This window comes from Lynx rufus, unplaced genomic scaffold (assembly GCF_022079265.1).
Source record: "Lynx rufus isolate CCGP_SWC_20201006 ecotype Redwood Valley unplaced genomic scaffold, mLynRuf1.p SCAF_1, whole genome shotgun sequence".
In the NCBI taxonomy this organism is placed as follows: domain Eukaryota; kingdom Metazoa; phylum Chordata; class Mammalia; order Carnivora; family Felidae; genus Lynx; species Lynx rufus.
In genome coordinates, this window is record NW_025814823.1 from 21,482,150 (window position 1) to 22,635,582 (window position 1,153,433).

A 1,153,433-nucleotide genomic window follows, 5' to 3' on the forward strand; every position below is an offset into this window, starting at 1 on the left:
CAGAATCTGAAACAGGCTCCAGGCTCTGAGCTGTCAGCACAGAGCTCGATGCGGGGCTCGAACTCACAGACCGTGAGATCATGACCCGAGCCGAAGTCGGCTGCTCAACAGACTGAGCCACCCAGGCGCCCCTAGATAGTATTTTCTCATACAGCTTTAACACAAAATAAAAACTCCTAAAGAATGGTTAGCATATAGTACTTTACCTGTTATACAAATAATAATAAATACTATTTATGTAACACATAACAAATAATATTTATGAGTAAATACAGACTCTCCTTCATATAATTATAAAAAAAGTTCTAATCATTTTATTAATAATCCTTTATATCATAATTCTTTAATTAAAGTATCAATTTGGCCTTTAACCAGAATATCCCCTAGGTTCTAGGAAGGTTGGGACTAGTACAGTGCTCTTTGTATCTCCCATGTTGTGCCTTTGTAGAGTTGGTTGGTTGGCTGGTTTATACCCTACTTTGTTCCACGAGAGATTTAAGATTGCTCAATGCCTTTACATCAGAGGTGCCAAATTGTATTGAACTGTATGCTGCTAGGCTGTGTATATATGTTTATAAAGAATGTGTGCCAATTACAGCAGCCATAATATTAGATGAATATAATTGAATAATACTGAATACCAAAACTGATGTTAACAAAAACAAGTTACACACACACACACACACACACATGCACACTTTTTTTTTTCTCTGTAGCTTTTTTGAGAACTCACAGAAGAGAAATGCATAAAAGATAAAGTCAAGCTGGGGTAGGTTCAAGGCAGTGAGTTCTTTGGAGTCCCTATCAGATGAGTGGATTTCTATCTGTTTAGTTATCCAAACAAACACAACAGAATAGAGATGTGAAGATAACTCAAGATTCTATCATCTCAGCATATAGTCCTTGCAAACTGCTGTCTTCTGTCTCCTTTTGGTTCTAAAGGAAAAAAGATATAAATCCCTGTTCTCTCTAGGGAGCTAATCCTCTGTTAAAATAGGCAAACCACGCAGCTCTTTATGTTTATTTACAGTGTAGAATTATATAGCAGGGTAGAGGTACCAAATGCACTCAATAAATAAAATGCACTTTATTTAAAATAGAGAAGGATTTCCTGGGGGAACAAAAGCAGGAATGTTACAGTAATTTTGTGAATCATCCAGGCATAATTACCAACCAACAAAAATAAGATATTCCATAATTCTCTCAGTCTTTATTAAATTCTGGTTTCTAGGGCATTGTTCTGCTGTTCGCTTTTGTTCAAACAAAGTCTTTACAACCAATACCCCTTATCTGTCAATATATGTACAGGGTGGAAATCTTTATAATCATGGAAGTTTATGTGCATAAAAGTTGTCTAGGTCCCAGCTCTGAGTATGCAGTGAGCACAGGCCACAGGAGCATCACTAGGCCCAGGGACCCTGGGTTGACTGGGTCTTACCAGAGGGATCTTGAAATAACACAGCTAAAAGTGGAGAAACAGAAGCTAAAGTCTCAGCCTGTAAAATGGGCCTTGCATGACATCAGAGGGCAAGTAAAGTCAACAATGGGAGAACAGTGGTGGTTAAGACTCAGAAGCTAAGAAAAAGTCTTTAGGAGCCATGAGTCAACTAGAACCATTCAAAACTAAGGCCAAAATATTCCCCATCCTCCTTTCTCGGTCATTATATTACCAACTTAATTTACACTAAGAAATTAATAGTCATATGAGATGATGATGATGATGATGTTGGCATGAGTGGTGTTTTTTTCTCCTTGAATTCTAGACATATGATGTAACAACTCTTAATTATAAGCTACTTTACTGGTTTGCTTGAGTAACCACTGTCACAGGGATCAGAAATACTCAAACAGTGCATTCTCTCTGCAGATCAACAGGGGAATCAGAAGATAGCCCGGTGAACGAGGAGTCAGCCAAAGGGAGTCCAAAGAATAAAGTCACAGTGACATAAGGCTTTGATAGCTTAGGCACCCATCTGACTCTTGGGGCACCTTACTCCCCAAAGCATCTACATTAGGACCAGAATGGCCACTGGGAATAGAAATGCTAGTTGGCAGTCCTACGGGATCCAAAACTGTGAGAAAGGGAGAAGTTCAGTTTCTACAGCCTAGGGAATATAGAGGATTTTGCAGTTTATTTTTTGTAAATTGGAGAATTTTTTTAAAATATAAAACATTTTTCATAGGCCCCCTAAAGCCTCCTAGGACCTTGGTATGGAGTCTGTAGTATCCCATGATAATGGTCCCGACAGTTGTAGCCTCAGCCAGATATGCAGGAACCAGCATTCCTGACAGAATTGAGGGAGTACAGGTACTGGTTACTGGGACTAAGCCATGGATGGAATGCCCCAGAAGAACAGAGCCAAAACTGTATTCCCCAGTACCTGGCTCATAGTAGGCAAAAATAAGTATTTGAAAATGAATGAACAAATGAACAGGTAAACCAGAAAGCCAAAGTAGAGGAATGATAAGGTAAGTAGTTTTAAGTAGTAAAAACCGCAAGAGATCAGAATCCAGGAAATTAGATGAAGTCTAAAAGACTACAGCACCTGGTAATCAGAATACAGATCTAATCATAGTCGTGGCCTCTGCATTTCCTGCTGAATTCGGGTGGCATTAAGTTTCTTGATATTTTTTCCAACATTTTATTATGCAAATGTGTAAACATATAGCAAAATTGAGACAATTTTATAATGAATACTGTACATTTACCATCTGGATTCTACCCCTAATATTTTATTTTACTTAATCACACATCTATTTATTTCTCTATCCAGTTATCTATTCATCTTATTTTTTATGCATTCCCAGGTAAATTGCCAACATCACTATATGTCCCCCTAAATAATTCAACACACATATCATTAACTAGAGTTAAAGATTTGTTGATGGTTTTTTTTAAAGTTTTTTTTTTTTCAACGTTTTTATTTATTTTTGGGACAGAGAGAGACAGAGCATGAACGGGGGAGGGGCAGAGAGAGAGGGAGACACAGAATCCGAAACAGGCTCCAGGCTCCGAGCCATCAGCCCAGAGCCTGACGCGGGGCTCAAACTCACGGACCGCGAGATCGTGACCTGGCTGAAGTCGGACGCTCAACCGACTGCGCCACCCAGGCGCCCCGGTTTTTTTTAATTTGAAGTGAAATTTATATGCAACTAAATGCAAAATCTTACTTGTAAGCCCCCAAGTTTTAACAAATGCCTACACCTGTGTATCCCAAATCCCTACTAAGATACAGAACACTACTATCACCTCAGAAATTAGTCATAATTTTTTACGAGTGATGATTTTCTTGGTAGAGTGAGGGTAGAAGTATTGAAACTTCAGTGTGGTCTGATTGCAGCTTAAAACAGCAGGGAAGAACTTTCAGGTAGTCCTATGTTGGGGAGTAAGTAGAACCCCATGAGCATCATCTTCAGAAATGATCTCAGGGCACGTGCATGGCTCACTTGGTTAGACAACTGATTCTTGATTTTGTCTCAGGTCATGATCTCACAGCTGGTGGGATGCTCTGCATTGGCAGCGAGGAGCCTGCTTAGGATTCTCTCTTCCTCTCTCTCTGCCCCTCCCCTGCTTGTGCACACACAGAGAGCTCTCTCTCTCCCTCTCTCTCTTTCTTTCTCTCTCTCTTTCTCAAAATAAATAAGCTTTTAAAAATGATCTCAAGGGATCCATAAGAATGATTGATTACTAGCTGTTGTCGAACTCCAGTCTCAAGTTAAAGAAAATACAAGTACAGCCAGGTTGTAGCAAACTTCTTTCTTCTGTAACATACTCTACACTGACAAACACACAGAAGGAAAGGCACTCGCTTGAATCCCACTTGTACCCCTGACAGGTCTGGAACTCAGTTGGCCTGACTCACTGCCAGAGTCCAGACTCTTCTGCATGGTTTTCTGCTCTGTTTCTAGTACCCAGACAAATTAAATTCCTAAAGCCAATACGCCAATAAGTCTTATTTCCTCTCAGAATTGGGTGCTGAAAACCACTCAAAAAGCTTTCTTAGTATAAATCTTAAGGTAATAAAACACAATCATTCACATTACCAGATTTGATCTTCATTTAACTGGTATTTTGCTGTGCAACATTTCAGATGTGGCTTCTGGCATCAGAATATGGAAGCTGAGTCACATTTGTGTCATACATGGGCATTATGATGTCATCAAAATAAAACACCCTTTAAAAACTTTTATTATGGAAATACTCAATTATACACAAAAGTAGAGAATATAATAACGAATCTCCATGGACTTATCACCCAGCCCCAACAACTATGTTCTTACTAACATGCATTCAAGATTTGCCCATGTTGTGGCATGAATCAATACAGGGCATGTTGTTCCCCTGTATGGATTACCACAGTTTGTTTATTGCTTTACACCTTGATTACTTGTTCGGAGGCAGCTGTGAATAAATACTTACTACCCATTTTTGTGTGAACATAAGTTTTCGTTTTAATTGGGTAAATACTTAGGAATAGGATTGCTGCTGGACCATGTGATAAAAGTATATTTAACTTTGTAAGCAATGGCAAAATTTTTTTCTTAAGTGGCTGTACTATTTTGCATTTCCGGCAGCAATGAAGGAGAGTTCCTGTTGCTCCTCGTCATGGCCAACATTTTGTATTCATCTCCTTATTTTAGCCATTCTAATAGAAGTGTAGTAGTGATGCATTGTAGTTTTAAGTTATGTAACCCTAATGGACTAACGATGCTGAACGCCCTTCCATATATTCATCTGCCATCCATATATCTTCTTAGAGAAGTTTCTTTTCGGATATTTTGCCCATTTTTTAATTGGGTTGTTTTATTACTATTGAGGTTAAAGAGTTCTTTATACATTCTAAATAGAACTACCATATGACCCAGTCATTCCACTACTGGGTACCCAAAGAATACAAAAACACTAATTTGAAAAGATACATGCACCCCTATGTTTATAGCAGCATTATTTACAATTGCCAAACTATGGAAGGAGCCCAACTGTCCATCAATAGATGACTGGATAAAGAAGATGTGGCATATGTATACAATTATTCAGCCATAGAAAATAATGAAATCTTGCCATTGGCAATGACATGGATGGAGCTAGAGAGTATAATGCTAAGTGAAATAAATCAGTGAGACAAATACCACATGATTTCACTCTTATGTGAAATTTAAAAAACAAAACAAACAAGCAATAAAGAGACAAACCAAAAAACTGACTCTTAACTAGAGAGAGCAAACTGATTGCCAGAGGGGAGGTGGGTGGGAGGATGGGTGAAATAGGTGAAGGGAATTAAGAGGACACGTAACGTGATGAGCGCTGAGTAATGTAGAGAATTGTTCAATCACCATATTGTACACCTGAAGCAGATATAACGCCATATGTTAACTATACTGGAATTGATATGAAAAAAAAAATAAATTGCATCAGGGGTGCATGGCTCAGTGAATAAAGCATGCAACCCTTTTTTATTTTTTTTAATTTTTAAAATATAATTTATTGTCAAATTGGCTTCTATTCATCCCAACAAGTGCCCTCCTCAATGCCCATCACCCACTTTCCCCTCTCCCGCACCCCCCATCCACCCTCACCTTATTCTCTGTATTTAAGAGTCTCTTATGGTTTGCCTTGCTCCCTCTTTGTAACTATTTTTTCCCCTTCCTGTCCCCCATGGTCTTCTGTTAAGTTTCTCAAGATCCATATATGAGTGAAAACATAAAAGCATACAACTCTTGATCTCAGGGTTATAAGTTCAAGCCCCACTTTGGGTGTAGAGCCTACTTAAATTATAGCAAAAAAAAGTTGTTTATATATTCTGAATACAAGTTCCTCATTAGGGATGTGATCTGCAAATATTTTCTCCCCACTTATTGCTTGTTATTTCATTCTCTTAACAGATTATTTTGCAGAGCAAAAGTTTTTAATTTTGATAAAAGTCAGTTTTTCAACTTTTTGTTTTATGGGTTGTGCTTATGGTGTCATTTCTAAAAACAGATCGCCAAATCCAAGATCTCCAATGGCTTGGTTTTTTCTAGAAGTCTTATAGTTTTACATTAATATTTAGGTCTGTGGAGCTAATTTTTGTGAGTTACATGTCTAGATTTTCATTTGCACATGGGTGAATAATTATTCCAGCATCATTTATTGAAGACGCTATCTTTTCTTTATTGAATTGCCTTTGTAACTTTGTCAAAAGTTTTTTGCACCTACGTTTTTGTAGGTTTATTTTTGGCCTCTCTATTTTGATCAATTGATCAATTGACATGTATACATCTATCTTTTTAACACTACCACACTGTCTTGATTACTATAGCCTTGTAATAAGCCTTAAAATTGGGTAGTGTAAATCCTCCAACTTTTTTATTTTGTGTTGTTATTCTTTAAAAAATTGGCTCTTCTCATTTCATAACCTTTTCCATATAAAAGCCGAATTCCCTTGTCAATATCTAAAATATGTCGGCTGAGATTTTCCTTGGGATTGTGCTCAATGTGGAGATCAAACCGGAGAGAATTGGCATCTTAACAATCTGAGTCTTCCAGCCCGTAAATACAGCATGCTCTTCATTTCTCCAGATATTCTCCCCCTATTTCATCAGTGTTTTATAGTTTTCAGCAAACAGATCCTGCCCATATATCATAGATTTATAAATAAGATGTTTATGATAGGAGGTGCTATTTTAAATGTGTTTTAAATTTCAAATTTCCGTTTTTCATTACTGCTATAAACATCTGTAGGCAGTTTTGTTGTGTGGAAATAGGTTTTCAGTTCATTTAGTAAACACCAAGAAGCACAACTGCTAGATCATATACTAAGAATATGTGTGGGGTTGTTGTTTTTTTAATGCTTATGTATTTATTTTTGAGAGAGAGAACAAGTGTGAACAGAGGAGGGGCAGAGAGGAAGAGCGAGAATCCCAAGCAGGCTCCACGCTGCCAGCCCAGAGCCTGATGTGGAGCTTGAAGTCTTGAACTATGAGATCATGACCTGAGACAAAACCAAGAGCCAGAGCCTCAGCCGACTGAGCCACCCAAGCGCCCCTCACAACCTGTTTAGTTTTGTAAGAAACTTCCAAACTCTGCTCCAAAGTGATTTTACCATTTGCTTTCCCACCAGCAAATGATTGAGAGCTCCTGTTGTTCCACATCCTCTCTAGAATTTGATGTTGTCATTCTCAGATTTTGGCCATTCTGATAGGCATGTAGTGGTATCTCATTATTGCTTTAATTTGCATTTCCCTGATAACATAGGATGGGAAGCACCCTTCCATATGTTTATTTGCCATCTGTATATCTTCTTTGGAGAGATGTCTGTTAAGGTCATTGGCTCATTTTTAAATCAAGTTGTTTGTTTTCTAATGGTTGAGTTTTGTTTTGTTTTGTTTTTTAGGTTTTTAAAAAATGTTTATTTATTTTTGAGAGAGAGAGATCATGACCTGAGCTGAAATCAGATGCTTAACCAACTGAGCCACCGGGGCATCCCTCTAACTGTTGAGTTTTAAGAGTTCTTTGTGCATTAAAAAAATTTTTTTTTAAGTTTATTTATTTTGAGAGAGAGTGAAGCAGCACGAGTAGGGAATGGGCAGAGAGAGAGAGAGAGAGAGAGAGAGAGAGAGAAGAGAGAGATCCCAAGCAGGCTCTGCACTTTCAGCACAGAACCCAATGTGGGGCTCAAATTCATGAAACCATGAGATCATGACCTGAGCCGAAACCAAGGGTCAGAGACTTAACCGACTGAGCCTCCCAGGCGCCCCACGAATTTATACATTTTAGATAACAGTTCTTTATCAGCTGTGTCTTTCACAAATATTTTTTCTCCGTCTGTGGCTTCTCTTTTCATTCTCTTGGCACTGTCTTTCACAGAGCAGAAGTTTTTCATGTTAATGAAGTCCAGCTTATCAATTCATTCTTTCATGCATTGTGATTTTGGTGTTGTGTCTAAAAAGTCATAACCATATTTAAAGTCATCTAGGTTTTCTTTTATGTTATCTTTTAGGAGTTTTATACTTTTGCCTTTTACGTTTATGTCTATGATACATTTTCAGTTAATTGTTGTGAAAGGTGTAGGGTCTGTGTCTGGAGATATTATTTTGTATGTGGGTGTCTAGCTGTTCCAGCATCATTTATTGAAAACACTTGTGTTTGCCCCATTGTATTGCTTTTATTCCTTTGTCAAAGGTCAGTTGATTGCATTTATAAGGGTCTATTCCTGGTAATTTTATTCTGTTCCATTGATCTATTTGCCTATACTTTCACCAGTAAGATACTCTCTCTCTTATTGTACCTTTATACTAAGTCTTGAAGTGGGGCGCCTAGGTGGCTCAGTCAGTTGGGCGTCTGACTCCTGGTTTCAGCTCAAGTCATGATCTCACAGTTCATGAGATCCAGCCCCGCATTGAGCCCTGTCTTAGCTGCACTGACAGCTCCGAGCCTGCTTGGAATTCTCTCTCTCTGCACCTCCCCAGTTCATGTGGTTGCTCTCTCTCTCTCTCTCAAAATAAATAAATAAATGAACTTAAAAAAAGATAACAAGTCTTGAAGTTGGGTAGTGTCAGTCGTCTGACTTTGTTCCTCTTCAGTACTGAGTTGGCTGTTCTGGGCCTTTTACCTCTCCATCAGTTTGTTGATATCCACAAAATAACCTGTCTGGAATAAGAGAGTTTTTCTTTCTGAATTCCAGAACTACATTAATTAGGCATCAGGAACCTCCATTTTCAAATACAATTGGAATACATTATTTTATGCACTAAAACAAAGTGATGAATAAAATGGAGCAAGATGACTCCACTTTTTTTTTTTTTCTTCAGGGAGTTTCTCCATTTTCTCATAAGAAGGGATCATTAAAATAACCAGAAGACAGGGGTGCTAGGTGGCTCAGTCAGTTGAGCATCCAACTGTTGATTTCAGCTCAGGTCATGATCTCAAGGCTCTTGAGTTTGAGCCCCCCACTGGGCTCTGCACTGACAGCATGGATCCTGCTTGGGGTTCTCTCTCTCCCTCCCTCTCTGCCCCTTCCCATCTCATGCTCTCTCTCTGTCTCTCTCTCAAAACAAATAAATAAATTAAAAAAAAATAACCAGAAGACAAATGACACCAAATCAGTAAAAGTGTAGATCAAATGGTCCTTCGGTAACTATTTTCACTCAATTGTAGTTGAGAAATGCGTTGATTAAACTGCTAGCTAAAGCCATGGGAATCTACCCCCAAACCAAGAGCACACTGTACACACTGTATGTTAGCCAATTTGACAATAAGTTATATTTACAAAAAAAAAAAAAAAAAAAACTGCTGGCTAACAAACAAACAAAAAAATTCATATGCTTCTCCTGATGCCTAAGTGGCCTTAGTTATGCCATATATGGTGATCTAGACTATAACTACTGGGTGACAATGCCCATGTGGCTTAACCAAAGTAATGGTGACCCAAGCCAAGTTGAACAACAAATCCCAAAGTGGAGCGACCTGTGCTCGTCAGGTTATATTTTTGTATGTGGGAAAGTGTAGGCTACAGAATAACCCACTGTTGGAAATGGAGTTGCTTTTTGGCCTAGCTATTGCACTCTGTAATTATTGGCAAAGACACTGTAGATCAGCAGGTCAGTTTAAACTCCCTTGTGTGGATCATAATGGATTATAGCTTTGCCTTGGACCTCATCCTGGCTGTCTGAAATAAGACTTGCTGATCCCCTTTGGGACATATTCATAGTTGGCTGAATTTGTGCCCTTGGCAGAGAGGGGTATGATTAAGGTGAAGACTGCAAGGTGGCCTCAGCCTGCTGCTTGGAGTCCTGTTGATAGAAGCTTTGATTAAATGCTGAATGAGACAAATTAAATGAATTTGCTCTCAGCCTTTGTGGTCAGATTAATCAGAGTAGCTGATGGGGTGGCATACTCATGTAAAAATTCAGCTTGGCCAAGAATGTGTTATTGTGGGCTGAGGGGTGGATTGTTGAGAGAGGCAGTCTGCCATGGGCCCTGAGTGTCCCTGCATGTTCTTGCTGGGCATGCCATGAATGCAAAGCCTTGACCATTCTTTACAGGGCCCATTTCTGCAGGTTGTGTCTTGAGCTGGGGTAATGTCTCCTCTGACGTTCACTTACTAGACAATAAATCTCCTACACTCAGTGTTTCCTCTAATGCAATTCACTGCATGCCCAGGCATCCATCACGGGCCCTTTGTGTCACTTCTGTGGGACTCGTGAGGCACGGGGAACAACACAAAGGCACACGAAGCTCTGAATACACTACTTTTGCGGTGAGCAATAAAGTCCTTTGTCTCTGACTCAGGAATTTTGTGTCTTCTGCCAGCATCCACAAAACGGGAACAGGCTAACGTGTTAGCTTATAAGCAGGGTAAAATCCCAAGCTTTGCACAGTTCTTGACAATACTATGCTTGGATTTGGCTGATGGTGTTATGACAGAGTCATTTAACTTGTTCTCCATGTCCATATTTCTTACAAACTAGAAGCCAAATCTGAAAATTTCATCAGATTCAGCTCCAGCTTTCAAGGCAGAAATACTCTGCATTTGTGCTGTGTTCTTCCTATTGCCCCACATTAGGAGACATAGTGTCAGGTTTTCTACTTTTAGTGAAGCTAAACTTATTCAGCGGATTTAGGTGGTTTCAGTACATTAGAAAATTCCCCATCAACATTTCAGCTAATAGTTTGAGCATGCATTGATGATCATTGCCTGGATCTCTTATTTCATTAGTGGATTTTAAAAGGTGACATTTAAATGGTATCATTCATCCTACATTTATCCACTGTATGCCTTTGGCGAAGGGGAACTTTCTATCATCAAACAATGGGTTGCCCTAAAATCAGTTCAGCCCTTTAACCTAGGTGGCCTCTTCCCCAGGCCCCTTGTTTCAGGGTGCCCTACACTTTGAGGTCTTCTTCAAACTGAAACCATGGATAAGAGGGGACGACTATACCACTATCGGCCTACATTTGTACTCTCACTTTCATGGTAAATATATATATATATATATATATATATATATATATATATATACACACACACATATATATAGTGTAAATATATATATAGTGTAAATATATATACACATATATTTATGTATATATGTACATATACATATATACATAAATATATATATATATAGTGTACATGTATGAATGTTTTTATTTAGCTCTTATTTCAAAATGTCTGACATAAAAAGGCAGTGGTGATATTCAAGTGTTTATTTGAAGTTGTGTTTCATAACTTTGTTCACAAATAAAGTATCCATTCTGCCAATTTGCTTTTCTGGTAAGGCAATGAAACCATCAAGATTAAGTGTACATTTTACAGAGAAATTCTGATAAAGTTGGCAAAAATATGTATTTCTGATATTTAAGGGAAATGTTAGAAAATCATCATACTATGATTGGAATGTGTTTTTTTTTTATCTTCTAAAGAATAAAAGTCTATGGGAAATGGATAAATAGATATATGTAATACTAAAAAATACATAGCATTAAAAAAAAGCCAAATTTCTGATACAACAATAGAGTGGATAATTCTCACAGACATTAAGTTGAGTAAGAAGTCCAAATACAAAAGAACACATATGGTAAGATTCTGTTTATAAAAACTTCCACAACGTGGAAAACTGACTAATGGTAAAAGAAGTCAGAATAGTAGGTATCTTTGGTGTGTGAGGAGTTTCAGGGGAAGGGGCAAAGGGAAACTTTGAGATGCAGGAAATGTGCTGGATGTTAATGTGGGGGATGGTTATACAGGTCTATATGTTTATAAAAACTCATCAAGCTATGTACTTTATGTATTTTACTGCATGAATTAGTTTCCTATTGTTCCCATACAAGAAACCACAAATTTAGTGGCTGAAAACAACACAAATTTACTGTTACAATTGTAGAGATTAGTCTAAACTGGGTCTGCAGGGTTGCATTCCTTCAGGATGTTCTAGGGGAGAATCCATCCCAAGGCTTTTTCCAGCTTCTGGAGGCCCGCATCGCTCCAACCTCTGTTTCCACCTCCTTCCCTGTCAGACCCTCCTGCTTCCCACCTATAAGAAGCCTTCTGACTAGTTGGCCTACCTGGATAATACAGAATAACCTCCCCATCTCAAAATCCTTCATCACATTTGCAAAGTCCCTTTTTTTGAAATAATTGTTAAGTTTAGTTATTTATTTTGAGAGAGATAGCACATACAAGCAGGGGAGGGGCAGAGAGGGAGGGAGAGAGAGAATCCCAAGCAGTCTCTGTGCTGTCAGAGCAGAGCCCGACACAGGGCTCAATCTCAGAAACTTCGAGATCATGACTTGAGCTGAAATCAGGAGTCAGATGCTTAACCGACTGAGCCACCCAGGTGCCCCAAATGAGAATTCTTTTTCAAGCTGGAAGAAAATAAGAACAACTTCACTAAAGTCAAAGATAGTATCATGGAATTTATTAACAAACTTACACTATTTACAAAAACGTTTTGTTCAAGATTTTTCAATTTCCATCCTTGCAATTAATAGATAGAAATAGGCTTAATGATGCTGAATTGGAAATGTATTGCGCTCACTTGACTATGATTTTAAGTCATCATAAATAGATTTAAAGATTTTTTTTAATTTAAAATAACAAATTGGATACTTTATACATTTGAAATGAATGAGGACCATGTTAACCAACTTAGCAGAAATTATTAAAACATAATTTTAAAAAACTAACAAAAGAAAACAGAAAGGGCTCCCTGGTGGCTCAGTTGGTTAAGCATCCAACTCTTCACCTCAGTTCAGGGTTATGAATTCAAGTCCTGAACACCTAGCGTGAAACCAACTTTGAAAAAAGAGAGAGAGAGAAAACATGAAGATTTTGAGGCCAAAGAGCAATTTAATCAGTCTAATCACACAAGCTTTGAAATCCACCTAAAATGTTCATACCTAGTTTCTTGGAAAGAGCTTCTTACTCATTGCATTACTTAATTACTTAATTAGTTAGTTGAAATGGGACTCAGTGCAGTAGTGTAGTTACTGCAAAAGCAACAAAACCAACTGCAAACATAACAGACAAGATTATAGAATCACATTAATAGACTCAAAGCTAATACTATACAATTAGTTGAAATACTAAGTGCACGGATTTTATTAAATTTCATTAACAAGATTGTTTGAAAAATATCTTCTACTACTGCCATCATATTTATATTTATTTAATTTAATATATATTTAATTTTTAGTGTCATGATAAGAACATTACTTATTGAAATTATTTATTTCTTTGGGGGTTATTCCTGGACTGTTTTTCACTCCTAATCTAACACTGTCCTGAGGAAAGTACCATACAACTTCTTTTTAGCCTTTTATACTAGTTTCTGTTCTCCATCCAGACGCTATTCTCTGATACTATCAAAGGTTCTGATCTCCAAGATATCGTTAATCACAAACAACTGAATGTATGCCTCCTTATTTAATAGTAAGGGCATTATATCGATTTTCTGAAATTATATAGATACGTTATCAATGAGTTACATTCCAGGAGAGTAAAGAGGACAAAGTATTAGCTGTGTAAAAAGGAAGCATGGAGTCTGATGAGGATGAGAACCAATGGTTAAAGGAAGAGTTCCTGGCGAGGTGAAGATCAAAGCCAGGATGCCGCATCCTGGGAACTGATGAGGAGAGATAGGGTAGGAAAGATAAAGACCAACAAAATGGAGGGCCCCCCCGAAGGATCCAAGAGGGAATGTGGTTTTGCTACTAGTCTAGTTGACACAAAAACTCCCAGTAATCGTTATGACCGTGTTTAAAATATGTACACAGGTATTTAAGAGATCTTGGTATCTGCTTTCTGACTGCTCATATTCAGATTAAACCAACTATGACTATTCTTAGTCAAACAAAACCTTTGTTATCTGAGTTACAAAGTCTTACGTAATTTTCAATAAGGATGCCAAGACAATTCCATGGGGGAAATAATGGCCCTTAAAAAAATTTTTTTTGAAATGTTTATTTATTTTTGAGAGAGGGAGAGAGAGCGCAAGCAGGGGAGGGGCAGGGAGAGAGAGGGAGACGAAGGATCCAAAGCGGGCTCAGTGCTGATAGCAGAGAGCCTGATGTGGGGTTTGAACCCACAAACTGGGAGATCATGACCTGAGCTGAAGTTGGATACTCAACAGACCAAGCCACCCAGGTGCCCCAAGAATGGCTTTTTTAACATGTAGTGCAGGGACATCTGGATGTCTGTGAAAAAAAAAAAAAAAATGAATACCTACTTTACATCATACGGAAAAATTAACTTAGAATGTCTCAAAGACCTAAAGTAGGAGCTGAAATAATACAACTCTTAGAAAAAACATAGGAGTAAATCTTTCTGACCTTGGATTAGATAATGGTTTCTTAGACATAACACCAAAGCACAGTGACAAAAGAAAAACTGGATAAATTGGGATTCATAAAATTAATTTCTGTGCTTTAAAGGACACCATGAAGAATGTGAAAAGACAACCTACAGAGTGGGAGAAATTTTTTGCAAGTTATATAATCTGGTAAAAGACTTGTACCCAGGTTATATAAGAACTTATACAACTCAAGAACAAAAAGATAAATAAACCCAATTTAAAAATGGGCAAAGGATCTGAATAGAATTACTCCGAGGAAGATATGCAAATCACCAATAAACATGTGAAAAGAAGCTCAACATCACTGATCATTAAGGAAATGCAAATCAAAACTACAGTGAGGGGCGCCTGGGTGGCTCAGTCGGTTAAGTGGCTGACTTGAGCTCAGCTCATGATCTCATGGTTCATAAGTTTGAACGCCACGTCAGGCTCTGTGCTGACAGCCTGCTTCAGATTCTGTGTCTCCCTCTCTCTCTGCCCCCTTCCGCTCATGTTCTGTCTCTGTCTCTCAAAAATAATTAAACATTGAAAACAACAACAACAACAACAACAACAACAACAACAACAACACTATAGTGAGATACTATTTCAGACCTAACAGGATAGCTAAAATAAAAAGGACAGACAATAACGAGTACTGGTGAGGATGTGGAGAAGTTGTACATTGCTGGGATTGTAAATTGATGTAGCCACTTTGCAAAAACAGTTTGGCAGTTATTCAACCTTCAAATGTAGAGGCACCATATGATCCAGTAATTCCTTTCCTAGGTATATGACCAAGAACATTTAAACACACGTTCACTAAAAAACCTGTACACAAATGTTCCTAACAGTATTATTCATAATAGTCAAGAGATGGAAACAACCCAAATGTTCATTGACTGATGCATGAATAAACAAAATATGGCACATTTACTACAGTGGAATACGTACTATTTGACCACAAAAAAGGAATGAAGGACTGACACAGGCTACAACGTGGGTGAACTTTGAAAACATCATGCTAAGTGAAAAAATCCACACAAAAAGGCCACAACTGTATGATTCCATTTATATGAAATGTCCCAAATAGGCAAATTCCTGGAGTCAGAAAGTAGATTAATGATGGCCAAGGGCCAGGTGGCAGCAGAATGGGGAGTGACTGCTAAGGGGTATGTGGTTTCTTTTTGAGGTGATGGCAATGGTCACACAATTCTGTAGATAAACTAAAAAACTTTGACTTATACACTTTAAAAGGTTGAAATTTATCATATGTGATAAATCTCAATAAAGCTTTTATTATTTTTAAATTCTGTATAGGGGCGCCTGGGTGGCTCAGTCGGTTAAGCGCCGACTTCGGCTCAGGTCATGATCTCGGGTCCGTGAGTTCGAGCCCCACGTCGGGCTCTGTGCTGACAGCTCAGAGCCTGGAGCCTGTTTCAGATTCTGTGTCTCCCTCTCCCTGACCCTCCCCCGTTCATGCTCTGTCTCTCTCTGTCTCAAAAATAAGTAAACGTTAAAAAAAATTTTTTTAAATAAATAAATTCTGTATATAGATTTCTTTTCTACAGCAACCTTAGTGCATTTAATGTAGAAATCTATTTCTAAGAATTCAGTTTACATACTGCTTTCTGGGTTTTAGATGAAGTGTGATTATAATATCTGTATTTATTTTAGGGGCTTTATTCATTTGCTGTTCTTAGGAACATTTACAGGGTGCCGATGAATTAAGAACATGTAAAATGGGATTTTACGGGTTTTTTTGTGAAATTTTAGGAAAATTCAAGTATCTTCTTAACTTTTTCCTTTGCCTCCTTTCCAAAGCTTTGCATCTCTTTTTAGAGAGTATTTTAAGTATTTGGCATAAATTGAGATCTACATTAGATGGTAGACACGATACAAACAGGAAGTTTGAAAGAAGCCATATATAATAATTTTTAAAGCATTTGGTTAAATGTTTGGAATAGCCAAAGTGAGAGGGGAAAAAAAGTATTTTAATTATGCTCAATTCTTAGCAGTTCCATTTTCCTACACTGAAGTCCTCTTGGCAAACATAACCTTGGAGCTAGCTCACACTGCTGGTATTTCAAAGTCTTTTCTTTCACAGTGAGTTTTTTAAAAGTAGTTTTCAAATATTCCAGAGTTCTGTAAACTTTACCAACAATTTTAAGTAGTCTCACATTCCCTGTGACTCAGCTTACAGGATCTGCAAAGGTTAGAGGCCTAGGAGTTATGCCCCAAACTGAAACTAGGCCGACCCAGGACCACATCTACATTCATACACACACATGTCTTAATGGATGGAAGTAAAACACGTCCTTCTCAATATAAAAATCAGGGTTCTGACAACACCTGCATTTGGAATATTCATGTGCAGGACCACTATTGAGAAAATAGGTTTGGAGGGATTGCAACTATAGGCAAAACCTTATAAAAAACACTACAAATTTTTCTACACTCACAAAAATAAAACCATAGACACTGTGTGACATTGTACATATCTTAAACTAATGTTAGGTACATTTTAACCAATAATTCATTTCTCTTCCTTGTTAAAAGAAACATTTTGGGATCTTTCTCACAATTTCAATGAGATACTTACAATTTTGTTCTTTTGCAGATATTACACATAAGAAGTATTTTTTTCCTCTGCCTGATCCTCCTGCAAATGTCCAGTGCCTTTTGGTTTCATAATTTCGAGATGGTGACTTCTTGTTCCCCAGCCCTACTTCAGTCCCAAGACACAGAATCACTTCAATGTTTGAGATGCTTTGAGAAACATTTATTTGAACTATTTGATCCAGCCAACTAAGTGTTTTTACAACCTCCTTTCCATAATATCAGGCTATGTAGCCTTATCTTTGGCCATAGAAACTTTGCACAAAACACTTATCATCAGCTCCCTGACGACAAGTGAAGGTTTAGGTACCTTCTGTACTGCTAAACAAGGAGTGTCTTATCCTTCCTTAATTTCTTCTGGGAATGCAAAACCTACCCCAGTAGTACCCTTGCTTTGCTTCCTTTTTTTTTTTTTCTTTTCTTTATCCTAATATCTCTTTCTCCTAATTATTGCAGAAATTGTACCTAGAATCTAAATTGGTAGGAAAAGTTTTGTGTAAGTACACAAGGACACCTGCACTTTTAGTAAGAGAAGCTAAGGTTGGGGAGAGATCACAAAACCCCCCTCAGTTTATGACAGCCTTCTCTCTCTTCTCCAGAAGGGAAACAGATAAAGGCACAGTTCTTCCAGGTTGAAAGTTCCTGGCAAATCGTGGGTTTTTAAAATAAATATTTATTTATTTATTTTGAGAGAGAGAGAATGGGGGAGGGGCAGAGAGACAAGGAGAGAAAGAATTCCAAGCAGGCTCTGCACTGTCAGCACAGAGCCCAACACAGAGCTGAATCCCATGTACCATACAATCATGACCTGAGCCGAAATCAAGAGTTGGATGCTTAATCGACTAAGCCACCTAGGTGCCCTGGCAAGTCACATTTTTTATTCCCTGAGGTCTTATTTACAGAGCACTTGGCTTCTTTTCTTCCTTTTCAATACTAAAAACTATTCTGATTTATCTTCTATTATTCTTCTTTTTCTATACCTCTATCCAATTCCTTTATTTTACCCCATCCTCTCTTTCCCTCTAATGCCAGAACTCTGTATTTTCCAAGTATCCAACATGTTTCAACTGTTTTAGTGATTCAAAGTACTAACTATCCTTTTCTTTGGATCATTTAGAGATACCCTATGAAAGACACCCTTCCTAAATGTTCCAATGTGTTGCTAACAAAGTGGAACTGTTGCAGGAGAAGGTTCTCAATGTTTCTTGTTAATTTTTGGTCGTTGAATATAGGTAAGATACTTTATACTTCGGCAAATCCAGATTAAATGAGTGCAATTAATGTCAGCTGAATTTAAATGTCAGCTTGAGGTAAAGGAAGAGATGTAAACAAAAATTAGGAATTTATTCTTAAATGTAGCACCCTAGGCTGGCAGGTTGCATAGTGGTTAAGAACTAAGAACCTAGAGCCAGACTGCCTGGGTTTGAGTGCAGCTTTATCCCTTACTGACTGTGTGACTTTGGGCACCTTTCTTATCTGTGCCTCGGCTTCCTCATGTGTAAAGTGGAAGATGCTTTTACCTCATGGGGTTGTTACAAGGATTAAATTAGTTTATAAAAAGCATTTATTATTGCCCGGTAATAGTAAGCACAACATAAATATTAGTTACGATGACTCAAAATTACAGTAATGAATAGATCAAGGCCCCAGAAATATGTTTAGTTTTTAGAAGTATGAGTTTTTTGTAAGGTTTCTGATTTTTGAAAGATCACAAATGTGGTCTGGAGTACCCCAAGAAAAAAGTTTGGCTTAATAACTGATTAATGAGTTTTTAAAAAGAAACCATTTTGTGTGACCCAGTACAGAGTGTAAAGTTCACTAACAGGAGATGTCTGGTTGGCATAAAAACCATTAAAGAAAATCCTGAGCATGATGTTAAACTCAACTCGGAAACACATGCTTTACATTATTGTCCTATCAGTTCTCAAGTTCCTGGCATATGTCGCTGAAGCAGACTTTTTTTTTTTTCAAGTAGTCATTCTCTCTTATTGCTTTTGACTTAGATAAACGACCTTCTAACTAACTATTGGGAAACTTTTTGTAGGCTTTATTTGTGATTGTTATTTAAAGTGATAGCTGTGAAAGACTGTCAAAATATCTTTAGCATTGTGCTTTTCAAAAAGAAAGGATAATTCCTTTGAAAATAATAATGAAAGGATAATCAAATCCCAGATATAAGAAGGATAAGGTCTGTGAGCTCATGGATGGCATTCATCTGCCAAGACAGGGAAGTCTGTTTTAGGAGCTAACTGGTTTTGCTTGCTTCATACTGCTGAGTCTACTTGAGTTGCTACATTGGGGGCAAAGTGCACTGGGCAGTGGCCCAGCATTTTACTCTTCCAGCCAGGAAAGACTATGGCAATTCTGCTTCTACAGTCATGGCCAATTCATGCCATCTAATAGTCTGGCTTTTCACTGAAGATGTGAGTAACTTGAATGGTCTAAATATTCGTTAAATATTTAATACAAGTACTACTTTTAATAATATTAATGAGGGGCACCTGGGTGGCTCAGTCGGTTAAGCGTCCCACTTGGGCTCAGGTCATGATCTCCTGGAGCTCGAGCCCCTCTGAGCTGTCAGCACAGAACCTGGAGCCTGCTTCAGATTCTGTGTCTTCATCTCTCTGTGCCCCTCCCCCGCTGATGCTGTGTGTGTGTGTGTGTGTGTGTGTGTGTGTGTGTCAAAAAATAAATATCAAAAAATTAATAATATTAATGATATTATTAAAACATAATTGATAAATATTAATAAGATTTATGAATAAATATTTTACCTAATAACAACAGCTATTTTGATATTGTCTATATGTGAATTATGGCAGCTTGTAGCCAATATGGAGTTTAATGAAACATACAAAAATAAAGTGCAAATCTGCATTTTGAATTGAAAGCACATTTAAAAGAATTTCAGCATTTATTATTTTTTTTAAGAATTTCAGCATTTATTACAAGAGTTAGATCTTCATAATTTGAGAGGCAGCATGACCTGGTGGAGCAAATACAGGCTTAGGAGTCAGACTGATGGGCTTTGAATCCTACTTTGTTTATTTCCTAATTATCTGAGGCGACACCAGTTTTTTAATCCCTCTAATCCTATTTCTTCATATAGAGTGGGGACAATATCTACCCAGAAAACTTTCAAGAATTCAACTAGATACATACATGAAAGAGTGCTACCTCAGGGAATGACATTCGACTCCCCCCTCCCCCCAACGGAAAGAGAACCGAACCCTAATTAAACCCTCAGAATAATGAGCATGGTTTTCAGTAAAAGAAAAATTTCATGTGTAAAATGATTACCAAGAAAGTACTCTATAGGCAGTGAGAGTCTATCCTCAATCACTTTAATAATCACCTTTAGATATTAATTCTATGGTTAACTAAATCTCAAAGTCTAGAATTTGGAGGTTTTCCCTATTGTAATGAAAAGATCATTTGTATAGACTGCAAAGAGGCCCAGGACCCAGAAAAAATTCTCTTCTTCCTTGGGAGGAAACAAACAAAAACAAAAAAAACCTCCATTAAGGATATTTGCACTCAGGTCACTAAAAAGTTATGTATAGGAAACCATTACATATGAAATGGGCATCTTGCATCTGTTTCCCAGAGCCTGAACTTGGGTGAAGCCTCCAGGTTGGAAACCATTTTGGGAATAAAGGTTTGAGCCCAGTTAATGCTAGAGGTCATTGAAGACCATCTCCAGGCACCAAGCTGTATTTAACAATTTTTTTAAATACAGTTTATTTTATTATTTGTTTTGAGAGAGAGAGAGCACGTGTGCACGTGCACGAGAAGGAGAGGGGCAACGAGACAGGGGGAGAAAGAATCCAAAGCAAGCTTTGCACTGTCACCGTCCAGGTTTGAACCCACAAACCATGAGATCATGACCTAAGCCAAAATCAAGAGTAGGATGTTAAACCCACTGAGCCACCCAGGCACCCCTGTATTTAAAGATATGAAATCGACCAGGCACAGATGACGTAAGCAGGCAAGGAGATGACAGATGACCACCCTGTGGGCCTCCTACTTGGAAGCAGAAAGGGGCAGATGGTAGGAACCGAGGTCTTCCCTTGGGGGACCAGACATCCTCGCTCCCTCGGGAGTTCTCTTCACACTCCTAGAAACCCCCAATCCATGAAGAGGGTGAGCTTGGCAGAGGCCCGTCAAGCGGTACCTCCCAGAGGTATCCTCCCTGGACGGCCTCCTGGGAGCCCCAACCGCGTGGCATCAGGAGCCACGCACGGGATGCACATCTCTGCACCTAAAATGCATCAGGGCCCACTTAGAGCCCCGGGTGCACATCCACGGTGAAGTCACTAACAACCATTACTTCTGAGGCCTGTGTGTCTATTTAGAATTTGAAGAAATTCTTCAGAAATCTGCTACGGTAGGAGGAGGAGGCTCGGTCGAGGTAAAGTTCTCTCAGCCCCGAGCTTGCCGTGGGAGGATGGGAGTGTGTGGAAAACCTCGGGGCTTCCACTCCCCCAGCCTGACTTGATTCTGTCAATTCATCCCTAAAGGTAATGTCAAAGTTGGGGGGAACAGTTTTTAAAACGCAGCGTCGTACGGTTGCAAACCAGGCGGAGAAGCCGACGCCTTGAGCATTGCCCAACGTAAGAACTCAAACTTGAAGCCCCGCCGAGGAAAAAACGACCCCGCGCGCAGGCGCACGCCGTCCTCCGCCTGCCCGCCCGTCCCGCCCGTCCCGCCCTCTGCCCCTGCTCCGCCTCCAGCCCCGCCCCCTTCTCGACACCGCCCCTCCCCACGCGCAGATCCTCCGCATCTTCCGCACAGGCCGGCTTCATCTCTGCCTGCACTGCGCCCTCCCGGCGTGGGGCGTCGCTGTATCGGTCTGCGCGCTCGACACAGATACCTCCGGCGCTCGGGCAGGGGCGGGAGGCGGAGCGAAGGCGTAGGGGCGGTGTCACCGCGGGCTTGGGGCGGCCGGCGGCTAGCGGAGGCGGCCGAGTCGGTGGTCCTGGCGTGATGGCTGCCTCGGTGTTCTGCTGCCTGCGGTGCTGCAGGGACGGCGGGACGGGACACATCCCTCTGAAGGAGATGCCGGCGGTGCAGCTGGACACGCAGCACATGGGTAAGGGCCCTCCCTTCTCCAGACCCAACGGCCCACGCCGGGTGGGGCGCGGCGGGTCGGGGGCAGTGAGGGGTCGGAGGGACCACACGCCCACGCGCGGCCCTGCCTCTCCGGGCGCCGCCCTCCGCTCCCTGCCCTCAGTTGCTGCCCTCGACCCCATTTCGTCTCGCGGCGGACTCCACCTCGGCCCTGTTCTGTGTTCAAGGCTACGCAGCCCTGTCTGCCCCTGTCATCGGGAGGTGCTTGTGCGCACCTACCCATTTTCACGGGAATCTCGGAGCTGCCGCCTCCCGAGACTCGTCAGCTGTTCCCAGGTGAGGGGAGCGCCTCTGGTGCTCCTCCTACTGAGTTACTACTAAATTGCCCAAACAGGATTTGTAGCCGCAAATGAATATTAATATAAACATTCTCAGGGGGAAAAAGGGGCGGGGGGAGAAGTAAAAATTGTTCTGAATTTATCAGCATTTCTAAATTTCAAAGTAAATATAGCATCGCTATTTTTTTGATTTAGAATTAAAAGTGAAAGAAAGTAACCTTGATTGTTGGATAAGAAAATAAAAAACTTCACACTGTGTATTTTTTATTTAGGAACAGATGTTGTCATTGTAAAAAATGGAAGAAGAATATGTGGAACAGGAGGTTGTTTAGCCAGTGCCCCTTTACATCAAAACAAAAGCTACTTTGAATTCAAAATCCAGTCCACAGGTCGGTATAATGGTCCTTTACTATTAAAAGTCCTAATTGTTGTAACTATTAAGAGCAGTTCTCGATATATGGAAAAGATTAATGAGGCAATAAAAATAAGCACGAAACTTATTTGGAAGATCCTTTTTCCCACCCCTCGGGTGGTTCCAGTTAAATTATACTTTAGGTTCAGTTTTCTTATTTGTAAAATGGGATTACAGGAACTGTAATCCTGCTTCACATGAGTTATACCAATGAAAGTGTTTTAAAGACAGGGCACACAGGATCAGTGTTAGGCACTAGCGTTATTAATGGGTACTAAATGCGCCTTTGGGTACTAAATGTTTTCTTTGGTCAAGCATATAAGGTGTAGACTCTTGATGTTTTATCTTAGCGTAAAATCAATCTTATGATCCGTTTTTTTTCCTCTTAATTCTTGTTAAGATGCCCAAGTTCATTGTCTTCTGAAGCAATCAGCAAATTTAGAATTCTGATCGAAGGCTAATGTTTATACTTCTCATTAAAAACTTATGGAGTTCTTGAATCATACAACAGTTCTGCTTGAGTATTATAATAATGATTAGATAATTTGTAGCCATATTGAATATGGAGAAATATATTTTTAAAGCTTTATTATAAAAAAATTACTAGTGAAATATAGTATGAATAATGTAAGTATAAGTGTAGAATAGGAAAAGTAGAGGGAAATAAATCATACTTTTACTCGACAAGCTTGAATGGTATAAAGCATCCTTCTGGAGCTTGCTTTCTAAATTAGTTCAAAATACTGATTTTGCTAAGTATATGAAATAAATATGAATCTGTCCTCCATTCTTTTATAAAATATCTCTGGCTACTAAAATCTTAAGTAAAACATACCTTTTCTCAAGAAAAGCAAATGTTTTCTAGATCCTTGAATCCAGTACAAATTTTTATGTGGATTTTCTGTAAAGGATGACATCTTCAGTGACATTCCTAGAATAAATACATTGTTGGAGTCTGTAAATTGATCTCTCAATGAAAGCCTGAGGCAGTTATGCCAAAATGTATCACAGCATGCACAGTTCTTTAGGGGTAAGGAGAGTAATCCTGTCTACAACTGTTGTCCCATGAAATCAATATTATTACCTTCTGTTACTCTTAAAATTGTCCCACTCTGGAGAATAAATTACATAGATTATTTAGGAAGCCCAGACAGTTGATATCCAGACATGCAACTTTTTGATAGTCTTGCTCAATTCAGAAAAATTAATCGATTGGCAACATGACCTTGAAACCTTCTTCCATTTATAGATTTTCTCCTAACTGATTTTGATAAAAACTGAGAAGGAAACAGTTTGAGACAAAATCCAGAGCTCTAGGTATTCTGTTTGGCTGCTTAAGAGGAGAGCTGCTTGCTTTAAAATCAGCTTAGACCAAAAGATTTTAAGCCCACTGACTTAAGGCACGGGTAAGAAAATGATTTTACACTTCATCCTTAATTTTCTCCTCTCCATAATTTTGACCAGGTCCTATATTATTTGTCACATATTATATAGATGTAAAAACTAAAGACTAATTTCCCACTTCTCCAAAGTAGTGCTTGACTGGAACCCTAGGCCTTTTAAATTCAACGTGTAGCTTTTTAAAAACATCTTTCAGGGGTGCCTGGGTGGCGCAGTCGGTTAAGCGTCCGACTTCAGCCAGGTCACGATCTCGCGGTCCGTGAGTTCGAGCCCCACGTCGGGCTCTGGGCTGATGGCTCAGAGCCTGGAGCCTGTTTCCGATTCTGTGTCTCCCTCTCTCTCTGCCCCTCCCCCGTTCATGCTCTGTCTCTCTCTGTCCCAAAAATAAATAAACGTTGAAAAAAAAAAAATTTTTTTAAAAAAAACATCTTTCAGAGAGTAGTGATGATGATAATAGCTAACATCTAAAAATACTCTGCTTCACTTAACCGATTGTGGGGGGAATACTTACACTGTTATAAGTGCTTTACTTGATTACCTTGCTATATCTTTTAATAACTTTTTGAAGTCTGTACTGTTAGAATCCCAAGTTCACAGGTGAGGAAGCAGAGTGAGGTTAAATAACTTGCCCCAGAGGACATAGCTAAGCCAAGGTTTAACCTAGTCCTTACAGCTTCAGGGCCCTCTCTTATCTCCTAGGCTGTACTCCCATCTGTCGAGAATATAGGGTAGTTTGCAAACTACTTTTTTTTAAAAAAATTTTTTTTTTCAACGTTTATTTATTTTTGGGACAGAGAGAGACAGAGCATGAACGGGGGAGGGACAGAGAGAGAGGGAGACACAGAATCGGAAACAGGCTCCAGGCTCTGAGCCATCAGCCCAGAGCCCGACGCGGGGCTCGAACTCACGGACCGCGAGATCGTGACCTGGCTGAAGTCGGACGCTCAACCGACTGTGCCACCCAGGCGCCCCGCAAACTACTTTTAAAAGATTTGTTTTTTTAAAAAATTAATAAAAGATAGTTTAGTGATAGCGTGCCATTTCTTTTAAAAACAATTTACACTCTCTTAAAAACAACCCCTTGTTTCATATTCTTCAGATTTTGGGGGCATTTAAACTATTATTTTTTAGGAATATGGGGTATTGGCGTCGCAACTCAGAAAGTTAACTTGAATCAGATTCCTCTTGGCCGAGATGCCCACAGTCTGGTGATGAGGAATGATGGAGCCCTATACCACAACAACGAGGAGAAAAACAGGCTGCCAGCAAACAGCCTCCCACAGGAGGGAGACGTGGTGGTGAGTTTTCTTGTGGAGTTGCTTTCCACTGTAAATTATTCAACTTGAACGGCTTTTAGTGTATATAGTTTTGCTTGGGAGTTTGTAGTTTGAATTCCGAAGCACTGGGATTAGATCTAATGAGGTGCATGTTCCAGAGAAAGCACTTGATAAAGATGCTGCTGGCTAACCTAACCGCTCTCCTTTCTAGAGCTGCCACTGGCCAGGAAAACTAGTGTGAGCCCTTATTCCCATTCAGGAGAATTAATGACAGCTTGGCTCTTGATCAACATTTCCTGCTTCTCTCACATCAGAGAAATCTTCACCCACAATTTTAAAAGTTTGCTAACCTTCATATTAGAAAATATCAGGGGGGGGACACCTGGGTCGCTCAGTAGGTTTAGCATCCAACTCTTTGTTGCCATCAGTTTCTTCCAGACTCTTGTTAATGTTGATCTTTTGGCTTCTTCCCATGAATCATGAATGTTTTTAGGCCATGTTTTGAGTGGTGAATCCTCGGGGCACCTGGGTGGCTCAGTCAGCTAAGCGTCCAACTTCAGCTCAGGTCATGATCTCGCGGTCTGTGAGTCTGAGCCCCGCATCAGGCTCTGTGCTGACAGCTCAGAGCCTGGAGCCGGATTCCGATTCTGTATCTCTCACTGCCCCTCCCCTGCTCACACTCTCTCAAAAATGAATAAATGTTAAAAAAAATTTTTTTTTCAATAGAATGGTGAATCCTTTTCAGAAGGTTTTCAATTTACTTTGCCCAAGTCCTTCAGAGGAATCACTATCTATGGCAGCTGTAGCCTTACGAAATGTATTTCTTGAGTAATAAGACTTGAAATTACTCCTTCATCCATGGGCTACAGAATGGATGCTGTGTTAGCAGGCATGAAAACAGCATTAATCTCACATACATTGTCAATGAGCAGTGATATTTTGAAAGGAGCCTTTTGTTCTGAGCAGTAGGTCTCAACTGTGGGCTTAAAATATTCAGTAAACCATGTTGTAAATAGAAGTGCTGTTATCCAGGCTTTGTTGTCCCAGCTATAGAGCACACAGAGTAGATTTAGCATAACTCTTAAGGGCCCTAGGATTTTTGGAATGGTCAATGAGCATTGGCTTCAACTGAAAGTCACCAGCTGCATTAGCCCCCAACGGGAGAGTCAGCCTGTCCTTTGAAGCTTTGAAGTCAGATATTGACCTCTCCTTTCTAGCTATGAAAGTCCTAAATGGCATCTTCTTGCAGTAGAAGGCTGTTTCATCTACACTGACATCTGTTGTTTGGTGTAGCCACCTTCACTAATTTTAGCTAGGTCTTCTGGACAACTTGCTGCAGCTTTTGCATGAGCACTTGCTGCTTCACCTTGCACTTTTATGTAATAGAAATGGCCTCTTTCCTTAAACCTCATGAGTCAACTTCTGCTAGTTTCACACTTTTCTTCTGTCATTCCCCCACCTCTCTCAGCCTTCACAGAATTGAAGAGAGGTAGGGTCTTGCTCTGTATTAGGCTTTGGGTTAAGGGAGTATTATGGCTGATTTGATCTTCTAAGCAGGCACCACAAATTTCTCCATATCAGCAAGAAGGTGTTTCACTTTCTTATCACTTACATAATCACTGGAGTAGCACTTTTAATTTTCTTCAGGAACTTTCCTTCGCATCACAACATGGCAAAATTGGTGCGGAAGACCTAGCTTTTGGCCTATCTTGGCTCTCTACATGAGCTTAATCATTTCTGACTTTTGACTTAAAGTGAGAGGCATGTGACTTCCTTTCCCTTGAACACTTAGGGGCCACTGTGGGGTTATTAATTGACCCAATTTCAATATCGTGTCTCAGGAAATAAGGATCCCAGAGGAGAAGGAGAGAGACTGGCAACAGCCGGTCAGTGGAGCAGTTAAAACCCACACGTTTATTGTTCAAACTTTTGGTCTTATATGGGCGTGGTTTGTGGCACCCCAAAATCATTGTAATGATAACATCAAAGATCACTGAATGAAGATCACTGTTACATATAATAATGAAAAAGATTGAAATATTACAAGAATTACCAAAACGTGACCCAGACTTGAAGTGAGAAAATACTATTGGAAAAATGGCACTGATAGAGTTGCCCGATGTTTGCTTGACAGAAACCTTTAATTTGTAAAAAAATGCAGTATCTGCAAAGTGCAGTAAAATAAGGTATGCCTATATTTAATTTGTTATGAACTTCTCTTAATTAAGAGCATTTTATTAGGAGTGTTGATCCTCATTAATCTTATTAAACTTCTTCACTTTCACAACTCTTCAAAGAACTGGACTCAAAATCCTAAGGTTTGATTGTAGAAAAGTTTTTTTGGAAAGCAGGGGATGGAAAGAGTTACATATTGTTAAGACTTCTCTATTTTTATTCCCAACTAGATATATTTAAGTCATTACCAAAGCCCCCCTCTTGAAAATGTAATCCAAAGATCCCTTTCTGTCTTTCCCAGTTATTTCTTTTTATATGCTATTATTGAAGAACTTTCTACACAGATTTCAGGCTTTTAGCTATTGATGAGGGACAGAGTCTTAGGATCTCCTTCAGCAAAGGTGCTTTTCTACATAGAACCTTGGGTTCGTGGCTCTGGTACCAAATTGAAAGGAATCTATACATAATGAAGGAAAGTTTCTAATAAGATGACACAGGGTAAATCCAGGTTATTGAATTAAAGAACTATACAGTATTTTGGTAAGAATGAAGACAAATGTGGAAAATAAGGTTTTTAACCGGGGTCTGATCTTCCATCTCTTCTGCAGTTTAAAAAGTATAAAGAACACTTAGTTTTTAAATGGGTAAATTATTGAAAGTGTTGTAGGAGTCAAAAGGCATAAACCATTTTTGAAATCTGTTTTTCCCTGTTCATCTTTTTGAATAGCTGGTTTTGTATTTGTAGATCATTGCCAGATGTCCATAATACGAAACACTCTTACTCAAATGGATATTTCTTGAAAGAGAATCTTGAAGTCAGGTTGAGGCTATCAAGCTGTTTACACTAAGATGAAATTCAAACATAAGCAAGGATAATCAGTAACAAATGTTTTTCTTTGTTGATGTATTGAACTACTGTGTGCTATTCTTGCCTTCCTATCTCATTCATTGAAATGACTGATACCAAAAACTGACAGATTTAAGAATGTCATTTTTAGTCTGTCAGCATTATTAAATTAGACTTTGAGTTTTTGTACCCATCCTGATAAAAGGAGAACTTTAAAAAGGTGAAATATATGAAGAATCAAGAAAAGTAAAACATCACCCTACCATATTACCTTTATCTTCCTAGTTCAAACATTTGAGAAAAAATTTCACCAAATTGCTGACAGTGGCATAGGAAAAGTAGAAATGATTATAAGACAGGAAAAACAATTGCTTCTTAGCCTTTTGGCCAAGATCAAGTGTAGTATTTGTTCTTATCAGTTTAGTATAAGACAGGAAAAACATTTTCATATGTGTAGAATTTAAGTCATATGCCATTCTCTGAGGAGAAATCAAGAAAGATAAGCTTTCAACATCTGACCAAATGATTATATTCATACAATAATCATATAATACCCATAGGGCCTCCCACAGCACTAGGAAACATACCTGGCTTAAGCTTACTTTTTTCCTTCTATATGTAGTTTTGAAAAGTGCAAATTATATTCTAAAATTGCATTATTTCAGTTTAATTTCAGAGAAGTTTTTTTTTGGGGGGGGTGGAATTTGAGCCTTTTATTTATTTATTTGTGTGTGTGTGTGTGTTTATTTTTTTAATTTACATCCAAATTAGCATATAGTGCAACAGTGATTTCAGGAGTAGATTCCTTAATGCCCTTACCCATTTAGCCCATCCCCCCTCCCACAGCCCCTCCAGTAACCCTCTGTTTGTTCTCCATATTTAAAAGTCTCTTATATTTTGTCCCCTCCCTGTTTTTATGTTTCCCTTCCTTTATGTTCATCTGTTCTGTGTCTTAAAGTCCTCATATGAGTGAAGTCATATGATATTTGTCTTTCTCTAATTTCGCTTAGCATAATACCCTCTAGTTCCATCCACATAGTTGCAAATGGCAAGATTTCATTCTTTTTGATTGCCGAGTGATACTCCATTGTATATATATACCACATCTTTATCCATTCATCCATCGATGGACATTTGGGCTGTTTCCATACTTTGGCTATTGTTGATAGTGCTGCTATAAACATGGGGGTGCATGTGCCCCTTCGAAACAGCACATCTGTATCCCTTGGATACATGCCTAATAGTGCAATTTCTGGGTCGTAGGGTAGTTCTATTTTTAGTTTTTTGAAGAACCTCCATAGTGTTTTCCAGAGTAGCTGCACCAGCTTGCATTCCCATCAACAGTGCAAAGACATCCTCTCTCTCTGCATCTTTGCCAACATCTTTTGTTGCCTGAGTTGTTAATGTTAGCCATTCTGACAGGTGTGAGATGGTATCTCATTGTGGTTTCAATTTGTATTTCCCTGATGATGAGTGATGTTGAGCATTTTTTCATGTGTCAGCCATCTGGATGTCTTCTTTGCAGAAGTGTCTGTTCATGTCTTTTGCCCATTTCTTCACTGGACTATTTGTTTTTTGGGTGTTGAGTTTGAGAAGTTCTTTATAGATTTTGGATACTGACCCTTTATCTGATATGTTGTTTGCAAATATCTTCTCCCATTCTGTCGGTTGCCTTTTAGTTTTGCTGATTGTTTCCTTCGGCGTGCAGAAGCTTTTTATTTTGATGAGGTCCCAGTTTGAGTAAAGTTTTATAACCATTCTATGTAATAACAATAACATTACTAATAATAGCAAATGCTTTTCTCTAGAATTTATTATAGGCCTGGCACTGTTCTAAATGCCTGGCAGGGTTTAAATTGTTTAATCCTCATAATGACTCTATAACATAGATAGTATTATTATCACCGTTTTACAGATTAGGGGAAGTTAAGTAACTTCTTGTATGGAGGGATCCCAGGATTATTATACAGGCAGCTTAATTTCAGAGTCCGTTCACTGAACATGCAAACAATTATGTCAGATTTTTTGGTGTCATTATGGTGGAATCAGACCTAGTTTCTAGATCATAAAAAGGACAGATTAAATTAGAAATAGTTGGAACTAAACCCTGCTAGTAGGAGTTGGGGGTTCTCATATCCTTTCTCACTTCTTTCTTTGGTATTGAGACCTTACCATTATGCTGCAGGTTTGGGCTTTAAAATTTGCTTGCTGGCAGTATATGCTGCCACCAGGTGGTGAAGGGTGCCTAGATTACAGGCTTGATGTCCCGTAAGGTAGTCCTCTAAAGAGAGGACACATTATTTTTATGTAATTTTGTTTTTGTTTTTTGAATGAAAAAAAGGCCTCTTCATTACAGAAACTAATCCCAGCTATCATTTAACTTTATAATTATATTTAAATACATAAACTGAAATGAAACAAAAACTGCAAAAACTGTCTCTCTCAATATTTTGTAACTTAATAAATTATTATTTAACCGTGGCTTTGCTAAGGTTTGAGGAGAATCTTTTATAGCACTTAACATACTGACTCATCTGGACCTTTGTTGTTTTAACTGGAAAGTGAGGGAAGTTAAGACTAGATCATGTGTCAGATCTTTTTCTACCTCTAAAATATATCCACAGTCAGGGGGTGCCTGGGTGGCTCAGTCGGTTGGGCGTCCGACTTCGGCTCAGGTCGTGATCTCACGGTTTGTGAGTTCAAACCCCGCATCGGACTCTGTGCTGACAGCTCAGAACCTGGAGCCTGCTTTGGATTCTGTGTGTGTCTCTCTCTCTGCCCCTCCCCTGCTCATGCTCTGTCTCTCTCTATCTTTCAATAATGAATAAACGACAAAAAAATTTAAAAAATAAAAAAAAATAATAAAATATATCCACAGTCAGAATTCCTTGGAGCAGTTGCTTGTTGGTCTGATGATGATTTTTCTACTGAAAGAACTGTCTACTTAATTCTTCAAAGAAAAGCTGGCTTTCTGTCATCAGGTAGTAACTATGACATAAGTTTTAAAGAGAGGTAGTATGGCATGGCAAGTAGGGTATTCTGAGGCCATACTGCGTGGGTTTTAATCCCAGCTCTGCCACCTCCTAACTCTCTAACCTTATGTAAATTATTTAACCTTTTTGTGCCTTAGCTATTTCATCTATAAAATGGGGATGATAATGATAATACCCATCTTGTTGTGAGGATCAAATGATTAAACATGAAGTACTTAGAATAGTGCTTGGTAGATAATACAGGCTTTTTAAGTGTTTTCCAGCATTTTAATGTATGTATTAATAATAATTGTTAGTATTCATCGTGACTTTTGTACCGTCAATAATGTATAGATACACAGAGTGATCTATTTTTATTCTTTTTTTTCTTAGTCTTTTGAGCTGTTGTTTTTCTGTTTTTAGCTGGGTACTAACTACCAGTTATAGTCCATTGTAAGCACTAGCTTCACTTTGGTAATACATTTTGACATATACGAGAGCAAGGTAAACAGATATGGAAATGTATTTCTTTTCAGAAATAAGTTGAAGACACTTCTTCACAACTTGAGAACAGTGACAGGTAGTAAGCCCTAATGCTAAAAACCTCATTGTTTTCCCCCCTTAAGATCAAATTCTATAGAGAGAGAGCAGTGTTTTCTCTATGAGTTTTAAAGGCCTCTCTGTGCATGGTAGGCAGTACTTATATCATCTTAATATTCAGAATATAAAATTCAGATTATCTGAATATAATAACTCAGACTCCAAATTGTTCCTCATTTGTTTTACCTCTGATGTGAACCCTTGGGACTTTACATGACTTTGCCCCCACATAATCACCACTAATTTTTTTTAGCTCAGTTCAAGTAGAACTCTACCAAATTGTAAACCCTTAATGAAAGCTACTGTGACACCTTACTTTAATTTTTTCCATGCTTCCCAGTAGTGCTTTTTGACTCTTTAGGCTTTTTTTATTGGAACATTTATATTTTTACTTTTTAACATTTTTTTTCCTTCCTAGGGTATTACATATGACCATGTAGAATTAAATGTATATTTGAATGGAAAAAATATGCATTGTCCAGCATCAGGTATACGAGGGACAGTGTATCCGGTTGTTTATGGTAAGCTAAAATATTTCTAAATATTATTATATATGTTAACTTTTACTCAACATTTTCCTTAACTTAATAACTGTCATTCAAAAATCTGGACAAGTTGGGGTGCTGCGTGGCTCATTTGGTTGAGTGTCCAACTCTTGATTTAAGCTCAGGTCATGATCTCACTGTTCATGAGTTCGAATGTCACTTTGGGCTCCGTGCTGACAGTGCAGAGCCTACTTGTGATTCTTTCTCTCTCTGCCCCTTTCTCTGCCCCTCTCTGGCTCTCTCTCTCTCTCAAAATAAATAAATAAACTTAAAAAAAAAATCCGGACAAGTTAATAAGGACCTTTTTTTATGAAATGTACTGAGTAGGATACTATAATCCCACTTCGCAGTACTAAGGAAGCTTTTTATTCCCCATGTATTAAAAAACTGCCCAAAACATTGAATATAATTAAATATATAATAACCATATTCCCTTTTTGAATCATGTATTCATATATTCTAGAACATTCCAAAAAGCTTTACTGAATTTACAAAGCTCTTTCTGCCAGTTATTAGGGAGATTTAGGTTACCAAGAAATGTAATTGTAAAGAATATTGTGGAACTATAGATGGGAATTTTATGTAGATTGACCATTAGTCACCTTTATAAAATTACTTGAATGTTAAAACTCTTTTGAGAGAGAGAGAAAATTGTGACTTTGAATAGTATTGATATGTATGTATTATAATTTCTGTACAAGTATATCCCTTCAAGAATTGGGTTACTTAAGAGATGACTCTATACCATTTAATTACTTTAATTTTTATTACAGAAAATTTCAAACATGTGTAGAAGTAAAATAGTATAATGAACGCTCATGTACCCATCACCCAGCTTCAAACAATTATCAACTTGGAGCCAGTAACGCTTCATCTACCCCCTAATACTGATACTCCTCCTGTTTTTCACCTTTCCTCCTTGGATTATTTTGAAGTAAATGTCAGATGTTATATATCATTTTATTCATAAATATTTAGTATGTATCTCTAAAAAGGAAGGTGTCTCTCTTTATAGAAAATAACAAACATAAGCACAGTACCTTTGTCACTATTCTGCTTTATTTTTTATGTTCCCAACTTTAAAGCAACAAGTATCTGATTTTTCTGCCTGTGGTTTTAATAGATCTAAAAGTATTTTCTCATTTAATTACTTTAAATTTTTAGATTTGAGCTATAATAAAAACTAATTACTAATTTTTATAGTAATTTATTAGAAGGGTAGCAGTGTTAGTGATGACAGACTGGGACATCAGAAAAGTATTCAAATAACAAATGTAAATATTCAATAATAGGATAATAATAACCAAAGCCTATGCTTTACTTTTTTTTAACTTTTTTTTTCTTTAATGTTTATTTATTTTTGAGAGAGAGAGAGACAGACGACAGAGTGTGAACAGGGGAGGGGCAGAGAGAGAGGGAGACACAGAATCTGAAGCAGGCTCCAGGCTCTGAGCTGTCAGCACAGAGCCTGACACGGGGCTCGAACCCACGGACTGACCGTGAGACCATGACCTGAGCCGAAGTCGGACGCTCAACCGACTGAGCCACCCAGGCACCCCATATGCTTTACTTTTTAGTTAAGGTTTTCATTAGTCTTCTTTTCTCCTAAAAATTACTTTCCAGTGATTTTACCTTCTCTGTCTTTGCATGTAAAAGTGTATTTTTAAGTTTGATTTCAGTTAGTTTCCTTGCCATATTGGGCAAGCCTAAAAGCAGTTCCTTTATTTACTTAAATAATTGGAAATGTAGCTTAATATTCTAAAAAACTGAGTCTGAAATATCAGTAGAATGAATTACACAAATGAGTTTAGCAAATAAAATTTTTATTCCAAATTATTTCTTTGATTCAGCATAATTTTTAATGTAGTAAAGTTATAGATAGTAAATAATATATATTTTATAAATTGACATTAGTAAATTAGTCAAATTAAGCCAAATATTTTAATAGTTTGTTACTATCACAGATAAAAATAAAACTTAAGGGGCACCTGGCTGGCTCAGTTGGTAGAGTATCGAACTCTTAATCTCACGGTTGTGAGTTTGAGTCCCATGTTGGGTATAGAGATTACTTAAAAATAAATAAATATGGGGCATCTGGGTGGCTCAGTCGGTTAAGCGTCCAACTTCAGCTCAGGTCATGATCTTACAGTTCGTGGGTTCGAGCCCTCATCAGGCTCAGAGCCTGGAGCCTGTTTCTGATACTGTGTCTCCCTTTCCCTCTGCCCCTCCCCTGCTCACACTCTGTCTCTCTCTGGCTCTCAAAAATAACTAACTAACTAACTTAAATTCCTTTACCCTTTATCCCTCCTTCCCATCTCTAATCCTAGATCCATCCAGTCATTCATTTTGTCAGCTCTTAACACAGAACTTATGGAGAGGAAAAAAACATGGCACACTCAAAAAGAGTGTCATTACAAAGTTTTGACTTCCAGCCTAAGCTGTCAACGTTTTTTGACAATTCTTTTACATTCTACACATTGACTATGCTTCTTGAATTCCCTCCTCATTCTCCACAGATGACCTTATCTTCAACTTTATAAAGAATGAGGCTATTAATGGTGCACTCCACCTTCCCAGCCTTACCCTCCTAAAGCTTTTCTGGATCAGATCCAATCTTGCCTTCTTTCTGTCCCATCTTAGATGAAGTGGTATGCTTCATGTTAAAATAAACAGTGTATAGTCTGGATTTCAAACTCCCCAACTCTGGGACTTCACTTTGTCGGTTATTTCACTTATATCTCCTGTCAGGAACCTCTCTCTTCAATGCCTATGAAAATTCTGAGTCATCCTTATCCCCCAAAACCCTTCCTAAATTCATATCTCTCATTAGCCCTCTATTTACCCTGCTTTATATGGCTTCATTTCTACGCCATATGCTGTATCATTCAGTAGTTCTTCAGCCCTGTCTGACTGCCTTTAGCACCACTTCACTGAAACCACCCTTGTTAAAATCTCTAGTGGCTTCATGAATGTCAAATTCAGTACTTAACTTTTTCCTGCATTTATTATGAAATACGCATAGTTTAGTAATGTGCATTAATCATATTTCTGTAGTTTAACAAGTAGCTATGAAATGAACATTCATATTATTACCACAGTCAACATCATGAATATATTCATCCGTCCTAAAAGTTTCCTTCTGTTCCTTTATAATCCCTCCTGCTCGCCTCTCCCACCCCAGCCCCAACCAAGCAATGCCCTGATCTACTTTCTGTCACCACCGATTATCTGAATCGTAAGTTTGTATTATTCTTTTTTTCTCTGGCTTATCTCAGCATAATTATTTTGAGATTGATCTACGTGGTAGCATGTATCAATAATTCATTCATTTTAGTTGCCAAGTAGTATATATGGTTCATTGTGTGCTTATATCACAATTTGTTTTTCTCTTCCCCTGTCAATGGATATTTAGGTTTTTTCCAGTTTGGGGCCATTACAAATAAAGCTGCTATGATCAACATTCATGTACAAGTCTTTGTGTGGATATATACATTTATTTCTCTTTGGTAAATGCTGGTAAAAACATGTAGAAGGGCGCCTGGGTGGCTCAGGCAGTTAAGTGTCCAACTCTTGATTTCTTCTCAGGTCATGATCTCATGGTTCATGAGATCAAGCCTCATGTTGGGCTACGCACTGACAGCATGGAGCCTACTTGGGATTCTCTCTCTCCCTCTCTCCCTGCCCCTCCCTGACTTACACTCTTTTTCTCTCTCAAAATAAATAAACATTAAAAAAAAATGTAGAAGCTGAATAAGGACTGCAGTCTAGTTAACAGTACTGTATTGATGTCAGTTTTCTGGTCTTGAGATCATACTGTAGTTATGTAGCCTGTTACCATTAGAGGAAGCTGGATGAAGGGTACATAGAACTCTTACTATTTTTGCAACTTTTTTGAATCTATAATTATTTCAAAATAAAACAATTTTTAAAAAGTAATACATTTTAATGTATAAAATTAAGAAAATAACAGGTAGGCAAATAAGGAAAAAGTTAAGTACTCTTATTCACACTATCTGATTATTAGTATTATTTTGATATATAGCCTTTCATTGTTTTTGATGGATTTGGTTTTACATTGTGGTTATTTTTATCAAGTAGGATTATGTTTTGTAACCTGGACAGCAGATGTATTTATTCTTTTTGCCTGTTAACACTATGATATTATAAAGACAGTTTATTTTATAATTGTGTATTCTTTCTAATTAAGGCTTCTAATTTCTTTCTTTCTTTTTCTGTCTCTAGTTGATGACAGTGCAATTTTGGATTGCCAGTTCAGTGAATTTTATCACACTCCTCCACCTGGTTTTGAAAAAATATTATTTGAACAGCAGATCTTCTGAGTGTATTTGTTTTTGAAACTTGTGTTTCTGCACTTTTAAAAGTGTTTACCATTTAATAAAGCTTTACCTGACCTGTAGATGAAAATATATTCTTAAAAATATGCTTGTTAATGTTGTTTAAGGAACCAGTGTATTCAAGATACCATCTGGAAGTTGTGATTTAAAATACTTCTGTTCTGTGAGATGAAATCTGCATTTTGGACAGTTTATTTAATTGTTATTTAAATAAATATAACTGTGGGTTTGATTAACAGTATTAAGTAGAAATATGTATATAGATATTTAAAAGGGAATCTTTCTTACGTAAAGTATTTGTTTTTATAATAGAGATGTAGAGTTGGGTGGGTTTTTCTCATTCTGAAATTTAGACCTCATTATTTTAAGTCTGCAGTCTAATAATTTTGTGTCTCGGTGTTCTTTTTTATACAGAGGATAACAAAGTGACAGAAAATATATCATTGGGAACTTCTTTTTTGGTGATTTATTTACTGTAAAACGTACCACTTTTCTTAAACTTTAAATTGTTTATTTTGTTTGTCATTGCTTTTGATTTGCTTTGTGAAAGGAGATAAATGTTTCAGTAAATGTCAGAGCATTTTGTTGAAGACCATCATGCTGTGTTACTTCAATACCAGAGTAAGTAGTGGTTGATTGGTGATGTAGTATACACTGGCAGACATTTAGAATAGTATGCTGCTTTAAACTTAAATATAACGAGATTATTCTTTTAAGGACTTTTATTTAAATACGTGTTTTTCTGTAAGGAATAATAAAATAGTAATTAAGGAATATTTAGTACTATACTAAATACATGTTCTTCCTGTTTTGTTAAGTATACATTAAATTCACTTCATCCTTGATTATTTCAGAAGTTCAGAGATCAGTGAATCCTCTCTGTGACGTTGAGCCTTTGCCAAGTCTTCAGTTAAGATTCCTTTAATGCTCTACTAACCTGAATTAATCACTGTACTCAGTGATTGGTACAGTTTCCTTTTCTAGAGAGCATGCCGAGGATGTGTACATTTCCCTCCTTTGGCAACAAGTACAAAGTGTGTTGTGCTCGAAAAACATGGGCATTAGAATCAGAGATCTGAACTGTAATTTTGCCATCTAATCCCATTACCTCCTCAGCTGAGTTCCTTAGCTTCCCTGAGCTCAGGTTCCCCATTTATAAAAGGGATACTCATACTTGCTTGATAAGATTCTGTAACTAATTAAGCTAATATCTGAAAAACATCTGAATCATCATAGGCACTTAATAAATGTAGCTTCCTTGTTGACTCTTAAGAAGTGGTTTTCAGTGTTCTCAGACATCAGCACCGCCTGGGAACTTTATAGAAATGCACATTCTCAGGCCCTGCCCCAGACCTACTGAATCAGAAACTGCCAGGAACAGCACCCAGGAATCTGTGTTTGAGTAAGCCTTTCAGGCGATTCTAATACACGCTAAAGTTTGAGAACCACCGCTCAGGAGAGAATGATTGCCTACTATAAAATTTCTAAGGATTTAAGGCTATTTTTGACCCCTAGGCAAGAGAATCCTACACAGTGTTTATTGTTTGTTTGGTAGATAAAACTGTGACAGTATGCTTTGAAAACATAAATATACTTAAGTAAATTTATATACAACCTAAATTTACCTCTGAAGATACAGAATTGAACTAACTATATTATTTATGCATTTTTGTCTGATCTGTCTTAATTTGTAAAGAACATGGTTACTTTGGAAAGCAAATTAAAATGACTACTGTTTGCTGTCTTTATTAATGTTATCTACCTCTTAGTTATTTTTTTAAAAAAGCCAACCTTTTTTTAATCATATTTTTTTCTCAAGGCTGTCTTTTCTGCCTCTAGTCATACAAAATAGGCACAATACTAAAAATGATGCATGGGTTACGTCCTCGGCAACAGTTTGATGAAGTATAGATGTGTGTTTTTAATCTGCAGGTATCTAAGTCCTCTTAGGAAAATTACCTCCCTAAACCTATAACCTCAGTCTAACCTTGAGAAAAATGTCAAATTCCAGTAGAGGGACATCCTATAAAATACTTGAGCAGTACTTCTCCAAACTGTCAAGGTCATCAAAAACAAAGTTGGAGAAACTGTCATACCCAAGAGGAGCCGAGTCCAAGGGGATATAACAAGTAAATGTAATGTGGGATCCAGGGACAGAAAAAAGACATTAGGTAAAAACTCTAAGGAAATATGAATAATCCATGGATTTTAATAATATAAAGTATCAATATTCATTTATTAACTGTAAATGAATAAATACATTTATCCTGTAAGATGTTTATAACGGGAGAGACAGAGAGGGCATATATGGAAACTACTACCTTATCAATTTTCCTGTAAATCTAAACTAAAATAAAAAATAAAGTCTTAAAAAATTACATTGAGCTACGAGAAACTCAAAAATAAAGCCTTTCATGAAGCTATCATGAAGAATATTAGTACAGTATAAACCTATAGCTTAAATATTTAATGTTAGCTAAATATAGACATAGATGGAACATAAAACACAAATACCTGCATTTTTTCCTGGCTAAAGAGACCATGCCCAGTGTCTTTCTGTATACTGCAGAAATCCATTGGTACTAGTGTAGTTTTCCATAGTCAGGTTGAAAATCAATGATTTATTATCCATGTTACTTCAGTAATTTCAGTATTTTTTAATTTTTTTTTCAACGTTTTTTATTTATTTTTGGGACAGAGAGAGACAGAGCATGAACGGGGGAGGGGCAGAGAGAGAGGGAGACACAGAATCGGAAACAGGCTCCAGGCTCCGAGCCATCAGCCCAGAGCCTGACGCGGGGCTCGAACTCACGGACCCGTGAGATCGTGACCTGGCTGAAGTCGGACGCTTAACCGACTGCGCCACTCAGGCGCCCCAGTAATTTCAGTATTAACAAGGATTTGTAATGTTAGGTATGTGAAACAAAATAGTTTTTTTTAGATATCAATTATCTTTTTCCCTTCAATTTTATTTTTTTTATTTTCCATAATGTATTTTTTTAATAATTTAATAATTTAATCCAAATTAGCACATGTGCAACAACGATTTCAGGAGTACATTCCTCAATGCTCCTTACCCATTTAGCCTATTCCCTTCCCACAACCCCTCTAGCAACCCTCTGTTTGTTCTCTATATTTAAAAGTCTCTTATGTTTTGTCCCCCTCCCTGTTTTTATATTATTTTTTGTTTCCTTTCCCTTGTGTTCATCTGTTTTGTATCTTAAGTCCTCATATGAGTGAAGTCATATGATACTTGTCTTTGACTAATTTCGCTTAGCTGAAACAGAATCGTTTCATCAGTTTACATACTATAAACCAGAAAAAGTTTGGTTTTTAATTGCCTTTGGCTCATTAGTTAAGATAATTTGAACATATTTTTAACTTGGATTACAGACTATTATAAATTAATTTGAGAATGGTAGAAAACAATTTGACTTAGGGCTTTTCTAAATCATTAACAAAAACAGACATATGCATGATATTGTTGCTCAGATGTTGTTAACTATTTATTTTCTAACGTAAGTCTAGGTACGGACCAGCAAAAGCATAGCTAGAAATGCAAGTGAGATCTTGGACAAGTTTTGATAAAATACATTAAATCAATAACTTCTTTTAGAAAATGTAAAAACACTAGATACGATTGTGAGGAGAAATCTGCAATCAAAACTCTAGAATTTCCCTGTACACAGATATAACCAAACATAGAACTCATAAATGGAATATAATCAGCTACCACTTATATTAATTTGCACTAATTATGCAACCTGGCAGGGAAATACTGTTGGGAGCTAATTGGGCTGTTCATGTGAATGAGTAGAAACATAATAGTAGAATCAATTATTGTTCTTCCATTTACTGAATAAGATATGAGATCCCCTTTCAACTTGCTCTTTTAAAATAACTGTGACAAAATTATTGAAATAGTGGGTATAAACACAAAATAATGTTAAATATAATTAGCAAAAATAAATGAAATCACACACTATCTATCCAAGAGTTCTCTAGAAATTTAAAGGAAAAGTTGTCCCAGTATTGGCTGAAATGTGTAATCTGTGGTTATATAGGAATCATTACAACATAGTCATTCAACAATTGTATCATTTATGTGTGTTTCGTAAATACTTAAGGTAGTCCTGCCCTCAGGGAGCTCTACTAATTGCAGTTCGTAAGTTTGGCACTCTAGAATACCAAAGATATATTGGTAAATGGAAAAAAAAAAAGTTGTTAAATATTTCTGTGTATAATACGAGCCAATAAAAACCTGGGGTCTAGGAAAAAGTATGAAGTAGTATACACCAAAATATTATATCTTGGAAATAGGATTACAGGAAACTGTCTCTTTTATTGATAAATTTATCTGGTAAATTGTTACTTGATACTGTGACAGGCACCAGCAGAAGCCTGATGCCCAGACCCAGGAAAGTTAATAGTGGTAATGAAACTGCATGTGCAGTAGACCAGTTCTAGTAGATACTACGTTTTTAAAAGGACAGTGATAAACTAGTGAAGGCTACCAGGCTACTGAGGTTCTGCTTAATCCATGAATGAATGGATGATTATGGGAATGTTAGAAGAAAATATTCAATTCACTGGGCTGTTGAAGCCACAGTGACTTGTCAGATGCTGATCATCCTAAGAAGGAGGCTAGAAATAAAGCCAAAAAATTCTGTAGATTCATCTGTGTGATTCTCACAAATGTGTTTCAGGAAAGGCAATCATAGATGTGTTTCTGATACCTCATCGTTCATCACCTGAAAAAAATGGGTAGATTTATTCTCTGTTGCCCTGGAGGCTGAATTATTTGGAAGGTACAAGGAAGCAGATTGCAGTTTAAGATGGGAAAGAACTCTATTCACCACTGAAATTGCTGCCTTGCAAAGAAATGGACTTCTGGTCCCTGGAATTGTTCTAACAGTTGTTTTAAAATGTAGGGTTTTTTACTGAGGTATGGTGAGCCAACAGATCAGGGGATGACTGCCCTTGAAAAAGCTAATTTGTTACAGTTCCCAAGAGGAAAGGACACACCATGCCACACAGGCACACACAGGTAAGCGTCAGATTAGGTCAGGAGGCAGAAGGAACAAGGGGAAAGCAAGGTGTGAGCCTTTATTGTGGTTTCCGTGTTCAAGACAGGGTAAACACACTTAGGATTTGCTACTTTAAATAGGTTCAGCAGGCTCTGGGGTATAGAGGCTGTCTCAAATTGTCTGGTACCTTGCCCTGTGGTGATTAGGACAGGGGAGTATTGACAGGGCAGTGTATGAGCCAGATAGGGGAGGTGGGGCTCTGGATTGGTTGGTTTGTAAATGAAAGGCAGGATCCTGGCTGTCTCTAGGAATCAGCTAACTGGGGGTGGGGCTGTGCCTCCCCTGTCAGTAAGGCCCCCAGATGCCAAAGCATCAGGAATACAGGAAATAAGAGCATGTAATGAGTACACAGGCTGGTTTACGTAAATCATAAATACGGTTCCAGCTTGGTTAGAGGCTGAAGTAGATGTTTTCTAAAACTGTGATTTGAATTCATTCAGACTGTTGCCAAGTCTCCAAATAAGTTAAACTGAAAACAAAGAAATGGGAGATGTAAGAGTTCCAGGGATCTATACTGGGACTTGTCATATTAACTTTGTGTTAATTCTGGAAAGGGGAGATGATGTTAAAGTTCATTTAGGAACATAGTGCCAGCTCGACAGGGTAAGCCAGAGTTCTCAACACAGTTTTGTGAGTAGACAACAGTGACTTACAAGTGATGAACAAAAAAAACTGTGAGGTTTGGGGATAAATAGACAAAACTATGAGTACCATGGTCTCCTATGTATTATTTAAGCTCAGAAAGAGATCTCTATAGCTACCATTCCAGGGTGTGGTCACAAAAGTATCTCTAAAATGCAACCATTAGGAAGGGGGTTGAAAATTAAGCAGAGGATTTTACCAACCATTATAAGAAACAAAACACAAAATTTGTCTCTCCTTAACCTATGTATGGTTTACTTACCGCATTTCAGGTGAAAGGGTGAGTTGAAGAAAACCCAAAGAAAAATAGCACAAGTGACCAAGAGAAGGCCAGCCACTAGACGTGTAGGCCTGTCAGTCTGGAAGTCAAGGCTGAGAATGAATATTATCCAAATCCATAAAATCAGGGTGAGTATGGATGGTTAGGGTAGGTTAAACTTGGATTTACTGACCAAATTCCTGAGTGCTAATAATTAAGGCAGCAACCCTTAAAACTTAAGAAAGAAATACTTAGAGGCAAAAAGGTTTATGCTGTGTAAGAAACAGGGATTATTCTACCCAGAGGTGGTATAGGGAGAGATAGTTTCAAAACTGAGTTTTAGGTGTTTTTACGTTTGTTTATTTATTTTGAAAGAGAGAGAGAGAGCATAAACGGGAGAGGCAGAGAGAGGGAGAGAGAGAGAGAATCCCAAGCAGCACAGAGCTGGATGCAGGGGTTTTAACTCATGAATCATGAGATCATGACCTGAGCAGAAATCAAGAGTCAGAGGCTTAACCGATTGAGCCACCCAGGCGCCCCTTGAAATGGAGTTGTTAAGCAACAAGAAATACTGGAAGCTATTTGTGTTAATTCTCACTTCACACATGGGCAAAGTGGCCCAAGAGAGATTAGGTGTCTTGGCCTAGGTGACACAGTTAGCAAAATCCAGGTAATCCAACTTTCATTAATAAACATAAGCACTCTGTCAGGCATTGTACAAAGTTCACTCTACCCTGCCATGTGATAAGATAAATCCATTAGCAATCTCTAGAGGTTTCTAAAGAGTTTTTGATAGAAGCTAGAAATTTAGTAAAATATCATTTTTAACACTAACAGCATGAAAGACAGGTTAGCAGCCTTATAAAACATATCTTCATACAACTGTCTGAGACAAAGACAGATAGACCATTAGGTAGTATTCGTGTTTGATCACCCTTATTTAATGCTTGGTACTTGTAAAGCTGCCAGAAATGAAGAAATAAATATCTACCTTTTTGATATCTATGTGACAGCTCTCTATCAGCACAAATAAACAGCAGTTAATGATTCACCCACTGTCATCCCTGGGTTATGTGCAGACGTGGAGGTGTGGCCTCAAAGACTGATAAGACATTTTATTTTTCTCCTGCGTTATATCCTTGTAATTAGATGGGACTATGTACACTGAAGCTTGGAAAATCCATAGTACTTTAATGAAGTTTGCTATGATATATGTTCTTTAGTTGTCATTTCGGAATTTTTTCCTAGACCCTGTTCCTCCCATTAGAAGTATCTTTAGAAAAGCCTCATTTTTTGCTGGATTTTACAAATTCAGATTTTATGAAGATTCAACCCCAAAGCTCCTTTTTTATTTTCACTCTTGAAGAACACTTTAAAGCAAATATAATAATATAAATTAAATTATAGGGAAAAGGTTTAAACTCATCACAAAAACAGTTTTCCAACATCTTGGAAGTATATATCTTGGTATAAGCAATTGTCATGCTGTCGTAAAACTGTTCCTACCTATTGGATAGGGATCTTGAAAAACAAGATAGTATAACTTAAGTATTCCACAGCTCTTCTCAGAAATGATGGTGGAAACTGAGTAAGCTCTTGAAATCTCATTATACAGTAAGTTTTCTTTTTGATTATTTTTGTAGGACTGACCTTATTCATTTGACAAGTATTTTTCAGCATCTACGGTGTGCCAAGCACAGGGCCAGGAGATGTGAAGACGAGTAAGACCGTCTTCACCTTCAAGGACATGCATGACTATGCTCATGGCTCTGCAGCGGTTTTACTCGACCAGGAATAATAACAGAAGGAAATTGACATAGGTGTGTCTTTTCCAGCAATACAGTGAAACTCATTTCATGGTAACAATAGACTAGAATCCTTGGGATTTATTTTATGCACCTTTAGTTGGGAAATTTGGATTGTTAACCAACATATATATGCCCTTTAAGATAAGTGTGCTCTTGGCCCCCTTTACCTATTTCGCCCATTCCCCGCACTCACCTCCCCTCTTGTAACCCTCTGTTTGCTCCCTATAGTTAAGAGTTTACTTTTTTATTTGTCTCTCTTTTTTTTTCTTTGTACAGTTGGTTTTTTTCTTAAATTGCACATATGAGTCAAGTCACATGGTATTTGTCTTTCTCTGACTTTCTTATTTCGCTTAGCATTATAGTCTCTGGATTCATCTGCATTGTTGCAAATGGCAAGATTTCATTCTTTTTCATGGCTGAATAATATTCCTCTGTGTGTGTGGTGTGTTTGTGTGTGTGTGTACACACATATATACCACATCTTCTTTATCCGTTCATCTATTGCTGGACACTTAGGCTGTTTCCATAATTTATTATACATAATGCTGCAATAATCACAGGGGGTATATCCCTTTGAATATATTGTTTTTGTATTCTTTGGGTAAATACTTAGTAGTGCAATTATTGCATCATAGGGTAGTTCTATTTTTAATTTTTTGAGGAACCTCCATACTGTCTTCCACTGCAGAAGTCTGCATTCCCACCAACAGTGCACAAGGGTTCCTTTTGTTCCACATACTCACCAACACTTGTGTCTTGAATTTTTTATGTTTGCTATTCTGACAGGTGTGAGATGTTTTCTCAGTGTGGTTTTGATTTGCGTTTTCCTGATAACGAGTGATGTTGCACAACTTTTCATGTGTCTGTTGGCCATCTGGTATGTTTCCCTTGGAGAAATGTCTGTTCATGTCGTCTGCTCATTTTTTAATTGGAGTATTTGGTTTGGGGATATTGAGCTATAGAAGTTCTTTATAGATTTTGGATACTAACCCTTTACCAGATGTGTTATTTATAAATATCTTCTCCCATTTAGTAGGTTGTCTTTTAATTTTGTTGATTGTTTCCTTCACTGTATAGAAGCATTTTATTTCGTTGTAATCCCAATGTTTATTTTTGCTTTTGTTTTTCTTGCCTCAGGAGACATATCTAGGAAGATATTGTTATGGATGATGCCAGAGAAATTACTACCTGTGTTCTCTTCTAGGATTTTTATGGTTCAGGTCTCACATTAAGGTCCTTAATACATTTTGAGTTTATTTTTGTGTATGTTGTAAGAAAGCAGTCCAATTTCATTCTTTTGTTTGTAGCTGTCCAATTTTCCCAACACTCTTTGTTGAAGAGTCTGTCTTTTCTCAATAGGTATTCTCTGCTTTGTCAAAGATTAATTGACTGTATAATTGTGGGTTCATTTCTGGCCTTTCTATTTTGTTGTATTGTTCTGTGTCTATTTTTGTGCCAGTACCATACTATTTTGATTACTATAGCCTTGCAATATAACTTGAAGTCTGGAATTGTGATACCTTTGGTTTTTTGGGTTTTTTTCTTTAGCAAGATTGCTATTGGCTATTTGGGGTCTTCTGTGGTTCCATACAAGTTTTAGAATTGTTTGTTCTAGTTCTATAAAAAAAATGCTGTTGGTATTTTGATAGGGATTGCATTAAGTGTGCAGATTGCTTTGAGTAGTATGGACATTTTAGCAATATTCTTTCAATCCAGGAACATGAAATATCTTTCCATTTGTTTGTGTCACTTTCCATTTCTTTCATCAGTGTTTTTTTTTAAAGTTTATTTATTTATTCTTAGTAATCTCTACACCAGCGTGGGGCTGCAACTCATGACCCTAAAATCAAGAGTTTCATGGTCTTCCAATTGAGCCAGCCAGGTGCCCCGGCCATCAATGTATTATAGTTTTCAGAGTATAGGTCTTTCACCTCTTTGGTTATGTTTACCTCAGGTATTTTATTATTTTTTACTGCAATTATAAATGGGATTGTTTTCTTAATTTCTCTTTCTGCTACTTCATTATTGGTGTATAGAAATGCAATGGATTTCTGGACATTGATTTTGTATCCTTTGACCTTACTGAATTCATTTATCAGCTCTAGTAGTTTTTTGGTGGAGTCTTTAGGATTTTCTATATATAGTTTCATGTCATCTGCAAAGAGTGAAAATTTTACTTCTTCCTTACCAGTTTGTATACCTTTTATTTCTTTTTGTTGCTTATTTCTGAGGCTAGGACGTCCAGTACTATGGTGAATAAAAGTGGTCAGAGTGGACATCCTTATCTTGTTCCTGATCCTAGAGGGAAAGCTCTCAGTTTTTCCTCTTTGACTATGATATTAGCTGTGGGTTTTTCATATGTGACCTTTGTTATGTTGAGGTGTGTTCTCCCTAACCCTACTTTGTTCAGGGTTTTTATCATGAATGGATGTTGTACTTTGTCATACGCTTTTTCTGTGTCTATAAAATGACCATATGGTTCTTATCCTTTCTGATGTGAGGTACCACATTGATTGATTTGCAAATAGTGAACCACCCTTGCAACCCAGGAATAAATCCCACTTGACTGTGGTAAATGGTTTTTTTTAGTGTATTGTTGGATTCTGTTTGCTAGTATTTTGTTGAGGATTTTTTGCATCTCTGTTCATCAAAGATACTGGCCTGTATTTCTCTTTTTTTGTGATGTCTTTATTGCTTTTGGAATCAGTGTAATGCTGGCTTCTTAGAATGAATTTGGAAGTTTTCCTTCCTTTTCTATCTTTTGGTAAAGTTTGAGAAGAATAGGTGTTAACTCTTCTTTAGATGTTTAGTAGAATTCACCTGTGAAGCCACCTGATACTGGGCTTTTGTTTGTTGGAAGTTTTTTCAACGTTTATTTTATTTTTGGGACAGAGAGAGACAGAGCATGAACGGGGGAGGGGCAGAGAGAGAGGGAGACACAGAATCGGAAACAGGCTCCAGGCTCTGAGCCATCAACCCAGAGCCTGACGCGGGGCTCGAACTCACGGACCGCGAGATCGTGACCTGGCTGAAGTCGGATGCTTAACCGACTGCGCCACCCAGGCGCCCCGGAAGTTTTTTGATTACTGATTTAATTTCATTGCTGGTAATCAGTCTGTTCAGATTTTCTATTTCTTCCTGCTTCAGTTTTGGTAGGTTATGTTTCTAGGAATTTATCAATTTCGTCTAGGTTGTTCAATTGTTGGCATATAATTTTTCGTAATACTCTGTTACAATCCTTTGTATTTCTGTGGTGTCATTAACCAACATATTTAATTTGAAGAACTCTCTTGTTCCTTGCACAAAATAAAATTTTTAAGAAACAGTGATTCAGAAGTCTTTTTGCCATAAAAAATGGGAAAAATGAAGATTTAAAGCCCACAGAAGGCAGCTCTATACAAGCACAATTTCTTGAGTAATTATTGTAAAAACTCTACTTTTGCTTTAATTATCTGAGTAACTGTTTCAATCTTCATTATATATTGATTATTTAAAGATGACTACTGATTCATGTGTGATAGATATGCCTTGGAGTAAAATATGGATCTAATATGTTACTAAAGATATATTTTATTCTGTTTTATTGGCCAATAAAAATTGGCCACTTGGTATTTGGAGATAATGTGTGGTTAAGCTTTTCTACTGATCTACTAATCAACACAGTGTTTCTCAAAGTGTGTTTCAGAGAACGCCAGTTCTAGAGGATGTTAATAGACATTGTGCAAAAATGGTTCAAGGTCTAACTACTTTAGGAAATATATCTATTTCCTATGGAACTTGAGAAAACCAGCTTGTGACCAAGAGAAGGAGATAGGATGTATAACATTACCTAAACATTTAATCAAAGAACTCCTTTTCTTAGGAACAGGGTGTTGTGCAATACTTTGGCAAATACTCATCTAGTGAATTCAGATGTTTGGGAAGATAGTTGAAAGTTGATTGTGTAGGTAAAGATATTATAACTTATTTCTGCATTTCAGAGGGACCACAGAAGAAGGTGAAATTGATTGAGCATGGTGGGCGAGGCACTGTTCTGACAACTTTACATACATTCCCTTGTTTAACATTCAGAACAACCTTATGAAGTAGCTACAGTCACCGTCATTTTAAAACTGTCCACATTCATATGGCCAAGAAGTGGCGGAATGCGGGTTCAAACCCACTATACTTAACTACTCCCCTATATGGCATTTCTAGGACTGGTTATAGGTCTAACCTTCCCAAAGCTGTCTAGCCTTGCACCAGTGTTAACAGAGTTCAGTGTTCAGTGTTAACAGAGTGCTTTTTTGAATGTTCTCTTGTCCTTGTAGGGCTTATACCCAATGGGTACTCTACCTTTCCTAGCTTCTCATAGGTATTATCACTTGTTTATTTTTCTAGATAACCTGCAGAATAATTTATCATGTTCCAAAAATAAAACAAAAATTTTGTTGTGGCTTTCATTGTGTTAAAACTCTAAATTAATAGGAAAATTGACATTTTATGATATTCAGTCTTTTTGTCCATTAATATGATTTCCTTTCAATCTTTCAATCTCGGGTCTTCTGAGGCAGTTTTATAGTTTTCTTCAAGTGCATTTTAAGTAACGCAAACTTATTTAGAGATGAACAAAACCCATCTTCCAAAACTCATCTCAGTCCTATAATGTTTACCTCACCTTTGGCCCTCTCTTCATCCCATGCTTTACCCCTAACTGTATGTCCCCTTCTCTAATCCTTGACAGACATTTGAAGTCTTATTCTACTATTTGATGCTGATATTTATGCTGCTGCTTCTATCCCCAGAAATTCTCCAGCAAGGCAGGACCCCTCAGGATTCCTTTTACCTCTACCAATCGTCTAGAGCAGATCTCATTTTCCCTGCGTCTCCTTCCTGTTCCACCCCGATTTCACAGCATTACTGACCTGACCCCTACCCTGCAGGCTCTTCCATTGTTGGAATGCTGCCCCCACTTATTTCTTGGCTCTGCACCTCCCCTTGGAGGTTTCCTCTTCCACTTCCTTCCCTCACCAAACCAGACAAGAGCTGTGACCTAAACAACTCTACCTCCCCATCTTCTACCTGGCCCACATGGTAGAATTTCAACAGATGTTTCGTCTCTTCCCCTGAAGTCCCATCGACAGAGACGGCGCAACTGGCTTTTTAAAATAAAATAATACTTGTGTTCATCTTTCTCCACCGTTGAAAGGATCATGACTGCCACCTAATTTTCATCCAAATATACATAAAGCACAAGGGATGCTTTTAGGAAGGCAGGAGGGAAAGTGGTGTTGGCAAAGCAGCAGAACAAGATAGCAGTTCATTTGTACACATAGCCGGAAGTTGATTGTTGTTCATAGTTCAGAAAGTGGCTCATCACTACTGTGTTACCAGAACATTATCACTATATTTAAATAGGTGAGGTTTTAAACTTTATATATACTCCTAAGTAAGGTTTCATTTTGCTTTAGGATAGTTCTAGAGATTTCTGTTAATTCACATCTGATAGAATCTCTTGTTTTTCTCTAATAGAACACTTCTCTCATTCGACAATTAAATCCAATAAACTAAATAAAGGATAGTAACAGCAGTATTTCTGGCTTCTTCCTTGTCCATCTATCTGTAAGAATGTAATCATTAGTTGACATTTACTGAGTGCCCAGTGTTTATGAGTGAGCTAAGCATTGCAAGGAGATATAAAAAGAGACGTGTGATTCTTGTCCTTTAAAAGCTGACATTTGTGGTGTGGAGGGGTGGGGTGGATGCCAACAGAGAGCTCCTAAATAATTTTTTAAGCCTCTGCTTAAAGACCCAGCCCCAGAGAATGCATGAAAGGAAGGTTTTCAACCAGCCTTTGCATAGGGAAACAGAAAATCCCAAGAAAGTGTTCCCTCAATTGATACAATTGTCCATTTTCCTCATTGAGTCATAGACTTAATGGATGGAAACCAGATAATCATTTTACCATCAGTGTAGAGAGTGCAGGAACTGAGTGTGGAAATGAGGGGGCGAGTCATTTACTTCGTCTCATCTACAAGGAAGAGGTATGGACGCTTCAGCATCTTTACACATCAGCTATTTCAAAGTTCTGAAAATAAACCACCATCATCTTTCCCCCCAGACCACTTCAGCTGCCTCCTGACTGGACATCATACCCATTCCTGCCCAGTGAGCAAACAAATGAATATCTGATGGGTCTCTTAAACCTTCAATCTATCAACTATAATAGGTACTTGGCTCAATCTGATTAAGAAAAACAAACATGAGGGGCACCTGGGTGGCTCAGTTGGTCAAGTGTCCAACTCTTGATTTCAGCTCAGATCATGATCTCACAGTTTGTGACTTTGAGCCTATCCCCCACCCTGATCGGACTCTGCACTGTCAGCACAAAGCCTGCTTGTGTGTGTGTGCTCTCTCTCTCTCAAAATAAATAAACTTTAAAAAAAAAAAAGTGAATATATTCTGGTTATTGCCAGAAAGAAACATCTCCACAAGTTTGTTTCAGCTAGTCTGCCCACAAGCTTTTGCTGAGTCTCTCCAAGGGATGTGCCAGGTGCTAGGCTGGCCCTGGGTATGTAGCTTAATAAGAAGTAATGCTCTCTGCCTCTGAGTTGCTTACAGAGTCATTGGGACTAGAGATTTGAAAAGAGGTCATCATGGTGTGATGGTGCAAGAAAAGTGTAATGGGGACACAGTAGGAGGCAGTTACCTTTTTCTTTCTTGCAGTGGGAGAAGGAATAGAACTAGGCTTTGAGAGATAAACATTCTAAGCAGAGGAGACAATGTGCACAGGCACGAAGCCTGGTCTGGGAACGCAAGCAGCAACAGGGGAATGCCAGAAGGGCAGCTGAATCCAGCAGTGAAGGGTCTTATATTCGAAGCTAGGGAGATTATCCTTTATCCCGTGGCTGAGGAGCCAAAGGAGGATTTTACACAAGGGAAATTGAGTAATTCTAGCAGCAGTGTGAATGACGATTTGGAGTAGGGTAAGAGTAGAGGGCAGGGAGGCCAGTGGGAGGCTGTGGCCAAGGTCCATCTGGAGATCTTGATGGTCTAAGTCAGTGCCTTAATTCCAGGAAATGATGGGAATGGTAACAGGGCCTGCAACGTGCTTCATTAATTCACTGAAAGAAAGATTTATTCTCCATCGTTTTCAAGAACACTCTCAATTAATTCATATGATCAGCCACCAGAAAGATGCAAATCAAAACAATGAGATACTACTTCACACCCACAAGGATGGTTATAATCAAACGCAAAGATAATAAGTGTTGGCAAAGGTATGGAGAAAGCAGAACCCTCATACACTGCTGGTGGGAATGTAAAATGGTGCACTGCTTTGGAAAAGTATGGCTCTTCCTTAAAAGGTTAACATAGAATTAACAATGACCCAGCAAATCCACTCCTAGGTATATGCCCAAGAGAAATTGAAAAATATGTGCACACAAAAACTTATACATGAATGTCCATCGCCACATTATTCATAATCGTCCAAAAAGTGGAAACAACCCAAAGGTCTATATCTTAGTCAGTTTGGGCTGCTACAACAAATTATCATAGATTGAGTGGTTTAAACAACAGAAACTTATTTCTCACAGTTCTGGAGGCTTGCAAATCTAAGATCGTGGTTGGATTCTGATGAGAATCCTCTACTTGGTTTGCAAATGGTCATCTTCTCATTATATCCTCCGGGGGTTGAGAGAGAGGGAGTCAGCTCTTGTATGCCTCTTTTTATAAGGGCACTAATCCTATCAAGAGCTCCACCCTCATGACCTAATTATCTCCCAAAGACCCCACCTCCAAACACCATCACATTGTAGATTAGTCTTCCACATATGAATTTGGCAGGAACACAAGCATTCAGTCCTTGCTTGTCCATAAGCTGATGAATGAATAAATAAATGTGGTATATCCATATGAGGGAATATTACTTGGCAACAAAGGAAAGGAAGTACTGACACGTGCTATAACATGGATGAACCTTGAAAACATTAACACTAAGTGAAAGAGGCCGATCAGTCACCAAAGACTACGTGTTGTATGGCTCCATTTATGTGAAATGTCCAGAGTAGGCAAATCTGCAGAAACAGGTGGATTAGTGGTTGCCTGGGCCTAGGGAGGAAATGAGGCAGGGAATGATAAAGGGAATGTTTCTTTCTGGTGGGATGCAAATATTCTAAAATTAATTGTGCTGATGGTTGCACAACTCTGTAAATAAACTAAAAACGATTGAATTGTATACTTTAAATGAATAAGATATATGGCATATGAATTAGATCTCAATAAAGTTGTTACCCCAAAAAAGGGCAAAAATGTTACATACTAATTATGGAAAGAGAAAATTTAAGTAAAACTAGTATAACTTTTTCCACCAATTCATAGTATGAAAAAGTCTATCTTTCCTTCTCCAGATGATCACTCCATCCCTTTGGAGACCATACTTCTCACCAAAAAACCTGGGGCTGATACATGCAAAGGGACAGTCCTTCCCAGTGCCAAAAGAGAGCATTAGAGCCCAAGTCACCACTTCTCCATGCTCCTGCTCTTGAGGCTGGATCCATGGAGTTACAGTTCTTGGGGAGTAAGACCACAGAGGTAAAGTGCCATTTTCATCACACCATATCAAGGTTACATACTATCAACATCACTTGTCACTGTTGATGTTGACCTTGGTCACCTGACTGAGGTAGTGTTTTGTCAGGTTTCTTTACTGTAAAGTTACTCTTTTCCCCCTTTCCATACTGTACTCTTTGGAAGGAAGTCATTCTGTACAGCCCACACTTAGAGTGGGGAGTTATGTTCCACCTACTTGTGGGCAGAATAGATTTGCAGAGAATGGATTTGGGAGATATGTCCATTCTCCCTGTACTAGTGAGGGTTCTTCAGAGAAACAGAACCAATAGGAGATGATTAGATAGATAGATAGATAGATAGATAGATGATAAATAGAATATAAAGATATACACATACAGAGAGAGAGGGAGAGATTATGAGAAATTGGCAATTACGGAGTTTGGCAAGTCCCAGGATCTACAAGGTGAGTTTGGCCACCGGGAGACAGAGGAGGCCTGATAGTAAATAGTTCTGATCTGAGTCTGAAGGCCTGAAACAATGTTTCAGTTTCAGTCTGAAGGCAAGAAAAAAGCCTTTTTCCTAGTTCAAAGGTTGTCATATATGAAGAGTTCTCTCTTGGAGGAAGGTTGACATTCTACTGATTGGATGAATCCCTCCAACCTTAAGGAGGATAATCTGCTTTACTCTGTCTACCAATTTAAATGTTAATCTTACCCCAAAATACCTTCATAGAAACATCCAGAATAAATTTTAACCAAATATCTGGGTACCCCATGGCCTAGCAAATTGACACATAAAATTAATCATCACAAGTCCACACTTTGTAGGCATGGCACCCATATGCATCTCCTTAAACCATACTTAATCTCCAAATAAAGACAATAGCAAAGTCATAATTCCACCAAACACAATACAACTATCTTGCATACAGCTGAAAACACACCAACCCCTTATCCAGAAGAGGAGATAAAGTCCTTGAGTAATGTTTACTCTTCTCCTTGGTATCCTATAGTTTAAATATTCATGAAAACTATACTCCTTGTTTCTCTAGCTGGTCATATGGTTGTAGCTGGTATTTATAACTACTTTCTTCCACTACCCATTCTGTATTCCCTTTACCCTCAGCAAGCCCCTCAGTTGGCCATGGTTCTTTACCTGATGGAGCGACCCAAACCTTCATTCTTGAAGGATCTGGGCCATTAATTGTCCAGCCTGGATTGGGTTGTAGATTTCCCTTTACCTTAACCATTGGGCATGGTAGTACTAAGAGACACCGAAAGGGATCTCCTATACTCCAGACATACTCTTTCTTACACTCCATATGGAGTAGCAGTCAAGGTTCCCCTTGGTAGTGAAGATCTGTCACCCCAGCCACCACCATAGCTCCCTTCTTTGCTTGTTGATTCAAAGGCATGAGGAGCCCAAGTGGCTGAGCAGCCGTCTTAACTTTCAGTTCAGGGGACTCATTGTTGTGTCTTTTGGTGGAAGCATTCTTCCCTTTAGAACTAAAGCCTCTAGACCAGCAAAGCATAGGTTGTGGGAATAGGAAGCAAAAAGCTTTGTTAGTGGGTCACTAGGGGTAATAGTAAGTGGTGCCACTTGCATTTCCACCCCTTGATTCCTGGACTCATGAATGCTGGCTAGGGGACAAACAGCATCACATATTGGATGCTGATTCGCAGCATGTACAGCTTTCTGGGGAGCCTTGCCCCAGCCCTGCAAGGTGTTTCCAACTAGCTGGTGCTGTAACTGAGTCTTCAAAAGGCCATTCCACCATCCTATCAAGCCAGCTACTTCATGGGGGTTGGGGGTGGGGTGCGGTGAGGAGGGGAACATGGTAAGACCAGTGAATCCCTGAGCAGGGACCCGCTGCTTTACTTAATTTGCTGTTGAGTTCCATGATGAGAAGCAATGCTGTGTGGAATACCATGATGGTGGATGAGGCTTTCTGTAAGTCCATGGATATTAATTTCAGCAGAAACATTGCAGGCAAAGAAAGCAAACTCGTATCCAGAGTAAGAACCTAGTCCAGTAAAAACAAAACACTGCTCCTTCCATGATGGAAGCAGTCCAGTATAATCAGGCTACCACCAGGTAACTGGCTAATCACCCTGGAAAATCATTTCCTGTTGGAGGCTCAGTATTGGTTTCTGCTGCTGACAGATTGGGCCATCAGTGGTGACCAAAGCCAGGTCAGCCTTGGTGAGTGGAAGCCCATGTTGCTGAGCCCATGCATAACTTCCATCCCTACCACCATAGCCACTTTGTTCATGAGCCCTCTAGGTGATATGACAGAGCCTCTCTTTGGGGAAAGACAGAATGAGTCATCTTTTCCACTTGATTATCAAAATTCGCCTCTGCTATGCTCACCCTCTGGTTAATATTCATATGGGACACAAATATATTCACATTTTTTTCCTATTCAGTGAGGGCTTTCTACATACACTTCCCCAAGTTTCCTTGTCACCAAGTTTCCAATCATGTTTCTTCCAAGTCCCCGACCATCTAGCCAAACCATTGGCCATAGTCCATGAAGCAGTATATAATCACACATCTGGCCATTCTTCTTCCAAACAAACTGACAACCAGGTGCACTGCCTGAAGTTCTGCCCACTGGGACGGGTTCCCTTCACCACTGCTTCCAGGGATGTCCCAGGAAGGGGCCTTAGTTCTACAGCTGTCCACTTTCAGGGGGTGTGGTGCCTTTATATTTCTGCATAACTACTTGTAAACCAGGCCCAAATCTTCTTTTACTCTGTTACTGATTGTAGGCAAGGCTGGGGAGGTGCAGGCGGGGGGAGAGAAGATAGTCCGGCAGGGGTGAAGACCAAGTACATTTGGTCCTCTTTTTCATGTAACTTACTTGTGCACAATTACAAATATACCACTTCCATTTGATGATGGAGTGCTGCTGTGCATGCCCAGTTTTATGGCTTGGTGGATCATATAACACCCAGTTCATAATGGGAAGCTCAGGCCTCATGTAAACTTGGTGGCCCATAGTTAAGCATTAAGTCTCTACTAAAGCCCAGTTGCAGGCTGAGAGCTGTTTCCCAAAAGGACAGTAGTTATTTGCAGAAGACGGCAGAGTTTTGCTCCAAAATCCTAAGGACCTGGGCTGCGGTTCACCTGTTGGGACCTGCCAAAGGCTCCAAAAGCATCCTTATCTGCCATTGACAACTTAAGCGCCATGGGATCTCCTGGATCATACGGGCCGAGCAGCCGAACTGCTAGTGGGGCTCAGTCTAGACTTGTTGCAGAGCCTTCTGTTGTTCTGGGCCCCACTCCAAACTAGCAGCTTTTTAGGTCACTTGGTGAATGGGCTGGAAGAGCACACTCAAGTGAAAAATATGTTGTTTCCAAACTCCAAAAAGGCCCCCCAGGTGTTGTGCTTCTTTTTTGGTTGTAGGAGGGGACAGATGCAATTTAAGGAGTTATGCTCTGCCTCCTAGAGGACAGAGTCTCTACATAATTTATTTAGAGTTCTTCTGCACAGGAGATTTGTCTATTTTCCCAATTTCTTTTTTTTAATGTTTATTTTTTATTTTGAGAGAGAGAAGGTGTGTGTGAGTGGGGGAGGGACAGAGAGAGAGAGAGAGAGAGAGAGAGAGAGAGAGAGAGAGAGAATCCCAAGCAGGCTCTGCACTGTCAGCACAGAGCCTGATGGGAGCTCATTCTCACAAACTGTGAGATCATGACCTGAGCTGAAATCAAGAGTCAGACGCTCAACCGACTGAGCCACCCAGTCGCCCCTATTTCTTTATTCAAGTCTTTATGTAGGTCAGTACAGGCCCACGGATATTTATTTATATTTTGAGTTATAATCCAATACTATTTGATTTTGTTGCCCAAATTGTTCCAGCTTTGGCCATTGGGATCAGTACTTTATAAAGTTCCATAGATGATTTCAATGTGTAACCAAGGCTGAGAACCACTGCTTTAGGTAAAACATCGTTTAGAATTTTACCACCAGGAAAGAAAGCATTGATTTCCCTCAAATCAGGACAGATCCAAAGTGAAAGGAAAAAGAACCACAGATAGAGTCATATGCACCTGTAAATACTAATCTACACCGTCAAAGGGCAGTTAGGAGTTTCTCCTACTCCACTCCCTTTTTTACTGTAGACGGTGAGGATACATAAAATAATACTTGTTTCTTGATTAGGACAAATTTTAAATAAGTGGAGATGGTAGAATTCAGTTCTTGAACCGACAAACTAAGAGCTGCCTAGTTGCCCGGAAAAAGAGAAGACAAGACAGTGACCTCCTGATAACGCCAGTGATTAGAGTTCCAGATGTGTCTCTGCAGAGATGAGTGGTTGTCTTGGGGGAGCCGCCATTTCCAGTGAGTGGTCTTGGCAACAGCAGCCTCAGTAGCTTCACCTTCAGGGAAAGACTCAAAGCTGATTCCAACTAGACTTAAAAGGGCTTTTCCAAGGATCCCTGGCATGCAGAACTAACAACTCAGAAAGTTACTGGTTTGTTATTCTGAGGTAAAATTCCTTTCCCCACATGTGGGCCCAGCCAAAGGGATAGCTCATTTCTAGCCCCAGTAATAATTTGGGATTGCTATCAAGACAGCCAGGCATTTCAGCAACCTTCCAGTAACATTTAACAGCAATGGCTGTTGTATGAATTGGGATGTTTAGCTAAGGAGATACAGCCGAAGGGGAGGGAGTTTTCTTACAACAACTCTGGCATAGTTTTCATAGAACAGTGTTTCTCGGGGCACCTGGGTGGCTCAGTCGGTTAAGCATCTGACTTCGTCTCAGGTCATGATCTCATGGTCCCTGAGTTTGAGCCCTGTGTTGGGTTCTGTGCTGACAGCTCAGAGCCTGGAACCTACTTTGGATTGTGTGTCTCCCTCTCTCCCCGCCCTTCCCCCATTGGTGCAGTCTCTCTCTGTCTCTCTCTAAATAATAAACATTAAAAAAAAAAAAAAGAACAGTTTCTCAAGGTCTGTCCTGAACCAGCAGCATCAGCATCCCCTAAGGACTTGTTGGAAATTCACATTCTCAGATCGCACACCAAACCTACTGAATTAGAAACTCTACGATGGGTTCCAGCAACCTGTGTCCCAACAAGCCCTCCAGGTGATTCTGAGCACACTCAAGTTTGAGTGTCCACTGTCACTGCCCTACAATAAACCCAAGCAATACTAGCTGTCGGTTTCCCTCTTTTCTTGGTGGTTTCTGTAATGGAAAATAGTGACCCAACTAGTCTCAGTGTCTCAGAAGCTTCCCCATCAGTCCTGGGGAAGAGAAGGAACCACGTTTGTATCCCCACAGCCTATGCCTGGCACATGGCAGGTGCTCAGTAAATGTGTACTAGATGAAAGGATGAATGAATAGAAAATAAAAGGGGAAGAATACCTGGAGAGATTCGTGAATGATCTCAATCAGCGTGGTCCTAGAGTGGGGGCTTAGAGACTTTTCACAATGCTACTGCCTAGCCTTTTGGGGTAATCATCAGAGACTGGCTCAGAATCTCTAATTGCTCAGTTCTACCACATTGCAGCTACCCTCAGGGACCCCTCAGGACATTGGTGCTCCCCCTAACAAACAGCACTGCCAACTTCCTCTTTCCTTGAACCAGACTGAGCTGAAGAGAAAGGAGAGACGTCGAGAGAGGAGAGAACAGGGGCCTTGATGAACAGGAGGATGTGACCAGGCAGAAGAAGGGATGGCCACCATGGAAGAAAAAAAGCCAGCAGGGAAATAAAAGGTATGCCTCAAGCAAGGCAAAGTGGGTTATTCCAGTAAAAAGGTTCATAGAACATGTATGCAGAAATGTAACAACTATGCCCACGTATGTCCTGGCCTGGATCTGTGGGATGTCTGGGGAGAAACCGTGTGTGTGTGTGTGTGTGTGTGTGTGTGTGTGTGTGTGTGTGTGAGAGACAGAGACAGAGACACAGAGAGACAGAGAGGGAGAGAGAGAAATCTCCTAACTTTAAAATGTTGGCTCTCGGGGCGCCTGGGTGGCGCAGTCGGTTAAGCGTCCAACTTCAGCCAGGTCACGATCTCGCGGTCCGTGAGTTCGAGCCCCGCGTCGGGCTCTGGGCTGATGGCTCAGAGCCTGGAGCCTGTTTCCGATTCTGTGTCTCCCTCTCTCTCTGCCCCTCGCCCGTTCATGCTCTGTCTCTCTCTGTCCCAAAAATAAATAAACGTTGAAAAAAAAATAAAAAAATAAAATAAAATGTTGGCTCTTACCTGTAGAAGTAGCCAATGGAGGACAAAAGGCATCTGCCAACAGCCGGGTTCCAAGCATCTGTTGGGAAAATTTCAGTTTTTTCCTTTAAAAAAATGATTTTTCTAGTTCACATTCACTAGGATGGCTATCACCAAAAAATTGGAAAATAGTCCGTGTTGGCCAGGATGTGGAGAAATAGGAACCCCTGTGCACTGTTTGTGGGAACATAAAATGGTACAGCCACTTGGAAAACAGTTCGGCAGTTCCTCCAAAAGTTAAATTGCATGGAAATACAATGCGATCCAGAAATTTTACTTCTAGGTATATCCTCAAAAGAGTTAAAAGCAGGAAGTCGTATACTTACATATTCACTGTTCATAGCAGCATTACTCACAAGAGCCAAAAGGTAGACATAATCTAAGTGCCCATCACCAGATGAATGGCTAAACAAAATGTACATACTGTGGAATATCAGTCAGCCTTCAAATGTAATGAAATTCTGACACATGAATGAACCTTGAAGGCATTGTGGTAAGTGAAATAAACCAGACTCAAAAGGATAAATAGTGTATGATTCTGCTTCTCTGAGGTGCCCAGAATAGGCAAATTCATAGGGACAGAGAGCAGGAAACAGAACACTGGGGACAAGGAGGAAGCAATGAGGAATCGTCGTTTAATGGGTACAGAATGTTGGTTTGGAAAGATGAAATAGTCCTGCAAGTGGATAGTGTGATGTTTGTACATAGTGTGAAGATATTAATGCCACCGAACTATGTACTTAAAATGGTAAATTTTATTTACATTATTTATTTTAATTATTTAAGCTTATCTTTTTTGAGAGAGAGAACATGCACAAGCAGGGGAGGGGCAGAGAGAGAGGGAGAGAGAGAGAATCCCAAGCAGCCTCAACACTGCAAGTGCAGAGCCCGATGTGGGGCTCGAACTCACAAACCGTGAGATCACGACCTGAGCCGAAACCAAGAGTCGGATGCTTAACTGACTGAGCCACCCAGGCGCCCCTGTACATTATTTATCTAAAAAATAACTAACATTTATTGACTGTATGCCAGGAACTGTTCTGGGTGCTGTGTGTTCTCACTATAACCCTCTGAGGTAGCTATGATTATCGTGCCAATTTACAGATGAAGAAACAGAGGTACAGTGAAGCATCTCTTTCAGGTCATATCTGGCCAGCATCAGAGTCAGGTTCACACCTTGGCCCTTAACTGTGATGAACACTGTCTCTGCTCCACCTAAGTAATCATCTCAGAGACTCCATCTGCATGCAACTCAACTGTCACAAACCCTGGCTCTGCTCCTTGCTGGCAGTGCGGGCTTGGACAGATCACTTGTGCACTTTACCTCCAAAATGTCCCAAATTGTTCATGTCTCTGTATCTCCACTTCCATCAGCCTCTCCAGCTTCTTCTTCAGCATCAGGTTCCTGAATGGTCTCTGGGCCACCACCATTTGCCGTACCATCTATTCTCTACAGAGCAGCCGGACTGGCCTTCGAAAGTCAGAACCCGTTACTCCCAGCATATAGCTTTCCAAAGGCCTCCTGCAGTACCCAGAACCACTTCCTAACTCCTAACCCTGAGGGAATAGATAAGGCTGTGCTTATATCTGGTTGCCCCCAGGATTGGGTAGAACAGTAAGTCCACCACACCAGAAGCCCCTGGTAGGAAACTCTGTTCTTCAGGAGCTGGCCCCTGCTTCCCTCTCCGACTCTATTCCAGTCATACCAGCCTACTTCCTAATCTTCCAACTTGTGCAGTTGGTCCCACCTCAGGGCCTTTGCACTTGCTATTTCCTCTGCCTGGGTTGCTTTTCCCTCAGGTATTGGTATGAAAGCTCCTTTTTGTCATTCAGGTTACAGCTCACTAGTAAATGCCATTCCTTTAAGCTGCCCTCTCTGAACACTAATCAAAAGCAGACCCCAAAACACATTATCTATCTTATTTTATTCCTCCGTAGCACTTACAACTATAAGATAGTTATTCACAGACTTAATTTGTGTATTGTTTTTATTCTTCCTTTGAAATAAATATAAGTGCCATGAAGGCCTTATATTTACCTTGATTCACCAGTTTCCCAGGACTGAGATCCATGCCTAGCACATCACAGGTGCTCAATAAATATTGGTTGAACAAATGAATGAGTAAATGACCCTGTGCATCCTTACCTGTAAAATCTGGGCCTCCGCACATGCTGGTCACCCTGCCTCGATGGTTGTTGTCCCTCTTTGCCTAGCTGACTTCTACGTGGACAGGGTCTCTGCTTTTCACCCTCTCAGGGGTGCCTTCTCTAACTCCTCAGACCGAGATGAATGTCTTTGTCCCCCCCACATATCATCACCTAGTTCTTAATGTCTGTCTCCCTGACTAACATTTCAGCTCCGGGAGAGCTGGGACCCTGTCTGTTTGTCCAACACTCTATTCCCAGTGGCTAGCACTACGCCTTGCTTTTATGGGCGCTCAGTAAATGCTCTTGAATGAATGAATTTGTGAAATTTAATCAATGCTTACCTGGGTTGCTGTGAAGAATGATTGAGGTTTTGTGTGTAATGTGCTTAACAGAGTCTGGAACACAGTGATGGCTGCATCGGAACAGCAGCAACAGTAACAAACACATGTTAGAGTCAGAAGGGACCAGGCCAGCCGCTCAGCAAACAGAAGCTAGCACTCAAATACTTTCACCGCCTGGTTTTAAGGAGGCATCTTGGAACAAAAATGAAATACCCATGAGTAATATTGATGCCAGTGGGACTATCAAATTTCACAATTCTTTCTGCATTTTCTTTGACAACTGTGGCCCAATCAGGTCACTGTCACTCTTAGGGTGACACACGGAAAGATTCAGCTTTCTGAAGCCTAAAGCTTATTCAATCCGGGGCACCCTCATTAAGAAAAATAATACAGAACTACAAATAACTACAACTTGAGCTGTGAAAGTGAATATTAGGAATGAGAAAAAATTACCAAAATTTTTAGAAAGCTTCCAAATACTGCAAATATTTCAAAATTCAGAAAAATAACATGATATTTTTATTAGTTAATGGCTAAATAAATCACCTCTACATTATAAATTTTGGAAAAATAAAAAATTTTTATTAGTTAATGATTAAATAACCTGTATAATATTTTTTCTTTACATTTTTTTGGCTACATCGTCTTTAATCACCTGTTTATAGGATGACAATGTTTGAATTGTCATTCTTATAGAGGAAAGAGAAAGATTTCAGTCTTTTCTCTAGCATAACTGATTGAAATTTGTTTTTTATTATCAATAAATTAGAAAAGTTTCCTTCAGCTCCCCAGCTCATGATTTCTTTTTTTTTTTTTTAATTTTTTTTTCAACGTTTTTTATTTATTTTTGGGACAGAGAGAGACAGAGCATGAACGGGGGGAGGGGCAGAGAGAGAGGGAGACACAGAATCGGAAACAGGCTCCAGGCTCCGAGCCATCAGCCCAGAGCCCGATGCGGGGCTCGAACTCACGGACCGCGAGATCGTGACCTGGCTGAAGTCGGACGCTTAACCGACTGCGCCACCCAGGCGTCCCCCAAGCTCATGATTTCTAATGCCTCGCAAATGTTTAGGATTGCTATGTAATTTGGGAGAAATTCTATCAAGTTTTTTCATATGCGCACTGTAAGATTTCAGGACATGATCGAGGATGTTCCTCCCAGAAGAGATCTTTCAGCCAACAGAACCAAATTTTCCACCCCCAGTTTTCATCTTGATGATCAAAATGTTCCACAGATCAGCTTCCGGTGCTGTATTTCAAGCCTTGCTTCTCCTTTAGTACCCCTATACTGCTGATGGTGGGCACTGTGAACACGCTCATGAAGCAATATGACCTCTTGCCTCTTCATGTCACAGTGTCAGATAAGTTGGCACAGTATATGGCTGGAGAAAGCCTGGAGCCACGCCTGCATCTGGACAGTTCACAGTAACTTCACTGTATGTGAAATGACTGTGAACCACATTGATACCTGCCAAGAAACCCTCCCGAAATGGATCCCCCAACTCAACTTCTCCTTAGCCCCCAAGTGCTTATGGCCACTCCAACACCACCCAGCACAGGGTGACAGAGGGGAAGCTGGAGTGGCAAAAACATAGCCATTAACCAGTTAAAGTGAAAGTTCTTATTTTTGTAAATCTTATGAAAACACATGACCACATGAATATGTTACAGAGTCTTTGCCAGGATTTAGAAGGGCCTATGCAAATGAGGGGCCCACGGACTTTAATACCACTTATTCAATGAATTAAATAACTGAATGAAAGAATAAATGAGTTGAATAAGCTGAAAAGGTGGAGGACATCCTCAGTATTAGAATTTTCTAGTTGATGGACTTGCAAAGATCTGACCAAGCCAGCATGATAATCCAATCGCTGAACCCCATTTCAACTCCCTTTCCATAGAATCATACTTCAGCAATTGATGATGTCCAAAAAGTGTTGAAACCAACAAGTGTAGTTCTAACAAGAGCTTTTCCTTCAAATTGAAGTTTTTTGCTTGTTTGTTTTTTTAATGTGTATTTATTTATTTTGAGAAAGAGAGAGAGAGAGCATGAGCAGGGCAGGAGCAGAGAGAGAAAGAATCCCAACCAGGCTCTACACTGCCAGCAAAGGCCTGACACGGGGTTCAATCCCATGAACAATGAGATCATGATCTGAGTCAGAGTTTCAACCAACTGAGTCACCCAGGAGCCCCAAACTAAAGTTTAAAAAAAAAAAAAACTATTGTATACAAGCTCTTCACTCTGTAAATTCTTAAAGACTGTCAAAAAGGGGTACACAGCACATATATGTCCATACAACATATATGTTTTTAATAGTCATATATTTATTTTTAATAAGATTAAAGAAATATGTAAATAAATATTGAACTCCAGTTAATGATACGCATGCTGACATGTTTACGGGTGAAATGTACTGCTATCTGCAAACCTATCTTGAAATGCACAAAATGGTAAGTTGGATCAATATTCAGTATATTAGTCTGCTAGGGCTACCAAGACCCTTGTGTACAAGAGACCACAGACTGGGAGGCTTAAACAACAGAAAATTTATTTCTCACAGTTCAAGGTGCTGACAAGGTAGGCATCTTTCTGAGGCCTCTTTTCTTGGCCTGTAGGCAGCTGCGATCTCACCATGTACTCACATGACCTCTTACGGAAAGACACTGGAATCCTATCAGGATTACGGCCCCACCCTTATGGCCTCAGTTTATCTTAATTACTTCCTTAGAGGCCCCATCTCCAAATACAGCTACACTGGGAGTTAGGTGAATGTATGAATCTTGGGGGAGACACAAGCATTCAGTTTGTAACACATTGATAAAGGAATGGATAGATTAGGGTAAAGCAGATAACAGTAAAATGTTGGTTGTAGAATCTAGACGGTAGGTATATGGGTACTCACTGTATAATTATTTCAACTTGCCTACATGTTTGAAGATTTTCATAGTAAAATGTTGGGTCAAAAGAAAGAGGAAGTTCAGGAAAGTCAAGTATGGGGAGGTTGAGCAACTTTTCCAAGTTCACACAGCTAAGAATTGTCACAGCCAGGCTTTGAACTCTGACCTTTCCAGTTGTTGAGCCCAGGTCCTTAACCAGTGCATACACTGACCCTCCTTAACAACTGATCCACTCACATTCATTTCCCCGTTTACACACACACAGCTGGTGTACTTTGATTTTACAGGTGGGGAAACTGAAACCTGGAGAGCTAACTCTAGGACTTGCCCCACTGGTTTGCCTGGGAGGTAAGAGCACAGATGGCCCTACTGCTGGCTCATCTTCCCAGGTGGAGTGTGTGGAAAGAGCATGTGCTTTAGCATCTGATGGACTTTCATTCAAAAACTGACTCCAGATAAACTGTTTTTAGGATCTTGGGCATAGGGATGAAGGGTAATGTTCTGGAAGCTAAAATGGAGAGAGAGCGGGGCACCGTCCTCACTTCCTGACCCTGAGGAATTTCAGTGTGAGAAGGAATTCAGCCTCCACCCAACAGGGCTTTAAGGTCCTCAGAAGTTGCCAGGTTCTATTAAAAAGAAAGGGAATGTTTGGAGGAGGCTTGGTTTTCTCATCCGTAAAATGGAGGGTGATAATGCCTGACTCAAAGAAGCTGTATAAGAATTAAGTGAGAGGGGCGCCTGGGTGGCTCAGTCAGTTAAGCATCTCTCATTCACTATTTTTGATACTCATTTATTCTTGTTCAATTTCTGCCTGCTTTTCTCTCATAATTTTCTTTCTCTCTTTTGGAATATACAGGACAATTTCCTGAAGTCAGTTTCAAGTGAAATCTGAAATCAGTGGGATGTCATTAAAAATTTTTGCAAATTAACCCTCACTGAAGTAAAAGGCACACTTGAATTCTATTTGTATAAGTCTTTTAAAATAAAAAAGGCAACATCTCAGTAAATGTAATGTACAAGATTACATGTTGCTACCATTACATCAATAAGCAGCTTAAATTATTATAGGCAATCCTAAATACACTATAACTAGTCAGCAATAAGCTATCATAGTATATAGAGGTTAACTAAGCTTTATACGTGTTCCACACTATGCAATAGAATATAGACTAATCAACAAAATTTCCAGAACATATCTTAAAAGTTATGTGACAACATCAAGTAATGCCCAGTAGAACACCCCCAAGGAAAATTAGCACTAACCCCTTAGTGCCAAGGGCTTCTGGCCAAAAGATCAACTCCAGTCTCAAGTCACTTAGGCAAAATAACATTTCACAGGACCTACTAAGTAGATTACAACAAAACAAAGTATGGAAATAACCAATCTACATAGGATATTATCTTAGATAAAAATCATGGGGAAATGAAAATGGGATCTGTTGGTACCTGTATTTGTTGTGCAATATCATTTAAGTGGGTACAGATGAATTTCTCATCAATCCTCATTCCAATTCCAAATTGATATGAGATTCCAGTTCTCATATCAATTCCACACATTCCTGTACATAAAAAGACAATCTTATATATTTTCAAAAAATCTTTGCATTATTAGTTGTAATCACCATTTAGCATCTTGGTTATTAGTAGCAATGTATGTCCTTTTTTTAACACAGGCACAGGACAAACGAGATAAGAGGAGTATTAGTGACAACAGAGGAAAAGTAGGTTGGATCCAGTCAAGTTCTAATGTGACAAGAATACTTTATAAATGCCTTATATGGGTGACCCACTGGATACTTGGAGCCCTTCGCACATGTCAGCAGTCTGTTGGCAGTCAGGGAATGGACATATTGGAACCTGAGGGTGCTTTCCTGCCAACTAACAGATGCAGTAATGTCACATAATAAAAACTAAGGATTTAATAATTTTTTATCATTCATTATTAATAGCTACTATGCTTTAATTTTTCTCTTTGAGCACATTAAGCAAACATTTAAAAATCTTTGTCATGCTACCCCTTACTAGAGGTTATGTACTGATGATGCACTGTGTCTCATTATCCCCTTCTAGAGGTGATGCACTGTAATGCATTCTGTCACTACCCCTGATTCCAGGTAATGTGCCGACTAGGGAAGAGAACACCTGGGAAGAGACTGGGATTCGGGAAGTCTCTCGGTTCTAGAGGCTGGAAGTTCAAGATCAAGGTGTCAGCAAGGGCATTCTCTTTCCAAAGGCTCTATGGAAGACTCCTTCCTTGTCTCTTCCAGCTGGTGGTGGTTCCTGACAATCCTTGGCATTCCTTGGCTTATGGATGCTAGGGTGCTGTGCTAGGGGGACTTGCTGGATATGGGCTATTCAACTTGCCTAAATTTGCTGTCTGGGGTGTTAAGGAAAGCTGTTCACAGGGAAGTGCCATGCTGGCACCATTCTGCTGTGAAGCTGCCCAAGGTGGGCCAGGGGAAGCTGCCCACAGGGACGTGCCATGTGCCAACTGACCACCAGGGGCTGCTGGCCCCTGCTTACTGTAGGAACCCAGCCTGACAAGCTACCCTCACGGCGGAAGCCTAGTTTTATGAGAAGCACATTAGAACCAGGAAGCAAAACCCCGTTTCCTCCAGTGTTCCTCCAGTACCTTTTACCAACAACACTTAGCATCATCTCAGTAGGCAAGGGAGAAATATTTATAGGGTCCACCTCCATTATCACAGAGCAGGCAATGAAGTATGGATTTGGAGCTGAGAAGCAATAAGTTAATAATTGACACAGCCTACGCCTTTGGCTATACAGCTTCCATATACACCTTTCTCTAAACATTGCAACTTCTATAAAATAGCAAAGCAACTTTATATTTCTAACTAATAAGATACAGGTGTCCTTCCAAGTGAAGAAGTTCTCACCCTTTCCTCAAAATGAAGAAAGGCAAGGTCCAAACAATCACTATGTCCATCACTGATTATGTTAATTAACCCCCAAATCTTGTCACAATTCAATTTGCTATTCTGTTACCCTAAAGACTAAGCTATAAAGTTATTCTCCAACAACTTATATTTAAAAATAAAAATGAGAAGAAGAAAGATGAAGAAAATGGTTGATATATGCAAATAAAAACCTACAGATACCAAGAAAAGAGAAAATGTGCAAAGCAATACACTCCTCGTTTCTTTAATTGGCCATGAGGCCATAATTGATATCTATGACTTCTTTCCTTTATTACTCATTTTGTATTTCTCTCACCCTCAGTCAGAACCTCAGCTGGTGGGGATTCTTTAAGTGGCAGAATAGCCCAAATTCGAAAAAGGACTGAGTCGTCAACTATCTTGCATTTGTTGTTTGTTTGTTTCTATGGTTTCCATCATAACACTGGGCATAGAAATACTAAAGACACCCCAGAAAATCCCCTGGGTTTCAGACAAAGTTCTCCTTGTCCCTACTGTGTAGCAGCAATTTAGTTTCTCCGTGGTGGTTCAGATCAATCACTGTGGCCATTAGAGGAACTTCTTTTCTTCCTGTTGGTTCAATGGCATAAAACAGCCCAAAAAGACCAGGTGGACATCTCACTTTCCAATTTAATGGAACTGTAGTTATTTTCCCCAGTGGAAAGATTTCCTCTTTCAGGACTGAGACCTCCAAACCAGCAGAACCCAAGGTTATCAGGATGAAAAGCAAAAATTAACTGGAAGTGAGTTCATTAGGTAAAGTAATAAAGAGAGCCACTCCCATTTCTAACCCTTGATTCTGGCCCCGTGTGTTCTGCTTATGTGGGAGCAAGCAGGATCCTTCCTGCCTCTTCTTGAATCAAGGAGCTTTGGGTCTGTAAATTGACCTAAGTCTGGAAACTGGTAAGAGGCCATGACTGTCCACAGTGGTGGCTCAAGGCAGGTGTTTGGCTACTAAGAGCGTTTTCCTCTTATATAGACCAAGCCATACTCCAGAAGGTGGCTCATCTATTTCACTCCAGGAGCATGGCAAATTCACTACCATCAAAGTTCAGGCAAAGGCATCCTGATTACCCTCCACCATAGAGGCACCCACTCTGCCTCTGGTGACTAAGGGCTGCCACTATCTCTACCACTGTAAGATCCCATCGTCACCACTGGGATTGGGGAGGCTGTGTCAGTGGTGATATCTCACACCTGGCCTCCCAAGCAGAGCAACCACAGAGCTGTCCTTTGAGAGAGTTTATAGGGGCTCCGCCCGTTAACGCATTCCTCAGTTGCTTTAGTGAGAAAGATGTTTTCTGGTCTTGTTATGCGGCATAGTCGGGTGGCAAGACTGAATAATGATGTGATGAGTACGGTAAAGAAATGTTTTGTGCCATCTTCTGGGCTCTGTTCACAATTGGCTAATTTTTTCCCTAATACTATGGACCGTTTAGATATTTTCTGAATGATGGAAACGTACAGAATGGCGTTAGGGTACTACATGAATCAGAGACTCAGGATGGCACAAACCAGAGAAGTCTCTGGGTTCTTCGGCTGCATTCATTTTTGACTCTTCTTTCTAGGATTCTGCTATTATTATGACAAACTTCTCACCCTTAGTCTTGGATTTCTCCATTCAAATTCTATGGGGAAAAGATAATTTTCCCCTCCTATTTTATCAGTATTTTTGGAGTCAATACCAATAAAAGCCAATTCAGTAACAAGGCATACTTTTAATAAGGCTCAGTTAGCAAGTATTTTAAAGAGCAAAGAATTTTCACATCAACTTCCACAAATGCATCTGATGTCATGCTTTTGAGCTGGAAAAAGTGCTTGGGGAATTACACATGGTATGTATAAACCTGAACATGCTGTACTCACAAGGAAAAATATGTGTTTTATCTAAGCATAGTAAATACTTCAGAGTTTAGTTTCCCCAGTAGGAATGTCTCATGTAAACAGTAGCAGTGACTATCCCTATAGCAAAACTTCTAAGCATGAAAATAAGCCAAATTTTTCTAAACATTTGCTCGGTAATATCTTTTGCCCTTTTATTTACAGGGTAGAAAAGGGAAGAAATATGAAAAACATACTACCTTATCTTTGCTCATATCCTTTTCCTTACAATGAAAACAAAATGTACTGTGCACTAAAATTCAAGGCGAATGCCATATCACTAAAGGTATCAAGTTTTGCAAATTCACACCATGACAACTCAGTGCTCCTTGTTTGGCAAACCACTCTCTGAGTTTGGGTACCTCCAAAGCCTCCCAGATCCCTGTGTCACCACTGTTTCTGAACAATGCACTAGCCAGGGCTTTAAAGGAGATTTTGAAGCTCCCTCATGTAGTCAAATGAAACAGATTTATGCTCTGTTAACTGTCTTTACTTTTGCCTACAGAATATGGGGTATTTGAGGTACTTAAAATACATTGTTTCTAAAATGGAAACGCAGCTCCATCATTTCCAAACCAGAAGAACAAAGTCAAAACGTTGCATTCTGATCCGTGGGCACTGAAGATTAGATTTTCTTATTCTCTTCCACCAGTATTTTGTTTTTTATCCCTGCTGTAATCCCAAATTAATGCTCATTTTCTCAAGGTGTGGTTTAATGTTTTGGTTACCACTTCCTGCCAAGGCACTTGCTATCTCTACATGTTTAAGAGAGTCTCAGCAACTCATATTCTTCTGTTTTATAGGAACTAATTGTTTTTCTCTTTCTTTTTCCAATCCACTGAACTGATTCCACTTAACTCAGTGAAGTTTCAGTCTCTGGATTCCTCTACCTTAATCAGTTGAGCTTTCTAACTGAATTGGCACACTAAATCGTGACCTGTATTGTTTGATCTAGATTGGTAAAAACACAGCACTGATCAAAGAAGTAGCTTGGACAAAATGGTCCTAACTCCAGACCCTTGTGAAAATCTAAGCTATTAGAATAAGCTAAGTGAGATTCATAGAATCATGAACCAATCTGAACAAGCCCAACGATTTGGAGGATTGAGTAGTCTCAAGTACACAGCAATGAATTAGGATAAATCATAATCCTGTTTATGATATACTTTCCTTAATGGTCCTGGAGTAGCCTCTTCATTAGATATGATCATATTAATAGAGATATAAATGTAGATGTGTATATAGATAAGCACCCATTAATTCACCATGTAAAGGAAAAATTAAGATCTTAAAAATAACCTAAATCTACGGGGCACCTGGGTGGCTCAGTTGGTTGAGTGTCCAATTCTTGATTTCAGCTCGGGTCATGATCTCATGGCTTGTGAGATTGAGCCCCGAATTGACCTCTGTGCTGACAGCACAGAGCCTGCTTGGGATTCTCTCTCTCCTTCTCTGTCTCTCAGCTCCTCCTACATTTGTGCATACTCTCTCTCTCTCTCAAAATAAATAAAAAAATTTTTTAAAAAGATTCTCTCTCTCTCTCTCTCTCTCTCTCTCTCTCAGGGCACCTGAGTGGCTCAGTCAGTTAAGTGTCTGACTCTTGATTTCAGCTCAGGTCATGATCTCACAGTTTGTGAGATCGAGCCCTGCTTGGGATTCTCTCTCTCCCTCTCTCTGCCCCTCCCCCACCTGCACACCCATGCTTGAGCCCTCTCTCTCAAAATAAATAAATAAAAAATATTCTCTCCATCTGCCCCTCTCCCCCATTCACTTTCTCTCTCTAAAACACACACACACACACACACACACACACACACACACACACCTCTTACAAATTAAAAAAAAAATTCTCTAGGTAAATCTTTTTTTTAAATTTTTTTAACATTTATTATTGAGAGACAGAGAGACACAGGGTGTGAGCAGGGAAGGGGTGGGGGTGGGGGTGGGGGGTGCGGGATGCAGAATCTGAAGTAGGCTCCAGGCCCTGAGCTGTCAGCACAGAGTCCGATGCAGGGCTCGAACTCACAAACTGTGAGATCATGACCTGAGCCGAAGTCCGACACTTAACCGACTGAGCCACCCAGGTGTCCCTCTAGGTAAATCTAATGTACACCCAAGTATAAGAATCCTGCTATATAGGCAAATACCAGCCTTAGAATCAGCAGTTGTGGGTTAAATCCCATCATGGTTGAGCTGAGTCCTCCTAATTCTTATGTTGAAGTGTTAACCCCTAGCATCTCAGAAAGTGACTTACTTGGAGATAGAATCTTTACAAAAGTGATCAAGTTAAAACAAGAGTCCCTTAGGATCCTAATCCGGTATGACTAGTGTCCTTCTAAAAAGGGGACATTTGGAGCAGATACAGACTGAATACCACACAAAAACGAGACATCTACAGTCCAAAGAGAAAGGTATGAAGAAGATCCTGACCTGAGGAGGGGACCAACACCTTGTTTCAGACTCCTAGCCTCCAGAACTATGAGACAATACATTTCTATTGTGGTTTTGGTAGTTTGCTGCCGCAGCCCTAGCACACTAAACGAATCCCGCGGTAGCCACGTTTCCACCATGGGTACATACTTTCTTTTAGAGTTCTTCAGTTACCATATCAGAAAAACAAACCCTCCCTCAAAGGGTTACTGAATTTAAATGGGATAAAGTAAGTGAAAGCACCCAGCACAGAGACTGAAACCTCGTGAGTGCTCAGTAGATGGTAGTTGAAACTGAGTCTTTCCCATTCGAATAAAGAAGCTTTTTCCGCTTAGCCAACTGTGGTCAATTCGGCGGCCTGGGGATGCAAGCTAGGACCGACAGGATCCCCTCTAGGCCTCCAGAAAACGAAATCAACAGCTGTGCTCTCGTTCATTAGCTCCTTTCCACCTTGTGCATTGGCCTAGGGCCCCCCAAAGCTTTTTAATCAGTCCTACCTTGGACGCAACCCTTGTTCGGGAGGCCGGCCTCTAGGGGGCGCGCTGTCTCCGGAACGCGCGCCTGGACCTCGCCGGCAGAGGCACCGCAGAGAGCCGTTTGGAATCCGAGTGGAGGGCTCGTCTCCTGCGGCCTCTCCTCCCTGTGGCCGCTTCCTGCAGCAGCGCGGGGAGAGGGAAGATCCACGCTGTGAGCGCTTGGCTGAGCGCGTCCTGACACCCAGTGTCCTACATCACTCACTCTGGACAATCCTGTCCTTAATCACAAATGAGTAAACTTAGGCTCAGGGAGGTTAAGTAACTAGTGTCACAAAGCTAGGGGGATAGAACCCAGGTCGGCCTACTTCCAAAAGCAGCAAAACACCTTTGTGACCAGTCCCCCACAGGAGGGACTAGTGACTCGCAGACCTAGTCAGGGGCCCAGCAGAAGACCCCAGGGGCAAGAGAGCCAACAGAGCCTTTATTAAGACTTTCCTCCCCCCCCCCCCCCGGAACCTGCTGCTGCTACCTCAGCCTTAGATGTCCCTACCACTCTTGTCATCCACTGGTGACTTTTTACTGCTTGATGTATTCTGAAAGGGAAGGCACTTTCTTTTCTCCCCTTGTCTCTCTCTCGGGATGGTGGATTTCACAGCCGCTCCAAAGGAGTATTTAGGACAGTATAGGAGCAAGTGTTTTAATTGTTTACTACCTCTTCATTGAGGGAGTCAGACACATTATAAAAACAACAGTGGTAACTATAACTACATGTAATTAACACTCTGCTGATGTCTACACTGGGAGGCAAAAGCAGAGTTTTTCCACCAAGAGACAGTCTTCTGTGCCAGAAACACTAACAAATGTTAATTTGACGTTTTATGTCCTAGAATTTGTACTCTGAGGCTGTCCAGGTAATATTCTCCAACTCCTTCCTGCAGTCATCCATACATTCACATACCCATCCACCCATCCACCCACCCACTCACCCACTCATCCATCCATCCATCCATCCATCCATGCTGCCAACAGTTCAGAGTCCACAATGCAAAGCTGTGGACAGGTGTACCTGGCCAGGGCTCTGCCCACAGGACATTTGTGATTGATTCATAGGAAAAATGGCACCAAAAGCATATTGAGAAAACTCTCTCCAGTGAAGGCCATGCTCATCCAAAAGATGCTAGTTCTTTCTGGAGTTTTTGTTGGTTTTATGGCAATTCTTTTTAAGAGGATTAGAGTGATTAGAGAACCAGCGAGGAGCCTGGGATTCATGTCCTTTCTGTTTCGCTAACCAATGCTGATTCCGTGGACAAGGCCACTGGCTTGTGTGTTTGTAAAATAAGGAACGTGGGCTCCTTTTCTAGCTCTGCCGGTCTCTCGTGACATAAGCTGATGTCATCAACTGCAGCAGCCTTGCAAATCCTCTAATATCTCGCCTGCCCACACCAAAGTTTACCAGCCATAATGCTGTCCTTGTGCAAGATGAACTGTATTGAGGACCCTGGAAGGGAGACTTCAGGGCTGAGACGGCCTCCCTGCCCCCACACCTTGCACATTTGTTCTCTGGGTTAGTAGACACAGGGAGGCCGTCTGTCTCTGAAACCCTCCCTGGGCCCTTTGCTCTTCTAAAATCTTTGTTCAAACATCTCATCACAAATATCTCAGTAAATATTATTGGGTGTCATGGAGAGTGAAGACACTTGGGAAAGAAAGTCATAATAGAAGAGCAGAAAGTCAGGGTGCCTGGGTGGCAGTTAAGCATAGGACTCTGGATTTCAGCTCAGGTCATGATCTTACAGTTCATAAGATCACGCCCCACGTCAGGGTCTGTGCTGACAATATAGAGCCTGCTTGGGATTCTCTCTCTCCTTCTCTGTCTGCTCCTCCCCACTTCTCACTTCCTCTCTCTCTCAAAATAAATAAACATTAAAAAAAGAAGAGCAGAAAGTCTACAGAGCAATTCCTATGCCTTGGGTCAAGCTGATGGAATCCAACCTACAGGTCTTGGCACCCTTTCCTTCTCTCCATTCCTGGCTGAGCACCTGTCCCTAGCCATCATGTCCAGTGTCCTCACCCTGCCCATCAAAGCTGCGAGCAGGAGAGTACAGTGGTCAGAGGGAGGCAGGACAAGAAGCAAAGGGCTGGCTCTAACCGTCACTGGTCCCCAAGCCCAGTGTCCTTGTCTGCCCAATGAGGATAGTAATATCCAGTGCACAGGATTCCTACTGGGCACATGAAATGATGGGTGTGAGACACGGGCACGTGACATGTGCTGAATATGTTTTGCAAAGAGAGTTACCTTTCCTGGGCATCTATCCTACCTCCAAATACCATCATATGGGGTTGTTAGAATTTAACATATATACTGGGGGGAGGGTAGCACTGGTCTAAAACCCTTCCTGGCTTCCCTTTGCACTGAGGAGAGGGACTGTGCCTGTCTCGTATTCCCAGCATCTGGCAGAATCTGGCACAAAGCTCCTTCGAAGTTCATGTCATCAGACTAAAAACCTGCTCTTATCTTCCAGCTTCTTTGTTGCTCCTTGTTCCTTAATGCCTTGAGTATTGAACTCACTATCTTCGTTTTCACCAACCACTTCTGTCACTATTTGGGGGGAATGATCCATCTTACACCTTGGGCTCTCGGTTTCTTGACCTCCACACCTCAAATGGTCTTCAGTTTTCCACTCTGGAGGTCAGATGCTTGACCTTGTCATCCCCTCTAAACCTCTATTTCTAGCCCCTCACTTCCTGGCCTCCTCCTCTCTATTTAGCTGATTGCTTCTTAAATTTTAAATTAAAAATTTTTTTAATATTTCTTTATTGTTGAGAGAGAAAGAGAGACAGAGAGATAGACTGTAAGCAGGGGAGGGCCAGAGAGCGGGAGACATAGAATCCGAAGCAGGCTCCAGGCTCCGAGCTGTCAGCACAGAGCCCGATGTGGGGCTCGAACCCATGAACCATGAGATCAGGACCTGAGCCAAAGACAGACGCTTGACCAACTAAGCCACTCAGGTGCCCCTAGCTGATTGCTTCTAATGCTCCCCTCCCAGCGATTCTTTGACCTCATTCAGGCCCGTGATTCCTTGGCCCTATCATTTTTTTCATCATCTGATCATATCTGTTTTTCACTTCCTACTTAGCCCAGACTGCATTAAGTGGTACGTCATTAAAAAAATGCGTCCTCATGGAGTGCCTGGATGCCTCAGTTGATCAAGCCTCTGACTCATAGCTTCGGCTCAGGTCATGATCTCAGGACTTGTGGGTTCAAACCCTGCATCGGGCTCTGCGCTGACAGCATGGAGCCTGCTTGGGATTGTCTGTCTCCCTCTCTTTCTGCCTCTCCCCTGCTCACCCTCTCTCTCTGTCTCAAAAATAAATAAACAAAAAATTTGTTTCCTCATAAATTGCTTCCTCATAAATACCACTAGCTCGTCGGCTCTGTCTTCATTCTTGATGAAACCCAACTATCGCCTTACTCCATCCCTGTACCCGAGTGGTGAGAGAAGAATACCAGCTGCGGTGACTGTCCTCACTTCAATGGATGGCTACAGACCTCAAAAGTCCCTACGCACTGCCCACAAATCTTCCATATATCCTACATCCCTTTGTACTTAAAAGGTGGTCCTAGACCAACAGCGCAGGCCTCACCAGGGAGTTTGTCACAAATGCAGCAGCTCAGGGGCACCTGAGTGGCTCAGTCGGTCAAATGTCTGACTTCAGCTCAGGTCACGATCTCACGGTTCATGGGTTCGAGCCCCGCGTCGGGCTCTGTGCTGACAGCTCAGAGCCTGGAGCTTGCTTCGGATTCCGTGTCTCCCTCTCTCTGCCCCTCCCCTGCTCGCGCTCTGTCTCTCTCTGGCTCTCAAAAATAAATCAAAATGTTAAAAAAAAAATGCAGCAGCTCAGACCCCACTGAGACTTACTGAATCAGGATCTGCGTCTTAACAAAGTCACTGGGTGATTCATTTCCGCATTAAAGGTTTTGAAGCGTTGTCCTAAGTGGCTTGCTTTCTGGATTGCCAGAAACTCCCTCGTCATCTTCACGTCTTCAACCTGCTTCCATCTGTGTCGCATCCTGTCTTCCCTCCTGTTAGGATGGGAGAAGGGTCCAGTCTGTCGGAGGCAGATGCCTTTCTTTAGCCTCTGGATTTCATCCCTCTCTCTCCTGCATCCCTGAATCATGAACTGTTCCTTGGTTACAGGACATATCCTAATCCTAGTCCCCGTGTCGAAAGTCTCTCCCCTGATCCCATATCCTGCACAGACTGCCCACTTCTTGGCTTCCCTGCAAACTCCTGGGCCCCCTTTCCTCTGATACGCTCATGGCTCACTCTGTCTCTTCATTTAGGTCTTTGCTCAGATGCTGCTTCAGGAGAGAGGCCCTCTCTGACCACCCTTTGTAGAATAACACACACTTTATCTTTAATTATCTTTATGACACCTTCCACCATCTGGTGTGTCTATTTCCTTGGTGTCTGTCTCCCCACACTGGAACGTCAGCTCCAGGGAACAGGGTCTTTTCCTATTTTGTCTACGGCCGAGTCCCCAGGGCCTGACAGTGGCTCCTGCTGCCTATATGTGGAGGGACTGGTGTGGAATGCCACATGCTAGGGAGAGACAGGAGGCTACGAAGGAGGCGCTCAGAAGGGCAAGACCTCAGAGACCTCCACGTTCTACAAGAGGCGATGGCTCAAATAACACTCTCTTTTTCCGTCTTCATCGCTTTCTTAGTCAGAGTTCAGGTGTTGCAAGGATACCGAAATACTCCGGTTCTCTCAAGTAAGAAGGAGGAAGATGGTGCCCATAAGAGTAAGCAGAATCTCGATGAATCGCCTTGGGGAGGCTCAGAGGGACCTCAGAGACTTTGGAATGTCACCTGATGGCCTCCGGGGTTCTCCCCTGGGCATATTCCTGGCCTGGTGTGGGGCCTGCTACACCGAATAAGCCTGACCTGCGTGTAACTAACAGGATTGCAGAAACAATGGTGCGTGGCTTCCGAAGCTAGGTCATAAAAGACATAGAAGGGAGCTTCTATGTTGCTCCCTTTTGGGCCACTTGCTCGAGGGGAAGCCGACGGCCATCACTGGGGTCCAAGAGGGGAGGCACTGAGGCCTCCTGCCCAGAACCGGCACTGCTTGCCAACCGGAGGGTAAGCCCTCTTCCACGTGGACCCTCCAACCCTCGTCAAGCCTCTCTCTTCTCTGCCGTGCCTTTCTCTGGTCCCTTGCTTTCTGTGGCCAAATGCTCTGCTGTCTATGCCATTCTCCCACTTCTTTCTGCAGATGGCCTTTTCGGCTTACTTTTTAATATGCAAATGGTAAAAACTGGTTGCCAGTTGTTGGTCTCCACAGGAAGTTGGCCAACCTTTTCTATAAAGGGCCAGGTAGTAACTACACGAGACTTTGCAGGCCCTCGCTTTCTGTTGCAACTAGTCAACCCAACTCTGCCTTTGTGGTGCAGGAGCAGCCTTGAGCAACGCCTGAGAGAAGGGGTGGAGCCCTGTTCTAATAAATATCGTATTCACAAAATCCGACAGAGGGCTACATTTGGCCCAAGGGCTGCGGTTTGCCAACCCCTGGTCTCCGAGACCTTACAGCTCCAGAGCCCAACAGCATCTGATGAGCTCAGGCTGAGGCCGGTATCCACTCTTGGCAAATCGGTTTTGTCCAAACAGGCAGCAGGGAGACAACATGGGTTAAGGGGAGAACAGAGGCAGGTTTGACAAGAAAGGAATGTGGCTGGTCAGGAGATAATGCACACCTTTAGCATCACTGCAGTCAATTCGTTAATGTTAATTGACCATCTACTGAGCATTTTGGCAGAATCTGGGAATGTAAGGACGACTGATACATGCTTCCCAATAATAGCTATTGTGTCTCTTACGCTTAAGTGTGCCAGGCTTGCAGCTGAGTATACAAACCATCTCATGTAACCCTCAAAGCAACATTATGAGGAAGCTAAAGTTCAGAGAGGTTAAGTAACTTGTCTAAGGTCACACAGCAACAGAAGGCCAAGCTGCCTGCTCTAAAACCAGGGTTTTAACCCTTATGACTCCTGCAAGTCAGTGCTGCCTCCTAGGTTCCTGAAGGATTTCTGCCCTCCAAAGAGCCCATCGTCTCCTTAGACTTTATTTTTTATGTGTAAACTCTGTTTGTTTGGGGCCTTTTTGGTAAATTGGTTTGGAATCCCTTTTCTAAAAGTCTTTTTGCCGTTGATAAGACTAATTATGTACTCATGACCTCAGTTGTTAATAAAGTGACTCTACAATTAAAAATGACTTTGGAGGGAGCCCTGTTAGCTGGAGAGAGGCTGCACCTGCCCAACTTCCTCATGTTCAGGATTTGTGGGCCACTTATAGACTGGCGGCCGTTGAGGTCTGCAGCTGCTGTGGCTTATCGCAAAGGCACGTGTAGGATCATAGTTGAGGCGCTCAGGGATTCGGCCCTGGTTAGTTTCTCTCCATCTCTAAACTCTCAGAAATGGCAACGTGAGAAACATTTTAATGGTCCATTTGCATTATTATTCAGCAAATTAGAAAGCAAATTGCAGTAATTTCTCAGAAGATGCTCCTTATTCCTTTAATCATGAAACTTTTAAAATTTTTTTAAGTTAGAAAAAAATTTTTTAAAGGAGCCAGTTAGACACATTAGAATTTAAATCCTGGCAATTACTGTGTTTCTATTCAAGTTCAAATCCCCATTAATAACATTTATCAAAACACAACACACACACACACTCACACACACACACTATCCCCAAACACTACTGTTTTGTATTAACACTATTCTTATTCTATAATTCTGAAATTACAAATTAATAACAAATCATTATATATTACCATTCCTTTTTTTTTTTTTTTTTTTTTTAGGTTTGACAATGGAATCGTTCTGTTTCAAAACAGAGTCCTCCTCTTGTAGAGACTGTGATAGATTAAAACGCCCAGCCACAGGACTTGTGGTTCCTCTTATCAAGGGAAGGAGCCCCCTTCCTACCCCTTTCACCTGGGCAGACCTCGTGATTTGTTTAGGCCAGTAGAATGAAGCATTAGTGAGGCTGTGTGGGTTCCGAAGCCCGGACGGTAAAGGGTCTCGTAGTTTCTGCTTCCGCCCTCTTTCATACGCTGCCAGTGCCACGTAAGAAGCAGAATTAGACTATTGAATGACGAGATATGACACAGAGAGAGAGCCGCAGTCGACAGCCAGCACCAAGACCGCAGACACGTGAGTGAGACGATCCTAGACCGGCCCACCCCACTCAAGCCACCAGACGCCCGCAGTTGTATGAACCACCACAGGGGAGACCATCGGCAGAATCACCCAGGTAAGCCCAGCCTCACTGCAGAAGCGTGAGCAGATAAACGGTTTGTTGTTGTAAGCCACTATGTTTCGGGGCGGCTTGCAGGTAGATAACTGGTACAGAGATAGATACTGGAATATTTATGGATGAAATTTCACGTCGTCTTGCGCTTGCTTAAAAATAACCTGAGGGTAGGAAGATGGCGAAGGTGTAGATGAAATACGATCAGCTGCAAGTTAATCGTTGTTGGCGATAGACGGTCCATTTGTTGGGGGATTCATTATTCTCTCTCTCTCCCTTCTTACTTTTTAAATTTTGGGATATGGTTGAAATTTTCCCGAATACAGTTTGGGGAAAAGAGTCAGGATTGTAATATTGCCACTTGGTTTCACGTGGAAAATTGCCTTTGTAGTATGGTATAACTAAACCTTTAATGTTGAATATTGGAAGACTTCATGAATGGTCCCCTAAAAAAAATGGAATCAAGACCAAAGGAATCAGGCCAGGGGCACTGGGGTGGCTCATTCAGTTGAGCGTCCCACTCTTGATTTTGGCTCAGGGCATGATCTCACTGTTGTGGCTCCACTCTGAGCATGGACCCTGCTTGGGATTCTCTCTCTCCCTCCCTCTCTGCCCCTCCCCCGATTGTGCTCTTGGACATTCTCTCTCTCTCTCCTAAAATAAATAAATAAACATTGAAAACAAAAGAAATCAGGCTAAGAGAATATGGTGCAGAGAAAGGGCAAGAGATGTTGAGTATTGGTTCCCAAGCCATCAGAGACTGGATGAGTGCTGGGAGACTGAAGGAAAATGTGCTTGAGAGCCAAGATGCAAAATTAAATGCTGGGAAAGAAGTTGAAATCCTTTTTAATCCTCTATGTGTTGAACCCTATGCCAAATACAGGAGATAGAACAAGACAAACAGGGTCCCCCCACCCCAGCTCATCAAACCTTCTTATCTGCCTTTGGACAACTGTAGTCTCCCACCCTTAGGGGTGGGAACCTCGAATGCCTAAAGAGCCTGGTCAGGTCAATACATGAGTGAGATGACCACAAGGTAGGGAAATTGGCAAAGAGGACAGCATGTGTTCTAGCGAGTAAGAGATAGACGAGGATCCAGAGAGGCATCTAGAAAGGTCACTGCGGCAAAAGGAGCTGGTTCTCCCAATAGGGGCTCTTCCCTCACATTACAATTCTCACATTGCAATAGACTTTGTGTCTGGGCACCAGGAAGCCCAAAATAAACACTGCGTTTTCAGCCTCCTTTATTGCTGTGTGTGGCCATGGATTAAGATTTAGGCAGCGGGTTGTAAAAATAATATGTGCAACTTCCAGGTTATGCCCTTAAAGAGAAGAGTCATATCCCCTCCTTCCTTTTCTTCTCCTTTCAACACCCTGCTGAGGCAGAGTGGACCATATAAAGACAGTAGACACCCAGGGAGGTGACAGGGCCATATTATGACTTTGGGGAGCCCTAGGTATCTTTGGCTTTATGGGCCCCTTCTTGCATTAAAAAAAGGTATTAAAACGTCTATTTTACAACTACATTAATATAATGGCAAATATAATCCAGGCTGGATTCATTTTTATATATTCATTATTATTATATTTATTTTATCTGGTTCTTAATGTAATTAAGACATTTTCATGGGTCCTAAAATTATAACAGGCCCTAAGCACTGTGCCTGCTGCCCCTACTGGGTAAGTCAGCCCTGGATGGTGGGACAATGAAAGAGAAGAACCAGGGTTCTAGGGAACACCAGATAGGACCCCCATGAAAGAGTAAACATCTGCCTTTTTAAAAAAAATTTTTTAGGGGCGCCTGGGTGGCTCAGTCGGTTAAGCGTCTGACTTCGGCTCAGGTCATGATCTCGTGGTTTGTGAGTTTGAACCCCGCATCGGGCTCTGTGCTCACAGCTCAGAGCCTGGAGCCTGTTTCAGATTCTGTGTCTCTCCATCTCACAGCCCCTCCCCTGCTCATGCTCTGTGTCTCTCAATAATAAATCAACCTTAAAAAAAATTTTTTTTAGTAAAAAATAAATAAAAATAAAATAAATAAATATATAATTTTTTAACGTTTATTTATTTTTTTGAGAGAGAGAGAGAGAGAGAGAGAGAGAGAGAGTGTGTGTGTGTGAGCAAGTTGGGGAGAGGCAGAGAGAGGGAGACTCAGAACCCGAAGCAGGCTCCAGCCTCTGAGCTGTCCGCATAGAGCCCGACGCGAATCTCAAACTCATGAACCACAAGATCATGACCTGAGCCGAAGTCGGATGCTTAACTGACTGGGCCACCCAGGCTCCCCAACATCTTCCTTTTAAAAAGTTATTGTTATTTCGGTTCTCTCTTACATTCATTTGAACCTGTGTGTCTTCATTAACCCAGCCATTGGACCAGTGACTGGAGGCCCAGGAGACTCCCTAAAGGGTGTGACATCGTGAAGGATGCATAGGAACTGGCCAAGCGAATGGGAGAGGGTGAAGGAGAGTCTTTCAGGCAAGAAAACAGCCTGAGCAAAGGCCAAGAGGTGACACAGTGAGAGGAACCATAGGAACTTGGCTAGGGTTTTGAATGCAAGGGTGTGTGTGTGTGTGTGTCTGTGTGTTGAGTATCTGGGTCCTTTGATCTGCTCTTGGGACCGCCCTGATGTTTGGACACACTCTAATCTCTTGAACGCCAGTGCCTGCCACAGCCAGTGGAACTTGAATGTTGAGATGTCCACGAGGTAAGGTCTGCCTCAGAGAAGAGCATATACCTGTTTAAGGCTCAGGCCATCACTGACCAGCTTCGGCCATTGTCACACGAGATTGCAGGACCAGAGTTAAAACAAGAAGACAGAGGGGCGCCTGGGTGGCTTAGTCGGTTAAGCGTCCGACTTCAGCTCAGGTCACGATCTCACGGTCCGTGAGTTTGAGCCCCGCGTCGGGGCTGGAGCCTGCTTCCGATTCTGTGTCTCCCTCTCTCTCTGCCCCCCCCCCCCCCCACCGTTCATGCTCTGTCTCTCTGTCTCAAAAATAAATAAACGTTAAAAAAAAATAAAAATAAAAAAACAAGAAGACAGAAATTTGGTTTTGTTTGTGAAACTCCTGACTTAAACGTAGGCCATTAACTGGAATTAAAAACAAACAGTTTCTGCTCCACTGGGGCCCTGCTGACAGCTGGCGCCCTCTGCTTGAACCACTCACACGCCTCTGTGAGATGCCGCCTTGTCCTCTCCTCAGTCTCCAGGGGAGGTGGTTACTCAGTGTCACAATTCAGAATTGGGGACAGGGCTGGATTTGGAATCTTTAAAAGGCTAAAAACAGTCCTTCTCAAATACTTTGATTCAGTAGGGTTAATAATATTGTTGAATCTTCCCCCCCCCATTGTTCTCTCCTTTCATTTTTTTTTCCAATGTTTAAAATTGTGGTAAAATTACAAATAACATAAAATTTACCATCTTACCAATTTTTAGGTGTACCGTTCAGTGGTGTTAATTAAATACATTCACAGTGTTGCTCAAGCGTCACCACCATTCATCTCCAGGACCATTTACATCTTGTAAACTCTGTACCCATTAAACAATAACTACCAATTTCCCTACTTCCCCAGCCCCCGGCAACCACCATGCTACTTTCCGTCTTTATGGTTCTGATGACTCTAAATAGCTCATATAAGCGGAATCATACTGTATTTATCTTTTTCCTTTTTTTTTAATGTTTATTTATTTTTGAGACAGAAAGAGAGAAAGTGTGCATGGGCGTACGAGCCAGGAACAGGCAGAGAAAGAGGGAGACAGAGGATCTGAAGCAGGCTCTATGCTCTCCGTGCAGAGCCTGACCTGGCTTGAACTCACAAACCGTGAGATCGTAACCTGAGTGGAAATCAAGAGTCTGATGCTCAACAGACTGAGCCACCCAGGCACTCCTTTATTTGTCTTTTTCTGTTTGTTTCCCCTAGCATAATGTCCTCAGGGTTCATCCATGTTGTACCGTATTGCAGAATTTCTTTCCTTTTTAAGGCTGAATAATCTTCCATTCGTTGTATGTCTATCCCACATTTTGTTTATCCATTCATTCATCGATGGACACTTGGGTTGCTTCCATGTTTCAGCTATTGTGAATAACACTGCTATGAACATGGGTGTACAAAGACCCTGTTTTAAGTACTGTTGGATGTATACCCAGAAGTGAAATTGCTGGATCATAGGTAATTCTACTTTTTAATGTTTTGAGGAACCTCCCACTATTTTCCACAGTGGCTGTGCCATTTTACGTTCTTACCAACGATGAACAGCGTTCCACATCCTCACCAATACTTATTTTAATGTTTTTCTAGTTTATAGCCAACCTAGGGGGTATGAGGGGTAATATGGTAGTTTTGCTTTGTGTTTCCCTAATGATTAGGGATGTTGAACATCTTTTCATGTACTTCTAGGCCATTTGTATATCTTCTCTGGAGAAATATCTATTGATGTCTTTTGACCATATTTTGATCAGATTTTTTTGTTGTTGTTGAGTTTTAGGAGTTCTCTATATTGTATATCAATCCCTTATCAGATATAAGATTGGCAAATATTTTCTACTATTTTGCAAGGTTTTTGTTTTTTTTTTTTTTTACTCTTTTTACTCTGTTGGTATTATCTTTTGATGCATGACATTTAAAATTTTTCATGAAATCAGAGCACCTGGGTGGCTGAGTCAGTTAAGTGTCCAACTCTTGATTTTGGCTCTGGTCATGATCTCACGGTTCATGGGATTGAGCCCCACGTTGGGCCTGTCAGCACAGAGCCTACTAGGGATTCTCTCTCCCTCTCTCTCTGTCCCTCCCCCTGCCTCTCAAAATAAATAAATAAACTTAAAATTTTTTTTCATGAAATCCCATTTGTCTCTTTTGCTTGTGTTGCCCTGTGCCTTTGGTGTCATATCCAAGAAATTATCCCCAAGTCCTATCATGAAGCTTTTGCCCTATGTTTTCTCCTAAAAGTTTTACAGTTTGAAGTCTTACACTTAGGTCTTTAATCCATTTTGAGTTATGTTTGTATGTGGTGTTAGGTAAGGGACCAATTTTATTTTTTGCATGTGGATATCCAGTTTTCCCAGCACTGTTTGTTGAAGACTGCCCTTTCCCTGTTGAATGCTCTTGCACCCTTGTCAAAAATAATTTTATTATATATGGGAGGGTTTCTTTCTGGGCTATCTATTCTATTCCATTGGTCTATACATCTGTCTTTATGCCAGTATCACATTGTTTTCAAAGCTTTGTGGCAAGCTTTGAAATCAGGAAGTGTGAGGCATCCACATTTGTTCTTTTTCATGGTCATTTTGGCTGTTCAGGCAGGGTCCCAAGATTTCATATGAACTTTAGGGCGGGTGTTTCGATATCTGCAAAAAAGCATCGTTGAAATTTTGATAGGGAGTGCATTGAATCTGCAGATCATTTTGGGTAGTGTGACATCCTAACCATATTAAGTCTTCCAGTCTATGAACATGGGATCTATCTCCATTATTCATGTCTTCTTTCACTTCTTTTGGCAATGTTTTGTGGTTCTTACTGTACAAGTCTTTCGCCTTCTTGGTTAAGTTCATTCCTAAGCCTTTTGTTGTGATGCCTTGTAAATCAAATTTTTTTCTTACTTTCAATTTGATATTGTTCATTGTTAGTGTATAGAAATGCAACTTTCTGCAAATACAAATGACTTTTTCATGTTGAGTTTGCATCCTGATACTTTTCTGAATTCATTTATGAGTTCTAAAGCTTTTTGGTGAAGTCTTTAGGGTTTTCTACATATAAGATCATATAATCTGTGAACAGAGATAATTTTATGTCTTCCCTTCCAGCTTAGAAGTTTTTCTTCCCTAATTGCTCTGGCTAGAACTTTTAGTACTTTAATTGAATAGAGGTTGTGAAAGCAGGCATCCTTGCCTTCTTCCCGATCTTAGAGGAAAAGCTTTCAGTCTTTCGCCATTGTGTATGTTTTCTGTGGAGTTTTCATGTATGGATTTTATTATGTTGAGATAATTCCTGGGTTTTGGAGTATTTATTATGTTGAAATAATTCCTAGTTTTGTCATGAAAGGTTGTTGAATTGTGTCAAATGCTTCTTCTTCATCATTGGAGATAATCATGTGGGTTTCCTGCCCTTAATTATTTTTTTTTAATTTTTTTAAATGTTTATTTATTTTTGAGAGAGACAAAGACAGAACATGAATGGGGAAGGGGCAGAGAGAGAGGGAGACACAGAATCTGAAGCAGGCTCCAGGCTCTGAGCTGTCAGCACAGAGCCTGACATGGAGCTCGAACTCACTAACCGTGAGATCATGACCTGAGCCAAAGTTGGATGCTTAACTGACTGAGCCATCCAGGCGCCCCTCACCCCCGAATTCTTTTAATGTGGTATATTATGTTGGGCGATTTTTTTATGTTGAACCATCCTTGCATTCTAGGAATAAATCCCACTCTGGCCATGAATAAGCTGCTGAACTTGGTTTGCAAATACTTTGTTGAGGATTTTTGCATCAATATTCATAAGGGATATTCGTCTGTAGTTTCTTTCTTGTTGTGTCTTTGTCTGACTTTAGTATCAGGGTAAGGCTGGCTTCAGAGAATGAGCTAGGAAGTGTTCCTTCCCTCCTTTCAATTTTTTGGAAAAGTTTGAGAAGGATTGAGTTAGTTTTTCTTTAAATGTTTGGTAAAATTCATCAGCGAAGCCATCAAACCCCGGGCTTTCTTTATCAGATTTTTTTTATTACTGATTTAATCTTCTTACCATTTAGAGGTCTATTCAGATTTTCTCTTTCTTCATGATTTAGCCTTAGTAGGTTTTGTTTTCCTAAGAAGTTATCCATCTTATCTAAGTTATCCAATTTGTTGGTGTACAATTATTCATAGTATTCTCTTATAACCTTTTTATTTCTGTAGAATGAGTAATAATGTTCCCACTTTCATTTCTGATTTTGGTAATTCAAGTCTTTTTTTATTCGCCCACTTAGCTAAAGGTATATCAACTTTGTCGATCTTTGCAAAGAACCAACTTTTGGTTTAATTGATTTTCCTTTTTCTATTTCATTTATCTCTGCTCTGATCTTTATTATCTCTCCCTTTCTGCTGGTTTTGGGTTTAGTTTGTTGCCTTTCTGTTTCCTTAAGTTGTAAATTAGGTTGTTGATTTAGATCCTTCTTGTTTCCTAAGTAAGCATTTATAGCTATAAATTTCGCTCTTATCACAGCTTTCATTGTGTGCCATACATTATGGCATGTTGTGTTTTAGTTTTCATCCATTTCTGAGTATTACCTGATTCTTCTTGTGCTCTCTTCTTTGATTTATTGGTCATTTAAAAATGTGTTGTTTAATTTCTGTAAATTTGTGAATTTTCCAATTTTCCTTCTGTTATTGACTTCTAACTTCATCCCATTGGAGTCAGAGGAGATACTTTGTATGATATCTATCTTTTACAATCTATTGAGACTTAATGTGTGGCCTAAAATGTGGCATGGCTGTAGGGAACCCATTGAGCTATTCAAACATGTGAAAACCTGGAAGTCCTTGTGAGTCGCCTATGTTTAGGCAGCCTTTAAAGAATTGGGACAACTGGACAATTCTAAGGTCCATTCTCCCAAGCAACTCAAAATCCCCAAGAGGAGGGGCGCCTGGGTGGCGCAGTCGGTTAAGCGTCCGATTTCAGCCAGGTCACGATCTCGCGGTCCGGGAGTTCGAGCCCCGCGTCAGGCTCTGGGCTGATGGCTCAGAGCCTGGAGCCTGTTTCCGATTCTGTGTCTCCCTCTCTCTCTGCCCCTCCCCCGTTCATGCTCTGTCTCTCTCTGTCCCAAAAATAAATAAACGTTGAAAAAAAAAATTTAAAAAAAAAAAAAAAATCCCCAAGAGGATTAATTCCCCAGTGCCCAGAGCAGCAGCTGGCTTAATAGTACAGCCTTGGATTCGTTCTCCTTCCTTCTTGCCTTTACCCAGACACTAGTCCCATTCCTTGGGGTAATTTCCTAAATAAATACCAATAAGTTCTGTTTCTTTTTTTTTTTATGTTTATTTATTTTTGAGAGAGAGAAAAAGACACACATAAAGAAAGAGGGCATGAGGCGGGAGGGGCAGAGAGAGAGGGAGACACAGCATCTGAAGCAGGCTCCAGGTTCTATGTTGTCAGCACAGAGCCTGATGCAGAGCTGGAACTCACAAACCATTAAGATCATGACCTGAGCTGAAGTCTGATGCTTAACCGACTGAGCCACCCAGGTGCCCTCAATAAGTTCTGGTTCAAAGTCCAACTAGGGAAGCAGAAAGTACTGAGTATTTTATTTTATTTTACTTTATTTTATTAAAAACAATTTTTTAAAATTTATTTATTTTTGAGAAAGAGACAGAATGTGAGAAGGGAGGAACAGACAGAGAGGGAGACACAGAATCTGCAGCAGGTTCCAGGCTCTGAGCCATCAGCACAGAGCCCGATGCAGGGCTCAAACTCACAAACTGTGAGATCATGACCTGAGCCAAAGTTGGACCCTTAACCAACTGAGCCACCCAGGTGCCCTGAAAGCACTTAGTATTTTAAACAGAGGGACTGTATTCAGAGGAATGGTTATATGTGTGATAGAAGAAGCTGAGAAGCCGACAGGGGGCAGACAGACCAGTCAGAAGCCATGACCTCAAGGCAGGAGGGACTAAAGACAGAGGTGATGCCAGTAAGGCCTGGAAGATGGAAGAATCACAGTGGACCCGTCCAGCAGGAGCTGTAACCATAGAGGAGACGCCTCTGCTACTGGAGGTGCTGACCTCCACTCTCTGGTTGGCAGAACCCAGCCCAAAGCCAGCCGATATGGGAGCCTGGGAAATGCAGCCCGCAGGGATCAGTTCACTGCAGCAGGGCAGAGAGCAGGGACAGGGCAAAGAAGGGATACAGGACAAACTGGTCTGGACTGACACAAAGGAACAGGCAGGAGATTAGGAAGCAAAAGAGACTGAGACTGAATGGCCAGAGAAGTCTAATGGATCAGAGAGCCTGAGTAACTGACCCAGAATTACTTAGTCAGTGGCAGATAGGATGAGAATCTAAAGTTCTTACTTTTTACACTTAAGAAGTATACTTCTGGGGCGCCTGGGTGGCGCAGTCGGTTAAGCGTCCGACTTCAGCCAGGTCACGATCTCGCGTTCCGTGAGTTCAAGCCCCGCGTCGGGCTCTGGGCTGATGGCTCAGAGCCTGGAGCCTGTTTCCGATTCTGTGTTTCCCTCTCTCTCTGCCCCTCGCCCGTTCATGCTCTGTCTCTCTCTGTCCCAAAAATAAATAAACGTTGAAAAAAAAATTAAAAAAAAAAAAGAAGTATACTTCTTACACTTGAGTGAACTCAAGAACATAATACTAAATATTAATGTTCATAAACTAAACACAGCATTGATTTTATATTAATGAGAAACTCTTGACCTTGGGCACAGTCTCACAGGAGGTTACAATAGATGCTTCAAGCTACGGTATGTAGGGCCCTCCTTCGTGGCTCAGGGTAGGAAATCAGTATAATTTCAGGGAAACAGGGAAGGTTGTTAATACCTTCTAGAGTCTTTTGTTATCTATTGTTTGCTGCCTACTATTCTACCTTCAAAGTATTTTTTTTTCTAAAATGTTTTGACTCCTATTTAGGCAAATCCTACAGGGAAGGATAATACATTGACATTTTCTAAAAGTTATCTAACACCACTGTTTGTACATAGAAAGCCCTATGGAATAATTAGTGAGTGAACAAATTGTTAAGAGTTCCAGTTTACATCTTGGTGATGAGGTCGTATAATAATGGTCCCATGGAGGATGGCTTATGAGACATGGAGGCTCTAGAATAGTGAGGAACAGTTTGAGGAAGAAGTAGGAGGTACCATCAACTAGTAAAAAGGTGAAGACAAGATAATCTGGGGGCCTGAGATCTAATGTTACTCTTTGATTTTCTTTTTCCTAGTGACAACAGCAACATTTTCTATTGCAATACAACTTTTCTAGGTGCTGTAGACACCCAGGAAGAAGAAAGAGAAGGAATTCATAGATAGAATTCCCAGGCATGAGGAAACTCCCTCCAGTACAGAAGGGAGCAAGAAGTGATGTGAGGAGGCAGTAAGAGACCAAAAGCAGAAGCAGTGAATATCTCAGTCCTACTGACTACTACCAAGGAGAAAAAAATCTTCAACGAGTAGTGGATTGAGTCTGGACAGATTGCAAAGAAACACAGGATTCGGAGGCAGAGGCTTCAGGGAATTTGGGGTAAAGGACTTATTCTCCTGATTATGAACTTAAAAATAAGGGTGATGAAGAGGAGGAGGAGGAGGAGGATGCTTACCTTATTGGGTTATGTGGATTCAAATACCCATCCTAATTTTTCTCATCATTAGTTTCCAGTTCAGAATTCCAATTTCCAGTACGGAAACTCGCTTGTCTTTGAAGTGTCCTTTCCAAGGGCTACCCTTTGCTGAAATTTGTCTTAGATTCAACTTGCTGCAAGTAAAGCCTTTTTGTCCTTGGTCCCCAACCCCAGGACTGATGCTGGGGGATTAGGACCATGACACCACTGAGGATACCCACCTTCCCACAGAAAGCTAGAACTGTTTGGCTAATATTTAGATATTATTTTCATGTCATTTGGTAAGGACTAAAAGGACATGTGGTGGAGTAAATAAATGGGGGAGAATAGATAAATCTCCTATGTAGAATTCCAACTGATTTATGTAGGTATCCACTCAAGAATGTGGAACATAATTAAGTGTGGGCTGTGCATAGTGACTTTTTTCCAGAGTACATAGAGAAAGTATGGGTGGGAGGGAATAACTTTACTGTGGAGAAACCTGACAAATACCACCTCAGCCAGATGACCAAGGTCAACGTCAGTAGTCAAAAATGATGTTGGTAGGGGTGCTTGGCTGGCTCAGTAAGCAGAGCATACAACACTTGATCTTGGGGTTGGGGATTCAAGCCCCATGTTGGGAATAGAAATTACTTAAAAATAAAATATTTTTTAACTGATGTTGACAGTATGTACATTTGATATGATGTGATGAAAATAACATTTTGTATCTGTGATCTCACTCCCCAAAACCCACTACCCCACTCTAATTATGAGAAAAATACCCAATTCCAATAGAAGGTCATTCTACAAAATACCTGACCAATACTAATGAGCAAAAGTGTCAAGGTCATCAAAATCAAGGAAAGTCTAAGAAACTGTCACAGCCAAGAGGAACTTGAGAAGACATGATTACTAAGTGTAATGTGGTATTCTAGACAGGATCCTGGAATAGAAAAAGGATATTAGGTAAAAAAAACTAAGGAAATTTGAATAAGGTATAGACTTTAGTTAATAATGTATCAGTTTTGATTCATTAAATGTAACAAATGTACAATACTAATGCAAGACGTTAGCTCTAGGGCAAAGTAGGTGGGGAATATATGCAAACCCTGTACTATCTTTGCAATTTTTCTTTAAATCTATATTTGCCTAAAAATAAAGGCTTATTTTTTTTAAGTTTATTAAGAAGAGGGGCACCTGGGTGGCTCAGTCAGTTAAGCATCTGACTCTTGATTGCACCTCAGGTAATCTCACTGTTTGTGAGGTCGAGCCCTGCATGGGGCTCCACACTGGACATGGAGGCTGCTTGAGATTCTCATCCTCTCCCTCTGCCCTGCTCGTGTTTCTTTTTTTTCTCTCTCTCTCTCTTTCTGAAAAAAGAAAAAGAAAAAAGAAAACTTAATTGAGAAGAAAAACAAAACAAGCAAGAATAATACAAGAGATACCCCAGTGCAGTATACAATTAATTGACGAAGTGTAGAGAAGATAATTGTTCTGGAAGTTCAGTGGAGGGAGAGAAATGATTTCAGACTATAGCTGCTAATAAATGCTTTATGGTAACAGTGGGACGTGAAATGTCTCTTAAAGATTGAGAGGATGTTTACAAGTACAAATTAGACCAACTTTATCTAATGAGTAGAGTTGACCCGTGAACAACAGAGGTTTCAACTGTGCAGGTCCATTTATATATGGATTACTGTACAGTACTAGAAATGTATTTTCTCTTCCTTGTGATTTTCTTCCTTTCTTTTTTTTTTACATTTATTCATTTTTGAGAGACAGAGAGAGACAGACCACAAGTGGGGGAGGGGCAGAAGGGAGGGAGACACAGAATCCGAAGCAGGCTCCAGGCTCCGAGCTGTCAGCACAGAGCCCGACATGGGGCTCGAACTCACAAACAGTGAGATCATGACCTGAGCCGAAGTCGGACACTTAACCGACTGAGCCACCCAGGTGCCTCTTCCTTATGATTTTCTTAAAAACATATTCTTTTCTCTAGCTTAGTTTATTGTAAGAATACAGTCTATAATATCTGTAACATACAAAATATGTGTTAATTGACTATGTTATCGGTAAGACTTCAAGTCAACAGTAGGCTACTAGTAGTTAAGTGTTTGGGGAGTCAAAACTTACATGCGGATTTTCAACTGAGCTGGGGGGTCAGTGCCCCTATCCCCCACATTGTTCAAGGGTCAACTATAATTGTAATGTCTTGATTAACTAATTGATGAATTGTTCTCTAAGTCCAAAATGAAACTGAAAATTATGGATATTAGTTGGTAATATATAAGTGCTGGTGGTACACTATATATCTTAAGGTCAGCCTCTGAATGCAAAAGGAATTTCCTTATTCGTGTCGTTTCTTAAATGTTTTTTTGAATTAAAAAAATTTCTTTTAACAAGACAAATAAGAACATGTGAAAAACCCTTTGATCAGCCTCTACCTAGACTACTCCATAAGCAGAGTAGTAATATTTATTTCTTCAAATAGTGACAAGTAATGACATTAATTCAGAATAATTACAAGAGAAAATCTGAAAGCCCCAGAAGCTTGCATATCTTTGCATCTGAGGTACCTGGCATCATACTCACCTCTCCTGGTTCAAGTCTAATCTTTATGACCCCTTTTTCTCAATCGCTTTTACCACCTCTGCCTCCATCTGCTCGTTAGGAACCAAAACAGATGTGAACAGGGAGGCGCCTGGATGGCTCAGTCAGTTCAACGGTGGACTCTTTGTTTCAGCTCGGGTAATGATCTCACGGTTTGGTTTATGAGTTTAAGCCCTACCTTGGGCTCGGTGCTGACGGTGCGGAGCCTGCTTGGGATTCTGTCTCTCTCTGCTCCTCCCCTCATCTCTCTCAAAGTAAATAAAGAAACTCAAAAGAAAACAGATATGAACAGGTCTGGAGAACCGTAGGAAAATATATGCAGCACTCTAGCAATACATTTAAAAATACAGACGAAATTGAAGCCTTCCTAATAACCTATAATTTACCAAAACTGATCCAAGAAAAGGAAGAAAATCTAAATAGATCAATACCCATAGAAGACATTAGAAGAGTAATTTAAATATAACCTTTGAAAAAACAGCAGGCTCAGGTGGCTCTGTGACTATGTTCTATCTCCCCTTTAATGCTACTTGCAGTAGCCAGTTAGGGGGCTGTTGATTACCAGTCTGCCAAGAGATAAGGAGCTTACCCTAGAATATAAATCAACATATTGCTTCCTTAGAAAGTCTTGCTTAAAAAAAAGAAAGAAAAAAAAAACTCAGCTGATTTAATTACTGCTGTCCTGAACTGACCCCTTTGGATTTAGTAAGTCAACCTGAGGGTCCTAGGAAATACCAGAGAAGAGAATCTTTGGAGGAACATGAACTTTTCATGTACTGGGATACATATTTTCAAATGAATATTTGAGTATTAAATATGTTGTGGTCCTATTTTATCTTAAACCGATGATATAGATATATATAGCAGTTGGTTGTGTATTACTGTTATAGGGTGGTGGGAAGGATATATATTTTTTAACACTGTGAATTTAGACATCCAGAATCAAGCACTCTAGGATATATACTTTCAGAAAATTTTCTTGTGTAAATGTACAAATGTGGATATGAGGCAGAGTTAGGATCCCCCAAATTAAATACTATACAAGCTATTTTGTAGTCCACTTTTTTTCACTTAAAAAATGTGAATAATTTTCCATATCAAAATTGATCTACATCACGTATAATTACTGAATTATATTCCATTGGATGGATGTACTATAATTTTTTAATCAGTTCCATGTTAATGAATAATTTGACTGTCTTCAATGTAAGTTTATTTCATTATTTTGAGAGAGAGAGGGAGAGAGAGAATTTCAAGCAGGCTCCACACTGTCAGCACAGAGCCCGACTCTGGGCTTGAATTCATGAACCAGGAGATCATGACCTGAGTGGAAACCAAGAGTCCGACATTTTACTGACTGAGTCACCCAGGCACCCCAGAATATTTTCGATTTTAAAATATTGTAAATATCATAATAGAGAACAACCATATGTCCATTCCTGGTACCACCACCCTCATGATCTCTTCTAGAACTGTCGCAATGTCTTGATAAATAACGTCATTTTGTCTGGCAAAAAAAAAAGAAGAAACAAAGTCAGCTGAACTAAACAATGTGTATTTAATGACAAAGTTGATTTACATTGTCATGCCTGCAGATCACATTTTGAGTAGCATTGCTTCAATAAGTGGATAATCTCTATGTTATGTAGACTATTTTAGCTCATTAAGACCAAAAAAAAAAAATCTTAAAAATCCTTTAAACATTTTGTGAGGTTATCATAAGCTTAAAATCCAATCATGGGTGTAACAAAAACAAATAAGCAAAAAGAACAAAAGAAAGGGTAACAGAGAAAAGGAAGAGAGAAACTGCAAGTCTGGAGATCTAGAAGAGAAGGAGACAGAGCCCTGACTCTAGGAGATTCCCTTCTCGTGGAAGGAGATTGCCGGGAGAGTAAAAAGAAAGCACTAGCAAGCTCTGTGAAGGGGATAAAATAGGGCACGTGGTGGAGAGGTACGGGAATGGAGAAGGTCTGCTTTAACTGCTCAAGAGAAGCTTTTTTGATTCTCTGCAAATTTACCCCCTCTTCTCATCCCCTTGCTATCCCACAGCTCAGCACTGACCTCTCAGATCGTTACTGAGGTCCTTTGGCACAAGGACAGGATTATCCCTTTGCCTGTCACAGGATAGGTGTTCAAAAAATGCTTATTGAATTGCACAAAGGCTCTCATCTGATCCTAACAGTAACACTGAAGTAGCCATTAGCGTCTCCTGTTTTACCAAGGAGGACGCTGCTTCAGAGTGTATGAATTCCCAAGGCAGTTCCACTAATATGGGAGCTGGGGTGCTAACGTGGGTCTTTCCCACACTGAAACGCCATCTCCAGAAATGCTGCTGATAGGGGAAGCAAATCTAAGGAGGGACGAAGTCAAAGGCAGGTCATACGCAATCAGTGGCTTTAACCATTGAATACCTTTCCCTCCTTTTTACTTTACCTCTTTTTCCATTCAAATCTCTCTGTTGGAAGCCAATGGCAAGCCTGGTCTTTATATGGTTAAAGCAATTCTAGAATGAACAACCAGAAAAGAAAGAACTAGAGGGGAGATTTCTTCCCAAATGAGATTTGTATTAGAACTAAATCCCAAATTCAGGCTGACCTGATACTATAGGTCAGCTAGGATGTTCCCTGGAGAATACACCAAACCCGTCTCTATGTCCCACTCTCCACCAAGATAGCAGATACTGGAGATGAGGTGTCACGGATCCCACGATCCAGTGCCTCCCAGACTCTCCTCACTTGTGCCTGGGCCCTGAACTTTTGAGTCTTCTCCCCACCCCTACCAGGAAAAGACCTACAGCCACCGTTGAACAGGTGCACAGAGCGGACACAACTGTTCAAGACCACAGAGGAGACTCCTGGGACAGCCTCCGCAGCCAGAAGGAAACTGCCCTGGGCTTCCTCAACAAGCACATTCTCACATCTTGTAATGGTGTCACAGCTAGGGTGGACTCTTCTAAGTGTCAGGAAACGTAAGTACTTCAGGAGTTCTTTTAAGTACAATTATCTCTGGGTGCCTGTTGGCACCTTTTCCACTCCCCTCTTCCCCAGCCCCCTCCAGCTTCAAAGCCTTCCCTGGGAGACAAATGTATTCCTCTAAAAGCACTCCCTTCTTCAATTCTCAACTACAAGTCCTCTTTGGAAAGCCAAGATCAAGCAGTTAGATAGTATTGATTTTCTAGGTACTTTCTTTAGTTTTTCTTAGTTAATTTTTTTGAATAGATGATTTAGGTACATTCTGAAAAGTGCAACCGACTAAAAGGTATATAGTGAAATATGTCTCCCTTTTTTTTTTATTTTTTTTTTAACGTTTATTTATTTTTGAGACAGAGAGAGACAGAGCATGAACAGGGGAGGGGCAGAGAGAGAGGGAGACACAGAATCTGAAACAGGCTCCAGGCTCTGAGCTGTCAGCACAGAGCCCGACACGGGGCTCGAACTCACGGACCGTGAGATCATGACCTGAGCCGAAGTTGGACGCTTAACAAACCAAGCCACCCAGGCGCCCCTGTCTCCCTTTTATCTTGATACGAATCTGCTACAGATTCAGAAATGTCCTATGCATATTCAAGATCTCTTTTTCTTCTTTTATGCATATGGTAACATAATAAATACTCTGTTTTTCATCTAAGTATCTAGGAGATGAGTCTATGTATGTTCAGGTGGATCTTTCCAAAGGTTTTTGTGGCTGGAGAGTGTTGCATTTTGTGGATGGACTATTTGGGGTTGAGGTCTGGGCCTTGTGTCAAACCATGACTTCAGATAATATATCCCACTGTCTTATATAGTCTTAGGATAGATTTACGCCTGAGACCTTAGGACAGGGGCGCCTGGGTGGCTCAGTTGGTTGAGCGACCAACTTCAGCTCAGGTCGTGATCTTGCAATTTGTGAGTTCGAGCCCCCTGTCGGGCTCTGTACTGACAGCTCAGAGTCTGGAGCCTGCTTCGGATTCTGTGTCTCCCTCTCTCTACCCCTCCCCTGCTCATGTTCCATGCCTGTCTCTCAATAATAAATAAATGTTGAAGAAAAAAATTTTTTAAAAATAACTTAGGACAAAAATGCTTAACTGAAGACATCTAATCAAACAATTGTTTGATTAGGAGACGCTCAAGAAGACAGCTCTGGTGAAAGAATATGCTCTCCTAGCATTTTATTTTATTTTATTATTTTAGAGAGAGAGCACGTGCACACACACATGCACATGTGCGAGCGGGAGAGGGGCAGAGGGCGAGAGACAATCCTAAGCAGGCTCCATGATCACGTCAAGCCCAACTCAGGGCTCAGTCCCACCAACCGTGAGATCGTGGCCTAAGCTGAAATCAAGAGTGGGATGCTCAACCGAGACACCCAGGTGCCCCTCTTCTAGCATTTTATATGCACCTTCATTAGGCTAAGGGGCAGGGCCCCCACCTCCTTGGTTTTGGAGCCTATAGGCATTTATGCCCAGGGAAATGGGGCAAGCTGTCCAAGTGGGGAATTAAATGTGTTCCGCTGAAGCAGAGATTTGTCTCAATTTTTACCTGTATCAAGGTACTAATTGTTTTCATTTATGATGAATTTCCTTTAAACTATTGTCCATTTGTTCCCTCGTGGAGAGGCAGAGGTAGTCAAGGGTTAGGGAAAATGGGATCAAATGAATATGTGAGGAGGAAGACTCCCAGGTAGGAAGGCTGCCAGCGCTAAGCTGAAGGGGGATGGGAAGGTGGGGTGGAGCAGATACTAAGTGCTGGCAGATTCCAGATGGTGTAGCAAGGGGCCCAGACAGGTACGGCCACACCCCCACCCTAAGGCAGCTGTTCCACCTCACCTGTCCTCCCGCCCCAAAGCTGCCCTACCTCCCCTTTGCCCCCAGGACTGCCAGTTCCCGGGACTGAAGGCCATTTCTCTGACTCCTGCGGGAACGCCCTGGTTTTCTAATGCCTAGGATGGCCTGACCGTGACCCTGAAGAATGGAGAGACCAGGCTGGGTGCTCCTCACTCTGGGCCAAGTTGGAGGGGACCATGCTGTTACATGTAAAACCCCCAGGAAATACCTTGTCATACTGTCTGTGAATCACTTTAAGATAAAGCAGCCTAGGGAGTCAGCTGTATATGCTTGTTGGTTTGGGTCTGTATCCTAGGGATGGTTAGCTACTGTCTTGGATCCGTGGTCATCTGTCTTCTTTGCCCCATCTGCAGTATCTAAGGAAGTTGCTCACCCCTCCTCCTTGGAACACTTTCAGGACCTCAGGCTCCCTAGGGGCTCCTGCTGCCTCCATGCTACTGTTTCTCAGCCTCCTTTGCTGGCTCCTGCTCATCTCCCTGACCTTTAGATGTCTAAGGGACCCAGGATCACTCCCTGAACCTCATCTGCTTTCTGTGTCTTCTCAGTCGGTTGTTTCACTGCTCTCAATCCCGTCTCCACACTGATGACTCCCAGATTTATCTGTCCAGGCAGGACCTCTTCTCTGAACTTGAAACCCTTCTACTCGCCCACCTAACAGCTCCAATATCTCACTGGCCTCTCCAAACCAACACCATTTGCCCCTCAAAAGCTGTTTCTCTCACTTTCTTTTCCATTTCATTAAATGGCAAGTCCTTTCTAGAAGTTGTGGCTTTGACAAAAAATAATAAAAGATAAAACAAAACAACACGACCCTGGAGAGCCATCCTTCCCTCTCATCTGCCACACTTCCCATCTCTCTCTCAGCCTGAAAAACACTCATCACAGTGACCTATGAGGCTAGCGGCTGGTTATGTGACTGAATTTAGTCCTGATCCAGACTTGGTGCTGAAGCAATGGGGAGTTAGGGGCTTACGTCCCCCCCACAAACTTCTCACTTTGGAGGCTACAAATATTTGTCACTAGAGTCTAACAATGGAAGGACTGTGGGCTTAGGTCAGTTGCAATTAGTTTTATTCCCTTGCAATTCATTGTTTCAACAGCTGTTTACTGAGGAGTTACTCTGTGCCAGACCCTGTTCTAGGTGTGTGGGACACAGATGCAACAAAATAGACAAAAGCCTCTGCTCTCTTGGAACTTACATTCCAGATGGCAAACAAAATATCATCTAGTAAGTTACATAGTATTTGAGGTTTTAAGGTTCTGCCGAGAAAACTAAGGCAGGGGAGAAGGATAGAGAATATTTGGGAGGGAAGGGGGTTCTGTGTTCAGTGTTGGATAGGACGTCCAGGGGTTGTGTCATTGAGCAAGTGACATTTGAATGAAGATGACATGAGGAGTGTGCCAGCAGTGTTTGGGGCCCAGACTGTGTGCCAGTGTGTGCCAGGCATGGGGCAATGATGTACCCTACTCCCTCGGGCCCTGCAAGAGTCGTCTGCTGTGATCCTAATAGAGGTGCAGAGGAGGAGGGTGTGCCTGGAATGGAATGAATGATGGCAACAGGAGGAATGGGATCCGAAGGGGAGCCAGTCTGACTCTGGTCACCGAAAAGGTTTACAAACTGTAGCAATACATACTCCCAGCACCCAGATTCTGGTCTCGAAAATTCAATCTGTCACTAAAGGGAAGCAGGGCTTCTTTGCATAATCGCTGATCCCAGAGCTGGGGCAAGAAATGGACATTTCATCATACTAGAAAGCAAAAGAAGCTTTCAAAGACTATGGGTCACGTCCAAAAGATTAGGTTAGGAACCAGTGTAAAGAGACTTCCAAAGTTCAAGGATGGAATAGTTTGAGTCTCTGCAGTGGATTGAAATACATCAAATATGTTAAAATCCTTGAGTTTATAATTATACCAAGGGAAAAAAAACCTCTCATAGGTCACCTTTACAGGTTGCTAGGGAACCAACTCCTTACTCTGAAAACGGATTTAAAAAGGGAAAGAAGCGAGCATTTGTCTTGTCTTTTCTATATGAACTGTATCTCAGGATAGCTAAATTGTTGTTGAGGAAAAGTTCTTCTTTTAGAAGCATTCCAGCTAACAGATGAAGGAGGAGTGGGAGAACTAGGGTACCATAATTTTATAATCCTTAATAAAATAATAGATCTGTGATGATTGTCAATGGCTATTAAAAATTATCAAGGGAAAAGCTCATGGGGAAATGTTATAAAAAATCTTACTATTTTTTTTATATTTAAACTACTTTAAATTATTTTTATTGTTTAATTTTATTTTTATTTCTTTACATTTTAATTTTTAATTTTTTTTTAAATTTTAGCTTATGGGGAACTTTTAAAATGAATGGATCAGGCTGTCACTGTCTAAATCCACTAATCAAATCTCAACATCCCCAAAGAGGAGACCACTAGACATCATGCACTCATGATGTGATGAGAGAGGAAGTTCACAGGCCATCTGTGAAGTATCCTTGTCAAACAATGCAACCTGGATTAATCGAGATCTAAATGATACTTTTTAGGAAATACAGGTCTTAGGGAAATACGTTGGATGATGCCACACAGATGCAATCAGCAAAACGCAGAATGTGGGAAACTCTATGGGGCAAATGACTCAGTTTCTCCAACAAATACATTGTAAGGGGAAAAGAAAAGGCAGGGGAGCCCTTAAATTAAAAGAGACCTAGAAGATACAGTAACCAGCTGCAAGGAGTGGATCATGTTGGGATACTAACTAAAAAAAGAAAAGAAAGAGAGAAAGAAACTGTGAGAAAATTGAGGAAAGTTGAACACTGATTGAATATTTGACAATATTAATTTATGACTGTTGAAGTTCGGTGATGGTCTATTGCACTATTTTCTCCATTTTGTGTGTGCTTGAAATATTCCATAATATAAAGCTTAAAAACAGAGTGTGGGGAGGGAGGGATACTCACGTACATAGGAGTCATTAAGAAAGATTTTCTAGGGGTGCCTGGGTGGCGCAGTCGGTTAAGCGTCCGACTTCAGCCAGGTCACGATCTCGCGGTCCGCGAGTTCAAGCCCCACGTCGGGCTCTGGGCTGATGGCTCAGAGCCTGGAGCCTGTTTCCGATTCTGTGTCTCCCTCTCTCTCTGCCCCTCCCCCGTTCATGCTCTGTCTCTCTCTGTCCCAAAAATAAATAAATGTTGAAAACAAAAATTTAAAAAAAAAAAAAAAGAAGAAAGATTTTCTATGATAAATGGGAATAATAATCACTATTTTCTAAGTACAGGGCCAACAGGCAAGTCACTCTTTGCTGTTTCTTCTTTAGTAACCAATACTGTAATCAGTAACTTACTGTAGACCCTAAAGGACTATTTCAGGGAAGATATGCTGCTTTTCATGAACAAAAGGGCTTAGCTCCAATGTGATTAGTCCTGCAGGCAGGCTTTTTTCAGCTACCTTAGCAATGACCAGGGCCAGTGCTTGGCTGGACGATGAAACCATGAGAGAGGTATAGAATGCTTCTGTACCACCTTCCTACTGCCTCTCTCAGGTCTTCCTGCCTCATCCATACTCCTTTGCCAAAGGAGCACGGCTACTTTGTCCAGTTGAGCAGGCTGTACACTGCACAACTCTAGGGAAATACAGAGCCTGTGTGAATGATACCCCTTGGACTTAGGCAGCGCGGAAACCCTTAGCAGCAGCCTAGTCACTTCATGTCATCTCGGAGTTTGGGACTCCTTAGCCTTAACCAGGGCTATTTCCTCAGGACCCTACTTTCAGTCTCTGCTAAGGTCAATGAGTAATAATGGTGTAAATCATATTAGATTTTTTTTTTTTTTTAATGTAGGCTTCACGCCCAGCACAGAGGCCAAGGTAGGGCTTGAACTCACGACCGTGAGACCAAGGCCTAAGCTGAGATTGAGTCTGACACTTAACTGACTGAGCCACCCAGACACCCCCATATGAGCTCTTTAAGTTGGCATTTTTCTAGTATTTCTACCGATATCTTTCTCCCACCTATAAAATTCCCATATGTGTTAGTCAAGATAGGCTGAAAGCTCCCAGACCTTAGTAGTTGAACAAAATGGGTTTTGTTTCTTGCCTCCATCATAGTCCAGTATGAGGGTAGGGGAGAAAGGGATCTGCCTCTTCCTCTTTCAGGCTCCATCATCAGCCATCACCTCCTTCCCTGAGTCTACTGCAAGAGAAGAAAGTGTGACAGGGCATCTCCATCTAAATGGCCTCTGACTGGAGGTGACACATATCCCTTTGACTCACAATCCATCAGCAAGAACATGTGGAGGAACAGAGTGCCAAGGAAGGTGGTGCTGCTGTGTCAGAATAACCAGCTAGTCTCGGCTATACCATGGGCGGTGGCCGTGCCTTAGTCCAGTGAAATTAACTAGCCTCCATTGCAGGATGCTGACACTGACAGGAGGAGTTCCTGGCCCCCCAGAGAGGTGAGGGAGAGGGAGATTTCTGCTGGGACACCCTTCTGGTGCTTTTATAACTCTGCGGCTACGCTTCTTCCTCCACCTGCTAGTGGTAGTAGCTCTTTCAGGACAGGAAAACTTGGACAGGGAGGTATTTGGTTCTATTCCTTTCCCTAGCTAGAGGCTCAGAGGTTTTTAATTTGGGGAAGGAGGTCCATGATACACTTCAAGAGATTGGTGATTCCCTGAAAACCATATGTAAAATTTGTGTCAGTGTACGATTTTCTGAGAAAAGTGTCCATGGTTTGGCACATTTAATGAATATTCTTCCCAAAAACTCACAAAGGAAAAAAATTAAAAAATATATACAAAAATTAAAACGCACAAAGAGGTCTGCATTACTTAGTGTTCTCCAGAGAAACAGAACCAATAGGATTTATGTGTATGTCTGTGCACACACACACACACACACACACACGCACACACACACAGAGGGAGAGAGAGAGAGAGAGCACGATTACAGAATTGGCTCGCATAGGCCCGGAATCTGGCTGTCTGGAGACCCAGGAAGAGCCAATGCTGAAATCCAAGTCCAAAGGCTGTTTGGCTGGAAAATTGCCTCTTGCTTAGGGGAGGTCAGTCTTTTGTTCTATTCAGGCCTTCAACTAATTGGATGAGGCTCACACACATTATGGAGGGCAATCTGTTTTACTCAAAGTCCACCTATGTAAATGTTAATCTCATTCAAAAGCACCCTCCCAGAAACATCCAGAATAACGTTTGAGCACCTATCTGGGCACCATGACCCAGCCAGTTTGATGAATAAAATTAACCATCACAGGAGTCTTGACCCCTCCCCCCCCCCAAAAGAGGTAGAGACTAGTAACTATATTCTAGTATATTCTAAGAAACTTCCACCATCCTCCTTCCTTCTCTATAGTCAAGCTTCCATGATCACCCAGTTTCTGTGCCTGGCCCTAGAATAGCTTACTTATTTTGGTGACATGTAGAAAATCTGCCTAACAACTCCCTTGTAGCAACTTCCATCTATTCCACACTGAAAGAATTGGGGCAGGAATTCCCAGTCCAGTTTTAGTAAATGTTAAATAATGTTAAAGAAAGCATTAGTTTTCTCCTGGAAAAAAAGGAAAGTTTTGACAAAATCTCCAGAAATGTTGCTTGATGCAAATATTTTGGCCTTCCCACCTGGGTATGCCAATGATAGTATGTGATTGCCTAAGGTGTGTCTCTTTAATGTTTCTATCTTCCATCCTTGCCTCTAGTTGTTTGTCTTGAATAAACCCTCCAGTCAAATGAAGTCCTTGAAATCGCAGATTATACTTTATCCCTTTGCCATTCTCTACAGTGTTGAAAACGCTGCTGGTGCAGGCAGGAACGCTGATTAACTGGTGGCGTTGTCACATTCTGTTTTGTTTGACTCCACTAATATTAAGCCACCAGCTAGCCCTCGTATTAAAAATAGCCCAGATTTATCTTTCAAGGTTGTCACCTAGCTTTGACATCTCTACCTTGCTTTTCCAGACAGAGCTTCACATAAAGAAAACTGAGGTGCAGGGCTGGGGCAAGAAACGTCTTCCTTTGTGGCTGTTTCTTCGCATAGGTAAAGTCTGGTGGTTTAATGCAGGTATTCTCTCCCATCCTCCTTACCCTAACTTCATTTTCACCTGAAAGAGTGCAATGAGCTCTGTCTGTGAGGAAAGGGCGCTTAGTGCTGGGTGGATTGGTGTGTATTCTCCGGTGCGCCTACTTGTCCTAGAGTGCACAGTGGCTAAGACTTCCCTTCCTTGCCCTGAGAAAGAAAGGATGCTCTGTTCTATAAAGTCCTGAGGGGCCTTGATGGGTCAACACTGCTCTATTAATACAGAATGGCATGACTCACCAGCTGTTGTTTCACTGCTTTCAGCAGACACATTGAAACATTTGCAAAATAGCAAAGGCTTCTGGATGGGAGGGGCCGTGGCTTACAATCCAGACCACCCAGCAGGCACCTCAGGTAATGGGCTTGCACCTGACCCAGGTAGAAATTCAACAACACACCAAGGGGTTGGCATGATCAGTCTGTGCCATTTGGGAAACCACAACACCCTCGTTTTCCTTCCCTATCGCTTCCTTTTCCTCATTATTTTCCCCCTCCTCTTGTACAACCATAGATCTCTCTAAAAACCTATTCAGAAGGAGCTGTTAGGTTAAATAAAGTAAAAACAAATCCAGTTAAAAGATAGCAAACGTTGCCTTGATATAAAATTTGCCTTGTAGAGCCCACAGCATGACCTACTTATGTGTTTGATTTTCATAGGCTCATAGAACATTGTCCACGAAGGTGGGAGCAGCACCCTCCTCAAGTTTTAAGCGCATACAAACCACTGGGGACCCTGGTGGAGGCGGGGATCCTGGGGAAGGGCCCAAGAATCTGCATTTTGGAAAAGCAGTAAGGGGATGGGCCACTCTCTGAGCAGCAAGGGTCTAGATTCAATGTTGTTCAACCATTTCCATTTCAAAACATATTTGTAAATTTGCCCAAGTTATATAGAAAATACAGTCTGAACAGATGATCAAAGTGGCAAAATTGTTCTCCTTAAAACCGCATTCCTTAATAAATACTTTGTTACAGAAAAGATGTGAGAATAGAGCATTGTACAGTATCCGTTTAAAAAAATGATTCTCCTCTCCTTCCTACTGACATATGGTCCAACCTTGATCGCTACTTTTGCTGATTTTCTACAGGACACCTACTCTCTATTTGGATCCAGTGTACTAACCTATAATTACCTCTCCTATGAAATGTGTTAACTGGGAGTGAAGTTTCTAGAAGGCACCTTGGCCCTGTGGCAGGGAGGGTCTGAATAGGGCTCTGCCGATTAGGAACTGAGAGACCTTGGACAAGTTGCTTAACCTCTCTCATCCTTAGTTTCTGCACCTAAAAGAGTGGGGTGGAATTTTTTTTATTTTTTAAGTGGGAAAATAGGACTATGTACCTTACAGGATTATTGTAAGCTTTAAACAAGATAATGTATGCAAATTACTTACTACATTCATAAAGTAACATACATAAGCCATGTGAAGTGCTCCATAAACCAAGCTTCAAAACAAACAAAACCCTGAAATTTACATTCAGAATTGCTAAAATGTTTTCCAGTAAACCATTTTGAAAGGAAATCTTTCCAAAACATTTCTCACCCCCACCTTGTGTAATGGTGTGTACCTAATCCAGTTTAGGTCTTTCCTCATGACTCAGGGTCCTTGTTTTGAACATGAGTGACTGCACTGTCCTGGAACACAAGATGACCTCAGTCAGGGGGATGATGATCTCTGGGGTTTCTAATATCCATCCCCCCGCCCCACCCCACCCCCCCCCCCCGAGCACTCCCACAGCCTCTGTGCACACTTCCATAATAGCACTTACCACACAGAGGCAAAAATATCTGTTTACCTCCTTTCCCAGGGCAGGGGCCAGGTCCTGAGTAAGTGTTTGCTGTTGAATAAAGATCTCCCCAGGCCCCACTTAAAGGGTTGGGTGTCAGGAACTCAGAAGCAAGGCTTGTGTTCCTTCATTCAGACACTTTAAAATGCCTCTGTATCCTCAGCCAAGGGCTAAAAGCTCGGCTCTCTTTTATCTCTTAGAGATAGCCACGGACAGAAATTGCGTTCCTCCTTAGAACCATGCAATGGTTTTCAATTACTACTGGGGCAAGAGGTTATTTACCCTTCTGGTCAATTGTAGCCCATTCCTTCTTCTTTGGTGCTCTGTTCTGCTTTCATTGGCAGCAAGTACATGGGAGCCAGACAGCCCTGAGTTCAAACTCTGATCTACAATTTGATAGCTGTTTTAATTTGGCTGAGGCACTTCAATTCTCTGCTCAGTTTCCAAATCTGTAAAATGGGGTAATAACACTCAGCATGCAGATTTGCTATGTGTATGGAAATGACAGCAGAGGTATTTCAAGATGTCCTCTTAGGGAAGAGTTTTGATAACGTGTGCTTTGATAATTGCACTGGGGTTAGGGGCAGGGGTGGGACTCTAAGAAGCTTCTCTGAGCAGTATTAGATGGCCGTGAACCTGACTTGCAGGGAGCATGACCTATTAACAATCAGGCAGCTTTCTTTGCAGAGCACAGAGGTGAGCAGATACCAAGCTGCTCTGTATGACTGAGACTGGTGGTTACTTCTCAACAACCATTCTCTTCCCATACTTCACCCTTGTGTCCAGAACCCACTTTCCAAATCTATAGAATAAAGAATATTAGCTTTTATTATTAAGGTACAAGTTTGTAACTCAATCCTGGTGGATGAATTTAAAGGTAAATCTTCTGAAATATTTCTGGGAAATGTTTTCATTTCTGATGTTGGGGGGGAGGAAGTTGGATGGGCAGGGAATGAGGAGAAATGCTCCTCTTTTTATCTTTAATTATAATTGTCTGCAGATAATATTCCTGGAGCTATGGCAGCCATCATGTGACCATGAGGGACAACTCTGACAATGAAAAACCTACAGGCTATGGATGGCAAAGAGAAAAGGCAGATAGAAAGTGCCTGAGTTGGGTGCTTGATGACATTGTTGTGCCTCTGAATTAACCAAGCCTGAAAATGATACCTCCAGAGATAATAAACACTATTGTTTAAGCCATATTTAGTTACATATTCTGTTACCTGTTTCCTTATTGTATATTCAGCATAAAATTAGGGAGGCTAAACCTTGGAGGTGGGAGCAGGAGGAGGCTTGATGATAGCACAGCAAAAGAGGACATTAGACAAAAGCCACTTCTGTTGAGGATTTTAACTTTTATTGGCTGGGCAGCGTAAGCCTCTGCTCCACTCTGGGAAGCTCCAGTAAATTCCACAGTGCTTACAAATACTTTTGGGGCTAGTGGATCGTTCTAGGGGATTTGAACAAAGGTTGAGATCTACATCAAGAATGATGCCTGATGAAAACAGAGACAGACCTGGGAGTAGCAGTACTTCTACGTTATGTAAAGGTTAGAGATCATATCTGTCAGGCATCTACAATGGTGCTTAGAATGTAGGACACATGCAATAAATGATAAATGCTATTATTGTTTTACATCACCAGTATTATTATCTCAGCTCCTGATTGGTAGCCAGCAAGGAGGTAGAAGTCAGATGCTTATGGGTAAGCCTGTACTTGGGGGCAGACCCAGCAGTAGGCTTTGAGAAGAAGTTCTGTGATGAAGGCTGTAGGAAGACAGCCTGGGGCCAAGCATCACTTGGCTGCAGGCCTGGCAGGTGGGCAGTTGGCACCAGGGGCATCTAGCAGAGCTATGATGATCCTGCAGATGGGGCAAATGGCTGGACCAGGGGCTGGAGGGAGAGGGAAATGGGAATTTGTTCCATGGGCATAGAGTTTCAGTTATGCAAGATGAAGACGTTCAGGAGATCTGTTGTACAGCAATGTGCATATAACACTATTGTGCTATCGACTTAAAAATGGCTAAGATGGTAATTTTATGTTTTTTGTTTCTTACTACGAATTACTAGGACTAAGGCCTGCAATCATAACAGGCTCAACAGGAGCCTGACGTGTTTGGGTGGGCCTTCCTGAATTTTCCCTGATTAGAAAAGGATAGGTCCCAGATCCAGATTGAGACTGGTTCTCCACCTTCCATGTATAAGTCGAGTTTTAAACATACTGTGTATAGGTGTGTGTGTGAGTCTCGAGAGTAGTATACATCCTGTGTGTGTGTGTACACATCTACACATAAAATCTCCTCTTTCTGTTTATGTGTGTACGTGTATCTCCTTATCTTACTTACCCTCTCATAACGTGCCTTGAGTGCCAACCTAATTTACCCTGACAGCTATGGGGAGCCCTCAAAACCAGGGTCTTGCTTTGATCAGTGAGGTGTGACAGGATGGGCCATTGTGTATGCTTCCGCCTGCTTCCTTGCTCTTTTCCATTCTGCCATAGGAATGGAGTGTTTCCAATAGGAGCTACCCCTGCAGCCTTGGTCCCAGAATATGAAAACACATGGGGAGCAGAAGCAGAGCCTTCACTGATGTGGTGGTGAACATGTAATGGCAGAGTGAAGGACATTGGTTGTTACAAGCCAACTCAAGGAGTCATGTGTCACTGTGGTAAAACTGACTAATAAATCTGGGCAATCGCCCATTGCCAATGCACAGAATCAGGGGAAATCATAAGTCATTGTTGTTTTAAGCTACTACATTTTAGGGTCTTTGTAAGATAACAATAGATAGCTGGGGCATCCTATAAGGAAAGAATGTCAACCTGAACCAAGGCAAGGTCAGATGAGAGGAGAATATGAACTGAGAAGTATTAAAGAGGTGGTTTAGAACTCTTTCAGTCACTAATGGTAGAACTTAACCAAAAAGTGGAATTTATTGGGTTAAGGTACTGAAAAGGATTCAGAACTAAAATGATGTCACAGGGTTCAGTTTCTCTGTATCTCTTGGCTCTACCTTCCCTTAGTTGAGTGATTCCCTGGACTCTGCACAGAGGATTCCAGTGACCTTGGGTATAGTACCTCTCGGTTTATGTCTTCCCTATTTCAAGTCCAGTAGAAAAATCTTCTTTCCTGATCATGCTACAAAAGTTTTGAGATCCACTTTGAATAGACTGGCTGGGGTCATAGGTCCACCCCCAAGAAAATCCCTTTGGATGAGTGGAAATGGTGGGGGCTAGAGAAGAGAGTATATTGGTTATGGCTCCTTCTGTTAAAACTCAGGTTTTAATTAAAAAAAATTTTTTTTTAGAGACAGAGAATGAGTGAGGGAGAGAGTGAGAGAGAGAGAATCTTAAGCAGGCTCCACACTCAGCACAGAGCCAGATGTGGGACTCAATCCCATGACCCTGGGATCATGACCTGAGCTGAAATCAAAGAGTCAGATGCTTAACCGACTGAGTCACCCAGGCACCCTTCAAACAGTTTTTTAAGAGGGGAATTTATTCATTCATATAACTAAAAAGAGAGATAGAAAAATTCATGGACTGTTTCAACTTTAGGTGCAGTTTAATTTAGAGCTAAAAGAACATCACCAGAATTCACCTCTTGACTTTTCAAAATTACCACCAGTCGAGACACTTGTTACTGGGGATTTTGAAAGCCAAGGAAAGGTGGGTTTGATGATCATAGGTTTCAGTGGGTTTGAGGATAATAGGTTCCAATCAAATATATGGAGTTCTTCCTTTTAATCACTTTCTGCAAACCAACACAGCTATGATCTTGGTCTTGGTGTATGGTCATAGGTTAACGTGTAGTGAAGAGTTGGTGTTTAAGTTCATCATTGTTCCAACTGTCTGCAGAGATAAGATTGTAAAACGAATTCAGATTGCTTGAGTTTGGATCCTGACTCCCACACTGATTAGCTGTGTAACCTTGGGCAAGTCATTTAACCACTCAGTGTCTCAGTTCACTCATCTGTGAAATGGGAAATGGCATTATCTACATACCTTAAAGGGTTGTTGTTAATAACACACGCAAAGCACTTATAAGAGTGTTTAGAGCATGCTAAGTGCTTGATAAATGTTAATTATTATTCTCATTTCTACTGTAAACAAATGACCACTAATGTAGACTTTTTTTCAGAATTATGACCATTTTAGATGGCAGGTGTTGACTTGGTTTAGATTTATCTCTTGGCAGTGAGTGACTGGAACTGTACCTGCTCATATTATGCATCAGAAAACATCCTGACAGAATTTTGCTATGTATTTACACTGGCCCCAGCCATGGTCCCATCAATTATTGGACTGTAGATACCTTCCAAGAGAGATACCTCCCCTTTATTTGTACCTCTTTGGTATGAAAGGAAACCTTTCAAACCTAAGTAAAGTTCAATTAAAGGCCTAAAAGGGGACAAAATAAAGGTTTTTGAAAACTACTATACATTTTGCAATCCAGCGCTGAATAGTAAGGGCAGAATATTGTCCTCTATCTTTTTACCATCTTATTACATAATCTTGATTTTTTTTTTTTTGAGAAGCTTAGAAAATGGAAATTTCAAAGTAAGTGTGATATTAGCAATTCATAGGTTACTCAGCTTCTCCTGGCTATTTTTGTTTGGGTTGTTTTGTGTAGTTGCAGTTGATAGAACAATTGTTCTTGAGTCTGGAATTATCTTGGCTCTGGCTGCCTGCATTCCTAACTGCAATGTGTCCCTCTGTGAGAGTAGCAGGGATTAAGCTCTGTGGGCACATTATCCACAGCTTTCTCTCTCTGTTTTGGATGTTGTTACATAAGGCTTCATATTGACCTGAAAGGGGGAGGGGAGAGTGGATAGGGCTGGGGAGACACTTAGATGACTTGAACTACTTCTTTAAATATATATTCAAGTTTATTTTGAGACAGACAGAGAGAGAGAGAGAGCACAAGTGGGGTAGGGGCAGAGAGAGAGGGAGAGAGAATTCCAAGCACGCTCTGCAATATCAGTGCAGAACCCGATGCAGAGCTCTAACCCATGAACCGCGAGATCATGACCTGAGCTGAGATCAAGAGCCAGACACTTAACGGACTGAGCCACCCAGGCGCCCCTAATAACTTGGAATACTCTCAAAAGTGTTGGGATGTGTAACTTCCATGGGTTTTATCTCTAGGCTAAAGAGTGGTGGGGAGGGGTATGTGAATTTCACCTGATTGTTCTCCAAGTCAGCTTTAGTTAGCCAATAGATTTCTTGTACAAATACGAACATTTGCTGGACATATTCTTGAATCAAATTTCAGGATGGCTTGGGAATCAGAAACCTCCTGGGTCATACTTTATAGATCTAAATAGCTACCTGAGTCTAAGGTTTCTCCAGGGAAATTCAAGTTGTTTTTTGCCTACAGAAGTTTGATGTCCTAGATGAAGAAATAAAATAATGTTAAGTGTCCTATGATGCTCTGATTTTTAATTCAATTTAATATTTTTGGGTAGCCAGCAAGATTTATTGAGTACTCAGAGCATGAAGAAAATATTGATGTCTAATTTGAGTCTCAAAAGCTTGCATTTTGGATCCCTAAATTAATTGTAATACTTAATTATAATAATTATAATAGTTCATTAATTATAATAGTTTTATTAAGCAATTAAAATGTGCTGGGCATTGTACTGCTTACTTTAATGGTGTAGATATTTGTATCTCTGCTTTATAATTTAACTAACTGAAACTTTGAAAGTTTAAGAAACTCTCCTGTGGTTACAAGTCTAGTGAAATATGGGAATCTGTCTGTTGTTAATCTATGTTCTTTTTGGTGGGGGGGGGGGGTGGGGAGGGGTGGGAAGAGAGAGTAAGCAGTGGAGCAGGGCAGAGAGAGAGATGGAGAGAAAGAAACAGAGAGAATCCCAAGCAGGCTCCATGCTCAGCACAGAGCCACAACCCTGGGATCAAGACTTGAGCCAAATTAAGAGTCAGATGCTCAACCAACTGAGCCACCTAAATCTGCCCCTAAATCTGTGTTCTTTCTAAGGCAGTGCTGTCCCATAGAACTTTCTGTGATGATGTTCTATATCTCTGTGGTCCAATGTGACAGCCACATTGTGGCTATTGAGTGTTTCAAGTGAGACTAGTGTAACTGAGGAAATCAATTTTTTATTTTATTCAATTTTAATTAAAACTAAACTTTATGTATTTATTTTAAAGGTTTATTTATTTGTTTTGAGAGAGTGTGTGTGCAAGCGGAGGAGGGGCAGAGAGAGTGAGGGAGACAGAGAATCCCAAGCAGGCTCTCCTCAGCACGGAGCCTGATGCAGGGCTCATTCCCATGACCGCAAGATCACCACCTGAGCTGATATCAAGAGCCGACTGCTTAATCTACTGAGCTACCCAGGTATGCCTAAAATTAAACTTTAGTAGCCACATGTAGTGGCTGCACCAGATATCACATTGTCTGGTCTATAAACACTCGAACTACTGTGATCTCATGTGTAGTGCATTTAGATATCAAAGACATCAAATGTAAAGATGTAGTTGGAGAAAAAAAAAATGTCATGGAAATCAAAGTCATTTATTATTATTATTTAAAAATTTTTTATTTGGGTAGAGTTGACCAAAGCAAAGTCACTTAAATTGCAGAATTCAAAGGGATGTGGACCTCAAAGTTAAATGACTCATAAAATTTAGGTAGGAAAAACTTCTTTTGGAAAATTTCTATTGTGCTCACTTCAGCAGCACATATACCAAAATTGGAAAATTTCTATTGTACGTTTTACTTGGTGATTATTAATATATTGGCAATGTTGATTATAAGGGGCAGAGCAATTTGAAAAAGGGAAAAATTTGTTCCTGGAACTGTACTCTTACTGCAAGATTCAGTTCTCTAGGCATTTTCCAATCTAGGGAATCACAAATTCCCTGAGTAGCAGGGACACAGGAGTATGTTTATAATCAAACTAATTAACAAAACTGTTTTGATTTCTACTTTCAGGTATCTCCTGCCTCCAGTCATCTGGTTTTTCATAAATGGCTTTAGAGCTGAATATTTACAAACTGGAGTCTTTAGTGTTCAATATTCATAAATAGACTATGCCTCCAACAAACAGTGATATGAAAACAAAACATAAATGCCTACTTAACAGAACTCTAGATGATAGCCTTTCCTTGTCTGACCTCTGGATTTATGGTTCATCAGGCTAGGCTGTCTCCCAGACTGGCTAATTTGACTGTAAAGTCTCTTTTCAGTAGAGACCAGTTTTCTTGCACTAGTTTAATTCTTTCTTTCTTAGTCGCCAGTCTACCTAAACTTTTCTTCTTTCTCTTTCAATTGATTACAACTTCACTGTCCTGTGGAAATCTCTTTGTTTACTGCTGTGGAAATCCAGTGGGGGCAGAACCGGGAACATGGCTCTCAGCAATGCTGGGTCCTGCAGCAGACGGGTAAATTGACCAGACCTTGCAGATGCCCTAACCTGAGGTTGGAACTACTCCTGCCCCCATCTCTCTGTGTGCCTACCCTCAGAAAAACAGATTACAAATGTGGGCACCAGAATCGGATTGCCTGGACCCAATCTCCTCCTGGCCAAGCAAGAGTTACTTAACATTTTTTGGCCTCACACTCTTCATCTATAAAACAGGATAAAAATAGTTTCTATCTGATAATAGTGTTGTGAGAATTAAATGAAAATAAGGGCTTAGCATGGTTCCTGGAACATGTGTCCACTCAATGATTATTGATTGTTATAATTATTGGTTATCATTATTCTTTAATGACCATAATCCCCTTCCTTAAGGTAATGTGACTTTTTTTTTATTAAAAAAATTTTTTTTTAACGTTTATTTATTTTTGAGACAGAGAGAGACAGAGCATGAATAGGGGAGGGGCAGAGAGAGAGGGAGACACAGAATCGGAAGCAGGCTCCAGGCTCTGAGCCGTCGTCAGCCCAGAGCCCGACGCAGGGCTCGAACTCACGGACCACGAGATCGTGACCTGAGCTGAAGTCGGTCGCTTAACCGACCAAGCCACCCAGGCGCCCCCCCCAAAAAAATTTTTTTTAACGTTTATTTATTTTTGAGACAGAGAGAGACAAAGCATGAATGGGGGAGGGGCAGAGACAGAGGGAGACACAGAATCTGAAAAAGGCTCCAGGCTCTGAGCTGTCAACACAGAGCCCGATGCAGGGCTCGAACTCACGGCCTGTGAGATCATGACCTGAGCCGAAGTCGGACACTTAACCGACTGAGCCACCCAGGCGCCCCGGTAATGTGACTTTTTTATAACATGAAGAAATACACTCCAGTTTTATTACACCAAAGGTTTTATGGATTCCCCTCTAGTTGGTCAGTTTCATGTTTTTTCTCTACTCAAGTTTATGTATTTTTTCAACCATCCAACCTTCATTGAAGCCCCATGATGTGCCAGGTACCATCTTAGAGATGGGGACAGAAAGTTGAGGGAGACACATTTCCTCCAGATGCTCATGTTTACTGGAGAAGATAACACAGAAGCAGATCCCAAATGTAGTATTCATTCAAAGAAGTCACTTTCCAGTAAGTATTGTTTTTATCAAAACAACTTCCAGCAGGGATTGGCGCAATTGTTCTTTGTTTTCTGGTGGAGGGAGGGGCTGATGGATGTTAATAATAGGCCAGATATACCAGACATTCCATCCACTGGAGTTCCAGTGGTTTAATAAAGTCATTCATACCCTGACGTGAATGAACTATTTCTTATCTGAGATGATAACTGAGAAAGTGAAAATTGTGGCTCGGGGGTGATTTGGTGGCCTAAAGCATTTGAGAGAGAGAGCAGAGCTGGTGTGCTGAGCAGAGTGGGAGCCTCCAGAAAATCAGAAAGCCTATGAAGAACTGGCTACCCATGGAAAAAGTCAGAACACTCAGCTCCTAGTCCCTCTGCCAATTATGATTATTTACCATCTCTGGATTTCTCATTTGTGAAATAATGAGAAATAGAAATGATGCTGCTAGGCTGGATAGATGATCTCACAGACTCAGAACTATGCCTGTAGGAGGACCCTAGAGATCATCCAGTCCAACCTGTTTCTTTTTTTAATTTTTTAAAAGTTTATTTATTTATTTTGAGAGAGTGCCCAAGTGGGGAAGGAGGAGAGAAAGAGAGAGAGAGAGAGAGGGAGGGAGGGAGGGAGAGAGAGAAAGGGCATGCATGTGTGAGCAGGGGAAGAGAGAATCCCCTTCCACCATCAGTGCAGAGCCAGACATAGGGCTCAAACTCAGGAACCTTGAGGTCATCACCTGAGCCGAAATCAAGAGTAGGATGCTTAACTGATTGAGCCATCCAGGTGCCCCCAATCTGCTTCTCTTACAGGTAAAGAACTTGTGACTTAAGAGACGTCAAATAACTTGCTCAAGGACACACAGCTTGTTATTTAGAGAATCAGCAAGTCATTAAACTTCCGAGACAGTGCTCATCTCTAGGGTATCATTTGGTTCTATAGGTAGGATACTGTAAACTTATAACTAAGGGCCAAGATCATGACCTTGAGACATGATGAGGTACTTACGTATATTCTGAATCGTTGAGTTATGCTTTTTATAATTACCATATGCTCACTACAATGTTAACATTAAGTTTATTTTATTATATTCTGATGATTTGAGAATGGTATTGGAAGTATAGTGTGTCTGTCTTAGGCCCATGGGCCCATTACTATAAAATGAAGTCACTACATTTTCATGTATGAGTGCTCACTGGCCAGACACCAGCCCCCCTCTAGTTGTCCCCGGTTGTTTCTGAGAGTTTCTCAAGTTCTTCCTCTCTGACTTCTCAATGTACTGCCACAGTGCTGTGTCTGCTGCTACTTCTGCTGCTACTGACTTTTGAACCAGAGCCTCGGGCTCCACCTGCCCCAGAAAGAGACGGAGATGATCATTTCAACCATGCAGTGTTCTCAGGGGGATTAGAGATGATTTATGAACATGCCTAGCATGTAGTAGGTGTTCAGTAAATGTAAACTCTTGTTATTATTTTAGATTTCGCTACCACCAGAGTTTTCAAGACCACTGCTAGATGGTTGGGTTGATGAATTTCAATGTCATTTTCTTCAATTTTCTGTATTTGCTCTTTGCTTTAGGCGCTCTTACAGAGTAGTGAAATAGTCACGTGATTATGAGGGAAGGAAGGAGATCATTCATTCACTCATTCATTTACTCATTTAAAAACATGCATGAGGGGCGCCTGGGTGGCGCAGTCGGTTAAGCGTCCGACTTCAGCCAGGTCACGATCTCGCGGTCCGTGAGTTCGAGCCCCGCGTCGGGCTCTGGGCTGATGGCTCAGAGCCTGGAGCCTGTTTCCGATGCTGTGTCTCCCTCTCTCTCTGCCCCTCCCCCCGTTCATGCTCTGTCTCTCTCTGTCCCAAAAATAAATAAACGTTGAAAAAAGAAAAGTTTAAAAAAAAAATAAAAACATGCATGAAATTCAATTATTCTAGGCTGGGGGACACAGATATGTACAAACTATTTCAAGGGTTTACAGGTGATTGAGAGAGAGAAGACTCTACACAAATCACAGCAATGCAAAACGGCCGGTAAATTCTTCTTTCAGAGAGGAAGATATCACTCCTGGCTGGAAAGGTAGTAACGACTAACATTAATGTAACAATTTTAAAGCACTTCCACATGCATTTTAGAACTTGATTCTCACAAAAACCCTGTGATTCAGAACCCTCATTTGCAGATGAGAAGACAGTTCAGGGAAAATAGAGTGACTTACCTATGCTTGCTCTGGTACGAAGTCAGCCCTAGGGTCTGACTGTTCAGATTCTGAAGATCCCTCCACTGTATCATCCTAGGAAAGCTTCACGGAGAAGGTGACTTTGTGGACTGAGTATTTAAAGGCGGACCAATTTTGACAGGTGGAGACAAGGCGAGGGCTTTCTAGGTGAAATCAAACAGCACAGATATGAAGGCGGGAAAGGTTGAGACATACTTTGGAAAGTGTGAGTAGAATATGTTAGCTGAACCATTAGCTATTTGTAGGGGAGTCAGAGATTTAAAAAACAAAAAGTGCACTGCACTGTGGCTGGATGACACAATCTGAATCAGCAGACTGAGGAGTTTAGAAATGATTTGACAGAAGTGATGGAGGGGAAGGAGTGTGCTGAATACAGAAAGAATTAAGAAGATCTGGAGAGGTGAGTCAGATTATTGTGGAGAGGATGGAGGGGGCAGGGGGCCAATTAGGAGGCGTTAAGGTAGGCTTATGGGAGGCAAGGCAAGAGGAGCCAGATCCAAGAAGCATTGACTAGTGTATTAACATGATGACTAGGTGTGGGAGTTGAGAGAGACGCAGGGAGGAAAGATGCCTCTTAGCTTTGAATGGAGTCCCTGGAAGAAGGTGATGCCTATATCAGTGGTGGCGTATTTGCAGAAGGAGCTGACTTAGAAGGGAAAACCATGAGCTCCCTTTCGGATTAGTTGTGCTTGTGTTGCAGTCTGTGTATCGCCACCTGACCGTCCACTGAGAAGGTGGGTGGTGAGTCAGAGGAAGAAGGAGAGTGTGAGTGACCACCCAGGCAGAGGCCCTTCCTTCCTGAGTCTGCTCTGCTCCCCCCCCCCCCTTATTGCGTCTGATGACAACAATGCCTGCTATGTGGTAAACACTCAAAATACCTTTGGAAAAGAAAATCATTTAAAAGAAGACTTGTCAGGAAAAGTTTTAGGGCAAAGGAGAAAACTAGAGTGAGGGAAAAGAGGAGACAGTGCTAGCGATGGGAAGCACCAAATTTGAGTCACTGGCTCTAGTAATTTCCCAGAGATTAAGTGCTCCAAGGCCTGGTGGGAGCTATAAGTGGTAGACACCTGGTGGAATTAAGAATATGGAGAGATTCTGGGGCCAGAGTATTGATGTTTAAGTTGCTACGGGTAATGGCAAAGAGTAAAAATGACTGAGTTAGACCCAGGCAAGAGAGGCCCCTGCTCTGGACTCTGTCTTTTAGAGGACCTCACTCTGGCTCTCTTCTGCCCCCCTCCCTGCACTACCTCGTCCATGGGGCCAAGGGGTCATGCTCACTGGAACCTGTGCTTCTAGATCCAGCCCTGGGAAACAGGTCCCTGGGATTCCCTGCTCAAATGGCCAAACCTGCTTCCAGGGCCTCCCCAGGCCTCTATCCTGGGTCTGCCTTCACGTGGGTACACAATGCCACTACTTTGCACACTCCAGGCCTGAGCAATAGCCAAGGGCCATCTCTCTAGGTAGGTAGGGGGATGTAAATAAAGCTTTGGGGGTGAGTGGCAGAACTTGAACTTTGTGAGTAGGGGTATGCACAAATGTTCTTAAGGTCTGCTCCAGTGTAGGATGAAGCCAGGACATGGAAAAGAAGGGAAACAAAAATTGGGTGGGGGGCTGGCTTCCAGCCCGCCTTGCACCACCACATTCTGAAGCAGAAGTCCAAGAAAAGTCGAGAAATTTAAGTTTAAACTTTAAATTCAGGCTTCTAGGTTGTAAAGAAAGTGCACATGTCAATATCAAGTGTTAGAATATATTTTATTTTATATAAGTTTGTAAGCTTGACTTATAACTTCTAAATATTTAGATATGTGATATACAGACCTCCATTTGTGATCCTACCCTCATATGTTAGGAGTCTTCAGAATCCGCAGGTTATAAAGATCTCTCTGCTGTGAGCCTTGAGCTTCCTTCCCCTTTCTTGACAACCACCACACTTTTTGGGTGAAAACTTGTTTTATTGTCCGTCTCCTCTGATAGACATGAAGCTGGGTAGAGGCAGGAACCAGGCTGTCTTGTTTACAAATATATCCTAGTGTTAGTGCAATGACTGACACATAGTATGTGCTCATGACCCATGTTTAAAATTCTAAAATGATGAAAGATTAGGGTGCCTGGGTGGCTCAGTTGGTTAAGCATCTGACTTCGGCTCAGGTCATGATCTTATAGTTTGTGAGTTCGAGCCCCGTTTCGGGCTCTGTGCTGACACCTCACAGCCTGAAGCCTGCTTCAGATTCTGTATCTCCCTCTCTCTCTGCCCCTCCCCTGCTCACACTCTGCTTCTCTCTCTCTCAAAAATAAATAAACATTTAGGAAAAATAAAATGATGAAAGACTTACACACTTAATGACAGCAAGTAGGGTGAAGAGAAATGATGGAAGGGGGTAAAGTTATCTTTAAAGAAAATGTCTTGATAAATCATAATAGAAATAGAATGGCAGTCTAGATGTTTCCCTTCCAGTCAGGGAGTCTGGCAACTAGAGTTGAAGTAGTTTTTTCATTCTAAATTTTAGGTGTTTGTTGTTGTTTCCCTTCGATGAGTAGTTGCATTAGGATCAGATACTATAAAGTGAGGGCCTGGAATTCTCAAGTGATTGATTCACTGAAGTGCATTTAAAAATACAAATTAAAGGGGCGCCTGGGTGGCTCAGTCGGTTAAGCGTCAGACTTCGGTTCAGGTCATGATCTCACGGTCCATGAGTTCGAGCCCCGCGTCGGGCTCTGTGCTGACAGCTCAGAGCCTGGAGCCCGCCTCAGATTCTGTGTCTCCCTCTCTCTCTGCCCCTCCCCTGTTCATGCTCTGTCTCAAAAATAAATAAACATTAAAAAAAAAACACAAATTAAGGGGTGCCTGTGTGGCTCAGTCCATTAAGTGTCAGACTACAACTCAGGTCATGGTCTCTCAGTTCATGAGTTCCAGCCCGGCATCGGGCTCTGTGCTGACAGCTCAGAGCCCGGAACCGCTTCAGATTCTGTGTCTCCCTCCCTCTCTGCCCCTCCCCCCTTCACACTCTGTCTCTCTCTCAAAAATAAATAAACATTAAAAAAAATACAATTTGACATTTATAAACGAAGGAAAAAACACAGCTTTTTAGTTTTCCTTGAAAAACTGAAGCTTTGGCAAGATTGGCCCACAGTGGTCTGAAGCCTTTAAATGGGCCTGTGCTTATTAACCGGCCACATCCCACCACTGAAAGCTCAAATGCCACGGACATTGTAAGGCTTCTGAATTCATGACCTCTGGACCATGGGATCTTTAAGGCCTTTATACTTCCAAAAAAGTCTTTTAATTTCTTTAGGGTTATATATCTACCAACCTTTGAATGACCTTAGTGTCATTTGAATTGTACTATAATATCGTGTATCTGCTTATATCTGCCATTGATTCTGAAACGGATTAATTCACATACAATCAGAGAAACCCAACTGCTCCAGAAAGCAACTTTCTGTTAGAGTTATTGTCCAAATTTCCTTTAATCATTCCTCCGATGACGCTAAGGGGAGATGCTAGCTTGAAGGAGAGTCTGCAGATCAGAATTTGACGGCTCCCTGAGAGCTGAGAAGATTGTGTGTGGCGGTGGAACAAGAGGTGCTGGGGAAACGGAAATGCACAAGTGCCAGAGTGAAGGTTGCAGAACTGTGCTTGGGAGGATGATGAACAAACCGAAAGACGACGCTAAAGTGCTAATTTGTTCAAGTATTTATTGAGTATTCACGACGTGTCAAGCCCTGTTTTGAAGCGAGGAATTCAGCAGTAAACCAACAAAAGTCCCTGCTCTCATTGAGCTTAATTCCAGTGCGGTAAGCCAGGTAGCACACACGTAAACACATACATCCCATATGTATGTTTCGGATGGAAATAAGTGCTATTTATAAAACCAAAGCAGAGCAAAGGGGCAGCAAATGAGAGTGGCTGCTATTCCAGGAGACCCCGAAGAATCAAGGAAGCGAAGCACAAACCATCGATCGGTTTCTAATTTCCTAGGCTGCTGAGTGCGAGGTGCACCTCCCAGGAAACCCCGCCCCCTCCCTCCCATAGGGCGCAAGGTGCCATCTCCTGGCGAGCTCCTCCCACTTGCCCGCCCAGAGGCGGCCTTGGGGGCGGGGCATCACGCCCAGGCGCAAGGAGCGCGCTGCACCGAAAGCCGCGCGGATAGGGTTCCCGGCATTCTTCCCGTTCTGTCAAGGCCAGAAGAATTACCCCCGCTCTACCTGGCATGCTGGGAACTGTAGTTTCCGCCCGCAGCCCGGCGTGTCGGAGGAAGTAAAAGCCGTTCAATCGGCTCCATTGCTGGCACATGACTTGCATCCTCGAGGGGCTGTGGGGAGGCCTTGCTGGGGGTAGGGGCGGGGATCATCCCCAGAAAGGTCCGGCAAGCGTCCAGGCTGGTGGCCGCCCCGGTCACGTGACCCCAGCTTGCCGGGCGCGCGCGACTCCTCACCGCCATTCCCTCCCCGCCCCGCCCGGCAGTCGGCCTGCGCCTCCCCCGGCGCTGCTGCCACCTCGCGCTCGGAGGCGTCACGGAACGTGCTCTCCTCTCCCCCTCCCCCTCCCATCCCCTCCCGCCCTCCCCCACCTCCCCCTCCCGCGCCGAGACTCGCCGCCGCCGCCGCAGCCGCAGGAGTAGCCGCCGCCGGAGCCGCGCGCAGCCATGGCCGAGAACCCGGGCTTGGAGAACCACCGCATCAAGAGCTTTAAGAACAAGGGCCGCGATGTGGAAGTGAGTGTGCTTCCGCGGTCTGGGCCCTCCCGGCTCACCCGGCTGGCCGCGCCGGCCCCTCGGCGGCGGGGAGGGGCGGGGGGCCGGCGCCGGGCTGGTTCTCGCCGGCTCGCGGTGGGTCGGAGTTGGCCGCCGCCTCTAGTCACCGCGGCCCCGGCTGGGCGGAGCGGGCGACGGGACCGCGGGCCGGGCTGCACCCGCCCTCTGGAGCTGCCGGCGCGGGGACCGGGAAATGCCGGGGTTTTCGGCCCCGTCACGCGGGCGCGGCCTGCTGTCGGCGAGGAAGGGATGTGGAGCTGAGGCGGGGTCCGCGGGCCGGCGCCTCGCGGGCCGGGGATGCTGCCACCCTGGTCCGTCGACCGCACCGCGGAGGGGGCGGCCGCGACTCGCGCCGGCTGCCCGTGCAGCCTCCCTCCCGGCACGGCCCCCTCGGTGCCTCCCGCGCTGCCGCACATGGAGCCGGCGCTGTGCCGGTCCCCGCGCATATCTTGTGCGAGCGGGGCCCAGGCGGGCGGTGGCGGCCCGCAGAGGGGGGTGGGGACCAGCCGGGTAACTGACTTGTTTGAGGGTGGTGGATGGGGGAGGGTAGGATGCGCCAGGACCATTTTCTCATATTCCAGTGCTGTCCTTTGGACCGGTCGTGCTGAGCTGTTCTAGCTCATACTCCTCTTACTGCTGGCATTTGGAGCAAGCTGGAGGTGGACAATAGTTTACCATCTATTGTGTTGAGGCTTTGGAAGAGACGTTGTTTCGACCTCCGCTCACAGGACCTGTTTTTCTTAGCCTTTCTTGTAGTGGGATTGTGCATAGGATAATAATTTCTTTGACATGCTTTACAGAAATAAATCGGATACATAGGTTCATACGGCCTTGTATATCTCTCTTGCTTCAAGCTGGTAGAATTTCCAAGTGGTTGCAAAACTGTAAACATCGTGGTCACTTAGTTCGTTGCTACACAGCATGTTGCCATTGTCTCATTAAGGTGACATTAGCAGGTACTATTTGCAAACTCGGCTTACTGAGGCAGCGCTAGAGGTCTCTCTGCAGCTACTGAAAGCATTGTAGTATACTGCACAAACTTCCCTGGAACTCTGACCTCTGGATTTGTTAGGGAGAACGTGGTTTTAAGTCCACAGCCTCCTTTTCTAATACTAGGGGACATGATTCGCAGTTTTGTAATTCTTGATAAAGGGCCAAGGTGAGGAAGATGTGCGCATTTTATCCTGTCTTAGAGAACGTGGTGGGGAAACATTCAGCGTTCTGTTTTGTAGAGAAACACAAAACTCAGGCCATTTTTCAGAGCTACAAAATTAAAACTAACTGGAACAAACCTAAGGAAATTCTGTGGAGTTCCCGTTTGAATAAGACAAATAAAGGTCATCTATCTCTACCCTGGTCATGGTTAAATTTCTTCTGTGGGAAATACTTGTAAGCAAAAGTGAAACTTAGGAATAGCAACAAGAAATTTTGGAACTGCCTCCTTAATTGGTCCACTTGATGATAGGAGTTAGTTTTGAACTTTTTCCATCTTTCTTGAAGCTTACCACTATTATAAAGCAAAACTTACTAGTTTGAAAACTGACCATGTTGTTTGTACAGAAGAACTAACAACATTGTTTCTTCTCTTGGATATTGGTGCAGGTTTTTGTTTTCTTTTTTGCCTATATTATTATCTGGGAACTCAGTGCTACCTAGTAAGGACTCCTGCACATAATAGGCGCACAGTAAATATTTGCTGATCATCAGAATGTAATTAATGACTTCCAGGTGCATGAAAAAGAGGCATGGTTGCTCAGCCTTCAGCCTGAAAATATTGGTCACAATATTACATTTCCCAGGATACGTTAGAGTAACTAAGGCATGACATAGCAGACATTCAAATGATAGGTCTATGCGGCAGACACTATACTGGGAGCTTCATGACACTTAATTCCTTACAACGACATATGAACTAGTTATAGCATTATCCCCACTTTACAGGAGGAAAGTACTTTAGATGAGGAAATATGAGAGTGCTTACGTAGCGTGTACAAGGTCACAAAGTGGGTATGAGCATTCCTTCACTAATTGTTGGATGTCTGACAATGTTAGGTCTTGGGTATACAAAAGAGAATAAAATTCAGTCTGTACCTCAAGGAGTTTACAGTTCAGTGGGAATAATGGTAAAGTAAACTGATGATTACAATGCAGTACATCAATAAGTATATTTTGAGAAAATTCTAACTTGAGGCTGAGCAGTCAAGGGAGATGTTATGGTTGATTCATAGTGGATGAATTGGAGTAAACTAATCCTGAAAGATGAAGGAAAGTTGGCCTGGCAAAATGCAGGAAAAGGGAGGGCAAAACGAAGGGGCTTTGTAGGCTTGTGGGAGGAATAGTTGAACAGTAGTTGAAGAGTCCTGACAGAGTGCAGTAGAATTGCTGGGGATGTGACTGAAGGGTAAACTGATCAGGGATCAAACCTGGTAAGTGCCTTTGTTGTGGACTTAGGTACAGCCAACACTAGACGCTGGTTCTAATTTAGTTTTATCCATTAGAAACTGTGTTAAATCAGAAACTTACACTACAACTTAGCTTTGTGACTAAGTAGTTGTGATTATCAGGCTGTTTCAAAACAGTGAGATGCGCTCTGATGTGATATTCCTACCTTTTCACATATAGGATAGATGAAAGATAAAACTTTGTAAAGTGTACAACCAGCTGATACACGAATAAGATGCTAGCTACAAGTATAAAATACACATTTTCTGAGGGAGTAAGTTATACCTGTTCCACTAACAGGAAGTTGTGAGTGGGGAGAGGGCTGAGGAGGAGAGCAATTTCATAGTCATTCAGTCGGGAATGGCTTTACAGAAAAGAGGTTGGTGGATTTTATAGGAAGTATGTGCTGAACTTGAACAGGGAGCAAAAGAAATTAGTGAATAAAGACCCAGGTGAGAAAGAAGAGCAATTAGATTAGGGAGTGAAGAGATGAGACTTCCAGATGGCCCATGGTGGTCTGAGACTATATTTGCGGCAAAGAGTTACTTGGACAGTTCCTGATAGAGAGATCTGAAGGAGTTTATTACAGAATAAAGTGAGAAGGTACAACATGATTAGAGCAGTGGAATAAGATGACTGGCAGTAATATTTAGAATTAGTTCTGGAGGAATAATGCTCTTACCCTGTATGTCAAGAGGAATTTTCAAAAAAAAATCAAGATTGGCAGGGGCGCCTGGGTGGCTCAGTTGGTTAAGCGTCCGACTTCGGCTCAGGTTATGATCTCACGGTCCATGAGTTCAAGCCCCTCATCCAGCTCTGTGCTGACAGCTCAGAGTCTGGAGCCTGTTTCAGATTCTGTGTCTCCCTCTCTGTTTGACCCTCCCCTGTTCATGCTCTGTGTCTCTCTGTCTCAAAAATAAATAAAGGTTAAAAAAATTTAAAAAAATAAATTAAAAAAAATCAAGATTGGGGATGGAATGAGGATTTGAACTTCCTCCTCCTGTTCCTTTCTCTTCCTCTTCTGTGGAAAGCTCATAGTGGAGAAAGGGGATGAAAGTTATCTTGAGGTCTACAGATACAGATAGGGGAGGAGTAATTATTCCAGATAGCAGTTTGGAGCTTGGGTAGGGGGAATGGATTTCGTAGCTAAAACTAGGGAGTACATTGTGAAAAGGAAACTTAATTTATCTTCATTTGGTCTGGAATGGGTGGTGGTGTTGTTGTTTTTTTAAATTGTTAATGTTTACTTTTGAGAGAGAGAGACAGAGCACGAGCAGGGAAGGGGCAGAGAGTGAGGGAGACACAGAATCTGAAGCAGGTGAGCTGTCAGCACAGAGCCTGATGCGGGGCTGGGACGCACCGACCGTGAGATTATGACCTGAGCCAAAATCAGATGCCCAACCGACTGAGCCATCCAGGCGCCCCTGGAATGGGTATTTTAATACCAGACCTTTTTATAGAAGACATTGTTCTTAGGCTTTTTTTCCCTTTTAAAAAAGTATTTAAAACTTTTCAAATATACTTTCAGAAAAGTGCATGAAATGGAAACGTTCCATTTAATGAGTACTTATAAATCAAACACTCTGGTAAATGCCACTCAAGTCAACTTTGCTTTTTCTTGCTCCTGTATACCTCAAGAATGTAATATTTTTATCAGTAACAATAACTAATAACAATTATTTTTAAAATCTTAACACTTACTGTTTGCAGTTTACCTGTACCAAGTATTTTGTATGGATTAGTTTTCACAACGATCCAGTGAAGTATATACTATTATTATCCATATTTACTGCTGAGGAAACTTGAGACGTACGATTCGTAAGTAACTAGCCCTAAGTCATCAGGGGTGGCAGGACCTGGACTTACAGTGAAGCAGATGACATGAAAGCCAGAAGTCTTGCTCACTGTACTGTCTTCCCACTGCAAGGAGCCTCAGACCTGAATTGTAGGAAATAACCTCTGAAAGTTAATTAATGAGGAAAATATTTAGGAAATCTTGGCTATATCCTAGAAATTCCTGATTTGGTATTTTAAAACCTTGCTAATAAAAATTTTTGATATCTATCATTTAATTTATTTGCTTTTTTTTTCTTTGTACTCTTGCAAAGTTTCCTTATTAGTGAGGAACTAGTTAGTCGGTTTCACCAAAAAATAACCCATATCCTTGGACTTAACACTTAAAACTTATGTTTATGTTTCTAATACTGAGGATAATATATATTTTCTCATCCGCAAATTTGACCAGCATTACCAAACTCACTTCTGTCTCTCTGGAGCCTCTATTGGTAAGTGCTACTACCGAATTGCTCAAGCTTAAAATCTCCTGGACTCCCTTCTCTTCCCTTTTCCTATTAGTCAGTTATCTGAAGAGCCCTCCTATTTTTGCCTTTGATGCCAACCTTACTACAGCTGCCCTAGTTTGGGCCACTGTTATTCTCACCTGTGTAAGTATGATCGTGCACCTGGTTTCCCTGTCACCAATATCTTCCCTTCCCATTGTATCTTGTGAGTTGGTCTTTCTGAAATCCTTTTGTGTTACTTTCTTGGTAAGATCATTGCCATTGTCTTCAGGATAAAATTAAAAGTCCTTAAGATGCCACACATAGTTCCTTAGGTCTCTTTTGTGCCAGCTGTGATCACATGTTTGAGATGGTGGAGTGACCAGTGTGATTTCTTCTCCATGCCTTTGCACAGGTTATTCTCTTCTGTACATACCTTCTTTTGCTGTTTACTGGGGCTCACTCTGGCAAACTCTTTCCTCACTCAGACTCCTTTCTGTATATCTCTGGAACACCAAGAATGTAATTCTGCCGCACATGTCATCCTACTTCAAAAAAAACCTTTCAGAAGTTCTCCATAGGGCCTTTCCTGACTCATCAATAACATGGTAAGTACTATCAGTCCCTAGGGTTTTTCTTCTCTCTAATGCTTTCCTAAGTGAATTTTCCTTTACCTCTTTGGGTAAATTGCTGTGGCTACAACAAGTTCTCTACATGTGGGCTCTGTAAGCCCACTGAAGGTAAAGACCTTGGGCTGTGAGTTGTCACGTAGTGACCAGTATATAAAATTTAAGGAATATTCTGAGAAGAGAGACTAGATAGCATATCTGAAAAACGTCTATATTTGGGAGTGAAACTAACAATATTATCCTAAGATGCCAATATTCCTTCTGGTGTTGACACCATGGCATTGATACTGTTGCCTAGCCCTCCTTTGCCAGCCTCTTCTGTTATAATGTATTTCTGCAACATGAACTAATTCATACTTGAATGCTAAAGAAGAATGATGTTAGTTAATGCAGAATTCATGTTGGTTCATATTTGATTTCGGAGTTGATTTTTCACCAGCTTGTTAACTGTTTCACGCTCCCAAGTAACAGCAATCAAACATAAACACGTGAAGTACAGACACAGTTGAACACAGCAAGTCGGGAGAGTATGCACATTGCCCCTTCCCCCATATTCTGCCTCTAGACTCCATAGGTTAACTATGTTCTGTCTTAAGGTGCTTATTGCCCTACCCTTCTTGATGTAGTTCCCTCTTTTTTCTTAATTTTACAGAACATGAAGTTTTTCAGGAATCGACATATCATAGAGCAGATAGGTTATACTTCTCTTTTCTTGAATTCACTAATGGGGTGTACAGTCTCCCCTTGTCCTTCTGCCTGAATGATTACTCCTTTTTGGTTGATTTTGCCAACTCTTCTTCCTACCTATTGACTGTAGGCACGTCTTGGGATTTTGTCTGTGACTCTCTTCTCTATTGACTGCTTTTCTTGCCCACATCAAGCAGCTCCCTTAGTTTTAACTATCACTTCAGTGTGGGGGACTTAAATCTGTCTTAGGCATCTGCTGGAAATTAATCACATGAGCATCACATCAGCTTCTTAAGCTCAAAGTGTTTAAAGCTATGTTCTGCCTTTTTTTTTCTTTTCTCTGTTTATGGCATCATCACCCTCACTGTGACCTGAACTTGAAACTTGAGAGGCTTCTTGGACTCCTTCCTCATCTTCCACATTCGGTCAGATGCCAGTCATGTAGCTTGAATCTCTGTGCTGTTTCTGGATTTTGGCCCTGCCTCTGTATTCACTGCCTCCAGCCGACTTTAAGCCTTAATACTTATCATCTGGCAATTTAAGAATTGCCCCCAAAGTGATTGATGTTCTTTCTCCAGTTCATGAGATCTTTCAGTGAGTCTCATACCTGATTATTTTTTCCAGGTTCAGCTTTTCCTTCCTCTCTCCTTCCCTGCCCCTTCAAGCTCTAGCAACACTGAGCGTCTTATATGCTTATACATAATCTGGAATCCCGCCCTCCCCTGCTTGCCAATGCTATTTCTATTCTCAGGGCTATCCTGCTGACTGGAATATCCTTCCCTGCCTCCTGTTGCCTGACTAATTCCTACCCCTCTTTAAATGCTCAACTCTGGGTTTAGCTCTTATCAGAAATCTTCTGAATCTCCCCCATCTTCCCAGGTTGAGTTGGGTACCATTCTTCACACCTGAATATATCTTTCTCATATGCAGTTATGGTTAATATATTTCAATTATGTTTTATCTCTTCAACTAGATCGTGAGCTTTCTGAGCACATAGACTGTATATTTCCTTTGCCTACATCTTAGTGCAGTGGCTGGAACAAAGTAAGCACTAAAACATTTCTTGAATGAATGTATCCATACTAGGTACTACGAACACAATAATTTTCTTAAAATACATTTTTGAACTGAAACTTATTTTTTATTTTTTATTATTTTTTTTTAATGTTTATTTTTGAGAGAGACAAAGCATGAGCAGGCAAGGGGCAGAGAGAGAGACACACACAGAATCCAAAACAGGCTCCAGGCTCTGAGCTGTCGGCACAGAGCCCTACGTGAGGCTTGAACTCATGAACCACGGGATCATGACCTGAGTCGAAGTCAGATGCTCAACCGACTGAGCCACCCAGGCGCCCCTGAACTGAAACTTTTAATCTTTTGTGCCTTTTCCTGTTGCTTTCTAAATCAAGTTCAAACTTTTTATTATGATAGGTAAAGTGTTGGGAGATTGAAAGACCTGCATAAATAATTTTTAAATTTTTCTTACTTTAATTATAGAAATGTTCTTTTTTTAATAATTAAAAAAAATTTTTTTTAACGTTCATTTTTGAGAGACAGAGCGCGAGTGGGGGAGGGGAAGAGAGAGAGAGGGAGACACAGAATCCGAAGCACGCTCCAGGCTCTGAGCTGTCAGCACAGAGCCCGATGCAGGGCTCGAACCCACAAACCTTGAGATCATGACCTGAGCCAAAGTTGGACGCTTAACCAACTGAGCCACCCAGGTGCCCCAGAAGTGTTCTAATAATTAGGAAAGTGGAGAGAATAGTATAATTAATCCCATATGCACATCACTTAGATTTAATAAGTCACAGTTTGCTGTCTTTGTTTCATCTTTTTCCTCTATATGTATAATAGACACCATGACATTTTACTCCTAAAGACTTAAGGCTACTTCTCTAAAAAATAATGTATTCTTACATAAACACTGTATCACCCTGACATATTAACATCTAATCTAGTCCACATTTAAATTTCCCTAGTTGTCCTTGATTTTTTTTTTTTTTTTAAACATTTGGTCATTTGGTCAGGATTAAACAAGATCAGATCATATTTGGTTATGTTTCTTAAATCTCCTTCAATCTACAATAGGCTTCTTCCACCATTTTTTTATAGTAAATAAACATAAAATTTATTATTTTAACTACTTTAAGTGTATAGTTCTGTGACATTAAGTACATTCACATTGTTGTGTAATAATCATCACTGCCCTATATCCAGAACTTTTCATCTTTTGTAACTGAAACTCTGTACCTATTAAATAATAATTTTGCATTCCCTCTTTCTCCAGCCCTTGGCAAGCTTCCTTATATTGTCTTTCTTTATGAATTTGACTACTCTAGGAAGCTCGTATAAGTAGAATCATACAATATTTGTCTGGCTTATTTGACTGGCTTATTTCTCTCAGCATAATGTCTTCGAAGCGCATCTGTGTTGTAGCATGTGTCACAATTTTGTTTCTTTTTATGGCTGAATAATATTCCGTTGTATGCAGGTACCATATTTTGTCCATTCACCCATTGATGAATGGTGGCTTCTACTTTTTGGCTGTTGTCCCCCACGATTTTATAAATGCTGTTAATTTGTTGAAGAAATCAGGTCAGTTTTCTTGTATTAAGTTGAACCACATGAAATTTTCATTTGGGAGGTTCAAAGTATGAGCCAAGTATCAGCAATTACATATGGTTCAGCCTAATAAAATGTCATAATTACTGGATTTGTCTGTTTCTTTGTGGTGTTGCTTAACTTGTTCCTCCTATTTCTTGCCACCGTCTGGACTTTCTGTAAACTGGAGGTTAGTTTTAGAAGCATGATTATCTTCAGTTTAAGCATTTTTGATTAAAAAAAAATACTTCCATTGGTGATGCTGTGTACTTCAGAATATATCCCAGTAGTGATGGTAAGATTGATCAGAAGGTTCAGATGATAAAGAATAGATAAAGATAGTTCAGATAAAAAATAGTTTAATGTTACAATGTCAAAGTCACTGCATTTGGTGAAATGAATTTTATTTGGGTGAAGTGTGATATAGACTGGGTAATATTTGAAGTGAAAAAGAATAAACTGACTTCTTGGTATCCAGCAAGGAGTTAGAAGATGTATTTGGAAAATCTAACTTCAAAGCCAGTGGCATTTTCTCTTTCCATGACTGACACTGTTCCTAACTTGACTTTGATATCTCAGCGTAAGGTTTCGCTGTGTTCTCATTTCCAAGCCTCTGTTCCTTTACTTTGAAGATAAAGCAATAGTAAAAATCTAGGGAAGATATAGCTGTACTTTGTGGCAGTTTTGCTATTAAGAAAAATTTGTCACAGCCTGGGATATCACCACTAAGACTTAAAGTATGGTTGGGGCACCTGGGTGGCTCAGTCATTTGAGCGTCCGACTTCAGCTCAGGTTATGATCTCATGGTCTGTGAGTTCGAGCCCCGTGTCGGGCTCTGTGCTGACAGCTGGGATCCTAGAGCCTGCTTCAGATTCTGTGCCTCCCTTTCTCTCTCTCTGCCCCTCTCCCCCACCTTATGCTCTGTCTCTGTCTCTGAAAAATGAATAAACCTTAAAAAAAAAAAAAGTTAATGTATGGTAAAATAAATCATGACTATATTTACTTGGAATTAATCTTTCTAAATGGTTGGGTTTTCTGGGCTTTAAGTTTATTTGTTTACATACCAAACTTTCTTTTATTTGAAATGTCAGTGTTTGGAGTGCTTGTCTGACTCAGTGGGTGGAGCACGTGACTCTTGATCTCAGGGTTGTGAGTTCGAGTGCCACTTTGGGCATGGAGCCCCCAAAAAAGTCACTGTTTCTGAAAATGCCTATACATTTTTCTGCCTTCTTAAATAGAATATAATTTAGTTATTTTCTTGTTTCTTGAAAATCACGTTTATGCATATGGGTATCCGTTTTTGCTGTTATGTAATGCCTTCAGGTTCTTAGATTTGTCAGAATTTTATCCTTAATTTTTGTGCTTATGGAATTTTTGCTCTTCATAATTCTTTTGCCTATCCTACCCTTGCAGAATTTGTCAGCTTTCTCTTTGATATTGTCAGCTTGTTTACCTGTAGTAGCTCCACTCTTCCTTTTTAATTTAATGTTTCATATATCCTAGTGACTTGGATAATAGATGTATTAAACACTTATGAAGCATTTGCTATGGGCCAGACAGGCAGTGTTAATACCCCAAATAGTAAATATAAATAACTTTGTCCTTGCTAGTTTAGTGTGAGAGACTGATACCTAAGTATATACAGTGGACTCTTAAGCAACATGGGGGTTAGGGGTGCCCACATATAACTTTGATTCCCCAAACACTTAACTACAGATACTGTACTGTTAACTGGAAGCCTGACCAATAACATAAACAGTCAACTAACATGCATTTTGTATACGTATTATATAGTGTGTTCTTACTATAAAGTAAGCTAGAGAAAAGATAATGTTATTGATAAAATCACAAAAAATAGAAAATGCATTTACAGTACTGTACTGTAAAAAATTCGTGTATGAGTAGATCTGCATAGTTCAAACCCATGTTATTCAAGGGTCAGCTGTACTTAGTATAGAGCTCATTCTATGAAATAGGTACATAATTTGCAAAGTACTATGAAAGCATGAAGAAAGCGAGTGACTATACCTGGGAAAATTGAATTAAGTTACACAGAAGATCATACTTGAGCTGGGTCTTGAAGAATGAATAGGAGTTTGCCAAGACAAAAAGAAAAATAACATGAATAACAGTGACTGTGTCATAGAGTATTAAAGGTGTGGTGTGTTCAAGCAGTAGTTGATGTGGTGACCTTACATACATTCCCTTCTTTTGGAAACCTCATTCTGATTGACCTTTCTTTGGAAGCTACTCTTCTGCCATTGGATGTCTTTTGGTGAGATTTTTGATCTAAGTGCTTCTGCCTCCTTTGGTTAATTAAAGTGCCTTAATCTTTCTGGAATAAAAAGAAGGCCATTCAAATGCTGTCCCTGGCATTTAAATCTTAAATGAGCTGACACTGGGACCTAAGTGATTCATTTTGGCAGAAGTACTGTGAAGAAATCTTTCATTAATTCCTGCCACCTAGATCTGTGGCGTTGCTTTCATCCTGAGTTTTTCATCAGATTCCACAGCTTTTCCTTTGGTTCTGTGAATTGTTCTTTATTCTTCCAGTAAATTCACCTGCACCCCTCCCCTCCCTTTGTTTCTCAGACTAACTGAAGTCTGTTTTTATGGTTTGCAACATAACTAATTTAAGATGATCAACTATCCTGGTTTGCCCAGAACTGAGGGAGTTCTCAGGACACAGGACTTTGAGTATTCAAACCAGTAAAATCCTAGGCAGACCTTCATAAGTTGGCCGCTTTACTCTAATTGAAACAGTTGGGACTAAAGATAATGAGTTTGGGGAACCAAATGGTGTTCAGATGGAAATATCCAGTATGCAGCTGAAAATAATGTGTGCAGAACTAGCTTACTTCAGTTATTTCTCTCAACAGTTATCTGAATTCTGAACTAAGTATGAGAGATAAGACAATGAAAGTAATGATAACCAATAATTGTTGAGCACTTACTATGGGCAAGGCACTGTGCTTCTAAGAATAATATTAAGTAATTCTCACACTTGCTGTTATTCAGGTGAAGAAAATGAGTTAAGTAATTTGCTTAAGAACATGCAACTAGGAGGAGGCAGAACTGGAATTCAGTCCTAGATTTCCTACTTTAAAACTCTCTTCCCTTAATAACCATTTTCTACTCTGCCTCAGGGTCCCTGCTCAGGGAGTGTGTAGATTACTAGGGATGTGATTTAAAGCAAATAAATACTACAGTGGAAATATGTTGAGAGAACAGTGGACACATAGGGAAAGAATCCGCATGGGTGAGCATCAGAAGGCTTCATGGAGATTGTGCTTAGGCTGAAACTGGAAAAATGTATAGATATTTCTTTGGTATTATATCTTAGGTGGACTTAGGGGTAAGAGACAGCATGACTTGTTCTGGGAAATAATGTAAATCAGTATTTCTTATAGGTGGAGTGATTGGAAAGTTGGATAGGATAGGCAGGGGCCAGATTGTGAAAGACCTCTCCTATGAGGAAAGTTTTAAGTAGGAAGGTGGGTTTTGTGCATTTAAAACTGTTGCTTTGGTTGCACCATAGGAGATAGATTGATGAGGGTGAGAAGGGAGCTTCAAAGGAACAGTTAGAAAACTCAGGGGACTCAGAGATGGATGGTCTAACAGCACTGGCATTGGGGTCCAATGGCAGGAAAACTTACCAGGACTGCTTATTTGGCATATGTTACCTTCTAGAACAGAGGTTAGCAAACTTTTTTCTTTTTTGTAAAGGGTCATAATATGCTCAAAAGGTTAAATATTTCATGCTTTGAGGCCCATACTATTTATGTCACAACTGTTCATCTCTGCTGTGAGCATGAAAGCAGCCATAAACACTAGGCAAACAGATGGGTGCCACTGTTCCAATGAAGCTTTATTTATAAAATCAGGTGGCAGGCTGGATTTGGCTCACAGGGTGTAGTTTGCCTAACCTTATCCTAGGATGATATGGCCAGTAGTGAAGATTTGGAAAATAGTTCAAGCAATGATTAGAGTGATTAAGATGATAATATAGATGAGAGTTCCTAGGTATAAGAACAAAAAAGGGGGTCACCTAGGTGACTCAGTCGGTGGAGCTTCTGATTCTTGATTTTGGCTCAGAGTCATAGGATGAAGCCCCTCCATGCTCAGGGGTGGTGCCTGCTTGGATTTCTCTCTCTCCCTCCCTCCCTCCCCCTGTCTCCCTTGCTGTCTCTTTCTCTCTCTCTCTTTCTAAAATTAAAAAAGAAGAAGAAAAAAGGACTAGGGGAAGGAAGAACCCAAGGAAGTACATCATTTTAGGGCACTAGTGAAAATGCCACTGAAGAATGAGTCTGTAAGAAGCTTACAACAAAGTAGTGCATTAAAACTTAGGGGAGGGGGGAAAGTTTCCTGAAGGAGGGGCAGTAGTTGCAATATCAGTGCTGCAGAGAAGAGATGTATAAGGACCTGAAGTAAGCTCTTCGTTATATTTGGCAATTGGGGGCCAGGCAGAAGTGGAAAACCCAGAGTGGAGGAGGCTGGCAGCTAGATTATGATGGAGTGAGAAGTGAATTGCAGTTCAGGTAGTAGAACTGGTCAGTAGAAACTCAATTTAAAAATTTGGCAGCCATGGGAAGGAGGGGCCACAGGTTAGCAGGAGGAGGAAGTAGGGTTAAAAGAAGGCATTTTGTTGTTTTTTATTTGTTTAGAAGAATGGAATTGGCTGTTGTTTGTAGGCTAAATGGAAGGAGCCAGAGCAAAAGAGTTAAGGAGCTGGCTAGAAAAGGAATAAATGATTGAGCCAAGAGTAAGTGGAGAGCTGTTAGGGAGGTGAAGTAAGAGATAGAAGTTGTGGTTAGATTTTGAAGGGCATCGGGTGGAAAGGACTTTGGAGAAGCGACGGGAGTGAGGATGGGCTGAAGTAGTGTAGGGAAACTGGAACAGATTATGGTTAATGGGCCCTATTTTATTTGGCGTCATTAGTTGTAGAGAATAAAGGGGTCTAAGAGAGTACACGAAGAAAAGGTGTTTCTGGAAATGCAGAATATTTGGGGAACATAATGCCTAGGAACACTGGCCCAGCTGAGGTAAGACTATAATTGTTATTTTGGTCACAGTTGTAGACAATTTTCAGTTGATTATATATATCAAATTTAGCTGTAAATGCATTTTAGATTATAGTTAGAATTGGTAAACAAAATTCAGAGTGTAGAGGTCATACTCAATTGAATCATAAAAAAAAATTGAACTAGCAGAAATGTCAGGATTTAATGAGTTCAGACTCTTTTTTCCACAGATGTGGAAACTGAGGACATAGAAAAATAATGAATGTTGGCCACTCACCACTTACCAGTTGGTAACCAGTTGTTTTGTTTTTTTTTTATTCCAGTACTTGTGTTATTTAACACAGCACATTAAAGATGCCAAACCCTATATTTTAGAAAACTTACAAACATACACAAAAGCACAGAGAATGATCTATTGAACTACCATGTACCATTTAAAACCAGTTATAATTTATGGCTAGTCTTGTTCATTTATATCTCTACCCATTTCCATCTTTCCCTGGATTTTTTTGAAGCAAATTCCAGACATCATCTTTTGTCTGTGAGTGTTTTAACATATGTGCTAAAAGTTAAGTCGATTCTGATACCGATTCTAACTTGTGAGTGTTTGTTTCCCCCACACCAAGCAGTTCTCCCACACGAGCTGGGTGTCCTACAATTCAATTCAATTCTGATGTTATATACCTGGAGGTAGCATCAGATTCCATAGGTTAAGGGCTTACTTCTACAAGACCTCTTGCCTCCCACCCTGCTTCTGATCTCCCAGCTATAGATTGGTGATTCCTACAACCTCTTCCTCCTGTTGAATTTGCTGGAGTGACTCACAAGACCCAGAGAAACGTTTTACCAGTTTATTATAAAAGGATATTTCAGGATCAGCCAGATGGAAGAGATGCTCTCTCCTGGAGAGTACCACTCTACCTGTTACCTCCATGTTTTCACCAACCAGGAAGTTCTCTGCACTGGTCATTTGGGTTTTTATGAGGCATGCTTGATTAAAGCATTGGCCATTGGTTACTGATGTCAATCTCCAGCCCTTTTCCCCTCTTTGAAGGTTGGGGTGGGGATGGTACCAAAAGTTTCAGCCCTTTAATCACATAGTTGTTTCACCTGGCAACCAATTCCCGTCCTTAGGTGACCTAGGGGGGCTTTACAAAAGTCACTTCAGTAACATAATAAAAGACACCTTTATATTTGTCAACACTTAGTAAACTCTAAGGGTTTTTGGAGCTGTGTGCCAGGAACACCTAGATGAAGTGTAACTATATATTTCTTATTATAAGTCACAATATCATAGTAAAACATGTAGTATTATACTACTTGAAACCCCCCAAATGATACTTGTTGTATCATTACCCATTAAAAATATACTTTTTAAAATCTTTATTAGCCTATTTTAATTTAATTCAGTGTATCCAGACTTTTATCAATTCAACATCTAATACATATAAAATGATTATTAATGAAATATTTCACATTCTTTTTTTATACTAAGTCTTCTAAATCCATGATTATACTTATCACACATCTCAATTTGTTTTTGTTTTTGTTTTTAATTTACATCTAAGTTAGTTAGCATATATAGTGCAATAATGATTTCAGGAGTAGATTCCAATGATTCATCCCCTATGTATAACACCCAGTTATACATAGGTGCCTTCCTTAATGTCCCTTACTCATTTAGCCCATCCCCCCATCCATAACCCTTCCAGCAACCCTTAGTTTCTTCTCTGTATTTGAGTCTCTTATGTTTTGTCCTCCTCCCTGTTTTTATATTATTTTTGTTTCCCTTCCCTTATATTCATCTTTTGTCTTTTAAATTCTACATATGAGTGAAGGCATGTGATATTTGTCTTTCTCTGACTAATTTTGCTTAGCATAATACCCTCTAGTTCCATCCATGTAGTTGCGAATGGCAACATTTCATTCTTTTTGATTGCGGAGTAAAACACTCCGTTGTGTGTGTGTGTGTGTGTATATATATATACAGACACACACACACACACACACACACACACATATATACCATATCTTCTTTCTTCATTCGTCTGTCATTGGACATTTGGACTCTTTCCATATTTTGGCTATTGTCGATAGTGCTGCTGTAAATATTGGGGCGCATGTGCCCTTTCGAAACAGCACACCTGATCCCTTAGATAAATACCTAGTAGTGCAATTGCTGTGTTATAGGGTAGCTCTATTTTTAATTTCTTGAGGAACCTCATTACTGTTTTCCAGAGTAGCTGCACCAGTTTGCATTCCCATCAGAAGTGCAAAAGAGATCCCCTTTCTCGGCATTCTCACCAACATCTTTTGTTGCCTGAGTTGTTAATTTTAGCCATTCTGACAGGTATGAGGTGATATGTCATTGTGGTTTTGATTTGTATTTCCCTGATGATGAGTGATGTTCAGCATTTTTTCATGTGTCTGTTAGCCATCTGGATGTCTTCTTTGGAAAAGTGCCTATTCATGTCTTTTGCCTATTTCATCACTGGATAATTTGTTTTTTGGGTGTTGAGTTTGTTAAGTTCTTTATAGATTTTGAATACTAACCCTTTATCTGGTATGTCATTTGCATATATCTTCTCCCATTCCATTGGTTGCCTTTTAGTTTTGCTGATTGTTTCCTTCACTGTGCAGAATCTTTTTATCTTGATGTGGTCCCAGTAGTTCATTTTTGCTTTTGTTTTTCTTGCCTCTGAAGACGTGTTGAGTAAGAAGTGGCTGCGGCTGAGGTCAAAGTTGGTTTTGCCTGCTTTCTCCTCGAGGATTTTGATGGCTTCCTGTCTTACATTTAGGTCTTTCATCCATTTTGAGTTTATTTTGGGGTATGGTGTAAGAAAGTGGTCCAGGTTCATTTTTCTGCATGTTGCTGTCCAGTTTTCCCAGCACCACTTACTGAAGAGACTGTCTTTATTCCATTGGATATTCTTTCCTGCTTTGTCAAAGATTAGTTGGCCATATGTTTTGTGGGTCCATTTCTGGGTTCTCTATTCCATTCCATTGATCTAAATGTCTGTTTTTGTGCCAGTACCATATTGTCTTAATGATTATAGCTTTGTAATATATCTTGAAATCAGGCATTGTGATGGCTCCAGCTTTGGTTTTCTTTTTCAGGATTACTTTGGCTATTCAGGGTCTTTTCTGGTTCCATACAAATTTTAAGACTGTTTGTTCTAGCTCTGTGAAGGATGCTGGTGTTATTTTGATAGAGATTGCATTGAATATGTAGATTGCTTTGGGTAGTATTGAAATTTTAACAGTATTTGTTCTTCCAGTCCATGAGCATGGAATATTTTTCCATTTTTTGTGTGTCTTCAGTTTCTTCCACAAGCTTTCTATAGTTTTCAGTGTATAGATTTTTCACCTCTTTAGTTAGGTTTATTCCTAGGTATTTTATGGTTTTTGGTGCAATTATAAATGAGATCAATTCCTTGATTTCTCTTTCTTTAAAAAAAAATTTTTTTTTACGTTTATTTATTTTTGAGACAGAGAGAGACACAGAGCATGAATGGGGGAGGGGCAGAGAGAGAGGGAGACACAGAATCGGAAGCAGGCTCCAGGCTCCGAGCCATCAGCCCAGAGCCCGACGCGGGGCTCGAACTCACGGACCGCGAGATCGTGACCTGAGCTGAAGTCGGAGGCTCAACCGACTGAGCCACCCAGGCGCCCCCCTTGATTTCTCTTTCTGTTGCCTCATTGTTGGTGTATTGAAATGCAACCGATTTCTGTGCATTGATTTTATATCCTGCGACTTTGCTGAATTCATGGATCAGCTCTAGAGGTTTTTTGGTCGCATCTTTTGGGTTTTCTGTAAAGAGTATCATGTCATCTGTGAAGAGTGAAAGTTTGACTTCTTCCTTGCCGATTTGGATGCCTTTTATTCCTTTGTGTTGTCTGATTGCTGAGGCTAAAAATGTACTTTTGATATGAAATTTCAAAGTAAAAATACCTGCTATTCCACACATTTACAGACCCCAAAGAACCTTCTTGAGCAGTTGTTTGGGGTTGGGTATGACATAGTAAATTAATAAATAATATTTTAAATAATTTTGCCTTCTCTACTCTCCAGCTAAAAAGAAATAAGAGAATAATCTTACCTTACTCAGAATAGGTTGGTGATAATGTGTAGTTAAGTTTTATAAAAATAGCGTAGAAATTGTTACACTTTATGGAAATAAAGGTGACTCCGTATTTGCAATATTTTGATAGTAATTTTTCTTTTCACTTTTTATTTTATTATTATTATTATTTCTAATGTTTATTTTTGAAAGAGAGAGAGAGAGAGACAGAGCATGAGCTGGGGTGGGGCAGAGAGAAAGGGCGACACAGAATCTGAAGCAGGCTCCAGGCTCTGAGCTGTCAGCACAGAGCCCAATGTGGGGCTCCAGCTCATGAGCCGTGAGATCATGACCAGAGCCAAAGTCAGATCCCAACCTACTGAGCCACCCAGGCGCCCCTCTTTTACTTTTTAAAATGAAAATGACTAATGAATGCTATACATTATTAGAAAGGTATTAAAACACTGTATGTGTCTTTGAAACAGTTTTATGTATTCCAGTTTTTTATACCTTGACTGTTAAGAAAACTTACACAACAGAAAAGTTTATTATCAAATGTAGAAGCATTAGAATTATAGAGGGATCAAATGGGACAGCAATGAATTTGTGCAATGGACCTTCCTATGTTGAAACACTATATTCTTTCTTTGCATTCCCTATCTCAGAATAGCAAAGCCGGTAAAGATCCAGCTGATCTGGATGTCTTTATGATGTATACAGAAGGTGTTAAGGTAGACACTGTTGTCATTTTTCTGTATTTAAGGTAACAGTAGAGAGACCAGTAGAAAGCTGAACAGAGTATGGAGGAAGGTAGCTGGACAGGCATTTAAATAATTAGAGGTGGGATAGTATCTGCATCTTCCTCTCAGAATTCAAATGTGCAAGTGAAAAGGAGTTAGGTAGCCTGAGAAGGATGATCACGTTAGCTAGGTGTTGGGTTATAGATGGCAGAGATGCAAACACGTGATAGAGAAACAACCTACAGACTAAGTGTTATACAGTGTTAATCTCAGCAGAGAGCCACAGACTACACAGTTGGTACCTTTTTTGTAAATTTGAACCTAATTTTGCTAACTTGAATTTAGTTCCATGACTGTCATACAAATGTATCTTGGTTTAAAAAAACCTTTTTTTAGTATTCATTTGTTTTTGAGAGAGAGACAGCATGAGCAGGGGAGGGGCAGAGAGAGAGGAGGACACAGAATCCGTAGCAGGCTCCAGGCACTGACCTGTCAGCACAGAGCCCTATGCGGGGCTTGAACTCATGAGCCATGAGATCATGACCTGAGCCAAAATTGGACACTTAACCAACTGAGCCACCCAGGTGCCCTATGTATCTTGATTTTAGAATAAGGTATAATTAGGAACATTTATTGAGGTTTTTTTAAAAATACTTTGTAAAAACAAAACAAAAAACAAAAAAATACTTCGTAAAAACAAAATTTTAATGACTTTAGCATTTGGTGTTTTAAACAAAAACATAGGCAGTGGATAGAATATTTTGGGATTAATGCTGTATAACATTAATTTGTATACTAATTCATATTAGTAGTTAATTATTCACTTATACTTCTATTCTGCTTTTATTTAAAAATTAAATATATTTTAAAGAGCAAGAGAAGATGAAAATATAAATCACGGTTCTAATGAGAAAATTTTAGCATTTAGATATATTCACAAATTTTAGGGCAAAAGTTTATAAATTAGTAACTCCCAATTAGTGTTTTTTTTTTTGTTTTTTTTTTTTTTTAAATTGTTTAATGTTTGTTTATTTCTGAGACAGAGAGAGACAGAACATGAGTGGGGGAGGGGCAGAGAGAGAGAGGGAGACACAGAATCGGAAGCAGGCTCCAGGCTCTGAGCTGTCAGCACAGAGCCTGATGCGGGGCTTGAACTCACAAACGGTGAGATCATGACCTGAGCCGAAGTCGGTCGCTCAACCGACTGAGCCACCCAGGCGCCCCCCAATTAGTGTTATCACACTATTTAGTGATAAGATGCAAATTTACTCCCGTATGAAAATATATTCTCATTGGCTGAAATTCAGTAAGAGTGACAATAGTTTAAAATGTTTCCTCATGTATGTTAGCCAATTTGACAATAAATTATATTTAAAAAAATAAATGAAATGCTTCCTTACTCCCTTTGGACAGTTTACAGTTACAGTTTACAGTTTGGACTGTGGCTGGTGGCAGCAGCGTGGTTTTCAGTTATGCATTGAGTTTTGGAAACGTTGTTTTTGCTAGAAATAAAGGAATTCATACTTGATGTTAAAGTTCTGTAAGGGCTGGATGTTTGGTTTTGTTTTCTAAATTTTGTGAATGTAGGGCTAATGCAAACATACTTTTCTCTATTTTGAGCGTTTGAAACTGAGAAAGTGGGATATTTGAGAGCGTTGGAGCTAAATTAATCTAGATTTGGAAGATAGAGGGAGAAAATACATAGACTATATACTGTGATTACAGTAAAGTGCAAACAGCATTGTCATTGGATATGACTCACCCCAAGTTCAGATCTAACATTGGTTGTGCAAACGACCCTTTTTTGATATTGTGGATCAGAGGGAAATAAAGATGAATGAAACAAGATCCCTGCCCTCAAGGGGCATTTAATATAGTAGACGAAAGGTAAAGGTAGCTAAAAGTAACTATAAAGCAGAATGCAGTTGTTTAATGAAAATGGGGCGCCTGGGTGGCTCAGTTGGTTAAGTGTCTGACTTCGACTCGGGTCATGATCTCACAGTTCATGAGTTCAAGCTCCACATTGGGCTCTGTGCTGACAGCTTGGAGTCTGGAGCCTGCTTCGGACTCTGTGTCTGCCTCTCTCTGCCCCTTCTCTGCTCATTCTGTCTCTCAAAAAGAAATAAATGTACATTTAAAAAAAAATTTAAAGAAAGTAAAGATAGGGGCACCTGGGTGGCTCTGTCGGTTAAGTGTCTGACTCTTGATTTTGGCTCAGGTCATGATCTCACAGTTGGTGAGTTTGAGGCCTGCTTTGGGCTCTGGGCTGACATCATGGAGCCTGCTTGAGATTTCTCTCTCCCTGTCTCTCTCTCTCTCTCTCTCAAAAAATAAATAAACTTTTTTTTTTTTTTTTTTTTAGGAAGTAAACATAGTTTGGGAACATACAGAAGGACAGGTGAATTCCAGCCTTGTAGGTTTGGGAGAGCTTTAAAGCAGAGATGACATGAACTGGGCCTTGAACATTTCATGGTTTGAACAAGATATGTGAATTATAATAGCAGGAAAAACCAAATTTTTTTTTCTTAAGCTAATTTATTATGACTGTGTATAATGAATTTCCCTTTGGTTTGTTGCAGTGCATGCAAATGTCTCAGCATTAGCGTGAGAGTCTGTGTTACCCATTTGCTGTGGTGTCCTAGGCGCAGCCAACCAAAGACCTGGGTAGTGGAGCCCTTGCAGCGTTGTTCCTTAAGCTCAGTGTGCTGTATAAACATTTTCTTTGTGTGCCATGTTGTGAAGGAGATTGAGAAACACAATTTTATTTATTGTTTTATTAAAATTTTTTTTAAATGTTATTTTGAGAGAGAGACAGAGTGCAAGCAGGGAGGGGCAGGGGGCGCGGGGAGACCCAGAATCTGAAGCAGGCTCCAGGCTCCTAGCTGTCAGCACAGAGTCCAATGTGGGGCTCGAACTCGCCAACCGTGGTGAGATCATGACCTGAGCCGAAGTTGGTGCTTAACCAGCTGAGCCACCCATCTGCCCTGGGAAACACAATTTTAGATTACTTACTACTTCTCCTGGTAATAAGTTCTTAAATATAATATATTGTTTAGCTTTTGTCAAAGATATCTAGATAATTTTCGTAATAACAGCACAATCTGAGTAAGTTGTATTAGTTACCAGTTCAGTCTTCCAGTTCTGAACTGGACATTAGCTCCATGCAGTTCATAGGGGTCCCAGCCAGGTGTTTCACTTTCATTCTAAGATTTTGTATTTGTGAACATGATTTTATTTGTATAAGTGAGGATGTGATACTTTTAGAGTCATAACTAAACTTTAAAAATAATGTGACCAAAATATCCCTCCTTATGTTTTTTCTCTTGGTAAACATAGTAAGTACTCGACCCATTTCTGAGAGAAATATGTATACTCTTCACAGCAGAACAGGTACTGGGGAGGAAGGGAGGTTGAGCAAATCTGTGCAGGGTAGGGACAGCCTTGAAAGGAAATCTAGAGCTCACACCCTCTTAGGAATAGAAAAGGGAGAAGGAAGCAGAAAAAAAAACTTAGTTTTGAAGTTCTGAATGTAAAACCCTGAAGAAATCAGGGAGCCGGACACGCAGGCCTAGGTGTTATAGGAGCACCCTAGTTGTGACTGTTGCCAAGTGTTGAATTCAGGCTATAGCTATAGATTCTGGGGTAGTGTATTACACCCCCAGTTGTATTGGAGAGATTGGAGTTCCACCTTCCTTCGATCACTGAAGGGGGCACTAAGATGACTCTAAGAAAGAGACAGTTTTGGTGTTGCAAATTTTCAGAATATGGTTACTGTGTGTGTGTGTGTGTGTGTGTGTGTGTGTGTGTGTGTGTGAGATGTGAGGTAAAAGATACCTGGTGTCTGGGTGTGTTTTAGGGGTCTTCAGAAAAGATAGGGCATCCTCTTGCCTTTTTTGTTCACTTCTGCCTAATAGACTTTAATAATGTTAGTTTGGCTACTTAACAGTACTGTAAATAAAATAACTTTTGCATCAAATGAATAAGTATAACATTAAATAACTGTCATGTAAACATCATTGTAGTTTTATTATAACACTGTTAAGGGTTAGTTACTGACTGCCTACAAATTTTTTAAATTATAGGGAATATTTATCAACTGCCAAAGTGGTGATAAGCAACACAGATCCAGTGCATAATACAGTTTTAATAGGAGGAAAAGATAGAATGTTATTGGTAATTGTATATTATAGAAAAATTAATCTTTGAAGCAAATTAATTTAGGAAGGGTTTTAAATAATTTGAGCATTACTCAGTAGGATAATGAGCTTGTTTTAAATTACAGAGGTAATACACATAATTGGTAGTATAAATTTGAAGGAGAAAATGAAACATGTCACCCTCACTTGTCACCTCTATGCAAGTAGCAGCTGCTTTTAATAAACTTTATTGGGATATATTTATCCATTTTAAGTATTTAGCTTGAGTTTTAACAAATGGTTACTTCCTTGTAAGCACCATCACATTCAGGATATAGAATATTTGCCCTTTATAGTCTTTTCCTCCAGCCCCAGGCAAATACTCATCTGCTTTTTGTCATTATAGATGAGTGTGCTTTTTCCACAATTTCATATAAAGGTAATCATAATAATACTCTTTTGTGTCTGTTTTTGTAATACAATATTAATATTTTTTTGTTTACGTAGGAGTTCAGTATTTTTAATTGCTGATGCATGTTCCATTGTATGAATATATCACAATTTGCTTATCCATTCATCTGTTATTGGACATTTGGGTTCTTTTCAGTTTTTGGCAGTTATGAGTAAAACTGCTATGATATTTGTTACAAGTCTGTGTGTGTTTTTTTTTTCTCTTGGATGAATACCTAGGAGTAAAATGGCTGGATTGTAATAAGTGTATTTAGCTTTATAAAAAACTTTGAAAGTCTTTTCCAAAATGGTTGTAGTATTTTGTATTCCTACCATAAGTATGAGTTCCAGTTATTCCACATCTTAACCAATATTTTGTATTGGCAGTCTTTTTAATTTTTAGCATTTTAGTGAGTATATGGGAGTATCTCATTATGGCTTTAAAATGCATTTTTCTGATGACTAATGATGTCTAGCTTTTTTTGTTTGTTTTGTTTACACACTTACAGGCTAATCATATATCTTCTTTGTGTGGTGTCTGACTCTTTTGCTCATTTTAAAAGTTGGGTTGGTTTATTTTTAATTGCTAAATTGAGTTTTTTAATCTAGATACAAGTTTTTTGTCAGATACATGTGTTGTGAATATTTTTCTCTCAGTCTTTTGTTTGCCTTTTTATTCTCTTAACAGTGTCTTATGAAGAGCAAAAGTTTTAAAGTCTTGAAGCCCAATTTATCGATTGTCTTTTATGGTTGGTTCATGCTTTGTGAAACACTTATCTACCTCAAAGTTTCATAAGCAAAGATTTTTTTTTTCCCTGTTTCCTTCTGGAATTTGTTAGTTTCATTTTTACATTTAGGTTTATGTTTATTTTGAATTAATATTTGTGTGTACTGTGAGGTAAAGGTTGATACTCTTCCAGCACTTCCAATTACTGTAGCATTTTGTTGAAAATCAGTTGATCATATATGTATGGGTCTCTTTCTGAACTCTGTTCAGTTTTGTTGATTTGTGTATCTATCTTTATGGCATTACCTCACTGTCTATTGCTCTAGCTTTATAGTAAGTCTTTTTTAAAGAGGCAGTATGTTTGATATAAGCGCATTGTTCTAAGAAAACATTTTTTACAGCAAATATGGGTATAATTAAGTCTTGAAGTTAGCTTATGTAATCTTCCAAATTTGTTCCTACTTTTTGGGATTGTTTTGGCTGCATAACAAACATCTGTAGAACACTTTACCCAACAATGTTAGAATATACATATACATTCTTTTCAGATTTACATGGGGCATTCTATAGAGTAGATAATACGTTAGGCCATAAAAGAAGTCTCAATAAATTAGAAGATACTAAAATTACATAAATATGTTCCTTGACCACAGTGGAATAAAATTAGAAATCAGTAACAGAAAGAAATTGGGAAATTCACAAATGATGTGGAAATTAAATAGCATACTTCTAAATAACCATTGGGTCAAAGATGAAGAAGTTGGAGAAGAAGATTGGAAGAAATTGAAGATGAATAAAAATGAAAACACAAGGAGCACCTGGGTGGCTCAGTCGGTTAAGCATCTGACTTCAGCTCAGGTCATGATCTCACAGTCCATGAGTTCGAGCCCTGCGTTGGGCTCTGTGCTTACAGCTCAGAGCCTGGAGCCTGTTTCAGATTCTGTGTCTCCCTCTCTCTCTGCCCCTCCCCTGCTCATGCTCTGTCTCTCTCTGTCTCAAAAAAAAAAAAAAAAAAGAAAAAAAAAGAAAACACAGTATGTCAAAACTTACTAGATAAAGCTTCAGCCATGCCTAGGAAAATGTATAGCTGTAAATCCCTACATCAGAAACAAAGTGTAAACTAAACTTATGGCAAACAGAAGGTAAAAGATAATAAAAATTAGAGAAGACAAAAGTGAAATCGAGAATAGAAAAACAATAGAGAAAATCAGTGAAATCAAAATTTGGTTCTTTGAAAATGTCAGCAAAATTGACAAACCTTTAGTTAGACTGATGGAAGAAAGAAAAGACTCAAATTATCTTACAGAAATGAAACAGATAATAAGGGAATACTTGAACAATTATATGCCAACAAATTACATAACCTAGATGAAATGGAAAAATCCCTAAAAAGACACAAACTACCAAAACTGACTCAAGAGGAGATAGAAAATCTTGAATAGATTTGTAACAGGTAAAAAGATTAAATCCATAATCCTGAAACTTCCCACAAAGAAAAGCCCTAGGCTAGAGGGATGAGGGAACATTTTCCAACTCATATGTATCACAAGAAAAGAATAACACAAACCAGGGTCTCTTATAGACACACATATCCTCAACAAACTGGGAGCAAATTGAATTCAGCAATATTAAAAAAAAACAATGACTATACATCATGACCTAGTAGATTTATTCCTGGAATGCAAAGCTGGTTCAACATATGAAAATCAGTCAACATAGTATATATTAGGACAAAACCACATGATCATCATAATAGATGCAAATATAACATTTGATAAAGTGTAATACCCTCTCATGATAAAAATATTCAAACTAGGAATTGAAGGGAGCCTTCTCAAGCTGATAAAGAGCATCTACAAAATATCTACAGTTGGCTTCATATTAATGGTAAAAGATGGAAAGAAAGCTTTACCCCTGAAATGAGGAATAAGACAAAGATATGTATTCTTGTTCTTCCTATTCAACATTGTACTAGAGGTTCTAAGCAGGATGATTAGGGATAAAAAAGGGAAGGGAAGGAAGACAGAGAAAGAAAGAAAGGAAGAAAGGAAAGAAAGAAAGGAAGAAAGAAGAAAAGGAGGAAGGGTGGGAAGGAAGGAAGAAGGGAAGAAGGAAGGAAGGAAAGACGTTCAGATTGGAAGGGAAGGAAGACAGACGGGAAAGAAAGAAGGAAGGAAGGAAGGAAGGAAGGAAGGAAGGAAGGAAGGAAGGAAGGAAGGAAGGAAGAAAAAGGAAGGGCGGGAAGGAAGGAAGGAAAGATGTTCAGATTGGAAGGGAAGGAAGACAGGAAGGAAGGAAGGAAGGAAGAAAGAACAGAAAGAGAAAGAAAAGGAGGAAGGGAGGGAGGGAAGAAGGAAGGAAGGAAGGAAAGGCATTCAGATTGGAAGTAAGTAAAACTATCCTCTATTTGAAAATGACCTAATCTTGTATATGGACAATCCTAAGGAATCCACTAAAAAAACTATTGCAACTCTAATGTGTGAGTTCAGCTAGGTTCAGGATATAAGGTCACTACATACATAGCAGTTTTATTTTAGCACACTGTCAATGAACAATCTGAAAATGAAATTAAGAAAACAGTTCCATTACAAAGAATAAATACTGGGAAATAAATTTAACAAAAGTTTAAGACTTTGTTAAAGTCTTGTTAAAGTGCCTGGGGGCACCTGGGTGGCTCAGTTGGTTGAGTATCTGACTTCAGCGCAAGTCGTGATCTCATCCTTCCTGAGTTGGAGCCCTGTGTCTGGCTCTGTGCTGACAGCTCAGAGGCTGGAATCTGCTTTGGATTCTGTGTCTCCCTGTCTCTCTGCTCCTCCCCAACTCACTCACTCACTCTCTCTCTCTCTCAAAAATAAACATTAAAAAAATAAAAAATAAAAGACTTCTACCCTGAAAACTATTTACTTTATTGAAAGAAATCAAAAAAGACCTGAATAAATGGAAAGACACTGTATGTGAATGGATTAGAAGAGTTAATAATGGTAAACTGAAATATTCCTTACGTGATTTCCAGATTCACTGCAATTCCTATCAGAGTTCAAGCTGGCTTGCTTTTTTTCTTTTTTAACAGATTTTGACAAGTTGGTTCTAGAATTTATGTGGATACAAGTGACTCCAAAGTAGTCAAAACAATCTTGAAAAAGAACAGAGTTGGAGGACTCAAACTTAGCAATATCAAAACTTACTGTATACCTGCAATAGCCAAGACTGCAGTACTGGTATAAGAATTGGACCTCTTCCTCACAGCATATACAAAATTAATTCAAGGTTGACCAAAGATCTAAATGTAAGAAATAAAACTGTGAAAGTCTCAGGAGAAAACACAGGTGTAGATATTCATAACCTCAGATTAAGCAATGTTTTCTTAGTATGACGCTAAAAACACAGTGACAAAAGAAAATATCTAATAGGACTTCATCAAAATTAAAATCTTTTGTGCTTCAAAATATACCAAGAAAGTAAAAAGGCAGCCCACAGATGGGAGAAAATCATATATCTGATAAGGAGTTTTTACCTAGAATTATAAAGAACTCAGTAGTAAAAAGACAATCCAAGTTTTAAATGGGCAAAGGCCTTGAATAGAAAAGTCTCTAAAGAAATTATACAAATGGCCAATAAGCCCATGAAAAGATTCTCAACATTATTAGTCATCTGAGAAATACAGATCAAAAGAAAATGAGATATCACTTCATACCCATTAGAATGGCTAAAACAAACAGATAATAGCAGGTGTTGAGGACGGTATGTAGCAATTGGAAAACTCATACTCTTCTGGTAGGATTGTAAGGTATATACTCAGGAGATATGAAAACATGTACACAGATGTTCTTGGTAGCATTATTTGTGATAGGCAAGTGTAGAAACAACCCAGTGTCCCCATCAATTGATGAATGAATAAATAAAATGTGTAATATTCATACAATGGAGTACTATTCAGCAATAAAAAGAAGTGAAGTACTAATACATGCTACAACCTAGGTGAATCTAAAAACATTGTGCTACGAATCCAGACAAAAAAAGGCCAGCCACATACATGATTCCATTTATATGAAATATCAAGATAGTCAAGTCTATAGATACAGAAAATAGATTAGTGATTGCCAGGGGTTGTGGAGAAGTATAGAGAATGAATGATAAAGGGTATGTGGTTTCTTTTTATGGTGATGAAATTGTTCTAAAATTAGGTAATGGTGATGGTAGCACAACTCTGTACTAAAACCCACTAAATTTATACTTTAAAGGAGTGAATTTTATGGTATGTGAATTGTATCTGAATAAAACTGTTATTAAAAGAAAAAAGGTAAAGTACACCTAATATTAGCACAAATTATATAATGAAAACATTTTCAGGATGGAAAATTATATGTAATAAGGGTAACGTGGAATTCTGGTATTTAGATTTTAAGTCATCGGGCTGGGTTTTGTTTTGTTTTGTTTTGTTTTGTTTTGTTTTGTTTTGTTTTGTTTTTGAAAGGGCAATGTTGGTTCATAAACTATGAATCTTTGAGAAAAAAAAATCACTTAGGAAATGTCATCTTTTTCTGGGAAATTCCTCTAATACCCTGAGGCAGAACTAGTTGGTGCTTCTAATGATCACACACAATGTAACCCATACTTAAAGGCTAAGAAAAGATTAAAAAACAAATTGCAGCCGTCATTGCTTTAAAGTGGAGTATCTTTTAGTGAGATAAAATATGTATCTAGAATTCATGGTTCCTGTTCAAAGCTAAGTAGCCCTTTTCAGTCTTCAGTCCTCCTGGAAGGTGTTCTCAATATACAGGCAAGGGGCTGTTAATGGTATTCTACCATAAAAATTCAGTGTTCAGAAATAATAGGATTTAAAATTGAAAATACAGACCACAACCTGTAGAAAAGGGAAATACACATTGATGACTACCTACTCTGTGATTCAAACTGTGCTTTTGTTAACGTTTATTTCATTTAATTCTCAGAACCACTTTTTGAGGTAATTTAATATCCTACTTTTGAAAAGTGCTATTATCTACAGATAGGGTAAAAACAGTAGGTGAAGCAAGATCAGTGAGAGACATGATGAGCTCAGTTTTGAATATGTTAAGGGACTTGTGGGGTTTTCTTGAGAGTGATCCAGAGACACTCAGCTCAGGAGAGTTTTAAGCTGCTTACATTCCCAAGGTGTTGGTCTTGCAGAATATGCCCAAACCTGCTTATTTGCAAATCCAGCAGTTTATTTGAAGTATGCTGGCTAAAGGGAGCTGCAGTTGAGTGGATGATTCAAGTCTGGCATATGAAATTTGTGTGGCTACCTTTTCTTCTCAGAAACTAAACTTCCTTACACACCGTCTTCCTGCCCCCATTACATATTTTGTTTTTTTATGAGTAGCCCCATAAACATTTTTTTTTTAGTTGTGCACAGTAGCATCTTAAAATTTTTTTTAGTTGTGCACAGATTTTTTTTTTTTAATCATCTGGTGTGGATAATCTCTTGAATTTTATTTTTAACTAATTTTCTATTTTCTTGGCTTATTCTTGAATGAAGTCTTCAGATGTTAGTAGTACTGTTTTAACAGTTTACCAATCAAAAGCAATGGTTCATAAATCAGGAGTGTATAATACTGGCATAAGGATAGGCATGTAGATCAATGGAATAGAACCGAGAGTCCAGAAATAAACTTTTACATATATAGTAAATTGATTTTCAAGGGTGCCCAAACAGGAAACAACAAAACGGGAATTCAACAGGAAAAAAAAATCTTTTCAACAAATGGTATTGGGACAGCTGAACTGGATATCCTCATGCAAAGGAATGAAGTTGGACCTCTACCTTACACTATAAGATTAACTCAAAATGTATATAAGACCTACATGTAAGAGTTAATTCTTAAAAAAAATGGAGGAAAAAAAAACTAGGTGCAAGTCTTTGTGATTTTGGATTAATTAGTAGTTTCTTAGCAACAACATCAAAAAAGCACAAACGATCACATAAAAATGGATAAATTGCACTTCATTAAAGTTAAACATCTTTGTGTTTCAGAAAACACTATCAAGACAGTAAAAAGAAACCCACAGGATGGAGGAAAGTATTTGCAAATCACATCAGATAGGGATAGAATATTTGAAGGACTCTTAAAACTGAATAATAAAAAGACAACCCAATTCAAAAGTGGACAATGGACTTGAATAGACATTTCTCCAAAGAAGATATACAGTTGACTGATAAGCATGTGGGAAAATGCCAACTGTCATTGGTCATAGGGAAATACAAATAAAAACCACAAGGAGTTGCCATTTCACAAAACCTACTAGGATGGCTAAATAATAAAAACAGATAATAAGTGTCAGTAAGGATATAGTGAAATTGAAACCTCATCATTGTTGGTAGGATTATAAAAAGGTATAGCCACTTGGGAAAATAGTTTGGCATTCTCAGAAAGTTAAACATTTAGTTACCATATGATCCATTAATTCCATTCCAAGTTATGTATCCAAAAGAAATAAAAGCGTATGTCCCCATAAAAACTTATTCATAGCAGCATTATTCATAGTAGTCAAAAAATGGAAGCGATCCAAATGTCTGTCAGCTGATGAATAAATAAATAATATGTGGCATATCTTTATAATGGAATATTATTCAACAATAAAAAGGAATGCAATACTGTTAAAAAGCTAACAACATGGATAAATAGGAGAAATTAGTCACAGAAGACACAGACTGTAGGATTCCATTTATATGACTGTTCAGAAGATCAAATCTATGGAGTCAGCGTATATTAATCGTTGTGTAGCATTGGGATGGGAGGGTGGGCAGAAGCTGGGGCGGGGATGGGGGATGACTACTAAAGGATACAGGGTTTCTTTTTGTAGTAATGAAAATAACTCCAATTGATTTTGGAAATGTTTACACAACCCTGAATGTCCTAAAAACTATTGTATACTTCAAATGGGTGAAATGTATGGTGTGTAAATTATATCTCAAAGCTGTTATGATACCAAAAAAAAAAGAGTAATTGTTCCACTGTGATATATTATATTGACTAATTGCAATGTAGACTATATACAGGTAGACAAAACAGTATACAGTATTATTTTAAATACTAGGCATAAATATTTACCTGTATTTAAAGATTAACTAAATGTAACCTGATAACCTTACTGAAAAGTTATACATCATTGCATGTTTCAGAATTCATCAGGAAACAAATCCAGATGATCCAGTTATTAATAGGTAGTTGGTAATTGAAGCCACGGAAATATATGTGATATCCTAGGTAGAGTGAGTACATGAATAGACCTATAGGGCTGTAGACAGAACATAGGGAAGAACAACATGGATAAATGGAGGAAGACTGTAGAGGATGGTATGCAAGTTAAGGGGGTGACAATGAATGGCTAACAGTGTTTTCCTGCAGAGATGCCACGTAAGGATTGTGTTCCATGAATCATCTTGGCAATAGCAGTGCCAATGGAACTTTGGTTGGGAGCAGGCTAAGTGAACGGAAGTGAAGACAGTATAGACCACTCTTTCAAGAATTTGGCTCTAAGGAGTAGAAGAAGATGTAGGGTGAGGAAAGGCTTAAAAAAAGATGAAAGAGATGTGAGGTTACTCATGATGATGGGAAATAGAGGTTGCACTATGGGAGAGAGGAGATAATTGATGAAGTAAGACCCCTAAGATGAGAGCAAAGACAGACTCCTCGTGCTGTGTCATTTGTGTTAGGATGAAAGAAGAGAATGTTGGAGGATGCAGGTTATTGGGGATGGCATTGGAGAGGAGATTTGAGAGAATTGCTACTATCTGTTGATTACTGCCTTTTTAAAATAGGAGGTCTGGTCTTCTGTTAAAAGAAAGGATATAGAGAAGGGGGTTTGAAAGCAGTCACTTTTGGTGCAAAATCTAGCTAGAGCACCCTGGAAAGATTTCCAGACAGCAAGCATAGAGATCTTAGACCTAGAATTGGTAATACCCATAATGCAGGGAGGTTGAGTTTGTTTTTGTTTTGTTTTGTTTTGTTTTTTTCTCTTATAGCACTTAGCAGCCCAGCTTTTAGAGTGAAAATTGAAGTGACCCAGGGTTAGCTTTTTGCCAGGGCAATAAAGTATAAAGTATGTAAGAAGGAAGCAAAAACCAGAGAGGGTTGATAAATTGGGAGAAATTCAAGGAGTTAAGGGATTAAGGTAATCTTTGTGGATCTAGGTCAATCTGTTGAATGGCTAATTAATGGGAAATTGTTTAATGTCTTAATTGGATCTAGGGAGAGTGTTGCTGCTAGAATCAGAGATTCCTCAAATTAGAGAACACTGTACATACTGTTTAAAATTTCATATTTTCATTTCATATTAAAATGTTGAGCATTTCATGGTTTTGAATGAAATGTAAAACATCCAAAATTTATCCTAATTGGACTGGCAGATCTGTGCTGGCTCTTGATGAAAGGATTGTTGCAGAGTCTTGAGTCATGGTGAAATTAAAATTTAGGAAAAAGGAAGAGCCTCACTCTGCCCTGACCAGCCTCTTGAACTGGGTTGTTTGAAGGGTTGTTGAAGGCACCAGGGATGCTGTCAAGACTCGGTTGGGGGAAGAAAATTGAGCCAGCTGCCAGAGTCTTAAGTGAATATTAAGGAGATGGTGACAGAAATGAGAATGGACATGGGGGATATGTGATTAGATGGTATAAGCCTTTTCCACAACTGCGTGGAAGCATTCTTGAAGTGATATAGAGATAGATGAGACATTGGCCATGACACATGTGGAATATGAAAGCATTATTAATAATGATGGTGAAAATAGCTAACATGTACTAAGGGCTTTCTATGCCAGGCACTGACCCTGTCACAGTCAGCATGAATTGGACTTATTTGTCTCAGTAACCCTTTAAGGCATTGTTATCTTCATTTTATGGATAAAGAAGCTGAGATAGCCCAGTAACATTCCTAAAATATCATAAAGTTTGCATGTGGGGAAGCCAGGATTTAAATGTAGATCGCTGACTCCTGAGCAGAGGTTTCTAACCACCACTTGTGCCATCAGCAGTGCACTAATGTAATTTGCCTGATATATATGTATCCAGTGTACATTGATGAATTCACATTATTTATAAGTAGCTTAGAGGAAAATCGTTCAGTAGAATTCTTTGATGCTTTCTCATTGGTGACAATTGAGTTGCTTGCTATATGTTTTATTTATTACCCTAGAGTTGTACCCTAAAATAGTGGCTCCTAATAATGTAGTTCTTGAACCAGTAGCATCAACCTGGGATCTTGCTTGAAACAAATTCTTGGCCCTTACTCCAGACCTGCTGCTCAAATTCTGGGAATGGAGTCCAACAGTCTGTTTTAACAAGCTAGGTTAATTCTGACACCGGCTAAAGTTTGAGAACTACTAACCTAACCCAGAGTAAAGTAAATACTTTAGATATTTAGATATTTTAGATAAATGAGAGTTTGAAGTAGACACTGGAGGTGGTATTGAGATTGTCCGTGTCTTTCGGATCATGTTCTTTGAATTGGAATCTGATGGGGAATATTTAGCATTAGTTTATACTTTGCGTGGCTGCAGTTTGGTATATTGATGCTACTAGACGCAAGTGAGATGGGAGGCAAAACGTCAGTGGATCACTACTATTGACCACTCAAAATGGTACACATCAGCAGCATTATTTTCTTTCCTTTAAACATTTAAAAGTTATGTGATATTCGATATACAAAAATAGGTAATGTACATACAAATTTTGAAGCAATAGGGGCTCCTGGATGGTTCAGTCAGTTGAGTGACTGACTTTGGCTCAGGTCATGATCTCATGGTTCGTGAGTTTGAGCCCGTCAGGCTCTGTGCTGACAGCTTTGGATTCTGTGTCTCCCTCTCTCTCTGCTCTTCCTCTGCTCATGCCGTCTCTGTGTCTCTCTCTCTCTCAAAATAAATAAATATTAAAAAAAATTATTTTTTAACATTTATTTGTTTTTGAGACAAAGAGCATGAACAGGGGAGGGTCAGAGAGAGAGAGACCGAATCTGAAGCAGACTCCAGGGTCTGAGCTGTCAGCACAGAGCCCAACGTGGGGCTCGAACTCACGGACTGTGAGATCATGACCTGAGCCGAAGTCGGTCGCTTAACCGACTGAGCCACCCAGGCACCCCTAATGTTTGGCAATCTTAAGGGTAATGGTATCTCATTGTGATCTAAGTTTGCATTTTGACTAATAAGGTTGACTATCCTTTTTTTTTTAATATAATTCTTTTTTTTTTTAACATTTATTTATTTTTGAGAAAAACAGAGCACATGAGCAGAGGAGGGGCAGATAGAGAAGGAGACAGAGAATCTCAAGTAGGGTCCATGCCGTTAGCGCAGAGACTGATGGGGGCTCAACCTGAGATCTGAGTTGAAATCAAGAGTTGGACACTCGACTGAATGAGCCACCCAGAATATGAATACTTTATATATTCTGGGTAATTATTTTTCACTGTTCATGCTTCAGGTATCCTTCTAGTTTGGCTTGTCTTTTTACGTTCTATGTGGCTTCTTTCAAAAAAACAAATTCAATTTTTAACAGAGTTGTTCTTTTGGTTTTAGCATTTCTTGTGTTCTCCTTAAGAAATTTTTCTCCACTCAGATTTCTTTAAAAATTTGAAGTGTTGCTTTTATAAGAATTTAAACAATCTGGAATTGATTTTGATACAGTTGGTATCCAGTGTCATTTCCCCCCCCCCCCCAAAGGGATAATTATTTGGCTCAGAACCATTTACTGGATAGTATGTTTTTCCCAGTGGCCTGCAGTGCCATCTCTATCATATCAAATTCCTGTATATATTTGGGTTTACTGGGGGCTCTTTCTTTTTTTAAGTTTATTTATTTAGGGAGAGAGCACGGGGTGTGGGAGACAGAGAGAGGGAGAGAGGGCAGAGCCCAAGATCCATGAGATTACGACCTGAGCCAAAACCAAGAGTCAGATGCTTAACTGACATGAGCCACCCAGGAGCCCTGCTGTTTTTGAAATTGCAACTAAACATGATTAATACTAGTAATTTACCATTAAAGATCCAGTCAATGTTAAAATTTCCCCAGTTAACTTTTATGTGTAACATATGCATGTGCATGTGTGTATAAAACACATTAGAGTTTATTTGGATTAGTATCCAGATAAGGTCCATTTATTGTGATTGGTTGGTATGTCTCTTAAATCTTTTAATCTGTAGGCTCCTACTGTATTTCCCAAACCACTCCTCCCTCTTTTTTGACTTGTTACCTGTTGCTAGAGAAATGGAGTTATTCTGTATTTGGCTGGTTGCATCCCAGTAGTGTGTAGTGTCTTTCTGTTCTCTGTGTTTCCTGTAAATTGGTTGTTAGATATAGAGATTTAATATGGCTTTTTGTTTGTTCATTTGCTAAGACTGATTTATAGATAGTATCATATACTTAAAAAAAACATTTTATTGAGATACAATTCACATGCATATTTATGTGTTGTACAGTTCACTCATTTAAAGTGTACTCAGTGGTTTTTAGCGTATTCATAGTCGCACAACTATAACCACAGTCAATTTTATCTATTTATTTATAAAGTTTTTTTTTTTTTTTAATTTTTAAGTAATCTCTACACCCAGCACGGGGCTCGAACTCACAACCCAGAGATCTAGAGTCACACCCTCCACTGACTGAACCAGCCAGGCACACCATCCACACTTAATTTTAGAATATTTTCGGGAACCCTGGGTGGCTTAGTCGGTTATGCATCTGACTGACTTCCCCTCAGGTCATGATGTCGTAGTGTGGGAGTTCGAGCCCTACATCAGTCTCTCTGTTGTCAGCACAGAGCCCACTTTGGGTCCTCTGTCTCCTTTTCTTCTTCTGTCTGCCCCGCCCCCACTCTCTTTCTCTCAAAAATAAACATTGTAGAAAAAAGAATATTTTCATCACCACAAAAATAAATGTTAGGCCCTTTAGTAGTCACTTCCCATTTCTGTATCCTCCCCAAACAACCCCCTTCCCCAGATGTAAGCAACAATGAATCTGCTTTCTGTCTCCACAGATGTGCCTATTCAAGACATTCATATAAGTCGAACCATATAATACATGTCCGTGGTCTTTTGTGACTGGCTTCTTTCACTTAGCATGATGTTTTCAAGTTACGTTGAAATGTTATTGGTACATGTCAGTATTTCCTTCCTTTTTATTGCTGAATGGTATTCCATTGTATGGATATACCACATTGTATTTATCCATTCATCGGTTGAACGTTTAGGTTGTTTACACTTTTTGACTATTGTGGATACGTTGCATCGAACATTCGTGTACAAGTTTTTCTGCAGACATATGTTTTCATATCTCTTGGGTATTTACCTAGGAGTAGAATTGCTGGATCAAATGGTAGTATGATGTTTAACCTTTTGAGGAGCTGACAAACTTTTCCAGAGTGGCTATGACGTTTTACAGTCTCTCCAGCAGTGTGTGAGGGTTCCAATTTTTGTGCACCCTCACCAGTACTTATTTGTCCTTTTAAAATTTTATCCAACCTAGTGAGTGTTTCACTGTAGTTTTTCATTTTTAGAGAGCAAGCGAACATGTGAGCAAGGGAGTGAGGGAAGAGGGAGAGAGAGAGAATCTTAAGCAGGTTCCATGCTCAGCGCGGAGCCCGAAGCAGGGCTCGATCTTACAACCCTGAAATTAGGACCTGAGCCAAAATCAAGAGTGGGATGCTCAACCAACTGAGCCACCCAAGCACCCCTTCATTGTAGTTTTGATTTGCATTTCCTTGATGGATAATTATGTTGAGCATCTTTTCATGTGCTTATTATTAACCATTTGTTCATCATTTTTGGAGAACTGTATTCAGATGCTTTGCCCATTTTTAAAATTTTATTGTCTTATTGAATTGAAAGGGTCAATAAAAATCCCTTATCAGATAATATGATTTTTACAAATCCTTTTTCCCAGGAGATGGCTCTTTGGTTTCTTGGGTATTATATATTTCTATTAGATAATACATAATGTCATGTTACCTCTTGTTATGATATTAGCAAGCTTGATAATCATTGCCTGGATCCATTAATGTATTAACTCTTGTAAAGTGGTAGTATTTGAATTCTATTATTCCTTCTTTATTAGAATTTGGGTTTGAGGTTAATGTTCTTTCGGCACATGAAGATATCATTTTACTGCCTGTGGTTTCCATTGCTTTTCAGAAGCCAGCTTTGTCTTATATTCCTTGAAACATGGATACCCAGTTGGTGGCAGTCTAAAGGAGTATCAGCACAATAACCTTTAGGCTTTGTTTTGGTTTTGCTTTTTGGGCTTTTTGTTTGATTGTTTTTGTTCCAGAGCTATAGTTTTCTAGTTTTCTAGCTCTATCACCTCTTGAGAAGGCAATTTTGTATCCTTATACAGTCTCCTACCTCCTTCTCCTCAAGTAAAATATACATTTGTTTCAGTTGGTATGCATAGAAAAACAGTTTGTAGCCCAGGGAACAATACATAAATATCCATATTATAGAGGATTAAAAAAAAACAGGTTTATTGAGGCATTGTTTATATATCATCAATTCACTTGTTAGTGTAAAGTTTGATAAAAAATTTTTACAGTTGTGCAACCATCTCCTCAATCCAGTTGTAAAACACTTCCATCACTGCAAATCCTGCCCTTTTCTGAAATCATTGATGTGGAAATGCTTGGGTTCAAAGCAAATGGTCAAGGAAGAATTTTTGAGACATCTTCAGTGCAAAAAGGTGGTTTTATTAAAGCATAGAGACAAGACCCATGGGCAGAAAGAGCTGCACTGGGGTTGTGAGGGGTGACTGATTATATACTTTCAAGTTGGGAGGGGGGTTGACATAGCGTTAAGTTTCTAAGGAATTTGGAAGCAAGGTTTCCAGGACCTTGAAGGGGCTAGCTATTGTTAGAAAAAGGTCATTTATTACTGTTCAGTAAAAACTCAGGAATGAGACCCTTCAGATATGTATTAGTGGGCCATGTACTTGGAGGATGATTGCTAATGCATATTCGGGAGTAGAGGAAGTTTCCAAAGGAATTTTTACATGTTAAAGTAGACTTGCAGGATCCTGGAGCTGGGGATAATGTTAAGCTAAGATTGTCTTTTGCCCCTTAGTAAAGTATTAACACTGAGGCAGTTGAGTTCCTAGAGGAATGTCACTTTGCCTATTTCAAAGACTTGTCATTGGGCTGTAAGTAGCAAGGAAATTTGATTTTTTTCTTTTGCTTTTGTTTCTCACATCAATTATTTATTTACTATTATAGATTCTTAACCTGGGGTTGACTTAGGTTCTTTTTTTTTTTTTACTTAAGATTTTATTTTTAAGTAATCTCCACAACTCAATATGGGACTCGAACTCACAACCCCAAGATCAAGAGCTACATGCTCCACTAAATGAGGTAGCCAGGCACCCCAACATAGACTTTTCATGGCCCTAGAACCACTTGAAATTGCATGTCAACAATACAACACAGGGCCTGTGTTTTGACAAAGCAAAATTTTTTAGTAAAGTGACAATTATGCAAATACAGTCAAAACCAAAACCATTGAGTGTTTTTTATTAAAGTGATTCTGAAATTGTTCCTATGACTGAGAAGCTTTATGAAGAAAAAATATGGGATATGCTGTTTAAAAAATAAAAATTAAAAACTGTGTACTTTATAATTTCATTATAAAATTACAGACCTGTAAAATGTAACCATTTCTATAAGGGCTCACCTGTAGCAGATAAAATCAATAGAGAATTTTTTTTTTTAGTCAGTTTTCAGTCTGTTGTGTTTTAAAGATAGTCTGTTTTTCTCTGGCTGTTTTCAGGATTTCTTTGTTTTTCTTTTTTTTTTTTTTTTTTTTTCTGTTTTGAGGATTTCTTTACTTTCTATTTTTTCCTTTTGTGTCCTGCAGTTCTACTGTGATTTCTTTTTATTTTTCTGCTTACAGTTTGTTTGGCTTCTTAAATGCGTGGTTTGATGTTTTTCATCAATTCTGGAAGGTTCTCAACCAGTATCGCTTCAGATACTGCTTCTGCACAATGCCTCTTATCTTTGTGGAACCCAAATAAACGTTGTTTTGTAACTTCATACTATATTCTCTATGTTGCTTACGCTTTTCTTCTGTAATTATAAAATTTGTGCGTCTTACATTTCATAATTGATCATTTTTTTTGGCTTGCCTTACAGCTCACTGTATCTGTGTTAAACTGTATCAAATCTACTCTAAAACCCATTTGTTGATATCTTAATTTTGGTTATCATACTGTATTTCAACAATTATTATTCATATCTCAAACTTCTGTATTTTTTTTTCAAATCTGCTCATTTCTGATAATTTCTTCTTGCTTGCTGATAATTTTCATTGCATTTTTCCTTTCCTTGAATATTTGTTGAAGTTATTTTATATTTCATACATTAATTCTAGTATTCTAATTCCAAGGAAGGTGGGCCTTTGTTTTTAACTGTTGTCATTGACTCTAGTTCTGACTCTCTTTAAAGTGATTTATTTCCTTATATATTTGATGGTGTTTACTTAATCCTGAGAACCTGATGGAACTGCTTTTCAACAGAGAAGGTTTGCATCTGTTGATAAACAGTTCATTTTGGCCATCTTGAGCGTTCTGGCTAAATAAATTTAGTTTTCTAACCCTGCATCAGAGTCTGCACTTAGTTTCAGTTCCTAGTGTGAAATAGATTATTAGCCTCATACTTTGCCTTTCACACATTTACCTTTGATGACTTGACTTCCCCCATAGGTTTAACTTCACTGACTCCTCTATCCCCTTACTTACGTGAGTTACTTACAGGAGTCTAACAATGCATTAAAAAAGTATTTTTTTCTGCTATAGCTGGGGTCCGGTTTAATGAAACAGATGACCTCTCAAAAGCACGGGGTGTTCCAGAAGTGACATATTTTTTTTTTAAGTTTATTTATTTATTGTGAGAAAAACAGACAGTGCTAGTGGGGGAGGGGCAGGGAGCGGGGGAGGCACAGAATTCCAAGCTGGCTCCATAGTGTCAGTGTGGAGCCCAACCTGGGGCTCAAACTCACAAAACGGTGAGATCATGACCTGAGCCGAAACCAAGAGTTGGATGCTTAACCAACTGAGCCACCCAGGCACCCTGACGTATTTTGTTACTAAGAAAGATGTATGCTATTTAAAATAAAAACAGTTACCACATTTCTCTCATTTCGCCCTGTCTCCCTGTCTCTCTCTCTCTCTCTCTCTCTCTCTCTCTCTCTCTCTCTCTCTGTCTCACACACACCTGACCCTAACAGTAACGCCTTTAAAAGTATCAGAGTATCCAGTCAGTGTTTAAATTTCCAATTATCTCAAATGTTACATGTTTTCGAACAGTTTGGATTAGCATCCAGATAAAGGTCTGTAACCTTACTGTGATTAAGTTTGAAGTCTTTTTTTAATTTCACTGTCTTTTTTTTTTTTTTTTTGCCTCTTACGGTGTCATTTAACATGTTTATCTGTCCTCTGTATTTCCTAAAATTAATAGTTGAATCTGAAGTCTGAATAAGGGTCAGGTTATTTTAGGCAGAGGGGACAAGAGTACATACTATGTGATGGTTTTCTCTTCCATCAGGACTGCGCTTAGTGTCTGATGTCTCTCTCTGTAATGCTGACAGCCACTGAGGAACATTGCCTAAATTTATTATTTACTAGGAGTTGTAAATGGTGATACTCTAATTCTGTCCTTTCTTCTTCATTAGTTGGAATAATATTTTCAACAGAAGCTTCCCCTCACTTAGGTTACCCCCATGATAAAATTTGTTTAGGTAAAGGCAAAACGAGTTCTTGATTCTTTCCATTTATCAGTTTTTAGAACAATGAGGTGGCTCATTAGCACCTTCCAGTGATGACCAATTAGTTTTTCTTTCATATTCTGAATTCATGAATTGAATCATGTGTATGTTTCTGTTCATTATAGTTATTATTTTTATTAGTACTTTCATTGGCCATCTTTGACCCATTGGAGCCCCTTCAAGGTGGCTCCTGAGTGTTTTTGACAGATTTAGGAATTTTAAGTGGACACACCTAGGAATGTTTTAAAAAAGATGTATTCTGCATATATTGGTATTTCCAACTCAAGTAGGTAGAGTTTTACTGAGCCTCATCTATCATATAACTTTGACTCCTTTGTCCCAGGTTGAAGTTCCTTTGATACCTGGGATGATAGAATTAGAATATCACATTATTACTCATTTCCTTTATTCCAGATACATACACAACAGGGTAAGAATAATCTCAAGACGATAACCAGTAGTAGAATTGCTGAAAAAAGTGTAGAGTTTTCTTTGTGCTTACCTCGTCTTTAGGGTTGACTGGGCATATACAAATTACTATCTTGAAAAGTTATGTGAGATAGTGTAACTGTGTCGCCATGTGGATACATATTTAGGTTCATTAATTTTTTTAATCTTTTATTTTTAGGAATTGCTTTTCTTTAAGTTTAATTTTCTCATACATGTGTGTGATGCATTTTCATATGCTTGTGAAGACAAAGAGTAGCCTCATTTCCTTGAGCTCTTTACCCTATTTCCTCCCTATTCCCATTTATTTTTGTGTAAAATACTTATATGGGATCTGTTTTATTTACAATTTTTTAGTTTACTTTTTGGAATTTTGGAAAGTTTGTATATTTGTTACAGTGGTTAGCATCATTTAGCTCCCCCCCCCCTTTTAAGTTACAGTTATCTGTTGATTCCCTGTTATGTGCATTGACATTGGTTGTGACCTCTTTCCCTTTTCCTCAGCATCTGATGTCAAGTGTGTCCTTTTTAAAAAAGTTTTTAAAAATTGGCCATTATTGTGCAATAGTTGTAGCTTCACATGCAATTGTAAAACATAATACAGAGAAATACCTATGTACCCTGTACCCAGTTTCCCCCAGTGATAACATCTTGTAACATTATAGTAAAATGTTGATATTTATACAGTGAAAATATAAAACATTTCTATCACAAGGCTCTCTCTTGTTGCCAATTAGTAGCCATTCTCCCTCCTTCCCATCCCTGCCCCCCACCCTTAATCCCTGGCAACCACTAATCTCCTTTTCTGTAATTTTGTTACTTCAAGAATGTTATATAAATTGAATCATATGGTATGTAACCTTTTGGGATTAGCTTTTTTTTTCTCTTAGCATAATTCCCTGGAGATTCGTTCCTGTTGTTTGTCTCAATAGTTCATTTCTTTTTACTGTCTGGTAATACTACATGATATGTAGTGTGGTTAAACTATATAACCAAAACTCCATATAAACTATATGAAGGATACCTGGGGTGTTTCCAGGTTTGGGTTTTTTATGAATAAGGCTGTTGTAAATATTTATTTACAGATTTTTTGTGAACATAAGTTTTCATTTCTCTGGGAGAAATATCTAGAAGTGCAGTTGCTGTGTACTGTGGTATCTTCATGTTTAGTTTTTTAAGAAACTGTTTTCCTAATAGCTGTACCATTTTACGATTACACTAGCAATGTATGAGTTTTTCCACATACTCACTAACATTTGGTGTTGTCACAGTTGTTTATTTTAGCTATTCTGATAGATGTATAGTAATATCTCATTGTGGTTTTATTTGCATTCCCCTAATGGCAAATGACATTGAACATCTTTTCTTGTGCTTCTTGGCCATCTGTATATCCTCTTTGATAAAATGTCTCTTCATTTCTTTTGCCCATTTTCTAATTTAATTGATTGTCTAATTAGCTTTGAGAATTCTCTATATATTCTAGATATTAGCCCTTTATTAGATATGTTGTTTGCATTTTTTTTTCCCCAGTCTATAGCTTTTTATCCCCTTGACATGGGGGCTTTCTCAGAGCAACATGTTTTAATTTTGATGAGGTCCAATTTACCAGTTATTTCTTTATGCATCATGCTTTTAAGGTCAAGTTTAAGAACTCTTTGCCTTGCTCTAGATCCCAGAGATTTTTTTTCTAACAGCTTTATAGTTTTACACTTAAATGTGATCTCATTTTATATTAATTTTTGTGTAGTATATGTGACTTAAGTTGAGATTCATACATTTTGTCTAGCAGTGTCTACCTGTTCCAGCACCATTTGTTGAAAAGTCTGTCTTTCCTTTACTGAATTACTTTTACCCTTTGTCAAAAATCAGTTTGAGCATATTTGTATAGGTCTATTTTGTTTTTGTTTTTAATCCTGTTCCATTGATCCACCAGTATCACACAGTGTTTACTAGAGCTGTGTAATCTTGAAATTGGATAGACTGGTCCCTTCCACTTTCTTCTTTTTAAAAATTGTTTGGAGCGCCCGGGTGGTTCAGTTGGATGAGCATCCGACTTCAGCTCACGTCATGATCTCATGGTTGACAAGTTTGAGCCCCGTGTCAGGCTGTGTGCTGACAGCTCAGAGCCTGGAGCCTGCTTTGGATTCTGTATCTCTCTCTCTCTCTCTCTCTCTCTCTCTCTCTCTCTCTCTCTCAATCTCTCTCCCCCCCTGCCCCTCCCCCACTCATGCTCTGTCTCTCTTCGTCTCAAAAATAAAATAAACACTAAAAAAATTTAAAAATTGTTTTAGCTCTTCATATTACTTTGCCTTTCTATATAAATTTTAGAACACTGTTTTCTGTATCTACAAAGAATGTTGCTGAGATTTTGAGCGGAATTGGGTTAAATCTGTATGTTATTGTGGGGAGAATTGACGTGTTTACCAAGTTGAGTCTACTAATCCATGAATACAGTATGTCTCTCTATTGTTTTAGATCTTTGAATTCCTTCATCAGTGTTGTGTAGCTTTCCACATGTATGTCCTATACACGTATCGTTAGGTTTATACTTAAGTATTTTTTGAGAGATTATAAAGGATACTGGGTGTATTTTTAATTTTGGTGCCCATGTGTTCATTCCTAGTATGTAGACATACAATTGATTTTTGTGTTTTTATGTTGTATTCTGTGACCTTATTGAACTGATTTATTAGATCTACCTTATAAATCGCTAGATTTTTTTGGTCTAATGCCCAGAGGCATTTTTTCTTTCTTTTCTTTCTTTCTTTCTTTCTTTTTCTTTCTTTCTTTCTTTCTCTTTCTTTCTTTCTTTCTTTCTTTCTTTCTTCTTTTTCTTTTTCTTTTTTGGAAATCCATTTGTTTTTGTAATATATCTTAGTATTGGTTTTTCTCAGTTGATTTCCCAGGCATTGGTGTACTCTTTCAATATTTAATTTCAAGACTTCTAGTTGCTGGACTTTTTTCTCTTTATAGTTTTTTTTTTTAATGTTTATTTTTTGAGACAGAGAGCATGAGCAGAAGAGGGGCAGAGAGAGAGGGAGACACAGAATTCAAAGTAAGCTCTGAGCTGTCAGCACAGAGCCCGACACAGGGCTTGAATCCACGGACCCTGAGATTATGACCTGAGCTGATGTCGGATGCTTAACTGACTGAGCCATCCAGGCGTCCCTTTAATTATAGTTTTTAATATTTGCTGTATTTCATTGCTTTGGTTTTCTTCTTTGAAGACTCCTTATGTGTATTTAGGATCTTTGCTTAACTTTATTGTCACTTTCATTCTAATAATTTTCACCTTCATTTCTGTTTTTTTTTTTTTTTTAAGATTTTATTTTTAAGCAATCTCTACACCCGATGTGGGGATCGAAATTTCAACCTCAAGATCAAGAGTCACATGCTCTACCAACTGAGCCAGCCACACACCCCTCACCTTCATTTCTTTTTGATTTAAAAATTTATTTGCACATTCTTTGTCTCTTAAGCATTATCTATTGTGTATTGAATCTCATGATTATTCTTGGTTAGGTTTCCTTTCCGAAATAATTTATTTCTTTTACTTCAAATTGTTTCCTGATTTCTAAGTTTTTCTAATTCTGAGTTTTTCTAATTCTGATACAAAATGTTATTTCACATTATCTTGGATATAATTTTTATGTTTCATAGGTATGGCTTTTTGGTAGCAAGCTTTTAGTGTCAACATTCTGCTCCTTATTTTCCCATTTCTTACAACATGGGATTTGACCCCAATCCTTTTCTGTTGTTCATTTTATAATAGGCTTTCCTGAACTTTTTGGAGCAAGGGGTTGGTCAGGATAGTTTGTCTCCTTTTCCGCCCTATCTATACCCCTTCCTCTGTTGATTTTTATGAAATGATAAGAAGTATTTGGCTTCCTGTGTTCTGAGATCTGTTTCATTAACCCACTTATATCTGGACCCTCCTTTTCTTTGCTTCATTGTGCCTGTGTTGCTCACTTGGCATTCTGCTCCCAGAAATTCTTTTCAGTTTAGGGCTTCGCCCAAGAAGGGGGATTTCAGTCCTTAGTTTTTGAATCTAGAGCCTTACTTTTCCTACTTTATAGTATTGGTATATACAAAAGATCTTTTCCATTTGTAGCTATTCTCAAATTGCCTTTCTAGACTCTAGTGATTTGTGATTTGGGGTTTTTCTGGCTTCAAGTCCTTCATTTACCCTATTATATTACTTCTATCCTTCTGTTTCCTTCTATATATATGCTGATACCATGTGAGTCCTATAGTTGGCGATGTAACCAGATCCTGCTTGTATTTGAGAATTCAAGGGGATACCCTGTCACCCAATTTTGTAGATTTTGTCCTTGGGATTTTGGTTTGGCTGTCCTGGTAACATTTTTCCCTTTTTTGTGTGAGGTGGGAGATGGCAGGTGATTAAAAACTTCATTGAGAAGTTTTATTCAAGAGAAGGACAACACAAGTACACTAGCTATTGTGGTGAACCAGGTGAGATGATAGTGGCTTAGTCTAGGATAATGGCAGTGGAGCTAGAAGGTTTGAATCCTATTTTGGTGACTTGTTGGATAACAAAGAGTGAGAGACTGCGTAGACATGGATGATCTCCCAAGATAGGGGTTCTTACAACTGTTTGGATGATGGTACTTTTTCCTAATATTGGGAATATTCATGGAAGAGTAATTTTTTAGGGGGAAGGTATTTTTTTGAGAGGTGAGGAGTAAAGGGACAAGAGGGACCAACTATTACGATATTTGTAAGCATCCTGGATGTGAGGCCTTGCAACAATCTATCCTCTACCCCCAAACACACATACAGACTTATTTAATTTCTTCAGGGAGCTTTTTCCTGATTCTCTGATATGTCTCCTTCTGATAAAGAACTTTGTTTACTTTCCTATCTTAACATTTAACACATTTGTATTACTGCTTATTAATCCTATGTTTTTCACTAGACCAACTGTTCACAAACTTTTTCTTAAAAGGACAGACAGATGGTAAATATTGAAGGTTTTGGGAGCCAAGAGACAAAAAAAAAAGATATTATGGGGCACCTGGGTGGCTCAGTTGGTCAAGCGTCTGACCTTGGCTCAGGTCATGATCTCAGGGTCCGTGGGCTTGAGCCCCGTGTTGGGGTCTGTGCTGACAGCTCAGAGCCTGGAGTCTGCTTTGGATTCTGTGTCTCCCTCTCTCTGCCCCTGCTCATACTCTGTCTCTCGCTCTCTCTCAAAAGTAAATAAACATTACAAAAAATTTAAAAATAAAAAAATAAGGATATTATGTGGATACTTAGTATCATTTATGATATAACCACTTAAAAGTATAAAACCATTCCTGTCGGGCCCTACAAAAAAACAGACAGCAATCAGATTTGGGCCATAGGCTGTAGTTTGCTGACCACTGTACTAGGCTGTAAATTCTATACTTGTCCTAGTTGCAGGCATATTGCCTGGTGCGTTTTAGATGAATTCAGTAAATTTTTGTTGAGTGAGTGAATATTATTCTTACAGATTGGAGCTCAGGCAAGAGGGTTGAGCTAAAGATAGATATTTTGAGAGTGGTCATCAAACAGAAATTGAAGACATGAGAAGAATGAAAGAAAGAGGCCCAAAGTGGAGCCTCTTCTGTAATTCAGAGAACGGAACAAGTCATGACTAACTCAATGGTACTTTCATCGTGTACATAGTAGTCAGTACCTGTGGCTAACTGACCTAAGCCATTTGGCTATTTTACATACATATGGTTCTTTTGGATGAGTAGGAGGCCTTTAACTATTAGAGATAGGTGAGATAATATATGTATTTTCCTTAAAAATTTTACTACCAGTGTGTTACGTTATAATAAAACAAGCTTTAGAATTCTGCCACTTACACAAACACGTATTAGCAAGCAGTTACCACCTTGCAGTAAAACTTCATCTGTAAGCATACACCATAAAGAACTGATTAGGGTTAGGTGACAAAATCCTCCTAGAAGGTGTGGGATATAGGATCAAAGGGATTCAAAAACCTCTCTGAAGACAGACTGCAGGGCTTTCCAGATTCTTAAACTGCAAACAAGTAAGAATCAAGGCACCTGCACAACATTCCTAACCAGTTTGTATATCTTGAACAATTCCATTTTGGCAATAAAAAGCTATTTCCAATATCTCTTTTATACTAATTAACAAACCACTCCCTAAATTCAGATGTTGGTATTCGAAGCACTTATTAACTGGGAGCTAACTTCTGATATGGGTGCTTTAAATGCTAGCTAACCCAATGTGAAGTGTGGATTCTTAATTTAGGGAACTTCGGAAGTTGACTCACTACTCCTATGGATCCTGAAGTATTTTGATGTGAATTACAATATAGCATTAACTTGATCATATTTTTTAAGGGATATGTTGCCTGGATCTTTTTTGTTGTATTCCTATCATAACAGTTCATAAACAAGTGTAGTTGTTATTGCAATTAAAATATTTTTTTCTAATAAAATAAGATAAAAACAGGGAGGCAAACCATAGACATTCTTAATTATAAACAACAAACCAAGGGTTGCTGGAGAGGAGGTAGGTAGGGGGAAGTAGGCTAATTGGGTGATGGGCATTAAGGCGGGCACTTGTGATAAGCACTAGGTGTTATATGTAAGTGATGAATCACTAAATTGTACTCCTGAAACCAATTAAAAAAAAAAGATATTTTTTTCTTCTCCGTTCCAGTAACAGTTGAATTAGATATTCATGTAGGCAAATAAATTTTAACAGCAGTATAGTTCTAATCTTCAGTGAATCAAGACAATTTAGAGTTATCAAATTAATATTAGTATTTGAAGATTGCTCAACATTTATTACCATTCTTTATGATAAATATATGAAGCAGTCTGTGTATTAAGCAGTCTCTATATTAATACTATTAAAGTCAAAACACAGAAACATAGTATAGAATTAGATTCAAGGCTGTCTTTCTACTGTTGAACCCTAATAGTGATAATAATTTTATCAGTGCATCATTTCATTACATTAAATGAATGCTACTAATTTGAATTTTGTTTGGCAGTTTTGTTTACATTGAATATATATCTATATTTAAGCATAAGTTTAGATTAATATTTTGGTATATTTAGCAAACTTTATAATTTGCTTTTCATGGGGTTTCTCCCCAAAGGAGAGTTTATCACTGCAATTTAAGAAAACTTGACAGTGATACCATACAAAAGAATTATCAAATAAAATAGTAGCATACTGAGTCTGGCAATATATTATAATAATATACCATGACCATGTAACCTTTATGTAGCCTTTATTCCAAAACTAAGGATTTTACATACTTACATATGTAATAAAATAATTCATTGTATTAGCATATCAAGGGAGAGAGGGGATATCTAATCATTTCAGTCATTCCTGATAAGACATGGCTGATGGAGCCTCTCAGTAAACTTCGAAGGATACTTCTTTGGGGGCACCTGGGTGGCTCAATCCGTTCTGATTCTTGATTTTGTCTCAGGTCATGACCTCATGGTTCTGAGATTGAGCCCCATGTCAGCATGGAGCCTGCTTGGGATTCTCTCTCCCTTTTTCTCTGCCCTTCTCCTGTCTGTGTGCTCTCTCTCTCAAAACAAATAAACATTAAAAAAAAAAAAAAGGATACTTGTTTGCCTTTTGATACAAAATATCTATCCCAAATTTATTTTCCTTTTCATGTGGTTTTAAGGCCATGACAATGAGTTCTTTACTTTTTTAAAACATGAATCATTTGAGATAGATTTAATTGGTTGTAAACAACAAAAACCAACTCTGGCTGATTTAAGGAAAAACAATTTTTTGGAAACATATGGGTAGTTCATAGAATGAGTAGCAACACCTGAGAACTGGGAATAGAACCTACTCTTTTTTTTTTTCCTTTCCACTTTGCTCAGGGTTCAGAGTTATGAGGGAGAGAGTTCTGCTGGCATGGTTTTGGTCTCATGCCCTATTCAAAACGAGGACAGAGTGAGATACTTTAATAGGCAGTTCCATCAGGGCAGTCTACAGCAGAGGATATATAATTCCACAGAGAAACCTGGGTGCAGTTAGGAAAGGGGAATGGATTCTAGGCAGCCAAGCCCCACCTCATGTTCCCCCCAAAATTAACCAACAGATATCCAGTAAAATAGACAGGAGTTTTGGCTTTTTAACCTCCTATATTTCATTCAAAGTCTAAAACTGACCAATCCTCAACCCTTAAAGAGCAATTACTTCTAAAAATTTTTTTAAATATTAAATGCCTAAGACCGGGGTGCCTGGGTGGCGCAGTCGGTTAAGCGTCTGACTTCAGCCAGGTCACGATCTCGTGGTCCGTGGGTTCGAGCCCCGCGTCGGGCTCTGGGCTGATGGCTCGGAGCCTGGAGCCTGTTTCCGATTCTGTGTCTCCCTCTCTCTCTGCCTCTCCCCCGTTCATGCTCTGTCTCTCTCTGTCCCAAAAATAAATAAACGTTGAAAAAAAAAATTTAAAAAAAATGCCTAAGACCTTAACGTATCTACTAGCAGTGTCAATATGTAGGTACTTAAATATTCTTTATTTTTCTTTTTAGACAATGCGAAGACACCGAAATGAAGTGACAGTTGAACTGCGAAAGGTAAGAAAGTAACAGAAACAGAAAGTAAATAGGAGATTTTTCTGATTTTTAAAATTCTGTATGACTTGAATAATGAAAATACTGTGCAAATTAGTGATCAACCCTAAACCACACAGCATATACATCATTAAATAGTTTATAATGGTATATATTGAAAGCTTTCATTTATTGAGGTGCTATGTACTGTGTGAAGTACTTTAATGCCAGCATTGAAGTTGTCACATCTGATGAAATTAGATACTCTTGTGGGTTTTTCCTTAATATCCTCTTTTTTTTAGGCTATGTGCCAGACAGGATTCCTCCACCTTCTTCGTGTAAAAGTTATATATACTTGTTCAAGATTCTTTAGAAAAATAAAAGTAGAATAACCTTATATCTTACCAATTAAATGCAACTGCTGTTAAACTTTATTGTATTTTCATCTATTTTTTTTGGAGGACTTTAGAGTTACCTTTATGATACTGTGTTTTCATGCAAGCACATTTTATTTGAAGCAAATATGTCAGTTGCCAATCAAGAAAATACACATAATTGGGCACCTAGGTAGGTTAGTTGGTTAAGCATCCAACTCTTCGTTTTGGCTCAGGTTCATGAGTATGAGCCCCGCATTGGACACTGTGCTGACAATGAGGAGCCTGCTTGGGATTCTCTGTCTGTCTGTCTGTCTGTCTCTCTTTCTCTCTCTCTCTCTCTCTGCCCCTGCCCCACTTGTGCCGTCTCTGTCTCGAAATAAATAAATAAAATAAAAACTTAAAAAAAAATACACATAACTAGTTCTCTATATTATGTGTACATTTAAAAATATATATTTTGGAACTTATATTCAAATCTTTGTGTTTGTTTTAGGTTAGATCCTTTTCTTCACTCCTGAAATTCCTAAATTAAAATTATCATCTTAAAATTTTTCAGTTTTAAAGAGAAGGAAAGTCTTGATTCTGAGAGTAACACTCTCCCAGTCACTAAAACTAAATAGACCTGTGCATTTATGTACTTAATATGTATTTATTTAATACCCATTTTGGGTCATGAATTTTTACCCAGCATCAATGGTTTATGCTCACAAATAGTATATAGTTACTGAAATTCATTCTCCTGCAACCGCTCCCCCCAATCTTTATTACAATTGAAAAATGCTTGGTAAATCCAGTGTTATTTCAACTCCTTAACCTCTTCAAAGATACTTACCAATTAACAACAGTGATTTGGCAATTATATTTTCAAGTTTTTTCACATCCTTGGTTCATTTGGACCAGAGAAGTCAACTAGCTAAATAAAGAGTGAGGTAGGCTCCTTGCCAATCTGAACACTTTGTACCTAGCTTCTTTTTTTTTTTTTTTTCTTTTCTTTTAAACTTTTTATTAGCATATAACATACATAGAAAAAAGTCAGGGGCGCCCGGGTGGCTCAGTTGGTTGAGCGTCCGACTTCAGCTCAGGTCATGATCTCACAGTTCGTGAGTTTGAGCCCCACATCGGGCTCTGTGCTGACAGCTCACAGCCTGGAGACTGCTTTAGATTCTGTGTCTCCCTCTCTCTCTGCCCCATCCCCACTCATACTCTGTCTCTCTCTGTCTTAAAAATAAATAAAACATTAAAAAAATTTTTTTTTAATAAAAAAAAAGTCAACACATCTTAAGCTTGATGAGTTTTCGCAAAGTGAACTGTTATACAGTTATCTGTATAATAAGCTTCTGGATCAAGAAAGAACATTACTTGTATTCCAGGGCTCCTTCCAAGTTACTCCTTTTCCCCAAGGGTAACCATTATCCTGATATTTAATATTATAGATTATTTTGCATAGTTTGAACTTTATGTAAATAGAACAGTAAGTGTCCTTTTGTGTCTGGTTTTTCATTCATCATGTGAAGATCATTGTTCTTAATAGAGACAGTAGGAATGGTAGGAATAAAACATCTGTTAACATTATACCAGCTATCCCCAGATGTGGGCCTTTACTTTCCCTTAAATTTTCATGCTTGGAATACAACTCAAAACTTTTATATTGGTCCTGGTATTATTCAGAATCCTCCTCTTGTTTTAAGCTTTTTAGCCCTTCAAATATGCTTATTAATTTAAGCTACTCACTTGTCTTAATATTTGGTTGTTTGTTCCTTCTTCTATAGTTGTACTGTCTTCTGTATTTAATTTATAGAATTAAAATTTCTTGCTTGTCACAGTACATCTTTTTTAATATCCACTTTGTTTGCCTTAGAGTCCTCTTATTCTTTTTATTCCTAAAAAAGAATTATTCCTTTCCGGTTACTAGAATTAGTTCCTAGAAATTCTTATAGAAGGACCAAAAATGAAATTAATTAAGGAAATCTCAAGAAATTTCCTTACTTCACATTTCAGAATTCCCTGAGTAAGCCCCAGAATGTGAACAGTTCCTGAAACAAAGCCTAAACTTCAAACAAAGCTTAATTGATTTTGATACCATTCTGTAGAGGTATGGAGAGCCCTTCAAGAGAAGATTCCTTTATTCTTTATGGTCAGAGTGTCTGTCTACTTCTAGCCTTGCTATCTCTATAGCTCCATTAAGGAGAAAATCACAGCATTGTCGTTAATGACATTGAGATTCTTGTTAATACAAGAAAACTAGTTTCCAGAGTTTCATAGATGAGCTCTATTTTTATTAGATTGTAATCCTCTTAAGTGAAGGTAATAACCACACTCCCCCACTGCTAGTACTCCCAAATCTCTCTCCCAGCCCATCCCTAAATGCCTAGTCAAATTCTGGACCAATAGTTCATACTCATTAAATGCTAATTTTCAAGAATGAAATTGATTATGATATCTTAAAATTTTCTGTGTATTTAAATAATTTATTGAATTTTCAAGAAAAAATACTATAGCTACAGAGCAGTGCTACTCAAAAGTCCTAATCTGACAAGTTAGGGAGCTTATGTCAAAATACTAAACAAGGGACTGACTGCTTCCTTTTCCAAAAAAATCCTTCTGTGTAAATAAATAAATAATGTAAATAAACAATGTGTATAGTTTGACAATCGATTTCTGGCAAAATCTCCATATTTTGGGGCAGACCTGTAACATAGAGTTTGAGAAAATCCTAGCCAGTCCAAGGACTGTACTTTGTTTTTTGGTTTTTTTTTTTATGTTTATTTATTCTTGAGACAGAGACAGAGCGTGAACAGGGGAGGGGCAGAGAGAGAGGGAGACACAGAATCCGAAGCAGGCTCCAGGCTCTGAGCTGCCAGCACAGAGCCCGATGCAGGGATTGAACCCACGAACTGTGAGATCATGACCTGAGCTGAAGTCGGATGCTTAACTGACTGAGCCACCCAGGTGCCCCTAAGGACTATACTTTGAATAACATTGATACTGCTCTGTCAGATTAAAGATGAATTCTAGTTATTAATATGTAGTGTTTTACTGGCCTCAAATTTTTTTCTCTGAACTTTTTTGCCTTTACCTCCTTGATATTTTACTTTCCTATTTAATTAGGTACTTATGCATCAACACTTACACAGAGGTCTGTACTTCTGTTTTAGATCATGTTGTGAACAGAGTCACATAGGAATTAAATAACTTGCCTAAAATCACACAGCTGATAAATGGGAAAGCTCTTAACCATTATGCTGTAATGCCTCTCAATATAAATGTTTGTTCAGTGAATAATGCCTCATGAGTTGAAAATCCATCCAAAGCCTATCACTGGCATTTTTAACTTTGGCAAATTATATTAAACTTTATATAATCTTCTCTTGGTGACTTATCAGTTAGATATCCCATAGGATTTTATTGTCATTAGATCTGGGGGTGGGGCACATTAAGTTCTTAACATAATGAAAACCACCACCAAAATGCCATACTTTCACTAATCAGATACAGTACAATTGTTTTGTTTGACCTTTTAGTAAAATATCTTTTTTAAAAAAATCCTAAGTTCCCTATATTAACAAGATAATAAAGAAAATTTATATTATCATGTCAGTTGATACAGAAAAAGCATTTGACAAAATCCAACACTCATTCTTGATAAAACTCTTGATACATTGCAGATAGAACTTGCTCAACTTTTTTTTAATTTTATTTTTTATTTTTAAAAGAGAGCACAAGCTGGGGAAGGGCAGAGAGAGAGGGAGACACAGAATCTGAAGCAGGCTCCAGGCTTCAGGCTGTCGGCAAAGAGCCCAACGTGGAGTTCGAACTCGTGAACCATGAGATCATGACCTGAGCCAAAGTTGGATGCTTAACCGACTGAGCCACCCAGGTGCCCCTAGAACTTGATCAACTTGATAAAGAACATCTGCAAAAAAACCTACAGCTAACATCATACTTAATGGTGAAAAGACTGAATGGTTTCCCCCTAAGATCTGAGAACAAGGCAGGATGCCTATTCTTACTGCTCTTATTTAATATAGAATCTGCAAAAAAGCTCCTAGAATTAATAATTGAGTTCAGCAAAGTCACAGAAACAAGATTAACATGTAAAAGTCTATCACTTATATATGCTAACAATGAACATGCAGAAACCAAAATTAAAAGCACAATACCATTTATAGCCACTCTGAAGAAAATAAAATACTTTGTTATCCATTAACAAAACATGTATAGGATATGTATGGTGAATATTATAAAATGCTGATGGAAGAAATCAAGTAAGACTTAAGTAAATGGAGAGATGTATACTGTGGTCATGAACTGGAAAATTCATCATAGTAAAGATGCCTATTCTCTGATCTATTGGTTTAATGGAGTTTTTATCAAAATCCCACCAAAGTCTTTTTGTAGACCAGACCAGCTTATTCGGAAATGTATATGGAAAGGCACAGACTCTACAAACCTAAAACAATCCTGACAAAGAATAACATAGAAGCAATTGCTCTACCCAATATTAAGGCTCTTGGACACATTTATCAATGGAACAGAAGATAAAACCCAGAAACAAATCCACACAAATACACTCAAGTTACTTTTAGCAGGTGCGAAACCAATTCAATGGAGGAAGAATATCGTTTTTAGCAAATGGTACTAGAACAGTTGGAAATTCATGAGCAAAAATAAATAAATAAATAACCTCAACCTAATTGTCACACCTATACAAAAACACAAAATGGATCCTAGATTTAAATGTAAAACATAAAACTATAAATGGAGGGAAATTTTCAGGATCCAGAGCCAGGCGAAGAGTTTTTATAGTTGACCACAAAAGCATAATCCATAAAAAGAAAGTTGGAGCTTAACAAATTAAAAAATTGTATTCTGTGAAAACCCATGTGAAGAAGATGAAAATAAAAACTAGAGGCAAGAAGAAAACCACACATCCAATACAGGACTAGTATCTAGCATATATAATGAACTCTTAAATGTTAATATTAAAAAAAATCAAAAAAATTGGGGCGCCTGGGTGGCGCAGTCGATTGGGCGTCCGACTTCAGCCAGGTCACGATCTCACGGTCCGTGAGTTCGAGCCCCGCGTCAGGCTCTGGGCTGATGGCTCAGAGCCTGGAGCCTGTTTCCGATTCTGTGTCTCCCTCTCTCTCTGCCCCTCCCCCGTTCATGTTCTGTCTCTCTCTGTCCCAAAAATAAATAAACATTGAAAAAAAATTAAAAAAAAAATCAAAAAACAAAAAAGAGTCTAATTAGAAAATGGGCAAAGTTATGGAAGAGATATTTCAGTGAAGGATATATACAGATGGTACTTATGATGATGATTATTAATACATGATTAGCCATCAGAGAACTATGGATTAAAACCAACTAAGCAGGGGCGCCTGGGTGGCGCAGTCGGTTAAGCGTCCGACTTCAGCCAGGTCACGATCTCGCGGTCTGTGAGTTCGAGCCCCGCGTCAGGCTCTGGGCTGATGGCTCAGAGCCTGGAGCCTGTTTCCGATTCTGTGTCTCCTTCTCTCTCTGCCCCTCCCCCGTTCATGCTCTGTCTCTCTCTGTCCCAAAAAATAAATAAACGTTGAAAAAAAAAAAAAAAAACCCAACTAAGCAAGCATCTATCAGAATGGCTAAAATAAACAATAATGACAACATGAAAAGCTAGTGAAGATGCAGATAAATTGGTTAAATCATATGTTGCTGATGAGAATGTGGAATGGTATAATCACTCTGGAAAACATGTAGCTGCTATATAACCACCAGTTATACTCCTACTCATTTATTCCAGAGATATGAAAACTGGTATTCATACAAAACCTGTACATGAAAACAGCTTTATTTTGGAATAGCCATAACCTGGGACCAACCCAGATGTCTTTAAAGGGTAATTGGTTAAACTTTAGCATGTCTTTGCCATGAAATGCCATTCCGCAATTAAAAGGAACAAGCTGTTAATAGATGCAACAACTTATACAAATATTTAGGGAATTATGCTGGGCAAAAGAAAGCCCATCACAAAAAGGTCATATACTGTGTGATTCCGTTTATATAACATTTTTGAAGTGACAATATTTTAGGAATGAAGGGCAGATTAGTGGTTGCCAAGGGTTAGATACAGGGAGAGGGAGGTTGTTTGCTTATAAAAAGGCAACAGGAGGGCATCTTCTGTTTTTGGAACTGTTCAGTATTTTGACTAAAATCATGGATATATGAACCTGTGTAGGTGATAAAATTGTATAGATTTAATACACTTAAAACATTCATACAGTGAATACAAGTAAGACAGGAAATCTGAATAAGATCAAGGGATTATATCAGTGTCAATGTCTTGGTTGTGATATTATACTATAGTTCTGCAAAATGTTAATTAAGAGAACCTGAGCTAGAGATTTCTGCATTGTTTCGTATAACTGCATTCAAATTTACAATTATCTCAATCAAAACTTAATGAAATGCTGTTACTGGTTTTAATACTGAATTAGTTTTTTTCTTTTTTCTTTTAATTCCAGTTAGTTAACATATAGTGAACTTTCAGGTGTATGTACACCTTTCTGTTGTAAAACCGTACAACTTTCAGGTGTACAATATAGTGGTTCAACACTTCCATACAACTGAATGCTCATCACAAGTGCAGTCCTTAATCCCCATCACCTGTTTAACCCCTCCACCTCTCCACCTTCCCTCTGGTACCCATCAGTTTGTTCTCTATAATTAAGAGTCTGTTTCTTGGTTTGTCTCTCTGTCTCCTTTTTTTCTTCTTGCTCATTTGTTTTATAAATGAAACCATATGAGGGAAATCATATGGTATTTGTCTTTCTCTGAATTATTTCGCTTAGCATAATACTCTCTGGCTCCATCCATGTCATTGTAAATGGGAAGACTTCATTCTTTTTAGGCCTGAATAATATATACATATACTGTATCTTCTTTATGCATTCATCAATCAATGGACATTTGGGCTGTTTCCATATCTTGGCTATTGTAAAGAACGCTGTGATAAACGTTGAGTTCCACATGCCCCTTGGAATTAGTGTTTTTGTATTCTTTAGGTAAATACCCACTAGCGTGATTGCTGGATTATAGGGTAGATCTATTTTTAGTTTCTTGAGGAAACTCCATACTGTTTTCCAGAGTGGCTATACCAGTTCTCATTCCCATTGATAGTGCACAAGGGTTCCTTTTTCTCCACCTCCTTACTAACACTTGTTCTTTTTGTGTTTTTGATTTTAGCCATTCCAACAGGGTGAGGTGATATGTCATTGAAGTTTTGATTTGCATTTCCCTGATGATAAATGATGACAAGCACCTTTTCGTGTGTCTGTTGACCATAGTTATGTCTTTGGAGAAATGTCTGTTTATGTCTTCTGCCCATTTAAAAAAAATTTTTTTTTCTTAATGTTTATTTATTTTTGACAGAGAGGAGAGAGAGAGAGACAGAGCATGAGTGGGGGGAGGGGCAGAGAGAAGGAGACCCAGAATTCGAAGTAGGCTCTAGGCTCTGAGCTGTCAGCACAGAGCCCGACACGGGGCTTGAACTCACAGAGTGCGAGATCATGACCTGAGCTGAAGTTGGACGCTCAACCTACTGAGCCACCCAGGCACCCCTGCCCATTTTTTAATTGGATTATTTATCTTGGGGGTATTGAGTTTTGTAAATTCTTTGTATATTTTGAATATGTCATTTACAAATATCTTCTCCCATTCTGTATGTAGGTTGCCTTTTAGTCTTGATTGTTTTCTTCACTATGTAGAAGCTTTTATTTTGATGTAGTCCCAATAGGTTTATTTTTGCTTTTGTTTCCCTTGCCTCAGGAGACATATCTAGAAAAAAGCTTTTATAACTGATGTCAAAGAGGTTATTGCCTGTGTTCTCTTCTAGGATTCTTATGGTTTCAGTTCTCATATTTAGGTCTTTAACCCATTTTGAATTTATTTTTGTGTTTGGTGAAGAAAGTGATCCAGTTTCTTTTGCATGTTACTGTCCAAGTTTCCCAGCGCCATTTGTTGAAGAGACTGTCCTTTTCCCATTGGATATTCTTTCCTGCCTTGTCAAAGATTAATTGACCATATAGTTGTGGGTTTATTACTGGGTTTTCTATTCTCTTCTGTTGACCTATATGTCTATTTTTGTGCCAGTACCATAATGTCTTGATGACTACAGCATTGTAATACAACTTGAAGTCTGGAATTGTGATGCCTCCAGCTTTGCTTTTCTTTTTCAAGATTATTTTGACTATTTGGGGTCTTTTGTGGTTCCATACAAATTTTAGAATTGTTCTAGTTGTGTGAAAAATGCTATTGGTATTTTGTTGGGTTTTTTTTATGTTTATTTATTTTTGAGAGAAACAGAGCACTAGCAGGTGAGGGGGGAGAGAGAGAGAGAGAGAGGGAGAGAGAGAGAAAGAAAAAGAATCCGAAGCAGGCTCCAGGCTCTGAACTGTCAGCACGGAGCCTGACGCGGGGCTCGAACTCACAAACTCTGAGATCGTGACCTGAGCCGAAGTCGGACACTCAACCGACTGAGCCACCCAGGTGCCCCGCCTTCAGTTTTCAGTGTACCAGTGTTTCACTTCTTTCGTTAGGTGTGTTCCTCGGTATCTTGTTATTTTGGGTGCAGCTATAACTGAGAGTTTTTTCTTAATTTCTCTTTCTGCTGCTTCATTGTTCGTATATAGAAATGCAACAGATTTCTGTATGTTGATTATGTATCCTGCCACTTTACTGAGTCATTTGCCAGTTTTCACAGTTTTTTGGTAGAATCTTTCAGATTTTCCATACAGAGTATCATTCATCTGCAAAGAGTGAGAGTTTTACTTCTTCCTCACCAGTTTGGATGCCTTGTATTTCTTTTTGTTGTCTGATTGCTGTGCCTAGGACTTGCAGCACTATGTTGAATGAAAGTGGGTAGAGTGGACACATCCCTGTCTTGTTCCTGACCTTAGAGGAAAAGCTCTCAGTTTTTTCCTATTAAGGATAATGTTGTAGGTTTTTCATAAATGGACTTTATTATGTTCCCTCTAAACCTACTTTGTTGAGGTTTTTTTGTCATGAATGGATGTTGTACTTTCGTCAAATGCTTTTCCAATGTCTGTTGAAATGATCATATGTAAAACTTTGAATTAATAAATGAGAATCCAAAAGAAAGCAGCAGTTGTTTGATAAGATTAGCTAAGTGATCCTTCAGGAAAAATAATTTGTTATGTTGTCAGATTTTTACCTGATTGATGAACCAGTAGTGTTTTGGTTTAAAAGAAATTAATCAGAGTATAATACACTGAGCAGAGTGGCCAAAATGTAAATATAACATATAAAACTTGTGGGTGACTATCCTTATGTCTGCACAGCAGTAGTATCATTTCATAAATGTTAATGTTGAAGAGAAGGCCTTATCTTGTGAGCATTTTTTCCTACTTCTTTAGAACCCTTTAGATAAAAAATAAATAAATAAATAAAGCAAGTAGTAAAATATATCTAAGAAACAGCTCTGTAACCAGCCACAACCTGGGTTCAAATCTTATCTGATATTTCCTAGGTATATAATTTAATTTATCCAGGTTCTCTGTATCTTCATTTACTGCTCTGTGAAATAAAAGTAATTTTATTTTTAATTTTACAGGAACTAAAGCTAGATAAGAATTTAACACAATGAATGTATTGCTCGACAAAACAAATTTAATTCTGTTGCATTCAAAGTGGGGCTGATAGATATTTTTTTCATAACGTGTTTAAGAAGTGATTGCTGGGGATGTCTCAGTCAGTTAAGTGTCTGACTTCGCTTCAGGTCATGATCCAGCAGTTTGAGTTTGAATCCTGCATTGGGCTCTGTACTGACAGTGTGGAGCTTGCTTGGGATTCTCTCTCTCTCTCTCTCTCTCTCTCTCTCTCTCTGAAAATAAACTTTAAAAAAAAAAAAGTGATTGCTTATTCCACAGATTTAGGTATAGAATTTAGATATAGAATGTACTTTTTCAAGATGAAGAGAGAAATTTGGGAGTGAAAAAGAACTTTATATAGACATCAATGTATAGAATTTGTTAACTCAGAAAATACTAGGTGAGTCTTAAGAAATTGCCCATAAGTAACCTTTTTAACATACAAAGTGGCCATTCCCTGTAGTTCAACCCTAATAGTCAGAAAACAGAAAGTCTAAATAGGTTAAATATATAGTTGGGTAATAGATTAATAATAGGTTTTTAAAGGAACTTTAAAAATGGATCATGTGTTTGTGTGTGTGTGTGAGAGAGAGAGAGATTGAACATAAAGTAGGTGTTGAAACTAGGGTCGTTCCCATATCTTTTGAGCTCCCCTCCCACTTGATGAAAGAGATGCCTTTTATGGATGCTGAATTTATTGTAGTACAATGTCTTAGAGGGTAAAAATTTCTAGATTGTCAAGTAAAGGGACAGTTTAAGTTACTGGTTTGATGAAGCTCCCTTTAATGCTTAATTAAATCACCAGAAACCTGCCCAGGGATTATGTTTTCTTGGCTTATACATAGTTTTTATTAAGAGTAATGTATGATTTTCATGCCCTAGGATATTTTGGCTTACTTAGGATGCTTTCAGTTCAAATGTGGGATTCATTACTTTATTTTTGATAAAAGAAACAATTTACTAAGTAACTACAATAACTTTAAAAACAAATTAACTTGCACTTGCCTTTGAAAACCTTCGTGGCTGGTGTGAGGGAGACAGGAGGGTTTGTGTAGATGACTTTCACTATCAAGTAACAGAATCACTACTATCTATTGGCTCAATGGAATATTTTTCTTTTCATGCAACTATAACAAGAAACCTATCCAATGACACTTGCTTTTGCTTCCTTTTCAGGATTTTGTAGAAATGTGACATTGCATGGTTATTAGACAGGTTCTTTGCTCACACTGCTTTATATAGCCTTATTCAGGTGGTGGTTTTCTACAAAATTTTACACATCTCTAATCTCATTTGAAGTGAGAGTTTCCTCCGCCTTTTTCTCCTCCTCCCCTGCAGACAAGGTGCAGATGCAGACTTCTTATAAAATCTTGCAGTTTCGGCCATTCGGATACTTCGTTCGTACTTCTCAATGATTTCATTCTTAACTTCCACTGTAATCATCTCCTTCTTACTGCCTTTCTTTTCAACCTTTTTATGCATGGGGGCTATTATATATGTTCTCATGGATGTTGACTACAGTATTAATAAACTCTTGTCATATACTGTACTTAATGTAACTGGCAATAAGCAGCAGAGAGAAGGGTTTATATCTGCAGGCAATCTGACCTAGAATGAAGCAAAGAATTCCTAAGCTTACTCTTGGGTGGAAAAGCAAAGGACTGTCCATTGGTACTTTGAAGTGACAAAAAATATACTAGTGCCAGTTGTGGGCACCTTGCAACGTTCTGAAAAATCACTGATTTCTGCCAAGCAGCGTGGCCTGAGACCAAGCATCCGAGCATGGGAGATGATCTCCCCACAATCCCACACTGAGAGAGTGAGAAGAACCATTGGCTCAGTTGTGACCACATGACATTTGGCATCACGCCCTACTCATTTACCAAATTAAAATGTATTAGAAATGTTTGCTTATCTTGTGGAACACTCGCAGAACAAGTTAGTCACAACTCAATGTTGTGCTGTATGTCCAAATACATATAAAGCAAAAATTGACAAAATTACAAGGCAGAATTTCTTAAAGACATAATCATTGTGGTAGATTTTCTTGTCAGTAATAAACACACCAATTAATAGGGGAAAGAAAAGTTAAATAACTTAATTTGCAAGTGTTTTCTAAAAAACATGTATAAAACCCCTTGAAAAATGGCTCTGTGATAGTATAAAGCTATAATTTCCAAGTGCACTGAGGCAACATGGGGCTCCAGAGGGACATTTGGGAAATTGTGAGATTTTAAGGGAAACATCGCAACATTTAACATCTTTTAGATATCACAGAACTATTAGGGATTGATTGAGGTAGTTTATGATTTAGACATTAGATCTCACTGCATTTGTTTAATCACATATTTTGTTTAAGAGTGAAATAAAATTTTTTCCTTTCAATATATATGCCTCCCTACCCCCCCACACAATCTCCAACCCCACAACCCCTCAATCCCCTGCCAATGACTATTAAGTTGTTTGCACCTAACTATTTGAAAAGGATATTTAGGTGCACCTGGGTGGCTCAGTCCGTTACGTGTTACGTGCTGAACTCTTAGTTTCAGCTCAGGTCATGATCTCAGGGTTTGTGAGTTTAAGCCCTATGTTGGGCTCTGCACAGACAGCTACAGAGCCTGCTTGGGATTCTCTGTCTCCCTTTCTCTCATCCTCTCCCCTGCTGTCTTTCTATCTCAAAAATAATAAATAAACATTAAAAAAATTTAGGTATTTCCTTTGGCCTACCCTGTGGACTGAGAAACTTCAAGAAAATCTGGTATAAGGCAAATATCAGTTAATTTCAGAGTGTTGTGCAGACTGTATTCTCTGATCACCATACAGTTAAATTAGAAATCTGGGAATAAGATAGTTACAAAAACCTCATAGTGTGAAAAGAAAGAAATGAAGGAAGGGAGGGAGGGAGGGAGGAAGGAGGAAAGGAAGGAAGGAAGGACTTCTAACCTTGACCATCACAGAAATCCTAGTGGCTATTATGATTACCTAGAAATGAGCGATAGGAAAAATAATTACGTCAGAGCCTGTTGAATACAGTTAAAAAGATACTTCTCAAGAGAAATTTATAGTAAGTGGAGATATAGAACAAATAATAATAGGAATTTAAAAGGCATATTAATGTATATGTGGCACAGGTTTTAAAATATTAGTACATCACTTAGTTTTTGCTGTGTAATAAACCAATCCAAAACCAAGTAGCTTCAAACAATAGCCATTTTATTCAACTAATAATTTTGTGGGTTGGCAGAGTGGTTCTTCTAGTCTGGGCCAGTTCAGCTGATATTTGCTAGGTTCCCTCATTCACCGATGATGGGTTAGCTGGTGATTCGATGATCTAAAGACGGTCTCACACAACTTTCTGGCTATTGGCTGAGACCTTGGTTGCCTTCTACATAGCCTCATCCTGTAGCAGGCTAGCACAGTGTTCACATGGTGGTTTTAGAATTGTAAGAGCAGCAAGAGAGGACATCCTCAGATGTGTAAGCAGTTTTCAAGTACGTTTGAGTAATGTCTCATTGCCAAAGCAAGTCACACAGCCATACCTGGAATCAGTGCGGGGGCAGGATCAGACTATCCAGAGGCATTGGAAGGGGGAATTACAGCCATTTTGCCAACGGTGTGCCACAATTTGATGACGAGTAATTTTTTGCCAATAGATTTGAAAACTTAGCTGAAATGACCAACTTCCTACTGGAAAAAAAAATTACCCAGCTAACTCAAGAAGAAATGAAAACCTGAATAGTTCTAAAAATAAAGAAATTATTTCAGTAGCTAAAAATGTGTAACCTCTTCTAACCTCCTGAAAAAGAAAAGGTAATCTTGGAGACAGAACTCCAGCAAACACTCAAAGAACAGGTAATTTCTTATTAAATGATTTTAGAGAAGGTAAGGAGGGAACACTGCCCCAACTTGTTCTGTGAAGCTAGCAAACCCATGACATTGAGAATGTGACCAAGACAGCATAAGAAAAGGTGCTTATAAGCCAGTTTCACCTATGAACATAGGTTTAAAAATGCGAAATAAAATATTAGTAAACTAAATCCAGTAAAGAATAACTCTTTAAACTTTCAGGAGGGGCTCCTGAGTGGCTCAGTCGCTAAGTATCTGACTTCAGCTCAGGTCTTGATCGCACCATCCATGAGTTCGAGCCCACGTCTAGCTCTGTGCTGACAGCTCAGAACCTGGAACCTGCTTCAGATTCTGTGTGTGTGTCTCTCTCTGCCCCTCCTCTGCCTGCACTCTGTCTCTCTCCTCTCTCAAAAATAAACATTAAAAACATTTTTTTAATTAAAAAAAATTTCAAGAACAGTTTATCCCAGGTCTTGCAAACTTGTAAATTTTACATTGCAAGGTTCTAAGTTTAACATTAGAAAGTCAATTAATTTACCCCATTACAGATGAAAGGGGAAAATTGTATGTCAATATCAATAGATGCAAAAGAAGCACAGTTTAATAAAATGAAGCACCTATTTGTGGCTGAAAAGGTAAAAGAAAAAAAATCTTAGCAAATTAGGTATAGAAATGAGCTTCCTTACCCCCCCCCCCCCAAAAAAAGACTGCAAACATCATATGTCATGATAAAATGCTATCCCTGCTTTAGGCATTGTTGTTTGTAAGAGGCTTTAGCTATATTTATGCTTTGTATTGCTTTTATGCCTGAAATACCTGTTGGAGTTGGAGAAATGGAGAGAGTACGATTCCTGAAAGGCCTTTGGAGGCTTCATTGTTCAGACTGGAAAATAATTAGAAGAAAACAATAAAAATAGAATCGGATGAACTTAGGGAAACTTTTAAATAAATTCCAAGAGATGTTAAAATTGCCGTATAAAAGATTTAAAATTAACCATGTTACAAATCACAAAGTACAATGCATAGATGCTTTTAAGTTTTGAAACAATATCAAACTTAAATTGTGAAATTCAAATTTGCAGTAGTACAAAAAACACTGTGCACTCTTCACTCAACACCCAGCTTCCTTGTTTGTTAGCTTTTTTCTATATTTGCCTTATTCACTCTCTCTCTCTCTCTCTCTCTCTCTCTCTGATTTACACACACATACACACACTTTTTCTTAAACCAGTTAAGTTGCAGGCATAATGCCCCATTACCCTTAATATGTCAGTTCATATTTCAGAAAAACATACACTTTCCTATGTAACCACATTGCATTTGTCAAATTAACACATAAATATTTACTGATTCATAGATCTAATTCATATTTTGCTAATTCCTAATAATGTCCTTATGAATCTAAGATCCAGTCCAGGATTAGACGTTGCACTTGTCACTTTTCCTCAATCTCATCCAATCCGGCAGTTCTTCAGTTTTTATCTTTCGTGACACGTTTTTTAAGAGTACAGACTAGTTTTTGTAGAATGGCAGGTTTAGGTTTGTCTCATTTTCCTCCAGTGGTGGTGGTGGTTGTGGTGGGGATTTTGGTCAGGAATACCATACAAGTGGTGTTTTCTCAGTGCATCAGACCAGAAGGCACACAGTGTGGATTTGTTCTTTACTCATGCTAAATAACCCTTGCCACTTGGTTAAGATGCTGTCTGCCAAGTTTTTCCACTATAAATTAATAAGTATTTTGTGGAGAGCCACTTGAGACTATAAAATATCAGTGCATGGATTTTAATATTTGTGAAATGCATTAATTTAAAAATGATGTAGAATTGATTGAGTAGTTGCTAAAGAAGTATGCTGTGATATAAATAGAAGTTAGTAGGTAATCTAATATTAGCATATGTATAAGCCTCAGTTTGTTTAAGATGCTTGCTTTTACATTGGACAAAAGTAGATGTACAGATGATCCAGAAAACTTCAGATATACATATATTTCCAGTTTTACCTTTCTGTTTGATCTGAATTTTAACATCAATATTAATACCTCTTCAGTAACTTTCTGTTATAATCAAACACTTCTGTAAATATTGTATTGAAGACTAGGTGGTACAGCCTTTGAAATTATAAATTGAAAAGGATTTTAGAAGTCATTCAGACTTTAATTTATTTAGACTTAATTATATAAACAAACTAAAAACTTAAAAGAAGATTGATTTATCCAGAGTGATATGTGAAATGGCATATGTTGCTGCCATTACAAACAATTGAAATCCCATAAAATGTAGAAATATATTTGCTAGAAGAGAATTTTTGTTTGTAAAAGCCAGATAGCAAGAATTTAAATATGAGATGTTGGCAAGTAGGTGGCATTTATGCTAATGAATTCCCTTTCCCCACATTCCCAACAAGCATACAGACCTTAACATTTGAGCATTAAACTCTTTCCCATCTAGGCAACTTCTTGCTTTAGTAAGTAGATGAAAGCTAGCATGCTAGTTGAAATGTATTTGCTAGACTGTTACAGTAATACTGCATTCCCAAATGTGAATCTTTACTAAAGATGGGGAGGCATGATATTGGTCAAAACTATCATGTTTAATAAGTGTGTGTGTGTGTGTGTGTGTGTGTGTGTGTGTGTGTGAAAGCTGTACTGTTACCAGTTAATTTCGTTACCAAGTCCAGAATGTGGCCCGTCAATGGTTTGTAGTATACACATTTAATTCATGTTATCCTTATCCAGAACAAAAGAGATGAACACTTACTGAAAAAAAGAAATGTTCCCCAAGAAGAAAGCTTAGAAGATTCAGATGTTGATGCTGATTTTAAAGCAGTAAGTTACTTTGGTGTTGTAAAGTGTTTTTACAATAATTTTATAATCAGAGAACTTCATTTTGAATTTAAGATCAATTTTATGATAATTAATGTATATTAACTCATAACTTTAGTAAATAGATTATTTAATAAATGTGATTTTGCTAATAAACTCTTCCCTGAACTGTCTTTTTTTTCTTTTAAGCAAAATGTAACACTAGAAGCTATATTGCAGGTATGTTATTAATTTAATATTTGCATTTTGAAGTATTTGGAAATTGATATTTTTTAAATTTCTAAAATTTACATTTGATGTTACAGAATGCCACAAGTGATAACCCAGTGGTCCAGTTAAGTGCTGTCCAGGCTGCAAGGTAAATACTAATTTGTCTAGAGGAAGTATTATTATAGGTGTCTTAGTAATACATTGCTAGAAGTAATACATTGCTGTGTCTGTTCATAGTTTGAAAATTATAGCAATTAATTTCTTATATTTCTTTTTCTAGAAAGCTATTATCCAGTGACAGAAACCCACCAATTGATGACCTAATAAAATCTGGGATTTTACCAATTCTAGTCAAATGTCTAGAAAGGGATGATAAGTAAGTATGGATTTGAGTCCCTGTTCACTTTTTTTCACTTACCAGAAAATTTAGGATTATTATTTAACAAATGGATTCATTTAGGTTTTGCATTTATTACGTTTTTCATTTGTTATATATTTTTATGTAATTTTCTAATTCTGTGATCATATTCACTAGACCTAGAGTGCTTCTTTTTTTACTATTTGAAGTGTGTGTATATTTTCTAGGAAAATATTAGCTTCTGTTTATTGCCTCTTCTAACTTACCTCAAATATTTTATTTATAGTCTTTATTTATTTTGTTTTTGTTTTTAGTAATATTTTAAAACAACCCAAATAGTGTTTGAGTCACTCTTTGCTTATGAGTCTATATATAGATTAACCTCATGACTGAGTCAACATGAATGGTTTCCAGAACCGAGTGGCTCTTACCCTGGGAATATTCCAACTAATCCACTGATCTTCTGTGAAGTCTTTAACAGAACTCCAACCATGATTAATTGTCTAATGTCCTGCTTTTTATTTGCAGTAGATTAAAAATCAGGTTATACTTTTCCAGAATAGAAAGGAAAAAACACTACTTTGTACCTTTTAAGGTACAGCCCCATTTCTGTTAGTGTTCAGAGATATCTTGGTGTGTTGTATCTTACACCTCATCAGTTTGAATTAAGTGCGAAGAATGTGAGTTTTAACTTCACAAAGTATTTTAAAACAAATGCTAGTTTTGCATTTGAGAGTATTTAGACTAAAATTTGGTGTATTTTGCTAAATGTTGTCTTATGGAATTTTCAGTTGACTAGATAAATGTAGCCACTAAGGATTTTTATTTAAAAATACTTCTTTTTCCTTTCATTATATGCTGCAACCGTTCCTCCAAAAATGCTTAACACTCACTTTATACATACATATTTTCTGTAACAAGATTTATTTAAGTAAAAGTAAGTTTTATATCAGCTATTTAAAAAAAAATCTGTTCTACCTCTACTTTTAGGGACACCCTTTTTCCCTTTGATCTTCTCTTTCTTCATCTTTTTTTTTTTTAACTTTATATTCCAGCCTTTGGCATAGCCTCATTTTGTGGATGTGTTTGTGAATAGCATATATACAAAAAATTATGCTAAAATATATACAGACCTCTGTAACTACTACCTGAAGCAAAAGCAGAAAATTGTCAGTAGTTTGGATCTGATTCTATGGATTGGTCATAGGAAATAGTGTTATCATATAAAAGCCCATAGACTTGGAGCCAAATAGGCATTGATTTAAATCCAGGGTTTGCTACTGACCCAAACTCAAGTGGCTTTTGAGCCTCAGATACCTCATCTACAAAAATCAGGTGATTGTGAGGAATGGAAATGATATACACAAAACACTACACAGTATCAAACTTACAATAAATGCTCATTTATTGTTTACTTATTGCACTCATTCTTTTTCTGTGTCTTCTCTTCCTTTTTTTTTAAATGAGATCTTAGAACATTCCCTGCTTTGTAATTTTATTTTTTTATATCTCACTGTTTTCTCATTTAAGGCCCTCATTTCTAGTATTTTGCCAAGCTACCAGGGCTGGCTTAATATAATAACCCCTTCTTCTTCTGGCCTAGAATGACATAAATTCATCATCTTTGATCTTATTGTCCATTTGCTTCTTCTCTGCCTCCAATATACTCTTTATCCCCTGCCTTTTGCCAAAATTCATCATAGTTCTTATCTGCTCCTCCATTTTCTTATCTGGCCCGTGTTTGTGACCTCACTGCTTGTTCTATCTCTGACATTTATTCTCCTTAAAACCTTTTTCCTTCTTGGATTTTTCTGACCTTTGGTACTACAACCTTACTCTCTTTCTTCGATATTCATAGAGCTTTCTTCTAAGTCCCTAACCTTTGGCTCTCCTCAGTTTTTGCTCACCTCCTCCCACCTTGGTATTCTATTTAAAGGAATTTATATTCTTACAGCCATCTATCCTAACTTGATGTACATAATTTACTTTCAACAGGTCTGTCCACCAGCCTTTAACTTTTTTATCCTAATTCTACATACCGTGGACGCACCGCATTATTTTCTATACTCTGTAGGAGCCCTCTATATTTAGTATGTCTATAGAATAAATTCCAAGTGTTGAAGCTTGGGATTTGAGTTCTACTCCTCTCTGTCCACTGACACACACTTGGATAACCTACCCTTCCAGTTTCATCCCCTGTTACATGTTTTTACATATTTTCTTAGCTTCCACTCTCTGGATCTGCTCCTTGTCCTCCATACGCATTATGGTCATTCCACCCATGATACTTTTATTTGTATTTCCAGCTGACAGTGCCTTTCTTTCTTTATCTGTCTTTGGAAAGCTAGGTTAGTTTTTACTTTCTTTGTGAGGTGTTCTGTCACAATTCCAAATTGTAATGATCTCATCTTTTCAGTAAAATTATGCAGCCTTGTAATAATATCTCCAGTGTGTAAAGCAGATGATGTAGTAGAGTCAGATGGGGACCCAGCTTTAAGACAGAGGCTGTGGCAGTGATTCAAGTGAAGTGGGTGAAGGCCTCAACTAGTACAGTGGTCTTAAGAGGGGTACTATAAATATAAGAAATACTTAGGGGGTAAAATTGACATGACTTTTATATTAGATGTTTATGGGAGAGGAAGGAGTCAAGGACAATAATGACTGGCCAAATGTTGCAGCTGTCAGTCACTGGACTTAAAGAAGTAGGTTTACAATTTGACAATAAACTTCATATATTGAAAAAAAAAAAAAAGAAGTAGGTTTGTACTGACTGACTTTGGGAGCCAGTGATAGTCAGGTGGAGATATCCAAGGTGGATATAACAAGGTGAAATTAAAGGACACGGTAAAGGATAACTGTATAGATCTGCGGGTCATAAATTTAAGTGATAGTTTTGTGTCTAAAGATTTTTTTATTGTGTTTTACAGTCCTTCATTACAGTTTGAAGCTGCTTGGGCATTAACTAATATAGCATCAGGAACTTCTGCACAGACTCAAGCTGTTGTACAGTCTAGTAAGTAAATTAACATCCTTACTTGCTGGGATTTTTTTAAAAAAAATAAAGGCAAGGTGGGGCACCTGGGTGGCTCAGTTGGTTAAGTGTCAGACTTCTACTCAGGTCATGATCTCATGGTTCGTGAGTTCGAGCCCCATGTTGGGCTCTGTGCTGACAGCTCAGAGCCTGGAGCCTGCTTCAGATTCTGTGTCTCCTTCTCTGCCCCTCCCCTGCTCACGCTCTATTTCTCTCTCTCTCTCTCTCTCTCTCTCTCTCTCTCTCTCTGTCTCTCTCTCCAAAAATAAATAAACATTTAAAAAAAAAATTTAAAGGCAAAGATGTGGAGTTTATTGTAAAGACTGAATTTTACCTTCCAATATGTTTAAACTAGTGAATTTTAGGAGTTAATTTTGATGGTTGATATCTTTCCCATAGCTATCATTAATCTATCATTAAATAATTTTAATTGTGGTTACTAAAAAGTGAATAGTTTTATCTTTTTGTGTAGAGACTATGTGCTAATGACAGGTTTTAAAATTTCTATTTCTAGTACCTCCAGTGTATTGAGTAGCTTGTGCCTTTTAACTTGGAACATCTATATTTTTAAATTTTTGCCCATCTCAGGATGGGCTATTATTAGTGTGTTGACCCAAACAGACAAAACAGCACTTTGAAAAAAACTAGATGTCACCAAGTACTCTTAATACGTGTAACACTTAACTGGCTTTAGGTGGCACTGAAAATGATTTTAAGTAGTATACAATATAGCAATAAGTTACATTGTGTCAATTAGTGAGAATACTACTTTCTTTCAGGTATTTTGGTAATACCAAAGGAGAAAGTTCCCAGTTAGATGTTAGTTGTACCAAAAAGGTAGCAGATTTTAGACTAGGGCTTTCAGTAGAGACTAGTAGGTACCTACTAGTTACCAATCTACCTATTAATTGTACCTGCAATTTAGTAACAGTATTTTGTTTGCATTTTTAATCTTTTGGTTACTTTCTTTTTGTGATACTGGTAAGTGATACTGGTCTTCTGTTTGCAGAAGTGATAAATAAAATCAGTTAAATTACAAATGTGAGTCAGTTGAAACCCTCACACACTGCTGGTGGGAATGTAGAATGGTGTAGCCTCTTTGGAAAATAGTTTATCAAAAGGTTAATCATAGAGTTATCATATGACCTAGCAGTTCTACTACTAGGTGGAACCAAGAGATATGAAAACATGTCCACACAAAGACTTGTACACAGATGTTGTACATTTACTCACAATGGCCCAAACATGGAAATAATCTCAATATCCATTAACTGATATAAGTAGATAAACAAAATGTGTTATATAATAGAATACTATTCAGCAATAAAAAAGAATGAACTACTCACTATCAACAATCACCAGATTATGGAAAGAGCCCAAATGTCCATCGACTGACAAATGGATAAAGATGTGGTGTGTGTGTGTGTGTGTGTGTAATGGATTATTCATCGATGAAAAAGAATGAAATTTTACCATTTGCAACAACGTGGATGGAACTAGAATGAAGCTAGCATAATTGCTAAGCTAAATAAGTCAGAGAAAGACAAATACCATATGATTTCACTCATATGTGGAATTTAAGAAACACAACAGGTGAACATAGGGGAAGGGAAGGAAAAGTAAGATAAAAACAGAGAGGGAGACAAACCATAAGAGACTCTTAAATACAGAGAACAAACTGAGGGTTGGGGGAGAGAGGAGGGGGTGAGGGGGATGGGCTAAATGAATGATGGACATTAATAAGGAGGGCACTTGTTGGGATGAGTGCTGGGTGTTATATGTAAGTGGTGAATCACTAAATTCTATTCTTGTAAAGATTATTACACTATGTGTTAACTAACTTGGATTTAAATAAATAATTTTTTTTAAAAGGATGAACTACTGGTATGTGCTATATAAGGATGAACCTCAAAAACATTATGCTAATTGAAAAAAGCCAAACACAAAAAAATCCCACTTATTATACACTTTCATTTGTATGAAATATCCAGGGTATGAAAATCTATAGACATAGAAAGCAAATGGCTGCCTAAAGCTGAATGGGCAGTAGGACTGCTATGTGGGTGTGGCATTCTTTAGGGGGTAATGGAAATGTAAAATTAAATTGTGATGGTAACTATACAACTCTGTGTAAATGCTAAAAAACGTTGAATTGTGTACTTAAGCAGGTAAATTATATCTTAATAAAGCTGTTAAAAGTGTGAGTTGGTTTTAAGTGTTGGTAGTGCAGAGAGATACAGAAAAAATACTGTAAGTAGTACACAGTTGTCTGAAATTTAAGAAAAAATGATCTAGCTTATTTTAGCTTCCCACCTGGAATGGGTATGATACCATTGTTTCAGAACTTAAGCTAACATGTAAATTATGTAAGCATAAGGATTATAATGATAAATCTCTTTTATTATTCAAGGTAAGCCAGATATGGGAATAATCAGTTCTTTAATTAATCCCATATCAGCGATTGGGATCATATTGACTAAAGTATTATATTCTAAGTTTATGTGTTTAGGGTTTTTTTTTTTTAATGCATTACAGGAAAAATTTCATTTCTTTTTTTTTTTAGTTAATGATATAACAACTTTTAAATATTGTCAATAGGTGCGTTATTGAATATAATTAGGGGAAAATACTAAATTTTTTTAGGGTAAGGGTATATGCCACATTTATTCATTCATTGAACTATAATTGGGTAACTATAGTGTGCCAGGCTCTCTCTCTCCCTCTGTCTCTCTCTCTCCCTCTCTCCCTCCCTCTCTCTCCCTCTCTCCCTCCCTCTCCCTCTCCCTCTCCCTCTCCCTCTCTCTCTCTCTCTCTCTCTCTATATATATATATATATGTGTATATATATATATATGTGTGTGTATATGTATGTATATATATATATATATATATATATATATATATATATATATGTTTATTTATTTATTTTGGGAGAGAGAAAGAGAGCACGGGACAGAGGCAAATAGAGACAGAATCCCAAGCAGGCTCTGCTGTGCCAGTGCAGAGCCCAATGCGAGGATTGAACTCCGCAAACCATGAGATCATGACCTGAGGCAAAATCGAGTTGGTTGCCTAATGAGCAGAGTCACACAGGCACCCCCAAGCTCTGTATATTTTGTCAATGTATTTAGACTGAAATCTATAAACTCTTCGACATTTTATAATACCAGTATTTATTTTTCTTTATTATAGATGCCGTACCTCTTTTTTTGAGACTTCTCCATTCACCACATCAGAATGTTTGTGAACAAGCAGTATGGGCTTTGGGAAACATTATAGGTAAGTTGGATTTAGGTTTAAAAAGAGACCAATTAAGAATCTTAATTAACTTTTTTCCTACATTGGCATAGCCATTACATCCTATGTTTCCTCTAATTTTAACGTGGGTTGACTATCTTCTTGCCTTATAAGTACAAACTTAAGATGGTACCTCTTGAAACAGATATGCAATTTGCTGTCAGGATTTTTAGGTTAAATTTGTGTTCTCCAAATCAAAATCTGGAGAAACAGCAACACTTGATGCCCTTGACTAATGGTGAGGAAACATAGAACATCAGTGTCCCAACATGAGCCATTGCATACATTTCAGACTTTCTCATCCTGAATGTAATTTTTTTTTAAATACAATTTTCATTTCTGTAGGTGATGGTCCTCAATGTAGAGATTATGTCATATCACTGGGAGTTGTCAAACCTCTTCTGTCCTTCATCAATCCCTCCATTCCCATCACCTTCCTTCGGAACGTCACATGGGTCATTGTCAATCTCTGCAGGAATAAGGATCCCCCACCGCCTATGGAGACAGTTCAGGAGGTAAATGAAGAATTGCAAAGCCCAGATGGTATATTTTCCCTATGTTATGCTTTAGAGTTTCATGCACAGGGAATGAAACAATGCATATACTGATTTCATTGCAGGTATGAGATTTTTTAAGTAGCATATCATATTTAATTTTTGACTCCTGTGAAATGGAAGTTGAGTATCTTGTGGCACCTGAGAGAATATTAGTCCACCCTAATTCTTATTTTTTAATGACTGTTTTCACGAAAAGGAAACAAACTTTCAAAAAGAAAAATACAAAAGGAGAAAATCAAATCTCAGAAATTTTGTTACTACATTGCATTGTTGGTTTACTGCTAAAAAAAATTAAAGGATCGCTGCAGATAAAACCTGATGTACTTAAATTCATATGTTCTTGAATGAATTTACATTAAATCCAATTGAAATTTCCCTAGATTTCTGATAAAATTAGTGTTCTTAAATGTGTGACATGCTTTGTATTAAATTTATTAATTAAAACAAAGTAGAAAATTTTTAATTTACATTTAATCTATAAATGAATCTGAATATTTTAAGTTTTTAAAAATTCTATGCAGCCTTTAATCACTTAACTGTGTCAAAAAATGTTAACTCTGAATCTTTATAATTGATATCTTTCACCAGCTTCTACTGCGTTTTGCTGTTATGGAAAGGGTACTTAGTGTGATTCTACCTCTTCCCTCCCAGATTTAAAAAAAAAAAAAAAAAAAAAGGATCTGTAAGGCCTGAATTCAACAAACTGTATACTTTGTACTGGTTGTTATTTTCTTGACTAAATCTGGAGCCAGAAACTTTAATTTGACTCAAGTAGCTTATTAAATATAGGCAGGTAAGTGAGACGACAGTTTTCAGAATAGCTTTCTTTAGGCGTGCCTGGCTGGCTGAGTCGGTGGAGCATGCAACTCTTCATCTTGGGGTTGTAAGTTTGAGCCCCACATTGGGTGTAGAGATTACTTAAAAATAAAATCCTTAAAAAATCGATTTTTTTTTTTAGAGAGCTATACTGTATAGTTTCATCTCCATTCTTTCCACTTGACATTTTATGTCATAAAGAAAGTTACTGAAAACAACTGTTTTTTCTTTTAAGGTACATTAATCTCTGCCAGATTTATTTGGAAGTTTTAATCGGATATCTGAAGTATGTTTTAGGTTTTTCAGATTGAATTTATCAGATTTTCATTTTCCTAATAGGGATTCAAGCAAATTTAACGTTGTCTTTTCTTGCTCTGCAAATAGTATTTACTGTTTTTTGTATCACAGTTATTCATTTTTACAAAGACATATTCATCAACTCTGTGTTATTTATTGTTTATCTTCTTTCCTCAGATTTTGCCAGCATTATGTGTCCTCATATACCATACGGATATAAATGTAAGTAAAGCAGAAGCTTAGATTTGGGATTTTGTTCTTGATGGAACTGGAAAGGTTATTTATTTTTTTAGTCTTTTGTAAGTGTCAGCATATATTTTATTAACTCGTGAAGCTTCCACAATGTATAACTATTTTTCAGAAACAGGGTTAAGGTTATATTAAATTTATATCTTAAATCATCCAGACAGCAATAATGCTAACTTTGGAGAAGATTTGCATGTGTAATGTATCTGTATTATTAGTGTATTTTAAAGTATCAGTATTTATAAAGAGGTGAAATCTTTAGAAAGCACCTTCATGGGGTGCCTAGGTGGCTTAGTCGGTTGAGCGTCTGACTTCGGCTCAGGGCATGGTCTTGCAGTTTGTGAGTTTGAACCCTGCAGCAGGCTCTGTGCTGACAGCTCAGAGCCTGGAGCCTGCTTCAAATTCTGTCCCTCTCTGCCCCTCCCCCACTTATGCTCTCTCTCAAAAATAAGTAAACATTTAAAAAAATTTAGAAAGCACCTCTATATTTCTTTAAATCTCATTTGGTTCTTTTTGTTTTGTTTTGTTTTTGTTAATGTTTGTCTGTCTATTTATTTATTTAGAGAGCGTGAGCCAGGGAAGGGCAGAGAGAGGAAGAGAGAGAATCCCAAGCAGGCTCTTCACTGTTAGCACAGAGCTTGACATGGGGCTCGATCCCACAGACCATGAGATCATGCCCTGAGCTGAAATCAAGAGTCAGACCTTTAACCCACTTAGGTACCCAGGCGCCCTTCATTTAATCTTATGATAGAATAGATATTGTCACCATTTTACTGAGTGAAAAACTGGGCCTCGGGGAAAGATTAAGTGACTTATCCAAAGTTGCAGGGCTAATAAGGATCAAAGTTGATATACACAACTGAGATCTTCTGATGGCAGATCTTGTGTGGTTTCTTTGAAACCACACTGTCTCCCAGGAGACAGTTGGAGGTACATACAGTGTTGAAGACCCAAACCTTTGGAGGTATAGTATTGAAGAATATCAAGTATAATTTTAAATGCAAAGGTATTTTTAGATGATTTGGTCATTACTGAGATTTACTTAAGAATTTCCTATATATATTCTGGCAGATTTTTTTATTAGATAATCTGAAAACTCTCCTTAATGTAGTAATGCAAAATGTTACTCTTCCATGGGGTAATATAATGAATAAATTTCAGTGAATCTGGTATTGATTCTAGTGTTCATCTAGCATCGATTTGACATCTCTTGTTTCAGCTAAGATCTCTTTCTGATTTGTTACGTGTTTGTGTTTTTATAATTCTGTGTTTGTTTACATACATACATACATAATATGAATGTGTGTATGCCAGAATTATGTGTGTAATTTGTCATTGGGGTGAAGAAGATACATCTATGCTAATGTTGCACCACATTTCTCTAGTTCATTTTAGAACTTTAAGCTCTTAGGATGGAATACTTTTGCAACTAAAGTAACTGTCCATTTGTGACATAGTCCAAAATATCATAAAAAGTAAGTGAAACTTCTCTCTCTTACAAATGTGGTAAGAGGCAGATATCTAAGTAACTAATCTGTCTAATGATATACAGATGGAAAATGAGTAGTATTTTGTCAAGTTGAAAAGTCATTTCAGGTATATGAGGAGAAAAATATTAAAGACTCAAGAGAATACTTAGGACGTTTGGAGAACACAGATAATTAATAACCCAGCACATTTGCTGGGGAGTTAAGTTGCAGGGTTTTGAATCCTGTGTTAAGGAGTTTTGACTTTATCTTGTAATCAGTGCAGAGTCCTTGAAGATTTTTTTTTTAATGTTTTGTTTTTTTTGAGAGAGAGTGAGACAGAGCGTGAGCAGGGGAGGGCCAGAGAGAGGGAGACACAGAATCAGAAGCAGGCTCCAGGCTCTGAGCTGTCAGCACAGAGCCCAATGTGGGGCTCGAACCACAAACCATGAGAACATGACCTGAGCCAAAGTTGGATGCCCACCCGACTGAGCCACCCAGGCGTGCCTTAAATTTTTTTTTTTTTTTTTTGAGTCCTTGAAGATTTTTAAACAGAAATGATGTGCTCATATCTGTTATGGTCAAATAACTTAGAAAAGGTATGCAAGGTTTGGACTGGGGAAAGTATGAATGTTAAGTAGGCCTATTTTGCTATCATAGTAAGTCTAAAGAAATTGATGAAGGCCTGAGCTAGAGACAGTAATGGCTAAGAGAGGGAAAATTTGAGTGTTAAGAGATAAAGTAAGTAGGACTTCGAGAGGAAAGGATCAAAGTGAAGGAAAAGTAAAAATTACTTTGTTTTCTAATTTAGCAATCCTCATGGATAATAATGCCATAACTATCAGAAGGAGTAAAAAGCAAAAGGATGAGACTAGTAGAGGAAGTTAATGAGTTTATCGTAGGGCAGACACATTGATTCTGGTTTACTTGAACCATGTTGTTCATCCATAGCAGTAGTCCAAGTAGGAAAACACAATACAGATTTGAGATTTGTCCGTATTTAAGGGATTCATGAAAATATGGAAAAAGGGCTAAAAATTGAATTCTAAGAAACTCTCTACACTTAAGCAATGGCAGCAAGAGAAAAAGAGCCAGGAAAGGAGTTGTTAAAACTAGAGAGATCAAAGAATAAGCTATAAAGCAAAGATTGGGGGGAAATATGGCAGAAATCTAGCAGTTTCTGGATCACACAGCATCTCGTATACCACCTTAAGAGCCATATATCCTTTTTATGTAGCTGATGGCAGACCAAAGAATAATGGTCTAATTTGTGTTCTGGATTGATGATTCATACCATTAAGTGGAGTGTAGAGTTAAGGGGAAAGTAAGGTTGGAAAGACAAATCAATGGTGATTTTGTAGTATGGATGAGAGAAAATTAGCACCAGTGTTAGAGCTCAGACATTAGGAAGACAAGAGAAGACTTGAAAATTTTTTCGATGATAACTTGCTGGGTTTGACGTGGGTGGTAAGAAAAGAGGAAGTCGGGGATAATATCCAGCTTTCTAATTTGGGTTTTAGGGTATAGGGCACAACAGAAAACAAGAATAGTAGCAGGCAGAGGAATGAAACAGCCGGAAATTTATTAGTGAGAATGCTGGAGAAGCTGGGTTGGGGTGTGGACATTAGAAGAAAAACTAAATATTGACCCTTAGGACTACAGAAGAAATCTGGACGGATTCAGGTTAGTCTGTGTTTATTGCTTTCTGGCTATTATGCTTCTTAAAGTTAATTTGCAGTTGCAGTGATTCTGTAGCATTTGGTTTTCCTGCCCTTTTTGAAGCTGTCCATGGCTTGACATGCCTAGACAATTTTTAGTGTTCCCTAACATTTGATATAAATCTAGCTTCTTTTACTGCTAGCACAAATAAAATTAATCAGTTGTAGCAGATGGGTTATGTGTAGAGACTTGATTGTTAGTGACACTTGATGATAAGTGTGTCAGGGATCCCGGAGACCACCCTCAGGCTCAGTGAATTTCCGGAAAGAATCACTGAAAAGCTGTTTTGCTTATAGTTTATTACCACAAAAGGATACAGATCCATTTAGGAAAAACTCAGTTTTGTCCTTCCTACATAGGGAACGACCTAGTTCTTCCTGGCTGTGTGTTTATCTTCTGTGTGTCTCCTTTATTACTCACACAGAACACTTTACTTCTTGACACTTCCGGTCACCAGATGTGTGGGAGTTTTCCCCACAACAACAGGCAAGTCTCTGACACCAAATGGGTTTCCTGCAATTTAATTTGATTGTGACATGGTCTATCTGGAGAGAGTGTCAGGTCCCACAGGTTAAGTGCTCAGGTCTTCCAGATTACCCCAACACACGCACCCTTCAGATGCCAGTTGCAAGCCCAGGTTATCACCTGTGCTCATGACGGCTGGCTATAGATTGGAAGTTCCGACAAGTCCCCTCCTTGGGTTCAATTAGATTAATTTGTCAAAGTGGCTCACAGAAGCCAGGGTAACACTTTAATTGCCAGTTTATTAAAGGAGATGATAAAGGATACAGATAAACAGCCAGATAAAGAGATACATAGGCCAAGGTCTAGGAGGGCCCTGAGGGCAGGAGCTCTGTCCTCATGGAGGTAGGGTCCACCACCCTTCTGGTGGGGACATGTTTACCTACCTGGAAGCTCACTGAACTCTGTCCTATTGGAATTTTTATGGAGGTTTCCTCATGTAGGCATGATCAATTATTAACTCTATTTCCAGCCCTTCTCCCCTCTCCGGAGGATGAGGCATGGAGTTGAAAACTCCAAAACTTCTGATTAGGGCTTGGTCTTTCTGGCAACCAGCACCCACCCAGAGTCGCCTCAGTAGAACAAAAGATGTTTCTAGTGCTCTTACCACTTAGGAGCTTATAAGAGTTTAGGAGCTCTGTGTTAGGGACAGGGTCAAAGGCAAATACTAGAACAAGAGAAGCTCCTAGTACTCTTATCACTTTAAAAACTACCGGGTTTTAGGACTTCTGTGCCAGGAATCACAGACAGACACCTATATATAAATACACTACTCATATCATATATGTGTGTGTGTGTGTGTGTGTGTGTGTGTGTGTGTATGCATATGTATATATATACACATATATATGTGTATATAAATATATATTTCCTATTATTTCACAAGATTAAAATCAACAAAGGCAAAAGGCACAGAGGGCAGAGTTTAGGAGAAACCAGATGCAAGCTTCCAGTTATTCTCTCCCAGTAGAGTTATAAGGATAGTGCTTTATTTTCCCAGCAGTCATGTGTGACACATATGAACACATGAAATACTGCTAACCAGGAACCTCCTGAACTTTGGTGTGCAGGTATTTATTGGGAGTCAGTCCCAAAGGCATGGACATCCCGCATGATGGCCCTTACCTCAGGCTTCACCCTCTTCCGGAGGTCAAACTGATACAAGTGTGTCCCACAACCTCAAGCAAACTAAAAGAGGTACTCACATAAAATCACATTGTTACATAGCTATTTATTTGCCCAAGATCTGAGGTACACAACATCATTAGGCAGTATAATCCAAGAACTCAGAGGTTATCTCAAAGTTGCTGATCAAGGGCCAGTCCTTTCTTTGGAATGTATAGAATGTGAGTACCTCAGGCCTCCTAAGTTACCCTTTATTGCATATAAGGATTAAATGTAAGTATACTCTTGTAACTCGACTCAGCTCTAGTTGTCTCTGAAGCATGTGTCAAGTTGACATTTCATAGATATTCCACAGACGTCTAATCTTCTAGGAAATGCTATACATGTTAATAGCATTTTTAGTAACAGTACCTAGCAGGACATGATTTGTTAGCACATTTATTGGAGTGGAGACCATTGAAGGTCTCTGAGCTGAACATATTTTTGTTGGAAGACTTTGTGTTGCAAGAGATTGCCCTTTGACTCATATACTAGTTTTCAAGAAGATTGTTTCTTCAGAACATTAACCATGTAGAGTTGTCAGTCTTTTGCATGGGTGCATTTGTGCTTTCTGTTGTGTGTCTAGAGATGAGCTTCCCTGGAAGTCTTTAAGTACCTGAAATATTGGCTGAAGTAAAAAACTTTTAAAGCTTTGTAGCAGAGAAAAACAGAAATGAATAGTGGAAAATAATTAAAGTAGACCAGGGTTGCTGAAGACTTTGTTGGAGCATCATTAATCAGATTATTAGCTAGAAGGAAAAGAGTACACTCATAGACTATTAATAGCTGTAAGAGCCAGGTAGCCTGGCATAGAAATCAAGAAAAGGGGAAATCCACGAAAAAAGAATAAAAGAATAGCAGAAGGAGAAGGTATAAAAGAGCAGAAGCAGTTCAAATGGGAAGAGTTAACAAAAGGTAAAATTATAAACATCAGAGACATAGAGCAGCTGTTAGCCTGATAATGGAGATGAGAAAAGCAAATTTTGATGAAAACAGAAGAAGCTAGAATGGCCTGATAATCGTGTGCTATGAATTTAAAAGTTTTTAGAGCTTTTTTCAAATGAAATTTTCAGTGAAGACCCAGTATATCACTAAACAAAATTAAAGAGAGACTAGAGCCTGCAGTTTTAGGAGGCCTAAGACTTAGCTGAACCCACCAGTTTTTAAGATACTGTCATGGAGATCCACTGAAAATTACTCACTGACCTCAGCTTAGAAGCCTTAAATATTTCATTTTTCTAAACCTCTGTATAGTAGAAAAAGGTGGTTTTCTGCTAGTAGTGGGTGCCACATGGCGGGGGGGGGGAGGTTACATTTTATTTAGCAGCCTCCTAAAACACAGGCCAACTCAACTAGTATTGTTTTGTGAACATGGTTTATTCAGACACACTATTATGGATAGGTATTTAGGCTGTTTCTTGAATTTGCAAATATAAATAATGTAGCAGTAAATATTCTTGTGTATTTTCATATTATTGGAATACCCTTGAGTAAATCCCTAGAAGCGGGATTGCTAGGCCAAAGAATGAATGCATTGTAATTTTCTTACATACTGCCCAAATTCCTTGTCTTAGAGACTGTGCCATTTTGTATTTCCAGCAGCACCGTATGAAAGTGACTTTCTCCATAGCCTTGCCAATAGCATATGTTATCACATTTAAAAATTTTGCCTACCTGATGGGTAAAAAAACTGTATGTCAGGTTTTTTTTAATTATTTTTTATTTTTTAAAATTTACATCCAGATTAGTTAGCATATAGTGCAACAATGATTTCAGGAGTAGATATCTTAGTGCCCCTTACCCATTTAGCCCATCCCCCCTCCCACAACCCCTCCAGTAACCTTCAGTTTGTTCTCCATATTTAAGAAAAATATGTTTTGTCCCCCTCCCTGTTTTTATATTATTTTTGTTTCCCTTCCCTTACATTCATCTGTTTTGTCTCTTAAAGTCCTCATGAGTGAAGTCATATGATTTTTGTTTTTCTCTAATTTCACTTAGCATAATACCCTCCAGTTCCATCCACGTAGTTGCAGATGGCAAGATTTCATTCTTTTTGATTGCTGAGTAATACTCCATTGTGTGTGTGTGTGTGTGTGTGTGTGTGTGTGTGTGTGTGTACACACACACACACACACACACACCACATCTTCTTTATCCATTCATCCCTCTATGGACATTTGGGCTCTTTCCATACTTTGGCTATTTTTTTTTTTAATAGATGAAATTTATTGTCGAATTGGTTTCCATACAACACCCAGTGCTCATCCCAAAAGATGCCCTCTTCAATACCCGTCACCCACCCTCCTCTCCCTCCCACCCCCCATCAACCCTCAGTTTGTTCTCAGTTTTTAAGAGTCTCTTATGGGGGCGCCTGGGTGGCGCAGTCGGTTAAGCGTCCGACTTCAGCCAGGTCACGATCTCGCGGTCCGTGAGTTCGAGCCCCGCGTCAGGCTCTGGGCTGATGGCTCGGAGCCTGGAGCCTGTTTCCGATTCTGTGTCTCCCTCTCTCTCTGCCCCTCCCCCGTTCATGCTCTGTCTCTCTCTGTCCCAAAAATAAATAAACATTGAAAAAAAAAAAAAGAGTCTCTTATGCTTTGGCTCTCTCTTGCTCTAACCCTTTTTTTTTTTTCCCTTCCCCTCCCCCATGGGTTTCTGTTAAGTTTCTCAGGATCCACATAAAAGTGAAACCATATGGTATCTGTCTTTCTCTGTATGGCTTATTTCACTTAGCATCACACTCTCCAGTTCATCCACGTTGCTACAAAGGGCCATATTTCATTCTTTCTCATTGCCACGTAGTACTTCATTGTGTATATAAACCACAATTTCTTTATCCATTCATCAGTTGATGGACACTTAGGCTCTTTCCATACTTTGGCTACTGTTGATAGTGCTGCTATAAACATGGGGGTGCATGTGTCCCTTCGAAACATCACACCTGTATCCCTTGGATAAATGCCTAGTAGAGCAATTGCTGGGTCGTAGGGTAGTTCTATTTTTAGTTTTTTGAGGAACCTCCATACTGTTTTCCAGAGTGGCTGCACCAGCTTGCATTCCCATGTATGTCAGTTTTAATTTGCATTTCTTTTTTTAAAAAAAAATTTTAATGCTTATTTTTGAGAGACAGACAGAATGGGTGCAGGGGAGGTGCAGAGAGAGAGGGAGACAGGGAATCTGAAGCAGGCTCCAGGTTCTGAACTATCAGCACAGAGCTTGATGTGGGGCCCAAACTCACAAAATGTGAGATCATGACCTGAGCTGAAGTTGGGTGCTTAACCAGCTGAGCCACCCAGGTGCCCCTAATTTGCACTTGTTTCTTTCTTTCTTTTTTTTTAATTAGTGAAGTTGGACATGATGTTGTACATATAAGGGCCATTTTTATATCTTTGTAAGTAGCCTGTTTGTATTTATTGCCTGCTTTTCTATCAGATTTTTGGTCTTTTTCTCTTAGGTTTTAAGAGTTCTGTATATTAAGGATATTAGCTCTTTGTGATACATTATTTCAGATATTCTCCTAATTTGTCTTTTGTCTTTGATACATTTTGCCATGCAGACTTATTTTTTATGTAATCAGATTTATCAATCTTTTGTTGAATCTAAATCCTTTTCCTGAGTTAATAAATTTTTTATTATGTTAAGGAAATATCCTATTTTGAGTGTTGACATCAGGAATGAGTGTTTAGGGGCACGTGCGTGGCTCAGTTGGTTGGGCGACTGACTTCGGCTCAGGTCATGATCTCACACTTCGTGAGTTCGAGCCCCACTTTGAGCTCAGAACCTGGAGCCTGCTTCGGATTCTGTGTCTCCAGCTCTGTCTCTACCCCTCCCCTACTCACATGTACGTGCGCAGTCTCTCTTCTCTGTCTCTCAAAAATAAACATTAAAAAAAAATTTAAGAATGGGTGTTTAATTTTTCAGTGACTGTGGAGATAATCAGGATTTTTCTTAAATGTATTAATCTAACATCTAAATGATATTTCTAAAATTGAACCTTCTTTGTATTTCTTAAATAATTCCACTTGATTATCATATATTGTTTTCTTAGTGTAGTATTGGATCATATTCGCTAATGTTTTATTGAGAATTTTTGCACCAGTATTCACATAAGTGATACTGGGTCTGTGGTTTTACTTTATGCTATCTTCATTAGGTATTAATATTATATTTTTATTGCTTTTTTAAAGTTTAGGTATTAACATTGTGCTTCCTTTATTTTCTATGCTCTGAAACAATATATATAGCACTGGGGGCTCTCCCATCTTTGAAGACTTGGTAGTTTTGCCCTTGAAATTTTTGAGTCTTGGTACTTTGTGGGGTTAGTTCCTTGATAATTTTCTCTGTCTTTGTTATGGAAATTGACTTGCTTAAGCTCTCTGTGTCTTCCGAGATCAGTTTTTATTAACTATTGCCCTAAGAAGTTACTCTTTTCATCTAGATTTCAACTCTACTTCCATGTACTATTCACTGTTCTTTTTCTAGCTCTTGATTTGGGATTTATTTATTTGCATCCTTTTAGTTGTGTTGTGTAAATTTGTAGGAATATGAACTTTCCTTTGATCACTGCTTTACATACATCCATTATTTTCTAGTATGTGGTGTTTTCCTTGTAATTTTTTCAAAATTTAGTTTTTTTGGTATTTTCTGTTTCATCCAAGAGTTGTTTGTTATATGGCTCTTAAATTTCCATAACAGAAGTCTTTTTGGTTTTTATTTTATTAATGTCTATCTAACTTTTTGTATTGGAATAGTTTTATAGTATTTCTGCTTTATGTAATTTATTGATGTTTTCTTTGGAACTAACATGATTTTTATGCTCCATATGCAAGTTATATTATCTATTAGCGAGGTATAAATTTCAATATATATTCATAAGATCTGTGTCCTCATTTTTTATCTACTTTTCTCATACTGAAAATCTGTCGTGTGTGAAAATACATTACTCGTTTATTTTTATATTTTTGTCTCACATCCTTTTAGTTTCTGCTTTGTAATTGTATTTGCAGGGTTATTTGGTGGGTAGATTTTATAACTGTTATGTCTTTACTGTAAATTGTAGGATTTAGCTTCATAAAGCAGCATTATTTGTTCTTTGTAATGCTTTTTAGCCTAAGTTCTGGTCTACTAACAGGATTATAGTCTCTGTTTTCTGAATGTTTACTTGGTGTACCTTAGTTCATTCTTTTAATTTTTAGTCTTTTGGAATTACTTAATTTTAGTTGTGTCTCTTGTATACAGCAGAGAGTTCGGTTCTGTTTTGGGAGCCAATTTAAGAACCTTTTTCTGGTTTATAGGTGAGTTAAGCTTGTTCACATTGTTTGATATGTTTGTTTTTAGCTCAGTCACATTTTGTATGATATTTTGTGTGTGTTTTATTTTTTATTTGGTGTGCTTTTTTTTTTCATTTATTTTGTTATTTAGGAAGGTTCATTTTGTTCTAATATTACCTTTTTATTTATACCTTTTATAATGCCCTTTTCTTTTACTATCTGGTTTGGCAGATAGTATATTTTGACTAGTATCTAATAGCTATACAATAATTGATGAGCTTATTCTGTTTTCTCTTTTGTCTTGCCTCATCCTCCCATTTTTGAATCTTTAGGCTCATGTCTTTTGCCAAATTTAGGATATTTTCTGCCATTATTTCTTAAAATGTTTTTTCAGCTTCACTCTCCTGCGACTCTGATGACAGAAATGTTACATCTTCTGTTATTGTTCTACAGATCTCTGAAACTCTCTGTATTTCTTTGTGATTTTTAAAATTTTTTTTAACATTTATTTTTGAGACAGAGAAAGACAGAGCATGAACGGGGGAGGGTCAGAGAGAGGGAGACACAGAATCTGAAACAGGCTCCAGGCTCTGAGCTGTCAGCACAGAGCCCAACGCGGGGCTCAAACTCACAGACTGCGAGATCGTGACCTGAGCTGAAGTCGGATTCTTAACCAACTGAGCCACCCAGGCGCCCCTGTGATTTTTTTTTTTTTTTTATTTACGTCATTGTCAAGTTAACTAACATAGAGTGTATACATTATGCTCTTGGTTTCAGGAATCAATTCCCGTGATTCACTGATTACATACAACACCTAGTGCTCATCCCAACAGGTGCCCTCCTCAATGCCTATCACCCGTTTTCCCCTCTCCCCCACCATCGACCTTTATGGTTTGTTTTCTGTATGAAAGAGTCTCTTATGGTTTGCCTCCCTCTCTGTTTGAAACTGTTTTTTCTCCCTCCCTTCCCCCATGGTCTTCTGTTAAGTTTCTCAAGTTCCACATATGAGTGAAAACATACGATACTTGTCTTTCTTTGACTGACATATTTCACTTAGCATAATACCCTCCATTTCCATTCACACGGTTGCAAATGGCAAGATTTCATTCTTTCTCATTGCCAAGTAGTATTCCATTGTCTATATAAACCACATCTTTATCCATTCATCAGTTGATGGACATTTGGGCTCTTTTCATGATTTGTTGTTGAAAGTACTGCTATAAACATTGGGGTACATGGGCCCCTGTGAATCAGCACTCCTGTATCCTTTGGATAAATTCCTAGTAGTACTATTGCTGGATCGTAGGGTAGTTCTATTTTTAATTTTTTGAGGAACCTCTATACTGTTTTCCAGAGCGGCTGCACCAGTTTGCATTCCCACCAACAGTGCAAGGGGGTTCCCCTTTCTCCACATCCTCGCCAACGTCTGTTGTTTCCTGAGTTGTAAATTTTAGCCACTGTGACTGGTGTGAGGTGGTATCTCAATTGGTTTTGTGCAATCTTTTTTTAAATATTTATTTATTTTGAGAAAGACAGAGCACTAGTGGGGGAAGGGCAGAGACAGAGAGGCTGACGCTGGACTCGATTCCACAGTGACTACCCGACGACCCCTGAGATCATGACCTGAGCTGAAACAAAGACTCAGACACTTAGCCTTAGCTGACTGAGCCACCCAGGAGCCCCCTCTTTGCAATCTTTTTTGATGTTTGTTTTCCTGTTATCCAGATTGGATGATTTGTATTGATCTTTGAGTTTGTTGATTGTTTTGTTTCTTTCTCCATTTCACTAGGGAGTATTTCCAGTGAGTTTTAAATTTGGATTACTGAATTTTTTAGTTTAAAATGTTCTGTTTGGGGCACACGAGGGTGGATCAGTTGGTTAAGTCTCTGTGGCTCAAGTCATGATCTCGGGAGTTTGAACCTCATGTTGGGCTCTGCACTAGAAAGGCAGAGCCTGCTTGGGATTCTCACTCTCTCCTCTTTTTCTGTCCTCCCCTGCTCGTACTTTCTCTCTTTTCTCTCAAAATAAACAAAAACTTTTTTTAAAAATTTGTTTGGTTCTTCTTTATGTCGTGTTTCTTTGCTGAGATTTCCTATATTTAGTTGTTTTAAATATGTTCACAATTGTTTGCTGAAGTATTTTTATGATAGTTACTTTAAAATCTTTGTCAGAGAATTTCAATATCTCTGTCATCTCAGCATTGACATCTGTTGACTGTCTTTTCCCTTTTGAGTTTGAGATGTTCCTGGTATGACAAGTTGTTTTCACTTGTAAGCCTGCACATTTTGGGTGTTCTGTTATGTGACTCCAATTTCTATTTAAGTCTTGTTACCTGCTACTGCCATACTGGGTAGTAGACAGGCTTTGTTCACACACACCACGTCTGCAGATACCCTTTAGTAGGGAGGCCTTAGTGCTGGGGTGGGATGGTAGGTGGGCTCGGCTCTCATGCACAACTTCCTTCTGTCCCATTCTTGAAGTTGCAATATTTCTGTTTTTTCAGAATAAACACCATTTATAAGTTTTTCTTCTACTCTTACTTCCACTTTTGTTTGTGATCTGTAATGATCTATTTCCTCAAGCATCTCTTAGTTGAATGAAGCTCATCATCTAATGAAGAAGGTGTCAGCAGCTTTTTCTGAAAAGGACAGATAGTATATATTGTAGGCTTTTGGGGCCACATGGTCTCTGTCCCACTAATATGGGGTAGTTTTAAACACTTAACTCTCCTTACCACTCCTCTTCTTTGAAATCTTACACAGGCCTGGGATAGGAGGTCCAGACAAAAGCTAGACTTTAATTTTTTCTCTTCTTACAGGTAATTTGAAATTTGTAGTCTCTGACTTCTAGTAATCCTGAAGGTGTGGGTTAAATGTGGTTTTATTTGCTCTTTTTATTGATCTCTATACTTCTTGAAAGATATGTAGATGGACTTAATTCAGATGGCATTATTTTATTTTTAGTTTTTATTTTAGAGTATGAGTGTGAGTGTGGAGGGTGTGGGGTGGGGGAGGACAGGGGAGGGGAGAGAGAGAATCTTAAGCAGGCTCCATGCTCAGTGCAGAGCCCTACTCAGGGCTTGATCTCACAACCCTGGGGATCAGAAATCGAGCTGGATGCTTAACCACCTGAGCCATCCAGGTGCCCCTGGTGGCATTATTTTAAAAGCAACAGAATGTCTTTAATTTGCATACCTTAGTAAGAAACATCTCTGGATTTCACATGAGATAAGATCTATGCTTACATATAACCTCTTTGACTTTGAAAGAGTCAATAAACCTGAGTCTTTCTTTTGTTTTTTGTTATTTGCAAAATCAGATGGCTATGGGTCATGGTTTATGTTCTGTGCTCTTCATTTGGGGACCTTTTTCAAGGGCTTTGCAAATAATTTCCTAAGGTTAAAATGCCAACTTAATTCTTTTATCTGTTTATTTTAATAGCCTAAACAAGTAATTATATTGCTAAACATGTATGAAAACCACTGGTATAGACAGGTGATCTTTTTGGGCTCTTCTAGACTTGAAGCAGCTTGGTATATGGTCTTGTTCTGTATATAAAGTGTTTCCTTGTGATTATTAGGTACTCAGTTTGCGGGGCAGAGAGAACAACTTTTCTGCTTGTTTTTAAATTCATTTATCTGATATATAAATGCATAAGTTGGGGTAGAAGTTGTCTCACACTTCCATGTCTCATTTTTGTAAAGAGTGATTGATCTGAGGTAGGCATTGAGAGAGTACTCTGCTGCTTAGTAGATTTATCAAGTAAGCAGATACTTTTGCCACCAAGCTAAAACATAGTTTAATTACTTTTTACATTACCACCTCTGAGTTATGTATTTTAAGCATTCAAAAAAATAACTGAATTGTAATTCTTTTTTACTTCCTGTAGATTCTCGTAGATACTGTTTGGGCTCTGTCATACCTGACAGATGGAGGTAATGAGCAGATACAGATGGTTATTGATTCAGGGGTTGTGCCATTTCTTGTGCCCCTTTTGAGCCACCAGGAAGTGAAAGTCCAAGTAAGTATTTAAAAATTTTTTCTAACTTGTTTAAAATTGTGTTTGCTATAACCTGTTAACTTGAACAACCAGGGTTCATTTCGGTCCATATGTACATATCTTCCATATTTCTCCTCTGTTTTACTGAACCTGATTTTGTTGGTTTCCAAATCTTTATCTCACCCAGATTCTTCACAGTTTCAGACTCCTAGAACCCAGTTGTCCTTGAGCCCTTAGACGTCTCCTCTGAGAACTCCTTTAAAGCATTCTATTGCCATTTTAACCAGACAAAAAGTGTATCGTCTTCTTCCACAAACCTGCTCCTCTTTATATATCTCCTTTCAGTAGACCACATGTTCCAAGCTTCAAACCTTGATTCCTCCTTTCTTTTCCCCTCCATTACAAAGTTCTGTTAATTCTTATTATATAGCTTATGAATCTGTCTACTCCTTAAGTATCCTGAGCCACTGATTTAGTTCAAGACTCATTTTTTTTTTCTGTCCAAATAATTAGAACAGCATCCTAACTGCATTTTTTTCCTCTCTCATTTCTCCTCACTTTAGTTAGGTGTGGGTGGCTGATAGATGTTTATTCCACTTCTACCAAAGTGACTTTCTAGATGGAAATGTGTGCCCATTCCAGGCCTTTATTAAAATATTTCTGTGCTACTCATTTAGTAATAGATTAGAAATAGCTGCTGTTAAAATGAACCTTTACCTGTTAATTTTTCTTTTTTTTTAAATTTTTTGAAAAATTTTTCTCGATAGTTTTTCACACATTTTTCTGTAGTTCCATAGTTCTGCAGTTCCATTTTTTATGACTATTGTTTAAAATTCAAAATTGCCTCTCAGTTCTACATAGTACTTTGCCTAAGAATACAGTAAGTGCTAATCATTCATCCCTTGCATTTTTACGTTTTCTCAGGATTATGAAAACTATAGAGTCAGTTTCCTCATAAACAAATAAATGTATAGAAGGTATTTTATCCCCACCCCAGACAGCAGCACTCAGAGCAGTTGGCAACATAGTGACTGGCACCGATGAGCAGACCCAGGTTGTTCTCAACTGTGATGTCCTGTCACACTTCCCCAATCTCTTATCACACCCCAAAGAGAAGATAAATAAGGTAAGGCACATAATAGCCTCATTGGTGCATTTCTTTCTGTCTGTATAAACTGTCCCCTTGTTTTCTGTTGCTGTTTGTTTGATCATAATTTTCTTCACAAGCACTGTAGTTATGATGAGAATTATTTCAGATCACCTCTGCAGTTATTTTGTTACAAGTGTTATTTTGTTATAACCAGTGTTTTTATTTAAATAAATTGGGCAGTAGCAAGGATCAGTAAATTAGTAGCCATGAAGTGAGAATCCATACAAAATCTCTCGCTGGATGGCTGGTATCTTTTATAAACAGATCATAATTTAATCTCCCTATGAAATTAGATTGGACCAAAAGATGCAGTGCCTAAATTGAAGGATCAAAAAAGTCTTTTTTAAAATTTCAACTTTAGATACAAACTTATTATTAATTGTTAAATATACTTAAGTACTTCAGTCTCTTTGTATCTGCCTTTTTTCACATTGCATACGATTTTTAAGGTTCATCCATGTTGGAGCATGTGTCAGAACTTCATTTCTTTTTATAGCTGAATAAATATTCCATAGTACATATATACCACATTTTGTTTATCCAGTCATTTGTTGGTGGACACTTGGAGTTTTTCTACTGGTGGCTGTTGTGAATAATGTTGCAGTGAACATCGGCATGCAGATGTCTATTTAAGTCCCAGCTTTCAGTTCCTTTGGGCATATATCTAGGAGTAGAACTGCCCAGTCATATGGTAATTCTGTGTTTAGCTGTTTGAGGAGCTGCCAAATTGTTTTCCATAGTGGCTGTACCACTTTACGTTCCCACAAGCACCGTATGAGGGTTCCAGTTCCTTTTTTAAAATTATTATAGCCACTCTAGTAGGTGTGAAATGATGTCTCATGGATTTGATTCGCATTTAGTTTAATGTAGTTTTATCTGCCTGAAATGCCACCATCCCCCAAACCAGCAGAACTGATCATTTCTTCTGTGTCATAGCTGTATTTATATAGTTGCTCAACTATAATTTGACAGTTGGATTGTTACAGAAAAGTATGTTGTCGAAAAAGTGCATTTTATGAATGCATTTGCTCCAATGAAGGGAAAGAAGCCAGAGTCTTTTAGCCTCTGGGCCAGTTATTTTTACTGTAGAAATTTCAATAATTTGGGATTTTTATAGCTAAATGTATTCCATAATTGGAAACAGAGCTGAGAAATGAGGAAGCCGGACAGAAGTGGGTGTAGAGAAGTTCTGGCATGTGATCGATATGCTCTGAGTGAAGGTATCATGGGGGACAAAGGGTTCACATAGATGTGTACTCAGCCTCAGCAGCCATTTAGTCTCCTTAGAAGTTTTTCACCTTGAGCATTTGTGTTACTTGGACTTGGGATCATCATGGGACCCTCAAGGTAGAATCAAACTTGGGTTTATTCCCTCAGCATATTAGTTTAAAATGTTTCAAACCTACAAGAAATTTGTAAGAATGGTAGAGTGAACACTGACTTACCAGTTGTTAACCTCTTCCCACAATTGGGCAAAATAAATTTACAGTTAACTTTTTTCACTGTAGAAGAGGAAGAAGAGACAGCACTTGACACTAAAATTACAGCAGACCTGCGTGTTTGTGACTTGTAAATCCTTAAAGGTTACAGCAAAGTTTGTTATATAGACCCATCCCAGACTAATTGGACACTTAATTTCTAAATATATCTTGCAAGTAAATATTTTTACAGGAAAGCAATTCTCCTTTCTTAGGAGTAGTTTTAACAAACTTTTAGGAAATTGAGTCTCTTATTTATTTATATCATTATCTTTTAGAGGGAGCTTAAGCACCAAAAAATGTAAGCTGCATGAGTAAAGATTTTTTTGTCTCTTTTGTTCTCTGCCATATTACCATTGTCTACAATAGTGCCCAGGGACATCTGGGTGGCTTGATTAAGGATCTGACTCTTGATTTTGGCTCAAGTTATGATCTCACAGTTTGTATGATCAAGCCCCGTGTTGGGCTGTGTGCTGACAGCACGGAGCCTGCTTGGGATTCTCACTCTCTCTCAAAATAAATAAATAAACATTAAAAAATAAATAAAATAAAGTAGTTCCTGGGTGATGTAGGCATATATTTTATTGGGTGGATCAGTGCAAGGTTAGTGGGCCCACATGTTATGGATGGAAGTTTCCTTATAACGTGTTTAAAATGAGACATTCTGTGTCATCTCATTGCTTTTTAGATGCATTTCCCTAATGCAACTCAAGTGATTTTGTTATAGTTTATGTAAACTACATAAAAATAAAAATATAAATGCATTAAAACTAATCTTTCAAACAAAGGTACCCTGTATTTTGTTCAATTATAGGAAGCAGTGTGGTTCCTTTCCAACATAACAGCAGGCAACCAGCAACAAGTTCAAGCTGTAATAGACGCCGGGTTAATTCCTATGATTATTCATCAGCTTGCTAAGGTCAGTCATATTGTGAGCTTATCGTGTACATTAACATATTATAACCAAGATTTTTTAATAAAGAATTCATACAATCATTTCTTTTTTAACCTTCAGGGAGACTTTGGAACACAAAAAGAAGCTGCCTGGGCAATTAGCAACTTAACGATAAGTGGCAGAAAAGATCAGGTAAGTTTGGAAAAACTATTAGGATTGTTAATATCGGAAAGTACACTACTCTTTTATGTTTAGGAGCTGCTGGTTGTTCATAAGCCCTGTAGTGTGTTCTTTTTGGGTAAAAGATAATTATATAAATAAACATTTTTCTCTTGTTGCCTAGGTTGAGTACCTTGTACAGCAGAATGTAATACCACCATTCTGTAATTTACTGTCTGTAAAAGATTCTCAAGTTGTTCAGGTGGTTCTAGATGGTCTGAAAAACATTCTGATCATGGCTGGTGATGAAGCAAGCACAATAGCTGAAATAATAGAAGAATGTGGAGGTAAGAGTGCATTGAAGAAAAATAGTTGAGCAGTGGAATGCTGAAAGATCAGTTCCTTTCAAGGCAACTAAGTAGAAAGAAAACTGTCAGGAAACACTGCTCCATCATCAAAGTATGCTGCTGTCCTGTATTCACCAGTTAGCATTACATGAGGGCTTTCCAGCAGGCATCAGTCCGTACTTGGGGAAAACTGGTTGTGAAGGTCATTCTGTGACCTTCCTAGAGGGTCACATTGCCTTTTAGGTGACACGAACACTCCTCTTGAAGTCACAGTGTGCGAGAGCAAAAGCTTGGGAACTGCTATGATAGAGAAAGTTATAAGCTTTATTTAATCCAGAATTTCTTAGAATCCTTGACAGTGAAACACTTTCTTCACATTGTACCTGATACGTGATTCTATAGACCTTACTTTGTGAAATACTATTCCATGTTGTTGGAAAAGTTAATGATTTTGGAGTCATCTAGGTATTTTATTTCAGTCTTGTGATTGCTAGAGCTGTCTGCTGAAGTTATTACCACAGAAGTTACTTTGAAATTTTAATAAAAAAACTTATGTGAAATATTAAATATTTCTCTGATAATGATATATGAGGCATATTTTAAGGATACCTGTTCAATATGTACTAAGTTGCCCAAACCTTAATTTATTCTATTGTCATGTTTTATTTTGTATATTTTATTGACTATTATGTACAGTTATATTACCCCTTTCATTTTTTTTTTTTTAAGAGAAAGTAAATGTAGTCACATCATAAAATATTCAGACTGGAAGTATCTTCTTAATAACAAGAAGAAATTATCCTAGAGATGTTAAGTTTTGTCTATGGCCATGGAAGTAGATCCTCATACTCTTAATTCACTGCTCATTCTGGTTTTAAGATATTTTGAGATAATTTGAAATTAGCATTGTAGTCTAATTCAGAACTTACCCGAGAAAGTTTGAGCTGCAGAATTGTTATTCTTCAGCTTTAATCAATATAGTTGCTTCGGTCTCTGGGAAGTATACTCACAATTAGGATACACGTTTACTTAGTATTTTATAATTTTGTAAAGAACTTTACATCCATTATCTGTGACACTTATATTCCCATTTTTCTGGTTTTTTATATTGCTGTTAAAAAGAAAAAAAATGCAACTATTTCAAAATAACCTAGCTAAAAAGATATTTCAAGGAAGAATATTGTTAAGGATTTGAATTTATAGACTTGTGCATCTGATGCATGGAGTAAATATATTGGGAATGTAAATGAAGACATTCTACAGTTCTGAAAACTTATTTTTCAATTTCATTGTGGCTATAGGATATAAGCACCCTATTTGTTTTTTTCTTCAAAGAAATTATTTCAAAATTTAAAGCTTTGTCTTCTATTTATATCAGTTAATCATGAAGTTTCTGAAAACATGTTTTTGTTGTTATATAAAAGTAATAGCATTTTGAAAACAAAAGGAAAGATAAAAATTACTATATGAGATGGTATGATTCCACTAAAGCAGCCTGGGGAGATCTCAGTTCAAGTTCTGTCACTAACTTGCCACTCAACCTAAAATAAACCCCTTTACATCTCTATACGATAGCTTCCTCATCTGTCAGATGGAGTATTTAGGTGTTTTTTTTTTTTTTTTTTAATTTTTTTTTTTCAACGTTTATTTTTTTTTTTGGGACAGAGAGAGACACACAGCATGAACGGGGGAGGGGCAGAGAGAGAGGGAGACACAGAATCGGAAACAGGCTCCAGGCTCCGAGCCATCAGCCCAGAGCCCGACGCGGGGCTCGAACTCACGGACCGCGAGATCGTGACCTGGCTGAAGTCGGACGCTTAACCGACTGCGCCACCCAGGCGCCCCTATTTAGGTGTTTTTTAAACTGTCTGCCTCAGATACCAGATAACTCTTGGGGTCAAGGGTTTCTAGAGAGGAAGAAATTAGTGGGATGCTGGTCCTCCAATCAGAGCAGCTCAGAGTTTTATCTGTGTTTTAGACAAACTGTCATTTTCGGGGTGTGGTGGGAGGGTGTTGTGAGTTCTTTAGGATTTTCCATGACTAGAATGAACACAGTTTTTATTCATGTCCACTTGATTATTTGATTTTTTGTTTTTATCAGGTTTGGAGAAAATCGAAGTTTTACAGCAACATGAAAATGAAGACATATATAAATTAGCATTTGAAATCATAGATCAGTATTTCTCTGGTGATGATGTAAGTATCCATTAAAGTATGGTATGCCTACATGTACATTAAAACCTACACATACTGTTACGTTCACTAAGAATTTTTTTATCATTAATATGACAAGTATATACTGTATTTGGTTGTTTTTTTGGTTTATTTTTGAGAGAGAGAGAATGTGAGCACATGCGCAAGCTGAGGAGGGGCAGAGAGAGGCAGAGAGAGAGTGGGACACAGAGAATCCCAAGCAGGCTCTGCACCATCCGATGCGCAGAGCCCAGTGCAGGGCTTGAACTGATGAACCGTGAGATGATGACCTGAGCTGAAATCAAGAGTTGGTTGCTCAACTGACCGAGCCACCTAGACACCCCTCTATTTCTATCAGATACTTTTGAGGTGGCATTTTCCACTTATTTTTAATAATCTAAATTTTAAAAAATTAATGATTGTTTTCCATCAATCAGTTTCTTTTATTTTTTTCTTTTACTTTTTTTTTTAAGTTTTTTTATTTTGAGAGAGCAGGGGAGGGGGAGAGAGAGAGAATCCCAACGGACCTTAGTCTCTCAAATTTGTGAGACCATGACCTGAACCAAAATCGAGAGTTGGATGCTTAACCTACTGAGCCACCCAGGCACCCCTCAATCAGTTTTTTTAAATACTATGTTTGAAACTTCATTATAAGGTAAAAAATGTATAAACAGTTCTCTGAGGGGCACCTGGCTGGCTTAGTCGGTGTAAAGCATGTGACTCTTGATCTTGGGCTTAGGAGTTTGAGCCCCACATTGGGCATAGAGATTACTTAAAAATAAATAAATAAATAAATAAACAAACAAACAAATAAACAAAAACCCACTTATTGTTATATTTCTAATCTGTTAAATGGGAAAAAATAGTACAGTTGACTCTTGAACAAGGGTTTGAACCACATGGGTCCATTTATATGCAGATTTTTTTCAATACAGTATAGTACTATAAATGTATTTTCTCTTCCTTATGATTTTCTTAGTAACATTTTCATTTCTCTAGCCTTCTTCATTGTAATAATACAGTATATAATACGTGTGACATAAAAAATATGTGCTAATCAACTGTTTATGTAATTGGTAAGGCTTCCAGTCATTGGTAAGTTATTAGTAAAGTTTTTGGGAGTCAGAAGTTGTACTCAGATTTTTGACTCTGCAGGGGGTGGGGGATTGGTGCCCCTAGCTCGTGTTGTTCAAGGGTCAACTGGAGTCACAGAAATGATGTGTGTTCAGGGGCACCTGGGTAGCTCAGTCAGTTGGGCGGCCAACTCTTGATTTTGGCTCAGGTCATGATCTCATGGTTCGTGAGTTCAAGCCCCACATCAAGCTCTGTGCTGACAGTGCGGAGCCTGCTTGGGATTCTTTCTCTTCCCTCTCTGCCCCTCCCCAGCTCATCCACACACGTGATCTCTCTCTCAAAATAAACATCACAAAACGAAAGAAAGTACGTGTGTTCAAATAGGTAAAATAAATCTACAGATACAGAAACTTAATAATGGGGCAGGGACAGGGGAGGGGGTTAAAAAAAAAAAAGAAAAGAACTTAAAACAATTTTGAAATGTGTGTTCAGTTTAATTAAATTGTTAAGTTTCTTAATGTTACTGATTTACTTAAATATTTTAATTTATCGATTAAAACATCATATAGAACGATTACAACATCCGTACAGAATTCTCTCGTAAGAAGTAAGTTCTGCTTATACCATAACATGTAGTATCTTAACAAAGGCCTTTTTTTTGTTTTGCTTTTTATAGATTGATGAAGATCCTAGCCTGATTCCTGAAGCAACACAAGGAGGTACTTACAATTTTGACCCAACAGCCAACCTTCAAACAAAAGAATTTAATTTTTAAGTTCAGTTGAGTGCAGCATCTTCCCCAATTCAATACGAAGCACCACCAGATGGCTACCAAATGACAAGAAGAAGAACAACAACAAAAGGCTCCAAAACACACATGCCTCTTCGTTTTGATGCTTCTAAAAGCAAGCCATGTCTCAGTCACTTTGCAGTTGCCAAAAGTTACTATCACATGGACTGTAAATGCATATGCATGATTTCCTAAACTGTTTTAGAATTCTCCTTAACAATCTCGACTACCCTATTTTTCCCTGTTCCCTGGTGCCACACGCTGACAACTGCAGTTCCAGTTTAGAATATTCCATAGTGGTGGCATGTCAGCTGCCCACTTGATACTCCTTTGGAAAATGGTGCGCTGTGGATCAAGACACTTCGGTATGATGCATATACACGTTGGAAGACTTTAAAGAGGTGCAGTCTGATCTGAGCCTCCATCATTGTCCTCCACAAACATATTTTCATATTCTTTATGTGGAAGAATAGATTTTAAAGTACAAGCCAAATGATTTTCATTGGTGGAACTGACACACAAAAAAAGGAACTTAAAAAAAGAAACTTGGTTATTGATTAAACAGTTAAGTTTTAAAAAACTGTGCTTCATCTACCAGTAATTGATGTGTTTATTATCTGCCTCAGAAGCCAGGGTTGGAGGAAGAACTTTAGCTATGGATGGTAATGCTTTCGCCATTATACCTAATTTTTGAGAACAGCAAGCCCTATTTGACCACTCACTTCAGCCTGTGTGTTCCTGCTGTTTTGAAGTAATCAAATGCTGTGCATGGTATTTTACCTGAGCTGCAACCTGTTACGGACTTGAACTTCTGTTTAAGTTGAAAGCAAGAGTCCCTGACTACAAAGAAAAAAACAAATAAAAAACAACAACAAAAAGCAAAGGTCTAACGTACCGATTGGTGATGTTTAAAAAAAAAAAAAAAAAAAAAAATCTTGCTTTCAGCTTTCAGGAGTTAATATTTTTTGTTTTAAATTGATAATTGGATATGGTTGATTTATATTGGGTTTAAACTGTGGAGCCTTCATGTTTACTGTAATTTAGTCTTAAAATATTTTTTACTTAGTAACCAGTGCTTTTGATAATGTGGTTGGCAACAAACCAGCAACTATTTAGAAGTGTTATACAACTTCATTCTTTGAGTATTGGGAAAGTTAATTCAGATCCTACTCTAAAAGCATATTCACATATTAAAAGATTCAGTCAAGGATCTGTGTAGAGGAATAATCTGCAGTTATTTGACATAAACCTGATTTGCAGTGATCTTGAAGCAAAATCTGGTATTACTATGTAAAGTCATTGCTTTTGGTAAATTGTCATCTGACCCAGTTATTAATGAAAGAATATGGATTTGAACATGTTTAAACTGAATGATTTGTGCTGTCACAGAAATGGTTTTGTTGCTATTGTTTACTGGGTATAATTTCCCAATGCGTTGATGTGAAGGGATAGAAAATCTAAACTAACGTAGTTATCCGATGGGGGTGTATTTACTGTGATGAAGATGAGACCGATGCCATCAGAGCTTTGTGAATCAGCTGGGGTGTTTTCACTGATAAACAACACATAGCAGGTGTGCATTCATTACAAATACATGTATCTGCCAAGGTGGAGCCACTTTAAAGAGTGAGTTTTGTCTTGTATCCAAAATGGATACAAGCGTATGTTTAAACTGCAAGATTTTTACTTGCTAGAGAATCTGTTTTAATATAGTGGTTTGGCCTCTGATTATTTATAGGTTTTATAAATTTTAGAATCAATTTCTCTTTAAGGTGGCTCAGATTTTTCAACTCTTGTGCACATAAAATTGAGTTGAAGTTCATTGTGCCTTTTTTTCTTTATCCAAATTTTGAGTTAAAGCTTCATATGGTAACTGCATCCTGTTCAGACACTGTAGTCTAAATTTTTGAAACTGTGTGGTGTTCACTAAAAGTAGGAATAACAAAGTCAAAGCCAATTAAGGTCACAAACTTCGGTGAAACCCTTAAAGTCCAAATCTTCTTGATATTGTGAATTGTACCCCTCCTGGTTTAGTTTCTTCTGGACTCTCCATCCTACTTACTGACAGTTACCTTTTAAATTTTGCACACATTGAGATTAAATCAGGCCTCTACTGTGCCGATTCCGATTTCCTCTTGTGTTTTAAGTGCAAACTAACATAAGTGAACATTAGCATCAAGTAGTGCAGACATATGTATGCATTTGCTTGATTCAATTTGTTGTGACCTTATCAGTTTGGAATTGGAATTGCACCATTTCTTAGACAAAGGAAACTAAGTATATTGCTGCACTTTTAAGTTTTCAGAACAGTGTTGAAAATCGCATTGTTTTTATTTTTTTTAAACTCAGTTAAAAAAGACTAAAACGTTCTTTCAAAAGAGGCATCTAAATGTGTTCCTAATTTTGTATATGGGCTTAGGTTTTGTAACCAATAAAAAAAAGCTGCTATCAAATCTGATAAAACATTGAAGAACTTATTTCTAAAAGTTTCTTAATTTCCTAGTTTTGTTTTCTGCGTGGTTAAATTTAAATTTGGAACTATTTTTCAAACATCAACCACAGTGGAGGCAAATCATGAATTACTCTTTCGTTGTATTTTAATATCTCTCTTCCACTCTAACAAACTAGGACAATAGCAGTGCTCGATTTAAGAGTATTTTATGACAAATAAGAAATACCTAAATCTTTATTAATTTCCAGAGCTTCCACACGGTACAGCAGAACAGGTGGCTTAAAACAACAGAAACCTATGGTTGCACGGTTTCGGAGGCCGGAAGTCGGAAATCAAGCTGCTGGGTGTGACGCACTGTGTCTGTGGGCTCTTGGGAGGCCCCTCTTTGTCTCTTCCGGCTTCTGGTGTCCCCGGCAGTGCTTGGCGTCCCTCGAGCCTCTGCTTTCATCATCGTCCTGTGGCATTCTCTGCGCATACCTCAGGTTCAAATACCATGACTTAGAAAGGCCTGGTGAGAAAATGGTGTGCTTGTGACTCTCATGAAACCACAACGACAAAATCACACTTTATGGCCTGTCTAATCCTTGAAAACAAGTAACTGTGGAAGATAGTAATTGAAGTAAACTGGAAAATTTTAACCTGTGAGATCAAGGTGGTGGCTCTAAGTGAAATCTTGGATTAATTAAAAGAACAAAAGAGCAACCGAACTTTTGAGTATACAAATATTTTTACTTTAGTATAATGCCACTTCAAATTATTTTTGAAAGAAGTCAGTGTACAAGTAAATAAATGTGATAGTACTTCTATGTAACCGTGCCAAGATTTCCTTCAGAACAGTTGTCCTTTTTCGGGGATTCATTATTTAATTATTGCAAGTGAAAATTCATGAATGTCAGTTGTCTTACAGTGATGGTTCTGAATTTTTGTTGACTCTAGTTGTACTGGGGGATCTTAATCTATTCGGAGAAAGGAAATATAATTTCTGTACATTAGGCTGTAAGTCTTAAGGTCTATAACCCAGCGAGTGCTCTGTGTAACCCACCACTCGTATGTCTAGAGGAACTCTTTGTATAAATTTTGTACTTTGTTACATAGCTAAAAATCAGTGGTAGAATGATTCTCAAAAACGTCTGTATCGCAATAGGGGTGTATGTGTTTATCTACCTACATGTATAGATGGCGCTCAGTACTATACTGAAAGGAAGTGTTTGGGAAAAGGAACGTGAGAATGTAGCCTGTTCACCTCCTTAGCCTCCTTATTTGCCCATGAAACCCCTCACTCACTCACTTTGACCTAAATTAGGGTTTCTCAAACCCTGCAGTATTGACATCGTAGGTTGGCTAATGCTCTATTGGGGGCTGTCCTGTGCGTTACAGGATGTTGACCAGCATCTTTAGGCTCTACCTACTAAGTACCTCTATACTACCCAGTCATGACAAGCAAAAGTGCCTCCAGGAATGGCCGCATGTTCCCTGGGGGCCAAATTTGCCCAGGTGCAAACCACTGCTCTAAATTAATTTCTGTAGAAAACTTCCCCACTCAAGGGAGACAGCCTAAAGCATGCCTTTTTGTTGTATAAACAGTCCTAGACTTTGCTCAGGTGTGTCAGATGGGGAGACAAATACATGCCTTTTCTTCATTCTCCATTTTAGGAGAGATCAGAGTCAGCACTGTCACCCATCTGTAGGAACTCCTGGTAATACTAAGCCCCATCTGTTGCAAAGGACTTAGGAGAGAAATGGGAAGATGGAGGAATACTAACCTTGAATTTATCCTGTGGCTAAAAAAACAAGGTGTGTGAAATAAGCAAATGTGTTGATTGCCCACAGTTTTCTCAACACTGCTCTGTAGCAGTGTTTTTCAGACATTTTTAGTTGAGATAGTTAAGTCCTCTAGGAAAGCTGAGGTTGGACCAGAAAATCACAGCATACATAATTCTGAAAAGCATTTCTTTGAAGCATTGTGAGAGACTGGCCCCATCAGGAAGCTTACAAGTTTATTAAAAATGATCAAAGCAGTGGAACTATCGTTGAGTCATGCTACAAAGGATGTATTCCCTGCAGGGAACTTCTACAACATCCCTCTTCCATACCCTAACAAAACTGCTATCTACCTTCTCGAGTAAATCTCTTCTCAAACTCTGGTGCCCAAATAAATGTGGCCTTCTGCCAGGTAATGTGTGATTGCACAAGACAAACAAGGCGTATCTTCACGGGACAGCAGTTTTACTTGATGATAAGTAGAGCAGTTTTATGGTAATACAAGCCTAAGCGTTACAGAGTAAAGGACACATTTTGCATAACGTTTTAAAGATGAAATCAGATTTTTGAGGCAGGCCATTTTATGGAAACATTCCGTCAAGAGCAGGAATCGGAGAGTTGGAGAAGCAACGATGAAACACTAAGTGAGCCTGTTCTACCCTGTCGAGTAGCATTACTTGTTACCAACTCTTTTCTTAATACTGAGCCAAAGGCGCCTCTCGTAAATGACCATCTTTATAAATAAACTTTCTGTTATTCCTAGTTAGCAGAAGAGGCAGCTCTGCTCTCAACAGTTGCCTTCCTCAACCTGAACACCCCATGCATTTCAAGCAACAGCTTACAGAGCCACTCTGGGAACTGGTTCCTGTCACATGGTGCATCCCAAAGACCCCAATAATACAGTGTGATGTGACTAGTTTGTGGGTACAGTGGAATAGGAACATTCCATTATCTGGACACTTAATTCTATTCTAAATTTTTTTGAGTTTATTTATTTTGAGAGAGAGAGAACACAAGCAGAAGAGCAGAGAGGAGAGACAGAATCCCAAGCTGGGTCCGCACCATTAGCACAGAGCTGAGGCAGGGCTTGAACTCACAAACCGCAAGATCATGACCTGAGCTGAACTCAAGAGTCCGACGCTCAACTGACAGAGACACCCAGGTGCCCCTGGATACTTAATTCTATTATTGTGGAGATATTCTCTATTTTGCCAGCTTCATCATAATTAGACATCATCAAGTAACAGCCTCAGCTCCCCTTGTCATCAGCTCTCTTTGACTCAGTAGGTTGGCATTTATACTTCCAAACCTAAATATGAGAATTTGTAAGTGCTGGGGCACCTGGGTGGCTCATTCAGTTAAGTGTCCAACTCTTGATTTCAACTCAGGTCATGATCTCACAGTCGTGAGATCGAGCCCCACGTTGGGCTCTGCACTGACAGCACAGAGCCTGCTTAGGTTTCTCTCTCTCCCCCTCTGCACCCCCACCTGCTCATGCTCTTTCTCTCTCTCAAAATAAGTAAACTAAAAAAATGTGTAAGTGCCATATTTCCAATTTCAGCCCAGTTTTTCCTCATCAGACTGTATTTATATGTGTCCTTTCAATGTCTTCAGGCATATAGGAAGCACCATGGCGAGTTAGAGGGAGTGAAAGAAAGCAGGTGTAACTAGAACAAAAATAAGGATGGGGAGCAGGATTACTAGGGGCATGGGAGAGGCTAAAGAGATAGGTAGGGGCCAGTCCCCACAGCTGATAAGTCATTATAAGGGAAATGGGAAATCACTACTCATTATCGTTATTATTACACATTATCATTACAGAGTGATGACAGAAGAATCGTGTGTAATAATCACTGCCTAGTAAGGTAAGGACAGGAAACGTACTCGGGGTTAGTGATGTGTAGAGGTCACATTAGTGAGTGTGAAGCACTGAGGCAAGAGAGGCTCAACAACTTGGTCCATGAAGTGGATGGGATCAAGAGATACTCAGCAGCTAAAATAGACAGGAGTTGGTGATGCCTTAGATCTGGAGTTTGGGGAGCAGGAAGTGTCAAGGATGATTTCTAGGTTTCTGAGTTGCAATAACTGATGAGTGGAAGTTAACACAAGATAGGGAACACTCAGACATAGCGAACAGAGGGTGATGAGTTCAGTTTGGGTTATGTGGAGACATCTAAATGACTGTCAAGTAGGGCAATTGGAAATACTGGTCTGGAGCTTAGAGGAGAGAGCTAAGCTAGAGATTTGAACCCTCTGCCTGTTTGGGTGGTTATTAGTGCAGGGGGTGAGGATGAGACTGCCTGGGTCCAGCATTTGGAGGGAAAACAGGGCTCAGGGCAGTGCTGTGGAGTTAATGGGCATGTAGTGGAGGATGAGCTTGCAAAAGGAACAGAAGGTATGGATAGGGAGGTAAAAAGAAAATGCTGTGTGTTCCCTCAGAAAACGGAGGGAAAAGAGATTCTGGTGCCCACTGATGCTGTTGAGAAGTCAAGTAAAGCAAGGACAGGAAATGTCCTTTGGGTTAGTGATAAGGGAGGTCACCAGTCACCTTAGAGCTGGATCACTGAGGCAATGAGGGTGGAAACTAGGAAGGACTGAGGAGTGGAGACACAGTATGGAGACATTGATCAGGTTTTTATTTTGCTCTGAAGGGGAGGTCAGGGTCACTGAAGGATGAGTGGGGAAATTGGTAGGGGAAATCCAATTGAGAAAGTTGCTGAGTATACATGAGAAGAGTGATCGTCAGTTTTCTAAGTTACAAGAGAGAATCCAAAGCATAGGTGACAGGATGGACCATACTCTCTTCTTCAGTCAGCACTTACTTAATTGAGCAGCTATTATATCCCAGACTCTGACAGGTGCCAGGGATACCTGCAGTCAACAAGCCAGACACAGTCCCTGGCCATGTGGAGCTTATACTTTAGTGGCAAGAGACTAGCAATAAGTGTGTAAATAAATTAGATAATTTATCTGGTGTTAGCTGCTATATGAAATATTATACAAGGAATGACTAGGGGAGAAAGGTGCTCAGTGCCAGAAATCATATTTTTAAATTGTGGTAAAATACACACAACATAAAATTTACCATCTTAACCATTTTTTTAATGTTTATTTTTGAGAAAGAGAGACAGAGTCTGAGTGGGGGGGGGCAGAGACAGAGGGAGACTCAGAATCTGAAGCAGCCTCCAGGCTCTGAACTGTCAGCACAGAGCCCCATGCGGGGCTGGAACCCACAAACCGCGAGATCGTGACCTGAGCCCAAGTCGGATGTTTAACTGACTGAGCCACCCGGGTGCCCCTACCATCTTAACCATTTTCAAGTGTACAGTTCAGCAGTGTTAAGTATATTCACATCTTTGTGCAACCATATTCCATAACTTTTTCATCTTGCAAAACTGAACTCTAGCCATTCAACAACTCCCCTTTTTCATTCTCCCCCAAGCCTCTGGCAACTTCTATTTTCTGTATCTAGGAATATGACTACTTTAGATACCAGATATAAATGACATCATAACACTAGTCCTGTTTTTGTGACTGACTTATCTCACTGAGCATAATGTCCTCTTTGAAAACAAGAATAATTTTTTAGCATAGGTACCCTAGTGATACTTTAGTATTTAAACATTCTTTTTTTTTTTTTTTTTTTTTTAATCTGAAACTCAAGTTTATCTGGTCATCTGTATTTTATCTGGCTATCCAAAAGTGAAAAGACAGGGTTGGTCAACAGGAGTTACAGTCTTTTTAAACTCTGACACCTTTCTCCAGTGCTAAGTCTCTAAGTAACAGAGGCCTAAGGAAGGGAGAGGGGAGAAGGTTAAAAGCAAACAAGATGCTAGCAAAAGCAGAGAGAAAAGGTTAATGTGATCAGGACAAAGTGGCACTTCATTAGAGGAGGGCTATAATTGCCTTCTAAGAAGTCAGCGTGCAGGGTCAGAACACAAAGGCCTCAGATGCAGTCATGGGTTCTGGCTTCTGCTATCACTGAGAGTCCTTAGACAAGTTACTTTGTATGAGGCTGTTTTCCTATTTGTTAACTAGGAAAACATTGACCTCCTAGGATTGTAGTGACGTTAGATAAAATAATGTTAAAAGAATCTAGTGTCAAGCCAATATGACCTATTGCTCTTCTGCCCCATACTTTTGCTGCTAAAGCTTCTGCACAGTGAAGGAAAAAATCAGCAAAACTAAAAGGCAACCGATGGAATGGGAGAAGATATTTGCAAATGACATATCAGATAAAGGGTTAGTATCCAAAATCTATGGAAAACTTATCAAACTCAACACCCAAATAACAAATAATCCAGTGAAGAAATGGGCAAAAGGCATGAATAGGCACTTTTCCAAAGAAGAAATCCAGATGGCCAACCAACCCATGAAAAAATGCTCAACGTCACTCATCATCATGGAAATACAAATCAAAACCACGAGATACCACCTCACACCTGTCAGAATGGCTCACATTAACAACTCAGGCAACAGCAGATGTTGGCAAAGATGCAGAGAAAGAGGATCTCTTTTGCACTGTTGGTGGGAATGCAAGCTGGTGCAGCCACTCTGGAAAACAGTATGGAGGTTCCTCAAAAAATTAAAAATAGACCTACCCTATGACCCAGCAATTGCACAACTAGGTATTTACCCAAGGGATACAGGTGTGCTGTTTTGAAGGGGCACATGCTCCCCAATGTTTATAGCAGTACTATCAACAATAGTATTTTCCAAAGTATGGAAAGAGCCCACATGTCCATCAATGGATGAACGGATAAAGAAGATGTGGTATATATACAATGAAGTATTACTCGACAATCAAAAAGAATGAAATCTTGCCATTTGCAACTATGTGGAGGGAACTAGAGGGTAAGCGAAATTAGTCAGAGAAAGGCAAATACCATATGATTTCACTCACATGAGGACTTTAAGATACAAAACAGATGAATATAAGGGAATCAAAATTGTTGTAAAAACAGAGAGGGGACAAAACATAAAACACTAAAATACAGAGAATAAACAGGGTTGCTGAAGGGGTTGTGGGAGGGGGGATGCGCTAAATGGGTAAGCGGCTTACGGAATCTACTCCTGAAACCATTATTGCACCATATGCTAACTAACTAGGATGTAAATTATAAAAAATAAATAGAGAAAAAAATTAAAAATGCCTTGGAAGAGAGGAAAAAAAAAGGGTCAGAGTAAGCCACAACAGCTTTAAAAAGCCTGCTGGTGGCTGAAAATGCCCTTGGCCCTCACCTCTCCTGCAAGACTTGCAGGATACTAATTAGACTCTTTGCTCCCTAAAATTCTTCCCAGTCTATGGGCAAAATTTCTAACATTTTGGACTTCACTTTGTTGCTTAAGGTTTTGAACCTTGTGGAAAATCAAACCGCATCAGAAAATGTGGCTCTACTACCAGTCCCTTGGTGTTGGGCTAGGAACAGGTTTGGTTCTGGCAGTTGGGCGACTTCGCGAGCAAGATCCTCACTCTTCTGAAAAGCTCCGGGCGCAGCTGGGTGGCCGGGACGCCAGACGGGAAGGGAAGCCGTTCACCAGCCCGCCCAGACCGAGCGGCCCCGCCCCTCCCCGGCGGCCCCGCCCCGCCCCTTCTCCGCATCCCCCCCTTTCCTGGCTCTCCCGGCCGCCGCCGGAAGCATGGGCGCGGGCTGGGAGCTGGGGGCTGCGGCGGGGCGCTCGCTGCTGCTGTGCGCCGCGCTGCTGGTCGCGGGCTGCGCGCTGGGCCTGCGCCTGGGCCGCGGGCGGGCGGCGGCGGACCGCGGCGTGCTCGCCTGGCTGTGCTACGACGCCCTGGTGCACTTCGCTCTGGTAAGTGCGGACGCCTCCGCTCTCGGGACCCTCCCCTCCCCGGTAGCGGGAGTTTCCGGTAGAGGACCGGGAGACCCTTTGGCCGCCCCAAGCCCTGGGGCGGGAAGTCTGCGGAGACCCCGAAGGTGCTTGGAGGCCGCGATGCTGCACCACCTCTCGGTTCCCTAGTCCGTAGAAAGCGCATCTTCCCAGGGGGCGCAGCCGTTCCTCTACCAAATTAAAAACAAGCGAACAAAAAATCTCTGAAAATTATTTCTGTACTGTTATGTTAGTTTGATTGTAAGCAGCCCAAAGGCCTTGGCTTTTCTTGACTTGTAACCTGCACGTTTGAACTGAAACTAATGGAGAGCGAGAGAGTTTTTGAATGCTCCAAAGAGAGCAAGGAGAGACGAGGAGGCGCACTGCGCAAAGTCCGCGAGCGTGTACCAAAACAAAAAAGCCCGGTGTCCTAAAAGTAATCACCATGTTTTGGGTAATGACTGTATGCCAGGCACAGCGCTGTGTTTAATATTTCTGATCTTTACAATACCCTGTAACTTATTTATTGACCCTATTTTACAGAGGAGAAAGAAAGCCCTGGGAAGTTAGGTGACTTCACCGTGCCACCCACCTTGAGTTCTGACTTGAGTCTGGCTCCAAAGCTTGCACCCTTTGTATCAAACCGGGCTTTGAGAATCGTGTCCCTCAAAATTCAAACCACTTTATAAATAGCGAGGAGGTTAGTATTTAAGGGAATTCTATTGAAATGCCCCCTTCCACTATGCACACACTTTTAAGTTTTTTTTTTTTAATAACTATGCCAAAATAGCTTTTTTGCAAATTTGACCTTGCTTAAATCTAGGCAGACCTGTGGTTGATGTGAAACCAGAGTCTATAGTATTAAGAAAGGAGAAAGCAAGATCTTTCATAATTATTTAGGTTTCTAAATGTTTATCAATTGGATATGTGCACATACCAGATGTTACTGGAATGCGAAATTCTTTCTTTCCTAATAGTTTACAAGTGGAAATAAGAGACAGCGAATAGTTCCTTCAACTCTTTTGTTTATGGAATTGACTTTTTAAGCTCTCGTTGGACACAGGGTCTCCCAAAGAACAGGGGCAGCAAAACAGGTGGCTAGGCCCGCTTAAAGAAAATGTATTATAACATATTTTAGACGTACAAAAATGTATAATAATACTAAGACATATACCCATATGTCCATCACCTAGTTTAGTAAAATCAAGTCTGCCTTTCAAGCGCAGCCTTTTACAGGTAACACCAGGTACATCTCCATTTGTGGCAACTTGAGGTATATGACCCAATGCATGGAGTCGTTGCTCTGGTTTCCTCCCACCCTCTGTCCTGAAGGAAATGTCCCTCCCACAGCTCTTATTTTACCTGTCCCAACTGCAGAAGAGTCCACTGTATGAATGCACCGTACCTTAGTTTTTTAAAAAGTGCATATTCCCCCCCATATTAGAATGAGCAATGACATAAAACCACTGTGGGCTATTTTATTGATATTTTATGTCTGTGAAATTGGGATGTATCTTTTTTTTTTTTTAATGTTTATTTATTTTTGAGGGAGAGACAGAGTGAGCAGGGGAGGAGCAGAGAAAGAGGGAGACATAGAATTGGAAGCAGGCTCCAGGCTTTGAGCTATCAGCATGGAACCTGACATGGGGCTCGAACTCATGAACTGTGAGATCATGACCTGAGCTGAAGTCGGACGCTTAACCAACTGAGCCACCCAGGTGCCCCAAATTGGGATGTATCTTATAATTCATGATGAAATACGGTAATTGAACCAGTTCATATTAATGGGTATGTTTCTATTTTGCAATTTACACACAGTTCTTTGACTAGCATCTGTGTATACTTACCTTAGGGATCGGTGAGGGGGGCACTTGGATTAACGTTGAGGCCTGCAAGAAAAACACATGCCCGTATTCTCTTTGGTAGAGAGTTTGCTGCACGAATACCGAGAAATGTGGCAGAGGCTAGGATTGGAAAATAGAGCCTCACGGAGAACTGAAACTACAACTCACTTATTCACACTGGAACCTGAGCTGCCTCTTCTTACCCCTTTAACTTTCTCAGAGGGGAGGAAATGTTTGGATTTGTTGGACACCATCAAATGCAGAGCTCCCGGTTCAACAGTGTTTCAAGCTAAGCGTTCCCAGAGGGCACTTCAGCTCCCCGATGTCCAACTGGACTGTGGTCACCAGGGGCTGCCGCACTGGTCTTCAGTTCAGTTGGTTATGGCCAGGCTGATTTCCCACCAGTGCACCTGGAAGGGGCCATGGCAACATACATAAAGAAATCGGTGGCCTGGCTCACTGTTTCTCAGAGTTGGCCATGGGCGTGTTGTGCACTGGCGCCTCCTGGTTTTTTCCCCTCATCTGCAATCTAGGTATAGCATTCTAGGCATGGCCAGGGCGCAGAGGAAGGATATGTATGCCTGTGTTTTGGGAAACACATCCTGATTGACTAGAACACAGGGTCTACCTGGGAAAGAAGTAAATTATCCTGATTGATTCCCCCACGTGCTACAGGGCAACACAGTGAGGAGGGCCCGTTGGTACCTGCCCATGCAATGGGTGCATTACCGGTGAGGAACTGCACACTTAGGCTCCCATCTCATATGGAGTTGCTGGTGACCTGCTCCTACTTCTCTGCGGAGAGTGTTTATCTTTACTCAGAATGTAAACAGATCTCTGGGGAGGAAAGGCAGGGTCTTTATCTTTACCACCCTGGAACATCTTGGGACGGAGAGGTCTCTCCAGGCTTTACTACCTTGGAGTGTCTCCTTATGTAAATATTCTTAAATTGGTGTAAATGCCTGTGCTCAGGGACCTCAGTCAGTGCAGGAATACGAGATATACATGGAGAATGCTCTCCCAGTGCAGTGCATGCTGGTTTGCAAAGGATAGTTGAGGGGCAAGAAGACCAGCTAAAAACAATTGCAGTATTTTAGGAGATGAAAGAGGGCTGAGCTAAGGTGTTATTGGAAGTTAAAATGGGGAGGAGAGATAAATACGAGAGACCTTCCAGGGGAGAATGTTATAGGTCACAGTGACCACTTATACATCAGGGATGGAGATGATGTGGAGTTTAGAATCTGGCTAACACGGATAATGTTGACAAGGTTAATGAAGACAGGAAGATCAGATATTAGAACTATGAATCTGGGGTTCCGGTGTGTAGTTGAGGAGAAATGGTCAGAAGGCAGTTGAAAACCCAAGACAAGCTGGTGAGATGGATTCAGGGCAGGATGGAGAGAGTTGGACCTTTTTACTGCGTTGGAGGAGACAGCAGGAAGCTCTGGGAGTGAGTGATTTCTGAGGAGAGAATAGAAAGGTGCAAACGCTGAGGAATGAGAGCAGAATCTTTAAGTGTCTAAAAATGTATATATATTGAATGAGTAGGAAGGGGAGACAGTGGACCAGACCAGTGGACCAGACCAAGAACCAGGATAGTGCTGGGCCCTGGGACCCAAGGGAAGGAATTTCAACATCACTGTTAATTGTTGTAGCACCATTTAAAAAAAAAAAAAAAATGGTGAGGGCTGAGCCAGAGCCTCTGGGCCCAGTGATTAAGAAGCTATTGGTAGGGGGCACCTGGGTGGCACAGTCGGTTAAGGGACTGACTCTCGGTTTCAGCGTGGTCTCATGGTTCTTGAGTTCGGGCCCCGCATTGGGCTCTGTGCTGTTAACGCAGAGCCTGCTTGGGATCCTCTCTCTCCCTCTCTCTCTCTGCCCTTCCCCAGCTCGTTCTCTCTCTCTCTCTCTCAAAATAAATAAACTTGAAGAAGAAGAAACCATTTGTAAGGGCATCTGGCTGGCTCAGTTGGTGGAGCCTTTGACTTTTTGATTTTAGGTCATGAGTTCAAGCCCTGCATTGGGTGTAAAGTTTACTTAAAAAAAAAAAAAGTCATTGGTAAAAGTGGTATTGTTTGAGAAGCTAAAGACAAGGGCTTAGCAGGTGGGGTAGCAAAGACGTGGAGGCAGCCTATGAAGACCTCCAAGAGATTTGGTGGGAGGAGGAGGTGGGGGGTGTAGGCAGGGAGCTCAAGAGACATCGAGGGACCAGGCAGGAATCTTGGGTTCTGTCTGAGAGGGGAAGGTCTGGGAGCATCTGTGAGCAAGAACATGGTCGAAGGAAGAGTGAAGGGGCAGAGAAGTGGGCTGTGTAGCACATGCTGTCTGGTGCGGTGCCTGCCTGCGTGAATTAACGCACAGCAGAGCTGAACCTGCCTCAGTCTACCACATGTCCTCGCAACAAACCCGTCTGACTAGTTCCTCCCACGCTTCTGTCACTGAGAGCCTGACCGAGGCTTGTCCATCAGGGTGAGGGGCAGTTGTCACGGAAAACACTGGCTTCAGTTGTCTCCATTCATTCTACCTTAACCCCCATGAGTCGTTCTTTTACAAGTCCTGAGTCCCAGTGGCTGCTCAAGTCCCTATTAATTTGTGTATTTTGGACATTACCCTTTTCCATTTAGCATCACCATCTGTTCCCACCTTCCACCACAATCACTTCAGCCTCCGACTCTTGGGATTCTAAAAATGTCTTCCTCCTCCTACTTGCTTTATCATTAGGTCTCAAGTTGCCTTTTAGCTCACAGTCTGTTACTGTCTCTGTTTTCCTTTTCCTCTTCGTTGGTTTTGCTCTAAGATAGATACCCTCTCTGGTGAATGCATTTATAGCCTCCGTGCCGTTTGGCAGATCTGGTGAGTCACGGTTGGTCTTGCTGAATATTAGTGGTAAAGCTTTGTGGTGGTTAATTTTCTGTGTCAACCTGGCTGAGCCGTGGCATGGCCAGTTATTCGCCCACGTGTTATCTTGAATGTTCTGCGAGGGTGTTTTGGATAAGATGAACATTTATGGGGCGCCTGGCTGGCTCAGTCGGTAGAGCATGTGACTCTTGATTTCAGGGTCGTGAGTTCAAGCCCTATGTTGGGTGTGGGGCCTACTTTAAAATAAATACATTAATTAAATTAAGTGACATTTAAATTGGTAGACTGAGCAAGGCAGATTGCCCTCCCTAAATGTGAGTGGACCCCATCCACTCAGCTGAAGGTCTGAATACAACAAAAAGGCTGACCTTCCGTAGAAGGAGCTAGAATGCCTCCTGGCTGACTGCCTTCGCACCGGTGCATTGGCCTTTTCCTCCTTCAGTCTCAAACTGACACAGTGGCTTTTCCTGGCTCTCAAGCCTGTATGTAGCCTTTGGACTAAAGCTACATTGTCAGTTCTCCTGGGTCTCAGGCCTCCGGCCTCAGACTAAAACTACATCATCAGCTTTCCTGGGTCTCCAGCTTGCACTCACCCTGTGGGTTATGGCACTTGTCAGCCTTCATACTCCTATAAACCACCTCCTCAGACTCAGTCTCTTCGTGTGTGTGTGTGTCTGTGTGTATGCCCATCCACTGTTCTGTGTCTTGGGAGAACCCTAACACAAGCTTAGAAATGATGCCAAGTTGCAAGTCCAAAGAACAGCACCCATAGTGACCTGCTGGCCTTTTTCAGGGTGTGGGTGCACGGCCCTTGCAGTTCTGCAGACCAGAACTCAGTTTGTTTTCTAACGTCATTGCATAAGACGTGCCACCTAGCAATTGGGACAGATGTCTGTGTAGCCACAGCTCAGAATGAAATCCTATTCTGGTGCTCCTCATGTCCACAAGATTGGAGTCCACCTGGGTGCCCGGTGCTGTGCTGGACACAGAACGGATGGCCTGTGTCCTCTCAGAACTTTGAGAGCAGCAGAGAATTTTTCCCTAGGTGTTTCATACGGAGCATAACAGTTATTGATGTCACTCTCAGCGTAACCCATGTGAGAAATTTCTTTTGCAGGTAGTGCTGGGAGAAGCTTAGTTTCTCCTTAAAAAATTGGTCTATTGCTGGGGCGCCTGGGTGGCTCAGTCGGTTAAGCGTCTGACTTCGGCTCAGGTCACGATCTCACAGTTCGTGAGTTCGAGCCCCGCGTCGGGCTCTGTGCTGACAGCTCAGAGCCTGGAGCCTGCTTCACATTCTGTGTCTCCCTCTCTCTCTGCCCCTTCCCTGCTCATGCTGTGTCTCTCTCTGTCTCAAAAATAAATAAACATTAAAAAAAAATTAAAAAAAAATTGGTCTATTGCTTTCTCACAGCAAGAACAATGTTAATGTTTTTCCCCTTTCACTTGGCTGCTCGGAAGCTCAGAACCTCATTAAACTCTATAATAACAAAAGAAGGTCTACATATGTATCTTCTTACTGGCCTCCTGATCTGGATTCTCAATTTGTTTTTTGGATTTTTTATGACTGATATTTAAAAACTTTTAAGTACATTTTACCATTTAATTGAATGTCTTTTTGTAATTGACCTAAAATATAAGATGAAGTGTATAAATACTTCAAAAAATTTTAATGCAGCGAAAATTGATTTCCTTTGAAATGGAAGAGATGTTCTAGGGAAATACCATGTTGATTTTTTTTTTTCCTTTTGTAACATGAAACACAGTTTGTAACTATTTGGTCTTCCTCTATCCCCAGTACCTGGCGTGGTGCCTGGTTTGTACCAGCCGTTCTGGAGAATTTGTTAATATTCAATGAATGGAAGAATGATTCTATCATTTTAATTTATAGTAGTTATCAGTCACATGTTAAGCCTCAAATAGCTCAAATATCTAAAAGGTTAGAATGTTTTTTCTGCGTCAGTCTTTTTAAAACAAAATTGGCGTAAATCGTTTTTTAAATTATTGTATTTTATTTTTATAAGGAGAGAGAGAGAGTGCGCACAAGAGTGATGAGAGAGAGAGGGAGGGAGAGAGAAAGAATTCCAAACAGGCTCCACGCCTAGCACGGAGCCCAATTCAGAGCTCAGTCCCACAAACCATGAGATTCATGACCTGAGCTGAAGTCAAGAGTCAGATACTTAATCAACTGAGCCACCTGGCGCCCATTTTTTATAAATTTATTATTTTATTTTATTTTATTTTATTTTATTTTATTTTATTTTATTCTATTTTATTTTATTTTATTTTATTTTATTTTATTTTATTTTATTTTATTTTATTTTTAGAGAGAGAACAAGGGTGGTAGAGGGAACATTACTTTAAGTTGTGTATTCCCAGGATTGTTGCAAAACATATAACATTTACATATCCAAAAGGAAGAAGGTAAAACTAGCCGGAAATAATTACGGTTAGTATTCTTAAGAATAGTCTTCCAGAATTTATATGAAAATATATATCCAGATAAATGTTCTTCAGAGTTCTTTTTTATAAAAATGGGGTCATACTAATCATTCTCTGCTGCTTTTTTCACTTAACTGTGTTCAGTGACCATCCATATCACTATCTCTTGAACTGCCTCATAATTTTATTTATTTTTTTTTAAATTTTTTTTCAACGTTTTTTATTTATTTTTGGGACAGAGAGAGACAGAGCATGAACGGGGGAGGGGCAGAGAGAGAGGGAGACACAGAATCGGAAACAGGCTCCAGGCTCCGAGCCATCAGCCCAGAGCCCGACGCGGGGCTCGAACTCACGGACCGTGAGATCGTGACCTGGCTGAAGTCGGATGCTTAACCGACTGCGCCACCCAGGCGCCCCAGAACTGCCTCATAATTTTAAATAACTCCAGAGGACTATATTGTATTTTATTATAATCTATTTAACCAATCCTTAATTGTGGGACTTAAGGCTCTTTTCAGTTGCCGGCAATTATATAGAAGGCACTCTGTGCATTTTTCTGAACTTGTATAATTGTTTACCCAGGATAAATCCTGAAAGTAGGGTTGATGGGTCTAAAGGAAAAGAGTTTTTAAGAACTCCAGAAAGATAGTGACCATTTATATTCCCATCAGCAACTTTCTCACACCTGGGCCAGTGCTAGGTGTCATTATTGAATCAGATACCTCTTTTGCCCTGGCTCAAGTCGGTTCTTGGTCTCATTTCACCCTCGACAAAATGTTCTGTCCAGCCACCACCATGGCAGCCAACTCTAACTTTGACTTCATTCGCCTCCCGGAGCAGGCAGCACCTGCTCTCGCCTCCTGCCCCAGGCCCCTTGGACGCAGCTGAGGTGTGAGACCCTTGAGACCCACTCACCTTCCACACACCTGCCATGGAATGAACCTTTGGCAGTGACATTTGGGAGCCCCGGGATCAATTCTTCTTCCTCCCTTCCCCAGAGAAGGACTCCCCAGAGAAGCAGTAGTTCATACAGTCTCTGGAAAAATTCAACATTGAGACAGCTAGCCTGTTACTGAGTGCTGCTACTAAGTTACTAAGCTCAGTAATGCTGCCTCAGACCTGGTTTGTCCTTCTCTGTCTCGTTTCCCACCCCCCACCTGCTTCCACCTTCCAGTCTCCCTGGGAGAACAATTCCCATAAAAGTAGTGGAACACAGTATAATGCTTTCCAGGGGACCAAAGCCAAGATATCCCTTCTCTCTTTTTTTTAAGTAATCTCTTCACCCTATGTGGGGCTCAAACTCACGGCCCCATGATCAGGAGTTATGTGCTCTACTGACTAAGCCAGCCAGGTGCCCTGATACCCTTTTTCTTAACAGTTGTGTACTGTTCCTTAGCATGGATAATTGAACCGACTGTGCAACCTCAGGTTATGTCTAATTGCTTTTGCCACTAAAACCAGCCAAAAATCTATAATAAATTCCTAGAGCACGTATCTTTACTTCTGTAGGATGTTTAATAGAACTGAAAACAATCAAAATAAATTGAATTGGCAAGCTCGCATCTTGTCCAGCAGTTGGAAATTCAACCTCAGTTCGTAGGGGTTTTCCTTTTTTTGTAGGGTCTCATGAGATCCCAGGAGACTTACGTGATTCCCAGAAGAAAAGGAGTGTGTAACCTTTGCTCCATCCTGATCACAGCTGATACCCTCACTGACGGAGCCCCATGCTTTCTAGAAGGCCAGCAAGCCTGCTGTTCTGTGCCAGGTTTAAAATAAGAATTTGAGGCTTAGATCCGTAGAGTCCACCTCTACAGGCTCTAAAAAAATAGCCTGTTTTTCTGTAGGGCTCATCTTTCCTTATTGATCTGAAAGGGATGTCACATGATAGTACAGATGATGTCACTCACATATCCTTATGCACGCTCTTCTGTTGGGCCGAGAAGGTGTCTCAGCTGCGTTTGTTGACTAATCCATCCTTTTCCCACGTATTATGCGTAGATAAATTGGGAGATTTTTAAAATGTGGTTACAGAGGTGACTGGGTGGCTCAGTTGGTTAAGCATCCGACTCTTGATTTCTGCTTAGATCGTGATCCTAGGGTCATGGATCAAGCCCCATGTCAGGCTCCATGATGAGTGTGGAGCCTGCTTAAGATTCTCTCTCTCTCTCTCTCTCTCTCTCCCTCTCCCTCTCCCTCTCCCTCTCCCTCTCCCTCTCCCTCTCCCTCTCCCTCTCCCTCTCCCTCTCCCTCTCCCTCTCTCCCTCTCCCTCTCCCTCTCCCTCTCCCTCTCCCTCTCCCTCTCTCCCTCTCACCCCCTCCCTCCCTCTGCCCCTCTGTCTCTCTCTCTCTCTCTCTCAGATAAAAAAAATAAGAAGAAAATAAAAAATAAAATTTGGTTGTTTTATGAATATTTTAGTTTCTGTTCTGTCTATACAGTTTCTATTACTTTAGCCTTATCCTGAATTTTATTTTTTTTTTTTAAGTTTACTTATTTATAATCTTTATACCCAATGTGGGGCTCAAATTCACTACCCTGAGATCAGGAGTCCCATGCCCTACCAACTGCACTAACCAGGCACCCCAAAGGATAATCTCTTTTTTCCCTTTTTTTATTGAAAAAAAAATGTTTTAGTGTTTTTCTTTATTTTTGAGAGAGAGAGAGACTGAGCGTGAGCAGGGGAGGGGCAGAGAGAGAGAGGGAGACACAGAATCCGAAGCAGGCTCCAGGCTCCAAGCTGTCAGCACAGAGCCATTAGCACAGAGCCCGATGCAGGGCTCAAACTCAGAAACCGCGAGATCATGACCTGAGCCAAAGTCGGACACTTAACCGACTGAGCCACCCAAGCATCCCTTCTTATTTTTTTAAGTAGGCTTCATGCCCAATATGGGGCTCGAACTCGTGACCCCAAGATCAGGAGGCATACTCTGCCGACTGAGCCAGCCAGGTGCCTTCCTTATAGTGAACTTTAATATCTATCTGACAAAGCAAACTTCTTACCACTCATTTTTAAACACTTTAAAATGAATTCTTCCACATGAATTTCAGATGAATTTGCCAGGTTCTGAAACTTGGTATTTTGGTTTGGGATTTTCTTTCTTTCTTTTTCTTTTTTTTTCAGTATATGAAATTTATTGTCAGATTGGTTTCCATACAACACCCAGTGCTCATCCCAAAAGGTGCCCTCCTCAATACCCATCACCCACCCTCCCCTCCCTCCCACCCCCATCAACCCTCAGTTTGTTCTCAGTTTTTAACAGTCTCTTATGCTTTGGCTCTCTCCCACTCTAACGTCCTTTTTTTTTTTTTTTTTACCTTCCCCTCCCCCATGGGTTTCTGTTAAGTTTCTCAGGATCCACATAAGAGTGAAACCATATGGTATCTGTCTTTCTCTGTATGGCTTATTTCACTTAGCATCACACTCTCCAGTTCCATCCACGTTGCTACAAAGGGCCATATTTCATTCTTTCTCATTGCCACGTAGTACTCCATTGTGTATATAAACCACAATTTCTTTATCCATTCATCAGTTGATGGACATTTAGGCTTTTTCCACAATTTGGCCATTGTTGAGAGTGCTGCTATAAACATTGGGGTACAAGTGCCTCTATGCGTCAGTACTCCTGTATCCCTTGGGTAAATTCCTAGCAGTGCTATTGCTGGGTCATAGGGTAGATCTATTTTTAATTTTCTGAGGAACCTCCACACTGTTTTCCAGAGTGGCTGCACCAATTTGCATTCGGTTTGGGATTTCCTTAAACCCATACATTAATTTGAGATTAAGTGATGTCTTTACAATACTGAGTCTCTTCTAAGAACTAAGTGTATCTCAATTTATTTAAATCTTTGGTTACAGTCTCTTAAAATTCTTTTTTTTTTTTTTTTTATTTTAGAGAGAGCACGATCAGGGGAGGGACAGAGAGAGAGAGGGAGGGAGAGAGAATCCCAAGCAGACTCCATGCTCTCTGAGGAGCCCCCACATGGGTCTTGATCTCATGATCCTGGGATCATGACCTGAGCCGAAATCAAGAGTCAGATGCTCAACCAACTGAGGCACCCCATCTTAAAATTTGCTTCTAGGGGTTTCTGGGTACCTCATTCAGTTAAGCGTCTGACTTCAGTACAGGTCATGATCTCATGGTTTGTAAGATTGAGCCCCGCATTGGGCTCTCCACTAACGGTGTGGAGCCTGCTTGGTATTCTCTCCCTCTCCCATTCTCTCTGTCCGTCCCCCACTTGCTCTCAAATAAACTTAAAAAATTATTTCTAAGTATTCTTAGAGTTTTATTGCTACCATGAGATATTTTTCCTTTGTATTTTAACTGATTATTGCTATAAGTGAAAACTATTGAGTTATATCTATATCTATATAGTAACCAGCCACTTTTCTAAATTCTTGTTCTCCCCATTCCAGCTTTATTGAGTGATAATTTGCACACAATAAAACCCACCCGTTAGGAGTACAGTTTGATGAGTTTAGTGAGTGTGCAGAGCTATGTGAGCACCATCACAGTCACCATATAGAACATTTCTGTCACTTTTTACGGAGGTTTCTCCCATCCCTTTGCAGATGTTCCCCGCCCCGACCTTTGGCACCAGGAAACATTGATCTGCTTTCCTGGCATTAAAGTTTTACTCTTTCTAGAATTTCCTATAAATGAAATCATACAATAGGTAGTCTTATTTAGCTTAAGCTACTGAATATTGTCCCACTACATGGATATATCCCAATTTATGTATCTATTTACCAGTTAATGAAAAATGGTGCTGTTTCTAGTTTTAAATTTTTTTAAGTTTACTTATTTATTTTGAGAGAGAGAGAGAGAGAGAGAGAGAGCATGAACCGAGGAAGGGCAGAGACAGAGGGGGAGAGCAAGAATCCCAAGGAGGCTCTGCACCATCAATGTAAAGCCACCATCAACGCAGAGCCCAATGTGGGGCTCAAACTCACAAACCGCGAGATCATGACCTGAGCTGAAACCAAGAGTTGGATGCTTAACCAATGAGCCATCCAGGCGCCCCTAGGCACTGTTTCCAGTTTTAGACTTTTATAAATAATGCTGCTATGAGTGTCTGTGTACAAGTCTTTGTGTGGGCATGTGTTTTCATTTCTCCTGGGTAAATGCCTGGGAGTGTGATTCTTTAACCAGAGTAGCAACTGCCAAACATTTTCCAAAGGGCTCTACGATGTCCATTCCCACCAGCAATGTTTCATTGTTCTAACTGGTCCACATCCTCACCAGCACTTGGTGTCTTAGTCTGCTGCAGCTGTTGCAACAAAAATATCATAGACTGGTGGCTTACAGAACAGACGTTTATTTCTCATGTTTGAGACGCTTGAAAGTTCAAGATCATGCTGCTACCATGGTCGGGTTCTGGTGAGACACTTCTTGGCTTGAGGATGGCTGCCTGTTGCTGAGTCCTGACATGGCTCAGACAGAGCCTTTGTCTCTCTTCCTCTTCTTATGAGGGTGCTAATCCCATCATGGGGGCTCTACCCTCATGACCTCATTTAAACTCCATCATCTCTACAGGCCCCACCCCTAAATACCATCACATTGGGGGTTAGGGCTTCAGCAGATATATTTGAGGAGACACATTTGGTACATAACACTTGGTATTGTTTTAATATAGAGAGATCCCATGTGCACTTTATCCAGTTTCTCTAATGATAACACCTTGCAAAATTACAGTATCACAATGAGGATATTGACAGGGACACAATCGGAAGGAAGAACAAGGAGCACATGCTCAGACATTTATGGAATTACAAATGTCAGCAACCCCCAAGCTCATCGCCCCCAGGTTCTCCTATGATTGGTCCAGCAATCAGTGTCTCCCCTTCACTCGTACCCTGTGTTTGAGCGGCCGCTGCCATCACGGCAGCCCTGATCCCGCGGGGCTGAGGAAACTCCATGCCCCAAACCCAACCTGCTGGCAATGGCCAAGACCCAAGAGAATTGCCTTACACCTCACAGTCTATCTTGAGGAAGCTTAGTGATAGCAGCCAAGGGCTCCAACAAGGAGGTGGCATCAAAGGTTTGATAGCCCCATACGCTCCCACACCGGAAGAGCTGTGGCCGTTTAAATGCTTTGCACAGCCTACCTGAGTGGGTGGGCACCTTCTCAAAAGAGGGAGCCAGAGGCAGGATGCCTCTCCTTCCCAATGCAGAGAGCTGCTCTGAAGCTGTAGGCACCTCTCCACGTTCTCACTGGGCCACCCCCTCACCCTGCCACCTTTTGTCCCCCATGGTGGGGTGACCAACAGTCCCCGTTTCCCAGGGACTGAAGGTGTTCCTGAGATGGGGGGGGGTCACCCTACCTGCTGTCTCTTTCACTTTTGACCTCCAAACCTTTCCTGTGTCTCCTTGTCTTCCTGTTCTAGCTTTTGTCCTGCCTTCTCCCTCCAGAAAATCTGACTCCAGAAAGTCTTCGGTCATCTACCCAAAACTGCCAAGGGTAAAGAAATAGTGATTTGAAGGGGCGCCTGGGTGGCGCAGTCGGTTAAGCGTCCGACTTCAGCCAGGTCACGATCTCGCGGTCCGTGAGTTCGAGCCCCGCGTCGGGCTCTGGGCTGATGGCTCGGAGCCTGGAGCCTGTTTCCGATTCTGTGTCTCCCTCTCTCTCTGCCCCTCCCCCGTTCATGCTCTGTCTCTCTCTGTCCCAAAAATAAATAAACGTTGAAAAAAAAATTTTTTTTAAAGAAATAGTGATTTGAAGATATCTAACAGCATTGTTTATATTTAAACTGAGGCAGAACAGCTTTTTTTTTTTAATAATACAAAAAGAAGGGAATTAGAAGAAAGAAGAAAGCTGGTTTATCCCAAGTCTTGGGATGAGTAGTTCCTTGTGGGAAAAGGGCTTTTTACATATTCTGGGTATGTGCGTGCAAACACACACACACGCACACACATGTACACACGCACACATGCACACACACACACACCCCTCTGAGAGAAACCCCTGAGGCAGATTTCACCACTATTTTCTGGTTATCATTATATTCAGTATTGCCCCAACTCTTTGTGAGCTCTCTATCACGATGGACCACAGGCTCTTTCTGGAGGGGTGTCAGGGAGTTACTGCCTCTCTTGCAGAAGCTGTGAGTCCCTTGGGGACAAAGACTATTACTTTCCCACCTTTGCATCTTCAAAGATGCACTCCCTGGCTGCATAGTTCATTTGCAAAACTGATTTCATCTCAAAGACCTCAAGATGTTTTATGACCATCAGCTCCATTAGCCAAATGAAAAGCAAGTTGGCTAGAGTGATGCTTTCCTCTGGAGAATTTGTTTCTGCCCTTCCAAAATCACGGCCCCAAATCACAACCACTTTGTGGAAGAGATTCAGAGAAGCTTTTGTGTTATTCGAGATTTTACTTGCATGGTATACCTGTTAGTGAAGCTCTTTGGGGCAAGAACCTCTGCATTTATTTACTCAAGCTAGTTCAAGTGATGGATGGGCACACAGGGCAACTCATGGAAATGCAGCAGAAACTGAGATGTAGCTGGGCCACTGGAGGTTGGTTCTGATTCACAGGCAGCTCTGCGTTAAGGTAACTTAACTGCCTCATGGCTCCCCTCTAAGTTTGCTTCTCTTTCTGTTACTTGCTGGCTTTCTCGCCCTTTATTCTTTTTGTGTATCCCCATAGCATCTACTCATATGCATGTATTTTTGGTTGAATTGTGTCCTCCCCTCAACAGAACATGTTGGAGTCCTAACCCTCACTACATCAGAATGTGGCCCTACTTAGAGATGAGGTCTTTACACAGGTAGTTAAATGAGGCCATTAAGGGTGGGCCTTCATCCAGTATGACTGGTGTCCTTTTAAAAAGGGAAATTGGGGGCGCCTGGGTGGCGCAGTCGGTTAAGCGTCCGACTTCAGCCAGGTTATGATCTCGTGGTCCGTGAGTTCGAGCCCCGCGTCGGGCTCTGGGCTGATGGCTCAGAGCCTGGAGCCTGTTTCCGATTCTGTGTCTCCCTCTCTCTCTGCCCCTCCCCCGTTCATGCTCTGTCTCTCTCTGTCCCAAAAATAAACGTTGAAAAAAAAAATTTAATAAAAAAAAAATAAAAAGGAAAATTGAGGGGCACCTGGGTGGCTCAGTCAGTTGAGTGTCAGACCTTTGATTTTGGCTCCAGTCATGATCTCACGGTTCGTGGGTTGGAGCCCCACATCAGGCTCTGCTCTGACACCTTGGGGCCTGTTTGGGATTCTCTTCTGCACCTCCCCCTCTCTTGCACGTGTGCACTTGCATTCTCTCTCTCAAAATAAATAAACTTAAAAAAAAGAAACAAAAAAGGGAAATCAGGACCCAGAGACACAAACATGTTCCATGTAAAGATGAAGGCAAAGATCAGGGTGATGCTTCTACAAGCCACAGAACATCAAGGATTGCAGGCAAACCCCTAGCATCTTGGAGAAGTTCTGGAATGGGAAGTTCTGGAATACGCTCTCCCTCAAAACCCTCAGAATGAACTAGCCGTGCTGACACGTTGATCCTGGACATCCAGCTTCCAGGACTGTGAGATGGTAAGTATTGTTCTAAGCCGCGCAGCTTGTGGTACTTTATTATAGCAGCCCTAGCAAATACTACACCTTCCTTACTCATCCATGCTTCCTTGTAACTTGAGTTTATTCATAATGTCAAGTTGTTGTCTGCCTCTCATGACCTCTCCTACATACTTGCCTTCAGAATCAGTTTGGATTCACTCCCCTGTTTGTCAGTTTCTGTTTCAGAGAGTTGAGAATGTCATTGGCCCAGCCTGTCCCTGTTTGAATGTGGCTTTTTGGATAGGCCGCTTCATAGGCCAGCAGCCAGCTTGTGAGTTGTCTGTTCTGGAGTCCTGTCATCCCTCCTTGTCCTCTGGCTCAGTCACCTCTAGCCAAAGCAGTGCCTGTCACTGTGTAAACCACAATTTCCCATGGCTGTCCACTCTCTGGGGACTGGGGGCTAGCCTGGGCATGGCATGCATCATGATGAACACATCTAAAGAAATGCCCAGTACCATGTATGGAGAACAAGACAGCCACCTCAGTCTAGGAAGGGGCTCAGGGGGCCAATAAGTCCCATATCCCCTTTGAAATAGGTATTTTACCAATAACCCAGACAGATATAGGTTGAAAACTTTCAGCCAATACCAGCTTTCCAGAATTAAATAGCTCTGGTGATAAGAAAATTCTTCCTTATGGTGAGGTGAAATTAGTCTCCTTAGGACTTCTCTTCATTGGTCCTAGTTCTGCCCTATGCAATCCAAAAGGAAGTAGAATCCCCTGTCTGCACTGCAGCGCCCCCTAGTGTCAGTGCATTCCACCATTTCTCCTGACCTGGTTTCCTGGCGCTTTTCTGTCCTCATTACTCAACACTATTCCAGAGGGATCTGACTGTTACTCAGGAAGCCTGGGTCCAGGAGGGAAGGTAGAAAGATTATGGGTTTAGGGGTCTAACAGATGCACTCTTGAATGCTGGCTCTACCATTTACCAGCTGTGAAATTCTGAACAGAACCTTTTCCCTACCACAAATTCTTTCTGTAAGGAGGAAGGGGAAGAAAGAAAGAAATTTTCTGTCTGTGTTTCCTTATTGTCTTCATATGTTTGGGCTGCTATGACAAAATACCACCGATTGAGTGGCTTATAAACAAAAATTTATTTTTCTCAGTTCAGGAAGCTGGCAGTCCGAGATCAGGCTGCTGTCATGGCAGGTGAGGGCCCTCTCTCTGGTGTCTGGATGGTGCCTTCTTGCTGTGTCCTCTTGGTGGAAAGGCTAGGGATCTCACTGGAGCCTCTTTCATAGAGTCATTAATCGCATTCAGGAAGGCTCTACCCTCATGACCTGAGCAGCTCCCAAAGCCCCCACCTTCTAATATCATCATCTGTGGGAATTAGAATTTCAACACATGCATTTGGGTGGGACACATTCACACCCTAGCATTTACCTATAAAGTATGGAAATATTTTCTTCAAAGCATTGTCATGAGGATTAAATAGAGCTTTGTAATGGGGCAGTATTTCTCAAACTTGAATGTACATAGGAATCACCCCAGGGATCTTTTCACAGTGCAGATTCTGATTCCATAAATCTAGGTCTGAAATTCTGCATTTCTAACAAGCTCTTGGGAGATGCCCAAGTTGGGATTCACGAGCCACATTTGAATTGCAAGGATGTAGGACACTTGGCATGATGCCTGGCACTTAGCAGAGTTCAGCAAAGGTTGATTCCGTCTTCTTCTGTCCTTTTCGTGACCCCTCTCGCCATACTCTGTCCTAGGATTAACTTTTAATTTTCATCCTGTCCCTGTGTAATAAAGTAACAATGCACTTGTCCAATTGAGATAAGCCTTGGAAAGTTTCCTTTCAAATCCTTAATCTGAGGAATAACTGTGTTGGCAGGGAAGGGCATATTCTTAAAAGATGTTTTCAAGTTCTAAATGAAACACTAAGCTGCTGCGATGTGGGCACAATAGAACTTTCGCGGGTTCTGAAAAGGCCAGCGCTGTCCTCCATTAATACCAGGCGGCAGTGCGTCTGCACCGGCAGGTTCCATCAAACAGAAGTCATCATGTCATTAAGGGGACGACAGCTGGGCAGCATAGATTTATGAAGTCACCAAAGCCTTGTCATCCAGGTCCATAGGAGGCTGAGCAGCTGATCCTTCCAGAAACAATGATGGGTGCTGTTGCCGTGACATGGAAAAATCAAGTCTGATTAGGCTGAGATTTGGTGAATCTGAATAGGAAATGCTAATAAATTTTGACAGGATTTACATAGTGATTCTATTCTGTTCCACTTTAGTCTCCCACCCTTAATAATGAATGTTGTTCTGTTTTCTCTGGCTCTTCATTCAAACAAGCTAAAAACAAAAAGCTTGCAAATACATTAGAATATTAATTTAGCCTTTACAAATACTAGTACAAATTACAAAAAAAAAAAAAAGTTTGGATTCTTTTTCTTTCTTATTTCTGTTTTTCTTTAATGTTTATTTTGGGGGAAGGGCAGAGAGAGAGGGGGACAGAGGATCTGAAGTGGGCTCTGTGTTAACAGCAGCAAGCCCAATGTAGGACTCGAACTCCCGAACCAACCGTGAGATCATGACCTAAGTCAAAGTCAGAGGCGCAACTAACTAAGCCACCAGGTGCCCCTCTTTTTTTTTTTTTTATTTCTGTGAAGCCTTTTTTCCCCCACTAAATTTTCTTTTAAAGGTTGAAATAGTAAATTGAGTATTTTCTCTAAAGTGGTCGTTGAATTACAGAGAGCAGTAACTTGCAGAGCCCAAACTTTTTTTGTTTTTATCTGAACTTTGACTTGTAGTAGTTGTCTGAAAGCCTACAAAATACCGTGGTTATAATCACATGTCTGTAACACCTTAAATGAAAATTGACACTGGCTGTGGTTACTTTTATTTGCCATGATACGTCTTAGCTTTTAAGTTGATTTTGTTAGCAGCACAATTAGATATATGGTTCCAATCATGTTTTAGAGCATCTAATAGGAACTTTTGTATGTTTTGAAACCAGAAATCCTGATCCGCAGGACTTGAACACTTAAATAAACAGTGTGGAATTTCCCTCATCACTATAGTTTCACTATAGTTGAAATTTTCAATTGTATGGTTGGAATTTTCACTATAGTTGAAAAATTAATAGCAGGAAGAAGATATTTTCAACATTTATTGCTTTATGATAACCTACACATGGAAAGGCTCCTGAACACTGCCATGAAACTCAGCAACGGTGTCTCAGGGGAATGAGATTGGGGGTCGGGAGGAAAAGAGTTGTCCCTTTCACTTTATACCTTTTTATTTAGTTCTTTTTTTAAACTTTCATTATGTATCCCTTTAATAATATTTTTTAGTAATTAAAATAGTAAAGGTGCACCACCAGAAGAAATGTCATAGAATTAGCATGTGATCCAGTAAGCCCACTTTTACATAAATATCCAAAGAAATCGAAACCAGGGACTTAGATACGTGCACATAGCAGTGTTATTCACCGTAGCCAAAAGGTGGAAGCAGCCTAAATGTCCATCAGCAGATGAGCAGACCAACACAATGTGGTGTATGCATACAATGGAATATTATTCAGCCTTAAAAAGACATGCAATTCTGGTACATGCCACAACACAGGGAAGCTTGTGGACATTAATGCCAAGTGAAATAAGGCAGTCACAAAAAGATAAAAATTGGGTGATTCCACTTATATGAGGTACTTAGAGACAAAGTAGAGTGAAGGTTGCCAGGGGCCAGGGATAGGGGGAGAATGAGGAGTTATTCAGAGTTTTACAGAGTTACACAGAGTTTCAGTTTGGGAAGACTCAGTTATGGAGGGAGATAAATGGTGATGGTTGCACAAGAATGTGAATGTACTCAACACCACTGAATTGTATACTTAAAATGGTAAATCTTATGTCTATTTAACTACAGTAAAAAAAAAAAAAATTTGTTTTATTTACATTCTTTTTAGGGGAAAGAAAGCCAGGCCTGGGTACTCAAGACCGAGGAGCTGTGCATGCTCAGGCCTGGAGGAGTAAAAACCAGCCTGAGGCCTTCTGAGAACACACGTATAAGTGCCCTCAGCCCTGGCAAGGGAGCCCAAGGGGAGGGCCGGGGGCTCATCACTGTTTGGCTACAGTGCTGGGCAGGGCAGAGTCTGGACCCACCAGGCCTCACCACGGCCTGCCCTTCGTACCCCTGGGCTGCCATCCCTATCCTTCCTTCCACCTCTAAGCCTGCCTGCCAAGGCACAGCTCTAGGACTACCTCCTCCTGGAAGTCTTCCCTGATTGTCCAACCATAGGCCCCCTCATCTTTTTCCAGTCTATATTGAATTAGAAGTTGGTGTTACTCAGCTAGATAAGCTCTCTGAGGCCAGGGCCCAGGCTATTCTAAATTTAAATAAATAAATAAATATAAATAAATAAATTTTAAAAAGTCCTGGCAATTGATTAAAAAATGTTATTCAGTTAGTAATGTTATTCTTTCTTCCATGTCTCTTGTTCTACCTGTCTGATTTTTTTAATTAAAATTTTTTTGGCGGGGGGAGGTAATTGTAGATTCACATGTGATTATAAGAAATAATACAGAGAAAGCCCATGTACACTTGGCTTAGCTTTCCCCAGTGGTAACATTTTTCAAAACTATAGTGTAGGGGTACCTGGGTGGCTCAGTCGGTTAAGCATCTGCCTCTTGATTTCGGCTCAGGTCATGATCTTGAGGTTCGTGAGATTGAGCCCTGCGTCCAGCTCTGCACTGACAGTGAAGAGCCTGCTTGGGATTCTCTCTCTCTTCTCTCTCTGCCCCTCCCCCCACTCCCTCTCTTTCAAAATAAATACACTTTAAAAAATGTTAAAAAAAAACACCCGATAACATGTATAATATCGGTCATTGACGTTGGTGCAGTCCACTCATTCAGATTTCCCTAGATCCACTGGCACATGTGTGTGTATTAAGTTCTGCATCATTTTATCAACTGGTTAGGTTCAGGTGTCCACCACAACAGGATATCAAGCAGTTGCAACACCACAAGGATACCTAGTGTTTTCCTTTTGTATCAACTATCAACTCCCCCCACCTCCTCCAGCCACTAACCCCTGGCAACCACTAATATGTCCTCCATTTCTAAAATTTATCATTCCAAAAAGCGTTATATAAATGGGGTGAAAGGGGCACCTGGGTGGCTCAGTCGGTTAAGCGTCCGATTCTTGGTTTCAGCTCAGGTCATGATCTCACAATTTGTGAGTCTGAGGCCCGCATCAGGCTCTGCCCTGGCAGTGCTGAGCTTGCTTGGGGTTCTCTGTCTCCCTCTCTCTCTCTCTCTGCCCTTCCCCCACTCTCACTGTCTCTGTCTCAAAATAAATAAATTTTTAATGGATGAATGAATGAATGAATGAATGGAATCAGAGAGTATATAGTCTTTTGGAGTTGGCTTTCTTCGCTCAGCAAATCCCCTGGAGATCCATCCACGTTGTTGAGTGTATCAATAGTTGGTTCCTTGTTACTGCTTGGGAGTGCTCCAGTATGAATGGACTGAGGTTTGTGTAACATTCACCTGTTGAAGGACATCCAGCGTTAAGCTATTACAGATAAAGCTGCTGTGGACATTTGTGTGCTTGTTTTTGTGTGAACATAAGTTTTTGTTTTTCTGGGATAAGTGCCCAAGAAAGTTGTTGGGTCCTATAGTAACTGCGTACTTCATTTTAGAAGAAACTTCCAGACTCTGGTTTTCCAGAATGGTATCATTTTCATCCCACCAGAAATGTGATCCACATCCTTGTCAGTATTTGGTGTGGTCACTATTTTTTATTTTGCCATCCTGATAGGTGTGTAGTACTAACTCGTTGTGGTTTTAATCGGCATTTCCCTGTCCGCTAATGATGTGGAACATCTTTTCATGTGTTTGCTGTCTGTATATCCTCTTTGGGGAAATGTGTCTTCATTTCTTTTGCCCATTTTCTAAATGGATTGTTTGGGTGGTAGTGGTGGTTTAACTGTTACTCCCCTCCCCCTCTTTATTTCTTATTCTTTTAGTAAACATTTGTCAGCGTGTACATCTATCAGGCATTTGGGATGCAGAGATAAAAGACAAAGACTTTTCCCTAAAGGAACTGACAGTTTTGAGGAAGAGATAAGCAAGCAGGTTTCTATGTAGGAGAGGCACCCACTTCCCACCAAGAGAATCAGGGAAGCCTTGCTGCCTGGAAGAGGCAGCATCCAGTCAGCATGTGGAGGCATGAATATATTTTTTATACTTTACATATATTACAGCTGACCCTTGAAGTCATGAGTTGTACTGCACAGGTCCACTTACATGTGGGTTGTTTTGATAAATGCGGTACAATACTGTAAGTGTTTTTTCCTTATGGTTGTCTTAATAATTAATTTTCTCTGGCTCACTGTATTGTCAAAATATAGTATATAATACATATGGCATGCAAAATATGTGTTAATCAATTGTTTATGTTATCAGTAGGGCTTCCAGTCATCAGTAGGCTGTTGGTAGTTAAGTTTTTGGAGAGTTAAAAATTATATATGGATTTTTGACTGCACAGGGATTGGTGCCCCTAACCTGTGTTGTTAAACAGTCAGCTGCATACTGCCATTACATTTGAGACATTAATATAGTAAGAAATATAGAGTGCCTTCTAAAAGCCCCTCAAGGTATCTAAGTAATTCGTTTTATGAACTTGTCATTAATTCAAGATTAGCAAACGCTGCACACAAAATATCATCCTGGGTTCTTAAAGATTCTAAGATAAGACAACATCCCAGACCCTAAAGATGTCTGATCCAATGAGGACGGGAGATCCATAACCAGCAGACAGTTGACTACAGAAGCACAAACTTAGGAACACAGGAGATTGAGAAATTCGTCGCTAAGAGGTTTGGGAAGATTTCTTGGAGAGGAAGGATTTGAGCTGGCATTTGAAAAAGTAATAGAACTTAAACAGGTAGATATAAAAGGGAGAAATTTTGTTAAACACTCGTAGGTCCCTGCTTGTTATAGATTGCCAGATCCCCATCTTGTTCTTACTCACAGAGTTGCTTCTGAGGAAAGGTCCTGGACCTAATGCCAGAGTCTGTGTTTTACTAATGCTCCAGTTAAAGAGATTGTGACTGGAAGTCATGTCTAGTTTTAGGATGAGATCCACAATCTAATTTTAGGAGGTCCTTTATCTTACAGATAGAGGGTCAAATTCAGCCCAGCCTTATTGCTCCCACTGGCCAGACCAGTGGCTGTATTTTATCAAGAAAGTCCCCAGGCCAAGCCAGGGAAGTGGTGTGGATTTCCTGCTATGTTTCTGCTAAAAAAAAAAAAAAAAATTGATTGGTGAAAATAAAGTGTTTCAAAGTGGATGGAGAGTACTTCTTATTTTTAAATATTGCTGTTTATCTCCTATGTAATTTTTTAAAATCTCCTTTAAAGAATATAATGTTTACATATACTCTGAGGTAAACCCCATTTACCAAGTAAGTAACGTAACAAAACAAACCAACTTTGAAGCTTCTGTTTGGCAGGGATTAGCATGGGTAAGAAAATGGAAGATATTAATGAGATGGGGAGAAAATCAGATTTCTTCTCTCAGTCAGAGAAAAGAAAGGCAATTACAAACTGTAATGTAAACAAAAATATAAGAAAGTCAGGGCCCAAATATGTAGCAAACTAAAATATAGCATGATTTTGGGAAATTTGTGAGTGTAATAAGGGGTATTCCAGCTGCCACATTCTTCTTAAATGACAAGTCAAAATACTCAATCTGGAGAGAGAGAAGTTGCAGCCCTTTGCAGTGAATGACGTTTACATAATCACCATGTTGTAAATGCTGTTGATTTTCAGCCTTTAGAATCTACATATAAATAAAATAGGAAGACAAATAACGTTTACAGAACAAGAATGGAAATGTAATCAATCTCAGCAATGTACAAAGTAGACAGGAGTGGGGCACTGGAAATGGGGAAGAAAAGAAGAAAGCATGGTGGGGGCTAGCATTCTCCTCCCAGATGCTGTGTAACACTGATGAGTAAGTTGAGGTTTTAAGTTTACTACTTAAGTTATGAATTTGGGTAACTAATGGAAGAATTAAAGAGAATAATATAGCTATTTGAAAGGTTTAGGACATGCCACTCTAAGCTATGCCACTTTGGCGTATTGATTATTTTGAGTGGAAGGCAATTGGAAAGCAGCAGATGTGGGAAGGCTTTCTACCTTAGGCTTTCTGGCCTCCTCCTTTCTACCTAAAATCAGATCATTAAATTTCCCATGAGAAAGGTGCCCCCCTGTACTAGGAAGAGAAGAATGTTCTTATCACCAGAGACTGGGAGTCAATGCTGAAATGGGCCTCTACAAACAAACCTACTAAAATAACCCTTATCTTCCATTAGTTTCCCTCATATATTTCTTAGTCACTTTCCCACAATTTACTGTCCCTAGTCCAAGCCCCTTTGTCTTGTCACATCTCCATAATTTATTGTTCTTTGTGTAAAAAAGTATATAAACCTTTTGGCCTAATAGCTTCTTTGGGTCTTTGTTTTCCTTTTAAGGACTTCCATGTACATGTAAAAATATTAAATAAAATTTGCGTGCTTTCCTCCTGTTAGTCCATCATGTCAGTTAATTCTTAGGCCAGCTCCTGGGTCTAAGAGCGCAGAAGGAAGGTTTTCCACCCCTATGCTGCCCACAAACCTATAGAGTGTGGGGAAGCAGAGGGTAGACATCTATTAAATCATAGTTTTTCGGGATTGGCTGTTAATTGAGAATGTCTAAAGAAATAGCAGTGTCAAGTATATTGTGAGTTAGGACAATAATCCCCAGAACTAAATACAGAAGTGGCTCTAAATGGTAAACTCTGGGAAGCAGCACTGTAAGTGAGCAGGGAATAGGGAGAGATACGATTTTAATGTCATATAAGCAGTTGCGTTGATAAAAAGAAATGGGAAAAAAAAGTTGTATTGACCAGAGATAAAATTTGTTCAAAGGAGGGACCCCTGGGTGGCTCAGTCGGTTAAGTGTCTGACTTGAGCCCAGGTCATGATCTCCTGGTTTGTGAGTTTGAGCCCCACATCGGGCTCTGTGCTGACAGCATGGAGCCTGCTTCAGATCTCCTGCCTTGCTCTCTCTGCTCCTCCTCTGTTTGTGCTCTCTCTCTCTCAAAAATAAATAAACTTAAACAAAATTTTTTTTAATTTGTTCAAAGGAGCAGCATGCCAGTCAGATTCCCCAGTGAATTCTAATTAATTAGTTTTGAAATTTTAAGCAAAGAAACATTTCGGTGATAGAAAAATACTAAGTGTGATTGCAGGTATTTTATTACCTAAAATTTAAAATGTAGCCTGTAAGTGTTTTAATTTTCCTAAATTTGCCCTATGTGCAGGAAAAAGAATTATTTCAGGTCTGATACAGATAGGTGAATACCACTTTTGTTAAGAGAGAAATTGGATTTTTTTTTTTTTTTTTTGAGACAAGACAAAATGAACTGCTGTGAGGTACCTCTCAAAGGTACAAAATTTTTGGAATCATCCAGAATTTAGCCTGTTCAATATAACATTTAAGCTCTTTCCTTGTGCAAAATTTTCAATTTATTTTTTCCCATAAGAACACACCTCTAAATTTATAATGCCAATCATTGAAAAACAGCATTTATTGTATAAACATTCCCTCTGTCTGCAAGGCCTGGGCATCAGTCTCTAGGATCACACCCCACCGGCTTGTGTAGGTGCTTGCAGGTACCATGTTCAGAGGGAGCAGACCAGGAGGTGGGCTCCTGGGGACGTGGCCATGTGAAGCCGTGTATCTCCGGTGCCATCCTGTGGTTGTGATGCTGAATTAGAGCATGTTTTCATTTTCTCTCCAGGAAGGCCCTTTTGTCTACTTGTCTTTCGTAGGAAACATCGCAGATTCCGAAGGCTTGATTGCTTCATTGTGTGAGTAATTTAAAATGTTTGCATTTGAAACGTTTGAGGAGATTAATTGCAAGTGTGGCTGTCCATTAAATGAGTACCTGTAGCACAAATTGTATGATTTCATTTATGTGAAATGTCCAGAATAGGTGAATCTAAAGACACAGATTATAGGTTGGTGGTTGCCTAGAACCATGCGGAGAAGGGGTGCCAGAGGAGGGGGGTGAAGAATGAATGACTGATAATGGGTATGGGTTTCTTTGAGGGGGGAGGGGTTAATGAAATGTTTGAAAAATTTCATTGTGATGATTCAAATCTGTGAGTGTACCAAAACCCATTGAATTGGACACTTTAAATGGGTGCCTTGTATGACACGTGAATTATATCTCAATAAAGCTGTATACTAGAAAATATTCTTAGTGCAGATTCAAGAGTTTGCAGTATTTAAACTGGGTGTTTCCCATACTTTTAGTATCAGCTCTCAGTTTATTATATATATGTATCTGTAGTCTTGTAGATAATTTCCAAAACTCCTGCTGCTCTGCAGAGCTATTAACTGGTTTTCCCTATCTTCTTCTGCTTACTGTAAATCAATTGACGTTCCATCAGTTAGTATCGACTTCCTCTCATGTACTGTGTCAATTTTGACAAGTGAGCCGTGTAACAACAGAGTCCTTTGCCACTATTACAGTACTGCCTTGTGCAAGGTAACTTCTTTCAGATTTTGCTTCTGAAATTCTGCGTCATTTATCTCATTTCTTCCATGATTCTGAAATCAGATCCTCCGATTGTTGGGATTGTTGGGATCTGATTCTGAAATCAGATCCTCCGGAGTGTTGGGACTCCGGTTCATCACTTGTGTTAGGAAACTTCTGGAGAATTGAGAGAGCTATAGTTAGTGCTTCTCAAAGCAAACCATGTGTCATCTTTGATGCCTGCCAGGTCCTAGCCAATGGTAGCTCAGGGAGCCTGATCCCCACTTTAGGAGTGAAATGCTGCTTGTGCACCTTTGTGTGTGTAATGTGATGAGTTGGCCAGATTAAACTGTGCTTGGGAATTGCCTGGGAGGCCCGAAGGCTGAAAGACCCCAGCCTAAGTCATTGTCCTCCACCCTGGCTGCCTGGCCTGGCATCAGAGCAAGTGAACAGCCCAGATTTGACTTAGTCCCATGAAATGCAAATGTCTAACATGATTTTTATCAGTCATCTTCAGTTTACATTTTTTGCCTTAAAAAAAGAGAAAGCCCATTTAATGGTGGGGTCCTTTATTCTTGAGAAAAGGAAAATCCAATAGATTAAAGTAGTACTTCTCAGACTTTAAAGTGCACCAGATTGCCTTGGGCTCTTGTTAAAATACAGATTCTGATTCAGAGGGTCTAGGGTAAGGCCTCCCAGATGTGGATCAGTAGACTATCCTTAGATTCACAAGGATGTAGAGCTGGCTTATAAGCATTATGTGGACCCTGTTAAAGGAGAATTATTCATGCCACTGGTTAAAGATGATAAAGAAGAATTTATTTAGGAGGTACGACTACAGTGGGGGCTTGTAGCAGGGGAGAAAGATCGGGCTCAACTCCAAATACGGCAAGGAAGGTGGACCTTTTTTTTAATGTTTATTTATTTTTGGGAGAGACAGAGACAGAGTGTGAGTGGGGCAGGGGCAGAGAGAGAGGGAGACAATCTGGAGCAGGCTCCAGGCTCTGAGCAAGCTGTCAGCACAGAGCCTGACTCAGGGTTCGAACTCACAAACTGTGAGATCGTGACCTGAGCTGAAGTTGGACGCCCAAACAACTGAGCCACCCAGGCGCCCCAGGAAGGTGGAGCTTTATAGCCAAGAAGCAGGTGGGGTCAGTGGATGGAAAATTACTAAGAAGAAACATTGAGGTTTGGAGGGTTCTTAATAGACTGACTCAACAGGATTCTTGCTGCAGGCAGGCCAGGGGGATATGACATACAGGGTGTGGATGAGGAATTTGATCAGTTATCAAGAGTGATCAAGTATCTGCACCCCCATGTTCACGGTAGCATTATTCACAGTGGCAAAGGCATGGAAACAACCTAAGTATCCATTGATGAATGAACGGATAAAGTGTGTGTGTGTGTGTGTGTGTGTGTGTGTGTGTGTGTGTGTGTGTATGCACGTGTGCATGCAGTGGAATACTATTTAGCCATAAAAAATCAAGAAATTCTGCCATTGTGACAACATGGTTGTACCTTGAGGGCATTGTACTAAGTGAAACAAGCCAGACAGAGAAAGACAAATACTATATGATCTCACTTATATGTGGAATCCTAATTAAAAAAAAAAAGGCAAAAACAAAACTGAAACTCATAGAAAAAGAGATCAGATTTGTGGGGTGTGGAGATTGAGGGAATTGGATTAAGGTGATTAAGAAGTGCAAACCTCTAGTTACAAGATAGAGGAGTACTGAGGATGTAATGTACCACATAATGACTCTAGTTACCACCGCTCTAAGTTTTCAAGAGAGTGGATCCAAAGAGCTCTCATCATCAGGAAGAAAGCACCTCTTTTTCTTATTTTTTTTTGTACCTGTGTAAAGTAATGGATGTTCACTAAACTCATTGCAGTCATTTCACAACAGATGTAAACCAAGTCAATGTGTTGCACACCTTATACCTACCCAGTGCTGCTTGTCAGTTACATCTCAACAAAACTGGTGGTGGGGGAAGCGAGCAGATACCAAGAAAGGGGGATTTTTGCTGTTGTGACCTAGTAGGATTCTTGGCTAAAACTGGACTAAGCGAGCCAAGGACAGAGCCCTGGATGGGGGGCCTTGCTGAGGAGAGGGCTCAGAGGACCCCGACTCAAACTTGGTCAAGAAGACAGTCTTTGTCACCCCTCACCCTCTCCTAATCACTCTGGGGTGAAGGGCCCAGCTGTGGCTCAGGGACTGGGATCCTACTCCAGCCCCAGCGTGTCTTTCCCTCTAAACTTCTGCCTGAGCCTGGCAGTCAGTCACAGAATAAATGACACTAATCACATCATCAGGCTTACTAACACTCTGTTTGCCCTTTTGCTATCTAGGTGTTTAACCAGCAGAAAAAATGACCAGAGTTAGGTGGCAGGGGAGGAGATGCCAGAGGCTTGATGCGCTGGGACCACCTTCCTCTCCAGCAGTGACCCCGGGCCCCATCCCCGCGCGTGCAGGCATGCATACACACACACACACACACACACACACACACACACACACACACACTCTCCTTCAGCTCTGCTGAACTAAATGTGATTTCAGACACACCGTGTTCCCTCCGTTCCAGGCCTTTGTGGCGCGCGTGCTCCTCCCTGAAGCACCCTCTCCTTCACCCAGTTCATGGGTCACCTCTTGTGGTGTAAGGCCCGAGATTAAAATCCGATATTATGTGTGCCTCGACATCTGATAAAATCTGGAGGGACTCACATGGCCTAACCATAAGAGGAACCCCACTCTGCTTCCTCATGTGAGGTCCCCTAGCCAAGTGACCCTCCTTGTCACAGGGACCAGGCATGGTGCCTACGGGTCCCTGAGGAGCAAGTGGGCTTCAGTTCCTTGCCAGCCCCCCAAATTATTGGAGGAAGCCAATCCCATCTTGCCTCAGGAACCAGGGGCCACCCCATTGTCGTTACTGCAGAGCTGGCTCCTGTGGCCCCTCCTAGTTCACTCCGTCTCTAAGTGCACCCCCCACCCCACCCCGTGTGGCCCTGTGTGGTGCAGTGTCATCTCTCCCCAGGCTGTGAGTGTGTGTGACTAGTAAGTTGCCATCAACCTCATCTATCCAGTGCCACCTGTCTTGTGTGGCCATCCCTATAACCCGAGGGTGGGACTCCTTCCCTCACCAACAGGGGGAAGAGGAAGTGATCAAAACACCTCACCTCCCTCATCTGGCTTAAAGTGTCACTTCCTCCATGTCCCATGCTCAGTTGCCATCACTTATGACAGGGTCCAACCTCATGGAACGGGAGCTCCCAGCGGGCCACATGTGCCCTAGGCCCTGATGCTACATTCCCCAGGCCCAGCACAGAACCTTCCATATGCTCCAGAAGATTTGTTGAATTAAAGAATGAATGAATGGTGTTATTTTTGAGTGTCTAAACAACTACTAATCTCTCAGTTCCTAAAGCACTGACATTTTTCTTAAGTGACACTTCCTTAGACTTGGGGTGCACTAGAGGGAACACTTCAGGTATTGTGTATGTGTTTAGATTTACAGGAAAAGCTTCCTTTCACTAGTATGTTGTTTTTCAGTTCATTCCTGGGCTGGCGGTCGGCTAAGGACTGGCAGGAAAGCTCTGCCTGTCCTGCTGGCCCTGTCTGGCCTTTCAGAGTCTCTGCTCAGCTTGTGTCTGTGTGTTATCTCATTAAATGACTAATCCTGTTTATTGGCCTTTCTTTCTGCCAAGACAGCCTTTCATTAGAACCTGTTGTCCCTAGCCCTGAGGGATCCTACCTTGGGCCATTAATAGAGACTAGAGCTTTGTCCTGCTGCTTCACCAATCCCAATTATGTAGCTAATATTTGATGATTCATATCTTGTCTAAATAATGTGAGAATAATATTGAAAGGAGAGAAGAGGTGAAACTTTCCTTTAAAAATATATTTTTTAATGTTTATTTTTGAGAGAGAGAGACAGAGTGTGAGCTGGGGAAGGGGCAGAGAGAGAATCCAAAGCAGGCTCCAGGTTCTGAGCTGTCAGCACAAAGCCTGATGTAGGACTCGAACCCACCAACTGTGGGATTGGATCATGACCTGAGCTGATGTCAGACGCTTAACCAGCTGAGCCACCCAGGTGCCCCGAGACTTTGATTTTTTTTACTCTGATCATTTGAGATGTTAGGACTGGCATGTATTAGTTTGATAAATTAAAAAAAAGGGAAGAGGGAGAGAGGGAAGGAGGGAGAGAGGGAAATAGAGAGGAAGGAAGGAAGGGTGGGTTGGCTCTCCCAGTGCATGGCTCTCAGTCCTGCTCTAAAAAGACTTTCTCACCTCATTCTTTCTAGAAGAAACAATCCTGATAATGGGGTCTGGAAAGATCTTTTAGGGCATGCCCACTCCCTGGTGAACACATTTGAGGCCTTTGTGGTGGCTGTTGTTAGTGACTCCTGTCTGGACTGAAACATCCCCTTTGTCCATGTGGGGGATTCATTCTCTGTGTCATTACCATTCCACCTTCCTCCCCCCGAACCTCCCCACTGCCAGTACAGGGCTCAATTTCTCTTCAATTATTAATAAACACATGTTTTTTTAATAAACATTTCCTTAATAATAATTTTCCCACATCTAGATTATACCTACAGGCTTTATATGGGAATTTTGAAGTAAGGAACTGTAACACAGTTAACAAGCTAATTATTAGAGATGGTCTTTTCAAAATCTGGCTGTGTTGAATTAATTCAGAATTCTGTTGCTTATAATAATGATAGCAGGGGTGAAAAGGGCACATGTATGCAAGCACTTTGGGAACGAAATCCTTTTACAAATATACCAAGATATTGTTATTAGTACTTGTGCGGTAAATGCGTTTCAGCCTCCGTTCTCCTCTTGCCTTCCTCTAAGGCATTATGGGCAGCGTAGGGAGTGACAGTTTCTCTTTTTGTCTCCTCGTTAGGGGAAAAAAGGTCATTTTCACCGACTGTCATAAAAATAGTTGCCAGATGAGTAACAAAATGTATTTCACTTTTAGGGAAAGAATATGGCAAAGCTGATGCAAGATGGCTTTATTTTGACCCAACCATTGTGTCTTTGGAAATTCTGACTGTTGTCTTGGATGGGTCTCTGGCATTGGTCCTCATTTATGCCATAGTCAAAGAGAAATATTATCGGTAAGTGCTCTTCTCCTGGCCTGCTGAAGAGAGGAGAAACATTAGCTGTCTCGATGCCTACATGGCATTTGGAGTAGATTAGGACCACATTCATTTGTTAGATTAGAAATGAAAATTGTTCAATATTAGATAGGAAGCGTGGTGCCACCAGGATAATTTCAGATGATTCAAAATAAAAACGATAGGAAATAGGATTGTAGGGACCACCTAGTCATTCTACGAGGAAGGAAGTGTGAAGAGCATTGGATGATTTTTCACCAATATTTTGGAAAGTAAAGGGTAATGCCTCCAACCCTTTCCCAATCGCCCCCCAAATCTTGAAAACTCCTATTCCAGGGGCGCCTGGTTGGCTCAGTCGGTTGAGCATCCGACTTCAGCTCAGGTCATGATCTTGCCATTCGTGAGCTTGGGCCGCATCCAGAATCCACTTCAGATCTTCTGTCCCTCCCCTCTTTCTCTGCCCCTCCCCCACTCGCACTGTCTCTCTCAAAAATAAAAAAACCTTTAAAAAAAAAAAAAGAAAACTCCTATTTCACTTTACACCAAGTAAATTCTCTTAATTTGGAATTAGATATGCAGGACAAATCTTTTCAGAAACAGGTTGTGGAGGGTGTGAGGAAGGCAGGAGAGAGGAAAGGGAGGAGAAAGGTGGAAGATTAACCACTGTCAGTCAGACTCTGAGACTTTGAACTCTCTTCCCTCCCTCCTACCCTTTCCCTTCCTTTCCTTCTTTCAGACAAAGTGACGTAGGGCAAATAGGATGCTATCCTGGGGATGATTCCCAAAACAATGTCAAATAGGCACGATTGCATTCAACTTTTTAGTGTCTTGAATCAAAGAAGTATTTTTTAAAGCTTCGTCACAAAATTTCAGGTTTGAACGAAACCTCTAAGGTCATTTAGTCCACTTTCCTCCCACCCAATTTTACTTAGATAGTTGGCAGGAAAAATTAAATTTCTTCCTGGTGTCTTGATATATCTTTGTCTCTATGATCTTGGTTGTAGATTTACTACCTGCACCCATTTGTTTAGTACTTGAACCATCTATAGTATCTGCATTGTTGAGTACTTACATATCCACGTATCTCGTCTACTCTCCACCATATTCTTTTTTTTTTTTTTTTAATTTTTTTTTTCAACGTTTTTATTTATTTTTGGGACAGAGAGAGACAGAGCATGAATTGGGGAGGGGCAGAGAGAGAGGGAGACACAGAATCAGAAACAGGCTCCAGGCTCTGAGCCATCAGCCCAGAGCCCGACGCGGGGCTCGAACTCACGGACCGCGAGATCGTGACCTGGCTGAAGTCGGACGCTTAACCGACTGCGCCACCCAGGCGCCACTCCACCATATTCTTTGAGGAAGGAACTGTTATTATTCTCCCCTTTTACAGCCAGTAAAATTGTGGCTTGTAGCAAGATTCGCATCTAGGTCTCTCTTTGCTGGGTGAGATGTGACCTCCATAAATCTTCCTAAGAGTGGAACAGGATACCTGAGAGACTTTATTTAACTCTGAGGATAATCTTCTAGGCAGGGCAGTATTGCTTCTCCAGAGAAAGCATGGATCTCCCATGAATTACATTGACTTGCCCCATTGAAGGAGCACTGTGGGAAACCTGAGGTCCAACTTCAGAGAGGTCTTCTGCTGTGGAAGACGGTGTAAATGCTGCCATTTAAGAAAAGAGGTCAGGATTCAGGGTGACAGGCTGGGCTGAGCTGGCGGCTTCATCCCTTGTTTCTTTCTCTCTAACAGGCATTTCCTACAGATTACCCTGTGCGTGTGTGAATTATATGGCGGGTGGATGACCTTCTTCCCGGACTGGCTTATGGGAAGCCCCAACCTCAACACCGACAGTTGGCTCTACTTTGGGGTCTATCTGGTATTTTTCAATAGTGTGTGGGTTCTGATCCCAGGACTGTTACTGTGTCAGTCATGGGCAGAACTCAAGAAAATGTATTACAAAGGAACCAGTTCAGGGAAAAAGTTTCAGTGACTTTTCAAAATCACAAACACTGATTTCTTGCTTTATAAGCCAGAATGGATCAAACCTTCTTGTTTGGCCAAAATGTAATGCATTCCAGTGTATACTTTCCTTTTATAGTGTTGTTCCTCAACAGCTTATTTCAAATTGATTGCAAGGTGGCAAGTCTTTGTTTTTGTTTTTGTTTTTGTTTTTCAATTAAATGACAATATGGGGAACAGAGAGTAAATTTTAACTTGTAATAATAACATCTTTAATTATACACTTTTATGGCTCTATTAATTGTTCCACATTATTAAAGCCAATTATCATAAAATACTATAGAGCATATTATATTAATTTTTTATTCCAAGAACATATTGTTGCCTCAGCTTTTTTAAAAATGTAAATAAATCCAAGTTAGTTAACATATAGTGTAATAATAATTTCAGAAATAGAATTTAGTGACTCATCACTTGCCTCAGCTTTTAATCATCTCACTGATGTTTCGGTTACCAAAGTGAGACCAGACATGAAATGAATGCTTCTATTTTACATTTGTCCTTTATCAAATTTGTGAAGCCAACAGATATGATAGTAGCAGAACCCTGTAAGTAGATTAGAAATGGACCAAGTTTCACACAGACAGGTGACACAAAAGGATACAAAAAGCTGCAATAAGTTTGACTGCACTAAAAGTACTCTGTTCAGGGCGCCTGGGTGGCGCAGTCGGTTAAGCGTCCGACTTCAACCAGGTCACGATCTCGCGGGCCGTGAGCTCGAGCCCCGCATCAGACTCTGGGCTGATGGCTCAGAGCCTGGAGCCTGTTTCTGATTCTGTGTCTCCCTCTCTCTCTGCCCCTCCCCAATTCATGCTCTGTCTCTCTCTGTCCCAAAAATAAATAAACGTTGAAAAAAAAAATCAAAAAAAAAAAAAAAAGTACTCTGTTCATCAAGTCACCACTAAGAGAGTAGAAAAGGAACCCAGAAGGTAGAAGGTATTTGCAGTACATATTACTGACAAAGGACCCATCCTGAATAAAGAACTCCTGTAAGTCGATTAGAAAGTCAAATCGAAAGTTAACAAAATATTTATGTTTTTTGTGGTTTTTTGTTTTTTAATTTTTTAAATATTTATTCATTTTTGAGAGAGAGAGACGGAGCTCAAGCGGGGGTGGGCAGAGAGAGAAGGAGACAGAATCCCAAGCAGGCTCCAGGCTCTGAGCTGTAAACACAGAGCCGGACGCAGGGCTCGAACCCACGAGCCACGAGATCATGACCTGAGCTGAAGTCAGACACTTAACCGACTGAGCCACCCAGGCACCCCTTAACAAAATATTTGAATAACTACTTCATGAAAGAGAATATACAGATGAGAATTTAGGAAACCACAATAAGGTGTTCCTCCACACCTATCAAAATGGTAAAAGTGGGGCACCTAGGTGGCTCAGTTGGTTAAGCGTTCGACTTCAGCTCAGGTCATGATCTCACAGTTTGTGGGTTCAAGCCCTGTGTCGGGCTCTGTGCATCAGGCTCTGTTCTGAGAGCTCAGAGCCTGGATCCTGCTTCAGATTTTGTGTCTCTCTCTCTCTCTCTCTGCCCTTCCCCACTCATGCTCTTGTCTCTCTCTCAAAAATAAATAAAATGCTAAAAGTAAAAAGACTGACAATGAGGAGTGTTGGTGACAAGGTGGAACAAGAACTCTCATGCAGCGCCGGTGGGAACGTAAAGTGGAAAACTGTTTAGAAATAACTATTAAAACTGGACGTGTATGCGCTTAGAACCCAGTAATCTGACTCTTAGGTATACACCTCCCAGAAGTGCTTACTATATGCACCAGAATGGCAGCATTATTCATTTAATAGCCCCAAGCTGGAAACACCTTAAATGAATATATTGTAATACAGACACACGGCGGACTAGAAACCAATGCAAATTAACAACTAGTGTTACTCACGACAATGCAGATGAATTTTACAATGATGAACAAAAGAAGCCAGACTAAAAGAATATGTATTGTATGATTTTGTTTATATAAGGTCCCAAACCAGGTAAAACTGTGGTGTTAGAAAACAGGATAGGCTCAGTCAGTTAAGCATCAGACTCTTGATTTCTGCTCAGGTCACAATCTTACGGTTCTGTCCTGACACCACAAGGAACCTGCCTGGTATTCTCTGTGTCCCTCTACTAAGTAAACTTAAAACAAAAAAGAAAAAGGAAAAAGAAAACAGGATAAAGGTTGCCCTTGGGGAAGACAGTTGGAAGTACTGATAGGGAGAAGTCATGAGAGGATTTCTGAGATGTTGTTGGTCTATTTATTTTTCATTTGCATGGTGGTTATAATCTGATCGTTCAGCTGTACACTTACAAATGGTACACTTCTCTCTATATATGTTCTGCTTCGATTTTAAAAGTCTATATTTAGAAACTTTTTTTTTTTTTATTTTAGAGAGAGACAGAGACTATGAGTTGGGGAGAAGGACAGAGGGAGAGAGAGAGAATCTGAAGCAGGCTCCACGCTTGGTGCAAAGCCCAGTGTGGGGCTTAATCCCACGTTCTTGGGATCATGACCTGAGCTGAAATCGAGAGTCGGACACTCAACCGACTGAACCACCCAGGCACTCCTTAAAAGTTTATTTTTAAAAATCCCTGGTATGGGGGCGCCTGGGTGGCGCAGTCGGTTGGGCGTCCGACTTCAGCCGGGTCACGATCTCGCGGTCCGTGAGTTCGAGCCCCGCGTCGGGCTCTGGGCTGATGGCTCAGAGCCTGGAGCCTGTTTCCCATTCTGTGTCTCCCTCTCTCTCTGACCCTCCCCCGTTCATGCTCTGTCTCTCTCTGTCCCAAAAATAAATAAACGTTGAAAAAAAAAAATTAAAAAAAAAAAAAAATCCCTGGTATGAAGACCTGGAAAATGTCTTCAGTGGACCCTCATGAAGAGGACACTGTGTCCTTGACAACAGATTCAGTGTAACAGGCTGTTTCTAACAGTGTCCCCGATGTGGGCAGAAGGCAGGATGCCAGAGGGAGAGTCTGTAAAAGCCTTTCCATGAGGGATTACCTAGTTGTTTCCGGAACTTTGCTCTCTGCTGATCTGGCTCAATCCAAGGGTGAACAGAGTAGGGAAAAATGGATGGGCTGCAACCCTGCAGGCAGTCCTGAAAACATGATGTCTCTCAACAGTTTTTGCTGAGTGCTGAATGGGAGAGAAATGGGGATTACAGACTTTGACAGGAACTTGGAGTACAGATACACGCTGCTGCCAAAGAAGGACAGATCTCAATGTTTTAACAGTTAAGTGAGTTGGCGAGAAATGGTGTCCCAGTGTGAAAGTCTAACATATCCTGTTAGAAGCCCTTCTCCCCATCAGAGAGAGGTGGGGGCAAGGTGCCAAGGCAATACTGTGTTTCACTGGTGCTAAGATAGATTTTTTCCTCCATATTTTAATATTTTAAAAACTAGAATGCATTTTACGTTTGCCGTGCCTCAGTTCGTTGGAGGTGGGTTTTTTTTTTCTATCAAAGTATGAGGCATCTTATCATTAATGGTATCTCAGATTCAATTAAAGAAGTCACTATCTTCAATGTTGTTCCTTCAAGCCTCAGTATCACCAACTACTTGGAGGTGATAGTTCAAATTTACTTTAAAAGTCTAAATTTTGGAGGCGCCTGGGTGGCTCCGTTGGTTGAGCAACCCACTCTTGATTTCGGCTCAGGTCAGGATCCCAGGGTTGTTGGATCGAGCCCTGTGCCGGGCTCCATGCTGAGCATGGAGTCTTCTTTGGATTTTCTCGCTCCCCCTCCCCTCCCTGAATAAACAAACAAATGTCTAAATTTTGCTTGGGTCCTTAGGAATCACTTACTTGCATACTCCCCTCCACCCCTCCTTCCATCCCTTCACATTTGTTCCCTGGGAGCCAAGCACACAAGACAGGCTTGGAGGAATACATAAAATGATTTGCAGTAGGTTATTAATTGCTTATATTTTAGGTAACCAGATTCCTGCAAACAGGCTGTCCCGTCCCCAGTATTATTTACACTGTAAATTTCCTTTGCAGATTCTTCCTTTCCAGGTAACGTTGAGGCAGATGATCAGCATAACCAATCTAAATTCACGGTGTAAGTGATCGTTTCCTTGCATTTAATTATGTCAACTCTACAACTCCTGGAGTCCTAGCACCAGGGCTCCGGGAAAGGTCCAAGATTGCAGAGTATGAAATTGTAAAATAATACTTTGTCAGAGACAGGTTTGATTGAAGACAAAATGCAAAAAGTTTGGGGAAGAATCCTTTGTTTATTTTAAAATTATTATTGGGGGCGCCTGGGTGCCTCAGTCGGTTTAGCGTCTGACTTCGCTCAGGTCATGATCTCGCGGTCCGTGAGTTTGAGGCCCACATCGGGCTCTGTGCTGACGGCTCAGAGCCTGGAGCCTGCTTGGGATTCTGTGTTTCCCTCTCTCCCTGCCCCTCCCCTGCTCACTCTCTGTCTCTCTCTGTCTCTCAAACATAAATAAACATTAAAAATTTTTCTTTTTAATTATTAAAATCCACAAACCTTTTCTTGTTTGTTATGGAAGCTAGAGTTTGAACCTAAGGGTAAATCATATATAAAGAGAATAATTGGGCAAGGCTTGCATGAACAAGGTAAACTGTTGCTATCTTTAATTTTAGTTAAATACCTGTGAGGTAACAGGGAGGGCCTGGCAGGCCTAAGCATAATGTGAGCTAACTGTGAGGCTTCTCCACCTACTGCCCTTTTAGAATCTCTACACCTTCCCTTCCCCCTTTCCATTGCTTGACACAGACCCCAGACCTAACAAAATCCATTTCCCATCACCACTTCATTGTAGGAAACAAATCACATCCATTAATTAATCTTAAGGTATCAATAATTGATCCTAGTGTGATATTACCCTTCCCAAATGTATTTGTATAAAAAATGTATTACACAACTGATACATTTTCATTGCTGAGAAATGGAAAATTCAGATAAGCAAAAAAGAAAACAAACATGCCCAGTATCATCAGGAAGAACCACTATTACAAATTTAGTTTCTGTTTCTCAAGCTCTTGTCTGTGCATGTATTAACATTTTGGGGAGACTTCAACCTTTGAAGTAGGGCGTTCACACCCCTTCCTTCCTCTCTCTCCCTTGCCCTCAGCTGATCGTCAAGAAGCAGCGGTCCTACAGAACCAGCTGTGGATAGTATTACAGAACATGGCCCCATTCTTGAGAAATCCATGCACTTACAGAGGTTGATAGGTAGCAGTTATCATTTATTTTTGGAAACTAGTTTCCGTTGATGCTTATGTTGACACAGATCAAGTTGACATCTTAAAATATTTGATTGGCCACATCCCAGCTCTTCAAGGGAGGGATCAACTGTGCTGAGCCTGCTGCAGTATTACGTCCTACGTGTTTAATCCCTTCCCTTCCAGAAGCCTTCCTCAGTCCCTTTAGAGTCAGAGGCAAAGACTGAATTCTTGCAGCCCTTGTCTGTGTCCCTTAAATGGCCCTGGTGGCCTTGTATTGTTATTTTTGACATCCACCTTCACAACTGCACAGGGGCCTCGAGGCCACACTTAGAATCCTAGATTCTTGTACTGCTTAAGGGAGCCTCGGAGAGGTCCACCGAAGGAGGCTCAAGAGGGCTTAGATAACTGCCCAAGGCCACATAGCTTTTAAATGAGGTAGGACCCAGTGTTCTTTCTATTCCAGCAGTGTTAGACATATTCCCAGAGCTTATAAGTTATGAAGTTATTCAACTTTGCTTATTTTTTTATGATCTAAAAAATTTGGCCTAAAATGCCTTTCTGATCATCTGAGTCTATTCATTAAACTTGAGTCGCCTCTCAATTTCATTGTTTGGCTTTGTGTTTTGTATTGTCCTGTTAGTACTTCTCACTCGTTGGACCAAGAGGTCAGGTGACAGCAATTAACTTATATAATGCAGTGTGTTTTTTAGGGAGAGGGGTGACAAAGTAGAGGACACTCGGGGGTCCCCACTTTACCAAATTTGAGCAACACCACAGAATAGCACACTACTTGTTCCCTGCAAATGTGTTTGTTGATGATGCGTTTCAGTAAAAAGTAAATTAAACATTTTGTTTGGCTTCTCATTTCTGATTCATGGTACTGTACTGACAGTAAAAGGCGAACAAATTTTTGGCATTTTTTTTATTACATTTTGGGGATTGGACTGATAGTGGTACCTGCGGACATGATCTCACTAGTGAGAACTTAAGAACTGGAAGTAAGACATGGGTGTCACTGGTGTCCCCATGAGCGCCCACGATTTAAACTGTCTTCGTAAATTCAGTGCCTGTCCCAGGACCGGACCACAAATATTCATGCTCCCTGTAACAGTGACATCTGGTGGCCCCAGAGTAATAGGACAGCAGTTGAGGCCGTGATCTGTGGATTTGGGGGAGATGAGTTTATTTTATGTCATATAGCAGCTGCCACTCACCACAGGAGCTGCTCCCCTTTCCCTGGGAGCCCCTCCCCATGACACACTTCTCCCTGATCACCGCACATCCAGTTAGCACCCCTGACCCAAGAACCCTTCAACATCATCCCCACTTCCTCGGGGCACCGTCCTCCCAACTGAGCAGTGGACAAGCTAATGATAACAGCCTGCGTGGGAAGAAGTGCACTTACCTGTGGGGCCTTGTCAGCTGCCATTGGTCGTGTTAGGCCGGGCCTGGCCTGGATTCTGGTGCTCGAGGACCTGTGATTTACTGCCTCCCTGGGCAGCAGGTGGCCAGGGTATTTTTAGTGTCTGGGGCCTTTAGCAGGTTTGGGTGGGGGTAGGAAGCAAAGGTGAGGCCTCGGGGATTCAGCTCTTCCAAGGTTTAAGTTCAAAGCCTCCCACTTGTGGGGTCTCTTCCTTAACTTCCTGTGGGCTTTCAGGCTCCTGGTACAGGGGTCTTCACTTCAGAAACCATGTATGTTTTCTTGCATGTCTTTGCCTTTTTCCTTTTCCTAGCCAGTCAGGAAGCGCGAGCTGGAGACCGCGATACCTTTGGGATGCCCGGGTTGTTTGGTATCTAGGAAAGTGACTGGATATTATTAACGCCCTGAGTGCGTACTCATTCCATTTCAAAGCACTTCTCCGTGCACTGTGTTATTGGATCCTCACGATGATCCCGTGAACTCTGTGGTCAGCAACTATCATCTGTCTTCCTCGTACGGAAGAACCTGGTGGAGAAAGGTGAGCGATCACCCGATGCCACAGGATGTGCACACGGTGGAACCTGAAGCTGGGCTGTCCTGGCTTTGCCACCAGCCGTGCTGAGTTAGAACCCACTTGTGCTGCTCACCAGTGTCAGGATTCAGGGGAAGATGTTTAACTTCTCTCCTTATCCCCAAACTGAGAATCGTGGTCCTTGGCACATACAGCTGTGAGGACGTCTAATCAAATACGCAATAAACTGTTCTCATCCAAATGAAAGCTCACACGGTCAGGAGCCTGGCTGGCCCAGTCGGTCAAGCATCTGACTTCGGCTCATGTTCTCACAGTTCGTGAGTTCGAGTCCTGCGTCAGGTGAGCTTGAGCCCTGCTTTGGGTGAGCCCTGGCTTCTCTCTCTCTCTCTCCCACTCCCCCCTCACTCAGTTGCACCTGCTCTCTCAAAAAAAAAAAAAAAAACAAAAAACAACTCACACATTTATTTGGCTTTGTATGTGTCCAGGGCCAGGCCCTAAATATATGACACTGCCGCTGCCCTCACACGAGAGACAATCTCCGAACCAACTATTAAACTCACCAAGTGCTCAAACCTGGGGCTTCCAAGCAGGCACATCAGAGAGAGAAAAAAAGGTAAAAATGGAAAAGGCCGTGTGCCCAGATGCTTTGTCAATCGGACCCTCCGAACCTGGATTTGAGTTCCCTGGTACAACTATTTGGTGCTGCAAATGCTTTTGTGATGCCTTGTCCTTGGCATCTGTTTCCTTTCCAAGGAAACATTCTGTCTGCGCTTCAGGGAAGAGGGTGTTTTCACCAGCACTTGGCTAGAATGCTATCAGCACCATGAGAGACCTGGAGAGACGGGAACAATGAAGTGACCGAGCTTTCTGCAGTGAGGGAGTGGGCGAGAGCTACGATCCAAGTCAATCCAAGTCGAGCTCTCCTGCATTTTACCTGGAGCAGCTGAGCTGGACCCCCTGGGCTTGTCCTCTCCACAGCTGCCCCAGCATCTCTGGAGCCCAGGCATGCCTCCGTGAGCCGCGAGGTCTCCAGCTGATGGGGAGGGGCTGCTGTCAGTGTGATCCTGGTGTTTCACACCATGGATCTGTGGGCCCACTGGGTTCCAGCCTCCCGGCTGGGTGCCTACATACCTTTTCACTGGATCACTCCCTGCTTTTCTTTGTTTAGTGAGCCATTTCCCTGGGGGGTGGGCAGAATCTGTCTCGAGCCTCAGCTCTTTTGCCTGTTGACCCTGAAAGCCTAAGTAGACATAGCCAGTGAAGAGGACCTTGGCGGTCAGTGGTGGTGTTGGTGCCGACATATAAGGAACCAGGTCCTTTCCCTGTGAGTACTGGCCCCCTGTTCCTTCCCGGCCCCCATGCTGAAAGTGGTTGTTGTCCATATCTCGCTAGTTCAATGTCCTATTCTGTGTAGAAAGAGTTCCATGGTTGTGATCAGTCTCTAAGATTGGTGATTCCCATCATCATATTAAGAGCTCTGAGATGTCCTCTAGTGGAAAAACCTGTTTAATTTCATCGAACCCAGGATTTCCCAAGTTTGTTGGACCATGGAGGCCTCTTTTCAAGTCAACAGCACTTCCTGTCCTTCAGATTAGAGCTCCACAGAACCCACTTTGGGAAGCATAGCTACCTCCTGAGAGCTGTCAGCTGCCTTGACTCATGGCCGCATTCCACCCCAGATGGCATCTCCTAGGATACCGATCCCTCCCCAAAGTGGACCTGAGCTCATCCCATCATGAGCCAGCCCCGGTTGGCCCATCTCCCCAGTCCTAATCCCACTCAGCCCTGGCACTCTGCCACGTTCCTGTTTGCCTAATAGCCATCCTAGGGCAACAGGAGAGGAGAGAGGATTCTCCTGTGTCTTCCCATCTTCACTGTCCACTCAGATCGACACCCAGAGGGTGCAGTTCACCTTCGAGCTGGGATCCCATTGGAGAGTGAGCTGCTTGTTTTTCCTGCTTTCTTCCCTTCTGGTTCCTTATCCTGTGCTCCCTGACTTCTGCTTGGAATGCCCTGGGCCTGGCAGGAACCTTTTATTAGGTGAGCAGGTCTCAGACAGCTTCATTCCTGATTTGGAAGACTTTAGCCCTGGCTATCCTGGCTGGCAGTCTGAAAATGTCTTACTCCAGTTTTGTTTTTTCTTAAATCCAAACCAGTTGTAGACCACAGCCCTCAAATATACCTGTCCTTCCTCTCTGGTTTTCCTCCTGTCCATAGTCCCACGCAGGATTCTCACCACCCAGTCTCTCCCACCTGTCAGCCCTGGTCCAAGAAGAGCCGACACTGCTGCCTGGATGGGGACGCTTGTCATGGGCCTGGGTGTGATTAGGTCCCAGCGGGTCCTGTCCAACCAAGGTGCATTTCCCCCTCTGCTTCATGATGGTTTCTTCCTCTCTGCTTTGTGATCATCATACTGGAGCCTCTGCTTTGAGTCCATCCCAGGATCTCTGGCCTCTGAATTCCATTGCCTGCTCTTTGCCTCTTTCTAAAACCTGCTCTCAGCACACCATCTAATCCTTGCGTTCACGTTGGATCAACAAAACATCGCCAGGATGGGAAAGAGTTTTGTGGCCAGGGACACCCCAAGAACGTGTGAAATTGGAAGACCAAGGAATGTCAGAATTTTAAAGTGCAATTTCACATAACTTAAAACTGAGAAGTAGCCAATGTCACTGTGCTCTCCCCCTCCACATCCAGGGGGGCATATTCCCTTGACATGACTGCATTTATGTTAGACTGTCTTGGGTTTAAAGGGTAAAGCATACGCTTAAGTAAGGTAGGATATCTTTGCCATCTGCCACACCTTTCTGTAGCTATAACTCCTTTCCTTAGCTCATAAATGATTTAAGCTGTTTTCCTGACTCATACTTGGAATACCATCCCTGAGCATTATTTTATAAGCTTGTGAAATCTTGATATAAAACAGTTCAGTGCCTGTGTTAGTCAGCTAGCGCCAAGGGGGTAAAAAAAAAAAAAAAAAACCCACAAAAGTCTCCTCAGTTCAATGCAACAATAAGCATTTGTCTTCAGAGCTCTGTGTGTTGTCTGGGATTTGGCTGATCTGAATTGGGCTCAGCTGGTCAACTCTGCTCCGGCTGCAATGGCTGAGTGGCTCTGCCTCTCACATCAGGTCTCTGGACCACGTTGGTGGCTTTGCTCTACATGTCTCTCATCCTGTCCTCCTTAGCAGACTAACCAAAGCTTGTTCTTCTGATGGTGCCAGCAGAAGCAGAAGAGAGAAGTCCCAGTGTGCAAAACACTTCCATCCCTGCTGTGTCACGTCTACTACCAGCCATTGGCCAAAGAAAGTCACATGGCCAAGCTCAATGTCCCCGCGAAAGGACACTCCATCCATGATGAGGCTATAGTAAGGGAGTGGGTGGAGAAAGGAGTGAAGAACTGGGGCCGATAGTACCACCATGCTCACCTGTGGTACATAGGAAAGAGCTAAAGGGTTTCTTCTGACCATTGCTACAGCAGCATTTTGTTGCAGAGATACTCCAGGGAACCCAGAAGTCCTGGGAAACTCTTGAAGGTAAGTCTGAAAGGAAAAAAAAAGTGTGTGTGTGGGTGGGGGGAACAGCCCCGGTTGGCCCATCTTCCCAGTCCTAATTCCATTCAGTCCTGGCTTTCTGCTACATTCCTGTCTGCCTAGTAGCTGAGCCATCCTAGGGCAACAGGTGAGGAGAGAGGATTCTCCTGTGTCTTCACATCTTCACTGTCTAGTGATTGTTTTTCACAACAGTTCTCTCCTGGGAAGCTCTTCAAGATGCTCACAGGCTCCCTGAGCCAGAGAACCAGGACGCCACCCAGAGTGTTCCCGAGGAGTGTAGAGGGAGCAGGCAGCAGAAGGGCAACATGGCGACCAAGTAACTCTTCCATGGCGAAGGGTGGTGAACCTTTATGCTCTGACAAATGTGCACCAACGAAAGCACTGAGGGAGTGAGAGCCCCTGGAGCAGCCAGGTGAGGATCTGCCTTACCCAAGACAACAACTGTTTAAGCTGTGTGTTCTGATGTTTTCCCTGCTTTCTTCCCCCGTGTTTCTGTTGCTGTTTCTTGATTTTTCAACTTTAGACACAACCTATTTTTTTTCTTACCTTGGAAGATAAGAATTTAACTCTCTTGCACTGTCCCCCATTTCCACCCCCACACATATATCCCTTCCCCCGTATTCCCAATATAGATAGTTTGGTTAAATGAATAGTTGGTATGCACATTGTTGTGAATATGAAAAAAAAAATTGTTCACAACTGGGCCATTTAATATACTATGGTTACATTTCTTTTCAGTGCAACCTTCTGATAATTGCCCTTCTTTGCATATTTGTTTGCTTGGTTTTCCACATACTTATCAATAAGACAACCTAAACTGTCAATACTGAAAACTTTACTGATACAATCAAGCATAAGGTCAACTGTTAGTTTCTTTTGTCTGATGGCTTGAAACAGCCTGCTGGGAACCATTCGTTCTCTTGCTTCCAGCTATACAGGTTGCTATGGACGCCTCTGCATAGCTGTTGTTCTGGAAACTCCTTTGCTACCCTCTAGTGTTGAATTCCATGCTACCTGCATCCTGTGTCTTCATTTTGGTCTATCCTCTTGAGGGAGCACAACTACTCATAGCCTCCTGAGCAAAGGTTCATGAGACCTTACTTGTCTGAAAGTGTCATTATTCCATCTGCATGATTGACTGATAGTTTGCTTAGGTATAACATTCTAGGTTGGCAATAATTTTCCCTCAGAATGTCTCTTTTCTTACTTTTTATTTTGAATTTAATTTTAGACTTTCAGAAATGTTGCAAAAACATTAGCATTCTATGTAATGCCTTTACCGAGCTTCCCCCCATGCTAACATCTAACATAGCCATGGTACAATGATAAAAACGAAGACATTAATTTGGATACACTAGTATTAAGTGAGTTACAGACTATGGATTTCATCAGTTTTCCCAATAATGTCATTTTATTTTTCCAGGGTCCATTCTAGGATCCCACATTACATCTAGTTGTGGAGTCTACTTAGTCTCTTCCAATCTGGAACAGTTCCTTAGTTTTACTTTGTCTTTCATGATCTTAACAGTTTTGAAGAATAGTGGTCAGTTATTTGGTAGAACATCCCACAATTTATATTTTTCTGATTTCTCATAATTAGACTGAGGTGACGGAATTTTGGCAAGAAATTTTTTTGCAAGAATGCCCTTCTTAGTGCATCCGATCAGGGGTGTGTGAAGGTGGTATAACTTATTACTGACGATGTTAATATTGACCACTTGGCTATATGGTTTGGACCAGTTTTCTCCACTGTAAGTGGAGATTTTTCTTTTCATAATTAATAAATATAGTGGTGGGCATAGTTTTTATTATTATTACTTTAATTTCATTATAGTTAACATACAATGATACGTTAGCTTCAGGTGTACAATATAGTGATTCAGCATTTCGTTACATCACCCGGTGCTCATCACAAGTGCACTTCTTAATCCACATCACCTCTTTCATCCATCCCCCTCCCCCACCTTGTAACCATCTGTCTGTTCTTTATAGTTAAGGGTCTGTTTTTTTGGTTTATCTCTCTTTTTTACCTTTTGTTCATTTGTTTTGTTTCTTAAATTCCACATATGAGTGAAATTATATGGTATTTGTCTTTCTCTGACTGACTTATTTCACTTAGCATTATACTCTCTAGCTCCTTCCATGTTGTTGCAAATGGCAAGATTTCATTCATTTCTCTGAATGATATTCCACCACCTCTTCTTTATCCATTCATCTATTGATGAACACTTGGACTGCTTCCATTAATTTGGCTATTGTAAACAATGATGTGATAAACATAGGGGTGCATATATCCTTTCAAATTAGTGTTTTCATATTCTTTGAGTAAATACTCGATAATGTGATTACTGGATCATATGGTGGTTCTATTTTTAATTTTTTGAGGAACCTCTGGTGAATATACTTTAAAACTATGCAGATATCCTGTTTATCTTCAAACTTTCACCCACTAATTTTAGCCTCAATTGGTGAATCTTGCCTACAACAATTATTACTGTAATGTTCTTAATGGTAATTTTCTGTTTTCCTCCTTTTACATTTGTTAATGGAATTTTTGTAAGGTAGAGCTGTCCCTTCTCTTACATTTATTTAGTCATCCATTTATTCTTCACATAAGCATGGATTCATAGATATTTATTTTATTCTAGGGGGTATAGTCCAGTTTCATTGCTAAAATTGCTCTTAGGCGCCTGAGTGGCTTAGTCAGTTAAGCATCTGACTCTCTCCCCTTTCTCTGCCCCTCTCCCTATCTCTCTCTCTCAAAATGAATAAATACACATTTTAATTAATTAATTAATTTAATTGCTCTCAGAACTTTGAAGGCCTTGCTCCATTATCCTTTAAGATTTCAGTATAGTTATTAAGAAGTTTAATGCTATTCTGGGGCACTGGGGTGGCTCAGTCGGTTAAGCATCTGACTTCGGCTTAGGTCATGATCTCATGGTTTGTGGGTTCAATCCCCGAGTCGGCTCTGTGCTGACAGCTCGGAACCTGGAGCCTGCTCCGGATTCTGTGTCTCCCTCTGTCTCTACCCCTCCCCCACTCTCACTATGTCTCTCTCTCTCTCTCTCTCTCTCTCTCAAAAAAAATAAGCATTGGGCACCTGGGTGGCTCAGTCAGTTGAGCGACTGACTTCAGCTCAAGTCATGATCTCATGTGAGTTCAAGCCCCGTGTCAGGCTCTGTGCTGACAGCTCAGAGCCTGGAGCCTGCTTCTAATTCTGTCTCCCTCTCTCTCTGCCCTTCCCCCACTCATGCTCTCTTTTTCTCTCTCTGTCTCAGAAATAAACACAAAAAAATTAAAAAAAATAAGCACTAAAAATTTTTTTTAAAAAAGAAGTTTAATGCTATTCTGATTCTTGATCTATTGTATGTGACCTGTTTTTCTCTTTTAGGATGTTCTGAAATTTCCCAGTATTAAGTTTTTGTATTTATCTTTATAAAATGTATTGTATTAGGCCCTCTATAGACCCTTTCAAGGTAGAAATTCATATGTTCTGGGAAATGTTCATGTTGTATATTTCTGATAATTCATCCCCCTTTACTTTTTTGTATTTCTGGCATACCCATTATTCTGATGCCAAACTTTTGGACTAGTTCTCTAGTGTTCTTATGTTTTAATTTCCTGTTCTATATCCCTTATATTTTATTCTATTTTTTAGGGGATTTTTATTTCTACTTCATCTCCCAACTTTGTGTTAGATTTTTCCATGTAGATTCCAAGAACTCTTTCTTGTTATCTAAATATTTTTTATAGCAATTTGCCTCATGGGTGTGATATCTATTCTTATTTCCAAGGACATACATATTTTTAAGTTCATCTTATTTTTAAGAGAGAGAGAAAGAGAGAGTGTGATCGGGGGAGGGACAGAGGAAGAGGGAGAGAGAGAATCCCAAACAGGCTCCACACTGTCAGTGTGGAGCCTTACACAGGGCTCAATCTCATGAACTGTAAGATCATGAACTGAGCTGAAATCAAGAGTCAGTCACTTAACCAACTGAGCCACCCAGGTGCCCCGACTATTTCTAAGGATTTTTATTGTTTGTGGGAAGTTTTCTTTTGTTTCCTGCAATGATCTCTTTTTCCTGAGTTACTTTTGTTTTGTCTCTCTCTTTCATGTTGGAGGCTCTTTGTCACAAGTTCTGTCAACCTTTATTGTCTGTTTTCATCTGAGTAATGCCTTGCCCAGGACATCCACACTGTGCCAGGCATTATCCATGGCCCTCGTGAAGGGCAAAGTGTGGCTTTACAGTGGACAGATCTAGCAGTCCCTGCCTTCACCAAACTTAGCTTCACCACTAGTAAGATATGCAGATGTTATCTCCTGATGGGATGCAATATGAGGTAGAAAGCTTCACCTATAGGACTTGCCAAAAACACCTTATCTGAATGTATTCATGCCTTTAGATATAAATTCCAGTTGACAGGATTTACAAGAGATACAGGGACAAGTTAAATGATACCACAAGGAAACAATCAGGACCCTCCTTCAGTTAAGTGGCCTGGTCCCTTCAAAAAAGATAACACTGTGGGGCAAATAAAAGGAAGAGGACTGTTCTAGGAAGGAGAATAAAGAGACACAATAACCAAATGCAATGACATTCTAGGAACAATGGGGGAAATTTGAATATGGATTGAATATTAGAATATATTAGGGAATTATTTTAAATTTTCTTAAGCCTGACCATGGATTATGTGTGGATTTTAATTATGTATGGTGATGTCCTTATACTGAAATATGCAGGGGTGAAATATCATAATGTCTGCAGCTCATTTTCAAATGGTTCAGAGAAACAACGTATGTACACACTTCTACCTGAAGATACAGATAAACTGGGGCGCCTGGGTGGCTCAGTCGGTTGAGCGTCCGACTTCAGCTCAGGTCACGATCTTGTGGTCCGTGAGTTCGAGCCCCGCGTCGGGCTCTGTGCTGACAGCTCAGAGCCTGGAGCCTGCTTCCGATTCTGTGTCTCCCTCTCTCTCTGCCCCTCCCCCGTTCATGCTCTGTCTCTCTCTGTCTCAAAAATAAATAAATGTTAAAAAAAAAAAATTAAAAAAAAAAAAGATACAGATAAACCAAAGGGGCGCTTGGGTGGCTCAGTCACTTAAGTGTCTGACTTCAGCTCAGGTCAGGATCTCATGGTTCATGAGTTCAAGCCCTGCATCGGGCTCTGCACTGGCGTCGTGGAGCCTGCTTGGGATTCTCTCTCTCCCTGTATCTGTCTGCCCCATCCACTGCTCATGCTCTCTCTCTCTCAAACATGAATAAACATTTATTAAAAAAAAATAAATAAATATAAAGCAAATATGTTAAGATGCTAACTATTGTAGAGCTTAAGAAGTAGGTATATGGTGTTCATTATATTTGGAATTTGTTCACCTTTTTCCATAGTAAAAATGGAGGTGGAAAAAAAAGAAGAAGATACCAAAAAGCTGCTAGAAGCTTGTGGGAACCCTGGGTCTATGGGCAGGGCCCATCATTTGGTGAGCCCACTGTTTCATCAGAGGACCTTCAAATGTCAATGTCATGTTCCTTCTCTCTAGTTCTGTCTAGAACTCCTACAGAGCCCCCAGTCCCTGCCTGGGGTGTGTAAACCTCACTGCCAGCACACGGGAATTAAATGGGGAAGGGATCTGCGTAGTCTCACCAGTCAATTCACAATCTTTCACTGAATTCTCCTGTTTTCATAGGTGTCTCACACCATCCTCAACTGGGTAATGCTTCCAGAAAATAAACCAATGGCAGCCTACCAGGGAGCACAGGGACAGTTGCCTGGCGTGAGTAAAATAGTGAAGGAGTCTGAGGGTCTGTCTCTTCATATGGGCTTCCCAGCAATTCCGTTTTCAGCCCCATTTTGAAGCTCCCTGGTATTTCAGGTCTGGAGATCGCTTGGGGTTTGGTGCAGCTAATCACTTGCTAATCACTGTGAGGCTATAGAGCGTGGTCTCTGGGCCACACCTCTGCAGCTTCTGCTGTGTGACCTGGGCAAGTTATCTAACCGGTCTGTGCTTCATCTCCAAAATCAGGGCACAAATTCTAGCATTGTTGGGGGATTATATGACTTAATGCACCTTCAACACTTAGACTAGAGCTTAGCACAGAGGAAGTCCTTTGAACTACACACACACACCCCAAAGCCCAGCCAACTTAGGTTTCCACTTTGTCTGGTCTATGAGATCACTTTCCATCTTCCATAATAGTATTGCTATCTCAAGCCTGCTACCCTCTCTTCCGTTTTCTTCATCCTTGTGGGGTTTGGCCTTTTTTTTTTTTTCTTTTTTTTTAATCCCTTTGCCCTCCTGCTGATGAGGTTTGGGCAGATAGTAGAGTTACATGTATGTTGTATTTCAAAACCTTAAACCACAAGTCTCCACAGCTTTCTTTCTTTGTCCCTGCTAATGACCCCCTTCAGGTAGTATATTAATCATATTCTAGGCTGAATTCACTGGAGTGTTTCAAGCAGAGCCTGGGGAGTGAGTGTCCAGGCTTTTCAATCAGGTCTGGAACTAGCTCTTAATGTTAATCTAGAAAATGGCTGAGAAGTGCCCCAAGATGAATCTACTGGTTGAACTCCTTTCTGAAATCTGAGTCATCACCACTGGCTGAGGGGAAGGAAGGGCTCGTGGTATGACAGGCCACCTCAAAGCTTGTGTAAGAACCTTGTGACCCACGGCTGTGTCAGAACAAAAACAACCAGCGGTCTTCTCACCCCCACAGCCCAGAGCTCTTGATTCCTAGGGATCATCTGATCCCTGGAGAACTTAATCTTATCCCTAAGTGGTAGAAGGGTGGATCTTTGTGAATGTCTTACTTGAAGAGTTTGGAATGCTGGTTTAAAAGAATGAACTCCCTCCCCAGCTAAGATCAGGCCCATGGAATTCTGTGAGCTTCAGTTCTTCCGCCTGGGTCATGGTGTTGGCTGCACTTGGAGAAGCCCTGCTCAAAGTGCAGGATACAACTGAGGAAAAAGTGGCTTTTCCAATTAAAGAATGACGCTACCTTCTGGCTACTTGTCTCTTTTACTTTAGCACACTCTACTGACAGAAGTAAAAGCGCTTGGACTACTTATTTTCCATTTTCCATCCCCCACCGTTGTCTACTCTGCTCTACACCCTGGGAGGCCAACCTCTGATGGAGAGCATGGGAGGGTGGGAGGAAGGAGAATCCAGATTGTTAATCCCCTGCTCACTCCCCATTCCAGAGGGGTGTTCCCAGGCTAACCAGTCAGCTCTCCACTCCTGGGCTCAGGGCCATCTTTTCTAAGTAAGAAAAGGTGAGAAGGTGGCAGTCCCACACACCCAGACCTTCCCTCGGGGGCCTTCTTTCTGCACACAGTAGGTCCTTGCTGTGGGAACAATGAGAGGCATGTGGCCCACATTCACATGGCCTCAAGCAAAGTTGTGAAGTTCCAGCTTTTTCCTTTCTGGGAGCACTTCTTATGTTTTTCAACTGTTCTCAACTTTAAGCTTTGCTTTCTTAGCAAAACCTCTCCTGCAAAGATCTTGAGAATTCATTCCCATTAAAGTGCAGATAACTAACTATCCTTGCTGCCCTTCTTCTGGTAAATTTTCTTTTAAAAACGAAGTCCAAAGGATGAACCTGTAAACGTAGAATTTCAAAGAGAAGTGGAATTGAGTGTGGGATTCAATTTCCAGTCTTCTGAAATCATTCCTATGCATTCAACCTACTAGTCTTTATAAGAGGAGGGTGTATTTAAATGTGGTGAACAAAGCATAATGCATAAACTTGTTCAATAACTATGTTGTACACCTGAAACTAATGTAGCATTGTGTGTCAGCTATACTCAAGTAATAAAAAAATAAAGTGCATGGAGGAGATACTAATTCTAGGCTTCCAGTACTCATAGTGGACGTGCTCTGGGCGAGGAAGGGGCAGAAGAGAAGCACTGAAATAGAGATGTTAGTAGATGTGGTAAGAAGGCAGATGGAGGCTAAGTGTCCAGAGTTTCAGAATTCAGAAGAGCTATCTTGCTGTCTTTTGACCTCAGTCCCATTCCTTCCCCCCACCCCCCAGCCACTCTCTCACCAGCAGTGACACCCTCTTTACTCCAGAACAAGTCTGGGTCTGGAAAATCCTAAGGGTGGCAGAAGGGATCTGCAAGAAAAGTCTGGGCCCCCAGAACTCTGTGTTTCATATGCATTTTAGCATGACTTCATTGTTATCCCACATCGAAAGCTAGACTACATGTTAGAGGCCAGGGACCACGTGTCTCCTTCGTCCTGTAGCTCTTGTACATAGTTCAGTGTTTTGCACATAGTGGGTGCTCAAGAGATGCGAGTTGACTACATGGACGCATTACCACACTGAATTCTCACAAGAACTTTGTGAGGTACCCCCTATTATCATTCCAATTCTGTAGATGAGGCAGCTGGAACTTCATTGGGTTAAAAAATCTGCCCCAGGTTACCCAGTTGGTGAGGCACAGAGCTGGTGTACTAGTCAGTTCTGGCTGACTTTATGGCCAGACTCCAAGCCAGCGCACTTGACTGCATTTAGACAATACCGATCTGAGCAAAGTGGAGGGGGGTGGGCGAGGTGCTGTAGCTCCATCTTGGTAGTGATTCTCTCATGGAAGAATTTTTGTAACCCTGAAAATCTTTATGCACATTTCTTTATATTCTTTATATTTTCCCTCCTGGTTAGGTTAACATTTAATGAAGTTTGTGGAATTCAAAAAGGTAGGTAAAAATGGCAAAATGACATAGTGTCAATGTTCATAATCTGGAGATAATTGATAATCATGATGCCTCCTTTTATTTGAAGAATTGGAAATGCTTTTATGAGAATTAATTTGTTTAAATTTGTGATTTCATGCTTGAAGTAGGTTGCAAAAATATCCACATGGATGTTTCCAGGCTCCAAATTGTGGCGAGGGTGGGGGGAGGGGGGTCAGGGGAGGGAGAAGGATTCATTATGAGGTCCTAGCTTGAAATCTGAGGCAGAACAATGCCATTTCTTCATGGAAGAGTTTTAAATACTTATGCTCTGTAGCTACATAGCCAAATTTCCTTGGGGGTGAATGTGTCAGAGGAGTGGAAATCAAGACAATGAGGTAAAAATGAAAGACTCCTTTTTTTTCCTTTCTAAAATTATTTTGTTTTTCCTCAGCTGCTGCTTTTACAAGCCGTGTGGGAAAGGGATGCAGGGGTCACGCTTCACCACACCAAGAAATCCTTGTCTCAGTAAGTTGAAGGCAGTCACAGGTTTCCATGATCTTGTGAGAGGAGAATGCCATGGGTCATACTGAACTCATGTTCCTCGTTCCTAATTAAGGGTCCTCTAGAAACCTTCTAGCATGCATTCCGGTTGATTACCCCTTACCAATGTGATTGTACTCATCATGGGTACAACCAGAAGTTCACAGAGCCAAACCAATGGGAGCTGTTGGGGAAATATAATTAAAATCAAATCTCCTGCCAACCCAGAAAACCTCTCCACAAAGGTAGTAGAGAAAGAAAACAGTTTTCTTTTTTAAAAAAAGGTTTTTTAATGTTTATTTTTGAGAGAGAGAGACAGACAGAATGCGAGTGGTGGAGGGGGTAGAGAGAGAGGGAGACACAGAATCTGAAGCAGGTTCCAGGCTCTGAACTGTCAGCACAGAGCCCGACACGGGGCTGGAACTCACGGACTGCAAGACCATGACCTGAGGAGAAGTCAGATGCTTAACCAACTGAGCCACCCGGGCACCCTAAGAAAACAGTTTTCTTACTGAATAAGCATTCAACCAGAATGTGATGTGCATCATAGGCAATTGGCTAGAGATTGCAAAGACAAGAAGGAATCTCACTCTTTTAGACGGCTAGGCAGTTACACAACCTATTACCGACATAATAACCAGTCCTCAAGTTAGAGGACTTAACAGCACCATTTGTCACTCAAGGTTCATCCTAGATTTACCTGGTAATTGGGGTCACCATCTGTTAGGTAATTGACTTTAACCTAAAGAGAAACAAACTTCTCAGATCTTTATGACAGGAGGTGGTTTTGCAACTTTGAGGGAGGCACCTGCCCAGTTAGGCTCCTACCCTCCTACAGAGACTGAGAGATAGGCCCCGTCTCCCTTGATGATGACATTTCAAAGGGATTGGTCCCAGATCGTGGAGAAAGACATTCCTGAGTCCTAAAGCTGGCAACAGCCTTAGCTTTTTAAAAGGATTTACATACATTTCACGGGGCACCTGGGTGGCTCAGTCAGTTAAGCGTCTGCTCAGGTCATGATCTCGTGGGTTCAAACCTCGTGTTGGGCTTTGTGCTGACAGCTCAGAGCCTGGAGCCTGCTTTCGATTCTGTGTCTCCCTCTCTCTTTTACCCTCCCCTGTTCACACTCTCTCTCTTGCTCTCAAAAATAAATAAACATTAATAAAAATTTTTGAAAAGGATTTACATACATTTCAAAGAGATGGAGGAAAGAACTTACGAATTGTCTGAAGTAAATGCTCTAAGAAAAGGGGTGCAGGGAGGGGCGCCTGGGTGGCGCAGTTGGTTAAGCGTCCAACTTCAGCCAGGTCACGATCTCGCGGTCTGTGAGTTCGAGCCCCGCGTCAGGCTCTGGGCTGATGGCTCAGAGCCTGGAGCCTGTTTCCGATTCTGTGTCTCCCTCTCTCTCTGCCCCTCCCCCGTTCATGCTCTGTCTCTCTCTGTCCCAAAAATAAATAAACGTTGAAAGAAAAGGGGTGCAGGGAGACATCTCTTATTTTCAACAGGGACAGTTAAGCTTCCTATTTTGAATTTGTATTTGCCCTCACAGGCAGCCTAGGTTGGCCTCTCTACCTCCTGTTCATTCAGGGACTCTCCCATCTTGTGCCAGACTCTGCAGAAAGAGGCACACGCTCGTCATTCATAGCTCATTGTTCCTATTTGACTTCCATCTGTCTGAAGGCTGGGCCTGGGGCTTCTGGAAGGGAGTGCCCCACCCCCATTCTCCACTCACTCTGCCGAGTTGTGTCATTTTGGTTCTGAGGAAGGTGCAAGTCTTGTGTGACGGGACCTCACCACCCCACCTGAGGTTGGGGCAGGGACACTTGAAGTGTCGATGTGTGTTTTAAATCCCTGAGGACAAGAAGGAAAGACAGGGTCCTGGATCACCCACATGCGGGGCATGGGTGCCTGGTCCACACTGAGGGACACAACTACCCCACCTCAGCAGTAGGAGGCACATGTCGTAGACCAGTGAGGACGGACCACTGAAAACCACAACGTAGCAGAACCGAGTCAAAACCAAAGCCTGCAGCTCACTTGGCAAAGGATGGATTCTGACCAAGGGAGGAAGGAGAAAACCCTTCCAAATCAGTGAGCCAGAAAGGGAGAAACTCAGCCTCACGTTCAGATGGGTAAGCAGCTCTCCAAACTAGAACAGTTCTCCCTGTACACAGTGTTACAGAAAGAGAAAGACCAGAGTCATTTTAATATAAGAAAATAGACACCTGCTGTTCTGCATGTAGAGCTACATCCGCTGGCACACGTTCCTGCTCCTTCACTCGCTCTTGGGGACTAATGGGAGGCTGACGGATCTGAAAGGTGTGGGGCAACTGGAACAGGCCAAACACCTCTCAGGTAAGGACAGCACCATTAAAAACAAAACAAAACATATATATGTGTACATATACATATATGTACACATATATATGTATATATATACATATATGTATACATATATGTGTGTGTATATATATATATATATATATATGTAATGAATATGTATGTGTATCTCTGAGCAGAAGAGCAGGAGGGAAAACCTTCCACCTGCCCCCTTGCCTCCTGCTTCTGTGGCCCTGGAGGGCGCTGGCCTGTCTCAGGCGGGGAAGCAAGGGCTGAGGCTCCCCTCCTGACTGACTACCCTACTTTTCAGTTGCCAGTAAGAAAGGGAGTGTAATTCCCAGTAGTAAGGGCTCTCCTGGACCTAGTGCCACTTTTGCTTCTGGACAGGCAAGACTATCTCCCCCATGGTCCTCAGGGAAGGCCCTGAGAAAGGATGGAGTCCCACCCTCCCTCCAGCACCACCAGTGTTAACAGGTAGAAGCAGAAGGAAGGATGGGCGCCCCCTGGCACCCTCCTTTCAGGCACTGGCTCTGGGCGCCATGGCTGCTCTCAACGGCTGCCTTCGGGGGCTTGGCCTCTCCCGAGGTCCCCTAGCACACCCTGCTACGTCCTCACTTAGCCTTCTGTCTCCTGCTAGGACTAAAATGCAGGTGGTTCTGAGCATGACATGTTCCAGAAACAGCACAGATGACTTTTTCCTGTTGTTTGTACTACAGAGGATGCCTGACGTGCAGGTTTGTCCTGGTGTTTTGGCTCCCGAGCTGATGAACCTCTTGGAGCTCTCATTTTGGGGATTTCATTCTGGACAGTTCAGAGGGCCTGAGGACTCCCTGCCAGCTCATCCAGTTCAGTAGCTTCAGTCAGCTATTCATTTCTCACCCAGATGCTTAATGAGCAGCCCTCAGTACCTAATATCGTTACAGGCTTCCAAGAGGATCAAAGGCTGTAAGGCATCCCCTGATCTCTAGGAACTTAGACCATACTTGTGGAGGCCACATGCCCACACATGGAACAGCCCCACTTCAGGCACTGAGAAGGCGGTCAGCACCATGAGAGTTCAGGAAGGGGGGTGAACATGGGCTGAGGTATCCAGGCAGAGCTTCCTGCAGAGGTGGGACCTGAGGGTCCTCAAAATCATGGGCAAGGTTCAAACAGGAAGACATCCTATGCCTAAAAAACAGCAGGGGTTTGGGAGGCTTCCCTAAGGTTGTGTGACCCTGGAGGACCCTGCCACGCTAGCATCCCTCATGTAAGTACAAGGACCGCCCGTTGACACGGAAACTTGAAGGGCTGGAGAACAGCCCTTCATACAGAGGGGCATGGGAAAGCCAAGGAAGGTGCTGCGGGACCTTGCGTCCTGTGGGATTCCCATGCTCACGTGAGGCGAACGTCTCAGAAGCTGGTGAGGTAGAAGGCCGGCAGAACTGCCCTTGGACTCTGAGGCTCTCAACCTCACCTTCCGGCCAGAGGATTGTATAGTGAACATCCCAGAACTCACCTGCTGGGTAATCGTCTGTGACATTCCTTCCTTCCAAGCAGAGACCAGCAGGGAGTTACGGTCAACACTACCTGGGCATGGTTCTCAACGATATTTTGCTTTGTTATCCTTCTTCCCAAATCTTATCCAAGGTGGGGTGATGAGAGGAGTTCTGGGGCTTGTTAAGAGCACATCTGCCTTCAAGGATTTGGGACTCTCAGCATGTACCACCTGCTGGCCCCTTGTCCACTCTTTTTGATCTAAGCAGGGAACATACACTTGGAGCTGGACAAGAGCATGGTGCGTCCGGGTGTCAGAAAGGAGACTGGCGATTGTCAAGAGAAGAGAGACAAATGCCATAGTCTGATGGCCGCTGTGGTGACGGGATGTCTGCACCAGCAGGGCCAAGCATGTGCGTGTCAGGCAAAAGAACCCCGGTCTCCCTCTGTAACTTGCCTTCTTGCCTCAGGATCCTGTCTCCACCCAAAGTCAGCTACCCAAGCTATTTTCCTAAGTGTAGATCTCCCTGCCATATATCAAAACAGTTCAGGAGACAGTTCATGGCTGATGGACACTTGCCCATTACAGAGATACAGAAATGTTGGGTAAACTATTACCAAAACCATTGTATTTTAACACATACTGTCCTTGAACAAAAGAAGGGATATCCTCAAGTGGCAGAAATGAAGACAAATCACAGCCAAAGCAGGTAAGTGTAAGCTGAGAGCCTGGAGTCCATGGAGATATGAAGGAAGCCAAGTTTAGGCTCTAGGAACTGGGCTAGTTGTAACACCTACATGGGAACAGGAGGTATGGCCTTAGGCTTGCTTGGAAAAGACAAAATGTTGATCTGAGCTCAGCAGAAAAGCAAGATTATCAAAGAGACACCCCTTCCTTAAAAGGAGATTGGGAAATGCTACCCACTAAAAGAAGTATGAGGAAGCAAATGATCTATCTTGGGACAGGAGTACAAAAAAAAGAAAAAGAGAAATAGAAAGAAAAAAAGAAAAAGAAAAGAAAGAAAAGAAAAGAAAGAAAGAAAGAAAAGAAAAAAGGAAAGAAAGAAAGAAAAAGAAAAAAGAAAGAAAGAAGAAAGAAAGAAAGAAAGAAAGAAAGAAAGAAAGAAAGAAAAAAAAAGAAAAAGAGGGGCGCCTGGGTGGCTCAGTCGGTTGAATGGTTGAATGTCTGACTTCGGCTCAGGTCATGATCTCACAGTTCGTGAGTTTGAGCCCCGCGTCCGGCTCTGTGCTGACAGCTTGGAGCCTGGAGCCTGCTTCGGATTCTTTGTCTCCCTCTCTCTCTGCCCCTTCCCCGTTCATGCTCTGTCTCTCTCTCTCTCTCTCTCAAAAATAAATAAACATTAAAAAATTAAAAAAAAAAAAAAAGGAAGAAAGAGAGAAAGAAGAAAGAAGGAAAGAGTCACCTGTCAGAAATTGAATCACTAGGGCCTATGCTATGCATGGGCACAGAATCCAGATCGATGCCACCCATGAGGCCCATGGGCCCCAAAGCAGAGAAACTAACATAATGTTTGACCTAAAACAGGTGAAACCTCCAGGAGCCTAGTAGATACTAAGGTGAAACCACTCTGTGTAGAAACACTGTCACAGCCCAGGGCACATGGGAGTCACACAGGAAAAACAAATCCTCCCGAAGATGAGCTCACAATACAAAGTGACAAATCACATGAGGAAAGGAGGCTCTGTGCGTGGGAACCAGCAAATGCATCCAGCAGGGCATTCACCATCTCAAGGACTGTAGGTCATAGAACCATCTGGAAGAAACTATAAACACATCCACACCCAGCGCTTCAAGAGAACCAAGCAGTTCTGGCCCCATCCCAATTTGTTCCTCTTGTGTCCACCTTCTCAGATCATTCGGATCCCTCCTGTCACATACACTCAACATCTTGAGCCGTTTTCAAATTCTTCTTCTCTCAGCTTTTATCCTTAAAACTGGCTTTCAATTTCCCATCTCTTTCTCTCCTCTCCAGTGTTACTGTGAAGGCCACCTAGCGGGTCTTCCTGCCTGCCTGCCTCCAGTGTCTCCCTTCTGTTTATTCCACCGTCTCACTGCCACTAAGTTATCTTCCTAAATGGCAAGTCCAGCGGTTTCACTTCCCTGAGCCAGATTACAAAAGTCCAGATCTTCCCCAACTTGGACTTGAGTTCTTTCCAGTTTTGTTTCCTATTATAATACACCCACCCCTCACTCCAGCCTCCTGCTTGGGCCACTCCAGCTTACTTGTTCTTCCTTCACTCCCCCTTACGCCTCCAAGCAGTCTCCTCCCTTTGACTAGGCTGCTCCTCTCGTAAATCTGCTGAAGGTCAACCTTGGCTTAAACCTTCTAGAAACATGTCCTGGAAGAACACAAGTATCATTTGGGCTAGACTTATCTGGTTTCAAATTCCAGATCTGTCACTTAATAGCTCTGTGCCTCAAGCAAGTCGCAACCTCTCCCAACCTCAGTCTCTAATTATGCCAAATGAGAATGATACCTACTTTGCAGAGTTGAGAGAATGACAGATAATCTATGGAAAGCCCCGAGCACAGAACTTGGCCCCAGTGAGTGCTCAATCAACAGTTGCTGAATTGAGACTCTATCTGCATTTTTATGGGAGTTTTGTCTTATTGCTTTCTTAGCCAGAGCTCCATGAGGGCCAAGGCCTTGTCCAATCTGTCTTTGCATCTTTGCACTTTCCTGTGTCTGACACAGGAAAACCGTCTACTGACAAGTACTGGAAAGAACTCGGCATGACTAACCTGATGTTAGAAGGGAAGAATTTGAGTAGGAGGACCGGGTGGATCTCAGATGTTGGAGGGGTATTGAGGGCCCACTTATACTGCGTCACTCCAGACAGGGAGCTATAAGGAGCATAGTTGTAGCCCAGGGTAGCTCCAACACGTAGAGCTGTTTAACCTGAGAGCACGTGTCAAATATAAGCTGCTGGCCATTAAAAACTCAGATTATAGGGGCGCCTGGGTGGCGCAGTCGGTTAAGCGTCCGACTTCAGCCAGGTCACGATCTCGCGGTCCGTGAGTTCGAGCCCCGCGTCGGGCTCTGGGCTGATGGCTCAGAGCCTGGAGCCTGCTTCCGATTCTGTGTCTCCCTCTCTCTCTGCCCCTCCCCTGTTCATGCTCTGTCTCTCTCTGTCCCAAAAATAAATAAACGTTGAAAAAAAATTAAAAAAAAAAAAACAAAACTCAGATTATAGGGGTGCCTGGGTGGCTCAGGCGGTTAAGCGTCCGACTTCAGCTCAGGTCATGATCTCACGGTTTGTGAGTTCGAGCCCCATGTCTGGCTCTGTGCTGACAGCTTAGAGCCTGAAGCCTGCTTTGGTTTCTATGTCTCCCTCTCTCTCTCTCTGCCCTCCCCTTCTTACGCTCTCTCTCTCTCTCTCTCAAAAAATAATAAATAAAACATTTAAAAAAACCCTCAGATTATAGAAAGTATTCCTGGGTTGGATGATGGATAAGACCAGATCAATGATTCTTAACTTTTACGAGTCTCAAAATGGATCTTCTTCCCCACCCCACCCCCAAAACAGGTTCCAAGCATAATATTTTGCAAATAATTTCAGGAGCTTTGTGGTTCCTAGGTTAAGATCACCTGAAAACCCTTGTAGGATGCTATGTTCAACTTTCTTTTTTACTATTAATAATGAGAAAGAAGCATTTCTGTTGCATGTGTTTTCAAAATTCACACTTGACATCTAAAGGGCCTGGCTCATAACTAAAAACTCAGTGCCTTTTGTCCAAATTCAATGTTCTATACATTTTTTTAAATTAAATGAATGAATTAACGAAATCTTTGATTAATCTGATCTTTAAGGGAAAATGTGTGCTGTAAGAAGAAAAGAAGGAAAAAAAAGACAAAAATGAAACGCTTTAGACAAAGACCAATATAGGATGATAAAAGGTAGAGAAGAGGGGCACGTGGGTGGCTCAGTTGGTTAAGTGACTGACTCCTGATTTTGGTTCAGATCATGATCTCATGGTTTGTGGGTTTGAACCCTGTGTCAGTCTCCACACTGACAGTGTGGAGCCTGCTTAGGATTCTGTCTCTCCTTCTCTCTCTGCCCCTCCTCTGCCCTCTCTCTCTCTCTCTCTTTCTCAAAATAAATAAATAAACTTAAAAAAAAAAAGGTAGAGAAGAATTAATCAGCATCAGAGAAAAGGATAAATTTTGGAAGGTCTTAACTCCAGCCTCTTGCCCAGGGCTCAGTGCCCCTGTGAACTTCTAGACCCAAAACTCTGTGGGGGCAGAGTCGCCTACTCAATTCTGCTGGTCCTGGCTGCTGGCACTCAGAGTGATCTCAGCATATACCCAGAGGCTCCCAGGGAAAAATCACTCATAAGATTGTGACCATGTCCAGAAGATATTCTAATCTGATTTTGAAACCTCGTTCCCTCTGTGAATTTAGATCTTAATTACCATGCAACCATTCATTGTTCTATTATTACAATTGCTCGGTTCACCCTTGGTCATGAGTTATTAAATGAAGTGTGTGGAGGCATTTTTTGCCCCTTAGGGTATTATTATTCAAAGAAGAGTTGATTTTCTTATTTTTTCTTTGTAATTAAAAAAAATTTTTTAACGTTTATTTTTGAGACGAGTATGAGCAGGGGAGGGGCAGAGAGAGGGAGACACAGAATCTGAAGCAGGGTCTGGGCTCTGAGCTGTCAGCACGGAGCCTGACATGGGGCTTGAACCCACAAACCATGAGATCATGACCTGAGCTGAAGTTGGACGCTCAACCAACTGAGCCACCCAGGTGCCCCATAGTTGACTTTCAACATAAACACTAGTGACAACAAGCTTCAAGAGGAAAATATCCTGTCCAAGCACAGAAGGACTTCTCGTCTGATAAACTGAGCTTAGGATTCTTAAGGCCCAGCTGATTCTTTCAGGTCGTATCAGCAAAGATATGCTGCTGTGCCCAGATCGCGGCTTCCTGCTCTCCCCACTCCCTGCCCCGCCTGTGCTCACGTAGACACGCAGTGGCTGCGGGATTTCAGGAGGCTCCTCAGGCTCTGTAGGGCCTCTGGCAGCCCAGCGCCAGTGAGGGCACTGCAGGCCCGAAGCTCCCAGCTGCGGTCCTGGAACCTCTCCAGGCCCAGCCTCTCTCGGATCTCCAGCAGCGGCAGGGCATCTGGCGCCTCCTGCTTGTTGGCCAGCACCAAGAAAGGGACGCTGGCCATGTGTGGGTCGTCCAGGACTTCCATGAGCTCAGCCACTGCCTCGGGTAAGCGGGCTTCATCGGTGCTATCCAGCACATACACGAGGACATCCGTGCCTTCCAGGTGGTCCTTCCAGCTGGCCCGGAGCTGGGTCTGCCCCCCCACATCCCAGAGAGTCAGAGACACGTGCCCCGGTGCTTCCAGAGGCTCCACGTTGAAACCAACAGTGGGCAGGGTCTCCACCATCTGGTGGCCCTTCAGTTTGTACAGGAGCGTGGTCTTGCCTGCTGAGTCGAGGCCTATCATCACCACCTGGGCCTCTGCCTTGTGATCTCGGGAATTCACAGAACCCATGGTGGCCACTGCTAACCCCTAGGGGAGAAAGGCCAGGTGCGCACATAAGCCATTCTTTTCTTTTTTTTTTTCATTTTTTTTTCAACGTTTATTTATTTTTGGGACAGAGAGAGACAGAGCATGAACGGGGGAGGGGCAGAGAGAGAGGGAGACACAGAATCGGAAACAGGCTCCAGGCTCCGAGCCATCAGCCCAGAGCCTGAAGCGGGGCTCGAACTCACGGACCGCGAGATCGTGACCTGGCTGAAGTCGGACGCTTAACCGACTGCACCACCCAGGCGCCCAAGCCATTCTTTTCTGAGGGAACACACATGCATCCAGGCAAATAGAAGAAGAGGCTCTACTCCAAAAGTAGGAAGTGTTTATACAAGGTCAGGTTTCAAACACAGGCCTGGGCTCTGAAAGGGCCAGGAAGTAAGGGGCATATGAGTCACCATGAGCTGACCTATCTCGGGAAGGTGGGGAGGGAGCTGAGTCAGAGAAGAGGGTAGGGCCCCTGGAAGACTCCGAATGCGGGCTCACTTTCCTCGGTAGTTAAAGCAAAGAGGCAAAAGGAAGTTCTAGTTAGACATAACCTAGTTCAATAGAAATGACCAAAAGATGGCTTCAGCTCTTGCTCGTCTGTGGCTTCCAGGCTCTATTTTCCTCCTGTAAGCCTAAACCCTGAAACGGAAGCTAGCTTGAGTTCAGTGCACGCAGTGAAGAGTCCAATCGGCTCATATAAGCTTCTGCCTCTGGAACTCTCCTCAGGACCAGCACCGTGCCCGGTAAACAGTGGCTATTTATAAATACTGTCGCCCGGGGACAAATTTACAAGTTGGGGCAAAGTGGTTTCCTCCATTGCCTCATCAAGGTAAATTACCTCTAGAGCACGACTCACGTTCCTCACGAATCCGTTTCTAAAACCAAGACCTGTTCCCGACTTAGGGGAAACCTGGCTGGGACAGGGGAAGGGACATCTGTCCCCCAGGGGTATATTCGGGCTGCCCCTTCAGGAAAATAAGACAGGTTCTGTTCCTTCCTTATGCCGGGGTGGGGGGTGAGGGTGGGGGGTACGAGGAAAATGAAAGTTACCTCTGTTACTAGACTGTGGCTGAAAAAGCTCCTCCTCTGTGGCCGTCTGCCCGCATCCAGCTGCAGCTGCTCTGTCCTCGTCCTGTTGTGTCCCAAGAGTGAGATGTGAAGGAAATGCAGTGACCGTTGCTGGTTCTCCTTTCCCACTTCCTTTCCCAGGTGGTCGGGGGCGGGGCAGGCTCATCAGCCCCTCCCTTAGTCCCCCCTGGACTCCCCTGGCGGTCCTGCTGGGGACGCGCCACAGAGATGTCCCCAGTTCTTCAGCTCTTGATAGAGCAAAGTCTAACACCAACCCCATTTCTTAGCTCAGAACACATGCCTTGATGTTTTTTTCTGGAGCCTGGAGGGTTTTTTTTTTGTTTTTGTTTTTTTTTTTTTTTTTTTTTTTTACCATTTATTTATTTTTGAGAGAGAGAGAGAGAGAGAGACAGAGCACGAGTGCGGGAGGGTCAGAGAGAGAGGGAGACACAGAATCCAAAGCAGGCTCCAGGCTCTGAACTGTCAGCGCAGAGCCCCATGAGGGGCTGGAACTCGAGAACAGCCAGATCATGAACTGAGCGGAAGTCAGAGACTTAACCGACTGAGCCACCCAGGCGCCCCTGGAAAACATAATTTTTAAAACATTGGCCAATCAGAAGCCATTGATTCTTGGGGCGCCTGGGTGGCGCAGTCGGTTAAGCGTCCGACTTCAGCCAGGTCACGATCTCGCGGTCCGTGAGTTCGAGCCCCACGTCAGGCTCTGGGCTGATGGCTCAGAGCCTGGAGCCTGTTTCCGATTCTGTGTCTCCCTCTCTCTCTGCCCCTCCCCCGTTCATGCTCTGTCTCTCTCTGTCCCAAAAATAAATAAAAAACGTTGAAAAAAATTAAAAAAAAAAAAAAAGAAGCCATTGATTCTTTCTGTAACTCTCTAATTTGCATCTGCAGTTGCAGTGCTCTGGCTCTTGTAACAGGTAGCGTTTGCGCTTTCTGCCTTCCCACGCGTTTCATTAAAAAGTCAAGAAGCAAATTAGGAACTATGACTCTCCCATTTTACAAATAAAGAACAAGGCTCAGAGTAAATGATTTACTTGAGATCTTGCTGGGATTTATTCATCTCTTCCTCTTTCATGGTGCCTGCTACCCACTGAGAAAGTGCTTTGCAAAGAGCAAACATCCTGTTGTAATTGTAGGGTATTTTAACAGGAGGAAGTGGTTAGGAAAAGTCAGAAACACGGAGTGTATTATGTACACCACTGTGTTATTTGTTATCGACATGACTGTTGCTTAGTTCTTTGGGGTGCCTGTGGCTGTAAGCTATAGTCACTTTGCAGCCAGCCTGGGCAAGTGGAAATTTATAGCCAAGGATCAGGGTGGGGGTCAGCAGATAGAAAATTACTAAGAGGTTCTGGGGAGATTCTGGTTAAGCTGACCTAACAGGATTCTTGCTGAAGTCATGCCACGTGACCAGACATCACCTGGGCGGGGCATGAGGAACCCGATCAGATATTGAGGGGATTAGATATTGAGGGCAGGGCATTCTGGTGAACACTTAGGAGGGTTGTTGCTAAAACTGGATTTTACAAGGAAATGTACAGATGGGCCGAGAAGAAGTTTCAGAAGCCTGACTAAAGTTTGGTCAAGCAAAGAATGTTTGTCGTTATGCCAAAGCAGGCTCAAAGCATTAAAGACCTGTGTGAAAGAACGCTTGTTTGTCTTATCGTGGTGGAGGGCGATTAGATCAAGCTGAGACTTAGTCCTGTCCAGCTGATGAATCCTTGGGGAACCTGCCAGGATTTGATTTGCAGGAGGATTGGAATGGGCAGATGATAAGGACACAGGGGCTAAGGTTAAGGTGTGCCTGGGGCTTGGGAGCAAAGGAAGGAACATTGCCTTCACTCTGACCCCAGTTCCTTCTGTGTGGTCCTGGGGGGGGAGGAGAGGTGGACAGAAGCTGAAGAAGCCATTGATTTGCGAAGAAAGGTTGGACTAGGTACTGTTAGGTTTCCTTCAGCTCAAATATCTTATGGATACAATGGAATTTTTTTTAAGTTTATTTATTTATTTTGAGAGAAAGAACATGCTGGGGGGGGGGGGCGGGTTGTGGGCAGAGGACCCAAAGCAGCTCTGTGCTACAGTAGAGAGCCCGATGTGGGCTTGAATTCACAAACTGAGATCATGACCTGAGCCGAAGTCGGTCACTTAACTGACTGAGCCACCTAGGCGCCCCAGTATAATAGAATTTTTATTGAGTAGCTATAAGCAAAGCTCTGTATAGTCTATCACATGAGTGAAAAAAACAAAAACAAAAAACTTTTCAAAGTGCAACTGCATGCCATATGAATGGGAGAAATCAGCATCACTCTTATATATGAAGACTAGGGCACCATATATCAGAATTAGATATAGGATACATTGCAGACTCTTAAACTGTCTTTATTTTGCATTTTGAGTTGTACTTAGAATTATTATCACTTTTAGTGGCCTGTGAGTGTTTTACATTTACAGCACAACTTATCTCCCCTTTCTGCCATTCCTAGTTTCCATTTTATTGGTGACACCATCTCTTTATAACCAAATGAGGAACCTGGCAAAGTTGGAGGGAATTTCTGTGCCTCTCTCTCTGCTCTGTCTCCCTCCCAACAGAAACAGTATCTTGACAGTCAATCTCTCTCTCTCTCTAAAAACAAAACAAAACAAAACAAAACAAAACAAAAAAATAGGAAAAGGAAATAGCAGTGGGTGATCTACTTTCTGAAATAGTGAGTGCGAGAAAGATCTAAAGGATGTGGGGAGCCTGGGTGGCTCAGTTGGTTAAGCATCTGACATCAGTCATGATCTCGTGGCTTGTGGGTTTGAGCTTTGCATCGAGCGCTGTGCTAACGGTGTGGAGCCTGCTTGGGATTCTCTCTCTCCCTCTCTCTCTGACCCTCTCCCTCTCATGCTCTCTCTCTCAAAATAAATAAACTTAAAAAAAAAAGTCTAAAGGGTGTTAGACTTGCACTGAAGCAGCTTCAACTTCTGCTTCTATGTATTTGCAGGAAATTTCCTGACACTAAAAGGGAAAACAAAACAAAACAGTGGCCAGGGACTGTCTCTTGAAAATGTGCAGGAAGGACAATGTGGAGGCCAAGACAAAAGTGTGATGTGCTCCAGCCGCGCCTCAGAACAGGAGCTGATGACAGGGAGCTGTTGCTTTTTATCTTCCAAGGTTGTTTCAATATGCAAAGTTGGTCTTCAGTAGCAGCTGCTATTCAATCAGCCACATTTCCTGAACTGGATAGTGTATTTTTAGTTGGCAGGGGGGGGGAAAAAAAACTTGATTAGAAAGGAGGTTGGAAGGTCGCTTAGTAGCTAGAAACTCAAATCAGCACTTAAGACTTCTTAACATTTCCTGTATGAGTTACTGTCACTCTGGGCAGCAACGAGCAGTGGTTACTTCACTTCTTTTCATAAAAAAAAAAAAATCACATAAATAATGATGAATATATTGTTTTTTCTTTGAGTGTCGAACAATATAAATGCCTACAGGACAAAATTCTTAAGTTCACTCTTTACATCACTACTCCCCTCCTCTGAGGTAATCAGGATTAGTAGTTTGATGCATATTTTTGCTACTATCTTTCTATATATGTACTTACATATTTTGGAGCACATGCATATGTTTTACTGTTTATTTTTTATTTATTTTTGTTTTTAATTTTATTTAAATCCAAGTTAGTTAATATATAGTGAAGTAATGATTTCAGGAGTAGAAACTAGCAATTCATCACTTACATATAACACCCAGTGCTCATCCCAACAAATGTCCTCCTGAATGCCCATCACCCATCTAGCCCAACCCCCTCACCCAACACCCCACCAGCAACCCTCAGTTTGTTCTCTGTATTTGAGAGTCTCTTATGGTTTGCCTCCCTCTCTGTTTTTATCTTATTTTATCTTATTCCCTTCCCCTATACTGTTTATTTTTTGTTTAGGTCTTTTTAAATGTAATTGTGATATCTGTAACTTCTTTATTACATTGAACAATAATACATTTATGAGATTTTTCCATGTTAGTGTATATACTAACTCATATACACTTATATTTTTGTTATTATTTTTTAAAGGATTTATTAAATGATGAGAAGGCCACAGGAAAATACAAAAGGCATAATACTAAAATATTCACAGATGAAATTACGTGATTCTGAGATTTGTTTATAAAGCATCTGGTAATGGAGAAGAAGTAGCTTGGGATATAATATAACAAGACTGGCCATGAATTGATAGTTGTTGAAGCCAGGTAGACAGGGTATATTATATTAGTCTCCTTATCTTGCATGCCTTTAAAATTTTCCATAGCAAAATCTAAGAAGCATATGTAAGAGGCATAAACTATTCCAGTTTACCAAATCTTTGATTCTGCCACAGCTCACAGGCCTACAGGGCTCCTAGCACTTGTCACACTCCATATTTTTGGCCTTCTCCAGAATCTGCTGTTACCCCTGGAGGTGTGGGTCACTCCTACTTTACCCTTACGACACTTTGTATATATACAAACACACACCACACAGTCACACTCACACACATACTCCCACATTAAAGGAATTATCTTACTAAATTGAGAGCTTAAAAGATAGTTATCACCGATTGAGCCTCTAATCTGCATCATATACATTGTCTGTGTTTGTTTAGTTACTCCTCCCAACAGCTGAATGGTAAGACTATTTCTGTCCCCTTTTATAGATATGGAAACTGAGGCTAAAAATATTAAATAACTTGCCTAGTCTTTTCTTTTTTATTCTCATTTAATTTTATATCATTGTGTCAACTATGTTCATATAAATATGTGTAAAAAGGGATCAGTACAGACACTGAGAAGCAAGCACAAATCTTACCGAACAGGAACATTGCCATTATTAGATGGCAGGAGATAAACTGAAGATAGTCTCTGGGTCATAGTCTGCATTTTGCTTCCTTGAGTTCTATAAGAGCCCCTTCTGGGCAGTTAGTGTGTTAGTGTGCAAGGCCATGACGGAGTCTTAGGAAGCATAGGGCTTACCATAGTTGAGGCCACAGGCAGGCCTTTCTGGTGGGATAGTGGGAAGATAGTCAGGAGGAGTGGACTGTGCTGTATATTCTATGTCAAAGCCCACTGTCAGCTGTCAGGAATGAGCAAATCAGAATACTTCTTGGGGTAAAGGAGTATCAGCTGGTCCTGGCTGTAGGGCATGGAGAGGAGGGGACTCTTGATTTCTCATTAGCATAAGATCAAGGCCTGCCAAATACAGGTAAGAATCAGACCCAGGCTTGCCTGGGAATTTTTTCTTCCAGGTGAAGAGAATATAACAACTGCAGATAGTTTGGTGATAAGTCTTTATTGTGTCTGTCTCTTAAGAATTAGTTGTTCTCCACGACATCCTATGCACATCTTCTTTGAGATTCCCTTGACCTCTGGGTTCCTCTTCTTTTCTTTTCTTTTCTTTTTTTTTAGTTTATTTATTTATTTTGACAGAGAGAGGGAGTGAGAGAGCCAGCATGTGCATGTGCAAGGGGATGGGCAGAGAGGGAGGGAGAGAGAGTATCCCAGCCTGATGCAGGGCTCCAACTCACAAACAATGAGATCATGACCTGAGCTGATGTCAGATGCTTAACCAACGGAGCAACCCAGGAGCCCCAGATCCTCCTTTTATATCCCAGATTTTCCCCTTTCTTGGTTCACTTGGTTGTCTTGGTGGAGCACACATTCAGTAGCCTCTTGGATCCATGGGAGGTAAGTTTTTACACCTTGAATCTCTGAAAATGTCTTTTTTTTTTTAATGTTTATTTTTGAGAGAGAGAGACACACACACACCGAGCATGAGCAGGGAGGGGCAGAGAGAGAGGGAGACACAGAATCCGAAGCAGTCTCCAGGCTCCGAGCTGTCAGCACAGAGGCTGATGCAGGGCTAAAACACAAGAGCTGTGACATCATGACCTGAGCCAAAGTCGGACACCTAACTGACTGACCTACCCAGGGGCCCCTGAAAATGTCATTTTTTAACTCTAACAATTTATTAATAGTTTATCTGATATGGGATTCTAGGATGGAAATCATTTCCTTTTAGAACTTTGAAGGCATTGCTTCTGTGTGCTGTGGCTTCCTTTGCTGCTGTTGAGAATCTAAAACCAGACTGACTCTTGATCCTTCATTTGTGACTTTTTTCTCTTTGGAAGATTATAAAATCTTAACTTTGTTCCAGGAATTCTGAAATTTCGTAATCATGTATCTTGGACTGAGTCTATTTTCGTCCATTATATTGGAAACTTAGTGGGCCCTTTCCTCTGCCTCTTCCTGCTAGAAGTAAATTACTTTCAATTTTGGGATATCTTGAATTTTCTCCTCCACTTTTTATGTTCCTTCTTTTTGGAACTCCTACTATTTGGTTGCTGAACTTTGAGTTATTCTCTAATTAAAAGAAAAAAAATCTTGGGGCGCCTGGGTGGCGCAGTCGGTTAAGCGTCCGACTTCAGCCAGGTCACGATCTCGCGGTCCGTGGGTTCGAGCCCCGCGTCGGGCTCTGGGCTGATGGCTCAGAGCCTGGAGCCTGTTTCCGATTCTGTGTCTCCCTCTCTCTCTGCCCCTCCCCCATTCATGCTCTGTCTCTCTCTGTCCCAAAAATAAATAAAAAAAACATTGAAAAAAAAATTAAAAAAAAAAAAATCTTTTTCTGGGGCACCTGACTGGCTCAGTCAGGGGAGCATGCAACTCCTGATCTTGGGGTTGTAAGTTTGAGCCCCACATTCGGTGTAGAGATTACTTAAAAAAATAAAATCTTGGGGCACCTGGGTGGCGCGGTCGGTTAAGCGTCCGACTTCAGCCAGGTCACGATCTCGCGGTCCGTGAGTTCGAGCCCCGCGTCAGGCTCTGGGCTGATGGCTCAGAGCCTGGAGCCTGCTTCCGATTCTGTGTCTCCCTCTCTCTCTGCCCCTCCCCCGTTCATGCTCTGTCTCTCTGTCCCTAAAATAAATAAACGTTGAAAAAAAAATAAAATCTTTGAGGTGCCTGGGTGGCTCAGTCAGTTAAGTGCCTGACTCTTGATTTTGGCTCAGGTCAGAATCTCACAGTTTGTGAGTTCGAGCCCCACAACGGGCTCTGCTCCTGACGGGGAGGAGCCTACTTGGAATTCTCTCTCTCCCTCTCTCACTGCCCCTCCCCAGCTCTCTCTCTCTCAAAATAAATAAATAAACATTTAAAAAGTTAAAAAAATAAAATCTTTAAAAATATATTTTTTTCTTTCCCTTCTTACACCTTTCCCATGTTTACTCCCTTTTCTGGGAGATTTCTTCAACATTATCTTTCAATCCTTCCATTATATTTTCATTTCATCGATTATATCTCTTCCCCCCCCCCCGCCCCCAAGGGCTCTTTTTTTGTTCTCTGAATTTTTTTTTTTAATTTTTTTTTTCAACGTTTATTTATTTTTGGGACAGAGAGAGACAGAGCATGAACAGGGGAGGGGCAGAGAGAGAGGGAGACACAGAATCGGAAACAGGCTCCAGGCTCTGAGCCATCAGCCCAGAGCCCGACGCGGGGCTCGAACTCACGGACTGTGAGATCGTGACCTGGCTGAAGTCGGACGCTTTACCGACTGCGCCACCCAGGCGCCCCTGTTCTCTGAATTTTTAAAAGCAGGATGATTAAAGTATCATGGAGATTCCATGGAACCAAGTAGAATAATGATAGAAGACCCTGAAGTGGAGGATGTATGGTAACAACCAGAAGGTTCTTGTTCCATTTTCTGAGTTAGTCAAATCTGCCTTCTTCAAGGTAATGGGCAGTCTGTTTCCCAGCGTGGAGCTCGCCAGCCTGCCTGCTTCTACCTGGCTCCTGTTTGCCACCTTGGGATAGAATGCTATTTCGTCAGTGTGTGCAATGATTCCACTGGGGACAGATGAAGGAGCATAGAACATTCACCAACATAGATCATGTGGTGGGCTACAAGTCTCAATAATTATAAAAGAATTGAAATCACACTGAATATATTCCTCTGTGTGACCACAGTGGAATTAAAGTAGCAATAAATACTGGAAAGATATCTGGAAAACCCCCAAATTTGGGAGGAAATTAATCTGCTTCTAAATAGTCCAAAAGTCAAAGGAGAAATTGCAACGGAAATTATAAAATATTTTGAGCTGAATAAAAAGGAAAATATGACATGTAAAAATTTATGAGTTACAGCAAAAGCACTGGGAAATTTAGACACTTAAATGCTTATATAATAAAAGAAGAAAGATGTAAAATCAATTATCTAAGTGACAGAAAAAAAAGAAAAGCAAACTAAATACAAAATAAGCAGAAGAAATAAAGTAATCAAAATGAGAATGAAAAGCAACTAAATAGAAAAAAATAGAGAAAATGAACACAGTCAAAAGTTGGTTCTTTGAAAAGATTAATAAGATCAATAAACTACTGATAAAGTTGATTAAGAAGAAAAGAAAATCATGAAGAATAAAAAAGGTACATCACTATCAATTTTAGATTAAAAAAAAAAACAAAAACAAAAAACCTGAGAAGGAAGATATTATGGATAGTCTTATGCCAAGAGAACCAATAACAGATGAAGTGATTAAACACTATTTATTGAAAAAGCTATCTTTTGTTCTGGGCCAGCTTGAAATATCATCTTTATTGTACACTAATTTATATGTTGGCATGCAGGTGTGGGTTTGGATGCTTTTACCATCTATATCACATTCTACTACTATATTTGCTCTAAAAGCTAGTATTACAGTCAACCAGTGGGAAGTTGTATCAGCTTTTCTGACCCAGCCTCAGAAGTCACAAGGGGCCATTTCTGCTGCATTTGATTGGTTACAAGCAAATGATAAGTCCACTTGGAATCCAGGAGAGGATACATAGACTCCATCTCTCAGTGGGAGGAGTACCAAAGACTTTGTGGCTATTAAAAAAAAAAAAAAGTACATGCTGTCTTTAGTGATAATGCTTCTAATGTTTTTGTTAAGTGTAACAATATTATACAATATAACAATAGAACAAATAATATTTCTACAGGTTTTGGACAAATATCCTTTCTAAATTTGAGGACCTTTCAGATTAGGTCATGGAGAAATAGAATCAGCAGTTGTCATTTGTTTTTCTCATAGACAAGTAGTATAATTCGTGGAGAATAAGTTTAGTGTTGTTTGTTTGTTTGTTTGTTTTTGAAGTATAACTGACACACAATGTTATATTAGTTTCGGGTACACAACAGTGATTTGACAATACTGTACATGACTCATTGTTCACTGTAATTAGTATAGTCCCCATCTGTCACCATACAACATTATTACAATATTATTGATTGTATTCTCTATGCTGTACTTTTCGTCTCAATGACCTAATTTATTTTACAACTGGAAGTTTGTACCTCTTCATCCTCTTTATTTTACCCACCACTTCATCCATCTCCACTCTGGCAACTACCTACCAGTTTGTTCTCTGTATTTAAGAGTCTGTTTTTTGTTTGTTCATTTGTTTTTGTTTTTGTTTTTTAAGATTCTACATATGAGTGAAATCACATGGTATTTGTCTTTCTCTGTCTGATGTATTTCACTTAGCCAAATATTCTCTAGATCCATCCAGGCTGTCTTAAACGGCAAGATCTCATTTTCTTTTATGGCTGAGTAATATTCATGAAGAATTGTATTTAAGGGTAAATTTATATTGCCAGATTTGTGAAATCTGGCTACACAGATGAAATTTACTACACAATACAAACTACTATTTAGATTCTAAACTTTGGGCATTAAATCTTCGGAATATTTTACAACGTAAGTGGGACAGTATTCTTTATGAATTGTAATTTGACTGATAGTATTTGGCAATATCCAGCACATACCTCAAAGAGATTCAGAGAAAAAGAATGTTTTTTTTAAATGTGAAAATTTTCTTATGTAAACTATACATTCATTTTTCACGCACAGGAGCATGAATAGGGAACATAGATAATGGTGGACTAAATAACACATTTAATTTCTCTGAAGCTTCAAATCCCACTATAGAATCCTGCTGAGCTAGATTAAATTAGACCACATAGTGAGCTCTTTGAGCAAAGTTAAGTGGCCTCGTTCCTAAGCCCACATTTATCACTTCAGTTATAAGGAAGCGCTGATCCGGAGCATTTAGACCAAAGAGGAAAATGGACAAGAACCAGAATATATATATGCCCTAATGTCTAAGCTGATTTAGACCATTTGCGGGAGAACTTTCTAGAATATGGAGTGGTACAGCCTCCCCTGGGTCAATTTTACCTAGCTGCACAGGTAGTGATAAGGGGATTAATGGCTACTCTAGAGGGAAGGCAGAGAACCCCTTCAAAGAATGGGTATTTACACAATCTAGGATTATTTGTATACTTTTGTCCTCTAAAAAGTACAGCCCAAATGGTGTTCTTGAGCTTGGTATAGACCCATGCTTGGGAAAGATGTGGAGGCTGGGGGAAGTGAGGAGGTGAGGAGAAACCTGGAGTGTAAAGGAGCTTGGATTTCCATTGGCATCTCTTTTTTTCCCCAGAGAGATACTGGCACAGTCACAGGATTAAGTTAACGTTCCCATCTCAGTTAACCCATTAGGTGGGAATAATACATTTACACACCAATGTGTGAGCTTATCCTCGCAAACCTTCCATCCAAAAAAGGTGGGGGGTGGGGGAAAGAAAGAGAAAAGGATACTAAGCGTTTTCTAATGTACTCTCAAACGTTAAAAAAAACTTTTCTTCCTTTTAATTGCTTTTCCCAGTTATATGTGAAATGGGTATTTCAGTTTGCAGTGGTAGGAAAAGAATAATGGAACCAAAGAAAAGGAGAGACATTTTAAAACTGCATCAGCATATGGCCTGTCCCCAATCATTTGTAACAAGTGTTAGAAGAAGCAGAAATACCAGATTTCCATTTAGTCACCTGCTGGATCTATTGCCTTTAAAAAAAAATTTTTTTTTTTGGGGCGCCTGGGTGGCGCAGTCGGTTAAGCGTCCGACTTCAGCCAGGTCACGATCTCGTGGTCCGTGAGTTCGAGCCCCGCGTCAGGCTCTGAGCTGATGGCTCAGAGCCTGGAGCCTGTTTCCGATTCTGTGTCTCCCTCTCTCTCTGCCCCTCCCCCGTTCATGCTCTGTCTCTCTCTGTCCCAAAAATAAATAAACGTTTAAAAAAAAAAAAAAAAATTTTTTTTTAATGTTTATTTATTTTTGAGACAATGCGAGAGACAGAGCATAAGTAGGGGAGGGGCAGAGAGAGAGGGAGACACAGAATCCGAAGCAGGCTCCAGGCTCTGAGCTGTCAGCACAGAGCCTGATGTGGGCCTGAAATCACGAACTGTGAGATCATGACCTGAGCCAAAGTTGGCCGCTTAACCAACTGAGCCACTCAGGCACCCCTGGACCTATTGCCTTTTAAACAATTTTAGAGGTTATTCCTGTTTTGCCAAATGCAGGAAGAGGGCTGGGAAATATCTGCCTGGCATGTTAAGCTTACGTATCGTTAAAACTCTAGGAAATGTTGAACCTTATATAAATTCTGACTCTCCTTCATATGGCTGTTATATCCATATTTGAACAGGCATTATATATGGCGTTGGCACGATTGGGAAATCTGCCTTCTAATATGCCTGAGATGGCTGGCTCACTGATTAACTTCTGAGTGCATTGAGCTAAACCCCACTAATTGCTGAGTTTGTTTCCTCGTTTGTGAAGCACTGAAGTGACCCTCTTGTGAATGTGGCTGGGCCACATTTTAAAAGTTGGCCCTCCCTGTAGCAGGTTTGGAAATACTGCAATAATTTTAGAATTGGATGAAGAAATGTATCTTGAAATAAAAAATCCTATATAATTTGAGGGAGGTATGAATTTCCTATCAGGCAGGATCAAATCTAGGTTGGTGAGTAAATAAACTAGAAGCAAACAAAGTGAAAGGGAAGAAGACATTTAACAGACTACAGGTTTGGGCCCATGCCACACGGTGGCAGGCTTACTCTGTGTTGTGCTCCCTCTTCAGGGCCAAAAACATCAAAGGTGGAGAGAGGAGGGAGTGGAGACAAACTTCTGGGAAACAAATCTTAACGCTTGAATTTAACTACCTTAAACCACGCACTTCAGGAAGTTAATTTTAGAAAGTATGACATGTTATTAGTTTGTCAAGACTATATGTTCATATTAAAATGTTTTAGGAGCACGTGGGTGGCTCAGTCGGTTGAATGTCCAGCTTCAGCTCATTCGGCTCAGGTCATGATCTCACGGTTTTTAGGTTGAAACCCCGCATGAGGCTTGGCTTGCTGCTGTCAGGCAGAGCACCCTTGGGATCTTCTGTCCTCCTTCTCTCTGCCCCTCTCCCGCTTGCATGTGTGTTCTCTCTCTCGCTCTCTCTCAAAAATAAATAAACATTAAAAAAAAATGTTTTTGGGGCACCTGGATGGCTCAGTCGGTTAAGCGTCCGACTTCGGCTCAGGTCATGATCTCACACCCTGCGTCAGGCTCTGTGCTGACAGCTCGGAGCCTGGAGCCTGCTTCGGATTCTGTGTCTCCCTCTCTCTCTGCCCCTCCCCTGCTCATGCTCTGTCTCTGTCTCAAAAATAAATACATTTTTTTTTAATTAAAAAAAAAATGTTCTTTACAGTGGATGTACCTGAGCAGCAATGATCTGACCTCCCATAGGACATTTTCCCTCTAGGTCTCAATTTTGTCATCACTACAATGATGGCTTAGGATTACTTAAAGTTCTAAAATTGTCATACCTCTCTTATAACTAGAAGAAAGATATTCTTTTTCAGTAACAAGCATTTCAGTCATATTGCAGTGAAGTTGATAAGGAATATGTTTTTTTTTATTTAGATTGCCTAGGTTTGAGTTTGATTCTGCCATTTTTTAACTGTGAGGTATTAGGTAAGCTACTTAACCTATAAAAAGTTTCAGTTTCCTCATCTGTAAAGTGTTACAAATTACAGTACATATCTCATGGGGTTGTTAGGATTAAATGGAAAAAGAATGTATGTGTGGCAGAGACTGGAACACTGTTCACCAAACCATTTCTTTTTCTTCCAGAGCAAACAGCTAAACCACATTTCCCCTCTTTACTTGGAGTTATCTGTGGCCATTTGACTGAATTTTAGCCAATGAATGAAATGTGAGAAGATATTCATAAACCTATTTGTAGGCTCAGCTCACAAAAATCTCCCATTGTGATCTTCCTTATTCTTTCCCCTTCTGCAGGTTTCTCATGGAAGCCATGTGTTAAAGATAGTGGGACCACAAAACAGAAGGAAACTTGGTCCCTGAATCATGTCTTGGAGGACAGCTTTGTGCCTGTTAAGAACTGTCCTTCTGGATTTTCTGTGAGTGAGAAATAAACTTCTATTTTGTTAAGCCACTGAGATTCTGGGGCTTATCTGTTATGGCAGCTAGCATTAACTAAAATAGCACGTAGGGCACTTAACACGATACCTACTTAATAAATGTTAGGTGTTATCAATATCATGACTCTAAATAAAAACCAAAAGCCTAAAATTCTGAGCTTCAAACACAGCACTGATATGGAGATTCCTTCTGCAGTATACAAAATCTGGCTTAAAAACCAAACCAAACAAACAAACAAACAAACTAGAGAAGGTCTAGGAAACAAAGTTGTGTATAGAGATAGTAAAAATCTAAGCTATTCGTGTATGTCATATGCAGAAAGTCATTACCAATATTTTGTATTTATATTTGCTACTTTTTTTGAAAAACTTAACAGAATATAAAGGAAAGAAACCAAATTAAAAGTTCAAGTTAGTACCATCATTGAAATAATATTTAAAATTTTTCTTCCTTGTGATAACATTAGTGTTGTGATTCAATGATTTCTCTCAGTATTTCACGTTATGCTCACCCTTTTTCTCTTAAAAAATGTCTTCTTTCTTGACTCCAACACTTTTTGATATTTTAGTGCTTTTATTTATTTTTTTAAGATTTTATTTTTTTATTATTTTTTTAAATCTTTATTTACTTTTGAGAGAGAGAGAGACAGAGTGCAAGCGGGGGAGGAACAGAGAGAGAGGCAGACACAGAATCTGAAGCAGGCTCCAGGCTCTGAGCTGTCAGCACAGAGCCCTATGTGGGGCTCAAACTCATGAACCGTGAGATCATGACTTGAGCAAAAGTCGGACGCTTAACCGACTGAGCCACCCAGGCGCCCCTAAGATTTTATTTTTAAGTCATCTCTACACCCAACCTGGGGCTCAAACTCACAACCCTGAGATCAAGTCACATGCTATACCAACTGGGTCAGACAGGCATTCCTTTAGTGCTTTTATTAATGCCTCTTCTCAGTTTTCTCTAATGAGATTCTTTTTTTTCTTTTTAATGTTTATTTTTGACAGAGAGAGAGAGAGAGACATAGAATGAGCGGGGGAGGGGCAGAGAGAGAGGGAAACACAGAATCTGAAGCAGCCTCCAGGCTCTGAGCTGTCAGCACAGAGCCTGACGCGGGGCTCGAACTCACGGAGTGTGAGATCATGACCTGAGGTGAAGTCGGACGTTTAACCAACTGAGCCACCCAGGCGCCCCTGAGATTCTACCTCTCTTAAAGCCAAGATCAAATTTCATGTATTCAGTCAAAGCCTTCCAGGATATCCTGGTTGGAAGGGATCCTACCTGCACTGAATTGTAACATTTACACAATCCAAGGCTCTTCCCATTTGCTGTCTTCTGTGCTAGAGTTTATTTTCAGTTGGGTTTGTATAGCTTGTTTCTCCCTAATCAGATTGCAAGCTATTTGATGACAAGGACTGTGCTTTTTTGATTTCACATTGTCCTCAGAAAATAGTAGAGTCTGTGAAAACAGTTACTGATACTTGACTCACTGGTTTGAAAGCCCCAAGTTTATAAGATTTCCCCTAATGTTTTAACATCTCTCTTTCATGGAGTTTCATAAGAATAAAGAACAACAGCTCTCATACAGTTTTCTTCATAGATAAATAAAAATAGAGGCAGAGGTAGTATTTTATGGTCAGTGGTTTGGGTTAGTAGAAATTTACAAAGAATAAATTAGTGCCTCATTTTCTATATTGAAATGAGGACAATTTTATATGTATTACCAGTTAAGCTTATTTTGCTTTTTTCTGTCCTTCCTCCTAACTATTCACTTAAAAACTTTTTTAATGTTTATTTTTGAGAGAGAGAGAGAGAGACAGACAGACAGACAGACAGAGTGTGAGCAGGGGCGGGGGGCAGAGAGAGAGGGAGACACAGAATCTGAAACAGGCTCCAGGCTCTGAGCTGTCAGCACACAACCCGAAGTGGGGCTCGAACTCACAGACTGCGAGATCATGACCTGAGCTGAAGTTGGACGCTTAACCGACTGAGCCAACCAGGCGCCCCTAACTATTCACTTTTTAAATTTCTTTCTGTTTTGCACATTCGCTTAAGATGTTTACCTTAAAAATATTAAAAGTTCTAGCTTAAAAGTGTTTCACAGTGTATATTCAACATCATAAGGACTGTAGAATGTTTTAACTCTGAATCTTGCCTCTCATTTTCAATTTGATCGCTAGTTTCATCCTGTTTTAACTTCTAAAAGTTGGCTATTTTCTATAGTCAGTGTTTCCTTGGAGTTACCAATGTTCTATTAATATCTTTGCTCATCATTGATTCTTTGAATGCTCCTTTAACTGGATGGAGAATTTTAGATTAACAGATATTTCCCTCCACCATTTTGAGGATACTGTTCCATTGTCCTCCAGCATCTACTGCTTGCGATAAGAAACCAGCTTTGTTTATATATCATTCTTTGTAGGTAGTGCGACTTTCAGGCTCATCCCAAACATTCATAGAAACTAGGGAAAGTTACGAATGAAGGCCCCATACAATATGTCTAAAACATTTTTAAGTTAAAAACTTATTAAATGAAGCTAACAACTTGTTAAATGAAATAAATTCTATCCTCCTATCTTGATAAACATACCTTTTTAAGGAACTGGATGACCAAGCCTTGAATTTAGGACTCTTAGAATCCTTCAGAGAGTACAGAGATTTCACAGTCTTGGTCCCGCCTCACAGCTCACCCTCCATTTTTTCCAGTCTTGGCTTCATCCCACACTGCAAGGGGCTTCACACGCTTACTTGTGGACACTCCAATTCCAAGCCCTACAGCCACTTCCCAAACACCCCACGGCCCTAAGTGTGTGCAGTCTGTTTTGGGGGGTTGGACATAGGGAAGAGGCCCATGAAGGTCCTGAAAGTGGGTTGGAGCTGTATGGGCAGGAAATGCTAGGGTCTTGTGCCCCTGGAACATGGTTTGGAGGGAAAGGGCAAACTTTGGGTTATGTTTTCTTGACATTGCAATAACCTCCTTCATGGTTTCCTCCCATCCAACCTGTTCTCTACACTGTATCAGAGAGATTTTTTTTTTTAATGTAAACCACAGCATTATATTATCTCCTAAAAAATCCTTTAAAGGCTTCCTATTGCATTTGAAATAAAATCCTTTAAGAGGCTGAAAAGCTCTAAGTGGCACTTCAATGTGCCAAGCTCTTTGGGAAGAGCTTTCATCCAAGATGTTTCTCTTTCTGAAACGCACTTTCCTACCCGCTCCTCACATGGCTGACTTCAGTCTATTGTATAGCTCCTGGCTTAAATGCCACCTCCTCTCCAGGTACAGCTTCCCTGTTATTTGCTATCACTGCATCTTGTTTATTTCCTTCAGAGTACAAATAACAAATGTAGTCACCCATTTGTCTCTCCACACTGTCATCTACACAAGGGAGAGTGTCACATATGAGTCAATTCTGAGATGGAGATTAGCACATGGGAAGTTATTAGGGAGTACTCTACTCAACCCCTGTTGAGCAAAAGAAAGTAGGATGGGCCATCAATCAGGCAGTGGATGCTGGCTTCCCAGAAAGGGGCCTGACTTTGGGCAAAGCAATTCTCTTTAGCTGAAGCCCTTCCTTAAGAGGGCTGACAGCTTTGGTCTGGATTGGGCGGTATAGCACCCAAATGGTCCATGTCTTGTGCAGATCTGCTTTCCTTACATGAGTTCTGGAAGTAGCTTCTTCAGAGCTCTGGCAGGCTTGTTCCCTGGGGGAAACTTGTAAAAGGAGGGTTAGTAAGGGGAACCACACGCTCTGCTGTCGCAGCTGGTATTAGGCTGCAACCAATACTCACCCTTTCTCTCTTCTGTGGTTCATACTGGATGCTCTTCACTCTTGATTAGCACCTCTGAAGGCCTAGGTGACTCACCTAGTGGAGTGACAGATTCTTAAAACTGATGAGTTCCAGTTAACTGTTTATCATGTCCTTCTCAGGCTGCACCTGCTACATCTGTCCATTTGCCATCAAAATTGCACAAGTACTAAAAGATGTCCTAGTTGATTACCTGGATGCCAAACATATGCCTACCCGATTCCACTGTGTAATAGTAGTTCTACTGCCTCTTGATAATGAGAGTCAATTACCCCCATGAAGATCTTTTTCTTGCCTGCTGGTCCTTGCCGTGAAGGGCTCAGAGTACTGGGTGGTGGTATAGTTTAAAATTCATTGAAGACTCTTGTTGTGTTCCCTGGTAGAAATGTTTTGCCTTTGGGAACTAAGACCTTTAAAACTGTGGTTATATTTGTGAGGATGAAAAGCACAAATTCCCCAAGTGGGTCACTGGGATTGATGGTACACAGGAACACTCCTGCTTCCATACCTTTGACTCCACTCCCAGTTATTCTCCTATGAGGGATACAGCATCGAATAATGGTGATTGATTTAGAGCATGACTGCACCCTAGAAGGTAGCACTTTATCCTCACAGGGTGTCATCTCCAAGCTGGTACTTCAGCCAAGATTTCTGCCATGTGATAGGTCCAATGGATTCCATGGTCATATGCCCACTGCTACATTTCCTTTGCTATGTAGTGGGTTCCTTGGTCAGATGCAATGATATATGGGATGCCATAATGGTGGATCAAATAGAGTATAATCCCTTGGATAGTCACGTTGGCTGAGACTCAACAGACAGGTAAGGCAAACCCATAGAATATGTGTCTATTCATGTTAAAATGAATGACTACCTCATCCAGGGTGGAAGGAGCCCAATAGGGTCGCCTTTTCACCAAGTGGCTGTTTGCTATCTTCAAGAGATAGTGCAGTATTGAGTCTCAGCAATAGTTCCTGTTACTGGCAGGTTGATCATTTGGCTACGGGATTAACCTTGGTGAGTGGAAGATCCTACTGGTGGGCCCAGTTACAGCCTTCCTCCTTATTACCGTGTTTTCTCTATTCATGAATCTATTGTGCCAGTACTGGGGTGGCTAATAGAAAAGCTGGCTGGTGCCAACTGGTTAAGTCATTCTACTTGGGTGTTTAATGCCTCTTCAATGGTAGATGCTCTCAGAACCTGTGGAGGAAAGGGACAGAAGCAAGACTGGGCAGAAAGAGAAAATGGGCTTCAGTAAGTACATCACAACCAGGCCCCAGCCAACCCTGTGGGAAGTTCGGAAGCTGGGATGATTCTTTAGAATTTTCCCTTGTTGAGGTGAGAGAGTCTGGTCTTCACAACCCCTCATTGACCAGTCATTTGTTGCAGGCTGCTCCTAAAAGGGGCATGACCTTGGGTAAGGTAGCATTTTTTAGTTAAGAAAATGACAAAAGAGGTTCATCAGTGCACAGCCTTCCCAGAAGCTGGGAGAGTAAGTCCTTCAGTCTTAAAGGAGACATAGACTGGCACAGCATAGACTCCACGAAAGAGACCATTACCATTACCTTTTTTTTTTTTTTTAAAGTATGCTCCACTCCCAGCATGCAGCTCAGTGCAAGGCTTGAACTCATGACCCTGAGATCAAGACCTGAGTTGAGACAAAGAGTCAGATGCTGAGCTGACTGAGCCATCCAGGCACCCCGAGACTATTATTATTTTTTTCACCAGTATATATTCAAGCTTAATATAGTGTTTAGCACACAGTGGAAATTCAAAAGATCTTTTTGAATAAATAAATTACTGAAATGTCCTGCTTTCTTAATTTGGAGTAAAAAGGTCACATCTCACCCCACCCTCCAACATTTTACTATGAGAATTTCAAAATTTAAAGGAGAGTGCAAAAGGGACATCTGTGTGGCTCAGTTGGTTGAGCATACAACTCTTGATTTTGACTCAGGTCATGATCTCAGGGTTGTGGGATCAAGCCCTATGAGGGGCATCGGGCATGCATAGCATGGAACCTGCTTAAGATTCTCTCTCTCTCCCTCTGCCCCTCCCCTGCCATGCTCTCCCCTCTTTCTCTCTAAAATAAATAAAAATAAAGAAATAAAATAGAGTACAAAAAACATTTCCCAGATATAACATTTTGTCATATTTGCTCTCTTTTTTCATGGATAAGTACATGTATAGTATTTTTTGTTTGTTTTTGTTTTGTTTTGTTTTTGCTAAACCTCATAACACTCTGTCCTTAAATACTCTGGTATGTATCTCCTAACAATAAGGACATTCTCAATACTACTATGATCATATCTGAAAAAATAACATAAAATTTTTTAAATCACTTAGTATCTAATATTGAGCCATATTAAATTTCTATGATTCTCCACCAAATATCTTCTATAGCTTTAAAAAAAATTTTCAACTATGATTCCACCCAAGGTTCATGCATTACATTTGAATGTCATTTTTCTTTACTATCTTTTAAACTGGGAACAGTCTCTCTCCCCCTTTCCCCCCAGAGACTTAACTTTTTGAAGAGACTAAGGCTAGGAGTGTTCTTGTCCCCCATTCTGGATTTGTCTCTTTCCTCATAGTGTCATTTTGTTTGTTCCAGGTAACATCACCTTCAATATTCTAAACCAATTAGAATATTCTTATGATCCTCCTCAGCACCCTGGTGTCATTCCAAGAAGTCACCAAGATACATTCTAATATCCAGAGGACCAATCCTGCTTCACAGTCAATCGCAGCCAAAATTCTAGCTCCCTAGAAGATGAAAGACCTCATAATTCCTACCAGAAGCTGGTGGCTTCCTAAACGAACCATGTTGCTCCTGGTGGTGTTGCCATTGCTAACAATAAAAGTGTATTTTATGCAGAAGGTGATCTTACGGAGGAGTGACATAGACACTCACGAGAGGTGCTGTGCTTGGAAGGGTCTCATGCTGGTCTAGGGAGCAGAGTGGGTTTATCTCTTTGTGCCATCTGTTCAGCGTAGCATCTGCCTGAATGCAGGGGAAGAAATCAATCAGCAGAGTACTTTACTACTTTACTTTAGTCAGGACCAAGATACTTGTTTGCTTATTTATGTGTTCTTGGGGTGATGGAAAAAAGGAATTAGAACAAAAATTATTTTCCAATTCTCCGTTGCCACTTCTCTCAATCTTCCCTCCTCCTTGTTTATGCCATGTTTATTTATCCCAGCCACAAGAACAGAAATTATCTCCCAAGTAGGTGGCTCAATAATAATTGAGGTTGTAAAACTCATTGTGACTGATCATGTTTGCCTGTTTGGTTATCTAATTAAACTCAAGGTGGACTCTCTCTTTAGGTAGATTCTATATTTTATTACATATGTAAAATCCTAAGACACTTATGCAATCCTCAATTCTCAAAAATGATTATATTGTTTTTGCAGCTGTCAGAACAGATAGATGTCTGAGTATTACTATTACATAAACAGGTAAACAATCTTATAGAGTGATCTAAATGTTCCCGTTCTATGAGTTGGTGGTTCTCCGGGTTATTTCTCTCCATCTTGACCGGCTACAAGAAAAGAAAAGGGGGATGCAATCTGGGTGCTCCCATCTGTTTTTATTCTCTCAGAAGAACCAATATTCAAGTCTTTGAGGAAGTAACTGAAAGCTCTTTTAATTTTGCTCGTCCAGTATCAAGAACGTTCCAGTGGCCTATGAAAAACAAATGTCTGCCTAAGGGGCCTTTGGACCTTTTCTTGGCAAAGAAAATCGTGTTAAGAGGTTGGACTCCATCAGGCGTTAGCTAGCCTAGCTGAAGGAAGTGGTACTGAATTGGCTGACCCATACCTGGCCAAATTGAAACTCACAGAAGAGCACAGTGGAGGAAAAGGGAGCAAACAAAAGACAGTGTTCTCCTAATTTTCCATTTCCTGAGAGATTACTTTTAAAATGAAATTCCGAAGCCCCCAAGAGTGATTAGAATTGTTCTCCTGTGGCCCACATTCTTGACAGATACTTTTTACCAGCATAGTCATCTGTTAGCATGAACATGAAGAGGAGTCCTCCCTCTGCCCTGGAGGTAGAGCCCAGTTTCTTCCTTAAAGTAGCACTTGTAAATTGAGGTTTTTTGCCCAGTAGAAAAAGTTTAGGGTGCTCTAAAATAATCTTGTTTGGAACAAGTCATTTTGCTGTTTTTAGATAACAATTATAGAGAGCTTTTGAAACTGGAAAAAAAAAAAAGTTAAAAGATCATCTAGCACTAGTCCACAGGCCAATTTTAGGTGAAGACCCTATGATTTGTCTGAGGGAAGGTTACTCAATCCAATGAATAATACTAATATACCAACATATATGTCAGTCTTGCAAGTACCTCACTGTTAACCTAATTAGGTTTCCTTTGTCCCAGAGGTAAAAAGAGGTCACCAAGTCCAACCATATAGGGTTATTTGGAAATGCTTTTCCAAATAAATAATGCTGTTTCATGCCTCCCTGCCTTTGAAGGTACCGCTCTGTCTTCTGAAAGGTCTTTCCCTTCCTTCCATTGGTTACTTGTTCTCCAAATTCACTTTCCCAGGAAGTTTTTTCCTAACCTTCCTTTGTGCTCACTTGATACCCTGTATCATAATACTTTTCACCCTGTGCTGGAATAGTGAAACAAACTACATATTCCTTGAGATCAGCAACCATGTCTTATCCAACCTTTCATCCTCCAAGATGTTCCAAGTATGGCATCTGGCACATGGTAAGCAATGAGTGCTCAGGAAATATTTGAGGACTCAAACCCAAAACCTCAATTTTTTTCTCAAACACATGTTTTCCAGAAGCCCTTTTGATCAGATTGTAGCCTAAAGAAACTGACTTTCCCCCCCCCCTTTAAACAGAGTAGGCTCAAAGAATTTTTAGTAAATTCAATGAACTGCTACAACCTTGGTTGAGCCACTTCACTCAGTGCATATTGAAGGCACTGTAGTAAGTCCAGATGTCTCATTTCAAAGACTTTACAACCTAGGGAAGAAGATAGCAATAGACAATTTACCTCTTATAGGAAATGTACAGTACATTTCTGGGCAGTCTGAGATTAGTTTATCAGAATCTGTAGTTGCCAGGAAATTAGGAAAGAAGTTACATCAGACACTGTCTGAATGAATTTCAATTGCTGGAGCTGTTGAATCAGGGAGGAAGATGAAGAGAAGGAAGACCAGAGTGGGTGGTATTTGACCAGGATTTTAAGAGATAAGCTTAGGAGACTGATGTGTACCTTGGGGGTATGGTTAAAGATAACCAGAGCCCCACAGTACTTAAAGCAGTAAAAGCAGATTTTATTCAGGAACTATTATTGCAATAGGAGAAAAGAGACCTCAGTCTAGAACTAGGCTTACTTGCACTGTTGCAATAGTCTCTGAATAACATCTAGTTTTAATGCCTTAAGTACTGTTCGACTCTGGTTTTCTGTAAGTGGGGAGAGGGTAGTGATTCAGGGCATTTCACATAGAGGCAAAAGAATGAACGAATGCAAAGGTGAGAAAAACAACTTAGGGAAAAAGTTAGTAATCCAAAGAAAGCTGAGTAGTCAAGGAAAACAGGAAATCTCCAGAGCCAGAGCCTAGAGTACTGTTGAGTAAGTGCTGGAAGATGTGGAAAAGCAGCCTTCTAGTAGATTAACGGAGTTGTTTGGTGATACTTAGAAAATGTTTTTCTGTTTATTCAACAGAGCTCAAGTGGGAAAGCTTAAGTTTCAACAAGATTGCTTAGAAAGTTATGCCAAGACGTTTGGACTTTATTCTGTGGAGCGAACTGGAGTTTTCAAAGAGCCGTGCAATACCTAACCAAGAAGATTGTGGTCTCCATAGATGACAGGCTAGAGCAGCGTGAAGCTCTCCCGGCCTCAGTTTACTCATTTATAATAAGAAAAGGGTTGTGTCATTTGCTGTCTTAGGTCCTTTCCAATCCTGACAGCCTGCTTCCGAGGTATCTGTGCCTTCCTTTCATCATCTGGGCGCCGTGCCTCACTTTTCCTTCTGATCGTGGTCCAGCTGCCACCTTCTCTTCCCACCCTCAGGTCCTGCAGGGCGCGGGGGCGGGGAGGTCATCCCTGAAATATAAGGAGTATCTCCTCCGACGACCTTTGTCCCGGGTAGCACCATCAGGGTAGTGTCTAGAGGAAGTAGGGCGCGCTAAGGGGCAGGGAAAGGAGTTTCGCGTCGCTTTTCCGTCCTAGGTCCCTCGGTGTGGCTGGCCGGCCGCCCCCACGGCCAAGCCCTCGGGGTCCCTGAGACAAAAGCCTGTGAGTCTCGGCAGCCACCAAGCTCCACGACGACTCTCCGCAAAGCTTCGGGGGCAGGACTAGGACAGCCAATCGGCTTCCAGCGAAGCCCCGGGCCGTCTGGCCTAGAGCCCCAAAATACTGACTCGCAGCCACCGCGGGGCGGGCGGATAAACCCCGAGTCCGCCCAGCGCGCGTGGCGTCGGCGTCACGTGAGGCGGCCCGGCCACGTGACCCGGCGGCCCGGCCCCTGGCGCCCTCTTACCCCACCCCCCTCACTCCGCTCCACCCCTTCGCCGGCCGTCCGCACCGCTGTTCTCTGGCGACTCTCCGGGCCGCCGAGCTTCCGAGATCCCCGCGGCGCTCCCCGCGGCAGGGCCCGGCCGGACGGCGCGAAGCAGCAGCTGGCTGCCCAGGTAGCCGGTGGGGCGCGGGCCCGCGCTCGCGGGGGGCGCTTCCGCCCCTGCCCTTCTCCTTGCTCCCCCCTTCCCCCCGGGCCGGGCTGGCGTGCCCCGTTCTCCCACCTCCTCCCTCCCTCCGGCTGCGGGCCTGGGCTTCCCGGCCCCCGGTCCGCGGGGCGCTGCGACCCGGCGGGTGGCGGGGCCGCCGGCGCGGCACCGTTAGCAGCTCTGCTGGCGTTTTCTCCGAGGAGGAGGGAGAGGGTGCAGGGAGGCTAGGGAAAGTTTTCTCTGCTCCCTCTCTTTTTTGAGCTGCTAGGACGCGGCTTTGCTCACAGCTGCAGCCTGTTACCGCTCTGGGCGCTGTTTTGCTGAGAAGAGACCTCCCCTCCGACTCTCCTCCCCATCCTCTTTCGGCCTTTCCCAAGATCTTAGCATCTTCTCCTTCATCTCCGGGGAGGGTGGTGGTATCACAGACCATATTCTCCACCGTTTCCCTTTCCCCCACAACACGGCCTCCACAACGGGGCATTCGTTTAGGGACCTTTATCCAAGAGTGCGGCGAAATGAGTGAAATATTTCTCTTGTCCTGCATTGGGTGCACTAACCGCTCTATTTTATGTGAGATGACCATCTAGGCACGCTCTGTTCCGCTCCAGTAAGTGGCTTTTTGTGTATGTTTGTTTGCATGCGAGACCTTCCGAAGCCCTCTTTGCAGCTGGGAATTGCAGTTTTTAAAGCAATATTGTAATGTTGCTTTAAAAAAAAAAAGGTTCAGAGTCTTATTTGACTTTGGCCTATTTATTTTTGGGGGAGGAGGATTATAGTTCTTGGAGGCAAAAATTGTGAGTTTCTAATACTGTTGTGCATTGTGGGATAGTAACATCAAAACACCAAGGTATATATTATGCAAAAAAGAATGGAAAAATGAGCTAACCCTGAGGGAGGTTTATAGTGTGTTTTAAACTTTAGAAATATCTATTTGAAGTGACCACTGGGTGAATTTCTCTGCTTCGAAGTGCTTTTAGGGTTGAGTAGGTAACTGTATATTTTCATTCTATTAATTCGTGGCATGGATATCTTTTATTCCATTGTGTGAATACCGTCTATTAAGTACTTCTAGACAGGTCCCATTTCTTGTTCACTCTAGAAGAAGAAGGGTATTAATCATTAACGAGATTTCTTCCACAGTGATTTTTATGTGTGTGACCCAAATGATAAAGTTCTGGGAACTTCAGAAAGCAAATGGCTTTAAAAAGCTATCAAGTTTGCAGCTTAAAAAAAAAATCTTAAAAAATTTTAAAGTAAAGAGTGCTTATATGTTGCAGCAAAAGCTTGGCTTCATCTTAATAATCAGCAGCTCAGGGGCACCTGGTTGGCTCGGTCCATTAGGCTTCCGACTTCAGCTCAGGTCATGATCTCATGATTTGTGGGTTCGAGCCTGGTGTCGGGCTCTGTGCTGACAGCTCAGAGCCTGGAGCCTGTTTCCGGTTCTGTGTTTTCCTCTCTCTCTGCCCTTCCCCAGTGCTCTCTCTATCACTCTCTCTGTCTCTCAAAAATGAATAAATGTTAAAAAAAAATTTAATCAGCTCAAGCTGGGAAGTCTGAGACCATGTCCTCCTTTATCTGAAAGTCATAGTGGGGAAGATGAAACTGAAGGGAAGTCAAAGACCATCATCATCATCATTATTATTCTGTTTTTCTATGTACTGCCTTAAATAGTAAGTCAAACATGGCAAACAAGGTTTGGGCCCTAATGGAGTCTAGAGTCCAGGCAGGTCCTTACTACACATTTTAAAGATATTCTGTGGTTTAAAAAAAACAAAACTAAAAATGTTAGATATTGTATACATGTTGAGCAGTGAACAGGAGGCATATGATGAATGTTGTTTGACTTTAACCAGAATAGATGTCACAGAAGAGGTCAGTTAATCAAGTCGGTTATCTAAACCAATTACGTGTTTGACCCACAACATTTTAAAATTAAAAAAAAAAATTTTTTTTTAAATATTTCCAAGTATATTAAGTCACAATATAGACTTTTTAGATTTTGAAAGGAAACAAAGAAAATTTAGAAACTAAAGCAAAAAGAAGAATGTACATCACCTGTAATTATACCATCTAAAGATAACAATTAATATTTTTGGGCATATATCCTTTTTACTGTATGAGTTTACTGGGTTGCTGTGTTCAGATAGTGAGATTTCAGGTTGTAAGGGATACTGTGATATACAAATCTACTTCATACCTGAGTCTAGGAGAGCCAGTAGCAAAAGTTTCAGTATTAAAGAACTTAGTCAAATCTATTTGATTTTGAGTTTAGATAGATTTTGATAGCAAGAGTTCAAATAGCTAGGGATACCTTTATTTTTTTTAGTATTAGATTTTACTAAATGAGATCATACTCATGCATACCTAATAAATTGTAAGGCGTGAAAGGACTTCAGGAGATAATGAATTTCATTTGGGAAAGACTGTACTCCGCGCATTCCTGAAAGATGGTGTCTATCCTCCTCACAACCCCAGAAACGAAGATTCCATGGCTTTCCTGAGACTAGCATTCTATGGGGGCAAAAGCGTATGTTTGCAGATGTGTTCTTTTCAATACTTATGAAAGTGTTTTAGTTTTGGAGATAGTCTGACCCCCTTCTATTGCTTCAGTCATGAACTCAAATAGTGTAGTGGAAACATCTAGTAATATTGTTTACAGCTGTGGTGGTAAAGTGTTTCCAGCCATTACTGCCAGCAGTTCCTCCCATCCCTAGGCTTGACTGCTGCACCTCCCATTAAGAGATGGAGTCTGTGTCTGCTCCATTTGAATCTAGGAGAGACCACCTGCAGTGGCTCAGCTGTGTGAGTGAGGCCTGTGTCAGCCTTAGTTAAGTTCCCAGTGTCCATGACCTCATGAGCAACCTCAGCCGAGTTACTCAAAACACAGAATTGAGAGAAATAACAAATTGCTCTTGCTTTAAGCCACTGAGTTTGGGGATGGTATGTTACTCAGCAAAAGATGATTGAAGCAGCAGCATAGCACCCTTGGTGTAAAACTAGTTCACTTATAAGTCAGTCCCAGGATGTGATCCCTGAGCGAAAATTGTGGTCAGCATATGGAGTAGTGTGCCTTAGTGATAAATCTCTAAATTATTAAGTCTTTACTTCATGTTTACATAAGGATATACTTATCAAATTAGCTTAACCGAATACTGTGGCTATATCTTGTGCTCTACAAGCTAACTGGGTAAGTCAAAAATCATTTTGTGTAATTGGTTATTATCATTTTTTTAATGTTTATTTTTTATTTTTGAGAGAGGGCGTGCTAGCGGGGGAGGGCTGGATAGAGAGGGGGGTACAGAGGATCTGAAGCGGGCTCTGTGCTGACAGCAGTGAGCCCGATGCGGGGCTTCAACTCCTGAACCCTGAAATGATGACCTGGGCCGAAGTCAGACACTCAGTCAGCTGAGCCATCCAGGCGCCCCTGGTTATTATCATTCTTAAGTTAACATGTTTTAAAGGAATTATCCATTATTGAGATGATGGGTGTGTGGTGTTTTCTTACAGTTTGTCATTTGATGAATTTAGTACCATGATTGTAGTTGTAAGTACTTACAGTACACATGTAAGATCTGCAGTGAACTCATGTATGAGAGGTGCTTTGTTCTTAAGGAGGGTGAATCTTAGGCAAACTGTTGTTTCAAATGTGGATATTACTGGACTTTCAACAGATAATGTATTGTTCAGGAGCACTTCTCTCATTGTGTTTAAATGAGCAACTGCCCATTCCAATTCTGGTTAGATCAGTTTAAGAAAAAAACCCACTTCACTGGAGAAGAAAAACTTGGAGGAGATCAGAGGGGTACTTGTACAGACTTCTGGTTTCCAGAAGACTTCCCCTGGGCTCTTATCCCCTTTATTGGTTTCTCTGTCAGTACTCTTCCTGCTTTAGACGTTAGACCATTTCCATTTTTTTCCCTCCACTCCACGTTCTATTGCTACCTTTCCTCTTACTCTCAACAGAAAGCCTTCTCTCTTTCTTCACAGGGAGAAATGGATGACTTCAGAAGAGAATGACCCAAAATGCAAATCAAACCCACAATGAGATATTACCTCACATGCACTAGGATGGCTATAATAAGAAAGACCATAAGTGTTGGCAAGGATATGGGGCAGTTGGAACCCTCATAAGTTGCTGGTAGAAATGAAAAATGCAGAGAGAGGGGGAGAGAAAGGGAAGAGAAAGAAATTGTTTCCAACTTCTGGTGCCTCAACCATGAAATTCACTTCCATCTGTATCCATCCTTCTTCTCTTTTGTTTTCACAGAAGAAGCTCCCCCTTTCTATAGCTTCTCTTGCACCTCTGCTTCAGATTCCACTTCCTGTTACTTATTTAGTGCTTATGTCCTGCCCTTATCTTTCTCTCTTACTGGGTCCTTCCTGTGAACATTTAAACATTTTAAGTTTCTTGGGGCACCTGGCTGGCTCCGTTGGGAGAGCATGTGACTCTTGATCTCAGGGTTGTGAGTTTGAGCCCAACATTTGGTATAGAGATTACTTAAAATCTTAAAAACAAATTAATAAGTAAACCTTTTTAAGGCTCTAATATGTTTAAAATAAAAAGGTGACCCAAAATGCATCCTTCAATTTCAGCCAGTTTTACGTTTACTCCTAGCAAATTTTCTTTTCCTTCACAGTCAGACTTCATGAGCAAGTTGTTTATAGTCATTGTTTTCACTTCTTCACCTTTCACATGCTCCTCAGCCTGCTGCAATCTGGTCTTGTCCACCCACAGCTTCACCGAAATTCACCTCGTGAAGGTCATCAATAATTCTTGCTAAATCCAGTGGGCATTTCTTAGTCCTTGTTTTGGTCTCAACAGCATTAGACCTTGACCTGCCTCCTTTGTGTGATGCTCATGTCCCTAGGCTTCCATGACTCTATTCTCCTGGTTTGCTTCCTACTCTGCCTGTTCCTTCACAGTCTCTTCCGCAGGGGTGTTCCTTGTCTCTCTGCTGTTCGACTTTCTTAGAGTTCTGCCCGACATCCTCTTCTCTTCTTACTCCGCACACTTTTCCCTGGGCGATCTCATGCCAGATTTCCACATCTTCAATCCAGATCTCTTTCTTGATCTACAGATTTACAAATCTATCTATTGGACATATGCACTTTGATATCCCACAGGTGGCTAAACTTAAAATGTCCAGGGTGGAATTCGTCATCGACCCTGAAATTTGCTGTGTTCTGGGTCCTAGTGAGTGACACTGCCGTTCACTCAGTTACTTAAGCTGAGCAGCTGGGTATAATCCTTCACTCTCCTTTTCCCTTATCCAGCTCCTCTTCTTCCATTCAGTCAGTTGCAGAATCCTCTTGAGTTTGTCTCCTGTCCAGGTTTCTCCATTTCCACTTCCTTGGTACAGGCTTCTTTTCTTTCTTTCCTGGCTTGCTGTAGCCACCTTAGGCTCCCTCTGAGTTTTCTTCATCAGCATCTGGTCCATACATTCAGCCAAAGTAATCTTTAACGGACGTACATCTGATCATACCACTTCCCTGCTTAAGGCCTTTCAGTGATTGAATGTTGTTCATAGGATAAAGGCTAAGCTTTTTGGCTACAGCCATGCTAAATTTCTTTCAGTTCTTCCACCTGGCATATACATTCACTGTTCCGGGTGCCTGTCTTCTCACAGGTAGTTGACACTTCCCAATTCTGGTGTTTCCGTGGCATTCAGAACTACCCATGAGAGCAGTGGCCACTCTGGTGTACATCTGTTTATGTGCCCAGACCTCTGTGACCCCATGTAAGTTCTGCCAGGGTCAGGGGAGGGTGTCGTGGTGTTGGCTTTGTGTCCTTTTTACTTGGAGGACATTCAGTGAACTTTCATTGGAGGACTACAGTACGGTTCTGCCTGTCCATTGCTGGAATTTTAGTTTGGCACTAGGCCATTGCAGGGTATGGTTGATACTACTCCTATGGCAGAGGATAGTAGATAAAATCACATTGGAGCTATTCACGTAGGATGGGTTATGATACTGTAAATAGATTTGAGCCTGGGTCCCTGTATTTCCGCTTTGAACACATTAGAAAAATAAAGTGTAACTGTGTTCTATCCATTTCTTTAGGCTTTTGGCCCATCTATATTTATGTAATTTATTTTACAAAACCTTGAATGTTTGGTGAAACAAAGAACAAAACTATAGAAATTACTGCAAATCACGGAAGTTTTTTGTTTTAAAAATGAAAGTATCTCATAGAAGCAATACTTGTATAAGATTATAGTCAGCTTCACGACCCTGGATATCTTTTTTTTTTTTTTTTCCCTGCTAATACTATTGCCACTGGGTTGTTTGCTTTTAACCTGAGCGCATGGCTTCATTTAAATTATTTCTTCATTTACAATGAGCTGTCAGATTCCCTATGTCCTAGAATTGCCTAAAGTTTCTGTGCAGTGAAATGAAAGTGGGCTTTTGGATGATGAGGATAAAGAATTGCTTCCAGAAGCCGTAACTGCAAATTGTGTTTCAAGTAAAGTAACTTCCTGGCAGTTGGGAAATGACATATGTCTTCTCCAGTGAGTAACACATTTGAACAAAAGTGATGAGACCAGAGGGTGGTCACTGTGTTAGCAAATTCTAAAACAGTCTGTTTTTATTTTTATTTATTTTTAAACGTTTATTTTTGAGAGAGAAGGAGAGCGTGAGGAGGAGGGAGGGAGGGAGAGAGAACACCAAACTGGCAGGGCAGAGCCCAGTGTGGGGCTCGATCTCACAAACGGTGAGATCATGACCTGAGCTGAACTCAAGAGTTGGACCCTTGACCACCTGAGCCACCCTGGAGCCCCAACAGCAGTCTGTGTTTATTTTTTTTTTATTTTTATTTTTTAATATATGAAATTTATTGTCAAATTGGTTTCCATACAACACCCAGTGCTCATCCCAAAAGGTGCCCTCCTCAATACCCATCACCCACCCTGCCCTCCCTCCCACCCCCCATCAACCCTCAGTTTGTTCTCAGTTTTTAACAGTCTCTTATGCTTTGGCTCTCTCCCACTCTAACCTCTTTTTTTTTTTTCCTTCCCCTCCCCCATGGGTTTCTGTTAAGTTTCTCAGGATCCACATAAGAGTGAAACCATATGGTATCTGTCTTTCTCTGTATGGCTTATTTCACTTAGCATCACACTCTCCAGTTCCATCCACATTGCTACAAAAGGCCATATTTCATTCTTTCTCATTGCCATATAGTACTCCATTGTGTATACAAACCACAATTTCTTTATCCATTCATCAGTTGATGGACATTTAGGCTCTTTCCATAATTTGGCTATTGTTGAGAGCAGCAGTCTGTTTTTAAATAAAGGTAGGAGGATGACCTTGTCACCTGTTCATAGGCATCTTCATGAAGGACGCCATAAACTCTTTTGGAGAATGCCTCATTCTCAAAGCCCCTCTGTCTTTGTGGATTTTGTCAGGTGTTCAGGACATTCTCTTGCATTCTTGTAGTAAGATAAACTTGCAGAAGAGAGAAGTGGATGACAGCTGTCCTAGCAGCTGGGGCACTAAGAGCATCATGTGTCTGAGCAGATCTCCAGAACTTTGTTTCTTTGCAGTACTTATACCACAGAATGGGTGCAGTAGTTAAAAGTGTTTTTTTTTAAATTTATTTATTTGTTTTGAGAGAGAGTTCAGGGAAGGGTCAGAGAGAGGGAGAAAGAGAATCCGAAGCAGGCTCTGCGCTATGAGTGTAGAGCCTGACATGGGGCTCGATCCCATGAACTGTTAGATCATGACCTGAGCTGAAATCAGGAGTCAGATGCTCAACCATCTGAGCCACTCAGGTGCCCCTAAAGTGTAGTCTTTAAAAAAAATTTTTTTTAGGAATCTTTTTTTTTTTTTTTTTTTTTTTTTTTTCAACGTTTATTTATTTTTGGGACAGAGAGAGACACAGCATGAACGGGGGAGGGGCAGAGAGAGAGGGAGACACAGAATCGGAAGCAGGCTCCAGGCTCTGAGCCATGAGCCCAGAGCCTGACGCGGGGCTCGAACTCACGGACCGCGAGATCGTGACCTGGCTGAAGTCGGACGCTTAACCGACTGCGCCACCCAGGCGCCCCTAAAAAAAATTTTTTTTTAATGTTTATTTATTTTTGAGAGAGAGAGTGAGTGGGAGAGGGGCAGAGAGTGAGGGAGACACAGAATCTGAAGCAGGCTCCAGGCTCTGAGCTAACAGCACAGGGCCCGATGCGGCACTCGAACTCACAGACCATGAGATCAGGACCTGAGCTGAAGTCGACACTTAACCGACTGAGCCACCCAGACGCCCCCTAAGTGTAATCTTACTTATAAAATTTTGAGGCTGAGTCTGTCTTAGAGGCTCGTCTGGACCTGGGAAATACATTTGGTGTCTAAGTCCGAGGTGTAGCATCTGCTCAGTCTCAAAAAGCCCATCAGAATAAGTATGGAAGTGGGGCCGCCTGGGTAGCCCCCTCTGTTGAGTGTCTGACTCTTGATTTCGGTTCAGATCATGATCCCAGGGTCGTGGGATTGAGCTCCGCATTGGGGTCTGTGCTGAGTGTGGAGCCTGCTTAAGATTCTGTCTTTCTTTCCTCCTCTGCCCTTCTCCCCCGCTTGTGCGCACGCTCTCTCTCTCTTAAATGAACAAAAAATAAGTATGGAAGAAATTGATGAGAGTAACATTTGGCTCTTCTGTAACTTGAAAGGTCTTTTTGAATTTATTTTGCTGTAGTATAGATGTATGACATGACAAGTTGTAAAGTTGCACCCCAGAAGTTTACCTAAAACTTTAGAGCTTATCTTTGGAAGGCTTACTAGCATTGTAATATAATACTCAAAAACAGAGAAAGATGGCTACACACTTAAGTCTTTTGTGCTCAGACAGGAACTTCCATTGGTAAAAAAGGAAGAAAGCTATAAAAAACCCTCATTCCTGCAGGAAACTGGGTAATCTTCACTGAGGAAATGCTTACATTTTATCATCTGCTAGAACACTAAGAATTTGATTTCTGGGATTTCATGTAGCAGTTTTCTGGGATATATAATTTTCATATAGTTGTAACCTTTGTGCACATATTTTTTTCCATATATACATTAACGTGTATCACATAGACTATAGATTTGTATGTTGTATTCCGTTGTTTGCTTACTCTACCTGTATTTGTATTCTAGGCTTCTACTTCCCAGGATTGGACTTTCTATTAGACCATAATCTCCTCAAAGGCAGGGACGTAAACGTATTGCTCTTGATTTCCCCCAGCCTTCTTGGTGTGTGGGGTCATTGTCAGAAGAAGTAATATATGCTATTACTTTGTTCACGTTGTCATACAGTAGTGCTTATTTTGTAAAGCATCTTAGACTTTATCAATGGCTCATTAGCTATAAATAAATTCCTATTATAAGGCAGCTTAGCAATTTAAATTGATAACAAATAACTGATAACAAATAAACCCATCGAGTTTATGAAAACAGAAAAACCCTGTTAGAGATCTTCAGTGAACATGTCAGTGCTTTAATTGAAATAAATTTTTTTTGCAGTTAAATATTTTTTCATATTTGACATAGCTGTTTCAAATAGTCTACACTAGGCTATATCTTGTAAAGAACGCAGAGCCCATTTTTAAACAGATTGATTCGCCATTCAGTCTTTTATGTTTACTGTGAGAAAATCCGCTTCCACGATAAAAAATCATACAGGCTCGCTCCCTGCCCTAAGAATGACACCAGAAGAAGAGAGAGAATCTTGGTGCCAACCAGTTCTGCAGGGTTGTTCACACTATTCAGACCTCTTTTCCTCAGCAAGCTTGTAGGTCAGCAGAAGATAGGTTCTGAGGTGTGCAGTCCCATTGGTTGTGTCCATCTCCTTTGTGCCAGCTACCTTTGGTTGGAACGAGGGTTGAGATCTGTGTGGAAGCCACAGGCTTGTAAGTCATAACTCTTAATTTCTAGTGTTGTTTAATATTGAGAGCATTATGTTATCAAAAACAAAGTTTTCCTGTACTGTTTTCTCCATTTCCTGTTTTTTTGAATTCTGTAAATGTATTCAAATATATTTTTGCTATGTCAGTAAAGCAAAACATTCCCCACCTTCCTTTAGCACTAGGGGAATGGAAAATAAATATGCTCTTAGAGGGATCAAAAGATTGGTCGCTACATTACTCCTTTAGTCTTCCAGTTCTAAATGTAGATTTCTAAAATTGGAAGGTCTGTGTTTGTCCTCTTGACTAAATTTGCTTTCAGAGTGTAAAATAAAATAACCTTTTCTTCTCCATGCTCTAGCTCTCTGAGGGACAGTGCTGGTTGCTAGGAAAAGCCATCCCAGGGAATGGGAATTGGATCTACACTACCAGTGGAAGCAGAAAAAGTCTATGGGAATATAGGATATATTTTCAAGTGTCAAAGAAAATAGGGAGATCCAAGTGGGTTGGCATGTTATCCTCTCAGAACGTTACAACTCTTTTCCATCCTCTGCTTGCATTTCTCATTTCTGTTCTTCTACTCTTGCTTTATCTCCATAAAACAACAACAAAAAAATTACTGATTCACCTATTAATGCACAGTGAGTGATAACTGAGGCTGAACATATCAATGCTTTTTACAAGAAAGTACTTCCTAAATAATGGGCAGAAAAAATGTTGCAAAAAGAAAAAAAGATTATTTTATTGAAGTTCTTCAGAGGTTATTAATATAATTGACTAATTACAACTCATTTTTATGATTAACAGTCAAGTCATGGGAGGACTGGTCATCATAACAATTAGTTGGTTTAGTTTGAATTGCTGTATATGCTGGAAAGTCCTAAGAAGGCTATATATCTTTTAGAAATGTTCACTCAGGATTTCTCTAATCTGAACTTGCCTTACCAAGACAGATTTAATGAATTGTGATTGTACTTTTCCAAAAATAGTTTTTAGGACTGAACCACTTTTATATTTAATTAAAAAAACTATATCTTTGAGTTTATTGTGGGTTTGTTGTAAACCCAGGGGATCATAATTTGATTTTTTAAAAATGTGGTAAAATATACATAAAATTTCTTATTTTAACCGTTTCTAAATATACAGTTTAGTGACAAATATATTCATATTATTGTGCAGCTGTTACCACTGTCTCCATAGAACTTTTTCATCATCCCAAACCAATACTCTGTATCCATTGAACAGTAACTCCCCATTATCTTCTCCCCCCGGGTCCCTGGCAGCTATGACTGTCCTTTCTGCCTCTAATGAATTTGATGAGGCTAGGTACCTCGTGTAAGTGGAATCGTACAATTGTGTTCTCTTGTGTCTGGCTTGTTTCACTTAGCATGATGTCTTCAGTGTTCATCCCTGTGATAGCATGTATCAGTCATTTCTTTTTAAGGCTAAATAATATTCCATTGTTATGTAGATAACCACATTTTGTTTATCCGGGCATCTGTTGGTGGATATTTGGCTTTTCACCTTTTGGCTATTGTGAGTAATGTTGCTCTGAACAGCTATCTGTTCCAGGGCCCTGCTTTCAGTTCTTTTGTGTGTATACTAGAAGTGGAATTGCTAGGCCACATGGTAATTCTGTCTAATTTTTGAGGAACTGACATAATGTTTTCTACATTGGCTGTAGCATTTTACATTCCCACTTTCTACATGTAATTTTATGTTAATAATTCATTTTACAGATTTGCCTGAATACTCTGCCACCCTAGGTTTTAAACTTAAGGCAAGAATATTTATTTAAACTTTTAAAGGGGTAAATATAATTCAAATTTAGTTATTTTAATTATAAAATTATAGTTATAATTAGCATTACAATTATAAATGGTTTTTTTTTTTTTTGGTCACTAAATGTTATAGAAATTTGAAATATATTTGAACAAATATACAAAGAAAATGTCACCTCTAATCTCTCCAGAGAAACACATTTGGTGTGTATATATCCTTCTATCTGTATGTATTACACTTTAAAAAATTGTAATCATATAGTACATATTGTTTTCTAACATAGCTAAGCTGTACAGGGTACGCTTGTTTTTTTGCAGGGTGTTGTGTTTGTTTTGTGTTTAACATGGGAATAAGCTCATAGTTTAGCTTTTTGTTAACATATCCCTTGGGATGCTTCATTTAAGGGATGCCTAGTACTATGGAAGGAAGGGCATTGGGTTGCCTTTCTTAAGACACTTATATCACTGTTGAATACTTACCAAAGTATGTGCCTATCCAGGGTGGCCTAGGTTGATCAGGCCTTTTGAAGATTCTTCCCTGTTAGTAGTACCTCCTTAGTACATTAATAGAATAACTGCACATATTACTGCTTGAAACATTTAAATTATTTTGCAACCTCCGGGGTGATGATTTAAATGGAATGTTAATTGAACTATATTTATATTCCTTTAAAGTGAAATCCATACAATTAGAACCAATATGTTAATACTACTTCATGTTTAGGCAAATTTAGTAGATGTTATAAGACATCAGAGCTGTCATAATACTACCCTCCTTGTGACAGATCCTTATATTTGTTTTCTTTTTTTAATGTTTGTTTATTTTTGAGAGAGAGAGAGAGAGAGGAGAAAGAGAGCATGCGTGGGGAGGGGTAGAGAGAGAGGGAGACAGAAGATCTAAAACGGGCTCTGCACTGAAAGCAGAGAGCCTGACCTGAACCTATAAATCTCGAGATCATGAACTGAGCCAAAGTCAGACACTTAACCAACTGAGCCACCCAGGTGCCCCAGATCCTTATATTTCTGAGTCGTTGATAGCCACAGGGTTCATACGTCTGATATAGTTTTCATAACAGATTAAATGTTAATTAATTTCTAGTGATTCCACCTGCTTTAGCTTTTTGGATTAATATATTAATACGCAGTGTAATTTTGTGGTAGAGGGTCAAACATATGAAGTTGATAGAATGATCCTTGGTATGATTTTCTTAATATTAGCAAAGGTGCCACTATCCCCAGGAAAATAGAGAAATTAAACCTCTCACCACAGTAATCTAATTGGAATGATAATGATGGTAATTTTGAGTCAATTAGAAAATGTTGGTGGTATTTGCATTCGCATTAAACTGCCTTAGTAAAAGATATACCACGTGCCCAAGGTCAGGACTAATCTGTACAGCACATAGCACATCCTGAGTTTTCATACCTCCATAAAACCTCTTGGAGAACCTTGTCTGAATTCTGAGGATACCCTGTTCATGTTATCAGCTGCACAGATTGAGCACTAATGAAGACGTGCTTTGTCCCTTAGCAGTCTGTAGCCCAAGGAGGCACCTTGTGCTCATCCACTCTTGTGAACTCCTTGAGGACAGAGGAGCATTTGGTCTCCAGGGCCTGCTTCCTAGTGGTTTTGGAAGAAGAAAGGAATGAGTGACATTCACAAGGTTTAACCAGGCAAATCTAGATAGATGCATATTGGTGACACATTTTTGAGGGGAGGGATGGGGGGAGTACTTTTTGTATTTGAAGCATTTTAAAAAGCAGATGCTGGTATACATTATTAGACAAAATAAAGTCAGAAGGAAGTAATGTTGAAGAAGTTGAGACACTGAAGGGGCAGAACTGATGTTCTCTGATGTAAGAAGTATCAGAGGGGTGGGGGTTGAGTCCTGACTATGTCACTTACTGCTCTGTGACCTTGGGAAGTCATTTCACCTCCAAACCTCATTCCTCATCTGCTAGGAATGGATTCTGACCTTTCTTCCTTCCAAGACTACTGTGGAGACTAAATGAAACAGTGTATGGGGTGCCTGCCTGGGTGGCTCAGTCAGTTAAACGTCCGACTTTGGCCCAAGTCATGATCTCACAGTTTGTGAGTTCGAGCCCCGTATCAGGCTCTGTGCTGACAGCTTGGAACCTGGAGCCTGCTTTGGATTCTATGTCCTTGTCTCTCTCTGCCCCTCTCCTGCTTGTACTCACTCTCTCTCTCTCTCTCTCTCTCTCTCTAAAATAAACATAAAATTTTTTTTAAGGAAATAGTGTATGTGAAGCTGCCTAGCATAGTGTCTCTGCAGTTCTTGGTCACTGTTCGTTTCTTCCTTCCTGGTCTTTATTTACTTCACTGGATTGTGTTGCTAGGAGTACTTACTTGCTTGGGCAGCATTGCTGCACATGTTCTCATGCGTTCAGAAATCCCCTGTAGCTTGCTCACTACATCTTGAACATCACATTATTGAATTTTATGGGACAGATTTTTGAGAAACCCAGGCTCAGAAAGGTAGGTGGCATGTCACACTGATTGATTAAAAGCCAACCTGGGAATAAAACACATGCCTCAGGATTCTCAGTGCTTTCCACCATGCCAAGGCTATCGGTGATGCTTTCTGCTTTCGTGATGGGTGTGGACGTGTATATGACCTGGTTTTATATTAACTTCTAAATTACAAGTCTTTGGGAAGATATCTTGTAAAGTAAAGCCTCAAGTAATTTAGCAGTGGGTAAACTCCGTTCATATAATAAGCCATCATTATGAAAGGTGACTTTTGAGTAGATTACCATACCCTTGGGGCAGAGTTGCCTGTGACTGATTAATGACTTCAGAATAATTGTACGGTTGTCAGGAAATTACAGAAGGTTTTTTTTTTTTAATGTTTATTTTTGAGAAGGAGAGACACAGAGCGCAAGTGGAGGGCAGAGAGAGGGAGACAGAATCTGAAGCAGGCTCTGAGCTGTCAGCACAGAACCCAGTGTGGGGCTTGAATCCATGAACTGCGAGATCATGACCCGAGCTGAAGTCAGACGCTTAACCGACTGAGCTACCCAGGCACCCCAGGAAATTGTAGAAGTTTGAATGGTACTGTCCTTTCGTGTTGTAATTTTAAATGTGGTGAATCACATTTTTTGGCAAATTTAATTCCCTCTCCCCTTTTCTCTATTTAAAATTCTATATTACCTACAATATTAAATTTTGAGGACTAGCTAGGAAATTTCATATTCTAGAATTTTCATATTCTAGGAAAATTAAAGTTCTGGATTTTTGGGGGGCATTTATCCATCTGCTTATAGACATTTGCACTGTTTCATTTCTGGTGACTCCTTTCCCTGTCTGCTTTGTAAGAGGCACAAGGCAGGCCATTTGGGCATGGCAGGGCATTTAAAACCATCATCCCCAGGGCGCCTGGGTGGCCAGGTTGAGCATCCAACATCACTTAGGTCCATGATCTTGTGGGGTTGGGGGTGGGGAGGGGTTCGTAAGTTTGAGCCCCGCATAGTGCTTGCTGCTCTCAGCCTGATCAGGGCAGAGCTTGCTTCGGATCCTCTGTCCCCTTCTCTCGCAGCCCTTCCCTGGCTTGTGCTCATTCTCTCTCTCTCTTAAAACAAAACAAAACAAAACAAAACAAAACAAAACAAAACAAAAAAACGATCCTCTTGCCATACAAAGAACACAAAAATCAAGAACAAAGCAAAGAACAATAGTCCAGTAGAAAAAATAGGGACTTTATGTAAAAGGATGACGCATGGGCTCTGAACCATGAGGTGAACAGTTCATGTGCAAATTCCTGTATTGGCTTCAGGCCCTGACTCAGCTACTTCCTGGGTTGGGCAAAATCTTAAAATCTCTTTGCTTCCATTTCCTTGTCTGTAAAGTGAGGATTATACGAATTAATAGATGTAAAATATTAAGAACAGTACTTGGCATGTAGTGCTCAAGAAATGTCAGTTATTATTATTGCTGTTATTGTGATTATTTTTTTATTTTTTTTATTTTTTATTTTTTTTTATTAAATTTTTTTTTTCAACGTTTATTTATTTTTGGGACAGAGAGAGACAGAGCATGAACAGGGGAGGGGCAGAGAGAGAGGGAGACACAGAATCGGAAACAGGCTCCAGGCTCCGAGCCATCAGCCCAGAGCCTGACGCGGGGCTCGAACTCACGGACTGCGAGATCGTGACCTGGCTGAAGTCGGACGCTTAACCGACTGCGCCACCCAGGCGCCCCTGTGATTATTTTTTTTAAATGATGCCCAGCCTCACTCATCATAAGAGAGAATCAAGTTTAAAGAAAACTTAGACACCATGATAATATGCTGTGTGGTAAGGATGTGGGTAACCAGGTGCTGCCGTACATTGTGGGTTATTTCAGTAGAGGACAATTTGAAATAGCTGTTAAAGGTAAAATAGCAATTAGATATTGACCCAGCAGTTCCGTTTTTAGGAGTTTTTCTTATAGATGTGTGTATTAAAAAAAAAAGACATGTATTAAAAAATAGTATGTGTAGACAATAATTGCAGTATTGTTTATGTTAGGAAAAGACTAGCAGTGACTTAGTCTCTCAGTAGAAGCAGGTAAATTGTTAACTTGATATAATGGAATATTATATAGTACCATTGAAAAGAAATAAAATGTCTACATATGCTCATATCAAATGGTTTCCAAGATGTACTGTTAAGAAGGGAAAAAAAGACTTCTACACATACATGCATATAATGATTTTGTAAGCATACACTATCCCTGGAAGGAATTAGAAACAACTGTTAACAGTAGGGCCTAACTCTTAGGGCCTTTGAGGAGGGGGTCAGAGAGGGATGATAGGGAAACTTACTTTCCTTTACCTCTTGGTACCAGTTGAAACACATTTTTTCAACATGCTTATTAGTTTTTGTAAAAAAAATTATTTATTTATTTTGAGAGAGAGAGCTGGGGAGGGGCAGAGAGAGAGAGAGAGAGAGAGAGAGAATCCCAAGCACGCTCCCAGCTATCAGTGTGGAGCCCAACATGGGGCTTGAACCCATGAACCATGAGATCATGATCCTAGCCAAAATCAAGAATCAGACGCTCAACCGAGTCACCAAGGCACCCTTATGTATTTGTTTTTTGCCCTTCCCCAAATCTTTTACCTGTTCCCACCAGCATGTGCATACTCACACACATGCGCACACACACACACTTTTCAGAACATTCAAATGTTCCAGGAGTCTGGCTCTGTAATGGTGGGGTTTGGCCTGTCCTGATCGTGTTTAATGCTTATTGAATATGTGTGTGTGACTCTTGGGGCTTAGCAGTTATCTGGTCCTTGTCATCCAAGTTGGTGCTGATGTGAAAAATCTCCCTGGATGGTGGAAACTGAGGCCTTGGCTAAGTATACCTAAGCCCCATAGGCTCTGTCTCTAGGTGCTATCAGAGGTGCTAGAGCCTGGAACACCTTGGTCTTGAGCCTGGTTCTCCTGGCTATTTTTAGAGGTCTGAGAAGAGAGTGAATAGGAAGGAACTTCAAGAGTTCTGTACCTCATTAGGAAACCCTGGTTGTATTTATAAACTGTTTGGTTCTATTTCAGTTTCCAGAGGTGAGAGCCAGAATGGAAACTCACTTGGCATGGTAGGGTTTTGTGACTGTGCCCCTCCCTGGAATTTCTAGAAGTACTTTTTAACCCTAGAAGAAATTGGGGCCATGACCAGGATTCTTTGTGTAAAACTCCTTAAACAGGTCAAGTTTAGAATTTTATGTTAACATATATAATACATGTCTACTTTTTATAGGATACTATCTAAGCTAATTGCTACTTGCATGAAGGCTATAGTCATTAGTTTGAACACCAAGATTAGAGTGAATTGTCTTCCCTTGTTCATATAATAACTTTTTTCAATGTGAAATACAATCTGTAATTATGTAGAAAATGTAATCATAGAAATTAGGATCAGAATATAATACTTACGTTTCATTCAGTATATCTTAGTCTATTGCTTCTTAATATTTTTGCCACTCTAGACTTAGTGAGGAATGTCCCATTCCCATCATTAAACAGTGGCTTTGTGTGGCAGTGATTTTCTACAAGAGATGGGGGTCTTTGAGTGTAATCTGGCGGTGGTGGTGGGAGAGTGGGGAGGTAGAGGTAACGATTCTGATTTGTAGAACATTCACGGGTGCACACACACACACTTTCCCTCTCCCTCTCTCTCAGGCAAGAATTCACTGTCTTAGACAAACTAGTATTGTAACCTTTATCTCAATATTCTAAGGAAAAAAATCCTGATGAGAGACCCTGGTTCTATCCAGTTAGTATGGTTTCTCTCCATTACCTGCTGTCTGGTTGCAAATAAGCGTGTATGTAACAGATAAACACCGACTTTAAGTGGGCAAGACAAACAACTGGTTCTAGCAAGTTGTACCTGTCATTGCAGGGAAGGGCCCAGGTTTGACCGTGGAGGAAGGATTGGACAGGTTGCCGGGGAAAGTGAGTGATCCATTCAACCAGAGGTAACCGTTTCTTTTGGAATTAGCTTTTATTTCCTTTTATTAACAGTGTCTTTTTTTTTTTTTTTTTTTAAGTTAGCATAGTGGTTGATTTTCCCTTGGTATTCTTTTTGTCGTAGCAGAGATGTCAGCTTATTTATAGGAATTACTTGAAGTCAGAGTCATGGTGGATGTAGGAAAGTGGCCAATCTTCACTCTGCTCTCACCTCAAGAAATTGCATCTATTCGGAAAGCATGTGTCTTTGGCACCTCAGCCAATGAAGCACTGTACGTTACTGACAATGATGAGGTAAGAATCTCTCAAAACCCAGAGTGTAATTTTAGGGGGTGAGCTTTAAAATGTGCAGTTTGAAGACCAAGAAAAGGTTGTGGCCAGTTGATCTTTCCAAAATGCAAGCTTACTCATATCGGTCTCTGTTTTGAAATATTTTCAGTGGAAGATCCATAGACACATTCATTTCACTTTCCCTGGTATGTTTTTTGGTTCTTTATTCCCTTAGCCCTTACCTTTCCCACCAGTCTTTCTCCTACCAGTATCCTAGATGTATCCAGCAAGGCCCCCCTCCTTGTCTTCTGAAAAGGTTGTGGATAAAAGAACCTGAAATTCTAGAAGACCGTGTCTTTGATATAATTTCTCTCTTCTTGCAGTTTCTTGATTTGATACCCCTCAACCCTGTACTAGTCTGAATTTCATAGTACAGCCAAACATTCTGCAACTGAAGTAATGTCAGCACAGGTTGAGTTTTTCTTCATCTGATCAGTCTCTTCCTACCTACTGAGCTGTCACACTGAACTTGAGTGTGTCTTATTTTCAGGGTGGAGAGGGGAGCCTTTGTGTAACTTTAGTCCGAGTGATTCAGACAAAACTATTTGTTTTCTAGGTCTTTGTATTTGGACTGAACTATAGTAACTGTCTAGGAACTGGAGATAACCAGAGTACACTTGTACCCAAAAAGCTGGAAGCCTTATGTGGAAAGAAGATTAAAAGCCTTAGTTATGGGAGTGGACCACATGTTCTTCTCAGCACTGAAGGTAAAGAGGGAACAAAGTCAGCTTTTCAGTTTGTGAGAAATCAAGTATTGATTCTAAGCTAAGGGGAGATGGGGCCGTTTGAAATAATCTTGAATGGTTTATTTCTTAATTTCTGAGAACTGTACCAAACTGGTAAAAGTTAAACATTTCAGTCTAACTCTGGAACAGAGTACGGCTTGCAAATTAGGCAAACGTTAGAATACTTACGTAAAGTTGTGGAAGATTAGATACAGCAGATGAAGTGGGCCTTCAGCCTAGTTTTTCACTGGTTTTATATTAGCAAGGGCAACTTTCAGGTTTTACTTGGTACATTTTTATAAAGACAACATAATGCTGATTTCCCTTTCAGTGTGTAGTTTCTGAATCTCAAATTTAAGAAATCTTAGTTTATTCCCTGACATTCATGTGTGTGCCATATGGAAAGAATGGAGGATAGATTCTTTTCCTTTTAATCTCTGCTTCCCCAAGATTAAGACTATACATTTCTTCTTTGGTAATTTATCCCACTGTGGGCAACCAAAACTCTCTGAAATAGGTTATTATATGTAACCTATATCTTCCCTTTGAATTTTAAGCACATTAACTCTTGTGGTCTCTCTAGCAGAGGCCCTCTGCTTTTTGTGGGGAAGTTTTCTGTTTGTTTCTCTGCCGGTCTCCAGACTGAGGAATCACAGCTTTCACAGCTTCCTCGGGTGTTGCCAGAGGTCTTAGTATTGAGCTTTTTAATTACCTCTAACTCCTATCTGAATGCACTCCAAGTTGTCTGGATCTGTCTCAGGCTGTGAGATCCAGATCTGAGAGTGATTGTCTAGTGAGAATATAACTGGTATTGAGTATAATGAGGTGATGATCTCACTTCCGTGTTGTGTAACCATGCTTTCTGGCATCACACTGGCTCTTTCAAGCGGTTACTACTTTGCTGACTGGTTCTGCTTGTCATCTGTTATGACCTAATGATTTGATTTTTTTCCTAACAAATATCAATCTTAACTAGTCATTGATTTCTGACTGTAAAAAACTGGGGCAGTTTTTTAGAGCAAACACACTAAAACATATGCATTTAAATTCTTGGTTTTCTACAAAGTGGTGACCTTAGGAAATTACAACTCTTGGAATTATTTTCAGAGTCAGAGCATACATACAGAGTTAACCATCTTGAGTGTTACAATAAAGATAAGCGTAAATAAACATAAAACATAAAAATATAAATATAATAACTGATTTTCTTGTGGGAATACTTTTCTTTTTTGTTAATTTTGATATGCCACTTATATATTTTAAACATGCCCTACATTCAGATATATATATAGTACATATATTGTGCATGTTATATAGTCAAATAGTTTTAATTTGACTATATAGTCAAATAGTTTTAAAACAAATGAACGCTTTAAACCATCAAATATTTTATGGCTTTTGGTAAAACGCAGAAGGACCTCTGCCTCACCCCTCTTCAGTGTAGAAACTGTTCTTCAGAAGGAACCACTTTTAACTCCTTCAGATGTTTAATCTTGTATTTTTAACATGCTTACAACTGTTCTTTCTGAATTTTGAATTTTAGATATTATCCTTCCACTTTTTATAATGGCAGATAGCAGTTAGCTTTATTTCCCCTTCCTTCCTTCCCCTGATCCTTTCAATATAGTGATATCACCATTTTAGTTAAATCGATATTTACATTAGTAGGACTCTGTAAGTGTGGTTTATAGCTGAGCCATCGCCTTTCTGTACCACTGTTTGTTTTCCTGAGGTTCATTCACCCATTTTTCTAAAGGTCTGTCATTATGCGCAAATTGGTCTATACAGCAGTGTTGTGTCTCAGCACATCTGAGCTCATCCAGGTATCTCTGGAGCCCTCCGTCCCCGTGTTCCAGCCTGCCACATGGCTGTCAGCCTAGAACTTCATTCACCATCATCGTGGAGGTCCCTTCACCTTTGTCCTTTCTGGATGCCCTATTTCTTGTGTCCTGTGTCTTCCTCCTGGGATTATACCTTTATTTGAGTGAAACACTTTCTCTAGTAGCTTCCCAAGGAAGAGGGTGTGAGAGAAATCTTTGAGACGCTCTTAAAATGTCTTTATTTTACTCACGAAGATCGCCCACTGGTTTGGCTGGGCTTAAAATTCCTGATTGAAAATCCTATTTCCTCAGAATTTTGAAGTTATTGTGCCTCTTGAGTTTCCGGTTTCTTTTGAGATTCTGATGCCATTCTGACTTTAGCTGGGGTTGTTTATTTTTTGTTTTTTTAATTTTTTTTAATGTTTTTATTTATTTTTGAGACAGAGACAGAGCATGAGCAGGGGAGGGGCAGAGAGAGGGGGAGACACAGAATCTGAAACAGGCTTCAGGCTCTGAGCTGTCAGCACAGAGCCCGACGCAGGGCTCAAACTCACGGACTGTGAGATCATGACCTGAGCTGAAGTCGGACGCTTCACCGACTGAGCCACCCAGACGCCCCCACTTTAGCTGTTTTTGCATATGACTGTTTTTTCCTCTTTGGAAGCTTTAGAGATCTTTTCTTTGTTCCCAGTTTTCTGAAAAAATCATGGTTATGTACTCATGTAGATGATTTTTAATTTATTGTATTGATCATTCTGTTGACTTTCAGTCTGGAAATTCCTTCATTTCTATAGAATATTTTCTTGTCATATTTCATGGGTAATTCCCCTTCTTTGTTTTCTCTGTTGTCTTTTTGGAATTTTTCTTAGAAGGAAGTTAGAGGATTCTGAACTGACCCTCTTAACTTTCTTATATTTTTGCTCCAATCTACTTTTAGGGAAATTTCTTCAGCTTTATCTTACACCCCTTCTCTCACATTTTCACATTTCTGCTGTTACATTCCCCCATTCTCTTTCTTGTTCTCTGAATGTGCCTTTCTAGAGCTTCCTGTCCTGCTTCATGGCCTCACTATATTCTCTGAGCTGGTATAGGTTACTTTCAAGTCATCCTCTGCTCTCTGCTTTCTTTTTTCCTCCCAGATTGCTTTTTTCTCTTTTGTTTTGGTCTCTGACTTTTCTTGTTAGAGGCTTTCTTTATGGGGCACTCAGTCAAGTGTCCAACTTGGGCTCAGGTCATGATCTCACGATTTGTGGGTTCTATCCCCACATTGGGCTCTGTGCTGACAGCTCAGAGCCTGGAGCCTGCTTCACATTCTGTGTCTCTCTCTCCCTCCCTCCCCCCCCCCCCTTTCCCACTTGCACTCTCTCTCTCTCTTTCTCTCAAAAGTAAATAAACATTAAAAAAAAAAACCCAAAAATTTGTGATCCTTGGCTGGCTGTCCACAGGTGGGACACAGGCCCTGATCTACATGCTGGGAATACTGGATTCATGGGTGAGGCTTGTCAAGCACTGAGCTTCACTTTAGGGAGATAATAACTGCTGCATTAGGGATGCTTCCAGTGTCACTCCCAATGTCAGTATATGAGCTTCCATAGGGTGGAATCTTCCAGATTCCGGACCTGGATATGGGTTTTTTTTGCCAGCTTTCCATTAGCAGAGGAAGGGCAAGGATCTATCTCACCGTTCAGTACTGGACTTCCACTTCTGCTTTCCTCACTACAGTGCCTCACAGCTGTCTTCAGGGCCTCTTTAGATTATTCTCCTATCTCATTTTTTTTTTTTTTTTTTTTTTTGTCGTGTTATGTGGGAGAAGGGAGGGAAGGAGGTTTGGGCAGAGGGAGAAGTTGGGCTGTAGTGCAGTTCCAGTAAGAAATTCACAGCTAGTAAGTGCTGTAGGCCTCTTGTCTTGTACAAGCTTCCTGACCCCACAGGAAGAGGATGAGGATTTGGGGTCTGACTGCTTCTGTTCTTAGTTACACTGGCCCTTAAATCATTTCCTGTGTTGCCTGCTTTCTCCAGTCCCTTGGCCTTCCCGAGATTCCAGGGCTGTGATTGGCTTCTTCTTTTGCAGATGTACGTGTCACCTTCTCTGGTTGGCTGTGTTACCACACCCACCTGCTTCCTATCTTCCAAAATTTTGTTGACCTCTCTCCAGTTGTATTTTCTTCTTTATTCTCTTTTTTTTTTTTTAAACTTTTAATGTTTTATTTATTCTTGAGAGAGAGAGAGAGAGCATGAGCGAGGGAGGGGCAGAGAGAGAGGGAGACACAGAATCCAAAGCAGGCTCCAGGCTCCGAGCTGTCAGCACAGAGCCTGACGCGGGGCTCAAACTCACAAGCAGTGTGAGATCATGACCTGAGCTGAAGTCGGACGCTTAACCGACTGAGCCACCCAGGCACCCCCCTTCTTTATTGTTCTTTTTGTCCTCAACTGTTTATGCCTTTTTTTTTTTTTTTCCCCTTCACTATCATTTCAGTAGGATTTGGGGACAGAATAAATTCAATTCTCCATGCTTTACTGACTTGTGAGCTATTTCTAAAAGACATTTTAGGAATGTTTTGATCAATACTACATTATTACATTGAAAATCTAGGATGTGAGAGCAATCTGGCTGTGATGTCTGTCACTGCATTGATTGCCAGAGTTGATACAGCTGATCTGGCTGGGTAGGCGGGCGTCCCCTTTTTCCCTTACCTGCTCCATGTGTGTGTCCCTCCCAAAGCTGGCACTTGGTGGAAGAGGACGACCTTCCCCGATGGAGGAGATCCTTTCTTCAGTCAAGGGTATATAGGTAGTTGTGCTACCCTGCTAGAGCCTCCAGACAAGCTCTCAAGGTCCATTTATAGGAGAACGTAGGGTAGTCAGGCTTCCAAGACTCCAGACATACCCAGATGAGGCGCTGCATGCGGCACCTTTAAAAAATAAAATCTAGTCCCATCTGGTGACTACTCTGAAGATCTATATTCACTTAGTATTATTGCTTTACATACAGACCTAGGGCTTGGGGATTTCTTTTTTGTCTTCTAAAGTAAGTTAAATTAGGTTACCTATAAAATTAGTTGTTTGTGATCACTTCTCCAATCCGTGTCCGGTCTCTGAAGGCCAGCTGCGTTCTCTTGAAGGCCAGAACCTCATGGGGTGCTTCTCTGTGCTCTCCCTTTCCCATGCTCTCCCCACTCCCCACTTCCCACTCTCCCTTCTAGCCTGGTATGGTTTCACTCTCATTGTTTGGTCATTTTGTTCATCTCTTGAACCTCAAGTGATCCTGAAGCTTCATCCCTTGTTTGCCAGAGACGGTGTGGCAAGAGTAGGGCTGGGCAAAGTGGGTGCTGGTGCCCAGTTGAATGGGGTTGCTTTGAAAGCTTCCCTGGGAAATTGGAACTAAGAGCCAACTCAAGAAGCTCACTTTTCCTATGCTTTATCAAGTGAAAAGGGAAGAAATATCTTCATATACTATTTTAAAATAGTAAAATAATACATTAAAGAGAAGGTGATTGCCAGGTGCAAATCTGGAGAGGACTGATGGCTGAGAACAAGCAGCTGGCAGCAGTCCCAGCATCTGGGGAATCAGGTCCTTGATCCTGAGGCTCATCTGGGTGACCCTGCACAACGTTCACTCATTCTCTCCCATGCAGTGTTCAGATTCATGGCTTCCTGTATGTTTGGGGTGTAGCTCCTCCAGGATTCTAGTGGGCCTCTTTTCCTAGGAAAGACTTCCTGGAAGACTGTTAGTGGGATGAATTACAGCCTCTGTGCTGCATGCAGCTGGTATCATGGCCACAAGTAATACTCATTGCGTCCCTCCTCCAGCACTCCTTTTAGAGTCTCTTCACATTTGGCTAGCATGTGGCTCAGGGGGCTAACCTGATTGTGTGATCCAGACTCTCATCCTTGAGGGTTATAGGCCCTTAACCATGCTGTACTCTGGCCATGGCTGCTGTACATTTCTGTTTACCAGTACTGTTGGGCAAATGTGCACCAAAAGCACCAAGTTTCACCTCCTTGCCAAGCATTCCTCTCTTGCCTCCATTATATAATAGCAGTTCTATCTCTTTGTGCCGACTAGGTCAGTTGCCCCTGTCAGGAGGGGACTCCTCTTTTTTCCTGTTGGTTCTTTGACTGGAGGAAAGAACAGTCAGGCCCCTACAGAGGGCCTATGGCAGCCGTAACTTAAAGTTCAGTGGGATTCCTTCTGTGTTCCTAGTGGAAGTGTTTCTGCTTAGGGAACTGGGACTTCTAAACCTATAGAACCTACAATTGCAGGGGCAGGAAGCTCAGATTCCCCAAGTCGGTCGCTGGGAATGTTGGTCAGTAGGGTCACTCATATAATCCACTTTGGTTCCTGGATGCAGGTATTCCACCTGTTAGGGACACAGCACCACGTAGTGGTCACTGAGTTAGAATCTGTGCCTGCAGCTTAGCGTCCCATCCTCACACCATCTCATCTCCAGGCTGATGCATCAGCTGTGCCTTCAGCCAGCTTGTCATTGTTGTGTCAAGCTGGCATCTTTTAGATGTTGCAGTGTATGACATAGGACCAGGAGCCCCATGGCCATGTGAGCACTGCTACATCTCTTTTGCTATAAAGTGGATCCCGTGGTCTGAGGAAATATTTTGTGTAATCAAATACTCTGTGGATTAAATACCCATATTGTTGTGCTAGCTGAGGCCTTGTGGGCAGGAAACGTGTACCCCGGTTATATGTTGATTTCTGTTAATGTGAACAGCTGCTTTTTCCAGGATGAAACGGTCTGTTGGAGTCACCTTGATACCAAATACCTAGTTAGTTTCTGTAAAAGGGCGATGCTATTTCAGGGACTCTGCATTGGTTTTTTTTAATGGCACAGCAGGCATTTGGCGATGGTAGTAGCCGGGTTGAGTAGGAGTCCCTTCTTCTGAATTTGCATTTTCTTCCTAGGAGTGAAGTTGAGTGTCTTTTCATGTGGTTGAGTCATTCACATTTTTTTCCATTGTGCACCATTATCAATTCATATTTCTAGCAGGTTCTTGGTCTTTTTCTTTTGTACTTTTAAAAGCTCTTTTTGTAATAGAGATATTGTCTCTTAGTAATATAAAGTAGAAATATTTCTGCTAATATTTAATTTTTTTCTTTGCCCATGTTTTTTCCATGTAAAGTTTAGAAAATATATAGCTAGATTTATCACTCCTTTTGTTGCTTCTGATTTTGAATCATAGGAAAGTTTTCCCTATGCCCAGGTTATGGAGGAATTGACTAATTTTTTTCTTCCTAATTCTTATATAGTTTTATTTTCCACATTTAAATTTTTTTAATGTTTATTTATTTTTGAAACAGAGAAAGACAGAGCATGAACAGGGGAGGGTCAGAGAGAGGGAGACACAGAATCTGAAGCAGGCTCCAGGCTCGGAGCTGTCAGCACAGAGCCCGACGCGGGGCTCAAACCCACGGACCGTGAGATCATGACCCAGCTGAAGTCAGATGCTTAACCGACTGAGCTACCTAGGCGCCCCTAATGTTTATTTAATTTTGACAGAGAGAGAGAGAGACAGAGCATGAGTGGGGAGGGGCAGAGAGAGAGGGAGACACAGAATCAGAAGCAGACTCCAGGCTCTGAGCAAGATGTCAGCACAGAGCCCCACGTGGGGCTTGAACCCACAGACTGGGAGATCATGACCTGAGCCGAAGTCGGACGTTCAACCGACTGAGCCACCCAGGCGCCCCTTTTTTCCACATTTAAATTTTTGACTCATTAGGAAGTTACTATGTGATGAATGAATCTAATTTTTCAATCTGACACAAGTATCTCAACCCAATTTGTAAAAAGTCCTTTCTCCCGCAAATGACATAGCTTTTTTTTTTTTTAAACTTTATTTTTTAAAATTTACATCCAAATTAGTATGTAGTGAAGCAATGATTTGGGGAGTAGGTTCCTTAATGCCCCTTACCCATTTAGCCCATCCCCCCCTCCCACAACCCCTCCAGCAACCATCAGTTTGTTCTCCATATTTAGGAGTCTCTTGTTTTGTCCCCCTCCCTGTTTTTATATTAGTTTTGTTTCCTTTCCCTTATGTTGATCTATTTTGTCTCTTAAAGTCCTCATATGAGTGAAGTCATATGATTTTTGTCTTTGACTAATTTCATTTAGCATAATACCCTCCAGTTCCATCCATGTAGTTGCAAATGGCAAGATTTCATTCTTTTTGATTGCTGAGTAATACTCCATTGTGTGTATGTGTGTGTATATATATATATATATATATATATATATATACACCATATCTTCTTTATCCATTCATCCATCGATGGACATTTGGGCTCTTTCCATACTTTGGCTATTATTGATAGTGCTGCTATAAATGTGAGGTGCATGTGTCCTTTCAAAACAGCACACCTGTATCCCTTGGATGAATGCCTAGTAGTGCAATTGCTGGGTCGTAGGATAGTTCTATTTTTAGTTTTTTAAGGAACCTCCATACTGTTTTCCAGAGTGGCTGCACTAGCTTGCATTCCCACCAACGATGCAAAAGAGATCCTCTTTCTCTGCATCCTTGCCAACATCTGTTGTTGCCTGAGTTGTTACTGTTAGCCATTCTGACAGGTGTAAGGTGGTATCTCATTGTGGTTTTGATTTTTATTTCCCTGATGATGAGTGATGTTGAGCATTTTTCATGTGTCAGTTGGCCATCTGGATGTCTTCTTTGGAGAAGTGTCTCTTCACCAAATGACATAGCTTTTATTTCTTTATGCAATTGGTTTATTTCTAGAACTTCAGTTTCATTCCACTGGTTTTTCTGTCTTTGACCTAGTATTAATCTAGTTTTAGGCATTTTTTATAGGTTTTAATAACTGGTAGAGCTGTCTTCTTCTTTTCTTGAAGTTTTTCTATTCTCATTTGTTCTTCCCAATGAACTTTCTAATCAGTTTGTTTAGCTCCAAAAAGTAACTTATCATTTCATTCCTTTTATTTTAAATTTACCAATTTACACAGGAAAAGCTAGTACCTTTATGATACTGAGTTTTATTGTCCGAGAACAAGGTATGTATTTCTATTTGTTCAAGTCTGTTTTTCTGTCTCTTAGGAATGAAAACACTCATAGGTTTGGACATTTCTATCGCCTGATATAACTTTACCGTGATATTGTGGATCTTCTTTAGGTATTACACTTTTTCAATCTATGGCCTCATCCTTCTTAGGATGAAATTTCCCGTTTATGGTTTCTGTCTTAATTTCTGTAATAGGGAAGACCTCTTGTGAGCCACACATAATCAAATTCTAGATTAGATAATCAGAAACCTACTTAATTATGAGTACCTTTCCCCTGGTTGCTCAGGGACCATTTCAGTGAGTTAGCAGCCTCACGGTAGCACTTGGATTCCTGCTGTTGCTCTCAGATACCATTATTTCCAGGTCTAGATTGTCCTTAACAGGTCAGGATGTTTTACTACCATGGGAAAGACATGAAAAGAGTGTATAACTTGGGGGTATCTACTCTTGATACTTAGGCATGCTGTGTGAGGAAATGCATGAAACATTGGTACTTCTACAGAGGACACAAAACCGAAAAGTTACTTCTGTCAGAATCCCAAAAAGATAAAGTCATTAGAGAGAAACTGAGCCAGATTTGATGCCAGTAATAGTCTGTTTGAGAGAAGCTTTTGGATTTTTGTATGTAGTATATACAAAAAGTATACCTCTTTTCCTCTGTACTTTGTGAGGGAGAGTCTCTCTCACTCTCTCACAGACACACACACGAATGGTTCCCTGATTTTTGGCAAAATGATAGTTAAGATTAGTGTTAAGCTTTCTTATGTCTTCTACTTTTTGCTTGGTACCTGACACAGAAACCACTGATATGAATCAGTGTGTTCAGAAAGTCTAATTTTTGTATATATAAACTGACTTTTGACCGTAAAGCTGATCTTATTTCTTTGCTTGTATTAAGTCCTTGCTTGAATGATTTTACATTTGTCTATCCTGTTTTCTCATTTGTCCTTCTTTCCTTTACCCCTCATCAGTGGTTACTCTATAGGGAGAAGGAGGCAATGGAAAGAAACGAAGGTTGGAGAATGAGTTGTGTAAAGTCTGGGAAAGAAAGTACAGGGGTTACCTTTCCTTCTTGAGTTCATTCTTTGTGTGTGGCCGTCTTGTATAGATGGAGTTGTTTATGCCTGGGGCCACAATGGATATAGCCAGCTTGGGAATGGGACGACCAACCAAGGCATTGCTCCCATCCAAGTCTGTACCAATCTCTTGATCAAGCAAGTGGTTGAAGTAGCTTGTGGCTCACATCATTCAATGGCTCTGGCAGCTGATGGAGAGGTAAGTGCCCTGCTTTTATTCTTTTTTTTTTTTTTTTTAAACATTCATTTTTTGATAGAGACAGAGTGTGAGTGGAGGAGGGGCAGAGAGAGAGGGAGACACAGAATCTGAAGCAGGCTCCCGGGTCTGAGCTATCAGCACAGAGCCCGACTCAGGGCTCAAACTCATGGACCGTGAGATCATGACCTGAGCTGAAGTCGGACGCTTAACCGACTGAGCCACCCAGGCGCCCCTATTCTTTATTTTTAAATTGTGGTAAAATACACATAATATAAAATTTGCTGTCCTAGCCATTTTTAAGAATTGTGGAAACCAGACCTCAGGATTTGTGAGGACGGCTTTCTGCAGTGGCTTTGTCATCTGCCTGGATTATTGCCATGGTCTCTTTAACCACTTAAATGGTTAGGATGGCAAATTATATATGTATATATTTTTATATCCATTGTGATTTATCGAATGTCAGTTCAGTAACATTAAGTACATTGTTATGTAGCCCTCACCACCAGCCATCTTCAGAACTCTTTATTTTGCAAAGCTAAAGCTGTACCTCCTAATGGTGACTCTCCACTCCCAGCACCTGTGACCACCGTTCTGTCTTCTGTCTCCATGAGTGACTACTCTAGGGACTTCATATGAGTGAAATCATACAGTGTTTGTCTGGTTATGACTGCCTTATTTCACTGGGCATAATGTCCTTAGGGTTCATCCATGTTGTAGCACGTGACAGAACTTCCTTCATTCTTAAGACTGAATAATATCCCATTGTGTGTATATGCCATATTTTGTTTGTTCATCTGTTGGATATTTGGGTTGTTACCAACTTCTGGCTATTGTGAAAGTGCCTTTTAAAAAAATAAAATCATGACCATATTTGTATTTGGTATAGTGTAAACATAGCAGCCCTGTGCACAGCTAAAAACATGTGGGGACACACTCTTTTTCTATGTGATCAGGACCACTCTTTTGATAACAGATTTCAGCCTCAAGGCAGTTGAGTCCCCTGCTCTTTGCTAAGACGACAAATCAGATGTGTATGACAGTGTTCTGTACTTTTGTTTTTTTTAATGACCTCCATCAGTTAAGGTCTGTTTTGTTTTCAGTAATAGTAATGATGTCATAGAAAATAACTTTACCAACATTCCAGTAGGTGCTGTACCTCACCAAGTTAAGGTTGCTCATCTTATTAATTCTACCTTCTAATCTTTGATCTCATTTTGTTTCTATTCATCTATGTAACCATAGGTCAGGTCTTGCTATCTGCCTGGGCTATTGCCATGGTCTCTTTTGTTCCATAGCATTTTATTTTTATCTTATTTTATTTTATATTTTAGTTCATTTCATTTATTTTTAGAGAAAGAGAGCATGAGCGGGGGAGAGGGGCAGAGGGAGAGAGAGAGAGAGAGAGAGAGAGAGAGAGAGAGAGAGAGAGAGAGAATGAATGAATCTTAAGCAGGCTCCACGTTTAGCATGGAGCCCAATGTGGGGCTTGATCCCATGAACCATGAGATCATGACCTGAGCCAAAATCAAGAGTTGGATGCTCAACCGACTGAGCCACCCAGGCACACCATCTGTTTTATTCCGTAGCTTTTTGATTGGTCTACCTGTCAAGTATCACCTCTGTGCCCCCTGTGATTTCTGAAACAGAGATCATATTGTTCTCTTGTTTAGAATCCCTCAGTGTTGTTAACAGTGATTTTACTATGGAGGACAGGGTATGGGTGAAGAAACCAGAGAAGCGGAGGGAGATAAAGGTTTCATGGCTAGGATGTGCTAGACCTAGGCCTAGCACCCAGGTCTTAGGCCCTAAATCCACTGTTTGCTAGTCTGTTTTTAGTTAGTGGAACCTCAGTCCCCATTTTTAAAATGAAAGGCAGCTGCATTACAAGGGAGCTTGGGATATTTGAGAAGTGCCAGAAGAACGGTTGGTTAAAATTAGAATTCCCTAATTTGTACAGCCTGGATTCCTTGTTTATTTTAACTGTAAGTATATGTTACTTTGGATAATTGTGCTAAATATTTGCATTATTATTCTAGATATTCCTGTGAATCCACTTTGAGGAAGTTTTGCAGTTATTTCTTTGTTCCTGTGAAATGAACCTATAGTGCATATTCTTTTAAACCCCAGCTGTAGGTTTTATTATTGTCGCCTGGGGCAGTATCAGACAGGTGAGGGGAGATAGGAAGTGCGACACAAGAAAGAATCATGGAAGCCACACCTCATGATGTGTGAGGACCACTTCCTGCAGACAAATGAAAGGGATGGGTCCTTAGAAATTCTTCTAGTCTTGGAGGAAGTAATTGCCTGGGCTGCCAGCAGCCCCTCCCCTAATTCTCTCTGGTCACACTTTTGTTTGATAGGGTCAGTTGGTAATTAACGTGAGGTGGTTTTTTGTTTTTCATCTTTGTTACTAGATTTTAACAAGCTCAAAGCTCTATTTGTGTCTCTAGAATTCTGGTTTTCACACTATGGCAAATCACAGGCAGGATGCATTTGAGGAGGGGAGCTGCTTGGAGCTGACAGGCAGCAAATGAGAACTGAGAGAAAATAGAACCAAGAATAAGCTAACAACCTGGTGTCATCTCCATAGGGACAAACATCTCTTTAGTACTTGTGAGCCTTACCGTATTATGACAGACACGTGACTGTGATTGATAATTTTAATTGTGATGGTTGTGACTCATCAGGAAAGGTTATATAATGTTCAGTATTGGTGATTAGTGAGACAGGGAAAAAGCATCTTACGATTTTGAAAGCTTTTTGTGGAGGAAAAGAAAAAAAAGAACATCTGTGCCCAAAGAGTTAGGCACATTTTTCATATCACTGCTGCTTTGTGGTATGTACTTTATTTCCTGTTGATGGCAGATTACAAAATCATGTATGGCTGCTATAATTACAGAGGCAGTGTAGCATAGTGGTTAAGAGCACAGCTAGACCTTCTTGGGTTCGGATTCCACGTTTACTACTTATTGGTTGTAGAACCTGAAGCAAGTCACTTAACCTCTCTGTTTCTATTTCCATATATAAAATGGGGGTGAAATAGTATCTACCTCAGGGTCACCCTACAGGATTACTATAGGAATTAATAAGCTAACACATGGAAAGCATTTAGAGCCATGTAGCACATTGTAAATATTCATTAAGTGGGTTTATTTTTATTTCATGATTACTTATGTGCGTCACAGCTAGAATTTTCACCCTAATGCTAATAATTCTTTCTTTTTCCCATGTCTTGTATAGGTATTTGCTTGGGGGTATAACAACTGTGGCCAGGTCGGATCAGGATCTACAACAAATCAACCAACTCCTCGAAAAGTTACAAACTGTTTACATATTAAGAGGGTGGTTGGCATTGCCTGTGGTCAGACCTCATCCATGGCTGTTCTGGACAATGGGGAGGTGAGCTGTCTCTGTACTCTCCCTTCTCCTCACCTCACCTGTCTCACTGAAGTACCTTTTCCTTCTTGAGCATGTATGAGACCATGGAAGGAAGAGTGCTTTGTTTCTAGAGTTTCATTGATAGTTAACTGGTTTCTGATGGAGGAATATCTGGAGGGTGTTTGCTCCTCACTGTGAATTTTCAGATGCCAAGATTGATCTGCAAGTAAGGATCCCAATGTGTCTAAAATTTATTTTTTTGTGTGTGAGATCCAAATAGTCTAATGTTTGTAGGTATTTGTGATTTAATGTAATAAAGAGTTTGACACTAGTTCTTTCATCCAATGAAAAAATCAAGTGTGCAGTCTTTAAAGGTAACTGATGATTTTTAAAAAGTTTACTTTTTTGAGAGAGAGCATCGCAGGAGGGGCAAAGAGAGGGAAAGAGAATCTGAGTTTTTTCTTGTGATGAGAACTTTTAAGATTATTAGCAACTTTCAGATATGGAATACAGTATTACTAACGATAGTCATCATGCTGTACATTATGTCCCCATGACTTACTTATTTTATAACTGGAAGTCTGTACCTTTTGAGCCCTTTTACCCATTTTGTTCAACCCCCAGCCCCCACCTCTGGAAATCACCAATCCGTTCTCTGTATGTATGAGCTTGGGGGTGTGTGTGTGTGTGTGTGTGTGTGTGTGTGTGTGTGTGTGTGTGTGTGTTTAATTAAAATACAGGATGCACAGTGTTCCATTAGTTTCAGTCATGTTTGTCATGCCATGTTTACCAGAGTGTTAACTGGCTTTTTTCATCAATCCTGTTGTCATCTTTGATGACTTTAGAATTTCTTGGGCTAGTCACCAGACATCCTCCATCCTGGTATTCTTTACTTGTTTATTTTTAAAAATATACTTAATTTTAAAATTATTATTATGTGGTTATTTTCACAAAGGAAAGCAAATGAAGCATGTAAAATAAAAAGCGAATACCTTTTCTCCGGTCTTGTTAATAGTTTGACGTATATCCTTTTGAACTTTTCTCTATAAAACAATTATATATGGGTGAATATAATTATCTTTTATAAAAAATGGGATTATTATAGGTACTGCTTTTTTCTGCTATTCTGCACCTTTCCTGCTTAACAACACATACGTTTACCTGAATCTGTTATCAGACCATTTATAGCTGTTCTCCATTATAATGGCTCCTTACTTTTCCTTGTCTGGATCACCCACAGCCGAAACTCTACTGATGGAAATTTCAGTTGTTTCTAAATTTTTGCTGTTATAAACATTGCAGCCCTGAGTTTCTGTGTTACTGTGTGTGTGTGTGTGTGTGTGTGTGTGTATCTTTTGTACATTTATGTAAGTAGTCTATAGAATAAGTTCCCAAGAATAAGATTTCTGGTTTAGGGTGTATGCCATTAAATTTTTTGATAGCTGTAGTCAAATTTCTCTGCAGAAAGTTAAAACCTTTTGCACTTACGACATGGAAAGTGCGTTTCACCGTCTCTTGCTAGTACCCTAAATTCTATATCCCTCTTTCCCCTCTGTCACATTGCTCTGAAAAACCCCATCTTTGACTCCACGAGACACCTCAGGTTTCTTGTTTGACCAGACCTTTAGTCTGTTCCTGCTCAGTGATTTTTCCTGTGTCCCACACTTGCTTGTTCTAAACCTTCACCACCACTGGCAAACCTCTGTCCAGCTCGACTACTTTCAGCTGATGACGCCCCTCTCCAGATATCTAAGACATTGTGTTACGTCTTTTAACCTCTTTCCTGTCCATTCCCTCTCTCTTGGTCCCACTGTCACTGCCTTAGTTTCGACCCTTGTCTGAGCTCGTTTGCTACTGAATGGCTGTCCTGCCTGTAGTCTCATCTAATCTGTTCACCTTTATGTGCCACCAGCAGGATCTTTCCAAGTTGTGAATATTAATCTGTTTTGAAATATTTCTGTGGGAGACGCTTACATGCATTCTACTTTTCCCTCGTGTGTGTTTTGGCACTTTATCCCTTTAGCCCTTATTTTTCCTTCTAGTCTTTTGTCCTGCCACTGTGCTGGATGTGTCCCAGCAGACCACCTCCTCATTTTCAGAACCTGCTTCCAGCACATTCTCTGCCCTCTCCTTGGAATACTTTACTCCCATTTATTGATCCTTTAGCCATGCTCAAATCTCTGCTCTCTGAAAAGTCTTTCCTAAACTTTCTTCCTATAGCTAAGTCCTTTCTCTTCTCTGCTCCTGTAGTGCCTTGATTGTATCTCTAGAATAGTACTCGCCTCCTGGCTGCAAAAAGTTTGCACGTGTCCATCTTTCCTGTTAAACTGCGACCAAAAACTTACTCCTAGTGCCTTTTATCATGTCCTGACATACAAAGGGTGCTTAATAATTGTTAAGCAGCATCAACTTCCTCGTGTGTAAAGCAAGAATAAATGACTTGCCCAAGGCTATCCAACCAATAAGGTATGGAGGAGGAACTGATGCCAAATTCTGTTATCCCCACCCCCAAAATAATCTTCCATTTGGAGATCCCCAGTAGGATCACATAGAGTAGGAATATGGGTGTTTGGAAGTGAAAAATTACTTGATTTGTTTAGGTGGACGGCATTTTTGTATCTTCCTTCTTACTAACTGTTTTAAAAGCCTCTTCTCTCCCTTTCTTTCTCTAAGGTGTATGGCTGGGGTTACAATGGCAATGGTCAGCTAGGCTTGGGAAACAATGGTAATCAGCTGACCCCTGTGAGAGTGGCAGCTTTGCACAGCGTGTGTGTGAACCAGGTACGTGTGGTGGGCTTCACTGCTGCTCCCATGTAGCTCCCCTGCTCCGACTCGGAGAAACACTGGACATTTACCCTTCAGTAGATCCTTTCAGACAATGCCGCATGCCTTCACCCTTCACATTTGAAATTCTGTCTTTCCTAAATTCCCATGATGAGAAGGAACACCATGCTGGTGACACATCAGTCTTGGCAAGTAAAAAAAAAAAAAACTATTGGGGCTCCTGGGTGGCTCAGTCGGTTAAGCATCCGACTTCGGCTCAGGTCATGATCTCGCAGTCTGTGAGTTCGAGCCCCGTGTCGGGCTCTGTGCTGACCGCTCAGAGCCTGGAGCCTGCTTCTGATTCTGTGTCTCCCTCTCTCTCTACCCCTCCCCGTTCATGCTCTGTCTCTCTCTGTCTCAAAAATAAATAAACGTTAAAAAAAAAAATTAAAAAAAAACTATTGGAAAAGTCCAGTAGTCTCAATATTTGTTTTTGGTTTTTTAATGTTTTGTTTATTTTATTTTATTTTTTTAATTTCTTTTAACATTTTTTTATTTATTTTGAGACAGGGAGAGACAGAGCATGAACAGGGGAGGGTCAGAGAGAGGGAGACACAGAATCTGAAACAGGCTTCAGGCTCTGAGCTGTCAGCACAGAGCCCGACGCGGGGCTCGAACTCACGGACTGCGAGATCATGACCTGAGCCGAAGTCGGCTGCTTAACCGACTGAGCCACCCAGGCGCCCCTGTTTTGTTTATTTTAGAGAGAGAGATATAGTGTGAGCAGGGGAGGAGCAAAGAGAGAGAGAGGGAGACACAGAATCCGAAGCAGGCTCTGGGTTCTGAGCTGTCAGCACAGAGCCTGACGCAGGGCTCGAACTCACGGACCGTGAGATCATGACCTGAGCCGAAGTCAGATGTTTAACCAACTGAGTCACCCAGATGCCTCAATTTTTGGCTCTTCTAATGCTTGTTTAATGTTCCAGAGAATGTCAGTCCACACCTGATGATGAGTTGACATTCTGCAGAAGCTGGCTGTATCTTTAAGTAGATGTTTTCCCTGCCCTTCCTGTTTTCCTGTTTATGGTAACCATTTAAATTTACTTGCAGATTGTCTGCGGCTATGCACACACTCTAGCACTAACAGATGAGGGCTTGCTCTATGCCTGGGGAGCTAACACGTATGGGCAGCTGGGAACTGGCAATAAAAATAACCTGCTAAGCCCAGCACACATCATGGTGGAGAAAGAAAGGTAACTTGGCTGTACCATGTGTCGGGACTATGTGTGTGTTTTTGGATTTGGGATTCTGTGTGCTGGAGCTACGGTGTTTGGCTTTGTCACGCTTCTGTTTATTAATATTGTCATTTTGAACAAAAGAGTTTGAGTAGCAGCCAGAATGGACATGCGGTTGATAGGATTCTCATTTGGCTTCCTAAAATAACCTCCTGTGATTGATAGGCATTAATGCATCTTGATATAATTCTCACATTTCCTGTGGCTCATTTAGTAGGGAAGTAAAATGGGGTCTGTCGCCATGTAGAAATTGAGTGTAGTGTAGACTTTTCCTTTGAGCCAACTAAAACAACTTTTAAATCTGCTTTTGAAAGGAAATTTTCTGTTTAAATATTGATTTGATTTAATGTGTCTCACTGGAATAGATGCTTTGTTTGTTCAGCCAAATCTTGAGGTCTTACCCAGTAAGCTTTAGAGTGTTGACTTGTGATTGCAGGACTGTGCCTAAGAAGCCTACTGAGAAATGTGTTTGGCTTGATGTCCATTTGGATAAGGGTGTGTAGAGTCCATTACCCCAAGGCCATCACTTATTTAGAGGCTGTGAGAAGAAGTTGTGTCAAGGAGGTGGTATATTGAAGGCAGTGTTTTGTTCTTGTTTTTTTCATACTGTCTAAGCCCCCAGAACTGTCAAGACAGTTTCTCTCTGTCCACTTTCCTCATTTACTTTGGTTTCGAGTCCCTTTTTCCAAGTTTTCCTCAACAGTATGTATTATTTATCCTAATTCAGAATGAGGTCAGGATGAGAAGTGGGGTGACAAGCAAGGGAAAAACACAATACCCTTGCTGTGATCTTTTGGTTCTGTCCATATGACTTGAAGCTAATGTCCCTCAGTCCTGGGCTGTTTTTTGCAGCGTTGTAAGCATGGCCTTTTTATCTGCCTTGTGTCCTGTGCTGTAGGCTTCTGTGATAAATAAATTACATACATTTTTCTTAAAACATTTCAGGGTAGTAGAGATTGCGGCCTGCCACTCGGCCCACACGTCGGCTGCCAAGACCCAGGGCGGGCACGTGTACATGTGGGGCCAGTGCCGGGGTCAGTCCGTGATCCTGCCTCACCTCACGCACTTCTCCTGCACCGACGACGTGTTCGCCTGCTTTGCCACTCCTGCTGTCTCTTGGCGCCTCCTGTCTGTAGGTAAGAAAGCTCAGGGCTACTTTTTTTTTTTTTTTTTTATGTTTATTTATTTGAAAGAGAACATGTGCAGGGGTAGGGCAGAGAGAGAGAGGGAGAGAGAGAGAATCCTCTGACAGCACAGAGCCCGATGCGGGGCTTGAACTCAGACCACGAGATCATGACCTGAGCTGAAGTCAAGAGTCAGACGCTTAACCAACTGAGCCGCCCAGGTGCCCCTTTCATTTTAATCGAGGTGAAATTTATGTTCATAAAATTCACCATTTGAGAGTGTACAATTCAGAGGCATTTAGTACGTTCATAGTGTTGTGCAGCCACCATTTGTATCAAGTTCTGAAACATTTTCATCACTCTGAGAGAAAACCCTGTACCTGTTTTGCAGTCACTTCCCATTCTCCTTTCTCCAGCCCTGGCAATCACATACTTTGCTTTTAGTTTCTTTGGATTTACCTATCCTGGATATTTCATATAAAGGAAATCAGTGTGTGACCTTTTGTGTCTACCTGCTTTTATGTAATGTTTTTGAGGCTTAACCATGTTGTAGTATATATATTAGTACTCCATTCCTTTTTATGGCTGAATAATATTCTGTTGTATGTATAGACCGCATTTTTTTAATCCATGCATCTGTTGATGGATGTTTGGATGGTTTCCACCTTTTGGCTGTTAAGAATAGTGCCATAATAAACATTTGTGTACAAATATTTGAGTAACCTGTTTTTAAGTGCTTTTGTTATACTAAATTTATTACATAATTGAATATGAACCAGAATGAACTTAAAAAAATTAAAAACTCGTAATTTATTTATTTATTTTCATTATATGAAGTTTATTGTCAAATTGGTTTCCATACAACACCCAGTGCTCATCCCAAAAGGTGCCCTCCTCAATAACCATCACCCACCCTCTTGTCTCTCCCACCCCCCATCAACCCTCAGTTCTCAGGTTTTTTTTTTAATTTTTTTTTTTTAACGTTTATTTATTTTTGAGACAGAGAGAGACAGAGCATGAACGGGGGAGGGTCAGAGAGGGAGACACAGAATCTGAAACAGGCTCCGGGCTCCGAGCTGTCAGCACAGGGGCCCGATGCGGGGCTCGAACTCACGGACCACGAGATCGTGACCTGAGCCGAAGTCGGCGCTCAACCGACTGAGCCACCCAGGCGCCCCATTGTTCTCAGTTTTTAAGAGTCTCTTATGCTTTGGCTCTCTTCCACTCTAGCCTCTTTTTTTTTTTTTTTTTTTCCTTTTTTTCCTTCCCCTCCTCCATGGGTAAAAACTCGTAATTTAAAGGGTGACATGTTAACTCCACTTTCTTTCTCACTTTGTCTTTCAACCAGTCTCAAATACTTTTATTTCAGAAGGGCACAAAAACCGAGCTATTGCAAAGGGTACTGGAATTTAGGGTGATCTTTGGTTACATAATCTGTCCCTTTTCTAAATATTGTCTTCTTCAGGCGTCCATTGACGGAAAAATGGTAAGGTGTCAGAAAGCTGAGTAGCCATTAACAAGATGGGTTTAATCTCCTTTTATTTCTTGTTCATTTCTGCATTTTTTGCGATGTATTTCTTCTAAGTTATTCTTAGTATGCAGAGGAAATAAGTGGATCATGATGGCCCCTGTGCTTGGAAATTAATGTAGCTCTTGTCAACTGTGGGGTTTGGGTTGCTTAGCAGTTGATATTAAAGACCAGTCTTGTAGTATGTGTCATGCTGGGGTGTATTAGCCAGCTGGCCGGGGCTGTCCCATCATCAGGTGACCAGTCTTTGTGCTCACGGGGGCAAAGAGTATGTTTAGGAAGAGTTAAGCTGCTGCTCAATTTAATGTGAAATAAACATTTCCAGGTTTTTTAACTATAATACAATATTTTTTTGCAGTGAATGTTGTGATTGGAAAATATTTAATTCACAGAATGGGACTGTTTAGCCATAACTACACATAGGTATAGCATGGACAGCCAAACACTATGTACATCTTCAGATTCCCAAGTGCTACTTAACCTGGACCCGTTCATAAAAGGCTTCTCCAGGTACTTGCCTCTCAGAAGTCTAATCCTGAGAAGACATCCTTTTCAGAAGAAAAGTTGTAACGTTTTTTAATGTTAAGTTTGGAAAAAATAAGATTCAGAATATCTCCTAGAGGACTTCTTACCACCTGCTAAAAGTCAGAAGGGTTTTCTCTTTCAGTTTATGATCTCAGCTGAGTGTTAGGAAGAAAGATGGTGAAATCACACCTCGGAAGAATACTTCTTCTCTAAAGGGAGTTGTTACACTTGTCAGAAACCAAAATGGGGGAAAGGGTTACTTCAACCCTTAGGACTGATGGCAGAAGTGGAGGCACCGCTCGAAGCTGTTTTGCAGACGGGTGGGGTAGCAGTCTAGGTTCCTGGACTCCTTACCCATCTGAGTCATTTCCTTTCTTCTGTTTGCCAGAGATCCAGGTTACAGGGTGAGGGGAAAGCCTGACTTTTGAGAGAGTGTCCACTTTCTGCCAGAGCCAAGAGAGCTCTGTGTTGTGGGAGTTCCAGGGAGGGCTTGGGTGAATGCTATTTCCTTGGGAGGTTCTCATAATAAAGCTCAGGGATGAGCTTACTTGTTAAGTTTCAGCCTAGGTTTTAACAGGTGTCCCTCTAAGAGCAGCAGGCTGCTGAGAGACACAGCTCAGTTCTTTGATGGAGTCCCGTTCTCATCTCATGGTAGAAACCTGTCTCCTGTGTTGACAGCACCTGCGTTCAGTGCCAGTGACCTCTGGAATTTTCTTTGTTTTCCTGTTAGCTGCCTTTTACTGGTTTTCCTTTGTCCACACATAGCACAGGAAGGTGTTACATAATTTGTACAAGTGCCTTTACTTTTCTTCATAAGGACATAGTTCTTACATATAACAGTTCTTATCAGGCAATGTGATCATGTTTTTGTAAAACTGTTCCCTTTGAGTATACATTGTTACTAAGTAAATTTGCTCTGTTTTTAGATAGCATGTAAGGATTATTTGTACATTAATATTTAGGGCTAATAGGGATGTTTAGATTCCACATACCTAGGAAAAAGGGTTTTTCTGCATAAGAGCATGACTGCTTAGCATTACTACTTTAGTGGTAAGTTTGTTTCTTGACGCTCCTGGAGTTGAATTTACCAACCCCTTGAAACTACCCCAAAGCAGAGCAAAGGTGTTTTCAGTGTTTCAGTCAAGGAGAATTGATAAATTCTTAGCCCTGGAAGAGAACCACTCAAGTTTTTTTCTTTTTTTTTTTTTTAATTAATTTTTAAATTTACATCCAAGTTACTTGGCATATAGTGCAACAATGATTTCAGGAGTAGCTTTCAGTGATCCATCCCCTACATGTTAATACCCAGTGCTCATCCCAAGAAGTGTCTTCCTTAATGCCCCTTGCCCATTTAGCTCATCCCCCAATCCACAACCCTCCAGCAAACCCTCTGTTCTCTGTATTTAAGAGTCTCTTATGTTTTATCCCACTCCCTGTTTTTGTATTACTTTTGCCTCCCTTCCCTTAATGTTCATCTGTTTTGTATCTTAAATTCCACATGAGTGAAGTTACATGATATTTGTCTTTCTTTGACAGACTAATTTCGCTTAGCGTAATACCCTCCAGTTCCATCCACATAGTTGCAAATGACAGGATTTCATTCTTTTTGATTGTTGAGTAATACTTCGTTGTATATATATACCACATCTTCTTTATCCATTCATCCGTCGATAGACATTTGGGCTTTTTCCAGTTTGGTGATGCTATAAACATTGGGAGAACCAATCAAGTTTTAAGTGAGCAGTGATACAATCATGGACTGCCTATAAATTTTTCTTTTCTTTTTTAAATATACATTTAAAAGTTTTTAAATGTTTTATTTTATTTTTTTTTTAATTTTTTTTCAACGTTTTTTATTTATTTTTGGGACAGAGAGAGACAGAGCATGAACGGGGGAGGGGCAGAGAGAGAGGGAGACACAGAATTGGAAACAGGCTCCAGGCTCCGAGCCATCAGCCCAGAGCCTGACGCGGGGCTCGAACTCACGGACCGCGAGATCGTGACCTGGCTGAAGTCGGACGCTTAACCGACTGCGCCACCCAGGCACCCCTTAAATGTTTTATTTTTGAGAGAGAGAGAGGGAGAGATTGGGGGAGGGGCAGAGAGAGAGAGACAGAATCTGAAGCAGGCTCCCACCTCCAAGCTGGCTCTCCCCGATGTGGGGCCTGAGCTCACAAACTGTGAGATCATGACCTGAGCCAAAGTCGGACACTCAGCTGACCAAGTCACCCAGGCACCCCTAAAAAATATACATTTTTAAATGTCTAACTTCATATATAAGACTGGTAATTGGCCTTTTCAACTACATACATATTTTTTGGTAGTTTATAGACTTAAGATACGTATTTTAAATTTTTTTTTTTTTCAACGTTTATTTATTTTTGCGACAGAGAGAGACAGAGCATGAACGGGGGAGGGGCAGAGAGAGAGGGAGACACAGAATCGGAAACAGGCTCCAGGCTCTGAGCCATCAGCCCAGAGCCCGACGCGGGGCTCGAACTCACGGACCGCGAGATCGTGACCTGGCTGAAGTCGGACGCTTAACCGACTGCGCCACCCAGGCGCCCCAAGATACGTATTTTAATATGGTGAAATTGATTTGTCAAATAAGGCACAAACTTGAAAAAAATCTGAATTATTCACCTTGCTAATGGTTATCTTTTAGAAGTCTTTTCTTATCTCTGGCACATTTCTTCAGATTTATGTACTAATAATGGGTTTGTTGCTTTCAGAGCATGAAGACTTTTTAACAGTTGCTGAATCACTGAAGAAAGAATTTGATAGTCCGGAAACTGCTGATCTGAAGTTTCGAATTGATGGGAAATATATCCATGTCCATAAAGCTGTTTTGAAAATCAGGTATTTTTGCATGAGCTTAGAGACATCGATAACCTTACTTTCTTTTTGCAGTCTCCTTTTGGTGACCGCTAAGAAATAGCCTTGGTAGTAGAGAGAAATGGTGCTACTTACTATATTTGTGAATAGTATCCATGCATTATCTGTGTGTGTGAGTGTGCACTCATGTGCCTTTTTGAAAAAGCATAATGTGGTAGAAGTATTTGTCTATATATATATATATTTAATATATATATGTATATTGTATACGTATAAATATATATGTTTACATATATATGTGTACATATGTACATATAAATATATATATAATATATATATATAATATATATATTTAATAAAATATATGTTTATTTTTGAGAGGGAGAGAGAGAGATGAAAAACACGAGAGGGAGAGGGGCAGAGAGAGAGGGAGACACAGAATCCGAAGCAGGCTCCACGCCCTGAGCTGTCAGCACAGAGCCTGATGCGGGGCTTGAACTCATGAACCGCGAGATCATGATCTGAGCTGAAGTTGGACATTTAACCGAGGGAGCCACTCAGGCTCCCTGTCTATATTGTTTTTTTAAATGAGGTTCTTATGAATTCTTATTTCTATCGACAAATTTACTTACGTGATTAAAAAAATACAAGAGATTAGTTAGTGAAAAGTGTGTATGTCCTCTTAAAGATTCATTCCCCCCCCCCATCAAGAAACTCTAATGGTCAGGAGTGATGGACCTCTGGCCCTGAGGGACATGTGATTCCCAATTAAAGGAATGATCTTTAGGGGCGCCTGGGTGGCTCAGTCGGTTAAGCAGCCGACTTCAGCCAGGTCACGATCTCGCGGTCCGTGAGTTCGAGCCCCGCGTCGGGCTCTGGGCTGATGGCTCAGAGCCTGGAGCCTGTTTCAGATTCTGTGTCTCCCTCTCTCTGACCCTCCCCTGTTCATGCTCTGTCTCTCTCTGTCTCAAAAATAAATAAACGTTAAAAAAAATTTTTTTTAATAAATAAATAAATAAATAAATAAATAAAGGAATGATCTTTAGATATAGTAAATGGAGTTATTTGTATAAATGTGAGGGAACTTTGTATTTATTAATAACAGTTTGGACTCTTGCCCCCTAAGGCTGCTATCACTGAGAAGGAGGCACATGAAGTGAGACCATAGAGAGTTAAACTGGTCCTTTTTGAAATGCAGTTAAAAACCTCTTTACAAAATAACACATTTTAAGGGAACCTAAAAGCCATATATATCATTCATTACTAAGAGAGTAAATATCTGAACCAAAGGAATGAAATTATAGACTGGAAATGTTCCTTCTGGGAACCCGTGGTCAACTAGTCTGTTCCTTCCATGCATGGTTTTCTGACCCATTTGTCATTCCTTGCCTAGACAACTGTTTCTTTTAACTTCTCAGATGAAGTAATTTCTTATGTAGATGGAGCTATTCTTTTGGTTGTGAATGGATTTTGAAAATATTCTGTTTATTTATACCGTATCTCATTTTAAAAGGATCTGAAAAGATGATTTTTTAACACTGAAATACGTAGAAAACCCAGTTTTAGAAATCAATTTTGCGTGTAGGTGGCTTTTTACATGCAAATATAACATAAAAAGACCCACTTAGATTTTTTAAAAAATCTGTGACTTTCCTAGTGAATGTTTTTTCTGAGTAAGTTAGTAACAGACTTGGGTGTATTGGAGAGAGAGCAGGTCAAAGCAGAGGAACAAAATAGGACTGGCTGTTCTGGAGATGAGTCAGAAAAGGGGGAAAATTGTCATGTGAGGTAATGCGATAATCATCAGCCTAAATGTGATCCAGTTAACACTGAAAGCGGTTTTAAGAATATGCAGATTACTTGAAAATTAAAAACCAAATGAGTTATTTGAATGATGTTGATGTATCGTCAAAGATCTGAACTCTCATTTCTGAATTTCCTTTAATTTCATTGTTTAAAATGCATTTCTGTATAATCTTTTTAAGAAAAACGAGGGAGTAAAATCCTTGATCTGGATGAGGACTATCAAAGGCAAACAGTGGTGCACCTGAAGGGCTGGGTACTTCTAGGCCCTACTTAGAATCCTTAGTATTTAATAGGAGATGCCCATCAGAAAATGCAAGTGAATAGATTCAGAAGGGGAATGTAAAAGCCTGTGCTAGCTAAAGATTCATAAGCCTGTGAGTGTGAGCCTGAATATAGTAGTAGGTGGGGAGACCTATAAGAGTTGTTGGATTTCGTCAACTTCATTAGATAACTTTGCTTGTTCTGTCTAGGTGTGAGCACTTTCGATCCATGTTCCAGTCTTACTGGAATGAGGATATGAAGGAGGTGATAGAAATAGACCAGTTTTCTTACCCAGTGTACCGTGCCTTTCTCCAGTACCTCTACACAGATACAGTGGACCTGCCACCTGAAGATGCTATAGGTACCTCAGCCACCGGGACGGGCCAGGCCTCACGAGCAAAAATCTCTCCCTCCACGTTCTCACAGTACTGAAGTGTAAAAAGTTTCAACTCAGTTGGCTTTTACATGGTTTTTAGAAAATATTTGAAGTAAATGTCTTTAAAAATAGTATTGTATAAGTTGTTACGGTTCACAATTATAGACCTAGTTTATTTATGGCTATGGACTTATTTTAATTTTAATAATTTTTAATTTTGTAATATTTTAATTTTTAATACGTTGCTAATGCATTTAGTGTATCCTCTTGGAAACAAAAGAAGGGGGGCAATTCCATTTATTCCCCTTCTTTTGTACTGTAGAGGAAGTTGTATAAAGCGAGTGTAGGAGAGGTCTGTTCTGGGGTGGGGAGGGGAGTGAAAAAGAGGATCTATTTAATAACCTTTAGGGTAGCGTTCATTAAGAAACTTTTGATTCATCTCCCTAACTCTTTTCACCAAAATGAAATATATATGTTTGTAAATTAGGGGAAAGTATCATAAACTTGGTGAAATTCTTTTTTGTTTTTAGGTCTTTTGGACTTGGCCACGTCTTACTGTGAAAACCGGCTGAAAAAGCTCTGTCAGCACATTATCAAGCGTGGAATTACGGTGGAGAATGCCTTTTCATTATTCTCTGCTGCAGTCAGATACGATGCAGAGGTAACATAAACAGCAAACTGAAGCCAACCCCTCCAGCTCCCTGTGCTCTGCCTCCCACCCTTTTCTTGCATGAGACAAGGAACATGAGTAATTTCGTATCTGTGTATGCTCTGAAATTCTATCATTGTCTAATTGTAACTCATAATGATTCATGTGCGAAGAGCTTGCTCTGGACTCCTTTTTATTTGTGTGTTTGTTGTGGATGGTTGATTTTGCACTGGATTGAATTCTTAATCTGGGATTCATGGGTCTCTAAAGAATCTATGAATGAATGGCCTTTTGAGAGTCTGAAATTTTGCATTTGGTATGTTTTCTTGAAGTTAAGAATCAGAGCGTCATCATATTGTAGGCTTCTTGTGAGCAGAACTGTTTCTTATTCTCTGTATTCTGTAGTGCCTGGCACATAGTAGGCACTGGATGATAAATGTTTGTTGAACTGAATGAATATGGTACCACCTGAAGGATACATTAAGGATAATTAGTGAACTAAAGTCTGGTACGGTTGGTTTTATAAATTTATAGAGAATATAAGGTAGAGAGCAACAGCCTTGGAGTCCAGCTAAGGCATACACCTTTAATGACACAATTAGCCCGTTCTTAGAGGTAGTATTTTGTCATCATTTGACAAGGCAGAGTACGCTGTATTGAGATTTACCAAACACCTGCAGGGATCTTCTCCTTTATCAAACTTAGGGATCCAAATGGACCATTATGTTTTGTATTTTCGAAGTGCATCCTATTTTTATTTGAAATTATATTATCATGAATATTTGCTAAGGTCAAATATAGTTGACTTTCTCTGTGGCCTGACAGCAGATTTGGTGATTAAATTATTTCTAATAGGAAATGGATGTCTAGATTTTTTTCTTGCCTTTTCTGTGACACCATGAACTTATTTATTAGAAGTGCCCTTTAGGTTGCATTTCTACCTAGTGATGTAATTTTAAATTGGTCAGTGCCCTTTCTGTCCATTTGGTAATTCACTTTTAGCATCTTCTCTGTATCTCTCCCTTCTCCTTACTACTAATGAGTTCCATATTCTAGGGGTTAGGATATTGCTGATTAAAACCAGTTAGAACCACCTGGGCAGAGGCAAACATCTCAGCTCTAGTTGCTGGAAATTTCTCATTTTAAGTTAAAACCTATCCCATCAAGTTTCCAGGAAAAAACCTTATGGCACTTCTACCTGTGCCAGCTGATCACTTTTTTAAATTAGCTTTCATTTTTCTCATGCTAAGTATAGACATTAGATACCATCTCTTCCTTGAGACTGCAAACATGTGTTTCCCTGAGTCTGGCACAGTGTGGGCATATGGTTGGCACTCAAGAATGTATGCTGAGTTTAATGAATGAGTGAATATATGTGAAACACCTTGCCATGAAGGTGTCCTTTAAAAAATGAAGAAAACAATAAAACTCCAAACCCCCCAAATATTAATACATTCAATGTAGAAAACTTGGAACGTAGAAGACAAAAAGAGAAAGAATCACTTCTTTCTAGGCTGTATTTTTTTTTGGGGGGGGGGATTCTTCTAGGAGTTACCTTGTATTTCCCTTAATGCAATAGAATGTAGTAAGTAAATAAATGAAGTGTTTAGAATGTAAAAATAAAACCTACTAGCTGTATCTATAAGTTGATGGGAAGCTACCATTAAGATTAGAAATTTACCACCAAAATATTGACTTTTAGAAGCTCCGCTTAGGGAGACTAGATGACTTTGCCTTCATTCTGTGGTTGAAATGCTAGGAAGATGGAGACAACCTTCTCACATTTTTTCTGTTTCCTGTAAGTTCTTGTGGTTTCCCCATACCCCCTTTTGACAAGGTAATTTTGCAGCAAATGACACACATAAAAGCAACAAAAATGTATCGGCTCAGTAGTTAGGAAGATTTTTCTGGTTGTTGTGGAGCCCTGGCATTCTGAATGCACTGTCAGTCTTCCTCCAAGTTTTAAGTGAAGAACAACCTGGCGGAGGAGCACTTCAGAATTCCTCCAGTACAAACCCAAACAAATGTTGCCATCAAGGGAGTAGATGTGAAAAAAACATTGTATCAAGATAGTTCCTATCTTATTACACAGATTTTGAAATGTTTCTATTTATACTGTTTCTTTTCAGGAAATGTTTGTTTTCTGTGTATTTTTGGGTTTTTTTGTTTGTTGGAAAGAGAACGCGAGCTGGGAGAGGGGCAGAGGGAGGGAATCTTAAGCAGGCTCCACGCTCAGCACAGAGCCCAGTGCGGGGCTTGATGCCACAACACTGGGATCATGACCTGATATGATCTGTTCAACCCACTGAGCCACTCAGGCACCCCCTAGTGTATCTGAACATCAGGAGAAATAGCTGGGAGGGAAGTATTATTTGTTGAACCAGAGTGGAGAGTTTTCCAGAAAATCCTCCTTGCTTAGCAATTTAAGTCCTAAGATTTTGCTCTTGGAAGCAATAAATATAAGGCCAGGAATCTAATTCCAGAATTAGTTTGGGATATGGGTGTTGAAAGTTTTGCGCTAAAACCAAACGGTCAGCATTTTTTCTTCTTTCCAAAATTAAAAGTTTTCTGTGATCAGTAAACTGAAGTATTTTTTGGTTAGTGAGAGTGCCTTTTCTTTATTTTGTCCTATTAAGACTTTAAGTACATTGTAGGGGCGCCTGCCTGGGTGGCTCAGTCGGTTGAGGGACCGACTTCCGCTCAGGTCATGATCACACGGTTTGTGAGTTCGAGCCCCGCGTTGGGCTCTGTGCTGACAGCTCAGAACCTGGAGCCTGCTTCGGATTCTGTGTCTCCCTCTCTCTGCCCCTCCCCCACTCAGGCTCGTGCGCGCGCGCGCTCTCTCTCTCTTTCTCTCTCTGTCTCAGAAATAAACAAACATTAAAAAAAATTAAAAAAAAGATTTTAAGTACATTCTAAAAACCAGAGACCACTTTGATATGGAATATTTTGTACCTGATATACTAGGAAACAAATTCTAAACTTACAGTTTTGGGGTTTTGTTTTATTACTACTTTAACAATAATTTTGGGCAAAGTTAGGTGTGGTTCACAATTTCTTGCCATCCAGAATATGTCTCAAGGGGGGCTTGTGACACATAGGTAGCCTGTCTCATCCTGGCCAAGTAGCCTTCCATAGAAAAATTAGCATTTGACTATTTTAGCTTTGGAGGACTTAAGACTGGATAAGAATTCCATTTAGGCTGCAATAACGTTTTTTTTTTTTTTTTTTTTTTTTTAATTTTTTTTTCAACATTTATTTATTTTTGGGACAGAGAGAGACAGAGCATGAACGGGGGAGGGGCAGAGAGAGAGGGAGACACAGAATCGGGAACAGGCTCCAGGCTCTGAGCCATCAGCCCAGAGCCTGACGCGGGGCTCGAACTCACGGACCGCGAGATCGTGACCTGGCTGAAGTCGGACGCTTAACCGACTGCGCCACCCAGGCGCCCCAGCAATAACGTTTTTTAAAATGTGGATATTTAGACCGTCGATTGTGTTTTAAGAAGATCTGTGGAAAGGAAAAATGACTTATTCTTGGAATATGTAAATTATTGGAATAATTTAATTTAAACATTGAAAAATTTGGAATGAGTTTATAAATTAGAGTAGCAATTTATTTTGATCTTCCTTGCTAATTACAACAAATCTCACATTTTATCTGATTTGCCTCAGAGCCACTTTATAATAATTTCACCACAAAATGTCATGAATGTGGAATTACTTCTGATATACCAAAAATATTGTATTAGAGCCCCTGATTTTACACTCTTTCCCACTTTTATATTCTGTCAGCCTTAAGAAGATGCTTTCATTCTATTATGAACGTTTTTCATCTACGGGTCAAGTAATCCTTTTTATTCTTCTTGGAAATGTTTTATATAAACATTTAAACATATATAAGCTTTTATACAAAGCCCAGCAGTTCTGTTACAGTTAACTTACCAGTTGGGTAAGTGTTGTATTTTCTTTTCTGGATAATTGAAGATGTGATACATTTGCAGAGTGAGGTGAACAGATCATGTAGGTTCTCAAAGTATTCAAGAATTATCAGGGAAATATTGATCTCGTTCACACATCAGAGGCAGGCTGGCTCAGGGCATCGGCTGCTAAGTGAGTTGCATGACTGTGCCACTCTGTTCATGCAGGTGAGCTTACATATCCAGTTTCTCTCTCCAAGGGCACTCAGTGCTTCCTTTTCCATAGATCTGCCTTAAGCAAGAGTCAGTTATTAAATAAGTTCTTTAAACAACCCAGCTTTAGGTTATTTTCAGGATTCTCTAGTTAGGTTTGTAATGTTTGAAACTGCTAAACATTTTTTGAATACTGAGCTATCTTACCAATTCAGACTCATTGGAGGGGAAGGGAAGACGGTTTGCTAGAGGTGTTTTCATAAATGTATGAAGTGATTTATAACTAGAGGTGCCGCCTGTGTACCTGTGCTATATAAAAAGTTCTTCAGAGTTTATACTCAAGATAGTCTTTGGATATACTCATTGTTTGACCTCTGAAGATCTTGAATTCCGGATCTGTAGACACTGTAATGAGGTTTTACAGTGCCAAAATTTAGTGCAATCTTCTTTGAATTTGAAATTGTATAATTAAGAGTCAATATTTAAAGATCCTCATCTGATCTTTAAAGTTTGAGAGACTTTCTGTGCTTATGACTGGTTATTTCTTCCTAAAATATGTGTAGATAAACTAGTTGTCTCTTTTTGATAAATAAGATAAAGATGACTTTTCTCTCCTTGTGGAATATAGTTTAGTCCCAAAGCTGTGTATTAATCATTGGGTTATTATACCAGGAGTAGGACTTTTTCTTCAATAATTGAGAGGGAATGTTTAATATAGTTTAACATTATAGTTTATTATAACACACGGAACATTCAGCTGTACTTCAGCCCACTGGGAATCTCTTATTTAAAAACGTGGATCTGGAGATTGTGCTGATATTTTAAATGCATTGTGAATTCTCTAGAAAGCAAAACTCTGTCAGCAACTGGCTGATACACATTAGATGTGGTTTATCTCTTACTGGTTATATGCAGCTAGGAACAGAGGGACCCTCAGAATAGGGAAGTATTTGTTCGCAGGGGTCTGCAATGAGAGAGTAGAAAGGAGACGTGTCTCTGTGTTTGTGTCGGTCCTTCCCCATTCTGCCTGACATTCTCATTTCACGGTGGCTGGAAACATGAAGCCAAGACGCTGCAGTTTAAATGTTGTCCAGTTCCTGGTTTGATAGAACCCTGAGTATTGACCTTCAGTGTAGCTGGCAAAGTTACAAAAATCAAGGTATTGGTGATAAGAGCTTTTAGTGTGATTTGCTGTTATATAGTTAGTCTTTGTATACATTCCAGTACCTAATGGATTCAATAAATACGTGTTCCGGCGTTTCAAGGAACAAACATGGTAGTGTTTTGCTGGGGATGAAAGGCTCTGTTTGCATTGGCAGAAATTTTTAACACTTGTATATATTACTTCTGGATGTCGGTAGCTGATGACTTCTTTTGTCTGAGTGAAAACTCCAGACTGAATATTTTCCTCTGGACCGACTATCTGAGAAATTAGTGTGTGGGAGTGGGAGTGTGTCTGTCTTTGTGGTTTTAACAATGAAGGCATTTTTATCTCAGAGAGTGAAAATGAATTTAAGGTCTGTGGAATTTTTTTTTTTTATGTGTCTCCTTAGGACATCTCTTCATCACTTTTGTATTTCTTAAGGTCTTCCTTAAGCTAAATAACCCACATCTTAATTCTTTTCTCTGACTTGACTGTGGTCAAACATACGTTGGAGTAAAGTTGCTTTCAGCTTTGTTTTTAATTACTATTGAAGAAGAATTGACTTATAATACTGTATTAGTTTCAGGTGTATGCTTTCAGCTTGTTAAAGTCTTTGCATGTGACCGGACTGTGTGACAGCCATGCGGAGGCTGTGCCCCCATAGGCTCTGTGAATGGGTGTACGTTCTAGAGAGACTTGAGGTAGGGGAGCTGTTGGACTTACTGTGTTGTGACTAAATAGTACGTGCTTTTCTTTTTTTATTTAAAAAAAAATTTTTAATGTTTATTTCTGTGTGTGTGAGAGACAGAGCATGAGTGGGGAAGGGGCAGAGACAGAGGGAGACACAGAATCCAAGGCAGTCTCCAGGCTCCGAGCTGTCAGCACAGAGCCCGACGCAGGGCTCGAACTCACTCTCAGTGAGATCATGATCTAAGCTGAAGTCGGACACTCATCTGAGTACTGAGCCACTCAGGCGCCTCAATAGTACGTGCTTTTCTGATGCCGACCTATGTACAGTCACTTGTTTGCTTAGTTTGAGGTTTCTGGCCTCAAATATCTTTTCTAGGGGAGGGTGAAAGATTTGGGATGAGGGGTTTGGATAGAAGTAATTTGATCAAAGTTAATAAAAAAAAGCCTCTTTTTGTTTTTATTTTTGTTGTGTGTGTCCAGGATTTAGAAGAATTCTGCTTTAAGTTTTGCATCAATCATTTGACAGAAGTTACACAGACTGCAGCATTTTGGCAAATGGATGGCCCTCTGCTAAAGGAATTCATTGCTAAAGCCAGTAAATGTGGAGCCTTTAAGAACTGAAGCCCCAGGCTGCTGGGTTTTGTGAATGCTCTGGGGCACTGGCCATGGTGGCTGCTTTGTGCTCTGCGGGTGATGTAATTTTGCAGGTAAAAAACCCGTCAGCTTGTTTGTTTTTCACATCTTGAGACACCATTCTCTGTGTAGGAATGTATGAAGGATGTACAGCTTTTCCTGAACCCGTTCTAAACAAGTCTTGTTTCCAGATATGTGCATTTTAAATGTGACCTTAATTTGGCTGGAACATTGTAAAGGGGTGAAAGTTTAGCTGGTCGTTTGTTTTGTTTTGTTTCGTTTTGTTTTGTTTTGTTTTGTTTTGTTTTGTTTTGTTTTTGATTAGAGGAACTGCTGAACTTGGAAAGGAGAAGTTTGCGGTAATTCTCCTGGCTCACATAGTAGCAACCCTTTCGACCCCAGGAACTGGGATGGTTTGTGGATTGTGAGATAGACATAAGAGGCCCCACCTTGAATTAAAGATGCTGACTTTGGGGCTTGTTGAAATGCTGCATCAGTTGCTAGTTCACTAGCCGTACTGTGAAGGAGTAGTGAAGATAGTTTGAGGTTTTTGTGTGTGTTTGTACTACTGAGGACCTTTTTTAACTTCATCGCGTATCAAAAAACAATATTGAGTTTAATATGAGTTAAACCTATTACGATGATGATTATGCAAAGATAAACTTGTAGGCTAGCCAAGGTTTCTCTTAAGAATTAAGTCCATAAAGAGTAGTAATTTAGGACTACCTGTAAAAAGTTGATATCGAAAGAAACTTTGGACAGAGGTCAATATTTTATAGAGTATCCACTACTATCCAACAGTGTTTTGTTTTATTAAGATACAGTCTGAGAGCTGAAGTTTAAATTTGATTCCCCACTGTTTCCCCCATAAACGCTAATCATGAGAAGAAAGTAATGGCATATTCAGCATACTCTTGCCTTCCTAAATTATGGCTGCTAGACGATCAGATCCACTACATCTGACTCACAAGGTGTTCTTAAAACCAGCTTTCTGGCAGGACTTCATAGAATTTCTCTCTTTTATCTATAGGCCAAGTGTCACACCTTTGCTTGTTTGCAACTTCAGCTTTCGTTTTTTATTTCCTCGTCTTTTGATTGTGTTAGGTATAATATTTAGCACGATATAACTTTGAAAAAGGATCAAAATTATGATTTCCCTGGAAAGATCCTTTTAAATAGGATCCTTTTAAGTTCAAGTTTTTTGGTTTTTTTTGTTTGTTTCTTTTTTGGTCTGGTTATGAACATGACTTTTGGAGGAAGAGTGTTCAACTCTGAGTTTTATCGTGTGTGTCTGTTGAGCTTGCTGTAAGAACAAAGCTTTGTTCTCTCTGGCTCACAGACTCATTTCCATCTGTGGGCATTCCCTTAGTGAACGGTTTCCTGTTTGGAAGGTCCCTCATCTGAACTTGGAGCCCAAATACATTTTCAGAGTCAAATTAACAAGAGAGTGAAGATATGCTGCAGCTACTATTTTTAGCAGTGTTTCTAAGTGTGTCTGAGGGTTTGGATGGGAGTGAGGGCCCAAAGATAGGAATTCATTGATAAGTGAGATAAATTCAAACCTAGAAGTCCCAGCTCCCTTTTCCTGACCATGTTGCAAGTGATTGAAGCCCAGTCAGTTATTAATTAGGATTAGTTCTGCAACATGATAGAATTTTTCTTACTAGGTTGATGAATGCACATTAATTTGATTATTAGCTATGATGGGTAGTGTTCATAACAATCACTGTTCTATATAGGCTTATGATCTGGACAAAACAAGACCTGCGGTATGTTTACTATTGCTCTTACTTGAAAAAAACCTAAAGCACAAATTAAAGTAGTAGATCCATTTCCATAGATTGTTCATTCATTCAACAAATATTTACTGAGGTTCCTTATATAGGTAAAGAACCACTTCTCAGATTACCGAGTAATTTGTATGAGTGTGTATGTAGTGAAGAAAATGGAAATATGTTCTTTGAAAAGTACTTGAGTATCTTTTTTTTTTTTAATACACTCTTATTTTTCTACTTGGTTTCATTGTTAATCATAGCAGGAAATGAAAACTGTTCTTTGAGTTGTTTTTTTCATCTGATGTGATAATGAAAGCCAAAGTATTCATATTTCTTAAGATGACCCTAACTGTACTCTTGAACTTCTTACTGGAATAATATTTGATACTCTAGTATATAGGCTGTATTTATGTAATGTTTAGAATGACATATTAATAAATAATCTGTCAAGACATACATGCAGAGTTGTTTTTCCCTCTCAAAAATCAGCAATGTGCAGCCTTAAAACGGAAGGAAGTTCTAACACATGCTGCAACCTGGATGAACCCCAAGGACATTATGCTGGGTAAAATATGCCAGTCACAGAAGGACAAATACTGCATGATCCCACCCACACAAGGTAACTAACATAGTCAAAATCACAGAGACAGAAAGCAGAATGCTAGTTGCCAGAGGTTGGAGGTGGGAGAGAGGACTTAGGAGCTAATGTTTAATGGATACAGTTTCAGTTTTGCAAAATATAAAGAATTATGGAGATGGATGGTGGTGGTGACAACACAACAGTGTTGAATGTATGTAATGCACTGAACTGCACACGTAAAGGTGGTTAGCTTGATAAATTTCATGTTCTATATATTTTTCTACCATTAAAAAAAATTGGTACTATGATTCTTAGCAGGTATCAGGCTGAAAACAGGTACCACAGTGAACAGGTCACCTGTTTCTCAGTTGTATCCCCTACTCCCATAGAAATCTTTTGGTTTTGGGGCACCTGGGTGGCTCAGTCGGTTGAGCATCCGACTTCGGCTCAGGTCATGATCTCACAGCTTGTGAGTTTGAGCCCCGCGTCGGGCTCTGTGCTGACAGCTCGGAGCCTGGAGCCTGCTTCGGATTCTTTGTCTCCCTCTCTCTCTGCCCCTAACCCACTCATGTTCTGTCTCTGTCTCTCTCTCTCTCAAAAATAAACATTAAGAAAAAAAAAAAAATCTTTTGGTTTTATTCCTACTGAAAGAATACGATTGAACTGTCACAGCAGAAAAATGCATCTGGATCCTTGTACGTATAAATGAAGGGAAGGACAGTCCCTGTCCTCAAGGAACGTGTAAGTTATTAGGAGAGAGGAGAGAGAAGTCGAGGAATATGTAAAAACATATTTATAAACAACTTTTCACAATAGGTGGTGCGAGAAAACTTGATAGCTTATTATGAGAAATAGATGCTCTGAAGATAATGTCCTTCTCACTCATTCCAAAACAGCAGGTAAGTGGCATAAGCAAAGGCTTAGAGGTGGTGGCTGATAAGCCTTCCAGAACTTAACCATTAGCAAGTTTGGTTAGAATGGAGAACATAAGCCAGGGCCCATTAGGGGAAACGTGGCAAGGAGAGGGTGTGTGTGTGTGTGTGTGTGTGTGTGTGTGTGTGTGTGTGTGTGTGTTTGAGAACATTTGTTTCCCATGGTGCCAGACATTATGCCCTATGCTTCACATATTTTCTTCCTTAGTGTCCATGTTTTGTACTGTAAGGCATAAGGTAGGTAGAGTTAAGCTCAGATAGATTAACTAATTTGATTGAAGTTTTTCGGTAGTGAATGACATAGCACAAGTACAAACCCAGGTTTAATAGTTTGCCTAATATTTGCTTACTTAGTGACTGTCAAACACATGTTGCTCCATTGTGCCAAGTTGCCTCCCATGGTAGGAATGACAGATTAAATTTGAAGGTAAAGTGGGGGACAAAGGTTTTCTCTTAAGTAAAGATCATGACATCAAAACTCAGATAAGCTTTGCTATGGGATATAATAGCAGGAGAGGAAGTTACAGTCGTCACCTGGACCAGGAGAAGTCTTTGTTCAGTGCATCTGGACGGAGTCTTCTGTAGTTTTTTTTTATATTCAGAATTCTTATTTATTGTGGTAAAACATAAATGAATTTACCATTTTAACCATTTACTTTTTATTTTATTTATTTTTTTTTTAATTTTTTTTTCAATGTTTTTATTTATTTTTGGGACAGAGAGAGACAGCATGAACGGGGGAGGGGCAGAGAGAGAGGGAGACACAGAATCGGAAACAGGCTCCAGGCTCTGAGCCATCCGCCCAGAGCCCGACGCGGGGCTCCAACTCACGGACCGCGAGATCGTGGCCTGGCTGAAGTCGGACGCTCAACCGACTGCGCCACCCAGGCGCCCCTTTTTACTTTTTATTTTAGAGCACGTTCAAGGAGAGGGACAGAGGGAAAGAGAGAGAATCTCAAGCAGGTTCCACATTCATCATGGAGCCAGATACTGGCTCTGATCCCACAACCTGGGATCATGACCTAAGCTGAAATCAAGAGTCGGATGCTCAACTGACTGAGCCAACCAGGTGCCCCCCTTGTAACCATTTTTAAGTGTACAATTCAGTGGTTTTAAAAATTGAAGCATAGTTGGGGCGCCTGGGTGGTTCGGTTGAGCATCTGACTTTGGCTCAAGTCATGATCTCATGGTCTGTGAGTTTGGGGCCCATGTCAGGCTCTGTGCTGACAGCTCAGTGCCTGGAGCCTGCTGCAGATTCTGTGTCTCCCTCTCCCTCTGCCCCTCTCCCACTCATGCTCTCTCTGTGTCTCTCAAAAATGAATAAATATTAAAAAAATTAAAAATTGAAGTATAATTGGCATATATCAGGTTTTCAGTAGGTAATTTGATAATTATGTACATTATGAAATGCTTACCATGGTAAGTGTATTTACCATCCCTTATCACACAGTTAATACAGTACTACTGACCGTATTTCCTATACTGTACTCTTCATCCCCATACTTAATTATTTTATAACTGGAAGTTTATACCTCTTAATCCTTGTCACCTATTTTGCCTGTCTCCTTGTCCCCCTCCTCTCTGGCAGTCATCCTATATTAATGAGTTTGTTTCTCTTTTCTGTTGTTTGTTCATTTGTTCTGTTTTTTAGATTGTTTACATAAGTGTAGTCATACTTTGTCTTACTCTGACTTACTTGGCTTAGCATAATACCTCTAGTTCCATCCACATAGTTGCAAATGGCAAGATTTCATTCTTTTTTGATGGCCAAGTAATACTCCATTGTATATATACACCACATCTTCTTTATCCATTCATCCATCAATGGAGAGTTGGGGCTCTTTCCATATTTTGGCTATTGTCAATAGTGCTGCTATAAACATTGGGGTGCCTGTGTCCCCTTCGAAACAGCATACCTGTATCCCTTGGATAAATACCTAGTAGTGCAATTGCTGGGTAATAGGGTAGTTCTATTTTTAATTTTTTAAGGAACCTCCATACTGTTTTCCAGAGTGGCTGCACCAGCTTGTGTTCCCACCAATGATGCAAAAGAGATCCTCTTTCTCCTCATCCTCGCCAACATCTGTTGTTGCCTGAGTTGTTTATTTTAGCCATTCTGACTGGTGTGTTGAGTCTTCTTTTTTTCTTGATGAGTCTGGCTAAAAGTTTATCAGTTTGGTTTGTCTTTTCAAAGAACCAGCTCTTAGGGGCGCCTGGGTGGCGCAGTCGGTTAAGTGTCCGACTTCAGCCAGGTCATGATCTTGCGGTCCGTGAGTTCGAGCCCCGCGTCAGGCTCTGGGCTGATGGCTCAGAGCCTGGAGCCTGTTCCCGATTCTGTGTCTCCCTCTCTCTCTGCCCCTCCCCCGTTCATGCTCTGTCTCTCTCTGTCCCAAAAATAAATAAACGTTGAAAAAAAAAATTAAAAAAAAAAAAAAAACGAAGAACCAGCTCTTAGTCTCATTGAACTTTTCTTTTTTTTTTTTTTTGTCTCTATTTCATTTATTTCTTCTCTGATCTTTATTATTTTCTTCCTTCTGCTAAGTTTTGGCTTTGTTCTCCTTTTGCTAGTTCCATTATGTGTAAAGTTAAATTGTTGATTTTCCTTGTTTCTTGAGGTAGACCTATATTACTATAAACTTCCCTCTTAGAACTGCTTTTTCTGTGTCCCAAAGATTTTGGATTACCATGTTTCCATTTTCATTTGCCTCCAGGTATTTTTTCTCTTCGATTTTTTTTTGCTGTTGATACATTGTTTAGTAACATGTTATTTAGCTGCCACATGTTTGTGTTTCTTCCACTTGTCTTGTAATTGATTTCTAGTCTCCTAAGGTTGGATATAATTTGTGATACATCCTTGGTATAATTTCACTTGATACTTCACTTGATATGATTTCAGTCTTATTAAATTTATGAAGGCTTTTTTGTGACCTGTCATGTGCTCTGTCCTGGAAAATGTTCCATGTGCACTGGAATATGTATTCTGCAGTTTTAAGTGGAATGTTATGTATATGTCTGTTACGTCCATCTGGTCTCATGTATCATTCAGAGCCACTGTTGCCTTAGTGATTTTCTGTCTCAATGAGCAAGGTATCCATTGGTATAGGTGGGGTGTTAAAGTCCCCTACAGTTATTGTATTGCAGTCAGCTTTTTCCTTTATGTCTGTTAGTATTTGCTTTATATATTCAGGTGTTTTTATGTTAGGTATATAAATACTTAAAATTGTTACATCCTCTTACGAGAGTGATCCCTTTATCCTTATGTAATGACCTTTTTGTCTCTTGTTACAGTCTTTGCTTTAAAGTCTATTTTATGTGAGGTGGCTTGGTGGAGCACTTGGGTGGCTGTCACTTAAGGATCCAACTCTTGATTTTGGCTCACATCATGATGTCACTGTTATGAGATTGATCCCCGCACTGGGCTCCATACTGAGTGTGGAGCTTGCTTGGGATTCTCTCTTTCCCTCTGTCTCGGTCCCTTCCCTGCTTATATGAGTATTGCTACCCCAGCCTTTTTACTTTCATTTGCAAGATAAATATTTTTTCATCCCTTCACCTTCAGTCTGTATGTGTCTTTAGGTCTGAAGTGAGTCTCTTGTAGGCAGCATATAGATGGGTCTTTTTTTTTTTTTAATCCATTCATTCACTCTTTTGATTGGAGCATTTAGTCTATTTACATTTAATTATTGATGGGTATGTACTCCTTGCCATTTTGTTAATTGTTCTCTAGTTGTTTTTGTAGTTCTGTTTCTTTCTTCTTCTCTTGTTCTTTTCCCATGTGGTTTGATGACTTTCTTTAGTGTCATGCTTGGATTCCAATCTTTTGTGTGGAATTCTTGTGTGATTCCAATTTTTTGTGTATTTATTATAGGTTTTTGACTTGTGGTTACCCCAGGGGGTTCTCATGTAACATCCCATGTGTTTAGCAGTCTATACTGAGTTGATGGTCAGTTCAGACACACAACGGCGCTAAATTTTTACTGCCTCTTCCATGTTTTATGTATATGATGTTCTATTTCACATGTTTTTATTTTGTGTTACCCCTTGGCCAATTTTTACTAGTTATGTAAGTGAACAGCACACTGCTGGATGTGGCAGTGCAGGTGTGTGTGGGGTAGATGGGTTGGATGGATAGGTTCCTCAGGAGAACGTAGGGGCAGGGTACATGGTGATGGCAAGGTAGATGGAGAGTGTCAGAACTGACTCCTGAAAGCCTCTGGCTGTCTAGGGCTGGGGAAGGCAAGGAAAACACCAGCAAACACTTCTGTTCCTGGAGAAAAAACGAATTCTGCAGATCCCTGCCCCTCTGGCACATATCTTAAAGTCAGTCACTAAATCGTTAGCTGTATCCCAGGCATTTTCCAGACCACTGAATCTGTGCAGTGTCTTAGGTCGTCATTCAGTGTGCTGGCCATTTAAGGGCAGAGACTCCATTTCCTATAGCTCTCTGGCTCTCCCCAAGTTAAGCCCCATTGGTTTTTAAAGCTCCCAGAATTCAGCCCTGCTGATTTTCAAAGAGGAACCTGCCTTTACAGTGTGGATCCCCAGGGTGGGGGGTGCCCAATTTAGGGCCTGGGACCCCTGCTCCTTTGTGCCTAAGATGTCCCTACTATTTAGTGGGTAGTCATACCAGGGGTGTGGCTACTGATTGTGTCTCTGCCCCTCCTCCCCTTTTTTCTTTAATTTTTTTTGATTTATTCTGAGAGTGTGTGTGTGTATGCGAGTAGGGGAGGGACAGAGAGAGGAGAGCGAGAATCCCAAGCAGGCTCCATACTGTTAATGTGGAGCCCGACACGGGGCTTGAACTTAGGAACTGTGAGATCTTGACCTGAGCGCAAATCAAGAGTCAGACACTTAACTGACTGAGCCAGGCAAGCACCCCTCCTCCTACCCTTTTCGATGGAGCCGCCTCTCTAGGTCTCTCTAGGTCTGTCGGTGGAAGACCTGTTCTGCCAGTCTTCAGGTTGTTTTCAGAGAGTTGTAGTACATATGCTTGTTGCCTTGGTGTGTCCCTGGGAGGTGAGCTCAGGATCTTTCCTAATCTGCTATCTTCCTTGACTCCCTCCTGTAGTTTCTTAAATGCTTGGGTGATTCTGATGTGCAGCTGAATTTAAAAGCCACTAGATTTAGATTTTTGTCACTCAGGTAATTATGAATTCAGCTAGGGTTGCCCTTAAAACAGGAATGGACATGTACTTTTCACCTATATCCTATTCTTCATTCAGTGGATATTTTTTGAGTACTTAAAACGTGTGAAACACCATGCTGGGGACTTGGATCAAACTCATTTTGCAATGTGGCATTATTGTGTATCAGAGTAGTGTGGTAAAAAGAAATATGAATGTCAGGTTTTCAGGGATCAGATTTGGTGCATAAAAATCCAAACTGTATTGTCAGAGAAAAGTTTTAGTGATTGTTTTTCATTCTTGTGTATTCCCACTGATGTTCTTTTGTAGTCATTTTAAATTGAAATACTTATTTTAAAGATGATATACGCCCATGTAGTGACTGCAGCCAAAAAGAAATTTAAAAAGCAGGCTTTGTCGGGTCACCTGTGTGACTGTCAGTGAAGTGTCTGATTCTTGATTTTGGCTCAGGTCGTGATCTCACGGTTCGTGAGTGTGAGCTCCACTTCTGGCTCTGTGCTGACAGCATGGAGCTTGCTAGAGATTCTGTCTCATTCTTTCTCTGCCCCTCCCTTGCACGCGCACTCTCTCAAATAAACAAACTTTAAAAACCCAAAAATAAAAAGCAGACTTTGTGATGACAGGTAAATTTGGGATAAGTGGAGTAAAATATTCAAATTTACTTTATCTGAGTCATTATGAGCTGGAACTAGTCTCAAAGGATAATAACAGTTTATGCATTTATTGAGCATCATGGGTGCTGGGAATGTGTTGAGAGCAAATCACGGGAATAGTGAGATTTTGCCCTCAGAATTTATACCCTAACGGTGGGATGTAAGATACAGTGGGTTACCTTGGGAAGTGATCTCAGAGGGAAGAAGGGGTAGAACTGGTGTAATGAGATCTGCAGGCAGAACAGGCAGAGAAGGGAAACAGAGTAGTTAAGGCTTCACAGCAGGACAAGCAAAGGCCCTGGGGGGAGCCTTTACTTCCAGGAGCATCTTGTATGTTATTGAAGTCAACTTAGATCACTGGAGTGGGGGAAGCATGGGAGGCAATGCACCAGCATGAAGGCACCATCGGACTTTCAGGGCAGAGGGTGGGAGAGATGGGAGGTATAATCTAATTTACTCAAGTAGAATCTAAGAAACATTTTGTTGGAGAACAGAAGTGAGGTGATAAGAGGGAGGCAGTAAATACCCAGTCAGGCATGAAATGTAGGAACAGGTAAGAGTTGATGAGGATTGAAGTTTGAGGACCAGAGGCATAGGTCTAAAGATGTGTGGCTTCCACAGGTTAGATCTTCCGTTCGCAGCCTGCTTGGAGCTGAGCCTCATTCCTGGCCCAGGAAATAGTAATCCTTAGAAGACCCGGAAGATACTGAAGTAGAACTTGACCTAAGTTCTCTATCTTCTTGAAGAGACCGCAAGGTTTTTTTTAAGTCCTGAAGTCCTTCAATCTCTTCCTTCAGTTGCTTCTGCCTTTCTTCACATTGATCAATTTTATTCTCTATTGCTGTGATAAGAAATGAAATGATTTCAGGTTGGTAGTTTTATAAATAAGGGACTATTCCTAGCCCCTTTTACATGCAAGTGCACAGTAGTACACAGTGCTGTGCAGAGGGCCTGGTTCTTATATGCCTTTTCTTCCTCTTCTAATTCAGGACAGAATTCTAGTATTTATCACATACAGCTGGTCAGTACATCTTTAGAGCTTGACTCCCTATTGTATATCTTTGAGAACTCAAAAGCAGAGACTGTATTATCTTCATGCTACACTATATCTGTTAAGTGGAGAGAGCATGTGTGTAGAATAGCAAGGTTAAGGGCAAATCATTTATAAAATTGCATCCAATTTTTAATGTTATGTAAAAGCTTTTGATTTTATTTAGGAATAGGAAGGCTTTTGTGGAAACAGGCTCTGTAAATAACAATATTACTCAGGGACAATGTCATTTTTTGAAAACTTATAAGTTGAAGAATATTAAAACGCACACATACATAATCTTTCTCTAGAATACCTGTAGTTGACTTTCTTGAACATTAGAAAGGCTAAATTAAGCAAGATGAGATGTCAAAGGTTAGGCCTTTTAAGTTCTAATGCAATTCCAAATAATGCCTCCTCTTGGTGACCCACACCTCCCAAATACTACACTGTAATGTGTATACTCTCAACCTATGCAAGTAGTGACAGGTGCTAGAAATGTAACTTTTATATGAAAGTCTCCTACAAAATTAGGCTTAAAAAAATTTTTTAAAGGCTGCTTTAAAAAATATATGGATACTCACATTAGCAGTATGCATTCTCAAGAGACTATTAAAGGATATGCTGGTTTTTCTGATTAAAAATGTAATACAGAATTTGAATGGAGTGTAGGGCACAGTGTACAACTTTAGGGGGAGCTATTTACACCAAATTCTGTGCGAATGTGTGTCTCCCACTTTGGCCAGGATGTGCAGTGCCCAGCCTGTCCAGCTGTGTGGGGCAGAGAGAGGTCGATCAGACTCATCAGTAAGTGGAAATTTAGTCAGTTTTGAAAGCATGTTAATGGTACAAGGACCTACTCAGTAAATGGTTGATGTATTATTAACATACAATGTCGTATCAGTTTCAGGTATACAATATAATGATTCAATAAAACCTTTCTGTAAAGTAGCAACCATTTAAGTCTCTGCCCCCTCCAGGCTTTCTTCTTTTTCAAAAGTTTCTTGATTTTTTTCTTGCTCATCTTTTTTAAAACTTGAGAATAAATGAATTACAACCCTCCTTCCCTAATACCGAGAGAATTAAAATTTGTACACATTAAGTCCAGGGAGGGAGTCAAGCAGCCATGGAGTTTATCCCAGCCTTGCTGCCTCACCAGTTCCTGCTGAGACCTGAATAAGGGGACTGAATACCTCCCATTTTGCAATCATTTAAAAAAGTAGGAACAAAAAATGGAGTTTTTACTGATTACTAAGATACTGTGTATATGTGGAAAATGTAATGTGGCACTGTCCAGCCACTTAGAGAGAACGACGGTTTCCATTTGGGTGCACTTTTTTTGTTGTGTGTGTGAGTGAGGGGTCATAATGCTTTGCAATGGGCTTTTTCATTTAATAAGACAAAATTCTTCTGAAATAGGATTTTTATCTGCTGCATAGTAGTGTATTACTTTAATATATATATTTATAAACTGTGCTGCTCAGTTATAACTCACGTACCTGTTTGAAAATTTACAAATGTGTCTTCAAACAATCTACTGTCAAAAAGTGAAGTCCCAATTTCTTCATAGTCTGTAGGGAGAAAAACATTTTCAGTTTTAATTTAAATAATTTATGTAGGCAGAAACACCTTACAAAGTAACCCCAAATAAGGAAAAGTAACCAGAGCAGCCAAGCACGGGGAACTGTGGTATCTGTCAGAATCAGACTGCTGAAGCAGCAGTATCCCCTGGGGACGTGTTAGAAATGCAAATTCGTGGCTGGGTGAGGCCCAGGTACGTGTTTTAACAAGCCCTGCAGGGATTCTGAGAGGCAAGTTCAAGTTTGAGAAGTGCTTGGTCTAAAGTAAAGAAATGAATGAAAGAATGTCATGAGTGAGCTTTTGGAAATGTCTTCATAATTTCACTTTTTGATTTTGTCGTGTTGAAAATAATCCCTCTCAGATAACCGTATACTTTACATTGTTGCCTAGAGTCTAGACTTGTCGAGCTTTTCCTTGTAAGATAACTCCATTTATCATCAAGTTTAGAAGCTCACGGTGTAGATTCTAAGAAGGCAAAGTGGCTATACACTGCGTATACAAATGGAACTTTGGCTTCCCAGACAGCTTTTTTACAAATGGTCACATTTAACTAAATGAAACATCAAAGCATTACTTTTCCTTCAGTGAATTTTGAGTTAACATTATAAACAGAGATGTGAGGAATAGAATTTGAGTCAAATCAAAACTAAATGCCATTTTCAGATGTTGGCAACAAGTTGTTGGCTGTATGACTGCGTGTGGTTCTTAACATACCTATCCCGTTGGGGGTCACTCTCAGCTATGCACTTCTGGAAAGTACATCGAAACTTTCAGGGCATTAGGATGCTTTTGACTGCATTAAGTTTCTGAATTACCCACATCCTACTGATTTATTATAAACAGGATCTCTAGAGATCTGAAGCATTGAATTGTATCAAAGAATGAGATAAGGCAAAGAAAAAGAAACCACATAGAAAGAAAAAGTGCACTTTTTGTTTTGTTTTACAAGTAGGTTTGTGAGAAGCCTCTACATGTAGAAATGTTGGTATTTCAGTACCTGATTCGGAAGCAGTCTCATCCATGAGTCTTTCTTGAATCAAATGAAGTTTGTCTAATATTTCTTCAAATAAATCATCAAGAAGCCCCACTTTCTTACATTTCTTAAGAAAATCAATTTTCACACTTGATCTAATTGCATCTAAAAATAAACACATTTTAGAAGGAAATGGTCTCAGGGCTGCTATCATCAATCCCTATGTGGTCACTTCTGCAGACCTTGCCTAGTGATGGAGGAGCACAATTAGTAAGATAATAAATACAGCACCTTTGTCTTTTAATTGTAATTTTCACCATGCCTCATTTTTTTCCCTAGCTGAAACAATGAATGTTACAACCAATTCTATGAATCAAGAGGATTTTCTAAAATTTGGTTTCAAATCTTTGATAGCCTCCTGTCATTTTTTTTTTCTGTCACAATTATTGTGTGTCATGATAGAATGTCTATGTTTCCTTGACAGAAACCTGTAATTACTGGCTTCAGCTTCCTGGGGGGAGTGGAGGGTACAGTGCAAGGGGCAGCATGTCACTGGATTCTGAGCTCAGGTAATCCTGGCTTCTAGATCAGGAAGTATATCCTTTCTTAGTACAAAGAACAGTGGACCATCCCTACCTAAAATTACTTTGATCTGCTGGCCTTATGATAGAGTGGACGGCTACGATAAAAGGTTCCTATTCTAACAATTACCACAAGTCCAGAAGAATAAAGTGGGATACCAATTTTGAAATAAATGAGTCTTCATTGTTTAAGTATTGTAAGTCATATTTGTTACAAAATTTATAGCAAACCTGTGTGTCTGCTCTCCTCTTCCTTCACTTCTTGTATGAATCTATTGAGTATCATTGTTTCAGATGGCTAGAGGGAGAGAAGAATCAAGATTACACTTACTGTTGGCATTTAATGTTGCGTAAAATGAAAACCAATGTTTTGTTGCATGTAATTCATCAATATGCCCATGGTGAAAATCATGCCCCGTATTCATTGATAGTTTACATGTAAACATCAAATGTATTTTTGTATAACAAAACATCAAGAGTTGTGACTAGCTCCTGTTGTATAAACAGCAAGAGGTGAAAGGTTGCTAGCTCATATTCATTTAGCTCATATGAGCTGATACATAAAAAACTTTCAAGTTCCCAAAATACTTCATACACTTTACACATAATAGGTCAAGTGTGGATCGTGCAACTGAGAAATACTTGGCTAGGTAAGGATGCTTTGCTGCACCTTGCCCACATTAAGACCATAAGTGCACGGTGCACTTAGACACTCACTGATGTGGTCCCAGGGCACGTGTTACAGGAGCCATGGGACCTGTCATCTCCTTCCTGCAGGTCATGTGCTAGGATACCCAAGACACAGGCAACTTTTCTTTTACATTCACCTTATGTTTCTGGTACCATATCACCTGATATGTAGAACTTCTGTTTAGAACTGTTAAGGACTTTGTGTAAAGAAACTGAAAGCTATAATAAAATGAAGTCAAATTACCTGTACAGGAACGCCTGTTGGGAGGCGTTTCTTTCTTCCTCTTTTTCTTTTCAGTCCTGAAAAATCAGTTGAAAATATGAATCCTGTAGGAAATCCAGAATCCATAAAGGAAAAGATAGATGCTTGACTACATAAAGTATAAAACTCCTGTATGCTAAAAGTTATTACAAAGTCAAAATATGTGGTGGACTTAGACTAAATGTTTGCAATACATATGATAAAGTACCAATTTTTAAAATCTAAATCAATATAAAAAGCAGAAAAATGGGCAAAGGGGGGGCCCTCTAGGAAGAGTTCATTAAAGAGAAAGACTGGATCACAGGAAAACAAATATAATTGATGAAAAGATAGGGGGATACATTCACCTTTACTCCTAAGTGAAGACATGCAAAATATTTCTCCTACCAGACTGACAAAGATGAAGGTGTTTAATATATAATGTTTGGAGGGATTGGGATAATTGTGTACTGCTGGTATTACAGCCTCTTTGGAAGGTAATTAGCCCATTGTTACCACAGCTTCATTGTTTATACTCTTGGACCCAGCAAGCTACATGAAGTTTTCGAAATGGTACGGCTCATAAAGGCACAACGATGAATGGAAAAAAATGTTAACTACATTATTTAATGTGATAGAAAATTATGGGAAAAAAGGGCGCTTGGATGACCCAGTCGGTTGGGCGTCCAACTCTTGATTTTGGCTCAGGCCATGATACCAGGGTTGTGGGACTGAGCCTGGCATCAGGCTCGGCACTGAGCATGGAGCCTGCTTAAGATTCTCTCTCTCTCTGCCTCTCCCCTGCCCGCATGTGTGCTCTAGCTCACTCTCAAAATAAAAAGAAAATGGAAATAACCTAAGTGTCTATTATGCAGAAACTAGTTCAGTTGTAATTCAGCTATGCAACTGATACACTGGAATAACATGCTGCCTTTTAAAACCAAGGTATGTGTATTTGTATGGACATGGAAGGATCTCTAAAATACAGTGGGTGAAAAGAAAATATAGTTACTACTATATTTTGTATATACGTGAAATTTTTAGAGGAATACAAATGAAACTGATAGTTTCCTCTGGGGAGACGATTGATAACAGTGTTCTCATCTGCTTTTCAAAACTATTGATTTTTTAAATTTCTTTAAAAATAAAACTAACACATTGTTACCTTTCCCTATCAAACACTGATTGGGGCACCTGGGTGGCTCAGTTGGTTAGCCTCCCACTTCATCTCAGGACATGATCTCACGATTTGGGGGTTTGAGCCTCACACTGGTGTGGAGCCTGCTTGGGATTCTCTCTGCCCCTCCCCCACTTGTACTCTCTATCAAAATAAACTTTAAATGTTTTTTTTAAAAAAAACATTGGTCAACAGCTATATTTTTAATAGTAATTTCTTAAAAAAAATTTTTTTTAATGTTTTATTTTTGAGACAGCATGAGCAAGGGAGGGGCAGAGAGAGAGGCAGACACAGAATCTGAAGCAGGCTCCAGGCTCTGAGCTGTCAGCACAGAGCCTGACGCGGGGCTTGAACTCACGAACTGCGAGATCATGACATGAGCCAAAGTTGGACGCTTAACCAACTGAGCCACCCAAGTACCTATAATTTTTTTTTTTTTTTAGTTTTTTTTTCAACGTTTATTTATTTTTGGGACAGAGAGAGACAGAGCATGAATGGGGGAGGGGCAGAGAGAGAGGGAGACACAGAATCAGAAACAGGCTCCAGGCTCTGAGCCATCAGCCCAGAGCCTGACGCGGGGCTCGAACTCACAGACCGCGAGATCGTGACCTGGCTGAAGTCAGACGCTTAACTGACTGCGCCACCCAGGCGCCCTATAATTTTTTTTTTTAAATAATTATTTTGAGAGAGAACAAGCACACCTGTGTGAACAGGGAAGGGACAGAAAGGGAGGGAGAGAGAGAATCCCAAGCAGGTTCCTTGCTGTCAGTACAGAGCCCAACGTGGGGCTCAGTCTCACTAACTGTAAGATCATGACCTCAGCCAAAATCACTGAGTCACTTAACCAACTGAGCCACCCAGGCGCCCCTGATAGTACTTTCTGATAAAAGGGTAATGACTGAAAAATGAACAACATTGTTTAGAGTGTTGTTTACTACCAAAAAAATGCAGTTGCTATAACATGGAACTAAGCCTTTCCAAAGAGGTCCTGACTCTGGTCCACAGTGAGCATTCCAGATTTAGTGCTGATAAGACACTGCTGGTCAGAAGTACACAGAGGCCATTCATGAATGAATGTACATCCCATTACTTCAGTTAGCCAGGGCCCACTTTTCCTTAATTAGAACTGAAATGCTAACCACGAATCTTGAGAAAAATTCAGGGAGCATGCAGCAATTTATCGATGTTATCTACTGAAAATTCTGATACTCTTTTAGAAGAGAAGCAGTCACAAAAGTCAAAGCTTTTTACCATATCCTCGGTTGGTCTTCTGCTTGTAGTGAGTAGGGGAGACACCAGACAGAGACTTTCCTGAAAGGTGCACAGAAGAAAAGTTAGTCCATTAACATTGCACACTGCACAAAGAGACTGGCAATTTTATAAATAGGTAAAAATTTAACTCAAAAACTTATTTAATTCAGTGAGGCTAGTAAATCAGACTTCCATGTTTTACCTAAATGTATACCTTTCTTTAAACACACAGTACTAAATTTTAGAGACGTACCATCATGAGTGTCTTTCAGTGCAGCATGTTGTTGGCAGAACACTCTGAAAACAGGCAATTTCAAAGAATTGTTAATATTTTTACTTACGCTTTTAAAATATGCCAATTTTCCTATGATTTAAAAAGGAACTAACCTATTTTTCATGATGACTTTACCCTAAATATTTGTTACAGAAAAATACTGTCCACACCTGTGTAAGTTACGCTCATCAAGTGCAGACGGCACCTCTGTCAGATGTCTTTTGCGTTCTCAGCCCTCGAGTACGCTCTCTGAAGGAGCGTGTGCGAAATATTTTGAACAATAAGTAGTTCATATATAGTAGTCAGTGGGATTTTACTGTATAAAGATATCAGGAGCTCCCATGTCTAAGACAAATTTTCATCTGACTACACAAAGTTCTGATTTTCAACAAAAGCACAAAATTGCATGCGTTAATTTTGGGAAAAGTAGTTTTCTAACTCAACAGATCTCTCCCCCAGAACTTAGGGCTGAACTGCACGAATCTAGAATGGATCAATGCACTGGAAGAGAAGAAAGCAGCATAGCACACTATGAAGAAGAAATGGAGTGAGTTTTGAGGGGCTGCTCAGGCCCCATTTTTTCCCCAGGCTTTCTTCCTCCTTAGCCTCCAGCTACATCTCCCTTCCTCTCCTTATTGTGCTGACCCTCGGGAGGCAGGGTCCCTGTTGCCTAAGGGAACATATGAATTCTTCTCGTCTTACACCAGTTTCCACCTCTTCCAAGCAATCTTCCTGGAAATCCACCATTTGCCCAAGCAAAGCTAATCTCCTCACCCTTTGAATTCCAGTATCTGAGCACTTTCATTTCTTTTTTTATTATGAAGAATTTCAAACATATATAAAAGTGTTAGATGATGAACGTCATGGCCCCCACCCCTCACCTAGTTTCAACAATTATCAACTCAAGGCCAAGCCAGTGTCATGTGAATCCCTTCCTGCTCCCATCATGCCACATGCTTCTAATCTGGCCTTTCTGGTCCTTCAGCAAGGTGATAGGTTTTCTGAGGCTTAGTCCATGTCCTGTGTCTCTTCCTAGTCTTACTACACCTAACAAGATGTCTTATGTATGACAGGCACTCTAACAACTGAATGTTTAAATTCAATTAAAAAAATCCATAGAAATTCACCTGATACTTGATAATGACAAAAATGATTTTAGTGAGTCTCTATTCATTGGTTCTACTAATACAAGATCAGTATTTTTGCAAACTTTAAGATATAGCAGGAACTTGGGGTGCCTGGGTAGCTCAGTTGGTTGAGACTCTGACTCTTGAATTTGGCTGAGGTCATGATCTCGATTAATAAACATAAAAAAAGGGTGGGGTGCCTGGGTGGTGCAGTCGGTTAAGTGTCCGACTTTGGCTCAGGGCAGGATCTCAGCTCCTGAGTTCGAACCCCAAGTCAGGCTCTGTGCTGACAGCTCGGAGCCTGGAGCCTGCTTCAGATTTTGTCTCTCTCTGCCCCTCCTCAGCTCATGCTCCATCTCTCTCTCTCAAAAATAAACATTAAAAAAAAAAAATGCAGCAGGAACTTGACTCCTTTTTGTTCAGTCTTATAGGTCTGCTAATAACAGTCTGTTTAGTGGTTGTTTGAGGTCATTATGGAAGTCATAATTAAATGAACTCTTTAGGAAGGTAAAAACAAAAAAAGTGAAACTATTGCAGCCCATGAGTTTCACAAATCAAATATAAAAAGAAGATGGTACAGAAACATTTATATATTCCTTTCTAGTCTCAAACAATAAAATACCTATGGACCTTCCTCAAAATCAGATTTAAAATGGTCAATTTTTTTTTTTAAGTTTATTTTGAGAGAGCATGAGTAGGGGGCAGAGGGAAGGAGAGAGAGAGAATCCCAAGCAGGCTCCATACTGTCAGCACCAAGCCCAACTCGGGCCTTGATCTCACAAATTGTGGTATCATGACCTCAGCCAAAATCAAGAGTTGGAGGCTTAACTGACTGAGCTACCCAGGCACGCCTTTAACAAATTTCTTGTAATGGTAGGCTTGCCCCTATTGTTTTAGAATATATGGCCCCTAAGCCTTAAGAGGGTACTGTGGTGAGGAGCAAGTCCTATGAAGCCCTAAAGCCCAGCTCGAATACTCATCAGCTGTGTGAGCTGGACAAATTACTAAGTCTTGCAGGGACTCAGTGTCTTTGTCTGTAAAGCTGGGGTAATAATATCTACCTCACTGGGCTGTTAGATTAAAAGAGTTAGCATTTGTAAAGTACTTGGAAGTATTTATGGCACAAAGTAAGTGATTAGATAAAATAATACAAAATGATAAAACTGGAGATATGTGCCCAAAGAGGAAAAAAATCTAGCCTATAAATGCAATTTTAAAATATAACTTAGGAGCTCACAAAAATCATATTAAAAACATAGTGCTCTCATTCAGAATATTATGAATAAAAATGTATACTCCACTGAAATTTAAAATATTCAATCAGAATGTATGCACAGGCCCTAAGGAAGTGAGAAGTATCTGCCTGGCTCTTCAAGCCATCATTTTCTTTTTTATTCCATTCCATAACTTTAAAAAAAGTCAAAACTTCTTCTAGATATTTTCTTAACTTTATATGTCATGTTTTAGATTGCATCTACATACCAAAAAAGGGTAATCAATTGAATCAGTTCAGTTAACAACTGGCTTACCGATTCCATCTGACTAAATTGTCTTATATAACTGAACTGCCATCTTTCATCAGAAGGAAGATCAAGTTTCTTCATTGATAAAACAAATACAATTCTATTGGACTTGAAACATGCCATACTGGGTCCAAATTACCATTAAAGAATCACTGAAAGAAGAGAAGCAAGATTTAACAGCCAAAGACAATTCAAATAGAATTAATTTCTTCAAGGACTCAATGACTGATTACTGTATTTGCTGCATAGTTTATCATTTTTAAAAGCTGTTTATATGTAAGATGGCGGTGAGAGTGGTGGGAAAAAAGCATTCAGCAGACAAGATGGATAAACCATGGACTTGTGGCCAACAAGTAAGGCTCCTGTTAGGAGAAGAGGGCAATAGTCAACTGGTCCTGTGGCCACCCATTAGGTCACTCATGCCACTATGGCAACCAGCACTTTTTACCAGGAAGGAAAGGATGTAGGAAGAATAAAATCAAAACCGACCCTGCTTATTTTCTTTCTATTAGATTTAGGGAAGGTATCGTGAAGTCAGGTTCCCAACTGAGCATCCCCCAAACCATGTTCTTACTTGGAAACCATTTGCATGAAATTATCTTTGAAAATCTGTTTGTCTTAATCTAACCACTCCTTATTCCATCCCCCCAAATGTAGTTTTAAAATTGATTAAATACTTATAAATTCCTCGAGATCTATCGGTTTGTAGAACTGCGTGGGCATTCTTGGCACAGAAAAAGTGGTAACTCTTGAGACAGGCTTTTATATCACATCCCACGGTGGCTCCTCTTTTGTTACAGAATGCGCACGTCTATAAAAGAACAGATTTTACTGAGTAAGCACCTGTTTTTCATAATCTTTTTTAAAATTTAAAGTTAAAGGTGTCATTAAATCTTATTCTTAAAGTCAGCAGCCCTAATGTCCTCATCCACAAATGTTAGGTATTTACAGCTGGCTGCTCATTTTGAAATTTCAGCAAAACCTCTGCTAGGTAAAGTGTTTGGTTTGTACTGGCCTGTAATAATTTGACTAAAAGCAGAAAACCCTTTTTATTCCCTCCCCCCAAAAAAAAATTTTTTTAAGTTTACTCATTTATTTTGGAGAGACAGAGTGAGCGGGGGAGGGGCAGCAAGAGGGGAGACAGAGAATCCCATGTAGGCTCTACCAGTATAGAGCCTGATGCGTGGCTCCAATTCATGAACTGTGAGATCGTGACCTGACCTGAAATCAAGAGTCGAATGCTTAACTGACTGAGCCACCCAGGTGCCCCCAAGGACTTAAGAGAGATTTCTAAAAAGAAATTTGTCCTGTTCTGGGCAAGGGGTCCTGTTAAGGACACTGGGGCCTATGACGACGGTGGCTCCTGGCAGTGCCCCCAAGGACTGTGTAAGCCACCGGTCTCCCCTCTCTTAGACCCAGGTCCTTCCCTGGGCGTAACACTGCCTGTCTTACAGAGTTTCTACTGAGGAGAATGTGACATAAAGTAAGTGAAACATCTCTGGAGTCTATGTAGTAGGGCTGAAAATTTTAAATTAAAAAACAAAACAAAGCCTTGAGTGGTAAATTTTTTTCTAAGTTCAATTTATTTGATCTCTTGCTTTTATATATTAGCCAACTGATCTTGAATTTTATATATGAAGGTGATGCAGAGATGGCTAGGAGGACAGTCTGTGGCCAAGGAAGTCTAACTGGTTTAGGGGAGTCCAAGGCATGCCCAAAGCTTATCACGCTCTGTTCTGAATGAAAGGGAAGCACAATGAAACCACCTTGCAAAACAGGAGATAGCTCACACATCCCAAAGTCAGCACAAGCAACCATACGAACAAAATTCAAATATGGGTAAGAAGTTAGATTATGCTAAAGGTGGGATTCCAAATCAGAGCACAAAAGGATGATCATTTAATTTGGAGGGCTATCTGGCATTATATGTAGAAAAAAAACAAAGTTATGTCCTTACCTCACAATATATTATCAAATAAATTACACATGGATTAAGGCTCTAACTATAAGAAAAAAATTTTAAATTAATAAAAAATGTATGGTATTAAGGTCAAGAAGGCTCAGCAAGGAAGGAAACTCAGAAGCTACAGAGAAAAAGACTGACAGATCGGACTACATAAAAAATTTAAACTTCTATTTGTATGGTGACAGCTACCATTAGAAAAAAAATGAAAGAAAATGTATGAAAACAGAAACAGACTCATAAATACAAAGAAAAAACTGGTGGGTGAATAGGTGAAGGAGATTAAGAGGTACAAACTTCCAGTTATTAAAAAAAATCAGGGGATATAATGTAGAACATAGAGAATATAGTCAATAATACTGGAATATGGTGATCAATGGTAATTAGGCTTCTTATGATCATTTCATAATGTATATAAATGTCAAATCACTATGTTCTACACCTAAAACCAATATTGTATGTCAACTATACCAATAAAAAAAAGAAAAAAATGTTTTGCTGCTTATTTGATAAAGAGTTGAGACTCTGGGGGCACCTGGATGGCTTAGGTGGTTACGCGTCTGACTTCAGCTCAGATCATGATCTCATGGTTCATGGGTTTGAGCCCCACCTCGGTCTGTCTGCTGTCAGCACGGAGCAGGCTTCAGATCCTTGGACTCCCTCTCTCTCTGCATGTCCCACATTTGCACTGTCTCTCACTCAAAAATAAACATTTTTAAAAAAGGGCTAAGACTCTGATAAACCCACAGAAAAATGGGAATGGGAAAATCACAGAAGAAATACAAATGGTTAATAAAATTTCATTCACTTAACGACTGCTGAGTAAATGGGACGTGGCCAGCACTGTTCTAAGGTAGAGGGAAACAATAGTGGATAAGATATCTGCCCTTGTAAAGTTAACATTCTAGTGGAGAGAGACCATGATCACATAAAGCAAACCTAAAAACAGTGATACATGCTTTGTATAAATTAAAATAAGGTGAAGCCACACAGTTGCTGGGTCCCTAATTCAGGTTGGAGGTCAGCAAAGGCCTCTCTGAGGAGGTGATATAGAAGTTCAGATTTGAATAATAGTAAGAGGTCCTAGCAGGCAAAAAAGCAAGGAGAAGGCTATTGTAGGCAGAAGGCCTTATGTTCTGGTGCAAGAATGTGCTTCCCACCCACTGGCAAGCTCACCAGAAGGACAACAGGGATGGGCTAATGTTGCTGGAGCAGAGATTTGAGAGTCAAAGATCCAAGGGGTGAGCAAGGGGTTGGGTCATGTATGGGATGCAAACCAGAGTAAGGAGTTAGGGTTTTGTCTTCATGCAATGGGAACATGAAGTGATCAGTATTTTAAAGACACTGTTGTGGCTTGTGTGGAGGATGGGCTGGGGCAGGGATGCACAGGAGACAGTGCAGAAAAAGCATCAGTGATGTTTAGGGAGATCTGGGACTTCACTGTGGTAGGTTAGTGACAGAAAGAAGGGGAGGATGCAGGGTCTGCGGGTGGCACTGACGGGCTCCACACTGGGCTGGGAGGTTGATGAGAAGATGATGATGGATGAATGGTGGGCTGTTCACTGAGGTGAGGACCCAAAGGGTGTGGATGCAGTATGTGTATGTTTGGAGGGGCTGGAATTGTGTCCTTTGGCCGGTTTAATATGAGATGCTATTAAATATTCACATAGGTATGTCAGGTTGGTGGTCAGGGCTAGAGGCACAGAGGCCCTGGCATAAGTACGGTTCTGAAGCCATGGGGACTGGAGGAGGTCACACAGGAAAGACGTTCAGATGGAGGAAGGAGCCCGGGAAACCCCTGGGGACTGCACACTTTAGAGGTTGAGCAGAGAGGGCAAAACAGCCATGGTGCCTGGGCAGCAGCAGCCAGAAAGGTAAGAGAAGTAGCAGCACAGCATGTGCAGGAAGTCAAAGGAAGAAAGGGCTTCAAGGTGCAGGGGCGTGGGCAACTGTGTAATGAATACTGCTCAAAGGTCAGCTAAGGACAGAAAAGTGACATTGTAATTGGCCAGGTTTTTTTGTGTACAAAGGAGGGTTTAAGATGACATGATCAGTTGATCAGACATACATATGCTGAAGGAAATAAGCTAGTACAAGCTGGGATACTGATGTGAATGGGGTAAAGGGAAATGCAAGAGCTAGTCCTTAAGGAGGGGCAGGTGATGACTCCAAAGTCTAAGTGGAGGGTTGGCTTTGACAAGAGGGAGGTCCCAGAGTCTGGGGACAGAGGTGGATGGGCAGTGGTTTAGACAGGAGTTCCTAGCTAATGGCTTCCATTGCTAGGTAAAAATCAGACAAAAATATGTACACCACCAAGATGAACTCTAATGTAAACTATGGACTTTGGGTGTTTTGATGATGTGCTAATGTAGGTTCATCGGTTGTAACAATGCACCACTCTGGTGGGGGATGTTGATAAAAAGGAGGCTGTGTGTGTGTGTGTGTGTGTGTGTAGCAGTGGGGGGTTTATGGGAAGTCTTTGTACTTTTCCCTCAAGTGTTCTGTGAACATAAAACTGCTCTAAAAGCAACAAAGTCTATCAAAAAGAAAAATGAAGTATAGTCATCAACTTTGGGATGGGCAGTTGGGGTGGGGAGAGGTTCTAAAAAGAGAGGAAATGAAACAATAAATGTAGAGGGTGGAGGGTGAAGTGTTGAGATTCCTTTTGAGATTTGTGGCCGTGAATCTAAGATCAGTCAACACATTTGTGGGTTTTTGTCTGGTTGTTCAAGTGCTCAAGTGCCAGTCCCTTCAGCAGAAGCAGACAACAGACAGATGCATTTCACCAGGGGTGAGAGTTTTGATGGTGGGTAAGGAAATGGTGTGTGAGGGTGGTGAGGAGAGGGAGTCCAGAGTGTTCGCAGGAGAGTGCTGGCAGTGCTGGACTGTGGGACTGGGAAGAACTGCTGGGGCTGGGTGGGGGTGGGGCGGGTGGGAGGTGCCTGAGGAGAACTAAAGTTCAACCTCACCAGTGAGGGGAAACGCAAGGTACCACTTCCTGTGAGGTGCAAAAATTAAGCAGATTCGTGATGCTCATTTTGTCAAGGGCTGGGAAAAGTGCTGTTTCATCCACAGAAGTATAAAATGGTACAGCCTTTCTGGGGGACGGTTTGTTAGCACGTTTCAAAATTATCAGAGGGAATTCTCTTTGACTCAGCCATTTCACTTCTAGGAATGTGCTCTACAGCAACGCTCAAACAAGTATACAGGATCTGTGTACAAAGATGTTTACTGCAGCTTTAGTTGTCAAAGTGAGAAGCCAGGGTCGACTCATTATCTACGATAAGGGATGGTTTCCTGCATTCTGGTGTATCTTACAGAATCCCATAAAGTCAGGAGAGAGGATGCCACACACAGTCATGTACTTTTAGTTTTATAAACATGCCATCCTCCTTCCCCATCTTCCTTACCCTCACTCCTCCCCAGCCAGGAAGGCTTCCTGGTGCTCACCTGTGCTAAGGTTCTTGCTTGCTTGAGTGACCTGTGCTGATCCTTCTCAAAGCACATCAGGCTGTGCAGAAACTGCCTTCATATATGTGTCAGCCTTGCAAGGACTACATAAATGTTTGTTCCAGATCACAAACCTTACTGTAGTGGTGGGCATTAGGTGCTCACACCTGCTGTACTGCTTGCTAAGCCGTGAAGGGCTTTCCATAGAGGAAGTCTGCTGTAACAGAACCAGGAGGGTAACTACTCCTCACTCTACCTTCCCAGCGGGAGCGGACCCCAGATCCAAGGGGATAGATCCTAATTAGTTATGGTCACCTCCAGCAACTGGTGCAGGAGGATGGGTGTGGCTTAATTAAATTTTCAGAAGGGTCATACTCCATACTTGGGGATGAACTTTTTCTTTCACCAGATGGGAAGAAAGCCTGATCCTTCGGTTGTTGCCTATGGCCTACCCTATGACCACAGGAGGACCAATTGATGTGGACAGGATGACAGAAAGGATGATGGGGTCTTGATGACACCATTAAGCCACTAAATAAGCCAACTCTGAAGCCAGCATTCCCTCTGGCTAAGTGAGAAGATAAGCATCCTTTTTTTAAAGCCAGTTTGAGTTGGGTTCCTTCTACTTACAGCCCAAAGCATTCTAACTCCTATATACTTTGCTGATGAAGCATGTTGTAGTTTATTTTAAAATATTAAATGTTCAGTAAAATCTAAGTTTCTAATACAGACCCTACATCTTTTTTTTTAATATATGAAATTTATTGTCAAATTGGTTTCCATACAACACCCAGTGCTCATCCCAAAAGATGCCCTCTTCAATACCCATCACCTACCCTACCCTCCCTCCCACCCCCTATCAACCCTCAGTTTGTTCTCAGTTTTTAGGAGTCTCTTATGCTTTGGCTCTCTCCCACTCTAAAGACCCTACATCTTTCAGCTCTACAAGATGTATCTCTATCCCTGGTTTACCAATCAAGTAGACTTTCTTTTGGAAACATCCCCTTTAATATCTGTTCGTTTTGTCTGAGTAATAAAGTCATTTGTACTTACCAACCTCCTTCCTCTATGGATTTCTTTCTTTACTGACTCCACATCAAAACTTCTGTCGTCATTACTTGGATCATGATCCTCACATTCCACAAGTGCTGAAGAATACAGCTGCAGATTGGGAAAAGAAAAAATTCAGAATATGCTGAAAGTACCGTTGAGAGCCACAAGTCATAAAATGGTATCGAAAGTACTCACTGGGGGTGGAAGATGGATTGGGGGTATAACAGTGACCATCTTTTGGGGTGTATTAGCAGATCACAAGCCACCCTGCTTTTCTTTGGAAGGATCCTCAGGCATGTTTTATACTGCATAACCCTGACCCCAATGTTTAAATGGACCTGGTTAGGGCTCTGACCTGAAGCTGGGCCAACTGGATTCCCTACCCTGAGAGAGTGGAATAGACTCTAAGCCACATGATAGAGAGTAAGCCAGTCTGCAAAGAGGAAAACAAAAATGAGGGCTAGAGAGGACATCATGGGTTCCTGATGGCTTTCTAGCTACTGTGTCTTAGACATGCTTGTGTGTCTGCCTTCAGGAGCCATGAAATGCCCCTGAAGTCTGATTAAAGAGTCACTTTTATATGGAATATTACTGGGCAATCAAAAAAGAATATCATCTTGACATTTGCAACAACATGGATGGAACTAGCGTGTATATTATGCAGCGAAGTAAGTCAGAGAAAGACAAATATTATATGATTTCACTTATATGTGGAATTTAAGAAACAAAACAGATAAACATAGGGGAAGGGAAGCAAAAATAAGGTAAAAAAAGAGAGGAGACAAACCATAAAAGACTCTTGAGTACAGAGAACAAACTGAGGATTGCTGGAGGGGTGTTGGGTAGGGGAGGGGCTATATGGGTGATGGGCACTAAGGAGGACACTTGTGATGAGCACTGGGTGTTATATATAAATGTTGAATCACTAAATTCTATTCCTGAAATCATTATTACATTATATGTTAACTAACTTGGATTTAAACTTTTAAAAAAAATTTGAAAGGCAGCTTTTATGTTTAGGTTGGCTCAAGTTTCTGTGTGTTACCTGAAACCAAAAGAATCTAACCTATCTCTCAATTGAAGATCAACATTACACAATGCCATCACAAAGCAATCTATAGATTCGATGCCATCTCTATCAAAATACCAATAGCATTCTTCACAGAACTACAACAAATAATACTAACATTTGTATGGAACCACAAAAGACCCCAATAGCCAAAGCAGTCTTGAGAAAGAAGAAGGAGGTAGCACAATCTCAGACTTAAAGACACATATAATAATCAGACAGTATGGTACCAGCACAAAAACAGACATACAGATCAATAGAACAGAAATAAACCAGGAGACCACAGAAATAAACCCATGATTATATGGCCAACTAATCTTCAACAAAGGAGATAAGAATATACAATGGGGAAAAGACAGTCTCTTCAATAAATGGTGTTGGGAAAACGTGGCAGCTATATGGAGAAGGATAAAGCTGGACCACTTTCTTATACCATATGCAAAAATGAACTCAAAATGGATTAAAGACCTAAATGTGAGACTTGAAACGATAAAACTTCTAGAAGAAAACATAGGGAGTAATCTCTTAGACATCAGCCATAGTGAGATGATATGTCTTCTTTCTAGATATGTCTTCTTAGGCAAGGGAAACAAAAGCAAAAATAAACTATTGGGACTACTCCAAAATAAAATGCTTTTGCACAGCACAGGAAACTGTCAACAAAATGAAAAGGCAACCTACTGAATGGGAGAAGATATTTGCAAATGACATATCTGATAAAGGATTAATATCCCAAACAGATAAAGAATTCATATAACTCAACACCAAAAAAACAAATAATCTGATCAAAAATGGGCAGAAGACCTGTAGAGACATTTTTCCAAAGAAGACATACTGATGGCCAACAGACACATGAAAAGATGCTCAACATCACTCATCATCAGGGAAAAATAAAACCACAATGAGATATCACTTCACACCTGTCAGAATGGCTAGTATCAAAAATACAAGAAATAACAAGTGATGGCAAGAATGTGGGAACAAAGGAATGCACATGCACTGTTGGGAATCTAAATTGCAGAGCTACTATGGAAAACAGTATGAAGGTTCCTGAAACAACTGAAAACAGAAATACCATATGATCCAGTAATACAACTACTGGGTATTTATCCAAAGACAATGAAAACACTGATTCAAAAAGATATACTCACCCCATGTTTACTGCAGCATTATTTATAAGAGCCAATACATGGAAGCAACCATAAGCAGATGAATGTATAAAGAAGGTGGTGTGTTTGTGTGTGTGTGTGTGTGTGTGTGTGTGTGTGTGTGTGTAATGGAATATTACTTAGCCATAAAAAAGAATGAGATCTTGCCATTTTCAACAACATGGATGGACCTGGAGAGCATTATGCTAAGTGAAATATCTGACAGAGACAGGCAAGTACTATATGATTTCAATGATATGTGGAAACTAAGTAACAAATGAACAAACAAAAAATCAGAAAAAGACCCACAAAGAGAGAATAAACTGGTGGCTGCCAGAAAGGAAGGTGGAGAGGGCACAGGCAAAATGGGTGACGAGGAATGGGAGGTCTAGTCTTCCAGTCATGGAATGAGTAAATCCCAGGGATGAAAGGCACAGATTAGGGAGTATATGTAGCTAATGGTATTGTAACAGATGGTAGCTACAGTTGTGGTGAGCACAACATAATGTAGAGTAGTAGAATTACTCAATATGTTTACACCTGAAACACGTAACACTGTGTGTCAACTACAATTTTTTTTATACTTCAATATAACAAAAAAAAAGCATTAGGAAAAGGTAATGAAACAAAAAACAACAACAAAACCAAAGCCTGGAAAAAGATTAATCCAAAGTTCTAGACCTCTACATAAAAAAAAAAAAAATGTTTGAATATTTCTGAAATTCATAAAAAATGACCTGAATAGTTGGAGATACTCTGTTGATAGATAGAAACACTCATATAATTTTTCTCAAATTCAATGGAATTCCAGTTAAAATTCCAAAAGGAATTTGTGTGAAACTCATAAACTGACCCCAAAATTCAAAGCACTAAAAAAGAGCCATGGCTTATCATAAAATTATAGTAATTAAGACAATGCTGTACCAGCTGAGGATAGGCAAAGTGACCAATGGAACGGACTAAAGAGCCAGAAACAGATATGTACACATATGTTATATCGTTAGCACACTGGATAAAAGTGGGGGTTCTAGAAGTAGACAGCCCGGGTAAGAATCCTGGCTCAGTCACTTACAGCTGCATGACCTTGGGCAAGTGACTTAAACTCTCTGTGCCTCAGATGTCTCATCTTTAGTTTGGGCATAATAATGATACCTACCTCTTGGGGTTGTTGTAAGGATTAATAGTTTAAGACAGGTTAAGCTTCCAGAATATTACCTTACACCTGGTGAACACTGAATAATAAGAGTTATCATTTTTATCACTAAAATCAATGACAAAAGAACAGATTAGTCAAATAATGCTGGGAAAAGGGGTTAATCATATGACAAAAGAAGAGATCCCTACTTTACACAGTAGTCCAAATAAATTTCAGTTGGATTAAGAAACTAAATGAAAAAAGACAAAATTTAAATGGGGGGGGGAATCTTAGTAAAGAAAAGAATTTCTTAGTGAAGAACTCCTACAAATTATAAAGGAAAACAATGATATATTTAACAAGGATACATTATAAGGCTCTGAAAGGAAACACCATAAATTAAAAGCTAACATATATGATAATGCATTAGCATCTATTTATATACATATAAAAATACACTTAAACAAAATCAATATCCCAAAGACAAAATGTGGTCCAGGAACACAAGTCACAGAAGTGACAAAAAGATCTGTGCATAAGCATAGCCAAATCTAGAAACTGCAAATGAAAACAAGAGACCATTTCACACCCACAGAGAGGGAAAAAATTAAAATTTCATAATATCATGTATGGCAAGGAAGACCAGAAATGAATTTGGTGTCATCCTTTTGGAAAGCAATTTGGTGCATGTAGTGAGGTGCAAAATGCACCCTCTGTGTCCACCATTTGTGGTTTTTGCTCTGTGCCCTACACCAGAGAAATTCTCCCGTGATTTAGGGGACTTATACAAGGATGTTCATGACAGCTGGTCAGTTATATGAAAAAAAGTGGAAAAACCTAAATGCTCATTCACATGAGAATAGTTTAATAGTGGCAGTCACAAAAGAATTCTCTAACATTTAAAATTAAAGACTTAAGAGTGAAATTTCTCACATGGATAAATCTCAATAGTTCACAGAAGCTGGCTGAAATTCTACAAAGTCCAAGAACATCATATCTTGTTATAAGCACTTAAATATACATGGTGAAAACCAAATCTGTGATGGCAATTATATCTCAAGAGGGATGGTGGGAGGGGAAGAGAGAGAATTAGAGAGTCCTTAACTATGTTTTATTTCTTAAAAAAAAAAAAATCCAAGCTAAAGCAAATACAGTATGATTTTTCAAATCTGGGTGAAATGTCTATGGGTATCTATTATATTTGAAATATCTCATTAAAATATCTTCAAAGAAGCTTATCATAATTGTGTTCGATCAGTTATAAATACAGCTAAAATGTAATCATAAGGTGGTAAGATCTGAAACAGTTTAAAAAGTTAGGAGATTTGCTCCCCAAATCCCCACTTAAAAGCCCAAACCATGGCCAACTCATCATTCTTTGTCTCCAAAGTACATTATCTATATTGGTACGTCCTTCCCTAAAAGGTCTCATGTGTTTTCAAGTAACTTACCAAACAATTTTCATGAGCAGCTATAGTCTCTTTTTTTGCAATGTATAGGACACTATACTCGGAGTCTTTGGGGCAGAGTGCACATGTCCTTTTTTCCATCTTTTCTGCAACCTGAAAGACACCTATAAGTAACATCCTTGATGAGAAATGGAAAGGTAGAATTTCTTGGTCTCCATAACTCCTCCACCAGTCTTAAAAGTAGAAGGCAGGGCACTTGTTTTTATGAGAGGTCCTCAACTACTAGAGAGAGAAAAAAAATCGGGACCCAAGTGGAAAAGCAAGTTATTTTGTATTTTTTTTAACGGCTTAATGAATGGAGGGACAATAGTTAATGTTCATTTAAAATGTCTAAACACGTGGAAAACTTTGTTCAAGAAACAACCAGAGGGTGCCTGGATGGCTCAGTCAGAAGACCATGCAACTCTTGATCCCAGGGTTGTTAGTTTGAAACTCAGGTTGGGTGCAGAGATTACTTAAAAAAACAAACAAACTTAAAAAAAAAAAAAAAGGAAAGAAACACAACTAGGAATTTAAATACAAAGCTCTCAAAACACTACCTTGCCAATACTAAGCTCTCAATAATTATTACTATTATCATTACAAATCAACAAGAACACAATGATATATTCAAGAAACAGTGCTCTGCTCAACTGCCTGTAAAAAAAAAAGTTTAGATCCTGTGTCAGACTATACTCAAAAATAAATTTTGAGTGAATTAAAGATGTAAATGAGCAATGTGCTATAATTTAAATGCACTTAAATCTAGCATTATAATAAATTAGGAGAGAAAGCTACATAAAGGTAGAAACTTGATTTTTTTTTTTTAAAGAAAGGAATGGAAGAAAGGAGAGGAACTAAGAGAAGGAGAGCTAGGAAGAAAAGGGAAGAATAAACAGAGAGAGAGAAAGAAGTCATCTGTTCTCAAAACCCCGCTGGCATGTCAGTGAGAGGTAACCTTCCCATTTGTTTGCTATTCATTTGGCCACAAGCATGCATTTAACAATTTTTTTTTTTTTTGCCCTTTCCAATGCTCATCCTCTTTTTGATTTGGTTTTCTGTATTAGAACACACTTGTGTTTTTAATCTTCAACTTTTAGTGTTGAAACAAGGACTTACTTTACCATTTAATGATGACAGTTTTAAATTTAGATGAGGTTGAGGCGCCTGGGTGGTTCAGTCGGTTAAGCCTCCAACTTCAGCTCAGGTCATGATCTTGCGGTTTGTGAGTTCAAGCCCTGTGTCAGGCTCTGTGCTGACAGCTCAGAGCCTGGAGCTTGCTTCAGATTCTGTGTCTTCTCCCTCTGCCCCTCCCCTGCTCATGCTCTGTCTCTGTCTCTCAATAATAAATAAATGTTAAAAAAATTAAAAACAGGGGCGCCTGGGTGGCGCAGTCGGTTAAGCGTCCGACTTCAGCTCAGGTCACGATCTCGCGGTCCGTGAGTTCGAGCCCCGCGTCGGGCTCTGGGCTGATGGCTCGGAGCCTGGAGCCTGTTTCCGATTCTGTGTCTCCGTCTCTCTCTGCCCCTCCCCCGTTCATGCTCTGTCTCTCTCTGTCCCAAAAATAAATAAACGTTGAAAAAAAAAAAAAAAAAAAATTTATAAAAAAATTAAAAACAAAATAAATTTAGATGAGGTTAACCACTTAAGGGGTTCCTATAAGTTGTTCCTAAAAGTTGTTTTTGTTATTCAAAACAAAACAAAATCTCTGAAATTAGATCTTGCATTTCACAAAATCATAGGACAGCACTTTTTTTTAAAAAAGGTTATTTATCTATTTATTTTTATTTTAGATTGAGAGAGTGCAAGCGGGAGCCAGAATGAGAGAGAATCTCAAGCAGGCTCCACACCCAATGCAGAGCTCTATCTCACAACTATGAGATCATGACCTGAGCCAAAATCTAGAGCCAGATGCTCAACTGACTAAGCCACCCAGGTGCCCTTAGAAGACTGTGCTTTGGAGCAGCATTTATCTCACAATCTTCCCCCCACCCCCATGTTTATTTATTTATTTTGAGAGAGAGAGGGAAAGAGAGAGAGAGAACGAACACAGAAAGTGAGTGGGGAAGGGGCAGAGAGAGAGAGAGAATCCCAAGCAGGTTCAACGTTGTCAATGTGGAGCCCAACGCAGGGCTCAATCCCATGAACCATGAGATGACAACCTGAGCTGAACTCAAGAGTCAGAAGCTTAACTGACTGAGCCACCCAGGTGCCCCTCAGATGAGTTTCTTCTTTAATTTCTGTTTCCTGGATTTGGGTCCTAACTACTGAGGATAAAAATATGTAGTCCCTCTGCTCCCCACCAATCAAGAAAAAGGGGTTGAGACTGAGAGAAAAACCTCAAATGACTGAGAGAAAACCTCATTTTCATTCATTTCAAACCACCACCAATTTGGGAGCACCTTTGGTAGGAGAGTCATTTTGCTGGGCACTCTAGATGGGTGCTAACAGAAACATAATGTGAGCTGCAAATGTGACCTACAGCTAAAAAATTTCTAGGAGCATTGTAAAAAAAAGCATCAAGAAATGGGTGAAATTAATTTTACCCATTAAATAATGGGTTAATTAATAACAGGCTCTATTCAACTAAATGTATGCAAAATATTATCCTTTCAACCTTTAATTGACATAATTAATTCATTCTTTAGTACTGAGTTTTGAAGCTTGGTGTACTTTGTGCTGAGTGTGTCTTAACTAAATAAGCCACATTTTAAGTGCTCATAGCCATGTGTAGTGAGTGGCTACTGTGGAGAACTGCACAGCAGAGGACACAAAGAAACAGGAGACAGAACTGTTGCCTGAAAGAAGCTAACAAAATAAGATCAAATGCTAATAAGGAAAATAAAATAACAGGATAAATGCCACAAAGGAATATGACTGCTGAGTGGAAAATACAATACATGCTATGGATCCAGGAGAGTACAGTGCTCCCCTGGGGGATGGGGTGTTGTCAAGGACATGGGCCTTGAGCTGGTACAACCTGGAGACAGACAGAAAGGGGGGAGGCGGTGGGAGGGACACTGGAGACTATGTAGCGATGTGGGAAAAGGTCAAGAGGTTTGACCAGGGGCCAGAAAACCAGGATCCTGAAGGGGGAGGGAGTCTGTGCGAGGAAGCTGGAAAAGAATTTGAGAAACAGATGTAGAAGACTGCCAGGAAGGATTTTTAAGCAGGGGAATGACATGATGAAAGCGTTGTTTTAATCAACTGAATTTTAATACAAAAACAAAAACACAACATGGGGGGGGAAGGGTATTACAAAGTTGCCAAATGGAGAGACAATGTGTATGCTTTTCTTGGTCTAAAATAATTCACATTATGGGGGGAAAAAGTTTTAAGCTTGATCTCAATACATGGAGAGAAATACTGTGCTCCAGAGTAGGAAGACGGGACATTATAATCCTGTCAATTCTTTCTCAAATTGTAGGTTTAATGTCATTTCAACTTAAATTCCAAGAAGGTTAAAGAACTTGGGGAAAAAAAAGTTTATTTGGAAGAATAAAAGGGCATGGATGGTGAAGGAAACCTTGAAAAAAGGGGGGGCGCCTGGGTGGCGCAGTCGGTTAAGCGTCCGACTTCAGCCAGGTCACGATCTCACGGTCCGTGAGTTCGAGCCCCGCGTCAGGCTCTGGGCTGATGGCTCAGAGCCTGGAGCCTGTTTCCGATTCTGTGTCTCCCTCTCTCTCTGCCCCTCCCCCGTTCATGCTCTGTCTCTCTCTGTCCCAAAAATAAATAAAAAAAAAAAAAAAAAAAAAAAAAAACGTTGAAAAGAAAATACAAGGGTATCTGGCTATCCCATCGAAAACCATACTATAAAGATACAACTAGGACAAGAGTAGATGACTATGTCTAAAGAAAGGATACAAAACATAGAGAGAAGAATATAATCTATAATTATGAATTTAACATATCATAAGGCAATATGTGCATTTCTTCTCTGGCACTGATGTCCTCAGGCCATTTTCTGTTGGGTTATTCACTATTTTCTTATTGATTTATGAGCCTGTTATGCATTCTTGTTAGTCGTATGTGTGGTCTTTTTTGTTTATAAAATGGACATACAGAATGTTTAAACGTTTTATTTGATAAAAAGGAGATATGACTTAGAAAACACCTCCATAGCTCTATTTTCTTCTAAAATTTTATTTTTATATTAAAATATTAATGTGAAATTTATTGTATTATAAAGTATGAGATGGGGCTCTAACTTATTTTCATAGTGGTTAGCCAGTGATTTAAATTTCCTTTTCCTACATTTAATGATTACATATGTTTGGGTTTGTTCACATACTTCTATTTTGTTCCATTGATCTGTCACTTTCTCTGCCAATACCACACTTTATAAATTTCAATGTTTTAGAATACATTTTAATATTTGACAACATAATATACCATCCTAGATGGAAAATGAGGAAAAAAAACCCCAATATTTTATTCACCTCAGGCCCCAAATATACTTTGTTAAATACTATATTCTTTTTAAAAGAACACACAAACTGGATATTAAATTTATAAAGCACAGGCTAAAAAAAAAAAAAGCATCAAATTATTAGTGACAAAATCTGGAATAAAAATCCCTAATAAAATAGTATGATAACATTTGATAGGCATGCAATGCTCCTTGTTGTATAAGAGCTAGGCATTTTCACACAGCATTACCCTTTCCTTGTGCAAAGCTGGACTTTTGGACAGGTGCACTGTGCAGGGCTGAGCTGTCAGGCTTTGGATACCTAAGCATGGCCCCCTGTGTTTCCTCTGGGGACTGTCCGAGTTGCATTCCCAAGTCTGCAGGCTTCTAGGGTTTTGGCACCTGGGAATATGGTGGTGGTAGCTACACCATTGCCTTCTGACCTAGAGTTTTGTCACTACAACTCCCAAAGTGGGACACGCAGGCTCCCCCTAATGGCCTTTTCTTGGTAAAACACGTCCTCCTCATAGTTTCTTATAAGATCTTGGCTTTTCTAACTTGTTCATTCTTCCAGACTGGAGGATGCATGTAACTCTGGAGTTGAGGGGAAATCACACTAGAGGCTCTTACATAGACAGGCATTTCTCACTATCTGAATGCTTGCTATGCATTATCCAAAACTCATGGACCAAATAAATACATTTGGATAACTGATAGTCCCCACCTTCTGAATTCAGGAACTGTATAGGTTCAGACAGTGAGGGATAGGTGTATTATGGGAGCAGGGGCATTTTAGGGAAAAGTCCACTGGTCTCCATCAGCAGCTGACACTAAGAACAATGAGGATCGGCAGGGCTCCCCATGGTCCTTCTATTGTGTCTAGCAGGCCTAAGGACTCACAGAGACTGATCTGACAACAATTCCCTAAAAATTAAACTGGTAGTCAAGAAAGGTTCTACAGAATGAAGCTGCAGAAAAATGACAAGCCAGGAACATATGAACTCTGACTAACTCAAACCAACAGAATGAATCTCTGTCTCTAGGCCCATCTCCATCTGGAAAGGGATTACTAATGCCACAGCCTCTGCAGGGATGTCAGGGGTGTCTTCCAAATGTTCCTTTTCCCAGATATGGTCTTAAAGCCCATTGGACAAGGGAAATCCAGCCAGAGGACAGAATCTGGGGTAGCCAGACTGGATAGCCAAGAAACACGTTTCACCACTAAATGAGTGGATGATGGAATGAGAGTCCCTAATCTTACAATTCCATTTAAAATGCCCTTTTGTTATGATTTATGTTCTGGACTGGCAACCAATGTATGGTGCTGGCTTGGAAACTTATTCCTCTTTTCTTCTTTGATCAACTTATCTATTATTGCAGCTTTTTAAGTTCTTCCATTATACATAAGATACGTGGGAGAAGTCAACTTTATCACTGAGTCCCATGACTGCACACCTGTAATGGATAAAGACCAAAACAGAAGAGGAGTGGACATTACCTAGAGGCTTGGTAATGGACTTGGAAACATAAATGTATTTGGGAAAGCCAGAAAGCATTACTGGGGACAGCTTTAGAGTGTATAAACAGGGGGATGCCTGGGGGGCTCAGTCAGTTAAGCATCCAACTTTGGCTTAGGTCACGATCTCATGGTTTGTGAGTTCGAGCCCCACATCAGGTTAGCTTGAGCCCCGCTTCAGGCCCTACACTGACAGTGCAGAGCTGGTGTGGGATTCTCTCTCTCTCTCCCTCTGCCCCTCATGGGATTCTCTTTCTCCCTCACTCTCTGCCCCTTGCTTGCTTGTGACCTCTTTCTCAAAAAAAAAAAAAAAAAAAAAGTATAAACTGGAATAAGAATGGGCATGTTGTGGGAAAGGGGTGGCAGACAGCCAAGGTGTAGGATGTTCAGTGGACTTCTTTAAGATATCTATCTCACAATCATACACAGGGATGACCCTCAGCAGGCACATTTGTATTATGTGACTCCATTTCCCTACACACAGCTGACAGTCCCAGAGGACCTATCTGCCCAACTCTCAGATATACAGAATTCAGAACAGAAGACTTTAGTTCAAACTGGGCTGGTTTCCCTCCTGAGAAAGACATTCCCCATCAGCAACAGAATAGAAGCCAAGCTCAGTGGTACATACAAACCCACTCATTCCTTCAACAAATTCTTAATAAGAACCTATTAGGCACTACAAATAAAACAGACAATGAGATGAGAGTTTCACCTCTCATGGAACTTTATTCTAGTAGTAGAGACAGACAAGTATTTTTTTTTCCCTGCTAGTGATAAGTGTTATGAAAAAAACAGAGCAGGGAAAGGAAGTAGAGAGTCATGAGGGAGGTGGGGTGTTCTCTTAAATAGCATGGGCAGGCAAAGCTATGGAGGGACACACTTGAGATTTGAATATGGTGGGGAAGTGAGAAATGTGATGCAAACAGAAAGACCCTGAGGCAGGGACAGATCTGGGGGCTTGGAGGACCCACAAGGCAGTAAGGGGTAGCAAAGTCATCAAGATGAGCAGGTATGGGATCAGATCAGGACATGGGTTACACTTGTAGGCCACGGTAAGAGATTGTTTGGAAGGTAATGAGAGACTGTTGAAGGGCTCTGTATAGGAGAATCACATTCGCTTTTGTTTCTTAAAGATCATTTTGGCTGTTGTGCAGTCTTGTCTGTATGAGAAGTTGGAGTAGGGGCCAGATCAATAGTCCAGGCAGGGGATGATGGTGGATTGGGCTTGGATGGTAGCAAAGGTGTGAAGCGGTCAGGCCCAAGATCTATTCTGAAAACAGAACTGACTGGTCTAATGCATTACATGGGAGGTGAGGAAGAAAGAGGCATTGAGGGCAGTGCTAACAGTTTTGGCCTGAGAAACTGGATGAATGGAATGCTGGTGGTTGAACAGGTTTGGAATACGTGGATATACGCAGGGAAACAAAAATTCTCTTTGGGATATTCAGTTTGAAATCATTCTAAGCATTGATGAAGTTGGTTATACAAGTCTGGAGTTTGGGGAAAATGTCAGGATGGAATCTCATCTCTAGTAACATTCCATAGGAAATTCCATATGAAAATATTCAACCACTTGGTTTAGGGTTGCCATGTGACGTTTTGAGGCTGGTGCCTCTTCCTGTCATCACCTTTGTATGGAACACCCTTTCAAACTTTCTACCTCTGGTTGCCTCTTGCCATTTAAAACTAAGGGCATCCTCACCTCCATAAAGCTTTCCCTGAACACCGAGTTAGGAACCCCTCATTTGGGCCTCTGTGGTGCTTACTTACCAGGTCATCTTCAAGTTGCCTATTCGATTCTCTAAGCTGGGGTCAGTTTAACTCATCTCTGTATTCCCCAAATCTAGCCCTGAGCCTGGCAGGTGGTAGGAGCTCTACATCTGTTTAAGTGAAGGGAAGGCGCAGACTCAGACTATTGCCTTATTCACAGAGAGGGTTGTTGAGGATCTGAACTACTGAATGAAAAGGAGGAGATGGTTCCAAAGAGTCACATTCTCTGCAAGAACCTTCCCAACCGCTTCCTGAGACCCAGCTAGACACTTCTCTTCAGGAAGGGGTCCACTCCTGCCTACTTCTCCACTTCTCTGAAAACACTGTTTTACAGGTGGGTGGAGCTTTGCGTGGAGAGTAAGCCCACCAGAATTTATGTCGGTTTCCTCTGATGCCTCCATTCCCAGTAGAGTAGGACAGTAGCATTGGGCTGTCCATCACTAGTGGGAGAAGAAAGCGGGACACAACTCTCCTAAGTGAAGCTCTGGGGCTGAGGTCTGGGCTCAGAGTCCCTGCGGAACTGACCGAAGGTCTGTTGGAGGTGAACGTAGACAAGCCCGGCAAGTTCGGCAAGTTTGCCAGCGCTGCCTGAGGGGCTAGGATGTGGATCCGGGGGGCCCCCAAGCGGCCGCAACAGTGAGCAGACCCTGGGCCCCGCCCTGTGATTGCGGGACACTGCATCACCCCCCTCCTATCCACAACTCCATCCCCGCGTGTTCGCGCGCGCACATTACTCACCAGTGGGGTGGGGGAGCTGGTCCGGCGCGTCCTTGGCCGAGGAAGACAACGCTTGCTCCATGGCTGCACCCTCCGTGGCTGTCCAACGGCTGTGCCCCTTGCCTGCACTTCCGGAAGTTCACAGGCAGTTGCAGAGTTTCGTTTTCGTAAAAGCTGTGATGATCCATTTCCCCTGCATAGGGGGAAGTTCTGAGCAAGAGACGCGTAGAGTTTGCAGACGTAGTTCTCATTCAAATAGGAGCTCGCATCTTATCCAGATCTGGTCTGAATCTGAACTTGCTTTGTTTTGTTTTTAAACTTGCAGGCGTTCCCCACCCTGCCCTGACTTTTCCTCTTCAGATTGGGAGGAAAGATGACCAAAACCCGAGATCAGCTGGAGAAGCGACTGCTCTTCTGTTTCTTTAAAAATTGTGTAACACCAAGTCTGGCCTAAATAGTTATGTCATAAACGTAGGCGGAATTAACAGACTAATTCCAGTTGCAAGTCGCAAGTCTTTATTTAGCACCCATGGGGTACACAGCACCATACAAGACGAGGTTTTCAGTGCATGTGACAAATATACATGTAGAGAACACAAATGCATATAAATTACAGATAAAAAAAATTCTGGAAAAGAAGCATGTCATAGTCGGTGGTTTGCTGAGGAATTAAAGGAAAACTTCTGCAGGTCTTGCATTTTGAGGTTTTAAAGAGAAGAAAGGCAAAATTGGGGACAGCAGAAAAACAATATTTAAAAAGGTAACTTGGGACAGTCTTGACAAATACAGAAATGGGTTACAGAAGAATGGGGCTCAAAGGGGAGATAAGAGCAGACTCTGGCAGCCAAGTTTTTGCCCTTAAATCAGGAGGAAAGACAAGTATTCCTTGACAGGCCAAAAACAGTCCATAACAGACCATTAGAGGCTTGGTAGCTCAGCTACCTCATGGTGTGGCACTTGAAGAGCCCTTTCCCCCAGTTTATAATCTCAGCCTTTTTAGTGTTCCACTCTTAAGTATGAGTAGACTGCCAAGATCACCAACTGAGGAAAGTCTATAACATGAAAGACAAAGACCAAAGGAAATATACAGTGAAAACAAATAAACCTTTGAGGTCACAAAATATGCAGGAAGAATATAGATATGAATGTGTGTGCACACACTTAAACCTATATACATGACACTTTCAAGAAGATTTGATACTGCAACCATGAACCAAAAACAGGATGCTATTAAAGAAAAATTCAGAGAAGAGAGCTCTAGAAATTAAAAATGAGACCAGAAGGGGAGCCTGGGTGGCTCAGTCTGTTAAGCATCCGACTTCGGCTCAGGTCATGATCTCACGGTTTGTGAGTTCGAGCCCTGTGTCTGCCTCTGTGCTAAAAGCTTGGAGCCTGCAGCCTGTTTCAGATTCTATGTCTCCCTCTCCCTCTCTACCCCTCCCTACTCATGTGCTTGCTCTCTGTCTCAAAAATAAATGAAACACTTAAAAAAAAAAAAAAAAAAACGAGACCAGAAAAATAAAGCACAATACATCTATATTGGAAGATTCAGACTGAGGAAATGTCTCAGAAAGTTACAGCAAGAAGACAGCTGAAAATATATTTTGGGGAGCCTGGCTGGCTCAGTTGGAAGAGCATGTGACTATTGGTCGCAAGTTTGAGTCACACACTGGGTGTAGAGATTAAATAAATAAAAAAAAATGAAACTCTTAAAAAGAGAGAGAAAAGAAAATTAGAAGAGAGTCAATCCTGGAGGTCTAACATCTGAATAACAAGAATTCTAGAAATAAAGAACAGATTAGGAATCATTAAAGAAATGGTTCAAGATGATTTCCCTGAACTGAAGGACAAAGTTTTCAGATTGAAAGATCCCACCAAGCACCCAGGATGAAAGATGAAAATGGACTTCACCAGAAAAGAACATTGGGAGAAAGATAATTCTATCAGTTTCAAGAGAGATTAAAACTGGTCATATATATAAAAAATAAGGAACAGAATGACATCTGACTTCAGTAGTCATCCTGGAAGCCAGAAAGGAGACCACTTTAAGACTTCATAGCAGCAGCACTGGAAGCTAGCAGATGCCTTCAATATTGTGTATGGAGGCTACTGAAGAATTCTATACCCTGATAAAATAGCAATCAAGCATACACGTAAAAATAACATAATCAAACATGCACGGTCTCAAAATATTTACCTCTCGATTTTCCTTTTCAAAAGCAACTAGGAAGAATATGTCCTTCACCGATACGTGGGAATAAACCAAGGAAAAGGGAAATAATGGAATTTAACTGGAAATAGATCTGACATAGACAAAGAGAATCTTTAGGACACTGATGGAAGATGAGAGCTGTGAAGCAGATCAAGATGTTAGGATTTCTGCACAAAAGTATTTCCCATACTGATTAAGTATCTTCACTTTCAGTGTACTACCTAAAACATCTTTACTGTGAATAAATGGACTTAACTTTCCTCATCTGTCTGGAGGCTGTTTGTTGGCTTGTAACTTTTGCTCCTCTTCCTAGTTCCTAGGTTTCTCACTCCATAAAACAATTTCAAGTTAAATTTTCATCTAGTTTAATATTTTTAAGAAATTAAATTGGGTCCAAACTTTGAACAGGTTTTTTTAAAATTTTTTTTAATGTTTATTTACTTTTGAGAGAGAGAGAGAGCAAGCGAGTGGGGGAGGTGCAGAGAGAGAAGGAGACACAGAATCCGAAGCAGGCTCCAGGCTCTGAGTTGTCAGCACAGAGACCTACGTGGGGCTCGAACTCAAGCTGTGAGATCATGACCTTAGCTGAAGTCGTACGCTCAACCGACTGAGCCACCCAGGTGCCCCGAACGGGTTTTTTTTTTTTTTTAATGTTTATTTTTGAGAGAGAGAGAGCGAGCGAGCGAGCACGAGAGCACTGCAAACTGGGAAGGGGCAGAGAGACAGAGACAGGCTGATAGCACAGAGCCCAATGCAAACTTACTAAGCATGAGATCATGACCTGAGCTGAAGTCAGATGCTTAATGGACTGATCCACTAGGTGCCCCAAACTTCAAATAGGTTTTTATTTGAACAGTAACCAAACTAAACTCAGAATCAAGTACAAAAGAAAAGAAAAAAAGACATAAAACCTCTCAAAAGCCAGAACTACTTTTAATGACTACTTTTTGAGCTGGTATTCCTGTTCTGGTTCCAAGGGAGAAGCTCCTGGCAGTCAAATGTACATCTTTGTTATGGGTAAAATTAGTTTTGACTCTTGGAGATTCCCAGTCCTCTTTCTGCTCCATGATAAGGGCTGGGTAACCCACAGCAGAGTAACTCCCTTTTTCTCAACAAAAACAATTTGCACATCATACACAGGAGAATTCAAGCAGCTGTTCCAGACTTTACAATTGAGTAGAACTGCCTTGTTTTGTTGTTGCTGTTGGTTTTTTTTTAAGTGAAATTCTTGCCCAGCACACTCCCTTCTGGCTTAAGAAAGACACTAGTTTTCTAAGTTTTGCTAGTTTCTAAGTTTTGTTTTTCTTATGGCTCTCCTCTACTTAGAACAAAAATATTCCAATTCCTCCAGGTTTCTATTCCCTTTGTTTCTTGTCTGTGTACTGGAGAAGTACAGAGAACCTATGGAAAAGAAGTTTCCTCTCAAAGTTTGCCAAAACCTTCCCCATAGGAGAGCTTCTCCATCTTAGCACTCAAATGGTTTGATGGGGCAGAGTTGCAAGGAGCCAGACAGAGCTTCTCCAACTAGTGTTAAAATATTGGAAGTGATATGTATAAAGTTAGTTCTTACATATTCCTCAGGCTCTGTTGCCCACCTTATGGCTTATAATGATAAATTATTTGCCAAGAATTAAACAAATTTTGTAAGTAACGATGTGAAATTTGGCCTTTTGGGGGCATAAACTCAAAGATAATCACAAAAGTAAATACGATCAACTGAATTCTATTGTGACATTTGTTTCTCTTAATATATAATTTACAAATAAGTTACAAACTGTATAATGGTATTTCATATAAAATATACACTTCCATCCCACTCATGTAAAGTTGAACAGCAGAAAGAATAAAGAGATAGCCTATGTGTATGAAAATGTCCTTATTTTGTTTCTAGCATTTTAAGCCACACAAATGAATTCCTTGACAAGGGTAAACTGAGAGGAATTCTCTTGATGGATCACAACCTAAGTTAATTCCACTGATGACTGAAAGTTTCTTGCATGGCTCTAATTGCAGCGTGATAAGCTAATTTCTTCAATAGGCATTAGCTACAAATTTATAATATTTTCTTTCTACATTTATTAACCCCACACTGGCAGAGGATTTCTTTCTCAGGCACTGTCCCAGCTTCATACCCATAATCCCATGTTAGTTCTGTTCTTGCTTTCACATACCTAGAAAGTAGAAATGAAAAAAGTAAACAAATTACTCTGAGTAACTACCAAATGAACCAAATTTATTATATCAATTTCTTAGTAACATTATTAAAAATCTTCAACCACCATCCACCAGTTAGGAATGCTCTTTTATTAAGAATAATCATTTGAGGTTTTTTTTAAGATTTTTTTAAAGTTTATTTATTTATTGAGAGAGTGTGTGAGAGTGCGCGCGAATCAGGGAGGGGCAGAGAGAGAGAGAGAGGGAGAGAGAGAATCCCAAGCAGGCTCTACACTGTGAGGGCAAAACCTGATGAGGGGGTCAAACTCATAAGCTGTGAGATCATGACCTGAGCCGAAGTCAGACACTTAACTGACTGAGCCACCAAGGCATCCTAATCATTCGAGTTTTATTTCAAATCTACTAAAATCCTAAGTAAGAAGAAACTTGTCAATATCCCAAGAAAGGAAGTGTTTTACAAACAGTGGAACCTAGTGACATGAGGAGGTCTGTAGTACAAGGCCTGTGGTGTGATAGTTGGGGGGTAGTTCTGACTTAAAGAACTAGTTAAAGATATTCTATATCACTTATTCCCTGAATTGAGCTGGACAAGACCTGCCATTGTCAGCCCTTTCAGGCATTAATTTTCAAAGGAAATAAGAACTGAAATTTTAGCTGTTTAAAATTTTATTGACTAGGAACAGTTTGGGATAAATGAATATTCTAGGGTACCAGATATTAGGGGCTGTAAGCACATATTTTCTTTTATATTTTCCTATTATTTTTTACAATTTCAAAATTAAATCACATAAAAGAAGTTTCAAACCTGTTGGTGAAGAATGCCACCAATGGAAAATTCCTGTCACGTGTTTCTACAAAAACATTCTGTACCAAAAGATTTGGGCAACAACTATGCTGTTAAAATAAATAAATAGACACAGAGGTTAGATAAAGAGTTTGATACCTCGTTTTTGAAGCATTAGAATATCATTCTGTTTTTAGCACATCTCACTTATTTTCCTTTCTTTGCTTTTGCTAATATGCAAAATATCAGAGACTGTAATTTTGTTAATATTAGGAACCCAATCGGAAAAGCTCTGTTCTGACATTCTTATCCTGCTGGTAGAAATGCAAAATGGTACAAACTTCTATAGAAGATAATTTGTCAATTTTGTCAATATTATAAATGCATTTATCCTTTGATTCAGCAATCCCCTATCTGGGAGTGTATTCTACAGGTACATCTGTACATGTATCTATGTGTAAGATTATTCACTGAGCATTGTTTCTAAAAGTTTAGAAACCCAAATGTCTTATCTAAAGAGGATTGGTTACAAAATAAACTTTGGTATATCCATACAATGGAATCCTATACAGCTATAAACAAAAACAAACAAAAAGAAAGAGAAGCTCAGTGTACTGATATGGAAAGGTCTCCAGAGTATATTGTTAATTAAAAAAACAAGGCATAGGACAGTGAATATGCTGTTATGTGAGAAAGGGGGAAAATAAGAATATTTATATTTACTTGTATTTCCATAAAAAAAACACTATAAGAATACATAAGAAAGTAATAAAAATGATTTTACATATAGAGGGTAGAGTAGGGACAAGGTTAAATGAATGGAGGCATAGTTATTTTTTAGGGTATTTTTTTTTAACAGGACAAAAAAGGTTAATACGAAGAATGTATGTGACCTCAGTTTTACATGATCATCAAACAGACCTTCTAGAAAGGGAACATATGTAAGCAACTGACATCTCTGCTGAGTACAACCATTAGTTATCCTTGTTCAAGGCTTCTAACATGATATTATTTTCTTTGATTACCACCATTCCAATATTGTTCTATTGCCCACTAGCTCCCATCTCCATACATTCATCTATTCCCAGATTCACAAAAAGACCAAATCCCAGCAATTTTCCTTGAATATGTCTGCCACCATTCAATTCCAATGATAACTTTGTGTCCACATTTTTTCAGTTGTGCCAGTAAGCTTTACTCATTGTGCATACATACAGGCTCAGAGTTACCCTGAAACAGAATTCTGTTTGGCTGTATGTATGTATTCTGTATGGCTTTTTATTTATTTATTTATTTTTTAATTTTTTTTTTCAACGTTTATTTATTTTTGGGACAGAGAGAGACAGAGCATGAACGGGCGAGGGGCAGAGAGAGAGGGAGACACAGAATCGGAAGCAGGCTCCAGGCTCTCAGCCATCAGCCCAGAGCCTGACGCGGGGCTCGAACTCACGGAACGCGAGATTGTGACCTGGCTGAAGTCGGACGCTTAACCGACTGCGCCACCCAGGCGCCCCTATTTATTGATATAGTTGCTTTAATTTTATTTCCATTTTAAAATCACGAATGTATTTTCTTTCCTTTTTTTTTTTTTTTAAGTTTATTTATTTATTTACTTAGAGAGACAGAGAGCAAACATGCACAAGCAGGGTAAGGGCAGAGAGAGAAGGAGAGAGACAGCATCCCAAGCAGGCTTTGTACTCTGCATTGAGCCCAACATTGGGCTCAATCTCATGACCATGAGATGAAATCAAGAGTCAGATGCTCAACTGACTGAGCCACCCAGGTGCCCCACAAATGTATTAAAAAAAAAAAGGAAGGAAGGAAAGAGGGAAGAAAAAAGGGAGAGGGAGAGGGAGAGGGAGAGGGAGAGGGGAGAGGAGAGGAAGACAGATTAATTCTATTTTTCCACAACAAGAGAGTTTTTCCAAAACTCAGGTGGTGTGCTAATTGGGAGAGGTAAAACCAACCATATGGTTCTGGTGCAGCCACTTTCAACACAGCTGACAGGAAATAAAGCCATGATAGTTCTTTGTTGGGGATCCTTCTTTAATGGCCCCTTAGTTATGTTTAATGGCATCTGACATGTTTGGCAACAGTAGAGAAGTAGTCAAAGTGGAATAAAGAACAGCAGTTGGGGACAGAGGAAGAGAAGAAAGGATTCTGTTCTTTGTTAACCAAGTATCCTCCTAACTAGGTGAAAAAGAAGCCAAATAAACAGATCACCTAGCAAGGAAAAGGCTATTTTTTTAATGTTTATTTATTTTTTCGAGAGAGAGAAACAGAGCATGAGTGGGGGAGGGGCAGAAAGAGAGGAAGACACAGCATCCAAACAGGCTCTAGGCTCTGAGCTGTCAGCACAGAGCCTGATGCAGGGTTTGAACTCATGAGTCGTGAAATCGTGACCTGAGCTAAAGTAGGAGGCTAAACAGACTGAGCCACCCAGGCGCCCCAAAAGCTGTTTGTTTTTAAAGATTTGCTGACTTTAGGTTGGGTGGGGGAGGGGGGGAGCGGATGGGAGGGTGGGGGAGGCTGGGTTGGGCCTGCAGGTCAGACAGGTGCTGAGTATTAAGGAGGGCACCTGTGATGAGTACTGGGTGTTGTATGTCAGTGATGAATCACTAAATTCTACACTTGAGACTAATATTGCACTGTATGTTAATTGGAATTTAAATAAAAACTTGAAAAAAGATTTTCTGACTTCAGAATCTTATTCTCTTTTGATGGCAGGTCAATTACATATGACTGCACATAAATTTCAAACCATTCAAAAAAGCATAGAAAAAGAAGTTGTTTAGAAATGTGATCAGCCCATATACTCACATTAAGGAAGCGGCCCACATTTCCTTCTTTTGTGGCATCCAATAAAAACACATTCCCTTTATTGAACTTCTTTAGAGAATCAGGTGAAGTGTTCTCGGTTTCGCTTGGGAACTCTTTATCACAAAAGACCTGCTGGTTTTGAAATGCTGGAGATCTTTCCCCTTGGGGCTTTTGTATTTGAGACTTGAATTCCTTTATAATATTCTGATTATCCAGTGGGGTCGCTTGGTTACATCTTTCCCCTGATGGTATTTCTTCTCTACATTTGGTTATATCTATCACATCTGATTCAATCAGCAGACTGTTTTCAGTGTCTTTAACTTGGTAAGAGCTTGAATTCTCTAAGAAACATTTTAGAAGGAAGTGTCAGCAAATATACTTGGTTAAGCAACAGTCCTGAGATTAACATACTAATTAAATGCTGGCTGCTTTAATTATCTCTAATTCTTACAATGTATGAAGATAGATAGTACTCCAATTTTACAAATGAAACGTTGAGCCTCTGAGAGGGTAAGAGATTCACCTGACTGGCAATAACAATGAGAAGTGGGGTAAGAAACCAAGAACTGTCTCAAATATTTGAGAAATGTCTAGCTCCAAGTCTGCCTTCTTTATACCACCTTTTTATGAATGTACTGCTTGCCTCCTGTTACTATTACTGTATTTAATCTCTACTACTCATAAACTGACCTCTCTTCAACTCTAGAATCTCCGTTTCCATATATTCTAAACACCTGTAACAGTGGGTGTTTAGGGAGTACTCTAGGCCTGTAGGACAACAATGAAAAGCCTGAGAAGACCTGCTGGCATTACCCTCTACGAGTCCCAAGAGCAATAACTGTATTGCTGGGGGTTGTGTACACATTAGTGTTTGGTAGTTCTGCTACACGACCACTCAATAGTTACAAATTTTTAAGCAATAATACCTTAGAGTAAGATACGCTGCCTTAATCATTTTTTATCCAATAATGGAAATATTTTTTTAGAATATTCAAAAGTATGAATCCTTGTCAAACAGAATAAGTAAAATCATTTATTCTTTAAAAGTTACTGTGTCACCTAACTCAGTGGCACAAATTGTTTCTTTTAATGGTTTTGATTTAATCATTACTGTTACTGGCTGCTGTTCCTACATGTTCTCATATTTTAATCATAGGTTCCATGTGAACCATAATAGTACATAAATGATTTTTATAGTGCCTGCTATATATTAACACTATAGCAATCAATGAAAATAACAAAAGAACCAAAGCAGTAGTATTCATTATGGCTCACAGGCATGAAATGGTGAAGGAAACCAGACTATGTCATCCCAAAATACGCTTCTTTGACATAAGATTATTTTAGACTAACAGCGATTAAGTAGCATATGCAGGAAAAGCCCATTTCCCTCCCCTTATCTGTTTAAAAGCAGTACATAAATTTACAAAGGTGTCCCTCCTCCTACTAGGAAGGACAAAAGTTAGTGACAAGAGACAACTTTACACTTTCATCAGCCTAGAAACCAAACCAGTGGAATCTACATAACAAACTTTACTAACTAGCCTTTATCCACTATTGGTTTCTCACATATTTACCTTCCCACAACTTGCTGCCACTAGAGACTCAAGGTCCTTTTCATTTGTCCTGTCACCCTTCTAAAAATTTATTGCTGTTGTTTTTTGAGAGAGAGAGAGAGAGAGAGAGAGAGAGAGAACACGAACACAACCAGGGGAGGGGCAGAGAGAGAGAATCTTCAGCAGGTTCCATGCCCAGCGTGGAGCCCAATGTGGGGCTTGGTCTCACAACCATGAGATAGATCATGACCTCAGCAGAAATCATGAGTCGGACGCTTGACTGAACCACCCAGGTGCCCCTAAAAATTTACTGTTCTTTGGCTAAGATGCTAGATAAGCCACAGTTCTAAGCTACTTCTTTGTTACTCATCTCTAAGTACTCCCAGATGTTATATGTATGATACACACGGTAACAGTGATACATGGCAATAAATTTCTGCTTGCTTTTCTCTTGTCAATCTAATTTACAAGGCCTCACGCAGCTAACCTAAAATGGGTAGAAGAGATTTTCCTCCCCTACAATTATAGAATAATTATAATACATAAATATCCTTTGTGATAGACCTTTTCTGTCAAGCAGCTGCCTCGCTCCCTACTCCCAATCTCCATCCTTTAAGACCAGGTTAGGAGTTGGGGATACAGATGCAAGGAAGCTCAAACAGAGAAGAGGCAATGGCTGGTTATTTAAAAAGGGTCATCTTGGGGCACCTGGGTGGCTCAGTTGGTTAAGCGGCCGACTTCGGCTCAGGTCACGATCTCACACTCTGAGTTCGAGCCCTGCGTCGGGCTCTGTGCTGACAGCTCAGAGCCTGGAGCCTGTTTCAGATTCTGTGTCTTCCTCTCTCTCTGACCCTCCCCCGTTCATGCTCTGTCTCTCCCTGTCTCAAAAATAAATAAACATTAAAAAAAATTAAAAAAAAAATAAATAAAATAAAAAGGGTCATCTTTCAGCAGTATCCCTCTGTGAGGGAGATAGTGAAATGCAAAAGTACCAAAATCCAGGTCTGTCAAGTTGTAACATGAAATCCGGCAAGAATGGTAACATTCAAAGACAAGCACTCAGAATAGCAGTATTTTTGCTTTTTGCTGAGCATCTCTGCAGCAGTGTTGGGTGGAGTACTGTAGAATGATGTATCTTTATTGTTAAAGAGTTAGGAAATGGCAGCTTTGGACAATGCTTCCAAAACCAAAGATAACACTGTGGACTACGTAACTCAGAGTTGTCTCTACCCCACTCCTTCCTGCCATGCCCCAGATCACTGTTGGCATACGACTAGAGGTTGGCAAACTTCTTCTGCAAGGGGACAGAGAGCAAGTATTTTAGGCTTTGTGGACCATATGGTCTCTATCCTGACTATTCAGCAATGCTGACATAAATCATCAGAGACAATATATAAATTAATGAGTGTGGCTATGCTCCAACAGAAGTCTTTATGGACTCCAAAATTATAATTCCATACAATTTTTGAGTGTCACAAAGTATTATTCCTCTTCTCATTTTTTTCCAGTTATTTAAAAATGTAAAAATTATCATAGCTCATGGGCCATACATAAACAGATGGTGGGCCAGATTTGGTCCACAAATTGTAGTTTGCCAATATCTGATATAGACAAGAAGTAACTTATATAATGAATGCAGCTGTTTAAGTCTGAGACAATGAGCCACAGGTATTTAGCAGGACAGACAAAACAGCAGAAGAGGCAGGCAATCACAGAGTGAAACAAAGCCTACTTTTCATCTCCTTGGCTTTGGAGTTCAGATGTACTTGGGTCGGTTTAAATCCATCATTATCTTCTGAGCTGACAGACTCTGAGGAAGTAAATCCCTTAAAAGAGAACAGGGAAGATGTCTTTACCTTCTAGCTCAGGAAAAAGAATTTAATTTAGCAGTTAGCCCATTTTCATCAAGTGTCAATCTTCATAGGCTGTAGCTACCAGATTAGTTTTGAAAGCCTCAAAGCTGATATCATAAGAAATCTCTGTAGTGATGGCGCCCTTTTGGCCGTGTTCTGCTTCTAGGCACTTTAGTAAACCACTTTATCAAGTGGTTTATCAAGACTTATCAAGACTGTCAAGACATTCTTTAGGCATTAAAATTTAAAATAAAATTCTAATACATCCATCTGTATCCCTCAATTCTGATACCAGATTTGGCTTCAACAGTAAGATGTGCAAAGACAAAACACACTTTGGCTAGTTTTTACTTCAAAGAGAAGGTTAAGGGAGTTGCCTATCTTTATGAGTTGTAGACACTGCAATCACTTCATATGGTAAGGGTAGCTTTTAAAAAGGGCATATACTTAACACCATGCTTGGCACTGAACTAACTGTTCAATAAATGTTGACCATTATTAATTATTCAAGTTACTTAAAGGGTCAACATTTATTGAGCACTTGGGTGTCAGGCATTGTGCTACACAAAGTATCTGATGTTTATCTCATTTAATTCTCTTAACTCTGAGATCATTTTACAAATAAAGGAACGTAGACTTGGAGAGATCACCCAGGTAGTAAGAAACAGAGCTGGAGGTCAAACCCAGGTCCATGTGGTCTGATGGCCCAACTTTTTCATAATTTTGTGATCCTGAGGAGGTATTTACTGTACATTACTAGGGCAGAAGATAAATATCTGCACACCACCTAGGGCGGAGTTTTTACTTTTCATCAACAAGCCCTACTATGAACTACCATTATGTCTTCCTGTTCTTTTTCCGGTATCTTTCTTTGCTTTCAGGTTATAGTCTCTGACTAGTTATTCTTCTCAGTACAGACTGAAAAGTGTACCTTTGGAGGCTATCATGTAAAATGGTGCTTTCTGGAAGATTCTTTTATTAGGCTGTGCCTCTTCTTTCTCTTACATCTTACAACCTTATCTCCTAAGCCTACTGTATCTTTTTTCTTATTATGTATCACTATCAACTCTGGAACACTTTAACTTTTCCTACAAATTCTCAGAACTGGATAGCTCTCAGTCTCAGTGGAATACACTGTCAGATCATGACCAATCCTCTCCTTATATATCTAAGTTGGGAACATGCCAATCCACCATGGAGGACACTAATAAAGCACGGTCTTAACATTTCAAGAGTATGCCCATTCCAAAATAATAAAAGAAATCCTACACATTAAATAACACAAACAATTGGAACTAAGTAAAAGACAGAAAGATGAGATGGCCCCCATCTACATTTTGCAGTTTTTACCATCTTTTTCCCATTGCGTTGAATAATGGCTGTCTTGGCTTTAGGACTTCTGACTGAATGATACTGAATTCTTGAAATATTGTTACATTTCGTTTCTCTGAAAAGGAAAAAAAAGTTATTCTATATATCACTAAAAATTCTCTTTATTGGACTTTGAAATACAGATATCACTGTTACATAAATATCCATTAGAAATTAATCTAATAACATCTACGGATAGCCCCCACTAAAGAAAGAAACATATTTTAAAGTCAATCATATTTGAAGTACATTAAAAAAAAGAATCCATGAAAAGCTTTGCGCATAAGTTGATAGAAAATACAAAGGACTGCTAAAGTTATGACATCCATAAAGACTCTGATTAAAGTCATAAATTTTTTAAAGGTAAAACTCCAGAAATGGAACACTGAGGAAAAAAAGTATGTTGGCTAGATTTTAAAATCTAAGTGTTCTAGATTTCTCTGTGTTAAACTTGTAAATGTGAAGCAAGTTGATATACAGGAGATACACAGGAGTAGGGGTAAAGTAAGACACAAAGAGAACCACGCTTGATCAATAATACAGATCAATCCTGATTAGGTTTCTAAGATTTTACTTACGTAACAGGTTCTTTTAAATTATTACAGAATGTAGGTGGACACTCCTCAGTCTCAGCACTTCTATGTGTTTCCAGGTCTAATGGGATAACTTCTACCTCACAATCTGCAACTTCTATTTTCCTCTTTTTTGAAAACATATTTTTCATAGTATTCTCTTCCTTTCCATTTTCATCAGTAGGATCAGGTTTCCCAGTGTTAGATCTGCTTAGTAATCTTCCTAAAAGAAAAAAGGGTTTAATGAGACAAAAGATAATTGCTAAGCAACAAAAGAGCATCTCTATTCTGCTCCATTACTAAAGAATCCTGTGAAATATCCTTTATTTCTAGAATGAAAATAAACACATTAACTAATCCTAGAAAACTCTTGTAAGAAATAATAAACAAAAGACCAGTGAGAGATTTCTTATCTTCCAGGATATGAAAAAACATTGGCCATCTAAAAAAAGCATTGTCTGTTCTGGTATAACATGAAAGAGAATAGATTTAGCTACAATAATATAAAACAAAAATATAGATCAGAAAGCATTCTAGAAAATTAGAGAGGTGAACTCCAGTCTTAAGATTACAGCTTTTATGGGGCACCTGGGTGGCTCAGTTGGTTAAGCATCCAATCTCGGCTCAAGTCATGAGCTCATGGTTAGTGGGTTTGAGGCCCACATGGGGCTCTCTGCTGTCACCACAGAGCCCTCTTTGCATCCTCTGTCCCCCTTTTTTCTCTGCCCCTCCCCCACTCACTCTCTCTCCTTCTCTCTCTCTCAAAAATAAACATTTAAAGAAAAAGAGTATAGCTTTTGTGTCTAGTTAAAAATGCTGTATCAGCTAAAACGTATGTTCTTTTTATAAAGTGACCTATTTAAATCTGAGGTGATATGCACCTATTATTCTCATATTAAGTTCTAGTATAATATTAAAATCTTCAAGTTTATGCATTTTCTTGTAAGGGACTCAAAATTATACTTACCAAGTCAAAATGAGCAGCCGGATCAGAGAGATACCTTAGGTACATTTTCTAGTAATGCAGATAAAGCCAATGATACTTCCTGGACACCATGGAGCACCTTATAAGGCAGCTAACTTTCATCAGAGTTATTTTGAGAAATAGGAGAGACCAATGTGTAGGTAAATTGTGTAGGATGTGTGTCTGTAAGTGGTATGTGACAGGGATCCAAGTGTGACTGTTATGAATTATAATAATTCTTGCCCTCACTGAAGTGAACCTGGAATTTCAGATGAGAAGGGCTGCTCTGGTCCCTGCTGCCTTACTGCCAAGACTCAGTCTAGGACATTTCCTTTAGACTGGCTCCAGAGTTATGTTCCCTCAACCTTTCTCATTTCATGGTACACATAGGAAGTGAGGATTTTTGCCTGATACTCTGGGGTAAATGGCTGACACTACTGGAGACTGGTATTTCTGGCCTGGCGGCTGTGACCAGAAAGAATCAGTAACTGTACAGGCGTGCCCGGATGGCTCAGTTGGTTAAGTGTCTGACTTCAGCTCAGGTCATAATCTTGCGGTTCATGAGCTCGAGTCCTGCGTCAGGCTCTGTGCTGACAGCTTGGAGCCTGGGGCCTGGTTCAGATCCTGTGTCTCCCTCTCTCTCTGCCCCTCCCCTGTTTGTGTGCGCTCTCTCTCTCGCTTGCTCTCTCTCTCTCTCTCTCTCTCTCTCAAAAATAGATAAACATTAAAAAAAATCATTAACTGAACAACTATGACACACCAGTTGGGAAATTTTGCTCAGAGTGTGGGCAACTCTCTCGAGTCCCTGAAATGGAGTGAGCTGCTTAAAGTCACTGCCTGAATCATCCTGTGCAAGTATTTATTAGACTTAACTTGTTACATTCTAACAGCCCAAGTCATTGAGCAAGACAGTCTTTGATTGATAATCTTTACCTTAGCAAATCAGTTTTACAGTTTTCTTTTTTTTTTTTTTAATGTTTATTTATTTTGAGAGAGAATGGAAGAGGGGCAGAGAGAGGGAAAAAGAGAATCCCAAGTAAGCTCTGTAGTGTCAGCTCAGAGCCCAATTCAGGCTTGTTCTCACAACCACAAGATCACAACCTGAGCTAATATCAAGAGGTGGACGCTCAACTGACTGAGCCACCCAGGCACCCCCACCCGAGTCATGTAGTTTTCTTTCTTTTTTTTAAAGTTTATTTATTTATTTTGAGAGACAGAGACAGTGTGAGTGGGGGAGGGGCAGAGAGAGAGGGAGACAGAAGAGAATCCTAAGCAGGCTCCATGCTGTCAGCTCAGAGACTGACCTGGGGCTCGAACTCACAAAACTACGGGACCATGACCTGAGCCCAAACCAAGAGTCAGATGTTTAACCGACTGAGCAACCCAGGCACCCCTAGTTTTCTTATTCAAAAAGACTTCTAACCTTACCACAAAGCATCTGTAGCTATCATGGAGACCAAAAAAAAAAAAAAAAAAAAAAGCCTCACACAATAACCCAAGTTTTATCTCTGAGCCTTTCTTTTCTGGAACATCCAGTGTTTCCTAGAACATGTCATCCCTTCAGTGCTCAATCTCCCAGTTACTTGTCCCCTCTCTTATGCTCCTCCTATATATTGTTGCTCCTGTCCTTGCTATAAGATCTCAATGGCCCTGGCTAGTAAAAGAGATTCAGAAATGTGGACCTTACTATAATTTGAATAATTAACCTTTGCTTTACCTGAATAAATGCAAACAAATGTCCCTCTGTCAATGTCATCTAGGCAGCGTACTCCCCATCCCTTCTTTTCAGTTTTGAACACCTGTAGCCTTACTTGAGGTCCATGCTGCACAACTCGGTTTTGACACATTTGTCGATTACACTTGCACAACAGGCTGCATTCATAAATGCTGTCAACAAATATGCAAGAGAAAATCAATCAGATATCCAAATTAAAAGCAAAAGCAGTTTATACCGCTACCTCACCAATTATTACCAAGGGAGGCAGACTAAGTGTGAAGGCTCCTAAAGCTAGACTGCCTGGATTCTCATCATAGCTCCAGCCATCTACTATACTAACTGTGTGGCTTGGATGAGTTATTTAACCTCTGTGCTTCAATTTTCCATTTTTAAAAGTGGGGATATATGATAGTACTTGTCTTATAGGGCTGTTTCATAATTTAATGGGTATTTACAAGGTGCTTAAGGCAATGTCTGGCACATAATAAATGTTAGCTTTTAAAAAACTGTCTAGAAATGTCTGGGAAGGGAATGTCTAGGAAGAAAGATTTTCTGTTTCTATGCATTTTTTAATAACATCATTCTTGAAAGTTTGAAAACTCCCAATTTTTAAATGAGCTTTGTTAAGCTGTACTTCTTAATGAGGAAATGGCTGCCCAAAGCAGGCTAACCCTAGAGGGGAACAGCCACCTCAAAGCAAACATTTAAGTATGTTCTGTGTGGTACATGAGTGTTCTCTGACTTCCATTTCCAAGAACAATATATAAATTTGTTTTTTTATTCCTTAATATATAGATTTCTGCTACAAAAATTAATATTTAATGATATCTATAAGACTATAGATCACAATAGTAAAGTACCCACCTTCAAAAATACAAACACCCTGCAACAAATCCTCAAGGTATCTTACCCAGTAGGTATTTGTCTCTGTAGTCTTTTATATTTATATCCAGTGGTTATTTTATTACTCGACAAGGGGCAAGTCTTGGCATTCCTTGCTGTCAACTGAAGACATGCACATTTTGTTCTAAAAGGAAGGCAATGGATGGAGAAGTTAGAATAAAAAAGCACCAACTTGAGTAATGAGAGTCTTCTTAAAAGTGTAAATGATAGGGGTGCTGTGGTGGCTCAGTCAGTTGAGTGTCTAACTGTTGGTTTTAGCTCAGGTCATGATATCACGGTTCATGAGCAAGCCCCACATGGGGCTCTGTGCTGACAGTGCAGAGCCTGCTTGGGATTCTGTCTCCTTCTCTCTCTGCCCCTCCCCTGCTTGTGATCTCTCTCTCTCAAAAATAAATAAACATTAAAAACTGTAAATGACAGTAAAAGATGTAATTGTATTTAGAATAGTCATTTGGCTCATGGACAGCTGGGCTTCTTCCCTAAACAGATTTCTTTAAAAGACAAAAACTAAGAGGAATTTATAAATAATTCTAAATAATATAAATAATTCTAAATTACCCTATCCCTGTATTTGTTCATGAAATACATACTTAACTATGTGAGTTTTAGTTTTTTGGTTTTTTTTTAACGTTTATTTATTTTTGAGACACAGAGAGACAGAGCATGAATGGGGGAGGACCAGAGAGAGGGAGACACAGAATCTGAAACAGGCTTCAGGCTCTGAGCTGTCAGCACAGAGCCCGACGCGGGGCTCGAACTCACGGACCGCGAGATCATGACCTGAGCTGAAGTCGGCCGCTAAACCGACTGAGCCATCCAGGCGCCCCATAGTTTTAGTTTTTTTAAATGAATTCCTTTCATTTCCTATTCAGCAGAAGCTAGTTTGTGAAAATTCTCCTAGCTCCCCTCTCCTACAATGGATTAACTTATGTGCGAAAGGGCATAGGTAGTTTTGCAGACATCTTAAATTATCTCTCCCTCCAATTACATGAAAACAAGTGGGGAGATTGATGCTGGCCATCTGGCTACTACAATCTGCTTTTCATAATGTTGCTAAAGCAGACGACATACAACCATAGATTTCTCTCATGCAAGATGGCAATCTAGAAAGACCTCCTCCATAGATGCACCAGATCTACCTATTTGTAAAGCAATGCTTTGGGAAGAACTGAAGGCTGACTGAACAGCTTCTTCACAACAAAAGATAGACCATGTACAGAATGGCAAGAGAGACAGAGACACTGTAATGAAGGGAACCCCCACCACCTCTGACACTGCAAACTGCAGTGGGGAAGGACTGGTGAGCAGATTTATCTGCCCTGGGGCACAGAAAAAAAGAAATGACAACTAGAATACAAAGGAACTGGCCTTAGAACCCTGTTGATTGGCAGGGGAGCTGCTGCAACTCTCTGAGTTAGAGGGGCTGGCAAGTGCCCCATTTTACATTTCCTCTGCACCTTAATAGCACAGATGAGAGTAGAGTCTGGGAGCCCTAATTGGACTATCACCATACCAAGCCTCAGACGCCTTGAAGCACAGAAAAAAAGCTGCATTTTCAAAGAACAACTAGGACATAAAAGACTCAGCCCTAAAACTATGCAAAATGGCAGGGAAGCTGCTGAAACCCTCTCAGAGTCAGAGAGGCTGGTGAACACCACAGGTGATATTCCCCCTCCACCCTGACAGTGCAGACAGGACAAGGGTCCAGGTACCTTAGCAGACCTACCACTGCAGTGAGCCCTGGGACCCTAGCCCACACCAGCCCTAGCCATCCCATTAAAGCGGCTCCAGTGCAGCACACACCAGATACCTCTGGTCAGCATTCACTATAGCTGCAGACATCTCTTCAAGGTGACACAGGTGCAAAGTACCCTGGAAGACTCCAGGCTGACAATACTCTGGCTTCAGATGACATGTTAGCATATCCCTGGTACACAGTATCCTAGGACCTCCTGACCCATTTCCTGACTCAGCCCTAGCCACCCTGCCAGGGCCCCCCTGAATAAAGAACTATGGGACCTTTGGCCTAACACCCATTTAAGCTTTAGCTGTCTTCTCAAGGTACCCTCTCTGTGAAGAACCCTGGGACCATCCCAGACAATGTCCACTTCAGCGTCAGCTGTCTGGCCAATGTGCAACCTATGCTGAGAGCCCTAGGACTGCTCCATCCCACACCAACTTCATCTCCAGGCATCCCACCAGGACAGTGTCAGCATGCAGTCCTCTGTCCCACAGCCCACAAGAGCCACAGATCCAGCCAGTCAAAGTCACTTAGGCACACAGTCTCCACAGACACAATCACACACAAGATCATTACTTCCTGTTTAGGAGAAGTTAACGATTATACCTAATTCAACAGAAACAAAGACAGAAAGTCAAGTAAAATGAGGAGACAGGAATATGCTCCAAACAAAAAAACTACACAAAACCTCAGAAAATAAGCTAAATGAAATGGAGATAAACAACATGCTTGATAGAGAGTTCACAGTAATGATCATGAAGACATTTACCAAACTGTAGAAAAGATTGGATAAACTCAGTGAAAACTTCAACAAAGAAGATAGAAAATATGAAAAAGAACCAATCAGAGTTGATGACTATAACTGAAATGAAAAATATACTAGAGGGAATCAACAGATTCAAGGATGCAGAAGAACATATTAGCAATCTGAAAGATTGGGTAATAGAGTACCCAAGCTGAATAATGATAAGAAAACACAAGTTAAAAAAAAAATGAGGATAGGTTAAGGGATCTCTTGGACAATATCAAGTGAGCAAACATTTGCATTACAGGGGTCCTGGAAGTAGAAGAGAGAGATAAAGGGGCAGAAAACTTATTTGAAGAAATAATAGCTGAATATTTCCCTAACCCAGGAAAGAAACAGACATCCAGGTTCAGGAAGCACAGAAAGTTTCAAACAAGATGAATCCACAGAGGTCCACACCATGATACATAATAATTAAAACGTTAAAGATTAAAGATAAGGATAGAATTTTAAAAGCAGCAAAAGAGAAGCAACTAGTAACATTTAAGGACAAACCCATAAAGCTATCAGTTGGTTTTTCAGCATAAACTTTGCAGGCCAGAAGGGAGTGGGCATGATATATTCAAACTACTGAAAGGAAAAAAAAAATCTACAATGAAGAATATTCTATTTGGCAAGATTATCATTCATAATTCAAGGAGACATAAAGACTTTCCCAGACAAACAAGTTAAAAGGTTCATCATTACCAGATTGTCCTTACAAGAAATGTTAAATGGAACACAAAAGGCCATAATTAGAAGAAAATTATGAAAGGGAAGAGGACTCACAAAGTTTAAAGATGTAAAATATGACAATATAGATATAAAATGTGGGAGGGGGGAGTTAAAATGAAGAAGTTCCTTTAGACTGTGTTTAACCTTAAGTGACCATCAGCTTAATACAGACTACTCTATACTTAGGATGTTATATATAAACCTCACAGTAACCAAAAACCTGTAATAGAGATACAAAAGAAAGCCAAGCCTAATACTAAAGAAAGTAATCAATCTTAAGGAATGAGAACAAGAGAAGAAAGGAATGGAGAACTACAGATATGTCCAGAAAACAATTAACAAAATGGCAATCAGCACACACTTATCAATAATTATGTTAAATGTAAATGGACTAAATGCTTCAATCAAAAGACATAGGGTGACAGAATGGATTTAAAAACAAAAACAAAGACTCATCTATGTGCTGCTTACAAGAGACTCTCTTCAGACCTAAAGACACAGACTGAAAGTGAAAAGATGGGAAATGATATTCCATGCAAATGGAAGTGGGAAAAAAAAAAAACCTGTGGTAGCAGTATTATATTGGACAAAATGGACTTCAAAACAAAGATTGTAACAAGACACAAAAAAGGGCAATATATAATGATACAGGGATCAATCCAAAGACAGGATACAGCATTGTAAATATTTAAGCACTCAACATGGCAGCCCCTAAATGCATAAGGCAAGTTTTAACAGACATAAAGGGAGAAACTGACAGTAATACAATAATAGTAGGGGACTTTAATATCCTACTTACATCAGTGAACAGATCATCCAGGCAGAAAGTCAATAAGAAAACTTTTTTTTTTTTAATTTTTTTAACATTTTATTCATTTTTGAGACAGAGAGAGACAGAGCATGAACGGGGGAGGGGCAGAGAGAGAGGGAGACACAGAATCGGAAGCAGGCTCCAGGCTCTGAGCCATCAGCCCAGAGCCCGACGCGGGGCTCGAACTCATGGACAGCGAGATCGTGACCTGAGCAGAAGTCGGACGCCCAACCGACTGAGCCACCCAGGCGCCCCAAGAAAACTGTCTTTGAATAACACCAGACCAGATGGACTTAAGAGATACACATATACAGAACATTCAAGCCAAATACAACAGAATACACATTCTTTCCAAGTGCACATAGAACATTCTATAGGATAGATCACATATCCCAATAAACAAGTCTTAATAAATTTAAGAAGACTGAAATCCTATCAAACATCTTTTCTGACCACAATGGAATGAAATTAGAAATCAATTACAAAAAAAAAAAAGTGGAGAAACCATAAACATGTAGATGCTAAACAATATGCTACTCAACAAGCAATGGCTCAATGAAAAACTCAAAGAGAAAATTTAAAAATACCTGCAAACAAATGAAACCCACTGGTCCAAAACCTTTGGGATGCAGCAAAAGAAATTTTAAAAGAGAAATGTATAGTGATCTCAAGAAACAAGAAAAATCTCAAACAATTTAAACTTACACCTCTAGAAATTAGAAAAAGAAGAACAAGACCCAAAATTAGTAGCAAATAATAAAGAATAGGGCAGAAATAAATGTAAAAGAGACTAAGAAAAAAAAAAATAGACAAGATCAATGAAACCAAGAGCTGAATCTTTGAAAAGAAAAACAAAATTGATAAACCTTTAGCCAGATTCATCAAGAACAAAAAGAGGATCCAAATAAATAAAATCAGAAATGAAAGGGGTAAAGTAACAACTGACACTACAGAAATACAAAGGATGATAATAGATAAGAGACCTCTATGAAAAATTACATGTCAACAAGTTAACAACCTAGAAGAAATGGGTAAGTTCACAGAAACATATAATTTTCCAAAACTATATCAAGAAAAAGAAAATCGGAATAGTCTGGTTACTAGTAACAAAACTAAACTGGAAATAAAAAAAACTCCATTTAAAGAAGAGTTAATACATATTCTCAAACTATTCTAAAAAACAGAAGGGAAAGGAAAACTTCCAAATACATTCTATGAGGCCAGCATTATCTTGATACAAAAACCGAATAAGTATACTACAAAAAATGAAACTACAGGTCAAGATTCCTGATGCAAAAATCCTCAACAAGATTAGCAAACCAAATTCAACAATACATTAAAAAGATCATTTACCATGATCAAGTGGGATTTATTCCTGGGATGCAAAGATGGTTCAATATATGCAAATAAATCAACATGATACTCAACATTAACAAAAGGATAAAAATCATAGGATCATCTCAGTAGATTCACAAAAAGCATTTGACAAAATTCAACATTGTTCATGATAAAAAAAACTCTCAACAAAGTGGGATTAGAAGGAACATACCTCAACATAACAAAGGCCATAAATGACAAACTCAGAGCTAATATCATACAGTGGTGAAACCTGAGAGCTTTTCCTCTAAGATCAGGAATAAGACCAGGATGTCCACTCCCACGACTTTTATTCAACATAATACAGGAAGTCCTAGCCACAGCAATCAGACAAGAAAAAGAAATAAGAGGCATCCAAATTAGTAAGAAAGAAATAAAATTGTCACTATTTGCAGATGACATACTACATACAGAAAACCCTAAAGACTCCACCAAAAAAACTACTAGAACAGATAAATGAATTCAGTAAAATCAGAGGATACAAAATCGATGTACAGAAATCCATTGCATTTCTCTACATTAACTAATACAAAGAGAAATTAAGAAAGCAATCTCATTTACAATTGTACCAAAATAGGGATGCCTGGGTGGCTCAGTTGGTTAAGCATCTGTCTTTGGCTCAGGTCATGATCTCGCGATTTGTGAGTTTGAGCCCTGTGTCAGTCTCTGTGCTGACAGTTTAGAGCCTGGAGCCTGCTTCATATTCTGTGTCTCCCTCTCTTTGTGCCCCTCCCTCTTCCTCTCTCTCTGAGATAATAAACATTAAAAAAAAAATTGTACCAAAATAATAAAATACCTAAGAATAAACTTAACCAAGGTGGGGGGGTGCCTGGGTGGCTCAGTTGGTTAAATGTCTGACTTCAGCTCTGGTCATGATTTCACAGTTTGTGAGTTTAAGCCCCGCAGTGGGTTCTGTGCCAACAGCCTGCTTCAGATTCTGTGTCTCCCTCTCTCTCTCTGCCCCTCTTCTGCTTGCACCCTCTCTCTTTCAAAAGTAAATAAACATTAAACAAATTTTTTAAATGGGGCACCTGAGTGGCTCAGTCAGTTAAGCATCCAAATTCGGCTCAGGTCATGATCTCCCAGTTGGTGGGTTCGAGCCCCGCATCGGGCTCTGTGCTGACAGCTGAGAGCCTGGAGCCTGCTTCGGATCCTGTGTCTCCTTCTCTCTCTGCCCCTCCCCTGCTCGCACTCTTTCTCTCCCAAAAATAAACATTAAAAAAATTTTTTTTAAAAACTTAACCAAAGTGAAAAACCTGTACTCTGAAAACGATGGATGAAAGAAATCAAAGACAAATGGAAAGATATTCCATGCTCATGGATTGGAAGAATATTGTTAAAATGTCTATACTACCCAAAGCAATCTACAGATTTAATGCAATCCCTGTTAAAATATCAACAGCATTCTTCACAGAACTAGAATAATCCTAAAATTTGTATGGAACCACACCCACACACCCACACACACACACCAAAAAACCAAAACAATCTTGAAAAAGAAAAACAAAGCTGGAAGCATCACAATTCCAGATTTTAAGTTATACTACAAAGCCATAGTAACCAAAATAGTATGGTACTGGCACAAAAACAGACACACAGGTCAAAAGAACAGGATAGAAAGCCCAGAAACAAACCCATGATTATATGGTCAATTAACACAACAAAAGAGGCAAGAACATGCAATGGGAAAAAGACACTCTTTTCAACAAATAGTGTTGGGAAAACATGATAGCTACATGCAAAAGAATAAGACTGGACCACTTTCTCACATCATACATAAAAAAATAAAATCAAAATGGATTAAGGACCTAAATATGAGACCTGAAACCAAAAAAGTCCTAGAAGAGAGCACAGGCAGCAATTTCTCTGACATCAGTTGAAGCAATATTTTTCTAGATATGTCTCCTAAGGCAAGAGAAATAAAAGCAAAAATACACTATTGGGACTACATCAAAATAAAAAGCTTCTATACAACAATGGAAACTATCAAGAAAACTAAAAGACAACCTATTGAATGAGAGAAGATATTTGCACATGACATTATCTGATAAGGGGTTAGTATCCCCAATATATAAGAACTTACACAACTTAACACCCAAAGGACAAACGATCCAATTAAGAAATGGGCAGAAGATATGAACAGAATTTCTCCAAAGAAGACTTATGGCTAACAGACACATGTAAAGATGCTCAACATTACTCATCATCAGGGAAATGCATATCAAAACTACAGTAAGATATCATCTCACACCTTTCAAAATGGCTAAAATCAAAAACACAAGAAACAAGTTTTGGTGAAGATGTGGAGAAAAAGGAACTCTCCTATACTGTTGATGTGAATGCACACTGGTGCAGCCACTGTGGAAAACCATATGGAGGTTCCTCAGAAAGTTAAAAACTATGATCCAGTAATCGCAGTACTAGGTATTTACCCAAATAATAATAATAAAAATACTAATTCAAAAGGATATATGCACCCCTATGTTTATTACAGCATTATATACAATAGCCAAATTATGGAAGCAGCCTAAGTGTCCACCGATAGATGAATGGCTATAGAAGAGATGGTATACATATATATATGTGTCTGTGTGTATATATATACATAATGGAATATTTTTCAGACATAAATACAAATGAAATCTTGCCATTTGTAACAACATGGATGGAGCTTGAGAGTATAATGCTAAGTGAGATAAGTCAGTTAGGTAAAGACAAATACCATATGATTTCAGTTATATGTGCAATTTAAGAAACAAAGTAAATGAGCAAAGGAATAAAAAAAAGAGAGAGATGGGGTGCCTGGGTGGCTCAGTTGGTTAAGTGCCTGATGTTTGGTTTTGGCTCAGGTCATGATCTCACCGTTAGTGGGTTTGAGGTGTGCATCAGGCTCTGTGCTGACAGCATGGAGCCTGCTTGGGATTCTCCTTCTGCCTCTCTCCCTCTCTGCCTTTCCCTCACTCACGTGTGCATGCACTCTCTATCTCTCAAAATAAATAAATAAAACTTAGCAGAGAGAGAGAGAGAAAAATCAAAGAAATAAACTCTTAACTATAGAGAACAAACTGATGGTTATCAGAGGGGAGGTAGGTGGAGGAATAGGTTAAATAGCTGATGGGGATTAAGAGCACACGTATCATGGGGCGCCTGGGTGGCTCAGTCGGTTAAGCGTCCGACTTCGGCTCAGGTCATGAACTCTCAGTTCGTGGGTTTGAGCCCCGCATCAGGCTCTGTGCTGACAGCTCAGAGCCTGGAGCCTGTTTCATATTCTGTGTCTCCCTCTCTCTGACCCACCCCTGTTCATGCTCTCTCTCTGTCTCAAAAATCAATAAACGTTAAAAAAAAAAATTAAAAAGAAAAAGAACACGTATCATGATGAGCACTGAGTAATGTATAGAACTGCTGAATCGTTATAATGTACACCTGAAACTAACACTGTATGTTAAGTACATTGGAATTAAAATAAAAATCTTAATAAAAAATTAAAATTAAAATGCAAGACAAAAAGCCCCAGAAATCTGTTGCATTTCTACACACTATTAACAAAGTAGTAGAAAGAGAAATTAAGAAAAAAACAATCCCATTTATAATTGCACCAAAAGGAATAAAATACCTAGGAATAAACTTAAGAGAGGGCGCCTGGGTGGCTCAGTCGGTTAAGTGTCCGACTTCAGCTCAGGTCATGATCTCACAGTTCGTGAGTTCAAGCCCCACGTCAGGCTCTGTGCTGATGGCTCAGAGCCTGGAGCCTGTTTCAGATTCTGTGTCTCCCTCTCTCTCTGACCTTCCCCCGTTCATGCTCTGTCTCTCTCTGTCTCAAAAATAAATAAACGTTAAAAAAAAAAAACTTAAGAGATAAAAATCCTATATTCTGAAAACTATAAAACACTTATGAAAGAAACTGAAGAGGACAAAAACAAATGGAAAGATATTCCATATCCATGGACTGGAAGAATTAATATTGTTAAAATGTCCACATTACTCAAAGCAATCAATCTTTCACATAGACAGAACAAATAATACTATAAGTTGTATGAAACCACAAAAGACTCTAAATATCCAAAGCAATCTTGGGAAAGAAGAAAAAAGCTGGAGGTAACCCAATCTCAGATACCAAGATATACTACAAAGTTATAATAATCAAAATAGTATGGTACTGGCAAAAAAACAGACACTTAGATCAATGGAATAGATACAGAGCCCAGAAACAGATGTGCATTCACATGGTCAGTTAATCTTCAACAAAGGAGGCAAGAATATACTATGGGGGAAAGACAGTCTCTGCAATAAATGGTGCTGGGAAAACTGGACAGCTACATGCAAAAGAATGAAACTGGACCACTTTCCTACACCATACACAAAAATGAACTAAAAATGGATTAAAGACCTAAATGTGAGAACTGAAACAATACAACTCCTAGAAGAAAAACAGGCAGCCACTTCTTTGACATTGGCTGTAGAAACATTTTTCTAGATATGGCTCTTGAGGTAAAGGAATCAAAAGCAAAAATAAACTATTGGGACTACACCAAAACAAAAAGCTTTTGCACAGCATGGGAAACCATCAACAAAATGAAAAGGAACCTACTCAATAGGAGAACATATTTGTAAATGACATACCTGATAAGGGGTTAATATCCAAAATAGGCAAAAAACCTCACACAACTCAAAACCAAAAAACCAAATAATTTGATTAAAGACTAGGCAGAGGACCTGAATAGACATTTTTCCAAAGAAGACATACAGATGACCAACAGATGCATGAAAAGATGCTCAACATCACTAAGTATCAGGAAAATGAAAACCAAAACCACAATGAAAACAAACAAAAACCACAGTGAGATACATCACTTCACACCTATCAGAATGTCTATGACCCCCAGAAATAACAGGTGTTGGTCAGGATGTAGAGAAAAACACTATATACACTGTATATATCATCTCTAAAAATAAAACATTACATTTAAAAACTAAACTTTCAAAAGATTTGGTGCTACGTCCTCTATACTTTTAAGTACATATATACCTACAAAACAATATATTATACTGTTTTTAAAAATTCACTATAGTTATTATCCTACAACTTGCCTTTTTCATTCAAAATAGTGTTTTTGAGATTCATCTGTGTTATACACAAATGTAGTTAATTCCTTCTAATTTTCGGACAGCATTTAGACAAGCAATTAAGTTGCTTAGTATACAACAAAGTTGCTTCTAGCTTTCAATATTACGAACAATACTGCAGTGAACAGCTTATTCTTCTGCTTATGTGTAAGCACCTCTAGAATAGTATCTCTCGAATATTTTTGAATATGACCCACAGTAAAATACATGTTCTTCATGATCCTTTACAGGCATACATACTTCTCTGTGTATGTGTATAAACTGACACAGTGGCATGAAACTTTATCCTATGTATGACGCACTTGTTTTTTTTTTTTCTTTTTAAAGATTTTAAGTAATCTGTAAACCCAATGCAGGGCTCAAACTTAACAACTCCAAGATCAAGAGTCATGCTCTACCAAATGAGTCAGTCAGGTGCCCCTTGGGTATTTTTATTTAATTTAAAAAATGCTATTTACAACCGCTTTAATCATTTTACATCCCACTAAATCTGTAGCTTGGAAAACAATACTCTAGATATACTTAAAAGTACTATTGCTGGAAAGAACATATGCATATCTTCAATTGCTATGTAATTGTTTGAACAACCCCTTGTAAAAAAACTGGTCTGGCTTTGTATAGTATTCTAGTTTTACAGTTATCCTCCTTTGGGATTTTAAGCTAACATGCCTGTTTGTGTCTTCCTTTACTTCTGATGAGACGTGTGCTGTCAATCTTTTTTTCTGATAGTGTTTGAGATTTATTCTGTACCTTAGAAACCTTTTAAGTTGCATCATGATGTATTTAGGTGTACATATTTATCTTATTTTCCCTTCGTAGTACATTGTAGGCTTTTTTCACTCTGAGGACTCTGGCCTTTCTTCAGTTCTGGAAAACTTTCAGCTATCATCTCTTTAAATGTTGCTTTCTTCTTCTCAGATATACTGGAGTTTCTCATTTTATCCTCCACAGTTTTTAATCTGTAAATTATCTTCCCCATGTCTTTATCTGTTTGTATTCTGGGAGATCTCTTTCATTTTGCCTTGTAATTTACTAATGCTCTCTCCAGCTATATGAACTCTACCATTGAGTGTGTCTAGTTAGGGTTTTTTTTTTTTTTTTTTTTTTAATGTTTATTTTTGAGAGAGAGGGTGAGACCCAGAGTGCAAGCAGGGAGGGACAGAGACAGAGGGAGACACAGAATCCGAAGCAGGCTCCAGGCTCTGAGCTGTCAGCACAGAGCCCAAAATACGGCTTAAACTCAGGAACTGCTAGATCATGACCTTGAGCTGAAGTCGGATATATATATATTTTCCCCCTAATCTCCTTTTCTTGATGGATACTAACATTTTAATCTCTGTGAACATTTTAAACATACCTATTTTAAAGTCTCTTTTAATCAGATTCTGCATTTATCTCTGATTCTTCAGGTGTGAATTCTCCCATTTGTTGAGATTCACACTGTCTTTATGGTCCTAAACATCTCTGTATGCTCTGTATGAAATCATACCTTGGGGCACCTGAATGGCTCAGTCGGCTAAGCGTCTGACTTCGGCTCAGGTCATGATCTCACAGCTCGTGAGTTCAAGCCCTGCATCGGGCTCTGTGCTGACAGCTCAGAGCCTGGAGCCTGCTTTGGATTCTGTGTCTCCCCTCTCTCTCCTCCCTTCCTCTACTCGCATGCTCTCTCAAAAATAAATATTAAAAAATTAAAAAAAGAAATCATACCTTTCCATAACGTTTACTCCTGGGTACTCCTTTATGTTGACTCCTTTCCCTGTTGCTCTGGCTATGACTATGGGTTTCATTGCTCTGCAACCGGTTATTGTTAATCTCATTCCAGGCTTTGTGAGATAATTAGCCTGTTCCCAGTCCTGTAGAGGTCCCTGTTTCCATTCCCAGGAGAACTCAGTGCCCACTCAATGCCATGCATGGGACATGTTTAATTCCCATTCCTGTAAGAGTTAGAAACCCTGGCCACAGTGCTTGTGTCCATTTCCAGATCCCAATGGGTTTCAGCCTTTGCTTTTGTGATTTCTCCTACAATTTCTGACCAATAGATGCAAATATGTATACTGGTGGCACATTTTATATAAAGATTAGTGTCCATGGTATTAAAGCAAAAATCGCATATAGCCAAGATTCTTTTAAAAAATCTCAAAAACTGACCATTAGGTAAACAGTGTCCAATAGTTTTTTTTTTTTTTCTCTCCAGCACTGAGAGATTGGGGCTTGGCCACATGTAGTTAGATTATACTTAGAGGCAATGTTAAGACAAAAAAACAACAACTTATTTTTAAACAAAATAAAACCTGGCACTGTGAGAGATTTCTCTCTCTAAAGAGATTTCTCTTTAGGCCTCTATGACAGGCCTAAAAAACTAAGCCAAACTGAGGTAACAGCAAATTCATGTATCTCATCTCACACTTCAACTAACAGAGAAAACGGTGAAACTACTATCTTTACTATTTAAATTATTTCTCTCTCTTCTTCTTTTGCCAAGTACAGGTAGCTAAATTTGCATTAAATTAAATATGTATAATGCAACTCCACTCTATATATGCCTACCTACAAATACATGTATCTTACATACCTTTAAAACAAAATTTTCAAATTCCTAATATATTGGAATATGTTTTAATTTTTTAATGGAATGCCAATGTTATGAGAATACTAATAACTATTTATAAGGGGCGCCTGGGTGGCTCAGTCGGTTGGGCAAATGACTTTGGCTCGGGTCATGATCTCACGGTTTGTGGGTTTGAGCCCCACATCGGGCTCTGTGCTGACAGCTGGGAGCCTGGAGCCTGCTTCGGATTCTTTGTCTCCCTCTCTCTGTCCCTCCCCCACTTGTGCTCTGTCTCTCTCTCTCTCTCAAAAATAAGTAAAATGTAAAAAAAAAAAAAAAAAAAAAAAAAATTAATAAAAAAATAAGTGTTTATAAAAAGCAAAGAAATATCTGTAAAAGTAAAATAAGACATATAACATAATGATTAACAGCATGGGTTCAAATCCTGGCTTTTCAATTTGTTTGCACTATGATCTTAAAATTGGCTTCTCAACTTCCTCATTTGTAACACAGAAGTAACATTACCTACCTCAGAAGGTGTGTGAGGATTAAATAAAAAAGTGTATGTAAAGTGCTCGTCACAGTGTATGGCACTGTTACATGGCATTAGCTGGACTTGTTGCTATAATGATTGTGGTACAGGAAATACTCATCCTTGGGAGAAAGAATTTTTAATTTACTATTGTATTTGGCAAGCAGTTTTCTTTTCTATTGCTGGTGAGAGTGTATCTTTCCATTTTAGATTCTTGGTAAACAGAGTTTAGACAGACAGACAAACTGATACACAGCAGGACTTCTTGACAAGTACCCTACATTCAGAAGATGTTTGGAAATGCCATGTTTCTCTACTCACATGTCTATGCAGCCCTCAGAACAGTCACATGAATCAGTAAACATGTTGGAAAAGCTGTTTAGATAATATGCTCGTGGCCACATAGTCCTTCTGTACTTAAACTGTGGAAGCTTTCTATTGTCAATTTCATTACAGAAAGAAATGGGTACCGATTCCACTCCATTGCTAATATCCACATCAGAAACAATTTCTTCTTGTTTTGGGTAATTCCGAGTCAACTGAACATAGGTATTGAAAGAAAAGTTATCTGTAAATAAAAAGTTACATTCTGTCTCAAGCAGGTAACGAAAAACTTCCTCCACGTTTCGTAGACTCCTTCCACAAGGGGTTCTATAACTCACATGGAGTGCTGAAGAATGAGAGTTTGTCTTTGCATGTCGTCTTTGGAAGTGGCATTTGATTGGTAGCTGCAGAGGGTTTTCTCCCTTGAAGGTTAGTGGCATCTTCATCAGACAAGTTCTAGAGCAGTCATGACTTTGGTAACGTAAATTCAAAGATGATTTCTTTTCTGTAATGTATGCAACTTTATTTTCCAAAGGAGGAATTTCCTTATTTTTTGTAGATCTGTTTAAAATTAATTATTCATTAGTATCTCAAATATATAGCACAATTCCCCATTTTTAAAAAACATTGTACACTAAGGTGCAATTAGTTCCTATTATCTTCTTTTTAGACATAATACAATAAGCCAGACTCTGAAAAACACATTTTACTGATTATGTTCTGTAGCCATATAGAAGTTATACCTTAGGGATTTTTTTCCTTTGGACACCAAATACATGGTGTCTACCTCTTCAACTGAGTGTCTAACAATTCGGTCCAATTCTGACACTATCTATCTACTTGGAGGCAGCATCAGCTCCCAGGTGTTAAAGAGCTCAGTCCCACAAGACTGTCCCCACTTCAGATGCCAAACACAAGTTCCAGGCCACTCAAACTTTTGACCAACCCAGGGGTTTCCACATGCTTTCCTCAAGTTTGATAATTTGCTAGAAAGACTCACTTTAATTACTATTACCAGTTTATAATAAGATACAACTCAGGGACAGCCAAATGTAAGAAGTGCACGAGGCAAGGTAAGTGGGAACAGGCACGGAGTGTTGTTACCCTCTCTGTGTGCACCACCCTCCCAGCACCTCAAAGCATTTACCAACCAGGAAAACTTCCAGAACCCTGTCCATTTAGAGGTTTTTATGGAGACTTTATTATGTAAGCATGATTGATCAAATCATTTGCCAATGGAGATTATCTCAACCCCCAACCCTTCACCCCTCCCTGGAGGTTGGGAGGTAGGACTGAAGGTTTCCAGCTTCTAATCATAATGTTTAGTCTTTGGCTGACTAGCCCCCACCCTGAGGCTACTCAGGAGCCCCTCATTAAGAGTCATTTCATTAGCATGCCAAAGACATTCATTCTTCAGCTGACTCTAAAGGTTTTAGAGGCTACACAGGATCAGAACAAACACCAAGTATCTTTCCTATCATACAATAACCTAATTTCAGAATATTCCAGAAAGTTTGATTACAGGTGTAACTCCATGCTACAGTACCTATCAAATTTAGAGTTTATTTAGAGCATGCACTTTGAGGAATGTTACTTCTTCAGGCATGCTTGGGTTCGCTTGTAAGAAAACCGGTAAAGGCTAGCTAAAAAAATTACGAATTCATCAGGAATCCTTCAACAATTGTACCAGTTTTTTTCTGTAATATGTATTACACCTAGCATCATACTGACATATTTTAAAATAATCAACTGACATGAGAAAATGGAGAGGTTACTGAATTTAAGAAAAAAAATCTGTGAAAACACTCCATGTATATGGAACTTGGGTTTTAATCTTTCTTCAGATACCTGAAGAAACTAAGTTTTGCTTTACATAGTATTTTCTATCTTTAGGTATCTGTTATTTATTATAAAAGTTATATAGGTATTTTAGAGATATTTTTACAATTACCATATAAAGCAGCACTATCCAATAAAACTTTCTGCATTGATGGAAATGTTTCATATCTGTGCTGTTCAATTTGGGAGCCCCACTAGCCACATGTGGTGAATTATTCAGCACTTTTAAATGTGGCTAGCATGACCAGAAAAACATTTTTTTAATTTTGATCAATTCAAATTTAATTTTAATTCAAATAATTCAAATTTAAATAGGCACATGTAACTAATGGCTACTTACTGAAAGCAGAGATATGAAGTTCCCCATCCCCTTTCTAGCTATATAGCAATCCTTTGCATAAATTCCACAATTTATTTAACTAGTCTTCTGTTGTTTCCAATCTTTTGCTATTACAAATCATTATGTGGTGAATAACCTTGTGCATAACAATTTCATACATGTAAAGATTATTACTTCAGAATACATTTCCAGAAGGGGCAGTACTAGGTCACAGGGTAAATGAACTAGTAATTTGTAAAGATTGCCTAATTGTTCTCCATGGGGTCAGCGCTTTGAGCAATTTATGAGAGTACCTACTTTTGCAGAGCCTTATCAGACAATAGCTCTTGATGCTTTGGTATTTCTGACAATCTAATAGATGAAAGGATGTGCTAGAATGTATTTAATATAAACCTTTTAATGTAAAAAACATTTGTTTCCAATTTTCCTGTATGTTACTACTTTGATCAACATCCTCATACATAAATCCTTGACCAAATTCCTGATTATTACCTTAGGGTACATTCCTTTAAGAAGAGTTACTGGGTAACTAGAATACACATTTTAAAATAACCTCTTATTAATAAAACTTGCAAACTTACATAACTGTGTATTTTCTCATTTAAAAACCTGATAAATTGGGGGAACCTGGGTGGCACAGTCAGTTAAGCTTCTGACTTTGGCTCAGGTCATGATCTCGCAGTCCATGAATTTGAGCCCTGAGTCAGGCTCTGTGCTGACAGCTCAGAGCCTGGAGCCTGCTTCAGATTCTATGTCTCCCTCTCTCTCTCTGCCCCTCCCCCACTTGCACTCTGTCTCTCTCTCTCTCTCTCAAAAATAAACATTAAAAATTAAAAAACAACAACAACACAAACCTGATATATTGGATCCCCCTATACTTGTAAGAACTGTAGAACTCTTAGCACATGATGCCTCCATCTAAACCTGTGCACTACCACAACAAAACTCCAGCAAGGCTTCTAGCAGCATAAGACCAAGTCTCTGGGATGACCCAAGCCCCAGCACTAACGTGCCTGCCTAAGAAAGCTCAAGGCTGTCAAGACAGTTCATGGTTTCTTGTAGCCAAAACCTGAAGATAAGCTCCTGACCTTCCTTCCTTAGAACAGTTACTAAAAAAGGGCTTACAATTGTGAATCTTTCTTCCATTCCTCTAAGATGTGTATTTATCTCCTACAACTCAAGAGTGCCTTTCTCAAGGTCCTGAAGGGCCTTCCTTTGAAAGTTAATCATCAGGAAGGGTAAGGCCTCTGTCTTCCAGTCTCTGTGGGAGGAGAGATCCTAACATTGATGATTCCCAGCTAGGACACATAGCTGGCCTCATAAACATTCACACTGACTCTTTGTAATTTTTCACTTGGGTTCCTCTCTTCTTCTATCTCTACTCCCTCATTTGCCTTTAAAACACTAGTCACCCCAGCATAAACTGGAATAGAGCTCAGCTTTTTTCCTTAATATCAGTAGTTACTGCATAAAATGTTTTCATCACTTCAAGGTCTGGTTTTGTTTATCTTTGACACTTGTTACCAAACTTCAGTAGTTATCAACATGTTGCCTATTTTACTTCTATTTTCCCCCCTCTTGCCCCACACTAAAACATGGGGTATTCTAAAGCAAATCCTAGACATTACATCTTTTACCTGAAATAATTCAGTATGTATGTCTAATAAATAAGGTTTTTAGGGGCATCTGGGTGGCTCAGTTGGTTAAACATCCGACTTCAGCTCAGGTCATGATCTTACAGTTCGTGGGTTCAAGCCCTGCACTGGGCTCTGTGCTGACAGCTCAGGGCCTGGAGCCTGCTCCAGATTCTGTGTCTCTCTCTCTACCTCTTGCCCGTTCATACTCTCTCTCAAAAATAAACATTAAAAACAAAAAAAAAAATTTTTTCAAGTAAGGTTTTTAAAAGAACCTACAATCTCAGTGACCCATCTTCACATATCAGTGATTATCTTAAAATCTGAATCAGAATTCAAACAAGTCCCACACATTGGATTTGATTCAGATGTCTTTTTGTCTCTAATCTTATAGCAGTGCCCCTCTCTCTTCATTTTATGACATTTATTTGTTGCAGTTGAATAACTGTGTCATTTGTCCTGTAGAATTTCCCACATTCTAGAATTTGGTTGATGCTTCCCCCTTGTGGTGGTGTCATTTAACTCATCACTCTATCTGATAAATCAGTAGTCAGTTTTAGAAGCTTGATTAGATTCAAGTTCAATTTAGGCGGTGGGGGGCAGGGAGGACAGTGCTATAAATCTTTCACTTAATAGTTTAGTTATTCACTCATTAACATTATCCAGGTCAATGCTACTCAAGGTATGGTGGTGCCATCCCACAGTGGTTGGCTACCAATTCATAAGTACAAAAATATAAAGTTGTAAAAGTTTAGGAACTTTTACAGCAATTTAACACTGCTGCAACATTTCATTGTATTTTATGAGTATTCATCCTCAAATTTGAAGTTTAAAACAAAACAAAACAAAACAAAACAAAACAAAACAAAACAAAACAAAACACCTGTTCTTACCACAATTAGTTTAACAGCACTGGCCTAAGGTCACTGTTTCTTTGGGAAAGGGGGGGAAGTTGTAAAAATAACAATCTTCTAATTCTACCATTTCTACTGCATTTTTTGGCTGGAATTCTTTGATAAAGAGGAAATTTTCCTCATCAACTCTTGGGTTATCTGAAATACAGTTAATATAGGAAAGGCAGGATAAATGCTTGATTCTTTCTCTTTAATTACTAGTGCTCAGAATGGTGAGTTGTATCCTAGCAACTACCAAAGTGACTGATTTTTAAATTTTGTTTAATGTTTATTTATTTTTGAGAGAGAGAGAGAAAGAGAGAGCGTGAGCAGGTGAAGGGCAGAGAGAGAGGGAGACAGAATCCGAAGCAAGCGCCAGGCTTCAAGCTGCTAGCACAGAGCCCAACGTGGGGCTTGAACTCATGAACTGTGAGACCATGACCTGAGCCGGAAGTCGAACATTTAACCAACTGAGCCACCCAGGCACCCCCAGTGACTTTTAAAATGTTATTTTTAAAATTTAAAATGGGTTTTTAAGTATTTAATGTGTTTAAATCAATCACAGTGATTATTCCTTTTGATATCCAAATTGTGCCATTTTTTGGTCAGTGGGAGCTCTTTCAAGTTTGCTCCTATCTTTCTAACACACTTGGTAGTCTTTGATAGCCTTCTTGCTTTCTGTCACAAGATGCCCCAGGTCTGGAGTTAGCCATTTCTCCAAAGGACTATGGTTCCACTTAATGAGCAATAACATTTAGAGACCACAATCATGGCACTAGGAGGTACACACATTTTAACCAATACAGGCTAACCAAACCGATTCTCAAAAAGGCCGGATCAATTTATACACTATGAGTGTTGATCAATTGATTATTCTAAAAATTTTAACCGATTTGATAAATGAAAAACAGTACTTTATTACCTCCTTAATGTTTTTCTCTAGGAATAGAGAGATTGAACATAATTTCATGTTTACTGGTTTTTCCCTTATGGTTAACTATCTGTTCATATGCTTTCTCCAATTTCCTATCAGGGGTTTGTTTGTTCATTCACTTATTCATTCTTCCATCAGATTTTTTGAGTGCCTGCTATGCACCAGGTGCTACAGAAGTAATGATGAAAAGCTCTGCGATCTCAAGGAGTTTACATTCTAGACAAAGAACTAAGTATATATAATAAAGTGTAAATAATGTAATGAGTAAATTGGTGATACATAATGTCATGGGAAGACATCTAATCTTTATTATTACTATGATTATTTTTTAGGATTCTAATTTTTAATTAATTAATTTTTCCATGAATTGGGAGTCCAGTTTCATCTGGAATTTATTCTGATGTGCCATGAAGATCTAACTTAAATTTTCTAAATAATATCCAATTGTTCCAGAGTCATTTACTGAATAACAAGTCTTTCTTTTACTGGATGACTTCTGACTGACTGACTTAACAATACCCCACATTCTTACAAATACATAAAAATGTTATTTTTTTCTATGCTTATTTGGTCTCTTGATGCAATTGTTAATTCTTCTACCAATGTGTTTTTTTTTTTTCCTATAGGTTGACTCTTGATTTTGGCTCAGGTCATGATCTCAGTTTCGTGAATTAGAGCCTCTCAATGGGCTTTGCACTGACCTAGAGGAGCCTGCTTAGGATTCTCCCTCTCTCTCTCTCTCTCTCTCCCTGCCCCTGCCCCCACTTGCACTTGCTCTTGCTCTCTCTCTCTCTAAATAAATAAACTTAAACAAAATAAATAAATAAATAAAAGAATAAACCAACTCTTGCATTTATGTTTGAAATAAAAATTTTAATGAAATAAATAGAAAATGAGAGAGTTTTGGTGGTAATTTATATGAAAAAGAATCTTGTATTTTAGTGATTTAAAGTGATTGAACTTGTTTTTACAAGGTAATGAAATTTTGTAGATCAGAAGACCAGAATTTCTGGCTTTCTCTGAGAGTATTTTTTTTTTTTTAATTTTTTTTAACGTTTATTTATTTTTGAGACAGAGAGAGACAGAGCATGAACGGGGGAAGGGCAGAGAGAGAGGGACACAGAATCGGAAGCAGGCTCCAGGCTCTGAGCCATCAGCCCAGAGCCCAATGTGGGGCTCGAACTCACAGACCGCGAGATCGTGACCTGAGCTGAAGTCGGACGCTTAACCGACCGAGCCACCCAGGCACCCCCTCTGAGAGTATTTTAAAATAAGTATCAAACGGGGCGCCTGGGTGGCTCAGTCGGTTGAGCATCCGACTTTAGCTCGGGTCATGATCTCACAGCTCATCAGTTCGAGCCCCGCATCAGGCTCTGTGCTGACAGCTCGGAGCTTGGAACCTGCTTCGGATCCTGTGTCTCGCTCTCTCTCTGCCCCTAACCCACTCACATTCTATCTCTGTCTCTGTCAAAAATAAATAAACATTAAAAAATTAAAAATAAAATAAAATAAAATAAGTATCAAACTGTAATGACATCTCTAGTATTTGCAAATGCAAATAATATGCAAAATAGTCAATCTGTAACACTCATAAACCCTAAAAAAACAACAAAAAGAATTCTAGGGGAGCCTGGGTGGCTCAGCTGGTTAAGTGTCCAACTTTTGATTTTGACTCAAGTCACGATCTCATGGTTTGTGAGAGCGAACTCTGCACCAGGTTCTGTGCTGGCATCACAGTCTGTTTGGAATTCTCTCTACCTCACTCCCTCCCTCTCTGCCCCTCCCCTGCTCATGATCTGTCTTTCCCTCTCAAAATAAATAAGCATAAAAAAAAAAATTCTACACTGACAATTTTTTTTTTGTCAATTTAATATGTAGCTGAAAAGACAAACAAAATAAGGCAATTAACTTAAGAACTTTCTTTATAAAGACACTTTTGTTTTTGAAATTGTTCACTGGTGTAGCACAAAATACTTTCAGGAACTTCCTTTAAACTACTTCTTAAAGGTTTTAGTATAGGTGTTACCTCCTAAAAATAAAGATTATGTGTCACAATGTCAGATTTCCTTTCATACGATTCTACTTTATGCTAAGGAATCTTTACTGAAATGGTAAAAGGAGAAAGAAACAGTCAGAAAAATTTAGCCTATTCTCCTAAGTAATTTAGAGCCATTTAAGTATTTGAAAAGCTGAACTGGTACTGAAAGAAATACTGTTTGGGGCACCTGGGTGGCTCAGGTGGTTGAGCATCTGACTCTTGATTTCAACTCAGGTCATGATTTCATGGTTCATGTATCCCTCTCTTTCTCAAAATAAATAAACTTAAAAAAAAAATACTGTTACCCTCCACTTTACAAGAAATAATCTAGGACTTCTGGTTCAGGCAGTAGTGCATGTGACTTGATCTCAGGGCTGAGTTTAAGCCCCACATTGGGAGTAGAGATTACTTAAAAATAAAATCCTTAAAAAAAAAAATACTCCAGGAAAAATAATTTTTTAGTTAAAAAAATTGCCAACTTGGTAGCTTTTAGTATATTAATAACATACACAAAGACATCTTTTTTTTTTTTTTTTTTTTTTTAAAGTAGGCTTCAGGTCCAACACGGGGCTTGAACTCTTGATCCTGAGATCAAGACGTGAACTGAGATGATTCAAGTCAGATGCTCAACCAACTGAGCCCCCACGTGACCCTATATACAAAGACATCTTAAGCTAAATTTTATTCAAAGACTTGATTACCTAGGGATGTTAACAAGTAAACACCTTGTTAAGAGACTCATGAACCTTTATCCTACATAAAATACTAAAATTTATGACTTTTCAGTTGATGGGAAAAATTTTTTTTATATATTTTATCTATTCTTATGTCAAATGATTAGAAAGAATAATTCTCTTTCTGGAAATGAAAGCATTGACAACATAAAAAAATTTAACCTATATACATACAGAAATGTACAGTCTTCTGGAAAGGAGTCTTCATATGATGTAGAAGGCAATGAACCTGATTTGTTTTCCTGTTCATTCTGGATCACCGATGTATGATCTACATGAAAAAAATACAAACATGAGTATTAAGTATATCAAGTTAAGAATCATTTACTCTAATATCTAAATAATATCTTTATTGATTAGAGATACATGGCGCCCTTAAATCTGCAAACATATGAAAATATCAAGATTAAATTAAAAAATCAAGTGTGAATATTTTCAAAAATATTGACAAAATAAGATATGATCAAGTAAAAGACTTAGGGTAGAAGATACTTCTACTGGAGAAAATCTAGTTTGCCCTGAACTTTATTTGAATTTTAATCAACCTTTAAGGTAAACATCAAGTATCCTTATTTCTGCCTGTATTTTATAGAAAAATAACATAGCTCGTACTACAAAAGGTCACAAAATGGAAAATTTATGTTATCTTTTGCTTTCTCATTGTTCCCACTGCTATCTATATTTTTGGAGGGTGGGGTATTTGGGTACCTCTTTTTGTACTTCCACTTGTCTTTTCATATTAGTCTTTCCTATATCTTTCTTCACTTAATTTCTTTTTATTTAAAAAAAATTTTTTTTAACATTTATTCATTTTTAAGACAGAGTGTGAGTGGGGGAGGGGCAGAGAGAGAGATAGAGAGAGAGCGAGAGAGAGAGAGAGAGAGAGACAGACAGACAGAATCCGATGCAGGTTCCAGGCTCAGAGCTGTCAGCACAGAGCCCAACACAGGGCTTGAGCCCATGAACTGCGAGATCAGGACCTGAGCTTAAGCCGGATGCTTAACCAACTGAGCCACCCAGGTGTTCCTGCATTTAATTTCATCCTCTATCTTGTGTTTTTTGTACTTCATCTATTTTTACTCTCTAACATGACTACAATAATAGAAGTAAGCTGTGTATTTAGTGAAAAAAGTTATGGATTCCCTGTTCTTATTTTGAAAAATGGTTATGTAGAATATTCTATGTTTGGTTTAAAGATATTTTTTAAACATGTTTTTTCCTATGCATTGAGGACCTTTAAGAAAAAAAGGGATTCTCATCTTGCTTCAGGTTATTAACTTACATTGGTCTTTTACTGCAGATCAATCTTATTAAGAAGAAAAAGTTTGGGGCACCTGGGTGACTCAGTTGGTAAAGTGTCCAACTCTTGGTTTCAGCTCAGGTCATGAATTCACAGTTCATGGGCTCAAGTCCCTCATAGGGCTTTGTGCTGGCAGCAGGGAGCCTCCTTGGGATTCTCCCTCTCTCACTCTCTCTCTGCCTCTCCCTTGCTCACACTCTCTCTCAAAATAAACAAACATTAAAAAAAAAAAGGAAAAAACTTTAAGTAAATAAAAGAATAGTTTAAGTTATAACATGAGGCCACTACTTGGCTACCTGGAAAACAATTATCCCTCTTTAATTATCAAGAAAAAGGTTTAAAATCTGATAGTTGAAAAGAGCTATAATACCTGATTAAAATTAAGTTTTACAAATTAAGCGTTTCTGATTTTTCCCAACTAATTTCTTTGCATAAATCATAAAAATCCATACTAACAAATATGAATAGAATAAATGTATATAAACATAATTAAAAATAAAACTTACTGAAACATGGAGATTTTATTTATTTTGAGAGAGAGAGAGAACAAACCAGCAAGGAGGGGCAGAGAGAGATGGGGACAGAGAATCTGAAGCGGGCTCTGTGTTAACAGCAGAGAACCTGATGCGAGGCTTGAACTCAAGTACCATGAGATCATGACCTGAGCCAAAATCAGATGCTTAACCGACTAAGCCACCCAGGAGCCCCCAAACGTGGAGATTTTAAAATTAATCATCAGATAAGGGAGGAAAGGGGAAATAATAACTCCTCTCAAGAAAACAGTATCCAATCCTTTGTTTGGGGACATAGCACATATTTACAGTTAGACACCAACAAAGAAAATAAAGGTAATCAGTGGTTTAGGACTCAAGTTGGATATGGGATACCTTGTTTTGACCTTAACATGAAGTCCTTTTGTCTTTCCCAGTTTCAATGTTTTTTATTTTTTTATTTTTTTCAACGTTTTTTTTTTTATTTTATTTTTGGGACAGAGAGAGACAGAGCATGAACAGGGGAGGGGCAGAGAGAGAGGGAGACACAGAATCGGAAACAGGCTCCAGGCTCTGAGCCATCAGCCCAGAGCCCGACGCGGGGCTCGAACTCACGGACCACGAGATCGTGACCTGGCTGAAGTCGGACGCTTAACCGACTGCGCCACCCAGGCGCCCCTCAATGTTTTTTAAAAAGTAAATACTAACATGAAACTTTATTACTAGAAAGTTTTTAATCTTTGTTTTGCCAACAATGTCAATTACATAAGTCCCCAATTCCTTACTTACAAATATTGCTCTATACCACTGGCAAATATATACTTTTGATAAATTCATTACATTTCAGAGGAAACATATAAAAATACAAAATTGTAATATTCAATATTTCTATTGATAAAATTATCACAAAAAAAACCAAAACTCAATTTACTTTGTTAGCGAGAAATAAATTGTTTTAGAATTAGTTCCTCTTACCACCTCCTGCATTTAAAAGCCTCTTCTTGCAAAACTAGTGTGATCTCTCAAGTATGTTGATTCCAAGTGCTACTGAAAGATACTGAGTAAGGTTGTTTTCTTGAAGAAACTACTCTTGGGGCACCTGGGTGGCTCAGTCGGTTAAGCGTCCGACTTCAGCTCAGGTCATGATCTCGCGGTTCGTGGGTTCGAGCCCCGTGTTGGGCTCTGTGCTGACAGCTCAGAGCCTGGAGCCTGCTTCAGATTCTGTGTCTCCCTCTCTCTCTGACCCTCCCCCGTTCATGCTCTGTCTCTCTCTGTCTCAAAAATAAATAAACATAAAAAAAAAAAAAAGAAACTACTCTTCTAAAATTATACATTAGCTACTGAAATTGAGAATACTTTTGAATAAGAAAAAGGTTTCTTTAAAATAGACTCATGATGCTAGGCTATATTTTCAGAGATTTAAAACCTTAAGACCCCATATTATGTAAGTTAAAATTATTATAATTTGTTAATAATATTTAGCAGCATTAAAATCCAGTAAAGTACCTTCTCAATATTTTAGGAAATTTGAGATAGACTAAGATTTATAGGAGAGTGATTCTGATAAAACAACTTTTTATTTTCCTAGTTCTGGTACAGTATCTTTGATCAATTCCTCCGAAACCTAATTTGTTTAGAGTCTGCAAGACTAATGGTCTAATAATCTAGAAATAAAAAAATTTTACACTAACTTATCTATGCCAGAATATACCTTTCTAGTACTGTTTTTCACACAAGGTGGGTTTACAGTAGTCTGGGGTCTTAGAATTTTTTGAAGAAGAGATACATTTGTTCATTTCCTAAGAGGCTTAGAAAAGTGTGCATTTCCTATCGTTGGATGGGTAGGACTTTTTATTTAATAGGGACACTGATTTATATAATTTACCAGTATAGGTCTTACATTTTATATTAAATTATCTTTAGGTAATCTCACATAATCTGAACTCAATGAAGCCTGCATCAAGAAAATAACAGAATACTCAAAATTGGGATTATTAATGCACGTACCCTTTATCAATGTTGAATTGTTACTTATGGTTGCTTCATTCACTAGAATCATTGCTTGGATGTATTCTGTTAAGGAAAGGAAAAATGCATGAAAACCAGCAGCAGCAGCATCATTTTCATTGTGCCAGCTACTGTGCTAAATAATTTATGTACTTTATCTTAATCTTCATTAACTCCTCTGAGAGATTCTTATGATTACCTGCATTAGAAACAGAAATTGAAGCTTAGGAGTTAAACTATTTATTCCAGGTCATTCAGCTAGGAGTTGTTAGAACTGGATTCAAAACTAGATATATCTGACTCATGAAGGAATGAGAAGGAACATTAAAATGAAAAACAGCGCTACTGTTTGGACAAGCAAACAAAAGATTAATGTCATAAAAACATCCACAAAGTATTAAGAAGAGTCCAAATGAAAATTTGCTTGAATATCTTATGTCCTGAAGGAAAGAAGTAAATTTCTACCTAAAAGTCTCCTGTTCTACAACCAACCAGGGTTGAAAACAAAGAAACAGAAAAAATACAAACTTGGCTGACGGAACTGACTGCTGAAACAGAAGGCAAGTTCTGATTAAAGCAGGCAAAATATCGTTACATGTACTTTCGCATTCTTAAAAAACATTAGGTGTCTCTGAGTAATGGGGTGGTGGATAATTTTTGTTATATTTTTCTATTGGTACTAAACGTTGTACAATGAGCAGATATTACTTTTGCAATACCCATCACCCCTCAAAAAGAGATATAAAGAGAAAGCAAAGATAAAATGCGGGGAAAACAAGGGAGCCTGACAGAAAAAGAGATAAACTCAGTAGCTAACATTCAAAGTAATCATTTTCACCCACTTTCACAAAATGTCTATGGCATATGGCAAAAGCGTGTTTTTGTCGAAGCAGAGTACAAACACACACAAAGCAAACAGAACTGATAGGCTCTTAGATAACAAAAGAAACATAGTGGAAACAGCTCTGTATTATACTGCCAGTGGGTAACATTTAACATTAAATGTATTAAAAGTTTTTTGTGCTTCATACCTTTATTTGTGGCAGACCCATCTTTAATCTTTTGTTTCAGTGATTGTAACACATTTTGCACTTGTTCAAAGATGGAGTCCACTTTTCCATCATCTTCCAGCTCCATCCAGAAAGTTTTTGCATCACCTATAATACAAGTGAATAGCTTAAGAGCTCAATAAAAATAGACTGTAATTTCCCCAAGGCATATGTTATAGAGAATCCACGTGGTTTCTAAATAATGTCAAGATTTAATTGGTCTATTTTTTTCCTTGAGGAAAAAGATTTTTATCACTGTTTCTTTATAAAGAATAGCAAAGAATATGACCTAAATATCTTACTCATTTCTGCTAACATAAAAATATGTTGAAAACTTTAATGGTACTATTTCTGGTGTCCCTGGAAAACAGAAGGAATGGCTTCATTCTAGGCTGGTGGTAGATGTACGTATAAGCATTTTAAAAGTTTCAGAGATATAACCTCCACTGAGTACAGAAATGGTTTTAGAATGAAACATCTCAAGAATTGGTGAAGTAACTAAATGTCTAACAATAACGTTTTTAAATGTCTTTTATAATTTTTAAATAATTATATGAAGCCAAAATAATGTTTATACTTTTTATAGATAGCTATATAGATGAGCCAATATTTCATATGCCCAGCAAATAAACACCTTAGTCATAAATTCCTAGAGAGAGGTGCCTGGCTGGCTCAGTTGGTAGAGCATGCAACTCTTGATCATGGGGTTGTGAGTTCAAGCTGCATGTTGGGGATAGAGTTTACATAAAAAAAAAAAAATTTCCTAGAGGAAATAATTCTTTGAAAGCTGAACACAGAAATATGAGAAATACAATTAAACTGGCAAAAGCCAAATCTCACACCCACACCACGTTTAAAAGTAACAAAAATACCTAAAATGTTAAAATTTATTTGTTAAAATGTTAAATGTAAAAACATATAAAATGTTCAAAATTAACAGGGCCTTAAAGAACAGAGAGACATGATTATTGCACTTTAGAAAGGTCACTTGAGAAGCCATTCAGAGGATTAATAAACAGAGAGCCTAGTAAGCTTACAAAAAATATATTTTCCTTAATAAAAATTAAACCTACATCTCTAGGTTCAGCAGTGGGGTGAGAATAGTCATAAAGGCTTAGGCCTCATAGTCCCAAATCTCCCTGGCAAAGTTACCTTACCCAAAGGGGATCTCTGGCTAATTAGGGATGCTGCCACCATCACAGTCTCAGAAGGGGTGTTGTTTCCCTGTTGACACTTTGGCCTGATGCCTCCAAGACCAAGCCTACTTTTAACTCCCCATAGGACAGCTGAGACAAGATTTTAAACAAATGCAATGTGAGAGGACACAAAGGATGAAGAAAGAGGTATTAGAGGCAGGAGAAGCCATGCCATGGAGAGCCTTTCACTTGAGTTTTATACAAAAGCCTATGGGAGCCACTCAAAAGGTTTAAGCATCTTATATGTGATTAGTTTCTTAAAAGGTCACTCAGGTGGCAGGGGAAAGAGGGAGGAGTCAAGAGTGATTTCTAAGTTTTTGACTTGGGCAACCATATGCACAGTAATAGTATTCATTGAGATAGGGAATAAAGACAGAAGACAAGTGAGAAATTTAAGTAGGGCAAGTACACTGGGTATACAGGCTCCAGAGTAAGATCTGGTCCAGTTATACGAATTCTGGAGTAAATGGTACACAAATGCTTGAGTAGATGTAATTAAGGACAATGTATACAATGAGAAGAGGGTTTTTTTTCTTTTTAAATGTTTACTTATATTTGAGAGAGACAGAGAGACAGAACATGAGTGGGGGAGGGGCAGAGAGAGAGGGAGACACAGAATCCGAAGCAGGCTGCAGGCTCTGAGTTGTCAGCACAGAGCCTGACATGGGGCTCAAAACCACAAACCCTGAGATCATGACCTGAGCCGAAACCAAGAGATGACACTTAACTGGCTGAGCCACCCGAGCACCCATGGAGCTTTATTTTCAAGTTGTGTTGAATATGTATGTGAATTTTTATAACGTTGGCATTATTCCATTGAATCTTACAGTTAATCTTATTATATCTATTTATTGATATAGAATATTTACTTATATATTCTACAATGCTTTTCAATGGAGTTTTAAAGGATTTAAGGAGTTGGGGCGCCTGCGTGGCCCAGCCAGTTGAGCATCTGCCTTCAGCTCAGGTCATGATCTCATGGTCTGTGGGTTCAAGCCCCATGTTAGGCTCTGTGTTTATAGCTCAAAGCCCAGAGCCTGTTTTGCATTCTGTGCCTCTCTCTCTCTCTGCCCCTCCCCTGCTCCCAGTCTGTCTCTATCAAAAATGAATAAATGTTAAAAATTTAATGAATAAAAAAAAAGACATTATTTGCTCTCTTTTTTTTTCTAGAATGACTTTAACTGATGGTACAAAAGCATTGGTGAGTAAAAGTCAGTATGTCTTAGCATGAATCAAGGGGATGGCACCAAGCTACCAGTAAATTTTCTAGTATAGTACCAGTATACTTTTCACCATCAATTTCACTTAAGAATATCCTTAATAAAGCAATATAAATGGTTACCACAGTACAATGGCTGTCTCAAGCAAAAGCACTAGTGAGACTGTTTGAATTACAGGCCAAACCAGCTAATTTTTTTCATGGAAAACTATTTTTACTTAAAAGTACTAATAAAAATTATACTATTTTTAGACTTGGGTGTTTAACACACATTTTCTTGAAAAAAAAAAAAAAGTGAGCCTACCACCTGAAGTTCAATATTGACAGCATTTGTTGCTAATGATAAAATTCACACTACCAAGTTAAAATTGGAAATTTGTAAACTTTACATGTGCCCTGGTAAGCCTGATAGCTTCTCAATAATTAATCACTTTTCGAGGAAATGGGTAGCAATATTAACAAATGTGATTTTTTAATATTGTATGATGAAATGTGTCAATATCTGGAAAATCTGCATGATTCATTGAACCAATATTTTCCAAGTGGCCAATGCATATTATAAAATCATAAAACACCTATTCAACGTGCAATAGATTTTCTGTAAGAGAGTGTTAAAAAACTCACAGATATGTGTTCAAATTTCACACTACAACTGACCTGGAAGGAGTAACTACTTGTTGAGTTTTATAGTTGTATCCAAAAAAAAGTCCACAATTAGCTGAAAGGCTATTAATACTCTTCCTTTTTTCAACTTTTTGTCTGCGTGAAGCTTCATTTTCTTTATACATTTCAACCAAAGCAACATATCACAATAGACTGAATGCAGAAGTACCTGTGACTCTATACTGATATAAATAAATGACTGAATAAATACATAAATGGGAGAAAGGAGCTAAATCTCCCTTGGAGAAGAATTCCAAATAATTAATGTAGATATTCCATTCTCAAAGATGGGGAGCATAATCCCCATTCCTTGAATATGAACTATATATGGGGATTTCCTATCAAAAGTACAGCAGGGAAGGAAAGGGAGAGAAAAAAGTAATTTACAGTGGAGAAACATAACACTATGTCTGACATAACACTATGTCAGCCAGGTGATCAAGCTCAGTATCAATGAGAGAGAAAGCATGTTGATATCATGTACTCTTGGCATAATGTGGTAAAAATGGCACTTTACCACTATGGTCTTCTTCCCAAAACTCGTAACCCCAGTCTAATCATGAGAAAAATAAATAAAACAATAATTCCAATAGAGGGGTATCCTACAAAATACTTAGATACAAAATACTACAAAATAAAAAACAAGTCTGAGCAACTGTTATATCCAAGAGGACCCTATGGAGATATGACAAGTAAATACAATGTGGGATACTGGAACAGAAAAAGACATCAGGTAAGAACTAAGGAAATATGAATAAACTATGGACCTCAGTTAATAATAATGGTTCATTAATTGTAACAAATGTACCAGACAAAAATAAGATGTTAATCATCAGTAAAAGTGGATGTAGAAGATATGGGAACTTTCTGTACTATCCTCTCAATTTTTCTTTAAAAAGTAAATCTAAAAGTGTTCTAAAAAGTAAAGAATAATTTTACAAAAGTACATTAAAGAACTGACTTAGCTTTACAGATACACAATTAATTATCGACTATCAAAATTTTGGCTACATGAGAATAAGTCCTAAATTCCTTCAAATGTAGAACCGTCGTCACTTGCAGTGAAAAGCCTTGAAAATTCCACAATTTGGCTAAATTAAGTAGTCTACATACTTTTAAACATAACGTTTAACAATGGTTTTCCAAACCTACCATTTTTTTCTCCCATCTTTTGGTGTTGTTTATAAACAAAAGTCTTCAAAATTAACTTTATCAATGGACTGAAATCACTTTGATAGGAGAATATAACTGGAATCCAACTGTGGTATCTATGAAATTTGTAGTTCTCAGAGAAAACACATCATTATGGCATTCTAAGCCCAATGTTCTTGGATACTTGAATTTTCAAATGTAACTGTGGTTGAAGAAACTTTGAAAAATGACTGCTAGTCCAACCTGATGACAAGTCCATGCAATTTCATCAAGCAAGTATTTATAGTCATATCAGATCATTGACAATATCTTTTTAAAAACAAAAACCAACTCCATCTTTTGGTCCATGGATGCATGAAACATTCTGTAAAGAAAACAACAAAGATTGGTATATATTTGTAAAGAATAAAATATATATAAGAAAAAAAGACTGTTATAACAATGCCTCTATCTTTTAAAATAGCATAAACTATTATAGAAACAAGAATACATATTAACTGGAAAAATGTGTAAAATATCAAAATTATGAAATTACAGAGAAATTAAGTATCACCCATATTTAAAATACTGTCAATTAACATAAACTATCCCCATTTTTTTACTTAATTGTTTTTTAATTTTTTTTTTTATGTTTATTTATTATTGAGAGACAGAGAGAGCATAAGCATGGGAGGGGCAGAGACAGGAGGAGACACAGAATCAGAAACAGGCTCCAGGCTCTGAGCTGTCAGCACAGAGCCCGACACAGGGCTTGAACTCATAAACCACGAGATTGTGACTGGAGCCAAAGTCGGACACTTAACCAACTGAGCCACTCAGGTGCCCCATTTACTTTTTTAACTTTTTAAATTTTTAATAAATACTTTATAAAAACTTTTAAAATGGGGATAATAGCACTAACTACCTCAAAGGCATGTTGTGAGGATAAGAGTTACTTAGAATGATGCCTGGCACATACAAAGGACTCAATAAACATTAGCAATTATTATTATTCTTTCAGTATATATACTTTAAAAATAAATTTTGGATTTTAGTGTATACAATTTATTAATAATCTTCTACTGGTAACATATCTTGCACTTTTCCCCCTCGTTAATATTTTTCTATAATATGACTTTTAAGTGGCTGTATAATGTACTTTGGTCAATAAACCACATATTATAGTACACTCAAAACTTTTAGTAATTAAATTTTAATAAATTATTAATTAGTACTGTAAATAAACCTCTATATTGGGGATTTAGATTATTTCCATTTTTTCAATATGATAAATGCTGGAATATACTTTATGCATATCTCTGATTATTTCCTCAAGAATACACTTAGAGATGGAACTAATAGGTCAAAAAGCAATCAATAATTCTCAGTCTCAAGATATTAATCAACATATGATAAATTCTGCTCCCACTCCCATACCAAGCCCAAATGTCAGATTTTTTAAAATTAAAAAATATAGTCATGCTAAAGACAAAAAGGGAATTTTCTATGGACCAAGTCTGTGAGACCTCCCTAGGGAAAAGAAACAGATGGGAAGCTGAAGAGATAATGCCAACCACCATCATAACACAGCAAATCCTCTCAGAGAAGATGAATGTACAACCCAGAGTCATCAAATACCCAAGGAAAGCTACACCATCAAAAAGAGACTTAACAAGCCCACCGAAAGATGGGCTTATCGTCAAGAGGAAAACAGCATCCTGAAAATAATTTTAAAACAAATGTTATTAAGGCACCTGGGTGACTCAGTTTGTTAAGCCTCATGATCTCATGGCTTGGGAGTTTGAGCCCCACTTCGGGTTCTGTGCAAACAGCTAACAGCTTGGAGCCTGCTTCAGATTCTGTCTTGGTCTGTCTGTCTGTCTGTCTCTCTCTCTCTCAAAAATAAACATTAAAGGGGCACCTGGGAGGCTCAGTCAGTCAGTTGAGCGTCTGACTTCAGCTCAGGTCATGATCTCGTAGTTCTTGAGTTAGAGCCCTGCATGTGGCTCTGTGCTGACAGCTCAGAGCCTAGAGCCTGGAGCCTGCTTCGGATTCTGTGTCTCCCTCTCTCACTGCCCTTCCCCTGCTCACACTCTGTCTTTCTCTCTCAAAAATAAACACAAAACAACTTTTTAAAAAATGTTAAAAAAATTAAATGTTATTGCATTTAACGTCCTCAAAGAGCTAAAGAAGGAAATCTCATCCATGAAATAACACAATTTTGAAAAATAACCAATTAGGTATCTTGGATATAAAAATAGTTGTTGAATAAACTCAATAGATAATTGAATAACAGCATAAACTCAGATGAAGAGCCAGTAGTAAGCTGGAAGACTGAGTTGAGTAATTCAGAACACAGAGGAAATAAGAGGAATAAAACAGAGAGAATGAAGAAGAGGCAATAATGACCAAGAATTTCTCAAAACTGGAAAACATACAAGCTCACTAAGGGTCCACTGGGTACCAAGCAGGATAAAATACACACTACTAGACAAACTGTGGATAAACTAAAATATCAAGAATAAAGGCAAAGTCTTAGAAGCTTCCAGAAAATCTAGATTATCTAAAAGAAACACATATCATACTGGTAATCAGACTTCTTACCAGAAATGTCAGAGGCAGTAAGTTAAGGCAAAATAAGTCTGAGCCCAGAATGCCATTTCACCCAAGCTATACTTCAACAGAGAAGGTTAAAAAGAGAGACTTTTATAGACATTCAAAAAGCCAAATAGAGACTCTCTGAAAGAAATAAAGAAGTACCATAGTTGATTAAAAAAACTAACCTAGACTGAGGTATAAGAAGCAATAATGAGCAAATGACTAAAACACATTAATGCTAAAGACAGATTAAAAATGGGTTTTAATAATAAGTGAAACAAAAATGATAGAAATAGCCATAGGAAGTTGTATTCTTTTATAGAAGGGGGGTGGGAGGGGATCACTGCAAAAGTAGAGAAAGTAAAGTAGAAGCATGTCAAGTTCTTCTTCATAGGGAGAATATTAATACTAATTAAATTTGGATCTTGTTAGGAAAATATAAATTTAAGAACTATACTGAAAATATAAAGGTAATATATATTTTTTATTTTTTTTTAAATAAATTCAAGATGGGTCAAAGAATTTAAATAAAAAAATTTTTTTTAATGTTTATTTACTTTTGAGAGTGTGCGCGTGCCTGTGTGTGTGTGTGTGTGTGTGTGTAAGCAGGGCAGGGGCAGACAGAGAGGGAGACACAGAATTTGAAGCAGGCTTCAGGCTCTGAGCTGGCAGCACAGAGCCCAATGCGGGGCTCGAACTCACAAACTGCAAGATCATGACCTGAGTCTAAGTTGGGCGCTCAACTGACTGAGCCACCCAGGCACCCCTAGAGGTAATAATATATTTTAAAAAACATGTAGAACATAGAAAACTTGGGGCCAACCTCAATTAGAAAATGGAAATGGGAGGGGCGCCTGGGTGGCTCAGTTGGTTGAGCGTTGAACTTCAGCTCATGATCTCATGACTCATGGGTTTGAGCCCCATGTTGGGCTCTGAGCTGTCAGCCTGGAGCTGAAGCCTGGAGCCTGCTTCAGATTCTGTGTCTCCTTCTCTCTCTGCCCCTTCCTGGCTCTCCCTCTCTCTCTCAAAAATAGACAAACATTAAAAAAAAAAAAAAAAAAAGAAATGGAGGGGCACCTGGGTGGCTCAGTCGGTTAAGCGTATGACTTCAGCTCAGGTCATGATCTCCCAGTTTGTGGGTTCGAGTCCTGCATCTGGCTCTGTGCAAATAGCTCAGAGCCTGGAGCCTGCTTCAGATTCTGTGTCTCCCTCTCTCTCCTCCTCCCCCACTCACGTGCGCTCTCTCAAAAATAAACATTAAAAAAATTTTTTAAAATAGAAATGGAAAAATAAGATATAAAAGATGCAAAGAGAAGTACGGTAAATAAGAGGGCAAGAAAAAGGCCAAATTGTTAATCACAAAAAAGGTGACTGTGTTAATCTTACTTACTAGAGGACTCTCAAACTGGATTGTAAGCAAAGCCTAGTTATATTTTAAAATAAGAGACCCACTTAAATTACACAAAATGTCATCAAAAGCTTGAAATAACACTATGTGAAAAAAAGATACACCAGCAAATTTAAGAAATATTCGTATCAAACAAAATAGAATTTAATATGAAAACCAATAGAAGAGACAAAGAGAAATATTTTACACTGACAGAACAATTCACATGTGTATCTAACTGAAATTACTGACTTAATACCAAATAGGCTCAAGAAGCAGAAATCCCAGTTAGAGGCAAAAGTATAAAAAAGCTAAAACAACAGTGAAAGATCTTACCAGAACTACATACCACGTATCTCTACCTCATCCCCATTATACTAGGTCTGTTAAGTTTTATAGATATATTCTACAAAACTTTCAAGGAATGAATAATTTCTATCATATACGAACTGTTCCAGGGCAGGAAATATATGGGAAGCCATTTAACCTTTTTTTTTTTTTTTTTTTTTTTTTTTTTTTAACATTAGTATAACCTTCGCATGTAAGAAATTCAAGGTCAAAAGCACTTAGGGGTATAGAAGCAAATATAGTTAAGTAAAAATATACCCAGTAAAGTATATTACCAAAATAAAATTTATCCTAGGAATACCTAAAAAGTTTAACATTGGAAAGTTTATCAATGTAAATTCCTACATTATCATATGAATGGAAAAACCAACATCTGAGATGCAGAAAACAAAACAATTCAATGAAAGTCAGCAACTATTCTGGAGGCTGGGAGATGGGGGACTCTTAGCAAACTACCAATGAAAGAGAACTTCTTTAGGCCGATAAATACTCTACTAAAACCTAGCAAGGAACATCATACTTAATGATTGATGAAACCTTAGAAGCATTTTTATTAAAGTTAGGCACAAGGATGAGGACACTTGCCACCACTGCTCTTATTCACTATTGTACTGATGTCTGTGACAAATGCATAAGATAAAAAAACACCTAAAGATTTTAAAGGAAAACAAGATCTACCTGTAGAATAAACAAAAACAAAATAAAGTTAAAAGACAAGGAAAGAGCTGAGAGAAAAGACTTGTAATCTATTTTAACAATAGTAACAAAAAGGGTACATAGCCAGAGACATTGAAGAAAATTTTATTTATTTTTTTAATGTTATTTATTTTTGAGAGAGAGAGAGAGAGTGTGAGAAGGCAAGTGGCAGAGAGAGAGGGAGACAGAATCCAAAGCAGGCTCCAGGCCCTGAGCTGGTCAGCACAGAGCCTGATGCAGGGCTCGAGCTCATGAACCGTGAGATCATGACCTGAGCCAAAGTCAGAAGCTTAGCCGACTGAGCCACTCAGGTGCTCTGACACCAAAGAAATTTTTAAAAATTGTATAAGATACATGGTATCTAGGACACATAAAGAACTCTTTAAACCATTAAGAAAAAGATGACTCAACAGAAAAATGGGTAATTTTTAAAATAAATTATAGAAATTTACATAAATTATAGGTTAATAAACATGAATAGATACTGCAACCTTACTTAGTAATCAGAGAATGAAAACTTTTTTTAAAAAATGACTATTAATTTCACCCATCACATGGACAAAAAGAAGACAGTATCTCGTGTTGTTCTAAAAAAAAAAATTTTTTTTAATGTTTATTTTTGAGAGAGAGTGAGAAAAAGAGATGGACAGAGTATGACCAGGGAAGGGGCAGAGACAAAGAAGAGAATCAGAAGCAGGCTCCAGGTTCTGAGCTGTTATCAGCACAGAGCCTGATGAGGGCCTCGAACCCACGAACCCTGAAATCATGACCTTAGCAGAAGTCAGACACTCAACTGACTGAGCCACCCAGGCACCCCATCGTGTTGGTCTAGACTGTAGGAAAATTGAACTTTGAAAACCTTTTTTGGGATGTGTAAATTAGTAGAGGTATTTTGAAGACAAATTTGTCAAGACCAATTAAAATTAAAAATGTTCATAACTTAAAACCAAGCAATCCCACTTTTAGGTATATATCCTTGAGAAATAGCACATGTACACAAGATAATACATACCAGGATTTCCCTGCAGCATTGTCTATAAGGTGAAAAACTGGGAACAACCAATGTCCATCAAAAAGAGAATGGCAAATAAAATGTGCTATATAGTACCTATCAAACAAGATATGACTTAATATAAAAAACCAGTAAGAGACAAAAATAAATATTTTACATTAACAGAACAATTCAGCCATACACTAAAACACTACCCAGCATGCATAAAAAATGAGGCATAAATTATAAACTATAAATAACGTGTATAGACTTCAAAAACACTGTCAAATGAATAAAGCTACAAAATGATAGAGTATGCCACTATCACCATTTTTGAAAAACTACAAATGCATACATGAACGTATAGAGAATATTAAGTAAAAAAAAAAAGACTTGAAGGTTCTGCACCAAAGTGTTTAGTATGGGGTAGTGAAGGGAAACTCGGGGATTGTGCTATCTGTAAGGTTCTAATTTTGCAAAAGGAGAATGTTAATAGTGTACTTAATGTAAAACTTAAGTATAAAAGTCCGTTTTACAGGCTTTTGGAGCACACTGCCAAACTGCTCTCTAAAAAGGTTCTACCAACTCCTATTTCCACCTACAGTACACAAGCAGACTAATAGTTTTTTAAAGAAAAGCTCTCACCGCTGTTGTTCATACCTTGTGAAATTTTAAAAATTACTGAACAGTAAGGCATCTTTAGTGAAGAAAATTTGTAAAATATAGAACATAAAGAAGAAAAGTTAAATCACTCTATTTCGCTTCAACTTATGGTTGCCTTGGTTTTGAAAAACAGGCTGTTTATGAAACTGTGACCATTTCTTCTCTATTTCTCATTTTTTAATTACGATGACAGTAATAAAGTTTATTGAGTATAAACCATGTGTCAGGCACACTTCTACATACTTGACTTAATAATCTGTATAACAATCAGGAGAGAAAACCAGCATGCACGTTTTTGAAGAGGATGCTAAAGTGTGTCATACGGTGACAGCGACAAAAAATAAGGAACCAGGTAGGATGATTTCAGAGCCTGGTTTTTTTTTTTTTTTTTTTTTTTTTTGATTATTCCACTCTACCTTTTGGAAGTTACCTCTTTGCCTCATACAGAACTCACTGCAGGTTTCCACATAATGAGGAGCACAGTTCATTAGCCACTGTTCCTTATTTTACTTGATGGGTAATTACTTATTGGGTTGTGGTTGATGAGAGTCAGGTGCCTTTAGGATCTGATCTCAATTACGTGATCTTGGACAAATGATTTCTACTTCTTTAGGGCTCGTGTAAGTCTTACCTGTGAAATGGGTCAGTGGTTAAACCTTCATATTCTGCTTCTGGATTTTATACTGCAGTCCATTTTTCTGCAGTCCCCTTTACAGCCTCTGGTTCCCAGCTGCTTAGGAGTCACCTCACATTAAGGTGTGCACTCGGAGACAGAAACTGAAATGGGGGTTGAGAACTCAAAATGCCCGCGGTCCCTTCTACAGCCTGGGACCGCAGGTGGGTAAAAGAAAAAAGGAGGTTGCAAGGGCTGGGGTCCACTCGGCCGAGGGTTCCGCCGCGTTCCCAGGTCTCAAGCCAAAGGAGCTGTCAGGGGGCCACCCAAGGCCGTGCCTCGGCTCCACTGGCTCCACTGCTTTTTTCCGCCCGCCAGACCTGAAGGCTGCGCTGGGCCCGCTCCGTTGGCGAGGCTGGGTTTCCCCGCGGGTCGGGCTCTTCTCCGACTCCACGCCACCAAATCCCACGACCCCAGATGCTCCCAGGCCAGGAAGTACTTCACCATTTACTAGACCTCACCTCTGCAACAACTGTCCCGCCTCGCCTCAGGCGGGGAAGGAGGACCGCCCAATCTCTTTCGTCCAGGCCTTCCTAACGCTAATCCTAAAAGGGAGGAGTCGTTCACCGAAAGCTCCCCCTACTCGGCCAGGAGCCCATTGGTTGGACACCCTACTGGGTCCACACCTCTGAGGATCCGCGCGCTTATCGCCGGCAGCGCGGCGGCGCCGAATCGCGCCGCCTCCCGATTGGCTGTCAGCGCTCTCGGCTTGTCTCGCGCTCTCTGGCTGGGCCAATGGGGATATCTGCAGTCGAGAGGCCAGCATCGTTGGAGTGGTGGCGCAGCTGTTTCCTCCGGTAGGTGTTCCGCTGCCATCTTGTGTGTGGCTAGGACTGGGCTTCTTGGAGGTTGGAAACTTACTTAGTGGCTCCAGGTGTGGAGGGGTCCTGAGGGAGCAATGGAGGCGAAGAGGGGTCGGAGGGAATACACCTGGTGCCTTCCTCACTTACCTGAAAGGGAGAGGTTTTCTTGGGCTGAGTCTCAGCCCTGGCTAGAGAGAGTCATGAATGGTGGTTCTGGTGGGGCGGGGGAGATCCCGAGCTTTGGTTTCTTCGTCATTGTGAGGGCTCTGCTGCCTTAACACTGATTCCTTGGGTGCCAGAGAGCTACACGCATAATCTTTGTCTCGGAAGGCTGACCATCAACTCTCCTAAGGAGGTTGTCTGATGGATTGATTCAGAAAGGAAGAAGGCTGGTTATTAATAGAAGGGGAAAGAGGGAGATGCCTCACCACTATCCTCAGGTTAGCAAGAGACATCTTTATTGTCTGTCGTTTGCGAGGGAGTGACTGCTAAAGTGTTGGTTCTTGTCATTAGTTGCCCTCTGACTAAGGCCATCCTTTGGTAATAGTAGGCGTCTAGTTCTGCGTTTGGGCAGTTTTATATATTGGTATGCAGCCAGCATTCCTGCAGTGGTCTTTTTTTAAATCTAGAACGTGGTGGTCTTTGCAGAAACAGGGGAAGTGAAGGAAGAACTTTGGTAAATCTTTGTTTCGCTGGTTACGATCTGTTGAAGCTTTAGGAATTTCTTGGTCTGCCTTGACTTGCTTGGTTGCTTTGTCAGGGACAAGGAGGCGTTTGTAAGGAAAAACACCTTCTGAGCTCTTTATGGGGTGGGAGGAAGAAAAGAATTACCTCCTTTTCCTGATCTTTTTTTGTTTTTTTTTAAATCGAAGTAGAAAGCACGCATTAGCTTTCATTTTGGAGGAAAATTTATCAGATCTGAAAACCTAGCCGATAAAAGGCTAATATTTTTGATGAGAAGTTTTGACATGCATTAGACCAAAGCAGAGATACTTGCCTTATTGCCTTGGGTTTAGTTTTACAGTTACCCAAGGTTAACTGATGACTCAACCTAGTCAACAGCAGTAAAACAATGGAATGATTAAAAACTAATTTTCTTTTTAAGATTTGCTTTTTAAATCTTAAGAAGCCTAAGTTTCAAGAGTTCAATAATTTAGTGTTGAGTTGATGGCTAAGGTACTTGTTAATACCAGCTATCATAAAGTAGCTAAGAAAGATCAGTGGCTAAAAAACATAAAGAGCACATAATGGCAGCTCAGTACTTGTTTGCCGAAATTTTTGTATAGCATTCTCATGTAATAGCATCTGGTATATGTTCAGAAGTATAATTGTTGAATGAATAAATAAAATAATGCAGTAATTGGAAGGTGTGGACATACATTTCTTTTTAGCCTAACTGAAAAATAATTTTTTAACCTGCTTTCTAGAATACTTGATTGTCAGTTCTCTGAACTAAATTTATGTGTTGCTTTCAGTTTATGCATACAAATAATGTTATGGAGAGGTTCATAATCCTTTTTTGTGAGGTCTTTTTATGAAATCTTAATACAGAGAAATTTAGAAATGAAGATGAGCCCTTAAGTAATAATGCTCTATTTGCCATTTTTTTTGAAAGCAGTTTCAGTAAATGAATACCAAACTTACCAGTGCTTTAGATCTCTTCTGCTTAAGAATTTCTAGTTTCTTTTTACCACTGCTTAAAGTCAAAATACTGCACCTGTAAGTTTACTTTATTGCTTGATATGTTCTGTAATTTTTAAATAATAAACTAGGTAAGTATGCGATTTTTCTTTGAAGAATACAGTTCTCTAAATTTCATAATGTATAATTTGAAGATCCTTACAGATTTTTTTAAATAGTACTTTTGCATGAACAATGCTAAGTGATTTTAAGTACAAGTGATTTAACTTCCATTGGTATGTTAAGGATTATTTTTCGGGGCGCCTGGGTGGCTCAGTCGTCCGACTTCGGCTCAGGTCATGTCTTGGAGTTTGTGAGTTCCAGCCCTACGTTGGGCTCTGTGCTGACAGCTCAGAGCCTGGAGCTTGCTTCGGATTCTGTGTCTCCCCCTTTTTCTGCCCCTCCCATGCTCATGCTCTGTCTCTCTCTCAATAATAAATAAACATTAAAATATTTTTTAAAAAAGGATTTTCATTGCAATCTCATAATATATATATACACACAAGTGTAGATTTTTTCCCCCATTATCAATTGATGCATGCTGTTTAATTAGAAAAAATGTAGTAACACCTTTGAAATGAATATGGTATTTTGTGGCAGAATATGGAGTAAATCTACTTATCTTCATAAAAAATCAATAAAAACTGCTCTCAACCTGTTTGGAGTTATTGCATTTGATATTTTAGAAATCTAAATGATTTTATTAGTGAAGTTTTTGGGGTGTAAGCACTTTTAAATAAAAATAACATTTAAAATATGATAGATTTTTCCACCTCATTAACTTAAAAACCAAATTTGCATGTAAGTCATCTCTGTTTAAAATTACTTTTGAAGTACTACTTGAAATACCTTTTTATGCTTTGCAGTAATTTTGATCATACAAATGTTACTTTGGGGGAACATTTTGAGATTAATTTTCAGAAATATTTCTATATTCCTCATTAATTGGTGCATTTTGCCATCACTTTTCTAGTCTTTAACAAAATGGTTCATTATGGGGATAAATGTGACTAAAAATAAAAAATGATTTAAAACCGTATGAAGATCAAAATCACCATTGAAGTTTGTGGTGTTCTGTTAATCAATGAAATGATTGAATGCCTGAGTCATGAGGATGACCGTTAACTACAAAAAATGCTTGTGAGATAAAACATGTGGGACATTCAGATTATTTCATTTAAAGAGAAAATGTTTCTTTTTAAAAGGAAATATTTGAAGTATTATATATTTAGCCTTTTTTAAAAGAAATTGAAAAACTATAATTTTGCCTTTACTATGACTTCTCCCTTTGTAATAATCTCATTTGTTTTTGCTGTTTAAACTATAATTTTTGTGGGGGCACCTGGGTGGCTCAGTCGGTTGAGCGCCCAACTTAAGCTCAGGTCACGATCCCACGGTTTGTGAGTTCGAGCCCTGCATCAGGCTCTTTGCTGATGGCTAAGAGCCTGGAGCCTGCTTCGGATTCTGTGTCTCCCTCTCTCTCTGCCCCTCCCCCACTTGGGCTCTGTCTCTGTCTCTCAAAAATAAATAAATGTAAAAAAATAAAAATAAATAAAAAACTATAATTTTTGTGCAGATAAGCCATAATTCTATGTCAAATTCTGTTCTTTTAAGCTCTTAGCACTCATTTCTCATAGATTTTTGGACAGCTAGATCTACTCAATTTGTATGCAACTCAACATCTTTTATGTTTCCTATCTTGATTAAGGGTGTAGTTATCTTCTGAGTGGATCAGATTTAAAACTTCAAATTCTTGGGGCACCTGGGTGGCTCAGTCAGTTAAGTGTCCGACTTTGGCTCAGGTCATGATCTCACAGTTTGTGGGTTCAAGCCCCGCGTCGGGCTCTGTGCTGACAGCTCAGAGCCTAGAGCCTGCTTTGGCTTCTGTGTGTCCTCTGTCTCTGTCCCCCCCGCCCCCCACATAAACATTAAAAAAATAAATAAATAAAACTTCAAATTCTTCCCTCTCCCCTTTGCCCAACTCTACAATCTGTAGCTTCAACCTCCAAAATCACTTTCCTCTTTTTTCTACTTCCATTGCCACTGCCTACCGTAGGTCCTCTTTTTCTTAACATTTTATATGCCACTGTATTTTTGACAAAGCCTTCACTTCTCAACTTGGAATTTGTATTAGTTAAGATGTACGTTTGTGACATTCTATATGTATGTACTGTGACAACCTAAAAAATAATTGTGGCCCCAAGTTTTTTAATAAAGTTATTTTATTTTAAAAAATTACAAATTTCTTTCATATCTAAAAAGATGAGCTAATTAGGTTGCTTTGCTGCAAAAAATTGTGGGGAGTCTCCAAGATCCTTCTGACCTGTTGCTCTGCCACTTCATCCTTCAGCTCCATCTTGTGGACCAAGATGGCTGCTTCACTTCCTGCCATTTTTATGCCACATGCTTAGGTTAAAAGGCTGAAAGGTATAATGGTAGGAAACACAGAATATTTGCACATGGGGGTTGGAATAGGATTTTATCCTCTAATTTTTAAAAAGCTATATTGTCACAAATTTTTAAGTAACAATTTCAGTGAGAATGTCATGAACTTTTGATGATTCTGTTTGGTTCCTACAATTAGATTTGGGAGGAATAAGGTGTGTAGCTTGTGATCCTCAACTATCACTTGCAGACTTGGGGACTACTTTATACTTTCCTTTTCTCTGTAAAAACGGTTCTCACTGCCTTCAATTAACCTTTGAAAGTAATGGATGCCTAGCTCAACTTCCTCTTTGGAATATAGACAGGTTTAATTTAATCACAACCTCTTGCCCTGTACTCAAAGTCTTCATTTAAGCATGTTTTATATTACCTTGTTTCTCACAGGCTGTGACAAACAAAATAATTCCTTGGAAAGCAAGACTTGTTCCTGAGTCATGAACAAGTTTGCATGCAGTTGGTATTGGATGCATGTTTGCTCATTTGAAGTATATTTCATATTTCATATAGGATAAAAAATTGGATGGGAAGGTCCATGGTGGGCCTAGCTTGCTTTACATGTAAAGTAGGATCTATAACTCTGGAGGATGTACTGGTCTCTTACAAATCAACAAATAAGAACATCAATACCCTGACAAAAGGAGCAAAGGACATGAACTCATGATCACAAAATAACAAGCACAGATGGCTTACGTGAAAAATATTTAACTTGTAATTAGGGAAATAAATATTTACATAAGCAATTTGTAGGGCACCTGGGTGGCTCAGTTAAGTGTCTGACTCTTGGTGTCTGCTCAGGTCATGATCTCGCAAGTTTATGAGTTCGAACCCCACATCTGGCTCTGTGTTGACAGTGCAGAGTCTGCTTGGGAGTCTCTCTCTCCCTCTCTCTCTCTGCCCCTCCCCTACTCACTCACCCTCTCAAATAAATAAACTTTAAAAAAATTTAACAAGCAGTTTGTCAGAATGCATTGAGACAAAACTATATATACTCTGACCCTTTGTAAGGAAACTTCTATGGAAATGGAGATGGGGTCAAAGCTTTACGAACACAGTGTAACTGTATTTGGGAATAACTGGAGGTAAGGAATAACTGATGGTAGAAGAATGGTTTTATAAATTATTACACATTCATCATGGTAGACTATATTTCAGCTTGTTAAAAGTATTTTCAAAAGGTGTTTAATGATACAGGGTACTTAATGATGTTGGAGAAAGGTCACCATTTTGTGTTAAATGAGAAAAGTATAGAATAGTAATTGAGGAAATGAAATGAGATACCACTATGCAGCCTATATAGAATGGCCAAAAAAAAAAAGGAAGGAAGGAAAAAAAATATCAAGTGCTGGCAAGGATGCAAGGCAACAGGATTCAAATCTTGCTGGTGGGACTGCAAATACCAGTCGTTTGGAAGACAGTTTGGCAGTTTTTAGAAAATCAAACATGCCTTTATTATGAGACCTGGCAATCTCACTTCTAGGTTGAAGTCATCTCATTTCTGAGTTCTTTTTATTTCTGATTTGTTGGGTTCTTTCAAGGGTGTCATCTTTTCCTTAATGTAATGTTATATGGCTCATTTTTATGTTTTTTTTTTCCTTATAACAGTATGTATTTATAGCATAGTCAGTTTCCCTGTGTATTTGTGTTATCCTGCACTAGGAAGAGGTTTGTTTTTGTATTACATTGCAAGGATGTACTACTGCAGTTTTAAAAAACCCATTCCCCAGTTAAGAGACATCTGGGTTATTTCCAGTGTTTAGTGATTACAAATACAACTGTTATAAATATCTGCAGAGAAGTGATTTTAGGTTTCATTTCACTTTTCTTGAGAAAAGCATAGAAGAGTCCTTGGGGAAATGCAAATAAATTAAAATCATAATGAGACGCCATTACATATTCCATATGATGGCTAAAAACTAAAACGCACACATTTTCTCTAAGTATTTGTATGTACAGATACTCAAAATGTATAAAACATGAAAAGTTACCAATAACACCAAAAATATCAGATGTATTAGTAATATATGGGCTCAACTTAATGAAAAAGGTTTTCGGATTTGTGTATACAAAAGGTAGAGCTATACAAGTTATTAATAAAGGGAATTAATAAATGAAGAATTTAAAAAACAATAATCAAGGGAAGACCAAAGATACATCAGATAAATGCAAATTTTAAAACAGGGTTTTCATCTTGGTATCAGACAAGGCAGGATTTAATTCAGAAAGCATTAAAATAAAGGATATTGTCCAAGTTAAGGGCTACATTCACAATTAAGATTTTTTTAAAATGCCTATTTATCAAATAATACATCAACAGCTTTTATGAAGTATAAACTATAAGGGATGTGAGGAGAAGTAGAAATCTGCTAATAGAGGACTTTCACACACCTTTCTAGTACCACTAAGTATATTGTAGGGTAAATCTCCTAGATTTATATCAAAGTTTGAGTCCACTAATGGAGAACACATCTTTTCAAGTGCACAGGAGACAGTTTAAAAAAATCTGCTATATTAGACCACAAAGAAAACCTCAGTCCCCCCCCCGCCCCAAAAAGTCAAACTTTTGATCACATGCAATAAAACTGGAAGATAATTTTTAAAATAAAAAATAACACGTGACTAAAGGTGTCTGTAGGACAAGGTTAACTTTCTAAATCCAGATCTCACCATACATTCTTTAAAAACCATACAGATCTATAAAGAGAGCAAATAAAACCACCACCATCCTTGCCTAACTAATTTCAAATTATGGGTATGTACGGAAGTAAATGCTGAAATGCAGCAGAGTGAGCTCTGGCACCCATGCTGAAGTGGCAAATGAGGTTGACACTGTTGAGAACAGGAGAAGGAAGCAAGATCTAGAATCAGTAGAATGCAGATAAAATACCTCCAGAAAGTGAAAGCCCTACCCTAAGGAAGGAAATACTAACAAATTTGAGACTGTTAGACAAAAGGAAGGGACTTAAAAGCTCATGGGACCAAAGAGGCAGTCTGAGAAAGGTATTGTTTTTGAGATAAGAGGAGAGTTGGAAGGCACACTATATACCTGGAGACCTGGTGGTAAGAGTAAGAAAAGATAGTAGAAATTAGGGATCTTGATGAAAAAGAAGATACATCAACCACTCTCACCCAAAAAGGAATCATTGATTTAAAAAACTGTACTTTATCAAACCAACAGAAGGTGCTGTTGAACTAGAAAATCTAGTAATTTTTCTAAATCCCTCACTCCTGTCTATATGCTATTGTTAATCTGGTTTAGGAAAATTAGAACATTTCAAAATGAAAAGATACTGGCACATAACATCCATATAAAGTTACTGTAAGTAGAAAACATAAATTTTGAGTCAGAATATTTCAACTGATGAAAAGTCTCTCCCAAAATATTCAACTATAAGAGCTAAAGAAAACCACAGCACAATACTCCTACCTGAATTAAATATCCACGGATAAGCATTTGCAGAGATAAAGTTCAAATACAAATTCAGAACCCCAAAACAAATGGACAAAAAGAGGAAGATGTGAAAAGTAAATTTGCTGAACTGAGGAAATAAAATGAAGAGGGGTGCCTGGGTGGCTCAGTCGGTTGAGCGGCCGACTTCGGCTCAGGTCATGATCTCACAGTCCGTGAGTTCGAGCCCCGCGTCGGGCTCTGTGCTGACAGCTCAGAGCCTGGAGCCTGCTTCAGATTCTGTGTCTCCCTCTCGCTGACCCTCCCTCCTTCATGCTCTGTCTCTCTCTGTCTCAAAAATAAATAAACATTAAAAAAAAAATGAAGAAAAATCATCTTTTAAAATGAAGCTAAAGTCCAAGATACCTAAGGGAGAATAGAGTTCCTGAATGTAAGAGGTATTGAGGAAAGACTTGAAGATAGCCAGAAGAAGGAAAATTAAATGAAGAAAGAGAAAGAGCAAATGATACCGACAATATGTAAAAATTAGAGTTCTTAGGAAGAGAAGAGCAATAGCAGAACTAATATTTAAACTTCAATCCATGAAAACATTCTGGAATGAACAGAAGTCTCAAATTGAAAAGGCTCATTGTGTACTGAAAAAATTGATCTAGAATGGTCACCTCCAAGGCATATCCTAGTAAAACTATTGGGCATTCAAGTAGTGAAAAATTCCTCTAGGCTTCCAGGTAGACAGAAGACATTAGGAACAAATTTCTCAAGAGCAACATACAAAGCAGAACAGGCACAGATTGTTAAAGTCTATGAAATTGTAAGACGGGGATTTTAGAACTGACTCCATCCCAGAAAAAGTGAAAACCATGATAAATTCCATACACTAAAAAAAAGTTACATGATGAAAAGTATCATAAGCAACGTAAAAAGACCAGTGACAAGGTAGGAAGAAATAATTGAATTTACATCACAAAGAGCTGATCTCCTAGCTAATCTCTTCTAATAACCTAGAAGTCAGAGCAAATGACTGGCAACCCAATAGAAAATTGGGCCGAAGATACAAGAGGTCACAGAAAAAGAAATGCAGCTGACAAACACACAAAAGATATTTAACTTCAGTCATACTAAGAGAAATATAAATAAAAGCTATACTAAGGGGTGCCTGGGTGGCTTAGTTGGTTAAGCGTCTGACTCGATTTCAACTCAGGTCATGATCTCATGCTCAGGCCCCAGGTCTGGCTCCTCTCCGAGCTTGGATCCTGCTTAAGGTTCTCTCTCTCCCTCTCTCTCTGCCCCTCCCCTGCTCGTGTGTCTCTCCCCCCCCCCAAAGCTATACTAAAAATTATAGCTACACTCAAGCCTTTCTCACCAAAATCCAAAGTTATATAATATGTTCTGTGGATTGTGGGGAAACAGGCACTTTGATGAATTGCTGGTAGGGATACAAAAGCACAAATCTTGGGAGGGAATTTGGCAGTATCAACCTGTGTGTATAATATACATATATTATATGTATACTAAATTACACGTGCATTTACTTTTTGACCCGGGCACCTAACTTCTAGGAATCTGTTCTAAAGACACAGTGACATAAAATATAAACTGGCATTTGTATGAAGTTACTCACAGCAGCATTACTTGTATTAGCAAAAGATTAGAAACAACCAAAATGCCTGTTAATAGGGGACTAGGTAACTAAAGTACATTCAATAGTGGAATAATCTCCATTCCCCTTCCAAGTTGCTGTTTTCTCCAGAAGTCATAAAAGAGAGTGTAGAAAGTCTACATGTACCAACATTGAATGATCTGCAGAATATATTATGAAGTAGAAGAAACCCCAAAGGCATGAAACAATATATAATCTATAGGTAGGAGGGAATGTGAAAGGTGCCAACAGCGGACGAGAGATTTCTCTGTTACTTATTTATATAGTTTTGACCTTTGAATCATGTATGTTTACATATTCAAAAATTAAATTAAAAAAGTAGAACTGAAGGCACCTGGATGGATCAGTTGGTAAGTGTCTGACTTCAGCTAAGGTCATGATTTCATGGCTCGTGAGCGAGCCCTGAGTCTGGTTCTGTGCTATCAGCTCAGAGCCTGGAGCCTGGTTTGGATTCTGTCTCCCTCTCTCTGCCCCTTCCCCCCTCCCCCCATCTCCCAAAAATAAACATTAAGAAAAAAAAGAAGAACTGAAAGAAAAATTTAAGAAGGAATGGAAATAAATTTACATAACTGTATAGCATTTTGGTGTCATAACCATACAAGAAAAGGAACAATTTCTAGTGACTTTAGGACCTAGATTTAGCATTATTATTTGTTATATTGTTATTTTTAAAGTATTTTATGTATATTATTGGGCAAAATAGATGTAAAATATCGATAATTGTTGAACAAAACCTCAGAAGTTCGTTAAGGCTGTAAATTAAGAAAATGTAGTCTCAAAATTTCTTTGACAGATTGAGCAAAATGGAAGCGAAATACAAAAAAACACAGGACAGCTACATAACAGAGTACATGTTATATGGCACTGTGTCAGACACTATATATATATCATTTGACTCTTGCGTATACCTATGGAGAATCATGATATTTTATTCCTAAAAGGTTCAGAGAGGTTACATAATTTGCTTCAGATTAGACACTTACAGAGTGGGAGGTTGAGATTTAAACCCAGATCAATGTGATTCCAAAGCCTGTGCTTTTTCTACTACATTATTGCAGGATTTCAAATATTGAGAAGAAAGAACATCAGGAGCTAAATGTTCTGTTTAAACCAGTAGTTGCTGCTCAGAAAATACATTAATATGCAGACCCTAAGTCAGTGGTTTATATGTTCTTCATGCAAGAGCAATGCACTAAAGGAGAGAAGTGTAAGTTTTCTCTTATTTCTGATGGGGAAATGTAAACACACATACACATATATCTTTATATTGATGTCGAAGATACAAATTTTGTGAAAGTTGCCATCAATGACTGAAATTAATAAAAGATGCAAACTAAAAGTGTGAGAAGTAGAAAAGAAAAACTCTAGTAGGCATGGATTTTCATGATGCTGTTAAAAGCAAAAAACCCTTCAAAGCTTCTCTTTGTGATACTTAAAAGCTCTTTTAAGCTTTGCACAGCCTTTTTATAAAAATTGGCCTCTAGGGGCAACTGGGTGACTCAGTCATTTAAGCATCTGACTCTTGATTTTGGCTCAGGTCATGATCTCGTGGTCATGAGATTGAGACCAGTGTCAGTCTCCGTGCTGGACCCTGCAGGCATGGAGCCTGCTTAGGATTTCTCTCTCTCCTTTTTGTCTGCCCCTCCCCCCACTTGTATGCACATGTGTGCATTCTCTCTCAAAATAAATAAATAAAAACATTTCTAAAAATTGGCCTTTGAGATACTAGCTTAAGTAAGTTATGTTTCCTGTGGAAGATGAGGGCTAATGGATATATTTTGGGGGTGCTAGGGCTCCCCTTCTCTAAGCCACCCCCTGATACCACTACTGGTTTCCCCTGATGATAAAATATTTTCACTTAGTTCAATGCTACTTTCTAAAAGTTCTGGCACTTGAAGTAATTGGGGTAGAGGGATTTTCCTGTTTTAATTGGTTTATCTATATATGATTATGGTGGAAATTTAATTTGTAATTCTATATACCTGATAACAGTAAGAAAATATATTGGATTTGCTATAAAAGTTTAAAAATTAATTTTGAAGCTTTTCTTTTTGTCAGAAGCTGTGTTGATCAGTGACTTTGGTGAAGACAGAAAGTTGAAACCGATTTGCAGATGATATACAACTTCTAAGGTAAGCTAATATAATGACTCAGTCAAGAGTATAAATGTTCTTCACATACTTGAAGATTACAGTAACACACTAAAAACTATACAGGAATATATATATATATAATATCCTAATTTAAATTTCACAAAGCAATTATAGAAATATTAAATAGATTTCCCTTTCTGGCAGTATGATAGACAAGAGTTCTTGAATTCGCCCCCCCCACCAAAGATGAAAAACACTAGATTTAATATTTAAAAAACCTTCATTATGAGTGGATGAACCTATAAGAAAATAAGGGAAACTTTTTGTGGCTTGAAACAGAAGAAGTACATCCTGTGAGGTAAGCAAGTGCTGAAGTCACTGAATACTCTGGGGATATGCATGGATTTCTGTTGTTATAGAAAGTTGTGTATGGAGAGGGATGGGGACAGGGAAAAATTCCTTGGGTTCTGCAGAGTGTAGGGGGCCTGATCAGACACCATCTTGGAGAGGCATAGAGCTCTGGGTGGAGTTAAAATCTCTCCTACTGGGGCACCTGGCCGGCTCAGTTGGTAGAGCATGCAACTCTTGATCTTAGGGTTGTGAGTTCAAGCCCCATGGTGGGTGTAGAGATTACTAAAATAAAATAAATAAACTTTAAAAAAATCAAATCTCTCCTACTACTTCCTGGTTACCGGCTCACATTCACTTGGATTTGAGGCCTTAATTTATACTATTTTCATGATCCCTAAATACTCATTTTCACGGTCTCCCACAAATAGAGAATTTTAATTTGAAATGGACCTTGGTCTCTAACACTTTTCAGTACCTGACAGAAACAATTAAAAATCTTCCACAGAGGGAGTTATAAATGTTCTTGACAAACATTTGTTTGTCAGAGTATCATTATTAAAATTCTAACAAATAAGCTCTTACACATTTTTTTTTAAGTTTATTTATTTTTGAGACAGAGAGAGACAGAGCATTAATGGGGGAGGGGCAGAGAGAGAGGGAGACACAGAATCGGAAGCAGGCTCCAGGCTCCGAGCCATCAGCCCAGAGCCCGACGCGGGGCTCGAACTCATGGACTGTGAGATCGTGACCTGAGCTGAAGTCGGGCGCCCAACTGACTGAGCCACCCAGGCGCCCCAGTCTTACACATTTTTTAAAATCACAAAACATGAAGGGAGAAAATCAAAATTCCATGAGCAAAGAGCAGAAACCACAAACAACCAAAACAAATCTACACAGGTTTTTCCTATTAGGAATATCCAAAGGGCACTTGGGTGATTCAGTCAGTTAAACATCTGACTCTTGATTTTCACGCAGGTCATGATTTCACAGTCATGAGAAACTGAACATGGAGCTTGCTTAAGATTCTGTCTTGGGCGCCTGGGTGGCTCTGTCAGTTAAACATCCGACCTCGGCTCAGGTCACGATCTCACCATTCGTGAGTTTGAGCCCCATGTCAGGCTCTGTGCTGACAGCTCAGAGCCTGGAGCCTGCCTCAGATTCTGTGTCTCCCTCTCTCTCTGCTCCTGCCCCACTCATTCTCTGTCTGTCTCTCAAAAATAAATAGACATTTAAAAATTTTTTTAAATATTCTCTCTCCCCCTCTGCCTCTCTTGTGTGTGCGTGCTCCCTCAAAAAAGAAATACCCAATACATAAAATAAATATTTAATATTTAATACATAAAGGAGGGATGCTAAAACATAAAGAGTAATAGAATTAAAAAAAATTTTTTTAATGTTTATTTTTGGAGGAGAGAGAGACAGCATGAGTGGGGGAGGGACAGAGAGAGAGGGAGACACAGAATCCGAAGCAGGCTCTGGCACAGAGCCTGATGCGGGGCTCAAACTCACGAACTGTGAGATCATGACCTGGGCCGAAGTTGGACGCTTAACCGACTGAGCCACCCAGGTGCCCCAAAGAGTAATAGAATTTAAAAGTGACCAGGCATATTAAAATAAGAGCCAATTAGAATATCTGAAATGAAGGGCACCTGGGTGGTTCAATTGGTTAGGCTCCTGACTCTTTAAAAAAATTTTTTTTATGTTTATTTATTTTTGAGACAGGGAGAGACAGAGCATGAGCAGAGGAGGGTAGACACACACACACACACACACACACACACACACACACACACACACACACACACACACACACACACAGAATCCGAAGAAGGCTCCAGGCTCTGAGCTGTCAGCACAGAGCCTGACGCAGAGATTGAACTCACAAGCTCTGAGATCATGACCTGAGCTGAAGTTGGACACCCAACCAACTGAGCCACCCAGGTGCCCCAGGTGCCTGATTCTTGTTTTCAGCTCAGGCCATGACTCACGGTTCGTGGGCTTATGCCCCACGTTGGGCTCCGTGCTGACAGTGCAGAGCCTGCTTGGGATTCTCTGTCTCCCTCTGTCTCTCTGCCCCCTCCACTGCTCACTCTCAAAATAAATAAACTTAAAAGAATATCAGAAATGAACAGTATAATAACAGAATTTAAAGATTAAATGGTACGGTAAATCAGCATATGAGGCACAGTTAGAAAGAAACTGCATGGAAGACCATACACAGAGAAAAAAGTTATAGAAAACGAAAGATTGTAAGGTGATCTAATCAAAAGTTCCAGAAAGAAAACATGAAAGGTTACAAGGAACATTAAAAATATTCTTTTTATCCCTGTATTTATCAACAGAAACAATTAATTTGGGTAGGAAAAATTTGTCAAAATGATTTTTTTAATGAAATATCCAAGGCTCTCTTTCCCCTTAATTGAATCAAAGATGTTGCTATCTTAGAAATACCATTTGCATCTAATTTGCTAAGTAGCTGAGAAAGAAAGTACATTTTAAGATATAAGAGAAAATAGACACTGGGCCACCTGCTCCCCATAGGTCTCGGCTCCCAGAGCTGGGCCAGACCTTGTGGCCATGGGGCTTCTCTCTCCTTTCTCCCCAGCAGAGACCAGTGACTTGAGAGCACTTTCCAAAACTTCCCCTGTCTCTCAGTGTGAAATGGAACCTCTGACACTCAGGTGTGGCATCAACAAAGTCAAATATAGCAGCACCAGTCAGAAATAACAGGAATACCTCTGTACTCTTCTTAACACAGGAAAAGACAAAAGAAAGAGAGAGGAGATGTGTTCATAAGAACAGACCCATGTGCTATGAAGAAAGAAAAGTATGCCAGAGAAATGAGGGAAATGATTGGCATTTCAGTTATTTTTCCTCTCCATTACTGGAGAACCTGATTGGCTTTCAGTCATTCCTCAACTACAAAGAATTCTCACAAGTGTCTCAAAGAAGCTTCTAGAAACCCAGAGGAGTCCAAACCGTTAGATTTCTGCTAGCATTTGTTGCTAGAAATGCTAGCTGGTTTATGGTACTAAGAGGATCATGAAAGAATATGATAGTTAACAGGGTGTGGAGCCAATGCAGACTAACATCAAGCAATTCTCTAAAGGAGGCAGCTATAACTAAGGGAATTATTGAGTGATAGCTATTATGAATGGAAAATGAAAAAAACAATATTTGTTAGACAATATCAGTACCATTCAGTCCTGCCAGTCACCCAGCAAAAACATTCAGCCCACTTGGCAGTTGTGTGATATCACAGGATCAATTCCATGTATTTTCTATGAAAAGAAAAAAGACAAAATATATCCAAAATATGAAGAGTTGTGAGGATATCATTTTATAAGAATGTACGATTAGCAATATTGAGCAGATATGAACCTAGAATTAATGAACAACAATGAAAATAAAAAGTCTAAATAAAGAACTTTGTGGGAGGCAAAGAATTCCTTTTTGTTGTCAGAGGAATGGTTATTAAAAATAACTTTTGGGGCGCCTGGGTGGCGCAGTCGGTTAAGCGTCCGACTTCAGCCAGGTCACGATCTCGCGGTCTGTGAGTTCGAGCCCCGCGTCAGGCTCTGGGCTGATGGCTCAGAGCCTGGAGCCTGTTTCCGATTCTGTGTCTCCCTCTCTCTCTGCCCCTCCCCCGTTCATGCTCTGTCTCTCTCTGTCCCAAAAATAAATAAAAACGTTGAAAAAAAAAAAATTAAAAAAAAAAATAACTTTTAAACCAATATTTATGTCAAAATTCTTGATGATTCTTGATTGTGGGAGTTAGCCAGAAATGAATTAAAACTATTCATAAACTCATTTATTCAGAAAATATCTTTTGTGGTGCACGTATCTTCACAAAATAAGTTCTTCTGGTGAGATGTTTTTAAGTATAAAAGATCAAAATTACAGTAATTTTGAAATCACAATTAGCCAAATGTTGTTTCAAACGTAATGCTGTACCAAACCAAATAGCGGATATTAGTAAAAATGCGGGTAGTATTTGAACCCCGCTGATACCACTGACAAGTTGGCATCTAAGTCAAGCTTGCTATTTATTTATTTATTTATTTATTTATTTATTTATTTACTTACTTATTTAGAGAGGATACATACGAACGAGGAGCAGAGAGAGAGAATCCCACGGGGGGCAGAGAGCGAGAGAGACAGAGGGAGAGAGAGAGAGAGAAAGAGAGAGAGGGAGAGAGAGAGGGAGAGAGAGAGGGAGAGAGAGAGGGAGAGAGAGAGGGAGAGAGAGGGAGGGAGGGAGGAAGGGAGAGAGAAGGAGGGAGGGAGGGAGAGAGCGAGCTCACTGGGGGGGCGGCTCGTGCCATTACCGAAAGCGGGATGAGCTCACAGAGGTGGACTCAGACTCGTGCCCAGCCAATGTGGGACTTGAACTCAACAACTGTGAGATCATGACCTGACCTGAGCCAAAGTCAGATGCTTAACAACTGAGTCTACCCAGGCGCCCTAAGTCAAGATTTTAACTTTCAGTTTCAATTTCCTTATCTGAATCTGCTATAGTAAAACCATTCACTTTATATTTCTTATCTTTAAAGTGGAGCTACTAGAATCATATTTCCTTTATGTTCTTTTCAAGGCTTTTATAGAGAACATATATATGAACACTTTGATATTATAAAATGCTATATAAATAATGATGAGTGTTAAATATTTAGAGGTTGTTTAAATTTGTATCCACTTAAAAACAACTTTGCAAATACTTTGAGGTAAGCCATTTAATTTCTGGAATTTAGGAATATAAACTCAAAAAGTATAGTTGTAATCACTAATTTATGTATCTTTATTGTGCTTTTTACTTAACTTTTGTGGCAGACTATTGATGGTCTATGCAAAAGTCATACCAAACCTCATATTTTCATGCCTTCTTCCCATGATTGAAGCTGCAAATGTCAGATGCTCATTTTTTCTAGGCTCCTTTGCTCTTAGGGGTAGTCATTTTAGCCTTTTCAGACCAGTGATTTGTAGAAATTTTTTGGAAGATATCCTGAATGTATTTTTCCTCCTACATTTTTGATTCTGTATTGAAATGGAGAAACCGTCAATCTTCCAGTAGTTGGCATAAGAATGGCTTTTGTAGAAAACACTGGATTTGTTTGGAAGAAATGCCTTGATAATTCATTTGTGATGAATGTTGAGTCCACAAGGGGCTTGTCAACTGTCAGAAGATGATTGTTAAATTGCCTTAAGTGTGTCCTGTCAATTGGAAGTGACTGTTTTGTTGGTGTCTAGGATGAGTTATGTATATAGATTTGGAAGTAGACCCTGGGACAGAAATAATGAAAATAAAAATTTGAAGGGCACAGGGAAAATCCATCAAGAAGGGAATAAGAACTCTAGAGAGATATTAGATGGGACTTTCTATATGAAATACTGTGTGTTATGTAACAGTGACTCTAACCCTGACCCCACAAATAAAAACTTCTGAAAATCAGGAAATCCTTGGTGTACCTGGATATGGGGCCAAAACATGTTTGACCAAGTGTGCGGAAAACAGCTAATATCTGGGTTTCCTCTACCATCGAGAGGATCTTTCTAAATGCCTCACTATTTATCTTCACTTTTTCCCTTACCACTGGCTTTTTTTCTCATTAGGGTATTTCAGTTTTACCTCTCTACAGGTTTCTTCCTGACAACAAATGTATGCACCTAAAAAACCAACAACCTTCCCTGCTCACCATTCCATCTCAAAACCTTATCCCTATATGTTTTCCTCTTTCTGTTCTTTTTTACATTTTATTTATTTATTTATTTTTTAATGTTTATTTTTGAGAGAGAGAGACAGAACCTATGTGGGGGAGGGGCAGAGAGAGAGGGAGACACAGAATCCTAATCAGGCTTCAGGGTCCAAGCTGTCAGCATAGAGCCCTACGCGGGGCTCGAACTCACGAAGCTTGATATCATGACTTGAACTAAAGTCAGAAGCTTAACTGACTGAGCCACCCAGGCGCCCCCTCCCTATGTTTCCCTCTTAGCCATGTTTTTTTTTTTTTTCTCTCTCTTTCCTAGCTCTCTTTCCCTTTTCCTTTTATTTCTTCTTTCATTCCAGTCTTCAGGTTTTTGCTAAAACATTTCCCCTTGCTGGAAATATCTTCCCCCTCCTTTTTATTTTTTTTAAGTTTATTTCTTTATTTTGAGAGAGACAGAGAAAGTGTGAGCTGGGGAGGGGCAGAGGGAAGAAGAATCTTAAGCAGGCCCTGAGCTGACAATGGGGCTTGAACTCTCGAAACTGAGATCATGACCTGAGCTGAAATCAAGAGTCACACGCTCAATGGACTGAGGCACCCAGGCGCCTGCCTCCTTTCTATCTTACTATCCAAACCCTAGTAATTTTTCAAAGTGCCTCTAAATTCCCATTTCTTGCATTAACTCTTTACCTTTTCTCACTAGGTATGATCTATGTTTTATCCTATGATTCTTGGTCCCTTGATTATTTCCTCTTCCTTTTACATTTTCTTTAGTCTTTATATTTTGGTGCAATTATTTCATACAGATGACTGTGTTTAGCCACCCCCTTCCCCCCAAATTGTAAGCTCCTTGAAGGCAGGTCCTTTGTCACAGACTTCTTTTGAATTCTTTAGAGAACTTGGTACTACAGTAGGCTTATAAAAATACCAATAAAGAGTTGTTAAATTTAATCAAGTAGTATGGAGGATTAGGCTATAATGTGTAGTTAGTTTGAAAACCAGTTGTGTGTCTAAGTCCTTAGACTTATTGATAACATTGTATTGAAAATGTGACAACTTTTGTTTGTGTTTATCAGCTATGAAAAGCCAAGATCTTTATTTAAGAAAAAAAGTTTATTACTATTAAATGATCATTTTATAGCTTCTTTCAAAGGACAACTAGCACCATGAGTTTTTAATCCTAATTCATGCTTACATTATCCCTGAACAAATTTTAAAAAGATTATAAGGGGACACCTGGGTGGCTCAGTTGGTTAAGCGTCCTACTCTTGATTTCAGCTCAGGTCCTGATCTCACAGTTGTAAGATCAAGCCCTGCATCAAGCCTGTTTAAGATTCTCTTGCTCTCCCTCTACCACTCATGTGTCACTTGTTCTCTCTCTCTCAAAAAAAAAAAAAAATTATAAAATAGGAAAGGAAAAAAAACGAAACAGCATCAACCTGACTGCATATGGAGAAATGGTTAAATAAATTGTGGTGCACGAATATTAAGAAATGCCATGTAGGGATGCCTGGATGGCTCAGCCCGTTGAACATCCAGCTTCAGCTCAGGTCATGATCTCACAGTTCATGAATTCAAGCCCCACATTGGGCTCTCTGCTGTCAGCACAGGGCCCACTTCGAATCTTCTGTCCCCTTCTCTCTCTGCCCCTCCCCTGCTTGTTCTTTCTCTCTTAAAATAAATAAATAAACCTAAAAAAAAATATCATGTAGCTTCTTGAAAAGAATGAAGTCTTTTTACTAAATCTGACATGTAAAGAAACCAGGATCTACTATTAAGAAACAAAAATAACTTACAAAGCAGAATATATGGTATGATACCATTTTTTTAAAACTGTATATATACTTAAACAAACAGATTATGTCTGGGAAAAAAAATCAAAGAACAGAACTAAACTGTTAACAGTGGTTAACTTTGTAGAGTGGAATTAGAGAAAAGGAAGACAGGAGATCTTCAAGCAATAGAGAAGCATGTAAAATAAGGTTTTTTTTCTCCAGGGAGCATTTATTTTGAAATCGAAATGCAAAATGAAAGATACATTTTAAAAGAGTCAATAAAGCAAGAAAAGTACACTAGTTTGTTTCTTTAAACAAGATGCAATTTTGTGTTTGCATTTATTAACCATATTCTTCTTTTATAGGTATTAATAGATTGTAATAATTTTTCCTACTCTAAATCATGTTTTATAAGTCTTCAGTTATGGTAATGGAATCCAACTAGAATTACTGAACTAATTCTATAGATATTTTCCTGTTCAGTACATTACCTGAATATGTTTTACCACAAATGCTGTGTTTGTTTGCAATAAATGGCCATGTTTGAATCTGAAAATTAAATGTCTTGTTCAAGATTTTCTGTTACTTTACCCAGGCTACTTCTTTCTTTGTCTTTTCTGTGTTCTTTTTGGAGCCTGTTTTTCTTCTTGTAAGCACCAGCTCACAAATTGTACTTTTAAAGATTTGTAACAGTAATAATGTGATTTTCCAATGTAACATTTTTGTGTAGTTCTGATTTCAGCAATTTGTAGAAAAGTGAGTTTGTAAAATTTGGAAAATTGGGAGATGATATACCTTATAAAAAGAGAATGTGTGTCAGTTCTCAATTGGATGGGAGTTGTTCTCTTATTATAAAGGTATATTGTGTTTTTAACTAATTCAAATAAGAACTTTTCACAGAAGTACCAACTATGGAAAAAAATAGATCAGCAAAGAAGGGCAGGAAGGTATGAGAATTATTACCATTTAACTGGTTATAGTGCTAAGCCCATTTTTATTGCTTATGATGCTAGTTATCTGTTGTATCTTAGGATTTCATCAATTCTTTCTTACCTCATCCTTTGTTATTCCTTAAATTGGGAAATTGGAAGAAAATCATAGCATGTATTTCACATAGTGTGGTTATATTTTTTGGAAAGAAGAGGAATTGTAACTATTAAACTTAGAGTTTGGTGTACATGAATTATAACCTTTAGCTTTTATTCTTACTAGATATGTTTTGTTTTTTTTTTTTATTTTTTTTTTTACATTTATTTTTTTTTTTGAGAAACAGAGTGAGACAAAGCGTGAATGGGGGAGGGGCAGAGAGAGTAGGAGACACAGAATCTGAAGCAGGCTCCAGGCTCTGAGCAAGCGGTCAGCACAGAGCCTGATGCGGGGCTCGAACCCATTAACTGTGAGATCATGACCTGAGCCGAAGTCGGACACTCAACCGACTGAGCCACCCAGGCGCCCCACTAGATATGTTTTTTTATAAGATCAATTTTTACTCTGCTCAAAGGCACATTCTATTATTCCACCTCATTCTCTTCAGATGAACTTGAGTCCTTTTCTGAGAAAATTAAAGTAAATGTGTGCTCCCTAACTTCATTCCTCTTTACCATGACAGTTTCTTTATTCAAACGTTATCTTTCCTTCTTATTTTAGAAAAATATGTGTCATTCTTCTTGGATATTAAACTTTTCACTTACATTTTTGATCCTTTCTTTCATTGTGAGCTCAAGAATTTCATCCCATTGACTGTCCCCCTCCTCTCCTGCATCTTCCTCATATCTGTCCTACTCAATCTACTGAGAATTCAAAGTAAGAAAAAAAAAAAGGCAAACAAAACCCCCTTTCTTTAGCCCTTCAAATTCTCCTTCCATTCTTCACCAAACACCTGGAAACAGTATTATGTACTTGTGCCTTCAATCCTTAACCTCATATATTCCTGATTTTGTCCTTGACTGTTGTGTGTCAGGCACTACTAAGACTTCTGCCTCTCATCCAGTCTTCTAGGCAGGGTAGTTGGGCCATGCTACCTGGATCAGATGACCAGTTTCCCTGGAGGACTGTCCTCTGCCTGCGTTATGCTGCAGTATGCTATGGTGGTCCCAGCCTGGCTTTGATGTCTCTATCAGCCTATGTCTTTAGGATTTTAGGGGAATATGAATGCTCTATAGCATTGTACTGTTGAATGCTTCACATTTTTGAAGTTCTCTTCTTTTTTTTTATTATATGTTTATTTTTCATAGTGATTTTAACTTAGAAAAATATTCACTGTTTTAATTTTTATATGTTTTATTTTTTATATTTGAGAGAGAGAGAGAGAGAGAGAGAGAGCATGAGTAGGGGAAGGGCAGAGAGAGACAGAAGCAAAATCTGAAGTATGTTCCAGGCTCCAATCTGTTAGCACAGAGCCCTACATGGGGCTTGAACTCACAAGCAGCGAGATCATGACCTGAGCCAAAGTCGGACGTTTAACCGACTAAGCCACCCAGGTGCCCCCAAGTATGCACTGTTTTAAAAAGCAAGTTTTAAAAAGCAAGTTCAAGGCTTCCAGTCCAGAAAAGATGATATAAAATCCATTTCTCCATATTAAGTACAGCTATACCCCTGGAAATAACATAAGAGGCAAATAAGAATTATGAAAGACAAAAAAAAAATTTTGAAATTTAATGAGGGAAACAGTATGATTAGAAACCCTGGGGCTGGAAGAACAGTATAGTGGCAGGATGGCTTATGACCATCCTGCCCCACCTCCACTTAACAGAAAAAGATATTTTATACCTAGTATTGTACTTTTTGTATCTTTACATGTAGGTGCTTCCTAAAGTTTTTTGTTTTTTGTTTTAAGTAGGCTTTGCACCCAGCGCAGAGCCCAATGTGGGGCTTGAACCCTGAGATCAAGACCTGAGCTGATATCAGGAGTCGGATGCTTAACCAGCAGGGCCACCCAGGCACCCCAGTGTTCTCTAAAGTTTTGTTTTTGTTTTTGGCTCTTTTTTTCTTGTACTCCATTGGCAGAATGAGTGACTCTCAGGTGTATTGCTCTGGTTCTGTTTTCTCTCCCAAGTTCTATTTCTGTATGTTCAAGTGCCCACAGGCATATATCCAGAAGTCTTGCTGGCACTTTAAACTTTTACATATCAAGCATTGGTTATTTTGTAAAAAAAATTTTCCTCCTCTGTTCCTTATTTCTTTTGAGATATTACCAGCCTATTCTTTCAGGTAGAAAACAAGGAAACTCATTGTTATCTTGAGTGTTTTCTTAATTACCATTTGACATTTATTCAGTTGCCAAGCCTATTTCCTCTGATACTCACATAGTCCTCTCATTCCCCTGCTGAGTAACCTTCGCTGTCATTTAATTTCATCACCTACTGTTTCTCTTCTCTGCCCTTTTGGTTCTTATACACCACCAAATTCATAATCGTGACATAGAGTTTTGATCACATTATGGTTGCCTTTTGCCCAGAAATTAACAGTTGAACTCATTACCCTACTCTTAAAGCTTCTCCATAATTTGGCTCAAACTTGTTTCTCCATTTTATTACTATCATTCACATAGCATTTGCTTCTGATAAACTAACTTCTTTGTTATTTACATTTTGCACTTCCTAAACCAAATCATACCCATCATTTAAGACCGAGTTCCAGGGCTACCGTCTCTGTGAAACATTCTCTGATTCCTCAAGATATACATATTTTTTTGTTCTTCTGAATTTTTGTGGTATTTCATTGGTCTTTTCCTTTGTGATTCATAACTTTTTGCCTTACACTGTATTTTTGGTACCTGTCTTATATCCCCAATTAGAATATAAATTCCTTATTCCAACCTGTATACCCATAGAGCAGATTGCCTTCAGATGGCTGGATGAATGAATCCTGTACATTTTTTTAGTTTATTTATTCATTTAGACAATAAAGCATTATTATAGAGCATCTCCTTGATAATTTACTATTATTTTCAAATTCACACTTCCAGAACATTTGAGCTTGTTTGTAACTTTTTACTGACATCATTTGGCTAATAGTCCCATTTCCCTTGCCCCCACTTCAAGTCTACCTTTTCGTTAGGGTAATCTGATATGAGGTAGACATTTTTTGCATTGTTCCTTTAGCTCTGTTGTGGTGGAGCCAATGATAGCGGCTTCTGGAAGTTTTTCTAGTTGATTTGAGGGTTAAGTCTTAGAAAAAAAAATATTCTTTAAACTCATTCCATTTTACTCATACTCATTCCATTTTGATCCTCAAAAGAAATAAGGATCAGAGGAGGAAATTTTTTTTTACAAAATAACCAATGCTTGATATGTAAAAGTTTAAAGTGCCAGCAAGAAACTCATTTCTAGTTTACTAATTTGTCTCTAGTCATTTACTTATGTGTGCATAATCCTCTGAGATGGAGTGTTCCTACTTAAATATATAGAACAAAGCTTAATTCACTTGGGCACAAGGCAAGCAAATGATGAAGCTAGGCTAAAATCCAGGGTTTCTGTATTATCCCTATCCCATGCTTTTCTAAAATGTTGCATCCAGAATTCTTTTGGAGTTATTTTGTTCTGGATGGTATATAAGGCAATTTAAAAAGTCCTTAAACACATAGTTACTGGCTTATTGGCATGTGGGTATGTGTATCTCTGGAGCACCCAGTATAGCTCTTTGTTTAATTGTTTTAATTGTTTAATAAAGGAAGTTGATTACACACTGCTTGTGAATCTTCCAGTGGATCTGCATCATTCCAGAGTAGTGACAGGGCAATAAGTGGACTGATATACTTTTAATATGCGCTAGAGTTTGTTTTTTATTTTATGAGTGGAGAAATGTCTAACACTTGGCTCTTAACTGATTGCTAGGCCCATGTGCATATTATTTTACTTGATCCTCACAGCCAGTCCTGGCACTGTATTATCATCTCTGATTTAAAGTTATGTTACTTATATACAGTCAGTTTTCATTCAAATCTAGGTCTGCCTAATACCAGAGACTACAGCCTATGAAACTAGCCGCTTGATATCTGAAGAATATTCAGAACAGCTTATCACATACAGGCCTTCAGAGGCTATATATCTGTGTCTGTTTATTGCTAAATATGTTTAGCTGTACATTATACTATCTTAGCGTTAGGGAAGCAAAGCAATCAGTCATTCCTTGGACTGGCATAGGAGATCTTAATGCTGGGGCTGAATATTGCAGCTGCCACTGCAGCTCGGAACCAGCAGGGGGCCAGAGTAGTGCTGGAAAGAGAAAAACCCTGACTTTTCTCAGTTTGAAAGTCTGCTCTGGTGTTTTGGAAATACAGCCAACAGGAGTAAGAATGTCGCCTAATTTTTGTTATTCACCTTCCTCCCTCCTGAAACACACACACACGAAAAGGAGATGGGAAGCAGAATAGAGTAAGAGAAAAACCAGAATAATTGAGCTTTGTTATGTTGTTCAAGTTAGTTATGAGACCTTTTAAAGATTTCCAGATTTGGCCAAGGATTAGCAATTAGTGGACAGCTGGAAATGTGTTTTTTTTTTTTTTTAATTCTTTATTTTTGAAGTATGGTTGACATACAGGGTTGTATTAGTTTCAAGTGCACAACAGGAAATGTGTTTTTAATTCTGTCAGTTAAATTTTATTTCTGTGCAACTTGGATACCTCTAAATTATTTCTCCTATAACATTTCTTCTATATTCTGCTTTTATGAAAGCAATTTGAATATCTTTAAGCAACTTCCAAGGCCTCAGTGTTAATAATGTTTGAAATGGAAATTATGAGAAGGAAGAACTAGAGAAATCTATGTTTCTTGGGTAGAACCTATGGTTCTCAAGGTAGAATCTTGGTTCTTGGGTAGAATCTATGATTCTCAAGACTTTATTGGCTTTTAAGGCTAACGGCTATCAAAAAATAAATATTATTTCTGGGTTGCCTAAAGATGTATATAGCTGTGATATTCTGGATTTACACTGTGGTCTTTAGGAATAGAGAAAAACAAACAAAAACGTGAATAAGAAGTAAAGAAAAGAAGTGAGAATAAGAGAGAGGTAAATGCCACTAAAACAGCCAAAGATCTGTAGTTACTCAAATTAGCAAAATTGCAATAATAGGTCTACAATATGTTTAGCCTACTCGAACACATACGTATGTATACATACATATATTTTATAATGGTAAATGTAATAGTCATTTCTGCTATACCACTTGTTTTGAAACAGATATGTTCCAACATGATTGATTGATATATTAGGGAACAGTGTGAGCATAATACACTTTCCTTGTTTACTTTTGGGTAGTTTCATTTCGGAGAAGCACTATGGGAATGCACAAACCACCTTGCTGAACCAAGCCACATAGAAATACACAAAATGTATACATGCACACACTTCAATTTTTTTAATGTTTATTTTTGAGAGAGAGAGATAGAACACAAGCAGGGGAGAGGCAGACAGAGAGGGAGACACAGAATCTGAAGCAGGCTCCAGGCTCTGAGCTGTCAGCACAGAGCCCAATATGGGGCTCGAACTCACAAACCGTGATACCATGACTTGAGCCGAAGTCAGACACTTAACCAACGGAGTCACCCAGGTGCCCCAACATGCACACACTTCAAATACCAACCAGCAATCTCAGTGTACCACATATTATGAGTCACATCCATGTACATTTGGTATTAAAACTTTCCAACTGATTTCAGATAACCCTATTACCACTATTTCAAAATAACTCACAAACTACAACTCTTTAACACCTACCTTCGTAAGCAAATGCCAGGTCTTTTTCAAAGTAAAATGCCATATTTATTATTTATGTTTATGTTGTTATTATTTATGTACTTTTAAACCATTTAGCATGTAAGACCATGCTGTTTTTATTAGGTTCCTACCTTTTCTTAAAAAAAAAAAATTGTCTGTGATGAAGTTTTTGAATATTGAGTTCCAACCTCACTGTACCTTGCTATTTGCCTCTTCAGTGTGATCACAGCCCTGAGCTAAATGAGTATGGGCAAAAGCAGGGAGGCAGAAAGTGTGAGAAACATATGAAAGAACCTAGGAGAAGATATGGTTAGAAAATATGAAAGATATGATGAGAAAGAAAAGATGTGTTCAGAACATAGGAGAAGCCTGAGGACCCAAGCATCTCTTCGCCCTTGGGCAAAGCTAACAGTCAACCCCAGAATACAACATGATCTGTTGGGATGCATCCTGGGTGTAAGGGGGCAGGTTTACCCTCACTGAGTTGGAAGAAACAGTGTAACCTGGGGGCTGGAGTAATGGACAGAGCAGTGAAGCCATTAGAGACAAAAATCACAGCAGCAAGTTCAGATTCAGCGATTTCTGACTTTGATTAGTAGAAAACACAAAGCCAAAGAGAATCTAAGAGAGTTGTATTGTCAAAGATATTTAAGTCTGAGAAGTAAAGGCTTGTGATTTCCCATCCCCTGGAAACTTCCAGACTACTGAATGTGATTCCGAAACAAGTGGACTGCTTCAGCAGGAAACCTCCCAGTCAGGAGCCATCCTCAGTGACCTTCTCAGTGTGATTTTGGGGGATGGCTGGTAGGGGAGATCTCCCAGAGATTAGAGACTAGAATCAGGGGCAAACAATTTGGTAACTATGGAACTCATTTCCTTTCCCAGACAGGGAAGCTTGCTCTTCCTGTCCAACCAAATATCATATATATTATGGATTGATGGATTGATTTTTTATCTCCCTTTTTTCATGTAGGAGTATTTATTGCTGGTGTCTTTTTTTTTTTTTTTTTTTTTTACTTTGCCTTGTTTATTATTAGATGTCTTGGTGTGGGGGTGAGCCATAGGATGATAGACCATAAGGAGCAGCTTCAAACTTGATTGAACATATAATCAACAGATATTGGAGCTGGAGGCAGTAAACAAGTTTGAGTAAGAGTGAGTGCACTGTTCGTCACGTGTGGAAACCTTGCCTAATGTTAGGCGGGGCCATTGTTGAAAGTATAGATGTAGGAAAAGGGTAGGTGTGGATGCTGGGCAACCAGTTGGAACTTCTTTATGGAATGGTTTTATGTAACACATAAATGTAACTGAGTGAATCCAGCTACATATGCTTTGAAGTTCAATCTTACTGTAGATAATCTCACCCAACATTTCACTTGACTCTTGACTTGAAGTTGCTCTTTCATAGTAAGCCTCATAATTCACCTTTTCCTACCTCACAGGCCTGTCAATCTCTTGGCACTAATGCTAACACACTCAGCAGCCAAGCTGGTTAATAAGTGGGCCCTGTTCTTATGCATGCGGTTATTAACAATTGGTCACCTGAACTAGCAGGACCAAAATCATTTTTCAGGTTTGATATGGCTATTGAAAGAGAGGATCAGGACCAGAGACCTCTTCTTCTGAGATTGTGGGGGCCAAGGCCTTGTAATCTGTTCTACCAGGTAGGGAGAGCCCAACTATGAATGAAGGCCACACAAAAAAAGCAATGCAAAAGGAGAGAGAAAGAGCTCCGGTGACCTTGTCTAACCTTTGGCAGAAGTTAGCTTTAATCCAGGGTCTCTCAACCTTGGTACTGTTAACATTTTGGGCTGGATAACTCTTTGTTGGGGGAGAGGATATTCTCTGATTTTAGGATGTTCAATAGCTTCTCCAGCCTCTCCCCACTAGATGCTTCCCCAGTTGAGAACCACTTCTCTAATCCTAGGCTTGTGGCTACATGATCCTTAATTTCCCTTTTTGCTGAACTTATTTGCATTGGGTCTGTCACTTGCAGTCCAATTATTTTAGTTAACTTTCTCCTCCAGTTTTTATATGTAAATAAAAATAAATGTACTCATTAAACATAAACAACCCTGAAACCAATAAGGTAAAATTAACAATAATTTAGTTCAATAAATAGCACTAAATTGCCAATAAAACAATCATAAAAATAGGTATTTGTGTGTTTTGTATTTTACATGTTAGAGTCTTGATTTTTTTTTAACATGACAAATCAGTTTTTGTGTCAATTAGTGTTACTGCTGACAGTATGTTTATTTATTTTTGAGAGAGAGAGAGAGACAGAGCATGATCAGGGGAGGGGCCGAGAGAGAGGGAGACACAGAATCCGAAGCAGGCTCCAGTCTCCGAGCTGTCAGCACAGAGCCCGATGCAAGGCTCAAACCCACAAACTGCGAGATCATGACCTGAGCTGAAGTCAGACACTCAACCAACTGAGCCACTCAGGCACCCTGACAGTAAACACTTTTTTAACCACCAGTGTGTTATTTTGATGAACTAATCAATTTAATATTGTGCCTTTAAAAATTCTGTAACTAGTTATAAGACTTATGGCTAGTGAAGTAGATATGTATCAAAGATGGAATCTAAGTCTTAAAATACTCAATAATGTGAATTTGACTACTAAGGTAGAGGAGGTATTGGAATTCTGCATAGTTACACTACCACATATAGTAATAACTTTTCCCAACATGTTTTTGTATTTGAATTACTGTAGAATCATTGCTTATTTTGTGAACCATGATGTCATTTGACCATAACTTGATCTATATGTATCATTTGCATTTTTAACTTTTCCTCTCTGCTTTTCTCAATAGCTGATACAACTCCATGGCACTACATTATTTATAGGTTGTTAAAGTCTCTAATAATAAACAATTAAAATCTCATTCTATGGAATTTTTTTCAATTGTGAATTAACAATGTAAAATAGAAGTTTTGATTTTGTATCAGGTAAACTAATCCAACATTTTGACATTGGAACTCTCTAATATAATGGTAGTTGTATATGCTTAAAAGTACATTACAAGTTAAATTATAAGTTAACTTGAAGGACACCTGGGTGGCTCAGTTGGTTAAGCATCTAACTCTTGATTTCAGCTCAGGTCATCATCTCACAGTTCTTGAGATTGAGCCCTGCATCAGGCTCTGCACTGTCAGTGTAGAGCCTGCTTGGGATTCTCTCTCCCCCTCTCTCTCTCCTCCTCCCCAGCTTGCTCTCTCTCTCTCTCTGTCTCTCTCAATAAGTAAACATAAGAAATTAAAAAGAAGCTAACTGAGAAAAATTGATTTTTTATTTTTTAAAGTTTATTTATTTTGGGGGAGAGAGAGGGAGAGAGAGAGAGAAAAGAATGAGCAGGGGAGGGGCAGGGAGCGAGGGAGAGAGAGAATCTCAAGTAGGATCCATGTGGAGCCCAACACTGAACTCAAACTCACAAACCACTGTGAGATCATGACCTGAGCTGAAAACAAGTGTTGGACGCTTAACCTATTGAGCCACTCAGGCGCTCCTGCAAAGAATTATTTAAACTTCACTTATTAGTTTTATTGTTAGAAATTTGATAATGTTACTTTGAATCTATGTTAGGTATATTGAAAGATAACCACATCATTATGTTAATGTGTTTTGAACTAAGATTTTTATGTAAGAGAAGACAAATATAAAATTTAAAAAGTAGAGTTGAAACTCTGTAATGTTAGATATAAACTAATGATATTTTTTTAAACGTATTTCCTAACTTTGATCACTGAAGGATCTAGAAGCAGTGACATCCCGGTAGCAATGAGTATGCCTGGTACCCAAACTTCGCTAAAAACACTGGAGCTCCCTGGAGAAATGGCTCATTCCAGATCTGTGACAGAGTAAATACAAAGTGAGGCTGGGACATTCTGGTGAACTAGAAAGCAATAAAAATTTGAGGAGAATGGAATTATATCAAAAGTATGCAGGAAGTATCTTGAAGTGGCTTCCACTGGACATATTTGGGGAAATTTGCACACTTATTATAAATACCTCTTCTATATCATTGCATATCCCCTAGGGTTCACTGGTCTCAGTTCAGCTCTGTGCAAACTCTAGTGTAGGTGGAACCATACATAGCTCTATTTCCTGCTGTTCTGCAAGCCCCTGGCTTTTTGCAGTGTCCACAGGGAAGACTCACACATATGCACCCTGAAGGTACAGAGGAGTTAAACTCAAGTGTATGGCAGTTAATGCTCTTTTGGGAAAGCCTTTCTTTAATCAATGGAAAATGAAGCCAGTGAATAAATTTTATTCTTTCTCTTTTCTCCTCATACCTTAGCGGTGGTCCTGAAATGTGCTTATATGGCTCTTAAGAGGTTCAGTCTGACAAATTAAATAGGTGGCCAGCTTGATAATGCATATTGTCATAATTGGCTCTCCCTCCTTTATTTTATTCCTCTTGTCCCTCACTCCTGCTTATTGTGATTGGATTACTTTTAAAACTAATATTACATAAGGCTTTTTCTTCAGACTCTTCTTTTTTGGGAAACCAAGCTAGAAGGATGGCATCAAAAAAACTAATGCATGTAATTTATTGAAGCACTGAATATATAAAGATTTATGAATGATTTTGAATGATATTCAAAAGAAGAGAAAGACTTACCTCACCAAAAACAATCTTTTATTTGCAACCATTGAAAGTGAAGGTTACCAGCTTTTTACTCTCAGAATTGGTAATTAAAGGAAGAGAATTAAGCCATTATCATTCTTTTTCAATTAGAAATATAGTTGAGGAGAAGCTCTTTCCTACAAAACAGTGCCAGCCAATATAGCAGAAAGAAGAATAGAATTTTTTAAATGACCAGTTTTCAACCCCTGATGAAATGATTGATTTAGGTTAGGGTCATCAGTGAAGACAAATTCTTGCAGAAAGTCTTAGTGGAGAACTGTATATTACTGCATGCATGTTACAAATGATCACTCTATACCTTGTTAAAAAGGACAGAAAGTCTTTTCAACAAATAAATTTGCTATTATTACCTTAACTCATAGTAGTACCTTAATTATTACTTAAGATTTTAAAGTCATATTGTATTTTCCTGGTTTTTTGCATGCCTAGTAATTTTTGACTGGGTGCCAGACATAAATTGTATGCTGTGTGCTTTACATGCCTAAAAATTCCCTTAAATATTTTGAATCTACTCTAGGATGCAGTAAATTTATTTGGAAAAATTTTAACCTTTCAGAACTTACCTACTTGTAAGCTCTGTAAGGAAGCACCAGAACAACTTTTAATCTAGGGCAAATTTGGTCTCACTGCCAAGGCAGTATCCTTCAGAATATTCAACCCAACTTTCCATATATTATGAGATTTCTTCATTCTGGCTGTTGGGAACAGGAACTATTTCCAGCCCTGTGTGAATACTGGGAATTCTTCAGCCTGATTCTTTCCATTGGTTCATCTCTTGGCCTTGGAGAGTTTTCTCACAGACGTGCTAATCAGTTCTCAGATGAAGATCTGAAGAGAATCCTCTGCAGGTCTCTGGGACTGTCTTTGCAACTCTCTCCTCTCTGGTATTCTGCCCTGTGATTTTAGGCACATTGGCCTTCTTGAATTCTCAACCCTTGTCTCTTTAACTCAGGGAGACTGCCATGCTCTGTTTGGGTTCCCCTTCCTGTTCTGCTGCCTGGGGCTATTACCTTGTTTGTTTCCCTTCTCTCAGGGATTACTGGGCTGAGCTGCCTGGTGTCCAGTGTCTAAAAACCATTGGTTTATATATTTTGCCCAGTTTTTAAGTTATGTAAGACAAGAGTAAATTCAGTCCCTGTTACTTCATCATATCCTGAAACAAAAGTCACTGTAATTGTACTTTTTAATTACTCTGTTCAAATAATTTTTAAATGACTGTACTTTAAGAAAAATTTTTTAAACTTTTAATTTTGAGAGAGAGAGAGAGAGAGAGAGAGAGAGAGAGAGACAGAGTGCAATCAGGAGAGGGACAGAGAGAGAGGGAGACACAGAATCTGAAGCAGGCTCCAGGCTCTGAGCTGTCAGCATGGAGCCTGATGCAGGGTTCAAACTCATGAACCACGAGATCATGATCTGAGTCCAAGTCAGACACTTAACCTATTGAGTCACCCAGGCACCCTAGAAGAATGTACTTAAAATTTTTTTCAAGTATTAATAGGATTAGTTAAAGAATATTTGCTTATCTGTTAAAATTTTTTTAAATAACTTACTTTTATCATCTTCTTTTCAGAGAATGAAGTTGTACCATTTTTCCTTTGGAAATTTATTGCCTTTTTTTGTGACTTAATATATGGCCACTTTTTGTGATTTCTTTGTGTGCATTTTAAAAAATGGTGTTTGGTAGGAATCAAATGTAAACACATATATAATCATATGTAGTCAGTCTTACTATATACTTTAAATACCTTGTCTTTATTTTGTGCCTTAGAATCATAGATTGATATAATGTCTCTCAGTGCTAAAATGACCTAAAAAATTTTTACCTCATAGTTATTCTAAACACCATCCTTACAAATTCTGAATATCTTCAGGTATACCAGAACTTTTTGAGTATAATCTTGGACTCAGGAAGATACAAGGCACTTAATACCCTTTAGTGATAATATCCATTTAACACTTTATTTATTTTTATTTTTTAGAGAGAGAGTGCAAGTGGGGGAGAGAGAGAGAATCTTAAGCAGGTACTGTGCTCAGCATGGAGGCTGACACAGGGCTCGATCCCAAGACCCTGGGATCATGACCTCAACTGAAATTAAGAGTTGGACGCTCAAATGACTGAGCCACGCAGGCACCCCTCCATTTAACATTTTTTAAAAGTAGGGAATAAAACTCTATGTTTTACAAAACTACAAATTAAAGGAATAATTGACAGACTAATTTCTAGTCATCTTTGGTGCCTATTTCTTAGGTGTTAAGAACCAAATTACATTATAATATATTTAAGTTTAAAAGTCTACTTTAAATGAACCACCTTAAGAAATACATATTTTAGAATACAAATATATGTATATTAGGGTATATTTATTAAACATATGATATATAGATTAAGAAATAAAGCCAAGCTTTATTTGCTTTTTTCTTAAGGGTAATAAACAATTTAATCTATTTACAGATTTAAAAAAATTTTTAATAATTTTTAAAAAATGTTTATTTATTTATTTTTGGCAGGGGGAGGGGTAGAGAGATGGGGAGAGCAAGAATCCCAAGCATGCTCCACACTCTCAGTGCAGAGACTGCCACGGGGCTTAATCCGAAGAACCGTGAGATCATGACCTGAGCTGAAATCGAGTTGGATGCTTAAGTGACCGAGGCACCCAAGTGTCCCTGTAGATTTTTGCTTTGCACTTTATTTAAGCTCATATTCTTAGGGATGCTTTAGTTCTGCAGAGACTAAGATTAAAATACAGTAGGTCTACTGACTATTGTCAGTTCTGTAATTGAGAGGTCTGTCATCAGAAGAGGAGCCCTAGGGGTACCTGGGTGTCTCAGTCGGTTGAGTGTTCAACCCGACTTCAGCTCAGGTCATGATTTCATGGTTTGTGAGTTTGAGCCCCGTGTGAGGCTCTGAGTTCTCAGCACAACCTGTTTCTGATTCTGTGTCTCCCTCTCTCTCTGCCCCACCCTCCCCCACCAAAATAAACAAACATTAAAAATAAAATAAAAATAAAATAAAAAAAGAAGAGGAGCCCGAGAATTTTGATTGGAAATATAAACTGGGAGACAGAACCTGAAAGTCTTTGGGACTGAGGAACTAGAAGAGAAAACTCCAAAGCAGGCCCTGACTCCCTGACTGGCCTTCTCTCAAGGCCAGCATGTATTCCAAGCTGAGTACATTGCCTCTTTAATTCCAAAGAATCCTACAAATGTTGTCTAAGCCTGTCACCAGCCATTCCACTCAGTTTTCTACTTAATTCTTCATTCTCAACTTTTGCAGAGAGATCCATAATTTTAAGGTATTTTACCTTATAAATCTACATGTGTAATAGTGAAAAAGTGGTATTATAATAGTCTTTAGCCTTATAAATTCTCATCGAAGAGATATTAATCATCCTGAGCAGTGTTTGTGTATGTATACGTGGAGGGACGGGGGCTTCTAAACAAAGTAATTGTATTTGGTTTACACATAAGTAGTAGAAGCTGTTCTACTTAATATTTTCAGAGTCTATATGTTTCTGTGTTCTTTGTAATTTTCCCTTTTGTAACTACAAATGTTGTTTCTAAGTTTCAAAATATGCCATATTTTAAAATACAGTAAACTTCCACAAAATTACACTTAAAATTAAAGTATGAATACTAATTCTAAAATCTTCCTTGCTTTTTAAAATCTGAAGATTAAATTCATAATACTTGAGTATTTCCTTGCTACATTTTTATTATGATTAGGAATCAGCATCTTCCCTGAGAAGCTAACATATTAACAGATGTATCTGTTATTATCACTGTCAACACACCTTTGTTAGAAACATTTTTAAACAGCATTGTCAGGCCAGTTTAATCTGTGGACAGAACCCCATACATGAACGACTATAGGACTTTAAAGGGAAAAGATGGGATGAGAAAAATATTTTGTTTATCCCTAGACTGTTTTGGGAGGAGGGAGCAAGATTTAAATTTGCCTCAGCTTTAATTGCTTTACACACATTCTTGTGACGCACAGTTGGGAGGGAGGAAGAAAAAGAGGGAGCTGTTACTGTGTGGTATGTATCTAAAAGAGTGCATTTGAAAGGGAGAGGAGAAAGCAGAAGCAAGCTGGTCTGACCAGAAACAGAACTGCCTGTGACAGATTAAGAGACAAGCGAGGCTTGGAATCTGAGAGCAAGCAAAGAGAGTGGAAATTTACAGCTGCCCTGTGTGAGTGTTCAAGTGATCATTTTCTGCTAACGTTTTCCGGTGGTAACTGTTACTCTTCAAAGAGAGAGAGAGAAAGTCAAGACGGGATTGTGGAAACTCTTTTCTCTGCAACGCTTTGGTAATAGGAGGCACCCTCTATTAAATGGAAGATAAAGCTACTTCATGTAAAGTGCTTTGAGCCCAAGAGAGAGCTGTCTTCAGCACCTCACCATGTGTCTACTTTTTGTTGCTTAGACAAGCCTGGACATTTCTGTAACATTTGGTGAGTATCAGCCAGGTTATCTATACTAGTTCATAGAAATGGAATTAATATGGTAAACTTTAGTTTCAGTAAAGGTTTTACAGTTATTGCTTATACATTCATTTTAAATTGTGTTGTTACCTTGTTTCTTTGTGCATGATGAACTGCTGTTACTAGGAGAGGTTTAAAAAAACAGCAACTACAAAACAATACTTCTCTGTTGCCTAAGGCACTTGAACCATTACCAACTATTCTGTGTCCATGGAATATCTTATTTTGGAAATGGGTTTTTATTTACAGAGGGTTACCAAAAATAAAATAGTGGCAGTATACTACTTTTCATGTTTCTTTTTCAACTGCATAAAAATTCAGGAGTTACCTCTTTCTGTGTATTGTCACTAAATTTAAAATTATCAATGTGATGTTTGGTATCTTCAATTATTATAAATTACACCCTTCTCTCATAATCCCAGTGGAAGTGTTAATGATACCATTATTTACAAGGACATATAATTTAAATATTGAATGCTTCTGTTAGATCCAATAAGTGACACATGATTTTTTCCCCAAATTCTGTAATGAATGTAAGAATTAGACAACGTACATATCAAATTTACCATTTGATACAAAATGGATGCACATGGATTTCAAATTAAGGATTAAAACAGTTATTTTCTTATAGCTGATACCGAGCTCTCACATAATATTTTTGTTCTGCTGAAGAACTGTTATAGCCAAATGCATATATGTATACAAGCAATACAGCAGAAAAAAGAAAAATAAACTCATAAAATATGTATTCACATTCCAAGAAAAACTTTAATTGTACAACCTTAACAGGAGATTGTATACTCATTTTTTATATGTCTTTTTAAAGGCATCAGTGGAAGACACGTAATCATTCTTCTGTGGGAGGAAGGAAATATACATTGTTAGCTGCTAAAGTGAGTCATTGCATAGAGGTGCACCATTCTAGGCAAAGTTTCTAATTTCCTCTCTGCCAGCATCAAAAAATATGTCCTTAGTGATTCAAGTGAGTCCTTTAAGGCAGAACAACTTAGCTGAAATGAAAACTTCAATAGAGTGTCAGTAAACATATCAAAAGGGTTTATACCCTAGACATAATATATAAAGTGGTGCATTTCCTCTATGTGTGCAGAAGCCTGTAGAACAGGTTTTGTTTTGTGGTTTCTTTCTTTCTTTCTTTCTTTCTTTCTTTCTTTCTTTCTTTCTTTCTTTCTTTTTTAATGCCTTTGACCTATGTATAAGAAGAAACTCAGCTGATCTTTGGAAACCTTTTCTGGACCAGTATCTTGCACTTAAAGTCAAAAGTAAATAAAATAAAGATAATATCACAAACCAACTTTTCTTCTTTACTGAAGTTCCCATACTCGGTCCTTCTTAGACCAGTGGAAGGTTTGCATACAGCTTCACAATTGTCAGAATAATTTTTTATGTTAAGCTAGTAAGTCACTGGTATTACCTTGGTGGTAGCACCATTTCTTAAGCCCATAGGAATGTAAATATAACAATAAAGATTAAGTCATTCTCAGTTTACAAATATTTTGTACTTCAGAAGTTTATTGTGAATGGGTTGTTGGGAATTTGGGACCCATCTTCCCTGGAAAATAATTCAATAAATGATTGACTTTTATTATAACCTGAGAACATATTACAGTCATAGTATAGAAAAACCATTGCCACCCTGAAAAATACTAGAAAAGCAAGTCTAGTAATGAAACTAAATGTAAAAACAATTCTATTGAATAAGACATTATTTTTATTTATCTTAGATATTAATGCTTGAAGAAAAGCAAATTTAATGAGATGAATGGGTTTTGGGAAAGATGCTTATAAATAGGATTTCTAGGTACTTTTGAGAGCTTCCATGGTTGATTGCATTCCCTTTATGAGACCTTATCCCATGTTAAGATTAGTGATTTTTGTTTCCCTTGCCATAGGCATATTTCTAGCCATTGCTTTTACCCTTATCACCCATTTCTAGAGTCTAGCTCAGTGGCACATAAGTAGATACCTAATAAATAGTTACTAGATGAGGCCTAAACTTTTTCTTTGGTTCACAGAAATGGAACTGATGAATTTTTGCAAGATACCCAAAAAAGGAAAGGGGTTTAGGGGCGCATGGTTTTCATTATGAGAAAGATATGGCCTGATAAGAATCATTGAATTGTGAGACACAAAGCAATATTAGTACAGAATAGGCCTAACTATTCTGAGAAAAAGGGAAGACCTTGGTATAACTTAGTGGCAGCCCTGAATGAGTAGGGATGGTGATGGGGGAGGCAGTTTACAAGCTTGGTATCTTGAGTACATGGGACATTCTAAGGTAAGGTGTCACCTTTATGTATTTGCATAAGTGTACCAGGACTCATGAAGAAATGTGGCCTATTAGGAAAACTCAAATTAGGTCTATCTAAATTAAGTTTAGTGACACTGGTCCTAAGAGTTTCTCTAAAGTGCTGTAGTACGAAATTTAAAAGTTGGCAATGTAATAAACACATATAATGAAATAAACAACACGGTGAATGCAGATTGCACTTAGATGACTTTCAGTGGCAGAACAACTTTTCCATTTGATCAAGAAATACTTTCTTTGTTCTATTTCAAAAACTATAAACCTTGTCTTAATAATAACAATATCTAACCAAAACTTGATGATTGTTATGTATAATATGTATGTGCTTACAGGAAAGACTAAAAAAAAGTCAATTTTGAGTTTCCCTTGATAATTCTGTTGTAAAGAATAACCATTTGTGAATTTCAGTGAGATCTGATGCTTTGAATACAGGTACTAGTTTTTGAGAATACGGACCTAGCTTCAGACCTCTGCTATAAGTTGAGATTATGAAATTCTAATATAATATTCTCATTCATTGACAGTCATTAATCAGTAATAAATGTAGAAAATTTTAGCTCTGACAAATGCCTGGATCTGTCAACAGAAACATCGCTATAAACCTAATGAATGAAGTTACTGGTTGTTTTTCCTGGAATAGTAGTCTAGTAGGTTATTATTTGTAATAACAAATACATTAGCTGTTGTGTGTCTTCCTACCTTCATGTGCTAATTGTGTTTTTAAAATTATTTCACTGGTTACAGTACACTAGAATTAAGGAACAGTTCTCAAGGACATGGGTTTCTCTTAAAAAAGAGTTTTTATTCTGATGCAAGTCTGACCAAGGCTTCCAGATGAATGAGGATGCATAAGAAACTTCTCACAAGTTTTCCATTTCTGTGTAAATTGTCCAGTTTTAGAAAAGCTCTCTCCTAAACTCTGTTAATAAAACTTATAAAAACAAAATCATTCTTAGTCATTTTGAACTGAGAAAAAGAATGATCAAAGTCCTTATTTATACTCTATTGCCTACAGTTTCACTCATTTCTATAGGTTTTCAAGTGAAAAATTTAATTGTAGTGCCTAATTACATTTAACATATGTATTTTAAAATAGAATCATTAGGGGCACCTGGGTGGCGCAGTCGGTTAAGCGTCCGACTTCAGCCAGGTCACGATCTCGCGGTCCGTGAGTTCGAGCCCCGCGTCAGGCTCTGGGCTGATGGCTCAGAGCCTGGAGCCTGTTTCCGATTCTGTGTCTCCCTCTCTCTCTGCCCCTCCCCCGCTCATGCTCTGTCTCTCTCTGTCCCAAAAATAAATAAACGTTGAAAAAAAAATTTTTTTTAAATAGAATCATTAAAGAAGCCATTGATTGGAAAACACTTTGACATGTATCATATGCTCTATAATGGATTTGGTGTCATAATATGCATAACTAGAATGATATGCTTTGTAATTTATTATCTCTGTGAAGGCACTTCTAAATTATGACTTTGTCAGTGGGGGGAAAGGGGACTACTTGGATATGACAAATACAGCAGAACCATTGGGAATACTTAAAAATTTTTTAAATATACATTAAATCAAATTTACCCATTTAAAGAGAACAGTTCAATGAATATTGACAGATGTATATACTCATGTATATACATTAAAAAAAATGAATCTTACTAGCCCAATTATCTGCCATAAATGCACTTTGATCATATCGTGTCTGTGAGTTCTATTTGCAATACAGATAAAAGAATGCTCATTACTGAACTTTTGTGGTTTTTTTTTTAAAATGTGGGGCTAAGTTTGTTTTATTTTTTTTTAGTTTAAGAGAAGGTAATTATGCCTTAAGTTTAAATTAGCAAGCTCTAAGAAAGAATTTTGGAAATGTTCCTCTCTCACTCATTGTTGATTGTAAAATAAACATGTGAAAGGAAAGAAGGCTCATTTTTGAGTTGGCTTTCTTTCAGTGAATAATTTAAATTAAATAAAATGATTTAAAAATAGAATTAGTACATGAAGTTAGGAAGATATATAACCACTAAGTTAGAAGTTTGGTTACTTTTTATGTTTTTATCTATGGAAATCTTGAGATTTTTCTTGGCTTCAGAGATGAATTCCTCACTTCCTTAAACTTTTACGGGAAACCTTTGAACTATTTTTGAACAGTATAATTGGAGGTTAAACATAAAGGCCTGGAAATGCTCATTAGCCCCTACAGATAGACATTTATTCCCCTTTAAATATTTTAAGGAATAAGAAACAAGGAAATTGAATGTCCCAAATGACCTTTTCTCCTAGCTTCCTCTTCTCATTCCCCTATAAACGCTCCTCTCCACTTATATCACTGAACATGTTCAGATGACTCACTCGAGCGATTGACTCGGGGCCACCTTTAACAACACTCACATGTAAGTTAGGGATATGAAGCATTTTACCATGTATCAGAAAAGGGAATGCTGCCAAAATCTACTACAAAATCTACAGGGCCTGAGTTCTCTGGGAGTAGAGCTGAGTAATTTTTTTTGGCTTTCTCTCCAGAATCTGAGCCAAGTTCTACTCTTTATGAAAATTTCATAGCCAAAGTAACAGAAATCATATTTGTTTGACTAATGCTTTGAAAAGACATGGTGACCAGATATTCCACAGTTTGAACTTTAAAACACAGTTAGTTGTTCAGTTATTGAAAAATATCATTTACGAGAAGATGTTTCCATTATAAGAGCATTTGCGTGGCCTGTTAAACAAAGTTTGGGAAAAAAAAAACAAAATCTGAAGGAAAAAGAAAATTTAGCATACATAAACCGACTACCCAGAAACCATCACCATTAACTTTTGTAAATTATTTTTTCTATGTGTATGTTTTGTGTATTTGTGTTTTGTTTGCTTTTAAACAGTTCCATAATATGGAATGCTGTTTTTAACATTTCCATTTTATTTCACATTCTTTGCAAACATTTTCATAGCCATACAATGTACTGCATTTCATCAAATCTAAGAAGCCATTGGTTATAAGTCATATACTTTATATACCATTAAAAAAGAAGGAAAACAACCTACTATTTAGGGTAAAGTTTCCTCAGTTGTAAAAAACACCTCAATTTCAGAGATGTTAAAATGTTTTTAATAATGTCTCAGAGAAAACCCTTAGTTTATCTTGCTAACATAGATTTCCAGAAACAGAAGTAAATCAGAGGTTGTGAACATTTAAGAGTTCTAGATCCATACTGCCAAATTACTGTCCAAGTAATATTCCCATCAGTGTGACCCGAAGGGGAATGAGATCAGGGAGATGTACCAAGGGGGTTGTTTAAGTTGTTTTGTATTTTTTAAGCTGGGTGGTAAATATACAGGAACTGGTTACATTGCTTTCTGTTTCTTCTTCTATATGCCCCAAATATTTTATCTAAACCAAATTAAATTAAAATATTTAAGATAAGGGGCATCTGGGTGAATCAGTTGGTTAAGCCTCCAACTCTTGATTTTGGCTCAGTTCATTATCTTATGGTTTGTGAGTTTGAACCCTGCATCGGGCCCTGCATGAAAGTGTGGAACCTGCTTGGGATTCTTCCTCTCTCCCTCTCTTTCTATCTCTCTCTGCCGCTCCCGTGTTTTCTCTGTCTCTCAAAATAAATAAAATAAACTCAAAAAAATTATTAAAAAAAATAAATAAGATATCTAAGGGGAAAAGTGCTGTTGAAGCATTTTGATTAGCTTAATGGTGTCACAATCCACTTGTGAGCCAACTGCTGTAGCCAAGGCAGTGGAAGGAATATTTTGGCCACGCCTGGGTCATGTTCTGCCCTTTGGGTAGGGTGGGGTGGGAAGTAGAGCAGACAGGTCTATCACCAGGAGAAACAGGGACCAAATAGCTACCAGAGATTTTCTTTTTCTTTTACTTTTCTGATTCAGTTATTTCTGCTTCTATTGTTGCTATTTGCATCTCTCTCTTCTTGGAGATTTTTGGGGTGGTTTCCTTTTTAACTTGAATTCTTATTTATCTTTATTCCTGTATGAATTAATTATAATTGTAGATTCTTACCCTCCCACATGTCCTACCAACAATAACAAGGCTTCCTTTCAAGAATTATTTCTGATTTTTAGCATTTATTTTGTTGAACCCTTGTGGGTTTGATTCCTTCTCGTCTCATACGATTTTTAGTAAGCATACACAATCTGTTCACACACAAATATGTTTGCTAGAGATTCAGTTAAGAAGTTACAGACTTTCAGAACTCTGTAGGTTTTTGTCTATGTTCTTCTGACATTTAGTTTTGTGGAAGTTCAAAGGCAACTTGACTTTTATCCTTTGTTTTTGTTAAGGTCATTTTATAGGAATGAGCTTTGAGAGCATAAATTTTGTTTCTTTTAAAAGCCACAAGACACTGAATTTGGGGTGTCATCATTAATCTCAACTAGAGAAGTTCTTTAGGGGAATAGAGGTTTTGATTTTTTTTTTTTTTTTTTTTTTTTTTGGTCTGCTGAAGCTATTACATCTTTCTTGCCTCTGCTTCATTTTTTAGATTTTTTTTGTTCTTGTTGGCTTCCTCCACCTCCCCCCATTGTTGTAATACCTGTTTTTGTAGGATAACACTTTATCTTTTCCACATCTCTGTAATATACATATATAGGTGCTCAGTAAGTGTTTTTTTAATGAACAAATGTAGACTGACTAATTTTGTACCTTTCAGTTGTCCTCAGTCAATTTTCCATGGGGTCGTTTCTGCTCTGTGCAGGTTTGGATTACTAGACTGTATGTGTGTGTATGGATATGTGTTTTTGATCTTTCATCTTGGCTGGGTTTTAGCTGAAGTCCTTTTCTCTCTCTCTCTCTCTTTTTTTTTTTCCAGTTACGTTTGTTCTGTCTCCTACAGAGAACTGATTTTGGAGGCAACCTTTCCTGCCTAAGCCCATAGGGCATTTCTCCCCTTTCTTGGGCTGCATTTTCTTTTTTTTTTTTTAAATAGACCCTACATTATTTGTTGTTTATTCTGTTTACTCACTCTTGAAAATGGAAAAGTACAACAGGGCCAGTGTCAGTCCACAGACGTTTGTTTGCTGCATGACCCGTTATCAGCACTACACTAGAGGGCATGTTGGTATGCGCGGCCTCCATAGTTTTCAGTGCTCAACAGGCATTCCTCTAGTGTCAGTCTGTTGGACATAATCTGGCATCTTCTCCTGTCCCTGCTTCCTGCTTTGCTGAAATATAATGTATATTCTAACAACTCTGAGGTGGACTTTATGGAAAAATTACTACTACCCCTTTCTCCCCAGAAGGCACCATTTTCAGGACTCTGTCATTCCTTTTGTCTCTACCTGAAGCACTTTGTCTTTAGCCATGATGGATAGATAGTAGGAGTCAAAGACAGAATGGATATGGACCAGTGATGAGCAACCTAGAGCTCACTGTATATAACCGGTCTAATTTCAAAATATGATGCTCTTTCTTTAAGAGCCCTCTCTTACAGTATGGCAGTTCCTCAAAAAGATTAAAAATAGAACTACCTCATGATCCAGCAGTTCCACTTCTGGATATTTATCAGAAGAAAATGAAAATACTAATGTGAGAAGATATATGCACCCCCATGTTCATTGCAGCATTATTTACAATGGCCAAGAAATGGAAACAACCTAAGTGCCAAGCAATAGATGAATGGGTAAAGAAAATGTGCCTCCCTGCCCCTGCCCCTGTCCCTGTCCCTCTCTCTATATATAATTCACACATAAGTATGATTCACCCACAAAAAAGAATGAAATCTTGCCATTGATCAATATGGATGGACACTGAGGACATTGTGCTGGGAAAGTAAGACAGACGAAGAAAGACAAATATTGTATGAGTGTACTTATGTAAGTGGAATCTAAAAACAAAACAAAACAAAAACGAGCTCATAGATGCAGAGAACATATTGGTGGTTGCCAAAGGTGGGGGGGTGGGAGTGGATGAAATGGGTGAGGGACAGTCAAAAAGTATAAAGTTCCAGTTACAAAAAGCAAATAAGTCATGGGGATGCAATAAGTAAAATAAAATAATTAAACTAGTATTAACAAACAAATACAATGTATCTGGCCTTTCCCAAGGCATTTGGCAATTTTTTTCGATATCTTCATAAATGAAATGAAAAAATATGAGTTAGGGTGATATGACTAACTGAATTCACAGTTAAAGTTTTTGAAAATGAATGCCCTCATTTTATAGATAGAACAAATGACACACAGACAAGGGTGATAATTTCTGAATCATAGTGGATCAGTTACCAACCCAGACCAGATGAAGTTTTGTTTAGCAGGTAGTATTGAGTGCCGGTGGCTCATTTGTTAAATGACCAGTGGGGTAAATGATATGATGCACATGCAAGTGACCAGCGTGGCTGCCCAGAGTAGGAAGGGCAGCCAGGAGTTTGAGGGCGATACAGGAAGGTGTTCAGTCTAGAGGTGGGTGGGGCTGGTTATGATCTGAAGAGAACAGAGCAGTTAGGAGAGTTTCATCTTAATTTGTGGAGGATCAGGGGCTGGGGCTGCTTAGTTTGAGATACAGGTTTTGATTTCCCTCATGATATGGATCCCAGAACTGAAGAATAATGATCCTATGAAATTTAAAAATATTATTAAACTGATTTTATACATAGTGGTTATAGTAAGTAGATATACCTAAAATATGAAAATAACGAATTCAAGAAAGGAATACTGTATTGAGGGGCATTATACTCTGTGTCTTTCTTTCCCTCTGTTATATGATCTCATTGATCCTAAAATGTTTATTTTCTCCATTTAATAGTAAGTTCTAAAGAGCAAAGATTGTATTTTTCTTGTGCATAGCTCTATCCTAAGTACTTAGCAAGATTCTCGTGCTTAGTACTTACTGATTGTTGAATGAATAAGTAAATGAATAAATGAACAAACCAACACGCAAATAAAAAGTTGGGACACAGCAAATCAGGAAATGCTGGGTAACTACCATGTTAACATGGGAGTCCTGAAAACATTTGTAATTTTACCAGAATTCTCATTAGAATTAGCTCAATACAAGGAGAATTGAGCAGAGCAATAAGTAATGAACAAAAATCACGTCATATGATACCATATTCTAATTTGTATTTTGTTTTGATGTCAGGAAGCATTTAGTTGAAATTCCCACAGTCAATTATCTTTACCTTAGTGCAGAAGAACCACATGAGGAAAAAGAACAATTATACAAATGCATTTAGCTAAAAAAACAACAACTTATAATGCTAAGTATTTTATCATTAAATATTTAACAATTAAAGAATAAATGTACATTTTTTAAAAGAAAAAGTGTGTGAGTCAAAGAGCCAGAAATATCTAGGGCACTTAATTAAGACAATATCATATCTCAATTATGTCTCAATTATTATTATGTCTCAATTATTAAGACAATATCCTATCTCAACTATGTCTTTCTCTTTCATGAAATAATTTATTCATTATGACGTAGAACCTTTTGTAATAATAGCAGCTAAACATTACAGAGTACCTTACTTATACAAGGCCCTATGCAAGGTGCTCTACTTTTTAATCCTCATAATCCTAAGAGGGAGATATTATCATCGCATTTACAGATGAGAACAGAGCCTATAGAGGGATCACATCCTGTGCCCAAGATCACTCAGGTCGGAAGCAACAATTTGCTTGCTCTGCCCAACTCTGTAATGACTGTTTCAGCACCCACCCTACTTCCACACTACATATGCTTTTAAATTATATGCTACCTTCATTTATTTATGTGTAGGGCTGATTACTAAAGAAAAACCTAGTCTATCTTTATAATTTTATTCTTGAATTTTATTAAGGTGCATGATATAATATTCTTCTGATTCTCTCTTTTTTGCACCTGACACCATCCACTGAGAATCAGTGTGATCCTCACATGCTTTATCTTTGAATCCTCTGTCAACTTTCAGTATCCACTTTAGAGGCTCCCTGGGGTCTCTTGCTTTTCAAACTTATCCTTGCCTTGAGGGTGGGCAAGTTCCCTTCCCACTGACTTTCCCCACACTGAAAAGCTGAGGCACCCGACTGAAAACAGCATCTCTTCTGAAAACAAGAATTGTTTTTTTAGGTCTTCTGTTTTATCATCAAAATCCACACTTACCACTTTGATTTCTACTTCATAACATATACATATCTCACTGGAATTCTTGATCACAAACAACACATACTGAAGGAATTTATTGGAAGGATATAAAGTAGCTCATAGAATGGCAGAAATGCTAGAGAATCAGAATCGGAAATAGGAATCTAGGGGGATTAGGGATTTAGGACCATAACCATGGTTTTGCTATAGGAATAGCTAGTTAGAATGCTGCTATCCACTGATGTGCATGTTTGTGTATACATGTTTGCATGATATCCTGCATTGATTAACTGCATCATTGTTAGTAAGAAAAATATTAGAAAAAATGGAATTAACCCAAATGTCCATCAATAGGGTATTGGTAGAATAAATGATATAATAATTTAAGAAGAAAATGGGGCACCTGCGTGGCTCAGTCGGTTAAGCATCCGACTGCAGCTCAGGTCAAAGTCTCGTGGTTTGTGAGTTGGAGCCCTGCCTCAGGCTCTGTGCTGACAGAATAGTATATTGGATAAAAGTTATTGTAATAGAACTAACCATACACTCATAGAATGATATTCAAGATATTTTAAAAAATGGGAAAAAGTTACAAAATAATGTTTAATATTATTATATTTTTGTCTTAAAATACATTTATTTTGGAGGTGCCTGGGTGGATCAGTCAGTTAAGTGTATGACTCTTGATTTCAGCCCAGGTCATGCTCTCACAGTCGTGAGATCAACAACTAACAGCATGGAGCCTGCTTGGGATTCTCTCTCTCCCTCTCTCTCTCCCCTCGCCCACTCACGTGAACATGCCCTCTCTCAAAATAAATAAATATTTAAAATACATATATATATACGGGTTGCCTGGGTGGCTCAGTTGGTTGAGCATCTGACTTTGGCTCAGGGCATGATCTCGTGATTTGTGAGTTTAAGCCCCAAGTCTGGCTTTGTGCTGACAGCTCAGACCCTGGAACCTGCTTCAGATTCTGGGTCTCCCTCTCTCTGCCCCCTCCTCCACTCATGCTCCGTCTCTCTCCCTCTCTCTCTCAAAAATAAACATTAAAAAATTAAAAAAGTATATATATATATGTGTATACATATATATATGCGTGTATATATATATATATATATATATATATATATATATATATATTTAGGGGCACCTGGGTGGCTCAGTCGGTTAAGCAGCCCACTTCGTCTCAGGTCATCGTCTCGCGGTTCACGAGTTAGAGCCCCGCGTCAAGCTCTGTGCTGACAGTTCAGATTCTGTGTTTCCATCCCTCTCTCTGCCCCTCCCCTGCTCACGCTCTGTCTCTCTGTCAAAAATAAATTTAAAAAAACATTAAAAATATATATGTTTATTTCTATATGTATAAAAAATTTCAGGAGGAATATATACCAAAGTTTTTTTCTCTAGGTGGTTAATTAATGGAACACTTTGATTTATTATATCATATTTCTGAAGTGTTTGAAATGTTTTTGTTAATAAGTATAAAGTACTTGAATATGCCTCTCCTCACTGAAGCTTTCAATTATAATTTTCTCCCTAATACTTATATTTTTAGTGTAAGTAGGGCAATGACAGCCATATTTAGCTTTCTCTGCTCTACGTAAATAGATGTTCTCAAAAACAAGAATTAATACTCCTTTTCCTCACTCTCCTCACCCTCCACTGTGGTAGGCCTCATTTCTTTAGTGAGTATGGCCAACTGAATATGGAAGAGTAAATAAAGAACAGATTCTAAATAGTTTCACATTGCAATTTTGTGATTGTCATGGAGTAGCATTAAATATTGCTTTACCACAGTATGTAGATTCTTTTTTTTTTTTTTCCACAGTATGTAGATTCTAATCCCACTTTTGTTTTACATTTTTATCTATCATTGTTGTCATCACTCTCATCAGTTAAAATAACTAGTTTTAAATATCAGCTTATTCTCTAAAAGTACTCCTTTTCCCATTGGGATTTTTTCCCAATCATTGTAGTGTAGAAAAAAATTTTAAACTTTGAGTAAAAACTATTAGGCAAAGTTTTAAAAATATGTCTTAAAATACTTATATGTATTTAAATTTGGTGTAAAACTTGATGAAACTCATTTTAGTTTGATCAATATTTAAAAAAATTGTTTTAAATGTTTTATTTATTTTTGAGCAAGAGAGCATGAGCTGGGGAGGGGTAGAGAGAGGGGAACAGAGGATCCAAAACAGGCTCTGTGCTGACAGCAGTGAGCTCAGTGCAGGGCTTGAACTCATGGACCTTGAGATCATGACCGGAGCTGACGTCAGACTCTCAAGCAACAGAGCCATCCAGGCACCCCTAGTTTGATCAATATTAATATTTCAAATTATTGAATTAAGATTATTAGAAACTTATAAGACATTTTGGTATAGTAATTTAATCATGTTAAGAGTTAAAATAATTGCAAACTGGTGGAACCACTCTGGAAACAGTATGGAGTTTCCTTACAAAATTGGGAACTTGCAGCCCAACATTTATAGCAGCATTATCTACAATAGCCAAATTATGGAAACAGCCCAGGTGTCCATTGACTGATGAATGGATAAAGAAGATGTGGTTTATATATACACAGTGGGATATTAGCCATAAAAAAGAATGAAATCTTGCCATCTGTAACAATATGGATGGACATGTAGGGCATTGTGCTAAGTGAAATGTCAGACAGAGAAAGACAAATACCATATGACTTCACTCATGTGGAATTTAAGAAACAAAACAAACAAGCAAAGGGAAGAAAAAAAGAGAGAGCAGCAAACCACGAAACAGACTCCTAACTATAGAGAAAAAACATGGTTACCAGAGGGGAGGTGGGTGGGAGGATGGGTGAAATAGGTGATGGGGATTAAGGAGGGCACTTGTGATGAGCACTGGGTGATGTATGAAATGTTGAATCACTTCATTTTATTTATTGAACACCTGAAAATAATATTACACTGTTAACTGACCAGAATTTGATTTAAAACTTTAGGAAAAAAATTAAAAAGAGTTAAATTCATGATTTTTGTTTGCTTATTTGTTTGTTTTTAGCATTCTGTATTGGAAGAAGAGATTTCTATAGATGAAAAAGATGCCTTTGTTTAGTAAATCACACAAAAGTCCAGCAGAAATCGTGAAAACTCTGAAAGACAATTTGGCCATTTTGGAAAAGCAAGACAAAAAAACAGACAAGGTATGAACTAAAACAATAATGTTATTTTTTAAATGCATATGTTCCAAAACCAAAAACCAGTATAAAAGCTTGATGAAGAATCCCAAATATGGTCTGTGATGCTCACATAAAGTTTCTATAAATACATTTAAGTGTGGCAGGGCACCTGGGTAGCTCAGTCGGTTAAGCATCCAACTTCAGCTCAGGTCATGATCTCACAGTTCATGGGTTTGAGCCCCATGTCGAGCCCCATGTGTGTGCTGTCAGCACAGAACTTGGAGCCTGCTTCGGATTCTGTGTGTCTCTCTCTCCATCTCCCCTGCTCACCCTCTGTCTGTCTGTCTGTCTGTCTGTCTCTCTCTCCCTCTCAAAAATAAATAAACATTAAAAAAAATAAAAAAAATTGATTTCAGGTTTTATGCAATTGTTAAGTCTGTTGCCTTGAACTCTTAGTTCACTCTCTTGAGCCTCTGACCAAACTTGGATCCCTTTAGACTATAGAGCTTAAAAATCTAAGGGGTTACACTGGAATATAATGTTATACTGACATGAAGGATAAAACAGTTTTTGTTTTTTGGGTTTTGGTGGGGTTTTTTTTGAGAGAGAGAGAGAGAGAGAGAGAGAGAGAGAGAGAGAGAGGGAGAGAGACAGGGCATGCACAAGTGGGAGAGGGTCCGAGAGAGAGGGAGAGAATCCCAAGCAGGCTCCATGCTGTCACTGTGGAACCTGATGTGGAGCTTGATCTCATGACTGTGAGATCATGACCTGAGCTAAAATCAAGAGTCATATGTTTAACTGGGTGAGCCACCCCAGCTACCCCAAGACATTTTTATTTAAAGATCAACTGATAATTTCTATGACAGTGAACCTCATTTTAACATTTTTCAAAGGTCCTACTAAGCAGGGTTTCCTCATAGGAAGGATTGTTTTTATTATTTTATTCCTTCAAAGGGATGTTGGATCCTGCATATTCAATTTCTCTCTAAAGTGACTAGTATATGGCAAGACTTAAGAGATCTATAAAATAAATATTCTTCAGTTCACAGTATCTTTCTATCTCAATGTATAATACAATCTTGTATTCTTATAGGAATGTAGGAATCTATTTTCTATCCGACATCTTATAAGGGATGTAGAACTGTATTTTAAATTCTTGTGTACTTGTATAATATTGAACCAAATATTGGCCCAATTAGAAGAAATGACCTCCATAAAAGAGTAAATATGAATGGCAGAAGACAGGAAAAAAAAAACCATAAAAAGATACTCATTTCCATAGTAGTCAGGAAAAAGCCAATTAAAACCATAGCACATTCCTATTATACACCCACTATCTTGGCAAAAATGGAAAATGTCTCATATTAAGTGTTGGCAGGGATGGAAAGCAAATGAGAACTTTCATCCAGTGTGAAGGATAAAGTACAAACTGGTGTTACTGCTTTGGAAACCAGCTTAGTATCATCTGTCGTATATGAAGATGTGCCTGTGCTAAAACCTGCAGTTCCACTCCTAGGTACAAACTCTAGAGATAATCTTGCACTTAGGCACCAGGATGCATGTATAAGAGTGTTCATAGCATTGCTCTTCATAATAACCCCTCAGTGGAAACAGCCCAAATGTCCATCAAAGGTAGAACTGAAAAATTGTAGTCTCACCATCAATGGAATACTTGAGAGCAATGAAGTTTAAGGCACTGCTGCCTACGTGCAACCGCATGGATGAATCTCGCATACATAATACTGAATAAAAGAAGCACCTCATAAAAGGACACAGGTACTATTCCAAAAAGTTCAAAATTGGCAGAACTAGACTATATTGTTTTGGAATGCAAACACAAGTAAGAAAACTGTAAAGAAAACTGAAGAAATGATGGTCATCAAAGACATAAAAATATTTTCTTCTGGGTTGAAAAGGTTGCCTTCAGGTGACTTCAGGGTTTCTGAAAATACTGTGTTCTTGCCCTGTGTTATGGTCACATAGCTGTTTGCTTTATAATTATTCTAAACTATGTAGAATATGAAATATTCTTCTCTGAATAAATCTCACACTTTGAAGAGACTTCCAACCTTTAATAAATTAAGGATTGTTTCAGTCAGATCTTAAGATGTATCTGGAAATTATGTTTTTAAAGTAGTGTTATGCTGCTATGAATTACTTTTATTTAATTTGCCTTATTCTCTTAATTTCCTGCTTCAATTATAATGATTACAGTAGTACACTTGAAAGTATAAAACTATATTTCTTTAAAAATATTCAGCAAATTAAATTATTAACTTATTGGCCTGTTCTCCTTTGCTCCCCTGCATTAATTAAAAAAGATTTATTGAGTAAATTCACATGCCATATAATTTGCTCCTTTAAAGGGCAAACTTTAAAATTTACAATTCAGTGATTTTTAGTATTCTCACAAGGTTCCACAATCATCACCAATATCAAATTCCAGAACATTTTCACCACCCCCAAAAGAAATCCTGTACTTGTTAGCAGTCATTCTTCATTCTCCCTTCCCCAAGCCTGAGCACCCACTAAATCTACTTTCTACTTCTATGGATTTTCCTATTATTCTTTAAAATATAGAGAATTTTTTTTTAAGTTTCCTAGATAGCAAAAAAAGGCAATGATTATGTGGGAGAGATAAGTGGATTAACAAAATTTAATGGGTTTTGATAATCGATTGTGTGTCTGACAATTTTTTTTTAATTTTTAAAATTTTTTCTTAAAAAAAATTTTTAATGTTTATTTTTGAGGGAGAGAGAGAGAGACAGAGTGTGAGCCCGGGAGGGGCAGAGAGAGGGGGAGACACAGAATCTGAAGCAGACTCCAAGCTCTGAGCTGTCAGTGCAGAGACCAACGTGTGGCTCAGGCTCACAAACCATGATATCATGACCTGAACTGAAATCAAGAGTTGGATGCTTAACCGACTGAACCACCCAGATGCCCCAACAATTCAGTTTTATTACTTAGTCTGTTAAAAAATCAGAGTAATAGGAATTTGTTGAAAAACCTTAACAAATGCTTTGAATAAAGACGAGTAGCTACGGATAGGTCTTCAAAACAGTCAATTTAATTTTTAAGAGTAAAATTTATAGTTAATTACTAGCAAAGTTGGACTATGAATATGGTTTTAAAAGTTTTTTTTTTTAAGTTTATTTTGAGAGAGAGAGAGAAAGAGAGAGAGAGAGGGAGGAGTGGGAGCAAGAGAGAGAGAGGGGAAAGAGAGAGAATCCCAAGCTGGCTCTGCACTGTCAGCATAGAGCCCAGTGTGGGGCTTGAACTCACGAACTGTGAGATCATGACCTGAGCCAAAATCAAGAGTCAGATGACTAACTGAGTGAGGCACCCAAGGACCCCGAATATGTTTTAAAAGAAGATTGTTTTAATTACATTGACTAACTAGAAATACTAGAGATATTTTTTATGTGAATAAATTTTTGCAACATTTTCCAAAATAGAAAAAGAAATGTCTATGAAAAAGTGTTTTTTTGTTTGTAACTGTAGTGTTCTTTGATCATAAATAAACAGAATCCAAAAAGTAGATTTGTTCGTTTGTTTGTTGATAGCTTGAAAATATTCATTCCTCATAACTATGAGTGTATTTTTTGTTCACCAGGCTTCTGAGGAAGTGTCGAAATCACTGCAAGCAATGAAAGAAATTCTGTGTGGTACAAATGACAAGGAGCCTCCCACAGAAGCCGTGGCTCAGCTCGCACAAGAGCTCTATAACAGTGGCCTGCTGGTGACATTGATTGCTGACCTACAGCTGATAGACTTTGAGGTAAACTATCTGTAAAAGGATGACGCTTCTGTTTTTTAATTTTAGTGTATACAAGATCATAAATACTTGACTTTTTCTATTATTACCATTCATATATTATATAAAAACCCAGTATTTTTCTAAAACTTCTAAAATTTCTTTAATAAAGCAAAAATGTATCTTATAGTTAATTTTTCTGCAGGTAGGTAGCAAGGTTGGTGGCCAATAATAATAGTAATAATAAGAGATAACTTTGAGTGCTTACACATGCCATACAGTTCTAAGCACTCATCTCCTTTAATCCCCCCCCCTTTTTTTTTTAAATTTTTATTCTCAAGTTAGTTAACATACAGTATAGTCCTGGATTCAGGAGTAGAACCCAGTGACCCATCTCTTACATATGACACCCAGTGCTCATTCAGAAGAGTGCCTCCTTAATGCCCATCACCCATTTAACTCACCCCTCACGCCCTCATCTCCTTTAATTCTTAAAACTACCTATGTGATTGCTACTATATGATTAGCCTCATTTTACTGATGAAGAACCTAAAGTTCAAAGATAATAAGTAATTTGTGCAGTCACTCAGGTACTTAAGAGCCTAAGCTGTATTCAAGCTTAATGTCTCTCAGGCCTGTTCATTTAGTTAAAGTATTATACCAATGATTTAAGAAGTTTGTTAAATGCTAGTAATATAGGATATTTATCTCATTTTGAAAGCAGTTATACCTCATTTATCTAGATAATAAGTGAGCTAAATAAAAAAAAATTTAGAAATGTTAAGTGGTGAATAAGTATAGGCATTTAATTACCTGTGGCCTGAGAGCAGTGTTTTTCAGTGAACAGGCTGTATGTAAGGCAAGTTTGGCCATTGGCTGTTTGAGTGATGGAAGTCTTAGCTTTGATTTGTTTGCTGTTTTGTTACCACCATTACTAAGTGCTTGGGTTTCTATTGATTTTCAGAGATAGAAGAAAATGCAAATTTCTGAAATAGCTTTTAGTTTTCTCACTGAGGAGATGAAAGGAAAACTAATTATGGTGATTACAGTGATTAGACCAAGATAAGGTCAGGGCTCTGGGGATCTGTGGAAATACTAGCCCACAGCTCTTTGGATGGCTTAGATAGGGGAAGATTTTTGGCTGAGGGCACGGGGAGGAGGAATGCAGAGCAAGACTGTTCTGGAGACGGGAAGCCAGGTGTGTTGGCTGAACACTATACTGAGTGGAGGACCCCAAAGGGTCCAGACTTCAACTCATCCTTCCTTTCAGACACACCTGCCTTTTTCTTTCTTTCCTTCCTTCCCTTATCTATTCTTCTGTTTTTGACATTTCTGCTCAATAATCTCTTTTCCTACTTTCTCCTCTTGCCTAGCTCGCTCACTCACGCTCCCCATCTTACTCTTCACTTTTTAAACTGGCCATATGTGGAATGAAGTGTAGTTTTATCATTGCATCTGTGTATTTTCATGTTTCTTTTATTTAGTTTCAAATGAGATATTATGAACATTTATAGGAGTCGTGCCTAGTGGAAAAATACTTGGAATTAAAATTGTTTAGAGTCCCTGCTGTGCCATTTGATAGTAATGTAACCTCTTTGAGACTAACTTTTGTCATCTCTAAAATAGGAAAAGTATGAACTTCCAGCAGTTTTAAATATTAAACTGAATTTAAAAAATACATGTTGTATAAGAACAATAAATACATGTACAGACTATACACAAATGTCAGATAGTATATTCTTATTTCCTCTCTTAAACTGAAGTTAAATGTAAGCTGGTTTATTTTTGTTATAACTCTTGATTTTTTTTGTTTATTATTTTAATTTTAGATTTAGTTGATCAGTGACCATAAATGGGAAAAATACTCCCTACTCTTGGATTATGGTATTGTATTTCTATAAATCTCCTATTGTTTTGAAGATTTCCCTCAAAGCAGCAGTATATTAAGCCATTATCGTGATTAATTCGTATGTTAGCTTGAGTTGGTTTATGAGATTAGCCCAATTTGCAGTTGGATGCTGGAAGAAATATGACCAAGGATGGTTATGTTTTGAAGAATGAGTCAGGGATGAGATGTCATGAGGTCCAGTGAACTAGGAAAGTCTTGAGCAGCCACAGAATAGTGTTGCTTCAAAGCACTACCCAAGAATTAGGGAGGTAAGAGTATATCAAGACAGATTTCAGGTATCTTGCAACTTTGCTTAGCGTTGGTTTAGATATCAAAAGAGGAACAATAAGAACTACTTATACAAGACTCTGTCAGTTAAGTGTCTGACTCTTGGTTTTGACTCAGGTCATGATCTCAAGGTTCGTGAGTTCGAGCCCCACATCAGGCTCCGTGCTGACAGTGGGGAGCCTGCTTGACGTTCTCTCTCTCTCTCTCTCTCTCTCTGTCTGCCTCCCATCTCTCAACAAATAAATAAACATTAAAAAAATATTTTTGGATTAAGACATCCAGTTGCCTAAAAGTTGACTTACACGTTATCAAGTCAACTTTTACTGTCTGGAATCCTTAGGGAAAGAAGTATCTTTCTGAATATTTTCATTTTCCATGTAAGTGAAGATTAATTCTTCAAATAAAGGAAGTCAAACAAATTACTTTTGTGGATTACATTTTCTCTAAAATGCATTGTATACTTGCCCCTCTCCAAAGTAGTATTCTAGATATAATTTTTTACTGTTGACTCAGAACTAACATTATGAAGATCTATTGTTGTAGCAATAAAACAGCAGACAGTTCTTTTTGTTTTCAACTTTACTAAGGTATAATTGACCAGACAGTTCTTTCTTGACTTTGTCCATTCAACTGATGTAACATGATGCCTAGAACTCGGTTATAAATGAATGTGATATTCAGTAGGTGCGGCTGTCCTTCTCAAGCCCATAAAAAAATAGACACTTATAAGTACTTCTTGGTTGACTAAGTGAAAAACAGTTAAAATTTAGGACAGTTCAATTTTAAGCATTCCACTCATGACATACAGTATTTTCAGGAAGGAGGCACCATTTGTAGCATTATTAGCTTACTTGCAGAAATGTGCTATGTATCTCTATGGACTGGAGGTACTAACCGTCAGCCTGCAAGCAGCATCTTTCTATCTCAAGCCTAAAGTATCCATATAAGCTAGTGACAGCTTGAAAAAATTCATCCTAACTTTAGAACTCAGTCTAATCACACAGAACTCTGCCCTCCTTGTCTCTTGGTTCGTAGGTAGAACTGGTATAGCCCCTTCTGGATTGAAAGTATCTTGAGTACTAGAACCCTGTTGCCCACACCTAATGCTATACACACTGGTTGGTTGAGTGAATGAATGAATGAATGTAGGCATGAGAATGAGAGCTTGAAGCAGAGGTAAGGGAATTAGACCAAAGGAAAGTGTTCTGAATGCAGCAATAAGCCAGTTTTCTTGAAGAATTAGTAAATTGTTTAGAAGATAATTCAAGAGCGATGATAACATTCTAGTAAGTGAATAGCCTCTCATGGGGTTTTTGGAGAGTACAATAGTCATCTGACTGCAAAATTTCTGGTATGTGTTTATAACAGGAAGAAAAAGATATTTAGGGATGGGCTATAGCTTTTGTCAGATAAACTAAAAGGATGGGGCATTCCTTACAGAGAAGTGAACTTTTAGAAGACACTGAGATGGGTTTTTTTGTTAGTTGTAAAAGTTTAGGTCTCTAGGCAGTGTCTGGAAGGAAAAGACTAAAAGGGAAGAGCTTAAATTTCCTTTTGCAGAGTAAAGTAACAGAAATTTGAGAAATGCCCTCTCTTTGGCTATGATTGATGGAAGTAGGGGAAAGTTTTGGAGTGAGGGAAAGAGATTCCAGAACCATGACAGAGAGAAGGGACTTAAGGAAAAAGATGATCAGGAATTCTGACAAACCTTTAAAAATAGCGATTCATAGAATTCAATTTGAAATTGTTTCTGCACTATGCTATAATTACCCTTTGTTACCTTTAAAACTTTGATAAAAGAACTATGTACTAACAGTATATGCTGAGTGAAGGAGAAAGGGTGGTTTTCTATACTTGGAGGCAACAGGGTGTTGAGGAAATAACTAGCTGCAGGAGGAAGGACCGGGAACAGGGTTGAGGGGAGCTTGGAGCAGGGGTTCAGAATCCAGAGCTGACAACAGTGATGGTGGCCATGGCAGTGGCTTAGATTGGGTAGCAGGCACTGCCTTGGGAAACTGTGTGACAAACCCATTTCTCCTTCAGGAATCCAGAGCAAAGTAGTCCATTGGGGAGGGGAAGGTACTGGAGGATCCTACTATTTTGTAAATAAGGGTAGTTAGGAGGCACACCTTCGAGTTAAAATTGTGGGTGGCTCAGTCAGTTAAGTGACTGACTTCAGCTCAGGTCATGATCTCACAGTTTGTGAGTTCAAGCCCTACGCTGGGCTCTGTGCTGACAGCTCAGAGCCTGGGGCCTGCTTTGGATTCTGTGTCTCCCTCTCTCTCTGACCCTCCCCCACTCACACTCTGTGTCTCTCTCACTCTCAAAAATAAATATTAAAAAAAAAAATGGGGCGCCTGGGTGGCTCAGTTGGTTAAGCGCCCAACTTCAGCTCAGGTTGTGATCTCCCAGTTTGTGGGTTGGAGCCCCTCATTGGGCTCTGTGCTGACAGCTCAGAGCCTGGAGCCTGCTTCAGATTCTGTGTCTCCCTTTCTCTCTGCCCCTCCCTTGCTCATGCTCTCTCTCTGTCTCAAAAATAAATAAAACATTACAAAAAAATTAAAAAAAAAAGAAAGTCTCATTACTTTATAGCTATAAATTTTTAATCTAATCCTTTAGGCCATAAAGTTGCTGACAGAAAGGAACTACTTCTGCATATTATTATGAGGTTAAAAAAAAAAAAAAGACTTGTGGCTGAGATTGCAAATCTTCAGATTTTATGGGCTCAGGATCAAACTCAGAGCTGTGTTTTTTGAGGTTTGGCCACTATTCAAGACACAGCTTCAGACTCTGATGTTTTGAAACACAATGTGATAGGAGATCAAAGGATGAAATTTATTGATGCATTCATTTTAAAGAAAGGCAGGTGTGCCTTGCAAAACTAGGGTGGATGCAAAGTCATCTGTTCGGGCTGAATTAGAAAGTAGTTCAAAGAAGCAGAAAACTTTCTGTTATGATAATTTAATCTCTAAGGCTTAATTCTTGCTACATTAAATAAAAGTCAGCAAAATGAGTACTTCAGTATCAGCTTCTCATTAACCCATTTTATGGTCCTAAATTTTTGAAGATTTCTGTCCCTTTTTAAAAACCCTTTTCTGTTCCCTGGCCTCCTCTTTAAAGTGGTCCTTCGCCTTTGGTTTTATTACTATAAAAACGAAAAATCATAAAGCCTTAAGACATAAGCTTTGACTATGCTTCATGCATAATTTGAAATGCTTACCATGTGTATAGGGCATTGATTCTACTTGGTCTTCATTCTGTTTGGTTGTTTATTTTGCACCTGCCATTAAACAAATTAAGTTACAGAATTTACAATTACAGGTGAGGAAGTACTATATCATATTAAATGGAATTTTATGTTATTGTTACCCTAATGCCCTCTTAAAATAATGAATATAAACTTTAGAAGCATTTATCCTATAAAGGTACATAATATGTGGGTGATTTAAAATGGTGTTGGAATCAGGCCCTTAATCAGAAGCATAATATGTTAATTGGTTGTATTCTCCCTATAAAGACAGTGACCGTTTTACTTTGACCCTACTATACTTTTTAAGCAGTGTAACCTGCCATAAAGATAAAGACTGCTCATGCCATGTATAATGTACAGAATGTTTTGTCCCCTCTGCTTTCTGGGGAACACTGGCTCCTTCCCCACCCACGTGGTTACAGTGGGAGCAGCCATTTTGCATGGCTTGACACCCTGCCCCCCACACACAGCTGATTGGCTTAGTAGTGGATATCTGATCAAAGGGATAGGACCACAGTATTCTGCAGGATTCTGGAAGTGAAACTGAGGTAGAACCTCAGTCCCCGCCAGGAGCTAATGGTATTCCACGCGATTTCTGTATCGATGGTCAGGTTTCCTACCATGTAAATGAAAAAAGTAGGAAGCCAGCCTGCAGAAAAGACAGAAAGAAGAATGATGATGTGGAGAGAAATAGAGGGTCAGAGAGATAGAGATAGAGGGCCATCCTTGATGGGATTTGTGTCATAGGTAAATACAATTATACTGAAAAAAATTTGAGAGCAACTCATCCTGAGCTAGCCTGTGTTTGGGTTCTTTGAAACTTTCCCAGTACCTGTAAATTAGTTTAGCTTGAATTTTAGTTCCCTGCAAAAGTGCTCATCCATGCAGTGAATACTCCCCACCCCCAGCTCTGCTTATCTAGTTCTGCTCCCAAAAGTCAGTACAAACATTTGCCCTACACACCTTAGCTATCCCCGTCCCACTCCGCAAGGCCAACCTGTACAGGAGCAGAAGAGAGAAAGAAGCGAACAGAGGAGAGAAGTCAATGGCTACAATTATGTTTCATCTTTTTAAAAGTTAAGGTATAATTTACAAACAGTGACATTCTCTCTTTTTAATATGCAGTTCTGTGATATAGGAAAATTCCATCACCCCCCAAATTTTCCCTTGCCCCTTTGTAATCCTCTCCTTTTCCTACCATCAGCTGCTGGCAACCACTGGTCCATCTTCTGTCCCTGTATTGTTTGCCTTTGTAGGTGTGTAAATGGAATCGTGGAAAATGTAGCCTTTTGAGTCTGTCTTCTTGCATATAGTATAATGCATTTAGGATTCGTCCATGTTGTTGCTGTGTATCAGGAGTTTGTTCCTTTTCATCACTGAGTAGTATTCCACTGCATGGATATACCACAGACCATTTATCCATTCTCCAGTTGAAGGATATTTGAGGAATTTCAAATTACAAATAAAACCTTTATAACCATTTATGTACAGTTGTGTGTGCCAATGTAGGTTTTCATTTCACTTGGGTAAATACCTAGGAGTAGGATTATTGGGCAGTATTTGGATTTTTTGTTTGTTTGCTTTGGCTTTGGTTTTTAACTTCAGTCACTGATGTAAGTGTTGGTGGTATATCATTGTGATTTTAATTTGCAGCCTCCTAATGACTCATGTTGTTGAGCATCTTGTCATGTGTTCATTTGCCACCATATCTCTTCCTTTGTGAATTGTCTATATAGATCTTTTGCCCTCTTTTTATTTGGTTGTTGAATTTTGAGAATTCTTTATATATCTTGTATACAAGTCAATGGCTACAACTTTAAAGTGGGTGCCTGCTCTGTTTTACTCCCGTATTTGCCTTCTCTTACTTATGTTATCAGCGAAGGGTGCTCTTTATCATTAGTTACTTCTGATTGCTGTTCATTGCTTCTTTCTTCCTTCTTTTTCTTTTTCCTTATTTAACTCCAGTGACACTTCCATATGTATCATTCATTCTGCAAATAATCTTTGAGCATCTCCCGTCAGGGCTGACCTTTTTGATTTTGCCAGCTTAACGCAAGTGCTTCTTCAGGTTTGGTATCTGTTCACTTACATTATATGTTATTTTAGAATTACTGGCTAATTTAAGGCATTTTTGGTCATTTCTAGATGTTGTTTTATTATCATGAAACATTTTCTTGTCTTTTTTTTTCTGACCACTTCTAGATCCAGAACTTGAGACCTAGCAGTCTGATGGTTGGCTGAAGACTGGTTTTGAAATAGTTAAGGCTTTACTCTAGTTAGTGTGATGAATGGATATCTGCATAGGTTATGTATTATGGAAAGACCATCATTAATCATCTTGTACCTGTTTAAGGTTTCTCTAATCCTTTCCATTCTGATCCTTTCCTCTGATGTGAGAAACTGTTCCTGGTATCAGAGCTTGTTTTTGTTATCCACAGGGGGCTTCCTTTGCCTTTGCACACTATTTGCTAATGAACCAGAAGAATGTTTTTCTCTGTGTAAAAGTTGGATAGAGTTCTGTGGAGCTTCATTTCTACTGTTCACTGGAATGCCGTATGGAAATGTTCTTGTGGCATTTCACTGGGAAGTATGAAAAACATGCTCTTATGACTTTTCAAAGAGGACTGATATTATGTAGTATTACTGTAGAGTCTAGAATGGTTTGAATAAAACATTTTATTTTTAATTTAAATTTCATTTTTTTTTTTAATTTTTTTTTAACATTTATTTATTTTTGAGACAGAGAGAGACAGAGCATGAACGGGGGAGGGGCAGAGAGAGGGGGAGACACAGAATCGGAAGCAGGCTCCAGGCTCTGAGCCATCAGCCCAGAGCCCGATGCGGGGCTCAAACTCACGGACTGCAAGATCGTGACCTGAGCCGAAGTCGGACGCTCAACCGACTGAGCCACCCAGGCGCCCCTAAATTTCATTTAAAATTTTAAATTTTATTTATATTTACAGCTGTATCTCTTATACAAGTGTACTGCTTAACATCTATATAAATGAAATTGAGATAGCATGAAGTAGCATACTAGAACCTTTTTTAGTATTTTAAAATTATGAGAGCAACTGACCCCAAAGCATCCTTTTATTTGTTTTTAAACATTTATTTATTTTGAGAGAGAGAGAGAGAGAGAGAGAGAGTGCGAGCAGGGGAGAGGCAGAGAGAGAGGGTGAGAGAGAATCCGAGGGTGGGTGAGAGAGGCTACGTGTTGGGTGTGGAGCCTGACTTGGGGCTCGATCCCACAATCTGGGGATCATGACCTGCACCAAAATCAAGAGCCAGACACCCAACCAACTGGGCCACTGGGTGCTCCATCTAATACATCCTTTTAAATTGAAGGCTCAGCTCCTAATTTTCTAAATTTGGATTTTCTGTAGTGTTTTTTCTTAAAGGAAGATATAATTTGCTTTCCCAAGTGCCTGTGTTTTTTTTGTTGTTTGTTTTTTTTATCTTTCTTTCTCCTCTTTTCTTCAATTCTTCTTTCTTCTTCCCTGGCTCCCTTTCTTTTCTGCTTTCTTAATTTTCTCTTTTTCTCCCTTATTTCCACCCCTCTCTGTTTCTCTCCATGGAATAAAGTGAAAGCAATGGATAGCCATAGATTTTTCTTATATTTAATTATTGCCAACATTTTGATATTATTTCTGTCAGTTACATATACCATAATTTATGTAAGCATGCCTAATTCTGGACATATTGTTTCTAACTCTATAGTATCACCATTATGATTAAGACCTCTGTGCCTGAAATTTTTCTTCTGTATTTAACATTGTTATTTAGGATTATTTCCTCAGGCTAGATTTCCCAGTTTGAGATTCTAGAACATCATTCAGGTATTACTTAATTGCTTTATATCCTCACCAGCAATGTATGAGAACCAGCATCAAATTTTACCATTTAAAAATTCTGGGATGGGGCACCTGGGTGGCCCAGTCAGTTAAGGATCTGACTTTAGCTTAGGTCATGATCTCACAGTTTATAAGTTTGAGCCCCACATCAGACTCTGTGCTCACAACTTGGAGCCTGGAGCCTGCTTCAGATTCTGTTTCTCCCTCTCTCTCTGCCCCTCCCCCACTCGTGCTCTGTCTCTCTCTCAAAAATAAATAAACATTAAAATATTAAAAAAAATTAATTCTGGGACTCTGGACTTAGATGACAGCATAGGAGGCTCCTGAATTTCCCTCCTCCTATGGATAAACAGAATGTACAGTTATACATGTGGGAATTCCCTCTGAGAGAAATGCAGAAATTCAGCTAAGTGATCCCTACTCATTGAGCAACTGAGAAAATACCCACATCAAAATGAGTGGGAAAAGCTGAGACATACTCTGGCCATAGACCCTACCCACTGGCATAGTACCATGCTGTTGGGAGGGAATCCTAACACCCATCTTCTCTTTGAGGAGCAAAGGGTTTGAACCACACATCTAGTGCCCCTACTTTTAAGGCTGTCAGCTGAGGGATGGGCCCCCAAATCACCTATGTATGAAAGCTAAAAGGGCTTGCATTCACGAGTCCCAAAGGACTCTAGCAAAGGACTCTAGCAGTTCACGGGTGCATGAGCACTTGCTGTAACTATCCCTGACTCCCCCGGGCTAGGCACAGAGGAAGCCAACAGGAACAACCATCTCCCAGTCTTTCTCTGGAAGGGGGTTTGATGCATACTTTACAAGCTGCTGTGTGAGGTTCTGGCCTTTAATTAACATGGATCTACTTGCTGGCTACAGTCTTCCAAAGGGCCCAGAAGAGCTAGTGGGCGCTTCCCCTGCTTTCTTCCACCAGCTTGCTCCAATAAGAAAAGCAATAATAAATAATGCAGGGAAATCTCATGTACCTTGCCCAGTTTCCCTGATGGCAATATCCTGCAAAACTATAGGGCAGTAACGTGATGAGGATATTGATATTGATAAAGTCAAGATATAGAAATTTTCCATCACTACAGAGATCCCTCCACTTGCCCTTTTATAGCCACTCACGTCTGACCTCTAGCAACCACTAATCTGTTCTTCATTTCTGTAATTTTGTCAATTCAAGAATGTCATGTAACTGGACAATGTGTAATCCTTTAAAAAAAAATTTTTTTTTTGAGTTGACACACAATGTTACATTAGTTTCAGGTGTACAACATAGTGATTCCATAAGTTTATAATTTATGCTGTACTCACCACAAGTGTAGCTACCATCTATTCCCATATATCACTATTACAATATCACTGACTATTTTCATTATGCTGTCTTGATTTATTTCTTCCATAACTGGAAGCCTGTTTTCCTACTCCCCTTCACCCATTTTACCAATACCCCCACTTTCCTCTCCTCTGGTAACCATGAATTCATTCTGTGTTTATAGGTCTATTACTGCATTTTACTTGTTTATTCATTTGTGGGTTTTTTTTTTAGATTCCACATGAGTGAAATCATATGGTATTCATCTTCCTCAGTCTGACTTATTTCACTTAGAATAATACTCTTTATGTCCCTCCATATTGTCTCAGATGGTACAATCTTATTCTTTTTTATAGCTGTGTGATATTACAGTGTATATATATCACATCTCTCTTACCCATTTGTCTGTCGATGGACATTTAGATTGTGTAACTTTTGTAGCTGGCACTTTTCACTCAGCATAATTCCCCAAGATTCATCCAGGCTGTTGCATGTATCAAAGTTCATTCCTTTTGGGGGCACCTGAGTGGCTCAGTCAGTTAAGCATCTGACTCTTGAATTCTGCTCAGATCATGATCTCAGAGTTTGTGAGATCCAGCCCTGCATCGGGCTCCACACTAGTGGCACAGAGCCTGCTTGGGTTTCTCTCTCTTCCTTCCTTCTCTTTGCCCCTCACCCAAATAATAAATAAGTAATCTTTAAAAAAAAAAATCACTCCTTTTTTATTGCTGAGCCCCTGGTATGGATGTAGCATAGTCTGTTTCACCATTTACCTGTGAAGGATTTCTAGGTTGTTTCTAGCTTTTGGTTATCATAAATAAAGCTGCTATGAACATTCATGGCCAAGTTTCATTTCTCTGTGATAAATACTAGGAGTGCAATACCAATATAGTAGTTGCATGTTAAGTTTTTAAAGAAATTGCCAAATCGTTTTCCAGATTGACCATATATATTAGATCTCCCACCAGCAGTGTACAAGTGCAGTTTCTCTGTCAGCATTTGCTGTTGTCACTTTTTTATTTTAGCCATTTTGATAGGTATATGTAGTAATTTCTCCTGTTGGTCTTAATTTGCATTTCCCTAATGGCTAATTATGTTGAACATCTTTTATGTGCTTGTAGTCATCTGTAGATATTTGGTGAAATATCTCTTCATGACTTTTGCCCATTTTCTAATTGGTTTGTATTTTGTACTGTTAAGTTCTGAGGGGAGCACCTGGGTGGCTCAGTCAGTTAAGCATCTGACTCTTGATTTCAGCTCAGAACATCAGTCGTGGTCGTAAGATTGAGCCCGTATCGGGCTCTGTGCTGAGTGTGGAGCCTGCTTGGGATTCTCTCTCTCCATCTCTGCAACTTCCCTGCTTGTTCTCTGTCTCTCTCTCAAAATAAATAAACATTCAAAAAAAAGTTCTGAGGACTCTTTACATATTCTAGACACTAGGTTTTTGTCATATATATGTTATGAAGTTCTCCTAGTCTGTAGCTTGTCTTTTCATACTATTAATAAGATCTTTTGCAAAGCTTAAGTCCTGAATTTTGATGAAGTCTATTTAAGACTTGTCTTAAACAAGTCTGTTTTTGTTTTACAGATTGTGCTTTTAGTGTCAAGTTTAAGAATTATATGCCTAAATCTAGTTCCTGAGGATTTTCCTCTATTTATTTCTAGAAGTTTTATAGTTCTACATTTTATATTTAAGTCTGTGATCCATTTCAAGCCAGTTTTTTTTAAGTTTATTTATTTTCGAGAGAGAGAGAGAGCATACACACAGGTGCACACACGAGTAGGGAAGGGGCAGAGACAGAGGGAGAGAGAAAATCCCAATTAGGCTCCACACTGTCAGCGCACAGCCTGATGTGGGGTTTGAACTCACAAACTGTAAGATCACGACCTGAGCCAAAATAAAAAGTCTGATGCTTAACTGACCGAGCCACCCAGGTGCCCTCAAGCCAATTTTTGATAAAGTTAATCCTTTAAGAATATTTTATCCTTTCAGATATTCTTTAAGAATATTTTTCTATGTTAGTATTCTTAATCAGTCCTTAGTGCACATTTCATATGTCTAATAGCTTTAAGATTGAGTAATTAATTGAATAATCTTATTGTCTTCTTTTCCTTTTGAGTCCTAGTTCTTTTATTATTAAAAAAGTGCCTCAATAATAGATAAGCGAGATTCAGTGGTCTCTGTTTGTGCTAAAGGGTTTACAAATGACTATGCCTCTAAAGTAGTAAGTCAGGGCAGTCAATATTGAATGCTACTATCTATTGGTCCCTACTGTGGACATCGAAATATTGCTTTCCTTGGGAGCTAACAGTGTGATGAGGACTTTCGAGACGAAATTCATTAATTTCAGTGTTCTGTGCTCATTGTTGGAGTCAGCTTAGTATGATGGCTAAGAACCTAGACTCTGGATTCCATCAGTTTGGGAAGGAGTTGTGGCTTTCTCACATGCCACCTGAGTAAGGTAACCTCACTAGTCCTTAATTTCCTTACTTATAAGATGTACATTATAAGGTTGTTGTGAGGATTGGAAAATACATATAAAGTTCTTAGTATAAGTGCCTGGCACAGAGTAAGCACTTCTTCATAAGTTGACCGTGGTAGAGATGGAGGTAGCGGTAGACAGGAAAGAGGAGACCTACTGGTCTATGTAGGCAAAGATGTTGTTGTAATACAGAGAAGAACAGTTATCTCAGAGATGAGTACTTCTGAACTGAATCTGAAGGATTAAAAGAGGACTTCGACTACCTCCATTTTGACCTGTCTGTACTTTCGTGTTGATTAAGTTGTTCTTTCCAGCTTATCTCTTAATTTAGGCAAAAGACCCCTGCAGGCAAAGCATCCCTTGGTGGGAACCACAACTACCCCCGCAAGCAATGAGGTCTGCTCTGACATCAGCAAGACCCCACGTGACTGACCCCAAGACAATGATCTTTACAGCTTACCCACATGTACCCACCAACCTTTGTCCCACATTCTCCTTATATTAACCTAGAAGTATTTTCAGCACTTTGGAAACAGTCTTTGAGACGCTAGTCTGCTGTCTTCCTAGTGTTGGCCTCACCAAAATAAAACCCTTTCTTGGGTCACCCTCACTCATCTCTCTTCTTGTGGATTTTGTCAGTGGCACGTGGCTTAACCTGGTCTGTTTGGGACCCCCAGAACCAGGTACTCTTGCACCCCTATGCCCTGATTACAGGATGACTAAGATTTAGCTAGGAAAAGAAAGGAAGGAAGAGCATTCAGGACAAATACAACACGAACAAAGGTACAGAAATGAAAGATTGTGTATAAGTATATGCAATACAGCAATTTGTTATTAATAGAACTTGAAGTAGGAATTGAAAAGTAAGAGAAGTGGCTGGAAAGGTAGGCAAGGTTCAGACCATGGAAGGTGTTGGACTTTTTCAAAGCAAAAGGGGGGCACTGAAGAGAATAAGAGAATAGAATGGTGGGGCGCCTTGGTGGCTCAGTCGGTTAAGTGTCCAACTCTTGATTTCAACTCAGATCATGATCTCACAGTTCATGGGATCGAGCCCCATGTCAGGCTCTGAGCTGACAGCATGGAGCCTGCTTGGTATTCTCTCTTTCCCTTTCTCTCTGCCCCTTTCCCGCCCATGTGCTTTCTCTCTCTCTCTCTCTCAAAATAATAAACATTTTTAAAAAGAGAAGAGAATGGCATAGTTATTTGCATTTTTAGTAAGCTCACTCTGCAGAGTGAAGACTGCTTTGAAGTGGAGGGCATAACTGGAAGATGCTCTTTGACAGTTCAGTTGAGAGATGAAGGCCAGAATCAGGGCCATAGTAACTGAGAATTGAATGTCATTCTTGTCCTTATTTTCATATAAAAATCTCCTGTTCTGGGTACCTGGATGGCTCAGTCAGAAGAGCACACAACTCTTAATCCCTGGGTTGTGAGTTCAAGCCCCACATTGGGTGTAGAGATTACTTAAAAATAAAATCTTAAAAACAAAAAACAAAACAAAGAAACAAAACAAAACAGAAAACAACCTCCTATTCCATTCAGAGCTTCAGTTGGTGAAGCAGACTAGCCTGAGGTTGTAGGGTGTGTAAGACTGGAAGTCTGGTATATGAGGACTCTAAAAAGTTCTGTCTGAGACTGGCTATAGTTCTTCTGGCTTCAGCTACTAGGACTGAGTGGTCCCGTCTGTCCTCTAGGTTAAATATGATCTCTTAATATCACCTAAATCATATATATTCACCTAATAGAAAACTGATCTTTTTTTTTTTTTTGCAATACACCAACTTGGGAATGGATAAAGTGGAGGGAAGAAATTACTTAAAAGTACATGTAAGAAACAGGAATTTGATTCCACCCTACATTTCCTAAAATCTTTATTTTCCTTCACCATTTTCCCTCCTTGTTTATGAAGGCTTAAAAATGTTAATCTTTATTTCTTCTTATATAAAGCTAAATAGTAAAAAAGCATAAAGAATTCAATTCACTGCTGTTTTATATTCTTCTGTGCCATTTCATTTACGACAGTGAGAACAGACTTCTACTTATTCAAATTAACCACAGTGCAAATCCTTTGGAAAAGAGCTGCATCCATTTTGTAGACTGTTTGAATGTATGAAAGTACAGCTGACTAAAGATATATGACGAGAATAAGTTAATGTTTTGGGATATTACAAAGAAGAGTGCTATTTCTCTTGGTGTGTGTGTATGTGTGTATACACAGCTTTTGAGATAAAACTTACACTCCATAATTAAACTATTTCAAGTGTGCAATTTAATGGTTGGTTGTTTCTTTAACAGGGAAAAAAAGATGTGACCCAGATATTTAACAACATCCTGAGAAGACAGATAGGCACTCGGAGTCCTACTGTGGAGTACATTAGTGCTCATCCTCATATCCTGTTTATGCTCCTCAAAGGGTAGGTACATGGTTTCCTTTAAAGAAGTAGGTTTGATTATAGAATAGTTGTTAAAAGTATTATAGCATTAGCCTCATTTGAGATATGATGGGTTTTCATTTGGAATCACAGGAAAGCTATTTGCCATACTTGAGGTCAGCCCTCCAAATCTACATTTCTATGATTACATGGGTTACAGCAAAATCTTTTCTTTGTATGTTTCTAAATAGAGTTCCTTCCATTTACTGTTTCTTTTTCCTCTACTTTCCTGTTATCTCTGTCTCTTCTTATTATATTATTAACTGTTTCCCAATCTGCCCTTTTCTTAGCTATGCAGTTACCCTTTTCCTGTTTGCATGAGACCGAATCCCCTGACCCTGAACCTCAGTACACACACACACACACACACACACACACACCTTCCAGTGGTTGGCTAGCATCTGCCAAGGTGACATGCTTCCATGTGGGGAAGCATATTTGCTTGTGCAACTTATATATACATATGCAATATATATATATATATATATATACATATACATATATACATATATATATATATATATATATATGAGCCAAAAAACAAAAGTCTAGTCAGATAATAGAATCTCTATTATTTTTTTATATGTATACTCATTTACAAATGTTTCAAGGGCATTCTGTGTCTACTCTAACTCCCAAAGACCAGAGATCTGGATGTAGCAAGTCTTGGGGACAGCAGACTGTCTTCTTCCTCCTCTGCCCTATTTTTCTACCTCACAGTCTCAAACCTAGCATGCTGTTCCACACCTACCCCATCTCATCTCTGTTCAGTTCCCATTTCCTCCCTGGTACATTAAAAAATACTTAATTGGGGGGAGGACCCAAGATGGTGGAACAGCATGGAACTTTTTTTTGTGTCTCGCATCCATGAAATACAGCCAGATCAACACTAAAGCATCCTGCACACCTAGAAAACTGATTTGAGAATTAACACAACGATCTGTACAACCTGAACCACAGAACTCAGCAGGTATGCGGTGTGGAGAGGTCAACTGGGGGAGAGAGAAGCCGTGGAGGGCAGGGAGCAGTTTTTGCCTGTGGAGAGAGGACAGATAGGAGGAGAGAGTATGGGAAAAGCACCCCCCCAAAATCAGCTGGAGAGAAAGTGGAAAAGGGGAAACAGCCAAAGGGACTGAACTAAAAAGGGAGAAAGGAGAAAGGAGAGGGCTTAAATTCCATTAGAACTCTATAAACAGGGGGAGCACAGAGTCTGAAACTCCACAGCTTGCTACCTGGAGGTGCTCTGGTAAGAAGGGCAAATCCCCTGGAGCAAAGTGAAGTCCAGGGGTCTTCCGGCCACATGAGGAGAGGTGGTTCCCCTACTGGGAGGACATCTGATAGAGGCTGTGTGGCCTCCCCCAGGGAAAGGCCCCAGTGGCCTCAGAAGAACACCCACATTTGCTGGTGCTAGAACAAGGTCGTTGGGGGTGAAGCCTGGTGCCAGATGCTTGTTTTGATTTTCCATAATCCCTGAAATGCTGCTGCTACACCATCTCGGGAACTTTTTCTGGGGTGGGCTGGCACCCAGCCGCAGTCTCTGGGCATCAGCAGCAGCACGTTCCCGTGAATGTTCCTGGGTGCGGCCAGCACCCAGCCATTGCTCAGTTAGACCCTCCCGCAGAGGGGCGGAATGGGTCAAAGCCACAGTCCCTCAGAAGTAAGGGGTCAGGAAAAGCAGCCACATTTGAGATAAAACTCAGGAGGGAGGAGCTGCCTGGGGTTTGGTCATGGACAGTGTAGGAGTGGGGAGTGGACAGAAGCTGGAGACAAAGGACGGGTGGGCAATTATGGGTGGGGAGAACAGAGTTCTGATACTAGAGACTGGGTAGCTGGGTGGTGCCATTTTCACCCCTCCCGCTCATGGGTATACACACCTACAAGCTCCACAACAATTCACACCAGTAAACTAAGCAGCGCCATCTAGTGGAGAACAGAGTTGTTACACTAAGCCCAGTCCAACTGGGCCAACCTCACTCTTCAGGAACACAAATCTCTCCACCTGCTTAGTTTATGGAATATAAAGCGATTCATAGTTTGACTTCTAGGTGAAAACTAAGTCATTTCAATCATATTTCAGTTTGTTCACTGGTCCATCTATTCAATTTTCTTTTTCTCTTTCATTTCTTTTTCATAAATACAGAAAAATTTTCATTTTCAATTTTTATTAAAAATACCTTTAATTTTTTTCTACTATATTTTTTACTTTTGTGTATTTTTTTTCAAATTCTATTTTATTTCCATCATTTCATTTTATTCTATTTCAGTGTACTCAGTTTTTCAAATTTTCAAATGATTTCCTTTTTTTTTTCTTTCCCCTTTTTTCTCTAATCTATTAAGCCCCTTTCAACACCCAGACCAAAACACACCTAGGATCTAGCATAATTTATTTGATTTATATGTGTGTGTGTGTTGTTTTTAATTTTTTAATTTTATTTTTTTAATTTTAATTTTTCTTAACCTCATTAATGACTTTTCTCCCTTCAAAATGACGAAATGAAGGATTTCACCCCAAAAGAAAGAGCAGGAAGAAACAACAGCCAGGGACTTGACCAACACAGATGCAACAAGATGTCTGAAACAGAATTTAGAATCACGATAGTAAGAATACTAGCTGGAGTCGAAAACAGATTAGAATCCCTTTCTTTTTTTTTTTAATTTTTTTTTCAACGTTTATTTATTTTCGGGACAGAGAGAGACAGAGCATGAACAGGGGAGGGGCAGAGAGAGAGGGAGACACAGAATCGGAAACAGGCTCCAGGCTCTGAGCCATCAGCCCAGAGCCCGACGCGGGGCTCGAACTCACGGACCGCAAGATCGTGACCTGGCTGAAGTTGGACGCTTAACCGACTGCGCCACCCAGGCGCCCCTTTTTTTTTTTTTTTTAATTTTTTTTTTTCAACGTTTATTTATTTTCGGGACAGAGAGAGTAGAATCCCTTTCTGCAGAGATAAAGGAAGTAAAAGCTAGCCAGGATCAAATAAAAAATGGTATAACTAAGCTGCAATCTCGAATGGATGCCATGATGACAAGGATGCATGAGGCAGAGCAGAGAATCAGAGATAGAGAGGACAAACTTATGGGGAATAATGAAGCAGAAAAAAAAGCGGGAGACTAAGGCAAAAGAGCATGATTTAAGAATTAGAGAAATCAGTGACTCACTAAAAAGGAACAACATCAGAATCATAGGGGTCCCAGAAGATGAAGAGAGAGAAAAGTGGGTAGAAAGGTTATGTGAGCAAATCATAGCAGAGAACTTTGCTAAACTGGGGAAAGACACAGACATCAAAATCCAGGAAGCACAGAGAACTCACATTAGATTCAATACAAAACAGCCACCAACAAGACATACCATAGTCAAATTCACAAATTACTCTGGCAAGGAAAGAATCATGAAAGCAGCAAGGGAAAAAAAGGGTCCTTAACCTACAAGGGAATACAGATCAGGTTTACAGCAGACCTATCCACAGAAACGTGGCAGGCCAGAAAGGAGTGGGAGGATATATTCAATGTGCTGAATCAGAAAAATATGCAGCCAGGAATTCTTTATCCAGCAAGGCTGTCATTCAAAATAGAAGGAGAAATAAAAAGTTTCCCAGACAAACAAAAATTAAAGGAGTTTGTGACCACTAAACCAGCCCTGGAAGAGATTTTAACAGGGACTCTCTTAGGGGAGAAAAGATATACATACATATATACATACATACATACATACATACATACATACATACCAAAAGCATCAAAGACTAGAAATGACCAGAGAACACCACCAGAAACTCCAACTCTAGAAGCAACATAATGTCAATAAATTCATATCTTTCAGTACTCACTCTAAATGTCAATGGACTAAATGCTCCCATCAAAAGACATAGGGTAACAGAATGGATAAGAAAACAAGATCCATCTATATGCTGTTTACAAGAGACCCACTTTAGACCAAAAGACATCTTCATATTGAAAGTAAGGGGATGGAGAACCATCTATCATGCTAGTGGTCACCAAAAGAAAGCCGGAATAGCCATACTGATATCAGATAATCTAGACTTTAAAATAAACAATGTAATAAGAGGTGAAGCAGGCATTATATCATAATTAAGGGGTCTTTCCACCAAGAAGACCTAACAACTGTAAACATTTATGCTCCAAATGTGGGAAAACCCAAATATATAAATGAATTAATCACAAAAATAAAGAAACTTACTGATAATACCATAATAGTAGGGGATTCAGTGCCGCACTTACAGCAATGGACAGATCATCTAAACCAGAAAATCAACAAGAAAACAATGGCTTTGAATGACACACTGGACCAGATGGACTGAACAGATATATTCTGAACATTTCATCCTAAAGCAGCAGAATATACATTCCTCTCCAGTGCACATGGAACATCCTCCAGAATAGATCACATACTGGGACACAAATCCGCCATCAACAAGTACTAAAAGATCGAGATCATACCATGCATATTTTCAGACCACGATGCTATGAAACTCAAAATCAACCACAAGAAAAAATTCGGAAAGGTAACAAATACTTGGAGACTAAAGAACATCCGACTAAAGAATTAATGGGCTAACCAAGAAGTTAAGGAAGAAATTAAAAAGTACATGGAAGCCAGTGAAAATCATAACACCACAGCCCAAAACCTCTGCGATGCAGGTTCCCATAAGAGGGAAGTATATAGCAATTCAGACCTTCCTAAAGAAGGAAGAAAGGTATCAGATACACAACCTGACCTTACACCTTAAACAGCTGGAAAAAGAATAGCAAATAAAACCTGAAACCAGCAGAAGACAGGAAATAATAAAGATTAGAGCAGAAATCAATGCCATCGAAACCAAAAAACAGTAGAGCAGATCAATGAAACCAGAAGCTGGTTCTTTGAATGAATTAACAAAACTGATAAAACACTAGCCAGTTTGACCAAAAAGAAAAAGGAAAGGACCCAAATAAATAAAATCAAGAACAAAAGAGGAGAGATCACAACCAACACAGCAAAATAAAAATAATAATAAGAGAATATTATGAGCAATTATACGCCAATTAAATGGGCAATCTGGAAGAAATGGACAAATTCCTAGAAACATATACACTACCAAAACTGAAACAGGAAGAAACAGAGAATTTGAACAGACCCATAACCAGTAAAGAAATCGAATTAGGAATCAAAAATCTCCCCCCCCAAAAAAAACAAGAGTCCAGGGCCAGATGGCTTTCCAGGGGAATTCTACCAAACATTTAAGGAAGAGTTAACACGTACTCTCTTGAAGCTGTCCCAAAGAATAGAAATGGAAGGAAAACTTCCAAACTCTTTCTATGAAGCCAGCATGACCTTGATTCCAAAACCAGACAAAGACCCCACTAAAAAGGAGAGCTATAGACCAATTTCCCTGATGAACATGTATGCAAAAATCCTCAAGAAAATATTAGCCAACCGGATCCAACAATACATTAAAAATTTTTTCACCATGACCAAGCGGGATTTATACCTGGGATGCAGGGCTGGTTCAATATCCGCAAAATAATCAATGTGATTCATCACATCAATAAAAAAAGGACAAGAACCATATGATCCTCTCAATAGATGCAGAGAAAGCATTTGACAAAATACAGCATCCTTTCTTGATACAAACCCTCAAGAAAGTAGGGAGAGAAGGAGCATACCTCGCGATCAAAAAAGCCATGTATGAAAGACCCAATGCTAATATCATCCTCAATGGGAAAAACTGAGAGCTTTCCCCCTAAGGTCAGGATCAAGACAGGGATGTTCACTCTCACCACTGTTATTCAACATAGTATTGGAAGTCTTAGCCTCTGCAATCAGACAACACAAAGAAATAAAAGGCATCCAAATGGGCCGGGAGGAGGTCAAACTTTCACTCTTTGCAGATGACATGATACTCTATATGGAAAACCCAAAAGATTCCATGCTGATCCATGAATTCAGCAAAGTGGCAGGATATAAAATCAATGCACAGAAATCGGTTGCATTCCTATACACCGACAATGAAGCAACAGAAAGAGAAATCAAGGAATCGATCCCATGTACAATTTCACCAAAACCCATAAAATACCTAGGAATAAATCTAACCAAAGAGGTGAAAAGTCTATACACTGAAAACTATAGAAAGCTTATGAAAGAAATTGAAGAAGACACAAAAACACGGAAAAATTTTCCATGCTCCTGGATAGGAAGAACAAATATTGTTAAAATGTAGCTACTACCCAAAGCAATCTACATATTGAATGCAATCCCTATCAAAAAAACACCAGCATTCTTCACAGAGCTAGAACAAACAATCCTAAAATTTGTATGGAACCAGAAAAGCCCCTGAATAGCCAAAGCAATCTTGAAAAAGAAAACCAAAGCAGGAGGCATGACAATCCTCCTGAAGCAAGGATTGCCTCTTGAAGCAAGACTTCAAGCTGTATTACAAGGCTGTAATCATCAAGACAGTATGGTATTGGCACAAAAGCAGACACACAGATCAATGGAACAGAATAGAGAACTGAGAAATGGACCCACAAACGTATGGCCATCTAATCTTTGACAACGCAGGAAAGAATATCCAATGGAATAAAGACAGTCTCTTCAGTAAGTGGTGCTGGGAAAACTGGACAGCAACATGCAGAAAAATGAACCTGGACCACTTTCTTACACCATACCCCAAAACACACTCAAAATGGATGAAAGACCTAAATGTAAGACAGGAAGCCATCAAAATCCTCCAGGAGAAAGCAGGCAAACACCTCTTTGACCTTGGCCTCAGCAACTTCTTACTTAATGCATCTCCGGAGGCAAGGGAAACAAAAGCAAAAATGAACTATTGGGACCTCATCAAAATAAAAAGCTTCTGCACAGGGAAGGAAACAATCAGCAAAACTAAAAGGCAACCGACGGAATGGGAGAAGATATGTGTAAACGACATATCAGGTAAAGGGTTAGTATCCAAAATCTATAAAGAACGTATCAAACTCAACACCCAAAAAACAAATAATCCAGTGAAGAAATGGGCAAAAGACATGAAGAGACACTTCTCCAAAGAAGACATCCAAATGGCCAACCAACACATGAAAAAAATGTTCAACATCACTCATCATCAGGGAAATACAAATCAAAACCACAATGAGATGCCACCTTACACTTGTCAGAATGGCTGACATTAACAACTCAGGCAACAACAGTTGTTGGCAAGGATGTGGAGAAAGGATCTGTTTTGCACTGCTGGTAGGAATGAAAACTGGTGCAGCCACTCTGGAAAACAGTATGGAGCTTCCTCAAAAAATTAAAAATAGAACCACCCTACAATCCAGCAATTGCACTACTAGGTATTTATATAAGGGATACAGGTTTATCCTGTTTCGAAGGGGCACATGTACCCCAATGTTTATAGCAGCATTATCGACACTAGCTAAAATATGGAAAGAACCCAAGTGTCCATAGATGGATGAATGGATAAAGAAGATGTGGTGTATATATATACAATGCAGTATTACTCGGCAATCAAGAAGAATGAAATCCTGCCATTTGCAACTACGTGGATGGAACTAGAGGGTGTTATGCTAAGCAAAATTACTCAGTCAGAGAAAGACAAATATATGACTTCACTCATATAAGGACTTTAAGACACAAAACAGATGAACACAAGGGAAGGGAAGCAAAAATAATATAAAAACAAGGAGGGGGAAAACATAAGAGACAAATATGGAGAACAAACAGAGGTTTACTGGAGGGGTTGTGGGAGGGGGGATGGGCTAAATGGGTGAGTGGTATTAAGGAATCTACTCCTGAAATCATTGTTGCACTATATGATAACTAACTTGGATGGAAATTAAAAAAATATAAAAAAAGAAAAACCCATTTGTTTCAAGATAATACATAACATGTAGTTTAAAAATCAGATATATCAACATACAGCAGTTTAAAAAAAAATTTTTTTAACGTTCATTTTTTTTTGAGAGAGAGAGAGACAGAGACAGAGCATTAGCAGGGAATCGGCAGAGCGAGGAGACACAGAACCCAAAGCAGGCTCCAGGCTCTGAGCCACCAGCACAGAGCCTGATGTGGGGCTCAAACCCACAAACCGTGAGATCATGTCCTAAGTTGAAGTTGGATGCTTAATTGACTTAGCCACCCAGGTGCCCCAACACATGGCCGCTTTTTGCTTCTCCTTCCTCCATTCCTCAGTCCCGTTGTCCAGAGACAACCACTTTCATCTTTTTTATTTGTTCATCTGGTATTTACCTCTATATTTTAAATAGCTAGCTTATACTAATCTTTTGGTTTATCAATTTTAAAAATGTTCCTTTGACTTTCTATAGACTAGATGATAATTTAGTTTTTTCACTGCCACCATTATTTTATTTTCCTTCCTCGTATCCTCCCGATATACTTTATCACAACTTTTTATTTTATTAAAACTCACATTTAAATTATCATGGGTATGTAATTATTATTATTCATTGTTGACCAAAGTAGTATACTATGATTATTTTGTTTTTTGGTAGAAAATATTGTTTTTACTGGAAAATTGTGTCTTTCAGTTCTGGAAAGGGAAATACAGTTGTATCATAAATGAGAGTAGGCTAAACTCATAACAAACTTTAAACTTTATAAAAGGCCACAAAATGGAGTGGCTTCACTCCCAGATAAGTTTATTTGTCATATAATAGTGCAGAGCAGATGTTTTGGGTCAGCAGGGTCTTCTGCCTTCCTCACCATGTGGTTCCTAAGATCATGTTGTTCACCTTTACCATTTTAGCTCACAGGAAGGTAAAAATACATGGAGACAATTTAACCCTGGCCTGGAAATGGCTCGACATTATTCCCATTTCCATTCCATTTGAGAGCACTTTGTCATTTGGCCCCTTAATTCTTCAGGAAGGAAATCTGAGAGATATTGACTAGTGCCCAGAAAGAAGACAACAGTGGATTTTGGTGGACCACTATCATTCTCTGTCACATATTATTTCTTTGAAAATTTCTTCCCTTCCGTTTTCTCTGTTCTCACTTTCTAGATTTCCTATTAGAGTTTGATTTCCAGGATTGATTTCTTATCTCTTCTGTTTTCCATCTCTTATCTTTTTATGTGTTGGAAGATGTTAATTATATCTTTTTTTTTTAAAGTTTAGTTTATTTTGTGAGAGAGCACACACAGGAGGGGCAGAGAGAGAGGGAGAGAGAAAGGGAATCCTAAGCAGGCTCCCTGCTGTGAGCATGGAGCCCAGTGTAGGGATTGAACTCATGAACTGTGAGATCATGACTTGAGCTGAAACCAAGACGTTGGATGCCTGACTAAGCCACCCAGGTGCCCCTAATATATGTTTTATTGAAGATAAACTGTATTGAATTTTCATTTCAACTATAAGAACTCTTTTTTGTTCTCTGATTATTCCTTTTTCTTGTCTCTTTCACTTCCTGGTTCTGTGACCTTAAGCAAGACACTGCACCTTTTCGATCCTCAGTTTTCTTGTCTGTAAAATAAAAATAAAATTTGTAATATTACCTTCACGCTAAAATAATGTTGCCTTTTATGCCATTGACTCTGCATCATCAGAAAGATTTGTGTTTTCAGCCAGGGTTCTGCCACTTACTTACTGTAAGACCTTGGGCAAAGATATCTAACTTCCTTATGCATTGGTTTCCTCTTTGCAATATGGAGACAATAATAATACCTACATCAGTATGTCATTATGAGTCTTCAATGAGATAATGCTTATGAAGCACATCACCTAGCACATGGTATTCCATAACTACTAATCTGAGAAATTATTATCCCTATTCCTCTTAAGAGCTGCAATTCCCATAGAAACATATAAACAATTTTAAGCAAATATAATTAATTAAGGCCATATACAACTGCCAGAATAGTATTATAAAGAAAGTGTTCATTTGCAGCTGGAGTGGATCTGCAAGATTTAATGGACCCACAAATATGATTTGCACAGCTGGTCATTGATGATAATAAGCAAGGTGATCAATTTATACCCACTTCTGGAGATTCTAAAATTTAAGCTCTAAAGCATTTGACGGTATCCTGAAGATAATGGGGGAGCCAATTGAAGAGTTTTGGAGAGAGGAAGCATATCAGATTTGTGTTTCAGGAGATGAATTATTAGTAGTTAAAAAAGATTAGCTTGGGGGCGCCTGGGTGGCTCAGTCGGTTAAGCGTCCGACTTCAGCTCAGGTCATGATCTCGCGGTCTGTGGGTTCGAGCCCCGCCTCAGGCTCTGTGCTGACAGCTCAGAGCCTGGAGCCTGCTTCCGATTCTGTGTCTCCTCTCTCTCTGACCCTCCCCCATTCACGCTCTGTCTCTCTCTGTCTCAAAAATAAATAAACATTAAAAAAAAAAAAAGATTAGCTTGTAAATAAATGATCCCTTGAGAATGCTGACATGACCTGGAGATCATGTTGGCTCATGGAGAAGAGAAGTGGTGTGGGTGATCTAAAACAGTATCTTCCATGGTAGGGTCACTGTGTGAAGGCATGCATGCAACTCCATTCTGCAGTGGCCATTATTTGTCTGGGGCATCTCCTATAGCTACTGTCACTGATTAACAGTCAGGTGATGGCAAGTACCTTATATTTATTTTGTGCAGAGAGCCATGCCAGATATGAGTGGCTATGTTAAAGACCTGGATTTGGGGGCGCCTGGGTGGCTCAGTCGGTTAAGCAGCTCTGTATCTCAGCTCAGGTCGTGATCTCACAGTTTCGTGAGTTTGAGCCCCACATCGGGCTCTGTGCTGACAGTGCAGAGCCTGCTTGAGATTATCTCTCTCCTTTTCTTTCTCTCTGCCCCTCCCCCACTTGCACTGTCTCTCTCTCTCTCTCTCTCAAAATAAATAAACATTAAAAAATTTTTTTAATTAAAGAAAGACACGGATATGGTATCTTCTTACCAAGGAAATTATCAACAATAGAAAACTAATACTGTTAAGCTATAAGAATTAAGATTAATGAAGAAGAAAGGCAAGTCAATAAATTATAAAGTATGATGGTGGGGTTATTTAAAATTAACTTCATTCCTTTTATAGATAGTAGAATGTATGTAGATTTGATACATATTAAATATTCTTTATGGAAGATATGAAAATTTAGCATAATTGGATATTTATTTAGAAAATTAAGTCAGTGAAAAATTGTGAGGTACATTGAAGAAAACAACTTTTTTTCCCATTTCTAGAAATAATAAGACAGAAGATAAACAGCTAATTGCAAATGCTATTTATTAATAATTTAACTGCTGGAACATATCACAGATCTATAGTGAGCCTTTTATCTGTGTTGTGCACAGGATGCATTAAAGTGTAATTGTGCACCATGGCTCGCACCCTCCCTGTTCAGTTAGAGAGAGCTGGGAAAATAATTGGTACGGGGAAGCCAGGCAGGGGAACTAGCCTAAGCTAGATGTGATGTCCACTTTGCACAGACAAGAGGTGGAGATGAGAAGGAAGGAATCAGGAGGAGACTCACCCATGTCAGGAAAGGGTTTGGGAGGCTTAACAGCAGGAAGTTCCCAAGTAGCTGCAGAGTGGATGGGAGGAGGGAAGGGGGTTTGAGAAGTGATGTTGTGAGTTAGGAGTTGATATTTTTGAGGACACATGTAATGATTGGAATCTCTGTTTTTCCTTTAAAAAAAATATTTATTTTGAGAGCGAGTGAGAGAGGGCACGTGCAAGCGGGGGAGGAGCAGAGAGAGGGAGAGAAAGAATCCCAATCGTGCACTGTCAGCGCTGAGCCCATCTTGGGGCTTGAACTCATGAACTGTGAGAGATCACAACCTGAACTGAAATCAGGAGTCAGACACTTAACTGACTGAGCCACCCAGGCGCCCCTGGAATCTCTTTTAATGACATTTTTTAATGACTTTTTACTATTGGCTACTGTTTCTGTGTGACTCTGTAAAACTTGTGGGACCTTGGTTTTTTAAAAATTAAGATTATATATAAGATTTACTGAGTATGAATAATCAGTGTATCTTTATATATCTTCATTATACCTTTCTTTTTTTTGGCATTATTATAATTAACCTTGTTTGGCATTATTATAATTATCCTTTAATTTTTTTCCCTTTAATTATTTGAAAATGTTTCCATGTCCCATTTGATGGTGTGTTTTCTGATGAATTCAAATGACTATTATTCTTATACAAATTATTTGATGTAACAAGTCATTCAGTCTATAAACAAATTCTTAAATTGATGTAAGTAAAAAATCTTCTCTATATTTGAAATATGAACTTTCTACTCATTACTCACCTGTATTTACCAGTGACCCTATTTTAATGTATAACTTGTAATAGGTAAGTGTATGTCATTTTTTTCTTGTATTTAAAAATTTTTTTTTCAACGTTTTTTATTTATTTGGGGGACAGAGAGAGAGCATGAATGGGGGAGAGGCAGAGAGAGAGGGAGACACAGAATCGGAAACAGGTTCCAGGCTCCGAGCCATCAGCCCAGAGCCCGACGCGGGGCTCGAACTCACGGACCGCGAGATCGTGACCTGGCTGATGTCGGACGCTTAACCGACTGCGCCACCCAGGCGCCCCTTTTCTTGTATTTAAGAAAAAGCTTTCATTCATTTTTCTAATATGTGGAGAAAATAATTTTAATTGCTTACTTAAAAGGCCACTTTGTTAATATACAGATTTCTATGACTCCATTTTCATGTAGTTATAACATACAATAGAAAAATAGGAATTATTTATTTTTAAGAATAACTTCCTCAAATTTGAGGAATTTGAGTTTTATAAAAATGTCTTTCCAGGGGCGTCTGGGTGGCTCAGTCAGTTAAGGGTCCAACTTTGACTCAGGTCATACTCTCACGGTTCTCGGGTTCAAGCCCCACATGGGGCTCTCTGCTGTGAGCACGGAGCCCACTTCAGATCCTCTGTCCCCCTCCCTCTCCCCTGTTTGTGCACACACTCTTTCTCCATCTCAAAAATAAATAAACATTAAAAAAAAAGTAAAATGTCTTTCCATTTCTTCTGAAAAGTTAATATTTAGTTTGGTTTATAAGGCTAAAACTGCTTATTCATTCATTTATGAAGGGCCTATGATAATAACAGTACTAGTAATAATAATACTAACAACAGTAAGTAATAGTAATGGTAGAGGTCAAGATGCTATTTACTAGATGTCAGACCCTGTGGATAGTTATTGCTGTTGTTGTTTTTATTGGTATACCTGTTTTATACATGAGAACACTGCAGCCCGGAGAGGTTAACTAACTTATCCAAAGTCACATAGCTAGTATGATTTAAATCCAATTAGTCTGGCTCCAGAGTCTGTGCTCTCAGAACACTATCCAGCTTTCCAGTCTTCAAGCAGTCACAGTCTACAATGAGAAGAGACAACTCATTACAACTCACTGTTGTTACTTTACCAGTATACTCTGTAGGAACTCAGATGAAGGAGCCATAATCTCTGCCTGGGACATCAAGAATGAAGCAAGTCTTAAAGTAGAAAATTGCCAGAAAGGCACAAAGAGTTGAAGGATCAAGTACTTCCCATGCAAAGGCACGGAGGCATCAAAATGCATAATGTGTTTGGAGGATGACAAGATTTCTGGTGTAACTGGAGTCCAGTGTGAATGGGAAGGAGGGGTGGGAGATAAAGCTGGAAAGACTGAGAACAGATTATGAAGAGCCTTCTATGCCCTGAACAAACCAACTATGGAAAATTTGAGGAGGGGGCAATCAAGGAAATTTGAATATGGAGTGGGTATTAGTTACTAAAGAATTACTGTTAATTTTTAGTGTGATAATTACATTGTGGTTATGTAAGATTTATCTTTTTGTTCAGTTAAGGATCCTAACAAAATCCAGTTGTTGTATTTGGATGTAATGTCACATAGGTCTTTTTTTAGTGTTTATTTATTTTTGAGAGAGAGAGAGAGAGAGAGAGAGGCAGAGAGAGAGGGAGACACAGAATCTGAGCAGGCTCCACGCTCTGAGCTGTCAGCACAGAGCCCAACGTAGGGCTCAAACCCAAAAACCACGAGATCATGACATGAGCCAAAGCCGGCCACTTAGCTGACTGAGCCACCTAGGTGCCCTCACATGGGTCTTTTAAAGTCTCTTTTCATTGACAATAGCGTCTGTTCCCCTTTTTATGTCATTGATTTTTTGAAAAGCTGAGTTAATTATCCTACAGAATTTCCTCCATTCTGGATTTGTCAGATTGCTTCCTAATGATGTCATTTAACTTGTTCCACTATCTCCTGTATTGATATCCTGGAGGTTATATTTAAAGACTTGATTAGATTTAGATTAGGTTTTATTTTGGCAATCATATTTTGTAAGTGGTGTTGTGCAGTTCATATTTCATCTCATCAGGAGACAAACATTTAGTAATGCTAAGATTGAGCAGTGGGTTCAGATGGAGACAGCTTAATCCATTGTAAAGTTCCTCATTAGCCTTACACTTAATTGTTTGACCATTCATTGATGAACACTGTATGATTCAGTCATTTCATTAGAGGTTACAAAAAGGTGATTTTCTAATCCTTCATTCCTCGTGCATTTATTGGCTAGAGTAGTTTTTTTTTTTAATTTTTTTTTCAACGTTTATTTATTTTTGGGACAGAGAGAGAGCATGAACGGGGGAGGGGCAGAGAGAGAGGGAGACACAGAATCGGAAGCAGGCTCCAGGCTCTGAGCCATCAGCCCAGAGCCTGACGCGGGGCTCGAACTCACGGACCGCGAGATCGTGACCTGGCTGAAGTCGGACGCTTAACCGACTGTGCCACCCAGGCGCCCCTGGCTAGAGTAGTTTTAAGGAGAATAACTTTCTCTCATCTACCACAACAATTTAATTACTTTAAAATACAATTCATACCAGAGAGAGAGAATAAGTGCCTAATTCATTTCCTTCAGTTATCAATTTAGAGAGAAGTTGTTACCCCAGGAACTAACATTGGCATCTAATGAGTTTCTTTATCTTTCTCTCTTTCTCTATTTCTCTCTCCCTTATCCCCCCCCATCCCTTTATTAGCACTATGAACTTCTGTGTAACTTTTTTCCATATGTCTTATGTAGTTGCACACATTTTTCTTGTTGGTGCTCAATCGTCCATTCAAGTTGACCATGTCCTTTTTATATTACTCCCATTAGTATGTGAGAGATTCCCTGCTTTCTGGCACAAGATAGACCAGGCTCATCTTGTATATTTCCTAACACAGACTTGGAATCAGCCATTTCTATCAAAAACTCTTGTTCTTTTTAGTGAGGAATGGTTCTTAGAGACTATAATCTGGATGCTAGGGCTTCTCATTGACATTGGATTGTAATTGCTTCTGAGCTTTTTTAGTAGACGGAATTATATCTCATTATTTTCTAAATTTTTTTAATGTTTTATTTATTTTTGAGAGAGAGAGAACATGAGTGAGGAGGGGCAGAGAGAGAAGGAGACAGAGAATCCGAAGCAGGCTCCGTACTGTCAGTGCAAAGCCAGATGTGGGGCTCGAACCCATGAACCATCAGATCATGACCTGAGCTGAATTATAAATAAATTATCAAATAAATAAATTATCAAAAGCCAATATCTTCAAGGGTAGTAAGGTTGAAATGACACTTAACTGACTGAGCCACCCAGGTGCCCCATCATTATTTTTAAAGTAAGCAAATATATCTAGATTAAAAGCAAAACTTCTTGCCTATATTGAGGAGGCCAAGTGTTTGTTGAATGACATTTTATAAAACTTTTCCAACTACTACCTGACATTGTTTGCTCCCAGCAAAAACAAAAGTCATTTTTGCCCTTATGTGATATGTGTTCTTGAGATATTCTTGCAAGCTCTTCTAGCCGTTTTTTTTTTTTTTTTTTTTTTGGTATAATATTTACTGTAGCTCACTTCTAGATGAGACAACTGCTCTTACATTCTAGCTTTTATTAAATTTGAAAGTGATCTTAGATGCTGTGATTTTTTGTCTTTTTTCTTTTTTCTTTTTTTTTTTTAACGTTTATTTATTTTTGAGACAGAGAGAGACAGAGCATGAACGGGGGAGGGGCAGAGAGAGAGGGAGACACAGAATCTGAAACAGGCTCCAGGCTCTGAGCTGTCAGCCCAGAGCCTGACGTGGGGCTCGAACTCATGGACCATGAGATCGTGACCTGAGCCGAAGTCGGACGCTCAACCGACTGAGCCACCCAGGCTCCCCAGATGCTGTGATTTTTTGAATAAGCATGCATCTATAGTAGTGTGCCTTCTCCAAACTAACATAGTTCTTTAGAGTCTAGACTGTATGATACAAACTACAAATCAAGGAAGGAAGATGTAATTCAATTCTATAAAATAGTGATTCAACATTTACTGGATTAATCTTTCCATTAGCAACCTGACATGAATTAGTCATTGTGGAGGCATAGTGATTCATTGTGGTCCCTGGCCTTGGGAACTTTTTTCTTAAGTGGAATAGGATAGATGAGATATTTATTCTGTACCAAGAATAAGGATATTAATGTTATTGAGATTTGAAACTTCAGATAGGCTTAATTTGTGGAGTACATTTGTATATAGTAGGCAATAAATTATCAAAAGCCAATATCCTCAAGGGTAGTAAGGTTGAAATGACATATGTGAATTATAGATCCCTTAAAGGGTACTGAGTAAAATTAAGGATTTCTCTGTCTATCCCAATGTATTGCTAACTTTAAGAAACTCATCTCAGAGAATGACATTTTCACTCTCAGGCACAAACTAGTGGGATGCAACCAGTGTTCTGACCAAGAGGAGTATTTTAAAAAATATTTTCTTAGTTCTCAAAAATAAATAGTATATCACAGATGGTTCCAATACACTTCACCCAATGAAAGGAAAAAGAGAACTAATTATACACAAAAGTTGGGAGTATAAACTTTTAGTAGATAGTCTCAGTTTGGAAATTGGATTAAGAAATGAGAAAATGTTGGCTGGAGATCATACAGCCTTTTGTGTAAGCCAGAGTTTGACTTTCATTAGAGTTCTAGTATTAAGAATTTCAGTCAGAGTTTGAAACTTATTACCTTCATTATATGCCTACTTTGTACAAAATATTATGCTAAGCACTCTTTGGAAATTGAGGTGGGGATGGAGAAAAGTAACAAGATACAGACACCATATGGAGATGGGGCTAGAGGAGGAGAGGAGAAGGTAACGAGAACAGGAAGGTAACAAGGAGAATGAAGTTGTTTGAAATGACGTGAAGAAAACAGATTTATAACAATTTATTGATGATGTCACCTAGTACAGATTGAAAAAAGTACTAAATTGGTATTACAGATAAGCTGTTGTAAGAATACGAAGGGGAGAGAGAATAGTCCTGAGTGGTGGGTGATTGTGAAAGACTTCAAGGAGGAGGGGATATTAAACTAAAGCCTTGAAAGATGGGAGAGAATCTTAGAGGAAGAAGCATAAGAAGGACATTCTAGGTTGAGAGAATGGCGTCCTCCAAAGAGATAGGGAGTGGGATGAGAAATGAAACTGGGAAGTTAAGTTTAGGGCCAAATTACAAAAGCCCAGAAATATCTCAGTAATAAGTCTAGATTTTAATGATGTTTGCTCTTTATCTAGGCCAAGTCTTTATCTCATACTCTCCAGAGTACTCTACCAATAAACAAGTGTTCTCCTTCACACTTTAGAAAATACACCCCTCTTGGGGGTGCCTGGGTGGCTCAGTCGGTTAAGCGTCAGACTCTTGGTTTTGGCTCAGGTCCTGATCTCACGATTTCATTGAGTTCGAGCCCCATGTTAGTACGGAACCCACTTGGGATTCTTTCTCTCTCCCTCCTTGTCTGCGCCCTCCCCTGCCCCCGTCTCTGTCTCTCTCAAAATAAAGAAATAAACTTAAAAAAAAAAAAGAAGGAAAATACACCCCTCTTTATGACATTTTAACATTTTTTCCATCTATAACTCTACTATGTGTACCAGCAGGCTGATTTTCAAGTTCTTTGGTAAGAGAAATTATTAACACTATAAATAGGCATTTTTAAATATTCTTCAAATAATCATGCCTATCTGAATACATTAGCATTTAATGTTAATATGAATTATTCAGGGAATACTCAAAGGACATTTATAAATAGTATTCAGTATAAAACAGACAAAAATGAATAAATATTACCCTAGTTTAATGAATCCTCTCAAATATCCTTATTTACCATTTCCCCTATTATATTTGTAGATTTGATTTTGCAAAGTATCCTGTTTCCTAAGTTGTGGGAGAGAGATTTTATTTTTGAATCTGAATTTCATGTAGATCTTACCTTATAAAAAACAGTGCATTATTTTTTATTGCTCAACAAATATTATCACTTACATTTGGTGAGTTATATCTTGAAGTTTTGTGTAAGAGTGGTTTTGCTTTGATTTTCATCTATTCAGTTTTCTTATCCGTTCATTTCAGTTCTCATTTGTTCAGTGGTCTTTTTTGCTTCTTAAAAGTATTTTTTTGCTAGAATTTTTCTAACTTGCAGAATTCATGGTAAATTTGAAAGATTATGCAGGTCCTTCATGGATATCATTTTTCTTCTGTTCTCAACATTATAGGAAAGCACTTTTTCAAGAATTGAGATCATTTGAGTTTTTTCCCAGTGGGCTTGTATTAGAACCACAAAAATTAATATTGTATTTAACTGAAGTGAAAGGATAGAAGTTTTTTATCCTACACTCTACTCACTTCCCAGTCTTCTACAACTGTATCTGCCTTTGTTCTGTTCTTTTACTATTTATCACACAATTGTCAACTGTATTATTTAATACTGGACTTGTTTTACTTGAGCTACTGTTGTTCATTTTCTTGAAACCTTACAATACACCGGAATGTAACTCAAACCTAGATTTATTTCAGTGTTGAATTTGACACTTGAGGCATTGTTATTAAATTAGGAAAGGAACAGATATAATGTGCCCATCCTGAATGGTTTCCTACAGTAGACATTGTGTTTTTCTAGTGCAGTTTTTGCTACGAGCAGTAATTCATGAGATCATTGAGTCAGTCAGTGCACAGCTATTTATTATTGGTCATCTACAATATACAAATCAACTATATATGCATGTAATATCTATCCTTACCTTCTTCCTGAACTCCAGATGCACATATTCTACTGCCAAGGAGACATCTCTACTTAGATAGCAGGCATCTCAAAGTTAACACGGTTAGAAACAAACTTCCAGTTTTTTCACTGACCTGTACCTCTTCTAGTTTATTCATCTTAAAAATTGGCACCACCCTCTACCCAATTATTTGGGCCAAAATTTTGGGAGCCATTCTTGAATCCTTTGTTTCCCTCACCCCAAATTTGTTCCCTGCTCTACCCCACCACCTACAACATCAGCAAGGCCATTGACTCTTCCTGCGGACAATATGCGTGATGTGCACACAGGGCTTTCCTGCAGTCCTGCTACCCCAGTCCAGGCCACCGTCGTCTCCAGCTGGACTTCTGCTCCTGCTCCTAACTCCCCAGTTCATTTTTCCCTCTTTTATAATAGATTCTCCACAGATACCGAGAGTGATCTTTTTAAAGCATATATTAGGCCGTGTTCATGTCTTACTTTAAACTCTCTAAAGGCTTCCTCCCACACTTCAACACCACACTCTTAACCTTAGCCTATAGAGCTGTATGTGATCTGGCCCCTGCCCTTTTCCACTCTTGCCTCATTTCACACCATTCCCTGCGTTTCCCCTACATTCCAGCCACACTGGCCTTACTTTTCTCTAACTCACCAAACTGGTTCTTGCCTTGGAACCTTTGCACAGTTAGTTCCCTTTACCTGGAATGCTTTGCTCCTTCCCTGACCACTCAGTCTAAAGTAAAGTAAATTAAGTTGTTGCACCGTGTAGTATACGTATTTTAATGTCTTCAGTTTCATAGCACTTCTCAGAATGCAAAACTTCTTTTCATTGTTTATAATCTGCCTCTTCCCCCCACTAAATAGTATTCCCACTAAAAAATATGACTCTAGGAAGGCAGTGACCTGTGTACTTACTAATGTATCCCCAGCATCTGGAACAGTGCCAGACACATCATAAGTAGTCAGTGGGTATTGAATGAACAGTGTTTGAATGGACTGTGACAAATGTTACCTATGCGTCCCTTAACAGCAGTATTGAAATGGTTCTTTTGATACCATTAATATTATTTTATTAATAGGATAACAGAGCTCTCTATTTCTCTCTTGTTTATGCTTTAGATATGAAGCCCCACAGATCGCCTTACGTTGCGGGATTATGCTGAGAGAATGTATCCGACATGAACCACTTGCCAAAATCATCCTCTTTTCTAATCAGTTCCGAGATTTCTTTAAGTATGTGGAGTTGTCAACATTTGATATTGCTTCAGATGCCTTTGCTACTTTTAAGGTAATTTTTTTTTAATCAGCTAGTTCATTTAGTTTCAGCATTTAGTTAAAGTCAATTGGCCTCCAAAGAGACAGTTTAATTAAAACGCAGGCCTATTCCTGAGGCCTGAGTATAACCGACTGTGAATTACGACACAAACCGCAAGAGCATCGATAATGCATTCTATTAGACCAGTCTATCACATTGTGGAAAAAAACAACTCAAAATACTTGTCACACACTCATACAGAATGAATTGCAATATATAAATGTAGTATTCTATGCAAAGCATGCTTTCATTTATGTTAAAAACAAAGGGTATAAGCTGTCACTTAAGGTGCACTGAGTACTTCTGGAGGGTTATCAGGGAAGCAGGAACAGTGTTTACCTGCAGGGAAGGGAACTGGGTAGCAAAGGGAGCTGGAGAATGATATCTTTGAACATGAAGGACATCACATTACCTTATCAATGTAATTATAAATTCCCCTACAGTGAAAGAAAATACTAAGAAATGATACTTTTTTTCCATAATCATCTATATTCTTATAAACTTATAATCTACTGTTACTTATAGGTAATAAATTTAATCTTAGTTTTTAAATTAAAAAATTTTTTAATTGTTATAAAATAACATACAACATGAAATTGCCATCTTACCATTCTTTAGTGCACAGTTCAGTAGTGCTAAGTATATTCATATTATTTGTGCAACTAATATCTATTAGATAACAATGCTCCATTTCCCCCTCCTCCCAGTGTCTGGCAACCACCATCTACTTTTGGTTTTGGAGTTTGACCATCAAAAAGATGTTCAGAGAGCATATTAGAAATAATGTAGCTAATTTGCAAACTAAAATACTAGAACTTATACATCCAATGAATGATATCACCTTAAAGGTCCTATCTTAGAAAACGATTTCCTTTTTCTTATGATCCTGCCATTATTTAATATATTTTGAAACTGGTATCATTTTCTGTGGCATGTTCATTTTTCAGTAATGTCAAATGTTTATCCTTCGAGGGCAGATAAAGTTTTGGAAACAGCACAAGGCTATTTGACATTCAGGTTCATGGGTCAAGTGGGTGATCTTGGTAGCTAGAACTGTTTTCGGTTTTGGTAATAATAATGAGATTGATAATAAAAATAAAATTTATTTTTAAATTTCTAAATAATAGTAAAATAATAAAATAATAAATAATAATAAAAATTCTAAAATAGAGTCTGATTTTCTTCAGCGCATACCAAATTGCCTCTGAAGATGATTTTAAAAGAGGAATTCTGAAAATATTTTAAGCTGACGATGTAACAGCATCATTGACCAAAAACAAAAAAAAGTCAATTACAAATAGATAAGACTCATTCAAATGTATATATTCAGATTTGTTTCTATAAAAGCATTTTGGGGCGACTGGGTAACTCAGTTGGTTAAGTGACCGACTCTTGATTTCGGCTCAGGTCATGATCTCACAGTTCATGAGATCGAGCTCCATGTCAGCTCCACTCTGATGGCATAGAACCTGCTTGGGATTCTCTCTCTCTCTCTCTCTCTCTCTCTCTCTCTCTCTGCCTCCCTTTCTCCCTCTCCCTCTCTCTGCCCCTCCCCGCCCAGCAATCACTCTATCTCAAAATAAATAAACTTCAAAAAAATAAAATAAAAAGCATTTCAGCAATTTACTTGCTCCATTTACATCATTCCAGATTTACTTCTACATTTTTTAGGATATAAATATATATTTTTACTTAATTGTAATACATGTATGGCTTTTTATTTTTATATATTACCTTAAATACTTATTTTAACAGTATTGACATAGTCCATATACCAATATTTGTAAATACTTTAATCTTATTACTTTATGTAAATGACTTGAAAGTTGTCTAGGACCTGGATGATAAATAGTATCTTTTTTTCTAACGCTTATCTATTTATTTCAAGAGGGAGAGAGAGTACACATTAACAGGCAAGGGAGGGGAGAGAGGGAGGAAGAGGTTGGGGCTGAACACTAAGGAGAGTTGCCTGGTGGGTGGAGGAAAGGGTAGCAAGGGCGACAAGCATGGGTGTGTGCTCAGAGTGCTGTCAGACCTGGAGCCTGTTCTGTTTGACAGGCTACTTGGTCTCACCCAGCAAAGCAAAAGTATGGTGGCTACAGATGAACCTCCCAAAGTATATCTAACAGCACATGGTGAGAGAGGCCTTGATGCATGAAATCTGTTGAATGACATTTAACACAAAAGATGATTCCATTTCTTCCTGGCAAAATGTCTGTGCCTAGATAACTAAGGAGATGTTTTCTATTAATAGCACAGTACCGTTCTTTCCCCCTTTTCTATCTGATGACTCTGCTATCATGGAAACAAAGTTGGCTCCTTTTTTGAAAGACTGTATGTAAGTGAAGCTTCACAAATAATTATAAACAAAGAACAAACTCTAACGGAGGGAAAAAGTAAATAGAAACGTATGTACTTTTCAAAATTTCCCCAAAGATTTTTCAACGTTTAATAGAATAAACTATATTGATAATGTCTTGCTATCATATGTTCAACCCAATTTAATTTTCAGTACAATTTGGATATCAAAAGTAAATTCATGTTTTAATTTGTACCTCAGCATATTTTCCATTGAACTTAAGTCAAGCGTCTGAAAATCTAAATAAGCATAAAAAGTTTTATAGTATGCTAACAATATTGGAAATGCCAACTTTATGTATTTTTCCAAAATGCTGTGGTTAATATAGTAGAACAGTGACCATAAGTCACTTTTTCTTTTTAGGTAGATGGCTGAGGGGTTTTGGTTGTTTGGTTGGTTTGGTGTTGGTCTGATTTTAATTTAGTTTTATATTTTGTTTTTAACCTCTTAGACTTACCTTTTTTGTTTTGAGCTCCAACAGCCCTCTGGCTGTTGCCCAGTCTAATCATTAATGTTTTAGCACTGTTTATATTTTTGTGGCAGTGTTGTCTACAAATTGTCCTTTCCCCAAAAGCACACCTAACAATCAGAATTTCTTTCATCCCTCCTTCCAAGAATTGACATGACAGAAGGGGTCTGAATTCCACCTCCCTCTGCCACCTGACTGGCACTATGTCCTTGAGCAAATAGTTAACCTTAGAGTTTCATTTTCTCATCCGTGAGATGAAGAAAATAATCCCTGCTTTGCAGAGTTGCTGTGAAGATTAGAAATAATGTGTGTAAAGTGCTCTGCATGCTCCTGGGCGCATAGTAAACCCCCCATAAATGGCAGCTGCTGCCTGGCCCATCAACTGCCATGTCCCTGCCATTGAGTGTGTCTCTGTCACTCCACCCCGTGTCTCCCAAGCTGTGCAGAAGTCACTCCCATATCAATATCAGATAATCTTTAGCATAATACCTAGACTATGCAAAGCTTAGTCTTGTCAAAACAGAATTGTGAAGAGGTGGGATGAAAGGGTACACTGTTTCAAATAATATTTAAAATTGTATTTTATTAAAAACATTTTTTTTAACGTTTATTTATTTTTGTGACAGAAAGAAAGACCGTGAGTTGGGGAGGGGCAGAGAGAAAGGGAGACACAGAATCAGAAACAGGCTCCAGGCCCTGAGCTGTATGCATAGAGCCCGAAAGGCAGATGCTGAACCCGACTGAGCCACCCAGGCGCCCCAATAGTTTTTAAAATTTTGAATTATTTAAAATTTGAACTTTATTTTTCTTTGCAACTTTCTGCTTTTTCCTTTTTGGGTAGGATCCTACCTGTTTTATTTTTCCCACTGTTCTATGATCTACAATGATGCAGCAATTATATTTAGTTTTGTATTATATGTATATATGCATGGGTGTATGTATAGACTGTTCCTCCAGTTGTGTGCACGTATTTATTATGAACAGAAATTTGAGGGTATAGCTATGAATATACACACACGAGTGTGAGAGAAAGTGTGTGTGTGTGTGTGTGTGAGAGAGAGAGAGAGAGAGAGTCATTTACTGGCTGTACCCACCATGTACCTGTGCTAGAGGAACTCTACCCCACCTTATTTTATTTTTGTATTATTGGATATGCAAGTTATTTCAAGTTTTTCCCCCCTTGGAATTTGAAGTTGCTGCTACTAACAGGACTCCCTCCTGATGCCTCTGTCTTTGGAGTACCACTAATGCACAGTGAATGGAAACCTTCCCACGCAGTGCGTATCTGCACAGCGCTCTGTCTGCTGCTGTGCAGACCTGTAGCCATGAGAGCACACAGTCCCCACGCTCAAGCCTGCCCACTGTTGTTACAGGCGGATCCAGTGTCTGCGCAGCCCTTTCTAACCGGGGTCAGCTCTGAAAATTACTGATACTCTGAGGAGGTTGGGGAAGCGGGTGTGCGAAAACTAGGGACCCTAAAGAAAGCGGTGGGACTACCTTATTCTTCTGGGGGCCCCGGATACAGGAACTCATTTGAATTTTGACCTCAGACAGACCAGGAATGAATTGCTGTGGAGGGGTTTCCCATTTTAAAATTCCAGTTCCAGAACAGCACTGAATGTTCTACTGGGGAAAAAAAGTACAGCTTTTCACTGATAGGCTCAGTGGTCACTCAAGATATGATGATAAGTAATGAAATGAAATCAACAGCTAGTCTCATTGTTCTTGAACTTGAAAATTACAGTGCAAAATGCTTTAAATATTTTACTTGGTATTAAAATAGAAACAGGTGAGTTTTGCCATTGCTGCTACCTTCCTGTTCTCTGTGAATTTATGTTGTGGATCTTCTATATGCTTTTAGGTAGTTTTAATTAAATGTGTATTAAAGTATAAGAACTTATTTTGGAAAACTTTAAAATTCTTGTTATGTTTTTAATTAAATTCTACATTCTACCTAGACAGGGTATTTAGCCTGTAAGCGTATAAAAGGGATTAGGTGAGACTTGTTTTCTTTCAACATTAAGGTGAATTAAGGATATAATTTAGGTGTGAGTTGAAGACAGTCAAACGTTCCTTTATGCTTTTGTTCAGTTTTCTGAGAGCTATGCCTGTCATAAGACCAGTCTGCTTGTCTTCAGCTTTGAAAGCGGGCATTGTGCTACTTAGTCACCGCAGTCCTTGCACAGCACCTCACAGCCCATCAACCGGGGGCAGGCGGATCCTGGGATGGCACAGTTAAGTGTCATTCTTGTGTTTCTCAGCAGCCTAGGCACCTCCATTTTAAACGTGGTTAAGGAAAAAAAACTAAAGGTTGACATTCCTGAAAATCTTTTAAGTTAACTAATGAGATACAGTTTTAAGATATTCAGAATTCTTTAAAAAAAAAAAAAAAGCTATCGGGGGCACCTGGGTGGCTCAGTCGGTTAAGCATCTTGACTTTGGCTCAGGTCATGATCTTACAGTTTGTGGGTTCGAGCCCCATGTCGGGTTCTGTGCTGATGGCTCAGAGCCTGGAGCCTGCTTCAGATTCTGTGTCTCCCTCTCTCTGCCCCTACCCCACTCTCACTCTCTCAAAAATAAGCATTTAAAAAATTAATATATATATATAGCTATTAACAATATTTCAAAAAGATCATCATACACTTTATTTGGATTTTATTATATCATAATCACAGGGTAGCCATGGCCTGAAGAAATATACTGTAGACCCCCTCACATAGGTGCCATCTGTTTCACTAAATTATTCCTATCATAAATCTAACAATGATATGAATTAAAACACTTTATTGTTTTTAACATGAAACACATTTGCATTTCACATCTTAAACTAAGAATGGAAATAATTTTGTGGTATAAAGAAAATATTCTTCAGAAACTTTTATGTTTCAAGTGACTGGACTTACATAATTCTTAGAAGGAAATACCAGGTTTGTAAAATTTATTAGCTATAATAATTTTATTTCACTTAACTGTTCTTTTTCTAGGATTTACTAACGAGACATAAAGTGTTGGTTGCAGACTTCTTAGAACAAAATTATGACACTGTAAGTAGAAGTCCTTTTTAAGATTTTACCTCTTTCTCTCTTCTCCCCTCTCTCTCCTTCTTAGATCTATGGATACTGGCTCCTATTTATGATCTACAACAGACACCAACCATGGTCCACCATGCGCCCAATTTGTCCATTTACCTGGAAGCCAGGTCATCAGAAAACTGTGGAAAATTGAGGGCTTTCTTATTTTTCACACCTCTTCCTGTTGTATCAGCTCCAAAAAAAGACTGGTACCTGCTCACTTTGATCGTGATTTAAGGGCATCCATGTTGCCCTTATGAGGCAGGTAGGGGCACCTGGGTGGTTCAGTCAGTTGAGCATCTGATTTCAGCTCAGGTCATGATCTCACGGTTTGTGAGTTTGAGCCCCACATTGGGCTCGCCACTGTCAGCGCAGAGCCCACTTCAGATCCTCTGTCCCACCTCTCTGTCCCCCCTGCTCATGTTCTTTCTCAAAAATAAACAAACACTTAAGAAAAGAAGAGGCAGTAGGTAACCATAAATGGAAGAGCACTCCACCCTCCCTCACTAAAAAATAAATCATTTTACTTGCTTGATAATTAGTTTTACTTACTAGTAGAAATACCAGTTCCCTTCTCAAATGGTGAATCCAGCCCATCCTTTTGAGATTCAGCTGAAACATGACTTTTCTAGGAAGCTTTTCCTAATCCCACCTGTCCACATGCATGCATGCACAATTCCCCCGCCCCCACTGTTCACGTTGTATTATTATGGAGTGTCTGTACCTTCCTGGCTGGTTCCTGAGCTCCCTGAGAAGCAGGAACCCTGTCTGTCAAACACAGGGTTCAGACCCTGCTTGCCTGGCTTCAAGACCCAGCTCTGCCTCTTATTAATTGTGTTACTTTGGGTAAGGTAATTTGGGTAATTTTGCACCTACTGCAAAATGAAGATATTAATAATACCTACCTCATTGGGTTGTTTGTAGGAATTTGTAAAGATTTGGAACAATTTTTTTAGGATAATACCATATTAATCCCTCAGTATTAATTTTTGTCATTGTTACTTGTATCCCTAATACCTAACTCAATGCCGTACAATGGTGGTGTTCGATGAGTATTGGATAGATATATCCAAGAACAGCTATGCTTTTGCTAAATACATAAGCAAGAGTAACAGCATGATTAAAGTGAACATGGCACAAACCTAAAAGAGAAATTGTAAATCTTGATCTAGTGTTGGTTCAGATGCTCTAGACCAGTGATGTCCCACTGAAATAAAAGCCACTGTATAGTTTAAAAATTTGTAGTTAGCTACACAAATAGGTAAAAGGAAACACATGACTCTGAAGATACAGAATACCCTCCCTGTCACTTTCTTATAGCTTCACACATCCAAATCACAGAAATTCAACTATGTCTCTTTTATTCATATATTGTTTACATATCTTCCTTTGAGATTAAGAATTAGCAGGGGCGCCTGGGTGGCTTAGTCGGCTAAGTGCCCAATTTTGGCTCAGGTCATGATCTCATGGTCCGTGGGTTGGAGCCCTTCTGTCAACCCTTCTGTCAGAGCCTGGAGCCTGCCTCAGATTCTGTGTCTCTCTCTGTGCCCCTCCCCCACTCATCCCCCCCCTTAAAAAATAAACATTAAAAAAAATAATTAGCAATGTAATCATGAAGTCAAAATTGATTTTCATATCCTAAAATTATCAAGAAAATATTTGTGGGATCAACTGGAGTACTTAGATCTAAATGCAAAACATGAAGGGAGAATAATTTTTATTGCCAGCAGTATCCAAAAGCTTCTAGACCAAAAGAAAATGGCATATTTTTAAACTAAGGAAATGAGCTATTATTATAGTTTGGTTGATCAGAAACTGCAGATGCTAGATGGAATGTTAGAGACTCATTAGATGTACCTTATAATAAGTGAAAACAAGAGAGCTAAGATAGTTTATTACAAAACCCGTGGTATCAGCTACTGATCTTTTCTATAGAATGAGTGATGTAAATGTGTTGAGTAACACTGCTTTGCATTCAGGACATAGTACATAACAATTTGGGAGACTGTAAACTCATTCTCCTTGATCCCTTATTTACCTAATTTTTTTCTTTGTATCTATAGTCACTTCTTGTGTAATTTGGTAGCTTCACAGACGCTGAGGCTGCTGCACCAACCTGAACACCAGCTCTGAGAGCTCATGCCCCCTCAGATATTTCATACTTCCTGAGTTTCATATTTTTTTGGCAGTAAACCATGAGATGGGAGCACACTGATATATGACTCTAAAATAATGAAACTGGCATCTTGGGGAATGTCATACCTTATACATGTGTTTGAAGTTTCTGGTTACATGTGATTTCACTCATATGTGGAATTTACAAAACAAAGGGAATGAGAAAAGAAAGAAAAATAGAGAGAGACAAACCAAGAAACATACCCTTAATTGTAGAGAACAAACTGATGGTTACCAGAGGGGAGTTAGGTGGGGAAATCGGGGAAATTGGAGTTGGGGATTAAGGAGGGCACCTGTCCTTACGAGCACCGAGTGATGTGTGGAAGTGTTGAATCACTATATTGTACACGTGAAACTAATATAACACTGTATGTTAACTAAATTGAAATTAAAATTTTTAAAAACTTACCACAAAGTTTGATAAATTTAATGTCCCACAAAATCCTCTTCAGTTTCATGACAGAATAAATTAAACTTACTGTTTAGTACAAACAATAAGCCCTTCATATAAAAGAGTCTAATTATTATGACTTTAATGTGAACTAGATGCTTTCTTTTTAATATTTATTTATTTTTGCGAGAGAGAGAGAGACAGAGGAGAGGGAGGAGGGGCAGAGAGACGGCGGGGGTGGCGGGGGTGGGGTGGAGTGGAGGGGGGTGGTCAGAGGACTGGAAGCAGGCCCTGTGCTGACAGCAGAGAGCCTGATACAGGACTCAGACTCAGGAACCGTGAGATCATGATTTGAGCCGAAGTCAAACACTTAGCTGACTGAGCCACACAGGTACCCCCCAATGTTCTTACTTTCCACTTTCTTAATTCCCAGTTGGTAATTATCATCTGTGTGCACTGCTTGCCCTCATTGCACACGTGCACACACACCTCACCCTCAACCCTCTGAGGACCAGGACTGTTTTCCACCCTCCTCAGCCCCTGGACTCTTCTGCTTCAGTTCTCTGTTGGGCTCACTCCTCCCACCTCAGTGGTCCCTGAAGCATGTCCTTGCCTGGTGGGAGGTTGACGCTGAGCTTCCTCCACCTGTGGCACTCTATGTGAAACTAAAGGGCCCAGTAGTGGAGAGTAGTTGACAGGCACACTGGGAAACGGGGGCCTCGAACACCAGCATCCTCCAGCTTCTGGGGACAGGGAAGTCCTCCAGAGAGGCCAGCTGGGATTAGATTAGCATGGCCATTGTGCAGCAAAAGTTGCCCCGTTTCTCTATGTGTCCGCTATGAACTTGACACTTTGATTCTTTTTTTTTTTTTTTTTTAATTTTTTTTTTTCAACGTTTATTTTTGGGACAGAGAGAGACAGAGCATGAACGGGGGAGGGGCAGAGAGAGAGGGAGACACAGAATCGGAAACAGGCTCCAGGCTCCGAGCCATCAGCCCAGAGCCTGACGCGGGGCTCGAACTCCCGGACCGCGAGATCGTGACCTGGCTGAAGTCGGACGCTTAACCGACTGCGCCACCCAGGCACCCTGACACTTTGATTCTTTACGGGGTACCAAGTGGAGCTCTAAGTATATTTAATCTTTTCCTAAATTATTCATGCACTCGTAGCTACCAGCAAGGCTACCTGAACAAATGACATGAAATGTGTTATTTTGCTACCCACTTAATAGATGAATTAGATCTTTTATTCAAAAGGGTTTATTTGAGAGGACTCAAATACTCCATTTTTCTACTCAATTTTTAATTTTCAGAACTGAAGTAGTGAAGTACATCTGTTGTTTCACTTGACCTCCGTATCCTGCTGTGTCTTTATGTGTAAAGGATGGTGAACTGGGAACCTCCGGGTGGACAGTGTGATCAGCATGGCGTTCAGCACATTGATGCAGAGCACAGCAGCTGGGCCGTGCTGGCCTAGTGGGCTGGGAATTTACTTTTGAAGCAAGAGAGTAATAAGCAAACCTAAAGCAGAGGAACCACTGCTGGTGTTACACTCTAATATTTGTTTTCTTTTCATTAGATTTTTGAAGACTATGAGAAATTGCTTCAGTCTGAGAATTATGTGACTAAGAGACAATCTTTAAAGGTAATATCAAATTGCTTAAGTTAGTCTGTGTTGGTTGATGTCTTGTTAGTAAATGATGGCCTCTTAGTGGACAAGTACATATGGGAAAAATTAAAGTGTCCCCCCCCCACTTTATTTTTGTAACTTGAAAAGTATGCTTCATGTTATGACTGTACTTTGTAGCAAAACAATGTTGTGTCCTGCCTCAACTACTTTTTGGAAGTAATAACATAAAAATAGTAAGTGCATGATAAAGTAGAATTTCGTATATTTCAGCTCAGAAAGAAAGTCAAACCTAAGTTAATTTAAATAAAACCACAGTTCTCTCCTAGGGGATATTTTCTGGAGATGAAAAGAAATCACTCTTAGCTTGAAAGTAAGATCTGAATTACTATTTATAAGGAAGAAACAGCAAAGTTCTCCTGTAGTTCTCTCTCTCTTTTTTTTTATGTTTACTTATTATTTTTGAGAGAGAGAAACAAAGTGTGAGCTGGGGAGGGGCAGAGAGAGAGGGAGACACAGAATCCGAAGCAGGCTTCAGGTGCTAAGCTGTCAGCACAGAGCCCAATGCAGGGCTTGAACTCACAAACCCAGGGCTTGAACTCACAAACCGTGAGCTCAAGATCTGAGCCAAAGTCCGACGCTTAACCGCTTAACTGACTGAGCCACGTGGACACCACTTCTGCAGTTCTCTTTCAGTGTATCTTGAAACAGAAACCAAAATGACCGTATTTTTCTTGTACATCTATATAATGTAGACTTCGTAGGATATTTTTCAGAGAAGGGGGGAAGAAAAGGTGACACTGACAAAATATAACACATCAAATGCAAGATTAAAGTTTGGGGCGCCTGGGTGGCTCAGTCGGTTAAGCGTCCGACTTCGGCTCAGGTCACGATCTCGCGGTCCGTGAGTTCGAGCCCCGCGTCAGGCTCTGGGCTGATGGCTCAGAGCCTGGAGCCTGCTTCCGATTCTGTGTCTCCCTCTGTCTCTGCCCCTCCCCCATTCATGCTCTGTCTCTTTCTGTCTCAAAAATAAATAAATGTTAAAAAAAATTTTTTTTAAGTTTCCCTCTAAGTTTGTGACATTACTGGAGAAATTCTGAATATATTTTCAATTGAGAGGGAAGATAACTTTCTACTATGAAATGGTGCTTATAGAACTGAAACGTTATGGGGCTCCTGGGAAGCACTTACCCCCAGATTTGTAACATATTTTTCTAAAGATTTTTTTTTTTTAACTGCATTGCATTACTGGGTTTCATTCTCTGAGCATTCTTGTTAGTGTTTTACTACAGGTCATTTTTAGAGGTACCTCCACCATTTAACATGTTCAAATTGTATTTCCAACAAAGATGCTGAAATATGAAACATGCTTATTCTTTAAGAGTTAAAAGAATAATCTTTAATAAAGTGGCTGTAATAAACAGATAAGTGAGAAGACTACATGATCAAGAACACAAAACTGTGCTTTTCTAAAAATTGCCAGTATTACACCAAAACAGACTCTGGAAAGAGGTCAAAAGATGATATCGCTAGCTGGAAAAGAAAGTAAAGTCAATGCTCAATTATCTGCAAATAGCTTTAGTTGGATGAATTATTGGGGGTGATGAGAGGGGTAAAAGGGCACTCCATTTGGCCAACAAATATTTATGTGCTCCTATTCCTGACATTACGTTGACAGCCAAGAACAAAATGAAGTCGCATCTCAATGGACCTTACATTCTGCCAAGGAGAACAGACAATTGATAAATAAACAGATAAATATGTAATTTTCAGGTGATTTTAGAACAGTTATGCAGGGCACAAGGGCAGGAAGTGACGACTGAAGGGATAAAAGTGTGTGTGTGTGTGTGTGTGTGTGTGTGTGTGTGTGTGTGTAAACAGTGGCATTTACTATTGGAGAGTATATCACCTATGAAATACCTGTGCAAGTTTGCTTTCCCTCATGAGGCAGGAAGCCCAGCAGAGTACAGCCGCCATGTAGTCGGTGAGTGGCTTTCCCTCCTTCAGTGAAACCGTGCCTGGAAGCAGCCATTTGGCCAGGAGGAGGTGGGGCTGCCCCTGTGGGAGTGGAACATGAGTTAGAGCTGTGTCCCTACCCTTCAGATCTCACTCAGATATTCCAAAGAATGTTTTTGGCAGATAATAATTGGCTGGTTTTGTCAAGCAGTTTGTATGATTTTGGGGCTTACTAAATATCACCTGTATTATGTTTACATGTTGGGATGACATTAATAGAACAATGTGTTTATTTCTAAATATTGAATACAGTTTTAACTAAAGTGATGACATAAGCCCATTTTGTATCACATTTTTGTCAGTTCATTTTACCCATGATTTTGCCTTAGCTGTGACCTGCCTTCCCCTATGTTTGTGCCCTCGCTGCTCCAATGGTACCCATTGATGGAGGGGTCAGTGAGCTATTTTCAGCCAGTCATTCAGCACCTTTTTATTGAGTTTCCCCTTGCATGGAAACCCGTACAAGCTGATCTGTGTAGAAAATATACCATGGTTTCACTGCTCTTTTTTTGGAGCCTGGACTGTTGAGATGGAGCTTCCGACAAAGGCAGTGACATTATGCCATGCTCTCCCAAGTCCAGAAAGCTTGTTAAAGCAGCTGAAGATAAGGCTGCATCCTGTTGGCTTACCTGTGTAGTACCTAAAGAATAGAATTCCCTATTTGCTAAGGCTCCACAACGACAGCCAAAACAGAGGAGCTTCTGCTCTGTATTATAAGAGATCATCGCCCTCGGAGGGAAGTAGAAATTGAATAGGAAACAGAGACAACAGTGCTCTAAGGGGCCAGCATGTAAGAAATAGCTCGTACATTTTCCAAATCCTTCCTCTTTTTAGTGAGAATCTATGAGACCCTGTACCAAAGTAGCAACATTGGTATGAACTAAGGTGATGGGACTAAAGTGGGATCCAGAAAGCTGAGGGTCATAGACTTTAGAGTTTATCTTTGTGCCATTTTCAGCAGTGACAGGAATTCATGATAGAAATTTTTCTGTGATCGACGATCTCTAGAGCCTTAGGTGAAGTTATAAAGCTAACAGTTGTTCATCCAAACATCTGGGCCTTCTTCCTGTTTTTTCCGTCATGCTACCTTATCATCTCCTACCCATGGGCCCATTGCCCTCATTCTGTTCTCAAGCCCCACCTTGTCCTGTCCCCTTGTTGATAGACATAAAATGGTTAGAGCAGAGCCTAGCTCATGTTAAGAAGTAGATATTTGTTCAATAAAATAAAAATAAATTTTATAAGTAAATATTCCTCTCCTGTCCTCAGTGCTCAATCTCTAGAAGGTGGTCTATCCTAAATAAATAATTGAGACTAGGGTATGAATTAGACTGATACCCTAGTAGGATGCATTTGCATTTGAAAACAGAAGCAGTGATATGTGATTGGTAATACAAATCTGGTGGGTAGCACAGGGGAGTGAGAAGGTTCATTCTTCACTGCTGTCTACTGCTCCCCACCCCCCTCCACTCTTCTGCCCCCTTCTCACGTGGCTCTGAGGCTAGACACCTCTACTCTATTTCCAGCGACACAGGCAAGGAGCAACCGAGTTTGTATCTGGTATTGAAACTCTCCCTTTTCCACTTGATTGTGCTTCCTACTTATTCACAGATGCCCCAGCCCATGCAGAAGGCCTCTTTCCTGTTCTTTATTAATCCAGCCAGATGTACTACATTGGCTGCTACTCTTGCCTAAAATCTTTTATAGTGGAGTATCTCATAAATGTTTTGTTTACAGTGTGATAAAACTGAGCACTGGTTGGACACCAAAAAAGCCAAACCAAAACAAAACGAAAACTAGCAAAAGACATATAAAGCAGGGTGCCTGGGTGGCTCACTTGGTTAAATGTCTGACTCTTGATTCCGGCTCAGGTCATGATCTCACAGTTGTGAGTTTGAGCCCTGCATTGGGCTCTGCCCTAAGGGTGGAGCCTGCTTAAGATTCTCTCTCTTCTTGCTGCACACGTAGAAAACTGATTTGAGGATTAACACAACAATCTGCACAACCTGAACCACAGAACTCAGCAGGTACGCAGCGCAGAGAGGTGAACTGAGGGGGAGAGAAGCCGCAGAAGGCAGGGAGGTGTTTTTGCTTGTGGAGAGAGGATGGAGACGGGATGGGGGTGGGGTGGGAGGTATTATGGAAAGAGCACTCTCCCCCAAAAGCAGTTGGAGAAAAAGTGGGAAAATGGAAACGGCCACAGGGACTGAACTAAAAAGGGAGAAAGGAGAAAGGAGAGGGTTTAAATTCCATTAAGACTCTCTAAACAGGGGGGAGCGCAGACTCTGAAATTCTGCAGCTCAATACCTGGCAGTGCTCTGGTGAGAAGGGCGAATCCTCAGGAGCAGAGTGAAGTCAGGGGTCTTCGGGCCACACGGGGAAAGGTGGTTCCCCTGCTGGGGAGGCTGTGCGGCCACCTGGTCCCAGCAGACCCCAGAGGACAAACACATTCGCTACTCCAGGAACAAGGTCGTTAAAGGTGAAGCCTGGTGCCAGAGGTGTGTTGTGATTTTCCATAATCCCTGAAACGCTGCTGCTACACTATTTCGTGAACTTTTTCTGGGGCGGGCTGGCACCTGGCCGCAGTCTCGGGGCACCAGCAGCAGCACAATTCCGCGAAAAGTTCCTGGGTGCAGCCGGCACCCAGCCATTGCTCGGTGAGATCCTCCCCTAGAGGGTCTGAGCCGGTTAAAAGCCACAGTCCCTCAGAAGTGAGGAGTCGGGAAACACAGCTGATCTGAGATAAAACTCTGGAGGGAGGTGCCGCCTGGCAGCCTGAAGGCTTGGTCACAGACAGTGTAAAAGCAGGGAGTGCTCCACCTTCTGGAGACAAAGGACAGGTGCGCGATTGCTGGTCAGGTGGAGCAGAGTTCCGATTTGGAGTTTCGGTTCCCGTGTGACGCCATTTTTGCCACTCCCGCGCATGGGCTTAGGCACCTACAGGCACCACAACACTCCACACCAGGAAGCTAAGCAGCGCCATCTAGTGGAGAATGGAGCCGTTACACTAAGCCCCATCCAACTGGGCCAACCTCGCTCTTCAGAAACACAAGTCTCTCCACCTGCTTAGATTATGGACTATAAAGTGCTTCATAGTTTGATTGCTAGAGTAAAATGAAGTAATTTGAATCCCATTTCAGTCTGTTCGCTGGCCCATCTATAAAATTTTCTTTTTTTCTTTTTCTTCTTTTTCATTTCTTTTCTTTTTCTTGAATAAAGAGAAAAATATTTTTATTTTCAATTTTTATTAAAAATATTTTTCTTTAAAATTTGTTTGTATTATATTTTATATTTTTTTGTAAATTTTTCAAATTCTACTTTACTTCCATCATTTCATTTTATTCTATTTCAGTGTATTCATTTTTTCAGATTTTCAAATGTTTTCCTTTTTTTCTTTTTCCCTTTTTGCTCTATCAAGCTGCTTTCAACAACCAGATAAAAACACACCTAGGATCAAACATCATTTATTGGACTTGGGTGTGTGTGTTGTTTTTAATTTTTTAATTTTAATTTTTTTTGTCTTATTCCTTTTCTTCAAAATGACAAAACAAAGGATTTCACCCCAAAAGAGAGAGCAGGAAGAAACAACAGCCAGAGACTTAATCAAGAGAGATACAAGCAAGATGTCTGAACCAGAATTTAGAATCACGATAATAAGAATACTAGCTGGGGTCGAAAATAGATTAGAATCCCTTTCTATGAAGATAAAAGAAGTAAAAGCTAGTCAGGATGAAATAAAAAATGCTATAACTGAGTTATAGCAATCTCGAATGGATGCCACAGTGGCAAAAATGGATGAGGCAGAGCAGCCAATCAGTGATATAGAGAACAAACTTATGGAGAATAATGAAGGAGAAAAAAAGAGGGAGACTAAGTCAAAGAGCACAATTTAAGAATGAGAGATTTCAGTGACTCATTAAAAGGAACAACATCAGAATCATAGGGGTCCCAGAAGATGAAGAGAGAGAAAAAGGGGTAAAGGGTTATGTGAGCAAATCATAGTGGAAAACTTTCCTAACCTGGAGAAAAACACAGACATCAAAATCCAGGAAGCACAGAGGACTCCCATAAGATTCAACAGAAACTGACCATCAACAAGACATATCATAGTCAAATTCACAAATTACTCAGGCAAGGAAAGAATCATTAAAGCAGCAAGGGAAAAAAAGTTCTTAACTTACAAGGGAATACAGATCAGGTTTGCAGCAGAAACTTGGCAGGCCAGAAAGGAGTGGGAGGATATAGTCAATGTGCTGAATTGGAAAAATATGCAGCCAAGAATTCTTTATGCAGCAAGGCTGTCATTTAAAATAGAAGGAGAGATTAAAAGTTTCCCAGACAAAAATTAAAGGAGTTCATGCCCACTAAACCAACGCTGCAAGAGATTTTAAGGGGGACTCTCTGAGGTGAGAAAAGATAGATAAATAAATAAATAAATAAATACCCAAAGCAACAAATTTTAGAAAGGACCAGAGAACACCACCAGAAACTCCAACTCTATAAGAAACATAATTGCAATAAACTCATAACTTTCAGTACTCACTCTAAACGTCAATGGACTAAATACTCCCATCAAAAGACACACGGTAACAATGGATAAAAAACAAGAGCCATCAATATGCTGGAGACCCTCTTTAGACCTAAAGACATCTTTATATTGAAATTAAGGGGGGGGCGCCTGGGTGGCGCAGTCGGTTAAGCGTCCGACTTCAGCCAGGTCACGATCTCGCGGTCCGGGAGTTCGAGCCCCGCGTCAGGCTCTGGGCTGATGGCTCAGAGCCTGGAGCCTGCTTCCGGTTCTGTGTCTCCCTCTCTCTCTGCCCCTCCCCCGTTCATGCTCTGTCTCTCTCTGTCCCAAAAATAAATAAACGTTGAAAAAAAAAATTAAAAAAAAAAGAAATTAAGGGGATGGAGAACGATCTATCATGCTAATGGTCGACAAAAGAAAGCCAGAGTAGCCATACTTATATCAGACAATCTAGACTTACAAATAAAGGCTGTGACAAGAGATGAAGAAGGGTTTTATATCATATTAAGGGGTCTATCCACCAAGAAGACCTAATAATTGTAAACATTTATGCTCCAAATGTGGGAAAACCCAAATATATAAATCAATCACAAATACAAAGACTTATTGATAATAATACCGTAATAGTAGGGGACTTCAAAACCCCGCTGACAGCAATGGACAGATCATCTAAATCAGAAAATCAACAAGAAAACAATGGCTTTGAATGATACACTGGACCAGATAGACTTGACAGATATATTCAGAACATTTCATCCTAAAGCAGAATATGCATTCTTCTCCAGTGCACATGGAACATCCTCCAGAATAGATCACATACTGGGACACAAATCCGCCATCAAATGGTACAAAATATAACGTGCATATTTTCAAACCACAATGCTATGAAACTCAAAATCAACCACAAGAAAAAATTTGGAAAGGTAACAAATACTTGGAGACTAAAGAACATCCGACTAAAGAATTAATGGGCTAACCAAGAAGTTAAGGAAGAAATTAAAAAGTACATGGAAGCCAGTGAAAATCATAACACCACAGCCTCAAACCTCTGTGATGCAGGTTCCCATAAGAGGGAAGTACATAGCAATCCAGACCCTCCTAAAGAAGGAAGAAAGGTCTCAGATACACAACCTAACCTTACACCTTAAAGAGCTGGAAAAAGAATAGCAAATAAAACCCGAAACCAGCAGAAGACAGGAAATAATAAAGATTAGAGCAGAAATCAATGCCATCGAAACCAAAAAACAGTAGAGCAGATCAATGAAACCAGAAGCTGGTTCTTTGAATGAATTAACAAAACTGATAAACCACTAGCCAGTTTGACCAAAAAGAAAAAGGAAAGGACCCAAATAAATAAAATCAAGAACAAAAGAGGAGAGATCACAACCAACACAGCAAAATAAAAATAATAATAAGAGAATATTATGAGCAATTATACGCCAATTAAATGGGCAATCTGGAAGAAATGGACAAATTCCTAGAAACATATACACTACCAAAACTGAAACAGGAAGAAACAGAGAATTTGAACAGACCCATAACCAGTAAAGAAATCGAATGAGGAATCAAAAATCTCCCCCCCAAAAAAAACAAGAGTCCAGGGCCAGATGGCTTTCCAGGGGAATTCTACCAAACATTTAAGGAAGAGTTAACACGTACTCTCTTGAAGCTGTCCCAAAGAATAGAAATGGAAGGAAAACTTCCAAACTCTTTCTATGAAGCCAGCATGACCTTGATTCCAAAACCAGACAAAGACCCCACTAAAAAGGAGAACTATAGACCAATTTCCCTGATGAACATGTATGCAAAAATCCTCAAGAAAATATTAGCCAACCGGATCCAACAATACATTAAAAATTTTTTCACCATGACCAAGCGGGATTTATACCTGGGATGCAGGGCTGGTTCAATATCCGCAAAATAATCAATGTGATTCATCACATCAATAAAAAAAGGACAAGAACCATATGATCCTCTCAATAGATGCAGAGAAAGCATTTGACAAAATACAGCATCCTTTCTTGATACAAACCCTCAAGAAAGTAGGGAGAGAAGGATCATACCTCGAGATCTTAAAAGCCATATATGAAAGACCCAACGCTAATATCATCCTCAATGGGAAAAACTGAGAGCTTTCCCCCTAAGGTCAGGATCAAGACAGGGATGTTCACTCTCACCACTGTTATTCAACATAGTATTGGAAGTCTTAGCCTCTGCAATCAGACAACACAAAGAAATAAAAGGCATCCAAATGGGCCGGGAGGAGGTCAAACTTTCACTCTTTGCAGATGACATGATACTCTATATGGAAAACCCAAAAGATTCCATGCTGATCCATGAATTCAGCAAAGTGGCAGGATATAAAATCAATGCACAGAAATCGGTTGCATTCCTATACACCGACAATGAAGCAACAGAAAGAGAAATCAAGGAATCGATCCCATGTACAATTTCACCAAAACCCATAAAATACCTAGGAATAAATCTAACCAAAGAGGTGAAAAGTCTATACACTGAAAACTATAGAAAGCTTATGAAAGAAATTGAAGAAGACACAAAAACACGGAAAAATTTTCCATGCTCCTGGATAGGAAGAACAAATATTGTTAAAATGTAGCTACTACCCAAAGCAATCTACATATTGAATGCAATCCCTATCAAAAAAACACCAGCATTCTTCACAGAGCTAGAACAAACAATCCTAAAATTTGTATGGAACCAGAAAAGCCCCTGAATAGCCAAAGCAATCTTGAAAAAGAAAACCAAAGCAGGAGGCATGACAATCCTCCTGAAGCAAGGATTGCCTCTTGAAGCAAGACTTCAAGCTGTATTACAAGGCTGTAATCATCAAGACAGTATGGTATTGGCACAAAAGCAGACACACAGATCAATGGAACAGAATAGAGAACTGAGAAATGGACCCACAAACGTATGGCCATCTAATCTTTGACAACGCAGGAAAGAATATCCAATGGAATAAAGACAGTCTCTTCAGTAAGTGGTGCTGGGAAAACTGGACAGCAACATGCAGAAAAATGAACCTGGACCACTTTCTTACACCATACCCCAAAACACACTCAAAATGGATGAAAGACCTAAATGTAAGACAGGAAGCCATCAAAATCCTTCAGGAGAAAGCAGGCAAACACCTCTTTGACCTTGGCCTCAGCAACTTCTTACTTAATGCATCTCCGGAGGCAAGGGAAACAAAAGCAAAAATGAACTATTGGGACCTCATCAAAATAAAAAGCTTCTGCACAGGGAAGGAAACAATCAGCAAAACTAAAAGGCAACCGACGGAATGGGAGAAGATATGTGTAAACGACATATCAGGTAAAGGGTTAGTATCCAAAATCTATAAAGAACGTATCAAACTCAACACCCAAAAAACAAATAATCCAGTGAAGAAATGGGCAAAAGACATGAAGAGACACTTCTCCAAAGAAGACATCCAAATGGCCAACCAACACATGAAAAAAATGTTCAACATCACTCATCATCAGGGAAATACAAATCAAAACCACAATGAGGTACCACCTGACACCTGTCAGAATGGCTAACATTAACAACTCAGGCAACAACAGATGTTGGCAAGGATGTGGAGAAAGGATCTCTTTTGCACTGCTAGTAGGAGTGCAAACTGGTGCAGCCACTCTGGAAAACAGTACGGAGGTTCCTCAAAAAATTAAAAAATAGAATGACCCTACAACCCAGCAATTGCACTACTAGGTATTTATCCAAGGGATATAGGTATGCTGTTTCGAAGGGACACATGCACCCCAATGTTTATAGCAGCGCTATCAACAATAGCCAAAGTATGGAAAGAGGCCTAATGTCCATCGGTGGATGAATGGATAAAGAAGATGGGGTATATATACAATGGAGTATTACTCAGTGATCAAAAAGAATGAAATCCTGCCATTTGCAACTATGTGGATGGAACTAGAGGGTATTATGCTAAGCGAAATTAGTCAGAGAAAGGCATATCATATGACTTCACTCATATGAGGACTTTAAGACACAAAACAGATGAACATAAGGGAAGGGAAGCAAAAATAATGCAGAAACAGGAAGGGGGACAAAACCTAAGAGAGTCTTTAATATGGAGAATAAACAGAGGGTTACTGGAGGGTTTGTGGGAGGGGGGGATGGGCTAAATGGGTAAGGGGCATTAAGGAATCTACTGAAATCATTGTTGCACGATATGCTAACTAACTTGGATGTAAATTAAAAAGATAGATTCTCTCTCTTCCTCTCTGTCTCTCCCCCACTCACTTTCTCTTAAGAAAAAAAAAAGATAAAGCGTATGTACAATATAGAAATTGTTGAAATGAATACTAAAGAGTTGGCTCTTTTGAATGCTAGACTGTAGGCAGACATCACTATTCAAGGAGAGAGCCTGTCAAATACTGTGTATTTAGTAGAAAACTATTGTTTTGGAGAGCTCCGCTGGTGCATTATTGGTTTTTCTTTTTGAGAATTAGGTCTGGGGTAGCAGTATGTTCTGTTTTGACACAGCTATTTATATCTCTGAATTCTGTAATATTTTGCACATAGATGTTTCATCATTTTAGAAATCAAGAGAGTTTAGGTTAAGAGTATACTTAGAGTATTCTTTAAGTGATAAACTGTCTTAAAGCTCGGCTGTTTTCTAACTCCAAAGCTACCAACCGTCTTTTGTTAATCTTATTCTTAATTTTCGTGAGCTACCTTGAGATGCTTGGATTCCTGGTGTCAATAAAAAATAATTAACAAAGAAATTCCTTCCCCTCACATGACAGAGCTTAGGAATTTATTTCTTATCTTCTTCAGAGCCTGGTATTTAATTATTAGAGGGAAAGATTATAATTCAAAAGAAGCTTGGTAGAATTTGGGGGTTATTTTTTGGCTCTGGTCAATTTCATTAAAACACTAAGTTAAAAGAAACTCTTATTATTTCCACTTGCTTTGGTTCTACTTTGTAATATATAAGCCTATAAAATGAAATTTAGAGAACTAAAAACAATTTTTTTCCATTTTACCTAGTATAGTATTGTGTTAAATGCTTTGTATTATGATGAAATGCAGCATTTTGTCATTGTCAGTATTAATTAAAATAGATTAAATTTAATGGCTAAAAGAGTCAGTGTAGTTGGTAAATAATTTAACACAATTGCTTGTTTCATAAAACTAGTGAAATTATATTAGCAGAGGCTAGGTTGGATAGAGTTTATATGTATGCATACTCATGGAATAAAAATTAAAGTGACTTAATCTGAATTTAACTCATAAATGTCACTTCAGCAAATTATTGAGTGTGTGTGTACATGCAAATTAGGGGTAAATTTTTTTAGTGAAATTTCTTTGTTGCTGAAAGACCTTTTGATATGTGTATGTGTGTATAGTAATATGTATATGTATTTGTGTATATATGATGTGTATTTTATTGGATTTTTATATATGTTTTATATAAATATATCTTTATATATCAATGTAGAAGCTGTATCTATATCTATCTATAGATGTAGAAAGCTCTGTAAAGAAGCCTATCTATATCTGTATATGCCCATGTATATCTTAGGTGGGTGTATCTTACATCCACATATATGTCGTGTCAGTTTTACAACCCAAAAGAGGTTTGTGGTTTGTTTTTTGTTTTTTGTTTTGTTTTTTGGGGTGTTTTGTTTTGTTTTGTTTTGTTTTTGGTTTTTTTTTTTTTTTGAGAGTCTGGAAGCCATACTGCTGACCCATAAACATGCCAGAAGACAGCACGCCTATTGCCCTGTCACCAGGGAAATTAACCCTGGTACTTCTCTCCAAGCTGCAAGCACTTGCTTGTCAGAGAGATAAGAGTTTTATTTAATTCTCTTTATTAGTGAATAAAGGCAATTAGTTAAAACAAATAGCTACCTCAGTGGACAGGTGGGTTCAGAGTGAAATGTGAAGGGTGCACAGCAAAAGGCACTGTCAAGTCCCCTTACAGAGAACAGGTTACCTTTCATCTTGAGAAGATACGCATGTAACGGGTTGCAGCTGCATGGCAGTATAAGTAAGGTGGAATTTTATGTGTCTTCGTGATGTCTTTTTCACACATTACCTACAATGATGTGCTGTGGATGTGCTTATTCAGTAATCAAACTGCTTGCTTTCTTTTCTACATTTTGTCAACTTTATTTCCCCAACAGTATCCATGCACATCACACAGTTAAGTTGTAAAGGGTACAAACACAAACATGATTTGATAGATGCCCTTACGTTCTAAAGAGGCAAGTGGGGCGCCTGGGTGGCTCAGTCGGTAAAGCGTCTGACTTCGGCTCAGGTCACGATCTTGCGGTCCGTGAGTTCGAGCCCCGTGTCGGGCTCTGTGCTGACTGCTCAGAGCCTGGAGCCTGTTTCCGATTCTGTGTCTCCCTCTCTCTCTGCCCCTCCCCCGTTCATGCTGTGTCTCTCTCTGTCTCAAAAGTAAATAAACGTTAAAATTTTTTTTTTTTTTAAATAAAGAGGCAGGTGAGTCTGTACTGTAAGGCAGTGAGTACTGCTGAGGAAAAACAACGCAGAGCAACAGGGGAGAAAGTTGAGCTCTTAGAAACTGAACGTAGAATGGTGGTCCCCAGGCACTGGCCGGCAGGGAGATGAGAGGTGTTGGTCAATGGGTACAAACTTTCAGTTATGAGAAGACTAAGTCCTAGGATCCGATGTCCAGCATGGTGACTATAGTTAAGAATACTGTGTCGCGTATTTGAAACTTGCCGAGAGTAGATCTTAAGCATTCTCATCACACACCAAACCAAAGGGTAACTGTGAGGTGATGGATGTGTTAATTAACGTGATTGTGGTAAATGTTTTACAGCGTATACATATTTGAAATGATTGTGACGTACACTTCAAGTATAGACAGTTTTGTCAGTTATATCTGAATAAAGCCAGGGGAAACATTGGGAGCAAAGAGAGTGCAGCCACAGGGGCAGAAGAATGAGGAGTAAGTGGGGCTCCAAGGAAAGGAAGTAGAAGTGACTCAGGAGCACAGAGGGCTTTGAATGCTATCCTAAGGAGTTTAATTTTTTCCCCCTAAATTTATTGGCATCCAGGGATTTGTTTATTCATTCACTCCTGAAGTGGAATTGGTAACATGAATGGGGCTGATCTTCAGGAAGATGTGTTTGACACTGCATGCAGGGTGGATTGGATTGGGTCTGCATTGAGGAAGGGACCACTCTGCGTGCTGCCGCAGGAGCCCGGCGAGAGGCCCTGAGGGCTGGAAAGAGGATGCTGGCAATAAAAGTAGAAGGAAAGATGTTCGAGACATTGATAAACAGAAAATTGGCAGACCGTGGATGTAGATTTGATGCAACGGCGGAGCGAAAGAAGAAGCCGAGGAGGACTTCAACTCTGCCCTAGGGACCTGGCTGGCAGTGGTGTCATTAACAAAGCAGGAAAGGAAGGGTTTCAGAGAAGCTGAGTGTGATTAGCTAGCCAAGTGTTCTACTGGGCCTCCAGGCAGGCAGTTAGAAACTTTGGTATATATATTAAAAAAAAAGGGGGGGGGGTAGGGGTTGCCTGGGTGGCTCAGTCAGTTGATTTCAGTCTTGATTTCAGCTCAGGTCATGATCCTAGGGTCGTGGCCTTGAGCCCTGTGTTGGGCTCTGTGCTGAATGTAGAACCTGCTTGAGAATCTTTCTCTCTCTCTCTCTCTCTCTCTCTCTCTCTCTCTCTCTCTCTCTCTCTCCCAACACCCCCTCCCCCAACTCACACTGTCTCTCTGTCTCTCAAAGTAAAAAAAAGAAAAAGTAACGTTGTTATAGAGCTTAGGAAAGAAACTGGGACTTGAAATACAGGTTTGGGAGACATCTTCCTAGATATTACAGTTGAAGCCTTGGGTGTAGGTAAGACTGAAGAGGGAGAAAAGATCAGAGATTCAAGATACCGCTTGGAAAATTCCTACATAAGGAGGGCAGTAACACAGGAGCAAAGAAATAAGCTGCAAGAGATAAGGAGCCAGAAGAATTCAGTGGCCTTGAAACCAGGGGCAAAGAAAGTTTCCAGAAGAGGGGCAGTTAGCTCTAGATGTGGCAGAGATATTAAGGAAAACGAAGATGAACAGTTTACACGATGGCTGTCCCATGTTTGAGAATACCCAGCTAACATCCATCACTGCCCATCATTTCCTTTTGTGCGCTAAAATAACTTTAAGGTGTGTAGTTCTTAGTTGTTAAATAGACAGCCAGATGCACACCCTCACACACACACACACACACACACACACACACATCACTGCACACACATGTCTGGGGTTCTGTTGCTAGACAGTATTGTGATAGACAGCCAGCTCAAAGTTTCATGTGCTTTCTCCTCCCATCCAGGATTTCTGTAACTATCTGTACAATAGATTACTATCCTGAGGCATCCAGAAAAGGTCTGGTGAATAGGAGAACTCAAAAATAAGTATATCATGTGTAAAGCTGTGTGAAGGGTACATTTCAGTTGCCTGGTTGCTGAAGCTTTAGGATCTCTACCACTACATGAGAATAAAAAGTTGATGAGGTAGAGAACATTCAGTGATGCTACTAGAGGCTCTCCCACTATTCTCATTTTTGGTATTTTTATTTCGTTTTAAAGTCTGTCTTAGTCTGTTTGGGCTGCTACAACAAAAATACCACAGACTGGGAGGCTGGGCAGCCCAAGATCAAGGGGCCAGCAGCAAGAGAGCTCTCTGGGGTCTCTTTCATAAGAGCACCAGCCCCATTCATGCAATTCTACCTTCCTAAAGGCCCCACCTCCTAATACCATCACATTTGGGGTTAGGATTCCAACATACAGATTTTAGGGAGGCACAGACATTCAGTTCATAACATGGAATAATGCTGCATTTGGGGGGAACCATTAATTTGTTACAAGAAAATGTTTTGCTTTACTTTTTTATAAAAACTTGCTGTACATATTAAACTTCATGTGGATTCAGGGTCAATGATTTTTTTTTTCTTGGGTATCTAGCAGGTTTTGTAATAAAAGTTAGGCGGAAGGTAAGATTCACTTAATGGAACCTATTTGCCCAGTAAGCTACTAGAGTACATTTATTCAGGGAAGGGAGGTATAACCGTAGAATCAATTTTGGTATTCTTTTTTCTAGCACAATGCCTAAGAAGCAATGTAGTACTGGGAAGCAAGATTAAAGTAAGCGAGGAAAATAATAAATTCATTTTGGGCTATCTCTGGATGAAAGCTACAGAGAGAGCTTTTTTAAGCTGCAGCAATGACTGGCTTTTAAAAAAGAGGCAGAAATGCATTAATCACTGAGTTTAGCAAAACTGTGTGAAAAGCTTAAAATAACTTGATAACCACTCCTTTCATGCCTGTGCTAAATGTAAGATGCATGTAATAAAGACTCTCAGTTTTTTTCACGTCAACATTCCTAACCACATTTATAGTTTGTTTTTCAGGGAAAAGTGCCATATATTTTGAATCAGATGGCTCTCAGATTATTGCTTTAATTTTGTGTTTGTTTGTTTGTTTGTTTGTTTGTTTGTTTTGTAGCTGCTAGGTGAACTGATCCTGGACCGACACAACTTTGCCATTATGACAAAGTACATCAGCAAGCCGGAGAACCTCAAACTGATGATGAACCTCCTTCGAGATAAAAGTCCCAACATTCAGTTTGAAGCCTTCCATGTCTTTAAGGTAAAGTGCAACAGAAATAACGTGGGCATTTGCTTTTCACTTTCAAATGGCTAACTCCCTGCTGTTTACTCTCCTTTATACTTGAGAGAAAATGAAATAGGCAGTTTTTCTGTTTTGTGTGACTTGGATGAAATTTTAGAGTTATTTTAATGAATGCCCATTTGTTTCTAATCCCTATCTCTAAATATTTTCATTTTTTCCACTGAGAAAATAGGTGGATACTGTTTCCCAAACGTTACTAAAATAATCAGCGATAGAGCCAGAACCCAAATCCCAAGGGTCGGAATTATTGAATGCTTTGCTTTCTGCCTTAAGTGTTTTTTTGAACCTTAAATGAAGCATTGAAGAAACAGTGGGGCACTACTCACTTTCATTACTTGTTTAGAAATTTTTTTTTTAAATATGTTTTGCTGTGAATGGAAACTAGTTCCCCATAACACCAGCTTCTTTCTAACATTTTTTCTTTGATGTAAGAGTGACAAAATGGCCTTCTAGTAATTTTAGACAACATACTTTTTTAAAGCATGGTAGGAGAAATCTGTAATCTGTAATCCCATACTTGTGATCAAACTATTGTAAAGATTTTAGTTAACTTTATTTTCCTGTGCTCATATTTGAAGGTTTTTTTTTCTGCAGCTGTATTCACATGGTACACAAAATTGATATCCCGATTTTATCACTTAGTGCTATGCCAGAAGTGGTGAACATTAATTCATTGTTGTTATATATGGGTTTTAGAGCCAGTAGTTTTATTAGCATTATAGTTTATCATTGGATTTATTTACTCTAGTTTACTTGAATAGTCCTCTGTTATTTATATTTAGGTTGTTTCCATTTTCCCCACTGTAAGGAATGCTGTCATGAGCATTTTCTATATCCAGCCAGTTTTTTTTTCCATATTTGGGATTATTTTCTTAGGATAGATTATCTGGAGGGGTGCCTGAGGGGCTCAGTTGGTTAAGTGTAGGACTCTCGGTTTCCTCTCAGGTCATGATCTCACGGTTTGTAGGTTAGAGCCTCACATCAATTCTGCGCTGGCTGTGCAAAGCCTGCTTGGAATTCTCTCTCCCTCTCTCTGCCCCTCCCCCGCTTGCATGCTTACACATGTGCAAACTCTCTCTCAAAATTGTTTTAAAAGGGATTAAAAAAGGATAAATATCTCTGGAGTAAAATTAAGAGTCAAGGGGGTTCCAGGCTTTTTTTGGATCTTTATGGTGTTTATTCGGTGACTGAATTTATAAGTCTAAAAATGGGAGACATGACAGTTTATAAGGTATGTAGCTGTTGCTTTGAGAGGTTTAAAAAAAAAAAAAAAAGCTTAGTCCATCTTTCAGCCATCGGGTCTTTTTTGGCCAGAGAGCCGTTAGAGAAATTCAAATACCAAATTAATTTATAAATTCCATTCAATTATGTTCAAAATCGCTACAGGACTTCTCATGGAACTTGGCAAGCTGATTCTGAAAGTTATGTGGTAGAACAATGGTCTAAGGTTAGCTATGGCAATTTTAAATTTTTTTTTTTCCACGTTTATTTATTTTTGGGACAGAGAGAGACAGAGCATGAACGGGGGAGGGGCAGAGAGAGAGGGAGACAAAGAATCGGAAACAGGCTCCAGGCTCTGAGCCATCAGCCCAGAGCCCGACGCGGGGCTCGAACTCACGGACCGTGAGATCGTGACCTGGCTGAAGTCGGACGCTTAACTGACTGCGCCACCCAGGCGCCCCAGCTATGGCAATTTTAAAAAAGAGCAAGGTAGGGGAATCCACTCTACCAGATACTGAGACTTAAGATTTATAGTAAATGAAGACAGTATTGTATTGGCATAGAGATAGATAAATAAAACAACAAAACCGAGGTAGAGGGCCCAGAAGTAAACCTGTACAAACATGAAACGGTTTTGATAGTGGAAGAATTATAAATCAGTTGAGAATAGGTTAACTGTTTAATAAATGCTTCTAGAGTAATGGATTTCATCCATGGAGAGAAAACCCTACACTATACCCTCCACTATACTCAGAAATAAATTCTCGGTAAAGATCTGCACTTGAAAAGCAAAACTTTTTAACTTTTAGAAGAGAAAATAAGAGACTGTCTTTATGATGTATAGGAGGGAAGAATTCTTTAAACAGAATGTAGAATCACAAAACATAATAGGAAGTATTTAGTTAACTACATCAAAATAGACACCTTTCCAGCGAAAACATCCAGATGGCTAACACACATGAAAAAATGCTCAACATCACTCATCATCAGGGAAACACAAACCAAAACCACAATGAGATACCACCTGACACCTGTCAGAATGGCTAACATTAACAACTCAAGAACAACAGATGTTGGCGAGGATGCAGAGAAAGAGGATGTCTTTTGCACTGCTGGTGGGAATGCAAGCTGGTGCAGACACTCTGGAAAACAGTATGGAAGCTCCTCAAAAAATTAAAAATAGAAATACCCTACGATCCAGCAATTGCACTAGTAGGTATTTATCCAAGAGATACAGGTGTGCTGTTTCGAAGGGGCACATGCATCCCCGTGTTTTACCAACAATAGCCAAAGTATTGAAAGAGCCCAAATGTCCATTGATGGATGAATGGATAAAGAAGATATGGTATATATATACAATGGAGTATTACTCAGCAATCAAAAAGAATGAAATCCTGCCATTTGCAACTATGTGGATGGAATTGGAGGGTATTACACTAAGCGAAATTAGTCAGTCAGAAAGACAAATATCATATGACTTCACTCATATGTGGAATTTAAGATACAAATCAGGTGAACATAAGGGAAGGGAAGCAATAATAATATAAAAACAGGCAGGGGGGACAAAACAGATGAGACTCCTAAAAATGGAGAACAAACTGAGGGTTGCTGGCGGTGTTGTGGGTGGGAGGATGGCTAAATGGGCAAGGAGCACTAAGGAGAACACTTGTTGGGATGAGCACTGGGTGTTATATATAGGGGATGAATCACTACATTCCACTCCAGAAACCATTATTGCACTATATGCTAACTAACGTGGATATAAGTGAAAAATAAATAAATAAATAAATAAATAAATAAATAAATAAATAAAATTTTTTAAAAAGAATAAGCAAAGTGAAAAGATAGAATGTGACACATATAACTGGCAAATCATTTGGAAAGACAATTCTATAGAAAAATGGGCAAAGGATGCAAGTTGGTAACTTACAGATGAGAAAGCCTGATTGGTCAATAACTAGGTGGAGATGATCATCTTACTAAGTAACATTGGAAATGGCCATTGAAATATCAATGAGATATCATTTTACATTTTCATAATGGCAATATGTTTAAGTCTGACAATAGCAAATATTGGTAAGGTTGGACAGCAGTGGAAGCTGTCCTACACTGTAAGTTAGCACAACCACTTTGGAGAGCAATTTAGCAAATTAAAGAACTGAAGTATGCGTATCTTTCAATCCTGAACTCTCATTTCTCAGCAATTGTTTTAAGTTTCTTTATTTTTGAGAGAGAGAGAGTGTGTGTGCAAGGGAGAGAGAAGGGAGGGAGAGAATTCCAAGCAGGCTCCACAGTGTCAGCAGTAGCCCGACATGGGGCTGGATCCCACGAACTGTGAGATCATGACCTGAGCCAAAATCAAGAGTTGGACACTGAGCCAACGGAGCCTCTCAGGTGCTCCTCTCAGCAAGTTTTTAGAGACATTCTTGCACATGTGCATGAGGAATCATGTACAAAAATATTTATCACAACATTGTTTAGAATGGTGTAAAATGAGAGAAAAAACCCACAAATGGGCATCAACAGGAGATGGGGAAAATAAATCGTGCTATATTCATACAGTAGGATATAGTAATGGGTTAAAATTAATTGAGTCATACCTATCAGCGGGGACAAATCCCAAACACTGAATCAAATAAGGAAATGTTAAAAGGATGTTATTTATTTAAAGGTTGAAACCATGCAAAACAGCACTGTATATGGATTCATACTTCTGCAGCTATAGTCTGAAAACCTGTATGGGGATGATAAATACCAAATCCAGGATAGCAGTCACCTCAGTGGGGAGGGTTAGGGAGGAGAATGGTATCATGAGGAGGTGACCAAGAGCCTCTAATTACAACTGTAATGTTTTAGTAAAAAATCTGCAGGCAAGTATGCCAAAAATCTTAGATTTTTTTTTCTTCTTACCCAATTCTTTCTTTCTTTCTTTTCTTTTCTTTTCTTTTCTTTCTTTCTTTCTTTCTTTCTTTCTTTCTTTCTTTCTTTCTTTTTCTTTTTCTTTCTTTCTTTTAATATATGAAATTTATTGTCAAATTGGTTTCCATACAACACCCAGTGCTCATCCCAAAAGGTGCCCTCCTCAATACCATCACCCACACTCCCCTCCCTCCCACCCCCCATCAACCCTCAGTTTGTTCTCAGTTTTTAAGAGTCTCTTATGCTTTGGCTCTCTCCCACTCTAACCTCTTTTTTTTTTTTCCTTCCCCTCCCCCATGGGTTTCTGTTAAGTTTCTCAGGATCCACATAAGAGTGAAACCATATGGTATCTGTCTTTCTCTGTATGGCTTATTTCACTTAGCATAACACTCTCCAGTTCCATCCACGTTGCTACAAAGGGCCATATTGCATTCTTTCTCACTGCCACGTAGTACTCCTTGTGTATATAAACCACAATTTCTTTATCCATTCATCAGTTGATGGACATTTAGGCTCTTTCCATAATTTGGCTATTGTTTTTTTGTTTTTTTGTTTTTTGTTTTTTTTTTTTTGCAGAGCATATATATTTTATTCTCTATAGTAGAAATCATCTGGTTACTCAAAATTCAGTCTTTACCTTACTATGCAATATTAGTGATAACTGTAAACATTTATGATTTCTGAATTATACACATGAATTCTTTTTTTATATATATATATATGAAATTTATTGACAAATTGGTTTCCATACAACACCCAGTGCTCATCCCAAAAGGTGCCCTCCTCAATACCCACCACCCACCCTCCCCTCCCTCCCACCCCCCATCAACCCTCAGTTTGTTCTCAGTTTTTAACAGTCTCTTATGCTTTGGCTCTCTCCCACTCTAACCTCTTTTTTTTTTTTTTCCTTCCCCTCCCCCATGGGTTCCTGTTAAGTTTCTCAGGATCCACATAAGAGTGAAACCATATGGTATCTGTCTTTCTCTGTATGGCTTATTTCACTTAGCATCACACTCTCCAGTTCCATCCACGTTGCTACAAAAGGCCATATTTCATTTTTTCTCATTGCCACGTAGTATTCCATTGTGTATATAAACCACAATTTCTTTATCCATTCATCAGTTGATGGACATTTAGGCTCTTTCCATAATTTGGCTATTGTTGAGAGTGCTGCTATAAACATTGGGGTACAAGTGCCCCTGTGCATCAGCACTCCTGCATCCCTTGGGTAAATTCCTAGCAGTGCTAGTGCTGGGTCATAGGGTAGGTCTATTTTTAATTTTTTGAGGAACCTCCACACTGTTTTCCAGAGTGGCTGCACCAGTTTGCATTCCCACCAACAGTGCAAGAGGGTTCCCGTTTCTCCACATCCTCTCTAGCATCTATAGTCTCCTGATTGGTTCATTTTGGCCACTCTGACTGGCGTGAGGTGATCACTGAGTGATGGTTTTGATTTGTATTTCCTTGATGAGGAGCGACATTGAGCATCTTTTCATGTGCCTGTTGGCCATCCAGATGTCTTCTTTAGAGAAGTGTCTATTCATGTTTTCTGCCCATTTCTTCACTGGATTATTCGTTTTTGGGGTGTGGAGTTTGGTGAGCTCTTTATAGATTTTGGATACTAGCCCTTTGTCCGATATGTCATTTGCAAATATCTTTTCCCATTCCATTGGTTGCCTTTTAGTTTTGTTGGTTGTTTCCTTTGCTGTGCAGAAGCTTTTTATCTTCATAAGGTCCCAATAGTTCATTTTTGCTTTTAATTCCCTTGCCTTTGGGGATGTGAAGTAAGAAATTGCTACGGCTGAGGTCAGAGAGGTCTTTTCCTGCTTTCTCCTCTAGGGTTTTGATGGTTTCCTGTCTCACATTTAGGTCCTTTATCCATTTTGAGTTTATTTTTGTGAATGGTGTGAGAAAGTGGTCTAGTTTCAACCTTCTGCAGGTTGCTGTCCAGTTCTCCCAGCACCATTTGTTAAAGAGACTGTCTTTTTTCCATTGGATATTCTTTCCTGCTTTGTCAAAGATGAGTTGGCCATACGTTTGTGGGTCTAGTTCTGGGGTTTCTATTCTATTCCATTGGTCTTTGTGTCTGTTTTTGTGCCAATATCATGCTGTCTTGATGATTACAGCTTTGTAGTAGAGGCTAAAGTCTGGGATTGTGATGACTCCTGCTTTGGTCTTCTTCTTCAAAATTACTTTGGCTATTCAGGGCCTTTTGTGGTTCCATATGAATTTTAGGATTGCTTGTTCTAGCTTCGAGAAGAATGCTAGGGCAATTTTGATTGGGATTGCATTGAATGTGTAGATAGCTTTGGGTAGTATTGACATTTTGACGGTATTTATTCTTCCAATCCATGAGCATGGAATGTTTTTCCATTTCTTTATGTCTTCTTCAATTTCCTTCATAAGCTTTCTATAGTTTTCAGCATACAGATCTTTTACATCTTTGGTTAGATTTATCCCTAGGTATTTTATGCTTCTTGGTGCAGTTGTGAATGGGATCAGTTTCTTTATTTGTCTTTCTGTTGCTTCATTATTAGTGTATAAGAATGCAACTGATTTCTGTGCATTGATTTTGTATCCTGCAACTTTGCTAAATTCATGTATCAGTTCTAGCAGACTTTTGGTGGTGTCTATCGGATTTTCCATGTATAATAATCATGTCATTTGCAAAAAGTGAAAGCTTGACTTCATCTTTGCCAATTTTGATGCCTTTGATTTCCTTTTGTTGTCTGATTGCTGATGCTAGAACTTCCAACACTGTGTTAAACAACAGCGGTGAGAGTGGACATCCCTGTCGTGTTCCTGATCTCAGGGAAAAAGCTCTCAGTTTTTCCCCATTGAGGATGATGTTAGCTGTGGGCTTTTCATAAATGGCTTTTATGATGTTTAAGTATGTTCCTTCTATCCCGACTTTCTCGAGGGTTTTTATTAAGAAAGGATGCTGAATTTTGTCAAAGGCTTTTTCTGCATCGATTGACAGGATCATATGGTTCTTATCTTTTCTTTTATTAATGTGATGTATCACGTTGATTGATTTGCGAATGTTGAACCAGCCCTGCATCCCAGGGATGAATCCCACTTGATCATGGTGAATAATTCTTTTTATATGCTGTTGAATTCAGTTTGCTAGTATCTTATTGAGAATTTTTGCATCCATATTCATCAGGGATATTGGCCTGTAGTTCTCTTTTTTTACTGGGTCTCTGTCTGGTTTAGGAATCAAAGTAATACTGGCTTCATAGAATGAGTCTGGAAGTTTTCCTTCCCTTTCTATTTTTTGGAATAGCTTGAGAAGGATAGGTATTATCTCTGCTTTAAACGTCTGGTAGAACTCCCCTGGGAAGCCATCTGGTCCTGGACTCTTATTTGTTGGGAGATTTTTGATAACCGATTCAATTTCTTCACTGGTTATGGGTCTGTTCAAGCTTTCTATTTCCTCCTGATTGAGTTTTGGAACTGTGTGGGTGTTTAGGAATTTGTCCATTTCTTCCAGGTTGTTCAGTTTGTTGGCATATAATTTTCCATAGTATTCCCTGATAATTGCTTGTATCTCTGAGGGATTGGTTGTAATAATTCCATTTTCATTCATGATTTTATCTATTTGGGTCATCTCCCTTTTCTTTTTGAGAAGCCTGGCTAGAGGTTTATCAATTTTGTTTATTTTTTCAAAAAACCAACTCTTGGTTTCGTTGATCTGCTCTACAGTTTTTTTAGATTCCATTTTGTTTATTTCTGCTCTGATCTTTATTATTTCTCTTCTTCTGCTGGGTTTAGGCTGCCTTTGCTGTTCTGCTTCTATTTCCTTTAGGTGTGCTGTTAGATTTTGTATTTGGGATTTTTCTTGTTTCTTGAGATAGGCCTGGATTGCAATGTATTTTCCTCTCAGGACTGTCTTTGCTGCATCCCAAAGCGTTTGGATTGTTGTATTTTCATTTTCATTTGTTTTCATATATTTTAAAATTTCTTCTCTAATTGCCTGGTTGACCCACTCATTCTTTAGTAGGGTGTTCTTTAACCTCCATGCTTTTGGAGGTTTTCCAGACTTTTTCCTGTGGTCGATTTCAAGCTTCATAGCATTGTGGTCAGAAGTATGCATGGTATGATTTCAATTCTTGTATACTCATGAAGGGCTGTTTTGTGACCCAGTATGTGATCTGTCTTGGAGAATGTTCCATGTGCACTCGAGAAGAAAGTATATTCTGTTGCTTTGGGATGCAGAGTTCTAAATATATCTGTCAAGTCCATCTGATCCAATGTATCATTCAGGGCCCTTGTTTCTTTATTGACCATGTGTCTAGATGATCTATCCATTTCTGTAAGTAGAGTGTTAAAGTCCCCTGCAATTACCACATTCTTATCAATATGGTTGCTTATGTTTGTGAGTAATTGTTTTATATATTTGGGGGCTCCTGTATTTGGCGCATAGACATTTATAATTGTTAGCTCTTCCTGATGGATAGACCCTGTAATTATTATATAATGCCCTTCTTCATCTCTTGTTACAGCCTTTAATTTAAAGTCTAGTTTGTCTGATATAAGTATGGCTACTCCAGCTTTCTTTTGACTTCCAGTAGCATGATAAATAGTTCTCCATCCCCTTACTTTCAATCTGAAAGTGTCCTCAGGTCTAAAATGAGTCTCTTGTAGACAGCAAATAGATGGGTCTTGTTTTTTTATCCATTCTGTTACCCTGTGTCTTTTGGTTGGCGCATTTAGTCCATTTACGTTCAGTGTTATTATAGAAAGATATGTGTTTAGAGTCATTGTGATGTCTGTAGGTTTCATGCTTGTAGCGATGTCTCTGGTACTTTGTCTCACAGGATCCCCCTTAGGATCTCTTGTAGGGCTGGTTTAGTGATGATGAATTCCTTCAGTTTTTGCTTGTTTGGGAATACCTTTATCTCTCCTTCTATTCTAAATGACAGACTTGCTGGATAAAGGATTCTCGGCTGCATATTTTTTTCTGTTCATCACATTGAAGATTTCCTGCCATTCCTTTCTGGCCTGCCAACTTTCAGTAGAGAGATCCGTCATGAGTCTTATCGGTCTCCCTTTATATGTTAGAGCACGTTTATCCCTAGCTGCTTTCAGAATTTTCTCTTTATCTTTGTATTTTCCCAGCTTCACTATGATATGTCGTGCAGAAGATCGATTCAAGTTATGTCTGAAAGAAGTTCTCTGTGCCTCTTGGATTTCATTCCCTTTTTCCTTCCCCAGATCAGGGAAGTTCTCAGCTATTATTTCTTCAAGTACACCTTCAGCACGTTTCCCTCTCTCTTCCTCCTCTGGAATACCAATTATGCATAGATTATTTCTCTTTAGTGCATCTCTTAGTTCTCTAATTTTCCCCTCATACTCCTGGATTTTTTTATCTCTCTTTTCCTCAGCTTCCTCTTTTTCCATAATTTTATCTTCTAGTTCCCCTATTCTCTCCTCTGCCTCTTCAATCCGAGCCATGGTTGTTCCATTTTATTTTGCAGCTCATTTATAGCATTTTTTAGCTCCTCCTGGCTGTTCCTTAGTCCCTTGATCTCTGTAGCAATAGATTCTCTGCTGTCCTCTATACTGTTTTAAAGCCCAGTTATTAATTTGATGACTATTATTCTAAATTCACTTTCTGTTATATTGTTTAAATCGTTTTTGATCAGTTCATTAGCTGCCGTTATTTCCTGGAGATTCTTTTGAGGGGAATTCTTCCGTTTTGTCATTTTGGATAGTCCCTGGAGTGGTGCGGGACTGTGGGGCACTTCCCCTGTGCTGTCTTGAATAACTTGCATTGGTGGGCGGGGCCGCAGTCAGACCTGATGTCTGCCCCCAGCCCACTGCTGGGGCCGCAGTCAGACTGGTGTGTGCCTTCTCTTCCCCTCTCCTAGGGGAGGGATTCACTGTGGGGTGGCCTGGCCCGTCTGGGCTACTTGCACACTGCCAGGCTTGTGGTGCTGGGGATCTGGCGTATTAGCTGGGGTGGGTAGGCAAGGTGCACGGGGGCAGGAGGGGCAGGCTCAGCTTGCTTATCCTTTGGTGATCCACTTCAGGAGGGGCCCTGCGGCAGCAGGCGGGAGTCAGACCCGCCGGAGGGATAGATCCACAGAAGCACAGCGTTGGGTGTTTGTGCGGTGCAAGCAAGTTCGGTGACAGGAACCAGTTCCCTGTGGGATTTTGGCTAGGGGATGGGCAAGGGAGATGGCGCTGGCGAGCGCCTTTTTTCCCCCCGCCAAGCCGCGCTCTGTCCTCCGGGGCTCAACAACTCTCCCTCCCGTTGTCCTCCAGCCCTCCCATTCTCCGAGTAGAGCTGTTAGCTTATAACCTTCCAGATGTCAAGTCCCGCTTGCTGTCGGAACACACTCTGTCCGGCCCCTCCGCTTTTGCCAGCCAGACCCCGGGGGCTCTGCTTGGCCAGCGAGCCGCCCCTCCACCCCGGCTCCCTCCCGCCAGTCCGTGGAGCGCGCACCGCCTCGCCGTCCTTCCTACCCTCTTCCGTGGGCCTCTCGTCTGCGCTTGGCTCTGGAGACTCCGTTCTGCTAGTCTTCTGGCGGTTTTCTGGGTTATTCAGGCAGGTGTAGGTGGAATCTAAGTGATCAGCAGGACGTGCGGTGAGCCCAGCCTCCTCCTACGCTGCCATCTTCCTCCCCAATTCTTTATTCCATAAAGCCGAAAATCTTAGATTTTGATAGAGCAGCTCATGGGAACGTGACATCTGATATGTTATTATTGTACTCTTTTTCTATGTCAGAATTATTTCATAAAAAAGTAAATGCAAATCAGAAGAGGCACAAATAGACTGCTGTAGCACTGGAAGCTGCCTACACAGTATAAATGATAGACCCTCTCAAGACCCTCCTGACTGAAGAAATTGTAGGAGGCCATGTATCCTGTCATCCAGCTCCTGTGGAATTTTAACATCATCTTAGATGAGAACAAGCCACATAAAATTTTGTTCAAAAATGCAGGATTATGGAAGTATTCAGTGGGTGGCCAAAGAGAAATAACCTACTTCTGTCCTCAGAATTTGGATCATCTAATCATTGGACAGAGTGGGTGCATTTAAAAATAGCTGACCACTTCTTTATTTCTATGTGCCTGCCCCGTATCCTGTGTTTCCTCCACTGAAGTAAGAACTGAATTGTTCACTTGCCAAGTATAATATTTTGTTATTTAGAAAAAGCAACAGCTGAGTCCGAGAGTGTTTTTTTTTTCACAGTTCTGTGTTAATAGTTTTTTCCCCAAAAACACCTTCCATAAGGGGCAGAAAATGTTTAACACACTACTACTAAAATGTCTTTACTAGATTATTTTCATTAGCTTGCTGCTAAGTTCAGAGAAGTGAATGAGATGCCATCTCATGTTTTTTTCTGTTGTTGACCAGCAGGATGGTATGGTGGGAAAGTGCTGGATGGAAGTCAAGAGACCTGGGTCTTTGTTCTGGCTTAATTGCCACCAGTGACTTTGGGCAAATCCATCCGGATCTGATTCCTCACTTGCCGAATGCAAGCATTGAATTCATGTCAGTAGTCTAGTCAGTAGTCTGTTACTCGGTTCAGACCTTTGTCTCGTGATTCTGGCTGTCCCAGAGGGGTGCCCAGTGTGAACTTAGGAATCAGCTATGAGTTGGCTCCCTTCCCTTTCCCTGTTAATTTCCTTTATAGCAAAGGACCATGATACCACTTCCCACCAAACCAGGTAGGGGATGGAGGTGGTCTGTACCTTTTGGCCCACTTCTTAGAACAGCTGGAACTCAGGCATGGCCAGTGACGAAAATGTTCCTGAGTGTATTACTCTGTCACTCAGATCCTAGCAGTGGCTGCTATTGCTATTTCCCTGAAAACAAGAAGCTCCACCCTCACTTCTTCCAAAATACAACGGCCAGCTTGACAATTCACCTAAAAAAAGTACAGAGAACAAGAAATATCCTAGTTGAGAAATCCTTTCCATGTGGTCTTACTGAAAAGAAGGCAGAATTGCAGATTAATTTGGTGAAAGCCTGACCATGAATTACCTACTTCCTTCAGGACCTGTTCTTTTTAGCAGGCCAACCACTCTGGTCTTGACGTGCCAAATCTAAGTCTACTGATGGAGGAAACAATTCAGCTGAGTAAATTTAGGAATCAGCTATGAGCTGATGTAATATTAATAATTTTTCTAAAAATGTTAACAGTACAGTAAAAAATGCTTATTTCAACTTAATGTTTCATCAACTACTTTAAATTTTTTAAATTTTTACTTATCGTAAAAGAGAGAAAGAGAGAGAGAGAGAGAGAGCTGGGGAGGGACAGAGAGAGGGAGAGAAAATCTCTAGCAGGCTGCACACTGTCAGTGCAGAGCGTGACATGGGGCTCGATCCTGGGAGATCATGACTTGAGCTGAAATCAAGAGTCCAACGCTTAACTGACTGAGCCATCCATACGCCCCCATCAACTATTTTAAATAGTGCAGAATGCTCAACTTTATCATGTCTTCATCTGAACTCAATGTGCCCTTTTTGCTTATTTAACCAAGTTGTGGAGAGAAAAAGTGAAAAGCTGTAATTAAGACCTCACCTCTCTTTTCTACTTTTTAAGAGACTCTCTTTAAAAATTCATAAAATAGTCCCCTCTATGTTTGTTTATAGAAAGGTTTATAAAGGGTATTTGTGACCAACTTTACCAATATCACCAAACATACTACTCATGTCTCATTGTGATAATCCTGGCGCTGAGTATTTATAATATTATTACCTACTTTAACAAATACAGTTGTGATAGTATATAAGGAAAACGAAGACTAGTGATATTTATAAGGAAATGTGAATATTATTAAAATAAGAAATTTTTTAAAGTTGCTTTTCCATGTAGTTTTGGAATAAGTATATAGCTTCTTACATAATTTCCACAGTTGTGTGCAATTTGTAAATCCCAAAGACTTGGATTCCAAAATCCCAAAGCAGTTGTCAGAACAACAACGTCTCTTATTGTAGCCTTGACCGTACCTTAAATGGTGATTGGCTCACTTCATTGTAAGAAGAAGCTGTAAATATTAAAAACATAGTAAATGAGGAAGCAGTTTACAAACCACCATGTATAGAATGCAAGCCCAGTTTTGTCTAAAATATATTTATAGCTATATGCACAGAAAGAAATGCTGGAAGGACGTACACCAGATATTCACAGTGGTATCTTTAGGTGGAGAAATTATTTAAGAGGTTTTTTTTTTTTCCTTTCTTCTTTGTGTCTTTCTTTTTCTTTGTTTTCCTGGTTTTCCACACGTATCACTTTCATAATCAGAATGATGATAAGGACAGTGGCAGTGAGGGGGATGATTTCAGGAGAATCTGCAGAGTTTTAAGCATCCTGAACTTCCAACCTGCTCTCTTCCTCCCTGCTCACTTCCCTCCCAGGGTTTTGTTTCTCCCCGCACAGGTGGTAGGGCCCCGTCTGGTCCAGCTGTGGGCTCACTGGTGCTCACAGACATCAGCCAGCTTGCAGAGGCAGGGATCGGGTCCTTCTTTCTTAAATAGGAAAAAAGTTACTGTCTTTGATCAATAATGACAGGTATTGTGTCAAAATATTCTAAATATGATATCGCTCAGATTTGTATTCACCTGAAGTGGGGAGCCTTTAGAATGAAGAGGCCTTATTTTATACCTCACTGGAATGGAATTTAGCTTTGAGTTACTTCCATGTAACTGTAACGGGAGCCCCAGTTTCAAATCCACGTACGAAGCACTCAGGGCTTCCGGCATGCCTCTCAGACAGTAAGGTTAGCAAAGCAGAATACTAGCCTTCCAATGCCTTGTTTAGTGCAAATCCCTCTTGGCAAAATAGAATTTGAACGCAATGAATGAATGTGTGTATAAGGCATGCTTTTTTTTTTTTTTTAATCTTTCATAAAAAAGCATTCAGGTTTAAAATAGAGAGCAAAGTATTCTTAGTTTTCTGAGTTAAAAATATTTGTGTTGTGGTCATGATATTTGCCTTTCTCTACCCATGCCTGAGAACTCCATGAATCACAGTTCTGAAACGTGTGTAAATGCAGGGATACAGCCAATAAGACCACACTATAAAAAGAGAAGCCACAGGTAGTTCCATTTGTCTGACTTGTTTGGGGATGGTTTGAAAATAGCATGTTAAAAAAATGGGTTCAGCAGAGAGAGAACCAAGAAACTGCCTATACTGGTCATAATATTCAGAAGGTTTGGCTCACCGTGCCCTGATTTAGAAGTGTGTTCCTGGGGCGCCTGGGTGGCTCAGTCAGTTAAGCGTCTGACTTTGGCTCGGGTCATGATCTCATGGTTTGTGAGTTCTGCTGTCAGCACAGAGCCTCCTTCGGATCCTCTGTCCCCGTCTGTCCCTCTGCCCCTCCCCTGCTTGCACTCTGTCTCTCTCAAAAATAAACATTTAAAAAAAGAAGTGCATTCCTTATGGTGCTGGGTCATCTCCAGCCGCACTGGGGCCCTCAGTTCCTGGCCGTCTCAGAAGGATTGTGCACTGTTACATCAGCTGCCTCTAAGCAGCAGCTACCTTTAGAGGCAGCAGAGTTCAAGAGTCATAAAAAATTAAAATAGGAAAAAATTTTAAACTTGAACGCAAAGTTAGCAATTTTTTGGTGTACCGTGTGGAGATTCAGTGTAGTTAATCCAGTGATGCCTGACTGCAAATTCCTCTACGTTTCACATTTATGTTGGATTGAAACAGAGAAGCTTAGTTTGTCCAATATAATCTTTTTTTATTTTTTAGAAAGAAAGACTATTATGAGTTATTTACTTAGTTGCCACAAAATGCCAGACAGTTTCTACCTAAAACTTCACAGCAAGTCCCTTGTAAACAAATGGTTAACCACAGAAACCACATATTTGGCTTTAGCGCATGATTTTCTGACATACTAATAAGTATTGTATAAAGGTCAGGCATTCTGTATAACAACGTAAACCAGTTGGGGGTCCTTTTTAAAACAAAAATATTTATTTTGAGAGAGAGAGAGAGAGTGACTGTGTGTGTGTGTGTGTGTGTGTGTGTGCGCGTGCGCGCGCATGCATGCAGGGGAGGGGCAGAGACAGGAAGGGAGAGAATCCCAAGCGGGCTCCCGTCCATCAGCACAGAGCCCAACGCAGGGCTCAATCCCAGGAACCATGAGATCATGACCTGAGCCAAAATCAAGAGTTGGATGCTTAACACACCGAGCCACGCAAGCACCCCAACGTTTAAGACATATAGAATCGAAACAGAGTAAAATTTAAAATGTTCATAGATGGTTCTAATGTGCTCCTGGCTAGCTGCCCAGAACACATATGGATGGGGAATTACTGACTTCCCTCAGTGGGGAAGCATAATCTGGGGCCTCTATATTTTACTAACACAAGTAGCACGAGGACCCCGAGTGGGGTCTACGTTGTGGCTGCTGTGCGTTCCTTGTCCGAGGTGTTTCTTTACGTTTCAGGTGTTCGTGGCCAGTCCTCACAAAACACAGCCTATCGTGGAGATTCTATTAAAAAATCAACCCAAACTCATTGAGTTTCTGAGCAGCTTCCAAAAGGAAAGGACGGACGATGAGCAGTTCACCGATGAGAAGAACTACCTGATTAAACAGATCCGGGACTTGAAGAAAACCACCCCTTGAGGGGCTCACCCACCCTCCTGCCACAGTCACCGTGTCATTTGTTTGTACAGAAAATGTCATTTGAAAAAGTCATTGTTCTTGGGAAGGTTTTGGAGGTGCCTGTTTTTTCTCAATTCATTGTTCAGGGTAGATGGAATATAAACATTTGAATGAAAAATGATTAACCTAGAATAATGTATTCATTTGAATCAAGTCTGGGATGATTTATGTCAAATCAGAGCCACTGTATTAGATGTTGATAAACACAGTTTTAACCCTTTGTTGGCAAAAGGCAGCAGGGTCATGGGCTTGCAGATCTGAGTCCTGGGTCAGCACAGGCCACCGAGTAGAAGCCCAAAGCACGGGCATCACTGAGCCCTCAAAATTAAGTTCTCAGAGGAGAACTGGCCATGGGGGCGAGAGGCGCAAAACCATCCCGCCTATCTGCACTTGGACGCTCAGTTTTGTCAAGGCGCTGAGAGAGCTGGTGAAGTAAGGTCCACGTTTTCAGTCGTCCTTGTTCCCTGCCTGTGTGCTCGGACTGTAGCTAACTTGCTAGGGAAGCACAGCCCCCCTCTCCCTCACTGTCCGAGCCCTGTCGCAGTGGCTCTCCTCAGCACCCGACTTCCTGGGGCACCCCCTGCAACCTCCAGCCTGGTTAGCGGTTAGTGGGGGACCAGCCTAGCAAAGGGAGGATGCATCAGCAGGAGTCACAGGGACTTGGGGACCCGTGGGTAGGACCTGCTCACAGATGGTGAGGCCGGGGGCACTGCTGTTTCACACAGGCTCCTGGAGGGTTAGGGAATGTTTGGAATAATTCGACTGTTCCTCATTGTCATTATGGGAAAATTTTTTTGTGGTGAAAGTTGTTTTAGAGTAGGAATCACGCACTGGGATGCCTGGCATGTACAAAACTGTGGGTCTAGAGGGTGAGACCCGCTTCTATAAAGAAGTGAACTTGCCATTGGAAGGGCAAATGAGTAAATGTGTGCAAAAAACTCTTAAATGACCAAAAGTTATCTTTTTTTATCTTTATAATTATTTTCTAATTAGCCGCCACTCTGATTTCCCATCAAAGCTTTCGGCAACAAGGTAGAAACCCTACAAAATTTTGGTCTCAAATATTCTCTTGCATACCCGTATGATTAAGGGACTTAATTTGTGTTCTTTTAAAAAAAAAAAGGCATGGGCCAACAACAAAAAAGGTTATGGTTTGTTTTTAGACCTCAAGTGTATGGAATGAAATCTTAAAGCTATATTTGCAAGACATTAGAGGTATAATGATTAATGTGTATTTTTCGTATCTTTCTAAATCGTGAGGGGTCGCCTTCCATCAGGACCCACACTTTATACGACACCGTGTGCCGTGTTCTTCAGTGGGCATTTCTCCACCAGAGAGGGAAGGATGCCTCCCCAGGGATCCTCCTCTGGGCTCCGTGCCCTCTGTCGCTTTTGTATGTGAAGGATTACCTGGCAGGGGTCCACCCTTCTTGGCAGGGGCGCAGGTGCATGTGGTTCTGGGCCCAGCGTGGAGTCCTGAGGCCAGCGGAGAGGGGCCTGTGGGACCTCTCACAGCAGCTCTGGCCAGTGCCGGCGCGGACGGCCACCCCCACCCGGCGGCGCATTCGAGGACCTTCGTTCTTTAGCTGACTGAAGTCAGCTTATTTTTATAACATTCCCGGACAGTCCAGGCTCTCCTAGAATTTGACTTTTCTGATTTTGCTTATTTGATCAAAGAGAGGACTGTAAACATTCAAAAAGAGAGAGAGAAGCCCTATAATCATTGGAAATTTATTTGGCTGCTAATACTGTTCTGCAACATCTTAGGACACATGTTTCCATTTGGAAAGCAATGCCTTGTTGTAATTCTTTTTTGATAAATAAAATGTTTTATTTCCTCTGGGCGTGAATTAGCTCTTGGCCAACAAATCCTTACCCTAGATCAGTACCTGTCAAACAGAAAACTAGAGCCTAAGAGGCCATGAATGAAGTAGATGGGGTTTTGTGTGAGACAAATTTGTAAATTATTAACGTGAAAGGGGGGAGCAAGAAGCTCACAGTCAAAATATGTTTGCACAAAATTCACTCTAAATATTGTGAGAATTGAACTTGGAGAAGATCCTATTTAATAAGCTATTTCAAAACACACATTTAAATAAAGACTGATTAAATAAAAAGGTGCCACACACTCTGGTCAGTTTCCTTCCTCTGCATGTCCCCGGTTTGTGTTCCTGTCACTCCCAACAGGGAAAGCCCCAGGTGGAGGGCGGGCTGGCCTCTAGGCGGCGCTCAATCTGCCCAGAGGCCCCACAGCATCTTCCCCTGCACTTGACTAACTGCACGGCCTTGTTGCTGTCCCACTGTCCAAGTGAGGCTGCCACTGACAGAGCACCGCCTGCCTGGCACTAAATACACATCTCAGCCAGAGCCACTCCCATTTCATACTTGAGGAAACTGAGGCTCTGAGCAGTTTAACTCTCCCAGACAGCACGAGCTAGCCCTGGGGTACCAGCCCCTGGTGGCCTGAGGCCAAACTCTGTTCCTCCTCCCTCTTTCATCCTCAAAGCTGGGAACCAGGAGAGGCCCAGGGTGTCAGGAGATACTCTGTGCCCTTCCCTGCTGCCGCCTGGGAGGCTCCTGGGGGGCCAAAGGCAGAGTGAGCCAGCAAGGATTGAGATCATGATGTTCTTGGACGAGGCTCTTGGCTAAAGCCAGGCATCTGCCCAAATGTTAGGATTACCCCTGGAGAAAAGGCCGAGTGCACACAGCCCTGGTGCAAGCTTTCTCAATCGCCGGCCTCCCTGGGTTCTCTTCCTTGGCGGCTCTGGGGGGGGCATATCTGCCAGGGAGAGGGAGGAGCAGGTGAGCCTCTCAGAGCCTCGGTCACCAGCCAACTGGTCTGTGTGATACAAAGCTGCTTGGAGCCACAGTGCAGTCTGGAAATTACGCAAGACCTGGAAGAGATCATAATAATGTAACAGAAAATGAAATAGGAGAGTCACACTTTTTTTTAATATGAAAAGACAGATGTTTCCAAATAGACTTACAGATCTTTCTAGTCTACTTATACGAGCCAAAACTAAGATTTTATATCTTTTTTTTCCCCATTTTATCCAAAACATTACTGTACGTTTGGCATGAAATCGCCAACATTTTGTTCGTCCAGGAAGGTTTCGGATGCTGTAGTCAGGGCCTGTTGGTGGACAAAGGTCTGAAACAGATGAAGCTAGATTTGGTCTTCCTAAGAAGACTGAAAAGATTGAAGATGGATGTGAACAAGGCTATCATTTTATTTTTGAAATCTGGAAAGTGCTTTTATGTCGCTACCATAACGAAAGCATAGTAAAACAACATGCTAAGCCTGGCTTGCACTAGGCCTCTACAGATACGTCACCTCGTGGAGGAGAACGCAGTGACTGAAAGGGTAAGGAACGTGCTCCACGTCAAACAGCCAGCAACTGAGCCGGGATTTAAGGCTAGGTCTGCTCCCAAAGGCCGTCTCTTTGGAAAGGAGGATGCATCACAAGGCAGACCTGCTCTCTGGCTTTCCCAGGGTGGGGACAGATACTTCACTTCACGGCCCCCAAGGAAAAAGAGGGAATCCTGGATTCCAGAGCTGCAGGATAACTCAGTGGAAAGACTTCAAAAGCTAGATTCATTCAAGGGGGGCAAATTTGTTCCGCTTGGTCGTCTGATGTTTGGAAGGTCAAATGAGACCTACAGGATAGGGAATTCAATCTAGAATTTTGAACAACCCTTGACTGCATGCAGGTATTAATTTCAGACTGTAATTCTGCACCTGCTTTTGTTCTCTTGGCTTGCTTTTTCAGTTGGACGTAACGTTGGCTTAGATTTCCTGATAGGAGTGGTTGCTGCCCAGCCGGCCATTCTTCCATCTCAGATTCCTCTGTGGCCCAGAGCCACAGGGCTGCCACGAGGCAGAAGTCTGATGGACGCACATCTGATTCCTGTGGGGATCACCTCGCCCCTCCCGTGGAGGAGGGTGTATGAGGACCAACACCCTAAAATAAAGTCACAAAACCACATAAAAATTCACAACCCCTTTACCATCAACTCATACAGATTGTGATTTAATCACTACACCGTGAGCCATCTATGTTACTTTAAAGAGCCGTGACCGCGGGGGACTTTGGGGAGAACATGTTAAATAAGTTAATCTGTCCTTTAGGAGAGGTTGGAAAACATGACTTCCCTTAGTTTTAGTTCTCCTGCAATTTGAATTGCAAAGCAACCAAAACATTGATTTATTCAACCACTTGTTTACCCATGTAACCCAATGTCCATTGAACTAATTCTGGACCAACCACAGAGGGACACAGCAGGATCGCCAGAGGGGTTAGGCCTCGTATACTGTCCCTGAGTCAGCAGGGCAGGTCAAGGCCGACTGAAAGTGGGAACCCGTGAGGAAGCACTGGAGTCCGTGGAGCCACTCCGAGCCCTCCATCTTCCAGAATGGGGGCTGGCCACGGGACAGCGCAGTTCACTGGGGAGCTCCCCAGGCTGATCCCAGATTCAGAGAAACCTTGCCAGGGTGCGTGTGGCTGCCACTTGGCTTCTCCTCGCAGCTCTGACAACTTGAGACCCAAATTCATTAGTCCTGGAAACGCGTTTCGGCTTAGCTAAATGGACACATTGCAAACCCACCACTGAGGGAATTGTTTCCACATCCTCTTTGTGTCCTCTCTCTCTCTCTCAAAGACCTCTAGTTTTTCCCCTTAAACGACATGAGAGGTTTGCACAGTCAGTGAAAGGCCACACGGACGGTGCGGAAGGCCACACACCTGGACTTCAGTCCAGCTCCACGACCAGCTCTTGGAGCTGAAGAATCACTGAGCTGCAGTTTCCTGCCCAAAAAGCAAGGCAAAAAGAAGACCTGCCTCACAGCGAGGTTTTGCAAGTGAAGGCGCTAACGTGGGTGACCTGTGAGTCACGAGCCAGCTCAGGAGGTGCTTCCCTGTCTTCTCCCTCAGTGGCCCTCAGGGGCTCACTGCCAGCCGGGGAAAAGGTTTGCTGTGTGCAATCCAGGCACTAGGAGCCACAGGCCGTGGAGCATGGCACGGTCAGAGAATGACGAAGCGCGTGCCCTGTGTGTCAGGTGTGGATGTGTGGAGGGGGCCGGGAGGGGAGTCTTGAATGCTGTCCTAAGGGTTTAATACCATCATCAAGGCAGCTATTGCTGACTTAGTGCCTGCTGCTCTAGACACTTCAGGAGGTACAAAACTCAGTCCTCAAAACCACCGTAGGAGGCGTGTGCTGATTACCCTGATTTTACAGATGCGGAAACAGAGGCAGAGCGAGGGTCACTTGCCCAAGATGGTACAGGGAGCACATGGCTGAGCGGGATTCAAACCCACAGCCCAGAGGCAGAAGCTACAGGACTTGTGAGACATTCAGGACTTAACATCGACCACACCTAGTTCCGTGCCATTTCTGGAAGATAAGGGCGAGGACGAGGGCACCTCATAGGCCTGTGGCTGTGGCCAGGTGCCCACCCGAGGGACAGAATCATGTGAGAGAGACGGTGAGGGCAGCTCTGGATAGTTCGGTATGGTATCTCCACATGGAGACTCTGGGCAGCAGGTGGACAAATGAATCTGGAGCTCAAGAAAAGTAGGGGCCAATCGCACTGATTTGGGGGGGTTATGGAAGTCCACGTGCGGAGGAAGCCACCCGTTCCTTGCTGTAGTTGGGGCCTCAGAACACACCCAGTCCTTCACCCCATTTTCAGGTGTATTCTTATGTTACCTGTAGCTGTGGAGGCTCAGGGGGAAACCACCATGTTCCTCCCCTTCAGCCTCCTCCGTTTGTTCAGTGAGGGTTGAGGGCTGCTGGGTCTGTACTCCTTCCTCCCTGACGGCCCCAAGTTCTTTCTAGGTGTCCACCAGACCCAGTCATGGCGACATCGATCCGAGTCTGTGTCTCATGCAGTAAGTAAGCTCTGTGGGCCAGAGCTGCTCACTAAGAGGCTTGGTATTTCCATTAGAGACCAGGCTGACATACCTTTGAAAAAGTGCCATCGAGACAAAAGGTGGTTGACCTCCCAGCTAGGCCTGGCTCTTTCCCCAGCCCCATCCTGGAGAGGCCCTGGTCCAGACGCCAGCTTCAGGAACAGAGGCGAGGCCCTAACTGCAGACTGCTGTTCCTGCTGTGGGGGAAGAAGCCTCTGCCGTTTTCTGGGGGCGATGCATGGCATTCACAGGGCCGTGACCTGGCCCATCTGTGTGAATGAGACTCTGTGCTGCCTGGGGTGTGGGAGGAAGGAGGAGGGCATGCCCGCAGCCACCTGGTGGCCTCTGGCAGCACCAGGCTGCCCTTCACCTTGATAGGGGACATTTCCAAGCAGACTGGCGGTTTTCAGTTGGCAGTCGGCTGTGCCCGTCTGTGTCCTCGAGTGGCACACAGCCTGAGCCACCAGGAAACCAGCGCCTGGAGGAGAGGGCCAGGGCAAGGAGGGCATGCAGGACTTCACCCAACGTCGCTGTCGGGAAAGGCTCAGGATCTGGCCCTGGCCTCATGGAGAGGAGCTGGGATCTGGTGTGAGCTGCCTGCGGGAAGCCAGTGAGGAGCTGATGGGCCACCTCGCTGGAGACGACGCCCCAGTGTCCCTGCGGCTCCTCCCCAGGCTGGATGCTGCCCTCTCCTCAGAGCTCCTCTCTGCAGCCCCCAACAGTGCCAAGGAGAGGAGTCTGTGAGAGTCAATTCACCACAGAAGGGCCATCCAGGATGCGCCGAGGCTGCTGGCGGTGGAATTCATTCACGGTCAGGCACAGTGCCTGACCGGCGGCCAGAACCCTCTCCACTGTCAGCCCTTCTCTCCCTCCACGCTCCAGGACAGGGGAGACTGTGACCACTGTCCCTCCACCCCTCCTCTCTGACCACTCCTCTCCTGAATGGCCCCATATACCCTCCTCTACCTCTACACCCCCATGTGCATGCCCGTGACCCCCATCACTGCGGACCCAGACCCCTTGTCTGATCTCCAAGGGGCTAAGCTTTCCTTCTTCTGGATGGGCACTAGGACCCCGAGGCAGAGCCGGTGACTTCCCGAGCGCCCCCCTCGACGCCCCACTTGCTCACACCAGCAGCCTACCAGGTCCTGAGTGACTCCTCTCCGTCCTCTCACCCCCAGTCCATCCCTCCATATTTCTACTCCCCAATCACTTGCCCGGCCTGAGCGCTTCTCTGCGGCCACGCCATGGCCCTGCCCCTGACCGCAGCTGCTGCTGCTGCTGCTGCTGCGGTGTGTGTGTGGGGGGGGGGGGACTTTCCTGCGGGGGGGCCCCAGCTCTCCGCGCACTTCCCAGGGGAACTTCTCATAGTTCAGACTGGCCCCGGCCCTCCCCTGCCCCATAACCTCCGATGGCTTCCTTGGACACTCAGAAGCACACCCAAGCCCTTGCCACTGTCCTCCAAGCACCGGGTGCCTGGTCTGGCTCCCAGGAGGTCCCAGCAAACCCCGCTTCTTGTCAGTTCCTGCCCTGGGCTTTCCCCTTCTAGGCTGTCACTTTCGCCTGGAGCTATTCTCCAGCATATACTCTGTCTGGCTGCCTCTTGACCCCATCCTTCAAACCCCCAGCTTAAATATCTGCCTGGGTCTTCCCCAAGCACACCAGGAGCCTCCCACACCAGGTCGCAGACCTCCTGGAGCCAGGCAATGTCTGTCTTCTTCACAGACACATCCTTGGAGTCTAGCTCAGTGACTGGAACGTAGAAAGTGCTGACTTGATATGTACATTTTTTCAATCAGTATTTTTGAATGAAAGACCGATTCATTCTTTATGAATCATAATTTCACTTGTGTCTTTCCCCTATTACTTCCTGTGGCACCACCTCTAGGCTGATCCTGCTAACTCCCTGCAACTCTGCCCTCTTTCTGCTCAATTCAGTCACATTCTCTCTCCCCTCTTCTCATTCCCTACAAATGTCACCTTTGCTCATATCCTCATCGTTTCTCATTTTGATCCAACCACCAGCCATCACTCCACACGGATGAATTCTCCACACTAATGCTGGAGTGATTGTTTAAGGGTACAAATATGATTCTGTCCTGTTACAACCTTCTATGGCTCCCTATTGCACCACAGAAGTGTTCCAAAAGCCCTTCTTGGTGTCATTCTCCCCTGCCAACCTCCTACTCCTTGCTGGCTGATGCTACAACCATATACAGTTCCAGTGAGTCATACTGTCCTTCCATGTCCCCTGCATGCTCCTCTGCCCCACCCCCCAATTCCAAATCCCCAAGCATCCAATAATACTCAAATTCTAGTTTCACTTACCAGCCACACCTGCATCAATTTCTGGGTCATGCAGCCATTTGGTAGCTAAAACAAATAACAGGTATTGCTGTATTCTTCCTGCCAGAACCTTTCTTTTTAGTGTTATCTGTGCCTTGAGTAGGATACAAGTAACACATTGACCAAATGACTGATTGACATCGGTCCAGGAGGGATGCCTAATTAAGTGGGTATAATAGAATTAACAAGGAGTGTGACAGGTTGCAGTACTGGGCCAAAGCTAACCATGAATAGATTTAAGAAGGATAAATGTGAAGTCCTGTACCTGAGTCCAAAAACAAAACTGCAGCTTTGCAGGAGGAAGCACAGGTGCTCAATCAAGGGTTTCTGGTGACTCTGACATCTGAGCCTGGCCACATCACCTCTTGCCTGGATTCTTGCAGTACCTTCTGGTCTGGAGTCCTGACCACTGATCTCTTCCTATGCCACTCCTCCTCCACTCCACCTGCAATCATTTCCTGTGTGAAACCATCAGTACCCCCTGCACGAGCTGTGAAACAGACATGCACACACAGCTGGAATGTTGAAGAGACATGGGTTACAAACAGCTGTCGATACTTTTGTGGTCCTTGAAGTCATGAGAGAGGCTAGGGTCCCTGGGGAGAGAGAAGGAAAGCAAGAGGCAACAAGGGCAGAGAGGAGACTCCTGACAGGAGAAAAGAGAGATGAGAAACACAGGAAGTGTCATGAAAACCAAAGAAGGAGTTACAGAAGGGCAGGATGATTCAAGGTGCTAAAGGCTGTCAGGACCACGTAGTGTTTGGCCATTAGAAGTTGGGGGCCCCTTCTCACAGGGAGAGTGGAGCAGAAGGTAGCAGTGGTTTGTGAAACAAAAGATGAAGATGTTAAGAAAGCTAGTACAGGCTTTCAAGTAAAGAGGGAAAGAAAAACAGTGGGTAAAGGGAAGTCTTTGTTTTCTGAAGGTTGAAGAAATGTATCAGTTAGCAACCGCTGCATAACAAATAATTCCAAACTCAATAAGTTAAATAAAACCAATTGTTTTTTTCTTGCAAGCCTCTGGGTTGGCTGGGGGTCACCTAATCTAAATAGGACAGCTGAGGCGGCTCTGCTCCTTGTGTCTAATGAGGGCAGAAATGCAAAAGAACAAGTGGGAACATACAAGGCTTCTTGAGGCCTAATATCAGAACTGGTATAATGACATTTTCACTTCATTCTGTTGAACCCAAAATCAAGAGCTGAGAAATATATTCCACCTGTTGCTAGGAAGAAATGCAAAGCAATATGGTAAAGGATGCAAATACAAAAAGGGTAAAAAATTGGGGCCATCATGCCTTCTATGATGGGAGACAAGCAGAGGTGGAGATGGAAAGAAAGAAGGCATTGGAAAGGGAGAGACTGGACAAAATTTAGGGAACACTAGGAGAAGTGTGACAGGTACTGAATTTGCATAAGAACTAGATTCATGTTCCTGCTTGACCAATGACCAACAGTGCAGCCTTGGGTCAGTCATTGGGTCTGGAACTCCATTTCATTCCCTGTGAAGAGGAAATGATCACCCTTACATCATGGTGTGAAAATTAAATGAGGTAATACAAAAAGTGCTTTGCCATGAAGTGCAAAACCATGTACAATGACACAGTAAGTTTCCAGGAGGGGTGGGAGGTTGTCATGGGACAGCAGGAACACAATGGCTACTCTCAAAGACTGAAGGGCATTCATGTGGAAGAGGATGAGAAACAAAGAGGTCTGTGTTACAGACCAAAGGCTAATGATGGAAATGGGGGGGGGGGAGTTATGTCACAAAAAATAACATTTTAATAATGAGTAGAGTTCAAATGTGGCTTTAGGAGGTGGTGATTTCTTCATCACTGGAGGTGTGGGTGCATGGCAGAAGAGCCGGGCTGACCTGTTATCTTTAGAGGATGGTGGAAGGGGACCTGTGCAGCCCATTCATGGGTCATTGGATTGATCAGTGTTTCTCACCCAAGGGCAGTCCCCCATGGCACACCCCATTGTGGGCGTTTGTTGTCCAAATTTCTAGATGATTCAAGTGGCATTTGGTGCAGGTGGGCCAGGGGTACTAAATCCCCTGACAATGCTCAAGATAGTCCTAAACAATGGAAAATGATCACACTCAATATGGCATCAGTGCCCCTGTTGATAATCACTGGATAAGGTGATTTCTGAGTTCCAACCTTGAGGGACCAAATAAACACATGTCCCATTTTTAACAAATGTAACCTGGCAAGCCCCCCAGCCTATTTTGCCACAATGCCTCACTGTTCTAGCTGAAAAAGTATTTGACTTCAGAAGAATTTTAGATATGCTTAAACAAGCACAGTCACAATGGCAAAAAATTTATAATCCCTTTCAATAGTAAAATTATCCTCAAAGTTTTCTAAAACAGTCATAAATACACATGCTTGTGTAAAGGATTATGAAAAGATGGTCAGGTACATAAATCATTGATTATTCTAGCATATAAAGAGAGCCAACCACCTTGCTTGGAGACATCACATTAACTATATAGTTAATGTGCCAGCTGAAATAAACAGTACACATTTAATTTACTACGATTTTGTTTGTCCCTTAGAACATAAAAGTCTCTTTGGAGATGTCTGTTTTCTTAAAAAAAATAAAATAAAAGTCTAGGAAGTTTGAACTAGAACCTTCTTTCCCAGTGTTCACATTTCCTCAGTTTGGGCGCTTGGATCAAATTCAGTAAATATTTGCTTCTGCTGTTGATGGTGCTTCTGTCACTGAGGCATTTTAATTTTATCTTTAAAAAAATTTTTTTAGTTTATTTTTGAGAGACAGAGACAGAGAGAGACAGCATGAGCAGGGGAGGAGCAGGGAGAGGGAGGGAGAGAGACAGAAAGAGAGAGAGAGAATCCCAAGCAGGCTCTGCACTGTCAGCACAGAGCTTGATGCAGGACTCGACTCACAAACCTCGAGATCATGACCTGAGCAGAAACCAAGAGTCAGATGCTTAACCGACTGAGCCACCCAGGAGCCCCATTGAGGCATTTTTAGAGAATGGTCTGACCGTGCATTCTGTGTCACCCTCCTGGTCCACCCAAACCACTACTGGGCCATTTACAACGACTTTGTTGGAGACGTTCCCAGAACGAATAGTCTGGGCAGAGGCCCATGATGGCATCTGATTCTGAACAATTCCCACAGATCAAATAGGCAGGAAGAACTGAAGTTTGTCTGTCACGTTGGTAGCAACCTTAGCCAAGAAAGGTGGAGCCTCCCTACACTGTATTCATCCTATAATATATATCCATTAATTAGGGAATTGTTTGGGCATGATTATAGTAGTTTGAATGGTGTCTTTCCTCAGCATGTTTAATTATTATTATTTTTTCTTTAGAAAGAAAGCAAGTGAGCAGGGGAGGGGCAGAGGAGGAGGAAGAGAGAATCTTAAGCAGACTCCAGGCCCGATGTGGTGCTTGATCTGATGAACTGGGAGATCTTGACCTGAGCCAAAATCAAGAGTGGGACCTTAACCAACTGAGCCACCCAGGGACCCCAACTTTGGCTTTTTTTATAAAAGAAAACACTTCTTTCCACCTAACACCCCAACAAGCATATGGGTTCTCCATTAGATGACACTAAAGTGTATAATTTCAGCCGAAACAGTGTCCTTTAATAAGGCTACTTCAGTGTCAGAATGAACCAGGTATGGCAAAATTTGTCAACAGAAACACTTGTATCTGAAAGTATAGTTATTTGCATTTTTAACATTACTTTTCTTCTGTTCTTCTGGATGCTTTCCAAAATATTTCCTTGTTAAGCATGGAGTATTTTTCAAGAACCTAAACCAATACAACCTTCTGGATCCACTGAGGTCAGCTGATAGTTCCCTGAGAAGCGTAATACCAGACATCTGGGTAGAGAACTGGAGTCACGTGTGCTTATTTTTGTCAGACCACTAGTTCTTCTCGACGTACCTCTCTTTCATTTATCCTCATGGATATTTACGTCTGACTCCCGGCTGGACTATAAGCTCCATGAGGGCAGGGTGTGTTTCTGGGTTTGCTCAATAGAGTGCCAGGCACACAGTAAGCTCTCAGAAATATTGGTCAGTGGGATGAGGAGTCATGGAGTGTTCAGATAAAGAGCCAGGAGAACTACCACTGGTTATCATCACGGATGAAACCAAGTTGGCCAGAGGTTGTGGTATGCTACACAGGAGCCTCACTGCTCATGGGCTTAACATTCTTGAGATTTAATGACATCAGGCACCCATAGTACCTTTGCATCTTCTAGCATAACTCTTGCTTTCTTTTTTTGAAACTCTGGAAATGGGCACATTGGACTCTACAAGGTACTTCATGCTGCTCAGACCCCACCCCCACCTCCACTCATTAGGAAGAGCCGTGTTCTCTACAGGCAAACAGCCTCCTTACTCCACCTCATGCCCTGGGGATACATCCCAGGCTGAGCACCTTTAGGTGTGGGTGTCAGCAGTGGGATGGACCACAGCTTCTCCTGGTTCAACTTGGCCTGGACTCCAATTTCTGAAAACTGAAACTTGCAGAAACACAAATGCCTTCGTATCTAGAGTGGCTGGGAGGGAGTTGGGGGAAGAGTTATTCCAGAAAAGTCCTGGCTCATGTCCTTCTGAAAGACATGTGCTTTCCCTAACAAATTGCTTTGTGCTATACTCAACAAAGCCTGCATGGATTCCCCTTATATCTTTCTCCTCCCCGAAAAGCTATATGAGTTTAGAATTAACATTCAGGAAAATGAGAAATACTCATGTACCTTAGTGTCACTAAAGATAGAATTCATGTTTATAAAGAAAAGTGTTGGCACAGAAATAAAGCAGACCAAACTGAAAAGATCTGGCAGACAATGGAAGTCAGGCGAGGTTTGCAGGAACAGTAACTTGCTGGGTTACAGTCATCCTTATGGAAATGAAAGCTGTAACTCTATGTGGTAAATTAAAATAAAAAATGATGACATATGGGTAGACATGCATACTTGCTAGTCTTTTGAGTTATTTCTACCACCACAAAGGAAACACAAGCTTGATGGTCCCTCTGGTAAAAACAGATAATATTTCACTGCTTTTCCATTGTGCATAATCATTACAAATCATGAAAATTCCTTGAATGTGTTGCATACTGAAACTTCACTCGAATGTATCATAAAATTTTTTTTCATTGTTTTTTTAAAATATTTTTGAGAGTGAGTGAGTGGGGGAGGGGCAGACAGAGAGGGACACGAGGATCAGAAGTGGGTTCTGCGCTGACAGCAGAGAGCCCAATGTGGGGCTCGAACTCAAACTGTGAGATCATGACCTGAGCCTAAGTCAGCTTAACTGACTGAGCCACCCAGGTGCCCCTCATAATTTTTTTTTAATTTTGTAGAGTGAGTTATTATAAAAAATGATCATAAAGTAAATGCTCAGGCTTCAGGGGAAGCTCATCAGGCAGTACCCGGGATGGATGTTTCGGAGGTACAGGGTGGGAGCCAGGGTCTGAACTGAACCGGAGCCTGAAGCCACCTAGTGGACCAATTCTAGCACAGGTCAGAGTTGAACACCAGAACCAAAAAAGAAATCAGAAATAACAAATGCAAACACATCCAGATGCTACAGTGATGGTGAACAAGATTTGACTCTATCCCCAAAGGTTGCTTTGAGAGGATCTTTCTCAGCTACTCCTCATCTCCATCAAGTCTTTAAAAAAGTCCTTGGTGGAAGAACATGCACTGCTCTAGCACAATACCTTAGGGGCTTATCCCCAAGGAAAAGATGGATAATGGTATTATGGGGTGGCTATTTGTATCAAATATATTAGTGAAAATGTTTAAAATGACTGTGGGAATTTGATGCTTAAAGCCAAAACATTACAGAAAATACAAAAATGGAGATGTGAATATATTAATTTACCTCTATTTTTCGTCCTCAAAATCATTAAAATGAAAGTAAAGGATTTTTGTTTTATTTTGAATATAAACTTACAGGACAAAGAGAATGGGGAAATCAACAGCAACATTTTGGGAGGTGTGCCTACGAAAGCGAGGCTCTAAAGGCTGCTGCTCTGCATGATGCCATGTGCTCTGTTCTACACTGTTCCAGAATATCTGTTTATTAGGGTTTCAACCCAAACCTCAAAACTTTCTCTAGTAGTGTAACAAGGATCATGAAACAATGCCTTCCAATTTCTAAGGGACAATGATTCCCAATCTACGATTCTATACCTAACCAAACTATCAATTAAATGTGAGGAATAAAGATATTGGCAGGTACTCAGAGTATCAAAACTGCTCCATACCTAAAGTCTTATCTGACAGTCATCCTGCTACCATGTACCCATTCTCTGTATCCTTTCTCAGGAATCTTCTGAAAAACATGCCCCACCAAATAGAGAAAGACATGGGTCCCTGGAAACAGGGGATTCCCAGGACAGTTGTGAAGGGTGGGCCCCAAAAGATACCTGTGCAGCATGTCTAGTGAGCAATCAGTCCAGACTGGAGGTGGACAGAAGGCTCTAGGAGGGATTTCTTCAAAAAGAATTTTTTTAGGATACCCAATATGCCTGACTGTATTGAGAGAAAGTTATATAACTGGGAGACAAGTTTGGCTATAGATTAGTACTAAAATAGAAAACCAAGCCAAAAAAAAAAAGGCAATTTTTGAATTCAGGAAAATAAATTCAATAAAGAAAGGAAAAGGAATCCTAGTACACATGACAAACTGTGATTAGCATTTACAGAGTCATAATGACAAACAGTGAATATTGATGCAACCAAAACAAAAGTGTAACAGTGTGGAGCATGGAGAGAGGGGAGTGAGGTGAAAGAAAGCTCTTCCATTATGGAAATTCAAAAGACAATGGCTCAGGGAGTACGGGTGGCTCAGTTGGTTAAGCATCAGACTTTGGCTCAGCTCATGATCTCACGAGTTCATGAGTTTGAGCCCCACATCTGGCTCTCTGCTGTCAGTGCAAATTTGCCTTCGAATCCTCTGTCTCCCTCTCTCTGCCCCTCCCCTGCTTTCTCTCTCTAAAAATAAACATCTTAATTCGAAGTAAGGTTTATAGAGCTATCTATCAATTCAAAGTAAGGTTTATAGAGCTATTTATCATTTAAAATATATAGGTATAATTTTACTAAAAAATGACTAAATTGACAATAATGGAAGTCCTTGAATTTATTACTGTAACATACATGTTAAAATCAGCCAACATGTCAAATGTGAGCTTACACTAGAAACAAAACTGAAAATGGGGGGAAGGGAGGCACAATCCTGACACTTCTTGATTAGGCCCTTGCAACATTGTGAACTAGTATTTAAGAAATCATTTCATCTCCCAGACTCTCCTGTTTCCAGATTTATAGAAAGTGTGCTACAGTGGATGAAATCTGAGTTCCTTTGAAATCTGTCTATTTAAATGCAGTTCAATGTACACGGTAAATATATTTATAGACCAACTTCCACATACTTTAATGTAGGATATTCCATTTTAAATGGGCCTCATTTTCAACTGGTACTTACTAGTGGGGTTTGTTTTACTTGGAGACAGGATCTTCAAAACTCAGCCTAAATGATAGAAAAGTTCTGTACTTTTTGTATTAAGTAGGTCCATTGGATTTTTAATGGTCAACAGTAATTGTATTAAAAATATCAATGAGTCTAGGGGCACCTGGCTCAGTCGGTAAAGCATGTGACTCTTGATCCCAGGGTCACGAGTTCAAGCCCCACATGGAGTGTGGAGCCTACTTAAAAAAAAAAAAAAAAGGAATAAAAAAATCAATAACTTTAAGATACATGACAAATGCTGATACAAGAAAAGATAGGCCTACCTGGTCAACAGATAAGAGAAAATTTGATCAGACCCAACAGTTTGCTCTATCCTTGCAAAATGAATCATAGTATGTATGATGACTCAGGCCATGGAACAGGTATGTCACTTTTCTGTGCTGGGAGGCAAATATAATAGACTCAATTCTATGCTCTTAAGAGAAGGAAATCAGGCTGTCTCTGTATGACATCCAGCTATGACCAAACCTCACCCAAGTTAACTTTTGATTGATTGATGTATAGCCCAGCTAGGTGTTAACTCTAGATTTTCCATTACCTTTTGGAAACAGGCGGAAAAAATTATTGCAGGTTGAGGGTATTTACAAAATGGTCTGGCTGATTCACATGTATCAGTAATCTGAAAAACGAACAAACAGAACCAAGCAAAGCTACAGGTTATAACCTTCCCCCCCCTAAATTAAAATTAGAGATGTGAGATTTCAAACTGCTTTTGACTTACCCACCCTAAACCTAAGGGCTTTAAAAGATGTGAACATGAATCAGTTCGATTTGTCATCTTCAAATCTGGGGATCTAGCCATAGAAAAGGCCTTAGGTATCATTATACTACATGAAATGGCCTTACATCCAATACAGTAAGGCATGTATTATAAAATACACACTTACACTCACTTGATGGTTTATGTCAGTGGCTTTCAGCTGGGGGTGACTTTGCCCCCTAAGGAACATTTTTGGCTGTCTTCTGGATGAGGAGTTGCTACTGACATCTAGTGGGTGGAGACAAGGATGCAGCTAAATGTTCCACAATGCAGAGGACAACCCTCACAGCAGAGTCATCTGGCTCAAAATACCAATCGTGCCAAGGTTTAGGGAACCTGATTTTCTGGTGTGATAAAAATTAAAGACAAAAATCTGGCAAAGCTAGTAAACTGCTCTAAAATCTCAATAAAAGGTTTTTTGGTACATCATTTAGTTAGGATTCTGAAAAACTCACAGCTTTAAACTTGTGCTTGGAGGTAAAGATATACGGTCAACTCTGGAAAATAAACATTATGCATTCAGTCTGCTACTGGACAAATTTCTTAACTTCTCAAAATATAATTTTATTATTTTTGACAGCTAAAATTTAATTTCTTCTATTTTAAAAAAGTGTCCAAAGCAAATTACACTGTCTCCATTTGGGATGGAGAGCGTTTAGCATGTAGGTGCTCAGGAGTTGAGTAAATGGTAGCAATACATCTACATGTTGGCCTGAAATAACAGATCCCTAGTTCCACACTCAGTAGGTTATAAACGTGGCCTGAGCTGTAATTCAGTCCCTTCTTGGGGTGACTGAGGTAGCCATCCATAACCCGTTAGCACACTTCCTTCACTGTGTCAGCACAATGAGCCACAGCATAACTGGAAGACCAATCTGCTCAACTACAGAGAAGTTAGAAAACCCACAAAGGTTCTGGCCCAAAGAGCCTCCTCTACTAACCAGAACAGAGTCACCCAGGTTAGAGCAGCTAGTTATCTTTTCCCAATAGGAAAGGTATCACAGGCTAAGGAGAATGAAGAAATTTGACAAAGGGTAACAGAGTAAATTAAATGGATTGGCTGTAAGTCTCTCTTAGAAGTGGGCATAATCAGAGCTGACTTGGTAATGGTCCTGAGAGGCTCCCTGGTTGGCCTCTGAAACAGTGCTGGTCTGGCAGTAAGCATGAATGTTCTTCCAGGAACCCAGTATGTGGGGCGCATGGGTGGCTCAGCTGGTTAAGCAGCCGGCTTTGCTCAGGTCATGATCTCACAGTTTGTGGGTTTGAGCCCCGTGTCAGGCTCTGTGCTGACAGCTCAGAGCCTGGAGCCTGCTTCAGATTCTGTGTCTCCCTCTCTCTCTGTCCCTCCCCTGCTTGTGCTCTGTTTCTCTCTGTCTCTCAAAAATAAATAAACATTAAAAAAAAAAAGAAAAAAAAAAAAAAAAACCAACATGTGCCCTTGAAAGCAAATGTAAAAAAGATGTGTAAGGAAAGGAAAATTTTCCCTTCTTCCCTTCTAGATTCTTTGGCTGGCCTAAAAATTAAATTGATATAAGATAACTTATCAGGAGAAAAAAACAAATTTAATTCCATATATACACAAGCCATACAAATATGAGACTCAAAAGAAGTGACCAGGCAGGCAGCCTTTATACCTTTTAAAAAACCCAGAAACAATTATTTGTGAAGAACTGATGAAGGAATTTGGGCTTGGGGTGGCAAATTAATGAAGAAGTAACGAAGCTGTTTTTACAGGCTTCTCAGTCCTGAATCCCATCTCCAGTGATGAGAATGCTTTTACCCGCCAGGTGCCGAGAGGGTGCCCTTCACACGGGAGTTTATTTCCTGCTTCCAGGGGGACAAAGGAGTGTCCTTCTTACAATGGCTATTTCTTAAATAATTTTAATTCAACATAATCCATATGCCAAAGTGGCTTATTTTTTGGAGTGGCATATTTTGCTTCCCTTCAGTCCCACCTTTGAAACTGCAAAAAGCTTCATAATCCAGAAGCTGAGTTGGTAGATTATTTTACTGCTTCATGGAATTAATCTCTTAGTCTTAAAAACAGCTCAGTTCAGTTAAATGGTTGTATCTAATATTAGGAGGTTGTGATGTAACTGGGCTCCCACAATAGGGCCTATAATGTGTGAGAAATCAACTATTTATTAAGGCATTTCTATGGAAACAAAAGAAAAACAAAGTCACCCAAAGGTTAATGATTACAACAAATTATAAACCAGCTTCTAAGCCCAGGGGCAGCCAGTCAAGAAAATTTCTAGATGTCAGAGTCAAAGCATCTTTTGCAGTTTGAATGTCCCTGACATCATCAGGTGTTCAAGTAAACTTTCTGAGTGGCACATAGAGCAGCAGGCATGATTGCTGAAACACGAGTTATTGTGGCCATTTCTCCAAAAGTTTATATTAAGTCATTCGCATTCAGTTTATAAGGCTTTGGGGGAAAGGTTAGTTTTGTTCTTAGTGATTCCAAGTCAAAACTGGGAGAAAATTGGAAAGGTTTATTTGCAGAGCTATAGCCAAATATTGAAGGAAACTATAACTCAGGATCCAGTAACTTTAACAGGTGGAAAACAAAACCTCAAAGCTAATTAACAGCACTAGAATCTGATATTCATAAAGTTTCTTTTTTAAGTTTATTTATTTACTTTGAGAGAGACAGAGACAGAGTGAGGGAGGGAGGGGCAGAGAGCAAGGGAGAGAGAGACTCTTAAGTAGGTTCTGCACTGCCAGCTCAGAGACTGATGTGGGGCTTGAATTCACAAAACTGTGAGATCATGACCTGAGCCGAAATCAAGAGTGGGACACTTAACCAACTGAGCCACCCAGGCGCCCCTAGAATCTGATATTTATAAAGGTGTATTACTGAAACATAATTTTTCCACCTACCAAAAATAATCACAGAAAGACTAATTTGTTTGCAAATTAAATCTAGTTTCAATAAAGTTGGCCTATTTACATAAGTGTAGCAAGAATAATAACTGATCATATAGGCTCTTCTAACTCTGCTTTGCTACAATTTTTGGTAAGGAATCTCAGATTGAACTCTTAAAAGCCTCTTGAGGCTAGGAAGCCAAGCCAAGGACTTGCTATCACACTTCACCTGCAATACCTACAAATCTGGGTTAATTCCTCTCTTCTCAAGGTCTCCCAAATATTCTGAGGTTCCTGAGCCTGCCAGGAAGTGACCTTCCACATTCACCTAGTAAGGCTGCTGGGAACCCTGTAAGCAAGGTACCAGGCCAACTTTTCCAAGGGGCTCTATTGTTTATTGGCTCCCTAAAGTCAACCGTAGTTTCTTAAAGCTGTCTGGTCATATCTAAGTCTATGTAGATCTCTCAGATATGACATTCCAGTCAAAGCCTCAGTAACATAACCAATGTTTCCACTTATGCTCATTTTAAGAACAGATTCTTATTGAGCTTACTCAAATAACTGTATTGCCATGAAAATAAGAATACGCACTAACAGTTGTTAAATTCTGGAGGTATGAGGTAGGGAGAAAAAGCAATTGTTTCAATTCTGCTTATAAAGGAATAATTTAACAAACTGCTATAAATCATAGATAAATTAAGAGAAAAGAGAAAAAGGTTTTTCTTAAATCTGGAAAAACCAAACATTTAAAAAAAACAGCAATGTTTCAAACCAAAAAGTCATAAAAAATTATGATCATCCTCCTCAGTTCACTCACTCCCATGTTCATTCAACCCCATGTAATTAATGTTTGTTCTGTGTGAATTCATTTGTTCGGTAGTTCTGGAAATTCTTACCCAGTTCAGTTGGACGACCTTAAAGTTATCAGAAACTTGTATTCCACAATACTTGTTAGAGTCCATTCATGAACCTCCTTGAAGATGAAGCACTTTTACAGGAAAACTTTTACAAAACATCAGAATAAAACAGTAACTGTCTGTAAAGGAGAAAGGACTTAAAAATGGCCATGGTTAAAGATCTGATATAGTTCATTACAATGCAATTGGCAAGAAAATCTGATTATATCTGGGAATACAACATTTTAAGATAATAACTGGAATTACAGTGATAACATTATCCTGGGACATCTGATTTCTAGGAATTTCATATAATTTCTGCAACACTTAAAACAGATACCTATACAGATACAATGTAAAGAAAGCTTGATATTTCTTATTTAACAAAACTTCCCATGTAATTTAGCAATATCACATAAACCAATTCATTTAGCACCTCCCTTTTATAAAGAGAAAAAACAAATCTTTTGAGATGTTCCAGGGACCCTCTGGAAAACTCCAACTTACTTTCCAGGTCAAAAAATTGTGTTTAAAAATCGATTTTGGAAAGTTTGCAAAAAATATCAAAAGGTTTGGACACTTGACTAAATAGGATCACAGATAATACTTAATTATATTTTTAACCAAAGTGACGAAAGATTTTAAAAGCAAATATAGGAGATTACATTGTTTTAAGTAAAATTCAGCTCTTAGCGTTAAGACTCAGTTAAGTAATCAAAGATCTGATAAAGACAACATGAAGCACAGGAAAGTATTTTAGTAAAACACAACATTTTTGCTTTTCAGGGAGATTACTCAAAAGGTAAAAACAAAACAAAACAAAACATTCATAATATCTTATTAAGAGCAGACCAATAGTCCAAGAAAATTTTGCCCTTTCTGCAAATGAAAGAAAATTACATACTCAAACTGTTAAAACAAAAAAGCAAGTGTATCATTTTTAAAAACCTTTATAACAATTCAATTTTTAGCCAATGTGACTACAAAACTAACTCCCTCCCTTCCTTCCTTCCATCCTCCCTCCTTCCCTCCCTCCCTCCCTTCCTTCTTTTCCTTCCTTTCTCTTTTTCTTTTCCTAAATGTCTATGTCCTTAGTTTGTCCTTTATTTTTCTCTTTTCATTCTGAAATAACCAGCTTTACTTTAGGACAAAATTTACTTTCTTTTCTCTTAACAAAAATATATCTCCATACCTCATACCTTTTCTTAGCTAAAAACACATCCTAGTTTCCTTGCAATACAGAGTTGTTTTTTATTATTTCTAGTAGTTTTAATTATATATATTATAAGGTTTCTATAGTTACATTCATAGGGTGGTTCTCAAACTCCAAGGTCATTAGGAGAGCTATGAAAACAGAGATTGCTAGGTCCCACGCACAGTATCTGATTCAATAGGTCTCAGCGGACCCCAATAATTTGCATTAGAATTCTAACAAGTCCCCAGGTGATGCTAAAGCAGCTTGTCCAGGGAACCCCCTCTGAGAATCATTCTCTCATGCTTCTGTCTTCCACTAGACTGTGAGCTTCTTTTTTTTTTTTAATTTTTTTTTTCAACGTTTTTTATTTTTTATTTTTGGGACAGAGAGAGACAGAGCATGAACGGGGGAGGGGCAGAGAGAGAGGGAGACACAGAATCGGAAACAGGCTCCAGGCTCCGAGCCATCAGCCCAGAGCCTGACGCGGGGCTCGAACTCACGGACCGCGAGATCGTGACCTGGCTGAAGTCGGACGTTTAACCGACTGCGCCACCCAGGCGCCCCATAGACTGTGAGCTTCTTGAGATGAGGGAGCATTTCTTACACATCTTATTTCCAGGATCTAGTCAGTGTCCTGTACTCATTCAATCAATCAACAAATACTTACTGAATGCCTATTATGTGCCAGGCACTATTGTAGGCACTGGATTCATCATTTAAAACATTTATATATTTATATACATAAATATATAAATTCATATATATATGTACACACACATATAAATTCATATACATATATAAACATATATATATAAACATATATATATATATGTCTATATATATATGTCTATATATATATATATCCCTGCCCTCATAGAGCCTTCCTTCTGGTACTACATAGTAAATTCTCAATAAATGTTGAAAACTGAGTTGTAAAGTTTATAAGGTTGTAAAGAAGGAAATATGGCATTATCATGAATATTTTAATAGTGCTTGTAAATATCCATTTTCTACTTCCTAAGCCTAGTTTTTCCCATTTTATGTTTCTCCCTTCTGATATCCCCCTCAACATCCAACACATGCATCCATAAACCTGGCAGTACACCAGGCTTTGGCATCTTACAAAAATTTTGCTGATTAATTTATAAAATATTAAATGTGGATGACATATTAGTAAAAAAACAATTCTAACATGAATTTAAACATGTATAATTAATATATTGAAGCAACTGGGAGGATGTAAGCAAATCTCAGTATTTTCATATTGATAAATATTTTAAAATAGCTTCACTACTGGTTTTCAAATTCGCCTTAGTTATCTCTAAGGATATCTCTCCTCCCCTCTCTCAATATTTAAGGCATTTCTCAACTGGCTGGTATGATGACTTTGAACTCCCAGTGCACCTAAGCGGGCTGCTGTACAAATAGGGGCATCGGTCAACATTTGGATTCTCCTGTGTAGAGTTCTGAGAGACTCCGTTAGGAGGCCTCATGAGGCCAAGTGGTGTCGTGGAAGGGAAGGGGATGATCGCAGGGGCAAACCTGATTATCTCTGCACAGCCAAGGCAGGTGCGCCTCATGATGTCACATCCAGGCCCGTGGGCCATGGGCTATGCACTCCCTCCCTAACTCTAGGAAAGTGCAAGACATGTACCTTCATCTTTGGACTAATTTCCTGAAAGTTTCTCAGCAAATAAAAGTTGAGAGGCTTCACAAAGAGCAATTTGGAATGCAACTGACCTGACTGGCCATAATTTTACTTTCAAGATTCCCAGGATTCTTAAGGTTTGCAAATAATTTTTTAAAACCTTCCATTGAAAGCCATGAGACACTCTATTAATTGTATGGAGCGAAAAATGGGCAGCATTGGTGAATGGAATTCAAAAAAGGCTAGTTTCAATATTCCAGACTATTTCTTCACTGTTAACATCATAACCAAAGTTGGCAGTGTGAATGACTTCAAGAATCAGTGCTGCCTCAGAACAGTATTTTCTTCCTACTGTTATCCCAAATCAGTGATATAACACCCTAGTCCAACAAATCATTGTGATTTCTACATATTGGAAGAGTTTTAAAAGAAAATTAAGAATGTTGTCAGGAATATACTTTTATAATGGGGATCACGTATATCAACTTCATTTTTATGATCCTAATTATGATTTAATTAGGATTCAATCCTAATTAAATTCTGATTATTAAAAAGCTTTAGGTATAATAAATGTGAACTTTTGGTGAGCCATACACTGACTTAAAAATGGCCAGGTCATCATATACTTCCCTGGAGCAGTTTACTAATTATCACCTTCATAATCTGAAGGAATTAATATTTTTTAAAAGGTGTAGAATTCTCTGCTGAGATGTGACCCCAGTGAACCAGCCCCTCTAAAAAAATTGGCTAATGTAAAGCTAAGACAAGGAGAAATTAACCTCAACAGGTGATTAAATTGATCTCATTAAATTATTGCTACCTCATTTAATGTAATAAAAGACCACACCACTATATTCTGGAAAACAGACAAATCTAAAATAAAAATATTGTCGTTAACATCATTCATATGGTGATAATAAAGTAGCTTCCTTAAATTTTTTTCCAGTTATTCATAAAATCCATCCTTATTTTCTGAGTTAACAAGGCTAGAGTTTTAAAAGTGCAATGAAAGTTCTTGAGGCTTCACTCCAGTCTAGACAGGACTTCTTAGCGGTTCCCGAGACACAGCTTTTTGCTTTGGTGCTGATCTTCACCGGGAGGTATGGGTCTCAACACACCGTCTGGCGTTCAAGAATAACTCAATGTCAGGAAAGTTTCACTTCAAATACGTGGGTATTTGTTAAAGTCATATAGGTTATAAGATCAAAATAATGCCTAAATTCAAAAGGAACACTCATGTTTATTTTACCTTAAAATTCTCAACTGTTGAAGAACAGACTCCAGAAAACTCACTCTGGTAGTACAGTATCTGCCCTACTGACGAGCGGGTTCACTCAACTCTGAAATCTGTACTTTAAAAGGGCAAACATATGATATACAAATTCTACCTCAATAATGCTGTTACAAAATTTAAAAAGAGACAGGAATATTATTTGTTGCTATCAAGCACTTGTTCCAAAATATATATAAAACATGAACTTGCAGTTCAGTGAACAGTCACAAAGTAAACCAACATGTGACCCTAACCCAGGTCAATAAATAAAACATTGCCAACAAAGCAGAAGCCTTGCTCTTGGCCCTCCCTATCGCAACCTCGCCTTTCAATCTCAGGAGTGCTAACCGCAGCATGTTTTCCTTTCCTTGGTGATCTAGGAATAATAAATCCTAGATACAAGCCCTTTATTGATGATTAAGTGGCAAATATCTCCTATTCTATGGCTTGCCTTTGTACTCTTTCAATGACATCTTTTGATGAACAGATGTTCTTAATTTTAACATAGATAAATTAATTCATCTTTTTTATGGTTAGTGCCAATTGTGTCCTTTCCCTAACAACAGGGAATTATTAATTGACCCCCTCAAACACTGTTATTGAATACACATTCTTTAATCAGATCCACATGTATTTTTCTTTGCATTTTTTTCTCTTTTTTTCCTGGTTAATTTTTTTAAAAGATGGAGTGGGTAGGTATTTTTTTTCCAGATTACAAATAAAAAAATACACTACTTGAATAAGTAAAGTTAATTCACAACACAGAAAATCAAGATATTTGCATGGAAATTATAGAATAGGAATTCTTTTCACAAAGACCTTTATATTTCCTAAGTTTTCAGGGTAATCAAATCATTGTTATTATCAAAAAAATTTTACTTATTATAATTAACTTCCATTTACCTAGAATCCAAACAAATAACATAGCTAATATTTAAAGATAATACTGTATAGCAATAACTAATGTTCAAAATTATGTGGCTAAGGAATTACAAGATCTCCCAAAGATGACATTACATTAAAAATATCTGTGTTAATATGCAAATAATAAAGCTTTGAAGACTAGTAAGTAATTCATTTTTGGTAGCTGAGACGACTTTAGTTAGATTATTCAAATAACCAGAGCATTTCCTTTGTCTGACCAATCTCTGCAAATGTGCCTTTACTCTACTAAAAAAGTATATATCCTCTAATTTGGCCTTAGAGCCATCTGTATTAATTATACACATTTGTCCTTTCTAACTGTCCAGCAAGCTTTTGTTTGGTATAGAAGAGCATTGTTGTTTACTCTTTCATATGAATTTAATTTATATATTCAATTTGTGCATGATTATTTGTATTAAACTGCAGATTCTATGGGACTGATTATAAACCAGCACTTTCCATTGAATTTAGCATATAGTAGATACACAAATGTTTGTAAACAACTTGAATGGCAAAAATCTAACTTGCAAAAAGAAAATGGTCTATCTACAACCACAATTTCAAACACCTGATCATTAAAACTCACTATGTATCCTTTCTTCTTAGCAACAAGAGACTTAGCTTAATAAGAGACTTTTAAATACTTACTCTCTCTGCTTTCAGGCTCATTTTGTTCACCCACACAAGTTCTTGATGGATTCAGCTGCCACTGTAAAAGGGTACAAACCTTTTATTTTTATGTTTAAGAAGGATTTAATAAACAGCATTTCAGCACCCTGTTGTCAATATCAAAACATTTTTTTTTAATGTAAGGAAAAAAAAAGCATGTTCATACCAACCAGTCCCTATAATGACCCTAAATGACCCTGAATGATATGACTTCTGGGATCAGAATCAATATTCTTAGGGAAGGAATTTTTTTTTTAATATGGGATTTATTGTCCAATTGGTTTCCATACAACACCCATTGCTCATCCCAACAGGTGCCCTCCTCAATACCCATCACCCACTTCCCCCTCCCTCCCACCCCCCATCAACCCTCAGTTTATTCTCAGTTTTTAAGAGTCTCTTATGGTTTGCCTCCCTCCTTCTCTAACTTTTTTTTCCCTCCCTCTCCCCCATGGTCTTCTGTTAAGTTTCTCAGGATCCACATAAGAGTGAAAACATATGGCATCTGTCTTTCTCTGTATGGCTTATTTCACTTAGCATCACACTCTCCAGTTCCATCCATGTTGCTACAAAGGACCATATTTCATTCTTTCTCATTGCCACGTAGTACTCCATTGTGTATATAAACCACAATTTCTTTATCCATTCATCAGTTGATGGACATTTAGGCTGTTTCCACAATTTGTCTATTGTTGAGAGTGCTGCTATAAACATTGGGGTGCAAGAGCCCCTATGCATCAGCACTCTTGTATCCCTTGGGTAAATTCCTAGCAGTGCTACTGCTGGGTCATAGGGTAGGTCTATTTTTAATGTTTTGAGGAACCTCCACACTGTTTTCCAGAGTGGCTGCACCAGTTTGCATTCCCAGGAAGGAAGGAACTTTAAAGATCCTTTACTTTCATTTTAAAGGTAAAGAAGCAGAAGACCAGAGAAGTGTAGTGACTTGCCCACTAAGGGCAGCAACAGAATTAGCATCTGAGTTTGCCCAACACTGTAGTTTCCACCACACCACATTCCATCTCCAGGTCCTATGGCATCTTATAACAGCCAGAGAAGGCTTAGATATAAAGAGAGAAAGTACGATCAAGATAATCTTGCCTTTTAGTATGGTTATATCACACCATATACCATATCTCCTCTGATTACAGTTTTCCATCTCAACCGTTCAAAAAGAAATAGGGAAGCCTGATTGTTCTCAGATAGTACCGAGAAGCATGGGGCAGCTGAGAAGAAAAACTGAGTGTAATCAGTACGTCACGGCACAGCCCTTCCCTTCTCACTTGGCTAGAAATCCCCATCATCAGAATTACTAATGACTTGACCAAAAAGGCCTATGAGGGCACTATGTCTAGAAAGGCACAATTCAATGTGCCTTCTGTAAGCATCAATGAGTTCATCAAACTATCATGATCCTTGAGGGGGAACGAGATACAAGACAAACATTTTTCCATGGGTAAAAAAGTCTTTGGAAAGGGAAGACATCTAGAACTGGTTGGTTGCCTATAGAAATGGGATGGTTGGGATTAGCACCAGGAAAAAGAGGACTTACATGGGGTGGAAAATTACATATGAACTTAAAAAAAAAAGGCATGTTTCAAAACATATCAAACTACTAAAATCTATTAATTTTGGAAAAGTAAAAACTAATAACACTGAATCTATATTTAAGGATAATCATAAAAAGACTATTTCTAACTTTAAGAAACTTAGAAGCCATTTAGGTGCCTCACAACAGGAGGATGGTTAAATAAGTTATATCTGTAAGTTAGAATATTGTATAACTATTAAACATTATTTTTGAAGAATTCTCAATGACACAGAGAATACAGCAACATGTTAACAGTAGTATCTATGAGCTGTAAGAGAATATCTGTTCTTCTTTACATCCTTGGTCCTCTAAAATGAGCATATATTACTTTCAAAATAAATAAATTTAAAATAAGTAATATGACCTAATAGAGAAAAATGTACATGTATTAAATAGAAACAAAACAAAAACTTCTGAATAAGGACATGGGTCTACACTGGTAAAATCTATTCTTGAAAATACTGTTGCTCAGCCCTAGCCTAGTTTGCAACAATCCCACAGAACAGAATCACTCATCTCAAGGTATATGGTTAACACCTCAAGGAGAAAAGCAAGTTTTCCAAACAAAATTAATTTCAATTTGCTTTAATCTTAAAAAAAAAAAACCAATTTTTGGACATTCCTATACTCTTGACAATCTAAAAATAAGTATAACCATTATTGACATTCAAATTTAGAATGAATACTAGTTCATATTAGTCTCTGGTATTTATATATAAAAAAAAAAACTTAGGCATTTAGCTAACCAGGGAGTTTAAGTCATTTACATAATATTGCAAACCAGGCCAGATGAGGGAAAAGAGGAGAAGGAGGAAAAGGAGGAGAGAGTTAACCTTCACCAGAAGGAGCACAGAGAAGAATCGTGTGCACCTGAGTGGGGTACTCCTGTGGGTCTTGGCCCATCTCTGTCGAGGGGCCTCACACCCTCTGTCTTCCCGCCTCCCTCTGCTTCTCTCACCCTATATCTTACATTATTCTGACCTCTTCATTGTCTTTACAGTGAGAAAGCTACTCAAATCCGCCAGTAAGCAAAATATTTCAGAATTCACTTAATCTGTCTGTCACAATCCTGAAGAGCTAGGTCATTTAATCTTTATGGAGAGAATGTGAAACAACTATTTCCTTCTACTCCTCAGGAGGAATGAAGAGACAGAAAACAAAAACACAAAACCAGAGATTTCTCTTTGACTAGCTGGATGTAAGTTTTTGTTTGCTTTTACAAAAGAGGCACCTTGCTCATCTCTCCTTTCTTTCAGGGCCCTCCTTTTTTTAAAAAATCATGAACTTTAATTTTTTTTTTTTTTCAACGTTTTATTTATTTTTGGGACAGAGAGAGACAGAGCATGAACGGGGGAGGGGCAGAGAGAGAGGGAGACACAGAATCGGAAACAGGCTCCAGGCTCTGAGCCATCAGCCCAGAGCCTGACGCGGGGCTCGAACTCACGGACCGCGAGATCGTGACCTGGCTGAAGTCGGACGCTTAACCGACTGCGCCACCCAGGCGCCCCTTTTATTATTTTTTTTAATTTTTTTTTTTTCAACGTTTATTTATTTTTGGGACAGAGAGAGACAGAGCATGAACGGGGGAGGGGCAGAGAGAGAGGGAGACACAGAATCGGAAACAGGCTAAAAATCATGAACTTTAAATAAAACTGGAAATAAAAAAACAAAAATAAATGACAAAAATAAAAAAGGTAAATAGTTATGATACTTCATACACACAAAACCTAGGCAATATGCTGTTATAATTCCAAAATTTTTAATATAAATATATAAGTATATGTATACACATATGTAGACAGTTTATTATTATTATTTTTTAAATGTTTTATTTATTTATTTTGAAAGAGAGAGAGCAGGAAAGGGGCAGAGAGGGAAGAAGAGAGAGAATCCCAAGCAGGCTCACACTGCAAGCACAGAGTCTGATGCAGGGCTCGATTCCACGAACCATGAGATCATGACCTGAACCGAAACCAAGAGTCAGAGGCTTAACCGACTGAGCCAGCCAGGTGCCCTAATAGACACTTTAAAACATATCTTTTTGGTGCCTTATATGTTCCAGGCACTCTGGACTCAAACAGGAATGTAAATTTGAAATTTATAAATAGTTATATGCCTTTTATATCTACCGCAAATTCTTGTATATAAGTGTTACATTAAATGCCAGAGTTATCATTAAAAATCAACATATGATTCTGGAGAGGGGATCTTTTTGCTATATAGAACACTGGGACAACTGGTAAACTTTGGCTAGAATCTGTGGATGAAATTATCAATGATAATTTCCCAAGTTTTGTGGCGGTATCATGGTTTTGTAGGAGAATCTACCATTTGAGGAAATATGTAATAAACTATTTGAGAGTGATCTGGCTATCATTTTTTTTTTAGTATTTTTTTTTTTATTTTTGGGAGAGCATGAGCAGGGAAGGTGCAGAGAGAGGGGGACAGAGGATCCGAAGTGGGCTCTGTGCTGACAGTCTGACAGCAGAGAGCCCAATGTGGGGCTCGAACTCACCAACTGCAAGATCATGACCTGAGCCAAAGCTGGACGCTCCACCGACTGAGCCACCCAGGCGCCCCAAGAGTGATCTGGCCACCATGTCAACAAGTTACTCTCAAACGTTTCTGAAAAAAAAAAGTTCTTTGTAGTGGTTTTGTAACTTTTCTGTATGTTTGAGATTGTTTCTAAAAAGTTTTTTAGGGGCGCCTGGCGCTGGGTGGCTCAGTCAGTTGAGTGTCGGACTTCAGGTCAAGTCACGATCTCATGGTTTGTGAGTTTGAGCTCCACATTGGGCCCTCTGCTGTCGGCACAGAGCCTGCTTTGGATCTTCTGTCCCCCCCTCTCTCTGCACCTTCCCCTGCTTGCTCTCTTTCTCTCTCAAAAATAAATAAACCAGAAAAAAAAAGTTTTTTAAAAGACTAAATAGTAAAATAAAGTTCTATGTTTTCCATGAAGTATCTCAGTACTTTTTCTGAAACATCAAATATTAAATCCCTTCTATCTTTTCTAATTTTTCCCATGAGAAATGTGTCGTGAGTGCACGTGTGTGTGTGTGTGTGTGTGTGTGTGTGTGTGTGTATTTGTGTGGGTCCCTGTCTTTTGGGTAATCCTAAACTATTTTCATCTCTATTTACCACTCCAAACCAGAAGGGTGAGGAAGAGGCGGGTGAGGGATTTTCTTTTGTTAGCCACCAGGTGGCACTAAAGGGTCCACCAATTCAGGATCTGTAAGGTCAATAATGTGCAACTTGTTACGGACATGTCGATTCATAAGACAGAAATCCTAAGCTGAAAATCTGTAATTAGATGAGTAGTTGCACATAAAAATAAACTCAGTGATAACAGTTTGTTGAAAGTCTTTAAAAGCATGGGAATCACTAAAAATATTCAGCAGGGTAGGTAACAATATAATAGAAAGTATACTTGAAAAAAATGTGTATCTACTTACTGTAAATTTGCTAACACCCTCAAGTTCCCCAAATCTCATGTAAGAGATGTCTGCTTTCTTTTTTCCAACATCTACATCTCCTGCATAGATTTGTTTTATGCCTGCACCTTTAATTAAAGGTACACACTCATCACATGGGCACTTTGTGACAAAGATCATACTTCTTTCTTCTGGTTTTATTTCTTGACACCTACAAAAAATTTATAAGTATTAGGAAGGTAGCTTCCACAATGACAGTTATATTTTAGAGAAATCTTCAAATACTAAAACTGAGCTGCTTTTAAAACAAATTTACAGCATTATAAACAATAATGAACTTTATTCTTGCCAAATTAGTGAACATACAAAATATATAAACTCATTAAATGTTAATATACAATCTGAACGTGACAATTATTATAATTAAAATTCATTTATTATTCTAAGCTATTAGTAAGATGTTCAGTATTAGATTACAAATAAAAACAGAAAAAGACAGACACTGAAAGAGAGAGGGAGAAAGGGAGGGAGAGCAAGAACAATGGATAAGTAAGAACTTTGTAATACCAGAATGAGGGGCTAGAAACTCCCCTCTTTGAGAGTTTACCATGAGAGATTAGACATTAGCTCATCATGGTAGCCAAAGGATCTAACCCTTATCTAGTATCGACTGGTTATTTAATAAATGCTTACTAAATTGATAAATTAATATTAAAATTCTGCTTTGAGTTATAGTTCCTTTATTCCCTCTCTGAGAAAGGATACTTTATTTTAACAAGCGTTTGGCTTTGACAGATTCATACCTCCGCATAAAGTAAGCAAGTAAACCCGTAATGAAGAGCACAAGGAAAAGAACAGAGCAACTGTTTGCTGAGGGAGTTTAGGACCAAGAAATGCCCTCATCTGAAGCTACGGGGATTACACTTCCTGGTTCTGTGGTTTCTGCTGCTCTCGGTCAGCTGTCCTACACAACCATCCGCCCTCCATATTCACCTCCCCAGTTCAGACTCATTCTGCTTGCCTAGACTAGGGCAACAGAATGTTATGCATCTGGTCTATTTAAATAATATACCTGCAACCTAAGTGATTGGTAGGGTGGCTCTGTCAACGCCCCTCCAACTCCCCACTTTTAAATTCAAAGTCCTCCCTTGTCCAGCCCCAACCTACTCCCACATGCTCCACAGTCCAGCCCAACTGGAACACTCATGTTCCCAAACACACAAGCATTTTCCTACTTCTAGACCATTGCTATGCCTGAAGCAAGGATGGCTTCCCCTCAGGTAAGCCTCTCCAATTGCCACAATCCTACCAGACATTCAGAACCCAGCTCAAATGCCAGCTCCTCCTTAAAGCTTTCCCCTTTCACTTCCCCTCCATCTGCAGCAGTCCATGAATTTCCACAGGACTGTGTGTTGGCATTTCCCAGAGAACCGATCACCTTGGCTCAAAAGCACTTTTCTATCCTCCTGCCGCATTATAAGCTCCTCAAAGACCTAAGCCATGTCTCGCTCAGTTTTGAACCCCCTAAGATCACTCCCTCAGTGGTAATGACTGAGAAATGTTTGTGGAAATGATCTAAACGAACACCAGAAGGAGGTGATGCCAGTTATAATCTCTCACCGAAATTATGTTAAAGCAATTTGGTTCATGATAAAAATCTATATATTCCTAAGTATATGCATTCTAGGTTTAGAAAACAAAGGACATCTTACAACTGAGAAAGTGGAAGACCCTAAGGACAAACACCAAGCAGTTTTATATTGGAGAGAGAAGGAAGACCAAAAAAAAAAAAAAAACAAAAAAAACAAAAACAGGCTCGCTCAGCAAATTTGTTTGTTTGTTTTTTAAATATATGAAATTTATTGTCAAATTGGTTTTCATACAACACCCAGTGCTCATCCCAACAGGTGCCCTCCTCAATACCCATCACCCACCCTCCCCTCCCTCCCACCCCCCCATCAACCCTCAGTTTGTTCTCAGTTTTTAACAGTCTCTTATGCTTTGGCTCTCTCCCACTCTAACCTCTTTTTTTTTTTCCTTCCCCTCCCCCATGGGTTTCTGTTAAGTTTCTCAGGATCCACATAAGAGTGAAAACATATGGCATCTGTCTTTCTCTGTATGGCTTATTTCACTTAGCATCGCACTCTCCAGTTCATCCACGCAGCTACAAAGGGCCATATTTCATTCTTTCTCATTGCCACGTAGTATTCCATTGTGTATATAAACCACAATTTCTTTATCCGTTCATCAGTTGATGGACATTTAGGCTCTTTCCATAATTTGGCTATTGTTGAGAGTGCTGCTATAAACATTGGGGTACAAGTGCCCCTATGCCTCAGTACTCCTGTATCCCTTGGGTAAATTCCTAGCAGTGCTAGTGCTGGGTCATAGGGTAGGTCTATTTTTAATTTTTTGAGGAACCTCCGCACTGTTTTCCAGAGTGGCTGCACCAGTTTGCATTCCCACCAACAGTGCAAGAGGGTTCCAGTTTCTCCACATCCTCTCCAGCATCTACAGTCTCCTGATTTGTTCATTTTGGCCACTCTGACTCGCTCAGCAAATTTGAAGGTGTGGAGGATCTCTGGCAATGGCCTCAGGTCAGACAGCCCAGACCAAGTATATCTGAAATTATACTTCTGAGAAGAATATTTCTTAGAATTAAAAAAAAAAAGAAAAAGAAAGAAATTATAGCTAAAAGAAACTTATTTCAACTAACCCTTGCTACATTTTAAAGAAAAGATATGCAAACAAATTTCATACCTAAATGTCAAGGCATTCTGTTCCGCATGTACAATGTATCTGAATTTCCTTATTTCTCTGTCTTTCTGTTTATCATCCATGTGTGGGAAATCAGCATACTCGGACCCAACAGGAAAAGCATTATAACCGCATCCTATGAAGTACATGGCACCGGTTCCATCCCAACTCCTCTGTGAGAGCAAGCAAACCAACAAAGCTGAGCTGTCAACATAAAAGGGCATCTGGCAGTGTATTTTAAAGCCTGGCATCACACTTTATATAACCAATTCCATTTTCTGTCACCAAAAAAAAAAAAACAAAAAACAAAAACAAAAAAAAAACATACGATCCTACACCCTCCTGCTGCAACATGGTTTTATCAAAGCTAAATTTTAAGAAGTCTGATCATTTCTAACGTATAATCTCAAGGCAGTCCTTGGTGTTAGCTATTAAACACCAGCTTGTTTAATTCACAAACTGTTTGACTCGATTCAGACATCTTTCCCCAAATAAATTATAAGATCCTGGAAAACAGAAACCATGCTTTATGCCTCTTTTTTATGCCTTAAAGTACACCTATTAGAGTGCTCCACACATAACAGGTACTCCATAAGCAATTGTTAATTTTGTATGCTCTGTGCTGTTCTACTGGTTAGCAAACCAGAAATGCTGAAAATATTTTGAACAATTTCAACTATTAGACTAAAAATATGCTGTAGTGATATTGCTGGAAAATAAAAATGCACTTTCCTTTAACTTCATATTTATTGTGTATTTATTTATATTGTGTATATATATTATAAAATAATATATATACAAAATAATACATATTTAATGAATCTTTTTACTTAAGTGGCTTTTTTAATTTCTCATGGTCAATGGCATATTAGGTATAACATGAATGCTTTATCAGTTACTAGAGTGAAATATTTTATACAGCATAAGTGTTTATAATAATTTAGAATATACTATAAACCACTAAATGTCAATATATTATAACTACTCATGTGATAATATCAACATACTCATTACTATGGCAGCTTGATAAAAATCATTGTTATGATGAGCCAATAAACACAAATAAAATGTTATCTCAATAATAATAATAAATTATTCTTGAGCATTTACTAAATGTCAAACATCATGCCAAGTTTTTCGTGTATTATTTCATTTAATCAATCCTCACAACAATCTAGGCAGTAGTACTATTACTTTTCCCATTTTACACATAAGGAAACTGAAGCCCAGAGAGATTAAACTTGTCTGGGGTTATAAATGCTAGTGACATAGCCAGAATTCAAGCCCAGGTTGCTGGACCCCAAACCCATGTCTTTCCACTTTACCAGGCTACCTACCACAGATAACTTGACTGGAAACTTAAATTCTCTACAAAGCACTTGAGAACCACATGTTAAGCCAAAAGGCTGCTGGGCATTCATATCAACACAAATGAGAGTTCCAGCCATAGGCCAGGCACTGTGCTGGGAATACAGCTGCAAGCAAGACAGGGTCTTCCTGCCCTCATAAACTGGAGATAAGAACCTGTGCACATAATTTCAACTGTGATGAGCATCATAAATTAGGTGCACAGAATGCTATGGGAGTTTGTGGCAGAGGAACCTATTCTATTAGGTGGTTAATAGGTGGGGCGAGTTAGGTAGAGTCAAGACATCTTTTGAAGGTGGAATTTATAGCACTTGGTGATTGATCATATATGTGTAGTAACAGGGAATGGTAATGGTGACCACTGATGAAGGAATAGGTTGGCAGGGAAGATACTGGATTATTGGCTAGGTTGAACGTGAGGGCCTTATGATACATCCAGGGAAATAGTCAAATTAGTTGCCATGAAGTCTACTGAAGAAGAATCTAGGCCCCCTACTCACCTTTCAGCTAGCCTTATAGTTACTAAGTATCTCTTGATCTCACGCCTTTCTAACCCAACCCCACAACTCTGAGGCTTCATCATCTCCTTTTTCTTAGCTCCCTATTTGCTTCCAGCCCCACTTCATTCTCCTTATGATGTAAATCTGATCAAATTATTTTCCCACTTAAGATATTCTTGGATTGCACTGTCCAGTACAGTAGCCATTAGCCACATGTGGTTGGTCTGAATTCAGAAGCACTATTAAGTGTAAAATACACACAGGACTGTGAAGACTTAATACTCTCCCCAGATGCAGAATATTTTATTAATAGCTTTTATGCCAATTACAGGTTGAAATAATATCTGGAAATATGATTAAATAAAATATATTCTTGGGGTGCCTGGATGGCTCAGTTGGTTAAGCGTCCGACTTCGGCTCAGGTCATGATCTCACAGTTTGTGGGTTCAAGCCCCGCATCGGGCTCTGTGCTGACAGCTCAGCTCAGAGCCTGGAGCCTGCTTCCAATTCTGTGTCTCCCTCTCTCTCTGCCCCTCCCCTGCTCATGCTCTGTCTCTCTCTGTCTCAAAAATAAATAAAACATTAAATATATATATATATATATTCTTAAAATTAATTCACCTCTTTCTTTTTTTTTTTTTAATGTGGCTCCTCGAAAATTTAAAATTATGTGTAACTTGCTTTTTATTTCTACTGGTTAGCACTAGAGTATCCCACTGTAGAAAGGATAAACTCTCTGCATGGTATGCAAAGTGCTTCGTGGTCCGGTCTAATTTTTTGCTACACTAACATACAGATAGTGTGCACAATACTCCACTATGCACACTACAGCACACACTACACACCAAATCACTTGAATTTTCTCAAATTCTGTCTTGTACCCTCTACCTTTGCCTCTTATTTTCCCAGTCACGCTAATTTGCTCTGCCTGATGCCTTCCTACGCATTCTTCGAGACTAATAAATAGCACCCTACCTCCTCTAAGAATGTTTTACTCATTTCTCCAAGCAGGGTAGAGATTTCTGCTCCCTGCCCTCCCAGTGTCACGTTATAATTACATTTATATACCAGCCCCTTTTTCGTTCCCCCGTCTCCATTAATAGACTATTTAAGGCCACCAAGGGCAGAAAACGTGGTTCTTACCTCCCCACTGTTCATTGTGGCACAGTGCCTACCCTGTGGAAAATGTTTAATAAATGTTTGCTAAATCAATTAATCTACCTAGACAATTGTTGGAGGAATGATCAAATATTTATCAAATTTAACAAATGCACCAAAATGAAATATTAACCCCAATGGATCAATAAAATATAATGCACTTAAAATTGAACTAGGTTTAAACAAAATCAAGGTTAAATGTTTAAAGAACTATTTTCATACTTACAGATTTTCCTTCTGCCCAAATGACTGCTCCAACTCCAGTTTTATGATCCTCTGAAAGATAAATGTCATTTAACACAGCAAAAATCAGTGATTTGTTAGTTTCAGAAATACAAGTTTCTAAAAACAGTACATAGTATTGAAACATAATTCACAATGTAGCAGCAATCCTTGATATCTTCACTAACTATAGAAATAAATACCTTTTTATTACTAAATAAATTTGTGTAGTAAAAGTTTACCACTAAAGTAAATACTTTCAGGCATGGAATATGGGAACCAGGTACTAAATAACATACAGTGTCATTACCAACCCAATCACACAGGATCTATATGCTGAGCTCATTACAATGGCAGTGCCCACAGTCAGATCACCGCAAAGCTGTAACCAGAACTGAGGGTAATTTTATAGATTCTCCACCAACAAATCAGTCTCTAAAAGACTATTTCTAACAGATGATGAAAATGACTTAAAAAGAAGTTTCTGAACTAATGAATTTAATGTAACAATAATTCACAACAATCAAATCTGTCTTCTAGCATTTTTTACACTCTAATCATGGAAAATACATTTTATGGAAATATTGTTGCTAAGAAATAAAGCTCAAACTTATAATACAAACAAAAGCAAGTTTTATGGGCTTTCATACCTATATGAAAGTCCTTTTCCTGACCTTCAGAGTTTATCTCAATGGGAAAAGAATGCCAACTTAGTGACTGATGCTCATTTCTAAATCAAGTGGCAGAAGTTATAAACATAAGGTTACAATTTCCCTGCAGAACCAAAACCTCTACAACAAATAAAGCTGTAGTTTTTAAAACCATGAATCTGAAACAGAAAGTTTTAAAAAACCAAAATAGAAATGCTGCATATCAAGGATTTACTTTTTCCTTTTACTAATACAAAGATAAGTTTCAAATTTCTAAAGACAATTATAGAGTAATTATGAAAACCACAGTATTTATCAAAATCTTAATAAGGGACTGATGTGGTTAAGCAGGTACATTTACACAGAAACAGTAACAATCTGGGAACTTACTCTAGGGCATTTTCATATTGGTAAGGATTAAATGAAACTGTAGTTTCACTCCACAATTTCCTAAAAGTTAATCCCTCCAATGATAACTTCATTCCATCTAGGTATTAAAAACTAGTTTGCCTTACAAATAAGTTAATTTTTAAAACTTACGATACTATAATAAAATTCCCCATCTTCAGTTCAAGCAAGCTCAAGTTTTCACAATTATATCACAAAGCATTTGTGTAATTTATTTTAAGCACTTTTTACCCATTATCTCATTTTTACCGTAAAGGTAAAGCAGATAAAATTTCCTTTTCTAGAAGAGAAAACAGGCAAAGAAATCAAGTGACTAAAATTTAGCCCACTAAATGAAATCTACCCCTCCCTTTGACATTAAGAATTTCGTAACAAAGATTTCCCTTTATTGAACGCCCAAGTGGGACAATGCTGAAAAGTTCCTGTATTCATGAAATTTATAGTCTGAAGTGGGAGACAGACAGGAAGCACCCATGTGCTGTGCTTGTGCTAGAATGGAAATGAACCCCATGCTGAGGAATGGAGGGTATGGGAAGGCTTATTCTAGAGTGGAGATTCATGGAAGAGATTTTGCTGTAAACAAAACTTTGTTCCTTCCAAGACGTGCAGAGTATAACATAAGGGTGGAAAAGAATATAATTATGGCTTTATGCTCATTTCTAAGGCGGGTGGCAGAAGTTATAAATGTAAACCAAAACCTTTAAGTAAAACTATCCTTAATACATGTACAAACCTGAAACAAAAAATGAGAGACTGAAATAGAAATTCTTCATATGAAGAGTCTATTTTTCCTACCATCAACACTAAGTATTTTTCATGTTATGTTTTTTTTAAGTCTCAGGAGCCACTTTTTCTGTTTCAGTCTGGGGACAGACTAAACCTTGTCAGGAGGGGAAAAATGTAATTTTCCCTCAGTATGTGGCTCTACTGCCTTTCTAAGTTTAGTTAAACCAACAGAATATTCTTTTCTATGTCTCTTAAAATCAGAATAAAATTGTATCCATGTTAGATGGAGTAGATTTCACACAGCTCCAAGGTCGGATGACAGATGAGGTAATTTCTCAAGAATCTTTTCATGTCTGCAATTTGTACAGACATTGCTCCCCATAATCTGCTCATTCACAGGTTTTCTTTCTCTGTATACCTTTGAAGGAAAAGGTCAACTTATTATATTCACTGAGCCAAATTTCTGAGACTCCAATCACCAAAAGTCAGAGAACTCTTCAGCCCACGATTCTGGAACACAGGTGTGGTTATTTTAGCTTCAGATTCTGTGGTCATGTCAGCATTTGCCCAAGTGTGGTCCACAGCCACTTCATCAGAATCACTGCATGTTTGTTAAAAGGAAGACTCCTGACTCCCAGGGAAATCCCCTGAAGTGACCTCTCCAAAGACTTCAGCCAGGGCTCAGGAACCCACATTTTTCATGAGCATCCCCTCTGATTCATAGGCAGAGAACCAAGTTGAGAACCAACCACCAAGTTATGATCTGAAACAGTTAACTTTCACAGCTTCTCCAACCTACTTTCATCATCAATGCTGTGGTTCAGGAGGAAGGCATAATCCTCAGCTTTGAAAAACACTTAGTCTAAGGGAAAATGGGACCCCCAAAAAAGATTTAAAAATCACACTTAAATCAGGTAGACAAGATGCAATGCCCTCCTCTTTTTTCCCCTCTCTAGAGTCTAAATGAATTTTGTCACGTTTTTGCTACCTCATAGCTTCCTTTAATGACACCTCTGTGGATCCTATTTATTCATCATTTAAAATACAATTATTAAGCACCAGCTTCTCAATTACTTTTAGAAGTCTGTTGTTAGAGGTTCTGGAATTCATTTCACTCATATTTTTAAATAAAATGGTTTAATGAAATGGTGTCTTCACCTATGGAGTGAAATAAAATCAAAGTAAACTGAACAGTGTGAAATTAAAAGCCTGAGTTGTTAGGACACTCCATCAGGGGCTATATACCTTGCCGGACTGCCCTCAGTGTTAAATAAGATACATATATAAATTGCCCGGCTCTCTGCCTGACACATTCTAGGTGCTTAATAAATTGTTACTGTTATATAGGTCCAGTATTTCTCATCTGAAGTCCCTTTTATCAAGGTTTGTTTTTTTCTTTTTTTACAGCTTGATGTACTTATTTCATGGTCACACCTGACCAAATATTTAGTGCAAATATTCATACATTCTACTCCACATGTATGTGTTTGATTATAATGCACTGTGCCAGACCCCCTGGAATGCTGTGTCATATACAATACATGTACCATATTACTTTCTAAAATCTGAAAAATTCTGAACTCCTTTTCATCTGGCTCCAAGAATTTTGGATAAGGGATTGTGGACCATTTAACTTTGGATATAAAAAGATTTCCTTTATCCACTCAGCACATCATGCTGAGCATTAGTGCTAAGGAAAAACTGTCCCTTCCCTGGGAGAGCAGAGAGGGGAGTGGAGTGCATGACAGAGAGTTGCATCCTATTCAAGATTTGGGTTCCAGGCAAAAAAGCCATCCACAATAAAAAAAATTAACCTGTAAAAATCTTTTAAGTTACCCATCAAGAGCAGAAGCACAACTTCATGTACAAAACTCTGCACAGAAATAGTAGATACATTTATAGAGTATCTTATAAACAACATAGATGCAAATTTCTATCTATGCATTACTGCACCTTTACACACTGGAATCCTACATGGCACGATGAGATGTTCTCCTATGAGAAGAGGTACTGAAATCAACTAAAAGAACAGCAGATTCCGATCTCCCAGCTTACGCTCACCCTGGAATCAACTGAATTCTAATTAGCAAAGGAGAATTAATTAGTGAATTATAGCTGTAACAGCTGTTCCCATTTACGTTTCTGCCCTTCCAGTATGGTTTAGAGAAAAATTATTTACAAGGCTGTTTTTGGCAAAGAGACTAACGTGCAGCCCACAATACAACATAATTACATTAAATCAGTCTTTTACATAATTGTTTGGAGTCATATAGCTTGTGCCTGTAGTAGAACCACATTCTTTAATAAGAGTTGAGTGATTATTAACCCTGCTGAATGGCAGAATCCCTTGCAGAACTTTAAAAATTCATAAGCCTAGGCCACACCCTTAGGAAGCTCTGTTCAGTAGGTCTGGGTTGGAATTTGAGCATTTGGACTTTTAATAAAATATTGTGATTCTGAAATGCGGTCATTGAAGATCTCCATTCTACTGAAAGTACTTTGATTGTGGTCTTTGTTTAGAATATACTGCAGGCCAGTGGTATTTGTATGGACCTTTTCTTAAGATTTTCTTTCTTCTTCTTTCTTGGGATAAGCTAAAAAAATCCTCCATTCACCAAATCTTACTCTACTGCTCCTCCTGCCTGTATTTTTCCTCCTTATTTCAAAGTCACATTTAAAAAAGTGATCAAGATTCTACTTTGAAAAATCTTACATTTGGTAAGATGTGAAAACATTGTTCTATAATTAGAAATACAGATGCCATCTTTTATCACAATAAAGAAAATTCCCAATAATTTCCTTTTTCACATATACACTCATGCACAACTTAATAAAGTTAAAAATGTTTGATTTCTCAACTTGCTGAGGGAAGACATACCAGCAATGGGAAGAATTTGTCAATATCCCTTTACTTTAATTCTGTTATTTTGAATTCATTTTTTATTATAAAGATTTTCAAAGTTTTTATTAAATACCGAATACACTGGGGCGCCTGGGTGGCTCAGTCGGTTAAACGTCCGACTTCAGCTCAGGTCATGATCTCGCAGTTTGTGAGTTCGAGCCCCATGTCGGACCCTATGCTGACAGCTCAGAGCCTGGAGCCTGCTTCGGATTCTGTGTTTCCCCCTCTCTCTGCCCTTCCCACGCTCATGCTCTGTCTCTCTCTCAATAATAAATAAACATTAAAAACATTAAAAAAAAATACCAAATACATACAAAATACTGAAGAGTTAATTAAAAATGAATGATTTTTGGTTCTCTTTCTCTTTTTGTCCCATCTCTAGTGGAGAGCTCAATGAACAATGAGAACACAAAAGCAGGAAGAAGGTCCTACATAATCAGGCCCTGATTTATAAATGTAGCACTGAATATAAGGCCGCAAGGAATCCTAAAACTGTTCTGAGTTGTCTACTCAAGGGTCTCGCTAACCTCTACACATATGACCAGCAAAACTTCAGTACTAAGAAAGAGTAAATGAACCCTACCATGGATGACATGAATACCATTTTACTTCTGAGACAAATACAACCCAATCAGCCCCAATTTATGCACTAAGCATGTAACTCACCAGTTCGATATGCCAATAACCTGGCCTGAACCATGCAGTGCCTTGCAATTTCTTGTGGCAAACTTTGATTGTGAATTTCATTAATCTGTTCGGTATTACCACAATAAAATCCGTAGTGCTTAAAGTTGGGCACACTGGAAGCTACTGTGGCCAAAAGGAGGATAAGGTCTTTCATGTTTTGCCTTAGATTGCTAAAGTATGGATTTTCACAGAGGTTCTCCAAACCTATAGTCATCAGTATTTGCTTATGCATGTCTTCATTTGGAACCAAAAATAACATTTCAAATTCTTTTATTCTTTCTTGTTTACATTCAGAATAAAAGTCAACGTTAGCATCCGGCAGTGTTTTTGCAATTTTTTGAATAAAGTCACATTTGTAAGAGGTCTCCTCTACAAACTGCACCATATAACACACCAAAGGCTGAAGTAAGACACACACGTGGGCCCGACTGTTTGACTTCAATCTTTCCACTGCTTTGGCATCTAACTTCGCATCTTCAGAACTAGAAGCCTCAGTAAGCAAACTTATTTCTGGATCAGCAGGCCAGTATGAAATTCGGTTAACTCCAGCTGAAATACAAAACATGAAAGGTAGTTATCAGACACATGCCGAAGTTAAGGGTTTTCATGATAAATCCACCATATCACTGTGGTAGATCCAGAGGTCCCAATATAATAAATGTCCATTATGAAGTCAATTTTAATATAGGCCGAAGGTTGGCAAACTATAGCCCATCGGCTAAATCTGTCCCATTGCCTGTTTTTGTACAGCTGGCAGGTTTAAGAATGGATTTTATAGTTTTAAATAATTGCAGAAGGTCAAAAGAATAGTATTTTATGACACATGAAAATTTTATGAAACTAAAATTCGGTGTCTATAAATAAAGTTTTATTTGAAAACAGACTCACCCATTCATTGACATAGTCTCTAGCTGCTTTTGCACAACAATGGAGTAGCTGAGTTGAATATCTGTACAGACACCATATGGCCTGCAAAGCCTAAAATATTTACTATCTAGCCCTTTATAGGAAAAGATAGGTGATCCTTAACAAAGCTCATGGAAGATACTTGTGGAATCACTGGCTTTGCCAAGTGTGGTCCCAAAGCCCAGTGCCAGGACTATATACCAGAGTCCTACAAGTAATCAAGTGGCTGCTTTTAGAAATATCAGAGCCAACAACTGATACTGTCCAGAGTTTGTATTTGAAATAAACAATTCATCCATATGTGAAAAATGTACCTATGCTCTGAATTCTTCCTCTGGGAAGATACTCTAAAAAATTATTCTAGGGGCGCCTGGGTGGCGCAGTCGGTTAAGCGTCCGACTTCAGCCAGGTCACGATCTCGCGGTCCGGGAGTTCGAGCCCCGCGTCCGGCTCTGGGCTGATGGCTCAGAGCCTGGAGCCTGTTTCCGACTCTGTGTCTCCCTCTCTCTCTGCCCCTCCCCCGTTCATGCTCTGTCTCTCTCTGTCTCAAAAATAAATAAACGTTGAAAAAAAAAATTTTTTAAATTATTCTAAACAGAAACAGAAAAAATTCATGCATGCATATATTTAGTGCAGCACTGTGTAAAACAGTAAAAATATAGAAAAAATCTAAATGGCTAAAATAATGTGAGGGCAACAGTGTGTGTGCGTGCGTGTGTGCGTGGGTGTGTTGGGGGGATGGGGAAACAATATTAATTTTTTTAAGTCCACAAAATTAAAAACAAAACAATAAACTAGAATTTTCAATCAATGTGACAGTAGGTTAGTAATCTTTAATATACAGAGAAGATTTTAATTCATTAACAGCACATATGAATTGACAAGAACAATAAGGCCTCGAGAGAGGCAAAATGATATGATCGGACAATTTACAAAATAGAAAACAAAACTAGATTACAAACAGATGAAAAAAATATTTTGCATTTGAGAGGGAACAATGAGATGCCTTATACAGGGTACAGCATTAAGCATTCAAATGTTCATTAATTAATTAGTCGTTTACAAAGATATTTGCTAATATCTCCTGCAATTTCAGCTAGGAGACTTTTTACGATTGTGCCCAGAAGCGAAAAGACAGATGGCCCATAGGGTGTCCTACATTCAAAGTAACAGATGAACTAAAAAGTCTTAGTTGAACAAGCGTACATTTCTATCTACTCCCTGCTACTCCTGAGTCTTACTGTGGCTTGGGTTATAAATCAATTCTGAAGGCCTCGGAGCTAATATTAGAAGTTTCCGGTGGCTGCATTTCACCTTCCCTCTGTTGGAGTTCTCATAATCCATTTCCTACTCAGTAGTGAGAGTCAATCTTTCATCTAAGCATCTGGTTGCTTCTAGTAATCCTGACTTAAGGAGAAGAGAGGATGACTAGTCTTTGGACAAATGTTCATGTACCAGTGGCAAATGCTACAGCAGAGGTTTTCAGATTTGTTGGTTTGTTTCAAACTCTGTTACACTCTTAAAATTACTGAGAACCCCAAAGAGCTTTGTTTATGTAGATTGTACCTACTGATATTTACTGTATCAGAAAATTCAAACAAATTTCAAAAAATATTTATTAATTCATTAAAGGAATAGAGAACCTACGATATATTAATATAAACAACAGTTTAATAAAAACAAAAACAACATGTATTTCCCAAAACAGCAACAAATACTAGTTGAAAAGAATGGCATTGTTTTAAATGTTTACAAATTTATTATTTAGCTTAACAGAAGATAGCTGGGTTCTCAAATCTGCTCCTGCTTTCAATCTGTTGTCATAGGTTTTCACTGAAGTATATGAAAAATATCCAGCCTCACAAAGATGTGTAGTTGAAAAAGGAGTATTTTAACAGCCATTTCAGGTAAGTGAATATTCTTCTTTCATACTACATAAAAGTTTGACAAGGGATAATTTCTTAAAGGTTAGTTACAATGTGGAATCTGAAATATAACAACAAACTTTTTGTACAATTATGCTAAAGTCCATTGGTTTATTGTGCACTTAGAATGGCACTTTCGCTCATGCATGACTTTGTAGCATCATGCATTGGTCATTTGGAAATACTGGTTTACTGATTTTACAATATTAAAAAAAAAAGTTCTATTCATTAATATTATCATCACTGAATCACATCAGAAGAGTCTTTAAGTGTCGGGAAGCTACATGTTGCTCATGATGGTGGATATGAATTTTTCAAAATTCTAATTTTCACTTGAAGACTCAACTTTTTTTTAAGTTTTATTTATTTTGAGAGAGTGCATGCACATGAGTGGGGGAGGGACAGAGACAGAGGGAGAATCCTAAGCAGGGCTCAAACGCATGAACTGTGAGATCATGACTTGAGCCGAAACCAAGAATTGGATGCTTAATCAACTGAGCCACCCAGGTGCCCCTTGAAGACTCAACTTTTATTATTGGCAACAAATACTATCCGTTGTTTTGAGAGAATGCTGCCAAACAGCCAAGTGTAAAGAATTACAGTTTGTTAGTTCACAGTGTTCAATGAAAAAAAGTGGAAAATTCAGTTCATAACATAAGCATAAAGAGGGGTTTCCAGAAAAAGAAAGAGAAGTCATTTTAGGCCCCTAGCTCTGCTCCTCAATCTATGCCTTACCAGCTCTAGTCTCCCTAGCACACTTCTTGCAGAACTTCCTAGGAAGTGTCAGAATTACAAAGAAATGCAAAAGGATTTAAGGGGTGCCTGGGTGGCTCAGTTGGTTAAGAGATTAAGCCTCTGACTCGAGCTCAAGTCACGATCTCACGGTTTGTGAGTTCAAGCCCCGTGTGGCGTTCTGTGCTGACAGCTCAGAGTATGGAGCCTGCTTGGGATTCTGTGTCTCTCTCTCTCTCTGCCTCTCCCCCACTCGCACTCTCTCTCTCTCTCTCTGTCTTTCTCAAAAATAAGCAAACATTAAACAATTTTTTAAAAAATGCAAATGATTTTAAGGGAACAAAGGGAATGCAAAAACTAACAATCTCTACCAAAATAGCCTAATCATTTCAGTCACAATAATTCAGTGGTAAAAACTCACAGTGCTGTTTCAAAAGTAAACAAGGCCCTGCACTCGCTAACAGAGATAAGAAGCCCAAGACCCCGTCCAGCTGATACCAGCTCTCAGTGCTTGCCCATAGCCCCTTATTTGCTGCAAATAGTTTCCTTTGTGTGACAACTCCACCAAGGATCTGCCTCATAAACTCCAGTTAGTTTGGATACAATAACTCAAACAGCTGCACCCAGTAAGTGGTTTTCCTTCAGGCAACCTTCATACTCAGGTTTGTAGGGCAAGTGCTTTAGGCCCACCTCCTATTTTTTTCACACCGAATATTAAGATGTGTACTCAAGGGTTGGGATTTAATAAAATTAATAATTTTTACTGTTTCATCACAGACATTCTTACATGAAACTCTTTTTTTTAAGTTTATTTATTTACTTATTTGGGGGGGGGGGGAAGAGAGAGAGAATGAACAAGCAGGGAAGGGGCAGAGAGAGAATCCCAAGCAGGCTCCATGCTGTCAGCACAGAGACTGATGCAGGGCTCGATCTTACCAACTGTGAGATCATGACCTGAGCCGAAATTCATTCAGACACTTTACCAATTTGAGTCATTGAGGCACCGCATGAAACCCTCTTTTTTAACTCCAAGTTCGTGGCCTTGAAGAGTACAAGGACTACTATCAGCTTGATTCATACTACGGCAACAGTAGTTTTACTCACCATTGTTTTGGTACTATTAGTATAAATGTAGTATCATTATGAAAACAATTTTATCTTGTGGGCCATCAGGAATCCAAAAACCACATTTTGAGAACCACCATGCTTTAGAAACGTTTCCTTTAACTGACTTAATAGTATTTGTAATTAAAATAACTTCATTATAGCATGGGGCTAAACCATGACCCTTCCCAAGATAAAATATATAAGCCTACGATAACCGCAATTTTATTTATATATGGGCTTAATACTAACACGAAAGCATTTCCATGGTAGGTCCTTCCTGATTTTCCACACTTCATTTGTTTTGCCAGGTTCAAACGTCTTAAATCAAAGACATGAAGCAGTGGTGAGTTACCTGCACTCCCCTATCTTTCTAATTCTTTCCTTCTAATTCTGATTCTCTAACAGCTCTGAGGCTATTAAAGAGTGCTTTCAGCATAGTCAGCTTAGCACAAAACACAACTATGTTTTATTCATTTTTCTCCCTTGACTCTAGGAGAGATCAGTCAACACATATTTTGCTCTTTTCACATTCTTTTCTTTCTACATCAATGCCACCATCTCCACCTATTTTATACCACGTTTACACCCAGCCTAATGAGCTCTCAACCTCCTATCTTTCCGTGTTTCAATTCAGTAATAAAAAATTCAAAAGTAATAATAGAAATTTTAATCATGTTACATCCTGCTCAAGAAGGTTCGGTGGCTCCAAATTATTAATAATAGGGTTTATAGGTCAATTAACACAAGTGACCTAAGTAAAATGAATATCCAATCTGCACAATCAATTGGTAAAAAAAAAAGAAAAAGGAAAAACTGTCCCCACCACTCTCATACCTATCTCTCTACTCATAACAGCAGGGAAAAGACTATAGAATCCAGTGGTATCTGTGCTCTACCTGCTTGAATACTTGCTGCAGGCCAGTAGGCTCTAGCCATGTGACCATTTCTTCTGGAAGTGCTTCCACCTGTAGCTCAAGGGCATGGCCTTTACTATGGATCTGGTCTTTAGTCTTAAGACTTTCATGTAAATAAAAATAGCTCTCCCTCAAAACAAGTGTAGGAACTCTGTTCTACAAGACAAAGCCCAAAGGCCATACAGTTTTTCAAAGTTCTCCACTAAAGTCCCAACCTATCATTTTAAACCATCTGCCACTATTCTTACCAATAATAATTCTCCATTTCAAACCATGACTCCCAAAACCTTGCTTCTCACAAACTGATGACCTCACATGTGCTGTCCCCCTCACCAGGAATGTGTTCTTCCTCCTCTACATCTGACCCATCAAGATCCAGCTTAAGCCCCAGCCTTTCATAACATGCCAACCTGCATGGATCACTATTTTGCTTCTGAGTTCAGGTATTACTTAACAGCCTCTATCATTCATTTGGTATTTGATGTGTTACATTAAATTGTAACACAAATAATCCAAACAGCAACTTGAAGAAGAGGATTAATAACTATGTAAGCCCTTTTATTACTCCCCAGAAGCTCTCCAAACCCATCTTTTTGGGTTTTTAAGGAGGCCTCATTACAGAGGCACAACTGATTAAATTATTGACACTGGTAACTGAACTCAAACTCCAGTCCCTCTTTCCTTCCGAAGAGGTCTGAGGAGTGAGGCTGAGATTTTCAACGCTCTAGACACCTGGTTAGCTCCCCTGGCAACCAGGCCCCCATCAGTGGAGTTTCCCAAAAGCCACTTCTCTAACAAAGTCAGGTGTGTCTGAAGGGGGCTTGTCAGGAATAACAAGACACCTCTATCACTCTCATTACTCCAGAAATTCCAAGGCTTTTAGTCGCTCTGTGCCAGGAATGGGATGAAAACCAAATATATAATTCATATTCTCAGTTAAAATATCTCAGTTAAAATATGTAAAAGATATAATATTTTTTAAATGGGAGAATGCTCTGCATACTTACCTGGCTACAAAATAGAATCATAAGGGGCACCTGGGTGGCTCAGTTGGTTATTTTGGTTCAGGTCATGATCTCATGGTTCATGGGATTGAGGCATGCGTCGAGCTCCATGCTGAGCCCAGAGCCTGCTTGGGATTCTCTTTCTTCCTCTCTCAGTCCCTCCCCTGTTTGTGTGCATGCACTCTCGCTCTCTCTCTCTCTCTCTCTCTCTCAAAATAAATAAATAAACTTAAAAAAAATAGAATCATAAGCATAAAGAGCTTTAGTGAGTGGTCTGATGTAGCAGAGATAGTTAAACATTAATCATCTGTGCTTCTCCTTCTGAAGTACAGAACAATCATTGGGAGACAGCCGTTCAGCCAGGAACTACAGAGCCCACAGTGGATGTGAACAGAAGGGCCAGCGTTTTTGGGGGGAAGGCATGCCTTCTCTATGCTCTGTCTCAGTCGGCCTCTGGATGCAGAGGACTCAAGGCTCTAGAACACAACAGTAGCAATGTGACAGAAGATGCCAACACCCGTGAATCAGCCACACGGAGAAAAGCTGCCTGTTGTTCAGCAGCACCTATGTTGGACTATTACATGGGTGATAAAGGTCTAGTATATTAAGCCACGGAAATTTTGGTGTTTGTTATAGCAGCTAGCATTAGTTTACTAACACATGAAGAATCATTTAATTAGGTAGTAACAGGGCAGAGACCAGATTCATGTTTTCTGACACTGTTTACAGTGTACCAACTGTATTCTGATATGTATTTATAGTTCTAAATTATCTCAGTGGTGTGAAAGCAATTTATCTTGATTATTCTTAGATAAATACTATTAATCCCCAACCAAGCCTTATCTACACTTACCATTTACAATCATTTTCAAACAAGCAGAACATGGTTTTCTGGAAAAATAAAGATCACAGTTTTTCAGCCTTGACCCATGTTTTATAAGAGCAATTTTCCCAGCATGTAAATCTTCACTAGAACAATGGAGACCAACAATTTTCGTGTTTTTCACCACCACAAGGCCAGTTCTCTTCACCTACATTAAGATAAAAAATAATAATGTATTAGTTTTAACATCTGTTAAAAAAGAGACAACAGGCTCCAAATGGAGTCACTTGTGCTAACCCCATGTCATCAGACTGAGGCTTAATACCTAATTGCAGTTTCATCCTCTCCCAGTAATACAATAACTGGTCAGACTTGAATTTCCTGGTCAGCTAGTGAGAAAATCCACCTGGTAGACTCCCTCAGTCCCCCAAAGAAAGGTGACCTTGACTGAAAGAATCCATTTTTTTTGCTAGTAGCTTCTTTTTCCCACCCCTTCTGCTTGTAGAAGTCTTCCATTTTCACAGCTCTGCAGATTTCCTCTCTACTTACTAGATGGGATGCTGCCCAATTCATGAATCATTGAATAAAGCAAGTAGATCTTTAAATTTACGCAGTTGAATTTTTTTTTTTTTTTTAACAGATTTGGTGGGAGCATTTGGATCCAAAGGAAAACTTCCAATGGCTTCGGGGACAACAAGAAACACAAACGTGATACCCTCGAGCCCTTTGAGTTCTCTGTCCTTCTTGCCATTTCTAAGGGCCACACAGTAAGTTCCTCTTGGTTCTGAGCTCTGCTCTCTTGGCACTGAGCTCCTAATCAGATCAGCTTTCCAGTCCAAAATTCCCCATTTGACTGGAAATCCCAGCCCTTGATTAGCCCCCAGAGTCCACACTGGGAACTCCTGGTTCAATCTATAGCTTCCTGTTGTGTGGAATCCCAGGCTATGGTCCCCATTGGTTGAGATTTGGCCATGGTGTGTACTGGCCTGTCTCTTGGCCAGGTTGGGGGAACACCTTTTGGTTCCTGCTGGTGCATTAAGGTGAAAATGTCTGTCTCATTTTGTGTCGATAAACTCTATTGCTGATTGGAATCCTGGAGACCAAAAGCTGCAAAGTTGGTAGACATGGTTCAGCACTTAAAAGCTATTAGCTGACCACCTAACTCTAAGATCCCTGTGGTAGGATAAGACAGTTGTTACGTTAACACTAGATTGCCCACTAACCTCAGCAAATTTTTGTGCAACTAGGCACAGTGTAAAACACCACACAATCCCCACCCCAGCAGCATGTCCTCTTAGGCATTAATCTGCCTCTGAGAAACCCACTTAGCTTAAAAAAGAAAAAGAGAGAAAGGGATCCTTAAATTCCAAAGCATACCACCTTCTGGCACACTTGCTTATTTTAAGTCTAAAAACTATAATCCTGGAAGCTATAAACATTTACAAAATGACAAAATCTTACTAAGCTTATTTTGTGTCCTTAAGAAGTTGGCTTGGTAACCATCAGTTTGGGGGCCCCAAAATATGGCCAGACAGAAATGTGGGTTGTACCCCATTTACCACTAGCTATGGCTGCACAGGAAATATGGGTTCAACTCCATTTTTGGGTAGGGTCCTAGCAAACTGCTATAAGCCCTCAGGTAAATTACAACCTAGAACACAATGGACATTATGAGGAATGGTCAAATTAGTTAAGATCATTCAAAAAGTAAGAGTTCCTAAATCAAACCAACAGGATGGTAAGCACCTGTTTTAACCTGCATGCAGAAGCCTTCAAAAGGCTTCAAAAATCCAAAATACCTTCATTGAAAGATTTGTTGCAAAAGGCTCATGAAAAATTAAAAACACAAAAGGTACATAAAATAAGACTGTAAGACTGAGGTAACTCCTGCCGTTCCCCTCTATCCTCCGTTATTTGAGTACTCACTTCAGTAATCCTGAGTCATCTTTCCACTCGGAGAAGACTGCAGGACCATAAACAAAAGTCCACCAACTTGGTGGCTTACACACACCCTTGTCTCTACGCTTGAAGGAGAGGTGACACGACTCTGAGGGAGTGTCAGGTAAATTGCTACCTTATTCCCTTAAACAGCCAAGGGAAAGTGAAGTCAAAATTACTGGAAAACCTTGCCAAATTTTGGAAGATACCAAAGCTACACCCTACTTCACACTCCACTAGGAGCCTGCAGATGTATCCTAGGAAAAACTGGCAGAAGCTGCCTCGGTGTGAGAACTCTTACCAGAGTCTGTTCTCCTGGATCTCTGTCCACAGTAACCAGTATGAGAAAATAAGATCTTTTGCACCCTCTTTGGGGATGCTCCTGGAGTCCAAGGAGTTATTTAAAACTGCTAGGAATATTTACTGTTTGTCTCAGCTAAAAATTGACAAGGTATTTAAAAGGATGTTTTTAAGTAGCTAGTCCTGTGGTCGGAAGTTGGACAGATTAAAAGCTGGTATTCAATGCTTGACAGGAGTTTTTCTTAGGTATTCTCCTCTAAGCTAAAATACAAACTATGAATACAGACGAAAAGAAAAAAACCTTCCCAAGCTTTTGTGGAAAGGTTTACTAAAACATTACAAACAACTCGAAATCCAGAACATAGAAATCTTTTGAATTCCACCTTCGTTGGAAATATTTTCCCTGATATAAAAAGCATATTGAAAATAATGTGGTTGGATGGGTGGACCAACCTGTGATATCATTTAAGTTACAATCCAATTCCTTGAGAAATTAAAAGCACCTGTTCTTACCTTACAGCTCTTTGCAAAACCAGAAATGCAGCTCTAAAATCAATTCAAAGTCCACCTACCCTTCTTACCAGTCCCCAAATCTCCTGCATTTATCTCAAAAGCTTGTAAGTAGTTTTGGAGGAACTTACGTTCTTTCCCTGTGTCTTTGACATGTACATGTTTTACCGGGTTTTCCCCAGGAACTCTGATCTAAACCATCCCCACTTCCTAAGACTGAAGAAAAAAAGCGGGGTGGAGGGAGGCTTTTTATCAATACAAACTGCCACAGAAGGTCCCTTGCCCAAAATCTAGTTGACAGCTTTCATAAAATTGCTTGTCAAGGTCAAATACAAATCTTCAATGTCATCTCCCCAAATATTACAGAAAAAGATTCAGCCATCTGAATAGGTAAATTTAACTTATTCAAACTGTTCTTTTATAAGCTAGTAAGTTTTGCATTACCATACCTGTCTCATGGCTACAATCTTAAAATGAAAGCTATAAGGTCTCTGTTTGCATTGGTCTATACATTTAAGTACATCTATGTATATGTATTGTAGATGTGTGGTATTTTCTACCTCTGGATAGTATTGACAAAATTAATTTGTAAAAGAGCTCTATTTAACTGGCTTAAAGAAAATTAAACATTTATATCGATTATTCACAAAAGTCTCCAAAATAGGGGCGCCTGGGTGGCGCAGTCGGTTAAGCGTCCGACTTCAGCCAGGTCACGATCTCGCGGTCCGTGAGTTCGAGCCCCGCGTCGGGCTCTGGGCTGATGGCTCAGAGCCTGGAGCCTGTTTCCGATTCTGTGTCTCCCTCTCTCTCTGCCCCTCGCCCGTTCATGCTCTGTCTCTCTCTGTCCCAAAAATAAATAAACGTTGAAAAAAAAAATTAAAAAAAAAAAAAAAAAGTCTCCAAAATATAATCGAAACTAAACCCAAATGCTTTTCAGGTTCATATGATCTGGGAAAACATTCAGTATTAAGGCTTATTTAAGCTTGTTGGTTTAATTAACATAGACATGTCTTTAGAGTTCTCAACACTGAATATAAAGCAGTCATACAACTTCATTCAGCCTCCTTATACTAGTCAAATAATTTCATGTCATCTCTGTTACAAAATCTGTCAGGTAGAAAAATAACTTGGAATGATGAAATTTTCCTAAGCAATCCAAAAATAATTGCTCAAAAGAAGTGAACTAAATAGATGTAAGTGAGATGAAAGTTTTTGGGTAAACTTTTTAAATAGTTTCCCCAAATCTTTTCGGTAACCTGAAACCTTGAAGTTTTGCTAAGTTAAATTAAACGATGGATAGTCATTGAATATCTAGATTATTTTCAAATAACATAAAACACTGGAACATTCATTACTAGACATAGGTTTATCTACTTTTTAGTTTCCTTTTATAGAGGAACTACAGATTTGGGGGGGTTTGTTAGTAAACACGTTTTGTGTCACACTGAAAAATTTACTATGAGAAGGTCTACGTTTTTAGAAATTATGAAAAGTACTTATAAATTTGCCAAGCCACAGAATGTTAATGTAAAAGATAGTTCACAACTGTTTACTTCTTTATTTTTATTAGAAATTAAGGTCTTTAAGGGTTTAAAAATTCTAATATATTTAATTAAAGCTACTAGAAATAATAATAAAAAAATCTCCATGTGCAAAGGAAAGTAGGATGTGTGTTTTCAGTAAAAGAAGGCATGAGGAATGGACATGCATTTTTTGTTGAGGGAAAGCAAGTAATTTTGTCCTATAGTGAGACTAGTTATTTCAGAATGGGAAAGAGGAAAGGCGGAGAACAAAATCTGAAGGGATACCAAAAAGGTTATAGAATATTTGTAGAAAAGGAGTCTTTGGAAAGGAATATTGTGTGTGATCAAGCTGGCTAAGATTAGAACAAGTTTAATGAAGTTTTTTTTTTAATTTTTTAATTTAAAAATTTCTTTTAAGTAGGCTTCATGTCTAGCACGGAGCCCAAGGGCTTGAACTCACAACCCTGAGATCAAGATCTGAGCTGAGATTAAGAGTTGGACACTCGGGGCGCCTGGGTGGCTCAGTGGGTTGAGTGGCCGACTTCGGCTCAGGTCATGATCTGCGGTCCGTGAGTTCGAGCCCCCCATCGGGCTCTGTGCTGACAGCTCAGAGCCTGGAGCCTGTTTTAGATTCTGTGTCTCCCTCTCTCTGACCCTCCCTCGTTCATGCTGTCTCTCTCTGTCTCAAAAATAAATAAACGTTAAAAAAAATTAAAAAAAACAAAAAAAGAGTTAGACACTCAACGCACTGAACCACCCAGGCACCCCAAGTTTTTTTTTAAATGAATATATTTTAATATCAAAAGTAAACTGGTACAAAATTAAAATTTGGTTTTCTTTTTGTAAAAAGGATAAAGTTTTCTTGGACTATTGGTCTCTTGATGAGAGATGGTAAAAAGTTTTTCTTTACCTTTTATGTAATCTGCCCATAAAACAAAGATTTTGTGTCTTATCAAAATAATCTCGGGGCGCCGGTGGGGGGGGGGCTCAGTCGGTTAAGCGTCCGACTTCAGCTCAGGTCAAGATCTTGCAGTCTGTGAGTTCGAGCCTCACGTCGGGCTCTGGGCTGACAGCTCAGAGCCTGGAGCCTGCTTCGGATTCTGTGTCTCCCTCTCTCTCTGCCCCTCCCCCATTCATGCTCTGTCTGTCTCTGTCTCAAAAATAAATAAACGTCAAAAAAAAAATTTTTTTTTAAATAAATAAATAAAAAATAATCTCCCATGTTTTGGTTGTCTCTACCAGGTCTTTGATTAATTAAAAAAAGTTGATTCTTTGCTATTAAAAGAGCTAATTTTTTTACAACTATTTAACTTCTGTATTTACCTTCGAAGTCTTTAATTATCACGGTGGTTAAAGTAGGTAAATAAGAGTTGTTTCACAGTGACTTATGATCCGATTTGACTAAGTGTTTTAAAACCTTTTGATATTTGTGACAAACTCCCCCCTAAAATAAAATAAAATAAATAAAATAAAAATAAAAAAATAAAATTGAAAAAATGAAGTCTTTTTTGGCCTAGAATTAACTCTGGGATTTTCCAGAAAGTCCCTGGAAAATCACAAAAGAATTGTTCTTTCTCCTTATTTAAAAAAAAAAGAGAAAGAGAGAGATGTTAAACTAACTAGGATAATTAGGCTTACATCATATGCTGAATTTCATGGGAAGCACTGTCAAATGAGAAGTAACACGAAGCCTTTTTAATGTATTTGTACAGGTATATGTTACAAGTGTTCCCCAAACCGTATAAAATTCCTGGCATCTGATATGTCCTGGTACAACTTTATCAGTCATAATTCCAGTTTTATCTTAAAATGTTGTAGGTCACAGAAATAACCAAATTTCTTTGCAACAACCCTGTAATGAGCTCTCATCAGATCATTAACAAGGAGGCATTTTTAAGTCTTCTGTCATTTACATTAGTTATTGTTTTACTCAGATGCTTTTGCAAAAGTGTTCCTGGAAAAGCTTCATCTTCAAGGAGATTCATGGAAAGCACTTTGACAAGCATAGATTTCTGATAGCTTTAAGATCATAAAACTGAACTGGGTAGGGGCGCCTGGGTGGCTCAGTCAGCTAAGCATCTGACCTCAGCTCAGGTCATGATCTCATGATTTGTGGGTTTGAGCCCCACGTCGTGTTCTGTGCTGACAGCTCAGAGCCTGGAGCCTGCTTTGGATTCTGTGTCTCCCTCTCCCTTTGCCCCTCCCCTGTCTCTCTCTGTCTCTCAAAAATAAATAAACATTAAAAATTTTTAAAAGATGTTAAAAATAAAATAAAAATGAACTGGGTAAAAATTTCTTGAACTAATGGAAAAACTGGAATCCAGCAGAACAAGTAGTTAATACATAGGACTGAATGAACTGACAAGGAGAATTATAATTTTTTACGACTTTTTGTTTAAAGCATTGCTGGTCCTGTTTTTCCAAATTTAAGGAAACCTTTCTTTTAAGTTATGTATGACTTAAAGCAATTTGATATAGTATACCATTGTATACAAAGATGAAACATTTTTCTCCTTATCTGACCCCTCCAGAATTTGGAAACTTAAGTATTCTTTCCATGGCAATTTAGTCAGTTATTTGCATAAATTCAATGAGAATCTGGTCTCCTTATAACACAATCGGAAAGATTAGACAGTATAGACTGAATATAGACTCAAATATGACCAGACAGCTTTAAGGAACTACTTGGAAAGACCAGCCTGGTACCTTGCTTAAAGAGTTCCCAGCTGTCTTAACAGGTAAGTAAGGAAGGTTACTTCTTGGCAGGCCTGGGAACTTCAGGATATTTTGGGTGACCTGAGGAAAGAGAAATTCACCCCAACTATAGATACTGTAGATAAAATCTGATGGCAAGTCCTTGGCTTAGTTTCGTGGCCTCAGAGGTTTTTAAGAGCTCAATCTGAGATTCCTTATGAGAAGTTTCTGCAAAGCCGTATGAAAAAAGAGCTTATATGGTCAATCACTATTTTTGCTGTACTTATGTAAATAAGGCCATGTTTAATGAAAACAAATTAATTTTACTGTAATTATCTTTTAAAATATGGGAGTAACAGTAGAGAGAAAAAGTATGTTTGCACCTTTGTCTGTATTAGATTCTAATCCTTTAGTCTTTGAGGTTTTGTTCTATACCTGTAAACTGGACTAGATCCCGATTCTAGTTACCTCAAATATCCGGCTATGACTCTCCAAAATAACATTCCCAATTTTCTCCCATGCTTCTGATTTGGAATTACTAAGAACAAAGACTGCCCTTGAATCTCCTTAGAAGAGATTATACTAGGTCCTCCTCACTCTCCAGATGGCAACCAAACATCAGGGACTTGACCCCTGGGTACATATGTCACAGCTGAAGAAGGCTGCACCTGACATATGGTCCTGTGCAAAGCTGAAGACATCAAAATCAAATTCACTAGGAAGAGAAGGAGCCAACATTGAGGTATACTGCCTTCTCCCAAGACATCAGATCCAAAACATTTCTTTTTATTCCTCCTCCCGTCTGATTCTCCTTTTACCTAATTCTTACAGATGAGGTCTTTATGATTCTTTTGTCCACGTTTTGCCTTGCTTGGGCCTTGAAAGATATCTCAGGCCATTACAAAGGGGTTAGTCCAACTTCCAAATGACTGTGGACTTGCCCTGATGCTGCCTGTACACTCTACATACCCTTAAATTGCATTGGCCTCCATGGCTCACCTTTCAGGTTCAAACCTTTCAACTCAAACGGGAATTACCAGGAAGCACATGTGAGTCAAAATTAGCTCCCTTTGGCAGATCCACTTCCCTGGTTAGGAGTGAGTACAAATGAGGCTGTGATAAGGAATCTCCTTAACTCTTTAAAGAATTACAGAATCTGTTGCTAAAAAAAAAAATAGCTACCAAAAAAATCCTTAGACCTTCTGACTAAAGTCATTCTTGGAAACAGGATTGCCCTTAATTATCTTTTGGCTGAACAAGGAGGTATCTGTGCTGTGAACAACACTACTTATGGCACTTAACACTTCTGAGGAAGTTGAAACTCAGCTGCATAAAACCACTGAACAAGCCACTTGGCTTAACAAAGTGTATCCTTGCAGGGTGCCTGGGTGGGTCAATCGGTTAAGCATCTGACTCTTGATTTTGGCTCAGGTCATGATCTCATGGTTTGTGAGTTCAAGCCCTGCAATGGGCTCTGTGCTGACAGCATGGAACCTGCTTGGGATTCTCTCTCTTCTCTGTCTCTTTGCCTCTCCCCTACTCTCTCTTTCTTTCTCTTTCAAGGTAAAAAAAATAAACTTGAAAAAAAATTTTTTAATTAAAAAAGAAAAGAAAGTATCTCCCTCAACACTCCTTTAACTTATTTAATTTTGGTTGATTTGGGTGCTGGGGAACCACAGCTCCAAAAACACTCCAGATTTGGGGGATTACCCTGCCTATAATCATAGTAGTCTCTCTGGCACACTGTATTCTCTCAAATACAGCTTTCAATGTGTGCTCACAGCCGCTAACCACCAAACAAATCATCTCCTTCAGACCAGAATATCAGAAAAGAAATGAAGACAATAACTGACTTTAAAAATGTGAACCCAAAGTCATGATCTGTGAATACCACAAAGATTCAGCAAAAAAACCCACTAAAAACAAAAACAGAACCCATGGCGTGAATACCACACAGAGGATCAGCAAAACTGCAAGAATTTCAGAGCAATAGCTAGGGGTGGCACTAATGCCTTAAGTTTTGATCACATCTCTCAGGTGGAGTCGAGCAAGAGACAACAGGCCCCAAATGGGAGTCACTTGTGCCAAGTCCACATCACCAGACTGTCACCTAATGCCTAACCCAATTGCATTTTCGCCAGACTGGAATTTCCTGGTCAGTTTGTGAGGAAATCCACCTGGTAGACTCCTGTAGTCCCCCAAAAGAATGTGACCTTGGCTGAAACATTCCACTTTTTGCTAGCAACTTCCTTTTCTCGCCCCTTCTGCCTGTAGAAGTCTCCTATTTTTACAGCTTTGCAGAGCTCCTCTCTATTATATGACATGCTGCCCAATTCATGAATCATTGAATAAAACAACTAGACCTTTACATTTTCTCAGTTGAGTTTTGGTTTTTAACATATGTAATAATCATATCATATAGTATACTTGATTAATAAACTGAAAGTTTTGTTTAGTTCTTTATCTGGACACAGTTTGAACAAAAGCACATTTCTCATTAGGTCCAAAAACTTTTCTGAATGTTAGCTTTATACCAGAAATTTTCTAAATCTAGGCTTTCTTAACCAAACAATGAAGGATTTAACTATCATTAATTTGTCCTACTGAAAAATGAATACACTTTAACCTAGTAAAGGGCAAGAGCCAAGTCAATTTGCTTGCTTCTTATACCACCTAGTCCATAACTACTTAGTACTAAGCTTCTACATGGTAATAAGGAAAAATTTAGAAAACCCTATGATTCTATACATGGATAAGTGAAGCCCAGAGAAATTATGTGACTTTCTAAAAGATCCGCAGGTGGTAAAAGGCAGAACTAAAGCAGAGGTCATCTTAACTGTTAAAAGTTAAGTCAGTTAAAATACTGACTAAATAAAGAGAATTCTCAACTTCTTTCTAAAAACTGGCTCTACCCATTTTTAGCACTATGGCAGTCTAGACTAATGTGGTTAGGTCCCACCTCCTACAAATATATAGATTATTTACAATTAAAAAAAAAGGTTTTAAGTGTACAGTCAAGTTCAAAAGGAAGAAAGACTCACCCTGAGGTGTTACAAAGGAAGAGAGAACTCAAAGCCAGAGCCCGAGCCGGAAGCCTGAGCTACCTCAGCAGTATCCTACCCATAGCTTAAAAGCTGACTCTGCTTTTAAGCCCTGGAGGCTGGGGATGGGCTGGGATTCTAAAGAGGTATGAAATTAAAGCTAAAGTGTCCTAATTTACACTGATACTAATCAAAAAAGCTGGTGTAACAATGATAATATCAGATAAAACAGACTAAGTTAAAAAACAGTTCAATGTACGGCACAAAATAGTTTTATGCCATTTTCACAGGAAAGGTCTCTGAGGTATAGAATGTTAACCTGAATGTTGGCTTTGGGACAGATTGTTACAACATGAGGGGAATTTAGACTGAGAATAGGGTACTCATTATTCCCTACTTCCTTTCAAAGGGATTTTACTCTACAGTTACCCCAACAGGACACATTTGAAATTACTTTAAACATCTTAGAACAAGGCTATATTAACAGTCAAGTTTCAGGTTCAGCTATGAGTATAAATGTCTGCAACTATGGAGAATGATATTCTGTGAAATGCCTAAAAAGGAAAGAATAGAGAAAGTTTTATAGAATTCCCTTTCTGGGCTAAACGACCATTTCCTAAACTGTAAGGACACTTAAAAGGAATACAAAACTCTTTCTTTTACAAAATATATTTCCAAAAATATATCTAAAACATGAAAGATCTATATTGGCTTTTAAAATAAGTTTTACATTTATCTTGAATTTATGAGCTCTTTCCCCTTCCCATCCCCAAATTTCTTAATAGTTTTATGTCCTCTAAATACAAAGTATATGTTAGTATCTGCTTCTGAATACTTCCAGTGAGTTTAACTTCGGAAAAGAACTGCTAAGCCCTTATCAAAAGATCTCAGGATGCTAGAGCTCATTTTATTATACTGAACCAACTGTGACAAATGGAAATGGTTGCCATTAGATGATTTCAGATTTAGATTTTCTTAGTTAAGCAGGCAGAAATAAAGCCAGACACCCTGACCAAAAAAGACTTAAAAAAAAAAAAAAAAGTATAGTAATAAGTTGGAAGTGTACTCATCAATTTATTATTACAATAATCTTTTAGGCTAAGTTTATCACTCTTTTTGTCTAGAGTCGAGTTTTCACCTCAGAAAATCTCTTTTATTTTTCATTTTGTTTCCAGCTAAGGCCAAAATATCAAGTTTGAGACAAAGGCTTTTCCAATCCAAACTTAAAACAAAGCAAATAAAAGCCTAAGCTGCATTTCATTTTGCACTTCCATTTCCTGTAACTCCCAGAGGACTAAATCTTTTCAGGGGATCACTGTTCCGGATCTGAACTGCTTCACTTCACTGACGTCTTGGCAAGTCATCTACGTAATTTTAGTCACAGAGTTTTTACATGAAACATAAGCGAAAGAGGAACACCTGGCTGGCTCAGTCGGTTAAGTGTCTGACTTCAACGCAGGTCATGATCTCAGGAGTTCAAACCCCCCATCCAGCGCAGAGCCCACTTCGGATCCTCTGTCTCCCTCTCTCTCCACCCCTCCTTCCCCTGTGAGCTCTCTCTCTCTCTCTCTCTCAAAAAAACAAAACAAAAACAAACAAACAAAAAAACACTTAAAAAAAACATAAGCAAAAGAGGACAGTCTGTTTTGGTAAACAATCTAGTATATTAAATGGTGAGTCACTTTTTTTTTTTTTTTACCTTTGTCTTTCTTATAATTAAAAGTATCTAAATATTCAAAGACAAATTATTTCTATATTCTTGTTGGACAGGAAGAGTCAAGTCACTTTAGAGACTCACTCTCAGAACTAATCGGGAAATCTCCAGGAATGTATATTAGAGTCATCAAGGTAACTTTTCCCAAAATATACGTGTTTTGTCTCTTCTAGACACCCAATAAATTAAAATCTCTTTGGAAAACTCAGAAGATTAAAATAAGAAGGAAATACTATGCAATATTAAAAAGAACAAAGTTCATCTTACCAGCTCTGGGCTTTCATTTTACCCTTCGTATGAGCTAGTATATCAGCCTGCTGCTTTTCATGGATGCTGGCAGAAGACATGAAAACTCCTGGGTCATTCACAGCACAGCAAGCAGAATGAGCACAGTGTCTGTGATGGTTCCCTTGCCCACAAGTCCCATAGGGGCCATGCAGATGGGCCCAGATGGATTTCTGGACAGGAAACCCAGATGGGTTGTGTGATAGGAAAAGAACACCAACCCTGGGATTCTGTTGTTTTATCACAGACAGCAAGCAAATCTCCTCTCTGTCCCAGAGGGAGACATTACCTCAACCCTCAAGGTTGCTTGCTGCAAACACAACTCTGAGAAATGGTCTAAGTCAATAGTAATTAGGGCCTTGTGTTGTGTAAGAGGCCTTGTGTTCTTTAAACCAGCAAGATGTGTTGGAGTACGAGAGAACCAGATAAGAATGTTTCTCAATACATTTATATAAACTAATATGGAAATGTATCAAGAGTTAAGTGTGAAGATTAAAATAAAAAAGAAAGATGTAGGAGCATATTATAGAATAACCTATAATTATTTGTGTTTGTTTGGTTTTGTTATTTACAGGAGAGACATGTATAGTCTTGTAAATGCACAGAAAACTTTTAGAAGGGTATATATAAGAACCTGCCTTGGAAGTGGGAATGGGAAACCTGAGTATAAGAGGGACTTCTATTCTACTTTATACCATTCTTTTTGCTTTGTTATTACAAACACATGTCTTTTTAACAAATCATAAAAATTCACCTGTTTTTTATCAGTAGATATTCTGGCCACCTCCTCATTATCTCCTAAGGGTCCATGATTTCCCTCTTCCTTTTCCTAATTAAAAGCAGATTAAGGGAGAAAAAAGATTAGTACACAAAACACAGAATTAACTCAGTATTTCTTATTTGAAGGTTGTTTTTCTTGGCTTCGGATCATTCACTTTTTTTCCTGATGAAAGTCTGCACTGACTTCACACATTGCTCCGGTTCAAGTTCAGACTACTTAATCTAGTCTAAAGTAAGGCCTTTACAATCAGGCCCCTATATACTTTTCTAAAATACAGAAAGATTGAAAGTTATGGTCAGAAAATAAAATTCTGTAGTTTAAGATTTCAGAGTTGGGACAGTTTTGAGGAATAGTCCAGAGTGTGGCCATGGCTAAGAAGGACTAAAGGGCAATAGAAATAAATTAACTGGTTCATGCCCACCCAAGGATGCCAAAAAAAAAAAAAAAAAAAAAAAAAAAAAAAAAAGAAGAAATAAACTAATTGGAATTGGGAAGATAAGAAACTACACAGTAAAGGTATTAGATATGGATTGTGGTAGGCAGAATAATGGTCCCCCAAAGACGTGCCTGTCCCAATTTCTGGAGACTGTGACTCCATTACATGACCATGGCAAGACTGTAGCTGGAATTAAGGCTGCTAATCATCTGACCTTGAGATGCAGGATTATCTGGTGGGCCCAATGTAATTACAAGCATCCTTACAAGTGAAAGAGAGAAGCAAGAGAGTTAGTGCCAGTGTGATGCACCATGAGAAAGACTCAGCCTGCCAGTGCTGGCTTTAAAGACGGAGGAAGAGGTTCATGGTCCAAGACATGTGGGCAGCCTCTAGAAGCTGGAAAAGGCAAGGAAAGGGATTCTTCCCAGAGCCTCCAGAAGGAAAACAGCCCTGCTGACACTTTGATTTTAGCCTAGTGAGGCCCATTTCAGGATTCTGACTTCCACAACTGTAAGATAACTATGTGTGTTAAGCCACCAACTTTGTGGTAATTTGTTATAGAAGCAATAGGACACTAACATAAGGATGTCCACAAGTAAAACTTGAAGTAGAAAGTTTTGAGCCAGGGACCAAACTCCTTCATTTATTAATTCAACAAATATTTATTGAATCCTTGCTCTGTGCTAGCCACAGACCTAGCTGCTTAGGATGTAGCCCTTACAGAGCTTATGACACAGGAAAGTGACTATGAAGTGAGTAGATAATTAAGACAGAGTGATACAGCAGAATTCTGTGAGCCCCGAAATAGGTGGGATACGTAATAAATTAGAGAAAGTTTGAAAGTGCGAATGGCAAACTTGGTGAATGTTAACCTCTTAGTCTGAAAAAACAAAGGGTGGATGCTAGAAAAGGAATAACCTCTAAGAAATGAATAAGAAAAGCCACATCCTGGGAATAAGGTTTCTATTCCAGCAGAACAGGAAGTGGAGAAAGAGATGATGTTGGTAGTGAAATGGTGGGGGTGTGGATGGTAGCAGTGGTGATGGTGATTACATGAATGATAACAATAACAATACCTAACAGTGAGTGTTTCCCAAGTAGCAAGCTCGAAATTATCTCTTTTAATCCTCACTTTACAGAGTTGCTCCTATATTGTTCCAATTTTACAAATAAGGAAATTGTGGCTGAGAGAGATTAAATAATTTGACCAAGGTCACACAGCTAATAAATGGGAGAGCCAGGATCTGAGCCCTAAATCCACCGTCTTAACCATGATGCTATCTGCTACTGTTCTGGAAAAGTACAGTGAGTACACAATGGGAAGAGTTGGAAGACAGGGATAATATATGATGTGTAGAGAAAAATGAAGCAATAATGCAGTTACTCTAATTCTTATACTAAAGTAATATTCAGGAAATTAGATATGTTTAACTTAACTAAAATGAAAAGCCAAACCAATAGGAGAAATTATTATTTTAAAACAACAGCCATTTTCAATAGTGCTGATTTCTAGTCTAAAAGTTTTAATTAAATGTGCTTTTCCCTTGACAGCTCAGAGCCTGGAGCCTGCTTCAGATTCTGTGTCTCCCTCTCTCTCTGCCCCTCCCCTGTTCATGCTCTGTCTCTCTCTGTCTCAAAAATAAATAAAAACATTTTAAAAAATGTGCTTTTCCCAAGAAGTCTCATAAACCAGTAGTTTCTCTCCCACTCATTTATCTAGTTTTGGGCTGGATTCTTAAAACTTCTTAGGTCTTAAGGCATAAAATGTAACAATGTATACTTGGCTAAACAATCCTCAAGGAACATCCATACAGTGTAAATGTTTGGCAACACAGAAAATCTCAGATATAGTCGTATTTAGAAGTGGTTGTAAGTTAGCGCACCTGGGTGGCTCAGTTGGTTAAGCATCTGACTTCAGCTCAGGTCATGATCTCATAGTTCATGGGTTCAAGCCCCATGTCGGGCTCTGTGCTGACAGCTCAGAGCCTGCCGCCTGTTTTGGATTCTGTGTCTCCCTCTCTCTCTGCCCCTCCCCCACATGTGCTCTGTCTCTCTCTCAAAAAATTAAATAAACATTAAAAAAATTTAAAGAAGGGGCACCTGGGTGGCTCAGTCACTTAAGCATCCGACTTCAGCTCAGGTCATGATCTCACGGTCCATCCATGAGTTCAAGCCCCACGCTGGGCTCTGTGCTGACAGCTCAGAGCCTGGAGCCTGCTTCAGATTCTGTGTCTCCCTCTCTCTCTGCCCCTCCCCTGCTTGCACTCTGTCTCTTTCTCAAAAATAAACAAATATTAAAAAAAAAAACCAACCAAATACCTTTAAAAAATTTAAAAGAAAAAAAAGAAGGGGTTGTAAGTTAAAGTATACTGAAGCTGGTAAAAATAAATGACAATCTAAATGTCCAGTACTAAGGGAATACACATGGTACATCAATACAATGGATTGTTATGCAAACATTAAAAAGATAATGGCAAACACATATGGCACATGGTATGTGCCAGTCACTATCTAAGAGCTTTATAAATACTAATTCAACCACTTTTCATAAAAGCCCCATATGGTATGTACCAGCTACATCCTACTTTACAGATGAGGAAGTTGAGAGAGGTAAAGCTACTTACTCAAGATTACACAACTAGTAAGAAATGGAGCTCAGATGTGAACCCAGCTAGGCTAACTACAAAACCACTAGCTATTCTTAAACTATTAGACTAAGTTGCTGTTTCAATGTTTATAATAGTATTACAGCATAAGCATTTTCCTACGTTAAGTGAAAAAGGCTGGATCCAGGGGCGCCTGGGTGGCGCAGTCGGTTGGGCGTCCGACTTCAGCCAGGTCACGATCTCGCGGTCCGTGAGTTCGAGCCCCGCGTCGGGCTCTGGGCTGATGGCTCAGAGCCTGGAGCCTGTTTCCGATTCTGTGTCTCCCTCTCTCTCTGCCCCTCCCCCATTCATGCTCTGTCTCTCTCTGTCCCAAAAATAAATAAACGTTGAAAAAAAAAAATTAAAAAAAAATTAAAAAAAATAAAAAAAAAAGAAAAAGGCTGGATCCAGATCCAGAATGAAATGAGAAATCAAAGCCATTAATAATATGTGGAGCCAGGCTGAGGGTTGAGGGAGTGACTAAGAAATAGGGAGTGGGGCACTTGGGTGGCTCAGTCTATTAAGCATCCGACTTCGGCTCAGGTCATGATGTCACAGTTGGTGAGTTTGAGCCCCACGTCGGGCTCTATGCTGACAGCTCGGAGCCTGGAGCCTGCTTGGGATTCTGTGTCTCCCTCTCTCTCTCTCTCTCTCTCTGCCTCCCCCCCGTTTGTGCTCGGTCTCTCTCTCTCTCTCAAAAATAAATGAACATTTAAAAAATTAAAAAAAAAAAAGAAAAAGAAATAGGGAGTAACAATGCATAACAGTTTTAATAATGTTAACATTTCACATAGGAATTGGAAGAGAAAACTACTCCAAGAGATACCATCTTATCAGGAAGAGTAAATACCGGTATACATACAGACTTTATACCCTCACAAAAATCAACTCAAAATGGATCATAGACCCAAATGTAAAACACAAAACTATAAAACTCCAATAAATAACATAGGAGAAAACCTAGATGACATTGGGTATGGCGATGACGTTTTGGATGCACAAAGGCATGCTCCATGAAAGAAATCAGTGATAAACTGGACTTTATTAAAAGGAAAAACTTCTCCTCTATGAAAGACATGTCAAGAGAATGAGAAGAGAAACCACAGACTGGGAGAAAATATTTGCAAAAGACACATCTGATATAAGACACTTATCCAAAATAACAAAGAACTCTTAAAACTTAACAATAAGAAAACAACCAGACTAAAATATGAGCCAAAGACCTTAACAGACACCTCACCAAAAAAAATATACAGACGACAAATAAGCATATGAAAAAATGCTCCACATCACATGTCATGAGAGAAATGCAAATTAAAACAAGATACCACTACCTGCTTCTTGGAATGCCCCAAATCCAGAACACAGACAACACCAAATACTGGAGAGGATGTGAAGCAACAGGAACCCTCATTCATTGCTGGTGAGAATGCAAAATGGTACAGCTACTTTGGAAGACAGTTTGGTAGTTTCTGACAAAACTAAATACACTCTTTATCATACAATCCAGCAATCATGCTCCTTGGTATTTACCCAAAGGAAGTGAAAACTTATGTCCACACAAAAATTTGCATACAGATATTTATAGCAGCTTCATTCATAATTGCAATAACTTGGAAGCAACCAAGATCTCCTTCAGCAGGTAAATGGATAAATAAAGTGTGTACATCCAGACAATGGATCTTACTCAGCGCTAAAAAGAAGGCAGTGATCAAACCATGAAAAGGACATGTGGGAACCTTAAATGCATATTGCTGAGTGAAAGAAATCAATCCAAAAAGGCTACATACTAATATATGATTCCAACTATATGATGTTCTGGGAAAAGCAAAATTATGGAGACACTTAAAAAAAAAAATCAGTGGTTTGCCAGGGTTGGGGGTGGAGGAAAGATAAATAGGTGAAGCACAGAGAATTTTTAGAGAAATGAAAATATTCTGTATGATACCATAATGATGGTTACATGCATTAAACATTTGTCCAAACCCACAGAAGATACACCACCAAGACTGAACTATAAAGTAAAATGTAGACTTTGGGTGATCAGGGTGTGTCAATGTAGTAGGTTCATCAATTGTAGCAAATGAACCACTCTGAAGAGGATGTGGTTAATGGTGGATATCACGTGGGGTAGGGGGACAGGGAGTACACAGGAAATTTGTATACTTTCCCGGAAACTTTGCTGTGAACCTGTAAGTGCTTTAAAAAGATAAAGTTCTAATTGTCAATAAGTTAATTCCTTAATTCCCTGTTAAAATTCTTCAATGTGGTCCCTACTTATAAAATCTAAACTCCCTTGGAAGGCATACAATATTTTTTATTAGCTGATTCCTGTATACGTTTCCAAGTTCATCTTTAGTCTCTTCCCTCCACCTAACTTCACCCTCCTCCGTGAGGACCACAAATTCTCTTACTCCTCCAGATGTTTCCATATGGAGTCCCTTGGCTTGGCAAATACCTACTCATTCTTCATGTCTCAGTGCAAATGCAGCCTTCCCAGTGCATCTTTCCCTCACTTCCCCATGTAGCACCTGGCCTGCAGTCTTCAGTCGTGGTAGCATCTCTGCTTATACTTGGTACTTGACTCTGCCATCCAATTGCATCTTAATTGTTTAAATGCTTAATTTTAGTCTCCGTTAGAAAATAAGAACCAAATCTTTTCTTTTTGTATCTCCAGTGGCAAGCACATAGCCATATCCACCATAATGAAGACATCAAAAAGAAAACGAAAAAGAGACGGTTATGAATGACCTTGTAAGAGTACTGTGGGAATTTAAGGATTTATAAAAAATCATTTTGTGGAATATGTGAAACAACCTTTCAGCACAATTACTGACAAGTTGGAAACTTCCATAAACAGATGCAGAATACAAGTACAATTTTGCAAGAGAAGAAAAGCACAAATCCTGTGCTTAAAAAAAGATGGAAGGAAAGTACCAAAATATTAAAAGCGATGTTGTCAGAATGGTAAGAAGCCATGGGGTAATTTTCCCCCTTTCCTCTTTTTCAAACAATGTCTTAAATGCTTAAGTAACCTAATACTACACTCCATATATGGCCTTGGTCCCCTAAAACATTGAGAACCTACCATCATGCCACTCAAAGCACAGAGGAAAATGATGAGACAGTAGCACCTTGCTGCCCAAGGGCTGGAGAAAGTAAAGCTGTAGAATGTATGTGCTTCAAATCCACTGGCTTCTAGGACTATCTTTTTATACATTCCTAATCTGTTTTGATCACCTCTTTGAGATCCAAAAAAGAGACTTATTTAGGAACAAGAAATCAATTAGCACTCACAGATCACCTATTACAAAAGTAGATGCTAAAGGGGTATAAATAAGACATGGAAAAATAAGGTAAAATAAGACATGATTTCAACCTTCAAGTAATTTAGTTTGGTGGGAGAGGAGGAAAACTACTCACATGAAACATCAACTGTATACAACTGAATGATAAATTATGTAATCTAATTGTCCAAACCAACATATAAATACCATTAATATCTGATAAACATGGCATAGTCTGAGATGGTTAACAATTCTATTTTTAGATTAGAAAGATGAGCTATTACAGCCATGAGTTACAAATACCACACTAAACCACAAAAGTACTTTGCAAATTTTAAGGTTTTTGAGTTTGTTTTTAAGTGTGACAGAAACTGAAACAATCAAATCTTAGACCACTGCTTTTCTAAGTGAGAAAAACTATGGAAACAAAATATACCTGAGATTTTTGTCTTTGGGCTGTATTTACTGTTGGGAAGAGCTCCATCCAGAGACTGAGCAGAGTGAAAAGGTTGACTTTAGAAAGCCTTGGTATTTGACCTACAAAAGAGAGGCAGACACTTTAAAATTTTACTAATGATGAAAATAGGAACTAATACTCAAGGCCGTTTGGGTGCTAATGCCTTAACTCAGTTGCATTAGTAGGAGGCAGAAAAAAAGGATATGCGGACAAGACAATCAAGGGCAAGGAGACTGGCTACAACCTCACTTTCAGCGACCTCCTCTGGCACTTTTCAAACTTGGGCCCTTTCTCCGGCCCTCACATGTCAAGGGTAAAAATGGCACAATTGATACAAGTAACTATGGGAACAATCCAAAGGAAGTTATGAGAAGTCCCTGCATCTGATGTCAACGTGGAGCAAGCTTTTCTTTAAATTGAGGTGTTGCAAAAAGGGCAGTTGAGGTGACCTTTGCTGGCAAGGCATTGAAATACAGGAAAGCGTCACGTGTGGTTCATTTGGAAATCAAGTCAAAAGCACGGAATTTTCAAGCTCAATACTCGAGATCCCAGCTCTAGGTCCTGAGAGGAAGAGGAAGAGGAAAAGGAGAAGGAAAAGGGGCCGGGGGTGGGGGGGGTGGGGAGGGGTGGGCTGTGAGCGCGACTTCAAAAGCGGGTGCTGCCGGGCCAGGGGTTGGTTCCCCTGTGACAGAGGCAAGAAAGCGCCTAGGGCGGGAATGAGACGTCCCGGGGCAGAAGCTCAGGCGAAGAGGGGCAGGCAGGGAAAGCGGAGTTAGTCGGAGGCAGAGGCTCAGGGCAGAGCGAAGGCTGGGGTGGCAGCAGCAGGGTCCGGGACACTCACCAGTCATGCTGCCAGTCTGGGTGCTGACTGACCGCCCGGCCCCCGCGCTCTCCAGATTTTGCATCTGCCCTGCTTCTTTCATCCCAAGCCTAGCGGCCTCTGCTGCCCAGAATACCTCTCGCTGTCCGGCATGATCTTGGCCCCAGCGGCTCCACCTCTAGCCTCCTCCCAGCAACTGTACGGTAACCGCCAACTCGGCGCAGCCAGCTGACGTCAGAACTTGGCCGCCACTTCCGGGAGCCTTGTCTGTTGCGTTAGCGAGGCGTGGACGCGGTGACGAGAGGCTGCCCCTCTAGGGGCTGCCGGTTAGTTAAGAAGCGCTGCGCGATAAATCATTTAAGGCCCGAATTTAGCTGTCTTCGCTGGTTTTGCTGAAGGCCAACTGAGGATGTTTTGGCCTGGAAGTCCCAGGATGTACACACTCTAATAGAGTGATGAAGCCTGCGCAGACTTGAGAGTTTTGGTGAGAGAGTGAAGGGGAATTGAAATGGAAAGCTGCCCCATCGGTCACCGTCGAGATCTTAGAGAAGGGAGGAGGTGTTGGGGGGTTCGGGGGCGCGGGGCTGGGCGGCCCAGGTGGTTGCTACCATCAGTGATTGGACAGTCCTTAGGAACTCAGTGCCAGGGACAGCCATAGGGACGTTCTGATTTTCATCAACATAAATCTCAAGGGGTGCAACTGTGATTATGAAAAAGGTGTGTGGGGGGGGGGAGGGGGAGTACTCTTGGGAAATATGAGAAGTACCTGATATTGTAGACTTGTGACCAATGCATGTTATTTGATTACTTAATAAGTGTTCCAGGCTGGAGTCAAATTGAAGCTCCACCCTTCCTCCCCAGTGACTCAGAGCCCAGTTTCCATAACCAACCCCTTATGTTATCATAACTTGAAATACTGACAAATAGCAAGACATAAAAACTGCTTTTTGAAAGCAAAAGCTGAACATTATTAAAATACATTATCTTGTGAAGGACTGAAGGGAATCTTCAGTGATGATGGGTATGGCTATGGTTCCTTAATTTCCACTACTGTATAGTATTTCATTGTAGCTATATACCACAATTTATTTATTTAGAATGGCTAAAATAAAAAGTGCTGACAAACCAAATATTGACAAGGATGCAGACAGCTGGCTATCTCATACATTGTTGGGAGGAATATAAAATGGCACAGACACTTTGGAACAGTTTGACAGTTTCTTATAAATATATGCTTGTCCTGTCACCCAGCAATCATACTCCTGGGTATTTATGCTAGAAAAATGAAAACTTAGGTTCACACAAAACTCTGTATATGAGTGTTCATAGAAAGCTTTATTTGTAATAGTCAAAAACTGGAGGGGCGCCTGGGTGGCGCAGTCGGTTAAGCCTCCGACTTCAGCCAGGTCACGATCTCGCGGTCCGTGAGTTCGAGCCCCGCGTCGGGCTCTGGGCTGATGGCTCAGAGCCTGGAGCCTGTTTCCGATTCTGTGTCTCCCTCTCTCTCTGCCCCTCCCCCGTTCATGCTCTGTCTCTCTCTGTCCCAAAAATAAATAAACGTTGAAAAAAAAATTAAAAAAAAAAAACTGGAAAAAAGCCAAACAACCTTCAGTGAATGAATAGACAACAAACTAGAGAACATCCTTGCCGTGGAATACTACTCAATAAAAAGGAAGGATACATACATCAACTTGGATGGATCTCCAGGACATTGTGTTGAGTGAAAAGAAAAAAAAAACAGTCTTAAAGTGTTATGTACTGTATGATTATATTTATGTACCATTCTCAAAGTGTGGTGATGGAGAACAGATCAGTGATTGCCAAGTGTTATGGTTGGGAGAAGGGTACCACTAAGAGGTAACACAAGGTTGGGCACTGACTGGCATCGAAAATAGTGTGTTAAAAACTAGTGAAATCCAAGTAGGGTATATACCTGAATTAATAGTATTGTACCAATGTCAGTTCCCTGGTTTTCCCAATGTGCTATGATAATATATTATCATTGCAGAAGCTTAGAGAAAGGCACATAGGAACTATTATTTCTGCAACTTGTTTGAGTTTTAAACTCTTTCAAAATAAAAAGATATAGCATCTGTATCATATATATGTATATATATGTGATTATATATTAAATATATATTTATTAAATATCTTAAATATATTTATAATATATTTAAAATTTTAATATATTTAATATACATTAAATATATAGTGTATATATACATTATATATATATATATATATATATATATATATATATATATAATCCTTAATCTCCAGAAGTCAAATCTACCCTTTGAACAACCATTAGCTTTGTTGCTCATGTCCTTCTCTTTGGATTTCTGTTTTCATTCCATTTTTAGTCTCATAGTATTTCAGAGTAATACTCTGAGTAAATACTCTGATTATTTCCTTTACTTTCTTGCTAGTTCAGCCATATTTTATTTAGCATTTTTTAGTACTTTGTCACAAATTTTTTGGGGCTATCTTATCTACAATATTACTGGATATAATGGTTCTGCTGCAAAGGAGAATAAGGACTAAAAAGGAGTACAAGACAAATGCTACCTCAGTGCTAAGAAATGGGACAAGCTCAGTTCAGGTGAGCACAACAAAACCCAGCTTAATCAATAAGATGGTTTTAAAATCAATAAATAATTCTTTATATCAAGTGGAAAGAGCATGGACTTTGATGTCAGACAGATAAACTATATTCACACTCTAACCACCCAAGTTATTTACTAGCTAATTTATGAGTTAGCCGAGACTAAGTTAGCTGTGGGTAACAAATAACCACCAAATCTCAGTGGCTTGCCACAACAAAGGTTTCTTTCTGGCTCACATATGCTGCAGCTCTGCTCCTGTGGATTGGCTCTGGGATCTAGGCTAAAGGAGCAGCCTTTGGATATTCTTTTTTCCTGGCAGAAGGAAAAGAGATGGCAGAACCACATGATGACTCTTAGAGCAAGTCTCACGTCAAGCCAGACTCCAGTGAGATGGGATGTGTAATCCTGTTTCAGGGACATGCTGAAAAGGCAGGTACAGCAAATACCCTGACAGTAATGCAATATTAGTGAATTAAACTTACTAATCATAGATCCTTTGCCTGTCACTTCATGTCTTGTCAGTAAAAAGAACTCCCATATCCCCCTTTCCCAGAATCTGCAGTTTTCAACCTTTTATCACATTTGTACCATTTTTTTGTTATTCTGTTACATTTGCACACCTCCCCCACCCCATTCTTTTTCTGAATCACTTGAGAGTAGGTCACAGACGCCTTGTCCAATCCCCTCTTGAAAACTTCAGTATGCATTTCTACAAAACAAGGACACTCTAGCACATGCTAATTCAGCAGTCCAAAACAGGAAATCAGCACTGATCGAACACTACTGTGCAATCCACAGACCCTATTCAAAATTTGAAAAGTGTTTCAACGTGTCATTTCTATTCTGGTACAGCATCCCATTCAGATTCACTGAGTTTTGCCCTTCATTATTTTCCTTCAACCTGGGACATTTCCTCAGTCACTACTAAAGTCATTTTGCCTTCTGTAATTGATCAGTATTTTGTGAAGAGAAATTCCCCAAACTATGCTAACATCCTATACCAATCAAACCTCTACATACCAACTTTAGCATTTATTGGTGAATCCCACATGAATTAATCACCATTTGAAAAATTTTTTTTAAATGTTTATTTATTTTTGAGACAGAAAGACAGAGCGAACGGGGGAGGGTCAGAGAGAGGGAGACACAGAATCTGAAGCAGGCCCCAGGCTCTGAGCTGTCAGCACAGAGCTCAATGCGGGGCTCGAACTCACAGACTGTGAGATCATGCCCTGAGCCCAAGTCAGATGCTTAACTGACTGAGCTACCCAGGTGCCCCAATTAACTACCATTTTAATGGCTGTCCAATTGTGATTTCTTATTTCCATAATTCTTCCTACATATAGTAGTTGTCATTCTAAAATAAGGAAGAGCTTTTCCCTCTTCCTCATTCATTCATTCATTCATTCATATCTATATGGGCTTACAATTCCCATTTTGTTCAATGGGCTGTAATCTGCTATTTATTTTAGTGCTCAAATTGTCCCATATTTGATGAAATCCTCAAGTTGTGTCTTTTATCCTTTTGATACACCCTCATCGATCATTGAGCACTTCTTTACATTCTAGTACAACAAGATGCTCCAGACTCATCTTCTACATTCTCCGCACCAGACTTAGAGTCAACTATTTCCCCAAGGAGCCCTGGTTCCTTTTAGTGTTTAAAAACTAAGATCTAGGCAGTAAGTGTGCTCATTGCTACTACTATGTTATTACTACTAGACCCTCTGAGAAGATAGACCTAGAAAATATATTAGTATCTATATACATATATACATATACTCATGTGTCTCTTTCAGCAGCTATCTGTCTCTTTAAGAGTTCACAATGAGGGGCGCCTGGATGGCTCAGGTCCTGATCTCGTGGTTTGTGGGTTTGGGTCAAGCCCCACATGGGGCTCTGTGCTGACAGAGCCTGGAGCCTGCTTTGGATTCTGGGTCTCCCTCTCTCTCTGCCCACTAACATTCTGTCTCTCAAAAATAAGTAAGTGTTTTAAAAAAGCATTGACCCCTTCAATTCTGGTCTAGCACATCAGGGTTATTTCTAGCCTCTCCCTTTGCCGTATTTGTAAATCTCTTCTTGAACAGCAAGAAACCTCATTCCCATTATCCTCAATATAGTTTCTTCTCTTTTGCTTTCCTTCTCCCCCACCCCAATTCCTGTAATCTAATTTCCTTAGCACATTGGTTGCTTCCTTGGCTTCCCCACCCATGCTGCTGCTGCTGTCACAGCCCCTTTGGCCTCTAAGGGAAGGGAGGAGAGGGGAGGGGAGGTAATGGGAGGCTATAAAATAGTTTTGAGTGAATTATTCAGAGAGGGAAGAAAGAAGACATGAAGGGAGGGAGGGATGTACAGTGTTAATAGGTTTATCACAAATTTTCTTGAAGTCTAAATGGTCCCAAATAGCACAGTGCCTGGCAAAGCATAGGTGCTCAATATCATTAATTATTGTCCTTCCCTTCTTTGTCTTCCATTTGTTTATTCTCTATAGAAAACCTGAAACTTCTCCTTTTATTCTAGGTCCTATTGGTTGGGAATACTAGTCCCAGCAGTGTGTTTATTTGAACAGAAACTTCTCACAACGAAACAAGCAGAGGTGGCATGGAGCCCATCATAAAGACGTGGCATCGATACTGGACTTGTTCCTATGCTGGTGTGTGGCAGAGACCACATACCTGGTTAGTAGAGAAAGTGTACCTCCCACTCAGTCTTGCTCTCTTACATGAAAGGCACATCATGACCAGTGACTCTGTCTTCTGCAAGCCTGGAGATGAGGTGGCCACAAGACTGATAGGGACTGCTGGTGGCCAGTGCACCCTTGTGGACAGTATTGGCCCTAATTTGGTCATTTTAAGCAAGGATGTAACCATAAACACCACCCTGCGTCCAGAAATTAAGGTTTCCTAAACAATTCTCAGAAGGCAGTTCCTGGCAGCACTTAAACCCCAAGAAAGCAAAGAGAAGCCTGAAACAAAATCCAGATGCCTTTCACAGAACATTCGCTTTGTTATGGAGGGCAGTGCTGCCAAAGAGAAATGACCTCTCAGGCTTACCATACATTGTCCCAAACGGTGTCCTCAGAAAAGTAAACGTAGTGCCACATAGATTAATGTGCTACAAAGTAAGAATGTCCAGGAACCTTGGGAATGTCTGTGCTCCCATGAGATGGAAAGGATCAGCAAGCCCACTTCCCGTATTGTCTGTCCTGAGGCACTCTGCCAGAAGGCCATCCAACAGGTGCCTGGGCATCACGGTCCATATCTCAGCAACTTTTGGGTCCTCATTTGTGTGGCACCCTCTGGAATGGTTTGGACCTTCCTTCCTTCCTTCCTTCCTTCCTTCCTTCCTTCCTTCCCTCCTTCCTTCCCTCCCTCCCTCCCTCCCTCCTTCCTTCCTTCCTTCCTTCCTTCCTTCCTTCCTTCCTTCCTTCCTTCCATTTTTGAGAGACAGAGAACTGTGAGTTCATGACCTGAGCGGAAGTCAGATGCTCAACCGACTGAACCACCCAGGTGCCCCTGGTTTGAGTATTTCTAAATCAGCATCCTTGAAGAAGTCCTGTAATTAGACATGTTAGAAATCAACAGAAGAGACTAGAGGGACATAAAAGGAGGGAATAGAGAGGGAGTTGATGGAATATCTACTATGCATCAGACACCTTATGTAACAAATAATGATAACAGAAGAGTATCTTACTGAGTATTTACTGTGTTCCGTTCTAGCTACTTTGCACATATTATTTACACCTTCCAACAAACTTGTGAAGTGGGTATCATTATTATTACCCCTACTTAGAGGATCGAAGATATTGAGTAACTTGCCCAAACACTATGGCTTGAAAGATGTGGGAGCAAGATACAAGTGTACATTACTTTGTTTAATATAATTCTATGATATAGATGTTTATCATCTCCATTTTACAGATGAGGAAACTAAGGCCCCTGGAGCACCAACATCAGTATCACTCAGGAGCTTGTTAGAAATGCAGTCTTGGGCCCCAGTTTAGATCTATGGAGCCAGAAGCTGGACAGAACCACTGGACAGGACCAGAGGGCTCCAGCAGGTCTTAAACTTGCACATGGGTAAAAGTCACTTGGAGACTATGTTAAAACCCTGATTCCAGGGGCCAGCCACTAAAGACTCTGAGTCTCTGGTATTTAGCAGTAGTATTTTGGCGCTCTATAGAATTGCTTCTACCAAGTACTAAGATGATGTGTTTGGTATCCCATCATCTATCAACATTAGCTGATGTTAAAAATTAAGCAAAATGTTCATACTAGTTAAGGAATAGGTATCAATGTTTTATTTAGTTCGGGGGTTGGCATGCTTTCTGTAAAGGCCCAGAGAGCAAATATTTTAGGCTTTAGGGACCATTCAGTCTCTCATATATCATGAAAGTAGCCATAAGCAATATGTAAATGAATGAGCGTGTAGATGTTTTCTAATACAATTCAATGAACACTTCCTTCATCTGGCTTATAACAGAGAATGTCCAGTGATATCAATGAGACCTAGTTCAGCATGCATTTGAGCATTGGAGCTTTAAATACTTGGAGAGGAAAGGACTCTAAGTAAAACAGCTGATACTAGAGGGGAGGAAAACAATTTTACTCTACCCTTCTAGATTCTTGGCTGAGAACTCTCCCATCTCCATAATAAAGACAGATTAACAAGATAAAACAAAAAATTTCAATTACATATGTAAGGGAGCCCCTCAAAGATATGAGACTCAAAGCTGGCCAGGCAGTTGAGATTTACATACTGTTCTGAGCTAAGGAGAAGGATAGAGGTTTGGGGCTTCAAAGAGGAGGAAGACAATTCTCAGGAAGATGAGAAGAGTAAATTAAATGTTTGGTAAGCAAATGTTTTTCCTGCCACACAGATAAGTCTCTCAGATGAAAAAGCTTTCTCTGATAATGGCTCTCTTCCTGGTATGGGCGCCCTTTCTAATATTTTTTAGGCAGTTAAGAAGGAGATAAAAAGCTTTTCCTGAGACTACCAGGCTTTGATTATCTTCAGCTCAAAATAATTCACATGCCAAAGTAGCATATTTTGGGGTGGCTTATTCTGAACCTCCTCAATACAATATTCCCGGTTAACTTTCTTCAGCTGAATCATAACACCTTTTCCACTGGGCTAGAAAATCCTAATCCTTTATCAGGTTCTTCAAGGTAACCTCTCACCTGCAGGGCTATAAATTGCCACTGCTTCTATCTAGTATGTTACAAATTAAAAAAAAAAAAAAACTTGACAAGTAATCCTCATTTTATCATTTTCCAGGTGTGCAGTAATTTTTCTCATTGGCAGTAGAAGAAAAAGCCCTGTGAAGTTCAGTACTGTTTGCTGTAAAGATTATCGTTGAAGACACAGTTTTCTAGCTTATAGGATGTTACCTTGGAGTACCCACAGGGTAAATTCTCCTGTCTGCACTAAGTCATGTAACCTCCCCAATCAGACACCGGGAATGAGTTTCGTGTCCTCGCTCTCTCTGGTATAATCTTATTTTATCTACACTCATTTGTACTTACTTCCTACTTTCCCCATTAACTTAATTTTTATCTTATTTTTGGCATTTTTGTAAATTGCCTTATGTTCTTTTTGGAATACAAATTTATTTAAATAAAGAGGATGTTCAAATTTGAGGATTCCTTAGTTTCATGTGGCTTGAGAAGGAAGAGGAAATGAAGCTGATATTTGCATACTCAGAAAAATACATATGATGTCCTTTATAGCAACTTAAATGTAATACACTCATATTTACATCATCACTTATATGACAAAGGTTGTATGTTCTTAGTTCACATATCACACATGCCTCACCTAAAGGGATCTAAATTATCTAGACAGTTACTCTGCAGTGTTTCTTTTTTGTTTTGTTTTTCAAACTTATTTTATTAAAAATTGTTAACATTTATTTATTATTGAGAGACAGAGAGAGACAGAGCATGAGCATGGGAGGGGGAGACACAGAATCTGAAGTAGGCTCCAGGCTCCGAGCTGTCAGCACAGAGCCCGATGTGGGGCTTGAACTCACCAACCGCAAGATCATGACCTGAGCCGAAGTCGGATGCTTAACTGACTGAGCCAACCAGGCGCCCCACAAAATACTTACTTTATTAGGTTGAAATAAGCTGAAAACTTTATTTTCCTCACAAAAAAGCAATATTTTCTGTATTATTCCTAGATAAACCACAAAACTTATTTTTGCAGTAAGACCAGTTTTCCCGGTTATGTATATAAATCAACATGAGGCAATAGATATAGTCATGAAAAAAGAAAAAGAAAATAGGGAAAACCAGACAAATCAATTATTAGTGTCTGTAGACTCGGGTCCTGTCTTCTGTGCAAATAGTGCTTACCGTACATCTGCTAAAAAGCTGATGGCCCGGTTAGGCCGTGGGCACAACAAGAGGATGCAAGCAGCAGCAGCAGCAAGTGTGGGGCAACAACGGCCCATTCTTCCCTTTTTCCCTTTTTTTGGTTTGTTTTTTTAATTTATTTAGAGAGAGAGCGGGAGAGGGGCAGCACAAGAGGGACAGAGACAATCTCAAGCAGGCTCTGCACTGTCAGCACGGAGCCCAACACAGGACTTGATTCCACAGTCGTGAGATATGACCTGAGATGAAATCAAGAGTCAGATGCTTAACTGACTCAGCCACCCAGGCGCCCTGGCTCATTCTTCTATTTAATGGTAAAAGTAACTTATTTATTTACATCCCCTCGATAAACACTAAATCTACACAGAAATCCTCTGTAGGTGAGTGCTCGGTTTCTCACTTTCTATTAACCGCCATTACAGATTTTTAACAATACACTTGAAACACACTGTACTTAAGTCAGACGCTTTGTTGCATTTCATAAATTATTTTCCTCCTCCTTTATCCTCTGTGTCCTCAACATCTTTTTCTTCCAAGAACTGATAACTCAAATGCTGGTCATTAGATCACTGTCCCAAATGGCTTCAACCCCTCCCACAGGAGTGCCTCCCACAGGAATCACATACAAATGAAACTCTGCATTTTTAATACTATCTTCTTGGAGAACACAGAGCCTGCATAAGTTCAGACCATGGCCATTTAAGAGATGAGTGGTCAGTGACTAGCAGGTGAGTGGGAGGCCTGTAGGCAAATTTCCCTTCAATGATTAAGTGGCCTGGATGCATCTTACAGCTTTACCTGCTAATAACTGATAAGGGGCATCCTAAAGCATTCTCTGAGATATTTTCAGTGCTTTCCAAATTAGCTTTAGGAAGCTCTGACACATTTATATATATATGTCTATCATGAAATCCAGGTCATGTTTTGCACTGAGTTATAATTCCCAAACCTGAAAGATTTGACCTCTGTTCATTCCGTGTTTGGGGTATGTTTTGTGATGCTTACATCCATTCTCCTCCGTCTTCATCCTGGGAAGACTCCATAGGACTTTAAGCGAACACAAACATTAGGAAAAATACATAAATATCAGGCAGATATAGAGCATCCTAAATTGTAGACAGAAGCTCTTTATCATTCTCTCTGCACTTGAGCCTCTGATGGTGAAGGTCCGCAGAGAGTAAGTCACCCTCTACATGTTGGCCTGGTGCTTCTCTGACACGTTGAGGTGAAGATCCCACGTCTTCAGGTAAGGGCTTTGAGATGCTGACCTGGGAGTCTATCTTGAGTTACTGGATAATCTCTTCTTCCATGAGAACACTGAGTGTTTAGAATAACCTCAAAGGTTAGGAAATTCTACATTAAGTTGGCAAGTCCTGCAGAACTTTCCAGAAAGTTTCACTTGAATTTCATGTTTAGTGGCCAAATTTGTGGCTTCCTCAAGTCAAAAATCATAATAAAATTCACTATTTTCCATCACTTCATTTGTGAATGTGACACTGTAGTCAAGCTGCTGGCTGCCGTGAAGATGCCAGGCATTTGTTGCTGGATTTTTTCCCTCAAGGGCTCTTGTTAAGATAGGACATTTTTAAGAATGACAAATGAAACCAATGAAATAGGAATCTGTTAATATACTACAGATGCTTGACCTGCCATCAAACTATTCCATCTAGCATGTGCCATTCTTTATACCGTCTATATATAAAACAAAGGCTTGCAAGAGCTCCATTTAAATTTCAAAAGCATCACATCTGCCCACCTAATGAGGAAGGCCCATTTCCTTCTGTTATTGTAACTTTCTTCACTTCTCTGAAAAAAGGCAGACACTATATTGTCAAATCCTAAAAGCAGTTGCAGTGACCCTTCGAAAAAAGAACAGTCTTCCCCAGCTGTTCTCAATGCAACAGACGCCCCACAGTAAGCCCTGACTTTCCAAGAAGAGTGGAATGTGTTGGTACCCTGGGAATATTCTCTAAAAGCCTGGTGCACAAGACTTTAATTTTACCAACTCACTGGACACAACGCGTACCTGACCACATCACTACTCCATAATCAGGCCTCACCTTGTGTGTATGGAGGACACCACACCTTTTGGACAGAGGGAAAGACTGATTCTAACAAGCGAAAGGTAGTAGGATATGAACTGAGGACAATAAGGCTAGTTCACGCTGACTAAAGATTACCACATGCCTGACAGTGTGCAAACGAAGCACACTACATTCTATTATTATATATTATATATACACTGTAATAATTATATAATTAAACATTCTATTATAATACTGCAATGCACCAAGTTTTTAAGAAACCAGTCTCTAACTTAACAGGAACCCATGGGGGAGGGGAAGGAAAAAAAAAAAAGAGGTTAGAGTGGGAGAGAGCCAAAGCATAAGAGACTGTTGAAAACTGAGAACAAACTGAGGGTTGATGGGGGGTGGGAGGGAGGAGAGGGTGGGTGATGGGTATTGAGGAGGGCACCTTTTGGGATGAGCACTGGGTGTTGTATGGAAACCAATTTGTCAATAAATTTCATATATAAAAAAATAAAATAAAATAAAAAGAAACCAGTCTCTGTCCTCGCCCCAAATGTAAAGTAGCCTCCAGACACACAAAGGAACTGTTGTCAAGCCCCAGGCAATGTGCTAGGCACTTTACATATATTTAAATACTACTTCATTATCCTCTATGGTCTCAGTTATCACACAAAGTTACATTTCTTCAGAATGAGAATCTCCCTTATTGTGAATTCATTGGTCACTTGACTGTTTTACTTCATTCAATCCCTTTTGCAGAAAGGGAAAATAAATAAAGCCTTACAAAATTGTCTGTGTCTGTACATACACCCAGGAACAGGTTATATATACATTAAACTTCTTCAGTTCAACACATTTTTATTACCATGTTCCAGGAGGTTCTGAATCATATGCTTATTTCCTCAGTTTTGTGGTTTTAAAAAACCATCAGTGTGGGTTGCAAATACTCAGCAAATAGCTGGTACATGCTCTCCCACTGCGGCAAAACAGGCTGGCTTGTGGGCACCCTGTGTGTATTGTTCAGCAACCGTTTCCTCTATAACTTACCATTTTCTGGCTCTTGCCCCGACATTCTGTTGAAAGACTTTCCAGGTTCCTTCCTTTTGCCATGACTGTGGCCTTTCCATTGCCCTTATTCTAGGGTTACCAGGTTTAACAAATAAAAATACAGTGTCCAGTTAAATTTGAATTTCAGATAACGAATGATATTTTTAGTGTAAGTATATCATACTTATTAAACTTATACCAAAAAAAAAAAAAAATCATTGTTCATCCAAAATGCAAATTGAAGCGGGAGTCCTGCATCAAATCTAACAATCCTACTTCCTTCTCTGTCATCTGTGGTGTGTGACCCTCTGGCCTCTGAGCCTCCTTGAAACTCTCTTCTTTTGGGTTGTATCACATTTGTTGCTTTCCCTTGTTCTGCTCCTTCTGCCTGGTTCAGTGACTCTTGTAGTCTGTGTTGGGATCATAAGCATGTATCCGTAGGCCTCTCCTTTTATCTCTATAAGCTTTCTCTTTGGTGAGGTCTTTGATTCCTATCACTTAGATCAGTGGATCTCAGAGTGTGATGTCAGACTAGGGACAGCACTGGCACCTGGAAACTGGACGGAAATGCATATTCTCAGCCTCCAACCCAGATCTACAGAATCAGGTCTGGGGTGGGGCCCAGCCATCTGTATTTTAAGAAGGCTTTCAGTTGTTTGTTTTTTTAATTTTTTAACTTTTTATTTTATTTTTTGAGAGACAGAGACAGAGCGCGGGCAGGGGAGGGGCAGAGAGAGAGGGAGACACAGAATCCAAAGCAGGCTTCAGGTTCTGAGCTATCAGCACAGAGCCCAATGCAGGGCTCAAACCCATGAACGCAAAATCATGACCTGAGCTGAAGTTGAACGCTCAACTGACTGAGCCAGTCAGGCGCCCCCAGTTGTTTCTGATGCAAGCTAAGTTTTGAGAACCACTGATATAAGTGATCACTTGTAGCCTCTGGACTCCCAAATCTTTACTATTAGCCTCGATTCCACACCTAAACTTCCACCTAGCATTTCAAATTGTAGTGTTCTGTGGAATGTTAATAAATGAAAGAGAAGAAAAAAAAATAAGTTGTATGGTCAAATGGGGTTTATGTGGTATTTCAGCATATCTTAAAGTTGTTTGACTATGGGGATCTATTACCAGGAGGTTGTGGAAAACACAACAGAGGGATGGCTTCATTGGAAACAGAGTAATCAAAATGGAATTCATTGTCGCCCCCGCTGAATCACCTCTACAACTCATTTCTTTCAAATAGCACCAACATTCTCCTAGTTAAGTAGGCTTAAAATATTGGATTTATGACTCATCTGCTATCATACCCAATCAGCCTCTGACTGTTAAGACTCAGTCATGGTAGTACTGAAAGATAATAGACCTGGGTGACTTTTGAGGGTCGAGGAAGCTGCTGTTGCTGCTTAGCAGAGTCAAGGCTCAGAAGGCACCTCTTCACTGAGACGTGGAGACCAGCCCATCCTCCCCAAAGGCAATTCTGGCTGTCTCAGTAACTAGCAGCAAGCTGTCCGGGGCAGCGGGTACACAGCTCCAGGGCTCCCCACAGAGCCACAGTGACATGAGGTCAAGCACTTAGGGATAGAACCCAAGAACCCAAGAGGGCCATGAAGAGCTGAGCAGGCCCGTCCTGGAGGAACTGAGCAAGAAGACAAGGTATTGAAGTAAAAGAAAATCAGAACATGCTTTGAAGAGCTGAAGACGCGGTAGATGATCCGGTTACTGAAATGAGCAGTTGTGGAGAGTCTGAGGCCCATCGTGGCCTGCAAGTAGAAGGATCTCAGCATGGGGTGGCTGGGCCACACCCACACAGAGAGGTTCAGGGGACTGAAGGGCTGAGGAACCAGGGAATCACGACTGGACCACTGCCATGAGTTTTGGCCACAACATAAATGACTTTCATATGAATCCATCTCCCAAACCCACCTTTTGTATCTTTATTTACTATCTTTGTGTCTCTTCTTTTATCCAGGGGTAAATATAGGGAAAGGGAGGCAAAGGGCAGGCAAGGGGAGCGGGGTAGGCCAGAGCGGAAGAGATTGCTGTAAGGGAGATCTTACTGAAAGTGCACAGCCTTGTCGGCACGTTGGAATCATTAGAATCACCTGGAGAGCTTTAAGAGCTACATCTGGGTCCAACCCCCAGAGAGCTTGGTGCCACTTTCTTGTCTCTGGATTAATGCTCCTCAAATTTTAAAGTGCGTTGGAATCACCTGTGGATCTTGTTAAACTGCAGATTCTGATTTAGCAGGTTTGGAGTAGGGCCTGAAAATCTGTATTTTAGCAAGATCTCAAGTGATGCTAATACCACCGGTCTGTGGATCACATCTTCTGCAGCAAAATCCACAGCAGAGGTTCTCAGAGGGTGGTCCCCAGACCACCAGAATCAGTATCACCTGGGAACTTGAGAGAAATGCAAATTCTCAGGCCCCCACCCCAGACCCACTGAATCAGAAACTCTGGGGGTGGAGCCCAGCCACCTGTGCTTGAAGACCCCCCTCTGGTGATTCTGATGCAGGCTGAAGTTTGAGAACCACTCTCATAGAGAATTTGCACAGGGAATAAAAAGCCAGAGGGAAGGGAGCTGATATTTGCTCTAAGGACAAAGTAATGAATTATCATGCAGGTAAGACAGAAACAAAGATCAGGTTTTGTTCTATTTACATTACAGTTAGGAACAAGCATAACCATTACGATAAAATTAAGACATCATAACTTTGAAAACTGCATGTATGTATTCACTTTAAAAAAAAGCTTTTTAAGGGGCGCCTGGATGGCTCAGTCGATTGGGTGTCCAACTTCAGCTCAGGTCATGATCTCACGGTCTGTGAGTTTGAGCCCCACGTCGGGCTCTGTGTCGGGCTCTGTGTTGGGCTCTGTGCCAACAGCTCAGAGCCTAGAGCCTGTTTCGGATTCTGTGTCTCCCTCTCTGCCCCTCCCCCGTTCATGCTCTGTCTCAAATAAATAAATAAAGGTTAAAAAAAAAATAAAACAAAACAGTTTTTTAAAATCCCCATATCATCACAAGTAGTAGAAATTATCTGAGACATTTTCGAGACTAGCACACTCACTACAAAGATGAGAGGGAAGGAGATATCAAACTGTGGCCTTTTCTGCTGAGGGCTGCTTGGCCCCTCCAGGGTGTAGCTGGTACAGATGCAGGAAGACAAGGCAGGAAGGCTTGGCCCTGGTGATTAGGAATGGGGAAGGGGATGCCAGCTGCTCTGCAGCCACAACATTGCTGGGGCCTTTGGCCAAAGGAAGTGCTGGACCCGGTAATGTTACTGCTCCGGTGTCACACTTACCCCACAAGTGCGCTTTGCCTGGGTTACAGTAAATAACTGGCCCCAACCGGGCTCCCAGGCTCAGCTCCGCCAGTCGGTTTGGCAGGCTCCACCTCCTGGGTACGTCAGTGCCCTTACCTCACCCCCTCGTCTTCCTCAGGGGCCCTTCCTTGACTCCCTTCAGCTCTGCTCCTCACTTGTGCCCTTCCGCTGCTGTTTTGTGTCTTCTGTGTTGTGTGGTAGCTCAGATCAGATGTCCCAGTCATCTATCCACCCAACCTGCATCTTTGCCCCTCCACTGGGGTGAGGTTCTCTGACTCCTCCCTTGCCTCCCCCAAGTTGAGTTCAACACACGTTGTCCACCTCCAAGAGATGCCGAGGGGAATAAAACATGGTTTGTCCTTAGGGAACTGGTGTTACAAACTCTGGGAACCAGTCACCGGCAAGGTAACATGCTAAGTGCCAGGAAAGACAGTCACCAAGCATTGCAAAATTGCCTGTGTACACTCAGCTCTCCTGGTCTGACTGCCACTTTTTAGCCCTTAGTTGCACAGGCATCCATTCTTCTTCTTCTTTTTTTTGTAATGCTTATTTATTTTTAAGAGAGAGAGGGAGCGAGCCCGAGGAGCGGCAGAGAGAGAGAGAGGGGTATAGAGGACCTCAAGCAGGCTCTGCACTGTCAGCACAGAGCCTGATGTGGGGCTTGAACTCATGAACCATGAGATCACAACCTAAGCCGAAGTCGGATACTTAACCGACTGAGCCCCCCAGTACCCCATGTCCATTATTCTGTAAAAAGTATGGGTTGTTTTCCTGAGGAGGCAACAAGTAGTGTCTGCCTCTGTCACTTCCTTATAGTTTACATAGAGCAAGGGACGTGCTGAGCACCAGGCCACAAAGTATGCCTGTGGAGTACATGCTTGCTTAATGACAAATGCTCCTGTGCTCCCAGGAGAAGACGGGGATTTTTGGAGGCTGCTCAGAGCTCATCCCCATGTATGTAATATTTAAGAGTTCAGAATCTTTAGAAGGTTGGCTCACAATGAAAAATCGCCTCAAGTCTATGTTTAAGGAAAGTCTTTATTTATTTATTTAAAGAGAGACAGCATGCACAGGGGAGGGGCAGAGAGAGAGAGAGGGAGACAGAGAACCCCAAACAGGCTCCACGCTGTCAGGACCCTCATGTGGGGCTTGATCCCATGACCCTAGGATCATGACCTGGGCTGAAATCAAGAGATGGATGCCTAACTGACTAAGCCACTCAAGTGCCCCTAAGAAAAGTCTTTTTAAAGCTCCACTTATAATAGTTGACCTGCACAACCATCCACACTTGTATCCGAAAAGCTTCCGCATACTGGCAAATGTTACTATTATACGTGTAGAAACTGTCAGGAGGGACCGTGTTCAAACATCTAACATGCTGCTCCCATGTCCCCTTGAAGACTTGTACAAGGGACTCTAGGTTCCCAGGAGGTGCTGTGCAATAGCTTCTTTGAACATTTCTTCAGAAGTGGAAATGTCTCATACAGAAAAGGAAGGAATGGGGCACCTGGGTGGTTCACGGTTTGTGGGTTCAGGCCCTGCATCAGGCTCTGGGCCAACAGTATGGAGCCTGCTTGGGATTCTCTCTCTCTCTCTCTCTCTCTCTCTCTCAAAATAAATGAATACACTTTAAAGAATTTTTTAAAAAAGGGAGGAATGTCTCTGTGGGTAACACTAATGTGATACTCTGCAGCCCCATCTGATGTAAGGGATTTTGTTACCCTGTGAGCTAAACCTGGGTTAGTCTTGATGACACATGTACACATTTCAAACAAAAAATGCCATTAAAAGGGTGATTGATTTGGACGCCATCATTACATGGATTTCTCTTTCTAGTGTGTTCTGTCATATGCTAAATCCAGGCTGTCATATACACTTAGCATCTTAGTAAATATTTCCTGAATGAATGAATGAATGAAACACAAACCCTTCCCCAAGGCTGATGCCTCACCTAACAAAAGCACTGTGGCTTGCAGACAGCAGAGAGGGTTCGAGAGAAACTGGCAGGGACACCAGCACGTGTAGGGTGCCAGGAGTGGCCCTGGGGAAGAGCCTCAAGGGAGGGTCCAGGAGTGAAAACCACACTCTGCAATGATCCCTGACCCAGCCACCCTGGGTCTTTCTAGAACTCCCTCTCTTGTTACAGTCAATTGTCAATACACAAGGACACTCTTTGCTGGGATAGAGAACAATTTTAGATCTTAGAACAACTTTTCATATTTTTTTACCACAACCCACAGTAAAAACACATTTTATTTTCTGAACCAGGAATGACACCAGCCACTATATGATTGAAACAAGTTTCACAAGATGATAATTACCCTTACTACAAGTGATGGCCTGATTCCTCTATTCTCTTCTTGCCCCACTACTTCCTACAAAAAAAAAAAAAAAGAAAAGAAAAGAAAAGAAAGTGACACAGTCCAGTGATTTCACAGTCTAGTGATGGGTGAGACCAGCATTTCAAAAACAAGCAAACAGTGGTCTGCAGGAGAGATGGGCCTCAGACATTCCATCCCAGGGTCCACGCAACAAAAGAAGGGGGATCCTCCTCGCTCCCATGCCTGGGAACACACTTGGGTCACAGGAAAGTGTGATGTAAATCCCTCATCTCTCTAATCTGACCAAAAAAGCTCAAAGGAGAGGCCTTTGCTTCCATATCTGTAACATTTTACAGTTAAAATATCAGTAAGGTTCTTAACCATGATCTTCCATAGGGAAGAGGCCTGGTCTGACTGCCCCAAAGAGACACTCACATGCGCGGAAAGACTGTGTGGCAGGAGCTCCGGCACGTCCCTACTTAGTGCTCCCAAGCAGAGGCAGTGGCATAAGGCTGGCACCTCCACTGTGAGAGCCCTGCTGTCTCAACAGTGTGGCTCAGGCCACCAGATTTCATAAGAGTTCCTGAGGAGGGGGAATGGGGAGTTGGCTCTGTGGTAAGTCCAGGAAATGCTGGGTGAAACAACAATCTGGGGCTTCTGGTGTGATATGTGCTGTGGTGACTCTCAAGGAGGGGGCAGCTATGCGGTGCTTTCCCACCATATTTGACCACAGCGTCCTTTTTGCAAATAATCACCAAAAACTGCAGAATACAGTTTAGGGCCTGCTGCCCCCAGTGGCCACTATGTGCTTCTGCCGCTAGCTCAGAGAAACAGTGTAGAAGAGACACTTCTCTGCCGTACCAGTTGAGGGCAGGGCCAGGGTGTTAGCATCCTTTATGGGGACTTGAAGGCACCCCTGTGTTTAGTTAATTACATGGAAACGTGACAGAACTTTGTCAGCACGTTGAGCAGAGTCTCTCTGGTTTTCCCCTTTACCGTTTGTAGTTTACAAGTCAGCACTCTGCGCCCTGCCCACCTCCAGGGGGCGCCATTCATATAGACTGTGGTGTGAACGAGGCCCCCTGGAGCTGGTTGAGGCGGCAACCGCAGCCCTCTGAAGACAGTTCTGTGTTTTAAACTAAAACACAAAACAGTTACAGAGCTGTTGGTCAGAATGCCCAAGACATTCTCCTTCACCCTTGACGGCATCCGTGGACCCTTGTGTTTTTTCACTAAGAGCAGTTTCTCAGGGTGGGAGTGGGTAAGAATCTTAAAGATTGGAGTTCGGACTCAGACCCACCAGTTCCTGTCTGGGAAATGTAAGATTCAGTTCCATCACCAGTAAAACAGGAATGATGACAACTCTTATCCCACCAAGCTGAGGCAAATCAGATCTTCATAAATGTCATTAGTAGTCACTCTTTCAAGAAGCCAAGTCCTGCTGTAGCTCCCTGCTCTCAGGCTTCCGTGCCCAGGTTTGTTACCTCATGGCAATGGCGCCCGGCAAGCCCCATGGGCAGTGTTGGGGACAAGTGGGTTGCAACACAGTGCATATGAACAGCAGTTCTGAAAGACAGTGTTGTTCCTAAACTCTATGATTTGTTCTGAGCCAGGAGTGAGGCGGCTGCACATTGGCTTTTACCCAGAATTCCTTTCACTTACTTCTAAACAATTTTGCTACCTTATATAGACATTAAGTAATTTCTTGAATAAAAACTCTTATTATCCTGGGTTCCTTGTATAGGCACCATTACGTGTATATCCAAAACATAAAAACAAAATACACCCCGATCTCAGAGGTGACAATTTTCATGGCAGCATCTCTCTTATTACCCAGAAAATGAGCAATCCTATTTCCAAAGTCTAGGAGAATGAAGACTTAGAAAACCTCCCAGAGCACATTTTGTGATGTGGGATTTCGTGAGTCTGAAATGAACATCCTTGAGGGGGGATAATGGAAGGCGGTTCAATTGCATACCTTGGTTTTAAAAACGAACATCATGCTGACGTGTTGTTGACATGATGTTGACATGTTGACCAATTTGCAGAATGTTGACCACTCTTCCCAACTCTTCCTGAGGGCATCAGTACCGCCTCCCACCCGCCGCCCCCTTCAGTCCTGATTTCCCTACAGACCTGTCTTCCCTGAAGTCTCAGCATTGTGGGACAAGGCGACTTGCTTGGCGGTACTGGTTGACGACGTCTGTACATTGGCGCTGGTCTCTGTGTAGCCAGCAGCGTCTCCTCCCATGTCCCCCTCGGTGTCCCTGCTTCGGCAGAAACTTCTCTGTCTGGACTGTGTAGCCAGCAGCAGTTTCCAGGCCGCTGCTCTGTACTTCTTTGAAATGAGGTTGTAGAGGATCGGGTTGATGGATGCACTCAGATAGAAAAGTTGCAAAGCAACAATGTTAAAGTACTGAGAGAAGTTCATCATCCGGGAATCTTCCGTATTTATGTAAATGATCCTGCCAACGTGGAAAGGCAACCAGCACACTATAAATGCCAGAACCACCACCACTGCAAAACAAGACACGGGCACCGGAATTAGCTAAAGCATCCGAAAACAAACGAGGGTCCCCAAGATGCCGTCTCAAGTAATAAGTAACAGCAAAACAAATTAGATACAACTTGTACCTAGCCGAATCCCTACCCCGGAAAAACTACCAGGCTGCAGACAGCATCGATATTTGCTTTAAAACTGCATATATGTGTTATCAAGGCTGGACATAAACCAGAAGGAGAAATTTCTACTAACAAGCTGTTCTGGCAGGCTTCCGTCCACAAACCTACTTCAGAGTCATGTTCTCTGTACTCCTTTGGAAAGAATTCTGCAACAGGTCTGCACAATCTTTGGTTTTTGATATGGGTATGGTTCACTTTAGCCTTCAGGATAACTGAACGTTAAGCTAAAAAAAAAAAATTAGCTTAATGTGATCTGCCTCGTCTTCTCAAGGGTACTGTGAATAATTCACATCTGCGGCATCTAACAGAGGTCGGCAGTTGGTTTACCCATCCTGGTCAGCGCAGCTCACTGATCCAGCGGCTTTGGAAAATCATTTCGGCTTAGCTGACCCAGGCATCCCACCCTCGGGGGCATCCCGGGGTTACCCAGGGCTCTTGGAGGACTGGAGACGGTTTTCTCTGGAGACGGGAATGACACAAGGAATTGTAACTACAAGAGGAGCTGGGAGACCAGGGGAAGGGGACGCAGCCCGGACCGTGGGTTGGTGTGTTTGGAACAGACGTGGCGCCACTTACGCAGGACGCGGACCGTCTGCCGGTGGCCCTTCTCGCGCCCGGAAGCGGCCGGGCCTCGTAGCGGCCCCCGGCTCCTCCACAGCTCCCGGCCGATGAGCCCGTAGAGGACGCTGAGGCACAGAAAGGGCAGGAAGAAGTAGGCGGTGGTGACCCAAAGCATGACGCGAAGCGCGCCTAGCTGAGCCGGGCTGGGCCGGCACTCGCGGCTGAACAGAGCCGCGGCCGCCGCGGCCTCGAGCCCCGACGGGGGGGACAGCGGTGGCGCTCGCGAGGACCCGGGGTGCGACGGTGGCGGCGAGGTGCGGGGCGAGGGCGTGAGCGTGAGCGGGGCGCTGCCGTTTAGGTCCGGGACCGCGTCGAGGCCGGGGTCCTGCTCGACGCCCACCAGGAAGAGGAAGGGCCCGGCGGAGAGCAGCGCCACCGCCCAGAGCGCGGCGATGAGGGCGCGGACGCGGCGCCGGGTGACGAGGACGCGGGCACGGAGCGGGCGGCAGATGGCGAGGTAGCGCTCGACGCTGAGCGCCGTCATGTGCAGCAGCGTGGCGTAGGTGCAGCCCTCGCCCAGGTAGAGCGAGAGGCGGCAGAGCAGCTGCCCGAACACCCAGGGCCGCGAGCGCCAGAGGCGGTACAGGTCGAAGGGGAGCCCGAGCAGGATGAGCAGGTCGGATACGGCCATGCTGCCCAGGTACAGGTTGGTGGTGGTCCGCATGTCCCGGTAGCGCCCGATCAGCAGCACCGTCACCACGTTGCCGCTCACCCCGACGGCGAACAGGCCCAGGCACACGGCGGTCACAGGCACCAGCGCCTCCAGGGGGAAGGGCGAGCAGAGGCGCTCGTCGCACGGCAGCAGCGCGCCGTCCGCGCCGTCCGCGCCGGCGCTGCTGTTCCAGGGGCTGCCCATGGACGCGCCGCGCCGGCAGGGCGCACGGACGCGCTCGGCGCCCTTCTGCGCCGCCGCACCTCCGGCTGCCCCGGGGGCTCGCAGCAGGGCCCCGCTAGCGAGGCGCTTCTTCCGGCAGCCCGCACGCAGCGGCTCACCCGCCCCTCCCCGCGCTGCCCGAGCTCTGCGGCCTCGCGCGCGGGGCCGCGACTTTGCAGGGTCCGCTTTGAGGCCCTCCCTAGCGGGCGGCGCGCAGTCTCCGCCCCCGGCGACCGCCCGCCCCACTCCCGCCCCCCGCCCGCGCCCTCTCTGCCCGACCCGTGCCAGGGAGCTTCCCTCCCCACCGACTGGAACACGGGAGGCGGCCACGGCGCACGAGTCCTGTCCCATCCGGGGAAGCGGTTGCGGAACCCAGGTGAGGTGGGTTACTGAGCCCAGCGGAACGCGGGCGCTTTGGTCACTCGAGTACAGAGGGGGACCTTCTTAGGGCCCTCGGCTGGTGGCTGTGTTCAGGCGGTTAGGAAAGGCTGCCTCAATACTAAGTAACAGGAGAGGAGTTTAGAACAGAATCTAAAGTCCCTCCTGGGTTCTAGTTGTGCGTCTACAACCGAATGATCTTGGGCCAGTCCCAGCCTCGCTCAGCCCAGGTCTCCTATTCTGTAAGTGTTCGAGTAGGGATGGAGGGAGTTGACCAGATCACTTCACCCATCCCTTAAAACCCTGAAATCGGTGGGCGTGACCATGTCTACTGGTTTCAAAGAACAAGGGTTAAGTATTACATGTATATTTGAATGCTTAAATGCGTTGTGTTGTTCCTATGTACAAAATATTTTACAAACCAAAAAGCAGAGTATTTGCCAACACTAGGAAGAATTAAAATTCTGGGGAAGAGACTACAGCTGATGCACGAGTCGGTGCGTGGTGGTATTAATGACAATAGCTGATGCGCATTGAGTGTTTAGGATGTGTTTGGCCCCTTGCTTTCTATTTAACCCTCATGTCTGTGGGAGCTCATTTTATCCCTGAGCAAAGTGGGACTCACTGAGATCACACAGGTAGCAAGAGGCAGGATGGGGATTTGGACTGTGGTCAGCCTGATTCCAGAGCCTGCGGGCCTGATGTGCCACCAAATCAGCTCTACCCCTGTCCAGCTCCACCCCCTAGGGTCTTTGGAACCCTTTAGTCCCCAAAGCATCATAGATTGCTCTGGACCTTTTCTGCTGAGTTCTGCATCTCTGTGTGGATGGATACATGGCTAGCAGTTTTCCCACCCATCCTTCTGTGGTTTAAAATTTTCAATTTCTTCTCCCAAGGTTTACTTCTCCTTTCTGGAACTTGGAACTTCACTTCAACTGGAACTTGGCTTTGCCCTAGGGACACGTTTCCCCTGCTGGCTTAGAGGAGGGGAACCTGTCACCTTGTGCATCACTGCTGTTCCCAGCCGCCCTGACACCTGTCTCTATATCTAACTTTCTCTGACTCTGCCTTTTCCAGCCCCCTCCCCCATCGCTCACCCTCATTCTTGAAGATTTTGGTGCCTGACCCTCACTCTCAAGCACTCCTCCTGATAAAAATCACACCACACACAGGAGTCTTGCAATGCGTCTGTCACTCCCGACTGTGGATGAGCTGGTCTTCTAGTGCATTCCAGGCAGTGGCTCCTGTGGACATCTCTCACACCCGAGCATCACCAGGACCTCCTCCATCTCAGTGTCAGTCATCCGCTTTCTGAACTCCACCCCTGGCTTTCTAGCTTTCTCGCTTTCTCCGATACCTCAACTCTTGCAATCCTCCAGCCACACGGGGACCTCCAGTAGGTTGCCCCTCCTACCCTTTCCTTGTCCCCCACTTGCCTCAAGTCCTCACTTCCCTCCTTGACCCAATTTAGACTCCACGAGCAATCCTAATCACTCCCAGGCTTACACCCTCAACTCCTGTGCTCTCTTCCCTGTTGTCGTGCACGTCTCCGTGACAAGAACACAACCACAGTCCTGGTTAAATCGAATCCTCTGCCTACTAAATGCCCACCCCCAAAGAGCCGTTGAGTTGTTTCACTTGAAATTCACCACCCCTGACGGGGCTCTTCATGTTTCCTTGGCCATCCTCATTTCTCTTGACACAGCAGGGACGTGGCGGGGCACATGAAAGCGTGACTTTGTGGGCTGCACACATTCCTATCATGCTGTGACTGTTGCTGTAGCCATTTTCTCTTGGTCCCTGTTTCTCAAGAGAGACAGGCTCACCATGGTGATGATTATCAAGGGCGGTGGTGGAGAGGGAGCAAGTCCCTGTGAAGGGTGACTAGGAAGAAGGTATAGGACTTGGGGAAAACCCTCCTGGAGATTCCAGTTCCCCTTTCTCAGCCCCAGTCGACAGTCCCTGGTCAAGAATGACCATTCTGGCTCCCATGATGCAGCAGCTCCCTCTGGGCCCAGTTAGACTCCCCTTGCCATGCTCTGTCTGCCATGCTGTGGTTGGTGGCATCTTCTGCATCCATCAGCCACAGGAGCACACCTAGCTGTCTCAATGATGCCACATCCGGACTTAGAGAGCTAAGCAGCCCCTACTTGAAGTGTCGTACTACCCTCAAAGCTAAGGAGGTGGTGACACATAAGCCACGTGTCTCTGTCTCTGGCCCACATAATAGCAAAAACCTCAACATGTTAAGGGGAAACTATAAACATTGTTTATGATGCAACTGCTTTGAATTGCAACATCTGGGAAGACCTACAAGCACTACTTCTGAGTACTCTTCTCCTGCCTTCCCTTCTTCCAGTTTTTTCAAAACACCAGCTGCCCTTCACGGTTCAGTTGGGCCCAGTCAGAATGCCCCACAGTGGCCATGTCCTACAATAAGGAATACTCACCTAAAGTAACAAGGCAACATTTCTGGGCACCCTCATCCCTATATTCATCTTCTAGGGGGACGGAGTTGTTATCGCTGGCTGTTTTTACCTCTTGGGGGGCTGAATAGGCATAACTTTCTGTCTTAGGAATTAGGAATATGAATGTTCTTACTCTGTTTCCAGGGAACGGAATAGAGATAGAAGGAAGTCTATCTTTGGGGAAGATATTCTGTGCAGGGGGCAGTGTGAGGGCTTTCCTCAGGGAACCTTGCTGAGAGATGGAGGGTGTGCAAACTAGGGTCAGAGCTCACCACTCGGGGGGTAGAAACCACCACCTAGAGGGTGAACCGGGGCAAGTTACTTAATATCTCTGAGCCTCCGACTCCTCATCTGTAAATAGGGGTGCCAGTACTGGGACCACTTCACTGAGTTGTTCCAGCAAGAAAATATAAAGCCTTAGCCCAGTGTCTGGCATGTCGCAATCTCTCTATAACCATTAGTTATTATTAATCACAGTAATAACGAAAGAGGATTCCCTTGGATCCAGATGAGCCCCTATCTTCTTCTTTCTTTGGTCAAATCGCATGCTTTCTGACGCCACACCTGTGCCCCTGCTCTTAGTTCTCCTTCCATCGCTTTCTGTTGAAAGCCTAATCCATTTGCCTTTCCAGGGCAAAATGTTGCTATTTCTAGGTCAGGTTTCCCAAGCCCTTCAGTGGGATGTGTGTGTTGTCTCTGATGCCCTCAGAACTCTTGTTAGCTCCCTGAGACCCCGACACATCGGGTTGAGGCATAGTGAGCAAGCAGACTGTTGCCTCACGGGAGACCTGTCCCTCTGCTACAGCCTCTTGCGCCAGCGCAGGTGGCTGGGGGTGGGCCCACTATAAAGGGGCAGGTGGGGTGCGTGGTCAGTGCAGGACACGTTATGCTGCCTGAATTAACAGCCTCCAAAGACCAGTGCCCTGACATCTCACACATTTGTTTCTTGCTCTCCAAGAGCCTGTCTCGAGTGTGGGGGACAGTCTAGAGGTGTTACCTCTATTTGGTGGCTCACTGTTCTAGGCTGCTTCAGTCATATGGCCTCTCCATATGATGCTCCCATTGTCTCTAAGGCAGGGGAAGAGAGAAAATGAAATGCTTCTGCCTGAAAGTGACTGTGCCAGCTGTAAGCTGCAGTGTCCGGGCTCCAAATTCACCCTCCTGGGGTCCCGTAAACTAGCCATCTCCTTGGCCCACCTGCTCCCTGTTAGGCTTGTCAGCAGAGGGGCCGGAGGGCAGGGGAAGAAGACACTTCCTCCTTCCTGTTCCAGTTTCTTTCAGTGTCATCGCACAATGGCTCTGTGTCCTGCCAGCAGCACTGGCTTCAGTCTCCAGCTCCTTTGGACACAAGCAGAAGCCCCGCCAGCAGCAGTCAGGCAGCCGCTCCTCCTCAGAGGTCTGGCTCCCACTTCCTGGGGGCTCCTCCTCTAACCTTGTAGGTTCTGATACCCTCAACATCTTCCCTTTGCCTCCAGCCTAAAGAGTGGCAGCTTTTCCCAGCAGTTATTACCTCTGTGTCACCTGTTTGCTTTTACAGTCCTCTAACACTTGTTACACGGATGCCCAATGTTAAATGATCCTTATTAAATACCTAGTGCAGCATCTGTTCTCCTGACTGAACCCTGATGAATACAGAGGTGAATGTCTTTTCTGCTTCTGTTTCATTGGCCAGAAGTCACCTGGCCTCTTCCAACCTCAGCGGTATGGGGGTGGGGGTGGGGGTGGGGGCGTGCCCTGAAGGAGGAGAACCAATATTTGGCCAAGGATTTTGTTTTGGCATTCAAACTATGTGGTCCAGTAACTATTACCATATAACAAAATTTCTGGCCACTCAGTGGCTTTAGACAACCATTTTATCGTGCTAATTCTGTGGGTCACGAATTCAGGGATGGCTTGTCTTTGTTCCACGATGTCTGAGACCTCAGCTGCAAAGATGCAAAAGCTGGGAGTGGCTTGACAGCTAGGGGCTGGCATCTCCTGAAGTCTCATTCAGTCACCTGTCTGGTGCTTGGACGCAGGAGACTTGAAGAGTGGGACCCCTGACTGGAGTGCTTGCATTATTCTGCACTTTGCTTTTTAATTGTATTTTTCTCTCCTTTAAGAGTGTCAGGGAGAGAATGATCCATGAGTAGATAAAGGGATACTCTTGAGGGTATGTACATTATCTTAAAAAGTGTACATGGGGGCGCCTGGGTGGCGCAGTCGGTTAAGCGTCCGACTTCAGCCAGGTCACGATCTCGCGGTCTGTGAGTTCGAGCCCCGCGTCAGGCTCTGGGCTGATGGCTCAGAGCCTGTTTCTGATTCTGTGTCTCCCTCTCTCTCTACCCCTCCCCCGTTCATGCTCTGTCTCTCTCTGTCCCAAAAATAAATAAACGTTGAAAAAAAAAAATTAAAAAAAAAAAAGTGTACATGAAAACAGAGTATTTGAAAAGCTCTTAAAAATATGAGGCATTCTCATCACCTGTACTGATGGTAGATGGTTAGGTTACAGAATGACTGGTTTTAGGTTTTGGAGAATCATTTCTTCTGTAATCTGTCTGATTAAGCCACCACACACAGGAGATCTTCCTACAGAGAATGTTTATGGTGAGGACCATCATGTGACCCATGGAGTTCGAACATGATGTATAAAATTCCTTTTCCAAACCACAGGAAAAAAAAAAGACATGCAACACTGTTAATCAGTATCAGTCTTCTCAAGGCTGGATTCATACTTAGTTGCCTTTGTGAAGTGATGTCCCTATATTCAAAATCACTCTTCCCCAGCCTAACATTTTAAACTTGTGGTACCTGCAAAGATGAGAAAAAAAAGGGAGGCAAGCCAAGACAGACTCTCAACTAGAGAACAAACTGATGGTTACCAGAGTTAGACAGATGATACGGATTAAGGAGTGCACATGTGAGCACCAAGTGATGTATGGAAGTGTTGAATCCCTGTGTTGTCTACCTGAAACTATTACACTGCATGTTAACTAATTGAAATTAATTTAAAAAAAAATATTGGAGACAGAGTGCGAGTGGGGGAGGGGCAAAGAGAGAGGGAGACACAGAATCCAAAGCAGGCTCCAGGCTCTGAGCTGTCAGCACAGAGCCTGATGTGGGGCTCGAACCCATGAACCATGAGATCATGACCTGAGCCAAAGTCAGATCTCAATCGACTGAGCCACCCAGGCAACCCTGAAATTTAAATAAAAGCTTAAAAAAAAGGTTCATCCCCATTTGAGATTTGTGGATGGAAATTTTAACAGGGGATAAGTAAGAGGGTACACGGAATTTTCAGGCACATGCAAGAATTCTCAGGCATGAGTTGAGCTTTCTGGCATGGTATTGTAGGTGGGCACGTTGAACTCCCTGGTGGAGGAAGACCTGGGGGCACATAACAGTGCCAGTATGAGGAAGGTGCTAGGCCCCTGGAGGTGGGAGAAAGAAGGTACTAGGAAATAGACAAAGAACGCAGGAAAGGCATGGAAAGGTCAGAGATTTCCTTTCCAATGAGAACTTTACCTCAGAGCCATCTTTACTTATATATGTAAAGGAAGCAAGATATCTAGAGATTTGCACAAAATCAAGTCACTAGGATAAAGCTTCTAATTGTATTCTTTAATCTACTGGATGTTACCTTCTTGAATATGGGGGTTTTCTCATGCTGAAGAGTTGAATACTGCTAAAAACAAAACAAAACAAAACAAAACAAAACAAAACAAAAATCCTGTTGTAAGACCATTGCAAGAAGGGAGATCTTAACATTTCTTTCTCTGAAAGCAGCGGCAAGTAATGAGTGTTTATGAATACAAATAAACATATCTCAAAAAAGAATGATACAACTTTTATTTTCCATGGATTTTAAAGACACTTTTGCTACATAGTTATGTATTTTTATGAGATTATATTTTTTCATTTGTATGAAGTTCAACCTTATACAATTTTAAGGTGATATGTTTGGTAGTGTATCTATAATCTTTAAAAAGTTTAGAGTTTTTGGAATGTACAGTATATGAGGTAAAATCAAGATTACATTAAAAATTGTTTTCTCCTCTGCACTGATTTTGCAGCGAGGCTCAAATGGCAAGTACACTATTAAATGACATTTACTATCAAAAATAGGAGTTCATTTGAGTTACTATGAAAAACATAAGCCACTGTAACTGCCACAGTGGCATATTTTACCATTTTAGACATTCAACTATATAGAAATCTCTGGGCTATTACACTCAAACTCATTTGTACTGCCAAATGTGGCACTTTTAAGAAGTTTCTAGAAAATAATCGCAATCACTGTTGTTTTGGGGGAAAGTTAGCCTATACATGAGATTAAATTTAAATAAAATGTAAACATACAGTATATTATAGTGACAGATCATTCTTAACACTTGGAAAGGCCAAGTTTATCCATTTCTTTTTTGAACAAAGGTTAATGTTTTTTCTACAGCACAGATCATTTGACATAAAACAATTACAATACATGCCCATTTCTAATATAAGAGAAATTCTTCAGAGATCTTCAAAGCACAAAACATAGGTCCTGTTTTCAAAGACTGACAGAAGTGCTTAGTAATCACTAAAATGCTACCTTCAGCAACTAAAAATTAGTGATTCACTATCCTAAAATTCAAATAATAAATTAAAAAGGCTAGTTACAAGTGTTTTACAGATAACAGATGTGATAAAACAAGAATTTTAGATAGTTTCATTACAAACTATTATTACTGGCAGTCATTGACATCTATGCAAGATGTACAACGTGATACTTGACAAAATTCAATCTGATCATCCAATAACTCACAAATGCAAGCTCACAAAACATTAATGAATTATGCAATTGCAAAGTGCTCTAATGCAACATTAACCACATGCAATCAACAATTTGGAACAGTATCCAGACAGACATTACATTAAACATTAGTTTTTCAAGAAAGAAAGCAGCTTGAAGTTTACTGGTGCAAATTAATTTTGTCTTCAGATTTGGTGCCCCAAACAAAAAGGTTAGGTTTGATTATGAATTCTGATGGTGATGGCAGTAGTTATGGGAGAAGCAGCAAAACTTATGGGAGTTCTTCAAAATTAGCCTGTACCAGATACATGGAGTGAGTGAGTGTGTGTGTGTGTGTGTGTGTGTGTATTTTTACACTTGGTATGTATAGTTTATATATATGCCGTATATGTATGTGCGTATGTCCTTATACACACACATATAGTTCAAAGGCTCACAAAAACCAAATTAAGTAGGTTTGAAATTTCAGAGTTGAGTATGATTACTTTTTAAAAAGTATCTATAAGCCCTCTGTTCTCTTCCATGTTCTCAAGACTTGAAGAGGTACTTTTTAAGTAAACATTAAAATATTTTTAGGCCAAGTAAACTGTCTGTGCTTTCTTTAAGTGACTTATCTGTGAATTCATGAATATATACTTGTAATGAAGAACTCCACATTTATCAAACAAGAAGTTTCTTTTTTTCATGCATATTCTTTCATCCAGTTTTTGTCTGCTAAGCCCCTCCAGTTATTCATCATAATCCCACTTACCAAATAATTAAGACAAATGAGGAGGTAGAAATATAGCACTAGATTGCTTTCACAGCATCAGACTTTAACATTTTTTTTATAGCATGTTAGTGTAAATTTTCATCATTTTGAATTTTTCACTAGGTAATATCTTTAAAACAAACAGATCAGGTTGTCACTGTTACACTCATGCTGACTGGTCAATATACCAATTATATATTGTTGCCTCTTAGAAAATATGTTTTACAAGAAGGCATGTAAAAAAAAAAAAAAAGAAAAAAGAAAAAAAAAGGAAAGAAAAAAGTCCCAACCAAAAAACCAAAAATTGCTATTTCTGTGGCTTGCATTCTAATAAGGTGCCAGCCTCTACCTAATGATATAAGCATTGAAAATGGCAAAAAATGATGTATTATAGTCTCAATGCCAGTGCTAAATGCCACTGTTTTTGTAAAAGCAATACAGAAATAATTTTAGTACATGACAAAATAAAATGTAATACAGTATTAAAAAATAAAGTTATATTTTCACTTGATTACAAAGTACTGAATGATAAAGGCAATCAAAATGGAAAAGAAAGCAAACAGCACGAGGATGACTGCGGCACATTGCTCATCACTCAGCGCCCGCCGGGTCCTCGTGCTCTCCACAGTGTCTCTGTCGGTGCTGGCTGGTGGGTCAGTCCTCTGAGAGGTGAAGAGCACTGTTGTGCTGTAGGGACCTACTAGGTCCTGATGCCCCACAGGGTCTTGGCACTGGCGAATGGCACACACACGGAAACGATATTCACAGTTCAGCTGAAGGCTTGAATACCGGAATGAAGAGTCGGGACCTTTGTAAATCTGTTAATAAGATGGTAAAGAAGGATTATGTGTGAAGGCTAGGCAGAAAACCTATTTTACAACTGGCTAGTTTTAGAAGTATTTCTGACATGAAAGCTAGTGAAATGCCACTCCTTTAAACTTTTTAATGACATTTAAAAAATACCTAACTTTACATTAAAGAGCTTATCCACCGTTTAAGGGCAAGAGAAACTGGAAAAGTGAGGATGTGACATCCATCCTCACAGAACTTACAGACCAGTTAAGGAGAGATTTGCCTCCAAAGTAGCTACAGAACAAGCTAATTCAGCCCACAGGCATTTCCCTAGTTTCTTCAACTGTAAGAAGTCAAACTTTTGTGAAACCATTCCATGAAAGGAGAAACCATGCTCCTTCATTAGATCTTTGCAAAAGTGGTTTCTGTCAATTTCAAACATTTGCTGAAACGATGAATGAATGAATAAGAGGAACTTTCTATAGGTGTCTATGGCAAATTATTTCATAAACTTTAAGAAATCACTTACAAACACAGAATTGGATGTTAAAACTCAACTCCTCTGACCATCCCTTAGAAAGGAAAGAACAAGAATAGAATGCCATGGATTTTCAAGAGTGTGCTAATGATTCAGAGTGTTATCTACTGGAATTGATCACCCCTGGGTCCAAGCACTGTTTTGCTACTTCACACTCTGTGATCTTAGACCAGTTACCTTAGTACAGTAAGCATATTATTATCTTGTATGGTAATTATAAGAATGAAACAAGTATTTGTGAAAGCACTTAGCACAGTGCCCAGCACATAGCACATGTTCAATATATGGAAACTATCGGGGGTCCCCGGGTGGCTCAGTTGGTTAAGCATCTGACCAGCTCAGCTCAGGTCAGAATAGGATCTCACAGCTCGTGAGGTGGAGCCCTGTGTCAGGCATTCTTTCTGCCCCTCCCCTGCTTGCATTCTGTCTCTCTCAAAAATAAATATGCATTAAAAAAAAAAAACTATATGGAAGCTATCATTTCTACTAAGGAGTTCCTTCCCTCATTCTATCAATGAGAAAACCAAGGCTCATTAGTGACTGCCCAACTGAGTTTTTCCAGCTAGTTGGTGGGCTGTAAGTTGGATCAACCCAAACCTGAGGTAGCATTCTTTCAAGCAATTTTAGCTGCCTCATTTGTATCTATGTTGTAAATCTAATTTTTACGTATTGATTTGCTTCCAAAGGAGCAAGGTAAGAGCTTTGTCTCATTTTGTGTCTTTGGAATCCAGCACGTAATAGGTAAAGGACGCTAGATTACTGAATTATTGACCATGTATACGTCAAAATGTATCAGTGGATGCTGCGACTATATAAAGGAGCTTTTACTGAAGGAAGTAAGACTTAGATGATGAAGCAAAGAAAATGATAAATATACATTAGTTCTGAGGATGCAGATGAGCAATACAAGGGGTGTAAATGGAGTAATGTTCATGTCTGGACTGTGGTAAAAGGAGTAACGTCAGTAAATCAGAAGACAGTATTAGAAAACAGTGTCAAAAAGTACACATACGATGAGCCCAATAGTAAAAATAAAAAATATGTATTTGTCATATGTATATAATGGGTGGCATTTATTTGTCTTTAAAATTTACTTTCCATTTGTCTCCAAATGGGCATGGTAATATAGTTACAGGAAAAAATTCAACAAATGGTATGAGGGTGATAGGTGAAGAGATTTGACAGACAGGAGGAATATGTTCAGAACACTAGTTGGAAACTGTGGCATCTATCTATCTATCTATCTATCTATCTATCTATCTATCTATCTATGTGATATTTAAACAGTGTTTGAGGACTCTTAATCATAAAGCTGAATGAGGGATTGAAGGAGCTGGGCAGGATAGGGGCTCTTGTATGAAAACACAGGGATATGAGGTGTTAGTATAGTTTTTATGGATCACTTTTAGAAATGATTTTTATTTGAATAAGTTGGCAGGCAAAAAAAAAAAAAAATTCTTTCAAGGGTTCAAAAAAGCTTGGGGACCAAAACTATGTTAGTATTTTTGACAATGATGAAGTGAAGAGTTTGGAGAGGAGAGATTGGGAGGAAAGATAATGAGGTCAAGTTTTCAATTTTGTGTTTCAGATGTTAGAAGGATATCTAAACAAAGAGCCATCTTATAGGTGACTGCAGATACAGGACTGAAGAAAACAGATAAGCTTGCTAAAGCTAATTTATAAAAATGTTCATATATCTAAGTGAAGCTATTCAAAACAAGACTGAAGCTTGAGATAAGGAGGGTTAGTTAGGTCTGAGACTGAGAAATAAAAATTACGATGAAAAACACCATTTCCAGTCCCCCAGTTCCTACTGACAAGGGAAGATTGTTGTGATCTTAGTAAACAGAAAAGGGCAAGTAAAACTCAAAAATTCGTAATTTTTGGCCTGTAGCTATTACTCACAGATGACTTATAATTACATATAGTTAAAATAAAACAAAAAAAGAGTTCTTTATATTTGCTATCAATAAACTATCCATTTTATAGGATAAGTATGGCAAATATTAATGCAGATTTACAGTTAAAATGGCAGGTAAGAGATTATGGTTTTCACTTTGCATTTTAATCGAGAAATGCATACTAAATTTAAGCTTATGATGTTTGTGCATGTTTAGCTGGCTAAGAACTTATGCCAATTGCAACAGAATTTTACAGGAAAATTTTTAAAGAATGTTTAGATTTTCATAAATTGGTATTTGTCCTTATTTTAGCTTTGTGAATATGTCACAGCATGAAGAAAATAACAATTGTAGAACAGGGGCCAATAAAAATGAAACCAGTTTCTCTCCATATCTACATTCTAAAAGCCTATTTGGTTGGCTAGATGAATTCACCAAGTACTCATACAAAAATATAAAATAGTCCTTTATTATTTTTTTAATTTTTTAATGTTTATTTTTGAGACAGGAGAGACAGAGCATAGCAGGGAGGGGCAGAGAGAGAGGGAGACACAGAATCTGAAGCAGGCTCCATGCTCTGAGCTGTTAGTACAGACCCTGACGTGCGGCTCGAACTCACAAGCTGTGAGATCATGACCTGGGCCAAAGTCGGACGCTCAACCAACTAAGCCACCCAGGTACCCCAGTCCTTTGTTATCTTTTAAGGATGAGTGAACATTTTTACTATCAAAGATAACCACTTCTGAAGTTATCATTATAAAGGAACAATCTGTTTAACTATTTCAACTTTTTGTGGATGTTACACATCCACAATCTGATTTTATCCTGAGTAATATGCACAGTATATATTATTTATAGCAGTTAGTATTAGACAATGATTTTAACAATACATTGTTTTTAGGCTGAGTACAGACTTGTTTAAACCTTTCCTTATGGTTATTATGCATTTGATTACATTTAAAAGTAATTATTCCTTATGACACATAGTAAGGCATATGTTACCATGTAATTTGTTACATATTGTCATGTCACCCTCTGTAATCTGTGAATATACTATTGCAGATACTTATTTCGTAGTGATCAATACATAAAGAGAACAGTAAAAACCCCTTAAAACTAATGAATGTAGACAGCCACATAGCTCTTGTCTGTATCCTTCCCCTCTTATTGCTGAGGGAGTTATAAGTGAACTTGGAGATTCCAGAGCAGTTAAGTTTATTGTGCATAAGTACCACTTAGAACTTAAACAAACAAACAAACAAACAAACAAACAAACAAACAACAACAAAAAAGGAAAACAATCACGGTCCCAGCTCTTATGACATTCAGGTTCATGAGGTCTGTATGCCACTCTGAGGAGCAGTTTTTGGGAATGTAAGTTCAGAAGTTAAAGAATAAAAGAAGTTGTACAGAATCCAACAGGCCACTGTCACAGCATCCATTCTCCCAACACTACCAACATTTTTGATGGGGTATCAAACTCTCCCTTATCCAATCCATGTATTGGGAGAAGCTGGCCTCATTAACTCCAGAGCAGGCCTCTGGTTGGCTTAAACCCTGAAACAGTCATTCATTCAGGAATGGCTTTGCAATCTAAGTGCTTTCTTTTCCCTGAATGTGAATGAGGGACAGTAAGTTCCTTATGGCTACGGGCAGCCACTGAAGACTATGAGAAAAACCATGCCCCTGACAACTTCATTGAGCTTCTGAATCACAGAATCCTGAAGCCTTCTTACCTTCAGGCATCTCCCTCAGAGGATTTACACTTGATTGCACCAGTCTGAGTTGGTTTTCCTGGTACTTGCAACATAATGAGCTGTGACACAAAAGTGTCTTAGGTACAGACTCCCAGGTTGGTTGATCTGTTGTGAAAGTGACTGTATTTTCCCCCAGTATTTTTTACTTCATCTTTTATACTACTCGAAATGTCATTTTGGTAAAAGAGCACTTACTTACTTTTAAAAATGTATACACCTCTGAGGGGATTACAGAACCCGTAGATACTTGCCTTTGGTATGAATCTTCCCAAGCAAATAGTTTTTCTCCTAATGCCACTAAGGTAAGCTACCCTGTGTATATGGGAGTTATGATGTGTGTCAGACATGGAGGCACGAGTCAGAGGGAGAGTGTATTGTAGAGAACGGGGCAGTTTTAGGTGAGGTCCTACAGAAAGGGGCACCGAGTAGCAAGAAGGCAGCAAAGGGTTTTCTTAAAGCTGATCAAAGAAGGATGAAGAAAGGGAAGAATACAACAAAATCAATGTGTTTCTATTCTTCCCTTCTTTGTCCCAAACTTTTAAGTTTAGCCCAGCGTCATAAGTACTTGCTGCCAGGCGAATTTGCTTCTAGACCCCCAATCCCAGCAATATTATAGGTTAAACAGATTTTTTATAGGCTCGTTTAGAAACTCAACCCGCAACTTATAAATAATAATCCCTTCTTAAAAACATCAGCTGTTCCTACTGCTGTGGAATAAGACCCACCAGGACCTGGCCTCTTTAGCCACATACTCCATTCTTGAGTCTTACTCAAGTCACACTTAAGTTCATGGTTCCTTCTAAGCTCACCAGTGCCGCCATGCCTCCTCTTACTTAAATGGCACTCCTTTTAGAAAATATTCCAGAAGTCCAGGTGGAATAAATCATTCCTTTTTGTAAAATAGGTTTTATCTTTATCATGACCTTTTATTTGTTTGGCTATGTAAAATGTCATGACTATAAAATTTTTGCTTGCTTGTTATATTCTAAACAACTTTCTTAAAATCAAAACAGTAACCTATTAATACCATAACCACCCCCCATAATTCTTTAAACATAGTATTTAATTCATGTGTATTGATTATCAAATAAATTTTATGTAAAATATTAAATTCCATGAATGAACCTGAATTCTTAAAAAACCCTTCAAACTTTTGGAGTATAACTTGCAATCAACATTTAAGAGATTCAGATAAGCATATATATGATGATGTTCTAAGGAAATCAGTATTTTAAGTTTTATAGCATGCTTACAATCTAAAGTAAGTGAAAGTGATGACAGGATTGATTTAGCTTTTAAGTTAAATTAGAATTAGTATTGCTGTTTCATTTAGTGGTATGTTTATTAAAATTCATATACTACTCAAATCTGGGGTCCCTATTTCCTTTAAAAATATAATGCAATTACATTTTTGTAATATTAATTTTGCTTCCTCCTTGGAAGGAAACCTGCTTATCTGTAAATTATATTCAAATCTGATTATAATGTCAATTGCAGATGGCTTAATAAAGAAAAACAATCATATGCCAAATTTAATCTGACTCTTTGTGGAGCCTTTTGTAATTTCACTTAAGAAACTGCACTTCTAAGGGCACGTGGGTAGCTCAGTCAATTAAGCGCTGGACTTCGGCCCAGGTCGTGATCTTACGGCTTGTTGAGTTTGAGCCCCATGTTGGGCTCTGTGCTGATAGCTCAGAGCCTGGAGCCTGCTTCAGATTCTGTGTCTCCCTTTCTCTCTCTGCCCCTCCCCTGCTCACACTCTCTTTCTCTCTCAAAAATAAACATTAAAAAATAAAAATAAAAAAATAAAAAAAAGAAATTGCACTTCTATTCTTACAACTTGAAAGAAAAAATTAGATCTATATTGAAAAAATATTATGGGGTGCCTGGGTGGCTCAGTTGGTTAAGTGCCTGACTCTTGATTTCAGTTCAGGTCATGATCTCAGGGTTTGTGAGTTTGAGCCCCACGTTGGGTTCTGCATTGACAGCATGGAGCCTACTTGGAATTTTCTCTCTGCCCCTCTGCTGCTCGTGCTCTTTCTCAAAATAAATAAAATAAACTTTAAAGAAAAAAAGATAAATATTCTATTACTAATAGCTATAACAGTATGAGACTGAAATAAAACTGATGAATGCCTAATTTTCTAGTGGGAAAAGAAAATACAAGACACTCAAAAGAAAACAACCTCACTTTTAAGAGCACTAAAAATAAAGAAGGTTGACACAGAAAAGGGAGAATCAGATGCAGTGTTTATAGAAATTAGGCTTTTGAGTTGCATAAAAACAACTTCTTTATAAAAGTTACAGTGGAAAAAAAAAAAAGTTACAGTGAACACTGGCAGCTTCCTACTTCATCTCATCGCTATTCATCATCTACCAGGAAGACATCTTTGAAATTTCTCAGCCATGTAGGTGACACTTCTGCTAGGCTTCCATAATGACTGAATATTGTCACATTTACAACACTGCATTATTATAATAATAACAGTAGTAGTAATATGATGATGATGATGATGATGATGATGATGATGATGATGATGACGGAAGCCTCCCTAATGTCCTCTGCTTCTACCTGTGTCCCATTCTAGCCAAAATGACCTCGTGACTGATAATGTGACCACTCTGGTCAAAATCCTCCACTGGTTTCTCACTTTACATGGAGTGAAAGTCACAGTATGGCCTATAATGCCCTATGTGATCTTTATACCACTCACAGACCCCCTTTACCATTAACTACTTGACTTCATCTATTATTTTTCCCATTGCTCACACAACCCCATATTGGCCTCCTTGTTCATTAAATTTAACAAGCATGTTTTTGCACACCTACTGCTTCCTCTTCTTGGAACACTGTTCTCCCCATATTCACCTCCTTTGGGTCTCTGTTCCATTGTCACCTGATTGCCCTGTATGAAATAGTACTAGCTGTCTCTACCCGCAATGACAGCCTATTCCTGTTACCCAGTTTTATTTTTTCTCCACTGTACTTATCACTCTCTAAGATATACTGCTATAGATTATATCTAATATAAATAAGATACATTTGCTTTTAGTATCTCTTTTTCTACTGAATGTAAGCTCCACAGAGGCAAGAACTTTTTGTACAGCGTTATATATCCTGAGTGCCCGGCATACAGTTAAATACATTCTTGCCAAATCAATGAATAATCTGTTAAATATATAGTTCACACTTAAAATATTTTGAATCCTGAGATACTGTGTAGTTATAATCTTTGGAACACGGTAAGTACTAAATAAATGTTTTTAAATTAGAAGATAAAGACAGTCAAATCTTGCATTGCCAAGTGCATTAAAATGAGAAATAAAAATAAGTATCCACAGAATTACATTTTAGCACATACCTGTTTAAATTCTGAATCTTTTCCCAACATAACTTGAAGACTGTAAATAACTGGATCACCTTTCATTGGCTGTAAACACTCCCATGTAAGTTCACAAATGTGATCATTTACTTTCTCTATTTTGGGAGCTGTAGAGAACAAATACAAATAAAATCTACTCTACTTGATTTTTAATTTGGCACATCACACAGACACTTGTTTTAATCAAAATCAACAAACATTCAAAACCCAGTTATATACTTGAAATAAATATCAATGAATTTTTGAAATTTGCAGAGAAATGGTTAATGTTCCACTCTTATTATCTCCAGGCCATATAATCTACGGGTGCCACAATGGCCAGACTGACTAAAGGATCTGTCAAGGGAAGCACTGTTTTCATTCAGCTAAAAGGCCAGTAGAGAGGTTATGGCAATTCTAAAACAATGTCAATGATGTTTCTAAGGGCATAACTAGAACATGACATTTTGTAATTTAAGAAATCTCCTAAGAGGGTAGGTTGAAAAATACTCCTAGCTGCTTGACATAAGACTGTTTCACTCCATGTTGGGATACAGAGGGTTAAAATCAGCAATCTTCTTAAGATTAGTACACACTAAACTGGATGAGAGAACAGAAAAATGACTCAGTAAAACTCCATCAACATTATTAGAAAGTTTGTCAAGAACAGTCCTGCTAACTATGGATCTGCTTAATAAATGACATATTTCAAGTACATGATCCAGGAAACTGTACTAGAAATCTGTGTGATTTGTCCTCTGTGTGAGGAATGTTAGCGATTTTGGCTAAATACACAAAGTGTAATCCTTGCCAGGGTCATTTTATTTTTTAAAGGTTTATTTTGAGAGAGAGAGAGACAGAGAATATGAATGAGCAAGCAGGGGAGGGGCAGACAGAGGGAGAGAGAAAACCATGCAGGCTCCATGCTGTCAGTGCAGAGCCGGAGACTGGGCTTGATCCCACAAATGGTGAGATCGTGACCTGAGCTGAAATCGAGTTGGATGCTCAACTGACGGAGCCACCCAGACGCCACAGTCAGGGTCGTTTTAAAATAAGAACCCTTCTAGGGGTGCCTGGGTGGCTTAGTCAGTTGAGTGTCTGACTCTTGATTTCAGCTCAGGTCATGATCCCAGGGTCATAGGATCAACCACCCTGTTGAACTCTGCACTGAATGTGGAACCTGCTTAAGATCCTCTCCCCTGCTCGCTCTCTCTCTCTCAAAAAAAAAAAAAAAAAAAAAGAACCCATCTAAAAATTAATTTTAAAGATATTTGTACATACAACTGAAAGTGTGTAAATTAAGATTTAAAAGTTCAAGTTAACTAGGGGCACCTGGGTGGCTCAGTCAGTTGAGTGTCCGACTTCAGCTCAGGTCGTGATCTTGCAGTTTATGGGTTCAAGCTCTGTATCGAGCTCTGTGCCAACAGCTTGGAGCCTGCTTCAGATTCTGTGTTTCCCTCTCACTCTTTACCCTTCTCCTGCTTGTGCTGTCTCTCTCTCAAAAATGAATAAGCATTAAAAAAAATAATTCAATTTAACTAAGAATGTATTTATGTTGTGCTTAACAGACAACCTGGCTCTCTCCCCGAAATATGAATGAATGAAACAGTAACAACTCAAAACGATTTGAGTTTGTGATTTTTTTTTCTTTAAAAAATTTTTGTTTTAATATTTTTATTTGAGAGAGAGAGAGAGAGAGAAAGAGACAGTGCACAAGTGGTAGAGGGGCAGAGAGAGAAGGAGACACAGAATCTGAAGTAGGCTCTAGGCTGCAAGTTGTTGGCACAGAGCCTGATGCGGGGCTTGAACTCACGAGTTGTGAGATCTCGACCAGAGCTGAAGTCGGACACTTAACCGACTCGACTGAGCCACCCAGGTGCCCCTGTGACTTTTTTCCTTAGTAACAACAGCAGAAACATTAAATGACCCTATTAGAAAACCAGTATATCTATTCAATTTAGTATTTTTATGCTAGATTATTAAAAATAGTGACAAAACCCAGTGCTCATCTGAGTATCAATGTGTTAGATAAAAGAGCTTCTATTTTGAGTAAAACTCTCAGTAGATAGGCTTGTCTATATAATTTCTTTTTTATAATTTATGTTGGACACATATTGGACAATAAATTGTAATAATAGCACATAAAATTGTGAACATCCATTTAAAATTCATTACTAAAAAAAAAATAATGATGTATAACTTACCTTTCAAGGCAGCTGGGACAGATTTTGGAGTAGTAAAAATATATTCTTGAGAGAGAGGACCTTCCCCTGCTTCATTACAAGCTTGAATACAGAATTTATAGGATGTTGACTCATTAAGTCTTTGTACTTTGTATGTATGACATGGACCTCTATATAAGGATACAAACCTAAAATGGAAATGACTCTTATTAAAAATAAACCTTGACTACACTACAAAAAATTTTTAAAAACTACTAAAAAAGTAGAGCTGGGACATTATTCAGAAGTATAAATTGCTCCTAGACATTAATGTCACTCCAAATAAATATTTTTTTCATCAAATGATGAAAATCATAGGATTGGTAAATTTCCTAATTTTGACATGGTTTCCTGAAAATTTATTGTTAAGTTTTGTATCCAATCATTGTTAACTTTTCAGGCTTCTGGTACAGTTTCGTTTCTGATTGCCATTTTTTAAAGATACATTTTTAAAGATACTCAGAACACGACAATTTTCATTACAGTCTTAGGCATATAATTTATTATAAAAAAGAAAATCTTCAATTTCCAGGTATAATTTTAGATGACTGGTGATGTTTTCTAGAGATTTACATAGCAGTATGAAAGAATATAAAATTAGCCATAAATTATCCACCTGAACTGTTTGATGGGAAAGTTTAACATCATATATGTCACCTATAAGTTCAATGTTCCCCAATATTTTTGATTGGCTGTTTGAAAATTTTTGGAAATTGGGGAATGAATAATGGAATGCTCACACAGTTCTAAAGAGTCTGAAAACTGCAGTCAAGGTTAAAAATGAAGAAATAGTTAATGACCTGAAGTAACAGTATTTCTAAGAAGCAGTAATTAGATAAGCCTGGCCTTTTTAGTCTCCCAATTTTTTTTTTAAAGGATAGGGGAAAAAAAAGAGTTGCAACCACTATTGGAAAAGTGAAACAATGATAAAACCTGTAGTCAGGAAACAGCTGAAATAGCATTCTGGTATTATCCCACAGCAAATGTAAGTAGTTGTGAGAAATCAAAGGTAAAGAGTATAACTAAAGATATTAAATTGATTTAATTTATTAAATTTATATAGTAAACTTACAACACCATAAAAGGTTTCTTAAATATATTTTCCACAGCCAGCAGCCATATTCACACCCTACAACTCTCCAGATGCTAAATATTAACTAAGCTTAACATTCTGTAATAGAATACAGCCTAATAATAATGGAAATCTTTATTCTACTCCATTTCCAACAAACATTAATTAGATTCATTTCCAGGAAACCTTCTTGCATTACCCTAATGCAATGTAAATGCTAGAAAGGGGATGAAACTAATTTAAAGAATTCACCCAATGATAATAACATACATTAAAGATAAATGGCTACACAGAAAATCTGTGGCAAAGAACCTCCTTCTAGAGATAGGGCTTTACAAATGTACATAAATTTCTGCCAAGAACAAAGGCTGACTAACATTCATAGAGGCACAGAAAATGATCAGTACTGTTTGCTCTGTGTAATGCTCTTACTGGATATAGAGTATGTTTAATTCTGTATGTTATTTTAAATGTAGAAGTCTTTCTGAGAGTACTTATGTACAATTACCATGAATATTCCATTACTGAATGTCTGATTAAGATACAAACACGTACAATACAAAAAACAAAGTGGGAAAACCTTGGGAAAAACTATTTCTAGTACTCTGAATCCATCAGGTATGCAAATTGTTTCTTATAAACTGAGTGAAAAGCAAAATTTGAATGCTTAAAATATTACAGTAACACCTTTGGAGGATATATGGCATTATTTACATGGGATATAATGTCAGTAAACAGCCTCAGATTTGCATTTGAATAATTTATACTACAAATATTTTGAGTAACATTATAATTCAAATGCATGATTTAGTAGGACAGTATATGGCATGGATATAATGAAAATATAAAGGATGGCAGCATACACAAGAACCTGAGTAGCGAGGGGACAGGCTAATAATCTGAGTCTAACCAAGATCTGACACTGAGGAAATGAACTGTACTGACTCAGTGTGAAGGTCCTGTGACGGGTGCGGAAGAAAGTGAGACAACCTGTGCCCGCAAAGATCTCAGAGGCCTTACACCAATTAATCATGTACTGTTAAAACTGCCTCTGCTGGAAATAAGTGTTGAAGAGCTGGTTTTGTAGCAAAGATTATGTTTCTTTTACATGAAAGAGTAAATGGGTTAGAGAGCCAAAGAATAGCCAATTTAATTTTTCTCTCAGCATCCCGCTCACAAGCTACAAACGGGAAATCTTCATTATATCTTCTGGTGTTTTGAAAATAGCACACTTAAAATTATCTCTTATGAAAATTCTAACCTTGTTTTTGAAAATTTATTTTGTTTACCTCTACTTTTTATTGAAGTTTATACACTTAAGACCTAAGAAACTATATGAAGAACCAATTACAAACACCTACCTTCCATTCTTGTCCTCCATCTGAAGGTGGTACTGAATAGAATCTGTTGACAGTGATTTTGGGGTTCCTTCTCCCCACTTCAGCTTAAGGTTCTGGTGGCTGAAGGCAACACATTCCAGACGAGGTGGGTCAGGAGGGAGGGGCTTAGTTTTTAATTTTATCATGTGGCTGAAAGGACCAGCTCCAAGGCTATTCAAGGCTTGAATCCGTATTCTAAGTGCCACATTAAGGAAAAAAAAATTCGGTTATGATTATTCTATTTAGAGTTTCTCTCTGGTCTAGGCAAATTAACATAGTTTTTAGAGTGTACCTGTATGTTGTATCTGGTTGCAAATTGTCTATAATATAGCTTGTAACCTTTCCCACTGCCAAGGGCTGTTTATCTCCAAAGTCGATGCTGTAGGCAAGGATTTCTGAACCATGGTCACAAGGCTTTTCCCAGCTTATTGCAAGGCATGTAGAAGGTGAATAATGAGAATTTTCTATATCATCATCACTTATTTCTTGAAGACAAGTCACAACAGCAGGAACTGATGGTGGAGTCACACAGGCTACTACTTCACTGAAAGGGCCTGCACCCACAACACTCAGAGCCTACAAATTAACAGAGCCCGTAAGTTAAAAAAACATGACCATCAAAATGCTCACAGAACACAAAAATCTGGCTAGAGTAACAAAGCCCAGACCACCTTTACCTGGACTCTGCAATAATAGGTGGTTGCTGGTGAAAGTCCTTTTAATTCATAACTGAGACCAGGCCCACAGTAACACATCTGCATACTTCCTTCAACGCCTCCCCACTCCAATCGATATTCAGTGACATCTGTTCCGTTACTCAAAGGGATCTTTAAATTAAAAAGAGGAAAAGGTCTTAAGTCTTGACACTGATTAGTTTTTAGGCACAAATGTTCTTTACCTGCACATATCAAACTGAATTGCTTTTGAATTTCTTTGAAATGTTCAAGTGGGATTAAAACTGTTTAATATTACATTTTTATTCATTAAGGTCACCTGAATTTAAGACTGATCAAAAAATATAACTTTGTTTTCAATTATAAGTAGAAATATGACTAAATCACTTTAGAAAGAGAATTTTAAGGTAAATATACTTCAATATAATTCTATTAAGTAATATAAATGTTAAATCATGTAAGGACATTTTCTTTGTTAAATTTCAAAGGAAACTGAAAATTTAATTATCATTACTGATTATTACTGTACATAATAAAACACAGTGGAAATAATAAATACAAGAGAAATAGTATTATACTAATCCCTATGAATGTTTGTTCTGAACATTAAGCTCACCAGTGGCTAAGTATCTTGGTAATGAGACAAAGCCTTTGAAAAAATACAAAGCACATCATGAACAAGAAACCATATACTTGTAATGCAAATATACCTTACTTAAATGCTTCAAAGCAAAAATTTCACTTTATAACACATGAACTTAAGTAGGCCTTACTGTTTGCATGATTTAGGAGGTTAAATGAATAGTATCTCGGGGCCCCTGGGTGGCTCAGTCAGCTCAGATCATGATCTCATGGTTTGTGGGTTCTAGCCCCGCATTGGGCTCTGCACTGACAATGAGGAGCCTGCTTGGGATTCTCTCTCCCTCTCAAAATAAATGAATAAACTTAAAAAAAAATGAATAGTATCTCTATTCTTTTATATGAACTATTCTAATTACTTAAGAGAGTAAGTCAATGGGAATTACAGTACCTCCCAATTCACTTGTGCACAAGTTGCAGATCTGCATGTAACTTGAGGGGGCTTGCACTGATCTGGTGGCCCAGGGGCTGTAGTAATATCACATTTTTCTGAAAATGGTCCAAACTAGAAAAACAAACATAACCAGCATTTTCATTTTTCACCCACAGATTGCACAGCTCTCCATAAATATTCACATACATAAATAAGTGCATAATCCTTCTCCTTCAAGACTGACTGGTCATAATAGAACTCTACAAGCATTCATAGAAAGGAAAAAGATTTAATAATTATGGAAGTTACTATGTCAGGTATTTTTAAGTTTCATTTATTGTACTTTTTCTCTTGTTCCTTTTCCTTTTTCCTTCATGACTGATTTTGTAAGAAGGGCAGGGCATTAGGGAATTAGGTACATGGAATAAGTCAGGAGAAATTATATGAGGAGTGAAGGAAAGGATACCAATTAAAGGCATGAAAAATGGTAGGCATAAATTATATCTTAAAATTTAGAATAGCTTTAAAAAGGGTATAAAATGTATACTCTCTGGAAGTGCAGAAAGCAAATTATTTACAATGATTGTCACAAATTATCAGAATCTTGAAAATACAGATTAAGTAAGTATTAAAGATGCTATCCCAGTGTACTGCAGCCTTGTGGGGCTGACAAGATGATAACTTCAGACAGAACACTATGACTTATGTAAGAACTGCCAAAAAGGACTGACATAGGAAATTTTAAGATAAGTTTACAGATACAGATACTGAACTTAGTTGGAGAATGGGACATAAAATAGTAAAGTTCACTAACATATGAAGTAATGGGAGGGGAGAGACTTGGCAGTTTAATTTTGTGAAATTATAGAGTAAGGAAACATAATGTTATTCAACTAAGACAAGAAATTACTGCTTTGTCCTGAGAGAATCTGTTTTAATGCAGAGATGAGAAATGTCCTGGTTGAGTGGAAAGGGCTTTGGCTCTGGAGTCTGACAGCCCTGAATCTGTGGCTTATCTCTGTCACTTCTTATTTGGGTGACTGTGGACAAGATGTTTAGTTTTTCTGAGCCCCAGCCTCCTCAGCTGTACAATGGAGATATCACCTGTTTTGTCCATTTTATGGAACTGTACAGATACACAGAGAATACTTTTTAAAAAGTCACATAAAGCCAGAAATGCTTAAAATATAAGTTATCTTTTCCTTAGGCAAAAGATGAATCACAATTAGTAGCCAAATAAAATAAATGCTGTATATAACCAGCCTCAAAAAACTTAATTATCCAAAGTATTTCACCTAATAGTTTTGTTCTTACTCTTTAACTTATTAAGTAAACCCTATTAGCATCACCTGAAAGGCAAACTTCAACCCAGCTAAAGTTCCGAGTGTCACAAATTATAAATGGGGTTTGAAAATACTGAGATTCTATAATAACTATCATATATACAGACCTCTCTCTTATTTATCAATATAGGCTTATTAAAAACTGTAAAATTTGGAGTCACATGTTGAAAGCAAAATGGCTAACTAATGGGTGCAATTATGTATGTTCTGTGAACTACCACTGTGATTATAATTCAATCAGCAGAGTCTTCCTACCCCCATTTTGTTAGCTGCATGCAGTCTGAAGCTATAAGTCTTTCCAGGAAGAAGGTTGCTCACTGTACATTCTACTTCAGAACCTTGGTAAACTTCTCTGGGTTCATCTTTTTCTACAGGAGACATCTCCACACCATAGCAGAAAATGGGTGATCCACCATCAACCAGAGGGGGTCCTAAAGGTGGAAAGATTTATGCAATTTAACAAAAGGAATATATTTAGTACTAACTCAATTATAATTTATTACCAAAATGAAAATTACCCCATCGTAACTGTATTTCTTTTGCTTTGGGTCTACCCTGTAATCTGGGAGGGAGGCATGGGCCAGGAGGCACAGCTGGAGTCTGCACAAGTAAAGATTCAGATACCTGCCAAAACAAAAGCAATAACAAAACAAAAATGCCCCAACCGGAATGCTTTTGTTAAAGAAAAATAACACAAACACAAAGACTGCATCAATAATTTGAAATTCTACTTGACTATCAATTGAAAAGGAATAAAGTTCTAAATAAAATAAGAACCCAATTAAATCATTAAAACTCTGATTTTATATTAACAAATAAAGACACATATTATGTGACAACTATATACAAAGAAAGTTACCAGAAAAAAAGAACAAAAAACTCTTCATCTTTCCATAATTGAAAAACAACAAAAAAATAACCTTCAACAAAACCTACTGGACTAATAAAGATTATTTTTGATCTCATCCAAATGGATCCACAAATCTCTTCTAAGGATGTTTTCATATTCTGTAAATACTGTTTGCCATGTTTTCAGAAGGTTTAGACTATTTTGGTTACTTTAACTGTATATTGTATTTTTAACCTAAATATTAATATACATATATGCATATAAAATCTTTCCTTTTTCTTTTCCACCTAAAAATAATTCAAAAATCAGGTTAACTTTTCCAAGTGCTTGGTATCTTTCCAGGTATTTGGTATTATCTTGGTTTCGATGTTATTTAAAAAATGCGTATCGTTTAGTTTTATTTTAAAAGACTTCTTTTACAAACACTGACATGCACTCAGTACCATATCCTTAACTGCACTGTATTAAGGTTTACACTTAATATTCTTTACAAACATAAATATTTGGTCATCACCTTATTTAGAAAGGTATCCTATGTGAGAATGCTATATCACTGTATTAGAAAATTAGGGTTGTTTTGGGGGTGGGATCTGTTCTTTCTAATCCTGGAAGATGTTCTTATTAGATACAGTGAAGCAATTGGATCCCAAGCCTGTTGGGTAGGACTTGCATGCAGTTTCCTAATACTTCCATTTTCAACAAAATGCTTATAAATTCATTTTTAAAAAAGGTAACTTCATTGCATTAAATTCCATTTGAAAAATAATGACAGTTATTAATGCTCCACGAGCCCATTCTTAGTTAAATTCATTAAAAAAATACCACTCTTATTAAAAAAATTACCTCTCTAGAACATTACAAATATCTCATATATAATCAATGGCACACTTTAAGTCCATTTAGGTTAGTGATAAATTCTCTAGTAATAAAAATAATTGCCAACTTTCCTGAAATAAGTAATTACTAGAATCTGTGTTTAAACAGTAAATGATTATGGTTTGTCCTGATACACATAATTTATAGAGCAATCAGTCTACAATTTTTTTATTTTTATTTCTGTTAGGTATGGCTATTGAACATCATTCTAAAATTTACCTTTATAAATTTTTCTGCAGTATTTTTGTATTATCTGTTGTTGCAAAGCTAAACAACAACCAGACAGACAATAGATATTCACTGAATACTGATTATAAGCCATGTACTATTTTAGAATATTTTGATCACTATAAGTTACAAAATATTCTGATCACTATAAATTAATCACCTAAATTACAGAAATTACTTTGGATACATTTCAATATTTGAGGTGGCATCTGGTGATTTCATCTTATTTGACCCAAACTTGAAAAAAAAAAATCTAGATGTAAGTATTACCGCACTCTGTCCTCCATCACTGATGCAGTAAACTCGTAAACGATAGACACAGCCTGGATTTAGTCGATCACAAAGATGTTCCCTAGTAGCTCCACTGTATATCATATCCCATTTGTTTCCTGGAAGGTGAAGAATTATGTTCAATCAGCTACGAGGTAATGTTTAACATTTGGGTATCATGGACACGGCAGGTATCCTAGCTTCACTAAATAAGTGTTTATGTAATTTGTCAGAAACAATTTAAGCTTGTTTTGAGTTTCCTGGAAATGACCTAATTTTATTTATGTGTGCAGCTTCCTAGACGAATCTGCATGGCTTTATTGAAATGAAATATCTCTGTAACTCTGTTACAGACTTTGGCTTACATTGATAATTTGCTTTTAATTAAGCATTTTAAATGTGTTTACTGGTCCAGTAATAACATTATAACACACAAAGAGTAGAAAGAACCAATACCACAGGAAGTTTAGTCTTAATTAAAAGACATTCTTATTATTTTGCAGGAAGCAGTTCAATTCACAGAAATATGGATTGTTACATGTGTTATTCAAAAATTAAGTTCATGAGGCACAGAAAATATTACTAAAACTAGTATAATGTAAGTTAAATTTTAGAAGTTAATTTTTCTCTGACATGTCTGGTTATAAATCTAACTGAAAGTTTAGAAAACTTTAGATATACTGGAACTGAGCAAGGCAAACTCATGAGAAAGAAATAAACTAAAAAAATAAAAGTAATAATATAGGTATACAGCATTCTTACATTTGATTCACTCTATTTCTAGAGATTAGAACTTAAAGTGGATCGTAACAGGCAAAATTCTAACTGCTATAAACAAAGGGAAAAAATTAAGAGTGAAAGAAAACAGATCATATAAAATGTACAGTCATGAAGAGTAGGGGCATACTGGTATAAATCTATTAATTTTTAATAGTTATTCTTACCATTAGAACCTTCTGCCATCTCCACTACATACTTATTAATGGTTGCACCTCCATTGTCTTTTGGTGGGTCTATCCAAAGAAGTAAAAGTGGTATTAGGCAAAATACATAGTTAAAAATGACAGAAAATCCTAGTAAGTGGAATACCAAACCTAAGATTGCTTAAAAAATAAAAAGAATCACCCGCAGTGCTTTTTTTATTAATACCAGCATCTCATTAATCTATTGATTTTGCAACAAATAGTATATAAGGTGTTCAATAATAATTATTATTTTTTCAAGTTTTACTTATTTAAGGTTAGGTTTTCTCCATACCTAACATGGGGCTTGAATTGACGACCCCAAGATGAAAAGTCACACGCTCTTCTGCCCGCCAGGCACCCTAACAAATGTTTGTTTTAAATGAGTGAAAGTGATTTTCATTTCTCAGGAGAGCCAGGATGACTCAGGTGACTTTAGCTACAATTTCAGTAATCATTCACTTCACACAGTGCTGTCTCTACTCACAGTCCTACCACAGATTCCAAGTTCTTCTGTATCAAATATGAACTTTGTATTTGTGTGAGTGTAAAGTTTTCTACAAAAGAGATCCTCAAACAATGAATGATTCTCACATTTCCAATTAAACTTGCTTCAGCTAACAACTGTACTCAACTATCTTAAAAATTATCCTAATATTCAAATCATTACAATCAAATATAAAAGTAATGATGTACAAATACGCATATCTTACCCCAAGTTATTTTAAAACTGTGTGAATGTATCTTTCCTTTAACTGATGGCTTCACAGGTACACCTGGTTTATCAGGGCATGTAGTAAATTCTACTACTTCACTTGGGTTACTTTTACCTTCTGAGTTGTAAGCAATAACCTGTGATGAAAACACAAAGACATAAAATAATTGATATTTGATACCTAATGATATTGGCTTAATGAACAAAGTGATGACAGATAAGCTCAATCAAGTGATAAAGTAAAAGTTTTCAGACTGTGATGGCTTGTTTATATGAGAATGTCTACAACAGGGACTCAGCATATATGAAGAATATTCAGGTATAATCAATCCCCTTTGAGAGCCAGTTCTGGGGATACAGGTGTAAGTCTGTAACAGTTTGATATTAAACTAGAGTCATTACAGGAACAAGCTATAATCTGATGATACTTGATGAGCTTGATTTACGTATTCTTTTACTATTCTTTGGGTTTTAAAAAGATGTCCACAAATTCTTCGAATTTCCTTTATTCAAAAGATAAAGGCTAATTCCTCTTCCCTTTGAATTGCACTTAATGACTTGCCTCTAATACAATCTAGCAGAAATCACAGTGTGTAGCTTTGCTACAGAGAAGCCCATCTGGTGAGGAACTGAAGCCTCTGACCAACAGTCAGAGAGGAAATGAAGGCTATCAACACTTGAGTGAACTTGTGAGCAAATCCTCCAACCCCAGACAAACCTTCAAGTGACTGCAGCCCTAGCTGGCATCTTGACTGCAACCTCACATAAACCCTCTATCAGAACCACCCAGCTAAGCTGGTCTTGAATTCCTGACCCCCAGGAACTGTGAGAAAATAAATGCCTGTTTTTTCAAGTTACTAAATTGTACAGCAATATAATTCATAAGTATTTTTATATTTGACTTTAGAACTGTTAAGGTCTTTATAATTGGTAAATTATTAAAATTCTTAGAATTCTACTATCATGTAACACACACACAAAACCAAATTACATTCATACATACATATAGTTCCTAGCTCTGTCCATTGAGAGGATGCCCAGGAGTAGCAAAACCGTATAGCATAAGTATACTTAGTACTCAGATATTGGCTTCTAAATACCACGGTCCACTAAAGGGACCCAGGTGCTTTGAGAAATGACCAATTCTGACATTGAAGGATTGGAGACTGGAATATCATGTGCCAGAAAGGAAAGGCTCAAAAGAATGATGGTGGGGGGGGGGGCACATTTCAAAAGAATCTGAAAGGCAGCTCAAAGGAGCTCCCAAATTTGAAACAATGTGAGCCTCATAAATGATAATCATAGTAACAAAATATAACTCACTCAATTAACAGGAATTCATGAGTTCATACTGACATATATGATAAGAGAAAGCTTTTCTTTATAGTATGATGCCAACTGATAGATGTAGAAGGAATGATAAAATTAAAATCACCACTTGGCAACCATTAATCATAGTAATAAACTGATTCAGGCAAAAATTATCAATGGGTGTTAAAGCTAGTAGATGAAAGTGATGAAAAACAAAGTGTTCACACAGTATTTACAAAATACTTGTTAATTACAAAGGGAAAAAGAACAGCTTTACAGTGAAGAAACACAGTAGATGTAATCTTTGACTACCAGTAACAGGACAAATGGAAACTGTGCACCGCTTGATATAATGTACCAAGAAAATAATAGCATTACTTTTTCTGATATCCCCTGACAAAAAAGCATATTTTGAATGTTTAACAACATCCACATTAAAAAAAATTTTTTTAATGTTTATTTTTGAAAGAGAGAGAGGGAGAGGGAGAGAGAAAAAGAGAGAGGACAGAGAAAGGGGAGGGGCAGAGAGAGATGGAGACACAGGGGCAGAGACGGAGACACAGAATCTGAAGCAGGCTCCAGGCTCTGAGATGTCAGCACAGAGCCCGATGTAAGGTTTGAACTCACGAGCTGTAAGATCATGACCTGAACCAGAGTTAGATGCTTAACCAACTGAGCCAAGCAGGTGCCCAACATCCACATTTAGATGTTTGTTCCCATTATACAAATAAAAGTCCCATAAAACATTAAAATTGTTTTGAATTTAAATATATATACAGTTTGATAACCAATGTTACATAGTAAGAAAGTAAAGCAGTAATGCTCATTATTTTAGATTTAAAACCAAAGGAGTGAGGTATGTACTTGGCTTTAGAACAACAGGAACAATAAGAACAAACAAATATTTTAAGGGCTTTCAAAGCTTACCTTAAATTTATACTTTGTACTACGTCTGAGATTCTTCACTGTGTAAGCAAGATCTTCTCCATCATATTTAGGCTTAAAACCATATCCCTGGAAAGGGAAAATAAGCCTCCCTTAGATATCTAACAGCAGAAATATGGGGAATAACAAACATGTAAAAAGATCTAGGTCTTCTTCATCTTCTGTTTACAATGTGATTAACACTCTGTTAAGTGTATTCCTCGCTTTGGTACTTTTATCTTCAATGGACAAATCCAGAAATGCTAGTGAATGTTTGTAGCATGAAGGAGACCTCATTTCAAGTAAATACAGTAACCAAGAGACAATCTTCGTGCTGAGGGTAAAGTCAGAGCCAATGGTGACTTCACCGTAAGTAAGCATATGCCTAGAACTAACAGAATTTCCTAGACAGATGTTGCAAGAGCTAAAAAGAACTATATTTAAACTTGACCTAAACACATAGGTGTGTTTAAGTAAATAAATGAATGGTTGGTTGTGCTGGCAGGTAGGGATGTCACTTAGGTTTTGGAATGCTATTTATAGCTTCAGTAACAATCCCTTACTACTTTCCCAATGTTATTTAAAATTTTTTAAGTTGATATATAGTTCACATGCTATAAAATTCCCATTTTGAAGTATGAAATTCAATCATTTATAGTATATTCACAAGGTTGTGCAACCATCATTAAATTCTTAATCCCACAATAAAGCCTGCACTTTATTTATTGGTTAGCAGTCACTTCCCTTCTTTTCTCATCCATTAGTATATTTTCTGTCTCTATGGATTTGCCTATATCCATAATAAATGGAATCACACAATATATGGTCTTTGTGACTAGGTTCTTTTACTTAACATAATGTTTTCAAGGTTCATTCATGTTGTGGCATGTGTCAGTACTCCATTCCTTTATATGGCTAATTGATATTCCACTGTATGGATATATCACATTTCTGCTTATCCATTCATCAGTTGATAGACATTTGGGTTGTTTCCACTTTTTGGCTATTATGAATAATGCTGCTGTGAACATTCATGTACAAATTTCTGTATAAACACTTGTTTTCAATTCTCTTGGGTATATAGCTGGGAGTGGATCAATGCTATTTTTGACTCATACTGCTTTAAAGTAGCTCTGAAAAGCTACGAAACTATGTAGAACTAATAGAAGACATCCTAACTCATGTTCAGCTTTGTTCTAGCTCATAAGAGACAAATCACTGGAAACTACATTCTGGCTGCACTATATAATCTTATAATCTCTCTTCAAATCTTCTCTGGCATTTGGGAAAGCAATGTATGAAAACAGCTGGAAAAGATGGACACGTTATTTCCTTATTTTTTTAGAGCTGCTTAGGCTAAAAGGCTGTGGTGATCTTTTCCTCTATTTTCCCTAAACATATAAATTTAAAACGTAGTCTATGCTGTTCCTAGGCACAAACGTACATACAAACATACATAAAAAACAAAACCCGCTCCTATACATCAAGAAAACAAAAGACTGAATTCTTCCTCACTCCTCAATATTCCTCAACAATAACCAACCAAGGATTCAAAGGATTTAGAGAAAGATCGAACTATTGTGGCACTATTTACTTACAAGTATTAACGCCACACTGAAATATGTTTTTTTTTTTAATTTTTTTTTTTCAACGTTTATTTATTTTTGGGACAGAGAGAGACAGAGCATGAACGGGGGAGGGGCAGAGAGAGAGGGAGACACAGAATCGGAAACAGGCTCCAGGCTCTGAGCCATCAGCCCAGAGCCCGACGCGGGGCTCGAACTCACAGACCGCGAGATCGTGACCTGGCTGAAGTCGGACGCTTAACCGACTGCGCCACCCAGGCGCCCCTGAAATATGTTTTAAACACTCTTACTTAAAATACATATTCGTACTTACTGAAGTTTCTTCTTCCATCTCTAAAATGTAAGAAATTCCTTCATCTGATGGTGTTCCTGAGGGCTTACTCCATTGTAAGGATAACCAAGTAACACCAGCCTTAGTTAATACAGGACTTGCTGGCATAGAAGGGGCACAGCCTGAAGTGTAATAGAAGACTTCTTCACTAAAACCACTGTTGAAACAAATGGTTTTTAAAAATGAATGAATAAAAGTTTTTATAGCTAAAGAACTCATTTCTGATAAATGGAATTTTTTTTTGAAAGTGACAGTTTTTGATAACTAATTTTTTTTTATTTTTTTTTTTTAATTTTTTTTTTTCAACGTTTATTTATTTTTGGGACAGAGAGAGACAGAGCATGAACGGGGGAGGGGCAGAGAGAGAGGGAGACACAGAATCGGAAACAGGCTCCAGGCTCTGAGCCATCAGCCCAGAGCCTGACGCGGGGCTCGAACTCACGGACCGCGAGATCGTGACCTGGCTGAAGTCGGACGCTTAACCGACTGCGCCACCCAGGCGCCCCATTTTGATAACTAATTATAATCCAAGTAATATATCTTGGATCTGATAATATTTTTATGGTAACCAGATCAGATACCTAAAAGGTGAGTTAACATTCTTTTAAAACTGCAATTTATGTAACTAACATATTCTCTTACAGCTTTTGCTAAGCTAGTAACAGATCTTTACCAACAGAGTGATAAACTAAAGCATAATTTTTAGTGGATAATTTGGACTCCGAATAATTTATGTAAGTTGACTAAATAATATAATTACATTAAAATGTATCTTACCTTGTGCCATATTCATTTTTGGCTGACAGTCTAAATTTACAACCCATTGCTGGTGACAGTTTAGTAATTTTAAATTGCTTCTGTAAGCCCATGTAACATTGACAAAATTCTCCATTTCCTTTTCCCTAAAAAAAAAAAAAAAAAAAAAAGGCTGATTATTATATATTTAAAAAATGGCTGGTTATTATATATCATGTATATTATTGTAAAAAGACAAATTCACATCAGTTTGTCCTTGATGGACAGTAACATCAGCTAGTGTACATGATAAATCATCTTTGTTACATGACCATCATGGATCTCAAGAGAAAGTTGAGATAACACACATCTTTTTTTAATAAGTCTTTTTTTTTTTTTTTTTTTTTAATTTTAGAGAGAGCGAAAGCATGAATGGGAGAGAGGAAAGTATGCAGCTCAGGACAACTACAGAGTTTCAGAAATTTAGGATGCTACATAAAATGGACAAATTTCTTATTCTCTACCCATTTTTCTTCATTGTGTTGGTAGATTTAAAGGGTGGTTTTAGGGTGACTTCTGCTTCAAAGAAAACCTTCAGTCTGTATTTGGCTGCTTTACTACACTCTCCTGTTTTAATGGTGTACAGTTGATTCTATTAAGCTGTCTAAATAGAAAATTGTACCATCTGTAAATAATGATAATTTTGCCCCCCCCCCAGCCCTGCCAGTATATGGCTGTACTTCTTGTTTTAGTTCTAAATCATACTGCATTAATACTAAATAAAGGAGGGAACCAGCAACTTTTGACTTGTTTCTGCTTTGACTGAAATGCTTTAAAAAAATTTTTTTTAAATGTCTATTTTAGAGAGAGAGTGCGCATGCGAGCATGAGCGGGGGTGGGGCAGAGAGAGAGGGAACCACAGAATCAGAAGCAGGCTCCAGGATCTGAGCTGTCAGCACAGAGCCTGGCATGGGGCTCAAACTCATGAACCATGAGTCCATGACCTGAGCCAAAATCAGATGTTCAACTGACTGAGCCACACAGGTGCCCCTGAAATGCTTTTATTGTTTAGTGATGGTATTTCACTTGATACAAAAATAATTGTCAGTTAAGGAATTATCTTTCTATTCCTAATTTGAGTTTTAACTGAGGTAAGTGCTAAATTTTATCAAATACCTTTTCATAATTTATCAACATATGTATTTTCTTCTAAATTACTATGATGCAGTAATAGATTTCCTAATTCTAAATTCTTTTAAAACTTCTGGAATAAAAAACCTTTTAAAATGTAAAAATAAAACTTGTTTGTGCCTCATTACTCTTATAATATAGGCATATTATTTTAGTGCACCTCACTTTATTGAACTTCACAGATACTGTTTTTTTACAAAATCTGGCTTGTGGCAACCCTGCATCCAACAAGTCTATTGGTGTCATTTTTCTAATAGCACTTGCTCACTTTGTGTCTCTGTGTCGCATTTTGGTAATTCTTATAATATTTCAAATTTTCTCATTATTATTTGTTATAGTGATTTAAAGGAAGAAGTCCAACTATAGACATTGACGGGAGTTCGGCAGAAGTTGATCCCAACCCTCGTGGACGACTTTGAGGTTTTAAGACTTCAGTGGAGGAAGTAACAGTAGGTGTGGTGGAAGCAGCAAGAGAACGAGAATTAGAAGTATGGAGCCTGAAGATGTGACTCAATTGCTGCAATCTCATGATAAAACTTGAGCAGATGAAGTGTTGCTTTGTATGGATGAGCAAAGTAAGTAGTTTCTTGAGATATAATGTACTCCTGGTGAAGATGCTGTGAAGATTGTTGAAATGACAACAAAGGATTTAGAATCTTACATAAACTTAGTTGATAGAGCAGCAACAGGGTTTGAAGGGACTGACTCCAGTTGTGAAAGTTTTAGTGTTGGTAAAATGTTATCAAATGGCATCACATGCTATAGAGAAATCATTCATGAAAGGAAGGGTCAATCTTTGCAGCAAAACACATTGTTGTCTTTTTTTTTTTTTTTTTTTTAAAGAAATTGTGAAGGCCACCCTAACCTTTAGCAACCACTACTCTGATCAGTCGGGAGCCATCGACATGGGGGCAAGACCCTCCAGCAGCAAACAGACTCACTCACTGAAAGCTCAGATGACAGTTAGCAATTTTTAGCAATAGAGTTCATTTATTTATTTGAGAGTGAGTGAGCACATGAGTGGTAGAGGGAGAGAGAGAATCTTAAGCAGGCTCAATGCCCAGTGCCAGAGCCCAATCCAGGGTTTTATCTCATGACTCTAAGATCATGATGGGAGGTGAAATCAAGAGTCGAACGCTTAACCTACTGAGCCATCCAGGTGTCCCAGCAATAAAGTATTTTTACTTTTTTAGTTTATTTATTGTGAGAGACAGAGCGTGTGTGAGCAAGGGAGGGGCAGAGAGAGAGAGAGGGGGGAGAGAGAGAATCCCAAGCAGGCTCTGTGCGCTCAGTGGAGAGCCTGATGTGGGGCTCAATCCCATGAACTGTGAGATATGACCTGAGCCTAAACCAAGAGTCAGTTTAACCAACTGAGCCACCCAGGCGCCCCTTTAAATTATGTATATTGTTTTTAAAAGACATAATGCCACTGCACATTTAATAGACTACAATATAGTGTATATATAACTTAAAAAAAAAAATTTTTTTTTTAATGTTTATTTATTTTTGAGACAGAGAGAGACAGAGCACGAACAGGGGAGGAGCAGAGAGAGAGGGAGACACAGAATCTGAAACAGGCTCCAGGCTCTGAGCTGTCAGCACAGAGCCCGACGCGGGGCTCGAACTCACGGACCGTGAGATCATGATCTGAGCCGAAGTCGGATGCTTAACCGACCAAGCCACCCAGGCGCCCCTTGTATATATAACTTTTATATACACTAGAAAACCAAAAAATTCATGTGACTTGCTTTATTGAGATATTTGCTTTATTGTGGTTGGCTGGAACCAAACCTGCAATATCTCCAAGGTATACCTGTATACTGCTGAAAATACCAAATTATCAATGAAATTTCTTCTATTCCCTCTGGCCACTCAGCTGCAGAAAAGCAGCAGGGCAAGGGAGAACATGCTAAATGACAGTAAAACAAAATACTAAATAATAAAGCTCAGTATGTTTGCTGTGGTAGGCTGAATAACGGCCTCCCAAAATATCCAGGTCCTAAACCCTGGAACCTATGAATGTTCAGGGACTGTACAGATGTTATTTAGTTAAAACTCTTGAGATAGAAAGATCATCCTGGATCATCTAGGTGGACTCTAAATGGAATTACAAGTGTCTTTTTTAGAGGGAAAAGGCCATGTGATAATGGCAGCAGGGGTAGAAAAGGCTATCTATCAGATGTAGCCATGGATTCATGGTAATGACCCAGTAATGAAGAGAGTCTCCAGAAGCTGGTAAAGTCAAGAAAATGGATTCTTCTCTAGAATTCCTGGAAGAAGCATGGCTATAGTGACACCTTGATTTTAATCTCAGAGAGAGCCGTTTTGGATTTCTGGCTTCCAGAATTATAAGAGAATAAATATATTTTGTTTTAAACCCTTGGGTTTGTGGTAATTTGTTAAACTAGTCACAGTAAATGAGTACACTTGCCTTTAAGGCTGATGTGAAAAAAAAATATTCCTTCGTCAAGGTAATTACCCAATTGACAACTTTGGGGGTTTGAGTCAAAAACAAAAAACAAAATAAAACATGGGGGGGGGGGTCCAGTCAGTAATGTTGTCTAAGAACACCATTAATTCAGTCATGTACTACCCAAATCATTCATAATCTTTTAAAAGAGGAAAAAACTATTGTAACAAATTATTTCTGCTTGAGGATATACACATAATTTTCACCTAATTTAAAAAGATTCAATTTACTCACCTCATCCCATTCTAAAATAAAGCTTTGGATTTTAGAACCATTGTCACTAGGTGCCTAAAAGAAACACCAAAAAACAAAATGAGTACAAATTAGTACATTTGTAAAAGATACTGTGATGATCTAATCTGAGGAACTGATTGTGTTACAGATGTTCTCTGTGACTTAACTCCAGAAAAACTGCACAGAGAATAGATACATATGTATTTATAACCTCACAATCCTTTTAAATACAAGGAAAGAAAACAAAGCAAGAGGCTACTCAAGTTTTTCTGAACGGCAAACAATCTCTTGTAGCAAGAACGAGCTTAACTTTTATGATCCATTATAAAAAAAAAAAATCACTTTGCCTTTTATCAGAAGGTTTTTATCAGCTTTAAGTTCCTAGGATTGATCCTGTCATTTTCATTAAAACTCATTTTACAATCTAAAAGTATACTATGTAATACACCAGAGTGAAAGAACCAGGGTGCAGGGAAGAACTCCAAGGGGCACACTGTCTGGATCTTTGCTTCTAGACACAATGTGCCGTTACCTAAAATAAGACTGCTCATTCATCAATCTGCTAATCTTCAGTGGTGAAAATTTCAGTCTCCCTTAGCATTTTATTCTAGTATTTAATCACTCTAGAACTCAAGAGTTTCAACCTTGTTTCTACTTGAATTTTCTTTCTACAATTTCAACTTGTTTCCTCTCTTTAGTCCTCACTTTAGATGCAGAACAACCGATCACTACTCTCCTTATAACTTCATCCATTTGAAGACAAGTGACTCTAAAACTCCTGTTATAAAAATTAAAAAACCTTAGTTTTAAAAAAATGTTTATTTATTTATTTTGAGAGAGAGAGAAGGGCAGATGGGGGGTGGGGGGAGAGAAAATCCCAAACAGGCTCCTCATTGTTGGCACAGAGCCCAACACAGGGGGTTGATCTCACAAACCTGTGAGACCATAACCTGAGCTGGTATCAAGAGTTGGATGCCTAAGTGATGGAACTACCCAGGTACCCCAAATAAGCTTGACTTTTGAAAAAGTTCTCCAGAGAACTGTAATTCTCTGGACTCTATCTAGTTTTTATATAATATTGGCAACCATGTTAATAGCAATCAAAGATGGTCAAATTTTTAATGAAGAGTCTTTTCTAACATGGAGGTCCCAATTATCTGTGAAACATCAATACAGATCTTATGTTTCAAAATTGTAAACAATTTTTTTAATGTTTATTTATTTTTGAGAGAGAGAATGTAAGCAGGGAAGGGGCAGAAAGAGAGGGAGACACAGAATCTGAAGCAGGCTCCAGGCTCTGAGCTGTCAGCACAGAGCCTGAGGCGGGGCTTGAACTCACGAGCAGTGAGATCATGACCTGAGCCGAAGTTGGACGCTTAACCGACTGAGCCACCCAGGTGCCCCTTATGTTTCAAAATTTTAAAAAACTGTATAATTTTTAACTGGTTAACATGATCAGAATTTGCTATGTAAGTTACAGGAGTAGCTCACTGATTGGCACAGCAATGGCACTTATAAATGACTACAGCAGGGATGGGGCAGAACTGAAACCCTGGGAAATTCAACTCTTACACAGCAGAGGAAGAGAATCCCAAGATAAAGACTGCAAGTCTTAGCAACAAGTGTGTGATATAAAAATATACTTCCCCAGAGTTAATGCCTCCAGATTGTTCTAGTCTGTTGCACACTTATTTTCCTTAATTTCTTCTACTTTATTTTGTGAAGCTTTTCAAGTCAAGGAAATGGATTCTCCTTGAGTCCTTGGGAGAAGCATGCCTATAGTAACACCTTGAATAACCTGTGACCATTTCTCCAAGATAGAGGGGAAACTATTAAGTGTAAAGTGTTTTACATTATCTCACTGAATCCTTATATCAGCTCTTTACAACTGTTATCCAAACTATACAGAAGAGGAAATGGAGGTTTTAAACAACCCAAATAAGTAGCCCCAACCATGCTGATTACCATGTATATATAGGGCCATTTCTGAAGAGTACAAGCCTGGGTAACCTGTGTGGGCCACAAAGAGGTAGCACTGTTTATATCCTACACAGACCTGCTAGGATACTGTTAAAGACAAATTTCAAAATTCAATTTTATCTTTAGAATAAAGAGCAGTGCCCTACAGAAATCCCAACCTACATGAAGGTCACTGGGCTGCTACCCTAACTGTCCTACCAAAAGGAAAGAACCTTAGCATACTGACAAACAAAATGCTACTCTGACATGAAATAAAATTAGTCATACTTAATCACACATGAAAATGTATGTAGAACATACTTGTCTGATTTATGTGTGCTAACAGCACTTGAGTACTTCTTCCTACATAAAGCATCTAATATCCTCAAAAGAACTAACAAGCCCCAAACAAGTAGTAAGCTCCAAATTTTCAAAATCTTTCAGAAAGAAAGCTATCCCTGAGTTTTACTCTTTGGGTATAAGCAAATAATTAAATAAAGACTAGCAGTTATTTTTCTCTTTGCAAATCAATGGTTGCTATGGTATTCCCTTCTGGGGGATGTTTATACATTTTGTTGGGGGTGTTTCTGACTATCACAATAAGGGCAGAGGGAGGAAAGGCTGACTTTTAGGACTGGGATCAAGGATGCTAATGGTTCTGCACAGCATGGGGTTTCACACACAATGAAAAATTGTTCTCTTTCTCTAGGACTTCTCTGAATGTCTTCCTGGACATCCACGTAGGTGAAATATCTGTTTATAATTATCAGAGCCTAGAACCTAATTTCATTTTACAAGGTATTTTTTTTCTATAGTTTTAAGTTACTGGATTTTGCCAAAATATAACTACTCTGCAATTTGAGAAAGACTGTACTTAATTTTGTTCAAAAATTTACTAACACTCGTGTATCATTTCAGCAAATCACGTCTCCAATGACAATGCTATATGTGGTATTTGAGTTACCAGTTCTATCTGTGGTATATGTTTACTTCATTATATTTCCTTGTGCAGGTGGACCTAAACATTTATATGTTAACATATATATTATTCTATTAAAATGCAGAGTATTTAATGGAATATTCCTTTAAGCCATCATATTGATATTTTTAAAACTCTGAGTCTAGTTATTATAAACCCCATTTTAGGATAAAATTCAGGATAAAGACATTGGGATGAGCTTGAGAAGCACTGCTGAGACTCTTAATGTTATCCCATGTCCAGTACAATAAGGACTGATAATTATATATGAATCTTTTCTGCTATATTTACATATAGTGAAGAAAAGCCATTAGGAGTATTACTTAAAGATACAACAAATGCCCATTTACTATATGTAAAGAAGAAGAGCAAGTTAGCTTAGAGTTCTTTTTGTATCAAAAAAAAAAAAAAACAAACCAAACAACAACTGAAATTTAATATTAGTGGGGGTGGGAGGAGTAAACGTCCAGTTGAAAATACTCTAAAGAATACTGTTACCTTCCATTGCAAAGTGAGTGAATTTTTGGTCCGATTGGCTATCCTTGGTGGATTAGGTACATCAGGTTCACAGCTTAAGGTGGTAAAGCTTTCAGCTTCTGAAGGAGTTCCCTTTATAGAATTATATTCTGCCTGGACCCTATGGTGATAAAATATATAGTTTTAACCAGCAGAATCACTGTATCCTACCTTCAACAGCCATCAACCTTTAAGTACTTGGAAATTAGTAAGGTGCCCTCTAAATATTCTATCAAGAAAACATGGGTGGAGTTTCTGGCTGGCTCAGTTGGTAGCTTGATCTTGGTGGTTGTGAGTTTAGGCCCCATGTTGGGTATAGAGATTACTTAATTTTTTTTTTTTGATTTTTTAATGTTTATTTATTTTTGAGAGACAGACAGACACAGAGCACGAGCAGGGGAGGGGCAGAGAGAGGGAGACACAGAATCTGAAACAGGCTCCAGGCTCTGAGCTGTCAGCACAGAGCCCAATGCGGGGCTTGAACTCACAAACCGTGAGATCATGACCTGAGCTGAAGTCAGTGCTTAACCGACAGAGCCACCCAGGAGCCCCTTTAATTTTTTTTTTAACGTTTGTTTATCTTTGAGACACACACACACACACACACACAGAATGTGAGCAGGGAAGGGGCAGAGAGAGAGGGAGACACAGAATCCAAGGCAGGCTCCAGGCTGAGTTGTCAGCACAGAGCCTGATGTGGGGCTCAAACCCATGAATGGTGAGATCATAACCTGAGCTGAAGTTGGATGCTTAACCAACTCAGCCACGCACACGCCCTGAGATTACTTAAATAAAGTCTTTAAAAAAAAAGAAAACACATGCATTAGAAGTAAAGGATGGCCCTTAAAAAAAAGAAAGACAGGATAGACCCTTGGCTTTCATCTTTTTTTTAATGCAACCCAAAGTAAGAAACACATTTTAAATTGTGACAAAACTGTATGTGTGATTATGTACTTTCTCATACACATACTTGAAAGGAAAGAGTCCTGAAACAATATCCCTAAGGGTAATATACAGATACTTTCCATTCTATTTGATTATTTCTTTTAAATAATGCTGAATCTAATCCACAAAATTTCATGATTCAATATGGGTTGCAATCAATCTACAGTTTGAAAAGTACTCAGATGGACAATACTTAGGGTTCACCCACAGAAAGTCTAATTAAAGATTTAATTTTATAGTTTAATAGGAATAATCCTAACCACAAATACTTTTTTTTTTAAAACAGAGGTGACTAACCAAGTACACATTAATGACTCACAGCTGGGAAGGCTGAAAATGTTGGTAATTTATAATTGAACTACACAGAATAAAACAGTATCTAAGTTACTTCTTAGTTAAATGTTGTGAATTTTTTTTTTTTAAAGATTTTAAGTAATCTCTATACCCAATGCAAGGCTCGAACAACCCCTCCAACAAAAGTCACACACTCCACTCACTGACTGAGCCAGTCAGGCGCCCCTAAATGTTGTGAAATTTTAAGAGTTTTAATATCCCAAACTCTTTCTGGAACAGGATGTAGTAAAAATACATTAAGTACAAGCCAAATATTATTTATGTTTCTGTTTAGTAAAAATTTCAAAAGCTGGGAGTTTTCCATGTGATAAATTAGATATGTAGACATATTATTATCTACATATTCATTCCAATCCAAAAATCTTACAAACAGGATGATTAACCCTTCAATATAACATTTCAATGCAATGTTTTTGGTTTTTGTTTTTTTTTGGAATGTATTAATACTTGTACCAAAAGAAAAACCAAAGCCAACATATTCCATGTTTTAAATCCAAAATTAGTACTTAAATTATATGCTACGCTTTTAATGAAATCATTTTAAAAAACTACCTATACTATATCATATTAGAGCAATACACAGGAGTTCCTTACTTTGCATGGTAATCTGTAGCTGGCTTGAGATCATTTAAAGTGACACTGGTTTCTTCTCCTCTGGGGGAAAAAAAGGAACATTTCACTGTCTGATAAATAAGCATTTCCAGAAGATTTACATTATGTGCTACCATTTGTGGTAGTTTATGAAATTATACAGCTTTTTACTTTACCAACTATAACCATGTTCAGATTCCACTAGTACAGAATTTGTGTAATAAGGATATGTGCCAAACTTATGTATTTGCATATCACTTTAAAACAAAAAGGTGTCCTAGGCAAATCAATTGTGTAAGCCAGACTTTTTTTTTTGAAGTGTAGTCAGGAAAGATATTTAGTTTATTAAAAAAATTAAAATCAGTACAGTTTCAATTATTTAAAAATCCATTTTGCCCAATTAAAATGTGAAATACCACGTGTGCTCCTGAAAGCAAAACCACCAAATTTTTACAAGGAGTGTGCCACTATTGCATTTTATTAGAATGTAACATGGAACCTTATTTAAAGTTTTATAGTTTAATGAGATTAGAAAAAAAGTGAATAATCTGAAGTATAGCATTTTACTCATGGCCACTATTATACTTTCAGGTTTTCAAACTTAATGGCACACATCTTTTTAAAATAACATTTGATACGATTACTTGTATATGTGGTCAAAAACCCAGACCATTTTCCATCTTTTTTTAAAAATCACTATTCTCTGTTCCATTTCCTTCAGCCAAATTTCTCTCCTCTCATTTTATGACACCCTCCTCCATCTTTTCTCAGATCAAAACCAGGAAATATGAGAAAGAAAACCTTTCCCATTGAGGGAAGAACACTTAATGAATTGGGCAGTTTCAGTAGAATCTTCGGAGAGAGATTGGTGCAGAGTAAAGAAGGTGACTAATGTCCCTCCTCTGCTCTCTGATCAGGCTGCAAATGGAAATAAATGCTTCATCTTAGCAGACAGCTATAACTAACTAGAAACAGCCATTAACATAAAAAGAAACCTTGATGTTGATGGTCTTTTATCTCTTATTTACCCCATAGGTAACTCTGTCTCCTTTAAGACATATGAATAGAATAAACACAAGTAAGTCTCAATAGAGAGAAGGAGACAGGACATTTTTCTAACCCTATGTTACTAGATGATAGATACTGGAGCAGTTTCACTTTCCTTTCTTCCTTACATTAGCTATTTTTTGAAAAGATACCAAGAAGTCTATGTGTCCAGTGTTCTATGTTAATTATCATCATTCAAATGACTAACCCTTTTGCAATCTTCCCAGTGCTTAAATTATAATAATCAACTTCACTCTTTACTTTTCCATTAGAATAAGCAATATAAACCATTTCTATTTGACAAATGGAAAAAACTATTTTACAACTGTCAGTCATAAATGTCACATTTTTAGCCAATGACTCTAAGGCTTCTTGGTGTGTAATAAAACTTTTGACCCAAGGAAATAAAACTTTTGAACCAATCAAAATATGATTATTAACATACCAACATACAAATAAGGAACAATGATACTAACTTCATTTTACAATAGGGCATTAGCTTGACATATAAGAATTAAAGCCAACTCCTTGGAGGACAATTACCTGATTTCACAAGTTCACAATCTAAGAGTTCTCCATTTCTGATCTGGGCTTCTACTACTACAATTTATACTTATATCTCAGGAATATGTGAACAGTGAAACATTTATTAGGGAGTCTACTGAAAACTACTAAAGCTGAATGTGGCCAATGAAAGCAATTATTCCAAGGGAGTGTAGACAGATGTGTACCAGCTGGCATTTGGATTACATACACTGAAATCAGTATCAATTATCAATTAATAGATTCAAAATGAAAGCATCAAGAGAGAAAAACAGAACAAAATTAGTATTAAGCTCTTTATATAAACCCCTGGCTTATATAACGGGAGGGAGTAAAACATAACAAATACTTACGCATATACACTTTTATATTTCCCATCTTTCCCAGTACTTGAGACCAGAATATCGTAACTATAGAGCTCTGGCACAGTAGTCTCATCTGTTTCACCATTTATGAAGCTGGAAGGAGGTGACCAGGTTAGTACTACTGTCCTTGACTGGATGTCTGAGGCCTGCAAAAACATAATATTTAGAGCTGTCTGAAACAACTGTAATGAGCACAAGGAACAATGAAAATCTAATGAGGTTTCAAGATTAAACAAAATATATCTGTATCTACTTATACAAAATGGCTCACAAACAGAAGCCTATCCACTTGCAGAAGAGATATAATTTATTGTGAAAGGGCAAATGGGTTCAATAAAAAAATCCAAGGACCATTATGGGCCACTTAAAACTATTAGTGTAAACACCATACACAAAAAAGAATGGGGGAAAAAGTCCACTTATAACGTATTTGAAAAGGTTCATTTCCTCAATTTAGAAAGTATCTTATGGGGTACCTGTTTCAGTCTAGTGTCTAACTCTTGATTGTGGCTCAGATCATGATCCCAGGGTAGTGGGACTTAGTCTTGTGTCAGGCTCTGTGTGAGCATGGAACTTGAGATCTCTCTCTCTCTCTCCCCCCTGGCCTCCCCCTCTCTCTTTTTGCCCCTCTCCTCTGCTTGTGCTCCCTGCTTTTAATTAAAAAAAATAAAAAGAAAACAACTCGAGAAAAATGAGCAAAGGATATAAACTGACTAAAGAAATATAATTTGATAATCTAACAAATGATGTGTAAATGCAGTCACAATTAAATAAATGTAAATTAAAACAAGATACCACTTTTCATCCAACAGACTAGGAAGATTAAAAAGTTAGTAATATGTCCACTGTGTTAAGGTTTATAGAAATGGGTTGAAGTATATATACAACGTTGTATTAGTTTCAGGTGTACAATACAGTGAGACTGAACAATTCTATACATTTCTTAGTGCTCACCATGGTAAGTGTATACTTTTTTTTTTTTAAGATTTTATTTTTAAGTAAACTCTAAACCCATTGTGGGGCTTGAATTCACAACCCCAAGATCAAGAGTCACATGCTCCATTGAACTGAGCCAGCCAAGCACCCCTGATAAATGTATTCTTAATCCCCTTTATCTTTTTCACCCATCCCCACATTAATTTCCCCTCTGGCAACCACCAGTTTGTTCTATGTATTTAAGAGTCTGTTTTTTGGTCTCTTTTCTTGTTTGTTCATCTGTTTTGCCTCTTAAATTCCACATAGGAGTGAAATCATATGATATTTGTCTTTCTCTGACTCATTTCACTTAGCATTATACTCTCTAGGTCCATCCATGTTGTTGCAAATGGTGAGATTTCATTCTTTTTTATGGCTGAGTAATATTCCATTGTATATATGTTACCTATATACCACGTCTTTATTCATTCATCTATGAATGGATGCTTAGGATTGCTTTTATACTTAGCTATTGTAAGTAATGCTGTAACATAAGAGTGCATAGATCTTTTTGAATTAGTGTTGAATTAGTGTTTTTGTTTTCTTTGGGTAAAAACCCAGTAATCGAATTACTGGATCATATAATAGTTATGTTTTTGATTTTCTGAAGAACCTCCATATTGTTTTTCATAGTGGCTACACCAATTTGCATTCCCATTAAAGTGTATGAGGGTTCCTTTTTCTCCACATCCTTGCCAACATTTGTTATATTCTTTTTGATTTTAGCCATTCTGACAGGTGTAAAGTGGTATCTCATACTGGTGTAGTCCCAATAGTTTAATTTTGCTTTTGTTTCCTTGCCTAAGGAGACATATATAGAAAAATGTTCTATGGCCGATGTCAAACAAATTGTTGCCCATGTTTTTTTCTAGGAGTTTTATGTTTTCAGGTCTCAAATTTAGACCTTTAATTCATTTTTAGTTTATTTTCATGTAATTGCATTCATAATTAAATAAATGCAAATTAAGACAAGGTACCAATTTTCTTCCAACACATTGGCAAGATTAAAAAGCTAGTAATAACCATTGTGTTAAGGGTTTGGAGAAATGCACACTCTCTTAAATGTAGGTAAGACTATATATTAGAGTATGTATTGGTATGATCTTTGTGTAGAGCTACTTGGGAACTATCATAAAAATTTACTTTATAGTTCAAGAATTCCATTCCTGGTAACTTTTTTCAGTAAAATATCCTATGAACTTACATAAGTACATAAATATATGGAAATCATCTGAAATGAGTCTTCTATTTGTATGCTACTTTAGAGGTAAAATTTGCTTTTATATTCATCTCATTTGATTCTTGCAATTACCCTCTAAGTCAAAAAAGATACATTTTACAGAAGAAACGTATTCAGAAAGATTAGGTGACTTCTTTGAAGTCACTCAACTAGTAGTGACTAGGACCTGAATAAATCAGTTCTTTTCCCATTACACAATGCCTCCATACTGAACTCACTTCTAGGTAGTAGCTGTTTTCAGCTAAAACAGCAGTTAGGAAGCTACTGAAATGACAATCCCCTTGTATGGATACTGGGATCAGGAAGTGAGAGAATTATTCTGAAGATAACTCAAAGGTCGAGTCTAAGGAAACCTGGAGTCATCAGACGTTTCAGTGAACATTAAAAGGAAAAGGAGAGGGATAAAAATTCTGAAAGTAAAAAGGTACTGAATAAAAGGCAATCCATGTCTAATTTTAAGCATTATTAAAATAGGGGGTGGGAGGGAGGAAAAAAGAAAAAAAAAGATGTCAGTAGATTTTGACAGAATGAGACTTAAAACAGTTTCAAAGAAGCCCAATAATAAAGACAAATACTTTCATCTATACAGTTAATTATTTCTAGCATGTGAGGAAATACAATACCATTATACTCCATTTTATGGAAGAAGTAGTTTCAGAAAGGTTAAGTGACTTGTAGGTCACTCAACCCCTGAATGTGTAGCTGAGGCTGAGATTAGCACCATGTTCTCCCCTACACGCTGCACCTGAGTCACACTGAGTGAGCTTTTTTTGGGGGGGGGGTTCTCAAATGTGCCATGTTCAGTATTTTTCAAACATTGGTCACTTTGCACTACTCTCCCCACACTAATTCCCACCCCCACCCATAGCCCACAACATCCAATTACTACTTTTTCTTTAAATTTCAGTTCAATTATTCTTCCTTAGGGAAATTTATTTTGACACCCTGTCAAGGCCTAGCCCCCCTATTATTGTATTTTCTTGTAGCACTGTATCTCTTTGTTCTGGCACTTCACAGATAGAATTTTATATTTACTGCATGATTTATTCTACTAACTGAAGCTCTGAGGGCAGGGGCCATACCTATCCTTTGCTTTTCATCCTATCCCCAGCTTTTAGCACAGCATGTGGGATTTTATTACTGGTCAAATATTTATGGAATGAGTAAGTGAAAACTCATTTAGCTTGATGCTCTAAATGAACCAGAGCATGTGAAAACAACTACACACACACACACACACACACACACACACACACACACACACACTCTCTCTCTCTCTCTCCTGACCTACACCTCACAAGTAATTTAGTAAAGGAGTTATAGCTACCCAAACTATAAAAACAAACTAAAATAAAACAAAGCAAAACAAAACAACCAGCATTACTTTGTTTTATGACACAGGACTTATTTTACAAAATTACATCTTCCTCATAATGCTGGGCAAGAAATTCTTTAAAAGAATTATTCCACAATTTATGGCCTGAAAAATTACACTTTTAATATTATATACTATAACAAGTAAATACTGCTGGTATTAGCCAGTATGTCATTCAAATACCAATCCTATTAAGGCTTGAAAATTTCTTTTTTTAGTAAATCTAGTGATATACATAGATCTTGGAAGGACATTGACTGAATTTCAATACTACTTATTAAACCCGCTCTTGCTTCAGATTCCTCTTCTGTAAAATAGGGAAAATAGTACACAGAAGGTTGTTCTGGAATTAAAGAAAATAATGGATATGTTTTCGAAGTACTTTGAATAGAGTCTGACACTAGTAAACTTGCATTAGCTATTACTATGGAATAATTTTGCACATGTTTCTATAATTTACATGTATAAACTCAGTTCTGTTTTGAGAGAGAGAGCGAGTGAGCAGAGGAGGGGCAGAGAGAGATGGAGACACAACAGATTCTGCACTGTCAGAGTGGAGCTCATTTTTTAATGGGCTTAAAAAATTCAATTTGTATGAGCATTTAAAATTAATCTTATGTCAAATCTGATGTAAATATATTTCCTATTAGGAATGATAGCCTTTACTTAGGCTATTTAAAAAACAAGCAGAAAATTTTACGTAGCCAGTTTTACTGCCATACCTTTTGCTGATTTTCTGATTTCTGCTGTTACATCTATACTTATAAAGGGCTAGGGAATATTAACTTTCTTCTATAGTTTAATTCTTTTTACATCTAGAATTAACTGAATACATTTCACATGGAAATAGTATAAACAGATTTTTAGAAAACTGATGATCAGTGGTACTCACATTATTTATTACATCCTTGTCTCTTCCAATGATTTTCAATGTCATTGCTTAATGACATATGAAGCATATATTAAATCCTAGTTTAAAAAATGAATTCTTGGGGGTGCCTGAGTGGCTTAGTCAGTTGAGGGTCCGACTTCGGCTCAGGTCGTGATCTCACGGTTCTCGTGAGTTTGAGCCCTGCATTGGGCTTGCTGGTGTCAGCCTGTCAGCAACAGAGCCTGCTTCAGATCCTCTCTCTGACCCTCCCCTGCTCACGCTCTCTCAAAAAATAAAAAAAAAAAACATAAAAGAAATGAATTCTTGACTGACTATTCTGCTTCACTGATCAACAGATCTCTCCTTATATGAGATCTACACTAATCCATTATTGATATCACATTACTTATAATACAGCTTTTTAAAAAAAATTATTTATTAAATTTATTTACTTATTTTTCAGAGATTGAGAGAGAGCGAGCAAGCAGGGGAGGGGCAGGAAGAGAGGGAGACAGAATCCCAGGCAGGGTCTGCACTGTCTGCATGGAGCTGCATGTGGGGCTCGAACTCATGAACTGTGAGATCATGACCTGAGTCAAAACCAAGAGTCAGACGCTTAAGCAACTGAGCCACCCGGGCACCCTAAATTTTTATTTAAGTGATTTCTACACCCAATGTGGGGCTCGAACTCACGGCCCCACGATCAAGAGTCACGTGTACCTCTAATATGGTTTTAAGAAAGGACTTAATTAAAATATACCAAAATCCTATGTGAATAATACTAAATATAAATGTCAAGAAAACATACAATACTTACCACTGGTTTGACAATGTTGGAAAGAAGTGCTTCAAAAGCTTTAGTTTCTTCATCTTTCTCTTAAAAAAAAAAAAAGAATATTAAAAAATGAACTAAATACATTCATCCCTCTCCCTCCACAATGTGTCTTCTGAAACTATGTTTGTAATCTGAGATTTTTATTTCCTAGTTTTTACTTTAGTTCGTATTCAGCAGTTTGTGGCTCTTCAGGTTTCTTCACTTCAGTTTCTATTTCCATTTTAACTGCGATCACTAATTATAATACCATTATATATATATCTGAACCAGTCACTAAGTTTTTCTAATATAAAGTATATTGTTTTTCATAGTTAAAAAAAAAATACTCTCTGAAATTCTCATTTCCCAATCTCCTACCTCTTAACAGTTACAAGTTAACTATTTGTTTCTTAAAAGGTCTTAACTATGGTTCCCAAAATAAAAATATAAATGACTTGACCAGAACTTGTATTCATAACTGATATATCTGAAACTTTAGCTTAACTCTTCTGAAATATCATTCATTCTGATTTCAGAATGATCAGAAGGTCTCAAAAATATGGGGAAATATTTTTGTTAATATAACAGTTATGAGGTTGTTAAAGCATTAAAATGTGTTGGTGAGGAATGGAAATCATAAAGAAAAGGAAGTAGTACTCAGAGTTCAAATAGTGGAAATTACTCACAAGCTGGGGAAGGTTCCTAGGGAAATATGGGGATTTTAAGAGAAAAAAACTTCTGAAGAAAGTAATGGAGACTACTCAATCCTAACTACAGAGTATATAGATAGACTGGTAAATGACACAATGAGTTGCTTTCAAGGACTTACATATAAAGAAGTTGGGAGAAATAAAAAACTAAAGTTGATAAAAACCAGAACAGCCATGTCAAAGGCACAGAAAGAGAGGAAAATGAATCTGAATGAACCTTATTAGGGTTTTTCTTTCAGACAGAAATTTCTCTTGGCTAGTAAAATTTACAATATAAGTGAAATTACTAATTGAGCTTTCCCAAATTATAAGAAGAAGTACCCTAGCAACAATTTGGGTTCTAAAACTTTTTCTCACATTTAGAAGTGTTATTAATCTACAGCTTATCTGAAGCATGATGAAATAACTGAAAGAATATACTTTTGGTTGATTAAATAATGATGAAAAGTACCAACAGGAATAGATGAGTGTTTTAAATAGTTACCTTCTATTTCTGTATCAATTTGTGCACCACCTTTCCCTTTCCCGGACTTGTTCTTTGTTGATCCTATGTTTACACCACTAGCATTTTGCCCTTTTATAAGCCCATTATGTTCATTTATGGGAGAAGGGCATTTCTGGGGTGATGATGGTGGACTGCTCATTTTATCCTTCTGTGTTCCTTGGCGATCCTTTAATTTTTTCTGCAAACGTTCATATGTTTTGCTAGATCTTTCATCTCTAAAGTTGGACCTTCCATGTGTAGAGTGAGCATCTAAGAAGAAATAAAATAGAAGGAATGGGAAATAAATTTACCATTACATTATATAAAAATTATTACGAAACATTTCAAAGAATAATTCTGCAAAACAAAGCTATTTCTATTTATCCATCAACTGACAGAACCAAACTTTTTGATTATAATTATATATATCAAATAAATTTAGAGATATTTCTCTTCTTCATCTTTTCCCAATTAACTATTAATCTCCACAGAAGCAGCTTGGTGGTATGTTATGATAATCACAGGTGGGGAATAAGATCTGAATTGAAATGTGTACAGTTCTTTTTTTCTTCTGTTCTTTTGTAGCCATCATTTTTAGCATCTCTTTCAACTTCAAACATATAAAATAAGTAAACAGAAAACCACCACCTGCCTAAATTCCCTGATGACTAAAACAAAACAAAAAACAAAACACCACAAACCAAATCATCACTGAAAAATAAAGTTTTAGGAGTTAAGGAAAAAAAGTGGGATTGTTTACTAAGAACAGAATCCAGGTACAAAATACTGCATCTCTGTATATCATAAACTCAAGGGTGTGATTCAGAAGAACATATTTATTCTACTAAAAGTCACATAACACTATAATAAAATCAATAAACTCCAAAAATATTGTTAAATTAATTGTCTTCAGAGTTTTTTAGTTTCAATTTAAAATCTGTAATGAGAAAAACATTTTTTAAAAAGCCTCAAAAATCTTAGTAAAGTTTTCATTTATCAGTGTTTTAAGAAAATTAGTACAATACTCTTGAAATGAGTATTACAAGGATAGGTACATAAAACATTAGAATAAAAAAACATAGGCATTTGGTTATCTACATGTAAAAGAATGAGTCTGGACACCTACCTCACACCATATACAAAAATTAAAATGAGTCAAAGACCTAAATGTAGGAAGTAAAACTATTAAACTCATAGAAGGAAACACAGCTGTAAATCTGTATGACTTTGGGTTAGATAATAGTTTCTTTGATATGACACCAAAAGCACAAGCAATCCAAGAAAAATAAATCAGATTCACCAAAATTTTCTTTTCTTCATTAAAGGATACCACTGAGAAAGTGAAAAGACAATATGGGACAAAATACCTGCATATCATAAATCTGATAAGGACTTGTATCCAGAATACATCAAAACTATTACAGCTCAACAATAAAAAGACAAATAACCCAAATAAAAAAAATGAGTGCAGGATTTGAACAGACATCTCTTGAAAGAAGATAAACAAATGGCCACTAAAGCAAATGAAAAGATGTTCAATATCAGTAATGAGACAAGCAAATGAAAACCACAATGAGACAAAAGCTCATACTTACCAGAATGGCTAGAATCAAGTTTTAACAAGGATATGGAGAAATTAGAACCCTCACACATTGCTGATAGAAATGTAAAATAGTGCAAACACTAAAGAAAAGTTTTGCAGCTTCTCAAGAAGTTAAACATAAAATTACTATATAAGCCAGCAATTCCACTCTTAGATATATACCCAGAAGTGAAAACCTGTCTACTTGTTTACAACTGTCAAGGCATCATTATTCGTAATAGACAAAAAGTGGAAACAACTCAAATGCCCATCAGTTAATAAATGAGTAAACAATGTCATATCCACATAATGTAGTACTTTTCAGCCATAAGCAGGGAGTATCATCATGCTACACTCTTGAACTAAGCCTTAAGTAGCCTAAATGAAAAAATGCTAGACATAAAAACAACATATTGATTGAACATTTATATCAAATATACATATTGTGCATATATTTATATGAAGGAGCTAGAATTTCCTTTTCACGGAGGCAGCTACTGGTTATAAACTGTTATTTGGATCCAGTGGTAGATGCTTTGGCTTATAATCTTAAATACAATACGACTCTTGTCTTCCATCACCGGGTAGCTAGTTTTTAAATTTGTACCCTTTAATGGGTTTGAATTTTTCACTTTCCTTCACAACATTATGAATCATATCCATGTATTCTAATATCCCCTCTGAACAACAATGGGTTCTAACAATGCGAAATAGCAATAATTATCACATCTAGTTTTTTATTGTAATTTTCTCAAACACCTTTTTAAAAATAAGTCATAATAGAAGAATGAGACTGATTTGTAGTATAAACTCTTACTACTCAAGTTTTCACTGGACCACTGCATGAGCCTTACCTGGGAGTTTATTAGAGATGCAGAAACCCAAACTCCATCCAGACCCACAGAATCAATATGCATTACTTGGGCAACAGAAGTTAAGTTTGAAAAGTATATATGATACATGACATAACATATAAGATACTGCTTATAGGCTATGCTGTGTATTTAAAGTTCTATATTTAGAGTTGTTTACTCTGTAAATTTACTAAACATTAATGATAGATACTACTAAGTGCAGGTGACAAATAAAAAAGATTTAGTTCTCAGGGGGTTTACTGTCAAACAACGAAGACAGACATACAAATTAAAACAAAATCAAATTGTGTTAAGTTCTGTGAAGGAAACAGGTTTCAGTGTGAGTGACTGATAAGACCACAGAGGATCTCTATGAAAGCTGAAATCTATCAGGAAAAAAACAGAGCCTTCTACAGAAAAGGGAAAAGAGCATTCCTGGCGGAGAGAACATGGTGTTCTCAAAAAGAGCTTGGAGGTTTTGAAAAGCTGAAGGGGGTGGGATGGGGACAAGTGGAACAAAGCAGTCAGAGGCCACAGGGCAGGGCCTTATCCAGGCCAGTGGTTTGCAACCAGGGCCAATTTTGGCCCATAGGGTTCATACAGCAATGTGTGGAGATACTTTTAGTTGTCACAACTGGGTGAGGATAGGGGAGGGTGGGTTGATATGCTACTGTCATCTGGTAGGTAGACAGCATGGCTTCTCCTGAATATCCTACAATGCAGTTTTGTACTCCAAAACAAAGACTCATCCATTCCCAAATATCAAGAGTACAGAGGTTGAGAAATCCTGGTCTAAGGCAAGGTTCAGGATTTTATTCTAAATAAAATGAAATATTTAAATAAAAATAGAAATCAGATTTATATTTTAAAATGATCACTCTGGCTGAGCTTGGATGGCTGGGGGCAAGAATGACAGCAGAAAACCAACTGGAAAACTGCTCTTGCAGTTGTTCTGACAAGAGCTGACAGTGGACTAGATTTGAGTAGAAGTGGGGAAAAAAGTAGATAAAACTGGGAAACTTCTGAAAGTAAAGCTGGTAACAATTGATGCAGGGGTTAAAGAAGTAACAATCAAATTTGACTATATGCCTTTCACTTGAGCAAACTGAGTGGCAGTGGTATCACGTATCAAGACAAAGAAGACAGAGAAAAAGCAGGCTACATAATTGAGATTTATGTTTAGAAACAATATAACTGAGATGCATGAGACATTTAAGTGGAGGTATCAAGAAGAAATTAAGCTTTCTGAAGCTTAGAGGCCAGGTTTTGGCTGGAGATACAAATCTGAGAGGAATTAGTATATGGTATTTAAACCCATAGGAAAGAATAAGATTACTTCTTTGTGGATGTGTGTGTGGTTGTCTATTCTTCCCAATAATTTGTTAACTCCCTGGGGGCCAATGTTGTATCTTATTTTGTTTTTTCAATCCTTTACATAACCTAGCAACTTTAGTTAAGTGGCATCACAGCTTTAAGGATTTAACAACAGTATGATTACTCCTGGCTGAAAACTTTCCTCAGAGCCTAGTTGGCAAGACAGAGAAGAAAAGCTCTGGTTTGAACATATCCTCACTAAATATTGCTGCATGATATAAGTTATTTTACCTTTTTGATTTTGTTTACTTTTTGCTTTGAAGGGTGATCATGAGGATGAAATACTTAACACAGTGCTGGGGCAAGAGAACATAAGTGTGACACTAGGTTGGTCATTTCTTTTATATAATAGGAGGATAGACAGCATCTGTTCTATCCAAGAAGAACTAATTCCATAAAATAGGAATATTTTTTATCTTACCTACATCTCCATATACTTGAGAAGATTGATACTGTGGCATATACTGTGTTGCCATGTCTCCAGCTCCGGTCACTGGGGAGTACATATGGCGTGGTGGAGGGGGCATCATGGTTGGGACAGGAATGAAACCAGGCAGAGGAGGAGGATGTGGAGAACGGTGTAGAACTGTGTGACCACCAGGATGAAACTCTGGTGCCTGAGGAACCACAACAACTCTTCGAACACCATTGTCTTCAATAACCTACAAATTGAACATTAAACATTTCTTCCATAAGATATAAGCAATTCTTTTGTAAAAGGTTAGAGTAGGAATTTTTATAGCATTAGAAGTTCATTAGAAGTTCATATTAAGTACACTAAGTACACATGAATTAGTAGTGAACAAGATGAGGTAGTTTTTATTATACAATGCAATATAAATCTTAAAACACTGATGAGATCAGCTAAATAATAATACAAATAATGAACTACAATATCAGGTATTTATTCCTATGTGTTATGTGCATTTAGTGATGCGTTAACAACAAAAGGAGACTCAAGGGAATTTTTGGGTTAAATAACAACAGGATTAGGAATTAATTTCCTTTTCCATATTATGGGTAGGAATAAGCTGTGGAAAGAACACAAACTGTGAAATAGATATGGGGAAAAAAACTGGATCCAGATATCTAAAATCAACCATATATTGCATTTAGGTACAAAATTCTTATGACCATGACCAGGAGAATTTTAACAGTTGAGGATCTTTTCAAGGGAGACAAACACCTAATATATTATTAACTCCCAGTTAAGCAAAGTATCTGTGGCTTTCAGTTTTAGAAATTATATATTTTCTTAAAGTTTTTATTTTAATTCCAGTTGGTTAACATACAGTGTCAAATTAGATTCTGGTGTACAATATAGTGAGTTAACACTTCCATACAACCCTGGATGCTCCTCACAAGTGCACTCCTTATTCTCCATCACCTATTTAACGCCAACTCCCCACACCCCACCGCCCCCGCTCTTGTAACCATCTGTGTGTTATCTATAGTTAAGTGTCTATTTCTTGGTTTGCCTCTCTGTTCCTTTTTTTTTTTTTTCCATCTGCTCGTTTGTTTTGTTTCTTAAAATTCCACATATGTGTGAGGTCATCTAGTATTTGTTTTTCTCTGACTTATTCTGCTTGGCATAATAAATACTCTCTAGCTTCATCTGTGTTGTTGCAAATGGCAAGATTTCATTCATTTTTATGGCTGAGTAATATTCCATTTTATATATACACCAAATCTTTTTTTTCCCCTCAGATCTAGTATCAGAGTTCGGTTTAGTGACAGAATAATGGTTAGAGTTAGGGTTAGGGACAGTGTGAGGGTATGTGCCTAACTCTAACCTCTAATCTTAACCCTGAAGTTATCCTTCTGGAGAGGTCTCTGAAGTACTGGATAATAGGCACATATCCTCACACTGTCCCTAACCCTAACCATTATTCTGGCCCTAACCCATACCCTAATCTTAGAAATCATACCTTTTTGAAATGGGGTTTAAACTGTAGGAAAGGAGTTTTTAAAATGACAGATTTATTCCCTTTGAACCTCATTGGAGCTACAAGGAAAGCCTTCCGGATATAGGATTTTATCTCAAAATTAGGAATTCTTCTACCAAAACAGGGCCCCTACCTTTTTATTTTTATTTATTTTTTAATTGTTTTTAAACTTTTATTTAGAGCCTGACGCAGGGTCAAACCCACATACAGATCATGACCTGAGCCGAAGTCTGATGCTTAACCGACTGAGCTACCCAGGTGCCCCAAGGGCCCTTACCTTTTTAGACTTACAAGATTACTATCAAGGTATAAGAAATCAACAGTAATACTTTTCCCCTTCCTAAAGAAACAGAAAATTATTGAAATGCAAAGCACTAACTTAAAGGCAAATCCTGATATTTTCAGGAAGAACAAGTTTTACTATTCTTTTTATTTATTTATTAAAAGCTTTTTTTTAAAGAAAATGTTTATTTATTTTTGAGAGAGAGAGCGAGCGAGCACAAGTGGGGGAGAGGCAGAGAGAGGGAGACACAGAATCTGAAGCAGACTCCAGGCTGAGCTGTCAGCACAGAGCCTGACGCAGGGCTAGAATTTAGAAACTACGAGATCATGACCTGAGCCAAAGTCAGATGCTTAACCAACTGAGCCACCAAGGCACCCCAAGTTTTCTTAAGAATAGCAAATTTTGGGGGTGCGTGGTTGTCTCAATAGGAAAAGCATGCAACTCTTGACCCTAGGGTTATGAGTTTGAGCCCCATGCTGGGGGTAGAGATTACATAAATAAACTTAAAAAAAAAAAAAAAGAATAGCAATTTTTGTATTATAAAAATATACATGCTTGGTAGATATATTAGAAAACACACTTGTTTAGGTATAGATAAGCTTAAATTACAAATAAATAATTATTGCTTTAGAAAAATTATAGTTACAATTAAAACAGCCTATTAAACTACCCTTACCTGTTGGAGTAGGAGAGGACTTGTAACAGGACTAGAAGACCAAATGACTTCGCTGTTTTTTACATACTAACTCTAGAACTATAAATGCCTTGCTTCCAGCAAAATAAATGTCACATATCCTGCTTTTCTCCCTGTTTTAACTCAGTTTTGAATTTAAAGCCTCAGACAAGTGTATGTAATTGGTAGAAATGAAATATCTGGATCCCTAGCTGGAGAATCTGGAAACCATAGCTTTTCAGCCTCTAACCCACAGGAAGAGACATTAGGAGTCTGGAGTGGATTCTGAATAAGCCAAACCAGTGTCTGTTGCAATACACTACTTTCACCATTATCAACTCTCCAACTCACAAATATTAAATGACTCCCATTGTTGATAGGATTACAGTCCATATTCTCTGACACTGTGTTCAGTCTTGCTCCAACCTACCTTCCTAGATGTATTTTTCTTCTACACCAAATCCTGAACCCTTAACTCCAGTCAGGCTGGTATACTAAAAACCTATCTTCATACAGACCTATACATTTCTGTATCTTGGACTTTTGTTTGTGCCATCTTTCTTCTACTCTTTGCTTCCCCTTAATCTATAACTACACAAATCCCATCCATCCTTCCATATCTAGCTCTAACTTTACCTTCTCCATTCATTTTAAAAGTATTTTTTAAAGTTTATTTATTTTTATTTTGAGAGAGAGCTTGAGCAGGGGGAGGGGCAGAGAGGGAGAGAGAGACAGAATCCCAAGCAGGCTCCGCACTGACAGCAGGGCTCGATCTCACAAACTGGGAGATCGTGACCTGAGCCAAAATCAAGAGCTGGATGCTTAACTGACCAGGCACCCCTAAAAAATAATTTGTTTTTGACCACAACAAAAACATTGGTAATAATTAAGGCAAGAAACTAATGTGAGTAATGTCTTCGTAGGGTCACATACACTAATAGGGATGATAAACACAAAAACAGAAGTAAATCATTTATATAATTTTGCAAGGTGATAAATATTATGCGGGGGAAAAACAGGTAAGTGAGACCAGAAGTATCGTGGGAGTAGGACAGATTGCAGATAAGATAGAGTGACTAGGATATGCCTTATTGGCAAAATGAAATTTGAGCAGAACTGAAGGAATTAGCCATGGAGAAATCTGGAAGTGTGTTCTGGGCAGAGAAAACAGAACAAAGCCTCTAATAGATATAAGTAGCTTTAGTAGGAAGTCAGTGCAACTGGTTCAGTGTAAGAAGGAAGGGTAGAAGCAGGTAAGGTCAAAGAGTTAAAGGGAGTGGCCAGGTCAGGTAGGGCCATATGAGCTATTAAATACATGGACTTCAGTATTTACTCTCAGTGAAAGGGAAAACAATCACAAAGTTTTGGGCAGAAGGGTGATATAAGCCACTGGTGCCCAGCCAGAGGTGATTTTGTCCCCCTAAAGGGCATTTGGCAGTATCTGGAGACATTTTTGGCTGTCACAACTGGGGGCAGATACTACCAGAATCTAGCAAGTAGAACGGTTAGAGATGCTGCTCAATACCCTACAACACAGCAGACAATTCCCTATAACAAAAATTATTGGGCCTAATAAAATGTCTGTAGTGTCAAAGTTGAGAAATCTTGATATAACCTTACAATTAACAGGATTACTCTCTGGCTACTGAGTTGAGAAAAGATTGTAGGGCAAGGGAAAAAAACAGGGAAACCAAGGAAAACAGGAAGCTATTGCAGTATCTAGGCAAGAAATGGTGGTGGCTTGGAGCAGGTGGTAAAAAGACATCCACATTCTGCATATATTTGAAGGCAGAACAACAAGATTAGCTGATGACACCACTGGAGAAGTGAGAACAAGAAGTTATGGAAGGGTGGTGTTCCATCAACTGTGAAGGGGAAGGCTGTAGGGTAGAATAAATTATTTTGGGGGGTAAGATTTGGAGTTTTAGGTTTTGGACACATGAATTTGCTTACGTCTATGAGACATCTAAGTGGAAATGTTGAGTATGTAGTTAGATATACTAGTCTGTAGTTCTGAAAAGACTGCAAAAGGGCAAGCAAGCAAGGTAGGAAGAGGACTGCGGAGTCTGGAAGTTTGGTGAAGTGTATCAAGGAGGAAAGATCAACTTTGCTGCTGAAAGGTCAAGTAAAATGAAGACTAAAAGCTGACCACTGGATTTGGCAATGTGAAAGTCACTGTGACTTGGATGAGGACAGTTTTGGTCCTCATCCCCTAATCACAGGGGCAGACCCTGACTGGAGTGGGTAAGAGACAAAGTGGGGAGCAGAATTAGAGAGATAAAAGCCCAATTTTGGGAACTATTCCTGCAGAGGGGAACACAGAAATAGAGTGGTGGCTAGTAGTAGTAGAATCAAATACCTTAAAATTTGTTTTTAGGGAGAGCAATTACAACATGCCAATATACTAATCAGAATGACCCATCAGAGAATAAGAAATTGATGATGTGGAAGAGAGAGAAGAAAATGCAGGCAAAAGGGAATGGGATCCAAGACTCCAATGGGGGCACTGGGTCTAGACAGGAGCAGGAAAGTCTGTCTCTGTTCTAGGTGAAAAGGAAGAGTGTTAGTTGAGATGAGAGGGCAGAACATGTAACCCCAAATGTTGGTAGACATGCGGGGCTAGGGGTCTGCAGAAGGTTTATTTTGATTGATTTCCATGAACCCTATCCCGACACCACAATCTCAATGACCTCTCCCTCTTATCATTTCTATTACATTTATTCTGTATCACTTGGTAGGTATTTATAACACTGTAGTGTTTGTAACTTTCCAAATGCATGTGTTTTATAACTTAACTGTAAGTTCCTCAAGGGACATGTATTAACTATTTAATGCTTGTAACAATATTACAAATAGGTACTATTATCTCCATTTTTCAGATGGGGAAACTGAGGCATACAGATGCTAAGTAACTCACTAAGATCACACAGGCAGTAAGTGGAGGAGCCAGTATTTGAACTCTTGCAATTTGGCTTTAATTCCATGTCATATCCATTTTGTAGACACAGAATCCACAGGTACCTGTCCTCCAGGGTCTTTTTAAATTTCACAACACAAGTGAGATATCTCATTGTTTAAATAGAAATGGCTAAATTACTTATGAAATTAAAAACCACTTTTCTTCTGAAAACGAACATTTAAAATACAAAGATAAGCTGTGGGAAAGAAGAATGGGAAGCTATTGTTTATTTGGTACAGTTTCAGTTCTGCAACTGAAGAGTTCAGAAACAGATGGTAGTGAAGGGAGTACAACACAGAATATACTTAACACCACTGAACTGTACATTTAAAGTTATAATGGTAAATTTTGTTATGTATATTTTAACACAATTTTAAAAAAGAAAGCTAAGAAACAGAAAAAAAAAAAAACCCAAAAAATAAACACAACCAGGCAGACTAGGACCAAGAAAGTGTGGAGAACTGTTCCACTTCAAGTAACCATCTGAACAGCCAGTAGCTTTAGGGTGAGGCTGGGGGCACAAAACTATCCACTAAGTCCAGCTGCTGACAAATAACCAACCATGTAGACACTGAATTTTATATTAACAGGGTACACCAATGGTGATGATTAAAATAAAATCAACAAATTGTGGGAAAAAAAAAGATAAAATACAATACAAATTAGTCTTTGTTAAAAAAAATTAAAACAAAGATAAGACAATGAAATAGAATTAAATAGGGCTATCAGCATAGATCTGACCATCTAACCACATATGCCACACAATTTCTAGTGAGACAAAGCTCTGTTTTCCCCCCTTTATTGAACACAAACATAATTAAAAGGGGCTGCAGAAAAAGGAGGTTGTATTTACTATCTGTGTTCGCCATCAGAATATATGATAAATGACAAATCTGTTCTGCTTACCATCTTCTTCCTAACACCTGGAACAAGTCCTAGATATGGCAGATGCTCAAAGAAATTTGCTGAATCAATGATATGATCAGAAATAATGTATTCCATTAGTTCTACTAGAATGCCACATTACCTTCTCCCCCCTCTTAACACCACCATGCTATTAGAATTCTGTAACTTCCTCAACTCTTACAACCTTTGCTTATGCTTAATTTTTAGCAACCTACTTCTATGGCTTCACCCTGAACCTAAAACTATTCCCACTTTAAGTTATTAAATAATAATATAGGTATTTCTGGCCACTCATTCAACAGATATTTATTTATATACTTAACTATACATACATACACAATAATGTCAGTAAGTAACCACAACCTTTCTCTCCAACTCCTATTATAACTCTTTATCCTCATCTAAACATCTTAAGCCCCACTACCTTGCAGTCCCTTACACTGCTGCTCATGGCTTTCAGCTGTTCTCCCAAGGAGAGACAGAGAAGACAGAGATCAGACAGGTATGTAAAATCTTTGAAAAAAGTAGGCCTCACTGCTGTGTGCTGACATAAAAGCAAAGTGAAACCCCAAGTCCAGCTCAAAGGAGTAATCTGAAATTTTCCTGAAGTTGACACAGCCCCTTTCCCCACATTATGAGATCTACAATCCCCTCCCTGTTAGGTACTCTCTCATCACCATAACAACACACATTCCATAAAAAAACAGGGGGGTCATTAAAGAAAGGCAGGAGAGAACTTTTGATGCTGCTTTTCAGGCATCCCATTCAGGTAGTCTATAATCTTTTCTTGATAAATCATTAATGTCATCACTAAAATATCAAGTGTTATTCTGTGCTGCAATGCTCTTCAGGTCTCTAAGTTAGTATAATTTGCCAGTAAATTAAGTTCCTTCTACTCCTATCACCATCTGTTTTCTGTGTCTGAGTTTGCTTTGTGTTTTGAGTTTTATAGTTTTTGTTTCCCCATTTGATATCTTAGTTTAGTTGGCACATATTTCTGCTTCTGCTGAAGCAGGTCAGTCTCTCACAAGCTTCCCTTTCTTGTTAAACTATAAAGCTCATTAAGGTTATGTCTAAAATTATGTTTGTAATTTTGTAGTTCATCAAAAGGCTAAAAGGAAATACATGTTTACAGAGTGTGACTCTAGGTTATAACATTCAGTGCAATTCTTTTTCCTGCCCTATTCTTACCCTTTCCAAGTTTTCTACATAATCATGATCAGAAAAATATATATTTAAAATATACAACTATACTTATGCACTTTCACTGAATACATTTTCTATTTTCTATTAGCTTGTTCGTAAAATTAATGTTCCTTTATATTTAAGAATCTAGTGAACAATTTTTCTTTCTGCATATCATTTTAACTAGTTTTAGGTCTCTCATATTGGACAGTATCTTATATAGTTTCATGGTTAATAAAAAATGCTTTTAAAAAAGTAATGATTTCTAAAAATGAGGATTCATTTTCTGACCCAACAATATAAGTTATGTAACTAAAAATTAAGTGACTATTTTAAGAACTATTTTTGTTCACTAGTGGCAAAGGGGGAAAACTGTCTTTAGGAACTCTATGCCTCTCAAGGCAAGGGCATTTTACATTTTTATAATAGCAACCTTCTTTTCAAAACTTAAGGTAAACAGAATAAATGCAGGTTCCCATTACTTTTGAGTAGAATGCTGAAGTATAGAGCAATAAAGTACAAAGATTATAAAATAAACAATAATATAGAAGTCTTGAATAAGAATACAGAGGAAGTACAGTACAATATTAGCAACTTTAACATTAATAGGTTTGGGTTTTGCAAATCTCAAATGAGAAAAACAGAACCAATTATTCCTTAAGTTACTGATACCCTGTCTAATGTTGTTAAAAATGAAGTTAAAATATATGTATGAGTAAATGATGAGTTAGTATCTGAAGTGCTTCTAAACTTAATAGGGGCATGCCATTGGTGCAAACATCACAAATTTAAAGGCTGATATATCCTAGGTAAATCATAATTTCTTCGTATGTTTTTCCCGTAAGTACTTTTGTTTAATCTTGATCTTAATCTTGCGCAGCTCAGGCAGTTAAGCGTCTGAGACTTTGACTCAGGTCATGATCTCCTGGTTCATGGGTTCGAACCTTGTGTTGGGCTCTGTGCTTGACAGCTCAGAGCCTGGAGCCTGCTTTGGATTCTGTTGTCCCCTCTCTGTCTGCCCCTCCCTTGCTTGTGCTCTCTCTCTCTCCCAAAAGTAAATATTAAAAAATTAAAAAAAAAATCTTGATCTTAATCTTAAATTAAGATCTATGTACCTTTGGGACCTTTTACTTTTCTGCCCCAATATGCTCTAAGGTATCTAATATTATTATTTCCTCAGCAAAAGAGCTAAACAATCCCAACACTGGATTTTTATTTCTGTAGTCCTTACTTGCTTGACCTAACTTTTTAGGATGCATAAATTTGCTGAATCCTATTAGTATGTATTTTAATTACATGATAACACAGCAAACATACATTTTTGGCCCTCTTTAGATCACTGCCTTTCACCAAAAGATACACATACATATAGCAAGGATTAGAGGCAATGAAACCTGTTGCAAAAAAAGAAGATAACTACATAAAAGTCTAAAAGAAGGCCACAGATGACAAATATTGATGCATTTAAATTAAAAAAATTTATGTTTATTTATTTATTTTTATATTTATTTTTGAGACAGCGCATGTGTGAGTAGCAGAGGGGCAGAGAGGAAGGCATAGAATAAGCAGGTTCCAGGCTCTAAGCTGTCAGCACAAAGCCCGATGCAGAGCACGAACCCAGGAACCATGAGATCATGACCTGAGTTGAAGCTGGACGTTTAACCAACTGAGCCACCCAGGTGAGGTGCTCCGGGATTCACGCACTTAGCATGTGTGCCATTTGGTTCCTGCTGAGCCACATGCAACCTATACTTATTATAGCTATTTATGTGTCTTAACATTTGGCTCAACTCCCAGGTTCCATATTTACTAAGAAAATTATGTTTCCTTATGTGTCAAATTTTGGACAATTACTAAGTGCTTAGCTGTGCCCAGAACCTGGCTCTTAATAACTATTTTCTAACTTTAGAAATCGTGGATGCTAGGAAATGGGGGGTTATTTTGACAGTGATGTCAAAATGCTAGAATCCAGTTTTGCATAGTGAGTACTTAGATTATTTCCATAATGATGAGATTATAGATTTTTGTCTCTTGATTAGCCCTGTGTACTTGAAAATGATACATTTCCTAGAGACAGTCTTAATCTTAAATTAAGGTAGATAATAGTAGCCCCACTAGCCTCACATAATCCTTCCAGTAAGATTATTGTTAAGTTTATTCACTTACTTGACAAATATTTATGAAATATCAACCGCATCTGAGTTATTCCTAGAACAAAAGTAGTTAAAAGGAAGCTCCTATCCTGAAGGAATGTAAAATCCCATAAAATCCCACAATTATAATACTGGTGGCATGTAATATATAACTAAGAGGTGGTACAAATAATTTGACCTAGGTCCTCAAGGATGGGTAGATTTTCTATAGGCAGAAATGAGCAAATGAGTAGCATTCCTCAGACAATAGCTTTAACAAAACCATGGAGAAAGGAAAATATCAGGTGAGCGTGTGAATATAGGCATACCTTGTTTTATTGTGCTGTGCTTTACTGAGCTTTGCAAATAAATACTGCATTTTTTCAAAAACTGGAAGCCTGTGGCAACCATATGGCAAATAAGTCTATTGGTGCCATTCTTCCAACAGCATTTGCTCATTTGGAGTTTCTGTGTCACATTTTGGTAATTCTCACAATATTTCAAACATTTTCTTTTCTTTTCTTTCTTTTAAAGTAGGCTTCACACCCGATGTGGAGCTTGAACTCATGACCCTAAGAGCAAGAGTTGCGTGCTCTACTGACAGAGACAGCCAGGCACCTCTTAAGCGTTTTCATTATTATTGTATTTGCTAAGGTGATCAGTGATATTACTACTGTATTGTCTGGGGTGCTATGAACTGCACTGCATCCACATAATATGGCAGATTTAACTAATAAATGTTGTTGTGAGTTCTGACTGCTCCATCAAACGGCTGTTCCCCCATCTGCTATCTCCATCTCCTCAGGTCTCCCTATTTCCCAAGACACAACAATATTGAAGTTAGGCCAATTATAACCCTAAAATGGCCTCTAAGTGTTCAAGTGAAAGGAAGAGTCACATGTTTCTCACTTTAAATAAAAAGATAGAAACGATTAAGTTCAGGAAGGAAGTCCTGTTGAAAGCCAACGTAGGCCAAAAGCTAGGCCTCTTGTACTAAACGGTTAGCAAAGTTGTGAATGCAAAGGAAAAGTTCTTGAATGAAATTAAAAGTGCTACTGCAGTGAACACACAAACGGTAAGAAAGCGAACAGCCTTATTGCTGCTATGAGAAGTTTTAGTGGTCTGAATAAAGGATCAGACTAGCCACGACATTTCCTTTAAGCCAAACTTAATCCAGGGTACAGCTCTCTCTTCAATTCTAAGAAGGCTGAGAGGAATGAGGAAGCTGCAGAAGAAAAGTCTGAAGCTAGGAGAGGTTAGGTCATGTGGTTTAAGTAAAGAAGCCATCTCTATTACACAAAAGTACAAAGGGAAGCAGAAGTGCCATACAGAAGCTGCAAGTCATTCAGAGTTATCTAGCTAAAGATAATTAATGAAGGTGGCTAATAAAACAACAGATTTTCAACATAGATGAAACAGCCATCTATTGGAAGAAAATGCCATCTAGGACTTCCACAGCTAGAGAGAAGTTGATGCCTGTCTTTAAGGCTTCAAAGGACAGGCTGACTCTCCTGTTGGGGGCTAATGCAGCTGGTGACTTTAAGTTGAAGCCAATGCTCACTGACCATTCTAAAAATCCTAGGGCTCTTAAGAATTACGCTAAATCTACTGTGCTCTATAAGTGGAACAATAAAGCCTGGATAATAGCACATCTGTTTACAACATGGTTTACTGAATTATTTTAAGTCCACTGTTGAGACCTTACTGCTCAGAAAAAATTCCTTTTAAAATATTACTGCTCACTGACAATGCACCTTGTCAGCCAAGAGCACTGATGGAGATGTACAATGAGATTAATGTCGTTTTCATGTGTGCTAACACAACATCCATTCTGCAGCCCGTGGATCAAGGAGTAATTTTGACTTTCAAGTCTTATTATTTAAGAAATACTTTTTGTAAGGCTATAGCTGCCATAGATAGTGATTCCTCTAATGGATCTGGGCAAAGTAAATTGAAAACCTTCAGGAAAGGATTCACCATTCTAGATGCCATGAAGAATGTTCATGATTAAAAAAAAAAGAACAACATTCATGATTCATGGGAAGAGGTCAAAATATCAACATTAACAGGAGTTTGGAAGAAGGTGATTTCAACCCTCATGGATGACTTTCAAGGGTTCAAGACATCAGTGGAGAAGTAACTGCAGAGGTGGGAGAAACAGCAGGAGAACCACAACTAGAAGCGGAGCCTGAAGATGGGACTGAAATGCTGCAATCCCACAACAAAGTTTTAATGGACAAGGAGCTGCTTGTTATGGATGAACAAAAATAAGTGAGTTCTTGAGATGGAATCTACTCCTGATGAAGATGCTGTAAAGACTGTTAAAATGACAACAAAAGATTCAGAATTTTACATAAACGTAGTTTATGAAGCAAGCAGTGGTAGAGTTTAAGAGAAATGACTGATTTTGAAAGAAGTTCTACTGTGGGTAAAATATACTATCAAACAGCATCACATACTACAGACAAATTGTTAGTGGAAAAAAAAAGAGTCCATCAATGTGGTAAACTTCACTGTTGTCATATTTTAAGATTGCCATAGCCACCCCAACCTTCAGGAAGCAACACCCTGATCAGTTAGGAGCCATCAACATCAAGGCAAGACCCTCCACCAGCAAAATGACTACAATTGACTGAAAGCTCAGATGATAGTTAGCATTTTCTAACAAAATATTTTTAAATAAAATTATGTACACTGTTTAAGACAAAATGCTATTGTGCACTTAACAGACTACAATATAGTGTAAACATATATATATTTTTTTATATTTTAGAAAGAGAGGTGAGGGGAGAGGGGCAAGAAGGAGGGGGAGAGAGAGAGAGAGAGAGAGAGAGAGAGAGAGAGAGAATATCTTAAGTAGGTTCCACCCTCAGTGCAGAGCATGAAGCAGGGCTCGATCCCATGAGCCTGGGCTCATGACCCGAGTGCAAATCAAGAGTCAAAGGTTCAAAACCTAGGCGCTCCATAAATGTAACTTTTATGTGCACTGGGAAATCAAACAATTCACTTGACTCCCTTTATTGCAATATTTGCTTTATTGGGGTGATTTGGATACTTGCGTGCAAAAATGGATATGCAATTAGACATACCAAGAAAGGGGTACAAACACATACTAAAACAGAACTGTGTAAGACCTTATTTATGTCAAGAAATCTAGACTTCATTGAGTGAACAAGCTAACTAAAGGTACTTTATAGGTACAGAAATGAGAAGATAAAAGAAATAACACAAGAAAATTATTTTAGTGGCTCTTGGCCTAAATAAAGCTAAAGAACCTCAACTTGGATGATTATTTGATTGATTTACAAATATTTATTGGGTCCCTACTATATGACTGATGCTGTTCTCAGCATTGAGGAAATAAAGTTATGAGTCCTATATGATTTGGTCCTGTTCCCTCCCTGACCTCATTACTTACTATACTACTTTGAGGACTCAGTAGTGCCAGAGTGGCCAGCTTGCCATTCCCAGGCATGTTCTCATCTTGGGCCATTTGCACTGGTTATTTCTCAGAATCCTCTTCTTCCACCCTACCAAAATACATGGCTAACTCCTACCTGTCCTTCAACACTTGGTTCAAATGTCACCTTTCCCATGATGCCTATTCTGACTACCCTATTTTAAAATGTAACCAGCTCTGTTTTCTTTCCTTGTCTAACCCCATCACTTACCACCAAACACATGACATAATTTATCCATGTATTATGCTTATTGTTTTCTTCTCTCCACAAGAATGTTAACTACACAGAGACAGAGATCTGTGTCTCTTATTCATGGGTATTTCATAATTATGTAGAAGACTGCCTGACATATATGAGCACTCAATATATATTTGTTGAACACTGCTAAGTACAGGAACTGTTAAGAGTTCATGATCTTCTCAGGAGAGAAAAATAATTAAGCAGTGTGAGAAATTCATCAAAAGAGGGATATACATAGTCTGCCATGAGAACCCAAAAGGAGAGGCACCTGGAAACATTCAAGGAAATCTACTTTTAGAAGGTCATGATTAAATGAAATGACAAGGGTGGGAATTTGCCATAAAAATAAAAGGTATTGTTACTGGAGAGAACAGCAGGATACTCTTTAGTTGCACCAAAATAAATTGTCAGTAGCACCAAATACATCTTTATATCACTAGCACCAAATACGGAGCTTAGTACATGGTACATTCAATACATGTTTGTTGAACTGAACTACACCAGAGAGAAAAGACCAGATATGGTCTTTATGTAAGTAGAGAAAGGTCTGAGAAGGAACAATTAGAAAAGCAGAAAGAATCAGGACAGCATTATGTCAAGGAAATCCAGGGTAAATCCTAACAATGGTGTCAAATGTTTAGGGGTCAAAGAGGATTATGTTGGAAAAAAGGCTTTGAGTTAGGTACGTATCAGAGAGCAGATTTAGCAGGATACTATAGACAGAATGCAGACTACAATAAATTAAAGAGTCAATATGTCAAACAAAAATAGAGACAGCTCCTGAAAAGCTTACAAATACTATTCAAATGTTATCTCATATATGTTATCATGTCATCTTACAGTTAGGGCACAGGGACTTCAGGAAGTTGATTTGTCTAAGGCTATGCAGCCAGCAAGGTCTGAAATAAGATATGGATCCAGCTTTTCTGACTCTAACTCTCATACTACTTCCATTCTCTTCACCAGAATTGTCTTCTTTTGCCATTCATAGTATGGGGCTTCACAGAAAGGACAGTGAATCCACCACAATATCCTACCAATATTCTGACATAATTAGGGAGGAAGTAAGAGAGGGCCTGAAGAAAATTTCAAGTGTAAATTCTAGTGCGAAAAAAAGAAACTGAGTATTTCCAAAAAGTATTTGAGACAATGAGTGCAGACTACACAGAATCTCAGAAGCAGAAGATACTGAACACCTGAGACCTTACAATTTAATTTGGTTTGCCTGTGCAAGTAAGTTAGCTGTATCTTATTCTTTAAGTCAGAGCTTCCCAAGTGATGCATACATAGGACAGGATTATTAGGTGTGTGATGATACTAATTCCCTTAGTCCTTACAGCTGTAGGTCTATAGGTCTAAATTTTCTTCTATGTACCACAATGTGCCACGCAATTATGATGGGTGTCTGTGAGACATGAATAAGGATGGAACACTGTCTAGGATTACTTCTAAACAAATGATTAATTTAAAACAATGTTAGTGTAGGCCCTTTAAACCTTAAGATATTACTTACATTATTCACATTTTCAGGGAAATAAAGTTCTAGAATTAATTTCCTATTATAATTCCACACCCAAAGACAAGACCAAATGATGATGCTGTCAACTTAATTTTTCCTCTTGTCCAAATATACTAAACATACTAAAATACTTGAAATACAAACACCTGGATGGTTCAGTATGTTAAGTGTCTGACTCTTGATTTTGGCTCAGGTCACGATCTCACAGTTCATGGGATTGAGCACCGTATCTGGCTCTGTGTTAACGGTGCAGAGCCCACTTGGTATTCTCTCTCTCCATCTCCTTCTGCCCCTACCTCTCATGCACTCTCTCTCTCAAAAATAAATAAATACATGTTAAAAAAAAAAAGAAATATAAAAAAAAAATACCTGAAATAGGCTTACCAAAGATATACTGTACTGGGTTAAGCTTCAGTACTGAAATGGTATTTTTTATTGGAATTAAAGTCAAAACAATAACATTATGATCCCTATTATGTAGATATAACAAGAACATAAAAACATACCTGTGGGGCGTATCCAGGAGGCACATAAATAGGAGGCACAGAACCGTTTGGGGACATCATTGGAACCTGAGCAGGACCTGAAGGGATCACAGAAATGATGTGTTAATCCAGGATTACTTAGCAAGCTAAAGTTGTGAACAATTTGAGTTAGACTTTGAATACTTCATCTAAACTAAACACTCAAATTAACAGTAACTGTGTTACTATGAAAAGAAATTCAGATGATTCACCTGCTATAAAACATAAAAGTTTATCCTGTAAAGTACAATGAGTATTATTTACCTGCAGTTGTATTTCTCAAACCCTTCTGGTGATCACAACAGCCACTTGGGGAGCTTTCTAAAACATCAATTTCCAGGTTCTTCTAGAGATTCCCATTTATTATACTTACAGTGGGGTCTTGAGTCAGTGTATTTACTCTACAAATATACCTAGTGAATCTTATGATTGTGCAAATTCAGAAACACTGACCAGAATCAAACTAAACTGTGCATATAAATCAGTGAAAAATATAAAAAGCAATATTTTGAAAAACAATAGAAAAAAAAGTCAAGAGGGAAAAGCAGTAAAAGGAAGAAGATATTTGGGATTTGCTTTGTTAGTGTTCAAAGCCTCTTGTGTAATGTGTAAGTCAGGTCTGTGGAGGTTTGAGAACAGTTAGAAAAATCCTATACATGCATATTTAGCCAAGGAACAATTTTTGTTTCTTACAGTCAAAAGTTCTGGGGGAAAAAAAAAAAGGAAAATTCAGCTTGTCTCATTCTATATTTTCTTTCATTTTTACTGTTACCCTTTCCAGATAACTTTCATAAAGATTATCTTATTTATCTCCTCTCTTAATGTTTGTGGGATAAAACAGGCACATTTGTAAAATGTGTTTATTTTTTCTAGTAACTCAAATCTTGTTTTATGCGACTTTTTGAAAGAAGCATCTCACTTTCAGATCCTTTTCTCTTTGTAACTTTAGACTGCATTGTCCCCTCACCCACTAGTTTTTAATAACTTGAGATTAAACATTATCAAAGAGCCTCACTCATTTCTTAGGAATAAAGGTACCCAAGAATCTAATGAAGAATGTAATGGGGGAAGAGTTCTTTTTATATGTGGAATTTCAACCTGCAGAGTACATATAATGGGTATCAATTATTTAAAAAAAAAAAAGGGAGAAAAAACTTAATCATAGGGCAGAAAAGAAATAAATTTCACTGGTAACATTACACATACTTCAGGAAAACAGAATGAAGAGCATGGAGGTTACAGCCATTCTCCTCTCTTAGGCAAGGAGGGGAGTAACAACCAAACAACAAAGTGGTTCGTGGTGGGGACAGGGGAAAGGAAGTGAGTGGTAAGAAGGAAAGAGAAAAGAGAATGCAGGAAAAGGGGGGGCGGTACATGAGGGTAAATGCTAAGGGGAGGGAGGAGAAAAGAAGGGATGGAGGAGAAATACAGGCATAAGAGGAGGGGAGGGGGCAAAGAAGGAAGAGATAACAGGAGAAAGGGAAGGGTAAAGAAGAAGACAAGAGAGTGAAGAGAGCTCAAATGGGGTGGGGGGGAGGGGAAAGAAAGAGGTGGAAGATGGAAGGGAGAGACAAAAGAAAGAAGAGGAAGGGAGAGAAAAGGTTAAAGACTCAAGTGGTTAGGAGGAAGTAAGGAGTGTATAGGTACGTGCCTGTGCGGGGGGCAGACTACCAAATTATGTTCTATATGACTATAAAAATAACTTTTTCAACAAAATAATCTTCCCATCCAAGACAAGCCCACCAAATATATGAAGTTGTTCAGAATATTTTCTTAGAATAGCTAATTATACATAGCTAACACTAATTTACTATGTGTTAGGTGTTTTTTGTTTTTTCTCCTCACAATCATTCTATTCCCATTTTCCAGATGTGGAAATTAAGGCAGAGAGGTTAAGCTTGCCCTAATGGTAGTATAAAGATCAAAAACCAGGCAGTTTCATTTAAGGATATATCTCTACAACATATTTAGTGAACATTTAAATACTATGCATTAGTGCAACTGATGTAATTTGAGACTTAAGAACTATGCTCCAATGTTTCTAAGGAAAATTAAGTTCTTCATTATCTTAAAAAAATAAAGAGTAAGAAAGAACAGGATTTTCCTACATTTAAGCCAAAATTAACCAATTAATTTACAAAATAAAACTTGTGAGGGGCTTTATACCTCTAGGCCAGAAAGGCTTCATCCAAAAGTTACCTTTTAACTTCTCTATGGTGGACTCAACAGAAAATGAGAATAGTTTTAAGATAATGCTGGTTTACATCTATTGGCTAATTCATATAAAACTACAGTAAACTAGTTTTTTGAAACCTGAGTACTGGCGTAGGTATTATTTATAGCATGTGAAATTTAGCTGGGAACTAGGACAATTCACTGAAAATTCTATTTGCAATTTTAGTAAAGGAAATTAGTATTTTTTGAGCTTCTACCAAATGTGCCAGGGGCTGTGGTTCCTTTCACATGTCAAATTTAATTTTTTTTAACGTTTATTCATTTTTTGAGAAACAGAGAGAGAGCACAAGTGGTGGTTGGGGGGTGGGGGGGGTGGCACAGAGAGAGGGATACACAGAATCTGAAGCAGGCTACAGGATCTGAGCTGTCAGTAGAGCCCCACGCAGGGCTTGAACTCATGAACTGCGAGATCATGACCTGAACCAAAGCCAGATGCTTAACTGACTGAGCCACCCAGGAATCCCTGTCAAATTAATTCTTTAAAAAAAAATTTTTTTTAATGTTTCTTTATTTTTGAGACAGAGAGAGACAGAGCATGAATGGGGAGGGTCAGAGAGAGGGAGACACAGAATCTGAAGCAGGCTCCAGGCTCCGAGCTGTCAGCACAGAGCCCGACGCGGGGCTCGAACTCACGGACTGTGAGATCATGACCTGAGCCGAAGTCAGATGCTTAACCAACTGAGCCACCCAGGAGGCCCTCAAATTAATTCTTAAATCAAGTCATTAGAATAAGTTTTGGTGCTGTTTTTTATCCCCCAGAGTAAAAAAGTTATTGCTGATTACATTTAAAACTGCAAAACTACATAGTTGCTTTGGGTTGCCCTTTTTTACTAAAAATATTAATATATAAATACTACACAGTTACAGTTCAAACCATATACTTTGAAAACTACTTCATACTTATATTTTAGTAGTACAAAATTCTACTTTATTCTTTAATTATATTTAAGTCTGATACTGAAAACAACAAAACAAACTGAACCTAAAATAAACCAGCAGAAAACACATTACTAGTTGCAGTCCAGGAATAATGATTAACTCATTTCTCTATGAAGTAATCATTTCACTCTAGCAAGTAAATAATCTTATCCTGAGGCAGAAATGTTACATGGTTAATTTTTTTAAGACAATTCATGAATACCATATTTAGTATCTAAAATACTGGTGTGAGGGGCGCCTGGGTGGCGCAGTCGGTTAAGCCTCCGACTTCAGCCAGGTCACGATCTCGCGGTCGGTGAGTTCGAGCCCCGCGTCGGGCTCTGGGCTGATGGCTCAGAGCCTGGAGCCTGTTTCCGATTCTGTGTCTCTCTCTCTCTCTGCCCCTCCCCCGTTCATGCTCTGTCTCTCTCTGTCCCAAAAATAAATAAAATTTGAAAAAAAATAAAAAATAAAAAAAAATACTGGTGTGAAACAACAGTCAACAATGAACACATTAAGTCCCATTATATAAACATAGTAAATATAAATTTAGAACTACAATATTTACAGCACCACTTCAGTTGCTATTCCTATCTACGGACAGGAATATTCCTGTCTAAACCCCTAAAACCTTGCATGCTTACTAATGCAAATGTTTGTTTACCTCTTTAGTTTCAACAATACTTTTGAAAGAACTATTGGAAAAAAATATCGAAAGCACTAAAAGATTAACTACAAACCCTTATTAAATGCAGTGAGGGGGTATTCTGTTCCAATAAAGAAGCCAAGTCTGTTACAGATTGTACCATTAAATGAACATCTGGTAGAAGAGAAGCTGTATCTGAACAACTGTAGATACACCCAGCAGCTCCTTAATAATCTATATGACCTAAGCAAAATCTACCTCAAATCATAGAGCTATTAATCATTTTTAGGGGCATATTACCTATTCCAAAACCTAAAAGAGGAAACAATTCTATTCACCAATTGTCTTAAGAAATTTGAGAAGCCCTCACCTCCATTTCTTAAAAAGTGCCATCAATGATTTAATAAAGGCGATATTTCATCTACTTGAAGTTTAATTCTTATTTTTTTATTAGCATACATTCACATTTAAGAGGGCTTTTTTTTTTGATGAAACTGCAAATTTGAGTTTAAATTCTTAAAATGCAACGCGCTGCTGACGTGCTACACATTCTCTTTATAAAGAGCTTCCAAGCTTTCACAATGGCTTCCAAATAATCTGATGCCAATATTCAGATTTTAGCGGTAAAAAGAAAACCTAGTGAAATAAAGGCACTGGAAAATAATATTCTGTGGAATGCAAAATCATTCTATCTCCAAACAGAGTCTAATCTTTTTGTAACTACATGGCCACAATTTAAAATATTTGCACTGCGATACATTTGGCATCTATTGAAAACACACACACACACACACACACACACACACACACACACACACACACGGCATGACTTCAGATTAATGCAATGCTTTCTATGTTTAAAATGAAAGAAGAATGGTCAAAAACAGTCAGCAAATCTTACCACTCATTTTGTTTTTACAGTAGCAGCAGAGAACAAGAAAATCCAACAAGGAAACAGCGTAGTACACGTTAACAGCTTTAATTGGAGAACGGTTCTGCTTTTTTTTTTCCCCCAAGCAGCGAGAGGAAAAGATCCTTTGACCGAGTCATGTGATACTCATCACGTGACTTGCAGTGACCCGCGGAAAGGGAAGAGGAGGAAAAAAAAAAAAAAGCAAACATTCCTGCCGCCAGCGTTTGGGCTATAGTAAATGATTAAATGGTTTTTACTGCTGCCACCTCGAATTTGAGGATCTTTCAGACTTCCTCCTGAAGTAACTCAAAAGCTCATTAAAATACACATACAGAAATACATATCTGATGTAAAACAGTACTCTGTTTTCATTTATCTCCTGTTAACATCACAGGCATTTGTTTTCATTTATCTCCTATAACATCACAGGCATTATCTTCTAATTGTTTTTATTATCCAGACTGCTACCTCCATTTAGAAAGTTTAAGATACATATAACATTTAGTAATTTAGCAGGTTTGCTCTGAAATGTCCTTCTGTAACTTGATCCACTCTCCATGCTCAACCCTTAAAGAATGCCCACAGCACACAATGGTCTATAGAATATAGGCTTGATCAATGTGTTCCTCAAACATGGGATTCATGTTTCAGATTGGCATTTGCCTCTCAAGTTAATAAAGGGTATCACTTTAAGTGTTGGTTTCATTTTATTTCTGATTTTGTTTTGCTGTTTGTATGTTTATTTTAAGACTTAACCTGGACATTAATACAGATGCCTGGTGGATGGCATTGTCACTCATGTTGATGAAATCTTCAAAGACAGGCCATGATTCAGGCTCAGAACACCCTACCCAAGCTCCCATAGAGACCAAAGATGTTGTTACAAGAGAGGAGAAGACTGTAAGAACTTTTGGAGGTCTTTTCATTACTTATGGTACTATGTAAGCTAAGGAAATGTGTTAATAGTTAATATAAATGTGTAAGTAATGATAATGATTGCGATTTGTTTACAAGTTGCCCAGTGGAAAGAAAATATATTTTGGTAACAGAAGATTTAAGTTTTAATAAAAGCTTCAATATTTTTTAGCAAGGCAATTTATTGCTCTTCTAGTCTGTTTCCTTCCGTAAAAAGGTTAAAATTATCAACCTTGTAGCACTGTTTTGAGATTCAAATTAGGTGTATTTAAAGTACTGAGTACTTCTTTCTCATAACGATTTCTCTTTCCTCAACAAATGATAGCTATTATTTGTTTGTTATATTATTATAAATAAAAGTATGATTACTACATGTTTTCAAAAACAATTATATATTGCAGAGTATGTGCCAGGTATCATTCGAGTGTTTTACATGTGTTAACTCAATCCTCACAATAACTGAAGTAGGCATCATTTATAGGTATGGAAACTGAAGCAGAATGCAGTTAAGTATCTTGCCAAGGGCACACAATGAGGCAAAGTCAGGGTTATCTAATAAGAAGGCTATATTTAAAAAAATTATGTACACCACATTCAAAGCCTCCTCTCCCAAGAAGATGGAAAAGAACTAGCAAGGGCTTATTGGAGAAACAGGTTTCAATAAATACATGCCAGGGACTCCAGAGGAGATAAGATACTAACAGACTATTCTCAAAAGTGGCAAAGAGTAGTTGTTAATTTCAAAGTTCCTACTAAAAGGCAAGGCTGCCTTGAAGAACTAGGCCTGAGAGTAGAGAGTCCTGGTCTCAACAGAATCTGCTTGTAAATTAGCCTCTCAGCAAATCTAACCATACCTCTGATTTTCAGTCCTTAAACAAAAGGCAAGCCCCTCAGCCCACTTCCTCATTTTTGCTCATGTTCTCACACAGCTATGTTTCCACTTCTTGACTTTTTCTTTGATTGATGATCTTTTCAGGTCTTTCCACTGTGTTCATTCGAACCTTCCCTCCCCCCCCCCCCCATTGTAAGTAAATTCCCCTTTATTCTCAACAATTTCACAGAACACCTATTAATGTGTTTCTTTGAAATGAAACCTGGCTCCCCCCAGGACAGCTTTGCCAGCAGTCCCTGGGAGTAGAGGCTTCCTATTCTCTCCTGAGGCAGTCTCCAGATACTCCAAGGCTGCTTCCCATTACCACTGTTGTTCCAGTTTCAGGCTCAAGTTTCTTCTTCCTTGAGATCATGTCATATAAATATAGGACATGAAGTTCTATCGCTTCTCATTGCTGTTCTCATTTATTGAGAACTATGGCAGCACGATGTTCACAGTTTTTTCCCTTCTATCCTACTCTAGCCCATCAGCACAATGACTTTAATGTCCAAAAATCTTAGCCTCAAATTTTCATGAACTCTTCCATTCTGTTTTTAGTAACCCATCTTCAAAGATACATCTTGGAACTTATCACTTAAAATTCTACAATCTGATCTTTGAAATCCCAACTTTCATGTTTCAGTATCTGGCCACCACATCTATCTTTCATCTCTCCAGTTTTCTCTTTGTTCTACAATATTTGTTCTTTCTCATAATGATTTCCCTTTCCTCCTGATTGAACACTATCTTCATTGCCTGATTTCCTTTCCCATCGATGTCTTTCTTTTACATCCCCTCCCTCCAAATCCCTAATTTTAACAAAATAATTAACTTCTCTTCTCTTAGATCTGAACTGTAGAAATCAAATGACATTCAGACTGTCATGTTTATAAACATAGTTATCTCCAACCTTAACTTAGCCATCAGCATTGCTCAGGAATCCTTTTAGGAATTTATCCCTGGTTAATCACCTATCCTGTTTTTTAGAGTGATTATCAGAGATCTCCACCACCCTTTAAGGACTTCCCCCAACCTCACCTCAACCATGTATGTCAACATGAAATTGAACTATTTCAATGTTACTTATAAACTTTTCTCACCTCTTTCTTCTATTTTCAGCAGAATCACTGTCCCTTCACGAGGTCGAAGTTACCACTCCACTTCCATTTTTTTCAATTTAAAAGTTTTTAATGTTTATTTATTTTTGAGAGAGAGAGAGAGGGACAGAGAAAGAGCATGAGTGGAGTAGAGGCAGAAAGAGGGAGACACAGAATCCAAAGCAGGCTCCAGGCTCTGAGCTGTCAGCACAGAGCCCCATGTGGGGCTTGAACTCATGAACTGGGAGATCATGACCTGAGCTGAAGTCGGATGCTTAACCGACTGAGCCACCCAGGCGCCCCGTCCACTGCTATTCTTGATCTAATTTCCATTCCATACTCCACTAGCTCTTTGCTGTACTGGTTATTTCTGTCCCGTTCAGTATTTTCAACTGTCTTCATTATTTCTAATGCTTCTAACAAGACTTAACTCTCCATCTTAATTATTCTCAACTATTTGCACAGTTGCCATAAAGTTTTAATGCCTAGGATTGATTAGTGGCATGGTCCATACTTTCAAGAACTTTACAGTTATAATAAGGACAATGCAAGATATACATATTTTATGTGTCCTAAATACCTTGTTAATTCATGAATGTGCACCAAACAATTTTCCTAGAGGAATAAACCAACAGGATGCATCAAGAACACTACAATTACAGGAATGCATTATGCAGTGATGACCATATTCTTCATTTTCCCTTTCTTAGCTGATTATATGACAATTCCAGCAAATTTAAAATGCACCTTTTATTTTCAAAACACTCTCCAACATTTTGCAGACGGTTCTCTTAAATCAATAGTATGACATGTCACAGCAATTGTTTGTACTTTTTGATAACGTTTTAACACATTAACTATTAGCATTCTTGTAGGTTTGTCAATACAAGCACTAGGTGACACGTGGATGACTTTGTTTATAAGCACTTATTAGGTACCAGGCACTGGTCTAAGTGCTTTACAGATATTAACTCATTTAATCTGCATAATATCCATCTGATATGGAATAACTATTATTTCCATTTTATAGGTAAGGAAACTAAGATACAAAGAGATTAAGTAGCTTGCATGTATAGGATTTTTCTAACTGTTCTCAAACCTCCACAGACCTGACTTACACATTACACAAGAGGCTTTGAACACTAACAAAGCAAATCCCAAATATCTTCTTCCTTTTACTGCTTTTCCCTCTTGACTTTTTTTTCTATTGTTTTTCAAAATATTGCTTTTTATATTTTTCACTGATTTATATGCACAGTTTAGTTTGATTCTGGTCAGTGTTTCTGAATTTGCAGAATTTTTTAATTTTTTAATTTTTTTTAATTTTTTTTTTTAATGTTTATTTATTTTTGAGACAGAGAGACAGAGCATTAACAGGGTAGGGTCAGAGAGAGAGGGAGACACAGAATCCGAAGCAGGCTCCAGGCTCTGAATTGTCAGCGCAGAGCCCGACGCAGGGCTTGAACTCACGGACCGTGAGATCATGACCTGAGCTGAAGTCGGACGCTTAACCGACTGAGCCACCCAGGCGCCCCAACAGTGAATTACTTAATAGCCAAACCTGTTCCAAAAGTAATTTAAGGAGATTTAAGAGAAACAAAAACAAAAGCTAAAAACAAAAAACAAAAAACAAAACCCACTCAAAATAACAAAACAAAACCCAAAACAAATTGGTGACAAACTGAAGAAAAGGGAAAATTTAGAAAAAAATAATATAAATAGGGAGTGAAGCTGGTCTTATGTCTTCCCTAGAGCTGGGCCATAAAATCTCTTTGGTTTGTATGAACTGAAATATGATTAAAATTAAGACACCAAGAACCACATTGTCAAGCTAGTTAATGCAGATAAAGCATGTCTCATACTGCCATAGAGCATAGCAATGATTTGGCTTGAAAAAACTAAAGTAGGTATAACCCCATGCTGACTTCTCTCATATATAAAATTCAGTAATGCATCAATAAATGTCTAACTTTAAACAATGTACCCTCAAAAATGGTTGCAAAAAGACAGCTAAGATAGCAAGACAGCTGAATCAGCGGACTTGCAGAAAGGGATTGCTAGTTATAAGGCAAATTAAAGTTGACTTTCATTTTATAAAATTTTTTCTGCCAACAAATAACCAAGATCAGGTGCTTATTAAGGCTGCTTTTAGACTGTAATATGTCTGGGTCATTGCATGTTAGAAAACTTAAGAGCCAGACTCATTCAACCCAGTGGTTTCAAATCATTAAGACATGAATTTATGAGTGGGGATGTGAGATATAACTCATTCTACTCTATGAATATATATCTAATCCTTCAAAAGACTGACTCTGACCATGACAGTAATCCTGATTCTTGTGGTAGTATTAAGGTACAGGTTCTCAATGAACATCTAAGTAACGTGTTAAACTCATGCAGCTTAGATTATAACTGATGCATGTCCATGCAGACAAGGAAAACTAGGAAAGGTCAATGATATCTGCAACTAATCAGGTCCTCTAGAGGAGGAGTCTCTTGCTCAGCAGTAACTGACAGTGACATATGCAAATAATCTCAGGAAGATAAGGGGGGCAAAGAATTAGAACCTGTAACTTTACTCTTGGGCACAAGTCAAACTTTCTTTTAAATCTCTCTTATTTGCTTGTCCATATTTTTCCTCTTTCCCCTTTTAGGGGCCTTAGTCACCTTGCAGATCTGGCCACACAGTAGCATTTTCTTTCTCTAATAATTTCCCTCTTTATTTATATTAAATTAAGGTATCAATTTAATAAAAGTTTTACTTTACACAGTTCATGCCAATGGTAAGCAAATGTGAGGATCATCCAAAAACCAGGTATGTTTTGGATTGACTGGGGTTGAGGGCAGCTGGATGAAGTTAGGAGGCGAGATATTAGACAAAGATTGATCAATAGAACAGAGATATCTATAGCTATATTTATGTTCTAATACAGTATTTCCCAAGTAGTTTGATTTATGTGCCAGTAAAATTTTAAAACAAATTCTGGGGACTCATTAAGGTAATTAGCTTTTAAAATTTTTAATTTTTAGGGTGACTGGGTGGCTCAGTTGGTTAAGTGTTCGATTTCAGCTCAGGTCATGATCTCTCCATTCCCGAGTTCAAGTCCCCGCATCAGGCTCTGTGCTGACAGCTCAGAGCCTGGAGGCTGTTTCAGATTGTCTCCCTCTCTCTCTCTCTTCCCCTTCCTCACTTGCACTCTGTCTCTCTCTCTCCCAAAAATAAACATTAAAAAATTTTTTAAAAATAAAATTTTTAATTTTTTATATTTTTACATTTGAGAGAGACAGTAAGCGAGGAGGGGGCAGAGAAAGAGAGAAAAAGAGAGAGAGAGAGAGAGAGAGAGAGAGAGAGAATCTTAAGCAGGCTCCACGCTCAGCACAGAGCCCTACACGGTGCTCAAAGTCACTACATGACCTGAGCCAAAATTAAGAGTTGGATGCTTAACTGACCAAGCCACCCAGGTGCCCCAGTAATCAGCTTTTTATTAAACCAAATTATGACCTTAAAAGGAAAGAAGAAAGAAATTAAGAACAGAAGGAAGTCTATTCTATATTACCACATCATTCATAAAGAAAGTAGGTTTTAACCTCAAAACTGAAGGGATTTAACTTCAATAAATTTAGTTTAATGAAAAACCACTATATTATCCTTATTTTTCCCATTTCTCAGACTGGTGAAATTTCCCTAAATCTATGGACAAGGATTTGGGAATAACTCTTAATAGTAAGAGAGATAAGGATTTGTTTTCGAGGCTGGCTAAGTTCTGGTAATGCAAGAGGGAGAACACAGTAGAGGTAGGATAACCGTATTATCATTATCCAAATGAGGACACTTCTGAAAGTGAAAGAGGGGCCTAAAAATTATTAAAATTATGTAGCTCTTTATTGATTGACAAATTGCTTTTATTACATTGAAGGGCATGAAAAGCTCTATTAAAAATGTTAAAAAATAAAATGCTTAATTAAAAACATGCAAGTACATTAAAGCATATTTTACAGACTTCTTTATATTGAATATCTGGATATTAAAATAGTGTTAGAACAGTTATTTTTAGTACATATCCATGTAGTTTAGTAAATCTGTTAGCTATATGTGTCTCTAATTCCATATCCCTGGTCTTTAACAGAAAATTTTTTTTCAGTATAGTCTCATTTTTAATTTTTTCATAAAACTGCCTGCAAGTATTATATTTTATGGTTAATAACTTTGAAACTGTTGACACATTTAATTGACTCTTTTCCATAATATTTTAATTTAAGACTACAATATTTATATTCTGGGAATACTCTTGATTCTTAGGTGCCATCTGGTAAGATCTGAGCAAATTCTGCTAAATAGATGCTATTCATAATTCTATTTTTTTCTTATTGAAATGTGTAAATATCTCAGTCCAATTATTTTCACTGGACCACAATTACCTCCAAATTTCAACAAAACTCATTGAATTGCCTCCATTTATGGTTCTTTTAAATATTTAACCAAATTTAGATTTTTCTTTTAGCTCACTGTTGCTGAAAGGGTTTACTTCAAAATAAAAAAAAAGCACTGCCAATAATAAGTAGTTATAGATTTATACAATAAATGACAAAACCATTCAGACTTTTTTCCATATATATATATTCAGTGGCAGGGAGATTTAGATTTTATTTCCTGCACGTACTTTACATTCATCTAACCTGTACGCTTCCCAATGGTTACCTCATGACGCCAAGTGGCCAGTAGGGGCAGCAGCATCACATACTTCTTCAGCAGCCACCACTATGAGGAGACTGAAAGGAGTCAGCTGACCCTAGCCCTCTAGATCTAAGTACTTTGCTTTACTTCTAAGTACCTTAACTGCTGTCCTTGACTTGCTTCTGGTAAGGGTTAGAAAAAAAGAAACAATTTACTCTAGTTGCCTTTAAGATTTAATCATAGGTTAAAGTGAAAACAAGAGATGGATATACTGCTTACTAGAGGGGGTCATGGCAGAAGCCAGAAATACAAAATGGTAGATGATCAGATGCATTACAGATTTTTTTTTTAAAGTTTATTTTTATTTATTTTGAGAGAGAGAGAGGGAGAAAGAGAGAGAAGGGGAGGGGCAGAGACAGGGAGAGAGAATTCCAAGCAGGCTCTGTGCTGTCAGGGCTCGAACTCATGAACACTGTGAGATCATGACCTGAGCAGAAACCAGAAGTCATACTCTTAACCGACTGAGCCACCCAGGGATCCCGCATTACAGTTTATTTTAATGAAACACTAAATTATACTCTGTTAAACAATGAAAACCCTGGAGCAAATGTTGAGCTGGTTGGACACCAAGATGAGAGTTATATATATACTGGAACTGTCCTAGACAAACTGGGACCAAATAAAATCACCCTATTAATAGTAGATGCTTATTTGATAAGTCTACAAAACACGTGGCCACATTCACTCACTTGAGGCAGGCAATTAGCACAGGCCTTGAGTCCAGGAATTTAATAAGTTGGTGATTATAATTTGGGAACAGTAATGCTGAGAGTTACAGAAGAAAAAGAAAAGATTAAGGTCATTATTCACTGTTTAGATGTTTAAGGGCTTTTTCCTTGAAAATACATTATTCTTTTCTAAGGTTAGATAAAATGGATTGCTTAAATTAGGGGTCTGAGTATGATCCAGAATTATGGGTAATTTCATATATCTGTGTACAGCTAATTAAAAATTTATATAATTAGATTTGCTGGTAAGCATTTAGATTTATCAGTGATAAGCACACTAAGTAGAAAAAAGTTTGAAGGACTATCATATCATGGGTACAATTTAGTTAGCACTAAATTGAACTGTATATAGATAAAAAACTTGAAGTAGGAGATGTATTTGTCAAGTACCTGTTTCTAAAGAAGTTATTTTTAATGTTCTTGTTTAGAAAGCGACAAAGGCTGTGATATTAACATGCATGGATGCAGCAGGTTGTGAACACTACTATTTTTAGTATCAGTCTAATGTGAACAATGATGAATCATTCTTTGTTATTCTAGTAGGAAATAGTGCTTGAGATTTTACTGCAGCACATTAGATTAACTATCTCTCAGTAACTGCACACCCACATGCTGACATCACACTGGTAGTGATATGGATCAGTGACGCAAATCCTGTCAGGATCAAACATTAAGGCCACAGAGGTTGAAAAAAAAGTGCCTACATAACAGGGCAGACCAGTCATTCAACATGCACAGACTGCATTAAATCACTACTGCTAATGTTAAAAAGGGTTATGATATTCTTTTTACATAATAGCTGAGCTTTACAATTTTAATTACAGATTTCCCACATAACCCACTCTATATATTTATCTTTAAATTTCCTTACATCTTCTGTGCTTTAAGGTCTAGATCTTCTAAAACCTGTCTTAAGGTTCTACCAGCCACTGCGTTATCCGGAAAATGGCTTCTGTAGCCACACTGTAGACAGATCTTTTGAAGAACATGCCACATTTATTTTTTTATATAAAATGCTGTGCCTGACAAATAACATTTACATTGAGATTTGGAGCAATACATTCCATGGTCTCACAATTCATAGCTACCTCAGAGTCTTTTTTCCACTACCATTTTCTTCTTTGGGCTTTCCCTATTTTTAGTTTTATTGACATGAAAATATTGATTTTTTTTATAGTTACAGATGGATTGGAGAAGATGGTTTACCACGAGTAACTATATAGAAGTTTTCAAAATATCTTCGCCCTGAATTAACCCTCTTAGAATTAGAGATCTTCGCTTCCCTAACAGGAACAGAACCTATCTCTGGAGGCTTGCCACAGAATGTTCACATTCTCCTTGTAGGGTCTTCTGAGAAGAAATTAGGTGTCTACACTTAAACATTAACATTCCTTTTCCTCAAAGACTATCACTTCCCAGGAGAACTGGAAAGCTGACGGGAGATGAGAGCTGACGGTAAATTTAACAACCTTTTTGTTCTACCATCATTAATCTGACATAATCAGACTAACTTGAAAATATGCCAAGGATCCTTTCCCATGCTCTCAGGCATTTACTTTCATGTTATTTCCTATGAGAAATTGTTTTTAAAAAAAGAGAGGAAAAGTAAGGGCTCTCCTTCATTCTAAGGTGGTTGTTGTTGTTGTTTTTTTAAAACTAGTAATCATCTGAAAGAAACATTTGGAAGACATAAAAATTACTGAGATAGTTGTGTTTCTGGTTCTTTTTGAAAGGTAATCTTTAAATCTAGATTTTTCACAGTAGGAACCAAATGCTATTTCACAATTGAAAACATTGTTATACTTTTCCACTACACATGAACTTTCATCAGGAGAAGACTGGACTATAAGCTCTTATTTTTCTGTCATGATTTATGTATTTTGATCATTTGCCGTTGGCCACTATTATATCCTCCTCATCCCATCCTTCTCAGGGCAAGTCCTCACCAGCTAACATGATCTTAAATGGAAAAAAGGAGATTAAAAACTCACTGTGTTGATGGCTTGCTAAAGACTATGAAGGGAAGAAAAAACTCCCACAAAAGAAAAGACACAGATAGAGGCTTCATATCCCTTTCATTCTCTTCAAACATTACCAGACTGGGAAATACAGAGTAGATCATTTATGATGAGATTAAGGTGAGAAAGGGAGGAGGCGTGGCTCTTCCCAGGCTCTTTGCTTGTGGCCATAAAACACTTTGGAAATATTTAGATTGCAAGTTTGAGATTCCTTTTCAACCTTGTTCCCCAACCATACAGTTTGTCTCCCAAAGCAACCATTCTTTGCTTCTTGTAAAGCTTTTCAGAGATATTCTATGCATGTAAAAGCAATTATATGTATATTCTTTTAAAAATACAAATGATAATATACTATACACATTGTTCTGCACCTAATGATAGAGCTTAGAGATCTTTCCAAATGGTACATGTAGGGCTGCTTCACTTAATAGCTGCACAGTATTTCACTGTTACAATGTATCAAAATTTATTTAACTACTCCCCTATTGATAGACATTCAAGTTATTTTCAACCTTTTACTATTACAAACAATGCTGCAATGAACATCTCTGTACAAACATCATTTCATAAATGTGTAAGTGTATCTGTAGGATAAATTATTAGAAGTGGAATTGCTTCAGAGAAATTTACATTTTTGACATTACCAGATATCAGTTTATACTAATGTATTTCTCATTAACACACCCTTCCCAGTAGTTACCATACTTTTTGATATTTGCCAATCTGAAAGGTGAAGACAGCATCTCGATATAGTTTATTTTGCATTTTCTTATGAGTAAGGTTGAATATCCGTATTAAACTTTTAAGAAAGAACTATTTATTTTTCCTTTTCTGTGATCGGTCTGCTCCTAGCCTTTGCCTATTTCTCTACTGGATTTTCAAGGGCTCCTTATACATTTAAGAAGTTAGCTCTTTTTGATAGGCTGCAAATATTTCTATTTCTTTGTCTTTTACCTCTGTTTATGTTGTTTCCCTCCCCTCCCAAGAGGGTGGGTTAGGGTGGCACTGGGGATGAGTATCCAAACATTAGAAGTTGAAAGCCGAAGCTTAGAGTTTGCTCAAAGAGAGGGTTTCTGAAATGTGATTCTACAAAATCTGGTTTCATAAGGTACTTGTTTTTTTTAATTTTTAAAATTTGCTTATTTTTTTAATGTTTCTTTATTTTTGAGAGAAAGCAAGAGAACGAGTAGGGGAGGGGTAGCGAAAGAGAGAGAGAATCCCAAGCAGGCTCCCCGCCGTTAGCACAGAGCCCAACACAGGCTCAATCCCAGGACCAGTGAGATCATATGACCTGAACCAAAATCAGGAGTTGGATGCTTAACTTACTGAGGCATCCAGGTGCCCTTATTTTTTTTCATTTTAGAGAAATAAAGTGCAAGCGGGGGAGGAGGCATTGGGGGGGAGAGAGAGAGAGAATCTCAAGCAGGCTCCATGCTCAGAGTGGAGTCGGATACAGGGGTCAATCCCACAATCCCAAGACCATGACCTGAGTCAAAATCAACTCAGAAGCTCAATTGACTGAGCCATCCAGGCGCCCCCATAAGGTACTTCTAAAAAAGGATTCTATTGTCAAAAGAGTTTAGAAGACGCTACAAATGACAAACACATCTTGAAAATTGATGATGAATGGCCTGTTAAAGGTGTTCGTAAGGTCTACAGCAAATCAATTTTATTTTCTTAAACAACTCAAATGTACTGGCTTTTTTTACCTCCTATAATACTTACTAACAATCTTACAGTACTTGTTACACTGCTCTAACCTTGAAGGGAATAGATAGAAGAGACCTGTAGTATGTTTCTTTGTATGTTACCTTATTCATTCTTTTTTACCAATCCCATAAATGTTACAGGTCTCTCATGCTTCCAATTTCAATCTCCTTTTTCTCCTTACTTTGCATACTTTACTTTAAAAAAAATTTTTTTTAATGTTTGTTTATTTTTGAGAGAGAGAGAGAGAAAGAGTGCAAGTGGGGGAGGGGCAGAGAGAGGGAGTCACAGAATCTGAAGCTCCAGGCTCTGAGCTGTCAGCACAGAGCACGACACAGAGCTCGAACTCACAAACTGAAGCTCGAACTCACAAACCGTGGAGCTCGAACTCACAAACTGTGAGATCATGACCTGAGCAGAAGTTGGACACTTAACCAAGACACCCAGGTGCCCCCACTTTGCATACTTTTCTTGAAGAACACATTCAAACTCATTGCTTCAAATTACATATTGACAAATTCACAATTTCTATTCTGTGATGGTTAATTTTATGTGTCAACTGGACTAAGAGATGCCCAGATAGCTGGTAAAACATTAATCCTGGGTGTGTCTATGAGGGTGTTTCCAAGAGAGATTAGCATCAATTGGTGAACTGAGAAAAGCAGATGGCCCTTCCCAGTGTGGGTGGGCAGCATCCAATCTACTGAAGGCCGGAAAAGAACAAGAAAGTGGAGGAAGAACAAATTCACTCTCTCTGCTGCCCCTGAACATCAGTAATCCTGGTTCTCAGGCCTACCATCAGCCCACTGATTTTTAGGCCTTTGGATTTGGACTGAATTTTATCACTAACTTTTCCGGTTCTCCAACTTGCAGAAGGCAGATCATGAAACTTCCTGGCCTTTAAAATCATGTAAACTAAATGCTAAAATAACTCTCTTCTGATACATATCTATGTATATCCTATTGGATCTGTTTCTCTGGATAATCCTGACTAGTACACACTCCAAGTCTTTCTTATGAGCAAGATCTATAAAACCAAAAGGTACTTTGAGCCTACCATGCTCATCGTTTCCATCTTTTTACCCAAACCAATCCTTTTTTCCTTCTACATTATTTAGCATAGTAAAAGGTGCTCTCCTCCTTTATCTTTCTGCTCAACTGACTGAAAATTATAAATCAGCCTAGTCTCTTCTTACCCCCCACACTGAGCTCCCCATATTTCATCATTATTACTACTCTTTTGGTTATTTTCCTGTTTAAAACCCTCAGTGGCTCCCCGTTCCCTTCGGGATAAAATCCAAAATTTTTGGAGTTACATATGAAGGGATTTGTTACATAGCCTGTTTTCCTTTTTAGTCTCCTTTTCAGATACCTCTCCATGTACAATGTTCTCCAATCTATCTAATTAATCATACCTTTTCAGTCTCCTCTAATGTCCGTGCAGTATGCCTTTGCACAGGTGATTCCTTTCGCCTCTAAGATATTTCTCTTTTTTTTCCCCTTATGGCTAAACATCTGTTTCTTTGAGTATCATCTTTTCCTGGAAGCACTCAACAGCTATTCCAAGCTGTGTTAGGTATTCCTTCTCTGGCCTCCCACAGTATTTGGGCATACCTAACTCCATCATAATATATATTCTACTGCATTTTAACTGTGGATTACTTGCCTGTTTCCCGTAGTAGGCTGTGAGGCAGGGTCTAGGTTTCTCAAATGGCTGTCAAGAATTGAGCTTTCCTTCAGGACAGCACAAAAGATTTATGGCAAATTGTCTTTCCAGGAAAAGAGCATGTCTTTAGTTATTCTGTTTTGTGTTCTGGCGAGTGCCTGAGTATGGGAGACTGAGTACAAAAGGGTAAGGAATCCCAACATATTAAGATTTTAAAGAATGTTACAATATTGAAATGAAGATCTTTCATTGTAATGATAAAAGGATTTTCCAAAAATGGTGAAAGATTATAAGATAAAATAAAACACAAGGGGATGTTAAAGACAGAGAACTTTGTTGATCCACAGAAAATAAAAGCAGGATTTAATTAAAATCTCTAAAAATGAATCAACATTTTCAAATAATGTTAGTGCATAGGTTTTGGGATCAGAATTCTATGTTTAAATTATGACTCTGGCCAAGAGTTACTCAACCACTGGAGCTTTAGAGCAATTAATACACAACTGCAAGAAAACTGTTTACCACCACAATTACTATGTTATTGTATGACTCTTATGGTTACTGGTGACATGTCTATATGTGCCTTAATATAATACCATAGTCACAAGACACAAGCCATACTTCTATAGACATAAAAAGGGTCTAAGAAATGAAACTAGGTTGGTTGCTATGATAGAGGAAATGAGAATTGTGAGATGAGTCCTAGATAAGTTGGAAGAAGAGAATGATATTTTCCTCTATTTCTAGGTAAGTAGTAAAAATTACATTCAACATGTTGTCACATAACAAAAGGAATCAGGAAAGATCTTTTCTGTTTCCTGGGACAATTTCTGCAGATGGTATAAGGGTATGTGAATCAGATTATGTAAATTCATGGTAATCTCTATAACTTTATATAAATGTTCTCTGAACAACCTAGGCTTGCCTTATCATAGCTATATACTTTGGGGAAAAAATAGAAAGGTTTATACCTGAGTTAGAATGTTTAATTAACACTTCTTTGAGTCCAAAATTGTGGTTTTAGTTACTACAAGGTTAAACTAAGGTAAATCTATGTATTTGTAATTGTTGCCCTTCTCACCAGATCTTTCTACTGAACTTAGAGAGTCTGGTTTTCATTTAATAAGGAAGGTAATTTTTCTAAGACATTCTTTCATAGGGTTAGGCAAATGTATGTAGAACACAAAATAGGTCTGCAGTAATACTGGTTTCTTTCTTTAGCATCTCTTCACAGAATGGTTTAGCTAAAAAGAGAGGATCCAAACAAATATATCTTCTTCCATAAATATAGTCTGGCTTATAGAGATAACTTTTTTGGCGTTGGACAAAATCCTCAACATCTAAAGGTTTTTTTTGCCCTGGGTTTCTTATATGTCCCCTTGTGTGTCAGAATTCTTTAAATCAGTTCTATACTATGGTATCAAATTTATACATTTCTTTTCTTCCACCCCTTTAATTTTCAAAAATCGTCAGACTATTATTATGTACTTAATAAGCTTAGTATGTCCCATTTTTTAGTTTTTAATAGTTAAAACATCCACTTATTTGTACCAAAATACATTATATGGTTCACCATTTTCCTTAATGAGCCTTACAAGGCCTCAGCTTTAAAGAAAATAATCTATACATTTTTAAAAATGAAAGTTGGACTAAATAATTTAAAAGGGGCTAAAACTTCATATCTGTTATTTAAGCAATTAATATTGTAATCAATATTATAATTGATAACCAAAATGATCACATTATATAGAAAACGTAAAGAAGAAAGAAACTCCTACCTATGGTAATCCTACCATACAGGGACAGGCACTGGAAGGAAATGTGCCAATTTTTTTGATGCATATATATTCATTAAAGTCATAGTTTTCCTAATTACAAAAGAAAGCTAATTCTGTTTATATCCTTAATGTCCTTCAAGATTCAAGTTCTAATTAAATAAAACCACTAATTAATAAGAATTTTTTTTTTTAATTTTTTTTTTCAACGTTTTATTTATTTTTGGGACAGAGAGAGACAGAGCATGAACGGGGGAGGGGCAGAGAGAGAGGGAGACACAGAATCGGAAATAGGCTCCAGGCTCTGAGCCATCAGCCCAGAGCCCGACGCGGGGCTCGAACTCACGGACCGCGAGATCGTGACCTGGCTGAAGTCGGACGCTTAACCGACTGCGCCACCCAGGCGCCCCTGGAATTTTTTTTTTTTTTTAATTTTTTTTTTCAACTTTTATTTATTTTTGGGACAGAGAGAGACAGAGCACGAATGGGGGAGGGGCAGAGAGAGAGGGAGACACAGAATCGGAAACAGGCTCCAGGCTCTGAGCCATCAGCCCAGAGCCCGACGCGGGGCTCGAACTCACAGACCGCGAGATCGTGACCTGGCTGAAGTCGGACGCTTAACCGACTGCGCCACCCAGGCGCCCCTAGAATTTTTAATGTTCTATTTGAAGAGGTAAAAAGTAGAGAATAGAACTCATCCTTTGAGTGTCCTAACCCCAAAACTTGTTTGGATGATCCTACTGTGAGCACCCTTCCTGTTCTTTTCCATCATAGCACTTCTCTCACTCTAATGAATTCCTTAACTGTTTGTCTTCCCTAGGAAACTATAAACTTCATGATGGGCAAGGATAATGTCTATTTTATACATCACTATGTCTTCAGTTTTGCAATGGTGACTGTACATAATAAGTTCATAATTTGCTAAATGAAAGAATGAATGAAAAAAAAACCCTCTAGGCTACACTTCAATCTAGACTAAGCAATTTATCAACTCAATTTTCTAAATAATAACAGTACATATGACCAGTATTAATGTTTATAATGATTCTGAATTGTTTTCTGTATACTCTGTTTACCAAGGTTGACTATAAGTGTTTATTTTGTAAACATTTTCAGTAAAATGACTCGGAAAAGGGCTTTCTGCTTTTCAGTTGATAGGAAAGGTATTTTACAAGAACACTCTGTGCTAGGTTAAAGTTTAAAGCATACACTTTTATGTCTAGAGTTATTAAATCTAATAACATCATCTTCAGTAAAAATATCTTAAAATAAACTGATGAAGATTTCTTGCCCAAAAGATGAGCAGGTAGAAATGTGTGTGCACACTCCTGTGTGATTTTTCTAAGACGACGCAACGTGAACAAAGGTATGAAGGGGGTATTGGCAAGAAATATGTAGAGATTAGGGGACCTACAAATCTTGCAATATTTGGACTGGAAGATTTCTGAAGTAAAGCTGGAAAGAAAGATTGGAATCAGGGATGGAGTGCCTAGAAGATTAGGCTAAGGGTTCCATACTATACAAAATGGGAGAAGGCAAGGTTTTTCTGGTTTTTAGCACAGTGATAAAAAAAAAAAAAAAAAAAAAAAGTAGTGTTTTAAGAAGGCCAATCCCTAGAGTTGTAAAATAAATAAGCAAAAATGACACAGACTTTTCTGTAAATAGATTTGGGTCCTAATCAATGTGGGACTAGTGTTTTTAAAAGGCCATAAAACTACTCAGGTGTAATACATGGCTAAATGGATTTTTGTGACAAGTTTTAATCAAATCTGGTTAGAAAAGTATAGCTCTCTAACGTGGCTATTTGTGGAAATTTCCCCAATTTATACATCCAGTTAGGCAGATTTGATCGAATCACATTATCTCTATATCACTTAAGAAGAAGTAATTGCTTCATATAGATATAAGTTCTTAACTTATTTGCAAGTGAATTGTCCAGAAGGGTATTTCAAGTCCAGAATGTACTGACTACTCTCTCAACTTTATGAATGATAGTATGGTTCTGCTATAAACAGTCACCAATGAAAACTGATATGGCCTAAAATGTAGTTAAAATACTGTGCACATGCAATAACAAGAAAAGTGGAATGACCTTTTATTATTAATTACTGTAGAATATATCTGAATGTATCAAACATTTAAAAATATCTAATGTAACTTAATCCTATGTATATATCTATATACATTTATCTGACAAACATAGCTGACATGGCTTCCTTTGGGCCAAGATCACTGACTAAAAAGCTCAAAAATCCAATTCTGCTGGTGGACAAAGAATAAGAATAGAGAGAAAATTCCAAAGGGACAAGTGAAAAGTTGCTGGGGAAAGGTAAATAAATATTTTTTGGGTAAAGGGAAAGAAGGGAAAAAAAAGGGGGGGGGGAAGAAGGGAGGTGGACGTTTCTTACTTACAGCACTTGTTTTATTTACTTAAAATGCTATTTTTATTTTTTTTATTAATTTTTTTTTTAACATTTATTTTTTGAGAGACAGAGAGAGAGAGAGTGAGCAGGGGAGTGGCAGAGAGAGAGGGAGTCACAGAATCTGAAGCAGGCTCCAGGGTCTGAGCTGTCAGCACAGAGCCCAACACGGGGCTTGAACTCATGAACCACGAGATCATGACTTGAGCTGAAGTCAGGTGCTTAACCAACTGAGCCACCCAGGTGCCCGGAATAAAATGCTATTTTTAATAGGAAGTACATTTACAAGATTCAAAAATGAAAAATGTAAAAAAGTATAGAGAGAAAATCTTCATTCTATCCTTGTTCCCCACTTCATGCACTACCACCCCACAGGTAAACACTGTACTTACTTTTAGAGGATCTTTCAAGATTTATTATTATTCTGTACTCTGTGGCATTTATTCATAACTTTCCAAAATTGTTTGCAACTAAGCTATGGTCAATTAGAATGTGAGAAGTGATCTGCATAATCTCCAGGGTATGTCTTTAAAGAAGAGGGTGTATCTTAAATCTCTTTTTCTCTTCCCCTTTTGCATTTAGTCTGGGACACAGACATGGTGTTGAGCCAGCTTGGTTCATGCAGATGAGCACAATATCCTAGGGATGGCAGACTTAGTGGTTTTAAAAACTTTTAAAACTTAGTGGTTTTAAAAACATCCATTTATTAGTTCACAGTTCTGTAGTTCAGAAGTCTGGGCACAGTATGACTAAGTTCCCTGTTCAAGGTACATAAGGTGAAAATCAAAGTGTTGGTTAGGGTGTGTTCTCATATGGGGGTTGTGGAAGAATTCAGATTCTTACTGTTGTAGGACCAAGACCCTCATTTCATTGCTGGCCATTGGCTTTCTGGAAGCCACTCTCAGCTAGAGGCCACATTCTTTGCCACATGGTCCTTTCCTGAATCTCTTACTTCTAGAAGAGTCCAGTCCCTTTTTTAAAGGTTGACCTGATTAGTTGAGGTTCACCCCAGATCACCTCTCTTAAGTCAGCTGCACTGTATAATATAACCTAATTATGGAAGTAAAATTCATCATATTCATGGTCCCAGGTGTGTACAATAGGGGGCAATGACCTTGAGGGCTATCTTACAATTCTATCTACCACATCTTTTAAATTTTTTTATTTTACATTTATTTATTTTTAAGAGATAGAGTGAGACAAAGTGAGAGTAGAGGTGGGGAAGAGAGAGAGGGAGACACAGAATCCGAAGCAGGCTCCAGGCTCTGAGCTGTCAGTACACAGCCTGACGCGGGGCTTGAACCCACAAACCGTGAGATCATGACCTGAGCTGAAGTCAGACGCTTAATCGACTGAGCCACCCAGGCGTCCCTCTACCACATCATTTAAATTCTGGCTTCAGGTATCTTACATACTTTTTTTTTTTTTTTTTTGGTAAAAATGAAAGTTTTTAAAATTTATTTTTGAAATTTGTGGCTAAAATATGGATAAAATTAACCATTTTAACTATTTTCAAGTGTACAACTTAGGGCATTAAGAAGACTGTTGTGCAATAATTATCACCATCAAAAAAATTACTATCATCCATCTCCAGACCTTTGTTATCTTTAAAACTGAAACTCTGTACTCATTAAACAGTAATTCCTCATCTCTCTACCTTGCCCCCCTAGCAATCACCATTCTACTTTCAGCCTCTATGAATCTGACTAAGAGGAATCTTAAGTATTTGTCCTTTTGTGACTGGCTTATTTTACTTATATGCTACATATTTTTGAACTCCTATCTTAATATACATCAAAAAAGATTGAGGAGGGGGCACCTGGGTGGCTCAGCTGGCTGAGCGTCTGACTTTGGTTCAGGTCGTGATCTTGCGGCTCATGAGTTCGAGCCCCACATCAGACTCACTGCTGTCAGCTCAGAGCCCACTTCAGATCCTCTGTCCCCCTCTCTCTGCTCCTCTCCCACTCTCTCTCTCTCTCTCTCTCTCTCTCTCTCTCAAAAATAAACACAACAAAACAAAAAGACTGAAGATGGGTTGCCAGGGAGATAGGAGAAAAACCAGGAGAATATGTAAACTATAAAAGGAAAAGTCAAGAGAATAATGTTCCAAGGGGGGAATAAATAATACAGTGTGAAATCCTGCTAGAGAGGTTAAGTATGATGAGATCCAAGACCACTCATATTAGTAACAGAGATGTTACTAGTGACCTTCACAAAAGTGTAGCAGTAATTCTCTAGCAGTACTAGTATTATACAATCACCGTGGTTACTACCTATTGTTGATTATCTTCCCATGCTAGGAGGATTCTGAGTCAAGCTGTGATATACAAAGCTAAATAAAATCAATATAGCCCCAAAACAATCCCTTTGGCCTCAGTTTCCAAGTCATTTCATGATGAAATGGGATTTTAAACAAGTACTTCAGGGGAAAACACAGGTAGTACAAAAAAATAAGGGATAACCTATATGTTGTACCTAATTATCTACTGAGATCATTTATTCAATTAAATATTTACTGAGTGCCTACACAGTGCCAGGAATAGACTTCATTATAACTGCACATTTCCTCAGTTGTTTCATATACAAAAGGCTAAAAATGTTCAGTAAAGACAGTATGTTTATTGGGCTAATCTTAACCTAAGCAAACAAATAATGATGCTAATTTTAATCAAAGACCAATGGATATTTGATCCTAATAAAAATCCAATCATAATAATCTAGGGAGAAGCAAATATCTGAGAAATTAGGAACAGATAGCAAAATTTCTTCTATAGAAAGTGTATTATTTCTATTTTTCTATTTCCTAAATATAACTACTTTTAAACAAAAATAACTGACCACATAGTCATTAATTTTTAAAAACCATAGCAACCTCTCCCTCATGAAAGCACGTTACCATTTTCTTTAACTTAGACATACATTTTTTTACAAGCATTTAGAATTATGTATTCAAAAGGCAGCTTTAAAAATCAAACTAAGCAGACACTGTTTTACATATGTAGTTCTTAAGAGTTAAAAATCTGCTTAAAGATCTTTTAGCTCTTCTTCTACTTCTGACTCTAATTAATTAAAGTAGCTATATTCATTTTTCATTCTTTCCTTTAAAATTGTCTAATCTTCCCATACTTTCCATTATAAGTCAATCTGTTCTTATCTTCTTCATTTCCCACCTTGTAATCTACCTTTAATAAGTGGCTTCTTTCCTAAAAGGGAAAACAGGGTCACTTGAAGGGGAGAGAGAATTGTACCCAAAATAAACATTTTATATTCATATTTGTCTATTTAATAAAACATCATTTTGTGAGGCCAGCTCAGAGAAGGCATAGATCCCAAAAGACTCATTTTAGTCACTAACCAATATAAAAAGTATCAGAATGCAACAGGCTTATAAATACTTATTGAGAAGTTAATACAAGCTATTGCACATATCTGTATTTCTGGGTCTTAATTTCCTTTTGCCATTATTCATTAGAATTTTTTTAATCAAGATTTTTGTCACTTATTTTAAAAGAACTTACTAAACTGGTTTAGATTTTCTATTTCCAGAAGAATAACTTTAACAGTGATATTTTATTCATTAGGAACATAAAGAACTGAGGACAACTGAATTTGCCTATATTTTCCTTTTTGGCATCAATGTTGCAATTTTCTCTTCACTAAGTCATATATAATATGGTTTCTCTCAAAAAGTAGCACTTAATAGCTTTTAGGGACAACCTGGGACTATTACACAATGTACTTAGGATGAGTCATAGTCATTCACTTAACCTAAAATGGGCTGGATTTATGAATGGATGATCTGCTATGATTCATTTTTACAAACAAGACTCATTAATGTTTCAAAACTAGTATTTTAAGACTCTCTACTAGAACTGCTGTTTTTATCTTGGGAGAGGAATTGTAAGTGGTAAAGTCTTTAATAAAATAATGTTACTTTCTACCAGTATGAAAATAGTTGCCTTTGAAAATAAAATGCTTTATTTTCTAAGGGTGGTTAGGATTTTATAAGTAATATATAAAGGACCTAACTTTTCCATGGTTTAGTTTGTTAAATTGTAAAATAATGCCTACTTACATAGGAATAAGAATCTACTACACATGGTTTCTACTTGAGTTATTTATAGTTTCTGTAGAACCTAAAGAACTTGGTTAAATTCAGTCAGATTTGTAGTGATAGAAAGTCAGTAGGCCAAAGAAAATCAGTGGTCTTATAAAAAAACTCATAGAATATTGATCTCCCTATTATTAAAATATATTTAAGATACAGCATAAGATACTGGCATAGTTACATATGCCTAAAAACTTGAACAGTGGAAACTTAATCAAATTTGCACTTGCCCACCCTTATTTCACATACGTGCAAAATAATGACCAGAATTTAAGTAGTCTACCCAAAGCTACAGAATCTTAAAATTTTAGACTCATGAAGAACCTTAAAGGGCATCAACTCCAACCATCCAGTCAAAAGAAATTAAACCTCCTCTCTAATAGCCCCATCACGTGAAGAGCCAGCATATGTATTACCAACTACAAAGATGGATGGAAACTGATCACTCCTGAGCCTTTTGGGCAGTTCTGTTTACTACAAAGATCTTTCTCATACTGAGCTAAATCTGTTTTCCTAGAATTGTGCCCATTGGTCCTAGAACCCAGGTGGACTTACTCTCAGACCTGTACCTGTAACAATGAACCATTAATTCGTTCACATACCTTATTATTTCTTTGAAGTTCTATTGTGAATTTAGGAAGAAAAGTTATAGGTACAGTTATTTCATGCTGCTAGTTATAGTAACTGTACAATGATATATAAAACAATAGACATTTAACTTCTAATAAATTTCAGAGGTACTTTTAATACCAAACCCTGACATATCTAACAAGAGTCAAGGGGGCTGAGGCATAGTTTGTATACATGTCTTGGGGATTCCAGGATATCACAGCAGATCAACTAGGAGTTCCACTTGCATCAGAACTCCATCTTCCTCTTCCTTCCCTGACAAAGACATTCTGAGAGAAAAGGGCTTTGATTAGATCTGATGGGCATAAGAGATTCTGACAAGAACACAGAGAAGAACAAGTCCAGGAATTCCAACTTCTGGAGGGCAGAGAACTCACTCTTAGGTAACAGAGTTGGGATTAATGGAATACAGGGCTTATCAGTATTTAATAAAATACTGTATTTATTAAGGACCTCAAAAGTCATCTGGCTCAGTTCAGGAGAACTTGCTAAAAAATGCTCTGCAAAGGAGATCACAAATATGAAAGAGCAGACTAACTGTAAGGAAGGTAGATATTTGGTTATACTCACCATGATCCCAGAGCACACAGAGAAGAACAAAGTAGTACCTACTAGTTGGGACAAACCTCTTAACTTCAAAAACCCCTCTAATGGCAGGAAGAGTCAGGATGAGGGGCATGAGAAGACAAGGTGAGAATAGAAAAGCAGTGATGAACAGAAGCAACCGTGAAGAGAACAAAAGAGGGAACAGAAGTGTCAATAATAACTGCAGCAGGAGCAACAGTATTAGTCACTTCTTGAATGAGGTGACAGCAGAAGAAACAAGAGTCAAATAATCCCCTACTGGGGTTTCCCATGTAGAATGGAAAGCAACATCAGCAGCAACAATGGTGAGAAAACATCAGTAACTGCTGAGAAGTTGCACACAGTCGCTTGGAAGAAAAAGGAAAACAGCAGGACTTGGGAGGTGGAGCTTGACGTCACACTAACTCTAGTGGTAAAGGGGCTCAGAATCAACGTATTCTTAGATTGCTATGTTATTGGCTTCCCTAAGTAAGCTATGAGAAAGCAAATGTTAATACTTCTCAACAAACTTGAATTCACCTTGACACTTTTTCTACACATAGGAATCAAATCGTAAGAAAATAAGCAGAAATCCAGGATGGTCGAATGATCAACATCCTGGCATTATCTTTGGTTCACTTTTTACATATTTAAGTTAACATGTCCACATTACTTTATAATCTTAACTGGTGCTCATGTTGAAGACTCTGATACACTAAAATACCCCTAAGTATAAAAGTATATTTTTGGTTGACAGTACTTAGCAAGGCAAACAAGTATACTGATATACTTAAAAATATTTTAGCAGTAAATTTCAATAAATATTGACAGCATGCCCACTAAAGTTAAAGTTAAAGTTAAAGGCATTATTTTAGCACAGAAAATCAGAGATGAAAAAGAGCCAATTTCTATCATTAAGGAAACCAAACAGAAGGAAGCTAATAATCCTTGAACACTTCAATGTTTTATGTACCACGATAAAGATAGCATCATTGTTCCTGCCCCTATAAGCTTCAGAAGGTTAGTGAAAGTTTCTCCCTCAAGTGTTTATTTCATTAGGAATGAGGATTATTAATACATTACAAGTTGGCATCCTGTTCACAGGTCTGCTTTGAGCAATAACCATTCACTAGCTCAACTACTTTATGAAATATGCCCAGGCACAGATATACTTGTTAAATTTCAGGCTCCCCGTCAGTGTGCTCGTTCCCAAAATTAAAGAGATCTCAGTTTAACTAAGAGGTAATTTTGGAATCAAAGAATCTTTAGTTAAATACTGGAGTTTACCCAATCAAACTTCTTTTCTATGTAAGAATTACTTTCATAATACCACCCAACCCAATGCATGAGCACATACAATGATGGGACTCAGGTGTGACAAAGCAATGACTCCATTTTTTTTAAAAGTAATTTTTTTTTTTTAATTTTTTTTTTCAACGTTTATTTATTTTTGGGACAGAGAGAGACAGAGCATGAACGGGGGAGGGGCAGAGAGAGAGGGAGACACAGAATCGGAAACAGGCTTCAGGCTCTGAGCCATCAGCCCAGAGCCTGACGCGGGGCTCGAACTCCCGGACCGTGAGATCGTGACCTGGTTGAAGTCGGACGCTTAACCGACTGCGCCACCCAGGCGCCCCTCAATGACTCCATTTTTATAGAACCATAATTTTTGGACAGTTCTTCCCTGTCAAAATTTGCTTCCCTGCAACTCTCATCTGTCAGTCTAAAATTTTCCCTCTAAAAGTACTGAGAACAAGGTCTTCAAGTCACAGCTCTCTTCTAGGTTAAACATCCTTCAAGTATTTTTATAGTCTTTTATAAGAATAATTTCTTGACTGTATGCTCTCCTGGCTGCCTTCCTGGGTTCAATCTCAGTTTGTCAATACTTCTTTCAAAATATGTTAAAAGGATACCATCTAACCAGAGTAATATGCCAACTGTTTTGAACTTGCCTGCATCAGGGGAGCTGATGTCCTGCTTCAGGTGAGCATGCACCCCGCTCCAGGTAAGCATGAGCCCCACTTCAGGTGAGCCCCACTCTCCCCACTCCTCCACCCCTCATGGGATTCTCTGTGTCCCTTGCTCACTTGCATCCTCTAAAACAAAACAAAACAAAACAAAACAAAACAAAACAAAACAAAACACCAAAAAAACCCATCTAAGTCCTAGGGGCACCTGGGTGGCTCACTCGGTTAAGTGTCTTTTATTTTTTTTTTTTAAGTTCATTTATTTATCTTGAGAGACAGAAAGCACACACAAGCAGGGGAAGGGCAGAGATGGGGGTGGGGGGTGGGGGTGGGGAGAGAGAGAGAGAGAGAGAGAGAATCCCAAGCAGGCTCTGTTCTGGTAGTGTGGAGCTTGAACCCATTAACTGTGACCTGAGCTCAAACCAAGAGTCAGACACTTGGGGCATCTGGGTGTCTCAGTCAGTTAAGCGTCTGACTCTTGGTTTTGGTTCAGGTCATAGTCTCACAGGTTCCTGAGATCAAGCCCTGCATTGGGCTCTACAATGACAGTGCTCCCCTGCTTGCATACACACACTCTCTCTCTCTCTCTCAAAAAATAAATAAATAAGCTTAAAAATTTTCTTTAAAATACTCAAGTTCTATTCATAATGTTAAGTCTTCCTTTCTGGATAAGTCTTCCTTTCTGGATAAGTCTATCCAGTAGTGGATACTGTCATTTGTCTTGGTGCATAGACTCTGAAACCCCTTTGTAGGTTGAAGGAGCTGACTTGGTGCAAGGTAAAGACCACACTGGTCCTATGGGTGCTGATAACCTAGAAGGCAGTGGTTGGTAGCACAAGATTCCTGTGGCAGAAGTGGCATCTGTACTACAAGCAAGTAATATTGAGTTCTTAGTGAAGAAAGGGCACTCTTGGCACTGATGAGGACTTCTTAATCAGACCAGTTTTGTAGTATAGTTTTGGGGCATTGTTCCTGAAGATTAGCCTTGAGTCTGGTTCTCTAGTCCTCCCATAAATTCTCTGAGACACAGAATATCATTTTCTTGGGCCGCCTGGATGGCTCAGTCAAGTTAAGTGTCCAACTCTTGACTTTGGTTCAGGCCTGCTTGGGATTCTCTCTTTCCCTCTCTCTCTGCCCCTCTCCCACTTGCATGTGCACCTCTCTCTCTCTCTCTCCCCACCAAAATAAACACTAAAAAAAAAAAAAAAAAAAGGAAAAAAAAGTATCATTTTCTTAATCATTCTCAAAAAATTTGAAACAGTAAGTTTTGCCAAAAAAATTGCATGTCTAGCAGGTACAAAGAACTTTCTTCCCTGACCATTTGAAAGGAAACTGCTGACATGATGGCCCATCACCTATGGAATACTTTCATATGCATTTCGTATAAGGACATTCTCTGATATAACACAACCATCAAAACCAGAAAATTAACACTGATACCTCATTACTATCTGTTACAGATTGAACTGTGTTTCCTAAAAAAGATATGCTTCTGTACCAGCACCTCAGAATGCAGTTTTATTTGGGAATGAGGTCATTGCAAATAAAATTGGTTAAGATGAGGTCATGTTGGAGTAGAATGGAACCCCAATCCAACATGGTATCCTTATAAGAAGACAGCCATGTGAAGACACAGAGACACAGGGAGAATGCCATGTGAAGATGGAAACAGATGAAAATGATGCCTTTAAAGCCAAGAAACCCCAAGGATTGCTGGCCGTCACCAGCAAGTAGAAGAGAGGCATGAATTCTCCCTCAGAAAGAATCGATTCTGCTGACATCTTGATCTTGCACTTCTAGCCTCTACAACTATGGGACATTAAACTTCTGTTGTTTTAAGTCACCCAGTTTGTGTTACTTTGTTATGGCAGCCCTAAGAAACTAATAAACCATCTAATTTTCAAATCCCATTCAAGATTCACCAATTGTCCCAATAATGTGCTTTCTAGCAAAAGCATCTAGTTCAGGTTCACATGTTGTATTTAGTTGGCATGTCCCTTCAGTCTATCAGTCTGAACAGTTCCTCAGTCTTTCCTGGACTTTCACAGTCTTCACCTGTGAAGATTAAGGGTTATTTTACAGAATGTCTCTTGATTTGGGTTTGTCTATTATTTCCTTGTGTTTAGATTCAGATTATGCATTTGTGGCAGAAATATCACAGAAGAGACATCATGTTCCTCCTAATGTATCATTATCAGGTAGCACACAATTTTGATTCCTGCCATTACTGAAGACATACAATTTCATCACTTGATTAAAATGGTGCCTGCCAGGCTTCTCCACTGATATATATATATATATATATATATATATATATATATATATATATATATATATCCTTCAAGTCGGTCACTATATCCTTTTGACATGTCTCCACCCATTTTGCAATCTTCCCTCTTTCTGGGGTAACAATATGTTCCATTCTCATCTTGTACTTTCTCTGCCCCAGACCCAGAATCAGGAATGTCTGATTTTTCTGATTCAACTGCCAGCAGGATTCATTCTAGTCTCTTCCCTTTCCACACCTAAAATTCCTTCTTAGATAGTAAGAAACCCAGGTCTCTCATCATTCTTAACAGAACTGTTTCTTTAATTAGTCCCCCTGTGTGTGTCATCAATCTTCCATCTCTGCCACCACTCCTGCCCTCCACTCTGTCCCCCGGCATGTATGGCCTTATCCTACTCAGGGTCTAATGCCCCACATTGAGCCCACCCCACCCTCTAACAACCCTCTATGTAGGTGTCCTTTGCTCCTTGGCTCCATGTCACCACGCACAAGCTCTAACAACCTGTGCTGGACTACCCACTCCACTTTTGTGTATATTCTCTTTTTACCATATTTGGGCTCTGATTCCCCACACTAGGCCATTCTACCCTTCAGCCCATCATGTGGACTACTTCTTTCCTCTGCTTGGGCTCTGATACACCAGGTTATTCCTCTATGGGGATGCCCTCCTCACCTCACTCAGGTTCTCATTTCCTATGTTAGGCTGTCCCCCATGTGTGGATGGGTGCTTCCTGGGGTTTGATATCTCCTGCCATGCCAAAGAGATACCCTCCTCACTACACCCAGGATCTGATTCTCCTTGCTGGATTCTACCCTCTACCTCCCATGTAGACATTTTCCTCACCTCATTTGGGCTCTGACACCTCAAACCAAGTCACCTCCTATCCCACGAATGCCCTCACACTGTTTGGGCTCTGACTCTTCTTGATGAGTACCTCCAATGTATGGACACTTTCATTACCCTGCTGGGGCTGGGACACCCCATGCCAGGCCATCCCTCTGTGGAGGCCCTCCACACCGTCCTCTGTGTGGATGTCTTTTTTACGTGACTTGGGCTTTGTCTACTAAGGACCACCTCCATCGTGTGAATGGTCTGACTCTACTGGGGCTCTGACAACACATGTCAGGCTACCCTTCCACACAGATGACCTCCTCATTCTCAGCTCTGACTCCCTACATCAGGTTGCCTTCACCTGTAGGTACTCTCACTTTATTCTGGCACTGATTCCCTATGCCGGACTGCTTCACTGTATTGATGACTTCTTTATCCTGCTGAGATTCTTACATCCCACACCAGGCCACCCCTTCTTGATGATACGCTCATCAGCCTGCTTAGACTCTGAGTCCCTATATCACGACACTTTGCTGTGTGAATTCTCTCCTCACTCTGGGCTCTAACTCTCTGCACTTGGCTGTTCTCATATGGATGAACTCTTCACCCAATTTAGGCTCTGACACCCCACTTGGGCACTGCAGCTCATCTCTGCCACTCCTATCAATGCAGTGCTGCTGAAAACTAAATATATTCCCCCCAAAATTCATATGTTGAAATCCTAACCCCAATGTGACGGTATTAGGAAATAGGGTCATTGAGAGGTGATGAACTCATGAGAGTGGAGCCCTCATAAATGGGATCAGGCACCCTCACAAATGGGATTAAGCCAAATGTTTATTAATTTACACTGGAAATAATCCCAGTTTTTTAGGTTTCATTACAGAGGTTTTCTTTTATTGGTCTAGTGACTGTGAAGAGAAAAGTTTTCCTAACCTGATGGCCTTAGAGCCAAGGATCCTAATTTACTCTGAGCTTCACTGGCATATGATTTTTCTCCCTTAAGGCTTTCTTCTTTGTTATCTGTTGCCTCCACACTGAATTCTACTCTTACCTTTTACCTAGCTCTAGAACTAGTACAGGAAGATGTCTGTTACATAATAAAAACTAGTGATAGCAAAGGGGAAGAAAAGGAGAAGATGAGCTCCCAGTAGTCCTTAGTCTTTTCTTGTCCTGTCTTCTCTTGCTTGGAGTGAGAGCATGATGGTCTTTAGAAAAACTTCACCCCAAGCCCTCATTCACTATCAGTCCTTCCACATTCATCCTGTCTTTTAATTTTGAAAAACAAAAACATGAAAAGGGGAAAGCTTTTTACCTTCTTTACGGTTCCCCTTTTTCTATTCTGTGTTTTTAAAAACTCTGCCCAGTAATTTTAAAACAAAGAGTCCACTCTTATAATCTGTCATACAGAGAGGAGTCTCGCTTTTCTACTGAAGCAAAGAAATTTATCTCTGCATAAAAGTATCTTCACATGGTAGTCAGTTCCTACTATTAAGAGACTATTGGGGTGCCTGGGTGCTCAGTTGGTTGAGTGTCTGACTTAGGCTCAGGTCATGATCTTGTGGTTTGCAAGTTTGAGCCCTATGTCGGGCTCTGTGCTGATAGCTCAGAGCCTGGAGCCTGCTTCCAATTCTGTGTCTCCCACTCTCTCTCTCTCCCCTTCCCCTGTTCATGCTCTGTCTCTCAATAATAAATAAACGTTAAAAAAAATTAAAAAAAAAAGACTATTAATACTACAGGCACATTATAAATTAAATAGGCTATTCGGGTCCTGCCAGTCTTTACCTGCCAGTTAGGATTTTATAAAAAATAATTCTATTTTTATACTGGCTAACTCTTAGAATGTAAGTTTCTAATAGAGCTATGTCTTAGGTTTATTTGTACATTTCTTCAACTTGTTTTCAATAAATATTGTTTATGATGGAAGCATTTTAACTAATACAACATCTTTTCAAACACATCTGCAAATGAGGATACTCATTACCATTATAGTGTGACTTAAAATACAAAAACTGCTAAACACAGTTAGATAACCAGACTTTGAATTTTAAATAACTTTTATTTATTTATTTATTTTTAATGTTTATTTTATTTTGAGAGACAGAGCACAAGCAGGGGAGGAGCAGAGAGATGGAGAGAGAGAGAGAGAATTTCAAGCAGGCTCTGCACTGCCAGCACAGAGCCTGAATGCAGTACTTGAACTCACAAACCATAAGATCATGACCTGAGCCAAAATCAGGAGTTGGACGCTTAACCATTTGAGCCACCCAGGCACCCCAAGTAACTTCTATTTTAAAAGTTAATTTATAACTATAATTTGTGAATTTCCTTCCTTATAAAATCAATTAAACTGCAATGTGCTGATAGAGATTAAATGACATGCAAAAGTTCTATATAGCTAGTAAGTTAGCAGAGTTGGGATTTAAACCCAGGTTCTCTGATACCAAAGTCAGTGATCTTTTTACTGCTCTTCTCTTTAGAGTGGTGGTTCTTCTGTACGCCTCCCCTGGAACATATGGTAATATCTGGAGACGTTTTAGTTTGTCATAAATGTGGTGTGTGGCAGGGTGGCTAGTGACTTTACAAAAAAAATTCTTTTAAAGATAAGATCTGAACTTGGTATTGAAGCATTGGTAGGATTTGGATAGGCTAGAGATGGTGGAGATAAGGGCGGATTCTAGATAAGAATAGTACAGAAAATACAAGACAGGTTCAAGAAGACAATGAATAAGCCAACTTAGCAAGATAAAGGGAAACAATATTAAAGGGAAAGGGAAAGCAACACTAGAAACATGAAATAATCTTTTAGAAAGACTAATAAGGAATTTGAACTGGGTTCAATGAAGATTTTTGAGAAGGGGAATGTAAGACTAATCAAGAAACCAGGGAAAAGAGACTGATTAGGATACTACTGCAATACCATAAGGTATTCAGAGTTTGTGAGCTGGTGTGGTAGTGGTAGTGAGAAAGAAAAGAAGAAACCATAAACATATACACCTTTATGTATTATAAATTTCTGTCATCTCAAATGATAACAAATTACCATTCTTACCTGTAATGCATTGAAACTGTCCATCTTCTCTTCTTATTGTAAATGCTTCCCCTGGGTTAACTTGTACCAGAATAACCTTTAAATGAGGCAAAGAAGTATTAATCAGAACAAAATAATCAAATAATAGAGCAAATAATAACAATCAAGACTATATATAAAACAGTATTACATATTTGCCAGAACAGTAGATGTGAGCTATTTAACCTTATGACACTGGGAAGGAAAATGGGATTACACATTTTACACGTTTGTTAAAGTATTACTTCAGTTTTCTGGAGATTTAAGCCAAAAGTAAGGGAATAAACAAATACAGTGGCACACTTTTATTGGAAAGGCAATAAACTTTACTCTGAAACACAGATGGAGTCAAACCACAGAATATTTGGCTCATCTATCCTTAGTTCATTAGTTGCTAAGTATTTCATTTCTTAAAAGATAAAGTATAAAGTGATAAGCAGAGCTTGAGATGAGCATACTTGACTTAGTAGGACATCTCAAGTTATATTTTGGAATTTGTTAAATTAATCTCACCTTTTTTTTTCATTATAAAGATTATACACCCTAATTTTATGACATTTGAAAAACAGAAAACTGGAACAAAAAATCTGACGTCCTTCTATCTTACAATAAACACTGTTAACATTTTGATAAATTTCTTAATCTTGTTCCCTATGCATAGGCTTAGTTTCCCCCCTTAATATACATACATACGTATATACATATTTATATATATGTATATATGTAAGAACTCCAATTTGGTATCTTTTTTTTTTATTTTTTTTATTTTTTATTTAAAAAAAAAATTTTTTTTTTCAACGTTTATTTATTTGTGGGACAGAGAGAGACAGAGCATGAACGGGGGAGGGGCAGAGAGAGAGGGAGACACAGAATCGGAAACAGGCTCCAGGCTCTGAGCCATCAGCCCAGAGCCTGACGCGGGGCTCGAACTCACGGACCGCGAGATCGTGACCTGGCTGAAGTCGGACGCTCAACCGACTGCGCCACCCAGGCGCCCCAATTTGGTATCTTTTAATGTTTAATATTTTAAAAAGATTTTTCCATGCTATTAACCACTCCAATGACCACGCCATAAACTACTTAACCATTTTCTTAATGTAAGGAATTTGGGTAGCTTTCAATTTTTCCATTATTAAAAAAACAACACTGAAGTGAACATTTTGGTATATAGTTTTCCCCTCTTAAATCCATTTCCGGTTAATTTTTGTGAATGGTGTACAGTATGGGTCTAGTTTCATTCTTTTACATGTGAACATTCCAATTTTCCCAGCATCGTTTATTGAAGAGACCGTCTTTTCTGCACTGAGTATTCTTGGCTTCCTTTTCAAATGTTAGCTGACCATACATGCATAGGTTTATTTATGGGCTTTCAATTCTCTTCCTTTGGTCCTTTCTGTTTTATGCCAGAACTTTTAATTACTATAGCTTTACAATACACATGGAACTCAGGAAGTATGATGCCTCCTACTTTGTCCTTCTTTTTCAGGACTGTTTCAGATATTCATGGGTCTTTTGTGGTTCCATACAAATTTTAGCAGTGTCTTCTCTACTTCCGTAAAAAAAAATTCCATTGGAATTTTGATGGGGATTACCCTGAATCTAAAGATGGCTGTAGACAGTATGGACATTTTAACAATACTAATTCTTCCAATCCATGAACATGGGATACCTTTCCATTTATTTGTGTGTTCTTCGATTTCTTTCATCAAAGTTTTGTAGTTTTCAGTGTAGAGATCTTTCACCTTCTTGGTTAATATTTCAGGCAAAGATTGAAAGACCCTCATTTCAAGGGAAGTAGGTAGGAAGAAAAGTAGGGTGAATGGAAAACAAAATAAATTGTTAGAAATAATCCAAATATATTAATAAAATAAATATAAATGGACTAAGTTTGCCTATTAAAAAGAGTAAATAAATTAGATTAAAAGAAGTTAGAGAGAAAATGCCAAACCTACTATTTTGGTGGTCTATTTTAATACTTTTCTCAGTGATTAACAGAACAGGTAGATGATAATTATCAAGGATATGGAAGACCTTAACAACACCATTGATAATCTTGATTTGGTGGCCATGTAAAGAATATTGCACCTAACAATTAGAAAATATATATTCTTTCCAAGCACATATGGAATTGAAATGAAAATGACAAGAATGGACTATAGAGAACATCATAAATCAAGTGTCACAAATTGCAAAGAATTAATATTGTATGTCCTCTATTTGCAATTAAGTTAGAAATTTAAAAATATATTTGCAAATTTTAAAAAAGCTTCAATAATTTGTGGGTTAGGGGAAGAAATCATAATGAAAAATAGTAAATCAACAGCAGTGAAATGTAACAAAAACATTTTAAGTTAAAGCCCTGAAATAAAGGCAAAATTGTATTATCAAAAAACACAGGCCTTTAAATACTTAGAACAGACTGAAAATTAGTAAGCACCCAAGTCAATAAGTGAGAAAAGGCGTAGTTAACTCAAAGAAAGTTAAAAAAAAAAAAAAAAAGGAAACAAAAATAAGAAGAGAAATAATGAATCAGAATAAAAAGAAATGCTGGAGGATGAGAAAATAGCTTTAACAGAAATCAGAGTGAAGGATGACCAAGAGAAAAAAAAAGCAAGAGGAAAAAGTAGTCAGTCACGTTTTCTGGGCAGGGATTTTTTTCCCCTAAGGAGATTCTTGAACCTTGGGAGATTTTATGCAAGTAGATGGCTTTAAAATGCATTTTATAAAATCTAGGAACTTTAGGAACTTCTCTCTGTACACAGGTTTTATTTAGGGGGCCTGCTTCTTATTACTCCATTATCTCAAATGTTATCTCTTCAGAAAGGCCTGCCCTGACCATCAAATTCTAGGGTATGTTTATTTATTTATTTTGAGAGAGAGAGAGAGAGAGAGAGAGAGAGAGAGAATGAATGAGCAAGGGAGGGGCAGAGAGAGGAAGAAAGAGGGTCCCAAGCAGGCCCCATGCTGCCAGCACAGAGCCCAACACGGGGCTTGAACTCACAAACTGTGAGACCATGACCTGAGCTGAAACCAAGAGTCAGACACATAACCAACTTAGTCACCCAAGTGACTCTAGAATCCTACGTCACTTTATATTCATCTGCATAAATGCAGAACAATTTGTCATAACCTTATTATAAACAATAGTACAATGTGATAAGGAGAAAGAAGAGAAGAACTATGAATGATAAACTAGTTATTCTACCTGAGGTTAATTATTGCCACAAAACTGTATAATCATAATGACACAGCTTCTTAACATGTATTATCTAATTTAGTGACCACAGATATCTTATAAACAAAGTAACTCTCAGAAGTGTGACAGGTGAGGAATCCTGATAAATTATCCATCATTTTGTAATGTATGTCATGGATGCCTCTATTTGCAAAATTAGCAAATTTACAAATAGAGTATCATAAAATGATTAGTACTTCATTGGGCTATAAAAATGAAATTCTTCAGTATCTTCAAATTTCACAAAAACAAATGATTGTGCTCTTAGGTTTGTACTTATCTCAAAGGTACTGCTGGCTTCCAATCCCTAATCCCTTTATGAAATCAGAGTTCAGCCCTGACAGTTTCACTACACTCTTTCTTCTCCAGGTTTTCACTTCTTACATCCCTAATAACAGAGCTGTTGCCATGATCAAGACTCCCCTGACACAATATATCAGCCAGCCAGTTCTCTATCATTCTTTAGTGCAAATGTTGGGAACTTCTAATGCCTGGTTTGAGTTAACAGAGTCAACAGTGGGTGAAGAGTTGATAAAAGCAATTATTTGAATGTCCACCAACAGTTCAACTTCTCACATTCTGAAGAGACATGCAGAACTAGTGAACATTTTAAGTGTATTCTAAACTTAAATATTAAATACTACTAATATTTACGTTACTTAAGTAGTAAACAAACATATGCTTGAAACATGTTTTGGGTAAGATACCTAACCAAAGGGCAGATTAGCATTGACAATGACTATAGATAATACTATAAATTATTCTCACAAATAGGCTATGATGATACATGGAAATATTTATTCAAAAATGTTATATTAAAACATAACACAAAAAAGATATAATGAAAATGTCACTGATTAAAGGTCTAAATATGCTGAGTATATTCATTAATAAAGCATGTAAAAATCTCTAAGAACATAATAAAAATTTAATGCTCCCTAAACTCTTTGATAGTAAAAAGATACAAAGGCTTAGAGAAGTTATGGAAGACTGACGAAATTTTAAGGGATCAAATATAAAAATATTGGGGTGTCTGGTGGCTCAGTGGGGTAAGGGGGATGACTCTTGATTTTGGCTCAGGTCATGATCTCACAGTTTATGGGATCAAGCCCCGAGTCAGGCTGTGCACTGACAGTTCGGAGCCGGCTTGGGATTCTCTCTCTCTCTCTCTCTCTCTCTCTCTCTCTCTCTGTCCCATCCTCGCTCACACTATCTCTCAAAATAAATAAAAAATAAACTTAAAAAAATAAAAAATAATTTTAAATATAAAATTATTTACTTGGGGAAGGAAGTAAGTTTCAAAAAAAAAAGCAGAATAGCAGAAAAGACATCTCTGGAGTGAGGAAGGAAAGAAAAGGACAAAGGGGCATAGACACCAGAGACTGGAAAGTCTGACATGAATACCTCTAAACAAACCGAGTATACAGTTTTGGAAAAGTTGGAAGCTGAAGGAGACCTGAGATATCATTTAGTTTAAACCAGATTTACTTTTAAAAAGTAAACTAAGAGGTGATCATTAGTATTACTGAAAAAGTTCTTCATTTTACAAAACCATTCAACCAACTGTTCTATTATATAGTAAACTCCCAGTGCATTTACTCAATTTACATCAATTAGCCACTTACAGTGAGGCAAATTCAAATGAACATTTATAATAAAAAATATAGAACTGAGGTACCACCCTGGAATCTGAACTAATGAATAAAAGTGCCAAAATTTATTTATTTATGCTTTGTCTACACAAATAAATTTTATTTAAATGTCAGGAATAATCACTACTTAATAATATCTGTGTATATTCTAAAGGAAAAACAATAGTAAGTGAGCGATATTTTTAAAATACAATCCATATGTATAAATTATATCTTACTATCTTAATTTTCAACTGTTACTAATCACTGCTAGATACAACTTTGAAAATACTATTTTGCATTTCAAAGATAATAAAGAACTCCTTTGTCATCTGTTTCAATTTTACCTAACTGCTGTTGGTCTAAGTTTCTTACATGTAAAATGAGAATAAGAAAGTATCAATCTTATACCTGCTTCACAGCACGACTAAAGAGTATTAGATGAAAAGATGTACACTAGATAAAAGGAAAGATAACTTGCAATCACCCTGGGAACTTTTCAAAACACTGTATAGATATTTAGGTCTGTCTCCAAAGGGTGAGGAGTCTGGGATTTTCTCCCTAGTTTGAACCCCAGGGAAATAATCAATCTTTCTAATGTAATTAGTCATAAACTGCTAAGATGGCCATCTGGAAAACCATGGTATTATTTATTACTCCAGAGAGTTTCACTACTTTAAAACCTAAAGGATCAGTTAAGGTTGGTGGGGTGCTTCGCTGGCTCAATAGGTAGAGCATGTGACTCTTGATCTCGGGTTCATGAGATCAAGCCCCATGAAGGTGTGGAGGTTGCTCCTAATATTCTATAATCTCTAAAGGAAAAAACAAAAACTCCCAAGATGTTATAAGATGTTATAAGTGATTTGTTCTGTGCAGTTAACAAAAATTGAACCTTCTGAATTTAGGGAGTACTTAAGTTTAATTCTATAAAACTCTAACAGTTTAAATTGTTTATTTTGAAGAATATATACCTCATATGAAATGTTTAAGGTTATATTAATTTCTAAAAATGTTCACCTATATTTTCATAAAAAATAACTTACAAAACCAAATATAATCACTGAAAAAATAAAGAGGAAAATGTTTATGGATGGAATCAATCTTGCAGATGTAATTTAATTTTCTCCTTTCTACAAGGACATGGAACTTGGCATTCTTCATTATACATTAAGACTGACATTAAGTCAGGTCTGAGAAGAACAAAGTACCTCACATTTCTATTTCTGAAACCCAGCAGAGGTTTTAGCAGACAGAGCCAAAAAATCAACCCCAAAATCAAAAACATATATTCATGCTCTTCAATATTTACAAATGTATTATTTTGGCTATCATCTTAGTTTGCTTAGCTGCCATAACAAAGTTCCACAGACTGGGGGGGGTGCTTAAACAGAAACTTGTTCTCTCATAATTCTGGAGGCTAGAAGTTTGAGATCAAGTTGTTGGCATGGTTGGTTTCTTCTGAAGGCTCTCTCCTTGGCTTGCAGATGGTCACATTCCTCCTATGTTTTCACATGGTCTTCCCTTTATGTGTCTTTGTCCTAATATTCTCTTACAGGACACTGGTAAAAAGGAAAATTCTATTGGATTAGGGCCTTCTCTAATGACCTCATTTTAGCTTAATTACCTTTTTAAAGACCCAATCTCCAAATACAGTCACACTCTGCTGTACTGAGGGTTAGGACTACAACATATGAATTTCGGGGTGGGGTAAGAAAAACACAATTCAGCACAAACAGCAACCCTCAGATTACACAAAGCACGTGAACAAAATCCTCTGTAGCATCTAATCCTTGTCCTGTTTTTTTATTCACCTGCTTCTTCAGGCTTGCTCAAGGGTGCCAACTTAATGAGGCTGTGAGTAATAATAAAATGGAAAATCCTTTGGGCCTTGTACCCTTGAATAATAGTTAACATACCTTGAGCAATGTAATTTCCCAATCTATGACTGAAGGCTTTCAAATTAACTCAACACTCACAGGGTTATTTTGATGACTGAGTTAACATATGTCAAGTGCTTAAGACAGTGAATGGTATACAGTAAACACTATTTGTACATGTTAGCTATTGTTACTATAAGCACCATATATTTAAGTCTTAGTATTATTATTTTTATCAGTGTAGACCTGTTACTTTAAGGATCTGCCCCCAGCCTAGAAGAAGTTGATCAATTGTGACATAAGAAAGATAATATACCCAGAACACAATGTTTAAGAGATTTCTCCTGAACTGGTCTGGGACCGGCCTGCCTCTGACTTTCCATATTTTCTTGTACTGATCCTTTAGCTTTCTAGTCATCAACCTACTCTATTCCTCTCACTCCAGGGTTCCATGGTCAATAGCTTCACTCTCATTTACTGGTCTGTGACTTACTTACTATTCTCTAGCATGACTACTGATTCAGCCTTGACTTCTGCTAACTAATGTTTCCTATGTTGAACCTCCATGCCTGAGGACTTAGTCTGTAAACAAAAAATTTCTTCTTCAGGTAATTCTACTTATTCCTTCAAGATGCTGACATCCTAAAGCAGAGTTAAATTATTCCTGTAATAGGGCCCACAGCACTTTGTATATCCTCCAGTATAACACTTAGCACATAACTATATTGTTTACATGTGTCACCTCCACTACATTCGCCCTTCATAAGATGTCAATCTATTTATTTTACAGTTTTAGAGGCTACAAAAGTTGAACAAATGTTTGCTGAATTAACTACTATCCATCTCTAAATAACTCCTAAATCTTTTCCTCTGGCTTTGAGACCAAGGCTAGCTGATAAAACTTTCTGTGATGATGGAAATATTCTATATGCTGTCTGGTATATAGCCCCCTGCTACATGTACCTATACATACGGTCTGTGTGTGTACATAAGTGCTACTGAACTTTTAAAATGCAACTAGTGAAAATGATAGCCTGAATCTGCAAGCTTATTTACCTTTAATTTAATTAATTTAAATTAGTAGTTAATGGCTACCATATCAGATGGTATAATGTTAGATTTGTCAAGCTCCAAAATGACTTTTCAAACTACCTTTTCTGTATTTATTTGCCTTGATAAACTGCAGGCACCTCAACTTTCTAAATTTGAATTGATTATCTGACTTTCCTAGGAAATTAAGCTGAGAAATACATTTCATCTAAATATACTATCAACTCACAAAAAAGTCTGACTTAGTTACACATCAAAGTGTAAACTGATTTGATTATAAAAACTTTAAATCAAATTTTATTTGCATTTCACTAGACCCTGTCAATCTATAGATACAATGGCTGATGTAACATATTTCAACAAACGTTTAAATAAAGATTAATCTTTGGAAAGAAAAGGACAATTATCAAATTACTAAACATGAGTTTAGTTTTTAGTTCTATGAAGGATGATAACTTGCAAACTTAGTTAAGAATATATGCTTGATACCTGCATGTAGACAACTGAGATCTGTCAACCATCTACCCATTTAATGCATTTTTTGGCAAATAATAAATGAGCAACTAGTATATGTTAGTTTGTGGAGATGGGTATACAAGTATGAATCCATACAGGAGACAGTTACAACAATTATAATGCTAATATAGAAGAGTACAGGGTACTCTGCAAATTTTATTGACTACCTATTGCTTATTATCTCAAACTCAAAAGTTACAGAATTTAAGACTCTTTAAAAAAAAATGTTTATTTTAAGAGACAGCACATGCAAGTGCAAGTGGGGGAAGGGCAGAAGGAGAGGGAGAGACTCTCCCAAGCAGGCTCCAAGTCCAGTGTGGAGGCTATGCAGGGCTCAATCCCACGACTGTGAGATCATGAACTGAGCCCAAATCAAGAGTCAGACACTTAACCGACTGAGGAACCCAAGCCCTCTCCCCCACTTTTAAAAGTTTTTATTTATTTATTTTGAGACAGAGAGAAAGCACAAGCAAGGGAGGGGCAGAGAGAGGGAAGAGCGAGTGAGAATCCCAAACAGGCTCCGTACTGTCAGCATGGAGCCTGACATGTCGCTCCAACTCATGAACCATGAGACCTGAGCTGAAGTCAATGTTCAACCAACTGAGCCACTCAGGCACCCCCCAAGCACCCCTTGAAACTTTATCAACTATCCTATCTGTAATGTCTAAGGTAATGTCTTTCATTTCAAACATACAGAAAAGTAGAGAGTATATATCAATCAGTGTCTGGAAGCAACCAGATTTACCATGTTGCCAAATTTGTCTCAAATGCTCTTTTGAAAGAGACATGTAAGTTTACAGATCTTTCTGAATTTGGGATATCTTTCTTATCCTTAATACTTTTAATGTGAATGCTTGCATACATCCACTATTAGTATACTCCATCATTTTGTGAGTTTGTTTCTTAGTTTATATCAGCGGCATCATGTTTTACATATCTCTAATTTGCTATTTAATATTGTAATTGAGATTTATCCATAGTATAAATTCAGGCAAAGAAGTATATAGTATTCCATTGTATTAATCCTCCAAATTCTATTCATTTCTCTCATGGATATTTAGATTGTGTCCACATCTTTCATTATTACAACACAGTGCAATGAATAATCTTGCACAGGTACTCTTATACACATGCATAAGATTTTCTGCAGGATAAATATCTACAAGTACGTATGTTAGATTTTAGATGTGCACCTTTTCAGCTTTATTAAATATTGCCAGATCATTCCCCCCAAAAAGGCTGCACCAGCAGTGTATAAGGGATTACACTGATCTACGGCCTTTCTATATTGTCAGATTTCTTAATATTTTACATCCTCATTGAGGTTTTAATTTGAATTTCCCTCCTTCAAAACACAGTTCCAACCTACTTTCTTCCCCCAAATCTTTCATTAGTCCCATGAATTACCCCCAAGAAGATAGGGTGCTTTGTCTGTATATAGCTAGTATGTGGCCAACTTTGCAGCTAACATGAAATTCTTTTCCTTAAGCACTCATTAATGTGCCACTTAAGTCTGTCAGCTGTTTTAACTTTAAAATGCCAGTTTCAAAATTATGTAAGTATGAAGACTATTAAGTGGCCAATAATATGCCAATTTCAATATTAGATAGGTATAAAGACTATTAAGTGCTCAATAATATGTGTATAGACACATATGAGACATTGGGATTGATGCTTTATAAGTATTTTATTCAGACATTTCCTAAAAAAGAAGGCATAATGGATAATTTAGACCCATGTTGAAATAAAAAAGAAAATACTTTCTTCAAGTGTAACTAAGTATTTCTAAGGCAATACTTGATGAGAAAAGCCTTTTATATCACTTTCAGTCCTTACCCATATACTGGGTTATAATACTGTATATGTATGGGGGAGGCAGGAATATAACAATTGTGAATCAATAGGGGCAGACACTGTGTGTTGTACTTAGTATTTCTTACATGACATAATCTAGTAGTGGTTACCTTAGTTAATGCTTGTGAAATTGAACTGTATTTAAGTTCCTAAAAATATATGATATGTGAAATGACCATCATATCTAACCAATTTTAAATCTAAAGATTTACAATTTGTCATGATTACAATACAATCATGATTCCTACCTACCCATGTGAAGCAGGCAAAAGGAAAATATTTAAGAGACAATTTAAAATATGGAAGAAAATCTCAATGGTGGCCATAAAATATTTTTTTCTGATAACTTTTTAAGGAAGGCAGAAAATGAGGGAAACATGAACTATTATTACTTTAAAGTAATTTTTAAACAACAAAACAACAGTGTGAGTTGGCTAATTTTGAACTCATTAGACAAATTATTTTCAAAATTATTCCAGAGAGATGACTCTCCTCATGTACCTCACCAAAAATCAAAAACCAAAACCAAAAAGCCAAAACTTAGGAAATATTCAAGAATGTTTTTGAAGAATTATTTGTGACAGTAAAAACTGGAAACAATCCAAGCTTCCATTAGTACTAGAATGAAGCAATTGATGTATATTCATGTAATGGAATATTATGTAGCAAATACCTATAAGTGGTAACGTGGATGAATCTCATACATGAACTGTTGAACAAAAACCCAAGGACAAAATAATACATATTGTGTAATTCTATTTATATACAATTCAGAAACAGGCTAAATTCATCTTTGGTTTGAGGAGGAAAAAGGGGATACTGCTTAAGAGAGAGGAAGTACTTCCTGGGAAGGGATACAAGGAAGCAGCTGCACAAAAATGATTTATGCACTCTTCTGATTATGTTGGCCTTAAATAAAAGCATTCTTAAAACTTTAAACAGTTCAGGGGTGCTTGGTGGCTCAGTTGGTTAAGTGTCCGACTTTGGCTCAGGTCAGCTCAGGTCATGGTTCGTGAGTTTGAGCCCCACATGGGGCTTTCTGCTGTCAGCATAGCTGTCTGTGCCCCTCCCCCCCCCAGCTCGTTCTCTCTCTGAAAATAAATTAACAAAAACTTTAAGCAGTTCAGATAAAGCATAATTTGCCTTTCCACCTCTTTCAACCAATCCCTTTCTCCTGAGAAGAACCACTGAACAGATGGGTGTGTATCTGTTCAGACCTTTTTTCCCTGTGAGATATATATATACATATACATATATATGTATATACACATGTACATTTAAAATTTTTTTTTTCAACATTTATTTATTTTTGGGACGGAGAGAGACAGAGCATGAACGGGGGAGGGGCAGAGAGAGAGGGAGACACAGAATCGGAAACAGGCTCCAGGCTCTGAGCCATCAGCCCAGAGCCCGACGCGGGGCTCGAACTCATGAACCGCGAGATCGTGACGTGGCTGAAGTCGGACGCTTAACCGACTGCGCCACCCAGGCGCCCCCACATGTACATTTTAAATTGCATGTTCTTCTTTTTCTGTTTCTCAATTGATAGAACTTTTTTTTTATTGAAAATGTGATAAATTCACATTAAAAAAATATTCAAATAGTACAAAAGGGTGTATGGCAAAATTTAGACTCTTCTTTCTGGGGTGGGTCCCTGTTTATAATATCTTGTATATTTTCTGTCATGTGTTTAGACGTATATGTATATTTTTCCCATTTTCAATATTATTTTTTGAAAAATCACACAAATGAAGCATTTTAGGAATATGAACCTTGAGCATTCTATCTGGTGATAGATTATATAGGAGTACTCTGAATATATAATCACTACAGTTTATTAATGAAAGGGAAATGTTACAAATTGAAAATGCACACTACAACTTTTATTTGTACCTATTTATAATTTCTGACAAAAAAAGATCTTGCCTTAAAAAAATCTTGCTTTATATTAAGCGAATACATACAAGAAAAATCATGAGAAAAATAATCCTTGTGAGCAGGCTTTTCATTTAATATCTCTTATTACAGAAGAGCAAAGAATTTTTAGAATTCTGTGGATAGTTTTCATTTGAATGTCCCTATTTACTCAGTGCTGCTTATAAGCTATTCTTTATTTCCTCCTCATGTCAGCCCAAATTATATTTCTTTTCTTTCTTTTTTTTTTTAAATGTATTTATTTTTGACAGAGATTGAGAGAGAGACAGATCATGAGTGGGGGAGTGGCAGAGAGAGAGGGAGACACAGAATCTGAAGCAGGCTCCAGGCTCTGAGCTGTCAGCACAGAGCCCGACGTGGGGCTCGAACTCACGGACCTTGAGATCATGACCTGAGCCAAAGTTGGACGTTCAACGGACTGAGCCACCCATGTGCCCCCAACGTTATATTTCTTAAAAGCCAACATTTGGGGCGCCTGGGTGGCGCAGTCGGTTAAGTGTCCGACTTCAGCCACGTCACGATCTTGCGGTCTGTGAGTTCGAGCCCCGCGTCGGGCTCTGGGCTGATGGCTCGGAGCCTGGAGCCTGTTTCCGATGCTGTGTCTCCCTCTCTCTCTGCCCCTCCCCCGTTCATGCTCTGTTTCTCTCTGTCCCAAAAAAAATAAATAAAAAAACGTTGAAAAAAAAAAACTTAAAAAAAAAAAAAAAAAAAAAAGCCAACATTTCCTACAGGATTATAGGGCACAAGGGTTGATTAACTATAGTCACTTAATTAGAGGGTTAGGAATTATTCTAACTACACCAGAGTATCTAGTAGTTAATCTAACAGAAAATCAATTGTTTTTAGAGTAGAAACCATCAAAATTCCATGACCATTATATTTCATTTAAGATATTGTTCCCTTAAAATCTGATGACCTTTCACAATAGAATTAAATATATACATATATATTTCACTAAAATACTATAAAATATTTAATATTTTAACTTATAATTTTGCTGTATTAGCTTTAATTATATGAAAGCATGTTGCTATTCACTTCTCAGATGAAATAATTTGCCAATTTTTACTTTCTTGAAAACAGGAAGAGATACATACTTTAAAAATGAACAAATGAGGGGCGCCTGAGTGGCTCTGTCTGTTAAGCGTCCGACTTCGGCTCAGGTCATGATCTCGTGGTTTGTGAGCTCGAGACGTGCGTCGGGCTCTGTGCTAACAGCTTAGAGCCTGGAACCTGCCTCGAATTGTGTGTCTCCCTCTCTCTCTGCCCCTCCCCTGCGCACGTTCTGTCTCTCAATAACAAATAAACGTTTAAAAAAAAAAATGAACAAAAGAAATGATATTGGTCCCAGTAAGAATACTGTGATACAGTGCCAAATATAAATTCTAGTTTGTTTACACCCTTTGTAACTTTTTTTTAAATGATATTTTAGGAAGCTTTTTTTTTCTTTAAATAGACTACCTTAAAATTTACACCCAATTTATAAATCTTATTTTGTTATTTCTTACAACAAGAACCAGCACAATAATTTGCACATAGATAGTACATGAATAAGTGAGATGATTTTTTTTCAATGCAGCATGGCTTAATGTCAGAATTTTTAAAATTATGTGTTCATAAAAAAGGTGATAATATAAGCAGATTTTCAGATCTGTATCTATGTGGAAGGCTTTTTGTATCTCTAGGGAAAAGTTAATAGTTAATATTGACATTTTCAAAAAATATTTGACTTTCTTATGTAACATCATAGAAAGTGGCATGGTGTAGACATTCTGGAGAAACAAACTCTAATGGGAAAGAAGAGATTGATTTAATGTTTAAATTCTAACCTTTCTAAAAACTTTTAAGAATGAGACAATTAACAAACAGCTATTTTGTTTGCCAGGCAAAGCTACAGAGCAATTAGAAGACTAATTTGGGCCATGAAATTTCTAGGATTAAAGGTCTGGATTAGAATTCTGAGGCCAAAAATTATTGTCACAAAGGTGTGAGCTATTATTTTAGAGTCTCAGTAATCTCACCCCTAAGATTTACTAAATGTTTATAGTTTGGTCAGTAAAGAACTTGACTCAATATGTAACACAATGCAAGAGCTGAAATGGTAGCTATTATTTTTATTATTTCTACTTATATATTTCCCAAACACCTCAAATTCAATTGAAGATCTCTCATACTCTCTCAAATCTGCTCCTTCTGTTTGCCTTATTCTAGAAGATTTTATTATTTTCCCAAATATTTGTGGCTTCTCCCTTGGGCAAGATTATCCTTCCCCACTTACTGATCACATGTTTTGCCATGTGATTTGCACTGGATAATGAAACATGGGTGAAGGTCAGCATGTAGGTCACCATTATCTTTGCCATGATACCATCAACATTCTACATATAGGCTGGAGCACAGCCACAAATGACCTCTTAAAGATGTGTAGTGTAAGCAATAAGCCTTTTGGTAAACTTGGGATTTACAGGATGTTTGTAACCATGAAGGAACCTTGCCTATCCTGACTGATTAGATTTATCTTAGTGAACATGGCCTTGACATCCACCTAAATATTCAAAGAAGGAGTCTGGGAAAATTTTTACCCTCTCTCTCAGTTTTGTTCTTTGGCCAGTTGTTCAATTCTGGTCAATTCTACCTCCCTAATATTTCTCAAATTGTGCATCATTAATATGACCTTAATCCAAGTTTTATTTTTTATCTATTACTACAATATTTTCTTTCTCCAGGTTTGCTCCCCTTAAGCATTTTAATCTGCATTAGTAAGATTAATGCATTTATTTTCTCTTAAATACATCAAATGCATGTCACAATTGTAAGAGCTTAAACAGTTATAAATTCATAAATGTCATAAAACTGAAATTTTCTTAAACACTTAAATTTTTTTTTAATGTTTATTTATTATTAAGAGACAGAGGGAGACAGAGCATGAGCATCAGAGGGGCAGAGAAAGGGGGAGACACAGAATCAGAAGCAGGCTCCAGGATCTAAGCAAGCTGTCAGCACAGAGCCCGATGTGGGGCTCAAACTCACAAACCACGAGATCATGACCTGAGCCGAAGTTGGATGCTTAACTGACTGGGCCACCCTGGTGTCCCTCTTAAAACACTTTAATTGCTTAAATACCAAATACATACAGATTATTTCAGTAATATTGATTATGTCAGTAATGACACTCATTTCTAAACTTAACACAAAAGTATTAATAGCATAAGACTGATTTACTTCATTGTTTCTATGCTTAAGTCAAAGAGAACTCTAGGTCCAAAGGGCTTCACTGAACAAGTTCTACCAAATACTTAAGGAAGATATCCAAGGTTTTTTTTTTGTTTTTTTTTTTAAATAGATTCCCCATATAAGTGAGATAATACAGTATTTGTCTTTCTCTGTTTGACTTACTTCACTTAGTATAATGACCTCAAGGTCCATCCACATTGTGGCAAATGGCAGGATTTTTCTTCTTTTTTATGACCTAATAATATTTCATGTATGTATGTATGTATGTATGTATGTGTATACAAACACATATACCACAACTTCTTTACCCATTTCATCCATTGATGGATACTTAGGATTGTTTCCATATCTTGGTTTCCATACATGAGGGCACAGACAGCTTTTTGTTAGTGATTATTTCCTTCAGATGAATACCCAGAAGAACTGCTGGAACATATGGTAGCTATATTTTTAATTTTTTGAGGAACCTCCATACTATTTTCCATAGTGGCTGCACCAATTTATATTCCCACCAACAATGCACAAGAGTTTCTTTTTCCCTGTATCTTCACCAACATTTATTATTTCTTGTTTGCCACAGTTATTAAAACTAGCCAATCCTAAACTGTTACTCTACCCTGATTTACCTTTCTTGCAGAAACACCAATAATGGCTTTCGCCTAGCCTTTCCTCTTGCTCTTGTTTCTGCCTCCTGACCAAAACCTGAAGCTTTCTCCATGCCCTGGTGTGCCCCCTTCTTTCAGGAAACAGAAGTAAAAAAATTTCTTTCAATAGCATTAGCCTCTCCATGTTATTACTCAGTCATCTCCATAAATTAAAAGCCTGCAGGTACAAATGAGACAACTATAAAATAACAATAACAAAAAGATTAATGAAATGGAGAAGATTCTGGGGGAAAAAAAGCCAGATAAGCTGAGTTTTGACAGATCTTAACCCAAAGTTTAAATGCACTCAATCATTTTAGAAGATACATAAATAGAAATTAGAGAAGGTAAAGTTAAATAAGGAATCTGCTGAGCCACATAAGAAACCAAAATACCTGAACTTTTCTTTTGATGGTGGCAACAGTGAACATTGCATGGTGCTTGATGCAAATGCAGATTTGGAGGTGCTAACAGGACAGCACAAGCACTCACATATGCTTTACCTCCTCTATCAGGAAAGGATATAATCTCAAATCAAGCACAAGCTTGGGAACGAGCAATGGTGCAGCCATTTTGGAAAATAAGCTGGCAATATCTAATAAAGTTAAACATAGGCTTACCATACAATACAGCAATTATGTTCTTAGGTATTCACCCCATTGAGTTGAAAACTTATGTCCATCCAAAACCTGCAAGTGAATTTTTTTTATAGTTTATTTATTTTATTTTGAGAGACATAACGTGCTTGAGCAGGGTAGGGGCAGAGAGATAGGGAGAGAGAGAATCCCAAGCAGGCTCCGCGCAGAGCCCTGACATGGGCTGTGAGATTATGATCTCGGCCAAAATCAAGAGTGGGATGCTCAACTGACTGAGTCACCCAGGTGCTCCGGACCTGCATATGAATGTTTAAAGCAGCTTTACTTACAGTTGCTAAAAACTGGAAAGAATCAAGCTGTCCTTCAATAGGTGAATGGATCAACGAACTGGTACATTCATGAATGAAGTATTATCCAATAATAAAAATAAAAGTTATTAAGCCACAAAAAGAAACTGTCTAGACCATACTGCTAAATGAAAAGAAGATGGTCTGAAAAGGCTACATACTCTATGAATCCAACTAAATGACATTCTGGAAAACATAAAAGTATAGGAACAGTAAAAATATTAGTGTTACCAGGGGTGGATGGGGTGGGGGAAAGTGGGATGGAGAAAGGAATGAATTGATAGAGCATAGGGGGGATTTTTAGGGCAGTGAAACTATTTGTTATGATAATGGTGATATATGATATTATACATTTGTCAAAACCCATACAATTGTATTATACCAAGAGTGAACCTTCATGTAAACTGTGGAACTTTATCAATATTGGCTTGTTAATTGTACCAAATGTAGCACACTAATATAAAATGTTAACAATAGGGAAAACTATGTGGAAGAGGTGGTATGAAAGAAGTTCTTTGCTCAACTTTTCTGTAAAACTCAAACTACTATAAAAATAAAAGTCTATTAATAAAAAGGGGGGGAAGAATGAGGAGTCTACAAACACAAAAAACAGCTCAGATGTTGCCACTCAGAATGAATGATAAATGTCTATTATACCTTCCCTAAAAATAATACTAGTAGCAACGATGTTAAGGTGGGATTCCTTCTAGTATGATTCATGAGCCAAAAGGCCTACTTTGTAACATGACATACTACCAAATACAGAAGCAGAAAATATTGATGAAAGGCCAACTATAAAATTAATTTGCTCTCAAGAGGTGGAACAGAAATCATCCCATTATATATTCCCAAGAAATAGTGTAATATTCCCCCCAAAAAGTCAAGACAAGGGATACTCTGTTATTGTGAATTTTTAACATCATGCATGTACACGACACTTCCCTCTGTCAAGAACTGTCTTTTAGTTTGCTTCTCTACCACAGGCACGAACCAGGTGGTATCACATATCCATAGGTAAGCTCTAACTTGGCCATGCTTGGCACACCAATCAGTTCTTGAGTTAAGACAAAGAAATGCCTGTTGTCAACTTTATTAAACTCCCATCTCTGTTACCTACTTTTGTTCAGTTTCTTACATTCTACCACAGCTATTAGTCCACTCTCTTTAGTATATATCTTTCATAACTATCCCTTAGTTTTTTGATCCACTGCTCACTATAACTATCTCTAATGATTTAAGTCCTGACTGGCATGTCTACGGAGTTTCCTCAGTCTTTTAAACATTTATTGAGTGCTTCGATTCAGATTCAGCAAACATTTACTGAGCTCCTTCAGGCTCATTTCACCCTCATAGTTACAGCCACTCTAAGAAGCAATCTATTATTACCTCCACTTTATAGAGAAGCAAACACACCCAGAGAAGTTAAATAACTTGTCTTAGGTCACCCAAATCTAAATCTATCAGTCAAGTACAGTGCTCCTTCTACTCATCTCTTTCTCCCTAGCAAATTACAATACTCTGTTAGTTCGAATTTAAGGCTTAACTCTACCTCCTGAAACCTATTTTTCAAACTCTCCCTAAAAACACATCCCCTAGATCCACTAATCCCCAAACCAACCCTTCAAGTCCTGCTCTAGTTGATTCTTCTATTCCCAGCTCCTTTCTCTATACCCAACTACACCACTACTGTAACAGGCTAGATAGTGCCCTCAAGATTTCAAGAAAAATTCTACCAATAGAATCTCCTTTTTGGAGAAGTCAAGAGCATCATAGTCTTGTTTCGGCCTATTGTCTTCCCCTTTACAGACTATACACTATAGCAACTATGTCAGTGAATTGTAATTAACTGCTTAATAGATTCTTTTATATATTAAGTTATAAAAAACTTGAAACCAATGACTGGCCTGAAGAAATACTGATAACTGAAGATACTCTCAAAGCCCCAAAGTAAATGGATATCTGCCACATCCATTATTTTTGCAGGAAAAAAAAAATATATCTTAACAGACTTAACTTTGACCATGAAAATCAAGCTTAGTGAAATGAACTTTCTGCTAAAAGCCATCTGAGTATATGTGAAAATTAAAACCAAGATATACTTTTCATGAATTTTTATACAAACCAGAAAAAATTCAGAACCCAAGTCAATTGCTCTTGATTTTTCAATAGCAAGGTTAACAAAGTAGCTTCTTATCTTGAAAGCAAATCTTAATTGTCCACTACAGATACTAAGTTTGTAAATTAACAAAATGTGACTATTATTTTCTTAATCTCCCAAGGAAGCAGAAGGAGTAATGGTTAGGATCAAAAGCTTTGTGTGATCTTGAGACTGTCTAAAATTCATTTGGTTCAACCTACCTACCTCTTGGGATTATTGAAAGAGTAAGATGATAAAGTTCTTAGTGCAGTGTCTTTTACACAGTGAGCACTCAAAATGTTCCTTCTCCTTATTTATTATGTCATGCCCTTCATCTTTGTTTCCCCACCTGTAATATTAAAATCCCTACCATACAAGGCAGTTGTGAGAATTAAACATATTGCTTGGTGCAAGCTTGGTACTTATGAAAGCCCATCACTCCCAACTGTTTAGCATTACTGGGGAATCACAAGTCAAAAAATTAGAAAACTTATAAAGCCCTGGGTTGGGGAAAAAATACACCAGCTCTCAGGAATTATGTATTTGCTTTTGGGTGGGGGGAGTCTGGTGAGAAGAGAAGAGCAGGAAGAAAAAGAAGATACAGTTTTATAATTATATGATGTAGACAATCATTTAATCACATAATTAAGTTATGATTTCATAATGATTTGAAGTAATGATTTATAATAATCATTAAAATGCAAGGTTAAACTTACTTAAAAAACAATCAGGGACTAATACATTGTCTAAACTAAAACAACTTCAGTGGCAACTAAATATACACACAAGAAATTTAAACATTAATTAGAATAAATAAAAAAATAAAGAATTTAAACATTAATTAGAAGCAACTTCAAAAACAGTCTCATTATTTCATTATCTTATGAAACCAAAACACCATTTTGAACTGGAGTTTAAGATCCAAATTAACAGGAACCCACTATTGTGAAGTTTCATTCTGTTTTAAATTTTGCATTCTTCTGAAAGAAATACATGCATACTAGACATAAGGAAATAAACATTTCAGTGTCCTTACCTGTTGTGTTCCATCTGCACTTACAATAGGGGCAGACAGAAGAGAAATATCACTACTTAAAATCTGAGCTGTATCCAGTAGGGGTGGATGTTCTGCCATTATCAATAAGACATTAATATACTGGATAACCTTCCAATTCTGAAAAACAAAAATATATAGCCATCGGTGTGTACATCCTCAAAAATATATTAAAATATAATACATTCAAGATTTATCTCATTCTTTAACCTAAAAAGATATTCTTGTCAAAGGAAATTTTGTAATACTCTTGTTAACTTTTTTTCTGTCAATAGACCACTTAAAGAAATAACATTTCTTACAACTTAACCAACTGTATGTCAATGTAGACAGTATAAACTAAGATATAGTCAAACCAATACATGAGAAGCTTCTATTTAAATTCCATGTCTGTGTCTCTATCCCTTCCATCTCTATACCATGTTTATTTAACCACCATTATTCTAATGAAATACTAGATAATAATTAGTATGGCACAGGCACTAAAATGCAAAGACTGTGGGAGCAATTCTACCACTAATTTTTTTCTATAAGCAGAGAAGGTGATTTTGAAGACACAATCCCCCCCACCCCATCCTAGGAACTACACAAGAATTATGATTTGTCACTAATTCCTCAGAGAAAAATGGTAGAAAATTTTGCTGAGGATTAGAATAAAAACCTTCAAGTTTTAAGCTTTAAACTCTGATACTGGTCTTCTGTCATTCTGGTTTTATTATTCTTTTGTAGGTGACACTTACTTTATAATAAGCCAAATCAGTGATGTCAGTGATGAAAAGCACATACATTTAGAAATCTTTAACTGCAGACATAGTATCACTTATATAAAAAGTAAAAGACTCGATGTAAGCAATACTAACGTACCATATTAAATGTCAGCTAATTACAAGTCAAGCTGAACTGAGCTTAATCATAAATATTACCAAATTTATACTAAAAAGCAAAATTACAAACATTTTTGGGTGCTTGGAGAATTCTGAAATTCAGTAGTGTCAAGCAAAATGTTTATCTTTTGCAAGGTATTAAATTCTTGTTATTTATTTTAAAATCTTGAATCTCTGCAGAAACTCTCAAACATGTGGATTTAACCTAAAAACAAATTTCTATTTAGATATATAAAAACTACTGTTAAGATTTTTAAAAAATATTCAATATAGGTATCTACATCAAGATTTTATACTGAAGACCACAGTAAGCAATATTTTATACTATCTCATAACAATGCATGTCATTAAACACATTATATGTGTTATAATTATATATACATATATACATATAAGACACATATTTATAATGTGTTTAACATACATACACGCACACACATATATATACACACACACATTTTATATTTATACATATATAACATATATAAAGGGGAAAACCTAACTTCTGGCTTAATCTGTATTGCTGTATTTCTTTTCTTTTTTTAAGCTTATTTATTTTGAGAGAGAAAGAGAGAGAGAGAGGGAGCAGGGGAGGGGCAGAAAGAGAGGGAAAGAATCCCAAGCAGGCTCTGTTCTGTCAGCACAGAGCCCAATGAGGGGCTCAATCTCGTGAACCATGAAATCAAGACCTGAGACAAAGTCAAGAGTCGGACACTTAACCAACTGAGCCACCCAGGCACCCCTGTAATGTTGTATTTTTTAAAGTATGATAAAAGCAGTGGGTAAATCATGTCAAATAATTTTATTCTGTGAATATGCAAAAAGTTGCAAGACAGGAAAGAGACAATGTACTATTTTCCCTCTTGCATGTCAAAGAAACACTCAGGGATGTTAACAGGACTAACTAGAGAAAGTTTACAGATAATTCATTTTGTAAAATTAGTACATTAAAAAAATAGCAAACCACTGAGTACTTGTCATTATATTGTTTAAAATATTTTACATAATATCTTTAACTAAAACTGCAAACTGCCAGTATTACTTGAACTTTAGAAACTAATGCTGAAGATCTAACCATAATTTGATTTCAAGAGGTAGAATGGAAGCTTTACAAAAAGAAACACAAATTTCTTCTGAAACTCTAGTTAATTCTAATAGTACTATTATAGATTGTATCTGAAGCCACGTGCTATTGCTTTAACATTATCATTCCATTTAAGGTGTTATCTCTAATTTTATTCTTTTCAAAGCTCTAGCATATCAGAAATTTCATTCATCAATTGCTTTCTTGCATGGCTATATCCATTTCACTATATGCAAAGGTTTTATATAAGCTTGCAAATTAGAAATTACAGCCATGCAACTGAAATGATGCATTTAGAAACATAAGTATTCCTTTCAATCCTGTGTAGAGAACACTGTCAGTTTTTTCTTTCAATTTCTTCTAATTCTGTTATTCCTATTTCCTACATTTTCATCTCACCTTGTGACTATAAATACCCACTTAAGTTATGCATCTATTTTTATTTTCTAATAAGGTATCATTAGATATATGAAAAAAAGGGGGGGGGGGGACAATTTGATGCATTTGCTAATTTTCAGGGAATAAGTACTCCCCCGTAGCTCATTTCAAGCTACCGTGGTTTAAAAACTGACCTGAAAATTCCTGATTTTTAACAATCACCTTTGTATACAAGATGGCTCCATATCACTATTTATATCTATAATCTACATATCAATATTAATTTATGTAGCAATAATATAATAAAATATTAACATTTGGGAAATCTGGGTGAAGAAAAGCTAGATATATCTGTACTACTCTTGCAACTTTTAAGTCTGAAATTTTAATTAGTGCCAAATTAAACAGTATTTAAAAAATTAACACCAGGTAGACTGCAGATCTGAATGTAAAAGGTAAAACAAAAAAGCTTCTAAAAGATAATACACAAGAATATCTTCATAACCATAAGATGAGAAAGATTTTTTAAACAGAGTACATATTAGATTTCTTAAATCATAAAAAAAGAATGATATATTGAACTTCATTGAACAATTAAGAACTACTATTCTTTAAGAAATATCTTTAAGTGAAGGGCAAGCGACAGACTGAGAGAAGCTACTTACAACATATATAACTGAAAGAGAGCACATATTTAGCATTTATACAGGCCCCCTACAAATTGATTTAAAAAAAAAAAATGCCAAGAGACTTGAATACACCCTTTACAAAAGTGGAAATTCAAGAGGCCAATAAACATATAAAAAGATTCTCAAATTCATTAGCTACTAGGAAAAAGCTAATTAAACATCATAATGAAATGCCATCATATACTCACTAGGATGATAAAAATGAAAAAGACTGACAACATCAAGTATCAGCGAGACTATGGAACAACTGTCATACTCATATGTAATGGGAGTTGAAATTCATAAAATCACTTTGGAAACCACTTTGATATTATTTACTAAAGTTGAACATATAAATATTCTACGTTCCAGTTATGATCTGGTTATTAGACTCCTAGTCTACCAAAAAGAAATGCAAGCATATGTGCATCAAAAGATAAGTACCTGAAAGTGTATATAGCAGCACTATTCTTTCCTAACCCTAAACTGTAAACAATTTAAAATGTCCCTGCACAGTAAATGGTACCTAATTCATCCAACAGACTACTATATAGCAATGAAAATTAATGAACCAGTGAATAGGGAACAACACACATAAATTTCACAAATACAATGTGAATGAAAAACAGAATACATACAGTGTAACTCTATTTATAGAAAGTTCAAAACAGAATAAAAACCAATCTATGTGTTAAAAGTCAGGATAGGTAATTGTCTTTGGAGAAGAAATGATGGGAACTCGGAGGGGCATGAAGGCAGTTTCCGGGGTACTCATGATAAAAACACACAACAAACTAGGAATAGAAGGCAACTACTCAACATAAGAAAGGTGACAGACGACCTGTGTTGGAGTAGCAGTCCTGATGATAGGAGTCACCTTTGGGGTCCTGCTTCCCTTTTCTTGAAGGATAACACATGCTCACAGTCTGCCTTCATTCACTTCTGATTTCTGTTTCCTTTAGTCCCAGGAAGCAATGTTTCACTAATATAATCACATCTCTCTTCCAGGCTTCTGTTGAGATGCTAATTATAATTAGGTCCATGGTCCACACCCACACTAAAAACCTTATCAAAAGGCTAGTCAAACACAGTTTTGGTGTTCTCTTCAGAGCATACTTTCTCATTCTTTGCACTATGGATAGACTGAAAATTTTCCAAATCTTTAAGTTCTGGCTCCTTTTTTGCTTAACAAATCCTTCCTTCAGTTCATTTCTCTCCTATTTTACCACAAGCAGTGAGAAGGAATGAAGATACTTCAACACTTTGCTTCAGAACATCCTCAGCTAAATAACCCATTTTTATTTATCACTGTCAATTTCTACCTTCCATAAAACATCAGAACATGAACACAACTCAGCCAAATTCTTTGCTCTTTTATAATAAGGATCACCTCTTTCCCCCCCATTATCCAATGACAATATTCCTCATTCCCATCTGAGACCTCTTCAGAATGACCTTTACCATCCATATTTCTACCAATATTTTGATTATGATTATTTATGTATTCTCTAAGAAGATGGAGGTTTTCTCTTTAGCTCTCTTCTTTCTGAGCTCTCACCAGTTGCCAGTAGCAATCTCTTAAAAGCAATCTTGGCTTTTTTCAGCATGCACTTCAAATTTTTTCCAGTCTCTACCCCTTACCCAGTTCCAAAGCCACTTCCACATTTTTAAGATACTTGTTATAGCAGCATTCCACTCACTGGTAACCATTACTGTCTTAGTCAGTTTGGGCTGCTAGATCAAAATACCACAGACTAGGTGGCTTAAACAACATATATTGATTTCTCACAGTTCTAGAGGCTGGGAAGTCCAAGATCAGGGTCATGTTCTTGGTGAGGGCTCTCTTCCTGGCCAGCAGATGGCTACCTTCTTGCTGTAACCTCATGCGGCCAAGAGAAAGCTCTAGTCTCTTCTTATAAGTATACTAACCCATAAAGGACATAAACCTCAATAACTCCCAAAGGCCCACCTCCAAATATTATCACATTGAGGGTTAGGGCTTCAGTTTTCCATCCATAACAGTACTTAGATATAGTACTGTGCTTTCTCACTCAGTCACTACTAATTTAGAATTATAGATTCTAAATCTGTATTAAATTTTTTACTCAAATATTCTGCCAGTTTTTCTTCCTTAAACTCCCTATTCATATCAATTTATTCTACCTGAATTCTATTTTAAGGATGCTGCTGCTGGAATCTAAGGTGGCTAGCTCATAATAATGAGCTATACCCAGAGTTTGAAACTTCAGTTCTAGTTGTTTAAAAAGTATTTATGGGAAAATGCATAGCAGGATCATACTTGGATTACAGCCACAGCATGAGAGGTCCAAAGGAAAAGTATGTACATTTATTTTTTTTTTTTGTTTATTTTTGAGACAGAGAGAGACAGAGCATGAACGGGGGAGGGTCAGAGAGAGGGAGACACAATCTGAAACAGGCTCCAGGCTCCGAGCAGTCAGCACAGAGCCCGACGCGGGGCTGGAACTCACGGACCGCGAGATCATGACCTGAGCCGAAGTCGGCAGCTTAACCGAATGAGCCACCCAGGCGCTCCGAAAAGTATGTACGTTTAGATTAAAATATTCAATGTGTTTTTCTGGTCTTTTGTCTAAATCAATGCAACTATAAATTATAGGACTGTAAGGCCATATCTGAAATCACAAAACTATTACATACTCCAAAGAGTTTGAGTATCATATTTAAATCCAGAATTTAGGAGTACTTGAAAATATACATATGAAAAAGCATTAAGTAAAAAATACTGCGGTAGCAACTGTATTAAGACAATGCAATTATGGTAATTTTTTCTCTATTGCCAAAATTTTTTATAATGTGGATATGGTTATACCACTTTCATCAAAATTTCAATTTAAAAATAAACAGTTAGCTTGTAAAGCCCTAGCCAACTACAATTATATTTGGCTTACTGACCATCATATGTCATTAATTTTGCTTGAGCTTGGACTTTATCCAAATTAATAATTCATCTTACAAACTGATATACTAACATGTATTTTTCCAAATTAGACCTCTATTTTATTTTTGTTAACTTTTGGATTTTTTTACTTTCCAAACTTGATTATATTATATTTTTAAAAAACACTTTAAATCACCTGTAGTGGAATTTCCTGAGATGAAAGTCATGGGACTCACTCTGCAAAATCATCCTATCATTTCTTATCAGAAGCCTACAACAAATATTTTCTAGATTTTATTTAACAATGAGATGTTATTATTTTATATTTTTCCCCAGACTAATTCTTTCAATTACACTGATGTTAACTATACTCCAGAAAAATGACTCTTAAATATAGGTTATTAATTACATGTATAATTTTGGTTCACTTAAATTTCCACATCTCAATGTGAACTTTTATCAAGACACAAAGGAAGTTTTATTTTTTTAATTATGAAAGAAATTTATATTCACATAGAAATAAGGAAAAAGGATAGTAGGAAAAGATAGCGCTATCAATAGTTTTAAATGACAGATATCAAATAGAAAAAAATAAGATAATTAAAAGAAATTTTTTTAACGTTTATTTTTGAGAGACAGAGAGACACAGAGCACAAGCAGGGGTGGGGCAGAGAGAGAGGAGACACAGAATCTGAAGCAGGCTCCAGGCTCCAAGCTGTCAGCACAGAGCCTGATGCGGGGCTCGAATTCACGAGCTGTGAGATCGTGACCTGAGTTGAAGTCAGACACTTAACCAACTGAGCCACCCAGATGCCCTCAAAATTCAACAATTCTTAACCATTCAAAAGACCTATGATTAATCCAGGCTTTAATTACTTTGTTATTATGAAATGACCCTCCTTATCCCTGTATGTAATAATAGTCTCTGTTCTGAAATATAACTTCTGATGTAATATAGTAACTCCAGCTTTCTTTTGGGGAGTGTTAACATGGTATATTTTTTCATCCTTTTGCTACTAACTTCTATGTACCTTTAAATTTAAAGTAAGTTTCCTGTAGATACTATATATTTGGGTCTAGATTTAAAAAAAAAAATCTAATCCAACGATCTCTGCCTTTTAATTATGGTATTATAGTATTTAGACCATTCATATGTAATATAATTATTGATATGGTTAGGTTTAAATGTACATGTGTTCTTTATTTCTTTTTTCTTATTTATCTGCTTTATTTCCATTATTCTTATTATATCATTTGTCTTTGTTGGCTTACAGTCTATTATTTATTCTTTTTTACTCTACTGGTTGCTTTAGGGTTTGTAATATGTATCTTTAACCAAAGACTAACTTCAAGTAACATTATACTAATTCAGGTATAAGTATAAGAACCTTGTTAACAATACACCTGCAACGTCTCCCCTTCTGAGCTTTGTGCTATTGCTGTTATATATTTCCTCATGTTATAAACCCTATAATCATTATCACTTTTACATTAAAGTCAACAGTCTTTTAAAGATACCAAAATTTTATTTTTTTTTAATTTTTTTTAACGTTTTTTTATTTATTTTTGAGACAGAGAGAGACAGAGCATGAATGGGGGAGGGGCAGAGAGAGAGGGAGACACAGAATCGGAAGCAGGCTCCAGGCTCTGAGCCATCAGCCCAGAGCCCGACGCGGGGCTCGAACTCACAGGCTGCGAGATCGTGACCTGAGCTGAAGTCGGACGCTTAACCAACTGAGCCACCCAGGCGCCCCATAAAGATACCAAAATTTTAAAACATCGTATATATTTACCCATTAATTACCATTTCCTGTGCTCTTCATTCCTTTCTATAGGTCCAGGTATCCTTATGGTTTAATTCTAATTAATTAATTAAATATTAATATTAATTAATAATAAATTCTTTCAGCTTTTCTATGTTTAAAAAGTATTTGCCTGTTTTTGAAAGATACTTTTGCTTGGTAAAGAGTTCTAGATGACAGTTTTTTCTTTCAATGTTTTAAAAATACTGCTCCACTATCTTCTAGCTTAAATTGCTTCTGATGAGTAATCTGCTTTTACCCTTATCTTTGTTCTGTTTTTCTTTGGCTGTTTTCAACTTTTTTTTTCTCTTTGTCACTTGTTTTAAGTGATTTGGTTATCATGTTCCTTGATACAATTTTGTTCATTTTCCTTATGTGGTGTTTCTTGGTTTACAGTTTTTATCATATTTGGAAAAATTTTGGCCCTTATTTCTTCAATTTTTCTTTCAGTTCATCTTTTAAATAATTCTTTTATGTCTCATTTTGGATAATTTTTATTGGTAGGTCTTCATCTTTTCTTTGGTAATGTATAGCATCCCATTAATCCAATCTCATGTGCTTATCTTGACACTACAATTTTAGTCCAGAAGATCCCTCCATTTAACATGTTCAATTTTACTTCCACCTTATCCAGCATACCAAATACAGTTATAACTGTTTTAATGTTCTTGACTACTAATTCACCATGATATCTTTCTGGGGTCAGTTTTTGTAAGTTTATTTATTTATTTTGAGAGAGACAGAGAGTGAGTGAGAGAGGGAGAATCCCAAGCAGGCTCAATGTGCTCAGTGCACAGAGTCCAACTCAGGGCTCAAACTCATTAAACTGTGAGATAATGACTTGAGCCAAAATCAAGAGTTGGACATTTAACCAACTGAGCCATGCAGGTGCCCCGGGGTCAGTTTTAAGTCCGTAATTTTTCTCGCGTATTATCTGCTTCTTCACAGCCTTAGTAGTTTTGATTAAATGTCAGACATTGTAAAGTTTATCTTATTGGCTACTGGATATTTTTGCATTCCTGTAAATATCCTTGAGCTTTGCTCTGAGATGTTGTTAAGTGACTTGGGTCATGCTTTAGGCAACAACAGAATTGTGTTCTTGTGCTGGATGGGTAAAAAGAACATTTGTTAATTTTTTCCCACTACTGAGGTAACAAGATACTCCAGAGCATTCTACCAAATACCCTGTGAATTACCAGGCTTTCTACTCTGGCTGATGCAAAGAAGTACTATTTCTGGCCCTGTGTGAGTCTGGATGCTGTTCTATAGAATCCTTTTAGATGGGTCTTTCTCTAACCTGGAGTAGCTTCCTTACACATATGCATTTACCAGTACTAAGTGCTCAAGGGGGATCCTCTCCAGATCTTTGAGGTCCTTCCTTATTCTATGTAGCTCTTTCCTCTCTGGTACTCTTTCCTGCATAATCTAGTCTCCTTTGCCTGCAAGTTCCATTAATTCAGATTGCCCTGTGCCATGCCCCAGAAACTTTCTCTAGGTAGTAATAAGGGTATCAATAATAGGGCTTGCCTTGTTTTCCCTCTTTCATGGCCTGATATCTCACATCTTGAGTAATACTGTTTCATCATTTTTTTTTTTTAAGTTGTTTCAGGCAGAAGAGTAAATTCATTCCCTTTCAGTTCTTTTTGACAGGGAACCAAATTCCCTACTCTTAATTTTTAAAATACCCAATAGACAATAGAAAGGTGAATGAATTTATCACAGGTAAAAACCAAATGACTATGCTTTAAAAGCACGATTTTTTAAAAGTATGGTCCAGGCTTCACCAATGGCAATGTGCTCTTGATATGTCCTGAACTAAAAGAAAAATCAATGTTCTTTTCACAGATATTTTGGGCAAATGACCACAATTCTTTAGCTTTTATTTCTGTGTAAGACTAAGTGTTACTAGCAGCCTGCAGAGTGAGCTCGTATTTGCTATTAAAACATGTTATTTACAAAGTAAAATTAGTACATTTCAAAAGATTACTTGGGCCTCTAATTCAGGGTTCTACTAAGACATTTAGCTGCCATGCAACACAGTAAGGATTCCCACAATTTGAAGGAAGATAATTTTCATTATCTGTTTATCTATCATCAGTGCTCTCTTCAATTGTACTGGTTTTGTGGTATTTTCAATCGGTCATGGTTTTCAAGTTCAATAACTCTTATTTATAAATTACTACATGTTTACCTTTATCATTCCCACATTCAACTTAGTTTTTGGAGAACGCTGATTAACCCAATAATGTACAATGATGCATATATACATTAACCATATTTTTGGCTTATTACTTTAACCTTGTTGCGTAAGTAGATGTATTTATAGACCTTCCAATTTGGCTCATATGGTAGCATTTCATCAGCAATCTGCTGTTTATGAACTTATGTTACTTAAATAAATTACAACATATTTTCATGCTAAGTGCAATAATGTATTTTTACACATAGGGCAGTGTTTACAGGGTATAATTCTGTAATAGGTTGAACCATATAAAACCATTTTTTTAAGGTAACCACCTGAAAAAATTGTCATTTTTAAGGTAAAAAATATGAAAATAACAATTTTATATGGCTTAACCTAATAGAGCAAATACACATTTTACATATAAAATATATATTTCATTTCCTTTTAAGGTAAGTGACAATTTATACAGATTGTCAGCAACAAATTTACCATAACTTATCTTATTCTCTAATTCCTTGTCTACTGGAAAGGTGGAAGTTGAAGAATGGGTGGGCCTCCGTCTTTTATCCCACGTAAGTGAACAGAGGTTTAAAAAAAGAGGGAAAGGTTGAAAGTCACGGCCATTACTCTCCATTGCCAGATAAACTAAACGCAACTTAATTAAAAAAATTTTTTTTAACCTTTATTTACCACTGAGAGACAGAGAGAGACAGACTGTGAGCAGGGGAGGGGCAGAGAGAGAGGGAAACACAGAATCCGAAGTAGGCTCCAGGCTCCGAGCTTGTCAGCACAGAGCCTGATGTGGGGCTCGAACTCACCAACTGAGAGATCATGACCTGAGTCAAAGTCGGACATTTAACCGACTGAGCCACCCAGGCCCCCCTAAACACAATTTAATTAAGCACTCAAGAGATAAAGCCCCAGTTCCTCCACTACAAAATCACACCTTAATACTAACATGAAAATCTGGTTGAAATGGACTTCAAAGGCACTTTTGATGAAAAAGACATCAAGAAGAAACATCTATTCAGGAAACTATGGGAACTGAGAGCAGGAGTTGTTTCCAAGAAATCAACCCTATCCATTAAAGGACAGATAGTATACACATAAATAAGATTTTTTTAAAGCGCCATCTTCTTAAATTCCATTTTATAGTTCTCGCTGTCGATGCTTTCAGAGCACTTGAGTTACCTTTAGAGCCCGAGGTAATTACATCTGCCACAATTCTATTTTCATCTACAAATATTTTATTACCCTTTTAAAATATACCCACTTATAAATTATATTCACTTTGCTTTTTTAGAATTTCAAATTCTTGGTTACATCTATCAGAATGACTTTGAAGACTAAACCAGTAGTTTCAGAATATTTTCTGACCAAAATTAACACCTTGGCATCTAGGTTCACAATAGAAGGGTTTGCATTCCCCTGCAAAAGCTACTGTATTACTATAACTTCACCATATTCAACATGTTTCCTTCTAAACAGAGAATTTTATAAGACATCATAAGAAAATCAACAACATTTTTGCATTTCCCCTAAGAAAGATTTGTCTGTAGAACCCAGTATTTTAATATTGTTCTTTTTGTTTAAGTACGTATTTATTTACTTAGAGCTGGGGGGCAGGGAAAGACGAAGAGAGAGAATGCCAAGCAGGCTATATGCCGTTAGCACAGAGCCCAACGCAGGGCTCAATTTCATGAACTGTGAGATCATGACCTGAGCTGAAGTTGTCAGATGCTTAACCAACTGAGCCACCAGGCACCCCTTAATATTGCCCTTTCTGAGGTAACCACAGTCTTTGTTTATAAATTGACTATTATGCTTGAGTTAAATATTATTGTCCCTAAACATGCTCATCCTTCCTCACATTATTTTTTAAAAATTTTCCTTGTCCTTAGTCTACCTTTAGCTCAAACTGATGACATCAATCCTAGAATTTACCACCAACTTTCCTAAAATATTAGGTTTTAATATTGAAAGGGGGGGGGATGAATAAAAATACCCAGGCAAATGAGACTTGAAAACTATATTCAATATTAAATTTTGTATTTGAAAAAAAAAAAAAAACCTCTAGCTTTTACAATAGAAATTCAGAAAGTAAAGTACCTGCATTGTTTGGCAGGTATGGTAATAAAAGTTGAGAATCACTTGTCTACAATTCTGACTTCTTTAACCTACTATAACAGAGCTTCTGACCCAATATTATACTAAAAGTGCTGTTTTAAAAAGCACCAATGACTTTAGACACCAGCTGGGAAGCTTGTGAGTGAAAGGAGGTGTTATTAAAAGTTATACAGAAAAAAAAGGGACATACAGCGATGTCCAACAAGAAGGTATGGCTGTAACAAGGACTAATCATAATTGCCAAATCCAAACCCTCTTATGTTTTGTTATTTTTGTTATATCACAAAAGTTGTACATTTTATACTTAAAAACATATATATATATATATATATATATATATATATATATATATAGTCGTCATTTTTACTTCTTCCTTCTGTCCCCAAATCCAGCTCCCAAATTTGCAGCTACCCACTGTGGAAGGTACCCTCTCAAATTTGTTCTCTACACTTACTTACATGTATATATAAAGTTTTCTAGTTGTTACATAAATGAAATGACATGTACTGGTCAGTGTCTTTCTTTTTCATATGAAATATCTTACTATTTTCTTAAAGAAGTACATTTGTATTTATTTAATTCTTTTTCATGGCTGCCTAATATTCTACTGCAAGGGCATACTATAACTTTTCTAATGCTGAATAATGGAATTGCTTCCATTTTTCTCCATATGTTTTTCCCTCTGCAAGAAATAAACATGTAAATTCTATATGAAACTACGGCAGCATTTCTTTAACCTATATATATAGAAATAAAACTTATATTCAGAAATATGCACTTTTAAAATGGATATTGCTAAACTATTCTCCTAAAAAAGATGAAGCTATTTACACTTTGTTCAATAGTTTACAAATGTCTACTTTCCAATTTTACTTTGTAATAAAATAAGCAAAAACTGGACAACCTTAATATTACTAAGATGTTTCTGATGTTTTCATTTAAATTTTTCAGACTACTGGTATAGTTGAATAACTCTTCCAAACTTTATAAGCTATCTATATTTTTACTTCTATGAATTTCCAACTTATCTTCTTTTTTGTTTTCTACCAGGCTGGTTTTCGTTCATGCTGATTTGAGAGCATACCTTGAATACTCTGAATATTAATTTTGTCTATTACACGTGAATTATTTTGACAATTCAGTTGCTTGCTTTTTTTAATGGTATCTGAGTTTGATGTCTCACTTGACAAGGCCTACTCTACTCTAAAATGTTTTTATTTTTATTTTTTTTTAAATTTTTTAATGTTTGACAGAGATAGAGCATGACGGGGAGGGGCAGAGAGAGATGGAGACACAGAATCTGAAGCAGGCTCCAGGCTCTGAGCTGTCAGCACGGAGCCCGATGTGGGGCTCGAACTCATGGACCTTGAGATCATGACCTGAGCTGAAGTCGGACACTTAACCAACTGAGCCACCCAGGTGGCCCTCCAAAATGTTTTTAAAAATTCACTTCTAAAACTTTCGCCATTTTATTTACTTATATTTAGTCTATTTAGATTTTAGTTTTGATAGTGGCATGAAGTGGGTCCTAATTATCTTTACCTCAACTGGATAGCCAATTGTCCCACACCATTTATAGAACAGCTCTTCCATTACTCATTTATCACACAATAAATTCTTACGTATCCATGGAGCTCCTCCTGAATTCTAAATTCTGTTCCTATCATCAACATGCTCATTGCTACTCCAAATTCTTATTTTTTTAAATTGTGATTTTATGGTATATTTTCATCTTTGGTAGGAATGTTCCCCTTTGTTATGTTTTTTTTTTTTTTGAAATTTACTTGGCCATTCTTATGTATTTCACCTTCTTAAAACTTGAAACATCAGTTTGTCAACTTCCATTTTAAAATCCAATTATCATCTAATGAGAATTACACTAACTCATTGATTCATTTGGTGAGAACTGCCATTTTTACAATATTGAGTTATCATATTCAGGAATATAGTATGTTCTCCATTAAGATCTTCTTGGTAGTTTTCTTTATATAGCTGCTGCATATTTTAAAAGGTACTTAAGAATTTTATAATTTTGACTTCTACTTTTTTATTGTTTTTCATAGTTGGCTACTGCTGGTGTATAATAAGAAAGGTAATGAATTGGGGCACCTAGGTGGCTCAGCTGGTTGAGTATCTGACTCTTGATTTTGGCTGAGGTCATGGTCTCATGGCTCATGGGATCTAGCCCTGTGTTGGGCTCTGCACTCACAGCATGGAGCCGGCTTGGGATTCTCTCTCTCCTTTTCTCTCTCTGCCCCTCCCCTGCTCATGCTCTTTCTGTCAAAATAATCTTTAAAAAAAAAAAAAAAAAAGGCTAATGAATCTTCTAAGTTATAGCCAGCTGGTTTACTAAAATCTCTTTGTGACTCAAATCACGTTGTGCGGACTATCCTGTATTTTTGAAGTAGGCAGTATCAACTGCAAATACTAACAGTGATATATCTCACCTTACTCCCTCGCCCCACCCAGCATACCCCTTATTTAGATGTTAATTATTTTTCTTGTTTCTTACTGCATTGGCTGAGACTTTAGGGCAAGTGTTATGTTCCTATCTTTTTATGGAAGTGCTTCTAATATTTCACTGACATTTAATACAGGCTTCTGACAGAGACCCTTTACTAGGCTATTTCTTATTAATTGTTATCAGAGACAACTGAATTTTAGAAAAGGATATTTCTAATACCAAAGAGATAATCATATAGTTTTATCCTGTAATTAATACAGTGAATTACATCAACATGTTTTCCAATACTGAATCGATATTATACTCCTGGGATTCAACATATCAGAACTGATATGATTTAATGATTAAAAGCCCAGGCTCTAGAATCGGGTGCCTGGGTTCAAATCGCAAATCTTTCACTAACTAGTATAATCTTAGGCATGCTGTTTAACTTCACTCTGCTTCAGTTTCCTCATTTTTAAAACAGTGATGATAGTAATTACCTCAGAGGGTTGTTTTAAGGATTTAAGTCAACTGATACAGGTAATGCTATTTGGAACAGTAGCCAGAACACAGAGAGTATTTAATACATATTAACTGATTATCTACTGAGTGTCTTATATTTGTCAGGTATAGGGTATATAGCATCGCAGGAGTCAGCAAACTAAGGCCTGTGGGCCAAATCTGGCCCCATGCCTGTTTCTGTAAAGTTTTATTGGAACATAGTCATACCCAATGTTTGTAGCTCATCTATGGCTATTTTTATGCTCCTACAACACAGTTAAGTAGTTGTAATAGTCCATACAGCCACACATCTTAAAAATATTTACTATCTGCTCCTTTATAGAAAAAAAAATTGCCAACTTCAGCAGTACTGTTCAAACTCAATAAGTTCATAGTCTAACAGTTGAGACAAGCAAATATATATATGTATACGCTACAGTATGATATGTACACAATCATGATACAGAGGATAATATGGAAACATGGCAGTTCAGTACTCAATGACAGGAGAGATTCACACAAGTGAAAAAAGGCAAGACGAGGTATTTTATTTACTCTTATTTTTCAATGTGCATTTGTTTCTATGTCTTTATCTCTTATCCTAGTTTGTGAATTAGTAGAGGGATGGGAGTATGACATTTATCTTTGTGATATCCATACTGTAAATATCTAGGACATTTAGGGGCGCCTGGGTGGCTCAGTCGGTTAAGCGTCCGACTTCAGCTCAGGTCACCATCTCGCGGTCCGTGAGTTCGAGCCCCGCATTGGGCTCTGGGCTGATGGCCCATAGCCTGGAGCCTGCTTCCGGTTCTGTGTCTCCCTCTCTCTCTGCCCCTCCCCTGTTCATGCTCTGTCTCTCTCTGTCTCAAAATAAATAAACATTAAAAAAAAAATATCTAGGACATTTAAAGAATTAACAAATGATAGATGAAAAATGGTGAAAATAAGAATAGGCTATGTAGGTGACAATGATTAGAAACGTCTGTCAAAGTTCTAGATATAAATATCCTATGGCAAGCAGTTTCCTTGCCATGTTAAATGGGCTCTCTCTTCTAATTGTTGTAACAGCCAATTCTAAAAGATAGATTACCCCTCTTTAAAGTGAAAAAAACTAAGGTCCATAGGGGTAATGTAACATGTTCGTGTTTATATACAGCAAATAAGGGTAGAAGCCAACAAATAACCCTCTATCTGCCTAATTTAAAACATAAGCTCTTTCTACTACAAAGTTGGGAAAAAATATAGTCACAGGATATCAACAGAATAAATTGTGGCATGATTTCAATTTCTAAAAGTATTGATTTGAATGAATTCATGTTTTTGAAATATTAGTCTGGAAGCAGCCTGAAAGATGAATTAGAGGGACAACTGCCCATACTCTACCACACACATTAGGCCAGTTTTAGCAAGGTTAAAGTAATACATTAAAAAAATAAAATTGCTAGCATACAGTGGCATTTGAGAACAGTGATGAACTTAATATCTGAAGTATCAGAAATAGCTGGTCCTAACACAGAAGAAACAAAAACATAGTTCATAAACTATTACCAACATGTAAGAAAAACAAGTATACAGTGCAAATGAAAATATTACATGGAAAAAATCCAGTCCTAAGAACAAAATGGTAAATTGAGAATGCCTGTCTTAAGCAAATAAAAAAAAATTTAGAAATTGCAAACATAATCAAATCACATGTTATAAATGTTTCATTTTAAAAATTTAAGGAAATCTGGGGCACCTGGATGGATTAGTCGGTTAAGCGTCTAACTTGGGCTCAGGTCACGAAATCGCAGTTTGTGAGTTTAAGCCCCGTATTGGGCTCTGTGCTGACAGCTGAGAGCCTGGAGCCTGCTTCGGATTCTGTGCCTCCCTCTCTCTGTTCCTCCCCTGCTTGCACTCTGTCTCTCTCTCAAAAATAAATAAAGATTAAAAAAAAATTTAAGGAAATCTTAAGAAAATCTTGATTTTGAAGTAAATGAAATGACTATTCCTTCAAGCTAGATCTCAAAAGTAGTTGCTGTACATAACATCTATTTCTGAAAAAGAAAGTATATAATTACTTTTTTTAAAAAGTCTTAACTGTGCTTTAAAATGTACTTAAACATCTGTTTAGAACCTCCAAAGTAGATTTTTTTTTCTCTCACAGGGAAGTGGATAATAAAGAAATCACTAAATTTTCTACGATATTCTGTACAAATACATATTGAAATGTGGATTCTAAAGAAGGAAAATAAAAAATACCTGTCAGATATTTGTGGTAAGATGCTGATTAACACAATCTAACTTATCAAATTTGGATAACTTTTTTTTTTTTAACGTTTATTTATTTTTGAGAGACAGAGAGAGAGAGAGAGAGAGAGAGAGCGCGCGAGAGAGAGCGCAAGCAGGGGAGGGGCAGAGAAAGAAGGAGACACAGAATTTGAAGTAGTCTCCAGACTCTGAGCTGTCCACAGAGAGCCAGACCCGGGGCTCGAACTCACAAACCATGAGATTATGACCTGAGCTGAAGATGGATATTCAACCAAGCCACCCAAAAACCCCAAACTTGAATAACTTTTATATCAAGGTTTATTTCAAAGTACATATCTGTAAGTGATGAATCACTGAATTCTACTTCTGAAACCAACATTGCATTGTACATTAACTAAACAGAATTTACACTTACCTTAGCCAAAAGGCCAAGAAGTGATTAACTAAATAGAATTTAAACAAAAATTAGAAAAGAAAAAAAAAAGTACCCATCAAACTTTTTATTTCTAACAGCCAGCACATAAGAGATCTCAAGAAGTGAGGGAGAAAAAGAGATATTAAAGTCAATCAGAAGTAACAGTTTCATCTGTAAAATAAAAGTACTAACACGTATCTGGTATGTCTGTATAGAATTTAAAAAATAACCAAATATAGGGCCTAAACTCCAATGAGAATTCAACAAATGGATCTTATTACTATAGATACAGGAATAGTCTTCCACTTGAAAAAAAAAAAAACCATAAGGAATTCACTTTTGCATATTTTTATCCCACTCTGGAAAAGAATAGCTGAAGTTGCTTGGAATATAAGATCAGTATTCTCTTGTAAAAAGAACAGAGGCATTGGATATGGACTGCACTGCAAGATTAATAAGAATAGAAAGAAAGAAAGCTTTTATATGCGTTCTCTTTGCTAAGAAAGCAGTTAAAACAATTGAATAAATGAAACGCTTACTCCAATATAGTATTAATGTAAACACTTATTTGGTACTTTGTTTTCACGGCGTCCAACATCTTTTTGGGTGCTCATAATATTTCTGTGGGGAAAACAGGATAGATAGCATTCTCAATTTTAAGGATTAGGAATTTAACATTGAAAAAAATTATTCTGACATCATATGGCTAATAAGGGTGAAGGTGGAACTAAGATGCATGGTACTTAATCTAAAAAACAAAATAACTAGAATGATCAAGCTGTTTTCAAGTACTGGCAAAAGGGAGGTGGGAGAGTGAAATGTTAATTTCTCTTTAAAGCAAAATTTAAAAAGTCCAATTTTTACTAGGTAACAATTCATGGAGGCTTAAATTTAGTTCAAAAGGTTCATACTGCCTTAAAATGTAAGACAGTATATACATATAAAGTATGGAAAATGCTAGTATAAATAAATTACAAAAATCAACTTAAGTTCTGAAGTTTTGTTTGTTGATTTTAATGTTTTTAAGAGGGGAAAAAAAAGAAACAACACTGATTTTACCCAGACAGTTCTCCATCTTCTACATCTTTCCTCTTTCCAGCACCTAATATTATCCTTCATATACAGAACATGTTTACTAATACCCACAAATCAAAAAATGCTTTATGCTATATTCTTGTTCTCTTGATGACACAAAATGATGTCATTACTCTTGATGACAGAGTAACCCTAGCCAATTGATTCATGTGACCATAACCTGGGGCACCACTATTCACCTGGTAATGGTATATGAAACACAATGTGCTGAAGGAAACAACTGACTTAGAAATACACATCTATAAATTTAGAAACTTCAAAGAGCTAGTTCACGTGAATGAATTTTCAAAGTAACTGATATTTGTCCTCTCAATCACCGTATCTTTCTAAAAATGTTGTTAATGCTTGTTTATCTTTGGGGGGGGGGTGTGCAGAGAGAGAGAGACACACACAGAATCTGAAGCAGGCTCCAGGCTCTGAGCTGTCAGCACAGAGGCCCATCGCGGGGTATGAACTCACGAACTGTGAGATCATGACCTGAGCTGAAGTCAGACGCTTAACCAACTGAGCCACCCAGGGGCCCCCACCATAACTTATCTTTAAGTAATCTTAATGGAAATATTTTAGAAGGGATTTCTAGGTCCTTCTTCTTTACTTTAATCTGCACATGATGCAACCTTTTCTTGATGACTCAAGCTCATCAATGGAAACATCATTAGACTGTTCTGAAACACAGTGACTCTTGGAGTTATGAGAGATGTCTGTTTATCTCTTCACTAATTCGCCCTAGACTACTTTTAAAGACAAAGTTTGCTGCCACCAGTTCCCTGTTATCACTTACAGGCCACCAGTACCCTAGCCAAAGTTTATAAAATGCCAGTTGTAGTTTAAAATATGCAAAACCAAAACAGGCTGTTGATATATACTTAACCTTTACAAAGATTTTATTTTTTTTAATGTTTATTTATTAATTTTGAGAGAGAGAGAGGGAAAGACAGAGACAGAGGGACAGAGAAGGAGGGAGGGATAGAGCAGGGGAGAGGCAGAGGGAGAGAATCCCAAGCAGGCTCCATGCAGCCAGCATAGAGCCCAACACAGGGCTTGATGTCATGAATAGTGTGATCATGACCTGAGCCAAAATCAAGAGTCGGACGTTTAATGGACTGAGGCACCCAGTCACCCCAACCTTTACATGAATTTTAAATCAAGCCATGATGGACCTATTTTCACTGCTGGAAGGTCTGGCTCAAAGATTTTTCTTCTTTCACTTCACTTCACTTCTTTCACTAGGTTCTAACACCTAGTCTAGGCTGTTGCTAGGAGTCTGACCACAAAATAATAATTACAATAATATTTATTTCTACATATTTTCTTTATTTTTACTATAACATAGGGAACAAATATAAATAATAGTCATAACAAAACACACCAATCATGTAGACAAACAATATAAAACACCTGACATATATGCTATAAGGACAATTACCTAGCCCAATTATTAGCAAGAGCCAGCAAACTAGGTCCACTGGCCGAATCCAGCCCATAGCTGGCTTATTTTTGTTTGTCCCTTGAGTTAAGAATGATTCTTATATTTATAAAAAATTATTTAAAAAATAAAAGATACTCACTAGAGACCATAAGTAAACTGCAAAGCCTAAAATATTTACTATCTGGCATTCTATAGTAAAAGTTTGCCGATTCCTGTTCTGAGCTGTAATAAACAAACACATATAAGACATATATGTAAGGCTATCCCTTACACATAAAACAACCTATTAATGTATCTAAGCAGACATATAGTTCTTCCAGTGATGAGCTCATAATGATACAGCCAAACTATCTTGTCCAGTCCTGCCTGTTCCTTTTGACCATGCCCTGGGGCTTAGCCAAAATCTGTATGCAACCTTCTTTCTTTCTTCCTCTTAATACTTATCCTTAGATGCTCTCAGACTGGTCTCCTTGCTACCACTTCCAGCTCTGCATGTCAACTCTTTTGCTAAGTCCTTCCCCAGCTTCAAGTCTGACTTCTTCCAAATGTCTTCCGTGATCATTCTAGCCCTCAGTAGCCTCACTTTTCTTGCCACACAACTTAATAATGACATCTCAGATTTTTGCTAATGATTTTCTGTGTGTTAGTCTAGTATCTACAACTATTTTCTAAACAACTTGAAGGAAAGATATCACACTGCTTTAGTATCCCCACTTTAATAATAGCTCATCAATCTCTTAGCACATGTCACCTCCCAAGTGTACCTCTCTGTCTTGGAAAAAAATAACCTGAGGACTGGTAATGGGTGATAAGTGATTGGAAATATCAAAGGAGGACACCCACAAAGTAACTGGATGCAAGACCATAAGCTACACTGCCAACTTGGAAAGTGTATGTGAAGACAAAACTATAATAGTAGAAGAATAGAGAGATAAGGATCAAGAGATAACAAGACTACTGAATACTTTGAAATAAAAGGAGATCAAAATATTATAAAAATTAGGGGCGCCTGGGTGGCTCATTTGGTTAAGAAACTGACTCTTAATTTTGGCTCAGGTCATGATCTTGCAGTTCCTGGGATCAAGCCCCACGTCAGGCTCTGGGCTGACAGCATGGAGGCTGCTTGGGATTCTCTCTCTCTGGCCATCCCACACCCACACTCTCTCTCAAAATAAGTAGATAAACTTAAAAATACATATATATTAAAAAATTATAAAAGCTTACAATACATTTTAAAAAACAAAATTTGCCTTTGAACACTATTGGCCATTAATGTCCTTTTAACAAGCAGCTCTCGACATTGATATCCACAGAGCCATTTTTCTTTTCTTTTTTTTTTTACAATGTGATAATTGAAGCACTACAAGATTCAATGGGATAGACATGCACTGTATTCTAAATCTTTAGATTTTCAATATTCTAAATTTATCTGAAGTGTGCTAGAGATTGCTAGGAAAAAAACCATTTATCTTTTGATTACCTGCCAAATAAAATTGGAAATCATGTGCATATCCCTACATCACTCTCAAAGATACCATCCAAACTCATTTTCACAGAAAAATACACCAAGGATATTAAAACAATTTTTATATTACTTCATCAAACTGTATTATAAAAATATAGGCAAAATATAAGGTGCACAAGCCTTGCATGTATGAACATAAAAAAACCCCACAAATGTTTTAAAACAAGGATAAATATTACCAATGAGTTTAAACTAAAACTACTGCATATTATAAATTTAGTGCTTTTTACCTAAGTAAAGCTACAAAAGACAATGAGAATATTAAGCCTCTATCCCTTCTTTTTGTACTGGGTTTAACAGTCTCTCAGTCCTTACCTATGCCTGGTTGGTCAAAGACAGTTTTTCGTAATTAGTAATAAAATATGCTTAATATTACACTGTAGAAATTTTACAACTAAAAGGTAATTGTTAAATGCATGGTAAAATGAATCAGCTCTCAATTACTCACATGACGAAGGAAAGTGATGACACAGATGACACCATATAATAATCCTAGCACCAGTTTTTTCAAATGCAGATCATTAATTTGGGAGAAGCAAATTGCCCTTATAATTATGTTTGACTGAGACCAGTGTTAATCAGAAGTTTATTTTCCCTAAACATTCAATGATTCTGAGGATTCAAAAGGAGAAACAAAGGAAAAAGGGAGTTAATTCAGAAGCATACAGGTGGCTAAAGGCAAACTGCCTGGGATAAAAAAATTTCTCCGTCAACCTACATGAGAAAACAGAGATGATCTATGAATGAAAAGAGAAAAAAAAAGTAAAATTAACATGACAGGGCTAAATTTTTTTAATATAACATTATTTATAAAAATTTTAATGAGATTTTTCTTCCCTGTTAAGTCATCCTTTCTTCCTACTAACAGGTGTTATTAGTGATGGCAAGAATTATCAGTGGGCCAAAAAGCTGAAAGCAAATTTTAGGTTCTATGTTATAAAAGATGTGTTAAAAATCCTTTTTATCACTGTTTTCTGTTAAGAGCACCATCTATCTCAATAGGCACTTTATCTCATTACTTTAGATAAATCAATTCAACCAAGAAAAGACCAAAAAGGCAGAGGGGGACTCATTTCTCTGAATATTTTTAGGTGGTTTAAACAAAACTTACACGATGGCAAGAATTACAGATTTAGGAAATACACAAAAACTAAATATTTATCCAAACACAGGATCATAGCCCCAAAACTCAATTAGTTGCTGCCTAGCATATGGCTCCAACTCCTGAGTAGCATATGTTTAGCACTGGTGCTGGTAATAGCAAGGTGGTAAAATATTATAGTAACAGTTCAACTTTAGCTGTTTCAGTCTTATAATACAGAAAAACACACCTTTGGTTTCAAGACCAAAGACTAAAAATACAGATACAGTTAAGAAACAAATAATTACGCTGCTCTAAAAGTCCATACTGAACACAGATATGAAGATTATACCGTAAAAAAAAAAAAAATCTTGTCGGCTTATTATTCTTAGTTAGAAGATGCTCAGACACAAAGGTGTCCAAAGAAACTTAAATAAAATTTCACAAAAGAAAATCTCTAATTCATGATTCCTAACACCTCAGCAACCATTACACACCCCCTCCCTCCAAAATATCTCAAGGCTTTTAACGACCACGTTAATTAAAAGAGCCACCGTTCTGCTCCAGATTGTATGACAACATTATTTGTTCATTTTCCTTTACCTAACGCATGGCGTCCTTCCCCGCTCGTGTCAAAAGTTCAAAGATCCAGGTTGTTAAACAGGGCGAGGACTGCAGCCTCGAGTCAACCTCCTGACCGAACAGGTGGTTAACTCAGCCGGGTAGAGGAACCGCCAGGTACTACCGGCACCAGCCAAACAGGATCAAACACACAAGGGCGGGTTTTCGAGGTTTTAACCCCAAGATGAACGGGGGAAACTCTCTTCAGAAAAGCGTTCAAGTTCGGCGGCTGCCCGGTGGCCGAAGCCCAAGGCGCGGCGGCCGCTGGGCGATCTCGTCCCCTGGGCTCCGCACTCGACCCCCGAGCCTCCGGGAGCGGCGCTGCTCACCGCCGGCCGGGGGGCGGAGGGAAGGCCGCCCGCGCCCCCGCACCGCCTCCTCTGGCTAGTGGCGGGGCCGCAGTCGCGCCCCCGCAAGCGCCTCTGGGCAAGACTCGGGCCCGGCAGGTGCCCGACGAGTTGACGGGTCCTGTCCACCCCCTGCCCGCGACACACACCCTCTACTACCCTCTGCCCGTAGCGCGCCCAGAGGACGGGAAGGGCCGGGCCCCTCGACGGGCCCGAGTCCCGCTCGGCGCCCCGGCTCCTCAGACCCAGCCTAACGGTTTCCGTGGCGCCTGCTCCGGGGCGGGACGGGAGTGGGACGGCTCGGTCTCCCCCGCCTTCCCCGAAGGGAGCGCCCGTGCTCTCACCTCCGAGTCACGCCGCTCTGAGGCGGAGGAAGGCGGCTACCCTGGCGCCTCTTCTTCGGGTTCCTGATCGTTCTCGCTCTACCTCAGCGGCAGAGCCAGCTCTCGGGGCCGCTGCGGCCGCGGGCGCACTGACTGTTGGGGTGGTTTTCCGGCAGTGACGGCGCCGCCTCAGCCCCGCTCTTCGCTCCCTCTCCGCGTAGCTCCCGCTTTCTGTTTCACCCGAGGGACCACGAACGCCGCCGCCGCCATGCTTACTACGGAGCTAGGAGGAGGAGCCCGGAGTCGGCGCGCCCAGTGCGGCTGCGCGAGCCTCGCCGACGGCGCCCCCGGCCCGGACCCCGCGTCCCCGCCCCGCGCCCGCGCCTGCTGCCCCGCGGGTCTTTCCCGGGAGCTCGAGTCGCCCGCTGAGCCACTGGCGCTGGGCATCGAGCGCCAGCTCACCGCGCCCGGGGCGACCACCGCTCTCCCCAGGGATGCAGGCTGTCCTGAGGCCTGGCTGCGCCAGGTTCAACATAGCATCTTCCGCGGCCAGCCTGCGAACCACATTAGGGAAATACGGAGTTAATTGACATTCCTAGGGCCACTCACGCAATTCTCAGTCCAAATTGTAAAAAGCTCCCCCTGATACTCGCCGGGTCAGCCTCTTTCCGAAAGCACAAGAACTTAACGCTGGCAGGTGCTTTTAAAGACACTCCCCCCGAAGGAATAGGAAGCCACGTGAAGTGGGTTGGATGTTTTCCATCCTAAACCCTTAGAGTCCGGGATCTCTACCGCAAGCAAAAATACTTAGATATTTACCTCAGTTGAAAACGTGGGGGTTAGTTTCTTGGTCGGTCCCCCCAGTCAAATCGCTTGGAAACCCATTACCTTAATGTGTACAACAGCACGAAGACTTACAAGCAGTAAATAACGGAGCAGAGATTCTTCAAATCCCCAATCCAGCGATTGGGGGCGCTGCAATAATTCCTGAGGGCTGGCCAGGGCTGCTTACTTTTGCAGATTCCACTGAAGGAGTTGGGAAGGAGAGTAGTCCTTGGGACGGAGAGTCCAACCCCAGTAACTGTTCCTTTAAAAACAGTGATGAATGTAACCAGGCTTCCTGTTCTGGCTCTATTTCACTCAATTAATTGCGCTGTCTTTAAGTATAGCAGTATTTTTACTTTAAACCTTTTACAGAAATCCTTTTAAAAAGTACTTACTGCCTACATTCTTAAAGAATACAATGGCTAATGAAATCCTTTGCCGATGATTGACCATCAAATGCGATGCCTTGGCCTTATGCTAAAGTCTCAGGGGATTGCTGAGGCATAGGATCCCTACTCTGGTGATCTCTTTTTTTCTCTTTGGAATGTTCTCATCACCTTTTCTAATAATCTGTCACTGCTTCCCATCTCCTCATCTGTCTATCCACTCTGAGCCTTCCTCTCATCCTTTCTACTTACTGTTTATTTTTTACTGTTTTTTTCTTGATGGTGTTTCTCTATGGCTCCAGTTGATGACTGATCAGATGTTTATATCCACAGCCCGCTAATGAGAGAAACCCTTTCTTCCCATCAGTAAATAGGACACTGACTCTGTATCAAGTGGTATCTTGAGATATTTTTATTGCTGTTCACTATCAAAAGTTCTTTCCCTTGGAGAGGTGTTTCCTTAACAAGAGTTTTGGCCCTCTTCCAGACAAAATTGCTGGAAAGCTGGTCTCTGAATAACTGAAGCATAACTGTATATTGTTTTAAAATATGAGGATTTATCAGAATGTGGGCGAGTTGGGTGGCTTCTCCATATTACTACCGCAGCTCTGTTCGGTCTGAGACTAAGCTAGTGGTTTCCAAACCTAACTCCAAGCTAGTAATTTCCAAAGCTTCCTACTTAGGAACTTTTTAAAAAGCCAAATGGTATTTAAAAAAAAAAAACAACACTATATTTTTAAAAAGTCTGGGCATACCTACATGTATAGGCACAACAAGGAAGAACAGCTATTTCGAAGGAGACTAACACATAATTCCAGAATATCCTTGAAGCAGATGTAGAGATTATACTCAACAATATGCAGTACTGTAAGGTTGAGTCAAGTGAGGACTGGGGAATTTATGTCCTGTGGAGAGAATGAATCATACACATAAATAACCCTAACACAGGCACCAGTATGAATTCTCTGGGAATCCAGAAAAGGACAAGAATTTACATCAGCTTTGAACAAGTCACTTCTCAGTGCTTCATTTTTCTTATCAATAAAATAAGGGTCATTTTCAATCATCTTTCTTAAAATCTCAACAATAGTCAACACTTTGACCAATTATTTCTTTGAATATTACTTCTTCCTTTGGCCCTGTACTCTTGGTTTTTTTCCTACACTTCTTATTATTGTTTCTCTAATTCTTTGCAGATTTCTTCTCCTCTCCTGAGCTATTAAATATAGGAATGCTTCACAATTCAGCTCAGGTTCTTTTTTGTTTTTATTATAATCTCTTGGCCTAAACATCATCACCCACATCAATGGCTTTAGTTTCCTATATACTGATAATTTCCACATATATGTCTCTAGTCCAGACCCTTCCCCTAAATTCCAAATCTGATACCAACTGTTTTATTGACATGTTCACTTAATGTTTCAAAGCTACAAAGTTTAGTCCAACTGAGTTCACAAACTCTTCTTGTTTTCCTTTCTCCTCATCTCCAGTTGTTCAAATCAAACATGTAGTAGTCATCCCTGGTCTCTCCCTCATTTTCTATATTCATTGTAGCACCAAGTCCCGACAATTTTATCTTCCAAAGTGGTCCACTTTTTACCATTTGCCACCAATCCACTCTGGTCTCACTGCATACAGTCTAAGCTCTTCCGTTCATTGTCCACTTTGCAGCCAAAATGATCTTTCTAAAAGCAAATAAGACTATGTCATTTCCACATAAAACCCTTAAACAGCTTCTTATTGCTTTAAGACTAGAATTCTTAAGGTGGCCTACCAGACTGTGTGAGGTCTTGCCTTTTCCAGTCCCATCTCCTACCAGTCTCCCCTTGCTTCCTGTATGGGAGAATTCTTGACCTCCTTTTAGTTTCTCAGATATGCTGTGATCCCCAAAGCCACAGGCTCTCTGCACATTCTTGTCTTCTCCCTTATAACCATCTTATCTCTTACTCATCTGAGTGAAGAAAAACATTTCTGACTTACCAGACAAGTTCAAGACCCCTTGTTGATGTCAGCTCCCCTACCACAGATGTACCTTTCTCCCTATGACTTACCACAGCTTGCAACATTTTCGTATGTGTTAATACTAGGCATGTTTTCATTGCTCCCTTCATGAGAAGGACAGTGCCTAGTTTTGCTTCCACAGTGCCTGGCATGAAGTAGGCACCCCATAAATATTACTTGAATGGTTGAATTTATTCTGGGAGGTCCCTTCTAGGAATCTAGAATGTTATGAATTATACAATTAAGAAGGAGATTACTGAGCACTTTTGGGAGTGCAATCTTCTGTATGATTAGTGGGAAGAGATACAAGAATACGTTGGGAGACAATTCTCCATGGAACTGTCATATATATTTCTGTATGTCTTGTGAACAGAGGTGCTAGCAGCTTTTGTTCTAATCAGTCTTTTCCAGAATGTTTGTATGACATCCTTGGAAGATAGAAATAGTGTCTCCCACTGGAATAGAGGGCACAGTTTTTACTATCCACTATGATACTGTCTCCTTCTGTGGCGAAGGGTGAGCAGTTTTGTTTGCAACCCATTATAAAAGACTGGAGGGTTCTAAGCTTGGTGTTCCTCAGATGTAATGCAAACCCACTGCATATGTAGCATTAGCTGGGCCACACCATGTTGCCCCTAGGTGAGACTTGGCTGACAAGGGACATGCCAGGAACATGAAGCTGGTTCTGTGTCATGTGTAATACAGTCCTTTGACCCAGAGGGCTCAGGTCTTCTGCTAGCATCCAAGAAACTGTAGCAGGTTGAATTATTAGCTTGCAAGGAACATAAAATCTCAGACCCTTCACAACATTTGACAAGATACAGTGGGTTGAAGACAAAGAAGGAGCTAAAGCAGCTAAAGAGCAAGTGGAAATTTGTCTTTCAAGAAGTTTGGGGGAAAAAGTTTGGTGGGGAAGGGAGATAGGGCAGCAGATCGAGTTGGAAGGGTTATGCTGACTGAATTCTCTGAGCAACGGTGGGTGTCCTAGCTCTGGAAAGAGCTACAGAAAACACTATCTCCATTGCTCTTCTCTTGAGATGGGGAATTGGTACAAGTCTGATAGAGGAGAGGGAGGTGAAAGCAATTGATCTGGAGGTAGACCAGTTAAAGCACCCAGAAGCTTTTGTTTGTCTCTGAGGAGGAGTGTAGTATACTGTGGAGGAGGAGAGACTTTGGAGTCAGGTAAATCTAGGCTTGAATCTCAGCTGTACTACTGACTAGTTGATTAATCTTGGGAACACATTATCCTCTGAGCCTCATGTCCTCATCTGTAAACTAAAGATAAAATGTCTACTTTGCAGGATTAAATGGCATAATGCATGAAAATGCCTCATACATGTCTGATGCCCAATAAACAAATTATAGCTAGGTGATTGGTTGTCCTGGCTAATTGTGACCTGGTGAGGTAAAGGAAGTACAGAACCTTCTTCAATATTTGCTAAGATACATAGGAAGAGACTTGGCTACGGTCAATCTTGCTCCAAATACTTGAACCTGTTGCAATCTTCATTCCTCACTGTGGTTTCCCAGCTATGCTTTACTCCGTGGATGGAACAGCTCCTTCCCTTAAAGCAAAGGGAATAAGGTACAAAATAGGAAGCCACTTGACATTGAATGTTGGCCATTCCTGCTACATGGAATTTCTCACTGGCCATCATTCTCCTCAAACCCCACCCTGTTACTATGTTGCTGTGGACCTTCACTCTAACAAGAACCTTCTCCACAATTTTCTAAATTTCTGGGACCCCCTAAAGCCATCTCTCTTTAAAGCCACCTGAGGACAATTCCCAAATTCTTGTTAATTATTCAAAGCAATTTGGCTCTTTGTTTTCTGTCCTCATTTTTATCCAGAATAGCTTTGGGAACTTTAGCTTTCTTTTCAAAATAAAAAAGATGCATTTGGGTGATTTACTATGCTAAAGAATAACTCTGTTTTAGAGAATTAATTCTTAAACTTTGGCATGAATAAAAATCACCTAGGGTGCTGAGTTAAGATATAGTGGTTCTACCATGTGTTGCCCCCCCCCCCCACACACACACCAAGATTTGGACTCAGGAATGTGCATTTTATAATCACTCCAAGAGATTCTGATTAGGGTAGTCCATGGGTCATACTTTGAGCACCTTAGAGCAGCTCAAACAGTGTCAATTTTCATAAATAAGATGGTTTCTTTCTCTTGTGACATGGAGTTGAATTGAGGATTGACTCAATTGTTCAAGAAAATGGCTCATCTATGATTCAAGTCTTTTATATTGTTTGTTCTTTATAGAGAAGCCAATTAGGAAGGACCAAGGAATTCTTTAATCACAAAATGATCATCCTAATGGTCCAAATTTGTCAATGTTAATGATATGGTTTCAAAGTAATGCTGCTAGAGACAGTCTTACTTCCACAGAGGGAAAAATCTTCTCTGGTTACTGGCCAGGACTCATTGAATAGGTTCCTGACCTGGAGGGGCTATACAAGAATAGACAGATTATAAGGATTTTCTCTAGGTTGAAGAAATAAGGTTTCTATATCTGTCTTTTAGACTGTCAACAGCTCTTTGATGTTTTGTACAGCTTTAGGAGGCTCTGATAGCAGCCCTGGGGTTGAACACACCACGATCATTATCCAGCATAACCAGATGACATATGAATCAATTTTAAAGAAAGAAGAAGGAGATAGGCATCTATAAGGATAATGAGGCCGAAGATGACTTGGGATTTGAAAAAACTATTCCCAAACTACTTTTTCTTTTCTTTTCTGTTTTTCAAAAAAGCAAATTTCAAAACCAGAGCAATACATGATCTAGATAGCAATGAGATTTTCAGCCAGAAAAAAAATTTTTTTCTAATTCAATGAATTAAGAAATGAAAAATCAAATAATCTAAATTGTCATCAAACTTAAAGCTTTTCCTCAAATTTCAAGAATAAATATTTAAGCCAAATTGCATTTTAAAACTAGTAGACAATTATCTGTGCTAATAGTGTAAATACCTTTATGCAATAAGTTGCCTTTAATTTTTACATATAATATACAGATAAAACAGGCAATTTTTTTTGTAAGGACAGTGAGGTAGAGTAATGAGAAAAACTAGAGAAATTGTTTATAAATTGTGTGCTTTTAGTTAAGTAAATAAAATACTAATTTTATTTTTTTTATTTCAAATTTTTATATATTACATTTTTGAAAACCAAGGCACATCTGAACTTCAACCTTACTTTCTCTTTACATTGCACATATGTATAGATGTACACTCAGCACTATTATGTTGAAAAGATAAAAGCTAAAATTTGTTACAAATAATGATAACCATTACTAAGAGAAAATAAAATAGAGACTCATTTAAAAAATAACAGAAGATGACTTTTTATCAAATAAATACTCAGCTTTAAATTAGAGAAAATAACAACTTAAAACATTAGAAATTTAAGTGTAGCTCATTTTCCCAAGCTACAGCAGATTGAGAATAAAAGTAGGGTTGTGGTAGAACTCTCATAGAGACTATTCTTTGAGACTACTCACATCCATAGTCAAATTTCTTCCAGATGATTCTAAGACTCCCAAGAGATCTGTGCAGGTACACTCCAAGAATTAGTCCTCTAAGCAATTCCATGATATTCACTCTTTCTTCTCTCCTCTTCTGGCTTATTGAGGTGTTTTCTTCTATTGTTTCCAAAGCCAACAAAGTTCCCTGACTACAGTGTTGTCTATGCTAAGACCACCAACCTCTGACTTGAGGTACCTCTGTACCAAGGTACAGTTTTCCCTGGGCACTATCTCCTGTTGCACTTGTCTTCAGCTTCCAAAATCCCATGTACATCTTAGTGAACCATATAATTATATAATTTGTTTGAACCTCTAGAACTTGGGCCTGAATTCATGGAATAGAGAACATGTTCCACTAAGCCTTTTCCTGTAACACTGGGCAATTAATCTTGAAGCAAACTTTTTATATTTCTCTTCACTTAGGATGAGTTTTTTTTTCCTTCCTCTCTACATAGGCCTGCTCTACCAGCTCTATAGATGTGCCCAAACATGCTCAAATCCTTGGGCAATAAAATCATTTGAGCTCAAGCTGTGACCCCAGCTACAAAAATAATCAAATGCTTTGGATGAGGGACTTGGATGTTAATGAAATTCTTTACTATATTAATTTTCTTAATAACAGTATCTATTGAACATTGATATTACACTAAGCATCTTAACATAGAATAAGAGCAAACTTCTTTCTTGTAAGGATATAATTTAAATATATAATCCAAATATGCTTCAGAGAGGGGTATATAGCAAAGGAGAGAATAAATCAAGAAATACTTATAGAATAACTTTTATATAGAAGGCTCTGTACAAAGAAAAAATGCCCTGACCTTAACAGATTTACTTTTTGTGTTGATTATTTCTCTTTTGCTCTCAGCTCCAAGACCATCCTTTTATGCTGTGCTCTGGGATGCTGGGGCTAGGTCTGGAGACTACGTTCCCCAGACTCCCTCATCAGCTGCCTCCCTGTCAGGATCAGCCAATGGAGGCTGTAGTAACTAGAGGGAGAGTGAAAGGAGAGACAAGACCTGCTTCTTATTTGTATGTAAATCTTGTCAAAAGGTAAGAACTACAAAATAGCCACAGTATCTTTAGCAGTGGTTGTGCCACATCCCTTAATGGCTACTTGGACTACCCAATTGTGCCCCCTTGTAAGCATAAGCACTAGCCATACAACCCCTCCATCAGAGACCTGAGTATTAACTAAATGAGGACCCCCTTCCTCCAAGCAACTAGGTTTTTCTCATTTCATTCTCTGCCCCCCTCTGAAGACCAGCAGGTGTTAGCTACTTCCTCCAGAATCCCCCATTTGCCCCTTCAGCTTTTCAATATCTATGTGACTAATTCCTTGAATTAAATCCCTCTGTTTGAAATACCTACATGGTTTCTGATTTTCTGCTTGGATTTTGATAGATTTTAACCAGATAGATTTAAAATACCCGGTTAGGGAGACAAAATATACTCATGCAAAAAGACATTCAGAGATATAACATTTGAAATGAATAGCTCAGATAAAATTTGCTACAGGGGTTCAAAAAGGCAAGCAATCAGTTGCTATGGGATGATCAAACACAGGCATTATGCTTTTTAAATTCAACTTCTTTTACTCAATCTTCAACACTGTGATCAAAGTACAACTCTCATTTTATGGATGAGAAACTTTGGTTCTGAGAGGCTAAACATATGTTCACATACATACAGCTGAGAAAGCAGCAGAGCTGAGGTTCGTAGTTTGACTCTAACACGTTCTTTCCACTAGTCCATGTTAGTTCAGGAGGGGTAAAATTGGAAGTGAACCTTGAAGAATGGGCTTCAAATAGAATGGTCAGAGGAGAGCACTTTAATGGCAACAATAGCTAACAAAGGCATGAGATTGGGAAGATGCCAAGTGTGCCTGGGGGTAAGAAATTAGCCTGTGCAGAAGTTTGAGTTGGAAGGTATGGAGATACAGGGCAGAAAAAGTAGGTTGGGGCCAGATTAAGAGGGACTTTGGTTGACATGTGAGTTATTTAGCAACCATTTATTTTTAATCAAGGGTCAGAGATGTGAAACAGCAAAAGTGAAAAGCTGTTTGGTATTGTTGATTAATGGACTTCATCACTGATATTTGTCAAGCCACTGTTGCTATCAAAGACTTTTTAAGATAATCAGAAAATTAAAACAAAACAAGAGAAAAACCTTTATAGACTGCCATCAAACCAAATGATTAGAAGAAGAATTTTGACTTAGCATAAATTTCAGGATAGGCCAAAAACACATCAAACAAACAAACAAAAAAAAACCTTTTAAAATTTTTTTTTTTCAACGTTTTATTTATTTTTGGGACGGAGAGAGACAGAGCATGAACGGGGGAGGGGCAGAGAGAGAGGGAGACACAGAATCGGAAACAGGCTCCAGGCTCTGAGCCATCAGCCCAGAGCCCGACGCGGGGCTCGAACTCCCGGACCGCGAGATCGTGACCTGGCTGAAGTCGGACGCTTAACCGACTGCGCCACCCAGGCGCCCCACAAAAAAAAACCTTTTAAAGAAAGAAACTGGGATTTTTATCACAGAGAAAGAAGGAATACTTATTTATTCCTTGCTTTAAGATAAATCAAAGTTCTAAAATAATCTACGGCTATGAGAAATGAATTCGGTACTTTTTATAGAAAGGTATTATTATTTGACTAATACATCTTTAGGGGATAAAATGAAGAAATATTAAAATGACAAGCCAACAACACTAAATTGAGAGAGATGGCAAAGTGGACCACCAATCAGCCTGTCAGTGGACTATTATGTTCTGTACAAACCTCTCCTTGAAGCAATTGGATTCAAACACATTATGGGTTAGACAGGCTTTTGTGGGCTAGCCTGGAAATTCAACTGTCATTTATAACTTTGTTTCCATGGCAAAATGCCTTTACAAGTTCTAAACAGCAGACTTTCAAATTAACTTTTGGAATATAACCCATTTGCAACTTGGGGACTGCCTGTGCTTTGAATGTAGATTGTCTATTATAACCAGGTCTTTAACTTCACTGAGTCGCGAAGGATTTCAAATTAGTTAGAGGAGTTCAAATTAGTTATCTTTCTTTCAAAGCCAATACCTTATTTGGGAAAAGGGGATTAAAAAAAAAAAAAGCAACCCAGGGGTGCCTGGGTGGCTCAGTTGGTTGAGTGTCCCACTTTGGCTCAGGTCATGATCTCACAGTTTGCGAGTTTGAGCCCCACATCAGGCTCTGTGCTGATAGCTCAAAGCCTGGAGCCTGCTTCACATTCTGTGTCTCCCTCTCTCTGCTCCTCCCCTGCTCACATGCTGTCTCTCTCTCAACAATAAAGATTAAAAAAAAAAAATTAAAAAAAGCAACCCATCTGATATGAAGAAAAGGCAAATCCAATAACTTTTTCCATTAAAGGCGTTATTATAAGGAAACAAACATTTTGTCTATAAGAAGAAGGAATAAAATGATGAATTAGAAAATACCTGAGTATTTATATAGTGGAAGACAGTATGTTTTATTCCTTTTGGATAAAGTTTGTCTCTACAATGCAAAGGTAACACAAAGTAAAGTGAGTCGATTATCCTTAAGATGCCTGCTTAAACTTTTCTCAATAATGACATTTGTATACTGTTGGTGAAATTTTCTAGAATAGAATTGTAAAGATTATTGCAGTAGTTTTCCATTGAATTGAACAGTATACAAAAAGATGCTGGCAAAGACCTTTAAATGATACCTAGTGTTAAAAATTGTCTCTTTTCACCAGGATAAAATGCTTGCTGCTCAGGAAAAGGATATAAAATATTCTATTGGGTTTTCAGTTCATTTTACTTTTTCAAGTAATTTCTTTTTTTACCAAGGGAATAATTGAAATAGGTACAGCCAAATAAGAAACATTTCCCTCTTCCATCAACTCATACTTTGGTGAAGACTCTAGTTAAGCTCATTAAATTCATAGCTGATAGGTTCAGGAGCGCCCTATGTATTATGTAAAGTTCTGGTTTTCTCTCAGCTAGGTAAGCTAATCAATGCTGGTATTCTTAATTAAGGGTCTGTTATTATTTTACCCCTGGATTTTTTGTTTGTTTGCTTATTTTATAAACAAGATTTCTTTCTGGCCCATTTATCACATAGGAATAGTTCCATTTAAAGTGAGCCCTTAAAAACATTTCTTCTATTAGATACCCTAAGTATCTTTTTTTTTTTTAACCTTAAGTATCTTTTGAAATCTTACCCTGACAAGTTGAAAATTATTTTTTTATTTAGTTTACCTGGTGTTTTATTTTTATAGGTTGTTTTTCACGTATTTCAATTTGGTATTCTTTATAATGACAATTGAAAGCCATCGGCTTGGGAGTCAAAGGCTCCGGATGCTGGTTTACTCATTGAACAAGTACTTCCTGTGGCCTTATGTGTATGCATTTATTGGCATTCAGTTCTCTATTAGTGTTTTAATTTCTATTATGATTTTCTCTGTAATTCAGAGTTATTTAGGAGTACATTTTTTTCTTTCCAAATATTTTAAAGTCACATTTTATTCTCGAACTTTATTATTTTTTTTAATCCTGGGCAGAGAACATGTTTTATATAATAGCTATTCTTTTAAGTTGTTGAACTCTCTTTGATGATGTGATATGTGGTCAGTTTTTTAAAATGTGCATTTGAAAAGAATGTGTATTTTCCATTTGGTGCAAAGTCTATTCATATCTATTGGATCAAGCTGGTTATTTTTCTTGTTCAACTCTTAAATATTCTTATTAATCATTCTGAGCTTGAACTTTGTTTATTTTATTTTATATTTATTTATTTATTTATTTGAGCTCTCAGTTTAAAATCTTCCACTGAGATTGTCAGTTTGTCTATTTCTCCTGGTAATTCAGTAAAATAATGTTTTATACATTTTGGGGTGGGGCTATGTTTTTAGGTATAAATATGTCAAAGATTGGTATGTTTTCTTTCTGAATCATTCTTTCTTACTATTATTCAACGTCTCTCTCTATCTTGTTAATACTTTTGTCTTAAATTCTATTTGGCTCATTTTATTTTTGCAATTACGATTTCTTTCTATTCGTCTGATTTAGCATATATAATTTTTTATTCCTTTATTTTTAGTCTTTCTGTGCAGTTATATTTTGGATGTGTCATGTAGAAGCAGCATAGAATTAGGCTTTATTTTTTTATGCATTCTGATTGTTTTATAGGAATAATCTACTTATATTTACTGTGATTCCTCTTCTTTCTACTGTGTTTTCTTTGCATTCTCCCCCTCTTCTGCTTCCTAAGTGTTAAATGAAATTTTTCATGTGCCCTATAATTTTCTCTGCTGACTTGGAGATTATATATTATTTTTCTGTTCTACTAATGGATTTATTTATTTATTTCTACTTCTATCCTCTTGCAGAATACAGATTCAGTTTGGCATACTTTATACAACTCCACTATTTCCTCAATCCTCCCATTGTGTTACTGGTTTTGTTACCTTTAAAGTTTTAATGTATGTTTAAAATGTTCAAATAAACATAAAAATACACTTATGTATTAATTTACACTCAATTATATTTACTAACATACTTTTTAGCTAATTCTGTGCTCCTTGTTGCTTCTCATAACCTACTTTCCCACCAGGTTCACTTTTCTTTGTGAAATGAAACATGCGCTCTAGTAGCTTTTTAGGGAAGGTTTATGAGGATTTTTAGCCTGGATTAAATGGTTCCTAACCATATTGGACCCAGTATATCTTTCCATGATTAATATTTTGTAATGTTCTCTTTACTTCATGAAGTAAAATACATAGTTAATATAACTTAACAGTATATAAAATGTCTCAGCAATCAATACAATGCTAGAACTGCTATATAATGTATTGGTAAAAGGAAAGTAAGTTATCAAAAATAATGTACATTTTGATATGTAAATAAACGTTTGAATATGACCACACTAGAAGACATAGTAAAGTAGTCTCTTGTGTACATCTACTTACAATATTGAATTGTGGATTTAGGAGAAGTAAAGCAATACTTAATATCATCAGTATTTTTCATGTGCATTTTATTATTTATCTATCTTACTACTTATTTTATCTTGTACTTATATTTGATATTTTGATAAAGAGCCTCTTTGTTAAAATTATACACATACACACACCTCTATGCACATCCATTCATAGAATCACAATGAATACAATAGACACAAGCTACAGATATGTTGTTATTTGAGACTCAGATTCTTTGATTGGCCTTGCTATTAGTGACATAATTTTCTAAAAAGGTGAACAATCCGTAGTAAAGCTTTAAAGAAAATAAATTACAATTATTTTTCAGTTTACATCATAGTTGCATCACTGGATAATTCAGCTTGTATTCTTTTTATGTTCCTAGGTAAAATGGAGATAGATTTTAGGTTCAGATGATTATGGAAGGATATTCACCTACATGTATATGTGGCAAAAGCACTGGAGAGTCATGTCGGACAGCACGGTGTTGGTTTTTTGTTTTGTTTTGATTTTTTTCATGGGAGTTCCCTAGCACATTATAGACTGTCAGCTTTTCTGGCCCTCCTCTCCTCTAATGGCCAGTAGCATTCCCTCAGTTATTGTGATAACTCAGATTGCCTCCTCACATTTCTCAGATGCATAGCACTGTCCCATTTGAGGACAATTTGACTAGATAATCTTCTTGATATCTTGATGTGGGGTCCACAGAGACCCATACAACTTCAGGAGGTCCGTGAATGTGAATTGTTAAAAAAAATAATATATGCTTTCATGTTTGATATGTCATACATGTTACTTTGTCAAAAACCACCATCAATGTTATTCAAGCCAAGAAACAATAACCTTCATATTAAATCTATCTCTGCCTATTATGTATCTATATCTATCTATCTATCTATCTATCTATATACATGTGTGTATTTGTTATTTAGTGCATTGAGAAAGGATCACATAATAGTGTAAATTTATTTCCCTTTTTTCAATATGTTGATAAGTGTGTTTCAATGTAATTAGTTTACTGTTTTATGTGTATTATTTTATGCATTTAAAAACATTATTTTTAGAAGTGAGGTCCATAGCTTCCCTAGATTACCAAAGGGGTCTTTCACACAAACAGTAGATAAAATCTCAGAACCAAGCCTTCAACATCTTTGTGTTGTTCTGATTGAGTTGGTTTCGTGGGATAGGTTCAGAGCCAGAACTTCAGTTGAGGTTATGACCCAGAGAAGTGTCTGAGAAAGAGTCAAAAACACATAACTCAGAAATACAGTTACACTCTATTTCGGTAGAAATATCATCGGAATGGTACAAGACAGGAATGTAAGAAGATATTGATAGGGTCCTGGATAGCCTCTTTGATCCAGTTTCTCATGCATCAAGCTAGACAGGGGGTCCTCAAACTTTGGTGTACATAAGAATTCTGAAGAGCATGTTCAGAAACACTGATTTAACTGAATCAGAATCAGTAGGGGAGGAGTATCCTATCTGGGATGCACATGATTCATACACCAAACTCTGAGAAATCTGGGCTACACATGCACCAGTCAGCGCCTGATACACATTGTATTTTATTGCTCTGAAAAGTCTCCCTTGTTCCATCCCCCTGGTGTACTTTTACTTATCTGTTAAGCCCAGAGCACATGTAGACTCTTCTACTGCTATTCCTTCCCAAAGCTCTCCTACCTCTCCCATAGTCCCTTATGCTTTCTCAGCGCAACTGGGATTTTTATGTTATATTAAAGTTATTCATTTAAATGTCTGTGTCATTAGACTGAATTCCTTGAGGGCAGGTACTATTTCTATGCATCATGGGTCCCACCCCCAATCTTGTTAACTTGAATTGGAAATGAATAAATTCTCTTTTCATTGAGAATTCTCATAGACTTAATTCTAAAACCAATCTCTTGTAGATTCAAACTTCCCTACCTGTATAAAAGTTTTACTCATTTTATCTTTTCCTCCCTCTCTTAGATCAAGTTTTTTTGGGAATGTGTACATCTACACACACCTGCATATATAAAAAATGTCCCATGTTAGTTATTGTGGCAGAGATAGTAACCTACCTAACGTGCATTCTCCTTTTCTTACATACATGCCATAAAAACAAAAGAAAATGAAAACCTATGTTTGCCAGTCTTCCTTACAGAAGAGGGCATTGATGTCCCAATTCTAAGATGTGCACTAAAATTATTGGGTAGGACCTCCAGGAAAACCCTTAAAAGAAGGACAGATTTAGCTGGTTGAAACATGTTTACTCTTTCCCCTTCGGATCTTCACCTTTTCTATCTGGAACATGCACAACTTTTTTTCTTCCTACCCCCAAATTTATATACTGTTTCTCTTCATAATAAAATTTATATTATATGAGGAGTTAAATAAGAAGTATTATTAAAAGCTTCTCAAGGGAGAAAGCAGGTCTGTGTAGTTCAGATAAGACTCAGTGGTATGAAAAATAAATCTTTAAATTAGCTTGATCTAGAATCTGTTGTGAAATATTACATTTTTAAGTGAAATAAGAGAAATCCGAGATCTTTAAAGGGTTTTTTTCTTCTAAGTACATGTTCAAGTCTGCCTTTCAAATATTGGTATTAGTTGCATATACTGTTAGAAATGAGATGAATCCAACTCAGAGAACAAGAAGCTAGGTTCTCAGGCTTTTCTCTGATTAAACGCTTTCTTCAGCTCTTAGTGCAAAACTGTTCGCACATCATATTATTCTCAATACTTAATTGCTGAATGAATAAATACATGAATAAAGAATCAGGATGATTCAGAAGAAAAAAATTAGCAAAACGTGGCTAACACATTTTAGTAAATATTTTGGCCGTTAGAAATGAAACCAAACCCTTTTGACTGAGAATAGATGACTTAAGGGGCACTTGGGTGGCTCAGTTGGTAAAGCATCTGACTCCTGATTTCGGCTCAGCTCATAACCTCACAGTCGTGATCATGATCGTGATCATGATTGTGATTGCCCAGCATGGAGCCCACTTAGGATTGTCTCTCGCTCTCTGCTTCTCCCCTCTCCTAAAAGAATAGATGACGTAAAGTTACAAAAAAAAAAAAAAAAAAAATCAAGTTCCTTGATTTAAATGCACCTCGTTATATCTCATTTCCTTACAGATTCATTGCATTCTCTAGTTATCCTAGAACTGCTTTCAGGTTTAAACGTCCAGTATTTCACTGTGACTCACTGCACTTTGTGAAAACAAAGAAATGATGAAGGTTATGGGGCCAACATCACAACCTATGAAGTGACTTAGCATTCACTAAACTGATTTCTTTTCCCCTTGCTCATACTTTCTAGATCTTTTGCAATGGACATATATTCCTTTTGTAATAAGAAAAAAAGAATATTAAATTTTATTGAAAAATACAGTAGATCTTAAAGGATATAAAAAGGCTCAGGATTTTAACCTGTCATTCTATGATTTTACGGTATGAGGTGATTGTGGATCAATTATTTTCTTCCTATTTTCCTCTAGCATTGTACTTTAACATGCGCCATTCAACAATTTAGCTGGGTTTGAGGTAACAGGCTCTTCTGGCCTGTTGGGAACAGAATCTAGCAGGTAGTTACTGTATTTAAAACTCTTTGAAGAAGAAAGGTATTATTTAAGTATTAAGCATTATTATGAACATCCTGCCTTTTAAAAGCTCAAAGGGAAAGACAAAAGGACCTGTCCTTATTAGTATTTCCAATTAAACTGAGAAGGATAAATTATTTCCAAACCATCTAATCTTTCCTACATGTCCCCACTGCCCCCACCACTACATTTTAGTCAAATCTACATGTGGAGAGAAACAGGAATCCAACCTTTAATTTTCCTTTTAGCTCTGATAAACACGTTTATTACAGGGTTTCCCTGCATGTTTGTACACACAATCTTAGAGGAACCAGTTTGCTTCTGCTAATGGAGTTTAACGATATTCTCACAAGCAACACTACTTGCCCCCCAAATTGAGTGGATAATACAAGAACATGTAGCTGTTCAGTGCGGGATCTCACAAAGCATTATGTCACATCCTTTACATGTGACATGGTGGTGTAAATTTCTCTGAGTATAATAACTATTCCTGGAAGAGGCATCAAATCTACCTTTAGAGATTACATACTGGGAAGTTCTTACTATTTTTCAGGGAATTAGTAATAGTCTTAATACAATTGCCAGTTAAATTAATTGAATTATCAGACCCTTTGCCTGAAGTCAATTTTTATGACTTGTATGCTTGATGCTTATCCAGCCATCTTCCACAGTTTTCAACCTTCTGAGTAATAATTCCAAACTCATCCAGCTTTAAACTGGCCAAAGAGCTCATGATTTGATATGATTGATATATGGGGGGGTGTGTACAAATTGAATTTCAAAATGATGTTAAGGAGTCCCAAACAACAATTTTTAATATCTGTCACAAGTACGATGGTTCAAAAAAAGAATATGTCTAAAGAAATTACAGACTCAACGAAGACCATCACAAATTTAGACTGTATAATTAGAGGATATCAGTTTTGGCCCAGTGGGATGTATTTTGAATTCAACACCAGTTATTTTTGGTGGAAAGCTGAGTCTGAATATTTCAAATGAAGTGGCATCATGTTAAATTACCTGTTCCAAAATGAAGACCTTTGTTCTCTTCATGAGATTCACATTTAGAAGTGCAGTGTGATAAATTAAAATTTAGACTGTGTACTAAATTGAAAGTATGAAATTCCATTTTTAATTAGTTAAGGAAGCAAGAGTTTGCAAAATCATGGTTATTCAGAAGGCTCTTTTCTTCCATGTGTGTCAATGTATAGATTCCATAAAGGCAAAACTTCTTGTCTCATTACAAGGGTAATAAAAAATACAATTTCCTTCAGAATGTATGGTTTGAAAACCAGAGCTTATTGTATGCTAGTATTTTTGCAACTGTAACAGCGGCCTCAGAGTTCACTGCATCCCTCAAGAAGGTCATCAAGAACTTGATCGCATTCTTTAGGCTACTAGGGAGTTCCTTATACTATCACCTGGCTCTATTAAGGTGATCAAGGCAACCATCTTGAGTGATCAAACTTCATTCATTATAGAATGTTTGTTATCTCTCAGTATGTATAGATAGATAGGTAGATACACAATATATGTATCTATCTTTCTATATAGATACATATATCATTGAATATATATGTATTTTATTGAAGGGCTTAATTGCTAATCATTTAAGGAACAGATGGTAGGTATAAGGGAATAATATAAATGTTCACTCTGTTGGTGTGGGAACCTGGTCTTAAAAATAACTTGGAAGTTCAGGGAAACCTAATACTAACAAATACTGCCCCAATCTTGCCCTCATACTTTGGTTCCTTGTGAGATTCTCTCTTCAGGAATAACACTTCCGTCCCCCAGCTGCTGGGCGTATTGGCTGCTGTCCGCCCACACTGTGTTTCCTACTGGAAATCGTCCTCTACTACAGGAAAGTTGACCCAGGAACCCCTACCTCTAAGGGGAAGTTCATGACCAATGACTGGATGATATGAGGATAAAAGGTCCAGCCTCTATGCCTCAATATGGGACAACTCTGAGGAGTCAGCCCCTTAAAGGATTGGCTGGGGCCTCAACCACAACAGTTTTGCAAGTCAGCTCCCTTGCCCTCAACTGTCTCTTAACTGCCAAACAGGTGTGTGTCCTGTGAGCACTCTCCAAGTGAAATCTTTGCAATCAATACTTCATCTATTGCAGTCAACATCTCATTTATCCCTATTTTCAGGAAAGCCAATTAAACCCAGAGATCATCATTGTGGGATATGCATTGGCAGGACACGTAGGTATATAGATTGATCTTCTGGTCAAAAATATTATTACCACCAACCACCTCGCCTAAGCTGGTGTTCAACATTATTCCTTGAATCAGTCCTGAAGGCATATGAGATTAGGTAAATTTACACCTTTAATTAATATGTGAATTTCCTAGCAGAAAACAAGACCCCAAGGAGAAGACAGTCTACTGTATAGGTAAGATGGGATGACCTATGGGAAAAGGAGAAAGGAGAAAAGATCTTATGTGGCCTGCTTGGTAGGAGAAGTTCATAGTGGGGTTCCTTAGGCCAACTGGTGTTGTATATTGTGTGTGGCTGAGGGAGGAAGGAGGAAGGTCTTGGGAGGACAGTGAACACCTGGAGTCAGGGATGCTGAAAGGAAGGAACTGGAAGAGAGTTACGTGACAATTTTTGCTTTAAAATGACTTGACAGTGGAACTACTCTAGACCATTACTGCCCAGACAGATACTTTTTTCTTTTGAACTCCTTTCCTACTAATTTTGGTGCTGAATTTTATTTTGTATTATTCCATTTAAATATTTAATAGAGTGTGCCTTTTCTCATACTTCTTTTGAACACTTTATATCACGAACACAGAACTATGCACATAATAGAGGTTCCATAAGTACTTGCTGAATGAATGAATAAATGAATGACCAGATAAACATAAAATGGAAAGATTATTGAATTGGAAAAAAATTATAATGCTCCACAGGTCCTAAATCTATGCATTCAGAAACCTGTAGAATGTGGGATTTAGCACAATGTTTTTTTGATAGGAAGTAATGGATAGATACAGTTTTTAGGTTGACTGAATCCAAATGATGTTTTCAAGATGGCACTTTTAATCTCATATTGCTAATGATATAAACATCTTGTCATACAAGATAATAGACTTCATGTAATTTCAATACATGTCACAGCTCAGTGAGAGCAAAGAGACCTACTGGAAGGTTACATGCATTATGTAAACTCTCAGCCATAAATGACTTCTTTTTGTTCACAGAGATCCAGATGCCCCCTCCTCCCGTTGAGCACAAGGTTTTGCCTTGTGACAGAGAACAAAGATGCGGACTGCAGCACACTTCTGTGTCTAGAGGCCTAAATGGCTGTAAAATGACTCCATTTCCAGACGAAATGACTAGGCTCCTATTTCTCCTGGACAAAGTCTTGAAACATTCCCTTTTCCCCCCTTAATCCCACTGACCAAAGTACTCAGATAAAACATTTCTAGGAATAGTTTGAAGTGAGGATGATAACCATTTCCTTTTACTACGCTCCACTTTTCCAGGAGAGATAATTTCTTCTTTAACTGATGCTTATGAAGACCTCTCCACGGTTACTCCTTCCTTCAAATCAAATATTTAACTAAAAACAGAAAATCATTTTGCATCTATTCATAAGGCAAAATGTGGGCTAACTCCTTCAGCATATGATGGCTTACAACAGATACAAATGTCGGTGAAGGTAATAGTGAACCAAATAATGATCTCTCTCTAAACAGCTAAATAAAGCATTCGTGTTTGTAGCTCCTCTCCTGAGTTTGTAGCCACTGCCCTGGAGGTGGCCTGCAATGACATTATTCATTTGAAATGGGACAAGCTAGTTTTAAAATGGCATATTTAAAGTCACATTTGACAAATGGAATCTATGTTGAAAAACTGTTAGTCACCTATGTTAGTAAGAGCATATCTAGAAAGATCAATGCATTTGTTGCACTTCTGGATTTGGGAGAGATGGACAAATTACAGAAGAAGCTGGTAATGAGAGTTACTTAGTATCAACAGCAACTTCCAGAGAAAATGTTTTCTTCAAGAAGACTGTGTCCTCTCTCTGGCCCATGAACAAATATATGATTGAATTCCGAAGTTTTACCCCACTGAGAATGACTGAAATAATTTTGGCTAAGAAAAATCTCCATAATGCTCCCATGGAATATTCCTTTTTAAAACAAAATAGCTTTCTTGTGAACTCACCATGTAGTTCAAGTTACTAAATGGATTAATGTTTCCATTTGAACTTGGGAAATATATGTCAATTACCTTTTGGAAGATGTATTTAAAAAAATTTTTTTTTTACTGTTTATTTTATTTTTGAGAGAGAGAGAGAGAGAGACAAAGCGCAAGCAGGGGAGGGGCAGAGAGAGAGAGAGGGAGACACAGAATCCGAAGCAGGCTCCAGTCTCTGAACTGTCAGCACAGAGCCCAATGCGGGGCTCGAACCCACAAACTGTGAGATTATGACCTGAGCTGAAGTCTGAAGCTTAACTGACTGAGCCACCCAGGCGCCCCAGGTGTTTTTTTTTTTTTAATTTTTAAAAATGTTTTATTTATTTTTGAGAGAGAGAGAGAGAGAGAAAGAGAGAGCGTGAGCATGGGAGGGGCAGAGAGAAGGAGACACAGAATCCGAAGCAGGCTCCAGGCTTCGAGCTGTCAGCACAGAGCCCAATGTGGGGCTCAAACTCATAAACCCAAGATCATGACCAGAGCCGAAGTCAAACGCTTAACTGACTGACCCACCAAGGCCCTCTTGGAGGATGTATTTCAAGGATAGTTTTAGTTTCAAAGACTTATATGAAGTCTTTCTTCTGAAGATAATCAGGTAGTAGAAACATTTAAGTAAAATAAATAACTGAACAAGGAGAATAAAGCAAAACAAAATAAAAATATCATTAGTATTACTTGAGGACAGTGGAGGCCATGCCCTGAAATAATTGAAATAGAAGTTGAATTATTTTGTGTAAACTCTAAGGGGATTTTCCATTTCACTAGTAATATTAAAATGCAGGCTATATATAAGGATCAATAACTGGAATTGTCTTTACGTTGCATTGTCCCTAACCAGCTTTTGTTTTCTCAAACCAATGCAAGATGGAGTTAAGAAAAGGTTTATAGATTTATCTTATTCTTTTTTAAAAATGTTTTATTTATTCTTTTTTTTTTTTTTAAATTTTTTTTTTCCACGTTTATTTATTTTTGGGACAGAGAGAGACAGAGTATGAACGGGGGAGGGGCAGAGAGAGGGAGACACAGAATCTGAAACAGGCTCCAGGCTCTGAGCCATCAGCCCAGAGCCCGACGACGCGGGGCTCGAACTCACGGACCGTGAGATCGTGACCTGGCTGAAGTCGGACGCTCAACCGACTGCGCAACCCAGGCGCCCCTGTTTTATTTATTCTTGAGAGAGAGAGAGACAGAGTGTGAGTGGGGGAAAGGCAGCGAGAGAGGAAGGCACAGAATCCAAAGCAGGCTCCAGGCTCCAAGCTGACAGCACAGAGCCCGATGCCGGGCTTGAACTCACGAACCATGAGATCATGACCTGAGCTGAAGTTGACGCTTAATCTACTGAGCCACCCAGGTGCCCCAGATTTATATAATTCTCGATAGATTTCTCCATGAGGTAAATAGTATGACAATAACCAATAAATGTCTAATTGTACACGAATCCTTTTGTTCCTCAAACAAGAACAAAATAATGAACTGAGAAATGCAGATCTGCAGTTTGAGAATGGAGGCCAGTTGAGGTTTTTGACAGAATGTCCAACAAACTGAGAAATTTGAATTTTGAGGCGAACAGAGAATTTCCCTTTTGAAGAACAGGCAGACCACATTTGCATCCTTGTATATGAGATTATACTTGTGAAGGTAAGTGAGGTAAGCAGGTTGGTAAGTACTGCAGTCCATTAATTAAAGCAGGCTTTGAATAATTCTGAGGCATAAGTCTTTGGCTACATGTGTTATTTAATTTCAAAATTTTAATCAAATGAGCAATTAAAATAGCTCTATTTAAAAATTGAACTTATTATCTGCCAGAAATCCTCCATTCTTGCTTTTGTGATTCCTCTGAGTTTAAGTATTTTATTTTAATGATACGCAAATGAAGTTACTTCCCTTCACTACGATCTGTAAAATACCTTCCAATGCTTATTAGTCATTACCCGAGAATAGTTATCTTTGTGTGGCTCTCTACCTCTTTTGTCTTTAATCGACTTGTTCTGGCCAGCTGTTGTGATCAGATGCATTGTGGGGATGGGTAGAATAGTTTTTTAATTGGGGTCTGAACTGAAAACAGCTTTTCCATTAGGCAGAAACAAGGATGCCACAGTAACTTCTGGGTCAGATTATTAAACACAATTGTGGTTACCCGGAGACATTTATGCTTAAACTCTTCCATGGCCAATGTCAGTCACAAAGTTAGTATGTTAGAACCTTTCTTTTTGAAGCTATATCCTGAATAACAGTTTCTCCAAATCTGTTTCACTAATTGCTTTTCATGGTCAGAACCAGGACCTCCCACACTAACTTGCTGCAGATTGTTGCAGAAGATAATGAGATTTAAACTTTATTCATTTATTAAATCTGAGAATGGCCCATGTGCCATAGCCTGTACGAGAAGATGGGCACCCAAAGAAGGAAAGACATGTCTTGAATTGTTTCCTTCAATTCCCATTTTGCATGCTCCTTTGCTACCCTGACTTCCCAACAGGCTTTATAAAATGAAGAAATTGGTCTGCAATGTTTACATTTGGGCATAAGGAGGGAAGTCTCTTTCTCAAGGCAAGCAAAAGGAAACTTCAAAATAAGTGTCACTGGATTCATATACTTCCCAAGTACTGATGGAATTAGTGAGCTCTTCATTTCAAGTCAATGGTTATAAGGTAATGCAAGATAACCAATAAAGGATTCAGTTGTGTTTCCTATAACAGAGTACAGGAAAGAAAATCATATACCCATAAAATCCCAAGTCATTATCTCCTCCCAAACCTGCTCTTTTCCCCACAATCCTAACATAGGTAATGTCACCAGCATCATGTGCTACCCAAGTCACCATGCTAAGTATTGGTTCCCAAATCATGTTGATTCTATCACCCAAACAGCTTTTCAACTTGTGTGCTGCTTCACTGCCATTGCAGAGGTTTCAGGTCTTCATAATCTCTGGCCTGGACCCCTACACAGACTCCTAACTGGCCCCATTTACCTCCAATGCTTCTCTCTTTAGTCTATTCTTTGCACAGGCTTGTCTTTTCAAAACACAAGTATTATCGTGTCCCTTCCCTGTTTTAGAAACTTCATTGGCTCTTCATTGATGATGTATCCCTTCATTTTATCTTCCGTCTTCATTTCTCACCTGTACTCTATACACCCAGATTGCATAATATGCGATAGAGTCATGTATGACTCTATCTGTATAGAGTGCTTTCCACCATGTTTGCCTGGTTTTCAGACATTATTCCAACATTGTATCCTCTAATTCTCCTGCTCTTTTTTTTTCTAGGCGGAGAAGGTTGCACTTTTCTACTTTGTATGTATTTTTAACTTAACTAATAATTTTATCTTCTAATTATTTTGTTACATTTTTTTTTTCTTCTACATACTAAGCTGCTGGAGTTAGGACCTGTCTTACTTATATCTCCAGGCTTGCACATTGACTGATATAGAATTGCTATTCAATAAATGTTTGACGAATGAGAAACCAAGAGTTGATATGTTCCTGCAATTTATTTATTAGGTTTGTGTGGGATTGGCATCATCTGCAATGTGCTGATTATGCATAATATTGATAGCAATAACATAACCAGAATTTTCTTTCTACTTTGTACTTCACAGAGGAAAGCCATAGATATACATATAATTTGCTGCAACTCTGGACTTCAAGTAGTGTAATTCCCTAAAATACTGGATGAGAAAATTGTATGTGGCTCAGGAGAACAATGTATTCTTTGACATTAGCCATGAAAGCTTTCAAAACACAAATATAAATTCTCCTTCCTCTGACCTGTTTTCTCTAGTCTCTTTCCTACAAGAGATCACATTTTTCTTCCTTGCACATATAATGTTTTTAGAGCACTCTGCTGTTACGAAGCATTCTGCAACCCCTAGTTAACCTATTTAGATCTCAGTGTTCTTATCTGTATAATGAGGCTAATGGTACTAAACTGTTCTCTTAGGGATGTTTGATTAAATATGTTTCTTGACATTGCACAGACCCTGCATACATCAGCAAGGATTTTCAAAATAAAATGTCCTATGCGCACAGAAAATTGTTTTATTTGGCATTGTTTTAAAAGCAAGCACATTTTTTGAGAGGAACGTTTGCACATCAGCAAACACTTCAAAATGGATCTAAGGTAAAAATTGTTATGACTGCAGTCAATGTTTTATTTGTGGATGATAAGATAGGCAAGTATTTCAAAACATCTCCACCCATAATTTTTTTTTTAATTTTTTTTCAACATTTATTTATTTTTGGGACAGAGAGAGACAGAGCATGAATGGGGGAGGGGCAGAGAGAGAGGGAGACACAGAATCGGAAACAGGCTCCAGGCTCTGAGCCATCAGCCCAGAGCCTGACGCGGGGCTCGAACTCACGGACCGCGAGATAGTGACCTGGCTAAAGTCGGACGCTTAACCGACTGCGCCACCCAGGCGCCCCTCCACCCATAATTTTTAATGGGAAAAGCAAAGCTTGGTGGGATATGAGATAATTGTATCTTTGCCCAGTATACTGGATGTTGTAGAGGATTTTCTAATACACATTTTTTACTCCAAGATAGAACCGTGTTGTGTTGTATCTTCTTACAGTGCCTTGTTTACCATTTCAAGGAGGAGTAGAGCCCAGAATTCCTGAGGTAATGCCTTATCCCGGCAATTTTCCTGTTATTTCATGTGGCAAGAAGGGCCGTGTTAATCTCTCACATAGGCTGAGCTAGACTGGTTTAGTTGGACAGGGTCTCTTTTATCCACATCTCTAATTTTTCTATCCATATGAACTTTCCCTTATTTGTACCACTTTTTGTGATGACTGCTGGTTTCTCTCCCAGCGATAAGTGGACCCAGACACAGAGAGGAGAAGCCAGTAGAGAAGGAAGGAAATGAAAAGAAACCAAGAGGAAAATATAAACAAAGCATATCCCGGAATGTTTCTGAGATGCTGAAAAGTAGTAGGATAAATTAGATTTTCCAAAAAAAATTATAGGACAATATTTCATTTCATACCCTCCTCTCATCAGTCCCCAGACCTAGATTCAGTTGTTAACGGGTGAACAAATGCTTCCTTCAGTAAAGTTGGTGTAAAAAAATGGTACTCTAGCCATTATTTTTTAATGGGAAAAGCAAAGCTTGGTGGGATATGAGATAATTGTATCTTTGCTCAGTATACTGACTGTTCCAGAGCACTTTCTAAAACATATTTTTGTATAGCATATGGAAAGGTTCTGACTCCAGGAACTGGCTAGAATCAACCTCTGGTCAAGCCTCTGTCTTCTGCTCCCATATCTTAATGTGGAAGAGAATCATCAGGAAATATTTTTAAATACAAACGCCTCTTTTTTATCAAAGCTTAATATACATAATTTATAAAGCATATATTAATTTGAACAAACTGAATACACTCATTAGCCAGCATCATTTAGAGAGTTTTTTGTTTTTGCTTTTAAGATAAAGCCCTTGGGACACTTTTCCAGACCTGCTGAATCAGAATTTCAAATTTTGGGTCTAGGGATCTGTATTTTAAATAAATTCCTCAGGAGATTCTTTTGAAGCCAGGTGGGCATGAATTCCAGTTCACTGGTTTGTGAACTACTCTGTAGATCCCAGGATGCAGAAGTTAGTAGGAAGAAGATCTTAGGGTAAGTCATGGAGTCCTGGCGGAAGGAAGAGTAAGGGATCCTCCTGTTTGGAGAAGAGTTATAATAGTTGTTTGAGGAAGGAACTATGGCCAAAAATCCTCCTTCCATTTGCTCCCAGTACTCACATACCTTTTCTGATTAGTAACAGAGTCCTAATACTCAGCGAGACACATAGTTACCTGAAATAAAGACTATATCTTGGCCTTTCTTGCAGTTAGATGTGGCCACGTGACTACATTTTAGCCAGGGAGATAGATGTAAGTGAAAGTTTCCTATGTGAGCTCTGGGAAGTCTTTAAAGTTGAGGTGCACTCTTCTTGATCTTTTCCTTCTAGCTAGTAGCTGGAATATGGAAGTGCTGGCTGGAGCTCAAGCAGCCATTTTGATCCAGGTGGACAAAGACCATACCATGCCATTAGGGATGGCAGAGAAGAAAGCTGGAGGAACTTAGGTTCCTTAGAACTTTGTGAATTTCATACCAACTCTATAGCTCTATAGTGCCGATTCTGAACTCTTAACAGTTTTATGTTTGGCTACTATTAACTTGAGATTTTTAATATTACAGCTGGATGTAATCCTAACAGATGCAGAGGATTTTCCTGCTATACATATGTATATCTGAAGGATCTCAGTAAGAGGTGGTAATCTCTCAAGAACATGGTGCTCTATTACTTGCCAAGAAAACACTGAGAACAAGTTTCAATTTTCATAATCAACTCTTAAACAAGATAAATATGTTCAATACTGTGCAGTAGAAACTTGCTTTCTAGGAGCTACTTATGTAGTTAATCTTTTCCCCAGGCTTCATCTGGACCAGGTCTTATCTGGTATCTGGAGTACTTTGGTGGGATTCTCCAGAGAGTGTCTTGTTCTCCCCAGGAAAGTGTTAATCTTATAATGTCATAGTTTTAGGAGAATTCTGCGGATTAGGGCAAGTTTCCAGCTAACTGCTAAGGGAGAGCAGTGGGTCCAATTCCTAAAGATATATGAAGCTGGCACAGGCTAGGTATGTTTTCAGGTCTTAAGCCAAGATAAACAGGAGTGGGATACAGCTTCAGTGCCAGTGAGAGGATTGAGACATAAATGACTTTTCGGGGTTGACTGAAGCAGAGGTAAGGGATGAGCAGCAGGTCCGAGGGCAACAGCATGCTCAGATCTAATTGTCTCAGATCTACAGTGAGACCAACTTCAAGGCCCTATTAATGAATGCCCAGGGTTCCTAATGCATGTGATGTATACTCGGTGCCTTGGTCAGAAACTGGACAGGGCTGAGGCTACTGGTGAAAGATAGTGCCACCAGAGGTGGAAATAGATAGGAGAGTTGTCATTGTCTGACTTCTTGCAAGTTATTTAACTCTTCTTAGCCTCAATTCCCTCATCGGTAAACCTGGAGCTAATAATAGGTATTCCATCACAGAGTAAAAGAAAATATTTTATGAGCAAGGAATTTGCAAATTGTGACCAGTTAAACAAATGCAAATTATTATTACTATCTGGGAAGAAGGATGGCAGCGATTTAACTGTGCAGAGCAGATCTTCATCGCATTTAGGATGAGATGAGTATAATTCATTCCTTTGAAATGAATGGGGGTAGATTTATAGCTTCAGGATATAATTACTAGGCTTGTAATCTGGTCAGGGAACTTATGTCAGAGAGATACTGTATTCTTATCTGAGAAAAAGGCAAGGCTTTTTCAGAGACCACGTGACAGATTTGTTTACTTTTTAATCATTTCATAGGTGATATAGTTCATCTTAGGGAAGCCACGATTCATAAAAGTACAGTTTACAACCCACCAGAATCAGGAACAGCCACATTGAGAGTTATTGAACGTTGTATGTTGTTCTAGACAGCCATTAAGAATCAGATACAAGAGTCAAGAGTGATTGCTTTTTGTTACAAAAGCAGCATTGGGCTATACAGGTTTACAATTGTATTTGTTGTAATAAACCACATTTTATAGGCAACAGGTGTAGCTGAATTATATCCTAAATTGTGTGAGGCTGTGCTGTCAGCTGGCTCTAAAGGGATTTGGAAAGATTTATGAGACTGAATGACAGCCAAGGTGATTCTTGAAATTGACTTCTTAAAGTGTCATTTTGGTGAATGACAGGTTATAGTTACTAAAAAAAATCCTCATAATAATAAAGAGTTTGTCTTTAAATGACAGTAAGGCTGTTTAGTGAAAAAAAAAAGGCTTATTATTTAACCATAGAGTGCTAAATTTTGGACATTCAGCGAATCTAATTGGCTCTGAGCATGTGGCCTGACACCCTCAGCCATTCAGAATCCCTTCTTACCCCAACCAAAGGCCACAGGTTCATTCAAAGAGGGTTGTAATCTACTCACATTGCTTGAAAAAGAATTTGTTCTTAATTAGTGTCTTTTCTAACTATTGCAATTAATTTAAGACAAATCAGCTATGCTTTGGGGGGAAATGTATTTCACACTCTTGTCAGATAAGCTTCTTTTTCTTTCACTGTTTCTTTACCAGCCGTCCTGCCCAGGGGCCCCCATGCTTGCTCCTCTCCCCAAGATAAATCATTTAATCTCTACCCTCCTCTCATGTTTCAGACCAGTCAGCTCATCTCATAAAGGCTGTCAGCATCTGAACTGAGCATTTTCAGGTTGAATAAGAAGTATTTTTTTCTTTCATTCTTATTTGCTGTTAAGTACAATATTATAATAATATTGAAGACAATTTTAGAGGGAATGTTTTATCTTTATCTGACAAATACTTATTGAGAGGCTCCTATAGCCCAAGCTCCATTCTAGACACTTGGGATATAGCAGGAAACACATAACCCTGCCCTCATGGGCTTTCATCTGATTGTGGGGAGAGAAAATAATAAACAAATATTATGTCAGATGGTGGTAAGTTCTAAGGAGACTAGTAAAACAGGGTAAGGTTTGGAAATTTGGGGTTGGGTGAGGGAGCTATTATTTTCCATCTTTTCCCAACTGCTCTGTAAGACCATGTGTTCTTCCCCTTGAAAAATACCAATTCCCCACACTCTCCCGCCAAAAAAACCAAACACAAACACAAACAAATGAAAACAGAAAAAAACCCAAAACCAAACCAAAACAAAACAAAAAAATCACCCATGAATAAACATTTAATGATAGGGTCTGAACTTTTTCACAGCATTCATAAAACTAACACTAACTAAAGGCTTGATGCTAATTCTTAAATGGAGAAAATTGGAGGAAATACAAAGATAAGAAATATCAAATAGGAGAGGAAACTGGCAGGAGACTGAGGTGAAAAAATTCTAGTCATTAAAAGTTTGTGTTCATATTTCAAACTGAGAGTTTTTGGCAAGACTAGATTAGGGTAGAGAAATCTCGAGATGAAATTAGAAAGAAATCAAGTTGTTTCAGATTGAACTGTCTTAGCCAACTTGTGTATCATTGACTGTTTCTACTTGGCATAAAGTTCCTGGGTTCTCTCTTTCACTCTTTTGTCCTAGAACAACAGTTAAAGATTTAAAAATGGGAAGTCCTGCCTACTTGGAAGTGTCAGGACCATTAGCAATGTGAGGGATACAGAACCACCTTAATGGAAAAGTCTAAACCAGAAGGTATTAGGCTCTAATTTGAACTCTCCAAGAGTCTACTCCAAATTGACAATGAGAGGTCCAACTCTCCATACCTCCTTTAAAAACAAGTATACTTGTGTATGGCTGATTTTTTTTTTTTCAACGTTTATTTATTTTTGGGACAGAGAGAGACAGAGCATGAACGGGGGAGGGGCAGAGAGAGAGGGAGACACAGCATCGGAAACAGGCTCCAGGCTCTGAGCCATCAGCCCAGAGCCCGACGCGGGGCTCGAACTCCCGGACCGCGAGATCGTGACCTGGCTGAAGTCGGACGCTTAACCGACTGCGCCACCCAGGCGCCCCTAGTATGGCTGATTTTTAATGAAGATAATGGTTAGAATCATTATGTGTAAAAATCCAAGAGCCCCATTTACTATGAGATCCCATTGGGCCAGCAGAGTAAGTTCAGCATTGCAGTAGGCAGATTTGGATTTGAATTCTGGCTTTACCAGGTACTCATTGACCTTAGACAACTCAATGAATCTTGTTGGGCCTATTTCATAGCATAGGGACATTTCTGGTATTGCACATGATAAAAATTCAGGGGCTTAGTCTTGAGTTAGTTTCATTCATGTGAAATTGCCATTTTGTATTTCAAAGACAGCCAAATGTTGGCAATTTTATGTAGAACAGATTGGTATATAGTGCATGCTAAATTAAGAGTAGCCATTATTATTGCCATTTTCATTTTTTAAAGATTTATTTACTTGGCAATGTTAGAACATTTATATATTGATTAAGGCCTTTAGGTGTCCAAAGGGCAATCATAAAAGTACTTTATTTCTTTTTTTTTTTTTAGTAATAGCTTTTTTGAGATGTAAATAACATTTCATAAAATTGATCATTTTAAAGTGTATAATTCAGTAGTTTTTAGAATATTCACAGAATTATGCCACTTATCACCACTATCCAATTTTAGAAATTCTCCTCACCCCAAAAGAAATCCCATACCTACTAGCAGTCACTCCCTGTTCCCCCTGCCCCAACCCCTGGCAACTACTTATTCACTTTCTGTGTTTGTGGATTTGATTATTCTGGACATTTTTTATAAATAGAATCAGAAAATATGTGGTCTTTTGTGACTGATTTCTTTCACTTAGCATAATGTTTTCAAGGTTTATACATGTTATAGCATGTATCAGTATTTCATTCCTTTTTACGACTGAATAACATTCCATTGTATAGGTATACCACATTTGGTCTATCCATCCACCAGTTGATGGACATTTGGATTGTTTCCACTTTTTGGGCATCATGAGTAATGTTGCTTTGAACATTTGTGTACAAGTTTTGTGTAGAAATATATTTTTGATTCTTTTGGTAAGAAATTGCTAGGTCATGTGCTAACTATATGTTTAACTTTAGACAGCTACCAAACTGTTTCCTTGATTTCAAATGTCTAAAAAGTGGGTGATTCTAGCAGAGAAAACACAGGATGAACTTGGGGTATCTGTAGTGCAAGAAAGCAAGGAAGTGCTAAGAATATAAGAGATGGGGACACGTAGCAGCCAACCCTGAAATAGTTACCAAGGACCAAACCTGGGACAATTTGAATAACAAAGAAAACAGCATCATGTCGAGTTACAACCCACATATAAAATAAATATGCATTAGTCCACACTGATATAAATAAATGATTGAATAAACAAATGAATGGGGGAGAAGAGACAAATCTTCCTTATGGGAGATTTCCAAATACAATAAGTAGAGACTGCCCCTCAAGTAGGTGGAGCTTAAGTCACTTTAGTGTGTACTCGACTGTGACCCACTGCCAAAGAACAGAGTATGGAAAGGAGAAAAATAGTAGCTTTATATAGAAATCTGGCAATGCTACTTTAACCAAATGGTCAAGGTTAACATCACCATCAGTAAGTCATGTTTAGATCGTGTGCCCCATGATATGATGTGATGAGAAGGGCACTTCACCTCTGTGACATTCTTCCCCAAGATCCATAGCAATCATGAGAAAACATCATATAAATGCAAATTGAAGGGCATTCTACAAAATGCCTGATCAATAGTCTTCAAAACTGTCAAGGTTATGAAAGATAAGGTAAGACTGAGAAACTGTCACAGAGCAGAGGTGACTGAATTCAGCATGGTGTCCTATTTGGGATTCTGGACCAGAGAAAGGACATTAGTGGGAAAACTGGTGACATCCAAATGAAGTCTAGGAGTGTAGTTGCTAGTAATGTACTAAAGCTGGTTTCTTAGTTTGGACAAAAGCACTGCTATCACGTAAAATGTTAACATTAGGGTTCACTGAGTGAGGGATATATGGGAAATCTGTACTATCTTTGTAGCTTTTCGGGATACATAAAGGTATTTCGAAATTTTTAAAAGTTTACTTAAAACGTAAATTCCTTACATTGAAACATAAATAATACATTTAATTGACATATAGCTATCTCTGCCAAAACAACAAAAAATATTTAATGAAAAAAATTTAGTGGGTATAAGAACGGTTATTCACGAAATTCAGATACAAGCATTTGTTACTGGAAATGAATGTTGCAATTTAACTAAACTGGTGGTTAACTTGGATTAAATTTACCAGGGAATTGCTTATCTTTCTCTCAAACTATCTAGAGTTACAAGGTTGGTTGGCTACAGCTGCAGCAGCAACAAAGGTTTTAGCATTTGATTCCCGGCATCCAGCACATAGGGCACAGTTCTGTTGTCTCCTTCTGTGAATTAACTTATCTGTTTTCTTAAGGAGTATCAGCGTTTACCAAATTAGTGAGTAAATGTCACACTGAAGAAGACATTAGTTTACCTTGGCCTCCTTTACCTGGAGTTGCTGAAGTACACTGTATACCTGCCTACTGGTCAGATATTCCTAGTTTAGGACTCAGCTCTTCAGTAAACGGTGACAACTCCCGGATCTTCACCCTCACACTTCTCTCTTGTCTTGTGTGCTTGACTCTTTCCTGGGCAGAGACTAGCTGTCCCATTGATACACAATTGAAAAGATCCTAAACTCACGCATTTCTCTTGTTACCTTTCATGCCTGTTACGATCCTTCCTCCACCTATCTATATTCCCTTCCTCAAGTAAGGACTATCAATCACTCAGGGGCCAAAAAGAAACCTGAGAGTCTTCTGAGTGATTCCAAGTGGCATCCTTGTATAGATGTTGGTTGCTTAACCTCCCCCTCATTTTTGAGGTCATGGACTGAACTCACTGCCTGCTCATCGATTTTGGACCTTGATCCTGCTCACCAGCAGGCTTTGCTCTTTGCTTCTTCCTGGTCTCCCATTGAGCTGGGTGCAATAACTAGAATTGGAATCATCAGTGTGGAAGTGATTGTTCTATCCCTGCTTTTGTGGGGGTGAGAAGGGCAATCAGACAATTTGAGAAGAATTTAATTTTATGCAGTATATCTAAAAAACCCTTTCCTGTTGTCATCATTTGAGAACATGATTGCACTCAGCATATTATAGACAGATTATAATAACATATATTCACTGAATTTACTTCTAAATGTTTTTACTTTTTTCACAATGGAAATACACCATTCATTCTCAATGTATAAAGACTAAAATAATCTCACATGATTATGGCTTTGAATATTAATCTTTTTTTAACATTAAATTTTTAGAAATAATTTTTAAAAGAATGAACTGATAGCATTAACTGAAAATTTTATCTCATACATTTTATTCATTTTTCAGTTAAAAAAATACTTACGATGGAAATCCTGATTTTCCTCCTCCTTCAACTTCCATGCCCTTATACTTCTAGGACATAGACTTGAAAGATTAACTACTTCAGAAACATCGTGGGGCTCAAATCACAGTTATGACCCAGAAAAGCCCATGACCCTGCCACCTTTTTATTCTAGGATTTCTACTAGAGAGTTCTTGGAAAATATGAGAAGCGATTCATGTTACAGTTCAAGGTTTACTTGAGAGTTAAAACCAGAGACACTGAAAGAGACCTGTGACCGCTCATTTTGCCTTTTGATTAGTGGGAGTGAAGCCTGGTACTGACCATTTCACCTCATTAGTGGGGTTCTCTGACCACACCTCTCCCTTTAATTCTTTCCTGAGTGAATTTGTAATTTTCTTTTGATTCCTGCTTTTAAAACAACAGATTGTGAAGGATCAAAGAGAAACTGGATAATGACAAGGAGGAAGTGGCAAGTTAGTGACATCTTTGCAGAAGGAATAGTACCTACAAACAATGTGATTATTCAGAAGTAGTCTTTTGAAAAGTGACTACAGAATAAATTCCAGTGCAACAAAGTCCAAGACTGGCCAAGTATCTTGTTTATTCTTTAATTCTTGTTTGGCCATTAACCTTTCATTGGGTGTCTACTATATGTAAGACTCGGTAAAAAGAAGAGTATAGAATAATGGATAAGATATTGAGCACCTAAAGTCAAATAGAACTGTGTTCGAATCCCTGGTTCTACCATTTACTAACTGCAGTGGGTTGAATTGTGGCTCTCAAAAGATATGTCCACTAGAAACTTCAGAATGTGACCATATTTGGAATAAGTCTTTGCAGATTCAGTGAAGGTAAGGCTCTTGATATGAGCTGACCTGCATTAGAATGAACTCTGAATCTAATGACCAGTGTTCTTATAAGAGACAGAAAAGGAGAAGAGACAGAGACATACAAGAAGGGCATGTGAAGGTAGAGTCAGAGATTAGAGTTATGCAGCCCAATCAAAGAACATCCAGGATAATAGGCAGCCACAAGAAGTTAAGAGAGTGATAGAATGGATTGTCCTTCAGAGCCTCCAGAGGGAACCAACTCTACCAAAACCTTGATTTTGGACTGCTATCCTCCAGAACTGTAAAAGAACAAATTTGCGTTGTTTTAAGCCCCCAAGTTTGTGATGGGAAACTAGTATAGTAGCTGTGTGACACGGGTTAACTAACCTTCTATATCTTAGTTTCTGTCTCCGTAAAATGAAGAGAATATTGTTACCTACTCATAGAGTTGTTGTAAAGATTCAATGAGATAAAATATGTAAAGTACTTAGCACACAATCTTATTACCTGGCATATAGTAAGAACTCAGTGTTGACAACCATTATTAAGGTACTTCTGGTTCAGGTTGAGTTTCTAATTTTTCTCTGTTGTGATTACTTGCATAATTACCTCCCCTGCCTTTTTTGTTTGTTTGTTTGTTTCGGAGATCTTTTCACCTTTAAATTTTTTTTTATGTTTACTATTTTTGAGAGAGAGTGAGCACAAGTGGGGAAGGGGCAGAGACAGAAGGAGATACAGAATCTGAAGCAGGCTCCAGGCTCCAAACTGTCAGCACAGAGCCTGATGCAGGGATCTAACTCATGAACACGAGACCATGACCTGACCTGCAGTTGGACGCTTAACCGATTGAGCCACCCAGGTGCCCCTAGGAGATCTTTTTACTTCTACAAGGGGAATAAAGAAAGAGAAGGAATATCATGCAGATAAATTGCTCCTCCTAATATTGCTGGTTGCAGAAACCATATGGAGCCCAGAACTTCTGCCCCTAGGATAAGAGTAGAGTAGACATTCTTTGAGGGGCTGCTGAAGACTTGGTAAGGAGCAGTAGGACTTATAAATATTGTTTACAGACTCTAATTCACTTTTATCACATTGGGTCATTTATATCTCTCCAAGCTTATAGGAATCCCCATAGTCCTGCAGGGCAAGAATGTGCAGGAGAGAAACAAAAAATCTTCAACATATTTAGTCTTAAAATTGTGCTCTTCCCTTACCTAAGCCTTTTTAAAAAATATTTATTTATTTATTTTGAGAGAGAGAGAGAGAGGGAGAGAAAAAGAGAGAGAGTGAGCAGGCGAGGGGCAGAGAGAGAGGGAGAGAGAATCCCCAGCAGACTCCGCATGTCAGCACAGAGCCAGATGCAGGGTTCGAACTCTTAACTGTGAGATCATGACCCTGAGCTGAAATCAAGAGTCATGACCTGAGTGGAAATCAAGAGTTGGATGCTTAACCGACTGAGCCACTCAGGCACCCCTATTTAAGCCCTTTTAAGAGGGCTTTAATTAAAGGGCTTTAATTAACATTAAAATGTTAATGTCATCTTAACAACATGTTAAAAATTTCTCCATTGGGGCACCTAGGTGGCTAAGTCAGTTAAACTTCAGACTTCAGCTCAGGTCACAATTTCATGGTTTGTGAGTTCAAGCCTCGCATCCAGCTCTGCGCTGCCTGTGCAGAGCCTGCCTGGGATTCTCTCGCTCCTTCCCTCTCTCTCTCTGCCCCTCCTCTGCTTTCTCTCCTTCTCTCTCAAAATAAATAAATAAACTTAAATTTCTCCATGAGGTTCTCATAGGTTTGTATTAGATTTTTTTGTTTCTTATTCTTTGTTATTATAGCTTGTATCTATCTTTATTTATTTATTTATTTATTTTAATGTTTATGTATTCTTGAGAGAGAGAGAGAGAGAGAGAAAGAGACAGAACACAAGCAGGAGAGGGGCAGAGAGAGAGACAGAGACACATAATCCGAAGCAGGCTCTAGGCTCTGAGCAGTCCACTGCAGGGCTCGAATTCACGAGCTGTGAGATCATGACCTGAGTCAAAGTCAGACTTAATGGACGGAGCCACCTGGGTCCCCTTGTATCTATTTTTAAATTATGTTTCCTAGTTTGCTAAGAATTTTTTTTTTTAATTTATGGATGATGGATTTTCTCAAATTCTCTTACTGCATCTATTAAAATGATGATATGTGTGTTCTTCCTTAATCAGCTAATGTGGTGAAATACATTTGCAGATTTACCTTTGTTAAGCAACCCTTGTGTTCCTGGAGTATACCTATTTTGGTCATACATTCATTTAAAAAATAACATTGATGCCCATTTATGTTCTAGGTGGTGTTCAAGATGCTGGGGTACAGTAATGGGGAAAAACATAATCAGAGCTTACTACCTTTATGGAAATTATGTACTAGTGTTTTACACACAGCTGGATTGAGTTTGCTAAATGGTTATAATTTCTGCATCTATGCTTTTGAATAAAATTGCCCTGAATTTCACTTCCTTGTATTTCTCTTGTCTGTAGAGTTGAAAACTATTGCATATTCCGGGTCATTAAGCCTGGCTGGATGAGTAGCCTGCATGTCAGCTTGGACTGGATTTAGAGCTTTTCTTGCTAGGGTCTGCCTTCCGAACTGACAGTCTTATGTGTATTTTGTAAACAAATTGATGTTTTTTCTTCTTGTTTTTCTTCTCAGAGGGGAGGGATATCTTGGCATGTTCTAGATCATCAGAATTCAAAAACTTTTCCAAGATGGTGGGTCCCTTAATTTTCAGGGGGTTTATCTTTCACCTTTTCATTTGCATTCTCACACATTTTCTCTGGGTCTGCATCAATATAATCAGCAACCCTTACACTTCTTTTGGATTATGAGCGATTTTCCTCCCAAATCAGACTACGTATTTTCCCTCTTTTTAAAAAATGTTTGTTTATGTATTTAGAAAGAGAGAGAGCATGAGTGGAGGAGGGGAAGAGAGAGAGGGGGAGAGAGAGAATCCCAAGCTGGCTTCATGCTTGGTGCAGAGCCCAATGCGGGCTCAATCTCTCGGTCGTGAGATCATGACCTGAGGCCAAATCAAGAGTCGATCGCTCAACCAACTGAACTACCCAGGTGCCCCTGTATTTTACCTCTTTGAACATGATGGGAATGAATCTTCATTATGAACCTTGTGGCAACAAGGAATATTCAGGCTTGGTCTTAAGGAGAATGAGTGCCACCTTGTAAGGCCACTGCCTCAGATGAGGTTATCACAGGGTATTCAACGAGGAATATGTAGTCTCCTTAGACATGCAGGGCAGTCTCTTTCTGTTGGCGAGAGAATCTCAGAGTGATTTGGGGGTGGTGGTAGTTGCAGGGTTGGGCTTGGATGTCCCTATTCCAAGTTTTAAGTCTTACTTCTACCCAATCAAGGCCTTAACTGTCATGTAAGAGACCTAGTGAGACTATGGAAATAATTTACATTGTAATTATGCAACCCATATTGTTAAATTTTGTGTTTGATTTTCAATAATATTTGCCCTGCGGATACCAGGAAAAAAGGGATTATTTTAGGGATGTAATAGAAATTCTCTGGTAATTTGTGATTTAAGCTGAGTGTGTAAAGACCTGAGAAACTTAACAGAAGATCATGGGGGAGGGGAAGAAAAAAAAAATGTTTAGAGAGGGAGGGAGCCAAAACGTAAGAGACTCCTAAAAACTGAGAACAAACTGAGGGTTTATGGGGGGTGTGAGGGAGGGGTGGGTGGGTGATGGATTTTGAGGAGGGCACCTGTTGGGATGAGCACTGGGTGTTGTATGAAAGCCAATTTGACAATAAATTTCATTAAAAAAAAAAAGAAGACCTGAGCTTGTCCTTTTCTTTCTATAAGTGCTCCCATGCACTCAGAAGAACCCACTCAATGTCGCAATCTTTGTAGTCAATGACAATGCTTTACTTGACAATGACATTACTTCATTAACAATAAAGTGAAGCAATCATTTGTTTCTCCAAAGTCTTTAATTCATCATAATCAACCCAGGTAGAATTTGATTAATTGTGACGCCAATACATGGATGACTAGTATCCCATATATTTGTTAAGGAGTTCAGCACTGCATTCAAGCCCAAGGACACAACCAAATCAATCCCCCAAATCATATTTTAAAAACATTTCCTCTCCTGGAATTATTCTTGGTATTAATTCATGTGTAGTTCACATGATCCTACCAGTTACTTTAACAGAGATAAATTAACATAAAGAATTATTAACTACATATTAAATTGCTAAGTAGGTAACTGAAGAGGCAGAAAGAGAACACTAACATATCATGAAGATAGCAACTGTGAGAACTGCTACCATCCCTCTGGCTGGGAGATCAAAGAGAGGAAGTTGGAATTATAAAAACTTAAAAGTTTGGAGAAGAGATCCTGAGACCTTTGGGGACGGGGCACAGCTTGACTGTCTCTGACGTCTCTGAACTTGAAGGAGAAGCCCCCTGGGGATGGGACCCATATCTCCGAGGTGGGGACACAGCCAGTTGGTGGTGGTGTCTCTGGGGAAGTGTAATTATGTACATCCTGCAAGGGTTGGAAAAACTGCAAACTGGCTCCAAGTGCTGCTACAGGGAAGGACTGCAGTTGCCAAGGTGAAGGGTAATACAGGAACAGAAGCAGACAAGAAGCAGAGGAAGCAAACCAGAAATGAAAGTTCGATCTCCACCCTTGTAGTCTCCCTCTAGTGCTGCCTCATAGCAAAGTCTGACGTGGAGCCAGCTGACAAAGCAGAAATGTGGTTTGCAGGGTCGTGGGGTCGGAACTACCAAGCAGAGAATGGAAGGGTGGGTTTGGAGTTATGGGACAGTCCCATAGACCTCTGTTTGACTCTCTTTCCTCTAATTTTCTTCACAACCCGAGTCTATGAGCAAGCAGAGTAATGAGAGAATTAAAGAAACATTTATTTAGAAACCATTAGAAACGATTACTTTGGTAAGTGTGGCTTTTATTCAGAAATCCAATATAAAAAAATAAAAGCCTTTAAAACATTGTATCTATTGCTTATAAGAATTGAAAGTCACATCCCAGTGATGGAAATACTGAAAGCCAGAAAAAGGTAGGATTGAATGGCTTAATTAGAAGGGAAAATAATAAAGAAAAATGCAACTTGGAATTTAGTTTCAACATAAAATGTATTTGTGTCCTTATTCTATGCTTTGTAGGTATTTGGCATTCTATTGATTCCTCATAAAATATTTAAAAATTTTTTTAATGTTTATTTAGTTTTGAGAGAGAGAGAGAGAGAGTGAGCGGGGGGCGGGGGGGGGGAGGGCAGAGACAGGGAGACACAGAGTCTGAAGCAGGCTCCAGGCTCTGAGCTGTCAGCACAGAGCTTGACATGGGGCTTGAATTCACAAACTGTGAGATTATGACCTGAGCTAAAGTCAGATGCTTAACCAACTGAACAAGGCACTCTGATTCCTTATAAAATCTTGGCCCTTATTGTGAGAACACTCTTTTAAAAGGCAAAATTCAAATCTAATTGACACCTCACTGGTTAAAGGAAGTGCTTTCTTTTTAACTTAAGATACGTTTGTTCTGATTCAGTGATTCATAATAGATTCATGACTGATGAAGTTGGCCTTAAAAATAAGGAACAAAATATGGAAGCATTTTAGTTGGGATAAGTTTCCTACAGGGTCTAATTGCAAGGATTCTCTGTAATTAAACTGTTCTAAATGTTGGCTTAAGTTTTAATAGGCTGATGTCTAACTTTCCCATGATTGTCCTCATTCAAAACAAATCAGACCTAAGAAAAATATTTTTTTCCCTGAAACTGCAATGCATTTTGAAGGCAGATATGTTTAAAATGCATTTAAATAATCAGATGCAGTAGCAAATTTAGGCCTTAATGTGTTTAGTATTTCCAAAGTAGACTAACAGCCTTTTTCTTTAGCATTGTCATAAATCATAACACAGATGGTGTTTCTTGATATCTTTGAGTCAGATTTCAGTCCTGTGTCACAGAAACATCCTCTGTCAATATGGCTTTTGGGTAAATGGCTTCATTTTGCCGTTGACAAGGCTGATATAAACAAGTTGTGTAATTTACTCTACTACCAAATAAATCACATGTGAACATTTGAGTTTAGCTGTGCTAGCCTGATAGTCTGGCAAGTGTTTTCGTCTGTGTGGAGAATATTTGACATTTAAGCTCAACCCAGGAAAACAAAAACAAAAGCCTGAGTGTATTCTTCTTTGTCTGAAGGCTTTGTGTGAAAACAAGGTGGTTTAACTATGCCAAAAAAGGCAGTTAAAGAGGAATCCTTTCTAAGTGTTTTTCTGGACAAGCTGTTTTCAAAAAAATCCTGAGCCTTCTCCTATAAAGTAAATTACATTACAGGGTGACTTTGATGTAAGCCAGAGCCTATGACCAAAGTTTCAAAATGATTGGTTCCAAATTAGCAAAACGTATGAATTCTGAACTTCTCCTATTAGGAGAAGTTAAGCACCTCTTGGGTGTGGGAGATACAGAGGACAGGTATGCCCAGAGTCTCCTACATTTGAGGAAGAGATACTCTAATTCCCTCATTTCTTTCCATTCCAAGGTTATGGTTGGAGTGATAAGTGGGTTGAAAGATGAACATGAAAAGGTGCTCAACATCCTTGGTCATTAGGGAAACATAAACCAAAACCATAACAAGATAATACTCCACACGAAGTCATGAAAAAGAAGGAAAATAACAAGTGTTGGTGGAGATGTAGAGAAATCGGAATCCTCATATATTGCTGGTAGGAATGCAAAGTGGTACAGATGCTTTGGAAAACACTTTAGCAGTTCTTAAGAAAGGTAAACATAGTTACCACATGACCCTAGGTGTATACCCAAGGCGACTGGAAACAAATGTCCACATAAAAACTTGTACCTGGGGGCCCCTGGGTGGCGCAGTCGGTTGAGCGTCCGACTTCAGCCAGGTCACGATCTCGCGGTCCGTGAGTTTGAGCCCCGCGTCGGGCTCTGGGCTGATGGTTCAGAGCCTGGAGCCTGTTTCCGATTCTGTGTCTCCCTCTCTCTCTGCCCCTCCCCCGTTCATGCTCTGTCTCTCTCTGTCCCAAAAATAAATAAACGTTGAAAAAAAAAAATTAAAAGAAAAAAACAACTTGTACCTGAATGTTCATAGCAGTATTACTCATAGTACCCCAAAAGTGGAAACAATCCAAGTGTCCATTAACTGATCAATGGACAAACAAAAGGTATATCTATAAAATGGAACATTATTTAGCAATGAAAAGGAATGAAGTATTTATACATGCTACAACATGGATGGACCTTGAAAACATGCTAAGTGAAAGAGGCCAGACGTATTGTCTGGTTCCATTCATATGAAATACCCAGTTAAGCAAATCCGTAGAGACAGAAAACAGATGAATGATTGTCAGGGATTTGGGGGGTGGTGGATAGAATGGAGTGACTGCTGATGAGAATGGGTTTTCTTGGGGCGCCTGGGTGGCTCAGTCGGTTAAGTGTCCGACTCTTGATCTCAGCTCAGGTCACGATCTCACAGTTTATGAGTTCAAGCCCCGCATTGGGTGTGGAGCCTGCTTGGGATTCTGTCTCTCCTCTCTCTGCCCCTCCCCTGCTTGTGTGCACACGGTGTGCATGCACTCTCTCTCTCTCTCTTTCTCCCTCTCTTTCAAAATAAATAAATAACTAAAAAAAAAAATTAAAAAAAAGAATGGGGTTTCTTTTTGGGGTAATAAAAATGCTCTGTAGTTAGTGGTGATGGAGGCACAACTCTGTGAATATACTAAAAATCAAAGCTCACATTTTAAAAGGATGAACTTTATGATATGCAAATTGTATCTTAATAAAGTTGTTATTTACAAGAAAAATTTATTTTTCTCAGGTGTGGACCCTGCACTTGCACGAGCCTAAGAGTAAGTGTCTTGTTAAACTTTGACCCCTGGTACCTTGCTTGCCTCACTCTACTCCAGGCTTTTTTTTTTTTTTTTTTTTTTTAGAAAGGCAGACTGCCACGTGCATCGCCTCATTTGGATGTGTCTGGAGTCTTGGAAGCTTGACTACCCTACGTTCTCCTACAAATGGACCTTGAGAGCTTGTTTGGAGGTTCTAGCAGGGGAGTGCAGCTACTCGTATACCCTTGACCAAAGAACGGTCCTCCTCTATCGAGGAAGGTCGTCCTCTTCGACTGAGCGCGCAGCTTCGGGAGGGAAGCACATGGAGCGGTGAGGGAGGAGGGGGACACACGCCTAGCCGGCCAGATCAGCCGAATCAACCCTGGCGATCAATGGGGTGACAGATGTCGCAGCCAGATCGCCCTCACATCCACTCCAGGCCTTTTTAATGCGCTGCAGAGCTCTGCCACTGGATGGGTCTTATAATTCATTTACTTACACTACAGCAATTTTGTAACCCCAGTTCCCCACACTGCTACCTGCCAATTGGCCCTACCCAAAAACCTACATCCCCCATTCCTTTGCCAATTCTGATTGAAATAGGGAAGTGATGTCTGTGCCTGCCTTGTTCTGAGGCAGCCACAGAGCATCCGGTATATAGTAGCTGCTCCAAGACCTGTCGAATAAACACTATTTTTATTTATTTAAAAAAAAATGTTTTGAATGTTTATTTATTTTTGAGACACAGAGAGACAGTGCATGAGCAAGGGAGGGGCAGAGAGAGAGACAGACACAGAATCGAAGCAGGCTCCAGGCTCTGAGCTGTCAGCACAGAGCCTGATGCGGGGCTGGAACTCAGGGGCTGTGAGATCATGACCTGAGCCGAAGTCGGACGCTCAACTGACTGAGCCACCCAGGCTCCCCAAGTAAATACTATTTTTATTTTTATTTTATTTTATTTTATTTTATTTTATTTTATTTTATTTTTTTTACGTTTATTTATTGTTGAGACAGAGAGAGACAGAGCATGAACGGGGGAGGGGCAGAGAGAGAGGGAGACACAGAATCGGAAGCAGGCTCCAGGCTCCGAGCCATCAGCCCAGAGCCTGACATGGGGCTCGAACTCACGGACCGCGAGATCGTGACCTGAGCTGAAGTCGGACGCTCAACTGACTGAGCCACCCAGGCTCCCCTAAATACTATTTTTAAAGGAAATATTACCAAATGTCTTCCCATTGCTCTGGGGTTAAAATCCAAACTACTTCTTGGGATGGCATATGATACAGATATTAAATATTTTAATTCTTGCTTTGTTTTAAACATTATATGATAATATTATTGTCTTACATGATTCTCATTTATATTTACCCACATATATACCGTTTTCAGTGCTCTTTATTTCTTCCATTTGCAGTCACTTTCTTTTGGCCTGAAGTGTATCCTTCAGCATTTCTTTCCATGAGCACCTGTTGGCGACAAACTCTGTTTTGTTTGTATGAAGATATCTTCACTTTAACTTCCTTCTTGATAGATCAATTCTAGGATGATAATTATTTTCAATGACTTAGGGATAGTGGGAATTGGAGAGCTAGAAATGCACATGAATAGATACCCTTCAAGCTCAGCTATCACCTTCTTGGACCCCTAGCTTACTCAACAGACAAGATGCCCTCCAGAAGATAAATCTACTAACTTAATAAAAGAACATGTACGAGAATATCTTTGTGATACACACACACCTAAATCACAAGGCAAAAATCTGATGTATCTGACTCTGTGAAAACTACAGATTTCTATTTAACACAGGACCACTTTGACAGATTTAACAGACTGATGCCAAACCAAGAGAAGGCAAATGTCATCTCAAAACTCATCAATGAATTATAATTTGCTAACCATAAGAAAGACAATTGAAAAATGGACAAAGGATAGGAACCGAAGTAGAAAAGCAACTGGATGACAGGTATACAAAGAGGGGTTCAATCTCACTGATAATCACAAAAATACAAATCAACACCACAATGAAATACCACTTTTCATTGAATGTTTTGGCAGAAATTAAAAAATGGGTGATAGCAAATGCTGACAGAGGTACAGAGCAACGGAGGCCATTGAGCACTCTTGGTGGGTTGATCCTGCTATAGCTGCTCTGGAGAGCAGCTTGAAAGTTTTTAGTGAAACTAAGTATGCATATGTCTTATGACACTGCGGTTCACTTCTGACTGTATGGTCCAGGGAACTCTGTGTAGAAGTCAGTGAGGGACAGTTATGGGACTATTTACAGCACTGTTGTTGTAGATAGTGAGGAGTTGGAAGCAAACTGTCCTACAGGGAAATGATAGATAAATGGCTGAACATATGCAACAATTAGAAGCAGTGTCCTAGATGGACCATCGAACATTACCGATAGGTCTTAAAAACACATAGTTGAGTAAAAAAAGTACAAAAACAGAATAACTCTTTGACAGAATGCTATTTATGTAAATTATAAACATGTACACACACAAAATAACACTCCAAAATTTACACAGATGCCTATAGATTCAAGGAAAAATATCAAACACCTCAAAGTGAATGTTCATGAGGGAGAGAAATATGGGAGTGATTAATGGGAAGAAAGGGAAGAAAGCAAAAACAAGGAGTCATAATCTGAAGTGAACAATCACTTGTCCCTGAGGTCCAGCACTCACTCTTGTGCCACTCAAATTACCAAATGTCACCTCCTCTGTCATATCTTGCTTGACTCCTCCATGAAGATAGAATTCATAGCCGCTTCCTCAGATTTGTTCCATGTTCCTCCCATTATACTGAGCTTCAGGCTCTATTTTAATACACATCACACTCTACCATAATTATTGTTTTACTGTTTTCTTCCTTTACTAGCTGGTGAGAATTTCAAAGGTGGGAACTGGGTCTTACACACCTTTGTATCTTTAGCAACCAGCTCAATGCCTGGCACATTAAATATTTGCTGAGCGAATAAACTAGTGAAGCAAGGGAATCATGATGGAGAAAACTGGTTGAAATCAAGGAAAATCAACAAGGTCATAAGCTAAAAATGGGAGGGAAAGGAGGTTACATGTCTGAGTTGCTGTGGGCAGATAGGAAGAAACTGGTTGGACGTGGGTGGGTGGGTGAAGAAAGACTGTTGAAGTGTTTCACTAAGAGATTCCTATCTATTCTCAGAGTGAGAAGAAAAGAGCCCAGCTGGAACTCCTATCTAGGCCAACCTACCAGCTGCACGAAGACCTAATCCCCTCAATCCTGCTCCAGGATATTGCTCCAGAAATCTCCACCTTCCCTCATGCATCATCAATTTTCCCCTTTTCACTGGATCATTCTCATTAGCATGCAAAGAAGTTCGTGTCTTCCATCAAAATAATTCTCCTGCAACCTCCACATCCCCTCCAACTACATTTCTCTGCTCCCATTTTCAGCAACCATTCGGCAGAGTTGTCTCCACTCACTGTCTCTATTTCCCCATCTTCCATTCTTTTTTTAATCCATCTCAGTCAGGATTTTGCCCCATGACTTCCACTGGAACAGTTCTTGTAAAGACCATTCATGACCAATAAATTGCCAAACCTGAAGACCAATTAATTCTCAGTCCTTATTTTACTTATCTTTCCAGCAACATTTGGAAACGATGCTACCTCCTCCATGAAACAGTTTTTAGTGGCTTCCAGCAGACCATTTCTTGGTTCCCTTATTCAACACCTCCCCTTGAATGACTAATGGGCATTTTACATTGAACATGTACAAAACTTAACTTCTTATTTCAACACTCAATCTTGGTCTTTCTCCATCCTTCTGGTTGCTCAGGCTCCAAACATGAAGTCATCTTTAAGTCTTTCTTCATCTCATACCTCACATCGAGTCTATCAGTAAATCCAGTTGGTGCCCTCTTCCAGACAAATTCAGAATTTGACCACTTCATTACCTCAACTGCTGTCACTCTGGTCTAAACCACCACGAGCCCTTTCCTGGGTTGTTGCAAGTTTCCCCTAACTGGCCTTCCTACTATTACTCTTGCCACCTCCCCACAGCCCCTTGTTCCAGTCTATTCTCAACACAGTAGTTTTCAAAACCTAAAGTTTCTTTTAAAATCTAAGTCAGGCTATATCTTTTCTCTTCTCAAAATCCCCCAGTGGCTTCCCATCTTCTTCAGAGTAAAAGTCACTGGCCCTCTGTTACCTCTTTGACCTTATCTCCTACAGCTCTTTCACTAAATTACTCCCCTCCCATTCTTGCTGGTCTCCTGATTGTTCCTTGACGTTAACAAGCCCATTTTTGCCTCAGGGCCTTTGCATCTACTGTTCTTTGCTTGGAATGTTTTTCCACCTTCCAACAGCCCTTTGGCGTATTTTCTCAGCCCTTCAGCTATCTGCTCAAATGTCACATTGTCAAAGAGATCTTCCTTCTTAACCTCTTCTAAAATAGACACTCTTCCTTCACTTTTGTACAGTGCTTTATATTTGTTTGTAGCATTCCTCCACATTATATTTCTATATTCTCTGACTTTCCCTTCTACTGTGACTTTGTTTTTCAAGTTACATATTGTATGCTTTACAATTATTTATTGAATGGTTAAAATGATTCCCTTTAGAGAGGGAAACGACATTGCAAAGACTGTTGAAGTCCTTCTGGATGCAGTATCTAGGAGAAAACGAGTCTTTGTGGACCAAGCTTCTCCAGCCGTGACCAGGGATTTGGAATCCAGCAAAAAGAACTAAGAGCATCAGGCCAAAAAAGAAGTGGGCTGACCAAGTGGTAGTGAAATAGGTTAAAGCTAAACTAACCCAGTGGAAATCTGACGAACCTCACTCCAGCCTGTCTGTCCTTTGTGTGTTGAGTGTGGCTTCTGAGAGTCCTTCCTGCAGAATTAGTGTTCTCCTGCTGTGACTAAGGGTCTTTGATTGATAGTAGCATTGTTTATGGACTTGGCTGTACAGTGCAGGTGAAATGGAGTTGAGTTGGGCCCAAGCATAAACTTCCATATTCCTCTGGTGATGAGATAAAGGATCAGCAAGCAGAGAGAGAGAAGGATAAATTCTTCTTATCAAATAAATGTGTTGAACCATCTGTCTCTGTTTTTAAACATTTCAGTGCCATATCTGGGTGCCTTGTAGAATGATGAAATTTTGTTGTAATTTGATAGTTTAAGGCAATTAATATTTATTGAGTTAAGTAATTAGATCTAGACTGGATATTACGAGAGGAGGGATCTAATCAATCAAAATCAGTAAATATTGTCTTGAACAAGGCAATATGGCAAGTCTTAAAAGACTGAAGTAGGGCCTGGGTCATTGATTCATATAGTCATTGCGTGTCCACTGTGAGGCCACATCTGTGTAAGGCCAACTGTGGACTTTCTGTGTTTCTGGTACATGGATCCTTGAAAATGGTAGAAGTGTCATAATTATTTTTGAAAAACATTTTTTCAGTACCCCCTGCTGGTAAGAAGTCTGTTAAACATTGAAGCGCATCTCTGCAGTGGAAAGTGGTTCTCTCTCAGAGATTTTGTATTCTTAAGTAGGTAGATCATTGCTCAAAAACTTTCTTGTTTCTTTCTAATTCTGTTAGAAATCTAACCACATACCTTTTTGACCTACCAGTAACCATTTAATGTATTTTTCAGAGACGTCAATAGGATTTCTAGAGATTCTACCAAGGTCTTTCTTTACTAAGGCTGTTAATAAATAATCAAAGTAACAACATAAGCAAACCACATCTCTAGCTCATTCCACTCCCAGAGAAAGGTTTAAGAAAATACAGGATAGATAAAAATCTCATCTGGTAAGGCAAAGAAAAAATTGAGTCGTCAAGCAGGGGAGTAGCTAGGTTTGACCTGAATTCAAAAAAACATACACCCTCTGGGTAGACCAATTAGAAAAAAAAAGACACCTTTCCTCTGAGGCTGATAGAGCTCTGACTAGAGCACACAGTTTAGTGAGTGGAACCACACCTGGATTTGTACACTTTTCTATCCTGTCTGGGCTCTGTTGAGATCCCCGTGGCTGGGTGCTGTCACATTGTGATGGGATGTTTGAGTAGAGCTAGAGAAATCTCTGGATAGTAAGCAGATAGTAAGTTGCAAGTTGAAGTTCCTTTGCCACACTTCTCTCCTAGAGAACAGTGTACCCGGAGTGGGGAAACTTCAAGTTTTAGGTCCTCCAAGTGTTCAACACATGATGCAGTGATTGAGGGAGTAAAATGAGTGCTTTGTTCTTAACACTGCATCCAAATAAGGATGTCAGTTACTCTCTCCTCTTAATCCTTCTTACCATGTCTTTCCATTAAACTCCTTCATTCGGTGCCCCACCACATTGGTTAAGTGTTATAGCCTGTGATTCCTAATCTCCCCCCCCCTTTCCTTATAGTTCTGAATAAGTAGATTTCAATTGGCGAACACATGGTTTACTGACTACTACACACTGGATGAGAGATGAGGCTCTTTGCAACCCCATCCATGGGAACAGGTGCCCTCCAGTGTCGTATTCAGAATATCAAGATGTGTTTGACCTAAGAGCCAGGGTTCTTGAGAAGACACACTTGAATTCAAATTTCAGGTTTTCCTCTTACTAACTGCGTGACCTTGGAAAGTTGCTTAGTTGGGCAACTGGAGCCTCATTTTCTTCAATATGAAGATTAAATAAAAATGTGTAAGAAAGTGCTTGAGCCCAGCAAGCCTTCAAACATTAGAAGCTCTTGCTAGCATCATCATTTTTTCTAAAACTACCTTTTGCTTGGCAGATCTTGCCAGTTGTGGTATGCTGTTATATTGTGATTTATAATGAGAACTATGTAGTTGGTCTTCCTCCCCATTTCTGGCACAGAGTTCCTAACATCCTTGGAATTTCCTAAGTGTTGAGAACAGCAAAAATGTTATATTTTATGTTAATGAGGTGACTTTGGACCCCACCTAAGGATGGGGGCTGGTTGCCAGGAGGACCAACCCTGTGATTAGAGGGTTAGAACTCTCAGTCCCACTCTCTGACCTCCAACCTCCTGGGAGGAGAAAGGGGCTGGAGACTGAGTTCAACCACCAATGGCCAATGATTACCTCAACCATGTCTATACAATGAAGCTTCCATAAAACCCCAAAAAGACAGGGTTTGAAGAGCTTCCAGTTGGTGAACATGGAAGTAGAGGTGCTGGGAGAGTGAATCAACAGGACTGTGAAAGCTCCTCCCTCATTCCCCATGCCTTCTCTGTGTATCTGTACAGGCTGATTATTCCAAGTTGTATCCTTTTATAATAAACTGGTAATCTCTGAGTTCTATGAGCTGCTCTGGCAAATTAATGGACCTGAGGAGGGGGGGTTCTTAGGAACCTCCAATCTGTAATTGGTCCACCAGAAGCCCTGGTAACAACCTGGGCTTGCAACTGGCATCTGAAGTGCGTGGGGGCAGGACAGTCTCGTAGACAATCAGCTTACATTTGCAGACCATTTTTTGTTTAAAAGTTATTTATATTCTGAAGTTTTGTCCACTCCTCAAATCCTCTTTAGAAAAAGCTGGAGCATAAATACATATTCACCAGGAACCCCTATTGACCTGCTGCCTCTTGGAGTCCTGGAATGAAGTCAAGATGACAGTTTGTTCAGCTCATAGATCCGTAGGGATGCACGATGGCCTTGTGGGTAGGATGCCATTACGGGAACAGCACTGTAACAAACCCAGCTCAAATAAGTGAAAATTTCCTTCTTTTATTGCAATATTTTCATATTTTCTTCTTAGATTCTTCTCTCCCTCCCACCCCTCTTCATTACCATAACACATATAAAAGGAAAATCCTGAGACAAAACCATTTAAGAAGGAAATAAACTTATTTACAAAGAAACTCATAAAGAAGGTTCTAAAAGAACCAGCTTATTAAATTAAAAAAAACAATTATTTAAAGGAAAGAATCTACAATATACGCCTTACAGACTGTTTAGACTTGACGATAGGAACATTTCTTTCATGATTATCATAGCAACAAAGTTGTGATGTATTATGGTGGTGGTGGAGGCATGTCGTTCAGATCTACCTTCAAGAGAAAACTTATTTTTTTAAAAAAAATGTTTATTTATCTTTGAGAGAGAGAGAGATAAAGGCAGGGAGAGGTGGGGAGAAAGAATCCCCAGCAGGTCCTGCGCTGTCAGCACAGAGCCTGATGTGGAGCTCGAACCCACAAACTATGAGATCATGACCTGAGTGGAAATCAAGAGCCGGTGGCCCAACCAACTGAGCAACCCAGGTGCCCCAAGAGAAACCTTACTATGAAAAAAGGTATTAGCTAAGAGCCTCCAGCTTTGCCACCTTTGGGATCTGCTGCAGCATTCCTACCGAATTCAGGTTCTTCTTGGCTTGCTCCTAGCCAATGCCTAAGCACAGTTGTGAAATAGAGTCTGGTCACTTTTCTCAAGAGCATTCTTTTCTCTGGAGCTTCCTGTTGGCCCAGCTGAGACTTCCCCAAAGCTGTACTAAGCTAAGGCTCTTTCTTCACAATACTCCCTGCTTCCTCCTTTTCTTTTACAGTGTCTCTCAGCCTCATCCTGCTCCCTTGCCCCCTAATCCTTCACAAGCATCTCCTCCAATAAATATTTGCATCTCTAATTCTGTCTTAACATCTGCTTCCCTGAAAACTCAAACTAAAATTGATGGCCTTTAGATATCAGCAAAATGTCAGAGCTGAGATTTTTGCTGAGAAAAATAAAATGTTAACATCACCATTTTTTTTTTAAAGGGCTTACGTTTTCGTTTATTTTGGTGGTTAGACCTGGATAATGTGATCCACTCTTTTATTTTGGCTTTATCTCAGGTCCCAAAGTGTTTTATTTATTTCTCCTCTGACTATAGCTTGTGCTGAGCATACTTAAGCATAAAGGCATGATGGCACAGTGTAGTGTCACGTCTCCTTTCACTCAAATTGCAAAAGGTGTGATGAGCAGACAGTAGAGAAAACCTGCCGGGTCAGTACTATTTGTCTTGAAAGTCTTTGTGGTAGGCAGAAAAAAATAGGCCCTCAAAGATGTCCTGTCTTAATCCCTGAAACCTGTGGATGTTACCTTACATGGTAAATGAGACTTTACAGATGTGAGTAAATCAAGGATCCTAGGCTGAAGAGATATCCTGGGTTATCCAGATGGGTCAGTGTACTCACCAGGATTTTATTAGAGAGAAGTAGGAGGGTCAATCAGAGAGGGAGAGAGATTTGGAGGTGCTGTGCTGGTGATTTTGGGGATAGAGAAGGGCCACAGCCAAGGGATTCAGGGAGCTTCTAGAAGTAGAAAAAAGACAAGGAAATAGATTCTCCTCTAGATCCTCTAGAATGAATGCAGGCCCTGCCAACACCTTTTCAGCATAATGAGAGTGATGCCTGACCTTTGACCTCCAGAACTTCAAGATCATAAATTTATATTGTTTTGAGCCACTAAGTTTGTGGCAATGTGTTACTGCAGCAATAGGAAACTAACACAATTTCATTCAGAATTGTAATTTTATCTTCTTTGGCACATTCTGACATTCAGCATTTACCCATGGACTCTGAAATTTTTCATGACAAAGGTATTGCTTGGGTCCATCTCTGTCATCTCATTCATTGACTCAAAAATATCAGTGTGGCATAGTGATTAAGAATCAGACCCAAGAACCAGCTTTGAACCTAGATGCTGTCACTTATCAGCTCTGTGATCCTAGGCAAGTTACTTAACTTCCCTGGATTTCAATTCCCCATCTTCAAATTACAAAAAGGGTCAGTGATATGGCCTGTGGCCCAAACCAATCCTGTTGCCTATTTTTAGAAGCAAAGTTTAATTGGAACACAGCCATGTCATTTATTTACATATTATCTATGGTTGCTTTGGTAGCACAACAGTAGAGTAGTTACAACAGGGACAAAGCCTGAAATATTTACTACCTTGGGTGATGGGCATTAAGGAGGGCACTTGACTCCTACTCCTGAAACCAATATTGCCCTGTATGTGAACTAACTAGGATTTAAATTAAAATTTTAAAAAAGTAAATAACATACTTACTATCTTACCTTTACAGAAAAAGTTTGCAGACTGATGAAATAGGATAATAATATCTCCTTTCTGGCATTTTTATAAGAATAAACAAAGTGTTTAAGCGTTCTTGACACATAACCAATACTAGCTATTACTTTTATCAGTAATTTATCATTATCTTTATTATTATTAGTCATTTCTTTCTTTTAAAAAGTTTATTTATTTATTTTGAGAGAGAGAGAGAGAGAGAGCACGAGCACATGTGTGAGTGGGATAGGGGCAGAGAGAGAGAGAGGGAGAGAGAGAATCCCAAGCAGGCTCTATGCTCAGTGCAGAGCACGACGTGAGGCTAGATCTCAGAAACTGTGAGATGATGACCTGAGCTGAAATCAAGAGTTGGACTCTCAACCAGCTGAGCTACCCAGGTGCCCTTGTTATTAGTCATTTCAATACCAACTATATACTAGGCATTGCAAACCCCTACTATCTCTGCTGTCACTGTCAAGAGACCCCTACCCCTTCTTGAGCCTGAACCACAGGGCTTCTTTGGAGCTCTCTTGGTCCATGCCAGTACCCACATCTAGATTTGGGGCTACCTTGAGTCCAGGCCAGAGGAGACTGGAGGTGGGGGTGCGGGGGAAATAGTACACTCACTATAAATCTAATGGTATTTTCAAATCTATCTCCTTCCATAATCTGCCTACTACTATTTACTTTACAGAATCCTCAAATTGCTGCCCCCTGCATACCAAAGCTGTATTTACTCTGAAAGACGGATAGCATGCTTACTCCATCTTACCTGGAACTGGAACCTCTTATACTCTAATACTGTTTAATATTACAAATTTCAAGGCAGGATGCTTGGGGATTATAGAGATTATACTATGGGATATAGGGATTACACCATGGGATTATAAAAAAAAAAAATAATGTGACTTGGCCCCCGCCTTAAACAAGCTTGGTTGAAAGTAGGTCAAAAATATCCCACATGTCAGAGTTTGGTCTGTTTCTTCTATGTATATTTGGAGGGAGGGCAAAGAGCAGATTGTGATCTCAGCCAAATGGGTCTGGTGGAAAGCAGGTTAAAGCAGGGACAAGAAAGGTTGGGGCAACAGCAGTGGCAGGGAGGTTGTCTTTAGAAGGTCTTCAGAATTGCCCAGGTACATTGAGGAAGGTTCAGGGCTCTAGTTCCAGATCTGAAGATGGTGTCCTGAAATATTGAGTTATAGGTATGCATTAGCACAGGAGAAATTCATGAAATGGTGGACGGCTTGGGAGTCAGGCAGTCTGTGTGGTACAATTCAGGAAGATCTGTTTATAGGCTGTAGCACATCAGACAGGGGGTAGGATCCAGTCCCCAAGAGACTTGTGGTTTAATGTCATGCCTTCAACCAAGAATCAGGTAAAGTATGAGGCAGGGCAAAAAGCTGTTAAAAAAGGGGAGGGCTTTGGTTAGGAAATCTAGTCTTTTAGACAAATTTACACTGGTGGTAGGGAATACTACACATTGGGAAGCGACATAAAGAACAGGGATTATGCCAGCCTGATTAGCAAGAAAGAAGACAGGCTGAGGAGACCTGAGGTACCTCACAGTACTGACTGGACCACCCATTCTCAAGAAGATGATTTAAATTTGAGCCCTATCAACAGAACTATGATTCTCAAAATTAATGCTCACAGAAATCATTTGGGTATCTGCTTTTTAAAAATGTAGACTCCTAGGGCACCTGGGTGGCTCAGTAATTTGAGTGTCTGACTTAGGGTTGTGTCATGATCTCCTAAGTTGGAGCCCCACATTGGGCTCACTGCTGTCAGCACAAAGCCCGCTTCAGATCCGCTGTCCCCCTCTCCCTCTACCCCTCCCCCAGTTGCGGTCTCTCTCTCTCTCTCTCAAAAATAAAATAAAACATTTAAAAAAATAAAATAAAAATGTAGACTCCTGGAACCTACCATCCTGATTACTCCATTTGGGGCAAGGCCTAAAAATCTGCACTTTTAGCAGAAGATTCTGCATGGCTGATCCATAGACCAGGCAATGAGTTTTCCCTCTCTGTTAGGATTGGCTGATGCATCTGCACTGCTGGTGAGGCTTGTCAGCATGGTACTCTGTGATGAGCAAGTGACTGGAGGGATGAGAAATGGAGCTGCACAGGGTGATTGCATATCTATTCAAGGACGTTGGGATTTTGAGCTTGCTTTTTCCCCACTCATCACACTCCTTCCCCAAGAGCTTGCATTGTCCAGGCAATCGCCCAAAGAGAGATAAAGTACTGCTTACTAACAGGGGAATAAGCACCAAATACTCTCCAAAACAGAGTTTTCCAGTAAAAAGCTGTATTTTCGAATGTGGCTTAGGCTGGGAAGCTCCAGCAAAGCTTTTGATTCATTTCTTCTTGACAATAGAAAGGCAGTGTCTGTGGCTATCTAAAATAGAAAAGAATGGACCTGAGAGAGGTCTTGCTCCAGAGGCAAGCCTTGCAGGCTAGCTTACACCTCCTAGAAGAAGGAGGGCACGGCTGTGTCTTTTATGAGGCATAGAAAGCTTGCCCTGTAGTAAAACATAGCCCAATCAGTATTCAGTCGCTAATCAGATTGGCAATGCTCCTTTCCTTTGGGGAGGAGTTTATAATGATACTCTGGAGAGAAGAACAAGAAGTGTTATTGGACACTCCTTCATCTGTGGGAGAAATTTGACTTCCCAAAAGGGATGAAATTTTGTATGTTAGAATGGAGAAACTCCAAAGGATATTAACTCATGTTAATACTTCTTGGACCTATGGCAGTAAGCATGTAAGTGAATGTCTTTTGGGCAACTTTGAACAGAGTCCAAAGCTTCACCTCTAATACCGTGCTTGCTACAGGAAATTATTACAATGAATAAGAGAATGACAAAACACATCCCCTGATCAGCTTTCTCGAAAGCCCTTAGGTGGCTTTAATGTGTCCTCTGTAAGTCTCCTCAGAGACAGTTGTGAAACCCTTAAGCCCTTCTGGAGCTCCCTTGGCCAAATCTGAAACACTTTGAAAAACAAAATAAATAATGACAATAACAACAAAATAATAAATAACCCATAGCGTAAAATAAATATCCAAGAGTCCATATTAATGTAAATAAATAACTAAATAATAATAATGAGAAAGGACTATACTTCCTAACAGTGGAATGCCAATTTAAAACTGGAATGAATGATGGAAATAGAAACATCACTCTCTGGAAAATATAACCATAATAGTTGCTACAGGTGCCATCAATGGATGCCAACACTAGTGGTTGAAGATATCGTGAGAAACAGGTATTTGCATAGTTTTAAAATATATCCCCACCAAGATATTATTAATTATAAAGGGAAAATAGTAACTTTAAATTTAAAAAGTTATTTTAATGTTTGTTTATTTTTGAGAGAGAGAGGGAGAAAGAGAGAGAGCATGTGTGGGAGGGGCAGAGACAAGGGGGACAGAGGATCCAAGGGGCTCAAACTCATGCACCATGAGATCAAGCCCTGAACTGAAGTGGGACACTTAACTGACTGAGCAACCCAGGTACCAGGGGAAAATAGTAAATTTATAGAGTAGAAATCTGGCAGACATCCCTTCAATCAAGGGATCAAAATCAACCTCACCATGATAAAACAGATATCACATACCCCCTAATGTGATGCATTGAGATGGTTGAACTTCTGTGGTGTTTTTGCCAAAAATGCATAACCTCAACTAATCATGAGGAAAAAAATTAGACAAATTGTAACTGAGAGATATTCTACAAAATAATTGGCCTGTACTGTTTATAAAAGACCGAGTAGCTATTCCAAATTGAAAAGACTAGGAGACAGGACAATTAAATATAATGTGGATCCTGGGTTGGATCCTGGACCAGAAAAACAACATTAATGGAACAACTGGTGACATTCACATAAGATCTACAGATTACTTAGCTTTATTGTATCAATGTTAATTTTCTGGATTTAACAATTGTACTGTGATTACATAAGATAATACGATTAGGAGAAAAGGAATGAAAGGGATAGGCACTACATGTAGGATTTTTGCAACATTTTTGTAACTCTGAAATTGTTTCAAAATAAAACATTAGAAAAGAAAGAGCCCTTGTAAATTCAAGGAAGGTATTGCTTCAACCTTTAGGTTCACACAGTGAAATAAGCCAGAAATTATGCAGAAGATAAAATTTGGTACATGACATTAAATATTTTGTAGCGTATATTAAATATATGATTCCTAATTGACTAAATATAGTTTTTAGGTCTGCTTTAACAAAAAGTTAGACATTGAACATTTGATTAGGAATTTAGTACCCGAATATCACTTTGCATCTGGGGAAAAATCATTTTCAGCTTACATAATTTTGACTTATGGCACCTTTTCTGGTAAAGCAACCCTCCACAAAAGCAAATGGTCCACAAATGAATCACATTTAGCAGAGATGAAATAGATTGATAGAATCTGACTTTCAGGGAGGCATTCTTACCTTATTGATTTTTTTTCCTGATTACAAATTACCATTAATTTAAACGGAAAACTTTAATTGCAGCTAAAGTGTTGTCATCATTCTCAAGCACTTTTTTATTTTTATTTTTTGGCATCTATCATTATTCAAGAATGCAGTGAGTAAAAATAATAGAAAAGAAGGATGAGGCCTAATTCAATTCTGGATTCTGAAAAGAACTTTCAATCCCAAAGTCTCAGAATCAATAGGGATATTCTTTGGGAAAATACGTTCCCTGGAAGAACAGTTTTGTTCATTCAGAAGCCTGTATTACAGAGCCAAGGAAGATGTATGGAAACATGCATGACTCTCCTAAAGGAAATAAAGTTGGGTGAAGATGTGAGTCCTGTCCAATTTGGGTGATGGATGTATTCCCACCTGTTCTGCTGTAGAATACCAGTAGATTTTGGAAAGAACAGAGACTTTAGCACTTGAGAATAAGAACAGAAAATGGTATGATATTTAACGTGATAGTCAGTATATGTGGTGGTGTAAGTCATCTATGGGGACTCCGGTGAATATGTGGATTTTGTAAAAATCCTGGATACTTTTCTTTGGCAACACTAAAGATGGGTAGAAGCTAACATTCATATAGTGCTTGCTATGTGCCAGGCTCTGCACTACATACTTCCCAATTAACTCATGTAATCATTGCAACATTCCTCTGAGGTAGATACTAATGGTAATTCCCACTTTCCAGATGAAGAAACTGAAGCACCGGGGCAAATATGGGCAGTCTGGCTCCAGAGTTATGCTTTTAACCACTACACCATATTCAGTGTAGTTCATGGTTTGCTTCCTTACAAGTATTATGTTCACTTTTCTCTTCTGGCCACGTGCTATCAATTTTCTGTTGGTTCTGGATATAAAGTATTTATAGCTAACATTTCATAAACACTACATATAAGTTAAGTCATTTAATTCCCACCACAAATGTGTGAATTTTAATGTCTCCATTTTGCAAACTGAGGTTAAATAACAGTCTTAGGTCAGAAAGCTTAATAATAATTAGCCAAGGATGTGAATCACTATTAGAAAGCCACTGAGGCAGGCGCCTGGGTCACTCAGTCGATTAAGAGTCTGACTCTTGATTTTGGCTCAGGTTTTAGGGTTCATGGCATTGAACCCTGCATCTGACAGCACAGAGCTTGCTTAGGATTCTCTCTTTCCCTCTTTTTCTGCTCCTTCCCTGCTCTTGCACACACTCTCTCAAAATAAATAAGTAAACATTTGGGGGAAAAAGCCACTGAGGCAGAACTTCTGTTCTCAAACATTGTGCTCTGTGCTAACTTTGGGCAGACTGCTACCTGCTCCCCACCCATTTTTCCTCTCCTTCTTCCATATTGTGGAGTTTTTGGTGAATACAAGGCTATTCTTCTTGGACTTCCTTTTCTAGATGCCCTTGAAACTAGATGTGGACTTGCAACTGAGCTCTAACCGAGGCCATGCAAGCAGAGGAGATGTCTGCAACTTCTATCAAAAGTTGCTTGCCCTGGACTTGCCTTGTTCCTGTGAGGGAGAGCAGACCTGCCAAGCTGGCACAAATTTGCCAGACTGTGCTACCAAATTCCGTCTGATCAAGGATAAGTCATGGTCCTTAAACAACTACTCCTGCCTACCCCATCTGAATATTCTGATGACAGAAATGTTTCCTGCGTTCTGACAAAGATTTTTGTTATTGTTGTCATAGCACCTTAACTTCTACCATAATGGTTCAATAACCGTGTACTAGAACCAAATATAATTTTCCAAGTGGTCACTTATTAATCCAGGATCTAAGCATCCTGAGGACAACTATTGCTTAGAGATATTCTAGGTTCAATTGTTTGTGAACAGAAATAATGCTATTCTTTTGACTGTGATTTCCCAATGATCTGTGTAACTTTTATCATGCATCGATTAAAAATAATGTGGCAGAATACCACTTAATGACACAGAAGGAAGATGTTCAAGATATATATATTTTTTGATCATAAGACTTCTGAGTAGACTTTATTATTTTTTGTTTTTTTTTAACATTTATTCATTTTTGAGAGACAAAGTGTGAGTGGGGGAGGGGTAGAGAACGAGGGAGACACAGAATCTGAAGCAGGTTCTAGACTCTGACTGTCAACACAGAGCCCAATGTGGGGCTCCAACTGACAGACCACAAGATCATGACCTGAGCTGAAGTTGGACGCTTAACCGACTGAGCCACCCAGGTGCCCTCTGAGTAGACTTTTTTTCATGATATTTTTTTTTAATTTTTTTTAACGCTTATTTATTTTTGAGACAGAGAGAGACAGAGCATGAATGGGGGAGGGTCAGAGAGAGAGGGAGACACAGAATCCGAAACAGGCTACAGGCCCTGAGCTGTCAGCACAGAGCCCAACGTGGGGCTCGAACTCATGGACCGTGAGATCATGACCTGAGCCGAAGTCGGACGCTTAACTGACTGAGCCACCCAGGCGCCCCTTTTATGATATGTTTTATGTTTATTTGAGAAAGAGAGAGAGAGAAAACATAAGTGGGGGAGGGGCAGAGAGAGAGGGGGACAAAGGATCCAAAGTGGGCTCTGCACTGACAGCAGAGAGCCGGATGTGGGGCTCGAACTTGAAAACAACAAGATCATGACCTGAGCCAAAGTCGGACACTTAACCAACTGAGCCACCCAGGTGCCTCCATGATATTTTTTAAGTGAAAGAAAATGTCTTACAAAATGACAAATAAAGTGTGTGATCCCTGTTTTATTGCAGTGTATCTCATTATGTTGAGTGATTATAGATTTTTATTTCCTTTTTTTGACTTACTGTATATTATTTTTTCTTTAATGAGTGTATTATTTTTATTAAAACTTTTAAAATACGAAATAAAGGTGGAATACACACATACACATATATAATACACACACACACACACACACACACACACACACACACACCAATATAGGCTTCTCTAACAAATAAAACTCCAAAATGTAGCAACATAGAGAATTCAAAGTTCAGTTGTTGCTCACGGAACAACTCAGAATGTAGACTTCAGGTTGGCTGGTGGGGGCAGTCATTCAGGGCCTCATGCTGACAGAGGCTCTGTCATACTGAACAAGTGACTTCCAAGTCACCATAGTCCTCTCCCTCCCCATAAGTAGCAATGAGGAAAGGACATGGAGGAGTGTGCAAGGCAGGAGTTTTAGGGCCAGGTTTGGAAATGTCACACATGCTACTCACATTCCATTGTCACATTCTACTCACATTTCATTTTCATATTCTACTCACATTCCATTGTCACATTCTACTCACATTCCATTGTCACATTCTACTCACATTCCATTGTCACATTCCACTCACATTCCATTGTCAAGAACTCAGTCTTGCCACACCTACCTGTACACCATCATCATTAACTAACCTATGAGGCAGTATCATTGCTCCCAGCTATTCATTCAGGTTAAACAAATGATTGAGTGTGAATTTTTATTGCTCATTCTTAGACTATTTTTTGGTTCAAACTTAGTGCTGCTAAAAGATAATTTATCAATTTTCCTGTCAAATTTTTTTTTCTGTAAAGATCAGGGAATGAGAATCTTCCTCTCCCCAAAGATTCAGGACTTAGCGTGTTATTTTATTTTATTTATTTTTTAGCTCTGTAACAGTCATATTGATTCACTTTGTTATTATGCCCTAACTAAGTTTCATGTCTAAGCAAGTGGCACCTATTATTTATAGGTCAGGAAAATAGTTGACATTCAGTCTTGTCTCTGGGGTGAAGCTAATGAATGGTAAGATTGGTTCATGGTGAATAAATTAGATTGAAACCATGGAATTCATAAGTTTGATATTTTCTTTCTTTAAATCCCAGATTGCTATCTGTGACTCCCTACTGTTTGCCTTTTGATTTTATAGATCATATGAAATAAGCTCTTTGCAACTTCATCCCCACACTCTTCCTTTCTATCCTCTCCTCAAGTAAAGGGCTAACTTATACAGTCCAAAGAATTATGTGAGACTTATTTCCTTGGGTGATGGTAACAAATTTCTTCTGACCAAGGATAAGCCACAAGTCCTTAAGCAATTTCTACTTCTCACCCCATCTGAAATATTCTGATGACAGAAATGTTTCTGGCATTCTGACCGAATTATTCTGATGATAACACAGAAGGAGTGGGTTTGGAGACTTGAAACTCTGAGTCAGGAGAGGAGGCATGAGAGATAAATAGCCTCGAAGCTTTAAGAGTTAAGGTTAGGAGGGTGGCTCAGTTGGTTAAGCTTCCAGCTTTGGCTCAGGTCATGAGCTCATGGTTCCATGAGTTTGAGCCCTGCATTGGGCTCTCTGCTGTCAGCGCAGAGTCCCCTTTGGATCCTCTGTCCCCCTCTCTCTCTGCCCCTTCCCTTTTTCTCCCTACCCTTCCCCCCTCCACCCACCCCCTCCCCTGCTTGTGCTCTGTCTTTCTCTCAAAAATAAATAAACATTAAAAAAAAAGAGTTAAGTTTAGGAAAAATTAGAGATTATGAACAATGTTTTGAAAGCTAATTAGCATCTCAAAAGATAGGCAAAAAAGGAACTAGACACTAGACCGGTAAATGTGCGCTTAAACAAATGGAAGTCAATAAGAGTGGAAAATCCAATGCTTTAGAAGCTGTCAAATCATGTATGCCTCAACATATCCCCCCCACTATTCATGTATTTTCTTTCTCTTCTATTCCCTGATTTACTTGCCCATTCCCCTTTCACACCTATTTCTTCCTGGTACTCTTCTGAACTATTTATACATCTTTCTCACACCTTAAAATGGCCACAAAATGGAATAATCAAAAATATATACATTTACTCACAAATATTTTAAGCACTAAATATCAGTGCCTGTATTAGGTCCTGGGTGTCCAAAGATGAATAAAATATACTTCCCAACCTCAAATAGCTCACAGTCTATTTGGTCAAATACTTCTGCTCTTTGGGAGTTTGAAGGGTAGAAAGGTTGATTTTGCCAGGGAGAATCAAGGGAGATGTGCTAAAGAAGAGGACACTTAGCTACTTAAAAGATAAGTAGCATTTTGCTAGGTAGAGAAAGAGAGAACCTTTCAGGCAGAGGGAACAGCATGTAAACTTTTTTTCTTAAACAAGATTTCCCAGTACTAAATGAACCTCATCAAGAATTATCAAAGAAAGTATTTCCTTTCTTATCTATCATGAGATATGGTAACCTGACTAATGATGTCAAAGTAAGCTTTGCCTTTCCATATTCCAGTTTGCTTGAATTCCAGTCATCTGAAAATGTAGCTGAACACCAAGAACCAGTGAACAAAGGTCTCCTGAGTAGCCAAAAATTTTGTTGCAAAGTTTCTCTGTGTACTGAAGAATCACTCAACTCTTTCTGGGTATTATGGGCATCATTCTAACAAAGCAATTCAGAGGCAGTCATATGGGATGGGAGTAGGGAAGGGCTCTGAAGTTAGGGGCTATTTCAGGCACACTTACTAGGAATAGTAAAGGCTAGAATGCTGGAAGTATGGAAGGAGTCAGAAAAACCAGCAGTGGGTTCAGCTGCTCTAATCATAGCTGTCCAGGAACACTGAGTGAAAATGCAAAGAAGTTGGCATGCCTTGGTCAGCTGTGCACAGTCGACTAACTGCATTGATGTTCATAATGACTATAATGGGTTATTTATAAAAGAGATTAAATTCAGTTCCATGTGCTCTGTCTTAGAAAGCAGTTTATAATTAATTTTAGAAAGATTGCTACTTAAAGTAGTTAAACTTTTCTTCCAAAAGGGGCTGTTGTAACCCCAAATAGTTTGTTATGTAGCTCTATTAATACAAGGTTTTATCGAATATTACTGAAAATCATTACTACTTACATTTCGCCTTTTTAAAAAACTATTTTCTTTTAAAAACTCTTTTAACCATCTTTACTTCTTACCTCAAACAGTTAGCCGGTGGGGCCAGGAGAGAGGCACTGAGCCATATTCCTGCCCGTCTGAGCCATTTCCAAGCTTGGCTCTGTGGTAGGCACATTGTTGAGCTAGGGTCTGCTACCTGGGAGTGGAGTAATGTTCAAGAGGAAGGATCACATTAAACCAGACAGTTCTATGTTTAGCTTCAAATGAAAATTTAAAGCATTTTCAAAGCCATGTTTACATTTAACTATGATTTGTTTATATAAAAGAATCATTGCTAGTGGGAAAGATCTGGACAACCAACATCTTAAATTAGACAACTTCTGAACATGTTGCTGAAAGCCAGAGCTTCCTTTACCACCTTTCTGGATTGTTCCCCATTGCTCAGGCTCTTGTCTTAACTAATTTGGGGCCATGGAACAAATACTGAGTACTGTATGGGAGAAACATGCAAGGAAATTGGGGGCAGACAGAGATGAAAAACACATTTCCTTGCTCCTCAAAGAGTTTGGTGGGGAGAGAAGGATGTTTGCAGAGAAATCAAGTCTAGGTATAATATGAAGAGTATGATAAATGCTATAAGCAAAATGTGATTGGAATAGTTGGAGAGAGATTCTTTTCGGTCAGGCAGTCTGGGGCTTAGAGGCCCCGGGAAACCTTTGTAAAGAAAATATTACAGTTGAGTTTTTGAGGATAGGTATGATTTCAACAGGGAAAGATGGAAAGGAAGTTTCTCCTGGGTAGAGAGGACAGAGAACCTGAAAACATAGGGTTAAGGAGACACAGGACAGGTATCAAGAAGTTGGTTTTGAGGTGCACAAAGATATGGAGGGATGTTGTTGGGAAGAATATCTGGATAGGCAGGCTGGGGCCAGGTCACTGAGGCTGTTTAGTGCTGTGTCTGAGGCTTCACATGTGGGCAGTGAGGTGCGGGGGAGGAGCAACTTGTTGTTCTTGAATCATACTCAGTGTTACAGCCCAAGGCCAAAAAGCATTTGCTCCATCCACGAGATTGAAGAAAAGGAGAACCAGGAGCTAGAGGCCGTGCAGCAAAAAGCTCTCTCCATCCTCCCTCTAACAGTGACAGATGCCTGTGGCTAAAGCCCCAGTGGTCTGGGCGACCCAGCATGGCCTGTGCTCAGCTGGTGTGGAAACTTCTCCCTCACTACATTGTCCCCTCCTTTACCACAGAACACAGTCACCTTCATTCCTGAGCCCCAGTGGCACTGGCCACCTTGACCAGTCTTTGGAGTGTTTTGCTTAATGAACAAGCTGATTCCAGCCCCTTATACTAGACTATAAATCCTGGAAGATGTGAGTTAATTACTGTTTCTTTTGTTTATCCCTATACAGTAACGGATGCATAGTAGGCTTGCAAAACAAAAGGTCTTATTAATTAGACCAGCCAACTTTCTTCCTTACAGGATGGCTGAATGAAGAGTATTAAAATAGCAAACTACTTAATCTTTTAAAGATTCCTAAGAAGAAAGCTGTAAGTAGTCAAATAACATAGATGTTTTCTTTAAATTAGCATAATTGGTTACATGAGTATTTTTAGCTGCTAACAAGGTATAGAAATCTCCAGAATGCCAGTGCTGCTTACACCCACTTCTTGGCCAATATTTTACCAGGCCCTGAGTCATAGCTCTGAAATCAATTCTGCCCTTTACTGCAAAATCATTACAGGGCCAGGAAAAATGATCCATGCTGTTTTATCAGTGGGGGTGCTGGAAAATCAGGGGACAATACCATGCTGTGTGATAAGGGTCTGGATGAATTATGCCAACCAGAAATGTGGAGAGTATAATCATATTCAATCCCATACCTAGCTTCAAAATGAACTCAAGAGAAAGGATATACTGATGCACTCTATGTAATTCACAGAATCACAAATTTTTGCCCATTCAATTTCTTGTGGAGTCGTTTAAATCTTTCTTTCCCAAATAAAAAGAGCATTCTAAAGATGAAAGATTTGTGATATAAGAAACTGAATCTAGATATAAAATGATGTCAATCTACTGCCTATTATTTTGTGTTATTCTCTCATTTAAAAAAAAATCTGAGTTAAGAAAATGATAGGGGAGAATAAAGGGAAAATATTTACCATGCATTCAGCAAAAGTGCAGAACTGAAGAGATTCCAGTAGGAAGATGTCACTATTATTCTTGCCATATCACACATTCCAAAGAATGTAAAACTGTGGCTCCCAGAGAGAAGAGAATTTATTAGCTGTGTGAGAGGGAATGGGTCCTTTCTTCATCTTTTCCTGGAGATCCTGAAAGTAGTATCTTTTAGAGGCCATAAGCAAGGGGGTCACTTTCTTGCTCATTTGCATATCCTCAGACTTGGTCACCAGTTCTCAGGTCCAGTGTTTTGGAGCCATGGTGGAAGGGTCACATGAGAGTAAGCTTGATTGATGGTTTAAATAAAGACCTGCTTCTGACCTTCTTGTTAGGGGCAGTTTAGGGGCTGGTAGAATCAGAACCTCTGTGCCCATGGTAAGACCACGACTCCCTCAGGCTCATGGGATTCCCCTGCTGTTTTCATTGTGAATTACTGAGACCCAAGCCTCCTTTATCACTGCTTTCCAGATTGTTCTCCACTGCTCAGTCTACTGCCTTGACTAACTTAGGGCCACACAACCAATATTCATTTAGTATTCTGTGGGACACACATGCTAGGGACTGGGGGGAGCAGAGATAAATAAGGTGGTTTTTTTGTTCCTCAATACATTTAAAGGAGAGAAAAGGATGTTTGCAGAGAATTCAGTACAAGTACTTCTGTAACTCACCCTCTTACCATGTGTGTCCTCTTTGACCGGCCAGCAGCCTTGTAAGGATCCAGGAGGGAACATTTGCCCAATAGGAGTACTTTTTTTAGAGGAACTTGTCCATGAGGCACACGGAGTGAGAGATGCATAGCAGGGTGGCCAGGCAGCTTGTTTATTGATCAGCTCTGTGGGCAGTGACTGCACATAATGGGCTCTCAGTAATAGCAGTTGCTAACAACAACAACAACAACAACAACAACAACCATTTAATGAAAATTCACTATGTGCCCAGAGCTTTGCATACATTATACCAATAAATTGTTATCACAACTCTCTAAGGTAGATACCATTATTGTCATTTTCCAGATGAATCTCTGAGAACTCAGGCACCCAACAGAGCATCTGAAAAGTGTCCTCATCATCACGGACAAATCAAGGGCATGCTTTAGATAATAAAAAACCTTTTAAATAATGTTCTTTCATCCATTCATTCATTTAGCAAACCTTCATTGAGCACCTACACCTGCAAAGGAGACGGATGTATGAACCAACAATTTTATTTCAGTACTGTACCAGGATGATTGACCACATCTCTCTGCCTAATTAAGAAGTTATGAAAACACAGTATTCTAAAATGTTTGAATTATGAGAGTATTCACAAAAGCATCTGAAAATGGCTTCAGACATAAGGACACAATAAGGCTCTATTTTAGCAAGACATGTTTTGGTTGTGGAATTTTCGAAGACGATTGCCCCTCTGTTGCTGTTCAGTTCTTCACAGTGTGTTTGGTTTAAAGAAAGAATTTGATGGAAACCCAATAGTTCTATCGCAACACTTACTATTTAAATTCTCTTCTTGTCACTCTTCCAAATACTTTCTCTCAGCACATTTATTCCCTTAGATCCTTTACAGTCAGCATTTTAGAGACAGCTTCCTTTTTAATTTGGATCTTGGCACCTTAAAAATAGAGCTTGATCAAGGAAAACGCTGCATTCTTTCCCCAATCTTCAACTGTCTAAGACTGCCCCCTTAATAATACTTCACATTTATCTTAGCGCTAAAGAGTTTTCAAAGGGCTTTCCCATACATTATTTTAATTAATCCTCTTAATTACTTGATGTATTAGGCCGGAAAGTATTCTTTTTGCTGTTTTTATGGGTATTGCAAAAGCAAAGCCATACACGTGGAGGACAGAAAGAACTCCAAGAATACAAATGATTACAAAATTAAAAAGGAGAACTTACTCTCTGCTGGTAGCCACTGTCACCGTTACAGTCTCCTGTGTGTGTCCTGGGCTGTGACTTCCTTTCTCAACACGAGCCATTTCAACGCCTGTGATTCTGAGTACTGTTATGGATGTGTCCCCTCCCATACATCCTTATTGTTGATCGATGGGATGTCTGGGAGGGGAGTGAGGTAGGTACAGGTGTGTAGTCTGCCCTCCTGAACCCAAACTTGGTCATTGCCACTTTATAGTTCCTGAAACCTGGGCACAGAAGGAGTGAGTGCTTTGTCAAATGCCTATTACACGGTGGAGCTGAAAACCAGAATTCTGGTTTCCTGCCACCTAGTCTAATGTTCTATTTCTCTATATCTCTCTACCACCTCTTATCCTCCATTTGTATCAGCGGAATTCAATACAGCTGAGCAGGAATGTTTACAAGCATTTATTGAGCACGTACCTCAGTAGAGCCAAATGTAAGGACAGACAGTGCATTTGTATTTGCTTTGAATGTTTTTCCCAACTCACTGTGCTGTCATTCTAATCTTGGGTTTTCACAGAAATGTCAGAGGTAAAAAGATTTTGGAAACTTTTAGTTTTAAAACCTCATGTAAGTTGTTTTCAGTAAGAGCTTTAAAATAAATTAGTTGACTGGGGGTGGAAAACGGACTTTTAAAAATTTTATTATGACCTGTGAACATCACATTCATTAGTGCCTAGTTTAGTTCCAGTTTCTGAAACCTAGTGGTGTGTGGGATGAAGAAAAGACATAAATTACTTTTGTCTACTGTGGAGCCAAAACATATGCCGCCCTTAATCTCATTCACATCCACCTATATTTTTCTTCTTGTTGCCAGTTTTTGTACCCATTAATTATTTTTTAAAAAGCTGGAACATGGAATTATGGCTGTTATTATACACACAGGACCTGTTAAACAAAGTAGATTAAAATTTCTCACCTTCGGGGCGCCTGGGTGGCGCAGTCGGTTAAGCGTCCGACTTCAGCCAGGTCGCGATCTCGCGGTCCGGGAGTTCGAGCCCCGCGTCAGGCTCTGGGCTGATGGCTCGGAGCCTGGAGCCTGTTTCCGATTCTGTGTCTCCCTCTCTCTCTGCCCCTCCCCCGTTCATGCTCTGTCTCTCTCTGTCCCAAAAATAAATAAAAAACGTTGAAAAAAAAAATTAAAAAAAAAAAAATTTCTCACCTTCATTTTCAGAAGGCCATTGTCAATATTACCAGAGAGAAAGAGGTGTAAGTAGGGATTCCCTTTTAATGAGGAAGTCTGAGGGCAGAGAATAGCGATCTACTCATCCAATGTACAAGTATCTATTAAGCATCTCCTACTATGTCCAGTTGGAAACTTGGGATAAAAACTTAGACAAAATGGTGAGTATCTAGCAGAGGAGGCAGGCAGGAACCAAATAATAGAAATATGTAGTAAAATAATGAACTGGAAGAAGCACCATGGAGAGAAAGTCCATGTTCATTATTTTACTACATATTACTACATATTACTACATATTTCTATGCTCCTTGGGTAGCATAGAAAACAGTCATGATCAGGGGGGTGCCTGGGTGGCTCAGCCAATTAAACATCTGACTCCTGATTTCAGCTCAAGTCATAATCTCACGGTTTGTGACATTGAGCCCTGCATCAGGCTCCATCGTGGAGCCTGCTTGGGCTTCTCTCTCTCTCTCTCTCTCTCTCTCTCTCTCTCTCTCTCTCTCTCTCTCCCCTTCCCTCTGCTCTTCCTCTGCTTGTGTGCATGCGCGCTCTCTCTCTCTCTCAAAGTAAATAAACTTAAATAAAAATAAAAGAAAACAGTCAGGGGCCTAAGGTACCTGTTAAAGGAGGACACACCTGACACTTTGCACTCTTTTGGGTAGCTTACAAGGGCAAGGAAGAGACTTTTCAGAAGACATTATTAGATTTCTCTCAGTTTAACAGAGATTTCTTGGAAATGTATCCAAAGGACAAGTGAGAGTAGCTGGTTGCTTGTCCGTAAGCAATTTTGTGGCTATAGAAGCTGAAGAATGTGTGTAGCCACACACACAAGATATATTTGTATTTCCCTATATATTATAGAAGTGGAAATTAAAAAGCATGGTTCTGGGGCAACACCTTCCTACCACTCCTCATTAAAGCATATAACTATAGCTTCAAGTCTCTGTGGAAAGGGCACACAAAAGGGGCTTGGGAAGTCTAGGGTTTAAACCTCTGTTCTGCATCTATTAATATGACCCTGGACATGTTACCTCACATCTCTGGGTCTCAGATTCATCATTTAAATGCAGGAAGTAATATGCTGATGACTCACGAATCTACCTTTCAGTCCCAATCTCTTTCCTGAGGTCCCTACCCTTATGTTCAACTGCTCTTGGACACTATGTAGGTGTTTTATGGACAACTCAAATTCATTTTGTCCAAAACCAAACTCATCTCCACCCCTACCTCCAGTAAAAGAAAACATTGTTCTTCCTGAGGTTTTTCCCAGAGTGGTGAATAAGTGCCCCTCTCTGTAGCACCATAAGCTGGAAACTTCGGCTGTACTTTTCACCTTCGGCCTGCCCACATTTTCAGTTCCTCAGCATGTCCTATGAGTGTTGCTCTCTGTCTCTCCTCACTGCCACTTGCCCTCTTATATCTTATACTGCAACCTCACTGAGCTCCTTTTCATACTTGAGATGAGCCGTGGACTTGCTTTCCATTTGGTCTTTGAAAAGGAGGTTCCCTTTGCCTGGAATACTCTGACCACATCCCATCTGTTACTGTCTTCTGCTTAAATCTCATTTCCACTGGGAGTCTTCCCCCCACCCATCCTCCTCTGGACCAGGTTAGTCGCCTCTGCTCAGCAGATCCATAACGCCCCATACTTCCCCAAGTGCAGGGGTCCCTCCCACCCTGATTCAAAGGGGATACCTGTCAAGGCCCCCCAGTGGATGCCTGAAACCACAGGTAGTACTGAACCCTATATACACTGTTTTTTTTCCTATCCATACACACCTATGATAAAGTTTAATTTATAAATTGGGTATAGTAAGAAATTAACACCAATAACTAATAATAAAATAGAACAATTATAAGAGTATACTGTAATAAAAGCTGTGTAAATATGGTCTCTCTCAAAATATCTTATTGTACCATACTCACCCTTCTTGTGATGATGTGAGATGATAAAATGCCCGTGTAACGAGATGAAGTGAGGTCAATGATGTACGCACTGTGATATACCGTAAGGCTACTACTGACCTTCTGACAGTATTTCAGGAGGATCTTCTTCCTGACCAAGGTTGACTGCCACTAACTGAAAGTGTGGGGAACTGAAATCACGGAACAAAACTGCAGATAAGGGAGGACTACTGTATAGCATTTATTTTGGAGACTTGTTTGATTGTTTATCTAACTCCTCCATTCTTAGCTCCTTAATACAGGGACTCTATCCATCTTGCTCATTAGTATATCCCTGGCACTCAATAGTGTGGAAAGATGGAAGGAAGATAGACAAGAAATGAGCAAGGGAAGAACTGGCGAAAAATAGTGTAAGAAAGGTGCTTGGTAAAAGGAATCCATCATTATCGCTATTCCTGGCACAAGAGGTTCCAGAAGGAAGTTCTTGTAAATTAAGGCATTTTACCTCCTGGGAACGTGATCCGAGGGTGGAGCACCCCCTGAACTCAGGATGAAGAGATCCTTGCTCACATTATTTGAAGATGAGGCAGTATGTGAAGTAAGGGATTTCCCTCTGCCTCCCTCCGTTGGTGTGTGAGGTAGCTGCAAAAAGCCATTGACTATATACTTTGGGGAAGTTGCTTCCTTTCTTTGAGGCTTAGTTTGGTCATGTATGACATGAGGGGATTACACAGGACAATGTCTAGGGGCTCTTCCAACTCCAGCATAGTTTGATTTTACCTTGTAATCTACTCCTTTCCTCCTTAAGACTTATGCATCACATTTATTTCTTTCTGCCCCTTGCCTCTCCCACCCTAACACTCTAAGTGTATTCATTAGTGGGGAAAAATAAGGGTTGAAATGTCTGGGGAAGTGTAGACAAGAGCGTATAGGTTATCTTTTCTATTCTTTGGTCTTCATTCTACTGATTTCTAACTTCATAGGTTTTATTTGATCTTCCAGATAGTCCAGAATATTTTTGGAATGGCCCCAATTCAGGCCTAGTTTTTAATTTGGAGGTGTTAGTTTCAGCCACACCATCTATTGGCAATTCCACTGATTTTTTTTTTTTTTTTTTTTGCCAGAAAATTTGGCTCTGGTCAGCAACTTCAGCCACATGTCCTTATGCAGATGAAGTATCAAAGGCACACAGGTCTTCAAATAAAATGTCAAAGACTTTAATGCATAGTGAATGACTTTAATGAATTCTATTGGAATGAGGCTGCCTGATGGCTCAGTCTTCCCAAAGCGCCATGTTAGTACATTTCTATGAATTTATCTCTCAGTTCCTGATACGGCTGGTTTCTTCCCATTGTTCATGTCTCATCTCAAATGTTACATCAGGCCCATTACTTTTCACTTTATCACATTGCTGTATTTCATTATTATCATAGCATTTATCAGTGACTGAAATTGTGGTGCTCATTTATCTGTTTATTCCATGTTTCTCCTTCACAAAAATATAAGCTCCATGGTAGGTGGGACTCTATATCTTGTTCACTGCTTATACACAGCAGTTAGGACAGTGTGTGCACAAAATAGATGCTTGAATAAATGCAATGATGAATGGACGAAGCTTCAGAACGTGTAGGAGTTTACTCAGTCTACTCATCCAGTAGCCTCAAATCTGCACTTCCATGTGATTACTATGGAAAATGAGTTGCTTAACAATCTTAAGGTTTTTAACATTGGAGTGGGTGGTCTTTTATGGGCTTTTCAATCTGATATTCTCTGCCTTCCAATCACATTATCTCTATTAGCTAGGTAATGCTATCTATATGGAAATTTTATCTCTCTCTCTAGCTCTATAGATATAGATATACACATATTTATATACATATTTGTCTACCGTATATGCATATATACATATGTATGTGTATACACACTTATATGCATATTTATCCTAAAATTCCTAATATTTGAAACAAACATGACTTACAGCAGTTGTTTAGTTAAAAAAATTATTTATTTAAATTCAAGTTAGTTAACATACAGTGTAGTATTGATTTCAGGAGTAGAACCCAATGATTCATCACTTACATACAACACCCAGTACTCGTCCTAACAAGTGCCCTCCTTAATGCCCATCACCCATTTAGCCCTTCCCCACACTCCACACCCTTCCAGCAACCCTTGGCTTGTCCTCTATATTTATGAGTCTCTTATTGTTTGCCCCCCTCTCTGTTTTTATCTTATTATTCCTTCCCTTCCCCTATGTTCATCTAATTGGTTTACTTTTTTTTTTTTTTTCAATTGGGGAATATTTTCTTCAAGGGAAAAAACTTATGAGGAGGCCTGATATATATGAAATAAAATGAAGTCTACTGGAAGAAGTAATAATGGAAGGAGGGAGTTTATAGCTCTGCCCACTCTTTGGAATAACATTTCCTTCCTCAGGACTGTCCCAGAATGGTTTGACTACTACTGGATTATATTAATACGAAATAATGTTTTTGGATACTTACTTTGTACCAAGTACTTTATTTTTTTTTTTTAATTTTTTTTTTCAACGTTTATTTATTTATTTTTTTTGGGACAGAGAGAGACAGAGCATGAACGGGGGAGGGGCAGAGAGAGAGGGAGACACAGAATCGGAAACAGGCTCCAGGCTCTGAGCCATCAGCCCAGAGCCCGACGGGGGCTCGAACTCCCGGACCGCGAGATCGTGACCTGGCTGAAGTCGGACGCTTAACCGACTGCGCCACCCAGGCGCCCCTGTACCAAGTACTTTAAATACATATTTTTTATTTAAAAATTTTTAAATTTATTTTTACAATTCAAGTATAACTATCATACAGTGTTATATTAGATATTTTTAGGTGTACAATATAGTGATTCAACAGTTCTATACATTAATCGATGTTTATACCACGTACTTTACATGCATCATCTCATTTAATTCTTATACAGTCTTATGAAAGGAGTATATTGCTAGTGTCTATAGTAGGCAAATCAGGAGACTAAGGCTTTAAAAGCTTAAAAAGCCTTCTCTGAGTTCTTTGCAGTAGTTATTTTCCAAGATAACTGCCAGAAATCCTTACCTCCTGATGTCTGTGCCCTTGTTCAGTCCCCTCTAACATTGAGTCAGGGCTGACCAGTGTGACCAATGGAATATGGCAGAAGTGATGGTATGTAATTTCCAGGGCAAGGTCACAAAGGCTTTGCAGTCTCTGCTTTGCACTTTTGGATCACTCATTCTGGAGTAAGCCAATCGCAATATCATCAGGACACTCAAGGAACCTATGGAGCCAACGTGGAAGGAAACTAAATATCCCTGCCAATAGCCTGCACCAACTTGCAATGTGAGTGAGCTACCTTGGAGGTGGATTTTCCAACCCCTGTCTAGTCTTTAGCCAACTGCAACCCTAGCCAACATCTGATTGCAACCTCATCAGAGATCTAGCCAAGCAACTCCCAAATTTCTGACCTACAGAAAATGTGGAAGATGAAAAATGATTATTTCTTTCACAATCCAGAAAGTTTTAGGGTGATTTGTTACACAGTGTTGGATGACTAGTATGATTTGTAGACAGTTCAATGGCAGAGTCAGGGTTTTTGACTCCAGGTCTGACTCTAGAGCCTATGCTCTTAGCCATGAATGCTCTATTTTCTTATATACTCATTTTTAACACAAAGTTAAAATAAAAGTTATGCAAGTATCTTACGAACTCCATGTCACAGATGAGAAAATGAGGCATAGAGAGGTTAAAAATGAATGGATGAATCCAAAATTTCAAGTCAAGGGGTCTAATTCCAAGACCTGTAGTCATTGTCATTATGCTAAACTATTGTCATAACGAGAAAAAAAAACTTTTAGGAAAATCAATCTGGAGTTGGAATGTCAGATGGAATGGAAAGGAAAGAGCTGAAGAAAATAGTTATTTCAGGGAAATCAAGACCTGTGCCACAGAGAGTGACTACTAAATTATTTTCCAAAATATCTTTGATACTAATATTGGCTACTGAAAATTTGGATGGGAAGGTCATTGTAACTATAAGGCATTTCTCATATTGCAATAATCTCTACTCATTGGTAAATATTTGAGAAGGAAATTAACCATGGTCATTTCCCAATGTGGCCTGGCAAATGATGGGAGTTAGGCCAGTTGAAATTTGCTTTCAGTATTCATTATAATGTTTAGTCTCTGTCTTCCTGCAGCACTTCAATATTTATTTTTATATGTACCACTGTTTTTAAAAAAGGAAGGAGAGTGAACCAAGATTTCTGCCTTTGAAGTAAGCTAACAAATCAGTGATAATTGAGACAAGAAATCCTAGTGTAGGAAGAGAGAACTGATTGTGCTCTGTCCTTGGTAGAATTTTGAGTCATTCATGCCGTATAGTGTCTAGAGAGTTCTAGTGAGTCATGCATTGCTAACTATGGAAGAAAAATGTATTTTCTAAAGCTGTCTGTTATTACTCATGTCTTTCACTTGGCATCAGTAGATGCTGGTACCCTATTGACTGTGATCTAATAGAAAGTTTCTCAGAGGCAGACAGATCCAACACAATTTCCCTCTAACTCTGATAAATTTGGCATAGTTCTTTTATTTGGCTTGCAAGATGTTTGCATTAACATTGTGACTTATTTTTGGCTTGGTGTTAAAAGGATTGTTTAGTAACAAAATGGAGCATTTGGATTTTGTGGCAGCCGGGAGGAATGCTCTCATCTTACAATGAAACAACTGAACAAATGTTCTTTACAGTGATTCATTCCTCACGTGGGAAAAATTTCTTTTTATATATATTCTCTCTCTATTGGGTACATGAAGCCATTTTACCCTCAATATTTAGGCAGAATTTCCAGTGAGGAATTTGGGAACAATATCTGTAAATTATAAAGATAGGCTCTGTTGCAAAAGGAACAGGATTGAAACTATAGGATTGAATGTTAGGAACCACTTGGGTTCTATTCCTTTTTTTTTTTTTTTTTTTTTTTTTTTTTATCAAGCACTTAGCATGTACCTTTTTATTTTTTTTAATTAAAATATAGGCGACACATAATGTTATATTACTTTCAGATGTACAACAGTGATTCAACAAGTTTATACATAGACTTTTTTTTTTTTTTTTTTTTTTTTTTTTTTGAAGTTTATTGCCAAATTGGTTTCCATACAACACCCAGTGCTCATCCCAAAAGGTGCCCTCCTCAATACCCATCACCCACCCGCCCCTCCCTCCCACCCCCCATCAACCCTCAGTTTGTTCTCAGTTTTTAACAGTCTCTTATGCTTTGGCTCTCTCCCACTCTAACGTCTTTTTTTTTTTTTCTCCCTTCCCCTCCCCCATGGGTTCCTGTTGAGTTTCTCAGGATCCACATAAGAGTGAAACCATATGGTATCTGTCTTTCTCTGTATGGCTTATTTCACTTAGCATCACACTCTCCAGTTCCATCCACGTTGCTACAAAAGGCCATATTTCATTTTTTCTCATTGCCACGTAGTATTCCATTGTGTATATAAACCACAATTTCTTTATCCATTCATCAGTTGATGGACATTTAGGCTCTTTCCATAATTTGGCTATTGTTGACAGTGCTGCTATGAACATTGGGGTACAAGTGCCCCTATGCATCAGTACTCCTGTATCCCTTGGGTAGATTCCTAGCAGTGCTATTGCTGGGTCATAGGGTAGGTCTATTTTTAATTTTCTGAGGAACCTCCACACTGTTTTCCAGAGCGGCTGCACCAATTTGCATTCCCACCAACAGTGCAAGAGGGTTCCCGTTTCTCCACATCCTCTCCAGCATCTATAGTCTCCTGATTTGTTCATTTTGGCCACTCTGACTGGCGTGAGGTGATACCTGAGTGTGGTTTTGATTTGTATTTCCCTGATAAGGAGCGACGCTGAACATCTTTTCATGTGCCTGTTGGCCATCTGGATGTCTTCTTTAGAGAAGTGTCTATTCATGTTTTCTGCCCATTTCTTCACTGGGTTATTTGTTTTTCGGGTGTGGAGTTTGGTGAGCTCTTTATAGATTTTAGATACTAGCCCTTTGTCCGATATGTCATTTGCAAATATCTTTTCCCATTCCGTTGGTTGTCTTTTAGTTTTGTTGGTTGTTTCCTTTGCTGTGCAGAAGCTTTTTATCTTCATAAGGTCCCAGTAATTCACTTTTGCTTTTAATTCCCTTGCCTTTGGGGATGTGTCGAGTAAGAGATTGCTACGGCTGAGGTCAGAGAGGTCTTTTCCTGCTTTCTCCTCTAAGGTTCTGATGGTTTCCTGTCTCACATTTAGGTCCTTTATCCATTTTGAGTTTATTTTTGTAAATGGTGTGAGAAAGTGGTCTAGTTTCAACCTTCTGCATGTTGCTGTCCAGTTCTCCCAGCACCATTTGTTAAAGAGGCTGTCTTTTTTCCATTGGATGTTCTTTCCTGCTTTGTCAAAGATGAGTTGGCCATATGTTTGTGGGTCTAGTTCTGGGGTTTCTATTCTATTCCATTGGTCTGTGTGTCTGTTTTTGTGCCAATACCATGCTGTCTTGATGATGACAGCTTTGTAGTAGAGGCTGAAGTCTGGGATTGTGATGCCTCCTGCTTTGGTCTTCTTCTTCAAAATTCCTTTGGCTATTCGGGGCCTTTTGTGGTTCCATATGAATTTTAGGATTGCTTGTTCTAGTTTCGAGAAGAATGCTGGTGCAATTTTGATTGGGATTGCATTGAATGTGTAGATAGCTTTGGGTAGTATTGACATTTTGACAATATTTATTTTTCCAATCCATGAGCAGGGAATGTCTTTCCATTTCTTTAAATCTTCTTCAATTACCTTCATAAGCTTTCTATAATTTTCAGCATACAGATCCTTTACATCTTTGGTTAGATTTATTCCTAGGTATTTTATGCTTTTTGGTGCAATTGTGAATGGGATCAGTTTCTTTATTTGTCTTTCTGTTGCTTCATTGTTAGTGTATAAGAATGCAACTGATTTCTGTACATTGATTTTGTATCCTGCAACTTTGCTGAATTCATGTATCAGTTCTAGCAGACTTTTGGTGGAGTCTATCGGATTTTCCATGTATAATATCATGTCATCTGCAAAAAGCGAAAGCTTGACTTCATCTTTGCCAATTTTGATGCCTTTGATTTCCTTTTGTTGTCTGATTGCTGATGCTAGAACTTCCAGCACTATGTTAAATAACAACGGTGAGAGTGGGCATCCCTGTCGTGTTCCTGATCTCAGGGAAAAAGCTCTCAGTTTTTCCCCGTTGAGGATGATGTTAGCTGTGGGCTTTTCATAAATGGCTTTTATGATCTTTAAGTATGTTCCTTCTATCCCGACTTTCTCAAGGGTTTTTATTAAGAAAGGGTGCTGGATTTTATCAAAGGCCTTTTCTGCATCGATTGACAGGATCATATGGTTCTTCTCTTTTTTTTTGTTAATGTGATGTATCACGTTGATTGATTTGCGAATGTTGAACCAGCCCTGCATCCCAGGAATGAATCCCACTTGATCATGGTGAATAATTCTTTTTATATGCTGTTGAATTCGATTTGCTAGTATCTTATTGAGAATTTTGGCATCCATATTCATCAGGGATATTGGCCTGTAGTTCTCTTTTTTTACTGGGTCTCTGTCTGGTTTAGGAATCAAAGTAATACTGGCTTCATAGAATGAGTCTGGAAGTTTTCCTTCCCTTTCTATTTCTTGGAATAGCTTGAGAAGGATAGGTATTATCTCTGCTTTAAACGTCTGGTAGAACTCCCCTGGGAAGCCATCTGGTCCTGGACTCTTATTTGTTGGGAGATTTTTGATAACCGATTCAATTTCTTCGCTGGTTATGGGTCTGTTCAAGCTTTCTATTTCCTCCTGATTGAGTTTTGGAAGAGTGTGGGTGTTCAGGAATTTGTCCATTTCTTCCAGGTTGTCCAATTTGTTGGCATATAATTTTTCATAGTATTCCCTGATAATTGTTTGTATCTCTGAGGGATTGGTTGTAATAATTCCATTTTCATTCATGATTTTATCTATTTGGGTCATCTCCCTTTTCTTTTTGAGAAGCCTGGCTAGAGGTTTGTCAATTTTGTTTATTTTTTCAAAAAACCAACTCTTGGTTTCGTTGATCTGCTCTACAGTTTTTTTAGATTCTATATTGTTTATTTCTGCTCTGATCTTTATTATTTCTCTTCTTCTGCTGGGTTTAGGCTGCCTTTGCTGTTCTGCTTCTATTTCCTTTAGGTGTGCTGTTAGATTTTGTATTTGGGATTTTTCTTGTTTCTTGAGATAGGCCTGGATTGCGATGTATTTTCCTCTCAGGACTGCCTTCGCTGCGTCCCAAAGCGTTTGGATTGTTGTATTTTCATTTTCGTTTGTTTCCATATATTTTTTGATTTCTTCTCTAATTGCCTGGTTGACCCACTCATTCGTGAGTAGGGTGTTCTTTAACCTCCATGCTTTTGGAGGTTTTCCAGACTTTTTCCTGTGGTTGACTTCAAGCTTCATAGCATTGTGGTCTGAAAGTATGCATGGTATAATTTCAATTCTTGTAAACTTATGAAGGGCTGATTTGTGACCCAGTATATGATCTATCCTGGAGAATGTTCCATGTGCACTCGAGAAGAAAGTATATTCTGTTGCTTTGGGATGCAGAGTTCTAAATAGATCTGTCAAGTCCATCTGATCCAATGTGTCATTCAGGGCCCTTGTTTCTTTATTGACCGTGTGTCTAGATGATCTATCCATTTCTGTAAGTGGGGTGTTAAAGTCCCCAGCAATTACCACATTCTTATCAATAAGGTTGCTTCTGTTTATGAGTAATTGTTTTATATATTTGGGGGCTCCGGTATTCGGCGCATAGACATTTATAATTGTTAGCTCTTCCTGATGGATAGACCCTGTAACTATTATATAATGTCCTTCTTCATCTCTTGTTACAGCCTTTAATTTAAAGTCTAGTTTGTCTGATATAAGTATGGCTACTCCAGCTTTCTTCTGGCTTCCAGTAGCATGATAAATAGTTCTCCATCCCCTCACTCTCAATCTAAAGGTGTCCTCAGGTCTAAAATGAGTCTCTTGTAGACAGCAAATAGATGGGTCTTGTTTTTTTATCCATTCTGATACCCTATGTCTTTTGGTTGGCGCATTTAATCCATTTACATTCAGTGTTATTATAGAAAGATACGGGTTTAGAGTCATTGTGATGTCTGTATGTTTTATGCTTGTAGTGATGTCTCTGGTACTTTGTCTCACAGGGTCCCCCTTAGGATCTCTTGTAGGGCTGGTTTAGTGGTGACAAATTCCTTCAGTTTTTGTTTGTTTGGGAAGACCTTTATCTCTCCTTCTATTCTAAATGACAGACTTGCTGGATAAAGGATTCTTGGCTGCATATTTTTGCTGTCTAGCACCCTGAAAATCTCGTGCCAATTCTTTCTGGCCTGCCAAGTTTCAAAAGAGAGATCAGTCACGAGTCTTATAGGTCTCCCTTTATATGTGAGGGCACGTTTACCCCTTGCTGCTTTCAGAATTTTCTCTTTATCCTTGTATTTTGCCAGTTTCACTATGATATGTCGTGCAGAAGATCGATTCAAGTTACGTCTGAAGGGAGTTCTCTGTGCCTCTTGGATTTCAATGCCTTTTTCCTTCCCCAGTTCAGGGAAGTTCTCAGCTATGATTTCTTCAAGTACCCCTTCAGCACCTTTCCCTCTCTCTTCCTCCTCTGGGATACCAATTATGCGTAAATTATTTCTTTTTAGTGTATCACTTAGTTCTCTAATTTTCCCCTCATACTCCTGGATTTTTTTATCTCTCTTTTTCTCAGCTTCCTCTTTTTCCATAACTTTATCTTCTAGTTCACCTATTCTCTCCTCTGCCTCTTCCATCCGAGCTGTGGCGGTTTGCATTTTGTTTTCCATTTCCTTTAAAGCGTTTTTCAGCTCCTCGTGCCTGTTCATTAGTCCCCTGATGTCTGTAGCAAGAGATTCTCTGCTGTCCTGTATGCTGTTTTCCAGCCCAGCGATTAATTTTATGACTATTATTCTAAATTCACTTTCTGTTATATTATTTAAATCCTTTTTGATCAGCTCATTAGCTGTTGTTATTTCCTGGAGATTCTTCTGGGGGGAATTCTTCCGCTTGGTCATTTTGGATAGTCCCTGGTGTGGTGAGGGCCTGCAGGGCACTTCCCCTGTGCTGTGGTGTATAACTGGAGTTGGTGGGCGGGGCCGCAGTCCGACCTGATGTCTGCCCCCAGCCCACCGCTGGGGCCACAGTCAGACTGGTGTGTGCCTTCTCTTCCCCTCTCCTAGGGGCGGGATTCACTGTGGGGTGGCGTGGCCCGTCTGGGCTACTTGCACACTGCCAGGCTTGTGATGCTGGGGATCTGGCGTATTAGCTGGGGTGGGAAGGCAAGGTGCACGGCGGCAGGGGGGGCAGGCTTAGCTCGCTTCTCCTTAGGTGATCCACTTCAGGAGGGGCCCTGTGCAGCCGGAGGGAGTCAGATCGCTGCCGGAGGTTTGGCTCCGCAGAAGCACAGAGTTGGGTGTTCGCGCGGAGCGAGCAATTTCCCTGGCCGGAGCCGGTTCCCTTTGGGATTTTGGCTGGGGGATGGGCGGGGGAGATGGCGCTGGAGAGCGCCTTTGTTCCCCGCCAAACTGAGCTCTGTCGTCCGGGGGCTCCGCAGCTCACCCTCCCTTTGTCCTCCAGCCTTCCCGCTTTCTGAGCAGAGCTGTTAACTTATGACCTCCCAGACGCTAAGTCGCGCTTGCTGTCGGAACACAGTCCGTCAGGCCCCTCCGCTTTTGCAAGCCGGACTCGGGGGCTCTGCTTGGCCGGCGAGCCGCCCCTCCGCCCCGGCTCCCTCCCGCCAGTCCGTGGAGCGCGCACCGCCTCGCCGCCCTTCCTACCCTCTTCCGTGGGCCTCTCGTCTGCACTTGGGTCTGGTGACTCTGTTCTGCTAATCCTCTGGCGGTTTTCTGGGTTATTTAGGCAGGTGTAGGTGGAATCTAAGTGATCAGCAGGACGCGCGGTGAGCCCAGCGTCCTCCTACGCCGCCATCTTCCTAGTCCCTTGGGTTCTATTCCTGACGGGACCAGGGTTTGCGTATAACCTTGAGCTGTTCACTTAATCTTTTTTTAAACTTGGGTTTTCTGTCTGAAATAGACAGAAAATTGCTTACCTATTTAGCTAAGGCAGAAACAATTTCCTGATAGGAAGGTGACTCAGCAGCCTGGGGAGGCTGTATGGCCTCTTGTCCTGGAAGTCTTCAGGGAGACAGAGGCGGCCAGCTGCCTGGATGGATTAAAGTGCGGTGCTTGAAGACTGGAGACCAGACCACGCAAATGAATCCTGGCATTTAGAAACAGTAAAGAGACTGAGTCACGGAGGGCCTGTTATTTGCCAGGCACTGTGCTGGATCCTGGGAGCCAACGGTGAACCAGACACGCCCAAAGTCTCTGCCCTTATGAAGTATATTGTTGAGTCTGCTCTGTGCATGTTTGCAATTATTCAGAGAGAGGTTCTATGATTTGATTATCTGGACCTGAGGTTTATTTTATTTTATTTTATTGTTTTTATTTTGGGACCATGCAAGATCACTGCTCAGATACAATCATAAGAGTCTTATGAAAGAGGAGTCTAATATGGTATGGGGGTACTGTTAAAACAGGCCCTGTTAAGACAGAGCATGACCCAGCAGGTCAGATGGGAGCAATAGATTCGTGTTGGCATTGTCCATTATCTGAGATGAGAGTATGGGGAAATTTTAAAATGTCTTGCGTGGACTTTCAGGTCTGAGTTATAGGCCCACTCTCCACTGCTCCTAGAGGGGCTTCTCACCAATCTGATGGTGTCCAAGTTGGGTGATGGTTTGATGGGTCTGTGGCAGTCGAACAAAGGATTCTGAGCATACGAGCTGCTTCTGATCTACAGACAGCAGGACATCCAGTGGTAGTGTTCAGGGAGTGAGGGTATCCTTGTCTTGTACCAGCATGTTGTTTCCAGCTCAGATTCTTACAGAGCAATGGTTCTTCCTCCTATAAGAAGTTTGAAATGTCCCTTCTCTGGACATTGTAGGTGTTGCTCCCTCAGGGAGCATGCAGCTTCAAGGTGCCGAGATGAGGGGCAGAGAGGACACTGCAGAACCACTTGGGGGGTTCTTTGAGCAGATGTCAACCGTCTGTGATTTCTCAAGTCCTTCAGTGTTATTGGCTCATCTGTTCCACTACAATTTTTAAATTAAAATGGTTCAAGCTCCTATCCTACTTATGGTGGGGGGAAGGATATTTCAGCCTTGAAATATCTCTCATGATTCTTAAGGGTTTACATTTCTTCAAGTCACTTCTGAATCAAAGTTTCTCATTCAACTCACTTCTTTATTACCACTTTAAAAAAACCCAGGGGCGCCTGGGTGGCTCAGTCGGTTAAGCGTCCGACTTCGGCTCAGGTCATGATCTCATGGTCCATGAGTTCAAGCCCCGCGTCAGGCTCTGTGCTGACTGCTCAGAGCCTGGAGCCTGTTTCAGATTCTGTGTCTCCCTCTCTCTCTGACCCTCCCCCATTCATGCTCTGTCTCTCTCTGTCTCAAAAATAAATAAATGTTAAAAAAATTTGTTTAAAAACCTGAAAAATAACTGATATACAATATTGTATTCATTTCAGATGTACAACACCGTGATTTGGTATTTATATACAGTACAAAATCTGTCCCCATCAAAGTTGTTACAATATTATTAACTATGTTCCGTATGCTGTACCTTACATAAGATTACATCTTATTTATTTTGTAACTGGAAGATTGTACATTTAATCCTCTTCCCCTGTTTTATCCATCTCCCTACCTCTTCCCCTCTGGCAGCCATCAGTTCATTCTCTGTATCTGTGAGTCTGTTTCTGTTTTGTTTTGTTTGTTTTTTAGATTCCACATAAAAGTGAAATTATACAGTATTTGTATTCTCTGTTTGACTTATTTCACTTATCATAATACCCTCTCGGTCCATTCACGTTGTCACAAATGGCAGGGTTTCATTCCTTTAGTGGCTGAGTAAAAGTCCATTGTATATATATCATTTTTCTTTATCCATTCACCTATTGATAGACCTTTAAGTTACTTCCATATCTTGGCTATTGTAAATAATGCCGCAATCAACATAGGAGTGTATATGTTTTATTTTGAATTTTGTTTTCATTTTCTTCAGGTAAATATCTAGAAGTATAATTATTGGATTTATAGTAGTTCTATTTTTAATTTTTAGAGGAAACTCCATGCTGTTTTCTGCACCAATTTACATTGCTACCAACAGTGCATGAGGGTTCTCTTTCCTTCTCGTTCTCGTCAATACTTGTTAGGTTTTGTCTTTTTGGTATTAGCCATTCTGACAGGTGTGAGGTGATATCACATTGTGGGTTTTGATTTGCTGACATTTAATGACATTGAGCATTTTTCATGGTCCTGTTGGCCATCTGCATGTCTTTAGAAAAATATTTTTTCAGATCCTCTGTCCATTTTTTTAGTCAGATTATTTTCTTGATATTAAGCTGTATGGGTTCTTTATATTATTTTGGATGTTAACCCTTTATTGGACATATTGTTTGTAAATATTTTCTCCCATTCAGTAGGTTGCTGTTTTGTTGATGACTTCCTTCTCTGTGCAAAAGCTTTTTAGTTTGATGTAGTCCCATTTATTTTTTGCTTTTGTTACCCTTGCCTGAGGAGGCAGATCTAAAACATATTACTAAGACTGATGTCAGAGTTTATTGACTATAATTTCTTCTAGGAGTTTTGCTTTCAGGTCTTACATTTAAGACTTTAATCCATTTTAAGTTTATTTTTGTGCATGGTCCAGTTTCATTTTTCTTGCATGTAGCTGTCCAGTTTTCCCAACACCATCTGTTGTAGGGACGATGCTTTCCCCATTGTATATTCTTGCCTCCTTTGCTGTAGCTTAATTGACCATACAAGCATGGATTTATTTCTAGGCTCTATTCTGTTCCATTGATATGTGTGTCTATTTCATCACTACTCTTATCATTCTCTACACATGTTGTCCACCTCTTCAATGTTATACCATATTAGGAACTGCCAGATTCCTTCACACCCTGAAAAACCACTGAACCACGGCAGTGAGAGAGACTACCTCATGGCAAACAACCTAAAACCAGTATCAATTAATCCTGAACTTAGAAGTCCTTGGGTCATTCCTGCTCAAGTATATTTTTTAGTGTCTCTGTCCTCCACAAGCCTCAAGTTTTCTCTCCACTTGGCTGAACTTTTGTCCCTAAAGCTCAGCTTCCCTCTCACACTATGATTCTAAGTAACTTTATTCTTTCTTGTCCTCATCCCCAAACTCAGCTCTGGGCCTTGTATCAGAGAGCTGGGAGAAATTCATTAAGCTACTCAGCCAAACTCATCTGTCCTGGAACTCAAAGCACTATTGCTGTCTTCCCTTTAATAAGGTCAAAGACTTAGGTGTGGTTTCCTTTCTCATGGGTTTCTGTACATGGAAGGAAGTAGGAAAGTAGGAATTGGTCCTTCCTCTGGGATGATTATGCCACCTTAGTGCCCCTAGAAAAGCAGAATGTTTTCCATTTTTACTACACAAGGACAAAGGCAGTCAGCATTTTGTAAAGCACATTGATAGGAAAGTAAGAGATCCCCAGAAATCCACTGGAAAAGATTCAGCACTTACAGGAGGAGTCTTGGCCAGTTGCATAAGCAAAAAAAAAAAAACCAAACAAATTTAGCATCACGATCTCTGAAATAAAAAGTGGGCATTCTAGCAAGCAACACATGGCTCAGGGCAAGATGGCAGGAGTGAGACACACACACAGGGCTTCTCTGGGAGCAGAACAAGAGGGATCATGGTGCTGGGGTGGCTCAGTCAGTTGAGCATCTGACTCCTGATTTTGACTCAGATCTTGATCTCACGGTTATGAGGTGGAGTCCTGTGTTGGGCTCTGTGCTGGGCGTGGAGTCCCCCTCTCCATTTCCCATCTCCTTCTGCCCCTCTCCCCTGTTTGTGCACTCTCTCTCTCCAAACAAACAAACAAACAAACAAAAAAGGAACAAGAGGGATCCAAACTGGACTAAAAATCACTCCTTCAGCCAAGCCCTGAGGAAACTTGAAATCAATATCAGAATCTCCTCTAGGCTTACACATATAAGTATTTAGAGTGAACTGTGTCTCATTCTCATTGTGCTTTCATTATCAGCAAGTAGTGTGCTTATCTTTGTATGGGTCTCACCTGTCAAGAGGTAGCAGCATCCTTTACAGAGTGCTGTCTTAACTAGGCTTATTTATAAATATTTAAAGTGTTTTTATTTATTTTTGAAGGAGAGAGAGAGAGAGAGAGAGAGAGAGAGAGAGAGAGAGAGAGAATGAGTGGGGGAGGGGCAGAGAGAGAAGGAGACACAGAATCCGAAGCAGGCTCCAGGCTCCGAGCTGTCAGCACAGAGCCTGATGTAGGGTTCAAACTCACAAACTGTGAGATCATGACCTGAGCCAAAGTCAGACGCTCTACCAACTGAGCTATCCTAGGCTTATTTATAAAGCCTTATTTATTTATAAAATAGGTATATATATATTTTAATAAATATATTAAGGCATCCCTAGGCTTATTTATAAAGACAGAATCCTATAGTCAGGCTAGAACTTTGCAGCCAGCAGTTTGGAGAAGGAAATATGATAAAATATAGCATTTAAAAAACAAAAAAATATATATTTTCAGAACAGCCATGTATTCGGTGTTCTCTTTCCAGTGGTGTAGGAAAGCCTTCTTATTTTTCTTATGTCATATAGAGTGCAAGTTCCATGGAAGAATGCTCATAGATGAAATAGGAGGAATGTTTGTTGGAGTAGTGGTGTATTACATGGCCCTCTCCACAGACGGCTAACCCCATGGCTGTTTGCTTTCTTTCAGGCCAGCAGGAGAATATTTATCTGCTATTTCACCTTCTGTTAAAAGGCATGCAAGGATATTATCTCTTTTAGTTAACTCAGTGTCGGCTGATTAGGAACCTATCACAGTAGTGATAGCCCAACATATTCACTGCTCTTGCCCATGCACAAGGGAAGGGGATTATAACTAGATCTGTATACCAGGGGGTAGGAATTTGGGGACCGTCTTAGAATTCTGCCTACAACAAAATGGTGACTTTCATCTTTGAGAATGTGAATATATGGGAATAAAAGAAATAAAATCTCATATCTCGTATCAGGGGTCAAATATCAAACTTGTACCGAGTCTTTATTCTATGTCTTTCTCTTTGTTTTCCTGCTTTGGTTTCCAGATAACAGAACACTCTTTCACTTGAATTTGGTTTTTTAGATACCACGCAGAGAATTTACTAACCAGTGGTCATAGGAATTCTGGTGTTCTCGACGATTATATTTCTCAATGAGAAGAACTACTACACGCTCTAGTTCATATGTTATTCTTCTGTAAATTTGATTAATGTTAATCAGCACCCTAGAGTCAAACTGTCTCTAGACATACCAACAGAACTGACTCTCTAGCCATAAAGTTGAGGACTGCACTCAAAATGTGATGACCAAGGGAATTGTCATCCTCCTAGACCTGAGTGGCTCCCAGCCTAGACAACAGCTTTATCTCAACTTTCTCTTACTGCAGCATGTTGGATTGATAACATGCTTTGAGAAGGCAGTGTCAGTGACCTTAATGCTCTGAGCCAGAATCATCTGGTGGCACAGGCTGACATAGGAATATGTTTTTCAGCTGAAATGAGCAAGCGGCTGCAGCTGTCACCACAGCAACGGTGTGGCTGAAACCCTTGGGAGCCTTCAGCTGACGGGTAAGGGCAGCTGTGAGGATGGCTTCCGTTGGAATTAATAGTGACTAACTTTTAGGATTAGGCTGCTGGGAATCCTTTATGTTTTTTCTAGTAAACATAAGCATGCACTATGATTGTTCTTCAACATGAAACACTTCTCTTGGCTCTTATGCTGTATTTCCACTTTTTTTCCTCTTCTGGATTTTATAAATGCTAAGTAAATCTTCATAATACCAACCCCCCCCCCCCCCGCCCACAATTTAAAGGATGGGAGAAAGAGGAAAAAAGTGAAGATGTTGCTTTGGGCTGCAGGAAAACATGGGTTTTATCTAATTTTCATTCCTGCATTCCTGAATTTTTCCTGTAGTATCCATCTATCGGGCTGAACTTCTCTCCAGATTGAAAGAAAGGCAAAGTAAGATGCTAAGGGGAAAAGAAGTGAACTTGAGTTATTTTGATTGACTAGGAAGTCAGGTTTTTTTAATGACTATTATTTCTCACACTATGAATATACCATAGTCAAGTCAAGATGATAAAGCTTAAGTTCACATTAGGAACCCAAGACTGGGAAACAGCCCCGTGTAGAATGTTTATCACACAATTAGCCATGTATTCATAGCTTTTGATAATGGCCTATTGTCGGGAAAAAAAGGAGGATAAATAAGACGGGATGGTGAAGTGATCTGAGGCTGGTGAAAGCAGAATTATATGACGATAAGCAATATTAAACATTTTAAAAATATGTATGATGTAAATCATAATCTAATTATGATTGGGCTCAATAGAAAATAAATTTTTCCTGTAGCTTTGTTGAGGTAAAATTAGCAAATAAAAACTGCATGTATTTAAGTTGTACAGTGTGGTGTTTTGATACATGTGTGCATTGTGCAATGATTGTCACCATCAAGCTAACCAACATACCATCACTTCACATAGTCACCATTTTGTGTGTGTGTGGAAACACACAAGATGGGTGTGGTGGGAACACACAAGATCTACTTGCAGCAAATTTCAAGCATATAATAGTGTATTTATCAACTGTAGTCACCATATTATACATTAGGACTCTAGAGATGAAGCTGGAATCTTAACCACTTGCTTATTGATTGCATTTAGAGCTCAGTCACAACATCACCTGCCTGGTTGTTGAGGTGGGGTAACTCCAGGTAAATGTGAATAAAATACGATTGGCTTCTCTAGGAATTATTCAAATTGTTACGACAATTTAAAGGAGGACAGGTTTGAAATGAAAGACGAGGTTTATTGATGGTATTTATCACATGCAGATATAAGGCCATAGACTGAGGTGAGGTGTCATCTTGGTGAAACAGGCTGTGGCCACGTACTTGGTGTGTGGTACCAAATGTGGTGTGCGATTTAAGGCAAATAGTAGGATTTTCCTTGGGGTAATCATTCCACTAAGGTGTAATTTTTTTTCCTCACAAATACGTATGAGTAACTGAGTTAAAGTCACACATTTCTTTGCATCAGACCTTCCCAGGGTCTTTCCTGTGTGTTACAGAACGTTTGTGCCCCGCCCCCATTCATATGCTGAAACCCTAACTCCCAATATAATGGTATTTGTAGGTGAGAGCTTTGGGAGATAATTAGGTTTAGATGAGATCAGAAGCATGGGGACACCAGATGGGATTAGTGTTTCCCTATAAGGGAAGGAAGGTTACTAGAGCTCTTTCTTTCCACCCTGTGTGGACACAGTGAGGAGGCAGCTATCTGCCAGTCTGCTGGGCCAGGAAGAGCGCTCTCACAAGGGAACTGAATCAGCTATACTTTGATCTTGGACTTCTCAGCTTCCAGAACTCTGAGAAATAACTTACTGTTGTTTAAGCCACCTAGTATATGGGGCTTTATTATGGCATTCTGAGCTAAGACACTGATGTCTACTATGATACAATGTTTACTCTAAATTTCCAGAGGAATATGTAATATTCAGTGTTTTTCAATCTTATTTGAATAAGGATTCTTTTTTCTCAGAGTATCTGAGGGAAGGTGTGGGAAGGATTCTCCTTAGATGAGACAAGAAAGGCCCCTGTCCTGGATCTATGCTTTAGAGACCCCAGTACGGCCCTCCTTTGGCTGTGCCCCTTTCTACAGGGCCATGGGGATATTTATACCGAGAATCACAGTTCATCCCTATATATCATGCTCTGGGCCTGCATGTCCTTCTATTCTGGCTTGACCTCCTGAGAGTGGACTCCCCTTTTACCAAAGCCTAGGGATGTCCAAGGGGCAGTCATTTCCGGGGACTTGGAGACAAAGTTTGGATGTGTGGACTACTGTATCTACATGTGATGACTTTCTTGTGTGGTCTGGAGCCAAGAATGGAAAGAGAGGGGAGACGATGGGACCGATTTTATCCTCCATGATCAAGTTCCAGTGCAGAATGCTTTGGAGTCTAAGAATCTTAAATTTGAACCTGTCCTTCCAAGTTGTTATAAACATATATTTGCAAAGGTAGGAGGATACTTTATTTAATAGTCTGCTGGTTTGATTTATTACTTAAAAATATTTAGACATATGGTAGGTAGGCCTCTATTTGTATGTAACTTCAAGCCCTACAAAATTTAGGAGACCCTAGGCTGTTGTACCCTGGGACACAATTCTGAGAAGTTTGCTCTAAGCTTTACTCTACTGTATTACTCATCTACTACTTTATTTTATCTACCTGTGGCAGCTGGAATTATCCACACCGAATACTATGCAAGAGAGGAGGTTTTATATGTCAAAGTGGAAGGATTCCAAGTCGTAAACTGAGTAACTTAGTGCATTTAGCAAAGCGTTTGGCACACAGAAAGCTCTTGACAGACGTTCAGATATTTTCACTACATATTTTAGATTTTTTACTATCATTATTAATATCATTATCTTGCTTCAAAGTTGAACATTGCTGGTCATTAGGTGACAATGGCTATTGTATAACACAGTGTGTCTTCTTTGCCTCGTGAGAAGTAGGCTCACCTGGAAACAGTTTCTGGCTCCCTCAGGCTACCTCCACCTGAAGTGCAGGCGATTTACCTCTGCAGCTGTGGGGAAGCATCAGCCTGCAACTTTACCCTTCCATGCAAAGGGGCCTAGAGTCTGGTATGAATGCAGGCCTTGTCAGGTGCTAGAAGTGAGCCACAGACAGGAATGATGGCCTTGATATTTTCACTTCAGAGAGACAAGGGTGAGTCTCCAACACCAGGGCCAGGCAGAAATTCTCACCTATGTGTTAAAAGTGTGGACTTCAAAATACCTATTAACTGAGAGAGGGCCAATATTTTAACCATTGCCATCAATTAACATAAGCATTCATTTGTTGGTCTTAGCAGAGAGGAGGGTCCTGATGGAACTGGAGAAAGAAGATTACATTTCAAGGAAAGGAAGAGAGAGTGGATAGTATGGAGCAGTGATTCTCAAATGTTAGCATGCGATAGAATCACCTGGAGGCCTTAGGAAAACACAGGTTACTGGACCCCTACACCCAGAGCTTCTGACTCAGTAGTCCTGGAATGAGGCCTGAGAACTTTGATTTCTAACAAGTTCCCAGGTGACGCTGATGCTGCTAGTTTGGGAGAGCCACTGATCTGGAGCTCTGGGCACTGTTTTGAATGGCTATAGTTTTGGGAATAAAGAGACAGACATGGGGCAGGATAAAGCACTAATGATGAATGTGGCCCATTTCCTAGCTTAGCCTGGGAAAGTGGCTTTCAAGTCTCTTGTCTTATTTAGTGTTTGATTATTGCTGCTCTGGAGCAAAACCTCTCTTAGCTGCTAGTGCTTGATGCATAGTGGGTGCTCAATCAACATTTGTTGAATCAAGTGTTGCCCAAACAGAATTCCCAGAGATCAAGGAATTCGCACAAATACAAAATTAATAGGCATATCTACTGAAAAGTTAATTTGTCTGGCACCTCCAGATAATGAGATGGGTTTATTAAATAACTAAAGTCAGGGCCTTTCTAAAGGGTGAAAAGCCTTGGGCAACTCAGTCAGTGTGGGTTCCTAAGATAATCAATCGTACTTGAAAGGAGACACTGTCAGCATCTTTCATAGGCCCCTTGGGTTATCTTTATTCAAGACAGAAATTTTAAAATTGAATTTTAATAATGTACTAAAATAGAAGAGTGAGATACAGCACCACCATGGAGCCTAGGACAGCTGCATCCATTGCCCCACCCAAGGGGTGGCTCTAATTGGAATATACCATTTAAAACATCAACCTCATTAAAAAAAGTTTTTTTAATGTTTATTTATTTTTGATAGAGACAGAGACAGAGCATGAGCCAGGGAGGGGCAGAAGGAAAGGGAGACAGAATCTGGAGCAGGCTCCAGGCTCTGAGCTGTCAGCACAGAGCCTGACATGGGGCTCAAACTCACCAACCGCAAGATCATGACCTGAGCCGAAGTCGGATGCATAACCAACTGAGCCACCCAGGCACCCCAACCTCATTTTACTTTAGCCATTTTAGGGCCTAATATAACAGAAGTTTGTTTTATGCTTCATAATAATCCGGTGCAGTTGTAGGTCAAGCGGAGGTGGTGGGTGTGTGTGTGTGTGTGTGTGTGTGTGTGTATTGGGAGCAGGAGGTACTTATTCTGACGAAGCTCTGCCATCTTCAGTGCTAGCTTTCCAAGGTCACCCTGAATGTCAACAGTCAGGTAGCAGAGGAGTACCAAACATGAAGGCTTGTGACTGGGAATCTTAAGTTGATGAACATCACTTGTGTGCACTTTCCTTCAGCTAAGGGTTTAATTACCTGGCTGCATCTAACTGCAAAAGTGGGTTCAAAATATAGTTTTTGGGGGCACCTGTGTGGTTCAGTCAGTTAAGTGTCCTACTTTGGCTCAGGTCATGATTTCACAGTTCGAGCCCTGTGTCAGGCTCTGTGCTGACAGCTCAGAGCCTGGAGACTGCTTCAGATTTTGCATCTCCCTCTCCCTCTGCCCCTCCCCTGCTCATGCTCTGTCTCTCTCTCTTTCAAAAGTAAATAAATGTTAAAAAAACAAGAAATATAGCCTTTTGCTGGGCAGTCCCTTCTCAGTGGCACCTTTACACAATGGAAAAAAAGCACAAATATTTGGTATATAGAGAGCTCTGTTGATACAAATGGAAATCTTAAAATTTATGATTCCTGTTCCTGATACATAGGAGGTAATCTTTTCATGAAAATTTAGTGCAGTGTTTCCCAGTGTTGATTCCTGGTTAATCTAATTCTGTGGTGTTCTTTCTTTTAAAATTTATTTTTAATGTTTTTATTTATTTTTTGTGACAGACAGACCATGAGCAGGGGAGGGCAGAGAGAGAGGGAGACACAGAATCCAAAGCAGGCTCCAGGCTCTGAGCTGTCAGCACAAAGCTTGACATGGGGCTGGAACTCAAAGACTGTGAGATCATGACCTGAGCTGAAGTCGGACGCTTAACCGACTGAGCCATCCAGGCACCCCATGTGAGGTGTTCTTAAAACAAAAATAAACAAGACAAAAGTTTTGTCACCTGGGTGCCTCAGTAGGCTGAGTGTCTGACTATTGGTTTCATCTCATGTCTTGATCTCAGGGTCATGGGGTTGAGTCCTGCATTGGGCATGAAGCCTACTTAAAAAAAGAAAAGAAAGTTTAGGAAACACAGCATGTCATATTTTTCTCTTAGAAAACCATGACATGCTGGGGTGTCTGGTGGCTCAGTCGGTTGAGCGTCCAACTTAGACTCAGGTCGTGATCTCGCGGTCCGTGAGTTCGAGCCCCGCGTCGGGCTCTGTGCTGACAGCTCAGAGTCTGGAGCCTGCTGCGGATTCTGTGTCTTCCTCTCTCTGCCCCTTTCCCGCTCATGCTCTGTCTCTCTCTGTCTCTCAAAAAATGAATAAACATTAAAAAAAATTAAAAAAAAAGAAAGAAAACCATCACATGCTTTAGCATCCTAAGGGGTATGAAAAGTTGTAAAGAAACTATTTTACTTTAATTCAGTATTTTCTGCACTTATTACCATAGAACCTTTGTTTTAGCAACATGTATTGCTATCCTGCAGATCTAGGGTCATCATTAACTGTCAGTGATTGTCTTCTGCTCTGACATAGTTGAGAAGCTATTGACACAGGTGGGTTGTTTCCCCCACACCAGATGACCTAGACTATTACTGGTTTGAGTTTGTCTGTCTTTTTCTTCTCTTTTCTTTTTAAAATTTGTGTTTGTATTTCTCCCACTTCCCTCTTATGTTGGGTTATTAGGCTCTCCCTTTTACATAGCTAGTGTTTTTCCTCTTAGTGTTTCTCCCACCCTGGCCTTCTCCTTGGATTCTTCTAATCTTCTTTGGGCTGAGTCATCAAGCTTGCCTGAAATATTAAAAATAAACTTCATTCAACATACAATTTATTGCAATAGACAATAATATACAACAAGTATACGATATGATAAATATCATTATGATGGCAACCATATTAGAATATCTACATGTATCAAAGGAACAGGATGTACACCTTAAATTTATGCAATGTTACATGTCAAATATATCCAGCTTAAGAAACAAACTTCTAAGAGAGTCTTGCAGTGATTGGGGATGTATTTCTTTTGGGTAAGTTACTAGGCTTAAGTCGATATATTTTGCAAAATCTATTTTTATTGTTCTGATGTTTCCTCCTTACTTCCTGTTTCTTGCTTCTCTTCTAGAAAGAAGAGTTCTGAGAAGCTGAAGCAAGTAATACTCTTCTCACATGGTCAATAGACCCAGTTTCTTCCCAGTAACACAGGGGTACTCAAGACAGAAGTCAACCAACCTCACCTCCAACAGGTCTTACCATTGATTCCTCCATAATTCCAACTCCCAAATAGGGAATGCTTGTAGATATTAATTGTATTTTAACATGGTGACTCTTTTAATTCATCTCAGATTACTTAAAAGAATGGATTTGGAAAATACACGGTCACTCTTTCATCTGTTCTTCTTCATCTTTCCCTGGTGTGTCTAGAGGTGTGAGGTGAGAAAATGAAATATTTTGTGGGTGACAGACTTGTAGTTCTGTGCTTCATTGTAATCAAGCCTACGTTTTCTATCCAACACAGGGTCAAAAAAACAAGCTTAGGGAAAAGAAGGAACGAGCTGTGTTTGTTTTAGGTATTTAATAGTTCTTTGTTGGTTTGCATGCTGAAGGATGTCTGACTACTGTTATATATTTATAAAGAAAATTTCTTAAGGGTTGCAGAGACTATTTGATCCCAGGACGTGGGGAAGCCTGCTGGTTCTCGCTGCTTCTGAGGAGGAGTATATATTTTAGCTTCTTACACACTGCACTGTCTATGATTTAAGAGTTTCAGATGACAGGAAGAGAAAGAAAAACTTGTGTTCTTTTCTATCAGGTATTCTTAGAAATGCCGATTCATTTTTCTGAAGTATATATAGCACAAGTTAACGAGAAAATGAGTCACTTCCAGCCCTGCGTGGGAACCGTGACACTAGTAACACAGCTTACTTACTGTAGCTTGAAAGCAACATCCTCTGAGTTTTTTTAGGTTACAATTGGATTACCAACCTGAGAGAGCAAACCTATGAAGAGGGCTTACACCTCAGCCCAGTTCAGGGTTGTCGTCGAAGTTAATTGGACACATGTTTAATAACAATATGTGTGAGTGTTACTGTGCTGAATGGTAATTAGGTAGAAATGGTACTCAGTCCATATAGAGGCCTGTTTTGTCACGGTCAAACCATGCATTTCTAGAACTCTGGCGGGTGTCACATCCTTCAACCCCTGTGGAAGAGAACCAGAACTGGATACTCGTTCAACACTGAAGATAAAATTTTATTTGAACCCCCACCCCCACCCCCACCCCCACCAAACTATTGCAATAGGGATAAAGAGACTCAGTATAAAATTGAGCTCAGTACTGGGTACAGCATGGGCAACTGGGGCTTTATAGCCAAGGAGCAGGGTGGGGGCAGAGGTCAGGATGGAAAATCACTAGGAGGAAACCTCAGGGGTGAGGAGGCATTCTGGCTAGACCAACTTGGTAAGATTCTTGCTGAAAGCAGGCCAGGATGATTAGATACTGAGGATAGGGGATAAAGAATTTGACTAGATATTGAGGGGTAATCTTACTAAATGGATCTAGCAGGATTTTTGCTAAAACTCGTGATACACAGATAGACACATAAGCCCAATGGTTGGAGCCTAGCTGAGATGAAAGTCTGAGGAGCCTGACCAAATTTGGTCAAGAAGATCATCTTTGTCACCCCTATATCCTATCATTTTTCCCGTCTCAGTTGTCTTCTCTCCAAGCCACTTAACCTGCACCTGCTGCCAGTCCCCAGTCTCTGCCCCAATCCAACTGCAAGCAGAAGGAATCTCAAGGATGGCAGACTGATTTCAGAGATGCCTGCTCTTGGTGGGCAGGGGCTACCAGCAGCTCAGAGTGAACAGTCTGGGTCTGGGCTGGGTAGGACAGAACACTCTGGGACAGGAAAAGAACCTGCAGCTAGCTTGCCTTGGGACAGGACGTGATTTATGAAGCCTAAGATTTGTATCATTTATGAAAATATATGACCATGGGAACAGCTTGCTAGGGCTTTGGAAGAGGTCTGTGCAAAGGAGAGCTAAAACTTAGCTTCCTGGTGAATCTCCCACTGACCAAGCCATAAGCATTCTTGTGATCGCACTCCAGATCTCAATGGCCCATTTGTTCTCGCCACCACTCCAACTTTGTTTTTGTTTTTTTAATTTTTGTAAACATTTATTTATTATTGAGAGAGAGAGAGACAGAGCGTGAGCGGGGGAGGGGCAGAGAGAGAGGGAGACACAGAAGCCAAAGCAGGCTCCAGGCTCTGAGCTGTCAGTACAGAGCCCAATGTGGGGCTCAAACCCACGGACCGCGAGATCATGACCTGAGCCAAAGTCGGATGCTCAACCGACTGAGCCACCCAGGCGCCCCCCAACTTTGTTTTTTTAACAATAAAATTTTTATTTTTAAAAATTAATTTATTTTTATATTCAGTATAATTAATTTACAGTATTATATTAATTTCAGGCATACAAAATACTGATTCAACAATTCTATACATCACTCAATGCTCATCACAATAAGTGTACCTTAATCCCCTTCACCTATTGCACACCCCGCCCCCCCCCCCCACCGTACTTCCCCTATGGCAACCACCAGTTTGCTCTCTGTATGTAAGAGTCTGTTTTTTTGTGTGGTGTCTCTTTTTTCCTTTGTTCATTTGTTTTGTTTCTTGAATTCTACATATGAGTGAAATCATATGGTGTTTGTGACCACTCCAACTTTTCAATATTTTTCCTTTTATGGCTAGTGCTTCTTGTGCCCTACTTAAGAAATTTTTGCCTATCAAGATGAGATCTTTTTGTATTTTCTTGTAAAAGCTAAATTGTTTGACACTTAGATCTATACCCCATCTGGAATTGAACTTTTTGTGTTGTGTGATAGATACAACATCGTAGTAGATTGTAGTCGAGATTCATTTTTTTTCCACACAAATATCCAGTTGACCCAGCACCATTTTTTAAAAGAATGAAATATCCTTTCTGCGCTACAGTACATAATCATCTTTATTTTATTAGGTAACCTATGTTTCTGTATTCTATTCTTCTTCCATCAGTCTATTTGCCTCTACTTACACCAATAATACATGATTTTAATTACTAGAACTTTAAAAATAAGTCTTGATAGGGGAGCCTGTGTACCTCAGTTGGCTAAGCATCCAACTCTTGATTTCAGCTCAGGTCATGATTTCAGGTTGTGGGATCAAGCCCTAGGTCGGGCTCCATGTTGGGTGTGGAGATGACTGAGGATTCTCTTTCTCTCTCTCTTCCCTTCTGCCCCTTTCCCGCTCATATGCGTGCACATGCACACTCTCTTTCTCTCAAAAATTAAAATTCTAAAAAAAAAAAGGCATAGTCTTGATATTTGTTAGTATAAGTCCTCTAGCTTTTGTTCTTCTTTTTCAAGATTATCGTGGTGTTCTCAGTTTTTTACATTTCCTTATCAATTTTAGAATCAGCTTGTCAATTTACACACACACACACACACACACACACACAGTCCCTATAGGAATTAAGATTGGGATTGTCTTAAACATACAGATCAGTTTTGGGGAGTGATAGCATAGTCACAATTTTAATTCATAATTGAAATGAATTCAATTTAATATCTCATATTTCAATGAGGTATCTTACCATTGACTTAGATCTTTTAAAATTTCTCTCAACAATGTTTTTTTAATTTTCAGTCATATATATCTTATACATCTTTAGGTGTGTTCCAAATATTTGATATATATTTGGTGCTACTGTAAAAAGTTTTATGTTTTAATAATATGTTTCCTCTTTTTGATGATATGTAGAAATACAATTATTATATATTAACTTTTAAAGGTGTAACTTTGTTAAATTAATGTATTGTTTCTAATAGTTTGTAGATGCTTTTGGATTTTATATGTGCACACTCATGTCATCTAACAATAATGTATTTCTATTTTTACAAAACTTTTGCCTTTTATTTATTTATTTTTGTATTTTACTGGCTAGGACCTCAAGAAAAATGTTGAATCACCTTTTTTTCATTCCCACCTAGAGGAGGAAAGCTTGAAACAATATTGTTTAAATTTATGTTTGATGTAGGATTTTTGTAGATTTTTTTAAATCAAATTAGAGAAAGTTTATTTTATTCCTAGTTTGTTAACATTTTCATCCCAAACGGGCATTGATAGGGGAGGAATTTATCAAATTCCTTTTCCACATCTATCAAGATGATTATAGTTTGTTTTAATCTGTAAATATTATGAACTGCATTGATTGATTTTAAAGTGTTGAACAACACTGGCATTCTGGGAATAAACTCTACTTGTTTGTGATATGGTACCTTTTTATGTATCATTGGATTCTCTTAGCTAATATTTTGTTTAGGCTTTTTGGGTCTATGTTCACGAGAATAAGTGGTTTGTAAATCCTGTCAGATTATAGAATCAAGTTTTGCTGGTCTCATAAAAATGCCCTTCCTATTTTCTAGAAGCTGGTGCAGAATTGTTGTTAAATTGCTTGGAAGAATTCACGGGTAAAGCCATCTATACCTACCTAAATACCCTAGGTATTTAAAAATTTAGGTAAGATTTTCTATTTCTTCTGTCAGTTTTGTCAACATGTTCTTAAAGGATTTGTCTGCATGTCAAAATTGTCAAATTAATTGGCATCAAGTGTTTCGTAATATATATAATGTGTTTTTAATGCCTTTTGTCATCCATTGAGTCTGTAATGACATCCTCTTTTTCATTCTTGATTTTAGAAATTTGTATTTTCACTCTTTTTCCCCCCTCAGTTTGCTAGAGGTTCATTTACTTTATTAGCCTTTTCAAAGAACTAATTTTGCTTGCTGATTTTCTCTATTGCACATTTGTTTCTATTCCATTGATTTCTGTTCTTATCATTATTATTTTATTTCCTACTTTCTCATTTGTTTACATTTGATCAGCTTTTTGGGAGAGAAGCATAGAACACTGACTTTTAGACTTTTAGACTTCTTTTCTAACACATGTATGAAATATGTGTTAAATATGGCAATATATCTCCCTCTGCCACTGCTTTCGTTATATCGCACAAGTTTTGCTATGTTCAGAATGTCATAAAAGTTATTATTGAGTTAAAACATTTTCTAATTTTGGGGATTCTAATTTGTGGGATTTCTTGTTTGCCCTTATTTAGAAGTGTATGGTTTGCTTCCCGAGCAGCTGAGATCATCTAGTTCATTTTGTTGTTAATTTTTATCATAATTTCATTTTAGTCAGAGAATAAACTCTTCATGATTCCAAGCCTTTGAAATTTGTTGAGGTTTCTTTGTGATCAATTTTTGCTCTATGTGCACTTGGAAAGAATGTGTATTCTGTCATCACTGGATGTGGTGTTCTACATATGGCAATTACGTCAACATTTTTAAAGGTGTTGTTTAGATCTTTTATATCCTTATTGACTTTTGTCTTAAAAAAACTATACAGCCATTTAGACAGGTATTTTAAAGTCTCTCTTACAGTTCTGTTGATTTCTACTTTATGTATTTTGAAGCTATGTTGTTGAGTGCATACAGACTTAGAATTATGATGTCCTTCTGGTGGACTGACCCTTCATTATAAAATATCCCTCTATAACCATAGAATTGCTTCTTGCCATCATGTCTAAGTTGTCTGAAAAGTTCTCACATGCCTACTGTAGAGGGAAAAAAGACTGGATGATATAAAAATATGTTAAAACTGGATTACTTTGAGAGTTCTCTAACTGTAGATGATTATTTTCTTCTTTTACCATATTTATATATTTCCATTTCTTATGGTGAGCAAGGTAATTTTTATAATTATAAAAAAGATGGAAGTTACTTTAGGAAACATAGGAGACAGTAGCTTCAAGTTTCTACTGTACATAAACAATTAATTACCCTTGGGGCTGTTTGGGCAAGAGCACATACAGCAGGAACTCCTTGGTCTAAATCTCAGCAATTGCAGTTCTGCTCCTCCCAGTGAAAACCCTCTCTATGTTTATCTCATCTAGATGCTTGTATTTGAAACTCTGACAGATATGAAGGGTGCGTGCTTGCACACACATACACCTCTTCCTGAAAATTTTAGCTTTTAGGCTTTTAGAGATGTTTAGGAAAGCTGACAATAGTATTTAAAATGTCATTAATAGATATTATGACTTTTCTTTATTAATGGGTATTCTGGCATTATTTGTATTATCTTTGGGAACCAATCCAAACAAACAAAAATTCCCAAACAGAACTCTCAATTATCCCATGCTTGAGAGAATATGAAATGAAAACTGATAATTGAAATATACAAATAATCTCATAATTTATGTAATAGTTGTAACATGTTTCCCCCACTTAGCATTTACCAGAATTGTCATTTTCCAAAGGGGAAAAATCTTAATAGTAGTTAATATTTATTGAGCACTTAAATTCTGTGCCAGTCACAGTTGTAAGCTCCCAGTTAATCTTCACAAAACCCTATGTTATAGATAATATTTTTTGTCCCCATCTTACAGATGGAGAAACTGAGGTACAGAAGATAAGTAACTTGCCCATAGTTAATACGTAGTCAGTGACAGAGCCAGAAGTTGAACTCAAGGATTCTTGGGCAATCCTCTTTAATACCATACATTATACCACAGCAGAATAATAGGAGGAAAATTAGAATTTGAGAGTTGGAAATTTAGATCTTAGACTGGGTGTTCTGGGGAAGGAGACATGGCCTGAGACTCAAGTAAGGACTTCAGTCTGTGGCAGGAATCCCTAAGTGGCTATAGGTGAGTCAGAGAAGGGCTAATGTGTCTGAGAGGAGCCCCAGAATGTTTTGGTCTGTTCCAGGGGACAGTCAGGGTGACGGGGCAGATTGGTAATGTCATTACTGCCCAGTGAGGAGACATCAAGTTGTCTCGGAAACCACTACACTTCAGGGATCCAGCTTTGCTGCCTTCTAAGGGACACTGAGGCTCCACCCTTTTCCCCAACCTGTGGCTCTCCAGCGTGTGGCAGATTCTTTGACTTCTAGCTGGAATCTGCAAGGTATGAATTAGGTAAAAATTCCTTTAATCTCCCATCACCCTTCTTCCTTTCCAATCTCCTTCCTCCTCTCCAATCCAAACATCTAATCATTATCATCATCGCCACCACGACCACAATCATCAACACCCTAATATTTATTATGCCTTTGCTATACACCTGGTAAGAACCTCTAATGCATGATCTCATTTAGTTCTCACAAACACCTTGAATGGAAGATACTACTGTTATCATTTGCACTGGACTGAGGAGGGCATTGAGGCTTAGAATGGTCAGCAGTTTGTTCAAGATCAATTTGCTCAAGAGCTAGTAAGTGGCAGAGCCAGGTTTTAAACCCAGACCTGTCTGACCTAAACCCAGACCTGTCTGACCCAAAGCCCAAGTTCTTCATCTGCCATGTATTGTCAAAAGAATTAGTCTAGAGTTTTGGAGTTCAAGGCAAGAGCTGGAAGGCAGAAGACATGTGCTAAGTCTGAAGTCCTTTCTCACCACTACATTAGTGGCTGCTTCCCCATAAGGCAGTTTGGCTACACTGGAAATTTAGAGAGCTTTCCTACTGCAAATCTCAGCTTCCATCACTTTAGTACTATAGTTTCAGTTTGTGTCTGTCCCTTTTGATATGTCTTAAGCTCCTTGAAAGAAAGACCTACTTTTTTTCATCTCTATTATCTAGCAGAAGATCTGGCATCCAGTAGTAGTAAAATTTTGTTATAAGAAGGCAGTGTGGGAGCTCACAAGTGTTGAAATCAGAACATATGGCTTTGATATTAAATCTTGCTGCCTACAGGCTTTGTGATACTGGGCAAAGCATGGAACCTCTCTGAGGGTCTATGCCCCGTTTCTGGACTATAGGTAATTATGTCTTTATAGAGTTAGAAGATCTAAATGACCACACGCATGTGAAGCCCCTTTGAAATTTGTAAAACTCATTACCTAAATGTGAGGTATATTGTGAGTATCTCTACTCTTTCTGCTGTTAGCTGCTGACACTGTGCCTTCTGGGCCTGACTCGGCCTTGCAGCACCTGGGCTGGTTGACCGTTGCCTAAGCTTATTTGTCTCCCTAGCATCCAGCAGTGTTTCTTCAAGGTAGACGGTGCCACTGATCAGTATTGCCCATGTCGAAAAGATAATCTGCTTCATTTAGAGTTGACTGTAACAAAACTGATGGATTTGAGGTTTATATTCTTTCATGTCTTCTGCCCACGTTTCCTCCAGGTCCTAAGGAAATGTTAAATGAGCATAAATCTGGGTAACTATTAGGAAGAGGAAGGAAAGGAAGGGTCTACACAGCTGAGGTTGTGGGTAATTGGCTCCCTAGCTATTGAAGGTTAAGTATGGTGACTCATCAAAGCACAATGTTCTTCCTAAGAGTTTTTATCATTCACATTTAACCTGGTTTGCTCAATGCAGCAGAGAACATAAAAACCTCAGGAAGCTGACATCTTAAAAAGCTTTTAGAAAGTAATGAATCAGATTTAAGAATCTCTTCAAATTTAACATTCACTTCAAATTCAACATTCTCTTGCTTTTATTTTTTATTATTATAAAATTTCCTGATTTGAGAGAAAAATCTCTCCTTTTTTATTCCTTATATACTCTACCTTCAATCATAACAAATTCTCTTAAGATTTTCTGAAGCCTTTAAATACCTACTACCCACAAAGGCAGATATGATTTCCAGCTGTTTTCTTTTCTTCTTCTTCTTTTTTTGAAAAGATTTATTCATTCAAGTTCAAGGTGACAATTTTACCAAAAGGGTTTTAGCCATACAAAGCTAACAAGGACATATTTCATATAAACTCAACATTTTCTTTGAGCCAACCATTTAAAGCACTATACTAATAATTAGAATCAGTAAATTGTATATAGGAAAAAATGTATTAAGAACTTTAAAAAGTTCTCTAGACCCAGTAATTCCATTTCCAGTAAACAATCTTGAGAAAATAAAGAGAGAGATGGCATTTCTTGTAATAGTGAAAAATTGAGAAAAACTCAAAGGTCCAACTTTAGGATGATGGTTAAGTAAATTATTACTTCTTGAATAATATGCAGGCATTAAAGATGGTAATTTCAAAAAAAATTAACTACATGGAAAAATGCTGGCTAACATAATATTCAGTGAAAACCCAGGTACACATATTTTAATATCACAGGCATCCCACTTAGAGAATATATACATATTTATATAAAAGAGAAACCTATGAATATATTAACTGAGGTTACCTATGGGTGATGGAAATATCTGTAAGATTCATTTTTATTTTAATTCTTTTGAATTTTCCAAAGGTTCTTCAACAGAAACATTTAAATTGCATAATCAGAAAAAGGATTACTTTATTTTTTATTTTATTTTATTTTAATCTTTTTAATGTTTATTCATTTTTTGGGAGAGAGAGAGAGCACGAGTGGCAGAGGGACAGAGAGAGAGGGAGACACAGAATCTGAAGCAGGCTTCAGGCTCTGAGCTGTCAGCACAGAGCCCAGCGTGGGGCTCAAACCCATGAACTGGAAATCATGACCTGAAATCCAAGTTGGATACTTAACTGATCCACCCAGGTTCCCCAGAAAAAGTATTATTTTAAATACGCCTAACACAACATTTACAGTTATTACTCTGCCAAATTTTTACATTATGATAAAACATTATATTTCTAATGACTTCAAAGAACAAAAATAAAGGAGTTGGGCAGCAGAGGTCAATAGTATTTAACCTGCCCTGGACCCCTTCCTACACATGTTTACCGTCTTGATTTCGTAGGTCCATTTGACCGGGCAGACAACAGAACTTTCTGGAAGGGTTTCTGAAATCCTTCACACTAGTAAAGGATTTTGGTATTCTCCTTCACTGGATCTTGTCTGATCACAAATAGAACAGGCTGGGGTTGTGGGTGGTGAGGGCAGAAAGGACTGGTGACCTCGTTTAGTGCAAAGTTTAGTGTGGCTATGGTTATGGGTGGGTCATGGGTTTTGATCCCAGCCAGGTCTATTGCTACCTCTCTCATGTGGATTAACTGACATTACCTAGGTTAGCATGACACCTGGCCCCATAGTTAGCACTCAGTGAAAGTTGGCTCTTACTGAACTTCAAAAGAAATAGAACACTTTCATCAACTCTCCGGGCATGAGTTAGAACAATCTCAGCAGGTGTAGTCACCTGGCTGCCCTCTTGGTAGGAAGGAAGCAATTAACAGGCCCAGGCTTGTGTTTTGTTGTTGTCGGGGGTGGGGAGGAGCGGAGGATTCAAAAAGCCCCCAAAAGGGCTGTGTCAGGGAAACACAGAGTTGGAGGCAGCAGATCAAGTTTGAAAGAGAGGGCTTAATTTTGGAGGGGTAGTTTCGGGACAGAAGTGGAATGACCTGGGTAACAACAGTCTTCAGCTGGCTGACTGCGGAGTGTGAGAGCTGCTGCTCCTGGACCTCCCGGACACCTCAGCCCAAAGGACAAGGAAAGGAGGCCACCATGGCTCCTGTCACTGTCACCTCCTCTCCAGCAGAGTGGTCAAATGCCTCCTTCCCCTGAACCTGAAACCCAGGGAAGATGAAGAATAGATAGTTCTGGCAACACTGCTGAACTGCTTAATCTGACGAACAATCAGGACCCACCTCCCCCACCAGTCATGTGGTGGGGGGTGGGGGCAGTGTCAGGGGCAACCGGTGGAAAGCGAGACTTCTCCCTTTTTCTGACTCCTCCATTGTTGGCTGCCAAGAATGACAGAAACTATTGCATAGGTTCAAACTGGTGCTCACATGTACTCAAGGGAAAGGAGGCAAGGAGAAGTGCCCAGGGCGGCAGAAAAATCAAGAATTTGACATTTTGCTCTTCGAATTGCTTAGAAAGAAATTAGTGCCTTGAATGGTTTGTAGGAGAGAATCCTTGTCCTGTCTGATGGGGAAATTTGAATTAAAAAGAAAAGCAAGGTGCTTGGGTGTTATAAGATTGGTGAGTGATTCTTAGAGAAGCACAGAATTTCCCTTTCAAAGGGATGGTTCTAGGGATGGTTCCCCTGGTTCTCAGCACACTTGATGGCAAAATGAGGCTAAAATCAGTTCCCATCCTCTGCCACCTGACTGGCAGCTCAACCTCAGAGGAGAAAGTTGGTCTGCTTAAAGGCACAATTTGACTTGGCCCATGTGGGGTGGGGCAGCCTGGGTTGATTTTAAATAGTTTCTCCTCCATCTGCCAGGCACCGATTCTCCTTCTCCAATCTGCATTTAGATGTAGTATCTTTCTACTTCTGGTAAATATGGATTGTTTCTCTCAGTAAGAATCCAACATCATGGGCCAGGATAATCACCCAGGAAAAGTCAGGCCTCTGAGGGAAGTGGTGGATAGATGGTAGAGGAAGTTGCCTTTACTTAGAGAAAATCTCTCCCTTTTGTGGTCTGTAAATTTTGGAACAGTCATGGTCTCCCAGCTCTTGCCTCCTGGCTCTCCTACTGGCCTTTCCTTTCATCTAGAACTCTCTCTTCAGGTTGTAATAAAATACTGTGCATTTGAGAAAAAAATTTATCCTATCGGAGACTAAATTCTTTGGGCCATAAAGGCCTTTTTTAGCTTTAGCGTCCTCTATTAAAATGCAAACATTTAAGGAAAGAGTAAAATCTGCAGCGTTTTCTAGCTAATCCCTTACCACCATCGCTTACTATCACTTTAGCAAACATTTACTGGGTCCTTACAACCTACTTATTTATTTGCTTATTCATTTTTTCATTTGTCTGTTTAAAGTTGGGTTTCTTGAAGTATACTTTACATATAGTCAAATTTATGCTTTTCAGTGTACAGGTCCTGCTTTTGGTAAAAACATGGCAGTCATGTAACCTCACCATCAAGCTATAGAACATTTTTATCACCCCTGAAAGTTCATATGGTCTCTTACCCTCCAACCCCAGGCCCTGGCAACGATGGACTTATTTTCTGTCCCTGTAGTTTTGCCTTTTCCAGCCCCTATTATTTATAAAAATAAAACACCCTCTCCTCAAAAAATGAACCCAAGCTGTATTCAGTTCTGTTCACAATTTAGTTTATTAATCATTTCCCTTGAGGAGGGTGTGTATAACCTTTCAGACTCATTTCCAGTCTTGGCAGCAAGCCAAACACTTGATAATTGGGAAGCCATTGAATGTGAGCTGGGAAAAGAGGAAAGAGAACCAGATAAGATGGCCATTTAGGTGGGCGGGGCCACTGCTTTAAGAAGCACTTACCTGGCTGCAAGCCAGAAGGTGGGCAAGTCCTAGAATACCTTTCACCAGGGCTCTTCTTGATTGCTTGCTCCTCCAAAAAGTAATCCAGGTCAGAGGCAAACTATAAAACTTTGTGAGGATGGTTCCCTGATTTTTGATCTCTACCTTTCCCTTTCTTCACTCAGGGTTATCTGCTTTGGGTGACTGGTTGTGAAAGGTAAAGGACAGACGAGACTGGAATTACTCCCATGTTTCTGGCTTCACCTACTTCACCTACTTCAGTCTGAGTAGGTGATGCTGCCAGTAATAAGGTAGGAAAATGAGGGGAAATAATATTTCTTGCACTTCTACGTGTCAGGCACTCATGATTTCATTTAGTCATGTCAGTAATCAAATGAGCTTCTAAGGCAGAGACCCCTGCCCTAAGCCCGCTAGAAGTCCTGTTCCCCAGCATCCAGTTATGACTGTGAGTTTACCCTTCGCATCTTCCTAACTCCCCCTCCCTTTCCTTTGCATTGGTCTGCCTTAATTCAATGCCATCATCTCTGGCCTGCATCGTTTGCAATTGTCAATTAGGATTCTCTCCACTCCAGTCTGGTTCTAATTTAGCCCCTCATGGCTACCAAAGTTATTTTTCTCAAATGCAAATTGGGTCATACTTGTCCCCTGCTTAAATTCCCTCTGTGACTTTCCATCTTCCTCAGCACAAAAGTGCAACTGTAGCTCCTGGAAAACAACACAAGCTCCTCTCCCAACCTCCTCTGCTGTGCCCAGAAATCTGCTGGTGGCCCCAGGTGACCACGTTAGTTCATGATAATCCTCTCCCCCTCACCCTCTCCTAGCCATGCCCTGGGATGCACAGCATCTCTTATTCTAGATGCAGCTCTAACATTACTCTCCCTGAGAAGTCTCTCTTGTTCCCTCAGCAAACACAACCTTGACTTCTCCTTTCCTTGTTCTTTACTGTATCCTGACAACATTCTCTCACAGCCCCTTCCAGAGTTCATTGCACTCATATACTTACACCTCTGGCTGGTGAGCACTCTTTCCTTTGTCCTCCTGCAATGCAATTCTTAGTAAATGACAAAGTCCTATTTTAAATTCTTGTTTTCCACAACATGACTAACTCAAAGAGTTGAAATTTGAACCTAGAAAGTTGGCTGATACTCAAACCCAGGCTATTTCTCCTGCATAAGTTGTAGAAGCACATTTGGGAAGAAAGAAGATTTTATTTGGGGATGTGTTGTGTTTGAGATTCCTGTGGTCGTTGAGGTGACTGTGTGTAGTAGGCTATTGGAAAGTAGAGTATGGAGCTTAGGAAGAAGTTTTAGTTTGGATTTTTAGTAACTAATTCTGTTTGCTAGGCTCTAACCACTCTCACTTTTGGACACTTCCCTCCATGTCATTTCAAAATATTTTGTATGCAATATATTAAATAGATAATCCTATGAGTTAAATTGCAAATAGCTATTGGCATGATTAGCAGGCAGTCGATCAAACATTTTCTTTTTCAGTTTTCCTTTCTTTCTTATTCTTTTTCTTCCTCCTTTCCTTTCATTCCCAAATATTTCTTTGACCTTTGAAAAGACAGGGAATTTTTAATATCCCTTTGGTGCTTGTTGGGTAGAATAGCCTACATGTAAATGGCAATTGAAGCCCTGACCCCAGAGGACCAAGGGATGCCTGGAGGTGGGGAGATTAAACCCTCCAATAACCTACGTCTGTCCCCAACAAGCCACCCCAAATAAAAGAAACTGCAAATAAAAGTAACTAGCTTATTCTGTAAACTCCATTTCAAGACAAATCTCCTAGCTCTCCCTGTGTAGAAATTCTGAGTTTGGATAAGCAATATTCCTTTGTCAAATGAGAAGATGGCTGAGAAAACCCAATAGAACACTAACATGTGAAGTGCCCAGCAAAGGAACAGGAGCCTGGGGTGAGGGCCCAGATGGGAGGCTAGGGATAGAGGTGTACCCTATAGTAGAGGGTAAGGGTTTCTAAAAGGGAAGCAGTTAATGGTCAGAAGGGTTCAGTAAAATGTTAAATAGTCCATTGAAATAGTCAATTCAGGAGCCATTGGTGGCAAAGCCAGTTAATGTTTTAAGCTAATGTTTTAAGCTAAGTGAGAGGGAGTTAAGAGAACTGAGCAAGTGTAGACAATGTTTTAAAGACATGGACTATTAGGGGAGGGAAGGAGAGATAGAGGGCACAGCTAGATGCAACTCGAGTCTGTTTAGTTTTACAATCGGGAAGCCAATAGATTCTAAGGAGTCTGAGGGGAAAGAGTCAGTGGAAAATGGGCTGTTGTCCATACACCAGGCTAAAGTTAATACCTTTACTTCCATTCAATCCTCTTTGTCATCTCAAGGACATTGCTCCAGGATTTTCTCTTTCTCTCTTACCTGATGAAATTTTCCTTTCTATTGGGTCTTTTCTGTCAGCACACAAACCCACTAAGATTTCCCTCATCTTTAAATTTTTTTTTAACATTTATTTATTTTTGAGAGACAGAGAGAGACAGAGCATGAGCGGGGGAAGGGCAGAGACAGAGAGAAGGAGACACAGAATCCGAAGCAGGCTGCAGGCTCTGAGCAAGCTGTCAGCACAGAGCCTGATGTGGGGCTTGAACCCACAAACTGTGAGATCATGACCTGAGCCGAAGTCGGACGCTCAACCGACTGAGCCACCCAGGAACCCAGATTTCTCTCATCTTTAAAACAAACAAAATACCAACCAAATAAAATATTTTGAACTCATTTTCCCCTTTCAAGCCATTGCCTGGTTTTCCCCTTCCATTATCAACAAAACACTTTGAAAGAGGTTTCTGTGTTAGTTGTCTCTAATTTCTTATCTCTCATTCTCTCCTAGGTTAGTTCGTGTGAGTGGTGGTGGAACTGAGGTGTATGCCTGTCACTCTGTTGAAAATTTCCCATCAAAGTTCTCAAAGACCTTAGGTGGCTAAATTCAATGGTCAACGAACAGTCTTCATTTTCTGTGACCTAAATGCAGCATTTGATAGATGTGATCACTCCTGTCTCTTGACATACTCTCCTCACTTGACATCCAGGCATCAATTATCTTATTTTTTTTTATTTATACCTTGCACCCATGGTGATTTTCACCCTAGTCTTATGACCTGGACCTCTCCCCAGAACTACAGACTGTATGACTGTATATCCAACTACATATTCAACATCTCCACCTGGATGTCTAGTTAGCATTCAAAACCAAGCTTCACACCTGTCAGAGTGGCTTAAGTTAATAACTCAGGAAACAACAGATGTTGGTGAGGATGTGGGGAAAGGGGAACCCGTTTACACTGTTGGTGGGAATGCAAACTGGAGCAGCCACTCTGGAAAACAGTATGGAAGTTTCTTAAAAAATTAAAAATAGAACTACCCTATGACCCAGCAATTGCACCACTAGATATTTATCCAAAGGATACAAAAATGCTGATTTGAAGGGGCACATGAACCCTGATGTTTATAGCAGCACTATCAACAATAGACAGATTATGGAAAGAGCCCAAATGCCCGTTGACTGAAGAATGGATAAAGAAGATGTGGTATACATGTACAATGGAATACTACCTGGTGATGAAAAAGAATGAAATCTTGCCATTTGTAATGGTGTGGATGGAACTAGAGGGTATTATGCTAAGCCGACAAAGTCAGTCAGAGAAAGACAAACATCAGATGATTTCCCTCATATGTGGAATTTAAGAAACACAGCAGATGAACTTAGGGGAAGGAAGGAAAAATAAGATAAAAATGCAGAGGGAACAAACCATAAGAGACTCTTAAATTCAGAGAACAAACTGAGGGGTGCTGGAGGGGAGGTTGGTGGGGAGATGGGTTAAAAGGGTGATGGGCATTAAGGAGGGCACTTTTGGGGATGAACACTGGGTGTCCTATGTAAGACATGAACCACTGGGTTCTACTACTGAAACCAAGAATACATTGTGTGTTAACTAACTTGAATTTAAATAAAAAATAAAATAAAATGAAGTTAAAAACACAAGCTCCTGATATTCCACCCCAGTACTTAACCCTTCCAAAATCTTCCTCATCCCAGCAAGTAACAACTCTGTGCTAACAGTTTCCAAGGCTTAGTACTCCAGAATTATCCTTGATCCTTGTATTGTTCTCTTACTCTACATCTGATTTCTTAGCAAGTACTGTTGGCTCCACCTTCAAAATATATCCAGGATCTGGTCACTTCCTACCACCTCCACTGCTAACTCCTTAGGGCCTGCCAGACCACCATCATCTTTCACCTGGATTTGTTACATCAGCCTCCTAACTGGACTCTCTGCTTCTACTCTTTCAACGTTTATTTATTTTTGGGACAGAGAGAGACAGAGCATGAACGGGGGAGGGGCAGAGAGAGAGGGAGACACAGAATCGGAAACAGGCTCCAGGCTCTGAGCCATCAGCCCAGAGCCTGACGCGGGGCTCGAACTCACGGACCGCGAGATCGTGACCTGGCTGAAGTCGGACGCTTAACCGACTGCGCCACCCAGGCGCCCCACTCTGCTTCTACTCTTATGTCCTTCAGTCTATTCTCAGAACAGCAGCCAGGATGTTGGATGTAATCCAGATCACATCACTCCTCTCGTCAATCCCCTAGTGGCCTCCCAGCTCACTCAGAATAAAACCCAGTTGCCATGACCCGTAAGACCTCACTGATCTCCTTTCATTGGCTCCTTGATATACCTTGAGCACCCACATGCTGTTCCAGGCACGTCACACTTCAGGGCCTTTGCACTTGCTTTTTCTGCCTGGAATGCTCTTCCCCTTGTCTCTTTCAAGTTTTTGTTTCAATGCCACCTTCTACAGGTGACACCCAACCATTCTATTTAAAATTGCAGCATTTTCTGGGGCGCCTGGGTGGCGCAGTCGGTTAAGCGTCCGACTTCAGCCAGGTCACGATCTCGTGGTCTGTGAGTTCGAGCCCCGCGTCAGGCTCTGGGCTGATGGCTCGGAGCCTGGAGCCTGTTTCCGATTCTGTGTCTCCCTCTCTCTCTGCCCCTCCCCCGTTCATGCTCTGTCTCTCTCTGTCCCAAAAATAAATAAAAAACGTTGAAAAAAAATAAAAAATAAATAAAATTGCAGCATTTTCTCCTTGATGCATCACTTTTGATTCTGTGCTGTATCTCTCTTGTTGGGGTAAGGATTTTTGTCTGTTTTATCCACCGTGATATCCCCAGTGTCTAGGACAGTTCTTGACACTTAAGATATTGAATGAATGAGGTTGACAATACTGGAGAGCAGAGGGGTTATTGATGGATCGAGTTTCAGAAGGGACTATGTGGAAGGACAAATGCAAAAAATATTAAATTCCTTTTTTTTTAAAGCTTATTTATTTATTTTGAGGGAGAGAGAGAAAGCACGTGCGAGCAAGCAGGGGAGGGGCAGAAAGAGAGGGAGGGAAAATCCCAAGCAGGCTTTGTGCTGTCAGCACAGAACCTGATGCTCAATCTCACCAACAGTGAGATCATGACCTGAGCTGAGATCAAGAGTCAGATGCTTAACTGCCCACCAAAATACTTATTTTAAGAGGCAGGGCAGAGTAGGGAGCCAAGAAAGCTCCTTATACCATTGTTTGCACGTTGACTGAAGGAAATCAGTACCAGTGTGTCCCCTTTCCTATACATTTACATTTTCAAGGCTTTTATCTCTAATTATGGTGGGGGAAGAAAACTTTGTCCTCATCTTAAACAAGGAATTGCCTGTGCTATCAAGAACATTGGTGGATATTTACCCAGGAAGCACAGAGGCCTCTCTTGACCTTGAAATCATCTTGTCCCTGAAATAAATACGCCTTACTCTCAAAGACATCATTTCTGAAGCATCAAACAAATTCTATCAGCAGTAACGGTAATAGTAGCAGTACTGGCTTGCTTGCTTGTGATGCTAGACTCTGGTCCTTCCAAAGATTGGTCCTCCTGTGTCCTCTTCCATCCCTTGGGCCCAATACTCATCATATCCTAAGGATCCAGAGCCAGCGTTGCTAAACTCTCTTCCCTGAGGGTGCCTTTCTTCCTCTTCAACCTGAAAATCCTGGTGATAATCACAAGCTCCAAATCACAGATTTTCCTCAGCCTTACATCCTTCACACTTAACCTGGGGAGAAGTGGGCAATTACATTAATTGATCAAGGACAAGTGCAAGGGTGGGGGGTGTCAAGGATGGAATAAGAGAAGACCAGGGAGGAGACTGGATACCTAGGGGAATGGGCATGAACACTGAGAAGCTTGGATGTACTTGGGGCAAGGGTAATGGTCACAATGCTGTTTGTCATATTAATTTTGCTCTAAGTTTTATCTAAGGATAACATGAACCCTCTATAAGAAGTAAGTATATATGAAACACATATGCTACTTGGTTTCATTATTTTGTACCTCACTCTTCATATTCTTGAATCTACATAGTTTTTGCAACTAGAAAATAAAGAGGGAACATTTGCAGGAACGCAAAGACAAACATGGTTTTTCATGGTTGTGATGAATTCATGAAGTTCAAGGATTTTTAAACCCCTCCTTAATTAATCAGTAGATTACTGTGTAACACGTACTGTAGTGAATAGTTTGTTTTGTTATTTAAGCTAGATTGTTTTGACCACTTTACATTTCAGTTTGTTCCAATACAGGAGTAACAAACGAGAATAATATGGATGCGAGAAGGAATGGTGGTAAAATAAAACAAGAGATACTGATAGTCTCCTAGGTTCAGGCTGGAGAAAATCAGAGGATACGATTTCAAAGTTCTAGGATTTTCCCTGTGCTTTGTTCATGCACCATAGGGATCTATAGTAAAGGACTTCTTCGTAGACCCGTTTTGGGATCCACTCTAGCAGTTTTTGAGGTCAAATAGATTTTGACCTTCAGACTTCTCACTTGCAGAGAAGAGAATTCTTAGGAGAGGTGCCTCCGTAAGGGTCATTTAGATAAGATAACTTAGGTGACACAGACCTTCCTCAGATTCCAGTAGCATTACTGGAGCATCACCTTATGGTTGCTACTTGCTTATCTATACTCTACCTGGTAGACCTAAGAAGATTTTTCTACTGACAGTAAAATGTGGTCATTCTAATGAAATCCCTTAAAATACAGCAGGTCAAGGTTTTTAATATAGCCTACATTTTATTACTGCCTCTTTTATGGAAAATGAGGAGTTTCTTTTGTAAACTCCTAAGTATAAAGAATTATACAGCTTTTATGTTTTAGTTTTAAATACTTGGATTTTACTCTGTAAGGACAGAACCCAGAACACTCATTTAAAATCTAGAATTGCATGAAATGGAGACACATTGAAGACTAACGATATTGGCGTGACTGATGATGGCCCATGTTTTATTTCTAATCTTCTTTTTTATTTAGATGTACTCAAAATACTAGAGTTGATTCTACAGCTTGTAGCTGTAAGTCCCCCGCATTCCTGATGCTGGTGGGTGTCTCCGTGTAGCTGTTTTTGGTCCCTTCATACTTATGTATAACTGTATTATTAACGTAAGGAGGATATGAGGTCAAACACACATTTAATGTTGGACTTGGATCTTGGAGTCTTCATAGGATTTGAAATATGAAATTTAATCTTTTGGTATTCTATAAAGGAAAAACAATATTGTTTTTAGTAAAAATACAGCCTGAATAAAATTTGAAAGCTCAGCTTCCTACCATAAACTTTCTTCCCCCCATTAAAACATGGTTTCTTATCAAAAGCAATAAACTTTGAGGGGCCAATTTGGTTCTAGAGAAATCCTGTGGTTTCTTTTTAAATTGTATACATGTTGAATAAGGGCACTTGTTGAAAGGTATCAGATTCAAAATAACAGGAGAAAAACAGAAGAGAATTTATTATTTCTGGTGTTCTCTTCACTCTTCTTTGCAAGAGTGGGAGGCAGGGGCAGTATCTCTGCACCACACACAAAATCAAATAGGGGAGTTCATTGGACATACATACTCCTTTAAGGGAGCCCAAAGTCTGCATTTTCCTGGAGAAATGCCCAAGTGAAGGTGTATTCCAGAGAGTATGCTAGAATTCTAGAGACTTTTCAAGTAAAATAACCCGGGGACCGCCTTCTCATGGCTTCAGTCACATGAAACTTAGAAATAAGGATGAGAAGTTACCTCTTGTTCCATTCTCCCAGTGGCAATATGAAGCCTTATGGATCTCTGACTCCCTCTGTCTTTTATTACTGAAGTGTAATTGACACACAGTGTTATATTAGTTTCAGGTGCACAGCACAGTCATTCAACAATTCCATGCATTGCTCAATGGCCACCACAATAAGTAATACAATGGTATTACAATATTATTGGCTATATTCCCTATGCTGTATTTTTCACCTCTGTGATAAAGAGGAGGTGGTATATTCAAACAATAGACTATTACTCAACCATAAAAAAGGATGAAATCTTGCCATGGGCCACAACATGGATGGACCTGGAGGGTATTCCGCTAAGTGAAATACATCAGAAAGAGAAAGGCAAATACCACATGGTTTCACTTACATGTGGAATCTGAAAACAAAACAAACAAATGAATGAACAAACAAACAAAAAACAGACCCTTAAATGTGGAGAACAAATTGGTGGTTACCAGAAGGGATGGGGAGGATGAGTGAAATAGATAAAGGGGATTAAGAGGTACAAACTTTTCAGTTGTAAAATAAATAAGTCACGGAAATCATCTCTTATTTTCAGTTCATGCACAGCACCAGCACTGTAACTGCTGCTCTCCCGAGCAGTCCAACCTCTCACCCCTAGGCTTGGAACCTGACTCTAAATAAGAATTTTGTATTTTTTAATGTTTTCAGTTTTTATTTAAATTCTAGTTAGTTAACACATAGGATAATACTGGTTTCAGGAGTAAAATTTAATGATTCATCACGTACACATAACACCCAGTGCTCATCACAACGAGTGCTCTCCTTAATGCCCATCACCCTTTTAGCCCATGTCCCCACCCCACTTCCCCTCCAGCAACCTTCAGTTTGTTCTCTATAGTTAAGAGTCTCTTACGGTTTGCTTTCCTCACTCTCTTTTTTCCCCTTCTCCTATGTTCACCTGTTTTGTTTCTTAAATTCCACATATCAGTGAAATTATATGGTAATTGTTTTTCTCTGACTTATTTCACTTAGCATAATACACTCTAGCTCCATCCACATCATTGCAAATGGCAAGCTTTCATTCTTTTTGATGGCTGAGTAATATTTTATTATTTACCTATATACCACATCTTCCTTATCCATTCATCAGTCAATGGACATTTGAGCCCTTTCCATAATTAGACTATTCTTGATAATGCTGCTACAAACATCAGGGTGCATGTGCTTCTTTGAATCAGTATTTTTGTATCCTTTAGTAAATATCTAGTAGTGCAATTGCTGGGTAGTAGGGTAGTTCTATTTTTAACTTTTTGAGGAAACTCTGTACTGTTTTCCAGAGTGGCTGCACCAGTTTGCATTCCCACTAACAGCGCAAGGGGGTTCCCCTTTCTCCACAACCTCGCCAACATCTGTTGTTTCCTGTGTTGTTAATTTAAACCATTCTGGCAGGTGTGAGGTGGTATCTCACTATGGTTTTGATTTGTATCTCCCTGATTATGAGTGACATTGAGCATCTTTTCATGGGTCTGTTAGCCATCTGCATGTCTGCTTTGGAAAAATGCCTGTTCATGTCTTCTGCTCATTTCTTAACTGGATTTGGGATGTGACTAGTTAATGTAAAAACAATAGACTTTCCAGTGAAAAAGAAACCTATCCTTACAAATGAATTTGGAGTTTCCTTTCTTTTCCCCTGTCACTAACTGTTTAGAAATATATTTAGTTCATTTTAAGAAACTTTACAGTTGTACTCCAATAATAATAACTGAACTTTAGACTTGAGAAATGCTTCTGTGTCCCAAATTTTAGAGAAAAATTAAAATCAACTCTCCATTAACCTGGGTGTAAGGAGTTGGTGCAGTGCTTTTCAGGCTTCTCAGACTCAAAGCCTCCCTTCATATAACACATGTATTTTGAGATGCTTCTTTCCTATTCTGAAATGAAATCTGCAGATGGTGTGACCTAAAACTGTACACATAATAAAAAGTAAATGTGAAATACAAATTATAAAAGAGAAATATAAATAATACAACTTAAAACAGTATGTATTTCAATACGTAAGTGGCTAAAGTGCAAAATAAATTGTACACATTTCCAAACTATTTCACAGGGCGTAGAACTAATCTGGGGGAGAACCTCTCAGTGCCTTGCCCTGTCTGATGCTGGGTGATGCAATAAGTGAGTTTAGAAGTCAGCTCTCTGTGACGTAGAGCAAGTTCCTTATTTTCTCAGAGCCTTAGCGTCCTCATTTAAAGGAGGACATTATCCCACAGGAATGCTGTTTGCATTTCATAACATATTACACGTGAAGCACCTGAAAAAATATCCAGCTCACAACAGGACCTTGATGATTATTGATTCCTGTCATTTCTTTCCCAGAGAAGTCAAAGTGACTTGTGAGCCCAAGGCTTCTGTGCCCCCTGTGCAAGGTTTAGTCAGTTGGGCTTCGTGTCTTTCTACTAGGGGAAATGACAAGTGGGAGTAGTTCAAAGATTGAGCTGTTAAAGAAACACTGACTTTTACCGCCTTCCCCGCCTTCACCAAGTAGATGGAATAAATACAGGTCGGATTTCTAGTTCTTCTCAGCCACGTGTCCTCAGGCAAGTGGCCTTATGCGCATTCCAGCTACCTGTCATTGCAGGTAAGGGCACTTTGCAAGCTGCTGTTAGGCGTGTCGAGGACTGGCTGTGATTTGGAAAGCAATCTGCGGTCTCTGTGTTTCTAGGACAAGCCAAGGTTTATGAGGGTTAGGCATTTATAGAGGAAGGTGGAGCTGGTGGAACATTTTTCCTCCATTCTGTGCTATTTATATTATTTGCATTCATTGCTAACTTAATGAAGCAGAAACCAAAGGGATTTTCTTTTTAATCTTTGAAAAGAATTTGCCAGTTTCTTTTTTAAACTGATAGCCTCCAAACAAAATCCTCTAAAATATTTTGGAGAACAAAAATGCAGCTTTCCTGAGAACACAACTCAGCTTATACACTCACTTTGCAGTTTAGGAAAAGATTTTCTGTGGGGGGTGGTGCATTGAGAGGAAATTTTAAAGATACGTTTTGCCCAGTTCAGTTAGGAATCCTTGTGAACGATGATATTTTAACGATCGTGTTTCCACTTTCTGAAGGCGTAGCAGAATGCAGACCTTATTCTGCATAGCAAAATAAGATCCTTTAAAAATTATCTAGAACAGCAAAATGTCATCCCTTATTTTATACCCTCATAAACAACCTCAATTGGATGAAAAGCGCTTGTGGAATTGCAGGCCTCTCTGGTTACTGCCCCTTCTAGGTTTCCCTTCTCTGCTTGATTCTTCTTTTTGATAAGAGATCAGGTAACCATGACAACACTGCACTGTGGAAGTCCTTTCATTTTTGTGCTTTACATAATCCTGAAAATAAATCTGCTATCTGTTTGACATTTGCTTCCTTTTCTTACAAACTTTTTTTTTTCCCCCTCTAATCTTAGCACAGTATCTCCTCAAAGAAACTTGCTACTTCAGAGGATTGGCTGCCACTGATGTGACTTAGTATTAGTAGCATGGCTGACTTTGCATTCTCTGAGGCTCAGATGCCCGCCACGGATTCTCCCCATACACACCTCAAACTAAATTATAGCTCTCTTATGTCATTATTGAAGACTAGCAAGACTGTGATAGTTCACTGGAGTCTTTTCTGCTTTGAGGCTAACCGTCCAAGCTCCTGTCATTCAAAATGGCAGCCATTGTTATTAGTTGGGCCCTTAAAACTCAACCCCACAAGGGCTGGTTTTGTAAAGATAATTCTGACGAGAAACTTTCTGAAGCCCACGGATGGAGCACTGATTTTATGCTCAGCCAAAGTTTCATGGCTTGATAACGTAGCTGGGCTTAATATTTTTTGAAAAATCAAGATTCTAATATAATTTAATGTATAAATCTTGACATTCTGCTTTTGAAATAAAAATGTGTATTGTACCTGCCTGGAAATGTTAGAATTTTGAACCGTACCAAATGACTAGGTTCTTTTTTTTTTTTGTCCTATCAGTGAAACAAAAGATTTGATTCCCTGCAGTAATTTCTAGAGACTCAGTAATGAGGGCCTCTCCCACAACAAAGGTAATGACTCAGTTTTCTACATTAATGGCTCTGTGGAGATGCAGACAAGTTGAATGCATAATAGTTTGTGGTTAAATGGGAGCAAAATTATCATCAGGCCATTGTTTTGAAAGCAGACCTAGTTCTTATCTTTACCCACTGGCTCGAATTGTGTTCAGACAAACTGTTATTGATTTGATTTATTTCCCTAATGATTGTGTTCTGCACTCACTCAGGAGCTCTAGTATACAAGACAGGTGGATCTTTCCCCTGCATGTCTGCCTATTAAGTGTTATTGAGTTTAATGAGTCTTTTCAACAGCACCCAACTCCTGAATCTTCAGACAATCTCCTGGGAGTTAGAGCTTAGAGAAAGGACTGCAGAAAGAGGCCTACTAATCTGTTGCATAACCTTATATTTCCTTTTAAGGATATGTTTGTCCTCCCTGGAACATATGAGAGTCCACGTGTAATCACATGAAATGTAATCATGTCGCTGTCATTCAAAATGACTGGACATTCAAATGACCATCATTCAGAACGACTGGGGCAAGCTCAGGGCCTCCATGTGCGCTGTGGAGGTTGTGCCCTGACTGAGGATATCCAGCAGAGAAAGAGTAAATTCGGCGGGTTCTGTGTCAGCTCAGAAGAAGGTGCTTTTTTTTCTAATTCCCACAAAGATCCTGGCCTGTGGTGGCCTTGGGTGAATTGTTTTCCTGATATAACTATCCACACTTGCCCACCTGCACGTACAACATCTCAGCATCAGGATGCTATAGTGATGGCCATCTTGGAGGAAAAGAATAAGAAGGTAGGAGGCGGAGGTAAAAGGAAAAATTAAAGCACAGACGTCGCAGTATCTTAACTGATGTCAGATTGGCTTCGGATTCCAGATTTGCTGTGACCTGGAGGGCAAGTTACCTATCTCTCTGTGGTTTTGAATCCTCATCTTAAAATTATACAATCCTACCTCATAGAACTGGTGTGTAGATTCACTGAGATAATGAACGAAGAGCTATTAGTGCAGTGCCCAGAAAATAGTAAGCACGCAGTAAATATTAACTATAATAATGATGATTGTCACTCCCCTCTTCCAACCCACACTGTGACCCTCACTGTTTACTTTACCTGCCACTTTGTAGGAGCCAAAAAATGAGTTCCATGACACTGAGAGGGGTAAGGGGGAAGAGGAAGGAGGGAAACTAGACTATGGGAACCAACAAACCATATGGAGATGGCACTTCAAGCATTAAAGGCTACACAGAGTTTTAATCAGCACCACACCTTGAGCCAGGGAGATCCTTTTAAACTCAAACTAGATTGATTTAGGTTTTGTTTTTGTTTATTTCTGCATATCACATCTAGCACTTCTAAATACAGATTAGTCTGTAGATGGCTGAGAGATTGCCTCCTATAATTACTGCTTTTGAATTCAAAAAGTAGAGGGCAGGTCATGTTTTCTTCTTTGTCTCTGACTCACTTCAAAAGAGGAGCAGGTCTTTGGTCTTTTGTCTCTTGCTGTCCAGGGTGGTCATCTGATCCTTGTATACCCGATGGGCACCCACCTTTAAATACTCGAGGGCACAGGGCCGAGGCCCTCCTCTGTCCACATTTCAAGGCAGCATATGCATGCTTCTCTTTTAAAAAACTTTTAACTGGAAACCAGCCGGCTTTACAAATAGATATTTAGCCTTAATGGTTTGCCACGAATACTCTCTATGCTGTACTTATAATCTATTTAAGCTCTTTAGTGACAGGGAGAAATTCAAGGCTCAGAAAATATGCTTACTTGCTTTAAACAAAATGCCACAATGTCATCTTCAAAGCCTCTGAGATCCATTTGAAGCAAATGTGTCTAATTTGGTCATTCTTTGAACTTGCTAGATTGAAATACTGTATAGAAATCCCATCTTAAGCCAACTTTTTTTTTCCCCCAACAGCTGCAAGAATGATAGAAAGCGTGCTGGCCTAAGAGTTGTGGCTCTGGGCTGTGGAGTCAGGTCTGCTCTAACTATGACCTTGGGCCCGTCACACAATGTCTTCCTGCCTCAGTTTTGTCACACATAAAGTGGGGAGGTTGAACAGTTATATTTAATATGGCTGGCTTCAGAATTTGTGAGGCCCAGTGTAAGATGAAAATGTGGACCCCTTGTTCAAAAAGCAGGAGAAAAGGGCTGTAGGTGCTATAACATCACAGGTGTTTCTTTCTCTCACGGTGCTTCAGCTTGTCATGGTGTTTTTTAATTTGCCATTGAATTGAATGCCATTCTGAGTTAAGAATGATTAAAAGGTGAAATTATTTGCATGAATTTTACCATTCATCTTTATGTTTTGCGATGTCAGCTCTAAGTGCAAATGTAAGAGTGTTTACCTTGTGTGGAATCACTGATACACAATTAGTATGTTGCAGCTCTTAAATGCATTATGTATTTTATGTATTTCATTAGAACAGTGGAAACACCGCACACAACCTACTCCACCGTTTTCATCTTGCTTGCTGATCTTTGTACATTCTGTCAACACTCTTTACCTTCAGTTTACTGATGAGTAAGAACGGACTGCAAGGAAGAGAAACTTGGGATTGCTCTCTTTCCCTCTCTCTAGCAGAAGTGCTAGGCTAAACAGGGAAGGAACTAACTCAGGTGAGAGAGCTTAAGACAGGGTTTCTTGATTGTTCCCACTTCTTAGAATGCTATTGCCATCTTTCTGCATTGGAAGCAAATTCTGTTTCAATCACGCCTCTTGGGGGCTGTCACTTCCCTCCCGTTCACCTATTCATTGTAGAAGTAACATGCTTGCCTCTTTCTCCCTCAGAGCCACGATGAACTCCCATGCTCTGGAGTTCTGTGCTCCCGTGACGTCAGGAATGCTACCTGCTATATGCTGTTGGGGTGGTAAGGAACTCCGGCCGGACACACATGTTGCATGTATCTTCTCGGCTCGCACACATGCCACGTTATCCCCACCATTTACAAAACACAAGTTCGAAGATGAAATCATTCAAAGTTTCAAGATAGACGGCAGGTGCATATGTATCATTAAAGCTGGGGCAGTGTCCATCTGAGGGCAGGACTCTGTGACAGTGCAGGTCTCCTAGGCCCACAAAGCCTGCCCCGATCTTTAAATTTCTAGATCTCATGTAATGATCTAATTGTAGCAAGCTATTACTCATTCTTGGGCATTTTTTAAATCTTTATTGAGTGACTTTATAGAGCAGCTTTTTAAAACCTAAGGAATTTCCAATCAGATCATGACATTTGAAAAAAATCAGCATTATTGAAGTACAATTTACATACATAAAATTCACTCGCCACAAATGAACAGCTTGATTATTTTTATTAAATGTATAGTGCACCCATCACCACAATCCAGGTTTAGAACACTCCATCACCCCGTAAACTTACCTCATGCCCGCTTGCATTTAATTCACATTCCCAGCCCAGCCCAGGTGACAACTGCTCATGTCATTTATGCGGCAACTCTAATGGACAAAATGCACCATGACAGTTCTGGTTCTGTTAGACACAAGGAAGAAATTCCAGGAACTTTGGCTGTTTGGAGTAAGGCTTCCCAAAACGTGGGAGGTGGCTGGAGAAGGACGTGGGCAAAGATTACCCCTATGGAAGTGCCTTTGTGTGGATTTAAAAAGTGTGCCTCTGTCAGACAGGCTGTATTTTCTTCTTCACTTCCTGTCACCAGCCCCACCTCCAGCTTGGGGCTCCTCTGCAGTCACAACCTGTAGAACTTTCCTAAGAACAGTGGCCTTAGGAAAGGGACTGGCAACGAGGGTTGGGAAGGGGAACTTAGGAGCACCACCCTCGATGAGCTTGGGCAACTTATTAAGTCCTCTTACTAACATCTGCACTGTGAGCATAGTAGGATTGACCTTACAGAGCTGGCATGGGGACAAAGGGTGGCATGACGAATGGTGCATTTAAAGCCTCTAATGCACAGTGCTCCAAGATATTGGTGATGTTGTTGGCTGAAGAGTGTCATAAGTGCCATTGTTTTCAGCACTGTATCCAGTAGCAGCAACACTCCCTCTTTAAATGCTTAAATTATCAAATGTGTTTGGGCACCTGGGCGGCTCAGTCAGTTAAGCATCCAACTCTTGATTTCGGCACAGGTCATGATCTCAGGGTCGTAAGATCAAGTTCCAAGTCAGGCTCCACACTGAGCTTAAAATTCTCTCTCTCCCACTCCTTCTGCCCATCTTCTGTCGTTCTCGATGGACTACACTTCCAACTCTATTTTGAATTTTAGAACAAAAATCAACAGGTACATAAGATTTCATTTAAAATTTTCACTCTAGGGATGCTTTGCTGAAACACAGCTATTCTATGAGTCCAATATTCCTTCTTTCTTTACTTTCATTTAACCAAAGAGCTCTTTACATGCACATAGGTGTCTGCTAACTGCTAGTTTTTTTCACTCTAATTTATATGACTTAACTATCAGTGTCCCATTTATTAAACAAAGAGGATAGATTGCAGAGATCCTAAGGGTTTCTTCCAGTTCTAAAATGCAGTGATCAGTGGTTACCTCTGGGGAAAGAAGAAACACACGCAAAGAAAAGCCACTGTCTATTTAGGTAGAATTTCTTCTCATAGCATCTCTTAATTCCTTTTTTTTCTGACTACTTGTAATAAAATTGGTAGGTACTGTAACTGACCAAATCCCAGCTGTGACCTCATAGCAGGAGAAAGCATCAAAATTTGGGTCCTTCTCTCTTCTAGTCTTTGAAAATTGATGGGAAGCAACCTCCTGGCTCTATTTGGCTTCTGGGTGTTATCATGGAGTGGGGCAGGTTTGCTGTGAAGCAAAGAAAGGAGGTGAGCAAGGAAAGTGTGAAGTCTGTATTGGGCATCATATGATGCCCCCACATGCATCCCAGTGGATGAAAGTGCTGTAACCATTCTTTATCCTTGACTCTGAATTATAATGGGATTCGAGTGAATTTAGTCTTTTCTGGTTAAAAAGTAATTAGTGACAGCTTTGCCCTTTTTATGAATGACACCCCTGCCTGTCTTTTTATCATGAGAAATGATTTTAAAAGATGACCTGTTTTTACAGATGTGAAAGGGACATTTAAAAGGATTTGAGTCCAGTTCTTTCTTTTTAAAATTTTCTATTATGGAATACATAAAAGCAGGGAGATAGATCAACATGATAAGGCCCCATGTACCCATCACCTATATTTAACAATGATCACTCCAGCCAATCTTGTTTCCTCTGCAGTATCCCCACTACTCACCACCCCCCATAGATTATTTTGCAATAAATCACTGACATCATGTCCTATCATTTGTAATGTTGTACTATATATCTCTGAAATTGAATACTTTTTTTTAAAAAAGTTTATTTATTTTTGAGAGAGAGAGCACGAGCAGGGAGGGACAGAGAGAGAGGGAGAGGGAGAATCCCAAGGGGGCTCTGCACTGTCAGCACAGAGCCCGAAATAGGGCTTAAACTCATGAACTGTGAAATCATGACCTGAGTCAAAATGAAGAGTTGGATGCCCAACTGACTGAGCCACCCAGGCTCCCCAGAAATGTAAATACCTTTTAATAAAAATACAACCAGAATATATGATCACATCTCAAAAAAAGAAAGAAAATGATATGGGAATGCAAGCTGGTGCAGACACTCCAGAAAACAGTATGGAGGTTCCTCAAAAAAATAAAATAGAACTACCCTATGACCGAGCAATTGCACTACTAGGCATTTATCCAAGGGATACAAGTGTGCTGTTTCTAAGAGACACATGCACCCCCATGTTTATAGCAGCACTATCAACAATAGCCAAAGTATGGAAAGAGTCCAAATGTCCATCGATGGGTGAATGGATAAAGAAGATGTGGTATATATATACAATGGAGTATTACTCTACAATCAAAAAGAATGAAATCATGCCATTTGCAACTGCGTGGATGGAACTGGAGGGTATTATGCTAAATGAAATTAGTCAGTCATAGAAAGATAAAAATCATATGACTTCACTCATGTGAGGACTTTAAGAGACAAAACAGAGGAACATAAGGGAAGGGAAACAAAAATAATATAAAAACAAGGAGGGGGACAAAACAGAAGAGACTCATAAATATGGAGAACAAACAGAGGGTTACTGAAGAGGTTGTGGGAGGGGGGATGGGCTAAATGGGTAAGGGGGACTAAGGAGTCCACTCCTGAAATCATTGTTGCACTATATGCTAACTAATTTGGATGTAAATTTAAAAAAAATAAAAAATAAAATAAAAAAAAGAAAACGATAATTAATACCGTAATATCAGCAGATACTCAGCAGTCAAATGTTTTTCATCATCTAAGTTTTTTCACAGTTGGTTTAGGATTCAGATAAGGTCTATATATTGCAGTTTGTAAATTTGTCTCATAAGTCTCTAATCTAGTGGTTCTCAAAGTATGGTCCCCAGACCAGAAACATCAATATCACCTGGGATCTTCTTAGAAATGCAAATTCTCTGGCATTAGCCAAGGCTCCTTGAATCAGAAACCCTGGGGGTGGGTCTCCACAAACTGCCTTCTGGGTGATTCTGATATACACTGAAGTTTGAGAAGCTCTGCTCTACTCTTTGGGTTCTCTCTCTCTCTCTGTAATATATTTGTTTAAGAAACTGATCACATGTCCTATACAGTTCCCCTTAGAGTGGATCTTGCCAATAACGTTCCTATAGTAATTTAACAATTCTTTTTTTAGCAAAACGAATGTTACACATGCTTACTTCATATGAATCAATTTATTTAAGCATTGGAAAGTCAGCATTATGAGCTACTATCAACTGACAGTACTGGTTACTGTTCTGTCAATTTGAAAGTGTGACTAAGAGAAACCAATGTGTGTTTTGGAACTATTTCTTTATTTTTGTTATTAAAGTCAGAAATATTCCATGTTTGGACTTGATGCCATGCCTGCTAAACCACATTACAGCCTTCTTAACACACTGTTAAAAAGCTGACACATCCAGGGGCGCCTGGGTGGCGCAGTCGGTTAAGCGTCCGACTTCGGCCAGGTCACGATCTCGCGGTCCGTGAGTTTGAGCCCCGCGTCGGGCTCTGGGCTGATGGCTCAGAGCCTGGAGCCTGTTTCCGATTCTGTGTCTCCCTCTCTCTCTGCCCCTCCCCCGTTCATGCTCTGTCTCTCTCTGTCCCAAAAATAAACGTTGAAAAAAAAAAAGCTGACACATCCAGCGGCATGATAGTAAGCCAGCAATTTGGGGGGACTCCCTTAGTTTATAGTATCTCTGTGGTGTAAACACTCCCATGGCTGACTTCAGGCTACCAATGTGATGTCACTAAACTCTGACTTGGGAATACACGGGCACAATCAGTGGTCATGAGCCAGTAGCAGGTGGCTCCAGCATATCACTGGCATGGCTCACTTAGAATCTGGTATTAACAGCTGCAATAACTTGAGTAGTATAGGCAAAACCCATTATTTTCTTTTGGATCTGTGAGTCTGAACTAAGGTGCATGCAATAGCTAATTTTATGTGTCAGTTTGATGGGGCCACAGTGCCCAGAGAGTTGGTCAAACATTATTCTAGATGTTCCAGTGAGGATGTTTTTTGGATGAGCTTAATATTTAAGTTGGTGGACTTTGAGTAAAGCAGACTGCCTTCCCCATTGAGTGGGCTTCATCCAATCAGCTGAAGACCTTAATAGAATGAAGAATGACTTTCCACCAGGAAAAGGAAATTCTGCTGGCGGTCTGCCTTATACTCAAACTGCAACATCACCTCTTCCCTGGGTCTCCAGCCTGCCCATCTTCCTCCAAATTTTGGACTTAACAGTCTCCACAATCATGTGAGCCAATTCCTTAAAATAAATATCTCTCTCGGGAGGGAGGCAAACTATGAGAGACTCTTAAATACAGAGAACAAATTGAGGGTGGATAAGGAAGTGGGGGAGAGGGGATAATGGGTGATGGGCATTGAGGAGGGCACTTGTTGGGATGAGCACTGGGTGTTGTATGTAACCGCTGAACCACAAGAATCTACCCCAATAACCAAGAGCACACATTACACACTGTATGTTAGCCAATTTGACAATAAATTATATTAAAAAAAATAAATGTCACATCCAGAAATGCCGAAAGAAAACAAAATCTCTCTCTCTTTCTCTTCCCACACCTATATGTGTGTGTGTTTGCACACACACGCACACACACACACACACTATTGGTTCTATTTATTTTCTGTAAAACTAAGTCACCATAAAACTTGAAAATTTTTTATATAAAAATGTCAGTCATAACACTAATTGTATAACCCCCTAATACACTGGGTTCTGCAATTGGACAAGCACTAAAGTAAGGTTCCTTCTTTCGCAAGCATCTCCCTGCTTTTCTACAGCACTTAAAATTCCCATGTCACTCACATAAGGTAAGTTTTTGCTACTTCCTGTTAAAATACAGAGCAGGACAACAATCAGGCCAGTGTCAGCTATTAGTATTTTAATGGGCTGCATGTGCAGACTTTCTGTCCGGTCAGCCCTGAGAAATCTGTGCAGACAAGTTCTGGATGTGTTTTGGAGCCCCCCTGAGCAGCTAGGGATCCTCATGAAGCTCTATCTAGGTCATAGGTGGGTCTCCATTGACTAATTTATGTACGTAAGCATATCCCTTCTGGGTGGATTTAGGATGGCTTACACACAAATATATAGTACAGCAATGTCAAAGGGGTAAAAAAAATATGGCAAAAGGAAAATGATGGTAAGAGAATAGGTGGAGCCAGGGACAAGATGAATATGCAAATTACATTTCTTGAAATTCTGTGTGCTTATAGAGGTGAGCCATGCATTTGAATTAAAATATTTTAGCAGGATGTATAAAGCAGAGTAAAATAAGTCAAATAATATAGAAGATTTAAAAAAACACAATCCATTGCTTAGATAAGTCCAAGTACTTCTGTCATTGAGACTAGAGTGAGATTTCTTCAGTAGGTCTTTTCAAAGAGTTCACTGAGGGGCGCCTGGGTGGCGCAGTCGGTTAAGCGTCCGACTTCAGCCAGGTCACGATCTCGCGGTCCGTGAGTTCGAGCCCCGCGTCGGGCTCTGTGCTGACAGCTGACAGCTTGGAGCCTGGAGCCTGTTTCCGATTCTGTGTCTCCCTCTCTCTCTGCCCCTCCCCTGTTCATGCTCTGTCTCTCTCTGTCCCAAAAATAAATAAACGTTGAAAAAAAAAAATTTAAAAGAGTTCACTGAATAATGTAAACAATAATGTCTTTGCAACATATTTGGACTAAATGAAGTGAAAAGCTTCAAAGGAACCCTTTTAATAATACTTTTTATTTAGCCAAGGACATTACATTAAAGCGCAATTCAATAGAGGCACTTATGCTGATAACCACAATGATGCATCCCAGGTGTGAAGTCACTGGTGATCTGGTTTCATCTAGGGATAAGTTATAAATTATCTAGTTGTTCTCAGGTACCAGTCTGGCAGTCAGTGATGAAATTTCCATGGGCTCATGATGAAAATTAAAAACAGTGCAGTGAGTAGTGAATTTTCCATAGTACTAAATTACCATAAAATGTCAATTTAAGAAACTATCCTTTTGTTACACCCTTACTTGGTAAAAGAAGTTAGCAATCTATGTCCATAACCATTATAAGATTTAAAAAAAATTTTTTTAATGTTTATTTATTTTTTGAGAGAGAGAGAGAGAGAGAGAGAGAGTGTGAGCAGAGGAGGGGCAGAGAGAGGGAGACAGAATCCGAAGCAGGCTCCAGGCTACTAGCTGTCAGCACAGAACCCGATGCGGGGCTCAAACACACAAGCTGCGAGACCATGACCCAAGCCAAAGTCAGACGCCCGACTGACTGAGCGACCCAGGTGCCCCAAACCATTATAAGATTTTTTTAAACTGGTCTGTGACATATAAAAATCTGGGAAACCATTGTCCTAAGAGTATGGAAAGACACACAATCCTCTATGAATATTATTTTTCTCAACAAGGCTTTTGATATCTTTATAACTTGCAGCAATATGCTAGAAATTATACACTCTGACAAATATCTGGAATGCAGCTCTCCAATGTTACAAGTTTAATACAAAAAAAACATATGTTTTAGAAATCAGTCAGTTTGGGAGAAGAATTGATATACTATAATAAAAATTTAGGAACCAGGCAAGAACCATGCATAAATGGAAGCCACCCCGCTGTCCCTCTGAGTTGAGCCAACGGAGGGCAGGGCTAAGAGTGTCCTCAGGAAGTTATTCTTGGATAACTCACTAACTTACAGACAAATGCACGAGAGAAATTCCCAAGTTTTACACCACTGAGCACCACCACAATAATTCCAGCCCAGGAGCACTGGAAAGTGGACATAATCAAGTGCTCATCTGGACCATTAAACAACAACAACCAAAAACTCAAACAAAAACTACATAGTAATAATACCTACAGAATGGTTAGCTTCGAGTAATTGAACTTTTTGGATTTTTTGAAAGATTAACAACTGCATATTGGTAATGGATGACATCATCTGGTAAAGGGGATTTGTAGCCATATATAAATAGTTAATATTTTTTGAGTACTGTTTTAAGCATTTTACGTGTAAATACATTCAATCCTCACAGCGACCTTATGAGATACATATTATTATTATCATTATTATTATATCCCATTTTTACAGATGAACAAACTGAGGCTGAGGGCTGTTAAATAAATGTCATCCAACTACTAAGAGGTGGAACAAAGCTTCAAACCCTAGTGGAGCAACCCCAGAGACCACACTAACAGAAAGATGCTTCACTGACTCCTTACCTAATCATAAGCCTGGAAGAAGTTGGGAGATAGTTGCCAGGAATGGTGCCCTAATCTTAGACTAGTTAATTTGTGACCATTCTGTCTGCAAGTAACCAGATCCCAAGGACAATTTTCTTGGAAGGCCACTTTTTAGGCTGTAATAATAAAGTCATATCGTCTTCAGATAAGAGGATGCTTCTTGTTCTATTCTCAAATCCTTGGCCTCCAGCTTATCCAGGAATGGCATCAAATTGTTCCAATATAAGTTAAAAGCAAGGGGGATGGGGAGTGGAATGTGACTCTGATGCTCAGAACATATCCTCTTTCTATATACAGAATTGTATTGGATTGGCCAGGTCACTCCTGAATCCCTGGGTCATGGAAGGTACTAGGGAGCAATCTCGGCATGAACATAAATGTCTATGGTGTCTCTCTTAAATTCTGGTGGCTTGGCCCACATCAAATTCTATTCCACTTAGTCAAAGACCTAAGGAAGATAAAAATCAACTTCAAACTGTCTTTTAATAGGCCTGCTGACTTCTTTCTAAGAAAAGAGAATTTAGGATGGTTGATAGTAGATTAGGAATGCCTAAAGCTGGCCTTCTGGATTGGAGGTAGAACCAGCAGTCAGATCATGTTCCCCTGAGCTTGGGGTCTTTCTGTTGTGCTTTCATCCTAGAAAACCTTCAATCTCTCACAATGACCTCCAACTTCACTTTGTGTCACTTTTCATGTTACGCTGTCACCATGGCAACACTCCATGCCTTTTGGGTCTCTGGCCTGAGGTAACATGGGCTCTCTCTAGCAGGTGAGTCAATAGAAGTTCAAAGTATTTACAAATTAGGAAATCACAGGTGGCCAGAGCTGATAAGGGTCCAGTGTTTGAGACTATTCTCACCAATTTCCCTGAGCCCAAATATTGGACTTCTGTTTCCAACCTTCTGGGCAGAGCTTAATCTCTTGGTTTGGGGCCACTCAGGAAATCTGTTCTCCTACTTCAGATACTTCTTTTTCAACTCAAAGTCTTCTATGCTTTTCTAGTCCTTTCTTCTTTCTAACCTGCAGTCTGGATTCTTTGTTCTTTTTGTTCTGCAAATCTTTTAAAGTCCCTGAGTTTCTTTTGGGGAAAACAACCTTGTTTATCCACAGCTATCTGTCCTGTCTTTGACATATCTACACGCAATAGACACTCTGCAAGAGGCCAGTACCAAAGAGCAGAGGCATCTCACCACGTTGAAGGCAGAAATAGAGCTAGCTACCAGGGCATAGAGGACAAATTTGCCAGCACAGTTTCCCCACTCCAAAAACTGTTACTTTTGACTTGACAGAAGAACATTAAATATTTATGCATAGACTCATCAAACAAATGTTTATTGGTACAACACTGTGCTAAAGCCCGTCATAGAGTTATTTGGGTCCTGCCTTTAAGGGGTTTTTTAGTCTGGCAGGAAAGCTGTTGCATGCATTACATGACATAAAAGATTATGTTCTAGGCAGAGAATGATACAGCTATAAGAAATGTACAAACAAAGTGCCGTGGGAGTTCAGATTATTTGGTCATTGAGAAGTCAGAAATGAATCTAAATAAAAGAAAGCAGGAATAAGAATTTACAGTGGGAGTGAATTAAAAAAGGTCAACTAGTCCATCTGATTTGCTTTGTAGATTAAATAAACAGACCCAAATACATTTTAAAAAGTAAACAAGAAGATATATAGTTTAATTGTGACAAAATTGGCTCTAGAACACATGTGTTGGGATTTCTAGCCTGGAGCTATTTTATCTCTACCAAGTAGCCTTCTCCAATAACCCAAGAACATGTGGACCACAAATTGGCTCTAAATTAGCAATAGCCAGCAAAATCATTTTTTAAAAATTAAGACAACCGTATTAATTGGAGAATGTCTTAGAAAAGACAGGAAAGAACTCTTTGGTTATATTTGGCTTCAATTCATTTCTTGTTATAAGAAACTACATCCAAAAGAGAGCTATGAAAATAAAAGAATGGGAAATGAGACCATAAGAAAGGTTCTGGAAATCAGAGTTATTTAGTCTGAAAAAAAGAATGGTAATGGGGGAATTCTTTGGCCTTCAGGGATTAGGAGGTCCCCAACCAGCTGTTCTCCATTTCTCCAGAAGGCAGAAAACCAGAGAAAATAGACTTGAATATAAAGCAGAAAAGATGAAGTTAGACATAAGGAAAAGGCCCCCAATCTGAAGGTCTGCTGTGTACAAAGGACACTCTCAAGTACTCTGGATTGCCTTTTCTTTTCAGGCAATGGATTGCCTACCTGGGAACCAACACTTCTCCCATAAGTCCTGTAGATCTGACTGGAATCAGGGAAAAGGCCTTTTCAGGATCCCTCCCAGGTTTGGAAGATTATTCAAACCCTAATACCCATGTTCTATTGATCTTATCAATTAGGAGAAGTTAAAAATGAAATGTGACATAATATTTCCTGGCAATTAGAAAGAGAATGGAATCAGACATTTCCATAGGATGTGAGAATTTCAGAACTGAGAAAGCTAATGAAGTTTATTGTTTGACGAATGGCCATTTTGCAGTCAAGTTTAAAAAAAGAGATTGAGAAGGAAGCATGCATGTTCTCGACCCTTTCCGTGGAATTTCTAGGCCTCCCATTCCCACTCTTTCCTTTTCCCTCTACCAAATTATTATCCCTCAAAACAATGCTCAGTTGTTGATGAATCTCTACCTTATTAGCTGAGGATGACATAAGTTTCTGGTTCCAAAAACTGAATATAGAATCATCTGGAAAGTTGAAAATAAAATGGAAAATCCCAGGTCCCATTCCAGAGTTTCTGACGTAGTAGGGTGAAAGCGGGACCTAAGTATTTGTAGTTTTGAAAAACTCTCCGATGGTCCCAATGCCCTGGTTTGAGGACAGTTAGCTTGTGGTATTTTTTTTTCTCTCCCAGAGATATCTTTCCTTTAACAGGAATCTCTTGAAGACCTCTGAAATTTTCAAATCCCCAGTGAATCTAAGATGGTGTGATTTCTGATGCAGATGGTCAGAGAAGTAATTTCGGGCATTTTGTCCCCTGAGATGTTCCATATGGACTCCTGTTATTCTGCAGACTTGATAGTGACCTTGGTTTTGCAAAGGGAAGTGTTGCTATTGCATGGGAGTAGCTCTAAGGGAAGGGGAGAATCTCAAATACCTAGGACGTGGGGCAGCATCCATGGGGGAGGAAGGATGAAGTGGAATACAAGGTAGGTGGGCCAGTAGATCCACTTTTGGAGCTCTCTGGTTGGCTGTAAAACCTGCTGTTGACTGGTGTTTTGTATTCTTTTATGAGATGGTCAGTCAAATGTGGCCACAAGAGGAGACAGAGGAGAGGCTCAGAAAAAAATAGTTTATTGTGCTCACAGCATCATGCCATACAGCATGCCATTTCCACACATGGGAAAGTCACCAGGGTGGTTAGACAGAAAAAGACAGGACTGAGGGGAAGGTTTAGTCTTTATTGGAGTTTCCCATGGAAAAGCAAGACAGGGCTAGGTAAAGAGTTTAGGATTGGCTATTTTGGATAATTTCTGCAGGCTGTAAGGGTGGTCTCTAATTGTCTGACACCTGGCTTTGGGATGACTAAGGCAGAGGAATATTGCCCAATGGGGTATATTGCCTAGATAGAGGAAGTAAGACTCTGGATTGGTTAGTTTGTGTATCAAAGGTAGTTCCTGGCTGGGTTTTGTTTTTTTTTTTTTTTCTAAGAATTGGCTAGCCCAGGGAAGGACAGTCTCTCCCCAGCCAGAAAGGTGCTTTTTTTTTTTTTTTTTTAAGATGACAAAACAGTATAAATACAGAAAATTAAAAATACTTACTATACAATTGTTTTCTGCTCTGGGGGGTATTATTATTATTATTATTTACTATACCCTATGGGCTTGCCCCTATAGTGTTGTACATTGCTGAGGCTATGTAAAGTCTAGAAAATCTAGGAGATTTGTCAGTTTTTCTCCCCTCTTGAGCCATTTTTAAAAAATCAGCTAAGGAACCGAAAGGACAATGAGGAATGAGACTGCAAGGAAATTGATGATGAATTGTTTACTGACCCTTAAAACTCCTTCAGACTTGCTGCACTGATCCTCTAGCCCTGACAGATAATCAGAACTCTTCTGAGAAATTCTTTGCTTCATAAATTGGAGTACTTGAGTATCACATTGACGGGAACTCAATATTTTTCTTGGAAGGATTGGGTCAGTCTGAACTGGCTGTTCCTTAGTAAATGGTATTAATGCCTAAGCAGTGATTACCAACTGGTGTTTATCTCAACTATAGTGTGGCAGAGCCTTACTTGTCTTTCCCAAATCTCTTCTTCCCTTCCTCTTAGGCACAAAACTGCTTACTTAGAGATTGGACTTCCCAGCCAACTTTGCAGCTAGGTGTGGCCATGTGGTTAGACTGTCTTCAGGGAAGTGTGAGCAAATTGATGTAGATAACATCAGCCTAACCTAACTGAAAGGGTATTGCTTGCCCAGGATTTGCTTTTCTTGTGAAGTGGAAAGCTGGCAGACCAGGGAGACAGCTGCAGCCACATAGAAGAGGCTAATGTCCCAGGGGAGCAGAGGAGTGAGATGGAAGGAACCTGGGACCCTGAGGCATCTTCTGAAGTCAAGCCAACCAGCCTACCTGGAGTACTCATCTTGGGACTTTTATAAAAGAAATAAACTTCTACTTTATTTAAAGTGTTGTGTTGTGGGTCTCTTTGTTATGGCTGTTGAGAATGAACTTCATACATAATTGTAGATGTGACTTTTTATTTGTTTTTCTAAGGAGATTATGATTTTCATGGAAACAAAGAACCTTAGAATGCAGAAATAGTTAAAGGCCATCTTGTTTGACTTCTTTCCCATGCAGGACTCCTCTCTATGATGTCCCTTCAACAGGTCACTCAGGCTCTGTACCAACACTTTTGTGATGGTATCTATACCACTCAGTAGGATGTTCAGACTATGGACTGCTACGTTTACAGTTTTATATCATTCCTCCTGTGACCAACAATGCATTATGTGCTATAAAAATAATTGGCATTGGGGCACCTGGATGGCTCAGTCGGTTAAGTGTCCGACTTCAGTTCAGGTCATGATCTCGTGGTTCATGAGTTCCAGCCCCACGTCAGGCTCTGTGCTGACTGTTAAGAGCCTGGAGCCTGCTTCAGATTCTGTGTATCCCTCTCTCTCTGCCCCTCCCCTGCTCACGTTCTGTCTCTCTCTGTCTCTCAAAAATAAATAAACGTTAAAAAAAAAAAAAACTAATTGGTGTGTAAAACATTTAACTCATCCTTCCCCCAAAATATGGTCTGTTCTAGAAGATGCTCCCCATAGAAAGCATTCTGGAGCCAAGTAAATTTTGAAAACACTTGTACTATACCTCCCCTCAAAGATTACATGCACCACATATATTAATACTTTAAGGTTTAGAAAAGCCTGAAATAAATTTATTTACCTTGGTTTAATCCAGAGTTTATTAAACGTATTTGGCCATGAATCATTCCTAGATGCTTTTTTTCCTGAATTGTATCTGACAACATCATGTGGAATTGGCATGTTCTGTAAAACACATTTAGGGAATGTATATATAACCCATGACCTTTACTCAGTTGGCACAATTTCCTAGACCACTGACCCAGTCACCCACAGATACACAGGATGCAACTCCACGTAGGATAGAAAAACGTTAGGATTTGTTTATATTGCCTGATTATTGGATGTCAGCCCAGTCAGTAATAAACAGGAAATGTTTTTATTTGAGAATATACCAAGAACTCCAGAGACAAAGGAAGTACACACCCAAAATAAAATCCTCGCCCAACAAACTATAAACATGTAACTAAACTCTTCCTTCCCAGTACCATTTGCAGGGATTACTAATAGAGAATCTAGTCTTTACTGATAAGAAAACCTGGTTTCTCTCCTGTTTAATCTCAGCCGGTTTTAGTAGAAAGACTATGGGACCAGACTCAAACAGATCTAGATTTGAATCCCACTTACTATCTCTGCGATTTTTGGAAAGTTATTAATTCTAACTGAGCTTCAATTTCCTTTTTGATAAGTTAGGGATAAAAATCGGTCATTATGTTTGCAGGGATTAAGTGAGATAATTGCAGCAACGTGAAAGGAAAGCAAAAGACCTAGCACATAGTAGGAATGCAGCAAATGGTAGCGTTATCTTAAGTTCTCCAGTCTCCTCTCACCCTCCCCTTTTTAAATGTTTACATCTGTTGCAGACTGATCTTACCATATATTTTATTACTATAGGATGGATCCAAGAAAATTTACTCAACATCCATTTAAAATTAAAGGATATAATTTGTTCATGTAGCTGCCAAGATAATGTCTTTTCGCTTGTTAATAGCTGTTATAGAATATGAATAGTGAAGCCTTCCTTCTTTTTTATTCATAGAAATTTTTGAGTTCCATCATTGAGGGTGTTGTAGTGCCCCTTACTGTAATGATTAATATTTGAAAAATATCACAGACAGCCACATTACCATTTCCCAACTAATGTTATTTTTTTCCTTCTTGATGGAGACAAAATATTATGATTGTAATTAAATTTCATTTATTTTCCTACAATTCTGTTTTAACAGATGAGGGCACTAAATGACACTGTAAAGTCAAAACTATACTTTTGGGAACCAAAGAATTTTTCAGGAACTGAAACAGGTCAAAAGGTCAACTAAAGGTTAGAAATTTGTTTGAAGCTTTATTTGTTTACCCAATTTGTAAAAGGTAAAACTTTTGTTTGTGGCTATCCATTAGCAGCTTAAAACAGACAAACTCTCCCCCGAGAACAGTTATAAAAGCTGAATAGCATTTTTTTTAAAAGCATGCAGCTATTCGAAGATCTTAAAGAACAACCAAAGAAGCAAAAACTTAAGGGCCCAAGATTCCAGAGATAGTCCTTGATATAACAACCTGATAAGAATAAAGCAAGAAAGGAATATTACAGGTTAGTCACTTTTCTTAGCATAGTTGCAAAAATTATATATGAGATATTTACAAACAGAATTGAGTATTATATATAAAATGAATAAGCCATCATGACCAAATTGAGTTTATTCCAGGAATGCATGGTTATTTAGATTAGAAAAACCAATCAATGCAATTTTTTACCTTAACAGAATGAAGGGAAAAAATTATACAATCATCTCAATAGATGCAGGATAATTATTTGATTAAGTTTAGTGCCTTATAGACTTGTAGAAAGCTAGAAATAGAAAGGGATTTATTTAATCTAAAATTAAAAATATTTTTGGAAAAACTCACAGCAAACATTGTTCTTAATAGGAAATATTAAAAGCTTTTCTCCTGAAAGCAGTAATATGACATTGTATTAGAGGTTCTAGGCAATAAAATAAGGCAAAAAAAAAAAAAAAAACTACAAAGAAATGTCATAAAAACTGGAAAGAAAAACATAAAACCATCATAATTTGTAGACCATAAGATTGAGTACATTGAAAACTCATAAACTATTAAAATTAAAAGGTGAATTTAACCGGGTCTTTGGACACAAGGTCAATACATGAAATTCAACTGTATATTTATATACTAGAAACAAACAACTATAAATAAAATTTCTATTTATAATGATGCCATTTATAAATAGTTACCTATTAAAATGTGTATAACGTCTCTACATTGAAAACAACAAAACATTATGGAGAGAAATTAAAGAAATCTTAAATAATGGAGTAATATACCATACTTAGGGATTGGAAGGCTCAGTAGTGAAAAGTTGTCAACTTCACCCAAATTTATTTATAATTTTAATGCATTTCCAGTTAAAATCCCACAGAGTTTGTGTGTGTGCATATGTGTGTGTGCATGTATGTTTGTGTTTGTATGCATGTTTGTGTTTGTATGCATGTTTGTGTTTGTATGTGTATAGATTGACAGGTTGCTTCTAAACTTGAGAAGGACAAAGTTGGAGACTTACTGTGCCAGATATTAGGTCTTATATAATGTTACAATAATTAAGACAGTGTGATATTGTGCAAGGAGAGACAAATAGACCAAAGGAGAAAACCAGAAATCAGAAATAGGCCAACACATGTGATGTCATTTGATTCATGACAAAGATGACTCCTGTAAAGCAGTGGAAAAGCATAGTCTTTTTGACAAGTGACACTGTCAGTTGGATATCCATACAGAAAAAATATATATAGATTTATATTTTGTACCATTTGGTAAAACCAATTTCAAGTTAATTGTGGACTTAAATGTGAAGATAACATAGAAATGTAACATTGGAATATGCAAAGATAACTTTCATGGGATACCAAAAGCATTAAGCATAAAAAAAATTGATAAATGGGACTTTATTGAAATCAGAAACTTTTCTTTATCAAGAGATGAGAGTGAAGATAAGAATATGTGTAATACATGTATCTGGTATATTCAGATATCAGATATATATGTATATACAATAACTCCTATAAATCAGGAAGAAAAGATAGATTATTACTCACCCTTCTCTCCCCAAAAAAATGGGCAAAGATTTTGAGCAGACATTTCACCAAAGAGGATATCCTAATGGTCAATAGACATATGAAATTGTGCTCAACATCACTAGTTATGAGATAAATGCAAAGTAAAATCATGATAAGATAGCACTATATATTCATTACAATAACTAAAAATGTAACAACTGATAATACCAAGCACTGGTAAAGATGTGGAGCAAATGGACTCAAATGCACTGCTAGTAACAATATAATTTGGCATATTCCTTTAGAAAAGTGTTAAGCAGAAGCTACTAAAATTAAACGTGTGTATACTCTAATTTCAGTGCTGGAATTAGCAATCCCACTACTGGGTATCTAACAGAAATGCATACATTTGCACTTTAAAATGTCAGGTATCAGTACAAAAATGTTCAGTCAGAGATATTTATAGTAGTCCCAAGCTGGAAACAACCCCAGGGCCCTCAGTAAAAAAAATGGACAAGGAACTTTTGGTATATTCGTGAAATGAATACTACATGGCAATGAAAATAACAATTTACTGTTTTTCATGCAACATGGATAAGTCTTGTAAACATAATATCAAGTCAAAAAAGTCAGATAAAGGGGTGCCTGGGTGGCTCAGTCAGTTGAGCATCGGACTCTTGATTTTGGCTCATGTCATGATCCCAGGGTGGTGGGATTGAGCTCTGTGTTGGGCCCTGCACTGAGTGTGGAGTCTGCTTAGGAGTCTCTCTCTCTCTGCCTCTCTCTCTCCCCCTCTGCCCCACTCCCCTGCTGTTGCTTTCTCTCCTTATCTCTCTCTTTCTCTCTCAAAAAAAAAGTCAGAAATAAAAGTGTTAGAGGAATTATTGATTACTGAGGATATTTGTTTAAAATGACCAATCTATTAAGGCTTACTATTTCTTCTTCTATAAATTTTGATAATTTATATGTTTCTTAAAAATTATTTATATTTTCAGCCTTATAGGCATAAAATTACAGTAACCTTTCAAAGTTTTTAAAGTTGCCATTATAGCTGAAATTTCCATCTGATGTTTCTCCTCCAAAAATTCCTCAATACTTTTCCCTCCTGTCTTTCAGTGACATTATAAGTTTATTCCTTTTTTATTCCCCTAAAAGTCTTTTTTTTGTCATTTCAAGAGATTTGGGTTAGAAAGGAACATAGACATTTCCTTTTTTTATCCAATTTTCCTTCAATACCATCTTTTTTGTGGTATCTGCTATTTACATATTTTGAGACAATGTATAAGGCTACAAACCAATAGTAGTTTAGTACTATTAATATACTTTCAATAAAAACTCTCTTTGGAAATAGTTACCACTGGTTATTTATTATTTTATTATTAAAGTTTATTTATAGAAAACTAGCAGGCATTAGGGAAAGAGAAAATTCCTGTGAGATTTTTTGAGTATCTAGATACTATTTATCAAGCAAATAGTTTTACAGGGCATGCTTGTTATTTCTTTCAAATTCGTATTGCTACGAAAGTAATAAGTTCACTTGTCAGTCACATTTTCATTGTAAGTCAAGTTGAAGAAAAAGAAGGCATTTATGGACCAAGCCCTACGGCAAATAAGCAGTTAATGGCAGGCAAATGAGTGAAAGTGACAAACACAAAGGAGCCTAGTGATCTCTCAGAGACCCTATGACCTGTGCATGAAAGTCACCAATAAAGATCCCTACCCATCTCAACAGCAACATTGGATCATATTGACATACACAAATGCCTTCAACATTCTGAAGAAAGAAATAATTTTCTATCCAGGATTCTATACCCAGAAAAACTATCGATCATCTGTGAGGGTAGAATAAAAACATTTTAGACAGGCAAGGTCTCAAAAAATTTACCTTTCCTTGTGAATTTACCAGAGGAAGTGTTCTGCTAAAATTAGAAAGTAAACCCCATAAGAGGAAGACATAAAATCCAGAAAACTGAAGATCTTGCACAGAGGGAGGTGAAGGGTATTAGTAGGCCTTGAGAATGACTAGTCCAGACTGAAGCAGATTAGAGAGTTCCGGGAGATATGTCTTCACACATACAACACCTAAGTGAGTTATATAAGATAGACACAACTATAGGGAGTTTGGATTGAATTTGAGATTATTCATAGAAAATTAAGCAAAATAAAAACACGATCATTATTAACTTCAGGGAAAAGAGAACAGAAAAGTAATTGTAACACGCATCATAGCTCAACTGAGAGTAATGTTTATGTCATCAAATTAATACTGTTCACTGATGTAAACAAAATTATGGTATAACTACACAGGGAGAGGAGAGGAATGAGAAATGTGTGTTTTGTGATTGAAGCAATACCTAAAGCTGAATCACTATAGTATTTAGAGATATTTAAGTAAATTACCAAAAGCATCAGTTAAAAACATTTTTAAAGTAACTGCCTTTGGGGAGTAGGAAAAAAACAGCGGGTAAGGATGACTTTTTTTTTTTTAAGTTTATTTATTTATTTTGAGCTAGAAGGAGAGAACATGTATGAGTGATCAGTGGAGGGGAAGAGAGAGAGGGAAAGAGAAGAATCCCAAGCAGGCTCCACACTCAAAGTGTGGAGCTCGAACCCACAAACTGAGAGATCATGACCTGAACCGAAAGCCACCCAGGCTCCCTGAGGACGACAATTTTTTTATAGCAAGTCTTGTGGAACCATTTGACTGTAACAATAAGCATGCTGAATTATGATAAAAATATAAACTAAAAGGCGAAATTATGAAAAGAATAAAAAAAAAGGACTCAAATTTTATGTGAGCTTGGACAAGTAACTTAACCTCTCTGGACATAATATGTAAAATAAATGGATAGGATAGGTAACCTTCAATTTTGGATGACCTCTGGCTCCTGATATTTAAGTGTTAAGCTACCTGGTTTTAACTTGAAGACTCAATAAGATCCCAGGGAATGGAGTCCAAATTTTAGAGTTGGAAGGGCTAATGGTGTCTAGCTGGATCCCTCAGTTTCCTAAGAGGAAATCCAGACAAGTTAAGTGATTTGTTCACAGGCATCAGCTCATTAGTAGCTGAAAACACATTGGGACACAGGTGTCCAGCTCTTGGTCCAGGTATTCTTTTTATTTTCCCACATAGCCAGAGAGAGAGAGGGCTTTGTGAAAGAGAGAGACAAAACCACATAGAACTACAGGAAACCAATTCTGAGATATTATTTCTTGTGGTTAAGCCAGGAAAGTGATTTGATTGAACCTCTCCCTTCCACCCCACCCACCTCTTTCTTGATAGGGTTGTATGCCCAACTCTAATTACAGCAAAGGTCAAAGGCAAGAAAACTACATTTCTAATACAGAGATGAATCCATTTCCCGATACAGAGATTGTGCCAGGATCAATTTCATTGTGTGTCACCAAACCTTCCTGGCGGCCATCAGTAATTTTCCAGACTTATGTCTACGCTGAGTCTGAGGTTGAATCAACACTGGGGGTTATAACAGAGGCGCAAAGTGAACACATAAAGCTCAAGATGGTCTGCAAATGGCATTACAGGTGACATTCTGCCCAGAGCACACTCTGTATGCTGAGAACCTCTTTCCTTCCTCCAATTTGCTGTGCTCGCCTGCATGCAAATGCAAGAGGGAAATCTAAGACCAGTTACTAAGGAGACAAAACAGGTGCTTGCATGAGTCATCCTCTCTTTGGAGGGAATCTGGGTAAATTTTCTACGGTAGAAGCTTCAGTAGTGATTAATTCACTTTTGACATCCATTTTAATGCACAAGGGCTGAAGAATTAATTTAAAATTAAACCTTACTTTTTTCCACAACACTGGCAGGTGAAAGCAGAAAATGTTTCACTATGGCTTGGTCTGAGGTTACAGGAGAATCCCTGCAGTCTCATGGAAGGAAGGAGAGAGGCAGAAGCTTCTGAATGAATAGGTGGCTCTGTCTCTGGGCTGAGGATCAGCATGGGTGACAAATAAATCATTTGGCCCAGTAAAAAGAGCTGGAGAGATGTTCAAGGGATGCTATCTTGTGCTAAATCCTACAGAACAGCCAGTCTCACCCAGGCTGTCCACCTTGATAAGATAAAGGAGTTGGCTTGGGTTGGGGTTGGGGGAGACAAGAGGAATACAACTGAGTTTTTACTTTCATTCTGGGAAGTAGCAGCATATGGAAATATCATGGGTTTAGCAATCAGATGGGTATTGATTGCAATCCCAGTAATACCCCTTAATAGCTCTGGTCCTTAGCCTTTGTGAGCATGGATAATACGTGAACAATGCCGGCCTCACAAGGTCGTTGTGAGGACACACACATAGCAAGCACCTAAGAAATTTGGAATTCCATTCCCTTATCCTATAACCTATAAATACAATTTTAGATAGAATCATAGAATCCCAGAAATGGAAAGGGGCATTAGTGATCTTACTTGGCCATTCAGAATGTGTGAAGAAATTCCAACCCCTCTAAAAGGAGTCCAAAGGTCTTCCAGTTTGTGCTTAAACACCTCCAGTGAGAGGGAATTTCCACTTCTAGAAGGAAGACCTCTTATCATCTGATAACTATTTTAGGAAGTCCTTTACTTATTTATCTTAGTTTGAACCCCTAAAGACACATAGAATAAACTAATCTAATCATTCCCACAGGTAACACAGTACTTATTTTCTTCTGATGAGTTATGTTCCTAACATGATATACAACTTTCCTTCATTATTCTGATGGCTATTTCTCCAAAATTTTATTGCAGAGACTGTGGGCCAGCCACCAAAATCCATTCTGTCTCCTTTTCTACTATAGAATTATAGTTGGGTAGATAGGACATCTAGATGAACTATGTTTCCTAAACTTCCATGCGGTTAGGTATGGACAGACTGAGTGACAGTGGAATGTGGGCAGAAACGGTGAGTGCCAATTCTTGGCCAGCACTTTAAGATAGTGGATATGTCTTCTGTGTGCCCTTCTTCTATCTGTTCAACTGTAACCTGGTTAGAGTGGAGACCCTTAACCCTGTGGCAGATGATAATGCTCTGGTGGATGATAAAGCAATAATGATGGAAGGAACCTGGTTCCTTGAATAACCACATGGAACAGAGCCACATACCATCCTAGAACACTCAGTTGGGGCTGTTACAGAAAAGAGAAGCCACTGTATCAATGGATCTCATTGTATCAGAAGCCTGGACTTACATGAACTAAAATAGGTCCTCTAAAGTGTTCCTGAGAAATGGGTCCAATGATCAGGTCGTGTTGGATTTCACTAGAGCAGAACACTTCCCTCTTTTGTAGCATACTATCATATTTTATAAATGGAATATAATACTAATTATTCTTGTGTAGTCACATTATATTGATTAAGATAAGCTAAAACCTTATGACTTTTTTCCTGTGTGTTGCTAACCCCATATCCTCCAACCCATACTTGCAGGATTGGTTTCTGGATACAAGCGAAATTCCTTAAACTTATCCTTATTAAACATCACCTTGATAGATATAATCTACCATTTCAGTTTGCCAAGATCTTTTGTTTTCTGGTTTGTCATAGAATCTCTTGCTTGCTCCTCTCAAGTTTCCAGTGTACCATATATTTTTTCATTTTTAATTTAATTTTTAATTTTTTAATTAAATTAAGTTACAGTAAATTAAATCAAATTTTAATTTGTGTGTGTGTGTGAGAGAGAGAGAGAGAGAGAGAGGGAGAGCACATAAGCAGGGGAGAGAGGCAGAGGGAGAGAGAGAGAATTTCAAGCAGGCTCCATGATCAGTGTGGAGCTCAATCCCACGACCCTGGGATCATGACCTGAGTTGAAGTCAAGAGTCAGACACTCAACTGACTGGGCCACCCAGGCGTCCCAGATCCATATTTTTGAGCTGGTATGCCAGCTATAGCTTTGGTTTGGTGTAATTTCATATTTTGATGCTGATGTTAAGGAATAAAATACCTTATATATTTTTTCTGCTAAAATGAAACTAAAGTCCTCAGTCTGCAGCTTCACAGCATGGTTATGGTTCCCTACAGTGCAAGTAACATTTACAGGGCTGCCCCTCACATCAGCGCATTACAATGAATAGTGCAAAAATGGCAGTTAGCACTAACGTGCCAGGAACTGTACTTAGCCCAACGTCTGTCGTCTCTATCTTGCAGCAGGTGTCAAAACCTTGTCCACCCACAGGGTGGTACCGCTTGTCTCTAAATGGAAAAAAAGCCCAGCTATTCTGCTTCTCACTGAATGAGCTCCCTTTGTTCCTTCTCATTTGTAGACCTACATCTGCAGACAGGAGCATATAAACAAATGTGTTACCATTTTAATTATCTGTTATCTGTAAATGGATACACTAATGTAGCAGACTAATTAAAAATTAACAATGCAACCTCACTCTGAAACTAAAAGTCAGGTTTTAGCTTCTAGGAACTATTTAGGATCAGAACACAATTACTGAACAAAAATAGTTCAACTCTGATTAATTTTAGTAGAAATGAGGGGGCTGATAATACTTGCTAGCCATATTGAATTAGAGCTCCAAATTACCTTACATTTCTGTATGTTTCTCCTGCCAAACGTAATGCCAGCTCTGGTTGAACAACTGGGTTGGGAGGACCATCTTGGACGGGGACCCTTTTGGTGCACCCTGCTGTGTTCTGGGCTTCTGCAGCATTCTCTTCCCCTTGGGTTCCATCATCACTTCCAGAATTCCCAGGCTCATTAGGAAATTTCTAGCTGGAAATTGGAAAGCCCAGTATTCCAGTTCTATGCCGACTTGAGCTAGTGGCCTTAAGCAGGAAGATGTGATATGCTAGATCAAAAGCATACCAAAACATCACAGATGGCCTGTGTTTTGAGTCCTGTTTGAAGTGAATTTCAGTGTCACTAAAGTTCAGAAATGGAATAAACCCTAGAGATACTGGAGGGATTTGGTATGTTCCTGCAGAATAAGAACTTAATCAACCATGCCTGGAACAGAGTGGGTGTTCCACAGAGCCTGACCTCTGAACACCAGCTAACAGCTGTTAGAGTCTTCCAGTTTCTCTGCCTTCCTTGGCCTCAGAGAAGAACATTTTTAATTGATCAATGATGAATACTTGGAAAGGTCTTTCCATCTTAGCATTTCTCCCATGTTTATCTGTATAACTTCTTTATGCTCTTTTTTCTGTAGTCTTAATAAAATTGTGTGGAAGGGCCTCCTGGGTGGCTCAGGCGGTTAAACATCCAACTCTTGATTTCAGTTCAGGTCATGATCTCGTGGTTTATGAGTTCGAGCCCTGCATCAGGCTCTGCACTGACAGTGCTGAGCCTGCTTGGGATTCTCTCTCTCCCTTTCTCTCTCTCTCTCTGCCCCTCCTGTGCTCATTCTCTCTCTCCTTCTCTCTCTCTCTTAAATATAAATACAATTTAAAAAATTGTGTGGAAAGTAACAGCTCCCTGTAATTCCCGTTGAAGCTCTGTCTTTCCTCATTGGCCCAACTTTTTCCCATCTTGCTTTTCCACACAGTTTCTACACACTTTCTCACAGGGCAAAACTGCCACAGTTCCTTCTTAGCATGAAGAAAAACATTTCATCGCTAAAAGTTTTTCCTTTTGATGATGTATTTATCCAATCTGGCCCTCTTCTCACATTCCCTATCTTAGCCAATGGCACTATTATGAGCTTTTAGCTCACAGATGATTTCCTCAGCCACATCCAATCTTCCAATAAGACCATCAAAGGCATTCTTCATTTCTGTTACTGTGTTTTTTATCTCTGGCATTTCTTTCTGGTTCTTTCTGAGGATTTCCATCTCTCTGCTTACATCACCCATCTGTCCTTGAATGCTGTCTACTTTATCCATCAAACCATTGTAAGATATTATAATATCTTATAAGTTATTAATCATAGTTGTTCTAAATTTCCTACCTGATAGATAATTCCAACATCGCTGCCTGGTCTCCTTCTGAAACTTGAAACTTGATCCATCTGTCAAACTGTGTTTTGTTTTGTTTTGTTTTGTTTTGCTTTTCAGTGTACTTTGTAATTTTTTCTTGGTGGGTGGACATGATGTACAGAGTAAAAGGAACTGCTGTAAATAGGCCTTTAGTAATATGGTCATGATGTGTGCGGGAGGGGAAATGTTCTACAGAAAAGGCTACAGGCTGTGATTAGGTCTCAGTCTTTCAATGAGCCTACACCACTGGACTGTGAGCTTTCCAAGTGTTTCTCAGCCCCACCCACCCCCACCCCCACCCTAAGGTGGGAACAGGATTACCAGAATGGACTTGACTTGGTTATTTCCCTTTCTCTGGTTGGTTAGGCTCTGATAATACCCCAGCAGGATAGGCTCTGGTTGACTAGTTCTCCATGAAGGTAGGCCTAGTTAAGAGGAGCAGAGTGTGTTGGATAGTTCAGAACGGTTCCTTTTCCCTGCCCCCTGCCTGAAACACAAGGGGATTATTTTTCTTCTAATATTTACTGTAAGAACCTGGTTGAGCTCCTGAAGGTAAATCTCCCAATATTTGCCATCACATGGTGGTTGATGTAGGGATGAGTTTGCTCATAACTGGGTCCCCCTGGCATTTTTAACTCTCAATTGTCACTGATTAGGATCCAAGTTTTACCATTCTGACATTGGCTCCAGTGGTGGTTTCTGCTCATGAATCTCTGCTCCCATAATTCAGATTTCTCTGTATTTTGCTTTTTGGCCCTTTCTTAGGGGCAACAGTTTGCCCTGCATCTTCTCCTCTCTTATGGATCCAAGGAGAGTTGATGGTTTTTCAGTCTGTTCAGCTTTTTACTTGTTAGGACTGAGTGGTGACCTCTGAGCTCTTTATGTGCAGCACTGGAAACACAAAGTCCTCCTCTTATGAGTTTTTAATGAGTTTCGGAGTCCATCTAGTTGTGTGACTCATAAACCTAGAGTCATTCCTACATCAACTACTGAGCCCTGTTGACATTTATCTCCTAAATATCCCATGACTCTGTTCATGTCATGTCCTCTGTCATCTCCACACTGGCCCAAGCCACCATCACCACCTCCCAGCTCCACTATCCCCCAGTGAGAACCCCCTGTGACCGTTCCACACCCTGAACAAAATTTCAGAACCAAAATCTCCATATTACTAATCTTCTTTCAAAACCCTGTGGTCTACAAGAGCCAGGCCTTTGCTGTTGGAAAGCCCCTAAACACACATCAACAGAAATTTCCTAGGTTCTGCAGAAAAGACACAGAAAATTCTTAAATGCAATCCAGTAAGAATTTCATCACTCAGAAGTGGGATTTTAAGCCTGTGTAATGTGAAGGGCTGAGTAGGCAGAATTGTTGCCTTCCAAGGCTGCACAAGTAACTACGGGGAACCCCGTGGTTCAGACCTTTCACATTTAAAGGACTGACCAAGCTGCTGGCCATGATGAGAACCAGAGGGAGGATCTGGGAGGTATCTTTTGTCCATATTCTTCTTATGCTCACTTTGATGCTTAAAAAATCTTGTGAGAAGAACTGATTGGTACCAGAAGATTTCATTTCCCCCATCCTCAAGTCCAGTCCTGGCCTTCTTGTTTCCGAGTTATCTTATAGTGACTGCTCACAGTTCCCATATGACAAACTCCTTAGGGCACACAGGTGGCTCAGTCGGTTGAGCGTCTGACTCTTGATTTCAGCTCAGGTCATGATCTCATGGTTCGTGAATTCGAGCCCTGAGTTGGGAACTGTGCTAACAGCTCAGAGACTGCTTGGGATTCTCTCTCTCTCTCTGCCCCTCCCTTGCTCGTGCTTGGGGCACACTCTCTCTCAGATGTAAATAAATAAAACTTAAAAAAAAAAAAGATACACTACTAAGTGTGTCTTCTGTCTTGCTCTGCTTTCCCTAACTCTCTGTCCAGACACAATGACTTTCTAGTTCTTTATATTTGCCACCAATACTCCCTCCTGTCCCATATCTGTTCTCTTAGCCTGGGGTGTGCTCTTCCCTCCTCTTCTCAACTGAGTAACTTACACTCATCTTTTTGACCTCAGCTCAAGTACCATTTCTTCAGAGAGGAATTTCCTGTCATCAGTGTAGTTTGCATATCTGTGTGATTATTTGACTAATGTCTATGTTCCAGGAGAGTCAGGACAATGTTTTGTTTTGTTTTGCTTACTATTGTTTCTCCTATGCCTAGCCTGGTGCTTGATTGTTGTAGGTACTCAATAAATATACTGAATGAATTAATGATAGCCCTCATATTTATTGTAAAGAGGAATCATTGCATAACTGACATTTCTTCTCTTTTTGGATGGGGTTTGGTAGTTTGTCAACAAGTATTTATTGAACTTGTACGAGATGAAGAATACTGTTGTCTGTTCTTATATATTTTAATTTTTTTAATGTTTATTTATTTTTGAGACATAGGGAGACAGAGCACAAGTGGGGGAGGGGCAGAGAGAGAGGGAGACACAGAATCTAAAACAAGTTCCGGGTTCTGAGCTGTCAGCACAGAGCCCGATGCGGGGCTTGAACCCACGAACCATGAGATCATGACCTGAGCTGAAGTCAGAAGCTTAACCGTCTGAGCCACCCAGGCGCCCCTGTTTTTATATATTTTAATAGTCCCATGGTATGTGGTATGTGAATGCTGTGATTTCAAGGGAGAAAAATTAGGCATAACAAAGGGGGGCTGATCTTTTTCATCATCTTTTTAAAAATTTTTTTTTAATGTTTATTTTACTTTTGAAAGAGAAACAGAAATAGAGCACAAGTGGGGAGGGGCAGAGAGAGAGAGAGAGGGAGACACAGAATCCAAAGCAGGCTCCAGGCTCTGAGCTGTCAGCACAGAGACCCATGCAGGGCTCAAACTCATGAGCCATGAGATCATGACCCGAACAGAAGTTGGACGTTCAACCGACTGAGCCACCCACGTGTCCCATCTTTTTCATCTCCTTTAAGAAATATGTTAGAGATAAGTAACCAGAGACCAACAAGCAAGGAATGAAATCAGTTCCAAAAATAACACAGAAGACAAGTTAGTGATGTAGCTCAGAATTATGGAAGGAAAGTTATCAACTTCTTCCTATTCCTTCAGCGACTTTGTACATTTTTAAGGATTTCTCTGTTCTAGACGAGTGCAGTCTGACCTGGTGACCTACCACAGGTAGTTCCGAGTCAGCATTACATAATACATGCCAGGCAGTCAGTGTGAGCTGGTGTAAGTTTTTGTCTCCAGAGAGGGAGAGAAGCCGTTCTACAGCCGGGTCCCGGAGAGGGTCAGCATCTGCAGGCCTGTCGCATCCCACAAAAGAAAGAGAGTCCCATTCTTATTCTGTAGCCTGCTGCTGGTTTCGAGAAATGCCACTGATCTCACCACTCATTTGTGTGGACTGCATTTCATTTACTGAATGGTTGTGTAATAAGAAAAGTGATTCAAGGGGAATTCAGGCAGCAGGCTCGCTTGCCAAATGTTAACTTCGGTCTGAACACCAAATCACTGATGTGCACCATGTGCAACAACACGATTTTGTCTGCCACAGCAGGTACTGTGTGGATGGACCTCAGGGAAGGCTCCAGGGAGGGGGGTTTGGCTGGTACAGAAGAGCCAGGAGTGAAGGTTGGGCTTTGAGGCCTTTCTTGATGGGCAGTGGAGCACTAGTGAAATAAGGACTTGCTTTATAAATATCTGAGGGTTGTTGTATGGTATGTATGTCTCACTGGAGAAATATTATGCATCTTAAGAGCATTTTTGTGGAGAACATGCTGTTGTTTTGTCGACTGTTAAACCAGAAGCTTAAGAAGAAGAAAACACTCTTATTTATCCCAGATGTCCACTGGAAACTCAGTGTACTAAACTGAGGAGCTTATTCAGTGCCTGGACAAGTCATGTCTCCTTTGGATTTGCTTTCCAGGGCATGGTAATAGAATGTGTCTCCACACCTCCCATTCATTAAATATTTTGCAGATTATGAAATTAATTTTTAAAAATGGTTTAAAAAAATCCCAAATCATCAATGATTCAGCCCAAGATGAATGCCCTTTCAAAAGATGTGGATTAAAAGGTAGGTCAAAGTAGGTGGGGGTTTATGAGATACAGAAAAATGTGGAGTTGTGAGAATTTTGATATGAAAAGGATAGGTTGTGAATTTTGAAACCCGAGATCATAGGTGGAAAATCGTCGATTGTTGCTTTTGGCTGTCCAACACCGAGCTCTTTCACAGCATCCTGATTTCATTGGAGGGAATTGTCCTTCCCCCACATGTGTCCTGTGTCGCTGTGATAGCACAGGGAGCACTGGGTCTTCCTCTAAGGAAACTGAAAGGAATCCATCCTCCTTCTCTCTCAGGGGTGATCTGGGCTCAACCAAGCAGGCTCACTGTGTCAGGAAGTGGAATCTGGGAAAGTACGAAAAGAACAGAGAACTGGGCCATTGTTGCTGGCTGACCAACCCACCTACTGTGCTGTGTGGCTGTGGTTCTTGTTGCATCCGATCTTCTGGGTTCCCTTGGTTCCTGTGGGTTTTAACAACTTACTGCCTTCAGGCCCTGTTGTCTGAACCCTCATATGTCCTTCCAACAGATTCTTTTGGCTTAAGATGGTCAGAGTTGGTGATTAATATACAAATGGTAAATTAATATGAAGAATACCATTGAGATGGTACGAAATTAAAAAATATTCAAGGGCATCCACTCAGGAGAAGGCAGGGCTTGAGAAATTCTGGGTCAGAGTCAGAGGCTGTTTCTGGGTCAGGATTCCGGGAGCCCGAGAGAAATGAGAGAAGTGGGACTTCCCAGGTTCTGACATAGACCTGAGGAGAATCAGAATCAGAATCATTACCTCCCCTTACTGCAATGACCAAGGACACAGAGAAAAGCAGAATTACCATGGCAGCAATACAGAAATGACTTAAGGTTTTTCATAGTGAAAATTTCACTTGAAAAATTAGATACATCATCTTTGGAAGAGAAAGCAGAACAAGGGAAGTTGAGGCCACACAGAGAAAGGCCAACATAGAAAGCAGTTACCTCCCATCCCTGGCTAGAAGGACAAAGGGAGGAGGTGGTAGAGCATAGGAGGAACTGGGGAGGGGGTTCTGCACTGCAAAGGCTAGAACTTAGGAGGGACTTTCGACAGGTGGGAGCAGGAATTGCAGAAGAGGCACAGGGACTCACGGAAGTACAGTCTCCATGGCACAGACAGAGGGTAAGACATGCACTGGCTTCTCCATCCTCCCCGCCCTTCAGTCTCCTCTTGCCGCCCACTGGCTGGCCCCTGCTGGAAACCAGGTGAGGGGAGTCTGGAAAATGCAGCTTGCAGGGGGATGCATATGAGAGCAAATAGGCAATGACCCCACTGAGTGGAGACAGGGGTAACCTAGCCAGGAAGGACACTGTGATATTCAAAGGTAAGATCTGAGGAGGAATCAAACAGCATGACCTTAACCATGGCTGTTTGGAGGAGACTGATCCTATTAGTCTCCTAATGTTGCTGTAACAAATCATCACACGTGTATTGGCTGAAGACAGCACAAATTTGTTCTCTTCCAGTTTGGGGGGTCAGAAGTCTAAAATCAGTTTCAATTAGCTAAAGGCAGGATGTCATCAGGACTGATTTGTTCTGGAAGCTTCAAGGGAGGACCCATTTTCTTGTCATTTTCAGCTTCTAGAGGCCACCTCCATTCCTTAGCTTGTGGCCCTGTCTTCAAATCACTCCAGCCTCTTGCTTCCATTGTCATATCTCCTCTGATTCTTACCTTCCACCTCTCTCTTAGAGGGACTCCTTGTGATTACACTGAGCCCATCTGGATAATCCCGGATAATCTCTCCATCTCAAGATCCTTTATGTAATCTCATCTGCCCCATCCCTCTTGCCATATAGGGTAACATATTCACAGGTCCTGGGGATTAGGACATGAACATCTCCAGGGTCCAATATTCAGCCTTCTGGATGGTGAATCCTTGGAGCTGAGTCAAACTGCAAGGTGTTGCATGTGACTGGGAATAGGCAGGGGATTTCCAGCTTGTGTCTTGAGATCCAATTTTCTCATAGTAAGATAAGACATGTTGCACATTGCATGTGTGTTGTGCTGCTGTGGAATTGGCATCACAGAAGAGAAGGAAACTTGAATCAGACTCTCAGGGGGCGGTATTATGGAGAAAACATTCCCATTGGTTCCCATTGGGCTGAGTCACCCCCTATAGCATCAGTGACAGAATCCTCATGCAAGCCCACATCCTTTTGTACCTTTCCTCTTGTCTCTGGATCAGCTGGGAGTTTTCAAGGCACAGTAAGGAAAAGTGTGAGAGGAAGGCAGAATTCAGTTGGATTTCACTAAAAAGACAGCAAGTGTGGTGGTCTGCAGACATGAATGGTAATAAAAAAGCCTAAAATTCAGTGAGGTACAAAAGAAAATAGCTTAGCCTGGATAAGGGGTTGAAAACTTGAGATTATAAAGCAAAAGAATTACATAAAGCATAATTTTAAACCAGGAGCAACTCACCCTATCTGAAGGATATGGGATTTGGCATTCTTTATTGTCATAGAGATTATCTCCAAAAAGCTCAGTATGTCCTTCAACAACTCAGAAAGAATCCCCTAGGATTTATTTATCCTCTAGGCCTGCATGCTGGCCTCAGATCTCTGATCAATAAGCAATCTCAGGCTGCCTGAGATAATGATCCTATTGTGGTCACTGTCAAGGCAATAACCTCAACTCACCTAAGATGTGAAACTATAAGTAAGAAGAATTGAATATGGAGATATTGAAATGTAACAAACCCATAGGGTTAATGTATGTGTGTTAAGTACACGAATATTTCATGAATGCTTGATAGTAAAATATGTTGTGTCTTACAGAATTTAGTATTTTAGAGAAATTGACAGATTAGTCTTGTGCATTCACTTTAAAACGTGTGATTGATTTTAGGCTTGTCATTTAAGAAAAAAAAAAAAACAAGAAAAATGGACTTAGCCTGTAAGCTGTATTACTCTGTTTAAAAGAACTTAAAATTTTAATTCCTTAGATTTACCAAAGTACCTAAATGCTTGAAGGAAGTATTATTTCTTCTGGTTGCAAACCTGCTCACTTAGGCATTTGGAGAGCTTAAAAAGAAATGGAATAAGTTATTTTTATTAATGAAGTTTAAAATGTTAAAAAGGGTCTCTGATTAAGTTAGGGATTCAGTGTCACAGATGCATAGCATGTTCAATATGAACAGATCAGGTAGCAACCAAAGGCCTCATTGTTTTTATTTTATAAAATTTATCAGATTTATAAATAGCCTCATAAGATTTTTAAAGTTTATTTATTTATTTTGAGAGAGAGAGATTGAGAGAGGGAGAGAGAGAATCCCAACCAGGCTCCACGCTGTCAGGACAGAACTGGACTCGGGGCTCAATCCCACGATCCGTGAGGTCATGACCTGAGCTGAAATCAAGAGTCATATGCTTAATCGACTGAGCCAGCCAGGCACCCCTAGCCTAATAAGATTTTTAAGTGAAACCTCAAGCCTCAAAGTAAACAGTATTTCAAATTTGTTATTTACTCAACTAGTTTAATTTTGAACTCAGTAACTATAAATAGTGTTTTCTTTTTTTTCCTTTCAAATTTTTATTTAAATACTAGTTAGTTAACATACAGTGTAATATTGGTTTCAGGAGTAGAATTCAGTGATTCATCACTTACATACAATACCCAGTGCTCATCACAAGTGTCCTCCTTAATACCCATCCCTCATCCAGCTCATGCCCCACCCACATATCTCTAGAAACCCTCAGTTTTTTTCCCATCTTTAAAAGTCTCTTAGAATTTGTTTCCCTCTCTCTTCTGGGCACAATTCCCCTTCAGAAATCAGAATACTGACATTGACAGTCACAAACCCATATGTGAAAGCTCCAGGCTGCATTAGCCTGGAGTTCTCCCCAGCAGAAAGCAATTTAGTTAGGATTACATAGACAGAGGTTTAGAGAAGTCTGCCTCAAATGCATAACTTTTCATGTTGGAGATTTTTGACATGGTGCAAATCGTATATCTACTCCCAAGCTCGCCTTTCATCTTTAACATCGTCACCTCTGCAGCAAGTTTTTCCAGAGCTACCTCTTCAAACAGTCTGTTTTCACTGGTTTTTCAGCTACTTCCAAACTTAGTTCAGAAACTGCCCACTTTCCCTTCGACATACCTCACCATGCCTCCACTTTGTGGGTTTGGAATAATTGTTTGCTTTTCAGCTTCCCCATGAAGACTGTAGTATAGAGAATGATTCACATTCATATCTATTTCTTCAGTCTTACAGCCTGTTCGTGGCTTTCTTCTCTGCGTTTATTAGATTGTCTGCTCTTTTTTCCCCACCCTTCTGTCCAGTTCGTGACATTTTGCTTAGTCTTGGAATCAGTCTGTTAGGAAGTACTTTCTGAGATTGTGTGCTGATGACATTAGATGAGCATGAACTGCATTTTGTGTTGCAGAGCAAACAAGGATTGCATTTGTGTATTTTGGAGTAATGCTAGGGGAGCCAGCTTCCACAGGATGGCAGGGCTGAAGTGACAGGATCTCTTCTAATTTTCAAGGCAGCAGGGAAAACAAATCTGGACTAAAATAGGCAGACTGGAGCTGAAAGGCATCCTATTACCTGAGCATCAGGGCAGCGAACTAATCAATCTTCGACAGCACCACCAACCCCCCATTTTCCAGGTCATCTGTCTTATCACTCCATTCTGTAACTCAGGACAATTTATTGCCTGTCTGTGGTTGCTTTGTGTTTGTTTTTCAGAGTGTGTGCTGAAAAGCTCTAATTCAGCCTATTTTGCTTAGTTCCTCATGTGTGCATTTGTCTTATCTTTTTTTGGCTTGATTATTTTACGGTAGAGAATTTACTCTGTAATAGATGGGTTGTAATTTGCTATCTCACTTGAAATTGATACAAAATATGCAAGTGGAGAATGAACGATTAGGTCTTAGATGCATTTGCTTCATCCCCCTTCTCTGTCTGGGAAAATTAATTCTGATTGCCACACACTTATTATAGTACATCCCCAATGAACTGCTTTTTCAGAGAGTTTTTGTTTACCTATGGGAAGTGAATAGTTCAACAGCCACACTAACAAAATCATCACTACAAGTACTTGGGAGAATGTATTCTTTGAGAATACCATATACTTTCAATATTAAATTTAAGAATTATACCTAGTAATAATTTGCAATCTTAAAAGTAATTTGCAGACAGTAAAGGCAATTGGTATTTTTTTTAAATTTTTTTTTCAACGTTTATTTATTTTTGGGACAGAGAGAGACAGAGCATGAATGGGGGAGGGGCAGAGAGAGAGGGAGACACAGAATCGGAAACAGGCTCCAGGCTCTGAGCCATCAGCCCAGAGCCCGACGCGGGGCTCGAACTCACGGACCGCGAGATCGTGACCTGGCTGAAGTCGGACGCTTAACCGACTGCGCCACCCAGGCGCCCCTGGTATTTTTTTAAAAATATAATTTATTGTCAATTTAGCTAACATACATTGTATACAGTGTGCTCTTGGTTTTGGGGGTAGATTCCCATGATTCGTCACTTATATACAACAACCAGTGCTCATCCCAACAAGTGCCCTCCTCAATGCCCATCACCCATTTAAAATTCTTCTCAAATCTAAAAATTTCCTCTAACCTCTTGTTGTTAGCTGTGGCAAAGACTGTGTAGCTTTTCAATAAAATTCACATTCTGTTCTTCCTTGGTTACATTTCCTAGTCCCTTGGTATCTGAGTGGGGTCATATGCCCAGTGGCAATTGAGAGGAAGTGATGGGTGTCACCCCTAGACAGGCAGTTAAGATTTGGGGTGCCTTTTTTGTAGAGCATGTGACTCTTGATCTTGGGGTAGTGAGTTTGAGCCCCATTTTGAGCATAGAGTTTATTTTGAAAAAAACAAGAGTTGGGGTGCCTTTGCGGTACACTCTCTTTTCTTCAACAGCAGGGAGATCATAGAGGATCCAGTGGTAGCTCCAGAGCTCTTCTAAGATGCAGAAACACTAGCTTGAAGGAGCCTTGGTGCCTTAGTCACTGTGTGGAACAGAGCTTCCTGCTGACACTCACTGGGCTGTGATGTGAACAATAAAAACAGCTATTGTATTAAGCCACTAAGATTTTGGGGTCATTACTGCAGTTAATCTACCCTGGTTAAAACATCAGATAAGCATGAATACCTGCTCAAAAAAATGATTGTGAATGCTGATTAGCTGGCTGCCAATTCTAGGTATCCCAAATGAAACAAAATAAATGTTGGCAAGGATGTGGTGAAATTGGAACGCTTGCGCGTTGCTGGTAAGAATGTAAAATGGCACAGTAACTGTGGGAAGCAGTACATAGCTCCTCAGAAAATTAAATGTAGAAATACCATATGATCCATCCATTCCATCTTTGGGGATACACTCAAAAGAATTGAAAGCAGAGACTCAAACTGATATTTGTACACCAACATTCATAGTAGCATTAGTAGCATTGTTCACAAGAGCCAAAAGGTAGAAACAACCCAAGTGTCCCCCAGGGGATGAATGGATAAGTAAAACGTGGTATAGACGTACAATGGAAGGTTAGGAGGAAGGAAATTCTGACACTTGCTACAACATGGATTAATCTTGAAGACATTATTCTAAGTGAAATAAGCCAGTCAGAAAAGGACAAATACTGTATGGTTCTCCTTATATGACATACATAGCACAGTGAAATTCGTAGAGGCGAAAAGTAGAATGGTAGTTGCCAAGGGCCGGGGGGATAAAGAATAGGGAGTTAAACTGTTTCAATGAGTATAGAGTTTCAGTTTGTGAAGATAAAAAGAGTTATGGACGGTGGTGATGGCTGCACAATAATGTGGATGTACCGAATGCCCCTGAAATGTACACTTAAAAATAATTAAAATGGTACATTTTACCATGTAAAAAATTCTCTTCTTAATATGTTCAAACCAAGTTATTTTCTACTGAATATTGATCAACAGATCAGTGTGGGACAAAAGAACATAAAATCAATTTAATTTTTCTCTTTGATAGAGGATGAATCATGGAGAAAACAGAAGAGCGATAGGTTTTTACATTTCTTTATATAACTAAGACTTCAGTCTTAATGTTAGTTGCCAAGTGTTGGGTTCATTGCACTTTTCTGTTTATGATACAATAACATCATTTCTCTGTGCAAAGTTCTTTTTAGTTTTATCTGATTATTCTTTTTCTCCTTCAGCCTTGATACCCCCACATCTGTGTTTGGCATAAATACTTTGATAAACATCTTCAAAATATATACACACACATATGTGTATACACGCAAATATGTCATATATTTAAATATGTATATATGCTTTGAACTTACACAATTGACATTTTGCTTTAACTCTCTATTCACTTTTTGTACTGACACTATTTTTTAAAAGCTCTATCCATGCTGTTTTATGTATCTCCAGTTTATTAGTTCTGACTTCTGTACAATATTCCACAATGAGCCTTCTACCATATCTTATTTATCCATTTCCCTAGGAAGGGCGGCTACTTTGCCTCCCACCTCTCTACCACAGAACGAAATGCTGTGATGAGCTTCTTTGTTTTTGTCACCCTAGGGTCTATGGATACTCTTCTGCGTTTTTCACCCAACAAGTGTGAAATACTGAATTTATTAAGTTCTGCCATTTTTTTTCCTCCAGAATGGTTGCAGAGGTCTGGTGCCTCCAGCAGCAGTGCATGAGAAAACCCGTTTCCCCACATTCTTACTAACGTTGGCTATTATCCAGTTCCAATTTTTTGCCAACCTATGCATAGGATAAAGGAGTCTTTTATTCTTTCAAGTTGCATTCATCTGATTACCAATGAGGTTAAACATCTTATTCATATATGTGCTATCCATTCTGATTTTCCCTTGTATACATTATACAAGGGAATTATACAAATAATTCATATTTTTTGCCCTTTTTTTCCTCTTGGGATCCCCATCTTTTTCTTATTAATTGGTAAGAGTTTCTTGGAATACTAGTCTTTTGCTTTCCAACATTACAAAAATTGTCACTAATATCTAACTAAATTGTAAAATTTTTCTAGTCTGCTATTTGTTGAGCAGAAATTCTTACTTTTGATGTAGTCAAATGCTTAATTTTTGCCTTATGCTTAATACTTTTGAAGCCTTGCATGGGAATCTATTTTTACTCCAAGGTCACAGATTCAGTTTGTGATACTTTTTCTACTTATGTTTTTAAACCATCTGGAGTGTTTCTTCATACATTGGGGGAGGTAAGGATAAACTTTATTATTCTCCATATGTGAAAAAGGCCAGAATTTCCCAAAAGATTTTCCACAGAAGACTAATTATGTGAAATGTTAAGTAGGTAACAGAAAAAAAGAGTTCTATGGTTAAATAAATTTGGGATAAATCTGGTTAAACAATCATAAGCATAATTCCATCCTACAGATCTTTCAGAATCTTTAATGTACTAATATACATTATGAATAGTCAGGAAACATCCACAGCAGGGCTGGTCAAACTACCAGTCCCTGGACCAAATGTAGCCCAAGGTCTGTTTTTGTACAACCTGCAAATTAAGAATGTTCCTTACATTTTTAAAGGGTTGTGAAGAAGAAGGAGAAGTAGCAGGAGAAGAAGGAGAAGAAGGAAGATGAAAGAGAAGGAGGAGGAGGAGGAGGGGGAGGAAGAGGAGCAGAAGGAGAAGGAGAAGGAGAAGGAGTAATGGTAGTAGCAATAACAGGGACTATATGTGGCTCATAAAACTTAAAATATTTACTATCTGGCCCTTTACAGCAAAAGTTTGCCAATTGCTAATCTATAGTATGCAAAGTATCCAAAGTACACTGACCCCAGAACCCTTTGGTAGAGGACAGTCTCCTGGCACTAGCATTTTGCCACACAAATACCAAGAAGCACTGGCCTCGATCAACAGAGTGTAAATAAAAGCAAAAGTCTGGCAGTTTTCCAAATAATTGGAAAGCTGTAGAGTCATAAAATTATTAAAGATTTAATTGATCTCATTGGTCATCCAGTCCCAACCTTCTACCCAAAGTCATTCCAATCAATAAAGAAATTTGACTTTTCTCTTCATTTGCACTACCACCGAGGGGAGATGCCTCTAGAAGCAGGTCCACAGACTGTGTTTGTCTCCCCTGTGACGGTTCTGTCACCTCCACTGACACAGCGATCTATTGTCTCTGCCCCAACCACTCACTCAAAACTGCAAATTCCACTTGTATTTCTCCGTCGCTTCAATGTTGCTGAAAATACTCCATTGATAAGCCTTGTATCTCACAGCCTGGCTCTCATATTTTTTTCTTCCCTGAAACTGTTTCTTAAAGGATCTAAGATAATTTCCTTTCTCTATATTTTTATTTTTTTTTAATTTTTTTAACGTTTTTTTTATTTATTTTTGAGACAGAGACAGAGCATGAATGGAGGAGGGGCAGAGAGAGAGGGAGACACAGAATCAGAAGCAGGCTCCAGGCTCTGAGCCATCAGCCCAGAGCCCGATGCGGGGCTCGAACTCACGGACCGTGAGATCGTGACCTGAGCTGAAGTCGGACACTTAACCGACTGAGCCACCCAGGTGCCCCTGCTTTCTCTATATTTTTAAATACACTTTGAAAGAGACAGATTAAAGAAATTTTTATTATGTGAATTTCTAATAGCTGCAAAAGAATGGGATAGAGTAATGTAACAAGAACAAGAACAATTGACCAGTGTATAATGTACGGAAGTCTGAAAACTGTTTATCCTGTTGACTAAACCCATATTAAAATATTATATTCCTTTTAGAGATGAACTTTGGGAAGAGATATGGAGAAGTTAGAAAGGTACCCCCAAATTGCAGCCAAAATAATTGGGTGATTAAAAAGGAATGTGAGGATGTGAGGATACTTGGAGTATCAGCTAGGCATGTTTCCATAGCTCAGAGTATAGGAAGGGAAAAATAGAAACTGTACAGAGGAGAAAACCAGCAAACATTACCTTAACCAGATGATCAAGGCTAACATTCCCCGTGGTGTCCTGTAGCTGTCACGTACCCCCAGTGATGATGTAATGAGAAAGGTACTTCACCTCTGTGGCATTCTTTCCACAAACCTAACCACAGTTTTATCCTAAGAAAAACAATAGACCCAGATTGTGGGAAATGCTACAAAATACGTGACTGGTATTTCTCAAAACCGTTACAGTCAAGGTGATGAAAAACGAGGGAGAGCTGAGAAACTCTCACTGGAAGACAAGAAGATACCAAGGAAACATGGCAACGTACTGCAACATGGTATTCCAGATTGGATCCTGGAACAGGAAAACCTGGTAACATCCAAATAAGATCTGGAGTCCAGTGAATAGCAATGTATCATTAGTGGTTTCTTAGTTTTGACTAATCTACGGACTATCATAGTGTTTGATGGTAACATTAGGGGAAACAGAAACTGACTGACGGGTATACGGGAACTCTCAGCACCATTTTTGCAACTTTCTTGCAAACATAAATTTTTTCTAAAGTAAAGAGTTTATTTAAAAAATGGGGCAAAGGGGACAGCGGTGGAGCAGCAGTGAATGGTGATGGTATTATGAAGTGTCAAGTTGTGGGGTGCACACTGAGGACCCCACGAAACTGAAGCGGAGAGACTAGTGAGGGCTGAGGTGAAAAGTGCAGTGGGACACTGGATGGGAAGATGAGCACATTGCAGACGAGACCATTACCATGAGTAAAAGGAGGACTGAAGATAACTCTGCTCACGAGCTGGCGCGAATGAGCTCACCAGAGCAGGAGGTGAGGTTGGTGGGTTTGGGCAGGTAGGCTGGAGCCGAGCAGTGGTGGGTCTCACAGGTCAGGGCAGGCAGCTCAGAATTGATTTGTCTGTGAGAAACCATTGAGGCATTACTGAAAAGGAAAAGCTCTTTATTGGCCAGAGGAGAGAAAGCATGGTTACTAATTCTCTGCAGCCACCTTAGTTATGTTAATAAGACATACAAACCATAGATGAAAAATGAATGTCTTCTAATAAATAAAATACGTTTATATGGAGAAGAGATCTTGAGGCGGTCGGTTTTACCTGTGTGTGGGAAGAGGGGCTGAAATTAAGATTTGGTGCCTTTTGATTGAGAAGCCATGAAGGCTGGCATAGAACCTCTTATAGGGAAGGAGATAGAGACCAGGATCTCCATCCAGTACAACAAGTGTTGTGCATTCTCTGTAGGATAGATAACCTTTACTCCAGGTTCCTAACAGATCTATGGCTCTATGATTTGAAAAATATTTTCTAAACCCAGGGTCATGGCTGCTTGTGAAAAATCAATGACTGTGCAGGGCTCTCCCATTTAGCTTTTCATTTCTACATTCTTAGGTCAGGCTGGTGAATGTAACTCTCAGAAAAATGATAGACTGCCCTTCTCCGAGCTGTGAGAAATACAAGAAGGAACACGGTGCCTCATGTGCCTGGCTCTTTGGACTCGGGCCTGGCCTATGATACTCGTGCTAACCTGTAAACACCTTGCCATCTGTTGGCGCAATCAAAGTCCAGTGATCCCGATTCTGAATGTGTTCTTTGGGGCAGTCACTCCAGGCTGTGTGTGGCTTGTTATGAAGAGCAGGAGCAGGCTTTTAGAGTGGTAGAGACGTCTCCATTTGCAACCCCGGTCATCTGCGGAGGCTCACGAACTTTCTCTCCATGGGGAAGGCCGTCATTTCTAAATCATACCTCTGAGATTTTTTTTGGTCTTTGTCACACATAAGCCAGGATTGTTCTCATAGCGTATTTCCCAGTATCTTTCTGGAAATGTGGGTAAAAGCTTCTTATCATCTCGCCCTACTTAATATTTCTGTTATAAACATGTTGCTGCTGAGAATGCAAGATAGCTTTGGTTCCTACAGATGGAGATGGATGAGGACTGCACTGGGGCATTCTGGGCAGGAGCAGATGTGTTTTGACATAATAGCTGGATCAGACTGACAGGGGCCTCGTGGCTGTAAGTGACGCAAGCTGAGTTTTCCCTTATCACACTGAGATCTCCCCTCTCTCCTGGACAGCGTCTCCTGGCTGCTATAGCACTGCTGTTTTGCCGTTAGAGTGCTCTCCCGCTGGCTCCCTGGGAAGCAAGGTCCGCCTTTACATGGTGTCCCGGTGGGTGAGAGAGGTGTCTAGGAGGTGGAAACGGTGGGGACAGCAAACTGTGCTGCTTCTACACACTTCGGCTGGCTGGAGAGGTTCAGGCTCACCATTCCCATGACTCTTAATAAAATGAACGAAACGGAACCTAAAATTACCACCTACTTCCCATCATCCCATCTATGATTCATAGAACCATGTTACTGGAATGGACTGAGAACAGCATGTGCACATCACTCACTCAGATGGCAGGCCACATTTCAATGTTTCGTTTCATCTCTGAGTTTTCTCCCCCTACTCTCTACCCCCGCTTGCAGACGATGTGCTTGGCCCTCTCTCACCACTGACATTCTCTCTACTGTGTTTGAGGTAATGCTCAATAAACTAGGATTGACTCTCCATGAGAAAAGAGATGTTTTTAAGACAATTGTAGACTTCAAAATCTTGAAGTAAATTTAGCAAAATATCAATGCAATATATTGACCACTGAATTCAGTGACCCCTTAACTTGTCAAGTTGGAGACCATTGGTGGTCTTGCCAAGAATAGTCTCGATAGAGTGGTGGGGAGAGAATCCTCAATGAACTGGTTTGAGGAGGGCACCTAAAAGGAAGAAAAGGAGACAAGTCCTGAAAGAAGTTCTGCTGTGAAAGGAAGTGAGGGCAAGGGAGGGTTTAAGACAAAAGCTACTAAAATAAAGCATGTCTATATGCTGGTATTGGTGCTCTTTGCTGATCCAGGAGAAAGAGAGAATTGATGTGACCCATTCATCTCCTCCTGTTTCTAAAAGCAGAGGCCTCTGAAAATGATTCAGTTTTGTTTTATGACCACTTCCTTTTCTACTAGTTTATAACTGTTTCAGGGAGGAAATCATGTCTGATTCATTCTTGCATTTCAAAAAATACTTTAATGTTAGGTCCACAGGAGCAGGGATCAGGGCTGCCTTTATCCCTGTTGCATCCACAGTGCCTAGCACAGTACTTAGAGCATAGTAGGTGTTCGTTAACCAGTTGTGGAATTGAATGGTTGCTTATAGAAGGAATGCATGAGCGTATACATGAGCAAACTTGGTTATCTATTTTTTTGGAGGTTTTGTTGGAAAATTTGAATCACGAGCTGTCTTTCCTCCTCTTGTTTTTTTCCAGTTCTAGGAACTTGATCTTGAAACACATAAACATACTCAGGAAATGTTAAATTTAATATTCATTTAGAAGAACAGATTGTTGCAAAGGAACTTACTTGTTTCACGTTCTCAATACGAGTGATTTTGGGGGCTTTCCTCTATTTTGGAATATCTCTTGGTCTTCTTTAGATTTATAAAGTGCTTTTCCACCTGTCATCTCGTCCTTTTATCAGTCTTGAAAGGAAGTGAGAATAGAAATTATTATTCCCATTTTAGAGGTATGGAAACAGAGGCCCAGAAGAGTTCAGTAACTTACTCAAGGTCACATAGTTCATTGGTGCAGATGAGGACCTTGACTTCAAATACCTTTTCTGTCCTTTCAATGAATTACTATTTAAGTTCTCAATTTAGTAAGAGCTCTTCACCGACATCCTGTGACTCAGAGGATCCACTCCTGTTTTTATTCCATTTGTTTCATTTCTGTGCAAAGCAGTAACAAAACTGTTTCTCAGGGCAGGACATGGTTCATTAAGCCTCTGCAAAGTTTTAACCTTTTCCAAGAGTAGAGGCAGATGGAACAGGCCATGATGAGGTTGCCTCTGCTTGGTGGGAATTGCTGGGTTGGACTGGATAAAGAGCATCTAGCCTGGAGGCTGAATCCTCCAGTGGCATTTCTTGTTTTGTGATATGCAGCTTTCTGCAGCAGGCAGGCAGGCAGGGGATGAAACGTTACCATTTCCAAATCAAAGCAAATGTTCCACTCTTTGAAAGGTGAGATGGAGACTCCTCCCTCTTTGAAAAAGATTGTTGAAAATGCGTTCCACTTCAAAGTGTGTTGATCCGGGAAATGTTGGCTCTGGTCACATAGAGCTTGTGACTATGGCATGAGACAAACCTTGACAAGCAGAGGACATGTTCCCAAATCAGCAGTGGACACAAGAACCTATTGTATTTCCTGGTAAATGAAATAAACGTAAGAATAAACTGAGTACTTAAGCATATCACAGACATGAAGTTCAGACTCACTCATACACTTATCTAGGACGTTCGCTTGGTCAGGGGCTGAGCATTAGGCAAGGCTTCCACATGAGCATAGCAAATTCAATTGCACAAGCTGTACAATATTTACAGACCAGCAGATTAATTAAAAGACTCACAATGTGAACTGGGTTATATTGCCGCACTATATCAACTCCTAAGGAATAAATGGTTCTGTTTCTTTTCTTTTAATGTTTATTTACTTTTGAAGGAGAGAGAGACAGAGTGTGAGTGGGGGAGGGGCAGAGAGCGAGGGAGGCACAGAATCCAAAGCAGGCCCCAGGCTCTGAGCTGTCAGCACAGAGCCCGATGCGGGGCTTAAACTCACAAGCCACAAGATCATGACCTGAGCCGAAGTCAGACGCTCAACTGACTAAGCCACACAGGTGCCCCCCATTTGTTTCTTTCCTTTTAAAACAAATTTCAGCTTTACAGAGATATAATTGACGAATTATTATAAAAATATAAATATGATATATAAATATATAAAATATAAAATAATAAATTATTGTAAGATAAAGTGTACATAGCGGTGATTTGGTAGACATATACATTATATTGTTTCTTCATTATAATATAATTGCTTTTTTAAGTTTATTTATTTATTTTGAGAGAGAGAGAGAGAGAAAGAGAGAGACAGACAGAAAGAGTGCACAGGGGAGGGGCAGACAGAGTACAAGAGAGAATCTCAAGCTGGCTCCACACTGTCAACACAGAGCCTGACACGGGACTCTATCTCATGAAAATGAGATCATGTCATGAGCCAAAATCAAGAGTTGGATGTTTACCTGACTGAGCCACCGAGGTGCCCCAATGATAATTTTTAAAAGTCCTTTGGTTCCCCCAAATAAAGTTATCTCATGAGCCATGCAGACAGGTCCAGGAAAAGCCTATTGTGCAGGCTTTTCCACACCTGATTGTAATCGCATTCCAATGACACCCTGTTTAGGAACCATGATGGTGAACCACTTCAACATTTAATGGCCTTCCATCTGTATGTGCTTGTCTTTTCCTTGTTCTCCATTGTACTGTCAACTTCCTGGGGGGGGGGGGAGGTAGTTTCATCTTTTGTCTCCCTCATCTAACGTAGCGCATGACATTTAGTAGGTAATGATAATTATTTGTTGAATTGAATTATAAGGCAGTTGTATCATGCTGGCTATAATGAACTTGTGTGATCTCATTCTTGCCTAGACTTGATGAGATCTTCCCTGGAAGTATTTATTTCCACGTGTGGCTCCTTTTAGGAAAGGGGTGGGTCTGTCTTGCCAACTACTACATCTCCAGTTCTGATACGTGGCGACATTTCAAAAGCAACTGTTTATTTCTTCTGAAGAGGAGAGCCAGGCTATTCAAATTTTCTGAAAGCCCTTGGTATATTATACAAGTAAGGGGAAAAAGTTTGCCGCTGGTAAACCTGAAGAGCCTGAGGAAGGATTGTTGAAGCTTGTTAGTAGAGTAGAGCATTCTTACCCAGAGGCTGACCACTTTTAGATTAGCCATGTTTGATTCAAGTGTTAGACCCTAAGTTAATTTTCACAATTGACCAAAATTGGACTAATCTGACACATCGATACTCAAACTTGAAAGGACAGTGACTTTTCTTCGTTAATTTTCAACAGTGTTCCAAGGAACCTTTGGGGTTTCACAGAAATCTCAGGCAAGCTAATTGGATGAGGCTCCAATCTGTTTCTTTTGCCTTCATCCAGGGACCCTCATTTGTAGTTGATTTATTTATAAGTCTGTAAAATTTCTTTTGAAAAGAGAAAGTTCCATGGCTTAAAGGAAAAAAGAAAAAAACTTCAGAAATTAGTGCACATAACAATCCTAAAACTGTTCCCAAATAACTGTAATATTCCTACCTGTAAAATTCCTACCTGAGAGCTGGAGGTGGCATGCTAGCTGTCTTTGGGAAAGTATGAAACCTTTATCAGCTCAAACATCAAAAGGCTACAGATTTGTTTGTAAAACATACAGCAGATTGCTAATCATTGTATTTAATTCCTTTTTTTTTTGACTGCCTGTTTTATGTGCATTTGTCAACTAAGTCGTGAACTTTTTCAGAGCAATAACAATAATTTTTGTCTCTGTTGAATTTAGCACAATGCCTAGCATGGTAAAGTTATACCAAATGAATAAATGGACGAATGGATGGATGGATGGATGAATTTGACTATTAGGAGAATGATTGACGCAACACTAAGTCCTGGGACTTGGTAATTGTGTTCTAATCCTGTCTCAGCAATTCTGCTTTTGTAATACCCTGAATAAATTAATTTTGTATCTCATTATGTTAAATATAAAATTAAAAAATAGAGTGTGTTTTGCAAATTAAGGATAATGAGTCACCACTGTTTCTTGGGACTAAAGGGTGCATGAGCAAATTAATTACAAAGGCTTATGTTATTATAATTATAATGTTAATTACAAGACATAGCTGCTGTTGATGAAAATAGCCCAGAAAAAGAATGAAATATAAGCAGTTGGTTCAATCTTGGGCCAATATTCTGGTGGACAAAACTATTACTCATTACTTAGAGGACCTTAGATCAAAGTTTGATGGAATATAGAGCATGTTGGATTTCTGCAGATTTAGTCACAGCAATGACCTAGTAGGCAAAGGAGACATTGAAAACCAAGGCAAGTTTGAAGAGGAAAAGCAAACACAGTTGTAAAAGGTGAAGTTTTCTACCCTTCGTCTACTGCCATGCTGGATGAACGTAAGTATGAAAAAATTCAATAGAACTCACTAAGTTGCTTTTTCTGCGCAAGGTCTGGTGCTAAAGGAAATTAGAGCTGGGTTACTGAATCAGGAGAGGCAGGACATAAACATATAACAAAGAAAGTATTAATAAAGGCCACCAGAGAAATAGTGTTCAAGTAGTATCAGAATTCATGAGGAGGAGAATAACCTCTCCCTAAATATTGCTTATTACTTGGATTACTTTTGCCTTGGTTTTCAAATGAAATAAAACCTTTCATCTTCTCAATAGAGCCTTTAGCATAAAGAAATATGTAGAGAGTGTTTCTGGCAAAGAGTTGCATTCCCTAAAGAAGAGAGCCCCTTCCATAAATATAAGCTTCTGCTGGACTGTGGCAGTCATCTCCATTTTGTTCCCATCCTGTGGCATGTGACTTAAAGCTTCAATGCCGTCTCTGATTCCAGATTCCGGGTGGAAGTTGAATCATTAGATTGCTGACCTCACCACACCATGTGTTTTGTATTAAAATTGTGTGTGTGTGTGTGCATGTGTGTTAACAAATGAAAGTGAGGACTCCTCAGGCCCTACATTCTTTATTATTCCTACATTTACCAAGGTTTTTACAATACTGTGAAAACAATGCATTTCTGATATATTTAAAATACCTAATTTTTACAATGCAAAATAATAATACAATCCAGAAAGACTAAGTACAGAATTGGTCTGTATACCCACCTAAAAACAACAGTAACTTTTGACCTTCATATAAATCTTTCAATTTGACCTATAAATACAAAGAACAGACTGAGGGTTGCCAGAGGGAAAGGGGGTAGAGGGTTAAGCCAAATGGGTGAAGGGGAGTGGGAGACACAGTCTTTCAGTTATGGAATGAATATGTCATGGGAATCAAAGGCACAGCACAGGAAATATAGTCAATGATATTTTAATAGTGTTGTGTGGTGACAGAGGGTAGCTACACTTGTGAGCATAGCATAGAGACCAGTTGAATCACTCGGTTGTACACTTGAAACTAATGTAACATTGTATGTCAACTATAGTCAAATAAAAAAATTAAAAATAAATACAAACAAATCTTCAATGTTCCTTAAAAAAAAAAAAGATAGATGATAGACCTAAAAGAAGGTTTGAAGAAAAAAGACATACACAATCTCATCCTAACTTAATACACAACTTTTTCTTTTCATGTATTTCATTCCAGCATGTTATATTCATGCTCTTACCTTCTACTCATTCCAAACCCACACTAATCTGGATTCTGCCCCCACCAGGCCCCTGAAATTGTTCCTCTTAAAGTCACCAGTGAACCCAGTAGATTCCTTTCAGTCCTTAGCCTACTTGGCCCATCGGTGGAACTCAACCCAGCTGAGGCCCACAGCCCTCTCCTCACTCTTCTTGTTCCAGATATTCTGGGCTTGACTTATTTGTTGAATACACTGTGTTATTTCCTTTTGTGGGATTTACTATGTTCTATACTTCCTCCTTGCAAGGCTCTTTCTCCCAGTTTCTCTAGCCTTCACCCAGTTAACTTCTTCTCTCAGATATCAACATAAATGTCACAAAGTTAGATCAAATCATTGAAACTTCAGTTCAAAATACTTAACAGACAGGTAATTACAGGATGCCTCTCGGTCTCTGTCCCAATCCAAGTCCCTGGAAGGCAGAAGCCATACTTGTCTTCGCCAGTGAGACCTCAACACCTAGAACATCGCCTGGCGTGGAGTAGATGCTAAGAATTTTGTTGTGGTTGAATGGACTTATGGATAGTTGTGGTTATGATATACATAGAATTTTATACCCTGTTTTTTCATGCTAAATGCATATCTCCATGTTGTTGTATTATAATCTTTACTTTTATCAAAATTGTACATGCTTACATGCATTGGAAATAACCCAAATGTTCATCAACAGGAAAATGAACAAATAAATTGTGGTGCTTTCATTAAATGGAATATTACACAGCAATATTGTAAGTCTTGCTACACCTAACAACATGTACGAATCTTACAGACTCCAAATGAAGCCAGAAACAAAAGGGTACATATATATGATTCCCTTTATACAAATTTCAAAAGCAAGAAATGTTGACTTATGATGTCCCAAGTAAGGATACTGGTTATCCTTGGTGGGACAATAATTATTTCCATGTGTTTTCTTCCAGTTAAAAAGTGCATTGAGGGTTGCCTGGGTGGCTCAGTCAGTTAAGCGTCTGACTTCGGCTTAGGTCATGATCTCACCGTTGGTAGGTTCAAGCCCTGCGTCAGGCTCTGTGCTGGTGGCTCAGAGGCTGGAGCCTGCTTTGGATTCTGTGTCTCCCTTTCTCTCTCTCTGCCCCTCCCCTGCTGGTGCTCTGTCTCTGTCTCTCTCAAACGTAAATAAACATTAAAAAAAATTTAAAAAAAAAGCTCATTGAACTTGGGGTGCCTAGGTGCCTCAGTTGGTTAAGTGTCCGACTTTGGCTCAGGTCATGATCTTGTGGTTCATGAGTTTGAGCTCTGCATCGGGCTCTGTGCTAACAGCTCAGAGCCTGCTTCAGATTCTGTGTCTCCCTCTCTCTCTGCCCTTCCCCTGTTCACGCTCTGTCTCTCTCTCAAAAATAAATAAACATTAAAATTTTTTTTAAAGAATGTGCGTTGAACTTATGATTTGTATACTGTACTTATGTAGTACTTGAACAAATGTTTATTTAAAAATAAAAATATATATAAATTTTACACACACGTCTTTTAAAGAGTCAAATAGTTCTATAAGGCTTAAAAATAGCATTTCTTTTCTTCCCACTCCTTCACCCTGCAATGTCCATTTCCCCACAGATAACCTCTTTCACCTTTTTCTAATTGATTCTTTTGCTTTTGACCTCCATGAATCTAAATAACATGCTCAATTGTTTCAGTTTTAAGCATTATCTATTGTTTTCCCAGTATGGAAGCTGGGGATGTAAGTTCTTTTTCTTATCCTTTCCTCTGCATCCTTCCCACATCTACATCCTTCCAATGTGGGTGACTTATAATTTTGGTTTGATTAATATTCAATGTTTATACATTTTCTGTATAAGTGCTATTATCACTGAGTCATGTAATAAGTTATGATCACTTGTCTTTTGCTGCACTTCTTGTTTTTTCCGTTCTCTTTGCTTTGTTCCCTTGTTAGTTTTCAGAGAATTTCAATCCTTAATGCTCTACCAATTGCTTAAATTTGCCTCTAAAACCAGGTCTAATCCTGAAATACGCCTTCAAAATTATTCTGGGAATTTACTTACCCTCTTTTGTGTTGATCTTCTGTTTCTTGTATTCCGTGTTGCCTTCCTTTTCTTGGTTTATAACCTTGGTTTTAATTGAAAGTAACTTTCAGTAGAGAAGAGTGTACTTGAGACATAAAAATGATAAGGCCTCAGCGGTGCCTGGGTGGCTCAATCAGTCAAGTGTTCGACTCTTGGTTTTGGCTCAGGTCATGATCTCACAGTTCGTGAGTTTGAGCCCTGCATTGGTCTCTGTGCTGACAGTGTGGGTCCTGCTTGGGATTTTCTCTCTCTCCTCTCTGTTTCTCTCTCTGTCTCTCTGTCTCTCTGTCTGTCTCAAAATAAATAAACTTAAAAAAAAATGTTAAGGTCTTACACATATGAACATGTTTTTCTTCTACTCTCACACTTGATTGATGACTTGGCTTTGTATAGAATTCTATGTTTAAAACAACTTCCTTCCATAATTTTGAAGACATTCCTCCGTTGACTTATAACTTTCTATGTTAATATTCAGAAGTCTGTGGTCATAAACAAAAGTCTGTTTTTCTCTTTTGTAGGAGATTTTCTTTGTACTTAATGATCTAAAATTCCATATTGCTGTGTCTTGATATGTGTAGATGTAATATTCTGGTCACAGAATGGACCCTTTTTAATCTGAAAATTCAGATTTTTATTTTGGGAAATGTTCTCGAATTCTTTTATCTTGAATTATTTTGTTCTTTGTTACTATTTTCTTCTCTGTTCTCTCTTACAGAATCCTACTATTAGATCTCCTGGATTAATTCCTAATTTTCTTATGTTTAATTTCCAAGTTACTGTCCCTTTTCATGGTTGAAATATTCTCTTATCTCTCTGAGGATATCTATGACTTTTTTCCCCTCTCCAGGCATAGTCTTTTTGTCCTCCAACTTACTTTTTTACTTTTAAGCTAATGACTGCTCAGATATCTGGTAATCCAGATAATATTTTAGGAAGCTTGATCATAGCTGAGGGACTGGGAAATTTGAGCATGTGGGTGGGACTCACTGATTACAGTAGCATGACCAACTATATTGGTTTGCCTGGGACTGCCCCAGTTTTAGCACTAAGAGTCCCATGTGCCAGGAAACTCCTCAGTTCCAGCTGAGGTCACCCTCGTTGGGACCATCTCCATGGGGTGAACCATCTGGAAATGTTCACTGGGCATGCAATGTCATTAGTTGTTTTCCCTCAAGCTGGCAGATTCCCCAGTGAATGAAATTCCCATTTCCTGCATGGAGGTCAATGCCCTGCTCGTAAACATTCTTGGGCTCTGGTTAGGGGAATGCAGCAGGGATTCTCAGCTTCCAATACAAAAGTATCCTCCAACTTTCATTTCAGCTGCGTTTGGTTTTTCCCATTCCCTATCTATTGAGTTCCTGCCACGTTGTCAGGCACCATGTAAAGCACTGGGTGAGTCACAGTGAATAAAACATAAAAATGTCTGCCTCTGTAATGCATGTAGAAAGGCAGATAATCAATCAATTAATTTAAAAAATACAATTTGTCGGGGCGCCTGGGTGGCGCAGTCGGTTAAGCGTCCGACTTCAGCCAGGTCACGATCTCACGGTCTGTGAGTTCGAGCCCCGCGTCAGGCTCTGGGCTGATGGCTCAGAGCCTGGAGCCTGTTTCCGATTCTGTGTCTCCTTCTCTCTCTGCCCCTCCCCCGTTCATGTTCTGTCTCTCTCTGTCCCAAAAATAAAATAAAACGTTAAAAAAAAATACAATTTGTCAAAAATTGATAAATGCTATAAATAAAAATAAAATGGGAGAAAAGGAAAGACAAAAAGTTAGGGTAAACAGAGCATTTTAAGACTATTTTAACTAGAATGGTCAGAGGAGACATTACTGAGAAGAGCCTTTGAGTAAGTCCTGAAGAATATAAGGTAGCGAGTCAGGAAGAGTTTTCAAGCAAAGGTAACAGGCATGTGCCTGATGCCCAAGGTAAGGATGTGCCTGATGTCTTTGAAGGAGAGCAAATGGGTAAGGTTGTAGCATAGTGAGCTAATGAGTAAGGGGGAGAATAGCTATGCTAATGCTGTGTAGAAAATAAGCTGAAGGGGGTCAAGGGCAGAAGCAGGAAGTCCAATTAGGAGGCTATTGTACCAGCTTAGTCAAATCATGGTGGTGTCTTGGACCAGGGTGGTGGCCAGATTGGTGCTGAAAAGTGGTTAGATTTTGGATTTTAAAAAAAATTTATTAATGGATTGGTTGTGAGGTGACAGAGAAAGAGAAGAACTAAGATGATTCCAAGGTTCTTGGTCTGAACATCTGGAAGAATGGAATTGTCATTTACCAAGATGGGGGAGATCATGGGCAAGCAGGTTGGAAAAACATCATGAATTTGATCTTGCACGTGTTAAGTTTGAGACACCTATGGAACATATTGCAGAGTAGGTAGGTGTATGAGTTTGGTGTTCAGGGAAGAGGCTGGAGATATAAATACAGGAGATGGTACTTAAGATGATGAGGTTGGGTAAGCTTGCCTAGGGAGTATTGTAGACTGAGAAGTGGACCAAGGACAGAATCCTGAAGCACTTCACATTCAGAGGTCAAGGAGATGAGAAGGAGGGTCCAGTGAGGAAGATAGAGAATCTATAGAGAATTATCTGGAAGTCAACGGAAGAAATGTTTCAAGAGAGGGAGTGGTAAGCTGTGCCAAGTGCTGCTGAAAGACACTGTTGTTCAGAGGCCCTTTGACCATCTCGTCCAGAGAGCTTGTTTCAACCTCAAAGAGCAAACTTGTCTTTTGCTGAAGTTGGAGGAGGCATAGTCTCCTGGTTGTGCAACAGGAGAGCAGACAATGCTCCTTAGATTTAGATAATGCTTCTTAGACTTTCAACCACTCTGCCTTATCTGAGCACCTCCATCCTTCACTCCACTGTTAAGTTGATGCCACCAATTTCCGAGCCTTTAGGAATCCCATGATATAAATTAAATCAATTCATACCTTTCCTGCACTGCCTGTTTTGAAGTCAACCTTCTCAGATGTGCTAAGTCATTTACTACTGAATAATTTACTACTTTCACACTTTGCAAACAAAATTGCTATTGTCTTCTCTTCTTTTCCTCTACTGCTTGTGGATTTAAGCCTCTTAAAAGGATCCTTTTACTGTCATTTAGGGAAGGAGTAATAGTAGATACATGTGTCCAATCCATCTTCTTTGCCTGGAAGCCATGATCACCATTTTTAAGGGCGTAAAGTTGTCAACTGTTTGGATATACATCATTTACTTAACTGTTCCACAATGTTTGGACATTTGGGCTGCTTCCAATGATATACAATACTATACTATAAATCTTCTTGCATATAACATTGCTCGTGATTAGGAGGTATTGCTCTGGATTGATTCCCAGAAATTCTATAACTGGGTTGAGAGATATTAGCATTTGATACAATAAAAGCAGTATGGTGAATGGTTCAGAGCACTCTCTGGGGTATGAGTCGAGTGCTTTCCTCTGGAACCCTGTTCTGTCATTTACTAGCTCTGTAACCTTGGGCAAGTTTCTTAAACTCTGTGTGTTCCAGTTTCCTCATCTGTCAAATAAGGGTAATAATAGTAGTGTTACTGAGGGGAATAGGGTAGGTTAACATATGTGAATTACTTGCACAGTGATTAATACAGAATAAATGAACAGTCAATAGATATACTCACAACCATCATCGTTATCACCATCTGACTTTTGATAAGTTTCCAGGTTGCTTTTCAAAAGGGGATCATCTTCAATTGCATCAGCAACATATAAGGATGCCATTAAACACCTCTTTGCCAATCAAACTCAGCCACTTATTTTAAAAGGCTCTCAAATAACACTTTGTTGAATTCTCTATAGTTTTTATAATAAAAATATGGATGATAGGACTATATTGTTAATATTCCAGGCTACAAAGGAAGATCTTGGCAAATTATTAGCAAATTCTGATATAAGGCTTTCAAAATGGGGAGAGTCACATCATACATGAATAAACTTGAGCAAAATCAGTTATACCCTATAGAAGGTAGGAAGGGGAAGGAGGAGAGAAAGAGAGAAAGAAAAACTATATTTAAGCCTGCAGTGATTCTGACCATTCCATTTAATGAATGCTCATGGATTTGATATAGAAAATTGGACCCACTTTTCCTCAGTTGGTCTGAGTTTTAATGTGCCTCTTCTAGCATGAACATTTTTCTCCTGTGGATTGTGTGCGATTCTAGAGTTTTAGAGTGTTTTCATACCATATGCCTTTTAGACCCAAGACAACACTGTTGACCATTTTGAGAATATATCAATATTCTTAAGGGATGCTCAAAGATAACTTTGAACATGTGTGAGACTGCTTCTATATCCAGAAGTTTCTGGGCAAAAATGACTACATCATATCTGATTTGCAACTAAAATAAATGGCATCATCCAACATTTAGTTTGTTTGTTTGAGGCTTTTCATTTTGCTACTGGCTAGGTGATGTTCACTGATGCTACGTACACTGTTCCTTCTGATCAGGACACACTTCCCTTCTTTGTTTGTCTGGTAAATTTAGAACTGTCCTTCAAGGCAGCTCAAGCCTGAAGCCTTGCTGGGCTCCTATCAGCACATTAGACCACTGTATCCAGACCACTGTGTGTGGACCTCTAGGATAGCAGTTATATTGAGTCACAATTGTTTATATGTTTTTCTCCCCATGAGAGTGTGAGCTTTTCTAGGATAGAGACTGTGTATCACTAATCTTTGTAACTCCAGTGCCTAGTAAAATGCCGGAACTTAATAGGCATTTAACAAATACTGTTGAGTAATGTATGTGGAATGGGAAATGAGGTAGGAGAACCATGGTATGAAGTTCTCACTATATCCAAGAAAAGAATATAAGAATGAAAATTGGCTCTTAAGAGCCAGTTATCAAAGTCCTGCATTCCAATAACTTTACATGCACTGTAATATTCCTCAGAAATTCCTTATGTATCACCTTACTTATTTTACAAATAAAGAAAAGTTAGCCTCAGAGAAGTCAAGTAACCCACGCAAGTACCGTGACTAGTAAGGCAAGAGCAAGGATTTCAACTCAGCTTGTGCATTTCCACTATTGTCTGATGCTTCTTTGGTTCAGTCCTGTCAGAGGTAGAAGAGAGATTGAGTAGCATGATTAAAAGCATCCACTGAGGGGCACCTGGGTGGCTCAGTCGGTTAAGCACCTGACTTGGTTTCGGCTCAGGTCATGATCTTGCCATTTGTGGGATTGAGCCCCACATCGGGCTCTGTGCTGACAGAATGGAGCCTGCTTGGGATTCTCTCTCTCCTTCTCCCTCTGCCCTTCCCCTGCTTGCTCACTCACTCTCAAAATAAATAAATAAATTTAAAATAATACTAAAAATTGCATCCACTGAATTTGAGTATGAGGAGGTTATTGTAACACTCACTGATTTCAAGGGTGCATCCTCACATATCTAACTTTATTTCTGACCCTGGTAATCAAGTTCCTGATTGCAAAGTACGTTGTCAGAACATATCTCTCATACACAGAAATGCCACTGAGTATCCTTCAAGAGACCACGAGGTCCCCAAAAGGAAGCACAAGTTCATTGTGGAGAAGTGGGCGTGATATTGTTCAGGGGACTCAGGTCTGGCCTGGGACTCATTTGAGGGATAATTAGGAGACATGTCCTTGCATCAAGCTGGGTGTGAGACTCGAGCGAGGCCCCTGAACAGAACTTTCTGAAGGGGAGTAGGAGGAGGTGGGGCAAGGAATGTGTGTGTTGGGGGAGGGACATGTGTCATCCTTGTGATGAACTCCTAAAATTAATGACAGCAGGAAAAGCTGATCTCTGAGCTGGTGAGAACTATTTACGTAGCACCGGGAGAATGACTTAAGTCCACTTGCTTGCTGGATTAAAATATTATGCTGATGTGGTGCTAAATGGAGGCTTTCTAAGTGTGAGTCATGATGACAAACCACTGTAACAAGATATATTGGAGCACTCATCCTCCCGTACTCAAAGTCACTGTTGGCTATGATGGTTCCAAAATTTGAAATCTCTGCAGTTCCTTTTTCTATAACTTTACTAAATCAAATGTAGCAGGGTAGTCTTGGAAGGTGGACCTAGAGAAACAGAGAGTGCCTCCCCTGAGACCCTCAACCAGCCATAAGGTGACAGAGATGAAGACCTCCTTCTTCATGAGAGGAGAAAAGAAAGGTCAGGTTTGGTCAGGAATATGAGAGAGAGATGGAGAAAAGGGACCGCAAAAGAAGAGTCGGTGTCCGGTTGCTAGCCCAGCGCACACCAGGGTCCATGTTTGACCCTCTGAAATAGGGTCTGCAGGCAGAAACCAGGAGACCTGGAATAAGAAATTCTATGAGACTTGGGGCCCAAGCAACTCTGCTTCAGAGTCCAGGTGACAAAGCACAGCACAGAATAGGAAAGAGGGGCACCAGTGCCATGAGGGTCTGATATCCCGGGGCTCAATGCAGCCACTGTGAGGAGAGCAGCACCTGGGGAGTGAGAGGTGGTGGTGGGAACCACCGATCATTGCATTCGGTTCTCTCTGAACGCCCAGCAGCTGTGACCAAGTAAAGGGACCCCACTCAGGCAGGAGACGCTACTGGACAGAATGGGGTGGAAGAGGATGGAAGTACTTGTTACTGAGCATCAGGCTGGACATGAAGAAGATACCCAAAAAGAATCCCAAAGAAATGGGAATGCTGTGTTTTGGAGGGGGCGGTAGAGATGAGGGCCGGCAGTGACATGGTTAATGTTAGTGTGATTCCCTAGGAGCCCACAGGCTGGTGAGATCTGGGAACATCCAAGTGACTTCAGTACAGAGAGGAGGGAGTTAAGAATATGTGTGACCCTTTTCAGTGAATGCTGGAGCTATGCTGATAGAAGACTTTGATGAAAATAATAATAACGAGGCCCTATATTTCTACAGTGCTATGAATTTTATTTATTTATTTATTTATTTATTTATTTATTTATTTATTTTAATGTTTATTTATTTTTTGAGAGAGAGAGAGAGAGAAACAGAGCATGAGTAGGGGAGGGGCAGAGAGAGAGGGAGACACAGAATCTGAAACGGGCTCCAGGCTCCGAGCCATCAGCCCAGAGCCCGAAGCGGGGTTCCAACTCTCAAACCCTGAGATCATGACCTGAGCCAAAGTCGAATACTTAACTGACTGAGCCACCTAGGCACCCCTACAGTGCTACGAATTTTAGAGTGCACTTGCACATGCTTCCTCTTATTTGAGCTCTCCCACAAGTTTCCAAGAGGTAGATGGGACCTTCATTTTGTAGATGAGGAAACTGAGGCATGGAGTAAAGTTGTCTACGTTGGCCCAAGTTGCAGGCACCGGTGTTGGGGCTTGGACCTCAGCTAGGATTCCTCCATATCCAGTGCTCTTTCCGCTAGATGAAGCCACTGCGTGGCACAACTGGGTACCCTGCAGCTGTACCACGCACAGCCAGCGTGCTTAACCAAGGTGGCCCTGCCTCCGGGCTACCTGGTGCCGCAAGAATGTAATAGCTGGTGCTTGTGCCCTCAGCACTGCTGGCCCCTCCACTGGATGTAGCCACTGTCATCATTTCCACCACTACCAGAAGAACTTGGTCAGAATCCAGCCTGCGCCAGAAATTTATTTTTTATTTTTTATAGTTGGTTGACACAAAGTGTAATATTGGTTTCAGGAGTAGAATTTAGAGCTTCATCACTTACATATGACACCCAGTGCTCATCCCAACAAGTGCCCTCCTTAATGCCCATCACCCATTTAGCCTATCCCCTCCACCCACCTCCCCTCCAGCAACCCTCAGTTTGCTCTCTGTAGTTAAGAGTCTCGTATGGTTTGCTTTCCTCCCTCTTTTTTTCCCCTTCCCCTATGTTTGTCTGTCTTTTTTCTTAAATTCTGCATATGAGTGAAATCATAAGGTAATTTTCTCTCTCTGACTTGTTTCGTTTAGCATAATATACTCTAGCTCCACCCGTGTCTTTGGAAATGGCAAGACTTCATTCTTTTTGATGGCTAAGTAATACTCCACTATACACATAAACCACATCTTCCTTATCCATTCATCAGTCTAAGGACATTTGGGCTCTTTACATAACTTGACTATTTTTGATGCTGCTGCTATAAACATTAGGGTGTATGTGCCCCTTCGAATCAGCATTTTTATATACCTAATAGTGCAATTGCTGGGTCATAAAGTAGTTCTATTTTTAACTTTTTGAGGAACCTCCATACTGTTTTCCAGAGTGGCTGCACCAATTTGCATTCTCCCTTTCTCTTCATCCTCACCAACACCTGGTATTTCCTGTGTTGTTAATTTTACCACTCTGACTGGAGTGAGGGGGTATCTCATTGTGGTTTTGATTTGTATTTCCCTCATGATGAGAGATGTTGAGCATTCATGTGTCTATTTGCCATCTGGATGTATTCTTTGGAAAAGTGTCTATTCATATTTTCTGCCCATTTCTTCACTGGATTATTTGTTTTTTGGGTGTTGAGTTTGATAAGTTCTTTATAGATTTTGGATACTAGCCCTTTATCAGGTATGTCATTTGCAAACATCTTTTCACATTCTGTCTGTTGTCTTTTAGTTTTGTTAATTGTTTTCTCTGCTGTGCAGAAGCTTTTTGTCTTGATTAGGTCCCAACAGTTCATTTTTGCTTTTATTTCCCTTGCCTTCGGAGACGTGTCAAGTAAGAAGTTGCTGCGGCGGAGCTCAAAGCGGTTGGTGCCTATGCTCTCCTGTAGGATTTTGATGGTTTCCTGTCTCACATTTAGGTCTTTCATCCATTTTGAATGTATTTTTGTGTATTGCACTGGAGATTTCATTACAAAGTCAACTCAGAAGGAAGACTCCCATAACGAAAAAGCTGCAAAACTTCGCCAGTCTATAATCAGAAAATATTGAGAATATTTATGGAAATGCTATGTATCACTTAGCAGAGACTCTGGATTCAGTCTATTAGCAGGTGGGAGTGCTCTTAAAGGTTTGTTTCATTGGTTGACTAAACCTCACCTTAATGGTGGTCTTCATATATTAAAGTGAGGAGGCCAGAAATTCTTTGATATGATATACAGTAAGGAAGCCAAAGGCTTGTGAAATAAACATGTTGGAGGAGATTTGCAGTGTGTCTCCTGCTCACAAACACCCTAAATATATCCCCTGAGAAGTCCAAGGAAACACACCCTTTACCAAGGCTTTAAGAAATGTATTGATTCGTGGGGCGCCTGGGTGGCGCAGTCGGTTAAGCGTCCGACTTCAGCCAGGTCACGATCTCGCGGTCCGTGAGTTCGAGCCCCGCGTCGGGCTCTGGGCGGATGGCTCAGAGCCTGGAGCCTGTTTCCGATTCTGGGTCTCCCTCTCTCTCTCTGCCCCTCCCCCGTTCATGCTCTGTCTCTCTCTGTCCCAAAAATAAATAAACGTTGAAAAAAAAAATTTAAAAAAATAAAAAAAAAAAAGAAATGTATTGATTCGTGAGGAGAATGTCAGCACATTTTAAAAGTGCTGTAGGGACTATGAACTGTAGGCCAGGAAGTCTAATGAGAAATACTGCATTTGAAATGAAATCCCTATTTTTTTTTTAAAAAAAAAGTTTATTTATTTTGAGAGAGAGAGCACATGAGCAAGAGAGGGGCCAAGAGAGAGGGAGAGAGAGAATCCCAAGCAGGTTCTCCATGCTGTTAGTGCGGAGCCCAACGTGGGGCTCCAACTCATGAACCATGAGATCATGACCTGAGCCGAAATCCAGAGTCGGACCTTAACCAACTGAGCCACCCAGGTGCCCTGAAACCCCTATTTTATGTGTGGACCCCGGGAAACTTAAAGTGGCAGAGGCCAACTAATACTGTTTAACTGTCAGAGGCAAATTAAGTATGGCTATCATTACAAAATCAGGATAAACAACTAGCAACACTCTTTATAAGTGACTACTTCATTGGTTGTGTGTGTGTGTGTACAACAGAATCACCTGGAAGGCTTATTAAACCACAGATAAATGCCTGGGCCCCAAACTCAATTTCTGATTCAGTAGGTATTGAAGGGATCCAAAATTTACAGTTCTAACTAATAACTGCCCAGGTTATATTGATGCTGCTTGTCCAGAGACACTTTGAGAACCATTGATCTCATTGATCTTGAGTCCTGAGAACCAATATAGGTAAACATAAAGTTATTAATGTATACGCCTCAAACTCTAAGAATTATGAACAAAGGCTTCAATTGAGCCACCACAGAAAAATCACTCTCTCCCACCCCATTCTCAAGTCGAGTCAATGTAAACACCAGAGCCCTTTAAATGGACATAGGCTAGGACCACTTGCAGAAGGACCATGCGATTATCTGACACATACTTTATTGTATCTCATCCTGCAGCTTCTCCAAAGGCCCCTGTGGTCACTTACTATAAGAAGAGATACCTAGTCTATTCAGGATATTAGACATTGTCTCTGAGCAACACTGATTTCCAGGGACCCAGAATGCCACTCTAATGCAGAGTGGAGGCTTTTCAGAGTCATTTGGTAAATGGAGATTTGACCTAAGTTCTACCTCAAAGAAGGCTCGTAGTTATTTCACTAGTTTATTAGTGTATCATTGGTAAAGATGTACTCAGCAAACTTCAGAATCCCCCATTGGGTCCTTGACCCATGGGATAACTTTTATTCTAGTTAGAAGTATCAATTTGGGAACCCTGGGCTCTCCACTTACCTACTAAAACAGTAAATCCAAAGCAATACCTCCTCCTCGGTAAAACTGAAGACATAAATGCCATCATTAGGGAACTGAAAAGATATAAGGATAGGGTTCTTTTCACATCCCCATTTGATTTCCATTTTGGCCAATATTAAAAATGGATAGATTTTGGATCACTGTTGTAAGCTTAATCAGGGAGTAATTATAATGGCAGCTAGATGTGGTCTTTTTATGAAAGCAAATATACACATCCCTTGGCATTGATATGCAGCTGTTGATCTTTATCCCCCAACACAGAACATGTCTGAAGTAGTTTGCTTTCACCTAGTGAGGAGAGTAGTATACCCTTAGGGTACTGCCTCAGATCTGCATCCCCTCACTGTCCTCCTGCCACAAGACATTATGCAGAGAACCTGACTATCTCATTATGTCACAGAAGAGCATGCTCATGAGATAAATATCTGGGAGCAAAAAGTTGCTAGAACTTGATATGTGTTGTCATGCCTGAGGATGACAGATATCAGAAGAGAAACACCATGAACATACTAGCCTTGGTATTTCAGGGAAGTTTTTTGAGGGTCCAGTAGTCTGGGGAATATTGGGATAACCTTAAAAACCAAAGACTTGTTGCGTCTTACAACCTCTACCAGGGAACAAGAAAATGCTCGGTGGAAGTGTTTGGATTTTACAGAAACATATACCACTTTTGAGTATTCTGCTTCTACCCAGTTGAAAGAGAGCAGCTTTGTGTGGAACTCAGAGCAAGAGAATTGTCTTCAGCTGGTCAAGGTTGTAGTGACACAGCAATAATACTCAAAGCATTTGTGACAGATTGTAACGTTGCATGAAGCCTATGGCAAGTCCCAAAGGGATTATCACAGAGACAATCCCTAAGGTTTTAGACCAAGTAAAGGAGCTATTCACCTTTGAATAATATCTCTTGGCTTACAGGTAGGTCCTGTCAGAGACCAATTGTGGGACTGTACGAAACTGTACAGCTCTTCAGGGTTCTCTGTCTTCCGTACAGTATCATGTTTATATTTTAACCATTTTTCCTCTTTTCTGTCTCCTCCCCCAATTATTTTGTACAGGATGAGTTTCCTTTACAGTCTAGTCCATTGAATATGTAGATATTACAGAATATTAACACAGATATTTCTTTTGTAGAAACAGAAGAAGAAAGGTCTCATTCAGAGACCCACAGTGTGAGCTGGGTACAGTACCTGCTGAGATTTGGTGTTGTTACGTTTTTGAGGAAGGAGTGAGAAATAGTATAACTGTAGGAGAGATGGTTTCATTTTGCTAAGTAGGAGTATTCAGGGTGAAGGAGACTGTTAATGTGGGACAAAGGGGTGGACTCTGGTGGGCATTTGTTATTCCTACTAACAGTATCTCTGATTCCTTAGTGATTCTCTATGCAAAGTACAGCACCTAATATCCAGTGGCGGAAGCAGAATGTCTTCACTGTACCAGTTCTGAAGCATAACCTGGGGCCTTGCACTTGGCTGTGTACCCAAACTTGATTCTATAGCAATTCATAATTCTTAATGTTATCCAATATAATTTTACAAATACCTTTTCTACTTAAATCCACCATAATCATTTTCTACTGCATCTGAGAACCCTAACCAATGCTCTCACTAACACATCCTGCTAGCTACCCTCGTAAAGGAAGAGGATTCCATAGGTAGTGGATATAAGCATTCCTGTTACTATAAAAGAATATCCCCCATTGTATATTTAATAACTGACATTCCGATTTAAACACTGTTCTCTTATAAGTTTGGTTAGCATGAGTCCATCCCTGCTAAGCCTTCTCTCTTCCAGACACACTGATAAGATCCAGTAATTTTGTGACAGCCAGCCATGAGGTTCTGCCTTAGTGGTTACCATTGATCCCCTCTGATCTCTATCTCTTTCCCCCTCAACTCAAAAATTCTGCAAACATCCATCTCCTAGAGCTCACATCTCTACGGTATGTTCATATGCATTTCCTCACTTATTCTCCCTCCACAGGGCAGGCATGCGTTTTTATCTTTAGTCTAGCGATTAAAAAAAAAAAATTGAAGTTAAAGGAAACACTTAACCAGCTAGAGATTTTTTTTAAAAGCCCTAATGTTAGGAGAAGATACATTCAACCAGCTAGTAAGAAGCAGATCAGAAACCAGAACTCAGATGTTTAGACTCCTAGACCAGCATACTACAGAGAATGCTCTACTCCATTTACCGAATCCAAAGGAGCCACAGAGATAGAGGGACCTCTTGTAGCAGCTAATGCCATCCACATCCATCAACACACACCTGTGGAGATCATGGGAGAGACCCAAGGGAGTTTAATTCATTTCTAGGTGGCTTGAGCATTTCTATACCTCATGTCTTCTGCTTGTTTTGTATTGTTTGTATATGTGTTATTCTGAGCTCCTAAGTTGTCTTGCCATGGGGTCTGGGGTCTTACCTCTCATTCTCATGTAACTTCACGATTGCCTTTCCTATAGGCAGATTTGCAGAAATGTGAACATAGTGTTCATCAGTGCCCTGGGATTGTCACACTAAGCCCACGTGTGATGTGGGAGATTTCACTGCTTCCAGAATGTGGAACAGGGAAGCACAGAGGCAAGTTGGTCCAAAAGGGTTCTGTGTCAGCTAGTGAGAGACTTTTTCATCTCTTCACAGATGGCTTAATGCCAAGTAGATATTAGCAAGTTACACAGATCACCACAGGAGCAAAATTCTCATGAACATAAATCTTTCACTGAAAGGACCCCTTTCTGAGACTGCAGCAAACCTTCTAGGCTGTCCAGCTGTTCAACAAACCTTGGAGCTGTGCACATCCAAGGTTTCACCTCTTTTAGGTTTGCTTTCAACTCCCACTATACGACTTTGTTCTAGGACCCACCTCAGTCTTTGAAACTGAAATTTGTCACGTAATTTACATCACCATGTCACCTGAGGTTTACCAACAGACCCTACTTCTTATGTTACTCTTTTGGATACTTAGAAACTCAAAATAATTCTTTTCTTATTTTGCTCTTTGCACAGCAAGTAAGAATCCAGATTTTTTAATATTGTTACTACTGCAAAACCAAAAACAATTGGCTTCTATGGTACATGAACCATTATTCACTCTCTAGAGAGGACAAATCAAGGTATTCTAGCAGCTTTTTACCCTTTCTGCTCCCTCTCCATGGCAATGCTATTCATTAATTCATTAATTCATTCACATATTCATACAACTGGCATATCTTAATCTTCTGTTAAGGACTTAGCCCTGAAAAATACCATTAAATGTGTTTTATTTTTTTAAAATTTTATTTATTTTTTTAATGTTTATTTTTATTTTTTGAGAGAGAGAGGCAGAGCACGAGCGGGGGAGGAGCAACGAGAGAGGGAGACACAGAATCCGAAACAGGCTTCAGCCTCCGAGCTGTCAGCACAGAGCCTGACGTGGGGTTTGAACTCACAAACCGCAAGATCATGACCGGAGTCGAAGCCGGACGCTCAACCGACTGAGCCACCCAGGTGCCCCAAATGTGTTTTAAAAGTAGACATGACCCCTTCTAATTAGGAGCTTACTACCTAGTTGGGTTGTGGAACACAGCTAGCATTTATATAGAATACAATGTAATTATATAAACATGTCCATACATGTTCTGAGAAATACAAACTGTGCATGCCATTGCATAATATAAAGGGCACATCCTTTCAATTTTTGAGAAAGATGCAGAACTTCCTCACTTGACTCAATTCTTGACAATCTAAAACAGGCTCAGTTGTTTGAACTACTCACTAATTGCTGACAACAGTTGTTATCAGGTATTAGCCACAAGCTCTCTGTTAACAGGCCTGGGGGTTCCCAGGACTTTCTAACTCAGCTGGTGGTCTCCCCATGTTCATACTAACTGCTCTGCCTCTCTTCCTTTCAACCATCACTCCTAATCATGTGGCATAAGATGACAAAAGGAGAGCACACCGTAGAATCTCATCTTCATTAAACGCAGCAGAATCACATGGCTGTCTTTTTTTTTTTTTTTTTTTTCTTTCTTTCCCCAATGCAAGGGGAGTAACTTCCTTCTAAAAAGGAAAGGACTCGGGGCACCTGGGTGGCTCAGTCCGTTGAGCGTCCGACTTCAGCTGGGGGTCATGATCTCACAGTCTGTGAGTTCGAGCCCCGCGTCGGGCCCTGTGCTGACAGCTCAGAGCCTGGAGCCTGTTTCAGATTCTGTGTCTCCCTCTCTCTGACCCTCCCCCATTCATGCTCTGTCCCTCTCTGTCTCAAAAATAAACAAACGTTAAAAGAAAAAAAAGGAAAGGACTCATCTTTGTGGGGAATCCATTAAGAATCCTTTCGGCTATCTTCTGGGTGAATTTCTTTTCTACATGTACATAATATTAGCATTTCTCTTTAACACAAAAGTTTCAGCCTGCAGTTTAGATTACCAAAGTTGCTGGTACACACTAATACTTTGAGTTCTCTAAAATTGACTTGCATAGAAATGGAAAGATTATATATTCCATTTGAAGATTTTTAACTACAAGCTTTAGATAAAAAACTTACTAGTTTAAATAGAGCCTTAAAGGGCCCTGATATATTTGCCTCCAATATTATGGGTAATATGTTACTTTTTTGTTGTTGTTGTACTTTTATTTCTGACCTCATCAACCCATCTTTTCCTCTCTTCAAAGTTCAAGTCAAACCATGAGGTATGTAAATGGGCTGTGGTTTACCATTTAAGTCTGTGTTTCTTTCCTAGGGTTGACTCATCTAGCAAGACTAAATTGTTTCAGATCTGGGACCTACTTTTTTCATACAAGAAAATGTGTTCATTTTTAACAGTCTCCCTAAAAATGCTGATCAAATTTATACAGGGCCCTCCACTGTCAGGTTTCACTGCCAATGAAATGTGAGCAGATAGAACTTATGCCATTTTCAGGTAAAACCCTTAAAAGCTGGTGTGTGTGTCCTCTCATTTTCTTTAGCCTCTGCCAGGACAATTAGAAACACTTGCTTGGGCCTATCTTCAGAGTGAGGAATGTGAAGCTAAGTCTCAGCTGACCTTCAGTGGTCACACGGCATGAGCTAGAAGCAAATCTTTAATGTTTATTTACTTTTGAGAGAGAGAGAGACAGAACGTGAGTGGGGGAGGGGCAGAGAGAGAGGGAGACACAGAATCTGAAGCAGGCTTTAGGCTCTGAGCTATCAGCACAGAGCCAGATGCCGGGCTTGAACTCACAAACCATGAGATCATGACCAGAGCCAAAGTCGGACGTTTAACCAACTGAGCCACCTAGGTGCCCCAAGCTAGAAGCAAATCTTATAAACCAATCACATTTTAGGGGGCTCCTTTGTTATTGCAACATAACCTGTCCTGTCCTGATTGATACATCATCCTAAATAAAACAGCACTCTCAACCTGTTCTCCAGGTCCCCAACCCCCCCCCTTATTTTTACACCCTCCTAACATAGTATATATTGATTTTCTTTCTTTTCTTTATAGTTCTTCCCCACCCCTCATTTGAATGAACACTCCATAAAGACCTGCTCTGATGTGCTCACTGCTGCGTCTAGTACTTAGTGTCTGGTTCATAGCAGGTGCTAAGGAAACACTTGTTCTGTGAATGAATAAATGATGGAGACATCAGGGAGCACTTTACAAAACAGAGAGCATTGAAGCTAAACTATACCTCAAGGATGCAGAGGAGTGCACCAAGGGGAGGAAATGGCCATGACATATCCAGGGGACTCTAAGAAGTTCACCATCATTAGGATGTAGGATCAACAAAGACATCTGTGCAAGGAATTAGGGTTTGGGGAGATGGAGTGATGGAAACAGGGACTACAGAGATAGGTTGGATCCAGTTTATGAAGGACCTTCTATGCCCTAATAATACTAATATACTTGGACTTCATTTTTTGAGCAAGGAAGAGCCAATAGTGTTTAAATCAGGGAGCAACAAGATCAGTTTTTTTTTTAATGCTTTTATTTATTTGGGGGGGGGAGGGGCAGAGAGAGATTGGGAGACACAGAATCCGAAGCAGCGTCCAGGTTCCAAGCTGTCAGCACAGAGCCCGACATGGGGCTCGAACCCACAAATCATGAGATCATGACCTGAGCCGAAGTCAGATGCTTAACTGACTGAGCCACCCAGGCACCCCAACAGGATCAGTTTTGATTGTGCTTGAACAAATTACTTTCAGGGAGTAATCTCTGCTCAACCCATATCTTCATTTCCCTTTGGCCACATCCATTCATTTTCTTCACCCAACAAATGTTTTCTACTTGCTATGAGCGATGTACTATGTAAGGTACGTGGGGAGCAAACAGAAGGAAAAGACACTCCTTGCGTTAAGATGAGCTTCCCTAAAGAGGAGTTCAAAATTAACAAACATAAAGGGTAACTAATTATGCAGGCCATTTGAGCAAATCCTGTACTGGGGTCTCTTTCACCAAGCTAACCCCCATTGTTCCCGTTTATAACGCTGCTATGTTTTGCTCCTTCCCATGCCTATCCTCCAACTCTTCCATCCAGGGCTGGACTGCCCAGACCACACCACAACCAGCAGGTGGCCAATAAACAGTATTTATCACTGACTTTCCCTAATCCCCTTGGGGATGTCTGCAGATGACAGCAGCCTGCAGGAGCCTTACTCTTCTGTGATCAGGATAACTTCTAAACCCAAAAGAGGAATAAACACTTTCTAACCATGGACTGGACCTTTGATCAGAAAGATTGAATCACCATGGCCAACCCGGCTTGAATTAGCAGACTATAGTATGTCTGGCTTAGTGACCCTAAATGACAACAACAAAAGGAACCTGTGGGTGTCCTTGGTTGGAGGGGGGCAGGGGATTCTCATAGTCATCAAAACTCATGCTCTCTCACTTTCTGTCTGATTTGTTGACTGACTTTTGGGTGGCCTCAAGCTGGGAACTGTCAGATGGACGTCTCCTGGCAGAGAAGGTGACACAGGTGTTTGTGGGGCTCAGACTGTGCCTCTGTCTAGTTCTGCCCCCCAATGTTCCCTCCCTCCACCTACCCATGGACTTTGCCAGTGGGGCTAACCTTGAGCACCTGAAAATTCTGCATTTCTAAGTCTGCTCCCAATAGAAACAAATGATTCCAGACACAGAGAGCAAGGTGGAAACAGACAAAGCAGAGTGTAATTCTTGTCTGGAAGAGGAGCCTGGTGAAGAGATGAAAAGTGCCACACAGGAAGCAAGAGTGGTGCAAGATGGGAATGATGAGAACAGGAAGTTATGTGTGTTTCTTTTGGAAAAAAGTACAAATTACTGAATTTCTGATTATAAAAGCAATACAAACTCACTGTGGAGAATTTGGAAAATGCAAAAAGAAGGTATGAAGGAAATACCCGTAACGATTGTATGTAACTTGAAATGTTGCCTTTGACTTTTTCCTCAGCCCCCCTCCTCTTTTTGAATATTTAAAATATTTTCTATTTTAACTTGCTGATGAACATCTTTGGCCTCGAATACTTCTCTAAATTATTTCATAGTGGTGCCTTTCTCATGACAGAGAATGAAAGCATCTAATGAAGAGGTAGGAGTGGCTGCCTTTCAGCAGGTGGGGTAGAGGAGGGGCACCCTGGGAGGATGACAGAAATGTCAGGGTTCATAGAGGTCAAGGTCTTTTGTGCGGCTTCTTTCCCTTGTGTGCTCATGATACTGGCTGTTTCAGACTATAGTTGACCTTGTGGAATAAGAAGTCATATAAAAATCCATGTGATTCACACTCCCATCCTCTTCAACTTAGCTTGATTTTATTTGGCAATTTGCCAAAGCATTCATGGCCCAGAATATTATTGTGTGTGTAGACAAGTTTGACATATGAACCGACCCTTTTCTATCATAGTGTGGAGAGGCTGGAAGCTAAACTCCACGTTGCCCATACTTCCTTGTAGTGAGGCTTCAGGATATGGTTTAGAGGTTGCCAATGAGATGTGCTCATGTGGAATGGGGTTTGGAATTGAACCCAGAGGAAGAGGGGGAGAAAAGGAGGAAGCAGACATCTATTTGGCATTACCAATAAGGCTCAAGTTCCACCTGCCCACCTCCTCAGTCCTGGTCCCTTCCCCATCCTGGCCCTGGACAGTAGGGAGCCACTGTCGTCAGATTGTTGTGTATGCTCCCATTCCCTTTTCCAAATATACCTATAAACGTATATTCTACTTTTGTTTTGTTTCTCCAATTCTTTTATGGTGGTAAAAAAAGAATGCGTAACCTAAAATTTACCACCTGACCCATTTTTAAGTGCACAGCTCAGCGGTATTAGATACATTCATAATGTTGTGCAGCTGCAACTACCGTCCACACACACAACTCTTTTCATCTTCCCCAACTGAAACTCTGTATCTATTAAACATTAACTCCCCAGTCCCCACTCCTCCCAGCCCCTGGCAACCACCATTTTACTTCCTGCCTCTGATGACTCTAAGTACTTCATGTCAGTGGAATCATACAGTATTTGTCTCTTCACGACTGGCTTATTTTCACTCAGCACAATGTCCTCAAGATTCATCCACATTATAACATGTGTCAGAACTTCCTTCCTTTTAAAGCTGAATAATATGCCATCATATGCATAGACCACATTTGGCTTATCCATTCATCCATCAGTGGACACTTGGATTGCTTCCATGTTTTAGTGATTGTGAATAATGCCGCTCTGAACATGGGTATACAAATATCTCTTTAAGACCCTGCCTGCAGTGTATCAGTGAGTCTGTAATACTTAGCACAGTTTCTGACACATAATAAGTGACGATGGAGGGTGGGTCTTACTACTACTTCGTCTCTCTAAGATCATCCACAGATGGTCTTATTCTATTACAGTCCTTGTGGGATTGAGATCACTTGTTATTACTGCAGGATGTGTTTGCTTTTGAGAGGTACTAACACGTTGTGCTGTATTTCTAAACTGGCTTTGAAAGAAACCCGCCATATTGTGAACTCCTATCTCATGAAACCACTAGAAGCTTTGAATTCAATATACCAAGTGTGTGTATGAGTCATGCTCAGATTTTTCCTGAAAGAAAATTTTTCCTGAAAGATTTTTCCTTGTGCACTTGAGGATACCTACACATTTCAAAGCTTTTGCATATGAGAGGCTAAAATTAAGTTATTATCTTCAGAATGATAATTTTCAAATGAGGTGAATTGTGCTCATTAGCATGTTCTATTCGAGGAAAATGAATATATGGTTCCATTTTCAAGGAGGATTTGAGGGTAGCTCAGGCTCTCATGGAGTGGAGAGAAAATGGCAGAGTCAGAGAGCCGCAGGGTTGACTTCTATCCTTGCCTTTTATTAGCAGTGAAAGATCCTTAATATTTCTGAGCCTCAGTATTCTCATATTTGTATTTACATAATAAGGTTGTTAAGATGATTTGATGACCTAATGTAAGTGCTGGGCACATAGGACATCCTTAAATAATGTTTATTCCTGTCTACCCTTCTGGTGTCATTTACATAGCCTTCTGAGTTCACCACCTATATATTGAATACCAGTTATGTGTCAGCAGACATTTTAATAGGCTGTGGGGTAAAGGGATGCATCAGAGAGACAGTCCCACCTTCAGAGGGTTTTTTTTTAATGTTTTTATTTATTTTTGAGAGAGAGAGAGAGAGAGAGAGAGAGAGAGAGAGAGAGAGACAGGGTACTAGTGAGGAGGGGCAGAGAGAGAGGGAGTCACACAATCCAAAGGAGGCTCCAGGCTCTGAGCTGTCAGCACAGAGCCCAATGCAGGGCTCAAACTCACGAACCGTGAGATCGTGACCTGAGCCGAAGTCGGACGCTTAACCGACTGAGCCACCCAGACACCCCCAGAGAGCTTTTAAACTAGTGGAGAAGGCAGGCCATGGCTAAGTGAATTCAAGAGAATAAGAACAATAATAACATCATGTCCAGGGTCCCCATATCTTAGCCTAGGAAATAAGAGAGAGACCTTTACAGAGGTGTCTCTTGAGTTTGGTCTTTAATCATGAGAAGAAGCTCACTAGGCAGCCAAGAAGAGCAGGTGTAAAAGCAAAGACAAAGAGCATGGAGTGTTCTACAACTGATGAGAGTTTCTTTTTATCTCTAGAATACCTGGTCCAGAGACTATGACACTCTCTCCTTTGGCTGGCATCCATGTTGAATTTCTGGGCATTGCAGTCAATAGAGAAACCAAAAATTATTAATGACTATTGCATGAATGAACCCAGGCCGACAAGTCTACCTGGAAAATTCTTAGCTCACACTTTTCTCTCGCTCTAACCTTTTCTGTTACCTTTTCATGGGGAGAATTAAGCAAATCAAAATGGTGGTGTCTGGCTGTAAATAGGTCCTGCCTGTCACTGTTGATCACGAGAGATTTTTCTTTCTGAAATCAGATCATTTAACCTCATTTATAACAGCCATGTTCAGGTGCTGGGAGAGCGGATGCTGCTAATAATAACAAATGACCAATGACTTTCCAGCAAATACAGGATAAGTCACCCAGTGGGTAGAAGAGTTAGTTCCTCCATGTCCATTTCATAAAGAAAATTCTAGAGCTTTAATTAGTTTAGTATTATGAGTGGCCATTCCCAGATATAGTTCTTATGTCTCTATACTCTTTTATAAACCACAGACATCTGCCAGCTGCTCCTACTGAGACGAGAATGTTTCTATCCAGGCAGAGGGACAGAAACATGGTAGAAAATGAGCAGGCTGAAACCAATAAGGAGAAATACGAGAAGAAAAAATGCACAGTCGACTTTTGCTGTGTATTTTAAGAGAAATTCCAGTCCAGTTGTAGCTGAGAGATGATTCATCCTGTCTACAGAAGCACCAAGAGGAATGAACAAAAAACAAGATTCTGTTTTACATAATTCTCATTTTCATGCAAAGAGCTATGCGAACAGCTCATGAAATTAGCCAGCAATTTAACCACCTCACTATTTAGAGTGTCAGGCGGAGTGCACGAGATTAGTCCAGATAAGGATTATGACAGCTGGTCAGTTAGAAGACTATCATAGACCATGCCCTTCCCTTGAGAACATCAGGGAAATGTCAAAGCCCCTCAGAGAGACTGGGGAGAGTAATGTATATGGGTCTTTACGTTGCAACAGAGACCTTCTCAAACGACCTCCAAAAAGGGAGCTCAGGGAGTTATCAGTGACCTTCAAACGTGGCTACACATTCACCTCACCTGAGGAGTTTTTAAAACTATTGAGATCTGGATCTCACTCCAGAGATTCTCATTTATGTAGTCTAGAGTGCGACTTGGGGAATCGGGACTTTTTTCAACTCCCTAGGTAATTCTAACGTACAGTAGGGGATGCAAACCACTGATAGAGATGAGTAACAACGGGAAGTGGAACAGAAGGATGCCAGGAAGTCGGGCCACCTCACTACACAGCTTCAGGAAGCACCAACCACTAGGCGTTCTGTGTGAATGGCGCCCCCCAGAGCACAACTCCAGACATACAATCCTGTGGCAGTATTGACAACTGATACTCTCCAGCTCTTTAATGGGGGGACCAACAGATTCTAACTCAAGTCTTGAACACTGCTTCATGTCCTTTCATTACAGCTATGTTCCTAATGACTCAAGTCTCTTGATTCCCCAATTTCAAATTCCTGAGAGAAGAATTTTATATATCCAGCTCATCTTTTTGAGACAGATGACAAAAGTCACTTGCTTCTGACTAGCCTACGGATGAGGTACACTCGAGGCAGGTGGCCACCTCAATCCATCATGGATGTGGAAACCTGTGGTGCTGGCCATTGAAGGACTAGAGGTCTGGGCACAGACACCTTTTCTCAGGAAGTGTGCGTAGGAAGGTAGTAAGTGGTATCTTAAACACAATGAGTTTAGCAGATGCTGACAGATTTCATTAACAAGGCTTGAACCTTGGGTGACCATAGAATTAACTGACCAAATGGGACATTTCTGAGAGTGAAAAGGTGCTATTACATTGGGACAGAAGGTGTAAGCTAGAATGGTTTACACATATGGCCATCCTAGTTTGGTTTAAATTGTGATAAAAGCGGAGAAAAAAAAGGGACCTAGGTAAGATTTCAGGTTATGGATCTGGAAAATAATCACATGTTTTAGACATATATGGAAGCACCAGAGTGAAGAAGGCTCTGTTAAGAAATACACTCCAGTAACTTCTCCTGTATATGCTGGAAATTCATGGAGACACAGGTCCCCGCATTCTGTCAGTTCTAGTTATAAAAAATGCCTGTCTACGACAGGTGTATTAATTTCCTAGGGCTACCATAATAACTCAGCACAAACTTGATGGCTTACAATAATAGAAATGAATTCTGTCACAGTTCTGGAGGTTAGAAGTCTGAAATTACAGTGTCCCTAGGCTCTAGTGTTGAAGGCTAAGGGAGAATCCTTCCTTGCCTCTTGCAGCTTCTGGTGACCCCAGGCGTTCCTTGGCCATGGATGCATAACTCCAACATTTGCCTCTGCCTTCACACGGTATTTTTTTTCTGTTCATGTCTTATTCTCTTTTATCTCTTATAAGGACAGTTGTCCCTAGATTTAGGGCTTACCCAGTTATTTCAGAATATATCATTTTGAGTTTGTTAACTTAATTACATCTGCAAAGACCCTTTTTCCAAATAAGGTCACATTCACAGGTTCCAGGTAGACATATATTTTGGGGATCCATCATTCAACCCACTATGGTAGGTAAGGAACCTAGAGTCCACTTCACTTAGAACAGTATGGTTTGAAGAAGAGGTATTTAAGAATCCATTTTTAGGTACTGTATGTTAGACTCTGTTGCAAGTAGCAGAAAACTCATCTAAAACTGGCCTAAACAATAAAGCAGATTAATGGGTTCATGAAAAGTCAAGATATAGGGCTAGCTTCGAGTGAGGCTTGAACCAGTAGCTTAATCATGTTTCATTCCAAGCCTCCACTTTGCCTTCATAGAGCTGCTTTCTGAAGTAGCTGACTTCACTTGTGGTCCTATAATGGCAGCATGTAGCTCCTGGGGCTGCAACTACTCTTGTTCAGGATCTCCAGGGAAGGAGAGTCCACTTTTCAATGTTGCAAACTGAAGCACTGGAATTAAACCTTTATGGCTTTTGTTGGTCAGACTTGGCTTCAGGCAATGGGAAAATATGATTAGTTTAAGTCAATTGAGATTGACTTTAGTTAGATTTGAGATGAAGTCAATCCAACTCAAACCACATGGTTGAGACTTCAGATACTGATTAAAAAGAAAGAAAGAAAGAAAGAAAGAAAGAAAGAAAGAAAGAAAGAAAGAAAATGATAAGGATGTTGGAGAAACAACCAGCATCACAGAACCACTATAGGTTTCATTAAATAATGAAAATGAGAAAGTAATAACTAGAAGTAATATTTTCCGAGTATTCATCATGCACCATGCACTACATGTAAACTACATCATATGTTCACAACAGCTAGAAGAGGTACTATAATTATCCCCATTTTACAGATCAGGAAACAGAGGCTTGAAATGTTAAGTAGCTTACTCAAAGTCACACAGGTAGTAAGTATATGATTCTGAAGGCAGTGAGGACTGTCATGATCAAATGTATTTTAGATATATCATTCTGGTAGTAGCATAGAGGAGGAATTAGCAGAGTAAGAGTGGCTGCAGGGAGGTCAGTAATCAAGATAAGGGGCAATGAGGACTTGAACCAGGGCAAGGGCAGAAGGGAAAGGGAGTGGTAACTGGTGTGAGAAATATCAAGGACGTAGAATCAGTGGACTTGGTAACGGTGTGGAGGGGGGACAGTATAGGAATTGGTGATGAGCCCCAGGTCTCCAATTTGAATGACTCAGCTCATTCAGTGCCATTAACTGAAATTGTCATGATAGCTTACATTTATAGAAATGCTTACTTTGTACCAAGTGCTTCACAGGGATTTGCTCATTTAATCTTCTCAGTGTCCTTATAATGCTACATGATAAACCACAAAATCTCAGTAGCACTCATCAATAAGCCTTTATTCAGCCAATGTGTGCCTGTGAGTGGAGAATGGAGGTGAGCTAAGGCACAGCTGAGGAAGTGTGACCCTGTCCCACATACCTGTCGTCTTCATCTTGGGGCCAGCAGGTGGAAGAAATCTTCCTTACCAGCTAGCAACACTTATTGCAAAGATGTATTTAACCCAAGTGCGATATTGACTTATGGATGGCAAAATAAACCCATGGAATTTTTTTCTCCAAAAGAGACTTGGTGAAGGAATGAAGAAATGGAAATTTTGTCATTGTTACTGGCAGTAAACACCAGTACAACCATTTTTAAAAACAACTCAGCAATATCTAGTAAAGTTAAAGATGTCTATAGCCTCTCACCTATGACCTATAACCAATTCCACTCTACAGCGGAAAAAGCCAAATGCTAGTATGTGGAGACCTGACACATGCAATGGCATCGTGCATCAGTGGGGAAAGGATGGCCTCGTCAATAAGTGGCACTAATACATTGCACATAGTAAGTTGAAATTAGATCTGCATCATACACTGGAACAAAAATAGATCTCAAGTGGGTAAAATATCTAAAATTATCTTTATCTTTATGGGAATGTCTTATGATCTCGGAATGGAGAATGATTTATTACAAAGTCACTAATCATTAAAAAGGAATGATAGATGGGGCGCCTGGGTGGCGCAGTCGGTTAAGCGTCCGACTTCAGCCAGGTCACGATCTCGCGGTCCGTGAGTTCGAGCCCCGCGTCGGGCTCTGGGCTGATGGCTCAGAGCCTGGAGCCTGTTTCCGATTCTGTGTCTCCCTCTCTCTCTGCCCCTCCCCCGTTCATGCTCTGTCTCTCTCTGTCCCAAAAATAAATAAACGTTGAAAAAAAAAAAAAGGAATGATAGATATATTTATATTAAAATCAAAACCACTGACAACACAGGCAAGCCTCTTGGCTAACACTGCCTTTCACTGACAATCATTCAGTATCCAGAATATACCTAGAACTTTTATAAATATATAAAAAATGGGAAACAACATGGTACTGAAACCGGTAAAGGATATTAAGAAGCAAATCAAAAAAGAGGATTTTTTTTAACGTGTATTTATTTTTGAGAGACAGAGAGAGACAGAGCATGAGTGGGGAGAGGCAAAGAGAGAGACGGAGACACAGAATTCAAAGCAGGCTCCATGCTCTGAGCCGTCAGCACAGAGCCCAATGTGGGACTTGAACCCAGGACCATGAGATCATGACCCAAACTGAAGTCGGATGCCCAATTGACTGAGCCACCCAGGAGCCCAAAAAGAGGATTTTTAAAAAATGTTTATTTATTGAGAGAGAGAATGCAAGTGAGCAAGTGTGCAAGGGGGAGGGACAGAAAGAGAGAGAGAGGGGGGGGGGGGGAAATCCCAAACAGGTTTTACACTGTCAGTGCAGAGCCTTACATGGGACTCAATCCTACGAATTGTGAGTTCATGACCTGAGCCGAAATCCAGAGTCAGACACTTAACTGACTGAGTCACTCAGGCACCCCCAAAAAGAGGATATTTAAATTGCCAACATGCATATGAAAAATTCTCAATTCACTAGGAATTAAGGAAAAACAAATTAAAATCACAATGAGACATTGTTTCACCCCCATCAATCTGGTAAAGAATAAAAAGTCTGCCATTATCAAGAGTCAGCAAGGAAAAATACATCAATGTCATGAAATAAAAAAATAAGGCTGAAGAATTTTTCTTTTTTTTTTTTTTAAATTTTTTTTTTTTTTTTTTCAACGTTTATTTATTTTTGGGACAGAGAGAGACAGAGCATGAACGGGGGAGGGGCAGAGAGAGAGGGAGACACAGAATCGGAAACAGGCTCCAGGCTCTGAGCCATCAGCCCAGAGCCCGACGCGGGGCTCGAAAAGAATTTTTCTAAATTAAAGAGGATTAAAGAACCCTCAAGATACATGACAATTAAATGCAATATTCAATCCCTGATTAGATTCTGGACTGGGGGAAAATTTTTAAAGAGCATGATTACGTCAATGGGAAATTTGAATCTGGACAACATAATAGAATTATATCATTGCTTGATTTCTTGAGTATAATAACTGCATTATGTTATGTAGGAGAATGTTCTCATTCTAATATATATATATATATATATATATATATTTTTTTTTTTCGATATATGTATACATGTTAAAACATGGAAAACAAAGGCCCAGAAATTTGAAGTGAGAGAAAGCGAAAGCAAATGAAGCAAAATGTTAACAACCGTTGAATTGAGATAAAGTATATACATATGTTCATTGTACCATCTTGGCAACTTTTCTGTAAATTTGAAATTTTTCCCATAAAGAGGAGGCAAGGACATGAAAAAATGGAAACTTTGTCATTGTTATTGGCCATATAAATTGATACAACCACTTTTAGAGAACAATTTGACAATATCTAGTAAAGTTAAAGCTATCTCATCCTATGACCCACCAATTCTACTGGAGATATTTTCTTAAATTGCACAAATAGATGTGTATAAGAAAGTTCACTGTGGTACTGGTTTTACAGGAAAAAAAATAGAGAGTAATTAAATGTTCACAGACTAGTCAAAGAAAGCATCTCTTCCTACAATTCAGTGGTTAGAGTGAATGAACTCATCCTATGTGCATCAGTATTTTTAAATCTCAAAAATAATATTGAGTGAAGAAAGCAATTTACAGAAGGATCTGTGCTGTACTATATCATTTCCATACTGTTAAAATAGTTCAAAACAATACTAAATCTTGTTTATGGATCCATACATATGTAGTCAGTGTTTAAAAATATTGGGGATGGATGATAAACATCGAAATTCAAGATAGTAGAGGGAGAGAGAGGAAATGTAATTTTGGATGCCCTCCCTTTCCAAATAGGAATCTTCAACTGTATCTGTAATTTACTTCTTTTTTTTTTAAGTTTATTTATTTATTTTGAGAGAGAGCAGGCACATGAGTAGGGGAGGGGCGGAGAGAGAGAGGGAGAGAGAGAGAGAATCCCATATAGGCTTTGCACTATCAGCACAGAGTCTGATGCGGGGCTTGAACTCACAAGTGAGTTCATGACCTGAGCTGAAGTCAGATGCTTAATGACCGACACCCCCCTGTAATTTACTTCTTAACACAGTAATTTGGGGATGATGTAGCAAAATGTTAACACATCACAAAGCTGGGTGGTGGAGAACAGATGTTTGTTGTATTACTCTTTCTTCTTTACTGTAGGCATAAAATATTGACAATATATTTTTGAAATCTTTGGCAAGACAGGACTGGAAAATGTGTATTTTCTTTTGCTTCTATAGGAGGCATGCTACAAACTTGCTCTAAACTCAGGAGATGGAGCTCTCAGGAGAGGCTGATTTCAGAAGGTAACAATTTCAAGGCAACAAGATTGCTGTGGTGGTTTTGTGCTCATGGAGAGCACTAAATTGACAGTGTAAGTATTGAGTTGAAACTAAAATGCTACATCTGAAGTTTAAAAAATGTGTGTATCTGTATCTGCAAGAAATTAAGGACAGTAGGTACAAGCTACCGCCCTGTAGAACGAACACAGCTAAAGGAAGACAAATATCCTGAAAGTTAATTGTGAATAAAACAAACCTGCCTAGGGGCACCTGGGTGGCTCAGTCAGTTGAGCATCCAGCTTCATCTCAGGTCATGATCTCTCGGTTCAGGAGTTCAAGCCCCATGTCAGGTTCTGAGTTGTCAGCACAGAGCCTGGAGCCAGCTTGGGATCTGTGTCTCCCTCTCTCTCTGCCCCTCCCCTGCCCATGCTCTGTCTCTGTCTCTCTCTCTCAAAAGAAGTAATAAACATTAAAAAAAAAAAACAAAAACAAAAACAAAAGCAAAAACAAAAAAAAAACAAACCCAGACCTGCTTATAGCTGGGTTTCCTTCAGGAAGAACCCCTAGCTATTATTGAGAATCAGAGGGAGTATCAAGGTGAGGGCCAGAAGTCTGCACTGGCAGCCTGCTTGGGATTCTCTTTCTCTCCCTTTCTCTCTGCCCCTCCCCCATTGGTGCTGCTCTGTCTCTCTCAAAATAAATAAATAAACTTAAAAAAAAAAGATGGGGGCCAGAAGGACTACCCCCAACTCCTTGCTACAAACAGGGACCTCCAGTCAAGCAAGAGCCTGAGGAAGCCCTGTGGGTTATGTACCAGATTTCCCTTTAACAGCCTCAGTGATATCCAGTGTGCCCTATCTTGGAACATATCTTAGAGACAAGAATTGTGCTTACATAGAGCCTGTTCCTGCTTTTAAGTCCAAACCAGTTTTACAGCTTAAGGTGTTCCACTCTCTGACTCAAGAACAAACAGGATATCTAAGAACTCGTTCATTTGGTTAACATTCCGAATGGAGAGTATCTTTTTTGTGCCCAGCAGCAGGCTGGACTGGGCAGCTGAGGATGACACAGGGCAGGTCTGGGCCCTCAGGGAGCTCTTAGTCAAGCGTGGGAGGCAGACAATGGGTAAGATGCAGTAAGAAATATTCTTGTACTAGGGGTTACAGAAGCCCCTGGGAGCCAGGAAGGGCACATGGAGCCCTGATGGAGGCCAGTGCGATTCTGCAGAGGAAGCAGTGTCAGAGCTGAGGACAAGTGGTCAAGAGGGCATGTGCAAAGCCTGGCTTTTGAGAGAGCATGGTGAGCTCAAGATTCTGCCCTTGAACGAAGAAAGGTGGAGAAGAGAGATTCCCAACACTTTCAAGGCAAGCAGTCCTGTATTTTCACAACCACAGGCTGAAACTGTTTGGGCTGGAGATTTCTAAATTTGAAGACTTCTGTCTCGGATCAGTGACTGCTTTGATTTGCAGCCAGCCACGGAGGGCCCAGCAACAAACACCTATTGGAAGGAGCTGTTTTTCCTTCAGTCCTTCACCCAGCTCAGAGTAACCTCAAGTGACACCTTAGCTCCTGGGATGTCCAGCCAGCCCAGGAAACTGCTCCTGTACAGGAAGCTTATTTCATTAAGAGGTGTGGGCGTACTTGGGAGGAGAGGAGGCAGGAAAGAACACTCCAAAGCATGAAGGAGTCCCGCCAACCACCTCAGAGTTCCTGTGCATTCTGCAGTCAGAACGATGAGATAGGAACCCTGGCCCTGGATTCCAGCTGTGTGCCCTGAGACAAATTATGTAACCTCTCTGAGCCTTAGTTCTCTTTTTCTTTTCTTTTTTTTCCTATTATTTTATTTTATTTTATTTTTTAAATTTACATCCAAATTAGTTAGCATATGGTGCAAAAATGGTTTCAGGAATAGATTCCTTAGTGCCACTTTCCCATTTAGCCCATCCCCCCTCCCACAACCCCTCCTGTAACCCTCAGTTTGTTCTCCATATTTATGAGTCTCTTCTGTTTTGTCCCCCTCTCTGTTTTTATATTATTTTTGTTTCCCTTCCCTTATGTTCATCTGTTTTGTCTCTTGAAGTCCTCATATGAGTGAAGTCATATGATATTTGTCTTTCTCTTACTAATTTTGCAAATACCCTCCAGTTCCATCCATGTAGTTGCAAACGTCTAGATTTCATTCTTTTTGATTGCCCAGTAATACTCCATTGTATATATATATACCACATCTTCTTTATCCATTCATCCATTGATGAATATTTGAGCTCTTTCCATACTTTGGATATTGTTGATAGTGCTGCTATAAACATTGGGGTGCATGTGTCCCTTCGAAACAGCACACCTGTATCCCTTGGATAAATGCCTAGTAGTGCAATTGCTGGGTCATAGGGTAGTTCTATTTTTAGTTTTTTGAGGAACCTCCATACTGTTTTCCAGAGTGGCTGCACCAGCTTGCATTCCCACCAACAATGCAAAAGAGATCCTCTTTCTCCACATCCTCACCAACATCTGTTGTTGTCTGAGTTGTTAATGTTAGCCATTCTGACAGGTGTGAGGTGATATCTCATTGTGGTTTTGATTTGTATTTCCCTGATAATGAGTGAAGTTGAGCATTTTTTCATGTGTCAGTTGGCCATCTGGATGTCTTCTTTGGAGAAGTGTCTATTCATGTCTTTTGCCAATTCTTCACTGGAGTATTTGTTTTTTGGGTGTTGAGTTTGATAAGTTCTTTATAGATTTTGGATACTAACCCATTATCTGACATGTCGTTTACAAATATCTTCTCCCATTCTGTCGGTTGCCTTTTAGTTTTGCTGATTGTTTCCTTCGCTGTGCAGAAGCTTTTTATTTTGATGAGGTCCCCCTAGTTCATTTTTCTTATGTTTCCCTTGCCTCTGGAGACATGTTGAGTAAGAAGTTGCTGTGGCCAAGAGCAAAGAGGTTTTTGCCTGCTTTCTCCTTGAGGATTTTGATGGCTTCCTGTCTTACATTGAGGTCTTCCATCCATTTTGAGTTTATTTTTGTGTATGGTGTAAGAAAGTGGTCCAGGTTCATTCTTCTGCATGTCGCTGTCCAGTTTTCCTAGCACCACTTGCTGAAGAGACTGTCTTTATTCCATTGGATGTTCTTTCCTGCTTTGTCAAAGATGAGTTGGCCATATGTTTGTGGGTCCATATCTGGGTTCTCTATTCTGTTCCATTGATCTAAGTGTCTGTTCTTGTGCCAGTACCATACTGTCTTGATGATTATGCTTTGTAGTATAGCTTGAAGTCCGGGATTGTGATGCCTCCTGCTTTGGTTTTCTTTTTCAAGATTGCTTTGGCTATTCAGGGTCTTTTCTGGTTCCACACAAATTTTAGGATTATTTGTTCTAGCTCTGTGAAGAATTCTGGTGTTACTTTGATAGGGATCGCGTTGAATATGTAGATTGCTTTGGGTAGTATCGACATTTTAACAATATTTGTTCTTCCTATCCAGGAGCATGGAAAATTTTTCCATGTTTTTGTGTATTCTTCAATTTCTTTCATAAGCTTTCTATAGTTTTCAGTGTATAGATTTTTCACTTCTTTGGTTAGATTAATTCCTAGGTATTTTATGGTTTTTGGTGCAACTGTAAATGGGATCAATTCCGTGATTTCTCTTTCTGTCGCTTCATTGTTGGTGTATAGAAATGCAACCGATTTCCATGCATTGATTTTATATCCTGCAACTTTGCTGAATTCATGAATCAGTTCTAGCAGTTTTTTGATGGAATCTTTAGGGTTTTCCAAATACAGTATCATGTCATCTGCAAAGAGTAAAAGTTTGACCTCCTCCTGGCCGATTTGGTATGCCTTTTATTTCTTTGTGTTGTCTGATTGCAGAGGCTAAGATTTCCGATACTATGTTGAATAATGGTGGTGAGAGTGGACATCCCTGTCTTCTTCCTGACCTTAGGGGGAAAGCTCTCAGTTTTTCCCCATTGAGGACGATATTAGCTTTGGGTCTTTTGTATATGGCTTTTATGATCTCGAGGTATGATCCTCTGTCCCTACTTTCTTGAGGGTTTTTATCAAGAAAGGATGCTGTATTTTGTCAAATGCTTTCTCTGCATCTATTGAGAGGATCGTATGGTTCTTGTCCTCTTTTATTGATGTGATGAATCATGTGAATTGTTTTGCAGATATTGAACCAGACTTGCATCCCAGGTATAAATCCTTCTTGGTCGTGGTGAATAATTTTTTTAATGTATTATTGGATCTGGTTGGCTACTATCTTGTTGAGGATTTTTGCCTCCATGTTCATCAGGGAAATAGGTCTATAATTTTCCTTTTTAGTGGGGTCTCTGTATGGTTTTGGAATAAGATCATGTTGGCTTCATAGAAAGAGTTGGGAAGTTTTCTATCCATTTCTATTTTTTGGAACAGCTTCAAGAGACTAGGTGTTAACTCTTCCTTAAATGTTTGGTAGAATTCCCCTGGAAAGCCATCTGGTCCTGGACTCTTGTTTTTTGGGAGGTTTTTGATTCCTAATTCGATTTCCTTACTGGTTATGGGTCTGTTCAGATTTTCTATTTCTTCCTGTTCCAGTTTTGGTAGTGTATATTTTTCTAGGAATTGGTCCATTTCTTCCAGATTGCCCATTTTATTGGCATATAATTGCTCATAATATTCTCTTATTATTGTTTTTATTTCTGCTGTGTTGGTTGTGATTTCTCCTCTTTCATTCTTCATTTTATGTATTTGGGTCCTTTCCTTTTTCTTTTTGATCAAACTGGCTAGTGGTTTATCAATTTTCTTAATTCTTTCAAAGAACCAGCTTCTGATTTCATTGATCTGTTCTACTGTTTTTTTTTTTTTGTTTTTTTGCTTTTTTGTTTTTTTTTTTTTTTGGTTTTGATAGCATTAGTTTCTGCTCTAATGTTTATTATTTCCTGTCTTCTGCTGGTTTTGAGTTTTATTTGCTGTTCTTTTTCCAGCTCTTTAAGGCCTCAGGTTAGGTTGTGTATCTGAGATCTTTCTTCCTTCTTTAGGAAGGCCTGAATTGCTACATACTTTCCTCTTATGACTGCCTTTGCTGTGTCCCAGAGGTTTTCGGTTGTGGTGTTATCATCTTCATTGGCTTCCATGAACTTTTTAATTTCGTCTTTAACTGCTTGGTTAGCCCATTCATTCTTCAGTAGGATGTTCTTCAGTCCTCAAGTATTTGTTACCTTTCCAAATTTTTTCTTGTGGTTGATTTCGAGTTTCATAGCATTGTGGTCTAAAAATATGCACGGTATGATCTTGATCTTTTTGTACTTGCTGAGGGCTGATTTGTGTCCCAATATGTGGTCTGTTCTGGAGAACGTTCCATGTGCACTGGAGGAGAATGTATATTCTGCTGCTTTAGGATGAAATGTTCTGAATATATCTGTTAAGTCCATCTGGTCCAGTGTGTTATTCAAAGCCATTGTTTCCTTGTTGATTTTTTGATTAGATGATCTGTCCATTGCTGTGAGTGGGGTGTTGAAGTCTCCTACTTTTATGGTATTACTATCGATGAGTTTCTCTATTTTTGTGATTGATTTATATATTTGGGTGCTGCCACATTTGGTGCATAAATGTTTACAATTATTAGGTCCTCTTGGTGGATAGACCCCTTGATTATGATATAATGCCCTTCTGCATCTCTTGGTACAGTTTTTATCTTAAAGCCTAGATTTTCGGGGCGCCTGGGTGGCGCAGTCGGTTAAGCGTCCGACTTCAGCCAGGTCACAATCTCGCGGTCCGTGAGTTTGAGCCCCCTGTCGGGCTCTGGGCTGATGGCTCAGAGCCTGGACCTGTTTCCGATTCTGTGTCTCCCTCTCTCTCTGCCCCTCCCCCGTTCATGCTCTGTCTCTCTCTGTCCCAAAAATAAATAAACGTTGAAAAAAAAAATTAAAAAAAAAAAAAAGCCTAGATTTTCTGATATAAGTATGGCTACTCCAGCTTTCTTTTGTTGACCATTAGCATGATAGATGGTTCTCCATCCGCTTACTTTCAATCTGAAGGTGTCTTTAGGTGTAAAGTGGGTCTCTTGTAAACAGCATATAGATGGATCTTGTTTTCTTATCCATTCTGTTACCCTACATCTTTAGACTGAGTACTGGAAGATATGAATTTATTGCTGTTATGATGCTTGTACAGTTGGAGTTTCTGGTGGTGTTCTCTGGTCTTTGTTGCTTTTGTATGTATGTATGTATTTATTTATCTTTCATATTTTCTCCCCTCAGAGACTCCCTATTAAAATTTCTTGCAGGGCTGGTTTAGTGGTCACAAACTCCTTTAATTTTTGTTTGTCTGGGAAACTTTTTATCTCTCCTTCTATTTTGAATGACAGCCTTGCTGGATAAAGAATTCTTGGCTGCATGTTTTTCTGATTCAGCACATTGAATATATCCTGCCACTCCTTTCTGGCCTGCCAAGTTTCTGTGGATAGTTCTGCTGCAAACCGGATCTGTTTTCCCTTGTAGGTTAGGGACTTTTTTTCCCTTGCTGCTTTCATGATCTCTCCTTGCCTGAGTATTTTGTGAATTTGACTATGATATGCCTTGTTGATGGTCTGTTTTTGTTGAATCTAATGGGGGTTCTCTGTGCTTCTTGGATTTTGATGTCTGTGTCTTTCCCCAGGTTAGGAAAGTTTTCCACTATGATTTACTCACATAACCCTTCTACCCCTCTTTCTCTCTCTTCCTCTTTTGGGACCCCTATGATTCTGATTTTGTCCCTTTTTAATGAGTCTCTAATTCTTAAATCGTGCTCTTTTGCTTTAATCTCCCTCTTTTTTTCTGCTTCATTATTTTCCATAAGTTTGTCCTCTATATCGCTCATTCTCTGTTCTGCCTCATCCATCCTTGCCACCATGGCATCCATCCCAGGTGCAGCTCAGTTATAGCATTTTTTATTTCATCCTGACTAGTTTTTACTTCTTTTGTCTCTGCAGAAAGGGATTCTAGTCTATTTTCGACTCCAGCTAGTATTCTTTTTATCGTGATTCTAAATTCTGGTTCAGACATCTTGCTTCTATCTGTGTTGGTTAAATCCCTTCCTGCTGTTGCTTCATGCTCTTTCTTTTGGGGTGGATTCCTTCATTTCATAATTTTGAAGGGAGAAAATGAATTAATAAGGTAGAAAAATTAAAATTAAACAAATTAAAATTTTAAAAATATTAAAATTAAAAAGTTAAAAACACACATACAAATCAAATAAATTATGTTAGATCCTAGGTGTGCTTTGGTCTGGGTGTTGAAAGTGGTTTGATAGATTAGAGAAAAGATGGGGGGAAAAAGGAAATTGTTTGAGAATTTGAAAAAATGAATACACTGAAGTAGACTAAAATGAAATAATGGAAGTAAAATATAATTTGAAAAAAATTACACAAAAGTAAAGAATATAGTAGAAAAAATTAACAAAAAATGTTTTTAATAAAAATTGAAAATAAAAATGAATTTTTTCTCTTTCTGTATTCATGAAAAAGAAAAGGTGTGAAAAAGAGAAAAAGAAAAAAAAAAGAAAACTGAATAGACTGACCTGCTAACAGATTGAAATACGACTGAAATTACTTCATTTTCCCCTAGATGTCAGACTATGAATCGCTTTATAGCCCATAAACTAAACAGGTGGTGAGACTTGTGCTCTTGATGAGCAAGGTGGCCCAGTTGGGCGGGGCTCAGTGTAATGGCTCCATCCTCCCCTAGATGGCGCTGCTTAGCTTACTGGGGTGGATTGTTGCAGTGCTCAAAGCCGCGTATGCGCGTGCGCCGGGAGCGTTGAAAAAAATGGCATCACCCAGCAACCCAGTCTCTAATATCAGCACCGTGTTCTCTTAGCTCAGCAATCTCGCACCCGTCCTCGGTCTTCAGCTCTCGTCCACTCCCCGTTTCCTCAGTGTCTGTGGTCAAGCCCCAGGCAGTACCTCTCTCCCGAGCTTTGTCTCAGATGCGGCTGTTTCCCCCAGCCCCTTACTTTCGAAGGACTCTGGCTTTGACCCTTTCCGCCCCTCTACGGGAGCGTCTCACCCAGCAATGGCCGAATGAGCAATGGCCGAATGCTGGCTGCACCCAGGAACGCTTGCTGGACCCTGCTGCTGCCGGAGCCCCGAGACTGCGGCCAGGTGCCAGCCCGCCCCAGAAAATGTTCGCGAGATAGTGTAGCAGCAGCTTTTCAGGGATTATGGAAAATCACAACGCACGTCTGGCACCAGGCTTCACCCTCAACGACCTTGTTCCAGCACCAGCGAATGTGGCCGCCTTCTGGGGTCTGCTCGGACCAGGTGGCCTCAACAGTCTCTACCAAATGTCCTTCCAGCGGTGGAACCGCTTTTCCCCGTGTGGCCCGAGAACCTCCCAGACCCCACTCTGTTCCTGGGGATTCGCCCTTCTCACCAGAGCACCGCCAGGTACTGAGCTGTGGAGTTGCAGCCTTTGCGTTCCCCTTGTTTACAGTCTTAATGGAATTTAAACCTTCTCCTTTGTCCTTTTTTAGTTCAGTCCCTGCGGCTATTTCTAATTTTCCATTTTCTCTCCAGCTGCTTTTGGGGAGGGGTGCTTTTCCCGTATTCTTTCCCTTCTGCCCCTCAGTCCTCTCTTCACCCACAAAACCGGTTCCCTGCCTACTGGGGCTTCTTGCTTCCCAAGTTCACCTCTCCACACCGTGTACCTGCTGAATTCTATGGTTCAGGTTGTGCACATTGTTGTGTTAATCTTCAGATCAGTTTTCTAGGTGTGCAGGATGGTTCAGTGTTGATCTGGCCGTATCTCATGGATGTGAGACACACAAAAAATTTTCATGCTGTTCCGCCATCTTGACTCCCTCCCCTGAGCCTTAGTTTTCTTATTTGTCAAGAGGAAATATTTGTAATTCCCATCTCATGAGGTTGTTGTATGAACTAAATGAGATAAAGCACGTAAGGCAGATAGCACTGAGCCTAATAAACATTAATTGTCATTATATTTCTATTTCTGATATCTTTTTAAAAATCCATGCCCTTGCAATGCTTTTTCATTCTATCTTCTGAATATAGCCACCAAATAGATTTCATCAAGCTTTACTTCCTGAGTTTGTATCATGAAACAAATAGGCATATTAGATGTTCCCTCTCAAACCATGTCTGCTGCCTGACATCAGTCAGAAATCCTGACACCAGTCTCTGACCCCCACCACTGGTTGAGAAAACCCAGGGGGTCACTGGAGGCTTTTAAACAGGGCAGACATAGAGGATGAGACTGTTTGGGATATAATTTAATTATCTTGGGATCAAACTTATAGGACATGTGTCCAAAATAGTTTGAATCCTTATGTCTTTATTTGTTGACCACCTTAATATTTTATTTCTGGGGAGATTACATATCAGGCTTACCATGTCTATTGTACTACTCTGGCCCCAAAGATGTTATATTTTACGCACTGTTAAAATAAGCCCTTGTCATTTTTCTGGGCTAACACTCTGTGGATGAGTCAGATATTCGCTTCTAAGCAGTGTGGCCTCTGCAAACAGCCCCGCCTTTAAGGGTTAGGCTGCTCTTCTCTCTAATGGACCCTGGCTAAGCCGCCACCTAATGGCGAGTTTTGTGAGTAAAAAACAACTCTTGAAAAACCCTTCAAATGCATCCTTGGAGATGAGATCCTTGGCTGGTGTGAGTCATCCCGGATGAGACTGTGATAGATATTTACTCGTCTTTGTAAAAGATGACTGTTTCTGGTCTCTTGGAGGCTGTCTTTGGAGAACAGTTCCATTTCCTTGTCTTCAAAAATAAATTTCAGGGTTTTCTAAACATATGAATTATTTTTCTTTTCATAACTCACCCTGGCAAGGAGAGGACTGGCTGGCATTAGGGGAGGCGAGGGCGTGTTGGTATTATTTGTCAAGCCTTGAGAATGTGCCAAGTTCTGCTGTAAGCACCAGGAATATATCACTTAATCCTTATTTCAATCCTAATGTAGGTACTGTAATGAAAACAAGACCAGTTATTATTATTCATTGTCATTGTTGTGGTTGTTACTTTATAAATGAAGGAATTAAAGTTCAGGTGGGTCTAGCATCACTTAGCTAGCAAGTGGTGGCACTGGCATTCTAACCCAGGCCTGTCTGACATCATTAACTGTGTTTGTGTGCACGCTGCTCCCGAATAAGGCCTTCACTTATCCACACCTGCTGGATTCCAACATCAGCTCACCCTGCAAATATCTGTTAAGGCCCAGAATGTGGACTCCATGGAATACTGGCTGAGCCATGATACAAATGCGGATTCTTCCTTCACAGAGCTTACAGTCTATTGGAAGAAAAAGGAAAAGTAAATAAGAAATTGCAATATCGCTTGATAAATACTGTAGTGAGCACAGGCTGTAGAGGGCCATATATATGAGTGGTTTATGGCATAACCTTGAGGCAGTCAGAGTAGACTTCCTGGAGGGGGTGGCCAAGGTAATTCCTACAAAATGAGTGGGAATTAAGCAGGTGCTAAGGAAGGAGGAGATTAGAGAAAGATATTTCAGTCAGAATAGGCAGTCCATGAGGAACCAAAGGTCACAGGTGGGTGCTGAGGAGTGGGAAACACTCATGAATGGAGAGTTTCAGGGGGGACCAAAAAAGCTGGCTCATTTGAGTGCTGGTTTTTGTCTTCTGGTCCAGCAAGGTGCTGGTTACCTTATTATGAAAAGAATACTGCTTTGCAAAGGAGCTCTGAGAGAGGTAAGAAGAAAGCTTTTCCTTTCCCCCTCTCCCTGCCATGGCCTGAAATGGATGTGTATAAATGTTGTCCTGGGCTCACTGGGAAACTCTGAGAAGGCTGGTAGTAATGCTCTGTTATAACGCTCCAGGCTCAGCCATGGTGGATCTGGTGGACTGGCCAATGCCGTGTGGTCCAGTCATCATAGTGCCATATGTTATATATACGCTGGTGCAATCCCAAAGCCAAAGTTGAGGAAGATGAATCTTGCTTTCCTATTAAACATAACTGCAGAGAGGAAGGAAACCACTGTAATAGAATGACTGAAGAGAAGGCTCCCTGTTGTGTGCTGCTAGCACCTTCCACAGATGGTATGAAGGAATCACAGGCTCTTCTCTAAAGGGTGAGACCTTGGGAAAACCACTCTTCTCTTTGTTTCTCCATGGGACTGCTCTCCTAATGGTGTTCAGAACAACTGTATTAGTTGGATACTTATTGGGCAAAGCTGTTTTACCAAATTATTAGTAAACCATGAAGAAGGTAATTTATAGACATGTAATGTATTTAGTCAATGGAGTCTGGCTTCACACAATGATTGGGCTGTTGTCTGATCACTTTTGTCTCTTCTGTTTACTACCTGCCTAATTAGGTCACTTAACATGGGCCCAGGGTGACACTCTTGACTTTTTGTTAGACATTCCAGGCTTAACTCTTTGGTTCAGGTTGAAATGGTTGTTCCATAGCATCCTGAATCCCGGCCTGGTGTTTCCTTAGCATTTTTCTGTGTCTCTTAACTCAGTCTCCCCTCCCAGGCCCTTTCTTTCCTCCTAGAGAAATTCTCCCGAGACATCACATTCCTTTATTAAAATCCTTGTAGTAGCAATGGGAATCTTCCATCTCAGTGACAACGACAGGGGCCGTGTTGCAGGTGCAATACAGGGCAAACAGCTGTGGCACCTGGCTATAGAACGTGGGAAGACGCGGCACCAAATTTTCTATTCCTGACTCATATGTAGCATCCTGCTGAACCACTCTCACAGTGTGATGGTTAACAACATGGACTCTAGTTCTGCCACTGTCTTTTTACTTAATAATCTTAGTTGCTTAGCTTCTTTGTGCCCCATTTTCTTCATCTGCAAACTGGCATCCTAATGGTACTTGGTTCTTGGGGGTGTTCTGAAAACTAGTGAGCTGTAACTGTATAGTCCTGGGTCAGGGCCTGACTCACAGGAAGCCCTGCTGAGGGTTTGCTTTCTTCTGGCCAGCTACGGTCCTCTTGTCTGACTACTTCCTGTGGCCCCTCGGACCATGACCAAATCATCATTTATTTCCCCCATGTCTTACTTAGATAATGTTTGCATATAGAAATGATTGCCAAGGGGTTTGCGAGGTTCATTTGGGAAGTGGCATTCCTTCACAGTGATTTCGCCAAGACTCCAGAAAGTCCATAGGACAGTAGGAAAGACTGTGTGCGCCAGCTCCCAACTCTGACAAAATATTCTCTAGCTTTCTCTGGGACTGCCTTCCAAAGGCCCCACTGAAGACTATTCTGGTTATTGTGTCCTTTTCCTCTTTACTGTTAGTTCTGAGCCCTCCCGAGTAATCTCGAGAAGTAGGTGTAACTAATTTATATTAGATAGCTTTCTATTAAAATGTGTAATTTATTCTCATGGAGACCAATATTCTATTGTGTGCTATTTCACACTTTGGGTTCTCGCAGTCTGCTGCATTCATTTGTGGGTTTCTGAATGCAGTGGGGGTAGATGTCTCTGGTGGTGCTTTCAATATATTCCATAAAGCTGAACAAAAGCCTGGCATGGCTCTGTACACCCATCATTTCCTTCTCTTCAGGAATGGCTCCGTGCAATAATAAAATGCCATTGTTTCTTAGTGATTTATTTGTGACCAAAGAGCCCCAAATTATATCCTGCTGGAGAAACATATTTGCCTTTAAAAACAAAATTCTATTTCTTTCAGTTATAATATAGTTTGATTTGTCATTTTTTAATGGATATTACATTTTCATCTTTGTTTTTCTGAATTCTAATATTCTGCTTCTCTCTGTTTACCGTGGAGAAGATGAGAATTTAAGGCAAAAACTCACAATACTTGAGCTCAGCTTTCCTTTTATCTTTGCAAAAGTGTAAGAGATAAAATGGCTTTTTCTGATGCTAGTTCCTCTGCCCTGTAGAAGGGACCACAATAGACTTAGCTGAAATTCATGTTCTAGTAACTTTGCAGCTGAGAAATGATAAGAGTAAGTAATGGCATCTTTGTTCACTGCCACATCTGTTTGGCAACAAGGAGAAACACTGAGCTGTTAAGAAGAGTCCATTAACCCAGTGGATATGACATCTGAGCAGGCTGCCATAAGTGTACTTTCTAGAATTGAGTCCCCTAGTCATTGGGTGATTTCAAGTTCATAATACTATCTTTTCCATCAGTGGATGGGAAACTAGGGAATCTCATATAGGGCCGCCTCAGCAAAAGGGCCCACGTGCCTCCTGCTTGTGAGATGTGAAGCTCTTAGATGTGATACCACAAAGCATAATTCATAAAAGAAAAAAATCAAAATGAAACACTTTTACTCTGCAAAAGACTCTGTTAAAGTGATGAAAACAGAAGAACCAGACTGGAAGGACATATTTGCACACCACATATCTGACAAAAGATTTACATGTAGAATAAATAATCTCAAAACTCAAGAATTCAAACAAATACAAAAAATCCAATTAGAAAATGAGCAAAAGACATGAACAGACATTTCACCAGAGAAGCTATACAGATGGCAAACAAGAACATGAAAATCTGCTCACCATAATTAACCACAGGGTAATGCAAATTGAATATCACTACACACCTGTTAGAACAGCTAAAAAGAAAAGAAGAAGTGACAATATCAAATGTCGGCAAGGATGCCAAGTAGTTGGATTACTTGTGCCTTGCTGGTAGGAATGCAAATGGTGCAGTCATTCTAGAAAATAGTTTGACAGTTTCTTGTAAAACTAAACATATACTAATCTTATAAACCAGCAATCACAAACCTGGGCATTTATCCCAAAGAAATGAAAAATTATGTCCACACAAAAATGTGTACACAAATGTCCACAGAAACTTTATTTGCCATAGCCCCAAGTTGGAAACAATCCATTTATCCTTCAGTGGGCGAATGGTTAAACAAACGGTGGCTCATCCATGCCAAGGAACACTACTCAGCCATAAAAAGGAATGAACTACCAGTACATGCAACAACTTGAATGAATCTCAAGGAAGTTATGCTGAAGGAAAAAAAAGCCAATCTCAGGAGATTGTATACCGTATGGTTCCATTTGTATAACATTCTTGAAATGACATAATTATAAAAAGTGGAGAACAGATTACTGATTGTCAGGTATCAGGCTGTGGGAGGAAGGGCAGGAAATGGGTGTGGCCATAAAGCGGTAGCATGAAGGATCTTTGTGGTGATGGGATCATAGCATAAATTTATTTATTTTGAGAGAGACAGCACGCATGTGCACGAGCACTTGAGTGGGCAGGGGCAGAGACAGAAGAAAGAGAATCCCAAGCAGGCTCAGCACTGTCGACACAGAGCCTGACATAAGGCCTAGACTCACCAACCAGGAGATCATGACCTGAGCCAAAATCAAGAGATGGAAACTCAACCGACTGAGTTACCCATGTGGCCCTGGTATATCTTGATTGTGATTGGTGATTACACAAATCTACACATGTAAGAAAATTACATAGAACTATATATATGCACACACACATACACAGTATATATAAAACTAGTGAGAACTGAATATTGTTTATGGATTATACCAACGTCAGTTTCCTGGCTTCGGTATTGTACGATCATTACATAAGATGTTACTATAGGGGAAAGTAGATGAAGGGAACACAGGATTCTCTGTACTATTTTTGCAATTTCTGGTGAATCTATAGTTATTTTCAAGTAAGTATAAAAGGAAAAATACTGGCTCAGAGTAACTGCTTACAGAATATAAAAGTAGCTCTTTAAAATGTGATAATTTACTACCTCCTTTCAATTCCAGCCTCTGAAGAAGCCAAAATCTACTGTGTAAACTTTGTTATCTTTCATATCAACACAAACAAAAACATACGGGTTTCTGTTTCTTTGGATTTGAGGGGGTAGGTGGCTTTTTTTTCTTTTTATTTGTTTACAAATATACATACCACATGCATTATTCTGAAACTTGTTTCTAAACAATATACCTCGGACATCACTCCGATGTTAGGTCAATTTATACACATAGGTCTAGCTGATGATGTTTAATGGCTACAGTGTTTCGGCACAGCAGCTATGCCACCATTTATTCAATTGTTCTTTTCTTGACGAACTTTCATGTCATTTTGAGTTGGTTTTTTTTGTTGTTGTTTTGTCACTGCCAATAATAATGCCTCTGCTTTTATTTCTGGAAGGCCACATCCGCCACCAGTGATTTTCAAACTTTATTTTAGTAGTGGAACCTTTTTTTCCAATTAAATCCTATCATAAAACTCAACAAATAAGACACAGAGACCTGCTCAGGTTGAATGGAAGTTTGGAGTGTAGAACCTCTCTGCCCCTTTAGCAGACCCTGAACCACCTCTGAACCATTAGGGTTTAGGAAACAAAACGATAGTCTTATACCTTATGGTTCCTGGGCTGTGACCGGCTCTTCTCTTACCTGAATTCTGATCCTGTCCACATCCTCCACTTCTTTCTGGGGTCCTATTTTCTTGGACAGACCCTCTGATGCCCAGATTCTTCAGGTCCAGCCTTCTGACTCCATGGGTCCTACCTCTACCCAACCTGCTTGGACACCTTCATATCATTGTCAGCCAAGCCAGTCTTCCATTTGCCACGACTCTTGGGCGCCCCTTCTGAGGAGGCCAGCCTCACAGCCAAAATAGTTCTGTAGCTTGCCTTTCTTTTCCTGAATTCCTGCCTTCTCTCTCCCCACCTGTACCCCATCCTGCTGTGAAGGGCCTAGCGTGCCTTGTGGTGGGGCCCTTCTTTTCAGGGTTATCACCCTGGCCTGTTCTCTTCATCCCAGCCTCCTTGTTTTTCCTCCCTGCTTCTTCAATTGTCCTGACCTCTCTGGAGATTGTCAGTGTCTCCTCAGTCTTCTCCTCTGCCTTAAATCTCACACGGGAGAGAAAAGCTGACATAACTCTGCCATTCACTCATGCAAGGGCCACCCAAATCATGTTTGCAGCCCGGAGTTGATTCTCAATCCCTGTCTCATATCTCCAGTAACTTGCTGGTCATTTTCACCTTTCAGTTGCTAGTTATGTCACCAGACCTCAAATTTAACCAGGAGACAATACAGTGCCCACAAAGAATCTCCAACTTTCCACCTTCACCCTGTGATGCCATTGCTTCTCCTGTCATCTCTTTAAGTCCATATCTCCTTGCCTTACAAGTTACATATAACATGTCTTTTATTCCTCTTTCCCTCCATGCGTATCCTAGCTCAGGTTCTTACGATTTCGTGTCAGCTCTTGGCAGTAGTCCTCACATTACTCCCCCCACAGGTCTCCTCTTTGCTCCTTGATGACACTCCCTCCACATACCACCGCCAATATCACTTTCCCAAAACACTAATTTTAGTATTCCACTTGTCTGCTTGAAGATTTACAATGACTTCACTACTTAAAGAAATAAGCCCCAACCCCCCAGCTTAGAACTCAACTTCTGTTTCGTTGACCCTAATTCATCTTTACCAACTTGATTTCCACTATTCTAAAAGAAACGAAGCAAATACACCGGTACACTCTCCATGTCCTAAACGCACTGGGCAAATTCTCACTTATGTGCCTTCATGTGGCTGTTGCTTCCACCCAGAATGCTTCTCCACGTTGACGTTGGTTTTCTCAGTTCCTGTAGATCCTTGAATACCCCTCACTTAATTCTAAGTTTCTAGATACTGTCCCTGAACCTGTACCTGCATTGATTTATCTCTCACTTGCCACATTGCAAACACTGATCAGGTTTACCTTCTCTATTTCAGCGCCTTATGTCTGCTTCCACAACCTATTATAGATTCCTAAGGGCAGGGACCACACCAAAAAGATACATACTCACCAGCTTGCTTAGCACAGCCCTCTGCATGTAACCAGAGCTCAGGACATAGCTCTGGCTCACTTATGTGCCTGAATGATAGACATTATCTCAGGGCAAATTGCTTCATCCTGTTTCATTTTTCCTTAACCTTGAGGCCAAAGTCATACAGACTGTAATGAAACCACAGAAAATTGGATACGAAGTGATTAACACTCACGCTGCTTCCCAGAAATTATTTAAACACTGTTTCTCAAAAAGTGCCATGATTCTGCCAAATGGGGTCTATGTCCATCCAGCCTGAGAAATGGCAGCCAGCATTCACACAGCACTGGCAAGGGGAAGCAAAGCCTTTTACAGAAATCCGTTCGATGAACATGTAGGACTTAAAAACTATACTTTCAGGGGCGCCTGGGTGGCGCAGTCGGTTAAGCGTCCGACTTCAGCCAGGTCACGATCTCGCGCTCCGTGAGTTCGAGCCCCGCGTCGGGCTCTGGGCTGATGGCTCAGAGCCTGGAGCCTGTTTCCGGTTCTGTGTCTCCCTCTCTCTCTGCCCCTCCCCCGTTCATGCTCTGTCTCTGTCCCAAAAATAAATAAACGTTGGAAAAAAAAAAAAAAAACTATACTTTCAGCAATTGTGTAAACAAAGTCAGTATTACCAGTGCTGGAGGGGGAAGTAGACATTTCACACACTACAGTGGGGGCCTCTATATGGCCTCTGACACACCAGGGAAGTCCCCCAGTCCTAAGGATAAACAGGAGTTAGATGCCAGAACCCAGTAGGGGTCGCCACACAGCAGTGTCTGAATATTGTTCTAATTAGTACAGAGAGATTCGGCCATCTTTGGCAAATCCCTTTGTCGTCTTCATAAATTGTCCAGTCTGGGTGAAATATCTGAATGTGGTGGGCTCAAGTGACTCTTCCAGAGTGGACAGAGCCCAGTAAGGAGCCTCTCTCTCCCACAGCCTTTCTTCATCCGCTGCACTTTTGCCCTTGAGTCTGTTATAGACGCCCACCTGTAAACGTGGGTATTAGGAAGAAAGGGTGGAAAGGGAAATTAGACAACGTTTACTGAATACCTACTATATTGCGGGCTTTTTGTTAGGCAGTTCATTCACATTACCTGCAGTTCCTACGGGGGTCCTGAAAGGTGGCAACTGTTAACTTCATTATGTAAAGAAGGACACTGAGGCTTCCAGAGGTGAGGCCAACAGGGCTGATATTCCAGCTGGGAAACTCCACCCACCTCTGAAGCTCACACTGTGTGGCCGCCTGTCCCTGGGGTCCTGAAAATCTGCAGGCAGCCTTCGTTCTCCCTGTCATTGGGGCCTGTAGAACCAGAACTGTCCTTGAAACTAGCAAAGTCATTTCTTAACACAAACAACAGCTATTTCATGTAAGGTGGCCTCTTGGTGAAGAGGTTTGGAAACTCGGGCAGGAAATGATGCATGTATCTACACCGCACAAAGCCATCCAGAAGGCAGCATGAGAAAGCTGCTCTTTGTGTGGCTGCCAGGCTGTCACCACTGTGTCCCTCAGAGTGCTCACTCAGAGCCGGCAAAGGGAGACTTGACTCACTAGAAGGGAGTCATAAGAATAGTTTCCCTTGCAACTACCCCCCACCCCCCAGCATTATCTAATTTAATCCCTGCTTTCCAAGGAAGGGAGCAGAGTCCCCAAGAGGGTAAGGAGGTGTCAAGGCCACACAGCTCCTAATGAGCAGGGCCACCCAGCCTCTGGTGTTCTGCTTCTAGAACTCATGGCTTCCCTGCTACGGGGAAGATGTTAACACTTTCCAGAAGAGCCTCTTCCTCCTCCCAGAGCTGAAATTGTGCCCCCAGCAGCCTCAGGCTGGCCGGCAATCTGGTGTGATTCAGAGGCACTAACGTAACTGTCCACTGACCCCTAGATTCTCCATCCTACCTATTTCCTGAGGCTTGGAGTATTTGGTGTTTTTTGTTTTGTTTTCTTTTCTTTTGTTTGTTTTAATAAGGAACATGTCCTTTCATTCCATAACTAGACATGCTGCAAAATGCAAATACTGGCACAAAAGGTAGCAACACTGATTTAAATTTGCACTGACATGCAGATAGTTTACATAGTCAAAAGGGAAGAGCATGAGCTTTGGAGTCAGAACAGAGTTCAAACTTGGCTCCACCAGATGTGAGCTGTGTGGCCTCAGGCCTGTTGGTTCACCTCTCTGAGCCTGAGATGCCTCATCCATAAAGTGAGCATCCATAAAGATCATTTGCGAAGTGCACAGAAGCGCCCAGTGCAGAACCTGGTGGACAGTATGTGCTAAGTCAGTGATAATCATTCTTTTCATGACCATCATAACTTCTTGATAGTTTTAAGTTTCCAAAAGGTGTAACCAAACAGAAGAAATAGCAAATGTTATTTGCCGACTTCACCTCCACCGGCTGGTAGGTCTATAATCTCGGGCACATTATTTACCCTCTTACCCTTAGGTTCCTCACTTTAAAACCAGACTGTTGTGAGGATTAAATGAAATAATGCATGTGAAAATGCCTTGTAATGTGGGAAAGCCTGCGTCAATATGCAGCTGTGGAGGATATTTGAAAGTGCAGGGTGAGTCCAGAGGTCACATCAGTTTACAGTTAGAACACTATTGGTCAGAGTAGTAATCACAGGTTATACAATGTAGGTGGCAGAACCTTGCTGGAGCTGTAAAGAAATTTCGCCTTAAATTCTCTGTATATCTCTTAGTATATATGTAAAGAGACACATATATTTTATAGATAAGTGTAATAATATGTTATATGATGATATCAGCCTAATTATACATCACGTAAATCCAGCGATAGCCTTGTCCTTTTGTTTTGAAGCACTTTCTAACGCTACCCTCAGGCCAATCTGGGAATAAGTCCTGCTGTCTATGCTGATTCACAAAAATAAAGCATGATACTGCAGGCTGGGTGACCAGACACCCAGGTGGAGCTCCGAGGTCAGAGCTAGCCTCAAAGGCAGTGTGCCCCTGAACAGGAGATCTGAAATGGCCAGGATTGGTATGAAAGCATGCACAGACATGAGCTTCCTCCGAGGTAACTGAAAAACAAATATGAAAAAGCCATTTGCAACTTCCCCAGACAAATGAGGTCAGGAATAAGCTCCCCTGCAGAGTGGAAAGCACCTTGGAACTGTTTCTGCTCTGCCATCGGGCAGCCCAGCTCATCTGCAGGAAGCTCACAGAGTCTAAAGGGGAAGACACTGCCCCCCCCCCCAGAATTCCTTCGCTCCTCCACCCTTTTCCATCAGCTGAAACAGTGTTCTTACTGTTCATCTGCTTGCCACTCGTTCTAGATCTGTGTTTTACCAGAGGATTCTCTTCCCACCGGAGAATTTGCCAATACAGCCTGGCACACCAGAGCAGTTTTGCTCCAGAGAAGTAAATATAGCCTTTTAAGGACGCAAATAAATGCAAGAGGGAAAAACACAGATTGTTTTATGGAGCTATTGGCCGAGTGATATAGTTAGCAGCTATCAGGCCCTTGAAATATGAAAATTAATTAAATTCAATTTGATGAATGACAATAATCACTTCAAATAGGATAATGTGATAAATAACCCCTTCCATACAGAAAGGAATCATTTTAGTGCTACAGATGCCTTGTTTCAAGGATGGCTGAAATGCAAAAAAAATATGAACTTATGATGTAAATGGTACTTATTATAATAAAATGCTGCCCTGTAGGCCCCACCAGTGAGATTTCTGCTTCTCGATACTCGGTTTGTTCTCACATTCCAGCCAGCTGGGGTGTTTTGATCCCCAGAGGTAAATACTCCTCTGAGATTCAATTCCTGTTGCTGCTGTAAAAAATTACCATAAACCTACTGGTTTGAACAAATACAGATTTTTGCTCTCTTTTGGTTCTATAGATCAGAAGTCCTGATGTGGGTCTCACTGGGCTACAATGAAGGCAAAGTCATGTTCCTTTTGGAGACACTAGGGGGGGAATCATTTCTTTGCCTTTTCCAGGCTTTAGAAGCCATCTATATTTCTGGCTCATGGCATCCTCCTCCTTCTTCAAAGCCAGCAATGTAAGAGCTTCAAATTTCTATCTCACTCTGACCCCTCTTCCAGTTTAGCATACATGCATCTAGCGTGCACACATTTGTCAAAACCTATAGGAAGTACAGCAGTAAAAGTGAGTCTTAAGGTGAACTGTGGACTTCGGGTGGTTATGATGTGCCCATGTAGGTTCGTCAATGATAACAACTGTGCCTCTCTGGTGCAGGATGTTGATGGTGGGGGAAGCCACACGAATCTGAGGGAAGGGAATGCATGGGAAATCCCTGTACTTTCTGCTCAATTTTGTTGTGAACCTAAAGATGCTTTAAAAAAAATTAAGTCTTTTAAGGAAAGGATGATGTGAACAATGTTCTTGTAAGGGTTTAAGGCACTAGACCATAAGCTCCTTGAGACAGGAGACCGAACATTTCAACTTTATATCCTGAGAGCTGCATGAATGCCTGCCCATGGTGGCAGCTAAATCCATGAGAGAAGACCAGAGGGTGACCAGGGTGTGGTGAAGTTGCATGCAGCCCACGGCCACCCTCAGTGACAGCGACTCGTTTTGCATTGTGAGGGCTCTTCCTGCAGCCCAGAGTGGAAGTGGGAAACCAGAAACCAGCACTGATCATTCAGCCCTGGGCCAAGTACTTCTGATTGTCCCACCTCAGGCTCAAAATAACCCTACAAGCTAAATATTAATATTTCTACTTTTGAAATTAAAAGAGTGGGGCTCCTACAGGTTAAGTAACTTGCTGAGCTACAGGTTGAAGGGCTTGGATTAAAATCTAGTTTTGTGTGGGTCCAAAACTCATGCCAGGCTTCCTCCTCAAGAGACAAGTGTAGAGAAGAGCAGTTTGAGTGTTTTGAGCTCGGATGCAGGGGAATGATGCAGCAAAATGGACTTGAAACCAGGAGAGGTTCCCAGGGAGGATTCACTGTTGAAGGCAGCTTCATGCAGTCACGTAAAAAGACTAGTTGCCACTGGAGTAATTCCCAACACTTTTAAGATGCCGCATTGCCTGTGGGCCCTCCCCGTCAGCAGGAACCAGGCTAAGGCCTCCAGACCAGAGCAAGCAGTGCTGGAGCAGAGAGGGGCCAGCAGAGGGCGCTGTGCATATGTGGTGGCCCAGGTCTTTCCAAGGCCTGGCCTGGAGCACGTCCCCAGGGCTAAGCCAGGGGTAGAGAAATGTCTTTTAAAACTAAGTCGGTTTCCTTCCCTTGAGACAAAGTCATGCAGAGAATATTTTTCAGAAAGCATTGGAGAATGAAGTTTGCCTCTTGCAGATAGCAATTGTGGTTTTCTTTCTCTGACATAAAATGTCCTTTTGCTACAGTTGATGTCAGGAGGCAGTGCAGAAAAGTGAGTATAGCAGAGAGTGAGCATGTGCAAACCTAGATCTGTCTCTTATTAGAGGTGTGGGTTTTGTTTTCTCTGACGCTCCTTTTTGTTTTCTTTTTAAAAAATGTTTATTAGGGCGCCTGGGTGGCTCAGTTGGTTAAGCATCTGACTTCGGCTTAGGTCATGATATCACAGTTTGTGAGTTTGAGTCCCGTGTGGGGCTCTTTGCTGAGAGCTCAGAGCCTGGAGCCTTCTTTGGATTCTGTGTTTCCTTCTCTCTCTGCCCCTCCTCTGCTCACACTCTGTCTCTCTCTCCCTCAAAATAAATAAACATTATAAAAAAATTTTTTTAAATAAAAAAAAATAGAAATGTTTATTTTGAGAGAGAGAGAGAGAGAGAGAGAGAGTGTGTGTGTGTGTATGTGTGTCTGTGAGTGAATGAGCAGAAGGGGGGCATAGAGAGAGGGAGAGAGAATCTCAAACAAGCTGGGTGCTGTCAGCACAAAGCTGGACGCGGGGCTCGAACCCATGAACTGTGAGATCGTGACCTGAGCCGAAATGAAACCAAGAGTCGGATGCTTAACTGACTGAGCCACCCAGGCTCCCCCTCCATTTTGTTCTCTGTATGCTGGAAATCAAAGGCTTTATCTGGGGGGTCTGTTCTGTAGGCTAAAGATAATGTACAGAAAAGATAAGTACATCATCTTATGAACTTTGCAATCATTTCGGTCTTACAATCCCTTTACGCTCTTGCAAGTTATTGAAGACTCAAAAAGCTTTTGTTTATGCACATTCTACCAATCAGTATTTTCCACATTAAAAACTGAAATTTACTTTTCAATTAAATTTCTTATTAAAATATTTATTTCAGTAGAAAAAATAATAATAGTGAACCCATCACATGCTCACTTTCTTTTAAAGTTTTTATGAAAAATAACTATATTTTCAAGATAAAAAAAAACTGGAAGAATGACAGTGTTCTCCATTTTTGTAAATCTCTTTAAGACCTGTCATTTGCATATATGTTCTCAGATTATGATATCTCACATTGTGTAGCCTCTAGAAAACTCTTCTTTTTTTTTTATTTTTAAAATATTTATTTATTTTTGAAAGACAGAGCACAAGTGGGAGACAGAGAGAGAGAGAGACAGAGAGAGAGAGACAGAATTCGACGCAGGCTTCAGGCTCTGAGCTGTCAAAACAGAGCCTGGTGCAGGGCTCGAACCCATAAACCATGAGATCATGACCTGAGCCAAAGTCAGACACTTAGCCAACTGAGCCACTGAGGTGCATCTAGAAAACTATTCTATACTGTCATTGAAGACATCTTAGTGTTCTACGAAAATAGTTTTGATCCAGGCAATCAATAAGGGATGGTGATTACATTGTTTGCTGAGTGAGTTCATTACAAATTTCTACGTAGCAACTCCTGACTGAGCTCACAAACCTTCCAGTGTATGTCAAGGTGAAGTCTATACTGAATATACAAAATCGAGAAGTCACTTGGAAAGCAACTGGTTAACTAGACACTTTACTTCAAACTTACATAAAATCTGCCTTTCAGTGACTTCCAAAATGTTTCGTTTCCTTCCTGCTTTTGATGATGAGATGCATTTACTGTGTTTCCATCTCCTCCCCAGCAGGCATCCAAGTCTGATGAATCCTTGTTAACGAACTTCTGCTTCCTGCAGAGACCTGTGAGACTTCCATGGGCCTTAATTGCCCTGCCTCTGCCCAGGTGGGCACGGGGCTTCCCCAGGCGCCTTCTGCAGGGGTGGGGGTGGGGGTCACACCAGCCAGAGGGGTCAACGCTTCAGCATTGAGGCGGAAGTTTCCTCTGTCCGCCCTGCCTGAATCCTCTCTCCTGACCCACTGCTCTCTCCCTGTCCAGTGCCACCTCTCCATTTAGCCCCTTCCTCTTCCCTCCCCTCTTCTCCATGCATTGCAATAGAACACCTTCATGTGCTGGGGCCATGCTGGGCTCTCTTGCATGTAATTCAGATCCAATCTACAAAGTAAATAGCATTTGTACTCACTTTCCCAGATGAGAAATAATAAGATACAAAAGAATTAAGTGGCTTACCCAGGTTCCCATAGCTAGTTACTGCTCAAACCAGAGAGCGACCCTGTGGCTGCCTGGCTTTCCATCTCATCATTGATGAATTTTTAAAGTAGCTTCTTCATTTGAAGCTGTCTGTGTTGGCTGTCTTTCTCACGTGCCACTTTTGCTACGTCTCACCACACACACCCCTACAATGTGCCCTCTGGATGCGTCTTCAAATAAACTACAAATTCACCGGGTACCTGTGATGTACCGGGAGCTGCTCTAGTCTGCAGGGAGAGGGCAGTGAGCGGGCCTTATCTCAGGGCGCTTTCACTCTCTTCCTTTCTGCACCGATAGTTGGGCCTGTTGAGGTTTTTTTGCTTCATCTGTCTTCTGTCTTTAGCCCAGAAACACTTTTATCTTGGGCACAAAATTTTGCTTTGTGCTTTGTCTTTGGTAAACCCCTCCCAACTTTTCTTCTTGCAAGGTCACTGTCATGCAATTTCCCATTTTGTTTCCAGCCTTGAAGATGTTAGCTGGCCCCGAGCCACTCTTCTCTTCTTCACCCATGCCCTCTGTACCATTTCAGGGTAGATGTCTTTTCTGGAACCTCTCATGTGCTCATGGCAGCCTACCCCCCCCCCCCACTGTCTGCTGAAAGCTGGCATGGCTATAGGAGCTGCAGGGTTGATGGCACGTTGGGGTCCACTGAGACACCAGTACCCATGAGGTCAAGGGCAGGACAAAGACCCCTGAGGGCCGGGCCTGAGAAAGGAAGAGCCAAGTTGGGAAGCAGTGCTCATTCAAGTCATTCATTCAAAATCTGTATTGAGTCACTTCTTTATTTCAGGAACTGATCTTGGCATGGTCTGTAGCAATGAATGAAACTAATGAACCTACCCCAGTGGAGTTTGCAATATATCGGGAAAGACAAGCCACAAACAGATAAAAATATATAATAATGTCAGACGGTAATAAATATTACAAAGAGGAATAAAGTAGGATCTAGGGATAGACCTGATGGAAGAGAGGAGTGGGGGCCATTTCAGATAGTATGATTAGAGAAGAACTTTCTGGGAGGGGCAGCATTTAAGTAAAGTAATAAATGAAGTAAGAGAATGGGCCAAGTGAGTACCTGAGGGAGACATTTCCAGGCTGAGGAAACAGCTGTTGCAAAGGCCCTGAGGTAGGAAGCATGCTTGTTGGTTTTGAGCAGAAGCAGGAAGCCAGCATTGCTGGAGGGAGTAAGAGAGAAGGGGATAAGGGGTGAGGTGGGGAGAGCCAGAGCTTCAATCATGAGGGAGCTTATAGGCCAAGATAAGCTGTTGGGATTTGAACCCAGGACTTCTGATTCCAGCTATAGCACTCTTTATGTTGCACCACACTGCCTCTTGAAGGGGTTTTCCTAAGAGATAGTCTAGTTTTAAAGGTCAGCAAAAGTGATGGTTTGGACTCTGTTGCCATTTACTTTCCTTCAGTTTACTCACAAGCCAGCTAACAATCAGAGGGAAAGTCATGTACAAGATCAAGGATACAAAGGTCAAATCTTCCTAACACCTCTCTTATTTTCCCCAGAGGTGTACCCTAAGTTCTGAGTTCATATAGCCTGTGAGGAGAGAAGAATCTGCCATGAGGAGGAGGCCAGAAGCATTGGGCCGAGGAGGGTCATGTTGTCTCAAGCGCATTGTGTTCTTCTATGAACCCAACTGTGTCACCCCCAAAATTTATGTTGAGGCCCTAACGCCCAATGTGACTATATTTGGAGATGGGGCCTTTAGGAAGGTAATAAAGGTGATAAGGATAGGGTCCTAATCTGATAGGACTGATGCCTTATAAGAAGAGGCACCAAAGAGAGTTCTCTGTCTCTGTTTCTGTCTCTTTGTCTCTCTCTTTGTGCACACAGAGAAAAGGCCATGTGAGGGCACAGTGAGATGGTAGCTCTCTCTACAAGTCTGGAAGGGACCTCATTAGTAACCAACCCTGATGGCACCTTGATCTTGGACTTGTAGCCTCCAAAACTGTAAGAAAATAAATATCTTTGTTTTAAGCCACACAGTCTGTGGTATTGTGTTATGGCAGTCTGAGCAGACTAATATACACTCTAATGAGTTCCTTCTGTTTTCTGTTCTTTATTGCATCAGTGGGCCTCTAGCAGGCCTGACCAGGGCCTGTGTCACCATCAAATTGGAGAGGAGCATTGCCTCTGACTTCTGGGAAGCACAGTTTTGCTTACAGAAGGGCCAGGAAGGGATAATTCAGAATCCAAGATGTCTTAACTTGTTTATGACTCTATTTCTTCATCTGTAAAATGGAGATCATCATATCATTGCTCTGGGGGGAAGTCTTAGGTATAAAGTTCAATGTAATAAATACTTGCTGACGTTCGTTATGCATAAGGTGTTGTACTGGCAAGGATATGTGTATGATCCCTTATGGGAAATTTTTCTTCATAATAATGTACATGTATAAATCAGTTGTGAAAGCATTTTGGGAGTGTCACATTTTTATTATTATTTTTTTTAATTTAACGCTTATTTATTTTTGAGCGAGAGAGAGAAAGACAGAGCATGAGCAGGGGAGGGGCAGAGAGAAAGGGAGACACAGAATCCAAAGCAGGCTCCAGGCACTGAGCCGTCAGCACAGAGCCCAATGTGGGGCTCGAACCCACGTGACATCATCACCTGAGGTGAAATCAGAAGGCTTAAACCAACTGAGCCACCCAGTGTCACATTTTTACATAAGGAGGGTTTTTTTCTTATCATGTTAATAATCTTGTTACTTGTTTAATGTAAGTGCACTGATTTTTGTAATCATTATAATCTAAGTATTATCTCTTAAGGTATTAAAATATTTATAAGATTAATGTATTTGTGAATTTAATTAAACATTTAGAAGTAGTGAATTAGGTTTGCAATATTTAAATATTTAGAGGGGCGCCTGGGTGGCTCAGTCGGTTGAGCGTCCGACTTCGGCTCAGGTCAGGATCTCGCGGTCCGTGAGTTCGAGCCCCGCGTCGGGCTCTGGGCTGATGGCTCAGAGCCTGGAGCCTGCTTCCGATTCTGTGTCTCCCTCTCTCTCTGCCCCTCCCCCATTCATGCTCTGTCTCTCTCTGTCTCAAAAATAAGTCAATGTTAAAAAAAAAATTAAATATTTAGAAAAAAATTACTTTATTAAATGTATATATTTTGATTTATTATATACCTAGTCTAAGAATATTTGGAGGGTCATTGACTATTTAATGTTCAAAGAATTGCTAATTATTTAATAAATGTATACATAAGATTACAGCATTATGCAGCCCTCCAAGGTAACAAAAAAGTGGAGGGAAGTAGGGGCTGTTAAGAATGCAGAGCAGGGTGATGTAGAAAGACTCGGGAGCTGCTGCCAGATGTTTGAGAGATACAAAGAGAAGGAGAAAGATTGAAGGTGGGGATGGGGTGGGATGGGTTTCTGTATGCTAAGAAAACAAATCCTCTTGGGCATTTTCTTGAAGGGATGTATTAAAGATTCTAATTGCTTAATTATTCGTTAGTTGCCAGGCTGTGTTTCTTTGAATGTACCTCCATGCTATAACTGGACCACACAACTACCTGACTTCACACAGGTTACAGGAGCAAACGTGCAAGGTAAATGCACAGAATTATTAAAATGAAGCAGTTTTCTCTGCAGTATCATTCAAATAGAGCCAAAGTCTTCCCTCCTGGGAAGTCCAAACAGCCTATGCTTAAACTTTCTGCAAAGTGACTTGTCCAAGTTGGCTTATGGATGAAGGATGGTGTGTTTTCGGTGAAAGCATCTTGGAGAGGTCTACTCTGTACCCAGTACTTTGCTAGTTGCTTTTACATATGTTGTCTTATGTAATTTTCACAACACTATGAGATAGATCTTAATAGTTTCAGGTTTACCAATTAGAAAATTGAAATTTTGAGAGATTGCTTCCCTTGCCTGGGAACTCCAGAGCCAGAGTTCACACAGGACTCCCAGACTGTGAACCCACAGCCTCCCTGTTGCACTAAAATGCTTCCCAGGACCTTAGCCTTGAGTCTTGTATGTTACCCATAGTCCAGTCCTCACCGATCTGTGATTTTCTCTTTCTTGTAGCCTTGTGGCAAAATGAAAACAAACCAACACAAAATAAAACCCCTAACCTTTAGTTTAAGCTTGTGAATTTCAACCATCCCATCTGAGCTCAACCAGATTTGGGATATCCTTGATTTCTAGTACACATTTTTGATGGTCTAACATTTAACTTTTGAGATTATGGCTTTGTTCCCACATTTCTGGATATAACAAAATTTATTTATGTAAAAAGCTTTTTATAGATGTCTGCATTTGAGAGGTTAAGGAGACCCAGAGTTGCTTTGAGTCATGATGAATTTGCCTTCCATGACATCACTTCTTAAGCAGAGGATTAAAGTCCTTTGTTCCAACAGCCCCTGGGGGGGTCACCTTGGAGCAGTTCCCAGATGCTTGCTTCTCCCTCATCTCAAGGATGAATTCTGACTTCTGGCAGAAGCGCTACATTACGCTCAGCATAATCACTGCATTCTTTTAATTTTTTAAATGTTTATTTATTTTTGAAAGGGAGAGAGAAAAAGAGAGAGAGTGCTTGCGCGCGAGCGAGTTGGGGAGGGGCATGGAGAGAGGGAGACAGAATCTGAAGCAGACTCCAGGCTCTGAGCTGGCAGCACAGAGCCCGTCGTGGGCTTGAACCCATGGACCACGAGATCATGACCTGAGCTGAAGTGGGACTCTCAACCTACTGAGCCACCCAGGTGCCCCACTGCATTCTTGTAAGTAGGAATAGGAGTATACCATTTTCAGAACACTCAAAATAACAAAATCCAAACGTGAAGAACAAATTAGGGACCAACTCATAATTAATTAAAACTAAATAATTAATAAAAACTCAATTGAGACAAAATATCTAGTAGCACATGATAGTTTGCATTTCTGTAGAGTTTTATAGTTTCCAAAAGGATTGGCATATGTTTTCATATTTTATTTTGTCCTCATGACTACTTTGCAAGATGGGGCAAGTATGTCAATTCTCATGTTACCGAGGAGAAAAACCAGGGCAAAGACAGCCAAGTCCTTTGCTCAAGGTTACATAGCTGGAAAGTGTTTAGAGCTGAGGCTAGGTCTCAGCTCATTTGACTCAGTGTTAAAACACTCTTTCCCTTATAAGCATGCTTTTTCAGATTTATATTTTCCCTTGCAATAGAACTCATATACTCAGGAGCTATTCTGACATGTATTCAAATTTGAAATGGAGAACAGTTTGTAAAAAATGGTCTGACTTTTTCCAAAGAGGGTAGTGGGAGGTCTGAAATACTCTGAAAAGAGTCTCTGAAGATGTATACCATCAAGAAGCACTAGCAAATCTTTTAAAAAACACAGATAATCAGGTCTGACTACAAATATATTCAATAAAAATTTCCAGGTCTGGGTTTGTTTGTTTGTTTGTTTGCTTGTTGGTTTTAAAAGCTAAAGAGTTGATTCAGCCCTAATTAAAAAGCACAAACTCAAATGTGGCCCACATGAGGCAATCTGAGGACTGGTGAAAAGGGTCATCAATTTTCTTTTTTTTTTTTTAAATTTTTTTTTCAACGTTTTTTATTTATTTTTGGGACAGAGAGAGACAGAGCATGAACGGGGGAGGGGCAGAGAGAGAGGGAGACACAGAATCGGAAACAGGCTCTAGGCTCCGAGCCATCAGCCCAGAGCCTGACGCGGGGCTCGAACTCACGGACCGCGAGATCGTGACCTGGCTGAAGTCGGACGCTTAACCGACTGCGCCACCCAGGCGCCCCGGGTCATCAATTTTCAAAGTGAATGGCTCCTGTGCTCAAAGACTTACGCCATTTCCTTGCAGGCAAACCTAATAAAATTAATTTGTACTTATCTCCTCAAGCAGAGAAGAATAGAGAATGAATCAAGTACAGTTGAAGATAATCAAGAGTAAATTCCGTTTGGCTGCAGGACATTGTTCTATATTTATACTGAAGATCTACTCTTCATGTTCCTTCTAGAGTAATGTTCCTCAGATATGAATGACTCCAGTCATTATGTAGTCTTCCTCAGAAGTCTCCCATGACTTCCCAGTGCCTCTTGAATCATGTTCACAATCCTCCATGATCCCACCCAACCTGCTTCCCCAGCCTTTATGCACTACCATTGCCCACCAGTCCACATCAGAGTGTCACAATTTTCAAAAAGCACTAGATTTGTTTGGGTCTTTAAGTCCCTCAACTGCAATACCCTTCCCTTCTTCCTTCCTCATTGTCTGTCTGCTAAACTCTGCTCTTTCTTAAGCTCTGGCCCATTTTCCATAAAACCATCATTTGAACTAGAATTCTTTATACTCTGTGTTCTGTTGGTGGTTCATCTGTCTGTTCCTTGTTTGTAACATCCATCAGTTTCTGACTTATGTCTTCGTGTTATGTGGCATAAAAAAAAAATCAAGTAGTAAATTTAATTTAATGTAGTCCCAGGGTTGGAATTCATCCAAGAACCTGGCAGAAATAAACATAAAACCTCTCTGGAGGAGAGCCAACATAAGCTTCAAAATATTCCCACTGATAAAGTTCCAAAGAACAGGGGCCCGGAGTCAAAAATCACAAAACATACCAAATCACCATGGATGAGAGGCAGCAAAGATGATATAAATCATAGTAATATCTCGGGGCGCCTGGGTGGCGCAGTCGGTTAAGCGTCCGACTTCAGCCAGGTCACGATCTCGCGGTCCGGGAGTTCGAGCCCCGCGTCAGGCTCTGGGCTGATGGCTCGGAGCCTGGAGCCTGTTTCCGATTCTGTGTCTCCCTCTCTCTCTGCCCCTCCCCCGTTCATGCTCTGTCTCTCTCTGTCCCAAAAATAAAAATAAAAAAACGTTGAAAAAAAAATTAAAAAAAAAAAATAAATCATAGTAATATCTCAAAATACAAAAGATAGGAGACCTCAAGACCAACCAGGAAAAAGTCAACTCACTTATGAAGCAGTATGACACTCCAGTTTAGTGTATGGTACATAAGAAAATAAGGTATAAGTGGCAAGTGTAGTAGCTAAGAGCATGAGCTCTGAAAACACATTGACTGGTGGTTCTATCATTTGTAAGTACATTTTGGCAAGTGACTTTACCTCTCTGTGACTTAACATTTTCATCCGTAAAATATGATTAATAACATTTTCAGTTTCTTGTATTTCATGAAAAAATGCATACATATTTCCTAGAAGAGTATCTAGCATTAATAAATTTTTTTAAGTTTATTTATTTATTTTTATAGACAGCACAAGTGGGAGAGGGACAGAGAGAGAGAGAAGGAGAGAGAGAATCTCAAGCAGGCTCTGTCCTATTAGTGCAGAGCCTGATTCGGGGTTCAAACTCACGAACTGTGAGATCATGACCTGAGCCGAAACCAAGAATCAGACACTTAAATGACTGAGCCACCCTGGTGCCCCTGCTAACTGTTATTAAAGGAATTGGACAGCTGACTTCTCATTAGCAACAACAAAAAGCAGAAGATAGTCAACCTAGCTATCAGCCAAGAACTCCTGATTTACCCATATATTTATCTACATCTTTGTTTACTATTCCTTCTTGCATTTCAGAGTGTCCATCTGTTATCATTTTTCTTTTGCCAAAAGTAAAATCTTTGTTTCCTTTTGTGAGGGCTTATTGCTTGTTAACTCCTTAAGTGTAAATAATATATGAAAATCACAGTGAAATATGAACACCACAGTGGAAGTCACTTGAAACTCACCAGGTTTCAACAGGTTAAAAGTCTCACTATCTCAAATGCTTCCAAGGAGGTAGATGTATGGAGGTTCTCATACACTGCTGTCAGGGGGTTGAACTAGTAAAGCCAATTTGGAAGAGAGTTGGGTATTACGTAGAATGGTTGATCATGAACACATTCCTAAGTATATTATCAGACAAGCTTTGACATGTGTGTACTGAAAGGCACATTATGAGAATATTTGTAGGAGCGTTGTTCCAAATAGCCAAAATCTGACATTAATCTAACTCTTCATTAACAGAAGTATGGATAATTAAATGTTACATTCATATGAGCAGCAGTATCGTGACTGAAGTTCAAAAAGGTAAAGCTAAATGGAAAAAAAATAGTTACTAGATTATTCCATTTATAAAAAGTACAAAAACATGCAAAACTAAATACAGTTGACCCTTAAACAATGTTGAGTATTGGGGGTGCTAACCTCTTACACTGCTGAAAATCTATGTATAATTTTTGACTCCCTCAGAACTTTACTAATAGCCTACTGTTGACCAGAAGTCTTACTGATAAAATTAAACAGTTGATTAATACATATTTTGTATGTTACATGTATTACATACTATATTCTCACAATAAAGTAAGGCAGAAAAAAGAAAATCTTATTAAGAAAATTGTAAGGAAGAGAAAATACATTTACGGTATTATACTGTAGATAGAAAAAAAATCTGCATATAAGTGGACCCACGGGATTCAAACCTGTGTTGTTCAAGAGTCGACTATAATATTTTGCTTGGAGATATATTTATATGGTAAAAAGAGTTACTAACACAAAATTCAGAATAATGGTTACCTTCAAGATCAGGGGTACATAAATATGTGTGGTGGTACTAATAAGATTCTATTTCTTAGGCTGGTTAGGGAGTAAGAACAGAGGCAACAGTTTTATTCTTTAATTCAGACATTTTTATTTGTATGAAAGTCTTGTGAATAAAGAAAGTGTCATGCTTAGTTTTAAGAAAATTAATTTACATCAGACTCTAAGCATCCATTGCACAAGGCTAATAGGAAATTCAGTCTTGGCCATTATAAGGGTTATCCATTTTGAGAGTTATACAAGAGTTTGTTTTTCCCTAACTTGAGGGTTATGCAAAGGTCCTGATGTTCTACATGAGCCAACACATCAGGGAGGCCCTTCTGGTCCACTGACCCAGGCTGTAGCTTCCATTTATGTCACACGGGCCCTGCTATGTCCACTCCGCAGTTGGAATGCAGGAATCTTTGGGGACAAGAGCAGGGGAGCAGGGAGGGGCCAGGGATCCCTGGGCTTATAATTTAGCCTCCTCAGGGGGTGCCTGGGTGACTCAATTGGTTATGCATCCAACTCTTGATTTTTGCTCAGGTCATGATCTCATCATTTGTGGGTTCGAGCCCATGTCAGACTCTGCACTATCTGCTTGGGATCCTCTCAATCTCTCTCTCTCTCTCTCTCTCTGCCCCTCCCCTCCTCCACTCATGCTCTCACTCTCTTTCAAAAATAAATAACCTTAAAAAAATAGCTTCTCAGAACATCATACAGCTAACCCTGCTAAGACATTTCCAACTTCCATGTAAACTAGTCTCCATTCTAAGCTGTGTATCCTTGAACTCTGGATTCTTATGTCAGTGCCATACTCTTTATTTACTAGAGCTTTAAAATACACACTAATTTTTTTAGAACAAGTTCTATTTCATTATAATTCTCCTTGTGGCTTTTATTAGCACTAAATAGCTGCCTCTATCTACTTGGAGACAAAATGTTTCAGAGGAAGGATCTGTATCACCATATTCCCTGAATTACCCCCTCCCCACCTCACCCCCATTCTCCCTGGACAGGGCCTCTATTTTCAAGCTCTTTTCCAGGAATAAAAATGAATTCTCTATAGAAAGCCCCCCCCCCACCTGTTTTTGGCCAGTTTGACATAATCTCTGCTTCAGAATAAATTGTAAGTCATCCTAATTAAATTTAAAACATAGAATTGGTCATTTAAAATAGTTATGAAATATAATGGCATTTGTTCTTAGGTCTTTACTGAAATAGCATGGTGTCCACTAAAGTTGACACAACAAAAATCCTTTCTCCCAGTTGAACAATTAATGCACTTGCTTGAGGGGATATCTAATCTCTCAAACAAAAAAAGAACTATATCTAAAACCTCAGGACCTTCTTGGCTTTAGCTTTGGTAAATAAAGACTTCCATTTTGTTTTCTTCCTGGAGGATAACATTCTTTACCAGATGAGATGTTTCATCCTGACTAGAGAAAGGAAAAGTCTTGGAAAAAGAAAAAGTCATTAAGCATGCTCTCTGTCTCTCTCTCTCTCTCTCTCTGTCTCTCTGTCTCTGTCTCTGTCTCTCTCTCTCTCTCTCATGCACACACATGCACACCCACCAGAGATTTAAAGACACAAAGAACTCACAACCCCTCCATGACCGTTCATCCCAAGGACCTTGGGTGCTCTCAGTTATCACAGCTTTATCTGGGCTAGCTTAACCTTGGAGAGTTGTTGAGATTTCTAATCACCCTTCGAAAATCCCTGTGACTTTACAACATAAAGTCCTATTTTAGCTTTCATCCTTCTTCCACCAGCACATCATTCCCTCACCCTCCTCAGCTGCTGGGGCTGCTGCCTAGGTGCTGGCCACGCTGAGCTTGGTTGGCTGTCTGGCTGGCGGTTCTTTTCCACTTCACTTGCAATGCAGAATATGTGGCCTCTGCAAATTCCATTTCAATTTTTTCCCAGCTGAGGTTTCAGTGGGTTTAACCCTACTGCAGGTGTAGACTCTGATCATCCTCACTCCATCAGAGCAATCCCTTCTTTGGTCTAGTAAACTAGAGTAGTGTGTAATCTGAGTAGGTCTGATCAAAGGGAAGCCCTATAACTTTATTAAATGCTTTGAGCAGGAGATACCCTGTTTCTTCTCCTGGAAATAATAAGTGAGGAAACGTAGCCTCAGGCTGTTTGCAATCAGCTTATTCCCACGAGGGGATTCAGCCATGGGACCAAGCCGATAACTGGAGAATAAGGCTCACAGAAGCCCCAGGTGAATAGGTCTGAAGTTTAACTTTTCTTTGGATATTACAGTTATATGAGATAGTGACTATTTAACTCACTTGGAGTTGGGTTTTCTGTTACATCTGACTAAAAAATATCCTGATGTACCTCTGACCCCAGGAAGTGACTCCATTCATCCCAAGAGGGGTCTCCCCTCCCGTGGCAGGGCTGGGCAGGCCTCCCTCAGGGGCCCAAATCCAAGTCTAACCATTTCCTGCTTTCCTTTCTTTCCTTCTTTTCTTAATAAAGTTTATTTATGCATTTATTTAGAGAGAGCAAGAGAGAGTGCAAGCAGGGTAGGGGCAGAGAGAGACAGACAGACAGAATCCCAAGCAGGCTCCTTGCTGACAGTGCAGAGCCAGACATGGGACTCAAACTCACCAAATGTGAGATCATGACCTGAGCCAAGATCAAGAGATGGACACTTAACCAACTGAACCATCCAGGCACCCCGCCTGCTTTCCTTTCATCTGTCAGTGTTCATTCAGTGCCCATTTCTGGTGGCCTTTCTTTTCTGTCTTGTTTCTTTTTTAATATATATTTTTCAATTTTTTTAATGTTTATTTTTGAGAGAGAGAGAGCTCAAGCAGGGAAGGGGCAGAGACAGAGGGGGAGAGAGAGAATTCCAAGGAGGCTCCATGCTGTCAGCACAGAGCCAGATGTGGGGCTCGAACCCATGAATCTTGAGATCACGACCTGAGCCGAAGTCATCGCTCGACTGAATTACCCAGGTGCCCCTGTCTTTTTTTTTTTTTTTAAAACAAACAAACCAACAAACCAACAAAACCCGAAGAATTAATTTAAATTTTTAAATTTAATTTTAACTTAATTTTTATTTCAGCAATACATATTTACAAGTTAGATGATTAGTTCTTAAAAGGGAAAGAGAAATCGCCACCCTTTTTCCCACTCCAAACTCCCCAGAGGCCAACCTTGTCCGTTCTTTTCATTGTTTCTTCTGGGCTGTAGCCCCTATTGCTAAATAACATTTTTATACAGCTTTTATCATTCTTTAGCTTTAGTTATTGTGCATTTTCTGTGATTGAAGATGGGGACCTAGATTTCTTACACCCCTCCCCCACATACATATCCTCTCCTCTCATTTCCCAAAAAAAGTTATACACAGCATTTTGTTATTTACATTATATTGTGTAAACATTAGTCACAGCTGAGCCATGTAGTGTACTATGATTATATTTCCTTTCTTAAACAACAGTTTCTTTTTGCTCGCATTCAATGATCACAGTGTCTTTTCCCTTGCTTACTTTTCTATGTACTTTCACTAGTTCATCCCAACTTCTTCAAGAAAAATATAAATCTCTCCAAATTGTTCAAATCAACTGGTTTCTTGTTTTTCTGCTACCACCAACATCCTTTGTTGTTCACCTTTCCCCTGTACTGGATTCCTTGTGTCTTAGATGTCATGTTTTCCTCTATCTTGGCTTAATCACTTATTTTGGAGGAGCACATCCTCACAGTAGGTTTCTGATAAAAAGTACTTGGGTAATAAAAGTGTTGAGACATTTCATATTGAAAATGTCTCTATCCTGATTTGTTTGTTGGTATTTTTTTATGTTTGGACCTTTCCCCCCTGCCCGTGTGTAGTGGTCATTGACTATTCATAATTAATAATGGGGCTCTAACAGGTTGACTAGATGCTCTCTGAATAGATTAGTTGCAGTGTGGGCTTCCCTGTCAGGTAGGTAATAAGGCAGATGCTGGCTTTTATGTTGGGGAATCCTCAACAGTCTGTATCTGTTAGTCTTTTTCTTGCATTTCCCCATAGGTGAATTCTCCAGTCTATTGTTTTGACAGGATATTCTGTCAGCATCCAGACAGAGGAGTAAGAGAAGGGTTCTGGGACTCTTGTTTACAATGAAAACATTCACTTCTTCCCTGACTTTAGAACACTACCTCCCTCCCACACGCTACTCTGCCTGGGATCAACAACTCTAAAGAGAAAATCTCATGACAGTGAGGAGGGGTAGGTGCCTGGTGGGGGGAGAGAACTCTTATTCAGATTTTCAACCAATTTGCCTGAAGATTTGTAGGAAGAGCGGTAAAGTAAGCACCTGGCCAACCCTTCTGCATGGAGATTTTTTAAACTCTTACAAGCTGTGAGAACTTGAACAAGTTTCTTAATTTCTCTGAGCTTCCGTTTCTTCATTCATAGAGTGAATGGCTTTAGTGTGAGGGTTAAACGGGGTTCCTGAATGTCAAGTGCCTGGCACAAGTCTGCCCAGCGTGGAGAGGGCATTCAATTATTGGTGGTACAATGTTCAGGGAGGTAGTAGTTGGTAGTCTCCCTAGCTTTTTTCAGTGGACAGAAAGGACCCCTTCCCACTATCCAGTTCTTTTCTATACTCCCTCAAAAGGAAAGCCACCCTACGCATGTTCTACCAAGATATTAATAGAATTTCAGGGGTACAACCACCTTTAAAACTTACCCTCTACCCCACTCTCTCTTTCAGTGCCCAACCAAACCCTTAAAGCAACCTCCTCCATTCTGGCTCCCATCCAAATGGATTAGTGAGCAGGACTGAGAACTGCAGTGCAGTCCAAACCCAAATCCTAAGAGTAATATTGACCCCCTCTATTCTGCTATTTCACACATAATCCCTCCACCCCCTAGGGTAATGACCCAGTTCCTCCTCCTAGTCTTCTTATCCTTTCTAGTCCCCTGGCGAGAGAGACAAAGAGAACCTTCTTGCCTTCAGTGTGCTAGAGCCTCTCTCCCAGTGCAAAATAAGATTTGTCTTTCTCCCTACTTTTAACCAGCTCTTTCTTGCCCTAGTCCTTTTCTCCCTTTTTCTCTCACCTTTCTTTTTTGGGACCCTGACTGCCTTGTTAAAGGGCAGCCTTCTTCACAAAGTCTTTTCACTGATTCCTTAGGATACTTTTCTTATCTGCTCTGGAACCTCCTTTCGCTCTGGAACCTGGCTATATCTTAGGGGACTGAAGATGGAAGAGGAGCTGGAGAAGCTGGGGAAGTTGAAGTTGTCTTAAAGTTAATTTAGAATGGCTGGTAGAACAGAGATCTGGTACAGAATCTGAAGAAAATAAGCACTCAGTGTGCTCAGCATTTTTTCCCAGTCTAACATTTTAGGTTGCAAGACTAGTAGAGATTTTGTCTGCTACATTCTCATTTAGACTCAACCACTGAAAACACACCTAATAAAATGTTTGAAGTAGGACTTATTAACAGAAGTCATGGTCAATTAAATGTTAGGAATTGATCTTTGTTGGAAATAATGTAAATACATGGTCATGTGACTGGGACTATGTGTGAATGAAGGTGGACACAAGTATACAAGAACAGGCCTCATTTAATAACCCCTTAAACTTGTGTTTCCTCTTTCAACCACATGCAGACAGGAATGCTGCACTTTGTCTTCCATGGGTGATCTTTTCTGAGTGCAGACCTTAGTCTTTCCTTAAAATTTTCCCCAGCAAAATAATAGAGCAAAGGATTGAGGCAGCTATTGGCTGCTGCCAAGGTCAGTGTGATGACCACAGCTTTATGAAGATTGTCTTTGCATGTATCCACTTTCCACATGACCAGGTGGAGGGTTCTCAGTATGTGATAAGGCAGGAAACACAGAAGGAAGATGATCAAGGCAATGATGATGGTGATAAGTGCTTTCTTGTGAGAAACCCGCAGCCCAGATTCTGGGACCTTTACCTTTAACAGGACTCGAATGATTAGCAGATAACAGATGCTGAGCAAGCAGAATGGTAGCATGAAGCCTATCACCAAGGCAATGTAGTTCATCGTCTTCAGTTTAACAATTTTATTCATACTCAACTCTAAGCATAATGTGATATTGCCGTTCTGCTCAGAGCCATTGTTCAGAAGCACTACTGAGGAAGCCATGATAAGGACCCATATGACCACACACAGAATCCAGGCACTCCTGATACTAGCCACATGGAGGAACCGGAAGGGATGAACAGTTGCCAGAAAACGCACAATGCTCAGCACAGTCAGGAAATAAATGCTGCTGTACATGTTGACATACATAGAATAAGACATAATCCTGCAGCTCAGGTCCCCAAATATCCAATTGGAGCCTCTGATGTAATAGTCAACTCTGAAGGGCAGTGTACTTGTGAACAAAAAATCTGAAATGGCCAGGTTTAGCATGAAAACATTCACAGACGTGGACTTCTTATAAGGCTGCAGGAAAACATATATGGAAAATCCATTTCCCAAGGTTCCCCAGACAAATAGTATCAGGTACACGATGGGGTAAAAATCCCTTTTGAAGGTTTCGATTGAACAGTCCATGTTGCTGACATTACTGCTGAAGGTGCCATTGGGTTCCATTTATGATGTGGAGATATATAGAGGCAAGGGCATAAGTTTTCTCTCCACGCTGGATTTAAAAAAAAAAAAAAAAACACAGACACAAAAAGTTACTTCCTGCTCACTACTTACATCTTTCCAGGTTTTAATGAAACAGGGAGAAATACTAGCTTTTCTTTGAAACTTGAGTCAAAAATATCAGCAAAGTTTTTACCATATGCTCCATTATATTTCATGATACATTTCTAGAATACAAAATAAACATTCATTTACTTTGTTGAAGCAGAAGCCTCAAACTTGGGAGACCTTTGGTCCAGTGCTTATGTTCATACTGCAGTCCAAATCTACCAGACAGCAGATGTCTCAACAAAATGTATGGAAGACAAAAGGAAGTGGCACAACATTTTCAAGTGCTGAAAGAGAAGTCTACCAACATTCTACTATGTTGAATAACAGTGGCAAGAGTGGACATCCCTATCTTGTTCCTGACTTTAGGGGGAAGGCTCTCAGTTTTTCCCCATTGATGATATTGGCGTGGGGCCTTTCATATATGGCTTTTATGATCTCGAGGTATGATCCTTCTATCCCTACTTTCTTAAGGGTTTTTATCGAGAAAGGATGCTGTATTTTGTCAAATGCTTTCTTTGCATCTATTGAGAGGATCATGTGGTTCTTGTCGTTTCTTTTATTGATGTGATGAATCACATTGATTGTTTTGTGGATACTGAACCAGCCCTGCATCCCAGGTATAAATCCCACTTGGTCGTGGTGAATAATTTTTTTAATGTATTATTGGATCTGGTTGGCCAATATGTTGAGGAAGAAAAGTCTACAGTTCAGAGTTCTATAGCCAGCAAAAATATCCTTCAAATATAAAGGAGAAGGGGCGCCTGGGTGGCGCAGTCGGTTGAGCGTCCGACTTCAGCCAGGTCACGATCTCGCGGTCCGTGAGTTCGAGCCCCGCGTCGGGCTCTGGGCTGATGGCTCGGAGCCTGGAGCCTGTTTCCGGTTCTGTGTCTCCCTCTCTCTCTGCCCCTCCCCCGTTCATGCTCTGTCTCTCTCTGTCCCAAAAATAAATAAACGTTGAAAAAAAAAAAATTAAAAAAAAAAAAAAAACAAATATAAAGGAGAAGTCAAGGCATTTTCAAATGATGGAAAACTAAGAGAATTTGTTGGCAGCAGACCTACGCTAAAAGAATGACTAAAAGAAGTTCTCATATCAGAAAGGAATCAATAAAAGAAGGAACCTAGGAACATCAGAAAGTAAGAACATGATAAGCAAAAATATGGGTAAGTACAATAGGATTTTCTTCTCTTTTTTGAGTCTAAGTTATGTTTGATGATTGAAACATTGTCTGGTGTGATGAGCTTTAATGTAGGGGAATTTTTAAAGATAATTATAACTATATTATAAATGGGGAAAGGTAAAAGGATACAAAGGAGGTAAGATTTCCACACTTCATTTGAGTTGGTAACATGATGATGCCAATAGACTGTGGTAAGTGATGTATGTGTAATGTAACACCTAGAGCAGCCATTAAAAAGCTATACAAAGAGATAAGCTCAAAACACTAGAGATAAATCAAACCAGAATATTTAAAAGTGTTCAAGTAGCCAACAGGAAGATAGGAAAAAGAAAATAGATAATACAAATAGAAAAATAAAATAAAATGGCACACTTATCCCTAAAAAATAAATAATTACAATAAATATAAATAGTGTAAATATACCAATTAAAATATAGATTGACAGACCGATATATCTATATCTGTCTATATATGTATATATAAATTATATGCTGTATATAAGAAATTCACAGTATTGACATGTTGAAAGTAAAAGGGTGAAAAACATATATGTCATGCAAACATTAATGAAAGGAAATCAGGAGTGGCTCTTAAGACCAGATAAAGTAAACTTTAGAACAGAGAAAATTATGCAAGGGACAATATATAATGATAAAAGAGTTTATCTACCAAAAAGACACATCAATTCTAAATGTGTATACACCTAACAACAGTTACAAACTATGTGAAGCAAAAACTGATAGAACTGAAAGGAGAAATTGACAAGTTCATAGGTATAGTTGGTAATTTCAAAACCCTCTCTCAGTAAGTGATAGAGCAGCTAGACAAAAATCCACAAGAATACAGAAAAACTCAAATATAACATCAACCAACAGGAACCAATTGACATTTATAAAAAAATCCATTCAACCAAAGCAGAATACACATTCTTTTCAAGTGCCCACAAAACATATACCCAAATAAACCACATCCTGGGCCATAAAAAGAAAACCTCAACAGATTAAAAAAAATTGAAACCGTACAGAGTGTGCTCTATAACTACAATGGAATCAAACTAGATATCAACAGCAGAAAGATAATAGGAAAATCTCCAAATGCTTGGGCACTAAACAACACTCTTCTAAATATTCCATGGGTCAAAGAGGAAGTCTCAAGGGAAACCAAATAATATATTGAACTCCATAAAAATGAAAATGTATCATATCAAAATTTGTAGGGTATGTCAAAAGCATTGCTAAGAGAGAACTGTAAAACACTAAATGCATACATTACAAAATAGTTTTAAATCAATCATCTAAGCTCCCATCTCAAGAAACTAAAAATTTTTTAAATGAGATAAACCCAAATCAAGAAAAAGGGGGCAAGTAATAAAGGTAAAAGCAGAAATCAAGGAAATTGAAAACAAAACAAAACAAAAATCAAGGAGAATCGATGAAAGAAAGAACTGGTTATTTGGAAAGATCAATACAATTGACAAACCTCTAGCAAGACAGACAAAAGTAAAAATAGAGCAGACACAAATTACCATTATCAAGAGTGTGAAACAGGGAACATCATGATAGATACATCAAAAATATAATAAAGGAATACCATGATTACCTCTACAAGAATAAATTTGATAACCTAAAGGAAATGGATTAATTTCTTTTAAAAAAAAAACCTACCCCAACTCACCAAATACAAAATGATAAATTTAACTACTGAGAAAATTAAATTCTTAATTTAAAGCTGTAAAAGGAATCTCCAAGTCCAGGTGGTATCCCTGGAGACTTCTACCCAAATCTACCATATTTAAATAAGAATTAACACCAATTCCATGCAATCTCTTCCAGAAAACAGAAGAGGAGGATACATATCCCAGTTTATTTTACAAAGCTAGTATTACCTTGATATCAAAACCAGACACAGTATGAAACAAAAGACTACAGACCAATATTCTTTATGAATATAGACACAAAATCTCTTAGCAAAATATTAGCAAGTAAATTTTAGCAACATTACAAGAAGAATTATATATCATGACCAAGTATGGTTTATTTCATGCATTCAAGCCTGGCTCAATATTTAGAAAACAGTCAATGTAATTCATGTTAAGAGGCTAAATGAGAAAAATCATGTGATCATATCAATGAATGCAGAAAAAGCATATGAACAAAATCCAATACCCACTCTTGATCAAAACTCTTAGAGGCATACAGGGGAACTTCCTCAACTTGATAATTATCAACAAAAAACCCCCGCTCATAGCTAACATAGTTAAGGGTGAAAGACTGCATGCCTTCTCCTTAAAATTGGGACCAATGCAAGGATGTCTACTCTTACTACTCTTATTTAACATAATGCTGTAAATTCTAGCCAGTGAAATAAGGCAAGAAAGGAAATCAACATCTTACTGACCAGAAAGGAAGAAAGAAAACACTCCCCATTTGCAGATGACATGACAGTTTACACAGAAAATCCCAAGGAATCTACACCAAAAAGTCATAGAAGTAACAAGTAAATTCAACCAAGTCACAGGATACAACACATAAAAATCAATTGTATTTTTATATACTAGCAATGAACATATGAACACATTGGAATAAGAAATACAGTACCATTTGCAATCATTCAAAAATAAAATGAAATACTTAAGTGTAAATCTAACAAGACATTCCAGAATTTATATGTTGAAAACTACAAGATGCTGATGAAAGAAATCAAAGTTCGAAGTAAATGGAGACACACACCATGTTCATGAATTGGAAGGCTCAACAGAATAAAGATGTCAATCTTTCCCAAATTGATTTATAGGATTAATGAAATTCCTAATAAAATTCATGCAATACTTTTTTTGTTGTTGAAATAGATAAGATTATTCTAAAATTTATGTGGAAAGGGAAAGGAATTGGAAGTGCTCAAGAATGTGTGATATTGAAGGGATAGACACATAAATTAGTGGAACAAAACAGAGTACCTAAAAAAAGAGTTACACAAATATGCTTAACTAATTTTTGACAAAGGGCAAAAGAGATTCAACAGAAGAAAGATGGTATTTTTGTAGTGCTGGAGCAAGTGGACATCCATAGGCAAAAGAACGAACCATGACTTAAACCTCGTACCTTATACAAAAATTAACAAAAATGGATCATAGACCAAATTAGTCAAATGTGAAACTATAACTTTTTTAGGAAAAAAAGCATATGATAAAATCTTTGGGATTTAAGGCTAGACAGAGAGTTCTTGGACATAACATCAAAAACATGATCCATGAAAGGAAAAATTGATAAATTGGAATTCATCAAGATGGAAAACTTTTGCACTGCAAAAAGTTCTGTTAAGAGGATGAAAAGATAAGCTACAGACTAGGAGACAATATCTGCAAAACACAGATTCGACAAAGGACCAGTGTCTACAATATATAAAGAACTCTCAAAACTCAACAGTAAAAACCAAACCAACCAAACAAAACAAACAATCTGATTAGAAAATAGGCAAAAGACATGAAGAGATATTTCAGGTGTGTAGATGACATATAGGTACATAAAAGTTTGTCCAATAGCATTAGCCATTAAGGAGATGCCAACTATAACTACCATGGGATAGAACTACACATCTATTAGAATGGCTAAAAAAAAAATAATAATGATAACCCCAAGACATTCTAGTTACCAATCAGACTTGTAAATGTAGTAAATTGTGACAATTGTTTCCTAAACTTCTAATACCCATTGTATAGTCTGTCTATTGTCTTGAGTGTTGTTTGCCCCTCAGAGGAAAAGTTTATAAGGAAAAGACAAGGAAAGACCCCACTAGTCCATCTTCCAGCTGCCGCAGGGACTGAGTGTTCAGAAGGACTGGCATTCTTTGCACAAATTTTGTCCTTTGGATCAACTTGGTGTAAGGTCATCATTTCAAAAATTGGAATGACTTCCTCTGTCATATCTTTGTGACCCTGAGATCTGCTTTGTTGTTTATTCAGCCCTAACTTGAGACAGGTGACCTTTGCCCAAATTTCAGAGGCAGAAGTGCAGACAAGCACCATCCTTACACCACCGCAGGTCTCCTGGGGCCCACTCAACTTCAAACTGCACATCTCCCAGGGCCAAGAGGTTTCCTTCAGCATTTCCTCCCTGTAAAGCACTCGTGCAACTGGCACAATATCACCAGGGACAATTCAGAATTGTAATGGCCGCTTTGGGGAAGTTTTGACATAAACAAGATTGTTTACTTGAAAGGCACTCTAGAAACAAAAAGTGAGGCAACTTTCAAGAGGAAGTTGTCTAAAAGAAAGATTCTTTTATTTAATGTTGGTGATACCCCTTCCTTTACTTCCATCTGTTGGGGACTAATAAATGCTGGCTTTTTTTTGTTTTTTGTTTTTTGTTTTTTTTAAATCAGTCATTGACAAAATTGGCAAGGATGTAAGCCAATTTTGATGTCACTCCTTTTCATGTATATATTTTGAAATATGTTGGTTTTTTTTTTTTTTTTTTAGATTTTATTTTTAAGTAATCTCTTCACCCAATGTGGGGCTTGAACTCACAACCCTGAAGTCAAGAGTTGCATGCTCCTCCGACTGAGACAGCCAGGCACCCCCCAAAAATTGTTTTTCTATATACAACCTTTCTTCTCAGAGGGAACATAATTGTCTTTTTTTAGTGTTAATGTCATATTCATCTAAAGGAATTTCCTCTTCCTTTTTGTTTTTCATTTCCTCTTTCTCATTTTCCTTCTCTTAAGAAATAATGATTACTTGATTAAGAGTCCTTCACTCTTTATGTGTACATTTGAGGAATGTATAGTCCAGATAAATAGGTGAAATGTCTGAAATATAAAAAAAGACAAAGTTATTAAGATGTATTCCATTTGTGGACCCTAAAAGTATATTTACATAATAGCTTTGTTATTACACTTGTGAGAAAAGAAAGGGCATTACTTTCAAGTTAAAAGAAGATAACATTTTTAGCATGATTCAGAGTCTTTAAAAATTAGTTTAATATATAAAAACTAGTGTCAGCACAATATTTTGGTTTGTACAAGGCCAGGATTAAATTTCTTTTGATTAAACTGAATTTCCTGCATTGTTTATGAAGTAAGCAATATTCCACTACTTCCATAACTTGTTTAAAATTCAAAATTATACATATAAAATTGTATTTAACTAAAATGACCGATAACAATGAATGCCTTTTTAAAGGTTTAATTTTATGACATTCTAACTTTGGGACAAAGCATAAGAATTTAATATTTTAACTAAAATTATAATTTCCTAAAATTATGATTATAATTTATAATTATAATTATAAATCCTTAACTAACTTTAGGACCTTGGACAAATAACTAATAAATAATCTTTAGATTAGATCTTTAGATATTTAGTTTCTAAATAAGAAACAGATACAAAACAGTGATCATTACATGTAATTTTTTCCTTAGTTTTTACAAGGGCAGTAGATGAACAAAATTTGTAAATACCTTTGAATTATACTTTTTAATTATATTATACTTTAAAATTATTTAAATTGCATGACATAAATGCTAGTAGATAGAAAAATATCTGAATTATTCTTTATTTTCTCTCCTCTAAATTTTCTTATGCTTAATGAAAAAGAAGGTTGATTATTTTGGTTAAAGATGATAATTAATATAAATAGTTAATACAGAGAAATACAAATATGCATAGAAGATAATGATATGATTTTCTGTTTGTTTATTAAGAAAACTAAAATAGTTTATTCAGAGGGTAAATTTAATTTGATACACCCTTTGTTTTATTTAATAGATTTAATTTTAAAGCTATAGTTCAATACTTTAAATTCATTACTATTTGTGTATTTATACATTTGTGAATGCCTAAATGCATACGTATGAGGGCATATTAATAAATCCTTTATTATAGATTGTTTTAGGAATAATGTACAAAAAAGTAATATTAGAATTAGTCTTTTTAATATAAAATACTTAGGTTATTTTATACTCATTAATAAAGATTTTTGTAAATAAAATATTCTGTTAAATTTCAGTGCTTCTGATATAATTTTAAATCATTTTTAAAAAGATTCCTTGCTTTCAAAATAAAGTTTCTAATAATTATTGTTGAGTATTTTTATAATGTTGCCTATAGTTATTTCTTGACTCTGAGTTATATCTTCTCTCATCAAACAATTATTCCTGATTCTTTCCCAAATCCAGGCCCCCAATTTAGGATAAAGCTATTTATATGCCATTTGTGCCTAAACCATCTTTGGGTTTTACTACAATGGCCAAGGGGTAACACAAGATTTGTTCTTTCATCCTATGAAAGAAAGAAAAAATGAGAATAATTAGATTTCTAAAAATCCTTTGAATTTTGATTAATATAAAGCATTATAAGAGTGTATTTATTAACCAAACTTAGTAATAAAAAAGCTCATAAATTACCATAAAAAAGGTTGAAGTCCCTAAGTTAATTACACTTAGGTAAAATATGCTAATACAAATATCTTTGAGGGATTGCATACTTTTTAAGTTAAAAGAAGCATGCTTATGTTTAAATACAAAGATTTCTATAGCTGAGTATAAAAAGATTTTTTCCAGGGTTCTAGGCTCACAAACACTTTTTCCTTTTTTGGCATGACAAATCTCAATAAGCACTAGACTTTCTGAGTCAATCACATGGGAATCATCAGAGACTAACTGTTGATTTCAGTCTTTCATTAGATCTCATTAAGCCATCTTGTTTAAGACTGATAGCAACTCCAGCAGGCTTATAGAGGCCTTACATCCACTTAGTCAACTTAGTTCTATGGTCTCCACTAAACTTTTAACAGTCTCCCTGTCGGTGGTGTCTGGCTGACTCAGTCAGAAGAATATGTGACTCTTGATCTCTGGGTCATGAGTTCAAGCCCCACATTAGGTGTAGAGACTACTTAAAAGAAATAGTTTTCCTGTTATACAGACTCTCCTATTGATAGAAATAACCTGGGACTTCTCAGCCAATCACATAACTTCCTATATAATTTTGCTGGTTTCCCTTAAAACATCATCATCTGTTGCTTTAACACTAAACTAGCTACCCTCCTTTCCTCATCTATTAAAAAAAAGCCCATGATGGGTTACCTCAGTAATGGAGGTATCCATAATTTGCATGGACCTTTTAGATTCTCCCTTGGATATCCCTGATTTAATTTTGTTTGTTGGTTGGTTCCTACTTTGGAAGAAAAACTAAAATTTCCAAGCAGGCTATGCTTGAATTTACCCTTGAAATATGAGTTTTACCTTGAAATAAAATCAATTCAGATGACTAAATTAATTGCCTTTACTCAGACTTGCTGACAAAAGGATAAAAGAACCAATATTTATACTTATACATGGAATATGATTTTGGATCCATCCATGAACTCAAAATAGTTTAGAAATAGAGATTTCCTGACACTACAAGACTCCCTATAAAGTAGACAATGAATCAAAGAACCTTGAGATGTCTTGCTCTTACCCAAAGAGAAAGCCATAATAAAAGTAGAGTTTAGCAAGCCATTTCATGATTTACCTACAATGGCAGAGATAAACTGGCAATGATATTGAACCAACACTGGCAGGGAATTTGAAGGCTATTGCTAAGGACATTCTTTTTTTTTTCTTTTTTTAATATATGAAATTTATTGTCAAATTGGTTTCCATACAACACCCAGTGCTCATCCTAAAAGGTGCCCTCCTCAATACCCATCACCCACCCTCCCCTCCCTCCCACCCCCCATCAACCCTCAGTTTGTTCTCAGTTTTTAACAGTCTCTTATGTTTTGGCTCTCTCCCACTCTAACCTCTTTTTTTTTTTTTTCCTTCTCTTCCCCCATGGGTTTCTGTTAAGTTTCTCAGGATCCACATAAGAGTGAAACCATATGGTATCTGTCTTTCTCTGTGTGGCTTATTTCACTTAGCATCGCACTCTCCAGTTCCATCCACGTTGCTACAAAAGGCCATATTTCATTCTTTCTCATTGCCACGTAGTATTCCATTGTGTATATAAACCACAATTTCTTTATCCATTCATCAGTTGATGGACATTTAGGCTCTTTCCATAATTTGGCTATTGTTGAGAGTGCTGCTATGAACATTGGGGTACAAGTGCCCCTAAGCATCAGTACTCCTGTATCCCTTGGATAAATTCCTAGCAGTGCTATTGCTGGGTCCTAGGGTAGGTCTATTTTTAATTTTCTGAGGAACCTCCACACTGCTTTCCAGAGCCGCTGCACCAATTTGCATTCCCACCAACAGTGCAAGAGAGTTCCCATTTCTCCACATCCTCGCCAGCATCTATAGTCTCCTGATTTGTTCATTTTGGCCACTCGGACTGGCGTGAGGTGATATCTGAGTGTGGTTTTGATTTGTATTTCCCTGATAAGGAGCGACGTTGAACATCTTTTCATGTGCCTGTTGGCCATCCAGATGTCTTCTTTAGAGAAGTGTCTATTCATGTTTTCTGCCCATTTCTTCACTGGGTATTTGTTTTTCGGGTGTGGAGTTTGGTGAGCTCTTTATAGATTTTGGATACTAGCCCTTTGTCCGATATGTCATTTGCAAATATCTTTTCCCATTCCGTTGGTTGCCTTTTAGTTTTGTTGGTTGTTTCCTTTGCTGTGCAGAAGCTTTTTATCTTCATAAGGTCCCAGTAATTCACTTTTGCTTTTAATTCCCTTGCCTTTGGGGATGTGTCGAGTAAGAGATTGCTGTGGCTGAGGTCAGAGAGGTCTTTTCCTGCTTTCTCCTCTAAGGTTTTGATGGTTTCCTGTCTCACATTCAGGTCCTTTATCCATTTTGAGTTTATTTTTGTGACTGGTGTGAGAAAGTGATCTAGTTTCAACCTTCTGCATGTTGCTGTCCAGTTCTCCCAGCACCATTTGTTAAAGAGACTGTCTTTTTTCCATTGGATGTTCTTTCCTACTTTGTCAAAGATGAGTTGGCCATACGTTTGTGGGTCTAGTTCTGGGGTTTCTATTCTATTCCATTGGTCTTTGTGTCTGTTTTTGTGCCAATACCATGCTGTCTTGATGATGACAGCTTTGTAGTAGAGGCTAAAGTCTGGGATTGTGATGCCTCCTGCTTTGGTCTTCTTCTTCAAAATTCCTTTGGCTATTCGGGGCCTTTTGTGGTTCCATATGAATTTTAGGATTGCTTGTTCTAGTTTCGAGAAGAATGCTGGTGCAATTTTGATTGGGATTGCATAGAATGTGTAGATAGCTTTGGGTAGTATTGACATTTTGACAATATTTATTCTTCCAATCCATGAGCAGGGAATGTCTTTCCATTTCTTTATATCTTCTTCAATTACCTTCATAAGCTTTCTATAGTTTTCAGCATACAGATCTTACATCTTTGGTTAGATTTATTCCTAGGTATTTTATGCTTCTTGGTGCAGTTGTGAATGGGATCAGTTTCTTTATTTGTCTTTCTGTTGCTTCATTATTAGTGTATAAGAATGCAACTGATTTCTGTACATTGATTTTGTATCCTGCAACTTTGCTGAATTCATGTATCAGTTCTAGCAGACTTTTGGTGGAGTCTATCGGATTTTCCATGTATAATATCATGTCATCTGCAAAAAGCGAAAGCTTGACTTCATCTTTGCCAATTTTGATGCCTTTGATTTCCTTTTGTTGTCTGATTGCTGATGCTAGAACTTCCAGCACTATGTTAAACAACAGCAGTGAGAGTGGACATCCCTGTCGTGTTCCTGATCTCAGGGAAAAAGCTCTCAGTTTTTCCCCGTTGAGGATGATGTTAGCTGTGGGCTTTTCATAAATGGCTTTTATGATCTTTAAGTATGTTCCTTCTATCCCGACTTTCTCAAGGGTTTTTATTAAGAAAGGATGCTGAATTTTGTCAAAGGCCTTTTCTGCATCAATTGACAGGATCATATGGTTCTTCTCTTTTTTTTTGTTAATGTGATGTATCACGTTGATTGATTTGCGAATGTTGAACCAGCCCTGCATCCCAGGAATGAATCCCACTTGATCATGGTGAATAATTCTTTTTATATGCCATTGAATTCGATTTGCTAGTATCTTATTGAGAATTTTTGCATCCATATTCATCAGGGATATTGGCCTATAGTTCTCTTTTTTTACTGGGTCTCTGTCTGGTTTAGGAATCAAAGTAATACTGGCTTCATAGAATGAGTCTGGAAGTTTTCCTTCCCTTTCTATTTCTTGGAATAGCTTGAGAAGGATAGGTATTATCTCTGCTTTAAACGTCTGGTAGAACTCCCCTGGGAAGCCATCTGGTCCTGGACTCTTATTTGTTGGGAGATTTTTGATAACCGATTCAATTTCTTCGCTGGTTATGGGTCTGTTCAAGCTTTCTATTTCCTCCTGATTGAGTTTTGGAAGAGTGTGGGTGTTTAGGAATTTGTCCATTTCTTCCAGGTTGTCCAATTTGTTGGCATATAATTTTTCATAGTATTCCCTGATAATTGTTTGTATCTCTGAGGGATTGGTTGTAATAATTCCATTTTCATTCATGAGTTTATCTATTTGGGTCACCTCCCTTTTCTTTTTGAGAAGCCTGGCTAGAGGTTTGTCAATTTTGTTTATTTTTTCAAAAAAGCAACTCTTGGTTTCGTTGATCTGCTCTACAGTTTTTTTAGATTCTATATTGTTTATTTCTGCTCTGATCTTTATTATTTCTCTTCTGCTGGGTTTAGGCTGCCTTTGCTGTTCTGCTTCTATTTCCTTTAGGTGTGCTGTTAGATTTTGTATTTGGGATTTTTCTTGTTTCTTGAGATAGGCCTGGATTGCAATGTATTTTCCTCTCAGGACTGCCTTCGCTGCGTCCCAAGCGTTTGGATTGTTGTATTTTCATTTTCATTTGTTTCCATATATTTTTTAATTTCTTCTCTAATTGCCTGGTTGACCCACTCATTCTTTAGTAGGGTGTTCTTTAACCTCCATGCTTTTGGAGGTTTTCCAGACTTTTTCCTGTGGTTGATTTCAAGCTTCATAGCATTGTGGTCTGAAAGTATGCATGGTATAATTTCAATTCTTGTAAACTTATGAAGGGCTGTTTTGTGACCCAGTATATTATCTATCTTGGAGAATGTTCCATGTGCACTCGAGAAGAAAGTATATTCTGTTGCGTTGGGATGCAGAGTTCTAAATATATCTGTCAAGTCCATCTGATCCAATATATCATTCAGGGCCCTTGTTTCTTTATTGACCGTGTGTCTAGATGATCTATCCATTTCTGTAAGTGGGGTGTTAAAGTCCCCTGCAATTACCACATTCTTATCAATAAGGTTGCTTCTGTTTATGAGTAATTGTTTTATATATTTGGGGCCTCCGGTATTCGGCGCATAGACATTTATAATTGTTAGCTCTTCCTGATGGATAGACCCTGTAATTATTATATAATGCCCTTCTTCATCTCTTGTTACAGCCTTTAATTTAAAGTCTAGTTTGTCTGATATAAGTATGGCTACTCCAGCTTTCTTCTGGCTTCCAGTAGCATGATAAATAGTTCTCCATCCCCTCACTCTCAATCTAAAGGTGTCCTCAGATCTAAAATGAGTCTCTTGTAGACAGCAAATAGATGGGTCTTGTTTTTTTATCCATTCTGATACCCTATGTCTTTTGGTTGGCGCATTTAATCCATTTACATTCAGTGTTATTATAGAAAGATATGGGTTTAGAGTCATTGTGATGTCTGTATGTTTTATGCTTGTAGTGATGTCTCTTGTACTTTGTCTCACAGAATCCCCCTTAGGATCTCTTGTAGGGCTGGTTTAGTGGTGACAAATTCCTTCAGTTTTTGTTTGTTTGGGAAGACCTTTATCTCTCCTTCTATTCTAAATGACAGACTTGCTGGATAAAGGATTCTCGGCTGCATATTTTTTCTGTCTAGCACCCTGAAAATCTCGTGCCAATTCTTTCTGGCCTGCCAAGTTTCAAAAGAGAGATCAGTCACGAGTCTTATAGGTCTCCCTTTATATGTGAGGGCACGTTTACCCCTTGCTGCTTTCAGAATTTTCTCTTTATCCTTGTATTTTGCCAGTTTCACTATGATATGTCATGCAGAAGATCGATTCAAGTTACGTCTGAAGGGAGTTCTCTGTGCCTCTTGGATTTCAATGCCTTTTTCCTTCCCCAGTTCAGGGAAGTTCTCAGCTATAATTTCTTCAAGTACCCCTTCAGCACCTTTCCCTCTCTCTTCCTCCTCTGGGATACCAATTATGCGTATATTATTTCTTTTTAGTGTATCATTTAGTTCTCTAATTTTCCCCTCATACTCCTGGATTTTTTTTTATCTCTCTTTCTCTCAGCTTCCTCTTTTTCCATAACTTTATCTTCTAGTTCACCTATTCTCTCCTCTGCCTCTTCCATCCGAGCTGTCATCGTTTCCATTTTGTTTTGCATTTCATTTAAAGCGCTTTTCAGCTCCTCGTGACTGTTCCTTAGTCCCTTGATCTCTGTAGCAATAGATTCTCTGCTGTCCTGTATACTGTTTTCAAGCCCAGCGATTAATTTTATGACTATTATTCTAAATTCACTTTCTGTTATATTATTTAAATCCTTTTTGATCAGCTCATTAGCTGTTGTTATTTCCTGGAGATTCTTCTGAGGGGAATTCTTCCGCTTGGTCATTTTGGATAGTCCCTGGAGTGGTGAGGACCTGCAGGGCACTTCCCTTGTGCTGTGGTGTATAACTGGAGTTGGTGGGCGGGGCCGCAGTCCGACCTGATGTCTGCCCCCAGCCCACCGCTGGGGCCACAGTCAGACTGGTGTGTGCCTTCTCTTCCCCTCTCCTAGGGGCGGGATTCACTGTGGGGTGGCGTGGCCCGTCTGGGCTACTTGCACACTGCCAGGCTTGTGGTGCTGGGGATCTGGCGTATTAGCTGGGGTGGGTAGGCAAGGTGCACGGGGGCAGGAGGGGCAGGCTTAGCTCGCTTCTCCTTAGGTGATCCACTTCAGGAGGGGCCCTGTGGCAGCAGGAGGGAGTCAGATCCACTGCCGGAGGTTTGGCTCTGCAGAAGAACAGAGTTGGGTGTTTGCCCGGAGGGAGCAATTTCCCTGGCAGGAACTGATTCCCTTTGGGATTTTGGCTGGGGGATAGGCGGGGGAGATGGCGCTGGCGAGCGCCTTTGTTCCCCACCAAAGTGAGCTCTGTCGTCCGGAGGCTCAGCAGCTCTCCCTCCCTTTGTCCTCCAGCCTTCCCGCTTTCCGAGCAGAGCTGTTAACTTATGACCTCCCAGACGCTAAGTCGCGCTTGGTGTCCGAACACACTCTGTCCGACCGGCCCCTCCGCTTTTGCAAGCCAGACTCAGGGGCTCTGCTTGGCCGGTGAGCCGCCCCTCCACCCCGGCTCCCTCCCGCCAGTCCGTGGATCGCGCACCGCCTCGCCGCCCTTCCCACCCTCTTCCGTGGGCCTCTCGTCTGCGCTTGGCTCCGGAGACTCCGTTCTGCTAATCCTCTGGCGGTTTTCTGGGTTATTTAGGCAGGTGTAGGTGGAATCTAAGTGATCAGCAGGACGCGCGGTGAGCCCAGCGTCCTCCTACGCCGCCATCTTCTTCCTCCCTCGCTAAGGACATTCTAATGCGTGCCCTACCTGCCATCAACACAATTCTAGCAAGTCTGTAAAGGTACAACATGGACAACAACAGCCCCAAGGCTCCTTTGAACATCCCCAGAAGATCTGTGAATGTGTTCTGGTTATTGTTTATTCTCAGAGTGTGTTAAGGCTTTTCTTTGCTAGAGAGCTCTGGCTGTATGGTAGAAAAAAAAATTGCTTAATTTGGGAATCCCAACCTGTCTCTTCAGTAAGAGACACACATTTCACTGACATAGTCATCAAAGAACTGTAAAGCTTTACCCTTTACTTAGAAACAATACTCCTTATCCACGGACAACAGGGAAAGTAACAACTAATGGAATTCTAAAATCCTCAAACTTCTAATGGTTGAAGTATTTCCATTGGCCTTGATTGCAGACAATGAGATCAGTCCCCTCTAGAACCAACAAAGTATCTCCTCCTGAGTATATAACAAGCTGCCTTGAGCATTTGGGAATTACTTCCAATCTTTGATCCTATCCTATTGCCATCTAATGTGATGACTATAGGAAAGCTGCATTTCCAAAGTATTCTCCAAAGCAGTCTCTGATCAGAAACCTAGATATTTGGTCTTCTGGAAAAGACCTCAGAGAAAAACTTTTCTTGATCCCAGATGGAAAATACCCTATTGTTGTCTTTAACAACTGACATTGTATTAACATTCCAATATTTTAATTTTTGGACTCATGTCTCCCAAGTAAAAAGACATTCAGAACTCCCCCCCCCCCCCAACTACTGGAAGTCCATTCCTTTGAAAGACCTCAAACCCGGGGTGCCTGGGTGGCTCAGTCGGTTAAGCGTCCGACTTCGGCTCAGGTCATGATCTCACAGTCCGTGAGTTCGAGCCCCGCGTTGGGCTCTGTGCTGACACCTCAGAGCCTGGAGCCTGTTTTGGATTCTGTGTCTCCCTCTCTCTCTGCCCCTCCCCTGTTCATGCTCTGTCTCTCTCTGTCTCAAAAATAAATAAACGTTAAAAAAAATTTTTTTTTTTAAAAAAAGAAAGACCTCAAACTGAAGATTTTTAGAAATTCTCCAGAAGTTGTTGATTTACAGAAGTGGGAAACTTCTGCCCAAAGCAGTGAAACAAATACTGACTGCAGAAGCAGATGGCTTTCACACAAGACAGAACAAAATTTTCTAATTCTTTAGCACCCTCTTCTTTCCCTTTACTAGTCATCTTGTTCATCATTGTACTTTTATCATATTAACTAATGTAATCTCCCTTATCTTCATCCTTTGACCTATTATAGTCTTTGCCACTTAAGAGAAAACAAAATTCTCTGGGTTGTTTTTTCTTAGGCCATAGCCACTGTTCTGAATTTAACTGATTACTGACAAAATTTAACAACTAAAAACTAGCAAACGGGTGGCTGGGTGGTTCAGTCCATTAGGCTTCTGACTCTTGGTCTTGGCTCAGGTCATGATCTCACAGTTCGTGAGATGGAGTCCCACATCAGTGTCTGTGTTGACAATGGAGAGCCTGCTTGGGATTCTCTCTCTCTCTCTCTCTCTCTCTCTCTCTCTCTCTCTCCCCCCCCCCCCCCCCGTCTCTCCTTGGCTAATGCGAGCTCTTGTGATGTGCACTTTCTCTTTCTCAAAATAAATAAATAAGCTTAAAAAATAAAAAAAACAAGCAAACAAAAAACAAAAAAAAAACACTTCAAGAGGTAAATTTTCTTCTATATATCCCTTCTTATATTTAAATTTCCCTTGCATAATTAACCCCCAATTTCAGGCTTATTAAATTGTACATTGGCCCCATATCAACAAAATGCTTCTGCTGAATTCCTTACAACCCTATCAGCAAAACCTGACACTTTGGGAGTAAGAACAAAGATTTGGTCTAACTTGGATAGAAATTGCTACTTTATTTTCTTTCACAACCTTCCAGCTTGCTGTGCAGGACCTGTTTGACTCCACTGAAGGAGAATCTGTCCACCTCAAGTGACTTTCCACCACAGATGCTCAAATAAAGAAAAAGGCTCATTCCTGTTTTGATAAATGATTCTTAAATTCCCAGTACCACCATGTTACTTCTTATGTGGACATCAGGCTTACACCCACCTGCCACACACTGCCCTATGTATTCAAGATCATCGTTAGAGAACATCAGATATTTAAAACTACCACCCCTCCAGGAATCATGTTTCCCTAAAAAGAATACACAGAGACATCTGAAAGAGGCAGGCACAGGCTTACGAGAGAACTGTCAGGAAAGATTACTAAGTCCCCGGCATGCATACTGTGCAAGCAACAACTACCAGAGTTGAAATAATCTAACTGGAAAGAATTACTCATAACTTATCTCTGACCTTGGCAAAAATCTTAAAGGGTCCAACTTCTTCTCTGAAAGCTGACAAAAACTCTCTCCTTGATCAAACTCTAGCCAGGCTCCTCTGAGCCCTCTTCCTGACTGGGCTTCTACCTTGGTCTGTAAGGACTTGAATAAAGGACTAACAGTTTTTTTTTTAACAGCTCAGGGTCATATCTCTAGGATGACCATAACCTTCCCTTATTATAGAGCCTGAAAAAACTCAAGGATGTCAAAAGAATTTACTATTTGTTCCAGCCAACCTGAAGATAGGGCTCCTGGCCCCCAGGCTCTGTGGGAGGGTAGAATCCTAAACTTCATAAGTGTCAGTTAGCAAATCCAGATGCAGTTTCCACTATTTGCAATTTTTTACTTCCCTGACTCTGCTGAGCTCCTGTTTACCACCCCCCCCATTCCTTCATTCTTCCTTAAAAACATCCACTCATCTCTGTAAAAATTGAAGTTAAGTTCAGTTCATGTTGGAGTCTTTTCTCTACTGCAACAGTATAAAATCTGTCCTTTAGTGTCTGGCTTTGCTTTATCTTTGACAAATCCTAGGTTTAAATGTAAATTCATGAGGCAGAGTTGTCACAGATAATAACATAGTCCTTAATTTCTTCTTAACTAGCCAAAGAGAAATTTATGCTAGAATAAACAAACACTTATTACTGCACCTGTAAATATTACATAACAACCTATGACTGGAGGTGTGTGTGGAGAGAAGCTTCCTGGAAGTCTAGAAAAGAACAGCTGGATTTGGGTAGGGGGGACATGTTTTCACTGTCTGAGTATGATGGTATGGGTTTCTGTTTTTCAGAGTCTGTTATAAGAACTAATAACCATTTTTGTTCCCACAAAGTCTGCTTCCTTGAATCTTACTCCCAAATTATCTGATGCAAGCATAAATCCTATTATAATTCCTAACATCTTCTTTCTGAGATTCCCCAGTTTCCCTTTATGTGCATTCTCCTTTAACACAACAAGTCAATAAACCCAACTTTGTTCAACTGTAGGTGTGTTCCCAATTGCCTTTGACTAGAAGACACTGACTCTGAGAATCCACATAATGATCTAAAGGTATGGCAAAATATTAGTTAAATTAACATATCCAAAGAGATGGTTTGTAAATATATTTCTGAAGCAGCAAGGATGTTTTTCAATTCTCCTTCAGACACTTACATGAAAGTGTAACTCAGAAATCACATAAATGATTTCAAAAAACGAAAACCTTTTTTCTTTAATTCAGCACTTCCCAAAGTATCTTCCACAGAATATGAATTCCATGAGATGTTCTGTAAAAGACAAGGCTTCCATGTTTAAATTTTTTTTTTTCAACGTTTATTTATTTTTGGGACAGAGAGAGACAGAGCATGAACGGGGGAGGGGCAGAGAGAGAGGGAGACACAGAATCGGAAACAGGCTCCAGGCTCTGAGCCGTCAGCCCAGAGCCTGACGCGGGGCTCGAACTCACGGACCGCGAGATCGTGACCTGGCTGAAGTCGGACGCTTAACCGACTGCGCCACCCAGGCGCCCCAAGGCTTCCATGTTTAAATCAGTTAGAGAAACACTGCAAGCTCTAGTATTCCTCTTTTGGAGATTCATAATGGAATTAAAGGCTCTATGGGGCTCTGAAGAAATAAGAGAAAGAAAGAAAGAAAGAAAGAAAGAAAGAAAGAAAGAAAGAAAGAAAGAAAGAGAAAGAAAGGAAGGAGGGAAGAAAGAAGGAGGGAGGGAGGAAGGGAGGAATGACCTTTTTACAAGAACAAGTCATTTGGCTTAGGGCCCATCTTAATCCAGTAGGACCTCATCTTAACTAATTACATCTACAAAGATCCTATTTCCAAATAAGGTCACATTCACAGGTACCTGGGGTTAGTACTTGGATATATTTTGCGGGGGGCATAATTCAACTCACAACAAGGATATATAACATCAATTTCATGGGGTTGTTGTAAACATTAAATTAGAGAGAGAGCGAGAGAGAGAAAGAGAGAGAGCTTCATAGAGTAGTTGGCACTGGGTAAGTGCTCCCCAGCTGCTTTACTGTCATGAATGAATGTAGGAATGACCTAGCTTCAACATCTGTCATCCCACTGACCATGAGGATGAGTTGATGACCTCAGTTCTCAAATTCATTTGAAGTGTAAAAAGTAGATTCCTGTTGGTATTTGCAAGAAAGGCATTCTGTACAGAAATACTGATAACCTTTAGATTATTCTGTTTATGATGAAAATCTCTTGATTCCACTTCACTCCTTTGCTTTCAGTCTATTCTTACCAGGGAACCTTCTAATAACCCATCTGCTTCATCAGTCCTTTCTGAAACGGTGGACTTTGAATGGTGAACTGGAAGATTACAATAAAGGGAAAGTATAGTCCCCCCATTATAAATGTGCAAACCAGAATAACCAGAATTCTGGGTTAAAAATGAATTCTCTGTGAGTTTGGCTCGTGTGAATTGATTTCTCGACAAGATGAGATTTCTTATACGCAGAGCTGAGGGCCACATCTTATTTCTGAGAGATGGTAGGGGCTTAGTTATGATTACACGGATAATGGCTCTCTGCTTTTGATCCATCTCAACCGCAAGTCTGAGGTTTCTAGCTCGGGTTATAGGGAGAATGGTGAGGCCATTAGCTTAGGATGAGGAGCACACACTCTAGAGTTCAGGAGACAGGTCAAGGATGTACATACGGTTCAGAAAGATCATCCCACAGAGGCTAGAAGTCTGTAAGCCTGACTTGGGAAAGGGAATACAGTAAAATGAGGAACTGGAGATAGTGTCTTAATTCAATGTTATAGAGAATTAAAGTATCTACTGGTTTGCAAGGCCAGGACAGAAGGATCGAACTTTGAATCAGGAAATGCTAGAGGTAGTACAGTCAACACAAATCAAGTCCATGAAGCAAGCATGAAGTTCGATTAGATGTCACAATTATGTCAGCTCTGGATGGGTGCAGCACTAGAACCAGGGTCAACAAACAGAGCCTTAGGGGACAAAGATACAAGACATGGTAAATAAGACTGGTATAGGACCAGCTAGAGGAATTACTATGGAAGGCTTCCATTACAAATGACATTTTTTTTGGAAAAGATGGAATTCTACCCATATGACCATACAGAACCTACTTTAGTCTTAAACACCCTGACTTTGGAGCCCAGATTCTGAAAGAATCTTCAGGAAATCTCATATCTAACAAACCAGGGAAGGATCTCAAAAAGGAAATTGAACTTGAAAGCAATCAAGTCCTTAAACTTTTTGACCATGAAGACTACCACTTCTCCCATCTCAAGACTAACATGGCTTGTGAATTGCAATGAGAAGGGCAGCCTGGGAAGGTTAGGAAGCAGCCTGCACTCTTCCCTGACTAGGGTGTGGCAAGCCTTCAGGGACACTGTCAGCTATGGATGCTGAGAAAAGTCCCATCTCATAGGTAGAGCATGGAAGCCAGCAGGTACAACCACAGACAAGATGTCTCAATAGATAGTAATAAATGTTCCATCAGGGACTTGAGATGTTTGGGGGGACCAAAACCAGACTCTAGCAACAGGGATTCCTTGAGCAACTGGGAAGCAAGGCAGAATTCATGGGGAAGTCCATCTGTAAGCTGCAAGACCCTTTACAGCCAAGCCACAGTGCAAGGAGAGGGTTTGGGGCCTGAGAGGAGGCCTGACCAGTGCAGGCAGGCCCTGAATCCTGGAGGTCCTGAGTCCTTGAGACCCTTGGGTCCCAGAAGCCCTGGATTTTGGAGGCTTTGAGTCCTGGAGGCCCTAAGGCTGGAGACCTTGCGTCACTGAGATCTTGGGTCTTAGAGAGCCCAAGGGCTGTACAAAGCCTTGGACACAGAGACTCAGGCCAGAGATGCCAAGGCAGGGGTCCATTTTCCCTAATGAGGTAGAGACAAAATTTCAGGACAGGAAAGATGCCCAACTTCAGAGTCATGGCACAAAGTCAGGATCAGATCAGCCTAAGGGTAACACCGAGTTCCAGAATTGCTTCCATTCCTCTGCCTGAGATTGGGATTGTTTCTGGGCCCTATAGGGGCCTGGAGGGGAGTGGGAGCGGTCGATGGCTGGCAAACAGCCTGTGCTTCAGGGAGACAATACCTACAGAAGCTGGAGCTTTGAGTCCAAGAGCATCTTAATCCATGGAATGCTAAAGAAAGAGAATACACTAATACCCTTCCTAGAAGCCTCATTTACCTAACAGCCACAGGCTAAATGCAGGACCAGCTCAGATCCAAAATTCCATTTAGCTCAACACTTTCTCTTGAGAGTCCTTTAAAACATTGATTGTTCTTTTCTGCCCTCATAAAATATACCTGACCACATCACACTTCAACCTTTCACTAGAATGTAAAAAAAAGGAAAGCAAAAAAAAAAATTGCCTGCTATCTGTGGCTGTAAAATCAGCCAGACCAATTAAGTACGTGACAGGAAGCTGAGAAATACATGAAGAGGTAAATTCAAGGAAAATTAGGAAATAAATTGACAGCCTATTTTCCACCGCCTTGGCAGGAGAAGAGAAAGAGCATGTGTACAGCTTCCTGTACTGAGAGGGGGCTTGAAACAAGGAAAGAATTAGGGCTTTGTCTCCTGCAGCTTTACTGGTGATCCAACAACAAAGAAGAAACAGTGAGAAGCAGCAGCAGATGGGGATTCCATATTTTAGTTACGAAGAAAACCAAATGTGCTGCATGACCAGATAAATCTGACCAGGATGAATAGCTTCCATTGATGCTTAGAATGTTTTCATGGTTGTAGCAAAGCTGCAACTGTCCAAAACGTCACAGAAATTATTTTCATCTATACTTAGAAAAATACACTTTTTTTTTTAAAGAAAAATACATTTGTGACACATTCACAGGTGATCATTAGACCCTGTCACAGAGTGCCCCCCCCACCCCAGTCAGCATTACTGTGTGTCACAGCTGCACTCACCTTCAGTTCTGAGACCTGTCTCAGAACCTGAAGCCTGAGGCACTCAGACACACTGACTGTAGGTATACCCAGCAGAGCAGCAAAGGGATGTGCATTACACAACGGGATGCTGTGAGATTGTGATAAACTTCTAAAGAACAGAGAATCTTCTGGAGAATACACGCCGGTGCAGTCGGCTTGCATCATCTTTACAAGGAACTCATGATGGGATTTTCAGCAGCACCTAATCTGTCAGCGCCATGTCAGGAGAGCTAGACCGGCCTGCCGGCAGCCTCCCAGATTGCCACTAGGTGACGTTCTGGGTCCTCTGTTTGGCCACTGTCTCTGGAACTTCTAACTCCCACACTAAGAATGCTTCTGGCAAGTTAACATCAGGCCCTTGGCTGTCTGATTTCATCAGGCAACCTCACTGCCCTCACTTCAAGCTACCCACCTTGGCCAAACCTGCCTAAGGGCTCTGGGAAAGCACACATCCTCTGTTAGCCACCTCCACCTCAAGCCACAGATGTTTGTTCATTCAAAATAAGCAACAGCCAACCTGTATTGTGTTTACTCTGTGGTAGGCACTCTGCAAAGCTCCTTATGTATATTAACGCAATTAGTCCTCAAACAGCCCGAGGTACTCTGCATCAGCTATTGCACAGATGAGAACAACCAGAGGGCAAAGGCGTAGAATAGCGTGTGTGCCCAAGGTCACTTGTGATTTAGTGGTGGGATGGGGCTGAAACCCAGTTCCCAGCTCTCTGTTACAAAGCTGTTCTGTCTCTACTTGAGCCACAAATACTGGGTCCTGTGTATCTGACAAAGAAGAAAATACAGTCTCGGACCTACAGGAACCTCCACGGTGCTGACTAAATCAGATAAGTTAATAGATAAAGCAAGGTGAGAAGGACCATCCAAATGAATGCCATAGGAACAGCCTTGGGGAACAAGGGAATTTTTAGGGTACTAAGGGGGAAAGGTTGACTAAGAAAAGGGGACAGGGGTTCCAGACAGGGGAGCAGGATATATGAAGACTGGTTACTAAGAGCACATGGCAAGTTTGTATAGGAGAAGCATGAAAGGGAGAATGAGGTGAACAGAGGGTGATTTGCGAGTGACCTACATCCACACTAAGGAGTTTGGGTTTTACTCTGAGGGCAATGAGAGCCCTCGAATTATGGAAAGCAGATCTGTATTTTAGACAAGTGATTCTGGCAGCAGATGGGAGGACAGTTTGGAAGGAGGCAAGCTTAAGTTCAGAGAGACTGCAAAGGACACTCCTGTGATTGTCCAGGGCAGAGGGGGTGGACATAGTTGGATGGGACCAAGAGATATAAAGAAAAATGAGAGATGGCCAGAGTTGCAGATGGACCAGTTATAGAAGGGGGGACAAATCAAGGGAAGGGGGGATCTTCTCAGGTATTTGCAGGGAGAATGTTGCCTTACACTAATAAAAAGAATACAAGAGGAAGATGTTGTTTGGGGGAAAATGAGTTCAATTTGGGACGTTTTGAGTTTGAAGCTTTTGTGATACATGTAAATGGAACTGTCCCCTTGCAGTCTAGAGCAGGGCCATCAGTGCTTAATGCTAACTGAAGCCAGAAAAGTGGATGACCTCACAGGGGTGTGAGAACAGAGAAGAAAAGAATGTCAAAGATGGGACCTTGCAGGGACATCCACAATTAAGGGGCAGGCAGAGAACAGGAGCTGGAAAGATGATTGACAAAGGCTGGCCAAACCGTAAGAGACCAATCAAGAATGCAACATCAAGAAGGCCAAGAGAAAGACTGGTTGAAAAACCAGGTAGTCAGTGGGGATAAAGTCTCAAGGTTATCAGTGACCAGAGGGGTGGGGTGGAAGTCCAAGGACAGGGAGCTGATAGAGGTGCAGCAGTCGAGAAAGTTACCGCTAAGATGGGAGAGGACACTCTCGAGCTCTGTAGTTATGAAGGGGTGCATTGCCGGAGGAAGATTTTGAGTCTTCTTTTCTTTGGAGACATCTTGATTGTTACTCTTAGCCAACCTCCCTCCAGTGACTTCAGTCTCTTCCTCTCTTTGTTTCATCCACCTGAACCTCTAGACTAGAATGTACACTGTGCCTGAAGTGTAGCAGACCTGCTCTGACTCCCCACCCTCCCACATTCTAGTTGTAGAACTCTTACCCTTTGAGCTTCAGCCTCCTCACCTTCAAAATGAGGCTAAGAAAGCCTGTAGGACTTGCCTGTAGTTGCAAGTGAAAGAATGTGTTCACTATGCCTAGCAGGTGGTCAACCAAATGCCAGTTCTCTCTTCTCCTACTAATTCTGTGACCTATTCAAGTTTTTGTTTTGCTTGTCCTGTTACAACTTAACTCTCTGTACTACTGAGCTCACTGTTGTCATTTCTTTCTCATCTTCCTCTTTTTAATTTACAACAAGAGCTGCCCTGCCCCATCCCCACCACCTCCTGAGAGCCCCCTCTGAATCATACATGACTAAGATAAGGTCATCTGCTCCTGCTCACCAGCGCATACTACTGCTGCCTCTCAGACTTCCTTCTCAGTCACTCTAGAATTTGTTCCTCATGTCTTGTCTATGAAACATCCACTTCTCTATCTTCTGTGGTGCTGGGTACTTGTGGTTTTCCATTTCCTGATTGTTCAGTAATCCACTGTTAGTTCTTCTTTACCAGTTGTGGACAACCACTGGAGCCCCACCAGCCATCCTCAGCTCACCTCTCTCTAATCCCCCAAGAACTCACCCACGATGAAGACTTTACTCCATCTCTCTGCCTCTGACTCCCAGATGTCTTTTTCATATGAAAATATCATATTTTTAACTTATAATTTGCAAAAAAAATTTTCTCAGTTATGTCATTTGCTTCACTTGCCCTATCTTGTGCGATAGGCTGAGTTAGTATTATCTCAATTTTATAACTAAAGGAAAAAAACCTCTGAGAACTAGAAAAATTTTAAGTGTTTTTTCCTGACTTCTAATCTAAGCCATATTCCTACATTTCCAGTTGTCTACAGGATAGACTTATTTGGAGACTCTGTCTCTGCTCACATCTTCCTTGGGTTTCTCCTCCCTCTCAAACCAATCCCACTCAGCTGGTGTTATTGGGCTGAATGTTTGTGTGCCCCCAAAATTTTTATGTTGAAGCCCCAGCCTCAAATGTGACTGTATTGGAGACAGGGCTTTTATGGAGTTAATTGATGTTAAATAAGGTCACAGGGTAGGGTTCTGATCCAATAGGACTAGTGTCCTTAGGAGAAGAAACACTCTCTGCCATGGGAGGACATAGTCAGATGGCGGCCACCTACAAGCCAGGAGGAAAGGCCTCAGAATAAAACCTACCTTGTCAGCACCTTGATTTGGACTTCCATCCCCTAGAACTGTGTGAAATAAGTTCTTGTTATTTAAACCTCCTGGTCTGTGGTTATTTTGTTATGGCAGCTTGAGCAGACCAATACAGCTGGTGGCCATTTGGGGGATGTTTTCCTTAATTTTTCTTTCTTGTGTATCTTACATCCAATCAGTTGACAGAGTTAGCTCTACTACCTTTGTATGACGTGCCTTGAATTCTCTCCGTGTCTTACTCTCCATGTACAAAGTCATCACGGTCCTTGGATTTTGTTCGCCAATGCTTAGAAACTGTTAGCATCTCCTGACCTGTATACCATCGTGAGATTAAACCATCACAGAACCGTGGGATCTGATGGTCCACGTGAATTCACAGCCCCATCAGACCTCTCCCTTTCCTCCTCTCATACATCTACGTCCTTACACTATGTCGCCATGGGTTTGTAGTTCTCCACCGCATGCAGCTTCTACTTTAATAGCCACCCTGCGGTTCACTACTCCCCGACAATAATGCCCTTTGTTTCCTCTGTCAACTTTAGAGTATAATTTGGATTTTAGCTCCCAGAGCTACTGCATACTGTGGAATAGCAAATAGGACATTCTTTTTATAGTTCATGGAAATGTTCAGAGGAGGGAGTTGGTATAAGATCGTGGAGCCAAATCTGCCACTTACAAGCCTGGGGATCTTGTGCAAGTGATTTATCTTCTTTGGGCCTCGGTTTCCTCATCTGGAAATGGCACAGGGAGGGTGGAGTATCTCACACAGTGTGAGCACTCAACGATGTTGACTATTATGATTAAACTTCAAATAGGGGGCCCAGAGAAACGATTTAAAAGGTGAAAAGGCCCTGGCGGCATGAGTCACACTGGAAAAGCGAGGCTGAGAGATGATTTAAGGATGAAAAGAAATGGTGCCTCTGCAGGGAGGAAGCAGTGACTGAGCACTGGTTCTTTCACTCACTGGCTTTGTGAGTTACCCTGGGCAAGTAACTTCATCTCCCTGTGCCTCCATTCCTCCTCGGTAAAATGGGGGCAGTGATAGCACTAGTCATTCCGCCACGGGGCTGCTGTGAGGATGAAGTGGGGTGACGCACAAATGGCACCCAGGCCAGGGCTGGGACGAGAGAAAGCACGGCGTGGGAGCTGTTACTACTGCAAAGGACCGCAGACTGAGCCCCCGAGGTTGTGAAGAGAGGATGCAACCCTCTGGATTGGAAGAGTCTGCAAAATGTTTGTCCCTTGAAATCCCAGAGGCCCCAGAGTGCTGACCAGATACGTCTCCCTGACTCCCAAACAGGGAAGTATCATTGAGTGCCTGGTTCTTGAAATCCAAGACTGCTAACTTAATAGTTGGAGCTGGCCCCAAATGTCATGGAAGGCATGTAAAGCTTCTTATACTTTCTGGCCTCCTGGGAACAGTTTTGCACTTTCAGATTTTTTCCAAAGGGATAACGTAAATTAAGTTCTTGGAGACCAAAACAGAAATACAGACAAAAAGAATGGAGGTGACAACATCTTTTGATTGAGAAGCTGGGCTGGTCTCCAGGTTTCCAGAATAAATGGGGGCAGGAAGGCCCCTTTTCCTTGGAGTCAGCACTTTGGAGCATTCTGCTGCCCCAATCCCTCCCTTTCCCTGTCTCCCTGCACAGTGCCTCAAGGTGCCCCAAAGTGCAAGTCACTTTGCAAACCACCAGGCTAATGCCCTTTTGCCTTCCAAATGCCATTTACCTCCCCAGGCCTCATAGCTGACAAGTCAGCACCTTGACCCAGATCTGCTGTAAAGCAGTAAATGTTGAATAGTATTTATGGCTCTGGAAGTACCCTGAGGAGGAAATTCTCTAATTGACTTTCTCTGTACTGTAGGGATTCTCCTTAACAGCTCTGGGGCCAGAGGGACTTTTCAGCCAGAGTCCCGGGGCCTGATAATTCACCCTGAAGGATAATTGGAGTTTCTGCCCCATGGCCTATGCAGAGTTTTATTGTCTAATTCTTGTCCTCTAGTTAGGACTCCACATTTGGAAGTTGCAAAGCTCACAGAGCCCTGTCTTCCCAGGTCCCGCCAACCTGTGTCTGATTCACCTTGGAACTCAGCAGGCAGAAAATTCAGTGTGTTGTTCATAGGCTTGCTGTGGGTTTCTGGAGTAGCTTGAAACCTCTGAGGAAGGGTCTTTGTTTTTTTTTTTTATTTTTTATTTTTTATTTTTTCAATATATGAAATTTATTGTCAAATTGGTTTCCATACAACACCCAGTGCTCATCCCAAAAGGTGCCCTCCTCAATACCCATCACCCACCCTCCCCTCCCTCCCACCCCCCATCAACCCTCAGTTTGTTCTCAGTTTTTAACAGTCTCTTATGCTTTGGCTCTCTCCCACTCTAACGTCCTTTTTTTTTTTTTTTTTTTTTTTCCTTCCCCTCCCCCATGGGTTCCTCCTGTTAAGTTTCTCAGGATCCACATAAGAGTGAAACCATATGGTATCTGTCTTTCTCTGTATGGCTTATTTCACTTAGCATCGCACTCTCCAGTTCCATCCACGTTGCTACAAAAGGCCATATTTCATTTTTTCTCATTGCCACGTATTATTCCATTGTGTATATAAACCACAATTTCTTTATCCGTTCATCAGTTGATGGACATTTAGGCTCTTTCCATAATTTGGCCATTGTTGAGAGTGCTGCTATAAACATTGGGGTACAAGTGCCCCTATGCCTCAGTACTCCTGTATCCCTTGGGTAAATTCCTAGCAGTGCTATTGCTGGGTCATAGGGTAGGTCTATTTTTAATTTTCTGAGGAACCTCCACACTGCTTTCCAGAGCGGCTGCACCAATTTGCATTCCCACCAACAGTGCAAGAGGGTTCCCGTTTCTCCACATCCTCTCCAGCATCTATAGTCTCCTGATTTGTTCATTTTGGCCACTCGGACTGGCGTGAGGTGATATCTGAGTGTGGTTTTGATTTGTATTTCCCTGATAAGGAGCGACGTTGAACATCTTTTCATGTGCCTGTTGGCCATCCAGATGTCTTCTTTAGAGAAGTGTCTATTCATGTTTTCTGCCCATTTCTTCACTGGGTTATTTGTTTTTCGGGTGTGGAGTTTGGTGAGCTCTTTATAGATTTTGGATACTAGCCCTTTGTCTGATATGTCATTTGCAAATATCTTTTCTCATTCCGTTGGTTGCCTTTTAGTTTTGTTGGTTGTTTCCTTTGCTATGCAGAAGATTTTTATCTTCATAAGGTCCCAGTAATTCATTTTTGCTTTTAATTCCCTTGCCTTTGGGGATGTGTCGAGTAAGAGATTGCTGTGGCTGAGGTCAGAGAGGTCTTTTCCTGCTTTCTCCTCTAGGGTTTTGATGGTTTCCTGTCAGGTCCTTTATCCATTTTGAGTTTATTTTTGTGACTGGTGTGAGAAAGTGGTCTAGTTTCAACCTTCTGCATGTTGCTGTCCAGTTCTCCCAGCACCATTTGAGGAAGGGTCTTTGGATCTGGCCTGTGTTCCATACAGAGAAGACCTGAGTGAGCCCTTGCAGCAAGGGCGGGGAGGCTTTCACAAGCAGTCGTCACAACAGACAGAGGATCTCTGTGGTGACCGAGTGCACGGAACACTTTCTCCCTTGTAATTGCCTAAACTAAGTGGTTTATTTTTATTTTTTTATTTGAGAGAGAGAGAGAGAGAGAGAGAGCGCACGTGAGCAGGGGAGAGGGGCAGAGGGAAAGGGAGAAAGAATCCCAAGCAGGCTCCATGCCATCATGGAGTCTGATGCAGGGCTCAATCCCACGACCCTGGGATTATGATCTGAACCAAAATCAAGAGTTAGTCTCTCATCTGACTGAGCTACCGAGATGCCCCCTAAGTGGCTTCTTTTATAACCAAAATTTCCAGCCCCCCCATCGCCATCTCTCCTCAGATTCTTCAGGAACCCACGGGGATACTGAAGGAGGATACTGCGAATTGGTCAGTCTCCCTGACCTGCCTGCTGACTAAATTCCAGAATGTTCAGAGAAAGTTCAGAAACCCCCAAAATAAAATTTGAATTTCATTAATTTGATTTCCTATTTTAGCTCTAAAGACTAAGCACCTTATGATATCAAGCTTCCTAATCAGAATATTTTCGTAAAATCCTAGCAGTTGGATTGTCAACTTTTCAGTGATTTTGTCCAGCCGCTGATCCACATGTGCCCTTCAGTTTGCATTGGCCTTCCTCTCCTTTTAGCACCTTTCCCGACTCCTGTGAGCTTAAGGGAGCCGCCAGAGCTTTCCTGGCCTGGGCTCTTCCTAAAGCTGCTGGGCCCTCTTGAACTGTTGACTGTTAGGTCCAGTTTGGGAGTGGGGCTGGATATGTAGCACACACTGGCTGTGTTCCCACTGAAAGGGGAACTTTGCTCAGACCACAAAATGTGTGGTAAAATGACATCCACCGCCACAAATGCATAGGGACAGACGGAAGAAGCACCGTAAGAAAATGTGTATTGCTAGAGTTGCCACTAGGGCAAAGATCTGTATGGATGAAAAGTGACCATTTGGAAAGCGCTAGTGTGGCCAAAATGTCAGAGGTCAGATGTCAGCATCAGACTTAGAGGTGAGCAACAGTTGCCTTTTTTTCTACCCCTTGCAGGTAAGCTTTTCTCCTCTGTTTGCTTGGTTGCTTTTCTCCTCTTGTTTATACATTCTCCTGTGACGTTCCTTTCTGGATAATTTTCCTGGGCAAAAAGGTGCCTATGAATTTTGGACACTTTTGTGGATAATTGCCCCTTCAAATTGGACTTTCTTCACAATTTCATTCTTTATTGTGTATTTGGAGGGTACAAATGCTTCCAGAGAGCAAATTATCCCCAGAGGCATAGCAGGAGCTGAAGCCTAGCAGAAGGTCGGCATCTGAGCATGTGAAGGGGCCTCTCTCTGCCCCCAGGAGTGAGATGTGTGGCACTATCTCTGACATCCTCCTTCCGCCTCTGTCTTTGCTTAATTTCCTTGTTTCATTCTCTACTATTCTCCCAAAGCTAGTTTTTCTTCCATGTTCTTCCTAACCAGTAACACTCAGCCGCTACAACAAACAAAGACAAATTGAACACAAAGAACCCCGAACACACAGGGACCACTCTGGGCTCCTTAAACATATAACTTCATTTTTTAAAGCATTATTTTGACTACGTGCTATCTTTTCTCTGGCTCTTATAACTTTTCTCAGCTCTTTGTTAGTAATAATGTTAATAATGTAATAATCCTATGACACGGATTATGGATTTAATTTTATAAAAATACCTTGACAAATTTTTGTCCCCAAACGCCCTTCACCAGTGTATGCAGGAAGAATGGTGGTCTCTGTGATTTGCCCAGTTCCTGGTCTCAGGAAGGCCGCAGGGCCACTTTGCATCTGTCTCTGATTCTCCAGTCTTCGAGTTGCAAAGACAGAAGAAAGACAGAAGCCAGCAAGTGTCATCTCAGAAGCCATTGCCCAACTCAGTCCAATAATTTCCTCATGACTGTGTCAGCATTAGGGACTTTCCTTGCCTGCAATGAAAGTGCCTAAGAGCCATGACTCAGAGGCTCCCTCAAAGCCCACTCGTTCAAAATTAAAACTCCCTCTCTTTCTCTTCCCTCCTACTGAGGCATCTCATATTTCACCATCAAATTCACTCCTTAGAGCCAAGAAATCATTTACAAAGGGAGCTTGTTAAATGTTCTTTGTTTCCTGGAATGATATCGAGGCATTGTGATGTCATAGAAAAACTTTAAATTGCAACAGGATCCAAATCCCAGCTCTACCCCTTGCTAACTGTGTGAACATTAGCGAGTACTCAACCTCTCAGAGTTATCCAGAAGACCAGGAGGCAACACAGGTGAAAGAAAGCCTCCGACACAAAGCTGCCCTGAGCCTGGCACAGTCAATGCAGTGTCATGCCTAATGCAACTCTGCCTGTTGCCAAGGGAAGAAAAGCCTGAGAACTTTTTAGTATGCCGGATGTGGGATAATTGATAACAAATAGATAAGGAGGTGTGTTTTGATATGTATGGAAAAATGGAAAACCAAAGTAATGGCTCAGGAAGGTGCCCTAGAAAGCTGCCAGTGGCACGGGGGCAGTGGGCATCCGTAGCCTAATGAGGAAAGGAGCCAGAGCAAACCACGGGCTTTCCTCCTCCCCTGGCCTGTCCTGCTGTCCAGTGTCTTCTCCAAGGCAGGCCTGGACTCATTACCCTCCCGTCTATGCTCTGGTATAGACGTTACAGAGGAGCTGATGGCGGTCCCAGTACAGGTTGTCATCTCTCATCTGCACAAAGGACACAGTCTCCTGAATGGCTTCCTGCCCCCACTCTTGCTGTTCTCAGTTCATTCTCTACACAGTGGCCAGAGTGACCTTTCCAAAAGGCATATCTGACCATATTACTCTTCTGTTTATCACCATCACATCAGAATCAAGTTCAACTCCAGGCACATCACAATATGGATCTTGTCATCTGGCATATTCTCTCCATTCCACTCCCCTCAGTAAAGCCCATTCCAGCCTCGTGGAACTTATTTCAATGCCCCCAACACACCTGGCTTTCTGTTGCCTATTCACTCTGAGCTCCAGCTCATCACCTGGCCATCTTTTACCCAATCTCAGGTTTCTTTATGACATCATTTCTTCCAGAAAAAGCCTTCTCTGCCCCCTGGAGGTCTTGGCTGGCTACTGCCCCACCTGGCCCTGCTGCCCCATGGGCTTTCTGTCCCAGCACCTACCCCATGGGCCAGCCATAGCTCCTGTCTATCCCCACCCACCAGAGTGGTCACCACTAACGGCAGGAGGAAGCCTCACTTGTCTACCACTGTATCCTCAGGCCCTAGCACGGCTTGTGGCACATAAACATGCTCAAATAAATGACCACTGAATGAGCTAATGAAGGTATTATTCACCTCCCTCGTTTTATGTCTCACAATAAATATCTTCTAAGGAAAAGAATCCCGATGGTCTTTTGTAACAAAATGACGTTTGCACATTTTTCCTCACCAACTTTCCACTTCTTAAATTCAATCTAGGCTCTGGGGACAGGCATACAGAATCAGTGGCATGGGGGTAGAGGGGTATTGACAGAAAGAACCCAAATAGTGCTCTGTTCTAAACACTGTAGAAAGGGACACTGTATCTCTGAGGGCTGACAGTCGTTTTTCTCACTTTGTGCCAAGTTCCCCGTAGGGATTTGTGTCTGCCAGGAAAACGGACTTTAATCCTCTCAGAGAATTTATAAGAGAACAAAGTTATCGTTAAGATAAAACTCAAAATACAATGAAACCAACATCCTTTAAAGAATCGGCAATGCCCCCACGTACTCTGTAGACCATCATGTGTTCTGTACTAAACATGCAAAGATGGGAAATTGTTTTTTTTTTAATGATAAAAAAATTCTTGTTTTTATAATGTACAATAAAGGTATGTATACTGGATCCTTTTAAATTCTTCCAGCTTAATTAATCTTTAAACCCCTGGAGCAAAGAGGCTGTGCTCCCTGCTTTCCCTCCACTTAATTCTTCTGTCTATCCCCCACCCCCACCCCTGTCCTGTCCTCCCTCCCTTCCCCTCTCTTTTTCCTTCTAGTTCTCTTCAAATCTCCTTCCCCTTTTCCTTGAAACCTCTCTTCAAAACACCAGAGAAACAAAAAGTTTACTTTCCTGACCCTGGCTCTTCTCAAGGACCCTTCCAACTTTTGAGATGCTTTGGTTCCCACTCACTGCTCCAGCTTCTACGAGTTCCCTTGTCAAGGGCATCAGCCTACACTGCCACTAAGTCATCTATCCGATAGGAAGAAGTTTTGCTTTAAATACTCTCAAACCTTGTACTGTTTTCTCCATGGGTCAGTTAATGATATAAAGAGGTTAATAGGTCCAACAGAGATAAACATAAGCTATTAGCTAAACTCCACATTCATTAATGAATTAATATATTTATGCCTTCCCATCTAGTCTTTAATTTCATTTATTTTTGAGAGAGACAGAGAGCTTGAGTGGGGAGGGATAGAGAGAGGGAGACAGAATCAGAAGCAGGCCTGGCACTGTTAGAGCAAAGCCTGATGTGGGACTGGAACTCACCAACTGTGAGATCATGACCCGAGCCGAAGTCAAATGCTCAACTGACTGAGCCACCCAGGCTCCCCTACCTTCTCATCTATTCTTAACAGAGCTCATGTACTAGGTTTTCTGCAAGGACTCCATCCTCGGGCATTCTTGGTCAGTAGAGGGGTTGAGACCTGCACATAACTAACTCCAATACAAAGAAGGCAGTGGTCAGTGCCCCCAGAAAATCACAGATATGGTGCTGGAGGTTCTGACATAAATTTGATAAGGTGCAATGGCAAAGCTGAGCAACCCAGACAAATGTTTGTCTTTCTCTCTTTGGCTGCTATGTTAAGGAGAGCCCACTGGGTAACTGTACAAGCTCTTGTTAGGCTTTTATCTTCCAGGCTTAGCCTTGGAGGACGAGTGTGCCTCCCAAGTCTGGTGTGTAAGACAAACTTGAAAAATGGGAGTCTCTGAGTCTGGAATACACATGAGATACTAAAAATGCCCAAGGTGATCCTGACACAGAGCAATGAGAACATTGCAAAAATATGTTATTTTTCTTCCAGAACAGGTGTTATTTATGTTGTCTTGTACCCTGATAACCCCAGGTGGGTAGGAAGGCAGAATGCTAACAGATGCTGGGCTTAATTTTGATTCATTTGGAACATTCTGGAGCCCCAACCTCCCTAACTTTTAACCAATGCACTGGAAACAAATCCATGTCTTTAAAGCATTAGTAAGTTGAAATTCGTAAATAGATTCTCATCTCAAGAGTTTATGTGGGTGAGGTGGATGATAGAAATTTCTAGAGGTTTTGTTCATTTTATGTTTCCCACAAATTACTTCTGCATTATTAATATAGTATTAAAAGAAAGATCTGGGTGGCTTGCCTGAGATTGTACCTCTCCTTCCCTTAATACATATTGATCTCAGGCATGGGTCAGAGACAGGAAAATGTTTCAAAGACCTATGTCAGCTATTATTTTGCTGGCCACCCATTAGAACAATCTGGGAAATTTTTGAAAAACCAAAACAAAACAAAAGACTACTACACATGACTGGCTTGCCTCTAAAATCTAGGTTTTAGTTATTTTAGGGATACTTTTTAATTTCCTCAGAATCAGGTGATTTTGGCTGAATGTGCAGCTAAACCACTGAATCAGGTCCCAAAGAAGTAATAAACAGATTATACACATATGCTCTTAAACACACACACACTCTCTCTCTTTCTACCTCCAAGTAAAACCACTGACACCTACATTCTCAAATTTAACTTCCTCTCCCCCAATATATTGCCTCTCCCCTGAATGGGAAAAAGATACATTTTACATAATAAAATGACCCAGTTGCAGGGTGCCTAGGTGGCTTAGTTGGTTAAGCGTCTGACTTCAGCTCAGGTCATGATTTCATGGTTTGCGAGTTTAAGCCCCACGTGGGCTCTCTGCTGTCAGCGCAGAGCCCACTTCGGGTCCTCTGTCTCCCTCTCTTTCTGCCTCTCGCTCTCTCAAAAAATAAACATTAAATGTCCCAGTATATAAAAAATAAGAAAGATGCTCTATGGCCAAAAGCAAGGGAATGCTTGAGTGAGATGTAGCAAATCTCCTCAATGCAACAATATCCAGCAATTTAAAATTACCATTATGAAGAATTTACAGCAATGTAGAAACAATTTATGCTCTAATGGGAAAAAAATGATCATCAAGTAATCCACACTGTATGGACACAACAGTGGAGATCAAACTAAAACTATATGCAGACATGCAAAAAAAGAATGAAAAGAAATACCCCCCAAAATGTCAATAGAGACTAGCTCAGTAGTGGTTTTTACTTCCTTCTACTTTTCTGTACTTTCCCAACATCTTTTAAACTGCCATGTATATGGTAGGAAAAAAGTTTACACTAGAACAAAATTAACATACTTTTCAAAAGTCATTCTTCCGACTATGAAGTGATAAGCAAGGTCTAATTCTCAGTAATGAATTAACAAAGCAAAGATGAAAATGCTCACCCAAAGGTTTCTGTGTTTCAGCTGGCTTTGCTTCGGTCTTCTCTATTCCTCCCACCTTCCTCCTCCAAGTAATCCAGCTTGTTCAGAAGAAAAGTGAAAGAGCAAATTTAGTTTATAAACAGTTTCAGCTCACAGCAAGAAGATAAGGAACTTTGGTCAGCTGGTGTATCTGTGCTTTAGAGGACTTGGTGTGGGTGTTGGTCTGGCTTCCTTCTCAGGAAGAAGGGGGAAATATTTCAGCTAGGGACTACCTCTAAAAGGAAGAAACCTTTTAGGGATTAGCCCTGTCTCTCTAACACTGTTTTTATCAGCATCTTTCCCAACAGATCTGGGGAATGTGAGGAGTTAGAGTCACCAGTATTAGGCAGCTATTGGTTCTCCTAAATGGTTTTTGTTCCCATGACAACACTAACATCAATGTCACCTCATATGCCTTAGAGGTATAGCACTTTAGAGTTGTTTAGAGCATTTCCCATTACCCACTTGCTTTTCCGATTTATTTGCACATGGGTGGAGGCCTTCCCCATTCTACTGCAAATACTGTGTTGGAGGTCACCAATGACACTCATGTAAAAGGTCCTTGCTGAGTCCTCATCTTCCTTCCCCAATTTGTTGCACAGTTAACCAAAGCCACTTTCTTGCAACTTTCTCCTTTTTGTTTCTCTGACTCTCCTTGTTCTTTTTCTACCCCTTCAGTTGCTTCTTCATTGCCTTCCTTTCTGATTCCTTTTCTTCTACTCCTTTTCTAAATGTGAGGTTGCCCCAAAAGTCTGTCTTCTGACCTCTTCCTACCATATTCTCTTGCTTTTATGTATGTTGTCCACATCCATGGCCACATTTAATATGGCCTCTCCCAAGCATATACTCCCCCAACTACCCCATCTAATAAATGGCACCACAATGGTTCAACCAGTTATTCCGTCTGTAAACCTAGAAGTCATTCTTAACTCCTCTTTCTCCCACAACCATATCCAAGCCAAACAATTCTATTTGTTCTAGCAGCAAAATGTGTCCTCAATCCAACCATTTCTCACTTTCCCAGCCTCCATTAAAATTCTCATAGTTTTTTGGATAGAATTTTGCAGTAACATTAGACAAGAAATAACAGACATCCAAATTGGAAAGAAATAAGTAAAACTATGTCTGTTTGCAGATAATATAAAATTATATGTAAAAAACCCTAAAGATGCTACATACAAAATAAAATCTGTTAGAATAAACAAATTCAGCAAAGTTGCAGGATACAAAGTTAACACACAAAAATCAGCTTGCATTTCTATATGTTAAAAATGAATAACCCAAAAGGAAATTAAAGAACAATTCCAATTATAATAACATTCAAAAGAATAAATAGGGGTGCCTGGGTGGCTCAGTTGGTTAAGAGTCTGACTTAAGCATCCTTGGCTCATGGGTTCAAACCCCACATCAGGCTCTGCACTGGAAGTGTATAAACTTTAAAAAAATAAACTTTTTAAAAAAAAGAATAAATAAATAAGGTATTTAGGTATTAATTAAGGAGACTTATACACTGAACACTACAAAACAGTGCTGAAAGAAATTAAAGAAGACATAAATAAATGGAAAGACATGTTCATGGGTTAAAAGACTTAATATTATTAAAACATCAATAATATCCAAATCAATCTACAGATTCAATACAATCCCTAATAAAATCCCAATGATATTTTTCTCAGATGTAGAAAAATCTATTCTAAAATTCATATGGAATCTAAAGGACTCCCAAATAACCAAAACAATCTTGAAAAAGAACAAAGTTGGAGGACTGATACTTCCTGATTTCAAAACTGACTGCAGCACTACAGTAGTGAAAAACAGTATAGTCTTGGCATAAAGATAGATAGTAGCCTAATGAAGTAGAATAGAGATCTCAGAAACAAACTCACATATAGGGTCTAATAACTTTTAATAAGGGTGCCAAGACCATTTATAGGAAAAGACAGTGTTTTCAACAAGTAGTTCTGAGAAAATTGGATATTCACGTGTGAAAGAATGAAGTTGGACCCTTACCTAACACCATATACAAAAAATTAACTCAAAATGGTTCAAAGATCTAAGCAAAGGAGCTAAAACTGTAAAACTCTTAGAAGAAAACATAGAGGAAAGCTTCATGGATTTTGCAATGATTTCTTGAATATAATACAGATTTTAAAAGAAAAAATAGACAAATTCGACTTTATCAAAATTAAAAACTTTTGTGCATCAAAGGACACATCAAAGGGTAATAAGTCAATCCACAAAATGGGAGAAAATATTTGCAAATCCCATATCCGATAATGGATTAATATCCAGAATAAAAATAGAACTATAACTCAACAGCAACAAAAACTAACAACCCATTTTAAAAATGGGCAAAGGACTTGAATATAAAGAATATAGAGGGGCGCCTGGGTGGCTCAGTCAGTTAAGCGTACGACTTCAGCTCAGGTCACGATCTCGCCGTCCGTGAGTTCGAGCCCCACGTCCGGCTCTGGGCTGATGGCTCAGAGCCTGGAGCCTGTTTCGGATTCTGTGTCTCCCTCTCTCTGACTCTCCCCCGTTCATGCTCTGTCTCTCTCTGTCTCAAAAATAAATAAACGTTAAAAAAATTAAAAAAAAAGAATATAGAAATAGAAAATATACAAATGGCCAAAGAGCACATGAAAAGATACTCAACATTACTAACCATTATAGAAATGCAACTCAAAACCACAATGAGGTGCTACTTCACACCCATTAAGATGACCGTTACCCAAAAAAGAAAAAAGAAAATAACAAGTGTGAAAAGGAAGTGAAGAAAACAGACTCTAGTGCATTGTTGGTAGGATGTGTGTGGTTTCTCCCAAAAAATTAAAAATAGAATTACCCTCCATATGATATGGCAATTCTACTTCTGAGTATATGCCCCGAAGGACTGAAAGCAGCTATTGCACAATGAGGTACATTTTAAGAGCCATTTGTACACTCATGTTCATAGTAGTATTATTCACAATAACCAAAAGGTGGAAGCAACTAAAGTATCCATTGATGGATGAATGGATATGCAAAATATAATATATACATACAATGGAATATTATTCAGCCTAAAAAAGGGGGGGGGGAGTTCTGACACATGCTACAACATGGATGAACCTTGAGGATACTATGTTAAGTGAACTAAGCTAGTCACAAAAAGACAAATACTGTGTGATTGCACTTTTATGAGGTATCTAAAGTAATCAAATTCAGGAGCCTGGCCCAGCAAGTTGGCACCAGCTACGTATTTGTGCCTCTTCTCCAAGCTGCTGGCTCTAGCCAAGTCTCCCAAGCAGCTCTGCAGTGCAATCAAAGTTCTACATTTGGGAGCCACCACATAACAGACCTGACTGGCTGCAAGTTGGACTGACCTTGGGCACCTCCATCTTCTTGTGAATCTATCTCATCAAACAACATAATGAAGGTGTTTTAGAGTATCAGAGAAGAAATGGGCTGGAATAAACTTCTGAAATACTAACACAGTATGCTCTATATAGTGATTATACCAGTTTCTTTGGATTCACCAATCTGTTGAGTTGTAAATATGAGAGAAAAAGTTATATGTGACTGTATGTCAAATCAGCATTTGTGTTTTGCATCATTAAATGAAAAAACAAAAGTACTTCCGTATTCTTAAATAAAATAAAATAAGTCAAATTCATAAAGACAGAAAGTACAAGGGTGGTTGCCAGAGGCTGAAGGAAGGGGGAAATGAGGAGTTATTGTTTAATGCATATAGATTTTTGGTCTTATAAGATGAGAAAAGTTTTGGAGGTGGATAGTGACTGCATAACAGTGTGAATGTACTTGATGTCACTGAACTGTAACTTAAAAATGGTCAATTTTATGTTGCATAGATTTTACCACAATTTTTAAAAATAAGTAATTTTTAAAATAAATTAGAAAAAGCCCAAAAAAAAAAAAAGAATGCTGTATAACATCCTACCTAGTTGTCTTCCTGTTTCCACCCTTGTTCTTCTACCCTTGTTTTTCAAGAGTAAATCAAATCACATCGTCTCCTGCCCAGAACTCTGCAATGGTTTCCCAATATTCTCAGAATAAACATCCTTATAGTCAAAAACAAAGCAAAACAAAACAAAACAAACAAAAAAACCCTTATAGTCCACAACGGTCTGACCTATCAGCCCGTCCTATGTATCTGTGCAACTTCATCTCTATCCCTGAGGACTTTCCTACTGCTATTCCAGGAACCTGCCAGAATGTCCCTGTCCCCTTACTTCCTCACTTCATTTGGGTCTCTGCTTAAATGCCACCATAACTTTCTTGACCTCCCTTTCTAAAAGGCCCCTCCCACACACACATACTCTACCCCCTTAACCTGCTTTATTTTGCTTTACAGTGTTCATCACCATCACTATTTCTTATAACATCATATATTTGTTTGTGAATCGTTGGACTCCTGTAGTATGTTGTGTAGACATCTCTAACTCATTGGGGTTCTGGTCACCACAGACATCGGCAGCTGCCCGTGTTCTTGTCCCACCCTTGGCTCCCTCACACGTTATCAGGAGCCCCACACTTAGGCCTGTGGATGTTCCAGCTTTCTTGTCCATTCCCTGCCCCTGAGAACAGCTGCCCTTGACCACCGCTAGGTGGAACAGCTCCACAAATTGTATGCTCTGACACATCTGAGGAGGCGGCCACAAAGGAGTCCCCGGGGACATCTGGGTGGTGAATTCTCAACTATCCTAAACACGCTATAGACGGTGAAGTTGGAGGAGGTTAGTTCCACAGCCTCCCTGTGCGCTTAGGACAGGAAGTACTGGAGGAGGACCAGAGAGGGATCCTCCGATGCATGGTGTCAAGGCCAGTGGTTCCTCATGCCCACATCAGCGAGCAGTCTGCTTCATGGACCCATTTCAGCCTCCCTCTCAGGTCACGTTTCCTGTTGATGGCTCTCTTTCTCCCTTCCCAGGCTCCGGTCAAACTGAACTGTTTGTTCATCTCCCAAAATAAAAGGCACTATTTTAGGGCCTAACAGTAGCACGAAACGGTAAGTTGTGTTGGATAGAAAACATCAGTTGCTTCTTTGAAGATAAAAAGGAAGGCTTTGTTTGTTTTGCTTATTTAGAATTTGTTCACTGGACCTGGAACAGACCCTAAAAATCATCATGATTCTTCCGAAGAAGTGCAGGCTCAGACATGCAAAGGCTCTCAGTCCTGGCAGGCGGCTATGCGGCTGGTGCCACACCAGGCCTAGAACCTGGGACAGGGGTCTGAAAAGCTGCTAACAGTCCCCAGGGCCTGTGCACCTGACCCCACTCCACTAGAGTCCTCTGCCAGCCCAAATACCACAGGAAAGACATGCTGGGTCTGGACAGGTCTAGGTCTCCTACAACCCTGGAAACCACTGATTCTGCCCCTGCCCCAGCCCTTCCCAGCCTTGACTCTGGACGGGTGATAGGAGCCAGAACCACAAATCCTTCCTTATCCCATCTGTAGTTTCCACAAGTGACAAAAGTCTGGAAACTTGGAGAAAAATAAAAAAGTATGTCTTCCTCAAAAGTTCTGGGCTGCTGCCGCTATGAAGATGACGAGGAAAGGGGCTCCTGGAACTACTGTACAAATGTCCCACAGCTCTCCCACAATGACTGTGGCCAGGACAGTGTGGTGACGTGACCTTAACACCACAGAACCGGGGGTACGGCGGGTGGTTAGCTGTACTGGCTCTTCATGGGGCTGTGGAGAAGGGGCCGGAGCCGAAGCTGCTGCTCAGAGAACAAGGTTCTTGCTGGGCCTGGAACTCTGTTTCTAATATTGGATTGACCCAAGTGGAAATTAACAGTGGAAAAATATCACAACATTACTATTCTCACCTTCAGAAAAGAAAAAAAAAATGCTTGAGAAACAAAGTCTACAGGCAATCATTATAGGTGTTCCTTCTCCTCCCCGAAAAGTTCAGCAAACTGGCTAATGTCCAACTCATTAAAATAAAAGCAGTGGAAAAAATTTCACCCTGCACACCCAGAACTAAGTCTTGCCTATCAGGTTTTCAAGGAGCAGAATAAGACTCCTTTTGATGGTTAGAAAGATGAGTGAGGAGGGAAAATTCCCCTTTTCCCCCTCTACCTCTGAATCTGTAAACCTCAGGGAGGGAGAGGAGAAATCTCTTAAGACTTTCTTTTATTTTTAGAACAGTCTGGAGTTTCTAAGCATTCCAGAGGCAGGCAGTCATTCACTGAGAAGGATCCACTAAAAAGTCTTTTTTTTTTTGGTACAATTTGGCCTGATAACACAAAGAGATGAAATCTTACTATAATCCAACTTTCCAGGATGGCAAATGAAGGAAGCCATTTGTTTAGTGTAGAAACAGAAAAGATCCATGACTTTAAACAAAAATATAACCCTAAAAGAGCAGAGAAATAAATCAACACATTTTTCTAATTTGTTTTTCCTGACAACCTCGAGAAAAAAACAGGAATAATGTCAGCCTGTTTTATGTGTAGCATGTTTCAGGCCACAGAGATCTTCTCTGGAACTCATAGATTTTCTTTTTAAGTTTATTGATTTATTTTGAAGGTGGGGGGAGCGTGAGTGGGGGAGGGGGAGAGAGAGGGAGAGAGAGAGAAGCCCAAGTAGGCTCCATGCTGTCAGCGCAGAGCCCCACATGAGGCTCAATCCCGAACCATGAGATCACGAACCATGAGATCATGACCTGAGCCAAAATCAAGACTCAGATGCTCAACCGACTGAGCCACCCAGGTGCCCCAAGGACTTCTCTAAAACTCTTAAAGGCCTGCAGAATTCCTTGAAAGATGAGAATCAGCTCTGATTTTGAAGGAGATCTCAGTTGGTCCTGGATAACAAAGTGAATTAAGGAAAATCAGGGCCAATTTCTTGCTGATTTTATTGATACACCAGTCACAGAAGTTTTACTCAGACTTTTAGAGACATTGACTTGAATCTAGCAGGTATATTCTTGTAAACACAAACCTGGGATTCTTTTTTTTTTTTTAATTTTTTGTTTTTCAACGTTTATTTATTTTTGGGACAGAGAGAGACAGAGCATGAACGGGCGAGGGGCAGAGAGAGAGGGAGACACAGAATCGGAAACAGGCTCCAGGCTCTGAGCCATCAGCCCAGAGCCCGACGCGGGGCTCGAACTCACGGACCGCGAGATCGTGACCTGGCTGAAGTCGGACGCTTAACCGACTGTGCCACCCAGGTGCAAACCTGGGATTCTTAAAAAGTCAGAACTAGTGTTAAGGGCATCAGGGAAAGTGTTTATCTTCATAATGCAAGATTAAACACCAAGGAAGAAGTCAGTATGAATCATGTTTCTATTTAGGTCATTAACAAAGGGAAGGAATGGAAACAAAACTTGAAACCTCAGGAAATTTAGAAAGCAGCAAAGTTTATGCATGGGAGGGCTCATTCTGTGATAAGACAAACAGATAAAAGAATTAGCCAGTGTAGTGGGCTGAATGGTAGCATCAAATGTATGTCCACGTCCTAATCCCAGAGTCTGTGAATTTTTTAAGATGTTATGAATTTATTCGGAATCAGAGTAAATTGTGTTCACTGTGGCTCAATTCCTTACAAATCATAATCCTTGATAAACACAGTTAAGCAGTTTTAATGTTTATTCCTTACTTATAGTGGATACACAGCAGTTTAAACACAAGGCAAAGCCAGCCTGGTTTACTGGGAGTGGAAGTGTGGTGAGGGGATCCTGCCACAGCCAGCTAGCAAGGGGTAAATCCACCTACACCCTCTAGGACCTCCTTCCTGCTGAGCCATCACTTGATGGTAAGGGGAGAATTTATAAACATGAAGTTTAACATAGCAGATGATGGAAAAGGACTCTTGAGAAAAATAGCAAATGAGCTACCAGAAAACCCTAAGGAATGTCCTGTTCTCAGCTTTCCCTGGGTCAAGTCTGAGTTTGAAGCTGGAGCTTCAAGAATTAACGTAGGGGGTAAGGGGCAGGGGACTCTCCTGATCTCCCAGCTCATGGCCAGGCTCTGTGCCAGAGCACCTGGGGCTCCCCAAGAGACCCTGTGAGCAATTTCCACCTAGTTCCAGGCAGAGCGGCAGAAGTGGTGGTGTTACCCTGGTTTCCCTCTGCGCTTGGTCAGCCCAGGCACTGCTTGTGCCCAGGCATTTAAACAGCAATCACAATGACAACAGGCTGAAGGCCTGTGCCTCCTCCTTTCACATCTGTACACAGAAGGATGACCCACCTTGAGCAGAAAACCTCAGAGACATTTGGGAAATAGAGATGGGGAGGCTGGGGACAAGGACAAGACAGGGGGAGATAGTTGGAAATGGACTGTCACCCCAGATGAAGACCTCCGAGCAAGACCATTCATCTGGTTCCTTTACCAGTGAGGCAGGATCTGAGGCCCACCTGGCAGCCTGGGGCTTGGGCTTGCTTACCCTCAGTTCTACTCCTCACCACCACCCCACCTTCTCCTCTGCTCTCTCTGGGTTGGGGTGGCAGGTTCATCCCTAAAGGATGCATATCTCAGACCCCCAGGTCAGCCCAGCTTCTGGCTGGATTTGGAGTGTGGAAGAAGGCAGTGAGGAGGCAGGGTATTTCTTCTCATTCTCCCTTCCTTCTGATGGCAGCTATGTCTCCTCTGTGGCTCTAGTTCCTGCCTTACTGACTCACCATGGCCCCAGATCCTGCAAGGAGACCCCTGGGCTTGGGGAAGGCCATGTCCTCCCTTTGTCCCTGCAGCCACCATGGTAATCACCTCCCATTGTGGGTCATCTCTGTGTTACCTCATGCCTCTCTCAGTCAGCTCCTCCATCACAGCATAAACCTTCCCTGTTGTAAATACTCAGAGTGGGCTCTGTGTTCCTGATTGGACTCTGGCAACTACACCACCCCAGCCCATGTGAGCTGATGGATGGGCTTCTCTGATGAGCTCTTTACTCTATGAGGGGCATGTGTTGATCACACTCAGATGCTCCCACAATCAGCCACTAGGCATCCTCTGTGGGCCCAGCCCATGCAGGCACTGCCACACACATATATCATGTACATTGCAATGACCCTTTGAGATATTGTCAGATGACACATAGCCTAAATAATGAGGTGGGCACATTTCAGAGATGCTGAGTAATTATGCATCCTCCGACCATTAGCAATGTCTGGGATACAAACCATAGATCCCTTTGACATGATAAACCCATCTATCCATATTAAGTGATTTCTACTTACCAACAGAAATGATGGACTCTTCTTAGTATTACTGAGCTTTTCCACGGCACTCCCATTTATTTGGCACTGTAGTTTTCTTAGTTTCTCAGGCTTCTCTCCATTTCAACAGCCCTGAAAATGGGGGCAGAATGTTCTTCTTCAATTGGGCATGCTCAGTAGAATGAGCACAAGCTGATGGCCCAAGAAAACAGTAACACAAAATGCATCATGCATCCAAGTATCTAAAGAGTACTTTACAATTGCTTTAATAGCTGGAGTCCTCAGAATTCCACATAGCCCAGGACATCTGAGTCATTAGGGAGGTCACACGCACCAAGCCACTTAGGAACTGTCCAGAAGAACCAATTCACTTTGCGTTTCACAGATGAGCCATGAGACTCCTGTTGATGACTTCCCAGGGCCCAATTAGCACTACTTTCTGCTCCAGTGGGGAGGGAAAGATGCCCCAGGAGGAAAGGAGCTTTGGCTGGCAGTCTAACCTGGGCTCTGTCCTGGTGGAGTAGAGGGAGGTGGGTTTGGCAAAGGAGTAGATGCTGTAGAAAAACAAACAGATGGGAAACATGCAGTGAAGAAGGCATTCTGACATCTGAATTTTCCACACTCCAGGAATGTCAGTGTTTATAAATTCCTTCCCCTGGCGTACATAAAAAGACTCTTCTGTTTTGAACATGTTAGGTAATTAGGAGCCTGGAAGGATGAAACCCCAGGAAACCTAGTAGGATACATTAAGGAACCAGCTTGCTGTATGGCTGTTGTTTTTCCTCTCTGTATAGAAGAGTAGAAAAGAATAAGTGAATTTCTCCTAGGGACCAGAATTAGAAAAATCTCACATGTCTTTGTAGCACCACTGTCTATACGGCCACTGACACAGAGTAGATACTTAGTAAATATATGTGTATGGATGAGGAAAGAAATGAAATAATCTTGCCAACTTCAAAAAATACATCTTCATTTATTCTTTTTTTTTTTTTTAAATCCATCTGTCCAACAAACATTAAGCAGAGTTGGGAATGCAAGCTGGTGCAGCCACTCTGGAAAACAGTATGGAGGTTCCTCAAAAAACTAAAATAGAACTACTCTACGACCCAGCAATTGCACTACTAGGCATTTATCCAGGGGATACAGGTGTGCTGTTTCGAAGAGACACATGCACCCCCATGTTTATAGCAGCACTATCAGCAATAGCCAAAGTATGGAAAGAGACCAAATGTCCATTGAGGGATGAATGGATAAAGAAGATGTGATATATATATATATATATATATATATATATATATATATACATATATATATATGCACACACACACAATGGAGTATTACTCGGCAATCAAAAAGAATGAAATCTTGCCATTTGCAACTACATGGATGGAATTGGAGGGTATTATGCTAAGTGAAATTTGTCAGTCAGAGAAAGACAAAAATCATATGACTTCATTCATATGAGGACTTCAAGAGACAAAACAGATGAACATAAGGGAAGGGAAGCAAAAATAATATAAACACAGGGAGAGGGACAAAACATAAGAGACTTAAATATGGAAAACGAACAGTGGGTTACTGGAGGGGTTGTGGGAGGAGGGATGGGCTGAATGGGTAAGGGGCATTAAGGAATTTACTCCTGAAATCATTGTTGCACTATATGCTAAGTAATTTGGATGTAAATTTTAAAAAATAAAAAATAAAATTAAAAAAAATACATTGTTGCTAAAAAACAAACAAACAAAAACATTAAGCAGAGCTGTGTCAGTCCACATAGGATGAAGATATACAATAACACCTAAGATGTGGGTCCTACCCTCAAGAGGGTCACTGCCAGAAAACGAACATTTCTGAGTACTTGTGTCAGTGGGGGCCAGTCCTAGGGCTCAGCGAACACTACAGGTACCTCTTTTTTAAAAAATAAGTTTATTTATTTATTTTTGAAACAGAGAAAGAGAGAGCACAAGATGGGGTGGGGTTGCAGAGGGAGACACAAAATCCAAACCAGGCTCCAGGCTCTGAGCTGTCAGCACAGAGCCCGAAGTGGGGTTTGAACTCACGAACTGTGAGATCACGACCTGAGCCAAGGTCAGGCACTTAACCGACTGAGCCACCCAGGTGCCCCTCTACTATAGGTAGTTCTGTGTGAATGACAGCCATTCTGGCTTTGAAGATTAGGATAAGGTGTAGCTTCATCAGTTCCCTGCCGTGGGAACTCCCTGGTGTTCCCCCTGATGTCCTGGTGAAGTAGAGACCCCCTCATCTGGCTCCCATCAGCTGGCTCCCATCAGCTCTTCTTCCTAAGGAAGAGCACAGCAGAAAAGGCCTCTCAGAGGCTGTGGGGCAGGAGCTGGCTCTGGAGAGAAGTGGCTGCCCCAGATGGAAAGCAGGGCCTTCATGGCAGAGGGAATCTTGGAGAAACACCAGGTACTCTGCAGGGAACAATAGCCAGCCCTAGCGCCACTCTGCCTCATTACTTCCAGCTGTGTGTGTGTGTGTGTGTGTGTGTGTGTGTGTGCATGTAACTTACCCTCTCTGAGCCTCTTTGCTCCCTGTGAGATGATAACAATGATGTAGCAGTCCAATGGGGATTGTTCTGCAGAATAGCTAAGTTAATGCATGGGAAGCACTCAGCACAGGACCTGATAATACACCAGTATACAATACTGGCTAAGTTTGGGGAAATGATGGAAAGAGGAATGGAAAATAGTACCTATTAGCAAGAAGCTGAAAGAATAATAGTTCAGATAAGACTTTCACAAAAATTATATATTTGATAGACTATAAACATTCCACAGAAAAAAACCAGATGAATTAAATTCCTTTAGTGTTGATTATCTTCTAGGCCAGTGCGATGGTCAATTTTATGTGTCACCTTGACTAGGCTATGGTGGTTTGGTCAAACACCAATCTAGAGATTGCTGTAAAGTAGTTTTTAGATGAGATTTACACCTAAATCAGTAGACTTTCAGTAAAGCACAGTGTTCTCTGTCATGTAGGTTGGCCTCATCCAGTCAGATGAAGGCCTTAAGAGAAAAACTAAGGTTTCCCAAAGCAGAAGAAATTGTCAAAACTGCAAAACAGAAACCCTGCCTGAATTTCTGGCCTGCTGCCCTGTGGAATTTGGACTCCAGACATCATCACTTCGTAACAGGATTTCCACCCTACCAGTCTGTCCCATGGGGTTCATTTGCTCGAGCCAATTGCTTAAAATAAATTTGTGTACGTGCATGCGTTTGTGTATCCTATTGGTTCTGTTTCTCTGGAAAACCCTAATATAGAGGGAAATAGGACAATTTTATGAGGAATCAGTAGGATTATACACAAGGGGAAAGACTTCATTTGTAACAGTTCTGCTTCAGGAATAAAGATTGATGGCATTTGAGGGAAGGTGAAAACTACCAAACAAACCATGTATCTATTTGCAAGTTGTCTGTTTTGGGGCCCTTTCAATCTCAGCTCCACAATGTATTACAGCAGGCTTTCCTGAGACCCTACAATTTCAAACAGACCTCTTAAGAAATTCCCTTCTCTGAAAAGAGGAGGCAAAGCAATGTATTCATTCACTGTTTCTCACTTAGCAGAAACTGCCTGGCAGTTTAACGAATGGTTTATGCCCTCTCTCCAACTTGATTATAACCTTTCCTAGGTACTCTCAGCACAGAGTCTGCCATTCTAAAGATATAAGGTTCTCGATAAACATTGCTCAGATTGAACTGAGTCAAATATGTCTTCCCATGGACCTCAGGTTACTCCATTAGAATATATTAAACACCTATAAATGGCAGCATTCTAGGCAGAACCAAGGGGATAGGTGATCATGTAGAGACTACTCTTACCTCTCTTACTTCCCCTCCCTCCATCCTGCTCCTTTTTCACTTGTACCTGGCCTCATGCCCAACATTTAGTCAACAATTACCATGGACCAATGAGACACAAAGCCCGTGCGTGATGTCTGATGGGAAAAGAGAGGAGAACTCTAGCCTCTGGTTTCTTGGCCTCTAACTCCAGTGGCCACTTTCTCCACCCCACCTCCACCATCTGCCCCCTCTGGCATAGCCTTGACTCTGTCTTCACCGTTAAGCACACCATCTCCAAATTCTCTATTTCAACACCCTGCCCATTCTTGGCCACCACCTCTTCACCTCCTGATTCACTCATTTGAGTTTCCCCACTCCAGCTATGCTTCAAAACCACGTGGCCCTCTAATCCCCAGGACACGTGTGCATGCACTCACGCGTGCATGCATACACGCACCATACACTTCCCTGGACTCAGAGCCCATGGTCCAGCACATCAGCCTCACTGCTACAAACACCCTGGGTCTCCTATCTCTCCCCTCATTTAATTAACCTGGCAAAACCCCAACCCTCATTAAACCCAACTGTCTGCCTGCTACATGGCTGCATTCCAGCAGCAGAAACTGGGAGAAGAAAATCAAACAATCCTGCTGCATGTTTTTATTTCTTAAAAAATGTGTAAGATAGCTTTTAAATGGTCACATTTCCCTGGTAAATCAAGTCCCCTCTTCTCAAGGAGACTTTGTGGCAACTTCTCCTTCCTCCTCAAACCTACAGGAAACTTTTTTCTTCACTTTCAGCTTGCGACCTCATTTTATACTTCACTGAGAAAATACATACAATTAGATGAGAACTACCTCATCTTCCCACCACTGAATTCAGAACCTGTGTGAAAACCCACAACTGATAGTTTGCCTTCTCAGTCTGCTCTTCTCCAAAGCCAGATCCTCTCTTGTGCTCTCCAGCCAATCATCTGTCCCTATTCAAGCTCTTGCCTCCTATGTCATAAATTTCTTCCTCGCTGGATCATTCCAATCAGCATATTGATTTGCCTCAATATGACCCATTTAAATAGATTCCTCAGTTCCATGCCCCTCTAGCTATTTTTCCATTTCTTTGTTTTCCTTTAGAGCAAAGAAATTGTCTTTTTCATTCTATTCCCTCATCCTCCATTCTCTACACAACTTCTCCTCCCAGCCAGGCTCTCGTCTTCATCAACCCACTGAATGACTCTTTGTTTTTAAGTTTATTTATTTTAGAAAGAGAGTGAGAGTGAGTGGGGGAGGGGCAGAGAGAGAGAGAATCCCAAGCAGGCTTCACGCTGCCAGGGTGGGGCCCCACGTGGGGCTCGAACTCATGTATCATGAGATCATGACCTGAGTTGAAATCAAGAGTTGGACATTTGGGGCACGTGGGTGGCTCAGTCGGTGGAAAATCCAACTTTGGCTCAGGTCATGATCTTGTGGTTCATGGGTTCGAGCCCCGCATCAGGCTCTGTGCTGACAGCTTCAGATTCTGTGTCTCCCTCTCTCTCTATTCCTCCCCCACTTGCAGTCTCTCTCTCTCTCTCTCTCTCTCTCTCTCTCTCAAAAATAAATGAAAAGATTTTTAAAAATTAAAAAAAAAAGAGTTGGATGTTTAACTGACTGAGCCACCCAGGAGCCCCACCCACTGAATGATTCTTAATGAGACTCCCAGCGACAGCTATTTTGTCAGCTCAAGGGGTCAGCTCTCTGTCCACATCTTCTCTGTCCTCAGAAGCACTGGCCATTGCCCACTATTTTCATGAAGCATGTTTTTTCCTAGGTTTCTTGACACCACAATATCTTGGTTGTCGTCCTACTTGAGTGGCCATTCCTTTTTTTTTTTTTTTCTTTTCTAATATGGAAAGTTTTAAATATGTCCAAAAGTCAACAGGATAATATAATGAATTCCCATGCTCTTATCACTCAGTGTCAATTCATGACCAGTCTGGTTTCATTTATCTCCTACGTACTTCCTGCTCCCAAATTATTTGCAAGGCCCAGACATATTATTTCATCTATAAATATTTCTGTATGTTTTTCTAAATAAGGACTCTTTTTATAAAAAACATAACCACTCCATCATTGTCACACCTAAAAAAATTAACTATCCTTGATATCATCAAATATCAACGGCTCCTTCCTTTTAGCTTCCTTTACTGGCTTCCCTTCTCTACCTGACCTCTAAATGTTTGAGTCTCAGGCTGTGTCCCCTGTTCTCTTCTCTTTTTATTCCACTTCCCTAGACAATCTCATCCAACCATAGACCTTTGAATGTCATCTATATGTTTATGACTCTGAGTTCCAGTTTTCTGTAGTCAATGGTTTAACTTAAATTTCTAATGAGAACATCAATGTTGGTGTGACAAAACAACATCTTTGATTCTTTCTCTATCCACCCCTGGCCCCAAGCCTTCTCAACTTCCAGCTTTACCCATCCTAATAAGTGGCACTACCATCTATATTTTGCTCAGTCAGAAATCTGGCAGTTATCCTTGATTTCTTGATTTTACTTCTAATTCATGTAGTAGGGACTGCTCTTTGGTTCCAGTGTTTTCTGTTCTTCCATAGTAAGAGAACTTTTACTAGGCACATGTGCTCCCAGAATAAAGATGGCATTTCTCAGCTTTCCTTGTACCTAGTTGTGGCCCTATGACTTGGTTCTGGCCAATTGGATGTCGATGGAAGTACCAAAGGACCACTTTTTGTCTCTCCCTTATCACTTTCTCTATCTTGACTTCTTGAATGCAGAGGCTGCCTTGGACCACGAGGATGAGGGTCACACCCCAAGATGCCCTAATAGTGAACTGTTAGTATGTCTATCATTCAGGGTCTAGTCTGGAAGTAGAACTTAAACAGGCAAAGTTTAATATAAAGAATTACTACTTATAGGGGATTGGGTACTAAAAGGGGATAAAAGAAAACTCTAAAGGATACCTGAGAGCTGAGAAAGAGTAGGCAAAGAAGAAACAAATTTGAAGGGGGAAAAGGTTCAAAACTTGTTGAAAAGGGTATGGCTGCAGCCCACCAGAGGTGGAGAAGTTTGCTGGGTTCCCTTAGGCCAGTTACCTTAGAGGAAATTCACAGTCAGTGGACTAAAGGTGGTGGGTGGGAAAATGGGCCAAAGCTGGACGGTGATGGCCATGGGATGCCCCATATGCATGCCATTGGAAGTCGCCTCATGGGAGCAAGTGGAAGAGAAAGAGAACCATAACCAAGAAGAGAAACTCCTTCTTCCTGCCATATCCATATAGTACCATCTACTGACAAAGCTAACATCATGACAACCAGCAAAGGAAAAATGTTTACAGATTCCAGCTCCAGTGCCAAAACAACACAATGAAGAATGGATTTGGAGTTAAGAAGCAAAGCCTGTATTAGTTTGATAGGCTGCCATAACACAGACCAGGAGGCTTAAACAACATTAATTCTCTCACAACACTGAAGGCTAGAATTCCAAGATCAAGGAATTAGCAGATTGGTTTCTCCTGAGGCCTCTCTGTGGCTTGCAGACGGTCCCCTTCTTGCTGCGTGTCTTCATGTGGCCTTTTTTCTCTGCATGTGCACATGTATTCCCTGGGGTCTCCTCTTTTCTAAGTGCACCAGTCTTATTGTATTAGAGCTCCACACTTATGACCCCATTTAACCATAATTACCTCTTTAGAAGTCTTGTTTCCAAATACAGTCATACAGCCTCCAAATAGAGCTTTGACATGTGAATCTGGGAAGAACACAGTTCAGTCCAAATGACTCCACCCTTTGGGCCCCCAAATTTATGTCTTTCTCACAATCAAAATACATTATTCCCATCCTAACAGCCCCAAAAATCTTAATGCATTTCAGCACCGGCTCCAAATCCACAGTCTGTTCTAAACGGCATCTAAATCAGGCATAAGTGAGACCCAAGGTATGATCTGTTCTGAGACAAAATTCCTCTCCATTACAAACCTGTAAAACCAGGGAAGTTATGTGTTTCCAAAATACAGTGGTGAGACAGGCACAGGATGTACATTTCCATTCTAAAAGGGAGAGATTGGAGAGAAGGAAGGCTTCCTTTCCTTGGTAACAGGCACAGTCTGTGGTGCACTGGCCCTGGATTTCCTACGCAGACTTTGATTTCAGAGAAAAATAAACTTCTGTCCTATTATTTTGGATACAGCAGACCCTAATCCTAACTAAGCTGAAATACACATACAGTTCAGCAGCAAATCTTGTTGGCTGTGCATCTGAAATATAGCTCACCATCACCATTGCTCTAACCCTGGTCTGAGACACCACCATACCTTAGCCCTCTGCCATGCTGTGCTCTGGAGATGCTTGCCTAAACTGCTGTTTGTTCATTTTGCTATAACCCATTGCTATAAGGCATGACATGGGATACCTGATTTAGGGCTGAAGATTAGGATGTGCACTTGGCATCTAAGCACACCTCCCCATATCCTGGCTGGGATGAAGAACGTATTGCTCTCAGGTGGCCTGTGAGGACCAGAGCAGCCCACAGCCCCACATTGTGCTTGGATATAATAGGACGAGAAACAGAAAACCTCATCACTCTTCTTTTTTTTTTTAATTTTTTTTTCAACGTTTTTATTTATTTTTTTGGGACAGAGAGAGACAGAGCATGAACGGGGGAGGGGCAGAGAGAGAGGGAGACACAGAATCGGAAACAGGCTCCAGGCTCTGAGCCATCAGCCCAGAGCCTGACGCGGGGCTCGAACTCACGGACCGCGAGATCGTGACCTGGCTGAAGTCGGACGCTTAACCGACTGCGCCACCCAGGCGCCCCCTCATCACTCTTCTTCTGATGGGAAAGCGATGAAGCATAGGTGAGTAAAAAAAGAAAAAAAATCCAGATGAAGAGTATTTAAGCCAGAAAACCAGGTCAATCACTCAAAATCTTTGTGACTATACTAGTCAAACATCTTGGTTGCAAAGAGTGAAAACCAGCTTTAGCAAGCTAGGCAGGAAAGGAATCTGTCAGAAAGCCACTGTCCCCACTGGGGGGACAGCTGGGGGTGTGGGCACAGTGAATGCCTGGAAGGCTAGAGAACCAGGTTTGGAAGAAGGCAAAGAACGAAGTGAATCAGGCCACTGACCCTGCCAGTGTCATGCCTCAGGACAGCCTGGGTGGGATGCTGCTTCTGGGACCGCACTGCCCTGCACAGCCAGCACTGCCCTGGCACCCCAGCCATGGCCTCATCACTGCTGGACACGGGCCTCCTCCACTGCCAGCACATCTGTGGAGCCCCGGGACAAAGAGAGCCACTACTGCCACTAGAGAAGATTCTGAGGAGCCTTGCTTGTTTTCACACCTCACGCCAAATCTGAAGTCCTTGGAAGAGCCCACAATGGGCCACACACCGCTTTGGAGGCTGTTCAGGGCCAGGAAAAACAACCACTGGTCTTTCCAGCTTGCCTGGTGAAAGGTGGAGCTCTGGCCCCCAGCAAAGTCACCCAATGGTGGGAGGTTTCACGAGAAAGGTTTCAGATAATGGGTACCCTCTACACTAGTTTTCTTGGGCTGCTACAGCAAAATACCACAGATGGGGAGGGTTAAGCTACAGAAATTTATTTTCTCAGAGTTCCAGAAGTTGGAAGTCTGAGATCAAAAAGTCAGCAGGCTTGGTTTCTTCTGAGGCCTCTCACCTTCTCATTATATCTTCACATGGCACCTCTTTCTTCTGTGAGGTGCCTCCCCGGCTGTCTGTGTGTGTCCAAATCTCCTCCTTTCATAGGGACAACAGTCAAACTGGATTAGGGTCCACTCTTCTGGCCTTATTGTAACTTAATCATCTCTTCAAAGGTCCTTTCTCCAAATACATCACATTCTGAGGTCCTGAGGGTTAGAGCTTCAACATAGGATGGGGGTGGGGGGGGCACAATTTGGCCCATGACACTCTGAAATGCAGAACATCTACCCCAGTGAATAAAAACAGAGATAGTGAGTGGGGACTAAGTCAACTACGTGTTCAAATACAGAAGGATTAACTTGTTAGAAAAGTTCCAGCTGAAACCTGCGGTTAACAAGTGCAATCAAGAGTCAGGTGTCCTGGGCCCTTGCTTCTTAGTCTCATGGGCCAGCAGCAGAAGCATCACCTGGACCCTGCCCCTGAGTCAGTGCCTGCATGGTAGCTGCAGCCCAGGTGATCTTCTGCCATAACAGTTGGAGACGCTCTCCTGTAGGCACTCCCTTAAGCAAGAAGATCTGCTTGCTGCTGATGAGAGAGGGTGGGTCCATGTGCCTCAGTGCCCTACCTGCATTCTGATACAGAAAAGGGACCGAGTGGCAACAGGCCTCCTGCCTTAGGGCCTGGCCATTGGCTGGAGCAGGCGTGGGAAGCCCTCCTTCAGGGCCACCATCACAAAGGTAGCAGGGACTCTCTGAAGTCTGTTTCCTGACTTGGGAAGGTAAACTCGATAATATTTTGACACTTACATTTAAAATTTGTGTAGTGGACTCAGAGGGGTAGGGGAGGGGTGGGGAGGTGGTTCAAGCTTTTCTGGCTCTATTTTCTCACCTAAAGGTAGGGATGATAGTATGTCTCCTGAGGCTGTGTGAAGATTGGATGGGTTGGTCTTCAGAGTGTGAGAACAATGGCTGGCGCAAAGTAAGTTAGCTATTACTATTCTTATTATTTCGGGAAAGGTAAAAGAGGTCCTATGATCACCTGTTTGGCTTTATGTTATCCTTAGAAGGAGTTAACATTCAACCAGAGAATGTATTCCCTATTCTCCACTTGCATACCTAAATTTTTTGCCAGAATTTAAATTATTCACACAAGTGTTTTCAAACTACACATGCTTCTCTGGCTTTAGGGTCAGTTTCTGAAGCTGTTACAATCTGGCTGGTGAATAAATTTACATATAAAAAAAAGTTGAGTTAATAGAATCAAATAGTCAACTCCCAGCCTGAGGAAAAGGAGACACAGAGCCTTAGTTCTTCCACAGAGGAGAGCACAAAAGGAGTCTACTCTGACCAGAGGAAAACAATGCAGAGCATTTTATACTTCCCTTGCAGAGAGATGTTCTGTGTCTTCCTTAACAGGAACACAGAATGAGAGACCCTAGAGCAGGAAACCAAAGAAAAAAGACACACATTTTTGCTACATAAACATACCAAAGGCAAATAATTAGCCCACATTTGCTGGCGTGGAAGCCAGTCAGCCCTTCCCTGAGAAAGAAGGAAACCTGAAGCCTACAAAATACAAAGTCGGGCCAGGAGAGACCATCACACCCTGCCTACAGCCTAGAGAGTTTGCTGAGGAGAAGCCAGCAAGCCCTGGCACCTGGCCACCACCACATGGCAGAAAGAACCGTTCACATTCAAGTCCGAACTGCATGGTGCAGGAGAAGTGTGTTGGTAGGGGTTTGGTTTGGTCTTGTGTTTCCCTGAACTCGACACCCCAATAAAATGGAGTAAGGCCAATCCATGGGCAGGGATGTCCCAAGCCAGAGGCTCTGGGAATCACGGAGGTGGCAGCAAAGGCTAGGGTGAGCAGGCTTGTCCTCTCTTGTCAAGGAAGGGTCTGGATCTGGGGACTCCTCACTGTGAGAATAGGCTCTACCTTTTTAAAAATAGGTCGGGGGGCGCCTGTGTGGCTCAGTCGGTTGAGCGACTGACTTCGGCTCAGGTCATGATCTCACAGTTTGTGAGTTCGAGCCCCGCGTCGGGCTGTGTGATGACAGCTCGGATCCTGGAGCCTGCTTCGGATTCTGTGTCTCCCTCTCTCTCTGCCCCTCCCCCACTCACGCTCTGTCTCTCTCTGTCTCAGAAATAAATAAACATTAAAAAAAATGTTTTTTTAAAAATAGGTTGGGTCCTTACATATCTGATATAATTTGTAATTATAGACTGCCAAGGAGATGATTAAGTGAATACTCAAGGTCTCAGTCCTCTTCTCTGGAACTTTTGCTGTGTGTCTTTTTTTTCCATTGCTTTCCTTAGAAACCTGCCTTGGTGTCCAACTTGGGAAGTGGACAAAATTCCCTATTTCAGAAACTAGCTGACTAGCTTTGGACTAGAAGTAGCTTTGGCATATGATGCCACAACCTTGGTTCCAGCCATTATTCCTTTTTTTTTTTTTTGTCTTATTTACTGACTTTGATGGTATGTGATGGAAGACATATCACACTTTACAGAAGGTGACGCTGAGGCCAGTATCGTCTCCCTGGAATGTTCTTCTCACTGCACACTTGATTTTTTCTCCTCCTTTAGACCTCAGTTTAAATATCACCTGCCCAGATAGTCTTCCCCAATCACCTATCTACTGTGGATACCCTCTGTGACAGTTAATGGCTAGGCCAAGGTCCCCAGATGTGGACAAATGCATTCTGGATGTTCTTGTGAGGGTGTTTTTGAATGAGATTTACGTTTAAGTTAGTAGGCTTTGAGTAAAGCACCTTGCCCTCCCTAATGTGGGTGGGCCTCATCCAATCTGTTAAAGGCCTAAATAGAACAAAAAACTGACTTCCCTTGAGCAAGAGAGAATTCTGCCAGCAGATAGCCTTTAGACTTCACTTATGATATCAGCTCTTCTGATTCTACAGAAGACTGCTTTTGAACTCAAACTGTGGTTCTTCCTTGAGTGACCAGCCTGCTGGCCTCTCCCATCAGATTTTGGACTCACCAAGCCTTCACAACTGTGTGAGCCATTCCTTAAAATAAATCTGTCTTTCTATATAAATCTCTCTCTCTGGAGAACCCTAATACACCATGCACGTACACATCTTTATCCTTTTCCTCAGAATTTACTGAATGTAAATTCCATGACAGCCAGGCGGATGTACCTTGCTCTCTCTGTGTCATGTTCGCAGCACTTCTGAGAAGTTCTTGGCACACGGCAGATGCTAGCAGATCTTGGTTAAATGACAGAATGGCTAAGGTTCTCCAATAAACCATGGGCTAGGGGAACTCCTGTGTGCAAACCACAGTTCTAATGTGTGTGAGAATATTGTGTAGAAAATGCTCACAACCACAATAAGCCTCACTTCAACCCACTGGGAGGGTAGACACACACACAAAAAAGACAGTAACAACATTTGGCAAGCATGTGGAAAAAATAACTCTCATACTTTGCTGGCAGGAATGATGCAGCCGCTGTGAAAAATGACTTTATAGTTCCTCAGAAAATTAAATGTGAATTACCCTGGGACTGCAGAATTCTGTTTTTAGATATATATCAAGAGAAATGAAAACATGTCCCTAGTAAAACGTCTGCACAAATCTTCATAGCAACATTGTTCTTTTTTATTTTTATCTTTTAATGTTTATTTTTGAGAGAAAGAGAGAGTGTGAGTGAGGTGGGAACAGAGAAAGAGGGAGACACAGAATCCGAAGCAGGCTCTGAGCTTGTCAGCACAAAGTCGGCGCAGGGCTCGAACCCATGAACTGTGAGATCATGATCTGAGCCAAAGTCGGACACTTAACCAACTGAGCCACCCAGGCGCCCCATAGCATCATTGTTCTTAATGGTCAAAAGCCAGAAATCACCCAAATGTCCATCTGCTGATGAATGGACAAGCAAGATGTCACATGTCCATACAATAGAATATTATCCGGCAACTAAAAGGGTAATAATGAAGCACTAATACATGCTGCAATTCGGACGAACCTCGAAAATACCGTGCAAGGGAAGGAAGCCAGACACACGAGGCCACTTATTGTATGCTCTGTGTATATGAAACGCCCATAACAGGTAAATCCATAGTGACAGGAAGTAGACTAGTGGTTGCCAGGGGCTTGGGGGCTGGGGGAACTGGGGAGTGACTGCTAATGAGTATGGGGGTTCTCTGGGGGTGATTAAAGTGTTGTGGAATCAGTGATGATAGTGGCACAACCTTGCACACATACTAAAGGTCACTGCATTGTACACTTCGAAGTGGTGAGCTTTATGGTGTGTAAATTATATACATTTATTGTTTTTAATGCCAAAAAAGATGCTCTCAAGAGATGAGCCGTCATGGGCTAGCAGTGGTGCAGAATGCAGCCTCAAGCTGAGAGAAACACACAGCATCTCAACCACTCCCCTGCAAAACCTGCACCATGCAAGCAAGGACATCTCCAAATGAGGGTTATATTTATAATCATGAGGATATTAATATTAATACTGTTCTCTTTTTTATGTTTTTATTTTATTTTATTTTATTTTATTTTATTTTATTTTATTTTATTTTATTTTATTGAGAGAGAGACACACACACACAGTGAGAGCGGGTGAGGGGCAGAGAGAGAGGGAGACATAGAATCCGAAGCAGACTCCAGGCTCCGAGTTGTCAGGACAGAGCCCAACATGGGGCTTGAACTCACAGACTGCCAGATCATGACCTGAGCCGAAGTCGGACGCCCAACCGACTTGAGTCACCCAGGCGCCCCTCTATTTTTTTGTGTGGCATACAAATATGCTTGTAGGTTATTTATCATTCTTAAAACTCACTTAGCCATTATTTAAGAACCTGGAGGCATAGCCCCCTTCAAAACCATGTGTCAAAAACACTGGTCAAGTGCCTGCAGTGTCAAATGTGGCTCGTATGAAATGATACTTCTGGCTGCCACAAAAAAATCAAACTCCCCACATGTCAGCTTCCTGGAGGAACACTGTGGATGGTCAGTCATCACGAGTCCAAGCTCAACCACAAAAGCCAGATCCCCTTCTTGTCACCACCCTCTTAGCCATGTGCTCTGGCTACTTCTGGTTTCACTTCCTGTTCTGACACCTGCTCCATGGCAGCCTGTCTGTTGTTGAGGATACACTGAGTGGGAGGCACTCTCCCCCACAGAAGACCCACAGCCAGCGACGACTCACAAAAGAAGCCAGCAGCCTCTCGCATCCCACAGTCACCTGTCTAGTCTCGGGGAGAGCCTGGTGAAGGAAGAGAGGGTTACTCTGCAGAGATGTGCTAGAACACATCTCCCACCTACACGGAAGGCCTCATATGCTTGACGTATCTGCTCATGTCACTGAGAATTTCAGAAGAAAGTGCAGTGGAGCACATTGGCACCCCTTCCTCCCCTGGGAAAGCCAAGTACACAGAAAGTATTAGGAAAAATTCGTCTGAAGAAAAGCAAGGGATAGCCTGGAAAGACCGCAGCCGACTTGTGAGCACATGCTCATTAAGTCTGTTTTTGCCAGATCTAGGACAAAGAGCACCTGGCCAGAAAGCACCTACGTTCTTTAAAAAATAAAAATCAACCGATCATTTCTGTAGCTTTTCACTCCCTAAAAATGATAGGTAGGCACCAAAATCCCATTTTGAGGGGCATCTGGCTGGCTCCGTCGACTAAGCGTCCAACTCTTGATTTCAGCTCAGGTCACGATCCGAGTTCATGGGGTCAAGTCCCACATCGGACGCTGCACTAACAGCCCAGAGCCTACTTGGGAGTCTCTGTCCCCCTCTCTTTCTGCCTCTTCCTCACTCACAGGCATGTGCTCTCTCTTTCAAAAATAAATAAATAAACTTTAAAAATAAATAAAATAAAATCCCATTTTGAATGCTATTCGGGAACAATCACTGGAAGCCTGAGGTTTTTCAAGCAAACTAATTTTGGGTAATCTTCTGAACTTTGAGCAGGGCTGTGGGTACCATTTGCAGGAAGTTTCCACCCAAATTAAATGAGTAGAAATAGAGCTGGTTCTACTAGATAAGTCCCTAGAATTAGTCCTCTGATGATGATCAACAGCTTGTTGCATTAAGGGAATGGGAGGGAAAGGACCTTCAGTGTAGTCAGTACAAAAGCTGGAATATGTGGAATTCTGAGTGTGGTAACAAGGTAGCCGACACAACCGGCCAGTAAGTCAGTAATGTTCATGTTAGAATTCTCCGCCCAGTGGGGCTCATCAACATGTGCCTCCTGAAGTGAAGTACCAAGAACTGAGCATCATTGCTGAGTGGTGTGCATAACCTGACTGATCACCAGGAAACATCAGCCAAACTCAGACTGGGGACAGTCTACAAACTCATTGACCTGTACTCATGAAATACAAAGACAAACTCAGGAATAGTCATAGATTAAAAACAGACTCAAGAGACAAGACAAATGCCTTGGATTTTCTTTTGCTGTAAAGTATATTATTGAGCCAGCTGACCAAAAATGCACCTGGGTGGCTCTGTTGGTGACTCTTGATTTCAGCTCAGGTCATGATCTCCAGGCAGGTTGTGAGATCGAGCCCCGTGGTAGGGCTCTGTGCTGTGTGTGGAGCCTGCTTGGAATTCTCTCTCTCCCTTTCCCTCTGCCCCTCTCTCATTTGCTCACATGCTCTCTCTCTCAAAAAAAAAAAAAAAAAAAAAAACTTAAAAAAAAAAAGAAAATATACACTGAAATATTTAAGAATGAAGAGACACCATGTCTGTGTCTTGCTCTTAAACGATCCAGAAAAATAATGAGAGAGAAGAAAGAGGAGACTTTCTTCATGAGCAAAATCATGATTCTGCTAGCAAGGAGGATGGGAAGAATGGATGTTGTATCTCACAATAAGCACACAGATCTTAATAAGGTGGCTTTTGTTGCTGAAAAGCAACTTGGGTAAATTCTACCCTAAACTATTAAAACATGCAATTATATGTAACAGACCATCAAGTGAAATTTTTCCCATAGCCCTAGAATTAACCAGATGTATTAAGCACCCCACATTCAGAGAGCTGCTATCAGTTGGGGGCATCTATGCACCTCAGGTTCAGAGCCAATCCTACTTTCCTACCACACCCCCACTCAGTGACTATAAGAAAAAGTTTAAGAGGTAAAGGTGTCCTCAGGTTTTTGACTAATATAGTGTTTATGAAAAGAAGCTATTTCCTTCCATTCTCTAAAACCCAGGGTAAGACCCCAAGAGAATCAGCTATAAATGTTTGGGAAAACTACAAGGAGGGGAGAATTGTATTTTATTCCTTGGTTGAACATCAGTCTATCTAGTAGAGGTCAAATCTGCCCCTGTCAGTTGAGCACGAAGAAGAGAAACTTCAGGATGACTGCAAGATGGAGAGAGGTCTCCACAATGGAACAGCTTATACACTCAACATTTGACAAGACAAAGATTCATATTCTTCCACTATGTCAAAGAGACTCCAGTGAAAATCACTAGGTTTAGGTCACATTGCGGATGCCAGATCAAAGACAGTTAACCTGAAAGAAAGGATAATCCCCAGGTCAAGAGGTATGGGAAGGACAGGGGCAGCGAGAAGGGGGAAAAGAGAAGCCAGTACAATTACAGGGCCATGTGGTCTGGAATGTTGCCTATTAAATCTGATCCTGTCAAGGGAATCAAACCTGCTCTCAACCACACTTGTACAAACCACGTTTAACCTCATAAACTCCGATAACTAAGACAGGTCTAGTTAGTCCTAGGAAGACAAGGAAAAATAGCTTGGAATGACTTTTGAGGTGGAAGTTTGGAAATGAACAGGAATGAGTCTTAAATATCAAAGTGAGACTGTTCTAAAACAAGAATGCCTAAAGAATTATAAAATTTGGAAAAGATATTAATAAAGAATGACAGACCCATTGGTAAATTTTGGCAAGCCTGGTCGGACAAAATTACTAGAAAAAAACATTAAACATTTTTTTTTCTTTTTAAAGTTTATTTATTTATTTTGAGAAAGAGAGAGCACACAAGCAGGGGAGGGGCAGAGAGTGAAGGAGAGAGAAAGAATCCGAAGCAGGTTCCTCATCATCAGTGTGGAGCCCGTGCAAGGGCTGGAAGTCATGAACTGTGAGATCATGGCCTGAGCCAAAAGCAAGAGTCAGACACTCAACTAACCGAGCCACCCAGGCACCCATAGACATTTTTGTTTTAAACACATGAGTTTAGACTCCTAAATAACCTGGTTATTTATAGAAACTAAAATAGGATAAAACATTGGTCTTGAGTCATAATCCATCCCGATGTAACTCACACCCCTCCTTTTCATCAGCCCTGTCCTTGTGGTTGACCAAGCAGCAGAGAAATGGCAAGAAACACTTCTAGGTGCTGTGGCAAGAGAAGGAGAGCCAACTTTTCCTAGGACATGTAAAGGGAGTGAAGTCAGAAAATCCACATCAAGTAGCCTCTGAGGGTGTGTTCCCCGGGGTCTGCCACTGCTAAGTCACCCTGATTGGTAGTTGGTCAGTGAGCTGATGCCAAAGCTGACCTTCTGTCCCCTATGTGACATGATCCCTGTGACCCCACTTTCATGGGGCCACCACCTTGTTACAAATCTATTACTGGCAAAAAAAGAAAGGTAGGAAGAAAGAGGTAAACTAACTATAGCAACAGTCAGGATAAGATTTTATTTACCTTAGGCTTCCTTATCTAAATTTGAGTGGGGTATTGACCCAAGTATTGATGTATTTTCTGGTTGCGATTCTAATTACCATTATACCTATTGCTTCCAAAGAAGACACTGCATGGGACAGGGTATGGAGGGAGAGTGCCTGGGTTCAAATGCCAGCTATCCCATCCATCAGCGTTATGACCATGGGAAAATTATTTTATCTTTCCATGCTTCAATTTCCTTATCATAAAAGATCATTTGTACCCCCACTGAATTATTGTGAAGGTTAGAAAAGTAATTATATGTGAAGCCCTGAGCACAGTGTTTGGCACATCATGAACACTTACTAAATGGCTATTTGGGTCCTAGCAGCCATAGTCATCATCAGCTGAAAGGTGATGGGTCTTGAGGCGACAGCTTAGTAAACATTCTTTTCTGAACACAAAAGTGTTTAACCTTGCCCACGGGAACTTCAGACACACTCTCAAAAATGAGGGGTTGAGGGGTGCCATGATGATTCTGTCAGTAGCGCATGCAAGTCTCAATCTCAGGGTCATGAGTTCATGCCATGTTCATGTTGGGCATGAAGCCTACTTTAAAAAAAATAGAAATGAGGCGTTAAGGGTTATCAAAAGTTAAGAATAGGAAATTAGAGGTAATTTGAGAAATTGAGAAATGCTTTCCTAAGAGAGCTCTACACAATGCATACAGACACTTGTAAGGTTAAATAGCACAGTGTTCAACATCTCCAATTCCACTCTCAGACAAACGTGTGTTTGAATCTCCACTGTGCCACTCAGAAGATGGATATCTCTGAATGAGTTACCTACCACCTTAAAGTTAGGTTTTCTCCTTTGCAGTTGAGACTAGCGACAATACCAATCCATCTCAAGTGGTTATTGTAAGCATTGAATGAAAGAGCTTACAAAATAAATTCGGCATGTAATAGGAGCTCAATAAATGTTACCTATTGTCTTAAGTAAACAAGTTTCTTTGTCATATTCCTTTCCTACAGAAGGATAAGTGACTTCGAGGGTTTTGTTAAGAAACCTGGCAAATGCTTTACTCTTTCACAGCCTTTTTCTTTTTTTTTAATGTTTATTTACTTATTTTTCACAGAGAGAGAGAGAGAGAGAGAGAGAGAGAGAGAGGAATAGGTAGAGGGAGAGGGGGAGGGAGAGGGAGAGAGAGAGAATCCCAAGCAGGCCCTATGATCAGCACAAAGTCTGACATAGGGCTTGATCCTACAACCCTGGGATCATGACCTAAACTGAAATCAAAAGCCAGATGCTTAATCAACTGAACCACCCAGGCTTCCCAATTTCACAGCCCTTTTTGACATCAGAATAACTTCCAGATATCCAGCTGTAGCTTTCATGCAAATATTTTCCTGATATGGTGTCTATAGAATGGGCAAGATAAGGAGATCATTGTCTATATGCCCACAATTCCCAATTACATCTCTAGCTCGGGCCTCTCCCTGAACTACTACAGACTTGATTATTTAATTTCCTACTCAACATTTTTCCTGGATGTCTGAAAGACATCTTAAATGAAACATGTTGAAAATAGAACACCTGATCTTCATACCCCAAGTCTGCTCTCCCCACAGCCTTCCCCGTTTCAATCAATGATATCTCTAATCTTCCAAGTGCTCACATGAAAAACCTTGAGACGTCCTTGATGCCTCCCTTTTGACTTCCAATATGTCAGGAAATACTTTTTGCTCAGATTTCAAAATATATCCGGAGTCAGACCACTTCTCATTACTCTTCTACTACAACTTAGATCCAAGCTAACAATCTCTCTCTTACCTGGGTTGCTGACATTGCTTCTTAGCTGGGCTTCCTGCTTCCACCCTTGATTCGTTCTGTGGGTTGAACTGTGTCTGAGGTAAAGATATATTGAAGTCCTAACATCAGTATCTTTGAATATAACCTTATTTGGATATAAGGCCTTTGCAAACATAATCAAGTTAAGATGAGGTTGGATTAGGATGGGCCCTAATCTAATGACTGGTGTCCTTATGAGTGAGAGAGTTAGAGACACATAGATACAGGAAAGAAGGCCATATGGAGGGCGCCTGGGTGGCTCAGTCAGCTAAGCATCTGATGTCAGCTTAGGCCATGATCTCATGGTTTGTGAGTTCGAGCCCCCTTCAGGTGAGCACTACTCCTGCTTTGGGTAGAAACACCAGCCCAGCCTCAGGTGAGCCCTGCTTCTCTCTCTCTCTCTCTCTCTCTCTCTCTCTCTCTCTGCCGCTCCTTGGATTTTCTCTCCCTCTCTCCCTGCCCCTCACTCACTTGCGCCCTCTCTCAAAAAAAGAAAAAGAAAAAAGAAAAAAAGAAAGCCATGTGGAGATGAAGGCAGAGATTGAATTTATGCTACCACAAGCCAAGGAACATCAAGGAATGCCATTGATGGAACCATTAGGAAATGGAGGAAGCCAGGAAGGATTTTCCCCAGAGTCTTTAGAGGGAGCATGGCCCTGATGACAACCCCTGGATTTCAGACTTCTAGCCTCCAGAATGTTTAGAGAATAGACGTTTGTTGTTTTAAGCCACTCAGTTTATGGTATGTTGTCACAGCAGTTCTAGGAAACTGACCCGCCTCTCTACAGTCTTATCAACATAGACCCAAGAGTGATCCCTTTAAAGAATGGTTCTAATCTGATCAGTCCTCCAGCAGAAACCCTCCAATACCCTCCATGTCCATCCTTATGGTTGCTGATGAGATCCACTATGATGTTTCCCTACCTTTACCTCTTCTACCTCCCCACTGGTGATCTTGCCTCATTTACTCTATCCTAGCTGCTGTTCCTGCTGTTCCGTACAAGCCAAGCACCCTCCCACAGTAGGACCTCTGCTCCTGCCTGGAAGGCTCTTCCCCAGAAGCCCACATGGCTCCTCCCTCACCTGCTGTAAGTCTTTGCTCAGGTGTCATCTTCTCAGTGAGGTGTACCTTGACCACCCTGTTTACCCCCACACTCCCAAACCTTATCACTCTTCTTTATTTTCCCCATCCTGCAAATTATCTTTTCATATAGCATATATATTTTGCCAATCTATTATGTCTTCTCCCCAAGCTAGGATATAAGCTTCACAGGGTAGATATTTCTGACTAACACATAAAAGGCACTTAGTAAATATTTGTTGAAATAATGAAGGAAAATGAATGAATGATTCTGTTGGGACAAAACTGTGGTTCTTTAACAAAAAGTATCTTTTAAAGGCAGATAGTCCTTCTCCCTCAGTCTGGGAAGGCTGAGTTCTTTGTTCAATTTATCTGCAGGCCACATCCCCCATATCTAATTTAAGCTAGGATCTTTCCAACTTAATCAAATGAGGATTAAATGTATGAGAACAAAATGTATGTAAATGCAGCTGCCTTTTTCCTGGCACAGAATAAGTGCCTAATAAATTAAGTTTCTATCCATTTCCCCCCCCACACACACACATCCATGCCAGTGAATACAGGATTTGCTTTTCCTGAAGGAGCTGGCTGGGGGCTTCTTTAACATAAGTCCTTCTAGTGACAGGGACAAGTGATCTGGGGCCACGGTGAGACTGCTCTTCCAGACTTGTGGGTAAGCAATGACGTGCCAACATGCCAACATACCAGAGAGGCAAAAGCACAGACGTACATTATGGCAATTCTGGGCAGATAGCAATATGCCTTTTCAGTCCATTTGGGAATAATTTTTACTGTTAAGGATGTAGTTCTTGCCCCTCAGTGCCCTCTGGCACTTTGTCCTAAAGCACAGCATCAACACAGAGGACCCAGAGGAAAGAAGCAGGGGCTGTGTTCACCACCTGCCCCCCAATCTGGGACCCCCCAGACCTTGGGACTTAGCTTTCCAAGTAACAAAGTCACATAGCAATTGCTGTCATAAAGGGAAGGAGAACTCTTAAAGCAGAGCCTAGGTAGCTGACACTTATTCCAATTCATGTTCCCCTTTACTTATTCTTTTGCACTGGAATAATATGAGATTTCATAGAATTTTTCTCTGAAGTTCATCTTCCATTGAGTTTATAGTCATACTGCCAAAAAAATATAAAACTATTTCCCAGAATCCCCCAAAACAGTATCTTTGTGAAGCATATGAGAATTTCTAGGAAATAAAAATTTTGAATTAGAAAGACTTCTCGCTGTTACTTATACATGATCTTGTTTAATCCTCTCAAGAGGTGGTTATCACTGTCATATAGATGATACAGACTAGATGAGTTCAGAAAGTGGCACAAGGTCACTGTATTATTTTCCTGGCCCTGCAATAAAACATTGCTACAAACGTGGCGGTTGAAAACAACAAAAATGCATCCTCTTACAGTTTTTGAAACCAGAAATCTGAAATCAAGTTGTCGGCTGGCTTAGCTGCTTCTGGAGTGTCTGGGGAAGAATCCTTCCTTGCTACTTCTCGGTTCCTAGTGGCGGTATCCATGCTGGCATTGTCTGGCTTGAGGCTGCGTTGATCCATTCTCTGCCTTCACATCCACACAGCCTTCTCCTGTGTGTGTCTCTTTGTGGTTAAATCTCCTTCTCATCTCTTAGAAGGATGGGCTCGTGGCCCACCTTAAGTCCAGGATGATGTCATCTCTCGATATTGAATCTAATTACATCTGCAAAGACCCTATTTCCAAATAAGGTCACATTCACAGGGACCAGGGTTTAGGACTTGGACGTATCTTTTAGGAGATGACACAAGTCAACCTGCTATAGTCACCAAGAAGTGACAAAGCCAGGACTCAAGCTCAATTCTGATGTTAGCATTCTAATTCCATACTGCCTTCCTAAGGAATCCCAAAAGACTAGCATAAGCCACTCTAGACTTAATAGCTGTCTTGAGAACAAGTATCTCTTCAGTTGTCTTCTTTTCCTAAGAGAAAGTTTTAAATTTCCCACAATCTATTAGGATTCAGATGGAATGTAATCTCTGAGTCCTTGTCAGAATTCCTTGGGAAGTATACAGAAAGTTATTCTAATACTAAACATGCTTTGTACCATCTGTCTTCCTACTAGATGTTGAAGCTGTTCTGAGACAGAGTCCCAGCGCACACTACAACAGAGAGCTTCTAGCAACAGTGCCTAGGCAAATATTGCATTTGTAAAGATGCTCCTACATGGGGAGGGGTGATTTAGACTTTACTGTAATGTCTGATTTTTATTAATGTTTATTTTTGAGAGAGAGAGAGAGAGAGAGCACGAGCGGGGGAGGGACAGAGAGAGACACCACACACAGAATCCGAAGCAGGCTCCAGGCTCTGAGCTGTCAGCACAGAGCCTGACACTTGGCTCAAACTCACAAACTGCGAGATCATGACCTGAGCCGAAGTCAGATGCTCAACTGACTGAGCCACCCAGGTGCCCCTGTCTGAATTTTTTTTTTTTAACAATAAGAATGCATTTGTGTTCTGTGTAGTGAAGGATTATTTCAGCAAGCCTGTGTTGTCCAAACATGTACATTTCCTGGAAAAGTTTGGCCCTTACTCAACTCTTAGGAGATAACCTCTGGGTCATTGGAATATCCTGCCTGATAAAAGTATCTTTGTTTACCTAAGTTTCTTGGGCTATCCCAGATAGTTTACGCTAACAATGTGACTTATTGAGGGCCTTGGGCCACAGGTTATTACCCTGAGGGTCTGGAGTTAGGTCAACCACATGGGCAGTCACCCATACATATGTAAGAGAACCCCAATAAAACTCCTGGACTACAAGGCTCAGTGAGTCTTGTTGGCAACACTTCATGTGCATTGCCTTATAACACTGCCTGAAGAATTAAGCATTGCCTATATGATGCCAATGGGAGAGGACAGCTGGAAGTTTGTGCCCAGTCTCTCCTAGACTCTGTCCCATACACCTTTTGCTGTTGTTGACTTTAATCTATATCCTTCCACTGCAATAAGCCGTAACCATTACTGTAACAGTTTTGTTGATTCTCATCCTACTGAACCATTGAATCTGAGAGTGGTTTGGGGAAATACCAAACACAGGAACTATCGCCTAATAAAACTCCATAATTTTGTAAACAATGCATGGTTGCTTCAACATTCAATTCTGGCAAAGTTCTGCTGAATTATAAACTCCATCACAGTGAGGATTGTGCCTTTCTATATTCATCTTTACCTCTGACCCCCAGTCCCACAATACTCCTATGGAGCTTGGCATGTACTAGTTGTTCAGTGGAACAAATGGGAATGACATTGAAATCTGAGACAAGGCTGAAGAATCTCCTATAACCAGAGCTGACTTGCAGGCCCTTGACGAGCACTATTGTAAATGTAACTCAAACAATGAAGATCACACAAGGTTGAGTGATGTGAGCCTCCATTTGATGGATTTTGAATGATAAACTCTCTTAAGGTGGCCTTTCTCCTTGAAGCCTCTGTTCCCTCCCTCTGTGGCTTGGCAGACAGTGCTTGAACCATGGGCAAGTCTAGTATATTTGAACTGATCCTGAGTTGTTAGGGAGTACACATTCTCTCTTCCCTTCCCTTTCAACAAGAGATCTGTTTGCAAGGACAGTATTTTAATTTCAGCTCCTGGATTTTCTGACGCTTTTAACACTGCTATGCCATTATTATAAATGGGCAGTCTCCCTGAATCCAGAGCTTTAGTGGGAAGGCAATCCTGGGACTGAGCAACTTCTTCAATTGCAGCCTTGAAAAAGATGCCATGATGCCACAAGAAAAGCAGCAATGTCCTCAACAGGTTTAGTTTACAACTAAAATTTTAGTGGGCTCCCAGGTTGGTCAAAATCTTAGTCTAAGAAGAAATATAGCTGGTTAAATTGTGGCAAATGTTAAGGTCTACCAAATTGTCTAGAGCGAGCATCTTTTCAGGAGTCTCTGTTTGGTTTGCTTTGAAATAGAATAAAATCTTTTCAGCACATGATGCCAAGCAGCAAATAGACAAACCAGCCAGCATGCACTAAAACAGACAGTAGTAGAAGCATTTAACGCAGGATGGAGGCCATTCTCCACTGCCATCCAGAAATAGTTGAAGAGTCTCCACTGCTTGCTTTTGTTCAATGCACCTGTCTGTTCATGTGTTTGTTTTTTTTTTGTCCCATATCAATATCTACACCAGCAAAGTGTTTTGGGTAAAAATTTGAAATGAAACAAAGTGGGTGGACCAACTGACTTTTTGACAAGGATGCCAAGACAGTTAAATTGGAAAAGAAAAATCTTCCCAACAAATGGTGCTGGGGCAACAGGATAACCATCTGCAGAAGAATAGAGGAGGACCCTCACTTCATGCCATCACTAACAAAACTGACTCAAATGGTCAAAAGCCTAAATGTAAGACTTAAAACTGTAAGTCTTAGAGGAAAACATAGGATTAACCTTTGTGATCTTAGATTAGGCAACCATCTGTTAAGTATGACACCAAGGCACAAGTGACAAAATACAAAAGGATTACAAAATAAGATATCATCAAGATTAAAACTTTTGTGCATCAAAGGACTGCAAGTAAAAGTAAAAAGACAGCCTAGGGGTGCCTGGGTGGCTCAGTCAGTTAAGCATCCAACTTCAGCTCAGGTCATGATCTCATGGTTCATGGGTTTGAGCCCCGTGTCAGGCTCTGTGCTGACAGCTCAGAGCCTGGAAACTGCTTCAGAGTCTGTGTCTCCCTCTCTCTCTGCCTCTCCCCTGCTCATGCTCTGTCTCTCTCTCAAAAAATGAATAAACATAATTTAAAAAAAAATTTTAAAGTAAAAAGCCTACAGAATGGGAGAAAATACCTATAAATCATATATCTGATAAGGGACCTGTATGTATAATATAAAAATAAAATATATAATAATAAATAATAAAATATACACATATTATAAAAATAATAAAAATATATAAGCCAGTTGTAAAATAGGAAAAGGACCTGAATAGGCATTTCTCCAAAGAAGATATACAAATGGCCAGTAAACACATGAAAAATTTTTCTACATATTAACCATCAGGCAAGTACAAATCAAAACCACAATAAGATAGCATTCCACATGCACTAGGATGGCTGAATTCAACTAGTCAGATAGATAATAAAGTGCTGGCAAGTATATGGAGAAATTGGAACCCTCATACACTGCTGATAGGGATGTAAAATGGTGTGGCTGCCTTGGAAAACAGTCTGACAACTCCTCATGTGTTTAAACATAGAGTTACCAATATGATCCAACAATTCCATTTCTAGGTATCTACTTAAGATATAGTCAGTTCAGGCTGCTATAATAAAAATACCATATGCTGAGTGGCTTAAACAACAAACATGTTTGTTTCTTACAGTTCTGGAACCTGGAAGTGTGAGAACAGAATGCTGACATGGTGGGTTCTGGGGAGAGCCCCCTTCCTTGTTTACAGTTAGCATCTTCTTGTGTCTTCATGTGGCAGAGAAAGAGAAGGAGCCAGGGATAGAGCTAGAGCTCGAGATAGAAGAGAGAGAGCATGGAGGTTTCTTCCTCTTCTTGTACGGGTACCAATCCCATTCATGAGGGCTCCACTCCACCCTCATGACCTAATCACCTCCCATAGGCCCCACCTCCTAACACCGTTACATTGGGAGTTAGGGCTTCAACATATGAATTTAGGGGAACACAAAACATTCGGTCCATGACAACATACATCTGCACGAAAATTTGGACACAAATGTTGATAGCAGCATCATTCATAATGGCCAAAAGGTAAAACAAAAATCAAAAAACAACAAATTCTTCAATTGATAAATAAATAAAATGTGATATATCCATACAATGGAATATTATTTGGCAATAAAAAATGAAGTACTCATATATGCTATACAGTGTGGACGGATTTCAAAAACATTATGTAAGTGAAAAAAAAGCCAGTCACAAAGGACCACATACAGTATGATACCATTTATATAAAGGTCCAGAATACGGAAATCTGTAGAGATAGAAAATAGATTAGTGGTTGCCTAGAGCTGTGGGCAATGAGAAGATGGTGGGAAGGACAATGGCTAAGGGATGTATCCTTTCTCTTTTTAGGGTAATAAAAAATTGCTAAAATTGATTATGGTGATGGACGTACAATTTTGTGAATATGCTAAAAGTCATTAAATGATGCACTTTAAATGGCTGAATTGTACGTATGTGATTATATCACAGAAACATTTTTAAGGCTGTTTTTTAAAAAGGGATAAAAATTGAGCAAATTTTTCTGAAGGGCATTGACCTGTACAAAAAAAATCACACATAGGTCAGCCCCCCGTCATATGTCCCAGCACTTACTGAGCATGTCATTGGTGCCAGGCAATCCTGTTCTAACTCCAGCAAGATCGCACAACCAGGAAAGTGGGAGGCTATGTCCCCATGAGAAAGTACCTTGCTACACTGCTAACAATCTGTAGCATCAATCTTCATCCCAGCCTTCCCCCAAGGGGAGCTTCGGCCATTTACGAGGGTGACTGTGCACCGGAAAAGAGGAAATCATCAGACTTTTGGGGGCTCACTGGACACTAACTCTGAACTGACACTAATTCTAATAGGCCCCAAACATTACTGAGCCAGTCGGAGTGGAGGCTTATGGAGGTCAGGTGATCAATGGCATTTTAGTTCAGATTTATCTCACCATGGGGCCAGTGAGGGCCATCCTGTGGTCACTTCCCATTTCCGGCATGTGTAAGTGAAATTGGCATACACACCAGCTGGCAAAATCCCCACATGGGTGGGGTTCTGGACTGAAATCCAGGTCTATCTGCCTCCAGAGGCCCGTGTTCTCTCCACCATGCCAATGCCACGAGAGCAAAAGATCAGATTACTAACAACAGGCTCCAGCAACCCTAGAATGTATTCCTAGCTTCTGCATAATGAAGTTATGGCTGGTGATCTGGTTTCTCAGCACAGAGCTGATTAGAAGCAGCAAATGTGAAGGGAATACAAATTAGAGACATTCTGATGCCAGCCATGAGGAATAAACACTGACAATCCTCGATGAGACAGAACCTACAAGAAGGAGGCAGACAATCCTCCTGCAGAGAGAGAAGCACCCCTTGGGGATGGCATACAGATGCTGCCCACTGCCACAGCCCCCCGGGGGGGTGTCCATGTCAGTCCCCAGTGGGCGTCACAGTCACCTGGAGGCCTTGATACAGCAGATTTGCTGGACTCCACTTCCAGAGTTCCAGATTCAGTGGGTCTGGGGCGGGGCCTGAGAATGTGCATTTCTAACAAGTTCTGGGGGCTGCTGATGCTGCTGGTCCAGGGACACACTTTGAGAACCGCTGGCCTATAATTGAGCCCAGGGCACTACCACGTGTTCCCAAAAATTGAATCTTTTTTCTAAAAAAAAGAAAGATTATTTTTAAGAAATTTATTTGTTTTTACCTTCACTGTCTTTCTCCTCACAAAAAATAAGCTTCTTGGTGTCATTGTCTTTTGTTCACCATGAATGCCCAGAATCTGGAACAGGCCTGGCACTTACTAGGGTCTGAATAAATAATTATTGAATGAGCAAATGAAAAAAATATATTGTTTTGCTATAATGTTGGTTAAAAGGAAGGGTTGTGTATGCCTCTGTGTGTGTGTGTGTGTGTGTGTGTGTGTGTGTATGTATGTATTGTGTGTATAGGGCATGTGTGTATATATTGTGTGGGGGGCATGTGTGTATGTGTCGGTATGTATTATGTGTGTGTAGGGCACGTGTGTATGTGTATACATGAATCGTGGGGGGGCGTGTGTGTATATAGGACATGTGTGTATGTGTATATACATATTGTGTATGTGTGTGCATATGGCATGTGTGGGTATGTATTGTGTGTGGGGCATGTGTGTATGTGTATGTATGTATTGTGTGTGTAGGGTGTGTGTGCATAGGACATGTGTGTGTAAGGCATGTGTGCATGCATGTGTATGGCATGTGTATGGGTAGGGCATGTGTGTGGATGGGGTGTATGTTTGTGTGTAGTATGTATGTAGTGTGGGGGGGGGGCTGGGTAGAGAGGATCAGAGCACAGGAAAGCTAATTGTTGGGCAGGAAAGGAACCCTCCTGCCTTCACCTCCTTTAAGAAAACGGAACTTGAGGAGCACAGTGAGTGGGAGGAGTGACTGCTGTTTGTGAGAAGCTGATTTTCTTCTCGGTGCAGATGCTAAGAGCGCAGGTCCAGCCTCAGGACGGGTTAGAAGCCCACCGTGAGCACACACCCGGGTTTGCCTCCGCCAGGGCCGCAGGCTGGGCCCACACTGAACCGTGGACAGCGGGTGCCAGGATGGAAAGCAGGCTCAGTTTATCTCCTCTGAGTCCTGTGTGTGCTGGAAGCAGGAGCTCCCTGGTGAACTGCCTGCACGGTGACTACCCGGTGCTGCTGAGAAAAGATGGGCGTTTCTGGTGGTAAAAAAAAAATATATATATATATATATATATATATATATATATACACACACACACATATATATATGTGTATATATATATATATGTGTATATATATATTTATATACACACACACACACACACACACACACACACATACACACACACAGTGTCTGAAAGTTCCCACCACACACCTTTCTGACACAGAAATGTTACACCAGAAAGCCAGGAGATCAGCTAGTCCAGCTTCTTGATTGCAGAGGAGGGTAATTACAGCCCAGGAAGCAGAGATCACTCATGCAAGTCAATAGCAGACCCAGAACTGGAATTCAACCCTGTCCATCAAGAGAGCTTTCCACTACACGCCCTGCCATCACCCTGTGAAGAGATGTTGCCGCATTCATCCCCTGGGCAGGGTCTGCTATAGAATAGGTCTCCAGAAATACCTCAGCAATGAATATGTGAATAACTCACTTCTTTCTGTGCCTACATGTGCTCTCAAGAGGTAGTATGATTATATATGACATATGAATATCTCTGTTGAGGTTAGAGAAATGTTAGAGGATGTGACGGGGAAATGATAAAAGGAGATTTAGGCCTGGTGTGGCTATAGAGAATTAACTTTATGGGGTCAGCACTTTCCAGGGTCTAGTCGTTAGTTGTTCGAGTCAGGAAACCCAACTTCACGGTGCACTCATGGTTGAGTGTTGAGGACTACTTCAAGCTAACCAAAATCTTGAGACCAGAATGCAATTAACTTTTATTGTGCCAAAGGGACTGGGTATTTGAATTAGCTAATCAATCAGTCTTGCCCTATGGAAAGATCTAATTGGGAAGCCATTTCTATTAACTGTGAGTCCCTAGAGGGCCAGTCTTAGCCTTTATCACCATCACTCCAACCCCTAGAAGAGTGAATAATCACTCAAGAAGTTATCTCTTCATAGATGATAAGCTCCAGGAGGGCAGGCAATTGCCTTTCTTGTTCATTACTGTATTCCAAGCACTCAATAAATATTTGTTGAATGATTGAAGAGTTTTTTCATCAACATAAAATTAGGACAAAAAAATGTGTTTTATTGTCCTATTGGTGTTGATAAGCTTACATGGACTGACACAGCCGTCTATGCTAAGAAAATGCAGGTGCCAAGCAGCTGTAATGGGCCTGTGCCCACTAATATCTTCACTGGATGGTATTGAAAACACTGATAACATTTTGCTCCCTGACCTCCCTTTTACTTTGAAGATCTGCCCTTGGGTTGGCACACTCCTTCAGACAAGGTACATTCCAGTTGCAACTTTCTTGGTTACACTCACCTTCTAAATCACTCCTCCTGATAACTATACCTTGGCACCCTGGTCACCTTATTTGAAGTGGGTGAGCTGAAGTCTCCCCGGATGCTTGTATTTCTTGGGAGGAGTCCTATTCAGCACATGTTGATTCAACTCTGTTTCCTCCACAAAGGGCAACTGAGTTTCCAAGCCTCCTAGGAGTCTAACTATAGTCTGTAGCAAACATTCAGAAGGAGTCATAAAATGGGCAGGCAGCTGGGAACTAAAAAACCCTGTGCTCTGTCTTCAAATATAAGATCCTCCTGAGCAACTAGCTGTCGATACCATTCACTGTCAATTCTAATTAACATGTTTGTGGGGCTCCTGGGTGGCTCAGTTGGTTAAGCATCCGTCTTTGGTTCAGGTCATGATCTCACAGTTTGTGAGTTCAAGCCCTGAATCAGGCTCTGTGCTGACAGCTCAGAGCCTGGAGCCTGCTTTGGATTCCTTGTCTCCCTCTCTCTCTCTGCCCTCTCTCACTCCTTCTCTGCCTCTCAAAAAAAAATAATAATAAATGTTAAAAAAATTTTTAAAGAAAAAGAAAGGGGATGTAATTGTTGGCTCAGCAGTGGACATTTCCGCAGTGCTGTAATGAACAGTTTAAATATAGATTGACTAAAAAATATGATGTAAGTTTATTGGTAGCTGTGGGTGAGAGGAGAAATAAGGTTGGGGATATACAGCAGCTAAATCTTCATCTATCAGAACAGGACAACAATAGCTACTATCTGAAACTGATGAGTCAGGAAACAGCGTTGTGTTTATATTCCTTAAAAATATGGAGTTAAATACCAGAAAAATGAAAGGGGTTTAGAAGGGTTGAAGGTGATTGCCATCAAGGAGCAGGAACAAGGAGGTGGAAAGACAGAAATGTGAAACAAGTCACCCTTGGTATTTATCTTTTAATCTTTTAGCACTATTAGGCTGTGTGTGTGTGTCTGTGTCTATGTATGTCTATGTGTGTCTGTGTGTCTATGCATATACATTCCACTGACAAAAGTTAAAAATGCTAACTAAGAGGGGCGCCTGGGTGGCTCAGTTGGTTAAGTGTCTGACTTTGGCTCAGGTCATGATCTCCTGGTTCCTGGGTTTAAGCCCCTGCATCGGGCTCTCTGCTGTCTTCCCGGAGCCCACTTTGGATCTTCTGTCCTCCTCTCCCTCTGCTCTTCCCCCGCTTGTGCTCGCTCTCTCTCTCTCAAAAATAAACAAACATTATAAAAAAATGTTTAAGACTGTGGAATGTGGTGCATTATAGAGAGATTTCCTTTAAAAATCCTGCTGTCAATAAGCACCTACATAGGATCTAAGATGCAAGCTTTAGCTATTTGAAAAGTGCCCTCATGAGGCCCCCTTCGCCCCAAACAGTTCAGCGCAGTTCATGATACCCTCAGGCCTCCCTTCAGACTCCTACCTGGTAAGTCACCTGGGCAAACAGAGGCTGTTTACTCTGCTTATCCAGGCACTGAAGGTTTTCTCCAGAAAAAAGGTGCCTGTGCTTTTCTGTAGCTGATAAAGCGGGTCTCTTAACTCCCCACAGACAAGGGATTTTGGTGGCTCAGCCCTTCTGGCCTTTGCCAAAAGGCAGCTCAGGCTTTTAACTCACTCTCAGAAGTGAGTTCCAAAACTTCTGTTTGCATCATGACTTTTCAGGCTCAAGTCTCTTTTGCCCTCCAAGTCCCTTCCTCCATAAAAAAAAAAAAAAAGTATCAAACGTTTTATCTGACGACTGGACCAGTAAAAAGATTACTACAATGCAGGCTAGACTCACTGTTATGTATTCATTAATACGTGTTTTTTCCTTCTAATTTTAAGAGAAATTACAATATTATCGTGAGTCCCTAGAAGTCTCATGGACCTTTTGCACCGTGTCTGTTGTGACTAACGGGGAGATGGGCCCTTGAGAACCTGAGGCAGCAAGAAGGGAGAGCCTACCGAAGCGCTCTGCCGCCCTCTGCAGGTTCTGAGAGCAAAGTGTCAAAAGCAAAGAAGTGCTAGAACCCGCATGGGACGAAGTAATGGCCACATACTAGGCGGTCTTTGTCAGGCAGTTATTATATGTGGACTGTGCTGAGGAAGTTGCAGACACATCCTGGGAGCCTCAGGTCGCTAACATCCGGTGACCCCAGAGGTTAGGTTTCGTGCCCAAGTTCGCCCAGCCGGCGGTGGCAGGGCCACGTGACCACCAAGCTTGGCTTTTCCGCCCGTCCATCAACCGCTTCAGGAGCAGGCGGTCTGCATCTCCTGTCAAGCTCTGAGTCCTCCCTCCCCATCTCACTCGGCGTTGCCTGGAGAATAAGCATCGTGACCAGTGAGAGTGAAGTCAGAGTCCGATATACTGTAGAACTCCGTAAGTACGTGCTCCTGTGTATCTACACCCATCAGAATGTTGGTAACACTTTTGCCTTGTTGGGGCCCCGTGTTCCTATTTCATTAGTATTGTGAGGCGGCCTGAGTGGTGAAGGCTGAGCCTGCACCTCGGATGGTTACCCTCTGAGAGACGAGATTCAGATGAAGTCACCGCCAGCCAGTAATTCCAACGCACCTCATTTTCCTCATTTCTGGGCCTAAGGGGGACTCAGCAGGTGGGGGACGTGACGATCTGCATTTATACAGAATCCTGGCTTTAAGGTAACTAGCCAAAATATTAAGCTACCCCAACAAATCCTTCAGTGAAAGCCAGAAAGCTAATCCCTGGTGCACCTTGTTTGAAATAAAGTCTTTGGGCTGGGGCAAAATCTTGCAACAGGCCTCCTAAACCTCACGACCTCTCACCTGGGGTAATTATTCTCTGTAGGAAGACCCACTCATTTATTCCAGCAAGGCGATTTTCCTTTCCACTTTTCCTACCCTCCTATCTACTGCTACAACCACACCCTCCCTCAGCCCAAACGCAACCTGATTAAAGAAGAAAAAAAAAGAGATTCTTTTGCTGAAGTAAATGAGAACCCATGCAAGGATGGGTCGAATATCCAAGCTGGCGAGACCCCAGCGCCCACACCCTTTGGGCTTCCGTGACCCACTGGAAAGCTGTAAATCACCCAGTGAAGGAAAGGCAGGCCTATGGCAGAAATTGAATCAATAGCCACAATAAATACTGGGATTGGGCCCCCAACTGTTCATAAGTAGTCACCTCAGGGAAATAGTCACCTTGGGGAAATAGAGAGGAGTCAGTCACACATGCAGACATCTCCGCTTTGTATTCTTCTGAAGGTTCTTAATGTTTGTTAAACAAAGAGCATGTATTTGTTTTACCACACACACAGACACACAAGATTATAGAAAATACATTATTGTTTTCAGCTGCTGCATAAAGGAAATTAAATGATAGCCAGGGGAAAACTCCAGGAGGAAAAAAAAATGAGAGCAGAGAAGCCAGAATCAAAAGATTTTTATCCCCGACTCAGCTTTCTTTGCCTGACATTCTTCATGTGAAAAATGGAGGAAATTATAATATTCATCTGCCGTGGTCACCCCAGGAGGATTAAATGAGATGAGTAAAAAAAAAAAAAAAAAACAAGTGCAGGGGTTTTTTCCCCCCGCTTAGTCCCTCATCCCTAAACCCCCTAACTTTGCCCAATGATGGAAGTTTAAATGCTCTGTCTCCAAACACAATTTGCCAAGAAGCTTGCCTTCAGGTGGTGTCCTAGGCAGCTGTGAGGCCACCAGCCTGGAGGAGCTGCCCAGCACAGGTGAGAAGGGGAGAACATTCGGAAGAAGCGTCTGGTGGTGATAGTTAATGTAGAAGCATCTAAAGCTGAGTGGTGAAGACGTGGGTTGTTGTTGATTCTTAAACCACCCCGCAGATTACCACGCTAGTTTAAAACCAGAAACTAAAAAAAGGAAAAGAAAGTGTCTTTTCCAAATGTTTAAACTAAACCGTGAGGGTCATCTTTACTTCATACAAGTGCCACTTAGCAACAGAAAGGGTAATATGTACAGGGTGGCCGTTCTATTACTGGGTTCAGAACTCAGGGGCCTAGGTAAACCATATAGCTAGAGGATCTGAGAACTGCTGTCTTTCACATTCCAGGGTTGAAATAAAGGATTTTTCCTTTTTTTATTTAAGAAGGTAAGACAAGCGGTGCTAGAGATGCAAAAAAAAAGAGGTAAAGCCTGAAAAGAAATAATTATTGTATCAGAAAAGAGAATAGTCAAACCTCAGGACACTCGTTAATGAAAAGTGTGTTATTCATAACCTTTCTCAGGGGGAAGAGTGCATGTTCCTTTTTTTTTCCTTTTTTAAAATTTATTTTTATTTTAGTTTTTTAATTTACATCCAAATTAGTTAGCATATAGTGCAACAATGATTTCAGGAGTAGACTCCTTAGTGCCCCTTACCCATTTAGCTCATCCCCCCTCCCACAGCCCCTCCAGTAACCCTCTGTTTGTTCTCCATATTTATGAGTCTCTTATGTTTTGTCCCCCTCCCTGTTTCTATATTATTTTTGCTGCCCTTCCCTTATGGAGAGTGCATGTTCTTTTTAGGTAACTAAAATAGTTCCAGGTTGTGCAGCATTATTTCCTCCTATGAGGGATAAACGGCAGAAACAATGGATGTAAAAATTAGGACGTTTGAATCACTGTATAAAGTTGCCAACAAGATATCCCATTATATTCAATCTCAGATAGATAAAGAATAATTTTTAGTATAAGTATGTCCCGTGTCTTGTACATTCAAAAATTATTTGCTTTTTATCTGAACTTCAAATTTAACTGGATGTCCTATATCTTTATTTGCTAAATCTGACATCCCTACTATTGCAGAAAGAATAAAAACTCTTACCACGCTTGGCATGAGAAAGGCATTTAGAACATAAGAGAAAGGTTCGTGAGAGGTCAGCCAACGAACACCACAAAGGGTTTTTATAGAGGATGTTGGAAAAACATGTGGTAAAGCACCAGCTTCTCGCTCCTATGAAAGGCTGGCTTTGTTTCTTAGCAGGATGGAGGCTGCCCTCACTAA

At 39.6% G+C, this 1,153,433-nt stretch overlaps 11 protein-coding genes, 4 long non-coding RNA genes and 2 pseudogenes across 45 annotated transcripts; 8 read left to right on the forward strand and 9 right to left on the reverse strand.

The window, feature by feature from the left end:
- Positions 1-21,862: 21,862 nt before the first annotated feature.
- Positions 21,863-44,995, forward strand: SPRYD7 (SPRY domain containing 7). Of its 3 annotated transcripts, XR_006962047.1 has the most exons (8): positions 21,863-22,024; positions 22,613-22,729; positions 25,285-25,451; positions 32,443-32,545; positions 36,812-37,545; positions 41,856-41,971; positions 42,926-43,061; positions 44,556-44,995. XR_006962047.1 is itself a non-coding variant. In XM_047079351.1 (5 exons), the coding sequence occupies exons 1-5, from the start codon at positions 21,919-21,921 to the stop codon at positions 36,907-36,909; spliced, it is 591 nt and encodes a 196-aa protein (XP_046935307.1). In that variant the 5' UTR covers positions 21,863-21,918; the 3' UTR covers positions 36,910-39,629. The 3 variants fall into 3 exon arrangements, 1 of the variants encoding a protein (XP_046935307.1); XR_006962040.1 differs by having other exon boundaries at positions 41,856-43,061; XM_047079351.1 differs by lacking the exons at positions 41,856-41,971; positions 42,926-43,061; positions 44,556-44,995 and having other exon boundaries at positions 36,812-39,629.
- On the forward strand, positions 28,820-28,933 carry LOC124523755 (uncharacterized; annotated as a pseudogene).
- A 75,700-nt stretch (positions 44,996-120,695) lies between the features above and the next one.
- Positions 120,696-219,138, forward strand: KPNA3 (karyopherin subunit alpha 3). The gene is made up of 17 exons (XM_047079352.1): positions 120,696-120,953; positions 170,514-170,558; positions 187,139-187,228; positions 187,415-187,444; positions 187,531-187,583; positions 187,716-187,811; positions 190,721-190,806; positions 194,017-194,103; positions 194,467-194,636; positions 195,969-196,013; positions 210,064-210,195; positions 211,172-211,300; positions 213,617-213,721; positions 213,818-213,889; positions 214,041-214,203; positions 216,305-216,399; positions 218,147-219,138. Exons 1-17 carry the CDS (start codon positions 120,885-120,887, stop codon positions 218,243-218,245), a joined length of 1,566 nt encoding a protein of 521 aa, XP_046935308.1. The 5' UTR covers positions 120,696-120,884; the 3' UTR covers positions 218,246-219,138.
- Positions 219,139-219,219: 81 nt separating this feature from the next.
- LOC124512064 (uncharacterized) lies at positions 219,220-230,609 on the reverse strand. The gene is made up of 2 exons (XR_006962056.1): positions 230,150-230,609; positions 219,220-221,220 (listed from the first exon to the last, which is right to left on the reverse strand). It is a non-coding gene; the product is annotated as an uncharacterized LOC124512064 (long non-coding RNA).
- Positions 228,065-261,949, forward strand: EBPL (EBP like). Its single transcript, XM_047079365.1, has 4 exons — positions 228,065-228,284; positions 253,782-253,851; positions 259,509-259,647; positions 261,398-261,949. The coding sequence occupies exons 1-4, from the start codon at positions 228,114-228,116 to the stop codon at positions 261,636-261,638; spliced, it is 621 nt and encodes a 206-aa protein (XP_046935321.1). The 5' UTR covers positions 228,065-228,113; the 3' UTR covers positions 261,639-261,949.
- On the reverse strand, positions 253,551-292,390 carry ARL11 (ADP ribosylation factor like GTPase 11). Of its 5 annotated transcripts, none has more exons than XR_006962053.1 (4): positions 292,008-292,390; positions 272,236-272,349; positions 268,262-268,801; positions 253,551-253,928 (listed from the first exon to the last, which is right to left on the reverse strand). XR_006962053.1 is itself a non-coding variant. In XM_047079389.1 (3 exons), exons 1-3 carry the CDS (start codon positions 292,303-292,305, stop codon positions 268,728-268,730), a joined length of 486 nt encoding a protein of 161 aa, XP_046935345.1. In that variant the 5' UTR covers positions 292,306-292,390; the 3' UTR covers positions 267,764-268,727. The 5 variants fall into 5 exon arrangements, 2 of the variants coding, with proteins under 2 accessions (XP_046935345.1, XP_046935332.1); XR_006962052.1 differs by having other exon boundaries at positions 253,551-254,699; XR_006962050.1 differs by lacking the exon at positions 253,551-253,928 and adding an exon at positions 267,764-268,015.
- LOC124512060 (uncharacterized) lies at positions 291,178-312,501 on the forward strand. The gene is made up of 3 exons (XR_006962055.1): positions 291,178-291,786; positions 305,207-305,328; positions 311,769-312,501. It is a non-coding gene; the product is annotated as an uncharacterized LOC124512060 (long non-coding RNA).
- A 3,193-nt stretch (positions 312,502-315,694) lies between these two features.
- RCBTB1 (RCC1 and BTB domain containing protein 1) lies at positions 315,695-372,169 on the forward strand. Of its 6 annotated transcripts, XR_006962061.1 has the most exons (15): positions 315,697-315,809; positions 333,890-333,965; positions 334,085-334,251; positions 334,844-334,994; positions 344,966-345,132; positions 348,373-348,531; positions 351,184-351,291; positions 352,384-352,526; positions 353,514-353,704; positions 358,478-358,604; positions 360,857-361,008; positions 361,554-361,684; positions 368,119-368,345; positions 370,536-370,665; positions 371,443-372,169. XR_006962061.1 is itself a non-coding variant. In XM_047079434.1 (13 exons), the coding sequence occupies exons 3-13, from the start codon at positions 334,126-334,128 to the stop codon at positions 368,257-368,259; spliced, it is 1,596 nt and encodes a 531-aa protein (XP_046935390.1). In that variant the 5' UTR covers positions 315,697-315,809; positions 333,890-333,965; positions 334,082-334,125; the 3' UTR covers positions 368,260-370,502. The 6 variants fall into 6 exon arrangements, 4 of the variants coding, with proteins under 4 accessions (XP_046935412.1, XP_046935390.1, XP_046935381.1 ...); XR_006962058.1 differs by lacking the exon at positions 371,443-372,169 and having other exon boundaries at positions 370,536-371,077; XM_047079434.1 differs by lacking the exons at positions 370,536-370,665; positions 371,443-372,169 and having other exon boundaries at positions 334,082-334,251; positions 368,119-370,502.
- Positions 372,170-377,396: 5,227 nt separating this feature from the next.
- SETDB2 (SET domain bifurcated histone lysine methyltransferase 2) lies at positions 377,397-463,774 on the reverse strand. Of its 4 annotated transcripts, XM_047079494.1 has the most exons (22): positions 463,169-463,734; positions 461,896-461,991; positions 455,876-456,239; positions 451,628-451,753; positions 450,597-450,662; positions 446,973-447,069; positions 438,384-438,947; positions 424,418-424,534; positions 423,508-423,677; positions 420,833-421,049; positions 420,234-420,330; positions 418,763-418,856; positions 399,073-399,194; positions 394,270-394,377; positions 388,481-388,614; positions 385,133-385,176; positions 384,880-384,939; positions 382,455-382,510; positions 381,752-381,818; positions 380,964-381,104; positions 379,885-379,956; positions 377,397-378,196 (listed from the first exon to the last, which is right to left on the reverse strand). In XM_047079494.1, the coding sequence occupies exons 3-22, from the start codon at positions 455,889-455,891 to the stop codon at positions 378,015-378,017; spliced, it is 2,550 nt and encodes an 849-aa protein (XP_046935450.1). In that variant the 5' UTR covers positions 455,892-456,239; positions 461,896-461,991; positions 463,169-463,734; the 3' UTR covers positions 377,397-378,014. The 4 variants fall into 4 exon arrangements, with proteins under 4 accessions (XP_046935450.1, XP_046935441.1, XP_046935423.1 ...); XM_047079467.1 differs by lacking the exons at positions 377,397-378,196; positions 379,885-379,956; positions 380,964-381,104; ... (5 more) ...; positions 394,270-394,377; positions 399,073-399,194 and adding exons at positions 410,432-411,866; positions 412,676-412,764; positions 415,475-415,815 and having other exon boundaries at positions 463,169-463,774; XM_047079476.1 differs by lacking the exons at positions 377,397-378,196; positions 379,885-379,956; positions 380,964-381,104; ... (6 more) ...; positions 399,073-399,194; positions 461,896-461,991 and adding exons at positions 410,432-411,866; positions 412,676-412,764; positions 415,475-415,815 and having other exon boundaries at positions 463,169-463,774.
- On the reverse strand, positions 412,687-413,952 carry LOC124512112 (small nuclear ribonucleoprotein G-like; annotated as a pseudogene).
- Positions 463,775-464,021: 247 nt separating the features above from the next.
- CAB39L (calcium binding protein 39 like) lies at positions 464,022-595,865 on the forward strand. 5 transcript variants are annotated; one of them, XM_047079519.1, is made up of 12 exons: positions 464,022-464,453; positions 474,263-474,411; positions 475,263-475,336; positions 498,751-498,950; positions 512,406-512,547; positions 516,137-516,301; positions 531,651-531,769; positions 551,958-552,126; positions 557,966-558,025; positions 562,197-562,262; positions 578,299-578,442; positions 594,037-595,865. In XM_047079519.1, the coding sequence occupies exons 5-12, from the start codon at positions 512,437-512,439 to the stop codon at positions 594,214-594,216; spliced, it is 1,014 nt and encodes a 337-aa protein (XP_046935475.1). In that variant the 5' UTR covers positions 464,022-464,453; positions 474,263-474,411; positions 475,263-475,336; positions 498,751-498,950; positions 512,406-512,436; the 3' UTR covers positions 594,217-595,865. The 5 variants fall into 5 exon arrangements, with proteins under 5 accessions (XP_046935475.1, XP_046935496.1, XP_046935489.1 ...); XM_047079540.1 differs by lacking the exon at positions 498,751-498,950; XM_047079533.1 differs by lacking the exon at positions 474,263-474,411.
- A 102-nt stretch (positions 595,866-595,967) lies between these two features.
- LOC124512141 (uncharacterized) lies at positions 595,968-616,137 on the reverse strand. Of its 8 annotated transcripts, none has more exons than XR_006962079.1 (6): positions 614,554-616,137; positions 610,568-610,648; positions 610,293-610,409; positions 602,776-603,000; positions 597,995-598,217; positions 595,968-597,149 (listed from the first exon to the last, which is right to left on the reverse strand). It is a non-coding gene; the product is annotated as an uncharacterized LOC124512141 (long non-coding RNA). The 8 variants fall into 8 exon arrangements; XR_006962077.1 differs by adding an exon at positions 602,493-602,537 and having other exon boundaries at positions 610,293-610,648; XR_006962075.1 differs by adding an exon at positions 602,493-602,537 and having other exon boundaries at positions 597,995-600,361; positions 610,293-610,648.
- Positions 616,138-616,676: 539 nt separating this feature from the next.
- CDADC1 (cytidine and dCMP deaminase domain containing 1) lies at positions 616,677-664,689 on the reverse strand. 2 transcript variants are annotated; one of them, XR_006962083.1, is made up of 11 exons: positions 664,520-664,689; positions 663,658-663,758; positions 656,827-656,901; positions 644,098-644,275; positions 636,636-637,205; positions 631,288-631,337; positions 628,039-628,208; positions 625,300-625,489; positions 624,366-624,475; positions 620,242-620,302; positions 618,498-618,517 (listed from the first exon to the last, which is right to left on the reverse strand). XR_006962083.1 is itself a non-coding variant. In XM_047079592.1 (10 exons), exons 1-10 carry the CDS (start codon positions 664,599-664,601, stop codon positions 618,444-618,446), a joined length of 1,551 nt encoding a protein of 516 aa, XP_046935548.1. In that variant the 5' UTR covers positions 664,602-664,689; the 3' UTR covers positions 616,677-618,443. The 2 variants fall into 2 exon arrangements, 1 of the variants encoding a protein (XP_046935548.1); XM_047079592.1 differs by lacking the exon at positions 624,366-624,475 and having other exon boundaries at positions 616,677-618,517.
- Positions 664,690-664,775: 86 nt separating this feature from the next.
- Positions 664,776-672,954, forward strand: LOC124512166 (uncharacterized). 3 transcript variants are annotated; one of them, XR_006962085.1, is made up of 4 exons: positions 664,776-664,982; positions 667,352-667,537; positions 669,625-669,782; positions 672,382-672,954. It is a non-coding gene; the product is annotated as an uncharacterized LOC124512166 (long non-coding RNA). The 3 variants fall into 3 exon arrangements; XR_006962087.1 differs by having other exon boundaries at positions 664,778-664,982; positions 667,424-667,537; positions 672,382-672,953; XR_006962084.1 differs by lacking the exon at positions 667,352-667,537 and having other exon boundaries at positions 664,778-664,982; positions 672,382-672,949.
- Positions 672,955-682,304: 9,350 nt separating this feature from the next.
- Positions 682,305-686,357, reverse strand: MLNR (motilin receptor). Its single transcript, XM_047077935.1, has 2 exons — positions 685,457-686,357; positions 682,305-684,715 (listed from the first exon to the last, which is right to left on the reverse strand). Exons 1-2 carry the CDS (start codon positions 686,355-686,357, stop codon positions 684,327-684,329), a joined length of 1,290 nt encoding a protein of 429 aa, XP_046933891.1. The 3' UTR covers positions 682,305-684,326.
- A 6,669-nt stretch (positions 686,358-693,026) lies between these two features.
- Positions 693,027-837,444, reverse strand: FNDC3A (fibronectin type III domain containing 3A). Of its 2 annotated transcripts, XM_047079627.1 has the most exons (26): positions 837,196-837,444; positions 813,079-813,216; positions 792,969-793,044; positions 756,867-756,943; positions 741,478-741,718; positions 737,247-737,516; positions 736,056-736,114; positions 730,766-730,923; positions 728,826-728,885; positions 726,915-727,053; positions 723,479-723,532; positions 719,626-719,750; positions 718,831-719,005; positions 716,935-717,021; positions 714,695-714,833; positions 713,964-714,032; positions 713,020-713,138; positions 711,314-711,419; positions 711,051-711,226; positions 709,471-709,584; positions 708,444-708,593; positions 708,059-708,342; positions 707,749-707,961; positions 705,298-705,464; positions 703,094-703,221; positions 693,027-695,561 (listed from the first exon to the last, which is right to left on the reverse strand). In XM_047079627.1, the coding sequence occupies exons 2-26, from the start codon at positions 813,175-813,177 to the stop codon at positions 695,247-695,249; spliced, it is 3,600 nt and encodes a 1,199-aa protein (XP_046935583.1). In that variant the 5' UTR covers positions 813,178-813,216; positions 837,196-837,444; the 3' UTR covers positions 693,027-695,246. The 2 variants fall into 2 exon arrangements, with proteins under 2 accessions (XP_046935583.1, XP_046935591.1); XM_047079635.1 differs by lacking the exons at positions 792,969-793,044; positions 813,079-813,216; positions 837,196-837,444 and adding an exon at positions 761,585-761,660.
- A 157,729-nt stretch (positions 837,445-995,173) lies between these two features.
- On the reverse strand, positions 995,174-1,108,876 carry CYSLTR2 (cysteinyl leukotriene receptor 2). 2 transcript variants are annotated; one of them, XR_006962088.1, is made up of 2 exons: positions 1,108,578-1,108,876; positions 995,174-999,773 (listed from the first exon to the last, which is right to left on the reverse strand). XR_006962088.1 is itself a non-coding variant. In XM_047079647.1 (2 exons), the coding sequence occupies exon 2, from the start codon at positions 1,073,113-1,073,115 to the stop codon at positions 1,072,126-1,072,128; it is 990 nt and encodes a 329-aa protein (XP_046935603.1). In that variant the 5' UTR covers positions 1,073,116-1,073,164; positions 1,108,578-1,108,876; the 3' UTR covers positions 1,069,565-1,072,125. The 2 variants fall into 2 exon arrangements, 1 of the variants encoding a protein (XP_046935603.1); XM_047079647.1 differs by lacking the exon at positions 995,174-999,773 and adding an exon at positions 1,069,565-1,073,164.
- Between the last annotated feature and the right edge of the window lie 44,557 nt (positions 1,108,877-1,153,433).

What these genes read in the sequence shown, in the direction of transcription:
- SPRYD7 (XM_047079351.1), top strand. Translation starts at nt 21,919, where the DNA reads ATGGCTGCCTCGGTGTTCTGCTGCCTGCGGTGCTGCAGGGACGGCGGG. An exon ending in GCTGGACACGCAGCACATGG is followed by an intron (nt 22,025 to 22,612) that starts GTAAGGGCCCTC and finishes TTTTTTATTTAG; the next exon opens with GAACAGATGTTGTCATTGTA. An exon ending in ATTCAAAATCCAGTCCACAG is followed by an intron (nt 22,730 to 25,284) that starts GTCGGTATAATG and finishes ATTATTTTTTAG; the next exon opens with GAATATGGGGTATTGGCGTC.
- KPNA3 (XM_047079352.1), top strand. Translation starts at nt 120,885, where the DNA reads ATGGCCGAGAACCCGGGCTTGGAGAACCACCGCATCAAGAGCTTTAAG. An exon ending in AGTGCTGTCCAGGCTGCAAG is followed by an intron (nt 187,584 to 187,715) that starts GTAAATACTAAT and finishes TTCTTTTTCTAG; the next exon opens with AAAGCTATTATCCAGTGACA. An exon ending in TTATTCATCAGCTTGCTAAG is followed by an intron (nt 213,722 to 213,817) that starts GTCAGTCATATT and finishes TTTAACCTTCAG; the next exon opens with GGAGACTTTGGAACACAAAA.
- EBPL (XM_047079365.1), top strand. Translation starts at nt 228,114, where the DNA reads ATGGGCGCGGGCTGGGAGCTGGGGGCTGCGGCGGGGCGCTCGCTGCTG. An exon ending in CCCTGGTGCACTTCGCTCTG is followed by an intron (nt 228,285 to 253,781) that starts GTAAGTGCGGAC and finishes TTTTCTCTCCAG; the next exon opens with GAAGGCCCTTTTGTCTACTT. An exon ending in AGGCTTGATTGCTTCATTGT is followed by an intron (nt 253,852 to 259,508) that starts GTGAGTAATTTA and finishes TTTCACTTTTAG; the next exon opens with GGAAAGAATATGGCAAAGCT.
- ARL11 (XM_047079376.1), bottom strand. Translation starts at nt 290,933, where the DNA reads ATGGGTTCTGTGAATTCCCGAGATCACAAGGCAGAGGCCCAGGTGGTG.
- RCBTB1 (XM_047079434.1), top strand. Translation starts at nt 334,126, where the DNA reads ATGGTGGATGTAGGAAAGTGGCCAATCTTCACTCTGCTCTCACCTCAA. An exon ending in ACAGCGTGTGTGTGAACCAG is followed by an intron (nt 351,292 to 352,383) that starts GTACGTGTGGTG and finishes ATTTACTTGCAG; the next exon opens with ATTGTCTGCGGCTATGCACA. An exon ending in GCCACCTGAAGATGCTATAG is followed by an intron (nt 361,009 to 361,553) that starts GTACCTCAGCCA and finishes TTTTGTTTTTAG; the next exon opens with GTCTTTTGGACTTGGCCACG.
- SETDB2 (XM_047079494.1), bottom strand. An exon ending in CAGAGACAAATACCTACTGG is followed by an intron (nt 423,678 to 424,417) that starts GTAAGATACCTT and finishes ATTTGTTGACAG; the next exon opens with CATTTATGAATGCAGCCTGT. An exon ending in ATTTGTTTGCATTTATTCAG is followed by an intron (nt 421,050 to 423,507) that starts GTAAAGCAAAGG and finishes TTTTTCTTTTAG; the next exon opens with GAAGATTACTAAGCAGATCT.
- CAB39L (XM_047079519.1), top strand. Translation starts at nt 512,437, where the DNA reads ATGAAAAAGATGCCTTTGTTTAGTAAATCACACAAAAGTCCAGCAGAA. An exon ending in AAGACAAAAAAACAGACAAG is followed by an intron (nt 512,548 to 516,136) that starts GTATGAACTAAA and finishes TTTGTTCACCAG; the next exon opens with GCTTCTGAGGAAGTGTCGAA. An exon ending in TAGAACAAAATTATGACACT is followed by an intron (nt 558,026 to 562,196) that starts GTAAGTAGAAGT and finishes TCTTTTCATTAG; the next exon opens with ATTTTTGAAGACTATGAGAA.
- CDADC1 (XM_047079592.1), bottom strand. Translation starts at nt 664,601, where the DNA reads ATGAAAGAAGCAGGGCAGATGCAAAATCTGGAGAGCGCGGGGGCCGGG. An exon ending in TTTGAAAATGATTGTAAATG is followed by an intron (nt 637,206 to 644,097) that starts GTAAGTGTAGAT and finishes TTTGTATTTCAG; the next exon opens with CTGGAGTTAACCGAATTTCA. An exon ending in TGAGCCTGAAAGCAGAGAGA is followed by an intron (nt 618,518 to 620,241) that starts GTAAGTATTTAA and finishes CTTGAACGCCAG; the next exon opens with ACGGTGTGTTGAGACCCATA.
- MLNR (XM_047077935.1), bottom strand. Translation starts at nt 686,357, where the DNA reads ATGGGCAGCCCCTGGAACAGCAGCGCCGGCGCGGACGGCGCGGACGGC. An exon ending in GCAGACGGTCCGCGTCCTGC is followed by an intron (nt 684,716 to 685,456) that starts GTAAGTGGCGCC and finishes CTTGTTTTGCAG; the next exon opens with TGGTGGTGGTTCTGGCATTT.
- FNDC3A (XM_047079627.1), bottom strand. Translation starts at nt 813,177, where the DNA reads ATGGCAGAACATCCACCCCTACTGGATACAGCTCAGATTTTAAGTAGT. An exon ending in CTCCTGGATACGCCCCACAG is followed by an intron (nt 741,719 to 756,866) that starts GTATGTTTTTAT and finishes TTCAATTTGTAG; the next exon opens with GTTATTGAAGACAATGGTGT. An exon ending in CAACCAGATACAACATACAG is followed by an intron (nt 707,962 to 708,058) that starts GTACACTCTAAA and finishes TGTGGCACTTAG; the next exon opens with AATACGGATTCAAGCCTTGA.
- CYSLTR2 (XM_047079647.1), bottom strand. Translation starts at nt 1,073,115, where the DNA reads ATGGAACCCAATGGCACCTTCAGCAGTAATGTCAGCAACATGGACTGT.